The 874,673-nt window shown below is 37.7% G+C and overlaps 4 protein-coding genes, 1 non-coding gene and 1 pseudogene across 11 annotated transcripts; 4 read left to right on the forward strand and 2 right to left on the reverse strand.

Annotated features, from left to right (window-relative positions):
- Window positions 1-42,223: 42,223 nt before the first annotated feature.
- Window positions 42,224-42,295, forward strand: TRNAL-GAG (transfer RNA leucine (anticodon GAG)). The gene has a single exon. It is a non-coding gene; the product is annotated as a tRNA-Leu (tRNA).
- Window positions 42,296-78,012: 35,717 nt separating this feature from the next.
- Window positions 78,013-642,383, forward strand: KCND2 (potassium voltage-gated channel subfamily D member 2). The gene is made up of 6 exons (XM_069586906.1): window positions 78,013-79,651; window positions 625,336-625,498; window positions 632,328-632,423; window positions 633,793-633,885; window positions 637,355-637,602; window positions 639,722-642,383. The coding sequence occupies exons 1-6, from the start codon at window positions 78,537-78,539 to the stop codon at window positions 639,897-639,899; spliced, it is 1,893 nt and encodes a 630-aa protein (XP_069443007.1). The 5' UTR covers window positions 78,013-78,536; the 3' UTR covers window positions 639,900-642,383.
- On the reverse strand, window positions 289,744-290,327 carry LOC138439720 (ATP synthase F(0) complex subunit C3, mitochondrial pseudogene; annotated as a pseudogene).
- Window positions 642,384-679,903: 37,520 nt separating the features above from the next.
- Window positions 679,904-747,054, reverse strand: TSPAN12 (tetraspanin 12). 7 transcript variants are annotated; one of them, XM_069586907.1, is made up of 9 exons: window positions 746,908-747,054; window positions 746,486-746,661; window positions 745,387-745,522; window positions 730,426-730,508; window positions 728,922-729,057; window positions 707,080-707,154; window positions 702,403-702,510; window positions 698,212-698,355; window positions 679,904-681,515 (listed from the first exon to the last, which is right to left on the reverse strand). In XM_069586907.1, exons 3-9 carry the CDS (start codon window positions 745,450-745,452, stop codon window positions 681,210-681,212), a joined length of 918 nt encoding a protein of 305 aa, XP_069443008.1. In that variant the 5' UTR covers window positions 745,453-745,522; window positions 746,486-746,661; window positions 746,908-747,054; the 3' UTR covers window positions 679,904-681,209. The 7 variants fall into 7 exon arrangements, with proteins under 7 accessions (XP_069443008.1, XP_069443013.1, XP_069443009.1 ...); XM_069586912.1 differs by lacking the exon at window positions 707,080-707,154 and having other exon boundaries at window positions 746,908-747,038; XM_069586908.1 differs by lacking the exon at window positions 746,908-747,054 and having other exon boundaries at window positions 746,486-746,778.
- On the forward strand, window positions 733,379-747,206 carry LOC138438897 (collagen alpha-1(I) chain-like). Its single transcript, XM_069586915.1, has 2 exons — window positions 733,379-733,427; window positions 745,716-747,206. Exon 2 carries the CDS (start codon window positions 746,127-746,129, stop codon window positions 746,937-746,939), a length of 813 nt encoding a protein of 270 aa, XP_069443016.1. The 5' UTR covers window positions 733,379-733,427; window positions 745,716-746,126; the 3' UTR covers window positions 746,940-747,206.
- Window positions 747,207-838,379: 91,173 nt separating this feature from the next.
- ING3 (inhibitor of growth family member 3) lies at window positions 838,380-866,717 on the forward strand. Its single transcript, XM_069588267.1, has 12 exons — window positions 838,380-838,600; window positions 838,846-838,917; window positions 841,578-841,678; window positions 843,671-843,736; window positions 853,633-853,729; window positions 855,175-855,246; window positions 855,995-856,114; window positions 858,724-858,881; window positions 859,472-859,665; window positions 861,463-861,655; window positions 862,686-862,724; window positions 864,265-866,717. The coding sequence occupies exons 1-12, from the start codon at window positions 838,573-838,575 to the stop codon at window positions 864,379-864,381; spliced, it is 1,257 nt and encodes a 418-aa protein (XP_069444368.1). The 5' UTR covers window positions 838,380-838,572; the 3' UTR covers window positions 864,382-866,717.
- Window positions 866,718-874,673: the final 7,956 nt, after the last annotated feature.

Here is an 874,673-nt window from a genome sequence, read left to right on the forward strand (position 1 = left end):
GAGCCTGATTGTGACAAGGGTCAGGTCTGCTGACCCCGCATTACTCTGTATTCATCCCTATGTGTAACAAAAAGTATATAAGCAAACCTGAAAATAAAGAAAATGGATCAGTTTCTGGAAAGACTGATTCCCCTGTGTCATTCTTTCTTTCCCCTTCTGGCTGAATTCCCATCTGGAGCGTGGATACTCAGCAAACTCCTTGTCTTGGAGCTTTATTGGTATTCCACATAAACCAAGTTATTCAGCCTCTTTTTCTCCACTAATATTTCCTACTACACTATCCTTTTCTAATCTCTCTTTATATCTGTAATTAAATAAGTTTTCTCCTAGGACGCTGATTCTGTCTCCCCTGCGAATTACCCTGGATCCACTGGGGACCCCGGCAGACAGACTCACTCAGCCTACATAGTGGCACCACTAGAGAAGAGAGTGTGCCGACTGGACACATATGGCTTCTTCTATAAAAGGCCATTCCTCCAAGGTCAGGAAATATAACCAACCTACATGATACATAGAAATAAAAGCAGCAAATTAGAAAAAATGAGGGGACAGAGGAATATGCTCCAATGAATGAACTGGATAAGACACTAGAAGAAAAATTAAGTGAAGTAAAGCTAGGTGATCTACCCAAGAAAGATTTCAAAATAAGAATCATATGCGTGGCCAAAGAACTTCAGAGAGGAATGGATGCATAAGACTAGAAGTTTTCAACAAACAGAAAATATAAACAAATCCTAAAAGATGATGCTTTTAAAGTGTTACCAGCAAATTTGGAAAACTCAGCAATGGCCACAGGCCAGGAAAATGTAAGTTTTCATTCAAATCCCAAAGAGCCATGCCAAAGAATATTCAAACTACCACGCAAATGTTGTGATTTCACTTGCTAGCAAAGTAATGCTCAAAATCCTTCAAGCTAGGCTTCAATAGTACATGAATTGAGAACTTCCAGATATACAAGAGAGATTTAGAAAAGGCAGAGAGACACATGTACCCCAATGTTCATTGCAGCACTGTTTATAATAGCCAGGACATGGAAACAACCTAGATGTCCATCAGCAGATGAATGGATAAGAAAGCTGTGGTACATATACACAATGGAGTATTACTCAGCTGTTAAAAAGAATACATTTGAATCAGTTCTGATGAGATGGATGAAACTGGAGCCGATTACACAGAGTGAAGTAAGCCAGAAAGAAAAACACCAATACAGTATACTAACACATATATATGGAATTTAGAAAGATGGCAATGACGACCCTGTATGCAAGACAGCAAAAAAGACACAGAGGTGTATAACGGACTTTTGGACTCAGAGGGAGAGGGAGAGGGAGAGGGTGGGATGATTTGGGAGAATGGCATTGTAAAATGTATACTATCATGTAAGAATCTAATCGCCAGTCTATGTCCGACGCAGGATACAGCATGCTTGGGGCTGGTGCACAGTGATGACCCAGAGAGATGTTATGGGGAAGGAGGTGGGAGGGGGGTTCATGTTTGGGAACACATGTACACCCGTGGTGGGTTCATGTCAATGTGTGGCAAAACCAATACAGTATTGCAAAGTAAAATAAAGTAAAAAATAAAATAAATTTAAAAAAATTTAAAAAAAAAAGAAAAGGCAGAGGAACCAGAGATCAAATTGCCAACATCTGTTGGATCACAGAAGAATAAGGGAATTAAAAAAAAAAAACAAAAAAACTGTTCTGCTTCATTGACTACACTAAAGCCTTTGACTGTGTGGATCACAACAAACTATGGAAAATTCTTAAAGAGAAGGGAATACCAAACCACCTTACCAGCCTCCTGAGAAACCTGTATACAAGTCAACAAGCAACAGACAGAACTAGATATGGAACTGGTTCAAAATTGAGAAAGGACTAGTACATCAATGCTGTATATTGTCACCCTGCTTTTTTAACTTATTTGCAGAATAAATCATGAGAAACCCCAGGCTAAATGAAGCACAAGCTGGACTCAAGATTGCTAGAAGTATCAACAATGTCAGATATGTAGGTGATACCACCCTAATGGCAGAAAGCAAAGAGAAGCTAAACAACCTCTTGACAAAAGTAAAAGCTGAGAGTGACAAACCTGGCTTAAAACTCATCATTCAAAAAACTAAGATCATGGCATACAGGCTTATCACTTCATGGCAAGCAGATGGGGAAACAATGGAAACAGCTGAAGATTTCATTTTCTTAAGCTCCAAAATAACTATGGATGGTGACTGGAGCCATGAAATTAAACGATGCTTGCTCCTTGGAAAAAAATCTATGACAAACGTAGACATTGTATTAAAAAGTAGAGATATCACTTTGCTGACAAAAGTCCATCTAGTCAAAACGCTGGTCTTTCCAGTGGTCATGTATGGATGTGAGAATTGGACCATAAAGAAGGCTGACCACTAAAGAATTGATGCTTTCAAACTGTGGTACTCTTGAGAAGACTCTTGAGAGTCCCTTGAACTACAAGGAGATGAAACCAGTCAATCCCAAAGGAAATCAACCCTGAAAATTCAGTGGAAGGACTGATGTTGAAACTGAAGCTCCAATACTTTGGCCACCTGATGCAAAGAGCCAACCCCCCAGAAAAGGCCTAATGCTGGGAAAGATTGAGGCCTGGAAGAGAAGTGGTGACAGAGGATGAGATGATTGGATGGCATCACCGACTCAGTGGATGTGAGTTTGAGCAAGCTCTTGGAGATAACAAAGGATAGGGAAGCCTGGTGTGCTGCAGTCCATGATGTCACAAAGAGTCAGACATGACATAGAGATTGAACAACAACAAAGTGGACTACACCAAGAAACACACACTTGTAATGGCAAAAATTAGTGAAAAAAGAATATTAAAAGCAGCAAGTAAAATCCATAAGTTACATATATAAGACAATTCACATAAGGCTTTCAGCTGACTTTTCAGCAGAACCTTGCAATACAGAAGATAGCAGCATGATAATGCTTAAAGTGATGAAAGGGAAAAACCTACAACCAAGAATACTCTTCCCAGCAGGCCTTTCATTCAAATTTAATGGAGAGATCAAAGTTTTCCTGACAAGCAAAAGTGAAAATGATTCAGCACCACCAAATCAGCTTTACAAGAAATACTAAGAGGATGACTCTAAGTGAAAAAGAAAAAGGTATACTAGAAATATGAAAATTAGGAAAGGAAAAACTTCATTGATAAAAGCAAAGATACATTCAGTTCAATTTAGTTCAGTCGCTCAGTCCTGTCTGACTCTTTGTGACCCCATGGACTGCAGCATGCCAGGCTTCACAGTCCATCCCCAACTTCCAGAGTTTACTCAAACTCATGTCCATTGAGTTGGTGATGACATCCAACCATCTCATCCTCTGTCATCCCCTTCTCCTCCCTCCTCCAATCATTCCTAGCATCAGGGTCTTTTCAAATGAGTCAGCTCTTCGCATCAGATGGCCAAAGTACTGGAGTTTCAGCTTCAGCATCAGTCCTTCCAATGAATATTCAGGACTGATTTCCTTTAGATAGGACTGGTTAGATCTCCTTGTAGTCCACGGGACTCTCAAGAGAGAGTCTTCTCCAACACCACAGTTCAAAAGCATCAATTTTTCAGAGCTCTGCTTTCTTTATAGTCCAATTCTCATATCATACATGACTACTGGAAAAAACACAGCCCTGACTAGACGGACCTTTGTTGGCAAAGTAATGTCTCTGCATTTTAATATGCTGTGTAGGTTGGTCATAACTTTCCTTCCAAGGAGTAAGCATGTTTTTATTTCATTACTGTAGTTGCCATCTGCAGTGATTTTGGAGCCCCCAAAATAAATCCTGCCACTCTTTCCACTGTTTCTCCATCTATTTGTCATGAAGTGATGGGACCAGATGCCATGATCTTAGTTTTCTGAATGTTGAGCTTTAAGCCAACTTTTTCACTCTCCTCTTTCACTTCATCAAGAGGCTCTTTAGTTCCTCTTCACTTTCTGTCATAAGGGTGGTGTCATCTGCATATCTGAGGTTATTGATATTTCTCCCGGCAATCTTGATTCCAGCTTGTGCTTCATCCAGACCAGCGTTTCTCATGATGTACTCTGCATAGAAGTTAAATAAGCAGGTGATAATATACAGCCTTGAGGTACTCCTTTTCCTATCTGGAACCAGTCTGTTGTTCCATGTCCAGATCTAACTGTTGCTTCCTGACCTGCATACAGATTTCTCAAGAGGCAGGTCAGGTGGTCTGGTATTCCCATTTCTCTCAGAATTTTCCACAGTTTATTGTGACCCACAGAGTCAAAGGCTTTGGCATAGTCAATAAAGCAGAAATAGATGTTTTTCTGGAACTCTCTTGCTTTTTTTGATGATCTAGCAGATGTTGGCAATTTGAACTCTGGTTCCCCTGCCTTTTCTAAATCCAGCTTGAACATCTGGAAGTTCACAGTTCACATATTGTTGAAACCTGGCTTAGAGAAATTTGAGCATTAGTTTGCTAGCGTGTGACATGAGTGCGATTGTGCAGTAGTCTGAGCATTCTTTGGAATTGCCTTTCTTAGGGATTATAAGGAAAACTGACCTTTTCCTGTGGCCACTGCTGAGTTTTCCAAATTTGCTGGCATATTGAGTGCAGCACTATCACAGCGTCATCTCTTAGGATCTGAAATAGCTCTACTGGAATTCCATCACCTCCACTAGCTTTGTTCACAGTGATGGTTCCTAATTCTTGCCACCTCCTCTTAATATCTTCTGCTTCTGTTAGGTCCATACCATTTCTGTACTTTATTGAGCCCATCCTTGCATGAAAAGTTCCCTTGGTATACCTAATTTTCTTGAAGAGAGCTCTAGTCTTTCCCATTCTATTGTTTTCCTCTATTTCTCTGCACTGATCACTTAGGAAGGCTTTCTTAACTCTCCTTGGTATTCTTTGGAACTCTGCATTTACATGGGTATATCTTTCCTTTTCTCCTTTGCTTTTGGCTTCTCTTCTTTTCACAGCTATTTGCAAGGTCTCCTCAGACAGTCATTTTGCTCTTTTGTATTTCTTTTTCTTGGGGATGGTCTTGTTCCCTTATATCCTGAACAATGTCCCAAACCTGTCTATCAGATCTGCTCCCTTAAATCTGTTTCTCACATCCACTGTATAATCATAAGGGATTTGATTTAGGTCATACCTGAATGGTCTAGTGGTTTTCCCTACTTTCTTCAATTTAAGTCTGAATTTGGCAATAAGGAGTTCATGATCTGAGCCACAGTAGTGGTAATAAATAAACTACATACAATGCTAGCTGAAATGCTATAAGACTAAAGTAGGAAATATCTGAAATATGTAGTGAGGGATACATGAAGCAAAAATATGCAAAATATGATAACAAAAGTATATATAAGAGTTGGGGGTTAAAAATACAAGGCTTTAAAAATGCATTTGAAGTTAAGAGAGGAACAACTTAAACAATCACACACACACTGCTATATATAAACATCAAGGTAACTACAGACCAAAAGTCATACAAAAGAAAAATGAATCCAACATAATTGACTAAAGATAGTCAATAACAAGAGAACAAAAAGAACTACAAAAACAACTGCAAAATTATAAACAAAATGGTGATAAATACATACATATTATTTACATTAATTGTAAATTGACTGAATGCTCCAATCAAAAGACAGAGTGACTGAACAGATATAATAGCAAAATCCATATACATAGTGCATACAAGAGATTAACTTCAGATCTAAAGAAAGACCAAGAATGAAAGTGAGGATGGAAAATGTTATTTCATGGAAATAAAAATGAAAGTAAAGGCAAGAAAGAAATAAGACAACTGACTTTAAAACACAGACTATAACAAGAAACAAAGAAGGACATTACATAATGATCAAGGGATAAACTCAAGAAGATAAACAAATGTAGATATAAATGTACCCAAATAGGAGTACCAAAATACATAAAGCCTGTCCTAACATCTGGCTCAGTGGTAAAGAATCTGCCTGCCAATGCAGGAGACACAGGCTTAATCCCTGGGTTGAGAGGATGCCCTGGAAGAGGAAATGGCAATCCATTCCAGTCCTCTTGCCTAGACAATCCCATGGACAGAGGAGACTGGCAAGCTGCAGTCCATGGTGTTACAAAGAGCTGGACATGACTGAGCATGCACGCATGCACAATACATAAAGCAAATGTTAACAGACATAAACGGAGATAACAGTAACACAATAATAATAAGGAACTTTAAAACCCCTCTTATATCAATGGACAGATCATTCTGACAGAAATAAACATTGGCCTTAAATGATACATTAGATGAAATGAACATAAGGATATATGTAGAACATTTCAGCTAAAAGCAGTAGAATATACAATATTTTCAAGTGCATATACAATGTTTTCCAGTACTGTTATATGCTAAGCCACAAAACAAGCGCTAATAAAATTTAAGAAAACAAATCATATCAAGTGTCTTTTCTGACCACAATGCAATGAGCATTGAAATCAAGTACAAGGAAAAATATGACCCAAACACAAACACATACAGCCTGAAAACTATTGCTACCAATCAATGTATCACTGAACATATCAAAGAAAAAAATAAAGTACCTAGAGACAAATTAAGATTAAAACACAAATGGGATACAGCAAAAGCAGTTCTATGAAGGAAACTTAGAGCAATCTATGCCTATCTCAGGAAATAAGAAAAAAATCTCAGATAAACCTAATCTTACACCAAAGGAACTAGGAAAACAACAGGCAAAACCCAAAATTTGAAGAAGGAAAGAAATCAAAGATCAGCGCAGAAACAAATGAAATAGGGGCCAAGGGAAAAAAAAACCTAGAAAAGATGACTGAAACTAACAGCTGGTTCTTTGAAAAAATAAAAAAAAATTGATAAACCTTGAGCCAGACTCATAACCAAAAGCAGGGTGTGTGTGTGTGTGGGGGTGCAGGTCAACAAAATCAGGAATGAAAAAGAAGTTGCAACTGACAGAGAAATACAAAGTATTGCAAGAGATTACTATGAACCATATGCCAATAAAGTGGATAACCTTGAAGAAATGGACAAATTCAGAAAAATATTCAGTCACCTAAAACTGAACCAGGAAGAGAAAATAAGAACAGACCCATCCTGAGGATGAAAGTGAATCCATAATTTTAAAACTCCTAACAAACAAAAGTCTAGGACAAGATGGTTTCACAGGTGAATTCTACCAAACATGTAGAGAAGGGTAACAACCTATCCTCTTCAAACTATTCCAACACTTTTTAGAGAAAAAAATGCTTCCAAATTCATACTATGAGGCCAACAGCAATACCAAAACCAGACAAAGTTATTGCAAAAACAAAAACTACTGGCTAATATCAGTGATGAATACAGATGCAAAAATCCTCAACAAAACATTAGCAAAATAAATCCACAATATGTTTAAACGGTCATACACCATGATCAAGTGGGATATATCCCAGTTATGCAAGGATGATTCAATATCTGAAAATCAATGTGATATATCACATTAACAAATGAATAAAAATCATGGTCATCTCAATATGTACAGGAAAGGCTTTCGATAAAATTCAACATTCTGTTATGGTAAGAACTCTCTAAAAAGCTGGTATAGAGGGAACATACCTAAACATAATAAAGGCCATATATGATAAACCAACAGCTACCATCATATTCAAAGGTGAAAAGCTAAAAACATTTCCTCTAAGATCAGGAACAAGACGAAAATGCCCACTTTTCATCACTTTTATTCAATATAGTACCAGAAGTCCCAATCACAGCAATCAGATAAGTAAAAGAAAAGGAATGCAAATTGGAAAGGAAAAAATAAAACTGTCACTGTTTGCAGATTACATAATATTATACACAGAAAATCCTAAAGACATTACCAAAATACTACTACTAGAACTTAACAATGAATTTGATAAAGTTGCTGGATACAAATTAATATACAGAAATCTGCCATATTTCTATACACTAACAATGAGCTATTAGAAAGTGAACTTAGGGAAACAACCTTATCTGTATAATCTCATCAAAAAGAATAAACTACCTGAGTATAAATCTAAAGAGATAAAAGACCTGTACTCAGAAAACTCTAAGATACTGATGAAAGAAACTGAAGATAACATCAACAGATAGAAAGACATACCACGTTTATGGATTAGAAATTATTAAAATAATCACACTGCCCAAGGCAATCTATAGGGTCAATGAAATCCCTATCAAAATAATCAATAGTATTTTTTTTTATTTTACAGAAATTGAACAAGTGATTTTAAAATTTCTGTGTAGCCACAAAAGGTTCTGAATAGCCAAAACAGTCTTGAAAAAGGAAAACAGAGGTGGAAGTATTGTGCTCCTTGAGTTTAGGCTATACTAGAAAGCCTCAATAATCAAAACAGTATGGTACTAGAATAAAAGCAGCCATGTATGAATGGAACAGTATAGAAAACTCAAGTAAATCCATGCACTTATGTCTGATTATGACAAAGGAGGCAAGAAAAAGCACAAGGAGAGGCGTTTTTGTTTTGTTTTTTTTCAATAAGTAGTGCTGGGTAAACTGGGCAGCTACATGTAAAAGAATGAAAATAGAACATTTTCTCACACCATTAACAAACAAAAACTCAAAATGGATTAATACCTAAATATAAAACTGGAAACCATAAGACCCTTAGAATAAAATATAGGCAGAACACACTTTGACATAATCATAGAGATTTTTTTTTCTGGGTCTGTTTCCTTACACAAAGGAAACCAGAACAAAAATAAACAGAGACCTAATTAAACTTAGAAGATTTTGTATCACAAAGGAAACCAACAAAACAAAAGACAACAAATTGAGTGGGAGAAAATTGGCAAACAATATTACTGATAAGGGATTAGTAGCCAACAACTATAAACAGTTCCTACAACTCAACATCAAAAAACAGAAAACCTGACTAAAAATGGGTGGAAGATTTGAATGGACATTTTGCTAAAGAGATACAGATGACCAACAGGCTTGTGAAAAGATGCTCAACACCATTAATAAGAAAAATGGAAATAAAAAACACAATAAGATACCACTTCATGCATGTCAGAATGACTGTCATCAAAAAGACCACAAGTATTTGTGAGGATCTGGAGAAAAAGGAACCCTTGAATATTGTTGGTAGCAATGCAAATTGGTGCAGGCACTGTAAAAAATAGTATGGAGTTTCCTCAAAAAACTGATAGAACTATCATACAATCCAGCAATTTCACTCCTGGGCATATATATCTGAAGAAAATTAAAACACAAATTTGAAATGATATATACATCCCAATGTTCATAGAAGCATTATTTACAATATCCAAAATATGGAAGCAATCTTATGTCCATCAACAGATGAATGGATAAAAGTCATGATAAATATATATATATATATATATATATATATATATATATATATATAATGGAATACTGCTTAACCATAAAAAAAAGAATGCAATGTTGCCACTTGCAACAACATGGATGAACCTGAAGGGTATTATGCTTAGTTAAATAAATCAAAAACAAAACTTATGTTATCACCTATTTATGGAATCTAAAAAATAAACAAGTGAATATAACAAAACAAAACAGATTCAGACATAGAGAACAAACTAGTTGTTACCAGTGGTGAGAGGGAACAGAGGAGGGGCAAGATAGCAGTAGAAGATTAAAAGGCACAAACTATTGCTTATAAAATAAACAAGAACATATTATTCAGCACAAGGGATATAACTGATATTTTATAATCACTTCCAACGGACTATATAGTGTGTGTTAGTGTTAGTCGCTCAGTCGTACCCAACTCTGCAACCCCATGGACTGCAGTCCACCAGGCTCCTCTGTCCATAAGATTTTCCAGGCAAGGATACTGGAGTGGGTTGCCATTTACTTCTCCAGGGGATCTTCCCAACCCAGGGATGAAACCCGGTCTCCTGCACTGCAGGCAGATTCTTTACAGACTGAGCTATAAGGAAAGCCCCAAAATTTTGAATTACTGTTATAAACTTGAAACTAATAATACTGTAAATCAACTATACCTCAATGAAACATAATTAAAAAAATATTCAATTGATATAAAAAGCATTTGCCAATGAGTAAGTGTATACCAGACCACCTGACCTGCCTCTTGAGAAACCTATATGCAGGTCAGGAAGCAACAGTTAGAACAGGACATGGAACAACAGAATGGTTCCAAATAGGAAAAGGAGTATGTCAAGGTTATGTATTGTCACCCTGCTTATTTAACTTATATGCAGAGTACATCATGAGAAACGCTGGGCTGGAAGAAGCACAAGCTGGAATCAAGATTGCCGGGAAAATGTCAATAACCTCAGATATGCAGATGACACTACCCTTATCCCAGAAAGTGAAGAGGAACTAAAAAGCCTCTTGATGAAAGTGAAAGAGGAGAGTGAAAAAGTTGGCTTAAAGCTCCACATTCAGGAAACGAAGATCATGGCATCTGGTCCCATCACTTAGTAGGAAATAGATGGGAAACAGTGTCAGACTTTATTTTGGGGGGCTCCAAAATCACTGCAGATGGTGATTGCAGCCATGAAATTAAAAGACGCTTACTCCTTGGAAGGAAAGTTATGACCAACCTAGATAGCATATTCAAAAGCAGAGACATTACTTTGCCAACAAAGGTCCATCTAGTCAAGGCTATGGTTTTTCCAGTGGTCATGTATGGATGTGAGAGTTGGAATGTGAAGAAAGCTGAGCACCGAAGAATTGACGCTTTTGCGGTGTTGGAGAAGACTCTTGAGAGTCCCTTGGACTGCAAGGAAATCCAACCAGTCCATCCTAAAGGAGATCAGTCCTAGGTGTTCGTTGGAAGGACTGATGCTGAAGCTGAAACTCCAGTACTTTGGCCACCTCATGCGAAGAGTTGACTCATTAGAAAAGACCTTGATGCTGGGAGGGATTGGGGGCAGGAGGAGAAGGGGATGACAGAGGATGAGATAGCTGGATGGCATCACCGACTCAATGGACATGAGTTTGGGTGAACTCCGGGAGTTGGTAATGGACAGGGAGGCCTGGCATTCTGTGATTCATGGGGTTGCAAAGAGTCGGACATGGTTGAGTGACTGAACTGAAGTATAATCATCACATTAACAAAAGAATAAAAATTACATAATCATCTCAATGTATGCAGAAAAATTATCTGACAAAACACCACTCCTTTCATGATAAAAATCCTCAACTACTTAGGTATAAATGCAATATATTTCTACACAGTAAAGGTCATATATGACAAAAGCATAACTATCATCATTCTCAACGGTGAAAAGCTGTTTTTCCTTTAAGATCAGGAACAAGATAAAGATGCCACTCTGCCACTCTTTTCAATATAATATTAGAAGTTCTAGCCTGAGCAATTAGGAAAGAAAAAAGATATCCAAATTGAAAAGGAAAAATTAAGATTGCCCATTTTCAGATGATATGATCTTATATTTAGAAAACCATAAAGACTTCACCAAAAACTGTTAAAAGTAATACATTCAGTAAGGTTGCAGTATACAACTCAATGCAAATCAAAACACAAAAATTTATTACATTTCTACACTTTGAGGATGAAAATGTATCAACCATCAATTAATTTTGATATCTTTAAATGAAGTGTGATGTTAGAAATCTTAAATGGAATAGACTGAAGTCTATGAAAACTGAAAGATTTAAAACCTATGGGATATTCCAAAAGTATCATTTAGGAAGGGAAAAAAAAATAAGGAAATTCAATAGCATGATAAAAGGCAATTACTGTAGACAAAGACAACCATTTATTTTTTTACAGTCCACTGATTAAATAATCTAATAATTGTTTAAAGTAATAGTTTGACAAGATGAATAACAAAAAAATAGCCTAACATTAGCACTCATTTCAAAACTCCACCTAATTTCTGCTGCAGTCTAGGAAAGGACTATGCTAAGTAATTTCATTCACACAGGCTAACCTAGGTATGGGGTAAAGAGATCTCTAGTCTTTCCCATTCTACTGTTTTCCTCTATTTCATTGTATTGTTCACTTAAGAATGCTTTCTTATTTCTCCATGCTATTCTTTCAAATCTGCTTTCAGATCAGTATATCTTTCCTTTTCTCCTTTGCCTTTCACTTCTCTTTTCTCAGGTAATTATAAAGCCTCCTCAGGCAACCATTTTGCCTTTTTGCATTTCTTTTTCTTGGGATAGTTTTGGTCCTGCCTTCTGTACAATGTTATGAACCACTGTCCATAGTTCTTCAAGGCACTCTATCAGATTTAAGACCTTGAATCTATCTGTCATTTCCACTGTATAATCATAAGGTATTTGGTTTAGGTCATAACTGATGGCCTAGTGGCTTTCCCTACTTTCTTCAATTTAAACCTGAATTTTGCAATAAGGAGTTCATGAACTGAGCCTCAGTCAGCTCCAAGAAAGACTAGAGATCTCTTCAAGAAAATTAAAAATATCAAGGGAACATGTCATGCAAAGAGGGGTACAATTAAGGACAGAAAAAATATGGACCTAACAGAAGCAAAAGATATTAAGGAGAGATGGCAAGAATACACAGAAGATCTATACTAAAAAGATCTTCATGACCCAGATAACCACAATGGTGTGATCATTAACCTAGAGCCAGATATCCTGGAATGCAAAGTCAAGTGGACCTTAGAAAGCATCACTAAGAACCAAGATAGTGGAGGTGATGGAATTCCAGTTGAACTATTCCAAATCCTAAATGATGATGCCGTGAAAGTGCTGCACTCAATATGCTGGCGAACAGGGAAAACTCAGCAGTGGCTATAGGATTGGAAATGATTAGTTTTCATTCCAATCCCAAAGAAGGGCAATGCCAAAGAACGTTCAATATACTGCACAACCACACTCATTTCACAGGCTAGCAAGGTAATGCTCAAAATCCATCAAGTTAGGCTTCAACAGTACATGAACTGACAACTTCCAGATGTTCAACCTGGATTTAGAAAAGGCAGAAGAACTAGAGATCAAATTGCCAACATCCATTAGACCACAGAAACAGCAAGAGTTCCAGAAAAACATCTACTTCTTTTTTGTTTCATTGACTATACCTTTAACTGTATGGATCACCACAAACTTGAAAATTCTTAAAGAGAGGGAAATACCAGACCACCTTACCTGCCTCCAGAGAAACCTATATGCAGGTCAAGAAGCAACAGTTAGACCCGACATGGAACAATGAACTGGTTCAAAAATTGGGAAAGGAGTACATCAAGACTATATATTGTCACCCTGCTTATTTAACTTACATGCAGAGTACATCATGCGAAATGCCAGGCTGAATGAAGCACAAGCTGGAATCAAGATTTCCAGGAGAGATATCAATAACTTCAGATATGCAGATGACACCACCCTCATGGGAGAAAGTGAAGAGGAACTAAGGAGCCTCTTGATAAAGGTGAAAGAGGAGAATGATAAAGCTGGCTTAAAACTCAACATTCCAAAACTAAAATCATGGCATCTTGTCCTGTCACTTGATGGCAAATAGATGAGGAAAAACTGGAAACAGTGGCAGACTTTATTTTCTTAAGCTCTAAAATCAATGCAGATGGTGACTTCAGTCTTGAAATTAAAAGATGCTTGCTCCTTAGAAGAAAAACCATAACCAACCTAGATGTTTTATTAAAAAAGAGACATCACTTTGCCGAGAAAGGTCTGTATAGTTAAAGCTGTGGTCTTTCCAGTAGCCATGTATGGATGTGAGAGTTGGACCATAAAGAAGGCTGAGTGCCGAAGAATTGATGCTTTTGAACTATGGTGCTGGAGAAGACTCTTGAGAGTCCCTTGGAAGCAAGGAGATCCAACCAGTCAATCCTGAAGGAATTCAACACTGAATATTCATTGGGAGGACTTATGCTGAAGCTCCAATATTTTGGCTACCTGATGAGAAGAGCCAACTCATTAGAAAAGACCCAGATACTAGGAAAGATTAAGGACAGGAGGAGAAACTCTGGGAAGGAGCAAACTCTGGGAAGAACAGGGAAGTCTAGCAGCTGTAGTCCATAGGGTCACAAAGAGTTGTATACAACTGAGTGACTGAACAATAACAACGGGGGTGAAACTTTTTACATCTTATATTTCATGATAGGCCCTAAGTTTAATGCTTCATTGATTTCTATTTCAACTGCAGCTGCTAATATTTAATACTTAGCTTGAAAATTTTAAATATTAAATCATCTATTCAAACTATGACATGAAAATTTATATAATTATATCCTTTTTTCAGTTTGATAAGTGGGAAACAAGATGTATTAATCAGTTCAGGTCAGTCACTCAGTCATGTCCAACTCTTTGCGACCCCATGGACTGCAGCATGGCAGGCTTCCCTGTCCATCACCAACTCCCAGAGCTTACTCAAACGCATGTCCATCAAGTCAGTGATGCCATCCAATCATCTCATCCTCTGTCATCCCCTTCTCCTCTCGCCTTCGACCTTACCCAGCATCAGGGTCTTTTCTTAGTGAGTCAGTTCTTTGCATCAGGTGGCCAAGGTATTGGAGTTTCAGCTTCAGCATCAGTCAGTCAGTCAGTCAGTCAGTCCAGTCGCTCAGTCACGTCCGACTTTTTGTGACACCATGAACCGCAGCATGCCAGGCCTCCTTGTCCACCACCAACTCCTGGAGTCCACCCAAACCCATGTCCACTGAATTGGTGATGTCATCCAAACATCTCATCCTCTGTCTTCCCCTTCTCCTTCTGCCCTCAAACTTTCCCAGCATCAGCGTCTTTTCAAATGAGTCAGCTCTTTGCATCAGGTGGCCAAGGTATTGGAGTTTCAGCTTCAACATCAGTCCTTCCAATGAACATTCAGGACTGATTTCCTTTAGGATAGACTGATTGGATCTCCTTGCAGTCCCAGGGACTCTTAAGAGTCATCTCTAACACCAAAGTTCAAAAGCATTAATTCTTTGACACTCAGCTTTCTTTACACTCCAACTCTCACATCCATATATGACTACTGGAAAAACCACAGCTCTGACTAGACAGACCTTTGTTGGCAAAGTAACATCTCTGCTTTTTAATATGGTGTCTAGGTTGATCATAGCTTTTCTTCCAAGGAGCAAGCATCTCTTAATTTCATGGCTGCAGTTGCCTCTGCAGTGATTTTGGAGTCCCCAAAACTAAAATCTCTCACTGTTTCCATTGTTTCCCCATTTATTTGCCATGAAGTGATGAGACCAGATGCCATGATCTTAGTTTTCTGAATGTTGAACTTTAAGCCAACTTTTTCACTCTCCACTTTCACTTTCATCAAGAGGCCCTTTAATTTTTCACTTTCTGCCATAAGGGTAGTATTACCTGTATATCTTAAGTTATTGATATTTCTCCCAGCAATCTTTATTCCAGATTGTGCTTAATCCAGCCTGGCATTTCACATGATGTACTCTGCATATAAGTTAAATAAGCAGGGTGACAATATACAGCCTTGACGTCCTCCTTTTCCTATTTGAAACCAGTCTGTCGTTCCATGTCCAGTTCTAACTGTTGCTTCCTGACCTGCATACAGATTTCTCTGGAGGAAAGTCTGGTATTCCCATCTCTTTAATAATTTTCCACAGTTTCTTGTGATCTACACAGTCAAAGGCTTTGGCATAGTCAATAAAGCAGAAGTAGATGTTTTTTCTGGAACTCTCTTGCTTTTTTGATGATCCACCAGATGTTGGCAATTTGATCTCTGGTTCCTCTGCCTTTTCTAAAACCAACTTGAACATCTGGAAGTTCACAGTTTATGTATTGTTGAAGCCTGGCTTGGAGAATTTTGAGCATTCTGGCATTGCCTTTCTTTGGGACTGGAATGAAAACTGACATTTTCCAGTCCTGTGGCCACAGCTGAGTTTTCCAAATTTGCTGGCATATTGAGTGCAGCACTTTCACAACATCATCTTTTAGGATTTGGAACAGCTCAACTTGAACCTCCACTAGCTTTGTTCGTAGTGATGCTTTCTAAGGCCCACTTGACTTTGCATTCCCGGATGTCTGGCTCTAGATAAGTGATCACACCATCGTGGTTATCTGGATCATGAAGATCTTTTTTGTATAGTTCTTCAGGGTATTCTAGACTCCTCTTCTTAATATATTCTGGTTCTGTTAGGTCCATACTATGGACAGAGGTCCGTGACTTTTTCTAGGAGGCAGTAATCAAGACCATCCCCAAGAAAAAGAAATGCAAAAAGGCAAAATGGTCATCTAAGCAGGCCTTACAAATAGCTGAGAAAGGAAGAGAAGCTAAAGGCAAAGGAGAAAAGGAAAGATATAACCATCTGACTGCAGAGTTCCAAAGAATAGCAAGAAGAGATAAGAAAGCCTTCCTCAATGATCAGTGCAAATAAATAGAGGAAAACAACAGAATGGGAAAGACTAGAGGTCTCTTCAAGAAAAGGGGAGATTTCAAGGGAACTTGTCATGCACAAGATGGGCACAACAAAGGATGTATTAATCAGTTGAAATGTTATCAAGAGTAGAAGTTTTATATCTCCCCTTCTTCAAACACTTTACGTTATTGCAATTATAGAAGTTCAGGTTAACTGTCGATGCAGGAGGAATTTAAATTTTAAAATTTAGAGAACTACTATTGAGGTAGACTTTTCAACCTCCAAAAAGTAGAACTATCCTATAGAACCATCATGTCTCTGTACAGTGAAATGTAATCAATAAGCATTTACTGCTGCTGCTGCTGGTAAGTCACTTCAGTCGTGTCTGACTCTGTGTGACCCCATAGGTGGCAGCCTACCAGACTCCTCCATCCCTGGGATTCTCCAGGCAAGAACGCTGGAGTGGGTTGCCATTTCTTTCTCCAATGCATGAAAGTGAAAAGTGAAACGGAAGTCACTCAGTTGTGTCTGACTCTTTGCGACCCCATGGACTGCAGCCTACCAAGCTCCTCCATCCATGGGAGTTTCCAGGCAAGAGTACTGGAGTGGGTTGCCATTGCCTTCTCCATAGCATTTACTAGTTATCTATATAAAAGTGTGGGTCAATATCAATACAATTTGATTATGAAAAGAAGTCCACCTTACTCCTCTATTTTTGGTGGCCTGAAAGTCAAAGAAAATGAAAGTCACTCAGTCTCTTTGGGACTCTTTGCAATCCCAAGAAGCCCAAGAATACTGGAATGGGTAGCCTAACCCTTCTCCAGTGGATCTTCCCAATCTAGGAATCAAACTGGGGTCTCGTGCAATACAGGTGGACTCTTTACCAACTGAGCTATCCAGAAGCCCCAGCAGAGACAAAAAAGACAGACTGAGGGAGAGGAGAGAGGGAAAGGAGGTGTAGTGAGAGAAAGGGGATGGGAGAGAGGGTTTAATGATTCTGTGCAAATACCACAGATCACAGCTTTCACAGCCAGTCATGGGCAAGGGGTTAGTGGGAATGGACTATCTTTGTGTCTCATTGCAAACTTCCTCAAGAATACAGCCCTTGGGATTGTTTTTAATTGGAAAAATAGCACATAATTATACATGATCTGCTTTCCATTAGAAAAACATATTTTAAAAAGTTAGTTAAATACATTAAATATAAGCCCTGAGTGTTATACAACTACTGACTCAATTTCTATTTGTCCTTAGTTGGGAATCAGAAAGAAGATTCACCGGATTCAAAATGTACCCAGTTCACATAATTTCAAAGCACACAAATAAAGTAGTATAGCATTCAGCCAGACAGCAACTGCATCCAGAGTTCTTGAAATGTCTCAGGTGCAAATGTTAGGCCCTCTGCCTCAGGAGGAATATTCCATTACAAGAGATGAAACTGAAGTGCATGGGGACCACTTCAGTTTAGGATGGAGCCTCCATCATCCCTCAGTAAACTTTTATACTATTCCAAATAACCCTTGGAGCATGTGCCAATTCATTATAGCTGAAACCTGCCAATCAGAGGTTTAACAATGAACACTTTTGATTCCTGAGTACAGCTGGCTTGATACAATATGAACAAATCAATACTCTACATTTATCTTAACACATCATTGACTAGAGACATATTAATATATCTTTTGTTATCTGAATGAGATTGACTAGAGATGTATCAATGTTTTTAGAGAGTGATACAATTAACATCACAGTGCAAAGTTGTTAAGAGCTTAATGTTCATTATACAACTTACGATTGCCACTATGTCACGTTTTGCTCTGTAAGTTTTCTGTTCCAACCTTGTGTGTATTATTAATGCAAGTTTATTATCATTGTTTTTTAGATGATGCACTGTGAAATTTCTATTTTCCACAATCAACTGTGAAAGTGAAAGTCACTCAGTTGTGTCTGACTCTATGTAACCCCTTGGACTATATGCCCATGGAATTCTCCAGGCAGAATACTGGATTGGGTAGCCTTTTCCTTCTCCAGGGGATCTTCGCAACCCAGTGATCAAACCCATGTCTCTCGCAGTACAGGTGGATTCTTTACCACTGAGCCACAGGGGAAGCCAAGCCAATAAAATGGACACCCTGCAAGAAATGGACAAATTCTTAGAAAAGTACAACCTTCTGAGACTGAACTAGGAAGAAATAGAAAATATGAACAGATACATAACAAGTAATGAAATTTAAACTGTGATTCAAAATCTTCCAACAAGCAAAAGTCCAGCACCAGATGGCTTCAAAGGCAAATTCCATCAAACATTTAGAGAAGAGTTAACACCTATCCTTCCAAACAGCTGCAGAGGGAGGAATACTCCCAAACTCACTCTTTGTGGCCACCATCACCCTGATACCAAAACCAGACAAAGATATCACACACAAAAAAGAAAATTATAGGCAGTATCACTGATGAAAGTGAAAGTGAAATTGCTTAGTCGTGTCCGACTCTCTGTGACCCCACAGACTGTAGCTTACCACGCTCCTCCATCCATGGGATTTTCCAGCAAGAGTACTGGACTGGGTTGCCATTTCCTTCTCCAGAGGATCTCCTGACCCAGGGATCAAACCTGGGTCTCCTGCATTGTAGGCAGACGCTTTACCATCTGAGCTATCAGGGAACATAGATGCAAAAAACCTCAACAAAATACTAACAAACCAAATCCAACTATACATCAAAAGGATCATACACCATGATCAAGGGGGATTTATCCCAGGGATACAAGGATTCTTCAGTATACACAAATCAATCAGATACACCATATTAACAAACTAAAGAATAAAAATTATATGATTATCTTAGTAAATGCAGAAAAAGCTTTCAATAGAATTCAACACTGATTTATGATTTAAAAAACTCTCCAGAAAGTGGGCATGGAGGGACCCTCTCTCAACATAATAAAGGGCATATATGACAAACCCACGGCAAACATTATTTTCAATGATGAAAACCTAAAAGCATTTCCTCTAAGTTTAGGAATAAGATGAGGGTGTCCACTCTTGCCACTACTATTCAATATAGTTTTGGAAGTCCTACCATGGAAATCAGAGAAAGAAAATAAATAAAAGGGATCCAAATTGGAAAATAAGTAAAATTGTCAGCTGTTTGCAGATGACATGATACTATACACAAAAAATCATAAAGATGCCACCGGAAAACTACTGGTGCTAATCAATGAAACTGGTAAAGTTCCAAGATACATAATTAATACACAGAAGTCTCTTGAATTCCTATATACTAACAGCAAAAGATCAGAAAGAGATATCAAGCTAACAATCCCATTTACCATTGCAACATAAAGAATACCTAGGAATAAACTTTCTTAGGAAGGCAAAAGACCTGTACAGAGAAAACCATAAGATACTAGTGAAAGAAACCAAACATACAAACAGATGGACTATACCATATTCTTGGATAGGAAGAGTCAGTATTGTGAAAATGACTATACTACCCAAAGCAATCTACAGATTGAATACAATCCTTAGAAAATTGCCAATGACATTTTTTCACAGTACTAAAAGAAAAAATTTTACAATTTGTACAGAAACACAAATGACTCTGAATAGCCAAAGCAATCTTGAGAGAGAAAAATGGAGCTGGAGAAATCAGGCTCCCTGACTTAAGACTATACTACAAAGCTACAATAGTCAAGACTACATAGTGTCAAGACTAAGATACTTGCACAAAACAGAAATATAGATCAACAGAACAGGATAGAAAGCCCAGAGATAAACCCATACACCTATGGCACTAACCTATGACAAAGGAGGCAAAACATAAACAGAGGAAAGACAGTCCTTCAACAAGTGACACTGGGAAAACTAGACAATTTCATATAATAAAAGAATGAAATTAGAAATCCCTAATACCATGCACAAAAAATAAACTCAAAATGGATTGAAGACCTAAATGTAAGACCAGACACTATAAAACTCTTAGAGGAAAACATAGGCAGAACATAAATTGCATCTTTGACATAAATTGCATCAAGACCTTTTTGACCCACCTGCTGGAGTAATGAAAATAAAAATGAACAGGACCTAGTTAAACTCAAAAGCTTTTGCACAGTGAAGAAAACCATAAACAAAATGAAATGACAGCCTACAGAATGGGAAAAAAAATATTTGCAAATGAAGCAAATGAGAAAGAATTAATCTCCAATATTTACAAACAGCTTGTGCAGTTCAAGATTTAAAAACAAAAATGAAAAAACTGGGCAGAAGACTTAGATAGACTTTTTTCCAAACAAGACATACAGATGGACAATTAACACATGAAATGATGCTCAACATCACTAATTATTCAGTTCAGTTGCTCAGTCATTACCAACTCCTTGCAACCCCATGAATTGCAGCACGCCAGGCCTCCCTGTCCATCACCAACTCCCGGAGTTCACTCAGACTCATGTCCATTGAGTCGGTGATGCCATCCAGCCATCTCATCCTCTGTTCTCCCCTTCTTCTCCTGCCCCCAATCCCTCCCAGCATATTTCCAATGAGTTAACTCTTCGGACGAGGTGGCCAAAGTACTGGAGTTTCAGCTTCGGCATCATTCCTTCCAAAGAAATCCCAGGGCTGATCTCCTTCAGAATGGACTGGTTGGATCTCCTTGCAGTCCAAGGGACTATCAAGAGTCTTCTCCAACACCACAGTTCAAAAGCATCAATTCTTCGGCGTTCAGCTTTCTTCACAGTCCAACTCTCCCATCCATACATGACCACTGGAAAAACCATAGCCTTGACTAGACAGACCTTTGTTGGCAAAGTAATGTCTCTGTTTTTGAATATGCTATCTAGGCTGGTCATAACTTTCCTTCCAAGGAGTAAGCGTCTTTTAATTTCATGGCTGCAGCCACCATCTGCAGTGATTTTGGAACCCAAAAAATAAAGTCTGATACTGTTTCCACTGTTTCCCCATATATTTCCCATGAAGTGATGGGACCAGATGCCATGATCTTCGTTTTCTGAATGTGGAGCTTTAAGCCAACTTTTTCACTCTCCTCTTTCACTTTCATCAAGAGCCTTTTTAGTTCCTCTTCACTTTCTGCCATAAGAGTAGTGTCATCTGCATATCTGAGGTTATTAATATTTCTCCTGGCAATCTTGATTCCAGCTTGTGTTTCTCATGATGTACTCTGCATAGAAGTTAAATAAGCAGGGTGACAATATACAACCTTGACGTACTCCTTTTCCTATTTGGAACCAGTCTGTTGTTCCATGTCCAGTTCTAACTGTTGCTTCCTGACCTGCATACAGGTTTCTCAAGAGGCAGGTCAGGTGGTCTGGTATTCCCATCTCTTTCAGAATTTTCTACAGTTCATTGTGATCCACACAGTCAAAGGCTTTGGCATAGTCAATAAAGCAGAAATAGATGTTTTTCTGGAACTCTCTTCCTTTTTCCATGATCCAGCAGATGTTGGCCATTTGATCTCTGGTTTCTCTGCCTTTTCTAAAACCAGCTTGAACATCAGGAAGTTCACGGTTCACGTATTGCTGAAGTCTGGCTTGGAGAATTTTGAGCATTACTTTACTAGCATGTGAGATGAGTGCAATTGTGTGGTAGTTTGAGCATTCTTTGGCATTGCCTTTCTTTGGGATTGGAATGAAAACTGACCTTTTCCAGTCCTATGGCCACTGCTGAGTTTTCCAAATTTGCTAGCATATTGAGTGCAGCACTTTCACAGCATCATCTTTTAGGATTTGAAATAGCTCAACAGGAATTCCATCACCTCCACTAATTATTAGAGAAATGCAAATCAAAACTATAATAAGGTACCACCTCACACTGGTCAGAATGGCCATTATCAAAGTCTACAGACAATAAATGCTGGAGAGGGTATGGAGAAAAGGGAACCTTCTTACACTGCTTGTGAGAAGGTAAATTGATAGTTACTATGAAGAACAGTATGGAGGTTCCTTAAAAAGTTAAAAATAGAACTATCAGTGACCCAGCATTGCCACTACTGGGCATATACCCAGAGAAAAACATAGTTCAAAAATACACATGCAACGCAATATTTATTGCAGTGCTACTTGGATTAGCCAAGCATGGAAGCAACCTAAACATCCATCAGCAGAGGAATGGATAAAGAAGATATGGTACATACACACAATGGAATATTACTCAGCCATAAAAAGCAATGGCATTCGGTCATTTGAAGAGACATGGGTGGACCTAGAGAGTGTCATACAGAGTGAAGGGAGTCACAAAGAAGAAAACAAATATCATATATTGATGCATATATGTGGAATCTAGGAAAATGGTATAGATGATCTCATATTCAAAGCAGAAAGAGGCACAGAGGTATAGCACACATGGATACCAAAGAAGAAAGGAGGGTGGGACAAATTGGGAGATTAGGATTTATGCATACACACTATTGATACTAAGTATGCGAACCTATTCTATATCACCAGGAACTCTACTCAGGGGTCTATAGTGACTAAGGGCTTCCCTGCTGGCTCAGAAGGTAAAGAATCCGCCTGCAATGTGGGAGACCTGGGTTTAATCCCTGGGTCAGGAAGACCCCCTGGAGAAGGGAATGGCAACCCACTCCAGTACTGTTGCCTGGAGAATCCCATGGACAGAGAAGCCTGGTGGGCTACAGTCCATGGGCTCCCAAAAAGTTGGACACAACTGAGCAACTAACACTTTCACTTTTCATGGTGACTAAATGGGAAGGAAATCCAAAAAAGAGGATGTAATATGTATATGTATAGCTGATTCATTTTGCTGTAAGCAAAAACTAACACACTATTGTAAAGCAACTATACTCCAATAAAAATTAGTTTAAAATATGAAAGTGCCTCCCTCCCACAAAGGTCCAACTTGTTGATTATCAGGTAAAAGAAAAGAACATATTTTAGAGGAAATAATACCCATAGGACTAAAAAAAAAAAAAAAAAAAAAAAGCGGCCAGTACCTGCAGTCTGCTCTTCCAAGAGAAAGCACAGTGAAATACAGCGTATTTGTAATAGACCTTCTGTTCCCCTGCACAGAGGTGCCTGCTATATGGCCTATCACACTCTAATATTAGAATGTTTCAGCAAGACATTTACAAAGTTTCAAATAAATGCTTTAAATACAAAAAAAAATAGTTGTTGATATTTACTCAAACCTGGGTGTTTCAACATTCACTTACATAACAAATCACTATCTACTAAATAAAATATCATTATCACTAAGTAAAAATCTGTAGATAGTATTTCAGCACTATCTACAGATTTTTATTAATTTAAAATCCCTAGACAAGTTTAAACTGAATACAAACTTTTTATTCTGAGTACTTTTTAACATTTCAAACATCCTAAACAGCAAATAAAACATACTGAATTAACAATATAAAAAGATTTAAAATATATAATTTACATATAACCATAATGTAAGTATGTGTCTTCATTATATACAATTAAAGTGAAGTGAAAGTCACATCCAACTCTTTGTGACCCCAAGGACTATACAGTCCATAATTCTCCAGGCCAGAATACTGGAGTGGGTAGCCTTTCCCTTCTCCAGGGGATCTTCCTAATCCAGGGATCAAACCTAGGTCTCCCACATTGCAGGCGGATTCTTGACTATCTGAGGCACAAGGGAATCCCAAGAATAGTGGAGTGGGTAGCCTATCCCTTCTCCAGTGGATCTTCCCAACCTAGGAATTTAAATGGGGTGTCCAGCATTACAGGCAGATTCTTTACCAACTGAGCTATCAGGGAAGCATATATAATAGTTTATAATTTTGCTTATAGCTTTTAGTTTCATTTATGGTTCTAGTAGGGCTTCCCTGGTGGCTCAGTGGTAAAGAACCCCCCTGCCAATGCAGGAGATGTAGGTTCAATCCCTAGGTCATGAAGATCCCCTGGAGAAGGAAATGGTAACCCACTCCAATTTTCTCACCTTGGAAATCCCATGGACAGAGGAGCCTAACGGGCTATAATCCATGGGGTCACAAAAGAGTTGGACATGATTTAGCAACAACATGGTTCTAGCAATATGAGTTACATACTTTATAAGATGCTTGCAGTATTTTTAATAGAAGTTAAAAGAATACCAAATCCAACTAGCCAAGGATCTAAATTATCCATCTACTAATTTTTGGTCAAAAAAACAGGATTAGGATTCTTTTCCTTTGGAGATTCAAATTGAAGACTCTTTTGACATCAGGCTGACATTTATTTTAATGTTTAAACTGATTAAAATGTATGGTGTAGGCACCCATATCCCAAACACAGAGAAGAAGTCTAAAGATCAGTGAGTTTTCAATAGCAAGTATTTGTTAAATTGTCATTAATAATTAGCTTTTGTTCAACAAGTTTTGCTTTTTGAAACCTAGTTTGAATCTCAAAATATAGCTATCATCCATTCCCAATTTTGTTTTACCTTTATTTCACAATCATTGCCCTAATATCATATGTTGACCTGTTCTGCTAGCACTATGAAAATTTTAAGTGTACCTTATTAGCATTTTATGATAATTAATAGTATTGAGGCAGGATATAGAAGGGCCCCAAGCTAAGCAGCCAGAATTAGTTCCCTGTGGACAGATACCCCCAAAATAGCAGGAGCAAGAGAGGAGCTTAGTCCTGCCCAGATTAGAGATAAAAGACCACATATTCCTCAAAGTCAAGGAGATCGTTCTGACTACACATGTACAGAAAGGCTCCTTGGAAGTCGAAAGAGAGGTGGCATCACTTCATGGTAAGTGATGTCAACCTACCCATAAGCCTCTTTGCTAGAATCCATCTTGGCTAAGAAATGCACATGCCCATGTAGGAGGACTCAGAGTAACATGCCAAATATGAACTCAGAACCAGGCAAAGCAGGATGACTGGCCAAACGGAACCTGGATGAAATGCCCCGTAACGGTGATTCAAACCACCATGTGGGTGTGACTCTCTGAGCCCATCCGGTTATCTATCCACACATATCCTTTTTCATCCTAATATGTACTTTGCTTGTTTCTCTACTTTCCGTCTCGATGTGGAAAGTTATTTCTACACAGCAAATAGGTCAGGGCCTTGTCATTGACCCTCTTGGCTTAGTGGCTAGGACTGAGTGCTCTCACTGCCGCGGCTTGACTTCAGTCTCTGGCTAGGAACGAAACCCTGCTTCAAGCTGTTGCCGGTCAAGGTCACCAGACATCAGTATCATTTAAAAAACTCGTCTCCTAGGAGATGAGGACTTTGTGTCTTATCAGTTTTCGTTTTTTGAAACATTTGACCAAGGAAACACTTTGATCTCAATATTTAAACTTTTTTTGTATTTGGTCACTGTGACAACCAAAGCAATTAACTTTGACTCCAGTATAATTTGTCTTAATTGATATTACCACTGCTTAACTGAAACAGTTGTTATTGCTGCTGAAATACTGATACTGTTACACTCAGTTCCCAGTCATTCCTGGTTCCTGCCTACATCCTATGTTTTTTGTATCACAATTGCCTTCTGTAATCACAAGTACTATTACCTCTTTCTATCTGAGTATTATTAGTCAGGTAAGTAATGTTAGCTGTGTAACCAACAACCCTAAAATCTTGGATGATGAACAATATAAATCTTAACTGGTGGCTGTTGGCTTATGCCAAAGTATAAAATGGTCCCCCAAGTGTGGGAAGAAAAGGTTCTAATAAACCTTTTCTTTATAAAGGGTGCAGAATTTCAGAGAGCCTGTATAACTGAAACTTGGCTATTTCTAATATATAGCTTCACATTCACATCCAGTCAAGAGAACAAGGAAAGAAGGAGACCATGGAGCAATTCTTAATTGCCTTGTGCCAGAAGCGACACATCATATCTGCTCACACTTCATCGGTGGCAACCAGGCTTACGGCTCCACTTATAATCAAAGAGCTAGAAAGCAATTTATACTCAGGAAAAAGGAAAAGCCAAATAAACATCTGGCCAATCTCTGACACAAATTTCACATAAACACGAATCTTATACACTCAAATTGTACCAAATAATTATTTTTTATCATTATCATCTTAACACAAAACCTGCCATGACGTTTCCAATGTAAGCTTTCACTTCTTCCTAAAAAAGATGTTAGGTCTGAAAAAAAGCCTTTTATTGTAGGCAATACAAACACATAAAAGAACCCTACTGATCTTTTCTATGCTCAGGACAGGAAGTCAGCTAAGGTACCAATTCCTTTCAAATAGAAAAGAGTAGTAAAACCCAATATAAAGGCACGAGGGCTGGACAGGGGCCAGTTGCTGGGTGAGTTTTAGCAGCGACATAATGGAAAATGTATATGTAAGATTATAAATTAAAATTTATTTTTAAAATTTAATGTATTATATTATTAACATATTATGTCACTGTACTTTTTTCAATACAGCAATGGGGTTTTATTGACAAAACTAAGAATTTCTACAACTTTGATTGTAGTTACTTTGCACTTCAGGTAAAACCTCTCCAGGTTCAGTTGGGAGCCAAATCAAAGTATTTCCAGGTGAATGATGCTTTGGGTGCAATTATTTCTGAAATACACCTTTCTACTTATGACTATAATTGGAAAATTGGTCTGACTTCAATAGCTAATAGGCAAACTGTGTCAAAATTTCCTTATAAGATAAATGGTAAATTGTACTAAAGACATACTACATTCTCTTATAAGGGGAACTCAGCTTACCATGCTATCACAAATTGTTATAAAAATCTTAAAACTTTATGTAACTAAATTTCGGGTTTCCAATTCCCTTCACACTTTGAGCGGAAAAGCATCATCATTTATTTTTATTACTGACTCCTGAAATTCTAAAAGTTATTTTGTGTATTTCATTTGCTGGGCCTTTTCTGTTGCAAAATTCATTCATATGCAGAATTACCCATGATATTCTGAAGAAAACAGGATGTCATTCTCTAAATGAAACACTTGGAAGGAGGGTTATTTCTATTTCAAGCCTCCAGTTTATTTTAATTTATTTTGCTGATGGAGCCAAGATCTGCAAGAACAGTCCCACATTCTCATGCTGATTCTAAGTGCAAAAGTCTACATCATGACCTTTGTATCAACAGACACAATATATCTTTAAAAATAGAGTATTCCAGCTGCATGTGCCAGGGCCCTAGTGGCTTCAAACCTAAACAGACAGCATCACTACAGAAAAGCTTCAATCTTGAGAAGAATGGCTTTCGTACAGTTGAATGAGAATTTTTGTGTTTTGTTTTTGTTTTTTTAAAGCAAATGCTGAGCTTAAAATACATTGCCAGAGTACCAGCATCCAAAAGAGAGTGAAAATGTATGGCTCAACTTAAGCAGTTTTTGTTTGTCACTCATTTCATGGTTTATGATCATTCTCAAGTGAATATTATTAAGAAGGTGCTTTTGTCTCCATCTCCCTTGGGTACCCTTCTGTACTTCCATGAAGGATCCTCAGAGGAGCCTTAGAGGGAGACTGCATTTGCTATTCACATTTGATTGTGCAAGCTCCTGCTGCTAAGTCGCTTCAGTCGTGTCCGACTCTGTGTGACCCCATAGACAGCAGCCCACCAGGCAACCCCATCTCTGGTATTCTCCGGGCAAGAACACTGGATTGGGTTGTCATTTCCTTCTCCAATGCATGAAAGTGAAAAGTGAAAGTGAAATCGCTCCCTGGGATGGGGTCAAATCAGTGATTTAGGAGCCTTCCTCTCTGCTCATGCTTTCTCCCTCTTCTAGGACCACAGAAGATAAACAGCCACTAGCACGTTTAGAGTAAGCTATATGATGTCAAAATAATCAAATAGCTGGTATTTTTCAGGATATATATTGTCACTGACTCATATGTCCTTGGAGGCCAACATAATTATTGTAAAGGAGAAGGAAGTTTTAAAATGGAGAATGTGGTCAATGGGGACCAGGGTGCCCTTAAAGTACCTAGAAGTTTGGATGTTTTTCTCAGAAGGTGAGTAAATAGATATCAAATGCAACATCAATTAACACCGTATGTAACATTGTTGAGTTTTCTGTGGTTGACATTGCATTTAATAAATGAACCTTCTAAGTTTGATGGTATAAGTATTATGTATATTTCTCAGCTGAAGAAAGATTTGGAGAATTTATTAATAAGTGATTTATTCCATCTCCAAGTTAGTATGTGCTAGAATCAGCATTTTATAAAACTGATCCTTTGATTCCAAATCTTATGCATGCTAATTGTACTACATTAGTGATTTTGTTTCAGATTATAGTCTGCAGTGATATGGATCTCTAGAAAGGAATTTCAAGGATCACTCTCCATAAGGGGAAAGCAGAGAATCCAAGCCAGTGGGACTGCCAGCAGCATCTTTTCTTGCTTCAATCAAAGCAACCCCGTTTCTATTGCTTAAATTAGTATTTGATGTTAAGACTACATTTGAAATTTTTTTAAAAATCATAATTCCAATAAGTAAACAACACAAACAAGTTTCCAATATGAAACATTGTATATGTCATATACAAGGACTGCTCAAAGTAATTCCTTAGGTTAGAAGTTCATATATCAAGCTTACCTCCAACTCAAGACTTCTGACTTCAGATTGTGAGATGGATGGAGTGCTGGCTACACCAAGATGGCAGCTCAAGCTTTACCTAGATAAATAGGAACTGTAAGGTTAGAATATTTTTGAAAGGCTACCAAATTTATGTATTTATTATCTCTGCTCATCTTATGTAAAGATCAAGTTGTATGTGGTTTAAATTGTTAGATTTAGCAAGTGTCCTTGGCACTAGGACACCAACTTTTCTATGAGAAAGGTGACTTATCCTTCTATGACAGGATCCTGAATCCAGGCCACAGCTGACTGAATTAAGGTTAACCTCTAATCCAAGTTGGGCCAATTTCGTTATCTTCCACAAAAACAAACAAAAAACACATAACTACAGGTAGGTATCTCAAGCTATAGGTGAGTCATATTAACTGTGTAGCTACAAAATCTACAAAACTTTCCAGGTTTCTTCTCAAACTTTTCTTTAATATTTCCTCTAATTCCTTGACAATTTTTTGTACTGGGGTATAGTCAATTAACAAACAATGTGGTGATAGTTTCAGGTGAACAGGGAAGGGACTCAACAATACATATACGTGTATCCACTCTCCCCTACACCTCCCTCACATTCAGGCCACCATATAACATTGAGCAGATTTCCATGTGCTATACAGTAGGACCCTGCTGATTATCCATTTTAAATATAGCAGAATTTTCATGCCCATCCCAAACTCCCTAACTATCCCATCCTTGGCATTTATTTTTATTGTTTAAGGTAGTTCACGCTTTTGTACATTTCATGCAAAGATGGGCTCAATAAAGGACAGAATAGTATGGACCTAACAGAAGCAGAAGATATTAAGAAGAGGTGGCAAGAATACACAGAAGAACTATACAAAAAAGATCTTCACGACCCAGATAATCATGATGGCGTGCTCACTCACCTAGAGCCAGACATCCTGGAATGTGAAGTCAAGTGGGCCTTAGGAAGCATCACTAAGAACAAAGCTAGTGGAGGTGATGGGATTCCAGTTGATGCTGTGATAGTGCTGCACTCAATATGCCAGCAAATTTGAAAAACGCAGCAGTGGCCACAGGACTGGAAAAGGTCAGTTTTCATTCCAGTCTCAAAGAAACACAATGCCAAAGAATGCTCAAACTACTTCACAATTGCACTCAGCTCACACACTAGTAAAGTAAGGCTCAAATTCCCCAAGCCAGGCTTCAACAATACATGAACCATGAACTTCCAGATGTCCAAATTGGTTTTAGAAAAGGCAGAAGAACCAGAGATCAAATTGCCAACATCCATTGGATCATCAAAGAAAGTAATAGAGTTCCAGAAAAACATCTATTTCTGCTTTATTGACTATGCCAAAGCCATTGACTGTGTGGATCACAATAAACTGTAGAAAATTCTGAAAGAGATGAGAATACCAGACCACCTGACCTGCCTCTTGAGAAACCTGTATGCAGGTCAGGAAGCAACAGTTAGAACTGGACATGGAACAATAGACTGGTTCCAAATAGGAAAAGGAGTACGTTAAGGCTACATCTTGTCACCCTGCTTATTTAACTTATATGCAGAGCACATCATGAGAAATGATGGGCTAGATTAAGGGTGGTGTCATCTGCATATCTGAGGTTATTGACATTTCTCCCAGCAATCTTGATTCCAGCTTGTGCTTCATCCAGCCGAGTTTCTCATGATGTACTCTGCATATAAGTTAAATAAGCATGGTGACAATATACAGCCTTGACGTACTCCTTTTCCAAAATTACATCTCTGTAAAGCTTACTAAATTAAATCACAATTAAGTGACAAGGATTTTAGGATATTTCAAATCAGTTTCTCTTTTCTTAGTTTCTAACTTTAATCCATAAATTCATTTCTGTATTTTAAGACTCTTCAGTTTTTATGGTTATTACTCTAAAACATTTGAAAACAGACTACTTAATTTTATACTCTTGTCTCAGATATGATCATGACTGCCTATGGGTTTTTATCTGAGTACATACTCTAAAATGAGATTTTTCTTAAATGATCAAATGAAGTAAAATCCATATTTTACACCACACTCTATTAGCAAAAACATAGACTCTACAAAATGAGTAGCCATATATAAAGGAAGATTTTACTGAAGATTAAACTTCTGAAATTGTATTGTATTTGGCAGTGTATTATTTTATTAACCTGGGGAAAGAGGACACCTTGCACATCTTTTAGCATCCATCATTATTGAATTAGACTATTTGAAAAATAAAATTCTCATGGTAAACTGCTGAATTGGACCATTCTGAAAGTTTTCCAATCATTTTTATGGTTTGTTCTTAATAGTTGTACATTACTGCCTTATGTTCCCTTGGTTCATGTACATATCAATTCATAATTCATCACAATCACCTCTTGACTGTCCTCCATATTTCTGGCTCTTTTCTTTATTGTCACTCCAAACCCAAGTCGACCTATACCCAACTTATAAATTAATCCTCATAAACACGGCATTCACCTCCCAGCTTGTTAAAATGAAATCAAAGTACTTTTTAAAAAATTAAGTTAACACTTTTGGGAGATATTCAAAGATCTCCAAGTTGATACTAGCTTGCCCAATAGAAACTACATTTATGGAGCCAAGCATTCATAATGTATTTTCTCTAATCTTTATAGTACACTTGGTTATTCCAGTTTTACAGCTGAAGAAACTGAGGCCTAGAGAATTTAACTGATTTTCCAATGTGATATAGCTAGTGAGTCATCTGTTCTTAGACCCAAGTGTGTCTGAATGTCATAAAATATTTCATGAAAAATAACTTCCAAGTTCACGTAAATTTGGAAAATAATCAATAAGATATCCCTCTTCCAAAATCAAAGTTTTTATTAGTACATTCACATGCCTCTTTTCATGGTTTCACTAGGAATTTTTTCCTTGGATGAGCCACAGTTGTGCTTCCATATCTCCTCTTTCCACTGCAATAAGTATATGTACTACTCAGGTTTTTCAAATACAGTACCACATACCATGGTTACTTCAACACTAGCAAATGACCTAGGCATGGCCAATTCAAATCTTTCCTAAGCATTAGAAAAGTTACATTTACAGAGACATTTTTAAATGTGTATGCGTGCTAAGGTCACTTCAGTCATGTCCAACTCTGTGTGACCAGACAGACTGTAGCCTGCCAGGCTCCTCTGCCCATGGGATTCTCCAGGCAAAAATACTGAAGTGGGTTGCCATGCACTCCTCTAGGAGATCTTCTTGACCCAGGGATCGAACCCTCATCTCTTACATCTCCTCCATTGCCAGGTGGGTAATTTACCACTAGCACCCCTTAAATGTGTACAGAATAAAGCAAATAAAGCTAAAGGATATAGAAAGTAAGTAACTGAAACCTCTAGGTCCAAATATGTGTAAAGTAAATTTGACCTTTGAATGTCACAGACAGAAATGACAATGAATTTTCTTTTGGACTAAGAAAATTTGAATTGCGCTTCTATACTTGCAATCAAAAGTAGTCCTGACATAAACCGTAAGATTTATATACCATCCAATGTACTTTGGCAAAAACTGCAGTCTATGCTAAAAAATAACACTTTTAATTTTCTTCATAACATTGTAGACTTCAATAAGCATTTTTTTCTGGACTGTGTGGTTTCATTTCTCTGATGTGATACATGTTTAACTACATGTCAAGAAGCTGCTAGGTTTTTTCTTTGTATCATTATGTTTGCCTATAAACTTGATTCATATTAATATTCAGCTACTTACTACAACCTTATCTTAGATTCTCAAGAAGCTTACTCCCTCCATGGGGATTCTTGAGCCAGTAACTAAGTTATTATTCTCAGATGAAACATTTAAGATGAGAAAGACAGAAGAGGGGAAGAAGCCTACAGTATGTACCTGCAGATGAAATCCACCCCCAGCCTAATGTGATGAGGAGTGCTAAGCAGAGGAACATCCACAGGGCCATCTTATCCTGAAGCAAGCTGTCTCCTGCACTTTAAGGGGAATTCTAGGGAGAGGAATCTAACTTCGACTGTTAGTAGCCAACACTCACAGGACCTGGGAGATGGGTGATCTCAGATCAGGAAAGGGGATCTTCGCAAGGCAACTATAGTCTACTACAACCACCAACTGCCTCCTAAACTACACAGTATAATCTAGAAAGAACTCAACTGTTACAATCAGACTGAATTTTTGTTTTTTAAGTTAAATTCCAGTTCTTGAATTTCTGGGTTAACTTGAACAAGTTAGCTCTCATTTACTGGCCTAGGAAACTCCCTTTGTCATGACTTCACTGTTCTTGTTCAGTCCCTAAATCTTGTCCAAATCTTTGCAACCCCATTGACTGCAGCATGTCAGGCTTCTCCGTCCTTCACTATCTCCAGGAGCTTGCTCAAACTCATGTCCATTGAGTCAAGGATGCCATCCAACCATCTCATCCTCTGTTGTCCTCTTCTCCTCCTGCCCTGAATCTTTCCCAGCATCAAGGTCTTTTTCACATCAGGTGGCCAAAGTATTGGAGCTTCAGCATCAATCCTTCCAATGAATATTCAGGACTGATTTCCTTTAGGACTGACTGATTTGATCTCCTTGCAGTCCAAGGGACTGTCAAGTCTTATCAGTACCACAATTAGAAAGCATCCATTCTTCAGTGATCAGCATTCTTTATGGTCCAACTCTTACATCCATTCATGACTACTGGAAAAACCATTGCTTTGACTATAGGAACCTTTGTCAGCAAAGCGATACCTCTGCCTTTTAATATGCTGTCTAGGTTTGTCATAGCTTTCCTTCCAAAGAGCAAGCATCTTCTAATTTCATGCTGCAATTATAATCTGCAGTGATTTTGGAGACCAAGAAAATAAAATCTGTCACTGCTTCCACTTTTTCTCCTTCTATTTGTCATGAAATGATGAGACCAGATGCCACGATCTTAGTTTTTTGAATGTTGAGTTTTAAGCCAGGTTTTTCACTCTCTGCTTTCACTTTCATCAAGAGGCTCTTTAGTTTCTCTTCACTTCCTACCATTAGCATGTTATGTTGTCATGACTAGAAGTAATGTATTTGAATCTTTTTCATATGATAGCTGCTCAACAGCTAGTAATTGTTAATATGTACATTTGAGAGCAAGCACTTGGTGCATTTTCCCAATCTCTACCAATTCAGAGAAAATTTGATATATAATTTTAATTTAAAGTTTTTGTTACAACTTCTCTCCCCCAAAAAGATCAGTAGAAGTCATATACATAATTAATGTCAAACTACCTTACAATCTTCATTCTTACACTCTGTCCTAACTCAAACCACAAGCAGCTTCCCCTAAAGTTTTAATCATTCTTTCTTCTACAATAATCCAAGCTACCTCCCAGAAATCGCCAAATGGCCTTACTTGGCCATTTTGAATTTTTCCTTTTGTATTAGTTTGCAAGGTCTACCATAACAGATTCCCACAAGCTGTGTGGCTTAAAATGTATTCTCTCACAATTCTGGAGTCTGGAAATCTGATATAAGATGGCTGTCTTCTATATTTCTTCTCCTGGTCTTCCCTCTGAGATGTCTGTATTCTCATCTCCTCTTATTAGGACACCATTCATGTCAGATTAGGGACCACCCTTATTATCTCGTTTTAACTTAATTACCTTCTTAAAGTCCCTATCTCCAAATAGGGTCACATTCTGTGGTACCAGTGTTAGCACTTCAACATCTGAGTGGGGGAGGGTACACAAGTTCGGCCTTAATACATTCACTTGTCTTGTAGCTAACATTTACCAGACACACTGTTCTTCCCAGTGTAAACCCTACTGGCCTTTCTGGCTTCCTGACACTGCTTGTTGCTCTTCACGGTATGTGTCCAGTAGCTACTCTGGCAAAGTACTCTACTGGGTACTTTTTGGGCAGGTGAGAGTAATATGAATGGTCATGAATTAACCTTTATTTCTATCACAGTTTATTTTAAAAATTAGAAACAAATCTTATAAACATCTCATTGAGATTCATTATTGATAGTAATAATGTTACAGCAGGCAGTGGTCATCTTACCAGAGATGTGAGGGAAAGTTGAAAGAAAACTTACTTTGTGAACCTGAGATTATTACTTGAAGATAATATGATGATTTCACTTTCTCCTCAGTCAAGGTTTTGGTTTTATTTAATTTCAAATTCAGAGTAGAAAATAGACTGAACTCTTAGAGAGATGATATTTACTTTATAAATGTAGAGCTCTTGCAAACAGATACGGTTACTAGAAAGAAAATTACTAGATCAAGATTCTGTTTGCCTATACATCATATATATCACATCATAGTTTTAGAGAGCTTACTGTTGTTTGCCTGTAACTCCTGCCTGAAGGCAGTGCCAGGGCTGGACAAACACAGGTCAAAGAGAAGATGGCTGACATCCTTGTAGTAGGAGAGTCAGCTGGTGGGCTGCCTACCAGGCAAAAGGAGTCACTTGTCTACTGAGAATCATGTATCCCCCAACTCAGAGGACTGGAAATCACAGTTGAAATAGCCTTAGGTTCAAAGTCAGGAGTCAGATAATGAGGTGATAGGAGGTAGAGGCTATAACCTTACAAATTATTTAAAACAGAAAGAGAGAAACAAGACCAGTTAAGATTTTTATTTAACTCTCAGTTCTATAAAGAATATATTCATCATATTTTCTTATTATTTAATAAGTAGTTTTCCAAGATGTGCCTGATTATTGATAAATAACCCAAAGTTTTCCATTCCTTTCTTTTGTTCCAGTATGAATTTTTAAGAACAAGCTCAACAGCTCAGAACCTTCAGAGTCATCATTAACTTACCAGTCTTTATTTATTAATGTTCCTTCCTGACATCTTGTGCTCCCTTCTCTCTCAAGTATTTGTAAAATTCTATTCTCTTCAAACCCTTTGGCTACCATGAATTATTTCTGCCTTTTCCTTATACTGAAGACTACAAATAATGTAACATATCTTTAAGTTTCTTTTTTTCCTTTCTCCTATTTTGAATATCAGCTTTTATTAAAACAGAACCACAATCAGATTTTTATAATGCCTAACAGTATAATTTGTGATAATATATTTTCAGACAACCTGGAAATATGTAAATATAAGACCTATGTAATTTATGATGGATATATCTCCATATATTTATACATAATGGTACATTCACACATTGGTGACATTATATACTAATACTAGCAATATGCTAGTAATATTTGACAAAGTATTTAAGACAGATCCTATGTCAATTTTAAAGTTTATTTTCTGTAGGAATTAATCACAGAATGTAGGAACTAATCATTATATTTAGTTGGCAACTAAATGTAACATGGCATTCTGAAAGAATACAGAAAAAAGGACGTTAAAGAAAAACTAGTGAAATCTGAGTAAGCACAGCATTTAGTTAACAGAAATGTACAATGTTGGTTCCTTAGTAGTGATAAACATACCATAGTAACAAAAGTTGTAAACAATAAGAACTGGGCAAGGGATAAATGCAGACTTCTGCATTATATCTTCTACTTTTCTGTAAGTCTAAAGTTATTTTAAAGTAATTTTTATTTAAAAAGAAAAACATACATATATTTTCTGGAGTGGTGGTGTGTGCCACCTAGATTCCCCTTCTAGCCTAAAGCACACCCTCCTCCAGCTGCTGGGCGTGTTGGCTATGGACAGCTCTTAGCTGATTCCATCTCAGGTAATTGTTCTCAGCTGAGAAGAATATACTTGTCCAAGGTCATATCTCCTCCTGAAGGTCAGCATGCAGGCAACACCTGGTTGATCCTGGGGTATTAATAGCTGGTGCCCTTGCTTCAAGTTAGAGCAAACTAAAATACTGTTCTTTCAGCCTAGAGCTCCCCAAGGATAGACTGAGACCTATGCGTTTACATCACAGTTCAGTTCTTCTCTATTTAATCTTGTTTTCCTTTACTCTTCCACAGATGTTGACCCTGAGGGTAGTCCCTTATAAATTTTTAGCATAAAAATTTTTGCTTCATAATCTATTTTGCAGGCAAACCACCATAAAACTCTTGTTACCAGGACTGCTCCAAAGAAGCAGGCTCTAAAACAGAACACTAGAATCGGATCACCAAACAACCAGGTACACAATGCTACCCCCATTGGTTACAGGTAGTTGAAATGCAACTGTTAAGCTCTGTCAATAGTTAATGTCTTTTTTTGGTGAGATAAGACATATACACTGGCAGTTATAATATTTAAGTTCCTTGGAAGAGCAAGTTATGAGAACAATCCTACCTTGACAACTCTTACTACGTGCCATTTTGTACTGGAGGAAGAGACTAAAAAGTAAGTGACTAATCACTGAATAAAAGTGGGTGTCTAAGGCAGAAGTCCTCTTTGGTAGCATAAAAAGATGCTCATTTCCTATAACCACAGGCCAGTAAAGGTAAGGAAGAAACCCATGGCTTAATTATGAAAGGTAGTAGAGTTCTAGGGAGGAGAGGAAAAAGAAATCTAATAAATTAGACCAGCAATTCAGTGTATTCAATATAAGTAGCAAAGTTCAGGAACAGTTAACTCTTAGCCCCAACTACACACCCCATGTTTACTATACGGAGCATGATTGGGACAGATGGAGTAAGACTTGGCTTGAGGAGAGTCCACTGAACTCTGTCTGGACCTGCCAAAGTGGCCCACTCCTCACTGTTAGAGGGCAGAGCTACTAAAGCTACAGCAGAAGCTCTGGTTTTCAAGACAACGTGTGTACCCTTTCACACTTCCCCTCATGGCCAACCACTATTACCAAAGCTACGCCACAAAATGCTTGGGGATCGGGAAAATACTGGGCATTCTCCTAAGAAACGAAGTATTATGCTTTGGCAGGGATCTCAGGAAACAATATTAAATATACTGCCCTTGAAGCGTGGAGAAAGTAATGGTCCACCCTAAGTTAAACAGAAATACCTGTGGTAGACACTGAAAGGATCAAAATACTCGGAAACAGGCATGTTAGAGTACATATGCTGTGTAAGGCTGGAAAATCCACTAGTGATGCAAGACCCTGAAGAACCAGAATGGTACAGAATGCACCAGTGAGGGGAACACATGCATTACGTAAACCACAAAGGTTGTTGACCCTTGTAGCAGGCACAATGGTAATATTGTCATAGAATTAAGCTCACTGATAGTGACATGGATTGTTCACTCCCTCTCCCTCATACCAGAGACCAGATGGAAGTATTTAACCAGTGAAGCAAACAGAATTACCATTAGCTTAATAAGAGATAAAAGTTGGCGTAAAAGCCAAGAAAGCTAATTGCAAAGAGGTATGGATATAGTTAATATTCAGTGTCCCTAGGATCAAAGTTGGACAGGCAATGAGGTCACTGTTCAGTTTATATAATAGATGGGGAGAGAGGGGGAGAGTGGAGAGGGAGGTGGAGGTTGAGGAGACAGAGGGGAAGAGAGGGTCCAGATAACCATGGCATTTGCACTGTTGCACTCATATCTCTACCTTTCACCTTTGGCACATGGGGGTCGAGTGCAGGTTCTATCACCAGGTGACAGAGGAGGGCAAGTAGCAAGCTTTGTTCAAAAACTATGGTTAAACCATAACCAAAGCTATGGCTTTTCCAATAGTCATGTATGGATGTGCAAGTTGGAGCATAAAGAAAGCTGAGCGCTGAAGAACTGATGCTTTTGAACGGTGATGTTGGAGAAGACTCTCGAAGAGTCCCTTGGACTGCAAGAAGATCAAACCAGTCATTCCTCAAGGAAATCAGTCTTGAATATTCATTGGAAGGACTGAAGTTCCAATATTTTGGCCACCTGATGCAAAGAATTGACCCACTGGAAAAGACCTGATGCTGGGAAAGGTGGAAGGCAAGGAGGAGAAGGAGATGACAGAGGATGAGATGGTAGAATGGCATCACTGACTCGGTGGAGATGAGTTTGAGTAAGCTCCGGGAGTTGGTGATGGACAGGGAAGCCTGGTGTGCTGCAGTCCATGGGGTCACAAAGAGTCGGACAAAACTGAGCTACTGAACCGAGGTTGGTTCCATATTTGGAAAGAGCTCATGTGCTCAGTTGTGTCCGACTCTTTGTGACCCTGTGGACTGTAGCCCATCAGCTTCCTCTGTCCATAGAATTTTCCAGGCAAGCATACTGGAGTGGTTGCTATTTCCTTCTCCAGGGGATCTTTCCAACTCAGGGGTTGAATCAGTACCTCTAGTATCTCCTGTATTGTCAGGCAGATTCTTTTCCCACTAGCACCACCTGGGAAGCCCCCCAAAACAGAAGGGTTCTGTTTATTTTTGGTGTGTTGCTACACCACAGGGCATGTGGGATCTTAGTTCCCTGACCAGGACTAGAAACCTGAGCCCCCTGTACTGGAAGGCAGAGTTTTAATCACTGGCCCACCTGGGAAGTCCCTGCATGTGGAGGCAGGCTAAAATGACCTGTTGCTGTACTTCTGCCCCACCCAAGACAGCAGTAAGAGGAGCTCTCCTACTGAACAAAACTTCAGACAGTATGCTTAGTTGTCATCTTGTGAGGGGACCCAAGGACACTTAAGATACATACAGTAACAAAAGACTTGGGTTTTTGGACCATGCCTAGAAAGAGAAAAACCTGAAGACCACGGATAAGGAGGTGCAAGGATTAAGCATGTGGAAGGCACCACTGAAGCAGGCAGAAAGAGTGAGGTTCTTTATATGTCTTATTAACCCCTCCCAGAGAGTATCCACTACAGAAGGGGCACTAAACAACCGAGGGGACAGAATTACTTGATCCGTTATTCTGACACGATCACCAACCCCTAGCATTGTCTGCCCCACAGCAGGCATGTTAGGTTCACAAAAGACTCATGGTGGTAAAAATATGCATGGATACAACCGTCTAAGTTCCTGCTCAACAAAGCTGATTTAGCCACTCCAGTGGCTAAACATCCAACTTTTAGTCACAAACATCAACCCTATGTCCTGATGTGGCATCCTACCTAAAGGAGAAAAATTCGCCACTTGATGTTATCAACCAGGTTCCTCTGGCTCCAGCACGGCAAGGCAGCCGAAATGCCAAGACATCGAGGTTTGCTGCAAAGCTCAAGTTTACTCACAAGGCAATCAAGTAAGAAGACTGGAAAACAAATCTCAGCTGGAGAAAGGTGTCACGTGATTGTCTTTCTGCTGCTGCTGCTAAGTCGCTTCAGTCGTGTCCAACTCTGTGGGACCCCAGAGATGGCTGCCCACCAGGCTCCCCCGTCCCTGGGATTCTCCAGGCAAGAACACTGAAGTGGGTTTCCATTTCCTTCTCTGAGCAGGCGTAACTAAGCTAAAGGTGGGGCTTTTGAAAGGTCAACAAGCACCGACACTTGCGCATGCCCAGTTGAAGAGTCGGTGGTCCTCTCCCGTCTTAAACAGTTCAGCTGCAACTACGCAACTGATTTGAAGTTTCTAGAAAACAACTCAGGCACACATCTTATTAGTTAGCCTACCTGCTCTTTCAAAGACGTAAGTCTTCAGAGATGTTTGATTAGTGAAGGCAGGTGAAATGGATTTAACCCACGGTTTCAGTGCTATGTTGATTACACTCAACTCCTTCCACCCCGAAAAAGCCAACAGTTAATTTTGAACAGAACTCGTATCTAGGGTGTACATTTGCCTTTTTCATACCACTATTTTAAAAAGTAAAAAACCGTTTAATCCGCTAATAGATCCAGCATGACACTGCCTCGGACTTGGACTAAGGAACCACTTCATGGCAAAGGGGTGCCATAGTACACACATGACCACTGAATTCCTTGGTTTTATCAGATATCACTGCCTTCCAGCAGTTCCTGACCTGCTGTGTCCTCAGAGGATAGAATATGTATATATATATATATATAGCAGCCATGCATGGGAGATATAAAAAAAACAGAAAACAAAAAACCTATAATCTCAAGCACTTACATAATTATTTTAAGAAAGATTAAATAAATTCTCAGTGTTGAAAACCTAGAAAGAAGAGGGGCTTCCCAGGTGCCACTAGTGGTACAGAACCTGGCTGCCAGTGCAGGAGATGTGAGAGGTGGGTTTGATCCCTGGGTCAGGAAGATCCCCTGGAGTAGGGAGTGGCAATCCACTCCAGTATTCTTGCCCAGAGAATCCCAGGGATAGAGGAGTCTGCCTGGCTACAGTTCCTAAGGTTGCAACAAGTGGGAATCAACTGAAGCAACTTAGCAGGAGCAGAAAGACTGATGTTTTTCAACCTTGAACTCTTTTAACTTAACCATTTGTCTGTCCAGCTTGCATCGCTAGCTTTCCATATTTGCATCCATATCAAAGAACTGAACAAAGAGAAGACAGCACCGAAAGAGCATGTGCACACCACATAAGACACTGACCGTCTTAAATTGGTTTTTCTTCCTTAAAACACATTGTTTCTTAATCAAACCTGGACTTGTTTTAGAGAGACAGCACTGTGCATCTGTGAGATAGGAACCCATGACTCTCGGTTGACCCAGGAATCAAGAATCTTAAGAATATGAAAGTCAAAGAATACAAATGTTGCCACATGAGCTCTTCACAAAGCAAGAAGTCCTTCAATAAGGAAAATCTAGCTTCCAGCAACCTGAGTAGCTTGTTTACCATATATGGGTTGATTAATGACTAGCCAATCAACTTCTGCCAAGTTTGAACTTCCCCTAACTCCTTAAATTTTATCCCAACCTTGGATGGAGGAGACAGGGTTGATGATCCCTGCCTCCTGACTCTTTTGTCTATCCACCTCACAATAAAGCTATTTCTTTTCTCAAAAGCAAGTCCCATAGTACTGGCTTCTAAGGGTTTCAGGCAGCAAGACCTTGCTAGGAATCCACAGCAGGAAATAGTCTCTTAGGAATAGGTGACTAAGGTTGCATGTTAGAGCCTTATTTATACACAGCAATGTTCATATTTGTTTCAATATTGACAAACTGGAGTCAGCCTAAACATCCATCAATAGGGAATTAGTTATATAGGATATGGTATATTTACATGATGGAAGTATTGTGAATGTAAATGACAGTCATTTAAAATCTTTTTCTTCTATTGACTGATTTCCCCAGATTATACTTACTTGTAGCACCTAGCCTAGAACACAGGATGTTTACTGTCTAATCCAACGAGCTATTGCCCATATAGTATTTGTCTTGATCTCCTTAAACAGAACACGCTAGCACCTTCAGTCTCCCACAATCCATTACCTGTTCTTCCAAATTATGTACTTTAGGTTGAAAGATGTAATCAAGTCCTGATTAGTAATCACTGTATGTGCCTATAATTCACAAATGTTTAATATATGCCATTGTTAAAAATAAATACATTTTATCTTGTTTTTTAAAATATATAATGGCATAAGACAATTATCACTGTATAACATTTTGTAGAAAATCAGAATAAACATAAAATGTAGCATAGTCTCACTTATAAACATTGGGTATTAACATAATGGACTTCCCATTATGGCTCAGTGGTAGAGTATCTGCCTGAGATGCAGGAGACCCAGGTTCGATCCCTGAGTCGGGAAGATCCCCTGGAGAAGGAAATGGCTACACACTCCAGTATTGTTGCCTGGAGAATTCCATGGAAAGAAGAGCCTTGCAGGCTACAGTCTATGGGGTTGCAAAGAGTCAGACACAGCTGAGCAACTAACATTTTCACTTTCATTAACCATAATATGATAAATTTGGTGTGTACATTTCTTGGGTACACCCCACAGGTTTTGTAGGGCCCAGCATCAAAACAAGCATCAAGACTGATGAAAGAGTCTGGATTCAGCAAGAGACATCAGTGATTTAATGAATAGGGGACCTTACACATCTGAAGCAGGGTCCTGGAATGACACTCCACTGTATGCAGCAGATGACAGGCAGGATACAGTGTCAGTGTTTGCTTGAGGTGGGTGGAGATTACCCGTTATAGGGGAATTGATGTCAAGTGGGGGCATCAGTGGGTTTCCCAGGTGGCGCTAGTGGTAAAGAACCTGCCAGCCAATGCGGGAGACACAAGAGTCGCAGGTTTGATCTCTGGGTTGGGAAGATCCCCTGGAGGATGGCATGGCAACCTGCTCCAGTGTTCTTGCCTGGGGAATCCCATGAAGAGAGAAGCCTGGCTAGCTACAGTTCACAAGGTCACAAAGAGTCAGATGAGACAGAAGGGACTTCAGCACTCAGGCACTCAAGCACTCACACAGGGGCTCATTAGTTACCAGGGAAACCAGTAGAGGGACATGCCGCCCATTACCTCCCCTTGATAAGAACAATCACCAGCTAGGGCCTGGGGCAACTACGGAGGAAGGTCAGTCCTGCGCTCAGGGTTTAGGTGAAGCAGGCACTCCTCTGCCAGGGGATGTACTGAGGACAGCAGAACAGTCATCCTGAGTGGCCTGACCATACAATATTAGTTCCTTCTTATATTTTTCCATATTTTTCAAATAATTTTACAATTTTATAATCTGAAAATAAGAGCTACATTAAGACAAAAATAAGAAAAAGTAAGCAAGAAAGAATGCAAAAAATAAAAAAGTTAAATGATATAAAGCCCTACCTACCCCAAATCTCTTGTGTACCTGATTTGAAACATTTTAGAGATTTTTAGAAAATAGTTTTTCTTTGTTGAGCATATTTCAAAATCTCTAAGTGAATTGAAGTAAATAACATTTAGCCTAAACGAATGCTAGCAACATTGTTCTCCAGGGAACAAAATTTGCTTGAAGAAAGGCAGGGTCCATAAGGATTTAGAAAGAACACAGAAGTTAGTATACTAGGTCAAACGGAGGCAGAAATTGCTTCTAAGTCCTGCTATTGCCTCCTTCAATCTCATTCCTCCTGGTTCTTTGATGTTAATTTACCCATGAAATGGATGTGAATATTTGTCTTTCTCAACACTCTTTCGCAATTAACAAGAATTAGAAGTCCACCTTGATATATATATATATATATATGTATATATATATATATATATATGAAAGAAAGAACTTATATCAGGCAATTTATTACTTAGAAAGCCACTTTGGTTAACACCTCTCTGTGTTCTACCCAAGTGATACAGCTACATTAAAGACAAAGCCATTCCCTCCAAATTTAAACAGTTGGCATAAATAAATAATCAATCTATAATGCATTGGACATGATGCATGATAATTATGTGCCTTCTCTTTTCATGCAGTGATACTTCATAGCAGCTATATCAAAGAGCCCAGTCATTCCCTGTTTTACCTCACCTCTTACATGCAGTAAATTACTTCAATTTCTTTGCTCATTTATATAGTTAACAAATCTTGATATACTAATAAATACTGATTGTTACCTGAATACCCACATTAAAGCTCAAAATGGCTTTGAAATTGCTATCTATATTAAAATAAGCCATACAATTGGAAGGCAAGGGAGTGGTTGTTTAATGTCTAATATATTTCATTATATTTTAAATGAGTATATGCCCAACAGAAAGCCATTAGCACACTCAAAACAGGCTATACTTTAAGGACTGTTTATAGCAGGGTTATTTACAAAGCGTGGGAGTTGGGAAAGCAAGGATAGTTCAGTAAACTGGTTAGTAGTGAGCTTGGAGATCAAAGGGAGGAAAAGACTAGTAACTAGAATCTGGGAGGAAAGTGTCCTACAGAATCAACAGCCTTGGGAGGAATAGTCATCTTCTACTGAGAGGCACAGCCAACTCAAGGCATCCTGGCAGGAGCAAAGCCTCGTCAAACTCCCTGGTCTCACCCTCCTCCTTCTCTCTGACTTCCTTCTTTGCTTGCCCATGATCAGTATCCAATCTGATACAGAAGGTAAGAAAGCTTATAGATACAATCTACAAAGTTCAGCTTGCCAAGACAGAGAGATGAGGAAGAGCATGAAATGTGTACCTGGAGGTCAGAAAGGAAACATTCCACATGATCAGTGAACTTTTTCTGCTTCAAATTGAATGTAAAATATAATGATAGTAATAATAACAGCTTATATTTGGGTAGATATTTAGTTAGTCTAAACGAAAGAGATGGGAATACCAGACCACCTGACCTGCCTCTTGAGAAACCTATATGCAGGTCAGGAAGCAACAGTTAGAACTGGACATGGAACAACAGACTGGTTCCAAATAGGAAAAGGAATACGTCAAGGCTGTACATTGTCACCCTGCTTATTTAACTTATATGCAGAGTACATCATGAGAAAGACTGGGCTGGAAGAAGCACAAGCTGGAATCAAGTTTGCTGGGAGAAATATCAATAACCTCAGATATGCAGATGACACCACCCTTATGGCAGAAAGTGAAGAGGAACTAAAAACCCTCTTGATGAAAGTGAGAGGAGAGAGAAAAAGTTGGCTTAAAGCTCAACATTCAGAAAACAAAGATCATGGCATCTGGTCCCATCACTTCATAGGAAATAGATGGGGAAACAGTGGAAACAGTGTCAGACTTTATTTTGGGCTGGCGGGGGGGGCTCCAAAATCACTGCAGGTGGTGATTGCAGCCATGAAAGTAAAAGATGCTTACTCCTTGGAAGGAAAGTTATGACCAACCTAGATACCATATTCAAAAGCAGAGACATTACTTTGCCAACAAAGTTCTGTATAGTAAAGCCTATGGTTTTTCCAGGGGTCATGTATGGATGTGAGAGTTGGACTGTGAAGAAGGCTGAGGGCCAAAGAATTGATGCTTTTGAACTGTGGTGTTGGAGAAGACTCTTGAGAGTCCCTTGGACTGCAAAGAGATCCAACCAGTCCATTCTAAAGATCAGTCCTGGGTGTTCTTTGGAAAGAATGATGCTAAAGCTGAAACTCCAGTACTTTGGCCACCTCATGCAAAGAGTTGACTCATTGGAAAAGACTCGGATGATGGAAAGGTTTGGGGGCAGGAGGAGAAGGGGACGACAGAGGATGAGATGGCTGGATGGCATCACCGACTTGATGGACGTGAGTTTGAGTGAACTCCAGGAGTTGATGATGGACAGTGAGGCCTAGCATGCTGCAATTCATGGGGTTGCAAAGATCGGACATGACTGAGCGACTGAACTGAACTGAAACATATGTTATATAAATAGAGAGTTCAGACTTGCTTTTTATGATCTTTTCATCCACTACAATGTGAAATGATATTCAGGATGGAATTTCATTTTCTAGAGGCTTACCAATTCAAAGCCTCCTAGATTCCCAAGAATAAAGACAGAAGATAACTTGTTTTATATGTTCAATCATTTAACCAATGAAGAAAAGTTTACACATTTTAAGGCTCAGTTTTAATTGCTGTCAAAATCGTTCATGTTAATAAGTCAGTTATATAAAGTTTGCTGTGAAAAATAGTGGTTCCCACCTCCACACTTGTATTTACAAAAAGTAGGAGTTTTTGTAACTCCCACTCTTTAGAATTTATTTATCTTCTTTTCTCTACATAACATTCTTATAAAGTGACTTTTTGATTATTTAATTTCAGGGTTCACTCAGTTTGCTGGGGTAGCTGTAACAAAATGTCATAGAGCTGGTAGTTTAAACAACAGAAATTTATTTTCTTGTCATCCAAAGGACAGAGCCTGACTATCAGAATTCTAGGAGACAAGTCAGGGAAATGAAGGGATGATGACTGCAATTTTTTATGCTTATACTTCCTAAACTCTCTTGCTTCCTGTACAATGACCCTCGCTTATCCTCATGGGCACCTTCCAAAGGTCCTGCTGTTGTACCTGCTTTTCTCAGGGTCTGGGAAACCACTCAGCTATGAAGAGTAGAGGATGGATCTATGAATCTGACTGCTTGCGAAACAGACTTAAAGGAATTCTCCTTCTTTCAAAATCCTCCCACTTGCAGAGATACCTGGTCATAACAGTTTCTGAGATTTTGGGAGGTTATGTGATATAAGCATGATTATTTCTTGGTATTTCCCATCGCTGGATTAATTCTCACTTTTGATAATATTCTGAGTAATTTATCACTTGACTTTGCATTTTAGCTTTGAAAATTATCCTGCTCAAGTTTTTTTTTTTTTTCTTCTTCTTTTCTCTTGACTTTGTGAATTTCTGTTAGCCATTATATGCTTTCATTGTTTTACTGGGTTTTCTGGAGAGAACAAAATTATATGTGACCAGTCTGCCAACTTTAACTGAATGTCCAATATTTTTTCTTGCTGTTTTCCTAAGAACTAAATAAATTCATAGTTAGCAAAATGCTAAAACAATATTGCACTCCATTCAGCAACCATCATTAATGTTATATTTTGTTACTAATGTAACTAAGATTTTTTTAAGAGGGTTAAATCGCTCACAAACTCATCCTGCTTCTTTTCCTTACTTACTTGATTTCTAAAATGGAGCACCTCATATTTTCTGATAACATAACCAAATCATTCAGAATTACTGACCTGAAGCTTAGTAAATATAAACTGTGACTTGGTTCTCTTTTCTAATACTTTTTCATTTTCTTTCCTCAAAAATATACTTCTGCTCTGACGTTACTTTCTTGGATCTCAGTTTTTTGACTTCTTTACAGTTCTTTCTTTGAAAACTTGCCATTTCTTTGTGTTTGATTTTCACTTACGAGTGGATGATGTCACCACATGTATATCCCTTTCTCTCACTGGTCACTCAACTTTATATTCACAAGGCTTATGTGATGTTGCCGTATTAAAAATAAGGTATTGAATACATGAGCATGTCCATACATTAACCCTTTTTCTCTCCCAGAATATGTTTCTTTCCCTATTTCTCAATTTTGCTTTAAGAAGCTATCACTTTTCTGATTATTGAGGTTAGACAGTAGGACTTCTTCCTGTCTCCTTCATTGTTTGGCTGCATCAAATATGACAGTTAGTTAATCCTACCATATCGTTCTTTAAATAACCTCAAGATTTCTACTTCCTCTGCTTTCTTGGTATTGCTATTCTAGTTCATCTGCATGTCATAGAAATCTCTATTCAGTAAATATGAGGCCATTTAATAAATTTGTATTGTATTGTCCAAATGATAGATTTTGCACATACAATAATCTAAAATGAATGCTGGAAATGTTTCAACCCAAATTAAGGTAAAACCTGCTTCTATTCATTTAATCTACGTAAGTATCACAATATATTGACATCTGAAAGTGAAAAGAGAAAAAACAAAAACCAGATGAGTAAATAGTGTTTTATTATTATTACTACATCATCGATTTAATTCATAAGGACTTTGGAAAACACTTTCCCCAATATCTATTAAGGTAAAAGCATATTAATATTTATTCAACATTGTTTAGTTTATTTAGTACACACAATGTGTTAGTTATTGGCTGGGTTTTGGTTTTGCTTGGTTAATGATACAAATTTAAATAACGAAATTAGAATGTGACTTCTTGATGTTCACGGTGAGCAGGTTGACAAGGTTTTATACAACAGGATATCCTGTTGCTGCTGCTAAGTCGCTTCAGTCGTGTCCGACTCTGTGCGACCCCATAGGCCACAGCCCACCAGGCTCCCCCGTCCCTGGGATTCTCCAAGCAAGAACACTGGAGTGGGTTGCCATTTCCTTCCCCAATGCATGAAAGTGAAAAGTGAAAGTGAAGTCGCTCATTCGTGTCTGACTCTTCACGACCCCATGGACTGCAGCCTACCAGGCTCCTCAGTCCATGGGATTTTCCAGGCAAAAGTACTGGAGTGGGGTGCCATTGCCTTCTCTGACAATAAGATATGATAAGTGCTAAAATAGAGGTATGGACAAGGCAAACGAGGATTGAAAGGGTGCAATTTTAAACTACATCCAACGAGGTCTTGGACCTCCCACATGACGCAATGATAAAAAATCTACCTGCCAACCAGGAGATGCAGGTTCAATCCCTGGGTGGGGAAGACCCCCTCGAGGAGGAAATGGCAACCCACTCTACTATAATTGCCTGGGAAATCCCATGGACAGGGGAGCCTGGTGGGCTACCATCCATGGGATCACAGAGTCAGACAACACTGAGCAACTGAGCACGCATGCAAATAGGTCCTGCTGTTAAGGAAGTCTTCTCAGAGGAAGAAGCACTTTGAATGAGTATGGATTATTATGAGAGGATATTCCACAAGAAGACATCAAAGAGACAGGATGACATGTTTAGGCAGCTGTGTATTAATTATCTTTTTTCACAATTCATCTTTGTATTAGGATAGATCACAGCTCATACTATGTATTGATTAAAATGATTTTGAAAATTCATTGCTTTTTATTAATTTAAATGGATGTACCATACATGTTAATTAAAAAAAAAAAAAACATACTACGGGGTAACACCCTTGGGTTTTTGAAAGGTATAATTTACCATTGTTCTTGGAACTATGCTTTATATACTGTAGTTCCCTCCTTCTGAATGAATATCCTTGTTGAAAACGACTGAGAGTCATGCAAATGGCACATAATAGAACAATCTGTACAGTATGTATGCAAAGTAGGCGGCTTTGTAGAAAGAGCTCTGAACCTGAAATCAAGAAACCCAAGTTCTGTTTCCAGACTTCTCTCTAATTAGCTGTGTGACCTTTTTAGAATCAATTATCATTTCTGTGTCCTGTGTTCTTAATTTAAACAGTGACTTGCACCAGATAATGACTACGATTCTTTTCAGCAAAGTTATATATGTCAGTAAAATGACAAATGGACAATTCCCCTTGCCTCTATTCCTTCATAATTGTGTCTAGCAAGGTTTGACCTTTGTTTCTAAGGTCAGCACAGAAGCCAATTTGTCTCCTCTACTCCCATAGAATTGTATTTCTAGCTTTCTTAAGATTCAGTGTAGAATACAATTTAGCATATAGCTTCAGGGGCCAGACAGCTTGTGTTTTTTTAACCCAGTTTTGCCACTTACTAGCTATATGATCATGGAAAAGTTTTCTTAATCTTTCTGAGAGATTATTTTTATATCATCTATGTATTTGTTAATTTGTTTCTTCAACTACTTATGGGGATTCCAATACTACCTACTTCATAAAGTTATGAGGTTGAAATGGGTTAAGGCTCTAAAAGTGTTTAGAAGAGGACTTAGCATAGAGTAACTGCTCAATAGATGATAAATTATTATTACTTAAGATATTGACAGTCCCAATAACACTCAGCCTACGCCCTATAAAAAGAGTTGGTAAGATACAGGACAAATAAAGAGCTGTTCTTTTGCAAGATGAAGTAAAATTTTGTCTTCTTTTGCTCTGTAGCACAGGCTTCCCATGTGGTGCTAGTGGTGAAAAACTCACCTGCCAATGCAGGAGGCATAAGAGAGGTGAGTTTGATCCCTGGGTCAGGAAAATTTCCTGGAGAAGAGCATGGCAACCCACTCCAGTGTTCTTGCCTGGAGAATCCCATGGATAGAGGAGCCTGGCAGGCTACAGTACACAGGGTCACAAAGAGTCAGACATGACTGAAGCAGCTTAGTATGCATGCATATTATTTATTCTATTAGGTGTTTGATAAAGGAGTGTAGAATCCTTTGCCTCCACCACACAAACACACACACATACACATATACACACACAAAGCTGTGAATGGGGCATTGATTTCTTTGTGTCCCTTATGCTACTGCTGCTGCTGCTAAGTCTCTTCAGTCATGTCCGACTCTGTGCGACCCCATAGACGGCAGCCCACCAGGCTCCCCTGGCCCTGGGATTCTCCAGGCAAGAACACTGGAGTGGGTTGCCATTTTCTTCTCAAATGCATGAAAGTGAGAAGTGAAAGTGAAGTCTCTCAGTCGTGTCCGACTCTTAGCGACCCCATGGACTGCAGCCCACCAGGTTCCTCCGTCCATGGGATTTTCCAGACAAGAGTACTGGAGTGGGGTGCCATTGCCTTCTCCGTGTGTCCCTTATAGCATCTAATAAATTGTCTTCATCTCATCCTTCATGCTTATATGTGAGGCAAACCTGGGAAATATGATTAAGTGAACAGAACCATCTATATAATCCGTGGACCCTAGTACAAAATGCAAATATAGGACCTTTGTTCAAAAACATAAAAAGTTCCTAAACAATAAAACTCTTTCTTCTGCCTACTTCCTCTGTTCATGCATATGCACCATGTTGCATCAGATTTCAGCTGAAAAGCACCAGTTGAAAGATAAAATGAAGAATTTCGAAACAGTTACAGGGACAGAATTAAAGCAGAAAATCAAAATTTGCAAATCCGCATAGGTGAGATTCCCAGAAGGATGAGTTTATAACTGAGAGAGAGGAAGTGAGAGAGACAGAGACAGAGAAAGAGAGAGAGTGAGACCAGGAGATGGAAAGAAAGACAGGAGACGGAATGAAGAGAGAGGGAGCTGATTAAGGTATTCCCTACTCCATAATGTAAAACCACACCTATCAATCTAGTGCTTTAATATTGCCAGAGTCTTGTGTTATCAATGATAATTTATAGGGGGGAAAGATATAAAATTGAACCTAACCTGTAGCATATTAAGTTCATCATGTAGCTCCTCCACTGTTTAATGGTTCGCCAAACACATTTGGATAAAAATCTAAGTTTCTGAATTGGTTACAGCACTCTGTTGATCTGAGCCTGTTCTATCACTCTTTCCTGCATCCTACAATTTCTTCCTATTTCACTATATTCCAACCATACTGGCTTCCTTGCTGTTGCTCTAAAATGTCAATCATCCTCTTGTCTCCAACATTTTATCTTATATCAGCCTGGAATATTTTTCCCAAACGTGCATATGATCCATTCTCTTACTTTTCTCTTATTTCTTAATGTACTCTGATTAACTGGTGCGTATTAGAGGGGGCCCTTTTTGATATTCGTAGTCAAAACATCTTTCTCTTTCCCTCTCTGCCTCTTTCTCTGTCACTGTCTGTCTCTCCCCACTCCTTCTTGGTTCATCTGCTTTGTAGCATTTATCACTACCTTTCATGTCTATGCTTATTAATTTATCTATTGCCTTATCACAGTAGACTATAAGTTCCATGAACCTAGAGACGTTATGTTGTTCATTGCTATACCTCTATTACATAGAACCCTGTCCACCATGCAATAAATGGTCAATAAATATTTGGGGGTATGAAAAAAGGTGTGAAGTAATATAGTCTATAGTCACTAGAGCTGTAAAACAAAGAGACAAAGAGGTAAAAAATATTTAGTTAATATTAAGTATCAGGTCCTGTGAGAGATATGTATGCCATCTACCTTAATAAAACTTAAAAAAAAAAAAAAGAAAACAAAGTAAACCCAAAATAACCATTAGGAATGAAATAATAAAAGCAGAAATCAACAAAAATGCAAATGAACAAGTAATAGAAAAGGACAATGGAAAGACATTTCCTTCAAAAATCCAGAGTTTCTAAGCCTGTAGCTAGAATTATCAAGATAAAAAGAGGTAAGACACATTTCAATATCACAATGAAGAAGGTTAGATCACTACAGAGCCTACTGCATTGAATGAAATATATATATAAACACATTTATGTCCAACAAACATTTGATTAACTTCAATAATTTCTTTGAACAACATACACTACTATACAGCCAAAGCTCATTCAATATAAGAGAGAAGTAACAGCATTATATCTACTTAAAAAGTGAATTTTTAATTAAATACTTTCTCATAGAGAAAACTCCATACCAAGAAGGTTTCACTGGTGAATTTTATCAACATTTAAGGAAGAAATAATAAAAACCTTATAAAACAATTGTATAAAACAGAGGAAGAGAAACTTTATTTTATGAGGCCAGCATGATCTTGATAGCAAAGCCAGACACAGTTAGTCTAAGAAAAGAAAACTGAAGATCAATAGCTTTAATGGTCAAGGGAACATAAATCTTTGTTAAAACATTAGCAAATCTTATCCAGAATCATGTAGCAAGGAAAATAAACCATGAAAAAGAATTTTGGTATAGCATGTTGGTTTAATATTCAAAAATTAAATAGTATATTTTACTATATTATTAGCAAGAAGGATAAAAATATTGTTTCAAAAGATACAGAATTTAATATCAAAAATTGAATATCCATTCATGGTTAAAAAAAGTTCCCAGCCTATTAAGAATAAAAATAAATTTCTTCAATCTGGTAAAGGTAGTCTAGGAAAAATACACTGCTAACATCATCTATAGGGGAAAAAGACTGAATGGTTTATCTCTAAGGCCAGCAACATGGCAAGATCACCCATTTTTGCCACTTCAATTGAACACTGTGTTAGAGACTTACTGGTGTAAAGTAAGAAAAATAAATAAAAATTTTACAAGTTGGACAAGAATTACAGTCATTTTTATATGCAGACCACAGCAACATTGAAAACCTAGATCAGTCAGTCCGTCAAATAAGCAAGCAAGTGATAAAAAAAAAGCTGGTAGACTACTTAGCTTAGCAAGGTTGCATGACACAGGTCAGTGCAAGCTAGGTTGTATTGCTATATACTGGCAAGGAACAGCTGGAAATGAAAAAAAGTTTAAAAAACACTTTACACTAGCATTCAAAGACATAAAGTAATTAGGCATGAATTCAAAATACTCTGCAACTTACAGAACACTGCTGTGAGAAATTAAAGGAAACCTAAGCAATGGAGAGCTATACCACGTTCATTCATCATAAACTGTCAATTTTTGTCAACTGATCTACAAATCTGTTGTGGTTTCAACAAAATTTCTATAGTCTTTTATGTAGAAATTAACAGTTTGATTCTAAAATTTGTATGGACACACAACAGATCTGCTGTAGACAAAGCTGTTCTAAAATTCTGAACATGGTAGGAGGACTATGGCTACCTGCTTTTGAGACTCACGAGATTCCTATCATAAAGCTACTACTGTAGTCAGGAAGTATAGTACTGCTGCAAGGATACAGGTATGGACGAGTGGAATGGGAAAGAGAATCCAGAGATGGACTCACACATATGGCTAATTAAGTTTCAAAAGTTACCAAGGTGCTTCAATGGGAAAAAAGAAGTCTTCAAGGAAAGGTCCATGCAAAACCACATATTCATATAGAAAAGAATAAACTTGGACCCTCATCTCATGTAATACATACAAATTGACTCCAAATGAGCCACAGACCTAAATAAAAAAGCTAAAACTAAAATAAAACTTGGAACAAATACAGGAGAAAAACTGTAAGGTTTGGGAATAGGCAGAAATCTCTTAGGACAGAAAAAGCATTAACATGAAAAATAACTGATAAGTTGAACTTCAACAATTGACAAACTCTTCAAAAGAGTCTATAAAGAAAATGAAAAAGCAATCAATAGAGTGGGAGAGGGTATGTGCAATACATGTATCAAACTGAATATGCATAATGAATACTTTTTTATTTTTTTTATTTTTATTTTTTTCATCATTTATTTTTTATTTTATTTTTTAACACTTCTATTAGTATTTGTTTATTTTTTTTCTTTATGAGTATTAACATTTTATTTTATTTATTTTTTTTTTAAATTTTAAAATCTTTAATTCTTACATGCATTCCCAAACATGAACCCCCCTCCCACCTCCCTCCCCAGAACATCTCTCTGGGTCATCCCCATGCACCAGCCCCAAGCATGCTGCATCCTGCGTCAGACATAGACTGGCGATTCAATTCACATGATAGTATACATGTTAGAATGGCATTCTCCCAAATCATCCCACCCTCTCCCTCTCCCTCTGAGTCCAAAAGTCCGTTATACACATCTGTGTCTCTTTCCCTGTCTTGCATACAGGGTCGTCATTGCCATCTTCCTAAATTCCATATATATGTGTTAGTATACTGTATTGGTGTTTTTCTTTCTGGCTTACTTCACTCTGTATAATCGGCTCCAGTTTCATCCATCTCAACAGAACTGATTCAAATGAATTCTTTTTAACGGCTGAGTAATACTCCATTGTGTATATGTACCACAGCTTTCTTATCCATTCATCTGCTGATGGACATCTAGGTTGTTTCCATGTCCTGGCTATTATAAACAGTGCTGCGATGAACATTGGGGTACATGTGTCTCTTTCAATTCTGGTTTCCTCGGTGTGTATGCCCAGAAGTGGGATTGCTGGGTCATAAGGTAGTTCTATTTGCAATTTTTTAAGGAATCTCCACACTGTTCTCCATAGTGGCTGTACTAGTTTGCATTCCCACCAACAGTGTAGGAGGGTTCCCTTTTCTCCACACCCTCTCCAGCATTTATTGCTTGCAGATTTTTGGATCGCAGCCATTCTGACTGGTGTGAAGTGGTACCTCATTGTGGTTTTGATTTGCATTTCTCTAATAATGAGTGATGTTGAGCATCTTTTCATGTGTTTGTTAGCCATCCGTATGTCTTCTTTGGAGAAATGTCTATTTAGTTCTTTGGCCCATTTTTTGATTGGGTCGTTTATTTTTCTGGAGTTGAGCTGCATAAGTTGCTTGTATATTTTTGAGATTAGTTGTTTGTCAGTTGCTTCATTTGCTATTATTTTCTCCCATTCAGAAGGCTGTCTTTTCACCTTGAATACTTTTTTAAATGTTATGAGTGAAAAATAAGTAGCTAGCCCAAGCAAAATAGGCAAGAGATTTAAATAAAGGTCTTGCAAAAAAATTTATTTAAGTGGACAAAAGGTATATAAAAATAATATACATCATTTGTTATTCAGTTCAGTTCAGTCACTCAGTCGTGTCCGACTCTTTGCGACCCCATGAATTGCAGCACACCAGGCCTCCTTGTCCATCACCAACTCCCAGAGTTTACTCAAAATCACTTCCATCAAGTCAGTGATGCCATCCAGCCATCTCATCCTCAGTTGTCCCCTTCTCCTCCTGCCCCCAATCCCTCCCAGCATCAGAGTGTTTTCCAATGAGTCAACTCTTCGCATGAGGTGGCCAAAGTACTGGAGCTTCAGCTTTAGCATCATTCCTTCCAAAGAAAACCCAGGGCTAATCTCCTTCAGAATGGACTGGTTGGATCTCCTTGCAGTCCAAGGGACTCTCAGGAGTCTTCTCCAACACCATAGTTCAAAAGCATCAATTCTTTAGCCCTCAGCTTTGTTCACAATCCAACTCTCACATCCATACATGACCACTGGAAAAACCATAGCCTTGACTAGACAGACCTTTGTTATTAGAGAAATGCAAATAAATCTATAATTAGATACCAAGACATACTCATTAAAATGGCTTAACTGTAAAGATTTACCACGCCAACTGTTGGTGAGGTTGAAGAGCAACTAGAACTGAATGAAGGAAAGATATATTCCACAACCACTTTGTAAAACATTTTTGGCAATTTACTAAATAACTAAGCACATATATCATTAGTAAGCGTTAGTTGCTCAGTTGTGTCTAACTCTGTGAATCCATGGACTGTATGTAGCCTACCAGGAGCCTCTGTCTATGGAATTCTCCATGCAAGAATACTGGAGTGGGTAGCCATCCTGGATCAAACCCAGGTCTCCTGCCTTGCAGGCAGATTTTTTACTGTCTGAGCCACAAGGGAAGCCCCCCAAATTATATATATCAGTACATGTGTATGTTTAGATGCTCAGTTGTGTCTGACTCTTTGTAACCTTATGGACTGTTGCTCACCAGGTTCCTCTGTCCGTGGGATTCTCCAAGCAAGAATACTGGAGTGGGTAGCCATTAAATCTAGCAATTCCAACATTCTAGGTATTTATGCAAGAGAAATGAAGAGGAAATGAAGCTATATGTCCCCAAAATACTTGTAAACAAATCTTCCTAGGAACATATATTCAGACATCAAGTACATGACTTATGACTGCTTTTATATGAAAATTTGAAAATAGAAATATAATTTATAATGAAGAGCAGATCAGTGATTTTCTGGGGTTGATTTTAGGGGTTTGAATTGACTGGGAAAGTACATGGGAAACATTTTTGGGTGCTGCAAGTATTCCATTGTTTGATCATGGTTACTCATTAAAATACATATGTATATGGAGAAATTTTTTTGTATGTACATCAAACAATTTTATTTCAGAAAAATTTCAGGATGTGTTTTTTGCATATGACCTTTTAAAAATATTTATTTTTATTTATTTGGCTGCAACCAGTCTGCAACAGACATGTGGGCTCTAGTTCCCTGACTAGGGATTGAACCCTGGGCCCCCTGCATTGGGAACAAAGAGGTTAGTCACTGAACCTCCAGGGAATTCCTGCATATGATCTTAAATGAAGCCAATTAATCATCTCTGAATTTATCATATTCTTTCATATCCTGTGGTGTGAATACCTAGACAAATCCTGAAGCTGAGCTAGTCTTCTGAGCCCTATTCTCAAGCATCCCTCTCTTTACTAAAATTTCAAGATGCCTCATAATGGAAGCCTCCAACTTGCGGAGGAAAAAAATCCTTGTCCTCACATATAGCAGCTTTTCTGCTATCATTTTCCTCTGGAAATAAATTTGCTGATATCAAAGTTTGTATTTAGAAGATATACTCTGTTTAAGCTATTCATGCATGCCACTTTCAATGAGAATTATCTGATTGAATATTTTAAAAATGGAAATGCTTAGAACTCTCAAAATGACCTATGATTATATTCCATACAACCTGAAAAATATTTCAAGGGGATTTAGAGAGAATTATATGGAAATTCTATCAAAAATATAAATTTAAACTGGAATTATTTTTGAATGTTTTCCCCTTCTTTCTACTCCCAGAAATTACCTCCTTTGCTGGGTCCATAAACATGGTATTAATCATAGGGCAATATAGTCTAAACTAGACAAGTCATATAACTACTAATCAATTTCTTGTATAAAACATTAACTTTCACTTTATTTCCATCAAGTTAAAGATATCATAGTATTTTTTTAAATGATCACATTTGCCGTTATTAGAAGTGCTTGCACTATAAAAGTCAAAACTCAAGTAAGTTTTACTGATACTCCATCAGAAAATGATGTATGGATTAAAGTAGAATATATCCAGTTTTATACCCCATAAAAGTGAGAACCACATGATATGTGATTCTGGCTGACTCTACAGCATGTTATCTAGACAATTTATTGTGATGTCTAGCTGTATGATACACAGGTTAAAGCGACCTTGTTGGACTCGGTGGCTTACAATCTTCTGTATTTGTTTACACATCCAATTAAAAATCTTTAGTAAATTAAACATTAATCATGATTTTCTTGTCATATATTTTAAACCTTTACATTTATGACTTAGTATAACATCTATTTGTTCAATTATTCAAACTCCAACATTGCCATTTGGGTATTATAAATTGCAGAATTTTTATTTTATTCAAATAAGTATAAAATTGCATGTAGCTAGAGATATCCCTAGTGGCTGTATATATGTATAGGCTCAACAGCTTAATGTAATCCCTCTAAAGACTATAAAACTTTGCCTAGATATAAAAATTCAATAATGAGCATGTTTTATAAACTGAAATTGATGAAATAATAGATCTATGTAGAGTCTAGATACTTCGTAGCTTGTTACTTGAAAGTCAAATCCTTTTCCTTCCATAAAATATATTTCTTGATCACAAGCGTCAATCCACTAAAAATATTCATGTATATAAAAATAATGCCACCAGAGTAGTGAGGAAACAGAAGTACATAACAATCTGATGAATTTGGAAAAGTATAGCATCACCATCCCTAATTCCAATTCTAAGTAATATAGCTAATTATACAGCAGAAATTCATATACAAGGAATGTTTAAAAATTAAGCTGGTAAACTATTTTTATAGTGCCATTTAGTTTCCTCAATCAATTCTGAACTCTTCCATTAATATCTCTGCTTATAAACATGTCTTTAAAATGATTGATAAAGTCAAAGCTCTTTTAAGACAGCATTTTACTACTTTTTTGTAACTTAGCTTGTGTTAAATTATGTTTAGTCACTTAATGATTCTCATGTTTTTCTTTTCTCAAGGAGTGATAAGAAGAGATCATTAAAAAAAAAAAGCTCTCTTTATGGGCAGAAGACAGCACCTACTGTGGGTCTATCAAGTGAGAGGCAAAGATATTAAATACATTGAATCCTATTCCATCCTTGAAGAATTTAAAAGAGGGTAAATATTATCATAGAGATATAAGGTTCTATTGGAATAAAGAGGAGGAAGCTTGCAGCTAATGGGTTTGATGACATACCTGAGTAAGAAATTACCAGATAGAAAAGGAGAGGAATGGCACTTACAGCAGAGGATCCAGAAACAACAACAAAGAAATATAAAGAAAATCTGGAAATGGCAAACATTCTGACAACATATGTCTGTGTTGGTGGTTGTTCAGGGTTATGGGGAGGGACATGCACAGATGTCAGGAAATGACAGGGAACCATTGCCTAGACTATGGTAACTTTATGACCTGGATAGTGATCTCTTCAAAGTTCAGCAGACAAGTGAAGTAAATGTTTTGTTTCATTTTTCTAATTTCCAATAGATCACTGTGCACTGCAGACATCGCGTATGCACGTTCAGTCATGTCCGATCTTTGTGGCCCCGGGACTATAGCGCTCCATGCTCCTCTGTCCGTGGAATTTGCCAGGCAAGAATACTGGATTAGGTTGTAATTTCCTGCTCCAGGGATATTCCCAACTCAGGTATCAAACCTGTGTCTCTTGCATCCTCTGTGTTGGCAGGAGGATTCTTTACCACTGCACCACCTAGGAAGCCACTGAAGACTTTGGGTGGAGAGAAAATTTGTTGGAATCTCCCTGGTGATTCAGTGGTTAAAACTCCCTGCCTCCATTACAGGGGGCAAGGGTTCTTTAGGCCAGTTAGGAGACTGAGGCCTTGGGCCACACGGAAGAGAATTTATAGAAAGAATAGGAATGAAATGGAATGCATGCAAGGATTTGAGAGTAATTTTATACTTTGTTATAAGCACTTTGCTGCTGCTTATAAGCACTTTACTCAAAAGAGTAGCTAGTAAACTTTTTATTGACTGAATACAGACACTATAAGTACTTCAGTTCAGATTCTTACTTTCCCTATTCAATTAAATTTTCTCATACAGCCAAGAGCTACATTCTTACCTCAGGAAGAAATGCTTTTTTTTTTTTTTCTCATCAAAGTTTTCCACCTCATTATCTAAAAATGACTCATCTTGTTAGGGTCACTCACATGCTAATACATCATTATGCTTGTCTTCATTTTCCCACTAGGACAGAATTTATTTCTCCTTCTTTGCTCTTTTTTGTATTACTTATACCTTCTGTTCTAGCTTTTATTCTTTTTGCTATATTTACTATCATATAGAATCCTCCAGGGTGGGGATCATGCTGTGTTTGACCATCTGTGACACAGATTTCTTTGATCATAAACATGGGATAAATGTATACAGAAAACAACTGACTCAAACTCAACCTTAATTTTTATAATATTATCTTTGAGTGATAAACTGCCATGTGATATGTTTATAACACAGAATCCCTAGTCTATGATTCATATGGGCATATTCACCTGTATTCAATACTATACACAAAAGAGAAGCATACCTTTGAATTCCATCTATATATGTGAGAGTTAATTTGTGTTCTCAAATATTTGCACGTACAAGCTTTCACATTTATTATAATATAATGAAGAGTTTTATCAGAGCATCTAATTTTAGATTGATTTATTCAAGTTATCATTACTACTAATAGCAAACTGTTGGTCACATAGAGTTTTACTACATTTATTTCAATGACAAAAATAGAACACTAGAATGAAGTTTACTCTTGATTAGACCATAGTTTATTGATAAGACTTTGAGTTATGAGTCCTAACAAGTTTTTCTAATGGTACCTCCATTATGTAGGCTATTTTGATATAAGACCTTGATTTTTTACTAATTGTCTTTAACATGTAGTCATCCATTATTTCATAAACACGATGATACTTTGTACATCAAAAATAAGGTAATATTTTCCCATACATTACCATTACGATAGATTAGACTTTTCAAAAAATGGCTGCAACAATATTTCCAGTCCCACACAATCTTCTAGAATCTTGCCCTTCTTCCGTCAAAGGTTGGAGTCTAGGTTCCATTCACTTGACCTTGGAAGAGCCTGTTGAGGAAATAATGAAGTAGACTGGCTCTGTGTGACAGCCAAGTTTAGATATGATAGCAATAAAGCTTCTGTCTGGCTCTTGTGTTGGATGCCTGCCCTGGGAATCCAGCCATCATGCTATGAGGAAGACCTGACCACATGGGGAGGTCTGCACGTCTGAGCCCCCACCCAACAACTAGCACCAACTGTCAGCTAAATGAGAGTATGTCACGTGGCTTAGAGATGGGCCTTCCTTGCCAAGCCCTAACCACGTTACAGATTTAGGAGCAAAATAAAATTTTTGTTGTTATTTGAGACTATGAGGATTGTCAAAAAGGAATAGTCACATGAACAAAGGTAAGTAAGGTGTTTGTAAGAGGTACATTTTACATTATAGAGCATTTCCTTGGAATGTGAATGTGACCTCCAGAACAGCAGTGCTTGCTTGTTTGGTTGGCTTCTGTATTCTTGGTGCTTAGAACAGGACTTGGCTCAGAGTATTTAGCACATAAAGTAATAATAAATTTTTGATGAGATCTATATAAATCAAAATAATAAAGGCTTTTGGAAAACATGCAATTAAAAACTTTTGCAAAGTGAAATTTGTCAGAAAGTTTTCCAAATTTATGAAAATGTTACTACACTTAAGAATTAGCAAAAAAAAATTTTTTTGGTACATTTAGAGCCATAAGAATCTCAATATATAGCACATACCCTGTTTCTCACATTCAATTATTGTTTTGTTTCAAATATGCACTTATATTGACCCTCAACAGTATGGCTAATTTGATATACCAATTTTTTATTTAGTTGTGTGTATTTATTCATTTAACATTTTACTAATACCAGAGATACAGGAATTTATTTAAGATATCAATATGTATTTCATATGTTCTTTCAAATATCAGGTAATACCTGTAATTTTGATTCAAAATGTGCTATTATTTACCCCAAGGCAACTATTCTTCTGAATTCTTGATTTGTAATATATGTTGAAAGGTAGGTGTGTCTTTCTTAAGGTTTTCTCCTAGAGGAAAAGGTTTCTGTAGACATTATCCAGCCAAAGGTCCAGATTCAGCTGCGTGTTTTTCACTTTATTGACTTGATGCAAAGCATATCTTCTTTAAACAACACCAGGCTTTAGGGAAAATTTCCCTAATATGAAAAAACGTTTTATTATTTACTCTGCATTGTGATGCAGAACTCATTCCAAGTGTGATCGACAAGCAGGAACATTAACTAAATAGGCAGAAGCACATAAAAATCAGTGTGAGAAAAATTACTGAGTAAAAAGTCACTCAGTATAATATTATTAGGCATTTTATATTTCTGTACTATAAATTTACCTATAATGAATCTTACAAACCTCCCACAAAGATATTCCAGTATGTTCTAAAAAAATAGCAAAATTATTCATTGATTCTTGTCATTTATAATCACTGGGCTCAGTAAATTCAGAGGAAATTCTGTAATTTAAATATTTTTAAACTGAAATTTATTAAAATATCATAAACTATTATTCTATTTATAGAAATTATATATTGGGCTGAAAGAAATATTTATGAAATAATATAAAATCTTATTAATTAGAATTGGTTTTTACTTTATTCAAATAATTATCTAGACACAGTCAATAACTTAAAATTTGTCAAATGATGAGATCTGTGTTTTACAAAAACTAGAAATACTCTATAGTAAATGTTAAATTGCAGATTTCATAATGTTTCACTTTGAAACTATGTCCTTTGGGAAGTCTTTGGAATTTAAAATATAAAATAACGTCAAAAGCCTAACACAAATGGATTTAGTTCTAACCCACTGCTCTTTTATATATTTTCCAAAGGTGGTCCAACAAAGGATTAAAATGAAGAGCCCTATTTTTCAAAGACAAATATTTAAGAACCTTACTCATATAGACATTGTATATCATAGTTATTATATTTTAAGTTATTAATACAGTATTTCATATTGCATATAATGCAGAAGTGATATTTTCATTTCATAGATGTATTATATTTTTAAACACATAGGGTGGGTCTTAAGCTAACAAATACCCCAAAGGATATAAAACAAAATGCTAATATCACTGAGTAAAGAATGACAAATTTATTGCCTCTTCTAATATTTATCTGAATTTATGAAAAGGATAAAGTAAAAGTGTACCACAGTCTACTATAGGGGACTATTAAATTAAAGAGAATTTCAATGATTCTCTTTTTTAAAATGTAGAATACCAAATAGCTAATGGGTTAGTAGTTTTCCAGACCAATAATTTACAAATAATAACAAAAGTAATATTTTACTCATAAGTGTGAATAAGAAGGATAAAAACATATCCTCTTTCATTTTCCCATAAGGATTCAACAATTGATTGAATCCTTCAAATTTATTTATTCTCATCTTGAATACTTCCTAAAATGTTAATACTAAATAGAAAGGCATCTGAGATTCACCTTCTGTTTATATTTTCTGACCCTGCTTTCCTTAAACCTTCTGCTTAGGAAACAATCCATGAGTTGTAGATCCCATTTGATTCCCAATTCGATACTTTTCTTTGTCTTTTTTTTTTTTTTCTGTTATATTTTCTATCCAAAAATCCTCTCAATGCCATCTTCACTTGAACAAATTTGACTCAGAGATCTTAAAACTCAGTTCAAGGGTGTGCTGGGTGTCCCCAGGGCCACTGTCACTATTTCAGATTGACTGGAAAGACTCACAGGAGACGGCAGATAGAGATATTCACCGCTAAGATTTATTAGAGTAATGGAGTTAGACTACATGGCTGCATCATATGGGGAAATGGCACAGTGCCTGAAGGAGTCCAGGTTTTTTCTGTCTTTCCATCCCATGAGGTGGCAGAGTGTCCTCTTCTTCAAATAACAAAATGCCCGAACATTTGTGTGTTGTTTCTACTCGGAGAAGCCCATGAGAGATCTAGCTGGGGGGCTGGTCATGCAGGCACACTCTGCCTAGCATGTATTAATATTCGACTCTCAGATGGGAAAAAACGTGTTCAGCATAAAGCATATGGTTTGCACAGTCTAGGCAGAGTGAACTTTCATTTGTTAACTACTGACTGGGGCCAAGTTTCCACATGCCAATCAAGGGCCAGTCTTTTCAATCAGGCCTTTCTAAAGATGACATCTCAGATTTGCTATGATAAGTCTTGTCTGCACATGAAGTAACCCCCTAAAGATTTAATTCTGATTCCTGGAGAGGTAGATGCTGATCTTCAGTGCTCTCTCTGGATATCCCAGTATTTCCTACTTTGGAGTACCATTACATCTAGCCGTCTCCCCCATGCTACTCCCGATACCTTTTTACATGAAGCCTAGAAAATACTAAGCACTTAAAAAAAGTGCTTCGTAAAGAAAATGTAAATAATTCGTGTTGGCTCAGATGTTAAAGAAACTGCCTGCAATATAGGAGACCCGGCTTCAATCCCTGGATCAGAAAGATCCCCAGGAGAAGGGAATGGTTACCCACTCCAGAATTCTTGCCTGGAGAATTCCATAGACAGAGGAGCCTGACATGCCGCAGTCCATAGGGTCACACAGAGTTGGGCGCGACTGAGCACCTAACGTTACTACTAAGTCCCTTTACTTTAAAGTTAATGTCTGTATAGTTCATCCCCTTTCTCTTCTGAACAGTTTATTCCTAATATTAAGTAAGGCTGGATAAATATATGTCCATGCGTCAGGTGGAAAGGAGGCTGGCTGAGCTATGGTGCCCTCAAGCACGGAGCTGGAAGTAAGGAAGGATTCCACAGGGTAGGAAAACTTGCACAAGACGTTGGAGCCCAACTATGATGAGCTATTCCTATGGAGAGGTAACCTGACAGGTAGTGTCCTAGCCTAGAGGGGTGACTAGGGCAGCCAGGCAAGGGGGGGGAACGGTGGGGGTGTGTGTGGGCAGGGTCCAAGAGAGGATTTGGGATCTTGGGGCTGGGGTAGAGGGGACCACATGTGGTAGGGTGTGTGGGTGGGCAGTGGCAGCAGTGTCTGGTAGAAACTGTTGGAAGAAAAATGGGGAAAGAGTGGCAGAAAAGCATGATTAGCTCCATGAAGGAGGATCAATAAAACAAATAAATATACCTAGGATAATGAGAGATAGGACTCATTGTCAGAGAAAGGCACTCCAACCATGAAAAGGAAGATAACAAGAAAGCTGGGTTAGGAGTTCAGAATGAACTCGTGTTTTTTTAAATAGGAGAGAGACAGAGGGAGAAAGATTTACATGTATATATTTACATGAGAATCTTAAATACTTTTAAATGTTCTTTAACCAAATAGTCCACTGATTATTTTGGTAAAAACATTCTCCTCTGTTAGGGAGAGAGAGGTTATTAAGGAAATAGAATATGAGTGCCAGTGAAATGTATTAGGGCTCTTGATCGCTAATAGGTTCTTAAAGTCTTTTATTGTCCCTCTTTCAAGAGTAAGTCACTGCATCTAAGAGAACTAGAAGTGAAACTAGAGGTTTGCAAGAGATATTAGTGTTCAAATGTTTAATATACAAAAATAAACTTGTAGAACCAGAATCATAAACTTGGGTGTTCCATTAAGTCACATTATCTTCTGCCTATAAAGCTTACTAGGACATCTGTCTGAACACACCTGTGGGAAGGGTAGCTTCTTTCCCTGAATAAGTTTTCCTTCCCTGTTTTTCATACTTATTCTCCCAATCACTGGTCTCACAGTTGGCAGCACATATCTTTTTCTCCTTAGTTTTCCATGTTCAACATTCAAATAATCATATATGTAGTACAATTTTTTTTTCATAATTTGTCTTATGTCCACCCTTCACTTACTTTTTATTGTATACTTTATTTGGAGTAGCTAGGGTATTTTTTTTTTTTCTGTTGGTCTTTTCTAACTTTCTCCTGCATGTAGCTATAATAAAATAAACATATTTGTTTTTTTCTCCTTAAAACAGTCATAGAACTAGACACAGTCAAAAAGTGTTAAAAATCTTTTCAAACTCCTTTCTCCTCTAACTTTGCAGTTTCTTTTCCATGCAAGCAATATCTACTTCCCCCATAGTAACTTCACCTCTCATCATGCATTATCCAAACAGTTTCATATTTCATGTTTTAAATGTGTTTATATATCATAAAATATATTTTAAATATTTATGTAATTCTTCTGCTAGGGTAGAAAGGTAAGCTTTCCAAAATGCACTATCTGGAGTAGATTTCATATTTCCAAAAAAAATGATACTGAAAATTAGACACCTATAGATTAAAATATAAAGGCAGTTACTTTATAAAGCATTTCAATCTTGCCACCCTCCCCAAATCTATACTCACACAACTCTTTAAAGTCCATAGGAGTTCTGCCCCAACAAAGGCTTCATGCAAGGGGAAAAGAAAAATAACTTAAACATAAATAAGTAGAACAAACTTTAATAAGCTCTCTCAATAAGTATTTACCTGAGGGACTGGAACAGCTGCAATGTAGAAACCTGTTTAATAACACTCTATTAAATAGTCTATTTAAATTAAAATCCAATGCAGGCTAAGTTGTAAACAAACAATATTTACATAATTATCAATTTCTAAAAGTAGGGTAATATAGGGATCTTCTATTAACCAAATTTTTAAAAAATATTGTATTGTTCTGCTTTTCTTTTCATTCTAATATTTTGAATGATTTATTAAAGCCAACTCCATAACTGTATATAGAAATAATGGAGCAAATATACTTTGTGTAGCAAAGTGGCTTGCTGGAGCATATCAAGTAGTTTTAAAGAAAGTAAACAAATTAATTGCCAATTTTCTCACAGAATGTGGTTTCTTAAATGATAAAAACCTTATAAGACTTCTTTAAGATTTTCAACAGCGATGAACTACTGAAGACTAATTTATCTTCTTTACCAATGTTAGTAGCATATGCAAGAATTTACTTTTCTCCAGTTTCAGAAAAATGAGGCTTTTGTTTTTCGGGAAACTTCACTGCTTCTTTCTCATTTGTAGTCACAATTCTCAGTTTATGGCACTGGAATTATTCCATAGCAATTAATCCAAAGTTATAAATATGATAATGAGTCCAAGAAGTAAATTTATAGGTTCCTTCTTATCTTCCCTCTTTTCCCATCTTTAACAAACAGTTTCTTAGAATAAACACTTAGGGAAAATACTCTGAAGTGAAACTGACAAGCAAGGTTGTGTTTGAATGGAAAGAGATTTCCATACTCTTCTTTTTCATCCAGATATCAAGCTCCAGTTGAGGGCAGGTTGCTCTTGAACAGCTTGGGTCATGCTAATGTCCAACTTGGTGTCTTGCATATCTTAAGTGACCTATAATAACACCATGCTAAAACTGATTTTTCCCCTCTAATTTGTTCTCTGCTTCTTCAATCATAGGAACTACATGTGCATCACCATTCCTGAGATCATGAATATTTTAACAACAAAAGTGTATTCTGTATATTAAAACAACACTGTGTTCCTTCTTAATGATGGCCATCCCATGAGGCAGGATTGAAGCTATAATATAAGGGTTAGATTTTGTATATCTATGTTCAAAATTTGCTACCTTTTTGGAGTTCCGATCACATAGAATGTGACGGAGTCTCAGGGCAGCACTGCAGGAACTTGGAAAGTCAAGTCTATTTTTATCAGATAAAATATATTTAAGATTTTCTGTATATGAGGAATAAAGCTTCTGAAATGGGTTATTTTTAATGGGAGATGTTCAAAGTCTAAAACCTAAAAAGGGGACAATCCTTTGAAAAGGACTTTGAAAAGGACTTTGATGGTACTAATAAAGGGGAATAGAAGTTAAGCTCAGGTTGCCAACTTATCTTTTTAATAGTGCTCCAAAATAAGGCAGAGGGTCATTGCCCTATCCTTGATGACCATATTCTAGGGACACTGTGAGGTATTAGAAATCTCAAGTATATTTTAGACATTTAACTAGCTTTACCTGTGCTGTGACTTTCTCACTTCCCGTGTATCTTCGTAGTGTGTCAGGTTTTATTTCTCTGAGGAATAAAGGCCAGAGAGAGAGAGTTAAAGAGAGACAGTGCTTTTGCATATCTTCCACTGAATCAAGAATCCGAACAAAATCATCATTGGAAAAGTACCTGGGCTAAACACAAAATAATATGGAACCCAGAAATTAATACAAATAAACTATGTATTTTATATGGCATCATAATTTTTGTGAAATGTTTGTAATTTCTGATCAAATGTTTGAAGGTGAAAACATTGATTTTGTTTCTTAATATTTAACCCTAAAACAAATGTGTTACTTTTAAGAAAAATAATTGATATGTGAAATTTGAAGTTGCTAGACCTTAAGATCTAACTCACAAAATTTCAATTACGTGCTAAAGGTTTTGCTTATTTTTCCTGTTTATTTAATTTCTTTCTTAATCCAGGACTTTTTTTCCTAATAGGAGTATACTATATTAAAATAATCTAATACAGGGTTATTTGGAAATGGGTAAAGGTGGTCAGAAGGTACAGACTTCCAGTTATAAGATAAACAAGTCCTGGGATGTAATGTACAGCATGATGACCACAGTTAATAATACTGTAACATATATTTAAAAGTTGCAACAACACAAATATTGTATATTTGAGAGTTAACAGAACAAGAAAAAAAAATCACTGTAACAACATGTGGTGATGAATACAAACTAAATTTAAAATTTTATTGTGGAGATAATTTTACAATATATACATATATCATATTATATATATCAATCATGGTGTACACCTAAAACTAATACAACATATATGTCAATTACATGTCAACAAAAACATTGCATGCTCAGTCATTTCAGTCCTGTCAATTCTTTGTGACCCTATTGACTGTGGCTCACCAGGCTCCTCTGTCCTTGGAATTCTCCAGGCAAGAATACTGGAGTGGGTTGCCATTTCCTTCTCCAGAGGATCTTCCTGATGCAGGGATCGAACCTGGGTCTCCTGCATTGCAGGCAGATTCTTTATCATTCAATCACCTGGGAAACAAAACATTAAAATTACCGAATACAAACTCTTACAATGGGTTGTCAGATAAGAGGTTATAAGACTGTAGTTAGATATATTAATCTAGATCTTACAATTTGTTTACATCTGTGGAAGGTTAGCATAACGGGTTAAAATATGGGCTGAACAGATGCAATGCTCTCCTTCTCCATGGCCACAGACGGATTTCCTGCCCTGGCCAGAGATCTCTCAGAGATGTGCCATGAGGGATGAGTAAGGTAGTATGTACCTTTCTGTGCAAATTCATTGTCAGCATGAAAAACAGCAACAAACTGGCAAAGAGAACTAATTATTGCAGATATTGTTGTGTTTATAGACTTAAAGGAATATGTGATTTAGGCTTAGAAGACCTGGAAAGGAAACCTGTGATTCAGATGCAGAATATAATCTTTGAAACTCTTGAGTTTTGTTTCTTTTTGGCTAAAATAAATATAAGAATAGCAAAGCCGTTTTAAGAGTCAAGTACAGCATGCACATTGAGAAAACTTTTTTTTTTTAATAGCCATACACATTTGTCTCATTGTTAATGTTTTCCATTTTTCATCTTGGTATTAGGTCAGCTTGATTCTCTGACTCTTTTAGAGAGTCATAATAATCTATGGGCTTCCCTGATAGCTCAGATGGTAAAGAATCTGTCTGCAATGCAGGAGACCCCGGTTTGATTCCTGGATCAGGAAGATCCACTGGAGAAGGGACAGGCTACCCACTCCAATATTCTTGGGCTTCCACCTGCAATGCGGAAGGCCTGGGTTCGATCCCTGGGTTGGGAAGATCCCCTGGAGAAGGGATAGGCTACCCACTCCAGTATTCTTGGGCTTCCCTTGTGGCTTAGCTGATAAAGAATCCACCTTCAATGCAGGAGACCTGGGTTCGATCCCTGGGTTGGGAAGATCCTCTGGAGAAGGGAAATACTACCCACTCCAGTATTCTGGGCTGGAGAATTCCATGGACTGTACAGTCCATGGGGTTGCAAAGAGTCGGACACGACTGAATGACTTTCACTTCACTTCATAATAATCTATAATGGAAAAAGTACATATTAATTATCTACTACTCATTCATTCACTCAATGAACATTCACTGTATTTCTACTGTGTGCCAAATTCAATGGAAGATACAGAGGATATAGACACAAAAGACCACTGCCTTCCCTTAAAGAAGTTACAGTCTAGTGGCTAAGGACAAAAAGGAAAGACACAGACCTTAACTAACCTATTACTGCCTTTGATGAGCACTTGAGGTGGACATCATTTTGAAGAGATTAGGAAACAGTTGCTGGAGGATGTGATACTCAAGGTGAGTACTTGAGACATGGGAAAGGGATTCATGAATCAAGACCCAAAATCAAGATAAAATACACCCAAGTGTGAAAACTAAAAACAGCTGAGCAAGACCGTGACTAAGCTAATATTAAGATAGCATGAGGTGAGGCTTAGCAGTAGAAGAAGTTGAGACTTTGAAAGGTTATATTTTCTGCTAAGGTCTGATTACTGAAAAAGATGGAAGACTATTGAAAAGGGTAGTGACAGGATTACAAGTGCATTAAGAAAAAAAAAAAACACTAAATAGAAGACAGACAGAATGCAAAGGAAGAAATAATATTGACCCTATCTTCAGGTAACATGATTGTCCACATAGAAAACCCAAGAACTAATAAGGAAGTGCAATGAAATTGCAGCTATAAATCAATTCACACTAACCAATTGCATTTCTACGTACTAACAATGAACATTTAGAAACTGAAAATTTAAAAATATACAATACTATTTACAATTGCTCCAAAAAATTAAATATTTAGTTATAAACATAATAAAACATCTACAGGATCTGAAAATGCTGATGAAAGAAACTGAAAATAAGAGAGCTAAATAAATAGAGAGACATACTGTATTCAAAGATTGAAAGACTCAACATGGTAAACATGTCCATTCTATTAAGTTGATTTATAGTTATAATGCAACACCTATTAAAATCACAGAAAAGTGTTCTGTAAACTTAGACACATTAATTCTGAAATTTATATAGAAAGACAAGAACCTGGAATAACTAAATCAATTTTGCAAATGTATAATTAAGTGGAAGGAATAACCTTACTTGACATTAAGAGTTATGATATAGCTATGGTAATCAGGAAAGGGTGGTGTTAGTGAGGGGATAACACATACCAGTGGAACAAAATAGAGAACCTGAAAATGAACCACAAAAATACACCCAACTGATTTCTGACCACATAGCAAGAGCAATTTAATGCAGAAAAGATAAGTTTTTCTAGAAATGGTGTTTAATATGGACCTCTGCTCAATGTTATGTGGCAGCCTGGAAGGGAGGGGAGTTTAGGGGAGAATGGATACATGTATGTGTATGGTTGGGTCCTTTTGTTGTTCACCTGAAACTATCACAACATTGTTAATCTGCTATACCCTGATACAAAATAAAAGGTTAAAAAATTTAAAAAGAAATGCTGAAGTAACCAACTATCCATAGGCCAAAAAAAAAAAAAAAAAAAAGAATCTTGCCCTTACACAAAAAATTGACTCAAAAATAGGTGGACTTATATTTAAAGCTTAAGACTATAAAACATTTAGAAAAATATGAGAACATCTTTAGAAACCAGGTGTCAGGTTTAACAATAATAATAATTTAAAAAATCCATAAAAAGTAGAGAAAGTCATTTATACTGTTCACTCTGTTTTTATGTATATTCACAACTTTGCATAAGAAGATTTTGCTTGCTTTATAAAAAGGAAAATTTGATAAATTGGACTTCAACCGAATTTAAAAAATCTTTTGCTTTTGAAAACATCTTTTGAGGAGGATGAGAAGACAAGCTATGGACTAGGAGAAAATATTTGCTGACAACATATCTGACAAAGAACAATTATTAGAATATACAAAGAGCTCTCCTAAGTCAATAGAAAAAAAAAAGACACCAAAACAAACAAGCAATCCAATTAAAAAATGGACCAAAAAAAGGAGCATACATCTTGCTGAAGAATATGCAGATGGAAAATATGCACATAAAAATATGTTCAACAAAATTAGCCATTAGAGAAATGCAAATTAAAACCACAATCAGATATCATTACCCACTGTCAGAATAGCTAAAAGAAAAATTAGTGATGATGCCAAATATCAGTAAGGATGCTGAGAAACCTTACTGGTGGTATATAAAATGACACAGTCACTCTGGAAAAGATTATGGAAGCTTCTCACAAAACTAAACATATACCTATTACAGAACTGAGCAATTGCACCCTTGATTTCCCAAAGAAATGAAAACTTATGTTCACACAATGACTTGTATATCAGTGTTCATAACAGCTTTATTCATAAGAATGAAAACCCAGATGGTGCTAATGGTAAAGAACCTGCCTGCCAATGCAGGAGACTTAAGAAACGGGTTTGATCCCTGGGTCTGGAAGATCCCCTGGAGAACGGCACAGCAACCCACTGTAGTATTCATGCCTGGAGAATCCCATGGACCGGGGAGCCTGCTGGGCTATCGTTCATGGGGTGGCAAAGACTCAGACATGACTGAAGCAACTTAGCATGCATGCAATTGACTCAAATGTCCTCCAGTAGGTGAATGTTTAATCAGAGTGTGACACTAGTCAGCAATAAAAAGGAATGAGTTATTGATACATGAAGCAACCTGGATGGATCTCAACATAATGGGACTGGGTAAAAAAAGAATCTCTAAAGTTCACATATTTCATGATTTCCTTCATAGAGGATAAAACTGTATGGACCTAACAGAAGCAGACGGTATTAAGAAGAGGTGGCAAGAACACAGAGAAGAACTATACAAAAAAGATCTTAATGACCCAGATAACCATGATGGCATGATCACTCACCTAGAGCCAGATATCTTGGGGTGTGAAGTCAAGTTGGCCTTAGAAGCATCACTATGAACAAAGCTAGTGGAGGTGATGGAATTCCAGTTGAGCTATTTCAAATCCTAAAAGATAGTGCTGCACTCAATATGGCAGCAAATTCGGAAAACTCAGCAGTGGCCACAGGACTAGAAAAGATGTTTTCATTCCAATCCCAAAGAAAGGCAATGCCAAAGAATGTTTAAACTACTGCACAATTGCACTCATCTCACACACTAATAAAGTAATGCTCAAAATTCTCCAAGCTAGGCTTCAACAGTATGTAAACTTTGAACTTCCAGATGTACACGCTGAATTTAGAAAAGAGATCATAAAAAAAAAAAAGAGAATTCCAGGAAAACATCTACTTCTGCTTCATTGATTATGCTAAAGCCTTCAACTGTGTAGCTCAAAACAAACTTTGGAAAATTCTTAAAGAGATGGGAATAACAGACCATCCTACCTGCTTCCTGCAAAATCTGTATGCAGGTCAAAAGCAACATATAGAACTGGACGTGAACAACGGACTAGTTCCAAATTTGAAAAGGAGTACATTAAGGCTGTATAATGTCACCCTGCTTATTTAACTTACATGCAGAGTACATCATATGAAATGCCAGGCTTGATGAAGCACAATATTATTAGGAGAAATATCAATAGCCTCAGATATGCAGATGACACCACCTTTGTGGCAGAAAGTGAAGATGAACTACAGAGCTTCTTGTTGTAGGTCAAAGAGGAGAGTGAAAAAGCTGGTTTGAAACTCAACATTCAAAACACTAAGATCATGGCATCTGGTCCCATCACTTCAAGGCAAATAGATGGGGATACAATGGAATGAGTGAAAGATTTTATTTTCTTGGACTCCAAAATCACTGCAGACAGTGACTGCAGCCATAAAATTAAAAGACACATGCTTCTTGGAAGAAAAGCTAAGACAAACCCAGATAGCATATTAAAAAGCAGAGATGTTACATTGCCGACAAAGTCCATCTAGTCAAAGCTATACTTTTCAAGTAGTCATGAATGAATGTGAGAGTTGGACCATAAAGAAGGCTGACTGATGAAGAACTGATGCTTTTGAACTATGGGGTTGGAGAAGACTCTTGAGAGTCCCTTGGACTGCAAGGAGATCCAACCAGTCCATTCTAAAGGAGATCAGCCCTGGGTGTTCTTTGGAAGGAATGATGCTAAAGCTGAAACTCCATTACTTTGGCCACCTCATGAGAAGGGTTGACTCATTGGAAAAGACTTTGATGCTGGGAGGGATTGGGGACAGGAGGAGAAGGGGACGACAGAGGATGAGATGGCTGGATGGCATCACCGACTCGATGGACGTGAGTCTGAGTGAACTCTGGGAGTTGGTGATGGACAGGGAGGCCTGGCGTGCTGCGATTCATGGGGTCGCAAAGAGTTGGACACGACTGAGCAACTGAAGTATAAACACATAAAAATGAGTGTATGTAAAGCTGATGAAATCTTTATAAAGTCCATGAATCCTATCAATGTCAACTTCCTGGTTGTGAAATTGTACTATAATATGCAAAAGGTCACTTTGGGGAGAAACTATGTAATAGATATAAGGGAAACCTATCATTTCTTACAGCTGCATAAAAATCTATAATTATCTCAAAATAGTTTTACAAAATCAGTCAAGGAGCAGTATAGGGATAGAATGGTAATGAGGGTGGAATACACAAGGGTCATTGGATGAGTGTGTGTGTTTTTAGGAGGGAAGTACTGAAAAACAGGACATGAACTAGGATGCCTGTCGGGTTTCTTTCTTGGACTTTACTCACCCAAGGAGAGAAAACAGGAGTAGCTGACTCAAGAAGAAAAGTGATGAATTCAATTTTGATTTCACTGAGTTTATTTTCTGTCAGCCAAGCACAGTATGTAAAATGTAATACAAGAAGGAAAAACAGGAATTTCTGGAGAAGAGAAAAATATACAGTCTTTTGCTGGAATTTTTTATGTATATTCTTCAGATAGCATTTCAAAACATGAATGAATATTAAAATATCAGTAACCTGTATATCATGATAGGGGAATTTTTGACCTCAGATGCAAGAGTAAATATATAAAAGTATCTGTGGGGATCTCAAAAGATGGCTGAATAAAATGAATTGCATATCCATTATACAATAAAATTAAAAGGAACTGAGTTACCCACTATATGCGCCAAGTTCTCCATCGACGTTCAGAAGTATTATTCTGCTTATTCCTCATGACAGGCCTCAAAAGTTGTTTTGTTATCTATATTTTCTAAGCAGAGAAGTTAAGTCATTTGCCAAATGAAACAAAGCCAATGAGTTACTTCTCAGGCTAGAATTTGAATCTAGATGTTTGACTTCTAAGCCCATAACTATCCACTATCTTAAGCTTGTAGAGAGTGAGGGAGAGTAGATCATAAAACCTTAAAACTTGCAGTTGTGTTTAGTTGCCCAATAGTGTACTTCTCTTTGCGACCCCGTGACTGTAGTCCACCAGGATCCTCTGTCCATGGGACTTCTCCAGGCAAGAAAACTGGAGAGGGTTGCCATGCCCTCCTCCTGGGGATCTTCCCAGCCCAGGGATCGAACCCAGGCCTCCCGCATTGCAGGAGGAAAATTGCAGACTCCATATAATGGCTTACTTAGGGGTTTCATTGGGTTAAACATATACATTCAGATTTGTAAGTTCAGTTTCCTACAGGGAAGTTTTAAAGGTTCTATTTAGGTCACTTGCCTCATCTCTAAAAGATGGCATGCTAGTTTGGCATCAATTGATTATTCATGATTACCCAGTCTCTGGATGTACCTGGCATGTCTGGCTTGGAAAGGGGTTAGTTTTTGTACTAATCACTAAGTAGTCCTAACAACAGCCCATTCTTTTGATTATTTTCCAGTTAGCAGGTCAGATGATTGTTGTTTTCAGGTGTGCAGGCTATATAAATTCCTTAACAATCATCTTTCAGCTTAACTAAGGCAAACAATAACAGCAGGGGTCTTCAGTTCTGTATTCACAAATTTACATGCTATGTTAGTTCTGACTTCATTAACTACTAACTAGGGATACCCTAAGCCTCTACAGCAGTAAACAAGAAAACAAAACAATCGTTGCGTCTCTACAGAAAACACTGTGCACTGCAAGGTTTGTTTTTCTTCTTCTCTGGTGATTTTCTATACACTCTGTTGTTTAGTTCACGACTTTTCTTTGAGGTATTCTATTTCAAAATTTCAAGATTGAGACATCATGCCTAAGATCTCCAGGGCTTGAAAGTTGATTCAATTTAAGACTATACATCACAGTCCAATTTACTTATTTTGCAAATCAAGAACAGTCAAACCAAATCTTGAAAAGGTAATTTTCAGGCAGAAATTGGGTGTCTCTCCTTAATCAACATGTATGAAGCTTCACTGTTTCCAAACATTTTTATTATTGTTATTACTCAGTAATCTAGCTTTAATTTTAAAAGGCATTTCAACGGAAACTCTCCACATTCCATCCCATATCCATCAAAATGCAGGCGCAGACGTGAGTAGTATATTCCCTAGAAATACTAAAAAGGTGGGTGGTGGGTGGATTTGAGGATATCAACGTGATCTGATGCTCTGTTGGGTCAGTTCATTTTGATTCTTCCACCTTTCTAAAGCGTCCAAACCTGAGGTGTGGGTTTAACTTCTCGCCATTCACGCCACCTAGTGGTTATAAATGTTATACGTTTGGTTTTAAGGAAGATGCCTAAATGACTTGGGGGGCGGGGTACACGAAAAACGCAACGCTTGGCCGCGACAATTTCCTAGTCTCTCACATCATCTACCCCATCACAGGGACAGCTTTAACTACTTTAACCATTTCAGATCTGTGCGCAGAAAGGCGCAGAGAGAATGAAGGGGACGCAGACTCAGGGAGACGCACGTCCTTTGACGCTGACATTTAGAAAAGGGTTCTAAATCCTTCCTGTCATTTGCAAAGGACGGGAAAAGGAGTTGTGGCGAGACCTGGACCGAGGTGACTGTCTGACTTTTCAGCAAGTTGGACAGATGACATATTAACTCCTGCAACGTTAACGTCTGGTGTGAACAAATAAAGAGAAAGAGGGGGAAAGCACTTAAAAATTCCGCCGCGGGGCTTTGCAGGTCTTGCTACCCAGTAGCCCTCAGAAGACAGCCAATTCCTGCGCGTTCCGCTCTGCTCACTCTCCTTCCCAGCTTCTCTCTCTCTCTTTCTCTCTCTCTCTCTCTCCCTTTTTTTTTTTTTTTTTTTCCCACGCTCGCTCGCCTTGAACCGGGACCCAGGCAGGCAGAAGCAAGGCGTCGGTCCCCTTGCTCCTCTCCTCCACCAAACCACCGCAGCCGAGCGCGTGAAGCTTCCCTTTGTTCAACGAGGCTCCGCTCTCCTCCCTAGCAGATCCACCTGGACGCTCTCCCTCGGTGACATTTTTGCGCCGGGGCTGGTGGGTGGCTGGGGTGGAGCGAGAGGAGCCCGAGGGGGCGGGGGCGGAGAAAGGTCAAGCCGAGGGAAAGGCAGGAGACGCCTTTCATAACCTGCGTGGCGGGGCGGGCGCGCGGTTATTTATTTATTTTCTCCTTATTTATTGATCGCACGAGCAGAGCGGCGCGGGGAGCCCGGGGGAGATGCCGGACCACCCACTGGCGGGGAAGCAGCGAGCCGCCCTCCCGCGCCCCCGCGCTACCGAGCGCCCCTTGCCTCCGCGCTCCGGCGTTTGCCCGCGCCGGCCCCGGCCCCGACGCGCCGCCGCCGCCGCCCGCCCGGCCGCCCCGCAGCCCCGCCGCCCCGCCGCCCCGCGCCGCGCCGCTCCAGCCCCGGCCACCGCCGCGGCGCAGTAAGTTGGCAGCAGCGAGTCCCCTCCGTTCTTGCCTCCCCCGCACCTTTTGAACTTGTTGCTGCTGCTCGGCTCGCCTGCGCCTGGCTTTTGGAAGGTGAAAAGGAGGAGGGAGGCACGGAGGGATGGGGGAAGGGGAAGAAGAGCTCGCTTGAGCTTTATTTATGCTCCCATCGGCGCGTCGGCTTAGGCTGCTCGCGAGCTGCTTTCTTGGGAGCCCTCTCCGGGTGCACGACGAGGAGAAAGTCTCTATGCAACTCAGCCCCGGCGCGCACTTTGCCAGGTATGTACCGCGGAAGAGGCGCGTTCCGCGCGGAAGCAGATGCTGCTGCCGCGGCAGCGGCGGCGCCTGCCAGCTCCCGGGCGCTGTAACTGTCACACTGTACCTGAGCTGAACTTCACTCCCCTGAGAGTGAAGGGGAGATTGGGCGAGCGCTTTCGGCAGAACCCGGGGGGTGCTCGTAGACGCGGGGAAGGAGGATCTATACTAACGCCCCCCCCCCCCCCCCCGCCCCCGCAGTCCGGCCCACCGCCCAGCACCTCCGTCTCCGCAAATATACGGCCGGAGGAGTCGAGGCGGCAACCGGACTCCCCAAGAGACGTGGGGCAGCGGCTGTGACCGCATCTTGGAGGCTACTACAACAGGTCGCCTTTTTGAGACTCCTTTGGCGGGAAGGGCCACTTGGAAAAGGGAAGGTTTGAAAGAGCTGAAAGGGAGGGTGGAAAGGTTCCCTGATTCTTCAACAGAATACCACTCAATGACTGTCCTTGTCTCCATCCTACACAACACATACTGACCCCACGTTATCCAGACTGTGTTGGGGAAGAAATCAGAGACACCTGTTTGAAATCAACTGCAGCATCCAAAGTCACCTGTGTACTTATTTGTGCAAGGGCTGGCCCAGTCCAACTGCTGGAAAGAGGTTTGGTTAGGTTCTGTTGGGCGTGATTGTTAGGACATTGTATTTCCCCCTTCCTGTTACTCCAAAAATATTACCTGTCTTTGAGGGAACTTGCCCTTCTGCGAACTGTGACTTCCATCAGGAGCCCTCCCTTGAATAAGGCTGATACCTCTGCACCACGTGTCTCAGTAGTGTTTTCTTTGACGGGCGGAAGTGGGTGACTGTGGCTACATTGAGGGACCCACTGTAGAGACTTGATTGCCCTTCCGGCCTCCGCTTGAAAGAACCATGGCGGCGGGGGTAGCAGCGTGGCTGCCCTTTGCAAGGGCAGCGGCCATCGGGTGGATGCCTGTGGCCTCAGGGCCCATGCCAGCTCCCCCGAGGCAGGAAAGGAAAAGGACTCAAGATGCTCTCATTGTGCTGAACGTGAGTGGCACTCGTTTCCAGACATGGCAGGACACCCTGGAACGTTACCCAGATACTCTGCTGGGTAGTTCAGAGAGGGACTTTTTCTACCATCCGGAGACTCAGCAGTATTTTTTTGACCGTGACCCAGACATCTTTCGCCACATCCTGAATTTCTACCGCACTGGGAAGCTCCACTATCCTCGCCATGAGTGCATCTCCGCTTATGATGAAGAATTGGCCTTCTTTGGCCTCATCCCAGAAATTATTGGCGACTGCTGTTACGAGGAGTACAAGGATCGCCGGCGAGAGAACGCCGAGCGTCTCCAGGACGATGCTGACACGGACAACACCGGGGAGAGTGCGCTGCCCACCATGACCGCTCGTCAGAGGGTCTGGCGGGCCTTTGAGAACCCCCACACCAGCACCATGGCCCTGGTGTTCTACTATGTTACCGGGTTCTTCATTGCCGTCTCAGTCATCGCTAATGTGGTAGAAACAGTGCCATGTGGGTCCAGTCCGGGTCACATTAAAGAACTGCCCTGTGGGGAGCGGTACGCCGTGGCCTTCTTTTGCTTGGATACAGCCTGTGTCATGATCTTCACAGTGGAGTACTTGCTTCGCCTGGCGGCGGCTCCTAGCCGTTACCGCTTTGTGCGCAGCGTCATGAGTATCATCGACGTGGTGGCCATCCTACCATATTACATTGGGCTGGTGATGACAGACAATGAGGATGTCAGTGGAGCCTTTGTGACACTCCGCGTCTTCCGGGTCTTCCGGATCTTTAAGTTTTCCCGCCACTCTCAAGGCCTGCGCATCCTGGGGTACACGCTGAAAAGCTGTGCCTCAGAGTTGGGCTTCTTGCTCTTCTCACTCACCATGGCTATCATCATCTTTGCCACAGTCATGTTCTACGCTGAGAAGGGGTCTTCGGCCAGCAAGTTCACCAGCATCCCTGCTGCTTTCTGGTACACCATTGTCACCATGACAACGCTAGGGTAGGTGCCATCAAGGGAAGTGGGATGGAGGTTAAATATGTGATTGTTGTGCAGATACTAAGTTTATGTACTTAGAGCAAATAATCTTTCTCTTTCTTAAATGGTTTTAGGAAAATATTCTTTAAATGGTTTTGAAGAACTCTTTTGATCTATGAAATGAGTATGATACAGTGATTGAAGTATTTAGGGAATTGCTGGCCAATGTTGAATATTAATACCTGAAAGTGATAAATACATAAAGTTTAGAATTCTTGAACAAAAAGATCATTGATATTATATGTATGAACACATCAAAATACAGTGAAAAACACAATTTGTGTCCAAGTATAGGTATGAAAATACAAACTATGTATTGAAATGCCTAGAAAGTGCTTTGGTACATTGAAATGAAAAGTTTCCATGTATATATAAAGTATTATTTTCATATGAATACTTTGGCATACACTTTCCCACTAAGAAATATAATTCTCATTTTACAACATTTTAAAACATAGATTATAGATATTATCAAAGGATTTTGTGATACATATGCACATATCCATCTATATGCATTTTCATCATGGCTGATAAGTTATGCAGTGTTTTAGAATATCAGAACTGAAACTGATCAACTCAACAAAATGCAGTGGAATGATATTTGCAACATATTTTAGGATTTTAAGTTCATAGTTTCAAATAAAGAAGCAAATGACGTATCCACACATTTAACTGCAGATCCCATCAGGCAATAGGCCCATGCCCACATAGAGGGCAAAGCAGTAGCTGATGAGATTGATGGTCACCAAGGTCTGGTTGTATAAGGGAATTAAGGGAATTTAGCAGCCTGATTTCCTGCTAGAATTCTTCTCTTCATTATTTTATTTGGCATTAATGGTGCTTTGCAACCAAAGGGACATATTCTAAATTAATATTGTTCTTTAAAATAAAATTTAAGCTAGAATTAAGATTTTTAGATGATTGAAGAAAGATATGACATTATTACTCATGTTAATTAAACTGCAGAAAAGTAGCAGCATTTATATGTTAGAGACTATGGTAAAATAAAATGATAAGATCCTTTAACTTTTGTGAGTTCTTAGATAAGCCAGGCAGTGATATTAGTGTCATTTTTTCTTCAGCTCTATGCTGCTTTTCTTGCATAATTAATCAGTTCAATAAGGATTTGGTAATGGCTGTATGAAAAAAAGTTATTCCCAAGGCTGCTTTTTAAATTTCGTGTTTCAGCCTAATTTAATTGCCTTCTTTAAATGACAGTGTGGTTAAAGTCAACTTGATTTTATTAGACATATTGTATTGAACAGAATTTCTCTTGTTGTTCTACAGCTAACTAATGGAATATTTTAGATGTGAAGAATTTTTGGCTAAGTTAAGATATTATGGTAAAGTAAAATATAGTGACTTATGGTTTTGAGTTAGTCTCACATATTTTTGAAGACCTACTGGTGGATTTGTAAAAATGAATCAGTGAAAATTCTATATCCAGTTGTTTGTATTTTCCTTTTATCTTGTTGGTAATTTTGGGACACATTTTGAAGAAGATGCAGAATACCTTAGCACTGTAGGTGCTTAGTTCTAACCCAGAGGTTTGTTGTGTTTATGTCATTTGAAGTCTTTATTAAGGGCAGTTGGATAGTGTAAATTACTAGAAGAACTTCCGATGAGAAGTACACATGAATAAAAAGAGGACTCTATGTTAAGAGGAAATGAAAGAAGAAGTATTAAAAAGAAATATATTTTAAAAAATTAGGTATCTCTGGCAGTGTTTTACATGAAGTATCAGTAAGTCATTTTAATACTAAATGCCCTCTACCTGTTTGAATATAGGCGTTATTATAATGAATGTTGATGAGGTGCTAATTTCATCTGGCTGGAAAGTTCTAGTCCAGATATGAAGTTAGTATTATTTTAAAGCTTCTTTTCTGAAATGACTTTCAAATTTTTATTTTATTTTGAAATTTATTTTTGTTTTCAGGAAAAGATAAGGAAATGTTAACCATTAATGACAATTTTTGTTATATAAATAAACTGCTCAGAAAACTACTTTTTGCAATGATTTGAGAAATTAAATCATAACACCTGAGTAAAATCATGAAATTGTTTCAGTTTACAGGTTCTTTATGTTACTACATAAGAAAAGTTAAATAAACACACTTTCTCAGAACTTGGAAGCAAAAGGGGAGTCACTTTTTAGATTTAAGTTCCACTATAATTGAAAATTTTAATTTTCAGGAAATTAAGGCATTAATGATCCTGATGAAATATAGCACTCTAATTTTTAAGATGTAGAAATGTTGATGCAATCAAGATACAATCCATTTATTGGAAAACATATATGAACATTTAACAAAGCATAGGAAATGGCAACCCACTCCAGTGTTCTTGCCTGGAGAATCCCAGGGACGGGGGAGCCTGGTGGGCTGCCGTCTATGGGGTTGCACAGAGTCAGACACGACTGAATCGATTTAGCAGCAGCATGCTTTATAATACAGCAAGGTTTCCTCAAAAAATGTCTTGTTTCTCATCAAAATAGATTTATAGTGTATTATACTTTCCTGAAGAAATAGATTAAAAAAAAACCCTGCCTTTTTGGTGTCTTAACTTTGGTTGCATTGTGACTCAACAGCTTTGTTTAAGAGTAGAAAATATTCAACAAAGCCATTACTTGAATTTATTTTTTACTCTGTAGTCTTGTGTGATGAAGTATAAGATTCAAACTTTTTGGAAAATATGCTAGTTGAAGGTAAAATCAATCTGTGTCTAATAGATGACCAGAAATTTCCCATTACAGTGTATGAGCTTTTTTACGTGGCTATTATTTTTAATGGAGCTAATGTTCATCAATTAATGATAATAGAAGTGGAAATGAAATCTTAGACAGTGGTTTTCAAAAGTTCAGTTCATACAAACATATACATGAGAAGAAAGAGCCAAGAATTTGTAATTCGGGACTGGCAAAATTATCTGTTACCCTCTCAGGTCATTTTAGGCAATATTCAGGTGGTTTTATGGTCTGAAGAAATGAGTGAGGTTTACTATTGTGTGTTCAGCTAATCATTTTAATCCTGAAATAGCAAATATCTGATTATTCTATATTTTATTCATGCTCATTATATAAGTAGTTAATTAATTTGCCAGTAAAATTAATACTTTATAATTTTAAGCCTACCCACTTCCTATTAAGTTGGAAATATCAAAAGTACAGTTTTCAAAATGAATGAAAGAATGTCAGAAAAGTTTAAAAAAAAAAACACACACAATGTTTCACTCGAATGGCCCTGTATGTCTCTTCCTCCATTCCATGGAGGAATTCCAAGCTCTTTCTGAGCATGCTTTTTGACCTACCTGGGGCCTTGATGACTTCTTGACTCTCCTGCCTCCCTCTTTTTCTGTAACGTAATCTCTAGTTACTACCCTAAACTGCTTTGGGCAAGTAAGAACCTAGAACTCCTCTCTTGTCTTAATGACCTCTGGACAGTAACTTACCATTTTTGTTTTTCAGGGATGGAACGTCTCCTGCTTTGGTAGGTAGATTCTTTACCACTGCACCACCTGAAAAACCACATGCATAAATATTGCTAAGTGAAGGTTACTCAGTCATGTCTGACTATTTGCAACCCCATGGACTGTAGCCTGCCAGGCTCCTTTGTCCATAGGATTCTGCAGGCAAGAATACTGGACTGGGTTGCCATTTCCTTCTCCAGGGGATTTTCCCAAACCAGGGCTTGAACCCAGGTCTCCTGCCTTGCAGGCAGATTCTTTGCCATCTGAGCCACCAGGAGAGCTCATAATGTGTTAGTCAAATATGTCTTTGCAAGATGCAGGGGAGGGTACCAAAATTTTTATCTTTTGGTGAAGAGCTGTGCTGTGAGTAACATCCCTTTTTACTTTGGCATACTACAACACATTTTTACAAAGTTCTTTACAGATCATGTTACTTGAGAATTGAAAATGAATTTATAAAGAAATGTAGAAAATGTGATATATATTCCTCTTTTAGCATTATGGGCAACCAAATATTAAGTGGGTACATTTTGTCCTAGTCACCATTTGAATTAGAGGTGATATTTGACATGAGGTATATATTTTTAAAAATTGTGTATTTACCCATCTTTCTACATATTTTCTATGAGCATTTTCTTGGTTGTTAGACACAGGTATGTCAGGAAGAGATGATATATATATTCTGGGTGCAGCATCCTAGAAAAAGGATCATTTTCTAATTTTCAGTGGGTCTGATATGATATTCTTTTTTCTTTTTAGGATTTCTTTTTAAAGTACAGATAGACTTGATCTTATACATATTTTATTTGTGTAGTCACTTCATTTAATTCTGACATCATGCAGTTTGTTTTTGTGTAAACTTTCCTCCCAATTTTACTCATCTTTGAAGATGAATTAATGAAGTTCAAATTTCTTATTCCCTAATTTCTGAATTATTGGTGGAAGGAAACTCTGATGTTATCTATTTAAAATCCATCATTTTACACATACAAGATTTTTTTTTTGCCTGCTCATGATTACACAGTTAATATTAGTGGTACTTTCTGAAATTTCATTCTTTACTCTTTTTATTCTCTTAAGACTTAAAACATTATTTAGGAATGTGCAATAATAATTATCTGGGGGTTACTGCTGATGTTCAGAGACAAGAAAGGAATAAATTTGTTCTTTACTGCATTATTTTAATGCATTTCTCTCCTAGTGCTACTCTCTATGACTCACGTTTTCCACATCTCTCAGTATCACTGCTAACTCTGCATTCATTCATACAGTAGTGGAATTCATCATGAGGTGCCCAGTTGATACAACACAAGCATGTATTCTCATCTGGTGAACTGTTAGACCATTTGGGGAAAACCTACTTAATGGTGAAATTGTACCTGGCCTGATGGATAAGAAAGTGAATCAGTTATTTTGCCTGAGTTATCTAAAAAAGAGCTGGCCTGTGGCTTGTTAAACACTGTACAATTTAACTTCTCTTTCACTGAAAGAAGGGGAATGGTGAAAAGAACTTCCCTGAAAAGGAAGTATTGTTCTTCTGAGTTGTAAGAATAATTTTGCTCTTTTTTCCCCTACTCTCCATATGTCTTATATTGTTTTCTGAGCATGGGTATATATATATATATATATATATATATATATATATATATATATATATATATATATATATAGGCATTGTTTTCCCACTAACTTCAGCAGCTACATTTGATGGTGTGGGATATGGTCTGGTATTGGAGAGAAACTCAGGGTGAAATGCCATCTCTACATGTCTGTGTACATCTGCCTTTCTCCTTGTGTTAGTAGATTCCATTGGAATTTTTTGTCCTTTAGTTTTCTCCTTTGAGAGCCAGCTTTTACACTGATCTTCTCCTTGAAGTCTTCTCAGCCTCTCAAACTTACATCATCTGTAGTTGAAATTACACTTGACAGTAGTAAGTGCTATTTTTTTTTGGATATAATTTATGGTTTTACGCCTTGCCCACCTAACTACATTGAAAGGCTTTTGAGGTTTGGGTCTATACCCTTTGGAGACTTGTTACCTGTTTACTCTGTTGGTGATCATACTATGAGAGGATGTGTGGACACCATGGAGAGCTCCTTAGCCATAACTCACACCATTGCTGCATTATCAAGAGTCCACTAATCTAATCTTATGCTTTATTCCATGTTAAAAAAAAAAAAAACCTCAAAATTTGTTATTTGAGCACTTTGTCTTTGGATGTACTACAATCCATCCTTTTTATTTTTCTCTTTTAAGTAAGGAGGGATGTAAGTCATTCTTCTCTGCAAAGTTAGAGTTAAAGGCTGTCAATGGCTATTTCCTTAATCAGTTTGCTTTCTAGTGAAAGCTGGGTAAATTGCAGGTGGCTCTGGGAAGCATGGAGAAATGTTATAATGTAAGTGAATCTGTGCAGAGATATACTGTCTTCTCTTTCAGGCTCAGTCTCTTTCTAAAGATGAGTAACTCAAGGGGCACATGGGTCAGAAAGATACCTGGATGACAGATACTTAGTCACTGGAAAGCTATTCTCTGTCTTGGTAAACACAAATTGGACTTTTTCCTTTATTTAGGTTCACTCATAACATGGAATTGTTTAAAAACAGAGAACTATTGTCTGTAAATGACATATGAGATAAATATATTCTCTATTCAGGAAGAAGTTCTCATTCTAAGTGATTAAAAGGTGGGTTTACAAAATGTAAATATACATGTAGATACTTATTCTGGCATGGTACAATCAATTTTGTGCTGAAAAGTTTGACAGATCTGTTATGTAAAGAAGATCCTAATCATAAAAGTGTGGGGAGAGTAGGGAGTGAGTTATCAGAAGTTAATGATGAGAAAAACATAACAGAAAAGAGTAGGATGACAGTTGAAATAATGTCAAATAGAATGGGAAAGTTTTGTTCTAAAAGTAAAAGGTCTTGTCCCTTTTGTTCTTACGTGGGCCTCATTCTTCCATCTTTCTTACTTTCTTCACATTTAAGAACACCAGGAACAGTGCTTTTGGAAACTCAAAGTCTTACCAGTTATTTATGCTTTCAGGAGATAAAAATGTGACTCATAGGGTTCAATTACATTTAATAGACTTCTGTTGATCACTTGCTACCTGTCAATGACCACAGCAATAAGCATAATAGCCAACTTTCAGACCTTAGGATCTGTGTATTCTAGTAGGAGAAGCAGAAAGTGAATACAAATATATAATATAGTTCCAGGCAGTGGTGGGTGCTATAAAGAAAATAAGGGTAGGAAGTATGCTATTGTGGATAGGGTATAGTAAAAGCCTTTCCAAGGGTGATGATGGCTTTTTGAAGGGATGAAAACGGTCCTCTGAATATCTGGATGAAGAGTTTAGAAGAGAGAAAAGAAGTACCAAGACTGCAAGGCGGGAGGAATCTTGGTGTGTTCCCCCTAAGGCTGTAATTGAAGCAAAGCGAGGGAGGATCTTAGTAACAAATACTATCTGAAAGGTAGTTGGGATGACATGACGTAGGACATCATGGACCATAGTAAAGACTTTTTGGGTTTCATTTGAGACAATCAGGAGACATTGGGCTTCCCAGGTGGTGCTAGCGGTAAAGAACCCACCTTCCCGTTTAGGAGACATAAACAATGCAAATTCTATCCCTTGGTTAGAAAGATCCCCTAGAGAAGGACATGGCAACCCACTCCAGTACTCTTGCCTGGAGAATCCCCATGGACAGAGGATCCTGGTCGGCTACAGTCCATAGGGCCACGATGAGTTGGACACAGCTGAAACAACTTAGCACCCACGCATGAGGAGACATTAGAGAGTTGTGAGCAGGGTAGGAATGGGATATGGTTTCTGTATTAAAATGAGCCTAAGCCCTGAAACATTTAAAATCTTAAAATACTTATTTTAACATTAATTTCTTTCCCATGTATAAATTCTCATTCTTTGCTAGATTCATTATACTTACCTTAACTTAAAATTTATATCCAATTATTCATGAGATTTTCCAGAAAAATGGAGTACTTTATGAGTGCATGATTAAATTCTTCCTAGCTGACAAAAATAAATCTAGTTCAAATGAAAAACTGAAATTCCACATTTTAGCTGAAAAGACAAAACTGGTTCTCAATAGAAATGGAACAATCTGGGAAATGACTGAGGATAATTCTTTATTTTGAATATAGATTTGCAGACTTAGAGTTGTCAATGCTAATGTTAGTGTTTAAGAATATCACCTACACTTTGGATTCTATTTAAAGATTTTTCATTTTTCTTCAGTCTTGTATAGGTAACAACCTGAAATACATATATCATCTTCAGGTGTTTTGTTATTTTTGTGAGTTTGAAAGTAAAAATGGTTTACATGTCTTGAAATCTGTGAAAATTGCCAGAGGATATGTATTTTTAACCCAAGTTAAATTGGGACCAGCTTGTAGCAAATGTATAATGAGAACTAACAGAGACATTGCTTTGTTAAGAAACACTGTGTTAGAGAGTAAAACATAATTATGAATGGATAATTGGAGAGAACTTGGGTTTGGAAGAACAAGAATTGGATTAACAGCATAAAGGTATCTATCTATCTATCTATCCATCTATTTTTCTATCTCCCCAATAAGCAACTTGTGAAAATACTTCCTGTATCTAAGGGAATTCAGTTGTCATCTCACTTGGACATGTTCTTTTCATTAAAACATCTGCCCTCCAAATAGTTCTGCATCCTACCAAGAAGTTCTATCCAAGAGGTTTGATTCCTGGTGGAACAAACTAGGACTCATGGGGGTACCACAAAGGAAAAAGTCCTGGTATTTACTTTCCTTTGCCTGTGGCAAAGGTGAAAATGACAATCACACTCTCGTTATTACTATCTTTTGTATATTTTTAATGGAGAACTGGTTTCCTTTCACTGTGCTGCATAAATTAAGCTTTCTAAACCTATATCAATATTAATGCATTTTTAGAGAAAAATCCTTATGCATATTATTTTGGATAACACTTTGGGACTTATGAAAATGTTTCCAGTTCTTACCAAATGTGGTGTTTTGGAAATGAAAAATAAGCATATGTATTTGTATTCTTAAATTAGATGGACCTAGTCATTCACATTAGACATTTTGTTAGGTCAGAAAAGAATGTGCTTATGGATTCTCCCTAATGTCTAATTTTCTGCTTTAGTAAAAAGGTATTAAAATCATGGAATTTCGAGGTACAGGGCTCTTTAGAAATCATCTTGTAGATAATTCCTAATTTCCTTGAAGAAAATAGGAAAAATAGAACTAGTTAGTGGAAGAACATAAGCTAGATTTCTGGGGAAACTATTGAGGTCTAGTGCTCTTTAGAGCGCAATACACTGGAAGTCTTTTTTCCTCCATATTTCTTTCTCTTTAAAAGAAATATTACAAACCAAATCAGGTAGTATATATGCAGACTTTAAAAAGCCTTAGATGATTATGGCATTTCATTGTAATATAAATAAAACTTAAGTTACTTTCAATGACTTCATTATTATATATATGTATATGTTATATGTATATTTCATAGTCCTCCATTAGATTATAAATTATTTATGTAATAATACATATGAAATATATGTTTGTATCTATATATGAATGAAGGGACTATGAATTGGGTAATATAGATAAACAAATTCATGTAATAAGTCTCATTTTATCATTCTTATCTTGGTAATTTGCTAATCTGTTAAATTTTGTTGAAACTAAAAAGAATTCATTATTGAAGTTTCAACTTTGATTTAGACAGTAATCTAAAGAGATGGTTTTGTTGTTTTTAGCATCAACAATTTTGAAAGCAGGCTCTGAAATCACTGTTAAATAATTTGTTTGACTTGTTTTGGTCTAAAGAGCAGGAATTTAAAATTTGAAATATCAGATTCATTTACATTTTGCTCCAAAAATATTAAGGTATGTTTTATTCATTAAATGAAAATACATATTAAGATTCAAATTAAATAATACTTTGAAATGTTTTTCAGTTCAGCATTATATATCATATTTTGAGGTGATGTTCTCAAGCTTATTTAAATAGTACAGTTCTATTCTGAAAATCATAATAAAAATTGTTTTTTTTTTCCCTAGAATTATTAAGGAGACAACAACTCCTTTAATTTCATCAAATTTTTGACAATTAATATTCTAGAAATTTAGTTAGTAAGCAGATACTTGTAACACTTTACAGAAAATCTTCAAGATGAAGCTAAATTGATAAATTATAACCAAGGATCTTACATTTCAATAGGATATATTGAAGAAAGCTAAATGTTTGATACAAATAGCTTAAAGAACTAGTCCAAGATGCAATGCTTTTATTCTGCTTTAGGTACACAGAATTTAACTAGTTATTACCCTTTTGCATGACACACTTCTGTGATTCATCCATCATGGTCCTTCTTATAGGTGAACATACCACCAAACAAAAGCCATTTCGTTGGTATTTACCTAAATCTAATCACAAGCATCTCTTCTCTCCTTTTTGCCCCATTGTCTTTTTGTGCTATAGGTAGTCATCATTTGAAATTATCATTCTGAAAGCTGGAGATTTTATTGACTTTATAAAAGAATATCTTGCTGTGTGCAGTCTTTTTGGTTCTTTCATGCAGAATTTTGTTACTTAGGTTCATCCATGTTGTTGCCATGCATTAGAATTCATTTTTGGCTGCTATATAATATTTTATTCCATTGTGTGAATATACTACAATTTACTCAACCACTCCGTTGATGACATTCAGTTTGATTCTGAGTTTTTCAGAAGAGTGCTCATTTGCAAATTGTTGACATTTACGATTATCTCTCCTGTGTATATAACAGATTGAAATTGGTAGGTTTCAGGCATGAATGTACAACTTTGAGGGATAAATCCAGATTTTCCAAAGTTGCTGCATTGATTGGTACTTCCACTAGCAAAGAGTAAACAAACAATGTAAATAAATAAAATTTCAAAAAGATGATTTCTATGAGGCAGTGGGACCCAGTGAGGAGAGGAAAATATTGGCTAAAATGAAGACATTAAGAATGTTTTTTCAGTTGATACTGCTGCTTTTACCTTGATCTTTTTAAGATGAGTAATGATTATAATTGTAGCAATCATAACTTGCATTTTATTCAACTCCATGACATGTGGTTGGATTCTTATTTTTTCAGCCTAAGGTTTACTCTACATATTACATTCATATTTTCATAATGTAAAATATTAATTTCTATGTGTTTGAACTCAAGACCAACCATATCCAAGTCAATAATATTAAAAACATCAAACCTGAAAATATCTGACTAGGCTTTGGTTTACTCATCCTTGTGAAATTATAAATGAGGGTTGAAGTTGATATTCAATTGATTCTTCTGATGTTTCATAGTATTTAAAAAAATGTTACATATAACTTTTTTACAAATATGTACTGCTAAGAAAGTCGGAGAAGGCAATGGCAACCCACTCCAGTACTGTTGCCTGGAAAATCCCATGGATGAAGGAGCCTGGTGGGCTGCAGTCCATGGGGTCACTAAGAGTCGGTCATGACTGAGTGACTTCACTTTCACTTTTCACTTTCACTCACTGGAGAAGGAAATGGCAACCCACTCCAGTGTTCTTGCCTGGAGAATCCCAGGGTCGGCGGAGCCTGGGGGGCTGCCGTCTATGGGGTCGCACAGAGTCGGACACGACTGAAGCGACTTAGCAGCAGCAGCAGCAGCACTGCTAAGAAAGTAGTCAAATCCTCTCTATTCACATTTTCCAATTTATCAGAACTTTGCTGTAGTTAGAAAAAATATGCTAATTTCAAGGCTTCTCAGACATTCAGAAGGGGATACATCATTGTGAAATAGGATATAAGAATAAATGTCAAGAGGAAATTACTTCCATTTCAGGAAATTCTTAATTATGGAAATTAAGTGAATATTATTTCCAACCCTTCATAGATAACTTTGCAACTTCTTACATGTTTTAAATGAAAGACAGTTGTTTTGAAAAGCTTAATGAATTTACAGTGTATACATGTTGAATTTTTTAAAATATAGCAATTGTGCTTTAGGCTTTAAAAATTACATGAATTTGATATCAGATACCAGAAGATATCACTGTAAATATGCTAATAAAAAGAATGTAATTTAGAAAATTACTATAAACTTTTCTTTATGAAAATAGGGTACTTTATTAAGGATTGACATAGTCCTAGAGTAAAGTGCCTATTGATTTCTCAAAGAATTTTATTATTTTTGTGTAAAGAGTCCAAATACCTTCAAAATCACCTAAATGAAAAGTAAGATTATTTTATTTCAAAACAGTTAAAAGGAGGTGATTTTTTAAAGTCAGGTAGCAAATTTTGGCAATTTATACTGAGCCATTTTAAGCCAAACTTTGTATAAATTAAGAAATTACTTTATAGACTATTCTTTTTAAAATTCTGTCTCCTTATTATTTCCCACATTATTCAGTGCCCAGTTTCAGGATCTATATCCACTGTTTTAAATATTACTAAAAATATTTATGAATACAAAATGCTCATATACATTTCAGAAACACAAACATGTATGTCAATACAAAATGTACAGATATGTATGTGTTATACACATTGGTATATGTTGATGTACACATACCTTTTCCTTTTATTTTTCTGGAAGGACATAAAATGAACTATTGATAATAAAACTTTTAAGAAGTCTGGATGTATGGGATATAGAAAGAACCATTTTATATTTCATGGTGTACCATTTTGTATTTAAAACATTTTTTTCATTAGCCTATAGAATTTCTCTTAGAAGAGGACTTTCTAATGATATTTGGGATCTTTTGCTTTCAAATGTTTCTATATAAAAACTTTACAAATGTTATTTAAAATTAAATCCCTTCTCTTAATCATTTGATAATTCACTCAAAAATAGTCTTTAGTATATAGGATGATAGAGTCAAGCCAACATGGATTTAAACACAAGCTTAGTGATGTTGATCAAGTTACGTTAAACTCTACCTGAGATTTCCCATCTTCAAAAATAGGTTAGTAATATCTACCTGATAGGACTTTTATAAAAATTTAATGTAGATATGTAAAGCTCTTGAAACATTACCTTCTACATAGATGCTATATGAGGAATTATTATTCTATTATTATTAAATATGATATTAAATGTAATATTAAATATATATATATTGCAAAAGAAGAAATAGTAAAGGAGCAGGAGGAAGGTTTGGGAAGGTATGGTATGTCTGGCTTTGATGATAGTAATGGTTTCATTGGTGTATATTTATCATCCAAATTCATTAGAGTTTGTGTATATTGAGTATGTATAGCTTCAAAGGAAGAGAGAGAGAGAAGGACAGGCAGGAAGAAAAGCAAAGGAAAAAAAAAACTTAATGAAATAAAAGAATAAGTCGGTTACCCAATAAACAACTAGGCAAGAAATGACTACTGAAGATGAGTTATTAATTGAAGACACACATTCAGTAGGAGACATTTCCTATTTAGAAGCTGGAATTTAGATTCACCATATAAAACTTTTTGTCATTGAAAACTCAACAGTTAATACATTTGATTTACCAAATTATAAAAATCCTGTGTCTCTGATAAACTTGTTTTGAAATTAGGTACTTAATTGACCACACCTTTATTATTTTTTACTCTGCCAACTTTTAAAGAGGATTTGAAACAGTTTATTCTCAAAGGAACCAAAAAGATTAAATAAACAAGTGCCAAGTATTAAAGATGAAGGGGAAATGATGGAGAACAAAAAGTTCTGTTAAATAAAGCTTTACCAAGCATAAATTCAGCTCTGGACTTCCTGGCAGCCAAAGAAAGGAGGGAAAGTGTAGCATATTTTACAGCTCTATTTAGCCAAGAATGGAAAGTACCTAACTTCATGATCAGTTGTTTTAGAAGAGTAGAGCCCAAGAAAAATTTATCATGTGATCTTTATAAGCAGGTTATTTAACAACATAATGAACAGTATCTGCACCAATGACTTAACGAAGTATTTAGAACTGTGTTTGAACTGACCATATATTATACACATCTTTATAAGAAAAGTATATAATAATATCTTAAGGATATGAAAGTATTTTCAGAGGAAATATAAACTATATAATAAAGTATATTGCTTCTACATAATTATAAGATTCATTTGTAAAGTCTAGAAAATTCTGAGTGATGGAAGACCATAACAATTAGGACCACCTGGGACACTTTCAGGAAGATCCTCTGGAGAAGAAAATGGCACCCTACTCCAGTCTTCTTGTCTAGAGAATCCCCATAGACAAGAGGAGCCTGGTGGGTAGGGTCACAAAGAGTTGGACATGACTGAAGTGACTTAGCACACTTGCATGCATGGGACATTTAGAAAAATGTAGCTCCTTAGCAGTCACCTCAAACAAATAATGTCTGGAGGTGGGAACTGTGACAACAGCATTTGCACTTCTGTCATGAAATATTAACAACCAGTGATCTGAAAGAATGTGTGTGGAGGATACCTGTAATAGTCTCATCCACCTACATTATTGACCTTGAGCTGATTTTTGAAAGGAGGTAAAAACATACTGTTTAAAACAATGGATCCATGGGTGAATTCAAGTGTATTTCTAATACACAAGTGGATTTAATTTTTAAATAATTGTGTAATTTCTCTGTAAATAAGGGAACACTGAAAAATGACACTCTGGTCCCTGTTTGTTCATTGTACTGGCCTGTCAGGCATCAAGTACTTAATATCCTTTATATATTGTATGCATACTCTTTCTTTCTTAGGAGAAAAATAGCTTTTCATTGGCCTGAAGAGCTTTATTGGATTTCCTTGGTGACAAATAGGTGGCATATATTTGTAAGTATGCGAAGTTCATCATATTCAGTTCAACTCAGTCATGTCCAACTCTTTGTGACCCCATGAATCACAGCATGCCAGGCCTATCCATCACCAACTCCTGGAGTTTACCCAAACTCATGTCTGTTGAATTGGTGATGCCATCCAACCATCTCATCCTCTGTCATCCCCTTCTCCTCCTGCCTTCAATCTTTCCCAGCATCAGAGTCTTTTCAAATGAGTCAACTCTTCCCATCAGGTGGCTGAAGTATTGGAGTTTCAGCTTCAACATCAGTCCTTCCAATGAACACCCAGGACTGATCTCCTTTAGGATGGACTGGTTGGATCTCCTTGCAGTCCAAGGGACTCTCAAGAGTCTTCTCCAATACCACAGTTCAAAAGCAGCAATTCTTCGGTGCTCAGCTTTCATTATAATCTCATGTGAATTCTTATTTTCATGTTTTGTCCTTTGTCATTCATTCTGGTTGGGATTTGGGCTATGGAATTTGCATTAAGAGTAACTTGTAAGAGGACAATAAAAACTAGAGTTGGAGGTGAAAAAATCAAAACAAAACCAAAAAATAGTGATCTAGATGAAGAAGCAAAAGTGATAGTTTTCAATATTAGCTAAACTAGCAAAACTCAACTTTTAGGAAACTAAGATCATGGCATCTGGTCCCATCACTTTATGGCAAATAGATGGGAAAACGATGGAAACCTTGACAAACTTTATTTTTGGGGGCTCCAAAATCACTGCAGATGGTGACTGCAGCCATGAAATTAAATGATGCTTGCTCCTGGGAAGAAAAGTTATGACCAACCTAGACAGCATATTAAAAAGCAGAGGCATTACTTTATCAACAAAGGTCCATCTAGTCAAAGCTTTGGTTTTTCCAGTAGTCATGTGTGGATGTGAGAGTTGCACTACAAAGAAAGCTGAGTACCGAAGAATTGTTGCTTTTGAACTGTGGCGTTGGAGAAGACTCTTGAGAGTCGCAAGGTGATCCAACCAGTCCATCCTAAAGGAGATCAGTCCTGGGTGTTCATTGGAAGGACTGATTTTGAAGCTGAAACCCCAATACTTTGGCCACCTGATGGGAAGAACTGACTCATTTGAAAAGACCCTGGTGCTGGTAAAGATTGAAGGCAGGAGGAGAAGGGGATGACAGAGGATGAGATGGTTGGATGGCATCACCGACTCAATGGACATAAGTTTGGGCAAACTCCGGGAGTTGGTTATGGGCAGGGAAGCCTGGCGTATTCTCGTCCATAGGGTCTCAAAAAGTCAGACACCACTGAGCAACTGAACTGAGCTAAAACTAGCAAAAGTACTAGTTATGTATGTATATATGTGCATGCATGCTAAGTCACTTCACTTGTATCTGACTCTTTGTGACCCATTGGACTGTAGCCCTCCAGGCTCCTCTGTCCATGGGATTGTCCAGGAGTATGTTGTCATGCCCTCCTCCAGGGGATCTTCCTGACCCAGAGATCAAACCCGTGACTCTTTTGTCTCCTGCATTGGCAGTTGGGTTCTTTATCACTAGCACCACCTTGGAAGCCCATATATATATATATATATATATATATATATATATATATAATACATAGATAGAAATTCAGTAACCTTCAATGTGGGTGATGAATGGATTCTTTTTTGTAAAAGCCCCATCCTATCTTGTGCCAAAGGGCAAGGTGTTGTGGCTAATGGCCATTAGTCCTAGCATTCTGCAGAGTAGCTGGAATGAAGACACAACTGCATCCTTTTGGGAGTTTGAGATTGTGAGCTTTTAAAATTACTGATTTCCTAAACTCTCAGGAGAAGGAAATTGCAACCCACTCCAGTGTTCTGGCCTGGAGAATCCCATGGACGGGGGAGCCTGGTAGGCTACAGTCCACGGGGTGGCAAAGAGTTGGACACAACTAAGCGACTAACCCATCCAAACTCTCAGGAGTGGCTGGCCTGATCTTTCCTCGGTGGGGACACAAGTTAACTGACTAGCTGATGATAATGAACATAAGGAACATGGAGTCTTAGATCTGGGTCTCTGAAGAAGGGAAGAGTTTATGAGAAGCCAAGACAGCACCCTGTATTAAGTCATTCTAAATCTCATGAGACCAGAATTTTCTTTAGGTCCTTTTTTCTCCTTTTTATACTTTTCTTTTTCTTCTATATAAGCAGAAAATTGGTTCAGAGGATTTACTTTCCAAAGAGGATAATTTTTAATCACATGTTAGGAATTTCAACTGTGGAGGACCTAAAGATAGAAAACAAATTACTAGTGCATTCTTAGATTATAATTGAGGCATAAGGAAAGTTTTATGTAAAAATTCAGAGAATGACTGATTTGATGTTGAGCTTTTTAATTGGCTTTTCATGGCTGCTGGCTTGTCCAAAATAACTTTATGTTCTTTCCTGGTAAATACAGGAAAGTATGTAATAAGCCTTTTCCTATGAGATGTCGATGCAAAGAGAATATACTTGTGAAAGATTGATTGAAAATTCCTATGACTAGAAACTGAAATTTTCTTCCTGCCTTGGAGGGTACTGTCTGATTGGCTGTGAATACAGGATTTCTTGTTATTAACTTTGGTTAAAAGAGGAAACTTTTGGTCAAACTTTATGATTCAGTGATAAAAGTCTTGATAATTGTAATCTCATGGAAACTTGAAAGTCACTTTGAGTCAGGATTAAGAGACTGATTTGACATTTCAGAATCTTAATTGGAAGTGAGATTAGTTAGATGGTGCAGGTTTATTCTAAGTCAGGTAAATAGGAAAGACAGTCTTATAAACCCTCCATAATGACACTTTTCCTATACAAAATGATGTGGGGAGAGAGAGAAAGGGAAGAAGAGAGAGGGAGAATATGAATGAATGAGTGAGTGTGTAAGGAGATAATTTGACTCCTGTAATGGGGCAAGGGAAAGTCTAGATTTATTGACAGGAATGATAAATGAAAATAAGTAATTATTTAATAAAATGTGAGAGAGGAAACCAAAATAAGGCCTCTCCTTTAAAAACATGTTTAATTCAAATGGCTATTTTAGTATCTAAAAAAAAAAATTAAGCAAATTCTTTTAGTTAAAATAGGAAACTGGAACCAAAAACAATAGAATATATTTGAGAAATAGGTCTGAATTTTGATATGAAGTTCTTCTAGGAGAATATCAGAAAATATTCAACATAAATTCATGTTCCTAATCAGGTATCCCAGTAAAAGAATCTTAGGCTTCTATGGAAAATTTGAGCCAAACATAAATATCAACCAAATATCACACGTGCCATCCTTCAAAGTTCTGACCTGCTATTGAAATCTGAAATATTTTTAAAAATGGATTTTAAACTTTTAATCCAGAATATATTTTAATCTGGTCTATAATATTTTCACCTTAGTTTTAGTTGATTTAGAAGAATCTGTTTAATTGAAGAGCTACACATGCGATTTATTCTTAATAATTTGTTTCGAACCTCACATTATATTTCTGTTTACTTGTGGTGTCCCTAGGAACCAATTAAGAAAATACCTGGGAATCTATAATGCTCTACTTGTAGCCTTGTTGTGTTTAAGGTGCTTCAATATGTCTGCTGACAAAAGTTCTCTCTTCAAAGAACCTCAGACTTTAGTTGAAATCTCCCCTGCAGCTTTTATAACAATGCCTGGAACATTGTTTTGCGAATTGCAGATGCTGAATAAAGATTTTTACTCCTTTTTACTGTAGAGTTAAGTTTCCAACCCACTTTAAGTACTTGTATCACTCACAATACTTTCTAGCTTCTGTCTCAGCTACATATTCTCTGACACACAGATATCTGCATACAGAAATAAAAATCCCACATGCAAAAGTTCAACATACATTAAAAAACTACACTCGAAATAAATGTCTAGAGTTTTAACGCTTTTTAATATGATGATTTATGCCTTTGTAAAACTATTTTCCAAATCCATATTCACTTTCCTTAACCTTCCAAAGTAATCCTCTACATTTCTGTATTATTTTCTCATCTCTGTGCTGTTGGCTCCTAGCTATACTTATCTATCCTGGGCCAGTCTTTTGAGCTTCAGACAACAATTTCCAGATTTATGCTATCAGGAAATATTATGGCCTTGGTTTTTATAGACAGCATAAGAAGTGGCCATTTAGAGAATATTTCCAATCTAGTGGAAAACCATTAGATAATAGTGTATTGTCTAGCTAGCACATTACTCAACATCCCATATGCTAACAGCTATAGAACTGTGTGTATATATATATTTTTTCTTGTATGCTAACTTGGTTAGAGTTTAGATGTTTCCTGTGTGACTGATGAGAAGAATTTTCAGGCACATGCAGGATCACCAGTAATGTATGCCATGGCCAATTAGTGACATCAGCCATAGTGGGGAAGAGGAGCATTTCTTACCTGGCATCAGCACCCTCAGTGGCAGAAAAATGCAGAGTATATTCTGGGCACAGTGCATAGATTCCTTTGGCACTCAACTATCTGTTGAATGTTGACTGAACAAAAATCTGGAATCGCTTGTCACATTTTAAAGCTTAATAAATTCTGCTGTGAATGAATTTGAAAGTAATTATTGTAACACAAATAACAGTCCCTTCACTTGTAAATTTTATTTGTTCTAATATTTGTATTTTTACTTTTCTCATGTGTTTTGACCCTCATAGGTGATAAATATCCTTGAAATAAACAGAAATGAATAAAAATGTCTTTATGAATGCATAAAATTCTATTCATATTTGCAAAATTGGAGAAGCAATTCTAGCAGCAGAATGGAATAGAGATTGAATTAAATGGCATTTGAATCTTGTTTTATGGTTGTAACACTTGAGCATCCCAAATAATCTGTGATATATGACATATGACTTTATCTCTCTGTAATGTTATTCTCTGTAACTATCTCTCACCATCACCTTAGCATTGGTATTTATTAATAATCTATGAAGCTGATGTACATCAGGTGTTGCATACAGTTGAATAGGCTGGAATATTATTGTGTAACAGAAACAAATATGGTGCCCAGAAAAACAAATCCATAGTCATATACAAAACATAGCAAGTAAGCATAGAATATAGATGTCAGTTAACTCAATTTATTACGTATCCCTAGGTGCCAGAGAATATACTTGGCACTATGAAGAAAAGATAAGTATGAGAGACTAATTTCTGTGCAGAGCTGGAATTTTAAATCCTGGCTCTTCTCACTGGCTGACTCTACAGAGCCTGGATGCAATTTAAAGATACATTTGTGTTTGCATGGTATAAAATGTGTGAAGAACTTTTTAATCCTCTGAAATGAGTGATTGTTTGCCTGGGTTGGAAAGAACAAGAGTCAACCCTCAATTCTTGTAGTCAAGTTAGAGACTATGGAGCATATGAAATGGCAAGGATATTTGAACACGGTTATTCTATCATGGTCTCCTTTCCTCCTTTGAGGCCTGTCCTAGTCAATAGGAAAGAATGGCTAGGATATATTAATGTAACTTGATTTCTATAGCTGTTGTTTTTCTCTTAATGTTTTTGTTGGTAAAACACAGTTGGTATTTGCAATCTTAAATCCAAATGGACATAAGATTGTCTATGTCCCTTGTAGTTTTAAATAATGCAAAACATAAATTGATAAATAATTCAGTGTGTGCTTGCTAAGTTGCTTCAGTCATGTCAGACTCTGTGCAACCCTATGAACCACAGCCTGTCAGGCTCTTCTTTCCATGGGATTCTCCAGGCAAGAATACTAGAGTGGATCGTTGTGCCCTCCTCCAGGAGATCTTCCCAACCCAGGGATTGAACCTGAGTCTGTTCAGCCTCCTGCATTGGCAGGCAGATTCTTTACTGCTAGCACCAACTGGGAATCCACTTAATTCAGTATCACAATGCAAAACACAAATTGAGAAATAATTCAGTATCACCATTGAGAATGTTATAATATTTGCTCTCTAAGTATATTGCTTAATAGATAAGTATGCTGAAATATATTAAATGTCTTTTAATGTTCTAGCTATATTTTGAAAGACCCATTTCTATGATAAGAAAGCAATTCTGTTAAATATTACTTCTTGATTTTCTTAGTGCTTTTACTCCCTTTGTTCGAGTTAAGTGAGAGTTGTCAAACAGTACTTATTTATGTTCATATAGAATCTTGAAGCTAAAAACTTCCTTGTAGGTCATCTGGCTCTAACTTCTACCAATTGAAAGCCCCTCTTTATAATATATTCTATTTATATGGACTTCTATGAACTTTTTGGAATATTCTGTGTATTTGGAATTTTAAGACCACCCGATTCATTGCAGCACAGCTCATGTTTTATCAAGTTTTAAAAACTGAGCTGACATGGGGCACCTTTCTGTATCATCCATTTGGTCAAATTAGGTTTTAGAGATTGAACGGAGTATGTTTTCTTTTTTTTCTCCCTTATAATTTATATATTTTTGGTTGCCCTTGATCTTCCTTGCTGCATGTGTTTTTCTCTAGTTGCAGAGAGTGGGGGCTACTCTCTAGTTGTGGTGCACGAGGCTCTCACTGCAGTCAGTGGCTTCTCTTGTGGACACAGGCTCTAGGGGCGGGCTCAGTATTATGACGTAGAGGCTTAGTTGCTCTGCAGCACTTGGAATCTTTCTGGATCAGAGTTACGAACCTATGTCTCCTGCATTGGCAGTCAGATTCTTACCCACTGTACCATCAGGGAAGTCCCCAGAATATGTTTCTTTTTCACATTCTTTCCAGGGTTGTGCTTGATATCACTGAAGAGTGATATCAGTTCCTCCATAGGCTTTTCTCTGCTGGGGTGAACTTTCTTAAGTCATTCAAACTTTGTCATGTTATGTGATTTCTGGACCCTCTCATTGCCTTGATATCAGATCCTCTAAAGCTGATCTGACTGGAAGAAAGTACATTGAGATCATGACCTGCAGTGACGCTAATACTGTGTATCTCTGAAGAGGGCCTTAATGCAATGACTTATATCGATCTTGTGGTAAAATAACAGGTCTTTTATTTTTACTTGAAATGCTATAAAACCTTTCTTTCTTCTCTTTCCTTATACTATTTACTACTTGAGCATAAATTCTACCAGATTTTTAGAATCCTTGCTAAATTTCATTCTGTGAGCTAATAAAAATGCATTGTTTGAGTGTTACCTAGCTACATGGCTCAAACTTCTCCATGTGTCTGTTTAATTATATTATAAAAATGAAACAGAACACACAATAGACAGTGTTCTTCTGGAAAAGCTATAAAGGAGTCCGCCCCCCTGGAAGTGTTTATCCATATCATTGTACCTGAAGGCATCCATCTAGTGCAGATAGATACTTAGAATCCGGTAGGGCCAGGAGAAGAGAAGCAGAGAGTATATTAAAAATCCTAATTGAATTGTTCCAGCACCCACGGGCTATTCTGGTCTGTTTGACCAGCAGCTGAGGTTCATTCAGGTTGCTGGTGATTTTTTCCTTTACTTCCTAGGAAGATCATCAATAATGAGCCTATTAAGTCAACTGAGATAGAAAGAGGGGAGGGGTCAGACACATGCAGCTTTCCTTATTTGATCAGATTCATTCCAAGGGATAAAAAATGGAGATCATCATCATTATCATCATGATAGAAGCTCTCATTTAATGAGTCATTACCCCGGGTCAGGCGCTACAGTCAGTTCTGTTTTACATACATTGTTTCTCATTACATGTGATTCTGCAACATAGGCCTTACTTTTATTTCACAGATATACAGAATGTGACTTAGAAAAAATTGATATTAATTCTGTCTCCAGAACATGTACACTAAACACATAGGTGTGGAAATTATTGACATTTGTCAAATAACTATTAGGAAGGTAAACTGCTTTCCTAGAGGTAGAGGTGCTGTAGAAAAGGCTTGGGTCAAAGTGCGTCAGGACCAGCAATGACAAAACTGCATTTCCTGCTCGAGAAGTGTATTTACGAAGACTGTTAGAGTGTTCCAAGCATGTGTTTTTTGTGATTTACAGTGTTCCTAATTGGAGTCACTCAGGATGAAACTATCCTTAGACCACAGCCATTCTAAAATAGTTTACTGAAAAGATGGGTAGGTTGTGGAATCTTGCTTATCTTTTAGCCTAAGGAAAAAGCTTCTAAGATGTTTTCTGACATCTTCTGTTTGAAGTTATCATCCAAGCATCTTTGAAATAATACATTCCTGGCTAAAATATACATTCAGTGCAGCAGAGAGGATTAACTGTGTCACTACTTTAGAAACAGACTTTATGTTGTCTGTAAGAAGTTAGTTGTAGACTCTCATCTGACTTGCTTGTTATTGATAATGTGTTGCTTTAGCACTAATGAACATATATTAAGTCAGAAAACGATGTCAGCTGACACTCGATAAATGGACAAATAATATTTTCAACAATCTTCATCTCTTTTTTCTTCCTGGAATTAATTTATTACATTCTATCTCATTTATAAAATCACTAGATTGTTAGTGCTTTATAAAAGAAAAAGGTATGATTACAAAGTATATATTTATAAAGACATTTTCATGTGACTTAAAGTTTAGAGCAACATACATTTACATTATAATGAACATCTTAGCATGGTTTCCTAGTTTACTAAAAATTAATTAGGACTTGATTAAATGCCATTCCTATGATGAAAAATTTATAAAAGTCATAAATGTGGTAAAGAATATTTGCAAGGAAAATATACTTGTTAGGTAAACACTGAGGCCTGTACATTTAATGTACTGAAGTTGTACATTTAACTTCTTTACATTTCTATTATGTATATTGCAGCTATGTACATAGATATGTACACATGCAGACATATATACAAAACATATTTGAGAGGCATCTATGTTTATTTATCTTATACTTTCTCTTCTGTATTAATAACTTTTAGAGGTCAGGACTTGTATCTAACTTAATTTGATCTAATATGTTCTTTTGCTGATTTTTTTATGCAGTATATAATTTATAAAGGGAAATTATCTCAGTTTGGAGATAATGATTTTCAATATGTAGCACTAAGAATTCACATTGATGCCAAGGAAGCAAACTCAATAAAACATCAGTTTAGTTCAGCGTTGGCTGCAAGAATATTAAAATGTTCTGTTTCAGTAACTATTAGAAAATATCAAGATTCTGTTCTTTCCTTTATTCAGCAAGTATTTGAATGCCTACTCTGGGCATGCTCTTACTAAGTGTTAAGGATACAAAGATGAATGAGGCATAGGTTCTGCCTTGAAGACATATGCTATAGTGTAGTTTGTCTCTCTCACAATTCACGTACACACACACACACACACACACACACACTGTGTTTATATTACAGTGTGAAGGGAATAAAGGGAATAACAATAAAGTTATCCCAGGGAATTATAGGAGACTTGGAGAGGGACACCTGATCTAGCTGGGAATCTCAGAGAAGGCCGCTTGTAGTGAGTTTTGAATAAAATATGTAAGAGGGAAATGAACTTTTAAAAGAAATGAGGATGGAGAATGGGAAGATCATTATAGATGATGGGGATAACAAAAGCAAAATTCCAAGTAGGGCATTTTAGCAATAATACAAGTATTAGATATCATGTGTTCAGTATTTATAGTGTAATAGTTACTGTGCTAATGGTTTTACATGGATTCTCTAGTTTTTGTCTTACCATAATTCTATAGAGGTTTGCAATTTTTATTACTATTTTGCAGAAGAGATAGCACAAACTCAAGGGTCCAAATGTTAGGAAAGTTAGGATTCAAGTGCAGGCATCCTGACTTCAAAATTCCTGCTGGCAAGCACCTTTATACAATCTTGACTTTGGGGTTGGAACACTCTCAGTGCTACAGAGTGGCTATAAAGTGTTTCCTTCAAAACAGATTCACAAGTGGGCTGGACCCCGCACAGTGAGGGTTTATGGAAATTTTTGAGGTAAACACTGAATATGCAAGTATAAACTAAAACAATTGGACTTTTTCTAATGAATAATACTTAAGATTTAATTCTGTTTTCCACAAATTGAAAAGGTCGGCATAACTCTTCTAGTGCTGGAGAATTTATCTATAGTCAGTCTCCTCTTCGCAGGTCAGGATTGTATTCACGTACAGTATTAGAAAGTGTGTGGCATTTAAAGTTGACATTTCTTCCAATTTTGGAAAGCTGTGTTTTACAAGCCACATTCTTCCAACTGAAGTGTTTGAGGTTATAGTTCTAATTGTGACTTTTGTCCCATGAAATTTTCAAAAAGATTCAACAAGCTGGATCTCATTAAGTTGAATTTCTAAGACCATGGAGAAAGGAAATCTCTATTTCTATTTAGTCTCTTAAAAATGAATTTCTGATTTCAGATAATTCTCCTGAGAAACACTTTGTCCTAATAATTGGCTCCATATTATTCTTTACTTTTACAAAAGCAGAACTCAGTATGTGTCTATAGTGTGATCATGTGGGAATATTAATTTTTTTGAAAAAGTTTCAAAAAGTCTATAGTGAAGTAGTCTAAGAATGAATTTTTTATAAGCATCCTAATTATCTGAGTGGTGCTCATCACATAAATTTGGAAGAATACTTTAAGTGCAATACTGTGCTATACATAGTTACTGAGAGATGCTTTTCCAGTAGTTAGAGAAATGAAGAACCAAACATTTGAAGTAGTCTTTGGATCTGTTGGACTTCCCTGGTGGCTCAGACGGTAAAGCGTCTGCCTACAATGCGGGAGACCCTGGGTCGGGAAGATCTCCTGGAGAAGGAAATGGCAACCCACTCCAGTATTCTTGCCTGGAGAATCCCATGGACGGAGAAGCCTGGTGGGCTACAGTCCATAGGGTCACAAAGAGTCGGACACGACTGAGCGACTTCACTTGGATATGTTGGCTAAGGTAGAAAAACCCAGAGTTAGACCTGGAAAAGAGGCATTGTTACCAGGAGCCAAGAAAGAGCAATTAGAATTCCCAAACACTAAAACTTTCATCCATGTAGTAAGTCTTTTCTAAGAATTTTTTAAGCTGTTAATTTTTTAGAAGTATAATTTTGATATGGTAAGGAGACCTGATTTCATTGTTCTTTTTATTAGTGAAAGCTCTTACTTTCACTATACTTTCACTTACTTTCACGGACATTTATATTTCCGTGATGCCTCTTTTAAATCAGATCTGTTTTAAATAACTTCCCTGCATCAGTGTTATTTTTCAGAGAATATTTTTAAAAGTATTTCTATTCATGGCTGTTTATGAATAGCTATCATTTCCCATGAATTTCAAGCCTCCAGGCCTCTAACTGAAGTGTTTTGGACATTTGTGGGGATATTTTCTGTTTGTTCTGTTGAGTAAACATTTTACAATTAATACTCTTTTCAAGTGTGTCGATATATAAAATTTTAGTTCACTATTGTCCAGTAGAATTTTCGGTGATGATGGAAATATTCTATATCGTTTTTGTTCAAAACAGTAGCCAGTCTTTTGAGCACATGCATTATGGCTAACGTGACCAGCAGTTGCATTTTAATTGTTGTTGTTTAGTGACTAAGTTGTGTTAGACTCTGCGACCCCATGGACTACAACACACCAGGCTCCCCCATCCTTCACTATCTATATTTAATTATTTAAAATTTTAAAAGTCACATGTGACTAATAGCTACCTTGTGTAGAGTACTTCTAGTTACTACATATTAACTGTACATTTAACTGGGACTAATACATTTTTGTATTTCTAAAGATGTATCGGTTCAGTTCAGTTCAGTTCAGTCACTCAGTTGTGTCCGATTCTTTGTGACCCCATGAATTGCAGCACGCCAGGCCTCCCTGTCTATCACCAACTCCCAGAGTTCACTCAGACTCACGTCCATCGAGTCCGTGATGCCATCCAGCCATCTCATCCTCTGTTGTCCCCTTCTCCTCCTGACCTCAATCCCTCCCAGCATCAGAATCTTTTCCAATGAGTCAACTCTTCACATGAGGTGGCCAAAGTACTGGAGTTTCAGCTTTAGCATCATTCCTTCCAAAGAACATCCAGGACTGATCTCCTTTAGAATGTACTGGTTGGATCTCCTTGCAGTCCAAGGGACTCTCAAGAGTCTTCTCCAACACCACAGTTCAAAAGCATCAATTCTTCGGTGCTCAGCTTTCTTCACAGTCCAACTCTCACATCCATACATGACCACTGGAAAAACCATAGCCTTGACTAGACGGACCTTTGTTGGTAAAGTAATGTCTCTGCTTTTCAATATGCTATCTAGGTTGGTCATAACTTTCCTTCCAAGGAGTAAGCATCTTTTAATTTCATGGCTGCAGTCACCATCTGCAGTGATTTTGGAGCCCCCCCAAATAAAGTCTGACACTGTTTCCACTGTTTCCCCATCTATTTGCCATGAAGTGATGGGACCAGATGCCATGATCTTCGTTTTCTGAATGTTGAGCTTTAAGCCAACTTTTTCACTCTCCTCTTTCACTTTCATCAAGAGGCTTTTGAGTTCCTCTTGAGATATTAATTTAGACAAGCAAATTCATCATAAAAAGATCTATACAAAGGTGTCACAAGCTTCTACAAGGACTATCCTTTCCCTGGATAACTTTCCTGTAAAATTAGAACAATTGCCTCAAAGGGAAACTCATTGAAATAGAGTACTCCAGCCATGCCACTGTGCTACAATGTTGTTGAAAACTAAAATAAGTTTTCATATTGAGAACAACCAGAAATATGAACTATAGCAGTCCACTGACTAAAATTTTCTGGCCGCTGATACTTTTCAGTCTCGCTATTTAGTGATTGATGAGTTCATGATGTTAAATTGAATATTCAGTGTGATTCAGATGATAAATGATTGAGAGTACTTCCTTATCCAGCCATACATTTCTGGTTCCTGCTAATAAACTCTAAAAATAAATGTCGAGAGCCAGCACAGAAAAGGACATTGATTTAAGTGTTTCTTTTAATTTCTGCTTTAATGAATTCAAAACAATATATGTTAGAGCAGACTAGGGGATGTTTCTCTCAAAGCCTAATCTTGGAGAAACCACACAGAGGATTAAGATCCATTTTTATTCTGCTCATGCATGTTAATAATAATTGAGCACTGCTATTAGGAAGTGTAACTCTTAAGCTGTGTTTGATATGGCTACTGGCTCTTGATCCAAGTGAAAGGGTTGAGGACAGATTCATGTGTTAATGCATCATACATCGTTCAGCCTTACTTGTATTATTGTTTGGTTCTCTTTCATCTTGTTTCCTTTGTTTGTACCATCAGTAAAAGAAACAGGTAAATGCCATTCATAAACATAAATAAATGAGTCAAAATATGTGAGTTAAGAGCTTGATAAAGAGTGAGACTGTGATAACTTTTACGCTTTCATCCTTCTCTGTGTGTGCGAGAGAGAGGGAGGGAGAAACTTGCATATGAAAATTCTCCTGGATATGTGAGGCTTTCACTATCTTGTTATATTATTAATATTCACTCAGTTTTAAACACCACATTTATTTGGTTTTGACTTAAGTTTAGCTATGAGTAACAGAAAATGAAATGGCTTAAACAAGAGAGACATTTATTTGTTTCTCAAATAAATAAAGTCAGTATTCCACAGCTGTTTTGGCTATTTCTTTATCAGAGACACAAGCTTCTTTTATCAAGTTCTCTATCAAGTTCAATATATGGCTTCCACCTTATGATCAGATGGCTAGCTGAGCTCTTGATATCACATCTGCATTCCAGAGAGTAAGGAGAAAAGGAAAAAAAAAAATCCTTAATTTAGATGCCTTTTAAGAAATTTCTTCCTACTTTCCATAGGCAATTTTTCTTTACAGGCCTGATGTGACCATGCCTCCCTGTGAGGAAGCAGCTTGCAAATCCAGGGGTTTTTGACAGAGGAGATGAAACATTTAGGCTCCAATAATAAGATTTCCTTTTGAAGATTAATGTTGAAGTAGAATGACTTTCCTGCCTAATTGTAGAAATAGACTGTTAATTTTGGCACATACTAGAACTATTTATGACATATACAAACCTCTGCAAATGAAAATCCAGAACTGACTCTCTGTTGTAGCAAAGTTGGCATTAAGAAAAAGCCACAGTAAAAAGTGGCTCAGATGGTAAGGAATATGCTGGCAGTGCAGGAGATCTGGATTTGATCCCTGGGTTGGGAAGGTCCCCTGAAGAAGGGAAAGGCAACCACTCCAGTATTCTTGCCTGGAGAATTCCATGGACAGAGAAGCATGGTGAGCTACAGTCCATGGGGTCACAAAGGGCTAGACTCGACTGAGTGACTGAACATTTTCAGTTTCTTTTTCACACAGTAAAAAGAGTTGGTTCCATTGAGGGGAACAACAAGTCCAGGTCCTAAGAAACACACTTCTTTTAGACAGTTTGGGAAAGATTCACTTCACTAGATTGAATTAACTTAGAATGGACTAAATGGACTAATTCATGTTAGTAGGACATTTATAGTTTTATAATTCCATTGTATTTTGTCCAGAAAATAAGAGGCAGATGATAAAACTAATGATGAACTCCTCAGAGCCAACACATAAAAGAACTAAATGGTGTTTCCACAACAAGGAATCATAAATTCATGTAATATCCTTGAGTACTGGACTTGCATTCTGATGCTGGCTTAGCAGAAAGAGAATAAACTAACAGCATTTATATTGCTATTTAATAATACTGGTATAGGGTTTTTTTTCATTTAGAAATGATCTGAAGCATAGTGTTTATCCTTAAAGTATACAGTGAACATGGATATTACGAAAAAAGAACACTAAGTAGTGAACATATACTACAGGTATATTTTGCTTTTGATCAAATTATTTGTATAGTGACAGATGCACTGTGAATATTCTCACAAATTTAATGAAACAGATTATTATGTTAAATGAAAGTCTTAATTATCATCCAGGAACTTTAACAGCTAAGATCTATTTTCCCCCATATACTTCAAGTTCACTAACCTTATGATACCAAAAGATCAACTTCACATTAAGCACAATAGATGCAGTTTCTGTGGCCCACTTTACTTTCTGAAGGTTCATGGAATGAGTTCACTTACTTTTAAACGAATAAGGAAAAATGAAATTTTAGGTCAAAAAATTTTAACAATTGATATCAATGTATTTATATTTATGCCAACACAGTTATAAAATACCACTTTTAATTTCTTTAAGGGAGAGTGGGGTTATAATGTCCCCTTGGATAGCCAAATAAGAATCTGAAGACATACCTCCCCTGGACATGAAAAATTGCATTAAACAATCATACGGCACATAACAAACAATAACCAAAGCTTCTACAATATTAAGTATGGAACCAAATGCTATTATGTTTTATATTAATTAACTCATTGAGTCCTTACAGCAAGTTTCTGAGGCAAGTATTGTTATTATATCATTCCTATTTTATGTGGTTGATGTTACTCTTTCACAAGATTTGGAAATAGCTGCTTCTGAGCATGTAAACATAAAAATGCACAGCTGCTACATTATTATCTGCTCAGTAAAGCAATGAAGCAGAAGTAGTCATCAGGTGAATGTTGAATTTCTCCTGCCACATTTACCAAAGATCTCATTTTTTGGATGCATTATCATCCAAAAGCTTAAAAGAGGCTTTAAAGGTTTTTTTTTTTTTTTTTTTTTCTGCTGCTGCTGTTGCTTCTGAGCTTAATGAAATGTTAGAATGATTTCTTCCAATTTATTAAATCCTGGAATTACTTTCTTTATAAATAAGTGCCACCAAACTACCACCATGTTGGCTCCAATTCTATGGCAGCTCAGTTTCTTCAGAGGAATGCAGTATGGCAACCTCTGAAATTGTATGATTCCACTGTTAATTTTGCTGGCAATAGAATCTGAGATTTATCAACTTAGAAATTTTGCTTGAATTATGCACATAAAGGTAGCATTTGTATAAGCTAAGATTCAAATAGAGATTATATAAATTGACAATATATTTTTAATTAATTTATTTTAATTGGAGGCTATTACTTTACAGTATTGTAGTGGTTTTTGCCATACATTGACATGAATCAGACATGGGTGTACATGTGTTCCCCATCCTGAACCCCCCTCCCACCTTCCTCCCCATCCCATCTCTCAGGGTTGTCCCAGTGCACTAGCTTTGAGTGCCCTGTTTCATACATCAAATTTGGACTGGTGATCTGTTTCGCATATGGTAATATACGTGTTTCAAGGCTAGTCTCTCAAATCATCCCACCCTCGCCCTCTCCCACAGAGTCCAAAAGTCTGTTCTTTACATCTGTGTCTCTTTTGCTGTCTCTCATATAGGGTCATCATTACCATCTTTATAAATTCCATATATATGAGTTAATATACTGTATTGGTGTTTTTCTTTCTGACTTACTTCACTCTATATAATAGGCTCCAGTTTCATCCACCTCATTAGAACTGAATCAAATGTGTTGTTTTTAATAGCTGAGTAATATTCCATTGTGCATATGTACCACAGCTTTCTTATCAATTCATCTGCTGATGGACATCTAGGTTGCTTCCATGTTCTGGCTATTGTAAACAGTGCTGCGATGAACATTGGGGTACACGTGTCTCTTTCAATTCTGGTTTCCTCGGTGTGTATGCCCAGGAGTGGGATTGCTGGGTGATAAGGCAGTTCTATTTGCAATTTTTTAAGGAATCTCCACACTGTTCTCCATAATGGCTGTACTAGTTTGCATTCCCACCAACAGTGTAGGAGGGTTCCCTTTTCTCCACACCGTCTCCAGAATTTATTGCTTGTAGACTTTTGGATAGCGGCCATTCTTACCCATGAGATGGTACCTCATTGTGGTCTTGATTTGCATTTCTCTGATAATGAGTGATGTTGAGCATCTTTTCATGTGTTTGTTAGCCATCTGTATGTCTTCTTTGGAGAAATGTCTGTTTGGTTCTTTGGCCCATTTTTTAATTGGATCATTTATTTTACTGGTATTGAGCTACATGAGCTGCTTGTATATTTTTGAGATTAATTCTTTGTCAGTTGCTTCATTTGCTACTATTTTCTCCCACTCTGAAGTATGTCTTTTCACCTTACTTATAGTTTACTTCATTGTGCAAAAGCTTTTAAGTTTAATTAGATCCCATTTGTTTATTTTTGCTTTTATTTCCATTACTCTGGGAGGTGAGTCATAGAGGATCCTGCTGTGACTTATGTCAGAGAGTGTTTTGCCTGTGTTTTCCTTTAGGAGTTTTATAGTTTCTGGTCTTACATTTAGATCTTTAACCTATTTTGAGTTTATTTTTGTGTATGCTGTCAAAAAGTATTGTAGTTTCATTCTTTTACAAGTGGTTGACCAGTTTTCCTAGCACCACTTGTTAAAGAGACTGTCTTTTCTCCATTGTATATTCTTGCCTCCTTTGTCAATGATAAGGTGTCCATAGGTGTGCAGATTTATCTCTGGGCTTTCTGTTTTGTTCCTTTGATCTATATTTCTCTCTTTGTGCCAGTACCATACTATCTTGATGACTGTAGCTTTGTAGCATAGTCTGAAGTCAGGCAGGTTGATTCCTCCAGTTCCATTCTTCTTTCCCAAGATTGCTTTGGCTATTCGAGGTTTTTTGTATTTCCATTCAAATTGTGAAATTATTTGTTCTAGTTTGTGAAAATTGCTGTTGGTAGCTTGATAGGGATTGCATTGAATCTATAGATTGCTTTGGATAGTGTACTCATTTTCACTATATTGATTCTTCTGATCCATAAACATGGTATATTTCTCCATCTATTTGTGTCATCTTTGATTTCTTTCATCAGTGTTTTATAGTTTTCTATATATATAGGTTGTTTATTTCTGTAGGTAAATTTATTCCTAAATATTTTATTCTTTTCGTCACAATGGTGAATGGAATTGTTTCCTTAATTTCTCTCTCTGTGTCTTCATTGCTAACATATAGGAATGCAAGGGATTTCTGTGTATTAATTTTATATCTTGCATCTTTACTGTATTCATTGATTAGCTCTAGTAAGTTTCTGGTGATGTCTTTAGGGTTTTCTATGTAGAGAATCATGTATCTGCAGTCAGTGAGTTTTACTTCTTCTTTTCCCATCTGGATTCCTTTTATTTATTTTTCTTCTCTGATTGCTATGGCTCAAACTTGCAAAACTATGTTGAACAGCAGTGGTGAGAGTGGGCACCCTTATCTTGTTCCTGACTTTAGGGGAAATGCTTTCAGTTTTTCACCATTGAGAATAATGTTTGCTGTGGGTTTATCATATATGGCTTTTATTATGTTGAGGTATGTTCCTTCTGTGCCTGCCTTCTGGAGGGTTTTTGTCATAAATGGATGTTGAATTTTTTTAGAGGCTTTTTCTGCATCTATTGAGATAATCATGTGGTTTTAATCTTTCAGTTTGTTAATGTGGTGTATCACATTGATTGATTTGCAAATATTGAAGAATCCCTCGGATAAAGCCTACTTGGTCATGATGTATGATCTTTTTAATATGTTGCTGGATTCTGTTTGCTAGAATTTTGTTGAAGATTTTTATATCTATGTTCATCAGTGATATTGGCCTGTAGTTTTCTATTTTTCTGGTATATTTGTCTGGTTTTGGTATTAGGGTGATGATGGCCTCATAGAATGAGTTTGGCAGTTTACCTTCCTCTACAATTTCCTGGAAGAGTTTGAGTAGGACAGGTATTAACTCTTCTTTAAATTTTTGTAAAATTCACCTGTGAAGCCATTTGGTCCTGGGCTTTTGTTTGTTGGAAGATTTTTGATTACAGTTTCAAGTTCCATGCTTGTGATGAGTCCGCTAAGATTTTCTGTTTCTTCCTGACTCAGTTTTGGAAGGTTATACTTTTCTAATAATTTGTCCATTTCTTCCAAGTTGTCCATTTTATTGTTATATAGTTGCTGATAGTAGTCTCTTATGATCCTTTGTATTTCTGTGCTGTCTGTTGTGATTTCTCCATTTTCATTTCTAATTTTGTTGATTTGATTCTTCTCCCTTTGTTTCTTGATGAGTCTGGCTAATGGTTTGTCTATTTTATGTATCTTCTCAAATAATCAGTGTTTAGTTTTGTTGGTTTTTGCTATAGTCTCATTTCTTTTTCATTTATTTCTGCCCTAATTTTTATGATTTATTTCCTTCTACTAACTTTGGGGGTTCTTCATTTCTTCTTTTTCTAGTTGCTTTAGGTGTAAATTAGGTTATTTATTTGATTTTCCTCTTGTTTCTTGAGGTAAGTTTGTATTGCTATGAACCTTCCCCTTTAGCACTGCTTTTACTGAGTCCCATAGGTTTTGGGTTGTTGTGTTTTCATTTTCATTTGTTTCTATGCATATTTTGATTTCCTCTGTGATTTGTTGGCTTCATTCAGAAGTTGGTTTCATTCACACATTCAGAAGTGTGTTGTTCAGCCTCCATATGTTCTTATTTTTAATAGTTTTTTTCACTGTAGTTGACATCTAATCTTAACACACTGTGATCAGAAAAGGTGCTTGAAATGATTCAAAGCTTTTGAATTTACCAAGGCTAGCTTTATCACCCAGGATGTGATCTATCCTGGAGAATGTTACATTTGCATTTGAGAAAAAGGTGAAATTCATTGTTTTGTGGTGAAATGTCCTATAGATATCAATTAGGTCTAACTGGTCCATTGTATCATTTAAAGTTTGTGTTCCCTTGCTAATTTTCTGTTTGGTTGATTTATCCATAGGTGTGAGAGGGATATTAGAGTCTCCCACTATTATTGTGTTACTGTTAATTTCCTCTTTCATACTTGTTAGCATTTTCCTTATATATTGTAGTGTTCCTATGTTGCGTGCATATATATTTATAATTGCTATATCTTCCTCTTGGATTGATCCTTTGATCGTTATGTAGTGTCCTTCTTTTAATTAATCAACAAAAATAACAGAAATTGTGCTGCCATCATATTCTGCATAACCCCCCTGATGCTTCCTTGAATAAGAGAACAGGGCAAATTTAAATAGGTAACTCAGTGATTATTTCTTACTAAAATACATGTTTGCTAGAATCGTATGTATAATTTCAGTATTGCTGTATTACTTTTTTCATCTCTAAATGCAGCTTTAACTTATTCATTGGAAGTTAGAACAAATTCTGCACAGGTAGTATTTCAACACATTACTATAAGATTCTGTCTATATTATACACTTATATACATATTGTAAATATATAACACAGAGAACTATTTACCTAGTTAATTAATCTGCAATAGCTAGTGTCATTAGTGAAGACTCCCTGAAAGTTCAAAGTTGTTCTCTTACAACTTATCTAGCTGTATTATTACTGTAATAAAATGAATTACTGCATATTCTATGCACTTTAAATAATTTTAATTAATACACTAAGCATACTATTAAAAAGGGTCTTAAAATGTTTTATGTATGGTTGAAATGTTTGGGTTTAAGAGAGTGATATAAAAACAGCTTATTAATTTTATTCTATCAGGAAATATAATGCCTTCTTATTAGAACTCTTGCCCAAACTGTATTTAAAAGTGTCTTATGAACTAAGAAATATATAATCCTTTAACCAGAAACCATAGACAATTTATCAGAATAAATCATACATTTGAAGAGCTTGAGTATATTTTAGAGGTCATCTCATCTAATGCTCTCATTTTACATATGAGAAAAATGAGATGCAAAAAGGTGAAGTGATCTTTACAAGATCAGTCAGTTGTTTACAGTAGAGATAGATTAGAAATAAAAACAAGCTGTTAGAATCTCAATCTCCTCTTTCCCATCCTTTATAGTACCCTTTGCTACCTGTGTTTTTAATAAACTTTATATTGTTTGGCAAATACATGTTATAAGGAAAAGATGAAAGATGGTTATTAGCTGTCAAAATGATTTGAGATTTGTCTTTTGACAATAAACTTTTCATAGATTAAAATGGGAGAGATGAGGAAATTACTTCATAAAAGAGATAGTTTCAAAAAAGAGTAGATAATGAGGTTTATTTCATGAGATCAATGATCAAACTCACCTGTAGTTGTAAAAAACACAGCTAGTCTTACCTCTGTGGATTATGAAACAGCAGAATTAGTGATCTTTTCCCACCGAAGTTGAAAATTCCTTTTCCAAATAGAGCTACTGTTTACTTATTTGGAACAAGAGGTTTTAGAGGTTAAAGATCAGATCATTAAATACTTGTCCTTGAAAACTCAGAAAAGGCATTTCAATCAGGTTTTCACATCCATGGGTTCCACCACTGACTGTACTACATAATTTTATTATATATAAGGGACTTGAGCATCCTTGGATTTTTGTATCCCTTGGGTTCTGGAACCAAGTCCCCAGAGGTACTGAATATAAGTTTGCTTATTGCTTCTGGATATTTGGCCAAGAACAAAGTTTTGATTTTGGCAGAATTAGAAGAAATGCCTTTTATGACTTCAACTTCTTTTTGGACATATCAAGATTTAGAATTATTTTTTGGATATTCATCTGGAGCAGGAGAAAATAAATTCAGTCTGTCTTCCTAAGCATCCTAAGGTGGGTGAAATAGAAAATGTACCTTTCTACTATCATTCTGAATATACACACACACGCACACACACACACTCATATCTCTCTTAAGTGTGTCAGTGTCTCTGTTAAAATAATGCCTGCACAAATGAATAACTAAAAAATTGATCTGTCCAAGAAAGAGCACAGTGGGATCCTTTTTTCTCTTAGGGACGTTGAGAGGATTAACTATTGTAATACATGTAAAAGATAGCATTTAGTCAAATGCCTGGGACAGAGTAAGTGCTCAATTACTGTTATTAATTGTGGTTGTGGTAGTACCTTTAGCTGTTGAGTTAATAAGGCTCTTTTTATATAACACTAAAAGTTATTCTGAAATAACTGGGCCAAATTATACTTGCACCAGCCATGAATGGGAATGCTCATTTTATCTGTGGTTACCCTATCAGCATAAATGTGTACTACTTTCTTTTATTTTTTTTTTTGCACCTCTGATACATAGTTAAATATAAAATAAATCCATTTAATCATTGCAAAAATATAAGTAATAATGATTCTATCCTAGAAATAAGTAGGAGAAGTTGAGTATCTTGAAATGAACATGGCACATAGAAAGAATAATGCCTTTTAGAAAGATGGTTATTGAGACATTTTGTTTGTTTGTTTGTTTGTTTTTAATAGTAAGGAGCAAACTGAATGACACCTGTTTTTTTCTTGGTAAGATTCCACATTGATGGAGGCCTAGAACAGTATTCTCTAAGTGTGGTCCTCAGACCGGCAGCACTGATGCCATCATCTGGGAACTTTTTAGAATGCAAATCCAGCAGGGCCTAGCCCATAAAAGAATGAGATAGCCATAGGATATAACAAAAACTAGGACCAAGTAGGTCCAAGATGGTGGAATACTCAACTTCCAGTTCACCTTGAGCCTCATCAAGTGCTCAGTGTAATACATCAGCATAAGCTATGTGACACACCCACCATGACATGACAGTTCCAAGGCTGATCATCAAAGGCCAAAAAATGACCATCGAAGACCAAAGACCTGGAAATCTCTGCCTCATCTCCAAAATAGTTGGAATAATCCTCCCACTCATTGGTGGTGGTGGTGGTGGTTTTTTAGTTCTATCGTGTTCAGCTCTTGTGAACCCCGTGGACTGTAGCCCACCAGGCTTCAGTGTCCATGGAATTCTCCATGCAAGAGTCCTGGAGTGGGTTGCCATTCCCTTCTCCAGGGACTCTTTCTGACCCAGGGATTGAACCTGGGTCTCCTGCATTGCAGGCGGATTCTTTACCAACTGGGACACTAGGGAAGTCCCACTCATTAGCCTATAAAATTACCTAGCTCATAAAAAGTAACTATGACATGTTTTAGAGCCACTCTCACCTTCTGAGATGGCCCACACTCTGTCTGTGGAGTGTGTTTCTCTCTAAATAAATACACTTCTTACCTAAAAAAAAGAGAGAGAGAGAGAGAGAGAGAGAGAGAGAGAAAAGAGAAGAAATGCAAACTCACATGCTCCACCCCTCCCCCACCCCCAAGACGATCTACATTAAGAACTCTGGGGCAGAACCCATCAATCTGTTTTAAAAAGCCCTCCAGCTTATTCCGATGCTCCTTAAAGCGAAGGACCACTAATACATGAAAAAGGCCTCTCTCAACTTTTTTCCTTCTATGTCTCACTTTCAGTCTCCTTCCTTTTACCGCCATCTTTTCCTCTCTCTCTCCACCCATCTCCCTTTGTCTCCCTCCATTCTGCCCTTTTGTTTCTCTGTCCTCCCTCTACTGTGAATAGGTGGTCAAAAGTAGGCAGTGAATTATTCTGAAACTAGAGAAGTAGACTAATTTGACCTAAATACTCAGCTGATAATTAAACGAGCCTGGATAGAAGTGCCTGTCTCCTTGCATTCAGCCCCACATTCTTTTCACTGTGCCACAGTCTGCTAGTAGGTTGAAATGCTCTTGAAGAAACCTCCTTCTATTGTCAATATTATTGTCCTTGGAGACATCGTCTCCCTGAATATAATAGAATTTCAAAGCTTACTGATTTAATCTTTCATGCTTCAGATCCAGACACTGCGCTATATTCTAGGTGAAAGATTGCTATTTCTTTATTATTAAAGGAGGAATTGTGTCTTCCTAGCTATAATTAGTTACATCAGCCTTCACATCAAAAGGGTAGTAATTTTCTGAACCAGAGCTTTGAAAAGTAGCAAGAAAATAATTTTACAAGTGTCTTTTTTAAGAGCATGAAAATTATGAGGCTGTAGGTTCAAACTGTTCAGTTGAAAATGTGTCCAAGTTAAGCCAGACATAAATTTAAATTCTTTTTTTTTTCTAGTGGCCTATGTTCCTATGACTTTTATCTTACCCCAAAGGCTTCATGAGGAGATGACTAGAAAAAAGTGGACAACCTATAATAAAGAAAATTAAGTAGGTGACATCTTCAACCCAGAGACTATAAGGAATTTTCTCTTAAATCCTAATGAAGCAATGATAAAGCTGTACCTGATTTTCTGCTTCCCACTTTAGTCTCTTTTATTTTCAACCATAAGCTCATTGTTCTCCAAACTGTTCCACTTGCGTTTTCCTGCTCGGAATCCTTAGTGGCTTTGCAGAGTCTATGGGTTCATAGCTATCCTCAACCCTCCAAGTAGTTCTTCTCTTGATTTCAGTCTTCAAGTTCACTTTCCCTAAATGAGACCAGTCTTGTCTGTACCAATTTTAGCCCAGGTTTTCCTGAAGGCATCCCGTAAAATTAAAGTCATTGTAAGCTCTCAGTAATAAACTTTCTTACTGCCAGCTTAATTTTGATTTTATGAGCAGGGTATTAAATTCTGAATTTGAATGCTTTTTAAGGGCCTAACAACTGATAGCAGATCAGTTTCTGAGAGTACTCAAATTCATTTTTGGCAAGGTTCTTAACATATATAAGAATGGTTCAATTCAGTTCAGTTCAGTCAGTCAGTTGAATCTGACTCTTTGCGACCCCATGAACTGCAGCACGTCAGGCCTCCCTGTCTATCACCAACTCCCAGAGTCTACGCAAACTCATGTCCATTGAGTCGGTGATGCCATCTAACCATCTCATCCTCTGTCGTCCCCTTCTCCTCCTGCCTTCAATCTTTCCCAACATCAGGGTCTTTTCAAATGAGTCAGCTCTTCACATCAGGTGGCCAAAATATTGGAGTTATGGATTTGAACATTTCCTAAATACATGTTAATACAATTGAATATTTAAGAAAAATCAAAGTGACTATTATTAGTTCACAAATAATATTCAGCATCAAAATTACCAAAATGTATATGTACTGAATATCCCCCAGAGTTTTGTACCCTAGTCTTTTATACAAATTGTGAATCTGAGCCAATACTCTACTCCAGCCCTGGCAAAAAAATAAGATATTTTTTCTTAGAGGAAATTAAATTGCTCTTTAAAGAGTAAATAGTATTTCAGACCTAAGCATCATTTGGTCACTGTAAGTTTTTGATTACAGTCAAAATATATTCATAGGCTCACTTTTAAAACACCTGCTATGTTTAAGAGTAGGAGTAAGTTTACATGTCTTATATATTTCTTCCACTAGATTTTTTTCTTCCAAAATCTTATGTCTTTAGCTAACAAGGCATAGATCCTTTGGAGAGCTTCATTTTTACATGAAAAATAAAATTACACAGCAAATAAAGGGAGCAAAGATTATTGTAAGTACTCTTTTCCTTGTACTTATTCCTTTTAACAGTGGAAATTGTCAGCAAAAGGTGAATGTTCTTCAAAAACAGCACATGAGAATTTCTGTAACTGTTCTTTTACAAGGTGGCAAAAGTATACAAATATGGGGATAATGATGAACCTACCTACCCTGGTGCATCTCGTACAAGTTTTCTATAACTTGTACTGATGGAGTCTTCTCTCATGAGCATAGTACCTTCATAGTGTCATGACATTTGGGTTAAAACTACAGCACAATATCTTTCTCTTCCTCGTCTTGAAAATAGTTTTGAGAACTGGCAATTTGACATCTATCCTGGTTCTGAAGTGGGACAGTCTTCCCAGTAGTAGAAGTAGGTGAACAAGTGGAGAGAAGTGTTTAAACGTGCTGTTGTGGCACAGCATGCGTTACTCATGCTGCATAATCTATCCTGGAAGCATGCCTCAGCCAGCTGAGTGCAGCATGTCAATGTGTAAAATATTGGAGTCACTCTATAGTACAGAAGCAAGCTTTAATAGATGCTGCACAAGTTTCTAAGACCAGACACCGTGAAGATTCTCTGGGCTATTTCATTAACAAATTGTATCTCTGCAGCCTGCATTTCTCTACTTATTTATTGAACAGATAATAGGAAGTAACTACTTTCTTTGTGAAGTCATAAATAATATGGCAGAAGGATATTAAATGCACTGAGATGTGACAGAAGAGCTAAAACTTGTGGGTTTTAGAATTTTATGATGCAACCCCCTTTTTTTCCCCCACGAGAACATGTAAAGTAAACAGATATATTTGAGTTGTTTACGTGGGCAATTACCAATTTAGCATTATAGCTGTTGAAATTCAACTGTCTTAACCCCAGAGCTGCTTAAACTTTTTCCTAGAATACCACTTGCCGAAGAACTTTACTAAAGAGAAAAAGAAAGTTAGCCCTTAGCCTCATCCATAGTTCAGCTTCAAATGGTGTAAAACCTTTTATGATTATAAAGGTGGTTTTATGTCCATGCCTCTCATAATCACTGTATGGCTCCTATAAAGGTGATGGGAGGGCACTGGCTCTTCTGGTCTAACATAGCTTTATCCTGTTTACTGAAATAGTTCCAAGCAGTACCATGCCGGGATGATACATTACCATCCTTATTGCTGTCAGCACGAGAGCTCTTTTGGTTTGTCTTTTGAGGGCTTAGTAGGAATTTACAATTATTTTTTAACAGTAGGTGAGCAAAAACTCAAAAGTAAAATTAGAGAATTAAGAGTTCAGGGAGCATAGGCATTATGTTTTTTATTATCAAAATTATCTCAAGTTCTATTGGTCCATATGATTTGTTGGTTCAATCATTGTTTTTGTTTGTTACTGATTGCTGAAACATGTCTCAGTTTCCTTGTCAAGAAGTCTTAATTGTTTTGTCGAAAGAATACAGGGCAAGAGAAAAATGGCCTCGGACACAGATACATCTCAAATTAATTTTGTGTTTGACCAGTTATCAGCTGTGTCAATGGCAAATTATTAACTTCTCTGAGACTGTTTCCCTACCTGAATATGACAGATACAGATTTCTAGTTTACAAATAAACTTGAAAATAATTATCTCTTTCCTTTCTAAGACCCTATTAAACTGAATACAAAGACTGGGTGACAACAAATGAATGTTTATCATATACTTTTAAGGGCTGGGGAATGTGTTGTTACTCAGTTGCTATGTTGTGTGCGACTTTTTGTAGACACTAGTAGATGACCCACTAGATCAGATATGCTGAGAGCTAAACGTTTTCTACAAAGAACACCAACAGAAAATAAGGCAGTGTGGTGTGCTTCAGGAAGCCATGCAGCTCAGGAAGTTGAAATACTCTGTATTTTGGAAGAAATGAGTGGAAAATGAGTTAAAGGTCTTTCTTGAGAATGATTCTTGAGAATTCCAGAGAGATGTTATGGGGAGGGAGGTGGGAGGGGGGTTCCTGTTTGGGAACGCATGTAAGAATTAAAGATTTTAAAATTTAAAAAATAAAAAACTAAAATAAAAAAAAAGAATTCTAAAATATGATGCTGTTAAAGTGCTGTACTCAATATGCCAGCAAATTTGGAAAACTCAGCAGTAGCCACATGACTAGAAAAGGTCAGTTTTCATCCCAGTTCCAAAGAAAGGCAATGCCAAACAATGTTCAAACTACTGCACAATTGCACTCATCTCAGACGCTAGTAAAGTAATGCTCAAAATTCTCCAAGTGAGGCTTCAACAGTTCGTGAACCGAGAACATCCAGATGTACAAACTGGATTTAGAAAAGGCAGAAGAACCAGAGATCAAATTGCCAACATCCATTGGATCATTGAAAAAACAAGAGAGTTCCAGAAAAATATCTACTACTACTTTATTGACTACACCAAAGCTTTGACTGTGGGGATCACAACAACTGTGGAAAATTCTTAAAAAGATGGGAACACCAGACTACCTGACCTGCCTCCTGAGAAATGCAAGTCAAGAAGCAACAGTTAGAACTGGACATGGAACAACAGACTGGTTACAAACAGGAAAAGGAGTATGTCAAGGCTGTATATTGTCACCCTGCTTATTTAACTTATATGCAGAGCACATCATGAGAAACGCTGGTCTAGATGAAGCACAGTCTGGAATCAAGATTTCTGGGAGAAAAATCATTAACCTCAGATATGCAGATGGCACCACCTTATGCCACCTTATGGCAGAAAGTGGAGAAGAACTAAAGAGCCTCTTGATGAAAGTGAAAGAGGAGAGCAAAAAAGTTGGCCTAAAGCTCAACATTCAGAAAACAAACATCATGGCATCTGGTCCCATCACTTCATGGCAAATAGATGGGGAAACAATGGAAATAGTGACAGACTTTATATATTTTTGGGCTCCAAAATCACTGCAGATGGTTACTGCAGCCATGAAATTAAAAGACTTACTCCTTGGAAGAAAAGCTGTGACCAACCTAGACAGCATATTAAAAAGCAGAGACATTACATTGCCAACAAATGTCCATCTAGTCAAAGCTTCGGTTTTTCCAGTAACCAGGTATGGATGTGAGTGGGACTATAAACAAAGCTGAGGGCCGAAGAATTGATGCTTTTGAACTGTGGTGTTGGAGAAGACTCTTGAGAGTCCCTTAGACTGCAAGGAGATCCAACCAGACCATCCTAAAGGAAATCAGTCCTGAATATTCATTGAAAGGACTGATGCTGAAGGTAAAACTCCAATACTTTGGCCACCTGATGCGAAGAACTGACTCATTGGAAAAGACCCTGATGCTGGGAAAGATTGAATGCAAAAGAAGGGGACGACAGAGGATGAGATGGTTGGATGGCATCACTGACTTGATGGACGTGAGTTTGAGTAACCTCCAGAAGTTGGTGATAGACAGGGAGGCCTGGCATGCTGCGGTCCATGGGGTCACAAAGAGTTGGACATGACTGACTGAACTGAACTGATGCTGGTAGTGAAGAACTAGAGACATAATGATCTAGATACTTAGTTTATATTTTAACTATTTGCTAGAGAAACTCTTATTCTTTTGCATGTTGATTTCTTTTTTCTTTAGGGATCTATCTAGTTTCATATAAAATAATATGTTGACCTGCTATAAATGCTCTTATTAAGACAGTGTATTGTGTTAGTTGTTCTGTCATGTCCAACTTTTTGCAGCCCTGTAGACTGTAGTCTGCCAGGCTTCTCTGTCCATGGAATTGTCCAGGCTCAAATACTGGACATTCTTGTTGACTTGTTCACTTGGCTGTCCTGACCCAAGGATTGAACCCAGGTCTCCTGCATTGCAGACAGATTCTTTACCATCTGAGACACCAGCGAAGCCCTCTCAATACAGTGCCTCACCTCTACTCCCTTTTGCACCAAGCTTCCATCTCTATGAAAGTTTCCTGGTTGAAATTCCATGAAGAATCATTAAATTCCCTTCTCCCAGGGTGAGGGAAGAGTGGGTGTTTGTATGCACAGAAGGAAACACTGGGATCGAGCTCTAACTATTTGTGTAACCCCAATTCAGCCATATGAGTTGGTGGTACTGATTGATCTCCTACTCTCAAAGTAACCTAGTCCCTCTATCCAATCTCTGGTCTTGTTGTTCTCTAACTTAAACTTTCAGTAACAACTCTCTGTGTACAAATATCCAAACTGTTTATTTTGACCTTCAAGAAAGACTCTTCATTGTCAACACACCAGCCATGGAGAAATCTTTACTATAAGAAGACTTCTCTCGTACATTTTTACTTTTACACATTTTATCCTTTCTGCTTTTCAGTCTTTAAATTCTTGTGTATTTGAAGAATTTTCTACAATTTATTCACATCTTATTTCAATTGTTACTTGTGTGAGTCCTTTTCTGTTTGCAGAGCATATGAAACATTTCAGGGAAAGGGAGAGAGACAAAATGAGAAACAGAATAACATGAACAACACACAGTGTTAATTTTAGGATTAAGAAGAGCTTTCAAATGTGTACATAAAGGATAAATGATTTATCTGAAGCTAAGTCACTTGAATTAAGCTAAAATTTTAAAAATTGTTTATCTTTTATACTAGTAGTATATTAATAGAACTTATAGTCATCTTTTAGTTAGTAGCACAACATATATTATTTACAGTTTCTAAGGACAATGAAGAACAATCTAACTTGATTTATCCTATATTATGTTAGTATTTTCTTTAAAATAAAATTTTCTTTTTCGTAGATAATTGATGCCTGTCAGTATTATTTGCAAAAAGCTCACATTGATATCTGGCTTAAAACGTATAGAATGATACAAGCAGAGGACTGAGTTTGTTTATGTGCTTTTATTTCCCCCCTATAGAGTTTACTGCTAGTATATGTAATTGTCTTTAAATAATGTGGTTAAAGGAAAACTAATGTATATTATAGAAACTTAAAGTATATTTTGCAGTTTATATTTTGCTTGGTTGATTGGTATCTTAGACTCATTGTATTCTTACTTTCATAGCATGTATACTTTTTTCTTTATCCTTTTCTTTGTTTAAGTTCCTGGTAAATAAAGCATAGAGGCATCCCAAATCCTCTTGCTAGCAGAACTGTGCTCTTTGGGAATTTTTGCCAATATATCCATCAATTCAGTTCAGTTCAGTCGCTCAGTCATGTCTGACTCTTTGCAACCCCATGAATAGCAGCATGCCAGGCCTCCCTGTCCATCACCATCTCACGGAGTTCACTCAGACTCACGTCCATCGAGTCAGTGATGCCATCCAGCCATCTCATCCTCTGTCGTCCCCTTCTCCTCCTGCCCCCAATCCCTCCCAACATCAGGGTCTTTTCCAATGAGTCAACTCTTCGCATGAGGTGGCCAAAGTACTGGAGTTTCAGCTTTAGCATCATTCCTTTCAAGGAAATCCCAGGGCTAATCTCCTTCAGAATGGACTGGTTGGATCTCCTTGCAGTCCAAGGGACTCTCAAGAGTCTTCTCCAATGCCACAGTTCAAAAGCATCAATTCTTCAGCTCTCAGCCTTCTTCACAGTCCAAATCTCACATCCATACATGACCACAGGAAAAACCATAGCCTTGACTAGACGGACCTTAGTCGGTAAAGTAATGTCTCTGCTTTTGAATATACTATCTAGGTTGGTCATAACTTTTCTTCCAAGGAGTAAGCGTCTTTTAATTTCATGGCTGCAATCACCATCTTCAGTGATTTTGGAGCCCCCCAAAATAAAAGTCTGACGCTGTTTCTACTGTTTCCCCATCTGTTTGCCATGAAGTGATGGGACCAGATGCCATGATCTTCGTTTTCTGAATGTTGAGCTTTAAGCCAACTTTTTCACTCTCCTCTTTCACTTTCATCAAGAGGCTTTTTAGCTCCTCTTCACTTTCTGCTATAAGAGTGGTGTCATCTGCATATCTGAGGTTATTGATATTTCTCCCGGCAATCTTGATTCCAGCTTGTGTTTCTTCCAGTCCAGTGTTTCTCATGATATGCTCTGCATATAACTTAAATAAGCAGGGTGACAATATACAACCTTGATGTATTCCTTTTCCTATTTGTAACCAGTCTGTTGTTCCATGTCCAGTTCTAACTGTTGCTTCCTGACCTGCATATAGGTTTCTCAAGAGGCAGGTCAGGTGGTCTGGTATTCCCATCTCTTTCAGAATTTTCCACAGTTTCTTGTGATCCATACAGTCAAAGGCTTTGGCATAGTCAATAAAGCAGAAATAGATGTTTTTCTGGACCTTTCTTGCTTTTTCCATGATCCAGCAGATGTTGGCAATGTGATCTCTGGTTCCTCTGCCTTTTCTAAAACCAGTTTGAACATCAGGAAGTTCACGATTCACGTATTGCTGAAGCCTGGCTTAGAGAATTTTGAGCATTACTTTACTAGCATGTGAGATGAGTGCAATTGTGCAGTAGTTTGAGCATTCTTTGGCATTGCCTTTCTTTGGAATTGGAATGAAAACTGACCTTTTCCAGTCCTGTGGCCACTGCTGAGTTTTCCAAACTTGCTGACTATTGAGTGCAGCACCTCCACAGCATCATCTTTCAGGATTTGAAACAGCTCAACTGGAATTCCATCACCTCCACTAGCTTTGTTCGTAGTGATGCTTTCTAAGGCCCACTTGACTTCACATTCCAAGATGTCTGGCTCTAGATTAGTGCTCCCGTCATCATGATTATCTGGGTCGTGAAGATCTATTTTGTACAGTTCTTCCATGTATTCTTGCCACCTCTTCTTAATATCTTCTGCTTCTGTTAGGTCCATACCTTTTCTGCCCTTTATCAAGCCCATCTTTGCATGAAATGTTCCTTTGGTATCTCCAATTTTCTTGAAGAGATCTCTAGTCTTTCCCATTCTGTTGTTTTCCTCTATTTCTTTGCATTGATCACTGAAGAAGGCTTTCTTATCTCTTCTTGCTATTCTTTGGAACCCTGCATTCAGATGCTTATATCTTTCCTTTTCTCCTTTGCTTTTTGCCTCTCTTCTTTTCACAGCTATTTGTATGGCCTCCCCAGACAGCCATTTTGCTTTTTTGCATTTCTTTTCCATGGGGATGGTCTTGATCCCTGTCTCCTATACAATGTCACGAACCTCATTCCATAGTTCATCAGGAACTCTATCTATCAGATCTAGGCCCTTAAATCTATTTCTCACCTTCACTGTATAATCATAAGGGATTTGATTGAGGTCATACCTGAATGGCCTAGCGGTTTTCCCTACTTTCTTCAATTTGAGTCTGAATTTGGTAATAAGGAGTTCATAATTCTTAGTTGAAGTTTCAAGAAGCTGAATAAGAATGTCTATTTTAAAGATATTTTAAGTGTTTTATAGATACTTATTCAAGTGGCCTTTGTTATAAGGCAGAATCACAGAGAACAATATAAATATTTAAAATATGTCAGAGTTTCCCATTACAATGATAGTGTGATTTTATTAATTATAGAGTAAATGGGATAGAATGGGATCTTTTAATTTGAAGAAGAATGGAAATAAGCCCAAAGTTCTACACTGCCTTCTTTTAGTAATAGCAGTGACTGATTTTGGTTGAGTACCACAATTTTACAGTAAGTATCCTGAATGGATTATCTCCTTATATCCTTAAAACTTTTTTTTTTTTTTTTTACTGGAGTATAGTTGCTGTACAATGTTGTGATAGTTTCCGCTGTACAACAGAGTGAATCAGCTATGTGCTGTGCTGCACTTAGTCGCTCAGTCATGTCCAGCTCTTTGCGAACCCATGGACTGTAGTCCACCAGGCTCCTCTCTCCATGGGATTCTCTAGGCAAGAATAGTGGAGTGGGTTGCCATGCCCCCCTCCAGGGGATCTTCCTAAACCAGGATTGAACCCTGGTCTCCCACATTGCAGGCGGATTTATTACTGCCTGAGCCACCAGGGAACTATATGTATACATATATCCTCTCCCTCTTGAGCCTCCCTCCCCACTGCCACGCCTCTAGGTCGTCACAGAGCACCGAGCTTAGCTCCCTGCACTAAACATCAGCTTCCCGCTAGCTGTGTGTTTCACATATAGTCAGTGCATATATGTTGAAGTCACTCTCTAAATTTATCCCACTGTCCCCTTTCCCCACTGTGTCCACGTGTCATTTCTCTACATCTGTCATACAAAGTTGAGTAAATCCTTAGAACTCTTAAGAGACAGTGATTTCTTTTACCCACTATTTTTTAGATTAGTAAACTAATACAGAATTGTAAAGCAGTTGACAAGTTCATGCAGGTAGAACATGATGGTGTAGAAGGTATTTAGAATGGATATTTGATTCAGCTGTGGATATTTAAAAATTCCCATTTATGGGAATGGCAGTGAACATCTTAACATACAACCTCAGACAATTACATAGAGGCTTAACTAATTTTCTCAGGTTTTGTCTAAATATGAGCATTATCATCATTGGAATTACAGAAAGTAAACTCAAATGAGTGGATATTGACAGTAGTAAGGATAGTAACCACAGAATAAAGTTGAATAAATGAATATATAAATGGTAAATGAATAGGTGAATGGGTCTTCTTCAACTATTTCAAGAATATTCAAGGAGCTCTTTTTTTTTTTTTTTTTTTTTTGATCTGATGGGATCCTTCCCAACATTTTCACAAATCTTGGGCTTCCAGGTCTGATTGCATTACCTGATCTAGAAGGATCTAACATGGCACAGGGCAGTTAAAGACATTCTAAGGGCTTTTCCACTGCAGAAATTTGAAAAAGTGAATTTACTAATGGTAGTTTGTTGATCATTTGGAACTTTATTGACCAATGCTGAACTCAGGAAGCCAGTAATTGTCTGCTTAATTACAAATTTCCATTCTTCTTTGTGATCCCATGAAAACCTCACTGAAAATAGTATATCTGGTTCAGTAGAAGATTGGATTGATGGGAACATGCATAAAGATGCTTGTGGATTAGAAATTTAGCCTCTATTACTGCTGACTAGGACAGTTATCTTACATGAATTGATAAAGATAGTTTTTTAATCTTATTACTCAGAAAAATAGGGTATTTCTGTTGTATATGTGTATACATGTATGCATGAAAATGAGATAGAAGGTGTACAGCTTGTTTCATTATTTATGTAAGGACTTTCAGGGACTAAAGTGAAAGTGAAATTCGCTCAGTCGTGTCCGACTCTTTGCGACCCCATGGACTATATAGTCCATGGAATTCCCCAGGTCAAAATACTACAGTGGGGAGCTTTCCCCTTTTCCAGAGGATCTTCCCAATGCAGGGATCGATCGAACCCAGGTCTCCTGCATTGCAGGCAGATTTTTTACCAGCTGAGCCAAAAGGGAAGGGACTAAAAGCATTTGTCTTAAGTGTTTTCTTGTGAAAAGAAACATTACCAAAATTTTAAAAAATACATTGTTATAATATTGAATATAGAAAGCATAGCCATAATTAATTAAACTTCAACCACATTTTCCATCCCTTCCTTTCAATAGTAATTACAAGACATGGATGGCAAAGATAGGAAAAATTCCTAAAGCTGTAGCAGCTGGGTCTTTGTTGAATGCCTGTTGGCTTCTAAATTGCTTCTAGGTCTGTCCCTGCTGGTGGAGTGCCTAAGTTTAGTTGTTCTTCAGAAAACTCTGCTCAAGATGTCTACAGGGAATTTTTTGTAAATTTAAAGAACAGTGTCCTTCTTTGGAAACGTGCAATATTTTTAGAATCTTGTGATATTATATTGTAAGACATAAGCCAACAGTTTACACATCCCTGTCCAGGAAGCTGAATAATAAGTAATCCTGGGAATTTAAACTTCTATTTTAAACCTCTGTAAAGATACTCTCATTTCTTTTGTATAAATTCAAAAAAAGCAGAGTCTGATCTTTGACTCATTTCAAAAATATCCCTATACTAGGATAGAAAAATGAACAAGTGCAAGTGGAAAGAGCACCATTCAGATTGAGTGAACTTATTTCCAGTTTTTTGGTAATTACTTTTGTGGAAGGTTATGGATAACATGGGACATATATTTATTTATTTTGCAAATACATTTTGTGTGTGTGCTACTTGTCAAGCAAATAAGACCGAAGACCATATGGACCTTTTTTTCTAACTCTTGGCTTAAAAGGCTAATTAGTAAGATGAATGATTTATAGACAGTATGAAGGAACAAATGCATAATCAAATTATTACTTAGTAATTCTTTGGCATTTCATATATTTTATTCTGATTATTCCACAGCACCATAAAGAAGAAATTATAAATCCCATTTATGCATAGGGAACCAGACTTTAGAGGCTTGACTGGTCATTCATTCAGCTAATATGTGTCAGAGCTGGGATAAGCAATGGATGTATAAACAACATAAAGAATGCCAGAATAGTTACAAATTTGTTTCCTGTATATGTTATAATGCAAACCAGTATATAATTATAGCCAGTCGCAAAGATATATGATATGTGGTTTGAAATTCATAATCTCTACATAAAATACAAGTAATCTATATTAAATATGAAAAATAATGAAATGTTATTATAAAAAGTTGAGCATGTTAAATTAAAACTGCATCTGTCTATTAGCTACACTGGAAGCTTATGTCATAGAGCTCTTTCTTTGCTGAAATTCCTGCATTATCATCACTGATAGCCACAAGTTTAAGAGAAACACACATGTGGTCTGATCTGCAGAGAATATGAAAAGTACAATGATTGAAAGATACATCAAAGTAAATTATCAATTTATTAATCAATCAAAGCTTACTCCAATGAATTGCCTTGTCAGGGGGACAGAAGCATTAGTAAGATTTATTTCAGGCCCATGCAAGCCTTAGAGAATTGAACCTTGCTCCCACTCCAGTGTTCTTGCCTGGAGAATCCCAGGGATGGGGGAGCCTGGTGGGCTGCCGTCTATGGGGTCGCACAGATTCGGACACGACTGAAGTGACTTAGCAGCAGCAGCAGCAGCGTTTCATTAGAGCTTCTGCTGTTTCCTCTTCTTCCTTCCTCCACCACAGATACATGCTTAACTCCCACTCACAAACACAGTTTGAGCAGACCCAGCATTTTCTATGGAAATGGATGAATTCACAGGAAACAGTGTTTGAGTTAATAATTATTACACTTTAATCTGAGAACTCCTGATGATGTGTAGTGTGGGAGGCTTCTCAGTGTCTCTAGAAATTTAAACCTTTACAGGTTACTTTCGGGTGACACAGCAAAATGAGAAACAGTGGAAACCTATGATACTTGAATTTTCTAAAGCAACATGGAAGACTCAGAAGCAAAATGGTATCTGAAACTGTCCACTACTACTCCTGCAATGAAACTCAATGTCCCTTACTTAGCAAGACATAGAAAATAGCACATTATTGACTATGAAATATTTGGCACATTTTGGTGTCACTTTTCTGTTCTGGAATAGTCCCTGAAGCCCCAGTATATGGGAATCACTCTGACTCTGATAGTGACCCCTCAATCACCATGTTATAAATCCCTATTGCAAATGAAAGGAAAGTCAAACAGTGAAATATTGAAGGTCTCATTTTGTGCTTTTTCCTTGAAAGTATTTTGGCCTTTTTAAAAAATTCTTAGTATTTTTGAATTAGTGATTAGCTTCAATTTGGGAGTAAGCAGATTACTAAGATCCAATGATAGTATACATTTTAGAATAGACAGATGTTTAAATCAAAGGAAAATACATGTAATAAACTATGGGTCTTTGGTATCTCTTAGCTGTTTGGTTTATATTGAACCAATGGCTTTTGTATATTTGTTATATAAATGTTTATATATATTGTGTTTAATCCTTGAAGAGGTATTTCTAGAAAAGAACATCCAGTTATAAGATAATTTTGATGATATTTTAAATGGCAATTACTGTATTTAACATAATATTTATAATTCCCTTTTACTTTTATATATTCACATAAATCACCCAGTTAGTAAATCTTTAGGTAAAATTTAAAATTATATTCACCTTAAACATTAGCTAAATTATTATCTTACTAGGTATAAGTGAATAAACAAATTTAAGCTACAATCTTTGAGTGAATTTCAAAGACTAAATGATCTCATCAATGATTCCTTAGAAATTATGTTTCAATAGTGATTAAATAATGAATGAATAGAACCTCAATTTTACTCCAAAGTAATAGTTAAGTTTTATTCTCATAAGTAACATGTGAGTTTTGACACTGAACAGTTTGGGGAGTATAGCAGTAAGTTCAAAATACTGAATTATGTGACATAGTACTCAACTGGTAAACAAATGTATTAATCTGTTGAAACTAACTTTTAAAAATTTTCCAGACTCAGAGAGCTCACACATCTTATCTTCTTTTTTAAGTTTTTCACCACTGTCAAGTGGCATTTATGACCAACAATAACCTATTCTAATTTGTAGCTGACTGAGAAATAGCAAATGTTGGTAAGAGCAACAAAGAAACTTAACTGCATTCCCTATGACCAATGAGTTTCATGGTGCTGTCTCCCGAAATGTTGGGAGAAAAAGTCTTAGAATCGTTCATTGTTATCTGGACTTTCATATCCAAGAAGAATGAACATGGAGATAGGTAATGCTGATACATATTCTTAGATAGGGCTTCACTGGTGGCTCAGATGGTAAAGAATCCACCTACAATGTGGGAGACCTGGGTTCAATCCCTGGGTTGGGAAGATCCCCTGGAGGAGGGCATGGCAACCCACTCCAGTATTCTTGCCTGGAGAATTCCCATGGAGAAAGGAGCTTGGCAGATTACAGTTCATGGGGTTGCAGAGTTGGACACAACTGAGCTACTAAGCACACACTTGCTTAGACTTCTTTCCCTAAAAGTACAAACCACTAGGAGAAAGAGAAGTTATTAGGACAAATACGGTATTAAAAGTAAAACACAGAGAAGTTGGTTTCTGTAGATGTTACATCATTGTTTCTTTATAATGGCAACAATTCTGATCTGTTTTTGACTTTCATTGTTATAAGAACTGTTTTCAATGGGATTGCAGAAAGACATTTTAGCTTTAGTATTTAGATAGAACTACCTAAGTTGAAGACTAACAACTCATTACTGAGAAGTGACCATAGCATAGATGAATTTTTGACCTCTCATGGTTGGAGAAAATGAACTTTGTGAATTAGTGTCAGGCTTAAAAAGTTTATATAGCGCTTTTACTCTTAGGGAAACTTCAGCAGTGGTGTTTTCTCAACTCTGTTTATTAGTGTAGAGTTCTGAGGGATAGTAAATGAGCATATGTTGGGATTTTGTTATATTTGGCATGGATTTCTGAAGCTTTCCTCAACATGTTAGAAATTAGATGGTTTAACAAGATCTGTAAAGTTAGTAAGAATTAGGATTACCAAATCATTGGTAGATGAAATGCAGAAAGTCAACTAGAGAAGTCAACAGACTACTTGATAATCACAGTATGAGAGCACATTAAACGTTAAGACTTCCTGACAAGCCATTAATCAGAAGAGAGTGTGTGCACTCACCCAGTTCTGGGCAGGTTCATCGTAGGAAGTGGGACAGACTAAGTACATAGCACACAATCTGCTAAAACTGTCTCCTAGAATAGTTTGGGAGAAATAATAGCAACACAGTGTTTTTTTCTAAAACTGTCCAGATTTCTGTCTCCTGCTTAAATCTAAGACTCTGTCTTTTGGTTCATCGTGCATGATGCATACATACTTGGTGGCACAAGCCTATCCAGTAGCTCTAACCAACTCCTCTCTGTGTCTGTTTTTCTTTTGCACTTTTCACCTAAGCTCCTGTGTATGCCGATTTGTGTGTCTGTGTACTCAGTTGTGTCCGACTCTTTGCAAGCTTGTAGATGATAGCCGGCCAGGCTCTTCTGTCCATGGGATTCTCCAGGCAATTATGCTGGAGAGGGTTGCCATTTCCTCCTGTAGGGGATCTCCCTTGACCCAGAAGTCGAACCCTGCATCCCCGACTTTGGCAGCTGGATTCTTAACCACTGAGCCACCAGAGAAGCCCATCTATGACAATACTTGATGCTTATAATTAGCTTTCTTCAACTCGAGGAAACCTAGCAGCTGTCACATAGCCTCACTGGTATATTTGTTCCCCTTTTTCTCTAGTGCTGTCACAGTTATTATGGTTCATGAACCTTGAGTGTCCTATCAATTGTGCAGCACCAGACCAAGAAATCTAGCCCCTGCAAACTGATGAAAAATAATTAAATCATTTGTAACATTGTCAAAGCAGAGTTTTTACAAATGCATCAAAATTCCAGACATCTGAAAGGAGTTGCTGCTGCTGCTGCGGCTAAGTCACTTTAGTCATGTCTAACTCTGTACGACCCCATAGATGGCAGCCCATCAGGCTCCTCTCTCCATGGGATTCTCCAGGCAAGAACACTGGAGTGGGTTGCCATTTCCTTCTCCAATGCATGAGAGTGAAAAGTGAAAGTGAAGTCGCTCAGTCATGTCCAACTCTTTGTGACCCCATGGACTGTCGCCTACCAGGCCCCTCCATCCATGGGATTTTCCAGGCAGGAATATTGGAGTGGTTTGCCATTGCCTTCTCCAGGTAAGCACACCTTGAAACAAAACAAAACAAAGTATAAGAAGATAAATGCATAAATACATCAATAATTGGTGTATGTCTTTCTGAGGGGGGGAATAGTTGGAAATATTATTTTTTTATTCCCAAAGTGTAAATATATCTATAAAGTCATAGTATGTTATAAAAGAAAACTGAAAGTATCTTCAGTTTTAGAAATTTAAAAGTTAAAACCATATCATTTTTCATCTGCCTTAATGTGTCTTGCAAGATATGGAAATCCATGTGCTCTGGTTTCCATACCACTTTTCCTTGTACCTATTAAAATTCCAATTTTGCTTTGAGAGAAAGAAAAGTGATTCCACTTTTAGGATTATTTAGCTAGCTATGTGATGCAAAGGCAATTTTCAGATTTACATTCTTATCACTGCTTCTGTAAGCTCAATTATTTTAACAAGGTCTTTCCAATTTCCCCTAATGTTTTTCATAACTACCTCAAGCTTATGTTTAAATCAAAACTCATTTTTGAAATAACTTATTTCTCCTAGACTTCTGAAGCTTTCAGCATCATACTGGTATGAAGTTCCTGTTACTACCTATGAAATACAGTATACAGATTTTCTTTTTTCCCAGTTGGTTTATTTGAGCTACACAGCCAAAGTCATTAATGTAAATTTTAGTTTTACATTTAACAGAATATTTTCAAATCAAGATGATGTATTGGCTTCTTGTTCTGGTTACTATGAAGAAGAACTAATGACATTTTAAAACAATAAAATTTCCATTATATATGATAATATAGCATGTACAGATGTGAGACTTGGACCATAAAGAAGGCTGAGTGCTGAAGAATTGATACTTTTCGAATTGTGGTGCTGGAGAAGACTCTAAAGAGTCTCTTGAACAGCAAGGGAATCAAACCAGTCAATCCTAAAGGAAATCAATCCTGAATATTCATTGGAAGGACTGATGCTGATGCTGAAGCTCCAATACTTTGGCTGCCTGATATGAAGAGCCGACTCATTGGAAAAGACCCTGATGCTTGGAAAGATTGAAGGCAAAAGAAGCCGCAGCAGAGGATGAGATGATTAGATAGCCTCACTGACTCAGGGGATGTGAATTTGAGCAAACTGCAGGAATTAGTGAAGGACACTGAAGCCTGGCATGCTGCAGTCCGTGGGGTTGCAGAGTCAGACTCAACTGACTTTTTAGTGACTGAACAACAACAACAGCATGATAAACAGATTCTAGGGATCTGCTTTACAGTATAGTACTTACAGTTAATTAACAATACTGTATTGCACACTTCAAAATTTGTTAAAAGAGTAAATCTCATGTTAATTGTTCCTATCAGGGGGAAAGAAATAGTCTATGGGTAAAGCTTTATATTTGGCAAAGTAATGGTATAGTTTTTTATTGTACTAAATTATTGTACCTTATGTCCAAATTTTAAAAAATCAAATTGTGCCATGCTACTTGCAGATCATTTTTGTAAGTCATTTATATATTCAGTGCTTTATTGAGCAGAAATATTCAGTTCAGTTCAGTTGCCCAGTCATGTCTGACTCTTTGCAGCCCCACGTACTGCAGCATGCCAGGCCTCCCTGTCCATTGCCAGCTCCCAGTTTAGTCAAACTCATGTCCATTGAGTTGGTGATGCCTTCCAACCATCTCATACTCTGTCGTTCCCTTCTCCTCCTGCTTTCGATCTTTCCCAGCATCAGGGTCTTTTCAAATGAGTCAATTCTTTGCATCAGGTGGCCGAAGTATTATTATATATCTCAAATTTCTGAAAAAAAAAAAAAAAAAAAACAGTTAGGACTACTTTTATATCAATCTGTTTAATGATGAATGATAGATGTTATGGGAAAAAGCCATCAAAAATGACATCACAACCTCTAAAAGTGCATTAATTATAAATTAGACTATTTTTACATTATTATTTCATTAACCTTTAAAATATTTCAACACAATGTATGCATGTGGTACATACCTAACACTTAGCAAGTTTGTGACCTTACTTGTAATTACATCCTTCTCCAAAAAAAGGAATATGTATGTTATGCTTTCAGCATTCAGCTGTGCACAGCCTGGATTATATATTTTCACTGAGAACATCTCACTAATTTAAAAAAGAAACTCTTTTACAGTATTTGGTCCTAATATGACTTATAAATTACAAGTTACCAAAGATTTAAAGTTAGGTTTAGGGTTGTGCAAAGTGAGGCAGATTGGTTTTCATCTTCAACTTCATCCCAATTTGATTTCTGCAACTCTGTCATTTGGCTGAGATTATAGTACATGGCTTAGAAATTAAATTGCCTTTGGAGATTATTGCTACTGTGCATGTGTAATTAAGTGTTCTCATTATTGTCTATAAAGCTGTACAGACCTGCAGTTTTATGGGAAGAGTGTAAAGCCAATGATTTCAAATCAGTCAGTTGGAGAATTCTGAGATGTTCCAACCACTAGTTTTGTGAGAAGTTTTAAGAAGCACAGTCATCCTACAGTCAGCTTGGAATGGCATCAAGTAGTAAAAACTATGCCATATTAATTAAACAAGTATTCATTAAGCACCTGCTATGTTTTTTTTGTCACTGTGTACTCTAAGGGGTGAGGGCTGTCATGAAAGATGTAGGAGAGTTAGGGAATGTTAGATTTGAGAAGAACTTTAGACAAAATCTTGGTCCAGTTTTCTTACTTTATTGTTGAGACCTAGAAAATGTGAGTGGCTTAAGCTCTCGCATCTAAAATTGGTGTCAGTACTAGAATCAGAGCACACAAGAGAAAACACGATTAAAACAAGTGAACCTAAGAACTCAGAGTAGGTGTTGGGTTGACTATAAAGATGTGCTGGTGGTGGTGTGGTGATGCGTGTGTGCTCAACCGTATTTGACTCTTCCTGATCCCATGGACTATAGCCAGCCAGGCTCCCCTCCCTGTCCGGGGAATTCTCCAGACAAGAATATTGGAGAGGGTTGCCATTTCCTTCTCCAGGGGATCTTCCAGAACCAGGGATTGAACCTGCGTCTCCTGCATTGGCAAGTGGATTCTTTACCGCAGTGCCACCAGGGAAGCACTGACCAAAGATAGTGAAGTGTAACTGTTCGGATTACAGAGTGATGCCGTGGAAGGAGCCTCAAGGGATGATTAAATATAGTATTTGGTTTTATTGTTATATCTAGATCATAGCCCTTATCTTTTTCAGATGCAATCATTATCACTGATTTCTTATGAAAGATGAATTATCTGTTGATTATTTCATAATGACCAAAACATGTGCTGAATTAACACTTTGCAGTACTTTACGTCTAACTGTAACAGCAACACAACATTTTCATGTTTCTGCAGCGTACCTGTATGCTCTAATAGCAATGCTTGCTGCTCATTTGACTTGAAAATACCTTAAAATAACTTCCCGGTGGTCTAAATCCAGAGGTTTTGGACTGAATAAAAGCTGATGAGAAAGTTCTTTCAGTGGTGTATGTAATGTTTTTAGGGCTTCCGGCTCTCTTTCAGGTCTCATATTGAAGAAAATGGAAACACTTTTTAGTCAATCTACCAAGTAAAATTCATAGTCGATACTAGCATGCCAAATTCAAAAGATGACTTTCAAATATTTGAATTGCTCTTTGTGAAAAATGCTTTAAATGCTTATAAACAGATCATCCTTACTGTATCTCTTAGCAACCTGGAAATTAAATGAAATAACTTTATGTCCACATATGGTAGACTTTAAATTTTGTAACGATCATTGGTATTTTAAATTATTCACCTATAATTTAGAGACATGATGCTGTTGTTCTCATCCCTGTTGTATAGTTTTCCTTTCACCCACTATTTTTTACCCTTCTTGTTCCCTGTAATGTTACTACATGGCCGCATCAGAGCATTTAGTTTTTTATTTTCTGAGCTATGGTTCCTTTCCATTAACCTAGTTAATAGAGGTGATTCTAATACCTTTCTTTCTGAATGAACCTTAAGTTTCTCTTTGGTCTTTTTCTTATTTCTTATAAGGCTCTAAATATAATCTCTGGCATTTCTCCAAAATCAGCATGGAAAAACATGGAGCAAGCTATAGAACTATGTTTTTTTTAAAAGAATAAATTACAGAATAGTAATACAGTATACCAAATTTCACTTCTTAAAAATCTAAGCCAAAAATAGGACACAGACCTTACAATTCACTATGCTATTCCATAAACTTAATACATTACAGTAGACTTTCTTATTAACATCAAAAATAATTGTCATGGGCATTTACATTTCTTCATAAGGTACAAAAGCTTTTCAGAATATTGGTTATGAAACTGAAAGCAAGTGGAATATCAAAGCGAGTTCTTACTCTGCTTCTGAAGGTTTGCTTGCTTGCTAAGTTGCTTCAGTCATGATGACCCTTTGTGATCTCATGGACTGTAGCCCCCCACCAGCCCCTCTGTCCTTGGGATTCTCTAGGCAAGAATAATGGAGTGAGTTGCCATTTCCAATAAATAGCACTATAGTTAATTAATGTAAATTTGCCACATTTTTATACCATCTTCTTACTTTAAGCCATTGAAAAAACAAAATCATGTCAAATTCACTTGGGAATTATTTTTAAAATATATTTTAGATAACTGTATTGCTAAATCAATACTTTAAATGTTTCAGGAAACTAGAGATAAGATTTAATATAATTATATTCTTGATTCCATAAAGTCTTATGTATAAATATTTTGCCCTCCATTTTATATAGAAGTCATATAATCAATATTATAGTGCACATTTCTTGCTATGTATTCTAATTAGCATTATGTTATCTTTTAAGTTATGAAGTATTTTCTTAACATTCAGATTATAGTTGGTCAGCATTAAAATGTCCTGACATCAATTCCAAGATGTGGAGAAGGGTGTTCCCCCTGCCACCCTAGGTACATCAAGCAGTGCTCCAGACATCATCAGGGTGGCCTACAGACAGAGTCCACAAGTTAGGGAGAAATAGTAGAAGACTCTTTCCCCCACTTCTTTTGATGCCAGGTTCATGCTTGGCATCATCTATATTTATGACCAACTGGCTGTAAATCAGGTTCCCAAGACCCCCTCTTTAGGTATGATTAGTTTGCTAAGTAGCTGTCAGAACTTAGACATTTTTCTTACTAGTTCACCAGTTTAATATAAAAGAATTCAGGAAAAACCAGAGGGAATAAAGAGAAGTTTAGGACAGGTATGGGGATAGGTACTGAGTTTCCATGCCCTCTGCAGGTACACCCCTCTCTCTACATGTCCACGTCCTCACCAACCCAGAAACTCTTCAAAGCTAGTCCTTTTGGAGATTTTATGGAGGCTTAATTACAAAGATATGATTGTTCAAATCACTGGCCTTTAGTGACTGAAGTCACTCAGCCTTCAGCCACTCTCCCCTCCCCAGAATTCAGAGGGTGATACTGTAAGTTCCAACCGTCTGATCACAATATCACTTTCCAAAAATTCATTAACATAGCAAACAAAAGACACCTTTATCACTCTCAACACTAAGGAGATTCTAAGGGTTTTGGGAGCTGTGAGCTAGGAATCAAAGAAGAAGACCAAATATATATGTATAAGGAATATATTTTGGTCATCTGAATGAACAAATATATATTTTTCTTGTAAGTCACAATATCATAGTATTAAATATTACAGTACATATGTTGCTTTAGGCTATGAAAATACAAATTTAAGAAAATACTTTTAAAAAATTTTAACAGGAAATATGCTGAAATTCAAGTTTGTTGAGTAAATCAGCCTGCCTGAGTAATTCTGTCCCACCTAGAGGTCCTTTGTCATTTGGTACTATCTGCATAATAACAAACATTGAATAGTTTTAGAATTGCATGTACCAGGCACTGAAAGTACACAGAAGTTGAGTAGCTGACAGATCCATAACATAGTAAGATAGGTGTAATAACGGCCAATCGCACGGACTGTAGCCTACGAAGCTCCTCTATCCACAGGATTTCCCAAGCAAGAACACTGGAGTGGGTTGCCATTTACTCCTCTAGGGGATTTTCCTGACCCAAGGATCAAACCCACATTTTCTATGTCTCCTGAGTTGAGGGTGGATTATTTACCCGCTTAGCCATTGGAGAAGCCCCTTATATAGAGATACATGGGTATTGGAAAGAAAAGAGTAATCATATCTGTAGAGAGAATTTAAGGAAAGATTCACAAAGGAAATATCACCTTAGTCTGGCCAGGTAGAATAAATATGACCCTGCCAGGTGTTCGAGATTGGAAAGAATATCCAGGGACTAACAGATGCAAAACCCAGAAGTATGAGAATTTGGTATGTCTGTGGTTCAGTGTGTGCATGTGAAGCTTATAATGCAATCAGAGTGAAATCATGTAGCTGCAAATTAGGGAGATGCCTTTCCACTATACGCAAGGACTTCAAGCCACTCAGGAATTTCAAGTCAAGAAGTGCAGTGTAGCTGCACGTTGGAAAACTGATTGAAGTGGGTTGAAATTGAAAGCAGAAAAGTTAATTAAGAATTTATTGTAATGGCTGAAAAGGAAGGAAATGAGTGAAGATTGTAGTAAAGGAGAGAGGCACAATTAGGAAGTAGAAGCAAAGGGATATAGTGACAGCCTGAAAATGGGAGTTGGAGGGAGGAAGGTAATTGTTCTGCCTCTGACCTGTAGGGGAGAGCAAGACAAAGAATGCAAGAACAGCAGGTTTGTTGAAGATGAGAAGTTTGGCTTTGGATATGTTAAATGGTTTGTGGAAATGTTTGGTATCTATAACACAATACTTTATGAATGAATGAAGGATTGTTCAGTAAGCCTATGTTGCTATGCTTAGAATCTATATCTGAAGTGTAGTGTTTGAAAGGGTCCAATCCACAGTACCTTCTGTTGATAAGTGCTATCATGCCATTCACATATGCATACATTCATTAGTTAGTTTGCTCAAGACATAGTCGTAGATTTTGCTGGGTAGCCATGTTTCTGCTTAATCAAGAGCCACAGTCTAGCCCTCTACTATTTTAACTTAGCAGAAAATACTAACAGGTAAACTAACAATTACAGTGCTCTGTGGCTTACTACATTGGGAAATGGTAATTTGTTGTTTAATTTGCATGTATGTGATTATTAGGATGAATATTTAATTAATTATTACCTAGTGCTGTTTCTGTCTGTGGTTTTCCTGTGTGTATCTTTTGACCATCTGTTTGTTGAAAAGCAATGAGATTAAATATCATTTGACTAGGTCCTTTATTTTTGTAATATTAATAAGCTTTGTTTATTGAAAATGTTATTGTCCATATTATATATTTGATTATTATTTGTTGCTTTTTTCTATTATTAAGACCACAAGAATGTGTTTGCACTTTATTTTTTTTTAATTAATAGTTTATTGTTGGTAAAAAGACTGGTTAGAGGTAGTTTTCAGTAAAAACCTTTATAAGACCTTGCATCACAAATATACAGACACTATAAAAATTGTGTCAAGGAGGTTTTGGTTCTAAACAATTCTGCAGAAGGTCCTAATTACACTTTCCAATAATGAAAAATGTTTATAATCAGGTATCAGAGATGGTGACGACACATGTGACCAGCCTTGCACTGTGCCTTGAAATAATACGCATATCCACCTTTATTTCTTCCATTCTTTAACTTTTCTTTCTAGTCCATTTCTTCTCAAATACCATCTACTGTTCTAGTTATGTCCAACACACTCTTTTTTCCATACTTCCATAATATGTCTTGGAAAGAGGAAACCAAATTTTGGATAACTTTTTGTGCTCCCTATCACAGTTAATCACTCACACAGTAAGTATTTATTTGATATAGCATTCTGGAGATGTTAAGATATATAAAATACGCTTAAAGTTCATCACAGAATCTCAGAAGTTCTGTTCAGCTCAGTCACTCGGTTGTGTCCAACTCTTTGCAACCACATGGACTGCTGCACGCCAGGCTTCCCTATCTATCACCAACTCCTGGAGTTTACTCAATGTCATGTCCATTGAGTGGGTGATGCCATCCAACCATCTCGTCCTCTGTTGTCCCATTCTCCTTCCACCTTCAATCTTTCCCAGCATCAGGGTCTTTTCCAATGAGTCAGTTCTTCACATCAGGTGGCAAAGTATTGGAGTTTCAGCTTCAGCATCAGTCCTCCCAGTGAATGCCGAGTTCCAGAGAATAGTAAGGAGAGATAAGAAAGCCTTCCTCAGTGATCAATGCAAAGAAAAGGAGAAAAACAATAGAATATGAAAGACTAGAGATCTCTTCAAGAAAATTAGAGATATCAAGGGAACGTTTCATGCAAAGATAGGCACAATAAAGGACAGAAATGGTATGGTCCTAACAAAAGCAGAAAATAATAAGAGGTGGCAAGAATACAGAGAAGAACTATACAAAAACGATTTTCACGACCCAGATAATCACGATGGTGTGATCACTCACTTAGAGCCAGACATCCTGGAATGTGAAGTCAAGTGGGCTTTAGGAAGCATCACTACGAACAAAGCTAGTGGAGGTGATGGAATTCTAGCTGAGCTATTTCAAATCCTAAAAGATGATGCTGTGATAGTGCTGCACTCAATATGTCAGCAAATTTGGAAGACCCAGCAAGGGCCACAGAACTGGAAAAGGTCAGTTTTCATTCCAATCCCAAGAAAGGCAATGCCAAATAATGTTCAAACTACTGCACAATTGCATTCCTCTCACACACTAGCAAATAAATGCTCAAAATTCTCTAAGCCAGGTTTCAACAGTATATGGACTGTGAACTAACAGATGTTCAACTGGTTTGCGAAAAGGCAGAGAACCAGAGATCAAATTGCCAACATCTGTTGGGTCATCAAAAAAGCAAGAGAGTTCCAGAAAAACATCTACTTCTGCTTTATTGACTATGCAAAAGCCTGTGACTGTGTGGATCACAACAAACTGGAAAATTCTTTAAGAGATGGGAATACCAGACCACCTGACCTGCCTCCTGAGAAATCTGTATGCAGGTCAAGAAGCAACAGTTAGAACCTGACATGGAACAACAGACTGGTTCTAAATTGGAAAAGGAGTACGTCAAGGCTGTATATTGTCACCCTGCTTATTTAACTTATATGCAGAGTACATCATGAGAAATGCTGGACAGATGAAGCACAGGCTGGAATCAAGATTGCCAGGAAAAATATCAATAACCTCAGATATGCAGATGAGACTACACTTATGGCAGAAAGTGAAGAAGAACTAAAGAGCCTCTTGATGAAATGAAAGAGGAGAGTGCAAGAGTTGGCTTAAAGCTCAACATTCAGCAAACTAAGACATGGCATCCAGTCCCATCTCTTCATGGCAAATAGATGGGGAAAGTGTCAGAATTTAATTTTGGGGGCTCCAAAATCCCTGCAGTTCATGACTGCAGCCATGAAATTTAAAGACCCTTGCTCCTTGGAGGAAACGTTATGACCAACGTAGACAGCATATTAAAAAGCAGAAACATTACTTTGACAACAAAGGTCCATCTAGTCAAAGTTTTGGTTTTTCGAGTAGTCATGTATGGATGTGAAAGCTGGACTATAAAGAAAGCTGAGCACTGAATAATTGATACTTTTGAACTATGGTGTTGGACAAGACTCTTGAGAGTCCCCTGGACTTCAAGAGATCCAACCAGTCCATCCTGAAGCTCAGAAAAGGTGACATTTATAGTAATGAGAAAAGCTGAGTAGGAAATTGTCACTAAAGTGTCCCAAAAAACGTAAATAAGGATATTATAAGTAGAAAGAAAGTTCATAGATTCCTAGGCATTAAATGCTAAGTATTGATATATTGCCTGGAGAAGAGAATGGCAGCCCAGTCCAGGATTCTTGCCTGAAGAATCCCATGGACAGAGGAGTACATGGGGTCGCAAAGAGGTGGACGCAGCTGAGTGACTAACGCTTCACTTCATTGATATTTTGGAGGCAATAGATATTCTGGTTGGCTGGAGAACTGTACACATAGAAGAATTCGTGCAGGGAAAGGAAGGTAACCTAGGTCAGATTGTGAAGGGTTTGTTGTGCCTTACTAAGAAACTTTAATGTTCTTTTGGATTTTTGTTTATTAGACATTGAGAGATGCCAAGCATTTAAATCAGGAGAATGATATGAATACACATTAAATGTTAAAAGGTGCCTCCTTTCATATGAGAGGGGATGACTGAAGAAGAGAGATGCTGAACATATTAATACATAGTGACTTTACCTCTAGGTGGAGTTTTTTAAACTTATTCATGTTGTGTGTTTGTATGTCCTTGTTGCGATTTCTGAAAAATGCATGTGGAGTATGTGTGTTTTGTAGGGAGGGTTAGAGGGTGTATCATAAAGATGCAGAACTTTTATAGAAAATACATCAAACTTAGACAGTTTTAGTGCCTGTCTGTGTTGATGAAACGTGATTGTTGAGTACTGAGATGGGGGCATCTGCTGAAGAGGAATGGGAAGATTAGAGTCATTTTTCAGCTTTAGAATTCTGTTGTTGAGTCCAACAACCATGTTTTATTTATGCTTTTTTTCATTATTATCAGTACTGTCAAAAGATAATTACTAGCAACAGGGAAGTCTGTGTAAAAGGAGTTAACGTAGATGCAGCTGCTGAAATGTAGGTTTTAAAAGTTGAAAAAATACTGGAATTAGTAAAGTGTATGCTAGCTATTGATCTGAAAATTAACAATGACTACGATTAAAATAAGACAACATGAAAAGCAAGTATTTTTCAAGCAGCACAGTGGTAGGGTTTTGTGTTTTCATTTTGGGCATGCAAACTATACTTTTTTGTGAGATTTTATATTTTCAGAAATATAAATGATACACTGAGTTTGAACAAATGAGTATAAGAACCATTTTAAGACTATTCTTTTGAGCTGAGGAAGATATAGATATAGGGTAAGAGATTAAGAAATAGAAAAAGGTAATTTGGACAGTAAAACAAGAGAAAAATAAGGTTGATGGATTAATTTAATCCACACTCTAGAGATTTTGAGATCCAATCTATTATATGGCATTTCTAAAAGGTGTTAAAGAGAAACTGTCGGACAACATCTTGAATATCTGTGAACTAATCAGTTATTGGAGAAAGGAACTAGAAATGTAGGAGGCAGTTCATGGTTAACGTTAATGACTTTGATTAATTGTTCCTGTTTTGTTTATTTGGTCATTCTTAAATTTTTCAACTTAATAATTTGGCAAAGAATATTTACTTTTCTAAGAACCAACTCCCAACTTTTATTGTAAACCTGGATGAGAAGCAATCTAAATTCTCCTTTTTTACCATTAATAAGTTTTTGTTTCTAAGTAAAGAAAACTTAATTTTAGGTGAAATGAATCAGTATTGCAGTGAAAATAGTCTTTTAAAAAAGCGTAATTGAAATCAATATGGTATATAAATTAGTCTAGTTAATAACACTTTTTATGTCAAATATAATCTACCTTTATAGGCTTATGAGTTTTAGAACTGTAAGAAAATTCAACATTGAGTCATTCTAGATTATATACTTTCAAGTGGGGAAACTAAGACCCAGGGCTACTAAATACCTCACATAAGGTAGCATTACCAGTCAGTGACAGAATTAGGAGAAAATCCAATTTCCATTGTTTGTGGTTCTTCCTGCCACACAGCAAGGATATGTATGTCATATGTTAAAGTTTAGAGTATTTAAAGGAAACAGTTCATAAAGCAAACAAAAGTACTTATAGTTATTATAATGTAGCTTTTATCTTGAGATTGTTATTCTAGTTTTGCATAGCTTAAATAAGATGCTATTTATACTTCACATGACTTATCCATTTAAGGAATCCATTTATTTTTAATTTTGCCACTGACACCATCTAACATTTAGACAATTTCTGTATCTTGTTCTCTGGGTGTTAGGTCACTGTAGGAATGAGAGGTGGGCTCTGTGATGATTTAGACAGTTAGAATGGGGGTGAGTGGGAGGGAGTCTAAAGAGGGAGGGGATATGTGTATACATATAGCTGATTCACATTGTTGTACAGCAGAAACTAACACAACATTGTAAAGCAATTATACTCTCGTTTTAAAAATTAAAATTAAAGTTGATCAAACATACTTAAAAAAAAGCAATAAAAGATGGCACTCCTCTCTTGGTTAGCTAGTTAGTTGTTGTCTGTGATTTGAGTAGAACTCAGTAGTATTATTGGCCCCATATATATAGTGACTTTCTCTTTTAGTAACAGGTAATATGTTCCAATAAATGACTTTTAGCTGTAGGATCAATGAATACTTGGCTTTTTATCTTGGGCTATTAAACTAAAAGTTTTAAACTAAATCCTGGATGTTACAAAAGTAATTTTTTATATAAAATAACTTTCTGATTTATAATGCAAAAATAAAACTGTTCTGAAACAAAGTCATTGATCAGCACAATGGCTTTGATTAGTAGGTTTAAATAATGACCTGGAAGAAAAACTGTTAGTATTTAAAAATAGAATCAGCCATTTGAGAATAGCAATGTCAGTGGGTATGAAATCATGTGATTAATATTGACATGGTGGCGTTGGCATGTGCTACCATGAGGTGTTGACCTTTGGTCATAATGGAGCCCAGTACTCACAGTAGGAAAAGAAAGCTGACATCAAAGGGGAAGTGGGAGAATAATAGTTCAATTACCAGTGAAATTAGGAACTCTAGTTTTGAAACTTTTTCTTAATTGCACAAATTGATTTCTTTGAAGATAGGAGTTTGATAAATGACATCGGGTTGGACCCATATAAAAACTTATAAATGAAACCCTCTCTGGTCACATTCTATTTTCTTCTGTTAATATATTATTAAAATATTATCTGTATAAACATTTAAATATTTATGTTGAGTAAATATATGACTGTTTATTCATGTGTTGAATATGCACTTCCTTGATTGGAAAAGACCAATACAGAATACATTCATGCACAGCTGCTGCCTTCTATTCTTTTGAACTGCCTGAGAAGAGCACTCTGATAAATTGAATGTATCCTTTTTAGTACAGTTCATTAATAAATGTTTCATTACTTTATGACAGAGTGGAATAGGAAAATGACTCTTGTTTTATACTTTGATCATGGACATCTGGTCAAAAAAAAAAGTGGAAATTTCTGACTTATACCCAAATGTTCACAAGGAAAGTGATTACATATAATATTTACATTAATCTATTTCTTTAAGTGATTTGTTTAGTCACAACAATATGCATAAATGGACATAAACGTCCATGCATGTTTATCAATATGGAAGTAAAATCAAGAATAATTGGTAGCCTACTGTTGTAGGAAAAATGGATTCTATTTTGTCTTTAAAATGGAGAATTGGAAGAACTCTTCAAGAATGTTTTATAGATGATTAAAATCACATTCTGTCAGACTCAGAATGTAAAATAATAGATCACAGTAAATATTTATTCATTTTGTTCTTCCACATGTTCTACAAATATGTATCAGAGCCTATGTGTGTATCTTCTGTCTTGCCTGCAAGAATGTGAACCACAGGAAAACAGTGACATGGTTTGCCTTGATTACTGCGTTATACCCTGCACCCTTAACTGTGCCTCAACGAGAGACAGGCAGTAAACGCAGACGAAGGAATGGGTGCCTGGTACTGAACTGCCTGATACGTATATGGTGGTGGTGGTGGTTTAGTCACTAAGTTGTGTCTGACTCTCGCAGTCTCATGGACTGCAGCCTACCAGTCTCTGTCCATGGGATTTCCCAGGCAAGAATACTAGAGTGGGTTGCCATTTCCTTCTCCAGGGGATTTTCCCAACCTAGGGATTGAACCCACATCTCCTGCATTGCAGGGGGATTATGGCTGAGCCACCAGGGAAACCCTATGATAGGCATATGCTGATGATCAAAACACCTAATGTCCAGCTGAGGGACTGAGGTGGATGAAAACATCAAATACTTACATCAATAAATATTTAGTGGCAATTGTGTTAAACACTATGAAGGAAATAAATGACATTTTTCTTCAATTTTGTAAATGTTTGTTCAGTCGCTAAGTTGTATCTGAATCTTAGCAACCCCATGGGCTGCAATCCCCTGTCCTTCACTAACTCTCCTGGATTTTGTGTAAATTCATGTCCACTGAGTTGGTGATGCTATCTAAACATTTCATCCTTGTCTCCCCTTCTCCTCCTGCCCTACATCTTTCCCAGCATCAAGGTCTTTTTTGATGAGTTGGCTCTTCACATCAGGTGGCAAAGTATTGGAGTTTCAGCTTCATATATCTTCCAATGAATATTCAGGGTTGATTTCCTTTTGGATTGACGGGTTTGTTCTCCTTGCTGCCCAAGAGAGTCTCAAGCGTCTTCTCCAGCACCACCAAAAGCATCATTTCTTCCATGCTCAGCCTTCTTTATGGTCTAACCCCTCATATCCATTCATAACTACTGGAAAAGCCATAGCTTTGATTATATAGACCATTGTCAGCAAAGTGCTGTCTCTGCTTTTTAATACCTTGTCTAGGTTTGTCATAGCTCTCCTTCCAAGGAGCAAATGTCTTAATATCATGGCTTCAGCCACTTTACTCAATGGCTTTGGAGCCCAAGAAAATACAATCTGTCACTGCTTCCACTTTTCCCTTTCTATTTGCCATGAGGTCATGGGACTGGATGACATGATCTTAGTTTTTGAATGTTAAATTTTAAGCCAGCTTTTTCACTTTCCTCTTTCACCCTCATGAAGAGGCTCTTTTGCTTCGCTTCACTTTCTACCATTAAAATGGCATCATCTGCATGTATGAGGTTGTTTACATTTCTCCTGGCAATCCTGATTCCAGCTTGTGATTCATTCAGCCTGGCATTTTGCATGATGTACTCTGCATATAAGTTAAATAAGGAGGGTGACAATATACAGTCTTCTCATACTCCTTTCCCAATTTTGAGCCAGTCTGTTCTTCCACATAAGGTTCTAACTGTTGCCGCTTGACCTACCTGCAGGTTTTTCAGGAGACAGGTATGGTGGTCTGGTACTCCCATCTCTTTTAAGAATTTTCCAGTTTGTTGTGATCCACACAGTGAAAGGCTTTAGTGTAATCAATGAAGCAGAAATAGATGTTTTTCTGAAATTCCCTTGCTTTCTCTGTGATCCAATGAATGCTTGCAATTCGATCTCTGGTTCCTCTGCCTTTTCTAATCCCAGCTTGTACATCTGTAAGTTCTTTGTTCGTGAACTGCTGAAGCCTAGCTTGAAATATGTCACTTTGTTGATAATTAATTTCTCTGCCACGTTGTCATAAAATATGCATTGTCATAAAACATGCATTCTAAGTTTCTTATGTTTAGGCTTAAAAGGAGAAGAGATAAAGAATATGAAATCTATGACATTTCTGACAGTTTATACTCTAGAACTAAGGGTGTGAATTTGAATATTGTCACCTGTGGTGACCTATTGTCATACAAGTTCTTTTGAGATTGCAAGTGGTATTGGATAGGAGCTGCATAAGTCCTTTAAGATATAGATGGCCCTACATGAGTTTTTGCACCCTAGGAGGAAAGGCTAATGATCACTAAGTTCAGAATATGTTTGCAAATGTTTTGATCTCCACATTTATCTAAAATACTTCCTGTATAGACTAGTTAACATTTAGAATTCCATCTACCTCTCTTCTTGTATCAAGAATTACTCTCCCCAAACTGTAAATAGGAAGATTTGCTATTTTAAGACTAAACTTTGTTTGCTAGAATAAATCCCAATTTATAGCATCTAAATAAATTTATGAACTAATAAAATTATAGGGAATGATCAGTTTTAATATGAGGCACAAAATACACTGTTTGACAGGTTTATAGCTTTCCTTGTTATTGATTGAGAAAAAGTGTGCAACTAAATCTTGAAAAACCTGTATGCCTGTCAGGAAGCAATAGTTAGAACTGGACATGGAACAATAGACTGGTTCCAAATAGGAAAAGGAGTACATCAAAGCTGTATATTGTCCCCCTGCTTATATAACTTCTATGCAGAGTACATCATGAGAAACGCTGGACTGAATGAAGCACAAGCTGGAATCAAGATTGCCGGGAGAAATATCAATAACCTCAGATATGCAGATGACACCACCCTTATGGCAGAAAGTGAAGAGGAGCTAAAAATCCTCTTGATGAAAGTGAAAGAAGAGAGTGGAAAAAGTTGGCTTAAAGCTCAACATTCAGGAAACTAAGATCATGGCATCAGGTCCCATCACTTCATGGGAAATAGATGGGGAAACAGTGGAAACAGTGGCTGACTTTATTTTTTGGGTCTCCAAAATTACTGCAGATGGTGACTGCAGCCATGAAATTAAGTTGCTTACTCCTTGGAAGGAAAGTTATGACCAACCTAGACAGCATATGAAAAAGCAGAAACGTTACTTTGCCAACAAAGGTCTGTCTAGTCAAGGCTATGGTTTTTCCAATGGTCATGTATGGATGTGAGAGTTGGACTATAAAGAAAGCTGAGTGCTGAAGAATTGATGCTTTTGAACTGTGGTGTTGGAGATCCAACCAGTCCATCCTAAAGAAAATCAGTCCTGGGTGTTCACTGGAATGTCTGATGTTGAAGCTGAAACTCCAATACTTTTGGAGTTTCCCTGATGCAAAGAGTTGACTCATTTGAAAAGACCCTGATTCTGGGAAAGATTGAGGGCAGGAGGAGAAGGGGACAACAGAGGATGAGATGGTTGGATAGCATCACCGACTCAATAGACATGAGTTTGGGTAGGCTGTGGGAGTTGGTGTTGGACAGGGAGGCCTGGTGTGCTGCAGCTCATGGGCTTGCAAAGAGTCGGACATGACTGAGCAACTGAATGGAACTGAACTGAAAAATTGAAAATCCTCTTTGTAGACTTGGTCAAGACTTAAGCTGAGGAGATGGGCTTTCAGATAGCTCTAAGGGACTGTTCCAAAATGGAGAGGGAGGAGCCAGAATATATGGAAATTTAATAGGAAAAAAAAAATCCAGGTAGTCAGAAGATCAAAAGATTGCTATTAATTAAAGAAGAGTAAGATATCTCAAGTTAATAAATATAGCACTTTTCTGTGTATGTGCTCATTGAAATCATTCTTTGATTTGCATTTTAACTGTCTAGGGCCTGTATGCTGTTTTTCTCTATCCTGAATCCCCTCAGGATTCACAGATGGGTGTGGCTGCAATGGCAGATGGCTTGACTGTTGCAACATCGTTTGTTTGTTGATATGAGAATATTCTTCATCTACATTACATTTATTGAACTCTGTTTTATCATAAAAGAATAGAAAATATGCAAACTGAGATTTCTGAAAAGTACTTTACAGAGATGATCACTCTTCCTGTGTAAGAAGTCTGCTTTTTGAAAGTTTTAAACACAATCCTTAGGTTTTTTTTTTTTTTAATTGAAACTTCCTATCCAATAATGTGGCAAAACTCTTATTCAAGTCTTAAATAAGACTTGAATAAATTTTATAGATTTTATGGAAAAAAAAAGCCAAGAGCTAGGCATGTATTGTTTTTTCCTAATTATTTTTGTTATTATAATGAGTGATTTTTAATTGTCTTATAACTGGAGATATAACCTTTTAAAAAGCAAACTCTTCCATCATATTTAAGAATTTGTGGGATTTATTTTTTAATTGAATTTATATAAAATTTGTGAAAATATCAATTATATAACATGGTCAAATTCCCACTGAGTCCTTTCTTCCTTAGGTGAGTTTGAGAGCATGCTTCAACAACTGGGTTCCTAAGTCTTCAGATTCAGTGTTATCTCAGATCTCATGGAGCATTTATGAATATCTATAACTAATAATCACCCACTAACACATATATCTTAATGTGTTTCAATTATGTCCTCTAATTTTTCTTTCCATTACAGTTCTTATACTTTATTTGGATTTCATGATTTAATCTCATGGCATTCCCAACTGGACCTCATGGTAACATCTTGCAATAGCTCAGTCTTTTTTGATGGAGTCCTCATTGTTTATTTCCATAGAATACTACACAGCTCTTATGAGGTTTTATAAAAATATTTCTTAAGTGCTTCAGTAGTCATAGTCATTATTCATTATTTAGTCAATGTTTGATGATATTTTTCAGTATTAACTTTGTGCTAGGTTCTATACATTATCTCCTTTAATTTTTAGAGCCACTATATTGCGTAGACACTATTATTGTTCTCCTTTTATATGTGAGGAAGCTGATGCTTAGAGCAATTAATTTGCCAACAGCCACACAATATAGCACAGTATTGAACAAGGACTGAGGGCCAGCTGCCTGGTTTCAAGTCCCAGGTCTGCCACCTTCCTGTTATTTGAGCTTCCCTGGTAGCTCAGGAGGTAAAGAATCACCTGCAGGGCAGGTGACCTGGATTCAGTTCCTGGATTGGGAAGATTCCATGGAGAAGGGAATGGCAATCCACTCCAATATTCTTGGAGAATCCCATGGACAGAGGAGCCTGGTGGGCTGTAGTCCATGGGATCCCAAAGAGTTGGATATGACTGAGCAACTGACACTTTCACTTTCACAGAAGTAAATAGCAAGTTGGGAATCTAGGATTATCTGTTTCCTAAGTAAGTATGCCTCAGAACTGTGCTGTGGATGGATGTGAATAGATGGATCTGTTTGATTATAGCATCAATAATAGACATTTTACCTTAAATAATGAATGAATCGATGAATTTATTGATGAATCAATTGATGAATGAATCAGTGATTGAGAGAATTAGTACATAAAATGCATACTTACTGAACTATGTCCCAACAATAAGGAAAGACAGGGAATATTATCAAGAAATGTGAAAATTTAATCTACAGTTTGCTTATCTGTCATTTCAGATTTTGCTTCTAGACTTCAAAATAAGACAGTAATTTTCTGAGCTTTTGTATAAGATGCATAGACATACTACAGTCTTAATTTTCCCTCAAGCATTGAGTCTACATATACATTCGAATTTGTTTTAGTTATAAGTTCTTTACATGTAAATTATGTGAATTAACATGATATTTCAGTAAGTATGCATTTAATATTTGTGAAACTCAGCTTTCAGTACTTTTTAACACATCAAACTTTTATCTCACTAAAGTCGTCTGGGAAATACCATAAAAATATTTCACTATTAATTGTTCAATTGGTTACTTATTTGCCCTGTCGTAATTCAGTTATGAGTCCCCTTAACCTAGATAATGGGCAGCTACTGCATGGAAATAAAATAATATCATGTGGTAAGACAAAACTACAAGGTAATGAAAAAATAACTAACTTAGTATTTATTTATACCCACACATACTTTCTGAATCAGAACCTTAATGTGAATGTTCCTTGACATTTCAAAATTAAGTTTTATCTCCCAAGAATTCATTCAGATGCTGTTTTCATGAAAATTTCAAAGTTTAATGAATTTTAAGGAAAGAATTCTTGCTTTTTATGGTAGAAAATGATGACTTTTTGTCCAATAAAATGAGAACATATATGTTTGAATCATCATGTAGTCTTTTCTGAACTCATCTCCTGCTTGCTCAGGTCCTTTTTGACAATGAGTGAACTATTCTGAGCTCCAGAATTAGCGACGATTTGACAAAGTCTTTCAAATTATTCTTAAGCTGGCCACTTTGGGTGCAATGTAACTGTTTCTGTACAGGGAGTGAAGGAAGTTTTCTCTGCTGTTAACCTACACAACTAAGAGGTGTTTTGTTTTGTTTTATTTGACTCCAGTGAATTTTAGAATTTCCAAAACTATAGAAAATGCTTGCTGATTGTGCTGCAGGTTTGTCTAGGACTCATGTTTCACTATTGATGACTTTAAAATTAGCATATATTGCAATTTATTTTACAACCTAAATGATTAAATAGAACTCTATGTTAATATTCACTACTGAGTACTGGTGAATTTGTTAGTTTCTTTTGTTTTACTATAAATAAATCAAGATATATATAGAGAGAATATTGAATATTGATCCAATATCTAGAACTATATGACCTGGGTTGAAACCCCAGCACCTAATTCACTAGATTAAGTAACTTGGGCAAGTTACTTAAACTTTTTATGTATTAAGTTTCTTCCTTGAAATGAGAATCGCAAAATATGTAGAGTTGTTGAAAAAAACAGGAGTCCATCTATTTTAAATATGCAAAAGAGTGCCTGGCATACTAAAAAAAATCAGTAGATATTTGCCAACATTACTATTCTTCATATAGACTTTTCTTATCAAACACAAACACAAAAGCTGCTGAAATAAGAAAAAGGCACAAGAAACTGGTCATTTACTCATATCAAAAATGATAGATGAGTTTCATTTTACAGTGTGAAAAATGATAGAACAATTATACAGGTGCAGATAAATTAATTTATGTAGATATTTGGCTATTTCATTATTCTCATGTTATTGTTTCTAAATAAAGCATGATGTTTTCAACACCTTAGAAAGGATTTTAAAAATAGATTATAAAGCATCAATGTTGTTAACTATGTAAAATCCACATATAGACTTAATTGAAATTAAAATGAGGAATGAAACAGGTTCCAAACTGATCTGAAAATTTAAAAAAAACAAGAATATTAAATTGAAAATAATTGTTTAGAGAAAATTTCATTGTGTGACTTTGTAATCAGTTTAATTAATTTTCTTTCTTAATCATTTTTTTTAAGATTTCAAACCAATATAGTTTCCTGTGTTTTAGCTTTTCACACTATTAGAGTTAATAGGTATATAGCATGAAACATCTAAGGAAATAACATTTTTCCAGATTTAAATGTTAATCATATATCTTATTGAATTTCTTTTTAATATTAGAGGTAGCTAGTAATATCCAAGTAAATTAATATGTTTTAATTATAATTTAGTTATTTTTTATGATTCAGATTTGTAGTGAAAAAGGATATTTGCTTTTCCTCTTTTTACCTTATGCTTTTTTAAAAAAATTCTGTTTTTAATAGTTGAATACTTTTATCTTGATAGTTTTCAAAATTGTTTTGTCCTTGGCCTGGGATCTGAAGAGTTCTTTTTCATTATGAAAAGACATATATATATATAGAGAGAGAAGTATAAAAAATATGTGTGTAGTTCAGGGACGGATTAGATAGGTCAGGTAGATTTTGCTGGTATCTTCTCTGTTAGAGAAATAACAGAAAAATGTTTTTGCTTTGTTTTAGCTTCTGTATGCCACAAGTTAATTGAATAGATTAACAAAGATTATAAAGTAGTAGCTACGCTTATATTTATATTCTGGAAAAACATATAAGAATTATTCGTGTTAAAAGAAAAATGCCACCATAATAAATTATCTTGTGGTTCTTCAGAGGTAAGTGAAAGAACACACAGAACTCAAGAGCCATGCTGATATTTGCCTGCATTTAAGTACCACATTCTGAGATTTTAGAATAACTTGATTTTATCCCATTCTCTCTAGCCACAGGCATTTCTTTGCTTTTTTTTTTTTTTTCCTTCTTTTAAATGTCTTTTGTGTCCCATTCTCCTGCTTTATTTCAGTGATTTTACTCCATTATAAGCAATACCTGCTACAGTGTTATTAGGAAAGTATAAAGTAGTAAGCAAGTTAATACCAGAGGCAATTATCTTCCACCAAATTAAAACAAGAATAAAATAATGATAAAATAGTAAAACAATAAAAAATAATGAAATAATAATATAAAGTATCAGAGAAAGGCAAATATCCACTAGTGGAATCATTTTAAAATGTTCCTAACTTTAAGCCAATTACTACAGCTTATCAAAACTGATTTTTCAGCACTTCCTAATGTGAGACATAAGGCAGTTTGCCAAATATGTTTTATTCATGCTTAAAAATCAATGATACATTTATGAAGCAAGTTTGAGGGAACTGATTATATCGAGTAAGAAAAAGTAGGTAGATGTGGCTGACATTTCTTGGAAGGTTCTTTATTAAATGTAAGAAACCCAAATGCAGTTAGCTTTTCATTTAATCAAGTAGTGTTTCCAGTATAAATGAATAGCTTTTGAAGCCTTTATATCCCATACTTTTTCTTAAATGCTTCACTGAATGTTTAATACCCTGGCATCCCAGTTTGGAGCTTATTTAAAGGAGTCTTTCATAAAACTTGGGACAGAAACCTGCCCTAGATGACCACATGGAGAGTTGTACAAAAGAGAAACAAATTATAAAAGCTCAGTGTTACTTGGTGACTTAAAATTTCTCTCTTCCCTCTTTCTCCCTCTTTCGTTTTACGAAAAAAAAAAAAAAAGGAAATGGTATTAATCACTGATCTACTTTAGCTTATGGAGCCTAAATTTGGCAATTTTATATAAAGTTTCAAATAAAGTCATTTTATAATAAGTGAAAAGAGAACTTGACAAATCTGAAATTAAGCCATCAGAAATTTGGCCAACATAATAAAGATAATTTTTTTAGCAGACTCAAAATCATTTCACTTCACATGCTATTATAAATTATGTAAATCAATACACACATCCAGATTTGTTGTGAACGGTCTTTGCTGTTTTTGGTATCTTCTAGACTTTTATCTTCCTAACAATCATTCCTTATAGTATTGTCTGATAATTGGAAGAGCGTGGGAGTAGAGAACAAATACCTGATTCTGATTCTGTTTCAGCCACTTACCATGTTATTCTGATATGTTAAGAAAACAGGTTCTGCAGGATTATCTTAAATTCTTCATAGGTTTATTGCAAGAGTTAATCAAAATATCATTTGTTTTCAAATTATGAAGAGCTTATAGTAATCAGATTACTATAACTAAATATTAATTGATGTAATTATGTTCAAATGTGTTTTCACTACTTGGCTGGGTCTTATGAAAGCTGAGTTTCCTTTTCCACACAGATCAGCCATCCTGCAGATGGTTGCTGTCAATCATCAGAAGAAAAAAATGATAAAAGACGGACAGATTCTTAGAAATTCAACCCCATTTGTTGAAAAGCAACCCAAACTTTAATCAGACCAACAGCTTCTATGGAACCTTTGACTTAATGGCACAGTTGGCAGGATAAGAAAAAGAAAATTTTAAAGTTGTGGAAAGAATTTAAATATATATATATATATATTTCCAGAATGTAATCCACTCATTGCATAATTTTGACTGAAATTTAACCAATTATAATTATTCTTTCATTTTGATCAATACAAATATTTTAACTAGCTAATTCCATTCATAATAACACTTTGGTACTGGGTTCAGTAGAATAGCTATTAGCATGAGTAAAAATAAATTATTATTGCCAAAATTCTACTTTATTTAATGTATTTATAGACAGTCTTCAAGGACCATCTTCTAAAGTACTTTTCAAAACATTTCTTGGTACCTTAGATCTTTACAATTTGTTTAGTAAGTTTAAATTTTTTAATTTTCAAATTTCATGTAAACATTTTTATCTCATGTAAATTAACTACAGTATTAATTAATGTTATATTAATTTTATCTACTGACAAAATTCCATGCTGTGGTATAAGGGTAGAAAGAAACTAGATAATAGATCTAGTTGACATTTTAAGCTGTTAATACTTTTATTGTGGGATAATATATCTAGTTGACATTTTAAGCTGATAATAGATCTAGTTGACATTTTAAGCTGTTAATACTTTTATTTTGGTTTTCTGTTGCAATGTACAGTTCTTTAAGAGGAACAGAGGAAAACCAAGGTGTAGAGGAAGAAAGAGGAGGTCTTGAATCTGTATCACAGGAGCATCAAAACAGATCAAACAGCCATGACAGATTAGACTAAAGAACAGAATATTTAAGCAACAAAATGGAAATTTTGAAATAGTTGAATGGATGCCATTTTGAAGACTGATGATAGTTATTCAACCTATTTGTAAAGGCTAGAACTGATGGCAGTCAGTGGTGGTTCCAGGATCATTCATTTTGTCTCTTTGGAAAAACTTAGAATTTTCCAATGAGTTTAATCACATATCTATAGGATTAGTTGCTTTCTTCTTCTGATCATTCTCATTTGTTTGGGCTAGGTCCACTATGTTTCTGCAGTAACGTATATGTGTTCTCACTAGTGGGATGATAATTGTTTCTGACTTGAAGAACATGCATTTCAATCAAGGCTAAAATAAAAGTTAACCTTTTGAGAACCTGCAAACAAACCAATTGATGAGGCTCAGTAAAACCGTACTTTCCATAATTTAGTGTTTATCCTAAGAGTCTGGGCAACTTGGTTCATGTGTAAAAAGGTGTGCAAAGGTTCCACTTTGAGAAGAATTATGCACCTCACTTCTTCAAATTCTATGTCCTGGGGTTAGCAGTAGAAACACTTCATTTGTGTCACTTTGAGGACCTACCATGCTAAAATATTGTGAATTCTTCCTAATATGTAGGTTTTTTAGGCATACAATTTAAATCTGTGCTTCTGTAAATAAAAACTAGCTTTTCCCTTTTTTTCCCAATTCTTTTTGCCAGAGTAAGAATACTGTCACAGTTTAAGAACCTATTCTCCAAGGTGAATATGCCAAGCACTAGACTGGAAGTGACTCCTTGAAGACTACAGCCTGACTGTGCTAAAGTGAAATGTGAAAGTCGCTCAGTGGTGTCCAACTCTTTGTGACCCCATGAACTTCCCCATCAAGTCACACCCCTCCTCCCACTGAAGAAGTGAGGGATGGGAGAGTAGGACTGAGTTTCAAGAAGCAATACAGATAGGAGACATTTATAATGACCTTGATAACAAGTCATGGTGTATCTTTGTCTTTTGTATGTTAGTCACTCAGTTGTGTCTGACTCTTTGCAACTCTGTGGATTGTAGCCCACCATGCTCCTCTGTCCATGGGATTCTCCAGGCAAGGATACTGGAGTGGAGCCATTCCCTTCTCCAAGGGATATTCCCCACCCAGGGATCAAAGGTGGGTTTCCTGCCCAAATCATTGCAGTTAGATTCTTTACTGTCTGAGCCACTAGGGAAGCCCAAAACATTTGGCCTCGCCCCACAGCATGAGGGACCTTATTTCCTCAACCAGAGATTGAACCCACAGCCTCTGCTTTGGAAGATTAAGTCAACCACTGGACTGCGAGGTGAGTCCCAAGTCTTTTTTTTTTTTTTTCTTTAATTTGTTTTCCCTTCCCTTCCTTGGCAGCAATAATGTGAAGATTGCCTTTTAAAGTAATACACACCCAAAGTTACTGCATTAGAAGCACAATTTAATTGCTACATTCATTTTAATCATGGGATTTTTCCTATTTGGCTCAAATACTTTATCAAACTTAGGGAAGCACAAAGAAGCAATATCTCAACCAATATTGCTAAGAGGTAAAAACTTATCCTAATGTAAACTCAAAACCATCTATTCTAATTATTTTTTTCCAACGCTAATGTTTAAGATGGGGCTTTCCTGCCAATGCAGGAGACATGGGTTCTATCCCTGGGTCAGGAAGGTCCCCTAGAGAAGGAAATGGTAACCCGTTCCAGCATTCTTGCCAGAGAAATCCTATGGGCAGAGGAGCCTGGCAGGCTACAGTGCATAGGGTCACAAAAGAGTGGGAGATTACTTAGCAGCTAAACAACAAATTGTTTAAGATAGGATAAACATAGTTATCCAGTATTTTTGCCTGGGAAATTCCATGAACAGAGGAGCCTGGCAGGAGGTCCATAGGGTTGCAGAAGGTTGGGCACGACTGAGCAACTAACACACACACACACACACACACACACACACAGTTACTTTTTTTTTTAATGTTCCCATCTCATTCATGTGTCACAGGAAGTATTTAATCAGAAACCATCACGGCTTTGTCAAGAATATTATGTAATTTCTTTAAGGACAACAACAAGGGTAACTATATTTAATAATGGCTATATCAGTTTCCAAATCTTAGAATATACAGTTGTGTTAATAGTAACCCTGCTATCCCATTCCAGATTCCTAACCTAAAACTTCACATAAATTATGCATATTGACATCCAAAAGAGTTTCACCTCCTGTTTTGTGTGTGTGTGTGTGTGTGTGTGGTTTATGTTAGTTTGAGTTCTTCCCAGGTCCCTTAACATAGTCTGTCTTGCCCTTACATGTGTAGCTTCTTCCCTAGGAAGATGTTCTTTGAAATCAGGTTCTATGAATGGTAAATATGTTTATGTCTGTCTCCTACAGTTTAGTAGCATAGGGATATACTTAATGGCAATAATATTATTGTTAAAATATGCAAGTAATTATACAAATCATTCACATTCTGAGTTTTGATCAAAGCAATATATGCCTCTCTATATGAAGAGGGAGTTAGAGTTATTGCAGTTCTGAAATTAAGTACTTTTGTGAAACAATCAGTTTACTAATGGGTGAGAAACTATTTCCCTTAAGTTTACAGTTCGCCCAGTGTTTTATTATCAGGTATGATGCTTATTAAAATCTCCAAGTAGTGGAGGTTGGAATTGGAATGACAGGAGCCTAGATCTATATATTTTTTAAAGATTATAGGACAATTCTCATGAACACTAAACAGACAAAATAAGCACTGATCTAATAAATTGTTTTCTCTCCAGCAAGGATGTCTTTACAATCCTAAACTCTGTGTTCCCACGTGAACAGGTACGTTCTTTGTGGAACGTACCTAATAAGGAAAAGAAAGAAAAATAGTAGGTGTCCTCAAGAGTGTACATACTTACCATACTGCAGAGTGTGGCCCATATCTTTAAACTAGTGTCTTATTTAGTTTTGAAATAATATAATACTATTTTTATTCACCTGACAAATCGATGGTGGTTCTTTTATTTATTTAACCTTTGCAGGTAAGTCATTTAAAACATGAATGACTTGTGAATGAATTTCCATGCAGGTAGTAATTTTTGCTGGGTTGGGAAGATCCCCTGGAGGAGAGCATGGCAACCCACTCCAGTATTCTTGTCTGGAGACTCCCCATGGACAGAGGAACCTGGTAGGCTAGAGTCCATTGGGTTGCAAAGAGATGAATATGACTGAGCAACTAAGCACAGAATAGTAATTTTTTCAATTGGAGTTGAAGTTATTTTTTAATCTATTCAAGCCAAGATCTTCAAATCTAATATGTATATGGTATAAAACATTTTTTTAATTTATTTATTTATTTTTTTAGTTTTTTTATTTTTTAAATTTTAAAATCTTTAATTCTTACATGCGTTCTCAAACATGAACCCCCCTCCCACCTCCCTCCCCATAACATCTCTCTGGGTCATCCCCATGCACCAGGATTTTAATGTTTTATACCTGGAATTGAGCTGCATAAGTTGCTTGTATATTTTTGAGATTAGCTGTCAGTTGCTTCATTTGCTATTATTTTCTCCCATTCAGAAGGCTGTCTTTTCACCTTGCTTATATTTTCCTTTGTTGTGCAGAAGCTTTTAATTTTAATTAGATCCCATTTGTTTATTTTTGCTTTTATTTCCAGAATTCTGGGAGGTGGATCATAGAGGATCCTGCTGTGATTTATGTCGGAGAGTGTTTTGCCTATGTTCTCCTCTAGGAGTTTTATAGTTTCTGGTCTTACATTTAGATCTTTAATCCATTTTGAGTTAATTTTTGTGTGCGGTGTTAGAAAGTGATCTAGTTTCATTCTTTTACAAGTGGTTGACCAGTTTTCCCAGCACCACTAGTGAAAATGAGTATACTACCCAAAGCAATTTACAAATTCAATGCAATCCCTATCAAGCTACCAGCCACATTTTTCACAGAACTAGAACAAATAATTTCAAGATTTATATGGAAATACAAAAAACCTCGAATTGCCAAAGCAATCTTGAGAAAGAAGAATGGAACTGGAGGAATCAACTTGCCTGACTTCAGGCTCTACTACAAAGCCACAGTCATCAAGACAGTATGGTACTGGCACAAAGACAGACATATAGATCAATGGAACAAAATAGAAAGCCCAGAGATAAATCCACACACATATGGACACCTTATCTTTGACAAAGGAGGCAAGAATATACAATGGAGTAAAGACAATCTCTTTAACAAGTGGTGCTGGGAAAACTGGTCAACCACTTGTAAAAGAATGAAACTAGATCACTTTCTAACACCGCACACAAAAATTAACTCAAAATGGATTAAAGATCTAAATGTAAGACCAGAAACTATAAAACTCCTAGAGGAGAACATAGGCAAAACACTCTCCGACATAAATCACAGCAGGATCCTCTATGATCCACCTCCCAGAATTCTGGAAATAAAAGCAAAAATAAACAAATGGGATCTAATTAAAATTAAAAGCTTCTGCACAACAAAGGAAAATATAAGCAAGGTGAAAAGACAGCCTTCTGAATGGGAGAAAATAATAGCAAATGAAGCAACTGACAAACAACTAATCTCAAAAATATACAAGCAACTTATGCAGCTCAATTCCAGGTATAAAACATTAAAATCTATCAAAGATTTGATTTAAGGTGGCTCTCTGCACTCTGTGTACATAGTGAAGCAATGCAAAGTACTAGGAAGAACACGGCAGTGAAACTCGGAGATCTGGGTTCTGTTGATGAGTTGGTTTTTGAATGTCTTTCACTCTGTTCCTCCATCTGTAAAATCAGGAGGTTGAAATACATTCCAAGTAAATTCTCTTCCTGTTCTAAAGTCATATTTCCATTTAACTTTCTAGACCCAAGGAACTAATATGCATTTGTGTATAAATTATATATAAATAAATGCATGTGTATTTTATACACACACACACACATATAAAATGACAAAACAAGAGCACACGTAGGTATAGAGTTTGGAAGAAAAATATTCCAGGGAATCAGTTTATAAAAATCTTAATGAGGTGTATTTTTTGTTTTGAAAACAAAATTTCTCAGTTTTCTAACATGGTAACAAGAACTTGCTCCTTCTGATAAATGATTTTTAGACACTGTGTTCTTTTGAAGTTCCTAGAAGTTTTTATTGAGCTGCACAGAATAAAGTCTATTTGAACATGATATGCTGTAACATGATGCATCAAAAATGTCAAGCTGTTTTACATTTCAGAGTCTTGCAGTAATAAAAAGTGTCCTTTTATCCGTTAAATATAACACCTTTACAGAAGAAGGCTGATAGGAAGAGCTTTAGAAATTTGAACAGCTTAATGATACGACTGAGCACATTGAGTTTGTTATTCACGATGACTGTGTTGTCTTTAGGCATCCTAATTATGACTGTTTCATTACCTCTTATACTTTTATTACTGTATTATTCATTTGTATCATAGTGTGTGACAGTGAGCAGAAGTCCAAAACATAATTAAACTATGAAATGCTTGCCCAGTTCAGACATAATGTGTGGGTTTTGTTTCTTTTTATACCTCTTTCTACTCACCTTGTAGTAGAATGTATAGTGAAAAGTGATATAGTCAGTCTTTGAATTATTTTGGGAGGGAAACTTTAAAGGGCTTTGTTTTATCCATATTATTTATGTTCTTGCTTTCATTTTTGTCTTCATCTTTCTAATGTAAAGCTGGATTTCTTAGAGTGTCATACAGTGGTGTTTTCAAGTTACCAGTAAAATTATCTACCTCAGATACTTTGTGAATTCTCTTCCTCTAGGCTTAGTATTGCTTGATGGTACTGTTTTATCAACCTTTTGTCCTGATAATGAGAAAACTGACAAAATAAGTTAAATTTTAAAATGTGTGTTTTTCAAGTGTTTTTTTTTTTTTCCTTTGAGGTGAGGATTGTCTACATATACAAGTTCTTCATAGTGTTTTTAAATTGACTTCAGGTATATAAATATTTTTAAACTGCCAGTTATAAAGAAGTATCTGGTTTATTCAGTAAACAGCTATTTAAATACACTAAAGGTTTTCTATACAAAGTTGAGTGTGATGAAGGGCTCTAGCCTAGTAGGCAAATGACCTGATTTCAGATTCTGTCATTCCTATTTTCTTTAATTGCTGTAAAATATTAGGCAACATTAACCTTGAATTTCAATTTTCTCATTGCCAACTACACAAAAGGTCCGCCATTACTGCAGTATTCAGGAATAGACTAGAAAATTATTATGGAGAAACATGTAGAAGAGACATAAACATCACATGCATGATTGGATTATACCTTTAAGGTTGGTCACAATTTTGAGAGTCTGTTATTCTGTATACAGAATTATTAATTATCATTTAGATGTATATTAGCATCATATTTCAATTCTCAAGGATACATTTCCAATTCTCTCACTAACCTTATACTTCATTATTGGTTCCTTTATAATTTTATATATTTATTGTACACAAGCAATGTATCTACACTATTTGAGGCACTAGGGTTTCTTTAGGGGAACACGTGTACATACAGACACTCACAAAATATTTAGATAATTGGAAAGTAATAAAGCTATGGAAAACAAAGCAGAGCTAAGGAGAAGAGAGTTGGTTTGCATTTTCACTTAAATGGCCAAAGTTGATGTCATTGAAGAGGTGTTATCTGAAGTGATTCAGGGGAATAGGCAAGCAAATATCTGGAGAACATCTCAAGAGAGAGGTATACTAATGCTAACCTTTAGAGCATAAGTATGTGTTTGGTGTGTTCAGTGAGGAGGTCAGGTGGATGGAGGTGAATGAGTGAGGGAGCAATTAGCTCAGAAAGGAAGTGAAGCTGTTCTCGTAGTCACTGTAGTGCCTTCTTGATGCTTGTACTGATTTAAGTTTCACTCTAAGAAGAGGAACTAGTAGATGGTTTGGAGCAGAGGAAAGATTTGATATGATTTAGATTTTACAAGGATCCCTGGTTGTTGTGTTGAAATCATTTGCCCATAGGTGGAAATGGGAAAACCAGTTGAGAGATGAATTCAGAATCATTGGAATAATAATCATGGCTTGGCATCAGTGAAAATTTTCAGAAGGGTTCTGGATATATTTTAAGATACTGCAACAAGATTTCCCCTAAATTGAATATGAATGTGAGAAGGGAAAAATCTGAAATGAGGCCAAGATTTATTTTAGCAACTAAGAGGATGGGTCATCCATTTAAATGAGATTTAAAAAAAAAAAAAAAGCCTGAGTGGAATAGGTTTACAGGGCAAAAGAATGAGAAGTTTAGTTTTGGGCATGTCAGTTGGAGATATCTATTGACAACTCTATTCATCTGACATGTAAGTAGTTGAATATATGAGTTTGAGGTTCAGAAGACATGTCTGAACAAGAAGTATAAATTCGGGTGCTGAGGGATTATTGCTGTTATTAAAATTTATATGCTGATTGAGGTCATAGTGTAGTGGATGCAGACAGAGAAGAGGAGAGAATAGAAGATTGAAATCTAGGGAACTCTAACATTAATAGATCTGGAAGAGGAGGAAAAGCCAACAAAGATTGAGATGTAAAACTAATATTGTTAGACAAGAACCATGGTGGTGTTATCATGGAAACCAAGTGAAAAAAATATGTCAAGCACAATGTACTTGCTGTTGATTAGTATGATAAGAACTGATTAATATGATCCTATCTCAAGATACTTTGCTGCAAAAATGAGATGATAATCAGTTATAGCTGTTAGGTGAAATGGGGTTTAAAGGACGATTCTTTTAAAATGGGACAAATAACCTTTTTGCTGGTGGTGATTTTCTATAATACATAAGAAAAAATTAATAAAGCAGAGAAAATGGAATCAATTCCATCGTGCAGTTATTGGATATATGATGGAAATCGTATTTAGTGCACAAGGGAAGGTTTTAGAGAGGAGTAAATACCATTTATTTATGGAAACTTAAGAGAAAGCAAAGTATATGGGTTCAGTTGTGGTCGACCAAACATAGACAGCATATAAAAAGCAGAGAAATTACTTTGCCAACAAAGGTCCGTCTAGTCAAGGCTATGGTTTTTTCCAGTGGTCATGTATGAATGTGACAGTTGGACTATAAAGAAAGCTGAGCACTGAAGAATTGATGCTTTTGAGCTGTGGTGTTGGAGAAGAGTCTTGAGAGTCCCTTGGACTGCAAGGAGATCCAACCAGTCCATTCTAAAGGAGATCAGTCCTGGGTGTTCATTGGAGGGAATGATGTTGAAGCTGAAATTCTAATACTTTGGCCACCTGCTGCAAAGAGCTGACCCATTGGAAAAGACCCTGATGCTGGGAAAGATTGAGGGCAGGAGGAGAAGGGGATGACAGAGGATGAGATGGTTGGATGACATCACCAACTCAATGGACATGAGTTTGCATAAACTCCAGGAGTTGGTGATGGACAGGGAGACCTGGTGTGCTGCAGTCCATGGGGTTACAAAGAGTTGGACATGACTGAGCGACTGAACTGAACTGAACTGAACTGACATGTGACTGTGAGGTTTTCTGGAGCTTCTTTCTAGTCATTTCAGCTTTCTCAGTAGAGGCAAAGCAAAGCTAATTAACTGGGAGTATTACAACAGAAGTGCTGGAAATTTAAGAATAAAGGAGAAAGTATGAAGTCCTTCATGGGTGGAAAGTACATGTACTTGTGAAATATGGTATGATTGTGGGCAGCCTTCAGGGTCCTCCAGCAGTTTTTCAAACTGAATTTAAAGTGAGATCATTTAGAATTGCTGTGTGTTTCTGCAGGCATATTTAGCTGCACAAGTGTAGGTGTTGAAGAGGCAGAGTTAAATCCAAGTAGGGCTGTAATTTTGCCTAGTGAAGGGAGTTGAGGGACATTGAAATGTGTGTCATTCAATTGATTGAAGATCCCAGTGGGCAGATGACTTGAGATACTGGAGCGAGCTGGAAAGAGGAGATGATGGTCAGAGAACTGGATGCATAAAACAGATTGTGAAAGTATGGGTATTACTTGTAATGAATAGGTCTAGAAATGACCATGGAGTTAATTGGCTGAGATAACAGGGAGGACAAGCTATTTAAAAGAAAGAAGATTAAGCAAGCAAGAGGCCACATGTCAGGAAGGATCATATAAGTATATACTGAAGTTGTCAATAATTAAATCAAGAGACATGTTGGAAAGAGTGACGATTAGGCAGGAGCTAAAATATTTCGGAGACTTGGAGGAGTTAATTGGAAAGCCATTAAGTGACTGCAACAGTGAAGAAAATGGGCCATATAATCTGATGGCAGGAGAGTAGAAGCCAGGATTTATAGGGAGGAGAGGAGAAAAATGGTATAGGAAGGATCATCGTAATGCACGTGGCCATCTTTCAGTGTGACCTTTCATAAAAGGCAATTTCTTACCTGAGTTTTAAACTTTTTTTTCTGTCCAGCTTGCTTTGAAACTCACTTAAATAGTTATAAGTGTTTGAACTTTGATATTGATATTTAGAATAGAGAAGAATAGTATTTTGAACACAAAGTGTCATGAACAAGTACATAGGTGAGAGAGGCTAGAGAGAATTCTGTGTTAGAGAGAAAAAGTATGAAAGAATAAAGCAGGTGTGGGTTCCAGTCACAGCTCTGCCATTTGTGAATGGCATGTTCTTCATTAGGGTTTCACCTCTGCAGTGGGGATAAAAATAACTACCTCACAGAGCCCTTGTGAGGGGTAAGTACAATGATTTATGTAAAGCACCTGGCACAGAATATACCTTCAATTAATGTGTGTTCCCTTTTTTAAAGTAGAGATTCAAATATTGAACGTATTTACAAGGCACTGGAACAAAGATAGACTTCTGAGGGAAATAATTTCTATTTCTATCACCACTGATAAATGATTCATGAACTCATTCATATACCAACTGTGTGTTATTTCAGTGACTTGAGAATGTGCTCATGGACTCTTAGAGATTTCCTTTTTTGATTTTCTTCCTTTATATGACTTTTTATAACACCTATAGAGAATAACAATCAGAAGAAAATCTGGCCATGATTCCCTTTTCTAGTGAATACTAAACCAAGTGTCCCTTTTTTGTTTTACTTTTTAAAATTATGTGGGTATATACTATATATTATGTGATCATTGAACAGTATGTAAATATATACAGTAAACATTTAGAGTATTTTATAATTAAATATTTAGAATATTTTATGAATAATGGAACACATATGATTGATAATTTGTTGTTCAGTTGCTAAGTGACTTTTGTGACCTCGTGAACTGTAGCATGCCAGGATCCTCTGTCCTCCACTGTCTCCTGGAGTTTGTTCAAATTCATGCCCATTGAGCTGGTGATGCTGTCTAGCCATCTCATCCTTTGCCACCCCCTTCTCCTTTGGCCTTTGGTGTTTCCCAGTATCGAGATCTTTTCCAATTGGGTTCTTCACATCAGCTGAATGAGAATAGTATAAAGACAATATGCATTTGTGATTGAAAATATGCTCATGTTAAATAAATGCTATTAAATAATTGTAATCATTTATATACAGAATTTTAAAAAGCTTTGAGATACATTCTCAGTCATTTAAGATCAATGAGGGAAGTAAAATATCACCCATGAAAAACAAAGATTCCATATAAAGTTGTATATTGTGTCAGAGGGAGAAGCTTCATTTCATGTCTTCATTCATGGAGGTATTTAGGACCTTTGACATCACCTCTACTGTTATAGTCCTTGTCAGATCCTCTATGTGTAGCCAGTAGAAAAATTAAAAGGAAGAAAGTGCATGAAGGATTGTAAAAGTCTTTTTATAGGTCAAGCCTCAAAGTAGTTGAATATATTTGCTCACATGGCATTGGCCAGAACTAGTCATAAGGTTCACCCCAATGCAAAGAGGTTGGACAATACAGTCTAAACAGGTGGCAAGAAGGAGAATGTGTATTTATGGGTCAACTAGCTGGTCTGCTCTGGAGTTGCTGTATTACTAGATGTTATATTAGAAGTTAGGTATGCACTCTGTGGTTCAGCAAAAATGTAGAAAATAGATAGGTCATTTTAAGCTATCTGAATACTAGATAGTAGGTAACGCTTTACAGAAGATAAGGACAATCCAGGTAGACCTTGCAACACTCAGGAAATTTGGTTTGTTGGGAAAGGGTCCAATATGTTTTTCAAGGAGAAAATAGCAATGAGAGTAGAAATGAACTTGCAGTACACTTCAGCCCTGAAATTCGTCTGAAGGGGAAATTGGCTCTAATTACTAAGGCATAAGAAATCCTCATACATATTTAGATAGGATACGTAAGTTGACTAGACTAATGTCTATATGGGATACTGAGATGAGAGATGGTGTGATTGTTGAGAAGCTGTATTTGTGGTTATGTTATACTGAAGGTAATATACTATTGACAATATGTTTAATTAAGTTTATAGCAAACACAAGTGTAATCCTCAATTCTAAAGCTTTAATTTTGTTTTAATCTGAATAAAAAAATATTTAACATGATATTCAGGATAGTTTCTTTTTATTGAAATCACTGTATAAGCTGATGAGTATTTATGTTTATTTCCAGGCAAGGGTTTAGCACCTCAACTATCATTTTAGACACTACTAGATCCATAATTCTAGACTTGGAAAAAACTTTTGATGTAATCTAGTCTTAAAAAGTCAAATGACCTTTCTAAAGCATCACAGTTCATCCTAAATCTACATCTGGATATAACTCTCCTAAAATTCTGCAGTTTAAGATTATTATGAAGGAAATCATATTTTCTATTGTCTTAATTATAGCAACTGAAGTGTGCATATCTTACGTTGAAAGGCTCTTGACTAGATTGTCCTATTACTTTGAAAAATAGCTTAATTTAGCTGCAGTTTAAGGAAAAATAGAATAACTAATATGGCACACAAGTGGATATACATTAGAAAACAAATTATGGAGAACAGACTATACCGCCTACTCAGAACTGAACCAGACAAGATAAAGCATGTAAGAACAGATATTGCAGTAATGAGAGCACAGCTGTTTAGGATTTGACGGAAATGTGGGAGACATTATTCATGGAACAAAGAAAAGAAACTCAAGAGAACAGCTTTGAAGCATCACCTTCATATTTAGCCTCATATTGCATATTTTACATATTTTAATCATATCTCACTTCCTTCCAAAATAGATTTGAGATAGTTTATAGGAAGATAATGTTACAATAGCTTGAGTGCAAGGATAAAAGCGGGGTTTGGGGTATTGGGATAATAATACCAGATTGCTTATACTAGGTTACTAATGCCAAGGGTAAATTTTATTTAGGACAAACTTTTGGCATTTAGCCTCTTGGCATTCAAATCAAAAAAGAAGAGCAAATTTACAGTTTTTGGTAAAATGAGATATTATTCAGTAAAAAGAAGGAGCAGCTGAGCTTTTATCCTCCAATAGTTCTAATCTCTAAGAGGAACTTATTTGGTAATTATTTAATAAGGCAGTTTTACAAGAGTTGGCTTCACCATCATCCTGTAAAAGAATACTAAGCTTTTATTTTTTTGCCTGACTCTCTGTTGAATTGTTGGGACACAGATGAACAGGAAGCATCCTTACCGTTAAGGAGCTCACAGATAGTAAATAGGTAGTAAACTCTATCAGTGAGTTATTTGTAAGCCATAATGGGAGCCCACAGGAAGGAGTGGTCGGCTCAGCCAAAGGAAGAAGACCCCATGTGGGAAGAAATATTGAGTTGATCTTAAAGTATGAATAGATCAAAGGTTAAAAGAGAAATGAGCAGAACTTTCTCTTATCTGAAAAAATACATAATTTTGTGCAGGTATTTTTGAGAGAATCTTTGGAGAACCAAAACAGTAATATTCAGATGCTTAAAATTCAGGAGAACTGGTTGGATAAAAAGTACTAAAATTTGAGGAATGGGTGTTTGATTGATACTTTCGACCCTATTTAAACATAACTGGTCATATATTTTTCACCCAGTAGTATGATTTTCTGTTATATAAGTTGTAAGATTGAGACATTTCCTGTTTTAAAAATGAAAGTCTGGATTATTTTTAATTGTGTTAAGATATATATTACATTGAATTTGCAATTTTAATCACTTTGTGTGTTATTGTATTGTTCAATATAAATTTAAATTATTGTGCACCAAGTCTCCAGAATTTTTTCATCTTGCAAAACAAACTATATCCACCAAAACACAACTCTCAATTTTTAACCTCACCATTCCCTGACAACCACCATGATCCTTTCTATGAATCTGACTGCTCTAGATCTCTTACATAAATAGAACCATAAAATAGTTTTTGATTGGCTTATTTCACTTAGCATAATGTCCCCAAAGTTCAGCCCTGTGATCCGAATCTTCTTCCTTTTACAGGCTGAATGATAGTCTAATGGATATATATTTGTTGTTGTTGCTGTTTAGTCACCAAGTCGTGTCTGACTGTTTTCTGACTCCGTGGATCACAGCCTGCCAGTCTCCTCTGTCCATGGGATTTCCCAGGCAAAACTCCTGGAGTGGGTTTCCATTTCCTTCTCCAGAGGATCTTCCTGACTCATGGATAGAACCTGCATCTCGTGCACTGGCAGGTAGATTCTTTACCACTGAGCCACTTGGGAAGCCCATTGTATATATATACCACATTTTATTTTATAATTTATTTATCCATGGATATATCTACCTTTTAACTGTTGTGAATAGAGCTGCTGTGAATATGGGTATACAAATATTTTGTAGAAACCCTATTTTCAGTTCATTTGAATACATACCTAGAAGTGAAACTATTGAATATATGGTAATTTTAGTTTTAATTTTTTGAAGAATTAGTATACTATTTTCCGTAGCAACTGCACCACTAATAGTGCAGAAGAGTCCCACTTTCTCCACATTCTAACACTGATTATTTTATTTTTTCTGATAGTAGCCATCCTGGTGAACATAGATGATTTTATAAGTGGTTTTGATTTGCCTTTTCCCAGTAATTAGTGACGCATGTTTTCTTATGCGTCTTGGCCATTTGTAATCGTCTATTAAAAAAAGTCTATTCAAGGTCTTTGTCCATTTTCAATTGAGTTATCTGGTTTTGTTTTATTGAGTTTTGGTTCTATATTCTAAAAATTAGTAACTTTAATATCTATCATTTACAAATATTTCCCCCCATTCTTTATGTCGCCTTTTCATGCTGTTGATTGTGTCACTCAGAAATGTTCTTTGAAGCAACTCAAAGGAAATCCAGTAGTTGAGATGTTCATGGATAGGGAAGGAAAACCTTTGCCCTAGCAGGCAAATGAGAATTCAAGATACTAATTAATTCCGTTTTAAAATATGGGTTGTTAATGCTCATGTTGACAAGGATGAGATTATTGTATTTAAGTCCCTAAATGCAGCACAGATTATGCTGCCCCATGGCATATTTAATAAAAAAAGAAAGAGTTTAAACTGCAAAATTTAAACTTTTCCAAGCATGAGAAAAATGTATACTTACTATGAAAGGGAGTAGTTTCTTCACAATTTGCTGCTTTTATCTTTCCTCTCTCTCTTAGTCTCTCTCCTTCTTTGTTTCTGTATCTCTCTCTCTGTAAATTTCTTTATACTGTTCCTGCCTTACTGGTGCCTTGGTCTCTCTATTATGGAATCTAGAATATGGTCTTGATGAAAATGTGAGAGAAGCTTCCTTTTAGATATTTCACTGACTGCTATGAGCAGTATTAGTAATACAAGCTGTCGTTTCTGTAGTACATACTAAGAGTGGTCGTATGCTCTGCTCTGAAAAGGAGGAGGATAGAACAGGTTATTTCCCAAATAGTTCTTTCTCTCCAAATATTTAGTTCAATGAGGAAATTTGAGGCAATACAACTGGATGAAATATGTTTATGGCCTTCAGTGTTCCCTAACTATTTCTGATTGAAACTATAGGATGAGTGATATTTACCCAAATAGGTAAGTCCAAGTCTTTACATTGTTTGAATTTTCCCAACCCAGGAATTGAACTGGGGTCTCCTGAAGTTGCTTCTAAGAGGGTTTAAACTCAAAAATGTTAACTAGCATCTATATGATTTGTTGCTTTGATGACTTCCCAGGTCTTTTTTTTTTTAACCTTCCAATATATAGTTGTTAAGCTCATAATTTGGGTCTCTAGCCCTTAAATACTCAAGTAATCCTAACAGGTTTGTGACTATGTATACACAGTTATGAAAACAAAGAGACCTTGTTCTTACCCAGCTTTTTAACATCTACATCTGAGCCCTTCACTTATATGGATTTGCAGACCCAGTGGCAACTTCATTAAGGAGCTGAATAACCTCAAGAAGAAAGCCCTTATGTTTAAGATGAAGATAAATTGGGAATTATTGAACACTATAATGCTGCCTCTTTGATTTCAAATATGATGCTTTCTCTTAGGTATCCGAGAAACCACCATTCTACAGAATTAAGTGATTGTTAGAGATGAGTCTAACCAGTTTTCTTCCTTTTATGGACTGAATGTTTGTGTCCCCTCAAATTTTCTTTGTTGAAATCCTAACCTTTTACGGGGATTGGTATTAGGAGATGAGGGCATTTTGGAGGTAATTAGGCCATGATGGCAGAGCCCTTATACAAGGTACACCAAAGAACTAGCTTGCCCCTTCCACCACATGAGGTTATAGCTAGAAGGTGCTGTTTGTGAACCAAAAAGTAGGCTCTCTCCAGACAACAACTGAACTGTAAGAAATAAATTTTCATGGTAATAAGCCACCAGTCCATGGTATTTTGTTATAGCAGCCTGAACAGACTAAGACACCTCCCTAAGAGGGCTAACAGGAAATGCCAACCCACTCCAGTATTCTTGCTGGGAAGTCCCATTGACAGAGGAGCCTGGCAGGCTACAGTCCATGGAGTTTCAAGAGTCAGACATGACTTAGCTCCCCTTTATAGACTAAGCCAGAACCAGAAGATGGCTAACAGAGGCTTGGCTTCTGGAGATGCTGGCATCATTTGGAAGTCTTTCTGAATTGAACTTTAAGAAGCCATTGTTGATCCTGTTACTAAAACCTCTCATGATTATTTTGTTGTTCAAAATGACGTTAAAAGATTTAAAGGGCTCTCAGTTTAGAACCAAACAAACTGGGCTCATGTGCCTAAACAAAGAAAATATATATCTTGCTAGATAAAAGTCCAGTCTTTTTATCTGAGTCAGGAGTTTAGCACTAACCATTTTTGTGCATGCAAAGTAACTGAGAAATAGTTCTTCTGTTTTGAACAGAGATCAGAACAGCTAGTCTGCTCTATCCTCCATAAAACTGATCAAAACATACTTGACAACCTCATTGTAAGTAAAAGCAGTCTCCTAGATCCAGCATTCTTTCTAACAAAGAATATGAAAGACTAAAGAGAAAGGGTCCTATCTTGCTGCACCTTAATAAATGCTACTTCACCCATTATTAAAGATATGTTTAGACACTTCCTTGGAGGTCCAGTGGTTAACACTCCATGCTTTCAATGCAGGGGATACAGGTTTGAACACATGCCATGTGGTATGGACAAAATTTTTAAAACAGGTATGTTTAGGGATTAACCATATCTTTATTTTTTGGATATAAGATTGTATATTTCTGAGTTTTTGTGTGTTTATTTAACTGCTGTTTCTTAGTTCCTAGAGTTTACTAGAGTATCCTTACAGAGAAAGATGCCATACCTTACTCATCAGTATATCACTGGTGGTAGAGTAGGACTTGAACATAAATAACCTACCTAGAGAGTCCATAATAATATACCAAACACTTGATAAATATTTGTTGAAAATGTGAGTAAACATATTCACATATATATTTGTGTTATAGGTTCCAAAGAATAATTTTAATTGACCTACTCTAAAGTTGGCATCATTCTACTCTGTTAACATCTCACCATGTGTCCCATTTATGGCAACTATGCCATAACCTATTTCTCAGTTTTCTTAAGAAATTCAATTTTGTTCTTCTACATCCACCTGAAGATGACTCACCATGCTTTCCTGAAATCTTTCATGGATTAATTAGATGAATATCTCAAACTGTGTGTGAAATACAAGACCATCACCACCACCACCATCATCACCACCACCACTACCATCAATGCCACCATCAGTACCACAATCACCATCACCAACACCACCTCACCATCATGTATGATCTACACCCTATCCACACACACACACGTGCACACGTGCACACACACACACACACATATGATGCTTTCCTAGGGAATGTGAACATTTTAATGGTGTCTTTCTAAATTTAATCCACCTACCTTCAGTGTTTAGGCCAGAGAAGTAAATATGAGGAAAATAGCCTAAAGTGCAGCCACTCGTCTCAGGTAATATCTTTGGATGGATGTTCATTGTGGAAAGAACTTGATTTTTTTGGTCTTTTTTTTTTTTTTTTTTTCCTGGAGTGCATAGTTGCTATGCTGGTTATGCAGATTTGCCCTTTCACTAAATCTTTTTCGTGGAACTTCACTGTCTATAAAGGGGAGCTTTTAAATTTCTATATTATTTAAGATACTATGCAAATTAATTTATTTGACAAATGTTTTTGAGCAGCAATTATAGCCCAGATACTGTTCTGTATACTTTATCACTTAGCAAAAACCCTGCAAAGACTGTGACCCTCTTGGGGATTTAATTTAAAATTTTGTTTATCAGTTATGTTATTGTTTCTCTATCGTTTACTCTTTTTAGTCTGTAGTTCATTATAGACATCATAAAAACAATGGGATCTTAATGTTATACGTTATTCTTTCCATCCAGTGCTTTTTTTAGTGCCTTTAAAAATGCAATAGACAGTAATTGAATTAATTATATATATGACAGGTAGATACACTATATTGTATATAAATGTGTCTCTGTTATTTAATGGATAAGATGTTTTGATAACCTGATATTATATAGATAAGATTTTTACAGATTTTGCAGGTGTATAAAATAATATTATTTATGATATAATTTTATCAGTGTTTATAAAAACTACTAAATTATTAAAGTTTTCATCTGTTACCATTAAGTGAGGTTTTCTAAGTGTTCCATACAAGAAAACAGGCATCATTTTTATTGTTAGCATAGTTCATTTTCTCAACCAGTTTATTTTATTAAATTGCAGAATCTCATGCTAATACAGTGTTAAGATTACAGATTTCAACCTTCATAACTCAATAAAATGAAAAGTTAGAGTTTTAATAACAGCATTAATTTCCTTACATTTCTTAAGCCTTATAATAAATTGTACATTTAGAACACTAACCAGCAGTAACGGAATTATATATAATCAATGTTGGACAAGTTAATTTTACTAAGAGGATCTTAACTTTCACATTCTCCAATTTGTTTTTAAATGTACAGCTTTATCAGTGCACTAATGGAAAGATTTTGCATTTAATTTTCTAATATTTATGAAGCAGACAAGAACAGATAATAAAGGTTGAAAAGTTGATTGTGATTATTTCAGCCTGATGACTATTTTATTAGATAATTTAGAGACAACCCTGTGAATTTTTAATCTGTGTGTTTGATTTCAGAATGCTTATGCTTATAACATGTCGATGGTAGTTCTACCTTGGTTTCTTAGAAAATTTCAACTTAGAGACAGATTTCAATTCACCTGATAGCCTGTAGCTGAATACCTGTTACATATTGCAAGTAAAATTAATTGTCAAGTTCTAAATTGTCATTCCATTCATGCTTTCAATTTGACAGGTACTGATTTGAGCAACATACACTCAGTTCCACTATGTATATTTAATTGTTAAATCACTTATAAACTTCAACAACGTAAAATTGAATCCAAAGAAATAGCTACCTTAAGCTGGTATATTCCTACAAAATGTTGTCATAAAGTTTTTTGAATGTAGTTATTAAAATAAAAATGGCTTTTAATTATCAATCAAATAATATTTTAATAAAAATCTTGTGAATTATCTCATTAAGTATGCAAATTATTCTATTATGATGGAAAAGCCATAGTTTTTTAGAAAGCATTTCTATGGGTTATGCATTACATATGGTATAAGCTTTATTTTGTATTGCATATTACAGTTAGTATTTTATGTTACCTATGTTGTTGTATAGTGTATATTCTTGGCGTATTGTGTCATATGTTATGTATATTATGTACCATAGTTATATTTTTAAACATTTACTCATTGGTTTAAGTGGGACCACCTAAAAAAATCTGAGAGAATGCACACACACACACAAAATCGAAGATTACAATTGTCAAGGACTCTTTCTAGGCGCCCAGCAGTGTTGGCAACAAGCAAACACAAAGTATACTGTAAAGAAAAATTGACAATGTGATTTAATGTTTTTATTTATTGACTCTTGTTCAGAGTTCAAGTGTTTGGCTTCAGGTTTGTGGATTTCATTTTTATTTTCAAAGTTCAGATGAAATTTTATGCTGAAAAATGTATCTCCGCCTGTCTGCCATGAACACAGCTAACTCCTGGTTCCATGTTCTCTGTCATCTTCTGTAACAATGGTTATTAACCTTATCTGGATCACAGACCTATTTTGAGGACATGAAGAAAGCAACAGACATCCTTCCCTCCAACATGCATACATGCTATCCAGTGAAAATGACATATATATAACTTAATGAGCTTTATACATCCACTCTACCCTTCCTCAAGCCAATCAGTGGACATGTGATGACTTGCTTTTACAAGTTTTTAGGAGGAATATGTTTTTTTAATGGTTTAGGATTTTGCCAGTTGGGGCAATCTTATCAGCAGGTTAATCCTAGTATGTAATTTAGCTTGTATGTGTTTATCTATTACAGTATATTTATATCTAGTAATTAGGTAGAATCTTCAAGAATTGAGACATATGACAAAAAATTCAAATTCAAAGTCTACATTTGTAGATAATTCAGAGAACACTTTGCAGTCATTAACTGATAGTTATTAAGGAAAGAGTCCCTTGGACAGCAAGGAGACAGTCCATCCTAAAGGAAATTAGTCCTGAATATTCTCTGAAAGAACTGATGTTGAAGCTGAAACCCCAATACTTTGGCCACCTGATGAGAAGAACTGACTCATTTGAAAAGACTCTGATGCTGGGAAAGATTGAAGGCCGGAGCAGAAGGGAATGACAGAGGATGAGATGGTTGGATGGCATCACCAATTCATTGGACATGAATTTGAGTAAACTCCGGGTGTTGGTGATGGACAGGGAGACCTGGTGTGCTGCAGTCCATGGGGTTGCAAAGGATTGGACATGATTGAGTGATTGAACTGAACTTAACTGATGTTTCAAGGGCTTCCCAGGTGGTGCAGTGGTAAAGAATCAGCCTTCCAATGCAGGAGATTCAGGTTCAATCCCTGACTCAGGAAGATCCCCTGGAGAAGAAACTGGCAACTATTCCAGTGTTCTTGCTTGGAAAATTCCACAGAGGAAGGAGTCTGGCAGGTCACAGTCCATGGGTTTGCAAAGAGTCAGAGAGGACTGATACATTCTTCATGTTTCAAATACAGTTCTAACCCCTCGGATAAAGTGAAGATAAAGTTTCTAACTTCAAGGAAATCATAATCTAGGAGTGAGAAAGACATGTTAGATAATGTTTACAGTAAAGGAAGGATTTTAAGGAGGAAATTGACAAAATAATCATCCTTATCATTTATTAACAACTCACTAGATGTCAGGCTGTGGGATAATACTCTCTGTGAACGTACTTAGATAACACTCTATGGGAATTATCTAATTCTGTCTTTGCAACCATGTATCATAAATACTTTTACTAATTTTGTCTTTCATAAAGGCAAAAATGAAGTCACTCAGTCATGTTCGACTCTTTGTGACCCCATGGACTGTAGCCTATCAGGCTCCTCCGTCCATGGGATTTTCCAGACAAGAATACTGGAGTGGGTCGCCATTTTCTTCTCCAGAGGATCGTCCCCACCGAGGGGTTGAACTCGGGTCTCCCGCATTGTAGGCAGATGCTTTACCTCCTGAGCCACCAGAGAAGTCTTTCATAAAGGCAAACGTATAACAAAAAGAGCCTGAGTAATTCGCCAAGGTCACTCAGCTAGGAGGTGGCAGAGGAAGGAATGGAGCTTGATTTGTTGACACAGAGCCTCTGTTTCTCAATATTGCATTATCAAAATTTATAACTTCAGTAGAAGAGTAGAAGTTGAACAGGAGGAGATTAGGGGAAGAAAACTAGTTTTAGGGCAGGTTTTTTTTGAGATACTGAAGGCTTGAAATAACTCCATCTTGATAGTGTTAGACAGAAATGACTATATGTAAGACATTGGACTTGGTGACTGATTTTATATATAAACAGTGAAAGTGTTATTCACTCAGTTGTGTCTAACTCATTGTGACCTCATGGACTATAGCCCACCACTCTCCTCTGTCCATGGAATTTTCCAGGCAAGAATACTGGAGTGGGTTTCCATTTCCTTCTCCAATATGTAATCAGTTAAGGAGAAAAAATCAAGAGAGATTACCAGGTTTTTAGCTTGAGTGACTTGTGTAATGATGGTGTCAGAGATAGGAAATGAAAGATGAATAGCATGAGGAACAAAGGAGAAATATGACCAGTAATCAATTAAGAATCTTGAAATAGCAGTACGGATAAGATGTCTAGTGGGGCCTTGAACATGGGGCTCAGGAGCACAAGAAAGGGTTTTGAACTTGTGCAGGGTCCTCAAATTATGCTCCACAGCCACTTCAGTTCAGTCCAGTTCAGTTCAGTTGCTCAGTCATGTCCGACTCTTTGCGACCCCATGAATCACAGCATGCCAAGCTTCCCTGTCCATCATCAACTCCCGAAGTTCACTCAGACTCACGTCCATCGAGTCAGTGATGCCATCCAGCCATCTCATCCTCTGGCGTCCCCTTCTCCTCCTGCCCCCAATCCCTCCCAGCATCAGAGTCTTTTCCAATGAGTCAACTCTTCACATGAGGTGGCCAAAGTACTGGAGTTTCAACTTTAGCATCATTCCTTCCAAGGAAATCCCAGGGCTGATCTCCTTCAGAATGGACTGGTTGGATCTCCTTGCAGTCCAAGGGACTCTCAAGAGTCTTCTCCAACACCACAGTTCAAAAGCATCAATTCTTCAGCACTCAGCCTTCTTCACAGTCCAACTCTCACATCCATACATGACCACAGGAAAAACCGTAGCCTTGACTAGATGGACCTTAGTCAGCAAAGTAGTGTCTCTGCTTTTGAATATGCTATCTAGGTTGGTCATAACTTTTTTTCCAAGGTGTAAGCGTCTTTTAATTTCATGGCTGCAATCACCATCTGCAGTGATTTTGGAGCCCCCAAAAATGAAGTCTGACACGGTTTCCACTGTTTCCCCATCTATTTCCCATGATCACTCAGGGAATCCATGGGGTCAAACATTCTAAATAATGTCTTAAGTCTTTGTCTTTTTTCACCGTCTTGATATTTGCATCAATGCTGCAACAATAATAATGAATAGAGGTGCCTTAGCACAAATAAAGGCAGGGACATCAAATTTTCACATTCTTCATGCCATATTTTCACTGCTTAAAAATAAAGAGCCAGTTTCACTTAGGAATGTGGAAGCAGTAATTAGCAATATTAACCTTAGTAAATTTCAACCTTTGAGGTTTATAATATTTAAATATTTTGTGTGATGAAATGGTAAATATTCGCAGAGCACTTCTGCTTCAAATAAAATGGTCTGCTTGTCTCGAGAAGAAATACTTGTGCACGTGCTCAAGTGGCAGACTGAAGTAGCCACTTTTTTCATGCGATACCATTGGGGTTTTTTGGAAAGAACAATTGATATGCCTCCTGTGATTACTGAGATGTGTGTATTTGGCAGATATTTTTTCAGAAATGAATGAAATGAGCCTGTCATAATCACTACCATTAATTTTCCAGCTTTCTAATACATTAAGATACTTTTATGATAGTGTTTGTGGTGATATTGACTTGTGTTTTTTTTATATTTGGTATATAATGAAATATGACAACACCTGAAAAATGAATATAACTCAGGGAACTGTGTTTTACAAATGACAGATGTCCAGTGCAGGATGTTACAAAATTATGCATGGGCAAAAGGTGAATTTAGAGCACAAAGTACAGGAATGGATTTTAATGTAAAAGAATATCAAAAGTTCATTGATGGGTTTTCTGATTCCACCTTGGAACTACTTTAAGAAACTGCACTTGTCAAGATTTGGCATGATATCAAAAAAGAATATCCAGAATTATCTCAGGATGCTATTAAAATGTACCACCTTTTCCCAAATAAATACCTTTTTTAGGCAAAATTGTTTTCATATATTTCAACCAAGAGAACATATTAACAGATTGAATACCAAAGCAGACAGGAAAATCCAGCTCTCTTCTATTAATCTAGTCAGTAAAAAGGTTTGCCAGAATGAAAAACAAAGAGCCACCCTTTTAATTTATTTGAGAAAGTATAGTTATTTTTAATGATAAAGATGTTATTTATGTGAGCAGATAATGAGTTTATTATTGCTTTTTTAAAGTAATAAAAAGTTTAAATTAAAAAGTTAGAGTGTATTGGTTGATTTAGAAGTGGTTTCACTCTCAGTTCTAACAGAAAAGATATAGCTCAGCCACTCGCCATTCCCTAAGGTTTCTTTTAGATAATCTTGTGGCCCTTTGCATATGATTTCCATTGCAGAAATGTGTCCATACACATAAAAATCATGTGACTAAGGAGATGCTTATTTGATATAGGCACATATTATTTAAGGGAATTTTTATTTTGCTTTAGTAACTTTAATTAAATATATTCTAGACAGAACTCATAACATTTTATACATTAGATATAAATTTTGTAAACTACAATACTCTTTAGCTTATATGTGTATCCAAAATATACTCAAATGAATAATATTGAGACATATTTTTGGAAGAAATAAATCATCAAGTCAGTATCCTGATAAATTTAATCATTCTTCTTAAACCTTATCCATCTAAACAATCTTTCCTTGCTTCATTGTGTATTGAAGCTCACATGTGTCTTCTAATAAAAAATTCATACAGCAGAAACCATAGCTTTATTAATTTATATAGTTATTTATAATTTTGAGAAGCATACTTGATAGTATTTCTAAATCCTCCATGAAAATTTTCTTATAATAAATAAAAATATTTCTTATCAATTGAGAAAATCTGCATAATTAATTTGTACTTAGGTACTGGGAGAACTTGTTTTTGTTTTTTCTAAATTATTATAGTAAGGAGCTTTTAAAATGTTACATTTTAGAAGTAAGAGCTGCTATATATCAAATAACTCATTTAGATGAGGAAAAGTTATGAGGAAGAACAAACTCGTCTCAATGGGATTATGAATTCTGTGATTCCTATATGTTAACCTTGAACTGAGGGAGGGCGCCTAATTCTATATGCCAACTCCAAATCAGTGAAACTCTAATGGAAAACTACTGAGATGTTATATGCTCCCTGAGCAGATAGAATGCCATCCCTGGTGATTATATAATTATAACATTTTTTTACAAAGCATGAAATAATGTGTGCTCCCAGAGGTATGCCATTAACATCATACAAACTATAATTACACTGCTGAGAGTAGCTGCTTTAAGGATAAGAGCAAATAGTAAGCTCTTTCTTTATAAATATAAGTGTAATGGGAATTCTATATCATAGATAAATAGTTTGAATGACCACAGGTCCTACAGTAGCGAATCATGACAATAGGTAAGAAATGAAATGATTGTAAAATTTAAATTGTGTTGCCATGATTTAGTTGAAAATAGTTGATCAAAATAGAGGACCCCAGTTTGCCTCACTGTTTGGGTGTAACCAAGTGTGGAATGTTGGTAAAATCAAGAAATAACTAAAATTGAAGGAGAAAAAAAATTCACGATTTTCATTTCCTCCTCCTCCCTAGCTATCAGCTCCTTTTTGGCTTGTCATATTTTCTTATCCAGCATAGACTAAGAATCTAATATTTCACAGTACTCTCACTGCCTCTGTGTCTTCTTTTATTTTGGCCACATTCTCCAGACTGCTCTCAAGCTCCATGTGAATCCACTCATTCTCTTTTATGTTATTTCCAGGCTAGTTAGCATTGCTGGAAAGAATTACATACCCCTGTGGATAGATATCTATAAAAAGCTAGGGTAACAGACCACATTGTGCTTTTCAGTACTGCTTTGCCCCTAGTAAGCTCTTTATGTATTTATTTATTTATTTTTTGTCTCTCAACTTCACCAGCATCTATCAGACTTCTCATAATACATTTACAGCCTTTTGTCATCTTTATTCTTTCCCTAATTTATTCTTTTTCTAATTGTACTATGTAAAATTGTCAAAATAGCCAACATTTATTAAGCAAGTGTCATCAGAAATTAGAGTCAGTGCTTAACAATTTCTTTTAATTCTAACAATCGTTGAAAGTTAAGTGTTATTATCCAATTTTTAAGTGATTAAATTGAAGACCACCTACACAGTTGTTAACTAGAGGAGCCAGGATTCAAAGTCAGGGTTGTATGACTCCCAAATCAAAATAATTTCCATTACAGTGCACTCTCCCTGTTTTATACTGGGATTCTTAAGTGATTTTAACACTCCTGGTCTAGCAGTAGTTTAAATCTTCCTTAAAGAGAACTTTCCTCTGTAAGAATCTGAAATTCACTCATTTGTGCATATAAACATTTAATCATCTCGCATTATTGCAGTGAATAAAATACCCTGAGCAGTATAAGAGATTTTTTTAAAAATTGGATAATTTTATTTCCTGCCCTGGAGAGCATCGAAGTCAAATAAAGGAGATATGAAAAGTATTCAGTAAGTACAAACAGTATGTTAATTTTCCAGGGCTGCCATAACAAAATATGCCAAACTGGATGTCTTAAATAAAAGAAATTCCTTGTCACAGTTCTGTAAACTGTCATCCAAGATCAAGGTGTTTGCAGGCTGGTTTCTCTTGAGGCTTCTCTCCTCGGGTTGCAGGCAATTGCCTCCCTGCCCTACCCTCATTTGGCCTTTCCTCTGTGTGTGTACTCCTGGTGTCTCTTACTCTTAAAAGAACACCAGTTCTAGGATTAGAGGCCTACCCTTTGACTTCATTTAACTTTAATTACCCCTTTAAATACATTGTAACCCTTTTTGCTGCAACAGCAGGAGCTATTCTGTGGCATAGGTAATTAAAAAGAGAGAGAGAGAGAAAGTGATCCTCCCTAGCCACAGGTGGCATTCATTCATTGTTCTTCAGTGTTTCATCTTTCCCATTGTGTGTCACAAGGGATGGTAGTGGTACTTTACAAACTGGAATAAATCAGGTTATGATGCTCAGCGCTTCCTATAATGGAACAGATTGGGCTCTGTCCGAAGCCTACCTTATAAATAGCAACTTTGGAAAAGATTTTATATGCTGTGCTTAAATAATTTCATGAATTTTCTGCCAATAAAGGTGCCTTTCCTCTCTTTGTAACAACACATTCTGTACAAGTAAAGTTATCCGACAGTATATGAGAGGACGGGAAATTGTTTTATATTCATCTCTCTGGTGACCTTTTAAACATAGCAGGGCTTATACCACCATAATCAGTGTAGGCCATGAAATGTTGGCCGTCTCTAAGCATTTCAGAGATTGTAAAACTTCATGATATTTTAAGATCCTCACAATGTTGAGTACCTGTACAATTAAAAACTATATAGTGTTACATCTGTTTTGTATAAGTGGCAAGGTAAATTTTTATTCTCATTGTTTCCCCTGTCTTTTCCCTAAAAATAATGGCCAGCCTAAATAAGGAACCAACCTAGACAGCATATTAAAGCAGAGACATTACTTTGTCAACATCCGTCTAGGCAAAGCTGTGGTTTTTCCAGTAGTTATGTGTGGATGTGAGAGCTGGACTTATAAAGAAAGCTGAGCACCAAAGAATTAATGCTTTTGAACTCTGGTGCTGGAGAAGACTCTCAAGAGTCCATTGGACTTCAAAGAGATCCAACCAGTCCATCCTAAAGGAAATCAGTCCTGAATATTCATTGGAAGGACTGATGCTGAAGCTGAAACTCCAATACTTTGGCCACCTGATGCAAAGAATGGACTCATTGGAAGAGACTCTGATGCTGGGAAAGACTGAAGGCAGAAGAAGGGAATGTCAGAGGATGAGATGTTTGGATGGCATCACCGATTTGATGGACCTGAGGCTGAGCAAGCTCTGGGAGTCAGTTATGGACAGGGAAGCCTGGCGTGCTCCAGTCCATGGGATCACAAAGAGTCAGACACGACTGAGCGACTTACTGAACTGATAAATAAGGGAAGTAGACTTTAAGAACTTCTTCTTTGATAATGAAAGTGCTTAATTTGTGAACAAGTTTTGCTCAGAAAAGATTTTAACCAGAGAATGTAAGTGTGGAAATATGTTAATATGGCCTTTTCCTTTGGGAGCAGTATAACTCCCCATGCAGAATTCTGGTTTAGGCCACTGAGGAAGATGGTAATGATTTCTCACACCAGCTAGCTCATTTCCCTGGGTCAGTTCAATACAATATATTTTACTTACCTTTATTATGTATTAGATCTCTGATAGGTCTTGCAGGGAGAGGACAGAGGGGTACCTATCTTGATTTCAAGGAACTATATAAGGTTGTCTTTAGTCTAATAATTTTTCTGATCAAAGATTTCCAAAGACATTCTAGTAGAGATAAAGTTTATCAAAGTCTTCTCCACCCACCCTTTGTTTTACTATATGTGCTATACTCTTGTCACATCATATCATACTTTAATCTCTGATATGGAAGCTTTGGAAGGCTATCAATTCAAATGTTATAGAAATTTAGCAGAGTATACCCAAGCTCTGTTAGAAGATGATGCCTTTGTGCTAATATTATTTAGCTTTATTTGACATTCACTTTGAAAGTAGACTGAGTGGCTCTAAATAAATTTTTAATTAAGAATCTGATTTAGATAATTTGGGACAGCCTGAAGCTTAATTTCTTTACCCTGTCTCATTAACCCTTTTTTCCCCATGTCCTTTCTTCATTAAAGGAAATGTGATTTGGTGCTTACCACTAGATATTGATGCTGTCATTGCATATATTTCAGTTTAAACAAGACTTAAATTTTGGATACAAGGAAACAATGCATGGGGCATTTAAGTAAATTCACAATTTTCAAAAAATGGAAATCGCTTTTTATCCATTTTCATCGACGACTTAAAAAAAAGTGTTATTTTGCTTTTTATTTTTCCACTTTGTGTTATTTTTGAGCCTAATCTCTGTAAGCAACAGGTAAGATTTGTTTAAAACATTTATGCAGACAATATCATATATCTTTGTTTGACCTCGGACTTGTGGTAGCTCCTCTCGGCCGCCTCCTCGACCTTGGGTGAGGGGTAGCTTAAATGAATTAAGTTCAGCCCAAATACCCACTCTTTTTCTATTGACACACATTTATTAGTACACCTTTCACTATTGGACATTCATTGTGGCAGGAAAATCCATGCTTGTCCGTGTGACTACATACAGGTTTGATGGTGCTTACATAATCTCCAGAGTGGTCCCTCTGTTTTGACTGGCACAGTAACCTTTATCTCTACAAGTTGAAAGTTCCCATGTAACCCAAGTGTACAGTAAATACCTGAGTTAAACCATGAAACTAAGGGCTGCTTAATGAGCTGCCTTTAGGCCACCCTATCCTAAAAATTTTCCTATCTCACTCTGAAAAATGGAATAAAAAAATCTCTTTCTAACCCCTTGGCATAAGCAGAGCTCAGGCCCTAGAATTAATTTCTTATTGCATTCTAAAGATGAGACCGCTTCTCTTCTTTTTTTTTTCTTAATGAATATAGCTTAGAAATAAAACATAAGTTAATTTCTCAGTAGATTATCTGCCTACATTAAGTTTTCAATAAATCACCTTCCTGTGCTTAAAAGGACAATTTGTAGAAGCCATTGATTCGGGGCTGGAGACTTGGGATTTGAGGCGTTCAGGTCAGATAAGAATGAGAAAGACCATTGCACAGTGAGTGAGTTGCATGTTAAGTATGTGTGTGAAAAGCAGAGAGCCATGATCGAAGACTGAAAGGCAGAAAGGCAGAATCAGAAGTGCTGGAAAATAGAGCTTCGACAGTTGTACCTACTGATTTGCTATAATCTCATGAATCCTTGTTTGGCTCATTAATGTAATGAGAGAATCTGGTTGAAAGGAAGTGTCAAAGTAAGTTCTAATTCTATATTAAAGATTTCTGTGTGGCTGTTTAATTACCTTGAAGAAGTCTAGTTTATTTCTATACTGTCAGAACTATGTAGAAGGATGTCCTGTTCCTGAAAAATCTAGTACTTTCTTTGTGAATTCCATAAACATTATGGCTGTATGAGGATTTCCTAAAAGTGATATGGGAAGTAGAGAAGCAAAATGATAACCTCACCAATAGCCTTCCATTTTATGTAACTATGTGTGTACATGCAAAGTTGCTTCAGTTGTGTCTGAGTCTTTGTGACTCTATGGACTGTAACCCCCCAGGCTCCTCTGTCCAGGGATTCTCCAGGCAAAAATGCTGGAGTGGGTTGCCATGCCCTCCTCCAAGGGATCTTCCTGACTCAGAGATTGAACCCTCCTCTCTTACCTCACCTGCACTGACAAACGTGTTCTTTACCAGTAGCACCACCTGGGAAGCCCTTCTATAACTATAGGAAGTTATAACTAAAGCTACACAGTGTTGACTCCCTGGGTGGTATTTAAGATAGCATTTATTTTCAATTGATCCTAAAATCTTCCTGATGAAATTATAACTAAACGTATAGTAGAAGAAAGTTGCTGCTTTAAGTTCTTAAGAAATTTTATTTTCTAAATTATGATAGTCCAGCACTTGCTCCATAAATAATTTTTTTGGAACTATTGTAATGTCATGGTCTTTATATAGCCCAACTCTACTCATTTAAATGTCTTTAAAAGTTAAAAGTTACTTATTTTTTCCTGGTTTCAATCTGAGACCATCCTACTAGGAAAAAACATTTATTTGCTTGATGGTTTACAATCCATCGCCCTGTTCATCTTGAGGTTAACTGAAGGTCTCAAAAGGCATTTAATTAGAAAAGGAAGGAAAAGAAAAAAGTTTTGTTTTCAAGGCCAGCAAAGTGGTGACCCTATGCTAATGGTCTGGTATTTAATTATATTTCCAAATAAAAATATGTAAATAGACTGTGAATGTTGCAGCATATGAATAATGGCAAAAGCAGGAAAACAACTGAGAGGCCATGTGCTCTAATAGCTTACAGGATCTCTGGGTTCTAGCTCTAACTCTGTAATAACTAGATGGCTGACCTTTTGAAAGTCATTTATCCTCCCAGGGCTTCAGCTTCCTCAAGTATAAAATAAGAGGTTGCTGTAGATTCTGCGTAAGTTTCCTAAAGGTCTTTAATTCTCTGACATAGGCTATATATATTATGGCTTCCTATCAGGATCAGTTCAACAAGGAAATACATCTTATCTTTGAAAATTACACACTATATTTTCTGCCTTTTGATTGAGTACTTCGGAAGTTGGACCAGTGGTGAACAGAATCAGGAAACGTCCGAGTGGAATATTTTCCCAATAAATTATTAATTGGGACAAAGAGGGGGGAGGAGTGAAAGGAGGGAAGAGAGTTGTCTTTTAGGGTGACTCTGGTATAAATCCTTGAGTGCCTAGTAAATTTCTTTAACTGCATATGTCCAAGCTGAAACTTCTGATCTTCTGTACAAAACCTCCTTTAATTGCATCTTAGCTATCTCAGGTGATGGATATCACGTCCTTCCAATTTCCAGGTGAAACATCTTGGAGGCATCCTTGATTCCAAGCTTTCTCACATCCCACAGTTATCTATGACGTTTTGTTCTAAATGTATCCAGAAAACAACCACTTCACATCGCTACCACTCTGGGCAGAGCCATTGCCATCATTTATCTTCATCATCACACCAGCTACTTAGCCAGAATCTCTGCTCACCCCTTGCCCCATTTCAACAGCCAGAGTTCTCTTGTCAAAACCTGAGTTTTGTTTCAGAGATGTATGGTAGCTTCCCATTTGAAACATAGTAAAACCCAAAGTCTGTATAACGGTTACCACAGCCCCACATGATCTTCTCCCATTCTGACCATTTTTCCTGACATCTCTTTGCTTTTCTGCCCTTCTGGTATGTGTCTGCAAGCTGTTCCTCTTGATCACTCTGCCCCAGCCTCATTGGCCTTCTCACTGCCTTTCTTATTCCTGGAGTACATGAGGGACCTTTGTATTAATACTCACTACTCCTTTGCCTGGAACACTTTTTCCAAATGCTAACTGTATCACCTCCTTTAAGATGCTGCAATATTGTGTTATTGAATCTTGCACCTCAGTCTGTTCACTGATGCATCCTGAGCCATCTATTGATAAAACAGGTCCTGGCATAGAGTAAGGTACTCGGGAAATGTGTGTTCAATCTATTAATCTTAACTGCTGTATTTCTACCACTGGAACCTGTCTTACTGTCTTAGTTGCTAACCTCATCCACATTCATGGTGTGCCTAGTTTATAAATCAAACCCTGACATCAGCTTTGTGCTTTGTTTTGCCTAATTCTCTTGGTGGGGGGTGAGAGACTTCACCATTGCCCCAAGTGCCATCCACAGCTATGTACTAAGTGTTCTCCAGAAGAGAAAAGCTTAGTTTAGTAAATGGAGGCATTTTTGATACTCAGGTTTCTCTGGAGAAACACAGTGAGGAAAAGAATAGATCAACTGTCAAAATAAAACCATCCTCAAACTAGGAGACACACCTTAAGGCTAGGAAAAGCTGAGATGATGATAGGAGGATAACAGAGACTGTAAGAAGCAAAACAGAAAAGGTACAGAGTACACAAAGAACATATTGGAAAACAGTTGATATTGTCAACAAAGGGAAAAAAAGGCATTTAAAGATGTAACAAGATGGTGATATTATGACAAAGCTAAGGTAAAATTCACAGCTGTTACTCATCTCTTTGTATTTAGCTTTGAGATAGCAAGCCAGGAAGGAGGGAAGGAAGGAAAGGAGGTGCTAATTCAAGAGTACTAACTGACATGGCCTGCTTTTGAGGTGTGTCCTGAACCAAGGAATCACACTTTGACTTGGGGAGCAAGAAGAGTTCAAGGCTAGGTAGACAAGTGAGGAGCGGGTATTGTATCAGATCATAGTGATCAGGACTCAAAGGACAAAGAAAAGTGAAGGGCCGTGTACCGCATAGGCCGAAAGTCAGTGTATCAGTGAGAGATCTTGTTCCTTTCTTCTATCTCTACTCAGAGAGTGCAGAAAATGCAGGTATGTGTTTGTTGTAGGTTTGGTCAATACCCTTGACAATCCTGTCTTCATCTGAGAAAGATAAGGGCCGAGGTGCTGGGCCTGTAGGGGATGAATGCAGTGATGGGAAAAATACTGACATGTCAATTGTGCAGTTACTACTTTTTATGCCCTTGGTTAAGGCTGTAGTAAAAGAAGGAAATGGAAAATGCCACCTGCAAGAAAAGAAAAAATGAGTTGTATTTTTTTTTTCAAACTGGGTGCACATGTTCTAAACAGAAGCTCTGTGTACATTATTAATACACATTTCTGTATGTAGGGAAAACAGGTGTTTCAGTGAAGAATTATTTGCGTTAAAGACAACTATAAATAAGGTAGCCATGGGGATCCTCACAGTGCTAGTTAACCACTCCTTCTCAAGGACCTCTGGGACAGCCCAGCCCAGGAGACTGCAGACAGCAGACACAGCATGACACGGTGGCATGGTGAGTGCCAAGTCAGGAATCTGAGCAAACAGGGCCAGAAAGGACTGAAGTAACCACTGTTACCGAGCCTTGGACATGGTAAACTGCAACAAGCTGCCTTTGCCTCTATAATCAGTGTGCATACATGCTCAGTTGTGTCCAACCGTACGCTGCCCTATGGACTGTAATGCACCAGGTTCCTCTGTCCATGGGATTCTCCAGGCAAGAATGCTGGAGTGGGCTGCCATGCCCTCCTCCAGGGGATCATCCCAGCCCAGGGATACTGCATTTCCTCCATCTCCTAAATTGCAGGCAGATTCTTTACCCACTGAGCCACCTGGGGAGCCCCTCTACACCCACAGCTGAAAAGAAGTCAAGCAGCAGATCTGAGAGAATTCAGCAGTGGGCCTGTTGTTACAAGAGTTACCACCTGGGCTTCTCCCCTCAGGCTGGTTTGGTCGATTTTCCTGGGGGATGACCTTGGGTTAAGAGAATGAGTCGCTGAGGGTGGCTCCACCTGCTTCCACTCTGCAGACCCACAGCATCTTCTGCAGGATTCTGAACACCATCCCCAGACTAGTGGAACACAGCCCATAAATACATGCAGATCCTAGAAACTTCCCAGAGTAAACACTTGTGTACCCAGGCAGGGCCCCTGTGCTGGGTTCAATACGACATTGTGTCTCCATGAAAGAGGAAGAATCAGTCCAGAATCACCTCCCTCACATCTTTCAGATTCTAAACTGAGTGAGGGCCAGCAGGTGGAGAGGGTAACCCTTAGACATATCGGTAGGTTTAAGTCACATATTAGTGCCTGGTCAGAGCTTCATAGGTTTAATTTCCATGCAAACTAGATGTCAGACACTTTCTATTGAGATGGACAGAAGGAACCCTCATGCAACCTTCTTCCTAGGGCTTCCTGCCTTGGCCCATTAATGGCATTCTACCTTGAAGCCCCACTTATTAATAGCTCTTTCCCACTTATTAATAGCTCTTTCTTTCTTTCTATATATATATAGTGAATATATATATATATATATATATATATATATATATAGTGGGAGTCTGTCCCACTACCTTTGCAAGAGTCACATATGCTTTCAAAACAATTATTAAGGCCATTGTTTTTCCTCCCAGTATAACACACTGCACATAATAGGTGCTCATTAAACATCTGTTGACTGTTGACCTCTTTTGTTTATGTTTTGGGCAGTATTTTGGGATTTGGCATTAACATTCAAAAATGCCACATTGATTTAGTCCCTCATGTGTCAGAAAATTCAGATGTGGTTTGTGGGATGAAGTGATTGCTATTCAGTACAAATTAGAGCTTTTTATTCTAATTCCAGTAAACTTATGTGTTTAAAAAAATATATTTTTAGTTTGCAATGTGTGATTGCATAATGGAGGCCTAGTAATTTTTTTTTCATTAATATTCATTTCACTTAGCAGTTCCTTTTTGTGTCTTTGTTTCTGACTCAAGCTGTGGTTCGGTGTGTTAAAATGACATTCCTTAAAAGGAAGTTCTATAGCAGACTTTTAAATAGGTGATCCCCACCCCTGTACCTCTGACCCGCCTGTGTCTGGGGCTGCTTACTTGTGTGGGGTCAGTGGATTCACCTCCTGTTTTACAGGTGTGTTAACAAAGCTCTGTTATTAAGCACCCCACTACCCGCAGGGGTCAGCCCTTTGTAGAGAGCCAATCCGATGCAGAGGAATCAACAGCAGGGTGAGGTGTCTGTGATGTAGGTGTCTACACCAGAACTCGAGGTGTGAACTCAGATCATTTAACCTCCCTGAGCCTCAGTTTCTTCATCTGTAAAGTGGGGATGGTAAGTCCTAGATTAGAAACTGAGGCTGTGGAGAAGGAAATGGCAACCCACTCCAGTACTCTTGCCTGGAAAATCCCATGGATGGAGGAGCCTGCTGGGCTACAGTCCATGGGGTCACAAAGAGTCAGACACAACTGAGTGACTTCACTTTCCCTTTCATTATACATATAGGCTTCCCAGGTGGCACTAGTGGTAAAGAATCCATCTGCCAAAGTAGGAGACATAGAGACCTGGATTAGATCCCTGGGTTGGGAAGATCCCCTGGAGGAGGCCATGGCAACCCACTCAAGTATTCTTGCCTGGCGTATCCCATGAACAGAGGAGCCTGGTGGGCTAGAGTCCATGGGTTCACACCGAGTCAGATACAACCGAAGTGACTTAGCACATACATTATACATATGTTTACATAAAACATTTTATACGAAATACTATATATACTCTTTATGCATTACAGTACATTGGAAATACAGTGTAATATATGTGTACTGTATGTTGCAACTTCATATAAAATATATGTATATAATAAATTGAAACTTCATTATTAAAAAAAAAAAAAAAAAAAGAAACTGAGGCTGGCACATGGCAGACACTCAGTAAATTATCTTATTGTTCATGGAGCCCACGTGAACGTCATTGGGTGCCTGGCTGCTTCTTCAGCTGACTTCATTCTGGGAGTTGAGTTATGTCTACCAAAGCCAGAACTCTCGAGTTCTGGGCAAAGACAACCCCCTGAAATGTGAGTACAGGGTGACACAGCAGGAGCCAGGGCAGTGAACAGAGAGGGAAATGAAAAGCAACAAGAAATGCACCAGAGAGACAGCACAAAAAATAAAAATGCTAGAAAGAATGCCTGCTGGAGAAATGGTTAATACACTCAGCCATATTTGTGGCCAGGACAATTACACCCTAGGAATACATTACCTTGTCCTTAGTAAATGTAGAACCAAGTATAGCAAGACACCAGAAGGGCAGGGCAAAGCATAACCAGTAACGATCAAGAGCAAGAAAGGATAGGGTGGCTAGTTTTCTCCTGGCTAGGGAAGATTTACCATCTCTCATCCTAGAGCCATGGCCAAAGCTAAGCTCACACTTTTCTAGTAGATGTGTAATTAGATGAAAAGCTTAATTTAGCAGTTTGATAAATTCCATTAGCAGTTTATCTAGGGCATGTAATTAAGCCATTTGCAAGAAAATTCTTTTTGGCTAAAGTCTCCAGTTGAGAATCCTAGTGGAAGATGGTTCATAGAATACATTCCCAAATCCATGAAGATTCTAGAAACCTGGAGCAGACACTAATGTAAGAGTCAGGGCTGGCTGTACTAAATTTTGTATGGCATTCCGAGCTAGATGAAGTAGGTGTGATCAGAGAATCCAGAACCAAATCCTGGCTCTGAAATTACTCTGACCTTGGGTATGTTATGTCTCTGATGCTGCTCCCTCTTCTAGAAAGAGTGGGTGATAATAACTGCTGTATAGAACCTTTGGGAGAAATGTATGTGATGCTGTATAAATGGCTTAGCAGAACACAGCCCAGAAAAGTGTAGTCTCACAGAAGCTCATTGGTCAAAGTAGAGAATTAAACCAGGAAATGACAAGAAAGAGCAGCAGAAAAATTGCCTCAGTGTAGAGGGTATCTGATAACAAGACCACTATGCAGAAGAAGGAAATGGAGACACAGGAAGACCATGGGACTCTCTGGAGCCAGGGTTAATACCAAACCCTGTCAGCTGGAAAGATGAAAAAAGTTCTGGTGATAGTGGTGGTAGTTTCACAACACTTGGATGTTCTTAAAATACCATTGAGCTGTACACTCAAACATGGTTCAGTTCTGTTCAGTTGCCCAGTCGTGTCCGACTCTTTGTGACCCCATGGACTACAGCACGCCAGGCTTTCCTGTCTATCACCAACTCCCGGAGCTTGCTCAAACTCATAATTTCATGCTATGTATATTTTGCTCCAATAAAAAAAGACCAAGTTAAAGAAACCTTGTAAATGAGGTTGACAAAATAAAGTATAGCACTTTGTACTGATTTAAATAGGAGTTTAAATGAGTGTCTAATAGAAGTTTAAATTTATTACTCTGGAATTCATTTAAAATGTTCAAATGGAGAAAGAAGGTGATATCTAGGAAAGCTTGTAGGGGTTCACAACTGTGTCCTTACTTGTAAGTGATTTTAGAGAACTGTTAAAGTGGAGATGAGTTCACTTAGTAAACAGCATCACTAGGAATCACATAGTTGCATGGAAAAGTAAGCTGTATCTTTGCAGATGAGAAAACCTTGAGTTATGATAATAAGACACAAGCAGGGCAGCACATTTAAGGAACGATAGTGTAGGAGGTAAGGAGGTTTGAGTCCATTACAATTTTTGAAGGAGGAAGGCCAAGGTATGATCTAGTAAATGTATCTCTAGCTAGTTGACTTTTCCATTTCTTTCCCTTGGAATTTTCTGCAGTGAGCTCACATTTCCAAAGCCAAGAAGTCCCTTGGTGTCCTGAAGTAAAACTTTGCTACTGAAAATTTACAAGATGAAAACTACAACCAGACACAGTATTTCCATGCACCGTAGATAACTCCATGCCTTTACGATTTTATCTTTTGAAATCCTCTTTCAGTGAGGCAGCAAGTCCATCAATCTGGATATGGTCCTGGGATTGGAAAGGTGGGGAGTTTTAATAGAATCATTGGCAGAAAGTGTGAATGGAACAAATAGTGGGACGAAAGAAAGAAAAGGTATAAGAGAAGGAACTCAGCCCTGGTCCCCCACAGTATAGTCAGTGTTCAGGCTGTAAAGACAAATGTGTGGGCTCTGCTGGGTCACCCAGTTGGCCAGCTGCATATGTGATTAGGCTCCAGTAAAACTGAGATTTTTATTTTAAACATTAGGTTAACTTTGTATTTAAAATTTCCTAATAATCATTAAAGCAGTCACCCTGGGTAGAATTCTAACTGTTGGGCTTCTTGGCCTAATTTTAGGGCTTAGTACTGTTTTGTTATGTTGAATTATATACATAATTACATGTGTGAGTGGTTATTCAAGAACTTTTTCAATTCTTAGGGCTCCAAATACATTCTTAGGGCTGCTTCTTTCCATGTGGACATGAAATGTAAACAGGGCTTGGGATCTGGGGAGAATCTCCTGACTGTTCCAGAATAATGTACAGAGCTGTTTTCCCAAGCTCTGGGTGCAGTAGATTCACTCTCTGCTGCCTCTGTCCCTCCTCTTTGGCTGGAACCCAGCACGTGAGGACACCGTGGGTATCGTTAGAGGATAGCTGTCCTAGAAAATAGCACACCGGTTTGGTTCTAACTTTGTCACTTGAAGTTCTCTGAACTCTTATCTATTCATTTGTTAAAAGGACAGATTGAGCCAAATTTTATTTCCAGAATCAGAATTGTCATTACTGTGTGACCTTGGGTAGTTTATCAACTTTTTGGTCTGTTTCCTCTCCTGTTATTTTAAGTGGAATAATAGTTGTTAGCCTCACTATCTCTCCCTCCTTCCCTTTTTTCCTTCTTTCTTTCTTTATCCTAAGAAGTGAATGAGACAATACACAGGAAAGCCCTTTAAGAATTCAAAATGTGGAGGACTTCCCTGGTGGTCCAGTGGTTAAGATTTAGTGCTTCCAATGCAGGGGGCATGGGTTTGATCTCTGGTCAGGGAACTAAGATTCTGCATGCTAAGTGGTGCAGCCAGTTTAAAAAAATAAAAAAAAGAATTCAAACTGGTATATAACCTCAAGACATTATTTCGGCTTCTAAGGGAGGATAGGTTAACAGCTATTGAATGCATGTTATGTGGCAAGCATGTATTTTGTGTTTTTAACGCATCTGTTTATAATATTTCATATTATATATAATTTATAAATACTGTTTCATACATGGTGGTTATTATATTTTTGCTATCTGGGATCCATGGAAGTAAAGGGATATATTTAAGGTCAAAGCATAAATAGCAGAATTTAGGATTCATACCCTGGTGTGCCTGATGTCATTCTGCCAAACTTGTTTCCTGTGGTTTTTAGAGAAGCAGATTCATGAGATGAACCAAAGGGCTCAAGGCAGCTGGGGGCTTTCCTCTTCTATTCTGACAGAATATAATGGCTACTCTTCTATTTTCTTTGAAAAAAAAAAAGATAAAGGGGATCTGAATAGCTTCTTCTCTGGGGTAGAGCTGGGAGATAATTTTGGAAATGGTGTTTCTTTTTCCTGATGATATTAGCATTACTGCAGTATCTCTTCACTAGGAGCCTGAAGTTTTAATAATTGTTCTAAAGTCAGTGTTAAGAAAGTACCTCGATGGGGAATTTCAGGACATGAATAATTTTTAAAAGCCCCACAGATGATTCAAACAGACCTTCTTTGCAATGAGAATGTCTGTTCAGTGGTTTAAAGCATTTTTTAAAAAGCGGAGGGTGGGGAGAGGCCTTGCAAAATTTTAGAAGTGTCATTCTGATTACTAAATAGCTATGGGTTTGCTTTTCCAAAGAAAGCCCAGAGACTCAGCTTGTAAGGGTCAATTCATTTCAGAAAATAGTGATCAATTATTTTCATAATCATTTTCAAAGGAACACGTAGCAACGAGGACACAGCTGTTAACAGCTAAATCTTTCTCTTTCATTGTCCTGTCAAGGTGACCAGGGAAGGGTTCCATCAATCCTGACAAATACCTGCTTTAAAGGTTGAAGTTCCTTTGGGATCTTTGTTGCCAGAGTGTAAAAAGACCTGGGATAGTTGTTTTATCTGATACTAATTCAGCTGGGCAAGCCATAACCAGCAGTGTCACATCTAAATGTCTGAACACACTGCTCATCCTCCACCGTGATTGGGCTCAGATTATAGTACTATGTCAAGGTTCATTTGATCCAAAGCATTTCAGCTTTAGCTTTTGCCTTTCACTGGCTCCAATGAAAGAAATCTCCAGAATGTAAACGTTAAAGATTTCTTAACCTTTAATAATTTGATTATACTACTCTTCAGGTTCTTCTTACAGATCCAGAGATTATTTTTCATTGTTAGTGGTGAAACTGCTAATTGTTAATTGAGAATAGGGTAGAGAATTTTTATTTTTAATGTAACTTTATTGGGTATCAAGGTATTGCTTGACAGTTTAAGTATTTTTTTATGTGGAAGCCTAGTTAACTACACTGAAAGAAACCCAATCATGTATCCTTGATGTAAATTTTAAAAGTCTACTTAAAGTGCTTCTCAGTAAACATGAAAATGACCAATTATCTTTGTTATTCTAAAGGTTAATTTTGTCTACTAGAGGAATTATGATTGTAATTTAGGAATATTTGACAGCATTTTTATTTCTAATAAAATGTACAAGTTTATCCCAAAGTGTATAAAATCTCTATACACTCCATTTAAATTTTCAAAAGCAATCATTTTTACTAATTCTCCTTTACCACTTTTGTTTGGTTAGTAATATGAAAGTGTTTATAGGAAATTTGACAGCGAGTCAGATCTCTTGGATGTAATTATTAATTTCCATTGAAACCTGAAAGGGGAGAAGACTATAATGGAGACAGAGAATACTTTCCTAGAAGATGAAGGACAGAACTAACTTAAAGAAGGCATTGCAGAGAAATTGAACCACTAAGTTTCTCCTCCAATATTTTTGTTGTTGTTTAGTTGCTAAGTTGTGTGACTCTTTTGCAACTCCCTGGACTACAGCCTGCCAGGCTCCTCTGTCCATGGGATTCTCTAAGCAAGAATACAAGAGTGGCTTGCCATTTCCTTCTCCAGGGGATCTTCTCAGCCCAGGGATCAAACCCAAAACTCCTGCATTAGTAGGCGTGTGTCCTTTACCACTGAGCCACCAGGGAAGCCTCAAATATTTTTACTTAATCAGATTTCAGCTATTCATTGTCCTTAAAAGATCACACTGAGGACAACCTACAGCTGCTCATTTCCCAATAAAACTGGAGTTCCTGACTGGACACACTTAAGTATGTTGACAGGTACTGCAGTAGAGGCAATATTCGGTGCTGGTTTTATTATTTTTGCTCCTCCTTTGATCCATGTACATGAGCTAGAGCTTGAGAGTCAACAGTACTTTGGAGGTTGGGGTAAATTGGTTAAAACAGAAAGGAATTTTGAAAAATATAACTTCAAGTTAATATTTCATTAGGATCAGTTCAAACTATCCAAATGTGCACCAACCCGCTTTGTTGTTGCTTCAAAAAAAGAAAAAATCCACAAACAACTTGCAAAGCATGTGGCTAATTAGTTATCTCATATTTTGCTTCAGTTTATTTTCAGCTCTGTGAAGTTAGAAAGATGTCACACCAGTGACTTGTTTTATAAGAAAAAAGGCACTATTTTAATCTTCAAAACACAACAGCTTGCGGGGGTCAATCTTTTAAAGTATATGCTTCACTGGTTGCAATTATTAATCAGTTTCCTTCAGGAAATGTATGAAATTAAATATTAAAGTAGAGATCTAAACAGTGCTCCAGTCTCAGGGCTTCTGAGAGCATGATTTTCTTATTAGCCTGAAATAACTGACCTTTTTCAATCTAAATGTAAAATCTCCATGTATGTGAAATTTCTTATTTTGTCTCTACCTCATCATTGGGCCTTTATTTACCTTTTTATAGGTACAGTTTCTTAAAAAGTTTACTTTCCATGATGGCATAGTTAACTGCTAAATAAAGATTTTGTTTATAAAAAGGAAGGTTTCACATTATGCTCATTTTGATATTGGTTCATTCAGCTAACAGTATTTATTTACTGCCTATTCTGGGCTTCCCTGGTGGCTCAGATTATAAAGAATCTGCCTGCAATGCAGGAGACCCAGGTGCGATCTCTAGGTGGGGAAGATCCCCTGGAGAATGAAATGGCAACCCATTCCAGTATTCTTGCCTGGAGAATCACATGAACAGAGAAGCCTGGTGGGCTCCAGTCCATAGGGTCACAAAGAGTTGGACATGATTGAATGAGTAACAAACGTAACAAACATTTACCGTGCCAGTCGCTACTGGAATTGCTTGGGATCAATGAACAAAACAAAGGACCCTACCCTCATGAAACTTACATTTTTATGGAAGATAAAATACATGAATATTAACCGTGCATCATAAGCAAATTACATGGTGTGTTAGAAGGTGATAAGTGCTGTGGCAATAATAAAAAAGAAGATGCAGGCAAATAAGCAGAGTCATGAGTGCCAAGTGCATGTGGGGATGGAACAGAGAGCTGCAGTTTTAAAACGGATGATCTGTTTGCCTTATTAGGCAGGTGGCCTTTGGACAAAGACTTGAAGGAAGTGAGGACCTTAGCAGCTAGAATACCTTGAGGAAGAGCATTGCAGGCAGAGAGAGAAGCTGGAACAAAGACTCAAGAGCAAAAGCTTTTCCTGGAGTGTTTAAGGAGCCAGCACAAGGCAGTCTGGCTATAGCAGAGTAAACAAGGGAGTGGTCTCAGGAGATGAGATTAGACAGGGGCCAGAGGGTTGTGGACCTGTGCAGGTCCTGGGCATAATTGGTCATGAGAGGAACTCTGAGAAAAATGGGAAGCTACTGCCATGTTTTGAGCACAGAGTGATATCATCTGATTTATTTGGATTGTAAATACTGTCCAGAAATTGAGTCAACAGGAATTTCTACTGGATTGGAATTGAGTTCAGAAAGATGCACACTTACATGTTTTTCCTGTGAAAACCACAGATATCTTGGTAAATAATATTGATAGCAAATAATAATAGAAATAGCTATATAGTAAATTTAATATAGAAAGTATTGCTCTATGTCAGATACTTCCTCTGTTTTACATGTGCAAACGTCATAAATTCTCACAACTGTCTCTTGGGTATAAGCTATTATTCCCATTTTATAGAAGAATGTGAGGCATAGAAAATTAAGTTCCTTACCCAAGATCACAGAGCCAAAAATGGATGGAGTTGAATTTAAATACAACATTACAGAATGCCTTGCTCATAACCTGAATTTCTTATATGTTGATGCAAAGATTATTTATAGGAGAAGCCCCAAATAGGAAAAGGTAAATTAATGCTTTCGAATTGTGGTGCTGGCGAAGACTCTTGAGAGTCCCTTGGACAGCAAAGAGATCAAGCTAGCTGATCCAAAAGGAAGGCAACTCTGAATATTCATTGGAAAGACTGTTGCTGAAGCTAAAGCTCCAATACTTAGGCCACTTGATGCGAAGAGGTGACTCATCAGGGAAAAGACCCTAATGCTGGAAAGACTGAAGCAGAAGGAGAAGGGGATGACGGATGACAAGATGGTTAGATGACCTCATCGACTCAATGGACATGAATTTAAGCAAACTCTAGGAGACAGTGGCGGAGAAGGCAATGGCAACCCACTCCAGTACTCTTGCCTGGAAAATCCCATGGACGGAGGTGTCTGGAAGGCTGCAGTCCGTGGGGTTGCTAAGAGTTGGACACGACTGAGAGACTTCACTTTCACTTTTCACTTTTCACTTTCATGCATTGGAGAAGGAAATGGCAACCCACCCCAGTGTTCTTGCCTGGAGAGGGATGGGGGAGCCTGGTGGGCTGTTGTCTATGGGGTCGCACAGAGTCAGACACGACTGACGTGACTTAGCAGCAGCAGCAGTAGCAGCAGACAGTGGAGGACAGAGGAGATTGAAGTGATGCAGTCCATGGGGTTGCAAAGAGTTGGACCCAACTTAGGAACTGAACAACAACAATGAATATCTCTGAGTTTAGAATGAATCTATTTTGCTTCTTTACAAGTAAAAAATTACAAAGCTGAGAAGTATTGACAGGGCTGAAGAGGAGTAATTATATTACTAGAGATAGTAATATCTTATGTCTGTGTTGTGGGGACAGGTCTGGTGTTATAAGTCTCAAGAGCCTGCGGCAGTTTTATTCCTTACTATTATCATTCTAAGGAACGATAAGGAACGGCCCTCATTTGGGACATGTCTGTGTTATAAATAATGGCAAAGAGAATATGCCAGGCCATAGGCTGCCTCTTAAGTCTGTCAGGTAACAGACACACATGGCCTCTGCCCACCTTTCATTGGCCATTGCAAGTCACGTGACCACTCCTGAGCTCAACAGAGCTGTGCTATATACACATCCCACAGGGACAGGTCCCATAGAATGTGACAAGAAATAGTGAGTAGATCGTCATCTACCACAGTGGCACTGACTTATTTGAATCATGCTTACACACTTTGTAGCTACTCACCTGCTGGTATTTTCTAAGGCTGGACCAACCTATATATAAAGTAGTATGCAGCACAAGCAGTGGATTCCTTGGGTTAGTAGATCTCTTAGACTATTTAAATCAGTGCCTAGGCAGAAAACCATTGTGAAGAATAGTGGAAGTTTTCCTGATCAGGGCTCAGTGGGGGAAAGGATGGGAGGCGTGTTCTTCTGGATTTTTCTCAGCAAGTGGATTGTAAGATTCCATCAAATCAGTTTTTTCTAAGGAAAATAAAAATAGCATACTCTAAAAGGTTGGGAGACAGGTAATCTGAGTTGCATACAGCTGTATATATCTCATGAAGGGAGAGAATTAGTTGGACCTAAAAAGAACTTTTATTCACTATCTTATCTTCTGCTTTTATTAGAAGACTCATGTAGTATCATAATGTATCAATTTGTACATTTCTCCCATGAAATGTGAGCTCCTTGAAAACAAAGCCTTGGTAGTCATCAGAATTCATGGAATGAAGAAGTGAATGAATGAATGAAATGACTAACTTGAAGCCAGGTGACTTTATTTGATCAAGGTTGTCCTAAAAGCAAGTGATATGCCAATGGTTCTAATAATTTAATTTTTGCTCTTGATGCTTCACTTCATAAAATCTTTCTAAGCTTTTTTTTTATAGAATGCAAGATTCTTTAACTTCTGTAGTACTTTATAATTTTCAAAAATTTCACACATAGATTTCATATAATTTTATAATAAACCTTTTCACCCTGCTCCTGTGTTGCCCCTCCTGCCTTCCTTCTCTTCACTTGTAACCACTAGTTTGCTCACTGCTGCTGCTAAGTCGCTTCAGTCGTGTCCGACTCTGTGTGACCCCAGAGACGGCAGCCCACCAGGCACCCCCATCCCTGGGATTCTCCAGGCAAGAACACTGGAGTGGGTTGCCATTTCCTTCTCCAATGCAGGAAAGTGAAAAGTGAAAGTGAAGTCGCTCAGTCGTGTCCAACCCTCAGCGACCCCATGGACTGCAGCCTTCCAGGCTCCGCTGTCCATGGGATTTTCCAGGCAAGAGTACTGGAGTGGGGTGCCATTGCCTTCTCCGTTTTATTCACTAGTTTGTAGTATTTTTAGATTCCACATGTAAGTGATTATAGTATTTGTCTTTCTCTGTCTCTACACTTAGTATAATGCCTTCCAAGTCTATACATGTTGCTGCAAATGGCAAAATTCATATATATATATATGTATGCATGCCATATCTTCTTTATTCATTCACGTGTTGATGGACACTTAGGTTGTCTCCATATCTTGGCAATTGCAGATAGTGCTGTTATGTACATCAGGCTGCATGTGTCTTTTAGAATTCGTGTTTTTGGTATTTTTGGATGTATACCAAGGAGTAGAATTGCTGGGTCATAGGGTAGTTCTGGCTTTAGTTTTTTTGAGAAACTTCCATACCATTTGCCACGGGGGTTGCACCAGTTTACATTCTCACCAACAGTGTAAGAGGGTTCCATTTTCTCTACTTCCTCATCAACATTTGTCATCTGTGTTCTTTTTGATGATAGCCATTCTGACAGGTGTGAGGTGATATCTCATTGTAGTTTTGCTTTGCATTTCCCTGTTAGTGATATTGAACATACAACTCAACATCAAACAGATAATACAATTTAAAAATGAGAGGGAGAACTGAATAGACGTTTTTTCCAAAGAGGACATGTAGATGGCCTCTCCAGGAAATCATGAATGGATCTATAGGATTGATTTTCCTCCACAAAGTTGGACTGTGCACTAGAAAGTCTTTCTTAGGAATGGGACTGCTAAAGGGGAGGTAGGCACTCTAGAATGTCATAAAAAATGTGTTCTATGTATCAGAGAGCGTGTGTTTTTTTGTTGGTTAGTTTTATTTTGTCCTTTCTGAGTCTCTGGTATTATTGTAGATATCAGTTATAAGCTGTGTGGTAGAAATTTTCTTGAGAGTTAGGATAATTTTAAGATATTTTTAAGAGAGTAATTTACCCTGTTTATTTCTTGAATTAATTGTTTTGCTAAAGATTCTCCAGTGTTTAAATATTCTACTAATTTTTCTTCAAACGTCATGCTCCCTATCCCCCTCATTTCTTATAAATCTAGAATTGCTATAAATCAAATTGATCTGAATAGTGGAAAATTTGGAATTTTCTCATGAACAGTTACTTTGAAAATTTAATATCACTATTACTATTCTACAATGCAATGAATAAAGGTTAATATTTAAACGTCTGAATTCCTTTTTGTAAAATAATTTACTTCTATATACCTAAGTATATATGTATATGAACTAGATTGTTTTTCTTTCTTTTTTTTTTTTAAGATGAAAATATCCTCCTAGTTTGTAGATCCAAGAAAAAAAAGACAACATTTGGAATGATCTTCAACTTTTTACAAAGAAAAAAATCACTTATTGAATTGTAAACCCATTTTATAACACCTCTCATTTCTTTTCCTTTTAAAAAATTTAAATTCTAGAACTTTTGCCCAAATAGTCCAAACTTTGAGTGGGAATTTATCTTTTTGTTTTACTGATAAACTTCTTTTGTGATAGGTGTCCTTTTCCATAGAAGAATAGGACTGCTAAGTTTGGCACTGTCAAATACTCTGGAATCAAAGCCCTCTGCTTGTCTCCAAAATGGAACAGCTGCCACCAGCCTTTCAGCTTTAAGCCTTTATGAACTTGGACTTTTGGGACACAAGTTAGAAGTCTGTCAATTGAATTCCCTTTATAAAGTTTTACTCTAGTTAGGTGCCCTTAGCTTCATTTCCCCTCAGGGAACCTGTGACTTCACTAGAATATTCTCTGAAAAAATTGATACCTTTCAGTGACTTGTGCCTGAGTCCTGTTGGAATTTTCAAATTAGTTGCCAGTGCTCTGGCACTTCTTTCCTTCCCCTAGTTAATTATTAAATTCGGGCAGTAATTTACTCGATTTTTATCGAGATTGTTTCTACCCTGGCAGCTTTTCATCTTATTTTTGCCTTCCTCTTATCTCATATTAGTTTTTTTTAAATATAACTTTGATTTACTTTACTTCCTTTTTCTCCTATAAAGAAGGTAGAAAAATACAATGATCTGATCCTTTTGCTAGGTGGAGAACAGAACTCACACCTAGGCCCTGCACTCATTTCTGACTGGTATTAATCGGCACGTTTCAATCCAGAATAACCAGTATACATGTATCATCTCAAATTAGAAAGCAGGAGATTCTTCTATAAGAAGTGATTCATAATGAAATGTAAAAAGCTCTTTACCACCTCCTTATAATTGACTTAGCTTTCACTTGCTTCTTCATTTTTGAAAGTCATAATGCACTTAATTGTTCTTTAGGCCTATTGGTGCTACCGTAAGAAGGGACCTTTCACAGTTTCTGGGTTTCATCAAGAACTATCTCCACACTGGGAAGAAATGTTCATGAGTATAAACACTTCAAGCTTTAAATATCTCAGTGAAAATGAAGTTGCTCAGTCGTGTCCAACTTCTTTGCGACCCCATGGTCTGTAGCCTACCGGGCTCCTCCATCCATGGGATTTTCCAGGCAAGAATACTGGAGTGGGTTGCCATTTCCTTCTCCAGGGGAGCTTCCTGACCCAGGGATTGATCTGAGCCACCAATACCTTCTTAATTTTAACCTTTACATCTATGGATATATTCAGTAATACAGAAAATTTAAAATCCTATATGTTAACAAACCTTATTTTACTGACTTTTTCTTTAAACATTTCTTTATTTGTGTGGGTGTAGTAGGGAAGGAAAAATAATTCTCTCTCTACTCTTCTAGGTTCTTGGCTGAGACCACACCCTTAGCTATAAAATACCTTCTTTAACTAAAGAAAAGAGGACGTTGTGGGGCGGAGAGCCAGTTATGGGAGGTTTTCAGGCAATAGCACAGTAAACAAAGGTATGATTGTTATTTAGATTTAAGTCTATACCTTCTCCATTGATAAGAGTTTCTGGAGATTTCAGTTCAGTTCAGTTCAGTCGCTCAGTCCGACTCTTTGCAACCCCATAAATAGCAGCACGCCAGGCCTCCCTGTCTATCACCATCTCCTGGAGTTCACTCAGACTCACATGCATCGAGTCAGTGATGCCATCCAGCCATCTCATCCTCTGTCGTCCCCTTCTCCTCCTGCCCCCAATCCCTCCCAGCATCAGAGTCTTTTCCAATGAGTCAACTCTTCCCATGAGGTGTCCAAAGTACTGGAGCTTCAGCTTTAGCATCATTCCTTCCAAAGAAATCCCAGGGCTGATCTCCTTCAGAATGGACTGGTTGGATCTCCTTGCAGTCCAAGGGACCCTCAAGAGTCTTCTCCAACACCATAGTTAAAACGCATCAATTCTTCGGCACTCAGACTTCTTCACAGTCCAACTCTCACATCCATACATGACCACAGGAAAAACCATAGCCTTGACTAGATGGACCTTAGTCGGCAAAGTAATGTCTCTGCTTTTGAATATACTATCTAGGTTGGTCATAACTTTTCTTCCAAGGAGTAAGCATCTTTTAATTTCATGGCTGCAGTCACCATCTGCAATGATTTTGGAGCCCCCAAAAATAGAGTCTGACACTGTTTCTACTGTTTCCCCATCTATTTGCCATGAAGTGATGGGACCAGATGCCATGATCTTCGTTTTCTGAATGTTGAGCTTTAAGACAACTTTTTCACTCTCCTCTTTCACTTTCATCAAGAGGCTTTTTAGCTCCTCTTCCCTTTCTGCCATAAGGGTGGTGTCATCTGCATACCTGAGGTTATTGATATTTCTCCCAGCAATCTTGATTCCAGCTTGTGTTTCTTCCAGTCCAGCATTTCTCATGATGTACTCTTCATATAAGTTAAATAAGCAGGGTGACAATATACAGCCTTGACGTATTCCTTTTCCTATTTGGAACCAGTCTGTTGTTCCATGTCCAGTTCTAACTGTTGCTTCCTGACCTGCATAGAGATTTCTCAAGAGGCAGGTTAGGTGGTCTGGTATTCCCATCTTTTAAAGAATTTTCCACAGTTTATTGTGATCCACACAGTCAAAGGCTTTGGCATAGTTAATAAAGCAGAAATAGATGTTTTTCTGGAACTCTCTTGCTCTTTCCATGATCCAGTGGATGTTGGCAATTTGATCTCTGGTTCCTCTGCCTTTTCTAAAACCAGCTTGAACATCAGGGAATTCACGGTTCACGTATTGCTGAAGTCTGGCTTGGAGATTTTTGAGCATTACTTTGCTAGCGTCTGAGATGAGTGCAATTGTGCGGTAGTTTGAGCATTCTTTGGCATTGCCTTTCTTTGGAATTCAAATGAAAACCGACCTTTTCCAGTCCTGTGGCTGGAAAAAACTGCTGAGTTTTCCAAACTTGCTGGCATATTGAGTGCAGCACCTCCACAGCATCATCTTTCAGGATTTGAAACAGCTCAACTGAAATTCCATCACCTCCACTAGCTTTGTTCGTAGTGATGCTTTCTAAGGCCCACTTGACTTCACATTCCAAGATGTCTGGCTCTAAATTAGTGATCACATCATCATGATTATCTGGGTCATGAAGATCTTTTTTTGTATAGTTCTTCTGTGTATTCTTGCCATCTCTTCTTAATATCTTCTGCTTCTGTTAGGTCCATACCATTTCTGTCCTGTATCGAGCCCATCTTTGCATGAAATGTTCCCTTGGTATCTCTAATTTTCTTGAAGAGATCTCTAGTCATTCCCATTCTGTTGTTTTCCTTTAGCCATCTTCTTCTGGTCTAGAAGGGAAGACACCCTTACACATGGAAATTTCCCTTATAAATGTAAATGTCTTTTGCAAAATGGTAACTTTTACTTGGTATCCTGTATCTTCTCTTTCTTAAAAAATAAATGACCAGCTCAAGATGCTCCCTATGTCAAAGAGATATATTTTGAGGTACCAAATTCTGCTCCCCTTCAGTGTCAAGTTTCAGCTCAGAAAAATACAGTGGAAAATTTGATGACAAGTTTTCCTGTTCACTATTGAAGAATTTGCTGGTGGCTCAGGTGGTAAAGAATCTATCTGCAGTGTGGGAGACCAGGTTCAATCCCTGGGGCAGGAGGGTCCCCTGGAGAAGGGAATGGCAATTCACTCCAGCATCCTTGCCTAGAGAAGTCCATGGACAGAGGAGCCTGGCGAGCTATAGTCCATCGGATCATAAAGAGTCGGACACAACTGAACGACATAACACTTTCCACAGCATTGAGAATTAAGGCAGTGTCGTTCAAATTAAACAATTCTGTAGTTTCTCTGCCTCAATTATGAAATTTTCAGAGAGATTTGAAATCTCATGAAAATGAAATATAGAGAGTGATTTTATATTCTATAGTTCTAAATTTTCTGACTAGTGTAATAAGGCCAGAAATAGAAACAGTTGAAATAGTTCATTCTACTACTAGCTTATTTGTGGTTTAAAAAGTTTTCATAGTTAGCATAGTTTTGTTGAAAGAGCAGATTGAAAGTATTTTAAAAAATTGTCTACAATTGCTTTTTTGAGTAGGTTTTTTTCCTTTTTCCGTCTATCCTGGAGGAGAAGCCTGTCTGTTTTAGTCTGGGATTACTTTTTTTTAAATTAAATGTAATTTTTGGCAATTCTTCATCATTATCATATAGTAGTTTGACCTGTATATTTGTTTATTATTACTTCAGTGGGTACTCCTTAGTTTATTCAGGTAACAAATATTTAAACAAAATTTTAGAGGGCACTAAAAGGTAAGTATTTGTGACAAAAGATGATGTACTGTAAATGAGCATTTTATGATTCTGGTTTGATTATGACCTGGTTTACTTGCTTATACAATACAGTTTAGTGTGTGGGGTGAGAAAGAAGACAGATTATCCTAAAGGTTAGGATAATTAGTTATATTCCCTATTACTGTTTTAAGATATTCCTTAGTTGAATTATTGCAAGTTCCTCCATATAGTTCTGTCTCTTCCTTGCCCTGTGTCAGTTCATCTTCCAAATTGCCAAGAAGTTAAGCTTCTTAATATATACTTTGATCTTAATTAAGAGACTTTCTTTAAAGATCACATAATGCTTTTCAGATAGAATTTAGACTGTGTAATAGGCAACCTGCATTCTTTCTTATGTAGCCTTTCTTTTTCTTTCATCCTCAAAGCCTGTAGGGCATCTTCTAAATTACTAAACCACTTCTCCTAAAAGCACTTTGCCCTTTGGCATTTCCATACTGTTACAATTTGTGTTTCTTTTGTCTGGATGAACATCTCCCCCTTTAACTACCCTACTGTATTTTAACAGTCCTGTAAGATATAAGTCTGCCAGTTGAGTCGGTCTTCCATATCCCCAAATGTGAAACTCATATATAAGTAGGGCCAGCTGTACTGTGCCATCTTATATCAGGGAGTGGAGCATCCATGAATTTTGGTATCTCTGAGGTCCTAGAGTACAACATGGGGGTCTAGGAGCCAATCCTTCCCTCTCCTGTATTTGTTCTGATGATCTTCACCAATTCTCATCTATTCAGGCCAAAGTACTAGCTCTTTTCAGGATTTGCAGACCTTGTACCTTTCTGAAAAAGAAACATATCCTTGCCTTTTAATCATTTCTCATATTGGAACCTAAGCTTCTTCAGATGAGCAGTCACTTGCCTCACATCTGACGTTGGCAGAGGGCTGGGAACCTATTAGGTGCATGATACATGTTTGTTTTTTTTTTTTTCCATTTGTTATTTAGTTGTTTAATGAGTATTCCACAAACTCTGAATTAAAATCTTCAAAGTCTCTTAGACTGTGGTATTTATGATTTGTGTAAATACTCTTTGTTTCCAGTGGAACATACATTTTGAAGGAATAAATAAAGCAGCTATATTTTCTTCACCAAACACTATTAAAAATAACAGCTAAGTAAGAATTATTAACTGAGGACTTCTGTCCATACCACTTCTAATCACAATATCCTTGGCAATTCAGATTCCTTCTGTCTCCTATATGTAAAAGCCATGTGGCACATTGCTTATCACATACCATGCAAAGTCTTTTTAGAAGAAAGAATCATCGTTCAGTTCTATTCCTTGTCAGTTTAAATGTACCATAGCAATGGAAATATGCCTTTTCAATATGGTACATGAATTTATACCAAGGCTTGATAACTGAACTGTCAGAAATCCTGAATTTATCAGAGACTGCATTATTTTTATATAGATAAAAAGATATAGTACTCCACTCCATTACATAAATTGTCATCATAATATTACAGTTAAAATTAATGCACCATTCTCTGGGATTTGAAAAGCCAGTTATCATAGAGTTTTCCTGATGAAGCTCAAGTTTATAAATGAAGTAAGTCTGTGTGGTTGTTGCAACAATCATGAACTTATTTCTCAACATTACAAAATAACCCCTTTCTGCCCCCAACAAAGGCTGGCATGAAAAAAAAAAGTAAAGAAGTTATATTTAATCAAACTAAGTTATGTAGGGCTTTAAGGGAAAAATAATCCTATGAGGAATATTAATTATCATAGCAAATATTTCTTACTTAAACGTGAATATTTGCCTTAAAACAGGTTTTGTTTTTTCCTACCCTTTAATCAGTCTCAACCAAGCATACAGACTACCACACCCTTGGTATATATGACTGTATGTTGAATTACATCATTTGATATGCCTTTCTTGTCTCTCAAATAAGAAACTGTCTTTTAAAGTATCAACCAATATTCTCAGTGACTTTTATATATATTCCATTGCCTCCTTTTGAAATTCCATTAATTTTAGATGAATTTCAAGTATCGAAAGAAGGCTGTTGACTGGGGGGAAGGTCACACAACGTGTGAGCTGAGAACCCAGTTACAAATAAATAATCCTTGCCAAAATCTTTTATCAGCTCTTGAGGAAATGCCAGATTTTCTTTGCTTATTAAGAGAGTATGTTATTGAAAAACCTCATTTATGTTCACTGAATGATAATTAGCATCTCCCTATTGTTATTTTTAAATATTTCTCTTATTTTTATATACAAATAAATAGAGTTAAATACAAAATAATTTATAACAGGGATATAAATATAAAAGAAGTTGTTATAATTTGTATATATATATATATAGATATATGCTTTCTATTAGAATCACTAGATCAGAAATATCAGGAACTCTGAAATATTGAGTTTGAGCCTATTGACACCATTTATATCAGTTCATTAGCTAATTTTGTCTGCCTTTCAGGAATCATGAAAAACTTTGGTCTCTATCAGTTTTAGCTTAACTGGATGCTAAAATGACAGCATTAAAAAATTCACCAATACTGAGTTTTTAAGAAATTTGTACATGTTTATTGTTCCTTTTAAATGATTTTGATGACTTACTAAATTTTTTATTTTTGTCCAGCTTTTCTGGTAGTATGTGCAGAAACTATAGCTCAGGTATTCCCTCTCACACAGGAGATGGGCTTTTTAGTGTATGTCTTCTATTCAGTGTCTCTTAATATTTTGACTTAAGTTGAAGTGAGGATGTTTTCAAATTAGAGTTAGATTTTTTGGCTAACATCAGATGTGGTACTGAAGAAACTGAACTCTGAAAACTTGGGTTCAAATTCTAGCTCAGTTCATACATCAGCTGTGTGATTTTAGACAGATCACTTACCTTCTGTAAAAGTTAACTTTGTCCTCCTAAACCTGAAAGTAATCATCTTAACTTAATTCCCCCTGACAGGTTTTAGAAGGATCAGAGAAATATGGGGTATAGGTTTAATTTTTAAAGCAAATTATATGTAGATGAAGCATTTGTCATAGAATATTACAGTTCATTCCTTAATTTGGTGCATAGAAAGGACATCCAGAGAAGGCAAACAACGGAAGGTTGATGGACTCAAGATTCTAAAGTCAGGAGGAGTTTATGTTAGGGTTGGCAAAGTTTGATTTTTCCAGTCCCTTGACTAGCTCTTTATCCTCTTTAATTTCCAAAATCAGTGAGCAATATGCTGGTAGTTTTCCTAGACATGGCAGTTTTAAAAAATACTAATTTTGTATACCTGGCATTCCCTACTCTCTGAACTTAATAAAGGAAAGAATGTATAGGGTCAAGGCAGTGTATTAAGGGGTCAAATGTAAGTTTATATTCAGGCTTGCCACTAAGATTCTTAAACTCCCTGTCTTATTTGTATTTATGAGAGAGGGCCAGTATATTTGTTTTGTATAATTTTTTAAATGGCATATATTTTAGGACTTTATAGTATTCTATTATATTTCCATGGCTTTGCCTATACTATCCTGTCTGGAATGATCTTACCCAATCTGTCCACATAGAAAACCTCTGTATATCCTTTCCATTTTATCTCAAAAGGTGTGATGTCCTCAGTTTGCCTTCTGTAATGCAGTCTGACAGCTTAGGTGTCCCTCTCCATATACTACCCTACATATGAAATGTCACCCCCACTAGAGCTGTTATATTATTTGTTCATTTTTCTTTTAGTTTTTGCTTACCCTTTTCCCAACTAAACTGTATACTTTTAGAAGAAAGAGAATGATGCATAGAAAGGACTACATAATTACTTAGTAAATGAATGAATGTAGGAAACATCTAATATATTCTGTATCTGTGTGTATGTGTGTGTGTGTGTGTGTGTGTGTGTGTGTATTCAGTTCAGTTCAGTTCAATTGCTCAGTCGTGTCCAGCTCTTTGCAACCCCATGAATTGCAGCACACCAGGTTTCCCTGTCCATCTCCAACTCCCGAAGTTCACTCAGACTCATGTCCATCGAGTCAGTGATGCCATCCAGCCATCTCATCCTTGGTCGTCCCCTTCTCCTCCTGCCCCCAATCCCTCCCAGCATCAAAGTCTTTTCCAATGAGTCAACTCTTCTCATGAGGTGGCCAAAGTACTGGAGTTTCAGCTTTAGCATCATTCCCTCCAAAGAAATCCCAGGGCTGATCTCCTTGAGAATGGACTGGTTGGATCTCCTTGCAGTCCAAGGGACTCTCAAGAGTCTTCTCCAACACCACAGTTCAAAAGCATCAATTCTTTGGTTCTCCGCCTTCTTCACAGTCCAACTCTCACATCCATACATGACCACTGGAAAAACCATAGCCTTGACTAGATGGACCTTTATTGGCAAAGTAATGTCTCTGTTTTTCAATATGCTCTCGGTTGGTCATAACTTTCCTTCCAAGGAGTAAATGTCTTTTAATTTCATGGCTGCAGTCACCATCTGCAGTGATTTTGGAGCCCCCAAAAATAAAGTCTGACACTGTTTCTGCTGTTTCCCCATCTATTTCCCATGAAGTGATGGGACCAGATGCCATGATCTTCATTTTCTGAATGTTGAGCTTTAAGCCAACTTTTTCACTATCCTCTTTCATTTTCATCAAGAGGCTTTTTAGTTCCTCTTCATTTTCTGCCGTAAGGGTAGTGTCATCTGCATATCTGAGTTTATTGATATTTCTTCCAGCAATCTTGATTCCAGCTTGTGCTTCTTCCAATCCAGCGTTTCTCATGATGTACTCTGCATATAAATTAAATAAGCAGGGTGACAATATACAGCCTTGACGTACTCCTTTTCCTATTTGGAACCAGTCTGTTGTTCCATGTCCAGTTCTCACTCTTGCTTCCTGATCTGCATATAGGTTTCTCAAGAGGCAGGTCAGGTGGTCTGGTATATATATATATAAAATTTGAAGTTTAAAAGAAGAGTTTAAAATCATTTATATATCCAATAGTTAAAAATGTATCATATGATTACTACATGCCGTGATATCCATTTTTAGGAATAGAAAGAAGACTAGTTGAAAGTGCAGAAATACACCAAAAAACACGTATTATATTGCTTTTTTTCAATAAGTACAAATTTTGACAAAGATATTTGGAATGGAAACTTTAGACGAGCAATTACAAGTTTTATATCTCCTTTGATTAAACTCATACCAGCTGAAATGAAAGTTTTTTCCCCATAGAATATTTTGTGGGAATTAGAAACAAACTGCCTAATTAAGGTATCTCAATAAATGATACATCTATATTAGAAATTTCTTTAGTGGCCCTCTGTTATCATAAATATAGATCTTAAGTAAATGTGTGTTTGTGTGTGTGTGTGTGTGAGTGTGTGAGAAAAAGAGAGTTAGTCACTCAATCATGTCTGACTCTTTGTGACCCTGTGAACACCAGGCTGCTCTGTTCATGGGATTTTCCCAGGAAGAACACTGGAATGGGTATCTATTCCCTTCTCCAGGATATCTTCCCGACCCAGAGATTGAACCTGGGTCTCCTATATTGCAGATGGATTGTTTACCATCTGAGCCACCAGGGAAGCCCTTTTAAGTAAATATAGTAACTTAACTGAGTACCATATGGTACAGTATAATAATTGTATAAGTCTTGCATTAACTGTAAAAGTTGCTTGAAATAATAGATGTTTTTTATTAGAAAAAAACTACATGCAAAGCAGGTTTATAGAAATTTGATTTTTTTACTGCATTACCTAACCCTATAAATCTTTTGGTATAATCTGCTTTCACATAACTTTAAGAGCTCACTATTAAGTAATAGCTCAAAAATGCCAACATCTCAAAAATGTGGCAAGAAATACAGAAAGTTTCCTTGAAGGTTTTGCTTTTTTTTGTTTGACTCTTATTTCATAAAGAATATGTAATGTCATATACTAGAACTATTCTAAGGATTACAAGAATGATAAAATCTTAGCTGTAATATTGCTTTTCTCAGTAGCAAATGGCTCATATCTTCTGTAATCTAGGCAGGAAATTTATATCCATGTTTAAGAGGAGAACTCATTTGTTACTGAAAATATAATAAAATGGAAATAAGTGGCCAGGAAATTTTAATAGTTATTTAAAAGGAGGTAGATCTCTACCCATGCATATTTTTGATATAAGAAAGGTTTAGTGTGGTTTTTCTTCAGGGTTAACTCTTTCCTAAGAATGGAAGAAGAAGGATGATTCTGTCATATAGCATAGTCAAGGAAAGCAAGACAGTGTATTTTCTATGAACCATGGAATTTCCAGTGTCAGTAATGTAATTGAGTTTGAAAATGCCACTGATAATATTTTGGTTCTTGGCATGCAGCCATGGAACAAGTCCTTCATCCATATATAATAACCTGTGTCAGGGAAATAAAAGTGATTGCTGAATTATTATTATTACTCTTATTTTGTTGATGAAATAGTGGCACAGAAAAATTAGATAAGGTATCATACTATAACATCACAATTGATCAATTTTAGCTTAAATTTCATGACCCTAGCTTCCTTGCCAATTGACTATACTGCTTTCAAAAATGATATGTTAAATATTGTTTATTTCAATTAAATAAAATATATTCAAAAGTCTTTGGGTGACTTCCAAAGAAATTTTAAATTGGCCTTTCTTGAAATCATCCTTAAAATACCTACACACATAATCCATTACTGTCTTGGCCTAGAAGTCTTTCTAAAAGATTTGTGTCTTATTCCTCCTCGTTGAGTACACATAAAAGTGAACTTTCCAAATGTCTTGAGTTAGATTATATAATATTCTGCCCAATAAAATGTAATTGGGGGAAATATGTGTGATGTCTGGGCAGGGGCAGAAAACACTACTAGCTAAGCTTCTTGTCCAAATGGGGGATGCAGAAAGTCAAGTTAACCTCATGCGTCACAGGCGCGGTAGTCCTAGAGTACTGCAGACATCAACTCTATATCAATGAAGTATAAATGTTTCATTGACACTAATTATGATGTTATGATACTGAGCTTTGGGGTGGTGTTTGTTTGTTCCCAAAACATAATCTATACTATCCTGACATATATCTTATTTTCTGAAGGAAATATGATATATGATAACTGCAATAAATGTGAAAATATGAATTTATGAGAAAAGAACAAGATGGCAAACATCATAATGCCAGTTCAAATTGTAGATACCTTTTAGAAATAATTATTGTACACAGAAAAGGCCGTCAGTGGTCATAGCTATTTTTTATGGGAATATTATAAAATCCTTACCAGAATTGCTTTACAACATCATCATATACAGTACTATAAACAGGACCAATAAGTCATATGTAATCATGTGACTAACCTGTGTATTGTGGGACAGTGCTGTCTTTCTTATAAATATATGTCTTTCCTCTACTCATTTATAAAGTACTGTATTTGTTCTAAGGTGAGTAGAGGACCTTTAAGTCAGGGAAGTATGTGGATGATAAATTGGTGTCTGACAGCTTAAGACCTGTGGTGGCTTCTGGTGCAGCACAGATGCCTTAGTTGTATGACTTTGGGAAATAAAAAAAAGCTAAAGAGTATAACATAGGATTTTAGAGCTACAGACTTACTACTGATATTACACTAAATATTTTTGTAAAGAAAATGCCCAGTTTTATATTGGCATTGACTACTTTAGAGATGAATCATGGTCATGATATATATAAAAAGCTGATAAAGAAAAATAGTATAAGTCCATTCCCCAAATCTAAACTGAGACAGCATAGTGGCCTACAACATATAACCAGATTTGCAGATTTAAGTATGTGTATATATATTATTAAAATTGTTTTAGATGCAATTATCTCAAAAGCACTGATTTACCAACAATAGTGGTTTAATTAAATGGATTAAATTGCAAAATGATTTCTCAAGGAATTCTCAAAAGCACCAAAGATTTAAAGGTGTTAAAGAAAGTTTGAAGATATGAAAAATTCCCAGAATATATTGTTAAAAATATCAGGTAACAAATTATTACACATAATACAATTCTTATTTCTTGAAGGTAATTATATACTGTAATTGATTTTTGCTCATGGGAAATGATTTCAAGTTTCATTGTTAATAATATATACATAATGAAAATAAGACATGTCAGATTTATTTGTGGCTACATTCTGCCAAATTCTTTATTATCATTTTAATTTGATATAATGGGAGGGATAAAAGAAAGCCTTTTTTTAAGTGTTAGATGGAAAAGTAAGTAGTAAATTAATGATGATGGAATAATACTTAGAAATGTTTGTAATTTCAGATATATCTGAGGAAGATTCAGTTGTCCTCAGAAATAAGATCCTCCCAAATATTAGCCAGAAATATAGGCAAGAATTGGGCTTCTCAGGTGGTGCTAGTGGTAAAGAACAATCCTGCCGATGCAGGAGACCTAAGAGACGTGTTCAATCCCTGGGTCAGGAAGATCCCCTGAAGGTGGTCACGGCAAAATTATGAGTAAAAGGTTTCTGTGATGTATAATTGTAAGGTTTGATTAGGCTGAAATTTTCTTTCTGGTAGAAAGAACACTTAGGTATGTTAAAAAATATATGTAAATATGACTATGCCATAAAATTTTAAGGAAGAAATTAGTACTTTCTTGTTTGATTTACCTGAAAACTAAACAATGATAAAAGTCTAATGCATAAGTTTTATATTTATAGAAATAAGGGTATAGTCAGTGGTTTTATGTGATTTATTTGCTTGACTTCATAGTTTGCCTAGAATCCAATCAACTTTGTCATGCTGAACACAGTTTTATTTTTCCTTAAGTAGTTTGAAGAATATGTATAGCTAATTATGAAGCATATTCCAACTAGGAGAAAGTTTTGTTTTTTCCTTTCTATTTTAATTCAAGAAAATAGGGAAATATTTTAAAATCTAAAAATATCCAATTTTACTTTCCCCAGATAATCTTCTCATTATCTGAACATGAGTCCAAGACCATAATTGGTTAAATATTGATTAGGTCATTTAAGAGCACAAATGAAAATTTTATATAGCTAAATTTCCATGCTGGGTACAAAAACGTGGTAAATTTGTTAAGCTACAGGAAGACTGCAAGCATAGAAAAGCATTCTATCCATTTTAGAATATTTATAATGCATTTTTTGATCCCAAATGAAATAATAATGTTTACCACTAATAGAATTCAAATACAAATGTAATAGCTTGGTAATTTTTTAAAGTCTAACTGCCACATGTTGTTGAAATTTCACTGTGGAACAGAAATATCTGCTCTGTTATTCCTGTAAACTTATTACCTTTTGCTACTTTGAGTTAATGACTAAAATTAATTTGCAAAGATATACATGAGTATGTTTCCATAAGTATATCATTCTCATCCTTTCTTTTTTCTTCTTCTACTTTTATTGAGATATAATGGACATATAGCATTGCATATGAGATATAATGGACATATAGTATAAGTTTAAATGCCCTCATAGCTCAGTTGGTAAAGAATCCACCTGTGATGCAGGAGACCCCGGTTTTATTCCTGGGTTGGGATGATCTGCTGGAGAAGGGATAGGTTACCCACTCCAGTATTCTTGGGCTTCCCTTGTGGTTCATCTGATAAAGAATCCACCTGCAATGCAGGAGACCTGGGTTCGATCTCTGGGTTGGGAAGATCCCCTAAAGAAGGGAAAGGCTACCCACTCCAGTATCCTGGCCTGGAGAATTTCATGGACTCTGTAGTCCATGGGGTCACAAAGAGTCGGCCACGAATGAGCGACTTTCACTTCACTTCATTTCATAAGTTTAAAGTGTATATGATTTAACTTACAAATATCATGAAGTGATTATATGATTTGTGAACATTCACCATCTCATATAGATATAAAATCAAAGAAATAAAAACCTATCTCCTTGTGATGAGAACTTTTAGGATTGACTCTCAATTTTCATATAGTATAACTTAGAGCAGTGTTCATTGTATTGCCATTTATCATTGTTGTGTATTATAGCTCTGGTACTTATTTATCTTATAACTGGAAGTTTGTACCTTTCAGCTACCTTCATCCACTCTGCCCACTCCCATTAGCTACACACTGGCCTCTGATAACTACAAATTTGTTATCTTTTTTATGAGATTGTGTGTTCATTTATTTTTGAAGTATAATTGACCTACAACACTATGTTAGTTCTTTGTACACAACATAGTGATTTGGAATTTCTATACGTTTCAAAATGGTCACCATGGTAAGTCTAGTTATCATTCATCCTGACTTTCATATAACCGTAAAGTAGTAGCTAAGTAATAGACAAACTGAAGTATATTGTAGTATTAAGACTTTGGGGATATTACTAAAAAAAAAAACCCTATGAATGAATTCCAAGGATTACTCTTTAGTTATGTTTTAGATCATCTTTCTATGTTCCTCAAGAATATTTGGTTTTAATAAACAGTGTATATTATGCGTAATCTTTCTTTTTTCCCTCATACTCAGAGTTTTAATATTAGCAGAGTCACTCAATGGATGTGTTTGCCAGCCACACCATAGCCATCGTCTCAAATGATATTACCCATCTGACCACTAGTCACATCTAGGTTTTGTATTTTTTTAATTTTTTGAACTTTGGAGCATAGCCTATTAATAGTGTTGTGATAGTTTACAGTGAAGGGAGTTAGCCATGCATATACATAGATCCGTTCTCCCCCAAACTCCCCTCCCATCCAGGCTCCCACATAGCTTTGAGCAGAGTTACATGAAGTCATATCTCAGTTTACAGCTCTGACCTGCATGATTCTAAGGCATACATATGGCTTTGTTTCTCTTGAAGAAAATATTTTAAGGGTGTAAAGGTTTAGATGTCATAGAATTGTCCTGAAATTTGTTTTGAATAATATCCTACCACTCTTTTTTTCAGTAAAATCATTTTCCCTTGAATTCTTAATGCATTATTTAAGCTTATACTTCATTTTCTTTTCCTTTTTCCCTTGTTTTTTTTTTAGCAAGATTTTCCTTTTATCTTGTTACTCTGTGTTAGCCCACAGATCTAGTATGCAAAGTTTGCTTTTATACTTGCATTTATTCCTTACTGAATAAATAAAGAACTTTTCAGCACATTATGGTTATTTTTTGGAGCAGTTTACTTGATAAATGTGAAAATATTAACATTGTTTTTCTTCTTTGTTGATTATCAAATAGTGATTATTTAAACTATTAGAGGCTATTAAGTATATATATGAAACCAAATAGTGTTTCATGTATTAAGCACTAATATGCTCTAAGTTTAGTCAGAAATCATGTATTTGTTGACATATGGTGGCAAAATAAGTGACAGGACTTGACTTTAGCAAAGCATTATTGAATATGTAAAAACAGACGAGCAACCTTTGGTCCCACATTTGATGTGTCAGTATAGAAAATGTATAAATATATATATATATATGTACATACACACACATACACACAGATGTGTGTACCATATTACCCCTGGATGTCTCATCTCAGAAGGAAAACTAACAACACAAAGGTTAATTAAAGAGACATTCTCTGGCAGTATTAAATAACCTTTAATTATTAAGAAGACAGCATTTTACCTTTCATCTTATACTCCAGATCGTCATATATGCTGGCTTATATGTAAATTAAACCATATTAGTAAAACTAGATCTATCTACATTACCAATATGATTAAATTACATGAGGCAAAATGTAACAAAGTTTGTATATACAGATCTTCTTCAACTCATGTTGGAATTATGCTAATGCAAGTTGTTTCAGTTGTGTCTGACTCTTTGCAACCCTGTGGACTGTAGCTGCCATACTTCTCTGTCCACGGGGATTCTCCAGGCAGAATACTGGAGTGGGTTTCCATGCTTTCCTCTAGGGGATCTTTCTCACCCAGGGATCGAACCCTCATGCATCCCTTATGTCTCCTACATGGGCAGGCGGGTACTTTACCACCAGAGCCACCTAGGAATCTACTTGTATGTTGTATAAGTATGTTGGAGTTAATACTCAATAAACTCACTGTAAGTTGAAAAATATAAGTAGAAAATGCGTTTTAATACACCTAACCTGAACATCATAGCTTAGCCTAGCCTGCTTTGAAAGTGCTCAGAACATTTATATAGCCTACAATTGGGCAAAATCATTTAACACAAAGGATGATTCATAATAGAGTGTTGAATAGCTCATGTAATTTATTGAATACTGTTCTGAATGTGAAAAACAAAATGGTTTTCTGGATATAGAATGGTTGTGAGTGCATCCGTTGTTTATCCTTACTATTGCCTAGCTGACTTGGAGCTGCAGCTCACTGTTGCTGCCTTGCCTCATGGGAGAGTATCATATCACATATTGCTAGTCTGGGAAAAGATCAGAATTCAAAATTCAAAGTATGGTTTCTACCTAATTGCTTTCACACCATCATAAAGTTGAAAACTCCCAAGTTAAACCATCATAAGTCAGGGACCATCTGTATTGCATTCTGCTTCTCAGTTATGTATCTATTGATAAATTTTATAAATCTTATATAAACAGGGAGCAAAAGACTGTCAACAAGTTAATATTTAGATAGTGGTACAGTAGTAGTTGCTACTAGGTCTCAGTACAAATTGCTTCCCTTCCCTGCATCCATACGCATAATTTCAGTATGCATCTGATACTCCTGTGCCTGCGTAACATGCTCTATAGTTTTACAGTGAGTTTTAGTGGTACTATTTTTTGAAACTGGACATGTGTGTCAACTATCTATTGCTGCGTAATGAACTACCCCCAAAACTTCATAACTCAAAACAACAAGTCATTCATTTTGCTCATGGGTCTGTTCTTCAGGCAGGATTCAGCAGTTAACAGCTGGTCTGTGCCATGGTGCTCACTTAGGGCATCTGTACTGAAGGAGGGGGCTGAACGAGCCATGTCCAAGATGATGCATTCATGTGATTGGTGGGGTGGTTCAAGTATACAGAGTACTGCATACCACTGGAAACTGTCCACTAGTTGCTGCTGTTGCTGTTAAGTCACTTCAGTCGTGTCCGACTCTGTGCGACCCCATAGACGGCAGCCCACCAGGCTCCCCCATCACTGGGATTCTCTAGGCAAGAACACTGGAGTGGGTTGCCATTTCCTTCTCCAGTGGATGAAAGTGAAAAGTGAAAGTGAAGTCGCTCAGTCGTGTCCAACTCCACTAGTTGACTTGACCTAAATCTCTTTTACACAGACATACAAAATCTGTTAAGAACTTTGATTTTCCTGCCTGGAAGGTATTAGGCACAATATAGGTAAAAGGCTAAGTGAATCTTTGCTTAAAAATAACACTCCTAGCCATTCTGAGAGCAAAATTCAGAACTGGTTCGTATCACTGCTACTCATATTCAGGCAGTCAAAACTTAATAACATGGCCATATCTAGCTTAATAACATTGCCATATCTACCAGGCAAGGCTGGTAGTGTAGTCTTGAGCAGGGGGTCCTTATGCCTAGCCAGAACTCTATTCTTGTACAAGAAGGAATGAGTTTTTAGTGAAAACTAGCAGTCTTTCATAAATTCCCAGACTGATTACTCTTTCTTTTGTTTATATAAAGTAAGCAAAGATATCTGTACATAATTTCACTTAAAGCATGGATCCTACCATTTTGTAAGGATGAGTTTTTCTTATACAGAAATTCCCTATGTATCTCTGAATATCCCATGCCTAAATCTGTGCCTTGAAAAAAAAAACAGTGGGTGCTTAATAAACATTAGTTAAATGGCTGAATATTCCAGCTTTCAAAACATCCACATTATCACCGATTATATTTGTTTACTCCCAACGTACAGAGACTTAGCAAATAGATGAATACTGAAAAAGGGCAAATTTAACTTCTAATTTGGAATAGAAGAAAGACTACTCAATTCTTCCAAATCCTTAGTAAAAAAACAGCTATCAAAGCCAGTAACTCTGGCAGAAAAAAAATGCCCAGTTCCAAGGGATTTGATGTTTTCATATGTAGACTCATTACTGTTCTAGAAATAGCTGAACTGTGAGCAATGCCTAGCCAAAGACAACATTAAAGGTTTTGAGAGAGAAGTTTCCTTGATGTACACAGTTTCATTGGTCCTGTACCAGTATTTTCATATGTTTCTCCTTTCCTTTACAATTATAGCTCAGTTGGCTGATGCACTGGTTTCCAGTCGTTCTGCCTTGAGCTATTTTCATTCTAGCACATAGTTATTTTCAGTCTCACCTGGAAATGAGTGCAGTGACCACCTGATGATACTGATTCCATCTAACCTTCTTTGTATTCCAAGATGGAGCACACGTTATTTTTGGTTTGACACTGCTTTGTATTGATTCTAAGAATTCAGTGCAAGACTTTCTTTTTTTTTTTTGTCTAGCCTCCGGAGTCTGTCAGAATGACATAGCCATTAAAATGTAGGTTTGACAGTAGCACAAAGTCAGAAGCATTTGTACATTGTTTATGCCAGGAGTTGCTGCACTCAGATTTCAACTTGGAAGATGACTCTAGAATAGTTCAGGGTATAGAAGTATTTCTCAAGAGTTAAACATATTTATTTTTATGTTTGTTCCACGTCCATTTGTGAGATGTTTTATATGGTCACATGTAATTAATGTATCACAGGTTAATAGTTTCTCTTGCCAACACCTTTCTCCTCTGGCCCTGGCTGCCTTCTTGCCTCTCACTCCTCAGTGGCTCTTCAGAGCACAGAATGATCGAGGATTCTTCCAGTATTTCAGGGTTGACTGAAAACCACAGAAGGTGACCCCAAGCAGTTCCATGAGAAGGGCTCAAGTAGAAAGAGTAAATACAGATCCAAATATTCCTTGGTACTTAGGAATTCTTCTTAAAAAGGAAAAAGTTAAAATTAAGGCATCCCTTTCTTTTATATTTAGGAATTCAGAAATCTTTGTGGGATTTAGAATGTTTTTAAATCTAAGAAATGCAAACCATTTACATTTATAGTCTACTGACAAATGCTGACATTTCCAGAAATTTCACTGTTGAACGAAACGGCTGATCATCCTTACCTCCCCATAAAGAAGTGTGCCTTAGCAATCTTAACATTGTCTTAACATTGCTCGTATTAAGCTGCTTGCTTTCCAGAGATTTCCTTGAAGGAAATGGAGACGAAGATATTGAGAAATTATATTCTACTTAACATTTCTATAATCCTCAATCAAAGTATGACAGTAATTAAAGTGTATTTCTCTCCTTACCAACTTCAGTTCTTTATTCAATGTAATTTTTCCAGGGAGGCCATTCTAACTAAACTAAATTACTATGCCCATTACTATATGCTTTGTTTTTCTTCTGAGCACGTGTCACTGTCTAACATACTATATATTTTATTTGTTGTCTTGTTTGACATCTCCCTTCCCCCACTAGAGCATAAGCTCCTTGAAAGTAGTGACTTTTAGTCTGTCTTGACTATTGGCTAGATTCCCAACAGCTAAAGCAGTACCTGCCACATAGCAGACTCTCAATAAATAGTTGTTATGTGAATAATTGAATGACATGTTGAATACATATGCATATTATATTTACTTAAAATTCCATGTTATTTATAAGATTTTCCAATTTATTGTCAAAGAATTTTGGTATTATTGACATTTATGTTACTTTAGTTTGACTCTTGAAGTAAAGATGATGACATGGGAAAATTGCCAGAAATGATAGAAATTATAATTGTTTTATTTCCTAATAGACAATTTAATGAAGAGTTTTAATATTTTTAATTATCTTTACATTTGAATAACTTATTTTTTTGCCTGTAGATCATTGCATAAGCCAAATGGGGACTTTTGCACTAAATCTAAGCACATGGTTCTCCTTAGAGCTATACCCCTCTCCCCTGAGTCTTTTCATTATGCAATCTATTAAGATAGCAGCATGAAATCCAAGTTTTATTTTATAAATTGATTAGGAAAATAATTCTTCAAAATGTCCTTTTGTGAATGACAAAGATAGGGAGACCTTGATCACAAGAAGTTTGGAGAAAATGAATATTCTCTTCTAACTTGTATCCTTTAACAGTTGAAGATTTCCTTTTTCAGTAAACAGTGAAACTTCTCTTTGTTTTAATATTATAAACCTCTCCCTGAATTAGTACCTGTCTTTTCTTAATAGGATGCTAGTGATAATAGATTATTATTTTTGCAATTATTATTATTACTATCACTAATGATAATTTTGTGATGTTTTTGATCATTACAGATAAATAACAGTCATCAGCATACATTTATATAATCAAAGAAAATATATGAGATTCTTAGGCTAAAATTGGGCTTGTCCTGTGGCTCAGCTGGTAAAGAATCCACCTGCAATGCTGGAGACCTGGGTTCAATCCCTGGGTTGGGAAGATCCCCTGGAGAAGAGAAAGGCTACCTACTGCCTGGAGAATTCCATGGATAGTGTTGTCCATGGAGTCACAAAGAGTCAGTCACGACTGACCGACTGTCACTTTCACTTTAGGCTAAAGTTCTCAAGTAAAATTCTCAACTAAATTAGTGTTAGTTGGCCGTTACCTGTTTGCCATAGAACTAGATTATTGTAAATGTGTTTATATGTTTAAAGTTTTGATATATTTAACTTTTTTAATTGAACAGGTTATCTTTTAAGTGTTTACTAATTATTTCTAGGATAAATGGAAGTTTAAAGCACCCAGTATCTATTTCAAATTATTGATAAAGTAGAAAATTTTATGGTGATATAGAAATTAACCCCTGCCCCTGGGAAAAGCATCTTTATATAATTGAATAAAAGCCAACTTTTACATTCAGCTATGTAGAGTTTTCTAGGATCAGTGAAATATACCTGCTGATGCAGATGAGAGTGTAGCAAGAAATATTTTGGCCTAACATCATCAGCATAATCCATCGCCTATGCCTCAGTGCCAACATGAGGCATTAATATGCAAAGTGGGTTCCCAATAAGTATATGCTGAATGAATGTGTGTGCATAAATCTCCTTTCCTCAGCAAGATAGAGGCCTGGGTCTGTGACTCAGATTGTGATAAGAAAGGGCTGTGATCAAGGTAAAAGGTAAGACTTGTTTGTAGTTTTAGGGAGGGGACAAAAGGGAACCAAATTAAAGCCCAAGCCAGGAAATTTGGAAATAAAAGGACAATTGGAAAACTTTAAATCCATGGGAGCTGATTGAGAACAAAAACCACCCCAGTGAAGGTTCTGCTGTAGACATCAGTCCAGGTGGACTAAAGCAAAGCTGTTTATATGGGCTTCCTTGGGCGTGTTCTCAGAGATGTGAGTTTGCTCTATAGTAATTCTGTCTTTGAATGAGTGATAGTTCTTTCTGATCATCTAAAATAAATTAATATAAGCCTATTTCTTGATGAGTATATATGTATATATATTCTAGAGTTTACTAGACTTTACTCCTTGCTTTATAATTTTTATGTACAAAATATTGCTTCCATGTTGTTCTATTTAATTATCTAGGGCTACTGAGAAAAGAATACAAGTAGACAACACATAAATAATGCATTTTCAGTAAAGAGAGGCCAATGACCTTAACCCACACAGTAGAAAGAAGAATTTACAGTGTCCAGTAAGGAAAGTAAGAGGATAATGATCTTCGCATAACATGTTCAATAGGGTGGGCTTAGTGGATTCAAAGGTTTAGTGGATTCAAAGGGGTTCCCTGGTAGCTCAGTAGTAAAGAATCCGCCTGCAGTGTAAGGGACGCAGGAGGCACAGGTTAAATCCCTGGGTCAGGAAGATCCCCTGGAGAAGGAGTGGCAATCCACTCCAGTATTCTTGCCTGGAAAGTTCCATGGACAACAAGCCTGGCGGGCGTCAATCCATAGGGTCTCAAAGAGTTGGACACAATGGAAGTGACTTAGCATATAACATACAGTCGATTCAAAAGGTCTATAAGATAGCAGTTACTTAATTTTCCGTGTGCTAAAAATTATTCAGTTTAAAAATCATTCTTTAACCTAACTTGTTAGTTTCATTTAGAATTAATGTGTATTTGTATTGGTTTCACAGTTTTGTTGTATTTAAATTATAGCATTTTAGTTTTTTTAGGCTTATGATAATTATAAGCAGAAGGATTGTTTAACATAGATTTATATTTATATAGTTGTGCAGTATAGAAACAAACTTCTCCTGGGTTGTTGAAGCATTAAAATAAAGGTATTTCTCAAGTTTCAGTTTGAGAAGTGGAGTCATCAGAAATTTCTTCAGTCAGCTATTAAGGAGAAAGAACTGGTTTGGACTTTTAATCTCATTATAAAATTCACAATATATATTAATATTATCTCATTATATATTATTGGATAAATGGATCAAATGTTTATTTCCTATTATAATATTTAAGACTGCATTAACTAATAAGGTAAAAATGAGCACAATAGCAATTTCTCAAACCAAATATCTTTTTTTAATTGATGTATAGTTCATCTACAATGTTGTGTTAGTTTCAGGTATACAGCAAAGTGATTCAGTTATATACATACATATATCCCCTCTCTTTTAGATTCTATTCCCATATAGGTCATTACAGGGAATTAAGAAGAGTTCCCTGTTCTTCACAGTAGATCCTTATTAGTTACCTAGTTTGTGTATAGTAGTATGTGTGTGTGACAATACCAATTTCCCAAGGTATCCCTCCTCCCAACCAAATATTTTCTGCATTACTTTTCTTTGATTTGATTTCATAAATATAAGGTGTTGTCAGTTCAGTTCAGTTCAGTTCGGTCACTCAGTCGTGTCTAACTCTGCGACCCCATGAATCGCAGCACGCCAGGCCTCCCTGTCCATCACCAACTCCCGGAGTTCACTCAGACTCACGTCCATCGCGTCAGTGATGCCTTCCAGCCATCTCATCCTCTGTCGTCCCCTTCTCCTCCTGTCCCCAATCCCTCCCAGCATCAGAGTCTTTTCCAGTGAGTCAACTCTTCGCATAAGGTGGCCAAAGTACTGGAGTTTCAGCTTTAACATCATTCCCTCCAAAGAAATCCCAGGGCTGATCTCCTTCAGAATGGACTGGTTGGATCTCCTTGCAGTCCAAGGGACTCTCAAGAGTCTTCTCCAACACCACAGTTCAAAAGCATCAATTCTTCAGCACTCAGCCTTCTTCACAGTCCAACTCTCACATCCATACATGACCACAGGAAAAACCATAGCCTTGACTAGACGGACCTTTGTTGGCAAAGTAATGTCTCTGCTTTTGAATATGCTATCTAGGTTGGTCATAACTTTCCTTCCAAGAAGTAAGTGTCTTTTAATTTCATGGCTGCAGTCACCATCTGCAGTGATTTTGGAGCCCCCCAAAATAAAGTCTGACACAGTTTCCACTGTTTCTCTATCTATTTCCCATGAAGTGATAGGACAAGATGCCATGATCTTCATTCTGAATGTTGAGCTTTAAGCCAACTTTTTACTATCTACTAATTAAAATATAAAAATGTATGATATAGAGTTTCTAAAAATGGCATATTCCTTGTTTCTAGGGATACGTTCCTTGTGATGATCATTCTGATCACAATGATGATGATTGCTATAACTTAAGGGGAATTTACCACCTACTAGTGGTGTGGTTTATGTTATATAATCAGTGCTTATATATTTTACCTAATTTAATCCCCATGGTAGCCTCATGAGAAAAACATAGTTATCATTCCTGTCTTATAGATAAGAAAAACTGAGTCTTTTAGAGCTTAGATAATTGAGCTAAGGGCACACAGTTTTTCTAAAGTGGAACTGGATGGGTTTCAATTTAATCTCTAAGCAACATAATTCCCCTCAAAAGTCATATTAAAACATCTTTATGTTTAAGATCCAGTATTAAATAATATAATAATATAAAGATAACTTAAGTAATTAGAAGATAGTTATGACTTTTCATTCTCTTCATTTTGTGTATCAATGAATATACCTTTGTTCTTAATTTTTTACTTGTTCAGTGATAGATACAAATGAAGCCTATTTGTCATTCATTATTCTCTGAATAATTCACATTTAAAATTTATGTATATTAGAAGTGGATGATATTGTTCTTTCTTTTCCATTCATCTAAATATCAAAAATCAAAAAATACCAAATATAAAAAACTTGGTTTGTAGAATGTTTTAAAAGAGGATGTCTCTTAAAAGTTAGACCTATTAATATTTTCCAGATTTACTCTGTGGATATTATGAGTAATTTTTCCTTATATTTAATTTGTTCTCCAGGCTTTTTTATGTAAAAAGATATTTATCACAACAAAGCCAGTGTTAATGATTTTGAGAATGATTTTCTTTCTGGGATGATTTCATTTGTGATTCCAGAATTGCTCCTCCAGAACTGTCAAAAGTATCATTATTTCCCTTGTAATGTTTATGTTAATATTAGTTTATAGGTCAGAGTTGATGTTTTCATTTCACATAACTACTGTATTTGTTTTTGTTTAGTTGCTAAGTTGCGTCTGACTCTTTTGCAACCCCACGGATTATAGCCCACCAGGCTCCTCTCTGTTCATGGGATTTCCCAGGCAAGAATACTGGAGTGGGTTGTCATTTCCTTCTCCAGGGGATTCTCCCCACCTAGGGATTGAACTCGTATCTCCTTCATTGGCAGGTGGATTCTTTACCAGTGAGCCACCAGTGAAGCCCTTTAACTACTGCCTGTAGAATACTAAAATTGATGTAGAATTTAGAGATGTTTTATTAATCCTAAACTGTTTGTCAATCTGTCCTATGTGGATTCCAATGGTAAGAATACATATTTAAAGCAAATATAATTTTTATATTAAATTTATATTTATTTCCATACTATGTTTCATTTACTTTTTTCTTCCAAACACTGTAATGGAGATGTTCGATACTCAGTATGAAAACCGAGTTAATAGGGTGAAGTTTGATAGTCTCAATTTCTCTTATTTTGTTTTCTGAACTGTCCACAGTACCCAGACTTTTTGAGTTAATGGACTTTGAATTAATTTCCCATCTAATGGAACTATGTGACCCTGAAAAATATTTAATTTCTTTGTGCCCTAGGATACATATATATAAAAAATGGGAGATAAGAGTAGATGACTATCAGACTTGAGAGAATTAAATCAGATACCAGTATGTTAATTGCCTGCCATAATACCAGGCTCATAGAGACTGTGAATATTAGTTACTTTTACCTAATAAGTACTGAAAAAATCATTTAAAATTCTTTACTTTTAATCTTAGATACTGTCACAAGGAGAGATTTCTTAATATCATCTAGAAATTGACTTTCACATCTCTTTAAGCAGGTAAAATGCACACATATACTGTTCAAAGTTTTACATAATGTTTGCAATGTTTAATGTACTTTCTTTCCTCTTTATTTTGTATCAGTAATAACCCTGGTAACCTGTAGTTTGTTTAAACATCACATATTCTATGAGATTTGATTATGGAAATTTGTGAGAATATAAGATTCTGATATTTCAGACAAATTACTTTGTTTTGGTGTTTAGGTTACTTAAATTTCTTTTTTTTCATGTGATGATTTTTGTCAGCACCTCATTGAAATATCTCCAGATAAAGCCATTAAATCACAGGGTGATTAAGGTGTATTCTTTTCTATTTTTAATGCTTGTAATTTATTCTTAGGATTTCTTGCAATTCTATGGTGTTTCGTAATCCACAGATTACTCCAATAATCTCCAAAATTCTCCAATCACCATAAACTTCAAATGGTGAAATTTCTGGAAGGGAAGCAACTTTTCACACTAGTTTTAAAAATGTATGATTTCATAAGGGAAATAAATGTGATAAATTAATATAGGCAGATACTATATTCTGTTTTAGGACATAAATAATCATTCTAAGTATATGTTATAATGAATTTACAGGAGGAAAAATAACCAGGAATGAAAGAGACTTCTAGTGACTATCTGTTAGATCTTCCTGCTGTCAAATCACCACTTAAACCATTTAAATCAAATGAAATGTTCATATACGTTTTAGGATTAATGTTGCTTTGACCTGCCTTTGACTGAATGAGAAGAAAAGTAGTTTCTTTTAGCTTTATTGGAAGCAGATAGATTCTTCTTTGACTACTTGATTGTCAGAAATATGCTGTCTTATGCCATTCAAATTAATGATGCTGTTTAGATTCCCCATTAATGAAACTCTCTTACTTCTAAGCCCTCAAACTTTGGTGCTTAGCTATGTGGGAGTTTATTGCTAAAGATTTCTAGTTTCACATATTACTGCAAGGTCACATTATTTTTGCAAGAATTTGGCTTTGTTTGTATTTTTTAAAAATCTTCAATGTATGGTGAACTCAAAAAAATTATTCCACCTTCTTTAGTTACAGTTTTACATTGACTATGGTAAACATATTTGAGACAGTTTTCAGTAACTGTTCTAATATTTAATTCAAACTCAAGGTTACTCAATATAAGTAAATGTTAACTAGTAAAATGGCTCCAGTTCTTTGACTTCTTATTTAATGTTTAAGGTAGGAACCTTAACATTGGCTTGGATTATTAAATAATTAGATTTTCCAGTGACATAGAAATTGTATTTTTTTTCCTCCCTAACCACAGTTGCACAAAATTTTGTGCTCTATGTATGTAAGTTGCCTATTTTACTTGGGTCTACTTTTTATGTTCACTTACGACTTCCAACAGAGCAAATTCCAGAAGTTCAGCCATACATTGAGATAAATAGTTTACCCAAATTTAACAGCTGAACTTCCAAATATAGTCAGATTAATAGGTTCAAGTCCATAGTCTGATCTGGCCACATGCAAGCAATTACTTGTTTAATTTGATCCATGTAGATAGCTCAGTTGGTCAGTGTCAAACCCAATATTTACTCTTTGACCCAAATGTACATTCTGTATTAGTCAAATTAATTATAAGATCAATTGGTTTTCCTCCTTATTGTTGAGGACATTATGTGGAGCTCTGTTTAGGGCTTCACAGAGTCGATTGTTATGCCTCAGCTAATAGTTTCCTGATTTATATCCTCAGGGTCAAGAATTGTTTTTTATGTTAAATGTCCGTGACACTCTGCTGACTTAGCCTGGAACAATTCCAAATGATTTACTCTTTGGGATGGCTGCTGCTGCTGCTGCTGCTAAGTCGCTTCAGTTGTGTCCAACTCTGTGCAGCCCCATAGACGGCAGCCCACCAGGCTCCCCCGTCCCTGGGATTCTCCAGGCAAGAACACTGGAGTGGGTTGCCATTTCCTTCTCCAATACTGGAAAGTGAAAAGTGAAAATGAAGTCTCTCATTCGTGACCTCATGGACTGCAGCCCACCAGGCTCCTCCATCCATGGCTTTTCCAGGCAAGAGCACTGGAGTGGAGTGCCATTGCCTTCTCCATTGGGATGGCTATACCAGTTATATTTTAGCATCAATAATAAGACTTTATTATGTGATTTATTTTTCAATAGAAAATTAGTCATCTAACTTGAATTTATATTTTTCACTGAGTTTATATTTTTAACTAACTAGATTATTATTTGTGAGTTTTTATTCACATCAGGAAATGGTGTAACTTCCAGCCAACTCAGTTAATTAGATGGTAAGTATTCAGTATTCCTGAGTTTAATTTAGTTTTTGTGTGTGTGTGTGTGTCTTAATATAATACTCTAAATAATTTTTGTGTGTTTAACAAGTGTGAGCCATTAGTCATAGGGTGATTCAGTGGCAAGAGCAAGAAACTTTCAGATCCATCTCTGACACCCTATGGAATACCATGACCATGTTATAAAACAGACCAGACATTAATGGGATTTTGTTATTATCATTATTTTACTGAATGACCTGTCTTGCTAAATGATTTCACTATTCTATTTTATTAGTAGTTAACATGTCCCTCTAGGCTCTGGAAAGTCAAGCTATCCACATTTAATTATTTTTCATTTTCTTTAAGTTAATCTTTCTGAGCTGTTCTTGTGTTACTTATCTGATTTTCTTCCTTAGTTTATCTACAGGTTGCTAGGAATGAAGACCCTGTATCTATGTACACATTTTATTCTCCATTTGACTTTACTTTGTTGAAAGGTGATGTAGCAGTCAATATAAAAGTGCTATTTTAACAGCTAAAATTAGCTAAATTCAAGTTCAATTTGGAGTCTGCTTATTAAAGTCATTCACCAAAGTAGAAAAAATTATTTTAATAAGATTCGAAACATACCCAAGAATATTGCTAAAGACCCTGGTATGTATGACTAGATGTTTTTAACAGATTCCCCACTTATTCAGTGAGGAGGTGGTACTTCTCTCCCTTATTCCACTGTTACATAAGGTTTTTTGACTACAACTACAATACAATACAATACAATACAATACAAAGTTAGAATATTCAAACATGTGTTTCTTTCTCTTGTATCATGGTCCTGTCAAGTGATGGACTCAGTGGTAGTGCTATAAAAAGTCTCCACGTTTGCTAAGTTTAACAGTGGTCCTCATTTTATTTAAAATGTGCTAGTTAACAACTAAATCGTAACTTTGGTTAATCTGTTTACTTGGTGACTGAGGTCAAACCTCTAATGAAAGGCAATGGAATGAACATATTCAAGTTGTAGTTTTAGCATTTCTGTTGGATGGGTTTACTTAAATAATCTTAATGTCCTTGTAATTTGTATCTGTAAGAATTTGAAATGAGTATAAGTGCTCTGTAGCTATTGCTTCTTTTTTTCTTTGTTTATTTTAACTCTATATGAGCAAATCAAGGTCATTTATGGAAAAATAGAAACAAAAAAAGACATACAGACTCAGTCATTTAAAAACTGCTTTGAAGGCAAAGAGGTCATTAAGGATAAAATAATAACCAATTTCAATACTAGAGGCAACTCTGTTATTAAAACTGAGTGTGAAAACTTTCTACAAAGGGAAAATTTATTGGCAGAAAAAGACACGCATAGCAAATATCATAATAGTGTGTTCAAATAATCATGGCAATTGATATGACACCCGCAGTCTTCAGTATATTCCAGATGAGCGAAGAAAAAAACAAACATTATTATCTATGTATTTAAATGATGTTCATAGTGATTTGCATGGTAGTTTTGACCACTTTGGTTTCATTGCTGTGGTTCATCCTTCTAAATTTCTGATTGTTTTACTTCCCTAATAGAACCACCAACCAACTAGACAACTACCCAGGAAACCAACCTCCCTACCCTCCTATATACTGCCTATTGTATAAGCAAACAACAAATAAAAACATTCTATGGGAAACAATCTAACAAGTGAAAACAGTCTCTAGGTCTTTGTTACACAGGATGAAATGAAAATTCATTAGTATGTTTTGTTCCGTTTTGCTCATTTTTCTTTTTCAGAGTTATCTCATATAGTTCTTAGGGTCAATGCAAAACCAAATGCAAAGGACTCTTCACTCCTTCCACCCAAGGACTCGGTTGTACCTCCAGTGCCTCTGCTTTTGCAGCTTCTTTTGGTTTTCTTCTCCATCAGCTCAGCCTAATTCAATTTAAAGTCCAATTCATCTCAGTTCTCTGACCCTTTCCCCTCCTGTGCTATGCTTAGTCATGTCCAACTCTTTGCAACCCCATGGACTGTAGCCTGACAGGCTCCTCTGTGCATGGGGATTCTCAAGGCAAGAATACTGGAGTGGTTTGCCATGCCCTCCTCCAGGGGACCTTCCGGACCCAGGGATCAAACCTGTGTCTCATTATCTCTCCTGCTTTAGAAGGCAGATTCTTTACCACTTGCGCCACCCAGAGTGAAGTGAAGTGAAAGTTTCTCAATCATGTCCAATTCTTTGTGACCCCAAGGACTATACTGCTGCTGCTGCTAAGTCTCTCAAATCGTGTCCGACTCTGTACAACCCCATAGACGGCAGCCCATCAGGTTCCCCCATCCCTGGGATTCTCCAGGCAAGAACACTGGAGTAGGTTGCCATTTCCTTCTCCAATGCATCAAAGTGAAGAGTGAAAATGAAGTTGCTCAGTCATGTCTGACTCTTAGCGACCCCATGGACTGCAGCCTACCAGGCTCTCTGTCCGTGGAATTTTCCAGGCAAGAGTCCTGGAGTGGGTTGCCATTGCCTTCTCCAATGCATGAAAGTGAAAAGTGAGAGTGAAGTCTCTCAGTCGTGTCTGACTCTTCGCGAACCCATGGACTGTAGCCTATCAGGCTCCTCTGTCCATGGGATTTTCCAGGCAAGAGTCCTGGAGTGGGTTGCCATTGCCTTCTCCGATGGAATTCTCCAGGCCAGAATACTGGAGTGGGTAGCTGTTCCCATCTCCAGGAGATCTTCCCAACCCAGGGATCAAACCCAGGTCTCCCACATTGCAAACTGATTCTCGACCATCTGAGTCACTGGGGAAGCCCAAGAATGCTGGCATGGGTAGCCTATCCCTTCTTTAGGAGACCTTCCAGACCCAGGAAGTGAACCAGGATCTCTCGTGTTGCAGGCAGATTCTTTACCAACTGAGCCACCAGGGAAGCCCTTTCCCCTCCTGCTTCCCTACATTTCCACACTACCTTGTAAATACATATGTTTGTTCTTAGGCACTGCTTAGTAGCTAGAATTTGGGATTCATGAGGGCAGTAAAACATCTTGGTCATTGTGAAATTAGAACAGTATTAACACCTATTGGACTCTTAACCGTAGGTTATTTAATGAATAAATGAAAAGAGTGAAGGAAGGAATAATATGGTATGTGGAAGTCACTCAGTCACATCCAGCTCTTTGTGACCCCATGGCCTGTATAGTCCCTGGAGTTCTTCAGGCCGTTAATACTGAAGTCGGTAGCCTTTCCCTTCTCCAGGAGATCTTCCCAACCCAGGGATTGAACCCAGCTCTCCCACAATGCAGGCAGATTCTTTACCAGATAAGCCACAAGGGAAGCCCAAGAATGCTGGAGTGGGTAGCTTATCCCTTCTCCAGCAGATCTTCCCAACCCAGGAATCAAACCAAGGTCTCCTGCATTCATTGTATTTTTATTAATAATTTAAAGTTACCCGGGGGCTCCTGTTAAAGTTAGCATTTATCATACATCTTTAATTATTTTATGGCATGTGGGGCATATTTTTATTAAAGTTATATACACATGCACATTCTATAGTGGTTGGGAAAATAATAACCAATTTTAAATCTCTTACATTAAAAGATATGATTTGCTTTGCAATATATGAAGAAACATATTTTGGCAAGCATGGGGGCCACTTTAACACCTTCTCAGTATGAATTCTCTTTATAATGTTTCCTAAATATTTGCCATAGTGCTTCCATTTACAAAGAGCTAAGTATATTTTGACCTTAAAATAGGAGGATGCATCTGAAGGGATAAATCATTCTTTCACCCTTCATGTTTTTTCTTCTACTAAATTATTCATTTGAGATCAGGGAAAACGTGAAGTGTGACCTGATTTCTAAGAGCATTTTATTTAGTAGATATCATGTAGTACATCTTACACTTCTGTAGATCCTTGCAACAAAACATCTACTTTGATGGAAAACTGATTTTATTATCAAGTATGAATGCTATTTAACACTTATCATTTTAATTATTTGATATATTGTAACTTTAAAAATTTAATTTTTTCTTTTCAAATTCGTTCTCCAGCGTTTTCTCTTAAATGTCTTCCTGTACTCCACAGTGTATATTTTACACAAATGTGTTTCAAGCCAGTATCTACACTGTTTTGTAATTCATTGTCCACCTAACTATATAATAAACACTTTCCCATATGGTAAAATATGCTTTTATATTGTGCTGGTTAGAAATTTCAGATAGTTCAGTTCAGTTCAGCCGCTCAGTTGTGTCTGACTCTTTGCGACCCTATGGACTACAACACGCCAGGCTTCCCTGTCTGTCATCTACTCAAACTCTTGTCCATTGAGTCAGTGATGCCAGCCAACCATCTCATCTTCTGTCGTCCCCTTCTCCTCCTGCAGTCACTCTTTTCTAGCATCAGGGTCTTTTTCAATAAGTCAGTTCTTTGCATCAGGTGGCCAAAGTACTGGAGCTTCAGCTTCAACATCAGTCCTTCCAATGACTATTCAGGACTGATTTCCTTTATGATTCATTGATTGGATCTCCTTGCATTCCAAGAGACTCTCAAGAGTCTCCTCCAATACCACAGTTCAAAAGCATCAATTCTTCGGTGCTCAGCTTTCTTTATAGTCCAAGTCTCACATCCATACATCACTACTAGAAAAACCATAGCTTTGACTAAACAGACCTTTGTTGGCAAAGTAATGTCTCTGCGTTTTAATATGATGTCTAGGTTTGTCATAGCTTTTCCTCCAAGGAGCAAACATCTTTTAATTTCATGGCTGAAGCCACCATCTGCAGTGATTTTTGCAGTCCAAAAATAAAGCATAGGATTTATTATATATATCTCAAGGTTTTATTTATTTAAAAATATAGTGACCCTAAATAAGACTAGAATTGAATAATTAAATGCAGTTATTTATATGGTGAACAGCTTTCTAAAAACTGAATAACTGCTTTCAAGACCATGAACAACAGTTTTGAAATATAACACATATACATATATATGTGTATATATTACTCTTTTGCCTGCCAAATATATTTTAAGTAATTATATCTCAACCAGTTCATTGTAAAGTGTCCATTTTCTGAATGCATAGCACTACTGGGATAAATGAGTGTGTGGATAAAATTTCCTTTAATAATAAAATAATGACAATCCTACTAGAAGTGATTGTGGAAAGTACCACTGATAAATTTTGTAAAAGCAGACTAGGAAAAAAAAAACATTGCGAGCTATCGTGGTAATAATACAAAACTTTTTTCAATGATGTTTCATTCTTTCATCATTCATTCACTTTTGTAAAAAATTACTTACTTGACACAATGCAGTCACCATTTTGGATGAATGAGATAGAAAGATAAATGGGCTGTGACCTTAGCCTTGGGCTTTCCTGGTGACTCAGTGATAAAGAATCTGCCTACCAATATAGGAGATGTGGGTTTGATCCCTGGGTCAGGAAGATCTCTTGGAGTAGGAATTGGCAATCCATTCCAGTATTCTTGTCTGGGAAATTCCAGAGACAGAGGAACCTGGCAGTCTATAGTCCATGAGGTCCTAAAAGAGCTGGACATGACTTTGCAGCTGAACAACAACAGCCATCAAAGTCTTACACCTCTGCGGAGTATGATTATATAAAACAAATCCATTTCTGTAAAACATGGCTGCAGGAAACACCTGAACAAAGTGTTCTGTGAGTGAGTGTGTGGGCAGGGAAGTTGGTGGAGGCTTCACTGAGAAGTTATTTGAGCTAACTCTAGTAGTCTGAGTAGGAGCTTATCAAAAAGTAAAGGAAAAAATAAGAAAAGTAAACACAAATGTATACAGTTAGAATAATGAATAGGTATTTTTTAACTATTTATTTATTTACTTACTATTTGGCTGCACTGTGTGACATGTGGGTTCTCAGTTCCCTAACCAGGGATTAAACCGAACCTCCTGCATTGGAAGCATGGAATCTTAACCAGAGACCACCAGAGAGTGTAAAAAGCAATTATAATAGTTTTATTTTGTTTTACCTTGGTCAGTTCAGTCACTCATCCTGTCCAGTTCTTTGCGACCCCATGGACTGCAGCACACCAGGCCTCACCGTCCATCACCGATTCCCAGAGCTTGCTCAAATTTATGTCCATAGAGTCAATGATGCCATCCAACCATCTCATCCTCTGTTGTCCCCTTCTCCTCCTGCCTTCAATTTTTCCCAGAATCAGGGGCTTTTCGAAGTAGTCAGTTCTTCGCATCAGGCAGCCAAAGTGTTGGAGCTTCAGCTTCCACATCAGTCCTTCCAATGAGTATCCAGGACTGATTTCCTTTAGGATTGACTTATTGGATCTCCTTGCCATCCAAGAGACTCTCAAGAGTCTTCTCCAATACCGCAGTACAAAAGCATCAATTCTTCGGTGCTCAGCTTTCTTTACAGTCCAACTCTCTCATCAATACGTGACTACTGGAAAAACTATAGTTTTGACTAGATGGAGCTTTGTTGGCAAAGTAATATCTCTGCATTTTAATATGCTGTCCAGGGTGGTCAAAATTTTTCTTCCAAGGAACAAGCGTCTTTTAATTTCATGGCTACAGTCACCAGTTCAGTTCAGTTCAGTCACTCAGTCGTGTCCAACTCTTTGTGACCCCATGAATCGCAGCACGCCAGGCCTCCCTGTCCATCACCATCTCCCGGAGTTCACTCAGACTCATGTCCATTGAGTCCATGATGCCATCCAGCCATCTCATCCTCTGTCGTCCCCTTCTCCTCCTGCCCCCAATCCCTCCCAGCATCAGAATCTTTTCCAATGAGTCAACTCTTCCCATGAGGTGGCCAAAGTACTGGAGTTTCAGCTTTAGCATCATTCCTTCCAAAGAAATCCCAGGGTTGATCTCCTTCAGGATGGACTGGTTGGATCTCCTTGCAGTCCAAGGGACTCTCAAGAGTCTTCTCCAACACCACAGTTCAAAAGCATCAATTCTTTGGCGCTCAGCCTTCTTCACAGTCCAACTCTCACATCCATACATGACCACAGGAAAAACCATAGCCTTGACTAGACGGACCTTAGTCGGCAAGTAATGTCTCTGCTTTTGAATATGCTATCTAGGTTGGTCATAACTTTTCTTCCAAGTAACAAGCGTCTTTTAATTTCATGGCTACAGTCACCATCTGCAGTGATTTGGGGCCCAAGAAAATAAAGTCTGACACTGTTTCCATTGTTTCCCCATCTATTTGCCATGAAGTGATGGGACCGGATGACATGATCTTAGTTTTCTAAATGATGAGCTTTAAGCCAGCTTTTTCACTCTCCTCTTTCACTTTCATCAAGAGGCTTTTTAGTTCCTCTTCACTTTAACGGTGGTGGCTTCAAGTTCTTCTTCTGCTGTAAGGGTGGTGTCATCTGCATATCTGAGGTTATTGATATTTCTCCTGGCAATCTTGATTCTAGCTTGTGCTTCATCCAGCCTACCATTTTGCATGATGTACTCTGCATGTAAGTTAAATAAACAAGGTGACAATATACAGCCTTGAGTTACTTCTTTCCTGATTTGGAGGCATTCAGTAAGTGATAGCAATAATAAACACTTGTTATTATCATTGCATTTAATAAACAACCGTACTAAAACTCATCTCAGTTCTTTCCCCTCCGTAAAGTCTTCATTTATCACTTCCTCTAAAGCCAACCTCACCCTTTCTGAGGTCCTTTCTTATATTTTCTCTTAATATCTTCCATTCTTTTACTGAGATTATAATATACATGTCTTTGTCTCATCCAGTGTATTGGATATTAGAGCTTTATTTATCTTGTATCCTCTTTAGTGTTGGCTATCATACAGAGTAGAGACACATTTTAAATATTTTACATGTAACACAATATTTAATATTTTCACAGTATATTTGGTTCCATGGAAACCTTCAGAGCACTTGTCACTCTATATAGTCTCCCTTTTCACACAGTGGATTCTGTGGGCAGAATCATTATATATTCGTTATGCTTACAACGTGTTAGAGGGAAAAAAGTTTGATCAAAAAAATTGGGTCTTGCTTTCAATATTTAAAAAATAAATATTAGATGTCCTTTCACTTATTTAATATGATAGAAAACCTTAAATCTTTATATAGCCTGGTAAGTGTTATATTAAAATATCCCATATTTTCTAAAACCTCATGTAACTCAAACATCTGGGAAAACCTATTAACAAATAATGTATAGATAGGTCAAACTTTTTTTATACTGTCATTATTCACATAATTTTTGCATATATTTTTCTAATAGATAATTTGATCCTAAATTGATTATGTAAATTAAAATTTCAGGAAGGCTGTGTCTATGAAATACTAACAACTCAATTATATTATCTCAGAGCATTATTAAGCACCTCACTGAGTAGGAGCAAAAACAGAGGTCAAGGCATTTTGGTTGTCTTAATGTGGTTCTTCTGTTTTGATTTTTGTAGGTTACGGCTGAATACAACTCTTTTTTATATTAACAGTAATGCCTTTGAAAAATATCTAAATGCATAAGGGCTATACAAAAGGAAAAACACAGTGATCTCGGAAAAAAATTAAAGAAACATTTTATGATGTTTTTAAGTGTATAAAGTAGGAAGAAAACAACTGGCACCCCAATAAAGGAAACTCATGTTATCGAAACATGCAGCTGTCAAATAGCAACATTCCAGAACATCTAAGCCTTCCACATACTTAGAGGGCTCTGTGCTTATTTATCACAGAACCTGTAATACTCTGTTTTTATCTTTTATTGACTTCCCCACTGGAAGACATTTCATCCTTTTCAAACCATCTTTACACTCCAAGAGACAATCTAGTACCTGGCACATGGAAGACAATAAATTGTTTTTTATGGATTCAGTTAATGAAGTAAATATTTAATTAATTAAAGGATGTATGTGCTTTCCAAGGATTTTCAGGCTTTCAATGTGCAGAAAAATTATCTGTAAATTTAGTTTTAAAGTGTAATTTGATAACTTCTACACACATGGGTTCTAATTCTGTATGTTATACAGCCTGAGAGTGCATTTTAACAAGGCCACCAGTGTTTCTGACTCAGGAGCAAGGATCAGTCTTTGAAAACATTGATAGAATAGCATTCACCTGATTAAGAACTCTTCTTGATTCAGGTAAGTTTTAGCAAAATCACTGGGCCTTGTTCACTGATTGAGAGGGTCAGAGTGAGTGAGGATTGAAGACAGTGTAAGAAAAGGCCCGAGGGGCTCATGGGGCACAATGGTGAAAGCCTTTGCTCAAACTTTCCCCAATTCCATGTCTGTTAGATTTTTGAGATTTGAATGAATAGAAAGTAAAGCCAAAGACAAACTTGAGAATGTGGGCAGACTTCAGGACATCTTAAGTATCCAGATAAAGTCTAGTTTTCCAGTTGAGCTGCACTGGGGTCACTATCCAATGGTTCAAACCAAGAAATAAGCAGGGAACAAAATCTAGGCCAGATAACAGACAAGCATCTCATCTCAAGATACAGATCATACAATGATATTGAGACCAGGAAACTCTGAATATGACTTCTGATTCTTAGACCCTTTTTCCCTCAGTTGCTATTTTTTTTTTTTTTTAGTGAATTCTCTTGTTTTTATTCACCTGAAAATGTCTTTATTCTGCTTTGTTTTTTTTTTTAATTTAAATTTATTTATTTTAATTGGAGGCTAATTACTTTACAGTATTGTGTTGGTTTTGCCATACATCAACATGAATCTGCCACGGGCGTAGTTCACTTTCTCAGTGTTAGCTGATGGGAGCTAGCAAAGTATCTGCTGCTCCCAGCGCTGAGTATACCTCTTAGGTATTGGTCATGGTGGAAGGAGAGATAGGCTAAGTGTTTATACTATCAATTCATCAGAGTCTTTGAAAAATATTGCTCAAATTCTTGGACAGTGAGTCACAACTGATACATCAGTATCTCTGGGGATCACACAGTGGGAGTTGGCTTCTGAGCATTCTTTAGGTGGTTCAGATGGTTGGCCTGGTGTGGGAGCCATGACTTTGAAAAGCCTTCATAGGCATTTCATTAGTGAAGACAATTTATCGTATCTATTAGGAGTCATATCTCTCTGCCCCCATCTTTAACCACATATTCCTGCCTCGTCACACAACTCCTCTCCTTATCTGGCTCTTAGGAGTCTTCTGTTCAAAATTACTTTGTCATGAATCATTCTTTTAGATATTCTAAACTTCTAACCATAATAATAATTTCCTCTCTTCCTTGTCTAGCAATTTTCAGTCTAAAAATTTATTTTTCTTTCCTTTTATTTCCTCTGCACAATTTATATCCTAAAGCACTTTAAAATTACATGTCATAATGTCATATACTCTCACCCATCCATTTTTTCATGCATACCCACATAGGTAGCACATTAGCTGACTTACATTTCTAAAAATAATCAGAGGCCAGTGACTCTGTGTGAACAAGTGAGCAAGGTCATTATTAATCTTAAAATGTAAGAATAAAGTTACAAAATAGGAAAAATTGCTTAGAAAATGGAAAATGAATTCAGAATTTAAGCAGGACATCTAAGATGTTTTACACTCCAACTTGTTTTAAGATTCTACTGCTTTGTAATTCATTTATAGAATGGTTATGGCCTCCCATTGGCTCTGTGCTCTCATTTATTCAGCGACTGTAAATAATAGCCATCAGCAAAGCTTTTGAAATCTTCAGATGAAAGGAACTAAATTAAGGCAGCTTCCCGTGTGCATTCCTTTCTCACAAAATGGATGCTGACTGGAACACAGAAAGCAAGGAACAGCAAGCACAGTATAGTGATCTTAGCAACCTAGTGTAGTCCAGCTTTTGAAAGCCATAGATGCTTTTTTCTATGTACTAACAATTGCTTTTTTAAAAATAAATACTGTTTTTCTTAATTGGAACATGGTATAGTGGGCTTTATCTAAAGATGTGAGAGAGATCAGAAAAGGCAATATCAAATCAATTACATTGTGTGGCTCAATGTCACAGTAGTTTCTTCAGTTACTGCAAGCTGGTTTCTATTTTAAGGTTATTAGTCATGTACTGTAGTACCTGATAGTGAAAACTTTCATTACCATTCAAAGATGCTTCATTTTGTTGCTTAACAGGGGAAAATTTGATAAATAAATTCCAGCATAATTTTTTTCTACATTCCTGGGAACTTAAATGAACTTGTAATTTAAAAAATTATATACAGATTATCTTTTTTGCATAGTTTACTTTTACAATCTACATATTTTAAATTATTAGGCCGTTGAGTTTGTAGTGGATGATGTTATAATGTTAATGAAGTGCTTTGTAAAACCTTCTCTTGGTATTATACTTGAGTTATGGAACTAGTACTTACTACTCAGGGCAAAGGTGTCTAATTAGGTCACTGTGATACATACAATTGGAAAAGATTGCTTGAATTATCAGTTCAGCTCAGTTGTTCAGTCGTGTCCAGCTCTTTGTGACCCCATGGACTGCACCACAAACTCCTGGAGCTTGCTCAAACTCATGTCGGTGATGCCATCCAACCATCTCATCCTCTGTCGTCCCCTTCTGCTGCTGCCTTCAGTCTTGAAGTATAGAATATACTTAACTTAGATAACAATGGATTTGCAGTTAAAAATTTATATTAAAGCTCTTTGTCATTTAATCACTTTATTATATCTGGTGATGTCAGTATTCAGTACTGCAGAATGCATAGCAAAAAACAATGTTCCTTAATAAGGTCAAGTTATTGCTGGACATCATATGGGTTATAAGAAAAGTAGACATGTTCTCAACCTTCCAGGACCTCAAAATGCATTTGAGGGATAGATAGATAGATAAAAGGGTAGGTAAGATATATGCATTTGTTTTCAAAAACACATCTCATACTCTTTATTTTTCATACAACTCAGCTGACAATTATTTATCTTTTAGGCTCTCCTATTCTGTAGCTTTAAATAGTTATTTAAATTCATGAACTTTTGCACCTGAGAGAAGATGCATTTGCTTGGTTTTTTTGTATTTGTTTTCTAGAACAACTTAGGTATTGTGGATAAAGGAAAACTCTATTAAATGCTAAAGTGTTCATTTTATTCCTCATTATCATTTTGTTATTATAGGATGTAAGCATTTTAAAGTGTTTATTTCATTGATGTCTTGAAAAAGAGTAAATCGAGGTGTTTGTGTTTTTTTTTTTTTTCTGTGTAGAGGCATCATTATGTGCATCTGGGTTTGTGAACATTTCAAAGTAAAATTGTCACTGTTGCGTGGATATGATGGAAATCTCTTGGTTTCCTGGAAAAATGCATTATTGATCTACCTTTATGTCATTTTTATTTTTTCAACTAAAAATGTGTGAGGCAGTTAGGTGATTTCCTGTGCCTTTTCTACTAAATTACTACTAAATTAATAAGTGAATCAAAGGGCAAAGCATACTCCTTCCAAGGGGTAATTTCATTCTGTAAAGCTATCAACTTTATTATTGGCATCAATGATTCTTACTTTGTCAGTATCTTTGAAATGTCATCTTATAGTTCCTTATCACCAATGTGTAGGATCACCTACAACACACAGTATTCACCCTGTCTTCTGTAGCACTTGCTTTGATTTTATTTCCAGTGTAAAAAGGAGAAGTATTTTTAACTTCTGTAGTTTTTAATAGAAAATTATATTTTTAAGAGTGGAGAGCTGGAGTGTGGGCAGAATTTTTGTGACAGTGAAAGGTTAATAAAATTAGAAATTCTATACTTAATATTATGGCAATAAGAAAATTAATAACTATTTGATAATGTCATTTTATCCTGAAATCCTTTCATTCCTAAATTACATTTATTTTTTGAACATTCCAGGAGTTAGATTGTATTAAAAATGAATTTTCTACAAGATTCATGAAATTCTTTTAAAGCCTCAAGGTTTTGCTTGCTATCTTTGTTTAAATGTCTGATGTAATTATTTCGTTTCAAATGCCAAAGCTTGATTCTGTGACTAATACAATTTAATAAGCTATATCTACTTGTTTGCAAAATGAGGTTTTAGTGAATGTGGTAGCAATAGTTATGGTCCCCCCAAAGATGCCTACATTCTGATCCTCAGAATCTATGTGTATGGTGTGCTACATGACAAAGGGCTGACCGTAGGATAAGTAGATTAAGTCGATTATCTGTATTATGCTGCTGGGCCACCGGTCCTTACAAAAGGAAGAGAGTCAGTAGAGTCAGAACTAGAGAGGGCGTCCTGAGAAAGGCTCAAATCATTGCTGGTTTTGATGCTAGAAGGGAGTCATGGCCTGAAGAATAGTGGGGGTCTCTAGAACCTGGAAGTGAAAGAAAATTGCTTCTTTCCTAGAGCCCCATGAAGCAATGTCACCCAGTGAGACCCATTTCAGGTTTCTGACCTCCAAAAGTGTAAGATGATAAATTTGTGCTGTTTTAAGCCATTTGTGTGTGTGTGCTTTGTCGTGTCCCACTCTTTGCAACCGCATGGACTGTAGCCTCCCAGGCTCCTCTGCCCATGAAATTTTCCAGACAGGAATACTGGGGTAAGTTGGCATTTCCTCTTCCAGGGGATCTTCCCAACCCAAGAACTCAACCTGCATCTCCTGCATCAGCAGGCATAGTCTTTACTACTGAGCCATCTAGAAAGCCCTTAAGTACCAACAGGCTTAGGTTATTTGTTACAGCAGCAATAGGAAGCTAAAATAGACACTACTGGAGTCAAAGATAGGAGCAGTCTCATGATGTTTCATGGAGAGTCAGTCAACCAAAATTGCTGAATTCCCATATTTTGGTGATTGTGTGTAAGGGTACCTTTCTGAAATATCGCCTTGTTCAGAATCTTCGTACAGCACAAATAGCTACACATGTTGAGGCCTAATGCAGAGATGGGGAGACAAACCACCGCTGCACTGACACATCAACATTTTCCTGTATTTCTTTTTAAAAGTAAAATTGTAGAAATTCATCTTATTTCCACTCATATTGACTTTTCAAGTTACTAGACATCAAGTTAGAAGTCTTGTAAACACTCTCTTTCTGTAATATTCCTGTTATAAAATAGTATAGTCACCTAGCTTAGCGTTTCTGTTCTGGCATATAAAAAACAGGCCATAGTGCCAATTCTGTGTTGTGGCTTACTGTGTCAGGATGGAAATGCTTTAAGCCTTCAAGAACTACAGTACAGACAAGGCTTTGAAACAACCAAGGTACAATTAAATTGGATCTACAAATGCAGGCTAGCCATAGCCTGAAAAAAATAATATTTAAAAATAACTGCAGTGACAAAAAATGCCAGTTGGGAAGTAGACCTTGACTCAGTTAAGGATAAGCTCCTCTCCCCACAACCGTTCTTTAATATCCCAAACTAATTTATCTCCATAGATGAGAACCAGGAGAACTCGGAACCTGGAGTTTGGAGATTCACCCTGAAGTATCTAAAGATTCCGCTTTGAGTCTACATATTGGTTAAGCAAGGTTTTTCAACCTCAGTCCTACCGAAATCCAAGTCAGATAATTATTGTGGGGGGCTATTCTGGGAAGTGAAGGATGTTTAGAATATCCATGGCCTCTGCCCACTAGATGTCACTAATGAACCCCTGTGTTAGTCACTCTGCTAAGTCACTTCAGTCGTGTCCGACTCTGCGACCCCATAGACGGCAGCCCACCAGGCTCCCCCGTCCCTGAGATTCTCCAGGCAAGAACACTGGAGTGGGTTGCCATTTCCTTCTCCAGTGCATGAAAGTGAGAAGTGAAAGTGAAGTCGCTCAGTCGTATCCAACTCTTCGCGACCCCCTGGACTGCAGCCCACCAGGCTCCTTCGTCAATAGGATTTTCCAGGCAAGAGAACTGGACTGGGGTGCTATTGCCTTCTCCTGTTAGTCGCTCAATCATGTCCAACTCTTTGCTATTTCATGGACTGTGGTCCACCAGGCTTCTCTGTCCCTGGAATTCTCCAGGCAAGAATACTGGAGTGGGTTGCCATTTCCTTCTCCAGGGGATCTTCCTGATCCAGGGATCAAACCCAAGTCTCTGGTGTCTCCTGCCTTGGCAGGTGGATTCTTTACCACTGCACCACAAATAAACCCTTACTCTGGTTCTAACAGCCAGCATGGTTTCCAGAGGTTGCTGGCTATCCCCAAGGGGCATCATCACCTCTGATTGAGGACCATGGGCTTGCAGTGCTTGAGCCCTTAACCTTGTTTTCTGCAACCAGACTCCACTTCAGTAGTTGGGCTCTGTCTTAATAGCACCTTTCTAGGTACTTTTATTTATAGCCAGAAATGGACAGCCCCAAATTTAAATACTGTATGTCACAAAACATACCTTGGAGGACACTCAAGACAGTCAAGTACAGTTTATTATGTCAGCAGGTCCAAAGGGAATCAGTTCCCAACAAGGACCCTGAGAGGCTCAGTTTTATACCACCTCCTCTCCACTATGTGACTGGTTACATGTTAGCAACCTCTTTGTTGTATATGATTGATTTTTACAACAAGTAGGTGCTAGGAGAACAAACAATTAAGGTTAAAGGAGGGGACCAATGATTATACATCAAGGAGGGGATGTCTCAATGGTAAATCTAACAGGGGCAGCCTGACCTCAACTACAGTCTCCGTTTGCCATCTGAAGGGAAGGAAGTCTCCAGGAGACCAGGTTTTCACTAGCAATGGTTTTCTCACTCTGGGGCAGGGTTTAGGCCCAGTTCACATCCTGTCTTTAAGATGGGTGACAGGCTTCAAGACGGAGTCTCTCCTGCTTTCCTCACTCTGGCCCCAACACCTGAATCTCCGTCACCATGAAAATCATATTCTCAACTATAGTATCCTCCATCCCTCCTCTCCGCACATGAACCATGTTTGTGTAAAACCTCTCTGATAAAATATTCTACTCTACACGTTCACTTCTGGAGGCATCTTCCCCAACTGAGCCAGACTGATGGATACCTATAATTTTTCATCCTGGTGATCTGTAGTTTGTCCCATCCTACCAGAACTATGTGTCTTGCAGTCCAATTTATTAAAAAAAAGTATCCTCATCTCATTTTCACACAGAAACCACGACCAATAGTTGAGACCAGGGTAACAAATAAGACTGTTTACAAGTAACAGAAACCAAATAGAGAGAGCTTAAGTAGAAAAGCAATGCAAAGCAAAGCAAGACAAAAATGGGGAACTGATAAAATATCAGTTATCTCAGAAAATCAAAGCAAGCAGAATGACCTCAGGATTGCATGCCACAACTGGGAAGTGGTCAGGCATCCTGCTTCTGTCTCCGTCTCCTCCACATCTCCTTGAGTCTCTTTTTTCCAGCAGACTGGCTTTCTCTCACGCACTGTCTTCATGACAGGATGGTGAGCCAAAGCTCCCAAGAGTTTATAAGTTCTACTTTTTGGAGATTAGTCCAAGCCAAACTCTGCATTGTGACCACAGGTGTGTGACAAACACTTCTCAGTGCCCGGTACGAAGATGCCCCAGAGATGACTGCCACAGGTGGGTTCAGAAATTTACCTAAATTACCTGGTCACCAATGCAGAATAAATTCTCTATTTTTAAATATAAGGTTTATGATTGAAAACAATTCCTCATGCAGAATTTTAATTGTATGAAAGCAATTAAAATATGAACATGTCAGCTTTGGGAAAAACACACATTAGAATAATTATGTATCAGCACTCATTTCACAGTTTATTTAATCAAAGAGATATTTTAAAGGCAGCTTTGCCTAGATACAAAAAAATGTTTTCTGTTAGGGAAATAGAAATTTAATTTTCTTCTGCATACAAAGAAATAAAAATATTAAGATATTTGAAAAGAATTTCCAAGGGTTTTTGCTCAGTGTTCAAATTCATGTGAAAACAGAAATCTATTTCTAAGATAAAAAAGGATAATATAACCTTTGTGTGAAGCTACAATGTTGATTTTTTCTTTTTTTCTGTAAAGCTTGTTTGGTCAGATCATGCTTGAAAATTAATGTTTCATCAGAGAGCATACAGGAAATTTCAACGTATTAAGACAAAAACCTGGGAAGTTGGGACATTTATGTTTTCTTAGTAAGGAAGCTCTGCTTTATTTTCTGACAAGTTCACTGACAGAGCTTTAGAAGAAACATAACGGTATCTGCACTTACATGTCAGCCAGGAATGAATCATTCTTGAATTTACTAAAAATGACATGATCAACGTGGCATAGTAATGAACACTGGGGAGGATTTTAAGATACCATGTGGCACCAGAGCCTCTCATTAGTGCCGTGGGTCTGATTACTTATTAGTACATGTCATTTTTCTAACCTTTACAGCATTGCTGGTAGGATACAGCAAACACTGAGTATCTACATTTGTGACATGTCTTAATGTCAGATCTCTTAATAAAAAATGCCATTTATAGCCTGTTAGATTTTTGTAAACATGTTTTAAAGATGATGAAATGGTGTAAAGCAAGGAAAATGAGGAAAATCGACAGATTTTGTGAAAAATAAGTATATGCTAATACACTGAATGGGAAGAAGTGCTTGTTTCTTGTCAGTCCTTCTGTCCTGGGGAGGCAGCATCCCATCGGGGCAAGAGTGGGTGATTCAGGCTAGGATTCGAGACCCAGCTCTGCCAAAAATAACGTTTCTCTTAACTTCTCTTAGATACGTTTTTGATGTGTGTGTATAGGAAATGAGTTATATGATTCTTTTATTATTACACCTGATTTTTTTTTTAGGGCTTTTTCTGAATATTTTTTCTTATATCCCTCTCTCTCTGTTGATAAATCAAATAACAAGTGTCAGGCGTGGTGATAGGCACCACAGGTAAAATCAGGGACTTCATTGTATAGATGTAAAGATAATATTGTGACACGCCAGTGGATTCATTCAGCTCCAAATTCATATTTGACAGTATAAAAACTCTTTGGGGAATGAATGTAACAAAGTTTGAATGCTGTTTATTTGTGGTTAAAAAGATGATGGAGAGAAGGTAATGGATTTGTGATTTAAATGCCTCCACCTGAATTTCATAAGTTAACAGGAGAAAATGAAGGATCCACGTTTTTTCAAAAGAATCAGAAATAAAAATATCCAGTACAGCTTTAGTATTTTAAAGACCAAAGCATGTAATAAAAATTGTGCAAAAGTAAGTCTTGTATATTATTTGTTACTTGTACTTCTAAAGTTAATATTTACCATGTGCTTCTTCAAAAGTCTATCACTGCTGATACCTCGTGTGGCAAATCCCAGGGGATCCTGACTATCATATGATATTTCCTCAAGGGTGATTTGTAGTTGGGCAGGTCCAGTAGGCTGAGTGGAGCAGATTAATATGAATATAAGCAAGGATTAGAAACAAGAAAAAGTGATGTAAAATACATCTTACTCAAAGATGGCATCTTATTCTGATGACTTGCCAAAAATGCAGAATAATTTTTAACTTGCAGTTAAAGAAAAACACATTCTATGTATATTTACATAAATGTTTCAAGTAAAAGGAGTAAACAAGCACTAAAATTTATGAGTTACATGCATACCATTATAAGGTTATATCTGCCAAATTTATAACAATAAATGTCACCTTCAAATCAAAATTAAGAGAACAACAGGCTTTTTTAAAAGTCTGATTTGTCAGGTAGTTACTGAACTACCTGTCATCATATGACTAATTTGTCTTTCTAAAGGCAGAATCATGACAGATATTAAATGTAGAATGAAGGTAGGAGTATTCAATACTTTTCAAGGTAGTGGTTTAGACATCAGAAAAGCTCCTGGGGAAATACCATATGCTAGTGTGACTATAAATTGCATTGAGAGTTTATCGGTTTCTGTCATGGTATGGTAGGTATCGGTTAGTGATAAAAGTGAAGGGAAATTCATTTGTTTGTAGCTTTCATTTTTCAGTTGTGTGCTCTCTGGAAGATGTATTTGTCTTGCAGAGGCAGAAAGGTGCTACTTTAGAATTCAGTTCTAATCACATAAAAATATTTTAATGGAATTTATTTGTTCTCCAGTGGAACAGGAGAGATATAAAATATCTGATGAAGTAACTATGATGCATCAATAGTTAGTCATAGTCGTAATGGATGAAATTTGCCTTTACTTCTTGAATACAGTTATTTTTCCTTGTCAAAGAATAATTATTTCAAATAAAATTCAAAGCTCTAGCTTTAAGATATGCATTATTTCTTCTAGGAATCTTAAAGTCAGCCTGGTTTGCACAACATAAAATATGTAAATTCCCCATCATTTGAAATTCTCTTTCACTGCATTAATATAAAAGCTTATGATTTTAGTAAATCCCTTCTGCTGCTGGTTTAGAAGCAACAACAAAAGATGAGTCATTTATCATGTGCCTGCTATATGCACTTGCCCTGAGTGAATAGGAAGAGAATCCAGGTATAGGTCAAAGTGTTTAAAGAAATTTTTTGAAAAGCAAAACATACACATGGTAAACATTTAAATAACTTCTAGTCAACAGCAGAAATATGTGACAAAGTAGTGCATGTTAATTGCAAAAGTAATGACTTAGGCAATAATTGCTAAGGAGTTCACAGGAAAAGATCACTTCATTGAGGAGGTGAGCTGCACATTAAACCACAGGTAGGAACTGAGCTGATTAATGAAGGATGGGTCAGGGCCAGAGAGGCCTTCTTGTCTGAAAAAATGCCCAGAGCTCAGGCAGAGAGATGAGAAAGTAACATGTTTTTTTAGATAAGAGTGAGTATGGATATATGAAGAGTTTCTGTATGGAATGGAAAGGCTAGAAAATTAGCTTAGAGTCAGAGAATAGTATCTTTTGAATGTCTGGTTAAGTGATTTTGATTTTATCCTTTAAATAAGTATTTTCCAGATCATAGTCATCAAAATGTTTTATGATATGCGATTGTTACTGTTGGGGAAGGAGTAAAGATAGGAATGAAGCTTAGAAGTTCAATGTGTTTGGGAACTTCTCAATTAAAAATAAAGTAAACAACTTCCCATACAACTGATATTCATGTAGCCCTTAGTATATTAATATGCATTGTAAAACTATGAGGATACACCTTCAGATATGCTAGAAATTTAAAACAATTTGATATTATTAAACAGTACTATATGAAGACATAAAGGTGAAGGGTGAGGCTAGAAAGTTATACTGAAGAATTTTCACTTGATCATGCAAGTTCTTGATTATGTAGGTGACAGAGAGTCAAGGGAGGGTTACAGGAAGATTATCATATTCAGATTTATACTTTTGAACAATCATCCTGGTAACAAGCCAAGAGACTCCTATAATTGCTTATTTAAGTAAGGGGGGCCTGAACCAAGGAAATAGAAGCAGAAATGGAAAAAAAAAGTTCAGTTCAAAAATATTTAAGGAATATAATCTTAAACTCCTGATGACTGAAAGAATATGAAGGTTACAAAGGAGTTAAGAATGAATGTTGAACTTGTAACTCTGGAGACTGAGTGAAAAGCAGTATCAGTAATCAATTCAGGGAACAAAAGAAGAGCTGAATGGGATGAAAGATAGAAATAATGCAAGGAGACAAACAGTGAGATAGATCTGTGGTGGATGTTGGGTTTGAGGTCCCGATAGTACAGCCAGAGGAATCTATCAATGAGATAATCAAACTTACATATCTGGAACCCAAATATGGATTCTAATAGGAAGGATATCTAATTTAGAGATAAAGATTTACAAATCACTGCATGCCGTAACACAACATGTGAAGACAGGGGAGGTGATGAGAACACTTATACAGAACAGTAGTGAAGATTGAAGGATCACCAAGGATATCATCTGAGAAAAAAAGAGATTAAGACTAGAATTACCCAAACATGGTATTAGAAATAATGTTTTATATTCTACTGCTGTTCGGTTCAAAACGGGACCTCCCCATTATTTCATCAGTTGGTTGTGATCATTGCCCTCTCTACCTACACACGCATGCACACACACACAGAGTTTGATGTTCTTATTCACTGAGGAGCATACTCAGACACAGGGCTTCCCTGGTGGCTCGGATGGTAAAGCATCTGCCTGCCATGCGGGAGACCTAGGTTTGATCCCTGGGTTGGGAAGATTCCCTGGAGAAGGAAATGGCAACCCATTCCAGTACTCTTGCTTGGAAAATTCCATGGACAGAGGAGCCTGGTAGGCTACAGTCCAAGGGTTCGCAAAGAGTCGGACATGACTGAACGACTGCACTTTATACTCAATTACAGATTGCTTTCTTTTTTCCCCTTCTTTCTTCATTTGAATGATACTGTAGTTGTTACAGTGCTGTTTGTTGAGTCAGCTATCCTTTCTCATTGAATTACCTTGCTTGTTGCTAAAAATCATCAGACCGCATGTGTAAGAGTCAATTTTTAGACACTATATTCTGTTCCATTCCATTAATGGATATGCCTTCATGCTAATATTATGTTTGTTTCTATAGCACCACACAATAGCATTATACTGAGTCTTTAAATGAAATAGTGTAATTCCTCCAAATATGTTCATTAGAGTGCTTTTGGCTATGAAAGGCACTTTGTAATTCCATGTACGTTTAACTCTGTCACTTTTTACAAAAATGCCTTCTGAAATTTTGATTGGTATTTCATTAAATGTGTAAATTAATTTGGCAAATATGCATCTTAATAATATTGTGCCATCTCTTTCATGAACATGGTATATTCCAGCACTTACTTAGGTCTCTTTTTTCTCAGCAGTGCTCTGTAGTTTTCAATGTAAATATCCTGAGCATATTTTTTATAAGTTTATTCCTATGTATTTCATGCTTTTAGATGTGACTATAAATGGCATTTTTAACTTTAAGTTTTTACTGGTCTATTATCCTTGAAGAATGTTGAGACAGTATATGTGGGGAAAAGCACACATCTTTTTACTGTTACTTTACTTTATACCTGGTTATATGTTAACTAGTTAAAAACAAACAAACAATGTTTTTTACTTCTGTGTTTTCATAGTGCATGATTAAGCATTATATAATATACAGGTTATATTACTTATTATTTACAAAAGAAGAAATTGAGGATTGGAAATCTGTGCTATTCTCAGAACTATAGAAACAGTAGTAGCAAATGCTGTAGCAGCACTTGGGCCTTGTGAATCCTATCTCTCTCTTGATTGTACTATTTTCCTCTCAGGTTACCTAGTTAGGACTTTTGCAACTTGTATAACTAATTGCATCTTTCAAGAGTTATATATAGATAATTATTTCTGCCTGAGTACTATCTAGCAGCCAGTGATCAGTAGATAAAACTGGATTAATGTGTTTCACTTCTAACACTATACTACATTTTATTTTTTATTTATGTTTTCCCTGCTCCAAAAGAATATTAAAAAGAAGGCTTCATTATCATTGCTTAGTCAGGAGTCAAGTAAAAATGGATTGATTTCTAATTATTTAATTCCATTATTAGTAGACTTTATAACTGAGTCACTGAGAAGTCACACATTTAAATCATGCAAATAAATAAAAATTAAATTCAGAATTATTGAATTGGCATGGACATAGTTTTAATGTCTTGTCTCTGTCTAGGTAATCAATGATGGTGGTCTTTTGATTGGGTTATTCTCAGTTCTGCTCCTGTGTAGTCAAAGTCTTGATGTATCACTTCCTTATATGTATTGTAGGGAGAGCTTAAGAATTTTACTATACTTTACTAGGTTTGTGACTAACCTGTTACCAAGACTTTTTTATTTGGATTCACTTTTCTTATTCCTTTTGAAAAATGTATGTTTAGTACCTACACTAAACCACTACTTGTGATCTCCTACATAGTTTCCTTTTCTGTAATTTCTGTTTTTCTTTTCTGAGCCTGAAAATAACTGTGGCTGATGTCACTCTATTCTGAGCTCACCACTCTGTGTCATAACCAAGGATCTTTTTATGTTGCTAGCCTTTTCTAAGACAATGCATTCGTTTTGGAAATACTTCTTTACACCAGATCGTGTGTTTCTCATTCACATGTTCAATATAAATTCCCTGGTTTCAGTTAGTTCTGTTGAAATCCTAACCTATGAAAAATCTTGGAAATTTCTTGATATGATATAGAAAGTGAAAGTGAAGTCGCTTGGTCATGTCTGACTCTTTGCGACCCCATGGACTGTAGCCTATCAGGCTACTCCATCCATGGGATTTTCCAGGCAAGAGTACTGGAGTGACTTGTCATTTCCTTCTCCAAAGAGTAGTAGTTGTGACTACTGGCACCATCCTCCCGATACAGTAATGAAGAAGAATGTTCATTTAAGAAGATATTTAAAGGAAGACTTAACATTCACGTCAATATTGACCATGTTGATAGTGGCCAGTTTATAGAAATCTGCTGAACAATCCAGTGAAATGGTAACGTGCTCTTTGAGTAAAATAAAAGTTTAAAGAGTTATTGAAGACTGGAACATTATCTACAGCATTACTTAGATAAAATAGTTTTTACACTAGGAAATAACTAGCAGTAGAAAATTTTCAGGTGCTAAACAAACCATAGTTTTTTATAGACGTATAAATATGTCTATTTGTATGTTATTAGAAAACTGTGTGTTTAATTTTTGACATTTCTTTGATATATAATATCAATAATTGTTCATGTGTATTTTTATACACATGTATACATATATGCTCATATATCTAGAGAAAGAATAATCTCAAACTATTCAGTACAACATATTGAAATTATATTTCAGTAGCAATTTTATCCTTTTCATGTAAGTTGTCCTTGAAATTATGAAGAAGCATTGTACTACAGTTTATAATAAAACACCAAGAAAAAGTTCTTCAACTTAATAAGAAAAGAGAAATTCATGTTACTGCCTGTTAGTTGGCATTTTCTCTCTGAGTATTTTAAATAAATGCTTCATGTTAGGTGATTAACATTAGCTAGCTAGGGGTTTTTCTCTATGAAAGACTTAGATAAATCAATGCTTCCAGGATGATTTTTTGGCATTATAATATATAGTACTGTTTTATTCCTTAAACTGATTTATTATATTTCAGATATTTCCTAAGGCAATTTCCTTTTTTTCTGAACATGTACAGTAAGTTAATCTATTAGACTAGAGTTCAATTTTTTCCTCTTGTACTAAATCTGATGATGTTATAATTCTCTCCTGCTAGGGAAAAAAAATCTCCTGCTTAAAAAAAAAAACGCAATATAGGATGAAATCCTCTATTTCAAAAACTTTATCCTTTATCATTCTTGAAAATTTTTAAAATTTCATATTGAGAACAGTCTAATCATGCCAAGCTTTAAAAATAACAATAACAAAGATTCATTCTAATAGTTCATTTATATAAAAAATATGGTTCCAGAGACAGAAATGTAAGACATTGTATTTTAAAATAGTTTAAACAGATTATCGTACTTTCACCTAGATCACAAGCCACTTAGGGTTTTTCCAAATCATTTTCTTCCAATAATTACCAGTTTTCTACTTGCCATTACCTCCATTTGAGTATTTCATCACTGTGGATCATTTAGTTAAATTTTGTCCATTTACTTCACTTTTCTTTCTTTTTTTTTTTTTTTTTTTTTAATTTTTAGTTTTTTATTTTTTAAATTTTAAAATCTTTAATTCTTACATGCATTCCCAAACATGAACCCCCCTCCCACCTCCCACCCCAGAACATCTTTCTGGGTCATCCCCATGCACCAGCCCCAAGCATGTTGCATCCTGCGTCAGACATAGACTGGCGATTCAATTCACATGATAGTATACATGTTAGAATGTCATTCTCCCAAATCATCCCACCCTCTCCCTCTCCCTCTGAGTCCAAAAGTCCATTATACACATCTGTGTCTCTTTCCCTGTCTTGCATACAGGGTCATCATTGCCATCTTCCTAAATTCCATATATATGTGTTAGTATACTGTATTGGTGTTTTTCTTTCTGGCTTACTTCACTCTGTATAATTGGCTCCAGTTTCATCCATCTCATCAGAACTGATTCAAATGAATTCTTTTTAACGGCTGAGTAATACTCCATTGTGTATATGTACCACAGCTTTCTTATCCATTCATCTGCTGATGGACATCTAGGTTGTTTCCATGTCCTGGCTATTATAAACAGTGCTGCGATGAACATTGGGGTACATGTGTCTCTTTCAATTCTGGTTTCCTCGGTGTGTATGCCCAGAAGTGGGATTGCTGGGTCATAAGGTAGTTCTATTTGCAATTTTTTAAGGAATCTCCACACTGTTCTCCATAGTGGCTGTACTAGTTTGCATTCCCACCAACAGTGTAGGAGGGTTCCCTTTTCTCCACACCCTCTCCAGCATTTATTGCTTGCAGATTTTTGGATCGCAGCCATTCTGACTGGTGTGAAGTGGTACCTCATTGTGGTTTTGATTTGCATTTCTCTAATAATGAGTGATGTTGAGCATCTTTTCATGTGTTTGTTAGCCATCCGTATGTCTTCTTTGGAGAAATGTCTATTTAGTTCTTTGGCCCATTTTTTGATTGGGTCGTTTATTTTTCTAGAGTTGAGCTGCAGAAGTTGCTTGTATATTTTTGAGATTAGTTGTTTGTCAGTTGCTTCATTTGCTATTATTTTCTCCCATTCAGATGGCTGTCTTTTCACCTTGCTTATATTTTCCTTTGTTGTGCAGAAGCTTTTAATTTTAATTAGATCCCATTTGTTTATTTTTGCTTTTATTTCCAGAATTCTGGGAGGTGGATCATAGAGGATCCTGCTGTGATTTATGTCTGAGAGTGTTTTGCCTATGTTCTCCTCTAGGAGTTTTATAGTTTCTGATCTTACATTTAGATCTTTAATCCATTTTGAGTTTATTTTTGTGTGCGGTGTTAGAAAGTGATCTAGTTTCATTCTTTTACAAGTGGTTGACCAGTTTTCCCAGCACCACTTGTTAAAGAGATTGTCTTTACTCCATTGTATATTCTTGCCTCCTTTGTCAAAGATAAGGTGTCCATATGTGTGTGGATTTATCTCTGGGCTTTCTATTTTGTTCCATTGATCTATATGTCTGTCTTTGTGCCAGTACCATACTGTCTTGATGACTGTGGCTTTGTAGTAGAGCCTGAAGTCAGGCAAGTTGATTCCTCCAGCTCCATTCTTCTTTCTCAAGATTGCTTTGGCTATTCGAGGTTTTTTGTATTTCCATACAAAGCTTGAAATTATTTGTTCTAGTTCTGTGAAAAATGTGGCTGGTAGCTTGATAGGGATTGCATTGAATTTGTAAATTGCTTTGGGTAGTATACTCATTTTCACTATATTGATTCTTCCAATCCATGAACATGGTATATTTCTCCATCTATTAGTGTCCTCTTTGATTTCTTTCATCAGTGTTTTATAGTTTTCTATATATAGGTCTTTAGTTTCTTTAGGTAGATATATTCCTAAGTATTTTATTCTTTTCGTTGCAATGGTGAATGGAATTGTTTCCTTAATTTCTTTTTCTACTTTCTCATTATTCGTGTATAGGAATGCAAGGGATTTCTGTGTGTTGATTTTATATCCTGCAACTTTACTATATTCATTGATGAGCTCTAGTAATTTTCTGGTGGAGTCTTTAGGGTTTTCCATGTAGAGGATCATGTCATCTGCAAACAGTGAGAGTTTTACTTCTTCTTTTCCAATTTGGATTCCTTTTATTTCTTTTTCTGCTCTGATTGCTGTGGCCAAAACTTCCAGAACTATGTTGAATAGTAGCGGTGAAAGTGGACACCCTTGTCTTGTTCCTGACTTTAGGGGAAATGCTTTCAATTTTTCACCATTGAGGATAATGTTTGCTGTGGGTTTGTCATAGATAGCTTTTATTATGTTGAGATATGTTCCTTCTATTCCTGCTTTCTGGAGAGTTTTTATCATAAATGGATGTTGAATTTTGTCAAAGGCCTTCTCTGCATCTATTGAGATAATCATATGGTTTTTATTTTTCAATTTGTTAATGTGGTGAATTACATTGATTGATTTGCGGATATTGAAGAATCCTTGCATCCCTGGGATAAAGCCCACTTGGTCATGATGTATGATCTTTTTAATGTGTTGTTGGATTCTGATTGCTAGAATTTTGTTGAGGATTTTTGCATCTATGTTCATCAGAGATATTGGCCTGTAGTTTTCTTTTTTTGTGACATCTTTGTCAGGTTTTGGTATTAGGGTGATGGTGGCCTCATAGAATGAGTTTGGAAGTTTACCTTCCTCTGCAATTTTCTGGAAGAGTTTGAGTAGGATAGGTGTTAGCTCTTCTCGAAATTTTTGGTAGAATTCAGCTGTGAAGCCATCTGGACCTGGGCTTTTGTTTGCTGGAAGATTTCTGATTACAGTATCAATTTCCGTGCTTGTGATGGGTCTGTTAAGATTTTCTATTTCTTCCTGGTTCAGTTTTGGAAAATTGTACTTTTCTAAGAATTTGTCCATTTCTTCCACGTTGTCCATTTTATTGGCATACAACTGCTGATAGTAGTCTCTTATGATCCTTTGTATTTCTGTGTTGTCTGTTGTGATCTCTCCATTTTCATTTCTAATCTTATTGATTTGATTTTTCTCTCTTTGCTTCTTGATGAGTCTGGCTAATGGTTTGTCAATTTTATTTATCCTTTCAAAGAACCAGCTTTTGGCTTTGTTGATTTTTGCTATGGTCTCTTTTGTTTCTTTTGCATTTATTTCTGCCCTAATTTTTAAGATTTCTTTCCTTCTACTAACTCTGGGGTTCTCCAACTCTTCCTTTTCTAGTTGCTTTAGTTGTAGAGTTAGGTTATTTATTTGACTTTTTTCTTGTTTCTTGAGGTATGCCTGTATTGCTATGAACTTTCCTCTTAGCACTGCTTTTATAGTGTCCCACAGGTTTTGGGTTGTTGTGTTTTCATTTTCATTAGTTTCTATGCATATTTTGATTTCTTTTTTGATTTCTTCTGTGATTTGTTGGTTATTCAGAAGTGTGTTGTTCAACCTCCATATGTTGGAATTTTTAATAGTTTTTCTCCTGTAATTGAGATCTAATCTTAATGCATTATGGTCAGAAAAGATGCTTGGAATGATTTCGATTTTTTTGAATTTATCAAGTTTAGATTTATGGCCCAGGATGTGATCTATCCTGGAGAAGGTTCCATGAGCACTTGAAAAAAAGGTGAAATTCGTTGTTTTGGGGTGAAATGTCCTATAGATATCAATTAGGTCTAACTGATCTAATGTATCATTTAAAGTTTGCGTTTCTTTGTTAATTTTCTGTTTAGTTGATCTGTCCATAGGTGTGAGTGGGGTATTAAAGTCTCCCACTATTATTGTGTTATTGTTGATTTCCCCTTTCATACTTGTTAGCATTTGTCTTACATATTGCGGTGCTCCTATATTGGGTGCATATATATTTATAATTGTTATATCTTCTTCTTGGATTGTTCCTTTGATCATTATGTAATGGCCTTCTTTGTCTCTTTTCACAGCCTTTGTTTTAAAGTCTATTTTATCGGATATGAGTATTGCCACTCCTGCTTTCTTTTGGTCTCTATTCGCGTGGTATATCTTTTTCCAGCCCTTCACTTTCAGTCTGTATGTGTCCCTTGTTTTGAGGTGGGTCTCTTGTAAGCAGCATATAGAGGGGTCTTGTTTTTGTATCCATTCGGCCAGTCTTTGTCTTTTGGTTGGGGCGTTCAACCCATTTACGTTTAAGGTAATTATTGATAAGTATGATCCCGTTGCCATTTACTTTATTGTTTTGGGTTCGGGTTTATACACCCTTTTCGTGTTTCCTGTCTAGAGGATATCCTTTAGAATTTGTTGGAGAGCTGGTTTGGTGGTGCTGAATTCTCTCAGCTTTTGCTTGTCTGTAAAGCTTTTGATTTCTCCTTCGTATTTGAATGAGATCCTTGCTGGGTACAGTAATCTGGGCTGTAGGTTATTGTCTTTCATCACTTTAAGTATGTCTTGCCATTCCCTCCTGGCCTGAAGAGTTTCTGTTGACAGATCAGCTGTTATCCTTATGGGAATCCCCTTGTGTGTTATTTGTTGTTTTTCCCTTGCTGCTTTTAATATTTGTTCTTTGTGTTTGATCTTTGTTAATTTGATTAATATGTGTCTTGGGGTGTTTCGCCTTGGGTTTATCCTATTTGGGACTCTCTGTGTTTCTTGGACTTGGGTGATTATTTCCTTCCCCATTTTAGGGAAGTTTTCAACTATTATCTCCTCAAGGATTTTCTCATGATCTTTCTTTCTGTCTTCTTCTTCTGGGACTCCTATAATTCGAATGTTGGAGCGTTTCATATTGTCCTGGAGGTCTCTGAGATTGTCCTCGTTTCTTTTAATTCGTTTTTCTTGTTTCCTCTCTGATTCATTTATTTCTACCATTCTATCTTCTATTTCACTAATCCTATCTTCTGCCTCCGTTATTCTACTATTTGTTGCCTCCAGAGTGTTTCTGATCTCATTTATTGTGTTATTCATTATATTTTGACTCTTTTTTATTTCTTCTAGGTCCTTGTTAAACCTTTCTTGCATCTTCTCAATCCTTGTCTCTAGGCTATTTATCTGTGTTTCCATTTTGATTTCAAGATTTTGGATCATTTTCACTATCAATATTCGGAATTCCTTCTCCGGTAGATTCCCTACTTCTTCCTCTTTTGTTTGGTTTGGTGGGCAACTCTCCTGTTCCTTTACCTGCTGAGTATTCCTCTGTCTCTTCATCTTGGTTATATTGCTGCGTTTGGGGTGGCCTTTTTATATTCTGATAATTTGTGGAGTTCTCTTTATTATGGAGCTTCCTCACTTTGGGTGGGGTTCTATCAGTGGCTTGTCAAGGTTTCCTGGTTAGGGAGGCTTGTGTTGGAGTTTTGGTGGGTGGAGCTGGGTTTCTTCTCTCTGGAGTGCAATGGAGTGACCCGTAATGGGTTATGAGACATCAAAGGTTTTGGGATAATTTTGAGCTGCCTGTATATTGAGGCTCAGGGGAGTGTTCCTGTGTTGCTGGAGAATTTGCGTGGTATGTCTTGTTTTGGAACTTGTTGGCCCTTGGGTGGAGCTTGGTTTCAGTGTAGGTATGAAGGCATTTGATGAGCTCCTATTGCTTAATGTTCCCTGAATTCAAGAGTTCTCTAATGTTTTCAGGCTTTGGGTTTAAGCTTCCTGCTTCTGGTTTTCAGTTTTATTTTCACAGTAGCCTCTAGACTTCTCCATCTATACAGCACCGATGATAAAACATCTAGGTTAAAGATGAAAAGTTTCTCCACCTTGAGGGACACTCAGAGAGGTTCACTGAGTTACAAGGAGAAGAGAAGATGGAGGGGGTAGTTAGAGGTAACTGGAATGAGATGCGGTGAGATCAAGAGAGGAGAGAGCAGGCTAGCCAGTAGTCACTTCCTTATGTACGCTCTATAGTCTGGACTGCTCAGAGGTATTTACAGAGTTATACGGGGAAAAGGAGAGGGAGGAAGTAGACAGAGGTGACCAGGAGGATAAGAGAGAGGAATGAGTAGGAGAGAGACAAATCCTGCCAGTAACCAGTTCCTTAGGTGTTCTCTACCGTCTGGAACACACAGAGATTCACAGAGTTGGATAGAGAAGAGATGGGGGAGAAAAGAGACAGAGGCCACCTGGTGGAGAAAGAGGAGAGGCCAGAGGAGGAGAGAGTGGACAAGTCAGTAATCTCGCTCTCAGGTAAACTTGGGTAGTGAAGTTTGGGTTTTTAAATGTACAAAATTGACAACAAAGATTAAAAATCTGGAGTAGAGGTTGGATTTTCAAAGATACAATATTAAAGGAAAAGCAGAAGGAAAAAGGAAGAAAGAAAAAAAAAGAATTATTAAAAAACAAACAAACAAAACAAAACAAAACAAAACAAAACACCAACAACCATCCAAAGAGTATATATGGTGTTTGCCTTAAAAAAAAAAAGTCTTTTTTTTAAAAAAATAGTAATACTAGGTTATAGAAATAAAAATTAGAGGAGAAATAGAAGACTTAACAATTAAAAAAAAGCTCGGAAAAAAAAGAAAAAAAAAAGCAAAAGGCAAAAAAAAAAAAGAATGATTTTAAAAATATTAAAAAATTAAAAATATATCTGGCTCTTCTCTGATGTTATGGGCCGTGTGGGCTCACTTCCAAGGTGGTTCCCTCTGTTTAACTTCTTCTGTTTGCTGGTTTTTAGGCTCACTAGTTCAGTCGCGCTGTGGGGAGGGGGGATGCTGCAAACAAATAGCACTGTCGTGTGCACACAGTATCTCTGCCCCGCTTGACCTGTCCTTCCTCGCGGCGCACAAACCGCTCCGGCTCTACGATGCTCAGCCGGGAACCGTCTGGGGCCGGCCCTAGGCTGCGTGCACTTCCCCGGTCCAAGCCGCTCAGGTTCGGCCCTCAGGCAGCCCTCAGAGGCACAAATGCGGCTGGGACTGCGCTTTGTGCCCTTCCCAGGTCCGAGTAGCTCAGGAGTTTGGCGAGCGCGATCGCCGGGGCTTGTCACCTTTTCCGCCGCTACCGCTCAGCTCTCTGGGTGGACCACTGGCGCACCCCGTGAGGCAGACTGTGACTGTCCAGCACCCCCAGAAGTCTTAGCAAAGGAGCCTGCTTGCAGTTAGGTAAGTAAAGTCTCTCCGGGTCTGCAATTGCCCCTTTCCAGTCCTTACGGCTCTGGCTGCCTGTCCCCGGCGGGGAATGGTCTGCAGCCGGCTTTTTCCGCTCCGTCCTTTGTTCTGTGCTCAGTCCTGGCGGTGTCTTATGTTCGAGCTTTTCGCGTGGTAGCTATCCCACAGTCTGGTTTGCTAGCCCAAGTTAGATCGTTCTGGTGGAGTTTGGGGCGTTCCTGCCCGATTCTTGCAAAGCTGTGCAGCCCGCGCCTCCCGCGCGTCCCTGCCCTGCCCCCACTTCCCAATGGCGGATGCAGGCGTCTGTGCTGCTTTTCCGCTGGGGGAGTTACTGGTGGGCTTGTAATCTCTTGGTTTTAATTATTTATCTATTTTTCCTTCCTGTTATGTTGCCCTCTGTGTTTCCAAGGCTCGCCGCAGACTCGGCAGGGAGAGTGTTTCCTGGTGTTTGGAAACCTCTCTTCTTAAAATTCCCTTCCCGGGACGGGCTTCCCTTCCCGGGACGGAGCTCCCTCCCCACCTCCTTTGTCTCCTTTTTCGTCTTTTATATTTTTTCCTACCTGTTTTTGAAGACAATGGTCTGCTTTTCTGGTTGCCTGATGTCCTCTGCCAGCCTACAGAAGTTGTTTTGTGGAGTTTGCTCGGCGTTGAAATGTTCTTTTGAGGAATTTGTGAGGGAGAACGTGATCTTCCCGTCCTATTCCTCCGCCATCTTTTTCTGTCTCCCATTTACTTCACTTTTCTTCTGCAACCCAGGTCCTATGGTGATGGTGCAGATCGGTGTGAGTTACCCTCACGAGACCCTATTCGGTAGAGTCTAGTGCCTCATTTTGACCTCTTCATCTCCCACACACTTTTCTGCTATGATTCAGGCAATCAGTCTCACAGCTGTGCTCTATATTTATCCCTCAGAACCATATCACCTCTACTAATTTCAGCATCTTACTCTGGGAGTACACCTTTATTATTGAAATAACCTCCATATAGCCTCCATATGGTGATTTTCACTTCATCATCACTTCAGTTTCCTTAGTGCTACTTTAATTGTCCTTTCTTCATTCATCAGCTTGGTTGTTGAAGCACCCTCACTTCGTCATTCTTCCACCCTATCAGGACATCCAGTACCTTCTTATCACTATCAGATATCTCTCTTTATTGATTACCTGCTCCGACTGTTTCCTTCTATTTTCATTTTTCTTCTTAACCAGCTTGAATTGCATGGATCATCATGTCAGTATCCCAGATTCCATTGTCCCACTGGCTTTAACCTTCTGATCATAAAAATCACAAACCCCTGATGAAGGCAGCTATTCTTTTTATGTGACCTGTGTCTGTACAGCTGGGCTCAGCCAGATGCAATATCAACACATGTCAAATCAGTGCATACATTACTTACACACATGATATGTAGTGTATATGAATTAACTTCAACTGGACTGTGTGGATCACAACAAACTGGAAAATTCTGAAAGAGATGGGAATACCAGAGCACCTGACCTGCCTCTTGAGAAACCTATATGCAGGTCAGGAAGCAACAGTGAGAACTGGACATGGAACAACAGACTGGTTCCAAATAGGAAAAGGAGTACGTCAAGGCTGTGTATTGTCACCCTGCTTATTTAACTTCTATGCAGAGTACATCATGAGAAACGCTGGGCTGAAAGAAGCACAAGCTGGAATCAAGATTGCCGGGAGAAATATCAATAACCTCAGATATGCAGATGACACCACCCTTATGGCAGAAAGGGAAGAGGAGCTAAAAAGCCTCCTGATGAAAGTGAAAGAGGAGAGTGAAAAAGTTGGCTTAAAGCTCAACATTCAGAAAACAAAGATCATGGCATCCGGTCCCATCACTTCATGGGAAGTAGATGGGGAAACAGTGGAAACAGTGTCAGACTTTATTTTTGGGGGCTCCAAAATCACTGCAGATGGTGACTGCAGCCATGAAATTAAAAGACGTTTACCCCTTGGAAGAAAAGTATGACCAACCAAGATAGTATATTCAAAAGCAGAGACATTACTTTGCCGACTGAAGTCCATCTAGTCAAGGCTATGGTTTTCCCTGTGGTCAAGTATGGATATGAGAGTTGGACTGTGAAGAAGGCAGAGCGCCAAAGAATTGATGCTTTTGAACTGTGGTGTTGGAGAAGACTCTTGAGAGTCCCTTGGACTGCAAGGAGATCCAACCAGTCCATTCTCAAGGAGATCAGCCCTGGGATTTCTTTCGAAGGAATGATGCTAAAGCTGAAGCTCCAGTACTTTGGCCACCTCATGCAAAGAGTTGACTCACTGGAAAAAGACTCTGATGCTGGGAGGGATTGGGGACAGGAGGAAAAGGGGACGACAGAGGATGAGATGGCTGAATGGCATCACTGACGCGATGGACGTGAGTCTGAGTGAACTCCAGGAGATGGTGATGAACAGGGAGGCCTGGCGTGCTGCGATTCATGGGGTCGCAAAGAGTCGGACACGACTGAGTGACTGAACTGAACTGAACTGGACTATAATTGGCATAAAACCCTACTACATTTTTTTGCTCCCACCTTCTGAAAGGATTACTTCAAGCCCGCTCTATTCTATACAAATTAAATCTAAATTTATAGGCTCAGTCTAAGGCCTGCCTCTCCTTTCCATTCTATATTTCATTGTAGTCCAGTTAACCCAGTGAATGGCTTCAGCTCAAAACCAGTTGTTCATGCCAATGACTCTGACTATATTTCTAACTCATTCCTCTCCTGACCTCCACAGGAGTGTATCAGATCTCTTCTAGATATCACCTGTTAGATTTTCAAAAGCACATCAAATTCAGCCTGTTCCAGATTATACAGTATTACACCCCTGTGCTCCTCCTGTGTTCTATCCCTTAATGGAATGGGCAGTCCTCTTCCTATTTACAAAACTAGAAACTGGAGAGTCATTCTGAACATCTTTCTTTCAGTCATTATTCAAATCATTAGCAAGCCTTGTCAAATATGTTTGAGTCACTCCCTTTCTGAATATCACCAACATTGGCATACCCAGGTACATCTTCTCTTGCCTGGATTGCTTCAGTAGTGTCCTGTCTGGCCTGCCCATGTCTTTTCTTAGGTGTCTATCATTTTTTCTGTAACAGCCAGAAATAGTTTGAATTATTAATCTTTCTTAAAACTGTTCTGCCCCATTTTGTGCTACATGTACATTGGCTTTTATCAGTTTATTTCATGTGTCAACCCTCTGTCTGCATCAGGGCCTTTACAAATACTCTTGCCTCTATTTCAAAGGTACCCCCTTCCTGCCCCACTTTTCTCCCCCACCCCACCCCCACCTTTGCCTACTTGTTTTTATGCTCTTAACTCAAATATCACTTCACAGAAATCTCCTTGACACGCTAGATAATATTAATTTCTTGCAATTGACTTTCACAATAACATAATCATTTTCCATAAAATCTGGTTTAATAACTTTCAGTATGTATTAAAATAAGTCAATTTCATGACAATCAGTTTAATTCATCAAAAGATTTCTTAGTGTCTACTTTAACACCAGACCAAGTCTGTGTTCTTAAAAATCTCATAATCAGAGAAATCACCCACATTTTAAAAAATAAGCAAAACAGTACTTTCAAAGAATCATACAGCCCTTCTTTTGATTGAATGAATGTTTCCTTTGTACCTTATGCCAGGCGCAAAGGAAAAACACAAACCTGGCACTAAAGGGACTTAGACTATGAGAGAAAATTTTGTTAAAAATTATAATGTAGTAAGCTATATATCATGCAGATATTAAGAAAGCTTTCTGATGAGGGAAAGGTTGAACAGGCTGATAAGTATTTTAAAGTAATTACCTTCCTAATAGGATGTCTAGTACCTAAATCCATGTGAATCACAGGAAATGATTATGGCCCCTCTCCCCATGCCCCACTCCCCCAGGCAAGAAAAAGTTTAGTCTGTGAGAATGAAATCTCAGAGGGACTTATACAAAGTCATGCATTTACTTTCCTTGGTTGTTGGAATAAATCTGAGCTAATCGTAGCCCATCCCCCTCATCCTTCCAAGTTTTTCATTTTTTCAGATGACTGAAAAGATTTATTGAGACCTTCCGGCTGTTCACTCCCTAATAAAGTTCTCCCTCAGTCATCCTGCTAATTTGGTTGACTGGTCTATTTTTAAAAATTAGCAGTTTTCAGAAACAGCCTCCAGTATTGTGGCTATGAAAAATCTGTTGAGAAGAAATAAAAGGCTAAAACAAAATCTAATATGTAAGCAAATATAAATTTTTTGGAATGATATACGATCCTGTGTTGTGCCACTTTAGTCCCTGAGGCAGGAAAAAAGCAATCTGGTTTTCTGAAACATTCAAATTTCTCACCTAAGCTCAGCTAAGAATACATCATTACGGGAAGCAGAGTGGAAAGTCACATTTTATCCTTTAATTTACAGTGTCTCAGTGGGAACAGCACAACACAGGATCCTAAGTTTAAAGAAAGAAGAAAATCTGGCTTATGGTGGATATAAACTTAATTTCTTTGAACCAGGTATCCAGGCCCTGCTGTGTAGATTTAACACTGGGCATTCTAAGACTTCTTTTACTGGCCTTTTATAAATTTCAGAAATATATGTAATAAAATGTTCAGTTAAAAGAAACCACTAAATAGCCACTTGGTAAAAGCTGATCCAAGAAAAGATTTCAGTTGGATTATGAAGTGTTTTACTTGTTTTAAGATAGAATAACTTTTTCTTTTTAAGATTGTCTTTCCTCTAATACAAAAGGTCAATTCTACTTTCTACCTCAGTTGTGATATTAATCTCTCCTTTTTTTCCTAAATCCTATTAAGAGATCTTAGAAGCTAGACTTTATCATCTTAATGCCAAGATCTTGGCAAGCATTTATCTATATATAAACAAGGATGCCTTTCAGAAGGTTATATTCACACTGTGATAATGAAGAAAGGAGCTCATACATAAATTACAATGATTTCACAAAGTGTAGTGTTTGGTTAAGATTTATAAAGCACCTTTTATTATTTTCCCAACCCAATAAGCAAGAAAAGTTAAGGAGAATTTATCTTGTGATAAAAACATACACCTCAAGAACAGACTACTTTCAGCAACCAAAGTCTATCTGGAACTGGGTTTAATTTGTATCCAAAACACCAACTGATCTCTCAACCCATACAGCTTATCAGAATCACCCTGTACAGGAAAGGGATGGCTTTTAGAAATACCCATTCCCCAGATGCCTGACATACATCTTGTTTCTAATGAAACCAGAAATTGGTTTCATTAGAATTAAAACATGAAATTGGTTTCTAATGAGACTCTGGGAAAAATTGAAGGCAGGAGGATAATGGGACAATAGAGGATGAGATGGTTGGATGGCATCATCAGCTCAATGAACATGAGTTTGAGCAAGCTCCAGGAGTTGGTGATGGACAGGGAAGCCTGGTGTGCTGCAGTCCATGGGGTCACAAAGAGTCAGACACAACTGAGCAACTGAACTGATACTGAATGGGACCCTGACATGGGTAATCTTTGATTAGTTTACCACGTGATGCTTCTGTTCCTCTAGGCTTAAGAATCACTGACTTCGCTTGACCTCAACTCACTACTCTCAATTGAGCAGCAGCATTTAGGTTAAAGAAGCAACTTTGAGTAACTGAAACTCTGAGAATGCTATCTAGCCTCCCACCCATAAGGGGCTGGACCCTTTTTTTTCACTTAATTGTTCCACCAAACATATCCATTGCTTTACTATCCTAACCATTGCTAAAATAGGCATTAAATTATTCGGGCAGGTAGCTCATTCGGTGAAAAAAGAAATCATGAGTTAAATCACTTGCTTAGCTAATTGACACTTTCTCTCTGCTGAAAATTCAGTCAGTTGGCCTTCCCTAAATCCTCTGTTGGTGAAATAATTTATCATTGTATCACTGAATCCCTCTGCCTTTTTAAAATATATAATTGAATATGAGTGACTCCCTGCATTATATTTTCCTCTAAAAAAGTCTTGTTCCTGTTGTCAAATTGGAACATATTGTACTTCCTATATATATCACCCACAAGTCATTTTTAAACCTGGATCACTGTCTATCCTGAAATAAAAGGGCTACTACCAGGGAGGGGCAACTTTTTCCTCCTGCAGCTCTTAAAGCTTCAAATTCCCATCTGCTATGCATTGCCAAAGTGGCTGCTAATGAATTTCTCATAGCTTCTGCATTTTTAGGAAGCAAAATTAAAATGACTGGTCAAAGAAAAGAAAGCCCTTTATTTGTAAGTGATGTCTGTTAAATTTCAGCATATTTAGAATGCAGATGAATCCCATTTGTCCTGGCAATGTGTTATAGGCATTTGTATATACAAAGGAATCTCCTTTTAATGCAATTGACTAAGCAATAGGATCTAATATGAAGCCTCTCTTGGAGCTGAGCCAAAATATGTTCTTGGCTATTGGAGCACCTTAATTGACAAGGCAGGAAATGGCAGTGGTAGGAAGTTTTATACATGCAATTGACGCTGGAACAACATGGGTTTGAACTGCATGAGTCCATTTGTATGAGGGTTTTTTAAAACAGTAAACACAACAGTACTACGTCTGCCACTGGTTGAACCTCAGGGCTGAACCTCAGTTACAGGGGAAGCACAGTACATGGATCTTCCTCTGCAGGGGACGGCTCCTCTAAACCCTTCATTGTTCAGAGGTCAGCGGTAAGAGAGTGTGTGTGTGTGTGTGTGTGTGTGTGTGTGTGTCAGGTGGTGTGTTCCTTTCCCTCAGTGTGGTCTCCTCACAGCAAAGATCTGAAATCATGGACCAGTGTTACAGTTCAGTTACATCTCAAGGTTTTATTAAGCAGACAGCAAACATTACACCACAAAGAAGTGAGGGCTGGCTGACCCAAAGAAGTGGCCTCAACCCTAGTGGGCTTCCCTTTTTGTACTTTCTGTCTCCTCCCACCGGAGCCTGATTGGTTCTGTGTTGTGAAGATAGGGCTCATACTTGCCATCAATCAGGTATGTGTTTTTTCCCACCAGAAGTTACCACGCTAGTCCTGGAATTTTTCCTATGTTCTCTTTCTCCAGGGCTTTCTTAACACACACACACACACACACACACACACACACGTATTTAAGGATATAGAAAAAGTTAAAAATACTATAAAAAACTGATGGCTACAACTTATAGTCAGGATCTAAGAGTGAATTCCATTAATCATCAGCGTTTTGACTGATTTAGAAAAAATAAACATGACTGGCCTAAGTAAACTTCACTGCCAGAAAAAAAATTTTAGAAAGATACTTTTTTTCTCGCTTTCCCTAACCCGTACTAACTAGACCCTGAGCAAAGAATCGGGAAGTTAAGGTCATTAGTTTTGCATAATGGTAAAAGTACAGTTCTCTGAATTTGAGTTCTGGCTTTGTCAGTTTCTTGCAGTTTGGCCTTAAGGGTTTTCTAATTTAAGTTTCTTTTTTAAAATTTATGTCAGTGTTGTTATGAGTACGATATACAATTAATGCATTCAAAGCCTATAGTTAGTGCCTTGCATAGAATAATTTCTCTGTGACTAGTAATGATTAATACTGCACTGCAAGAGAGATATTTTCATAAGTAGACATTATACCAATTTTACTTTTATAATATTCAGAGATTTAAAATTGCAGAAAACAGAAACAAAGAATTTATTGGAACACAGTACCTCGTTGCAGTCAGGAGGTCAGTAGAGGAGACTCAGTATAAGATTGCATGATTGGTTGAAGGGGATCAAGAATTATTTGTAGAATTAGTGAAAATAGTTCTTGATAGGATGGGAAGGGAAAAGGAAGAGTTTGGCAATGGTGTGTCTCAAAAGAGCAGTTTCCCAGGCACTTAATGAGATGAGCTTCACCTAACTAGTTGCAAGCCACTCATACACACGCTGAATGCTCAGTAGTCAAGGACAACTTCAGTAGAAGAGATGCATATTCATCTTGAGTGGAGAGAGAAGTGTCTCAAAAGACATTTGATCAGCCTGCAAGTAGACAGTGAAACAAAATCCATAATCTTGTCATCTGTCTTCTGATGACTAAGGAGGTGGGATACATTTTCATTTTCTGAGTATAGATAAGAAGGAAAAAATAAGCTCAAATTTAAAAAATATATATTATGAAGACCAAAGGAAGAGAACACTGTCCTCAAAATGATTTCTGACATGTATATGCCACTCAAAACTGTTAACATAGGAATCAAGCATTCATTATATAATTTGGCATATATAAAATCATGAGCTTTGTGAGACAGAAATGTCTAAGAGAACAAATTCCAGTGCTGAGTAATTTAGTTACAGCAATAACAATATATTATAATTTTATAGTAATTATGGTTAATATAGTGACAGGTATTTGATCCTATAAAAAATAAAATATATCAATAAAATACGTAATGGTAAGAATGAGATATGACTAACATATGGAAGAATGAGATATGACTGACATACATATTAAGTTATGAGATTATACTTGACACTATTAGGTTTCCTAATCATAGCATGTGCAATTCAAGGATTTGCCACTTTAGTTAGTGACAGGTGTGGCTAACGGAGGGGTGGTGCTCAGCCAACAACAATAATGTCAGTGTCCTTTATGTGTGAACTGAGCACTGTTATCATATTGTGATAATAATTGTAAATATAGATAATTATCTCTCTGTTAGAGATGATGAAACTTTGGGTCAGAAAGCTTAGACAATTTATTTTGCATAGAAGTCCAGGGCAAAGACCTCGTCTCTTGTCTGTGGCCAGGACACTTCAGCCTTTCCTGTCAAATGACTGCTCACATGACATCCCTGCTGAAAATCAGTTTTCTATTTTGAATATTGAAGAACTGGACATGTTCATCACAGCACTGATTTGTAAGGAAAGCAGTGTGAAAGTGTTTAAAACATTTACCATATATTATTGGGTCTGACCGTGAGGACACTTAGAGTCTTTTTCCAAAACTCCACTGATGATTGTTCATTTTCAGCCAGGTTTAGAGCTCACTGTTTATAAATGCTATTTGATGAGAACCTGACATGAACCACCTTGATCTTAGTTTACAAAGAATTCCTGCTTTTAGTTAGGACCATATGAATACCAGTCATCATTTCAGGCTGTTCCCTCGTTATGGAGGTACCACACTTTGAATTGCTAGGCTGGTCTACTTATAGCCTCGATAGCAAGGTAGAACTCCTCCGTGCACAATCTTGGAACCAGCCAGCCCAGCACAAATGCTCCTCCCCAGAAAAGGGGTGGGAGCTCTGGACTTGCACTCACTTTTTAAGAAGTTGTGCGCGGTGAGGGCACCACCTGTCAGAAGCGGCTTCTGGGAGATTCAGTGTAGAGAAGCAGCAGGATGACTGTGTGGTAGAAGGCTGTTCAGTACATCCTCCGTGCACAATCTTTAGGAAAATTACTAAGTTCAAAGTGCTAAATGTAGAAAAAGAGTGAAGGGGTGGATCCTCTCATCTGGGCCTGGCATATGTACCATGGTTGGAGCTTTGCATACTCTAATGCAGATATGCCAAAATCTGTTCCCTCTTTATGTTCTAAAGTGATCTAAATATCCTCGTGAGCCTTGCCATTCTGGCTGGTTGAAAATAAATACAAGGTTCTCAAGCTTTCCTTATTTAAAACCTTTTGTTGTTGTTCTTCAAAACATTTCGAAACAGTCTCAAGAGAATATGGGATCAATTCAAATCCAAAAAATCCCACTCAGTGCTGTTTTTCCCTTATCTCCCTCCTTCATCAGTGCAGTTATCTTTATGAGACTGGAAAAGGATCTGTTTTCCTAGGGCTAACTTCTGAGTTTGGACTGGTTCCACCCTCGTGTGTTATGGTGAGTCATGTTGTTGGGGTGCCCTTTTCTGTGGGTCTCTGGCCTTGGTGACTGCTGAGGCATTTCTATCCCTCTTTGGTTTTCATGTTACCTGTTAGTAGCCTCTGTCGCTAAAACTATCCAATGAGGATAACCATGATGTTCTCATTCTTCCACGCTGGTTCTCTGGACTCTGCTTCTTTAACTAATGCTGTAAACCTGAGGCTAAGATCCTTCCTCCATCCAGGCTCCTGTTTTGCATTCGCTAGCCTGTAGCCTTAGATCCTTGGTTACTGGGCTTGCTGTGAACGCAGCTACTTGGCAGCCCCTCTAGTCTTCAACTCAGTTTCCCCCACGCTGTACCCATTGGTACCCTGTGAGATTTGGGAAGTTTTTTCTACTCCAGGAGTCAACATGGAATGCTCAGTCGCTCATGTCTGACTCTTCACAGTATCGTGGACGGTAGCCCACCAGACTCCTCTGTCCATGGGATTTTCTAGGCAAGAATACTGGAGTGGGTTGCCATTTCCTCTTCCAGGGGATCTTCCTGACCCAGGATTGAACCTGCATCTCTTTTGTAGGCAGGCAGATTCTTGACCACCGTGCCACCTGGCAAGCCCCAAGATAGAATATCAGAGTCAATTCACCTCACTGCTCAGGGATGTCATTTCCCCAGTATCTGCCACCCAGTCTTAATCAGAGGTAGAAGGACAGGCTCAGAACAGTTTGTCTCAATTGGCTATTGAATTTTAATAGTAAAGGGCTGGTTAATGATAACCATGTATCACGAAATCTTCAGAAGGAAAATTTGTGAACCATTTATTTTGTGTGTGGCAGTTCTAAATTACTGGTTTTTCAAATCAGTACTTTTCAGTGGAAACAACTTGACCAAAAATGTGTCATAGACTTCAAGACCCACTGAAAAATGTTTAATGGGAAAAACTGCTCTGGGAAGTTTGTAAGAGCACACTGAAGGCATTCTGTCCTAGGACTCATTCCTTGTTGATGCTTCCCACAGACATTTCTGAATTGTTGCTATTTATGTAGCTTGTGGTCTACTGTATACAGGACTTCTCTCAGAAGCATTGTGGGTTATACCTTTAGGAAAAGAAAAAGATGCAAATCTTTTGCCACAGAATTTTCCCAAACTCATCTGGTTAGTTTTCACCACCTTATAGCTTTTAAATGGAGACCTTAGTGTCAGACCTCTGACTTTACTTCTCTGCCTCCAGCTACCTCCCCTAGACCAGACTCAGTTCCTTGACTTCCTCTTTCACAGAAGTCTTCCTGTTAGTCTTGTTTCCTCGTCTAAAAGTAGTGTGGGCCCTTCTTTCTAACCTGAGACCATACAGTTGGAAGGGTTTATGGCAAATATGATTTATTCATTAGCTCAATACTGTTTAAAAGATTTCCCTAGACTCTGAGGGAGGCAGTTCTTTGGAGATATCAGAAGTCCATTGTCAGACTATACCTTCAACTTAACCCCTAAAGTAAGAGCATCCTGCCGTCTTAAATATCAGTCTTACAGATCACACCTAAATGGATATTTGAGTTTGTTATTTGTTTTTCTCCCAGAAAGCCGCTTAGAGTCTCCATATATTCTAAGCACAATGACCCCCATCTAAGATGGAAGACAGTTGAAACTGAACTAACTTGTCTTCCTTTACTCTCCTTGACAGACAGGAAATAGTTCTCATCCTCGAAGAACCTATTACCATGTTGGCTGGCTCTTAAAGCAAAATGATACATTTTATCGCCTTGTTTACTAACCCTTCCTGTTCTGGTACATACTGCTGGCATTTTAAATTTTGGCTTTCTATCAAAAGCAAACTGCTTCTTATAGTGATTTTGCTCTTTATTTTCTATCAGAGGATTTGAACTCTACTTGAACACAATAAGATATAATAATTTTGGATATATTAATTCCCACATTCTTTCAAGATAAACTTGCTTGTTTCCCACTAAGCTTAACTATAAGGTGATTTTCTTAATTCTTCTCATGGATAAAAATATTTAATTGGTGTGTGTGTGCTCAGTCATGTCCAAGTCTTTGTGACCCCCTGAACTATAGCCCACCAGGCTCTCTGTCCTTGGGATTTCCCAGGTAAGAACACTGGAGTGTGTTGCCATTCTGTTTCAGGGGATCTTCCTTACCCAGGAATCAAACCCATAATACCTGTGTCTTCTACATTACCCACTCCTACCTACTGTCTCCTACCTACTACCCACTGAACCACCTGGGTTTGCTATTTAGTGCTCAGCTATGTCTGACTCTTTGCAACCCCATGGTCTGTCCATGGAATATCTCTAGACAAGAATACTGGAGTGGGTAGCCATTCTCTTCTCCAGGGGTCTTCCTGACCTAGGAATCGAACCCTGGTCTCCTGCATTGCAGGCAGACTCTTTACATATGTGCTGCTAGGGAAGCCACCTGGGAAGCCCATTTAAGTGGTAGGTTATCCTATAGGCTTCTGAGAAAATGGTTATTGACTCTGTGTTTCTGAAGTTCTCGCGATATCTATGCCATTGACAAACTGTAATGTCTTCTGTTGATACTGATGCCAAAGTTAATGTTATTTCAATGGAAACTTGACTCTCAAGTCAGTGAAGCGTCGTAGCTATGAAGCTTTGGGATCAGAACCTTGGGAATTCAAGCCCTAGCACAGCCACCATTGGGTTTGTAACTCTGTGCATGTTAATAATGTCTCTAAAGTTGTCATTTCCAAATTGTAGATGGTATTAACCTCTTGACGAAACTGAATGAAGCCCACATGAGATAAAACATATGAAGAGTCTGGTTCAACATAAGACCTATAGGAAAAGAGTGAATATGTTTATCCAGTGGTTTGTCAGATACAATTCAGAGCAACAAATTAAGATGATGCTATCAGCATTGCCTTGCAAATCAATCACAAGTAATTAAAGTGGTGGGATATTTTGGTCATAATCTCTTCTGTTAATGGTGGTGAGCCTAACCCTGAAAGCTAAGAACAGATGCCATAGGAAGAAAGATGCATTTGATCTAGAGGGTTTTTTTTTTTTTTGGTAATGTCTCCAGAAATAGATCCCCTCTTTAATAAACAATCCATCCCTACAGATGGATTTGACCTCATCTTTCATTTCATAAGCAGAGACCAAAAATCAGCCCCATATAGGAAATCTGAACCCAGCTACTAAAGAAAATAATTGGAGGTATCACAGTAAATGGAATTAAAAATAAATTGTCAGCTTACTTGACAATATTTGTGAAGTCAGGTTTATTCTACCACTTAATCTAAAGGCAAATATGTGAAGGACATTTTTTTTTTCCTCCACAACTTTAAGACAGAGCTATTTTGTCCTTTAGTTTGGCATGCATCTTGCTAGTTTAATTCCACAGTTAATATCTGCTGCGATCACAGATTTGTCTTGAAAAAAAGAAAACATTGCAAGACAAAGTTTACTCAAAGTGGGGAAATTTGATTCAATCTTTCTAGTAAAACTTCAGAATTGTTTCTCTCTCCCTATTGTTTTTCAAAGGTATATATAATTAGTTTTCTTTGTATTGCAAATTTGTATATTGTTTCTTCTTCTTTATGCTCTTCTCTGCTATGTTTATATTTATGTAACAGGTGCAAACTGAGTATATAATAGAGTGAAAAACACAGTAATAAACAATAATATCTTGGCTCAGCCCCTCCATCTAGGTTGCTAGAAATTCATCTTGCCCTATTCACTCTCATTATAAAGAACATTTTGCAACTTTGCAAAGGGATATTGGAATGAAAATACACACACACACACACACACACACAGAGACAGCATTCTCAAGGCCACAGATTTGTAATTCTTGCAGGAGGCAATGTTTCTCAGCATCTATTCAATAAACAGCTATCTGTGGGGTAGTTAATATCCAAAGCAATATGGCATACAGTGATGAAAGAGTTGAAGCAAACGCTCGAATTCTATCTTCATGTTGACCCCAGTGCCGACATCACCTGTTTAATTTGCACCTACCACTGCTGTATGTTCTAGCCACTTTTATACTGAAGACACTTTCTATTTTCTATCACAGTATTGTCTCTGTAACTTAACTCTCCTAAGAGTCTCTCTTTGTTATTTTGGAGAAGGAAATGGCAACCCATTCCAGTATTCTTGCCTGGAGAATCCTGTGGACGGAGGAGCTTGGTGGGCTACAGTCCACAGGTCGTGAAGAGTTGGACACGACTGAGCAACTTCACTTTCACTTTGTTATCTAGCACAGCAAAATCTCACTGTGAGTGTGCTTGCAGAGCCCCATCCCGTGATTCTATACTGCGCCATTCACCCAAGTCACATCATCGTTTTTAGAGATATACTGGAAGCACATTAAGCCTGACCCTATGCCTTGCTGTATCATGTTTCCCCCTCGCTTGTGAGGAGCAGGCAAATCAGCCTTCTCAATCACTTCATCTGCTACACCATTCTTTTTTATTCCTTTTTAAATTCCCTACTAAATTTCAGTAAATTTCTTTTACATTCTTCTGTCTCTCCCTTATAGTCTTCCTCCCTTCCTGTTTCATTTTCATTTTTTATGACTTGCCAATTTTATTTTGGAAGTAAGAGAATGACCTTCAAATAGTACTGACTTCTCTTGTTCAGTCACTCAGTCCTGTCTGACTCTTTGCAACTCCTTGGACTGCAGCATGCCAAGCTTCCCTATCCTTCACTATCTCCCAGAGGTTGCTCAAACTCATGTCCATTGAGTCAGTGATGCCATCCAATCATCTCAGTCTCTGTCACCCCCTTCTCCTTCTGCCCTCAGTCAGAGTCTTTTCCAGTGAGTTAGCTCTTCGCATCAGGTGGCCAAAGTATTGGAGCTTCAGCTTCAGCATCAGGCTTTCCAATGAATATTCAGGGTTGATTTCCTTTAGAATGGACTGGTTTGATCTCCTTGCTGTCCAAAGGACTCTCAAGAGTTTTCTCCAGCACCACAGTTTGGAAGCATCAATTCATGGGCCTTCTTTATGGTTCATGTCTCACATCCGTTCATGATTACTGGAAAAACTGACTTATCTATTTATATGTAAATTATCTTAGATGAATCAATAATGGATTGTATTCTTAAAATTAATAAGAGAGTATCTCCTAGGTTTAAAATGAAAAGAGCATATAATTAGGTTTGTATTCAATCATAATGCTTCAATGAATGAAGGGAAGAAAAAAAATAACAATTAAACTCTATTTCTTATAATATTTACTTAAACTGAAATGTATTCTCTATATGTCAACCTACCCAAAATATAAAATCCTATCCAAATTTCATTTTTGTAACACTTGTATGTCTTAAAGACAAAGGTATTCATTTAGTAAAAATCAAATGGAAGAAAGAATTTAGAAATTCTTCATGTTCTATGAAACTTCTATAGCATTGAAAAGTGATTTACATGTTAGCATTTTCAAGATGCTGATGATCGATTTAATTTTGGGCTTGACTCTTAAAACTGAAATTACCAAGCTAAATTTAAACGTTGTAATCATTCTTCCTGCAGCCGTAGAATACACTACTCTCTTTGGAAAATATCGTCAGGGGCAATGTACTGTTTGTTTACAGGTCTCCCTTGCGTTTATAATATTACTTCTTTTAAGTGGGAAAAAGCTCCATGGGGGATACCTTCATTGCCAAGTGTATGTGATGAATACAGAAAACTCCCAGTTCGGCATTGCAAGCTCGTCACGTTCTCTTGTTTGCTTTGCTGGAGAGAGCGGCCTCTGAGCAGATCCCCCAGTGTCTCCCTGTGCCTTTGTCATGGTTTGCTTCTTGTTTATTTTACCTAAGTCGGTGTCATTGGGTGGTTTTGATCATAAACCAGCATCTGCTGCTATTTCACACATGTTTAAGTTATAGAAGGACCCCAAGTTCCTAGGGTATAGCACATAATTCTTTCTCTCAGCCCTTTGCCCACACACTCTGCCACAGTTCAGGAATGTCCTATTGTAAGCAGAGCCTTGTCACTCTACCCCTCTGGGCTGCACTGCACGCTCAAACATCATTCAGCAGACCAGATGTCTTCATGAATTTTAGTCTGCACCTTGGACTGACCACTTTTTGTCTCCAGATGAGAAAACTCTTCAGACCATTAACATCCACAAATGAGAAGGACTGAGCTGGGCAAATCAACATTTCACCCACTATTCTAGCAATGCCATGTGCTACCCTAGCAATGCCAAGGCTCCAGTAGTAAGGATAGTGAATTGTGAATGAATTATTAAAAGCTGGCAATGAATGTGTATATTTTACATGTGAAACAAGTATGAGAGTCTAAGAATAGGAAAATGTGTGAGAACATCTTTATCCATTTTTGTAAGAACCTTTGTATGAAAGAATTCTTTGAATCTGTTAAAAAGATAATACTGATTAATTTTAAAAATTCAGATTCTTTTTTTTTGTTTGCTGCTAGAGTAAGTTTTACTTCATTGGTATTGTGGCTCTTTTCTCACATAGTTATAGAGAAATCTATATATGTATATATTTTATCATATTTATAGAGATACCAGTTATCTAATAATTGAAAAAGACGACAACATCTCTCTCTCCCTCTTTTTAGTCTTTGACATATCTGAAAATCTTTCAAAATTGTACATTTTTGTAACATGTATCCTTCTGTATGATCATACAATCACCTCTGTTTCCATTTTGTATAACAATGATCTTAATTATAAGGTAAATCTGGCAAGCTCTAGGTACTTCAGTTGGTTTACATCTTATTTGAAAATGTTGGGAATGGAAACAGTAAAAATATAAAGCAACATCTATGAAATTTTCAGAGCTATATTTTTCAATTTGAATAATATACATACTGGAACATAAGGCATTTAAACAAAACGCATTTATCATATTCTAATGTGGATATCAACACATTCTTTAAACATCTCTACAATTAAAAATCTATAAAACCAAGTCAACAGGTAACTGCCTTAGTTGATGGTGTGAGGACTACTAACAGTGTACTGCTTAATAGCTAACAGGGGCAACATTCTGTGGAGCAATCGATTCCAATATACTGTAATAAATGCTATGATAAAAGAGGTTACAGATGCTACTGAAGCAGAATTGAACAATGATGAAGTGTCGAAACAATAGCATTAAATGGCAGGAACAGAAAGTGAATATCACGAGAAAAGAAAGAATTTCATTCAAAGAGGATAACATATGTGATGACTAGGAGTCTGGAGAGAAAGATATTTAAGAAACTGAAGATATGCTTAACTTTATCATGAAGTTTGATGTAGCTGTGGTAAATGACAAAAGAGGAAAAGGTTAAGAGGGTCCAATTAGGAAGAATCAAACCATGCGAAAGCGTTTGGGACTTTATATTGAGGGCAGTGGAGAGCTGCTAAAGAACTGTAAGTGAGTTAACTCTGGCTGGAGGAGGAATAAACTGGAAGGAGACTGGTGTAGTGCATAACATTCAGGCACATTTGAAATAATTTGATTGAGAGATGTTTTCTGAACTAAATTAGAGCACTGGTGATGGATTTTCAATCAAAAGAAAAAAATTGAAATTAATTTATAACTAACTTGATTTCTTACCTTTAAGTGTAGACTATCAAAAGAGCACAGACACTCCTAAAACATTTCTTAAAAGTCCTCTGTTTGCTTCTAAATTTGTAACCTCTATTCCTTCTGATTCTCCAACACAACCAAACTCAAAGTGAGGTTCATTGACCTCTAGGGCTCCCCCAGGACATTTCTGGGAATTCACAAGATCAAATCTAACTTCATTTTATTAAGATGTTATTTTTTTCCCTACTGTGTTGGTCTTTTTACTAATGGTGCAAAAGCAATGTTCGGTAAAACCTTTGATAGTTTTGCCATAGTCACTTGTAGTCATTATATTCCTCACTTGCAAAAGAAGCCTTTAAAAGCCAGTAAATTACTAATTTTAATAATTAGTAATTTAATTAGTAATTTCAACCCTTGGGTACTCATCTTTTTAATAATCTTGTGACCAAAAAGAAATTGCAGTCCATATAAACTGTCTCAGGGAGGGGAGGTAGAAGGGGAAAAAAAAACCAAAAACTTGTGTGGTTGTCTTCAGTTGTGAGCTGAACTAGACAGTTTTTTCTTACAGCTTCATCTTTACCTGAAAGAGCAAGATAGACAAACTTGTGATTGTTCAGATTTGGTTGTCTGGCTGACATATCAAAATATGAATAAAATGAACCCTTCATGTGAAGAAAAACTACTGACAATATTTGTTATCAATAATAAAATTCACATTTTCTGGTGAAAATCAGAAAGTTGAAAAACTCGTGTCTGTCACTATAAGATTGACATCTAACAAAGACATTCTTGATGGGACTGGAATATTTTTTAAGGATGACTTTTCTATTTAGTATAATGAAATATGTCAACATTTGGAAAATCTGTCTCAATGAATTAATGTTTTCCAAATGACCTAGATATGATTTTACAAACTTATATGTAGATAACAGATCCATTCAAAGTGAAAGCTGAATCAATGGATTTTAATGTTACAGAGTCCATCTCACTGATGGGTGTGTTCATTTGCTAGGGCTGCCATAACATAATATCACAAACAGGATGGCTTAAGCCACAAGAATTTGTTTTCTCAAAGTTCCGACCATTGTTTATCCAACCAAGATCAAGGTGCCAGCAGATTTGATTTCTCCTGAGCCTTCTTTCCTTGACTGGCAGATGGCCATCCCGTTGCTACGTCCTCACAGGGACTTTTTCATCCCTGTTATCTCTCTCCTTTTTACAAGGTTACCATTCACTTTATAGCAGAGCTTCACATTTAAAACCCCATTTAATCTTAGTTGCTTCTTTGAAAGCTCTATGTCCAAAAACAGTCACAATGGGGTTAGTGCTTCAAACATAAATTTGGAGGAACATGATTCAGTTTATAACAGTCTGTTTTCAGATTCCATATTGAAATCAACTTTTAAGCATCTACCACTTCCCAAGTTTTGGTCTAGTACTGAAGCATATCCATAATTATCTGATAAAGCTGTTGAACTACTATTCCCTTTCTCAAATATATATTTTTGTGAAGCCAGATTTTCTTCACATACTTCAAACAAAACAGAGTATAAGAGATTGAATGCATATATCCAGCTGCCTATATTAAGCCACACATTTGCAAAATGTACAACAATGCCTCTCTCCCACTGATTGTTTACTTTCAAAGATATTTTTCATAAAAACATGCTTTATAAATATCCAATGGAATTTTTCTTTTATTTTTAATGAATCAATACTTTTAATCTTAATATCTAGCATGATTAATATCTGTAACCACAATGCACCTAAACAAAAGCTGTTTTGGGTTCTCATTACTTTCTAAGTGTCTGAAGGGTTATTTGGACCAAAAGGTTTAACATGTACAGCTTTAGAATATCAGCATAGATGTTAGCTATGAGTCTTTATAACTTGTGGTTACCCTGAAGATGATTCATCAAAGTCAAAGAACAAGTAAGAAGAAATCAGCAACTGAGAAATACTTGTATTTAAAGGTCAGGTAGAGAAGAATGAGCTGGTAAAGAATGAAAGGAAGACCTACATTTTGTGAGGTGCTATACTGAGATCTAGGTACACTGAAATAAGCAAAACAAACATGGTCTATGCTTCTACTGAGCTTACAGTTCAATGGAAAAGGGGGGGGGAAATTTTGGCGGGGAGAATGACCAGGAAAACTAGTTTTAAGGAGGAAGAGGTGAGTATCGATTACTGCAGAAAATACGTTTAGCTAAGGACAAAAAAAGTACTCCCCGTGGAGTTAAGGGGGTTGGTCATGGTGAGCTTGTTGAAAGCAGAGTTAGTGGGTATGGAATGGTTACAAGACCCTGAGGATTCTGCCTTTTTAGCATTCAGAAAATAGGTCATCATCTAGTCCTCTCTCAGATGAGAAAGGAGAACTGTCCAGTCTTTGAGGGAAGGAAAGTTTCTGGGTTAATCAGCCTCATCATCAGTGTTTGGTGCCTATCACCCTATGTTTCTCTCACTTTAATCACCGCTCCCTCTCTGTCTCTTTCATAAACACACACACACAAACACACACAGTCCTCCATTCACAACTGTTCCTGAGACCTTAGATTAGGATGCAGTGGTAGGAAGGGTATTACTTCATTCAACAACATAAATCCCTGTTGATCAGTTCTAATTCCTAAAGCCCATGGCCTCAGGATGAATCTACATTTAATGCCACTAAATGTATGCTCATTCATCCTAGATGAATCCTAGAAGACATCTCCTGAATCAATCAAAACATTAATATTTTCACTATGACAGATCTTCAAATATTTAAAGACAGTCATTTCTTATCCTTTTAGTATTTTGTTCTCTAATGTAAATATCACCAATTCTTTCAAGCAGTTCTCAGACGACAAGATTTGTATTACTCCATTCATCCTGATAGCTTCCCTCAAGACATATCTCTGTATGTTAATGCCTCTATAAAGATTGCCCAGATTGCATACTGTATTTCTTCAGGTGTGTTTACAATTATATATGTCCATTGGAACTATTACACCTCTTGACATAGAAACTACAGTGTTTTTAATAACTTAAAGAAACATCATAAATGTACATTTACTTGTCTAGCATGGCAAGGATAAAGCCATGCTAGACAAGGATAATGTTTTGTAGAGACATTTAAAATGGAATATCATTCATACCATATATATATATATATATATATATATATATATATGTATGTGCACGTGTGTGTGAATATAATATACAGAAGGAGATCAGCCCTGGGATTTCTTTGGAAGGAATGATGCTAAAGCTGAAACTCCAGTACTTTGGCCACCTCATGCGAAGAGTTGACTCATTGGAAAAGACTCTGATGCTGGGAGGGATTGGGGGTAGGAGGAGAAGGGGACGACAGAGGATGAGATGGCTGGATGGCATCACTGGCTCAATGGACGTGAATCTGAGTGAACTGCAGGAGTTGGTGATGGACAGGAAGGCCTGGCGTGCTGCGATCCGTGGGGTTGCAAAGAGTCGGACATGACTGAGCGACTGAACTGAACTGAACTGATACTTGTATATGTGCACACTTATCATTTTTAGAGAACAATTTGAAAATAGCTTTTAAGAGAAATGAAAATAGTTGTAATGTTTTGCCAAGTAACACCATTCCTGATCATTGATTTTATAGGGATAATTTTAAAAAGGATAACCCCTCTGCCATTGCCTGAGCTTGAACATCTTTGTCTCTGTCCTGGAGAATTGTTCATTTCATCTGCGGTCTCTTCCTTGTTAGTCTGTCTACTGCTTTATTCCCAGACATGTTATTCTAAGTCCCAATTTAGTCATTTCACCTTTCTACTTCAAAACCCTCCAGTGGTTCCCCATCAATTGAAAAGACAAATTTCCTAACCCGATATCCACAGCCTTTCACAGTCTGGATCCTGCCTGTTTCCATATCCATCGCTTACTATTGCCCAACTACCCCTCCCAGCTTCAGTCATACGGTGGGTGGGAGGGTCTTATACCTCCAGCTCTGACTTTCTAGAGGATGAAGGAAGGGGACTTGAGGAGGGTGAGAAGAGGATCATAATCAGTATTATCTGGAAGTTTTTCAAACTGTAGAGGTCCCTCTCCCATTTCTCAGAAATACTCATATCCCCCAACCAGAGGTGGTAACCCCTTGTCGAGCGTCGTGGCAGTGTTAAGCCATTGTGAACAGAGAGTGTCATGTCCTTTGGTTGAATTAAAATAGATAAGAGATGGAGCAGCACTGCTCTCCCTGTCTGTGTGCTGTGTAAAATCCAAATCTCTTCAGAATTCTGTTCAAATATTACCTTTTCTCTGAAACTCTGTCTTCTGTCACCAGGGGTTACATACACATTGTATTCATTTGAGCTATTTCAGACAGCTATTATTTGGTCATTTTTAGCCCTCAGGACACTCAGTGTAATATGGTTCAATCTACTAGCAGATCTCTGAGCACATATCTCACTGCATTTAATCCCTTGTTTATAAATAAGTCTGTCTCCCACTTTGTTACCTCTGGAACATAGAAAACACATTGTATTCCTGATAGCTAGCACTATTACCTGGCATGTAGTAAATGCTTGATAAATGAGTATTGGATGAAATGATGATTAACTTTAAAATATATATATATAGACTAATACTCAATGGTAGAAGTAATATGACATTTTATAATCATCAAAATTAGTTCAGTATTGAGACCATGAGCAAACATGCAGTAATACTTGTAGTATAACAACAGGATTAAAACATAAGATGGTTTATGCAACAGACAAAGTTTGAAGAAAGCATGAAATGTTAAGATAAGTGATGAGATTATGATAATTTTATAACTGAGAAATTATGTTCTTTTAACAATATTTTTAAAAGAAATGCATTTTTAAGTTTTGGTTAAATACAGGTGGGGTTTCTCTGGTGGCTCAGATGGTAAAGAATCTGCCTGCAATGTGGGAGATCTGGGTTTGATCCCTGGGTTGGGAGGATCTCCTGGAGAAGGGAATGGCAGCCCACTCCAGTATTCTTGCCTGGAGAATCCCATGGACAGAGGAGCCTGTCAGGCTACAGTCCATGGGGTCTCAAAGAATTGGACATAACTGAGTGAATAACACTTTCATTTTTAAATACAGGGTAGGCATGTGTCATACCATTTGCTTACTGTTGAGGGCCTAGAACGTTACGTCTTTACATCTCCTTACATTTTCGTCATGCAGGTGTGTTATGGATGATCAACAACTGTTTGTTAAACAAATGGAAAATTTAAGTGCCCAGAAGTTTAGGTAAGGGAAAAATAGCTAGAAAGTATTTGTTAAGGGGTTCCAGTGAATCAAAGCTAGACTTGCTTCAGTTGCATTTAGAAGAAGCACTGGTGAAACAATAAAAAATGGGTCCAGTGCTGTGGGAGGCCCAACTCCCTCAGATCCCCGACCTGTGTCCTAAAGGTGGTGATGAGGTCAAGCTTCCTGGGAGCGTTTAACTAAACCGCAGGAGGGATCTACCAGAAAAAGATAGCAAGTTCTTATTAGTTTTACTTTTTTCCTTTTCTCCTTTTGTGCAGTGGGTAAAAAACTATCAAAGGGAAAAAAAGCAAGTGTGCCCATGCCCGGAATTTTCATCTCTTTCGGTGCTGTCGGTGTAAGTTTTCACTGAAGCCCAGGGAGGCTGACAAATCACACTCCTGAGCCGCGGTTGTGAGCCCTGTCTCTCATAAGCAGGACCTTGTAGCACTTGGGTCTGAGCACAGGCTATGGTTCTAGGAAACACCATTTCTTCTTATTTTTCTTTCCTTTCTTGCATTTTACTTATTTTTCTATCCCAATTTTCTCTTCTGTGAACCATGCAGGAATTCATATGCAGGGAACTGAAGGAGAAACTATACTAAAAGGAGAAATGGTTAAGCCAAGAGCTCCTATTCTGGTTTGGAGTTTATTGCTTGTTTGCCTTTGGACGGTGGCCTCTTGCGGGGACACAAACTAGAGAGATTGTTAAATCTCATGGGTCCCAATGTGATGCTTTGACCTAATTAGTTTATTTTCACTGCTGTGTAAAAAGATCTTAGAGAAAAAAATAGACCTTTCCAGGTGTGAGCTATTACCCTGAAATAGCATTTCCCACCTGCGTTCATCTGCAATCATTGTCCATTAGTAGATGTCAGAGGACACATTGTCTTCTACTTAAGACTCACAGGAGTGGCAGAATTTAAGAAAAAAGAAATGAGATGTATTTGCATCATAGGAAACTATTGACATCAAAGCTGTAGGAAGAAAACATGAATAATGTAGTGAATATTAAAATTTATATATATAGACAGTAAATTTTAGACTGTCTACCTTCCCATTCCTTATAGTTTGCATTATGTTTTCAAAAGCTTGTGTTTCTTAAACTTTGAAAGTAACTGGATGTACAGGAAGGGCATCATCTCATTTTTACAGAAAATAGTATAAAGCACAAGGTAACGATGGTTGTCATAAATGGAGAACCTTGGTAAAAAATGAATTGTGCAGTCATACAATTTAGAACCAATCTAACCTTAGACTGAACATTAGTAATGATAATAATATTAATAACAACAGAATTCAGGAGAAATCTAAATAATTAAATTGAACTATAGTTCCTTCTGGAATATATAACACTTGTGTATACATTATGGCTGGCCTCAATGGAATCCATCATTTCTACCCTTTCCCATTTTTCCGTTTCTCAATGAAGTATGTTGGTTCCATATTTGGGCAATGGAAGTGTTTTCTCAGCTTTCTTTAGGAGACTTTGCTGCCCCATGAAGGTGCTGTGTGCTATATTAAAGAAAATTAAGATCTGGAATTTAGATCCTCAGCCATGTGATACTTGGTCTAACCAGATGGAAATGTTAGGAAATTGGACTTAAGAGTATGAAGGCTGAAATGTTGATCATGATAATTTAAAATATGACTACAGACTTGAGAAGTACAGAGCTTAAAAGGAAAAGAGACACACAAACAATAAAAGAAGGGAAGACCATCAGATTTTATTATACTTCTGAGATGGATAAATTATTGTTGTTATATATACGAAGATTACATTATTTCCAGTCAAAATTGGCTGTCATCACTGTTGACAAGCTTAAGGGGAGTACAAAAAAACAAATAGAGAGGAAACCCAGGGTAGAGTAGACAAATATTCTCATGGTAGATATTAGTATGTACAGTGATTCAGGAATGAAGGGTAGTCTATAAATAAAATAATGATGATATGTAGTTTAGTTAGGAAATATAGAGTAGGAGATAAATAAAATAATTAGGTGGATTATGTTAATACAGTAATTAAAATGCAATATTTGATTAATAAGAGTTGTCCTATGAGTCATTTATAGACTTGTAACAGAAAGAGATCTCAGTGTATTAGCTCAGGTGTTAAAGTATGCAAGAAACAGTTTTCTATATTTTTCTCTAGCTGAACTTAATTTGTATTCTGGGCCTCAGTTCCATCAAGTGGCAGAAACTCAATCTCAATCAGCTTTCACCGACTCTCCTCCAGGACTGTGTCTACAAATTGCCAGGTGGGGGGCCATCTGGCCCTCCGTGTCATCAACTATCCCTGCTGGCACCCGCTGAGACGTCCTTCTTTCAGTCTGGTCTGTGGTCACTGGTCCTTGCAGGTTGCCACTGCAGCCTCCTTGTCCTCATTCCAAGGACACATTCAGTCTGCTGGCTCTCTGTGCATTTTTCACTGGAGAAATTTTGCTTCTCCTGTCCTGCCCTGCACTAAGGACAACTCTGTGAGCTGCTCTTAGCCTATGCCTACTCAAGTCTTGCTTTTAGAGAGTCCTGATTCATCTGAAGTTTTTGTCATTATTCTCTCAACACTGGATTTATTCCATGGACATTGATAAAGCAAACATCCTTTCTCAGCGATGTCTCAGTGATATCTAGACTCTTCTTTTTTGCCTCTCACTTTCTTTTTCTTCCTAGCCTATGGAATTTTGCCATGGAGAGGGAGCTAACATAGGAAGAACAGCTTTTATCTACACATTCTGCACTCTTCCAAATTGTTGGGGTTTTGAAACTCAAAATCCTATGGCTATGTTTTATCTAATTTTATTTCTGGCATGTTGGTCACTAATTGATACAATGAGAATGAAATATTCTAACTACCTGAGTTAGGGGAAGGAGCATAAGATTAAAAAAAACAAGTACCAAAAAATCACGTTGGTAATATGATAATATTCTAACCTTCTAGAGCTTATTTTCAAGTAATCAGATAAACCTGTATTATGTAGTTACATATATGCCACTGAACAGTATAGTAATTTGTTTTACCTGTTTCTTATCAGATACTGAACAATACAGAGAATATGTTTCTAGATTTGAAACTAGTGGTTTTTTGTACTAACCACTGGAAACAAACTGAAGCCATCACATTAGACTGCAGGTCTGTGTTGTCAGATTCTGAATGGCTAACAAATGTGATCCAGCTTTATCCAGTAATAAAGTTTGGAGTGCCTTTAGGGATACATGCCTCTTAGATAATATTTCCTTAAAAAAAAAATCACTTCTCTGACTTGATGAATTAGAATTTGAAGAGTAGGGATTATGGATTATGCTTCATAGTAAAAGTCTGGAAGATTGGACTTTTATTGATCATAAAAGGTAAGATATTTATTTTGGAAGTCAGGTGAGCAGCTTGGAAACTTATTATGAAGCTGAAGGGACTTGAGGACCAGTCCACCTCCGATCAAAAGTGTCCACAGGCAGCCTCATTTTCTCCAGGAACAATTTAGGATTTGTGGCAGCAGAGGTCAAGTGCTTAATTTAGTACCCACAATCTTATAGATATAAGTAAAAAATTCGATCTAGATGTCATCATGAGTTGGTCATAGTGGTGGAACAATTTCCTTATGCTCTCCTAGAACATCTTATGCTCATTGTTAGTACTCTTAGTGTATCCACTTGATAAAAATGTGTTCAATTTCAGTCAGTTCAGTCGTTCAGTCATGTACGAATATTTGCGATCCCACGGACTGCTGCACGCCAGGCTTCCCTGTCCATCACCAACTCCAGGAGCTTGCTCAGCCTCCTGTCCATCGAGTCGGTGATGCCATCCAACCATCTCATCCTCCGTCTTCCTCTTCTTCTGTCTTCAATCTTTCCTTCTGTCTTCAATCTTTCCTTCTGTCTACAATCTTCAAACCCTAGCATTAGGGTCTTTTCCAATGAGTCAGTTCTTCGCATCAGGTGGCCAAAGTATTGGAGCTTCAGCTTCAGCATCGGTGCTTCCAATGATATTCAGGACTGGTTTCTTTTAGGACTGACTGGTTTAATCTTTGTCTAAGAGACTCTCAAGTCTTCTCCAGCACCACAGTTCAAAAGCATTAATTCTTTGGCACTCAACTTTCCTTAAGGTCCAACTCTCACATCCACACATGACTACTCGAAAAACCATACCTTTGACTATATGGACCTTTGCCAGTAAAGTAATGTCTCTGCTTTTTAATATGTTGTCTGGGTTTGTCATAGCTTTTCTTCCAAAGAGCAAGTGTCTTTTAATTTTATGGCTGCTGTCACCATCTGCAGTTATTTTGGAGCCCCCCAAAATAAAGTCTGTCACTATTTCCATTGTTTCCCCATCTATTTGCCGTGAAGTGATGGGACCAGATGCCATGATCATTGTTTTTTGAATGTTGAGCTTTAAGCTAGTTTTTTCACTCTCCTCTTTCACTTTCATCAAGAGGCTCTTCAGTTCTTCGTCGGTTTCTTCCATAAGAGTAGTGTCATCTGAATATCTGAGGTTATTGATTTTCTCCCAACAATCTTGATTCCAGCCTGTGCATCATCCAGCCTGGCATTTTACATACTGTTGAGTTCAATTCAGTTCAGTCACTCAGTCATGTCTTTGTGACCCCATGGACTGCAGCACGCCAGGCTTTCCTGTCTATCACCAACTCCTGACGCTTGCTCTAACGCATGTCTATCAAGTCAGTGATGCCATCCAACCATCTCATCCTCTCTTGTCCCCTTCTCTTCCTGCCTTTAATCTTTCCCAGCATCAAAGTCTTTTCCAATGAGTCATTTCTTTGCATCAGGTGGCCAGAGTTTCAGCTTCTGCATGTGTCCTTCTAACGATATACTCTGCATATAAGTTAAATAAGCAGGGTGACAATATAGGCTTTTTTTTTTTAAGTTTTCATCTTTAATGAAATGACTTTGGAAATAACATACATTTCCATCACACCAACACTACAGTTTTCAGAGTCACTGTAAGATACACAGAATTATATCCATAATTAATATGAATGCCAACATTTCAAGCAGTAATTTCTGTTACATGGCAAACAAAATCAAGAAAGCAACCATCAAACAAAAGAGACCCATAGCTTCCGACAAGGCAAATCCCAGGATAGCATATGAGAACAGCTGCTGCTTCAGTGAAGGGTTTCTGGCATAACCAATGATGAGACTGCCAAAGACTGTTCCAATACCAGCACCAGAACCAGCCACTCCTACTGTGGCAGCACCTGTGCTGATAAATTTGGCTGCCGTATCAATATCTCTGTTGACCACAGTGGTCTGAAATTCCCTTCGGATTAACTGAGACACACCATTCTGGGTGCCATTAAATACCGTAGAGCCCTCTCCAGTCCTAGTCTCTGGTCGAGATAACACTGATGCAGAAATTGGTCTGTATGCAACTCTGGATCCAGCTCTGATCAGACAGAGGTGGGGTGCAGCCAAGCTTGGCACAGGTGAACATCTTGCACTCTTCATGGCAGCGCAGCTGGAGGACTTGGGTGACAGGAGACGTGGGCTCCTCTCCTGCTTCCTTTCTTCCAGGGAGGTGGCGGCGGCCGCGGCAGCAGAGGTTGAAGGAATGGGGCTAGGGTGACAATACAGTCTTGGGGTACTTCTTTCCCAATTTGGAGCTAGTTCATTGTTCCATGTCCAGTTCTAACTGTTGCTTCTTGACCTGCATACAGATTTCTCAGGAGGCAGGTAAGGTGGTCTGGTCTTCCCACCTCTTGAAGAATTTTCCACAGTTTGTTGTGATCCACACTGTCAAAGACTTTTGCGTAGTCAATGAAGAAGAAGTAGATGTTTTTATGGAATTCTCTTGCTTTTTCTATGATCCAGCAGATGTTGGCAGCTTGATATCTGGTTTCTGTGCCTTTTCTAAATCCACCTTGAACGTCTGGAATTTCATAGTTCATGTACTGTAGAAGCCTAGCTTGGAGAATTTGAGCATTACTTTGCTAGAGTGTGAGATGAGTGCAACTATGTGACAGTTTGAACATTCTTTGGCATTGCTTTTCTTTGGGATTGGAGTGAAAACTGACCTTTTTCAGTCCTGTGGCCACTTCTGAGTTTTCCAAATTTGCTGGCATATTAAGTACAGCACTTTAACAGGATCATCTTTTAGAATTTGAAATAACTCAGCTGAAATTCCATTACCTCCAACAGCTTTGTTCTTAGTGATGCTTCCTAAGGTCCATTTGACTTCGCACTCCAGGATGTCTGGCTCTAGATGAGTGATTACACCATCCTGGTTATCTGGGTCATGAAGATCTTTTTTGTATAGTTTTTCTGTGTATTCCTGCCACCTCTTCTTAGTATCTTCTGCTTCTGTTAGGTCCATACCATTTCGGTCCTTTATTGTGCCCATCTTTGCAAGAAATGTTCCCTTGATATCTCTAATTTTCTTGAAGAAATCTCTAATCTTTCCCATTCTGTTGTTTTCCTCTATTTCTTTGTACTGATCACTTAGGAAGGCTTTCTTAACTCTCTTTGCTGTTCTTTGGAACTCTGCATTCAGATGGGTATATCTTTCCTTTTCTCTTTTGCCTTTTGCTTCTCTTCTTTTCTCAGCTGTTTGTAAGGCCTCCTCAGACAACCGTTTTACCTTTTTGCAGTTCTTCTTAGGGATAGTTTTGATCATGGCCTCCTGTACAGTGCATGAACTTCTGTTGATAGTTCTTCAGGCACTCTATCAGGTCTAATTCCTTGAATGTGTTTATCACTTCCTCTGTATAATCGGAAGGGATTTGATTTAGGTCATACCTGAATGGTTAGTGGTTTTCTCTTCTTTCTTCAATTTAAATACGAATTTTGCAAGGAGTTCATGATATGGGCCACAGTCACCTCTGATCTTATTTTTGCTGACTGTATAGAGCTTCTCCATCTTCAGCTACAAAGCATATAGTCAGTCTGATTTCAATATTGACCATCTGGTGATGTCCATGTGTAGCATCACCTATTGTATTGTTGGAAGAGGGCATTTGCTTTGACGAGTGTGTTCTCTTGGCAAAACTCTCTTGGCAAAGCAGCCTTTGGTCTGCTTCATTCTGTACTCCAAGGCCAAACTTCCCTGTTACTCCAGATATCTCTTGACCTCCTACTTTTACATTCCAGTCCCTTTTGATGAAAAGGATATCCTCTTTTGCTGTTAGTTCTAGAAGTTCTTTTAGGTTTTCATAGAACTGTTCAACTTCAGATTCTTCCAGCTTTAGTGACTGGGGCCTAGACTTGGATTACTGATATTGAATGGTTGGCCTTGGAAATGAACAGAGATCATTTTGTTGTATTTGAGACTGTACCCAAGTACTGCATTTCAGACTCTTTTGTTGACTATAAGGGCTACTCAATTTCTTCTAAGGGATTCTTGCCAACAGTAACAGAGATAAGGGTCATCTGAATTAAATTCGCCCATTCTGGTCCATTTTAGTTCACTGATTCCTAAAATGTGGATGTTTACTCTGGCCATCTCCTCTTTGACCACTTCCAAATTACCTTGATTCATGGACCTAACATTCCAAGTTCCTATGCAATATTGTTCTTTACAGCATCAGACTTTACTTCCATCACCCGTCACATCCACTACTAGGCATTATTTTTGGTTTGTTCGGCTTTAAATAAAATCTTTCATATAGATCAATTCGAATAATGTTTGTCAAAGATAAAGACATTAACACAAGGTATAATATTTACATAATATAGATAAGGGAGGAAGGCAAGAAATAAAAGACAGGAGAAGGAAGAAAGGAAGTCATGGAGGAAGAAAGTAGGAAGGAAAGGAAAGAAGAGGTGTGCATGAATGGAGATGAATATTTAGACCTTTAGGGAAGAACTTAATAGGTACTAAGAGCAGTTTATCATGGCGACTTCGTGATCAAAATAGTAATAAAACCATGTAAGATGCATTTTATTTTATCTATTTTATTTTTTTAAAGATGCATTTTAAGAATTAACTAAGTCCAATTACGGAGAAGGCAATGGCACCCCACTCCAGTACTCTTGCCTGGAAAATCCCATGGACGGGAGAGCCTGGTGGGCTGCAGTCCGTGGGGTCGCGGAGTCAGACACGACTGAGCAACTTCCCTTTCACTTTTCACTTTCATGCATTGGAGAAGGAAATGGCAACCCACTCCAATGTTCTTGCCTAGAGAATCCCAGGGATGGAGGAGCCTGGTGGAGTGCTGTCTGTGGGGTCACACAGAGTCGGACACAACTGAAGTGACTTAGCAGCAGTAGCAGCAGCAAGTCCAATTAAATCTAAAATACCTTGAAATCATAAAGTCCTACATTAAAAAATACATTTTGAGACTAAGAAGTGATCTTGTAGGACATCTCTCTGTCTGCCTTGATATGTGTATCATTAAAAATCAGATTTTATTGTGTACATGTAACCTGACATAAATTGTTTTTATTCATTTCAGTTTATTTATATACAGTTACTGAAATTATAAACCGTATTATATTGTTTTAAGGAGATTTTCCCCCATAATATTCATGCAGTATTCAATTCACAGATATTTATTAACCTTCTTATTCAGGTCAGAACATTGATCTAGAAATTTAAATTTTGTTCAGGGTGTCTGGGTTTTGGTTCAAGAAGGTCGATGGTGGAATAGCCATGCCTGATGCTACTTTGTTCCATATATGAACTGTTGGGCTGAGAGAATCAAGTCTCCACTTAATTAAGAAAGCAAACAATGTTTTGAAAAACACTGAACTTTGAATTGCCTTTTAGGAGAAATTAGGGTGTACTGTTCTTCAAATATATGTTGTAGGTGCCATATTTAAGGAAATAACTGAAATAGATTTTTCTCAGAATCTAGAGTCAACCAGTTACAATAGGATTTAAATTGGTTTTGAGTCAGAGGATCTTCAGATAGTGCTTTATTTTGAAACATGTAATCAAAATAGTAGTTTTCGGAAGAATAATTGAGTTCCAAACTTAGCTGCATCTTTGATCTATAAAAGTAGACACATTAATGTGAATTCTGAGAAATACTTGATTTGCCAGTCTTCAGCATCAGTTTAATAATCATTTACACATCATTACCAGGTAAATACTAAATATTAATTGAATCCCTGTTTTGGGTTGGTCAACATGGTAGACCTGGGTATAAAATTGATGACAAAGTCTCCTCTTCAGAATTTATAATCTTGGTTTATACATGCATCTGTGTTCCCCACAAGCTCTCTCCTGAAATTATACCATAAAAATTTACCTTCCTCATTGGTTCACCAGGTATTTCCTATATACTGATTTTTAAGGAAAACATAAACCTTCTCATGAGATTTGAAGGTACTTAATTCCTGCATAGCCTCTTCTGTGTTCTGTCTTGCTTGCTACCATGCCAAGAAGGAATGTGTGTGTGATGTCAGGGTGTTTTTGTTCCCCTCTGGGAATCTCTACTGAATCCAGACGTTAGAATGGCACAAATAACATTCATAATTCAAACTCTTTTAAATATAATCCAATCTTCAAAGGTTCAGAAGGCATAGGGATTGTATAGTGATGCCTTCATCATTATGAAACATTATTTTTAAATCTCCTGTAGATGTGTTGAGTGTTGGATAGTGAGGAATTCCATTTGCTATGTCATCAGATAAATCATACCAAATTGTAATCGGATTCTAGGATTCCTGAAATCCTGTTTACTTTCAATATAGAATTATGTTCATCGAGTATAGAAAAAGAAATTCTTAAGCTAGTTCTGTGATTTTGGTCATTCCTCCTTAAAAAAATTGTTGAAAACAAAGATTATACTTTATACTCATGTTCCAGGGAAGGAAGAATAACAGGAATACAATATAATTTAATCTTTGACTTTTAGGTGAGGCTTTTTACAAAATTTAAAACAGATGGCTAGTGATTTCAGATGAGAGATGGTGAACAATTTTCAGAAATGCAAGAATTTATTTCATTTTATTCAGCCAGGTATAAAACAAGGTTTTCTTTAGTTACTTGTAGGTTTCTGAATTCACTTTGCTGTACAGAAACTGAGGGAATGAAAACAGGTAACAAAATACTAACAAAATATTTTGAAAGGAGAGTAGTTAACCTAAAATGTGTACTTAGCATTTCTACCTCTCATTTATTTTCATTCATATTTTTTCCAGAGAGGGGCACTTCCAGAGTTCCCTGTATAACCGGATCCCTACCTGACTTCTGACACACTGAATTGTGCTCATATAAGCCTCTTCCTGAAATGAGTGCAGAAATATTTGTTGAATCTCAGAGTTTCTGTGATCCCAGTGAGCTTTAATATATTTCTGGCTTACGTCTTTTTGGGATTGTTCTTCTCTGAAGATATGTCTAATTATTCCATCTTTGAAAAAAAAAAAAGAAATATCTTAATGAAGGACAGATTTTCAATTAGCAGGTAACCAAAAGTGCTCAAAGTTTGAGGGTATCCTTTTCCTGTGACTATAGTAATCCTTCAGTTCAGTGCAAAGTAGGCAGAACATTTATGCTATTGATTCATCTTCCAGTGCCCACACTGATGGCTGCATGGAAATAAAATAATACAAGAGCACCTCACATTATACTACAGCTAGTGATTTCATGGAAGACAAGGTACATCAAACCATTTGCCTAGTTTTGGAAAGGCAGAATTAGGGAAAGGATAATTTTATAGATATTTTGAAATTAAACAATGTTCCATAGTACCTGAGAAACCTGCATGGGAATCCTTGAGTCTTTTCTTTGAAATTGTGTGAAATTATGTCCAAGCTATGTAACTTTTCTGTTACACAGATTACTCACCTATTTTAATAAAATATGCCTAAAACCTGTTAGAATGAAATTAGTGTGAAATTTAATATGATGATTAACATCAAAGGTATGTATGTGGAACATGGTAGAAACTTAATACGTATTTCTTTTGTTTGTTGCACAACAAGTGGGCACATCCTATTCATTTTGTTCTTCAGGAAATAGCTCTTTGGTTTTGAGGCTTGTTTATCAAAGTAGGGGTTAACTCATGGCAGGATGAGCTTTGTTTACTTTTACTTTATGTAGAGTGAACATGAACTCTATAATAGTCTGTAAAACAATAAATTACTTGTAAAAATAAATGGGTATCTAACAGGAAACCCAGAGAAAATGGAACAGAAAAATTGTCTTTTATACAGCATGTAATTATCCTGCCAGGGGTCTTCAACCTCCGGGCTGCAGACCAGTACCTCCAGGTCCTAATAGCAATGGCATTAGATTAGAAATAAAGTGCACAGCAAATGTTATGTACTTGAATTATCCCAAAACCTACTCCCACCCCCAGTCCATGGAAAAATTGTCTTCCATGAAACCAGTCCCTGGTGCAAAAAAAGCTGGGGACCATTTTCCTATACCTAGTTGGAAAATGAAACTTCTCCATCTTTGACTGCAACCTGTTATCTTAGCTGCACAACAACTAATTGCTGAGTGAGTTTAGTGAGTTTAACAAATGACTAGTTACAGAACTAAAATCAACTAGGGAAATATCATGGTGCTTCAAGGAATAAGCTTATCAGAAAATAATATATGTGCTCAAAACTTATGGTTACCACACTCTGCCCATGGCTGTAAATTTCTTTACAGCTATTGATGTGAATTTGTGTAAACTGCCAGCAAGTTGGGGCTTCCCTGGTGGCTTATGGTAAAGATCCACCTGCCAGGAGACTGGGTTCGAACCTTGGGTCAGGAAGATACCCTGGAGAAGGAAATGGCAACCCAGCCCAGTATTCTTGCTAGGGAATCCCATGGACAGAGGAGCCTGGGGGGGGGGGGGGTGGGGCGTTCACGGTCACAAAGAGTTGCACACGAATTAGCAACTAAGCATGCACACACGCACCAGCAGGTTGGCAGTCAGATCATATCCAAGCAAGTTCTTCCTATTTTCCACTTCTTATCTTTTCCCTTTGGTTAACTGAATGGGAAAAAAACCCATTTAGAATCAAAGACAAGGCCCAATTCTGATAAAAAGTACCACAGACCCTGGCATATGCTTTCTTCTGATCCAAACAGAGACTGCATACCACAGCTCTTCTCCTGATTCCACAGAGGAAGTTCAGAAGTTCCAGTGTCAAGGAACACTGCCTATCAACAAAGAGACTCTTCCATGCACTATGCTATGTGGAGCCCCCATTAGCACTAAAAGAGTTGAAGGAAGGGAGAGCTCAGGCTTGCAGTCCATGAGTTTAATGCAGCCAGCAGTATTCTTGCCTGGAGAATCCCAGGGACAGGGGAGCCTGGCGGGCTGCCGTCTATGGGGTCGCACAGAGTCGGACACGACTGAAGCGACTTAGCAGCAGCAACCAGCATTTACACTGTGTACCTCCAGCATGGTCATGGTTAATAACATTGAATGTGAATGCCTGTAGGCCGGTGTGATCTTCCTAGTCAACTGCAGTCCCTTCTGAAACCTATTATCTTAAATTTGTGGATTTGTCTTTGCAACTCTTGATATAGAACCAAGAGTTACAAACTCAACTCCTTCTTTTATTGCATTAAATAATTAAAACTTTCTTTAATTGAGAAGGAAAGTAATAAGTTTCCTTATTACATTACAGAATCTAAAATACCAAATGCTATGCAAAAAAAAAAAAAATGTGGGAACCTAAAAGTTGGTAGAGTGTAAGAAGAAAATAGCAAATCCATTTTGAAGCAACATGTAATTAACCTATTGAACATCATGGTTTATATAGTTGGAAAGGAATTAATTGCTGGGTGTTTTTAACATGACACACAGCGAGTAATTTTTATAGAGATTTATCTAAGAAGTCGCAGAACATTTTCAAGAACACAAAATGGCTTTGTGACTGGTTCCAGCAGCAGACTGTACTTAGCCAGCAGTTCCTCTGTACAGTGCTGGCCGGTGTGGTTGGCCATGCTTGTCCATCATTTCCACCTTTTGTGTTAAAACAGACAGGAACAAACCATCTGAAGCTATGTGAATTTTTAAAGACAAAGTAAAAGAAGTAATTTAAGGTCCAGAAATGTCTTCATGATTATTAACCGGTTGCCATTATTTTGTTCTGAGAAAGAAGGAGTGTGTACAAGAGTGTGTATGCAGAGATGTGCATGCGTGTGTGTTTATGTGACTCACTCTGTCATATCCAAGGTTTTCTGGGCTAGTGGCTCTTAGTCATGAAGCACTGGAACTGTGTTAGGTCTGACAGACAACCTCAGGTGTGTAGCCCCAGAGCAGCAGCTCCTGTGCTTGCTTTTAACTGCTAATCAGGGTAAGATGTGCTGCTGAAATTGCATTTTTGACGCTTGCTTTCCCACTGTCTCCCTCAAGGCAATGTTACTGTGACAGACCAGAGTAGGGGAGAAGAAATTCTGGCTTTGAAAGATTGATAGAATTTTCCTCCCCTTTCAGGTCCTAAGCGCTCAGAAAAACTTGAATATCTCACTGGTTAACGATTTCCAAATGGGGGGGGGGGGGCGGGGAAGAGTTTTCCTATGGAGGAAAGGGATATGAGTAAGATTAGAGCCATAGCCTCTTTCCTTGGAGAAACTGGCTTTGCATCACTTCTCTCCTATTCCCTTCTCACTGCCTATAAACTCTACCTGACACCTGCCTATGGGCAGTTTTTTCCCAACTCACCTCGCCAATAAGGGCCAAAGCCTTCTTGTTGAATTGTGATATTCCTTATTCTCAGTGGGCCTCCCCAGTGGCTCTGCTGGTAAAGAATCCATCTGCAATGAGGGAGACCTGGGTTCGATCCCTGGGTTGGGAAAATCCTCTGGATAAGGGAACGGCTATCCACTCCAGTAATCCAATATTATTCTCAGTACTTATAAAGACTCACTGTATCTTTCCTCCATTACAAAGCTTTTAAAAACATCCCATTGTCTACCAATTGAGGCACACTTATTTCTGTGGCATCTGGTGTCCAGTGTGATGTTGGAGCCCACTTTCCAACTTCGTCTTTTGTTGCTTCTTTTCATAGACTGTATCCTTCAGCTTTTCTCAGATAGATTGCTTTGGTATTCTTGTAGGAGCATTTTGTTGTGGAGCACTAATTAAAGAGCCTTTAGCCTCCTTGGGCTTTTAACCTCTTTGGGCTTCCCTGGAAGCTCAGCTGGTAAAGAATCTGCCTGCAATGCAGGAGACCCTGGTTTGACTCCTAGGTTAGGAAGATGCCCTGGAGAAGGTATAGGCTACCCACTCCAGTATTCATGGGCTTCACTGGTGCCTCAGAGGGTAAAGAATCCACCTGCAATGTGGGAGACCTGGGTTCAATCGTTGGGTTGGGAAGATCCTTTGAAGGAGGGCATGGCAACCCATGCCAGTATTCTTGCCCAGGGAATCCCCATGGACAGAAGAGCCTGGCAGACTAAAGTCCTTGGGGTCACAAAGAGTCGGACACGATTGATCAACTATGTATATATATATATAAACCTGCTTAGCTTTAGTGCTGTTAACACCAACATCACCTCTCAAGTCATAGTGACAAACAAAAATGCCTCACCTATTTCTGAACCTTCAGTAAGAGAGCTTTACTATCCTTCAAGATGAGATATGCTCTTGAACTTCGCTTGCCTTCATTCCTTATTCATGCTGTTTCCTTGGTTTGAAATGTCTTCATAGCTAACTCATGATGCCTTAATGAAATCACCTCAATTCTTAGTTCAAAGAGATTTCACCTTCCTTTTGAATTCCCAAGGCAATTCATATTCATTGAATGCCTACACATGCCAGGCAGTCTTGCTACTTGCTTTATATGCATTATTTCCCCTTAACTTTGTCCTTCCTGGTTCACAGTGAGTGATATTGAAACTTACTTCACAAAGGCCATCCCTCCTACCTCTTCCATCTTCTTCTCGCCAGAGGGCAAGTTAGAGCTTAAATCTAAGCTCTCTAATCTTATTAGACATCTAACATGCAGCAGTTTCTATCCTAGGTATGAAACACCATTTACTAATTTTCATAAAGGCAATGTATTGACTTAGTTCTTGCCTAGACTTGCCATTTTCATATCTTACCCTCTGTAAGGATCCCAACAGAATACACCGGGATCTCAAAATAGTCTCATAAAAATGCTTGCTATAAAAATCTGGACTCTAAAAAACTGACTAATGAATTCCAATTTCCAGTGCTTATTTTATAACCCAGGGAAGTTCAAAAGAATAAAAATCCAGGATATCTGATCATTGGTCTGGGATGGGGAAGACTGGGTGAGAACAGCTGAAAAAATTAAAACTAAAGAAACATAATGAAGTTAGCTTTAACTTTTCAAACGAATACATAATAACAATGTGATATTCTAAAACCAACATAAAATGCCAGGAAAAATTTGATATTTTGAGGATGTTAATGGGTAACAATTCAGAGTACATTAAGAGGGGCGACTGCACAATTTCCATTACCATCAGTGAAACTAATATGGTAAAATTCACACATATTGCAGTGGAAGCATGACCTCAACTGTCATTGGACATGTTACTTTTTGTGGTGTGTGATTTTCTCCTCTAATTTGAGGCAATTTAATTTTCTGCCCACTTCACAGAGAAATGTCAGGCTGAATGACTGGAGCATTGATGTTGAACATCTTTCTTCACACATTGTATTTACAATAAAACTGATTCTGTTATCCTTGATGACACTAAATAAAAAGCAAAAGCCACAGTATTCTTTAATATATACTCACCTTTGAAAATCAGAATTTGGACACACATTTTAGGCATACTTGGAAAATATCTTAGTAGGAATTTGAAAATTTAAAAACAATATTTTTTGTCAACAAAGAAGAAAATTCATTACTGAAGAACAACAATACAACAATATATTAATTGTCTTACTGTAAAGTTTTAGGATGAATGATATATTGGAAAAGTTTCAATACTTTTATTCTATGTTCATTTTAAATTTTTCATAAATCAAATATGGAATAGTGGTTAAAAGGACAGTCTCTGAAACCAAACTGTTCACAGATTGATTCTACTGATAATCAGCTCTATAATCTTAGGTGAATTATGGAACATTTCCAGGCCTGTTTCCTTACTGATTAATTGAAAGTATTAGAATTCCTACCTCTTAAGATCATGAAGTTAAAATGAATTATGTACCTTTAAAGCACTTAGCTACTGGGGATGTCCAGTAAATGTTCATTATCAATATTATTATCATAAATATGATACATATTATATTGGAAGAAACATAAAATAAACTCTCATATTTGTTTATTTTTATGCTCTTTCAAAATACATTTGATGTGATTATTCTATTTTACTCTATATTAGGGAAAAGGATATCAATGTAAACATGCTATATGAATAATGATTTTAGAGGACTCTTAATTCCTAAATGTCAGTGAATAACAAAGAATGGGACTTATTGACTAATCCAAATACTATTTTTTATCTCTCTCTGCCTCTCTTAATCCAACATCATAGCCATTCAATCCAATTTCCTGAGTATAGGGACCATTTCTTACTGGATTCTTCATTTTTATCATGTAACTCTGGCTTAGCACATAGTAGGCACTCAGTAAATATTAATCCAGTTCTTTTCAAAATAAATATTCCACTTTATTTGTACATTTATCCAACTAGCCAATTCACCCAACCATCCTTGATCATGGCCTGGGGCTTTTCATCTTTAATCTTTTCCATGAGAGGAGCCATTTGAGCTCCATCACCTCCTGATTCTTATATACTGCTCTTAGTACACCCTGGAGAAGGCACTGGCAACCCACTCCAGTACTCTTGCCTGGAAAATCCCATGGACTGCAGCTGGAGGAGCCTGGTAGGCTGCAGTTCATGGGGTCGCAAAGATTCGGACAGGACTGAGTGACTTCCCTTTCACTTTTCACTTTCATGCATTGGAGAAGGAAATGGCAACCCACTCCAGTGTTTTTGCCTGGAGAATCCTAGGGACAGGGGAGCCTGGTGGGCTGCCGTCTATGGGGTCGCACAGAATCGGACATGACTGAAGCGACTTAACAGCAGCAGCAGTACACCCTAATCTCTGCCTCCTTAACACTCACAACCATATTCAGTGCAACAGTATTTAGCCCTGTTTATTTAGTTTCATGGTGAATTTGACTCTTCAACTAGATCATATGCAATTTAAGAGCAGAGATGAATTTGATACTTTTTTGTGACATCTTATAGTTTCATTAGAGTGTAATTCTTCCAATCTTAAAGGAAGAGTTGCAGTATTGCATTTGTATATTATATGTTTATGCTGCTGCTGCTGCAGCTAAGTCACTTCAATCGTGTCTGACTCTGTGCGACCCCATAGGTGGCAGCCCACCAGGCTCCGCCGTCCCTGGGATTCTCCAGACAAGAACACAGGAGTGGGTTGCCATTTCCTTCTCCAATGCATGAAAGTGAAAAGTGAAAGGGAAGTCGCTCAGTCATGTCCAACTCTGTGCGACCCCATGGACTGCAGCCCACCACGCTTCTCCGTCCATGGGATTTTCCAGGCAAGAGTACTGGAATGGGGTGCCATTGCCTTCTCCGATATGTTTATGAATACACACAAATATATTATCATATGAAGTAGAGGAGTTAAGGAAAGATTCTAGCTTCTAACTCAGGGACAGTAAATGAATATGTATTTCCTTTTTACCCATGGCCAACTATTCAACTTCTGCTACTATGGGACATGCAGGATAGCAAATAAAATACTTTGAACTTTACTCTGAATCTAATACAGCTATTAATCAGTTATAGACACCCTTACCATTGAATTAATATAATTTCACATGCCATTCTAATGTGTTCTGCATCTCTCAAAATTTGATGTACCTAGTTTTAATTCTGTAAAGATTCAAAGAAATTCAGAATTACAATGCAGTTAATCAAATAATGCAGCATTTCACTATATAAAGTTTAAGCAAATGTTTTATAAGCAATAACTCTTAATTAATTAAGGTAGACACTATTTTATCCCCATAAATACAGGTGAATAAATTGAACTGCCCGCCAGGCTCCTCTGTCCAGGGATTCTCTAAGCAAGAATACTGGAGTGGTTTGCCAGGCCTTCCTCCAGGGGTTCTTCCCAAGCCAGGGACTGGACCCAGGTCTCCCACATTGCAGGCAGACTCTACTGTCTGAGCCACCAGGGAGGCCTGAAACTGCAAGAGGTTAAATAATATTCAAAATCACACAGTTTGGAAATGGATGAACCAGAATCAAACCTAGGAATTTTGGTCCCAGAGCCCACATTGTAACTACCTTGCCATATTGCTGGCAGACCCCATAGGTTGCCTACACAAAGCCTCTGCCACCCAGATCCTTTCTGAGAGCCCTTCTGTGTGATAGTCACTTTCTTGGTCTCCCTGAAGGCAAGGATGGATTATGTAACCTAGTTCTGGCCAACAGGATTAGAAGAAATGCCTTCTGGGTCTTTAATTTTCTACACTGGCAAAAAAATAAAAAGATGTGTTAAAAGAGGCCCAGTTTCTTCCCTAATTTTAGATATTGATGTGTGAGGATGTAATGCTTAGAGCTTCTGTAGCCATCTCACAACTGAAAACAAGGTCAAAAGAATTACAGAGTCACTCTGTGGCTATACATATTTAGGCGTGTGTACTAACCCTGGACCTCCTTTATTATGAATATCTTATACTGTGAGAATAGTAATTCTTTTTTTTTTTTTTTGCTAAAGCTACTTTTTGTTGAATATTGTTACCTGCAGCTCAAATCTTCCTAGTGATGAAACTATAAATCACTATGATTTATTCCACTCTTAGATCTTGTCATAAAATATGACATTTTACTTCTAATCACCAAGATTAGTATTCCCATATGAGTATTTATGAGCATCTTATATTCTTTCATATGGGTGTGGTTGTATTTGTAAGACTTTTTTTCCTTTATATACCAATTTTTTATTCTTGGCCAAATATGAAACAAATGCAATAATTTTATTTTTTCCAGTTTACTTTTTACTAATTCTAGAATTAGATCACCACCTTGATTCATGAATTACTATCTTGAAAACATGTTTTAAATTCCACTGACAAATTTGACAAAGAAAACCTTAATTTTTAAACTGTGGATTCATTTGAATTATTTGACTTTTTTCATATCATATAATAGTAATAGTTAGCAAAATGAAAGTATAATTCAGTTTCATTTCCTTCTTTATATTTAAGCTGAACTTAAACTTGTGTTATGTTAGCCTCTGTCATAAGAACTTCCCCAAGCCCCTCTCACCTAGACCATCAATCAGACATGAAAAATATCTTTCCTTCAGATTTAAAAATTTGGTTTTCAAAGGATACCATCCATACATGTCCCCTTTGCTCCACTGCCTTTCCCTGATCAGATTGAAAGTAAGAATTAATCACCATTTTAAAAGATTTTAGATTATCTGTAAAAGAAGGCAATATAGTCTGTTTGCTTTAATTTTTTTTGCTTGTTTTTAGAAAACATTGATTCATTAAGTTAAACATTTTTGATATTTGAAAAATGCATCTTTATTTAAGGCTAAGAGTTTAATTTTATTGTGATACGTTAGGGTGTGAAGACTTAGATTTATTAGCATTAATAGAAGCAGATGCAAAATATTGTAAACCATTAAGAAAAAAAAATCATTCCTTAGGGAGTATTTCAACTGAAAGAAGCAAGAAAAAGAGCTTAGAGAAGCCTGCAGTTTACTATGTAATTTACCTATAGTGCCTGACAACTATGATGTTAAAGTACATAACACCACGGCTTGTTGGGCGCATTTCAAATCTGCATCTGTAATGGCAAAGTGCCATTTTCAGCCATTTGTGAATAAGATCACTGAGCAAGACTCAGGTTTTGATATATTACTGCAACCACTCTCTATAATATGAAATTTTGAAAAAAACAAATCAGAATTCCTACAGTGGGCTGTCGTAATAGTGTCCTCTAAAGATTCCATTGCATGTATTACTTAAATACATGTGTTCAATTTAAGTGAAGAAACTACCATTCTCCACCTAAGTACATAATAGGAGTTCAATAAAAGTTGGCTGATTCAAATGCATGATCTGATTTTGACGTACCAGGAGAAGAGACAGAGGAAGCAAAACTGGGCTGAGAGTGAGTATAAAATCACCTAAAGTCATAGGCTCGGGGTCATATTTGAGCTAGAGGACATTGCCTTCATCTCATATTTTCATAAAGAGGTTAAGACTTCCCATCCACTGCCTAGGAGAGAAGATATTAAAGTGAAGGTTTCTGATACCTCTCCCTACTTAGCATTGCCTGGAGAGGAGATGGAGGGATTTACTTGTGGGTGAGGACCTAACATGCATTGGGCCATGCCCCAAGAATGGGTGAAACTTATTTACATAAAGTAGAAAGCAATCCTCTGTAATTCTCTCTCATTCTTACTCCTCTTCCTTCTCATTCCCTCTTTGCTTCTCTCTCTTGCCTTTTTCTCAAGCAGCACATTTCCCCTCCCTCTTTGCTTCCTATTTCCCTGTATCACAGACAGAACTTTTTCAGAGACCATTTGGTTTGAGGTAGGAGGCTGTTTTCTATTGTTGTATATAACAACAGCAAAGCCAACGCTGTATCAGCTTGTCATGTGGCTCTCAGTGTCTGCTCACAGTTGTTTGGAATCTATAGCAGGAAACAGGTCGACTACTTGGCCTACATTAATGTTCAATAGATCACTAAATCCTAGGGAGCATCATCTCTCAGGAAAAAAAATATATTTAGACAGAATATAGTCTGTGGACAGAATCGGAAATTTAAGTGACAGGCACTTTTGTGTAAGATATCAATAAATTTTTTTTATTAGCTTTATTTAGGTGTTTCTTACAAAAATTAAATAATAATAATAGGTATCATTGATGATTATATTATTATAGGCCAAGTGCTGTACCGTGTGTTATATATTTTTATATCAATTATTCCCAATAGCTTAAAACTATAGATTGACAAACTCCTAATAGTGAATAATAATGGCTGCATTATTATAATGTTTCTGTAGACTGGTAAAGTCCGAATGAATAACAGAAGAAGATTTATATGAAACAGCTAAGCTCATGGCTAAGGTGATGTCATTTCCCCTTCCAACACCATTTCAGACTTTGCTGATCAATCACAACATAATCAATATGCACTGATACAGAGGCATTGAATCCATTTACCATCTTCATGCTGTCATAACCCCAGATGGGTCTAAACTCTCGATTTCCTATGATTAGTTGCCACTTAGACTCCTAGAAATCTCAGTGGCTTAGAAGAATTTTCCAAATAGTAAGTCATAGGCGAGGCCTGTGTGTACTGATGAATCAAGAGAATCATTTTCAGTACTCTCTCTGTTTTATGAACTGTTTAGATAATATCTATATCTGAAATTATCTAAACTACAACAGATAGAACTTTGTACTCAGTTGTCTGACTCTTTGCAACCCCATGGACTGTGGCCCACTAGGTTCCACTGTCCATGGGATTCTCCACTGTCCAGGCCAGAATACTGGAGTGGCTTGACATGCCCTCCTCCAGGGGATCATCCCAACCCAGGGATTGATCCTGCATTGGCATGCAAGTTTTTTACCATTAGCACCACCTGGGAAGCGCTGGTGTATGGTAAACACTCACAGATATTTTTCAAATGCATGATTGACTAAAGATCCCAGTTGAAGGATAGAAACACAGACAGATTTCCCTTTGTGCCATAACTTTTTCTCCTTGTGTTTTTTAATTTATTTTCCTAGTAATTTAACTTTAGAATCTTTTATTTGAATATATTTCCATCTCTACCCTTGTGAACTCATCGTCCAAGAATCTTCCTTGTGTCCCAAATAAATGCCATCATTTCTTGTCCTCCAGATAACAGAGATAAAAGGTTTAGGAAATAGTATACTTAATAAACAGGCTGTATCTTCTACTTGTTTCTTTTTCAATGCCTCCTTCCTTTTGCCTCTCTGATAATAATTCTCATCCAAGAACTTAATCTAGGCAGAAGAGAATGTTTTCCTTGTTCAAACTTAGGTGAGGGACATTCTTTTCCTAAGTGTGTCCTAGGCCACTAACTTCCTCTATAACTAAGTGTAACATTACTATCTCTGTGTATACTTGAAGAGGAAAAGTTAAAATTTTACATAAGCTTCTGCTCCTTCTGCCTCTGTAAGCCAGCTTGCTCCTTGCGAAATCTAGATCACGTAGGTCTCAGAAAGTGAGAACTCACAATACTTGGAACTGGAGCTTAACTCACTCACCCTTGTCCTGCTCTTTGCAATCACCCTAGCCCCTGCAAACCCACAAACCTGCCTAATCATTCCTGTCTGTGTATAAAAACCTGTGTAACCCCTTTGTTTGGAGTTCAGATCTTCGAGTGTTAACTCCTCTGGGCCCACAGGCATAATAAACCTGAGTTCTCCAGCTCTCCGAGTGTGGTGCTTGGTTGCTCAAGAATACTGGTTTTGTTAGGGGAAGCACACTGATTGGAACCGCCCGCCCTGGCCAGGCACCATGGTAATAATCTGCGTGAGTTTTACGGCAGGAGGTCCTGGTAAGGAATATGGAACTAATAAGCCACCAGCAACTGGAAGAGTTCGGGAAAGGTCAAAAGGAGACACCACATGTCCGACCACCTCCCAGATTCCTTCTCTCTGTCATCCATCTTGGCTGAACAAGGTGTGCACCACCAGGAAGGATTCTGAGTCAGAATAACTGGCTAAAGACAACCTGGAAAGTAATCCCATCACCATAAAACTAGGAGCCATGTGGCAGAGCAGTTCTCCTGGGTTCCCTTACCCTGCTGCTCTCCACCCAGGTGCCCTTTCCCAATAAAGTCTCTTGCTTTGTCAGCGCATCTGTCTCCTTGCACAATTCATTTCCAAGCGTTAGACAAGAGCCCAGTTTCGGGCCCTGGAAGGGGTCCCCCTTCCTGCAACAGTTTCTGCAGCACACTTAGTTGAGCTCTCCTTAGAAAATTTTATTAAATGAAAACTATAGACCAGGCACCCTTTAGGAGCTTTCAGAGGTGTTATGTAATTTAATTCCAATAACAATATTAGGGCTGTAAATTCTTATCACCATACTACAGTTTAGAAAAATGAAGTTGGACAAAAATAGGCAGCATATCCACAGTCAGCTATCTAGTGATGGAGTTTACATCCGCTCACATCATCCTGACTCCAGCAATGATTCTTTTTCTACTTTCTTGCAAATATTTCTTTGTGTGTCCTATAATTGCAAGTATCTCTTCTTTCACCATCAAGTGTCTCCTCTTTCATCATTCCAGTTTTATTCTCAGTCCCCAAAGACATCTTTAAGTTACTAAACAGCTTAAGAGAATTTGTTTCATCACCAGGACCTTTTTTTTTTTTTCTTTCATTTTAACATTTTAAATTAGAATCTGGAATACAAACCACAGAAGCAGTTATCCATTTTGAATCCATGAAGGAAGGTAAGTTACCAAAAAAGCTGAAAACAGCCTGAGGAAGTATCAGAGACTTTATATACTGATGCTGATTTTATTTTGCACGCTAACAAGACACTAGAAACAATCACTCTAATTTGAGGGTTCAGCCTGCCTTTGACCACTTTCTTTCATTCTAAACAAAAAGCAGCACAAAGAATACCAAAAAAAAGAAAAAGAAAAGATGTAAGAGGCTTGACACTCTTCTTTACAAAGTCAACTAAGACAAGTAATTCTTTTTCTTATAGACTATCGGAAAAAATTAATACCTTCCTGGAGAGTTGAGACATGTTTGTTTTACCGCTTTGATGCATGACTTGGGAAAAAAAAAAAAAAGTTCTACTCCATGCTTTATTGTTAAACCTAACATCTGACTTTTGTTCTTCAGACACCCACCACTTTCCTTGTTCCTGGATGCCAGAATACTTAGGAGACGATATACTGCCCCAAGCCTCCTTGCTGGAGGTTATGGTGTCATTAGCATCTTCTGCTCCAGGCATCCCTGTTTAAAGAACTCCTGCAGCTCCTACAAGGATTTGTACCATTGACAGAATAGCAGCTAATTAGCTTTGGTGGTTTGTCAGATGCCACTGAGGTCACTCACTTCTGTCCTCTTTGTGGAGAATATTCACAAAAGCAGGTGCCTTTTTCACTATGGCTCCTAGTGTAAATTCTAATTATGTGTTTCTCACATTAAAATAATAATAACATTTCTTCCATCACTGCTGTTACCTTCAAGCTGCTGGATATTTCAGATATATAGCTACTGTGCCTTCCCCTTTCCCACCCCTCCTGGTTCATTTTTAAGACACACAGATGCTTTCATCAATGCTCTCTTAAAACCTGCTTGACTCTTTCCTTATCATTCATGTTATTCTTTTCAACACGTGTATGGTTCCAGGTGTTTCAGAAGGTTACTAAATATTTGAGCTGCTGTTTGAAGTGATATGATTGACAGAGACTTTACTGTCAAAGTTTTCCAAGAGATTCAGGATGCTTTTTCAAAGAAGACTATAAATATGTATGTAGGTTAATGGAGATTGTGTTATTTTTGTAATATAAAATGCTATTTTTTGTTTTTTCAAAAAAGAAAAGATTTCTGCTCTCATTGAATTCATCTTTTATTTACCTTTCTAAAATCATAATCTTCCCACTCCAGTACTTGTAGTTTTCCGTTGCAAATCTAACAAATAGTGAGTATGCTTAGTAAATTCATGAAATTTTTAAATGTACTCAAGAAAGCTGGATCCTTACACACTTTGCTTTTTAAAAATAATCAAAAAGACGATTAGTTTCATCCATCTAAATGGAAATTAAGGTACTTAGGATATTAAAAATTTCAGAAATAAAATGGTAAGATTAATTTCTTCTTCAGGTGGAATGGGAGAAGGAACTGGCAACCCACTCCAGTATTCCTGCCTGGAGAATCCCATGGACAGAGGAGCCTGGCAGGCTATAGTCCATGGGGTTGCAAAAGAATCAGACATGACTTAGCAGCTAAACAACCGTTAAATGGGATGTGTAAGAAAGTTCTGATAAATTTTTAATATTGGTTCATCTCTCTACAAATAATTTCACTAATGCTGTTTCCTTAGCAGACTTCAAAATGTATTGTACAAGAAAAAAAAAAAATCCCAAGAAAAATGGATTTTTTTTTTTTAGTTTGGTATGCAGTGATCTACAGACCTTTAGCAGATAACTTAAAATTTGTTATCTGAAATGAAATGCTATAAACAAAGATTTTAAACCTGATAAAATTAACACAAACAGAGTATCAACTTTTGAAATGAGGAAAGTCCAACATGAATACTCACCGCTCAACTCTAGTATGGAGTCTAGATTCTGAGATTCATCCAGCTTTGCTTTGTTGAGAATAAATTTGCCAGTAACTGAGCATTTTAGAGCTTAGATAGTGAAAACTCTTAAGTATAAAGAGTCTCTGGCTGGGGAGAAATATCACCATTTCTAGTAGTGCTGTTGTAATAGAATAATACTTACGATTATGTAAACTCCTAAAATGCTTTTGCAAATGTATCATTCTACTTAAATACAAGAGTATACACTTTCTGCCCTGACTTCTTTCTCTTGGTGAATAATCATCTACCTTTTTACTTTGTTCTATATTAAGTAATAACAATCCCTACTTTATCAGACAATGTGCAGCTCTTTTCCATGAAAAGAAATAACAAGGATATAACTAATAGAAAGGTATAAGAAAGGAAAAAGCCAAACTTTTCAAATGAGCACCACAATATAAAACCATACCACTGTGATTAATTTTCATGTTTCCGGTGGAGTGTACAAATATTGAAAGTAAAAATAAATGAGTGTAGTAGTTGTTTCTTGCTCTGCTTTAATCCTGTTTTTTGTTTATGTATTCACTCATATTTATCTGTATGACAAACTAAGATAAATTGTGCTGCTACTAGTTACAAATCACAAAATCTCAAGATTTTGCACAATCTTATTTGTTGTCCTGTGAAGTCTTTTGAAGTTCAGTGAAAGTAGCATATAACTTACTAGTTTTTTCTTGTATCTACTTTTTAGATAGACTCTTTCCCATACAGGCTCATATAATTAAATCACGATTTAATTTAAAATTTTGACAATATATTGTACCCTTCAAGACAGAAGAATTCTGTCTTTTCAACTGTAATGATATAATTTGAAAGATTGTATTAATTAAATCTCTCAGAGTAAATGCAACTGATAATATTATTAAAGGCCTCTTTTTTGAAGTTGTTTTAGGATTTTATTTTTTACATTTGTAATCTTTATAAAGTCAGATCCATAGGTGTGTAAACAAGCAGTTAGTATTTCTTTTTATTCTTCAAATTACTTTGTATTGCAGAGTATTACAAAGAACACAGTGTGATAAGCAGAATTCCTCTGTGCTTTTGGGTCACTCTGTCTGATTCCTTCCCATTTTGATATGACCTAGTCTAAAATGAGAGACACATTCTTTAAAGTGGCTAATCTGTACAGTTTAAACAAAATCATTCAGCTATCAGTCTTCTCTCTTTACTTCTAGGTTGTAAATTACAGGTTGAATTTACCAGGAGTCACAGTATTTGATTTACAGAAAGAAACAAAGGAGACCTCTTTGATTGCAACCTCTTTTACCATTTATATCTTGGTTTATCAAAATTGAAGGTGACGTTGCTGATTATATTACTCCAAGAAAGGGACCGCTGGTTGTGAGTTGAACTTTTTCACCAAGCACATGAAATCTTCATGTAGAAAATAATGCCAGTCTATTCTTGAAAGGTAAGGATTGAGGCATAAATATTGTAGTGGAATATCCTGACCAAATCCATTTGGATGTTGCAAAGGTTTTTCATTTCTTTCTGTTGCAATTGAGCCTGTTTTTTCAAGAAGAGCATGTACAGAGCCACCCCGAAGCATATCAGCACTGCCTGGTTTTCCCTTAGCTGTCAATTAGACTACAGTGCTATATCAAATTGAGTTGTCAGGGGTCCTGGCTCTGGCTGAGTCTATTCTTGCAAGCTAGTTGGATAGTTTGATTTGCCTAGTTAAGGTTATAAAATGTCCATTTCCACAGAGCCAAACCAATAGCATGACTATTTGTCACATGAAATTTTTTATCTCATTTGCTTATTTATTCCTTAGATATTACGTGAATAATACACAATGCCTACCTTTAGGAGACTTCAAAGCTACTGGCTGAGGGAGTACATACATGTAGTGGTGGTTTAGTAGCTAAGTCATGTTCGACCCTTGAGACCCCTTGGACTATATCTCACCAGGCTCCTCTGTTCATGGGGACTGGACAGAATACTGGAGTGGGTTGCCATTTCCTTCTCCATGATACATGTAAGAATCATAATAGCTGTTTGAACTATAGTATAGAATGGAAGTGATTCATTCATTGAGATAAGCTGGAGCTTGCTTAGGATATTAGTTTTGTTTATTGCTGCCTAGCATGTCACAGGAAATTAGCAGGTTAAAACAATAACCGTTCATTATTTCACAGTTCTCTGGGCTTGACATTCCAGTGGGTTTGCCTGGATTTCATGTTCTGGGTCTCACAAGGCTGGCATCAAGATGTCAGCTAAGTTCAGCTCTTACCTGAAGGATCTGAGGAAGAATCAGCTTCCATGCCAACTCAGGTTGTTGGATGAACCCAGGTCTCTGTGGTCATGGGTCTGAGCTCCTAGTTTCCAGGCTGACTGTCAGCCTGGGGGCCACTGATTGCTCCAGAGGCCACCTGCCTTCTTTATCATGGGGTCTCCTTCATCTTCAAATCCGGCAGTGGCATTTAAAGCCCTTGTGCTTCTTACATCTCTGACTTTTCCCTTTCGCTACCAGCCAGAAGAACTCATTACTTTTTAAGAGCTCATATAATTAGATTAAACCTACCTACATGATCTCTAATTTTAAAATGAACTGATTAGTAATCTTAATTATAAGGGCAAAATCCCTTTTGCCAGTTAAAGTAACATAATCACTGGAGTAACATCAGGAGCCAAAGGTCATGTGGGCCATTCTAGAATTCTGCACACTAAATTTGAGAAGTCGTTTTACAGATCTAAGTTGAACCCAGCATTTGAGAGAGGAAGGACAGAGACAACGGGACATTAGAGTTTAGGTCATATTGTGAAGACAACTGGGAAAGTCCAGTGTGCTTGTATCAAGAGTCAGGTGATACTCATCTTGGATTCTTATGGGATAATATTGTGCAGTTTTGTAGATTTTAATTCCTGTGCAGCTAAGTGCAAATACCATATGGCAGACTGTGTAATAGATGTATCAAGAGAAGGATACAATAAGACATAGAGAATGGGCACAGAGAAAGGGCATCTTACTCAACTCTCAGCAGATGGAGGTATCCAGAAAGATTTCCATGAAGAAACTTGAAATGAGTTTTTAAAAATATGCCTATTTGCCAGGTAAGTGGGTGAGGATAATGAATGGACCATGAAGAAAAAAACAAAATATAAAAGAGGGGAAGAAAGTGGTATGTGCATGAGAAAGAATATGTTTCATTGTTAAACTGATGAGATCAGTTTGTATATGTTCAGTTGGAGGTGTTTGAAATGAATACAGATGCCTAAGGCAATGGCACCCCACTCCAGTACTCTTGCCTGGAAAATCCCATGGACGGAGGAGCCTGGTAGGCTGCAGTCCATGGGGTCGCCAAGAGTCGGACACAACTGAGTAGACTTCACTTTCACTTTTCACTTTCATGCATTGGAGAAGGAAATGGCAACCCACTCCTGTGTTCTTGCCTGGAGAATCCCAGGGATGGCGGAGCCTGGTGGGTTGCCGTCTGTGGGGTCGCACAGAGTCGGACACGACTGAAGCGACTTAGCAGCAGCAGCAGCAGTCACTTAGACTTCTTTGTCTGAAGTTTGGAGGTAGTACTGGCTAAATATAAAGATATGAGCGTCACTTATATATTGGTAGTATTTAAAGTCAGGGGTTTGAAAGAGTCATCCCAAAGGAGAGCGTACAGGTATAGGAGTCAAAATCAACACACTGTAGTAAAGGATTAATGGAAAGCGAAAGAGTAGAAATATGAGTGGAGATTACTCTTTCAAGAAGCTTGGCTTAGAGGAAAATAACTGCTATAATATTAAAGAATGATGTATCTTCTCAAACAGGGCTTCTCAATAGCCAGTAGACATTTGGGGAGGCATAACTTTGCTATGGGGGGCTGTTCTATGCTTTATAAGATATTTAACAGCCATCCCTGAGCTCTGCCCACTGGATGCCAGCAGCATATCCCCTGCAATTTGTGATGATCAGAATATCTCGTGACAATCAGAATATCTCCGAGCATTGCCAAATACCTCTGAGGGCAAATTTATCCCCAGTTGAGAACCATTACTTTAGAAGTCATTCATTTAAAATAAGCAATCAGTAAGTATAAATGCAATTAGAAGAGGATGAGACTGAACATTGAGAGATCCACTGGGGAAAGAGAAACAGTCTGTTGATGGAATCGTTGGGAATACAGATATTTAAAGATGGAGGAAAATTTGGAGAGTAATACTGTTTACAGGATTTGGAGGAAAACTGAAAGAAGCTGCCAGCCAATGATATCATAGCCTGTGATAGTCTTATCATTAGACATTTTTTTAATGAAACCAATTGTCTCTGTTGCTAGCTAAAGACAGTTCTCCCACTTGAGTCCTGGATTCCCATTGTTCTCACTTCCTTGAGATCATTGCTTTAGCAATACTCTCTTACTCTTCCTCAGCAACAAATTATCCCTCTCTATGGATTATTTCTGTAGTAAAAAAATTCAAGATTCTGTGAAAAGAGCTCTTGAACTCATAGACACAAAAGGTAATGTGCATTACTTTCCTATTGCTGCTGTAACAAATTACTCCAAATTTAGTGTTTAAAACAACACAAATTTGCTTTCTTACAGTTTTCAAGGCCTAAAGTCTGAAATGAGCAATACGCGGTTAAAATCAATGTGCTGTACTCTTCTGAGGGCTCTAGGGCACAATTTGTTCCCTTGTCTTTTCCAGCTTCCAGAGTAGGCCTACATCTCTTGGCTCGTGATCCCTTGTCTGTCTTTAAAGTGCATCACTTCAACCTCTGCTTCCATCATCCCATCTCTTTCTTAGGACTTTGACTTTTGTGCCTCTGTCTTAGAAGGATCTTTGTGATTACACTGGGTCCAAGTGGATAATCCAGGATAATCTTATCACATCTCCAAATTCTTTTTTGCCATGTAAGGTAACATACTAAGAGTTACCAAGGATTAAGATGTGGACATATTTGGGTGGTCCTACTGTTTAGTGAAAGAAAGACTGTGAAGCTATGATAAGAATTACTATAGGTTAGATACAGGGAATGGAGGAGGAAGAATTACATTTTCTCTGAAAGTAAATCAAACCTTGGTCATGATATGTGGAATAAAAGAGATCAGCCTATCCATCTGTTGCTTGACTCTCAAGATTGTTCCAGAATAGGACCCATGTTCTAAAGGAAGGGGTAATAAATACATGGTGTTAGCTAATGTTCACTCCATTTCATTCTCATTTTTATCAGTCTACTAGAAAATTTAGCAGTTTAGCTTCTGGTGCATTTGGAGGCCATCAGGTGTTTTTTAAATGCAGCCTCTCAAGAAAGTGAAGTTTCATCAGAACCATCTGCAAAGAAGCTGGGTGGCAGACCCAACCTGCTTAGGTTACACATTCCATGCAAATGTGTTAGGGCCCAAATGCTACTGATCTGAGATGGTCAATGGAGGTTGCATTATGGCTGTGCCTTCTATCATTTGCAATATGAAATTTTCAATCTGTATACTTCTTTTTGTCACCTGAGATCATTTTCATAATAAGCTACACAGAACACCTTCTACTAAGCACTGACTCCAGAAAGGGAACACTTGTAACCAGAAGTGGGTGTTGATGCCTAATACATGTAAATGTAGCAAAAAACCATTAGACAATGAAACTTAGCTCCCAGATGGTACTACCATCTGGAACATAAATCCATGAAGGTACTTCTGTAGTGTTTTTGTAATGAAAAATCAGGCCTTACTGAGAATTTTTAATGGCCACTTATGAAGTTCACTGTTAGCGTTAGTGTTGATAAATGACAATTACGCATGTATGTATAAACTTGCATTCATCAAGGTGGGATCTGGAAGCGTTGGGGCTCTGTTAAAGAAAGAGTGTGTTCTGAACTAATTGGTCTCCGGGAGAATGCACGCAGCTGGTTTAGTAACCGGGGTGTGAAACATTTTAATTCCATCTAAGTGCAGAAAACAGCCTTTGTCTATTAGGACTGTTCTCCTTGTTTTTCCATTTAAATCCCTCACAAATATTAACTAAGTACTTTACTTAATTCTCTCTTACATTCTCATTTCACAGCTAGATGAATAAGAGAAAGACAATTAGTGATTTATTTGCAGCTTTAAAGTAAATAACAAATGGAGTCTCCTTGCTGTAATATGATTTTCTCTAAAGCAGATAGGAAAATGAAGATGGCTTTGTCTGAACACTGTTTAAGAAGTGTCCTTCTTAATGTCATTACCTTATCTGTAATATACATCTGTAACATCCCTCAGACAGTACTGTAATAATGGCTCTTTCCACTGATTATTTGCATGAAAACTCCCCAATTTATACTTGTACTCACCTTCCTTTTTGAAAAAAAAAAAAATCAAGTGACTTCTACATAAAAAAGTTAATTTTCTATAGATATTTGTAGAAATTGTGTTCTTTTATGGATATTTAAAAGGTCACAGCCACAACAAGCCTATCTATATGCTACAACTTTATTTACATATTTATGTACTTTTTAACATTGAATTGGTTCCAGTGTTGCTGTTTTCAACAGGATGAGAGTTGAAGAACTTTAGGGCTGAATTTCAATGTGATCTGCCTGAGAAATGAGCAATAAACAGCAGACAGATTGATTTCCTAGAAACCTGTCATAATGAGATTGCACAGGATATAGGCCCAGCTTCAGGCTTATTCTTCATTGATCCCTGACTGAAAGCTAGAATACTGTTCACCATGAAATCCTACTTGTTTGCATATTAGAGCCCACTTGGGAAACATGGCCCAAGTGATGATAATGACAAATTCTGGAAAGATCTTTATGTTCATGGCATGTATAGATACACACACACACATACACACACACAAAATGTGCCTCTTATCTTCAAAGTTCCCCTCCCTACCGTAGGTCCCTATATTTGAAAACTAAATTGAAAACTTACTAACTTTTGATCCATTATTCATTTTATTGGTATAAATTCCTCAAATGCCAAGCCTGAGTAATTCACAAAACATAGATGAATTGGATTCTCTCATTTGTGAAGCTCAGCACTTCATCTTTGTCATAGCTATAATGGAATAGGTTTAGTTATTAGCTGAATATAATCTTATAAAGATGTGTATTTGAAAGTAAAATGGAATTCCTGTTTTCATCCATGAGTGGCATATTTAAATTCTGTTCACAGGAAAGTGCTACATATAATTTCATTTTGGAATTTTAAATGTCTTTAGTTGATACTTAGCTTTTTAGCATTAAATATGTCCTGCGTGTTCATTCTTAGCTCCCTGGTGCCAGAAAACTTCAACAAAGGGATATGGGAGAGTCTAACAACACTAATATTGTTAGGGAAATCATCATTAGTCAGTGCCCTTTCAGTAGAAGAGGATTGGGAACTCAAGTCCCATTTCCGTTTCTGTCTGTTTTTAACTGCCAGATGCATAGGATATTTCCCCAGAAAGGTTCAGTGGACTATGACAGAGTCAAAAACCAAATTAGCAGTCCTGGACTGTCTCCATGAACTGGGGTGAAATATAGATCAGCACAAATGTCTCCCCTCTTCTCTGTCAGACCAATTGTTTGTGTTTTTCTGATGAAAACAATTATAAATCTGATATGAGTCTGCTAAACTGAAAACTACCAAAATAACTGCATGATGCCAGTGTTGGTATTACTCAAATCAGAGGCTGAAAATCTATATTCTGGTTCATAAAAACCAGAAAGTAACAACACTGAATTTTTAGGTCCTATTACTAGTATAAAAATATCACACTTGGCATTTTGGTTCATTATACAGGTTAAGAATCTTGGTTGAGAATTGCTCTGAAATCTGAAATTATGACCAGTCACTTATTCTTGATGATAGAGGATATTGTAAAGTTTCACTTCATATGCTGACTATTGAGCTTAGATTCCTAGAGTGACTTAATATCTGAAATGGTTTCCTTTTAATAACAAGATTGATACTCCTTCCATAATTATGTATGATAATTGGTATACATAGCACTTCTCTTCCTAAGAAACACTCATGCAATCACAAAATAATAAAGCTCAAACCTTGCTTTGCACCATTTTACCATTACCACTGTCAGCTATATCTACTCAAAAGAAAGAGATTAAAATTTATTTGCATTGTTAAGTGAGTTAAATTTTAGCTAACTAAGAATATCCCAAAGTCTGGGACATTTATCCCCAAAGTCTTCAACTTCCTTTTCCACTTAACTAACACGCACTTTAATGTGAGTGCATTCCATGCGCCCTGTCAATCTGTCTTTTCTCTAGGTAAGCTAATGCCAACTTTTAAAATACAGATTAAGAAGGTTTATATCCTAGCTCTAAAAACTCAATAATTTAACATAATTTTGTGAAATTTAACCATGCAAAGGCTATTATTTCCATCATAGGCTATTCCTTTTACATTTCTCATCAAATTTCCATAAACTTTTAAAATAGAGAGTGTGGTTGTTCTTAGTGATGTTGTTGGTTGTTTGCTTTTGCTTTCAGAGTAATGGTAAATAGAAATGAGAAGCAACTAGGTGACCTTTACTTCCCTTCCACAGCCTAGCAAGTTTAGGAGTTGATGATTCTGTAAGAATTAATAAAGTTTTCTAGAAAAGGCATAAAATGTAACTATCATAGTAGACAAGAGGGAATAGAGAAGGATGGATGTCATGGTAACTCAATACATCTGTTGTAATATCATAAATGTACTATCAATGACTATGTAATATACTGCATAATTAACTGATGTAATGAATTATATACAATGTACTAATCACATACTATATATGTAATATAGAATGTAGTTAAAATGCATCCAATTTTCCTTTTGATTGAATTCATGTTGTTGGTAATGCCTTGAAGTTTAAGCAACTTCAAGGCATTACCTCACAATGTGTAAGTTGGTCACAGAGTTTAATAATTTCCTGTATATGTTCCATTAACTTAAAAAAAGGAAAAATGTGTGTGTGTAACATCAAAACCATTAGAAATTATAAGTGAACCATCAATTAATAAACATGGAAGGCACTGGATTTGGTTAATATGCTGATACAATTTTCATGTAAATAACTGCCACAATGAACTACAGGCAAACTGTACTTAATGCTACATGTATATATACATATTATATATCAATCATGTAAATAAAGTAGTTTTTATTGTGCTGCTATATTTTAATATGATAGGAAAGACTATGTTTCTTCATCTATTAGCAGTACTCCTTGAGAATCTACTAGGAAGTTATTATCTTTTTAGCCTGCTGCTGCTGCTGCTAAGTCGCTTCAGTCATGTCCGACTCTGTGTGACCCCATAGATGGCAGCCCACTAGGCTCCTCTGTCCCTGGGTTTCTCCAGGCAAGAATACTGGAGTGGGTTGCCATTTCCTTCTCCAATGCATGAAAGTGAAAAGTGAAAGTGAAGTCGCTTAGTCGTGTTTGACTCTTAGCGACCGCATGGACCCCAGGCTCCTCTGTCCATGGGATTTTCCAGGCAAGAGTACTGGAGTGGGTTGCCATTGCCTTCCTATCCTCAAATTAAAGATATCATTCTTTTTCTCATATTATAAATCCTCAAAATAAAGATAAATCATTGGGAAGATGTACAAATAATAATAATTTATTGTTATTTTGACTGGAACTATAAATCCCTCCAAATGTTTAATTGGAGGAAAAAATTATTTTTAAAAATCTTCAAATTAAGCCTAAGTAGGAAATACATGCTTGGAATATACTGACACCACAGAAATGGAATCCCTTTGATACTGCAAGGTATACCTTTTTTGACTTGGGTAGCATTCTAATAATGAGTGTCCAGAAATTTGAGCTCTTTGCTGTCACTAACTGTCCACTTCATTCAGAGTCAAGCTATTTAATCTCTCTCAGACTTTAATTCACTATAACCTCACAATCACCATCCTCAGGGACTGTGTCACAAGGAGACTAACGATGACAAGATAACGTTAGTCTTTCAAAAGTTAACCCTATTGGATAGGATACTGAATTTTTCTCTCAATTATAAAATATCAGAGCCCATGTCAAATATTTTTTGCAATACTTTTTAAAATAAGTAAAGTGTTAGAACGAGTTGTAGTAATATGGTAATATTCAGTAAAACAAAGTGTAGGGAAAGAAATCACATAACTTCACCAGGGAGGACAATCACAAATGGTAAAATCTTCAACAAAGCAACAGTTAGACGAGAAGAATAAATATGTCTCATGTGCCGAGTATTACCTCAGTTAACCCTCACTATGTTACTATATTTATTACCCTATTTTAGAAATAAGGAAAACTACATTCAGATAGGTGATATAATTTACCTGAGATTGTAGTGCTGCCAAGTGGCAAATAGGTGGGAGGTCTTGCTAAAAGGAGTATACCAGTATAGTGTGACCTCAGGGATGAGTGGAAAGCAGGCCAGGGAAAAAGGCCAGAAGAGAGAGTACCTGGAGTAAAAAGTCCATTGTGTCACAGTGGAAAGTACATGGATTTTACAATAACACTGTGCTTGTAGCAAATCCCTGTCATCAGCTTGTGATCATGGGCAATTTATTTTATTAGGACTCAAGTTCTTGTAAAATAGCGATAATAATATATTTCTCATAGGATTATTGTGAAGCTTGAAATACACATACAGAGAGACTCACACAGACACTGGTACAGACAGACACACGTAGTTTGATTTTTATTTGTTTATTTGATTTTTTTTTCTTAACTTTGTGGAGGAAGCTTGGAATCTATTGAAAAGTTCAAGCTTTAGAACAACCATAACTAGACTCTGCAAACTAGACTCCTAAAACTTGGAATCACAAGGATACAGACTGCTGTGAACAATGGGAATGGGAAATCCAAAACTGGCTGTAATTTTATAATTATAGTGTTTGTGAAGACAAATGGTGATGCAGGAAAGACACTCAGAAAAAGCTATAGCTGTGAACCTTATCAACATAAGGCTGAAATCCACAAGTAATTTTGTAATGTTGAAATTACAAAATCCCTTGTAAGAGTTGACAAAGGATTTTTAATAAAACTTAGTTTATAAAACTAAGAATCAAAACCCAGGAGAAATCCATATGTGAGACTGTAGATGATGATAGTTAGGAGTTCCCTGATGGCAAGGATGGCTGGATCCTGACCCGGAAATCCTTCCAATCACAATCAGCCTAGAGCCCAGCCCATATGAGGCCAGCATGCAGCCCCCAGGTTTGCATGGAAGCAAGGCTGAGGTTCAGATGACAGCACCCAGGGATGGGGGAAACTGGGCTCTGAGGTACATGTGAGACCTGAGTATGGAGCTTGTCATGGAGCTGGTGGTTCATAGAATGTGATCCTAAGCAACAATGAAGTGAAGTGAAGGTCTCTCAGTCGTGTCCAACTCTTTGGGACCCCATGGATTATATATACAGTCCATGGAATTCTCCAGGCCAGAATACTGGAGTGGGTAGCCTTTCTCTTCTCCAGAGGATCTTCCCAACCCAGGGATCGAACCTAGGTCTCCCGCATTGCAGATGGATTCTTTACCAGCTGAGCCACAAGGGAAGCCCAAGCAATAATGGGTTGTGCTTAATTTAGAGGACTGAGCCTTCCATGGCTGCTCTTATAAGGAATAATATATCTGTTGACAGCAACGAAAAGCATCATTTTTGGAAGGCATCCATGTCAGTTTCATGACGCAGGGGAGCTGCAGTTTCTCTGATTGAAAGAGACTCTCCACCATGATGCTTCAGTTCAGTTCAGTTCAGTCGCTCAGTCGTGTCCGACTCTTTGCAACCCCATGAATCGCAGCACGCCAGGCCTGCCTGTCCATCACCATCTCCCGGAGTTCACTCAGACTCACGTCCATCGAGTCCGTGATGCCATCCAGCCATCTCATCCTGGGTCATCCCTTTCTCCTCCTGCCCCCAATCCCTCCCAGCATCAGGGTCTTTTCCAATGAGTCAGCTCTTCGCATGAGGTGTCCAAAGTACTGAAGCTTCAGCTTTAGCATCATTCCTTCCAAAGAAATCCCAGGGTTGATCTCCTTCAGAATGGCTGAGTGTTTCTAACCACTCAGCTTGCTGCTCCAGTGCCATCTCCTTTTAAGGGCCTCCTGTGACCACTATACATAATAATTCTTCCTCCATGCTCGGTCATTTTTGCATCAGGATAGCAAATGTCACTCAACACCAACTCATGCTTAGAAGTAATGTAATTTCTGTTTATGTCATAATTAACCTGCTGTTAAGTTGCTTCAGTCGTGTCCGACTCTGTGCGACCCCATAGACAGCAGCCCACCAGGCTCCTCCATCCCTGGGATTCTCCAGGCAATACTGGAGTGGGTTGCCATTTCCTTCTCCAATGCATGAAAGTGAAAAGTGAAAGAGAAGTCACTCAGTTGTGGCCTACTCTTCGTGATCCCATGGACTGCAGCCTACCAGGCTCCTCCTCCCTCCATGGGATTTTCCAGGCAAGAGTCCTGGAGTGGGTTGCCATTGCCTTCTCCATAATTAACCTAGCTTCCTTTATGCTTAATATATGCAGTGGTTAATTTAAAAACATTAAAAACTTTTAATCTAACCAAAAATACTTTTTAAATTTAGTAATTTTGACAATGTGGAGGGATATTCAGCTTTTATGGATAGAAGTGCCCAGTCTTCAACTAATCTTCCCTAACTCTGCTTCCCTTCCCTATCCCTGGGTATATTGGGAGAAAGAGGAGGCTTTGTGACCATATCATGAGAAGGAAATTCAGTATTCTCAGAAGGAGTCCTCAGGTCTTTGGGACCTCAAGGTATTATTCTTTATTTGACAAGTTGATGCCCATCTTGTGTTTACACTCGACTGAAAGCTGTAGTCATGTAACTGGTGATGTGGCTTAATGATGCTCTTTGCCATGTCCCACTCGTCTTAGTGGTCCCTTCACTATGGCACTCAAGGTTTTGTTGCAACTTGTTGTTAACCCTAGCTTGGGTGATGCCCAGTCCTTTCTGTGAAGCCACTGTCCCAGCTATGTTCCGTGGTGTCCTCCACCCACAGATTCACTGGCCACTGCTTCTAGGTGGGTGCTATGGATGCCATGTGGGAATGGAGGTCTCCCTGTGCCTGACTATTCTACTCTTCCAAGTTCACATGAAGGCATCAGAGTGCATTGGGGGTCATTTGAGGGTGGCTTCTTTTCAAAGTCCTTAGTGAGGAATAGAAACAAGGGAGTTCTCTGTACTTGTTGCATTCCCCAGCCGTCTGACACCCCCTAACCACCATCTCCCCACCCCAACATTGGTAATCTTTATGTAGTTTCTCCAGGGAAAGAGGGCGGGGGCATCAAGATCATATGCTTCTCTATACATATTCTCATTCTAGTCCTTGCCAATTAGGACCTCTGTCATCTGCTCACCTCTGGGCTTTGACTTGTGATCATAAAGGACCTGGCTTTAGCTACCCTAACTGAGAACTGTACATTTCATTCTCTGAGAACTATTGCTATAAGAAATGCCAGTTCCTTGTTGACATTTTTGCTCTGAAAAATCTTAGGTTCAGAAAGGCAATTTTCTTCAATTTGGTTTGTAAAGTTGTACATAACTACATAGGAATATATTCTAGTGTATCAGGGGAACAGATAAACTAACGTTTGTCAAGGGACTGATACACCCAGGGTGTTGCTCTGTCGTTTCCTCTTCCCTTAAGTAGAGTCTGTATAAAGATCTCACATACTGCTTGCTATGGAATATGCTACATGTTCTATCCCTTTCTTTAAAATTTTATTTGTAACTGAAAATTTGAATAACTTAAAAATGTCAAAGCCTTTTAATTTACATTTTCCCTATGAGATCCTCACAGTAGCCCTGTTGGTGTGGAAGAAGCTTGTTGGTAGATGTTTTAGAAGTAGAAGCTAAGGTTCTCAGAATTTAAATGGCTGGTTCCAATGTCAAATAACAGAGCATGGTGGATGAGAAATAAATTGCAAGGAGGGAATGTTATCTTGCCCTTTTCTTCCAAGTTTCTTTGTGGTCTTATAGCATTACAGCAAGTGATGGAATATTTAATGTGCCATTAAAGAATCTGCCTGCAATGTGGGAGACCTGGGTTCAGTCCCTGGGTTGAGAAAATCTCCTGGAGAAGGGAAAGGCTATCCACTCCAGTATCCTGGCCTGGAAAATTCCATGGACTGTGTAGTCCATGGGGTCACAAAGAGTCAGACAACTGAGCGACTTTCACTTTTCACTTTCATTTTCTATCTACGTTGTGTAGTATTGTGGCAATAATGTTGCCGAATGCTAATCTTAGTACATACCTGACCAATTTACTTAAATTTGGTTAAAATTAAGGACAGAAGAGACAAAATACTATAGAGTTCCCACCAAATCAAATTCTGTTACCTCAAACTGCACACTGAGAAATGCCATAAACTGGTTTTAGGAGGATGCAAAATGCAGTAAGTTTTCAAAGGTGAACATTTGTCATCCTAAGAAGTGCTCCTTAATTCCACTAGAAAAGAATGTAGTTTTCAGAAAACAGCGTCTTTATGAATGTTAATCTTTATTTCTGTGAGGCCTCAGCTGTATAAGTCGTTGAGTTCATACAACCTAGGAAGAAATTATCTCATCTGTGTTACTAGTTCCTATCTGATGAGGTTGTCATGAGATTTAAAACACAGAAGCCAACTTTAGCAGTGCCTGGCACAGAGCTGTACTAAACTATAAGCTCTTGAAAGCAGAAATTCGTCTGTTTTCTTTACTACTGTAATTCTAGTGTTTATAACAGTACTTAACCTAGAAAGATACTTTAATATTTATGTCAATTAATTGAACAGTTTTATTTAATCAAATAGGCACTCTAGACAATGTGAAGCTAATCAGCCCATGCTATTGTTTCATACCATGAATGCTTTAAGTCTATTAGCAGTTTAGATGTGACCTGCTCTTCCTCACATTGAATTGTTGTTTTTCGGGTGTATGGTGTGCACATGTGTGTCTGGGTGGGAAGGGTGAGGTGGGAAGTTTAAGTATAAAAGCACTAGGAAATAATGCTTTTATACATAACCTTACTAATTGCATCCTTACTTCTCCTTTCAAAATATCTATTATACTTTTTCTCTTTTCAAAAAAAATTTGTGCCGACGTATGTTAGAGAACAATACAACGTGGTAAAACAGAAGGAGGAAAATTTCATTCAGTAAAAGGAAAAGAAAGAAATAGCTAAACCATACAAGCCATTGCTGTTTGAGCATCACAATGGACTCAACATCTGTACAGCCCTTAAATTTTACAAATGCCATCCAGCAGGGCTAGCCTCATTTCATGGTTAAAGTGGTAAATTACGTTAGCCATTACACAGGGCATTTCTGAATAGTAGTAAGATTGTTCTATAACACCAGCTTATTTCTCCCTCTGTCCTAACGTCAGTGTATAAATGTTAGGATACCTATATGTGAGAGATGATAGCTTGAATTTGTTTAGAGAAAGAATTGCATGGAAATGTACTAAGGAGGTAGGTCTGAATAAGGCACTGCAGGCAAGCGTGCTGGACACATTGGGATGGCATTTATTTAGAGCTGACCAAATTAGAATAATATAGGGCCTACAGAATTTTTAATTAATTAATTTTTATTTATTATTATTATTTTTACTTTACAATATCATATTGGCTTTGGCATACATCAACATGAATCTGCCATGGGTGTACATGTGTTCCCAATCCTGAAACCCCCTCCCACCTCCCCCCGCACACCATCCTTCTGTGTCATCCCAGTACACCAGCCCCAAGCATCCTGCACCCTGCATCGAACCTAGACTGGCGATTTGTTTCTTATACGATATTATATATGTTTCAATGCCATTCTCCCAAATCATACCACCCTCTCCCTCTCCCACAGAGTCCAAAAGACTGTTCTTTACATCTGTGTCTCTTTTGCTGCCTCGCATACAGGGTTATCGTTACCATCTTTCTAAATTCCATATATATGTGTTAATATACTGTATTGGTGTTTTTCTTTCTGGCTTACTTCACTCTGTATAATTGGCTCCAGTTTCATCTACCTCATTAGAACTGATTCAAATGTATTCTTTTTAATGGCTGAGTAATACTCCATTGTGTGTAAGTACCACAGCTTTCTTATCCATTCATCTGCTGATGGACATCTAGACTGCTTCCATGTTGTGGCTATAATAAACAGTGCTGCGATGAACATTGGGGTACACGTGTCTCTTTCAGTTCTGGTTTCCTCAGTGTGTATGTCCAGCAGTGGGATTGCTGGGTCATAAGGCAGTTCTAGTTCCAGTTTTTTAAGGAATCTCCACACTCTTCTCCATAGTGGCTATACTAGTTTGCATTCCCACCAACAGTGTAAGAGGGTTGCCTTTTCTCCACACCCAAGGCCAACGGCCTACAGAATATTTAGAAACGTTGTTGGATACTTCTTATTTGAGTTCCATACTTGTAGGGTGAGATCAGCGTCAGTTCAGTTCAGTTCAGTTCAGTTCAGTCGCTCAGTCGTGTCCAACTCTTTGCAACCCCATGAATCGCAGCATGCATCCCTGTCCGTCACCATCTCCTGGAGTTCACTCAGACTCACGTCCATCGAGTCCGTAATACCATCCAGCCATCTCATCCTCGGTCGTCCCCTTCTCCTGCTGCCCCCAATCCCTCCCAGCATCAGAGTCTTTTCCAATGAGTCAGTTCTTCGCATGAGGTGGCCAAAGTACTGGAGCTTCAGCTTTAGCATCATTCCTTCCAAAGAAATCCCAGGGCTGATCTCCTTCAGAATGCACTGGTTGGATCTCCTTGCAGTCCAAGGGACTCTCAAGAGTCTTCTCCAACATCACAGTTCAAAAGCATCAATTCTTTGGCACTCAGCCTTCTTCACAGTCCAACTCTCATATCCATACATGACCACAGGAAAAACCATAGCCTTGACTAGACGGACCTTAGTCGGCAAAGTAACGTCTCTGCTTTTGAATATACTATCTAGGTTGGTCATAACTTTTCTTCCAAGGAGTAAGCGTCTTTTAATTTCATGGCTGCAGTCACCATCTGCAGTGATTTTGGAGCCCCCAAAAATAAAGTCTGACACTGTTTCCACTGTTTCCCCATCTATTTCCCATGAAGTGATGGGACCGGATGCCATGATCTTCGTTTTCAGAATGTTGAGCTTTAAGCCAACTTTTTCGCTCTCCTCTTTCACTTTAATTAAAAGGCTTTTTAGCTCCTCTTCACTTTCTGCCATAAGGGTGGTATCATCTGCATATCTGAGGTGATTGATATTTCTCCTGGCAATCTTGATTCCAGCTTGTGTTTCTTCCAGTCCAGCATTTCTCATGATGTACTCTGCATAGAAGTTAAATAAGCAGGGTGACAATATACAGCCTTGACATACTCCTTTTCCTATTTGGAACCAGTCTGTTGTTCCATGTCCGGTTCTAACTGTTGCTTCCTGACCTGCATAGAGATTTCTCAAGAGGCAGGTCAGGTGGTCTGGTATTCCCATGTCTTTCAGAATTTTCCACAGTTTATTGTGATCCACACATATCTTTAATTATTAGAAGACACATAGATTGAAGCCAAAAATAATAGTAAGAATTGCTTTTTTAAAAAATTCTCGTCACTATCATCTTCATTTATCTCTCATTGCTAGCTTTTCTCTGCAAATGTTCAGAGTGGAATCTGTCCCTTTTATATGAATGCTAAGAATATAATGCTGTTTATTATCCTAATTATTTTGCATTTATCTGTCATGTATTACACATGAATTCATCAATTATTACACATTAATTCATCAAAAATTTGTACCAAAAATAAACAAGAAATAAACTTTATAAAGTCAGTTACATTTGTAATTGCTGTACAAGGATTGCCATTTCCTTCTTCAGGGAATCTTCTTGATCCAGGGATCACACCCATGTCTCCTGCATTGCAGGTGGATTCTTTACCACTGAGCCACCAATGAAGGTGTTAAAACATAATACTAGTATAAAAGATACTGTGGTATCATATTAAATATGATACTTTTAAATTGTGCTTTTATCAATTATAAATTTTCACTATGTCATATATTGAAATTTATCTTACATCACCTGTAAATTATCACTTAGGCATACTAGCGACACAATTGATATCAACAGTCAGTTCAGTCACTCAGTCATGTCCGACTCTTTGCGACCCCCTGCAGTATGCCAGGCTACCCTGCCCATCACCAACTCCCTGAGCCTACTCAGACTTATGTCCATCGTGTCAGTGATGCCATCCAACCATATCATACTCTGTTGTCCCCTTCTCCTCCTGCCTTCAATCATTCCCAGAATTAGTATCTTTTCCAGTGAGTCGGTTCTTCACATCAGGTGGCCAAATTATTGGAGTTTCAGCTTCAGCATATGTCCTTCCAATGAATATTCAGGACTGATCTCCTTTAGAATGGACTGGTTGGATCTCCTTGCAGTCCAAGGGACTCTCAAGAGTCTTCTCCAACACTACAGTTCAAAAGCATCAATTCTTTGGTGCTCAGCTTTGTTTATAGTCTAAATCTCACAGCCATACATGACTACAGGAAAAACCAAAGCTTTGCCTAGACTGACCTTTGTTGGTAAAGTAATGTCTCTGCTTTTTATTATGCTATCTAGGTTGGTCATAGCTTTTCTTTCAAAGAGAAAGCGTCTTTTAATTTCATGGATGCAGCCACCATCTGCAGTGATTTTGGAGCTCCCCAAATAAAGTCTGTCACTGTTTCCACTGTTTCCCCACCTATTTGCCATGAAGTGATGGGACCAGATGCCATGATCTTAGTTTTCTGAGTGTTCAGTTTTAAGCCAACTTTTTCACTCTTCTCTTTCACTTTCATTAAGAGATTCTTTAGTTGTTTTTCATTTTCTGTATAAGGGTGGTGTCATCTGCGTATCTGAGGTTATTGATATTTCTGCCAGCAATCTTGATTCCAGCTTTTGCTTTATCCAGCTCTGCATTTCTCATGATGTACTCTGCATATAAGTTAAATAAGCAGAGTTACAATAAACAGTGTTGACGAACTCCTTTCCTGGTTTGGAACCAGTCTGTTGTTCCATATCTAGTTGTAACTGTTGCTTCTTGACCTGCATACAGATTTCTCAGGAGGCAGGTTAGGTGGTCTGGTATTCCCATCTTTTAAAGAATTTTCAGCAGTTTGTTGTGATCCACACAAAGGCTTTGAGTTAGTCAATAAAGCAAAAGTAGAAGTTTTTCTGGAACTCTCTTGCTTTTTCGATGATCCAGTGGATGTTGGCAATTTGATCTCTGGTTCCTCTGCCTTTTCTAAAACCAGCTTGAATATCTGGAAGTTCACAGTTTACGTACTGTTGAAGCATGGCTTGGAGAACTTCAAGCATTACTTTGCTAGCATCTGAGATGAGTGCAGTTGTGCGGTAGTTTGAACATTCTTTGGCATTGCCTTTCTTTGGTTTGGAATGAAAACTTTTCATTCCTATGGCTACTGCTGAGTTTTCCAGATTTGCTGGCATATTGAGTGCAGCACTTTCACAGCGTCATCTTTTAGGATTTGAAATAGCTCAACTGGAATTCCATCACCTCCACTAGCTTTGTTCATAGTGATGCTTCCTAAGGCCCACTTGACTCTGCATTCCAGGATGTCTGGCTCCAGGTGAGTGATCACACCATCGTGATTATCTGGGTTGTGAAAATCTTTTTTGTACAGTTCTGTGTATTCTTGCCACCTCTTCTTAATATCTTCTGCTTCTGTTAGGCCCACACCATTTCTTTTCTTTATTGTGCTCATCTTTGCATGAAATTTTCCTTTGGTATCTCAAATTTTCTTGAAAAGATCTCTAGTCTTTCCCATTCTATTGTTTTCCTCTATTTCTTTGCACTGATCACTGAGGAAGGCTTTCTTATCACTCCTTGCTGTTCTTTGGAACTGTGCATTCAAATGGGTATATCTTTCCTTTTCTCCTTTGCCTTTAGCTTCTCTTCTTTCCACAGCTATTTGTAAGGCCTCGTCAGACAACCATTTTGCCTTTTTGCATTTCTTTTTCTTGGGGATGGTATCAACAATAAGTTCTGCTCATTTTTATGCAAGGAAAAGCAAAAAGTTGTCAATGAAATAACATTTTCACTTTACTATATGGATGTTACTGGAACCAAGTTTTGTTACTGTTTTCATTTTTTCTTTATGCTAGAGCCCCATGGAAAAGTGGAAATAATTTATCCTTAACTTGCGTAATGAATCGTGAAAAAAAGATGTCTCTTTCCTGACGTAATATGAAAAATAAAGAACTTAAAAAAATTTAAATCTCTGATGATCTGGGTAAAGGCTCACTTAAATATTTTTGAATAGTATAATTATAGCTCTAAGAAAAGATTGAATTGGATTAAAAGCCCTACTAACAATTCATATTTCCAACTCTATAACAATTTCTTTTACTGACCTCTGGCTATAATGTTTTCTACCAGACTCCAGAAACAGGATATTTTACAATCCAGGAAAATAACCATATGAGGATTTTATAATTATATCCAAGTAAAAAAGAAACTTGATCCTCTCTTATTTAACAATGTATTAAATATTAAACCATTAATATTTTTCTCCCTCATTATGCATTTTTATAGGAAGGATAGTACCTTAGAGGAGTCTTGATTCAAATGATAATATTCATTTGAATTTGATGCTAACCAGGGAAATAAGTATTTTCTGAATTTTTGCTGTAGGGAACAATTGAAACAAATGTATTGAAATTCATGACTCACACTTGACTACAGGCAATATCAACTTAAAATTCAAGGTTGTAGTGTTCCAGATGTGTTGTGAGGCTTCATGCATACAATTTCATCAACAAGAGACAAAGAACAAAACTTCATGAATTTTTTCCTAGGAAACTTAAAATACATTCTTTTCGTGTGCAGATCTATCAATGTTTGTTTATCAGAAAAATTTTAAATGTATGTTACACATTTGTTTGTTTTCATTTCACATGTAGAACATAGAGTTAAAGCAGTATTTCAGTTTTAATTATAGATTTAGTAAATCACTCTTATCTACTCAGATTTACCATTAAATGTATTCTAATAGAATATCTATCATATATATCTGTATAACAATCGGTTAAGATAAAAATTATACTAGGTGTTCATAAAATTTCAGCTTTCTTGTGTAATAAAATATCCTAGTATTTTTAAAGAGATATATTATCAATCATTCAAATATATTTTTATCAACTCATGCATAAAATGGTAATCTTTTTAGCTTGATTTTGAAATACTTTTAATTTAGTGAATTTGTGAACTTTAAAGTCAAGAAAAAAGTACAAATATATAGAGCTACAAAAGAACTAGGAAAAACATATTTAACTACAAATGACTTTTTACTACTTAAAGCAAACCATAATGATCCTCAAAACATATATCATTATTTTCAACAGAAGTTACTTTATATATGGGTTATTTAAAAAAAAATTTTTTTTAATATTCTGATTTTTCAAGAGATTTCTAAAATGTTTATTCTGATAATTCTCAGTTTGAATTTTCCCTTTGATTTGCATAAACACCATTGTAAAAAGAGAAAGAATCAGAATACTGTGCTCAAATACAGAAGGGATATATAAATCATTATTACATGGTAGTATTGGCATGGGGATGAAGGCTGATATCTGCCCAAAACATAAATTGCTGTGATCAATTGTCAAGAACTTTATTCATAAAAAGACTTTAAGGTTCAAACTGATAATATTATCATGTCTTATTGTTGACTATTTTTTGATTAGATCACTTTTCATGTGGTGATTAAAGGATTACATTTAATATTTCTTATAATTAGGTCTGTGCATATGCTAAATTTTCTTTCACCATTCAGAAAGAAGATGTTTTAATACTTAAGATCTGTAGATGACTGCAATACAAGAAAAATACATAATAGAAATTACAAACCATTTGCAAAGTGTTTTTCCTTTTTGATAAATGCATCATTTGAAAACTTTACAAGTATGTTACCCAAACCGCTAGAAGACACATGGTAGAGACACATTGTCAATTAATGATTTCCTACTATTTTTTAAAGTTATTGATATCATTTTGGTAATATGATATGCTATAGGAATTTGTTTTAAAATACCTCAGGAAAATTATAGAGAGAGTAAAGTGAATGGGGCAAAATCATGAAAACTGTTGAATCTGTTTGATGACTTTATAAGAATTTGGCTTATTTTTATCTCTACATTTCTATGGTGAATATATTCATGAAGTTTATTAAAAATACCTTTTGACTATTAAAAGTCATACATTTATATTATTTAAGCATTTTTGAAATCAGATTTAATTCTCTTATCTCTGTGCTAACTTTAACATTTCTAACTTTAGAAATGCATGGGGAAAATATGTCTTGAGTTCTTTTTGGTCATTAAAATAAACTCTTTGTGGCATTTTTTTGGACAAAAAAGCAACAGATTTCTAATATTGAATGCATTTCTGCTGAAATACATTCCAACAAATACTTTTTTTCCCTAAAATTAAAATGGTCATTTTCAACATTACCAGTTGAACTTGCTTATTTTACTTTTAATATTTTTTTCATTTTAAGTATTTTTTTAAAATTTATTTTATATAACATATAATATGCATATTATAAAGTTCTTGCAAAATCTCCAATTAAAAGATGGAATCTAGCATTTATATGACCATTTTATTTTACAAACTTGTCAAAATTTTATAGTTTTTATAAAAGCTAGCAATAGGAGGGTTTTATACCTCTGGGTATGTTTTTATTCATGAGTGAAGTCGCCCAGTCGTGTCCGACTCTTTGCGACCCCATAGACTGTAGCGTACCAGGCTCCTCTGTCCATGGGATTTTCCAAGCAACAGTACTGGAGTGGATTGCCATTAGTAAAATGAATTATACACATACACTCTATTTCTAAGATCCAGGCCTACCTATATTATATGTGTATACATAAACACATTTTCACATACATATATGTGTGTTAGTCACTCAGTCACATCTGAGTGACCCCATGGACACTAACCAGCCAGAATTCTCTGTCTATGGGCTTCTCCCCAAAGAGAATGGAGTGGGTTGCCATTTCCTTCTCCAGCAAATCTTCCAAACCCAGGGATCGAACCTGGGTTTCCTGCCCAGGTGGATTCTTTACTGGCTGAGCCACCAGGGAAACTCTTTACATATATATATAAAGAAAAATTAAAACAAACTTAAATTGTTTTGGAGGCATTTTAGTCAACATTGTGAAAACTTCTAAAGTTTATTCTTTTAGGTTTTTTGTTTTGTTTTGGATGAAATAGAAAATAATCTTTAATTTCATGTAATACTTGTACCCATTAACATTTGTTACAATAACTGGTGTGTTTCATATTATATTAATGATGAAATGACTGAGTTTGTATTTTGGATGTTATTTCTCTACCCTATAAAACTTTCTTCTAAATCTCAAATCCTAAAATGCCCAGGGCTAATTATCCTAGAGTAACAAAATCTCCATTGTCCCTTCTAATAATGCCAAGGAGTTGACTCCATGGCAACATGACGTATCAAAGTGTAGAAATGGAAATATGGTTCCCGAATAGGAATCTGGACAATGACATGTGACCATAGCTTTCCATGAAGCACAAACGAGGAGAAGAGTAGTCCTTGATTTGCTCAGACAGAAGAGTGACCTTAAAGTGTTTCACAGCAGACTTGCCTTGACTGCATTTCCAATGGACAAAAGATGTACTCTGTGTGCAGAAGACACTAGACAGTTTTTTTAAATCAAATAGGAAATATAGAAAAGAAATTGATAACAATTGCCACCTCATCAAAGATACTGTCTATTCCATTTTTTGTAAAATAGTTGCTTGAAGATCCCTCACGGTGTTCTTCCTAGAATTTGGTATGACTATACACTGTTTCTTCGTTTCTGTACTTTCCATCTGCCTTCTCTAGAAAATAAGCTGCACAAGAGGAGGGACCTTGTCTGTGTTACCCACTGCTTCTTGTGTGAATTAGTGCTGAGTCATTCAGTCGTGTCCAGTTTTTTGTGACCCCATGGACTGAAGCCCACCAGGCTCTTCTGGCCATGGAATTTTCCAGTCAAGAATCCTGGAGTGGGTTGCCACTTCCTTCTTCAGGGGCTCTTCCTGACCCAGGGATAGAATACATGTCTCCCACACTGCAGGTGGATTCTTGACCTCTGCACCACCTGAGAAGCCCTCACTGCTTATTTACAGCCCGTAACATACATGATGTGCTCAATAAATAATTTAAATGCATAAATGAATGAAATGAAAAGATCTGAATGATTAGAATTCATTCACCCATGAGTTAATGTATTTTGATGTATATTTATATTAACATAATAATTTGTGAAAACCATAAGCTATATGGTAATGAAAACAAAAACTATACCTAATATGTTTGAATGTTATCAACACAAATTTGAAATATATTACTGGGTAAAAGCTTTTTTTGGAAATAAACACTTATATATGTTTGTTATTAATGGAAGATATGTGTTTAACTCTCCCCCCATCAAGGAAACCTACCATGGTTTTAATAATATAAAATTAAAAGGCACAAAACTAGAGAAGTCAAAAGAATATGAAGAACAATGATGAATGAGAAATATCATAGAGATTTTGGAAATTCAAGAATGGAAGAGAGGAATGGTAGTTCAGTTCAGTTCAGTTCAGTTCAGTCGCTCAGTCGTGTCCGACTCTTTGCAACCCCATGAATCGCAGCACGCCTCCCTGTCCATCACCATCTCCCGGAGTTCACTCAGACTCACGTCCAATGAGTCCGTGATACCATCCAGCCATCTCATCCTCGGTCGTCCCCTTCTCCTCCTGCCCCCAATCCCTCCCAGCATCAGAGTCTTCTCCAATGAGTCAGCTCTTCACATGAGGTGGCCAAAGTACTGGAGCTTCAGCTTTAGCATCATTCCTTCAAAAGAAATCCCAGGGTTGATCTCCTTCAGAATGGACTGGTTGGATCTCCTTGCAGTCCAAGGGACTCTCAAGAGTCTTCTCCAACACCACAGTTCAAAAGCACCAATTCTTTGGCACTCAGCCTTCTTCACAGTCTAACTCTCACTTCCATACATGACCACAGGAAAAACCATAGCGTTGACTAGAAGGACCTTAGTCGGCAAAGTAACGTCTCTGCTTTTGAATATGCTATCTAGGTTGGTCATAACTTTTTCTCCAAGGAGTAAGCGTCTTTTAATTTCATGGCTGCAGTCACCATCTGCAGTGATTTTGGAGCCCCCAAAAGTAAAGTCTGACACTGTTTCCACTGTTTCCCCATCTATTTCCCATGAAGCGATGGGACCGGATGCCATGATCTTCGTTTTCTGAATGTTGAGCTTTAAGCCAACTTTTTCGCTCTCCTCTTTCACTTTCATCAAGAGGCTTTTTAGTTCCTTTTCACTTTCTGCCGTAAGAGTGGTATCTGCATATCTGAGGTTATTGATATTTCTCCTGGCAATCTTGATTCCAGCTTGTGTTTCTTCCAGTTCAGTGTTTCTCATGATGTATTCTGCATAGAAGTTAAATAAGCAGGGTGACAATATACAGCCTTGACGTACTCCTTTTCCTATTTGGAGCCAGTCTGTTGTTCCATGTCCAGTTCTAACTGTTGCTTCCTGACCTGCATACAGGTTTCTCAAGAGGCAGGTCAGGTGGTCTGGTATTCACATCTCTTTCAGAATTTTCCACCATTTTTGTGATCCACACAGTCAAAGGCTTTGGCATAGTCAATAAAACAGAAATAGATGTTTTTCTGGAACTCTCTTGCTTTTTCCATGATCCAGCGATGTTGGCAATGTGATCTCTGGTTCCTCTGCCTTTTCTAAAACCAGCCTGAACATCAGGAAGTTCACGGTTCACGTATTGCTGAAGTCTGGCTTGGAGAATTTTGAGCATTACTTTACAAGCATGTGAGATGACTGCAATTGTGTGGTAGTTTGAGCATTCTTTGGCATTGCCTTTCTTTGAAATTGGAATGAAAACTGACCTTTTTCAGTCCTGTGGCCACTGCTGAGTTTTCCAAATTTGCTGGCATATTGAGTGCAGCACTTTCACAGCATCATCTTTCAGAATTTAACAGACCATAAAACATGAAACCTAAGGCTTCAGAAGGAAGCCAAGAAGGTATAAGGTGATTAATGTTGCAGAACTCTAGAAAAAAACACTCAAGAATTGCAGGTACCAAATTCTTCTGAAAGAATTGGAAAGGTAAGGTAAGACTGATTGATTACAAATTAAAATGGGTAGGAGTTAGCCAGCCAACAAGGGTACTAAGATACAGAGGTTTCCATGCCACAAAGTGGAATCAGAATACCATTAGGGAGATTCATGGACTCCAGATGGAGGTAGAGCTTTGAAATGAACACAAAGAGAATGAGTGAAAATGTCCTTGCTGAATGGTGAGAAATTACAGGCTTCTTTCTGTGACTGGCCCACTTCTTTTTTCTAGTTTGGGTAACTCACAAATTATGTGAATCAGTTACAGTAATTGAAACAATACAAAGGGAAACTGTAAAATGCTACTACCAATGCTGTCCTTTTAAACATATATGTATTATATATATTATAAGCTCTAAATATATGGGGCTGGAACTTGAGGAATGCTAGACATTAAAAAGTAAAATCAATATTAACTTTCAATCTCAATTTAAATGAACTGAACTATTAAAAAATCAGAGCTACAAAGGAAACACGTTACCACAGAACAATTTCAGTACTCTTGACTGACATAAGCAAATTGGAACTATATGAAGAATCAGTGCTGCAAACGGCTTTGAAAGCCATAAATTGTAAAATCAATACACTAAGCTACTGGAAGCCAATGTGAAAAGCACAGTGCAGGAACACTCTGGTGGTCAGCCTCACTCCCACAAGTGCCTGGCATCTATTCTGTAAATTACATTTCAACAGGTTTGGGTTTCTTGCCAAAGAGGCCTTCAGCTCTTACTAGAAATAAGGAATGTTCTTTAAGTGAAGGAGAAAAAAGAAAGATACCCTTAATATTAGAGCAAGAAACAATTTAGCTCTTAATATCAGAAACTGAGCTAAGTCACTCTTTTGTATACAACCAAGTGCCAAAGTCCAAATGGGAGAAAAATGAACAACTTTTTTAAAAGTAGAATATCAGGAAAAATTAAGGAACTGGAAGACATGAGCTAGAATAAGAAAAAGAAGGAGGGAAGAAAATTGAATGTCTTTATCTATCTCCAGTGTCACTGAATTTCACCAAATCTAAACAATAGGTTCAACTGCATGGGTCATGCAGGGTCTCCCTAAGCCTGCTCCATCTATGGGTTCATGTAGAAACTCTCTGGACAGTATCACCATCACTAAACTTAATGGCCTTGAAAAGAAATACTGAAACCATATCTCACCTCAGCTGCCTAGACTTCACCTCAGTTAAGACCTTTTTTCAAATAATATGGAAAAGGTCTAAAGATTTTACATATCAAATACAAAAACAGAATCAGAATTCATTATCCATTAAGCAGACAAAGAATGCACAGTTAAATAGGGGCCCTAGATAGTACTATCTACCAGTGGCTCTATAGTCATTGAAGGACTAGAAGTATATTGTTTAAAATATTTGTGAATATTTTATTTAAATATTTTGTGTAACTATGTATTAATAGTTTAAAAATGTTGTTTATAGAAGATTATGTTATTTAAACATTAAAATAATATTTGTTAATATAAAGTTAGTTCCTCTATTTGGAAAATCAAATGTTACCCTGATGCATTTAATTTAAGTATTTCATGTTTATTTACTAATTCTATATCCCTTTCATGAATTATCTTTTCAGTCCATTATTCTATATTTGCAAAAAAATGAATTTAAAAGCATTATGTCCTTTACATAGAGTAATATTAATTGGAAAGTCAAATTAATTACTTGTGACTTATTTTAGGTATCTAACATGCTAATTAAAGCCAAAGTATATTTTCCAGACTTTTTCAAAAATAAATACGTATTCAATAAGCGACTGTAAATAATCTGTCCAATTTTCCCCAACCATTTGAAAGTATGGAATGTTAGATCATTAGGATAAATCAACAACTACAGCTAAATGTTAACAAGTATCCTGATTAAAATTACCACTCTGCTAGAAATAAATTCAGCCTTTCTGCATATATATTAATATTCTGTATATTAAACATAAGTTAAAATAACCATATATTCCCATCTAGAATAGTTTTTATAGCTAATAAATCATATCTGAAACAGCATAAATAGAAATTAATTCATATATAATAAAAATTATCTATATATCTTTAGATTGTTTTATTTTTGTTATAAGTTGTGTGTGTGTGTTAGTTGCTCAGTTGTGTCTGACTCTATGCGACACCATGGACCATAGCCCACAAGGCTTCTCTGTCCATGGGATTCTCTAGGCAAGAATACTGGAGTGAATTGCCATACCCTCCTCCAGGGGATCTTCCCTACCCCCAGGTCTGCTGCATTGCAGGTGCACTCTTTACTATCTGAGCCACCAATGAAGGCCATAATTATAAGTTAGTCTCTTTAATTAATATATGAATGACTCAGATATGGATATAAATTTTATATATGTTTATATGTTAATATTTATATGTCAGATGTATACAGTAGTATATAAAGATTAATAACCTAAATAGAATAATGTCTATTGTTTTATTAGTGAATTTATTTCTTGTTTTTCTTTTGAAAGATAAACATTTATGCAATTAACACAAAGTCATCACATGCTCTAAATAAGTAACTTTCAGAGAAATTCCACATCCACTACAAAGACCTCCTGCTGACAGAGGTATATTCCATACAGTTATTGTTTCATGTTGCATTAATAGCAATTTCAATAGAGATGAAAGTGCTTTCATTTCAGTTACTATTATTCACTTAATCAGTTATTAGAATCAGTGTTAATCTGAAAAATGGTGGTACTTTATGTAGTTAAAGAAAGCACTAGGCTTCTTGTCCCATCCTAAAGGGACATAGAAGGAGATTTAAAGTGGTAAACATTGTGGATCCTGTAACTTTAAGAAATTAGTAAAGATTACCTAGCTTTATGTGTGCTCTATGATACTTTTGGCCTTTTATACAGTTCATGAGGTCCTCATGGCAAGTATACTGGGGTGGTTTGCCATTCCCTCCTCCAGTGGATCACATTTTGTCAGAACTCTGTGCTATGACCCATCCATTTTGGGTGGCCCTGCTCATCATGGCACATAGCTTCATTGAGTTGTGGAAGCCCCTTTGCCATGACAAGGTAGTGATCCTTGAAGGTGATTGCGGCCATAATATCAGAAGATGATTACTACTTAGCAGGAAAGCAATGACAAACCTAGACAGAATATTGAAAAGCAGAGACATTACTCTGCTGAGGAAGATCCCTGTAGTCAAAGCTATGGTGTTCCCATTGGTCATGTACGGTTGTGAGAACTGGACCTTAAAGAAGGCAGAAGAATTGATGCCTTCAAACTGTGGCGCTGGATAAGACTCCTGAAAGTCCCTTCAACAGCAGGGAGATCAAAGCAGTCAATCTCAAGGGAGATCAACCCTGAATATTCACTGGAAGGACTGATACTGAAGCTGAAGCTCCAGTATTTTGGTCATCTGATACCAACAGATGACTCATTGGAAAAGTCCCTGATGCTGGGAAAGATTGAGGGCAGAAGGAGAAGAGGGCATTGAAGGATGAGATGGCTGGATGGTACCACCAATGCAATGAATGCCAATTTGGGCATGTGAATGTGAACGTGAACTCTGGGAGATGGTGAGGGACTGGGAGGCCTGGTGTGCTACAGTGCGTGGGGACATAAAGAGTTGGACACAACTGGGAGACTCAACAAAAGCGATGATAATTTGGTCAGAAATACAGAATATATCTGAAAGCATTTTAGATGGCAACTCAGTTTAACACTGTTGTCAATGGGCCAGCCAGAAGAGCAAAAATATGAGCAACCAGGCAAGTCATCCTGTTATCCTATAAACAAAGAAGCACCTTTTTAAATTACACTTAAAACCTAGGCTTTTTCAAGGCACCTGGAAACCTGAACCTTAGGAAAGCTACCAGAATACTCTGTCTCTACAGCTTCCCCAGGCAGAGAACAATCGGGCTTAGAGCATATAACTCCCAGGAATCAGAGATTTCAGTAATAATCTAGTGTCTGGAAACTTGGCTGTAAGCAAAATTACAATTTCATTTTCCCCAAAATCTCATTTATATTTAGCACTTCTGTCAAATGTAAATTTAAACAGCATACACGGTAGTATTGCTATCCTGCTATGTTATCATATTATATAGCATTATGGTAGTTGCACTCATATAGCATTTAAACTCATCTCTACTTTGTGATCTAGGTACTCATTAGAACCCAATCCTAGATATTATCTTAGCTAATTAGTTGATAACAAAGCGTACCAGGAGTTTAGTTTCTAATACACTTTTAACAGAACTTCGGTATTAATGTTTTTGTTTTAATCCTATATATTTATTTTATGCATTTTAGAACTCTATTCAGAAAAGGAACCCATGTATTTTATAAAAATTCCAAAGGTGTGCATGGCACATAAACAGTGAAGATGCTCAAAATGCAGACCACAAGTTAAGTAGCCGCACCAGATCTTATCAACTAAGGTGGTGAGTGATTTTTATGCCATGCCTCTGTGGCTCTATTCTACCTTAAGCACTCCCTGGGAGATTGCAAAAGTGCTTAATAGCCATAAAGGGATTTGCGGTGATTGGATGAAAGAATTATTTACAAAAAAACAAATATGGATAGCTCAGGAAATAATATTTCTCTCCATATTCAGCATTAGTCATCACCATCTGGCATAAAACTGCTAAAGCAAGCAAATCTGTCATCTTGTTGCTGAAGTTATACTGAGGTTTTGAGAATGACTGGGCAAAGTACATAGGCCACATGTACAAACCAGAATGAGGGACTTAGTGAATACTAAGTTGTTGTTCTTTTGCTAAGTAGTGTCCCACTCTGCGACCCCATGGACTGCAGCACACCAGGCTCCTCTGTCCTCCACTATCACCTGGAATTTGCTCAAATTCATGTCCATTGAGTCAGTGATGCTATCTAACCATCTGAGAATCCCTTGGACTGCAAGGAGATCAAACCAGTCAGACCTAAAGGAAGTCAACCCTAAATATTATTGGAAGGACTGATGCCATGTTCATCACAATAAGATTGTGAATCATGTTTAAGAAACACATATCTCATGTTGATGTATGGCAAAACCGATACAATATTGTAAAGCAATCAGCCTCCAATTAAAATAAATAAATTTATATTAAAAAAAAGAAACACATATCACATGTCAAGCGTTGAGTTCAGTGAGTTGATACCATAGGAAGCTTTCTTATTGGGTAAGGCTATGTTCCCTGGAATGGAACTGTTTCAATTTATTATAGGACAAGCAGCATTTGGGTGCCCACAGTGGAAAGGCAGTAGGATAGACATATGATTACAGACATTCTAGAAACATAAAGAAAGCTTTTCCAGTATTATAGAAAGTTTTTTTTTCTTGTGAAGAGATAGAATACTGTGGTTGGTAGCATATAATTCATAGCTAAAGGTAACTTCCTTTTATGTTTTATGGAACTATAGTAAAAAGTCTTAGCTAATGCATATGGTAATAATAATCGAGGTCCTTGGTCCATAACAGATCAAGTTTTGTACATATTCACAGTAAATAATGATTATCTTTAAGTATTGAAGGCATAGGAGTAATATCAAACCTTAGCAAAATATCTGTGTATTTATTTCAGTCCTATAAACCCTTCAACTGCTTTAAAAAATGAATTCCTAGAATTCTGTCATCTCTTCATTTTTAATCTTAGTTTTAGTTCTCATTTCATATATTTAAAAATTTAGATGCAGTCCTCATGCAAAGAGCTGACTCATTGGAAAAGGCTCTGATGCTGGGAGGGATTGGGGGCAGGAGGAGAAGGGGATGACCAAGGATGAGATGGCTGGATGGCATCACTGACTGGATGGATGTGAATTTGAGTGAACTCCAGGAGATGGTGATGGACAGGGAGGCCTGGCGTGCTGCAATTCATGGGGTCGCAATGAGTCAGACACGACTGAGCGACTGAACTGAACTGAACTGAGGAAATGTTTGAAAACTATTTATGTGATTAGTTCAATTATGTAATTAATATAAATAATTGTAACCAGCAATCACAGTTTGTTATGTTTTAATAAGGCTCTCTGATAGTTCAATTAGTAAAGAATCCACCTGCAGTGAAGGAGACCCTGGTTCGATTCCTGGGTTGGGAAGATCCGCTGGAGAAGGGATAGGCTACCCACTCCAGTAATCTCAGGCTTCCCTTGTGGCTCAACTGGTAAAGAATCTGCCTGCAATGTGGGAGTCCTGGATTTGAACCTGGGTTGGGAAGATCCCCTGGAGAAAGGAAAGGCTACCCAGTCCAGTATTCTGACCTGGAGAATTCTATGGACTGTATAGCCCATGGGGCTGCAAAGAGTAGAACACGACTGAGCAACTTTCACCTCGTGTTTTAATAAAATATCTATAATACTAAGAAATTTTATGTAACAGTAGAAATTTTATTTTAAATCTTTGGCCTTTTAAATAACATCTAATCAAATGTTTAAATCTGTAGTGCTATGCAAAATAGCTGTTGCAATTTCATGCTGTCAAACAAGAAACTGTCTTCATTATGCCTGACAGAAGTTGCCTGCAGACATCGGTATTTTCTGGACCACATTATTTCATGGCCATCAATCAAATAAGAAGCGATTCATTTGTCTAGATCTTGGAACACTTCAGTTCCCCACTCCACTTATGAGACTCTACTAAAAAGTAAGATATACATGAAGATAGAAACTGATATATTACATATTGTAACTAAATTATGACATAATGTGTGATTTAGAAAGAAAATCTTAAGGTAGGTGAATTTCTTGAAGTACATTATAGATAAGCCGCATCAAAATTTGATAGCATCTCTCTACTAAAACATTGTTATAAATACACACATATATATGTATATACACATATGTATATAAATATGCTTAGAAGGAAGCCTGTTTCCTTCCCACAGCTTTCCTATCCCATCATGCTATAAGCATCCTATAGAACAATTAGTATTTTTCTTAATGATTTAAGAAGAAATTTTAACAAAAGAAATATGTTCTCTGCAAAAGAGAGAAATATATATTTGAATCACAATAATGATCATTGGGGATTTAACAATAAAGAAGGAGCAATCCTTCTTTTCAAGGAACTTGAAGTTTAATAGGCAAAGACAGACATCTAAAGAAACAATATGTGATTTCATAAAGAATTAATGCAAGTACAAGAGAAAGAAACAAATAGAAAAATTCACAAAAGACATTAACAGGCATTTTCTTTTCACATTGGAACAAACACAGAAACACCATAAACCTATAAAAGGATTCTCAATACTATTAAAAGTAGAATATGTATGTGTGGAACAGTATAATTTTTTGAAAGTTTAAAAATCAGCAAACAGTATACTGTTTAGGGAAACATATATCTGGGGTAAAAGCTACATCTTAAAGCACTAAAGTCATAAGATAAAGCTTAGCATAGCTGTTTCTTTAAATGCGAAAGATGGAAGTTGCCGCTTAGAAGAGTCAAGGAGTGTCAAGAAGAGGTACTTTAAGCAGTACTTAATGTCTTGACATGAAGTTAATTGATGAGTTTTCAGGTATACCTTATCATTATAACGTCCTGTAGTATCCAGTACATATGTTTTTTTTTTTTCTATGTGTTATGACAACATGTTTAAAGGGAAGAATTTAAATAAGGTATTTATGTCACCTTCTGAGGTTGAAGGCAAAAGGAGAAGGGGACAGCAAAGGATGACATGGTTAAATAACATCACCGGCTCAATGAACATGAATTTGAGAAAAACTCTGGGAGATAGTGGAGAACAGAGAAGCCTGGTGTGCTGCAATCCATGGGGTCACAGAGACCGACATGACTTAGCAACTGAACAATTTCTGTCACATGAAAATGTGTCTCTCAAAGAGCAATATTTAGAAAGCATGGCAGAAGACTTGCCATTGTAAAGGAGAGAGAAATCACCTGGAAAAGCTATATTTTGGCCATACATATCATAATAAATAAAAATTAGATAAAGCACAGTTCTTTATAAGAAAACATCTCATGGCTTATGAACAGTTTTTGTTTACCTTAAAAATACATTAATGCTCCAAGGAAATGCCGATTTAGACAATTCTAAAAATATCCAAATTCCCTACTAAATGGCCCTGCTGTGGAAGCCAAATGATATTTTAATCTTCTAAAATATGGTTGGGGATGTATTCTAATGCAATTGAAATTCGGCAGAAATTTGTGTGCCTGGCATGCTATTTTATTTTTCAGTGCTTTAGACTAATGCATTCTTAAAGGAAATGATTATATCACTGCATGTTAAAGTGGATAACATGTCTGAAAATAGTCAAAATATATGTAAATCAGTATTTCAAGTAGGACCTAATGGAACCATTTATACAGGCTTGTTGAAGTTTGACCCATAATTGTGATTGTACCAGTGTGTTGTCAATTTGACTTCCCACTGCTAGTTGATCACCAGAGGACATAAATAGCCATGGAGTGTATAATTGGTGCTGTGTTGCCACAAGTGGTTATTTAAATTCAGCCTTTCTCTACTCCCCTGAAATCATGTGCATTAGAATAATAAGTAGATGCTTTGGAAATATAATCAAATCTTTAAAATACATTTGTTTCATTTTTTCTTCTCCCTAATATATTAACCTGGAAACCCTTCATATTTACATTTTATAAAAGCAAACATTCAAACCTATTCTACAAGCAGTGGGAAAATGTGGGTTGTTTTTAAACACACTGTTTTGAAAATTAATGAAATCAAACATCCCTTTCAAAAACAAAAATATTGGCAACCCACTCTTGGATATTTTAAGACAGGACAGAATGATAAATGTTTTTTTTAACCAATTCATTATGACCCAGCTCTTTGATGAGACCTGCTTTATTTTGGTGAGATAAGAAACAAGCCTGTCAAACCAATTTGCCCAGGTCACTGTGTCCCTTTCAATCAGGAAAGTTGGGGCTGTAATATTACTGACCCAGAACTAGGCAGATTGTTCATTAGCATAATGGCTGATCACCCTAATGCATTTTAATGCCATTAACTTTTCCCTGTTCCCAGGAAGGAAAAGGAAATGTAGATAGTTACAATTTTAGATTTGTCATGGGTAGATTTTTGGTTGTGATTCTCTTTTCCCTGTATTTCATAGACTTAAAGTCACTCATAAACCTACTTCACTTCTGGCTGAGGTCAAGATTGATAGGTGAATTACTAGAGAGAAAAGTGAAGACAGCAGTCCAAAATACTTTGTGTATGCTTAATTGCCATTCAGCATTGCCATTAGAGCATACAGCATACGCTCTAATGTCCTTGCTCCACCCGCCTTAGGAGGGATTTCTACCTCAGTTGAGGGAAAGGCAAAGTCTCAAATCAGTAACTCTTTCAGGCAGCAAAAAGAACAAGAATTTCCTAGGCTTTGAGGAAGTAAAATGCTCTACCTTATTACTGTTTAACAGGCAGTGTACCAGGGACAGGCAGGAGAACTGTGACAGAGACAAAAACATTTCTGGAGGCGGATAAATCCACACAAGAGGGGCCAAAATCAAATTACTAAAAGTTTAAAACATATAGGTGGCTTCAGAACTAATTTCAAATAAGAGGAATCATTTCCAAAGGTTGTGGGAATCAAGAAGGCAAGACCCATGGCTTTTAGAAGCAATAATTTAATCAGATGAGGAAAAGGGATCTCCTCTGGTTAGAAAGCTCCTGGGGCAATAGCCATTCTAGAAAGCACCTCACTCTCCCTGAAAAGTTTCCTTGGTAGATAGATGTTGGAGGACTCGCATCTCTCATTTCAGACTTAATTGATATTGTCGCTGTTGGTCCCAGTTGAGGCTACAGTTGGTATCAGATGAGAAGACCACATATTCTAAACTGAATTGCTGCTCTGCAATGTGTTGCTGCCACCTGCTTCTTGAAGCTTTTCCTAATCCCTGCCCACTGGCTTTGACTTTTCTTTTCTCCAAATCTCTGTTTTACTTGATAGCAGATTTCATTCTCTGGTTTCTGTTTTCATTATTTTTGTCTTATCTTAACCTATAAGATGTTAACCTCCCTAACAGTGGTGGGAAAAAGTGAAAGTGTTAGTCTCTCAGTCATGTCCAACTCTTTGTGACCTCATGGACTATAGTCATCCAGGTCCTTGTGCGTGGAATTCTGCAGGCAAGAATACTGGAGTAGATTGCCATTCTCTTCTCCAGGGGATCTTCCCGACCCAGGGATTGAACCTGGGTCTCTTGCATTACAGGCAGATTCTTTACCGTCTGAGCCACAAGGGAAACCCTAACTGGAATTCCAGGTGTAGTACCTAATGCAGTCACTTGTTAGCTAGAAGAAAATGCATTACTCAGCTTCATGAAAAACTATTAATGTAGAGTAATGATGTTGATGATGGCATTTGAATTTGTCCTGGTTCTTTTTAAGATAAAGATAGTTTACAAGAACTGTCATATATCCGAGACTATAATAATATCCTTTCTCTATTAATTGTTATGAGTAGCATGTAAAAATACTGATTAATTATTCTCTTTGTTAACCAGACTGAAATGTGAAGTAAAAATAAAGGATGCTGCTAACTTTTAGAGATAAAGATAATAAGCACAGAAGAGCATCCAGTTCGAGCAAGATCTCTTTAATTGCATTATCATTAATTGCTAGCAAGCTCCCACGGTTTCTTTCACGTGATGTATATTTTAAGAGATCATCTTGCCCTTAGGGTCCCTTTGAAGAGTCAATACGGCCACAATTGAAAATTACTCACAGGTCAGCGTACTGCTCAATCTCGGCAAATTTTCTGAAAGAAGTGAATCCTACAGAATGTTTACAAGATAAGAGCTGACAACTTGTTTTCCATAAGATTAAGTTCCTGTGTTTATTTAAGTTGTTGTTGTCTAGTCACTGCCATATCTGACTCTTTTGCGACCCCATGAACTGTAATCTGCAACACTCTTCTGTCCATGGGATTTCCCAGGCAAGAACACCAGGTGGGCTGCCATTTCCTTCTCCTGGGGATCTTCCTGACCCAGGGACCAAACCCCTGTCTCCTGTACTGCAGGCAGAGTCTTTATCACTGACCACCAGGTTGTGTTAATACGTTTTAAAAAGGCTGAGATTTTGATTTCCCTTGTGTCAGGAGGTAAATATGACTCTGCTCCACAAAGTCCTCAGGGACCCAGGCACCTTGCATTCATACCAGGTGTAACCATCCTTCTCACATTCCAAGATGGCAGGTGTAGCTCCATCCATACACTCAGCGTCTATGGACAATGGGAAAAGTGGCCAAGGTTGTAGCACTACTGTGCTTTAAGTAATGGTCCCAGAAGTGAGAAGCACAGGACATTTTTTCCAACTGCATTTTGTTGACCTGAGTTCACTGCATAGTCAAACTTAACGCAGAAGAACTGGAGAAAGAAGTTTTACTTCAAATATGTACTCAGGTAAAACTCACGGATTTGACTCTGGTGGGAGAAGGGATACGGATCCCTGGCACCACTGCCACAAAACAGTACCCATTAAAAAGAAGGTGTTTAGAGAAATGAGTGAATGAAATGAGTAGAAGAAGCAACAAGGTCTTCATAAATTTTGCAATTTGCCATGAAGCTTCTTATTTAATAAGTCTCAGATACCACTTTCCTTGAGGTAGGCCTCTTATAAGGCACAGTAGCTCCCAGGGGCTATTAAAAGAACATTTAGTAAACCAAGGGAGTGAGTGAAGTCACTCAGTCGTGTCCAACTCTTTGCGAACCCATGGACTGTAGCCTACCAGGCTCCTCTGTCCGTGGGATTTTCCAGGCAATAGTACTGGAGTGGATTGCCATTTCCTTCTCCAATGAATGAACTGAACAAGTACAGTAATGCAGACTAGAGGAGAACAAAGGTATTTTTCAGGCCCCTGAAATGTGACAGGGACAATCAGAAACAGCATTAGAAAGCAGAGCTCATGCTCAACATGGGCAGGCAGAAGGAACAGGACAAAAATGAAAGTGAAGCTGTCACAGAAAAGCCAGCTTTCTACTAAGTTAGGTATTGTGGGAGACTGTTAAGTCACATATTAGCAGTCTCACCAATAAGGTGACCACATCTGCGATCAGAATTTTCAACAATAAAATTATTTATATATGCATAATATAGTACAAATATTTTTCTAACCTTTAATTTCCCAAGCATGTTCATTCCCCAAGCATGTTCATAATAAACCAAAGAAGAACAATATATTAAAAGGCACCCTGGAAACTCAATCATGTTAATGTCTACCCATAGGAAATAAATTTTGTCTGAAAGACTTAGGCTGCTCAGTGTGTAAATTTTTTTTGTTTTGTTTTTTTTAATTGCTTGTAAAGAGGTCAAATGGATTACACTCAATACTGTTTCCTAGCATGGTCACTTGAAGATATGAGTAAAAGTATTAATATATTATACTATTCATTTCCTAGGAAAATTTTTCTTTGGGACTAGCACAAGAAATCTGTAATTTGACTTGCACCCAAAATTATAGGCAGGAAGCAGTTCATTCACATGAGCCATGTATCATAAATTATATTCTAATTGCCTAGCCTGTCAAGTTTCTATACTGCTAAATATTCAGCTGAAGCAAAGGGAAGAAAACCTCATTATATGCTGAGCTGTATTTAAATGGATTCTCTGATAAGGGAAATTTTACAAAGCCATTTCCAACAGAGTTATGGAAATTAATGAATGTTCAAAATATATTCATGTATTTTAAGTACATTGTAACTCAATTAAAAACAAATCATAAATAATCTATATTATCCTTATATTTTTATTTTATATTTAAAGTTCCCAAATAAAGGAGAAAATCATATCCTTATTTTTATCGTCAGTAGCAAAAAGACGTTTTATTTCTGATTTTATATGCTGTATTTGGGGTCTGTACAAAGTACATTTTTAAAAGTGTAGTCTTAATTTTAAGAACTAAGGCCATTTTCAAGTAATAATTTTCATCACAGAATTTCTTATAAATAGTGTGGCACTTTTAATCATTCTGTTTTCTTTATGTAGAATGTCCTTCAGTTTGTTCCACTCCTCCCTGCCAGTGCCCCCTCCTCATCACACATCTTTCTGAGAGAAAGTCATACTTTCAGGATCCAGTTTACATGCTATCATGAAAATCTTTTATGCCGTTTCCACCTAAAAGCCATGCGAACCTCTTTTACTCTCCACGAGTACTTGTCTGGTCTATCATACAGCGCACACTTTTATGGTATAGAATCCTGACTTAATCTTATCCCTTCTGTTAGATGACTCATTTTTGAGCACCAGATCCCTATCTGATTAATTCTGGTACCACCACTTGTCCCCAGGTAGCACAGGATACCTGGCACATGTTTAATGCTTAAACAGTATAATAGTTGTGGATGTAAAATATAGCAGCACTTAAATAAATACTGGATTATATTGTCATTTTCGTTATATTATGTTTTCTACATGGACTTTTTTAGTTCCAGAGAGTTGATTCACTCTGTTTTGTTATCAGTGTTTTACTGGTTACTGTTCTCAGAGATCAGAGAAGGTCTCTAACCTGAATTTCTGGAATTTTTTGATGTGAGTTACAGAGGTGATACTAGTGGTAAAGAATCTGCCTGCCAATGCAGGAGACGCAAGAGATGCAGGTTCGATCCCTGGGTTGGGATGATCCCCTGGAGGAGAAAATGGCAACCTGCTCCGCTATTCTTGCTGGGAATAATCCCATAAACAGAGGAACCTGACGAGCTACAGTCCACGGGGTTGCAAAAAGCTGGACACAACTGAAGCAACTGAGCATGCATGCACAACCAAGTCCAGAGATGGGAAATGATGATCATTTTATAGTTCACCGAATGGTAGCAAGAAAGGGCCCTGCTAGGGACAGCCTGTGTTTAACCCATCATCTCCACCAACCATCTTAAACAAGTCAGTGTTCTTATACTTAAATACTTTGCTTTTCCATAGCTGGATTATCAGTTATAAAACTGATATTGTCCTGTATTATCAGTTATAAAACAAGCTGTATTACTTGTTATTTTCTTCTCCCATCAAGTAATAAAGTACAGTATGTTTTCTGAAATACCTGACTTGATACTAAGCCCTCATTCTAGGATGCTGCTGTGGCTTCCTCACTCAGTCTTATGTTACTCTGTGGACTGTAGCCCATGAGGCTCTTCTGTCCATTTAATTTTCCAGGCAAGAATATTGAAACATTCTTGAAAATTCCATGAAGAATATAACAATGCCCAAGTGTTAGAAATTCTTAGTGCTTGTACTTCTTTGAAAGGCTTCCAAAGAAACGTTGTTCTAGATAAGAGGTTAAAAAACCTTTAAACATCCTAGGGTGATTCAATTTAAAAAAATGAACAAAACTGAATAAACCAAAGAATCTAACAAACAACAATAACAATAGAAAAATAAAACCAAAACTCAAGGTTCTGTAACTTTCCAAATAAGAACAGAATTTCATCATTACATAATTAAAGATTTTGCCTCATTTCATAGATAAACTTCACTTTTTTAAAACATATGCATCTATGAGTTACAATGAATATTAGTTTTAAGTATTATTACTAAGAGGGCTTTCCTGGTGGCTCAGTGGTAAAGAATATGCCTGCAAAACAGGAGACGTGGGTTCGATCCCTGGGTAAGGAAGATACCTTGGAGAAGGAAACGGCAACTGACTCCAGTATTCTTGCCTGGGAAATCCCATGGACAGAGGAGCCTGGTGGCTACAGTCCATGGGGTTGCAAAAGAGTCAGACAGGACTTAGTAACTGAACAACAACATTATTAAGAACATTCCTCCTTTAATGCCAAAGCATGTAAATAATGTGACTTTTGGTTCTCTTTTCATTCTCTTCTACCACAAATAATGATTAAATTTGTATTTGACTTCTGCCTAGAATTTTTTTCTTTTTGCATCAGAAATAAATGTAATGCTAAACTCACTTTGTTTTGTAAGAACTCATCAAATTTTAGCTTGAAACCTAAAGTCATGTTTTCAGTATAATTTTCAAGTGAGATTAGTTGCTCCAGAATCTGTTTCACCATGTTCTTTATTTCTTAGTTGCACTTGTCTTTATACTTTGACATATGTCATCTAGGGGAACAGACTCACAGCACAGTAATGACCTTGCCAAGGACCAAGAGGTGTGTCTTAAAGAATTATAATCTCTTGTAAGTCGATTTATGTGATTACTGTGTAAAACTGAACTTGTTCAGCAATGATGGATGGCAATGCTGCAGGTATTGACTGATCTTTAGAAATATTTATATGACAGGTCCCTTAAGGTTTTGTACATTATGGGAGCAAATAAGTGCATACAGAGAAGGAATGAGTTGTGACTCAGGTTCTTAAGCAATGCACTTAATTATCATATTTCTTCCATGCCATCTACAGAGTATTTGCCAGTGTAGTAGAAGCAAGTGACATGTAAATAAATGCCCTCTGCCCTTTCAGAGCATCATCTTTGTAAAAACAAATATGATTTTGCAAAAAACAACAGAATTATTTCTTCATGTATAGATGAAGAATTTATTTAAAGTAAAAATCTACTTGAATTATTTAGCTTCTAAACTCAGCATGCTCTCTGATACATTTCCAGGCTGGGAATTGCAGACAGACACAGACACACAAACATAAGAAATTCAGTCTATGCTGACAATTCTACTTTGTTTAGGGAATCCCAACTCTAGTATGTGAGATCATGTGTTTCCTTCTGTGGCTTTTTGTATTTCCCTAGGTGATTCAGATTTTTAAATATCTTCATTTTTAAAATTTAATTTTCCATTAAATATTCAGATGACTAGAAGATATATGTCTTGACAAATTTAAAGTTTTTCAGAATATATACATTAAAAATGTTTCATTGAATCAATTAAACAAAGGATAGTCACAGAAAAACAATTAGTAGAAATTATAAAATGTTTGCTGGATGAATGCGTTATAATTATAAAGCATCTTTATTTCTATACCTGCTGCTGCTAAGTTGCTTCAGTCATGTCCAACTCAGTGCGACCCTATAGACGGCAGCCCACCAGGCTCTGCCGTCCCTGGGATTCTCCAGGCAAGAACGCTAAAGTGGGTTGCCATTTCCTGATTGCCATTTCCTTCTCCAATGCATGAAAGTGAAAAGTGATTTCTACACCTATTATACTTTTAAAATTCACTCAGTGTGGGGAGGTCTCTAGCCAGTGGCTGAAATGTAAGATGTCCCTAACTACTATCTTGGTTAGTAGCAAACTCAGTCCCATGTAACAGTCAATTCCATATGACAGTCCCAACACTGATTTAAGGGTAAATTATTTCATCCCCCAAAGCTGAGGCCTGATAATGGTTGACTACTGGATCTGAGAAGGAAATGACAACCCTCTCCAGTATTCTTGCCTGGGAAATTCCATGGGCAGAGGAGCCTGGCGGGTTATAGCCCATGGGGTCTCAAGAGTCGGACACAACTGAGCTACTAAACTTACCTACCTATTGGACTGGAGAATATAAGAAATTGCCCTTCCTACTTCCTTCCCCTCTCCCAGTCTTTCACTCCTTTTTCCGCCATATTGTGAACTAGAATTTCTGACCAGAGCAGAGTCACAGAAGGATGGAGGGAGGCAGGCAGAGAGAGAAGGTAGAGCACCTGCTAATGTGACTGCCCCTTCCCTGAGCCTCACAGGTATTCAGACTTTCTCATGGGCCGCTTAACCTGGGTCTGTCATCTAAAGTTCCCTCAGTCTGGGTGAAGGTTCCTCTAGTCTAGGTGGTTGCTTCCTGCTTCAGCAGCAACTAAGACCTCACCAATCCACTTCCAACTTTGGTCGGCTGAGGTGGTCCTGTCAAAACAGGACTCTACCTTCCATTTCTTGAACAAACCGTAGGAACTCAATGTACTTTGAACACAGCAGCCATTCTTCAGTCTAGCACCAAAGCAGTGAGCAAGCTTCTTTCCTGTTCGTTCTCCTGGCTGGAAGTTGGACCCTGGTTCTTTGTAATCTCCTGGTAGCTCAGTTGGTAAAGAGTCCACCTGCAATGCAGGAGACCTGGGTTTGATCCCTGGCTTTGATCCCTGGCGTTGATCTTCCCGGGGAAGATCCCCCGGAGAAAAGAAAGGCTACCCACTCCAGTATTCTGGCCTGGAGAAATCCATCGATTCTATAGTCCATGGGGTCGTGAAGAGTCGGAAGTGACTTTCATTGTCACTCTGCCGGGAAACACATAAAGGTTTGACAAATGGTCCATTAAATTATTTCTCTCTTGACACGCACCATCTCTTTTTAGAAAACTCTGCTGTGTAAACATCCCATTTCATTGTCACCTTTCCTAACCATGTTACGTGCTTAAAGTAGGAAAGGCAAAATTGGTTTTTCAGTTTTATCTATCCTCTTACTTATCTGCTACTGATTGCGTTGGGGTCTAGGCTGATATCCATTTTAAAATCTTGTAAATGTAATCTTGGGCTTCCCAGGTGGTTCAGTGGTAAATAATCCACCTGCAATTCAGGAGATGCAATTTCAATCCCTGGGTTCAGAAGATCCCCTGGAGAAGGAAACAGTAATCCACTCCAGTATCCTTGCCTGGGAAATCCCATGGACAAAGGAGCCTGGTGTGCTACAGTCCATAGGGTCACAAAAGAGTTAGATGTGAACTGGTGACTAAACAACAACAAATGAAATCTCTTGCACTATAGCCACTTAGCCGTTCCTTTGCAATCATCCTAAAATGAATCAAATTCAGAGAAGAAAGAGAAAAAGAGGGGGTTCCTATGTTCAGTGCATATATTGAGGTTTTTCTCCAATTCATACTTTATGGAATGGAAATTAAACAGCATATCCACGATTGTTGTTACTCAGTCGCTGTCATATCTGATTCTTTTGTGACCCCGTGCTGGGGAGCGGGTTCTGCAGCATGCCTAGTTCCTCTGTCTTCCCAGTCTCTCCCAGACTTTGCTCAAATTTATGTCCACTGGGTCGTTGACGTTATCTAACCATCTTATCCTCTGTCTCTTTCTTCTCATTTTGCCTTCCATCTTTCCCAGAATCAGGGTCTTTTCTAATGAGTCAGCTCTTCACATCAGGTGGCCAAAGTATTGGAACTTCCGCTTCAACATCAGTCCCTCCAATGAATATTCAGGTTGATTTCCTATAGGATTAACTGTGGCTCAGATCATAAGCTCCTTATTGCCAAATTCAGACTTAAATTGAAGAAAGTAGGGAAAGCAACTAAACCATTCAGATCAGTTCAGTCACTCAGTTGTGTCCAACTCTTTGTGACCCCATGGACTGGAACAAGCCAGGCTTCCCTGTCCATCACTTACTCCCAGAGTTTACTCAAACTCATGTCCATTGAGCTGGTGATAGCATCGAACCATCTCATCCTCTGTCGTCCCCTTCTCCTTCCACCTTCAATCTTTCCCACCATCAAGGTCTTTTCCAATGAGTCATTTCTTTGCATCAGATGACCAAAGTATTGGAGTTTCATCTTTAGCATCAGTCCTTCCAGTGAATATTCAGGACTGATTTCCTTTAGGATGAACTGGTTGGATCTCTTGTAGTCCAAAGGACTATCAAGCGTCTTCTCCAACAACACAGTTCAAAAGCATCAATTCTTTGGTGCTCAGGTTTCTTTATAGTCCAACTGTCACATCCATACATGACTACTGGAAAAACCATAGCTTTGACTAGATGGACTTTTGTTGGCAAAGTAATGTCTCTGCTTTTTAATATGCTGTCTAGGTTGGTCATAACTTTTCATCTAAGGAGAAACTGTCTTTTAATTTCATGGCTGCAGTCACAATCTGCAGTGATTTTGCAGCCCAAGAAAATAAAGTCTCTCACTGTTTCCATTGCATCCCTATCTATCTGCCATGAAGTGATGGGACCAGATGCCATGATCTTAGATTTCTGAATGTTAATTTTTCAGCCAACTTTTTCGCTCTCCTCTTTCACTTTCACCAAGAGGCTCTTTACTTCTTCTTTACTTTCTGCCATAAGGGTGGTATCATTTGCATACCTGAGGTTATTGATATTTCTTGAGGCAATCTTGATTCCAAATTGTGCTTTATCCAGTCCAGCATTTTTCATGATGTACTCTGCATATAAGTTAAATAAGCGGGAGACAATATACAGCCTTGACTTCCTCCTTTCCTGATTTGGAATGAGTCAGTTGTTCCATGTCTAGTTCTAACTACTGCTTCTTGACCTGCATACAGATTTCTCAGGAGGCAGATCAGGTGATCTGGTATTCCCATGTCTTTAAGAATTTCCCACAGTTTGTTTTGATCTACACAAAGGCTTATTTAAGTCTGAATTTGGCCATAAGGAGTTCATGATCTGAGCCACAGTCAGCTCCCAGTCTTGTTTTTGCTGACTGTATAGAGCTTCTTCATCTTTGACTGTAAAGAATATAATCAATCTGATTTCAGTATTGACCATCTGGTGATGTCCATGTGTAGAGTTTTCTCTTGTGTTGTTGAAAGAAGGTATTGGCTATGACCAGTGTGTTCCCTTGGCAAAACTTTTATTAGCCTTTGCCCTGCTTCATTCTGTACTCCAAGACCAAATTTGCTTGTTACTCCACGTATTTCTTGACTTCTTACTTTTACATTCCAGTCCCCTATAATGAAAAAGACATTTTGGGAGGGTGTTATTTCTAGAAGGTCTTGTTGGTCTTCATAGAACCATTCAACTTCAGCTTCTTCAGCATTACTAGTTGGGGTATAGACTTGGATTACCATGATATTGAACGATTTGCCTTGGAAACCAATAGAGATCATTCTTTCGTTTACGAGATTGCACCTAAGTACTGCATTTTGGACTCTTTTGTTGACTATGATGGCTACTCCATTCTTTCTAAGGGATTCTTGCCCACAGTAGTAGATATAATGGTCATCTGAGTTAAATTCACCCATCCCAGTCAATTTTAGTTCGCTGATTCCTAAAATGTCGATGTTCACTCTTGCCATCTCCTGTTTAACCACTTCCAATTTGCCTTGATTCATGGACCTAAAATTCCAGGTTCCTATGCAGTTTTGCTCTTTACAGCATCAGACTTTACTTCCATCACAAGTCATGTCCAGAACTGGGTGTTGTTTTTGCTTTTGCACTGTCTCTTTGTTCTTTCTATAGTTATTTCTCCACTGATCTCCAGTAGCATATTGGGCACCTGCCGACCTGGGGAGTTCATTTTTCAGGTATCACCATTTAGATATGACCTAAATGAAATCCCTTATGATTATACAGTGGAAATAACAAATAGATTCAAGGGACTAAATCTGATAGACAGTCCCTAAAGAACTGTGGATGAAAGTTCATGACATTGTACAGTAGGCAGTGATCAAGACCATCCCCAAGAAAAAGAAATGCAAAAAAGCAAAATGGTTGTCTGATGAGGCATTACAAATAGCTGTGAAAAGAAGAGAAGTGAAAGACAGAGGAGAAAAGGAAAATATACCCATTTGAATGCAGAGTTCCAAAGAATAGCAAAGAGAGATAAGAAAGCCTTCCTCAGTGATCAATGCAAAGAAATAGAAGAAAACAATAGAATGGGAAAGATTAGAGATCTTTTCAGGAAATTAGAGACCAAGGGAACATTTCATGCAAAGATGGACACAATAAACAACAGAACAGTATAAACCTAACAGAAGCAGAAGATATCAAGAAGACATGGCAAGAATACACAAAAGAACTATACAATAAAAGATCTTCATGACCCAGATAATCATGACGGTGTGATCACTCACCTAGAGCCAGACATGTTGGAATGCGAAGTCAAGTGGCCCTTAGGAAGCATCACTATGAACATAGCTAGTAGAGATGATGGAATTCCAGTTGAGCTATTTCAAATCCTAAAAGATGATGCTGTGAAAGTGCTGCACTCAATATGCCAGCAAATTTGGAAAACTCAGCAGTGGCCACAGGACTGGAAAAGGTCAGTTTTTATTCCAATCCCAAAGAAAGGCAATGCCAAAGAATGCTTAAACTACTGCACAATTGCACTCATCTCTCATGGTAGAAAATTAATGCTCAAAATTCTCCAAGCCAGGCTTGCATAGTATGTGAACCATGAACTTCCAGATGTTCAAGCTGGATTTAGAAAAGGCAGAGGAACCAGAGATCAAATTACCAACATCCATTGATTCATTGAAAAAACAAGAGTTCCAGAAAAACATCTACTTCTTCTTTATTGACTAACTCAAAGCCTTTGACTGTATGGATCACAACAAACTGTGAAAAATTCTTCAAGAGATGGGAATACCAGACCACCTGATCTGCCTCCTGAGAAATCTGTATGCAGGTCAAGAAGCAGTAGTTAGAACTAGACATGGAACAACTGACTCATTCCAAATTGGGAAAGGAGGAAGTCAAGGCTGTATATTGTCTCCCGCTTATTTAACTTATATGCAGAGTACATCATGAAAAATGCTGGACTGGATAAAGCACAATTTGGAATCAAGATTGCCTCGAGAAATATCAATATTTCTACCTGAGAAATATCTCAGGTATGCAGATGACACCACTCTTATGGCAGAAAGTAAAGAAGAAGTAAAGAGCCTCTTGGTGAAAGTGGAAGAGGAGAGCGAAAAAGTTGGCTTAAAACTCAGCATTTAGAAATCTAAGATCATGGCATCTGGTCCCATCACTTCATGGCAGATAGATACAGAAGCATTGGAAACAGTGAGAGACTTTATTTTCTTAGGCTCCAAATCACTGCAGATTGTGACTGCAGCCATGAAATTAAAAGACAGTTTCTCCTTAGATAAAAAGTTATGACCAACCTAGACAGCATATTAAAAAGCAGAGACATTACTTTGCCAACAAAAGTCCATCTAGTCAAAGCTATGGTTTTTCCAGTAGTCATGTATGGATGTGACAGTTGGACTATAAAGAAACCTGAGTGCCAAAGAATTGATGCTTTTGAACTGTAGTGTTGAGGAAGACTCTTGAGAGTCCCTTGGATGACAAGGAGATCCAACCAATCCATCCCCAAAGAAATCAGTCCTGAATAATCATTGGAAGGACTGATGTTGAAGCTGAAACTCAATACTTTGGTCATCTGATGCAAAGAAATGACTCATTGGAAAAGACCGTGATGCTGGAGTCTTCTCTCAAGAGTCTTCTCCAAAACCACAGTTCAAAGCATCAGTTCTTCAGTGCTCAACCTTCTTTATGGTCCAATTCTTATATCTGTACATGATTCCAGGAAAAAACATAGTTTAGGCTACACTGACTTTGAGGTCAGAGTGATGTTTCTGCAATATTTGTATGGCTTAGATCCAAGATGAAAGTAACAATAATCCAGACAAATACTACAGAGTTGATGTTTTAAAATATGAGATTACAGATTCATTTCTAAAGTAGAGGGTGGAAAGTTTTGGCCAAGAATACACATGAGACTCGTGTGTCCTCTTTCAATCCCTAAGACTCAAGAGATTTTCTACATACGATTTTTAAGCTTTGGTTTTTTCTGCATCCCTTCCTTTACCTCTACCTTTCCTCCTCTGCTCTTCTTCACCTTTCTGCATGCTGTCCTTTGCTTCTCTTTTTTATTTACTTCTGAAGATGATGCAGACTTTTCTGCATTTTGGCTCGTAATGCTTCAGTTTCCTCTACATTTAGTCCCTTCTTGATCCTGAAGCCCCAGCTATTTAAAACTGAAAAGACATCCAGATGTTCATACTTACACACAGGTGTGTCTGTTGTATGCAGGTTTATACATTTTGGGGTGGGGAGCAAACCACAGTAAGCAATAGAAATAAAATACAAAATAAAGAATATAAAATTAAGTTCAAGACCTTGGAAAGGTCCCCTGCAAGAGAGGGGCCGTGAAGATTCATTAGCTTTGCAGCAAGTCCGCCTCTGCATCCATATATAAAAAGCCTTGAAAAATCTTTTGCTCTTTCCTTCTGTCTTTCTAAAACAGTCATAATTAGTTAGCTGCTTCCCTATGTCTTTCCTCTAGGTTATATAAGAATAAATAATGAAGAAACTTGTTCGTTCAGATCTTCAAGATTTGATTCGTACGTGGGTGTTAAATATAAAAGCTACATCACAGTAATTAAGTAACTCTTTTTGGAATGTGCAAATATATTGTAGTGTACAAAAACATAATTTTGGCTCATTCAACACCCTCACACTTATATAACTAGTAATGATGCCAAAGTAATATTACTATGTCTCTTAAAATAATTCTTTAGTTAAAAACATGCAATAAATAGAATATTTTTTTGAGTTCTTAGACAGTTCCTTATTATACTAACAAAAGTATATCAACATAGTAAAATATGGAAAGTGTTAGCTTTCTCTTGTTTCATTATTATTTTACATAAACCTTAAAATATAACCTCAAGAATATAAACCTATTTTTATCATCCATTGAAAAAAGCCTCTATGTTGCTTCTTATTGTAAATAACTAAATTTACGCTTGTCCCTTGTGTTATATTTGATGGCAGTTAATTGTTAGTTGGTTTTAATTATACATCATAGTCTTTGTTCTGGAGACAATCCAAAGAGTAGATCATCTTGGTGTGTAATTTACTGAAACAGTTTCTAGGCAGGCTGCCATACTAAAGACCATGTGGTACAATTGTCATTAAAATTAGAAAAATATTGGTATACATGTTTGAATTAAGGATTAGGGGGTGGTTCTATAAATTATGGAAAACTCAGCAAAGTATTATGAAGGTTTGAGTTCAGCCAAAGGCCTAATTTCTCAGTATCATTATAATACACAGATATACTTTTTGTACTTGTGGTAAGACTTTGATGATCACTGTTTCTGCTGGTAGAATTTTGCATCCCTCATGAATATTAATATTCACTTTTTTAGCAGGTGAGTAGGTGGGTAAATATTGTTGGCATCTGGATATTGGATAAGACACTAAGAAATACTATCCTGTTATGAAATACAGGACACTGTAGCTTTTTGAAATAAAGGGCCCAGATTCTGGTTAATATTTGTTAAAGGTAACATTTTCCCCAATTTAAAAAATAGTAAAAGTGCTCAGGCATTATTTAATGTCATAAATTTATTCTCACAAAGTGTAAAACAGCTACTCTGCTAGCTACCATTGAATAACATTATTAAACGATATTTTATTGTTATTATTTTATTTTTTGAAGCTCAGTAAAAATATGTCAGGCAGAGACTAGCATAAGCTAGCTGAAGATAAAAACACTAGACGCTCTTTTGAAATAAAAGACATGTCTTCTCATTCCTTCTTCCTTTTGACATCTATCTTAGGAATCTTCAAAAACAAATCTCAGAGCAGAGAGCAAGAGAAACAAAATAAGACACAGAAACAGAACTTGGGTTTGCTGAAGTAAAGCCCTGAGCTGCAAATACAAATATGAAAGCAGTGAGCTACCAAACTTAGGAAAATATAGAGAAACTTCATGCTTGTAATAAAATAACAAAAAATGCATTTTTGTTTTCTAAAGTGGGATTTTATCATATCAGTGAAACATCTAAGTTTCAATTACGTCTCTTGCCCCTGACCCTGTGTCAGCTCACATCCTCTCCAGCTCTGACCATTCCTCCACCAGGTCAGCCTAAACCCAGGGAGCTATTTGCATGATGTATGAACAGCCAGCAGAGTGGTAAGCATTCTGGACTCAGTCAGTGTAATAGATAAATGAGAAAAGCATACTGATGAAGCAGGGTCATAAGGACCAAACTGCTTTCTCATATCTAATTTTACCCACCATTCAGTGGCTGGGTGCTACTTGTCCTTTTAACACATCTAATTCCTTGTTTAACCTTGTACGGAAAAAACACATTTGTCATTAAAACCTATTTTCTCATCAAGAAAAGTAAATACCTTATTTCCTTTTGAAGTTTTTATTATTTGAATTTAATAAAAGAATTTTAAAAGTCACACTACATTATATTTGCTACCAATACTTTAAGCTATTTTTTTATTTAATTTTAATTGGAGGATAATTGCTTCACAATATTGTGTTGGTTTTTGCCATACATCAGTATGAATCGGCCTTATGTATGTATGTGTCCCCTCCATCCAAAGAGGAAGAATGACTATCTTGCCTTCTCTTTCAAAATTCTATTTTTTAATTGTTTATTTTCCCCACAAAATTTGGAAGTAAGTAGAAATATATTTTTTAAAAAGTATCTATATTTTAAGTGAAAAGCATGGGGCTATTTTATTCAATAAATATTGAGCTCAATTCATGTGCTGGATGCTGGATACACAAAAATAAATACAATTCCTGCCCTTGAGCAGCATATAGGCAAGGGCAATGGCTGGTTAATTGGATTAGAACAGCATACTAAATGATGCCAAGATCATAGATTCCACTTATGGACCAATTAGCTTGTCTTTGTTCTGTGGATAAAGACATACAGATAAGATGCTTTCATGGGTTTGTGCATTTGTACTCTATCTCTTGCCAAAAAGAACTTGAAAGAGCATCCAGCAAAGATATATAGAGTACAGAAACTTGGTGAAAGATATAGAAAAGGTTTTTTGAGACTGTATTTCACAAAGCTATTCAAACTTACAAAAAGATGTATTTCAATTTTAGCCTATGAAACACATTGAAACTGAAATGTATTGATTAATTCAGTGATCTGGAAAATACTTAAAAATGTAAGGTGGTTTTAATAGAGTAAAGAAATTCAACAGTTCCCTCAAGGAGATCAAACCAGCCAGTCATAAAGGAAATAAATCCTGAATATTTACTGGAAGGACTTATGTTGAAGCTGATGCTCCAGGACTTTGGCCACCATTGATGCTAAAGCCACTCATTGGAAAAGACCCTGATGCTGGGAAAGATTGAAGGCAAAAGAAGAATGGGCAGCAGAGGATGAGATGATTAGATAGTATCACCAACTCAATGGACATGAGTTTGAACAAACTCTGGGAGATAGTGAAGGAGAGGAGCCTGGCACGTTGCAGTCCTGGTCACAGAGCTGGACATGACTTAGCAACTGAACAACAACAAATTCGTTTATTGGAAACCAAGCCTTAAATATAGACTCCAAATTTAGGATAACAGATACAAATATCCAAAGGTAATAGTTTGAAGAATGAGAGATTTCTTAGTTGTAGCTAGACTATCTATAAACAAATTTTCCTCACTAGAGTTATTAAGTCCTTTTTAATTTTCTTATTTAATTACTATCTGCATTATTTGCATGTCTTTAATTATTGTGGAAATCATAATAATCATAATTTTATATATTCATTTGCTGGGGAATCCCACAAAGAAGAAACTAAGGATGTAATTTCTGATAAATAATCAGTATCTCTGCATTTTTGTATATGTTACATATTACATAATCATTGTTTTATAAGACTAAAATAACAAATTGACTAAATTGGTTCAGTTTAAATTTATCTATTCAAACTGGTTATTCAACAGTATTTAGTAAAACCATACATGATTACAGACCTTATTTTTTTCATCTTTTAATAAAATGCACTAAACATTTAGGAAAACCGTTTTTCTTAGTCTTGTTCTTCCAGAGCAGGAATGCGGAAAGGAGAGGGAGGTTTAGATGTCAGGTAAATAAGAGATCCTTTTATGAATAGGATTTCTACTTATTTATCAAATTTGTATTGTATGGTAACATCTGTTGATTTTTCTGTAGCCACATACATGGCAAAGACTTCTGATTATCCTGCATATCTGAAGTTCTGGCTAATGGGTCAAGCAGGAGTCTTAAATGTGCAGCTTTCCTTATGTCCATTCCCCTTCCTCCTCTCTCTTGAGTGAAATGCATTTCTGATGACTACTTCTTCAAAAGTTATCTGAAATATGAGTTGGCCTTGAGAAGGGGCGCATACATGTTATAGAATATCAAGGAAGAATGTGTCTGTATCCTTTCTATCAGGGGTTTCTGTCAGTCCTACATCTCTTGATTGTGGACTTTTAGGTGAAAAAGAAATACGTTCTTATCTTAACATAAGACACTGGATTTTCCTTTAAATATTTTTGTTTATTAGCATTTCAAGTGGTGCTAGTGGTAAAGAACCTGCCTGCCAACACAGACACAAGAGACATAGATTTGATCCCTGGGTTGGGAAGATCCCCTGGAGGAGGAAATGGCAACCCACTCTAGGATTCTTGCCTAGAGAATCCCATGGACAGAGGGCAGTCCATAAAGTCATAAAGACACAACTGAAGTGACTTAGCACACAGGCAGGCATGCACTAGCATTTCAAACAAATTATACCTAACATATAAAAAAAAAGCATTTTTGACATAACATTGCAGTATTACATGATATGTTTAAGTTGATTTTCATAAAGATAAGATCATCGGGAGTAAATGTCAAATATGTAAAAGTTTATCTTGAAGCTTTGATTTAACAATAAGCTTTTTCTTTTTAGCATTAAGAGGCTGAATCTAGATTGGTACTGTAATTATTTTAAAGAAATTCAGAGTTTTGCTTCCTTATTAACCATAGTGTAAATCAAGGCACATTTCTAAGATTTTTAATTAGTCTTTTATTTAAGAAAACAAAATCATAAACAGAATTGGTTACTTTTTCCTCTTTTTTTAAAAAAATTCTTAATAGTTTATAGAACAAGTAAAAATTGTTTCTCATAATTAAAAAGATCCCTTCTCTTATGTTTATTATATCTTTTACTGATATCCACAGTTTTACATTATATAAGAAAGCTAACTTCAAATAATCGATTGTAATATATTTCTGTTCTCTGGGGATATGAGATTTCCAATCAGAAATGAGCATTTAACATTATCTGAAACTTTAAACAAGAACTCTATTTTTTTTTGTAACATCCAAAATGAAGTGATAGATTCTGAAGAGTTCACACTCAAAGGAAGTTGCCAGCAAGATGGTTTCAAGGAAGGTAGCAGTAGATATAATTCCCACATTCATTCTGCCCTCTGGCTGCCGTGTACTGTATATTCACAGTAACGTAGAAAGAAGGAATGTAGTGTTTAAAAAATTAAATTATATCTTTCAAAATGATTACTTTAGCAGTCTTTTCCAAGTGGTCTTTCAGTAATGGTCTAAAAGGAAGCCATGGTGGTGGGTGTTATCTACGTTCACCGTGGTGATCATTTTACAGTGTATACAAATATTGACTCATTATGCTATACACCTGAAATATGTTACATGTCAATTAAACCTCAATAAAAATGAATTAAAAAATAAATAAAAGGAAGCCAAAGTAAAAATCAATGTGAAGAAACACAGATGCCTCAAGTTCCACAACTGCCTATTTTATCCGTTTTGTCAATTGCTTTATTTATTTATTTACTTTACAATATTGTATTCGTTTTGCCATACATCAACATGAATCTGCCATGGGTGTACTCGTGTTCCCCATCCTGAACCCCCCCCCCCCCAACCTCCCTCCCTGTACCATTCCTCTGGGTCATCCCAGTGCACCAGCCCCAAGCATCCTGTATCCTGCATCGAGCCTGGACTGGTGATTCATTTCACATATAATATTATACGTGTTTCAGTGTCATTCTCCCAAATCATCCCACCCTCACCCTCTCCCACAGAGTCCAAAAGACTGTTCTATACATCTGTGTCTCTTTTGCTGTCTCGCATACAGGGTTATCGTTACCATCTTTCTAAATTCCATATATATCTGCATTAGTATACTGTGTTGATGTTTTTCTTTCTGGCTTACTTCACTCTGTATAATAGGCTCCAGTTTCATCCACCTCATTAGAACTGATTCAAATGTATTCTTTTTAATGGCTGAGTAATCCTCCATTGTGTATATGTACCACAGCTTTCTTAGTCATTCATCTGTCAATTGCTTTAAAAATTGTTCCCAATGGTCTATAAAATCAGTGATCCAAACTATAGAAAGCTTGTGTGCCACAGGAATTGTATATGTGTTATGCCAACTTTGTGGCACCCAGCAATGCTAACACCAGGCCTAACTAGATGAATCCACTTTTATCCTCTTCCAAATACATACTTTCAGGTTGCAAGTTACCATCTATGATTTATTTTTTTCTTCCAATAGTCTCTTCCAAGCTCAAACTGTTTTTGCCCTTCTGTTTCCAGAGAATGGCACTAATTAACTATTAGATGAAATATAGGATATTGATGAAATACTAAACATTGATAAAATATTAGAAATAAGACATATTTATGATTTGCATGTGATGAAGTGGGAAAACATGAAAGAGATGTTTCTGTCAAGAAGTTTTCAAATCAACCCAAGTATGTATTAACTTTTCAATTTACTTATAATTATATTTATAATGTATAAATATTATAATCACTGTCACCACCAAGATGAATCCCAAGAAAAATGGCTACTAAATGTCATGTGGTATCCTAAGTGGGATCCTGGAACAGAAAAGAGCATTAGGTAAAAACAAAGGAAGACAATAAATTATGAGCTTTAGTTAATATCAATGTATGAATAGCTATTTTATTAATTTTAACAAATATGCCACACTAATGAAAGATACTAATAATAGGGAAAATTGAGTGTGGAATATATATGGGAGCACTCTACATTGCTGCTGTTCTTCTGTTAATGTAAAGTCGTTCTAAAATAAAAATGTATACTATCATGTAAGAATTGAATCGCCAGTCTATTTCTGACGCAGGATGCAGCATGCTTGGGGCTGGTGCATGGGGATGACCCAGAGAGATGTTATGGGGAGGGAGGTGGGAGGGGGGTTCATGTTTGGGAACGCATGTAAGAATTAAAGATTTTAAAATTTAAAAAATAAAAAACTAAAAAAAAAATGCATTTTAAAAATACATTAAAATATTATGTTATCTAGAGATAGGCATTCAAAAAGAATGTCTTGTTTAGGGTTGGAATTCTCACTTCAATTTATAAGTTTCACAAACATTGAACATTTTAGTTCTTTTGGCAACCTGGAGAGATTGTATAGCTTGTTGATGATCAAATGGCATCTTAATTTTATGTTGTTTACTGAAATTTATTTTATCTGTGCATGGAATGGCAGGTTCACCCAACATATTACTCAGTTACCACAATGCCACTTTTTATGTTGTGTCAGTGTAATGCAAAGCAATCTCCAGCTTCAAAATTACTTGCACACTTATATTCATTTGCTTAAAATGGAGTTTGCCTCTTTCTCAGGAAATAATACCTATCATTCTTTCAATAAGATATACAATACTTACCTGGAACTTAGTATGTGACACCACTTGGGATGACCTTTGGTTCTTTGTTCTAGCCAAACTTTTGCCAAGACCAGGAGCAGTGGGATAGCCGTTGTGGTGTGAATGGTCTCTCTCTTAATTCCTTACATCATTTATGTCCATCTAGTCATAAAACCCTAGAGACAGCCAGTCTCTTTCTCCTCTATCATTCTTTGTGCTTCAGTGTTTGAAATTTAATGTTTATGTTTTCCTATATGACAAAAATTTCCTTGTATACACACCTCTAGCACTAACATTCAAGGCTAAGCGGCCTTGAGTCTTTCCTGGCTTCAAAGAAGCCCCCAGTCAGCAAAAAGGTTATTAGCATATGAAACACTGCATGTTCTAGCTGTCCCAGACAACTAGGCAAGTCTAAGCACTCCACATGTATTAAAATTCACATTTAACAAACTCTTTGAGGTTGGCACTATTCTTAATTTTACAGGAAGAGGAAGATGAGGCCAGAAATTTTTAATTCACTTGCCCATGATCACGAACCATTAAGTACTGGAACCTGATTTTCAATCCACGGTACCCTAGATCCTAGGAATTCCCTGGTGGCTTACATGGTAAAGCATCTGCCTACAATGCGGGAGACCCGGCTTCAATCCCTGGGTCGGGAAGATTCTCTGGAGAAGGAAATGGCAACCCACTCCAGTACTCTTACCTGTAAAATCCCATGGACGGAGGAGCCTGGCGGGCTACAGTCCATGGGGTCACAAAGAGTCGGACCCGACTGAGCTACTTCACTTTCACCATAGATCCAAATTCTCCTCGTACACCACCTTCCAGAATCTTGTCAGCGCTTGAAACTATCAAAGGAAGCCTCGTCGGGGAATTTAAAGACATAAATCCAAGCCAAACCTTAGCTGGAAGTTCTTAAAACACTGTATCTCAGTTTATTCATTGATAAATATATGCGATTTAAGTAAATGCCAATTTCCCAAAGGTTGGTTGGAGGAGGGGACTATTTGACATCCCATCTTTTAACAACCCTCTCCACGACTTTTGAAAATTCTCTACTCAATAAGCACTAAATTCTTTCCCACATTCAAAATTAGTTGACAACTAATTAAATATATTAATTTTTAGAACATTTTAAGATGTTGGACATACTGTTCACAAAGTACAGATTTAGCCATCCTAAACAGGTTTTCCTAGTTTATCCTCTGTCCCCCAAAACAGTTATCCACACAGCAACTAAGAAGTCTTTGCAAACCTTAATCACACCCCTATCCACACTTTCCAAAACCTTCCCAGTTTCAGAAAGAAAGAAAAAAAAAAAGACACCAAAATCATAAAATGCTCTCTAATCCTAAAATGCCTCACCTAATGCATCACCTGCCCCCATCTCACACACATACACACACACTTCCCACAGCTTCTTCTAATTACTGACTCCCTTGCACACTCTTTCCTCACCACTCTTGGTGGTGGTTTAGCCACTAAGTCATGTCCGACTCTTGTGACCCTATGAACTGTAGCCTGCCAGGCTCCTCTATCCATGGGATTCTCCAGGCAAGAATACTGGAGTGGGTTGCCATTTTCTTCTCCAGGGGATCTTCCCAACCTAAGAATCGAACCTGGGTTTCCTGCATTGCAGGCAGATTCTTTACTGACTGAGTTATGAGGGAAGCTATGAGATAAGACCTTACCACTCTTATCCCCACATTATTTTTTTACACATCAAGAACACTCCAACTCAGGGCATCATATTTCTTCTCTTAGGAGTGTTTCTTCACGTGGACAGTTCTATGGCTCATTCTCACTTTTTTCACATCTCTTCTCAAAAAATCACCTATATAAAAGAGACTTTCCCAAATCCTACTCGCCCCATGCATGCAAATCATTGTTACTATGCTCTGCTCCCCACCCAAAAAAAAAATAACTTCTCACCGTCCAACACCCTTATACACAGTATTTTGTTTTATTTTTAATTTATCCTATCCCCCAGGTATGTAATCTTCTTGAGGGCAGAGATTACTTTTGTTTACTGAATATCTCCAGCACTTGGTCTATCATAGGTGTAAAATACGTATTTGTTGTGTGGATAAATGAATGAATGAATCTAAAAATTGTGATATGCCTTATGCAGTGTATAGTGGGATACACTTATCAATCTATTTTCTTTTTTTCCTTGGCGATTTATACATCCGAAGAATGATTTCTACACTATTTAAATAATATATCTGTTACTTAATAATAGTAACAGATAGCTGTTACTATCTCAATTTCAGCACAATAGAGACATATGACAAATTTTTTGACCTTTTTGAGGTTGTGTCCTCAACCGTAATATGGTAATAATAACAGCTATCTTGCAGTTTTCAGTGAGGAGATAATACCTAGTAGGTACTGATTTAGAGTTTCATGGAGGTGTCAGGCTAATATGCAGCTGTTCCTCATGGAGAGCATTTCTGAGCATGACATCAGGGGAGCCCAGACCAGCCTATTTGTATTATGATAACAGCCCCACCTCCCCACTGCTTTCCCAAACTTGGCACCTATGGGATTTCTTCAATTATGCTTGCTTTTCATTCAGATGATGGGAGCAACCTGAGATAAATTGCCTTCGCCCTAACCTAGGTGTGTGAGTTACCGACCACTATTATTTATTCATACCAACGCCTCCCTTCATTGACATTGAATAATTGAGTGTTGATTGTATTTAGGAAGATCAACAATCCCATAGTACAGTTCACTTTTCAAAACAGAATTCACAACCTTCAAAAGAATAAAGAAGAATTAATGCATTTCAAAACAATGCAAGTACAAAATTTTTATCTACATTGAAAATTGGTGATGATATTGATAAAAATTATAGATTAAAGATAAATATTGATAGAAAACTAAGAAAGTTTTTTGATGTATGTAGTTGCTTATTTTGTTATAAATATTAGATACTAGAGATTAAAGTTTTAAAATTTTAGTATGTAGGGAGAGGGAGAGGGTGGGATGATTTGGGAGAATGACATTCTAACATGTATACTATCATGTGAATTGAATCGCCAGTCTATGTCTGACGCAGGATGCAGCATGCTTGGGGCTGGTGCATGGGGATGACCCAGAAAGATGTTCTGGGGAGGGAGGTGGGAGGGGGGTTCATGTTTGGGAATGCATGTAAGAATTAAAGATTTTAAAATTTAAAAAATAAAAAACTAAAAATTAAAAAAAAAAATAAATAAAAAAATAAAATTTTTTAAACTTGTTAATAAACACAAAATTTATTGTATCTGTTTGGCTACATTAGCATCAATATTAACTTCATCTAACCTTCAGAAATTAGGAAAAGGTAGCAATTATACTCTTATCAATTCTCTTTAGAATCAAGCAATTAATCATTCATTGCCCATGGCACTAATAAGTTAATAGTCTTTTGGGGACTCATTATAAGGAGCAATATGTAGACAGGTTCATTTAGGTAATCTTTTCTGAATGTTGATGAGGTTATTTGTAGATGATACATGCATGTTAGGATCAATTATAACAAATTACTGAAGGTTTTCTTTCTCCTTTTTTAAAAAAGCAGAAAGGACAGAGACTGTCTAAATCAACTAACAATTACAGTTTTCAGATATCTTTGAAGTTTCTTTAAAGTGAATGAATGGAGCAATTTTAGTGAAACCCAGTTTTTGTATCTTAATCTATTAACCTGAGCAGCTCACAAAATTCTAATGATTGTGTATACACATTCTGAATCAGGTGTTGTGAGATGTGTATTTGGAAGGTTTTAACTATAGAAGACTTTGAAGCCAACCAATACAGGTAATCAGTAGTGACATTGCTTTACTATTTTTCTACCCACCCCCGCCCCCCCCACACACATTTATTTTTATTATCTTAATTCATTTCACTGTTAAATTCTCTTTGCCACTTATGATTCAGATTTAGGTTGTATCCATGTGGGGTTAAATATTTTAACATTTTTATACACTCAGGTACTCCATTCTTAAAAACAAGTTATTGGACTAATTTATGTCACTGAAGTAACCTTCCAGTTTCATTAAGTTAATGGAATTAACCAGTGGCTTTGGTTGGTGAACACAAGGTAAGTAGTTCAATATAAAGATATAAAGAAACCTTATTGTAGTTTAAATAGTTTTAGCACTTGGGATTTATTTTTTACTAATTGCCAGCTCTTTGTGATTCTGTTTGCACATGTGAATATAGAAAAATGCATCCTTAAGGTAAAAATCACATTTAATGTAGACATTTTTATTTTAAGGAGCCAATAAAGGGATTTAAAATATCCATCCAGAGGTCTTATAAGTTAAACTTACTGTTTACTTCAGGAATTGTTTTGAAGACAACTTGATTTAAACCATACCATTACTCTAGCAAAACACCAAGACTAACATTTAATGCATTGTTACTAACAATTTAAACTCACTAATGAGCATTTAAATGTGAATTCATTAGTAATAGTGGCCTAGACTTGTCCTTGAGCGCTCACATGTTGCTTCCTTTGAGGTCAGTGGGATATATGCTAGAAGGATTAAACAGCTGATAAAAGGATTTCTTTTTCCTGTATAGCACACTCATACTTATGGAATACAATTTCTTAGAAAATATGTTGCAAATATAAACAATATAAGCTAGATCTGATTTTCACAGCCGAACCTGGTATGATTGATGGTTTTGCTCATGACCAATGACCTGCTCATATTCTTACCTGTCCACACCAAAAACCCAAAAGGCAAAGAATGCTTTGTAACTGTCAAAAATATGAAAAACTGTCAAAAGAACATGAAATCAGCTGTGAAGCAAAAATCGTGGTTCAGTTTTCTCAAAGACAATATATAAATTGCAAATGTCCAAATTATAAGCACTCCACTAATGCATGTCACACTGTGCCCAGGGAACTGAGACCTTACTCATAAGATTTAAATCAAGCATTGCTTAGGTCAAGTATAATTGATAGTCCCATCTAATATAACTATTTATTAAGTATGTTTAAATAGGACATTCTCGTACCCAATCATGTAAAGAAAAAAATTAACTTACAATTTACTCTTATTGCAACCAGTTAGATAGTGAATGTATACTTCCACATAAGTTATTGAAGTCAGGAAGTTCACTTCTTTTTAAAATGTATTCTTATTTTGTTCCATCTTTAAATCTGTTGTTCTCTTGTTACATTATTTTATAAGATCAAAAGGCCTCCAACCAGTACTTTGTGGGTTTTTTGCACAGGGAAAGAGACAGGTAGTTTTGAGTTGTTTTCCCTCTTTCTATTTGCTGATGCTTTCGCCGCCCCCTCCCCCAACCCGGGCCCCAACCAAAATGACCAGCTCATTTTCCCCTGATTGGCTCCTCTTGCTTTTCTATCTGCCACTTCCTCTTCTATTTTCCTGACCATCAATCCCAATTCGTGTCAGACTTCTCATTCACGGTGCAGTGGAAATACATGTGTTTTGTGGAGCCACCCCTGATCACTGCATCTGGAAGTATTTATTCCTTTCTCTAAGTTTTTATTGCTCTGTTAGTCAGGATCCAGTCAGAAAAACAATCCATTCCATTTATTTCGCCAGAGAGAGTTTAATTAAGAATTTGTTTAAATAGGTATAGGATGGCAAAAGGAGATGGGAACCCTGACTTTACAAAGAGACAGTAATTGTAGGAAGAAGATACCACCCCTAGAGCTGGGAGAACCTAGGCCTAGAGGTTATGGTTATGAGAACCTAGACTTTTAGAGGAAGTCCCCCTGGGGCTGAGTCCCACATCTTCCGGAGGGAACATCTTCTGCCATTGCTAGTGCCTCAGAAACTCAGAGGAACTCCCCCCACAGAATGAGGACTGAATTCTGAGAATAAGGTATCACAGCTGGCTTCACAGATTAAGAGGAAAATGGAATATGGAACACATTAATACTCTGAGTCAACTGCTGCGGTGATGTTGATAAGTGTGCTTAGTCGCTCAGTTGTATCTGTGTCCGACTCTTTGTGACCCCCTGGACTGTAGCCCACCAGGCTCTTCTGTCCATGGGATTCTCCAGGCAAGAATACCAGAGTGGGTTGCCATGCCCTCCTGCAGGGGATCTTCCCAACTCAGGGAACGAACCCAGGTATCCTGCATTGAAGGTGGATTCTTTACCATCTGAGCCACCAGGGAAGCCCATGTTGATGTTGATAGGAAAAGGAAGGAAAAAGGTAAAGTGGCATCTCTCTTCTCCCTTCTTCAATTGTCTACTCTTTCGATTAAAGAAAACTAACAGAGAGCCAGCTGGCAAAGGAGAAGCTAACTTCAGCATAACAAAATAGAGCAGAAGGGCAGATTTGAAACTGAGAGATAGTGACTAAGTAACCAGCACTTTAACATTTTAATTATACCTCTTTCAAATACTTAGCATTAGCATTCCTTCTAATGTAGTGTTCTATATTATCTTATCTCCTCTCAGTGTCTAAGGATCCTTGAGAATGGTATGATTCATATCTTGATCTTTCAGATTTCAATTAATAGTGTTGGATAAGTGAACTCTCCCAAATCAAAGCCTTTTCCTTTTCAATTGTAAGTACTGAATGTTTCTTTATAAAGGAAGATCATAGAAAATTAGCTTTTCTTTTCTTTGACACTTCAAATGATTTTTCTAGGATTTAATTGAGTATTCGTATGATAATACATATATCCAAACAAAAGCAGACAAGAGTCTTCTTTTTAAAATTAATCTTTTAGTAGTCTATATATAAATTATGCAAATATTGCTTTAATTTCACAAGAGATGCATTGTTTCTCAGTTCAACCTTGCCACGTTCTCCTGTCTCCACTAAGAGAGAGAGCAGAACCCAAGAAAGAGACCCTGATAGTGTTCCCAAAGCTGAGCCAAATGAAGAAGGAGCTGTTAGGATAGGGCATTAAAAAGCTGGAGAAGAAACTGGGGTTCAAGATGAAGATCTTTATGCTACTCTCATCCAGAAATGATTTACTGGTGAAAGTGAAAGTCAGTCACACAGTTAGTGCGACTCTTTGTGATCCTATGGACTGTAGCCTACCTGGCTCTTTTGTTCATGGAATTCTCTAGGCAAGAGTATTGGAGTGGGTTGCCATTCCCTCCTCAAGTTTACGTGTATTGCCTGACTCTCCAAGTACTGCAGAGTGAGCTCACAAGGGTGAATCAGCTGAACTCTGTTAATTTAAATGGTCTGTATTTAACTTGACAGAAAACGGGAACTCTGCTGTTGTACCGCAAATGCCTATCTACTAATACAAAATACACATACACAGACTCAAAGCTATGGATCGTTACATGTTATACTTCAGAGATTCAGCAAGGCTTCTTAATGCATAGAAAAATTTTACAATGAGATATTTCCTCATCAACTAAAGAAGTGTTGCATAAAATTCTACATAAAACTCTAGAGGTCCTGATGTTATTCTGAGAGGTATGAAATCAGCCTTATAACTTCTTGTCAAAATTTTATTCACTCGAAAGGAAACCATTTGTTCCAGTGTAACAATTTTATGTATGGTATGTCAAGTTCTGACCTACAGAACAATGGCAAACTAGGAATTGATTGTTCATTTTACAAATTATTGACTCTACAATTACTTTTATTAATGGGACCTCATTGCATATACAAAAAGCAATTCCATTTATCACAATTGGATTTGCACACAATTTTTCAGATAATGATTTTTTTGTGTGAGTTCATCTGTACAGCAGGAGGCACAGTCATATAGTTAAATCTGATGAGAGTTAGACCCTGTCAATGATATACTCAATATTCTTTTTTTTGAAGAAAATAAGGGAAATATTATTCTCCATATAGTTGTCGAGTCAGAATTGCATCTTCTGGAACTGTTTCTGTAACTGTTGTTCACAAATACTATCCATAGCTGAAGTTCAAGTTATAATTAATGTTAGTAAGCTGTGAAGTGTCAGCAAAATCACTGTTTATTATCTGATTGCTTAAAGAAGCAGTGTAGCATAACAGTAAAAAAGCAGAGGATTTATGTTAAAATTCAGCCTCCTTCACTTACTAGCATGTGATCCTAGCAAATTATTTCATTTATTCTAACCTCTCAATGTTTCTTGGGTTTGTTATGGAGATTTAAAAAATTTAGGAGCTCAAGGTATTTAGCGCACAACTTCAAAATACACTGCTATTGTCAAATTTAACCATTTTTTATCCATCTTCATTATGTATTTATGCATGAACAGCTTATAAGATGCTCATTTCAGGAGTGCATTTAAATATAAATCCTCTTGTATTTCATAATCATTTTCAATATTATTAAGCTCTCCTTACCTGAAACCTTAATGTCCTGGTCAAATAGCTCATTAAAAAAAAAAAAATTGCACCAGTATTGGCTAGGGCTTCCCACGTGGGTCAGCGGTAAAGAATCATCTGCCGATGCAGGAATCACTAACCTGTGTCTGACTCTTGGCCGCCACATGAACTGCAGCGGGCCAGGCTTCCCTATCCTCCACTATCTCCCAGAATTTGCTCAAACTCATGTCTGTTGAGTCAGTGATGCCATCCAACCATCTCATCCTCTGTTGCCCCCTTCTCCTCTTGCCCTCAATCTTTCCCAGTATCATAGTCTTTTCCAGTGAGTCAGCTCTTTGCATCATGTGGCCAAGGATTGGAGTGTCAGCTTCAACATCAGTTCTTCCAATGAACATTCAGGATTGATTTCATGTAGGGTTCACTGGTTTGATCTCCTTGGTGTCCAAGGGACTCTCAAGAGTCTTCTCCAGCACCACAGTTCGAAAGCATCAATTCTTTGGCGCTCAGCCTTCTTTATGGTCCAACTCTAATATCCATACATGACTACTGGAAAAACTATAGCTTTGACTGTTAGGCTTCTTTCAAAGATAATATGTTAAATCAGCAATTTTGTATAGTTTTTCTCCTTGTATCATCTGGAGAATTTTTACTGTTCTTAACTTCATTTCAATTCAGTAGATTTCCCCTAAAAATTGTCACTACACTAAACCATCTGCTAGAATAAAGTTCAGCAATGAAGTTATATATACAGACTACACTCATTCTACAAACATGTGGATATGATGTGGTAAAATATCGTTATAGTGAATCTAAATTTTCTTATATTTGTTATATGGGTAAGAAATGTGGAATCTGAGGTAAATAAGTAAAAGCTGAAGAACCGAAACAACTCTTTGTTTTCTGTAATAGCACTCTGCCATAGATAGATCATGACTTCCTACATTCTAATTTTGGACCTTGTGGATATGATACTTTATGTCACAAAAGAGACTGCAGATGCCATTAAAATTAAGGATATTATTAATTATCCAGGGAGTCCCAATATAATCATATGAGCTTTTAGAAGCAGAGTACTTTCTCTGGCTGGAAAAAGAAGCAATGCCACAGAAAAGGAAGACTAAGAGCTTAGAGGCTTGAGACAGACTGGACAAGCTGTTGCTAGTCTGTAAAGGGAGGGGCCAATATGGCAAGGAAGGCAAGTGGCCTTAAGAAGCTAGGTGATTCTTGGCTAACAGCTATAAAGGCAAGAGGGACCTCAGCCCTTCTATAAGGAACTGGTACCTGCTCATAACCTGGATGAGCTTGGAAATAGATTCTTCTCCAGAATTATACCTCACCTGGACGTCTAACCTTAGGGAACTGAGATAGATAATAAATTTATATTATTTTAAACCACTAACTTTATGGTAATTTGTTAAAATAACAATAGAAAATTAGTATATATATTTCCCCAGTTGTCTTTAATATGAAAATTGTTATTTCTGTAACAGAGCAATCAGACAAAATAAATCTTTTTTAAATACTGAAATCTATTCTTATGTACTTGGAGTTTTACCCTCAAGCCTGACTTACTACTTCATATTTATTTAAAATAGTTTCTAAAATCCTTATGTGATTGAAGTTAATGTAATATTTATGCAATCAGAGTTAATGTTAAGACATGTAATGACTTTATCAGGTAAGCCATGAATATAAATTACAAATTATCATAATTATTTAAGATCATAATATTTTCTTGGTGAAAATATTTTTTCAAAAGTAATGGTTGGTCTTATTAATTTTGCAAGTATACTTTCACAATTTATTAACAATATTTCTTTATAATAAATAAGTAATAATAGCCATTTAAGAATAAAAATAATTCCAACATAGGTATAAAATCCTTGCTTAAATGGTTTAGCCTGCTATTTATGCATAATACAAGTTAGCAGAGGATATGCTAAGTCGCTTCAGTCATATCCGACTCTGTGCAACCCCATAGACAGCTGCCCACCAGGCTCCCCCATCCCTGGGATTCTCCAGGCAAGAACAGTGGAGTGGGTTGCCATTTCCTTCTCCAATGCATGAAAGTGAAAAGTGAAAGTGAAGCCGCTCAGTCATGTCTGACTCTTAGCGACCCCATGGACTGCAGCCTACCAGGCTCCTTGGTCCATGGGATTTTCCAGGCAAGAGTACTGGAGTGGGTTGTCCTTGCCTTCTCTGAGCAGAGGATATAGTATTTAACAAATATTGCCATTTCAGTAACCCCAATTCTAAGAATCTATTTTAATGAAATGCTTCTAAATATGAAAAAGTTATGCATAAGGATATTCATTACAGTGTCATTTATGATAACAAAAATACTTAAGTGAACTAGGTGATAGGGAAATGGTTACCCAAATTCTGGGATATAAATGCAATGAAAAATGATGCTCTTATATAAAAGACAGCTATAATTATATAGAAACTCATAGGATTATGGTTTTAAGTGAATATATTAAAAACTCATGTTTTAAGATTACAATTACTTAAAACTTTTAACATTTGCGAAGGAAGAGAATATGTACACATATTAATAGTTTTATGAATAACGGAATCATGGTAGTAGCTTTTTCATTTGTATTTTCAAACAATTTATGGTTACATAATTCACGCATAATTCATGTTTTAAAAATAAACATCATACTTATTTCTTGAACCCTATGAGTCTGATTGAAGCCTTTCTTCTCATATAATTCCATAGCTTGATGGAGTCTGAGCTTGAACAGGAATGAATATTGCATATTCTTATAATAAAGTATTTAAAAAATCTTGAAAATGAAGGAGAGAAAAACTGACCCTTTACATTTTGCTCATAGAAATCAGTAGGAGAGCCATTCTCTCCAGTTCATCTTGACCAGTCCAGGTCCAGGCTACAGCACCAGGCACCTTGTCTTCCTTCAGTCCATTTCTCACATCCCAGTGCAGTCAGAATGATGGATTTCAGTAGGAAATCTGCTCACATTACCTTGCTTAAATTTTATAATATCTCTTCTTAGCTCTGAGATTAAAGGATAAAATTCTTTGCTAACAAAGTTGAGCATGGCTTGCCCCCACCCGACTTTCCAGCTGCTTTCCAAGCCCTCACATTCTCACACTCTTCTTTTTGGCTACATCATCCTTCAGACATTGTCCCATACACCACAGTTGTTTACTCAGGCTCTTCCCTCTGTACCACTTTGTAATCTGTTTGTGATATTAATACCAAATTATCCTTCAGATATCAGCTCTAACATGTCATTACAGCTCAGAATCTATTGCTGTTGTATACACCCTTATCTAAGGCTCATTTCTATGGAGTGCTTATTTAATCAGTTTGTAATTATACTTTCATTTTTTAAGTAATTTGGTTACCTGTCTCCATTAACATATTGGAATCACTAGAAAGATTAGGTTTATCTTTGTTACTTTGTTACTGGGGTGCTAAGAACAGTGACATATAATAGGTGCTCAATAAACATTTTTCAGTGAATAAATGAGTGATATTATAAATTAGTTCACAAATAAAATAAAAGGCACCTTTAAATAAAAATCAAATTGCTAGTACAGTATGGCAAATGAAGGTGCCAATGAACTTCAAAAATTATAGTTTCATTGGCAAAGAACAATAATGCATAAATGAGTCCATCAATCTAGCTTAGTCTAATTCATTAAACATTTGAATCAACAGGTTAAGTCTTCATTTATTTTTCAAATAAATCAAAATAAACCTTTTGATTCCAAGTTGGCTTTTGAAGTGATTGGGTTTACAGGAAGAAATGTGATGGCAATAAAACATGAATATGCTAGCTCAGTTGTCAGTCGTGCTCATGTAAATCAGTAAGTTAATATTCTGATTTTATATAAAATTTTTCATATGAAACCCTGGCCCGAGGAAGTAGGGCTCTTTCAACGTAAGGACCCTATTAAGTTTGGGGATTTGCTGGATTTCACTATAATCCTGAACTGTGAAAAGTCTACCTAACAAAGTTACCTTACAATTTTTTATTGGATATGGTCAACCAGCCTTTCCCAAACCATGTGTGGTCATTTATAATATATTTTAATTTAATATGCCAATACCCATTGGCTTCTGCACAAGATGAGGAAAAAACCATGCATATCTATGTATATGAAAATAGAAATAATTGTTTAACAAACACTTCCTAAAGGTGATAGAGTGATGAAGAGAGTTCTTGCCTTGATAAAGTTAGAGGTGATAAACATGAATCGCTGAAATAAAAGAAAATGCAGTAAAATCAACTACAACAGTGTATGTGCTCAAGGAAGCTTATGAAAAATAATAGAGAATATATAATTTCTGGATGAAGAAGTGTTATAGTAACTAGATTATGTGACAGATATGAAGCTAAAGTTATTTTATTTTACTGGACAAATGATGAACTGAATCAACTACACATTTAATTTTTTATTGGTGATAAAATGCCAGCAAATGAAAGATGAAAATGTAGAATTTAGAGCATTCTTTTTCAAAAAGCAGAAGGATGAGAGAGAGAGTTTGGATATGTATACTAGATAAGATAACTGTAAATGTATTACAAATAATCTCCAGTTTTTAATGGATGAACATATAGAAGTTTATTTGGCCCTCACATGTCAAGGTGGGTGGCTTTCCTCCATGTGGTGATTCAGGAACTCATGTTCCATCCATCATTGAATTTTACCATCCTCTTCTGCATTTAAGTAGCTGAAGAGAAAAGAGAATGGAGAAGGTATGCCCACTTTGTGAATACTCTGTCCATATTCTGTTACTAGAATCTAGTCATAGGATCAAGCTTGGATGTAAGGTAGGATGACTGGGAAACATAATCTACAGATGACACTATGGAAAGAGGGTCATTAAATGACAGTAATTTTCTACCAGTTAAGCTCAGTGAAATTTACCTTGATGCACATGAAAGCAAAATTTATAATCTCAACACCCTCACATATAGAACACATATAGAATACTATAAAGTCAGTGAAAAGAAAATAAATATATTCTAATTTTAAAAACTGCACCCCCAAACATGCAATTTTCAGTTTTTAGAAAGCATGAAACCTAACAGCTTTACTCTTAGGGTACAATATAAGGTGGTCAATTTCAGGAAATCATTTCTAGGCTTATATTCCAAATGTTGCCTTTAATTTTCACTTGTAATTATGAATGACAGAATGATTACTAAAGCAATTGAGCATGCCTCTTTTACCATAGAAGGAAATGGCAACCCACTCCAATATTCTTGCCTGGAGAATCCCATGGACAGAGGAGCCTGGTGGGCTACATCCACGGGGTCTCAAAGAGTCAGACACGACTGAGCAACTTCACTTCACTTTCACTTTTACCATATCATATTTATTTTATAAGCATGATTAGATAATCTTAAATTTTTAGAATATTTTTTATTCTCCTTGGACTTCCAAAAATTTTAATGCGTTGTTTTTTATTAAATACTTAAGTGTTTAGACACTGAGTCACATGCAGCAAAAGAATAGGTAAAACTGAATTTTTAAATATATTTAATTAGTGTCTGCGATATTGATTTCCTAGTACCTAAATTGAACATCATAACATATACCTCAAATCCTCCAAGCCAGGCTTCAGCAATACGTGAACCATGAACTTCCAGAAGTTCAAGCTGGTTTTAGAAAAGGCAGAGGAACCAGAGATCAAATTGCCAACATCGGCTGGATCATGGAAAAAGCAAAAGAATTCCAGAAAAACATCTATTTCTGCTTTACTGACTATATCAAAGCCTTTGACTGTGTGGATCACAATAAACTGTGGAAAATTCTGAAAGAATGGGAATACCAGACCTCCTGACCTTCCTCTTGAGAAATCTGTATGCAGGTCAGGAAGCAACAGGTAGAACTGGACATGGAACAACAGACTGATTCCAAATAGAAAAAGGAGTACGTCAAGGCTGTATATTGTCACCCTGCTTATTTAACTTATATGCAGAGAGTACATCATGAGAAACGCTGGACTGGAGGAAGCATAAGCTGGAATCAAGATTCCTGGGAGATATATCAATAATCTCAGATATGCAGATGACACCACCCTTATGGCAGAAAGTGAAGAAGAACTAAAGAGCCTCTTGATGAAAGTGAAAGAGGAGAGTGAAAAAGTTGGCTTAAAGCTTAGCATTCAGAAAACTAAGATTATGGCATCCAGTCCCATCACTTCATGGCAAATAGATGGGGAAACAGTGGAAACAGTGGCTGACTTTATTTTTCTGGGCTCCAAAATCACTGCAGATGGTGATTGCAGCCATGAAATTAAAAGACGCTTACTCCTTGGAAGGAAAGTTATGACCAACCTAGACAGCATATTCAAAAGCAGAGACATTACTTTGCCAACTAAGGTCCATCTAGTCAAGGCTATGGCTTTTCCAGTGGTCAAGTATAGATGTGAGAGTTGGACTGTGAAGAAAGCTGAGTGCAAAGAATTGATACTTTTGAACTGTGGTGTTGGAGAAGACTCTTGAGAGTCCCTTGGACTGCAAGGAGGTCCAACCAGTCCATCCTAAAGGAGATCAGTCCTGGGTGTTCATTGGAAGGACTGATATTCAAGCTGAAACTCCCAATATTTTGACCACCTGATGCAAAGAGCTGACTCATTGGAAAAGACCCTGATGCTGGGAAAGATTGAGGGCAGGAGAAGAAGAGGATGCCAGAGGATGAGATGGCTGGATGGCATCACCAACTCGATGGACATGGGTTTGGGTGGACTCCGGGAGTTGGTGAAGGACAGGGAGGCCTGGCATGCTGTGTGGTTCATGGAATCTCAAAGAGTCCGACACGACTGAGTGACTGTACTGAACTTAACTGAACAGACACCTCAGAGGACTGTTACAAGATTCAAATGAAAACAACATTAAAAGTACTTTATAAATACAGTACCTAGTTCTACCTGTTTATGTGTGTGTAGGTATGTAGTTTGTTTATTTATGCACACATACACTTATAGGCGACAACTAAAATGTAATGGGGGATTAGAACAGCAGAATAACCAATTACTTCCAATTAAGTAGGGTAGAAGAAAGGCCTATTTTCTTAGATGCATCTTGATATCGCTCTGTCCTGTATCATCAGCCAATTAGCTACCTGAAGGCAAATATCACACCCAACAGACTCTTGGGGTGCCATCGGCCTCTATTATTTTATGAAAAAGTAAAATCGTAATGATATGGAATTCCATTTCACACACAGAGTTACAATTCACCCTTTCCAATCTCAGCTTCCACTTTGATTTTTTTTTTCCCCCCAGCTTCCTTCTGGGACTCCACCTCTCACTCTTCCTAATCTCTCTCTTCTGTAGCTCCATTTGCCCTTTGCCCTTCTTGTTCTCAGCCTGTTGTTAGGAAGCGAAATTATTTTCTGCTGTAGTCCTCTCTGTTGGCTTTTACATGGACTTTTCTGAAAAGATCTTGTGTAAGCACTATTCAAAAATCCAAGTTAATCTACCCAGTTGGACACAGGGTACAGAATTAGAACAGAATGCACAGATTGATTCCTCAACCCAGGATTTATGGCATGACCATGAGTGAATCACTTAATCTCATCAGGCTTAGGCTAAGGGAATTACCTTAGTTACTCACTCCAGGTGAGAAATTGAAAGATCAATGGGATAAAATATGTAAAGTGGTTTTTGGAAAGAAGCAGAGGGGTAAACAAAAATTCTTTGTATCCTCTACTGCTTTTCGAAATGAATTGCTCTAATGTGTTTTGTTATGATTGCCTTGTAGGTGGTTCAGTTTCAGAGACTGCTGCAAATCCTAGGAAAAGTGGTCGTTCTGTGTAAGTTAGAATAACAGTACTAAAAATCACCCCTGCTGGACCAGAGAGGGTAAATAAAAGTCATGAATATTCAGGTTCTCTATGTTCTAAATCCCAATTTGATAAAACTGTTTTCTAAGGTTAGAAAAATAACGTTGTGATAAGTCTCAGCTTCTGTGTCTCTAAAATCTGATAAATTTAGTGCTGGTTTTGAAAACAATAAAACAAATCTCTATAAAGTGCTCTTTTCTGGATATACTAAATAATAAAGGGACTCCTTGTATTCTGCTATTTTCAGTAATGCTTCTTGGCTTCAATACTTAGATATACATGTCTTTTTTTTCTTTCTTTTTTATTTTTATTCTGAATTCATACTGTTTTTCAATAGGCTGTGCCTAAATTGGAGTCACTAGGGAGAGAAAAACCCCAGAGCCTACGTAGGCAAATCATTCAGATGAGGAGGAAAAAAGAGTCTCCAATCCGTTGGATTCTGGAGTACCAGGAAATGCCTTTTAAATGCAGGCTTTTGTATATCAGTTCAGTTCAGTTCAGTCACTCAGCGATGTCTGACTCTTTGTGACCCCATGGACCACAGCACCCTAGGCCACCCTGTTCATCAACAACTCCCAGAATTTACCCAAACTCCTGTCCATCAAGTCGGTGATGCCATCGACCATCTCATCGTCTGTTGTCCCGTTCTCCTCCTGCCCTCAATCTTTCCCAGCATCGGGGTCTTTTCCAATGGGTCAGCTCTTCACATCAGGTGGCCAAAGTATTGGAGTTTCAGCTTGAATATCAGTCCTTCCAATGAACACCCAGGACTGATCTCCTTTAGGATGGACTGGTTGGACCTTCTTGCAGTCCAAGGGACTCTCAAGAGTCTTCTCCCACACCACAGTTCAAAAGTATCAATTCTTTGGCACTCAGCATTCTTCACAGTCCAACTCTCACATCCATACATGACTACTGGAAAAGCCATAGCCTTGACTAGATGGACCTTTGTTGGCAAAGTAATGTCTCTGCTTTTTAATATGCTATCTAGGTTGGTCATAAGTTTCCTTCCAAGGAATAAGTGTCTTTTAATTTCATAGCTGCAATCTCCATCTGCAGTGATTTTGGAGCCCAGAAAAATAAAGCCAGCCACTGTTTCCACTGTTTCCCCATCTATTTGCCATGAAGTGATGGGACTGGCTCTCATGATCTTAGTTTTCTGAATGTTGAGCTTTAAGCCAACTTTTTCACTCTCCTCTTTCACTTTCATCAAGAGGTTCTTTAGTTCTTCTTCACTTTCTGCCATAAGGGTGGTGTCATCTGCATATCTGAGGTTATTGATATATCTCCCAGGAATCTTGATTCCATCCTGTGCTTCCTCCAGCCCAGCATTTCTCATAACATACTCTGCATATAAGTTAAATAAGCAGGGTGACAACATACAGCCTTGACGTACTCCTTTTCCTATTTGGAACCAGTCTGTTGTTCCATGTCCAGTTCTAACTGTTGCTTCCTGACCTGCATACAGGTTTCTCAAGAGGCAGGTCAGGTGGTCTGGTATTCCCATCTCTTTCAGAATTTTCCAGAGTTTATTGTGATCCACACAGTCAAAGGCTTTGGCATAGTCAATAAAGAGGAAGTAGATGTTTTTCTGGAACTCTTTTGCTTTTTTGATCCAGCTGATGTTGGCAATTTGATCTCCAGTGTCTCTACTTTTTCTAAATCCAGCCTGACATCTGCAAATTCATGGTTCACGTATTGCTGAAGCCTGGCTTGGAGAATTTTGAGCATTACTTTACTAGCGTGTGAGATGAGTGCAATTGTGTGGTAGTTTGAGCATTCTTTGGCATTGCCTTTCTTTGGGATTGGAATGAAAACTGACCTTTTCCAGTCCTGTGGCCACTTCTGAGTTTTCCAAATTTGCTGGCATCTTGAGTGCAGCACTTTCACAGCATCATCTTTTAGGATTTGAAATAGCTCAACTGGAATTATATCACCTCCACTAGCTTTGTTCATACTGATGCTTCCTAAGGCCCACTTTACTTCACATTCCAGGATGTCTGGCTCTAGGTGAGTGATCACACCATTGTGATTATCTGGTTCATGAAGATCTTTTTTGTACAGTTCTGTGTATTCTTGCCACTTCTTCTTAATATCTTCTTCTTCTGTTAGGGTCATACCATTTCTGTCCTTTATTGAGACCATCTTTGCATGAAATGTTCCCTTGGTAGCTCTAATTTCTTGAAGAGATCTCTAGTCTTTCCCATTCTGTTCTTTTCTCTACTTCTTTGCATTGATCACTGAGGAAGGCTTTCTTGTCTCTCCTTGCTATTCTTTGGAACTCTGCATTCAAATGGGTGTATCTTTCCTTTTCTCCTTTGCTTTTCCCTTCTTTTCTTTTCACAGCTATTTGTAAGGCCTCCTCAGACAGCCATTTTGCTTTTTTGCATTTCTTTTTCTTGGGGATGGTCTTGATCCCTGCCTCCTGTACAATGTCACGAACCTCTATCCATAGTTCATCAGGCACTCAGTCTATCAGGTCTAGTCCCTTAAATCTATTTCTCATCTTCACTGTATAATCATAAGGGATTTGATTTAGGTCATACCTGAATGGTCTAGTGGTTTTACCCACTGTCTTCAATTTAAGTCTGAATTTGGAAATAAAGTGTTCATGGTCTGAGCCATAGTCAGCCCCCGGTTTTGTTTTTGCTGACTGTATAAATATATTTAAAACACAAAGCCACATGCAAAGCTGAGGGAAGCCAAATATGCCCTACCCTAATCCGGAAGGCTTAGAGTCATGGTGTTACAAACCATAAGCTAGAGCTGAAACATTTTCACGAATTACTGTATTAGACTGGACCATAAAAAATAATATATTGGTAAGGACAATTCTTTACTCCTTGGAAGGAAAGTTATGACCAACTTAGATAGCATATTCAAAAGCAGAGACATTACTTTGCCAACAAAAGTCTGTCTAGTCAAGGCTATGGTTTTTCCAGTGGTCATGTATGGATGTGAGAGTTGGACTATGAAGAAAGCTGAGTGCCAAAGAACTGATGCTTTTGAACTGTGGTGTTGGAGAAGACTCTTGAGAGTCCCTTGGACTGCAAGAAGGTCCAACCAGTCCATTCTAAAGGAGATCAGTCCTGGGTGTTCTTTGGAAGGAATGATGCTAAAGCTGAAAGTCCAGTACTTTGGCCACCTCATGGGAAGAGTTGACTCACTGGAAAAGACTCTGATGCTGGGAGGGATTGGGGGCAGGAGGAGAAGGGGACGACAGAGGATGAGATGGCTGGATGGCATCACTGACTCGATGGACGTGAGTTTGAGTGAACTCCGGGAGTTGGTAATGGACAGGGAGGTCTGGCGTGCTGCAATTCTTGGAGTCACAAAGAGTTGGACACGACTGAGGGACTGAACTGAACTGAACTGAAGGACAATTCAATGCATGGAGAAAACCCCTGATTGCCAGGAACTCTTGTAAATCTTGTAAAGATACACAATTCAGGTTTACTACTGTCTGTTTCCCCCCTCTTCATCAGCTAGGTCGGTAGGATCATAAACCTAATCACTGATGTTAATTCACTTTGCCTGCCTACACAGCTGCATTTTTCTAAGACTTGACACAGGAAGTGATTTGAGTATGTATGGATTTCACCAATCTGCCTGTCTAATCAGGAATCCTGTGGTATAAACTGTAACTTTAAAGTTTCCTTGAATCATCATTTTCAGCACTTACGTCTTTAAAGGCACCAATTTATTGTGTGCTTCCTAATATAATACTGGTTTTTAAATTCTCACAATAGGCTTCCCAGGTGGCACTAGTGATAAAGAACTTGCCAATGCAAGAGATGTTAAGAGACCTGGGTTCAGTCCCTAGGTCGGGAAGAGGGATCAGGGAGGCATGGAGGAGGGTATGACAACCCACTCCAGTATTTACCTGGAGAATCCCATGGACAGAGGACCTGGCAGGCTTCAGTCCATAGGGTCGCACAGAGTCAGGTGCGACTGAAGCAACTTAGCACAATAGTTAAGTATAACTCTTATAATAGTTAACCAGATTGGTGAATTATTCCTATATGTAATTTGAGCTGCCAAGACCACTAGATATAATACAAATGTAGGTCCAGTCCCTAGCTTTCATTCAGGGTCTCCTCAAATGCCCCGTCTTCTACAGAGTCTTCCCTGGTTCATGCAGGGGGAAGAAATAGCTCGCCTGGAATCACCATAGTTCTCCTATGAAGCACATTACTTCCCACCTCATTTTATAGAGTACATCTCTTCTCCTAGTCTATAAAGTTCTAGAAGTTCAAGACTATGGTTTATTAATTCTTTAGAGAAAACAGAATGTTGCTTCCTACTGCCCATAGGATAACCACCAAACCTTTACTGTAGCTTATAAGTAGAGTGGGCATAGCATACATCTCATGTTTTTAAGTGAAAGGAGGCATTGCTAGTAATTACTTCTGTGATAATAAGTATAAACTGCTATTGTTCTGAGAAAATTGAGGTGTATATCTGCTGTACTTCCATGAGTTCTTCATGATTTGGGTGGACATTGCCTTGATTTCCAGACTGATTCTCCATCATGCTCTCACATCCACTCTGAATGACAGCCATGCTAAATTATGTGCAGCACACCACAGGTGCAGTGTTCTCTCTCCCGTCTAAACTTCTGCAGAAGACTCAGCTGAACTGGCAGTTCTCCATAATCTTTCCTCAAATCTCAGAAAGAGCATCAGCCTTGTAGGACTGTGTGCAGATTCTGATCATCTTTTTTAAAAATACTCTAAGATAGCTTTGATTTATTTTAAGTGCATCATTAATTATGTGTTTAGAGAATGATTTCTTTTCAAAAATTAATTATAATCCAAACTGGGCCCAAATAATTACATTCTGGTCTGAACATAAAACTAGAACAAAAAATCACATGGCATCAAATCTGACTTTGAATTTTATATCTGAAACTCCAATACGTTGGCCACCTCATGCGAAGAGTTGACTTATTGGAAAAGACTGATGCTGGGAGGGATTGGGGGCAGGAGGAGAAGGGGACGACAGAGGATGAGATGGCTGGATGGCATCACTGACTCGATGGACATGAGTTTGGGTGAACTCCGGGAGTTGATGATGGACAAGGAGGCCTGGCGTGCTGTGATTCATGGGGTCGCAAAGAGTTGGATATGACTGAGCAACTGAACTGAACTGAACTGAAAGTGACCAATGCATGACCTTTATACCCTGACTCGCCAATAATGGTTAATACACTGTTAAAAGAGAAACAGTGAAATATTGGGTTAGCCAAAAAGTTTGTTTGGATTTTTCCCTACAGTCATAAAGAAAAACCCAAATGAACTTTTTGGCCAACTGAATACCTATAGATGGTCACTATCTGCCCTTTAAATTGAAACCCTAACATTTCAGATGTGATAAACTGTGTTTGTTATTGTGCTGTCCCTACTATCTATACTAGATATTACCTTTGGTTAACAAAAGCTACGTTCTTTAACCCTGAGCGCTCAGTTGCTCCGTCGTTTCTGACTCTTTGGGACTCCACGGCCTGTAACTTGCCAGCCTCCTTTGTCCATGGAATTTTCCAGGCAATACTGGAATGGTTTGCCATTTCCTACTCCAGGGGATCTTATCAACCCAGGGGTAGAACACACACCTTTTGTGTCTCCTGCACTGGTAGGTGGATTCTTTACCAACTGCGACAACTGGGAAGCCTTTAACATTAACTTTGATGTTACTACTCTATTATAACTGTGCTTACTTTCTGCTGTTAAACAGTATTGTGCAGAAATCTAAGGAGACAAAATTTTATGTGTGTTTCGAATAATGAAACAGATTTCCAGATATCTTGGAACATATTAGTCTTACTTTGTGGAGTAAATAAATATTTAAAATACTAATGACATTTTCTGATTAGGTAGTAATCTGTATATGTATGTTTATGTATCTTTACATGGACCAACAATTTAAGATATATGGAGTTTTTTTAAGCTGACATGATATTTACATAAAAATAATCATAAGCCAGATTATACCAATTCAACATTCTGAGACATATCAACAGGAAACAGACACTGATAATCTTGGTAAGCCAAAAAAAGAAAAAGAGACTATTGTATCAAGAGCCATGAAATAGAAAAAATATAGAAATTTAATTTAAAAATTGTTGAAAATCAATATTTTTGAAATTATAAAAGTTAAAGTGTCATCTGATGTCTAAAGGGCAAGTCAGAGGGAACTAAAAAAATGTACTAAAACAATAAGACAGTAGGAGCTGAGAAACAGGAGTTGAACCTGATAGTAAATAATAAAACATGTAAAAATTACATTGGTTTTTCAGAGTTTTTGTTTCAGTACCATACTAGCTTTTAAAATATTTTCTAAAATGCCTTTACTTTGAAGCTTAGACTTCAGGCTTTACTAAATATGAATATAATCTCCATTTATTTAGAAATGTAACTTCATTTTCCATAATTACCATCCTAACTGCTATTCCAGTAGGGCTTTGTTAATTCAAACTAATGACAGGGAGACAATTGCTGAATTTTTGCAAATTACTAAGTATATGAACAAATATAATAAAAGTCATGGGTACTTCATCTGAGGATGTTCTTTATTCATTTAGCTTGACAAGTTTAGTATAGCTCTTAATTATTCTGATAATACTGTGCATATGTGTGTGTGCTCAGTCGTGTCCAACTCTGCAACCCCATGGACTATATATAGCCACCAGACTCCTCTGTCCATGTTATTCTCCAGGCAAGAATATTGAAGTGGGTTGCCATTTCCTAATCCAGGGGATATTTCTGACCCAAGGATCAAACCCATATCTCTTGTGTCTCCTGCATTGGCAGCTGGATTCTTTACCACTGTGCCACCTGGAAAGCCCTCTAATAATACTGGGACCAGCCAATATCCTGATGAGTATTCTTAAAATATAAGAGATGCTTTCTTGCCAACAAATTGCTTCAGTTTAGCTAGCCTAGGATTTCAAATTATGCTGCTGCTGCTGCTAAGTTGCTTCAGTCGTGTCCAACTCTGTGCAACCCCATAGACGGCAGCCCACCAGGCTCCACCATCCCTGGGATCCTTCAGGCAAGAACACTGGAGTAGGTTGCCATTTCCTTCTCCAATGCATGAAAGTGAAAAGTGAAAGTGAAGTCGCTCAGTCGTGTCCAACTCTTCGAGACCCCATGGACTGCAGCCTCCCAGGCTCCTCCATCCATGGGATTTTCCAAGCAAGAGTACTGGAATAGGTTGCCATTGCCTTCTCCACAAATTATGCTAAGAGATAAGTAATAGTATTTTCTTGGGAGTGTATTCAACATTAGAATAGCAAAGCTGTTACATACTATAACCTGTCTTTGAGGACCTTACTCCAGTATGACTTAGAACTTGTATTTTTTTTAAAAATACCTAACACTTCATTTATTTCTGAACCCTTCTTTGGTCATTCTGATTTAATGAGGTATACTTATAATTTATCTTGAACTATGTTTTAGACTAAAGGGCATTTATCTTTTCTTACTTACTATTGGTATTACCATTAGTTTTATAGGATAAATTCCAAGAATTTGGGATACTACCTAAATATTTCCCTAAATGTTTATCTGCTCTTCCGTATAAATTCAAGCTATCATTTGAAGAAAACCTTAAAATTATATCTATAAACTATGATTTGGGGAATAAGTTTTAAAGTTTATACATCCAGAATGGAAACTGAGATTTTTAGATTCCAAACCTGAGTCATACAATGTACCCAGGCATGAATTTACCTTCTTTGAGTCTGCAGAATTTTAATTAGTTTCTGAATTTTTTACCTTCAGTTCAGTCACTCAGTCATGTCCGACTCTTTGCGACCCCATGAATCGCAGCACGCCAGGCCTCCCTGTCCATCACCAACTCCCAGAGTTCACTCAAACTCATGTCCATCGAGTCAGTGATGCCATCCAGCCATCTCATCCTCTGTCGTCCCCTTCTCCTCCTGCCCCCAATCCCTCCCAGCATCAGAGTCTTTTCCAATGAGTCAACTCTTCCCATGAGGTGGCCAAAGTACTGGACTTTCAGCTTTAGCATCAGTCCTTCCAAAGAGCACCCAGGACTGATCTCCTTGAGAATGGACTGGTTGGATCTCCTTGCAGTCCAAGGGACTCTCAAGAGTCTTCTCCAACACCACAGTTCAAAAGCATCAATTCTTCAGCGTTCAGCTTTCTTCACAGTCCAACTCTCACATCCATACATGACTGCTGGAGAAACCATAGCCTTGACTAGATGGACCTTTGTTGGCAAAGTAATGTCTCTGCTTTTGAATATGCTATCTAGGTTGGTCATATCTTTCCTTCCAAGGAGTAAGTGTCTTTTAATTTCATGGCTGCAGTCACCATCTGCAGTGATTCTGGAGCCCCCAAAAATAAAGTCTGACACTATTTCCACTCTTTCCCCATCTATTTCCCATGAAGTGATGGGACCAGATGCCATGATCTTCGTTTTCTGAATGTTGAGCTTTAAGCTAACCTTTTCACTCTCCTCTTTCATTTTCATCAAGGGACTTTTTAGTTCCTCTTCATTTTCTGCCATAAGGGTGGTGTCATCTATATATCTGAGGTTACTAATATTTCTCCTGGCAATCTTGATTCTAGCTTGTGCTTCTTCTAGCCCAGCGTTTCTCATGCATTTCTCATGATGTACTCTGCATAGAAGTTAAATAAGCAGGGTGACAATATACAGCCTTGACGCACTCCTTATCCAATTTGGAACCAGTCTATTGTTCCATGGGAATGTTTTTTTTAATTTTATTTTTAGGGAACTATCTTGTATTTGAATGCTATGACTGTTTAGTCTTAAATCAGCATAATGAAAGCTGGTGTAAGTGAAATAAATTCAAAATTCCTGCTTCCATTCTGAGGGCACAATTAAGTATCTGGCAGGAAATCCTAATCTTTTTCCCAGGGGGGCACACACACACACTTGGAGAGTTTGAGATTTTGCAATTTGAATTGACTCACAAATCTCTCTACACCCTTCATACTAATTTTGCAACATTAACATCATACAGTCTTTACTCACGAATGCAAGTAAACACCATGGGCCTTGCCTAATGCCATTTATCCATTCAGTAATCATTTTCTAAATGAGTGAAAAATGAAAACCTATCATAAGTGCCCTGTTGACCCATACTACCTCAGCAAAGCCAAACTGAGACTTCTTATATTCATTTCTATGCACATGATCCTGTCTGACTTCTCCTTTAGAAATGTTTTCAGCTTTCCCATGTTAATAACCTCATTATAGCATAATTGTGTTTTCTGTGTTATTCTAATACTCATAGTCTAGACAAGCATGTTTGCTTCCTCTTCTCCATCCTTTCTACTCTCTTAACAAATGATAATCGCCTCTAATAATCCTGGGATTTCCCAAGGTCTCTAAAGCCTTCCCCACAGGAAAATGAAAGTCCCTGCCTTTTTCTTGAGCCAGCACATTCTCACTAGATCATGCTTCTTATCATGCTTACATATGAGAGTAATCTATACATTGTCTTTTATGAATGTTTATAAACAATTCAACCAAGGTACTTTCTGATTCTGATCCATTTCAGAATTCAGCTAATCAATATTGATTGCATATTATAGAAGCATGGTAGAGTGTAGAGCAAGAAATGGATCCCGACTATGAAATTTATGTGGCTTTGAGGGAAAATAATTCATTAAACTCTCCTGAAGTTGTCTTTCCATGTACAAAAGGAAAGTTATACTCTAAGGTAAAAATGAAGGATGTAGATGTTACCTTATGATAAAATTTTTAAGGAAGTATCTTATTCTTTGTTCTGACTGTACCTAGCAAAGAACTCTAAACAGAGTGCTCATTACCCCCACACACCCCCAAAGAAAATAGATTTTAATTCATTTTAGAAATTTGACAAAATCAGTGTCATATTTTGATTTTTTTCAACATTTGAAAATATCATGTGTCCAATAAACCAATAAAATAAATGATTTAGAAATGAAACTTATTGTAGAGGGGAAATATTTAATTAAATCCTTAAATATCAAGGTTTTATAATTATTCATTATAGAAAATGGATATTTAAATTGGTAATTGTCCTGCTTCTTGGCTTTTAAATGCAAACATATTCATGCTGGACGTGCTGCTGCTTCTTATTTTTCTTTTTTGGAAAAATTTTTTCCAAGTTTTTTAAATTTAAATTTTCTTAAAATTTTTCTGCCTTTTTTTTTTTTTTCGAAAAAGAGATCTAATTTTTTTCAGTCTTCCTATTTCTATTGACATCTTATTGACTCTCAGAAGGACAATGAGCTGAACCCCCAGATAACACTCCAGAAACAATTTTGAGAAAATAACATCTATTTCCTATACCTAAGAGCACATAAATAGTTGACTTTTAATCAATAATAACAGCAACAGACCATTTCAACTTTCATAACCAATAGAGCCCGTGCTAATATAATGAAATCATCAGATTCAGTAAGTAATTATGATGGCACTTTATCAGCTCTGAACAAGGTGCTGGCAGAGGAGTCCCATCAATATATTTACCCTGATATACATTGTTATGCAGTATGCAATAAATTCTCTATTTTATAGTCTTCTGGGAACTGAAGGAAATGATTCAATTAGCAAGAACACGTGAACTGGGGGAAATTAAATCAACTTTAATAAAAACATCTATAAAACATGTTGCAGGCAAAGTATAGTGGTCATTAGGGGCTTCATTCCTGGAAATCAATAAAACATTTCAAGGGTCATATTTTTATAACTTCTTGCATGTTAGTTGGACTCAGCTCAAGGGCATCCTGAAAACTGCCAAAAACCTGAAGGCTCCTGACTTCAGGGACCCTGCATCTTTTAAAGAGGCTGCTAGGTATGCATTCGCCCTCTGCATGGAGCTGAGCCTGAGAGAGCATCACAGCAAGCGATCTGTGAATTTAACTTAACGTCAGCTCGAAACTCTTGCAAGGAAAGTGAAATTCATGAGATTTTTGTTTGTTTGTTTTTCCCTCAAAACTCAAGGATTCCTTGACCAGAAATGGTTTTCATCTATTTTTACCTATTCAAATCCTACTCCTTCATGATTGTGGGAGTGTCTGTGCTTTCTATGGCCTCCTTATGCATGTATGTATTTTTGCAACTTTTCTAAAATACCTGTGTATTTGCCATTACAAAATAAATAAATAAAGCATATTTGAAAGATAGCAAAAGTTCAAATATGTACATGTCTTCTTCACTGCTTCCTGCTTCCCCCATCTCCATTTTCAACTACTAGCCTCTCAGGTAATTGTTGTTTTCAGCCTAGTATGTATTCTTCTAGAAATAAGTTGGTGGCTCAGAGGTTAAAGTATCTGCCTGGAATGCGGGAGACCCGGGTTCAATTCCTGGGTGAGGAAGATCCCCTGGAGAAGGAAATAGCAACCCACTCCAGTACTCTTGCCTGGAGAATCCCATGGAGGGAGGAGCCTGGTAGGCTACGTTCCATGGGGTCGCAAAGAGTCGACACGACTGAGCGACTTCACTTTCACTTTTCATGTGTATGTATGCATACACACACACACACACACACACACACACACATATGTATGCTAAGTTGCTTCAGTCATCTCTGACTCTTTGCGACGCCATGGGCTGTAGCCCGCCGGGTTCCTCTGTCCGTGGGATTCTCCAGGCAAGAATACTGGAGTGCGTTGCCATTTCCTACTGCAGGGGATCTTTCCTACCCAGGATTGAACTGATATCTCTTCTGTCTCCTGCATCGGCACATGGATTCTTTACCACTAGTGTCATCTAGAAAGCCCCATGTGTGTGTGTGTGTATTCCATGCGATCACATATATAGTCTCTATAACTGATGTAACATTTTATGTATTATTCTGATGTTTTTTCACTACTGTATACCACATTCTTTTAACAACTCCATTTTATTATCTATAATGTATATACTATAGTTTATTTAACCACTGTTTTGGGTGAATGATTTGACTTTTTTCTGACCCCAAGATTGTACATATTTCTCTAAAATTCTCTGGTATATTTATATATTTTCTTTTCAGTTGATATTTTTTAATAATCAGACTTTGTTTGTATGTAATGAGATTGCCTTGATATGAGCCTAGTTTATTATTCCAACACATTCTATTAATAATTCAGTCAAAAGCCCATGATCCTTTCCTTTTTTCTCTTTCAACTGCCCGCATCTCCTTCCTCCAGGCTATAGACTTTGATCATTGAGATTTCTTCAAGGAAACTGAGTAATGTTGGGAGCCATGTCCTTCTTCCATGTTGAAATGCAGATTTTTAACTCCGGTGGACCTTGTAGTCAGTGTCCTCCGAACTGAGTGATATCTTCTAGAAACCCTTCACAGTCTGCTTTGTTGAAGTCACATCCTCCCCATTCTAAGAAAATTAGAAAGTAATTGGCTAGCCCAATAGATATAAACCAAAACAGTCCTTTCATAGACATATTCTTATATTTCTTCTGCGACTTCAGATATTTTGAGAGGTAAAATAGTCAATCAACCATCTTAAGCCAGTAGCTTGTATTACCTTTATAATCAATGCAAGTTATAAAAAAATAAATTAAAAGCTCTATGCTTCTTTCAGGGCCAATTCAGGGGGCTACCTGCCCCTAAAGCATTTTTTAATCCTACTCCTATTCAGATTGACTTCTTTTGTGTGTGTGTGTTTCTAAAGTTCTTTCCTAAACTTCTACTGCAGCATTAGTTGTATTCTTTATTGTCTTATGTCTTTCACTTGGGACCCTTGGTTAATTAAAAATCAAGACAATGACTAAAATATCTTTACATTAGCAGCCACACTCATAGAAAATATCAGGATATGTTTATTAAATGAATACATGGAGGACCATATGGCATATCTGTGAAATAGGATAAGTAATGCATACTAAGGAGCAGATAGGTTTGTAGAACAGGGGTATTTATCCATCTGATTTGATCACAGAGAATTGCTGTGACCTAATTGTGGGAAATGATAAAATAAATACATTTTACAATGTAGCTGTGGTTTTTATTATTGTGCTACACAATAACATATTACAACAATTCAGATATACTTACTTTTCTCTGCGATTTTATTACTTTTCTGCTACAAAGACAAACATTGTTCCAATACTTTCAGACCCTCAGGGAAGGAAGAATGATTTTCACAGCAGTTTATACAAACATGACTCTTTTAACTGGATCAGGAAAGCTTCTTTATAAACGACAGCAGTCATAGAATTTAGACTCTTCAATTGCAATATAAAATTAAATTTTCAATTTTTCCTAGCTGTGAAGAATGATTTAGAGGTTAGATTGGAAAGGAGAACTTGTTATATATGTAGAAGAGGTTTTAAAAGTGATTCATTATTGAAAAAAAAATTGATGACATTTTATTGAATAGAAGGTCACTTAGCAATGAGCTCTTCCAGTTTGGGCTCCTTGAGTCAATCTAAATATACAATTTGGGCAAAACATTAATTCACTGTCATGTAAGGTATTGTATGTCATTTAAAAAGAAACAAAATTGTGATAGGAGTAAATATCTTCTTTTATTATTCTTTGGACTCTGTCCATCTTAACGTAGGAAGACTAGCCAGCACCTTCCAGAAGACGGAACAGAAATTGGCTCGCCTTAATGAGATAACCCACAACAAGAAAATGAAACAGGAAGATGATGCAAACTTCCCTGAAATGATAGCACTCTTCTTCTATGCAGCCATGGCTACAGTATTACAAAATTTTTCCACTCCATATTGTTGTCAGCTCTTTCACACTAATACATAGTGATAACCCTTGCTCCAATTTGACTGCCATTCACAACTTCACTGTTCCTTAGCATTGACCTATGTGGCAAACAAGAGGATAAAGTTGTGAGATTTGGGGGAACCTTCAAATTGACAAACATCTTTATATTTTTTAAGATTTTTCTTTACGTGGGCCACTTTTTAAAAGTCTATTGAATTTGTTACAATATTGCTTCCGTTTTATGCTTTGGTTTTTTAGCTGCAAAGCATGCAGGATCTTAGCTCCCTGACCAGGAATCAAACTCAAACCCTCTGCACTGGATGTTGAAATCTTAACCACTGGACTGCCAGGGAAGCCCCAACTAACATCTTTATAAACCTCTTTAACTAATTATCGCCTATAATTTTTTTGTTGTTGTTTTTTCTGCTAGCAGCTAATATCAAGCTTCCCAGACGGGGCAGTGGTAAAGAATCCACCTGCCACTGGAGGAGACACAAGAGACATGGGTTCTGTCTCTGGGTTGGGAAGATCCCTTGGAGGAGGAAATGGCAACCCACTCCAGTATTCTTGCCAGAGAAATCCCATGGGCAGAGGAACCTGGTGGACTTTAATCCCTGGAATTGCAAAGAGTCAGACGAGACTGAACACACATAGCAACTAACACAGAAGTCAGCGCAGTAAAGATAGATATTATGAGTTGACGTCTCCTAAAGACAATATTTGGATAGATTCTCTGCTGAGTATTTTTCCTGCTTGGCTGTTGGCAGCTTTCACAAACAAGGGACTCCAGTGAAAGTGGTGTCCAGCAGACGTGTGCAGTGAATGCTTATCTGGGAGCCCGCGAACCCATTTGGAACCCATTTGGGCGGTGCTTCCAGTCTTCTTTCATATCTTCCCTTCCTACCTTCCCACAAGTGTCAGTTGTACTAAAATTTGAGACTAGACAGTGTCTACATTAGCGCTTAAGTGAGCAAGGTGTTCTCGGAGTGGCTTATTCAGCAATGAAACTGAGTATCTGAATTATTGGAATGTAAAAGATGAGGAGCTATTTCACCTTCACCCTGTTCTTCTCTTCTAGAAAGCTTGTCATGGCAACCCTCCAGCTGCTTTTCTTCTAGTGGAATTTGAAATGCTCTTTTACCTTGGCTAAGTTTCAGCTATGTCAGTAAAATCCCAAAAAGCAAATCAAGCTTAGCAGCTAAAGTGCCTTTCCTAAGTAAATATACCATTGACCCCCAAATATGAGAAGAAACACCTACCAGTAGGATTATTCCACAGTCAGTTTTAATCAAGGCAGCCATTTTCTTGTGCAGGGCATTCCATTGTTGAACTCAGTTTAAAGGAGCCTCCAGTCTCCCTAAACTGAACACAGCTCACGGCAATACTTGAGGAGTGTAATTCTTGAGCTGCCAATATGAATACCACTACACCAGTCACCAGTGTAAAATGCCAGAAACTTGCTTGAAAAGGGAGGTCATCCGTGTTCCCCTAAGAAATCATCAGGACCAGTTGGTTCACCGTATCATACATCTTGGATAACTTCAGCCTCTGTAAACAGCCTATTCCTTTCTCTTCTGAAACAAACTACTCAAAGCATGTGGCTTCTGATGGTTACATCCACCACTCTTCTTTGTAGTGCTACTAACATTGTCTTTACTCTCTAAGTCATCATTGAAATTACCTGCTTTATATTTCATCACTTTTGGGAATTTCACGAAGATCTTCCATCTAACATTCACATCCTTGGTTATCTCTTCTAACAAGTTGTTTTTTTACCCCATCTTATGAGCCCGTTTCCGGGGTCTCCCTAGATCTGGTCAGTATCAGTCATTGGAGGCAACGTCTCTAAAATCTCATTTTTAAATATTTCCCAGTCTGACCACCACTCACCACCTCTCCACCTCACTTCTATTAGCCAAGCTTTAGCCATTATTCAATCCCATAGGAACCTGCAATTCACTGACACTACTCACGTTTTACTGTCCCTCGCCCCCACTTAACCGTCCTCACTGCCCTTGTACATATCTTAGATTACATGACTCACCATTATCATTGTCATTCCTTTGCCTACCCTCTCTTGTTCTTTGCCTGTTTTTTTTTTTCCTTATCAAACTCACCTGTCAGACTTGCGCTTTTGTTAAAAATCCATTTCTCCTCCCACTGCCATCCTACACTGTGCAGTGAACGTGGTTGAAGAAACCGACAGTTGTACTGACAGATGTTAAATTTATGGCCACAGATTTATGACTCAGCATTGCCCAGAAATCCTCCTGCATTTCTGTAGTCAGTCCATGCTCCCACATTCTGAAATGACTATTTGATGCCTTCTCTTCTCTCCTCAAACCTCAAGCGCCTCCTCCTCCCTCCTAACTCTTTCAGCTGATTACCTTTATTTTTATATCCTTTGAAGAGAGGCAATCAGATGATAACTTTCTAATTTGTGCACCACAAATCTACCAACCTTCTTTACCTGTATATCAGTACTTCTGTTTACTCCTATTTTAGTGGATGAACTGTCCCTGACACTATTGAAATCCAACAATCTAAACTGTATCCTCCCCTTCTCATGCACTCAAAGTCTTGCTCTTATAAATAATTTCACTTTTTTCCTGCACCGGTTAACTGATTGTTCTCATCAGCATACAAATGTTCTGAAATATTCCCACCTTAGGGAGAAAACTCCTTTGATCAAATATCCCTCTCCAGCTGTCACCCTTTATAGAAAAACTCCTCAAAAGGTTTGTTTCTATTACTTTCTCTCTTGATATTTTTATAGATGTGCTTTTAAGCCCGCTTTGCTTCTGACTTCTCTTTCCTGGGTCACCAGGAACATCAACCCTGCTTACTTCAGTGGTCAGTTCTCAGGTTTCATTTTATTTGATAGCTGTTTTGACACAGTTAATTTACTCCCTCCTTTGCAAAAGACTTTCTGTACTTGCTTTCCATGCCACACTTTTCTGGTTTCTATCCTATTTGACTAGCTCCTCTTCTAATCTCATTTCTTGGTTTTTCATTCCCTCCCTAATAAATGTTGGAGTTTTGCAGCTATCTGACCTTGGGCCTCATCTCTCTTTAATCCACATTTACTCTCCAGATGATCTTATCTAGTCTTGTGGCTGTAAATGTTGCAAAACCTCTCAGGCCTCAAGCTTCATATTCTCCTGAGTTCTGCTTGCCTGTCCAACGGGCATATCAAACAGAACCCTTGATGTATGTGATGTGCGAATGAAATCATATTATTTTATTTCTAAAAACCAGGGGGAAGACAAAGAAAAGTGGTGATTCTTGCTAAATCTATGCAATGATTGTATCAATATCAATTATGTTTCAAATTTTCCCTATAGTTTCAATGCATCATTTTTTATTAAAAATAAAAACTATTTTCACATTCTTTAAAAATATCAAATATCAATACCTGTCAACATGTGACATGGCTACAGAAAAAGTATATCAAACAAATAAGCTCACATCTAACCAAGTTATAAAGTATAGGCAACAAACCTTTAAATCACTGAAACTTGAGCTAGATTGTTATTTTTAATATCCTAATACAATGGATGATATAACATTAAAATTGTTATAATATTCTAGTTCTAAAATTTTGTGTTCTTTTAGTTAAAAAAGCAGATGTCACAAAGATAGTTGTGACCTATCAATTTGAGTAAAGCAGGATTAAGTACTGACAACAAAACATGAAAGTGCCCCCTAGCTGAAATACAAAGATAATGTATTCCTTTCAGATTATTACAAAAACAAAACATATGCAAGATTACTAAACTTTAATGGGAGGATGGTGTAGAAAAGAAGCATAAAATAATAGGAAAAACATGATTAAAATTTGAGATAAAATATATTAGTTATGAAAATTTACAAATAGAACAAAAGACTCATTAAATGCAAACACAACTCACACACACATACATTCCCCTGGAAAGATATGACGTGCATATTTATAGTAGTTTACAGATGAAAAGTTGATTTATGATATTGCTCTCTTTACTACCCTGTATTTTATATTTTTGTTGGTAAATATTCACTCTTTTCATATCAGCAAAAGTTAATAACAGAACATTATTTAAATAAATTACAGCCCATCTTTAAAACTTTTAATCTCCATATATTTACAACGTATTTCACCTTTAATTAAAGGACTTTCAAAGTCTACTGCACTTAGCAACTTTCCAGTGATTTTTATGATTTATAATGTGAAAAATGCTCCAGCTAAAGAGGTCTGCCTTCTGATCTTCAGGCATCATGCAGGTTTTCACCTTTAGCCAAACTTATAATGCCTTCAAGGTCCAGCTCACATTTCATTTCCTCCATGAACCCTTTGAGACCATTATAACCTTTAGAGATTATTCTCACTCTTGATTCTAAGAGTATTTTCTATATACTGTTCATCTTGTCAGAAGACAAAGGACTTCTGACAGTTTTTATAATTTAAGTAATTGTGTTCCCTAAGTATTTGACATTACTAAAGAAACAAAGTAAGTAACCTGCATCAAGTTGAGAGCTCTACCTACAAAGATCCTTAACAAATGTTGGTATTATTCTAAAGGATGATATGCAAGCTAACATAAATCTGTTACTAATGTTTGAAAATAATTTATATTAAACCAAGACATATATTTGTTTAACCAAAGATAAGTTTAAAATATGTTGGTTTTATGAAAAACTGGGTCATATAACTAAATAAGTGGATCTTCAACATCCCACTGTTACTGCTTCTTGTCCAGATCTATTCATGGTCCCTTCCATCTTGACATATAAATGTTTCCACAGCTCTCTTTGCAGTCTTTTATCCACTGTAAGTATGGGGAGTTAATAGTTTGATATCAATTACATAATATAACTCTTGTTAAATGATAACTGATGCAGAATAATTAATGGTCTTCTTTGAAACTGACTAGTTTGAAAAAGGATTGGAAAATTCCAGTCATAAAAATGGAATGATAAGGCCAAGAAAAATTCTTCATCCCCTTGATACATTGTCATTCCTAGCTCAAACATTTTGAAAAAAAAATTATTTTGTTTGACAACATTCCACAGTAGTATAGAAAACAAATATTAAAATGTCTCGTATGAATCTTATACAGAAGATGTCTAAATAATTTAGGTACATACACCCCACTCAAGGAAGTGAAGTGTAGTAATTCCTCCCCCTTGAAGGTGGCATTAGGACTTACTTCTTAATAGTAGAATATGGAAGGAGCAGGGCATAACTTATATTGGAGTAGTATGTAAAACAGGACCTCAGCTATGTGATCAAAGCTCACATCTTCAATGTTAGACCTATTGATACCATGTACCATTATACGATTTAATAAGAAGGGCATTTTACTCTTGTGGTTTCCCTCTTCCAAACCCTAACTTCAGTCTAAACACAAGAAAAGCAACAGACAAACCCAAATTGAGGGACCCTACAAAATACCAAGTGATATTCCTCAAAACTGTCAAGGTCATCTAAACAAAGAAAATCTGAGAAACCGCTCCTGTGTAGAGGAGCCTAAGAATACATTATGGCTAAATGTAAGGTGGTATCTTAGATTGCATACTGGAACAGAACAAAAAAGGGAAAAAATCAGTTAAATCTGAGAATAGTGTGGGCTTTAGTTAATAACAATTAACCAGTGTGGGTTTCTTAATTGAGGCAATGCACTATAGTAACACAAGATGTTAGCAATAGTCAGAACTGGGATAGATATAAATGGGGTTTCTATCTTTGCAACTTTTCTATAAATCTAAATCTGTTCTAAAATAAAGTATTATTTAAATTATAAAATGTCTTTTGTACTATCCACTATAAAATAGCATTTAATGTTTACAGGAACATACCACATCAAGTAGAGTGATACAAGAAATAATTTTTGATCTTTGGTATGTAATATTCTTTAAATGAAAATGGTGCTGGTTAAAGAAGAATTGTTCTAGAAAGTCATTCTATGTCTTCAGCAAGATTGTGTTTTATGTATAGTCTTTGGTTTTAAAGAGTTGTAACTGCTACAAATACAGTTGAAATACGTGTCTCAATAAATAAGAGGGACAGTGGATGAATCCTAGTAAAACCTGACTATTATAGTAATCTTCTGGAGAATTATGGGCTGTTCTATATCCTTTGGATGTCTCCATTCTTCTGTAGCTAAAGCATGACTTAGTTCCATCATTATTCCCCTTCACAAATAACAATATATATACATTCTGTGTGCTTGTCTAATCTGGTGTATGTAGTTCAAGAATGAAGACTCATTCTGCTGATTTGTATACTTTGAGCCATAAAGGGTTTAATAGTATTTTCTCTCTGCTGTTCCATTTCAGTTTCTAGCTTCTTTGAGAAAAGGTAATTATTGGAAGTCTCTTACAAAAACCTTTACTTAATAGGTGTTTTGTGCAACAATTAGATGAGGCAGTATTGTTTATTTCTAGTAGTTTATTTTGGTTTTTTTTTTTTTTTTTACTGGTACTAGGGCCTCTGAAGCTGTTTGTTTTTATTTTTTTTTTGTTTTGTTTTTTTTTTATTTTTAGTTATCTGGGAGGTAACACAGAGTGCCACAGAACCTTTATTATTTAAAGGAAGAAACTGTGGCAGAAAGGGATAAATGATTTACCAAAGGGTACATAATACATAACACACATACACATAGTTCATTATTCCTACCATTGTTCTAACATACTTCCCACAAACTAATATTCACAGCAGTTTTTTTTCCCCAATGTTTTGGATTTTAATAAAGTTATTTAAATGTGTAGTTAACACAGTTTCTTACAGAACATGTTGATACATGTCTTCCAAGCAAAGTAACCATTCTAAAACTGTACTGTATCATTTGTGGATGATAATAGGATATACATTCATTTATATTCTATATATTAACCCACAGCAGGATGAAGGATCCAACTGGAGACAGTCCATGGTCCTCAGAACATCTTCAGCCTGGTCCATGATGCTGAATTACTAGGGTTTTTGTGTGTGAGTGTGTATGCATGTAGCACAGCTTTGAAAGGTAATTGAAAAATATACAACCTAGTAATTTTGTATTTCACTCATTTTTGTGCTAGAGATCCCCAGGCAATGTGGCCACTAGTTAAGCTAGTCACCCTTTGAAATTATTTTGTAAAACAGACAATTGTTATACGTAATATAAGTAATGTATATCAATTGTATATATTATAGGTAAGAAATCCATACATATCTTATAGGTAAGAACAAAAGAGTATTATAAAAAGTCAAATATTTAGATTATCAATTGATAGCTAGTATTACAGGATGCATATACACATATCTTTAACTTCATCTTTTCTTAGAAACAGTTCATTTGCATATTTGCCTTAGGAGTTCAGGGACATCTGTGGAAACTATCTGGATTTGGTTGCCAAAAGCATCTAGCCACGTGAAACCAAAGTCACCACTGAAGAAAGCTTTACGGCTTATGATCAGTTTGCTGATTCCTTATGCTGTACTAAGTAACTTCAGTTGTGTCCTGCTCTATGAACCCATGGGCTGTAGCCCACCGGACTCCTCTCTGTCCATGGGATTCTCCAGGCAAGAATACTGGAGTGGGTTGCTATGCCTTCCTCCATGGTGTCTTCCCAACCCACAGATCTAACCCTCATCTCTTATATCTCCTGCATTAGCAAGCAGGTGCTTTACCACTAGCGCCATCTGGGAAGCCCTTCAAATGTTTGCCCATTCCTTACAAGGGTATTGATGTCTGGGTTCCATTTGATAGAAATTCTTGCCAAGGAACAGTAAGCACAGGGCAGTAGAACCAAAGAAGGAAGATGGGGAGATGAGACTCAGAGACACTGACTGGCATCCCCCGTAGAGTTCCCAAGGCTATGACTTAGGTATCATCCAAAATGGAACCTGCTGATGGGAACCCAGAAACAAACTTTGGCTATGAAGCCTTGACTTGAGCTGGTGTATAGCATAGTGAGACACCCCTATTAACTCTGAACTCCTGATAGCACAACTCAAAAACATGTGGCACATCCAGAGGTAAAAATAATCAAATGTCTTCAACTAGAAGAACAAGGTTCCACCATAGTGAACCCAACAGAAAGGGACTTAGAAATCAAACTAGCGAAGGCACCAAATGAAATGATATTCTTGTAAAATGTTTCAGCAGTAGATGTTATATAACAAGTCAAAATGCTGTTTAAGCTTACCTTATGATATAAAACTGTCAAAACCTCTTGAAGACTATTTTTATAAATCGTGCTGTTTTAATATGAGTGCATAAGCATTGATAGATCTACACATTAATGATGTACTTTTCATATAGGCTTTAAGCTTCATGTCCTAATATAGTTACTTAAATATTCTCCAGCTGGTGTGAGAAGCACCATTTATAGCAACTTTTTGTCATACCTTGTTGATATATATTAGTTTTGACTGTGTTTTTAAAACATATCAAAATTTGGGAGTGACATTACATTTTTTTTCTTAATTAGAGCCTCAGACATTTGGATGATGCCAAAGTCTTAGATAAATATTCATATATGGAGTAATGCTCAAATTTCACACACTTTGTTAGCAAGCCAACTATAAGAGCAGTTGTACCCAAGAAAGCTGCTTCCTGGGAGGATATCTGTGTCTACACAGGCAACTTTTGACCACTATCATAGATAAGTTGATCAAAATATAATCAAATTCATCAAAATAATATGTTGACTCTTTTGGCTGACTTCTTTGAATGGGATTGACTGCTTAACTAAATATAGAAATGATAACAGCTTTCATTGGTCAGTGACTGAATTGGCTAGTATCTCTCTATATAGCTAAAACATATTTTATGAGCAAAATAGTTAACATACCCAAATCACTTGAAATTATTTTATTGTCTTTATAAAAATTCATTCAATATGGTAGAACTCAGGACAATATCGCTCATGTATCCTTTCTCCACCCCAGCCTATGCTCTATTTTTACTTTTTCCCAATACGTTTTTCAAATGCAGTTAAAAAGATTAATAGAAAAATAAAGAACCATAAAGTGCTACCTATTATTAGATTCAAAAGTTATACAAGTACTCATCAAATTGCTGTTAAATTTCTAAATCTGTACTCTCAATTTCTGTCCTTATCTCAACTTAAAGTTGGAGGAAGCAGAGAACCCTAGCTCCTTTGAGTACCTTGTTGTTCCCCAATCTGGCTAATCATTAGAGCTACCACTGGGAAAGCTTTATAAGAGATATCCTCATTGAGTGCATTTATTCGGATGATGGAGGAGGTGGAAGTACTTCCCATTTAGATAGGAGTGTAAAGTGCATCATCTACGCACACAAAAACCAGCTACCACAGAACCTCATGAAACAGAGAAAAGCTGGAGGGCTTCCAAGTTCAAATTCCAGAATTCTCAGTCTGGAGGAGGATTTTCTGAGCTCATGCTTGAGGCTGGCATGCTGTAAGCACATAAGGCCCATCAGTTGGCGGCCACCAGGATAGGCCGTGGTCCTGGGTCTGGCCTTTCCAGCTGCTCCTGGCCACAAGCCTGGACGCACCAGACGACCTGAGAGTAGGAAAGGGATCTTGGCCTCGGTGGTTTGCATAAACATGGTGTGATAAATCTTCTGGTCAGGAGGAAAGAGAAATGGGCCATCAAAATTGTATCTGCATGTATATATTTGATGATAAATTCACAGGCATCTAGGGCAATTCATTTGAAGGTATTTTATAACCAATGTCATATTGGCTCTTCTAGTTAGTGTTTTTCTGTATGAGGAAGGAAGACATCATTGTAACACTCTGAATGTTCACCTTAAATACATGTACTATTTTACAGTCATTTATTGGTTTAAAGATATTTTTTGTGACTTAATTTTTATTAAATATTTCAAATATTTTGATATTGGGAAAGTGAACGTTAGTCAGTCATGTCCGACTCTTTGTGACCCCGTGGACTATGCAGTCCATAGAATTCTCCAGTCCAGAATACTGGAGGGGGTAGCCTTTCTCTTCTCCATGGGATCTTCCCAAATCTGGGACTGAACCCAGGTCTCCTGCGTTGCAGGCAGATTCTTTACCAGCTGAGTCACATATCAGGAACATGGGTCAGTTGTTGGTTTACTCATGCTCGTGCTCAGTCGTTTAGTAGTGTCCAGCTCTTTGCAGCCCTCTGGATGCGACCCTATGGACTCCAGGCTCCTCTGCCTATGGATTCTCCAGGCAAGAATACTGGAGTGGGTTGCAGTGTCCTCCTCCAGGGCATCTTCCCATCCCAGGGACTGAACCCATGTCTCCTGCATCTCCTGCATTGGCAGGCAGATTATTTACCACTGAGCCACCTGGGAAGCCCCTATTTGCTTGCTGCTACTTGATAAATTAATGGAGTTAAAAATATAACCCGAAATTTCATATTCTCAAGACTCAGGGCTCCATTTGAAAAGCAGCAAATAAATCAAAGACAGTGTCAGCATCAACCATCAAACAATAATATCAATATATTGGATTATATTCCAATTCATTACAGTAAGCATTTATCATACATTGGGTAATTTTATTTCATTTTCAAATGTCAGCACCTTTTAAGAAATTTTTAAAGTCAGTTTTATAACTGGTTTTGGGAGAAAGAGTCACAGCGCTTGACACTGTTCACTTGGATAATTATTTTGTATTATGAGAGTGAAGCAGTTTTAAAACAAGTTGATCATTCCTCTCTAAATAGCACAGGATTTCTAATGTATTGATTCTCCATAACTGTGGGAAAAATAATAAAACCAACCTGATAAGTGTCCTAATTTCTAGCACAACAACAACATTATGTTATTAAAACCTAATGTGACATTGTTCTAAGTAAAATGCCCTAACCATCCACCATCTCCTTTTCAGTTCATTTCAGCATATTACCACATTGTTTTATGAAATGTGTCCTGTCGGTGGAATACTTTAATTCCTAAATATAGACAGATATTTACCTTTTCCAGTAATCTGTTGATAACATCTGATACAATTTGGAGGCCAGAGCACATGGAAAGCATGACTTAATGTTGAAATGTTGTCTGTTGTAACAACTTTTTGCATTAGGATGCACTGAATGGCTTCGATTTATTGCTCACTTGCTATGTGTCAGGCAATGTAATAAATAATTCTAGCTGTTATAGCAGTCCAGCAAGGCAAGGATTGTCCCTGTTAACCCAGGCATTTGACCCTACTTTTTCATGACCAAAGCCAATTTTGATAAATTTGCATCCAGGAAAGGATAACACACAGGGGCGCACGCGTACACACACACACACACACACACACACACACACGCTGCACTCAAGAATTTAAAGTGGTTAGATTTCTAAATGTTTTTTTCACTGCATAGCACTGTTTATTGTAGAAATTATGTCCAAACATATGAACTTTAAAAACCAAAGATAATTGTCTAGTATACAGTACGCACCCTTTATACGTGCTTCCTACTGATTCTCAAAAATCTGCCGGTTCCTTTTATCTCTCTTTCTAAGCCAAGGTTGCATAGTCCATTTAAGTGTCTAATTTGAAAAGAAGCCTGGGATTTTTTTCTCAGCCAGCCTGCCTTCTGAATGATAGACATCATCAAACGCAACTGACATTCATTTCTGATAAGAACCTACATTTTAGACAATTATTATCTCCTAAAAATGTGTCCCTTTGTATGAGCTTTTTGGTGGTGTGTGTAGTTGGGATAGACCATCATTCTAATTAACTAATCTGAAAAACTGAGTCAGTAGAGAAGGAAGTGATGATCCCACGACTCACAAGAAAGCAAATATTGGTGATCACTGTCTACCTTATCAGTTTGAGTTGTGGATTTCCATAGCTAAAAGCATTAGCATTCACATGGAAATGTTTACTCCTCTCTGAACTGGCTACCTCCAAAAATAGGTTTTGATTGAGACAGGAGCATATTGTGAAAAATAAATTTCTTAAGGAATAACATTCTATGTTAAGGCAAATTATACTAGGTTAGGAGCAGTAGGAAACAGGAAAGCAAAACAACAACAACTGCAACTGAGAAGATTAGCAGAAATTCTAAGGAATGGCTCATGCTTAGATGCTATCCCATAATAGACACAGCCTTATCTTTTACACAGTTTTGAGCAAGGATGTCATTTAATTTACATGTACTCTTTAATATTTTCCCAACAATGGAAATACAAAAATACAATATCATCATTAAAACATCTTTTTCATTTTATCCTAAATAAAATTTTATTTAAGGAACTATTTTTAAATTAATAACCATTATAAATTAAGAATCCCTATGCAACCACAAGATACTGGAAATATTTTCATAGAGAATAAAATCAATCTAAAATTAGCAGCAGCCTCTTGTAATTGGTTAATCCTTAGAAAAAAATCTATGAATCATGGCTCCATCTACAACATCATTTTAACTATGTCAGGATCAAATTCTCAGCACAAATTTTGCTCTCCTGCATTTCTGTCCTTGATAATAATTACATGTGTTCCCACAAACTCATCCTCAATAGCTTTTGCTCATTTCTTAGTTCCTCAGTGACTGAAAAAGTTGAAGTTCAAAAATCACCTGATTATCTTGGGACGTCAAATGATAAGAGATGATGAGTGCTGTTATGTGTAAGTCTGCTGAGAATTCTCTAAGTTATCTTGGAAATAAGAACAAGTCTGAATATCAAAAAATAGAGATGACTCCTACTTATAGAAAGCCTTTGAGGATACTCGACACTCTTAGTGCCTTCATGGTTCTGAAAACTCCTTTCGAGACCTTTTCATGTTTCTATAAACTTCCCTCTCTCCTATCCAAGCACACATGGCCATGGGTGTAAACTGAATATTTAGATTCCAATCCTAGACATGTCTTTGAGAGGAAGGATGTCTTGCAAAAGTAACTTGATTCATGCTGTCATTCTGTGCAGAAATTACTTCTACCTCCCACCCATCAATCTCTGTATTTCCATGTGACTACCCTGAAGTAGTCAGGCACCAAGAATGAGAGAGTAGAATTAAACAAGGCGGATAGCCATCTTCCCAGCCTGCCTTCATTGAAGTTCCACCAGAACTGAGAGAAAAGACTGGAGAACTTTGACTTACACAGAATTATTTGAACATTTGAGTATTCAATTATGTCTTACAGGTTACGAAATAACAAAATGGGGATTAAATACCCGAAGAAAGATTTTCATTGTGTAAATTACAGGCAAATTTCTTCCCTGATTCTTTAAAGTTTTATTCTTTAAGACAAACTATTTGCCAAGTCAAAGTTCTATAGAAAGAATCAGAATAATTCCTATATAAATTACCTTTAAACAGATGTCTTTCAGTTGTTGTTTTTTTTTTTTTCATTGACCTGATTTAAATTTGAAGTATAATCTGTGTAGAGTCTCTTTGCACCTCCAGTTTGCAGATAGTAGGTCAGCCAGCATAGGACTAAATAGTAGTAAATGAAATGTAGGGTTTAGTAAGCATGACTTTGTAAACAAGATAGAAGTTATTGGTGTTGAAGCAGTTTAAAAAAGTACTCAGTTATAGAAAAAAATGTCATTCAGAAAATAAATGAATAGCATGTTCTAACCTCTCATTCTACAACTGCTGTTACCAAGAAAACAATCACATTTGAAATAAATCATCCTTTGACTAGCAAACTATTAGGGCTCAAAAGTCATTGTTTTTAGAATTCAGCATTATTAGCTTCTTGACTCTCTGAACTGACCATATACTGACAAATATACTTAAAGTATGGGAAAAAACAGAATCTACAAGGAGAGATTACACAAGAAATTTAAATAAAACATATAAAACTAAAATATACAATAATTTATTCACAATATATATACATGTTTAATTTTCTTACCCAAATCTTGGCAAGATAAACATCAAATAGCAGTTTTCTGACCTCTATCTCTGCCTCCCAGTAGAACCTGACAATTCAGGAAAGTAATGATCTCTAATTTGAAAATCAAATTTGTTAGTAGGCCCCAATCCTAGTTTATTGAGCACCATTTAACCCTGTTAATGCAACAGTGCAAAAGGTTTGGAAGAAGGACATGAGTAAAATGGGGACATCAGCAGTAAATACTCTAATTTTCCCTTGAATTTGGGAGACAGATCTATTGAAACTTAGCAATGTATGTAAGAGAAATCATTTTATATGCACTTTTCAAAGTAATCCACACACATTCTCTTAATAACACTGTGAATTAAGGAAGGTTTACTAAAGACTTTCATGCTGCGGGGATTGAGGGCAGGAGGAGAAGGGGACGACAGAGGATGAGATGGCTGGATGGCATCACTGACTCAATGGATGTGACTCTGAGTGAACTCCAGGAGTTGGTGATGGACAGGGAGGCCTGGTGTGCTGTGATTCATGGGGTCGCAAAGAGTCAGACACGACTGAGCGACTGAACTGAACTGAACTGAACTGTACCTATTTCTGTATTTGAAATTGGAAATCTAGGATTCAAAACATTTATTTTCCCCAAATCTCATGACTACTAAGTCGTAGATGCAAAAGTAGAAGTCACCGGGTTCATCTGACTGTAAGTTCAGGTCCTTTTCTTTTAAATCCTCTGACTCCTGGAGAACATCTCCTTCCCCAAGTTTGCCCTGACAGTATCAAAATTGGAAGTTGGACAGTTAGGTTGATAAACTCTTGGGCAATAAATAGTTCATTGAGTACTCAAAAAGATTATTGCCTACATGGATAGGAATGCAATACAGGATACAGATTTAAGTTACATTTAGCACAGTAAGAGAAGTTATCCATTTTACATCAGTGTCTAGTACAATATGTACTTCATGCTATCTACAATGTAATGTTAAAAACAAATCTTACGTCTTTGAACATTGTTTATGCTCTCATGTTGTGGCTTCTCAGTCAATATGAAATGATATTTATATTTTTTCCATTTTCATCTTCTATTTCACTCTTCCCATGAAATCTAGATCTGTTGTCAAAATCTGAAATGATAACAATCATATTATAACCAATGTTGTTTGGTAATTATAAACTGTAAGCACTGGCACTAGAGTCAGAATCATTATTTGAAAACAAAATATGTAATATGCATGAAGTTAACAGAAATTCACCTGAGTGCTCAATAGTTATTTACAATTTGAATCTTCATTCCATTCAAATAAAATGAGCGCTAAAAGACCCAAGACAGATAGGCAAGTTGTGAATCAGTCAATAGCTAGCCTCAGAGTTGCCAAAATCCCTCGGACTTTCACCATGAACTTCAATAAGAGCTCAGTGACTGAAATCATTGTCCATTCTGCTCTAATAGTATCTGAAGAGCTTCTGCTTCTGATTTCACTTTCTAAGAAAATGGATTTTTGTGGGTCATGTTGTCCCCAAGCCTCCATTTTCTTTTCAGTTTGTACAGCCAAAGAATCTTCCCTTTCTCTTATTTCTCTGGCAAAATGACAAAGAAAGACTCAGAGATATGCTTGTTGCAGTCCTGTAGAAGCTATTAGAACTCTCAGGTGCCTCTGCTTTTTCTTTCTGTTGTTGCTATTAAAGAGTCCAGTACATCTAGGGGTGATACGGATTTCAAAGTCAGCCTGAGGATGTGGATAAATTATTCACTCATCTTAAAAAAGTACTTTACTTAAAATAACTCTAGGCAACTAAGAATTATGCTGTTCTTCTATGTTTAATTTTAAGTACAAAAAAAAAAAAGGCTAACAGGTGCTTCCTGAATGTTCTTTGTATCGTCAATAGTATAGAATGTCATCACATGATTGATGAAACGTGGATACTGACGAGACTTGAGTAATATATTAAGAATGTGAGGCAGTCAGCTCTGTTCACCTTTATATGTCCTACGGATTTTTAGATACAGCCTTTTCAAGGATGGAAGGAGGCAGCAGTATTTCAAACAGAGCTCTGGCTTCAGATTCTGTCACGAATAAGTGACAAGAGGCCTAAACTCTTGGGGACTCGGTTTCCACGTTTCTGTATTGAAGCAGCTGTTCCAACGTTATGACCTTAAAAACGCTTCCTCGGTGCTACAAAGAAAAGATGCCTCCTCTAGTCAGCAGCTGGGTGCTTCTGAGAAACTGCTGAGAGAAACGACAGGTAGGATTTCCAGTAGAGCGTGTGTTTACCTGGGTAATTGCCCCTCAGTTCAGGAACCAGAGAAGGAGTCTGGAGACTCATTCAGAATAATCAAGCTTTCTCTTCTGTGGAAGTCTACTCTACTTGTGACTTTTTCATAGTGTGAAATTTTGTGTCAGAATGAAACTGTCCCAAATCACAGTGTTAGGTGGAGGGGAAGGTATGGAAGGAGCAGGTAGAAACGTATTCCTGACTGGATCAACTAATTAGAAGCACTACTACTAGGGAGATGAGCAAGAGTCTTCCTCGGTTTAAAGTGGTGTTATCAGTTTCTATGTGGGGTGAGTTAGGAGAATCTGAGAGCCCAGCATCCTCCAGAATGGCCCCCCTTCCAGCCTGCCTTTATATTCCTACCCAGCACATAGTCCCCAGAGAGACTTATTTCTTTGAGATCAAACAAGGGAAGTCTTGCCTCCACAAAGCTCTTAGTGGAAAAGCAAGGTTCCACATCAGTACCTTATCAGTATATGCTCATTAAATATTTGTTGAATGAATGAATTAAAAAGAAGGAATGGGGCTCTTGTAGCTTTCCCTTGGGAAGTATGCTGTCAGATTCAGTCATTTTAGCAGAGCCTGCTGAAGGGGAACTGAATAGAAGTTATATTTCAGTGAGAAAGAGAGGGGTTGTTTCTGGTGATGGTCAAGTTCCATGGCTACATGTTGCTAATGAAGACTGTATAAAGGGCTGGACCAGAGAGGCTGCCAAGGGAGGTGGTGAGCACTGGACAGGAGGCAGAGTGAGGGACACACCTTGGAGGACTGACCGCAGATGAACATCTAGCTTACTGACAGTGTGACAGATTTTGTTTCAATCACCATTTCTGTTTGGTTGCAGCATTCAGATGTCATCTTTTTTTTTTTTTTAACTAGACTTTGAATTCAAATGAAGCACTCAGTTGCAGGAATTGCATTTTAACAGGGTTGGTATCTCAGGGAAAACTGACCCTATATCCATTAAGATGCCAAAAGCCACAGAGAAAAGGCTGACCCTTTTGAAGTGAAAGCAGAAGCAGCATGTCAGCATTAGACATGGAGATCCTAAAGGGAAGGTACATTCATACTACATTATACTCGAGCCATGCTGGAAATAAAAGGCATGCCATTTTTAGGAGCACCTCTGTCCCAATGATCTGATGTCATAAAACATCTCTTTCTATTCTATAGACCAGTCATCATTTATAGAAATTAGCCATTTTCTAGCGAGGACACAGGGGGGAATATATAGGAAATTAAATGGGAAGAGGACAGAGAAAGCAGACAAATGAGAAGAGTCATTCTCTGTAAACCTCACAGCACACTCCTGCCACCAAGGCAGTGTCTTTGCACACTTGGCATTTGTGAGTTGACTAACACTGCTATAGTGTATCTGTTATGACTTAACTGACATGTTACTGCCAATTACAGCTAGAGCCCTGTAGTGGGTTAAGATACAAATAACATTTAAGATAATTTCTTTCCTTTATACCTGGAGGAATTGTGAACTCAACAGCAGGTTTTCCGTTTACTCTAAAAGCATTCATCCTGCTAACTGAGTAAAATAGCTGTTTTTCAGTTCATGCTGAGTTTTAAATGTAATATGTTATAAGATGTTTATTCTCTCACCGATTAGTTCCCATTATCATTAATGGGAGTTGCCTGAACAAGCGCTCCATGAAGAAGTGAAAATATTATCTTCTTAGGCTGCTTTTTAGGGAGATGCTTTCTTTCAGTGAATTCTTTTCTTCACCTCAGCTCTCCTAAGTGTGACATCCTTTGTTGGCCTGTCAGGGTTTTTTTTTTTTTTTTTTTTTTTTTCTGTAGTATTGACAGATAGCACAGAGAGAGCCATAGCAAAAACGATTATAATAAAGGACATAGAGATAATAGAGGAGAGATGGAAGAGAAGATGGAAGCATGGATAATTCAACAATCTTCCCCGAGTGCACAGCCAGCCTCACACAGAGCTGGAATTAGAAGCTGCCTCTGCAGAAGAATGTTTTAGGATTACAGGGTACCAGTCTTCTCATCCCCCACCCTATTACCAATTCTCACGGGTTCTGCCTGTTCTCTTGCTTTTGGGGGGAATGATACTAAAATTGGAGTTACTTTCCTTTTCTTTTTTAAAGTTTAAATACTTTATAAAAAGCAAAGTATATTATCAGCTGATTTAGTAAGGTAGACAGTGAGTAGGATTACTATTCCCATTTTACAAATTGAGAAAAAATGAAGTAAACACAAGATTCAATGCCATTTCAGAAATTGGTCAGAGATGATTATCTCTTAGCAGGATGATCAGAAACAAAATGGTTAGAATTATCCCCATGACTTCATTGCCTATTTCGCTTGAAGCAGAGAGACCCACAAGGTGTGGCCAAATGAAAGCAACAGAATGAATAATACTCAATTGGTCAGACCTCACTGCAGGCTGATGTATCTGCAGATTTGCCAAATGGTATTTGACTGTACTTGATTCCATTTCATGTTAAGAAACAGGAAATGGTTTTGCAACCAAGCACTTTGTAGTCAGCCACAGGAAGCACCACTGTTTGTATTCACACAAGCTCATCAGGGTCTCCAGGGAGCTGTTTCAGGATAAAACATGCCTTGATAACTCTCTGCCTCTAGAGCAGGAACAATTTGCCTTTATGTTTGTGGAATCTCCCTGTTAGTCTGAGAGAAAGCAAATTCTGAGGAAGGAAGCAAAGTCGTAAGTCACTTTCCTATGGACTTTCCCACACATGAATGGAGTTGGAAAGACAACCTTGAAATAGCACTTCTCAGATGGAAATACCTCAATTTAGAATATTAAATTGGGGTGTTATAATCAGCAGCAGACCAGCTCTCAGGAAGGGCAGTGTTACGTTGCAATCCCACAAGGAGCAAAGAATAAAGATAATTTGCAGTTATGTATTGTAGAGAACTAAAGATTGATAAATGCCAATCAATATTCAAATACAATAAAAGGTTTTCTATTCAGAAATGTGAATAAACTGGCAGGACTCTAATAAAGTTATTCTTTATGCTATGTTCAAGTGAAAGACTCTAGGAAAGAAAGGAGATGGAATAGTTACTTGGAAATATTTGAATGATTTCCACTATCAGTGGGCATATAAAAATTTCTTCAAAAATAAATCTAGATAATTGTGAACCATTCCTATCTATCAAAAGTAGACCTCTAAGAACTCCTAGTAGTGAAGAGCTCAGCACATAGCTTCCTATCTCATCAGTTCCTTTTTTTTGTTCATATATATTTACTCATTCATTGATCAGTTTTGCCAGGCCCTGAACTAGGTATTGGAGATATAAAATTGAATCACACAAGGTATGTGGAGAAAATTTGAAATTGAATTCTATCTGGTGATAAGATTGTACCTGTGAATCAGGGCTTTTTATGGAATAGAACTCATCAGATTTTCTCAGTGCACAGGAAGACACACCATCACATTTGTTTCATTGGGAGTGAGCTTTCACACTTAAAAAAATTGCCACAGAATACTATTGTAAAAGCTGCATGGCTTCTCTTTAGCTAAACTAGGAGAGATCTAGATTTTTTAAGGCACTCTTGCTTTTCCTCTTATCAAACTGTGTTTGTGCTATAAAGGATAGATAGCAGTGTCTAATCACCGTGGCCTGTAATCTGTGTATCCAGTCATTCATTCATCTAATATTCATTAGATGTTTATTATGTGCCAGGCACTCACTGTACTCAGGTACTGAAGAAATGAAGATGAATGACACAAAATCCCTGCCCTCAAGTAGCCTCTGGAGTTAAAGCACCTCCAAGAGGACGTCTGATAACCAGGAGACAGAATGATAGTACTGGGTACAGAGCATTTCTCTTTGACCTTTTTCAGGCATCATAACAACTCAGGTTGACACAAGATACAAGAATCCCAATGAGAAAGAGATTCCAAGAAAATGGACTGCAATCACTCTCTACCCTCAAGGGAAATAAAAATCTTATATAAGTATATGCAAATCCTAGAATGCAACATTTCCTTATAATCCCATATATATGAATTATGGTAAGCTCCAAATGTATTAAAATTTCAGTTTTACTACACTGAAAGAATTCAGAAAAGTTACTTTCTGTTAGCTTAAGAGAATGAGCAGTGTTTTTGTTTATTGAATATAAAGGACTAATTGTGAAAGAATTTTAAAATCCACACTTTTTACACCTCAACTTACCTATTCCTGCCATTAGCCACCCCTCTCAACACCTTATCCTTTTGTCTGTCATTTTTTAAATCTCTGCTTTGCCTTTACAACGGAGTATAGGTTCCTTGACTGTGTGGCTCCTGTACCTACTACAGTATACTCTGTGCAGTGGGTACTCAATATGCTGTTTCTGCTACTGCAGCTGCTGATGAGGTTGATAAATTAACATCTCAATCCATCTTTAAATAGAGAAATGGCCTGCATCTGTTGGGGATGATTTTAGACCATCCTGTAGCACAAAGATTAGATCACTCAGCAAAGGAAAATGATTCTCATAGTACTTATTGACTGAAGGGAGGTGTTTAAAGAGATGGGCTGAAATTAAGTACAGGAGAAAAGGAGATTCTAGCAGCTTTTTACACCCACATTATATAGCTCAGAGAATGGTGTGAATGTCAGATGGGGAGTAGGGAGGGCATCCTCAATGTTGCAAATTTTCCTTCTCTCCCTTAATAAAAGTTTATTATGCAGATTGCTTAGGGGAAAACTGGAGCTCTTCTGGGTCATCTCCTCTTGTGACTCACTGACCTTGATAAGCAGCTCATACCCTCATGGGCCTTTTTGTTTAATGTGCTTTGGCTGGGAATTACTGGTATTTTGTTATTACTCCCTACAGAGTTAGCCTACTTTCCTGCTGAGCTGGAGAGGATTCAAAAATTAGTTTTGGCCACAAGTACCCACCAAAGAGTAAAGAGTAGCTAAGGACCCAAGAGGCAGTAACTGGAGTTCAGAGAATTAACTCAATTATATCTTTTAGAGTAAATACAATATGTCCTTCTGCTACTGTTATTGAACCATACTTGGATCCGTTCACCCATGCACAGTAAAGCCAATTTGCTGATGCTGTGTTTTGGTAAAGGAAAGTATAGTGTTTGTTGTAGGTACTAAGCAAGGGGTATGGGACAACTAATCTCAAAAATCCAAACGCCTCAGTGGCTTTTACAGAAGAGTTTTTAAGGGCAGAATGAGGGAGGGGAGTCTCAGAGTGTGTGATCAGCTTGTGTACAAGTCTCTGATTGGTCGATGGTGGGGTAACAGGGCAGTGTGGCAAAGGTTATTATCAATTCTCTGGCTCCAGCTAATCTTGTGGCCATGTACTCATAGTCATTATGTAGTTAACTTCTTATGTTTAGTGAGGGGTTTAACATCCATAAGATAACTTGGGAATGAACATTAGACATTGTCATCTATGTACTTCAGGGAGGAACTAAAGCTTCTGTGGCTGCCACATGACTGATTTACTATTTAAATTGTTACCAGTTTTCCTGGCCCCGTTGCTACTTCTGTTACTACAGGTTCATATCCTTTCAATCACTAATTCTTGAGCCAGGCTTTTGTGACTTGCGGGAGGCCCAGGAGACTACAGATTTTCTACAAACAATAGGCAGGCAGAGACCATAGGAGGAGGGGTGGGAAGAGTCTGTCTCCAGAAGGCTCCTTAGGGTCCTGCTCAGTAACAGTAGTCCTGGCCAGTTTCACATCATCTCCAATATCAGTCAGAGCCATGGTTCTCGAACATTAACTGGCATTGATATCATCTGAAGGGTTTATAAAAGACTGCTGGCATTTATCTCCAGAGTTCCTGGTTTAGTAGTTCTGGAATGAGGCCAAGAATTTACATTTCTAACATTCCCAGGAGATGCTAAAGCTTCGAGTCTTGAGACACATTGAGAAACCCCCTGCGATACAGGAAGAAGAGAAGACATTCTCATGGATCTTTGGAGTTAGACACAGAATGAAACCTTGCTAGCTGTGCTTCTTACATGACATGTTTTACCCTCTCTTCTTCATGGAAGAAGACTTTCTTCATTTCTCCTAATCTCTTTCCTCCATTTATTTACATAATTAAAGCAACAGTGGACCTAAGAAGGAAACACAAGGAATCTACAAAGTCCTGATTGATCCCACACCTAAATATACGGTGTTTTTCTTTGATTATAATATGAATTTAAATGTAAATGTGTGCCAGGGAACCACAGTGTTATACAGCTACCCAGAGATTGGCAGGTCCTTTATCCTCCCATTTTCTCACAGGAACAATGATGCTACACATTCCAGGTGTCTGCTGACCCCTGGTGGTTGGTGATGTCATCCCCTATTTCTACATTGATTTTTAGAAAATAAACAAGGGGAGGATTATGGTTCAGGGTCATGATATACCATAATAACATTGACCAATCATTTTCAATTTGGGGAAAAAACATGGACAGGTTAATTATTTTTTCCTGGTTTACATTTTCTTAGTAGAAAGTAACAATGATTGGCAAAATATTCTACTCCATGAAAATCAAATCTGTCAGGTCAACATCTTACAAATTCAAGACAGTGAGCTTTCTACAAAATCCAACTGTTTGCTCAGGACTTAGCTTCTTAAACTGTAGAGATTAAAATCTGAGTGTAAAGGAGGCTTTGTGTGGTTTCAAAGAAATGTAATTTAAAGTCAAATTTAAACAGGTATACAATGTAAATCAAATGTGAAGATAATGACACTTGTTTCAGGGGACATTTAAGTTGGATTGTTTCCAATTGAGTTGCTCAATATTCCAAAATATGAGCATATCTGCTAGAAAATTTACCACGTTTAGTACATAGTTGTTAAGTGAGTGTACCCATAAACAAATTAAAGAGATGTTTTTTCTTTAGATAAAGAAAATAACTTAAAGTGCACATAAAATACCGTATTGTTAGCATTAAAGAATTATAACTTGTAATGTTCTAAAGGGGAGAGTTTAAAACTGAAAAGGAGAGCATTGGAAATGATTGACACTTGAGCAGTTCTTGAATTCAAGGCAGACTTGATTAGACACATGAATTACATGAGCACTTAATTGTTCAGTCATGTCCGACTCTTTGGGACCCCACGGACTGGAGCCTGCAAGGCTCTTCCGTTCATAGGATTCTCCAGGCAAGAACACCAGAGTGGGTAGCCATTCCCTTCTCCAGGGGATCTTCCCAACCCAGGGATCGAACCTGGGTCTCCTGCATTGCAGGCAGACTTTACAATCTGAGCCTCCAGACAAGCCCCATGTGAAGTACAAGAGAGTGCTGATTCCTTATACAAATGCTTTATACCACCATCTTGTATGTGACTTTAAAGAGATTAATATTAAGAAGAAAATATAGTAAATCCTCTACATACAAACAAGTTTCATTGCGAGAGGGAGTTTGTAAGTCCAATTTAAGTTCTACAAATTTAGCCCTGGGACCCAACTAGCACAGCTGACTACTTAGTCTGTCAGTCAGTTCAGTCGCTCAGTCACGTCCAACTCTTTGTGACCCCGTGGACTGCAGCACGCCAGGCCTCCCTGTCCATCACCAACTCCCAGAGTATACCTAAACTCATGTCCATTGAGTCAGCGATGCCATCCAACCATCTCATCCTCTGTTGTCCCCTTCTCCTCCTGCCTTCAATATTTCCCAGTATCAGGGATTTTTCACATGAGTCAGCTCTTCGCATCAGGTGGCCAAAGTGTTGGAGTTTCAGCTTCAACATCAGTCCTTCCAATGAATATTCAGGACTGACTTCCTTTAGGATGGACTGGTTTGAATCTCCCTTCAGTCCAAGGGACTGTCAAGAGTCTCCTCCAACACCACAGTTCAAAAGCATCAATTCTTCAGCACTCAGCTTTCTTTATAGTCCAACTCTTACATCCATACATGACTACTGGAAAAACCATAGCCTTGACTAGACAGACCTTTGTTAGCAAAGTAATGTCTCTGCTTTTTTATATGCTGTCTAGGTTGGTCATTTCCTTCCAAGGAGTAAGTGACTTTAATTTCATGGCTGCAGTTACCATCTGCAGTGATTCTGGAGTCCAAAAAATAAAGTCTGCCACTGTTTCCACTGTTTCTCCTCTATTTGCCATGAAGTGACAGGACCGGATGCCATGATCTTCGTTTTCTGAATGTTAAGCTTTAAGCCAGCTTTTTCACTCTCCTCTTTCACTTTCATCAAGACGCTCCTTAGTTTTTTTTCACTTTCTGTCATAAGTGTGGTGTCATCTGCATTTCCGAGGTTACTGGTATTTCTCTCGGCAATCTTGATTCCAGCTTGTGCTTCATCCAGCCCAGCATTTCTCATGATGTAGTCTTCATATAAGTTAACATGTCGTACTGTACTGTAATAGGTTTATACTTTTCACAGAAATAATATATAATAAGCAAACACAAAAAATTAATAAAACATTTTTAACCTTACAGTATAGTACCTTGAAAAGTACAGTAGTACAGTACCACGACTGGCACACAGGGGCACATTCACGTCTTTGAAAGTTTGCAACTTGAAGGTTTGTATGTAGGGACGTTACTGTAGTGAGCCCCCCAAAAATCTTCCAACACTATTTGTTGTTCTTTTATTCCTCTACACCTTAAAAAAGAAAGACATAATGAACACTAAAGTGAAAAAACTTTCCTGGTGAGTCACAGAGAAAGAATCTTCTTTACAATGAATAATCTTTAAATCAAGGACTGGCTTGATGCCCCAGAGCCCACCACACACAGAGAGCCTCCTATTTCAAGCAGCTTAAGGTGACCCATTATTCTGCTGATAACATTAGGAAGGAGGAAAGAACAGAAGCTGTGAGGAGGCTTGCCTCAAGGAGCATGGAGACATGTGCTGGGGGGAACAGAAGGGCCTGACTGTGTGGACACCGTTGCCACCTTGAAGGCTCTCCCTTCTTCAGAAAAGCTTAATCCTTAGCCAGGAATTTGATTCTGTTTTATCACTATTTCGAAGTCTTTTTCTGGGCAGGTTCTTTTAGGATCTCATCAGATATGTGGCTATTTTGCTCTATTCACTATGACATTTTGCTTTATTGGGATGTAAAATGAGGACTTGCTACTAAAGCACAGATTTGTAAGAGAGAAGATTTATTGCACACATGCACAGAGAACAGTATTCCTTGAAAAAATACGTACTGGCAAACGACCTAGACTTACAATATTAATAAAACAGATTTACCTGTATAATAGACATGAAATATAAATCGCTCTAAGGAATTTGTGGCATATTAACATTGCATAAAACCAAGTTTCCTTGTGTAGAGGCCTATTATCTTCGTCCCAGTTGGAGATTTTACACTGTTGTTCACTAACATTTTACAGAGGTTACTGTGCATATTGTTAAATTGATGAGTGTGTTAATCTGTGTTGTTTCTGTTGTTATGTAGTTGCTAAGTCCTGTCTGACTCTTTTGAGACCCCATGCTGTAGAAGGGGCAGGCTCCCCTACAGCTCTATAGCCCACCAGGCTCCTCTGTCCATAGGACTGCTCAGGCAAGAATTCTGGAGTGGACTGCATTTCCTACTCTAAGGGATCTTCCCAACCCAGGAATCGAAGCCACTTCTCTGGCATTGCAGGTGGAGTCTTTACCACAGAGCTACCTGGGAAGCCTGTGTTAATCTATAAAAGTCCCCAGTTCTTGTAGTTTGCAACCTAGGATTTCATTTCCGAATCTTGCAAGTTGGCAGCTAGTGTTTCATTTTTCCTGTATATGAGACAGCACATCACTTGTTCCTATCAATGAGAAATACTCTCCAGAATATTTTGTGTCATTTTTAATTGTATATAGATATTTTTAAAACTATGTGTAAAGTGATGGTATAAAACAATTCATATAAGTAATAGCTAAGATTCTCTTCTATGTCTTTAATCATTCTGTTGGTATTGCTTGCGCCATCATTTCCCTCTTCCAACACAAAAGTCCATGTTCTCCAAGAAATACTCCTAAATCTTTCAATGCCTACATTTTTCTTGTTTGTATTCCTGATAACCTTCTTACTGTACTAATAACATACAACTTTCCTAACAAAGTATATCATATTTTTCATTGATTTGCATGTCTCTCTACTAATAGCCTAGGCTCCTTGAGAGGTTCAGAACTGTGTTTTCTGTTATTCCTGAATTCCAACTCCAGAACATTAACACTTAATAAGTACCCAGTAAAAATCCTTTGCATAAAATTTCAAGTTAACACCCAGAGTAATCCTAGTTTCTATGACAGTTGTAGAGGCAACTGAGAAATAATGAGCAATTAAAAGAGACTAATTCTTATTCAGTGGTACATAAGTACCACAATCCTGAAGAAATATAAGATTTGAATATCTACAATTGTCCTAATTGGCTAACTTTCTGTGACCTGGCTTAGAAAATTAACAGTATAGGCCTCTTAAAATTGTTATTAATGTTTCCCCCTGATGCTTTCACTACTAATATTTTTCTATAGTGCTACAAAATATTCAGAGGCCTTTAGAAAGTCATCACATAGATCTTCATGGGAGGTTTCGTTATGTTTTCATATAGTTGGGAACTCAACAAAAGGGTATACATATCTAAAAAATTATGATCTGATTATTATAAGCTAAGATTTTATTCCAGAATTAAATAATATAATAACCAGAAAACTGTGCAAGGGAGAGATTATAAATGGCCCTGATGAATCACAAAAGGAGAGCGCTGCAGTCATAGGTAGGGGGGTAAGACATTGGAAGGACAACTATCACACCCTTAAATTACAGCATGCTTGGTGACATTCACAGCTCTGAAAACCTTTTCCTCCTACACACAGGCACATCCTTATTCTAACTGTTCACCCCTAGAATGGAAGGGGACATTAACACCTTATTTTCAGCTCAGAATTAAATTAATTTTATCTATCTGTACATCACTTGGAATTCTAGGAAAAACTAAACAGGAACTGTAGGATATATGTGAACAACTAATTAGCTGCTCTGTTTCTTATAATATCTTCACTTGAATGATTCTCTCATTGAAAATAACGGTCTATGTCCTATGGTGAAACAGATCGAGTCAGCTGTTCCCTGAGTTTTTCAAGGGATAAACTGATGAATTTGTTCTTTATTTGCAGGATAATTTGGGCCTTAAATTTCTATTTTTCTATAACTGTCTGTTCCCTCAAAAGCTCTACCCTGTTTCTCTGTGTAGACTCAGCCTCGTCGGGTGAGAAGTAGAAGCCAATATTACAGAGATCATTATATCCAACAGGGCACAATACCGTAAAAGGTGGGAGGTAGTCCAAAACATCATGTCAAGACCTTTGGTTTATAAATTATCTGAATAGATAAATGATTGATAAGTCATATAGCCAGAGTTCACAGAGTAATTTTTGTTTCTTTGCATTACTAACATGTAGACTGAACTAAGGACTTCCCAGGTGGCACTAGTGGTAAAGAACCTGCCTGCCGATGCAGGAGATGTAAGAGATGTGGGTTTGATCCCTCAGTTGGGAAGATCCCCTGGAGGAGGGCATGGCAACCCTCTCCAGTATTCTTGCCTGGATAATGGGATGGAGACAATCGGCGGGCTATAGTCCATAGAGTCACAAAGAGTCACTAGTGAAGTGACTTAGCACACCACAGATCTAAATATTGGTTAAAAACATTGCAAATGTTGCCATATTCCTCAGAAGTTGAGTCACAAGAATACAATTAGCCTTCAGTGCATAACTTTATGCCTTGATAAAGTCATATTCATTTTGCTATTGTAAACAAAATTATATAAAACACATTTTGAATTCCACTGTTTGTGATAACCATACTAGCACTGCAACCACTACTACTGCTGATAACCGTAATTTGCAGAGAGTACTTTCTATCTACCAGGCATTGTGCATGCACCATCTTACTTTCACTCTGACCATTTCAGGTGGTCAGCACTACTAAGAGCACTCTTCCCCTTTTCCAGCTGAGAAACCAAAGGCTCAGGCAAACTAGAAAATCTCAAGATTGTGCCAGAAAAAGGAGAAGATCTGACTCACTTGAAATGGTACTGAAGAATTTATTTACAGGGCAACAATGGAGAAACAGACATAGAGAATAAACTTATGGACCTGTGGAGAGGGGAGGAGAGGGTGAGAGGTATGGAAAGAGTGACATGGAAACTTACATTCAGTTCAGTTCAGTTCAGTCACTCAGTCGTGTCCTATTCTTTGCAACCCCATGGACTGCAGCACGCCAGGCCTCTCTGTCCATCACCAACTCCTGGAGTTTACTCAAACTCATGTCCATTGAGTCAGTGATGTCATCCAACCATCTCATCCTCTGTCGTCCCCTTCTCCTCCTGCATTCAATCTTTCCCAGCACTACGGTCTTTTCAAATGAGTCAGTTTTTCACATCAAGTGGCCGAAGTATTGGAGTTTCAGCTTCAGCATCAGTCCTTCCAATGAATATTCAGAACTGATTTCCTTTAGGATGGATTCGTTGTGTCTCCTTGCCATCCAAGGGACTCTCTAGAGTCTTCTCCAACACTACAGTTGAAAAGCATCAATTCTTCAGCGCTCAGCTTTCTTTATAGTCCAACTCTCACAACCATACATGACTACTGGAAAAACTATAGCCTTGATTAGGTGGACCTTTGTTGCCAAAGTAATGTCTCTGCTTTTTTAATATGCTGTCTAGGTTGGTCATAACTTTTCTCCCAAGGAGCAAGTGTCTTTTAATTTCATGGCTGCAGTCACCATCTGCAGTGATTTTGGAGCCCAAAAAAATAAAGTCTGCCACTGTTTCCACTGTTTCCCCATCTATTTACCATGAAGTGATGGGACCAGATGCCATGATCTTCGTTTCCTGAATGTTGAGCTTTAAGCCAACTTTTTCACTCTCCTCTTTCACTTTCATCAGGAGGCTCTTTAGTTCTTTTTCATTTTCTGCCATAAATGGTGGTATCATCTGCATATCTGAGGTTATTGATATTTCTCCCAGCAATCTTGATTCCAGTTTGTGCTTCTTTCGGCCCAGCGTTTCTCCTGATGTACTCTGCATGTAAGTTAAATAAACAGGGTGACAATATACAGCCTTGACTTACTCCTTTTCCTATTTGGAACCAGTCTGTTGTTCTATATCCAGTTCTAACTGTTGCTTCCTGACCTGCAAATAGATTTCTCAAGAGGCAGGTCAGGAGGTCTGATATTCCCATCTCTTTCAGAATTTTCTACAGTTTATTGTGATCCACACACTCAAAGGCTTTGGCATAGTCAATAAAGCAGAAGTAGATGTTTTTCTGGAACTCTTTTGCTTTCTCAATGATCCAGCGGATTTTGGCAACTTTGTCTCTGGTTCCTGTGCCTTTTTTAAATCCAGCTTGACCATCTGGAAGTTCACAGGTCACGTATTGCTGAAGCCTGGCTTGGAGAATTTTGAGCATTACTTTACTAGCATGTGAGATGAATGCAATTGTGTGGTAGTTTGAGCATTCTTTGACATTGCCTTTCTTTGGGATTGGAATGAAAACTGACCTTTTCCAGTCCTGTGACCACTGCCTAGTTTTCCAAATTTGCTGGCATATTGAGTACGCACTTTCACAGCATCATCTTACACCATAAGTAAAATAGATAGTCAACGGGAATTCGCTGTATGGCTCTGCTGCTGCTGCTAAGTCGCTTCAGTCGTGTCTGACTCTGTGTGACCCCATAGATGGAAGCCCACCAGCTCCTCTGTCCCTGGGATTCTCCAGGCAAGAACACTGGAGTGGGTTGCCATTTCCTTCTCCAATGCGTGAAAGTGAAGTCGCTCAGTTGTGTCCTCATGGACTGCAGCCTACACGAGGCTCCTCTGTCCATGGGATTTCCCAGGCAACAGTACTGGAGTGGGGTGCCATGGCTCAGGAAACTCAAACAGGAGTTCTGTATCAACCTAGAGGAGTGGGATGAGGAGGGAAATGGGAGGGAGGCTTAAAATGGAGGTGATATGTATATGCTTATGGCTGATTCATGTTGAGGTTTGACAGAAAACAGTAAAATTCTGTAAAGTAATTATCCTTCAATAAAAAATTAATTAATTTTAAAAAAGGAGAAGACCTGGACTCAGGATTAAATATGAACCCCCACTCTTAAAAAAGATTTACTTTAGGTCTGATAGAAAAGGAAAAGGATCCTCATGAGAAAGTATGATAATTTGCTTGAAATTGAGACTCTATTGGACAGTCATGGCTGTGAAATAAGTGTGCTTTGAAGCACAGGGTAGAATCCAGTCTGTGATATCATGAGTTGCTGAATGCTAGTATTTGATTTAGCAGCAGCAGCAACAGCAGCATTTGATTAGTTGCTTCCCTGGTGGCTCAGATGGTAAAGAATCTGCCTGCAATGCAGGAGATCTGGGTTTGATCCCTGGGTTGGGAAGATCCCCTGGAGAAGGGAATGGCTACCCACTCCAGTTTTCTTGTCTAGAGAATCCAATGGACAGAGGAGCCTGGTGGCTAACAGTCCATGGGGTCGCAAAGAGTCGGACATGGCACAAAGCATTTGATTTTAGTTAAGATCCTTGAAACTTGATTTGCTAATCTTCCACATCCAAATTTGAGTTTATGAATTAATTTTCTAATGACATCAATCAGAAGATTAATACCTTAATACATAGTAACTCTGATCACCTAAGGAGGTATTGCAAAATATCCACAGTCTTTTGGAATAAAAAGTTCTCAGATAAAGTGCAATACTAACATAAAATAAACAATTCAACGCTGCATTCAAAAGAGCTTTCCATGGACCATGATAGAGCTGGAATGACTTTCCTATTCGTCTATTGAAATCATAAGGTGACTATCTTTCATAAAAAATAATTTTAAGCAAACGGTGCATGTGGGCCAAATTGTTGAGTCATTCTCAGTTAAAATTTAGCATTAATATGGCTTACTCATAAATAATTCAACATTGATATAAACACTCCTGATTTTCACAGGAAAGTCTTTTTCCCAGGTACCCAAAATCATTTCTGCAGTCCATTTTTATTACACAAAACATTGCCATAGATTAATCAGCAGAAAGAAATTCTAGGTATTCAGTAGTTTTAAAAGGCTACATTTAAAAGACTTGCTACTTGAAGTAGAATGATGAATAAAATTTGATTTAAAATATTTGCCTTTTAAAAAACCTCCAATCAAATAACCAGTAGGAAAAGTGAAAAGAAATTATTGGAACTAGTCATTTTTTAAAAGCTACTATCATCTTAAATTATAAAAATTCAGTTTCTATAGATTATTTCCTAGGCTCAAGGTCAAAACAGTGTGGAAAAGGGCTTAAGCCTTTTGGGAGAGAAGGGTTTTGTGTTAGAAACAGATGCAAATGAATGCTAAGACAGGGGAGATCTTACAGAATTACGTTTAAAAAGCTGTCTTTTAGGAAATTCTTTCAACCGGCCTGTCTCAATGAACAAATAAGCAGCAGGCTGAGAAATCAAGATCATTAGTTTAATATCCCCATGCCTGAAATTTTCTACATGATATGTTTCTCTCAATGTCTCATATTTGAAATGTTGAATAATTGCTCAAATCTGTTAAAGCCATAAATGTTAAAAGGATCGTTGGATAATTCTTGTCCAACTTACCAATTTTAATGGAGAAGAAAGTGGATCAGAGAAGCTGTATATCACCTGCCCAATGCTACAAAAATAATAGGACACATTGTGGTCAGTTATCACACTAAATGTGGATTAGCCTATAAACCAGCCATGGTGGTGGTGGTGGTTTGGTGGTTTAGTTGCTAAGTCATGTCCGACTCTTGCAACCCCATGGACTGTAGCCCGCCAGACTCCTCTATCCATGGGATTCTCCAGGCAAGAATACTGGTGTAGGTTGCCATTTCCTTCTCCAAGGGATCTGCTAGACCCAGCAATCTAACCGGGGTCTCCTGCACTGCAGGCAGATTCTTTGCCAACTGAGCTACTAGGGAAACCAGCCATTGACATTGACATTGACATTGAAGTCGCTCAGTCGTGTCTGACTCTTTGCAACCCCATGGACTGTAGCCTACCACGTGGCTCCTCCGTCCATGGAATTTTCCAGGCAAGAGTACTGAAGTGGGTTGGCATCAGCCATAAGTACTGTCAAATTGCAGCAGCTTTACAAAGAGTAAAACTGATTAACATCACACCAGGACCTCCCTAATGATCTAGAGGTTAAAACTTCACCTTCCAATGCAATGGGTGCGAGTTTGATCTCTGTTCGGGGAGCTAAGATCCCACATGCCTTGTGGCCAAAACAACAAAACATACATCAGAAGCAATATTGTAACAAACTCAGCAAAAGCTTTAAAAATGGTCCACATCAAAAAAATCTTTAAATAAACAGAAATATACCAACATGCTTGTGCACAAATGATCAGTCTTTCAAAACAATTACTTTAAGAGGATACACAAACATTCCAATGATTACAAAAAAAAAAAAAAAAAGAGCTTTGGAGACCTCATTTAGAGCCAGATCTTCCAACATTTACACATTTGTTTAGTTATTTCTTAACAGTCATTGGGACTTCCCTGGTGGCTCAGATGGTAAAACGTCTGTCTGCAATGCGAGAGACCCGGGTTCAATCCCTGGGTTGGGAAGATCCCCTGGAGAAGGAAATGGCAATCCACTCCAGTACTATTGCCTGGAAAATCCCATGGACAGAGGAGCCTGAGTAGGAAACACTGTCAATAAAATTGAAAGATTGATAGAATTCAAGGCACACAAGAAAGGTGGAAAGAGTGAAGGTGAGTAAAACTGATTCAAGGATTTATGAAAATTAATCCTCAAGCTAATATATGAAGTATAACCATTTTCATCTTCATTTTATAGATGAGGAAATCAAAACTCAGATATAATGAACTTGGAATTTCCGAAAGTCACAGAGCTGGAGTATGAACCCAGGCAGTTCAGCTATAGAGCCCACAATTTTCGTTACTAAACTTTTACAGAATGGTTTTGATGGCTTAAGTGACTAAGCAGATGGAAGTATTTCTAAAGTATACTATGTGTGAAGAAGTCCAGACAGGATTATGAGGAAGGGAGAAAGATGATGGTGTTTTTTGTTTTTTGTTTTCCAAGTTTGGACAGACTCAGGAAACTGTTATTGAGTCGGGCATTTTTACACAGTGGTCAGGGCTGTGTTTTTCTCTAGAAGTTATCAACGCAAAGGTAGCCACCTGATGGCCAATGTTGTTCAGACAGGTTATACTGAGTGATAAATGAAGTTCTCTGAAGTTCAAACACCCACATTTAAGGAAACAGAGCAGAAAATAAACTAGCAAAATTGAATGAGATGGAAACGTCAGAAAGAAAAAGAATAAAACATGAGAATACTGTATTAAAAATTTAAAGATTAGAACATGTTCCACAGTGTCAGCTTCAAAGGCAAGTCAAGGAGTTGAAGGATGAAAATATAGCCACTGAAATTGAAAACAGGAGGCATTGAGCAAAAGAGTGAAAAAGCTCTTGTGTTGCATGTTGAACCATGAGTTTGCAGTGGTCAGGAATTAGTTGTGAGATGGAATTATTGTTGAAAAATATTTATTGTGAAGAGGAGAAATAGTTGTGGTTGAGGGAAGGAAAAATAGATTTTTCCCCTGAATAATAATGTCCTGATTTTTATATAAAAAGATGTAAGTTGTTCTCTCACAAAAAAAACAGGCTTTTAATTATATTCAAAATAAAACAGTCTCTTAAAGAATAATTATTTGGCATCATTTGAGACATTAAAAAATAAATTGCAAACTCTAAGATTAATGCCATAAAATAAAACAGATAAATTTTACAAATGTACATAGCAGAAACTGCACTAAAGATCTGTCATGAGCAAATACAGGCAGAATCAGAAATAATATGAGAAATAAAAGTAAAAATGTCAAATTATTTGAAGATAATGAAAGATACTGTATGCCAGTAATAGAGTCCATGAGATGGAGTTCCATTGTGAAAATGTATTTGGGAGCTATACTGATATTCAGGAAAAAACTTCAGCCTATCAGCAACATGAAAAAATCTGAAAAGTCAGGCAGTATGAAATGTGTATATTCTTAGTTTACCTGAGACCCCATTCTAGCTGTTTATTATTCACCACTGTTAGAGGTTCTAATATTACAAGTGGTTCTCTAAAATAGAACCCTAGCATATCTGTTAGAGGAAAGCTCAATATAATTATTTTCCCTGGTAATCAAAGAATTATCCTTTATGAGAAAATGCTGTCTCTTAAAAGTTAAAAAATGGCACATGAACCTATTTCTAGGGCGAGAAAAGAGAAATAGACGTAAAGAATGGACGTGTGGACACAGGGTCGGAAGGAGAGGGAAGGACAACTTGGGAAAGGAGCATTGGTCTATATACACTACTATCAGTCAAATACAGCTAGTGGGAGCCTGCAGCATAGCGCAAGCAGCTCAGCTCGCTGCTCTGTGATAACCTAGATGGGTGAGATAGACTGGCGGGTGGGAGGGATGCCCAGGAGAGGATATGTTTACTTATAGCTGATTCACTTCATTGTACAGCAGAAACTAACACAGCAAACGTTCTTGCCTTTCCACTGTTTGGAAGGATATGCACTTAATAAACTTAAAAATAATTTAGAAGAAAAATACTTAAGTAGTGACAGGCTTTTCTCTTAATGGAAAAAGCCTTTCCTCTTGAATTTCCTGCCTCAGATTACAAAACTGTTCCCTCAATTGCCCAGCATGTGAGATATCCTTCTCTACTCTATTTCCCTGTCACCCACATCAATCACTAAATCCTTTCCATTCTATCCCCTTTTTATAGGCTACATCAATCTATCATCTGTTACTCCAGTGTCCCGACTTAGACTTGAATTATCATTTTTTAAGCCTTCAAACTGGTCATACTGCCTTCACTTCTGCTCCTTCCCAATCCATTCTCCGCATAGGGAGTGATCATTTTAAATGTAAATGTAATTTCTTCAGTGTCTTGCCATCACCAAAAGATTGAAATCCAAATTTGTCAGCATGATGTACAAAATCTTTAATGATCTAATTCATGTCTTCTTTTACCTCTACATTCAGGCCACACTTAACCACTTGTACTCTTTCAAATAGTCTAGACATACTCCTAACTCCAGGCCTTTGTAGAAGCTCTTCCCTCTGCCTGGAATTCCTTAACTGTAGCTTTCCCACTTCCTTACCTGGCTAACCCTCTATCCTTCCATCTGTCTACATAGGTGTGTTCCCTTTCAGGAATCCATCCCCTCCCCCTTATCTCCCAAAGGTGAATTAATTATCTCTTACATACTCTCCATGCAGCCCATAATGAGCCCCTTGGAACATTTATAAAACCACATTAAAATTGCCTGTTTATATATTTATGTTTCTACTTGTAGCTAACTTAAGTATAGACAGCATGACAGCATGTCTTCTATACTTTTAGATGTATATTACCAGGAAAAAAATGAGTAAATGAAAATTTTTTAAAACCCTCATTTCTGTGTATACTCTACGAAAATATGTGAACAAATAACTTTCTCTCTGTAAGCCTCTGTTTTGCTTAGCCATATAAGCACAGGATCACTGAAAAGATCAAAAGGGATACTTAAGCGAGAACTCATTAATAATAATAAGGCAGATATCTAATATGTGCTATATTGTTGCTTTTTTTATTTTGTTCTTGTTAATGGTCCTTTGTGAAACTGATTTCATGGATACAGCTGCTTTTATGATTGCCTTGAGACAGCACTCTATATTCTTCTCCATGTTCCAGATCTGGGCTCTCCCATCCACATTTTGACAGCCCATCCATCAAAGGATTCCTTGGAGAAAACCACAACAGTAGCCCATGGATTAATAACTGGTTACTAAGAGTTTGCATCAATAAATTAGAGCTCTTTGATTAATAAAGATGTTATTCAACAAGGATATAAATGTGTATACTTCTGCCATACAGTTCTTAATAAAGTATAATAGAATTAGCTTTAACCTCAAAACTCATCAGAATTAATTTAACTTTTTGGGGTTTTCTCTATAGAATTACTTGTGTTTGGAATTTTTAACTCAGGAGGTTTTACTTGCATTTAGGAAAACATGTAAAACTCAAAGGAACAAATGTATTTTTTATAAAACATGAGAAATGTCAAGCTTATCTCTGGTAGTCCTTATGTAGTTGTATAAGGCCTAAAACATCTGATTCTCAATTTTCAGTGTCTAATTATTACCTAACCTAAGATTTATAATAAAATATATAATTAATACTCCTACTGCTAGAAATTCTGATTCAGTACTGTAGTTCAGGGCTGAGGAATTTGCATTTTAATGAGAACCTCAGATGATTTTGATACAGGTTTTAATCAGTTCATCCTTTAGAATCCTCTCTACAAAATGTGCCCAACTTCGTTCTTATTTTTAATCGTACTTAATATATTATTGAACATGCCTGTTCACGCAGAGTGATGTTTGTAGATGCTTGCAGTGGGGGTAAGTTCTCATTTTGAAGATTCGTATTCACTCATGCTCAGTTAAATTCCGATACCAGGTGGCTCAGTGGTAAAGATGGAGAAGGGAATGGCACCCCACTCCAGTACTCTTGCCTGGAAAATCCCATGGACAGAGGAGCCTGGTGGGCTGCAGTCCATGGGGTCACAAAGAGTCAGACATGACTGAGCAACTTCACTCTCACTTTTCATCATGCATTGGAGAAGGAAATGGCAACCCACTCCTGTGTTCTTGCCTGCAGAATCCCAGGGACAGGGGAGCCTGGTGGGCTTCCGTCTATGGGGTCACACAGAGTCGGCTACGACTGAAGCGACTTAGCAGCAGCAGCAGCAGTGGTAGAGAATCTACCTGCCAATGCAGAAGCCACAGGAGAGGCAAGTTTGACCCATGGTTCAGGAAGATCCCCTGGAGTAGGAAATGGCAACCCACTCCAGTATTCTTGCCAGGATAATCTCATGGGAGCATGGTGGGCTATAGTCCATACGGTCACAAAGAGTAGGATGAAATCAAGCTCTCATGCAGCATAAATAATGCATTTTTCTTACATTTTAATGGAAAGCTATATATTATGATATGACTATTATCATGTGACTATTATCCTGTTACTGGGATTGTATTAAAAAAATAATAGAATGAAAAGACCTGAACTGGACACAAGAAGATCTGCCTTGTCACTGCTTCTGTGAGCTTAGACAAGGCACCTCATGGCTGTAGACTTCAAAGTCCATATCTGAGCAAAGAGTTTCTACTAAATGCTCTTGAAAATGCTTTACAGATTGAAGGCTATAACATTCTCATTTTAATTTACAAGTAAAAAATGTTTATATCTGACAATAGCTCTTAATCTGAGTTGAGTGAGAAATAAATATGTGTTATTTTCAAAAGCATCATGTCATTATGAATCTTATGTTTCACTTATAGCCTACCCATCACAGAAAATAAGGAGTAAGACTTAATAAAAATAGACATTCTAGGACTGTAACAGCCCCTCCAGTTGCCTCTTCAGTAAAGGGACTGGTGGCAAGGCCATATTGAATATCCATCCAATGAATAAAATTATCAGCTCATAATATAGTTGTGGTGACAGCTTTTCTGTGAAAAGCCTATTTAGAATCCAGTAAGTTCTAACGCAGTTGGTTTAAGGACTTTTGTTTGTAAGAGTCTTTCTGCTTAGGTGTGAAGTCATGGATCATTTTCTAGACAAGAATGAGAGTTCCTGAGATTCCGTAATTTTTAAGATAAAATGCATGCTTGTCTGTTAAATCAGGGGGAAAAAAGAGGCCTGGGATTCTCTTCTTATAGTGTTCTTTCTTTGAATAATAAAAATATGACTCTGTATTCTCACAGAATACCTGAGAAGGAATTTGCAAGACTGCTTCTCTTCTATCCTATTTAGAAAATCAAAGTCTGCATTGTTGACAAATATTTTTAACTTTCAGAAGTTCTGTCAAGGTGAGTGTGATTAGTCAATTTTCCGGTGATCCATAAGAGTTACAGAATTATTCTCTAATTCCTAAGTACACAAGCCATCCTATTCATCAAAGGAAACTTATGGGTCTTAATATTAAGGGCTCCCAGACCATAAGAGTTGTATCCAGGGGAAATCTGATGGGTTTCATGGACAGAAAGAGCCCCTGGGAACTTTTAATACTAAAAAGGTTGCTTTTGCTCAGGAATATGTAACTTTTTTTCTCTCCTCTTACTGACATGTGTATGCTGAGGGTACCACTTTGGCATTTGTATTCCTCTACTCTGAAATAGTAGAACACTGTATGGCTGAAGGGAAAGGGAAAGAATTAATTGGGAAAAGACACATTGTTTTCATTATTGTCACAAGTTACCTGGTGTACTGTAACCTAGAAATCTATATGTCTTTTAAATATTTCTGTCACTTCTTTAGCAAGAATTTCTATTACTATTTTATAAGACCTCCTGAGGCTCAGGGACATTTAACAAATCAACAGAACAGAATATATACATATACACACACGTATATAAACACATAAAATTGCAGTTTCCAAACTTCATTTCCATATATATATTTTTTTGTTCTTAAGACATTGCCCCTTCTTAATGTTTAAGTTATTCATCTTTTTCCCACATGATTTTCACAAAGAACTTTATACAAATGAATTTAAACACATTTACATTTATGCCTAAACCTCTAGCACTGGGCTAAGATGTTGGCTCGTTTATGAAGCTTATGATTATATTTTACTAATGAGTGCATTGAAAAACACTGAACAATTTGTTTGTGTATAAGCCTGTTTTGCATTTTTAGAAACAGGAAATTCTTTTTCATCAGTGCATCTATTATCCGACATATCTCTGAGGAAAAAAATCCTATAAAATAATACCCATGTTCTTGTTTTTGTTGTTCTGCTTGTCTATGTTCAAAGACCATTGGAACCAACCCTTTTATTATCTCTTCAGCAGTCACAGTGATTGCTATCCTTTTACATAGAATATGAAGATTCTTCTTTATAAAAGCTCTGTAATAGATATAACCACAGTCTGATCTGTGAACAGCCATATATAATTGCATATACTTAATGTAATTCCTTAGTAATCCAAAATTTCAATAGAAATGATATCCAGTTTATCTACTCGATACAAACGACTGCCTCAGATAGAGACATTTTGAAATCCATGTATCTTTCATCTGAAAAATATCCAGAGATCTAAGAAAATAAATCTGTCACAGTTTTGAGCTCAGAAGCTGATTTTCTTCAGGTATACTTACAAAGCTTGAGCTCCAGTTTTCTACTCTAGATGGGAATATGGTAGAGCCCTCCCAGAATTTCAACCATGGTGAGGACATCCCATAAACTTTTGCAATGCCTTGTCTTTATATGCAGATATTTTCAGAGAAACACCAATACTGAAAATGAGTAAATGCTTTTCTCCTCTCAGTATAAAGTATCACTTATAATTGCTTCTTGACACAATAATTATGCAGTATAACATTTTCATTAAGATTTATATTGCTGCCTGCAAAGCTGGTTGCAGATATTAAATCTTGTACACCGACATCATGTGTGCCATCATGCTGGTAAAGAAAACCAATGCTTAGGGAATCAAATTAGATAGCTATAGGTCAGATCACAATCTGTAGGATCAAACCGGGTTAGCACTCATTTCTTTCATCTTTCCAGTTACACATAGGTTGCATCACTGATGCATGCAGTGCTCCTGGATTTAACAAATGCATGCATATGGGATTAATTTAGCATTTCCCTATGTATGTTCTTGGTAATAAACCTACATAAAAAATGGTCGATACAGATCAGTTTCCAATTTAATGCATTGCAAAAATATCCAGGAACATTTACATAAGCCTTTCCAACATAAGTGGAGGAGCTAAGTTTAATGACTTTGAGGCAGGAAGCAAATAAACCCTTTTCTAACCCTGAAGATTAATACTGTAGAAAATTCAGTGGGGTTACATGAAGATTGCTCTGTATTAAACTAAAAATCCAAGACTTTAAGCTCTATAACTATTTTGTGATTAATTAAAAATCATTTGACTCTAGAACTACTGAGTTTCTAAAGAGAGTGACCAGATTCCAATTCATACTTAGCAAAATGTAAATTCCCATTATTAGGATAAAGACTAATCAAGAAAAAAGTCTTATTGAACCTCAGATGATTCAAATGACTATAAAGGAGTTAGAAGTTAAGTGATTACAATTTCTCTCAAAACACATTTGTATCTTACTTTGGGGCAAGTGAAAAAAGTGAAAGTTAAAGTTGCTTAGTCCTGTCCAGCTCTTTGCGATCCTCATGGACTATACAGTTCATGGAACTCTAGGCCAAAATACTGGAGTGGGTAGCCTTTCCCTTCTCCAGGGGCTCTTCCCAACTCAGGGATCAAACCTGGGTCTCCTGCATTGCAAGTGGATTCTTTACCAACTGAGCTAGCCAAGAAGCCCACTTTTGGGTAAAGGTTTTCTTAAAACAAAATCCCAAGACTTCCAAAGAGTTACTTAAGAAATGTGACAGATGTCCAATCGTGGAACTCTGGCTTTAAAGTGCAATTAACAGTTAAGATGAGAACACCTAGAATGAGTGTTGTGAGATGAATTAGCACTTGAATTCTGGGCCAGGCTATCTGATCTCTAACATTCCTTTATTTTTTATCTTCAAGTTACTAAGCTTCTCTGTGTCCTCAAGCCCCTTATCGATAAAATGGCGACAATGAGAAGATCTAGCTCTTGAAGCTGTTATGAAGGTAGTAGTATAGTGTGTTAGTCGCTCAGTCGAGTCCAGCTCTTGGCGACCCCATGGACTGTAGTCTGCCAGACTCCTCTGTCTGTGAAATTCTCCAGGCAAGAACAGTGGAGTGGGTTGCCATTCCCTTCTCCAGGGGACCTTCCCAACCCAGGGATCAAAGCCAGGTATCCTGCATTGCAGGTGGAATCTTCACCATCTGAGTCATGAAACAAGTTAATTTAGTAAGTGCTGTGTAAATATTTGCTGTTTAAAGGTCATGAGGGTTGTTATGAATGATTTGATATTTTGGAATTGATTATTCATCCAATGCGTTGTAAAGGCAGGGCATGTCTGGTTTTTCTTAATTTTTTGTGTCCCCTGGCACTTCCTGGATAAATGCTCCATAACTTTGGCTGAATGAATGAGTGGATCTTTCACTTCTGGTCACTCTGTTTCTCACTAGCACCACTAAGAGATAAAAAGAGCAAGTGAATAGGAATAGAGTAAAAAAACAAAATGTTAATTTGGGGGCATAGTTCTGACTTCAAGTTGATCCAGGAGGATATCTGTATTAAGTACACTTATTTCTCAATTTATTCATGCTATGCTCACCTCTTTCATATAAAAATATTTTTGAGGTGACCACACTGTACGCTCTAGTTACCATCTTCCTTACCTATAATATTACTGAAGAATCTTCACACATAAGAGGAAGCTCTAATTTCAGACTTGATTCCCTGATTGATTTAGTTCCTAGATTAATGATAAGAGAAGCAGAATACCCTCCAGTGCTGTATTCTACAATTTCTAATTGTTAATTATTGCCTCTGAAAATTATTTATCTAATTATTTCCTGATTGCATCCCCTTATTTATAAATAAAGCTTAATAATACAAATCACTTACTTCACTTTGGGCGATGTCATTATTAGTACAAATCAAAATTAAGAACCCAGACTAGAGTAATGAAGCCTCGAGTCTTCTGCTTGTTTATCACCTTTGGCCAACACTCCCATCACACACACACAAACACACACACACGTGCCCACACGTGCACAATGCTCCTGCATCACCATAAAGAAACACAATCCATATTTTTAAAAACCAAACTAACTTTTCGTTAGTAAATACAAAATTCTGCTATAAGGGAAATTTTTCTTGTTTTCCAGTCATATACCTAGACGGTGTTACTTAAAAAAAGTTTACTTTGGGGAATAGAAAAACATTTTTTTAGCTTAAGTAATCTTCATGGTAAAACAGTATTCTGTAAACTCCTGTTTATAAATTGAGATTCTGTGATAGAGGACAGTGGAGGTGGATGTGTAATTGGAGAGATTCTGCACTGGGCCACAAGACTGACAGGTTGATTGAGCTGTAATGGAGACAAGGGGCCTTTCAGCCGGGGGATTGATTTTTATTTGACAAATGCTAATGATGTTTGAAAAAAGATCACTGAAACACTCCCAGCGCTGTCTCTGTTAGGTAATAAATTAAGGGTGTTTAGAGAAGTGCCAGTCTCCCTCTTTGTGTAAATACTTATTTTAATTGATGTTCTCCCTACCTCTTAACCTTTGTGTAAATAATTTGTGTTTGTTAGAATATGATTTTAAAATATCTGCATGATGTAAATAAATAAAATGTTTAGAAGTTGGCAGTTGATTTTGAGTGAATTTAAGTTTTCCATTTTCTTCAATTTTTCTTTATTTCAGATAATCTTTGTATGATCTTTTCTCTTGTGTTCTCTCAAAACAATTTATTGCTAAATCCCATAGTATCCTCTTCTATACCAATGTATAAATAATATATTATTTTTCTCACTAAAGATGCTTCTCAGTTAAAGATTTGATCATTCATGGATTCATTATAGTTTTATCTCTATTGTAGTTTCCTCACATTGTTACCTTCATCTTCAGATTTCTTAAAATCCCAATCACCGAGCAGCATTTCTTTCAAAAATATAACACCATCAGTCCTGTTCTTTTTTAAAAAAATTATTTATTTATTTTAATTGCAGGCTAATTACTTTACAATGTTGCAGTGGTTTTTGCCATACATTGACATGAATCAGCCATGGGTGTTCATGTGTTCCGCATCCTGAACCCACCTCCCACCTCCCTCCCATCCCATCCTTCAGTTCTTAACACCAAGTAACATTTCCTTTACTGGCTAATATCCAAAGTGGCATAAACAGTTGGTATTTCCTAAATATGTCTTGTGTTAGTAATGTTAAAAGGGTTTGAAAAATAAAAGTGCCACTGTGAGACAAATACTGCTGTAACTTTGCAAATTCTAAGGACTTACACTCCATTGCTCCTACCCTCGGTTGCTCCTATCTTGGCTTCCTTAACATTTCTGTGACCACAGTCACTCCCATTCCTCCACCACCCACATCTCACCCCACCTCACAGCTTCACCAGAGCAGAGCCTATACCTTCCTCTCCATTGCCACTCACATATTTATGATGCGGTTGATATATGGACTGTGTGTCCCCAAGCATCTATGCTTCACTCAGCCTTTCCTATATTTAGCCTTTGTTTGTGACTAATACATCTATCTAGTTTTACAGCTTTGAATTGAAGAGAGAAGCTAAAATATGAATAAAATAGAGAAAAGGATTTAGAAGGACATTCTTAGCTTTAATAAGTGAATTAAAATCGAAATCAGATAATAATATGGAATCCTCCCTCCACTTGGGCACAGTTTTTAAAACTCAGGGCAAGGTATAGAGCAGAGATGCAGTATGGGTTTGAGGGAGGGAAGGAAGAAGATAGGAAAAAGCAGAAGGTAAGGCAGCTCGGCCGTTCTTAGAATCAGTTTCTGGATTGAGGGCAGACTAGCTTTTTATGCCCCTCTCGCTCCACCCTAGAAAAATGGACAGGAAACAATTTCGGTTTAGGTTTTTATTTTATGTAAAGTATCATAGCAAGAAGTGACTCCTTAGGGATCCTTTGCATGTTCAACATCTGTCTTCTCTTTAGAAGCTACATAACTCTTTCTCAATGAACCATCTTCCACAATATGTAGTACCTAAACATCTGGCTAAGTAAAACCAATTACACTATTAAAAATAAACCAGGATTTGCCAACAGCATGATCCATTAGCCTACCCTTCCTCGAAGGCAGACACTGGTACTCCAAGGACAGTCATATGAATTGGCTGGTTATGTTTTTCACTTAGAATATTTTTCCTCTTTCTTTTCTCTGATGCCAACGCACTCAATCTCTACTCTCAGAAACCTGTTTAGAGTGGTAAAACTAGGGAGTAGTGACTGAAAGGGAAACAATAGTAACAGAAATGCTTAGCTTCCTAACCAGGATTTTCCAGCTCTGTCTTCATGACCAGTTCCTTATTGGTGGTGTTTTTCTGCTTTACCTTCATCCATTTGTCACTTAAGTAAGTGAAAAGAATAACTTCCCTAATTCTCATCACACAGGCTTAGGTTGAGGATGGATGTGTTGCTTGATTTTTCCCATCAGTACTATGTCTGCTTTTTTTGTTTTTTTTCAGGTAGATTAAAATACAGTTCATTGATTGCTTAAGAAATGTACAAAGACCACTTGTTCAAATATATTTTTACATTAATATGAGAGTGGTTAATGTGTAGGTGCATATGCTGTGGAATTGGACTGGAGAATGGATTTTCAATGCAGTCTATTCTATACTGTCACTGTTTGCAAAGGCAATGCAGAGGTGTACAGATCCTCTTCAACTTATCCTTGTGATTGCATGAGCGCACATGAGAGAAGATGTATCACTAGCCTGGTAAAAGATCAAAATCCAAAATTCGAAGTTCAGTTACGAATAAATTTGTATTACTTTTGTACCATTGCAGAGGTGAAAAAAATCATAAGTCAAAACCTCATAAGTCTAGGAACATCTTTTTTATTAATTTTTATTGGAATATAGATGGTTTACAATGTTGTGTTAGTTTCTGCTGCACAGAAAAGTGAATCAGTTATACACATACATACATATACCTACTCTTTCTTTATATCCTTTTCCTATCTAGGTCATTAAAGAGTATTGAGTAGAGTTCCCTGTGCTACACAGTAGGTTCATATTAGTTGCCTATTTTATATATAGTAGTGTGTATGTGTCAATGCCCATCTCTCAATATATCATTTCCCCCTTTCACTCTTGGTAACCATAGCTTGTTTTCTACATCTGTGACTTTATCTATGTTCTGTAAATAGGGTAATTGGTATTAATAACATTTTTTAGTTTCCCCATATAAGCAATATAATATGATATATGTCTTCCTCTTACTTCGCTCAGTGTGCAATCTCTAGATCCATCCATGCTGCTGCAAATGGCATTATTTCATTTTTAATGGCTGAGTAATATTCCACTGTATATATCTACTACATTTTCTTTATTCATTCCCCTGTTGATGGACATTTAGGTTGCTTCCATGTCCTGGCTATTATAAATAGTGCTGCAGTGAACACTGAGGTACCTATATCTTTTGAAATTATGGTTTTCTCCAGATATATAAGTGGAATTGCTGGATCGTGTGGTAGCTCTATTTTTAGTTTTTTCTTGACTACCATAGAAACAAACCACTGCTGTTTAGGACTGTGTTTATATGGTTTGCATGTGGTTTATTTCTTGTTCAAATGCTTATGTATACATCAGAGAATGCATTGACTTATTCGTGTGACAAACTGTGATGGTTTAAGTTCTATTTAAAACCTCTGATAAAACAAGTAAAACTTGATTATTTTAATCTCTCACAACAGGTAAATTTACATATACAAGAAAATTGTGTCTCTCATGTTGTAATGCTTAACTTTTTTCACTATTTTCTGTTTTATATTATGTATTTCTAAGCAGACTTCAGGTGCAATTGTAAAGTGGTTGTTGGGAAAGGTAGCCTCAAGTACCATCTTCAAAGTTAGACTGAAATGTTGGAAGTCTACCAGAAATGCAGAAAGAAACAAACTTCCAGTCTTAGCTCATCTGAAGTCCCCATAGCACTGCAAATTTAAGTGAGGACTTTTCCTGAAACAGGTGTTCTGCCACTTGCAATTTTCCCCCCTTCAATTTACTTGACAATTACTGTTCTTACTCACATAACATGAGCTGCTTCTCCTAGTAGTCCAGTGCATCTAAAGATTTTTTCATAATAAATGAAGGGAAAGGGTTTGGAAAATACATCTTCAGTTTGACATTTGGAGAGAGGTTTCATTCATTTAAAAAAAAGCTTTGGGATTCTATCAACTTGAGAGTAATGTAAATGCAAGCCTAGAAGAGTAAATAAATATCTCTGTCAGAAAAAGAAAGAGACTTTTGCATAGCCGGTACAATCACAAGGCCAAAACTTTATATATAGTCAAGTGACATACCAAGCAAACACTCAGGAAGATACCAATTCTGTAAAAGTCCACTTTGGTAAATTAGTTAGAAGTTGTTCTGAAATTAAATCAAGAAAACAAAATTTAGGATCCTGTGAGAAATCCTTTCTTCACTTTCCTGTATAATGTTATCATTTTAAATAACTTAAATTTGGTCATTAAAAATATTTGTACCTTGCACCAGTGCTTTGATCTCTGTGATTTTGCCTCTGTGTTAGGCATTTTAAGAGAGATAAAGTGAAAGATCCTCTTAGAATGAGGAAAAAATAAAACTAATTAAAGTAAATCCTAGGAAATATTGAGGTTTAAGATCCTTGACTTTTTCTTGTTCTTTCATGGGGTAGAGAACAATGTTTATATTTTTCCATCACAGAATTTAGTCTAATGTGAACAAAAATAACACTGTTGATAAATGTTTATAATGATAAATGTATTCGGTTTTAAAATCTGAAGGACTTTCTTTTAATTGCCTCCAAAAGAATTGATTTTAGATGTACATCGACCAAGGTAGCGAGAACTCGATCAGTCAAGTGTGTTGTGACTGTGCAAATGAACACTTGAATTCTTGACAGCAGCCAAGTTCTACATCATACATGAAAATAAAAATGAAAGGTGATTAAAAATAGTAATGGCAATACTTGAGAAGGAACAAATGAGAGCAACCATGCCACTCAGTAAGGCCTTTGGTTACAATATCTGATAAATGACCCAGCCATTTAAAAGGAAGAGAGAACCTGGGTGTTAAGTAAACGGCTATTGCAGCAAAAGAACGAAGTATCAAGGAACTAAAATCAATTCTCAAAAACTTCTAGACGGATGGCTTTCAAACTTGGCTGCACATTTCAATCACATGGGGAGTATTAAAAAATACCAACTACCAAAGCCTGGGTCCTTCTCTCAGAGAATTTTATAATGCTGGGAGATGGCCTGTGCTTGGGGATTTTTATGGCTTCTAAGTGATTCTAATGTGGCACCAGATTACAATCCACTGCTCTAGACTGTCTCTCAACCATGTCCAGTCACTGCCTCTCTCCCTCATTCTGCTCTTTCTGTTCAAATCAACTTTTGCAATACAAATAATAATAGTTCCATCTTTGAAGGGGCTAGGAATGATGGTTTTCTGGAGCTGTTTTTCTTTGAAGTATCCAAAATTTCCTTACTTAGAGTCTGTCCTTACTATAAGATTGATCCCATTGTTCACTCTTACAAAGAGATATTAGTATCAATAAATAACTCCTTATCAAAAGTCTCCTTATAAAATGATCCTGATGGTTTAAAATCTGTACACCTGGCCATATGGTGCTCAGAGTTTGGGGAACTTTCAATCAGGAGAAAATGCTTTTATTCATCCCTGAATCTCAAGCTGCATTTGAAGAGAAGCAAGCTGATGACTTGGTATCAACACATTATGGATAAGTATACCTCTAACTCTCATACCCTTGGAAAAATCTTTTCCCATCTCTTACCCCAACTTTCTCATTTCTAAAATAAATGAGTTTGACAGGGTCATCTAAAGTTCTTAACAATTCTCATATTGTAGACTTCATTTTTTTTCACATCTTGGTGAATTTTTTTTCCTTTGTATAGACACATGTGTATTGCTATACTACTCAACTAGGGTCATGATATATATAAAGTTTTGCATCCTAATTCTCTCACAACTTTGTATCATGGCTGATTAGACTCTGTCATGCTTATTGTGGCAAACAGCAAAAGTTTAGAATAAAAGTATTTTCAAATATCATGCAGTTTTAAACAGTGTTATGTCTTACAAATGCTACTGTTAAACATTTAGGTTGACGCCACTGTTTTTGTATTCATAAATAATGTTATGAGGAAAAGCTGTGTGCCTTTGATTACCTCTAATTATTTCCTTGGGCTAGGTTCTATGAGATAGCAATTTCAAAGAGTATGAATACTTTTGGAGTCCTTTATTCAATTTGGCAAGCTGCATGTCAAAAAAAAAAATTGTCTGCAAACGTAAAATCTTCTAGCAGCATGAGAAAGAGCACCAGACACCATACTGTCACAGAAATGAATTATCTTTTTTTGTCAATTATATAAGTAAATGGAAGGTTTACCTCTAAACCTGTTTTCTTCACTCTCCCAAAAAATAGACCAGTCTATCTGTAGGCCAGTAGTAGAAAGTAAGAAGAATCCGCAGACGATGACAGCCTGATAAAGACTGATGTGTTTACTATATAATGTCTTACTGTTCAAAAAAAGAAAAAGGGATCTTGGTGCCAATATCCAATATGTGAAAATGCAATGATGACTTTTTTTTAATGTTAATATTTGGAGATTTCAAATGATCTGTTTCATATTTTAAGAGAAGCTAAATGTTAAATCTGAGAAAAGAGGAAAGAACAATAATAATATAGTTGAAAGGTCATTTTGATTTTTTTCCTTTTAATTTTTGTCCATAATTTATTATGAATGTGCAATTGTAAAATATGTTTTTCCTGGAACATAAGCCATTCCTACATTTCTGCAAATTGGCTTTCTCTTGGCTGCCAATAAAGACCTACTTGCCTTCCATTTCAGCCCATGCTACCAACACTTACTTAACTATGCCTTCCTGGACACTGAAAAAAAAACAGCATTTTTCAGAAAAACATCTTTCAAATAAGTTTTATTCATTCAGGAAAAATCCTTTTGTGAAGCAATGAAATACCAACTTAAAATTCAACTCATTTTACATTGCCATAAAAAATGCTAATCCAGCACGTTAACTCTTATCACTTATGGTTGCTCCACAAACCTACAGTTAGCCAATAATTGCTTTGTAATTATTTTCTATCCTCAGCAAGGTGAGATATACCATTCAAGAAATAAACTTTATGAAATCTACATTTGTTCATATAAAATGAAAACTATCCCTAGAGATCCACTCCAAAATGGGCACTTAAATAAAGATGTTTTTCCAAAGATGTACAGAGTCCATATATTTCTAATTTTGTTTTGAGTTAAATAAAGAACATTTATTTTAACGATAATAGATCAGAAATAAACTATTAAAGGACTATAGTATAAAATTGGGCAATTTCCCTCTGTGCTAAATATGCTAGAGTGGAAGAAAAGTTAAGCATTGAGAAAATGACAAAGGGGACCTAGACTTGAATTATGGTAACAAATCTGGGAATGCCCTCAGTGGCCCAAGACTGGACATCTTGACTTCATCTTTGAGAAGCATCTGGTTAAGAAAGAGTCTTAGAAGTCCTCAATGTTCCCTTGATTATACCCATACCCATACCCATAGATAGCGTTTCACATGACAGCCCCACTGTCCCCATCCCATTTCTTACAGATATTAAGCAGTCCTTCTGTTATTGTCCAGGTTTGCATATCAGTAGACCATAACCATTATCAGTAGGGCAGTGAAACCGAAAGGAAAAGAATAAGAGAAAGCTAGGTGGTACAGAAAACACGGGAACTGTCCCTCCTCTTCTCAATTCTCTCCCCTCCTCCTCCCTTGGTTCCTTCTTCCTTCCCAGCTTCCTCCTCTTTCTCCCCCCCAGGCCAGCAGAAAGCAAAGCAGATCTGAAACTTGAGAACCAGCAGAACCCACTCCTCGGAATTAGGACACGGAATCTTCTAAGTGATCATTATTCAGACAGTCTCTCATTGTTTACAAACGCCTGCCCCTGTTCCAAATATCTAATGTTTTCTTTTGATTCCTGAGCACATTTGCAATTCACCTTTTCTTAGAACTTGTATTCTATTAATAAGAAAAACATGGTTTTCTTTTAAATTATAAGAAGCCATATTTTATTTTTGACAAGCTACTTTAATATCTTACACTGTCTGTTTTGTAATTTGCAACCTGAATCTGAAAATAACTTCCATATAATTTCAGTGTATGGGTTTGTTTTAATTCTGACACAATGATCAACTTGAAAAGCACTCAAAGGAAGATCAAATGATAAGGATAGCTCTGCAAAGAATCCTAAATTCAATAGAAGACTGGCCTAAACAATTTTTACATTATATATCAATTGTAATAATTTATATATTGTTTGAGATGACATGTAGTAAAATATATACTGTAAGTCTGCTAAATTGGAACTTGAAACTAAAGATTCTGAGAACTCAAGATAAATGTTTCCTAATGTAATACCTTAGTGAAGTCGTGAAGTCGCTCAGTCGTGTCCGACTCTTTGTGACCCCATGGACTGTAACTCACCAGGCTCCTCCATCCATGGAATTTTCTAGGCAAGAATACTGGAGTGGGTTGCCATTTCTTTCTCCTCACAAGGCAGTTTTCTAAGCTTATTCATACTGTTCTGAACAAATTTGCTAAGTGTGACAGTGTCAGCAGATCATAGTTTTTAGAGTCAGTTTAAGTAAAAGTAAATCTATAGTTTGTTTCTCGCTTGCTTATAGAAGCCCTATAAAAAATATTTTCTGAGTGTGATAAAGTTTATATCACAGGTGGCCCTTGAAACAAACAGAGCCTTGCACCCAGTTGTGCTGATATAAAGATGTTTGAATTGAACAGAAGAGCCTAGGACAGAAAGCTCTTATCCGTTTCTACCTTAAATCATCTTACCTCTCAAGAAAGAGAAATATATATCCTGATGGGGATATAATTAGAGTATAAAAGAGGAATGAAATACAATAATAAGGAGCCAAAATAGCAGTGCTTCAGTTTCTGTCCATGGGGAGAGAAGCAATACTCCACCTACATTTTTACATCACAGAAGAAAAATGTGGCTTATAACTTTAGTATTCTGTTCAAATAGAAGAGTAGGCATGATGAACAAGCAGGAGGCTATTTGCCTGGAATCCAAAACTGACAGATCTTAACAATTTACCAAAATGGAAAAGCAAAAGAAAAGAAAACTCTGGACTCCCTTAATGTTTAAGGGTAATACATATCACTCTTCATCAAGAAAAGCAGTATAATTGCTCCCTGCCTTTCTCTGTGGACTTTTCAGAACCTGGTCCATGGCCTTTTCTAGCCCCAATTCTGCAGCAAAGTTAATCACTCCCTCACACTGCCCCTCCAATATCCAGATGCTTCTCCATCGTAATAAAACCAATACAATATTGTAAAGTAACTAGCCTCCAAAAATTAATTAATTAATTTAAAAAATTAAATAAATAAAATAAATTTTAAAAAATCATGTAACCCTTCTACTAGCTCCTGTTCAATTTTTAAACATTATTTCTAGCAAGTTTAACCTTTTCAATGAAGGGTTTTGTTTTGCCATCATATTTACCCTCATTGTGCTAATATTCTGCAGTGAAGCTTCTGTCTTCATCCTGTACTGAGATTGTTTTAAGGATACAAAAATGGTCATCTGCTCCTTAAATTAGTCTGTGTTTTCCTGCACTGTTCTACTGCCTTTTCTGTTACTGGCCACTCCCTGCTTCTGCCACATGTTAGATTCTATCACACTGCAAGGACTTGAGTCTGTTCCAATCCCTCTGACCACTACTGCTCCACCTCTTTTGCTGGTCTTTCTCTACCCATCCTTTCTATAAAATGGGCTTTTCCCTCAAGATATGTACCTTTTCTCTCTCTCTCTTTTTTTTTTTTTTTTTACATTTTCTTCCTTAGAGATCTTATCCACTCCTAAACTTCCAAGGATTAAGTCAATGTCTCTGAAATTTTTTAAAGGATAATAAAAATATGAATTTAATTAATTAATTAAATCTGAAAGCATCTCTTCATATTCTCATCAATTTGGGGCTTATCCTTGGCCTCAATCTTAGCCCATCGGGAATTTTATTTTTACATAGTTTATTTTCTTTCTTTCTAGCCTCACGTTCAGCTCCTATATAACCCATAGAACTTTCAAAATGACTTCAAACAGTTTTCTTAGCTTTTAACCTATTCTGTCTCTTGTTCTATCTGGTTTCCATTCTGTCAGTCTCTTTGTATGTGAGTATGTGTTCTGTGTATGCCTATCTATTCTTTCCCAATGTTTCTGTAAGCTCTTGAAGGGCAGAAATCATATTATGTATTTGCAGTATAACCTATAAAACTAACATATTATTCATGGTTCATGTTGAATAGATACTTGTAACCATGATGATAATTGATAAGAATTTAGTCTTTGGTGGGGCTTCCCTAACAGCTCAGTTGGTAAAAAATCTGCCTGCAATGCAGGAAGCAGTGAGTGGTTCGACTCCTGAGTCGGGAAGATCTAAAGCAGAAGGGATAGGCTACCCACTCCAGTAATCTCGGACTTTCCTTGTGGCCGAATTCCCTGGTGGCGGAGACGGGAAAGCGTCTGTCTACAATGCGGGAGACCTGGGTTCGATCCCTGGGTCGGGAAGATCACCTGGGGAAGGAAATGGCAATCCACTCCAGAACTATTGCCTGGAAAATCCCATGGACAGAGGAGCCTGGTAGGCTACAGTCCATGGGGTCGCAAAGAGTCGGACACGACTGAGCGACTTCACTTTCACTTTCACTTTCCTTGTGGCTCAATGGGTGATGAATCCACCTGCAATGTGGGAGACCTGGGTTCGATCCCTGGGTTGGGAAGATCCCCTGGAGAGGGGAAAGGCTACTCACTCCAGTATCCTGGCCTGGAGAATTTCATGGTCTGTATAGTCCATGGGGTTGCAAAGAGTTGGACATGCCTGAGCGACTTTCACTTTCATTAGTCATTGTTCGGAGGGTGGATAAGGAATATCCTGTACCCTTTCCTTCCTTACTTCAGATCTGTACTCTGATCAATATACTCCGCACCATAGGACCATTCCAAGTTCATCACCATTTCCTCTAATTCTTCTTTTTTTTCTTTTTATTTTATTGAAGTATAGTTGATTGACAATGTTGCAATAATCTCAGATGCACAGCTATATGTGTGTGTGTGTGTGTGCGTGTGCATATACATATATATATTCTTTTTCAGAGCCTTTTCCCTTATAGGTTGTTACAAAACATTGAGTATAGTTCCCTGTGCTATATAGTGGGACATTTTTGGTTATCTATTTTATATATAGTAGTGTGTATATGTTAATCCTAACCTCCTAATTTATCCCTCACTCCCTTTCCCCTTTGGTAAACATAAGTTTATTTTCTGTGTCTGTGAATCTGTTTATGTTTTGTAAGTTCAATTGTATCTTTTTAAATTCCACATAAAGCAATATCATATAATATTTGTTTTTCTCTGTCTGACATACTTCACTTAGTATGGTAATCTCTAGGTCCTTCCATGTTGCTGTGAATTACATTATTTTATTCTTTTTTATGGCTGAGTTATATTCTGTTGTATATATGTATATAATATATAAATACCTGTTGTGTATATATATCAGTTCAGTTCAGTTCAGTTCAGTCACTCAGTCGTGTCAGACTCTTTGCGACCCCATGAATTGCAGCACGCCAGGTCTCCCGGTCCATCACCAACTCCTGGAGTTCACTCAGACTCGCGTCCATCGAGTCCGTGATGCCATCCAGCCATCTCAGCCTCTGTCATCCCCTTCTTCTCCTGCCCCCAATCCCTCCCAGCATCAAAGTCTTTTCTAATGAGTCAACCCTTCGCATGAGGTGGCCAAAGTACTAGAGTTTCAGCTTTAGCATCATTCCTTCCAAAGAAATCCCAGGGCTGATCTCCTTCAGAATGGACTGGTTGGATCTCCTTGCAGTCCAAGGGACTCTCAAGAGTCTTCTCCAACACCACAGTTCAAAAGCATCAATTCTTCTGCACTCAGCCTTCTTCAAGTCCAACTCTCACATCCATACATGACCACTGGAAAAACCATAGCCTTGACTAGACAGACCTTAGTCGGCAAAGTAATGTCTCTGCTTTTGAATATGCTGTCTAGGTTGGTCACAACTTTTCTTCCAAGGAGTAAGCGTCTTTTAATTTCATGGCTGCAGTCACCATCTGCAGTGATTTTGGAGCCCAAAAAAATAAAGTCTGACACTGTCTCCCCATCTATTTCCCATGAAGTGATTATTCAGAACATCTGTCAGTGGACATTTAGGTTGCTTCCATATCTTGGCTATTATAAGCAGTGTCACAGTGAACATTGGGGTGCGTTCTTGATGACTATTTTTATTTCCCAAATTTATATTAAAAAATACGACCTTTTTTCTAATATGCTTTATATTATTGATAATGTGTTATTCAGTTTTTTAAAATTAAACTATGAACTGTTGAATTGGAGAAAATATGTATATATACACACAGCTATACATGCACACACAAAGATATATGTATATGTGTAAATGTGTGTATATTACATTTTGTATCGATATTATTTTGCTAGTGCTGCCATAATAAAGAACTACAGACTGAGTGTGTCTTAAATACCAGAAATTTATTTCTCCCAATTCTAGAGGCTAGAAGTCCAAGACCAAGGTGTCGGCAATTTGGATGGCTTATAGATGACAGTCTTCTCCATGCTTTCCGTGGTCTTCCCTCTGTACCTCGTTGTGTGCAGTTTTCCTCTTCTCATAAGGATAATAGTCATATTAGATTAGAGTGTACCAAAATGACTTCATTTTAACTTAGTTGCCTTTTTAAGGATTCCTATCTCCAAATAGTCACTTTCTGAAGTACTGGGGATTAGGACTTTAACATATGAATTTTGGGATGACAAATTTCAGCCATTATTACCATGTGTGTGTGTGTGAGGGTGTGTGTGTGTGTGTGTGTGTACAGTGATGTAAACCCAAATTAAAAAAAAAATTTGAGACAAGGATGTATAGGAAGACATTAAGCTTTGAAGAAAAAAAAAATCACGCAAGAATTTAATTAGCCAAGAATTCAGTTGGGAAGAATTCAGTTGGGATGGCGTCAACCACAGGGCATCTGGGAGGTCATCAGATTCAACAGTCTCATCTCAGTAAGAGAAGGAAGTGGCTAATAGATCCAGTGGAATTTCAGAGGGTGTTAATCATTTCAATTTTTACTCCCTTGAGAAATTCTCATGAAACTGAGGTAAATATCTGGAATGCACAATTGACAGAGACATATGGAGTGCATACTTTACTCATATAAATAAGCTTCCTATTCTCTTCGGGGGCATACATAACATTTTGAATTACCTCACAGCACATATGCTGCCCTTGTGTATCAACAGCTTAGCCTCCCATGCAGATCCATTTCCTAAAACTGTCCCCAGACATGGGTCATTTATTGATTGTGTTCAGTCGTGGCTTTTACTGATCAGTTTTAGTTTCACATTCAGGAGGCATCTTACAGCACATTTGAAAGTTTCCTTGCTGAAATCCCTGTTGTTATTTCTTAGGTGACTCATGTTGCAATTTTCCAACCTGACTCTCTTAACAGAAGAAACGCTTTCACTCAGCTAAAATGGATTTTATGTTCAATGTCATTCTAAAGTATCAGTGAAAAGATTGAACATGCTAGTATTTGAAATGAGTACGTTGGGAGCAATATAAAGGGATCCTGTTTGGGAATTAGCTCCCTGAAGAACATCCTTGTGCTGCAAAGACTCCCCCCAGTACCCCACAAACTCTCATAGAAACACAATAGAACTCTCAACAGTCCCTACTGGTTATCCTCAAGAAATGAACCCACTTTCTTCCACATCTCCATATAAGACATTCTGCACTCTGCCGGCACACTTTGCGTGAAAGATGACATATTTGCTAACACAAAATAAAGGCTGAAACTGTGCCATTGTGTTGAGCTTGTTAAAAATACCTTATTAGTTCTCATGGTCAGCCCTGAAATAAAGAAAGCAATCGATGACAGAAAAAGAAAGGAACCACAGGTAGGATTTTCTCGGGATATTTGTGTGAGTTAAAGCTGACTTTTTTCATCTGGCTCAGCATACCCTTTGCAGGATGGCAGCATTTGGGTTGGCAGGACTTTTTTCAAACTGCGTGTACCTCAGTGTTCCTGATACAGATATAGTGTGCCTGTTCTTCGGAATGACCAAGTATGATAGTGACATTATTAATGATTGCTTTTTGTACACATGAAGAGCTGGGAAATTTTAGAGTTATGTAAATTCACCTCAGTGAAGACATGTCAAGCTCTTAGATGACTCACAAGGAAACATGGAGGGAAGAACATAGAGAAAAGGCGGAAAGATGGGGAAAGTAAGGAATGTACTATAGTTGACAAAGGCTTAATGTGGTCCAATTTGAAATTCTTAAAATATATGTGAAAGGGGAGGACCGTGAATGTACTCACTACACAGGCACAATGTGGGTAGACAGAATAAATAGAGGAAAGATGCCAGAGCTTTCTAGAGGAAGCTAGGATCTGAAATTAGAGTGGAAGAGGGTTGGATTGTAACATATATTTAAGGAGATAAGAGATCATTCTCCAGGGCAAGAAGGAGAGAAAGGAAGGTAGGAAAGTAGAAGGCAGGTACCATTCATATAAGCAAGTAAAGAATAAATTCCAGGGAGCAAGGCAGGGAATCAAGAAGCTGGGCCAGGGAACTAAAGACAAGACTTGGTTAGTGATACTGTAACTGGGAGTGGGGTCTGGCTTGCCCACCCCTCAAAAGCCAATAAAGAGGCAAGACTGATGGAAAGGAAACTTTGCTTTATTTTGGATACCAGCAACTGGGCAAGGGGTGGAGGAGGGGAAAGAATCCAAAGGCTGACTCCTCCCCTCTCCTCTGAAAATCATTATGCAAGAGATTTATAGGTGAAGGGAGGAGGGCTACATGTAGAAACAGCACAGTCAGCTCTGACAGTCAGCTTTAAGTTGTTTATGTGGTGGTCTGACTAGTGTTTATCTTGATTGTTTTAAGTATAGTTAAGCTTCAGTTTCAGAGTTTGTTTGATTCCATTTCTTCAATACAAATTCTCAGAACTGTGGCAGCTTGTGTTATGGCTATGGTCTGGTCATTATGCAGTTAACTTCTTCCATCCTGTGGGGGTTTTCATATCTACGAGACAGCTCACAGGGTATAGCTCATCAAGAGGAACTACAGGTCCTTGACTGAACTATTATTATTTAGTCATGTTGGACTATTTTCTCTTGTTTCTGCATTTTCTCACTTCTCTGATTAAGCTTATTCTTTGGCTAACATTTTTCCACAGACAAAAGGCAGGTGGAGGACATGGGGTGGGGCAGAACCATAGAGTCCTGCTCCATTTTGATACAGATAAATGCATAGCTGTTGGAACCGGGGACCTCTACCAAAAGTGATATTTGATAGCAGTGGTAATGAAACTTAATCTCTTAAATGTTCATTTCTAGTAAATTAGACAATTTTCCCTGATGTCTCTGAGCCGTCACTGCCTATTCATGGAGTCCGCATTAATGAGACAATTCCCAGATTCTGCTGGGTTGAATTGGCAGCTTTTAAAGATTGATTTTTTAATAGTCATATTGCTCAGTCCAGGTCAATGTATAAATTCTGAGCTCATTTGTGTAATCTTTTCTCAAGAAATATACCACAGGCTACTCTCCTTGATATCTATATGGGCTTTTTTTCCCCAGTATAAATATTATATAGTCAGATTCCTAAATGTATTAGCTAGCATACAGTATAAAACATACAGTGATTATCAACACACAAAAGGGTGCACATAGTAGCTTAGTCTTACAATATAATGACTTATACCTTCTTATGAAAATCACACTTACATATTTCAAAGTTAAACTAGTGATATTGGCTCTTATTTATTTTTTTGCTGAAGTCTTTTCCATTATTATTTTCTCTATTTAAATACTGAAATGCTCATCATTATTGTATTTTTTCTTTGTTTCTGTCAAAGGAAAAAAGCAGACTTGGGTTACACTTAACATTCACCAAAGTCTTTATTCATAATTATAAGATATGGTGGTGTTATCAAAATTACTATAAATTGAACCTCTATCAGAAATTGTCAGGTACAAGTAAAAAATGTTCTGTCACTTTTAAGCAGTTGATTCTCTCTTTTCTGTGCTGTTATAAGTCTGTACAACTGTACATTTTGTAGACTAACTGTCAAAGAGCTGAAGATGTATTATTAGTGATTTTCAGTATTTTATTGTTAAGATGTTCACTGCTTTCTCAATGGTTTCCTGACTTTCAGAGGATTTTTTTTTCTTCTTCTTCTTCTCATTTCCTACTAGAGTAGCATTTTAAGTAGATGTTATAAATCTCTGCCAAAGGCACATTCATAGCCCTGCTTGAATGGTTTCATTTAGGCTAAGACTACCCTTACTTTTCAAGTCTCTTCAAGATCTTTATCATGATGAAATAACACTTTGTTTTCATTCAATAATCAAGCACAACTTCCTAAGCCCCCCAAATAAATATAGATGACTTCTTTGATTTTGGAAAAGATCCAATACTATACCACATTATTAAATTAACTTCAAATTTCTACTTGAAATCCATCATGGCTTTTTAGTTTGTTTTTTTTTTTTCTCTTAAGGCTAGAAGAGTACAATCTCTGAATATATATTTTTAATATGTCCACTGTTTTAGCTCAATAAATCAAATACACTTGATGCCCCAATGTTGTAAACATTTGTCTTAAAGGCAAACAGTTCTGGTATCTTGTTTTGCAGTTTAAGTCAAACGTTTTCTAAAATGCTATTGATGAGTGTGGCATGTTTTTTTAAAGCTCCCAACACCTCTAATTCACCCCACAATTATTTCTCTTTTTTGTATTAAAGATTTTTATTTATTAGCATTGTGACACAGGGCAAAGAATCTTCAGGAGTTTGCTTTTAATGCTCAAGGTAGTATACCAAATCTAGCAGAGACCTGTGTTGAATCACAGATTCAAAATGGAAAGCGGGAAATAGAAATCTTTCCCAAATTCTATTTCTAACCTAACCAGACAGACACCAAGAATACAATTTATTTGAAAGGTGTCATGATTTTTCAAAATTTTAGCCTCAAGACAGTTATATACTCTTCTTCTTGATCTAGGTTTTACAGTCAGTAAGAGTGGTTTATTCATGTGGTCATAAGTGACAGGAGAATGCATATCATAATGAGTTACAGGATTTTTTTTTCCAAGTGAATAGAACTTCTAACAGATATATCTATCTTTTGGGAAAGAAAAAAAGTCAAGTGAATCATAGGTGATATAACCTGTCTCGTCAACGTTTCTTTTGTAACATCAGTCACTCTTTTCTCTCCATATAATGATGAAGAACAACCGCTTTCAGGTTTATAAAATCTCCTATCTTCATGATATCTCAGTCTCATGAAGTATTACTCTGCCTTTATAATAATGCATGAAGTCCGTATTACAGCTTCTCCTGTGTGCTGTCACATTTCTTGTAACTTTAACTTTTTAGTGTTTCAAACAGATTAAAATATAGTATCACAAATGCTAATCTATAGGCAGCTCTGATAGATTTTGTAGTAGAGTCAAATGTTCCCTTAAAGTCTGAGACCTGTGTTTAGAAGCCAAGGGTATTTCACATGGACTTTATTGTACTTTGGTTTTTTTTTTAATATAAATTTATTAATTTTAATTGGAGGTTAATTACTTTACAGTATTGTATTGTTTTTGCCATACATCAACATGAATCCACCACAAGTATACACGTGTTCCCCATCCTGAACCCCCCTCCCTCCTCCCTCCCCGTACTTTGTTTTTAATTAATTTTTATGGGAATATGCATGCTTAGTTGCTCAGTTGCATCCAACTGTTTGCAACCCCATCAACGGTAGCTCTCCAAGCTCCTCTGTCCATAGGGTTTCCCAGACAAACTGGAGTGGGTTGCCATTTCCTTCTCCAAGGGATCTTCCCGACCCAGGGATTGAACCCATGTCTCCTGCTTGGCAAGTGGATTCTTTACCACTGAGCCACCTGGGAAGTCCCCTATTTTATTTATAGTAGTAGTGTTAATCACTCAGTCATGTCCATATATATATGTCAATTTTTATCTCCCAATTTATCCCTCCTTCCCTTTCCTCCCTGGTAACCATAAGATTGTTTTCTACATCTGTAATTCTATTTCTGTTCTGTAAATAAGTTCATTTGTACCAATTTTTTAGGTTTCATATATAAGCAGTATTTAAATGGCAACCCACTCCAGTACTCTTGCTTGGAAAATTCCATGGATGGAGAAGCCTTGTAGGCTCCAGTCCATGGGGTCGCAAAGAGTCAGACATGACTGGGAGACATCACTTTCTCTTTCTTTCACATGTACTTTAAAAATATGTTTGTATTCATATTCATTTCTGAGTAGTAGAATATCAGTCAGAGAAACAATATTCTCAAATCTGCTTTTATTTTAACATGTGTGCTCCTCTCCTTAGCTGAATGTTTATGGTTATAATTTGGACATGATTCTTTTGTCCTTAATGTAATAAAAACTCACATGAAATTTAATGAGATTTTACCAAAGTAAAGAATTAGTGACATTTCTGATTTTAAGTGCTTTTCTTATGATTTCATTATATATTAAAAGGTGTATGGAAGGTAATTTAGAAGTCCTTCTCTCACTATAACTTGCATTTTGTAATCCTGATTCCAGAATTAAAGTGATGGAAAAGATAGTGTGTCCCTTTAAAGGGCATAGACAGTAATCATTGACAAAAATAATAGAAGTAAGTACGTAAAATTTTATGTATAGATAATGTATAAATATACATAAACCTTAATGTATATAATTTATATGTATACATATGTATGTAATAAATACACACACACAGAGGACTCCTTAACTCTATCAGATATGTCAAAAGTGAAGTGGTCCAGATGAAGCCATTGGCAAGAGACTGAATTCTGCCATCAGGAGCAAAGGCCCTCAGGAGCTGGTATAGTTCTAGGCTATCTCAGGATTTGCACCCAAGGCTCTTGAGGAAACAGAAATGAGCATGTTTTTCCTGAATGAGGCCTTCAAAATAGAATCTGGGTCCCTTAGGCTAGAATCTAGGATCAGAATCTCAGAGACCAGTTAGTTTGGAACCATCATCTTAAAACTGAATCTAATAGGAAGTTACCAATAGAAAGCAAAGCAGAACACTGCTCACCCCCCTATTTACTGGAAAGGATGGTTCTCTTTCACAGCTGCAGTCACTCACACCCTCCTCTTGACATCTGTGGGCTTCAGAAACACAAGCATGTGAAGAAAACTACATTCACTCACCAATTAAGATGAAAACTTTAAAAGGGGTTGTAGGATGGCATAGCAAAATAGAAACAGGAAGAGGACTGAATTAACTTTATACCATCGTCTAATGTATATTTTTAAATTATCCTTATCTAATTTCTTTAGGTTTGGAACCTAATTATCCATGTGCCTATCCATGTGCCTCTCTGGCAGTATTTTTTTCAATAATGTTTCATGTAGCAATACCGTGGGGTTTCACAGTATTAACTCTTGCAGCAAATTTGAAAGACCCAAATTAAAATGTCATAAGACAAAATAAAGTATGTGTGATCATAAAGTAAGGCCACAACACATCCATCAAAAACACCTTTTCATCAACCATCCCAGAAGCATTCTTCAGAGGATACAGGGCAAAACCAGCAAATATTTAACCCTACAATTAGGAGCTAGGCCCTAATTTATTTGGGCCTATTATATAGGTCACATTCCTAGGCCCTATTTATTTGCACAATGCTGAATTCAGGCATGCAGTAGCTCAAGAATCTTCTTTCCTTCTAAAATGAGAACTTAACATAAATGATGGATAATAGATTTTCAGTGTAGGTTAGACTCTGGACTAGGATATGGGAAATTGATGGTGTGACATAAGTAGCTGAGGTGAATGATTACTATGCATGCTGCTGCTGCTGCTAAGTTGCTTCAGTCGTGTCTGACTCCGTGTGACCCCATAGACAGCAGCCCACCAGGCTCCTCCATCCCTGGGATTCTCCAGGAAAGAATACTGGAGTGGGTTGCCATTTCCTTCTCCAATGACTATGACTATGCATAACACAAGAATAAATAGAAATTTTGACTTTAAAACTTAACTGTTAACACTCTTACCAAAACATATGTTTAACATATAATATACATAAACATGCCTTGAACTGTGGTGTTGGAGAAGACTCTTAAGAGTCCCTTGGACTGCAAGGAGATCCAACCAGTCCATCCTAAAGGAGGTCAGTCCTGGCTGTTCATTGGAAGGACTGATGTTGAAACTGAAACTCCAATATTTTGGCCATCTGTTGCAAAGAGCTGACTCATTTGAAAAGACCCTGATGTTGGGAAAGATTGAAGGCGGGAGGAGAAGGGGATGACAGAGGATGAGATGGTTGGATGGCATCACCGACTCAATGGACATGAGTTTGGGTAAACTCCAGGAGTTGGTGATGGACAGGGAAACCTGGCATGCTGCGGTTCATGGGGTCACATAGAGTTGGACACGACTGAGCAACTGAACTGAACTGAACACATAAACATATTGAAGAATTTAGTGGACTATTTTGGGAGGTGACACTGTAGACTTTTTAAGCCATAGAACCAATAACATTTAACAACCATTTTCTACAAGCGAAAGCATTTGCAAGAGGACAGTGACTATTGAAGTGCTTTCCAGTTCACTAAGCCTAAAATCCACAAATGCTAGGACAAGGCAGCAGGCAATAAAATAAAGTTTATGATTGTTACTTTTGTATTTTAGCACCCATTTTAATACAGAAAGTTTGCCTTTTATGAGTTCAATTTCTTTTAAAATAACTTATTCTCTTGGAAAAACAAAAGCCACCATTTCTCCCCTCAGTGGAGAACTGGAAACTTTACAAGAGAATTCTATTAATTCAGCTGTCTTTTCTGGGGTCAGAACTTGGACAAATTACTTGATTTCACCATGCCTCAGTTTGTTCCTGTGTAGAATGGAGATTGTAATAGTAGTAACTTCCTAGAGTTGACTGGAAGCTTGAGTGGAAGGATCTAAGTACTCAATATACAGTTGTATTATTATTACTATTATTATTTTTATTATTGCCATTTTATATATTACTTTTAGTCAGAGAGAGGCCTCTGAAGTTTACCTCTTGGTTGTGTTCCTTAGTTTTCATAAAGGCTCTTACCTTTATCCTCTTCACAGTGGATTGTTTCTCTCTTGGATCAGTCACCAAAAATATACAGATTCTTGTCAGAGATTTCAGCCTTCAAGTCCTTGCTGTTAATTCTTATCAAAAGCCTGATTGTGGTGAATATTAATGGGACATTAAAGCTATCTGTTCCTTTATTGGAGGGATTCTGAATGTGAGGAATATAGGATGCCACCAGGTCTTTAATTTTATAGATTTTCCATTACATATATTGCAACTTTAATTTTGTGTCTATATTTGGAGGGAGACATTCCAATCAAAGCTTTCATCTGATTCTCAAAAGGATAGGTGGCCTCAAAGACATAACTTTCATGAGATTTTCTGAATATTCTGATTCTATCTTTGTACCAGTGCAGGTCCCTGTAAAATTATATATATAGACTATATAACTAATAGTTTGGTCTTTCATACAACTTTTTACTGAATTAGATTTTGGTGTTATGTCATTGTCATCTGGTTTCAATGACATTTTTTCTGTAGATCTTCATTTTGTTTGACCTTTATAATAACCTTCACAATAATCTTGTTATGGGGATTTGATAAGAGAAATATCACTTATGTCTCAGTGTCACAAAAAATTCTGAAAAGCTGTCTGTGTTTATCTTATAAGAAAAGTAAACTTTTTTTTCTTGGACTGTTAGAAAATCTCAACTGCAATTTGTACACAGGTTTCCCATGTTAAATTAATCATGAATTGATTATTTACCTGTCATTATTCTGCTTCCTCTGACTTTCCCACTCATTTTCTTTGAAAGAGTAAAACATGAGTAGCCCTTTTCCCAATATATATCACCAACCATTTTTGAGGCCTTTCGGTAAAGTTATGCCTCAGATTTCCACCCATACAGTTGTGATTATAAATGAAACCCTTCTTTACAAATTCAGTGACTGCTCAGAAGATATTTGGGGATTTTAGGTTAAAGACCTGTCACAATATTAAAATGTAGTCTTTTGTAGCTTGCTTTCTCCTGAGTTATTGCTAGGTGAATGTCAAAGTAGCAAAAGAATGGATTGGCCTACAAAGGAAGACAATATTGTTCGGTGGGCAGGGTCCCACTCCTGGAGTTGGAAAACTGATTCCAGTCTCGGCTCTAGGACTTCAGGGAGAAGTTTATCCTCTCCAGGAGTAGAAGACATTACCACTACATTTATGCACCTCATGAGATTGTGTTAAGATACACAAAATAATACAGCAGAACGCGTTGTGGAAAATGCTATAGAAATACAAAGTACTGACGCAACTATAATTTGAGGAGGTAGATTTATCCAACTTTCTTGCCTAATAAAAATCACAACCACACTCCACCTTACCTCTTTTTTAAGATTGTTTTTTTAATGTGGACCATTTTTAAAATGTTTATTGAATTTGTTATAATCTTGCTTCTGTTTTATGTTTTGGTTTTTTGGCCCTGAGGCGTGCGGGTTCTTAGCTCCCCCATCAGGGACTGAACCTACACTGCCCAGGCAAGTTCCTTAACCTTATCTTTGAACCTATCGTTAAAGAACTCTCAAACAATATAAATTTAGTTAGTCTTTCATTTAGTCTCCCTTCATCATCTATTATTTATCAGATCTTGGGAAATTTTCTGAGCCTGCCTCTCCCTCAGTCTTCTCATAGCTTTTTGAGAGGATTAAATGAGATAATGCCCTCTGGAATAAATGGAACACCCTCTTTGTAGTCTTATCCTTTGTGGTGAAGTTTGATAAATCTTAGCAATTGTTGCTAATACATAATTCCTTTGCCTTGTCCTTAGAGTTAGTGGGCTTCCTTGGTGGCTCAGAGGGTAAAGCGTCTGCCTGCAATGCTGGAGACCCAGGTTCGATCCCTGGGTTGGGAAGATCCCCTGGAGAAGGACATGGCAACCCCACTCCAGTATTCCTGCCTGGAGAATCCCATGGACGGAGGAGCCTGGTGGGCTCCTTTGCCTTATCCTTAGAGTTAATAGGCATTGTGAAATGAAAGCCCATTTCATTAAGCTGAAATATAATATATACACTAAAGTTAAATGGTGGCCAATACTAGCAACTGGTGGCTGACAAGATTTTATAAACAATAATTAATGAGATCCTAGGCACTGATTAAAATTTAATCGAAAAAATTTTAATTAAAAAATTGTTGTTCAAAGTGTCCTTTTATTTTAACAGCAGTGGATGCAGCTGAGGGTCTTTAACAAGACAGCTGTTACGTGTTTATGATGTCAGGTGTGTTCATTCACCAGGTACACAGTCCAGGTGTACACACAACTCCAACAAAACACAGTCCTGTAACAGTAGAACCATGGTCCCCTTCCTCCGTAACAAAGCCAATGGAGTGGAAGGCTTTATTGTAGTTTTAATTACATACAAAGTTTTAGAGAAAGTGAACCAAGTTTCTTGTAAAATCACAAATTATCATCTTCAGTATGCATGCCACAGCCTTTTTTCACAATCTCTTTATTGCAGCTGTACTATAGTTGGAAACAATTATATAAATTGTAAAGACCAGAAAATATTAGTGTGTCTAGGTCTAATAAAAGTAATTTCATTTTGATCTGAAGAAAATTAAGATGCATAGTCATTAAAGTGCTTCTACTGCAACTCAAAATTTCTTCATAGTATTAATTTCTTATAAATGTCTTTTTTGAAGATATTTATGGATTTTAAAAGGAGATGGGGATGACTATTGGAATTGCAACATGATCTTGACAAACACTCTTGATACTAATATTTTCTGGGAGGCTGCTGGGTTACCTGTTGTCAGTATGCATTGAGAAATATCAAATATTACAAGCAAACATTTTTTGTTAAAGTGTTCATAGGAAACAGCCATTTCAAATACCAGCAAAAACAGTTAGTCTATATAGGAATAATATGAAATGCTTTCAAAAACATTTTCTTCAAACCTTGTTTAGTTTAGCTAAGCAGCAAGATGAAATGAAAAGCTCCTACCTATCAAATATTCCTTCCCAGAGCAGCATTGAAACCCAAATAAGATGCAATATGTGACAGCTGATCCAATCACAAGCTAATTTATCTCTTCATTGTTGCTAAGGAATTCTTGATTTGGTATAGAATAGCCTCTTGATTGATTCTCCAAACAGAATTAACTTCAAAATGCACAAACAAGTAGCTAAGTAAATTTCTCTACTGGATGAGGTCCATAGGCATTGTCCTTTTATATAATGGAGGAGAATGTCACAGAAGTCTTACAAATATAGACTCCCTGTCACTTCCCACTGTTATTAAGACCAGGTCAAATGGTTAATTGTGATAGAAAAACCACTTCCTAGCCACAAATATCCTCAACAATAGTAGCCAGGTATGAAAAATTCATCCAAACAATTTCATCAGCTAGGAACTTACCTACCATAGGACCTATTACTGATGTTCTATGACCAGAGATCTATTAAATCACGAAATGGAAGGACATTGTAATATATATACACACACATGCATATGTATGTATATATTCTTTTTTCTTTTAAACCAGACATAAATAATCGAAAGATGTAACCAGACCATTACCTACACCCAAAGTACAAATGTGACGCCACAGAAACCAAATGTTTCTTCTCCAGTTCTTTCCCCACTGAATTAGAAGTGTAATCAAGACTTTTGCCTGCAGTCTTCCTCTCCACCCAACTATTCCATGAGGAGGTTTTCTCGCATATCACAGAGCAGCATCTCTGCTTGAATGCCCACAGACCACTGTTGCTTGCTGCCTCTGGACAGCTGCCCACACCAGAACCACCCTCCACCAAATGGCCAGATTTGTCACTCATCTCTGTAACTCATGGAGGTCTGCCACTTTCCATAACCAAGTAATTCAAAGGGCAGAGATTTTGGAATAGTAATACATGAGGGTATTTTCCCAGGGTGCTCCAAACCTCATTGAACATCAGAATCATCCTATATATGCTTTTAAAAATAGATTTGGGAATCTCACCACCAACCAACCTAACATGAAACTCTAGAAGTAGATCTCATGACAATGGAATTTGGAACAAGTTCCCCACAATAAAGGCATTTAGTCAGGGTGCAAAAAATAGTTGTTAGTTAATAGGCAGATAGTACAACCTCAGTATACAGATTAGCTTTTGGAAATTAACACAGCCTGTTTCTTTCCACAGTGGAACACCTACTTCAAAGCCCCAAACATACAGGGAGAGTTAAAGAATTCCTCAAACTTTTAATAACCATCTAGTGGTTAGTGCATCAGAAGTCCACACTCTACCTCCGGAGAGAGATGTTGCCTACGACTCGCGAACACCAAGCAGAATAATCTCACTTCTGTTCACATGAAACCTATAGTAGAAATCAGTAATTTAAAAATCCCCTTTAAAGAAATTGTTACATCATTGCTAATACCTCAAAGATACATTGGGGCTTAGAGATTGCCAAGCCAAAACAATCTCAATGATATTGTTTAATCCCCATCTTTAGAGGCCATAGAATAAAAACAATTAAACTTTAAAATGATCAAGTGAATTTCCCTTGAAACTACACTGTAAATTTCTCAAAAGGTAGAGTTTGTACCTGTGAAAGTGAAAGTCACTTAGTCATGTCAGTCTCTTTGCAACCCCGTGGACTATACAGGCCAGAATACTGGAGTGGGTATCATTTCCCTTCTCCAGGGATCTTCCCAACCCAGGGATCAAACCCAGGTCTTCCACATTGCAAGTGGATTCTTTATCAGCTGAGCCACAAGGGAAGCCCTTGTACCTGTAGCGCCCAGCAGATATAAGGCACTGCAATAATATGATCTGAAAGGAAGGAAGTGAGGGAGGAAAGGAGGAAGCAGAAAAAAAGAAAGGTAGAGACTCTAAGGGACAGAGTGAGGGATCACTGAGTGAATGAATGAATGCCTTGTTACTACTGACCTTATGTCTGCCTTTTTGGTAATCTTTATGAAATCAGAAGATAAAGATTCTCACCCTCTTCACTATAATGACATTAAGTGAATTTTTCCAGATAGCCTTTCATAAGTGCGACCTTGTCTCTATTAATTTAGCATCATTGTATTTCTCAACAACGTAAGGCAGGCTGGGTCTAATTTTCCCTGAAGAATTCTTTTATAATTATGTTAACTTTGAGGCTTCTTAATGAATTAAATATTAGCCAAACTATTACCAGATTATTATTCATGTATGAAAAGTATGGTATCAGCCAATATGTGCTTAGAAAGTAACAAAGCAGAGATATGGTTCCAAAAAATATGGAGATCAATATGCATATTAGCAGTAGGAAGTTTTATGTTCATGGAGACACTAACATTTTATGTTAGCAAAAATTACACAAATGCTGTGTTGTAGATCCTGTCATGCAAGTTTTTCAGGTAAAGAAAGGCACGGAAAGGGTCAAACTCTCCATCAAGTCCAACCCACCAATCTCGTGTGTCAAAACCCTATTTTGAACTCAGTGTGTTTGACTTCAAAGCTTATGTTCTTTGGAGGTAAATATTATTAGGAATCTGGATGAGGATTGAAAATGCAAATAATGCTACCAAATAGGTATTTACTGCATCACACTCTGTTTTCTATGTGTTAGTTCCTGTGTAATCGCTACCTAATCAAAAACCGGTTAGATTCTATGTCCACCTTAAAGAAATCCACAGTCTCCACAGAAGGATAAAATGATGCTCATGTGACTAACCTACATTTTGTTAAGCCCTGAGAAGGAAGTAAATAATCGGAGTTAACATATATTTAGAAATTCTGTATGCCAGGCACTGTACTGACGACTCTATGTCAACCTCATAGGAAATTCAGAAAACTGAGATTGAGAGACAGGAAGTAATTTATCTAAGACTGAAGTTCAAACTTAGTCTATTTATGGTCCTCTTGCCCTTAACTACTGTATTTCTTCCCAGGTTAGAAAGTAAAGAGCGACTGAAATAAGGGAGATCAGTTAGGTTACTGCAATAATCCACATGAAGGTGATGAAGCCCTGAGCTAGAATGGCAGCAGTGGAATTGGAAAGGAATTAGGTGAGAGACACTCGAGAGAGAAGAATGAGAGCACTCGAGGCCTAATTGGATGTGGAAGAGGCAGTGCGAGGTATTGAGAAGAGACAGGGAGGAGTCACAGATCAAGGGCTTTAGACCAAATGAAGAGAAGAATGGTATGTCCTTAACAAAAAGAGAAAATAGAGGATCGAGAGAGGTTTGGAGGGAGGAGAAATGGGTTTAACTTTTAAAAACTTTTTTGGAATGACGAGAACTCAAAAACTTTAAGTTCTGTAGTGCTTCACAGTTTTAAAAAGTTTCACACACATAATTCCATATAATCCCATAATAACCTTTTTTCCCACTAATCCCTCACGCCTGTATTGCCCTTCCTCCCTTCCTTCTCCCCACAGGTCACCACTCGTTTGTCCTCTAATCTGTTAGTCTGCTTCTTTTTCATTTTCTTCACTAGTGTGTTGTATGTATTCGATTCCACACACAAGTGATATATAGTATCTGTCTTTCTCTAGATTTAACTTTTGACGTTTAATGAAAAAATTTGCCCTAGATGCAATGATTTCTAATCTTTTCAGACACAGAAATAAAAATGTCCACAAATATAGATTGACAGGAAAGTCTGCTGTTAAAGATCTGCTATCTGTCCTATTTGCAGCGAAGGAATGGAGATGCAGATACGGACAAAGGACTGTGGACACAGCGGGGGAGGGAAAGAGTGGGACGGACGGAGAAAGTAGCATCTACATATATACAGCACCGTGTATAAATTAGATAGCTGGTGAGAAGTTGCTCTATAACACAGGGAGGACAGCCTGGCTCTCTGTGATGACCTAATAAGTGGAATGGGAGAAAGGGAGGGATACCCAAGAGGGAGGCGACATATGCATAATTATGACTGATTTGCAATGGCATGGCAGAAACTAGCACAGCATTGTAAAGCAGTTTTCCTCCAGTTAAGAAGATGCTATCTATCACATACGGAAGGGCACACACATTGTTTATCTTCCTTTAATGAAACTCCATCACCAAATAAAGGGTATTCCTCATTAGAGTCTTACACTTCTGGGGGTTACAGCACTTTCTGGAGCTTAACAGTCTCTGCAAGTCTCATTACATGATGACTGACAAGAACCTCAGTTCAGTTCAGTCACTCAGTTGTGTCCAACTCTTTGTGACCTCATGGACTGCAGGGCGCCAGGCTTCCCTGTCCATCACCAACTCCTGGAGCTTGCTCAGACTCATGTCCATCAAGTCAGTGATGCCATTCAACCATCTCATCTTCTGTCATCCCCTTCTCCTCCTGCCTTCAATCTTTCCCAGCATCAGGGTGTTTTCCAGTGAGTCGGTTCTCTGCATCAGGTGGCCGAAGTATTAGAGCTTCAGCTTCAGTCCTTCCTGGGGACTATCTTTTGGGAAAGTGAGATAAACTAAAACATTTCCACCCGGAAGATCCTGGGAGAGTATCCCCACACTTAACCATTGATTTTATTTTAAATTCTCAGGCTAAAGATTATTTGGGAACTATAAATACTTTTCAGTTTGATGAGAGTTGAGCTGGTCAGTCTAGTTTAATGAGTTACTGCGTTCTTCTTAGAAGACAGCCTGTACTAAACTGCTAGAAGCTGTGATTTAGGTATAGAACATCATCCTCTGTCCCTCAGGGACTCTTCTTTCAGTCAAGAGGACCATCTGGGTTCGGTATTGTAGATTTGTTTGCAGATACTAAAAACTATCTCCCCAAAAGCATTTGGCCTCCTGGGAACAACATTTTTTCTCCAGAGAGAGTGCTTCAACCCCAAACCATTGGCACTTCTGGTTTTGCAGTAAAAGGTTTTATTTATATTCCTTTTTTCTTCGTAACTGTCTAAACGAAGTGGTTTCGTTGAGGGGGAAAAAAAGGTTAGTCTTTCCTTTATGACTTAAATTTTAATATGATTGAATTTTGTGTAAATACTCAGGAACATTGATGGAAATACTTATTAACTCTAACCCTAAAATATATCAGTAGTTCCTTTTATTGCTGAATAGTTATCTTTGTGCTCAATAAGTTTAATGCATTTATATGGTAGCTCCATATTTATTGTTAAATTACCATTTCATACAAGGAAGACACATGGTTTATGTAGTTTTTTATATGGGATTGCTAAGTTATTTGGTAGTTACATGTTTAAGAATCTGACAGACTTTTCCAGAATATGTCATGCTGACAAACCACGGATGAGTATCTGTCAGTACTTGGTATTGTCAGGTTTCTTTCACATGGGTGGGGAGAAAGTGGGGGTTATTTTCATCTTAATTTTATTTTCATGTTAGTCAAATAGTTGTTCAGAACTTTTGCTCATTTTTTACAGTTGGGTTGGGTGTTTCCTAATTATTGAGAATTGAGAGTTCTCTATATGTTCTGGATAAAATTCTTCTATAGTGTTATTTTCCCACAAATATTTTCTCCACGGCTCTTGCTTACCTCTTTCTTTTCTTAAATGTCTTTTAAAGAGAAGAGCTTTTAATTTTTATGAACACCAATGTATGTGTTTTTATTCCATTTATGATCACGCTTTTAGTGTCAAAGTAGTGAAATCCTTCATTTACCCAAGGTTATGAAGGTGTTTTTTTTTCCTTTGTTTTGTTTTACATCTTTTGTTGTTTTATGTTTTAAATTTTAGGTCTCTGACCCATTTAAGTTAATTTTTTATATGGCATGAGGTATAGATCAAAGATAATTTTCTTTTAATCTGGGTGTCATTATTCCAGCAGTTTGTTCAGAAGACTGTTATTTTTCCATTAAATTGCCTTTGAGTCTCCATAAAAGATATATTGACAATGTATGTGTGAGTCTATTTCTAAACTCACTATTTGGTTTTATTGATATATTTATCTATCCGTTTGCAAATACCACACAGTCTTGATTACTGTAGCTTCATAGTGAAGTGAAGTCGCTTAGTCGTGTCCGACTCTTTGCAACCCTGTGGACTGAAGCCTACCAGCGTCCTCCGTCCATGGGATTTTCCAGGCAAAAGTACTGGAGTGAGTTGCCATTTCCTTCTCCAGGGCATCTTCCTGACCCAGGGATCAAACCCGGGTCCCCGGCATTATAGGCAGACGCTTTTACCGTCTGAGCCACCAGGGAAGTCCACTGTAGCTTCATAGTAGGTCTTAAAATCAGATAGTGAGTCCCCTAAAGTTGCTTTTCTTCTTCAAAATTATTTTGACTATCCTGGATTCTTTGCATATCCACATAAATTTTGGAATACACTTATACCTTTCCATAAAAATATTCTGCAGAAATGTTACCAGGATTACACTGAATCTCCAGACAAGTTCTGAGAACAGACATTTTAACAATATTGCATCTTCCTCAGTGTATTTCCCTACTTACTTAGGTCTTGATTTCTTTCATTAATGTTTTTTGGTTATTAGCATACAAATCTTGCACATTAAGTGAAATTTGCAATTATGAACTTCATGCTTTTGAAATAAATGGTGCTTTGTTTCAATTTCCAGTTGCTAGTATATAGAAATGAAATTAATTTTTGTATGTTGACTTTGCATCTGGCCACACTGCCAAACTCACATATCAGTTCTAGTAGGTTTTATGAAGATTCATTGATATTATCTATATAGATAATCATAACCCTGTGAATAGAAATTTTATTTCTTTGTCTCTGATCTGTGTGCCATTTTTGCTTGCTTCATTCACTGGCCTTCTACCAAATGATGAATTGAATAATAGGAGCAGACATTTTTACCCTGTTTTTTATTATAATGGAGAAGCATATGCTGCTGCCAAGTCGCTTCAGTCGTGTCCGACTCTGTGCGATCCCATAGACGGCAGCCCATAAAGCTCCCCCGTCCCTGGGATTCTCCAGGCAAGAACACTGGAGTGGGTTGCCATTTCCTTCTCCAATGCATGAAAGTAAAAAGTGAAAATGAAGACGCTCAGTCCTTAGCGACCCCGTGGACTGCAGCCCACAAGGCTCCTCCATCCATGGGATTTTCGAGGCAAGAGTACTGGAGTGGGTTGCCATTGCCTTCTCCGGAAAAGCATATAGTCTTTCCCAATTAAATATGGTGTTTCACCTAGATTTTCAGTAGATGCCTTTTCCTAGGTTGAGAAAATTATCTTTTATTTATACATTAAGAATTTTTATTATGGAATGATGTGAATTGTGTCAGCTTATTTTCCTGCATCCATTGAGATTATCATACGGTTTTCATTTTTCTTCTTTAGTGTATTAATACTGTGCTTCTTTACTTAAAGAACTTTGTAAGGGTCCACATTGAATAATCACAAGATGAAAGCATTATGTCAGAGGATGGAGTTTCTTTCCTGAAGTTTACACAGTGCATATTTATGAGGTTAAATCAGACTTCAAACATTCAATACCACTTCACCCTTCTGTGTACACTGAACAGATAGCTACTGAAAAGCCTTCTTGGTCTCATTAAATACTAAAGAAATTATCCAAATATTAATTTTTAATAATTCAGTTCTCTTTTAAGTTAAAGTTTAGAATATCTAAAATTATTATTCTAGCTAAAATTAATAGAATTAAATGTAATTCTATTAACTCAGAGGTTTATTGGATGTGTAACATATTCAAATTTATCTCATTGGAATGAGTTCTATTGAAACCTTCTATTAACAGAGAATAGATATTTAAGAATGTCAGCATTTCCAAATGGATCTCAAACTTCATTAGCTTTTAATTTCGGATAATCTACTAACTGTTCATTCAAAAGAAAACTAGCAGACTATGAAAGTAAATTGTAAGTTGAATTTTCAAAATAGAGGGGACTAACAATGACGTGTCTAATTATCAGATGAGCATCATTGCTTATATTAAAACATCATCTGCCATTACTTATTAGAGATTTGGGAAAATTGATTGTAAATTTCCTTTATTCCTAATTCTAAGTAACTTTATATATGATTTTCAAGTTTAGCATAATATGCAGAAATGGAAAATATCTTAATGTGGTTCATGAATTATTTCAATGAAAGTTTGTTAAATTGAACAGTTAGATAAATCAATGAATCATGTATCATTTTACTGAAAAATATAAATATTCCATTATGAATAATTCCATAATCTCTGTCCAATTTTAGTTTTAAATTTTTGTATTTGTATATTTTTATTGAGTCACTCTTTATCTGGTAAATCAGATACATTTTTTTAGTACTACATAGTCAATCAGTAAGTACTTAAATAGATTTTTTTCCTATGCAAATTCTTCTGCTAGGTGCTACAAATGCAAAGATAAATGAAGCCTAGCATATACCTTCTTGGAATGAATTTATGTGCTATTCTACTGAGTAAATCAGATTCATAAATAATAGTTACAATATTCTAAATATTTTCAAAGTAGGGAATGCATTATATTTATGCATGCTTGTAGCTATTGTGCTAAAACAATGTGTGTTGCAATAGTAGAACTCTAAAAAAATAAGGAGGAGACACAGAGGCTCCAAAGACCAATTTTTCTCTAAACAAAAAAATAATAATAATCTGTTTAGAGGAGATGATATTTGAACCGAATCCCATGAGTGGGAGAAAGAAAGTCGAACAGTAGAATGGCATAAGCAAAGGTCTCTTCATGCTAGTAAAGTAGTGTCCAAGACTCAGCTGACTCTACCATATAAGACAGTGGTTGCAGAAACTGGCTTTTAACAAGAGCTAACCTGTGGACGGGGAATGGAGATTTAGTCTTTTTGCTTAGGATCCACTTCTCTGCGGGAAATGCAAATGGCAGCTAAAGAAATCTAACTATATATTAAGTTGTATATTATAGGACATATTAAGTTAGCAACGAAGAGTTATTACAACAGATTCTTAGCACTGCAAAGCCACCCTGATCCATCCTTTCTGCCTCCTTCTTTCAAAAAGCCCCCATAATAGATCACTACTAAAAACATTAAAACTTCTCACCAACAGTGAACCACAGTATCCCTTGGAACATATAACCCCTTCTCACTTAGCTAATTTACATGTTCACCTGTTCACATGTAAGGCCAGTATAGAAATCCAGTTGGTGATTTTTGCAATATGATCACCTTGAAGAAGTAAATAAGGAAATTTTCCAATAGAAAACTGTCTAGTGAAGATAACAGCATATAATTTAGGACACTCAGCAGCAGACAGTGTTAGTTATTGCTGTTTCCTGTGCACTGAACAAAGGCTGCAGAGCTCTGTTCCTACTGACAGAATTATGGCCTCCACTTCAAGCTTTTTGTGGTACAGATGTAAATAATGAAGTCATATAAACAACAATAAGGGAAAATTTCAACTTCCTCTACATTTTTAAAATTTCCTCACTGTAGAGAATTCATGGATGTTAAATGGCTTATCATGGAAAAAGGTTCAACCTCAATGATTTTCTAAATGGATCAAAATTCCTGGTGTTGGAATTCATCTGTCCACTCATTTTCCCTTCAAATACACCACTAAGCTTTCATGCACATTTTTCCTGTTTGTTTTCTTCTTGGTCCTCCCACTTCAGCTGCATGTCATCTATCCAGTATGTCCGGACCCCATGACCCAAACTCAACATTAGGAAGTTGTGGAGATGCTGAGCAGAGAAAAGAATTGATGCAGGTAACAGAGGAGGGTGCCCCTCTTAAACTACAGTAATGGAACTTGAATTCTTTTCCAGTCTTTGAACGGTTTTATTACGTGATAGATTATGAATTTCAAACCTAAAACTCTCAGGGGATATGTGAAGAGAATCCCCTTTAGAAATTTGTCCTGCCCCCAAAAACAACCATCTCAAATCTTCTGAGGAATGAATGTCCAAAATTCAGAAAGACATCCATAAGAATGTTACATACCTCATCATTTTCTTCTCCAGTTGTTTCTATGGAAACAGTTCAGAGGAATTCTTGAAATAAAGTAGAGCAGATCAAAATAAAGACTCAGATTCTTAAACAGTTTGTGCGAGTATTACTCCAGAAAGCTATTAAAATGTTCCCTTCCACCCCTGAGAGAAAGATGAGCAGAAACTCAACACAAATTATGTGATGCATTCAATTATTCTTAACCTCAAAGAAGTATTTAATAGAGCAAAACAATTCCTGGGAGAAAATTATGTAGTCTATGTATAAGTTTGATGTAATAGAGAGAACAGTCCCTATACGTGGAACTAGAAGACCTACACTTTCCCACTCATTGACATACAACCTGCTTGATTTTGTGTAAATTCTTTGAATCACCATCTCTTCATTTGTAAAATTAGAGCATAATAGAGTATGGATTTACTATTTAATGCGTTCATATGAAGTTCAATATAATAGCAAATGTGGAAACACTATTTATAGCTCCTCAACTCAGAAGGAGCCTATGATAGGTGTTTCTTTTTTAAAAATTTTTGGCCACACCCTATAGCACATATGACCTTAGTTCCCCAACCAGGGATCAAACCCACACCCCTTTCATTAGAAAACAGAATCTTAACCACTGGACCACCAGGAAAGTCCTGGGTGTTCCTTCTAAGAACAACTTCTCAAATAGCCAAGTGGACTGCTCATGTGTCAAACCCCAGACCAGACGATTCCCAGGAATCAGGTTGTCTTCTTTTCTGAGGGTGACTGTGATTCTGAGTTCATTAACATTAACATGTGATTCTGAGTACATAGTTAAGGTGTTGGGCTGGTGTCCAGTCCTGCATTTGATATATGATATCTGTTTTGCAGGATTGTGATAAGTGGCACAATACTATAGAAAGAGCAGGTGGTCATTAGTGAGACAAGCATAGGTCCACTCATGACCCCACACCTATTAACCCTCTGTGGCTTTCACCTCCTATCCTTTTTGGGTAGAGCCAGACATCATATCCTGACCTTCTCCAGACCCACCACAAATCCCAGTGTTCAAAGTTTCTCTGTTCCTCGTCCTGTGAAAGCTTATTTGCAAAATGTTCATCATAGTGAATTTTATCTCTGGTGCCAAAGTTGGAGTTGCAGATTCACCTGCCTGTAATAAGAAATACAATGAATCTTAAGGTTTAAGAGCTTTGTAAAAAAATTAGTGGGAGGTGGTATATTATATGGGCTTTGTAATTAAGTAAGCCTGAAATTCAGGACCCCATCTTATCATTTTTTTACCCATTTGTCCTGAATCTTAATAAACCTCAGATTCCATAGCTATAAAATGGGAGTGATCCCTTGAGCCATACCTAATAGGATCATGTAGTTAAATGCAATTTTAAAATGGGCAGTGTAAGACCTGATGCATTTAATGAATTCTAGAATGTAAACAATTACTATTATTCTGTAAGTGTTATGTACTATTATTCTGTTAGTGATTGTTATTCTTATTAAGTGAGCCTTGACAAGGATGGTTTACATTTTCTGTCTTTTTAGTTTGGTATTTTTTTACTAAGGTGGTACTCTCTTCTTTCAGAGGATCCAATTTAGATTCAGTGTTCTCCCTGGGAATTAAAGTAGAAGCAGGTGCTCCTTGCATTCTCTTGTCTAGAATATGCAAAAGTTTGATTTATTTTTATTTAGATAATTATGCTTTAATCATTGTGGAAAACAGACTGCATACTTTTCAGTACTGTATTAAGTACAGAATGTAACAGAAAGAATATCCTTTATGGTGCATCATTTTTCATCTAACAATTATAAAAAGAATGACAGTGATAAATGTGACCTCTTAATCATTCCAGCATACCTTTGACATAGGTAGAACATTACTACTTATCATACATATAAGAAAATTATTGTGCAGATTATTCCTACTCTATCCATTTGAAATTTACTCCTCTCCTGAATTTCAGGCAATTTTTGAAATGGCATCAATGCAAAATTTGGTTCTGTTTTTTATTATTACAGTCATTGATCTCTCCACATTGATACATATAGATGTACATCAGTGGTCTTCAGCAGGACAACTTTGACCTCCGAGTGACAGTTGTCAATGGCTGAAACAGTTGCACAACCATCATCTAATTCCAGAACATCTTTTTCATTGCAAAGGAAACTATACCCATTAATCATCACTAAGGCTCTCTCTCAAATCCCTGGCAACCACTACTGTATTTTATTTTGTCCCTATGAATTTGCCTCTTCTGGATATTTCATGTAAATGGAGTCATACTATATGTGGCCTTTTGTATCTAGTATCTCTCGCCTAATGTAATGTTTTCAAGATTTGTCCATGTTGCAGCATATATTGGTGCATCATTCAGTTTTATGGCTGAATAATATTTCATTATATGGTTATACCACATTTTGTTTATCCATTGATCAGTTGAGAGACATTTGGCTTGTTTCCACTTTTTGGATTTTATGATTAATTCTAGTATTAACATTTATATACAGGATTTTCTGTGGGTGTACCTTTTCTGTTCTCCTGGGTATATAATTAAGAGTGGAATTGATGTGTTATATAGTAACTCAATGTCAAAATCTGGAGTGACTGCCAAAGTGTTTTTCAAACTGTCTGTAACATCTTACATTTCTACCGGTAAGTATAAGGGTTCCAATTCCACAAACTCTACCAAGACAGTATTTATCATTTTTTAGAGCCATCATACTAGCTGTGAAGTGATGTTGATTTTAAGTTTCTTTATGGTTAATGATGTTAAGTATCTTTTCCTGTGCTTATTGGCCATTTGTATATCTTCTTTGGATAAATGACTATTCAAATCCTTTGTCTATTTTTAATTGAGTTTTTTTTTGTCTTTATATTATTGTATTGTGAGCATTATTTACATATTTTATATACAAGTTCCTTATCTGATATATGATTTGCAAATATTTTCTTCCATTCCATAGATTCTCTTTTCACTTCCTTGATAGGGTCTTTTGAAGTGCAAAATTTTTAATTTTGATTAATCCAATTTATCTATTTTTTTCTTTTGTTGTCTATGATTTTGGTGTTATATCTAAGAAACCATTGCTTGATCAAAGATTGTGAAGATTTTCTCCTATATTTTCTTCAGTGAGTTGTACGGTTTTAACTCATCTATTTAGATATTTGATCTACATTAATTTTTTTATATAATGAGCATAGAAATCCAGCTTCATTCTTCATCTGCACATGGATATACAGCCGTCCTGCTACTCACTGAAAAGATCATAATTTCCCAGTTGAATTGACATGGCATTCTTGTGGAAAAATCAATTGACTATAAATGGGAGAGTTTATTTCTGGACTTTTAATTCTGTTCCATTGATCTGCATCTATCTTTCTTTATGCCTGTAGCTCACTGTCTTGATAACTGTAGATTTGTAGTAAGCTTTAAAATCAGAAAGTGTGAGTCTTACAATTTGTTCTTCATTTTCGAGATTATTTTGATTATCTTAGGTCTCTTGCATTTCTGTATGAATCTTAGGACAGATTGTCAATTTCTACAAAGCAGCCTGCTGGGATTCTGATAGGGATTGTGTTGAATCTGTAGATTAATTTGGAGAATTTTGCCAGTTTAGCCATGAAAACACAGGATGTCTTTCCATTCACTAGGTGTTTAATTTCTTTCTATGATGTTTTGAAATTTTCAGTGTATAAGTCTGATGCTTCTTTTGTTAGATCTATTCCTAAATATTTTATTCTTTTTGAAGCCTCTTATAAATGAAATTGTTTTCCTAATTTTGTTTTTGGTTTGCTTATTGCTAGTGTATAGAAATACAATTGACTTTCACATGTTAATTTTATTTCCTTCAGTCATCAGAACTCATTTTTTGGCTGTTTACGTGTGTCGATGTATGCATGCCCGTGTGTATTCCTTAGGGTTTTCTATGTACAGGATCATGTCATCGGCAAACAGAGATAGACTTACTTCTTCCTTTCCAATTTAGATATCATTTTTTTTAATCTAATTGTCCTGATTATAAACTCCAGTGAAATGTCTTTTTCTTGATCTTGGGGAGAAGCATTCAGTATTTCACCATTAAAGACAACGTTAGCTGTAGATTTTTCATAGATCCCCATTAGTAGATTGAACAAGTTTCCTTCTATTCCTAGTTGGAGGCATATTTTTTTATCATGAAAGAGTATTGGATTTTGTCACATAGTTTTCCTCCTCTATTGAGACAATCATGTGTCCTGCTCCCTTAGTTATTGACGTTTTGTATTACAGTGATTAATTTTCAAATGTGAAACTAACCATGCATTCTTGTCAAACTGCTTGCTTTCACTGTAATTATAGGGCTAATGGTTTTAAAGGCTCCTATGAAGCTAGGAAGAACAGACTGGAAATATGTGAATTTAAAACATGTAAAGCTCACCTATGGAGAGTCAGCCATTCTTTTCTTAGAATAAATGCGTTCTAGATTGTTACAAGCCTTTGGTTATTTTCCAGACTTTTGTAAAAGTTTATTTTGACAAATTTGTCAGCATTGTCATTGTTCTTATGAAAGTGAGGTTTTCAGAGGTTCTACCTTATCATTTCCCACTTCCATCACTCCATTAATGCAGTCTTTTTTAGAAAAGTGTTTTTTCCCAGTTTTATTGAGACATTAATGTAATCTTAAGGATAGCATTGAATATTTCTGAATATTCCATTTAAAATATCTGTAGGGTAAGACACCTACAGACTCTCAATTTTACTTTCTGGTTCTATCTACTCTCTCATAAGCCATGTTATTACTTATCTCTGTTAGTCCCTTTATCCCAGGTAAACATTCATCCATTATATTCATTCTTTCATTATTATTCAGTAAATTCTATGCTTAAGGCACTGTGATAGACTGTTTAGTGTATACAAGATTATTCTCAGTGTGATAAATAAGACGTGTGTAACTAAAATATAAGTCAAAAATGATAAATGTTTTAAAGGGATACAGGTAATGGGATTTAAAGTAAGGGTTAAAAGATACTGCTCTCACCTTGGAGCATAAATAGGAGTGGTTCTGCAGAGGCTGTGTTGCTGGTTTTGGACAGTGTGTGAGTAGAGGTGAAATGTGCAAGATGGGGGAAGATAATTTCAGACAAAGGAAACAGTAGAAACAACGGCATGGACTTTAAGAAAACACTAGTCCCAGCCAGGAAACAGAAGAAGGTCTGCTTGAGTGTTGCTTAGAGTCTGAAAGAAAGTAGTGACAATTAAGGTCAAAGAAAGATTAAGCCTAGACTAACTAAGCAGTGCATATAATCAGTCTAAGGAATGTGGATTCTTTTTTCTGTAGGAGGCGTAGTGCTGTTAAAGATTACATGATTAGATCTATACTCCAAAAAACGTATTATTTATACATCTGTAATAATTGAGAAATTTAATTGAAGGATATACTATGATCAAATATAATTTAGCATCAAGATAAAAGCAGTAGGAAAAGATGGAAAATTATTTTTAAAAATCTAATGTATGAATGTGAGAGTTGGACTGTGAAGAAAGCTGAGCACTGAAAAATTGATGCTTTTGAACTGTGGTGTTGGAGAAGACTCTTGAGAGTCCCTTGGACTGCAAGGAGATCCAACCAGTCCATTCTAAAGGAGTTCAACCCTGGGTGTTCTTTGGAAGGAATGATGCTAAAGCTGAAACTCTAGTACTTTGGCCACCTCATGCAAAGAGTTGACTCATTGAAAAAGAGTTTGATGCTGGGAGGGATTGGGGGCAGGAGGAGAAGGGGACGACCGAGGATGAGATGGCTGGATGGCATCACTGACTCGATGGACGTGAGTCTGAGTGAACTCCGGGAGTTGGTGATGGACAGGGAGCCCTGGCGTGCTGCGACTCATGGAGTCACAAAAAATCAGACATGACTGAGTGACTGAACTGAACTGAACTGAACTGAAAATAGCATAGAATGCAAGATAAAGAGGGGATGGAGACACCAGCTTCCTGGTTATTTTGTAACTTACTTGTTTTAGATCTGTTTGCTTTGTAGAGGTTCTTAGAACCAATAATCTTTCATTACATGTATAAGCACAACTGAAAGTCCCAGAAACAGGATACCACATACAAATAACATTATCCAGACATTCTTTCCATTTGCAAGTATATGGAAAGGTTTTTAATGGTGTTGCCACATTTTCTATTCACAGGACACTTCTAGTATTTCCAGCCTAATTTATAGTACCTCTGATCCTAGCACAATAGATTATTTGCTGATCATCTTTCGTTTGCCAGTCCAAAACTGAGCTCCAGTATAGTCTTCAAAATCCCTTTTTAAATTTTCTTCTGTCATTTCACTTCTGCTGGTTGGGCTTCCAGCAATTTTTTATTCTTTACTCCCAGCCTTTCAGAGTTAGATGATTTCCAGTAGTTTATTCAATCCGCTATATCATCAGGAAGACTAGTAGACTTTTAACAGTTAATGTCAAGGATTGCCAGCAACTCCTCCAAATGCCTAAGTTGAAAAGTTTCTTCACTGTTTGATCTAGTAGATGACACCATCAATATTGCAGACTTCCAAAGGCCTGGTCAGTTTTCATGATTAAATTCCTTTGTAAAAACAACAAAAACAAGTAACTGACTAATTATATAGTGTGGCCTCTGACCAATTACCTATACACAGACTAGTTGTCTATTACACAAAGAAAATTTTACTCTTTATTGAAACTTTCCCTACATATGCTCAGGTATGACCTTGGTTTTCAGCAAGTTTTAATCATCTCAAAACACTCTGCTGGTCATGCAAAGAGATTCATAATATTCTGAATATTTTTCTTACTCAGTTAAGACTGCAGTAGTACAAAAGCTACTGAATCACTGTCTTAAGGACTTTGATAACATCCATAGAATATTAAGTTGAGGGAAACAGATTCTATAATAAAGCTTCCATTTCCCTCATGATGTTTTAGAGTATATATTAGATTGACTGAAATTGCTAGCCAACGTTTTTCACCTTCATTGATGAGAAGGAGAGAGTTGAACGGCACTCGGTCAACCCTGACATAACTGTGCACACGATTTGGAGTAGCTTTGGGAACTCACTTAATATTTCTTGGCAGTCAGATTTACTGAGACTTTGCCAGAATCTGATATACCAGTATAGTCAAACCAACACTGGGAAAGACTAATGCCTATACTGTGTACTGGTAGTATGGATATCTTGATGTCACCCACTATTTTTCTATAATTGCTATGCAAAAAGAAAAATTGAGTTTGAGTTTTGTGAACTTTTGAAGCTTAAAGTCACTGACGATTTTGTAGCACAAGCCATTTCTGAAGACTCCTCCAACCTGTTGTGTTTACAAGGGGAAAAGTTAAGGCCAGGACTTCTGATTAAAGTTGATGGGATCTCCTTGCCACTAGATCTCTTCCACACAGGTCCAGCTACATAATTTTCAAAATAAAAATGCCAAGCTTCTTGTATATAAATTATTTTTGAATTTGAAGACATTTACCTGAACTTTAAAACAAGTGTGGTGGTGTTGGTGAGTTGCTAAGTCATAGCCAATTCATACAACCCCATAGACTGTAGCCTACCAGGCTCCTTTGCCCATACGATTTTCAGGCAAGAATACTGGAGTGGGTAGGGCTGTTCTAATTCCAGGACCCTGTTTGATGGTCACATGCTCCTAGAACTGCCCTTCCTCCTTTTGACTATGAATGAAGAACAATATAAAAACATTCTACCTTGGACTTACGTTCACATTCTACTCATAGAAATGCTAAATGTTTAAATACACAGTGCTGTTTTGCAACAATTTGGAAAGAGTATAGTAATTATCCCATAAATGAGTGCCTGGGTTTCAGGTGGCTCAGTGGTAAAGAATCCACCTGCCAATACAGGACACACAGGAGATGTGGATTCTATTGCTGGGTCGGGAAGATCCCCTGGAGGAGGAAATGGCAATCCACTTGCCTGGATAATCCCATGGACAGAGGAGCCTGGCAGTCTACAGTCTATGGGGTCACAAAGAGTCGGGCATGACTGAGCAACTGAGCACACACAGATATGTTATCATACTTACTTAATACATAACCCCAGATACTCAATGGGATGGGTGACTAAACTGCTGAAGATGTCCAACTGTATTACAGAAAAGATAATGAAAGTATGAGGCAGGTTTCAATAGCGCCTCTTAACCAAATCAGCTATCCTTCTTAGTCTCCCTGAGAATTATGGAACCATCTTTGACACATTTCAAGAATAAGAAGCCAGATCCCTCCTCAGAAACTGAAAATATCACAGCCCTAGAACCAGGTGTTTCATCCAGGGCAGCTGGGGTTAACAACATCCCTCCCCAAAAGCAAGAGAAATGAATTTCCTGGACTAGTGATTGTTCCATTTTAATATGCATGTGAATCACTGGGGATATTGATAAAATGCAGAGTCTGAGTTATGGTGAAGGGGGACCCAAGATTCTGAATTTCCTACCAGGTGTCCAGAGATGCCTGTCCTGCTGCTCTGCGGACTATACTTGAAAGGCAGGGCCCTGGAGGAATCAATCACCTGCCCAGAAATAAACTCAGGACAGTTGTACAACTATGCAGTCAGTCTTCATGAGGAAACTAATTACTTTCAGAGCTTTGTATAGTCATTCTGTGGTTATACCATTTTTCAGGAAGCTGTTTCTCCCTTAAAAAAAAAATATGTCTTCATACTAAAGGGGAACGTAATAGGATGCTCTTCATCTGCTCATCTTGTTTCTATTGCTTTTTTATGTAGATACATGTGTATTTTCAGGATTGTGACCAGCCTGCCCTTTTATCCTTTTCACCGACTCAGCTCTTATTCTTAGAACTCTAAGCTTCCACCTATCAAAAGCTTCTTCCAATATCAGTTTCTGAAAACCTCCATCTTGCTACCCCAAAGAAATCACCCAAGATTTGTATGCTGTAGTTTGAGTTTTAGTTCTATCGTTGTTGTTGTTTCATCACTAAGTTGTGTCCTACTCTCTGTGACCCCATGGATGGTAGCCCTCCAGACTCCTCTGTCCATGGGATTTTCCATGGCAAGAATAATGAAGTGTGTTGCCATTTCTTTCTCCAGGGCATCTTTTTGATCCATAGATTGAACTGCATCTCCTGCATGGCAGGTGGATTCATTACCACTGAGCCACCAGGGAAGCCCAGTTCTATCCTTAAAGGAGGATAAGGTCCTGCAGCCATCTGGAAGTAGGGAAAGATGCCGTTGAATGAAAGCCAGTGGGAGACAAGATTGCTCTGATGATGAATATCTGGGCTCCACTATGCTTTGTTCGTTTTCAAGGTGATGCAGTGGTAAAAAAATCTGCCTGCCAGTGCAGGAGATGCAAGAGATGTAGTTCACCCCCTGGGTCAGAAAGATCCCCTGGAGGAGGAAATGGGGACCCCTTCCAGTATGCTTGCCTGGAGAGTCCCGTGGACAAAGGAGGCTATAGTCCATGGGGTTGCAGAGTCGAAAATGCCTGACCAACTAAGCATACACACATGTGCTTTATTACCTAATAAATTCCAAATAGTTTCAGAGGATGTTTCATGATTATACACATAATTTGCCATTGTACCTTTCTGTGCATTTCTACAACATGAGGCTACAAAGAGTTTTAATCAATTCAGAACTTCATGTTAATAAGAAACAGAATCTTAAAGAAAACAGGGGTGGTCGACCATGACCTTTCAAGGCCATTTGCATCAGTTCATAGACCTCCTCTGGTCCAGTCATGGAAGATTTGTAACTTGGTGCTTGCCTGGTGGCTCAGAGATTAAAGCGTCTGCCTGCAATGCGGGAGACCCAGGTTCTATCCCTGGGTCAGGAAAATCCCCTGGAAAAGGAAATAGCAACCCACTCCAGTATTCTTGCCTGGAAAATCCCATGGACGGAGGAGCCTGGTGGGCTGCAGTCTACCAGGCTGCAAGGAGTTAGACATGACTGAGCAACTTCACTTCACCTTATATTTTCAGGGGATGTCAGTTAGCATTGAAATGAGTTTTTACCCAGAGGATGTGAATGGGTTTGGGATATTTATTGGGTTAGAGTTGGGGTGAAAGACAGTGGGAAAAATTGTTCTCAAAACTCCAGTCTGTGTCCAGAAGACCATCATTGAATTGTTCAGATTAGAAAGGAACCGATGAATAAAGTTACAGAGATTAAAACCTGAGAGAGAGAATTAAAATAAATAAAATTTTCTGTTCTCCACAATAAAGTGAAAAACAGACTTTGTTCCAAGATGAGTCGCCTGATAAGATGACCTTGTAAGACTTCCTTTTAATTATATTGGAAACATCCCCACAGGTTACAAAACCCTGGACTCATCACAGGGCTCTTGCCTATGCTTGCTTGAGAAAACCGCTAACATATGTTAGAAGAGAAAAGGATATTTCATAGGAAGAAATCTTTGGCCCATACTGTTTATTTTTTTTCCTCTTTTAAAATATTTTTTTATTCAGCCATATTTAAACTCTTTGTTGAATTTGTTACAATATTGTTTCTGTTTTATGTTTTGTTTTTTGGCCACAAGGCATGTGGGATCTTAGCTTCCCAAGCAGTAATCGAACCCACACCCTCTGCTTTGGAAGGTGAAGTCTTAAACTACTGGACCACCAGGGAAGTCCTGGCCCATGGTACTGAGACCACACAGGTGGGGCCGTGTACTAACAGCTCTGTTGAATTTACTCTTACCAAAAAGACAGCATACAACTAATCTACGTTCTCCAAACACTGAAATGCGCCTGATCCAAAATGAATGCAGCAAGTTGGTTCTTAAAGCTTTCCAAATCTCCCCGATAGAACATTTAGCCAAGAGCTCTCTGTACACAAAATATGTCTTTTGTGAGTTGTTGCCTACTAATGGGCAGATAGAGAGCTGTTGTGCCATTGCTAATTTGTCCCTGAATTAGGATATAAAGAATTGATAAACAACTCAGGCTAAATTTAAACAAGCAACTATATCAGAACCAAACACCGCAATTCATCTTTCAAATCCCCTCTGCCCAAACACTTAAACTTATAGTTCATGAAATAAAGAGGTAATTTACACTTTAGTTCCATCACCCTGTCTCCCCATGATACTCATTTTGTGTACACTAGTGTTTCCCATTAAGTAAAGTAATTAAGAGTCATTCAGCAGTGAAGGAAATACATAAGATGTGCTGCTAAGCTACTGAATTATGAAAGAATATGTAGAAAAATAAAACAGCCCTGTCTGTTTTACTGCATTGTATGAGATGCATATTTATTTTGCAAAGTCTTTCAGACGATTCCTCAAATAATTAAATTTTACTCCTTTTCGACTGTTGCATTGAATACTCAGTTATTGCATGCACACATTAAGATCCCAGGTCTTCATGACTCACTAGGTAAAATGTAAGTCTTAAGAAACATGCATTTCAATCATGGAGGTTAGTTCCAGAAAGAATGCGCCCCTTCTTATTGGATGTGTAATGAGTTTTTGTTCCTAGCTTTTATAATTTTTTAATCTATCAGAAACTTGATAAACTCATGAACACTGTAATCACATGTGTCTCATTCAGTTACTTCTTTAGGCATTTGAAGAAGGATGTTAAAATTGAATTTCCACTGATAAATTGGAAGAGGGTTGCATGTTCTTCTCAGACCTTGTTTCACAAATCATTTCATAAATTCAAATTGTAAAATAAATGAAATTTCAAACAAATTGTTCTTCACAGAATAGTATGCATATGAGTCTAAGAAAAGCACAAAGACAGCCATAGAGATTTAGAGGAAATTCAGTTCTTTGTATAGTAGAAGACTGAATATTTACCTTAATTTTCAGTTCCTTTTGGGAAGCCATAATCTGGGTTTGGGGGACATATATAAGCTATTACAGAATGATTCCAAAAAAGAAAAATGGCACACCACAGTACCACCAAAGGTCAATTGGTCTACTCCATGCTTGCAGGTACCCAGAAAATGAAAACCTCAAGAAAGGAAACTTGCAACCATTTACACAACCAAAGACAGTCATGATTTACCATTTTTTGCTTTTTATTTTCCCTCCATAATGAACAAATTCCTTTTCCTTGAATTGCTCCTTACATTATACCATGATGTAGGAGGGAAAATTCTGGCTGGGGAAGCAGGTACTTCATTTTTCTTATGAGATTTTTTGTCATTTTCAGGAGTAGAATTACAGTCATTTCTATATCTTCTTGATTGTTAAAATTCCTAAAAGGCAGCTCCAACTTCACTACAAAGATACTAACCAAAGTTGAATTCCATATTTCATATCCCAATACATTTAAATTATGTATGCTCCTATTGTTGTTGGAGTCTAAAATTAATTTGTATATAGCATGCTTTTTAGGTAAACAAATCTCTAATAAACATTTTAACCTTTGGAGTAATTTTTTTAAAGATTGTATTCAAAGCTAAGTGCCTCAAACAGCTGGCACAAACTGTTCCAATGGAGACTCATTTTTAGATTTGCTTGATTTGAACCTCAGGGCCCTTTCATCTATAATAAAGTCTATAGAAGTAAAAATCCACCTCATCTAGTTTTATTTGCAGTTGTAGACTCTGCTGTTTCATTCAACTCCTTTGCCAGAACTCTTCCAGATTTTACCTCCCAATATCCTTTCCCCTTACACACATATTATTCCCCACTTATATTTATATGTTCCCCAGCTAAACTCAATTAAAATGTGATGAACACTGGATTAAAACTTCATTTAGTAAGCTAATGTGTGCCAGGAGATAGTCAACATCACAGGATAAGTATGGTAAAAATGTTTTTAGTGTATTGATTTTTTTCTAACGTTAAGTAATCATATTCAGCACTTTGTACTAAAATGCACAAGAATACCTTATGGAGAAAATGTTTTAAAAAACATTGGCATAGTTTTTAAAATAAAACAAGATACTTCAAAGAAATTTCCAGAGGGAGGTATTTGCCATTTTCTGCCTATGAGAAAATGTGGTGGAAAAGTTTAATAAGTACAATGCTAAGCATACTATGTTTTATCTTGACTTTTCCTTTTCAAACAATATACACTAACAATTTAACTGCATTTACCATAGAGTTTATTATAGAATTCACAGTAAGAAGAGATAAGTAAAATTATTTTAATAAGCCTTCATGGACAGATGAAGAAATGAAGTCCCTGAAAACTTGAATGATCTTTTAAATCAAATTCACACAACTAGATATCTACAATAACCACATGAGGATTTGTAACCCTGACCCTAGGTCACCTTTTCCCAACTACTCCATAACGCTTCATAGACATGTTTGTTATACTCTGCTATTGCTTCAGAAATCCAGAAAAGAAGGATGACTTGGCCAAGTCATCAGTGACAGAAAATGGCCTTACTATTGAAGTCCTTCACTGAAATCTGACTCCAGGATAATTCATAAACAGAATTTGGATTGGCAGATGAGTTCGTAAACCCTGTTGAGAGGGGCACCATTTCTGAGGGCCAGTGGTCTAATTATTCTAATGGTCAAGATATTCTCTTGTAGAAAGTGTTTGCTAGGCTAGCCCAGGGAAATAATGATAGTGAAGAAGGCCAATGACTGTTTTATTGTCCAAAGGAGAAATACTCTCCCTTTCAAAGCAGTATGCCCATTGTCTTCCAGGAGGCTGACACTTGTTGCTTTCCTGGATGCATCCTTATCTGATAAGGGGCAACTGCATCTCAGAGTGACAGAATGCTAAAGTGCTGCTGTTTCTTCCCAACAGCCAAAATCTTCTCAATGTTGTTTACTGATGTCGCTTTAGCATTTCTCCTGTAAATCCTGCCTGTGGTTACCAGAAGTGAGTTCTATATAAATCACCTTTTTAACTGCTCTGCTGTTGTAGTAGAAAATAGGGAAGAGTAAAATGTAGCAAATAATTGCTTCTGCAGGGCCTAGGTTTCCTAGAATGATAGCTTCATAGCATGATCTAAAGTTGCATCAGACTACATGCGCTCCTTTTCCAAAGGACCATTTCCTTCTCTTCCTTTTCTCGACTGAATCCTTTGCTTTGAAGCTACTTGATGTTCCAGGATGACGTGTCAAAATGACTGGAATAGACTTGCAAGTTCAGGGAATTCTTACTTTTGGGAATTTGGTTCCACATCAATCATGAAGGTTGAATTTTTCAGTGAGTTAAAGTAAATAAAATTTCAGATATAACGGTGAGAAATACCTGAGGTATTATTACACTGGATATCAAGTTGGTTCAATAGATCTGCATGACTGAAACACGATAAACATTATTGTTGAACAGTTGTGACAGAACAGAGATATTCCTGTGTAGTTTTGGAAGATTTTGAGTGTCATTCTCATCTGAGTCCCTCTGACTTTATTCAGTAGGTTAAGGGAAACGTAAACAGTTTGGAAGAAATAAAATGATAATATGCTCTCGTCAGCTTTAGGAAGATAAACCTGGTAACAGAAAGAGGGTGGGAGGGTGGCAATAACCCAGAAGAGGGGTGCATTTGTGTTTGTGCTTGGTCTCTCAGTTTTGTCTGACTCCTTGTGACCCCATGGATTGTAGCCCCCCAGGCTCCTCTGTCCATGAATTTCCCAGGAGAGAATATTGGAGTGGGTTGTGATTTCCTACTGCAGGAGATCTTCCTGACCCAGGGATCAAACCTGTGTCTCTTATATCTCCTACATTGACAGGCAAATTCTTTACCACCTGAGAAAGCCCAGGGAGACATTTACCCTTTGCAATAATATAGATAAGAAACAATGATACTCATTCAACAAATATGTGAGTATTTTCATGTTCCAGATTCTGCGTTTTGCTACTATGATGGTAAAATAGACTAATATGACTGTTGTCTTTATGGAGTTTACTTTTCAGTATCCAAGAATAGACAAAAAGAGAATCTAATTAATGCTGGGAAAAATAAACAAATACACAAAATATAAGGTGACCTAGGACAATATACTATAATATGCTGAACAATGGGGTTTCTAAGAAGTTGATATGTCAGCTAATGTAATCAGTGGGAATCTCAACACAAGCACTACAAAGATATTTAGAGGAATGAGGGAAAAGTTTTGCTTGTCCAAAGTACTTAGAGGGGATCAGGGCAATTGAAACTTAAATGATTCTGGAGAGACAAACAAGGACAGGAGGGAAGTAATCATTAAGAGCCACTAGTTCAGTTCAGTTCAGTTCAGTCGCTCAGTCGTGTCCGACTCTTTGCAACCCCATGAATCGCAGCACGCCAGGCCTCCCTGTCCATCACCAACTCCTGGAGTTCACTCAGACTCACGTCCATCGAGTCAGTGACGCCATCTAGACATCTCACCCTCTGTGGTCCCCTTCTCCTCCTGCCCCCATTCCCTCCCAGCATCAGAGTCTTTTCCAATGAGTCAACTCTTCACATGAGGTGGCCAAAGTACTGGACTTTCAGCTTTAGCATCATTCCTTCCAAAGAAATCCCAGGGCTGATCTCCTTCAGAATGGACTGGTTGGATCTCCTTGCAGTCCAAGGGACTCTCAAGAGTCTTCTCCAACACCACAGTTCAAGAGCATCAATTCTTTGGCGCTCAGCCTTCTTCACAGTCCAACTCTCACATCCATACATGACCCCTGGGAAAAACCATAGCCTTGACGAGACGGACCTTAGTCGACAAAGTAGTGTCTCTGCTTTTGAATTTGCTATCTGGGTTGGTCATAACTTTTCTTCCAAGGAGTAAGCGTCTTTTAATTTCCTGGCTGCAGTCACCATCTGCAGTGATTTTGGAGCCCCCCAAAATAAAGTCTGACACTGTTTCCACTGTTCTCCATCTATTTCCCATGGAGTGATGGGACTGGATGCCATGATCTTCGTTTTCTGACTGTTGAGCTTTAAGCCAACTTTTTCACTCTCCTCTTTCACTTTCATCACTAAGGAGGTGGCAAAGACAGAATTTCATTCTAAATGAAATAAAATGCAATTGAAAGGATAAGTGCATGAGAACCTCATGCTTAGATTTAAGATTTACTTGGTAGCAAGGGTCCCTTTGCTGCTGTGTTAATACTGGTTTGTGGGAAGGAGGTAGAAAAGAAGAGGTGAGGTGGTAACTGTTGGAATGATGTGAAGGAACCTTAATAAAAATAGACAGGAAAGAAGTTGTTGGATTTGAGATTGCATTTTGTGGATAAATTGCTGATTATTCAGAGTTGTATGTTTAGAAAAAGGGAGTAATACCAGATATCTGGCTTCAGAAACTGAATATATTTATTGAGAAAAATGGGAAGGATGAGTTGGTTATATTTTGGTTGTATTAAGCTTGAGATGTCTGGAAACATCCTCAAAATGAGAGAAGTATCATCACTCATGTGATGGCCAAGGGACCAGGAGATGTCATCCCAATTTCAGAGGTTATAGAGCCTCATCAAACTCTACACTCACGCAGTTCTCTCTGTCCCCCTGTTTGTAGGACAGAAACACTCACATCAAGACCCCTGAGGAGGTTCAGACACTCTTTTTAAAGTCACATCAACTATGCTGAAATGAACACTATAGCAGCATTAAGAGTATATCCCAATGGAGATGTAGGGCTTTTTTGTCTCATTTGCCTATTGTTAAATGCTTTACAATGCTGTCATAGAAGAAATTTTATCAACATTATCAGAGCTTACATACCAAACAAGTTCTTTCCCTTCAAAGCAACCCCTTTAGGAGGCTGCATGACATTATTTCTGGAAACTTCCTTTGAACTTGCCTTAAAAGGAAAGAATACTTTTAGATAACAGGTTTTCTTCTCTAAAGATTAACTAATTTTCAGAAACAACCAATGTTTCCGTAAGCAAAGTATGGTATATAAATTGAGGATCAAAATTAGACAAAGGTTATAAAGAGGCTATAAATTAAATAGACATTTTCCCACATGGCTAATAACTGACTGAAAAAGACAATTACAAAAGAATTACAGAATAATCGAAAGTAGTTGTAACTGCCCATATTGACTCTTGGTTTCTATATAATTGTTTGACATTTTCTTGAAACCTTAATACTTCAAAATCATACCAAACATTTCAACAGATAACATTAACTAGAGTCTATTCCTGTGAGATGCTTCACCTTCATTCTACATATTCCTAATAATTACAACCAGCATTAGCCACCATCTATTGAAAAGATGTTTCTATTTAAATTTATATGAAATGGAAAAAGGGACGTAAGTGAAAGTCGCTCAGTTGTGTCAGACTATTTGTGACCCCATGGACTATACAGTCCTTGGAATTCTCCAGGCCAGAATACTGGAGTGGGTAGCCATTCTCCAGGGGATCTTCCCAGCCCGGGGATCGAATCCAGGTCTCATGCATTGCAGGCGGTTTCTTTACCAGCTGAGCCAGAAGGGAAGCCCAAGAATACTAGAGCGGGTAGACTATCCTTTCTCCAGGGGATCTTCCCAACCCAGGAATCAAACTGGGGTTTCCTGCATTGCCAGCAGATTCTTTACCAACTGAGCTATCAGGGGAGCCAAGGAGTATAAATCCTTAGCTAATAGGCTGAGTTCTGTTAGCCATTGTAAAAAAGCAATTTAGCCTTGAGTGACTGACTCTTTGTAAAGAGTTCTCTGTTTTGCTATAATTCTGAAATCTTTTTTCATACATATTGTCAGGGAAGTTGACAGGCACGTTGTAAATTTCATGAATTACACCCAGACCTGGAGAATTTGACCTTTACTAATATTAGTTTTACGGTAAAGAATTCTGCTCTTTACCACCTGAGCCTTTTTCCCACAATGGAGACACTACTACTGACTGCGCACGTTTCTCAATGGGTTGCAGCAACCAGCATTTAATCTCATTATAGCAAACAGCACCCTAGAGTTAACATGTGAACATTAAAGGGAATACATCTTAGTTCCAATCAAGGATCCTCCAGGGTGACCCAGTATGTAGTGTACCAGTCCACTACTAAGAATTAAAGATATGCTCAAAGTGGCAGATTCCTAGGTTACAGGTTTTGAACCTGCCAATCCAGGTTGTTTCCTGCTCAATGATGAAATTTACAAAAGACTTACTGTCTGAAGAAGTTGCCTTAGTTTCAAGGTCAATTTGTATCTATTTTTGCTTTTCTGACTCTTATTATTGTTTTGAAATTACCTTAGCCTTGACTTCTGTTTATCCTTCACCGGATTATATAGAGTATCAGGGCAGTCTTTGTTACATTTATGTTCCCAGTGTATGGTAGAGAGCAGATTATGAATAAACATTTTTGTGAGAGGGAGGAAGGGAGGAGGGGAGGAAGTTAAGTTTCCTGGATTTCAGAGGCTTGAAAAAAATTGTGGCCTGGAATCAAAAGGCCTGTATTAAAAATCCTATTTGCCATTTAAAAACTAAGTAATCTAAGGGAAAAATTATTTTCTCTCATTACACACTAATTTCTGCAACTAAAATTTTTGAATACAATTTGTACCAATCTATAAAGGCTGTTGTAAGGATTAAATGAGATAAAGCATATAAAGTTGTTAGTATAATGTGCTGTGCTTAGTTGCTCAGTTGTGTCCAACTCTTTGTGACCCCATGGACTCAAGCCCGCCAGGGTCCTCTGTCCATGGGGATTCTCCAGGCAAGTATACTGGAGTGCGTTGACATGCCCTCCTCTGTGGGATCTTCCCAACCCAGGGATCAAACCCAGGTCTCCCTCATTGGAGGCGTATTCTTTACCAACTGAGCCACCAGGGAAGCCCTGTTAATATAATAACTGTGTGCCGTTATAATTGAAAATAGTTCTATATATTTTAGCTTTTATCTTGAGGGAATATTATGAATTCATTCCAGAATCTGATGGATATGGACCATCTCCTCAAATAATTTTCTGGCTTTAACAAGCTCTTCAAAACTGTCCATGTGTAAGAACTGTCCATTAAAATTTAGTCACTTTTTTCAGCTCTACATCATGACTCACTGAAGTAAAATCTACCTATTTTATAAGGACCAGTCACATTTTTAAGGAGGAGAATAGAATAAAATATAAAATAGGATGTATCTTACATCTTATTTAAGTATAGAAAACAAAGGCAAAAGTTTCATGAAACTTTGTTTCATGTATTTGTATGTGTGTGTTAGGTTTTTCTATAACTTGGATTTTTCAAGGTGGGTTACACTTGAGCATCCTTCAGACTCTAATGCCTAATTATCTTCTTAGCCCTTCTTGTTCTTAGCTTATCCCAGTGTCCTTGAGTCTCAGCCCTTTCTGTTTTTCATTCCACCTTGGGTCTTTGCAAACATTTGAGTGCAGTGTGCACATGCAAGTGACAAGAGGGTTGATCATTTAAAAAATGAATTAACTAACTGCAATGATCATTATGTATTCACCCCATCAGCAGCATAAATGCCATGTTCAGAAGATAAGATGTATGATGTAAATTCCAGGAGTGCCACGTATATTACTTATTCTAGAGTTTCCCTGTAATACTGCACTTAGGCTTTGACCTGGGACCATGTTATACATGAAATGGATATAACAAGATGTTTCTAGCAACTATGTTCTTCTAGATAACATCCGAATCACCAATTATATTCCACAGCTTGACATGTTACAGTCAAATTTTGCTATGGCATGATACCTTATAATGAAACTGTAATGAATGTGTGTTCTAGATGTTTGTAATGAAATTGCTTTAAGCTGATTTGTCCACTTTCCAATCTTGGAACCAAAATCAAACTATGAGTCAAGTGACTCTTCTGTAAAATGTAATTCCATTTCTACATTTAAAATATTTTCTATTTAAATTTTAGACAATCATAGAAGCCTCAAAGTTTTGTAGATGATGTAGACATCATCTAAACTCTTTGTCTCAGTGGTCATTAATCTAATTGTCTTCTTCCTAAAAAATTACCTCATAAAAGAGAATAGTTTCTCACTGAGTCTAAACTGAATTATAGCCACATTAACTGTATGGTCCTTAATTATAAACATGTATTATTTGGTACAGAAGTTTATCAATTATTAACATTGTTTCATACGGAAAGACATAAAAATATTTCAGAAGAAAATGCAAACTTTTGTGTCTTCCTCCTTAGCCTATATTTTCTCTAATTATCACATTAGTCATTGATTTATAGTGAACTAGGATAGGCCGTTTTAGTTACAGTTTAACTTAGTCTAAATGAACTTCAGTCAGCAACATTTTGCTGTGTTTCAGGCTAGAGACATCAGTTAAAAAACACATAAAGTATTTCTTTCTGATATCCTCTGTGGTCACATTGAAGATTTTAGGAAGATTTGCCAAAAGAATTCCAGAAGTTGAAGGTCATTACATATTGACTGTCTCTTATCTTAGATGTTTTTCCTATGACTAAAGAATGAAATAGGTGTCATATGATGAAATGAAAACATGACTAAACTTTGTACTTTAACATCACCCACCCTTTGTACTAAGGCTATGGATGTGTCTTGAGGGTAAACATTTTCAGTAAGCTTCAAAACGTTACTGTTCCAGATGTGTGACTTCATATATTAATACACTATATGAATAGTTGAAACAAAACAGCTGCCTGTTCATACATGAATTCAAGAAATCAGAAAACCAACCAGTCGTGTAATAAATATTATTTTGTGCATGCAAACTTAGAAAATATAATTTACAGGCATGAAATAGAATTTGTAACAATGGCAACAGAAACTAAACAACCAGAATATAGTCACATGAGATGGTTCCTTAAAGAGCATTAACTCAACAGTCAGGAAGTCTTAATTTTATTTTTCTTATTGTCATGATGATTCTTGGCTTGTTATAATCTTTTGAAAACTGAACATCAAATTATGAATTTGTGGAACAGAAATACAAAAGCAGGATTTATATTGGTCCTATTCAAGATCATATGTGGGAGCCAAGAGGCTGAAAAGGATTTGTTTTGCGAATAAATAATTTCAAGCTGTGGATTTATTCATAAAATTAATATTTAGGCCACATAACTATCCTTCTTCTAATATCTTAAAATTGAACAATTCTAATTATATGAAGAAAATTATTCACTCGCTTCAAATGATGATATTCTTGAAAATATTTTTTTCAGAACAAAAATAGTAATATGAATTAGGAAAAGAAAATTATAATTCAGTTCAGTTCAGTTCAGTTGCTCAATCGTGTCCAACTCTTTGTGACCCCATGAATCACAGCACGCCAGGCCTCCCTGTCCATCACCAACTCCTGGAGTTCACTCAAACTCATGCCTGTCGAGTCAGTGATGCCATCCAGCCATCTCACCCTCTGTCGTCCCCTTCTCCTCCTGCCCCCAATCCCTCCAAGCATCCAGGTCTTTTCCAATGAGTCAACTTTTCTCATGAGGTGACCAAAGTATTGGAGTTTCAGCTTCAGCATCAGTCCTTCCAATGAACACCCAAGACTGATCTTTAGGATGGACTGGTTGGATCTCCTTGCAGTCCAAGGGACTCTCTAGAGTCTTCTCCAACACCACAGTTCAAAAGCATCAATTCTTCGGTGCTCAGCTTTCTTCACAGTCCAACTCTCACATCCATACATGACCACTGGAAAAACCATAGCCTTGACTAGACAGACCTTTGTTGGCAAAGTTAAGTAGCCTTTTAAAAATTAGTATCTTTTTTCACTTAAATACTATCATTCATCCTCTCATATGAAAAACTGGCAGAATTCTAACTGCAAAAAAAAAAACAACACAAAAAACTCTGTTACTGTTAAGAGGGATTCAGACATTTCCATTTCTTTACAATGTATAAGGCCTCATCCATGAAAGAATCTAATCTGAAGATCAGACTCAACATTGAGAACCAGGACCATGTTTATCTTGCTCACTGCTGTGTCTCTAGCACAGTTCCTAGTAGTTCAGTTAATATATTTTATCCCTGTATTTTGAATAAATGAAAGAAAAATATGAACTCTAGGAAAACTAAACATGATAAGAAAGTATTTGTGGTTTTAATACAGAAGAAAAACATTTCTCCTTGGTATTTTCCCCCAAAACATTCTATTACAAAAGACAATTTCTTGGGAAAACTAAGTGAATTTGTCAATTTTAGTCCAGGAATTTGTAAAAACTCATGATTTTAAGAATTAGGCTTCTTCTCTCCTCTGATAGGAAAAGGGATTATTGATATCCTAAATCATAAAGTCTTGATCCAAATAAATTAACCAATACTGAGCAAGAAAACATCATCTTTGCAAAGGTCTAGATCCTGGGCAAAACCAGCCTCATTTTGGGTAAAATTAAAAACTGAATTTTAACATACCTGTATGGGTTTCCCAGATGCCTCAGTGGTAAAGAATCTGCCTGCAATGCAGGAGACCTGGGTTCAATCCCTGGGTTGGGAAGATGTGCTGAAGAAGGAAATGGCAACCCACTCCAGTATTCTTGCCTGGGAAATCCCATGGACAGAGGAGCCTGGCGGGTTACAGTCCAGAAGGTTTCAAAAGAGTCTGACACAGCTTAGTGACTAAACGACAATGGTTTCGTGTGACCCTGAGCCTCTCTGATTCTGCCTCATCATCCTTAATCTTTCACTTGTGCTTCTGCCAAACACATTGAAGGTTGAAGTGCCAGTTTTTGCAATGATTCTGGAGACAGTGCACCTGCCTGTTTGCTTAACCCAGAGGCTCTCAAATACAGGTTAATGCATTCTGAAGTCTGTGATGAATATTTTTAGTTATCGTAGTAGCAAAATTAAACAGCATAGACAGTAAATAAGCTTTTCATTAAAGTATTTTTTTGATTTTAAAATCTGCTCTTTATTACAAAATACAATTTCTTTGATAAAATATCAAGAATACTGGATTGGTTGCCTATCCTTCTCCAGGGGATCTTCCTGACCCAGGAATCAAACCAGGGTCTCCTGCATTGCAGGCAGATTCTTTACCAACTGAGCTATCAGGGAAGCCATTTGTAGAATAATGGTGATATTAAATGTTAGGTTGTTTTTTACTAAAAAAAAAAATTAATAAAGTTGGAAAAATTTGTTGTCACCAAGCACAAATAATTCAAAACATGTAGGCAGCTGGTAATATTCAATAGAAAAACGCATTCTGAGACTGAAAAGAAGAAAATAAAAGAGAAAATGCTACATAGTTTAATGCAAGAAGGAAATAAGTTTAAAAGGGTGAATTTCAGTATCTCCAATTATAACTGTCATTGACTGTTGACGGCAGAAGGTCTGGAAGTGCTATGAATGCAGTTATTTCCTTTTTTGTTCATCTTTTCTGAAAGTCCTGCTGTCTCTGATACTTCTGTTATGAATGGACTTCAACTATATAAAAAATGAAGGCATTTGTTTTGAAGAATGAAACTAGCCTTCTTTCTCAAATGCTTGTTTCTTTATTTGATTAATCCATTTAGACCTAAGCAAATTATAAAGAAAACTCTTACAGTATACTCTATATGCTGTACTAGACTATAAGAAAAAGAAAATGCCACTTATTCCAAAATAAATAATCCTCTATTTAAGTCAAGGGCTTATTGCCATCTTATATTGGATTTTAAGCAACTTAGAACTGATGTGTCTGAGTTTGTTTTAAGAGCACTCAACATATGTTGTCTCTCTAGAAGAACAGTTTAATTATTAATACATCAACTTAAAAGTTTAGAGTTCATGAAAACTAATAAATTTACAGCTACAGGATTCTTTTTTAAGAGAGGGAGCCTGATGCTACTTCAAAATAGATATGATAATTTTTCTATGGCATAATCGAATGGGAGTTTTTACCCAAAGATTATTTACCAAGGATTATTAGGTAATTTAATTAACTAATTAATTAATTCATGTAAAATCATTATGTATAGTCTTATCATTTCCATTAATAAGTAAGCAAATACATTAATAAAATACATTCTACTTTTCTACTGTATTCAGGAGATTATAGTAGACTCATGTAATACTCAGGCTAATTTTATTATGTTATTCTGTCAGGTTTTTAACTTATGTTAACTGACCTAACTCTTCTATTTCCATGCACACACACACACACACATGCACACACACTTTAGGCCCCCCTTCTTTGTATTGAGACCAGTGTATACCTTCATTGTCAAGATTGAAAAAAAAATCTCCTTTGGACATTGTTAATTTTCAGAAACTAATGTAATATTTATTTTGTACCTGAAATCAGTCCTAGAGCAGAATCAAAGAGAAATAAATGTAAAAGCTTTAAAAGTCCTTAAAATCAAGTTTAAGAAAAATAGAATATTCAACAGAAAAGTAGTGTATGAGTAATGATATAAATGACAAGTTTAGGGAGGGGAATGTCAAAAGGAAAGAATAGAGAAAATAGACATGGATTTAAATCCTGACCTGGACAATAGCTAGTATTTAATCTTTTTAAATGTATCCTTTTTTTAGTGTATGAGATGAGGATACTAATAACTACAGAGCATGATCATTATGGTGATTGGAAACAAAGCACCTTAAATGTCCAGCACTGGACCAAGCATATGAACTAGAGTCAGCAAATAAATGTTCATTATTAGTAATGATACTTCTAAGAATGTGTGTGCTTAGTGGCTCAGTTGTGTCTGACTCTTTTACAGCCCCGTCGACCCAGCAGGCTCTTCTGTCCATGGGGATTCTCCAGGCAAGAACACTGGAGTGGGTTGCCATGCCCTCCTTCAGGGCATCTTCCCAACACAGGGATCGAACTCAGGTCTCCCACATTGCAAGCAGATTACTAACTGAGTCACCAGGGAAGCCTAAGGATACTGAAGAGTGTAGCCTACCCCTTCTCTAGGGTATCTTCTCAACCCAGGCATGAACAAACCGGAGTCTCCTGCATTGCAGGCAGATTCTTTACCAGCTGAGCTACCAGGGAAGCCCACTTCATAGCATAAAGAGTTATATTTGTATTTCGTTGTGATCTTTCACCCTTCAACCTACCCCTACTCTGGACACTTTGTTTAACTTCTCTTGTGACCCTTACGTTCACTCTGCCTTGATTATTTAACGCTCCATAATTAGTCAGTGATCTGTATGAGGGCAGCTATGATTTGCTCATGTTTGCATCCTCCACTTTGGAGTCCCTCCAACTTTAATCTAGTGAGAGATCTAATTAATCTTGCCATGAAGACTCAATCCTGGCTCCATAGGTCATGGTGGGATTCTGGGATTCTGCATTATCAGCAATGCTTCTGGTTCCCGTGACCTCTCTCTGAGTATCGTGACCCTACAGCACTTATACCACTACTTTGTATATGGAAGACATTCAATCTTTCTTGAAATAAAAAGATACTTTGAAACACACAATTTAAATTGTCTAATTAATTACAGAAACAGTCATTTGGAAGATGTTCAGAGGAAGGAACTGTAGGAAATTTTATGAGTATTTGCCCAGGTTGTAAAGAAATACAGAAATATGAATGGTCAAAGTGAAAAGCAAGCAATTCTAGGCTTGAGGAAGAACATGAGCCAAATTGTGGAGAGGGCAAAGCACAAACAGGGTTCCTAGATTAGTACAGCCAGTGTGCCCAAAGTGTAAGTTTTAGTTTAGAATGACAAGAAGTTGCAGCATGTCAGTTGATGCAAATGTTTGACTAATAAGCAATGAACAAATGTAGACTTTTTGAGCTGCCTGTAAAGTGATCATTATGTTTTTAGGAAAGTTATTCTTGGTGGTGATGTGTAAAATGGTTCAAGAGAAAATGGAAGATGCGAGGTTCAACAATTCTTAACTTTAACTTCTAACTGTAAAATTCAATTAAGCTTCCAAGATTTAAATTTGACATCAAATAAGACATCCTTACATATCATTCCTTTTGCTATGTTAAATCACATTTTAACTAACCCTGAACAAAATTAGAAGAATAAATATATTTCAGTCTCAAGATAAAATTGTTTCATGGATCCTTCTACCAAATAGAACACATTAATGCAACTTTCCTGAATTTGAGCACCTGCAGACTTTTGAGATCTTCAACAACTTTACCACCAAGAAGAAAACCTACAAAAATGACTTATGGCATTTGATTGGGAGACATATTTTGGCACATATTGTTATTATTTTCTTATGTTTAATAATATTATTAAACAGCTAATACATGGAATTACTAATAATCCATGGGAGAGTAAGCCAGTCAGATGTTTTCCATAAAAAATTAAAACATAAAAAGAGAACATGGCATTGTCTAGTAATATATTTAATAAAAGGATTAGTCATGTTCAGGATAGCAGTTTTATTATATTGTAAAAGAATCAACTCAAGTGTTGATCAAATTTATAAAGTTCACAGTTGAGAAAATCACTCATTAATGTATATCTAAAAGCATCTAATTTCAATTTTGCCCGTTATGTGATTCATTTCCCTGGGGGAAAACTGAAATGAAACTTGGCCTATATTGTATTGTTTTAACATCTAACTATAGTATATAGCTGCCATAAAATTAACCGAAAAGTAGCCCTCATAAGTAATGTCTAAGATCAAGTGATTTAGCGTATTGCATCACTTAGAACCAATGAAGCAGAGTAAGTAATTGGCAGACAAAAAATTTTAAAAAACAGTAAAATAGCAAAGCAAGACTGCTGCCATTAACAGAAAAATGTAATGATCTCATTAAAGACAATGCATGCAGTCTCCATTCCAATTTTCACATCTCTGGATTTTTCTTAAGCTTTGTAAAGATACTATCTACTATCACATAATTTTTAACTTAATGTAAATGTAGAATAAGAATATCTTTTAGAACTTTATTATAGGTTTCTTATTTATGTTGCAGTGTTCCATATATGATATTGATATTTCAATTGATTTCTTGCTCCCCTCTTTCCTAATCTGAGATATAATCATTCATTTAATTCAAATAGAAAAGTTCTCAAGGTAAGAATCCATTAATTCATACACTATATGAGGGAGAAAAATTTATTTTACTTGTGGAGAACTCAATAGAAGTCATGAAGAAATGTAAAGATTATTGGAATGAGACATATCCAGAAGCATATCTATGCTTTAAAACTGTGAAATATGACCGAGAAATTCATGTTAATTACTTTCTTCTGAGAAAGCTGGGGGAACTGTGAATGTGTTAGACAAACGCAAGAACAAATACAAGAAATGAAAATTTTTGATTCATTGTAGATTTCACTTTTGCATTTTATCACGGATTATGATAAATCCTCAATATTTTATCCTAACTGCAAATTTTAAAAGAGACGTTTTAAACTACCTTTATAAAATTTCTCTGGGAGAATATAATTTTAAACATGAAGGAAATGGCAACCCACTCCAGTATTCTTGCCTGGAGAATTCTGTGGACAGTGGAGCCTGGTAGGCTACAATCCATGGGGTTGCAAAGAGTCAGACATGACTGAGTGACTAAAAATAAAAAAAAATTTAAAAAAAGAAAGGATATGCTAAGGGACAAAGATACACTTTAAATTTTGTGACTTCTTAATTTTTGTAACAATGCTTATACTTAGAGCTTTGCTTTAATATCACTATTAAGAATGTGTGTTCTACACTAATATTTAATCTTTTCTTGCATTTTCTGTTCTATTGCTTTATAAATCGTTTGTAAATTTGTCTGATCCACTTTTATTTCTACATAAAAAAACAAACTCTAAGAAGAATATTTGTGTGCTAGATATATAATGAAAAATTCATTGAAACCTTCTTTGTCATTAAGCATGATAGTGGGGAATCCATAGAAAAAGGGCATGACCTTTTGTATTCAACTATCATTTAATCCTTTTGAGATGTAACAAGGATTCATAAAAGTAAATGCCAATTATCATTCTGTGTATTTCTAATGAAATGTAGGTTAAAAGAGTAATCATAGCTAGGTGGTACTAACCAAGGTTATCCTGAGGTTAATGAGTTTTGTGAAGTGTTCATGGGTGGATAGTTGTAGTATGAGTACCATCGTCAATCAACACTATTTATTTCCAGTGATAGTATCAAAAACTGGCATATCTCTAAATCAGTCCATATTTAATGGCACCACTCTTTTTTTTTGAATACTGGAATTTATTTAAAAATAAATGTTACTGTAGCTTCCTCTGTACATTAATATTTAACCATCTTTAAGATTCAAAAGCTGATTAATTGTGTGACCTTGAGCAAATCATTGCCTTTCTGTTTGTAAGATTTTCTTCCCATTTTTCAAAAGGAAATTATAGTTTTTGCCCTATGCAACCCATAATGTTCTTTGAAAGTGCAAATGAAGCTCACAGTAAATATGTTTTGTTTGTTTGTTTGTTTGTTTGTTTAATTTTTATTTTTACTTTATTTTACTTTACAATACTGTATTGGTTTTGCCATACATTGACATGAATCCACCAACACAAAAGAAATATATCACTGTGAGAATCTCTTACGGAAAACCTCATGCTTGTTTGTTCATGATCCCCAAGTTCCCATCTGGCTCTGTGATACATGCTAAACAAAGCCTCTGTCTTTTTGAGTTTGTCTAATATTTTATCTAGAGCTAGTCAACATTGACTTCCATCTGTGCATAGAACAATTTTCATCATATATACCACAAAGCTATTATATTCTGATATAACTTTGAGTAAGCATTTGATAGTGTAGTGATCTAAACAGAACTGGAAATTGAATCCACTGTTTCCACAAATCCATATTAAGTATCTGTAATGTGTCCAGCTTCACACTTGTCATGGGGACACAAAAAAGACTATGCCTATCTTTCTGTGTCTTTTCAAATAGTTGAAGAGAAATGCAAATGAACATAGGTTAACATCATATTTTCAATATGATTAAAAATGACTAAAGGAAAAATATGTATATATTTTAGCAAAGAGATATTTTATATAAAAGATTATAGTAGGACTCATGAGTTTGATTTATGTCAGTTTTTCAAAAAATGTCTATTTTAGAAGTAAAATTCCTATTAAATATTACCTACTATAGTTTATTTCGGCTCTAAAAGAATTGTTCTTTAATTTGATTCACTTGACTATGCCTTCTATCAGTCATATTAATAAGCTTTTCAGAGAGCTTAACTCTTCTATTGAATTAAGGTAATATGGTTGGTCTATGCTGTAGTTTAAGGTGGGATGTTAATGGCAATGTCCCAAATAGTTTAGTCAAAGATTTTCATGCATATAGAATTATATATACCCAGTGTGCCTGTACATTTATAACCAATTACATATAATATTAAAATCACCTATAAGTGTATTATAAATAGGTGAGGAAACCATCCACTTATTTGCAGACACCTAATAATTGCTGTTTCCTGTATGCCTTTGGTGGAGAAGTCTTAAGGAATCCAAAGTCAAAAGTTGAATCTACAACAGTTGGCAATTTGAGAAATTAAAGAAAAATGTTTGTTAGTCCTGAAAGTTTGATATAAAAAATACACACTGGTTCCAGAAATCTTTGACCCTGTAGATATAATGGCATATATACATGTATACATGTGCTTCCCCTGTGGCTCTGCAGGTAAATAATATGCTTGCAATGCAGGAAATACAGGAGACACGTGTTCAATCCCTGGGTCAGGAAGATCCCCTGGAGAAGGAAATGGCAGCGCAGTCCAATATTCTTGCCTGGGAAATCCCATGGACAGAGGAGCCTGGCGGGCTACAGTCCATTGGGTGGCAAAGAGTCGGACATGACTAAGCTACAGTTACCTAAAACCATTTTATCTATATGTAGATACAGATATTTTAAGAAGCACTGATGGCAACAAATGTTCAAATATATGGAAAGGAGAAAAACCAGATTATAAGACATCAATCCATTATAAAGCAGTATCTACCTCAAATTATTAAGACAGAAGTTTCAATCACTTCTCATGAGTTGGGAACAAAGTGGGGAAGCTAAAGGTGTAAAGCCAAACAAATGCACAAGCCAAAAATCCATGCTACTTTCTGAACACAGAGTGGAACCCAGGCACTCTCAGAGTTACTGCATCAAACACAAAGAGAGAAAATCAGTGCAGGCATTCCCCAAGCTCAAGGGAATGTGCACATTACCAGACACTGAGGCAATGTTAGCTATGGTCCTGCCAACCAACTGTGACTGTCCTCACAGGAAATCTCTTCTTAGGTAATTTCAAGTTTTTAATGACTGTTTTTCCAGGTGAATAAGTCAGACTTCAAAGCAAGGTACATCTACATTCTTGTAGTTAAAAGGATTAAGAATGCCATTTCCCTTGGCACCTATCTGTCATAAATAAAAATATACTAATGAAATCAGAACTAGCAATCTCCCTTTTGGGGAAAAATGTTTCCCTATATGCCTAGGAATTCTAGAGGCTGTATAAGGAGCATATTCCACAAGGTCAAGTACCCAGTTCCAGCTACTACATAAATGGATATCACCCCAAGGAACTTCTATAATTAAATATGTATTTACCACAGTCTCTACACCATCACTCCATGCAACTTTTCTGAATTAATTCAATAAATTTTTGTTGTGCTCCTACTTTGTACCAGACATTGTCCTTATGTGCTGGTAAAACTACAGTGATAAACCAAAGTCTCAAAATTCAGGGACTTATAGTCTAGATAATGGGTGAGGATTATGTGATGAATATGATTAAACTATTAAGAAAGATGGGTGGGGTAAGAGAACAAGTGATGTAGGAGCTCATGCAAGAGTGTCTGATAAAGTGTTATTTCAGGAATGATTTAAATTAACTAAAAGAAAGAGCCATGTGCATATCTGTGAGAAGAATTTGCAGAACAGAAGTTGTTCAAGGGCCCAGGAGCAAGAAACTGCTCAACCTATATGAATATAAGAAGGCTCAGTTTCGTCTAGAGAAAGAAAAGAGGACAGGATGTATTAGGGTTGGAGAAGACAATGCAAAGTAAATGATGTAGAACTTGTAAAAAACCATGCACAGAACTTTTGATTTTACTTTGAGCAAGGTCAAAACTAATCAGATGTACATTTTAAATGAATTACTCTGCTCATTGAATGATAAACAGTATACAAGGAGTCAAGATGGAACTTGTCTGTTAGTTGGAAGACTATGACAATAAATAGTACAGGTGAGAGCTGGATGGCTTCCATTGGTATGGTAGCTGACATAGTTCAGTTCAGTCTCTCAGTCGTGTCCGACTCTTTGCGACCCCATGAATTGCAGCATGCCAGGCCTCCCTGTCCATCATCAACTCCCAGAGTTCACTCAGACTCACGTCCATCGAGTCAGTGATGCCATCCAGTCATCTCATCCTCTGTCATCCCCTTCTCCTCCTGCCCCCATTCCCTCCCAGCATCAGAGTCTTTTCCAATGAGTCAACTCTTCACATGAGGTGGCCAAAGTACTGGACTTTCAGCTTTAGCATCATTCCTTCCAAATAAATCCCAGGGCTGATCTCCTTCAGAATGGGCTGGTTGGATCTCCTTGCAGTCCAAGGGACTCTCAAGAGTCTTCTCCAACACCACAGTTCAAAAGCATCAGTTCTTCAGCACTCAGCCTTCTTCACAGTCCAACTCTCACATCCATACATGACCACAGGAAAAACCATAGCCTTGACTAGATGGACCTTAGTGGGCAAAGTAATGTCTCTGCTTTTGAGTACGCTATCTAGGTTGGTCATAACTGTTCTTCCAAGGAGTAAGCATCTTTTAATTTCATGGCTGCAATCACCATCTTCAGTGATTTTGGAGCCCCCAAAAATAAAGTCTGACACTGTTTCCATTGTTGCCCCATCTATTTGCCATGAAGTGATGGGTCCGGATGCCATGATCTTCGTTTTCTGAATGTTGAGCTTTAAGCCAACTTTTTCACTCTCCACTTTCACTTTCATCAAGAGGCTTTTTAGTTCCTCTTCACTTTCTGCCATAAGGGTGGTATCATCTGCATATCTGAGGCTATTGATATTTCTCCCGGCAATCTTGATTCCAGCTTGTTTCTTCCAGTCCAGCATTTCTCATGATGTATTCTGCATGGAAGTTAAATAAGCAGGGTGACAATATACAGCCTTGATGTACTCCTTTCCTATTTGGAACCAGTCTGTTGTTCCATGTCCAGTTCTAACTGTTGCTTCCTGACCTGCATACAGATTTCTCAAGAGGCAGGTCAGGTGGTCTGGTATTCCCATCTCTTTCAGAATTTTCCACACTTTATTGTGATCCACACACTCAAAGGCTTTGGCAGAGTCAATAAAGCAGAAATAGATGTTTCTCTGGAACTCTCTTGCTTTTTCCATGATCCAGCGGATGTTGGCAATTTGATCCCTGGTTCCTCTCCCTTTTCTAAAAGCAGCTTGAACATCAGGAAGTTCACGGTTCACGTATTGCTGAAGCCTGGCTTGGAGAATTTTGAGCATTACTTTACTAGCATGTGAGATGAGTGCAATTGTGCAGTAGTTTGAGCATTCTTTGGCATTGCCTTTCTTTGGGATTGGGATGAAAACTCACCTTTTCCAGTCCTGCGGCCACTGCTGAGTTTTCCAAATTTGCTGGCATATTGAGTGCAGCACTTTCACAGCATCATCTTTCAGGATTTGAAATAGCTCCACTGGAATTCCATCACCTCCCCTAGCTTTGTTCGTAGTGATGCCTTCTAAGGCCCACTTGACTTCATATTCTAGGATGTCTGGCTCTAGATGAGTAATCACACCATTGTGATTATCTGGGTCGTGAAGGGTTTTTTTTGTACAGTTCTTCTGTGTATTCTTGCCTCCTCTTCTTAATATTCTAGATATATTTGAAGGCTATTGGATGAACTGTGGTATGTGTGTGACAGAAAGACTAAAGAATGATTCTGAAGTTTTTAGTCTGAACAACTGGGACAGTGGAACTATGTTGGAATAGATGGGTGGCAACTAAGTTTGGTTTTCAATGTAGAAAGTCTGAGATGTCAACTGAACATCTAAAGGGAAATATTAATGAGGCTGTTGGATATAGGAGTCTGGAGTTCAGAGGAGAAGTTGAGGCTGGAGTTATAAATGTGGGAGTCATCAGTGTACATAAAATAATTAACAAAGAGGGAGTGCACCAAAGGAAAGAAGTGCCAGCACTGACATTTAAAGAAGGTAAGACAGTGAGCCAATGAGCTTATGATCTTGGTATTTTCCTCACTGAAGAAGTTCTCAAAAAACAATAAACCAGTTGTTTTGCTGTGCTCAGCATTAGTAGGTAGACATGTAGATAGGCAATTAGCAAGTCACTTTCATAGTGACGGGGCAGATCCACGCATTATTGATCCCAGTACACTGAGACAGTTACTCTTTGGCCAATGCAAAATCATTAACATTTGCGAGATGATCAAGGCAGTGTAGTGTCTTATAAAAAGAAACATGATTCAGAATCTTGGTGATATAGACAGTGATGTAAAGAATCACAGTGGCTGTTGCATTTGTTTAATGTACAAAAACTTTTCTTTTTCTCATGCTATCCAAAATTTTAGATGTCAGTTTCCATTGCTCTAGTTATAGAACTGGATATTTCTGTATTATTCAAGCAACTCTATTTATTCAGACATGAATGGCAGAGAAACTGTTATACTGCAAGTTCAGGTCAGTTTTTCCCAACAACTTGTTTTAAATATTTTTATAAAGGCACTGTTAGGAAGCATAGGTAATAAAAATATCAGTATAATACTAGTCAAATTGTTTCTTACTGCTTATATCATTGCTTATATCTTATTGCAATATCATTAGGGAAATCTCAAACCACTTAAAAGAATGAGAGTTACGGTATCTCTCTTAAAGGCTATTGACTCATACGTACTTTTCACGATATGGTCTTCTAGGATAAATGACATGAGTTTTTAAACTTTCGCATTTTCATTTGTTGTTCTGCTAATATGAAAATTATTCTTGCCAGAAGCAGACTACAATGATATTTTAAGGAAGAAATTAAAATGAGGTATATGTGCCTCACTATTCTCATATGAGAATAGTGCTAACTACATCTGCTAACTAAATCTGCAAATTAGAAAATCTTTGGTTTAGTGATCACAGCAGCCTTAAGGATCTGCAGTTTAAAAGAGATTAGATGTATTTCTAACAACTGCTTCCAGAGCTGTTGACAGAAAAGGAAATGAATGCCTATTATCTTGAAAAATGTCTGAAAACTTTTTCATGGTAATATTTTGATCCTTTTTTCATTTGGATGACATTGAATCAAACATAGGGTATCATAAAATATCACTTTTGCAAGCTTAAATAATATATTCTTACAATCTATCAACTGAATCATTATCTATCCAACTCTTTTTTCCTGAGATCCTGACATACTTGTCTAGAACTAAAACCATGAATATACTAAAAAGTAGCCTTGCATTTAGATAGTTTTAACATTTCCATTTGAGGCCCAGTGATTTTTTTTTTAATCAAAACTAGAGTCTAAAGTTATTGAAGCTCATTACTTTGCAAAGGCTTAAAATAATGTAAATGTGAAAGGCCACATTAAAAATGTAAGCTTTTATATATTTTTTTTCACTTTTTAGGAAGATACACAGAGAAATCAACATTAGACTTTTCCTCTGGCAGGAAATAAAATTGCATAGTCTACTGGATACGATGCTTTCTAAAACACTTATTTAACTATTTTTTGGAGTTGGAATTCTTGACAATATTTGAAAGGAATGACTATTGTTTGGACATAGATTACCTTCTTTAGCCACAGGTAGAAAATATGAAAAAGTAACTTTATGTGTGCATAATTCATTTTATCAGTTTCTAATAAATGCATCAGGTACCAATTAATTAACCTAGAAATGGAGATTATAAATCCTTCATTATACAAATGTATAAATTCTCTTTTGAAAAATTCTTACAAAGGAACAGAGAAAGATTAAAATGATAGATACCATTTGTGGTCAATATTGTCCTCATTTTATTCATGTTTTCACTATGTTGTGAATTCAGAAAATCTAGCCATTAGGGCATGATCTCAATTTATGACGTCAGGGCTCCCAGTTTGATTGCAAGTTCTTGTCATTATTCTAAGACTTCCATTTTCTTGGAGGATAAATTGATTCCTATGTATTTTTGAGATCTCTCTGGGATATAACGTGATTTCTGTATGATTAGAGAAAAACAGTTCCAGTAAATTGTATTCATGATGCAGCATCTGCTATTAAAGTCTCCCAATTTTCTATTTCTGAAAAAAAAAAGTTTTTTAAGGTACAGAATATCTCATAATTCTGCAATTTGCTATCATTAGGATGTAATTTTAGCAATATATATGCACACATGCTGAACAGTGAGAAACAAGGGCATACTTCCAGAAAACAACTAATTCTGTCTTGCATTTGTATATACATTGCATCTAAGAAACTGAAAGTAGTTAAAATAAAAATGCAGATATAAAGCCAGAGATAACAACCTGTAGCTTATAGTTACTGCTTTCTTTAGAGAGATGAAGTACATCTCATACAGAACAAGTAACTGGCTCTGTCTGGAATTATTTGAAGAGTGAGTTGAACATTCTGAATATATATATATATATGTGTGTGTATACATATATACATATGTGTGTGTGTGTGTGTATATATATACATACACATATATGCCTTCCCTGGTAGCTCAGTCAGTAAAGAATCTGCCTACAACATAGGAGACAGGTTCAATCCCTGGGTCCAGAAGATCCCCTTGGGAAGGGAATGGCAACCCACTCTAGTATTCTTGCCTAGAGAATCTCATGGACAGAGAAGTCTGGTGGGCTACGTCCATGGGGTCACAAACAGTCAGACATCACTGAACCACTAACACACACACACACATTTACTACTGAAATATGGAAGTGTTTCCCTTTCATTACAAGTAAGAAAAAATATTATTTGACCAAAATTTCCCATACCACCCCTGCTTTATTTATTTGATTTTACTAAATAATAATAATCATGACTTATTTATTGCCTTCTTTATAATATGTCTACATAAATTGACCCATTAAATCATTAAACCATCACTAAGTGTTGTTATTTGCCATCTCACAGATGAGGGAATAGGTGTGGAAATTTAGGTAGCATGCCATGGATCACACAGTGAGGATCTGGGGTTAATATTCTGCTCTGCTACCTTTATTTTTTTTTTTTTGAATAATTATTTTATTTTTATTTTTAATGTAAATTTATTTATTTTAATTGGAGGCTAGTTACTTTACAATATTGTATTGGTTTTGCCATACATGGACATGAATCTGCCACAGGTGAACATGTGTTCCCCATCCTGAACCTCCCTTCCACTCCCTCCCCATCCCATTCCTCTGGGTCATCCCAGTGCACCAGCCCCAAGCATCCTGTATCATGCACCGAACCTGGACTGGCAATTCGTTTCACATATGCTAATATACCTGTTTCAATGCCGTTCTCCCAAATCATCCCACCCTCACCCTCTCCCACAGAGTCCTAAAGACTGTTCTATACATTTGTGTCTCTTTTGCTGTCTCGCATATAGGGTCCTCGTTACCATCTTTCTAAATATATGCATTAGTATATTGTATTGGTGTTTTTCTTTCTGGCTTACTTCACTCTGTATAATAGGCTCCAGTTTCATCCACCTCATTAGAACTGATTCAAATGTATTCTTTTTAATGGCTGAATAATACTCCAGTGTGTATATGTACCACCGCTTTCTTATCCATTCGTCTGCTGATGGACATCTAGGTTGCTTCCATGTATAGAAAACTATAAAACACTGGTGAACGAAATCAAAGAGGACACTAATAGATGGAGAAATATACCGTGTTCATGGATCAGAAGAATCAATATAATGAAAATGAGTATACTACCCAAAGCAATCTATAGATTCAATGCAATCCCTATCAATTTACCAAAGGTATTTTTCACAGAGCTAGAACAAATAATTTCACAATTTGTATGGAAATACAAAAAACCTCGAATAGCCAAAGCAATCTTGAGAAAGAAGAATGGAACTAGAGGAATCAACCTGCCTGACTTCAGGCTCTACTACAAAGCCTCAGTCATCAAGACAGTATAGTACTAGCACAAAGACAGAAATATAGATCAATGGAACAATATAGAAAGCCCAGAGATAAATCCACGCACCTATGGACAGCTTATCTTTGACAAAGGAGGCAAAAATATACAATGGAGAAAAGACAATCTCTTTAACAAGTGGTGCTGGGAAAACTGGTCAACCACTTGTAAAAGAATGAAACTAGAACATTTTCTAACACCATACACAAAAATAAACTCAAAATGGATTAAAGATCTAAACATAAGACCAGAAACTATAAAACTCCTAGAAGAGAACATAGGCAAAGCACTCTTCGACATACATCACCGCAGGATCCTCTATGACCCACCTCCCAGAATAATGGAAATAAAAGCAAAAATAAACAAATAGGACCTAATTAAAATTAAAAGCTGCTGCACAACAAAGGAAACTTAAAGCAAGGTGAAAAGACAGCCTTCAGAATGGGAGAAAATAATAGCAAACGAAGCAACTGACAAAGAATTAATCTCAAAAATATACAAGCAACTCCTGCAGCTCAAATCCAGAAAAATAAATGACCCAATGAAAAAATGGACCAAGGAACTAAACAGACATTTCTCCAAAGAAGACATACAGATGGCTAACACATGAAAAGATGCTCAACATCACTCATTCATTAGATAAATGCGAATCAAAACCACAGTGAGGTACCATTTCACACCAGTCAGAATGGCTGCTATCCAAAAATCTACAAGCAATAAATGCTGGAGAGGGTGTGGAGAAAATGGAACCCTCTTACACTGTTGGTGGGAATGCAAACTAGTACAGCCACTATGGAGAAGAGTGTGGAGATTCCTTAAAAAACTGGTAGTAGAACTGCCATACGACCCAGAAATCCCACTGCTGGGCATACACACTGAGCAAACCAGAATTGAAAGAGACACGTGTACCCCAATGTTCATCTGCTACCTTTAGAGGTAGCCTTTGAACTAAGAAGAACTCTCCTTCTGGGAGTCTGCTGATTAGCTGCCATCTACTGATTGAGTGTCTATAGTCTGTTTGCAAAGAGACACCAGGATTATCCCCATCACTAACCAGGGATCATTTTATTTCACTACATTAATGTGAATCTCCAATCTTTGTATAAGGAGAGACTTTAAAACCTTCAGAGAATCTTAAACTGTTAGTCAAGGTACAAGAAAAATAATTCCATTTGTAACAGTACACTTACAGGCTTGCTTATCCAATGTAAACCACATAGATAAAATTTTGATTTATTTTCATTTCAAGTATTGAGAGAAATGTCTTTTTTCCTTCTCAGAGAAAAGAGAAATTGAGAGGCGGTAGGGTTAAGGATGTCTCTCTTTCATTTTAAATTAATTGGCAATTTGCTCTTAGAACTAGTTGCTCTTTCACGGGAGCTGTGGAAAGAAGGGTTATAAAATTTCTGTTTTTTGGCAAACTTGGCAGGTAGTTCTGAAGAGACTAGTCTGTTAATCTGTTCGACTAGACTAGTCTAGACTAGTCTGTTAGAGGAAGCTATTTATCAATGCAAAGAAAATCATTTTTCAAACATATTAAAGCCCAACCTGAATCTGCAATGTATTTATATAAAGAGAGACCAACTCTAATGCTAGAATTTAATGGATGGTCAAGAAAGAGCAATAAACATGCTGTTTCCTATGGCAATGCTGTAATATTAGAATCAAACTTAAGTAAGCACAGGTTTATTGGAATTATCTCATTTAATTCTCCCCTAGAACTCATGAGGGCTATTATTTCTCCTTTTGCAGATGAAGAAATTGAAATTAAGAAAATTTAAGTGCTTTATCAAAATTACCTGAAGACTGTGGGCCCAAGACTGGAACCCAGAGAATTTAATTCTATAGCTCATGTTCTCAACCATTTTACTACTATGAATTTATCTTATATAAATGAGAAAACTAAGTAGTGTCTTCTGACAAAATAGCAGCTTTCACATTATGGTCAAGAAAATCTATAGCCTGAACTTATATCAACCTTATATTCTCTAGAGAATATGTTAAGTTTTATATTGAGTAACATAGCAAAGATTTCAAATATGAGCATGGGGCATGCATTTTGAAGCTATTTAACACAAGGAAAATAAATTATCATAGATGCATGAAAATATATAGTTATAAAGATAAAGTCAACTTTCTAAATAGTACCTAATATTGCCATGATCCTTGACATTTTTAGAATCTTTTTATTTTAGACAATGTAATATTGATCTAATAATAGATAGACTACAAAACTTGAAGCTACAAATTCTAGACTTGTAATCCAGCCTTTGGTAAGAAATGCTTTTCAACTCTTTGAGCCTCAGTTTCTTTGTTCATAAAAAGTGGGTATTACACAAGCCATAACAAACATTAATTGAATAACATTACTTATTGTAATGCCTTTTTATATCAAGATTTTGTTTATAAGTTTTAAGTGAGAAAACATGCTGTAAACACACTAAAATTTGATTCAAGCATTGGATAGTATTACTTTTCAGTTCTGTCCCTACTTGAATGTCTCAAACACATTTCTTACTTAGTAAGAAGTCCGTCCATGTTGAGATCTCATGACTCTCGACACCCCCGGTCCATCCTCACCTCAGGCTGTTCCCCAACCTCCAGATCTTGATATCAGCAATTTTGGAATTTGCTGCAAAAGTACCTCATAACACCTTTTCCTCACATCTTGGCCACATGATGCTACTGTCTTATCCTGAAATAGACTTACCTATTCTTTACTTGTATTATCCTTTTTGATCCTCAGAATCTATTTATTGACATCATTCCTTAACAGGGAATTTCCCAACCCCTCAAACCAGGTTAGATCCTCATGCTAGCTGGACTCTAATACCTTCTTCTTCCCTGCTAAAAATACTCATGACATTTAAGTTTCTTGTTTCATAAACTTGCCTGTCTGGTTCACATCTGTAGCCTTAGATTCTAGAGCAGATCATTCATAAATATATTAATATTGGAAAAACTGTGTGATGTAACAGAGAAATGAATGGATAAAGTAACACTAAACATTCAGTTGGCTAGGATAAGAATCAGCATATCTCGAGACTCATTGGAAGGACTAAGTACTGGCTGTGGGTGTTATCTTGACTTATCAAGATTATTAGTGTCTCATTATAAAGTTTGAGGGCAAAGATAATATCTTATTCTCTTTATCCTGAGAGCCAGAAGATGTTATGAACATTATAAAAACTACAGAAACATTCATAAATGTAAGGGATGAGGTGAGCTTCTTTGTTAAAATGTAAAAGAATGAAAATGCAACACAGATTACATAATGAGATGAGTGTTTGTTACTTTCCCCAGAATAGACAATTGGAGCAAATATTTTTATTCCAGGGATGCCTCCATTTTTATGATACTTGAGATTTTTTTAAAAATTATTGTTTGGGTTAACAAAAGTTTTCTTCATAATATCTTTAACAATTTTAAGTATTTGAGCTTCAATTATATCTTTGAATTTTTAAACCATGCAAATTTAAGAGCTGTGAATGGTGAGTATAATTGCAAGGGTAAAATATTGTTTTTGAGTTTAAGGAAAAAAGAAAAATAATGAAATTGAATTTCTTGGATGACTCTTAAACTAGACTCTCCAAGAACAATTGTTAGAGTTTCAAAAACATTTAAAACAATGGAACATGAAGGCTTCAAATGACAATATTTGTTTACTTGCCCAGGGATGGGTATGTTTATTTAAAAGTCAATTTCTGGACTAAAAGCATTTATTATTAATCTTGAAAACACAGCTGTGGTCTTTCTATTTCAGAAGTTTCTATCTTCTGTTTGAATAAAGTGGTTTCTGGGCCTCACTTCTAATTCTACAGCTATTCTCTTGATTGATGGGTTTATTTATTTGCTGATATATTTAGCAAATACACAGTGATCAGAAATTATCTGTTAGAGAAGGGATATGCAACAATGCCCTAAAAAAAAAAAAATCTTACTTTGGGTGATGGGAATTTGGACAAGATCCAAGATTACAACCACTGACAACAGAAGTCAAGGCACATAATATCATTATTGAGGTTTAGTGAAAGGCAGAACTCAAGCTAGCTGCAAAATCTTCATTACTGTTATATAATAAGCATTCCTCCTCATTATAAAATATTTATGCTTGTGCTAAAGAGTCTAGACCATGTTTCTTTGTATTTTAATAACGCTTCATGGGCTATGTTTGCTGCGGATGCTATTATTTTTTGCATAATTAAGTAATGAAGCAATTAGCACAGCAGGCACATGTCAACTAGACAGTGGTTAAAATTTGTGATTAACTAGATTTTTTTTTGCTGTGTTTGCCAATATCCTCCTTCTTCTCAAATGAAGCTGTGCTTTTCTCACTGTGAAGAGACTGAGTTCCCACACAGTTGAAGCTTTCCCTGGATAAAAATGCAGCTAGATGAAATTTAGCAAAATGTCTTGATGACATGAAAGAGAATATGAAAGAGCTCTCTGAACATCTGTGGAGGAAAATACTAAGAACATCATTTAGGTTAAAAAAAATAACATAATAAGCATTTCACAAGATAGCTCAATTGGTGGCTCACTCCTCTGTAATCCACCTGGTAGTAACACAGTTCTTCATTTCTTTTACATGATGCCTAAACACCCTCTGGCAAGTTGACAACCAAATACTCTACTGTTAAGGGCTTTAGAAAAGGCAGAGGAACCAGAAATCAAATTGCCATCATCTGCTGGATCATCAAAAAAGCAAGAGTTCCAGGAAAAAAAATCTATTTCTGCTTTATTGACTATGACAAAGCCTTTGACTGTGTGGATCACAATAAACTGTGGAAAATTCTGAAAGAGATGGGAATACCCGACCACCTGACCTGCCTCTTGAGAAATCTGTATGCAGGTCAGGAAGCAATGGTTAGAACTGGACATGAAACAACAGACTGATTCCAAATAGGAAAAGGAGTACATCAAGGCTGTATATTATCACCCTGCTTATCTAACTTATATGCAGAGTATATCATGAGACACGCCTGGCTGGATGAAGTACAAACTGGAATCAAGATTGCTGGGAGAAATATCAATAACCTCAGATATGCAGATGACACCACCCTTATGGCAGAAAGTGAAGAGTAACTAAAAAGCCTCTTGATGAAAGTGAAAGAGGAGAGTGAAAAAGTTGGCTTAAAGCTCAACATTCAGAAAATGAAGATCATGGCATCCAGTCCCATCACTTCATGGCAAATAGATGGGGAAAGAGTGGAAACAGTGGCTGAATTGATTTTGGGGGGCTCCAAAATCCCTGAAGATGACTGCAGCCATGAGATTAAAAGATGCTTATTCCTTTGCAGGAAAGTTATGACCAACCTAGATAGCATATTAAAAAGCAGAGACATTACTTTGCCAACAAATGTCCATCTAGTCAAAGCTATGGTTTTTCCAGTGGTCATTTATAGATGTGAGAGTTGGGCTATAAAGAAAGCTGAGTGCCGAAGAATTGATGCTTTTGAACTGTGGTGTTGGAGAAGACTCTTGAGAGTCCCTTGAACTGCAAGGAGATCCAACTAGTCCATCCTGAAGGAGATCAGTCCTGAGGATTCATTGGAAGGACTGATGTTGAAGCTGAAACTCCAGTACTTTGGCCACCTGATATGAAGAGCTGACTCATTGGAAAAGACCCTGATGCTGGGAAAGATTGAAGGCAGGAGAAGAAGGGGACAACAGAGGATAAGATGGTTGGATGGCATCACTGACTCAATGGACATGAGTTTGGGTAAACTCCAGGAGTTGGTAATGGAGGGAGGCCTGGCATGCTGCAGTCCATGGGGTTGCAAAGAGTCAGACATGACTGAACAACTAAACTGAACTGAATTGAAGGACTTGCCGAACTATGAACAGGAAACCTGGTGCTTACTAATTCTATTTTTGTGGCTCCTTTATGTAAACTTGCAGGAAAGAGAACACACTTTATCCAGAATCAAGATCTGCCCTATAATTTCATTCAACAGACATTCCTTATGAACCATTCCATGCGAGCACTTTACTCTCTGAGCCAAAGATTAGTAAGAAGCTGTATCTGCCCTTGAAGAACATACAGTCTAGGCAAAGGAAGTAATTAGATTTGCTTCAGAGTTAAGTCATTATGCAAAACACATGTCATAACTGCCAAAATATGTTTGCTAAATTTTGATGAGTCCCAGTTCTCGAATTGGGATGAGATGGTTGGAAGACATCACTGACTCAACAAACATGAGTTTGAGCTAACTCCAGGAGATGATGAAGGACAGGAAGTCTGCCATGCTGCAGTCCATGGGATTACAAAGAGTCGAACAAGACTGTGCAACTGAACAACAACACCAACAGTTCTTGAATTGAGTCTCCATAACTTGCTATCTGGCTTCTTTTTTCTTTCCATTGACTTCAAAAGAAGAGTCAAATTAGTTCTATTTGCAATTTTTTAAGGAATCTCCACACTGTTCTCCATAGTGGCTGTACTAGTTTGCATTCCCACCAACAGTGTAGGAGGGTTCCCTTTTCTCCACACCCTCTCCAGCATTTATTGCTTGCAGATTTTTGGATCGCAGACATTCTGACTGGTGTGAAGTGGTACCTCATTGTGGTTTTGATTTGCATTTCTCTAATAATGAGTGATGTTGAGCATCTTTTCATGTGTTTGTTAGCTATCCGTATGTCTTCTTTGGAGAAATGTCTATTTAGCTCTTTGGCCCATTTTTTGATTGGGTCGTTTATTTTTCTGGAATTGAGATGCATAAGTTGCTTGTATATTTTTGAGATTAGTTGTTTGTCAGTTGCTTCATTTGCTATTATTTTCTCCCATTCAGAAGGCTGTCTTTTCACCTTGCTTATATTTTCCTTTGTTTTGCAGAAGCTTTTAATTTTAATTAGATCCCATTTGTTTATTTTTGCTTTTATTTCCAGAATTCTGGGAGGTGGATCATAGAGGATCCTGCTGTGATTGATGTCTGAGAGTGTTTTGCCTATGTTCTCCTCTAGGAGTTTTATAGTTTCTGATCTTACATTTAGATCTTTAATCCATTTTGAGTTTATTTTTGTGTACGGTGTTAGAAAGTGATCTAGTTTCATTCTTTTACAAGTGGTTGACCAGTTTTCCCAGCACCACTTGTTAAAGAGATTGTCTTTACTCCATTGTATATTCTTGCCTCCTTTGTCAAAGATAAGGTGTCCATATGTGTGTGGATTTATCTCTGGGCTTTCTATTTTGTTCCATTGATCTATATGTCTGTCTTTGTGCCAGTACCATACTGTCTTGATGACTGTGGCTTTGTAGTAGAGCCTGAAGTCAGGCAAGTTGATTCCTCCAGTTCCATTCTTCTTTCTCAAGATTGCTTTGGCTATTCGAGGTTTTTTGTATTTCCATACAAATCTTGAAATTATTTGTTCTAGTTCTGTGAAAAATGTGGCTGGTAGCTTGATAGGGATTGCATTGAATTTGTAAATTGCTTTGGGTAGTATACTCATTTTCACTATATTAATTCTTCCGATCCATGAACATGGTATATTTCTCCATCTATTAGTGTCCTCTTTGATTTCTTTCATCAGTGTTTTATAGTTTTCTATATATAGGTCTTTAGTTTCTTTAGGTAGATATATTCCTAAGTATTTTATTCTTTTCGTTGCAATGGTGAATGGAATTGTTTCCTTAATTTCTTTTTCTACTTTCTCATTATTCGTGTATAGGAATGCAAGGGATTTCTGTGTATTGATTTTATATCCTGCAACTTTACTATATTCATTGATTAGCTCTAGTAATTTTCTGGTGGAGCCTTTAGGGTTTTCCATGTAGAGGATCATGTCATCTGCAAACAGTGAGAGTTTTACTTCTTCTTTTCCAACTTGGATTCCTTTTATTTCTTTTTCTGCTCTGATTGCTGTGGCCAAAACTTCTAGAACTATGTTGAATAGTAGCGGTGAAAGTGGACACCCTTGTCTTGTTCCTGACTTTAGGAGAAATGCTTTCAATTTTTCACCATTGAGGATAATGTTTGCTGTGGGTTTGTCATAGATAGCTTTTATTATGTTGAGGTATGTTCCTTCTATTCCTGCTTTCTGGAGAGTTTTTATCATAAATGGATGTTGAATTTTGTCAAAGGCCTTCTCTGCATCTATTGAGATAATCATATGGTTTTTATTTTTCAATTTGTTAATGTGGTGAATTACATTGATTGATTTGCGGATATTGAAGAATCCTTGCATCCCTGGGATAAAGCCCACTTGGTCATGGTGTATGATCTTTTTAATGTGTTGTTGGATTCTGATTGCTAGAATTTTGTTGAGGATTTTTGCATCTATGTTCATCAGTGATATTGGCCTGTAGTTTTCTTTTTTTGTGACATCTTTGTCAAGTTTTGGTATTAGGGTGATGGAAACAACCTAGATGTCCTTCAGCAGATGAATGGATAAGAAAGCTGTGGTACATATACACAATGGAGTATTACTCAGCCGTTAAAAAGAATTCATTTGAATCAGTTCTGATGAGATGGATGAAACTGGAGCCGATTATACAGAGTGAAGTAAGCCGGAAAGAAAAACACCAATACAGTATACTAACACATATATATGGAATTTAGGAAGATGGCAATGACGACCCTGTATGCAAGACAGCAAAAAAGACACAGATGTGTATAACGGACTTTTGGACTCAGAGGGAGAGGGAGAGGGTGGGATGATTTGGGAGAATGGCATTCTAACATGTATACTATCATGTAAGAATTAAATCGCCAGTCTATGTCTGACGCAGGATACAGCATGCTTGGGGCTGGTGCATGGAGATGACCCAGAGAGATGTTATGGGGAGGGAGGTGGGGGGGGGGGGGTTCATGTTTGGGAATGCATGTAAGAATTAAAGATTTTAAAATTTTAAAAATAAAAAACTTAAAAAAAAAGAAGAGTCAAATTAAAGAAGAAATTGGAAAGGATAGTATAAAGAATTCAGACATGAAGGCTAAAAATCAAGCTCCTCTGCTTCTTACTTGTTGGATTAATCCAAAACTTCATTGAGTCCAAAATACATGGATGATAATACTAACTGTGCTGCCAAAGTACAGTGGGTTGTAACCAAACTCAAAATAGATAAAGGACTTAAAATGGATACTGTTTTTCTTCTAGTTTTATTGAGATATAATTGACACGACTGAGTCAGTGAAAGTCACTCAGTCGTGTCTGACTCTTTTCAACCTCGTGGACTATACAGTCCATGGAATTCTCCAGGCCAGAATACTGGTGGGTAGACTTGCCCTTCTCCAGGGGATCTTCTCAACCCAGGGATCAAACCCAGGTCTCCCACATTGCAGGATTCTTTACCAGTTGAGTCACAAGGGAGGCCCAAGAATAGTGGACTGGGTAGCCTATCCCTTCCTCAGCAGATCTTCCCAACCCCAGAGTCAGACCGAAGTCTCCTACATAGCAATGATTTTTTACCAATTGAGCCATCAGAGAAGCCCTATAATTGACATGGAGCACTATATAAGTTTAAGGTGTACAAACATACCTATTCAATTCACATACATCACGAAATGATGACCACAAGAGGTGAACATCCACTATCTCATAGAGATACAATTTTAAAGAAATAATTACTTTCCCTCATGATGAGAACTCTTAGAATTCACTCTCAATAACTTTCATGTATAACATTTAGCACTGGTAATTGTCACATTGAATATTCACGACAGGTACTTATGTATCTTAAAATTGGAAGTTTGTAGTTTTCAATTATCTTCATCTAATTCCCCTTCCCCCAAACCCAACCTATGATAACCACGTCTGATCTCTTTCTGTGATTTTGTCTGTTTCAGAGAGCTTCCCTCATAGCTCAGTTGGTAAAGAATCGCCTGCAATGCAGGAAACACCGGTTCGATTCCTGGGTCTGGAAGATCCGCTAGAGAAGGGATAGGCCACCCACTCCAGTATTCTTGGGCTTCCCTTGTGGCTCAGCTGGTAAAGAAACTACCCACAATGCAGGAGACCTGGGTTTGATCCCTGAGTTGGGAAGATCCCCTGGAGGAGAGAAAGGCTTCACACTCCAGTATTCTGGCCTGGAGAATTCCATGGACTATATACTCCATGGGATCTCATGACTGAGAGACTTTCACTTGTCTGTTTTTGAAGTATAATTGACCTACAATACTATGATAGTTCCTGGTATACAATATAGTGAATTAATATTTCTATACATTTCAGAATGATCATCATGATAAATCTAGTTGTCATCTGTCACCATAAAAACGCTGTTGTTGTTGTTCAGTCCCTAAGTCATGTCCCACTCTGCTACCCCATGGACTATAACATGCCTGTCTCCGCTGTTCTCCACTATCTCCCAGAGTTTGCTCAAATTTATGTTCACTGAGTCAGTGATGCTACCTAACCATTTCATCCTCCGTTGCCCCCTTCTCCTCCTGCCTTCAATCTTCCTCAGCGTCACAGTCTTTTCCAATGAATCATCTCTGCATCAGGTGGCCAAGTATTGGAGCTTCAGCTTCAGCAACAGTCCTTCCAGTGAATATTCACAGTTGATTTCCTTTAGGATTGACTAGTTTGATCTCCTTGCTGTCCAAAGGACTCTCAAGGGTCTTCTCCAACACCACAGTTCTAAAGCATCAATGCTTCAGCACTCAGCCTTCTCTATGGTCCAACTCTCATATCTATAACATGACTACTGGAAAAACCATAGCCTTGACTATATGTACCTTTGTTGGCAAAGTGATATATTTGCTTTTTAATATGCTGACTAGGTTTGTCTTAGCTTTTCTTCCAAGGAGCAAGCGTCTTTTAATTTCATGACTGCAATTACTGTCCACAGTGATTTTGGAGCCCAAGAAAATAAAATCTGTCACTGCTTCCACTTTTTCCTCTTCCATTTTCCATGAAGTAATGGGACTGGGGGCTTCCCTGGTAGCTCAGCTATAAAGATTACACTTGCAATGCAGAAAACCCTGGTTCAAATCCTGGATCAAAAAGATGCCCTGGAGAAAGGATAGGCTACCTACTCCAGTATTCTTGGGCTCCCCTGGTGGCTCAGATGGTTAACAATCTGCCTACAGTGCAGGTGACTTGGGGTTCGATCCCTGGAGTGGAAAGATTCTCTGAAGCAGGGCATGCAACCCACTCCATTATTTTTGCCTTTAGAATCTCCATGGACAGAGGAGCCTGGCAGGCTATAGTCCATGGTATCACAAAGAGTTGGACATGACTGAGCGACTAAGCACACACAAACACACAATGAGACCAGATGCCATAATTTTAGTCTTTGAATGTTGAATTTTAAGCCAGTTTTTTCACTCTCCTCTTTCACCCTCATCAAGAGCCTCTTTAGTTCTTATTTTCTTTCTGCCATTAGAGTGATACTATCTGCATACCTGAGGTTGCTTGATATGTCTGCCAGTAATCTGGATTCTAGCTTGTGAGTCATCCAGGCTGGCATTTTTCGTGCTGTATTCTACATGTAATCTGGGTAACAATATACAGGCTTGAAGTATTCCTTTCTGTTTTTGAATTAGTCCATTGTTTCAATTCTAGTTCTAACTGTTGCTTCTTGACCCATGTACAGATTTCTGAGGAGACAGGCAAGCAGGTCTGGCATTCCCATTTCTTTAAGAATTTTCCATAGTGTGTTGTGATCCACACTCAAAGGCTTTAGCATAGTCAGCAAAGCAGAAGTAGATGTTTTTCTGGAACTCCTGGCTTTCTCTACAATCCAACGAATGTTGGCTATTTTATATCTGTTTCTTCTGCCTCTTCAAAACCCATGCTGCTGTATATTTCAAACCTGTGACTTATTTACTTTGTAACTGAAAGTCTTGACCTCTTAATCACCTCCACCTAGGTCTCTTGCTTTGAAAAGTATTATTCTTATTCAAAGTTTTTCTTTAAGATTTTTGCATTTCACAACTATTTCTAGGCAACTGTCCACTAAAGGAGTAAGAAGCAACTCTGGTTTGATTCTTTCATTGGGCATCAACAATAGCATACAAACACAGAAAAGATTTTGTTCTGTCCATTTCTGACATAAGCATTAACCTAGAACCACAATTTATCTAGCTGTTTCAATGCCTATTTTATAATATAGATGAATAGATTAACTTGATGTAATCATTATTTAGGTGAAAAAGTATTTACTTTTGGTAACTTGGGGCTTCCAAGATGCCCCTAGTGGTAAAGAATCCACCTGCCAATGCAGGAGACGTAAGAGACACAGGTTCAATCCCTGGATCGTCACGATCCCTTGGAGGAGGGCATAGCAACCCACTCCAGTATTCTTGCCTGCAGAATCCCATAGACAGAGGAGGCTGGCAGGCTACAGACCGTAGGGTCGCAAAGAGTTATACTGAAGGACATGTACAAAGGACAAGGCTACGCAATTTAGCACACATAGCACACACTCATGGTGACTTTTTACTAAGTCACAATTAGAAAATATGTCTTCCAAATTTCTTAACATAATTAAAATGTTTGAAGTGTCTTTATACCTATCAATATTCTGGAGAGTTTGGTAGCCAACACAGAGTTCTAGAATCTATTTGGAAGAGATTAGCTCCTGGGTGGCTTTTGCTGAGAGTTTGAAAATGAAGACCCAGTGGAATGCCTACCTGCCTCAAAGCTAAAATAAGTATAAAGAGGCAAACATTGGAAGATAACCGTTGTTTAAAAATATAAACACAACTGATATAGGAAACAGTAAAACTATGATATCAGGTCACATTGGCTTAAGTGACAGAGGAGAAATAAGTGTCTGCAGTGAAGTTAAGGTCAGAGCAAAATTTTGACAGGTTCATTTTGGATTAGGGCCTTCCCTCAGAATTTCTTGGTTGTGTGGTGCTAAAGCACCTACATGCTCTCAAGCTTTCTTATGTTGCTGATTAAGTCCAAAACAAAGCAATGGGGGGCTGTAAAACATCTGCAAGGTGGACTCTCCATGATTGCCTCCTTACCTGAGCTTTCAGAGACTTGAAATCTATAAGATACACTCAACCACAAGCCAAATGAAGGGCAGACATGGTCAGGATAGTAGATTTAAGATGACTCCTAAGTGAACCTCTAGAGTCTCTTGATGAAAGTGAAAGAGGAGAGTGAAAAAGTTGGCTTAAAATTCAACATACAGAAAACTAAGATCATGGCATCCAATCCCATCACTTCATGGGAAATAGATAGGGAAACAATGACAGACCTTATTTTGGGGGGCTCCAAAATCACTGCAGATGGTAACTGCAACCATGAAATTAAAAGACACTTCCTCCTTGGAAGAAAAGTTATGACCAACCTAGACAACATGTTAAAAAGCAGAGACATTACTTTGCCAACAAAGGTCCATCTAGTCAAAGCTATGGTTTTTCCAGTAGTCATGTATGGATGTGAGAGTTGGACTAAAAAGAAAGCTGCGCGCCAAAGAATTGATGCTTTTGAACTGTGATGTTGGAGAAGACTCTTGAGAATCCCTTGGACTGCAAGGAGACCCAATAAGTCCATTCTAAAGAAAATCAGTCCTGAATATTCATTGGAAGAACTGATGCTGGAGCTGAAACTCCAATACTTTGGCCACCTGATGTGAAGAACTGACTAATTTGATAAGATTTGATGCTGGGAAAGATTGAAGGCAGGAGGAGAAGGGGATGAACAGAGGATGAGATGGCATCACCAACTCGATGGACATCAGTTTGAGTAAGCTCCGAGAGTTGGTGATGGACAAGGAAGCCTGGTGTGCTGCAGTCCTTGAGGCCACAAATAGTTGGACACGACTGAGCGGCTAAACTGACTGAACTGAGGGGTATGCCAGTTCCATAATAGATGCAGTTAGGAAACTAATTTGCAGGGAGTTCCCTGGTAGTCCAGTGGATAGGAGTATGTCTTCCAATGCAGGGGAAGCATGTTCGATCCCTAGTTGGGGAACTAAGATCTTCCATGCCACGAAGCAACTAAATCTGCAACTGGAGAGCCCACACACCACAAGTAAGATGATGCAGCCAAAAATACATAAATATTTTAAAATACTAATTTGCAAAAAGGAGAACTTTCCCTGACATTTGGGGAGAGATTTGGATTCTCTGCATAATTAATAACTAGACATTTACATTGTAAACTTTCAAGTTTATTCTCTTGAGTGTTCTATTTCATATAAATCCTAAAAGAGCCCTTTGGACACAATATGATATTAGCCTTTAGGAGAGGGATAGAGATGATGTATGTATAGTTCTCAGTGTGATGGCAAATCATTTCCTCCCTGAGATTTTGAGAATAACAGGTCCTATTTGGAAACAGTGCTTTCACACTGAGGAGGCTCATGTACCTCCCTCTACTTCAAAATGGAAAGTGCTGTCTGGAAATCAAAAGAGCCCTTGCACCCAACAGGTGCTTCATACATCCTTTAGGCTTGTATAACAATGAAAGATACCATTAAAAGTGCCAAAGAGGTATAGATTATCTACAGTCATACCCCACCCCCCACCCCCACCCCCCACCTTGAGAGACAGGGCTTGTAGCATTCATGTGTGTGCCTGTGTTTGTGTGTGAGTATCTGGAGTGAAGGGGGAGAGAGAAATTGATTTATGAATATAAAAAACAAAAATATGTAGGTTATCACTTCGCCAGATTCCTCTGTAGAGATATTCTGCTGGAAATGTTTTTTAAGCTCATTTTCCCAGAATGAATTTTATAGAACAGTTTTCCTTTGGTGCCTCATTTATACTTGAAAGAACTTCAAATACTAGCTTGCACACAGGATTACTGAATAAGGCCTAGAGAAAGAGATAAGGCAGCAACTTTGATGGCATTGATTTGGGGAAGAGATCTCCTTCTTGCCAGCAGAGGACAGAGAAAATTCTATCATTTTTTCTGACTTTATTCAGAGAACAAATACAAGTGAAAAAGAGTAATTCTGAAACAGCGCAGAATCAGGAGGACTGCTTTTGTGGTGGGATCTTAGGAAACTTCTCCTTTTAGTATGATCCATTTTTAAGTAAAAGAGAACAAAGCTTAAAAAACAATAATGCTGGTCTTTTTATAGTGGATGAAATTATTCCTTCCAAGAAGAGGCAGGACTATGGACCTCTGTCCATTTGCTTTAAAATACACTACCATCAGCTCTGGCAAGGAACAGTACAAACTGTTCATTCTCGCATTCTTCTCATGAGTGCTGGTCATTTACAACAGCATGGGCATAAGGATATCTGTCTATAATGCTGAAATACGAGACACATAAATCAGTTCAAACTCAGGATAGGAGAGATATAAGCAAACTTCACTCCAATCTTCAGTAGCAGATACAAGTAAAGAATGCATCTAATTCAACTCACCCATCCTTAAAACTGAACAGTGTGTCTGCCTGCTTTGTTATGCGTTTGAGTTAACAAGAGTGAGCATTGAAAACTAAAAAATACTTCACACAAAGAGATTTTTCTACCTCCTGGGTGGAGTTTGTTTCAATAGCTTAACATTATTAATAACCCATTGGATATTTAAATATATTTTTGTTTACCTAATAATCTTAATTCTAAAAATATGGGAAGGCAAACGTTCCATAGAATTCTCATGCCCACGTGTATGCATTGCACCACTTCTGCCACATTCATTTTTCAGACTTATGGATATTTTAAATGTAGCTTTTTTAATAACGTTGAATGCTTTCAAAGATTGATTATTCAGCAGTATTTCTTCCTTCCCTCTGTGGTTTTAGCCTACCCTGTGGAGTTTGTTGATGAAAAGTCTTGTAATATATTGAGCCTTCACTGGAATTTATTGTCCTTTTTAGATGACACATATAAATATCCTAAATGAAATGTTGGCACCGCCATCAAAGTACTAAAATATGTCATCATTCCTCTCCAGCAATTTCATATTTTACGTGTATTTGATGTTAATGTGAATGTTATATTCGGGCTTAATAAATATATGGTAAGAAGAAAAGTAAATGTCAATAGGATCCTTGAACCCTTTTCATTAAATTGTTGTGTTGCATAAAAATACGTCATAAACATAAGAGGCATCATAAATCTTATTTATCAACAGTTTATAGTTCCATGTATTTAAGTGATTTATATTTGTGTAAATGTATATTTCCATAGAGAAAAGTCTAAAGTTATAATGCAAATGCATAAAAACATGTCTCACAAAAGAAAAAGTTTTATGTTCGTTGCTTTGTGAATTTGGTTATTACTAATAGCTCACGGTATAAATCCTTCATTTGGCTTCTTGCTCTAAAAGATATAGCCCAGTCGTTGGAGCCATCTAGCTGAGGACCAGGTTAGTGATATGATTTGGATTTTTTCTGTGTGGCTACATTTCCTCATAGGAGGATTACAGAGTGAAGGCAAGGGAAAGAGAGAGAGTTGAGAAATGCCCCTTCTACAACCAATACAGAATATCTAATTACCTAGAGAATTAAAATGGAATCTGATTGAGGTCCTCAGGGCTTCATCTAGGCCAACTGCTTAGTTAACCTGGCAGATCCAATTACCTTGACTCTGTAGATCTGGCATCAGCTCATTAGGGGCTGTCATTTAGCAGCCCCCAGCGAATCCTATACTGTTGAACCCAAGGAGAAAACATGGGGAAAATAAGATGGTCTTTCTGGGACGGCTGTTCCAAAAGGCCCTGTGCCCTCCCAGTTCCCTAGAGCAAGCAGGAAAGATCTCCAAGCAAGCTTTTCCCTTTTAGAGACCAAACTAATCTGTGACCTTGTGTAAATCACATTGATCATAGACATTTTTCTCCATGTTATCTGCCTCTCTTTTCCACTGGGTACCTGAGTCCCAATGACTTTAATAGGATTTGTGAGTGTGCATCCCAGGAGAAAGGACCACCAGATGCAATGGGCTGATAGAAATATCAGTGTCACTGCTTCATATCCATGCAATGACATGAAATGAAAGAAGACATTATTAATGCCATTATTATATCACTGAATTGGATATTCCTTGTAAAATAAAAGCTCCACCCAGCCCAGTGACTCAGTGGGTACAAAGAATCTACCTGCAATGCAGGAGGCCTGGGTTTGATCCCTGGGTTAGGAAGGTCCCCTGGAGAAGGAAATGGCAACCCACTCCAGTATGCTTGCCTGGAGATTTCATGGACAGAGGAGCCTAGCTGACTATAGTCCATGGGTTCCCAAAGAGTCGGACACGGCTGAGCAACTGAGTAAATAATAATGTCATTATTATATTACTGCATTGGATATTCCTTAGAAAATAAAACTCTCCTGAGCATTTTTTTCTTATTTTATCCATTTGATTGATACTTAAAAATCCAATTGCAAAAATTCCATGGAAAGAATTACCAGTGTTCTGCATTATGAAGTGTAAAAATGAAAGATAATGGTGGGGGGGGAAAGAAAATATTCACCTACTATCATGTAGCCTGAAAAATCAGCCATTGTCATTCACTACGAAGATTAGCATTAGTGGAACTTCCCTGTCCTGATCGTTGCTGGGATTTTGATGCCTAATTTAACTTCATATAACACAAATATTACTGAATCAGAATTTATTAAAGTACTTCTGAATGTTTGCTCTGGAAAGCACCTTTCTAAGGGGCTTCGGTTTTTTTTTTTTTTCCATATCTTTTTGACAATTGACTATTGCCAGGTGTTTTTGTTTTTTTAATCCTTTCCCTATTTGTATCACAAAAAAATCCCAGGATCAGAGATACAGATCTTATCCTCAAAGAGAAATCTGCAACCAGATCTGTCCATTCATCTAATTTAAAAAATGCAATTTTTATTGTGTAAAAATTTTAATATATGGATGTCTCAGTGGTAAACAACCTGCCTGCCAATGCAGGAGATGCAGATTCAATCCCTGGGTCAGGAAGATCCCCTGGAAAAGGAAATAGCAACCCACTTCAGTATTCTTGCCTGGGAAATCCCATGGACAGAGGACCCTGGTGGCTACAGTCCTTGGGATCACAAAAGAGTTGGGCATGACTTAGTGACTAAACAACAGCAACAACATAAAATACACATAATTTATATACACTATTTTGTATATTAAATGTTTGCATTTTACAAAATATCTTTTTCTATAAATTTTATTATATACAATACTATGTGGCTTTCATTAGATACTTTCAAGAGAAATAAAGATATTTTGATGCATTTTAACAGCCTTTTTTCTTTTCTGTTAGATATTCCACTTCTTTAAGTCAAAAACCATGTTTTATTATAATAATGAACATTTACAAACTACCTCAGAATTTACAAAGTATTTTCACATATATTATCTTTTTAAATCTAACTATCTGTGTATGAAACAGTCATTATAGGTTAAAAAACTGGTTCTCAAAGAGGTTGAGTGTTTTGCCAAGGTTATATATCTAGAAAATAAAATGCTAAGACTTTAAGCATGTTTTGTGATTCCAAAATTGCATGGTTTTTTTTCCATAATATACATCAGAAATTCTATAATAAAATTTTCACTCTGTGAAAATGATAACTTCCATTGTATGACACGCTGCAGATTTCAGAGCACAATATTCCATAGTATCTGTCATAAAAATCTTTCCAACACAACTAGCTTAACCTTTACACGGTAAGTGTGAAACAAAGTTTGATAATTAAAGGAATAATAGATTGAGTAGTATATATCAGAATTTTTTACTGAATAAGGCATCATCCTCAAAAGCCTTTCTATATTTCACTTATGCTTTTTTGTGCCTAAGTAAGGAACTAAGAATATTAGCCATGGGAAATAGAGTTTTAATCTCATGAATTATATTAACATAAGAATAAAATGTAAAAGTAGGCTTAATATGATAGGCTGTGATTTCTGAACATTAACATAGAATAAGAAATATACTGGTTTGTAAAGTTAACTTCATCATATAGTATTAAAACTTCCATATATTTGTCAAAACTATTAACTTAGAACATCAAGCTCTGTTTCAGTGTGTATGACTTGATCAAAATAGTATTTATATCTTCAACTGTGCAATGTTTTATTTTAAATGTCTCTGAGGGCTATTAGGAAAATAGAATACTACATCAGAATCAGGGTTTGGGCTTCTCTACAAATGAGAAACCAAAGTCCTTTTTAACACCAGACATAATTGGAAGACTGACAATAATAATGACAATTTTTTTTTCAAAAACTTATGTCAAATATAATTCCTATTTTATATTACACACATAGAACACTACAAAATAATTGTACAAAATACTTTATAGAGAAATTTTAAATACTGTTAGGAATTTCCTGGTTGGCCAGTGGTTAGGAATCTGTGCTTTCACTGCTGGATCCCAGATTCAATCTGTGGCCAGGAAATGAAGATCCTGCACGCTGTACACCATGGCCCAAAATCACCCTAGCCATGAGCGAAAGGGAAAAACATTTACTACCTACTCCCAAAACTAGAGCAAGTTTACATAGCATATTCATTTTTTAGTGATATAAATTCAAGGAATCTTTAAAATAACAATTTTATAATACAATGCTAGTATAATGCTGTTAGTTTTCTATGTTATTATATTATTAGCTATTTTCGGGGCATATTACTGGGAAAAACATAAGTAACCTAGGCTATTTCCTCATGTTATCTTACTCAAAACCATCTCAAAATTAACCGGTGAAAGTATATATATTTCTAAAATGAGACATATTTAAATGTTGACTAACTCATATCCTAGATTTTAAGAAACTCAATGAAATCTCCTTAGGAACACAATTATGATGTCTGAGAGTTTAGAGTAATATTTAAAGGGTAAGACAGGAATTTCAAAATATTATATATTGAAAAAGATAATATGGTAAGTGTTAGATGACTATTAAATACGGGAAAACCATTCATTTCAGGGACATTCCTGTTTTTAGCTCTCCTGGAAAATATATTAGTCACATACAGGACTTAGTTCCATTTCTGAGGCCCAGAGATTCTAGCCAGGCTCTATTAACAAATAAAATTTGATGATTCGAGAATGGTAGATGCTGTAAATGATAAACCTGTTAGCTTTTCAAAGGAAACTGCTAGGATAAATGATTTAAAAATCAATTTCCAAACCCCTAAAAAAGAACAAAGTGCCAGGAAATGGCTGTATTTAATTTCTATAGTACCAATAATATTAGCGTAATATATATCAAAGCAAAGGAATCATTAGCAAAGATTTTATTTCTGGTCAAAATGACAGCATCCAATTTTGTCTCAACTAAATTAAATGTTCCTTGTAGGCAGAAAATGTTTGTCTTTCCCACAAAGATAGAGATATACACATCACAAATACTCACACCATAATTTCATGCTGGCTTTAGGTTTTGTTTACTGGTAAATGCTCATTACTATCTGCCTGGAGAGGCCCATGGGCAGAAAAGCCTGGTGGGCTACAGTCCATAGGGTCGCAAAGAGTCGGACATACCGACATGACTTAGCACACACATGCACACATTAGAAGCCAGGTCCTATCTTTGGAATTAATTAAGAGCAATTTTACTTATGAGTAAGAACTACAGAAATTATTTGTGTGTCTAATATATACCCCCTCTCCTAATACACACGAAACTGCAAATAACTTTTGGTGACAATTCTTATAAACCCCCTTTAGTCAGTTCAGTAGCTCACTCGTGTCTGACTCTTGCGACCCCATGGACCTCAGCACGCTGGGCCTCTCTATTCATCACCAACTCCCAGAGTTTACCCAAACTCATGTCCAGTGAGTCGGTGATGCCATCCAAATATCTCATCCTTGGTCATCTCCTTCTCCTCCTGCCTTCTTTTCCAGCATCAGGGTCTTTTCCAATGAGTCAGCTCTTCGCATCAGGTGGCCAAAGTGGTAGAGTTTTAGCTTCAACATCAGTCCTTCCAATGAACACTCATGACTGATCTCCTTTAGAATGGACTGCTTGGAGCTCCTTGCAGTCCAAGGGACTCTCAAGAGTCTTCTCCAACACCACAGTTCAAAAGCATCAATTATTTGGCACTCAGCTTTCTTTATAGTCCAACTGTCACATCCATGCATGACTACTGGAAAAACCATAGCCTTGGCTAGAAGGACATTTGTTGGCCAAGTAATGTCTCTACTTTTTAATATGCTGTCTAGATTAGTCATAACTTTCCTTCCAAGGAGTAAGCATCTTTTAATTTCATGGCTGTAGTCACCATCTGCGGTGATTTTGGAGCCCAAAAAAATAAAGTCTGACACTGTTTCCATTGTTTCCCCATGTATTTGCCATGAAGTGATGGGACCGGATGCCATGATCTTTGTTTTCTGAATGTTGAGCTTTAAGCCAACTTTTTCACTCTCCTCTTTCACTTTCATCAAGAGGCTCTTTAGTTCTTCTTCACTTTCTGCCATAAGGGTGGTGTCATCTGCATATCTGAGGTTATTGATATTTCTCCCAGCAATCTTGATTCCACCTTGTGTTTCCTCCAGCCCAGCGTTTCTCATGATGTACTCTGCATGGAAGTTAAATAAACAGGGTGACAATATACAGCCTTGACATACACCTTTTCCTATTTGGAACCAGTCTGCTGTTCCATGTCCAGTTCTAGCTATTGCTTCCTGACCTGCATACAGATTTCTCAAGAGGCAGGTCAGGTGGTGTGGTATTCCCATCTCTTTCAGAATTTTCCACAGTTGATTGTGATCCACACACTCAAAGGCTTTGGCAGAGTCAATAAAGCAGAAATAGATGTTTTTCTGGAACTCTCTTGCTTTTTCCATGATCCAGTGGATGTTGGCAATTTGGTCTCTGGTTCCTCTGCCTTTTCTAAAACCAGCTTGAACGTCAGGGAGTTCACGGATCACGTATTGCTGAAGCCTAACTTGGAGAATTTTGAGCATTACTTTACTAGCACATGAGATGAGTGCAATTGTACGGTAGTTTGAGCATTCTTTGGCACTTCCTTTCTTGGGATTGAAATGAAAACTGACCTTTCCAGTCCTATGGACACTGCTGAGTCTTCCAAATTTGCTGGCATATTAAGTGCAGCACTTTCACAGCATCATCTTTTAGGATTTGAAATAGCTCCACTGGAATTCCATCACCTCCCCTAGCTTTGTTCATAGTGATGCTTCCTAAGGCCTACTTAACTTCACATTCCAGGATGTCTGGCTCTAGGTGAGTGATCACACCATTGTGATTATCTAGGTCATGAAAATCTGTTTTGTACAGTTCTTCTGTGTATTCTTGCCAGCTCTTCTTAATATCTTCTGCTTCTGTTAGGTCCATACCATTTCAATCCTATATTGAGCCCATCTTTGCATGAAATGTTCCCTTGGTATCTCTAATTTTCTTGAAGAGATCTCTAGTCTTTCGCATTCTATTGTTTTTCTCTATTTCTTTGCATTGATCTCTGAGGAAGGCTTTCTTATCTCTCCTTGCTATTCTTTGGAACTCTGCATTCAAATGGGTGTGTCTTTCCTTGTCTCCTTTGCTTTTTGCTTCTCTTCATTTCACAGCTATTTGTAAGGCCTCCTCAGACACCCATTTTGCTTTTTGCATTTCTTTTTCTTGGGGATCGTCTTGATTCCTGTCTCCTGTACAATGTCACGAACCTCATTCCATAGTTGATCAGGCACTCCGTCTATCAGATCTAGTCCCTTAAATCTATTTCTCACTTCCACTGTATAATCATAAGGGATTTGATTTAGGTCATACCTGAATGGTCTAGTGGTTTTCCCAGCTTTCTTCTGTTTAAATCTGTTTGGCAATAAGGAGTTCATGATCTGAAACACAGTCAGCTCCCAGTCTTGTTTTTGCTGACTATATAGAGCTTTTCCATCTTTGGCTGCAAAGAATATAATCAGTCTGATTTTGGTGTTGGCTATCTGGTGATGTCCATGTGTAGAGTATTCTCATCTGTTGTCGGAAGAGGGTGTTTGCTACGGCCAGTGCATTCTCTTGGCAAAACTCTATTAGCCTTTGCCCTCATTCATTCTGCACTCTAAGGCCAAATTTGTCTGTTAGTGATTGTGTTTACTAGCTGGGATTTGATCCTAAGTATATAGACTAGGATCAGAATCTATTTCGGCCACATTTGTTTTGACAGTTAACAGTATCTGGACCATGTAAGACAATGAATATTTGTTGAATGGATTTACAGTTATTCTAGTTTATTTGTTGCTGTGTCTGTGTGTATCAGTCACTCAGTCATGTCTGGCTCTGTGACCCCACAGGTTTAGCCTGCCAGTCTTCTCTGTCCATGGAATCTCTAGGCAAGAATACTGGAGTGGATTGCCATTCCCTTCTCCAGATGTTGCTACTTTGCATTTTTCGGCTTCTCTGGTGGCTCAGTGGTAAAGAACACACCTGCCAATGCAAGAGACGTGGGTTCAATCCCTGTGTGGGGAAGATCCCCTAGAGAAGGAAATGGCAACCCACTCCAGTATTCTTGCCTGGGAAATCCCATGAACAGAGGAGACTCGTGGGCTCTAGTCTATGGGGTCTCAAAAGAGTCAAACATGACGTAAAGACTAAACAACAGCAACAACAGTTTGCTTTTTCCCTGTGAAGTTGTTCTAATTCTCTGTAAGCTATGTATATATCCTATATCTGCCTTGAATCTCTCTCTGTGCCTACTGCAATGATCTGCATTCAGGAGGGCACTTGTGATATGTTGTTAAATGACTCAGGAAATTGGTTTAGTAAAACAAATATAAGTTCAGAAGTAGTTCCAGTCCTCACAACTAAATGAAGAGATTGAACGGAACTGTAGCCCTGGGCCCCATTGCTATAAAAGTCTGCCTGTCAGCTGGCCACGTGAAAAAGGTCATGCTGATATATGGTTTTGTGTCCCATGGCTGAATATTTTATAGTCATTTGTATAAAGCTATAGACTCAAGGGACACTTAGCAAGGCCCATTTTCCTCGTCTTTTAGGAAGAACTGGAAGCTCTCACATTTAATGAGAAGAAAATAGATCCCATCATGTAGACATCCACCACCAGGATGTGGCTTCGTTATCTTTGTGCAGATCTGGACCATGAGGTTACTTCTGTGACAGTAGGATGTTAAACTGAGATCTGCTGGAATTACTTTGCAATCCAGACATTTCCCTATGACAATCTGACCCAAGATTGTCTTCCTATAACCACATGTAACATATTTAACAGAGCCCAGTAAGTGACTTTTTTTTCAAATGATGAAAAGAAACTTAAAAAATTTTCACTCCACAACAACCACCCTATGGCCCTGGCATTCCTGATGGTCTGACTCCTGCATGGCCTGCCTGCCACCATGATAGCTCCTGAGTGTGAGTGAGTGAAGTCACTCAATCATGTCCAACTCTTTGCGACCCCATGGACTGTGGCCCACCACGCTGCTTTGTCCATGGATTCTCCAGGCAAGAATACTCAAGTGGGTTGCCATTTCCTTCTCCAAGGAAGGAGCTCCTTCCTAGTTCCTACTTTTCCCGTTTCCCAAGAGCTCAGACTTGTTTGCTGTGAGATGCAATCATGACCAAAGACGTCTTTTAAAAAATTAGTTCTCTATTAATGACTTTGTTGATTGTGATTTGAAATTAGACATTTGACTCTCGGTTTTTATTATTGTGATTTCTTTTCTGTCTCTGCTCATCTTTAGATTTGTTTTGTATTAAGTCAGATCTTTCATCAACATTTCTTTCTGATTTCTGTCCATGCCAACATACAATAACAAACATTGTTCACTTCAATACTCTGTGAATAGTTGCAAAGCTTCCTTTTTATGGAGTGGTGGGGGTTGGAGGCGTGAGGAAGGAAGAAACTAGAGCTCAGTTTCTAAATAAGGAAGCTATGTAAAGCAAAATACAAGGGAATATACAGATAGTCTACCAGTGGGGAAAAGAATTAAATAATTTTGTTTTCATCTCAGTAAAAAATTAAAAACCAAATTACTACAAACCATATCCCTTTAGACAACAGTAAGAAAAGTGCATATTTTTGCAAATCAAAATATAAGCCTCACTGTGATTTTTGAACTTTCCTTCTTGATTTTATTTACTTGTGTGTGTTCATTCTTATAGAAAGACAGCTCACAGAACCATTTTATTAAACTTTCAGATTCATTTTTCAGATATACAGAGTTTTAAGGAACAGTGTAAATGATAAAGTATTCACTGAAAATATTGGGCCAAGAGTATTGCTTTTATCTGAGGCATTTGAAGTAATAATCTCTATACTACCAGGTCTTGAACTTGACTTCCCCTACAAGTTATATGTTTTCCATTTTTAGCTCTACCCTTATACAGTGATGTGCCCACTTTATTGAACATATCTGAATTCAAAGTTTTGTGATCTTAATTTGCCTTCAGTCAAACATCATATCAAGCTTTAGGGCATAGAGTTTGCTTTCGGTGTATCAGCCCTAGGCTGTCTGACTGCCGTGACTGCCACTGAACTGAGCTCTCTGTGGCTAGCTACAAAGGTGAGGATAGTACCTTTAGTTTTCAATACTTAAATCATAATGTGCATGGCTTTTAGGAAAGCAGGAGGATATTATCACCATAGACAGTCCCTGCCTATACTACTATTCCTCAACAACCCATGGACCATGTGCCATCATTTTTATTTTACTCCTGACAAAACTGTTTCCCTTCTGTGTGTCCTACACATCAAAATTTCACTCACCTTTCTCACTCCCTTGACAAACACATGAATGATTTGTTAGGAAAACAATCTAATTAAATGTTTGTTATCGTATTGAAAATAAAGCTCTTTTTATTTCTAGTTGAGTTAAGAAAGCAAGAGTTTGTAGAAACATTTGGGTGTGGGGGAAAAAAGGTTAATTATTTTCATTTACATGAATTATTTACCATTAAATCCTAATTGTTGTTCAGTATAATACTATTAATATACTTCATTAAATATTTGTCAGATTAACTTTGTTGTAAGTTTCCTTTAGTTTTAATATTCAGTTCTGACTATATGTGTATGTTTGTGTATGTACCATCTGGTTTTATACTTTTATGTTCACCTAATGTGGAAGACTAGTTCCAACTGTTAATTAATTTAGTGGAAACATTGACCAGAATATATAGATTTTTATTCACATACACATGCTACATATAGACTTAGGTATGATCATGAGTATGGCTATGATTCTTTTGTGTAGATGTATAGAGATGCATACAGAAATATTGCTTTGCTTAAGCAGTCACGTATAAGTACAGGCATATTAGCAATGGCTTATAAACTAATTACCCATTAGTTACATTTTATTTTTTATTGAATGCATAAGTGGGTGAATGATTTCTTACTTCTAATGAAAAATATGATTAAAGTATCATTTTCTTCTCACCTAAATTACTGTCTGTTTATCTAATGTTTTGTCACCAAGGAGAGAGAGAGAAAACCTGATGGCCCATAGTAGAGGCTCAATAAATATTTACAATTAAAATAATGAAAAAGTAAAGATATTCCAAAGTGGCGCCGTGGTAAAGAATCCACCTGCCAATGCAGGAGAAGCCAGAGATGCAGGTTCGATCCCTGAGTTGGGTAGATCCCCTGGAGAAGGGAACGGCAACCCTCTCCAGTATTCTTGCTTGGAGAAGTCCATGAACAGAGGAGCCACACAGGCTGTATCTATGAGGTCGCAAGGAGTCAGATGCGACTGGGCATGCGTGTACACACACACACACACACACACACACACACACAAACACACAGTAATGATCACAGATTGGGATGAGTTTGTATAGTACAAATCAAAAACAAAAAAAGCAGAAGTGGGAGTAAAAAGATAATAAAGAGAAATGGGTGCTCAACTATGGCGTACCATGGAGATGAAAGCAAAAACTAAGTTCAGAGTTGAAGTAGAAGGTAGAAAGAGAAAAGTTAAGGAATATATTTTACTAGAAAGACATGGAAATGGAGAAGAGTGAGGAGACAGACAAGAAGCGAAAAAGCAAGAGCACAGTTACTGAAGGATAGAGGGAGAAAGAAGGATCTGGAAAGGAGCAGAGAAGGGCCAGCAACACACGTGAGCAAACACAAGCAGAGAGGAATTCAGACAGTGCAGAAATGCAAAGGATAGCTCGACATAAGACAAAAGGAACTAGGCTGCTGAGTTAACTCTTGTGCCTCCAGTATGTATTTATGACTTTGGGTTGCTTTTAAATTAAAAATTTGGCATCTTCCTCATACTTTAAAAATAACAAAAATTGATGAAGATTAACAGGCCTAAAAGCTCTGAAGAATTAGACTTCCATATGTGCTATGTATACAGTTCACTATAGCAAACCTAAGACATAACTTGCCTATGTATTTCAACTGAAATAGCATTTTCTGTTTATGGCTACTGTGTTTTTTATCACTTAACTTACATCTCTTAGTAATACTACAAAGTTATTGTAAATTGTATTTTAATTTCTTAAAAGCAAATTCTTTCTGGAGATGATATTCATGTAATTAAAACTGATAATCATGTTAACAAAGTTTTGTTTAGAAAATTGAAACGCAACTCATAAAAACAAGAAGTTTCATAGACCTGTTGACCCTGGAAGGAAAGGTCTTAAAGACAGACTTATCTTAACCCCTCATTTAAATGTTGAGGAAAGTGAGCTACAGTTGTTAAAGGGATACTCCGCGAAGACATGTAACTAATTAGATGTAGAATAATTGAGTAGAACTCAAAATTAGACTTCTTTTCTTTGCTATAATCAAGATATATACTCTTGTGATTTTTTTTATATAGTTCTATATAATGGTGCATTACCATGCACCATTACTCACACATTAGCACTGATAAGATTTTTTTAATCCTATGGCATTTTTCTTTGTACTGTGGAGACAGTAAAAAATTGGAATTCATTACAGAGAAGAAAACAACCTTCCAAGATAAGTAAGGCATAATGTTCAATGGCTAAACAATAGGATATTCCGAGAATGTTTACTTTATGTAAATAGTTGGAGAGAAACAGAGAGGGCCAGAGAAGGAGAAAGAGATCTAATAAACTACCTTTTCTCAGAAAGTCAAAGGTATTTCACTGAGAAATAAAGGAAATTAATCAACATTGCACTTAGATTGAATTGCCTCATATTTGTGTTCATAAAAATAAAATTTTAAAAAAATGGATCATCAAAATTCCATTTGACTAAGGTTTCATATGTGGAGTGTGAACTTTTAAAAGAGTAATGAAAACCATCAGAATATGGGGGAGGGGTCATAAGTATTTTTAAAATTTTCCTGGTCTATAGAGATTATTCAAGACTTCTTCTGTGATAGTCTTGTCTAGTTTGCCTAACCATGTCATACTATTATGGAGCAAAGGGGAATACCAGTATACTTCATACTGGAGTTGGCTTTTTGGTTATATTGATGGTCACAACTGGAGACTGTGACTAATTGTGTTATCATGGTTTATTAGTGTGGGTAAGAATTCAGAATTAATAGTTAATTCAAAAATCTCATTGAGCTGTGACTTACAGACCTATAATGAATAATACAAAATGAATATCATCTTGTTATTTTGATAACAAGCCTATCAACAAAGCTAGATAGGCTTTGTATAGTACTTTTACATTCACAATTTTTATAACACTGTTTAAGACAAGTAGGAAAAATCTAGTTTGAAAATGAGGTTAGACATAGATGAATTGATTTGAAATGTGGTGTTGGAGAAGACTCTTGATCCCTTGGACTGCAAGGAGATCCACCAGTCCATCTTAAAGGAAATCAGTCCTGAATATTCATTGGAAGGACTGATGTTGAAGCTGAAACTTCAACACTTTGGCCACCTGATGCAAAGAACTGACTCATTTGAAAAGACCCTGATGCTGGGAAAGATTGAGGGCAAGAGAAGAAGGGGGCGACAGAGGATGAGATGGTTGGATAGCATCACCGACTCGATGGACATGAGTTTGAGTAAACCCCGGGAGTTAGTGATGGACAGGGAGTCCTGGTGTGCTGCAGTCCATAGGGTCGAAAAGAGTCAGACACGATTGAGCAACTGAACTGAACTGAACTGAAATTAATATAGGAAGTCTGTTGTGAAGTTAGGATTAGAATCAGTTTCACTTAATTCCTAGCTTAGAGCCTCTTCCATACAGCAGAAGATGAGCCCCAAGAAGGTAGGAATTGTTTTTAAGATTTACTTACTGCTGTATCTCCATCAAACTGCTGGGCACATTGTGGGAATTCAAAAAGTTCATGTTGAATTAATGATAAGTCTACATCATTTTGCTTTGGTTTTGTATCATTCTGCATTCTTTGGTATCTTGGTTGCTTTTCCTAAATTTTAAGTTTGAGGTCATAAATCATTTTAAGACAAATCAATTATTCAAGACACCTTTCTTCCACCATAACATTAATATCATTTTTGAGTCTTTTGAAAGGAAAACATTTGGTCCCCATGAGCACCTTACACATTTCTGACTTTATCAATCTTCTAATGACTGCCGATTTCTGGTGAATCATATAGTTCAATTCAGTTTTCAAAACTGTTGGAAATCTGTTAGTTTTAATGTAAGATACATTATCTCTTTTCCTCTCAAATTATCCAAAGCCCTCCTATGACAAATAATGTAGTCTATAAGAAATGTATCAGAGCAGGAAAAATAAAGAACTAAAAGGGTAGAAAGAATGTTCAGATCCAGATGCCCTCATGCCTCTTGACTTTAGCTGTCTATATTTTCCAATGATTACAAAAACAGAACCAAAAAGCTTTGGGGAGAAAACCCATTGTTGACTCATAATTTAGAGACTGTGGTAGTAGAGATAACTAATCAGAAGTCCAGATTCCCTCATATAGTCCTAGAGAATGGAACTTGAGAACTAAGAAGACATTTTTGAAAATGATCTTAATTGAATCACATTTGGGATAAATGGAGATGTACTATCTCTATGTGGTTCCATGAAGTGAAGTGAAAGTCGTTCAGTCATGTCTGACTCTTTGCGACCCCATGGATCATACAGTCCATGGAATTCTCCAGGTCAAAATACTAGAGTGGGTAGCTTTTCCCTTCTCCAGGGGATCTTCCCAACCCAGGGATCAAACCCAGGTCTCCCACATTGCAGTCAGATTCTTTACCTGCTGAGCCAAAGGGAAGCCCATGTGGTTCCATGAGCTACCTCTTAAGGTTGGTGTTTGGAAGGCTCACCACTTCAAAACCATTCCCATCTCAACACTGATTTCATTTCTTTCTGCTAAAAGAGGATACTAGGCATAACTTGAGTTTGGAGAGGGTAAAAGACTAAGATACCATACCACACACACAAAAAAAAACTTTGCAGTTTTCCAGAATGTTCTAAATTTCCTCATCTTGTTATAATTTTTACCTCTTCTTCTTTCTCCTACTGATTAGCAGGAAAATTTAGTTTATGACAGATGTATTTTTGGTGACAACAAGAACAGAGATGATTGAAGAAACTTACTCTCTCTATAATCATTGTTCATAGAGAAGACCCACCAGGGACAGTGTAATAGTCAAAGCTCGATAAGGGAAAGATTTGAGATCAAATCTCAGTAATTCTGCAGAACTTGGATAAAGGGCCACTTGGTGATCTCAGTAGGGCCTGAAAGATACCTTCCTTAGTTCATTTGTTCCCTAGAAGCAGTATCTTGTCTTTCATTCAAAGCTTGCATTTGGTATCTGAATGTCTTAAGATGTGAACTCTGCCTTTACAACTAACTGGCCATGTGACCTAGAATGAGCTTTCTCTTAAAAATGTAAATTAGTTTATCTAAAACAATAATATTATTTACATCATGTATTTATTGTGAGGATGAAAGGAGATGTTGCTCGGCATCGATTAATTCATAATACTCGATTGGTCAAAAGGTTCATTTGGATTTTTCTGTAAGATCTTATGGAAAAACCCAAATGAACTTTTTGGCCAACCCAATATAAGCAATAGTTAACACATTTACTATGTAGCAAGTGTTATGCTAACTATTGAGGATACACAAAGTCTTGAGTTCCTGACGTGAAGGTCTCACAGCTCAGCAAAGTTGCTGAGAGGTCAGTAGATAAACACAATGAGAAGGGGCACACAGTGAGAAGAGGCACAATATAAATAGAGCACTATGGGAATTGTCTGTGGGAAGAGAGAATCATTAGCTTTGCTTGGGGAAAGTTAACAAGCAAGAGACTTGAAAAAAGGCGTGTTTTTGTGTATATTCCATCTTCCCAGCTTTAAAATGTGCCTGAAATGTAGTCAGAGCTTTTCTAATTCCTGGTAGTGAATAGGGTTTTTTAATTATTAGATAAATTTTAGCATTGTATGAATGTACATTCAAACAGTTACACAGAATGTAATACTATGCAATGGTTAAAAAGAATCAAATGACACAATATGTACTGATACAATGTCAAGCAAAATGCAAAGTGCACAATAGTGTGTATAGTGTAAAATAATTAATGCAGAAAAATAAACTAGGTTTATAGACAGCTTTGACTATCACTCCAGATAAACACATTACATTTGTAGTTTCTTGTATATTTATAACTATCCCTAAAATGATAGACAAAAAATAGTCACAATGGTTCCAGGCGAAGGAGAGAAAAATGAAATATCCACATATTGTTATATATACTTTTGTTCTCTTTGGACATGATGTGTATACATTACCTATTCAAAAAGCACTAAATGAGTTAACAAAAGAAATACATAAAACACAGAATGTCTTCCCAACCATATTTATAAAAATTATCATGGAGGTAAGTTTTTCTGTAAATTCATAAGAGTTACACATGTTAATTCACTTTTATATTTATGTATAAGAAAGTTTGAACTTTTTTCTAGTGGAAGAATATTTTTAAAATTCTCTAGCTTACTTTCTCCCCCAGGAAGTCAATAAACTTCAATTACTTTTCTCCACAACAAGCAGCATCAGCTATAAAAAAAGGAATGAATCCTATATTTGATAGTATAAATGAGGCATAATAATCAAAGGGAAAATACTTTTGAAAAGAAGAATGTGTAAGCTAGTGGATCCTTGGGACACCAGCAGTAATTTACACACCATTACTTATTCAGGGTTGCATTCCTAATTACTCCTTGAAAAAAAATAAGATAATTATTATACTGTGGTGATTACTGCTTCAATCACATAAGAGAAACAATGCTGATATAGGCAAATCTTAAAGAACTATATCTCTAGTCTGTTGATAAAATTTATGTACAATATTTTAAGGGGAATATGTTAATAGAAAAGAAAACACATTTCTTAAAGTAGCATTGAGTTTTCAGTAAACTCTTGTGCTCAAGTTTTTCCAGAAAAAGTACATAAAGTCAGTTTAATACTAGATTCTAACTGTTCTTGACCTACTAGGTTTCTCACTGACATTTATTAAAGAAACATTATTGAACCATGTACTTGAAGATTATTAAGATAACAAAACTTATATTTTTTTCCACCACAATACTAAAAACAAAATTAATGTAAGATTGGGAAAATGGAAAAGGAGAGAAAAAATTTGCCTCTTTCTTGTGAATAATTATCTATATTCTAGTTAGAAAAAGTCTAAACCAAACATTAATATTTGCCTAAAATTATAATTGCAATTTTCTATCTCTATGTCTATATATCTAATCAATCTAATTATATAAAGCAAAGCTGAAAAAAGAAAGGCTTTTGCCTTGATGGCACACATTCAAGTCACAAACTCTTCTGGGGTTTAAGCTGTTTAAAATTACATTTAATTCATAATTTTGCAGAAGTATTTTAATAAAATTGAAGGAATTTAATATTGCATCAACTCTATTCAGTTACAGATCATCTATAACATGTATGTAATACTTAATGTGGTTCTATACTAGCATGTATTTCTTTTCATGACTGATCTGGCTTTCCTGGTCATTAGTTGGGATATATTTATAATTACATTTTTTTTAAGTTTTATTTAGCAGGCAGAGAAATGGAGTATCAGTAAACAAAGTGTGATATTGCCATATCAGTAAACAAAGTGTCAGGTGAGTGTATGCTCCTCAGTTCTGTCTCCTCACAACAAAAATTTGGAGTGACAGACATTAAAGCCCTCAGCGTGTCACAGCTCTCAGGTCTTGGACAGACAGTGTTAGAGCTCTCAGGTCTCGAACGGACTGTGTTATAGCTCTTAGACAAATCAGTGTTACAGCTCAGTGTTACAGTACTATTTTATTTAGATAATAGCAGGAAAATCTCGGAGAAGGCAATGGCAACCTACTCCAGTACTCTTGCCTCGAAAATCCCATGGATGGAGAAGCCTGGTAGGCTGCAGTCCATGGGGTCGCAAAAGAGTTGGACATGACTGAGCGACTTCACTTGCACTTTTCACTTTCATGCATTGGAGAAGAAAATGGCAACCCACTCCAGTGTTCTTGCCTAGAAAACCCCAGGGACGGGGGAGCCTGGTGGGCTGCAGTCCATGGGGTCGCTAAGAGTCCACCGCAGCAGCAGGAAAATCTATCTTCAAGGCGTGAGGGCATGTCAACCCAAAGACGTGGAGAGAGGAGCGCCCCAGCGTGCGGGGGAGAGAGAGAGAGAGAGAGCCCTTTGGCTCCTCTTTTTATGTTTTTTTCATCCCCCTGGGCCTGGCCTATGCAAACTGGGCTTAGCCAGGAGTGCTGTTCTACCTGAAGTCCTCACTCTGGTCCTCGGACCTTCCTTTGACCTTCCTTTGTTCTATTTTCACAGGCTTCTCCCTTCCTCGTCTTTTAGCCACCACCACTTTGGACTCCTGTTTTCTGTTCTATCTACCTAACAAAAGGATGTCACAGTCATCAAGGATTGCGGCCATCACCGATGGTGAGCTGGTGAGCCCTGAGAGAACTCAGGAAGTAAGGAATACCTACCATCCAGCAACCATCAGACTGCAGTCACTCCCTACAGTGACTCGCTGAGAAGCTCAGGGTGTGAAAACAGGATAATGGCCCCAGATAGAGGAGGTACATATCAAAGGAATGATTTCACTGAGCCCAGACTCTTGCATCTTCCCATACATAGAAAAGCACTGAATTCCTTAACTTGAGATAGCTAGTTTTCCTTTAATTCGTAATAATCTTTCGACATTCAGACTACCTGCTCTTTATTGTAAAACTTTTGTATAACCTGGCTTCCCCCCTTCATGTCCTTGGAGCAGTTCTCTCAGGGTTGCTTAAGATGCTGCCTCCTGGGCTCAAAGTCCTAAAAATTCCTGCCAAATTAAACATAACTCTCAATTTTTAGGCTATGAATATTTTTAAATTCCACAGACATACTGAGAACTTCAAGACTGGGAAATAGCATCTTGAGTAATCCTGAGAAAATTGCTCCAAGGAGGCAAGGGGCAGAACTAGGACATACAAGAGCTTTCTAACAAAGGGAAGGTAGTAAGAACAAAAGATTACTGTTAATAAAAGAAAATTAGATATCTCAAGCTAAAGTACTTAGCATTTTCAATGTATGGGAAGATTCAAGAGTCTGGGCTCACTGAAATCATTCCTTTGATATTCACCTTAGCTATCTGGGGCCAGTATCCTGTATTTTCACATTCTGAGTTCCCTCAGAGCTCACCAGCTTACCTGGTGGCTGGAGGCAGCTGTAGTTGCTGATAACTATGACATCCTTTGTTTACTGATATTGCAAGCAATATTTCATTTCTCAGTTCCCCCTCTTGGTCTGAAATTTGACCAATGTTTGGGAGAAATTTCATGACCAGTTTTTGTCCCATGTTATAAATACAATTTTTCACTAATATCCTAAGCCAAACAAAATTCAGAAGGTGAACATGAGGAAAATGCTTACTGTTATATTCTAGAGGCCAAAGAGCATTCGTGCTTTTTAGATTATGCACATCACTGCATCCTTACATTCGGAGAAGGCACTGGCGACCCACTCCAGTACTCTTGCCTCGAAAATCCAATGGACCGAGGAGTCTGGTAGGCTGCAGTCCATGGGGTCGCTAAGAGTTGGACACGACTGTGACTTCACTTTCATGCATTGAAGGAAATGGCAACCCACTCCAGTGTTCTTGCCTGGAGAATCCCAGGAACAGGGGAGCCTGGCGGGCTGCCCTCTATGGGGTCGCACAGAGACGGACACTACAGACGCGATCTAGCAGCAGCAGCAGCAGCAGCAGCATCTTTACATTACTGTGGACTAGACTTGACTCATAGATATGTAACCAAATGATCCATAGAAAACTATTTCCTTTCATCATTTGTCACTGTAAAGTGAATGTCTAAATCTGAAATGGTAGAAATGGAGCTTTCCTTGCATTTTTAAATACACAGGGCTGAGATTAAGTATTTAGAATTCATATCCAAGGGTATCTATGATGTATTTTAATAAGGTCATGAATAATGAAGTAATTTGATACAATGTGAGAAAAGCTGTGAAGTGTAGCATTCAAGTGATATTTATCTATAAGCTGTATCCATTTTATGATTCTCTTTTCATAAAGTTTACTTCCACTTGTGGAGTTGTGTGGCACACTGGCTAATTAATATGACTTATCCTGTGGCTAAGCAGGAATGTTTTTCACTTTTCCTTTATCCTTTACCTTGTGCAAAATTATTATTCCCCTCAGCACGTCATATATCTCTCCTGTTCACCCTAGGGAGTCCCCCATGCAGAACAACTAGGAGGTGTATATGGAGGAGTAACAATCTGGCAGCCTCATCATAAAATGTGATATGTTAGCTATTTCCCTTTCCAAGGGACCTATCCAGCTGAGACTGTACGAGGCCTCTGGGCCACACATGCAAATACAGCAAACTCACATCCCAAGAAAACTTTTTGACAAAAAGACAGAGAGAAATGTCTCTTCAACAGTGCTTTCACAGAGGGGAAAGCATTCTATTTTCTGGAAGTTTGTCAGAGAAATAAACAGCTATAGCCATGTAGCAAGAGGAGATATTTTTACTGGACCAGATATGCATAGAAATGGAATTCAGTTCCATGCATTCTCACTGCTGATTCTGGGAAGATTTTTCATCTCTAATACACAAAGGCCATTTTGAAAAATTGAATAGGGTACTGTCAAAAACAGTAAAAAATAATTTGAGCATATGTTATTAGATTATTTTTGCCCATAACAGATGTGAAAACAAGCATTGATATACAACATATCAAATTTTCCCTTTCACATTATGGTACTGGCCCTCATTTGGGCCCATAGCTGGTTCTTGGTAGACAGGAGGATTTTACTGTTAGTTTATATTCATTATGCATGTGCTTTGCCTTGTGGCTGATTTTCACTATTTGATAGACTTACATAGGTTTATATAGCCTGATTTTACTCTTGACCAGTAAAACACATTCTGAAGTATCTTACTAATATTCATGCTTATGCTTGTTATAGAACCAAGAGAAGCTAACTGGCCTGAACATTGATTAACCTAATACCAAATCCATTTTCCACCAAAATTTGATCAGTACCCCTAATCAAGCTCATGTGATATTATAGACAAAAGGCATTTTTTTCAAGAAGAGCTATCAGTAGTATTAGTTGTAAGTCCTAGACAAGCAAGAAATTTAATCTGCTTGGTTCCTACTCTATCCGCAATGTCATAAACAGTTCAAATATTTATATTCTTTCATGGTTCAGATGCCAGACCTCTATGCCAAATCATCCCCAAAACATGAAATCATATCAGTGATTTCACTGTTTTAATCAAACAAAATTATTCTGGCAAATATTTATGATATACTTAATGTCTACCGGGTGACTTGTCATTTAGGCATAAATGACATCATGTTTAAGTGATCAAAGTTAGCACTATTTAAAGTAACCAAATCAGTTGTCTTTGATGTTATTGATCAGTTTTCCCAGGTTTATTTTCAGCCATGTCTGTCTTCCCTGATATTATGTGAAATTAAGTCGTTATCTACGTCAGCAGCACCGTCCAACATTCAAACCTTAAGAGAAAAAGTTCCTGACTCTTGACCTTCAAACAACCAAGGGTTACTTGACAGAGTTCTAGCCCCAGCACAGCAAGGTGTTTTCTTTGTTCCAGGATTCAGTCTGAATAATTATTATAATCCTCTCATTGCCTCACATTAAGGTACTATATGAAAGTGAAAGTGTTAGTTGCTCAGTTGTATCTGACCCATAGACTATAGACTGCTAGGTTCCTCTGTCCATGGATTCTCCAGGCAAGAATACTGGAGTGGGCCCTTCTCCAGGGAATCTTCCCAACCCAGGGATTGAACCTGGGTCTCCTTCATTGAAGGCAGATTCTTTACCACTAGTGCCACTTGGGAAGGTACTATATGACAACATATTAAAATGCTTTAAATGAAGGTAGGAGTGTATTAAGTAGTGAAAACTTACAAAGATGAATAAAACTGAATCCTTCCTTCAAACTTAAATACCAATAAGAGAGGTGAAATATGTTCAGGGATTGGAACCTTCCTGACTTTGTATGAAATAATCCTCAATATATAACTAATAGAATGAGTAATGACTTCAACTGTTTTGACTTCTAATAATAAAAATACAATAAACTTGGTGGCCTATAAACAAGAGAAATGCATTCCTCATAGTTCTGGAGGCTGAGAAGTCCAAGATCAAGGCACTAACAGATGTGGTGTCTGATGAGGGCTCCTTCCTGGTCATAGATGACAATCTTTTCTTTGTGTCCTCACATGGCAGAAGAGGCAAGGGAACTCGCTGGAACCTCATATAAAGGCACTAACCCCATTCATGAGGGTTCTGTCCACACGACCTAATCACCCCCTCCCCAAAGCTCCATTTCCAAATAATGTTACATTGGAGATTGTTTCAACATATAAACTTTTTAAAGAGAAAGCCAACATAAACATTCAGTCAATAGAGGTAATTTTTGCTAAGATCAGGGATTTATAAAAACAGGATACCTAAAGGTAAATGGTGGGAAGGGAGAGGTATTCTACTATGTTTTTTGGAGAGACGGGAGCAAAGAAGGGTATTACAACTTGAGAGACTTCCCAGTGCTCCTCTGGCCCTGCCGTGTTTTCATTTGTGGAAAAGTGTGCAGAAGGTTTGTGTATAGCTCTAGGATGAGGGGATCTGAGCCTCACATGTCCTACAACTGAGCCGATGGGAGACCACTCTCTTTCAAATGCTTTACTAACTCAGCTCTGAGTTATAACTACAGCTGTAAAATGACACAATCATATGGACTCCCTGATCAGAGACCTTAATCCAACAAGCATGGCAATAAAGGCACCACCTGCAAAGCAGTATTTGTGTGTAGAATTATGTGACGTATTTAAATTCTGTCTATGCAAGGGTGGAAAATGACTGCCAAATGCATGGTTGCCTCCTATATTTAAATTGCAATTGTGAAACTTTTCTTTGATTAAGATGTTGTAGTGTTGATTACGTACCATGAAGAGAATATAGTAAGTAAATTTGCGACTGTCCTTGTACGTCAATCCAATGAGTCATTTAAACAGAAAGCTAATTTCAACAAGGCAAATATAGCAAAAGAAAGATTACTGTTGGATTTTCTTGTTGCTTCGGAGATCTGTAGGAAAGATTATCACCCGCTAGAGATTCTGTACATTCCTTGTAGCTGAGATATTATGAGTGGCTATGGTTGATACAGTATGTTCACAAGGTAAGTAACTTCTTGTTGTAGACACTTCCCCCTACTACAACACATGGGCAAGGCATACCTAAAGTCATGTTATTCAGATTCTACCTTTTTTTTTTTTTATGAGTTGATAAGTGGTATCCGGGAGGAAAGCACGTTTTGACTCTCATTGGCCCTGAAGTTTTTCTTCCAATTAAAAGCAGTGAGCATTGTACAGAAAGTCTTCTGATTAAAATGCATAGATGCTTTTCTTTTAATTTTCAAAAGAGAAACAATGACTGATCATGTGAAGAAAGCTTCTTAACCAAGAAGAATGTCTTTTCTCTAAACGAAACAAAAGTAGATATGAAAAGGAATCTTCAATTAAGAACGGATCATTTCTTTCCTGTGTGTATCATGATCCCCTATTTCTTTCCAGTTGGTTGGATTTCAATAGAAATAACTTTTATGTTAAGTTTGCTTAGCCTTAATTTACTATAGAAACTCAAACCATGCCATTATTATTGGTTAGGATAGGGCAGTTGGCATGGCCTTGCAAAATCATTATATGCAAATGTGCAAACACAGATCATTATAATATGAGCTGAGGCTTACTTGCATACAGAAGTATCAATGGTATTAGCATAGCCAAGGATATCTTGTAAAGGTTCTGTAGTTTCTATTAAGAATACAGAATTCTTGGATTCTATTGAATGATGAATTTATTTTTAAAATGTATTCATGCCATATAGCTTTTTTCTACCCACCATATAAAAATGGAACATCCAAGAGACCTTTTTTCTAGAAAATGAGAAGCTAAAAGAAGGAGGGTTTAGTATCACTGTCTTTCAATCATATTTTATATGAGAAACTTTCTCAAATATTTAGATGAGGTTTTTGAAAATCAATACAGTTTATAAAGCAAGTGGACTCAAAAGGTCTGAACCTAAATGATAATTTTGGAGGAGTGGAGAGCAAAGAGGACTGATCCTCCTAACTCTCAGAATGACTGATCTGTATGACTCCTAGAAGCAGAGACAAAAAGCTCTATTTAAAAAATGATTTAAAAATGATTATGAAGAAGCAGGATTGTTTTTTTAACACAAAACATGCAATGGTGCTTCTAGTCATGATACCTATGGCCACATGATACTTACTTTAAGCCAAGTGAGGGTGTGTGCATCCTCAGTCATTAAGTCATGTCCAACTCTGTGACCCTGTGGACTGTAGCCTGCTATACTCAGGGTATGATTTCTATAATAATTTATTGAAGGAAGGAGGGGAGAAAAATGAGAAGGAAGGAGGGAAGAAATGACAAGAAGAAAGAGAAAGATGTATATCATTAAAAAATACAAGCTTAGCATCAGCATTTGTAAGTCGTCTCTATAGATTTTCAAGTAGTACTACAATCATTGTGTGCCAAGGACAATTATGTTGATGAGAAAATGGAACTAATGAACCCCTTGTTCTAGCCCTAAAACTTTGATTCCATTTAATCTATGACTTTTCAGAAGCCTTAGCTATCACATTAATGATTTGGTGATTATTCTAAGTTAGAGAACGCTGTAGGAGAGATATTTGGAGGTAGAAGGCAATGGCACCCCACTCCAGTACTTTTGCCTGAAAAATCCCATGGACAGAGGAGCCTGGTAGGCTGCAGTCCATGGGGTCACTAGAGTCAGACACGACTGAGTGACTTCCCTTTCACTTTTCACTTTCATGCATTGGAGAAGGAAATGGCAACCCAATCCAGTGTTCTTGCCTGGAGAATCCCAGGGACGGGAAGCCTGGTGGGCTGCCCTCTGTGGGGTCGCACAGAGTCAGACACGACTGAAGTGACTTAGCAGCAAACTCCACAGTGGGCTTCTAGTGGCTCAGCGGTAAAATTCTGCCTGCAATGCAGGAGACTCAGGTTCTATCCCTGGGTCAGGAAGATTCCTTGCAGGAGGACATGGCAACCCACCCTAGTACTCTTGCCTAAAGAATCCCATGGACAGAGGAGCCTCGCAGTCTGCAGTCCATAGGGTCACACAGTCGGACACAAGTAAAGTCACTAAGCAGCAACAGCAGCAAACTCTGCAATGATTTTCCAATCAAATAGTAACAGAATATTTAGCACTTTAAATACCTCATACTCTGGAAAAAATATAAGGATATCTATCTTCAGAGATAGTGAATATTTATTTAATTATCATTTTTTCCAGATTACTGCATTTTCTTGAGAAGATCCTTGAAGCCATGTTTTAATTAGTCAAAGTTTAAAGCTCAGGGACCCCAAATGCTGATGTTTCCGGAAAAGTTGAGTTTTGTGTGGATGGCAGTGACACTCCAGTTCATAAACTTAAATCCCTTTTCCATTCAGATTTTAGAGCAAACAAGTGGATATTTAAGGGGATGATGGAGTAGAAAGAAATAAGCTTTGTGTGTCATGATAATAAAATAATTTATTGAGTAATTACTGAAATAATCTAATTTTTTGAGTTGGTTGGTTAATGAGTTGATATTTATTTGTCTTTCTGTAGTTCTACATTGAAACAAACAAAAAACAGATATTTCGGTTGAACGTGACAGCGTTTACCTCTCTCCTAGGCAATTCCCGCACTCAATTTGTTTTACACTTACAACTTTACTTGATATGTCAATGCACTTTCCATTATCTTAAATTGAGTTAATTCCTCATTAACCATTTTACTGAGTTGCATGCCTGTATAGCACAAAAACGGTTTCAAGACCCCTATTTTCTTTCAAATATTGCCAACAGCTTTTATTCCTTCAGGATATGGAGGAAAGGTGTTGTGTTTGTCTGTGGACTTGCTAGCAATAAAGCCAACATAAAATTACTTAAGGAGGAAGAAGGAAGATTGGGAGGCTTTTCTGTGCTGCTTTTACTAATCTAAACGGAATCACTGGAGTCATTTACTTTCCATTCTCTTTATGATAATTGACTCACACAGCCCATCTCTTTTTCTTCAAATAGTTCTGAGATGATCAAACTAGATTAGATGTTTCTGTGGTTGTGTCTTATTTTATAAGCACCATTATTCAAATAACAAATGGGAAAATCATCCAGAAGCTTGCATACCCAATCAAGTATAAAGTTGCAATTGCTCTATTAGTAATTACAGATAGTATTTCAAATATGGTCCATATTTTTGCAAATAACTGAATATGCTAAATATTAAGTTCTTGATTAGACAAATAAAATTTCAAATCAACCAGAAAATAATACTGGAGGGGAGGACAGAATTATTAAGAAAACTATTACTGAGTACAAGTAATTTATACAAGAAATTTGAAAGGACTGTATTTTAAAAAATCAAACAGGTTTGACAGTTATTCACAAGTGACTGCATAATGCCTGTCTAGCATTGCATCACAAAATATTTTTAATATTGGATCAATGTGATAATTGTTAGTCATACATCCAAATATGCCATTTGGTGGGAGGCGTGAGAAAGGAACATTAAAGAACATTGTGACCTGTGACATTAAAAGGCAGAAATTATTTAAAAGGACCACGATCAACAAGAAAAAAAATGTGAATTCCTACTATATAGGATGGAGAACTGTAGTTGGTCAATTTTGCATATGCACTATGTGCCAGGTACCCAACTAGTGTCTAAAGAGTGCTAAGATAAAAGATGCGGTTAATTTGCTTGAGGAATGAATGTGCAATCTAGTACTTACTAGAACAGTGCAATTCTGATAAAACAGGGCCACAAAATGTAAATGATACTTTAGGTCACCGGTGGGAATTCCAGATTGAAGTTATACTTCCCTATTTACTCAAGGGTAAATTAGAATATGTGCAAGTGAGAATATCCCCATTTTCCTGGTTGTGGTCCAGTGTGACGTATTTGAAAGCCCTTGCGGAATCATCTCTAATGCCTACCATCTGGCCCAACCCAATCTTGCTAAGCTAGGTCAGCACAGTTAGTCTGACCTTTGACCACTAGGTCCCTCCACTTTATCTAAGAGCAAGCTCCAACAAAGGATAATGCTTCAATATGTCTGTTTTTATTTACCACTTACATGTAGTTCTCTGGGTATTTAACAATTGAAGACAACAAAAAAACACCAATAAAAATTTTTTAACAGTAAAAAAATTTTAGGGTCGAATTTACTCAATAGCTCTCTGATGTTGTTCTTTTTAGCTACACAGAGAGAGAGACAAAGAAAAATTGGGGAAAGAGTAGAAACTGTGGTGTTGGAGAAGACTCTTGAGAGTCCCTTGGACTGCAAGGAGATCCAACCAGTCCATTCTGAAGGAGATCAGCCCTGGGATTTCTTTGGAGGGAATGATGCTAAAGCTGAAAGTCCAGTACTTTGGCCACCTCATGCGAAGAGTTGATTCATTGGAAAAGACTCTGATGCTGGGAGGGGGCAGGAGGAGAAGGAGACGACAGAGGATGAGATGGCTGGATGGCATCACTGACTTGATGGATGTGAGTCTGAGTGAACTTCGGGAGTTGATGATGGACAGGGAGGCCTGGCGTGCTGCGATTCATGCAAAGAGTCAGACACGACTGAGCGAATGAACTGAACTGAACTGAACTGAACTGAAATCCTGCAGAAGACTTCATAAGAAGAAAATATACAACAAGCTGAATTCCCGTCAACTATTTTTACTTAGGCATAAAGGTGGCAGGCTAATTTTAAACTTAGCTTCTTTTTCCCCTAGTAGAATAAGACTCTTGCTATAGCAAAGACCATAGGCTTTGATTTCTCATTTTTAATTTGATAAGGAAAACCTTTATGGTGGCTAGTTATAGGAATGTGGTGTAGTAACAAAGATGCCTAACTTTGAAGGACTTCTAGATTCTGCTAAAAGCTGTGGTTTTCCCCAGAAAAGTGCAGATGCACCTCCTATATATCTTCAAAGTGGTCTCGGAATTCTTGCAACCATCAGTGAATATAGTTTATCTATTTTAAGTGCATTTCCAATCAATTAATTTACAGTAATGATAAAGAAAATAATGAACTTTATTTTGGATAGAGGGATAGATAGACAATAGATAGATGAATAGATATTGGGTTGGCCAAAATCTTCCTTTGGGTTTTTCTGTAAGATGTAATATATATATGCATATATACATATATATGAAGTAACATAGTAAATACTGGGTCAGATGAATGCATGCATATAATAAAAACCCTAAGAAACATCATACTGGATGAGATTAATAGGTCTTCAGCCCCATACTCAGTTTCTAAGAGTGATGTTAAGAAAAAAATTGGAGATCATGAGAATTACCTCATGATTCCCAATTTATGTAAAATGTTAAAATCTTCTCTAATCTAAATATCTCTAACCTTTTCACAGTTATCCAATTTCTGTCTCTGGGCTTACCTGGTGACTTATTTGGTAAAGAATCCACCTGCAATGTGGGAGACCTGGCTTCAGTCCCTGGATTGGGAAGATAGCAACCCACTCCAGTATTCTTGCCTGGAGAATCCCCATGGACAGAGGAGCCTGGCGGGCTACAGTCTGTGGGGTCACAAAGAGTCGGACACGACTGAGCAATGAAGCACAATTCCTGTCTCTACAGATGTTCGTGCAGCAGACGTGAGCATGTCTGAGCTTCTCTTTATTGAACTTCAGAAAAAGGAGAAAGAAATAAAAAGGGAACAAAGAAACAGCTGGGCCAGACACATCACTCCACTTTGACCTCAGCTTCTTTCCCTGACAAAAAGCACAAATACTCTTCTCAGATATCAGATGATGACACAGAATACCAAAGATGACATGTGGTGCCAAAGTAAACTTATTTTACACCAATAGCCCCAAATAGAAGCAGAAACTGCCTTTAAATATGTCAGTAACTAGGAAGTTTTTTTTTTTTTTAACTATGCCCAAGTGACCCAGAGGAAAAATATATATATTAAAATATGTGTCTCTTATGTCACAAAATAAAATTAAAATTCACTGAAGCACTCTTATATAATGACCTACTAAGGGAAAAATGTATTAAAAATTAATTTTTCATGGGACAAAGTTGTACATTTAACCAGTGTTCCTATATTGTCAAAATGAATGGATTTTCTTCCTTGAAAAATTTCATACATCAATAGTAACAGAGTTCAGTAATTATCTTCTGTCTTTTCTCCTTCTAACATGGTGTGGTACAGTAATTCTTCTCTGTCAAGATGTAAAGTCACTGGGACTAGAACTGAAATCAACATACATTTCACATAGGTCATGATCTGAGAATAACTTTTTTTGAAAAAGTGAAAAGAACTAGGGGCAGGGGGCAGAGGAGGGAAGAGGAAAGTTTTCCTGAGAAAGGAAAGTCATTATTTCAATAGGCCTTTAAAATAATTATCTCTGCATTAAAAAATGCCCCCCCCAAAAAATTCTAATGGATTCTAATAGTCCTTTTAGAAAGTGTTTCTGATTTTTAAAGTGTTTCTTAACATAAAGCAATCAGGTACCTAGTTGAATAGTAAAATTACATTGTATCGGTTTCAGGATATTAGTTCAAGTCTAATAAAATTTTAATAGAAATATGTTTGATGACTTTAACTTACTGCTGAATGAATAGCACTCTGCAGGATTTGATAGTATATGACTTGAGAAAAGATTATTAAGAAGATGTATAATGTACTTTTATAAAAGATATTTGCAGGAAGCCATTAGATGATACAAAAAATCAATAATGCCCTAGTGCCAATTTCAGCAACATTAAAATTACAGAGCTCGTTGATATTTATGATGATAGAGCTACCAAATCATTTCATTTTTATCTTTCACTACATTGGCATTTTTCTTTATTATCTAAGACCAGTTGCAAAATTTGATCAGTTCTTTTTAAAAGTGTCTTATAGATGATTCTGTTTCTAAACAGCTCTTCTCAAAGAACTTGAGCAGTCCATTCTTTCTAGTTCAGCCTGTAAATAGATTAGTAAAGCTCTTTCCTTTTAGGGAAGCCATAGTAATTATAAAATATTAAGACATTTAAAATGGATCTTAGCAGAACCAACTAAATAGAATTTAATAAACAGAGTTACTCAGCTTTCTTTATTTGCTAGAGGAAAAAATAATGAGAGTTTAACATCATTGTCTCCCATGTGTAAAACTGAGGTGATAGTAATAGTAATGAATTTTCCAAGAGGAGAATTCTATATAGGCTACAAATAAATCTTCTGAGTTTCAGCCATGCCCTTCTCTAAGGTCGCTCAAATTATCATACAAACAGGATATGTCATACAAACAGGAGCTTCCATTTACTTGGCGTCTGAAGTGACTGAGTTTCTCTAACCTGCTAGAATGTTATCACCAGTGGAATTTACATAAATTTATAGAACTGGGGGAGAAAATAATGGATATGGTGAAATACTATTTTGGTCATTTGCTAACTTGGTGCTCTGGCTGTAGGAAAATAGAAACTATGACTACATATCTGTTACTGAGCTTCTCCATAAGAAGGTACAAAGAGATAACCCACTGGAAGGCTGTCCTGATTTTCTATCTCTAACTTAAAAAGGACAAGAAACACTTTAATGATTTTCCAAACTTTGAGCCTTTCTAGTTATAGAATATAGAAATAGCAACTGCCAGAGGCAAAGTCTTCACACAGGTGGCTTTCATGAATTGTGAAGTCCGTGACACTTATAAGAAACTGGGAGAAACCTTTCAGATCTGATCTGTACTAAAATTATCATGAATCATCCTTTTCCATAGTAATCAAACTGGTATAGTCAAACTAATACAACCTCTTTTTGTTCAACTCCAGATCCATAAACATACAGCATTCCAGTTATCTCAAACTGGATATCTTATAACTTCCCCAATATCAACACGTTCAAAATTAAATTCATTTTATTTCCCACAAAATCTTTCTTCTCCTGTTTTATTCTCATTCAGATGGTAAGTATCTACATATAACCAGTTGCCCAGCCAGAACTCTGAGGGTCGTCATGTACACTGAGTTTCTTCAGCCACTGTTCCTATTTCTGTTACATCTACAGAGCTCAAAGTCATCCTCCACATCATTATTTCACAGTCAAGTGCTTCATCAACCTCTGGACAAGTCCCCTGTAATGTCTCACCCTGCTCTAATCAACTCTTTGCTCCGCAGCTGGAAAGGGCTTCAGTTCAGTTCAGTTCAGTTCTGTTCAGTTCCTCAGTCATGTCTGACTCTTTGTGACCCCATGGACTGCAGCATGCCAGGCTTCCCTGTCCATTACCAACTTCCTGGAGCTTACTCAAACTCTTGTTCCTTGAGTTGGTAATGCCATCTAACCATCTTATCCTCTGTTATCCCCTTCTACTGACATCAATCTTTCCCAGCATCAGGATCTTTTCAAATGAGTCAGTTCTTCACATCAGGTGGCCAAAATATTGGAGTCTCAGCTTCAGCATCAGTCCTTCTAATGAATATTCAGGGTTGACTTCCTTTACAATGGACTGGTTGGATCTCCTTACAATGGACTGGTTGGGACTCTCAAGAGTCTTCTCCAACACCACAGTTCAAAAGCATCAGTTCTTCAGCGCTCAGCTTTCTTTATAGTCCAGCTCTCACATCCATACATGACTACTGGAAAAACCAAAGCTTTGACTAGATGGACATTTGTTGGCAAAGTAGTGTCTCTGCTTTTTAATATGCTGTCTAGGTTGGAATGGGCTTACCAAAATGCAAATCTTATGATATCATTCCCTCTCTGTAAATCTCTCAATGTTCCTGATAGCCTACAGAATAAAATACAAGTCTTCATAATGGCATAAAATGCCCTCCATGACCTAGACACAACATCCAACATCATCTGCATTTCCCGATCTATATTCCAGGCATCCTGAATTGCGTGTTTTTGAACATTACTTTCTCCTTCCTCCTCCCCTGTACAGCCTTCCCTTCTTTACCTGCCTAACTCTAATTTTTCTTTCAGAGCCAACACAGATAACACATGCAAAATGCCTTGCTTAAATGACCTGCCATTGGCTAGTCTAATCTAGGTGTCCCTCTGCTGACATCCAAAAGTATTTATTGATATCGGTCCTATAACAGACTCTATCTGCACATCTAAGGCACTTGATATAAAGTCTGAAAAAACCTTGAATTTGTATCCTAGGGATTCATATGAGTTCAATCAATATAATTTGATAGAATAATAAATCAAGGAATGAGTATATGAGTGCAGGTTTAGGCATATTAAAGTTTATCTAGAATTTCCTGAGGAAAAACCATCAGTAGGCCTGGTTATAGTTTCTGTGTTTGAGAATTTTTTAGATAAATATTTTCAGATAAACAACCTAATCCAGCCAGTTATTAAATTTTCCTTTCTCTTATTAAAAAATACAGCCACATCCTAAAGGTAATTTGTTGGTGTATCTTCCTAGTTCTACAATTGCATAAACTTGTAGTTTCTTGGCCATCCACATGTGCCCACAAGGTTCAAGGCCCTCAAATGCAATGTTAGTGCAGTTTACTTATATGTGTAAGGGAGGAGAGCTTTTCTTTTCTCAAAAAAGTAAAATAGTGAAGTGCATCTTTATAATAAACTAAATTCAAAATAAATGCATCTTCAATATACATCACTTTCAAAAGCAATTTCTTGATTTTTATAGAAGTTCGATGCCTATTTACTAATGTGATCTTATTCCAGCCTTGATTAGAATTTCTAAAAAAGAAAACTTTCCCAACCTGCAGCTTTTTTTGGAAATTTGAATTTCTTTCCTGCTTTTCTTACAAGCTTTTCATCAAATCACATTTCATCTATCTAGTTAACTAGAATCAATACAAAATTTTAACTCCATTCACATTACTGAAGCCTGCTAACTCCTAGAGTTTTTAACCTATGATTCTTTCTTGAGTTGCTAGTTTTTTTCTATAGTGAACACATGCTTTCATGCAACATATGCTTGACTCTCTGGAATATTGGAATATATATAGGAATGAATCGTAGAGAGTTCCCATATGCCACAGACCTGTTTCCATCTCAGACCTTTGTGCATGCAGCTGGAACTGTGGATGTCAGGAATGAGAACAGCCTCAAAGGTCATTGTGTTCTCATAATGCTTTGCTTACTCCTCAATGATTTCATTTATCATGGTATTATAATGTGCTATATAGCTGCTGTCCCCTTGACTACTTTGTAGATTATCTGAATGTAGCATCCATTTACTCACTTTTCTATTCTCAGCACCAAAACAACATAGCATTTAAGGATGCTCAATAAGTGGTTGTTGTATTGAATTCTTTTGGCCAGTTGCTTTTTTAATTGACAATGTTGAAACGATTTTCTTTTATTTTTTTGTGAAGTCTTGTGTTTAAATGCTTCCCTCTCTTTTTGCCGTTAAATGGACTCTTATCACTAGCTGAAACATAGTTTGGATGTATTTCACTTTGTTTAATTGCAGTTTGGGTATTGCTTAGTCTCACCGTGCTCAGCTCTGCATCATTGAATTTAACACATCGACTTAGTTTCTAGACGTCTTTAAATTGTATGGATTGTTAGTCTTTCTCAGTAGTAAAGTTACCTGTAGCATTTTCTTCTTTGGTTTAACACTCAGTTCATTCATTTCAGATTATAGGAATTCTAAATACATTGACCACAAACTCATATTTCTTTAATAATGTCTTGAATATTATAATCAGATTCATTTGAAGATAAATGTTTCAAGATATAACAGAGTTAAGAAGTGAGCAAAATTCCTGATCAATTATTTATGTTTCTCTTGGGAAACACTGTATGTATATTTGCCACAGTAACCAGACTTATTTTCTAGTTTTCTTCCAACATTTACTTCCCTGTGTCTCTTGCTATTTCAAAATACAATACTAAAATGCTTATAAAACCAACTGTTTGGTGATATAGGATAGAAAGCAGAAAAGATATATCTGGATGACCACAAGCAACATTAGAATTAAGAATGGTACCTTCTTTTAGTGATGGACAGAGAATCCTGGCATGTTGCATTCCACGGGGTTGCAAAGAGTCGGACATGACTGAGTGACTGAACAAAACTCAACTAAACCTTCTTTTAGAGGACTTATCTGTAGTAATCAAATCTGTTCCATTTTTGAAGGACAGAAACCTGAAATCATGAAGTCATTACTAATTGAGTCCTGATTAATTTAAATAAGCATTTTGTTAATCCAGTGGGTAATCACTATAGAAAAATCAAGCAATACATGACCAGAGTAAGTTGAAAACTGCTATTTTTATCTTGCAGACCCTGACAGTGATCAGGCTGCCAGGATTTAAGAGCACAGCGTGACTATCTAGCAGTGTCTGAAACTGAATAAAAGCAGAAATCACAGCTACTGGGCCTAACAAAAAATGTTTTTCAAGACTTGATATTCACTGACAATAGAGACAGTGCTACCAAGACAACATCTGTGAGTAAATGGAAATAACTTCATTTATTAATACATGGAAGGAATGATGCTAAAGCTGAAACTCCAGTACTTTAGCCACCTCATGCGAAGAGTTGACTCATTGGAAAAGACTCCGATGCTGGGAGGGATTGAGGGCAGGAGGAGAAGGGGACAACAGAGGATGAGATGGCTGGATGGCATCACCGACTCAATGGACGTGAGTCTGAGTGAACTTCGGGAGTTGGAGATGGACAAGGGAGGCCTGGCATGCTGTGATTCATGGGATCACAAAGAGTCGGACACGACTAAGTGGCTGGACTGAACTGAACTGACTGATATCAGAAGGCAGCAAGTCACCTTGAAAAAAATCAGTCCCAGGGAAGGATTAGCCAATAAACCAAGAACTGATAAGATCCAGGGAAGGATGATGAAACAGACCATCTGTGAGTCCCAAAGACTCTCTATCCAGCTGTTGTTGTGAAATAGTTAAGGACAGAGGTGGACCTGCTATTGAATGTTTATGACCATATATAATCTGTGGTGAAAACTCAAGTACATATAAAGTATCCAATGTTGATCTGAATGTTACTTTAAATTATAGAAATTTGAATAGCCAGGAGATAGAATACAGGAACTCCCACCTTCAGAGACATCAAAACTATCAATGAGATGAGGTCTGTCAGACTTTGGGTTATCGTCTCCAGTTGTTATATGTGATTCCAGTTTTTTCATTTTCATTTTCAAAATGCTAACTTATTGCAAAGACTAGCCTCGAAGAAAAGATTGCAATATGAATGTAGTCTAAGTTGACTAATGTAGGCTTATGTTTTAAAAGGAGATTCAAGCTTGTTTCTAGGTGAGTAAGAATATGTATAGCAAGTGTTATTTTAGGGTTCATGAAACTAATCAGTAGTCCATATGGTTTAATCAATGTTCCATCTATATATTTTATCAGAAATATAATCGTTATTTGTGAACCATTTTGTTGAATTGTCAGTGAAATAGATGGCTTTAATGAATTGAGACCAAGGCTGAGCCTTCTCTCCATTTATTGAAAATATGCCTTTTCTGAACAGAACACATGTACTGTGTTAGTATGGGTTACATTTAAACTTCATTGTGGTTCGTGAATATTAAATCTAAGATGGTTAGGGGGATCTGACCTTAGTAAGAACATTACTTACATTTACACCAGCAGCTAAATAAGTATTGTGCATTTCCAATCCCTGTTCATTTGATTGCATAGGACTTAGTTTTACAGTTTTTAATTCTCTAGAACTCTTCTACCATAGATACATATGATACATAATACAAACATATATGTACATATATATATATATGCATTTTAAGATTTTATATTTATAGTCATTAATATGTATATCTATTCCCTCTCAATAAGGGCATAATGTGAATATAAAAGTCCAATTGTGTGTGTGTGTGTGTGTTTGTTCGAAACACCTTTCGGGACTTGATCCAGTTGTCCTTTAATTTAGAACTAAACTTGTAAGGTAACAATACTTTCTAAAAGAATTTTAATGCTTTTAAACCTTAAGTCTTTCTAAAGTACTAAATCTTGTAGAGAATATATACAGATGACATGACTAGGCACTTACAAAGCTTTTACAAACAGTGAAGTTTCCCTACTTGTATATATTTCCATCCTGTATGTATTATTCCATCTGTTGGTCTACCCTGAAGCTTCATTTTATCGCCCTACTTGTCCTGTAAAGTTTCTTGAGATTTTTATTGAAAGAAACAATGCAAATGCTAATTAGTTATATTTTTCATCATAATCTTTTTTTTATATACCAAAGGAGTCCTCTCCCTTTTCTGTGCCTGCTTCTATACTCTACTTCCAATGAGTTTCACAGCCCCAGAGCTATCATTTTTAGGCTTCTAATATTGTTTTCTGTTCACAGGGCTTAATAACTACTTTTTAATGGATTTTGTTTACCTTAGAGGCAGGCATTTTGGGAAATTCTGCTTATAGTAGGGCAGGATTAAAAACTTCTATGTGGCTTTGGGGGCTTCTTCCCTCAGAAAATTAAAATGGTTTACTCTTTTGACTGCAAGAAGAACAGAAAGAATTCCTTTTAAAATGAGACACTTGGAATTTGAAAGGGATCACAAAATAAGACAACCCTGCATGCATTTAAATACAGAGACAGCATATTTTACGCACATAATTAATTCCTTTATTATTATTATTATTATTATTATTATTATTATTATTTTACCTGCTAAAACAGAGGGGCTTCCTTCCTGGCTTGTTAAGATTCTGCCTGCCCATGCAGAAAATGCAGCTGAATTCCTGAGTCAGGAAAATTCCCTGGAGAAGGAAATGGCAACCACTCCAGTATTCTTGCCTGGGAAATCCCATGGACAGAGAGCCTGGTGGGCTACAGTCCATAGGGTCCCAAAGAGTTGAACATGATAGTTCCTTTATTTTTTTCACCTGCTTGAAGAAATTGCAGCCTAACCAAGCACTAGAAGTGAAAGCTCCTTTGTTCCACTGTGAATAACCATGGAGTCCAAGCTGTACATCCTTTTAAAATCTTTTCATTTTAAACTTAAAATTCTCATCATTTTTGTCCTTCATTTTAAGGACAGCAGTTACTAACCCACAGAAGAAAAAGTATTCAGAGAATAGTTATCATCTACAGCAAGATTTCATAGTACAAACAAGGCCCAAACAGGAAAGACACTGTTAGAGAAAGTTGAAATACAAAGAAAAAGATATATTTCCCCACCTCCTTAATATGTGTTTGGGAAGATAAGATTAATAGAAATGAGCATTGTCTTCATTTTCTTTCCATCCTCTGAGCTCCTGGACACATTACCAATATTTCTTTTCCACATTTACTATCTGCCTTGTTTTAGTTACTACTATGTATACATATTATATCTCTGATTCTAGACTGTGAGCCCATGAGGGCAATGGTTTGTGCCTATTTCATCCAGGTATGATACCAGGCAGCATGCTTTACAACAAAAGGCACATAGCAAATACTCAATGAATGACTAAAACAAATTACAAGGCAAAATAACTTATACTCAGTGCCACACACATGGGATCTCTTACCAAATGTCATATTACAGAGATTTTCTCTGGCCACCAGTCTGTATTTTTCTCCAGTCATGATCTCTCTCTCTCTCTCTCTAACCATTCAATTTTAAAAGTTATTACTGCTGCCTTTCATTCTATTAAATATTAATTTATTTTCAGTCTAATCCAATACTGAGTAAGCTCCTTGGAAGAAAGGAATTTTCTATCCACTGCTGTGAAAATCCTTTCCTTTTAGAGCATTCAGTAAATATTTATTGAATAAAGAAATGAAGAGATAAAGTTATAGTAGAAAATTACAAGTTTAATTTTAGATAAAATGGATTTAAGGTACTGACCAGGTATTTTCAGTAAACTCTGAAACATGAGATCAGAAAGAGCAAGTCTGTCCCATGGTCTTGAGGTCCCTGACCATGTCAATGTTGTGCTTCTGTTATCAAGTCCAAATTCACTGTACTCGCAGCATGACATGTAGATGAACCTGAGAGACAAGGTGTTGAGCCAAGGAATACAACTTTATTGGGAAAGCCAGCTGACAGAGAAGATGGCAGACTAATGTCTCAAAGTAACCATCTTGTCGGCATCTGGAAGCAAGGTTCTTTTATAGAATAAGAGCTAGAAGGAACGAGGAATTAAAGCCAAAAGGCAGAATGGAGAAGGAGAGGCTGTGAGGAAGTAAAGTGAAAATGATCTTCAGTCTTGTAAAGCATCTCCAGGGAGGACCAGTCTTTGGAAGGGAAGGTGGGCAGGGTCAGATTATCTCTTTAAGAGCTGAACAGGCACTTTAGTTTAAACAGTCATGTAGGGCTTCCCTGGTAGCTCAGCTTGTAAAGAATCCACCTGCAATGCAGAAGACCCAGATTTGGTTCCTAGCTGGGGATGATCTGACACCCACTTCAGTATTCTTGGGCTTCCCTGGTGGCCCAGATAGTAAAGAATCCACCTACAATGCAGTAGACTTAGGTTTGATCCCTGGGTTGGGAGGATCCCCTGGAGAAGGGAATGAATACCCACTCCAGAATTCTGACCTGGAGAATTGTATGGACTTTATAGTCCATGGGATCACAAAGAGTTGGACACCACTGAGGGACTTTCACTTTCACTGTCAGAGGGGAAAGGTCCTTTGTTGAAAGCAATCATATGTATATGATTATAATAACAGCAATGAAAAGCAGGTCAAAGAAACAGTTTTCAACATGTCAGAATTGGTTTTTCTCTGTAACACTATGTGTTGGCACAGCTGTTGGACATCAGTAATGGTATACTTTGCTGGTTAGTGCTTTAAGGTGAAACACCTAGTTCACATTTGAGGACTAAGATTAGTTTTGCATTTTGAATGAAGTAGTCATGGCTAGTGTGTGTGGATCACAACAAACTGGAAAATTCTTCAAGAGGTGGGAATACCACACCACCTGACCTGCCTCCTGTGAAATCTGTATGCAGGTCAAGAAGCAACAGTTAGAACTGGACATGGAACAACAGACTGGTTCCAAATTGGGAAAGGAGTACATCAATTTTTATATTGTCACCTTGCTTATTTAACTTCCATGCAGAGTACATCATGCAAAATGCCAGGCTGGTTGAAGCACAAGCTGAAATCCAGATTGCCTGGAGAAATATCAATAACCTCAGATATACAGATGACACCACCTTATGGCAGAAAGCAAAGAGGAGCTAAAGAGCCTCTTGATGAAAGTGAAAGAGGAGAGTGAAAAACCTGGCTTAAAACTCAACATTCAAAAAACAAAGATCATGGCATCTTGTCCCATCACTTCATGGTAAATAGATGGGGAAACAAAGGAAACAGTGACAGACTTAGTTTTGGGTGTCTCCTAAATCACTGAAGATGGTGACTGCAGTCATGAAATTAAAAGATGTTTGCTCCTTGAAAGAAAAGCTATGACCAACGTAGACAGCATATTCAAAAGCAGAGACATTATTTTGCAAACAAAGGTCTGCCTAGTCAAAGCTATGATTTTTCTAGTAGTCATGTGTGTGTATAAGAGTTGGGCCATAAAGAAAGCTGAGCGCCAAAGAATTGATGCTTTTGAACTGTGGTGTTGGAGAAGACTCTTGAGAGTCCCTTGGACTCCAAAGAGATCAAACCAGTCCATTCTAAAAGAAATCAATCCTGAATATTCGTTGGAAGGGCTGATTCTGAAGCTGAGGCTCCAATACTTGGACCACCTGATATGAAGAACTGACTCTGGAAAATACCTTGATGCTGGGAAAGATTGAAGGCAGGAGGAGAAATGGACACCAGAGGATGAGATGGTTAGATGGCATCACTGACTCAATAGACATGAGTTTGAGCAAGCTCCTGGAGTTGATGATGGACATGGAAGCCTGGCGTGCTGCAGTCCATGGACTAGCAAAGAGTCGGACACAACTGAGCAACTGAACTAAACTGACTCATGGCTAGGGTATCTCAGGCTTGTAAACAAGCAGTTCCCCCAAAGTGGCGTATTTCAAAGTGGCATTTGGATGGCAAGCATCGCCCCTAATGAGTTCACTGCCTAGGACTATTATTTCAGAGCACTGGACTGAAATTAGGAGTTCCAAGACCTTCATTGCTACTAAATAATTGTGGAACCTTAGATTTCTGTGTTTCAGTTCTCTCTTCTCTGGATGGAGGTATGGAGGGTATAGAGATAGCATACTTGGGTTTAAAATTGTTTCCAGTTGTACTGCTTCCAAATTCTTTTCTCATCAAGGAAGGTTTTAATAGAGAAATGGGGAAGAGGAGGGAAAAAAGCAGACTGATCATGTTCTTACTAAGCACATTTATTCAGCAATCACAATTTTTCACCTGTGCCTACATCTGGTGACATTTCTGTTAGAATGATTTAAAATGCATCAGTAACAAATAATTCCTATATCTGACTCTATAAAATGAAGGCACAAGTATTGTAACTTGTGCCTTCTACTAAATTTTTTTTATCAAGAAGAAAGTTACTTCTATTCAGTTTTTCTTATCAAACTATCCTATGCATATAAATGAGTTTGGGGCTACATAATTCCTCTCTATCTTTTGGGTATCACTGTTTACATTTTTGTTGTTGACTGTCAAGAAACCTATTTGTAAGCAGTATTGATTAAAAATAAACAGGTAAGGCATGTAGATGCTGGTTTTATATCAGAGATTGGGGATTATTCTTAATACCATATGTGTAAATACCCTTTACTGAATGTCTGTATGAAAGACTTTTATTTATCTCAATAACATAATTAGGCTAACTAAGCAACTAATATTAACTTAAAGATAATTAAATGAAACTCCCCAAAAGGCACAGTGTAACTTTTTAGGTAGATAATTGTACAGTGGACAAGATACTGGTTTTTAAAAAATGATAAAATCCTACATATTGTAATGAGTATAACTTAGCTTTGATTGCAGTTTATTGTCTCATTTTCAAAAATATAATCTTAAAACCTGCTAGAACATAAGCTATCATAACTTGAAACAATTCATTTCATCAATGCAATAGTTACCTTTCCTTACTTTCCTTGATCTAAATTAAGAAACATAAATATAATTTTACAAGATTTCTAAACGTTTTCTCCAAGTGCAGTTTGCTTTCATTGCCTCAGTTATTTATCTCAGAGATATGTGGAAGAATAAAAGATAATATTAACAAATATGAGATCCATAATACATATGTTGTTGCAGATAATAAATTAAATTATCAGGACACTTAAAAAATTTAAATTAGCAATCTTTCAGATACATTTTTAGTAATGGTCACTTTTCCAAATTAATAGACTGCAAAGTAAAATAAAATCTAGGACAGTGAATTGGAATAACATATAGGGACTTCCCTGGCAGTCCAGTGGTTAAGACTTTGTCTTCCAATGTAGGTAGTGCTGATTCAGCCCCTGGTCAGGGAGCTAAGATCCTACATACCTCATGGCCAAAAAAACAGAACATAAACAACAGAAGCAATATTCTAATAAATTCAATAAAGACTTTTTAAAAATGACATGTAAAATGGGTTATGATTCCTGTGAGGTGCTTTTCCTTCTATGAACCACGAATATACACAAAAAGCACAAAGATTCCATGGAAGTAACCAAAAATCATCCCAGCTATCCACTCATGGTAAAAAAAAAAAAAAAAAAACCTGTTCCTACTGATTAGCCATTTTAATGATCATTGAAAGATACAGCATTCTCTTTCATAACACCACCATACAGCTAAAGCTGAGAGAGGGCTTCAGGAATGAAGCTGTGGCTCAGAATTATGTGAATGGGGAACATGGTTGTAACTGTATCAGTTAAGATTATTTTTTAGCTATATGCTACATAATGCCTAGATAGAGTACTTTAAGAAATAGTCAATTATTGTCTCTCTCTTAACAAGAACTCTGGGGTTAGGCTGTTCTGTGTTTGACTTAGTAGCTTAATAATGTCTGTTCCACTTTTCTGCTCTGTCTTCATTTAGTGTGCTGTTGACTTCCCTACTTAGGGTTTTAAGTTCCCTGATAGCTCAGTTGGTAAAGAATCCTCCTGCAATGCAGGAGACCCCGGTTTGGGATAAGCAACCCACTCCAGTATTCTTGGGCTTCCCTTGTGGCTCAGCTGGTAAAGAATCTGCCTACAACGTGGGAGACCTGGGTTAGATCCCTGGGTTGGGAAGATCCTGGAGAAGGGAAAGGCTACCCACTCCAGCATTTTGGCCTGGAGAATTCCATGGAATATATAGTCTATGGGTGGCAAAGAGTCAGACATGACTGAGCGACTTTCACTCACTCACTTATAGCAACTGTAAGCACCATGTCTCCATAGAACAACTTCCAAATGAATAGAAGGGCCAGTCCCATGTTTTGGAGCTTCCAGCAGACTCTCCAACTCTCCTGTTGGTCAAAACTGCTTCACTTGCCTATCTCAAAGCCAATTATTGGCAGAGATAAATGGGCTTGCCATGGCTTACTTAGACAACGTATTGGTTTATCTCATGAAACCTGGTTGGATGCTTCTTTTTCACAGAAAAACATTATCCCATATGTGAGCAAAATTGGACTTCTTTAAGGAAGAGGAAAGAGATATGGCTGCAGAAAAAGAAAACATCAATATCCTCCACAAAAATTGAATATGACTGCAATTTTTCAAATGAAAAAATGTAATTAAATTCTGACTTTCAGTCAGTCCTGAAAGTAGAGACACTGACAAGATTACTTCCTCCCCCTAGCAATTGGAGTCAGGTTTTATATCAAACACCAAGCATGGTGTCTTTCGTTCAGCACTTGTTTGATGAATAAATGAAAAAGTCCTATGGTTTGTTGAATTGCTTTCTCTGATGATGACACTGCAAATGGAGATGAACGAGGAACTTTAGTCTACTATCGACATACCAGTTGGCATTTCTTCAACAAGTCAGCAAGAGGACACACTAATAATGATGGGTGCCCTGGAAACTCTGTAGGATACAGGGTTGAAAGATGTCCATGGAACTCAGAAGTGCTTTATCCTCTGTGCAAAGGGATAACATCAAGAGAACTAATTGGAAAGATACTGGTTACATTTTTATAGTTGTTGAAAGAAGCAGATGCTCAAATGTGAAAAGTCCTGTTTTCTAAGATAGTTCACAAAAGGAATGATGATTTAAATTATTTAAATAATATTATAACTGGCGTGTAATATATGCACAATTCGAACATGTATAGCACAATCAGGACATTCTGTACTTAAAGAAAAAAGATGACTGGGGAGATTGAAAATTTGAGAATAGCAGTGTAATCAATGACAGGATCAGATGAGCAGAGGTATGACAAAAGCAAGTTCTTGTACAGAAACTGCAGTAAAATAGAGGATGAGAACTCTGAATAAAAGTTAAATCCCTTTGATTTTTGTTTAAGAAGAAAAAGAAATTAGAAGTGGAAATAACACTTTAGACATTCAGCTGACTTGAGAGTTGAGACCTTAAATGCAGATGGAGTAATGGTAGGAATAGTGGAGTAAACACAGATGATTCCATTGTAGCTTGTATAAAATTATCTTGTACTTTTTTTAATGTTTCTATGGCATCTTACTTGAGCCATTGGGATAATAGGAGCCATTTCCAAATAGAACATTTATTTAGTAAAACAGTTGTAATAAGAAAATGGAGTACTTTATCATCACCTAAAAGCTAAAGGGGTATTGCTCATTAACTAGAAAGCCTCTGTCAAGACAAGCCCTAAGTTCGTACAAAGGCTGAACTCTGTGTGCACGCTAGCATGGAGTCGTCTTACACCTGGGGCCTTCAAATATAGCAAGTTCTTTGTTAACATATGTCGCATGAAGTTCAAGTTAGCACACTGCACTTCAGTCCCTCGGGCTTTGTGGCTTATATAACTCCATGTAAGTTGAAGTCATTTTTAAGGAGCTATAGATTAATAGAAAAATTACAAGAAGCACTGCTAGAATATCACCATGTGAGTGAAGTGAAGTCACTCAGTCGTGTCCGACTCTTTGTGACCCCATGGACTGTAGCCTACCAGGCTCCTCTGTCTATGGGATTTTCCAGGCAATAGTACTGGAGTGGATTGCCATTTCCTTCTCCAGGGGATCTTCCTGACCCAGGGATCGAACCCAGGTCTCCCGTATTGTAGACAGACGCTTTACCGTCTGCACCACCAGGGAATACCTCTTAGATGATGAGATCTAATCTAGCAGATTGGTTAGTAGTTTTCATCCTGTTCCCATTAAGAAATTAAGAGGTTTTGCAATTCAAGCCAACTTTCAGCTACACAGGAACATACATATTCTGTGTAGACTCTGGTTAGTTAGTTTGATGGGCTTCCCTGGTGCCTCAGTAGAAAGACTCCGCCTGCAGTGCAAGAGATGCAGGTTGGATCCCTGGTCTGGAATATCCCCTGAAGAAGGAAACTGCAACCCATTACGGATTTCTTGCCTGGGAAATCCCATGCACAGAGGAGCCTGGCAGGCAACAGTTCCTGGGGTTGCAAAGAGTTGGACCTGACTTAGCAACTGAACAGCAGCAACAGTGACTTTGGTAGATCTTCTCATAGATCATAAGTCTCAGAAGCAATTTACAGTAAGGCCCAGAGGCAGCAACACAGATGAGGGCTGGGAAGGGGGGGGGGGGGGGCGGTCCCTGTGTGTGTCTAAACCAAGACAAGGGCAAAGGTGAGAGTCTGTCACTCCACTGTACGGAATGTCACCTTTAACAATTTGGTTGTTAAAAATTGAGCACTGAGAATGTGTACACTCTGAGAGTTCCTCAGCATCATGAGACCTGTCATGGTCCAATACAAACAGTGACGCAAGAGCTTGTCCAAGTTCTCACAAACATTTCTTAGTATCAGATTACGTGTATAGGGACAATTATCTGACAATATATGTGGAGCACTAGGAAGTAGCTATGATGATATCACATGCGCAGTGTCAGTTGGAAGAATTTGGAGGTCTGAGATAAATGCACGATCATACAGCTGAACACAGAAATTTCCAAATTCAAGGGTTGCCAGCTCCTGCTTTACAATCTATTTGTCACTGCTGAATCTGGTCTTCATCAGCATTGCAATGTCAACTCCATATCTGCTGTCACAAAAGCAGCTACATTTCTACTCCACAGCTTTATTTGAATCCTGATAAAGTATGTTTTGTTCTACATAAGGAAGAGAGCCCTTAGAAAAAGCAGTTTCTGAGGAACATTGTGACAAGCCTTTTTTTTTTTTTTTTTTAGATTTCTCTCCTCCTAAGAAAAAGTAAACATGGCTGCCTATCTGATTGGAAGACAACCTTTCTTCCCCACTCCCTTGGTAGTCAGATGTTGTCCTATTAGAACCTGTTTCTACCTTTCCTCTGAGTCCTTTATAAGGAAAAGAAGCAGGAATTCCTGGGTCTCAGAGAACATATTCAAGACACTGCAAAGATTAACCATTCGTTTTCTCATCACACATGCTCTGGTATTCAGCAGAAAGCAGAATTTTAAAACTTTCTCTCTAGCAAAGATCAAGATATTAGTCTCTGAGGGATATATCCTAGAGGATCTTTACATCAAGCATTTTTCATTTCTGGAGCCCCACATAAGAATATCTGGATTCCAAATAAGATTCAATGATAAATCATAATAAACAATATTCTAATCAAGGCACACAAATACATAACCCTTACAGTCAGTGAAACTGGAATTGAAGTTTACTGTTTAAAATACTTCACCTTTTGGTAACAGTTTCAGTTCAGTTCAGTTCAGTCGCTCAGTCGTGTCCAACTCTTTGCAACCCCCTGGACTGCAGCATGCAAGACTTCCTTGTCCATCACCAACTCTCAGAGCTTACTCAAACTCATATCCATCAAGTTGGTGATGCCATCCAACCATCTCATCCTCTGTCATCCCCTTCTCCTCCCACCTTCAATCTTTCCCAGCATCAGGGTCTTTTCAAATGAGTCAGCTCTTCGCATCAGGTGGCCAAAGTATTGGAGCTTCAGCTTCAACATCAGTCCTTCCAATGAATATTCAGGACTGATTTCCTTTAGGATGGACTGGTTGGATCTCCTTGCAGTGCAATGGACTCTCAAGAGTCTTCTCCAACACCACACAGTTCAAAAGCTTCAATTATTTGGCACTCAGCTTGCTTTACAATCCAACTCTCACATCCATACTTGACTACTGGAAAAACCATGGCTAGTTGTAACAGTTTACTTCTTTCAAAAGTATCTCTTTTGTTATTGAGATTCAGCTATTTAACTGTACTTTTAATAATAAAATAAGGGTAGACAAATCAATATTGCAGGTAATGGAAAGCAGTTAGCATTTATTTTAGAGTGGGTAAGCTGAATAGCTACTGAGACTTGGAAAAACCATTCTTGAATCTCAGCTTCAGACAAATACTCTGATGAATGTGACTTTCTCAAAACTTAGGGCTGCAAAAACTAAAGCTTTACCATGTAACAGATATAGTTATCCCTGATTTATATTTAACATAAGAAATTGCAATTGATTTATATGTCATTTTAGGTAAGAGTTGCTTAAAGTATACCAAGAGTTCACACACTTTTTCTATAAGATCCCAGGGAATAAATACTTCCAGTTTTAAAGACCTCACATACTCTGTGGAAACTACTCAACTCTGCTGTAGTAGCATGAAATAAATCACAGAAAACAGACAAACAATTGAACATGCATGAATTCTGGTAGCACTTTATGGGCCTTGAAATTTGAATTCCATGGCATTTTCTTGTATTATGAATTTTTTTTCAGCCATTTAAAATTTCAAGAACCATTTCTAGCTTGCAGGCTGTACAAGAACATTAGGTAGATGGAATTCATCCAAGGGCTATAATTTGCCAAACTGTGCTCTATAGATGGAGATCTTCCCAGGCCCTGAAGGTCCGCCATAGAGCAATGAGAATTCATTGCCCTCATCTCTGGGCTTCTGAAAAGTCTGTCATTCTCAGTCTTTGTTTCATTTTGAGACTCCATCTTCATTACATAACATAATCTTTGAAGAAAAAAATTTTAAGAGTATTCAAGTCTGGCTATGATTTTTTAAATAGAACTACCTGCACCTCTGTGAACATGCTTTGTCTGCATTTCCTGATGTTAATACTCTCAAAAAAGAAAGATCGTGTATAAGTCAGAGCATGAGGAAGGGAAGTCTTACCTCCTATATGGCAATAGTCACATCTTGAATATGAAAAAAAAAGCAGGGAAGTGGTTTGCAGATGGGATAACTCAGTGATGTATCCAAAAGTAGACTCTACATAGTCAATCTTCTCTTCCAGCTGGCGCCCTCTCTGCTTTGCCATTCCTCCAGAAGCTAGAGAGAACCTTATTAGGGTTACTATCCACACACAGTGTCATTATATTACAGTCTTATTTTTATGAAAAATGGAACTGTGAGTTGAAAAATGCATAGCGGTGAACCTAACTCAGATATTGTCATTGCATTTTCCCTTCTGGACAAGAAAAATGCAAGACAGGACACAAACTAAATAATTCAACAAGTACCATATAGAATACCATGAGACATTGCTACTATTTTGCTTTTCTTTGTCACCAATTTTGAATCATAGTAATAATACTTCAAGAAGTTCAGTTCTCCTTTTTTAAACATTTGCCCCTTAGACACATACATTGAAATAGGTGTTTTGTTTTGTCTCTGAACTAAAATAGCCTCAGCTCGATACTCTCATTTTGTAGTTTGCTCTATTTTTGTTTATAAGGAGTGTGAGTCCAAAATCACCATCTGTATAATTTGGACCTAATACTTACCTGTAATATATATAATAAATATCCAGTCATCAAATTTATGATGCAAGCTGCCCCTCATTTTATTTTTAGATCAATATTCTGGTTTAGTAATTATGATTTATATGAAAATTTGGTCATAAATCATCACTATCCTTCTCTCTAAAATTACCTGGAGAATATACTTGAAGATTGCAGTAAGGTGCTGCTTTGTAACATGAAATTTATGTAAGTTGACTTCATTTTGCAGCCCCCTACCCCTTTTTTTCTCCTTAGAGAAATAAATGAGAGTGGAAGACTAACACCTTTTTTATCTTGGGATTATTCTCCATTAAGTAATTCCCCAGAGCAGCCTTCAGATAAGCAGCAGAATTCCTGGTCCTTTGTACCAGTGGAAAGAAATGGAAGAGTTTGAAGGTTATATACTACTGGCCAGCTCTTCAACCCTTTTACCATTAACCAAGGGGTGTGTAGTAGTTCTATTCAAATCAACAATGCTTCTAGATGCTTCCTGATCTTCACCTTCAAAGTACAAATTTTTTACCTAATTCTAACTTTGGAAAATATTTCCTTCTTAATAGTAGTAATTTTTTCTCAAAAATGAAAATTATTTCTTTTTAGTGGCAGACATCCAGTAGGCAAGTATATTCCCTGGTACTTATCCATGAAGAAGTAGTGTATTATTCAGGTATGAGACATGCAGAAAAATACCTTCTTTAGAATGACTTTTAAGTTGGCCTTATTCTTTTTTAAATAAAAAACACTTACATATGAAGATGATTATATTACCTTTTCATGTAATACTTCTTAAGAAGGAAAGAAATCCACAAATAACTCCCAGTAGGTCTTGATGACATATAAGTAAAGACCTAAAGGCCTTGAAATCCCATGGACAGAGGAGCCTGATGGGCTATAGTCCATGGGGTTGCAAAGAGTTGGACATGACTGAGCAACTAACACTTAACTTAAAGGCCTTGAAGAGAATTTCAGGAAGTGCAAAAGCTCAGAAGCAGTAGCATGTCTGGGATTGGTGAAGAATAACATGGGGCCAACAGGCAGCACTAGTACAGGGAGTGGGAAGGGCAGGGAATTCAGCGGGTGTCAGATAATGTATGTCTTATAGACCATCCACCCAATGATGGTTTGGTTTCATCCTCAGTGAAGTTGGAAGACAATGCAGACACTATTGATACTATGTATAAAATAGACAACTAATGGGAGCCTACTGTGTAGCTCTGGGAATCCTACTCAGTTCTCTGCAGACACCTAAATGGGAAGGAAACCCCAGAAAGAGGGGGTATGTGTATATGTATAACAACCACTTTGCTGTACAACAGAAACTAACATAATATTGTAAAGCAGCTATACTCCAGCAAAAATTTACTTTAAAAAAAAAAAAGACAATGAAGGGTTTTAAACAGAGCAGTAAAAGCCATCAGACATTTCTAACATCTGCTTAGTCAGGGTGTCTCAGGCTACTAGACTAAACTTGACTGTGAGGGACAAAGTACAAGCAGAGAGACTGATAAAAAGGCTATAATGATAATCCTGGAGACAGAAGATGGTGACTTGAGCCAGGGTGTTGTCAGAGGACGGTAAAGAAGAGAGTGGACAGTAAGTATATTTCAGATGTTGAGCTGACACGGTTTGCTGGTAGATTGCACACTGAGTGTAAGAGAAAGAAGTCCAGGATTGCTCTGAGGTTTGGGGCCTGAGCAACTAGAGGAGTGTTGCTGCCTTTATACTGAGAGAGACAAGGAGCAATAGAACCAGAGGAAAGAATTAGGAGGGGAGGTTAGGACATATTCATGTTGAGATGCTTACTGGACATCAGATGGACATGACGTATGGAAAGTTGAATATGTGAGTCTGGAATGCAAGGACAAGATCTAGTTTGGGCATCACCTGAGTATTAATGTTAGAAAGCCACTCATATGATCATCAATATAATATGAATATAAAAGATAAGTGCTGCTGGGGCTAAAGCTGAGTGACTCCAGTACAAAGGGGTCCATGCAACATGGAGGCTAAGAAGCAGAGCTCAGTTAGGAGGAAAATCAGCAGAACTTAAGGTCCTGAGCCAAGTGAAGAAAGTATTTCCAGGAGGAGCATGTGTTCACTGTGTGAAATGCTGTGACTGGACCCAGGGAGACCAACACTGTGAACTGACCTTCAGATCTAGCAGTTTAGAGGACATTCAAAGTAGCAATTTTGGTAAAGTAGTGGGGAACAAAGTTTAATAATGAAAGGAGATGCATGATGGGTGGCAGTTCTTTCAAGGAATGTTTCTATAAAAGGAAGGAGGCAGCCAGAGAGGGAAGTGGAGTCAAGAGAGGTTTTTCTTTTGTTTGATTACGGGGAATTAGAGGAGAGAGAATGTGTGTGTGGCAGGGGGGGTGTATTATTACATGAAAGCCACCTTCTAGTACAACAAAGATCACCACAGCTCAATAATCTACTCCAGGGACTTCCCTGGTGATCCTGTAGTTAACACTCTGTGCTTCCAAGGCAGGGGCATGGGTTTGAGCCCTGGTCGGGGAGCTAAGATACCACATGCTGTGTGGCATGGCCCAAAACTAAAATTATAAACAACAGCAACAACAGAAAATACTTTTAAGGAAAAAAAGTAATAATCTACTCCAAGGATGACTTCTGAAATGATGACCCTTGTGATCATCATTGATGATTGTTGATGGCCCTATGATGCTTTGTGAATCATTTAACTCCAAATTTTCTATTAAAGATCCTCGGAAGCTAACTTTTCTTTCCTCTTCCAGTTTTGTCCATAGAAATAGCCCCTTACTATAATGATAGTAAAAGTTATACTAGATTATGTTTCTGCTAGTGACAGGACCCACATTCCCCAGCCTTGACAGACAAGGACAAGTGAGGAAAAGAGATTTCCCAGGTACTGTCCTTTAATAAAAAGTTAATTTTATCCCAGGCTGCAAGACCTCCTGCAAGGAACCCATCCCTTCTAGGATTAACTCAAAGAGAATTATTATCCAATAAGAGAGAGCCTTGCTGCTTGGGACTGCTGACTTTTGTCACTTCCTGGCAGGAGTTTTTATGTAGATGGGGACTTTGAGCTCTCTATTCTGTTCAAGCCACAGGGCTTGGAAGAGAATTCAGCCCCTAAAGGCATTCCATACTGTGAAGCTGCCTCAGCTCTATTCATTACGATGGAACTCCTACAAGCGAAGAAGCTTTATTTCCTATTGAGTGGTTGTAATGTGATTGAACACAGAGTTTCTGGGCAGCCAACTGTTTTGAACTCCGAAGTACATTTTCCCCCCAAAGGAACAAAGGAATGTCTATTCATTTAATCAAAGGAACAGTAAACCTATAAAAGTCTACTAAAACAACTACTATCCTGGAAAAATGAACCAAACAAGCATAAGATACAAACATAGAGTAGAAGTGTGTTTGGTTGTGATGTCTCTTATACATCTTCCTGATTCCAGAACTTCAAAATACTGAAGTATCAGCATTCATACATTTTTCAAGATCAGTTCACCAACACAGATGCATTTACATTTTCTATCAGCTTTTTGGGTTCTATTCTAGCATAGTCTGTTTTTCTGTTTATACTTACAGAAAGGGGAAAAGGAAAAGATACTAGTAGCCCTGTTATTCGCTCTCATAATGCCATCCACTTCTGCTTTGTACTTAAGAGTCATAATTCTTTATGATCACCATGTCCTACTTTGATTAAAGTTTGTCTTTTTGGTTTATTGGGACTTCACTCACTCATAGCCCAGTTGGTAAAGAATCTGCCTGCAATGCAGGAGACACTAGTTCGATTCTTGTGTTGGGAAGATCCCCTGGAGAAGAGATAGGCTACTCACTCCAGTATTCTTGGACTTCCCTGGTGGCTCAGCAGGTAAAGAACGCCTGCAATGCAAGAGACTTGGGTTCAGTCACTGGGTTGGGAAGATCCCCTGGAGAAGGGAAAGGCTACCGACTCCAATATTCTGGCCTGGAGAATTCCATGGACTCTATGGTCTGTGGGATTGCAAAGAGTAGGACATGACTGAGTGACCTTCACTTTCTTTCTTTCTTTTGGTTTATTAGATAGTAAATAGGTAAGGACAGGGATCACATTGAGGCACCAACTTATCCTCAATGATAAACATCATACTTAGGAAATGGGAAGTGGTTTAAAAATATTTTCAATAGATAATGAAAAAAGAATGAGAGAAAGGAGGGAGAGGAAGAAGGAGAGATAAAAAAAAGGGGAGAAGAGAGAAAGGAAAGAAGTAAGGAAGTAAAATGTTGGGTTGGCTAAAAAGTTCATTTGTGTTTTTCTGTAGCATCTTTTGGAATAGCTTCCAAGAGCTTCCCATGTGTGATTATTGCATGTCTAGCTCAGCATTAGCTATTTTATATACACCATCTCAAAAATCAATCCTCACAAAAAAGAATTATCATTCCCATTTCACAGAAGATAAAACTGAGACTTAGAGAAGCTAAGGTCACGCAACTGGCAAGCAGCAGCTAGAACAGTGTCCTGTCTACCTCTCCAATGCATCTATCTACCTCTTTCCATTCTACTTTCCCGGGACAGTGGGGAGGCAATATGACAGAGAAAGGCCAGAAAGGAGATAAAACATCAAAACATTTGAAAACAGACAAACGTGATCTTCTCTGTCTACTTTCTAGGAATTAGACTCAGAACCAACTCTGGGCAACCCATGTTGATGCCTCCTTTCTCAAACCCATTTGCAGTGGTGCCTCCAGCTTGATGCAGTTATCATCTACGTTTCCCCAAACTTTAAAACTTGGTGTCTGTGTCCTCTCCATATTTTGGTGGGGCAAGCCCATTCCAACTTGACATTTTAGAGACTAGCCCTTCATGTTGGACACCTAGACCTGGGTATAGTCCTCACAGGTGGGCTTTACAAAGTATTTTATTTTCATAAGAACAGTATGGTCTGGTACCTGGAATTCATTAAGTCAGACACAATCTATAAATAAATGACTTGTAAATGGTTTCTATTGGAGATGACCATATATACACTCAAGTTGGAGGACAGCTATCTTTGCTTTTATGAGCCAGGCCAGAGATAATGTCAAGTCCAAATTCAGCTGCCCTCTGTTCCAGTAGGCAATAGACAGATTTTCCATAATAATGTCCTATGGCCTCCAATTATGGAAAAGACTAGGACTAAAGTGAGTGAGAAGGACCACTGCAATTCTAGTAGTTGTTGATGTTACTACCCATCATAATGCCTAGGTTGCTCAGATGGTTGCCCTTGTCCTGTGCTGGTTAATATATGCTTATGAAGTTAAAACCTCGGCATTGGGCAAGTTCAGAAGTCATGACTTATTCTTCCAAGGCAGAAAGTCTCTAAAATTTCCATTGTTGTTTTCTGTTGTGTTATATGAGTTCCTTATATAGTTTGGATACTAACCCCTTATCAGAGGTGTAGTTTGCAAATATTTTCTCCCATCCTGTAGGTTGCCATTTCATTTTGTTGATTGTTTCTTTCACTATGTAGAAGCATTTTAATTTGATGTAGTCTCATTTATTCTTTATTTAGGCATCATATCCAAGAAGTTACTGTCAAGACCCATGTCAAGGAGGCTTTTGCCTATGTTTTCTCCTAGGAGTTTTACGGTTTCAGGCCTTACATTTGAGTTCTGAATTCATTTTGTGTTTGTTTTTGTGAGTGGTATGATAGGGGTCTCATTTCATTCTCTTGCATGAAAGATCTGATTTCCCCTATACTGTTTATTGATGAAACTATCTGAATTAGCTTTTTTTTTAATAATCACCAAGTGTGTATGCCTTCAAGTGAAACTACAATGAAGAAAAAACAGAAAGTGCCATGTGCATGTGTGAACCTAACAAATACATTTGTTGATGATAATGATAAGAACAGTGAAAATGGAAATTTCATCTTCTTAGGCTTATTCATGGAGCTCTGCATTTAAAACTCTTTATTTATTTATTTTTGATAACATTTGAGATCAAAATACATATAAAGTATTTCAAGGTAGAAGTTTACTAGTTTATAAATGGAAGTTGATTGACCACAAGGCAGTAAGTTGATTTCAAAAAGAGGTGTAAAATGAAATGCCAAAGTAAATCAAAGAGTCAACTAATCCTCATACAAGAAGTACCACTGACTGGAGTCTCATATCATATCAATCCTTTTACTTAATAGTCTCAGTGGAAACCACTTTTGGGGGCATCAAACAAGGCAACCAGCCAGAAATGTCATTAGCCCAAGCAACATTTCTATTTCATAAAGCTAGCTAACTCAAACCGTAATTTATCTTTAGAAAAATCCGGTTTTATCTTTCCTAGACAACCCAATATGATGCTGTTTTCCATATGGGTTGCAGACATTCTTGGTTAGAACTGAATGAGTAACAGGAAATCATTTCACTATATATATATTTTTTTCCTCAGCAGAAAAAATTTTGGCTAGGCTGAAGGATAAATTACAATTTTATTAAGGGTTCCAGGACCAAGTTTAATCATTCTCATTGCTAATTAGGAGCGGCCGACAAAGACCCCACCCAACATGTTCTACTTTAATGGAAGTATATAGTGACTCTTGGGTCATTTTTCCATATTAAAGTTGGTCATGTTACAAAACTGTGAACTGAACTTAAACTTTAAATTGTCTTGCTTGATCCGTAAGTGAAATACTCCTAGATTCTCAAGCAAATATAATTACTTAAATATTTGAAAAATACATTTATATTCATTTGCAAATATTGACATTGTCCCTTTTTTAAATGTTGAGCATATTCTGTTTTGTAGAGCCTTGAACTGCTGATTCAGGGGAAGTGTGATTTTCACGTAGGGCGAGAGAGTATTGAGGGGATAAATCTTCCCTAAGTGCTGATAAATGAGTGAGTTTGCATTCTAATTACAGATATAGTTTATGTGTTTCCTCCTTTCAGATCTCCTTTCAGATTACCACGAGGTAAAGTAATCAGAGGAAAACTTTTTATACTGCAGCCAATAATTTTTGCATTACTTAACTAAGCATCTTTCCCGTGTTGATTTTGAGAATGCCAGCCTCTAAAAATTAATAATTTTTCCATCTAGATGAATAAAATAACCCCCCTTTAGATTTATCTCTGTGTGAGAGGAATTTTTATTATAATTATTTGTTTCAGAAGCTGCAAAGAGCTCCAGGATATTTTAAAAGAGCACAGAGATAGCTCATAATGAAGAGTCCCTAGTCTTATATGCTAAACAGGTTTTAACAGCTTTTGCAGAGTATAAATTTTTCCTATAGACTCTAATATGTAAGTCAAGCATGCAGTGATATACAGATTATCCTTTAGAGAGATTTCATAAAAACGTGAGAGCATGTAAAATGCAAAAGAGTAAGGAAGCAACAGATTTATCCCTGTAGACCAATTGCAAGAGAATGAAAAGTACAAGCTGAGAGGCTAATGACAGGCTAATGGTAAAAACAATGATCAACAAAGCTGTGAAATATAGTTAAAGTGGAAGTAGCCTGCCACTAAGCAGTAAAATATAGTCAGCAGGGCCTGAGACTGATGAAATCCTTTCAGCATCATGTATCAACTGCTCTCAAATAAAATTACTGGACATTTTATAAAATAATAAAGAGCTTTTGCTTATAGTCCATCCAGTTGTGGCTGTGGGTTTTTAAATATCTATATTTACACTCTGAAAGCACATCAAGGAGTAATTATTTAGGTTACCCACAACCCTAATATTTTAGGGAAGAATATCTGTCTATGTAAATTGACTTTAAAAATGTATTTAGTCTGTTTATCACAGAGCAACTATTGCAGGTTACTTGAGAGCATGCAGGCTCCAGCTACACCATCCTGCTGGACTTAAGTTTCAGGCCTACTGCCCGCTAGTAGAAGCAGTGACAGATTTTTCTTGGGCTTCAAAATCACTGCAGATCGTGACTGCAGCTGTGAAATTAAAAGATACTTGCTCCTTGGAAAGAGAGCTATGACAAACCTAGACAGCATATTAAAAAGCAGAGACATCACTTTGCCGACGAAGGTCCGTATAGTCAAAGATGTAGTTTTTCCAGTAGTCATGTGTGGATGTGAAAGTTGGATCATAAAGCAGGCTGAGCACTAAAGAACTGATGTTTGTGAATTGTGGTGCTGGAGAAGATTCTTGAGAGTCCCCTGGACTCCAGGGAGATCAAACCAATCAATCCTAAAGAAAATCAACCCTGAATATTCGTTGGAGGGATCGATGCTGAAGTTGAAGTTCCATTATTTTGGCCACCTGCTGCAAAGATCTGACTCATTGGAAAAGACCCTGATGCTGGGAAAGACTGAAGACAGAAGGAGAAGGAGGCAGCAGAGGATGAGATGGTTAGATAGCATCACCGACTCAGTGGACATAAATCTGAGCAATCTCCAAGAGATAGTGGAGGACAGAGGAGCCTGACAGAACTCAGGGACTGAAGGACAACAAGTGATGATATCCTAGACAATTTCCTAAACCTCTCTGTGACCTGGTGGCTCAGAGGTTACAGTGTCTGCCTCCAATGCGGGAGACCCGGGTTCAATCCCTGGGTCTGGAAGATCCCCTGGAGAAGGAAATGGTAACCCACTCCAGTATTCTTGCCTGGAGAATCCCATGGACAGAGAAACCTGGTAGGCTACGGCCCACGGAGTCGCAAAGAGTTGGACACGACTGAGCGACTTCACCTTCACCTTCACTTCTGTGACTCAGTTTCCCAATTTGTTAAATGATAATCATCATCATCATCTACCTTATAAGGTTGTTATGAGGATTAAATGAGATTACACATATAAAACCATAAGTAACAGTGCCTGGCATGCCCTCAGTAAATGTCAGCTCTTCATGACTACCGTAAGTTATGAACTAGTCCACATGCTATCTCAGCTTGAGATAATGGATGAAGTCATTCGTGCAGAAAATCATTCAACAAATATTTAGTGAGTACCTACTGGTACCAGGCTGTAGATTAATTGGCTAACTTTAGAATAAATCCAAATGTCAGACCCAATAAGTGGGCTAGGTTTCTAATCACAGTTACTCTATGAAAGGAATTTGGTATTGGAATCTGGCATGTATTTCTCCCTCCTCACCAAGAAAACAGTTGTGTTTTGGGTTCAAAAGAGAGAGAAACAGGAAAACACTACTATCATTCTTCTGTAGTTCTATCCTCTGTGTGTGTATATGTTTAGTCACTTGGTTGCATCCAATTCTTTGTGACCCCATGGACTGTAGCCCACTGGACTCCTCTGTCCATGGGATTTTTCAGGCAAGAATACTGGAGAGGGTTGCCATTTCCTCTTCCAGTGAATCGTCCCAACCCTATAGAGGCAAAGAACAGCAGCGCAGGAGAAGGAAAATCCCCCAGTAAGGTGAGAAATATTTCCAGGCAGAAATGAAACTTGAAATCAGTCTTAAAGGATGAATGAGTTTTTCAAGGTAAAGAGGGATAGGAAAACAAGAATGTCATCACCCATAAGAGAAAACACCGGTGGAGGGAGAGATGGAGGCAATAGCTTGACATTTAGGTGGGTGAGCTGAGTCTTAGATTTGTAGATTTTTTCATGATTACAGAAATACAACTCTAAACTTCAGGAAATAGAATGTACAATTATGACTCATCAGAAAATAGGTAGCATGTGCAGTGACAGAGAAGGAAACTCAAGATAGACTCCTAAGAAAAACAACATTTCAAGCATGGTGGGAGAGAAAAGACAGCGAATGAGAATAAGGGGTGGCTACTAAATTGGGAGATTCAGAACCAGAACTCCCACAGAAGCTGAGAGTTAAAAGTGCTTCCCAGGATGATGATAAAAAGAGAGGCAAATGCCAAAGGTTGGTCCAGAAAATTTATGTTAGGAAAGTCTCGTCAAAGTGAGGATGAAGAGTGAGTTTACGCTAATCTTTCATGAAGTTTATCGCTAAAGGAAACGACAGTAAAGTAGATGGATACTGAGTGGTGAGAAATGGTGTGTTTTGTTTCGTTTTTCCATTATGTGTATTTACTGCAAATAATGAGCCAGTTGAAAGGGAGAAGCTTCACACAGCTAATTATATCAGGCTAACTACACTTCAGAAAAGAACACTTTCCTTTAAAAAGAACACTCAAGATTATCTGTACCCATAGTAACTCTTTCCCACTAGGTAGCACCATGCCTTGTGGAAGTAGTGGGAGACATGATCCCAGACTGGTAGCCTGTTCAATTGACAGAGTCACATTTTTATCTATGGCCATCAATGAAATTATGATATGATAAGTATGCTACATCTTAGTGTTTTTGTTTGTTTGAAGTCAATATTCCATTTTGATATGATCTTACAATCATGATATGGATCGTAATTACCCCTTAATGGTCCCTGTCAACATGCAAATTTTTAAGCACTTAAAAAATACAAAAATGAATTTTCCAAAGTTGACAACATTTTAATTAGACTGGCAAGGTCCTCAATGAATCAAACAAATTAATATTTTCAGTTCTGTAGATGTAGCACAAAAATATCTTAGGATGGTTAAGCTAATTTGCTTTATTAAATGTTTCAGTTCAGTTCAGTTCAGTCGCTCAGTCATGTCCAGCTCTTTGTGACCCCATGAATCGCAGCACGCCAGGCCTCCCTGTCCATCACCAACTCCTGGAGTTCACTCAGACTCACGTGCATCAAGTCAGTGATGCCATCCAGCCATCTCATCCTCTGTCGTCCCCTTCTCCTCCTGCCCTCAATCCCTCCCAGCATCAGAGTCTTTTCCAATGAGTCAACTCTTCGCATGAGGTGGCCAAAGTACTGGAGCTTCAGCTTTAGCATCATTCCTTCCAAAGAAATCCTAGGGCTGATCTTCAGAATGGACTGGTTGGATCTCCTTGCAGTCCAAGGGACTCTCAAGAGTCTTCTCCAACACCACAGTTCAAAAGCATCAGTTCTTCAGCGCTCAGCTTTCTTCACAGTCCAACTCTCACATCCATACATGACCAGTGGAAAAACCATAGCCTTGACTAGACGGACCTTAGTCGGCAAAGTAATGTCTCTGCTTTTGAATATGCTATCTAGGTTGGTCATAACTTTCCTTCCAAGGAGTAAGCGTCTTTTAATTTTATGGCTGCAATCACCATCTGCAGTGATTTTGGAGCCCAAAAAATAAAGTCTGACACTGGTTCCACTGTTTCCCCATCTATTTCCCATGAAGTGATGGAACTGGATGCCATGATCTTCGTTTTCTGAATGTTGAGCTTTAAGCCAATTTTTTCACTCTCCACTTTCACTTTCATCAAGAGGCTTTTTAGTTCCTCTTCACTTTCTGCCATAAGGGTGGTGTCATCTGCATATCTAAGGTGATTGATATTTCTCCCGGCAATCTTGATTCCAGGTTGTGTCTCTTCCAGTCCAGCGTTTCTCATGATGTACTCTGCATATAAGTTAAATAAGCAGGGTGACAATATACAGCCTTGACATACTCCCTTTTCTATTTGGAACCAGTCTGTTGTTCCCTGTCCAATTCTAACTGTTGCTTCCTGACCTGCATACAGATTTCTCAAGAGGCAGGTCAGGTGGTCTGGTATTCCCATCTCTTTCAGTATTTTCCACAGTTGATTGTGATCCACACACTCAAAGGCTTTGACATAGTCAATAAAGCAGAAATAGATGTTTTTCTGGTACTCTCATGCTTTTTCCATGATCCAGCGGATGTTGGCAATTTGATCTCTGGTTCCTCTGCCTTTTCTAAAACCAGCTTGAACATCAGGAATTTCAGGCAAATTTGGCCTTGGAATGCAGAATGAAGCAGGGCAAAGACTAATAGAGTTTTGCCAAGAAAATGCACTGGTCATAGCAAACACCCTCTTCCAACCTCACAAGAAAAGACTCTACACATGGACATCACCAGATGGTCAACACCGAAATCAGATTGATTATATTCTTTTCAGCCAAAGATGGAGAAGCTCTATACAGTCAAAAAATACAAGACCAGAAGCTGACTGTGGCTCAGATCATGACTCCTTATTACCAAATTCAGACTTAAATTGAAGAAAGTAGGGAAAACCGCTAGACCATTCAGGTATGACCTAAATCAAATCCCTTATGATTATACAGGGGAAGTCAGAAATAGATTTAAGGGCCTAGATCTGATAGATAGAGTGCCTGATGAACTATGGAATGAGGTTCGTGACATTGTACAGGAGACAGGGATCAAGACCATCCCCATGGAAAAGAAATGCAGAAAAGCAAAATGGCTGTCTGAGGAGGCCTTACAAATAGCTGTGAAAAGAAGAGAGGCAAAAAGCAAAGGAGAAAAGGAAAGATATAAGCATCTGAATGCAGAGTTCCAACGAATAGAAAGAAGAGATAAGAAAGCCTTCTTCAGTGATCAGTGCAAAGAAATAGAGGAAAACAACAGAATGGGTAAGACTAGAGATCTCTTCAAGAAAATTAGTGATACCAAGGGGACATTTCATGCAAAGATGGGCTCGATAAAGGACAGAAATGGTATGGACCTAACAGAAGCAGAAGATATTTAGAAGAGGTGGCAAGAATACACAGAAGAACTGTACAAAAAAGATCTTCACGACCCAGATAATCACGATGGTGTGATCACTTATCTAGAGCTAGACATCCTGGAATGTGAAGTCAAGTGGGCCTTAGAAAGCATCACTACAAACAAAGCTAGTGGAAGTGATGGAATTCCAGTTGAGCTCTTTCAAATCCTGAAAGATGATGCTGTGAAAGTGCTGCACTCAATATGCCAGCAAATTTGGAAAACTCAGCAGTGGCCACAGGACTGGAAAAGGTCCGTTTTCATTAAATGTTTACTGAATGCAAAAATACATGGTTCTGCAGAGTCATAAAGGAAAAGACAATATTTAATAAAAGTTAAAAATAATTCAGGTAACATCCATTATGTTATGTATCAAGACAACAAATAAGATAAGCATGCAACTTAAACAAGATAGAAGTATTTTTGACCTTTACATAAAGGAATAAAAGAAGGATATAGAAGGCTGATAAAGACTCCACAAAATCTAGAGACAGTCTCCTTCTAGATCACTGTTCCCCCATCCTTACAATGTGTTCTTATCCTCACAGCCAAAGAAGGCTGCTAGAGTTCCATCTATTACATTTATATTCTGGGCAGTAGAAGGTAGAAAGGAGAAAAATAAAGATATTTCCTTTTCTCTTTAAGGAAAGTTCCCCTAAAGTTCTTTCTAACATATCTGCATTTATTTCACTGCTCAGAACTTAGTTGCATGATAAAACCTAGCTGAATTATTACCTAGTTGAAAGACTGTAATGCATAGCAAAAAAAATTAGGGTTCTGCCCTCCTACATTGTTGGTGGGAATATAAATTGTTGTGACTAACTATGTTTTAACAAACTAAAAATAGAGTTGGCATGTGATCCAGCAATTCCACTCTTGGGCATATAACCAAAGAAAAGTCTAGTTCAAAAAGATACATGCATCTCACTTTTCATAGCAACACTATTTATAATAACCAAGACATGGAAGCAACCTAAATATCCATGGGCAGATGAATGGATTTAAAAAAGATATGGTACATATATAGAGTGAAATACTACTCAGCCATAAAAAAAGAATGAAATAATGTCACTTGCAGCAGCATGGGTGAGTTTAGAGATTATCATACTACAGGAAGTAAGTCAGAAAGAGAGACAAATATATGATATCATTTATAGGTGGAATCTAAAATATGATACAAATGAACTTATTTCAGAAACAGAAACAGGGTCACAGACATAGAGAACAAATTTATGGTTACCAAAGGGAAAAACAACAAGTGTAGGGGTAAATTAGGAGTTTGGGGTTATCAGATACAAACTACTGTATATAAAATAGATAAACAAGAAGTACAGGGAACTGTATTCGGTATCAAGAAATAAAACATAAATCACTGAGTCACTTTGCTTTACATAGAAACAAACACAACATTGTAAATCAACTCTGCGTATGTGCACACGTGCTAAGTTGATTCAGTCATTTCTGACTCTGCAACCTTATGGATTATAGCCTGCCAGGCTCCACTGTTCATGGGGATTCTCCAGGCAAGATTACTGGAGTGGTTGCCATGCTCTCCTCCAGGGAATCTTCCTGACCCAGCAATCAAACCTGCATCTCTTATGTCTCCTGCATTGGCAGACAGGTTCTTTACCACTAGCATCACCTGGGAAGCCCATAAACTATACTTCAATTTAAAAAAAAATAGGGTATTAGTTCTATTAGTGATTAGCTATATTGGCTCTATAGAAATCTCTGCCATACTATTCTACCCACAGTGAAGCTTCCAAAACCTCCCTCCCTGCCCAACAGGCAATGAGATGAGAAGCAAAGTAGGCTCTAGAAGAGTTTAGGATAGAAATCAGGATGGCGAATAGGTCATGTTCTAAAAGAGAGCTCATATTCCTAAGTCAATTGCCTGGAAAGTTTTGGTAGTCCACTTTGTGATTTTTCTCTGTCTTAACTCAGTTAATTCTAATATATCCATGAAAAGAATGGAAAACTTGGCCTCAAACATGGAATGGCAAATTTCGATGTCCTAATTGGTCCAATGATTAGGGGCCTAAGTTGGCATTTTTGAGAAACTCTGGAATGGCTGCTATAAAAGAGAAAAAGCATTTGGACATGTAAAAAACATCTGAAATTTTCACTGGAACGTGAGCTGGATACAACTATCACTGCCATCAACTGCCCATTCAGTGATAGCTGCCTCTGCTGCACATATAGAGAGGGAAAGGGCAACCCACTCCAGTATTCTTGCCTGGAGAATTTCATGGACAGAGGAGCCTGGCGGGCTACAGTCCATAGCATCGCAAAGAGTGACATGACTGAGCGACTAAGCATGCGCTGCTCATCAGCAGCTTCCTTCAGGAATTATCCAAGGTCAGTCTTCTTCTATTCTTACTACTGCATGACAGGAGTCAGCATTTAGCCATCAGCATCCAGATGGTGATATTCAGGACCTTGGCAAACTCCCTTTCAAAGGTTGTGATCCCTCATGAAGTCGCTCAGTCGTGTCCAACTCTTTGTGACCCCATGGACTGTAGCCCACCAGGCTCCTCCATCCATGGAATTTTCTAGGCAAGAGTACTGGAGTGGATTGCCTAGCTGAATATTGAACTCTTTTTTTTTTTTTTTCCACTTTTAGCAGTTAAAATTATTTGGAACAATGTGGCTATGTTGACAGAATATTTGGCTGCCAATTTTTTCTTTCAGATAGCTACAACTGAAAAATGACCTGAGCCTGTTCATTGACTGTAACATTCAGAAGGACAGTTATCACACAGCTCTAGAACCTAAATGGGGCCCTAAGTTCAAGAAAGAGAAAAGAAAGTGCATCCTCGGAGTGAGAAGTTGGATATTTGTTAGAGGTACGTGGGACCTGCAGCCAGAAAAGTGCTAATGCGTTGCAGGTGGCACTGGTCGCACTGTGGTGTCAGCAGTGTAACATCAGCAGGTCAGATCGAACTTGCACAGTAGTCGACAAGGGCAGCCAGGAGCAAACCGCTTCCCAGAAATGCCACCTTGTAGCTACACAAAGTCGCTTTATTTCACCACTAGCCTAGCACACTTGTCTATGAAACTTTTGACAAAATACTATGTGCATTCTGGGGAGTCATCCACATCTTTGATGATTTCCCTGGCATCTTTCTGTAGCCAATGATAAAAATAGCAATAGCTAAACACTTATTGAGTTTTTACTATATGCCAGGCACTGTGCTAAATTTATATTCATTTCATCTCACATAATAATGGCTGTTGGCCAAATACTATCCAGTCCTCTCTACTTTCCTTCTAATAGAATCCTGAATGAAAAAGTCTAGGTAAGGAATATTACCTTTCATAACCTCTATCTGTTTATTTGAGAAAAACAAAAATCAATATCAAGTGTAATCAACCATAACATATCCAAGTAGCAATTTTTAGAAAAAGGCACTTCTAAAATATCAGAATTTCATAATAAATTCTGGTTTATTTTTGGATGATGCATTATTCAGGATGATAGGATTCCCAAGATGATCTTTTTCCTAAAGCCTTACCTATATCTTATAAATCCTTGAACTTCAGCTTGAAATGCAGAAGTGATTCTTAAATTTTAAAGCCCTGGTCAGATATGTTATTTTTCTAATAATGTATCTCTTCTTCAAAGGCTATTCCTGCTCAATGAGAAAATTCACAGTCTTGAGTATTTATTTACCAAGGTTTCTGTTCAAGGAATATTTAAAAGCTGTTGACCAGGTCGTTGATTTCAATAGCAAGCCATAATCATTTCACAGATAGTAAGAAAAGAAGCACAAAATGATAAGGGCATAACACAAGCCATTTTGTTTAAATGCCCACATTTTGGATCTTATATATATAAACTTCAACAAAATTCATAGAGTATTTGCTATTTGTAGTCAACCAAGATCTGTGTTAAATACTATTTTGCCCCTTATCACTTAGTGACCACACGTCCCTATGTATATCATACTACACTATGCATGGATTAGAAATAATATATGTAAAACACAGCAGGTGCTATTGATAGCAAGTATTACTCTCATTTTCCAGTTTTTAAATAATCTAAATGACATAAAAAGTAAACCCTTTAAAATGAATAAGCATGTAGAATAAAATTTAAGACACTTTTTAAAGGAATTTAAATATTTAAATTTCTTTAATATTGCCTATGATATTTTCTTTTGGAATAAAACTAAATTATTAGATGTGAATTTACCAGAGGTAGATAGTGCCCCTAGTGGTAAAGAGCCTGCCTGCCAATGCAAGAGATATAAAAGACATGGGTTCCTTCCCTGGGTTGGGAAGATCTCCTGGAGGAGGAAATGGTAACCCAATCCAGTATTTTTGCCTGGAGAGTCCAGTGGGCAGAGGAGCTGGTGGGCTTCAGTCCATGAGGTTGCAAAGATCAGACACAACTGCAGCAACTTAGCATACACAATAGTTTTTATTCAAGGAAAAACAGTACTGAGCTATGACTGGGATTCTTGTACACTATCAGAATAGGTAAAATTTAATAGAAGGAAACTAGGCTCTGCTTCAACCCTTATTTAGGAACTTTGAGCTGTACCACTTGTAAGAAATCAATGACCTTAATGTATAAATGAGGGATTGAATTATACAATCTCTATGGCTTCTAACCTCCAAAAGTCATGTGTTCAAAAGCACATAAAATTCCACCAGCAGAAATTAATTCCTTTGACTTTAGACACTGGTAGGTAGTGTGGTATAATAGATAGAGGTTAGTTTGAAGTCAGCAAAGCTGAGTTCCAGCCCAGCTTTGCTTTCCAGTTACATGATCTTAGCAAGTTATTATCAACTCTGAGGCTATTTTATCCCTTTTAAAATGTGGATGATAGCTACCTGCTGGGATGTTGTGAACATTAGAAATGAGTCGATATTCAATAATTTACAGTATTATATAGTCCATGAAATTCTATACAGTCCATGGAATTCTTTAGGCCAGAATACTGGAGTGGGTAGACATTCCCTTCTCCAGGGGATCTTCCCAACCCAGGGATTGAACCCAGATCTCCCACATTGCAGGTAGATTCCTTACCAGCTGAGCCACCAGGGAAGCCCATTCAATAATTGTGGTGGCAATTCAATTAATCACAGCTATTATTTTCCAGAGTCGTCTAGTAAAATGCAAATTCATTGAGAAGGATGATTTTTTTAGGACTTTTTTTTAAATCTACTTGGATACAAGAAGCCACTCAAGTCCCAATAAATGACAGATGGGGTAAACGAAGCAGGAGTGTCAGGATGTTTCAGAGAGACCCATGGATCTCAAGGTGGAGTATCTTGGAATGGAAGACTGAAAAGGAATAAAGGTCTTACTCTCTGCCCTTCTTTATCTCTGCTCACATGATATTTCCCCTTCTGCTCAATATCTCTCTTCTTTTTTTTACCCTTTCCAGCCTTAGTATCCACAGCTCCTTGGAGCCCTCTTCTATCTCTTTTATCCCCATGTATGCATGTGAGTATGTGTGTGCTCAGTCGTGTCTGAATCTTTGTGACCCCATGGACTGTAGCCCTCGGGGCTCCTCTGTCCATGAAATTTTCCAAGCAAGAATACTGGAGTGGGTTGCCATATTCTACTCCAGGAAATCTTCCCCACCCAAGGGTCAAACCTGCATCGCTTGTGTCTTCTGCGTTAGTAGGCAGATTCTTTACCACTATACCACCTGGGAAGTCCTTTATCCCCATAAAAGTTTCTTTATTGAATAGCCTGTATTTCACTTCCAGCTGTGGAACAGAATGTAAAACCAGTAGGTGGTGTTGTGCAGTTCACAGTTCATTCTATGGAGTGTAAGAAGACCCTTTGGAATGGGGATGTGGTAGAGGCTAGTACTCCATCATAAAACAAGGGTAACATTAAATGCTTGTCACCATAACATTAATTTTCTAATAAGATGTATACAGTTGAAGTGAGGATGGATACAGTTTGGGGGAAATGCTGAAGCAGGTAATTTTGAGGACCCTTTTAAGGCAAACATGTAAAACAAATGAAAAATTCATAGAAAAATATTTGTTTAGAATTATGAAGGTATAGCAAATTATACACTTTAAGAAAATTTTAAAATAACATAAATATTACAAAATCCAGAAAATATATCTATGAATTAATCTTTTAACACACATCTGTTAATATTTTTCCCCATATTTTTAGGTTGCATACTTACTGCATACCTCCTTGCTTAATAATAATATTGGTAGTATTTTCTCTTTTTCTTAGCCATGCCTCAGGGCATGGTGTGTAGGATCTTAGCTCCTCAACCAGGATTTGAACCCATGCCTGCCATATTGGAAGTACAAAGATTTAACCACTGGACCACCAGAGAAGTCCCTGTAGTATTTTCTACAGAGAGAATATAAACAGAATTTAGTTTTTGCTACACCATGGATGATCAACAGAGAAGGCAATGGCAACCCACTCCAGTACTCTTCCCTGGAAAATCCCAGGGACAGGGGAACCTACTGGGCTTCTGTCTATGGGGTCACACAGACTCGGACACAACTGAAGCAACTTAGCAGCAGCAGCAGCATGGATGATCAAAGTTAGGCTTTATTTCATTGATAGGTGGTATGCATAAAAGGCTTCCCTGGTGTCCCAGATGGTAAAGAATCTGTCTGCAATGCAGGAGACCTGGGTTTGATCCCTGGGTCAGGAAGATCCCCTGGAGAAGGGAATGGTTACCCACTCCAGTATTCTTGCCTGGAGAATTCCATGAACAGAGGAGGCTGGTGGGCTATGGTACATGGGTTCACAAAGAGTCGGACACTATTGAGTGACTAACACACACACATTTATGCATCAGTTCAGTTCAGTCACTCAGTCATGTCCAAATCTGTGACCCCATGGACTGTAGCACACATCAGTCCTTCCAATGTATATTCAGGACTGATTTCCTTTAGGATGGACTGGTTGGATCTCCTTGCAATCCAAGGGACCCTCAAGAGTCTTCTCCAACAGCACAGTTCAAAAGCATCAATTCTTCTGCGCTCAGCTTTCTTTATAGTCCAACTCTCACAACCATACATGACTATTGGAAAAAAGGTAGCTTTGACTAGACAGACCTTTGTTGGCAAAGTAATGTCTCTGCTTTTTAATATGCTATCGAGGTTAGTCATAGCTTTTCCTCTAAGGAGCAAGTATCTTTTAATTTTATGGCTGTAGTCACCATCTGCAGTGATTTTAGAGCCCCCCAAAGTAAAGTCTCTCATTATTTCCCCATATGTTTGCCATGAATTGATGTGGCTGGATGCCATGGTCTTAGTTTTCTGAATGTTGAGTTTTAAGACAACTTTTTCACTCTCCTCTCACTTTCATCAAGAGGCTCTCAGGTTCTTTGCTTCCTGCCATAAGTGTGGTGTCATCTGCATATTTGAGGTTAGTGATATTTCTCCCAGCAATCTTGATTCCAGTTTGTGTTTCATCCAGGCTGGCATTTCACATGATATACCCTGGATATAAGTTAAATAAGTAGGGTGACAATATACAGCCTTGTTGTACTCCTTTCCCAATTTGGAACCAGTTTGTTGTTCCATGTCCAGTCCTAACAGTTGTTTTCTGACCTGCATAGAGATTTCTCAGGAGGCAGATCAGGTGGTCTGGTATTCCCATCTCTTTAATTGTCCACAGTTGGTTGTGATCCACATAGCCCAAGGCTTTGGCATAGTCAGTAAAGCAGAAATAGATGTTTTTCTGGAACTCTCTTGCTTTTTGGATGATCCAGCAGATGTTGGCGATTTTATCTGTGGTTCCTCTGCCTTTTCTAAATCCAGCTTGAAATCTGGATGTTCATGGTTCATGTACTGTTGAAGCCTGACTTGGAGAATTTTGAGAATTACTTTACCAGCATGTGAGATGAGTGCAATTGTGTGGTAGTTTGAACATTCTTTGGCATTATATTTCCTTGGGATTGGGGATTGGAATGAAAACTAACCTTTTCCAGTCCTGTGGCCACTGCTGAGTGTTCCAAATTTGCTGGCATATTGAGTGCAGCACTTTAACAGCATCATTATTTAGGATTTTTAGGACACTTATGCATAAAACATACTTATTGCTTATAGTACTATTACAGGCTTGTTTCCTAAAAAGGCAAGAATTCTATCTTTCCAGAAGTGTAGCTGAGTACAATTCTACTTTAAGATTCCTATTAAAAGTGTATAATGCAATGTACCCTGCATTATCAATTCTATCCCCAGCAGGAGAGAACTTGTCTTTCACTTTGCATTAATGGGAACTGAACCTTTCGCTTCTTAGTTTGCACATTTGATGATTGACAGAATTTTCCTTAGACTAGTTCTGGCTAGTCTAGGAGAAACACACCTATTACTGTTCCCAGAATACAGAACATATTTCTATATTGATAGAGATTCTAGCCTTGTACCTGTGGGTGAGGTACCAGATGATTGACGCAGAGGGTGGTAGGTGTATTCCTGGAAATAATCCCTACACCAAGACAGCTATGACAATAGTAACTATTCATGGGAGTGGCTATGAATCCCATAAATGTAGCCCACTAAACTCAAACTAAATGTATACCCGATTTAATCCTTTAGTCATATCCTAAAATGCTCCAACACTCTCTGACCACAGAGGAAATATGAAGGCAGGAAAGTAGAAGTAGAAAGAGATAGCAGCACTAGTCTATAGAAATACAATACTTGACTCTATAAAATTAAACAAATATATACTTGACACTGTGGACACATTGGTAGGCCCCTTCCCAGAGCCCTGAAGTTCATTTGCCTTTGGTGGGGCTGAGCAAGGGGTTGTCAAGCACCAAGGATGCCGCTGAGGGACAAGGCAGGCTAAAACAGGATACATTTCCATCAGCCTGAGGGCTTTGGATGATCAAGGGAGGAAGCAGTAAGAGAGCTAGTGATGAGGGGCACAGTGACAGCAAAGACCACCTTCCCCATCACAGGATTTTGCCCGGGGACAGTTCTACACTTGTCAGCCTTTCCCAGATGTTTCTGCTTTGGCATGAAGCTAGCTAAGTTGACCTCAGACCTGGGATTCCACCAGGGAAGGTGACAGGGAAGAGCCTGTTTTCAAATAAAAGAGGCATATGGGAGATGATAATTCCATGATTGGCAGAAAGGAAGAGACAAAAGTGACAACTCAAAAAGAAGAAAGACACTTTTTTTTTTCATTTTCATAACAGTTGCTAAAATCAATGACAAGTAGAAGAAAACTAAAGACAGGAAGGAGAGACCTTCACTAGCATTCTTTAATTGAAATGCTCTTATGCCCAAAGGGAAGTGTGCTATCACAATTATAATGAAACAAAACTGACTCCGACAGCGTATAGATTCAGACAATGAACTACAGCCTCCCAAGTAAATTCATTAGAAACTGATATGCATGTATAAGAAAGAGCTTGGACACGAAGACAGAATGAACAAAATGGAATCCTATTCCGTACTTAAAGTGAAAGTGAAGCCGCTCAGTTGTGTCCGACTCTTTGCGACCCCATGGACTGTAGCCTACCAGGCTCCTCCCTCCATGGGATTCTCCAGGCAAGAGTACTGGAGTGGGTTGCCATTTCCTTCTCCAGGGGATCTTCCTGACCCAGGGAATCTTCCTGATCCAGGGATTTAACCCAGGTCTCCTGCATTCCAGGCAGACGCTTTAACCTCTGAGCCACCAGGGAAGCCCATTCCATACTTAAAATTCAGCTAAATATCATTAGATGAGCGACTATGTCGATAATGAACTTTCTAGAAAAATATTTACACACATACTGCCTAATATGAATGGATAATGGGGATAAGGCAAAAAAAAAAAATCAACTTTTAAACAGGCTAGTGTCAGCCTTCTAATAATGATAAAGCTCTCATGGGTTCACTGTGGACTATTATCAGGACTGTCCTGATGTTTTTATGTGTATCAGACAGTCTTCATAAATGCCTTGTTGAGAGAGGTATTTTCATTTCTTCCCTTGATCAATTCTTTTCCCAATTATCTCCTCCTCATTTCTCAACTTAAGTACTTACTACCCAAAATAAATGGGTTCTCAATACCCTCCGGAGAAGGCAATGGCACCCCACTCCAGTACTCTTGCCTGGAAAAGCCCATGGACAGAGGAGCCTGGTAGGCTGCAGTCCATGGGGTCACAAAGAGTTGGACACGACTGAGTGACTTCACTTTTACTTTTCACCTTCATGCATTGGAGAAGGAAATGGCAACTCACTCCAGTGTTCTTGCCTGGAGAATCCCAGGGACGGGGGAGCCTGGTGAGCTGCCGTCTATGGGGTCGCACAGAATCGGCCACGACTGAAGCGACTTAGGAGCAGAAGCAGCAGCAATACCCTCCCCAGTTTTCTTTTACAGAATATTTTCATCTTTCTTCATAGCCCTTATCAGAATGTGTAATTATGCACTTATTTTTTTATCAGTTTAATTTCTGTCTTCCTCTCTACCATGTAAGTCCCATGAGGGTAAAGAAAGTCACTTGTGTGCCTCACAGAAGCACAGTATGTTCAATAAATATAGGTTAATTAAATAAGCTCAATAAATGTTAATTAAATAATTAAATGATGAGAAAACTGGAGCTTAGAAAAGTGAGGCCGTATCCAAGTGGCAGAACATGATTTAAATCAAGCTCTGGGTGACTTCAAAACCTTTGAAATTAACCACTGTTATACCCTGCTCATGCCAGCTAGGCTACATAATTTGCAGAACTGAGCACAGAATAAAAATTTAAGCCTCTGTTCAAAAAGCAAGGGGAAAAGTCCCTTAAAAGCATTAAAATGCAAAGCTTTGTCCCTTCTTCCATAGTTTATCTTCACTTGTAATCCTTTGCTACTTATTGTAATTCTAAATAAAGAAAATTTACAACTTTAAATTACTACCATGAATTTTATTTTTCATCTTTACACTGGGCAATATCAGTGTGAAATGCAAATATGAATATTCCCCTTATATGCAGAAACAGCAAAATTACATAGTTCATATTTCATTATTCAAATACATATGCGTATTTTGGGTTTATAAGAATAATGGAGATGCTAAACAAAATTAACTCAGTTGTTTTTATGTACCTTCATGATTATGTTCTCATTATACCCACAGTGTCTACCTAGCTTGCTGATGAGTGAGGAAGCCCTGAGGGAAAAGCTTTGGGCTGCTCCGGATTGCCCTGTCTTTCCCCTTTCCTCCTCGTTATTTTCAGCATAAGTGGTCAGCGAAGGAGGAAAAGAACAGCAGTAAAAAGGGATGTGGTGGAGGTTCTTTGCTTGTTCATTTTCTTAGGATGCCATTTCTTCTTTCTATATTAGAACCACATTCTGGTTCAAGAGGAAAGCGTGACTTTGCAGGGCTGTGAGCACCCCTACTTCCTCAGGCGGGGATGTAACACTCAGAGCAAGATGTACTTGCTCTGTCTTGCTGAACTCCCACAGAGTGTGTGTGGATCCCCCAGGAGCCTATGCCCATGGGACGTGTTATATGCAAATAGAGCAGCAAGAACAGCTGACTCCCAGGCTGTGTGCAGCTCCTCTGCTCTTGCATGTGCTCCAGCAGCCCACACGATTGCACTTACAAAACGCAATCTCAGATGGAGTTAATAAGAATTTCAAGATGGCAGCAGCAGAACATTAAACCCAGCAGCGGGCCTTTGTAAGCACATGACCTTGGGCACATGCAAGGTCACACACCTGTGAATCCGGCCCTGTGCGCTCTGTGTGTCTACTGTGTTTTGCTGCTTACCTGATGGCGCTTTAATCACACTCCAGATTCACAGTAATGAATCATTATAATAAAGATCCCTAATTTCAATATACTATGAGGACAAGGAAGAATGACAAATATTTCCTAAGCCTCTTTTCAAACTTCTATTGTAACTGATAAGGAAAGCACATGCATATGTTTGCACACCAGGACTAAGGAATTATTTTTATTTGCAGACATTTATAATTGCTTTGCCATTGACCGAGCTATTAAATATTCAAATCTGAGCAGGGAGCAGGTAATTTAGTGCAGCAATATTTTCTCCTCTGTCTCATTATTAAAGTTGAATAAAAGTTAAATTATACAATAATGCAATTGCAAATATTTTAGCCAGGAGGGCATTGTACACTTCAGTCCTTTTGAAAAGAGAGACAGTGATAAACAAAGTTAATTATCATCTCAGTCCTTTTAACCTGAGTTGATTTTGCATTTTGCCTTCAGTGTCTCCTGACAGGAATCTCAGTTCTGAAGGCAAGTGCCCCAAACAACAAGTTTTCTTATTTACCATCATAACTTGTGACTGTCTTGGCTTAAGCAGCCATGCTAAGATTGGTACTCAGACTGTATCAAGAAAATTAACAAACTGAGGTTTTTAGCTCTGTGTGACAGATGAGAAAATTTAGTCTTGTTGAGGTTAATTCACACACAGGCCACGTGGCAGCAGTACTGTTTGCACTCAGGTCTGGCAAAACATGCATTCTTACCTGATGCATTCTCACTGCACTCACTAAAGCAAGCGATATGGCAATGATACTATCTGTATGCTTTTACAAAACTAGAGATACTGTACGCTTGTCCCCCCTCTGTCTGAGTCTGTAATTTACATTAATCAGTTAACTATGTTCTTGGGTAAGTTTTTTATCTGTCTACACTGTTTCTCACATACTTTCTGCTTTTCTGCCACTACTTTTCTGAAGATATAAATAAATGGAACATTTCCTTAAAGTGAAACAAAGTCACTCAGTTGGGTCAGACTCTTTGCAACCCCATAGACTATACTGTCCATGGAATTCTCCAGGCCAGAATACTGGAGTGGGTAGCCTTTCCCTTCTCCAGGAGATCTTCCCAACCCAGGGATCAAACCAGGGTCTCCTGCATTGCAGGCAGATTCTTTACCAATTGAGCTATCAGGGAAGCCCATATTTCCTTAAACTATACCACAATTAGAACATTTTGTACTAAACATTTTTCTAGTTCATATATATGACACAAAAATATAAAATGTAGATTAAATATTATATTTATATACATTTTATATATTATATGTCACATTCAATGCTTATATAAAAATGATAAATTATCAGTTGTCTAAGTTTCAATCCCTGGGTTGGGAAGATCCTCTGGAGAAGGAAATGGCAACCCACTCCAGTACTCTTTCCTAGAAAATTCCATGGATGGAGGAGTCTGGTGGGCTACAGTCCATGGGGTCGCAAAGAGTCGGACATGACTGAGCGACTTCACTTTCACTTTTCACTTTCACTTTAAGAGATACCATATCTTCTTATCAAAGATACTGATTTTAGCATTTGATAACAGATTCAAAATACTGATTTCATCAATATAGTGCATATGTACCTTTAGATCTCTATGTTTATATTCTACATGTTCTATAACATTTATTATTTATTCAGTAAAACTGAAGGTCAGTATATGTTAAGCAATGAATTTAACATTGGATTTAAATGACTTGCATATACTTTTCCAGAAAGCCTAAAATAGTTCAATGTCTATTAGCTATAAAGATACTCTTGTCCAAACTTAATTTAAGAAGCACCAAAGGCCCATACTGAAAGAAATTATATTTTCTTATGAAAACAGCTAGAACCAGATAGGCCATGGAGAGGGTCATGCCACCAGCAGGGACCCAGTAGGATTCCCTAAATTAAATTACATAAGAAAGTAGCCTTTCTTGTCACTGAGGATTTGACACGACTGCCCTGGATTTCCTTAGGAATAAGTAAACAATTTTCAATGCTTTTCGTGTTTTATACAAGTTTTGTTCAGATTCAACTAAGAGAATATTCTGGTTCTCATATTTAAGGATATAGTTTCTGGGCAAAAGGAGTTCATAACAGATTTTTCAGAATGAGTTCATTTGTTATTTTGGTTTATTTTAATATGAAGGATCACCAAGATCTCTATTTAAAGTTAGGAGCACAACTAATTTTATTTACTCTCAGGCCTTACTCAGACAACACAAGAGACAAAAAATAAAAATATATAAGCTAAAGTGGATGGTAAAAGAGCTGATTGTGTAACAAAGACTCTAAATAAGATCAGGGAAAATTAAGAAGCCTGAGTGCTTATACTCCAGAGTTGACAGCTGATGTCTCAGGTGCTTCCTCCCAATTGAAATGATTAAAAGTTGATGTGATCAGTCAGAACCAAGGCTTTTTGCTCTACATTTTGTCAGCATGGACGTTAAAAGGACTGAGATTAAAAGCACTTACTCTTTGGTTTGTTGTTGTTGTTCAGATGCTAAGTCGTGTCTGACTGTTTGCAACCAAGGGACTGCAGCACAACAGGCTCCTCTGTCTTCACTGTCTCCTAGAATTTGCTCAGACTCATGTCCACTGAGTCAATGATGCTACCTAACCATCTCGTCTTCCGCCGCCCCTTTCCCCTTTTGCCTTCAATCTTTCCCAGCATCATGGTCTTTTCCAGTGAGTCACCTCTTCACATCAGGTGGCCAAAGTATTGGAGACTCTAAAGAATCTTCTCCAACACCACAATTTAAAAGCATCAATTCTTCTGTGCTCAACCTTCTTTGTGGTCCAACTCTCACATCCGTACATAATTACTGGGTAAACCATAGGTTTGACTATATGGACCCTCTTCAGCAAAGTGATGTCTCTGCTTTTAAATATATTGTCTAGGTTTGTCATAGCTTTCCTTCCAAAGAACAAGTGTCTTTAATTTCATTGGCTGCAATCACCATCCGCAGTGATTTTGGAGACCAAGAAAACAAAATCTGTCACTGTTTCCACTTTTTTCCAGTCTCTTAGCCATGAAGTGATGGGACCAGATGCCATGATCTTCGTTTTTTGAATGTTGAGTTTTAAGCCAACTTTTTCACTCCCTTCTTTCACCTTCAAGAGGCTCTTTAGTTGCTCTTCACTTTCTGCCATTACAGTGGTATTATCTGCATATCTGAGATTGTTAATATTTTCCTAGCAATCTTCATTCAGCTTGTGCTTCATCCACCCTGGCATTTCTCATGATGTTCTCTGCATATAAGTTAAATCAGCAGGATGACAATATACAACTTTTCTGTACCCCTTTTCCAGTTTTGAATCAGTCCGTTGTTCCATGTCTGATTCTAACTGTTGCTTCTTGACCTGCATACTGGTTTCTCAAGAGACAGGTAAGGTGATCTGGTATTCCCATCTCTTTAAGGATTTTCCACAGAGTCTTGTGACCCAGACAGTCAGAGGCTTTAGCGTAGTCAATGAAGCAGATGTTTTTTTTTTCTGGAATTCCCTTGCTTTCTTTATGATCCAGTGAATATCTGAAGTTTGATCTCTGGTTCCTCTGCTTTTTCTAAACTCAGCTTATACATCTGGAAATTCTCAATTCACATATTGCTAAAGCCTAGCTTGAAGGATTTTGAGCATAGCCTTTCTATTGGGCTTCTCTTGTAGCTCAGTTGGTAAAGAATCTGCCTGCAATGCAGGAAACCCAGGTTCGGCCCCTGGGTTGGGAAGATCCCCTGGAGAAGGAAATGGCAACCCACTCCAGTATCCTTGCCTGGAAAATCTCATGGACAGAGGAGCCCGGTAGGCTGCAGTCCATGGGGCCACAAAGAGTTGGGCACGACTGAGCAACTAACACTTACTTACTTACTTTTAGTATGTGAAATGACTTCAATTTTGTGGTAGTTTGAACATTCTTTGGCATTGCCTTTCTTTGGGACTGAAATGAGAACTGACCTTTTCCAGTCCTGTGGCCACTGCTGAATTTTCCAAATTTACTGACATATTGAATGCAGCATTTGAACAGTATCATCATTTAGGATTTGAAATAGCTCAACTAGAATTCCATTATCTCCACTAGCTTTGTTCATGGCAGTGCTTTCTAAGGCCCACTTGACTTCACTCACTAGATTGTCTGGCTCTAGGTGAGTGGCAACACCATTGTGGTTATCTGGGTCAATGAGACCTTTTTTGTATTGTTCTTCTATGTATTCTTCCCACCTCTTCTTAATCTGTTCTGCTTCTGATAGGTCCTTACTGTTTCTATCCTTTATCATGCTCATCCTTGCATGAAATTGTCCCTTGATATCTCCAGTTTTCTTGAGGAGGTCTCTAATCTTTCCCATTCTATTGTTTTCCTCTATTTCTTTGCATTGTTCATTTAAGAAGGCCTTCTTATCTCCCCTTGCTATTCTCTGAAACTCTGCATTCAGTGGCGTATATCTTTTCCTTTCCCTCTTTCCTTTTAGTTCTCTTCTTTCCTCAACTATTTGTAAAACCTCCTCAGACAACCACTTTGCCTTCTTGCATTTCTTTTTCTTTGTGATGATTTTTTTTCACTGCCTCCTCTACAGTGTTACACGACTCTGTCCATAGTTCCTCAGGCTCTCCATCTACTAGATCAAATCCCTGCACTGTATAATCATAAAGGATTTGATTCAGGCCATATCTGAATGGCCTAGCGGTTTTCCCTACTATCTTAAATTTAAGCTGCATTTTGCAATAAGGAGCTCATTATCTGAGCCATAGCTTCAGGTCTTTTTTTTTTTTTTGCTGACTGTATAGAGCTTCTCCATCTTCTGCTGCAAAGTATAATCAATCTGATCTCGGTATTGACCATCTGGTGATGTCCATGTATAGAGTCATCTCGTGTTTTTGGAAAAGATTGTTTGATATGTCCAGAGTGTTCTCCTAAAAAAGACTCTATTAGCCTTTGCCCTGCTTCATTTTGTTCTCCAAGGCCAAACTTCCCTGTTATTCCACGTTTCTCTTGACTCCCTACTTTTGCATTCCAATCCCCTATGAAGAAAAGAACATCTGTTTTTTTTGTTTGTTTGTTTTTTTGGTGTTAGTTCTAGAAGGTCTTGTAGGTCTTCATAGAACCATTCAATTTCAGCCTCTTCAGCATTAGTTGGGGCATAGATTTGGATTACTGTGATGTTGAATGGTTTGCCTTGGAAATGAATGGAGATTATTCTGTCATTTTTGAGGCTGCACACAAGTACTGCATTTTGGACTTTTGTTGACTATGAGAGCTTCTTCACTGAATCTGATTCATACTTGTATCCATGGATTCTATTTAATTTTTTAAATATTTGTTTTGTTTTCCTTTGAAGTTTGAATTTCTGAATTTTATTTTTTCAACTTAGTATTATAGTCTAGGAAAAATATAAATGAACAAAAGAATATTAGATAAGGATAGCAAACAGAAGTCCATAATGAAAAGTGCAAAACATTTTCACCCAAGAAAATAAATTTTATTTGATTTTGAAATAGAAGGAAATCAAAAGAAATGATTCTCTTAAACTGAAAGTTCAAAAACCAGCTACAGGTCCCTGAAGTGATGGCTGAACCTAAATTTCCTGAACAGTACAGATTCAGGATATACCTCCATTTGCTTCTTGAAAGACATTTATTCCACTGGCAAGGTCCAGAGTACTGGTTTCAGATTTCAGCTCTTCCATTGATAAGCATACATGGCATCTGCTTGCAACTGCCATCATTTGTAAAAAAAAAAAAAAAGTCAAAAGACCACATGTGAGCCCCTGGAAGAGTGTGAGGTCAGGCGCACCTACACCTCGCTTCTTTTGTGATTGTCCCTGCAGATACTTAGCCCTTTTAATCCTACTTTCCTTTATCTTCAAAATAAGGGTAGTAATAATACCTCCCCAATGATGATATTATGTACTTTTCAGAAATATGATTTGTAAAATGCACCAACTCTTCTCCAACAGCAGAGTCCTCCTGGATGAGATGATTTAGAATATAACCCCCATCATAAATTGGAAAGTCGAAAGAGTGAATATGTTTATCCCCACATTGTGCAGAGGAGCAGTCTCAGGTTAGATTATTCACCCCATGTCCACAAATCTGGAAGGAGACAGAGCTGAACTTGACTGCAGGTGTTCTGACTCCCTGTCTTGTCAAGATTAAAATAAAATATCTCACAGTCTTGTTGCTTCAGATAAAATGCCGTCAACTGGGAAACACCAATAAGGGGCATATTATGCTAGTGTTTGATAATCAGCAACAGTGGATTCTTATTTTTAGCAAAATCCATGCAGATTTCAAACCTTGGCAAATATATGCTCAGAGATGGCCATGACTCCTGACAAGAGTCACCAGAATAAACCCTTATTCAAATGTTCCTGTCATCTCTCACTAATCTGAAATTTAACTGCATCTGTTTTTTCCTGAAATGAACTAAAGTGCCAGCTGGGACTCAAAGACCTCATTGTCATTGGGAGATTCTGCTCTAAGGTTATTAGTTATGTGAACTGCACAGCTAAACCATGAGGGAAAGGACTTTAAAAAGCCTGGATAGTGGTGATGTACTCTTCTTGTTTTGGTTAGGTTTAGCTTTTCTGGAATATGTATGTATGTGTATGTGCTCAGCCATGGGAACTCTGCGAACCCATGGACTATAGCCTACCAGGGTCCTCTGTCCGTAAGATTTTCCAGGCAAGAATACTGGAGTGAGTTTCCAGTTCCTCCTTCAGGGGTCTTCTTGACCCAGGGACCAAACCCATGTCTCCTGCATCCCCTGCAATGCAAGCAGATGCTTTACCACTGAGCCACCAGGGAAGCTCTAGTCCAATAACAATATTAGCTTGATAGCAAGCATTTTTCTCTGTCCAATAGCGTATTCCAGGAAAGCTCTAGAATTAAAATAGGTTTTTACTCAGATCTGGAGAGTAGTAGATCTTCTACTGTGCTCTCTTGAACACTTTGATTATTATTTAATCTCTAATGCTAAGAGATAGTGAATATAAGAAAATCAAAAATTTGATATATAATTCTGAATCCTATAGTCATAGGACTATAAGCTAAAGGACTTATAAAGGACTGCTAAGCAAGCTCACATGTTTTCTTTCTAAAAATTGTCCTTTCCTTCCTACATGCCTCCTTTGAGAATGGTACTAATATGTTCAATCCTTAAGAATTTTAATTTACCACCTAAAGTTAATCAGATAAAGCTTCTTTTATATGATAAGGAAGTTCTGACAAAGAAAGTAAATTACTATTTCTATCTGACTATGTAAGTAAAACCATGTGTTGTTATAAATACAATGCAATTAACATATAAAAGATGTTCAGTTATAATTCATAGATTCATTTGTGTTATAACCCAGGATGAGCCAACATTGTGCCTGCAAACAGCTATCCATGGAAACAATTAATCACATTGATTTGGTTTGCCAGTTGCTATTTCTCATCTTTAAACTCTTTTTACCCCCAGAATTGTATACTAATTTGTAATCATACAAATTTAGCAATATTCAGATGCATTTTGTCTGCTCCTTTTGTATTATCAGTTTTCTCACATTTAATATTTATGGTACTTACCTTCCCCTGCAGAGGTATGTTCTCATATGAAATAGAAGATAAAAATGGAAACTCTCATCACAATAGCCATTTTTAACCTTTGGGAATTGAGACATCTTTCCGTTAAAGTTTTGAGTTTATAACAGGCACCCATTTTTAATTAGAGAGCAGAATGCCATATATTAATTTTTCATGTGAATTAAATATAAATTAAATCACAGAAAAACTTTTTGGGAACGCCAAATAGTTCTTGAAATAATTAAAGACTTACTGGGATACTAGGAATCAATGATTGTAAACCAAGAACTTAGAGCATGAAGATGGTGCAGACCAAATAGACCTCTCATTCAGCTCTCTGGCTTTCCTTGGCATTCACCTTTGGGACAGTAGACACAGAGCCACTGCCATAACTGAGCAAACGACTAATTAAAGAGGATCTTGCCTGATAGAGGTCGTACCGTGGACTCATGTCTCTCTGCTTACTAATAGCAGGGATTTGGCAGAGTGTTTAAAGTAAGATTCTCTCTCTTGTACCAAACTTAGTTCTACCTTGCTTCTTGTTTTGTTTGGTTTTGTTTTGTGTGTGTGTGTGTGTGTGTGTGTGTGTTTAAATATGGTTGTTAAGGTTAGCTTAAAAAGAAAAAGAAATTGGTAGTTGTGTAGCCAGGTAAAGTGAGATTTTTAAGGTTTGTTATACTGCTCTGCGATTACTTGTACTTTTCACATCCAATTATGAAAGAATAGAAAATATTGCTACACTTAACTCTCTGCTTCCAATTAATAAATCGTAACTGCTGGCTGCTGAACTATTTTTCAAAAGAGATGTAAATAATGTCATTTCGATCCCTGGTTTGGGAAGATCCTCTGGAGAAGGAAGTGGCAACCCACTCCGGTATTCTCACCTGGAGAATCCCATGGACAGAGGATCCTGGCAGGCTACAGTCCATGGGGTCGCAAAGAGTTGGGCACAACTGAAGCAACTTAGCACGTACTTTTGTTTCTTAGTATAAAAGTTTTTCAGTTCAGTTCAGTCTCTCAGTTATGCCTGACTCTTGCGACCCCATGAACCACAGCACACCAAGCCTCCCTGTCCATCACCAACACCCAGAGTTTACTCAGACTCATGTCCATTGAGTTAGTGATGCCATCCAACCATCTCATCCTCTGCCGTCCACTTCTCCTGCCTTCAATCCTTCCCAGCATCAGGGCCCTTTCAAATGAGTTAGTTCTTTGCATTAGGTGGCCAAAGTATTGGAGTTTCAGCTTCAACATCAGTCCTTCCAATGAGCACTCAGGACTGGTTTCCTTTAGGATGGACTGGTTGGATCTCCTTGCAGTCCAAGGAACTCTCAAGAGTCTTCTCCAACACCACAGTTCAAAAGCATCAATTCTTAGGTACTCAGCTTTCTTCACAGTCCAACTCTCACATCCATACATGACCATTGGAAAAACCATAGCCTTGACTAGACGGACCTTTGTTGGCAAAGTAATGTCTCTGCTTTTCAATATGCTGTCTAGGTTGGTCATGATTTTCCTTCCAAGGAGCAAGCGTCCTTTAATTTCACGGCTGCAGTCACCATCTGCAGTGATTTTGGAGCCCCTCCAAATAAAGTCTCTTCACTGTTTCCATTGTTTCCCTGCCTATTTGCCATGAAGTAATGGGATGGATGCCATGATCTTCGTTTTCTGAATGTTGAGCTTTAAGCCAACTTTTTCATTCTCCTCTTTCACTTTCATCAATAGGCTCTTTAGTTCTTCTTCAGTTTCTGCCATAAGGGTGGTGTTATCAACATATCTGAGGTTACTGATATTTCTCCCAGCAATCTCAATTCCAGCTTGTGCTTTATCCAGCCCAGCATTTCTCATTATGTACTCTGCATATAAGTTAAATAAGCAGGGTGACAATATACAGCCTTGACGTACTCCCTTTTCTATTTGGAACCAGTCTGTTGTTCCATGTCCAATTCTAACTGTTGCTTCCTGACCTGCATACAAATTTCTCAAGAGACAGATCAGGTGGTCTGGTATTCCCATCTCTTTCAGAATTTTCCACAGTTTATTGTGATCCACACACTCAAAGGCTTTGGCATAGTCAATAAAGCAGAAGTAGATGTTTTTCTGGAACTCTCTTGCTTTTTCCATGATCCAGAGGATGTTGGCAATTTGATCTCTGGTTCCTCTGCCTTTTCTAAAACCAGCTTGAACATCTGGAATGTCATGGTTCACATATTGCTGAAGCCTGGCTTGGAGAATTTTGAACATTACTTTACTAGCATGTGAGATGAGTGCAATTGTGTGGTAGTTTGAGCATTCTTTGGCATTGCCTTTCTTTGGGATAGGAATGAAAACTGACCTTTTCCAGAAAAGTTGAAAGGAGGTTAAAAGAGCACCTCACATGTATTATGAGAGAGATTGTAGAGCTTAACATTAATACATAGTTCCATAGCTCCACATCTTTAGTTAATGGTACCATGTTTTAGTAGGGCTTCCCAGGTGGCACTAGTGGTAAAGAACCTGTCTGCCAATGCAAGAGACATAAGAAGGCATGGGTTCAATCCCTGGGTCCAGAAGATCCCCCAGAGGAAGACATGGCAACCCATTCCAATATTCTTACCTCAGGATCCACTGGACAGAGGAGCCTGACGGGCTACAGTCCATGGGGTTACAAACAGTCAGACTGAACTGAAGCCACTTAGTGTGCACACACACCATATTTCAGTAGGTATGTAGTGATGACTCTTCATAGGCACCAAATGTTCCCCGATTACATTAAAACCAACATGCAGCTTTCTGTGTGTTTCTTTTTCTCGACTTGCTAGCTTTCCTGAAAGCCACCTATCTTGTGTGAGTTTTGTCATTAATTAATAATTATGGAGTTAAACTTATATCTTACCTAATCAGTTTGATTTTTAAAAAACTATTTGTTTTAAATGTGAAATTTGTTTGATAAATAATTAGCTAAGAGAACTTTCCTACTTCCCTACTCACTTAGTAATCCTAGGCAAAATTCCACACAAAATTATATTTCCAGGCTAGCAGGAGCTCATAATTACCTAGATTCACCCTTATTTCAAATCTTCTGTAATCTCTGGGGTGTTTCAACAAGAAAGTGTCATTCAGGTGATAAAAACTAGTTTCCGCATCTTATTCCTTCTAAAATATAAAATAATTAGCATCAAACTGTGTATAAACAGTAAATTAAAAACCATGAATAGAGTTAGAAAATTATATTAAAACTTGTTTTTTTCTGGTTTCATTTAATCAAATTTCATTTAAGGAAAATGAAACATGTTGGCCACATTCCCTTTTTGGCTTCCCTTCTTTAATTTGCTTATTGGGTTCTTCACTCTCTTCTTTGCACAGAGCAAGGTTTCATAAATGCATATTGACATGCCCACTGTAGGCTTATACAGAAGGGCAAATTAATCCTCCATTGTGTAGCAGTCAAGTCCTATTTAGTGGTTTGTCTACAAAGATCAATACAGGGTCTCTAAGGCATAATGGCTGGCTCCATTCACTCCTGCTAGACAAACAAATGCCCTTTTAAAAGTCAGTTCACAAAAAAAGCATTTCTAGGCACAACCAGCCCTAGGTAAAACTTTCAAACAGTCCAAGTTTGGATTTCAGTGCTGCAGGCTTCATTGCTGGGCCTGATTTCCTTCTTGGAACCATTTTTTCCCCATTACAAATGCCTTTAAGAAGCAGTTTGATACATAAATTTAATCCCAAAGAGATACAAATGAGTTCAAAGGCTTAATGTGTTAGCACTCTCAAGAATAGTTGTATTTTAGCCAAGAGAAGAGTTCTTAGGCAGAATAAGTCTCTATGGTGGAATTCAAGTAATTCAAAGAGCATGAGAGATAGGAAGTAGCCAGGAAGGTATCTGAGCATGGTCATAGGCAGAGACTTACTCCACCTGCTCATAAGACCATTCCTGCTGCTAACACTTGTCTGAAAGCCTCTCATTATTAACATATTCTTTCTCCTTATTGTTTGGCTCACTCATTTTTCATCCTTCTAGACTCAATTCCAATCGATCTCCTTTCCAAATACTTGTGGGAGTATTTCTCAAGTACGCTCACCTCCTGATGAATCCCACAATTATTCCTGTTACAGTGGTAATCATTACATTATTATTTCCTATGTAGCCTCTCTCCCTACTAGAAGTATCCTAGAACAAGGTCTGCTGCTCTTAGTCTCCCTCTGCCTTCCCAGACTTAGCTGAGTGCTTGGAACACAATACATTTTCCTCCTACCCACTGTACCCCAAATTATATAAAGAGTTGGCTGCCACCAGACAATCAATCCATTTCCCCTTTGATCTGCTGCACACTCATTGACACCAGGCTTCCAGTCATGGTAGAGTGGGCTATGATGGGAAGGGCAGATGAGTGGGAAAACAGGGGCTCCTCTACTCTTCCCTCCTAGAAGGTACATTTCCTAAAGTCAATAATTACAAACTGTTTGAAGAAAAATATATGACAGTATTGAGGAAATATTTCCTTGAATGATTTCAAGCTCTTCCACAGGAAAACAACACTTAACATTTCCAAAGTGAGTTGATTACACAAAGAATGGCCCCTCTAAGTCAGAGGTTGATAAAATACCACCCACAAGTCCAACAGTGCCTATCTCCTGTTTTTGTACCACTTGTGATTTTAGAAGACTATTTACATATTTAAATGGCTGGTGACGGGTTTAGTCACTAAGTTGTGTCTGACTCTTTGTGACCCCATGAACTGTAGCCCACCAGGCTCCTCTGTCCACAGGATTCTTTAGGAAAGAATACCAGAGTGGGTTGCCATTTCCTTCTCCAAGGGATCTTCCCGACCCAGGAATTGAACCTGGGTCTCCTGCACTGCAGGCAGATTATTTACTGACTGAACCACCAGGGGAGCCCATTTATTTAAATTGTTAGGGAGAAAAATCAAAAGAAGAATATTTATTGACACAGAGAATTATATGAAATTCAAATTTCAGGGTCCATAAATAAAGTTTTTATTAATTTATAGACACAAATTTTTATTAGATCATAGTTAGCCTCATTCATTTATGGATTCTCTAGGGCTGTGTTTGCACTTTGAACAGTTGTTATAGAAGCCTTATGTCATGCAAGGCCTAAAATATCATCATCTTGTCCTTTACACAAAGAGGGCTCTAAATGAGCATATAAGAAATAACGTGTGTGTGTGTGTGTTCATGCACATGTGTGCTCACTCAGTCATGTCCAACTCTTTGCCATCCCATGCACTGTAGCCCGCCAGGCTTTTCTGCCCAGGGAACTTTCCAGGCAAGAATGCTGGAGTGGGTTGCCATTTCCTACTACAGGGAATCTTCCCCACCCAGGGATCGAAATGACATTATTCACATCTCTTTTGAAAAATAGTTCAGACACAGTTGCCTATGAGGAAAAGAGTTTCTTTAGGATTGAATAGAGAAAACCATTGGAACATCCCTTCTTAGGGTGAATAGTAGAGGTATAAACAAGATAATTAATGATGTTTCCAGTAGAAGTTAGATAAAATAAAACATTGCAAACAATAACCTCAGGCTTCTTGGAGGTAAAAGAAAAAAATACACAAGTATTTAGAAACCTGAAATAGCAAGAGTCCAATTGTTTATTACTCTAACTTTCTTCCTCAACTGTAAGATCTTTGGGGAAGAAAAAAGAACCAAATATTGAATTTATTATCAGTACCTCACTCATTATAGGAACTTTATAAATTTTTAAGTAAGAAAGGGAGAGAGAAAAGAAAGGAAGAAAATAGATTTAAGAAGAGTATTTGCTTTTAGCTTTTATCATTCACTTTAACTTATTTTTTTTCTTTTTTATATGTGGAAGTTCACTACCTTAAGTGCTTTTATCCAAGCAGACAATTTTATTTGTATGCATAAAACCACTAGCAAATGTATTAAAGAATATTTTAAGGAATGTTATTCATGCTGTTTCAAGTTTCAGCCTCATTTTCTCAAAGTGAAAAATCAAGCACCATTGATCACATAGTGACTGCTCTTTGAGGTTAAGGCCCTGTGTTGTAAAGCCTTTAACTCTACAACTGTAAATAGAGTTATCTTAAACTCTCATTAGTGGTAGAAACAGCAAGTTGTCAAACAAATTTTAAAAGACTATTCTAGCTATCCATGTTAATGACATCTATAATGGAACCACTATGTTCTTTCTTGTTTTTAATTTAAAGCACACATTATATATTATCATTTTATTGCCAAAACCCACATCCACAATCTTATATTCACTTTTAAACATAAGAATATTTTTTCTGTATTTAAATTTATAACTAACAGCCAGGCTCTAACATGTTTAGCTATAGACTTTCATTACTATAATAAACAACAAAAATAACAACAACCAAAACAGATGATTCTGCTACAAACAACCTCACAGATGACTAAATTGTTGAACTCTCTTCATCTGGGAAGGCAATTTGTTTTTACATTTCTTCACCTGCCTTTAAAATATGCTTTAATTTATTACTAATGGCATTCCCAATGATCTGTTGAAGGATGGAACTCTGAAATGATTTATTCTAATGAAGAGCCTCTTGTCAGCACGTACTTACCACGAGCCTTGGAAGGCCCAAGGGACCAGATATTATTACATACTGTGCCCAGTTTCATACAAGTAGAACATTTTACAATCATCAGATCTAATTGGACATCTTTATAAGATTGCTTTATGTTTGGCATTTTTTTTTCCCCTCACTCTGTCCAAAAGGACATTTTGGTTCTTTAGTTTACAGTGGACTGAAACACACACCTTTGATAGAAACTGAAAAGCCTCAAGCCTGCCCTAGAAGGAGGTCCAGCTGCCCCTTATTTCTTAAGGTAGGAAGCCTGATGTTCGTGTGACATTTCCAAAAGCAGGATGACGTGACATGACACAGGGCACTGCTATGCAAAGAGGTTCTATCAGTCTGACTACCAGGATTCTAATTCTGGTAAAATGTAATTTGCTGCTTTTAGGGGAGTTCTGGAGTTGGTCAACCAAATAACAGGTCTGTGTCTGGGTCATAATAACTTGAAATCAGGATGGACCTTAGCAGTGTGCTGTGGTAAATGCGCAGAGACCTGTTTGGAGGGGAAAAGCCCTAGCTTCCTGTTGGATTTTGCCTTTTGTTAGCTAGACCCTCTTTGTGCGTGCTAAGTCTCTTCAGCTGTGTCCAACTCTCTGCGACCCTATGGACTGTAGCCCGCCAGGCTCTTCTGTCCATGGATTCTCCAGGCAAAAATACTGGAATGGATTACCATGCTCTCCTCCAGGGGATCTTCTTGACCCAGGGATCGAACCTGTATCTCTTATGTCTCCTGCATTGACAGGAGGGTTTATTACCACTAGCATCACCTGGGAAGCCCTAGCTAGACCCCATTGTTGTTGTTCAGTTGCCAAGTTGCGTCTGACTCTTCACAACCTCATGGACTGCAGCACACCAGGATCCTTTGTCCCTCACCATCTCCCGGAGTTTGCTCAAGTTCATTTCCAGTGCATTGGTGATGCCATCCAGTCATCTCATCCTCTATTGTCCTCTTCTCCTTCTGCCTTCAATCTTTCCCAGAACCTAGTGGGCTTCATTTCCCAGGCTGGCTTGTGATCTGATGTTCTGCAGGGTTGTCCAATGGGAGATTGGAAGGGGATGGAAGAAGAGTCGGGTTTCCTTCTTTGCATCTTCTAAGGCAGCAGCTAACCCTCTTCAGTGGCTCTTTCTTCTCAGAGGCCCTAAGGACCCAGCTTCCATCAGGAATTTGCTCTTGAGGTCAGCAAGCTTTCTCTTCCTTTGCCCCTGGATCAGGAAGATCCCCTGGAAAAGGAATGCCTTCCAGCTGCTACCAACCCCTGGGTTAACCTCTAGTCCTGTCTCTGCAAATCCACCAACCCACCCTAACACACCCCCATTGTCTGCCCCCCCACCATGAAAATAATTCCGTCCATTAAGTCCATTCTCTTGTAAATACTTGAGGTGGTTTCTGTTTTCCTGTGTAGACCTTAATACGAACAATAGTATTTTAAAAGTAAGATAATGTGCCTATAATCTAATCTCATTTCCAGAAAATTAACTAGATAGGAAAATGCAAAGAGATGTAAGAAAATTATTAATATGCTTGGAATGTGGGATATATTCTGGAATTTTTAAACTTTAATTTCTAGTTTTAACTTATTTTTACATAATTTGTTTCCTCTTTTCCTTAAAATGAAACCTCAGGCAAAGAATATTTTATAGAATTTCTTCTTTGTTTATGTTTTAACAGGTGCACCTTTTTGTTTCATTTTAAATTGTTTAAGCTAGATCCTATCAGAATGCAAACACAGGTGAATTTTCATACTGAAATCTGACCAGTTAGGACTACAGAGGTAGAGACATGTGTTTATTTAAGACCCTTCATTTGTGTTTATTCAGAATAGGCCTTAACTTACGTAAGTAGTAGAAAAAAGTGTTCATTTATACAAATGAGCTTACATACAAAACAGAAAGAGACTCACAGACTTAGAGAGGAACTTATGATTCCTGATGGGGAGGAAGGATGGGGTAAAGAAATAGAGTTTGGGATGGACATGTACACCCTGCTATATTTGAAATGGATAACCAACAAGGACCTACTTTATAACACGTGGAACTCTGCTCAATATTATATGGCAGCCTAGATGGGAGAGGGGTTTGGGGGAGAATGAATACATGTATATGTATGGCTGAGTCCCTTCCCTGTTCACCTAAAACTGTTACCACATTGTTAATTGGCTATAGTCCAATACAAAATACAAAATTTAAAAAAGGTCTAAGTTATATTACTGGATACAAGCTTTTTTCCCCTCTGCCTATTACATAGATAAAACATAAAAGTTTTAACATATAGCAGTGTGCCAGTGGACTTGATTAGACTTGAAACATATCTAATAATTAACTTATAGCAATTTTTCACCATCTAAGTTTTTTAAAAGGATGATTGTGTAATGAGGGGTGGGTGTTTAGTATTTTGGGGAAACACGTAACTACTATTTCCTTATCAAGGTCATTAAATGACATAAAGCAGAACTTTCTTAAATTTGCTGTGTATACAACATAGGCAATTAATTATAAATTTTAAAATTTACTGTTAAAAGAAAAAAGGATGATTTTATCAATGCTTTACTATCCTAAGAAGACGTGAAAGAATCTAAACACAAAATGAATATAGTATCTTCATTCAATTGTAGGAAATAACTTTGCTTCGCATTGAACAGAACAGAATTGTTCTCCAAAAGCATCTCTAATGTAAATATAGGTCTTTGGAGTCTCATCAAAAACAAAGTTTGTTTAAGGATATAGAAACTTTCTAGGTTAAACTGAAGGCCAGAAATGCCTGGCTGTCTTTGGGAGGTTAAATCACAGCTCCTCCAGTCTCACTTCGTTTTGTATTTAAACAGCTGTGACTATTTACATGAGGCATAATTGTATTAAAGAATATTGAAATTTTTAACAGGAAAGAAGTAGCTTCCATGGTCAGTGACCAGGCTGAGTGATGCATAGATAGGGAAGTTACAAGACAGGCATCCAACCTGGCTGTATGACTTGGAGAAACTACTCTGTGTTGATGAGCTCCAAACTGAATTCTCACCTTCCCTACAAGGCAGGAGAAGCCCAGCCTCTGCCCAAGGTCAGCCGAGTGAGGGGTGCCAGGTCATTCCTGGTATTGCCTTTAGATCATACAGACAAAATGTACCCCCCCTCCCCAAATTCACATGTTAAATCCTAACACCCAGTGGGATGGTATTTGGAGGTGAGGCCTTTGAGAGGTGATTAGGTCATAAGGGTGGAGCCCTCATGAACAGGGTTAGTGCCCCAAAGAGCTCCTTCCCTCCTGCTGCCTGGTCCTCACAAAAGGCAAAAGAACAGCCATCAGTGACCTAGGAGGTGGGTTCTCACCAGACACTAAAGGTGTCAGCATCTTGACCTTGGACTTCCCAGCCTCTAGATGGCAGAAGTGACACAACTTGTTTGCAGCATCACCATTTCCTGAGATGCTGCAGCTGCCAAAGCAGAACCTAACTCCCTAAACACGTCTTATCTGCAGTATAATTAGAACTGTGTGCCTTCTTTTCTGTAAAATTTAAGAACTAGATAATATATGGTAAAATTATTAAGCCTTCCTGGGCAGAATTAGAAACAAGAGATGTGTTAGGTCATTACTGGATAATCTGTAAGTAAATTTTTAAGTATGGCTCAAAATAAAATATGTAAATACTTGAAGACATCTCAAAGGTACCTTGAAGCCGATAGCAGCTAACAGGTCTTAGACTATAAACTCAGGTGGAAAACAATAAAAACTTTCACAATAAACATCTTCACTTCATGCTTTTATTTTGCCCAACTGAATTCTCCTCTAAGACTTATGCTTCAAGCAAACTCCTGGAGACCAACTCCTCCTTCTTCCCATGACAAAGGCACTTAGGAGTCTTTGAATGGATTGTAAATAGTGAATAATTTTAGTGGTGTTAGAGATCAGTGGCTGGTTATAAGAAAACAGACTTAAGGAGCAGAACTGTCAAAATGGCATTGGGATTTGTCTCCTTGGGTGGCAGCCTGCAGTGTGGCAGCAGTGACTTGGAAATAGGAACAGTGGGGCGCTTCCTCCAACAGATTTACCTTTCAAAAGACAGGAAGGGATGGAAGCAACAGCAGCAGGTAACTGAAGAAAGTTCCCAGTGTGAGGGTACCTCTGACAGTGTTAAAGATGAAACTCCTTGGGATGCACAACCAGAACACGCAAAACTATGAAAACTGGTAACAGCAGCCCACAGCCAAAATGATCAGGTATTTGCTGGGACCCTGACTCTGCTTGAGGTATTAACTGTCTTCTGATGGAAGACAAGCCTATCTGCTCCAATATACTCCCAGGGCGTAAGCAGATAGACCTTGTTAAGAAAAATGGGCACCAAACAATGACATTTTCAGAGAACTGATAATGCTCACTATCTAAGATTAGCAGCACTCTCAAGTAGAATACAAAAATATGGAAAGACTCAGCCATCTCCTAGGGTGACATGTGAGATTCAGAGAAGCATGAGTCATATTTGTTCAAATTGTTGGGCACTTGAGGATTGTAAAATCTGTCAAATTTGAGGGGGTCTGTGTTTTGAAATTCTGGCTGGATATATGTTGGTTAAGCGTGTGACAATGGAAACTGGGTAGGAACTGAAAAGTGTCAGGTCTCTTGACTTCTCTGTTCATGTAAAATCATGTAGGTTCAAAATAATTCCTCTGGGTATAAAAAGTAAGGTTAATTGACAGGGTAGAACTAGGTTATTCTGGGCACATCATGTAAGTATCTGAAGAGGAATTTAGACAAATTGAGGAGATGAGTTGGTGCTGGGTCTGGAGAAGAAAAGGAAATCTGGTTAAGAGAAAATAAGAGCAGGAGATGTATACTCGCCTTCACTCCCTCCCATTATTTATTGTTTACCATCAGGCTCTCCCTGGAGGATTTATTTAAACCATAAACATTTATTGAGTTTCAACTACTTGCTCAGCTCTCGGACAAGGTCTGCGCTAAACTGGGTTTATAATGATGACGTGATCCTTGACCTATTGGACCTCCTAGTTTAGTGAGAGAAAAAAGACCTGTACAAAACTAATTGTGCTTTACTAATTGCAAGCAGCATGGGAGGCATCTGAGAGAGAGGATATTACTTTTATTGGACAGAGAGAAACTTGTCAAGAAATTCTTCAAATAAGAATTGATGCTAGAGCTTTATCACTGAAAATTAGGAGTCCACCCAAAGGATTTATGCAAAGGGGAGTATTCTAGAAATAACAATATATACAAAGGATAGAAGAATGGAAGGATTCCTCTAGTACATTCCTAGTACATTTCAGTAATACAAAGTTATTTGCTCCAATTACAATATAAGGTTTGTGGGGGTGAGGAGTGGAGGATGGGATGAGAGAGTCATGAAGAACTGGGTGTATCATGCTAAGAAGCCGGAGCTTTTTCCTGCAGGTGATGGAGAGACAATGAAGGCTTTCATGCAGGAGAATGACATGATCAGACTCTGAGATATGTGACAGTGAAAGGATAGCTCCTGGCAACAAAGACTAGGCTCCAAAAGCAGGAGAAAGTATTTCCGGTGGTCCCACAGCTGGGCAAGCCAGCTCCAGGTGTTTTGTTTTGTTTTGTTTTTCTATATGCATGCTCACAATAATCAATGGTACATATATTTTCATAGCTTTTTTAAAAAGAAAGAATAAAGTATGAGAAAGTGGGCTCTGACAAGAATTCTTTGAAAGTTAAAAAAGATGTTCTTTAAAGATTTGTAAAGGCTTTTACTAATGATACTCACTTGAGTAACAAATGTTTTATCAGTATACTGGGTCATAATCATATGCTTTATTTGTAGCCTTTAAAGTCTCATTTGATCATATAGTAGGCTAAAAACAAGAGAAAACAAAAGAAGTCAGAAAAAAAAATTGTGTTTGAAAGAGGCACAAGCTGGAGAAAGGGTTAGTAAGCTGAAATCTCATGTTGAGAGCTTAGTGCATAAGCGGGAATAAATGTGCTAAAAAAATCTCCCTCATCTCCTCAGTTTTCCCCTTTAATTTCAAAAGGTGGTCCTTTAGTTTCCCCTAATTTTCTCACTAAAAGTCTTGGTTAAAGGGCTTCTTATTGAAAATAATACTTTAGTGATAGCTCACATTACAAAAATTTACTTCTCTTTCTACAAGAAATAGAACATGCTGTCAGAATTTTGGTCCCTCTTTTTGGAAGCACCTTAAAAATAGATAATCAATGAAACTGGTAAGGTTTTTGTCTTGTTCAACTATTTCCAGAGGAATAAAATGCCCAAGATATATCCTAAATATTGAATATGTGTAGGCAAAGATAAGGAATCGGTACAGGCAATTTACTGGAAATACTTCTCTCTCTTTCCCTCAGTTTGTGAAAACCAAAAAAAGAGCCTGGCTTCTAAACTTTCATTTAGGTTTTTATGCCCCCTAGTGGATATGTGGTATTTCTGCAGCTGTAAAATAATGCTGTGATTTTTACAGCATTTCCTTTGTGCAGTGTGTTAAAATTGCTTACACTGACAACTGATATGCCCTTAAATAATCAAATTATAAATTTTGAACATTATTTTGAACACTCCACTTGTGATAATTCAATAAAAGCTCCAAAAACTTTCAGTAAAATGCCTATGAAGACTGAGACTATCATGGAGTTCCCTGACCCATCTGAATTTTATCCATGAGTTCCTTAAGAATCCATGGACTCCTGGCTAGGAACCTCAGTAAAGGGAGTGTGGAGTTCCTCTAGCTGACCCCTTCACTTAGTCTGCTAAGATTATTAATGTTGTAAACAGTAGAAAAAGAAAAAAGAAAAATACGCTTTTTAAAAATAGCTCAAAATTTTGGCTTCAATTTAAGAAACAAGAGAGTACACAGATTACTTGAAATAACTATATATGTTAGATAATCCAAAAAAATGTCAAACTTTCAACACAGCTAGGATAGTATAGTGATTGATCCTACAGGAAGAGAGGTGGAAACAAAATCAAGGCAGCTCTTTTTAGGCAAACATTGATTTTAACATATCAAAGAGAAATCTGTCTATTGTCAAAGTAATACCAGGACCCCTCTGGCAAACAAGTTCTGTACCATAAGCAGGTGTTATATAGTAACACTTTTTTTTAAAGCTGTTTACTATTTGCAAACACTGCAGCTACCATAAAAATTATCCATCAAACTGTGATCCTTCTAGAATAATAAGTTGATGGCAGAAAAATTCATGAATAACATAGCTACTGAGACCCTAAGGGGTTGAATTATTAGTTGAGAAGTGATCCAGCTTCCAGGTCAGAAGAAATTATTTCTCAGTCTACTCTGAAGAGCAGTCAGATCTAGGAGAAAAATTCAGACACAAAATCAGTAATTACAACACACATACACACATATGTACATACACAGACACACGTATGGGCATACACACACATCCGCTAACTGCTTTCACCAGGATGTTGTTATACATATTACTTATATTCCTCTAATTATTTTGTTACACATCTTAATCCATATGGGGTATTATAACAAAATATCACAGATTAGGTAGTTTATAAGCAACAGATAGTTTTTCTCAAGAGTTCTGGAAACTGAGAAATCCAAGATTATGGTGCCAGCAGATTCTTTGTGATGCTCAGTGAGCTCCATTTCCTGGTTCACAGACAGCCCTTCTTTCTGTATCGTCACAAATCGGTTGGACTAGGGAGCTTTGTGGGATCTCTTTTTATACAAGTATGAAGCCCGTTCATGAGAGCCTTACCCTCATGACCTAATTATCTCTCAAATGCCCCCCTCCTAACACCATCACAGGGGGCATTAGGATGTCAACTTATGAATTGTGTGTGGGGATAAGGAGGCATTCAAATATATCAATCGTAGCAGGTATCTATTTTTCAGATGCTTCCCTGATAGCTCACTGGTAAAAAATCTGCCTGCCAGTGCAGGAAATACAGTCAGTAAGATTCCCTGGAAAAGGAAATGGCAGCCCACTCCAATATTTTTACCAGAGAAATCCCAGGGACAGAGGAGCCTTGCGGGCTACAGTACATGGGGTTGCAAAAGAATTGGACATGACTTAGCAACTAAACATTTTTCAGATACTTGTATCCCCACATCCTGATTTATGTCTCATATGAAATTGTTAGGTGTTTTACTCTAACATAGTAAAATACAGTCTTTATTGAACTAGCACCTGCCCTATACAACATACAGGATGTTCTGGACTTCAGTGCAGCTGCACAGAGTCCATTCACTCTGTCTCTGATAACTAGCAATTTAAGACTTTTTCGTTATAAAAAAGAAAAAAGGAGAGTGGGTTTGAATTACAGTAAGCATCAAGGTTTATTTTCAAATCAGCATTTCCTTCCTGTTATATGAAGATCTGTTCTACCTTTATAATTATTCACAAAATTCCTGGGTTTTGTTTTCTTTCTTGTTATCCATGGGAAAGAGTTTCACAGATGGAAAGTCATGCCTTTGCTGGGGAGGTTTGCCTTATATAACATTTCTGCTTTATCCAATAAGCCTACATTTATACTCTCCAAATGAAAAGAGAAGAAAAAAATAGAAGCTATATGAATAGGACTAGGAAGCTAGCAGTATTGTGTTCGCACTGTGTAAAAAATATTCAAGGAAATTGTTCTCCATTTGAGATCTAAATGTATTTAGTCATCTGATTTCTGGAGAAATGCCAAAAATAGAAAGTTTGAGTAGATATTAGTAAAATTTGGTTTGCAATGTTTTATGCTTAAAAATTATGCACTTTCCCATCTATTTCAGTATTACTTGATAAATTGGAAAGATAAATGGACAAAGGATAGATGATATATTCATTTGATTATCTTAGTTAAAAAGATTTACCACTATTTGATTGTCTGTGTTAACAAGATTTACCACTTTTTTGGCATTGAGTGCATTCCAGAATTCAAGTACTTAGCATGAAAGTTTTGGATAATATTTGAGATTAAAATCTTCAAGAACCAATGACTGAAACTATTCTTGAGAAATTGGTCCTCCATTCAATATGATCTTTCACATATGGCAAAATATTTAATTTTAACCAAGTATTTTAGGGGGCAGTAAGTACATGTTTAGAATTAACATTTTATGTGAATAATACGCCTATATTGTACCTTTTAACTGATATAAGGAGGAAAGGGAGCAATAAACATAAAGTTTGGCGGATGCTCAGGGTGAAAAAGGAGCAGAAAGAGCCTACAGTGACTCTGTATGGTAAATGCAGGAGAAAGAAGGAAAAGTTAGAAGAAAGAGTGGAAAGCAGATGTATGGGGAAAGCTTCCCTTCCATTAACAAAGTTCAAGTCTGCTCATTTTTCATTGTGTAAAACTTATTGATAGTTTTTCTTTTATATGATGCTATTCTCTCCACTCTTTTCTTCTTTCTTACTTGACTTTAGAGGCCTCTTATAGTCTTTGAATCAGTTTTATTTACATATAGAAAAAAAATGTCTCTGTGGAAACAAAAACACATCTACGTAATCTTCTAATGTAACTGTTTTAGGAAAATGGATTTTTGAAGACTTGAGACCTAATATTAAAATCCGAAGAAGACAAGAAAGAATAGAATATATAATACCAGTGGGCTTAGCATAAATGTAAACATCAGGAGTTGGACAAAGTGAGATGTGTTTTTATATGATAAAAAATAAAATGCCAACCGTTATACAAGTTGCCTAGGATAAGAATAATCATTAAAAGATGGGCAGTATTGTAGGCAATATATAAACTTTAAAATGATCATTTAGCCACTATAAGTGTCACCTCTCATAAGGAAGCTTTCTCTGCTAAGCCTTTCTTCCACTGGATTTCAAAGAGATGACTCCTGGGGTCTGTAATGCTGTTTCGCTTCTTAGTAAGAGTTGGAATTCGAATACTCTAGTAGGAATAGGAATAGGAATAGGAACAAAAGAAAGCAGCTGGTTTTGCTAGCAAGCTGTTTCCCATCCCTATGAGATTCTATGCCCAATTACAAGTTTGCAGATAAAAATTACCTGTTTCAACTCTCAAGGTCATTCCCAAGCGAGCGTGCGTGCTAAGTCACTTCAGTCGTGTCCGACTCTTTGCGACCCTATGGACTGTAGCCCACCAGGCTCCTCTGACCATGGGAGTCTCCAGGCAAGAATACCAGAGTGGGCTACCATGCCCTCCTCCAGGGGCTCGTCCCAACCCAGGGATCAAATCCAGGTCTCTTAGGTCTCCTGCACTGGCAGATGGGTTCTTTACCAATAACACCACCTGGGAACCCCTTCCCAAGGGAGAAGAGAAACCAAACGGGCAATATAAGAATATATGCAAATCATACTGTGCCTTTTCCATAATCTCCAACATAGTCAAGCTAATGAAATGTGCTTTGGATATTAAAAATATCAACAGCAGTTTAATTGTAAAAAGGAGAGAGGGGTAGGGAGTAGAACAGACAGAAAAGTACATTTAGTGCCAAAGGGTGTGTGGAAGGAGGCAGCCGATGTTCCTTTGGGATTACCCAAGCCTTGTGCTGCCCTTACACACATAATCACAAGGCTGCTTGGTCTGAATATCCTGCCCCTTCTGCTTCCTTGTGCTTTCACCATCTTCCATGGCCTTTAGGATCATCCTAATTTTCTTTGTTTTTATTGATTTTTGGTCCCACTGGGTCTTCGCTGCTGCTCATGGGTTTTCTCTGGTTGCGGCATCTGGGGGCTACTATTTGTTGTGGTGCATGCACTCCTCATTGTGGTGGCTTCTCTGGGAGCACGGGCTGTAAAGCCCTGTTGGGCTCAGTAGTTGAGCACATGAGCTTAGTTGTCCCTGAGCATATGGAATCTTCCCAGACCAGGGATTGAACCCATGTCCCCTGCATTGCCAAGCAGGTTCTTAACCACTGGACCACCAGGGAAGTTCCATCCTAATTTTCTATTATGTGGGAAAGATCTGTCTTTCCACCCAGGAGTAAAACATTGAGAGGTGTTCCCACCGATGAAGATTTTGTTCTCTCTGCCTCTTCCCACATAATCATAGCACACTGGCCAGTCATCTCAAGCATTCACTCATGCTTTCTTGACTATAAAGTAAATTTGGATTTAAAAACAAATATGACAAAGGTAAATAATAGATATACCTATATTTGATGCAGATTAGCAGAGCTTTATGGCATTAAACCACCCCTTTTGTGTCTATTACCTCTTTTCCCTTATGCATCCTTCTAGGTGGGAATTTTTTGCTAACTTTTAGCAAGCTGGCTCATACCGTTACTTTTCCCCCTTTTGTTACAGTACAAACAAGATATTTCATTTTACCCTTCTTTTCCCTCTGAGTAGTAAGTTCTCTTTCTGCTTTATCTATTCAAATTATAATCTCTATTTATATTCAGAAAGGATTTGCAGGGGTCATTTTTCTAGTTGAATCCCAGGCACCTCATCAAAAATTTCTTTCCCATGGAAACCTACTTTATCAATTGGCCCAGCATCTCTTTGACTGAATCCCATAGAATCTATTTTCTCCCTTCTTTTAGGTGCAGCCTTTCTGACAGCATGATGACCCCCACCTCTCTCACCACCATCAGCTGCCAACTGAGTTTACTAACCTCCGCTCTTCTTAACATCTTACTTAGCTTTGGGTTCAGTCAGCCCTTTATTTTTTCTAATAATCACAAGTATGCCGGCTTTGCCTACAGGATGATATAATGAGCCTACAATTTTAAAAGCTAGTTAAGAAATAGTAATTTTAAAAAATCTCAGAGAGGCAGGAAAAAGTATATGATGGATTCATTTAGTTATTTTACTTATATTTTTAAAGGTTTACTTTAATTACATGGACTTAATCTGTATCTTCTCTGGCTATAACAAATAGTTGGGTTTTTATTTACTTTCTCTTCTGAGAGACTTTTGAGATCTTAATTGCTAAACATTAAAATCAAATCTCTGTTTTGAAAAGCTGGTTTTATGTATGCACATACATATGAAGGGGATGTGTGTTAAAGACTTCTTCAGAGCCCACGCATAGTCAGTGTAAAAGGAAAGAAGATATTTATAAACCATGGGTGGGTACTCAATGTGATCTGTGGCAAACATGGTATAAAAAGTTGATCTTCCACTGATATATCTTTATGGCAAGAAAGACCCCAAGCCTTTTATGCTCACCATCTAAATTCATTTAGTTTTGATTGTTTCCTCACTAACATAATTTTCATATTCTGATTTAGCTTCTCTGATGGACTATGGAAAGAGGTCCTGTTTACATGGATGCAGCCTGTTTCAAGTTCTTGGGCTGGGTTGTTGTTGTTGTTGTTTTTAATGTAAATCAATTTTGTCATTTTGATGCCAAAACCGGGTAGGAATTTCAGTTACAGTGAATTAGCTCAACTACTAATCAAATATGGACAAGAGTGAATCACTGGGCCTTCAAAGCCCAGAGCCTGGAATAGGGTCATCAAATGTGGTGCTGGTTAGTATAGCCTGTTGTCACTCTCAGCAGCCTGTTCCGAGCCAGCTCTGCAATTTCCATCTCCGAGTGTATATGTGTTAGTCGCTCAGTCATGTCCGACTCTTTGCAATCCATGGACTGTAGCCCCTCAGACTCCTCCATCCATGGAATTTTCAGGGAAGAATAATGGAATGGGTTGCCATTCCCTTCTCCAAGGTATCTTCCTGGCCAAAGGATTGAACCTAGGTCTCCTGCATTGCAGGCAGATTCTTTATCATCTGAGCTACCGTGCAGCTGCTGCTGCTGCTAAGTCGCTTCAGTCGTGTCCGACTCTGTGCGACCCCATAGATGGCAGCCCACCAGGCTCCCCCACCAAGCTCCTCCATCCATGGGATTTTCCAGGCAAGAGTACTGGAGTGGGGTGCCACTGCCCTCTCCGCTGAGCTACCATATTGACATATAAATGTCCAAAACACAGTGTTAATTAGAATGACGTGTCCTAGATCACTCTTCAAGTTAGAGTATCCCCAAGTACTCCCAAATTCCTTGAGTCTGGATTCCAATATCTGTGTCTTGTTTCTAAACTCAGTGCACTGAGCACCCCAAAGCCCTGAAGCGAGCAAGGAGTAGCTGGCACTTCAAAGGTGCAGCCGGGTAACTTCTGCAATGCTATAACAGATCTCCTTCTTGAAATAGAATGTTTCATGTCACTTATATCTCAATAAAACTGCATATATTAAATCGATAGGTTGTACACCTGAAACTAATATAGTGTTGCATATCACCTGAAAGTGAAGTCAAAGTCACTCAGTCGTGTCTGACTCTTTGCAAACCCATGGACTGTAGCCTGCCAGGCTCCTCCGGCCATGGGCTTTTCCAGGCAAGAATACTGGAGTGGGTTGCCATTTCCTTCTTCTAGGAGATTTTCCCAACCCAGGGTTTGGACCCGTGTCTCCCTCATTGCAGGCAGACTCTCTACCATCTGAGCCACCCGAGAATCCCTAATACCAGGCATATCACCTATATTTAAAACAATAAAAAAATAAAAAAAACCTCCTTGTCCCCTTCCCCAGCAATGAACTCTTAGAAAAACTCTACATCAATAAGGTAGTGGAAACATATTCGTTTAAGTAATATTTATGAAGAACTTTCTGTGTGCTAGTGAGATACAAAACAGAATAACTGCATTTCATCAAGGTTATATTCTCATGTCAGCAGAGTATGTGGGGAGCCAAGGGAATTGTTTCACATTAACAAATTAGAAAGTTTCATGTGTTAATAAGTCCTTTAAAGGTAATCAAATGGGAAGATGTTTTAGAGAAAGACTTGGGGGAAAGAATAATACTGCTATGGGGAACGTGGCCAGAAAATAACTTCTGGAAGGGAACATTTAAGTCCCAACCTGCATAATGATGATCTAGGGGCTGCCCATGTGATAGGAAGTCAGATGGCCAATGTGGCTGGAGGATGGGGAGCGGGATGGAAGACAGTGTGAAATACAGCCAGAAACTAACTGAAGGATGTAGGCCTTTGGAGACAAAAGTAGGAACCTGGGTTTATTCTAGTTCCAAGTTTACTAGAAGGTTTAAATAAAGTAGCAGCAGCCCAAATTCTGTTTTTAAAGCCATAACCCTGGCTGCTATGTTGGTGTGAATTGTAACTTGTAATGGGGCAGATGTAGAAAAGAGAATTCAAGTGAGAAGTGGTATCCCTGGCTCTGGCTGAGGAAAGAGACCCAAATGGAATATAATTTGGTTTGGTCAGAGTCACCAAGGCTAGCTGAGTAATGAGATACATGGACTGAGGATAGGGTGGTTTTTTCAGTGTTGATATGAGCAACTGGGTGGTTTGTGGTTCCATTTAACTAGAAATGGTAGATTGCAAAGGAACAGGTTTGAAGGAGCTAGAGGAATCTAGGGAAATAAGAGTTCCTTTTTGGCTAATTTAAGCCTTAATTGGCTCTTAAACATCTAGTGGTAGGAATCATCAGAGCAGAAACGACTGAGGAGATGAGTCTGATATTCAAGACAAACATCAGAGATATCAATGTAAATTAGTGTGTCAGTAGTATATAGACAACAAATATGATTCCAGGAAATCTTGGAATCTGCCTGCAATGCAGGAGATCCCAGGTCAATTCCTGGGTCAGGAAGATCCCCTAGAGAAGGGATAGGTTACCCACTCCAGTATTCTGGCCTGGAGAATTCCATGGACTGTATAGTCCACGGGGTCACAAAGAGTCAGACCCGACTGAGCAACTTTCACTTTCAAAGTACAGATAGTTCAAGCTATGGGATTGGATAAAATCACATAGGAAGAGGGTTAATACTGAGATGATAAGAGCCTGAGACTGACATTACCCTAAGATTTAGAAATCAGATAAGAGAAAAGGAGGGGCCAGAAAAGAAGATGGAAAAGCAGCAGCCAATGAGGTAGAAGGTCACTAAGGGAATTTGCTAACCCTGAAGATGATAGAAAGTATTTTAATGAAAGAGAAAACCCGTCAAACATAAATAAGAGACTAAGTAAGATAATCATGGAGAAATGGTCATTGGATTTCATAAATGAAGATTAGTGGCACCTTGGAGAGTTCAAGTTTTTAAGACACTATTATATCTGATGAAAGGAATGTGATGTACCACTTTTTCTATTTAAATTTCATAACCAGTCCAATGTAGAAAAAAAAATTAAGTAGAAAAGAGTGTTATCTAGACTATAACATTCAGCATGGAAATAGTGACTATAAATAAATGTAAAGAACAATGCCATGTAATGTAAAGGACAAATCGAATAGCTCTCATTACATCATCTGGCTTAAAATATTTTAAGCAGTTAAACTAAGTTTCTAATTTATTAGAAAGTAAAGCAATTTCTAAATGTTAGAATCCACTTCTGCAAGGTCAAAAGGTAATTTTTATATTGATATATTCATAATGTCTGGATTATTGAAGTCTTAAACCATGTATGTTTTAGCCATGAAGTAGAGATGCGTGCATGCCTGCTAAGTCGCTTCAGTCTTGTCCGCTTCTTTGTGGCCTGATGGACTGTAACCTGCCAGCCTCTGTCCATGGGATTTCCAGGCAAGCATACTGGAGTGGATTGCCATGTCCTCCTCCAGGGGATCTTCCTGCCCCAGGGATTGAACCCATGTCTCTTATGTCTCCTGCATTGGCAGGCGGGTTCTTTACCACTATTACCACCTAGGAAGCATGAAGTAGAGATAGATTGATCCAAAAAAATCATTTAACTGGAGGCTAAAAACTATGTGTAGAAGATGGAAATAACTTTCTGTGACTTAAAACAATTTTTTTTTCTCTTCCAAGGTATGGTGACATGGTACCGAAAACCATAGCAGGGAAGATTTTTGGTTCCATCTGTTCACTGAGCGGAGTCTTGGTCATCGCTCTACCTGTCCCAGTGATTGTATCCAACTTCAGTCGGATCTACCACCAGAATCAACGAGCAGACAAACGAAGAGCGCAGAAGGTGAGTATTCAGTTCTGTGCAACCATGATTTAGCATCTCCCACTCTGTAAAGTGAGCTTTAAAATCCCTTACTGGCTATTCAGTGTTCTGGTTTGGGTCGATAGTTGCATCAGTCAGCACAAGCTAAATTATACTACAATAAAAAAGAACCTTAATATCTTAGTGACTTAAAAACAAGGAGTATGTCTTAATCATGCTACAGATTACTCTAGTGATAGAAACTCCATCTTAACAATGTACGTCTGCAGTCATGCAAGCAGAGGTAAAAGGACATGAGGAATCACAGCCTGACTCCTAAAACTTCCTGTTGAAAGTGGGCCAAGTCACTTCCATCTCTATTGCATTAACCCAAGTAAGTCGCATAGTCATGTGTAACTTTAGAACTGGCAGAACAAGATAATCCTACTATGCAACCACAGACAAGAAGAAAGAAATATTTGGGGAATAGCACTAATGACAATAGTAAAATCAATGATAGATTCTTGGCAAATTTTGTTAGAATCAGATTTGTAGATCTGATTCATTTAGCCTCTGTCCATCAGAGTTGGTTCCAGTAGATTGGGGGTATTAAAGGGCACCAAAATATGTCTCAGATGTCCAGCATAGTTGACACAGGAAGTAGGAGAAATCTGATCATTAGTAGCTGAGTTTTATTTTTGGCCCAGCACTTTACTGTTTCTCTGAACTTCACATCAATGACCTCATCCATCTCAGAGGAAACAGGTTGCATATGCTTCTGTGAAATGGAGAAAACAACACCTACCTCACAATAAGATTAAGATTATATCAAAATGTATATAAATCTATATAAGCACAATATAATGCTATTTATTGGTGGCTTCCTATGTGCGAGGTATTGGCTAGATGTTTTAAAAATCATGTAGTCTTCATAACAAGTCTAGGAGTTACTTACTATCACTCTTCGTACTCATAGATGACAGTTCTAAACTACCCAAAATTTGAGAAATTCCAAGATTACATACCTAACAAATTGGAAATCTCTCATTCAATCCAAGGCACCTGACTCCCAGGTTCATACTCTTAAACACTATAATAGATGTCTCCCAAAAAAGTTAACTAAAGGTTAGTACATATCCTCTCCCCATTCTTTGTTAAAATAATCACCTTGAGAGTCAGAGCCCTTGTTGCTTAGAAATAATTATGGAATCTTTTATAGTTTCCTTAAGGCTATGGAGCTAGATTTCCAGGATTCTTCATGGATATTGTATCATGTCCTTTAAGAATAGACTTGTTTTTTTTTTTAATTATCCATAAACTGTAACTAAAGTGGATGCACAATCTAGATAGTGTGGTGTAACTATAAAATATCATGAGAGATTCTCATGCAGTTCATAACTGGCTTTGTAGGTAATTCTAGAACAAGGTTTTAAACATGTTTTTAAACAGTGTTGATGCCTTTAGTAAAATAAAAAGTATACTTTATACTTCATACAGTATAAAGTATTGTTGTTGTTTAGTCACTAAGTCATGTCTGCCTCTTGCAACACCATGGACTGTAGCCTGCCAGCCTTTTCTGTCCATGGCATTTCTCTGAAAAGAATACTGGAGTGGGTTGCCATTTCCTTCTCCAGGGAGTCATCCTGACCCCACAGAATGGAACCTGTGTCTCCTGCATTGTCAGGTGGATTCTTTACCACTGAGCCACCAGGGAAGCCCCATATAAAGTATAAAAATCTCATATAAAGTAACTCTTTGGAAAGTTCAAGTTAATCAGTGTGGCCACACAGCATGTTGTCCGGAGAATTTGTTTGTATCCATTGTCAGAGATCTGCTTTCTTTAGCAAGAATCACTCTTTCTGCCTTGTACTTTCTTCCTTTACAGAATCCCCCATTTTTTGGACAAGTATCTAGCCTTTAGTTATTGTAGAGAATGATGATAAATAAAATTGGTAATCCAATAAACAAGGAGGAGTAGAAAAAGGCACCCTCTTGGGCAATTGTAGTCTCCTGTGAGGCACACTGTTCACAAGCAGAGATGGAGAAATTTTGTCCACAATCAGCCTCCATTATGCCTTGTCACATACCACAGCTTTGTCTCTGCCCACACACTACAATCCCTCTACTGGACACACAAGTCATTGTTTAAAATAACAGAAGTCTGGGCTTCCCTGGTGGTTCAGTGGTAAAGAGTCCTCCTGCCAACGCAGGAAGATCCCACATGCTATGGAGCAACTAAGTCCGTGCGCCACAACTGCTGAGCCTATGCTCTAGAGCCCAGGAGCGGCGACTGTTGAAGCCGGGGTGTCTCAGAGCCTGCGCTCAGCAACAAGAGAAGCCACCACAATGAGAAGCCCCAGAATTGCAACCAGAGAGTAGCCCCCACTCTCCGCAACTATAGAAAAGCCCACGTGCAGCAACAAAGACCCCCGAACAGCTAAAAATAAATGAATAAATAAAAATTATTTAAAAACAATAACAGAAATCCAGCAAAAGCTTAGCTCTCCAGCGTCCATCCATCTCCCTTCTAGAAATTTCTTCTTTAGTATGAGCCATCTGTCATTCATCTTCTGAACACCAAAAAAAGAGCTACCTGCATGAAAACTGTAGGAAATACAAATCTGATTTTCAAATAAACCAACGTTCAAAATATATGTATTTTTTTAACTTTGTCATCTGCAACCAGCAAATCGATAAAGAAGATCTTAGAATGTTTTGAAAAGCTTTTCTATCTAAATAAATTTTAAATGTATAATTAAATATGGTATTTAAAAAGAACACTAAATTGAAAAGTATGTTTTATGAATTTTTTATCTTTGAAGTTTCTCTATATTCTAAGTTTTGGCCATAATGAGTGAATTTTACATACTGTAACTACTAGAATAATTGGCTTAATAAAGTCAAATATAATAACTTGAAGTGACAAGTTCAGTAAATAGTGTGTGACCAATAAACTGAACATAGTTATTTAAGAAAGAAAGATGAATATGGAACTAAATAAATCACCAAGGGATATTTTCCATTTTCCTTCCCAAGAAATGTCTTAAAAAATAATAAACATTTATTAAGCTAAAATAATTTAGATTTATCTGAAACTGGGTGATTTGACAAATATCAAAGTTATACAGAAATAACCAGCTAAAGTCAGTCAAGTAAGATGTCCATTCAGTAAAAAGTAGCAGTCAAGCTGAATAATAAATAATATAACAAAATGTTTTTGAGGCCAAAATTTTTATACATAATCCCACTGCCAGCACCAAGCTCAAGCAAAAACTTATACAAAATAAAAATAGGCATACAAACAATACTGTACTCAAAGTTTTAACCACTTTGTGGAGGGTTTAAGTAAAAAATGAGAATCTTGCTTACCTGCACTTGCCCTTTTCAATTATAATAACAAAAGTTCAGTATCTCAAGAGAAATCCTCTTCTACACACACACACACACCAGGATAGAATGACAAAATATGAAGGGACACTTAATCTCTTTTCTTACTCTCTTCAGATTTCTGAATCTTACTGTCCCAAGTCCTGCATTCTCAGTGAAACCTTCCCTTAGGAGTCATTTCTCTCTTTCTCCCTAATCTTATGTCATTTGCTATCTCTAGTCTCCATTTGACAATTCTGTTTGATTCTATTTTTTTAATTAAATTATTGTTTATTGATGGATAATTGCTTTACAAAATTTTGATTGTTTTCTGTCAATCCTCAACATGAATCAGCCATAGGTATACACATATCCCCTCCCATTTGAACTTCTCTCCCATCTTCCTCCCCATCCTGCCCCTCTAGGCTGATACAGAGCCCCTGTTTGAGTTTCCTTAGCCAAACAGCAAATTCCTTTTGGCTATCTATTTTACATATGGCAGTATAAGTTTCCATGTTACTCTTTCCATACATCTCACTTTATTTTTGACTTTTATCTTTTCATGAATAGTATCTTCCTAGCCAAAGTTTAATATGTCTTGAGAGCAGGTATCATGTCTTGCATTGTGATGTCTTATACTTATTTCCATTTATCAATCTACTATTTCTGGTCTTCTGGTTGAAGGCTAGCATTCAACAGACATTTAGCATTGTGCTCCACAAGACCGAGTAAACCAATTAACTTGTAGTATTGCATGTAGTAAATCAAAAGAAAAGTTGTGAATGAAACTGGTTCTTTTTCTAATACAGTACCTGACTTAGCAAAATGGCCATTCTGTCACTAAAACTCAACTATTTCTCTTTCCCTCAACTTAGAACTACTTCTGCAGAAGTGGTTTCTGTAACATGTAGGTTTTCTATTATGGAAAATATGTTATTTTCCTTTGTCGAGGGTATCTTTGAGTGGTGTGCATGTCTCATTTATGAAAGAAAGTAATACTTCCTAATACTGAGGCTAAATGCTTGGAGAATGACATAGGTGAGACTAGTAACTATGATATAGGTAATATAATTACATGCAGTGGTTGCAAAAGAAAGGGTTGGGGAGAGGAAGGTCAAGGGACGAAGGGAAGCAAAAAAGGCATTGAACGTTCCAGGAAACCAGTGAGATTTTAGGATTGATGTTTCAACCATAACCCCTTTCTGGAAACCTAATGTATATTTCTATTACTTATTTCTGAATTATAACATCAATTCTAAATCATTCCCAAGTGTGCTTGTCACTTCCTGTTGTTTTATTGTCTGTCCTGAAATCCTGGCTGCACAGCACAGCTTTTCAAACTAAACATTTTCTACCTTCCAATTTCATTCTCAAGCATTGTCTCAGTATTTTGAGTCATTTAAACACTATCGTGCCAACAAACAGTGAAATTTGTCTAGTTTTCTCATCACTTATAAAATGATCTTTGTACAGAGTATTATTTTAACCTGGAATTGGCACACAGGAAGAAGAAATTCACAGAGGAAGAGAGAAGGGGTGAGGTTGAAGCCAGATGCTATCTTAACACTATTTTGAGAGCTTCGAACATTTCGGTGTTACTGTCAAATTCTGTGGGTGTTGGTAAAAAGGCACCTTGGTACCACTTTGGAGGGAAGTTTGGTAAAACCTAGCAAATGAAACACATGCATGCATACCCAGGAATATTTCTACTTCTCGAAATTACAGATCAGCTCATCATGATGTTCCAAAAAGGCAGCATTGCTGGTAGTAGCAAAAAAAAAAAAAAAAAGCCTTGAAAATTCACTGTGATTGGTTTGCTACCTAAAGGATGCTTCATTCCTGCAGCGGTATATTATACAATCATAAATAAATGAGGTGGCTCTATATGTGGAGATATGGGAGGAGTCCAACCTGTACTAAATGAAAACAGTTGTGTGCAGAAGGCTGTGTGGCAAATCATCCCAAATGAATAAAAATGTATGGGTGCATACTTATGAATATATATATATATTTTTTTTTTCTTTTTACTTTTATTTGCCTAGTATCTTTCTGATAAAAGTCTCTAGAAATTTTGCCAACAGTTTACTCTGAAGGACAGGAGTAGGTAAGCCCAGAGAGACTTTTGTTTTTCACATACTTTTGTAGTATCAAAATTTGTATCATACGGACATATTCATTTTCCATTTTAAAAATCTAGATCATTAAAATTGTTTTGTTAAGAAGAAGACTCCAGGATTAGAGACTGAGATAGTCTCCCTCTGGTTGTTTAGAAAAAGCAAAGGAGTCATTGTAGGGTAATTGTACAAGTTATTACCCAGGTCTTTCCAGTCGCTTCCTGAGTACACTTGCTAGACATGTTTCTTATGGACAGAACCGTCACCAAAATAGTGCTCCCCAGGAAGCAAAAAACAGACCCTTACCATGAAAGTCTGGGACATATATAGAACAGCAGATTTAAAGTAGAATGGACTATCAAAGTCCAACCAGTAAACAAAGATAAATTAGAGGACTTTTTTTTAAGAGAGCCCTTGTTGTTCGGTAAAGGGGCTTCATTGGCCAATCGAATAAAAATAATTGCAAAAACAAAATTTGAAAGTCAAGGATGCAGATTCAACTGAATAGTCTTTTTTTTTTTTTTTTAAAGAGGGACTGAAGGAAGGAAGGAGAGAGGGCGGGAGGAAGGTAAGAAACAGAGAGAAGAAGGGAGGGAAGGAGTGGGGAAGAGAGGAAGAAAGAGAAGAACAGCAGTAGGTTCCTGGAACTTAATTACTAAATTTAAAAAGAACATTAGTTTAAATGAAAAGAAGTTGGCAGCTAGTTTGCTGGGTCTTCATTTCACTAAGTTACTCAGATTGGGATAAGTGAAAATATAAGTAAGACTGCTATTTTTCTTGGTGCAATTAACCAGAAACAACACTAAAATAACTTGAAATTGAAGTACAAGTCCCTCAGTCATGTCAGACTCTTTGCAACCTCATGCACGGTCCATGGAACTCTCCAGGCCAGAATAGTGGGGTGGGTAGCCTTTCCCTTCTCCAGGAGATCTTCCCAACCAAGGGATAAAACCCGGGTCTCCCACATTGCGAGCAGATTCTTTTCCAGCTGAGCCACAAGGGAAGCCCAAGAATACTGGAGTGGGTATCCTGCCCCTTCTGTAGGGGAACTTCCCAAACCAGGGATTGAACCAGCGTCTCCTGCATTGCAAACGGATTCTTTACCAACTGAGCTATCAGGGAAGCCCTGAAATAACTTAATCTTACTGTAAAACCTTAATTACCTAAATTCTTACCTCTAAACTCCAAAATAAGTCATCAATCTCAGCGATAAATGTTAGCTAAAATCAAACACTCAAATATTGAAAGTTTATTTTTCAGTAGTTAATGTGAAAAGCTGCTATGCCTTTTTAAATATGTGTGCTGACAACAGGATTATATAAGTGTGCTATCAGTGTTTTAAGAAAACCAATCATAGATCTTAGGAGGACATTGTTTTTTTGCTCCTATAGAAAGCCAGACTGGCCAGGATCCGGGCAGCCAAAAGTGGAAGTGCAAATGCTTACATGCAGAGCAAACGGAACGGCTTACTCAGTAACCAACTGCAGGTATAGTCAAGAATTTCTCTTCTTTTAATGCTCAACTTATTGGTGCAATATTGATTTAGTTCTACTTAACCATGTAATTTTATTGTGAATAATTATGAAAATGGCTCTGAAACAACAAAAGTGTCATTTGTTCATGTAACCTCACCCTGTACCATCTTATTGGCTATAGGCTAGAAGCTGGGATATGTCATACTTCCAGTGAGTCATAATTCCCATTCATGATCGGGCAGTATTTGGCACTATCTCCTGTACACATGGGGAAAATTCTCAACAGTTCAAATACCTAGGTTTTTTTATTTCAAACTTAGGTGTGTTCCTTAAAGTTCATTTGGGTGTCAATAGGAGGGGTGATGTGATATCTTGTTTTACAGTAAGTCCCCTACATACCAACAAGCTCCATTCTGAGAGTGCATTCATAAATCCAATGTGTTCATAAGTCCAACAGGGTTAGCCTGGATACCCAACTAACACAATCGCCTGTATAGTACTGTACTTTAATAGGTTTATAATCCTTTACACAAATTTTAAAAAAAAAAACACAAAAAAATAAAGAAAACATTTTAAATCTTACAGTATAGCTAGCACCTTGAAAAGGTATACTGTACTACAGTAGTACAGTACCACAGCTGTCTCAAGGGACTGCATTGAGTGAACAGGCAAGAGTTTTGACTGGAGGAGGGAAAGGCATGGGAGATGGTAGAGCTAAAGAATCATCAGTAATAGGAGTTGGAAGGCAAGCTGCAATTTCACTCACACCTATATTTGATGGCACAAGTTCTGGTTCCTTGTTGGAACCAGATGTACATTTGAATCTTTGAAAGTTCACAACTTGAAGGTTTGTATATAAGCAACTTACTGTACTTATTATTGAAGAGGGAACATCATTCAGTGTTATAAAAGTCACATAGTATGAAATGTAATTTGAGAAACTTAATTTTCACCTTAAAACTTTCTTTTAATATTTAGGATCCCAATCATCATTACTTGCATAATAGCTTTTGTGTAGGTGAGCATGATGTGGTTTCAGGATTATGTAAGTACTAGGTTAAAAATTATTATCCAAAAATAATGGCTCTCAGACTTTCAAAGGTAGCTGGGAGATGAATGAGTAAAAGAGAATTACATTTTCAATTCAGGGAGGCAAGTCTAAAAGCTGAGACCACTAATTTGATGAAAATGTAAATGATGATTATCAAACTCAAAAGGAACTCTACATTTGATGCTTTTCAGTTTAAAAAAGAAAGTAAAAATAAAATACTGCCATTTAATCTCAGAAAATAGGCCAGATCTCTCAGTAGAAATATGTAGCTGAGATTCTCACTGTTTGCAAATAAAAGAGAAAGCCCTTCTGTCTTCTCTCTGTTAACAGTCCTCCGAGGATGAGCAGGCCTTTGTTAGCAAATCTGGCTCCAGCTTTGAAACCCAGCACCACCACCTGCTTCACTGCCTAGAAAAAACCACGGTAAGGAAAAGGCAGGACTGCCTGCCTCTGCAACTCAGACAGTAATCTCATTGGTTTCTGTGAATATTTAAGGTTTCCAAGTGTGATTTCACTGTCTGCATTACTGCAAAACATACTAAGCGTTCCCCTCCAAAAAAATCCACAATAATTGAAATTACTTTGAAAGGCTCTAGTGACATTTCAACACAGAAAGTATTTTATAGACTTTTTTAAAATGTTATTAACTTTAGGCTAAAATATCAGTTGAATGTAGATAGAAACTTGTGTTCCAATAGCTGACTGCAAGTTCTATAAAATATCTTTTCCTGCTTCTTAAAATGCTGATTAAACAGAAAAAAATAATGAAGTTTAAGTGTTCCTGACATCTGGGAAAAGGGAATAGCAATAACAAAATAGAGAATAACTGAAAATAAACATTTCTTTCATTCACAGGTATAATGAACAAATAAACAATAAAAACTATCTATTCTCTTAAGAAAAATGACACATTTAATTACTGGTATACCCTTAGGGCCTGAGGATTGAGTCTGCATTTCTTCCCTTATAAGCTCCCAGTTGGACCTCCTCTTTAACAAAGGCATCTGTTTCTTAGATAGGTTGTCAAAAGGGATCACAGTCTGTGACCACAGAGCAGAATAAAATTTTCACTGTATTTGAATCAAGTCTGCTTGTTCACTCACCAGAGACACATACTTGTAGTCAATTCTGACATATTGTTCATCCATTTATTTATTTATCTCTATAGTCTTTCCACCAATATGTATTTCTTACCTATAATGTATCAGACAGTCAGCCAGACCCAAGATACACCATGAAGTCAGGTATGACCTCTGGCCTACTTCAGCCTCCAGGTTTGGGACAAAATATGAATGTTACCACAGAAGGACAATAAGCAAGGAAAGAAACAATGAGGCCCCAGTGGACTAGGGGCGAAGAAGGTGCAGCCAGAGGGTACAGGATCAGGCAAGGCTTCCTGGAGAAAACTGAGTTGAGACCCACAGGACGATTATGAGTTAGTTAAACAAAGAGATGAAGGGGTTAAAGTAGATGTGAGTACCTGGAGAAGACTGGAACTTGGCCTAAGAGGAAGGAAAGGAAATTGAGGGTTGTCAAGAAAGAGGGTACTACAGCGCAAGTATTATCAAGTCCAAGTTCACTCTGCTCGCTACATGACAGGCCTATAAATTGGAGATGAGGTGTTGAGGCAAGAAATAACAACTTTATTCAGAAAGTCGGCAGACCAAGAAGATGGCTGACTAATGTCTCAAAATAACCATCTTATAAAGTCTGAATGCCAGGTTCTTTTATAGAACAGAGTGGAAGGACATGAGGAAGTAAAATAAAAGGCTATTAATCTTGCAAATATCTAGTGGAATGGTCAGCTTTCGGGAGGGGATATGTTAATTTCTTCCTTCCTGTACCAGATGGACAGGGTCAGGATGTCTCCCTCAACAAAAACACATTGGTTTAACATTCAGGCAGAGGAGCAGCGTGCCCCAAGTCAGGCCATTATGTATAGACAGTATCCTTTTGTAAACAAAAACAACAGGAAGCAAAGGTTTAAAAAGTAGATCCAACATGGAGTCAGATTTTGACCTTTCTTATAACACAAGGGAGGAACAGAGGAAGTCAGTGGGCAGATAACCTTGGGTTTTGGAGGCACGTAAAGAATTTTGATCTTTATCTCATAATAAATGGAAAAATATTTGAAGGTTTTAAACAAGTGGTTACTGATTATATTAGTATCTTAAATTTCTATATTAGGATAACTTTGAAAGTTAAATGACAACATTAATCAAATTTATTTATCCCTACCATTTTTTAAATTTTTATTTTCATTTTTTGACTATTTCACCTTTTGTGAAAGTGTTATTTGCTCAGTCGTGTCCAACACTTTGTGACCCCATGAACTTGCTTTGCAGGCAGATTCTTTACCATCACAGCCACCAGGGAAGCTTTTTAGGGCTATTTTAATCATAAATTATATAATACTAAATTATTATTAACACTAAACTAAATTACTAATATAGTTTAAATGAAGCTACCTACTCCAGAATATGTGGTAACCTGTCACAGAATGGCTTCTTCCCTTCCAATCACTGATGAGATAAATTAGAATGTCATGCCTTATAACTTGTATATTGTGTGTAAAATGTGCATGTAAGAGAAGAAAACAGATTGTGAGCAATCTGTTCCTTTGTAAGCAATAGATTTTTTTCTATAAAAATTAATATTTAACATGAAATTCTGTCTTAGATGATCTTATTATCCTCTGGACTTTAAATAGAATGTTAAATTTCATTTACTGCAAAATGCTTATCTTAGCAAAGAAATGGCAAAATGAATAACTAAAGCAATCTATTTCCTATTAGCCAGCAATTTCCTTCCATTGTTTTACTAATATTTTTGGATGAGAGATGGTTAAGTGAAATTTGGCATGAGCAAAACCTTCCATTATAAGACTATTTCCACCCACACAAAGAAAAAAAAATAATAGTAGTTGCAAACATTCTTAGTAGTTCAAACTAAAAATGTTTTCTCTTTTATTTCTGAGGTTAAAATCTTCCATACACAATTTATGAGCCAATTCTTTATTAAATATTTTAAAATTAAATTTTACACTTTGTTTCTGTATGATGTCCTATGTGAAATTATGTCCCACTGTTGACTTCTGGGTTATAAGAACATAGGTACAGATCATGGGTCCAGCCAGTAATATATTACAAACATAAGAATGGAGACCTCAAAAGTTCAGTGTTAACCAGTTCTATGTCAAATATAAAGTAATACATTTTGATAAATATATTTTACTTAATAAGTCATATTTTTCTACACACTGGGAATTTTAGAGGAGCATCTAAAGAAATGGGAAATGTCTTAGTTATCTTATTTTTCTGATTAAAAAATATTTTCAATCCCATGTGAAAATATTTGCTAATATCTAACAGACAATCTAACTTGGAACATTCGAGTAAAATAGTCTCTTTATCATAACTTCAGTCTGTCAATTTGTTTAAAAAATAACATACATGTAAATTTGCAGATTCCCTATGGGTATTATCTATACTCATTTTTGAGGATTTTAATATTTAGTTTGTAACTTCCAGATTGTATGTTTAAATTAGTAAATGATATTTCAAATAAAGTTAGTCTATGATGGATGCTAAATCAGCCGTGTATATCAATCTCAGATTCTAACTGGAGAGATATTATTTTCATACAAATGACAACAAGAAGTTTTGCTATTCTAATTATTATGAAAATGGTATTTTTTTTACACATTAGATAGTCTAAATGTACTGTGGGCATATTTGAGTTCTAAAAAGAAAGCTATTCAAATCTTTTTTTTTTTTAAGGTAAACTGTGATAATATTGTAAGTCAACTATATTTCACTAAAAATAATAAAGTTTTTTGAAAGTTAAGCTGTGTTTCTGTGCTTTCTCCACATTTCTTACCACTACAAAATAGAATCACGAATTTGTGGATGAACAAGTCTTTGAAGAAAGCTGCATGGAAGTTGCAACAGTTAATCGTCCTTCAAGTCACAGTCCCTCTCTTTCTTCACAACAAGGAATCACCAGCACTTGCTGTTCAAGACGACACAAAAAAACCTTCTGCATCCCAAATGCCAACGTATCAGGAAGCCACCGAGGGAGCGTGCAAGAACTCAGCACGATTCAGATTAGATGTGTGGAGAGAACCCCACTATCTAACAGGTACCTGAGATTAGTTTGTGTGCGTCCACACACCTGTGCTGTTTTTCAGAGCACATCTGCACCGGCTGTCATGCTGTTACTTTTGTGGCATCTAAACCCTAGCTCCTTGGGTTTATTTTATTTTTTTAATATAAATTTATTTATTTTGACTGGAGGCTAATTACTTTACAATATTGTATTGGTTTTGCCATACATCAACATGAATCCGCCATAGGTATACACATGTTCCCCATCTTGAACCCCCCGCCCTCCTCCCTCCCCGTACCATCCCTCTGGGTCATCCCAGTTCACCAGCCCCAAGCACCCAATATCATGCATTGAACCTGGACTGGTGATTTGTTTGAGATCAAACTGATTTGAAACAAGTAGGAAAATCGATCTATTGTAATATTCATGAAGAGGCAACGGTAGTAGCTGAATCAGTACTAAAAGAGTAGAAAGAAGATAAGAAGGTCAGGCATTCACAAATATATTTCTACCTCTTCAACCTCACAACTTTTTCTTAAGCAGATACCTCTCCACTTAGGAGTCCACTAAGTAAACATGAATGACCTGGAATTGTAGGCAACACAACCACAAGTGACAAATTAACATTGATATGATTGAAAGGTATTCAGTACATGCCAAAATATATCAACATAGTCGTTGTCACAGTGAAAAATAAAACTATGCCAGAAGGATCTTTTGAATCAGTATACAGTTTTGATCATGAAGGTATTTTGGATCTCAACAAACACAAAAACCAATACGATATCAAAAAAAAAGGTAAGTGAACATTCACATTGTTTACCTCTGGTGAGTTTATGGACAATTTAGGTGAATTTTTCTATTGGCATTTTCCCTTTGCTTCTCTTTATGTGCCACTTGTTTTGACTATAATGATGCATGTGTAATAATAAGTAGTACATTTCAACCAGGTAAATCATTAAGAATATCGATTTCTGCCCAAATGATTTTCCTTTGCTCTTCGAATTAAAAAGCTTACCTTTTCACAATCCATTAATTCAGTGCAACTTCTTTGTTGACATCCACCATCTTTGGAAAGTCTAGACAAGATTCTGAATTCAGGCTCTGTCGATTTTATGTAATCAGATGTTTCTGAGATCAGAATGTTAAATGTTGGAGCAATGAAGATTTCTGTCTCTAAGATAGTCTACCTGTATGTTGCTTTACATTTATTCCAAAACAAGGTAGGAAATGGAGGAGTGTTCAGAAAAAAAAAAAAAAAATCTTGGGACACAAAGATCTTAATTAAGTTCCCTATGAAAAAGAATAGTTTAAAGCTCCTATGTCTACACTCCTTATCCCTTTCCCTTCCCCCCTCCACCCCCACCTCCTCACACAGAGTATATAACTCATGCAAGAATAGCACTGGGGAAAACTTTTAAGTATTGATAATGACTAACTTGAGTTCTTAACGTTTGCTGTCACTAAGCTGAGAGGTTTAAGGGCATCCTGTATCCCACAGAGACAAAATAGTAAAATGACTCTGTGGTCAAAAGAATTAAGATATATCCACAGGGTATGTCCTCTTCATTATTATTGTTGTTTAATCACCGTGTCGTATCTAACTCTTTTGCAACCCCACAGACTATAGCCCACCAGGTTCCTCTGTCCATGAGATTTTCCAGGCAGGAATACTGGAGTGGGTTGCCATTTCCTTCTCCAGAGGATCTTCCCAAACCAGGGATTGAACCCGCATCTCCTGCATTGGCAGGAGGATTCTTCACCACTAGTACCACCTGGGAAGCCCATCCCTTTCATTATGGTATCTCAAACTTCTCAGAGATCCTATCTTAAAGAAAACTCTTTTACTTTGCTCAGCCTAGGTTTTCTAAAACTCACCTGATCCTCTCTTTTACATTCTCAAAGCAGGAAGCACTTTGAGAAACACTAATTGAACCACACTGAGCTGGCTTTTAGACATTTATTTGATGTTAATGCCCTAATGTTCATGTTAATTTATCTTAAGCTTTGGTGTTTCATTTTTCTTAATTATGGTGATTGTTTTTAACCTTTTAAAATGTTACTGATAAACATGAAAACATGTATTCTTTAGTTGTAAGAAAAAAAATTTAAGTAAACAACCTTCTTTCTTAAATCTTTTCTTCCTCATCAGCCGATCCAGTTTAAATGCCAAAATGGAAGAGTGTGTTAAACTAAACTGTGAACAACCTTATGTGACTACAGCAATAATAAGCATCCCAACACCTCCAGTCACCACCCCCGAAGGAGATGACAGGCCAGAGTCTCCTGAGTACTCAGGAGGCAATATCGTCAGAGTGTCTGCTCTGTAAGACAATTGGAATCAGGCTCAAGAGAATTTGAGCACTGGCTGTGGAAAGAGTCCCAGTGTGGAAGAAAGAAGAGATAACAAACACTCTGCAGATGAAAATGACAAAGCAAGGAGGTTGGTAATGAAACAAACACAAAGCTTTCAAACTTGTGGATGGAAATAAAACCACCAAATGGCATTTCTGGATAGAGTTTGACCTGTTATACAGAGAAATAAAATAGTCTGTGGCCCTTTGACTTTGTGAATGAGCACAAATGAAATGCCGCCTATTGATGCTTCTTATGACCAGAACTCTTTTTTAAATAAAATAAATCTTTGAACATAATGTTCCAGTTGAATGCAAAACAAAAAATATGGAAAACATTTTGATAAAAATTTTTCCTGTTAAAACCATGAACATTGGCGATGATGAAGATGATTACACATTAAAAAAAAACACAAACACACAACACATTTGTATTGACTGAAGGAAACCATCATAATGCATGCTAGAATTCTTTGGAGCCGTTATCTCAGTTTCCTTATGTTGTCTTCAGAATAGGCATGATAAACTATACTAGTAGAAAGAGGGAATTTCTGTGCACTTACAACAAGCTGATTGTTCCTGTTCCATGGTGGGCTGTGCAAATAAACTCCTTTTAGAACTAACTGCAGTATTTCTCATGGGGATGCTCACTAGTACATCTAAAGTGTTCAGATAGTTCAGTATGAATCATTGTTTTACCTTGCACCTAGATACTGGTACAACTGCAATAATTAATTGTACACTTGTTGTATCAGGAATCAGGATATTTTGTTGTTGTATTTCCAGATCTTCATAGATACATTAAGAGCCACATTCCATAGAAAAACTTCTGGTGTGGCCAGGTTTTAGATAACCTTTTAATCCAAAACCCTTGTGCCGTAAACGTTTTTCTGTAATATTGTTTGGTCCACTGTATTCCTGTGACAGTGAATTATTTGTTCCTGTATTTCTATAGCACCTTTCTATTGGGTTTATCATCATCAACTAGACTAACGTTTTGTATTTCAAAGGAATTTCCTACTTTTGTATTCCCCAACAAATTATCTTATCAGCAGATTACCATCATCTTCAATCCGTTTGTCAAAAATTAGGGAAAAAAAGGAGTTGACATTTGTGAATTATCTCTGACTTTTTGCTGTTATGGAAAAGCCCAGATACTGGATACATCATTGTATGTTTCATGAAAAGAATTAGCTGGGACTAATATCACAGAACCAGTGATCCCAGAATCTCACATGATGTATTATTTATTTTGCTTTAGATCTCAAGTACATTTTGAGAATAACTAATATGAATTGAAATGCAGAGATAAACTGGAGTGCTTTATGTAGCAGTATTTGATGAAAGCACGCTTTCTATGCCATTGAGGAAGGCAGCACAGATTTGTCTCAGAAAGGTTCCTGTTTATTGCAAGGAGCAATTTTTGTCCTCTAAATCAGGAGGACAGGATTTTGATGATGCAAAATTGATCTCTATGTATATTTAAGTGAAAAGTCTTGATATCTTTTCACCTTTAAAATATATCAGCAGACATGTCTGCACGTGACAATGTAAAAAAGTTTTATGTCCAATGAAAAGTTTTGTTCATTCCAAACCACCACTGTAAGGAATGAAGTTTAGCTTCAATACGTGGAAAGAGTAAATAATTATCCCTTTACTATAGAGATTTTAAAATGCTTAATCATAATTTATCATAAAAAGGAATTAATCCAACCATTTTCAAGTAAAGCCAGAAATTCTTGCTTCCCATTTCTAGACTAGCTTCTAGAACAAAGCTGTGCACACAGTAGATTTATAAACACTTGCTGAGTGAAAGTCAAATAAACTCTACTATCTCTAGGGAAAAACTGGCTTTATACCTAGTATGTTTTTTTAAAAGTCACTAATCTTCCTGAAGTGTGAATAATAACAATTATATTAACACCTGCCTCGTGTCACTTTATGCTTCTAGAGCAAATATATAGTGAAACTTCTTTGATGGCATTTGTTGAAAAACTTTTTAAAAAGTAGGTTAAACAAAACACAATCAGGAATACTTAGGTCTTTATTCCCAATAAAAAGTTCTATTTTCATGTTCCTAATATTACATTTTAAAATGCAGTTAGATTATTTCCGTTGACAATTCTGCCTCTTTTTCAAGTTATCATTTATCCAAAACTATAAATTTCTTTAGACTTTTGGAAAAGAAAAAAAAAAACTTTTTGGTGTTTTAGGTGATTTAAAAATATACTGTGTTGGTGGTGAATGACTATTGATGACTGTGTTAAGTGCATCTGTATTGTAAGTGAAATGTAATTATTTCTGTGTACCATATGGAGTAACCAAGGTCATTGTTTTTGACAATTTTGTTTGAAATTCATATATCTTATTTCAAAGGATAGCATAATATCTGCATTATGCTGGAAAAAAAATAGACCTTTGGAGAATACTCAAATAAAACATGTGCATGCTTGAACAGGACAACATGGTTGACTATAGCTGTTTTTTTTTTTTTTAAGACTTCCTTCCTTTCCAAAATCTAGTATGTACTACACTTTTCATACATATTTTGGGAAACCTGTAATGTGGACAAACTCAAAGAACCCATCGATTGTGAGTGAAACACATCTACTCTAAATAGTGGAGATAATAATTTTCTGCCAGCATTGGGAATTTAGGCAGAGGCTGCAATAGAAAAGTTACTATCATTTAAAGATAAAAGAGTGCCACTATTTTATATGGTCATTTTTGATAAATATCTTGGCAATTACATCTCCATAACTGGAGAAGGGAATGGCAACCCACTTCAGGATTCTCACCTAGAGAATTCCATGGAGTGAGGAGCTTGGTGAACTACAGTCCATGAGGTCACAAAGAGAGACAACTGAGAGACTCTCTCTCACACACACACACACACAAACACACACACACACTCCTCCACAGATACTAACTATGATAATATAAGTATATTGCAAGGTTTTACTAGTTATTAAGAAAAAAGATATTAGGGTTGAAATCAGTTGATTTTTTGTATCAGTTCAGTTCAGTCGCTCAGTCATGTCCGACTCTTTGCGACCCCGTGAATCGCAGCACGCCAGGCCTCCCTGTCCATCACCAACTCCTGGAGTTCACTCAGACTCAAGTCCATCTAGTCGGTGATGCCATCCAGCCATTTCATCCTCTGTTGTCCCCTTCTCCTCTTGCCCCCAATCCCTCCCAGCATCAAAGTCTTTTCCAATGAGCCAACACTTCGCATGAGGTGACCAAAGTACTGGAATTTCAGCTTTAGCATCATTCCTTCCAAAGAAATCCCAGGGCTGATCTCCTTCAGAATGGACTGGTTGGATCTCCTTGCAATCCAAGGGACTCTCAAGAGTCTTCTCCAACACCACACTTCAAAAGCATCAATTCTTCGGCGCTCAGCCTTCTTCACAGTCCAACTCACATCCACTTGCCTCTTAGACAGTGTGGACCAGAGAGAAGACTGATGCCTGAACTTTATGTACTTCTTGATCATCACTGCCTGAGTTAAGCAAAGAGAAGTTCTGGGGTAATAACTTTGGTCAGAACCCAATTAGATTTTTTTTTCCGAATATTTATTTTATTTATTTCGCTGCCCTAGCTCTCAGTTATGGTACTGGGGATCTCTGACTTCATTCTGGCATGCGGAATCTTAATTTGTGGCATACAAACTGTTAGTTTCAGTAGGCGGGATCTAGTTCCCTGACAGAACATCAAACCCCAAGCCCTTGCATTGGGAGCCTAGGATCTTAGCCACTAGACCATGAAGATTCTTGGTCAGACGCTTTTCTATCTATGGAAAAAGGTGATCTATTTGTATAGTTATATGGGCATGTGTTTGTGTATTTATTTATATTTCTATATATACATACAGATTTTTTTTTATCTGCCTTTAAAAATACACATATACCGATGGTTTCTGTTCAATAGGGGACCAAAAGCAAAAAAATGTTAAGAGATTATTAGAAGGACAAAGAGTAAATCATCGAGTACCCAGAGAGCAACTAGTGATTCTCTTGGTGGATAATCTCCATTTTTCTCTTATTATTTTCCTTTACATCCCTTGATTTATTGAGATGCTAATCTTTCATTAAAAAGAAAGATTAACATGCTTCCCTATTCCTTCAACTTAGTTACAGAGTTGGCCTGGAAACAGCCTCCAGGGAATTATGTCAATGTCAGTCAACCACATTGCTTAAAAGAATAAAAAAGGTTCTTGATTGATGCCTCTTGAGTTTTACAAGAAAGGCAACTCCTCTTCTCTAGCATGTTATTAAAGTGTTTGTTTGATTAACTCATGTGTTCAAGAATGGTTGTTGGTCAGCACTATGTAAACTTCATCAGAACTGTCAATGCAATCATGTAGGCACACTATAATTTTTTTTAAAAAATAAGAGTTTAAATTATCCACTGTAGGTGGCTGTGCTTAGGGTGGTAAAACAGTCTCCAAAAAGTAAGTTTATACTTAAAAGAAATTTTGACTTTTGAATACCACATTTGCTTAAGACGATTATAAAATATATGTTGTGTCCAATTCTTTGCAACCCCACAGACTGCAGCCTGCCAGGCTCCTCTGTCCATGGGACTCTCCAGGCAAGAGTGGGTAGCCTTTCCCTCCTCCAGTTGATCATCCTGACCCAGGAATCAAACCAGGGTCTCCTGCATTGCAGACAGATTATTCACCAACTGAGTTATCAGGGAAGATCCCTCTTACTCCAGAGGATCTTCTCAATCCAGGAACCGAACCCACATCTTTTTGCGTCTCCTACATTGGCAAGCGGATTCTTTACCACTGCACCACTTTGAAAGCCCTATAAGATATATCAGTTCAGTTCAGTTCAGTTCCGTCACTCAGCCATGTCTGATTCTTTGCAACCCCATGGACTACAGCACGCCAGGCTTCCCTGTCCTTCACCAACTCCTGGAGCTTGCTCAAAATCATGTCCATCAAGTTGGTGATGCCATCCACCCATCTCATCCTCTGTCATCTCCTTCTCCTCCTGCCTTCAATCTTTCCCAGCATGAGGGTCTTTTCCAGGGAGTCAGTGCTTCTCATCAGGTGGCCAAAGTATTGGAGTTTCAGCTTCAGCATCTGTCCTTCCAATATATAAGATATATATGTAAGCCATATATACACACACACATATATAGGAGGAGAAGACCCAGGTTCGACCCCTGGGTCAGGAAGATTCCCTGAAGAAAGGATTGGCTACCCACTCCAGTATTCTTGCCTGGAGAATCCCATGGATGGAGAAGCCTGGCGGTCTATGGTCCATGGGGTCACAAAGAGTAGGGCACAACTGAGTGACTTTCACTTTACTTTATAATATTGTGTGTGTGTGTGTGTGTATATATATATATATATATATATATATAGTGAAATACCTTTAGTGAAAATATTAGATCCATATTGTACCTTCTAATCCTATGTTCTTTACTGCCTGCCATATCTTTTCCCTTCTTTCTCTTCAAGCACTAATCATTCTTTAGATTATTCTCCCTTTCCCCCTAATCACTTTCTTTTCTGGGTTTTCTATGAAAATCCACTATGTAAGTACTATTCATTCTGTTTATCACTCAAGTTATTGGGTACACAGGATGGACTACACATTGTGATAGATGCTGGAGAAATAATGATTAGGAATCCAAACCAAATAAGTATTCTCCTTCCTGCCACATTGACAGTCATTTTCCTACTTAACCTCCTGACAATATCTCTTCAACAGAGTTTACATCAGATAGTGTTCTTTGAAGTATTTTCTAAAATCTTCCCATCAATTAAAATCCTTGTTCTGTAGGCCATGGTCCTCTTTCTATGGAGGAAAGGAGGAGCAGAAAAAGAGCACATGTGTATTTCTGAAGAATGGAAAACAAGAAAAGACAAAGCAAACAGAAAAGGAGGCAAAACTTCACCTTTATGATTTGAGCATTGTAAAAACACAGTCTTTTCCAAGTATACACTCTGCTCTTCCTTCCATAGTTTCAAAAGATGTGAAGAAAACTATTAAATGATATGTAATTTTTAATTAAACTATTGAGATCTATTTTGTAGAAATATGGAGGCAGCTATCTCTTCTCTCCAAGTAAAACAGAGTTTATTTTTAAAATGGGGGGTAGGAGGAAGCCTAATTATGTCCTTGCTCTAATGGCTGCAGTGACATTATCAAAGAGGCTCAATGTTTCCTTCCACTTTCTTTGATCTAATTTTTTTTTCTTATCTTGCAAAATGTGCTATGAATTCCTGATTGACTATTGGCAAATTAAAATAAAGATGGAACCTAGCTGGGAAATACAGTACTGTCCTAGTTGACAAAGATTTTCTAACAACACCATATCAGCACAGCAAACACAGTGAGTTAATTTTCCAGGAACAGAGAGAATTATGTGTTAGAGCGTGCATCATCTCTCACTCGTTCCCCTTCTTGAACAAGGCCTGCCAACATTCTCAAGGTTGTTGATCACGACTGTAGTTACATGCGCAGCAAATAATTGGCCCATAGTCCACATCCTAGAGGCTTATAATAACACAACAGCAACGTTTTGGAATTAAGGTCAAACCCACAATTCCCACCCTTCATTATCTTTTGCAGCTTCTTCAAATTCCTGCAGGCAGAACTTCTGGAGGATGATAATGAAATGCCTATTGGCATTTAGTTCCACATGCAAAATAAGGCACCGAAAGATTCACTCAGATAAGCAAAGTGATGGCATAATTCAGTATTCCAAGTGAATATAATACAATTAAAATATTCTTGGATTTTTCCATCCTCACTAAGAAGTCCAACATTTTTCTGTAGGTAGTTGATAGCTTTTATTTTCTCCAAATAAAATAGAAAGCTTCAATAAAGGTGTAAACATGGGCATTTGATTTATATGGAACTGTAGAAAATTTAATGTACCTTTTAAAATGGTACTTAGGATATAACTGCTTGTCATAAAACTTCTTTGAGTTTCATCGTTTGCGTGTTTTATGTTCCAAAATAACAGTGGCCTATTAATAATCTCTTTACCTTCCACCTCAATCTTTCCTTCCTTGTTTCTCAAAAGGTGAATGTGTTATTTCTTTGAAGTATTAATATTGTGTCCAAAACTTCCTTTACATGAAAAATTAAAGTGCAGTATGGTTAAAAAGAAATGTATAGAAAAATTAATATTATGTATGGCTATTTTCAAATCCTAACATGATAAATTATAAAGATTTGCTTCAATGAAATAGTAAAACTTCTCCCAATTGTCTTACAGAAGGATAGAAATTTTCATTTCTGTCTTTTTCCAAAGTAGGAATACACAGTAGATAAAGTCTGACATAAAAATCAAGCTGTATTTTGAACAGGAGACATATATAATATCAGACAGCTCTGCTAGTATCTGAAACAAAATGCATTTATTCATCCAAGTGTGCAGGAGCCAACTAATGAGAGACTAAGAAAGAAATGGGTCTATGAGGGACTGGAGGAACCTGAAATGACATGGGGTTTGGAAGATACAAAATTTGAAGAAGCGAAAGAATTCAAAATCATGTCAATTCCTTTTACTGTCTTACCTAGAATTCAGGTCATTGGCAAAGATTCTGGGAATTTAGTTCAATTATACTGCAACTGTTTACTATGAGATATAGAGGATCAATTTTGTATGATTATCCAAAATTAATGCAAGATATTTCACTCACCATCTATAGCCTCAAGTTGTAATAAGTATCGCAACTGAAATTTAGAATGAATGCTAAAATGATTATAATAAACTCAATTTAGGAGAATAATGTTAAGGCAGTAAGTCAAAAAAGTGAGATTATAAATGCTTCAGTTTTGGTGTCTGAGTATCTCTGATTCTGACTAAATGTGTTTCTATAATAATCCCTGAACATAGTCAACATTTAAACACAAATGAACTTTAGCATGACTATGACTATCATTCATTTTTAATTAGCTGTATTTCCTTCTCTATTCCTTCTCATAATGGAGTAAAATATATTTAATGACCAAAATACTTTTAGAACACAGCCTCAACAGTTTTTCACAATATAAGAGAAAGTCAAAGGACCAGCAGATGTGGATTTGATCTCTGGTTTGGGAAGCTCCCCCCGAGAAAGACATAGCAACTGACTCCAGTATTCTTGTTTGGGAAATCCCAGGACAGAGAAGCCTGGCAGGCTATACTCCATGGGGTCGCAAAGGGTCAGACACGACTTAGCAACTGAACAACAACAAAGAGAAAGTCGAACAAGTAAGTTCCCTTAAGCATCCAGTGCATTTATCATAATAGAAACATGTAAAGCAATATAAAATATTACTATGAAAATATAAGTTTTTAGGACATTTCTTGTATATACATTTCTATTTTTAATCACAGATTACTATAGAATTTATGTCAGAGAAGGCAATGGCACCCCATTCCAGTACTCTTGCCTGGAAAATCCCATGGATGGAGGAACCTGGTGGGCTTCAGTCCATGGGGTCGCAAAGAGTCGGCCACAACTGAGCGACTTCACTTTCACTTTTCACTTTCATGCATTGGAGAGGGAAATGGCAACCCACTCCAGTGTTCTTGACTGGAGAATCCCAGGGACGGGTGAGCCTGGTGGGCTGCCATCTATGGGGTCGCACAGAGTCAGACACGACTGAAGTGACTTAGCAGCAGCATAGAATTTATGTAGTGGTTTCCTTATGAAATCTTTTGTGTCTCAGATAAAACTCAGGAGACAAAATGTGGCAGGGAGAAGACTGAAAATACGCACACATACACTAACCCTTATGGCAGAAAGTGAAGAGGAACTAAAGAGCCTCTTGATGAAAGTGAAAGAGGAGAGTGAAAAAGTTGGCTTAAAGCTCAACATTCAGAAAACTGGCATACGGTCCCATCACTTCATGGCAAATAGATGGGGAAAGAGAGGAAACAGTGGCTGACTGTATTTTTGGGGCTCCAAAATCACTGCAGATGGTGATTGCAGCCATGAAATTAAAAGACACTTACTCCTGGGAAGGAAAGTAATGACCAACCTAGACAGCATACTAAAAAGCAGAGACATTACTTTGTCAACAAAGATCCATCTAGTCAAGGCTATGGTTTTTCCAGTAGTCATGTATGGATGTGAGAGTTAGACTATAAAGAAAGCTGAGTGCCGAAGAATTGATGCTTTTGAACTGTGGTGTTGGAGAAGACTCTTGAGAGTCCCTTAGACTGCAAGGAGATCCAACCAGTCCATCCAAAAGGGGATGATCAGTCCTGGGTGTTCATTGGAAGGACTGATGTTGAAGCTGAAACTCCAATACTTTGGCCACCTGATGCAAAGAGCTGACTCGTTTGAAAAGACCCTGATGCTGGGAAAGATTGAAGGCGGGAAGAGAAGGGAATGACAGAGGAGGAGATGGTTGGATGGCATCACCCACTCAATGGACATGGGTTTGGGTGGACTCCGGGAGTTGGTGATGGACAGGGAAGCCTGGCATGCTGCAGTTCATGCAGTCACAAAGTTCATGGGGACACGACTGAGCGACTGAACTGAACACACACACACAGAGGCGGAATATGGAGTTCCATTCATTTTATTGTCTGATATGTTTTAATGAAATGTGAAAGGAAAGTTTTTCTTGCCAGTAGTCATATCTTCGGGTATTTTTTTTTATCTTTGTTGATTGTAGAAATTATGATGTGGTAATGTCTAGGCTTTTTAAACAAATCTTCTTGAAAAGAACCATCATGGTTAGCATTCTTAGGATTACCAGACAACATTGTCTCTTCCCTAAACTTCAAAGATTAGAATGCCTGAAACTGTAGGTTAGCTGGAACAGGGGAAAAATAAAATAGCAACAAGTTTTAGTATACACATGTAAAGGGGAAACTCATTGCTTTTTTAACTTGCAAATGTATTGAGAATCTGTCTCTTTTAGGATACTTTGAAGTAAAGCAATAGATAGGTTCCCAAAATTTTTAATTCATTTCTTGGCTAAATTCATTTTCAATTTTAAAGTAATTTTATCTGATATTAAAGTTGTGAAAACCAAGCTATCCCTCTGTTGTACTACCATGAAGTTAAAAAGGACACTAAGAACTTCAAATCCTCACTTACAAAATGTATCTATGAACTTCTGCCCTATTCTCCCTACTTTTCAAGGGTCTAAACTACTTTGTTTGGACTTTATAATTTATAAGGTTCACAGAGGTATACACATGCCCACATTCTCCAGTCCATGTTAATCACTGTATGTGACACTATTGTGGAGAACTGGGGACACTCCAGAGGATGGAAGCAAAGTCCCCTTACTCAAAGGGCATGTTAAATGCATCCTGAATATTAAACAGTGAAGATGCAACTCAAGAAAGTTGTTTTCAGCTCCTTTAATTGATAGTGTAATGCAGCTTAAAACTGTGTAAATTTCAAGAGATTTTTCTAAAAATGAAGTGGATTTTTTTTAAAGGGATGATTCTTGCATTAAACTCCAGCTATGACAAAAATAGTTCTGCAGAAGGGCATAGTGGCTCTCAGGCTGTGCAGGTAGCCATTCTATTCATTCCTTTTCTTTGTGAGCACATCTTATGTTCCATGCAGTGTGTTAGTACCTGGGATAAATCAGTAACAAGATCCTACCCTTGCTGGCATTGTAAGGGAGGAAAAATCATTTTCCCTCTACCCTTGTGGGCTCTACCCTCTACCCTTCTTGGCTCAGACCCTTTGATACAAAACACAGATTAACAAGAGAAAAACAATCAAAGAAAAATAAAGTTTATTAACATGTTTGTTGTTTTTATTTTTTTGTTCAGTCACTAAGTCGTGTTCAATCTTTGCAACCCCATGAACTGAAGCATGCCAGTCTCCTCTGTCCATGGGATTCTCCAGGCAAAAATACTGGAGTGGGTTGTCATGTCCTCTTCCAAGAGATCTTCCTGATCCAGGGATCGATCTGTGTCTCCTAGGGCTCCTGCACTGCAGGCAGATTCTTTACCCCTGAGCCACCAAGATCTCTTACGGGAGAGCAAATTATTTTTAGAAAAGGTAATTGGGCCCTTAGAAGAACAGATAGAAAGTATAATTGTTTATGACAAAGTATGTCTGGGTGTGGTGTTAACCGCTAGTCTCCTCTCCTGTAGCAATAGTCAGTTCACCCTGGTTGACGAAATGCCTGGGGAGGAGAATTGATGACAAAGGAGTTGCTTTTGGAGCTCTGTCTTTAGGCAGATGAGGTCAGTTCAGAGGACATCTCTCCCTGCCTTTATTATTTTTCAAGTGCCTACAAAAAGTTCCCAAAGTCACTCAGTCATGCCCCACTACATGAGACCCCCATGGACTATATGCTCCTCTGTCCATGGACTTCTCCAGGCAAGAATACTGGAGTGGGTTGCTGTTCCCTTCTCCAAAGGATCTTCCAAATCCCAGGATTGAACCCAGGTCTCCTGCATTGCAGGCAGAGTCTTTATTGTCTAAGTCATGGTGGAAGCCCAATCAATATACCATAGCAGCAAATTTTGGAGTGGCAACTCCTAAACTTGTACAGTCATATTTTGAGGTGGTATGCTCTACTTCTTTTCAGTATTTATCATCTACTTGAATTAAATCCAACAAATGTAGAAATACAATTAAGAGCCTAAGTTCATAGTGACATACATCCTAGGATAAAAGTATAAAGTGTTCATCGTGCATCCACGTAAGTCACTTCAGAAAGAAAGAAAGATAGCACTAAGTTGTGTCTGACTCACAACCCTATTGATATAGCCTGCCAGGCTCCTCTGTCCTTGGGATTTTCCAAGCAAGAATACTGGAGTGGGTTGCCATTTCCTTCTCCAGGGTATCTTCCCGACCCAGGAATTGAACCCAGGTCTCCAGCATTGCAGGCAAATTCTTAACCAACTGAGCTATCAGGGAAGCTGAGTGTCCAATTCTTTGTGATCCTATGGACCATAGACCATCAGACTCCTCTGTCTACAGATTTCTCCAGGCAAGAATACTGGAGTGGGTTGCCATTTCCTCCTCCAGGGGATCCTCCCAAACCAGGGGATCAAACTTGCGTCTCCTGCGTTGGCACGTGGGTTCTTTACCACCAGTGCCACCTGGGGAGCCCATAAAATGTTCATATCAGCCAAGAAATGGTACTGTGGGGAGAAGTTGAGGGAGGCTTAACATGGTGTTAAAGAAAAGGCCTCTAGGAAAAAGCATGTGGGTCCTGCAGAGGGAAGAAACAGACACACATCGAACATTCCAGGCCTAGGAAGCACACATACCTTTGTCTTGGGAATTTTAAGAATCAGTCTACTTGATTTCAGTAAAGTTCATGTGTTTTTATTTTTCCCTTCTACTGTGTGTTATTTCAGGTCTTTATAGTATCTAAAAGTTGGAGGCCAACTTTTTCCGGATATTTTAAAGAAGTCAACAGTTTATCATTTTTGGTTCTTATTTCTTTCCCTTTTGTATTTCAGTATTAACACAGAGGTCTTCCAGTAAAAATGACAGCTAATATTTATTTATAAAGCAAACTTGAGCCATCCATCTCAAGTCTCTGCAACAACTCTGGAGTTAGAAAAACCATTTTCCAAGCTAGGAAACTAACTTTACCTGGGTCACACCACCAGTAAATGATTAAGATGTAATTAAACCTGGATCTGCTACAAAACCCATGCACTTCCCCCTTGACCTCAGTCTCTTCTTATGTTAAAATAGTAAAACTAAATAGTATCAAATCTGCATGTAATACACAATTCTGAATTTATCACTTAAAGGCAATAAATCTAGGCACATCTTGTGACTTGCTTATACCTGTACTACTATGTTTTCATCAATGAAATGACTAAGGACTTGCATCAACCACAATTCTTTCATTCACTTCATTAATTCAACAAATGTTGATTAAGCATTACCTTGCTCAATGCTTGAAATAAAACAAGGGACAAGACAAATGATTTCCATCATCATAGTATTTTCATCTAGTTGAAAAGACTATCACTAAGCAAATCAATATACGGATAACATATAGTTTCAAATTGTTAAGATTCAAGGTCCAGAAAAGTTCTTTTTGAGGAAATGACATTTACTGGGGCTCAAAAGAAGGAAGTGGGAATTATCTCAAAAAAGGGGATAAAAACATTCCAGGCAGCCCCTAGAAGCAAAATTGAAATTCACAAGGTAGAAAAGCTCTTGAAACATTTGAAAACCTGTGAGAATGTCTGCGTGGATGAGCCACAGTGAGTGATGGGGGAGTGAACACAGCTTGGGAAGTAGACATGGCAGAAGGTGTCTAAATTTATAGGCCCTTCCACTTCAGGATTTTGGAATTTGTCCTCAGTCCAGTGGGAAATCATGAAGAGCTTTGAGCAGAGGAGTGACAAGAACCAATTTGTGCTTTTTAAAGATCACCCTAGTTGCTGTGTGCTGAAGAATCAGTCAGAGAAGCAGGCAGGAAAGGAAGCAGGAAGTCTAATTAGGAACCCATTTCAGTAACTCAAGTGAGAGGTGAGGTGTGGCTGATGAGAGTGGTGTCTGAGAGAACTGGATGACTTAAGGAACAGTCTGGAGTTAAAGTCAAGGAGACTTGGTAGTGATGAGTGTCAGCATGAGAAAATTCTAAGAAAACTACCAATTTCTGATTTCAATAGCTGGATGGAAATGTCATTTGCTGAGACGATCAGAAGTGTTGCTTTGAACATGTCATGAATCATGTAAGGAAAGGGGATAAATAATAAGAAGGAGAATTGATAAATATTTATTAAATGTTTACTATATGTCAGGCACAATTTTTAAGTGCTTTACATGTATTCATTTAATTGTCATCAGAAAAGCCCTACAAAGCTGTGGAATTAAAACATATTCACAACCCAAAAGTTGAGAGTTATGTTTTATTTGGTGAGAATTTTTAGGACTTCAAGCCTGGGAGACAGCATCTCAGGTAATCCTGAGAGAACTTTCTGAAGAGGTGAAGAGAGGAGCCAGGTTATATACAAAGTTTGCAACAAAGGGCAGGTAGTCTGAACATCAAAATCATTGTTAATTAAAGAAAACCAGATAACCCAAGCTAAGGAATTTAGTGTTCTATGCATGGGAAGTTGCACAGAACTCGAGTCTTTCTGACTCAAGAGTCTGAGTTCACTGAAATCATTTCTTTGATATGCACCTCAGCTATTTGGGGCCAGTATCCTGTGTTTTCACATCCTGAATTTCCTCAGGGTTCATGGTGGGGAGTTGCTACAGTCTGATAGCTGCTAGATGGAAGGTGTTCTTTCCCTCCCGAGTCCCCTCGCAGCTCACCAGCTCACCATCCATGGTGGCTGCAATTGCTGGTGACTGTGGCATCTTTGTTTACTAATATGGCAGGACTAACACTCCATTCTCAAAATACATACTATCACTTTCTTCTAATTTATAGACGAAAAAGCAGAATTGTTGCAAACTTACGTAAAGTCACACAGCTTTTTGACTCTGACTCTGAATCCTGAATATTTAACAACTCTAAGGTCCGTCTGGTTAAAGATTTAAAGCTACGGTTTTTCCAGTAGTCATGTATGGATGTGAGAGTTGGACTATAAAGACAGCTAAGTGCTGAGGAATTGATGCTTTTGAACTGTGGTGTTGGAGAAGACTCTTGAGAGTCCCTTGGACTGCAAGGAGATCAAACCTGTCCATTCTAAAGGAAATCAGTCCTGAATATTCATTGGAAGGACAGATGCTGAGCTGAAACTCCAATACTATGGCCACCTGACTTACTGGAAAAGACCCCGATGCTGGGAAAGATTGAAGGCAGGAGGAGAAGGGGATGACAGAGGATGAGATGGTTGGATGGCATCACTGACTCAATGGACATGAGTTTGAATAAATTCCAGGCGTGCTGCAGTCCATGGAGTTGCAGAGTCGGACACGACTGAGTTGAGGACTGAACTGAACTGAACTGAACAACTCCAGGGATCTCTCTCTTTGATCTTTTAAGTAAGCAGTCAGATACAGGAGAGAAGTTACAGCACAAAAGAGGGTTCATTGCACTTATTCACTGGGGAATCAGCATCACAGAAGAGGTATTTAAATTCAAGGGTATGCAACACAGTGTAACATAAGAGAAGGATCCCTGCAATGATCTGCCGCTGCTGCTGCTGCTGCGTTGCTTCAGTCGTGTCTGACTCCTCTGTGCGACCCCATAGATGGCAGCCCACCAGGCTCCCCTGTCCCTGGGATTCTCCAGGCAAGAACACTGGAGTGGGTTGTCATTTCCTTCTCCAATGCAGGAAAGTGAAAAGTGAAAGTGAAAGTGAAAAGTGAAGTCGCTCAGTCGTGTCCAACTCCTAGCGACCCCATGGACTGCAGCCTACCAGGCTCCTCCATCCATGGGATTTGCCAGGCAAGAGTACTGGAGTGGGGTGCCATTGCAATGATCTAGGAAGAGCTAGAAAGTAGTCTGAGAAAAAGCATTCAGTGAGCAAGAGGAAGCAGGGTGAGTGTGGAGGATTTCAAGACAAAGAGAAGGGGCAACTCACTGAACACTGCTGACCTGCCTAGTAAGGTACGAAGAGCAGGTGTTTGAACGATGTGGCACTGGAGTGGGCATTATTCAATTAAACCAAAGCCCATGATGTGACGTGAGGAGAGCAAAACTTCATTGTATTAGAGACTTGAACTGGAGAAAACATTCTGGAACTCCTTCCCTCCAAAGCACAGCTCAAAGATGAAGAGATTTCTGAGAAGAAATGAGGTAAAAGGAAAACTTTTTCTCTTTTTCATTTTCTCAACTTAATGGGATATAAGATGACATGTTCCAGTCTTGGTAAGAAAGATCTAATAGAAAAATAAAGGTTGAATTTTCAGGGAAGGGAAGAGAAATATGGAGAGTGAAGAAAGAGTGGCGGAATCAGGGTGCAGGAGAAGGGCAAGACACTGCAAGGGAGGACGGGCGGGGGCGGCGTCCTGCGGGCCACCTCTCTAATGGCGGTGCTCCCGTAGCTGTGTTGTAACAGACACGGAACAGTTGCTGAACGCACTACATTGCTGTCCTCTGTTTGTGCTCCCCAAGGAATTGCTGTGTCTCATGGGAACGAGCATGCCCTTACACTGCTCTGAATAAAAGGAGGAATGACTTTACCCTAAAGAGCACCCAGAAATCCCTGGAGCACAAAGCCATACCAGGCATGGATGGCACTCAGATATACTTGGGGACAACGGACTTTTTCATGTTTCTTTTTTCCCCTTACACTTCTCTGTGCTGTCTCTCATTCCCCAGTGTTGCCCAGTCCTGCAGATGAGAAGGAATCCTTGCGATCCAGGGAGATCATTCAAGAAGTGGCACCTGAGTCAGCAAGCTGCCACCCTATCACCCAAGGGGCTGTGGGTCTCATTTTCTGAGCTCCCTACGCTCAGTCTTATCTCTGGCTGTCTTCAGCAAGTGCTGGGAGGAATATAATCTAATTACCACAGTTCACAAGAAGATACAGATGATGGATGCAACTCCCAGGATATTTGCAATTGAAAAGAAACCACTTAAACTTAATGCATCTCTAGAGAAATATTAATATTGAGAGAGAAGATATCTGTGGTCCCTGAGTTTTCTCAAGGGAGCAGTCTATTCTGCCTAATCTACAGGGTCGATCGAGATGGCCCTGTATATACCAGACACACCAGATACACATGGAAAGGCACACACACACACACACACACACATGCATATACTCAGACACATTTCCAGACACACACCAAAAACACATTGAGACACACATACATTATACACACCCACACAGTATGCACACAAACACACAGATACAAATGCCCACACAGTGTATGCTGACATACCTAAGTACTGTGTACAGTGATGATCAGTGTCACTGGTTAGTGAGCAGGGACAAGAAGGTGTAAAACATTCTAAGTCAGAGCAAAGAGTTTGGGTTTATTATTCTAAGTGGCTTTCTAAGTATAGAAAGTCATTGCGTGTTTTAAATACAGGTGTGATAAAAACTAAATTTATTTTCAAAATGCCATCATGGCTGGGCTATGGAGAATACTTACAAGGACCAGAGAAGAAACAGGGAAACCTCTTAGGAGGCAATTGCCATGGTCCAGGTGAGAGGAGAGGAGAGCTGACTTGGACTAGAGTGAGAACAGTAGAGGTGGAGACAGTGGTAGACCCAGGAAAGACACTGAGCAAAGTGCCAACAGAACTTGCTGAGGGATTAGACAGGAGGTAGGGAAGAGCTTAAACAACTGGGTGGATTTACCGAAAATAGGGAGGCCGGGAGAATACTCTGGAAGCAGGAGTTCTGTGAGCCATGCTACATTTAAATTCTTGTGATCCTTCTGGAAATGTCAAGGAGAAGCTGGATATACAAAACCAGAAGTGCAAGGAGAGATCAAGGCTGAAGACAATAACATAAGAATTGTGAGAAATAGGGGTGGAGTTTGGAGATGGTGCAAGAGGGTGTTGGGAAGGCGAGTGTGTGCATAAAGAAGAGCTCTGAGCAGCCAGGGACCCTCCAACATTTCAAGGCAAATGAAGAAGGTGGGACAGCAAAGAATATAGAAGAAACTGTTTAGAAAAGGATGACAAATACCACGAGTTTCCCGGTGGCTCAGGGATAAAGAATCTGCCTGCAATGCAGGAGCTGCAAAAGACACAGGTTCAATCCCTGAGAAGATCCCCTGGAGGAGGAAATGGCAACCCATTCTGGTATTCTTGCCTGGAGAATCCCATGGACAGAGAAGCCTGGCGAGCTACAGTCCCTGGGGTCACAAAGTGTCGGACATGACTAAAGTGACTTAGCAGCAGCAGAAGTATGTGAACCAGCTGAAAAAAAAAAAAAATCTGTCTACTTTATGTGCTTTCTCCTGCAAAGCTAATTTGAGCAAGGCATTGTTGTGGTTCTAAGGATATGTCCAAGAACTCTTTGATACTCCCCGTTCCAAGAAGTAGAGCTGAATTTCCCTTGCCTGTGTGTGAGCTGCATGTAACTTCTAATTTCTTTGATCTGGCAAAGTGATGCGCTATGACTTCAAGATCAGATTATAAAAAGATGGCAGCTTTCATTTTGGGTGAGCTTTCTTGCTCCTTCTCACTTTCTCTCTCGGATCACTTGATCTGAGGTCTGTGTGTGCTCCGAGGTGACTGACATACAGAAGACCTGAGAGCTCCTGTGGACAGCTCGTCTCAACTTGCCAGCCATTTAAGGGAACCAGCTTGGAACTGGATCCTTTGTTCCCAGGTGAACCTCCAGTTAACGGTTGCCTCATCCAATGTCTTCATGAGATACCCTGAGCTAGAGTCATCCAATTGAGAAGCTCTCAGAAATTATGAGATAATAAGTATTGGTTGTTTTAAGTCATTAAGTGTCTTTTGTTAAATTGAGATATAGTCATTTTACAATCTGGTGTTAATTTCAGGTGTATAGCAAAGTGATTCAGATACATGTCTATAGACATGGATATAGAATTATATAATTTTCCATGTTCGTATTCCTTTTGTGTGCATGCTAGATATCTTTAGTCATATCTGACTCTTTGTGACCCCCATGGACTATAGTCTGCCAGGCTTCTCTGTCCCTGGGATTCTCCAGGCAAGAATACTGGAGTGGGTTGCCATGCCCTCCTCCAGGGAATCTTCCCAACCCAGGGATGGAACCCACATCTCTTGCATCTCCTGCCTTGGCAGGTGGGTTCTTTACCACTAGCACCACCTGGGAAGCCCTTTATCCTTATAGGTTATTACAAAATATTGAATATAGTTCCTTGTGCTATACAGCAGGTCTCTGCTGATTGTCTGTTTTATATATAGTAGTGTGTATATGTTATCCCAAACTCCTAATTTATCCCTACCCTTCTTTTCCCTTTGGTAAATAAGCCATTAAGTTTTAGGCTTAGCATGTTAAAAGCAATAGATGACTAATGGCTCAGCACAGAGGACAGAATATGCTGTGTAACTGCTGCTGCTGCTAAGTCACCTCAGTCGTGTCCGACTCTGTGTGACCCCATAGACAGCAGCCCACCAGGCTCCCCGTCCCTGGGATTTTCCAGGCAAGAACACAGGAGTGGGTTGCCATTTCCTTCTCCAATGTATGAAAGTAAAAAGTGAAAGTGAAGTCACTTAGTCGTGTCTGACTCTTAGCAACCCCATGGACTGCAGCCCACCAGGCTCCTCCATCCATGGGATTTTCCAGCCAAGAGGACTGGAGTGGGGTGCCATTGTGTAACCACTCTGTGTGTAATAAGCTTCCCCCCTACTGCTTTACTCCTAAGAGAAAAAAAATGTCAAATATGTTAAGTGTATTTGGAGAGACCAAAATTGATTGCATTTTTTGTCCGCACAGAAATGAGCCCTTGTGGCATGCGTCTATGTGTGGGTGATATCTTCCACCTTCAACTATTTTGGTCAAAGTACTACCTACCTGAATCAGTATTTCTGATAATGAAACACTATCCTTTAAAGTCAATACACTATGTGTTTCATAAAGGATTTCCAAAAGAAATTGCTATAAACATTTCTCAATCTCCCTAAAACTGGAAAGTCAGGACCAAGAGAACACGAAGAGAGTGAGAATGAAGAGTCAGTGAGATGTAAAGGAAAATCCCAGAACCCTGGTCTCTACCATCATCTGGCTGTGAGACTGGGAAGATGTATCCAGTCTTGTTCCTCAATGTCTTCATCTCTGAAATGAAGTTCTGCTCATCTCCCATAGTGATGAGAGGGTTAAATAAAATAAAAGATGTGAAAAGTCCTTTTAAATGACAAGGTTTTAGGATAATCCTATCTACTCCCTCTGCTAGAGCTGTGTGGATAGAAATAGCTGGATAGAGGTCAATGGTTTGTTTGAGGAGGGAATACGTTTATTCAGGTGACCCTAAATGTTCCTCTTTCAGATTGTTCCTATATTACATGAGCTCAGCACATTTTACTCCAAAGTACACATTTCTCCCCAAGTGTCTCAGTGTAGCTTCATACTCCTGATTCAGCTATTCTTCTATTTCACTTTTATAAGTGGTTATTAGAAGCTTGCTCTTATTCCTCTTTGAGAATTCTCAGTCCAAGCTATTTTATTGAATTAAAGACACAGAAAATCTCAGGGAAGAGCTGTCTGTTCTGGTTGGGTTAGCTAGAGTTTCAGCATCAGTTTCTATACTCCTTTCTCTCTGTTAAAATCATTAAAAAGAATCAGTCACCACAGCAGTCAGTGGTAAGCAGATGATAGTGTTAAAGGCCATGTACACATAAAACCCACACTTTGAGATGATATGCATATAAACAAAATATATGTGCTCTTGCTTGGTTATTGCGATAACTGTGGCATCAGACTTAAATTTTTCTTTTTTATTAGCTTCTTCCTCTCCTAACCTCTAGTATAAAGGAGAAGGGCATTCCTAGGAGAAGTGCCTGGTCTCCAGGAATGAATGAATAAAACCATCATAATGACAAGATTGACGCATCTAACTACTCAAAGAAACACACAGAATTATCATCTCTTCATAAAAATTCTGAATTAAAGCATCAATTTCATCTACTTCCATCTTTGTCTTCTTAGAGGTTAGTTTTTTGGTGATCAATCCTTGTTAAGGGCTTTTATTTTGAGAATTACTTTTCCAAACACCTGCAATGTGATCTGTGCTTACAAACATATTTACTTTCAGCCATTGGCTTCATCTTGATTGTTTGAGAGTTTAGAATATTTTTAATATGAAATATTTTGGAAATACTGAAAAATAGAAAGAATAAACAGTTATGTTCTCACTACTGAGATGCAACAAATGTTAATGTTTTGCTTTGTTTGGTTCAGATATTTTTATTATTTTTTAGAAAAAAAGCATTAAAATGGCAGGTGAAGATTTTCAGATTCCAGTTTCCTTCTTTGCTTTTCAGATACAAATCTAAGATTTGTATGTTGCACTGACAATTTACTTTTCAATAGTTGTTATATCTATATGTGTGTGTGTGTTTGTATAGGTACATATATTTATATATATGCAATCTAAATGAAGGTGAGACACCAGATGTCTTTGGTATATTGTAGAAGGACACATTCAAAGATTTAGGAAGTCAGGAATTTGGAGTGAATTTATCATGTGTCCCATTCACCAACCCAGTAAGTCTAGTCCAAGGGGGTGTTTAGAAATTACTACATTTACCAATGCATTGAGAAATACACTATCTGCCTGCCAGTACAGGAGATGCAGGAGGCACAGGTTTGATTCCTGGGTCAGGAAGATGACCTGGAGGAGCAAATAGCAACCCGCTCCAGTATTCTTACCTGGAAAACTCTGTGGACAGAGGAGCCTGGTGGGCTACAGTCCATGGGATTTCAAAGAGTCCCTCAACACAACCAAGCAACTAAGCATCAACAACAACCAAGGAAAGGACAGACCTCCTAAAAAGCTCAGGCTGCTTCCAGCCAGTGTTGATGTTGAGAGATGCTCCCTTTGAATTGGGCTCGCTGATTCACAGATTAAGCAACAGCAGGAGGTGATGAAACACATGGACAGCAGGATTCGAGCAGTAATTAAAAGTGTTTAACCCACAGAAATCTTTGTGAGTGGCTCATTGATTATGGTGTTCCCAGAACAAATATATTTGAGCACTGGATAATATAAGAAAGACATTTTTAATCTTTAATTCTTGTGAACAGAGTCTTGACTTTGACATCACAGAGAGTCACAACTTGTCTCTCCATTTCTAAACTTGAGTCAGCTTGTAAACATGCCCTAAAAATGAAAGGAGAACCAGATTCCCTTAAGGATCTCCCTCGCTACACCACCACAAGAAGGCCATGTCAATCTTCTTCCTTTAGTTTCCTAAAGCAACCTGCTATCATTTGCTATCGTGACTGTGCCATGGGGAAAGAGGAATACTCTTCAGACATTACTGAACTGGCTCAGAACTAACACTAATTCTGGAAGTGTGGCCCTACTCAGAGGAGGGACTTAAGGAAGTCAACGACCTACATTAAATGGGGCTGAGAAGCCAGAAAACCTTTATTATAATACAGAGAGAGAATGCAAAAATTAGACTTCATGGGTGTGAACTCATCTGTGCTTATCTATGCAGTTTCTGAATATAAATCCTGCTTCAACCACAGAAAATATATCCACTTCAGCTGTTTGATCTATGGAGTAAGGACTATTAAGCAGGAAGGATCAAATGAAAGTGATCGGAATAGCCCCCTTCCTTCAAAAATCACCAGGAATATGTCATAAACAGGTGCCAGTATCAAATTTCAAAAGTGACGGAGATTTCTACATAATCCATTTAATTCACCTACATGGTTTATGCCAAAGACACATGGATCTTGTAGACCTACATGGACTCTCATAAAAATAATAGGGTAGTGCTGCCTCTTGCACTGTTGGTCAAAATGTGATTAATAGCATGCCACTATAAAATGTGCCAAATGCTTTTCCTCTACACCAATTAGTAAAGACCAGAGAAGCAACGTGCTTTTATGTGTCAGGGCAATACTATAGATTCCATGTATTAATTCAGGGCTTTCAAGACTTTGTCTCCTCTGTGGTAATCAAGTTCCAGGGAGCCTGATCATCTGATCATCCCACCAAACATTATGGATGCTATTTTGGTGATGTCATTCTAACTGACCCTGTAATTCAATGTGTGTGAATAGCAATACATGGAAACTAAATTCCTGCAAGTTGTCCTTCACCTTGACAAATATGACACCATTTTCTCAGCAAGCAGCCCTCTTTCATTTTTTAACTTTACCAAATGTTGGGAGATATAGTTGCTTTGCCCTGGAAACGAACAGAGATCATTCTGTTGTTTTTGAGATTGCATCCAAGTACTGCATTTCAGACTCTTTTGTTGACCACAATGGCTACTCCATTTCTTCTGAAGGATTCCTGCCCGCAGTTCAATTCACCCATTCCAGTCCATTTTAGTTCACTGATTCCTAGAATGTTGATGTTCACTCTTGCCATCTCTTGTTTGACCACTTCCAATTTGCCTTGATTCCAGGTTCCTATGCAATATTGCTCTTTACAGCATCAGACCTTGCTTCTATCACCAGTCACATCCACAGCTGGGTATTGTTTTTGCTTTGGCTCCATCCCTTCATTCTTTCTGGAGTTATTTCTCCACTGATCTCCAGTAGCATATTGGGCACCTACTGACCTGGGGAGTTCCTCTTTCAGTATCCTATCATTTTTCCTTTTCATACTGTTCATGGAGTTCTCAAGGCAAGAATACTGAAGTGGTTTGCCATTCCCTTCTCCAGTGGACCACATTCTGTCAGACCTCTCCACCATGACCTGCCCGTCTTGGGTTGCCCCGCAGGCATGGCTTAGTTTCATAGAGTTAGACAAGGCTGTGGTCCTAGTGTGATTAGATTAACTAGTTTTCTCTGAGTATGGTTTCAGTGTGTCTGCCCTCTGATGCCTTCTTGCAACATCTACCATCTTACTTGGGTTTCTCTTACCTTGGACATGGGGTATCTCTTCACGGCTGCTCCAGCAAAGCACAGCTGCTGCTCCTTACCTTGGATGAGGGGTATCTCCTCACAGCCACCCTTCCTGACCTTCAACATGGGATAGCTCCTCTAGGCCCTCCTGCGCCCATGCAGCCACCCCCTTTGGATGTGGAGTGCTCCTCCCGGCCGCCACCCCGACCTTGCACGTGGGTAGCTCCTTTTGGCTGCCACTCTTTGGGCATGGGATCTTCCCGGCTTCTGCCCCTGACCTCGGCCGTGGGGTAGCTCCTCTCGACCGTGCTTAGTGCACCAGTCACAGCCGCCCGTGCTTAGTGTGCAAGTTGCAGCCACCCGTGCTTAGTGCTCTTTATCACAGTAATCCAAGTCTATGCCCCAACCAGTAACGCTGAAGAGGCTGAAGTTGAACGGTTCTATGAAGACCTACAAGACCTTTTAGAACTAACACCCCAAAAAGATGTCTTTTTCATTATAGGGAACTAGAATGCAAAACTAGGAAGTCAAGAAACACCTGGAGTAACAGGCAAATTTGGCCTTGGAATGCAAAATGAAGCAGGGCAAAGACTAATAGAGTTTTGCCAAGAAAATGCACTGGTCATAGCAAACACCCTCTTCCAACAACACAAGAAAAGACTCTACACATGGACATCACCAGATGGTCAACACCAAAATCAGATTGATTATATTTTTTGCAGCCAAAGATGGAGAAGCTCTATACAGTCAACAAAAACAAGACCAAGAGCTGACTGTGGCTCAGATCATGAACTCCTTATTGCCAAATTCAGACTTAAATTGAAGAAAGTAGGGAAAACTGCTAGACCATTCAGGTATGACCTAAATCAAATCCCTCATGATTATACAGTGGAAGTGAGAAATAGATTTAAGGGACTAGATCTGATAGATAGAGTGTCTGATGAACTATGGACTGAGGTTCGTGACATTGTACAGGAGACAGGGATCAAGACCATCTCCATGGAAAAGAAATGCAAAAAAGCAAAATGGCTGTCTGGGGAGGGCTTACAAATAGCTGTGAAAGAAGAGAAGTGAAAAGCAGAGGAGGAAAGGAAAGATATAAGCATCTGAATGCAGAGTTCCAAAGAATAGCAAGAAGAGATAAGAAAGGCTTCTTCAGCAATCAATGCAAAGAAATAGAGGAAAAAACAGAATGGGAAAGACTAGAGACCTCTTCAAGAAAATTAGAGATACCAAGGGGACATTTCATGCAAAGATGGGCTCGATAAAGGACAGAAATGGTATGGACCTAACAGAAGCAGAAGATATTAAGAAGAGGTGGCAAGAATACACAGAAGAACTATACAAAAAAGATCTTCATGACCCAGATGATCACGATGGTGTGATCACTCATCTAGAGCCAGACATCCTGGAATATGAAGTCAAGTGGGCCTTAGAAAGCGTCACTACAAACAAAGCTAGTGGAGGTGATGGAATTCCAGTTGAGCTATTTCAAATCCTGAAAGATGATGCTGTGAAAGTGCTGCACTCAATATGCCAGCGCTTTTGGAAGAAAGTAGGGACTGGAAAAGGTCAGTTTCCATTCCAATCCCAAAGAAAGGTAATGCAAAGAATTCTCAAACTACCACACAATTGCACTCATCTCACATGCTAGTAAGTAATGCTCAAAATTCTCTAAGGCAGGCTTCAGCAATATGTGAACCATGAACTTCCTGATGTTCAAGCTGGTTTTAGAAAGGGCAGAGGAACCAGAGATCAAATTGCCAACATCCACTGGATCATGCACAAAGCAAGAGAGTTCCAGAAAAACATCTATTTCTGCTTTATTGACTATGCCAAAGCCTTTGACTGTGTGGATCACAATAAACTGTGGAAAATTCTGACAGAGATGGGAATACCAGATCACCTGACCTGCCTCTTGAGAAATCTGTATGCAGGTCAGGAAGCAACAGTTAGAACTGGACATGGAATAACACACTGGTTCCAAATAGGAAAAGGAGTACGTCAAGGCTGTGTATTGTCACCCTGCTTATTTAACTTATATGCAGAGTATATCATGAGAAACCCTGGACTGGAAGAAACACAAGCTGGAATCAAGATTGCCGGAAGAAATATCAATCACCTCAGATATGCAGATGACACCACCCTCATGAAAGAAAGTGAAGAGGAGCTAAAAAGCCTCTTGATGAAAGTGAAAGAGGAGAGTGAAAAAGTTGGCTTAAAGCTCAACATTCAGAAAATGAAGATCATGGCATCTGGTCCCATCACTTCATGGGAAATAGATGGGGAAACAGTGTCAGACTTTATTTTTGGGGGCTCCAAAATCACTGCAGATGGTGACTGCAGCCATGAAATTAAAAGACGCTTACTCCTTGGAAGGAAAGTTATGACCAACCTAGATAGCATATTCAAAAGCAGAGACATTACTTTGCCGACTAAGGTCTGTCTAGTCAAGGCTATGGTTCTTACAGTGGTTATGTATGGATGTGAGAGGTGGACTGTGAAGAAGGCTGAGCACGGAAGAACTGATGCTTTTGAACTGTGGTGTTGGAGAAGACTCTTGAGAGTCCCTTGGACTGCAAGGAGATCCAACCAGTCCATTCTCAAGGAGATCAACCCTGGGATTTCTTTGGAAGGAATGATGCTAAAGCTGAAACTCCAGTACTTTGGCCACCTCATGCGAAGAGTTGACTCATTGGAAAAGACTCTGATGCTGGGAGGGATTAGGGGCAGGAGGAGAAGGGGACGACAGAGGATGAGATGGCTGGATGACATCACTGACACGTGAGTCTGAGTGAACTCCAGGAGTTGGTGATGGACAGGGAGACCTGGCGTGCTGTGTTTCATGGGGTTGCAAAGAGTCAGACACGATTGAGGGACTGACCTGAACTGATAGTTGCTCTACAATGTTGTGTTAGTTTCTGCTGTACAGTGAAGTGAATCAGCCATATGTATACATATATACCCTCCCTCTGGGATCTCCCTCCCATCCTTCCCCATCTCACCCCCCTAGGTCACCACAGAGCAATGAGCTGAGCTCCCTGCGATATGCAAGAAGTTTCTACTATCTGTTTTATGCATGGTATGTATATATTTCAGTCCCAGTCTCCCAATTCATCCCATTTTCCATTCCTTACCGATACCCACACATCCATCTCTGTCTGCTTCTCTATTCCTCCCCTGCAAACAGGTTCATCTGCATCATGTTTTTAGATTCCATATATATGAGTTAATATATAATATGTGTTTTTCTCTTTCTGACTTACTTCACACCATATGATAGATTCTAGGTTCATCCATGTCTCTACAGATTCTTTATGTTGTCCCTTTACCTAAATTTTTTAAAAAATGTTTCTTCTCAAAAATCTCCCTTAAGTAGCCTCTCTTTCATGACACGCTCAGGTTTTTCTTAGTTTTCATACCATTTCTTCTCTGTGTCTTTCACTAGTTGTACTTCTCCAACACACACACACACAGTTATCACTCAGTCTCTGTCATCGCTCATCATCTCTTCACAGGGAATGTGTTTTTGTGTCAGAAACACAAATTCATGAGGAAAGAGGACTCCAGTCTAGAAATTTTGAGTAGAAAGAGATTTAATACAGGGAATTAGAAGCATGCCCAACTTAAGGGCTGAAGGAAGCAAAAGTCCAGAAGGTGCCCAGAAGTCTAGAAATGATTGCTCAAACACCATGAGGCCCTCAGTGAGAAGTCAGACTACAGCTGTCTCAGGAACCAATGCAGACTGGGCCTTCTGAACATCCTAAAAATGGCTCTTATTGGAATAAGCTGAAGCCACACAAAAAGGAAATTTTGAGGAATGAGCACCATATTTCTTTCCTATGAAAGATAGGAGAAGGAAGAAACAGAGGCACTGCTGAGTTAACAGAAGACAATCCCATTGTTTTCAACGCTCTAAACTCATCACTATTAAACATCTTCTCCTTTAAGAACCTGACTTGGCCATGACAATCTCAAACTTGAATCAACAACAAAGTCTTTACAACAGTTCCGCCTTTTCTTTTCCTCTTCTGTGTCTGGGACTCTATTGTCTTAGATTTTGAGTTCCAAATCAGGAAGTCAAAATTTGTTTGTTCTTCACAATTTGTGAGTTTCATGATTTTCTACTTTTCATAATTGGCTTTTCTTTTCTCAACCATTTTGCAAACATAATACTTCAACTTATCATTACCCAGTTTCTATTGTCCTACACTCAGTTCTCCTGGCCTTCAGAGTATTTTACTTTCAGACTATCCTGCATGTTACACAAATGTAAATTTCAAAAATAGAGCTCTACAGATAAACATTCATGTGGGGTTCTCCAATGCCCTCAGAAGCCTCAGAATTAAGTCCAAAATTCATATAAGGCCCTCAATTTTCTGACCCAACCTACCTCTATGTTTCCATCTTCTCTAATCATAAAGGGTTTCTCTCTGCAGTAGACACACACGACGCTGACGCCCATCTCTTTGATTTTCATAATGACTCTAACCTGAAATATCCTTCTCATTAAAACTTGCTTCACCACAAATACAGTTTTTCCATGATGCACCAAAACTTCAGCCTACTTTGATGTCTTGCTATTTCTGAAATCCTATATCTGTACCACACACATTGCATCTAGCCTTACACTCTTTTTTAGGGTTTTAAATCCAATTCACAGATTAATGAGTACCTTCAGTTTCCAGAAACTACCAGGCACCAGTTAACAAGTCCATGTCCATTTGCCTGATCTCTCAATTACACTGTGAGTTCCTTGAGGCAGGGATTATAACATATATATATATATATATATATATATATATATATATATATATATATATATTCTGATCTTCACAGTGTCCAGCCCAACTTATTTTACATAGCAGATGTTCAATGGGTCTCACTAAATTGAACTGAATTGGTCTCAAACTTGGCAAGAGAAAAATAAGAAGATGAATTCCAAAGAAAATGAGGAAAGATTGGAAGGGAATTAGGAACCATCATTAGACATCTGATTGTCAGATTGATTCATATTGAACCTCAGCAGAATAATAGCACATTATACCTTCATCACACCAAATTTTGTCTCCAATTTTGTCAGAGGACAGCTTTCCAGAGGGAAATAGATTTTTAAGCTATGCATGTATGGAGAACTTAACAACACAAGAGCAGTTAAATTCTCACACACTTCATCCATAATATATAAAAGGTAATAGCCCAAGGCTTAATTTTTAATTCTATGCATCTATTTTTTCTCCTGTTTAACTGTTTGAGTTACCAGACCCTGCCCTTTGACAAGCATTTAAACAATGAATTCTACAACAGGGGTAAACTTTCTCCTGCCTCAGTAAGTAACAGATGCTGTCAGTATTTCTTTACTAGATCAATCAAAGACCATTATTTATAGGCCTATCTTGTTAAACCTTCTTTTAAGAATAAGGAGAAGAATACATTCTGAGAGCATGGTAGAGATATTCTGGGTTGAGCAGAATGAAATCCCTGAGGAATGGAAGAGAGGCTACATCTGATTGCCTAGCTTGTTGCTGAATCATTGCAAGGTCCCAACCTAGCAGGCTTAATAGCTGGCTCAGTATTTGATTTGTTCAGTTCTGTTGAGGCAAAATTATCTTAAAGTAAAGCAAGAGAGGGACTTCCTTTGCAGTTGAGTGGTTAAAACTTCACCTTCCAATGCAGGGGGTGTGGGTTCGAAACTTGGTCAGGGAGCTAAAATTTCACATGCCCTGCAACCAAAAAACCAGGACACAAAACAGAAGCAATATTGTAACAAATTCAAAAAAAGACTTTAAAAATCGCCCACGTCAAAAAAATATAAAACAAAAATTTAAAGCAGGAGAAATTATGTTAAGTTCTAATAAACGATTAATGACTAGACACTAGGGTTCATAAATTGCTCAAGTGGTTAATGAAGAAAATGTCAGCGATGCTCAGGGCATGATTGCGAACATACAGTTCAAGTAGGAGCAAGGTAGGAAGTGAACCACAGTCCAAACAGGCCAGTAGGGACCTAGCCTATAGGAAATGGGGTTCAAGCGCTGTCAGAGCTTGAGATATCTCTTGATTTTCCTAGCATCCCCATGACAGTCTCCTCACGCCCATGTTTTTTCCCTCCCTTTATGTCCTCCCCAATGCAACCACTGATCTGCATTTGTCACTATAAATTAATTTACATTCTCTAGAGTTTTGCATAAACTGAATCACATAGTATGCACTCTATTTATAGCTTGGCCTCTTTCATTCAGCTTAATTCTTGTGATTTTCACTAATGTTGCTTTGAATAGCCATACATACACAAAGGGAAAAGGAATATGTTTTGGTACCGTATCTAAGAAATTACCTGATCTGAGGTTACAAATTTTTTCCTATGTTTTTATAGAAGTATTGTTTTTCAGTTGTATATTTATGTTTGTGACCAGTTTTTAATTACTTTTGTTCATAGTCTGAGGCATGGAACAAAGCTGAAGGGGGAAGTTCTATTTGTTTTTGTGTATGGATATCTAATTTTTCCAGTGCTATTTGTTGAAAGTAAAGACTATCCTTTTACCACTAAATTGTCTTTGCCACTGAATTGTCTTTGCACTTATGCTCGAAATCAGTTGTTCTTATATATGTAGAGTTTATTGCTGGACTTTTTATTCTGTTTCATGACTCTATTTGTCTATTTTGATATCAGTACCACACAATCTTGATAGCATTATAATATTCTTCAAAATTCCGTAGTATTTATCCTTAAAATCTGTTCTTCTGGTACAAATTTTTAAAAATATTTTAGTTCTTTTGCATTTTCATATGAATTTGAGAATTAGCTTGTCAATTTCTACATGAACACTTTCTGGGATACTGATGGAAATTATATTGAATCAAAAGATCAACTGAGGACAAATTATCATGTTAACAATAATAATCTTTCTGATTCAGCAACATGCTATATATCTTCATTTACTTACATGTTACTCAATTTCTCTCAGAAGTGCTTTATAGCTTTCAATGTATAGGTCTTTCATATCTTTTTCATTCCAAGAAATATGTTTAACTTTTAGTATCAAAGTGACTGAATTGAAATGAACTGAAAGTGAAAGTCACTCAGTCGTGTCCGACCCTCTGTGACCCTTATGGACCATAGCCTGCCAGGTTCCTCTGTCCATGGAATTCTCCAGGCCAGAGTACTGGAGTGAGTAGCTGTTCCCTTCTCCCAGGTCTCCCGCATTGCAGGCACATTCTTTACCAGCTGAGCCATCAGGGAAGCCCAAGAACACTAAAGGGAGTAGCCTATTACTTCTCCAACCCAGAAACTGAACGAGGGTCTCCTGCATTGCAGGTGGATTCTTTACCAGCTGGGCTACAAGGGAAGCCCTTTAGTATCTTAATGTGATTATAAATCCATGCTCAGTGAATCATGTCCAATCCTTTGTGACCCCATGGACTGTAGCCTGCCCAGCTCCTCTGTCCATGGGATTCTCCAGGCAAGAATACTGGAGAGGGTTTCCATTTCTTCTCCAGGGGATCTTCCCTACACAGGGATTGAACCTGCGTCTCTGCATCTCTTGAATTGGCAGGTGAATTCATTTACCTACTGAGCTACCTGGGAAGTCCATAATTATAAACAGCACTTTTCAGTTTCAATTTCTGGTTATTTCATGGGGTCGCAAAGAGTCAGACATGACTGAGCCACTGAACTGAATTGAACCGAATATATAGGAAATAATTTAGTTTTTCATTTTGACTTTGTATTTTGCATTCTTCCTAAAATAGCTTATTAATTCTAATAGTACTTTTGTAGATTTCAAGGGATTCTCTACAGAGATAATCATGTGGTCTACAAATAAAGAAAATCTGAATCCATTTTAATTCTCTTCCTTGCCTTGTAGAATAAGAAAAAAGTCTCATGTATTTACTCACGTAGTAGACCTTCATCCTTTGACATCTCACGTATGGTCTGTTGACAATGGATTTTTTTCAGCTTTTGTATGTCTGAAAAAGTTTTCACTTTATCTCATTGAAAAGATTTTTCCATGGGTAGAGAGCTCTAATTTGATAATTTTTTTATTTCCACACAAGATATTATTCCACTGCCCTCTTGAATACATTGTTTTGTCATGATGATGCTTGTTCCTCTCTACATAAAGACTGTTTTCCTCTGACCTCTTTCAAGATTTGATTATATTGTGCCTTGATGTAATTTTTTCTTTCATGTTTTTGTGGCTAGAGTCCTTTTATATTCTTGGATCTTTTAAAATCAAACTTGGAAATTTTTTCTAACATTTATTCCAGTCCTTCTTTTGCCCCTTTCCTTTGAGGACACAGGGTACATGTATGTTAGACCATTTGAACTTGTCACAGTTCAGGGATGTACTTTTCAGTGTTTCTGATTTTTTTCTATCACTGATTTTTTTTTGGCATCATTTATATTGCTATGTCTTGAAATGCATTAGTCCCTTCTTCCTCAGTGACTAGTGTTCTGTTAGTTCTATCCAGCATATCTTTCACATCACACTTTGTAGTTTTCATCTCTAAAAATTTCTTTATTAAAAATATCTTCCCATCTCTGCTTCATTTTTTAACACATGGAACACCACAATAATTATTCCTTTAATACCTTTGCTAACTTTAACATGTATTCTAGATCTATTTCAATTTATGTTTTTCTCTTCACTTAGGATCATATTTTCTTGCTTTTTTAGCTAATCATCTTCAACTGATTATCAAATTTTATAAATGTTCCCTTTATGCTCCAGCAAGGAGACCTTTGTGTTTCCTTAAATAATCTTGAGCTTTGTTCCAGATGTATTTATAGTATGTGGAAACAGTATGATAATCTAGGGTCTTACTTTTATAATACATTTGGTGCCAGGAGAGTCATACTCGGAGAAGGCAATGGCACCCTACTCCAGTACTCTTGCCTGGAAAATCCCATGGATGGAGGAGCCTGGTAGGCTGCAGTCCATGGGGTCGCTAAGAGTCGGGCACTACTGAGCGACTTCACTTTCGCTTTTCACTTTCATGCATTGGAGAAGGAAATGGCAACCCACTCCAGTGTTCTTGCCTGGAGAATCCCAGAGACAGTGGGCCCCCGTCTATGGGGTTGCACAGAGTCGGACACGACTGAAGCAGTTTAGCAGCAACAGCAGCAGAGTCATACTAATTTGAAGGCTAATTATTCTCCACTACCGAGGTGAGCCTTTCTGAGTACTCTATCCACTATCCTGTGAATTATGAGATTTTCTAGTCTGGCTGGTGAAACAGCACTATTCCCAGCCATATGTGGGCACCAGGAATTGCTCTAATTCTTTTGAATATGTTGAACCATGCTCTATTGAACGCTCGAAGGGGACAGTCTGCATATCCATCAGGTGTTTTGTCTATCTCTCTCCTCCATCACCCAATCCTCCAAACTCATAATGCCCTAGTCTCCCTGTATTCTGAGCTCCATTTCTTCTCATTGTGGAGTTCTCTAGGCTCTACTTAGATTCTCCATCCTTTTGCCACATCCTGGAAGCTCTCTTAAGGAAATGAGTTGGGAAAACCATACGACTCACCTCTTTTGTTACCAGCCTCATAGATCACTATTCTTTCTTATCTGATATTCGGTGTTTTAAAATCCATGTTTCAAATGTGTTGTTATTGTTGCTTATTTCAGGCAGAAGGGTAAATTTGGTTCCTGTTATTCCATTTGGCTAGAAGCAGAAATCCTATTTTACATTTTCAATGTTGATAGCAATAGACTAAAGAATTTCTTTTCTTGTACAAACAACGACAGTATGTATACCTTCCACATATTTAAACCAAAATAAAGTTTTAATTAAATATATTTAAAGGACTCTAACTTGTCCTTTCGATAGTATCTATCCAAAATGAAAGTGTCACACACATATAAAACAAATGAATATCTTCTGAATATATACACACAAAATCAGGAAGAAGTACAAGTGAGTAAAATTTAGCAATATATTAAATTGACAATATGCCATGACCAATAAATTAAAAATAACTTAGGAAATTTGTTACCACAATGTGCTCAGTTGCTGTCATGTCTGACTCTTTGGAATCCCATGGACTATAGCCCACAAGGCTCCTCTGTCCATGGAATTTTTCAGGCAAGAATACTGCTGAGGGTTCCCATTTTCTACTCTAGGGGATCTTCCTGACCCAGAGATCGAACCAGGGATTAAACCTCTTACATCTCCTGCATTTGCAGGTAGATTCTTTACCACTGACTCACCAGGAAATCCCCCATTCTACACTTGATCTTAGTCAAAACAGCAAGAAGACATAGCCCTCTTACAAAGCAGTTAAGAGCATAGCCTCTGAGTTTTAAAAAATCTGTTAAAATCCCAACCCTATCATTTACTGGCCATATAATTCTGGGCATGTTTCTTGACGTCACTGATCCATACTTACCTTAGCTTTATAAAACTGACCTCATTGGGATTACGAGAAGAATAAATCAAACACTCTGATGTACTCAGCAAAAAATTTTGGATTACCACATTTTTTTAAGTTGCTTTCTGGAATTTGCATGGAAATTGCAACATTAGTAGTGATCTGCTCCAACCTCCAGCTCTCCAGAGATTTCTTCAAGGATGTGCACTCAGCTTTTATTCTGTACACTCCCAGTTAAATAAATGTAGATTTAAAAGTTAAAGGATTGCGAGTTAGGCATAAAAGCATTTTATAAATCTAAGACACTATTATATGATTAGACCACAAATACAATTTGATAGTTCACTCAGACATTAGTAAGACTTGGCTAAGCTCTAAACACATTCTGCAGATCCAATCTACATCCATTTATAGCTAAATAAGTATTTAGCCTTTGATAACCCAGTGTCCCATCTCACTCAAGAAGAGACAATGTCCTTTAGAGCAGTTTCTCCTTCTTGGAATCACTTAGGACAATAGCTTTTGATTCATTTAACCAACTCACAGTTCATGCATATATTAATTCACATATATAGTGATTTATAACATACATAAGAAACACTATGTTTATGCTTATACAAAATGCTGAGTGGGATACAAAATGGCATAATATTTTCTCTCATGAGACCAGATACATAAAGAAAAAATACTAATACTATCATGAAAAATAATATTATAAAATGGAAAATGCAAGGAGCAAAGTAGCAACAAATAAATACTGAGCTCAGAGAAGGAAGGATGGCTAAGGGGTGGAGTGGCCAGGGAAAGCTTCAGAGAGGCAGTGGCTGCTGCACTGGGACCTGAAGGTTGAGCGCAAGGTGAACTATGGCGATGATGGCATGTCAGGGAAGCACCATAAGGTGAGCAAAGACAAGGAGGCCAGGATGTGAGGGATGGCGGAGGCAATGAGGGAACCATGGTTGACCCATCTGGTGGTATACAGGGACAAGTGGGAAAGTTTTAGGGGATAGGCTTGGAAAAAGAAGTTCAAGTGGAAGATTTTATTCTGTAGACACTTAGGCATGCAGCAGAGATGGCTAGTAGACTCAAATACCGACTTGCCTCTCCTTTTATGGTCAGCGACCTTCCTGGCTTAACTGGATACATGGGTCTCCAGAACAAGGACTCTTTCCCACTCACCCCTCCAGCCATAATATGTAAATGAAAGCAGTGTGGGCTTCTGCGCATGTCCTCAAAGGAAAGAGGCGAGCCTCCTCCTGTTTCACTTTTCACTTTCCCCAGCCTGCCACCTGAATTGTGGAAGTCGAGTGTGTCATTTGGGACCAGGTGAATAAGGGGAGCATGGCACAGCACAGGAGCAGGAGAGGAGTCTGACACTCTGACATCCTCAGGCAGCAAGCCTCGGGCTACTCACACACATATGTTTTATAAAGTCACTTCTACTTTGTGTAAGCCACTGTGTATTACACACATAGTGTGTGCTGAGCTATTGCTTCCCTGTAGTCCTCACTTAGCCAGGCAACACCTAGGATGGCCAATCACCTCTGAGGCTTGTTGATCCAGTGTGCTGTAGAAATGACTCACACACTAACAAATTGGGAAGCTCTGTCTTAGTTTAAACAGAGAATCCCTGGAAGTGTGTAAGGAAGCGACATGCTAAAATTGTGTTTTACAAGAATTAATTTGAGCAACATATCAGTGTTACCTGGAGCTAGAATTGGGGATTGGAAGAATTTATAGCAAAGGGACATGATAAAACTCTTTGAGATGATGAAATATTCTAGATCGTGATTGTGCTTTTGATGATGAGGGTGTGTGTGCATGAGTATGTATACTATATATATGTATGTTTGTCAGAACTAATACTTACATGTGTGTGTGTGTGTGTGTGTGTGTGTACTGTGCTTAGTCACTCAGTCATGTCCAACTCTTTGCGACCCCATGGGCTGCAGCACGCCAGGCCTCTGTCCTTCACCACCTCCCGAAGTTTGCCCAAGTTCATGTTCATTGCATCGATGATGCCATCTAGCCATCTCATCCTCTGACACCCTCTTCTCCCTCTGCCTTCAATCTTTCCCAGCATCAGGGACTTTTCCAATGAGTCAGCTGTTCGCATTAGACAACCAAAATACTGGAGTTTCAGCTTCAGCATCAGTCCTTCCAATGAGTATTCAGGGTTGATTTCCCTTAAAATTGACTGGTTTGATCTCATCCTTGAGTATATATATATATATGTATATATCCTCAGTGAAACTGAGTAAAGAAATTAAGTTCGCTGTGTGTGCAAAACAGATCAGTGGGAGGAGACAAGGGGTGGGGAGAACAATTTATGACTTCAAACAAAGCTTTAGATCATTTGAACTTGTTCTGGGAATATAGTGGGAAGAAGGAAATTATTAGACAAAAAAGTCATTTTGAGGGAAGTAGTAACAGAATTTGGAGACAAATTGGTCCTGGAGATACTGATTCACATGTGAGAGGATCCGCCTTTTCTATGAGAAGCATGAGCTGAGCTTCCCCACAGGTTGGTGAAGATGCCACATCACAAAACTGAGAGCGAGAAAGATGGAGAGCCACACTTACTACTTAAATATGTTTTCCAGTCCCTCCTAGTCCTTTTTCATATGTAAAATGAAGTTAATGATGCTATAGATTTTGAAAAAGTTGTGAACCGCAGAGAGAAAAAAGTGTGGAAAACACCTAGCGCCTTCTGGCCTGGCACCTGGTAGGCACCCAGGAGTGCATGACCCTAAGAATAGCTGTAATAATCACATATTGTAAGAGAAAATAAGTGAGCTTCCAAGATGATATTGAAGTCTGTCCATATGTGTTTCTAGGAGGTGGTTGGACACTGTCAATGTTTGTGCACATGAGGAAATAAGACCTCAGCTATTAGGAGAGACAAAGTCACTGGTAAATCACAGAAAGATAGGAAGTGGGGTCAGGTAAGGCAACATGGCAGTTGGCAGTATTGTTTCAAAAGGAGGCGGCTCCATTTGCCACAGAAGATTCAGTGGTGTATTCATTTCTCTTTTCTTTACCTCCCTTGACTCACATGCAGGTGTGGGAGTTGAAACAAAAAGATCTTGTAGCATGCTGCTTAAGATTCCCCTCATATAAGATTTGGTTCTCAGCCCATTTTCTGTCAGGCTTCCTGAGATAGGAAAGCAGTGCATAAAAATTCTCAGGTTTGAAGTGAACTCTCCTGAGCTCCAGACGGGAATTTACAGCTGCCTGTAGACACTTCCATCTGCATGTCCTGCAGGCATGTCCAAAACAGCATGTCCCAAACCAAATTAATTACCTTCCCACACACTGGTTCCCCCTCCAGCGTTCTGTCTATGTTAATACCATAGCCAATTTCCCAGGTACAAAATCTGGACATTTCAGTTCTTTCCCTTCTCATCTCATACCCCGCAAGATCAGTCTGCTGTCATCTTCGTGGATTCGCCCTTTTGTCTTTTGTGCTCTGCACTACGCTCTTTGACTTCCATTGCCCTAGTGAGGTTTACAGCAATCAGCCTGGCCCTCTCCAGAGGCTTCATGTCCAACTCTTTGAGGCCCCATGGACTGTAGCCTGCCGGGCTCCTCTGTCTATAGAAGTTTCCAGACAAGAATACTGGAGTGGGTTGCCATTTCCTATTCCAGGGGATCTTCCTGACCCAGGGATCAAAACTGCAACTATTGTGTCTCCTGCCTTGGCAGGCAGATTCTTTACCACTGCTCCATCTGGTGGCAGATGAGTTCTTTACCACTTAGTGTCACCTGGGAAGCCCTTCAAGAGACTTCAGGCTCCTGCAACTCCAAAATACTCCTTAACGGATACCAGCCCACCCCACAGAGCTGTGTAATGGATGTACCTGTGCCCCTGTTCCCAGCTTCTCAAGTGGCTAATCCAGTTAAATTCCCCAAGCACAAATCACTTCTCTTTCTGATAATACTTCAGTAACTCACAACTGAGTTCACAGAATGAAGTCCCCAAACCCAAATTTCTCCCATTTCCTTTTCCCATGGACTTCCCTGGTAGCTCAGTTGGTAAAGAATCTGCCTGTAGTGCAGGAGACCTGGGTTTGATTCAGGATTGGGAAGATCCCCTGGAGAAGGAAATGGCAACCCATTTCAGTATTCTTGCCTGGGAAATCCCATGGACAGAGGAGCCCGGCGGGCTACAGTCCATGGGGTTGCAAGAACTGGACACAACTTGGCATCTAAACCACCACCCTTTTCCAATGATATCTCTTCAAGCTTTCTATGCTCCACCTATGTACCTTGAATGGCAGGCCCTGTCCTTCAAACAGTGTAACTATTTCCCCCCAACACTGTCAACACCATTTCCACCTCTTAGAATTTTTTATGACCTGGACATCTTTTCTTATCTTCTGTATCGGAGTATAGCTAATTAACAATGTTGTGATCACTTCGGGTGGATAGCAAAGGGTTTCAGCTATGCATATACATGTATCCACTCTCCCCCAAGCTCGCCTCTCATCCAGGCTGTCACAAACATTGAACAGAGTTCCATATGCTTTATGGTAGGTCTATGTTTGTTATCTGTTTTAAATATAGCAGTGTGTACATGCTGATTTCAATCTCCCCAACCATCCCTTTATCCCACCCTTCCCCTTGCTCCATAGTAACCATAATTTTGCTCTCTAAGTCTGTAAGTTCAAATAATGTAATTTTTTAACCTCAGAGTTAGTGGCTCCTGGAATATTCTGCTCCAGCTAGCTAAGCTCCCCTCTTCCTTCCTGACTCAGGTTGAAGGCCACCTTCTTCATCTCATATTCTTAAGCAGGGCCCCATTAGCTGAGCATTCTTCTATTATTCTCATTGGTGGCTATTACAACCAGATTTTACAATGTGAGAGGACAGATACCATCTTTTATTGTCATCTCTGAATCTCCAGGACATTGTGAATTGACTATTCACCAGTCTGAAAATAATCTTCTTAACTTCTTACTATAAGAAATACTGATTTTTTTTTAACAAAATAAAGCTTTTAAAAATAGCAAAGAAACAGCTATTTGTTTGCAACGTGCCCAAAGAGTGGATTCCCTCAGCTCCACTGTATTAAATGCACTTTTTAAAGTCCCTTGCAGTTTTATTATTCCAGGTGCACTACAACCATAAGAAGCCTTTGTGGTCTACTCTATAAACGTCATTTGGCCCCATTAAGCAGTGTATAAGTGGTGATTGTCTAAATTTATGTTGAGTAGTCTTGAGAGTATTAAGTCAGGTAATGCATCAAAAATTTAGAAATTAATTTTATATATTTTGTTGTTGTTGCTGTTTTTAACTGAGCTCAACATAACATATGCTTGTTCTTTCTGTGACTGTAAGATATTTCAAAAGAGAAGCAGCTAAATTAGACTACCAATAAAATTTAGTAGCTAAGTAATTCAAATAATACAGCTGTCTTAATTACTTGGCATTTTAGGTGACATTATGGGAAGTTGAGGTGTTGAAAACATTAGAAAAAGGGATACTTATGTTTTTGTTTTTTAAAATTTTTTAATATTTTGGACCACACTATGCAGTACGTGTGCTTCCCAGGTGGCGCTAGTGGTAAAGAACCTGCCAGCTAAGAGACGTAAGAGATGAAGGTTCAATGCCTGTGTTGGGAAGATCCCCTGGAGGAGGACATGGCAACCCACTCCAGTGTTCTTGCTTGAAGAATGCCATGGACAGAGGAGCCTGGTGGGCTACCGTCCATGACTGAAGTGACTTAGCACACATGAAGTATGTGTCGTCTTAGGCCCCTGACCCATAGTTCACACCCATGTCTCCTGCAGTGGAAGTGTGGAGTCTTAACCACTGTACCACCAGGGAAGTCTTGGGGATGCTTACGTTCTGAGTGAGCAAGTTATCTACTCAATCTTTATTTAAATTATGGTGAAGATGATATTTATCAGTTGATTTCAAATATTGTATTCCTTAGGCTCATTTTCTTCAGAAAATTACGTTAAGAAACTGGGATATGAAAACATTGAGAAGGTAAATTGACATAAATGGGCATATTTTGTATTATATCAGACAACTACATTATTTATCATTTAGCTCAAAAAGAAAACTTGAAAAGTAAATGGGCATCTTTTTGTCATTTTTCAGTGAGATACATATTCTTACAGAGTAGCTTTGGGTTTTGGAGATAGTTATTATTACTTAATTCAACCATGTTGTCTCAGATTTTCCCCCCGGCTAATATTTTGAATGGTGAAAGTGATTATAAAGTATAAAAATTAGATTCAGGCAAATTTTTACTCTCTAGAAAATATTTATTGACACATTTTAATTTCCTTTCTATTTTCTGAGAAATATACATAATACACAAAATACAGTAAAATGCACTTTTCCCATTTCAAATAAATATAGTTTACTCTTGTAAAAAATTTAATAATCTGTGTAATTCACCACAGTATCTTAATCAGTGAAATAAGGCAAAGAAAACCTCTAGCTAAATTGTCACTTACTTTAAGATTTTCTTGGCTTTTTGCTAGAGAAAAGGAAAACTATTCTCTGTAGAATTATATTGAGACTTGGAGACTGCTGCTTCTAGTTTGGAGAAGGCAAAGATAAGTTCCTTTAGAAAGTGTTTAGTGTCAAAATGAGTCTCAGTTTGGCAGAAGGATAACATCCAGGTCTTTGCTGAATGAACTAAAGTTATATGTAAACTTTTTCTGTTAATACTTCCTAGAAACTAGACTGCATTCTGAATTATAATGATTCCTTTGTATCACATGAGTAATTTTTCAAAATTAGTGGTTAAGTATTTAAGTTAACACTATGTATGTAATATAAACCCAAGACAGAATGTTAAAGCTCTATTAACAGGAAAGGTTAAAATAATGGTGCTATACACTATGGATTTATCCTTTTCACAATTGTTATTCTTAATGTTATAAGAACTGAAATCTACTGAATTATACAGACTTAACACAGACTCATATACATATATATCCCTGATCAGTTTTAGACAATGTTATAGTTTGCTCTTGTAAGTAGTAAGAATATTTTTAGTAACCAGCAAAAATCGCATTTAGGTAGTCACCAATCTTCAGAGTGTACTTATGTATAATCTATTTCTCCTCAAAAGAATATATCACCAAGTAATAAAAGTCATTAGTACTGTCTAACTTCCTATGTTAGCAGTTATTTGGAACTTTATATACTAGTAAGCTTATGGAAGTAAATCAAACTTTACTGTAGCTCCAACTCCACCTAGCATGTTTCGGCACATTTACATGGATGCAGAAATGCTGGTCAAACACTGCCAAAGCATAAACCTCAAAGCATAACTGTGTTCAGTAAAAATCTTACACAGGCTTTAAAGTGGGTATTAGATCTGTCCAGCATTACAAAAGGTATCACCTATTGTCCACGTGGTGCTTTATCATATATGGAACTTTTCCCACTTCCTTTCAAAGAGTGGAACATTATGTGCTTGGGTATCCTTTTATGGCAACATTTTCATTTCTAAACATTTCTGAAACAGTTAAGTGTGTGTTCAAAAAATTCACAAGTCCAGTAAAATAAATTTGTGGTTTCCTTCTTTGACAGTCTCTATAATTCCTCCATCTCAAAATGTGTGTTAAAGCTGTTCGCCATGGATGTGTGTTCAAAGATCCTCGACAGGCTTGGTTTCAGCAGTTCCACTGAATGACAAGGCAGGTGCTGAGTGGTGTCGTTCTTCAGAGCCATCATTTGGTCTGTCCCAGGCTCCCGTCTGTCGTAGTAGAGAGCCCAGAGTAGAGTAATGGTGAGTATCATGGCCAGGATCTGTGTCACTCCAATGGAGATCCCCAGAAACCTCAGCACCTGCAGCTGTTTGGTTCCTCTCAAAAAGGAATACATTTTCTTCCCACAACCCTGTAAAAGAAATAATATGCTCAATATTCCTCTGACTGTGTTACAGAGGATCAAAATAGTGGAAAAAAAAAAATCATCCATCAGTTAGTGGAACCAAACAACTTGAATTACAAACTTTTAAGATAGTGACTCTCAATAGGGAACCCTGTGAGCCACTGGATGGGAGATAGAGGTGTGCATTCTTTGAAAATAAATTTTAATTATTAAAATAACTGTCTTCTTGTTTCCTTCCCCAGATTCTATAAATAACTCAACTAAATCAAGGAAACCAAGGCTACTGAATCAGCCTATTGTTAATTTGTGCATTATAGTAGAGGAGAGGAATATATAATACATAATTCTTAAATTTCCAAAGACACTTATATGTAACTATACCCTAATAAGTCATTACTTTTAAGAAAGAAAAATCATGTAAAACTAGTCACAGACACATTTCAGTAACTACCTTTTCTGGTATACCATATAATGCAAATTAACAGCAAAACATTAGCAAAGTTTTATCAATTTCACCAAAAGTGAAGTTAAAATATTTATAAGTAATACTATTGATACTTAACACTGCTTTAATAAAATAACTTCTCTAGTCATCTTACCTAGTTAACACACACACACACACACACACACACACACAGTGAGAAACCAAGACAGATGACACAAGACAATCACCGACATTCAAGTATTTTTCAAAGAGTTCCACTCAGGTTATTCATCAGAACCCATTTGCACTTATGCTTATATGTAATTCTAACATCCTTATATGACACCATATAGATCATGAACTTCAGAGCCAGAATTCTGAATTCAAATCCCTGCTCTGCTATGTATAAGCTTTGTGACTTTGGCCATGTTACTTAATCTCTCTGTGATTCAGTTTTCTTGTATGAAAACACGAATGATAATAGGGCCAGCCTGTTTGTGATCTTGGCAAAATTAAGTGAACAAACACCATTAAACACCTAGAATGGGATCTCATATATAGTAAGAACTCAGTGGGGATCAGATTCATCCGGTATATCAGCCCACAGAAGATTAGAAAGCACAAATTAAAAGAGATGCAGAATCTGTGAAAAGCACGTATTAATGGACAAGTATGAGTACAACACTTTTTTAGAGAATAAAACACCAAAAGCATAGCATTGTATTCCCACTGAGTACTGATGAAATAATCCTTTCCCACCTGTAACAGCGAAGGTGGAGGTCACTGTTTCTCAAGACAGTGAAGTAACTATCCAAAATGATGTTTGCCACTGAGACTTTAGATCATGACTCTCCTCATGAAGCAAAAAAATCTTTAACATAGTTTGGAAAGAGGCGCACCAAAACTACTTATAAAGGTTTAGCTTCAGACATTTGGAAATTAACATCATTGCTAAGTAATGCAGCACAGATCATCATATCCATCTCCAAAGAAATTGATATAAAATGGCTTTGCATGGATGGTTTAGTTGACTCCTCAACTATGTTTTCAGTACTTAGTACAAAAATAGATCTTTAATGAATAAAGAACAATTAAAATAAATTCCACAATTAAAGGTAAACTACTCAAGAAATACATATGCTAATAATACAATCCTGTGAAATAAGTCAATTATTATTTGATTTTTACCTTTTCAGCAGTCTCTGGTGCTTAAATTTTACCCATATAGTTTTTCCCATTGGCATGTAAAGATCTCCCATCCCTTTAGACTAACTCACTCTAAGCTGAATAACTATGCAGAAAAGGTAATACTTTTTAATCTGTGATTAAAACAAAGCAGAAATCAACTGTGCTTCATATTCTGGCATTCAGTAAAGTCTGTTTCAATTTTATTTTAAACAGCCACATATACCAAAACAAAGATAGAGTAAATTATATTATCTAGGATATTTGGGAATGTGATATATTAGATAACAGTGAATGTTCCAGAGTGGGAGGGGAACTTAGAAGTAAAAAAGTTCACCTTTTTAATTTGTAAAAATATGGCTAAAAAGCACTTCTAGAGTAATATCCACAAAACTGGCAGAAAAAGGACCTCTGAATAGCCTCTCCCCCATTCAACTTTTTTTTGAACTCTGGAAATTAACCAAATGCTTGCAGCAATCTGAGGAGCATTTATTCAAGAGGAGCACCTGAATCTCAGTAAGAACAGCAAGCTTTGTGGCATTTTAATTTGCTTTACTCCCATACCCCTTCCCCAGCTCTGCAGGAGCCTTGAAAATAAACAGCCCACAATTATGGTAAAAATCAGTGGTCTGGCAGCCACCAAAGGCAACAGAAAAGGGTTGGAGCTCCTTCAAAGACCCACTGTCAGAGAACTGTCATTATTTGTCCTATCTGGTGGTTCCCTGAAAGAGATCACTAGCAAAGCTGTCTTTATTTGACTTGACTTGCAGTTCAACCTGGGCAACAGTCTTTTCCCTCTGGGGAGTATTTGTCAAAAGCATTCACAGGTAACTGCTCAGCACTGAGACTGCCTGAGGCAGTGGATAATAGTTGCACACAATGGGCTAGTCAAAAGCCGAAGGGGAAAAACTGGAGAATGTGAAGTCCTTTGTGGTTTTGGCAAAGCTCTGACATATTTGTGGGGATCTAGAAAGTTACACATGTGAGTACGGTTATGCTCAATCCCAGGACTGTGCACAAGTTCAAGAAAGAACTAAGAAGGCCCTAAGATCTCACCTCTGGCTAATATTGATTGAGGCTCTATGCTTCCTCAGCAAAGTCTAGAAGACTTATTGATTCTGGGAATCTAAGGAAACCTCAGTGGCCACATCAAGAAAATGCAATAAAATATTAAGACAATCTAGGCTGTCATGAATGGGTTTGCATCCCAGTGAAAAAAGCTTTTCAGTTCCCCCTAAAAAAGTGGACATAGGATTGTATCATTACAGCTCATAGTCAGGACCTGGCCTCCTTAGAGATCACTGGACTGGAAGATTATCTCCATGTCAAGGAGGGTAAAGGTGGTTTATTCAAAGCAAAGGTCCTAGTTAGACTCCTCAATTTTTAATAAATAAATCAGCCCTATTACTTCCTCATTTAGTTTACAAAGATAAATCCCAAACTAGACAGAATGTAAGTATTTAGTTTAGTACTAAGTTTGTCATCAGAATTTATTAAATTATACCTTGTCCTTCTTTATCAAAAACCCCCCCAAAAGTGATGTTATCTACAGACTCTTTAAAATAAATAAAACCAATTGCCATCTCTAGGTACTTCAACTTATTATATCTAAATACCACACCAGACTACCAAATTCTGCCATGCTGCACTATATTAACCTGTGCCCTTACATATTATTTTCCACTGAAGTGTATTTCAATGATACTGAAAAACACCATAACAAATTACTCTATACATTTATTGAAAAATAATATTGAAGGTATTTTCCTAGGTATTTTAGAGTGGTAGATATAAAACTGCACTTGAGAAAATACTTTAGAATTTTGCTCCCTTTGAAAAACTAGAATACATGCCCTCTAAACATTAAAATGATCCAGACGATTATGTGTCGTTCCACCTGGGCTTTCAGAAAGCTCAAGGACAAATATGAAACATAACCACAGTAATCCCATTTGCCTTCACATCAAGCATGTCCAATTACTCTTTCTTTAATCCTGGCTTTCCACTGCTATTTTATTTATTTTTCCCTTCCAGTTTTATTGAGTTATAATTCACACAGCACTGTGTAAGTTTAGGGCATACAACATAATTGGACTTACATATATCATGAAATGATTATCACAATAAGTTTACTGAATATCCATTGTCTCATATAGATACAAAAGAAAAGAAAAAGAAGAAACATTTTTATATTTAAGAGTTGTAATGAGAGCTCTTAGGATTTACTCTTTTATATATAACACACAGCAAAGTTAATTATATTAATCATGTTCTACATTACTTCTCTAGGACTTATTTACCTTTATGCAATAAATCAATCTTATTTTTATTATTCATCCATTGTGCCTTTTTGTTGTATGTTGCATTAAAAGATACAAGGTGTAAACATATAAATAAAGCACAAATCTCCCTACATTGCATATAATTTAATATTTCTTTGGTAATTCAGGAGGCACTGTAAAAACTTGCAGCCTATTAGGTATCATGCTGAATTTCAGAGAATTGCTTACACCATTACTTAAAGTTAAGGATTAACTTTCCAAATGAATATTCTTCTTCTTGAAAAGAGAGGATTTTTTTCAGATTTCTGTGTACAATATGATTGTCTGCCTCAGCCACTCTCTGAATTCTTCATAGAAACAACTCCAGGGTTTATGGCCTATTCTGCAACACCTTCTTCAAAGTAGTTCAGTCTGAATACAAGTTGTGAGCTTATTTTGAGCCAGCCAAATAATCATGAATAAGGTTCACACTTTTCAGTGTAAAGTTGGATTTTTTTGTTGAAAAGCAAGACACTAAGTCTAGAGAAGAAAAAATATAAATGTGTCTCTATATAATCTATTGTACTATTCACAGATATTTAGTTGCAAAAACAAACACTGTGGAGTGTTTGCTGTTGAGTGAGACAAAAGAGGAAACAGAAATGTTAGAGTTCAGAACTGCATTCCATTTCACAAAGACTCTTTTACTCACAATAGGAAAGAACTAGATTGCATTTATTTGCTTTTCTCAAAATAAAATACTGAGTTGATTTACCTTGAATATGTTTTCTTCCTAAATAAAGCCATGTTAGCACTGCATTAATAACCTCAGATAATTCAAAGGTATGGAATAAGACAAGCTGGCTAACCTACTTTGCTTGCTGCAATGTTAAAATTCTGGTCAACTGTAAATACAACACTACCTTTTTATCAGAGAGAAATCACTAATCCCTGTATTTCCTGGAATCTATCTGAAGGCATGTCAAGATGCCTTACTTCACTTGAGGAAATTATACACTTGAAATTATTCTCTGATCAAGCTCCAAAATGAGTTTCTAAAATTAGAACTCCTGTGGCTTTTCAGTACTCAATATTCACAGGCCACATCAAAAAATTAGGCAGACTTCTAATGTGCTTATGAAGATAAAGTATAAATAAAATCTAGGTGCCAATACACACCAGTATTGATATCTTCATAACTGATTCTTCATAATAAACATAACTCCCAAGTTTATGACAGTGTTAACTATCAGGTACAAATAAGTAACATTCAGTCCTATTTATTTTAAAATTGAAAAACTGAGTGACAGCAGTTCATGAGTTCATGAGCTTTAAACAGGTTGGAGCAAAAGTTCTCCACTGATAATCATTAGCTCTGCAGGAAAATAAACCTGTCCTTAAAAAAAGTTAAACAGCAAGCAATAAAATTCACTACAGGATTTTCTGTTCTGTTAAGAGTAAAGTTACTCAAACCTATACACAGGAAATGCAGTAGAAAAAGTCTTTGTGTACCTCAAAACAAAACCACAGACCCTTGTATCTCATTTCATCTTCACAAGATCCCCATTAGAGAAGAAGAATCCTAAGTTTAAAAGACTACATTTATTGAACATCTGTCATTTTTACCAAAAATATGAGGGTGAAAGAGGAGAATGAAAAAGCTATCTTAAAGCTCAACATTATAAAAACTCAGATTATGGCATCCACTCCCATCACTTCATGGCTAATAGAAGGGGGAAAAGTGAAAGCAGTGAAAGATTTTATTTTCCTGGGCTCCAAAATCACCATAGATGGTGACTGCAGCCATGAAATTAAAAGATGCTTGCTCCTTGAAAGGAAAGCTATGACAAAGCTAGACAGCATGTTAAAAAGCAGAGACATCAGTCTGTGACAAAGATCAGTATAGTCAAAGTTATGGTTTTTCCAACAGTCATGTACAGATGTGAGAGTTGAACCATAAAAATGGCTGAGTGTCGAAGAATGGATGCTTTTGAATTGTGGTGCTGGAGAAGACTCTTCAGAGTCCCTTGGACAGCAAGGAGATCAAACCAGTCAATCCTAAAGGAAATCAACCCTGAATATTTTTTGGAAGGACTGACGCTGAAGCTGAAGTTCCAGTACTTTGGCCACCTGATGTGAAGAGCCCTCTCACTGGGAAAAGACCCTGATGCTGGGAAAGGATGAAGACAAAAGGAAAAGGGAACTACAGAGGATGAGATGGGTAGACAGCATTGCTGACTCAATGCACATGATTCCACGCAAACTCCAGGAGACAGTGAAGGACAGAGGAGCCTGGTGTGCAAAGAGTTAGACACGACTTAGAGAGTGAACAACAAGTGTCAGAAAACCCAGAAGGTGGTATTCTCCCTAGGAAGGTAAGGTGCAGGGGCAGATGTTCACTGTCTGAGCAGAAAGTGTATAAATACAAACCGCTCATTAGATGTCATCTCTCACTGGGCCCTTTTGTCCACCTAAATGTTTGTCCTGAAGAACTGGAAAGATGTGAAAACAAAATGAGAAACCACATGAAGTCCCCAATACCTTGGTCTAAAATCTACCTTCAGCCAACACAAATAGAACCAGAAAATGCATATTTTCCTGCCATTACTAGCAAAATTTAGGGCAATTTGGTTAGTTAAAAATCTAATCATGGGTCACTATTTTTTCTATTTACCCTAATAAATGTTAATAAATTCCTGTTATTATTGTCATTAGCTACCACCATGCATTGAAGATTTGTGTTTATTTCATGTCAAGTGATTTGCTAAGGGTTTATTAAGTAGCTTAATTTTTTTTTAATTATAATGAGGCAGACACTACTATTATCTCATTTAATGGATAAGGAAATTGAGGTTTAGAGGTGAAAAAAGTCTACAAACACTCAGCTTGCTCCTCACCATGTACTCCACATCTTGAAATTTTAGTGACTAATACAAGTATGGGCTTTCGAATCAAATAGATTGGAGTTCAGTCACTGACTAAGCTCTATGAAACTGGACTAGGGCACTGAACCTCATTGTGCCTCACCTTTCTTATCTGTAAAATGGATATAATGATACAGCACCTTCAAATAATTGTTATAGGGCTTATATATACATTTATATAATGTATATAAAATGCTTGCTCGGAGAGTTCTACATATGACTCTATTTGAAAAACCCCATGTGTCCTTTTCAATCTCTCAGCCATTACTGTAGTATATATTACAAACAGGCACTATTTGAAGGGTTATAAACATGCTAATTCACTCACATGAGATCGGTATTCTGGTTATCTTCATTTTAAAGGCAATAAAAATGAAGCACAGAGAGGTTAATCCAAAGAGTTTAGTTTGGAGCCTAGCCTAAACCTCTGAACCATGCTTCCTCACTAAGGAAAACTCATTCCTAGAATCCTCTCCTCCCTTGGCTTTCAGGAGACTGCTTTCCATTTCTTCTCTACCTACAACAGGTGTCTTCTCTGTCTTTAAGTATTGCCACTTCCCAGCTTCTGTCCTTTGCTGCATATTTTACGCCATCTCTTTGTGTAGATTTACCTCCTCCTATGAATCTATTGCCTCCTGCATATTGATACCTTTGAACTGTGGTGTTGGAGAAGACTCTTGAGAGCCCCTTGGACTGCAAGGAGATCCAACCGGTCCATTCTGATGGAGATCAGCCCTGGGATTTCTTTGGAAGGAAGGATGCTAAAGCTGAAGCTCCAGTACTTTGGCCACCTCATGCGAAGAGTTGACTCATTGGAAAAGACTCGGATGATGGGAGGGATTGGGGACAGGAGGAGAAGGGGACGACAGAGGATGAGATGGCTGGATGGCATCACTGACTCGATGGACATGAGTTTGGGTGAACTCCGGGAGTTGGTGATGGACAGGTAGGCCTGGCGTGCTGCGATTCATGGGGTCGCAAAGAGTCGGACACGACTGAGACTGAACTGACTGACTGACATATTGATAACACCTGGAAACTGTTAAGACATCCCACTTGCCCTAGTCTGTTCTCCACTCTTCCTAGCATAGCATTTTCTACAGGAACGTAGCCTCCTATCCAGAGACCACACTTACCAGCCTTCCTTGCTGCTAAGTACAGCCTTGTGAGCCAAGCAAATGCGTGCAGAGGTGCGGAGGGCGGAGCTTCACGCACTGGATGGTCCCCTTCCTACTTCCTCCTCCTCCCCACTACTGCAACTTGAGGAAAATAGGAGCAAATATGGAAGACAAGTGTTTAAAAAAGTGACACTGTCTAACTACCGAAGACCCCTGGGCAAACCTGTACAATAGGGCTGCCTGGCAGCCTGGACCAGCTGACTGATCTATGAGAGAGAAACAGAGTTTTACCTCATCCAAGCCATTGTATTTGGAGCTAGCACTTTCCTAAAGAGGGCACACAAAACCCAGATCTCTGGCTGAATTCTGTCTCCTGAGCTTCATACTTCCAGTGGGTTTCTGCACATGGAAGACCTGACAGGAACCTTAAGCTCAGCATTTCCAAAATGGAGCTAACCTAATTCTACTGCTCCCCTCCACAAATGACTTCTTCATCTCTCCAGAGTCCACGTCAATGTCAAGCATCCTTGTCCTCAGCTTCCCTGTCACTCACTGCCCCCACCCACCCCAGTCATCATTCTATTCATTCTCTCCCTTTAAATATCTTTCACATTCATTCCCTCCTTGCCCTCCTCAATGGCACATCTGAACTCCAGCCCTTATAATCACTCACATGAATTACCTGCACAGTTCCCTGCCTGATTCTCTTCTCACCCAATCAAGACACAATTCTCACCTCCACTCAGACTCCACAAAGCCAACCTCATGATTTTTTTAAAGCATAAATTTAAAATTGTTACTTTGTGAGGTACTTTCTCAGGTCAAAATATTATTATGGCTTTCTATATCGGTACCTTCTAAAGGCAAAATTTGCAAGTCTCTACTAATAAAGCACAGGAGGAAAAATAAGTGGTTTGAATAGTGAATAGGTAACAGGAAACTCGCCAGTGACTGTACCGAGACAGAGAGAGAAAGGAAAGAAGGCATTTGTATACCCGAAGCAAAACCAGCAGAACAGTTCAAGATCTGATTAGATCAAGCAAAGCTTGAAGATAAAAGGGATTTCCACCCCCACCAAGCCCAAACTGGTCCTGCAAGGCTTGGATGATAAAACAGCTATCACCCCAGGTCCCAGTCAACCCGATCCCTGCCAGCAGTTAATGGAAGAGATAATGAAGTCAGCAGAGAGTCACGAGGGAGTGTCTTTGCTTTATATAAAGGAGCCCTGAGAACGGAACTTCTTGGGGATATTCCATCTAAATAACCACAGAACTTGAAAAGCTTCCTGCCGTTCACCATTCAGGCAATTCTATGTGTGTTTATCTGAAAATGGCACGTCATCATTAATAAATCAGCATCCCATAACTACTCTGTCCTCAGCTTTGCTTTCCTAACAATGCCTCAAATTGGTGAATTTGTTTCTTTTCATCTGGCAACTACTCACAGACTTCAGGATAAAATACACGCATTAGCAGGACATATAGGGCTTTTCATAAGTCAGCGCCTGCTCTGTCCAGCCCTCCCCAGGCCCCCTGTGCCCACTGGGCGGTCCTGCTTCTAGCTCTAATTCTGCACCATTGCCTCTGCTTGAAAAGTCCTTTAGGGACCCAAGCTACCCAAATGTTTTTCAGCAACTGGCTAACATTCACTTAGCTTTTAATAAGACTGGAGACCCAGTATCTACTACCCGCTCTGCGTGTTCTCACCCCACAACTCCATTATAAAGACAGTGGCAATGAAGAACCGCCCACCAGTGTCAGGCTTCTTCCCATGCCTCAGGTCAGGATCATCTCCTTCCCGCCTCTGTTTCTAGCCACTGACAGGAGGATCATTCCTTCACTGATTTAACCAATTTCACAGTAATGCAACTGGATGGTACCTGGCCAAGGTTCTAAGCTGTTACCTCTTCCTTCCTGCTTTGGGCTCCTTTTTTCAACAGTTGCCCCTAATTTTGTTTGTTTGGGGCATGGCAATTTACTTGGTCCTGAGAAGAATCCCACTAGGAGCACAACAGCAGGATAAGCTGGGAAAAAAATAATCCATCCCATACCTAGGTAGAGCTTGCCAGAAGGCCACACCCCCATTCCCCACCCTGTCCTTTTGTACCCACAACACTGTCATCCTTCTTCCTCTGGTTCAGAAGTGCTGACATAATATTTATGTGTGCAGGATGCTGTGTGTGCAAATCATAAACTTAAACCTCTATTAGTCAAACCAGACACATAGTACTGACTCACCTTTCTAATTCTAACAAAAATGTTGACAGGAGAAGAGTATTAACAAAAAGAGTTGAGGGCTGAGATTACTGCCCCTCCCCAGAAAAAAATGTACGTAGATTATAAAATGAATATTTTCAGGGACAGCAGAACAGCAGAACAGTCTTCCAAAGCAGAACAGCAGAACAGTCTTCCAAAGAAGATGGGTGGGGCCAGGACCTCCAATCCGGAGAAGGCTGAATTCCTGACTCTCAGCTCACCGAAAGGTTAACACACAACTGGGAGAAAAACCTCAAAACAAGCCATCTCACATGATCACCATGCTTAGGGGAGCATCTCTGCAAGTCCGTTTACTTTCTGAGAGGACTGAGGACCTAGACACACCGTCATCATCTCAGTTCTTCTTCCTGCAAGTCTGGATTCAGAGAGGAAGACACATCCCCTTCATATCCACACCCCTCAGGCTTGTGCTTAGTCATGTCCAACTCTGCGACCCCATGAACCCAGCCGGACTCTTCTGTCCATGGGATTCTCCAGGCCAGACTACTGGAGTGGGTTGCCATTTCCTCCTCCAGGGGATCTTTCCGACCCAGGGATTGAACCCAAGACTCCTGCATCTCCTGCACTGCAGGCAGATTATTTTACCCCTAAACCACCGGGGAAGCCCTGCCCTCTTCTATCTCTCTATTTATATAGAGAAGTTTTCTGTCACTCAGAAAAGAAACAACCAACCATCTAAAGAGGAAGAAATGGTTTAGGGCAAAATTATTTGCCATAAAGGAAAGTATTAAGAATATTTGATATTCAAACCCAATACCACAGGGAACTTGTCAAGATTAAAGGTCTAAAGAAAAAGTGTCTAAATGGCACACAGCTTCGTGGAAACCAGCTCACTGTCTGGCCCTTACATAACCTCTGTGAATAACTAGTTTTCTGAAGAAGCAGTCCATCTCTGAACAGTTGTCTTTCTCCTAACTACAAAACAAAGGATTGTGTCTTTGGACGTATACTTTACTTGACTCTCTCTCCCTCTTGCTTATACATTTGAGTTGGTCCTTTTGAAATAGGGCCTGTTGTGAGCTTGTTTACATCCATCTCTTTTTCTTGAGGTGGCACAAAGAGGACAAAAATACTTTTTCAATTTTTTTTGAGGAGATGTTTTTGCTTCATTTTCTATCTGAGATAGCAAACACTGTAACTATTCCCTACAACTGTGGTTCTTCACACTTTTAGGTATATTGTCTTTTCCCAAGAAAAGCTGATGAAAGCTATGGATACCAGTCGCTGAAAAAATGCATGCAAATATAAAAAACAATTACAACAGTATCACTTTTCTCTTGAAGCCCATCCAAGAGCTGGGCTTGGGGTCAGGTCCCTGGGCAAGGAGTAAGAAGTCCCTATTTCACCCAGACTTTTAATTTTACAAGCCTTCTTTAGTCTTTTTTCTCTCTTCTTATTCTCCGGTCAAGTCTAGAGCTCTAGTAGCTGACAAGATGGAAAACTCAGCAGGGGAGATAAGGAAGAGATGCAGCTTAGTCCTGTATTTTACCAACTTAAACACTGATGTTTCACTGAAGCCAAGTCTCACACCTAGTATTTAGAGAGTGTGATTACATTAAAAATCAAATTAGAGGGTAGGAAGTAGCCAGGAATCCATAGCCCAGCCACCTCCAGGTTGAAGGAGGGGTAGCTTTTACACTTGCAGTTTTCTGGGCAAAAAAGATACTCTTCAGAAGATCTTTGCCAGGCTGAATCTTTGTCACCAACTGGGCCAGGTTCAAATGTCATCCCCTAAGAGAACCTGTTCCTAAACAGCCTGTCTTAAGTAATTCCTTCATAGGGCTTCCCTGATAGTTCAGTTGGTAAAGAATCTACCTGCAATGCAGGAGACCCTGATTTAGTTCCTGGGTCAGGAAGATCCACTGGAGAAGGGATAGGCTACCCACTCCAGTATTCTTGGGCTTCCCTTCTGGCTCAGCTTGTAAAAAATCTGCCTGCAATGCAGGCAGCTGGGTTCAATCCCTGGGTTGGGGAGACCCTGGGGAAGGGAAAGGCTACCCATTCTACTACAGTCCATGGGGTCACAAAGAGTTGGATACGACTGAGTGACTTTCACTTCACTTTCACCAAGAAAGTCATTCTTTAGCACATGGCCCTGTTCAGAGTCTTCAAAGTGCTTTTCACCACTTGAAATGATCTTTTATAGCTATTTTTTTCTTGTTAAATGTCTATCTAGAATATAAGTTATACTGCAGGAGAACTTTTTGTCTCCAACATTCTCCACTTTATCTCCAGCATTCATAACAGCACTTGGAAACCAGTAAGCAACATTTTTGAATGAATGAATGGGACAGAACCAAATTGATGTTCAGAGATATTTTCATCTGTGAATTTTTGAATGTATACTTTTATACAAGTGGATAGCTCATTACGGATATTTGAGGAGCTGTGTGCCAAACCAAACAATACCTCTGATAAAAATGTTTTTAAAATGTGTGATTACTGCTCTATTTCCACTTTGTCATTTTTCACAGATTTCAAATATGTCATAAAATATTATTGGGTCAGGGACCATGCAGGCCACCAGATGGTTCAGAATGATTTATTTCCTTGATTTCAGACTGCTGAAGAAAGATTGCAGGAAGAAAGTCAGTTCTTATCTCTAAGCTTACAGAATATGAAAGATAAAAGGGACCTTGAAGTTCATCTCGTCCGGATTCACTCTTAATTTAAAAATCCATTCTACTCACCAATGACATAGTTATCTGACCTTGACTTTAATATTTTTAGTGATGGGACACTCACTGTTTTACAAGAGAAACTTTATCACAATTGGACGGATTTTGATGAGCAAGGTCTTCCTTCTATTGATTCAAAATTTCCTTCCTGTAACTTCTGGCCCTTGGAGCAACAATGAATAAGTCTAGTTCCTGTTCGGAATGATGAACTTTGAAATATTAGGAGACATCAAAATATCTCTTTTTAGTGCTTACTATTTCAGAATAAATTTCCTGAATACCAATAGCTGTTCCTCACTTGTTTACCCTTTTAGACCCCTCATAGTTCAGGTGGATGATCTCTGGGAACACTGCAATTAGGAAACATGTTCTCCAGGGCAGAAAGGAATTAACTCTTATTTTAATGATGGATTTAACTGTATCTGTGCCATAAAGCTACTAAGTTATCTACTTTTGTAAGTCAGCTATACATATAATTATGTGCTATATCATTATCAATATCAGCATCTGTTATTAATTATAAAATGCAAAAGCAGATTACTCTGATATAATGAACCTCTATCTCTGCTGGAAGTCTGTCTACAGAACATCTCAGAACTGATAATGTCAGCTTGCTTTTGAAAGTCTTTGATGAAAATATGAAAAAAACTTTTAAAATAATATGGATCATCAATTTGCCCATGCACAATAGTGTAGCTCTTTTTAATCTCAAAATTCATGTAACAGCAATTATAGACATCCTGAAGTAAAGCACCATTAAAATACTACCAGCAAAAGTGAATTGCCTTTTTAAACCAAAAATTTTCATTATTTAATTAATTGTTTCTCAACTAAGCAACAAAATTGAGGTGAATCTGTCCATATTCAGATTTTGTGGGAAGATATGGCAAATTCATCCATGTTTTGTCATTCGCAAGGATCAATATTGGTTATAATCATGTTACTAGTATTACTCGCTAAAGAAGGTAGAAGTTATATATGTAGCCCCAAAATTTTCCATATTGACTTCCTACTCCTAAGAATTAACAAATGTATTAGATTAAGTTCACACTAGGAACACTGATAGGTTTCAATCCATATGTGTACATTCACATCTATTCTGTTATCATCTGGGGCTTTTTATGGATTTTGGTTTCGGATTTTGTTCTGCAATTTTTTTTTTTTATCCCAAGAGGCAGCACTCCCTGGGGCTCACATTCCAATAAGTAAATGTCTGTCTATAATCATCTGTTTTTGCTTTTTTTAAAAAACCTAGTGGTGAGTTATAATGTTTTTGAATATCCACAATTATATCTGCATTTACTATTATCTTAGAAATATTTAGCACAACCTCCTGTTTTATGAAATCAACAAGACTTTAACTATTGAGAACTTAGGTGACCATCCCTACTACAGATACCAACCAATATTCAGCTTTCACCCCCCAAAAAAGATGTAGCATATCACTGAGGAACTCAAGAAACACTGAACAAATAATTCTTTGTTCAATATATCTTGTATATTCTTTTCATTCAAAGCCAAAATGCTACTAAGCATAATATGCTTAAAATGATAACATCTAAACACAATGCTTCCCAGTAGTGTGGGGCATGACTACAAGTATTTTGATTATTCTTTAAAATAAACAACCTGAGTTATTCCGCTGTTTCAACAATTCTCAGCCCCTCCAAATTCATATGTTAAGGCCCTCATCCCCAGAACCTCAGAATGTGGTCTTATTTGAAAAGAGAGTCTCTGCAGACAGAGTTAGTTAAGATGAGGTCATAGCGGGGAAGGATGGGCCCCTGGTCCAGTGTGATTGGTGTCCTTATGAAAAAGGGAAACTTGGAGACAAATGCAAACAGGGAGACTGCCATGTAAAGATGAAAGCGGAGACGTGGGTGATGCTTCTACAAGCCAAGGAATGCCAGTGGTGGACAGCAAACCACCAGAAACTGAGGGAAAGGCACAGGACAGATGTTTCCTCACAGGCATCAGAAGGAACCAACCTTGCTGACACCTTCATCTCCGACATACAGCCTTTAGAACTGTGAGTCAATAAATGTTTTGTTTGAGCTACTCCCACTGCGGAACTTTCCTACCTTAGGAAGACGAACACAATTCTGAATCTCTTAAAAATATTCGGCACTTCTCTCTGTGGCATGTCTTCAGAGCCCAAATAGCTTTATTTTGGATATCTTAAATGTGACATAGCCTTGTCCTCTCAGCTGAATTTTTTAACAGCCAAAAGTTACTCATATTTAAGATATGTATGCGATGAAGCACTTGTGTGGGTAATCCAGCATCTTTTTCAAATTTGTTAATTTACACTATAAATTAATAAAACTGATTTTCTCTTTGTGTATCTTTACAACTGACTTTAGCAGATGCCCTAAAAGGTGTTTGGAACAATAATAGTATTTCCAGGGAAAAACAGATATATGTTGTGTGTGTATATCATATTATGAATGGTGTCACTTGTTATTTTTATGTTAAGATGATTTGTGGTACCCAGATGCTTGACTGGTGAGGTATCTGAGAAATGATCCCAGCCCATCAGCTGGAGCAGCTTCCTGGCATCTGATTTACATTTTGAGCCTCCATTCTAGATCAAGACTACAAAACCTTCTGTAAAGATGTTTATATCTGTGTGGTCCTACATAGGAACTGTTAGTCCCAAGTAGCTGTGGAGTACTTGGTGGCTAGTTCTGTGGCTAATGCAACTGAGCAAATGCAATTTTTATTTGGTTTAATTTTAATTGAAATAGGAACATGTAGCTATTGGCTGGTAAGGAATCCACTTGCAATGCAGGAGACCTGGGTTCAATCCCTGGGTAGGGAAGATCCCCTGCAGAAGGAATAGACTACCCACTCCAGTATCCTTGGGTGTCCCAGGTGGCTCAGATGGTAAAGAATCCACCTGCAATGTGGGTGACCTGGGTTCAATCCCTAGGCTGGGAACACATCCTCTGGAAGAGGGCATGAAAGCCCACTCTAGTATTCTTGCCTGGAGAATCCCCGTGGACAAGGAGCCCGGTGGGCTACAGTCCATGGGGTCTCGAAGAGTCAGACATGACTGAGCGACTAAGCACAGCACAGCTATACTAAGCCCAGCACAACTATACTGGAATGATGTAGTTCTATTTTAACTTGAAAATAGGATACCCCTAACAAAGTTTGAAAGTCGCCATTAAAAATGAAGGAATAAGAAAGATTCTGCTGACAAATGAATGTGATGATTCTGATAAATTCTCCCAGAAAACGTAACTATGAAAGTTTCTGGGCCATTTGACAACTGATTTGAATCCTAGTGAGCATCAGTCATTAAACCAGCTAAAACTAACATCAGTGATCATTAACCAGCAGGGGGACCTGAAGACTTGAGGACAGCATTTTCTCTGGGGAGTGGAGAGAAACACAATTGTGTGTGTGTGTTTTGTCATTTTGTTTTGCTTTGTTTTCTTCCTCTCCCCCACTCCCATGTTTTAGTATACAGGGAAGCCCTAAATACCTATTCTGCTCAGGAACTCCAAACCTTGTCTTCCTGAAAATCCAGAGTTAGTCACACACTCTGCATGTCTATTTTAGAAGCAACCTTAGGAGGTGGCAATGGAGCTTGGTTCTAGATAACACAGTTCAAACTCCAATTAATTGTAAAACCTAATCTTTCCCAATTTTCTTTGTTAAAATGTGATCAGTATCCAGACTTTTATATTTATTTTTAGCTTGGTTCCCTTTCTTCACATTTCAGAGGAAAAAATATTTCAAGTTCTTCATATTTAGGTAGAAGAGGAAAATTGCATTGGCCTGTTGTTGGTTCTTTACTTCCATGATAAGTGAATGACACATGGCCTTACCTCTTGATAGAGGTCACTGAGATCTTCCTGGTGGGCCTGTTTGGAACATCCTGGGAATTCCCTAACACAACAGGAATCCGGGGGCCAGTCCATCTCTGTCATTTCCAGCCAGTCAGTGAAATAGACAACTCCACAGCATTTGAACTGCAAAAGAATGACTGGTCAGGCTCAGAAACAACAAAAATATTTTCTTAACTTTTGGGAGATTAAACGTTAGATTTCTTAAATTTTTGTACCCAGAGCTAAAGTCACTTCTGTCATCACCTAATGATATGTGCACATTCTATGTTGACAACAGAAATGTAGGAGAGGACTTCATAATGGAACAATTCTGAACAATAATGCCCATAATGCATGAAGACAGATCAGGCATGACTGAGACTCACTCCCCAAGTGTAAGCTCCTCTACAAGTGACCATAGAGCGATAGTATTCATACGCATACTAACAAAACAAATTTAACGTTAAGCCTCTAGCTCCTAGGGAATAGTAGATCAATCTGTTTGCATATTGCCTAGTTACCGACTTAACTGCTTCACAAATTCAAATATTATACTAAATGTTTCTGCAATCTCTGTAGAAAGATTTTTGGCCAACAGCCCGCATCACAAATATTACCCAACTTGAGTTCATTAACCACCGAATTTCCAAAAATTTCTGAGATATAAACATAGGTTTGGCTGACAAATTTTTATTCAACTGAGTGGGAATCTTGAAAAAAGCTGTCATATCCTATCACCATAATCTCAGAAAAAATGATGTGCTTTTAGATTAAATAAAGTTGGGTTTAAGACATTAAGACAAACTAAATTGTCTTTTTTTTTTTTTTTTTGGTCTCATTTCACCAAGTATTAAGAAAAACTTTCTCTGGCCAAGGTTTAGAAACACTGCTTAAGGTCTTCTTAATTTAGATTAGATTCAGAGTAATTAACTATGAAAACTTTCTGCTGTGGGGTAGAGGAGGATTACTCTTCCATATAGTCAGAAAGAAGAACTATACATAGGCGGTCACTGAGAATTCTGCCAAGAGCGGCTGGCTTTGCAAATCATGTAGGCCAACTGATCCACCTGTGTTCAGGATTAACTCTGCATCATAAAATATCACAACCCACCATTTCAAAATTTATCTAAAATAAACTTTAAAGAATTAAGAACTTCTTTTGTGAAATGAAACAGATGATTTAACCTGCTTTCAGTTGTTTAAACATCTAATTTTGAAAGAGAAAAAAAAATCATCTTGAATACTATAAATGATGAATCACTGATGCTTTAAGTAATATTAAATTTTTCAAGAAACTTGAGAAATAATTTTAGTATTTTCCTTTTATATATTTTTGTCTAAAAGATACAATTATACCACAAACATCATGAATTAAGGCAAACATAATTTAATACCATATATTTCACCTGTCATTAAGTATCCATAAAAAAACACATAGTAAAAGCGACAACTTTCTCAAAATCATAAACTACTACATTTCCAAGTTAGTCTTTTTACATCCCTGCATGCAGAGGAAAACTACTTCTCATTTCCTGACATCGTGTGTTTTTCTGTGTGATGACAAGAGGACAGTTCTGGGAACACTCTGACTCCATCCACAATAGAACAGTCCATTTCTCTGGCCTTGTCATGAAGTGAGGGGCTGCACAGAGATGACTTTTCCAAATAATTTAAGCATTTCACGTTCTGGACCAAACACTTTTTTATTTTAATAAGTCACTGAGATATTGTTTCTTTTTACATAATTGTTTTTCTTCATCAATAGAAGATACTGAATTGATACTGAAATTCTTCCTGAGAACTCCCTTGTGACACAAACCCATTCTTAAACCATGCATGACTAAGGAGTACATCTCCGTAGACTATTCCTGCCTCCTGTAGAGTCACATTGTGAGATGGAATCACTCCTCTAACATGTTGTCAAACTGGAAAATCCCACCACCATGTCACATAAGCAGAACCACAGGCTCTGAAGAACAGGTCAAGTAAGTTATCAAGATCACCAATCAGTGAGTGATGGAGCCTATTCATTCCCAAGCCTATACTCCCACCTCTATGTTAAAAAAAAATAATACATTTTTAGCATCAGGTTTTTTTTTAAAGTACTGAATAAATATCACCAGGGCTCAAGTGAGTGTCCAGTAAAGTGAGATGCATGCCTAAACCACACCGAATGAAAAGTCAGGAAAACTGCTGCCTGACAAGGTTGCTCTCAGCTCTACAATTTATTTGGGAGAAGAGTGTTATCAGCTGAACTGTGTCCTCCCGACCCTACCAGCAAAATTCATGGGGTGAGGTTCTAACCTCCAGAATGTGACCATATTTGGGAAGAAAAATCTTTACCGAAGTAATTTAATTAATCTAAGGTCACAAGGGTGGGACCTAGTCCCATACGCTGCTGTTTAGTCACTCAGACGTGTCCGACTCTTTGTAACTCCATGGACTGTATCCCACCAGGCTCCTCTGTCCATGGGATTCCTCAGGCAAGAATACTGGAGTGGGTTGAAATTTCCTTCTCCAGGGAATCCCATATGACTGCTGTCTTTATAAGGGAAAATTTAAACACAGAGGGAGGATGACACCAAAGAAGACACAGGGAGAAGATGACTCTGGCCATCTACAAGCCCAGGACAGAGGTCTCAGAAAAAAAAAGCAATCTTGCTGACGCCTTGATTTCAGACTTCCAGCCTCCAGAATTGTGAGACAATGAGTTTCTGATGTTTAAGCTACCCAGTCTGTGGTACTTTGTTATGGATGCAGCTCTAGTGAATTAATACAAGGGCCTTTCAAAAACTCTTCCAGGAGGCCCAGAGGTCTTCCCCACCTCCTTTTGGGTGAAATAGGCCTACGAGATGGAGGAGAGAACTTAATATATACAACAAATCCAAAAACAGGAGTGCTATCGTTTGCAGTGCTATACAGTCTACCTAAGTTGAATCCTTCTTTGTACCATTAGGAAAAAAAAAAAAACCCACTATTTTTTGACTTGGAATATCATGGTCTACACCACAAATCTCAGAAAATAAAGAGCTCTGGGAAGCACCCATTCAGGGCAGTAGCTGAACACAGCTTACTATAAATTCCCCACATGCTTCATTTATTTTCCCTTCACATTGCTTTTAATACAGATGAAAAGTAAACAAACAAAGTCAGGAAGCATTTAAATAAACAGGAAATCTGTGCTGCAACGATAATTTTCACCATCTCAACAACTGTAACACAAAGAGCCAGATTTGGAGTTTACCCTGGACTTGAACCTCTGCCCGTATCCAAGACAGAGTGACTGGGCAGAGAGCAGGACATCTATTGTGCAAGACACTGATCCTCAAACACTCGGAGCCCAGGGTTAAATGACATGAACAGAAAGAGATATACTTGGTCACCTGAGAATCTCACTCCAGTCATGAGGAAATTGCTTGGGAGAAGAACTTTGGTGAATCAATGGTTAAAGTAACCAGATTTTAAGCAACTAAATATAGTCCCTCTTTGAGAAGATAATGGGATGAGGTGCTATATGCAAGGTAAGTACAAAAATCTAAAAGCACCTAACTTTGTAATGTTATTGTTAACAACCATAAGCTAAATGAGATCAAACTCAGGATCCCATTTAATTCTCTCAACACCCAGAAGAGACAGGTGCTTTTATTATCCCCGTTTTGCAGATGAGGAGACTGAGGCTTAAAGAAGTTAAGAAAATTACAGAAGCTCATGTAATAGTAAGCAGCAGAGCTGGAATTTGAAGGAAGGTCTTTCTTTCTAAAAAGCTATGCTTTTAATGATATACTGAGTTCTAATTCCCCAATGAGACCCATTATTTTAAATTTCTTAATGGTGTTTAAATTATAGAGAGCTCTAAAAATCATGAAAAATGATCCATTCAAATAGAGCTTGGGTAATTATCAAGGAATTCTCATTAAAAAGGGAAAATTTACAGTAGTTTAGCAAAAGAGCTTTAAAAAACTCTAAAATATCTGTGAACCATGTGAAATGAAGGGGAAATGATGTATATGGGAAGAAAAGCAGGGCATAGAGCTACTTCAAGTATTTCTTTATAAAGAACTACACCAGTGGTAACTAAATCATGGGCTTAACTGTTCAGCGCAGAGAAAATGACCAAAGCCAAAGCTCTGTACACTCATGAAAATGTGCCATTTATTCCATAACCTCTACCTTCGAAAATGTAGCACTTACCTCTCTCTGAAAAAAATTCCAAGCATGAGTAAGCCACCGGTATCTCGGTAAGCCATAATTTGTCATTCTGGCTTTCAAAGTGACCATATCTGACCACTGAACTGGAACCTAGAAATTAAATGAAACAAAATATCAACAACTGTAACATTCAAACAGCCACATTCAGACACATATATGCTTACATATTCACAAACACAATCACTCATAGACTCATCCACATATACTTACTTGGAATATACTGCAATTGACAAATACTATCTTAAATTTATGTTTGTTTGTGGTTTAAATTAACTCAGGGTTATTAAATACTTGGTGAATAATCTCTACATGTGCTAAATGAGGGGGTACTTCATACTAAGCAAAATAATGTGAAATCACTTAATGCCAATATCAAGTTTAAGGAAATCACAAACAAATAAGCTATGTGTTCTATGGGCTTCCCTGGTGGCACAAACTGTACAGAATTCTGCCTGCAAGGTGTTCTATAGATACACCTGAAGAGCTCCTGATAACAAATGATCCCTGCTGAAAAATGCCCTTTGATTTGAGTACATAATGCTATGAAATTGTTCTTTGAAGTGACTGCAGATTATGACACAAAAATAAACAGAGAAGAATTAAGAAGAGAAAGAGTTCAGCTCAAGTCAAGCCTCATTCTGGAATAACCTTGTAAATACATTTTCAAGAATTGGATTTTAGAGGCAATTAACAGAGTTTAATCACAACAGAGCTTCAGGTACACAACACAACAGCTGGCAAGAAATCTAGTTTCAGCATATCATGCTGTGATTTTCTTATAGCTGGAATTTGATTTATTAAAACATTGTTTTGAATTTTTATATCTGTCATGAGAGACATTAATCTATAGTTTTCTTTTAATCTCTTTGTCTAGTTTTTGGCATCATGATAATGCTGGCTATACAGAATGAGTTGGAAGGTATTCCCTTCTCTTCAACCTTTTTGGAAGGGTTTGTATAGATTTATCTGCAGTGCCACAGGAAAAATGGGGTCACACAAATCGTAGTCTCTCCACACCTGTGATATTAAAGTAATTCTTAGGAGACTAGACAGACATCCACATCTGATCTATAGGGCAATATGAACTGGGCTTAGCTGAGCAAAGTTGACACTAATTCAAGATTCATATCTTTTTGAAATCTTATTTTTGACAATAGTAATATCGATAGTAGTTTAAAAATTCCTGGCCACAAAAAAATCTTCATTTTGTTCCTTTGTTAATTTTCATTTTTATTACTTGGAAATGCACAATACAAAAGAAAACACCCCAACATCTAGGCATACAACTTTGTTCCCTAAATAATGAGCTGATTTGGGTATGCTTTGTGTTCATACGGTTTCAACAAAGTTCAGAGAACTAACCAAAGTTCAAGCTACTTCCTATAAATTCTTATTATCTCATATCCTTTGAACATAAAATAAATGGAAGTGAAATAAATTCTCTAGAAATGTATAATCTGAAGCAGTTAATATAATTGACAGATTTTATCTAGAGAAGGAATGATGAATGGGAGGCGAATATGTATAAAAAACAGAAATAATGGGGAAATAGGCTGTCTGACGCCAAATATCTTGATTTGGTTATTGTTGTTGTTCAGTCACTAAGTTGTGTCTGACTCTTTGCAACCCCATGGATTGCAGCATGCCAGGCTTCCCTGTCCTTCATTACCTCCCAGAGTTTGCTCAAAGCCATGTTCATTGTGTCGATGATGCCATCCAACCATCTCATCCTCTACTGCCCCCCTTCTCCCCTCGCCCTCAGTCTTTCCCAGCATCAGGATCTTTTTGGTTATTAGATCTGGTTGTTAGAACAGTCTTATTTTTAATTTATTTTCCAAAATAAATATAAGTTGTTTCCCTCTTGTGACCACAATCCATCTGAGACTAAATATAGCAAGAAACAGAGGAGGTCATTGAGGTTTTGGCACAAAATACAATGATCTAGCCATGAAGGAAAACACACACGAATACTGGCTTCTTGCGTGGAACAGCTAAGAGCACAAAGCCCATTCTATGTAAAGGCTGGGTTCTGCAAAATTTGGCAGCTAATAAACCTTAATGGCACTTTTCATTCACACTGCTCTTAGTGCAAAAGCAATAAAAAAAATTCTGACAAACTTTTTTCCTAAAGGACTACTTTCCACATTTCTCTTTTAAACAGCCCTTATTTTATCCTGGTGACTTAATGGAGGGGGGAGGAGATTTACACAAGCAAAACAGTGATGTATGCTTCAGCTGGCACAGCAGTGTACACCCATGTAGCATCACTGTGATACTAAGAAAATATTTGCCAATGACCCCTTCATAGAATAGAAGAAAGTACCTAAAATATATACATTCCTTTCTGTCTCCTCAAGTTCCTTAGAATTATATTAGAGTCCAAAGATTTCCTTTCAAATACTTAAATTAATTCATTTCAAACTTGTTATAACTTAGGAAATTAATCAAATATTAATACGACATACACACTATACAAACCATTTTTAAAATCCACTAGAAAGTAAACTCACTTTGAAAACCTTTTAATTACCAAAAAAGAACAAAAATGTTGAAATGAGGCCATCGAGAATTATATAGTTAAGTTCAGTCACTCAGTCGTGTCCGACTCTGCAACCCCATGGACCACAGCACGCCAGGCTTCCCTGTCCATCACCAACTTCTGGAGTTTGTTCAGACTCATGTCCATCGGGTTGGTGATGCCATCCAACCATCTCATCCTCTGTCCTCCCCTTCTCCTCCTGCCTTCAATCTTTCCCAGCACCAATTTACTGTATAATTGATGAGAATTATATAATTTACTACCTATTCTTAAATGTTAAGGAGATCCATGTGTTTTTTGAAATCAGAAAAAATTAATGACACCAAAACTGAGTCCCTGGACCCAATTACCACTTCACTTCCTTAACAAACCAAGTTTCTAGGGATAGCATGAAAATATGATTCTCAAAGACAGCAAGAGCCTATTTTAATGGGACATTTTGTTTTGAAGATAGTGCTTAACTTTATATTAAACTAGCTAGAACCTGCCTTGACTTATCAATTTTTAACAGAGAAGAAAATAACCATAAATTCCCTCTTCTTCCTAAGAGTTGTCACATATTGAAAGCATGAGTATTTTCAGAGGGGTTCAGAGGTGTGGCAGTGCCAAAGGGTAGCCTACATGTAAGCTGAATTATGTAGAGTAGCCACTAGGCTGTAATTATCACATAGTTTTAAAACAGAGTCACAGTACAGTAGCAGATTCAACATAGAATCTTTAAAAACTGCATCAGTACCAGAAATGTCTTCAGTTTTCTTACACAGCTCCCAAAATGCCTCTCAGAAATGTAAAGGAATTTCCTCTTCTCCAGAGCTCTTAGGGGCTTCCCTGGTGATCTAGAAGTTAAGACTCCATGCTTCCACTGCAGTGGGCAAGGGTTTGATCCCTGGTCCAGGAACTAAGATCTCATATGCCATGCAGACAAATAAATACGTAGTAAAAAATCAAACAAACAAACAAACAAAAAAACCCTTGTGTATTAAAAAAAGAGCACTCTTAAGTTTTGAAATGTTGAAGAGTCATCTGGAGAACTTGCCACAAATAAAACTACCCAGTCCCGGCCTTTCCCTCTATTCCAATTTAGCAGGTCTGGCCTAGAGACTTATACTGTGCATTTTAAAGAATCACTCTGATAAACTCCTGCTATACACAACCCAAAGACTACATGTTGAAAAAAGCATCATCTTCTTGAAATAGAATTCTTCTATGAGGCTCAAAGTAGCCAGCCTTCACAGACATACAAAGGTGTTCAACCTCACTAATAATCAATGCACCAATTTTTACCAATGGAGTGAGCAAACATTAAAGAAGGGTGGGATGATTTGGGAGAATGGCATTCTAACATGTATACTATCATGTAAGAATTGAATCGCCAGTCTATGTCTGACGCAGGATACAGCATGCTTGGGGCTGGTGCATGGGGATGACCCAGAGAGATGTTATGGGGAGGGAGGTGGGAGGGGGGTTCATGTTTGGGAATGCATGTAAGAATTAAAGATTTTAAAATTTAAAAAATAAAAAACTAAAAAAAAAAAAAAAGAAGAAAGAAGTAATAATGCCCAGTGGAGCAAAGGTGTGAGTGGTAAATCAAACGTGACTGCTAAAACCTTAAGGTTAAGAAGCTCTCATTCTCATTCATTCTAACACACACTTCTTAATTTGGAAGAAGACACTTCAGCTTGCTGTAAACAGAAGGGCATGTTTTCTAGACATCAGCCTTCAGCTGAAGTCAGCATTTTATAAGGTTTTCAAGCAGCTTTTCAAGATTTCTCAAGACCTGTTGCAAATGTGAACATTTCCTATTATTCACTCAGAAGCTCATAAAATTATTCAAGAACATATATTATTTTTGGTTTATTATATCCATGTCTAAGCAATCTGTGGAATTAAAGACATGCATTGGAGTAGAGGAAATGAAATATTACAAATTACACTTTGGAACTGTGATGTAGAGACAGGAGAGAAAACATTACATTTTAGAAGTATTGGGAGTATGCATTGTGACAGAAAGCATAAACATTCAAATTAATAATCATGTGCCTAACAAATCCAGAGTATCTGATTTAAAAGGCTGAACACATACTGTTTCAGAGTGTGGTTATATTCCATTTTGAACTCACCATTATTTCTTGTTCATATGTCCAAACACCACAAGCCAGTTCTACACAGAAAATGACAAGTAAACTTCCAAAATACTGTAGGAGAACAGAAAATGAATGCTGTTAGGATAGAATCAAAGTAAAATACGGTCATCAGAGACAAGCTAAGTATTATTCAGTGTTGCTCACCAAAAGAACAAGAAAGCAGAGGCACATATTCAGGAAGCTCCCTCCCTTGGGAGCAGATGGGGAAAATTATGGCAAATTTTGAGGCATCAGCAGACAACATTCAATACTTACCTAAGTGAGTCATTTGGATAGTACTCTATTTATCAAATGCTTTTATAATTAATTCTCTAAACAGATAATACTACCTTATTTTACAAATGAAGAAATTAATGAGAAAAGTATACAATATGACTTGCTCAAGAATGTGCATAATAAATTTTAGAGACCTGGACCACTGCAGACCTAGACCACTGTTCTATGTGCTGTTCCTTGCCACTTCTCCAGTCATGCAGGTCACTTTACAGAAGCAAACAGTAAAAAGGTGAGAAAGAATGGGCTTTCTGAAAGTTCACTAACTGCAGCAGAATTAAAACAACTCCACTGGACTTTCCTAGTGGCTCAGTGGATAAGGATCTGCCTGCCACTGCAGGGGACATGGGTTCAATCCCTGGTCTGGGATGATTCCACATGCAGCGGAGCACCTAAGCCCATGTGCCCCAACTACTGAGTTCAAGCTCCAAAGCCAGCAAGCCACAACTCCTGAGCCTGTGTGCTGCAGCTACTGAAGCCCACATACCCTACAGCCTGCAAGCCACAACCACTGAGCCCACGTACTGCAACTACAGAAGCTCGTGCACCTGGAGTCTGTGCTCTGCAACCAGACAAGCCAGGCCAGTCATGGAAAATTTGTCTTCTCTGGTGCCAAAAAGGTTGGGGACCATTGCTATACAAAAGATAAAGTAATATTTTCTTAAAGAGATGTCATTTTATAAGTCCTTTTATTTTAAGCCTATGGAGTATTTCTGGTCAGTTTCAATCTACTCAGATCTCATTTCCAAGTACTGCCTTACTTTGAAGATTTTAGCCTTAATTAGAAGAAAATTCGTGAACACAGTACTCCAAGTCAGTTTTTCTCCAAATTCACTGTAATACTTAGGAAATGTCTAGACATGAACAATACCATATCTGCACTTTATATTACAAAACAACAACAAAAAATGTTCAAAAACTATATGCTAGGTAAATGTTCTTATCTTTGATAAGACCCGAGGAGAAAGTGAGACTGCAGAAAAAAAAAATTATACTATGATATACTTTTGCTTTCTCAGATCTCCAACCTAAGTTTTGTCCAAAATTGACTTCTGGTTAGGGTTAGGATGAGACAAAATCATCCTCATATTCATCACTGCACAGAGAATCATTCAGTTATTTTTAGTTTAAGGGCTGGATCTAAGAGCAGCATTTATAAAACCTGGTGTTAATCCATAGTTTACACAGAACAAAACCAGCAAAGAGTTCAGCAACAGCTCCCACTGAGCTTTGTTATGGTGGGAAGTGTACATACGTATCACATTTCACTACAAAACCGGCTGTTGTCCTCAATATTATTGGAACATTAGTGGATCTCTCCTAATGATGTCAACATGTGTCTCTCAAGCTCTTACTCTCCCCCACACACGTAGTGTGCTGAGATGATCTGTACCAATCACATTTGCTTCCTTGGTGGCTCAGACAGTAAAGAATCTGCCTGTGATGTGGGAGACCTGGGTTCAATCCCTGGGTCTAGAGGATCCCCTGGAGAAGGGCATGGCAATCCACTCCATTATTTTTGCCTGGAAAATCCCCATGGACAGAGGAACCTGGAGAACTATAGTCCATGGTGTCACAAAGAGCTGGACATGTCTAAGCGGCTAAGTACACAATCACATTTGCAGGGCAACTCTTCCCCTCTTCCTCCACAAATGCTATCCTAGAAGGGTGGAAAAAGCTCTGAATTTGGAGTCAGCTGATAGCAGTTCAAACTCAGCTCTGAAACACTATGATCTCTGGAAACTCATTAAACTGCCCTGAGTTCAGTCTGCTCATCTGTCTGATGAAGATAAAAAGAAAGTCTTCTTCACTGTTATGATCTGATTTGACACATGGGAAAGTGGTTGGGAAAATTTAAAATTTTGAGTTTGTAAAACATTATTCAAATGATATTCTGAAGTAGTTACTGAAATACAATCCCATATGGACTTGTCCTTTCCTCCTGGATTTGCCATTAATTCCCTGCAGCGCTGCAGTTTCTTTCTCATCATTGTTTTCCAGTATTTTATTTCTTGTTCTTTATCATTTTATGTCTCTCCTCTCCCTTGTGCAGCAGAGCTCCTGTACATCAGCTCTCAGCGGCTTCAGCTTTTAAACCAGTTGGCTGCCTCACCCACAAGTCACTGTGCTCACTAACCTGACAGACCATCAGTTCTGTCTGGCAGGGATCTTGTTCATAAACATTATTTTATCCTCAGTGCCTAAGGAGTACCTGTCACACAGCAGGTATTTAATAAACGTTGGTGGGAATAATGATCAGCTTACTAACTGAAAAAAAAAAATTCAGATTTCCTTGAGTTTCTCTGGCTAATTTAAGCTCTGAGTTTCTTGTTAACATTTGATCCCCTTGACTTCTGCTTACACATTTCTATTCTAAATATTGCCTCTCTGTTTTACTACTTGTCTTTTTGGAGGATTATCCTATGATAATTCAGTACACCTTTAAACATTTAAGACAATTTACATAGTTAAAGAAAAGGAACCATATGCAGACTCTCCTCATCTTTCCTGAGCTTCTATCAACTGGATATTTTAAATAAATAAAGTCTGAGAAACCGTATTTATACAAGGGACTTAGAATACAATTATTTGCATTAACAAACTATTTTATTTGCTTTTAAAATGATTTGATATGACTTTCTGAAAAGAGCTAAGTTCTACTGCAAGCTAAAATTGTGTTCTATGAATGTTTTATCCCTAAACATATATTCATGAAAAAAACTGCATCAAGTAAAGCAAGCTAATAATAAGATACACCTTCAAAATTATGCAATTAATTAATGATATTTTTCAATACATCTCTGAAGCTGAGACTAACTACCTTTCAGTTAAAAAATAAGCATCCTCAACTGGGTTAGATAATAAAAGATTAAGTAAAACACTGTAGGTGAAATTTCTTTGTTGACTTAAATGTAAGAACATGAGCTTTGAGATAAAATAGACTGTCTTCAGATTCTGGCTCCTCTACATACCAGTTGGTTGACCTTGGGCAAACCACTAAGCCTCAATTTCCTCATCTGGAAAATGAGAATATTAAAATTACCCTGCAGTGCTGCACTAAGGATTTGGCCAGGTAAAGAACTATCCCATAGGAATCATTATCTAAAGGGTAGCTATTATTAACCATATCCTGGTATCTATTAGAAAATAAACTCCAGGAGTATAAGAAGTACCGTTATGTTTTAAATACTTAACACACTGCCTGGCACAGAACACATACTCCATGAATATTTCTTTAATAGATGTAACTATGATTGGAGGATGACAGCAAGTAGAACTGCTCATTTCATCCTAAAGACAACCAGCCACTTCCACTAGAGAACAGCTAATGCCCTAAGTTATTCGCTGAAATCTTTAGCAAAAATCCCTGTCCACTGAGAATATAGCTGGTATTTTTCAAAACATCTTTATTAGGAAACTAAAGAAGGAAGGGTGTGGAGGGTGGGGAACTCGACTTCTTTTTTCAAAATACTGAAATCAATTCTTCTGTTATTTTAAACAAAGGTTGGCCACAGAGGGCAAGAATGGCACAGTTTACTAGTCCCTTTGTCCCCTGGATGTATTTGAGGAGGAAGGTAAAGGCATGGAATCCTGCCTTCCTATTTAACCCTTCATGACTTGTAAATAAACACATCCTCCAAGACAAATAAAGGGGATTCATTTCCCCTATTAAAGATTATTTCATCTTCTTATATGTGTACAGACAAGAGAGTAAAATCTCAAGGAGGTCTTTTCTTAAACAAATATTTATTTATAAAAATAAGCTGGTCCCCTGACACTTCCCCCATTCCCCAGAATTTCCCCCTAAAGAAAGTAGGTTAAATAGACACCTTTATCCCTTTTTTCTTGAAACTTCACTACAACAACAGTAAAAGAATATTTTTAAAAGACCTAAACCCAGAGATAAAGGAAAAGAAGACAACAGCAAGGATATTTTGGAAGGTACAAAGCAAATAGATGAATAGCAAGTTTCTCAGCAGTCCCCCAAAGCTGAATGCTTAATTGGCAGTGGAGAAAGCTGGGAATAACCTGATTCATATACAGAGTCCTCCAGATGCTCAGGTACTGGCAGCCCTGGTATGGACATCCACTTGCGGAAGTGGACGAAGGTAGAGCTAAAAAGAGGATGATGTGTTGAAAAATTGTTTAGGAAGAAATTAGAGCCCTCTGGTCCCCTTCTCTACTGTGTAGCTAAGTGACTATCCACCCCTTCCAGTACAGAAGTTAAAAGATGGGGTGTTATTCTGTGGAAACAGTGAAACAGAGTCTCAAAACTGGGGACACTAGGTATAGTTGAGGATAAAGGAGAATACTAGAAACAGAATAGCTCATATTTAAATACTTTTCCCACAAAGGTTCAAAACCAAAATAGCACGGGGCTTCTCAATAAAATACTGGAAGCTCAAGACAGCAGAAGAATGTCTTCAAAATTCAGAGGGAAAAATTATTCCAGCCTATAATTCTACAGCCATTAGAATTAACACATAAGGGTAGCAACATGGATGGACATGGAGATTATTGTACTAAGTGAAGTGAGTCGGACAGAGAAAGACATATATGTTATCATTCATATGCAGAATCTAATTTTCAAAAAATGGCATAAATGAACTTATTTACTAAACAAAAACAGACTTACAGATATTGAAAACAAACTTATGGAAAACATGGGGAGGAAGGATAAATCAGGAGCAGATTAATATAGACATGCTACTATACACAATAGATAACCAACAAGAACCTACTGCACAGGGAACTCTACTCAATATTCTGTGATAACCAGCATGAGAAAAGAATCTAAAACACAATGAATATATGTAAATGTATAACTGAATCACACTTTGTTATGCATCTGAAACTAACACAACATTGTAAATGAACTACACTCCAACCAAAAAAAAAAATTTTTTTTTTAAAGAACATGTAAGGGTATATAAAGCCATTTTTTAGGCAGGCAGTTTTTTAAAAAAATTTATTTCCTATGTATGTTTTTTCAGGAAACTACTGGAAGGTATGCTCCCTAAAATGAGAGACTAAACAGAGTAGGACAATGACTTGGATTCCAGGAAACAAGGGATCTAAAACAAAAGCGAGGCAAAGGAAATCTCAGAATGGTGGTCAAGGGATATCCCATGACGGCAATAGTCTAGACGGGGTCTAGGACACACCGAGATTTCTTTAAAAATTATCATCGATAGAATACCCCAAATATTTGAATATACGAGGAGAAAACATACACCAGAAGAAGTTTAGAGTTAGATAGAAATATTAATACATGAAAAACAAGGAGAATTATTAGTTCCCCCCCAAAGCCAAAGAATTATTCCAGAAAGAAAAAGTAAACCCAGTAATTTACCTTGCCCAACTGTGAATAACATTTACATAGCCATAATCATGTAAACACTGTTCTAACCAAAATGATATATCTGTGTTGAGGTGAGACAGGAAGTATGCATGGTGGGGGACGGGGTTTGCTGAGGGCAGGAAAGGATACCAGTTCCTCCTATTCCATAGATGTCAATGGATAGACCTTAAAACTAGAAGAATGAAAAGAGTTACATTAAAATGTGATGTAAAGACATGGATGAAAATTTCAAGGGAATCTGCTAAAACAAACATTGAAAGTGGTTGCTTCTTACTTTGGAGTGTAAAATGATAAAGGTGGAGGACTACTATTTTTCATAAGAAGCATTTTAGAATTAAATTGACATTCTGTGTATGAAGCACTCTGATATAAGTAAAAATAAAATTAAACAATAGCCCCGCCCCTGACAACCTGGCGATCAAGATAAAAAGGCTGGTAGCTGGAGGATTTTATATGTTTTGTACAGAAAAGCTTATTCCAAAAGGCTGAAAATGTTAAGTAGCTCAATTATACTTCATGGTTATTGGGAATAAAGGGGGTGAATGACAGAAACTTATGCTCAGGTGATGAAACACCTTATGCTAAATATATCTTCACTAACTGAAAATAGGGATGCTATACAAAATACAAAAGGTGTATATTTGAATGTGATTTGGGCTTCCCAGGTGGTACGAGTGGTAAAGAACCCATCTGCCAATGCAGGAGACATAAGAGATGCAGCTTCCATCCCTGGGTCGGGAAGATCCTCTGAAGGAGGGCATGGCAATCCACTCCAGTATTCTTGCCTATGAAATTCCATGGACAGAGGGGCCTGGCAGGCTACGGTCCACAGTGTCACAAAGAGTCGGACACTACTGAAATGACTTAGCATGTGTGCACACAAATGTGATTTACAACCTCCCAGACGTCTCTTCCACTAGACCCTATTTGGAAATTTGAATCTCTCCTGCGATACTGCTTATTAAAACCACACATATAGTCTATTTAAATCAGTGTGAGCTGGATTATTTTCTAACTTGGAGAATTCACTTTAGTCACAAAATTTTGAAGCTTAGAACTCTATGTTATGGGCAATTTTGTTCCATGAGAGAGGGGCTTGGATTTAGTTTATTTGCTCAAGAAACATCTATGTTTGTACATATAATCAAGTACTGTAAATATATAAAATTAAAAGTATATAAAAGTATGTACAAATTAAGTATTCTTATATATATATATGCATATATACAAATGTATGTGTGTTTATTATACCAAGGATGTATGTACATTATATGTTGAGTGAAGTCGCTCAGTCGTGTCTGACTCTTTGCGACCCCATGGACTATAGCCTACCAGGCTCCTCTGTCCGTGGGATTTTCCAGGCAATAGTACTGGAGTGGATTGCCATTTCCTTCTCCAGGGGATCTTCCCAACCCAGGGATTGAACCCGGGTCTCCTGCATTGTAGACAGACGCTTTACCATCTGAAACACCAGGGAAGTCACATTATATGTTATTCTTCAATAAATATTGCAAAAATATAATTAGCTGTATCTTTGAAAGAGAGAATGGAACTAGATTCACTGAGAGACAACAGAATGCTAAAAGCACCGTTACTGCAGCCAAGCATCCTGAATACAGATACCAACCTGACCATTTAATAGTTGGGCGCATCACTTAACTCTTCTGTGTTTCTGTGTCCCCATGTACAAAATAGAGATAACAACAATGGGAACCTTATAGTACAGTTGAGAGAATTTAATGAGCTGATACATGTAAAGCACGTACAATAGTGGCTGGCAAATAGTACATGTTATATCAGGCATGTTGATGGTGATGTTAACAATACCTTACAACCCATCACCTATAGATCCCAACTACTGAACACACATACATAACAAGTACATGTTCCCATGGGTATTTACAAAACCTTTCTTGTCTTTGAACTAAAACACCTTATTCTCATCTTTGAACTTATCCAGTAGGGAAAAAAAAGACTGCCAATAATATCAAAATTTTAAGGATAGCAAAAATATTTCTTTTTCCCTTCACCTAATAATGCTTAGTTAAAGGCACAAATGCTGCCTTAACTGCTATGTCAAGTTTCTGGACAAGTTACATCAAAAATTCCACCTCCTTTTTTTATGTTTTGAACTTACATTAAGTCAGTCAGATAAGCGTTGTTTAAAATTAATACTAAAATTAATTTTTGTTCTTATTCATATTTTGTGATTTTTATAAAGAAATATAGTGCCATATGGCCAATGAGTGCTTAACAGTTCTTTCCCTGAACTTTCATTAAAGCACTAATAAATGAAATAAGCATTACTTCAGCATTTATATAAAATATTTCAAATACTTTTTACTTTGGAGAAAACAGATTCATTAATTTTTTTTCATTTCTAATGTCTATCAATCTAATCAAAACAAGAAAGCAATCTGCCCTAACAAAGCCAATCAATTTATTGAGTGCTAATATTTATTGAGGATATTAAACTTTATAAGCAGTTGAGAAATATAGGAAAAGATATGTTCAATTATGAAAAGCCTTTTTATAAGAAATATGTTCCATTAATATAAAACTTGGCCTCATCCTATCCAGTTTTATGGACAGAGGACTCTGAGATATATACTATCTAAAGGAAGCAAAGAATTCTATATCCAGTGCACCATAAATAGTGTGTTCGTGTGTGTGTGTGTGTGTGTGTGCACTCAGTCATGTCTGACTCTTTGCAACCCCATAGACTGTAGCTCACCAGGCTCTTGTGTCCACAGAATTTTCCAGTCAAGAATACTGTGGAGCCTACTCAGCAAGAGTACCATTTCCTACTCCAGAGGATCTTCCCCACCCAGGAAGGGAAACTGTGTCTCTTGCATCTCCGGCACTGGCAGGCGGATTCGTTACCACTAGTGCCACCTGGGAACCCCTACCATAAATAGACAAAATAGTTATTCTCCAAACTGTTTTCCTGGAAAAGAATTTTTACATTAAAGCAAAACTGTATGTCTTTCTCATAAGTTTTTCTGTGCCAGCAAGCAGATAATCAACTACATATCACAGAACCTCCTCAGTGGCGATATATTTCACTGAGCGAAAAGTAAAAATTATAAACATTGTAAAAGTTACTTTAATCTGCTAGTCTATTAATTTATAAGTAAAGACTCAGGTTTTTTTCTTAAGCAACATTCAACACAATTTAAAACCACCAAAGTCAGATTTGCAGATTATATCTTGGAAAATGAATACAATCTGAGACTCACCTCCCTGCAAATAAAAACTATTTCAAAATATAACATACTTGACCAGACATTTGAATATTTTAAAAACATGATGCCTTTGGACTCCTACTTCATACTACATAACCAACACTTTTAATAAACAAAAAGTTTGATGAAAGCCTGAATTCACTAAATGATAAATGATAAACTCCAGTCTCTACCCTGTCAAATCCTAAACTCTGCAAGCTTTCAGTGTTAAGTATCTCTGTGTCAGTTGTTTATTTTTCCTTTCCCAGTGATTGGAGGTTTAAAAATATTATATTACTTATAGTTAGTAAATAAGAGAATTCCACTGCCAAATATTTGTACAAGATAATGGAAGGGCCGACAGTCTGTTAAGAATCCACCCGGATGAAACTACTAACAGCCCAAGAGCACTTATGCTTAGAACACATCCCTACACAAAGCCTTTGTTTTAGCCAAGTCTCAAAACGATGTCATAGCAGACATAGGCTTGGTACTTTCTGAAGGCCAATTATTCACCACGCTTCATGTGTCTTTACAAAAATTTCCCCAAAAAAGGCAACATTCTTTAAAGAATCATAAATGAGATGAGTTCAATCTAGTTGAGAAAAAGCTAGAACCATACACCAGTTTTTGAAGAAATGAAGTCTTGTCATTCTCGAGCCCACGCAGAAAAGCAAGCTAAAGTAAGAAAGTGATTGGTAAGCTGTGGTCCTTTGTGCATGCTTACACTTGAGTAAAAATATAGAAAACTTTTTGTAATAATGTATCTTAATTTACCCTCCTTTCCATCTTATTGACACTGCTAATTGTTGAGCTAGTTTCTCTATCAGAGATGCTAGTAAGTTCAGATTAGTAGGTGTTTGCTTCACATGCAGTTCAAACTACGAGACAGAGAAACGTGTTATGCCAGGATCAGAGGGACTCAGCCAAGGGCTATAGGTTCTCAGGGTCAGTGATGTATATCGTGACAGGTAAAGCATTAAGGGTGAGACAATAAAGCAACTGGTCACGCTAGACGGGTCACCACATATATAGTTTCTGTTGCTTTGTAAGCCAGGTCAGGAAAGTCTACAAGCTCGGCCCCATTGCAAAAGATTTACAGGGTGTTACTGGTCTTAGAAGAGGCTGTCTCTATGTATTACTGGGCTATTCCTCAAAATGCGAGACAGGGGTCTCCATCACCAGAACCTGGATAGGAAAATACAGAGGAAGTAACCTAAGCAACACAGTCAAAAGACACTAGGCTCAATTCAATCCCAATCATGCCTCTCACTCAGACCAAAATGTGGTCAGATCCCTTGCAAACACCAGAGGGGCCAGGAGTCATTACCACAGGCATCTTTAGGATAACATCAGTTAGAGCAGGCTAGGAAATTGGAAATTCTAAGAGACTTATTAGATGAAAAGAGAATACATACTTTACTATCTATAATAACTTTTAAATTGATCTATATTTGCAAAATTATATTCTAAATCACATTCTTTTGCTTTACCTTTATTTTCAACAAGATACACATTTTAACTTATCTTTGTACATTTTTCAGGAAAATCTCAAGCCAACTTGTTAAAAGAGTTTTAAAGGAATTCCCTGGTGGCCCAGTGGTTAGGGCTCCATGCTTCCACTGCAGAGGTGACAGGTTCAGTCCCTGCTCAGGGAACTGGGGTTTTCACAGGCTGCATGGCAAGGTCAAAAAAAATTTTTTAAGAGTATTAAAGGGGAACATATTCTTTAAATTTTATAAATCCATGAACACAAATATTTATTACAAGTGAAGAAGTTTATTCTGTTTTTTTTTAAATAAATCTACTCAAGTAAAAATACTTTCTTCCTGAACCAAAAATATGTATTTTCCTTTTTAAAATAATAAAATGTAAGAACACAAGCCTGTCCACAGTCACACTTAAAGTTCAGGGAAAAGAAAATCATATGTGAATAACGATATAATTACAAAATTGTCACCAAAGTACCCAAACATCAGTGATAGCGAAGCGAAGTTGCTCAGTCGTGTCTGACTCTTTGGGACCCCATGGACAGTAACCAACCAGGCTCCTCCATCCATGGAATTTTCCAGGCAAGAATACTGGAGTTGGTTGCCATTTCCTTCTCCAGGGGATCTTCCCAACCCAGGGATTGAACCCGGGTCTCCCGCATTGTAGGCAGACGCTTTACCGTCTGAGCCACCAGGGGGTGGAAGACACAGTTTAATCACACAAATTACAGATGAATTTTTTTAATGCCTGTTTATTACAACAAATATTTTAGTTATAAGAATGTTGAAAAGTTGAGATCCTGGAAGACCTGCTTTTATAGACAGACTAATAATAATTTGAAAGGTCCATATCCATTATCATTAGATAAGTGCTTCTAACGTGCTTAAAAAATTTTGTTCTCAAACAAGTTAAGCAGTTCTGTAACAATCCTCTGCTGCTAGTCAACTGTTTATGGAACGTTTTCTCCCCTGAGTCTGGGAAACTGTGGCAGCATTCCAAAGAACTACTGTTCTGACCATTCCACAAGAGCCCTTGTCTGGCTGGTCTCCCTGAGGGCACCCTTGCCGCACATCCAGTTTCCTGGTGCCTACTTTAGCTTGATGTGACTATAATTTTGCTATTAAACCTGAACTCAAAACATCCAGAGTAAAAAAATTTTTATTTCTGGTGTACATCTGTGAAAAACTTCTAACACCTTAGCTAGACTGCCCCGCCTGAAAACCTTTATTCCTTCATTAGTAAAGGCACATTGGTAGAAGAAAAATACATCTTCCATTCTCTGTTCTATCATTAAAAAAGTTTGTCTAAATGCGAAGTCCACTTAGCCCAGAGCGGCAGGATTGGGTAGCGATCCTCTGCGGGGTAAATGAGGTAAGAGCCCAGAAGAGAGTAAGAAGGGATACTGCTTCAAGGTTATGTGGCAAAAGATAGAGCAGATCACATCACTCTTCAGCTCCCTGAACTTCACACTGCAGAGTATATGCACAGGATATTCAAGACATCTCCATAATTTGGCTTAAGTCACACAGTCAAGTCTTAGCCCTGCATGCCTGGCACACATCTCTCCAATGACCTATACATGCCCTTTGCCAAGCACTCCATGAACCTCTGAATCTTATCACAATTACTCTCTCCACTAGCCTTTCAATTCCTCAAAGTCCCTTGCTTCCCCAGCCAAGGTCTTTCCATCAACCTTTGCCCACCTCTGCCCATGATTCACCAGAATTTTGCCTTCCCTCTCAGATCTCTTCCTCTTGTCGCTATTAAATACTTCCCATAGAAGAGGCTCTCTCTCCTTCCTTATAGTTGTTGCTGTTTTTAAGTACTTCAACAACACAAAAAAGAGCTTTTAGAATTAAAGTATTTTAATTACAAAAGGAAAACTTCTCAGGGTCTCCTTAAAAGTTATCAGTCCCTGTCTTCAACTCAGCTGTGTAAACTCTGCACAGAAACTTGAAAATTTATATTTTAAATGCTTGTTTCCTAGAAGAGTCACTGAATAGATTCATATTTTTACTTAATTAGAAACAATTTTGACATTGGATATATAATCTAATAAAATTCCAGCATTCTAAAAGATGTTTCTGAAATGTCTTCACAGCTGTGACCATACTGAGAAAATGCATAGCTTCCAAATTATTAAGTTTTACAGGGAAGCCTGGCGTGCTGCAGTCCATGGGCTTGCAAAGAGTCACACACAACTTAGCAACTGAACAACAGCATCAAAAACTGAAATAATATGGTAATCTAAAGAAAATTCAGGGATAATCACTTATTTCTGAATAATTCAAATATATTGCTTAAGAGGAATACTAAGTGATACAGCTACAGCGCTTATATACTTAAACTAAAATTAGTGTTTCTGTCATGTGAGCTGAGAAGATTCATCTTAATTTGAGCACATCATTGGAGCCTGTTATCACCCTGTATCTGAATAAAGAAGGAAATGGGCACTTCCCTGGTGGTTCCCAGTGGTTAAGACTCCAAGCTCCCACCGCAGGGGGCACGGATTCCATACATGGTCAGGAAGCTTCCCTGTTAGCTCAGCAGTAAATAATTTGCCTGTCAATGCAGGAGACACAGGTTTGATCCCTGGGTTGGGAAGTTCCCTAAAGAAGGAAATGGCAACCCACTCCAGTATTTTTGCCTTGGAAATCCCATGGACAGAGGAGTCTGATGGGCTATAGTCCATGGGGTCACAAAAGAGTCAGATGAAACTAAGTGACCACCACCACCTACTGGAAACTAAGCCCCTGCAAGCCACACAGTGTGGCCAAAAAGAAAAAGAAAGAAAAGAAAAATTCACATTCTTCGGATGTTGCATACAAGTAAATATTAAACTTCATTTTTCCAGAAAGTCTTTCTAAAATTTATTTTCCTCATTATAGCTTAAACAATTAATTCTTAATTCTCTCATCTTTTGTGTCATTTGCTTGACTATTGATTTAGCTCTATTTCCTAAGTCTTCTAGACACTGATATGATTTCAAATGAATAGTTACTGCTTCACCTAGGCCAAAGGAAGTCAATAGCAAACGTGAAAGCAAAAACTCTACACAACTGCTGAATTAGCCTCAAGGTAGCATTTGCTGAAATCACCCTTTTAAGAGCATGTGCTGCCAGAGAAATATCTGTCACTGAACTCCACACAGACTGCAGATATTCACCAAATCAATGCATATAGATTTATATGGCTTACATCTAGCCAAAGCTATCGCAAATGTATATAACAATATATAACAGAGCTTAATATGCTTACTATGACAGAGTATACCTAAATTATACCATAGTCAGAAATACAAAATCTTGAGCCATTCATACTTCACACCCTAAAGTAAGCAAAAAGTTCAAAGAACACTCCAGATCCTGTCACAAAGACCCACCACTAAGGGCAGGAATATCATGACACCTCCTTTCAAATACATTTGCTTATGGGCTTTGCTGGGGTATAATTAGAGGCAATCCGGCCAGCTTCATTTAGGAAACCAAGATGTGCAAACTGAGCCTCTGGATGCAGAAATGTCTACATCATCTTTGGTTTTCTCTGGCTGAAATTTTTGTGAGTTTAACAACTCAATTTTAAAATGGCAACTTTAAAAGAATGCTAGTTAATGTGTGAAAATAAAACACCTATATTGAATGGGGTATGTTTCTATTAGATGAGAAACACTAGATAGATAGATACTGAATAATATCCTATTTCCTGATGTCAAGTAATACAAACATTACTATAATGTGCAAAAATACTATCTCAGCAAGGTATGCTGAATTCAGTTGTCTTTCATCCAGTCCCCAAAGTCCTGGTCCAGACCCCGTCCATGCTTTCAAGGACTAGGGGTTGTACTCAGTCAATCAGTCATGTCCAGCTCTTTTGTGACCCCATAGACTGCAGCCTGCCAGGCTCCTCTGTCCATGGGATTTCCCAGGCAAGAACACTGGAGTGGGTTGCCATTTCCTTCTCCAGAGGATCTTCCTGACGCAGGGATCAAACCCGGCTCTCCTACTTGTCTATAACCGCTAACCATCCTTCCCAAAGCCTCCACTCTTAAATGTTATCGTTTCATCAAATGCTAGACACACTCACTGACCATAGTCCAAGGGAAAACTTCAGACTCTCCTACAAAGATCTTCATGGTCTTCAGACGACTTCAACCACTTTTCACTGACACCATAGCCACCAGAATTTCTAAGTTTTGCCTAAACTTGCCATGTTCTTTCACGGTTCTTTTTTTTTTTTTTAATAGGAAATGCTTGTTTAATGTAGCCTGTTTTCTTCTTTTTATTAATTAATTAATTTATTTTAATTGGAGGCTAATTACTTTACAATATTGTAGTGGTTTTGCCATACATTGACATGAATCAGTTGACCCTGAGGGATGGGATGGGGAGGGACGTGGGAGGGGGGTTCAGGATGGGGAACACAGGTACACAGTTCTGTACACATGCACACAGTCTGCATGTAACTTCCCTCCTCCACCAGAAAACTCATACACTTTCAACATCCAGCTCAAACAAAGACTCTCCTGCAAAATCTACCAGAAACCTCCAGCTGCTCCTTATTCAGGGTTCCCACACTAATTTATTTATAACTTTAATACTCTATTTTGCTTTTTTATTTTCCTTACAGTCTCCCATTTCATCTCTGTATCTTGTGTTTATCACAGACTGGGTACTCAATATATGTTTACAGAGGGGAAAAGGAAAGAGAGGGGCAGGAAAGAGGCAAGAAAGGAAAAGAGAAGCTGTCTGATTCTTGGATAGGATAAGGGAGAACTAAGGATGGATTTTTAGAATTCCTTTTGTAATAAGGACATTAAAATATTATATACCTTTAAAAGTTGAATGACTACTGAATATGTTGGAATTATAGATGAAGCATATTTAAGTCTTATAGAAGTTGTGCCAGCAATTAATTAAATATATTCCAGTCATTGGGTGGTGGAGTGAAACATATACAGACTCAGAATGTAATTTGTATCTAAATGTTGATGAAAGCAACTAGCAGCTGTGTGTCTTTGGGCATCTTACCTTCCCTCAGTTATGAAATACATCTAACCATATCAAGTTGCTATAAGTATTTTCTGAGAAAACAGAGCGAAACTCTGGGCAGATGCTGAACATGTAATCAATGATATGATGGACCTTGACTTAGAAATAAAGGTACTAGGCTATCAACCAAAACTATTAGCAGATAATAAAGATACTTAATTTAATAGTTTAATTTTAACTTAATAGGTTATCAGTAGCAGTATCACTACTAAATGTGTAACTACTTGAAAGAAGAACTTTGAGTCCGTAGGAAATTAACTCCAATTTAAAGATATTCCATTTTTGCATTATGATTTTAAACAGCAGAACACTGAGGATGGTTTATTTCTCCATGGCCATTAAAGATGTACTTGATTTCCATCAAGAGAATCATTTCAAATCTGGTGCAAGCACTGGATATTTTAAGAAAGTTTAAAAGTGCTTCCACATAATCACTAGCTATGTGAAAATTCTCTGGGATAATAAGGGTGAAAAAAGAATAAAACCTTTCCATTTATATATAAGGTACTGATCTTACACGTGTAAGATGCATGCAAATTAATTTCTGACCAAGGCCTGACAAGTTGCGGATTGCTGGCAGTTGAGTGTATATTAACATCGCAGTCTGACAACTGACAATCTCCTGATGGTGACATTCAGCTGCTGTCGATATTGTAAACACGTCTGTTCAACCTGTTTACATCTCCCCTGAGCTGGCACCACTTTCCTAATGCCTATGTTAATAGCAAGGTAGAACTGCAATAACAAATGAATTTCATTTAGTCTACAGCTAAAAGCCTTGGGAAGTACCCATCTAAAGCTTAAAACCAATTTCCATTTAGCTTCTATTTCTCTTTAAAACAGAAAGGAAGTTCTGCTACTGAAATTACTTTGAAAGTCATGGCACATTCAAGCTTATCTTCTTAGCCATTTTGGCTTGTCTTCCCAATATAATTGGGATTTAATTACTCATAATCTCTTCCTACAAATACATCGAAGTTTCTGTTTTGTGACAGTTTTACATTTATAAGAACAAATCTGATTACAGTAGGGTTGCTAACTTCAGGAAATAAAAATACAAGATGCTCATTTAAATTTGACTTTCAGATAAGAAAATAATGTTTTAGTAGATGTATAACCTAAATGTTGCATGGGAAATACTTATACAAAAATATTATTCGTTGTCTAGCTGAAATCCAAATTTAATTGTATGTTTAGGAAACTTAAATTAGGGTGTTTTAACAATTTGTATTTATAATTCAATAGAAGGGTCAAATTCTTGGTCATGATTCTCCATAAATGTTTTCCTACAGATGGCCTCTTAGCCTGCAGTTGTTTCTTTGGGGGGTGGGGGGTAGGAGTCGGGTGGAGGGTAGGAGAGTTGTAAAGCTAGGTTTTGAGCCTCACTTTTTCTTAACCAGTCAGATGAATAATGGCATTTTGACTTTGACTTATGCTTAAGCAGCACCATCGCCCAGTTGTCAGCTCTTTTTTTAGTAATCATTCAAGAGATATGGCAGCTCTCAGAGATACAAGTTGTCTTTAAAAAAAGAAAAATGTTTCCTCCTCTAAGCTGGTTTACAGGTCTTAAAAGTGAAGCATGATTTTGAATACAAGGAAGTGCACAAGTTGGATTGAATGCCCTGGGCTTTCTTAAAATTTACAGCTACAATTAAAGAACCTTCCAAAAATTTTTTTAATTAGGATAAAAAACTAAAGGACATAAAGGAAGAAACCATGAGAGTTGCCTTACAAATATTTGCCAAAGACCTAATAACCCATCATAACCTGCATGAGTGCTGCCCCACTTTAACAAGCCACTACTGTCTGAACCTATCTCACAGCCAGGTTCCTGCCTGAAAATCTCATCCATCATTGTCTTCCAGACACCATCCTTCATCTGATGTGCTGACCACTTCTACTCACACTGTTCTAATTTGCTGGTTATTATTTGAGTTCATAAAAAAGTTATTAAAGCAATAGGCAAGATGAATGTTTCATATTATCAAGCTGTTTGTAGTCTGATAATCTGGGCTGGTTATAAAAAAGGAGGTTTATAATAAGAGAAAAGCACTGAACTTCAAACGTTGAAACATGTCTGTTGGAGACCCTGGTAAAAGCCCAATGAGAATGGACTTGGCAGTCAGAAACATGGAGGTATGAATCAAAGCTTTACCTGTTAGTGCTGAGTGACCTTGGACATATCAATAAACCTCTCTGAACTTCATTTATAATTATCTATCTTAGATGATTGTTGAGTTTAAAATGAAAGATTATAGAAAACATTTTTTACAATGTAAGATACATAAACCATATTAAACTAAGATACTTAAGCATTTAGGAAAAGGCAGCAATTAAAGAGCAAAATCCCTGGAGAAGGAAATGGCAACCCACTCCAGTATTCTTGCCTGGAGAATCCCATGGACAGAGGAGCTTGGCTGGCTACAGTTCATGGGGTCGCAAAGAGTTGGACATGACTGAGCGACTAACACACATACAAAGAGTAAAACAGTGTCATGAAGGTGTTACAAATATGTTGTTAGAACTAGACTGTGATGGTCTGAATACCATATACTCCATTTATTAGCTATGCAAACTTAGGCAAATTATTAAACCAGTCTGTGCCTCATTCCCCTCACCTACAATATGGGAATAATAATAGTATCTATTTCAGGCTCAGACGGTAAAGAATCCATCTGCAATGCAGGAGACCTGGGTCCGATCCCTGGGTTGGGAAGATCCGCTGGAGGAGGGCATGACAAGCCACTCCAGTATTCTTACCTGGAGAATCCCCATGGACAGAGGAGCCTGGCGGGCTATACAGTCCATGGGGTCGAAAAGAGTCAGACATGACTGAGTGACTAAGCACAGTACATCTCATTAGAATTGTGGAGAGGACAAAACTGTTTAATTAATATAAAACACTTTATGTAAACGTGTATAGCTTGTAAGCCTTACATTTTGTCAGTACCCGAGAAAAGTTAACTACTTTTGATTATCATCATCATCTTCATCATTATTACAATTTCAGGAGGCACTATTTCAGACAAACTGTAACAGGCTGTTAGTACTGAAACAGAAGTATTAGAAGAAATCCCTAGCTAAGAGAACAGCAAGTATAAGGGCAGGAAAGAACACAGCCAGAAAAGTTCGTTCACAGGTCAGAAAATCCAGTTGGACCAGAAAATAATGAAGTAAGAAAGCTAGAAGTGACAGATGAAGGTCTTGATTGCAGAAGAGCTTGATGCAAGATTAAGGTGTCTCTAAACACTTCATTACCCCACCAAGAGTCTTTCAAGGTTTTGGAAAACAGGAGTAATGTGATCACTGTAGCATTACATTAGCCTGGCAGCACTGGCATGGGGTAAATTAGAAAGAGACAACAGAGGCAGGAAGTTTAGTTAGGGGGCTATGCAGTGTTCCAGTAAGAAGTCAGAAGAACCTGATCCTGGGCATTCCAAATGAGAATAGAAAAGAAGGCACAGGGCCTGACAGTTGTAGAGTTAGAACCTTATGGGACTTGGCAACTGTTTAGAGAAAGAGGCTATGGAAAGAAAGCCAGAGGGGAAGGAAAAAACTGTCTGAGAAGCAGATTAGTTATGAGCGACAGGTAACTGGGACCTAAGACTGCAGATCATTCTTCAAGCAAAGGATAGGTTGTGCTGGGTCTAGACAGGAAACTTGCTAGGAGGAGAGAAGCAGCCTGATGTGAATGGGGGAAAACTGCCACAGATAGTCAAGGGGAAGAAACGACCAACATGCGGACGGCAGCCATGGACATGGGCAACAGCAATGCACCAAAAGCTGCTTTATGGAAAAGAGTACATTCACTTTTGAACTTTGGTGTTGGAGAAGACTCTTGAGAGTCCCGTGGGCAGCAAGGAGATCAAACCTGTCAGTCCTAAAGGAAATCAACTCTGAATATTCATTGGAAGAACTGATGCTGAAGCTGAAGCTCCAATACTTTGGCAACCTGTGAGAAGAGCCGACTCACTGGAAAAGATCCTGATACTGGGAAAGACTGAGGGTAGGAGGAGATGGGGGCGACAGAGGATGAGATGGTTGGGTAGCATCATCGACTCAATGGACATGATAGAGTCATGTCAACAAATACTATCTTCTTCTCCAGAAGATAGTGAAGGACAGGGAAGCCTGGCATGTTGCAGTCCATGGGGTTGCAAAGAGTCGGACACGACTGAGCGACTGAACAAAACAACAACCAGGCAAAAGGGGAGGGGATGGGATACAGCATCATCAAACTACTCCAGTCATCCTCCTGAAGGGTAGGCTGATCCTTTGGGATTGAGCTTGGAGCTCTTCTCTAGCCTCAGAACTCATAGTAAATCTTACTAGAGGTCTCTTCAGACAGTAGTGAAACTGTCTATCCACTGTGTATAACCTGGTCTGATGGCAAAGGTTAGTAGTGCCTATATTCTCTGAAGTGTTTGAAGAATGAGTGAATGAACAAATAACTGGCCCTTAGAACCTCAGCCCTCCATGCCATCTTTGCATCATAAGGTTCCTTCAGCATCACAAACTAGCTCCTATGCACAAGTCTCTATGACTCATCCTGCCCCAAGGAGAGCCCAAATTACCTTATTTGTCAAATTGTTTTACTTGCATTCAAATAACCTAAAGGAATGCATAGATGGTTTTCAAAATATGTTCCTAAAAGTCTTTGAGATTCTATGAAATATGTTATCCTACCCCTCCCCATCCCACAATCCAGTAACCATCCAGAATCATACAAGTTGGGAGGAAGAAGAATCATATTAATAGGAGCCAGACCTAATGACTGTATACATGGGACATCGTTATAAGATTGCAGTTTTAGAAAATGATTCTGAGATTTTAAGTTTCGATACCTTATCCATCCTTTATGTTTTATATAACGTAAGTCCTTTATTTTATGTTTAAATTATTATCCAAATTTTTTAAATTGCAACATAAGATTCCAAACCCTTCCACCTCCTTTCCCCTGAAAGAACAACGACATATTATAAATAAAATATAATCAAGATCATTGTATACCAAAGTGGACAGAAGTGAGAAAATGGGCATGTCCCCCTTCTCTGAGGGTAGTTTATTTTCTGCAGCATTTTCTGTTTTCCAGTCACGTGACCTGAGGAGTCATCATCCATGAAGCCAAGTAATACATTAACACAGGTTGTTCCTGTGAAATGCAAAGCTTTAGTTTAGCTTCACGCTAAGATTCTGTTTTAATAGGCTTGGGACGGAAGCCAGGCGAGCCCTGGTGTGCAGGAGCTGGCTCCGGAATAAGAATTTGTGCTCATCTCTCCCCAGATCTGCATTCAGCGACACTGTGTTGGTAACCTGTAATTGACCATGCTGGGAGTATTTACACCACGGAAATCTTCAAATGCTACAAATCAGGGCTTTCTTCTGTTCAGGTATCCAGCACATCAACACACCATTAAAAAAATTTTTTTTTAAGTTCCCTGTAAGAAATGAGTGCACAGATACCATTGAGAACTATTGCAAAGAAAGAGATATACTCAATAAATTGCTTTTTTAGGAGTCTGAAATGTCCGCAATCACATTAGCAGTCTCAACTACCTGACGCCACTAACATATTTTATACACTCAATAATCTTCAAAAATCTATATGTAAACTGTATTTTTAATTGACTCGAATGTTTCATATTAAAGGAGGGTTTGCTCATTTCTAAGCTAAAAATCTAATCATAGATTTTGGAATCATAGAAATGGAGTACTAAAGGGAATTTAAGAAGTAATTTAGTCCAATTCTTCCCAAATTTAAAAAAAAAAAAAACTAGGATTATGGAAACTGAGGCTCACTTCTTTTCACTAACCTATGTAAAGGTGCTTGGTGCTTAGTCACTCAGTCGTGTCCAACTCTTTGTGACCCCGTGGACTGTGGCCCGCCGGCTCCACTGTACGTGGGGATTCTCCAGGCAAGAAAAAGTGGGTTGTCATATGTAAAGGTAGTACTAGGATTATGATGCCTTTCTTTTTGTTACCTCACCACCTGAATTCCATAAGGGTTTAAGTGGTGCATTTGTTTACAACAAGAAAGGAGAGAAAGAAACAGAATTCCATGATAACATCTCAGTTCAAGTCCCCAAAGGCTTATTGGAGTGGTAATAAGGTCCCTGATACTAGAAAAAATCTCATACTTTCAAATGAAAATGTCAACACGTGGCCTGAGTGAAATAATTAAATAGTGTACATATTTCTACACCTCATCTTCTGAGCACAGCAAACACTTGTACTGACATCATTTCTCATGGAAAGAACACTTCCCTTCTCACAGGATGTTGAACAATGACCACAGATTAGGAAACTGCTCTCACAGTTCCCTACACATGTAATCTCCTGCACTGATGAACCTGATGAACCAATAATACAATCCTGGTTGGTCTGTTTAACCACAATAAAGATGAGACGTAAACACCATACCCATGCAAGTAGTAACAGATTTCTTTTCACTGTTCCACAGTATCCTAACATCCCCACGATGATTAAGAAACAGCAAACGGCAATCATGACCGGATGCACCACAGGAAAGTAAGTCAAAATGACAGCCTCCTCTACCCTGAAAGAAGAACAGAAAAGATGGTCAAACAGCAATATCCCATCTTGCTTTCTGCACACATAAGCAGGTATTCTCCTATGATACTTTCATTAAGTCTTTATATTATAAATAGAATAAAAAGGCACCCAAGACATAGCATAAGACACAACTGACTTGTGCACTGTACCATCACCAACTTGCTTGTTTTATTTTTTATCTTGTTTGGTTTAGTTTTTTATACACGTGGTACACACAAAAAAAAAACTTCCTATCTCAGCTCATTTAAAATATATTATAAGATAGGGATCCCCAGTTTAAAAAGTCCATCTAATATTAGCACCGAAGCCTTAACTTTCATGAGGAAATCATATGAAACTTTTCACTATTTCCCAGCTGAGAAGACTCTCTACCCTTCTCTGATCTGGGACTCTGCATGCAGTGTGCACTTTTCCAAAGATGTGAAACGCTGCTATGGAAAGGGAAGTTGGTCTGTATTATAAAGAGGGAAGGGAGATGCCTTCTCTGCTCAAAAACCATGAAAAATGATTAACTAGAGCCTTAACAGTAAGGGTAATAACTAGGATAACAAAAAACGACCATGACTAAGTGCTTACTAAGCTCCATCATGTTAAGGACTTTATAGAAATCCTTAGGAAAATTCAGAGGTATATAATTCCCATTCAGAGATGAAGAAAATGAGGCTCAGAGACATTAAGTAGTTTGCCATTTGTGATGTTAGTGGATTAATCCTTGAAATTGGGTAAGAAAATGACATGTGGGGTTTGGTTTTCATTAGCTCAGGAATATGAAGGCAAGAAACAGTTGGCAATTATTTTCTTAAGGAAAAGTAGCTGTGCTGTCCATTGTAACAAATATGGCATGGTTCAAACACTGCCAAGACAGGCAGGTGGTATTACCATAACCAGAGGTGTCCCCTACAAACAGCTGCTGCTAAGTCACTTCAGTCGTGTCCGACTCTGTGCGACCCCATAGACGGCAGCCCACCAGGCTCCCCCGTCCCTGGGATTCTCCAGGCAAGAACACTGGAGTGGGTTGCCATTTCCTTCTCCAATGCATGAAAGTGAAAAGTGAAAGGGAAGTCGCTCAGTCCTGTCCAACCCTTAGCATGGACTGCAGCCTACCAGGCTCCTCCATCCGTGGGATTTTCCAGGCAAGAGTACTGGAGTAGGGTGCCAAGCCTTCTCCAACAAACAGCAGTATACCTTAATGAAAATTCTAGAAAATACAAGTGTTACCATGGGCAGGAAAAACTTTCCAAATGATCCAGGGTGAGCACTACCATCTAAACAGCTGAGGGCAAAGTTACTTAGAAACTAGTGTCTGAGGAAACCCTGATGAAAGAATTCAACCATTAATTATAAAACCTACCTTGTTTCTGCGGTTAAAGTCAGAACATTATTTAGGTAGTCCCTCATCCAAGCAGACACAGCCAACACGCTGATGGACATTAACTGCGGGTAAAAAATTACAAATTAGTGACCAAGCATTTATTCATCATGCTCTACAGGACTTACAACAAAACATTGAGGATTTTCTTTACATAATTTTCCTAATGACCATTTACCACCTGTTGAAATTTACTTTTACTATAAATATCTGCCATTCTGTTTTGTAATCACATCATAGCTACTAAATAGAATGTCACTAAATAGGACACAGAGAGCTGAACTATTAGAAAGTCCAAGACAGGAATTGCACAGAACAACTAAATTATCAAACGTACAAGATGAACCTAAAACACATCACACGTAAAAGCAAGGAAGCAATAAAATACTACTGATGTCCACAAAGTCACAGGCACTAACTTCAAAGAAATTCCACTGGCTAAAGTTAAACAATTTGGCCATCAAAATAATACATAATAATAACAACTGCAATGGTTAAAACATCCAATACACTAAAATCTATGAATTCACAAAAATATTTAAACAAAACTCACTAACCAGCTTTGGAGGATATTAGATATTCAACTCATCATTCAGAAAACTGATAAGAATCCAATGTTTATTCAACTTTTCCCATACAAACTAGAGAAAGAACCAAAGACTTAATGAAAGTTTTTATAGAAGAATATCAGCTAATATGTACAGAAAGCAAGATAGAATATCACTATTTGACAATCTTTTCTGAAATAATGGCTCTCTTGGCAAAGATCCTCAATGACTGCCAAAATTATCAGGTCAGTGGCTCTCAGTCCTGTCTGTACATCAGAATCATCCAGGACACTTTAAAAAATTGCTGAGCCCAAGTCCACTCTGAATCAATTCTTGGAAGTGGAGCCTGTGCATTGGAAGTGTGTAAAGGCTGCACAGATGTTCTAACAGGTAGTACAAGGCTGAGAGCTACTGCATTAAGTGAAAGACTGATGGGGACTTTAAAAAAAAATATTGATTGAATTTATTTATTGGTTGTGCCAGGTCTTAGTTGTGGCACATAGGATCTTTAGTTGTGGCTTGTGGGATCTAGTTCCCTGACCACAGATGGAACTCCAACCATCTGTGTTAGTCTTAGCCACTGGACCACCAGCCCTGATGGGGACTTTTAGAATGGAGACATAAAATACCAGATGCCTTGATCAATCTTAACATCACAAAAAGAGACAACAGAGATAATATCTCCCAATGTGTTGTAATCAGAAGTACTCAAAGATACTTTTGAAGTATTTTTACCAAAAAGTCAAATATGAATCTAATCAAGCCTCAAGCTCTATCAGTTTATAGGAAATACAGAGAACAGATTTGAACTTGTTAAACGCCACCATGGGTATGCAATTGACAAAATCAAAAATGTAAGAAATTTTACAGAACCAATGATCTGGTTTCTTTAATTTAAAAAGCTGGGTCATTTGTAGAGATATGGACAGACCTTGAGTCTGTCATACAGAGTGAAATAAGTCAGAAAGAGAAAAACAAATATCATATATTAATGCGTATATATAGAAAAATAGTACAGTTGAACCTAGTTCCAGGGCAGGAGTAGAGACACAGATGTTGAGAACGAATGTGTGGACACAACAAGGGAAGGGGAGGGCAGGATGAATTGGGAGATCGGGTTTGACATAAATACACCACCATATGGAAAACAGATAGCTACTGGGAAGCTGCTGTATAGCCCAGGGAGCTCAGCTCGGTGCTCTGTGATGACCTAGAGGGGTGGGATGGTGGGGTGTGGAAGGGAGGCTCAAGAGGGAGGGGCTCTATGTATACTTACAGCTGATTCACTTTATTCTAGAGCAGTAACTAATACAATATTGTGAAGCAATTATGCTCCAATTAAAAACAAAAAAGCTGGCAAGTGGAATAAAAAGATGTAAGGTGAAACTTTTAACTTAAAAGAGATTGTCCAAGGCCATGTTGACCTGGTTTGGATCCTGATTTAAATGAACCAACCACAAAGAACCATTTATGAGATGATGGGGGATATTTTAACATGACTGGGTATTTGAAAATATTAGGAAATTATTATTTATTATTATAGATATGACAATGGTATTACTTTTTTAAAAGAATCTTTACCTTTTAGAGATACATGCTGAATGGTTTAATAAATAATCATGATGCATGGGAGTTAAGTGGGAAGTGGAGGTTGTGTGGGTAACTGGGGATTAATTATACTGTGCTCTCTACTTCTGGGCATTTTAAATTGTCCATAATTAAAAAAACAAAATTAAACAGCTACTAGCTAGAATATGTTTAAAACGAGTCTGCCTGGGAGGTTTTTCTAAAGGCTGAAGGTTAAGCCTAAGTTCTAAAGGTCTTTCAGAAATTTTTCTCAAATGTGCCTTATCTTAAGTGCAATAGAGTGAATTTCAGCTTAATTTGATTTTTAATAATTTCTGGCATCTTAATGAACATTGATTACCATTATGTTGGAAGTTTTCTTTAAATGCTGAAATAATGAACATACAAGACAGGAATGAGTCTTTACTGACTCCAAGAATGGCCATAAAACACGCTTTCTCAATAAGGGCTCCCAGGTAAGCACAACACCTGGAGCTCTGTGACCTCTTGTACAGTAAAACATAGTCGCCTGCCTGGAAAACCAACTGGTAACCTTATGTGTCTTCATCTGGCTGCAAATACAGTAGATCCCCCCTTATCCAAAGAGGATATCTTGTCAGAAATCCAGCGGATGCCTGAAACCACAGAGTGTCTCAAATCCTGTATATACTAATGGGCGACTCTCATCTGCAGCACGGCTACAGTGGACAAAGGGATGAGCCACATCCGAGGCCTGACCCTGGGAGGCTTCATCCTGCTTCTTAGAACTACATAAAACTTATGAATTGTTGATTTCTGGAATTTTCCATCTACTATTTTAGGACCACGGTTGACCGTGTCTGACTGAAACTACAGAAAATGAAACCGAGGGTAAGGGGAACGACTTCATTTACTCAGCATCAACAATCTGCCTTGTATTCCCTGTATTAGAGTCCCAGACCCAAAAATGCCTAAAAGAAGCAAGATCTCCGCCTCTGTGGAGCTTCTAAATAATTACAGTGTAAAATGTGACATGAAAACTTGTTCAAGGTCTTGCAGATTCTGAATGGTAGAGCTGGATTCAAATCCAGGCCTTCATCTCTGAAGCTTCAGAGTTAGTCACTAACTACCTTCCAAATGTAGAAAGAAGCATTATGCTCCACAACCAGGGGAGGAGCTTAAGTAGAGTGGAGGGTTTCTGTTTCAAAGGAGACGAGGAGCAGAGAGTAGCACGAGGATTGTCTGTCTGTCGTGGCCAGGCTCAATCTGAGCATTCCTTGCTGAATGAAGGCTCAGGGCTCAACGGCCTAAAACAGGTTAAGAACCTCTGGACCACAGCTCAGAGGAGAATTAGGCCAGTTATTACCATCCTCAAAAATACTTTGTATGGGTTTCCCAGGTGGCTCAGTGGTAAAGAATTCACATGCCAGTGCAGGAGACACAAGAGACCCGGGTTCAAGCCCTGCACTGGGAAGATCCCCTGGAGTAGGAAATGGCAACCCACTCAAGCATTCTTGTCTGGAGGAGCCTGGCAGGCTGTGGCAATGAGTGGGCCATGACTGAGTGACACACTTGTGAGCACACACATTACCATCCTCATTCCTGTTGGGAGTGAAGAACAGATTGTAAACCTAATAAGAGTTCCCAGGGGCTCTGTCACAGCGTATTAACTGTGCTTCTAGCTTCTGTAAGCTTGATGCTTTACCATCGTTCTACATGCTCATGCTGGACACATCGTGGTCTGGACAAACCGATAATATGCCTGAATCACCTTGCCTTGGCCACCTTCTACCTGCCCTTAGGAGGAGTCCTTCTCTAAGGAACATAGTTTTCATTTTTAAATACAAACCAACCAATCCAGAGCCCACACTCCCAACCACTCCTTTATCAAGCTCTTTCATTCCAGGCCACTCTACACCTGCCCAAATCACCACAAGGTCCACGTGCCAGATAACTAGGGAAAGAGGCTGCTGAAAGTATTCAAATTAGCCAATCCGAAACCTACTTACCCTGCCTTGCCAGTTCCTTCTTGAAGAAGCCCCAGTAAAAGTACTTGCCCAGAGCCCTTCTCTCCCTGCCTTGTGATGGACCCCATGCTTCCCCCCTTGGCCCACCATGATGAGAACTGTACTCTGTCGCTCAGGATCTTCAAGTATAACACACGACATTTTCAATGACAGTTATCCTCTGATCTGTTGACCTTGAAGTGAAGTGAAGTGAAGTGAAAGTCTCTCAGTCATGTCTGACTCTTTGCAACCTCATAGACTGTAGCCTGCCAGGCTCTACTGTCCATGAAATCCTCCAGGCCAGAATACTGGAGTGGGTAGCCATTCCCTTCTCCAGGGGATCTTCCCAACCCAGGGATCAAATCCAAGTCTCCTGTATTACAGGTGGATTCTTTACCAGCTGAGCTACCAGAGAAGCCATTTTCAATAACAGTTATCTTCTGATCTATTGGCCTTACACAGAACCTATTACAACACACAGAGCTAGCAGGGGACCATGGACCATTTGATTAAATCTGAGGCTAAATGGTCTCCCTCTACTTGGCTATATGTGGGTGTTCAAATAACTTATATGTCTAAGGAGGTCAGGAAATTCTACCATGGTGCCATTTTATTTATTCACCTTAATTCTTTGGCAGTTATCAATAATCCTCTCTTCTACCATTCTTCAGAATAATAACTGATATTGATTTCTCCATGTTTTAATTTCTCACAGGCTGTTGAGCCAATTTTCAATTATCATAGCTCTAAGACAGGTATTAGGGCTTGTGGCTCAGACAGTGAAGAATCTGCCTGCAATGCAAGAGACCTGGGTTTGATCCCTGGTCAGGAAAATCCCCTGGAGAAGGGAATGGATACCCACTCTAGTATTCTTGCCTGGAGAAAATCCATGGACTGAGGCCACAGTCCATGGGGTCACAAAGAGTAGGACATGACTGAGCAACTAACACTTTCACTTTCAAGACAGGTAGCAATAAATGATCAGATTCTTCATTTTGCATAATATAGTATCAGTGGTTGTCATTATATAAACAGTACTTCCATTCATAACTTCCCTGGAGAAGGCAATGGCAACCCATTCCAGTACCCTTGCCTGGAAAATCTCATGGACAGGAGCCAGGTGGGCTGCAGTCCATGGGGTCGCAAAGAGTCGTGCACAACTGAGTAACTAACATCCATTCATAACAAAAATTGTTTTTCTAAAAACAGCATATTCAAAAACATTTCTAATATGGTAGAATGGTTAAAAGCATGGTTCTGAAGTGATTCTTTCAAAAAATATATACTGATCAGCTGCTCTCTGTCAGGGACTGTGCAATGAACTGGAGATATACTGATTGGCAATAGCAGGCACCCTCTTAAATCTATGTTGAAATTTTGTACTAAGTGAAGAGGTCACATGTTAGTCAACTCATGAGAGACATAAATGTGTAACTGTAAACTATAATTAAGACGAAGGAATAATAAGAGTTACTGTAGAAACTCGTTTTAAGGTGGCTGACCTAGTCCATGGGGTCAAAGGGCCTTCTCCAGACAGCTAAGATCTAAAGGATAATTATCAAGTTCATTAGGGAAAGGGGGGCTGAAAAGAACATTCCAGTCAGAAAGTCCCAGAGTGGAAGGCAGCAGGATGTGTTCAAGGAAGGGAGACCGGAACAGGGCAGGCATGAAAAGCCAGACAGGGGCCAGATCAAAGATCCTAGAGGTCATTGTTTGTACGTCATGCGGTCTTGATGACAATGACCATGAGATGCCATTGAATCCAAAAGTCTTGGTTTGAATTTGAGTTCAGCTCTGCTCCTTTCCATCTGTATGACTTTGGGTGTGTCACTTACCCTTTCCTAAGCTTCAGTTTCCTCCCATATAAAACAGTATAATAGCAAGTCCAACTTCATAGAGGATTCCAGGGATGAAAAAAGAGCAGGATTCTTTTACATACTATTACTATCTCAAGCCACTTTTGACCTCAGGGCTTTCTCTTAATCTCTGTCAGTTTAGGAGACAACTCCTAAATCAGTTCAAAAATGGAATCTTCCACTATGTGAAGGTCTAACAAATGGAGGGAAAAGGCAGCCTTGCAATAGAACCATCTACTGAACTTCCACAGCCATTCTTGTTTCTGGCATCTCTAAAACTGAACTCATCGTCATTCTTCTGGAAACCTGTATGTCCCTCCCACTGTTCTTCTTTTCTCAGTAAATGGTATAATCAATGCTTCAGTCACATTCACTGGCACCTTGGCAGGCAGCCTGAGCCTCTCCCTCTTCCTCAGTCTACATCTCATTACTTTCAAATCCTGCAGATTGTTCCTGCAACACGCCTGGTGAATTCCTCCCCCTTTCCTGCCACTTCTGGCTAGTCCAGGCCCTCAACCTCTTGCCAGGCAATTATAATCATCTTAAATAGGACTCTCCAAGTCCATGGATTTCACCTCAAATTCACCCTTCAGTTAGCTTTATAAAACGCAAATCAAGTTCTTCTGCTTATAAAGCTCTAATAGCTGCCCCTTATGGCTCCTTGCCATCTCTCAGTTCTGCTTCCTCCAGCTCTCTCCTAGAGAATATAGTTTAAATTCTGCAGCAGACACACAGGGCCCTCTCCAGTTACCCTTTGACCTCTTCCTTCAACTTATTTCCTGCCAGCTCCTTCCCACACACATTCTGTCCTTGGATGACCAAAGTCCAGCTTCTGCTTCTCTGATATGTACCTATGTCTTTGTCCCTGTAGTTCCCTCTGCCTGAAATGCAATTCTGCCCCAGCCTGTCCATCTCAGGAGCAGAGCAACCTTATCCTTAAAGACCAGTTCAAATACGAAGATTTTCTCCCAGCTCCCTCCTTACCCAGAGTCAGTGTTCTTGTCTAGGCTTCAGAGCACCGACCTATTGGTGCCTCATCCACTAGAGGTCACAGACCACTGCCTCTAGCTTCCTCTCACAATAGAGTACCAGGCCCAGGAGTGAGACCTGCTACATGTTAGATGAATGAATGAGAACATAATTAAAGGAAGATGATTTCAACTTGTCACATAAGCTAACTAATGGAGAAGCTCAGCAAAATCAGGAGATGCTTTAAGTAGAACCGAGCTTTCTATCACTGGACGTTTTCCAGAAGAGAGACGCTTGCCACATTACATGATCAGAAATTTATATATCAGGTCAGAAGCTGGCTTAAGTGTTCTCAAAAGTCCTTTAAACTACAAACGTTGTATTCTACTTTGCCCAACTGCTTTTTTTCACTGTAGTTATCCAAGTGTCACAACTGTGCTTAGAGTTATCAGGCAAAATAAATAACACCAACACAAGCTTGATCTCAGAGAAAGCAAGCAATTCCGAAAAGAAGCTGCTTTTTATTATGACATTATTTCCAGCCACGTTAAGTGTATGAGAACAGTTCAATTCTCAGAACGATTTTACTCACTAGGGTTGAGAAAATAATAATGGTAACAATGAATACAGTACATACTATAGCAAGAAACCAAGCTAAAATGAGATTCAGTCACCTCAATATCTAATCCCGATGTTATTAAATCCAGAAGGACAAATTATGCAAGTAATTTAGGACTCCTTACTAATAATGCTGCTGCTGCTACTGCTGCTAAGTCGCTTCAGTCGTGTCCAACTCTGTGCGACCCCATAGACGGAAGCCCACCAGGCTCCCCCGTCCCTGGGATTCTCCAGGCAAGAACACTGGAGTGGGTTGCCATTTCCTTCTCCAATGCATGAAAGTGAAAAGTGAAAGGGAAGTCACTCAGTCGTGTCCGACTCTTCATGACCCCATGGACTGCAGCCCACCAGGCTCCTCTGCCCATGGGATTTTCCAGGCAAGAGTACTGGAGTGGGTTGCCATTGCCTTCTCCAACTAATAATGCTATTGTCCACTAATTTTGCAACTTAAAATAATTCTTCAACTGCCTTTCATGATGACTAAATTATTAGTGCATTTTATCACATGTAGTAAGATTCATAGCTGCTTACATCTTCTCCAATAAATATTAACTGCAGTTCAAGAAATATTTAGAAAATAACACAAATATTACTTTTTTAAGATTCTTTTTTATGTGAACTATTTTCACAGTCTTTATTGAATTTGTTACCATATTGCTTCTATTTTCTGTTTTGTTCTTTTTTTTTTGCCACAATGCATGTGGGAGCTTAGCTCCCTGACCAGGGATCCAGCCTGCACCCTGAACACTGAAGGTAAAGTCTTAACCACTGGACCGCCAGGAAAGTCCTCACAAATATTACTCTAAAGAAATATATTTAATGTACTATTTGGCAGGTCCTTTGCCACCTTCTGTCTTGCAAAAACATTTAGAAAATGTGAGCTCTCAACAAATATTTATAAAAATGAAATGTGCTATGTTGCTGCTACATACTGGCTTTGCTTGAATCTAATCATGTAAAAAATGAAAATCAAGTTTTCTAAATCAGAATTTATTATGAAATGTATATGTATAGTTTCTACCAAATAGTAAGGTCACAGTCAAAAAACAGCCATTTACATCCTTCAGCTGTCTGACACACATAATATATAATCTCATATAAAGTGACAGTAACACCAGTCATTTCTGCTCAAGGCTGACAGATGTCTAAAGCCACCTACCTAAACTTCTCTTTTTATGTCAAATCTGTTAGCAGAGAGCAGAATGGGGAACAGATACCAGGAACTTAGTTACATTTCTGTCTCTACAGAGGACTTGGACAAGTAATTCAAACTTTTAGAAACTCTGTTTGCTCATGTTGAAAATGAAGAAATTGAACTAGGTGCTCTTAAAATTCCCTTTTTTCTTAAAAAACAAAAAGACTCTAACTGTTATTTATTCAAATGTAAAGGTAAATCAGTTTTTGATCATTTGGAAGCTGGTAGCCCAAGGCAAGGACTTCCCAGGAACATGCCCATTTCACGTTTCCAGGCCTGCTCCCCTCTGCTTTTTAATCAGTTCACGCCTCAACCAGCTTCCCTTCTAGCACCGGGAGCAGCAGCAGAAAAGAGCAAACAGATAAGACTGTTGGTAAACGCTGTGAAAGAGCAGGCATTGTAAATGATGGCTGAAATGAGTTCCGGAGATTACTTGTGGGCATCGTTTAAGCATGAGCATCTGCTAATTAGGCCTGAATAAATCAATAGCACCTTGGAACGGTGCTAATAGTTTCTACAGATCGTGTTGCCCTGCAGACAGGTGGCCATACATCCTGCTCTGACCAAGATGGCTCCGCTTTGAACCCCTGTTATCCTGGCATCATTATCAAGAGAGATGATCCCTTTAACTTAACTATCAAACTTGGCCTGATTTCCACAATAAATCTGGTTACTCCATAGACACTGCCAGTCAAAGAAGGGGGAATGGCCTTGTTCTACACCATGGTTTCTTCGAAGCCATGACTGTGACTGTTCTGAGTGGAGATGATGAGCGAGGGGCCTATGAGTCCAGCTGACAGCAAGACTGTGCCCCAAAGAAACCTCCATGCCCTTCTCCTTGAAACGCTTCCTTAAGAAGCATGCAGTGGCCTGTCTTTGCTCAGCTGAGCCAACTGCATTAAAAAAAAAAATGTATTAGCGTTGCCCCTGAGACTAAAGTTTACTTAATGTTTATTTTTAAAAAGCACTGACATTTCTTGGAGGGCTCCCCACTATTCCTTAGGAAGAGTTAAAGTAAACTGGAATGCCTTTCATAGTATAAAGCTGGGCGGGGGGAATAGCATCAATTTTAAAAGTAGTATTTTCATATGACTGTATAAATGCTGTGTGAATGCAAACACCCACTTGCCAAGAACCTCTTTAGGGTCTTCATGGGTCAAACACCTAAGATTCACTACAGAGAGCTGCAGAAAAAGAAACCAAACATAGAGCCTTCTGTTTTTTTCATCTAGCTTGTACGGATCCCAAAAGTGTGAACCAGATTTCCTGTCTACTTTTTAAGCTTGCTTTTATAAATTTTTTTTCATATTTCACCAAGAGTAGTTCCTCTCTCTTGCTACTATCTTTGGTTATAGCAACAATGCCTCCTATCTGCTGGTGAGAAAAGAGACTTTAATACAGATGGGATATTATACTTATAGGAAATAATAAACAAACGTGTGAGGAATGTTGTGTTCACCAATTTCAGGAATTTCCAAAAAGAACATATGCATTCATATTTCCAATAGCAGAAAATTATCATCTAAGAATGGCAAACACTCATGCGATAAAGCCACAGAAGTTCTTTAAAATGGAGGAAAGCTTTCACTTATGAAATAATATGTCATTTAGAAAGGAAAAGTGTGATACATTTGAGGTTAAAATAACCCATTTCCTTGCTCCATCGTGGCCAGAACGTGAATCATGGTCTCAGAAGAGCTCTTCGGGCAGTTTGTTCATATTCCCTCTGTCTCATGTGCCCTTCCCCATTACAAACCCACAAAACTCATGACAGACCTCAGAGGTCCAGATCTTTCTGCCCACTCCGATACAGCTGAAGTAGTCTCATGCTTCTTTAAGTAAAAGAGCCACTCAACAGATGGTGAATCAAGGTGACCAGATACATAGCAATGAATGAATTTGGTGCAACTGTGATCCTGAATACTCTGTGAATTGTTTCCTCTTCGATAGGTCTATCTATACCTCCCACTTAAAAATTAAATATGCAAGATATAATTTTACCAAAAAGAATCAGCTTGATATCCAACTCCCAGAACACAAAACCAAAATTGTATAGGTCCTCAGTGTTTTTCCAAATAAAATTTATTTTTCTTTCCTTAAAATTCTCGTTTGGTAGAGAAGGGGAGAAGATATCAGTATAGTGGAAGTAAATAGCATAAAAGTCTACATTAAGTGCTGCTGCTGCTGCTGCTGCTAAGTCGCTTCAGTCGTGTCCGACTCTGTGCGACCCCATAGACGGCAGCCCACCAGGCTCCCCCATCCCTGGGATTCTCCAGGCAAGAACACTGGAGTGGGTTTCCATGTCCTTCTCCAATGCATGAAAGCGAAACGTGAAAGTGAAGTCGCTCAGTCGTGTCCGACTCTTAGCGACCCCATGGACTGCAGCCTACCAGGCTCCTCCGTCCATGGGATTTTCCAGGCAAGAGTGCTGGAGTGGGGTGCCATTGCCTTCTCCGACATTAAGTGCTAGTCTATGTTTAATGCTTCCCTGGTGGCTCAGCAGTAAAGAATCTGCCTGCCAATGCAGGAGACTCGGGTTTGATGCCTGAGTTGGGAGGATCCTCTGGAGAAGGAAATGGCAATCCACTCCAGTATTCTTGCCTGGGAGATCCCATGGACAGAGGAGACTGGTGGGCTATAGTCCACAGGGTCCCAAAGAGCCAGGCACAACTCAGCAACAGAAACAAGAAATGCTAGGTGAAAAGTAAAAGGATACAGCTTTTGTTCCCAAAGGTAACAAGAGCAGTTATCTCAATCCCACAAAACCAGACACCAGAACAAAATCATTCTCTCTATCCTCATGATAAACTCAAGTTCATGCCACACTGGTTTGTTCTGCTTCTAATTCCAAAAGAACTAAAAGCAAGGATTAAAGCCTTGCTCTTCCAAGTTTGGCACTCAGACCAGAGGCAATAGCATCACAGAAAGGCTTTTAGGAATGCAGGTTCTCAGGCCCAACCCCAGGGGTGCCAAATCAGAATCTGCATTTTAATAAGATGCCCAGGTGATTTGTAGGCACATGGAGGTTTGAGAAGCACTGCTGTGGAGGACTTGGAATGAGCAGGTAGACAGCTAATCCCTTCCTACTGAAGATGTTTACTTCTCTGCTGCAAATAAATTCACCACCAATCCCAACAGTAAAACTTCTGCTGCGCTTAGAGGAAAAAAAAAAAAAGAGATTTTGAATCTGTTCTGCTAACTTACTAACAACTGAATGAACTTCTCTGAGTAACGTCTCTTTACTACTCCTCCACTCCCATTTTTCATGGCTATTATGAGAATTAGATGAGAAATTAGTCTAAGGATGTCCAGGAATGTGCCCGGTAAAAGGAATAAAACTGCTTCTCATTCAATAAAGAAATATAGGATCTGCAAACATAGCTTTATCATTGAAAGAATAACATCAGTGTTCCCAAAGTTAGTGTATATGTTTCATACAGCTATGATAAAACTCCCAACACATATTTTTAATTGTACAAAACAATCTTAAAATCCATATGGAAAAAGAAACTTTAACCAAGATAAGAAAGGCAGGTGCTTTAAGAGAACACAAGAACAATATATATATAATTCAAGAGAAAAATTCTACTGAAAACATACAAAAATCTGTTTACATAAAATGATTTGTTTATATAAAAGTGATGCTCAAGCTTACTGCTAGTGGAGGAGGAAAAAAAGTAAAGTAACAGTGAAATAATATTTTAAACTTTTCAGATTGGTGGAAGTCAAAAGGTGTCATAATACCAACAAGTTGGCAACAAATAGTTGTGTACCTATAACAGAGTATACGGGTACTTTTATTTGTAGGAGATGGATTCCCAGGACAGTATTACTAGATCAAAGGAATGCAGGAGTGGTAGAAATAGTAGTAGTATTAGTCATAACAATAACAGTTACTACTATTACTACAACAATGACTATTACTAATACAATGATTCCTTTGACTCAGCTGGTAATCTTCTTATTACAGTAGACTATTACTGAGCATCATTAGGTAGCAGCAGTAACAACTGCAGGTACTACAGCAATTATTGCTACTGCTGCTACATCGATGGCTCTTATTAAGTAGCACTGCCCAAGTGCTTTATGTACATCAACTCTAATCCTTCCAACAACTCTAAAATATAGGAACTACCATTCCTATTTCACCAACTAGGAAACTGAGACACTAAATATGCCTGGCAAACATAGTAAGAACTACATAAATATCAGCTATTTGGTTGTCATCATCACATATCCTCTCACATAGCAATCCCACTCCTGCAACTCTAGCCAAATGAAAAAAGCAGCCTAATAAAAAACAGCAAAAATGTACAGATGAATGTACCTGAATGGGTATATGTGGACAGGTAAGAGAAAAGATATTTTCTCATGAAATAAAGAAAAATACAGAGGGATGCACTCTATGCAGTTACCACATATTATTTTGGTGGCAAAGAGATGATATTTGGAGAAGAGAAGGGCTAGAGAAAAGGGGAAGCAATTTCAATAAATCAGAAGATGCACACAGAAAGTGAGAGTGTTCAAGTACCAGATAACAACAAAGAAATAACATTCTACATTCTCTGGGGACACAAAGAGCCTGGAGGAATTTAAGGACTAGGTGTTTTAAATTTCATTACTCAGAAGGGCTATATTTTTGTTAAATGATTTGAATCTCCCCAACACATACACATGATACAAATTATTGAGAAAATTGCCAAAAAAATTATTCTTTGTCGAATAAAAAACGCCGTAGTAATTCCAAGGTTCAAACACAATAATCATCCAAGTGAAGGCCCTGTCTAGGGGCAAGAAAGCCAAGTTCTGTTCCTGGCACTATCACCAATGGGCTATTTGACCTTTGGCAAGTCACTAACCTACATCTATTTTTCTCATACCCAAAGTAAGGAAGTTCAACCAGATCATCTTTAAATTCCCTTTTAGTTATAAAAATGTGATGATTCTGTAATTAAAAACCATAAAGCAGAAAAGTGAAAAACTAGTAAACAGGAGTAACCGTTATTACGTATTTTAGAGACACAGTGTTAGAGATCTTAATACTTCATAGGTAAGCAGATAATTTAATGACCCACTTAAATATGTACATTTTTAGAATTAAAAACTGCAATAAGATCAATTAGGTATTTTACATTTCCAGGTGGCAAATATGCTTTAATTTTCATGTTGAGAAAAAAAATGTTGCCTGTTTTGATAGCTTTCCAATTACTTGCAGAACTAAGGCTTAATCTGTCACCTTAAAATGGAACCATCCATAAGTTCAACCAAAATGTCATCCTCTAGAGACCATATGTCATAACCAAATGCAAAAAAGCTGCTCAAGCCCAGCCGGTCAGCCAAATAAACATATTACTCATTAAAAATTCCAACAGAACATTCTGAATATAAATTATTAATAGAATACAAATTTGGCACACAAAAAAAGTATCTGCTTAAACTTGACAGCTTCTGAAAGCAACACTTAATTTTTATAGTTTCCTCATAAGTTTTGTAAATAACAATGTGATTATTAATAACACTTACTGAACATTTATGCCTGGCTGCAAAGCATAAAAAGTCACTAACTCACAAGGCATAAAGATTTCCATGAGCTTGTTAAATTTTATGTATTTTATTTCCTTAAATGGTTATGGGATTTTCCAAAAGCATACACAAAATTCCTTAAAACTTTGCCAACTTAGAAATAGTTACATGAAAACCACCTTTTCAGACTATAAGGAATCTCCTAGAAAACTCTACGCAGTCTCTTAATAGGATATCTGGGTATGAATTCCTACAACCAAAAAAAAAAAAATAGTAAGACTTCTTGCTCCAACCAAATTTTATAGGATGACGTAAGGAAACAATTTATGGCTTGCACGGTTATCTGAAATTCCTGAAAACAAGCAGTTCCCTAAGTAGTATGTCAAAATTTTCTTATCTACAAGCACAAGCACGTGCATTTATTTATATCCCTAGATTAACTTCAGGTCTAATTTTACTGCCACTGGTATCCAGGGGTGGATTTCTTTTTTCTAATTACAAATGGAACTTGAGCTAGATCAAAGGCATTTAAAGGTCAAAATATACTTCTGCGAAAAATACAGGGTGTGAGCGCATGTAATTAATTAATGCTTAGCCATGCCCTTTGGCGCTTTATGTGGTGGCTGCAGGAAACCGAGGCCAGCCGTCCCCACCTGTTGGTGCAAGTGGGCTGCTTGACTTACCCAGAAGAGCAGATTGAGCGCGTAGAGCAGGCAGCGCAAGCACTTCACAGAATCTTCTCTGGCCATCGTGAGCCCCAAGAGAGAGAAGCCCCATCCTTTCAACACATCCTACCCCCACGGGCTAAACAGCAGCCATCTGCAGAGAGGGAGGGGGGAGAACAGGACACTCCTGACCACCGCGCTCCCCAACCCCCGCCCATCTCTCCTCTGTCCGCCCTCAGCCGGGTCCAGGGTCTGGTCCGAAGCCTATTTCATTCTAGACATCGCTTCATCGAAAATCACTTGTTAAAGTTATAATAGTAACCTAAACTTCCCGAAGTTCTAAACAGGCTTCAGATAACACCTGCTGGGAAGAGAAAAGATCGTCTCCCTAGATGAATGAATGCGCGCACCAGATTTGCGTTCTCAGGAGACACGCGGCGGTGTCCTCTGCATTCTGATGAGACGCTCTTTAAAACCTCCCTCAATCCACGCCGCTCCTCTGGGACAGCCCTGCTCCGAGTGGTCCCGAAGGTTGGAAAGCACACCACCCACCCTCCGCCCCCCGGAGATGTCACAGATGCCGCCCCCGACATCGAAGGTGCGAGTGCCCCTCTCAGTGGGACAGTTCCTGCGCCCCCCACCTCCGCAGCCCCTTCCGCATCCCGCAGCTCCGGTGTGAACACGGGCCACTGGAGGGGGCGCAGCGCTGAGCTGGGATTCCGCCCGGCGACTAGGGTTTCTCTGGGAGAATGTGAGAAATGATGTTTCGGCCCCGGAATGATGGATTAGCCGGGGGCGGGGGGCGGGGAGGGGCGCGGAGGGGCGCAGGGGAATTAGGGCCGGTGCAGCTGTGCAGACGCCGGCTTAGTCATTCATGTCCCCCTCCCCCGGCCCCGACCCGGGTCCCGGCCGCGACCCCGCGCTCCCAGCCGCCGGAGGAGCACAAAGCCCAGCGCGGTCAGCGGCCCCGCCACCCCGGCGCGCGCCCCCGGCAGGGCGCGCGGGGAAGCGCGGGCGGCTGGGAGCCCCGGAGCCAGCTTCTAAGTAGTTTAGCACACAGCGCCGGCGGGCTGGCGGGACAGCGGGCAGGAAGGACGAGAGACGCGCGGCCACTCACCGTCCGCACCGGGCTCCGCGCCCCGATCCCGCCGGGGGACAGTCTGGGAAGCACGGCGGGGGCTCATCGGGGCAGGGGCGCTCCTCCCGGACAGCCGCAGGGCTGCATTGGCTCAAACTGGAGACGCTTCCTTCTCTTCCTCTCCTCCCGACACCCCCAGCCGCCGTCGCCGCCTCCTGGGAAAAAGGAAAAAAAAAAAAAAAAGTCCTGGGCAGCAGTTGCTGGAAAGTCTCTGCTAAGCCACCTCCCAGCGCCGCTGTCCCTCCCAAGTCCACGCCAAGTCCGGACGAGGCAGCGGCGGCGGCCAGGGCCAGCTGCACGCATTCTCGGCGCATGCTCGGGCCGCTGGCCGCCCGGCCGCGAGCCTGGTGGCTGTTTCTTGTCCCCTAGCGAGTCGCGAGCCCCCCGAAGGGACACCTCACCTTTACGCGGGCCAGAGAAAGCTAAAGCCTAGGCGCTTTGAAAACGTTCGTGCAACAGAGCCCTTTAAAATGGTGGTGTCGGAGGAGGGGAGGCTGGGTTATAGCCATAGGGAAACAGGCTTTTATTATATGAAAATATTTGTGTTTGAGAAGGGGGGTGAAGGAGTGGCCCAACCTAGTTCCTGCAATGAGAAACTAGTTTTCACAACCTTTCGAGAGCCACCTCCTGTGATTTGTCACTAAGGTGGTGCCCTCTACTCCTTCTTATTGCTTTAAAAAAAAAAAAAAAAGAAAGAAAAGAAAAAAAAACAACAGTTCTTTCCCACTAGCATAAAGCACTCAGAGCAGTTACTTACACCCCAGGGTAGGCATGTGGAGGTCTGACACCCAGAATAGGAAGAATGCCCTTAACTCTTTCACAAGTAGTCCAAATTTTCTAAAGATTTCTTGCAATAAGATTGAGTTTTAACTGGGTGGTTTATCTTGAATTGTGTACAGTAGTGATGGGTTTTGAATTTTTTTTTTACTAGAAATTTAGGAGATCTGATTAGGGGAAACTGTACTTCCAAATATGCCTTCTTCTTTGAAAGTTAAGAAATTCCTCATGTAAAATCCTATCTAATTGCTGTTTTATGCCTTGTGGTAGGTAGTTCACATTTCTGATGACTTCTGTTCACACGTGTGGCAAATAAAGTTTCACTAACAAATATGAATTACCTAAAAATATAAGCAAATATCTTTGAAGAAACACAGCCTTTGACTGTGTGGATCACAATAAACTGTGGAAAATTCTGAAAGAGATGGGAATACCAGACCACCTGACCTGCCTCTTGAGAAACCTATATTCAGGTCAGGAAGCAACAGTTAGAACTGGACATGGAATAACACACTGGTTCCAAATAGGAAAAGGAGTATGTCAAGGCTGTATATTGTCACCCTGCTTATTTTGCTTATGTGCAGAGTACATTATGAGAAATGCTGGGCTGGAAGAAGCACAAGCTGGAATCAAGACTGCTGGGAGAAATATCAATAACCTCAGATATGCAGATGACACCACCCTTATGGCAGAAAGTGAGGAGGAACTCAAAAGCCTCTTGATGAAAGTGAAAGAGGAGAGTGAAAAAGTTGGCTTAAAGCTCAACATTCAGAAAACGAAGATCATGGCATCTGGTCCCATCGCTTCATGGGAAATAGATGGGGAAACAGTGTAAACAGTGTCAGGCTTTATCTTTTTGGGGGCTCCAAAATCACTGCAGATGGTGATTGCAGCCATGAAATTAAAATATGCTTACTCCTTGGAAGAAAAGTTATGACCAACCTAGATAGCATATTCAAAAGCAGAGACATTACTTTGCCAACAAAGGTCTGTCTAGTCAAGGCTATGGTTTTTCCAGTAGTCATGTATGGATGTGAGAGTTGGTTAATGAGGAAAGCTGAGAGCTGAAGGATTGATGCTTTTGAGCTGTGGTGTTGGAGAAGACTCTTGATAGTCCCTTGGACTGCAAGGAGATCCAACCAGTCCATTATAGAGGAGATCAGCCCTGGGATTTCTTTGGAGGGAATGATGCTGAAGCTGAAACTCCAGTGCTTTGGCCACCTCATGTGAAGAGTTGACTCATTGGAAAAGACTCTGATGCTGGGAGGGATTGGGGGCAGGAGGAGTAGGGGACGACAGAGTATGAGATGGCTGGATGGCATCACTGACTCAATGGATGTGAGTCTGAGTGAACTCCGGGAGTTGGTGATGGACAGGGAGGCCTGGCGTGCTGCGATTCATGGGGTCGCAAAGAGTCAGACACGACTGAGCAACTGAACTGAACTGAACTGAATAATAGGAGTCCTACTTAAATTTTTTTCAGAGTAGACAGGGAGTAAAAAGGAGTCCTACATCCACCATTGCCTCTTTAGCATCAATTGCTACATGACCAGGGTAATAAAGAGACACACATTGTCATTTGCATAGAAGTAAAATTAAGGCAAGAATACACAGAAGAACTATACAAAAAAGATCTTCACAACCCGGATAATCATGATGGTGTGATCACTCACCTAGAGCCAGACATCCTGGAATGTGAAGTCCAGCGGGCCTTGGAAAGCATCACTACAAACAAAGCTAGTGGAGGTGACGGAATTCCAGTTGAGCTATTTCAAAACCTGAAGGATGATGCTGTGAAAGTGCTGCACTCAATATGCCAGCAAATTTGGAAAACTCAGCAGTGGCCACAGGACTGGAAAAGGTCAGTTTTCATTCCAATCCCAAAGAAAGGCAATGCCAAAGAATGCTCAAACTACCACACAATTGCACTCATCTCACATGATAGTAAAGTAATGCTCAAAATTCTCCTAGCCAGGCTTCAGCAGTATGTGAACCATGAACTTCCAGATGTTCAGTCTGGTTTTAGAAAAGACAGAGGAACCAGAGATCAAATTGCCAACATCCGCTGGATCATGGAAAAAGCAAGAGAGTACCAGAAAAACATCTATTTCTGCTTTATTGACTATGCCAAAGCCTTTGACTGTGTGGATCACAATAAACTGTGGAAAATTCTGAAAGAGATGGGAATATCAGACCACCTGACCTGCCTCTTGAGAAATCTATATGCAGGTCAGGAAGCAACAGTTAGAACTGGACATGGAACAACAGACTGGTTCCAAATAGGAAAAGGAGTACGTCAAGGCTGTATATTGTCGCCCTGCTTATTTAACTTCTATGCAGAGTACATCATGAGAAACACTGGGCTGGAAGAAGCACAAGTTGAAATCAAGATAGCTGGGAGAAATATCAATAACCTCATATATGCAGATGACACCACCCTTATGGCAGAAAGTGAAGAGGAACTACAAAGCCTCTTGATGAAAGTGAAAGAGGAGAGTGAAAAAGCTGGCTTAAAGTTCAACATTCAGAAAACGAAGATCATGGCATCTGGCCCCATCACCTCATAGGAAATAGATGGGGAAACAGTGTCAGACTTTATTTTTTGGGGCTCCAAAATCACTGTAGATGGTGATTGCAGCCATGAAATTAAAAGATGCTTACTCCTTGGAAGGAAAGTTATGACCAACTTAGATAGCATATTCAAAGCAGAGACATTACTTTGCCGACAAAGGTCTGTCTAGTCAAGGCTATGGTTTTTCCAGTGGACATGTGTGGATGTGAGAGTTGGACTGTGAAGAAAGCTGAGTGCTGAAGAATTGATGCTTTTGAACTTTGATCTTGGAGAAGACTCTTGAGAGTCTCTCTCCAACCAGTCCGTTACAAAGGAGATCAGTCCTGGGTGTTCTTTGGAAGGAATGATGCTAAAGCTGAAACTCCAGTACTTTGGCCACCTCATGCAAAGAGTTGACTCATTGGAAAAGACTCTGATGCTGGGAGGGATTGGGGGCAGGAGGAGAAGGGGACGACAGAGGATGAGATGGCTGGATGGCATCACTGACTTGATGGACGTGAGTTGAGTGAACTCTGGGTGTTGGTGATGGACAGGGACACCTGGCGTGCTCCAATTCGTGGGGTCGCAAAGAGTCGGACACGACTTTGCAACTGAACTGAACTGAACTGAACTGCACTGAAAATTAAGACCTAAAGAGAATTTGAATGTCCTGGGTTATGGGAGGAAAAGTCTTGGCAAGCAAGTGGCTAAGCTGAGTGTAAGGCAGCAAGCTTCAAAGAGCACAAAGACAGTCATACACTCCAAACACCAAGAAAATGTCCAGTCACCCATTAGATGAGGTTAAGTCTGGCCACAAAGTATCTTTTGGACTCCGCAGCAAGGAGCAAAGCAACCCTCTTTGATCCTCAGTTACTGCTCAAATTGGGGTGTATACACGTTCCAAGCACAGGGCCTGGAACCACCCACCATCTGAGTGCTGTTGATGCCACGCATTCCTCTGAGTGACAGAAATATACCCACCACGAGGGGAGTCTATGACTGCCATTAAAAATGATAGAAAGAGTGCCAGTCACTCCCAGGTCCCTGAACAGAGATAGTCTTCTCTTTCTAGAGAGCAGGAAAGTATCTTTCAAATTCATCAATCTAGGCTTCCCTGGTGGTCCAGTGGTTAAGAATCTGCCTGCCAATGCAGGGGAAAGGAGTTCGATCTCTGGTTCTGGAACCAAGATCCCACATGCCACAGAGCAACTAAGCTTAAGTGCTATAACTACTGAGGCCGCTGTCTGGAGCCCACACACCACAGCTAGAGAGTAGCCCCCCTTCTCCTCAACCAGAGAAAGCCTACATGCAGAAATGAAGACCCACCACAGCCAAAAAACAAAATAAAGAAAATCTTAAAAAAAAAAAATCTTAAACCTATAAGGGCCCCAGAATAATAAAATTTTAGAGGAAGATGATTTAGAAGTACATATCCCACCCTCACTCCCACCTGCTTTTAGTAAATGAGGAATATAGAGCCACGAGAAGCTTTAAAAGTTACACCTCTAATGAAATCAGATTCCAAGCTAAAATCCAGAATCATACTCTCTAAGTAGCTCAGTGAGTCTCAAAATCACTGTGTATTAGAACCACTGAGGTAGTTTTGGACAAACCCAAATACTCAGACTATAACCCACACCAATTAATTTGGAATCTCTGCAGATGTGACCTGGTCATCCAGATTTTTCAAAGTTTGCAAGGTAATTCTAATCTGTAGCAAAGTTTGAAAACCCCTGAAGCTAACACTCTACTGATGCCTAAAAACTAGCAAAGGCATTTTTTCAGGTTCAGCTAGATCAGATCCCTCACCGTGAATTGATACCTGGGATTATTTCTTTTTTTTTGGGGGGGGGGGATTATTTCTATAAATTAAGGAGAGCTGCAATTCCTGTTCTAATATCCCTGAAGAATGATTTATACAAGTCTGTGGGATCAACATCTCAGCAGAGGAGCCCACACCACATTTGAGGCATTGCAGAACTGGTTAGTTTTAATAGCTTAAGTCTGACCATACCTGCCTATAACTGGTACCACTCAACTCTCGTTTTGCCTTTTGGAATCCACAGCACGAGCAATCCTTCTCCCATCTGACAGCCCTTCAACTCCTTGAGGGCAGCTGCTAGTCCCTCCCACTCCAAGTATTCTCTTCTCTGGGATCATAGAAGCACAGTAAGACTTGACATCACAGCTGTCATTCTGTCAGCTCTACATTTTTCTCCGTGAGAATAGCTACAAGCGTAGAATAGAAAAATCCCCAAATGGGCATGATGGTTTGAACATAGAGTAACACACGAGTAAAGTGGTATGATCTATTTCTTGCCCACCCGTGAAGTAGGAACCCAGGTTTATGGTTGCATATGCTTCACTCAGTACCTTTGAGTGAAGGTACATATGGCATTGTAAGTGCTGAAGAGACTGAGGATAAGATGGGTCCCTGTACGTCCCCCTGGTAGCTCAGATGGCAAAGAATCCTCCTGTAATGCAGGAGACGCAAGTTTGATCCCCTAGAGAAGGAAAGGGCCACCCACTCCAGTATTCTTGCCTGGAGAACTCTGTGGACAGAGGAACCTGGTGGGCCATAGTCTACGGGGTTGCAAAGAGTCAGACACAAATGAGTGACTAACAATTTCACTTTCTGTCCTTAGAGAAAAGGCAAAGCTTTTCAGTTTAGCAGTCTCTATTTACAAGTAATCATATGTGTGTTGCTCCTAGCTCAGCTCAGTTCAGTTTAGTTGCTCAGTCATGTCCAACTCTTTGTGACACCATGGACTGCAGCATGGCAGGCTTCCCTGTCCATCATCAACTCCCAGAGCTTGCTCACACTCATGTCCATAGAACTGGTGATGCCATCCAACCATCTCATCCTCTGTCATCTCCTTCTCCTCCTGCCTTCAATCTTTCCCAGCATCGAGGTCTTTTCCAATGAGTCAGTTCTTTGCATTATTTGGCGAAAGCATTGGAACTTCAGCATCAATCCTTCAATGAATATTCAGGACTGATTTCCTTTAGGATTGACTGGTTTGATCTCCTTGCAGTTCAAGGGACTCTCAAAAGTCTCCTCCAACAACACAGTTCAAAAACATCAATTCTTCAGCTCTCAGCCTTCTTTATGGTCCAACTCTCATATCCATCCATGACTACTGGAAAAACCATAGCTTTGACTAGATGAAACTTTGTTGGCAAAGTAGTGTCTCTGCTTTTTAATATGCTATGAAGGTTTGTCATAGCTTTTCTTCCAAGGACAAGTGTCTTAATCTCATGGCTGCAGTCACCATCTGCAGTCACCATTGGAGCCTAAGAAAGTCTGTCACTGTTTCCATTGTTTTCCCATCTATTTGCCATGAAATGATGGGACCAGGTGCAGTTATCTTGAATCCTAGAATTTTCTTAACAGTGCGAGAATTTCTTTGGTATGATTGTTCTGCAGTTTGTGGGTCGTCTGCTTGGCAGCTTTATGGTGGGGCTAATGGCGACCTCCTCCAAGAAGGTTTTTGCCACATGATACATGGGTCCTGGTGCACACAATGTTTTGTTTGAGCCCTCTAAGCATCTCTGGAGGGTATGGGGTTTGATTCTAAAGGTGATTTCACCCCTCCTACCATATTGTTGGGGCTTCTCCTGTGCCCTTGGATGTGGTATCCTTTATTTGGTGGGATCCAACATTCTCCTATTGATGGTTATTCAGCTGCTGCTGCTGCTGCTGCTGCTGCTACTAAGTCACAGCAGTCGTGTCCAATTCTGTGCAACCCCATAGATGGCAGCCCAACAGGCTCCTCTGTCCCTGGGATTCTCCAGGCAAGAATACTGGAGTGGGTTGCCACTTCCTTCTCCAATGCATGAAAATGAAAAGTGAAAGTGAAGTTGCTCAGTCGTGTCCAACTCTTAGCAACCCCATGGACTGTAGCCTTCCAGGCTCCTCCGTCCTTGGGGTTCTCCAGGCAAGAGTACTGGAGTGGGTTGCCATTGCCTTCTCCAGTTGTTCAGCAATGAGTTGCAATTTTGGAGTTATCACAGGAGAAAATGAGCACACATCCTTCTATTCTGCCATCCTGGTTACCTCTTGTGTTGCTTCTAGAACTGAAGCAAAACTCAGCTAGCTAAGCAATAAGGTAATACAAGTTCTTCCCTCCACAAGGCAACTCATTTGTCCATATCTTATTGTACTTTCTGCTCAGGTTGTGCAGAGAGAAGGAACTGAATAGGCATTTTGGTAGGGTGAGTGAGTTTCTATTGCTTCTTGGTATAAAACCCTCACAGTGTTCCTTAGATGGTTCTTCACAATTAATACAGGAAAGAGATCTAATATATTTTGAGAAGTATTATGTGTCTGATTGTCTCCCCAGGTGGCTCAAAGGTAAAGAATCTGCCTGCCAGTGTGGGAGACACAAGAGATGCAAGTTTGATCCCTGCAGCAGAAAGATCCCCTGGAGCAGAAAACGGAAACCCACTCCAGTATTCTTACCTGGAAAATTCCATGGACAGAGAAGCCTGGTGAGCTACAATCCATAGGGTCACAAAGAGTCAGACACAACTGAGCGTGCACGTGCACACACGCACACACACACAGGTGACTGATATAATAAGTGCTTCTCATAAACTATTTTATCAATGCCTCATAATGACATAGTTGGATACTGAGACTCTGAGAGCTGATTTCCCCAGGGCCATACAGGTAGTAAGTAAAGAAAGTGAGATTCTAAGATGGGTCTGATTCTTCCCAGTGTTACCCTGCATTACAATACTATTTCAAATCTGGGTGGAAATTCACTGATGATCCTTAAGAAGAAAAATATTCTAGACATTTGATTAGTTCTTGAGCATATGAAGCTCTTTCAAATATGTCTACTTAAACTATGACTAGAGAATCTACTTTCACTGTTTACTTCTGAAAGAGTATACTCAGTAGGACCCGAGAATAGCCTTTCAGCACTAAATTAAGTAGACTTTGCTCAACTATAAGCTTGACAAATAAAATGCAGGATTTGCATTTCAGATCAACAATAAAAAAATTTTGGCATAAAGATGTCCCAAATATTACATGGGCCAAGTATCACATTGGACATACACATACTAAAAAATTATTCATTGCCTATCTGAAATTCAAATTTAACTGTGCATCCTGCATCTTTATTTGCTAATTCTCGCAATCCTATGCAAACTAAAATATTCAGTTTAAAGTGCCACAACAATAAGGATATACATAAATATATTATTTCACATAAGTCAAAAAATAGCCATCCATCATGTTAGCAATGACATCAAGGAATCAACTCTTTTACCACCTAACTCTTCTGAAATACACAATGTGTCAGCTAACATCCTTGAGCTTCATCTTCTCATACTCAGAAGATAACTGTGCAAGTCCAGGCATTATGTACAGGTTTTACTTTTAAAGAGGGCATAAGCTATTCCCACCTATGGCTGCCCCTTATGCTCAAGGAGCCCTCTCCCAGAAGTTTTGTAACAGGTTATTCCTTATGATTCATCAACTAGAACCCTATCACATATTGGTGCATGCACAGATTATTGGTGAGGATATGGGTCTTGACTTGTTTAAAGAAATCTAGATGCCTTTTCTCTACCTTGGGCAATTCTCTGAAGCACATGGTCAAACAGAAGAGGGTAGATAACTTAAAATAATCAGATTTTTGAACTGCAAAGTAGAGAGGAAAATAGGTGCTGCCATTTTTTCTGCTGTTCACTGGTGAAATCCCAGCTCTCAGCCAAAAATTTATGTGGTCTACTCAGCAAAGATGCTTAGTTTCTGAAGCAGGAACATCCTGGCAACAGCAAAGAACCCTAAGAAAACTCAGATCACATCATTTCCTTCCCATGCCATCAGCTTCTATTCTGTATCCACATTTACCTTTGTAAACCATATGACTGGATAAAGAATGAGCCAAATTAGTACCCTGGTATAAACTCCTAGAAGAATTTCCTCAAAGTTTATCCAAACCTCATCCTCTGTACACAGTTCAGGATTTGGACTCATTTCACCAGCTGACATTGGTACAAATAATCCAATCCTATTCAATAAATATTTATTTAATTGTTAGTACAAACTCAGAATTGTGCCAAGAGATACCAAAAGTTCTAACATAATTTTAAGTCTCAAAGAACTTGTAACATCACTAGCCTGCTTTCTCTTCAGAAGGTCAAACTTACAGAACTTAAGAATTCTTTCCCTTTGTAAAAAGTCTTAATTGACAGTTCTTTAAAACAAGCTATAAAGAAAAGGAAGGAATGTAGGTTCCGTTTACAAACAGGCGCCAAGCACTATTTTTCTTAGAAAGATCCCTAAGGAATCATTCCATTATCTTATGACATCAGCTTCTTGTCACATCCACAATACAACAACTAGAAGGAAGATAAACAAATATTTATCATGAATACTAGACATCTGTCTTCATCTGCTACCCCTTCAATTCACTTACAGTTTTTAAAACATTTAGGTTCCTCCAACAGTACATTCATAAAACATTTATTTATTTATACCAGATACAAATATTTAAGTTTTAAAAATATTTTCAGTTAGCTAATCCGAACTCTTGAATGTCCTCAGCTTTCATATATAAAGTATTTTTGGTAACAAAAAGAATTGTGATTTTGTGATTATAATTCACCCTTGATGAAAATTTTATCATTGAAATTTAGACTTTCTATTTTTATATTATTATTTGTGTGCATGTATATTAGCCATAACCATGTGTGGCAAATTAGAATTTTCATTTTATATTTCATGGTATGAATATGTGAATGATTGACTGATGAATAAGGGGGGGAAAGTGCATTCCTGCTTTTTTTCAGTGATGATACTGCTTTTTTTTAATTGCCAAGCACTAACAATTGCCATTATGTTTTACTATCTTTGTATCGTTTGTATTCTTTCTTACAAAGTAGTCTCAAATGATTACTATTCATAGTAATAAAGGAAAAGATATCATGTCAGGGACATAAATCATCCATACATAACTCTTTTTTTTTTTTAATTTAAAAATCTTTAATTCTTACATGTGTTCCCAAACATGAACCCCCCCCCACCTCCCTCCCCATAACATCTCTGTGGGTCATCCCCATGCACCAGCCCATACATAACTCTTGTAATAAATTACAAGAGTTTTTACTATCAATATATTTCTTAGCTTTATCAGGAATATTACTCACTAAAGCTGGAAAAAAAAAAGACTTAGGGTGTAATATGTTTGGTTTAGAAAACTCACACATATTTTCCAGAATGACTACTAGGAATTAAATTCTGTGTTTTCTATTGTGAGTTTTATATTGATGGTGTTTTATAAGTCTCTGCCACCTTAGCACTGGGTCATAGAGAGGAACCTTGTAAGTCTGCCAGTGTGAAGATGAGTTGGTTCTCCCTTCAGAGAAAGTGGCTTCAAACGTAGCAGCAGCCAGCTTGGGCTGCAAGGCTGACCAATATTTTAATTTAGTTAATCAATATGTTAATTTAACTAACTTTCCTTAGATGGGGCATGAAAATGAGACTGTAACAACCAAAAACTTACGCTGTTTAAGTTTACTCTCTGTCTTGAAGCTTCCCTGGTAGCTCAGATGGTAAAGAATCCACCTGCAATGCAGGGGACCTGGGTTCAATTCCTGGGTTGGAAAATCCCCTGGAGAAGGGAACCCAATCCAATATTCTTGCCTGGAGAATTCCGTGGACAGAGAAGCCTGGCGGGCTCTGCAGTCCACGGAGTCACGGAGAGTTGGACATGACTCCGTCTTGCACTTTTCTTTCTTTTATGATCCCCAACTTGCACGTGTACTAAGAACACTAGAAATCATTTCTCGTCTTCCTTCCTCCACACCACTCACTGTATTCAGGCCAGCATTGCCAACTCTCCCATGAACAGATCCTGTTTGCTGCCCATCCAGAGTTTCACAGCTCCCTGTTCAGTTATGGGAGCGGATGGGGATGGCGAGAACCTAAAAACTAGACCAATCAATTAGGGTGTGACTGGAACTGGAGTGAAGACCCATCAAAAGGCAATGTGAATTCAGGCAGCCAAGCGGAACCAAGTATGAAGGGAATGTGTTGGCGGGGGCGAAGTGGAAATCTCAGCAGGAAGACAGATGGCAGCATCAGAGAGGCTCAGCAAATGGTCCCAGGCAGGTGCCCTGGCAGACAGACAGAATTCAGTGGCAAAGGAGTTGGGCAACAAAAACATGGACATGTCCCCCAAAGGCAGGAAGAGGACCCCCAACTTCCACCCCACATATGTCAAGGTGATAGAGCCCCTTTCTGCCAAGACTCCATCAGGTGAGCCTGGTCCACAGAGATGAATGCAGTTTCCTAGAAAAGCATGATTCAAGCACAAGAACCACAGCCCCAGAGAAATTCCTCTAGTTTCTACTTTTAAGAGTCACAATGTTAAGATTAGAAAGCTTGTGGTTTCCGGATTAAGGACTGCGGAGTTGGCCCATTATTCAGAGGCAATGACAGCCACTGAAGGGTTCCACATTATCAGGAGAATTAACATAACCAACAACAGCAGGGGTTTAAAGTCAGACCTGGATCAGAATGCTGGCTTCTCTCTTCCTGGTAATGTGATAACGAGCAAATGACCTCACCTCCAAAAGCCTCAGTTTCCTTATCTGTATACCTACCTCCTAAAGTGGTCATGAGTATTATGTCATATGTGAGGGGCCTAAATTTAGCTGGGGTTGCACTGTCCTTGAGGTTTAAATAGAATAAGCTGAGCCTCTTTCCCCCAAGAAGTGGGTAAACTTGTTTTCCTTTTGCCATTTCTTGAGAGACTGCAAAATGGCTGTCTGGGGAGGCATTAGAAATAGCTGTGAAAAGAAGAGAAGTGAAAAGCAAAGGAGAAAAGGAAAGATATAAGCATCTGAATGCAGAGTTCCAAAGGATAGCAAGGAGAGATAAGAAAGCCTTCCTCAGCGATCAATGCAAAGAAATAGAGGAAAACAACAGAATGGGTAAGACTAGAGATCTCTTCAAGAAAATTAGAGATACCAAGGGAACATTTCATGCAAAGATGGGCTCAATAAAGGACAGAAATGGTATGGACCTACCAGAAGCAGAAGATATTAAGAAGAAGTGGTAAAAATACACATAAGAACTGTACAAAAAAGATCTTCACGACCAAGATAATCATGATGGTGTGATCGCTCACTTAGAGCAAGACATCCTGGAATGTGAAGTCAAGTGGGCCTTAGAAAGCATCACTACGAACAAAGCTAGTGGAGGTGATGGAATTCCAGCTGATCTCTTTCATATCCTGAAAGATGATGCTGTGAAAATGCTACACTCAAAATGCAAGCAAATTTGGAAAACTCGCCAGTGGACACATGACTGGAAAAGGTCAGTTTTCATTCCAATCCCAAAGAAAGGCAGTGCCAAAGAACGCTCAAACTACCGCACAATTGCACTCATCTCACATGATAGTAAAATCATGCTCCAAATTCTCCTAGCCAGGCTTCAGCAGTACGTGAACCGTGAACTCCCTGATGTTCAAGCTGGTTTTAGAAAAGGCAGAGGAACCAGAGATCAAATTGCCAACATCTACTGGATCATCGAAAAAGCAAGAGAATTCCACAAAAACATCTATTTCTGCTTTACTGATTATGCCAAAGTCTTTGACTATGTGGATCACCACAAACTGTGGAAAATTCTGAAAGAAATGGAAATACCAGACCACCTGACCTGCCTCTTGAGAAATCTGTATGCAGGTCAGGGAGCAACAGTTAGAACTAGACGTGGAACAACAGATTGGTTCCAAATAGGAAAAGGAGTACATCAAGGCTGTATATTGTCACCCTGCTTATTTAACATATGCAGAGTACATCATGAGAAATGCTGGGCTGGATGAAGCACAAGTTGGAATCAAGATTGCCAGGAGAAGCATCAGTAACTTCAGATATGCAGATGAAACCACCCTTATGGCAGAAAGTGAAGAAGAACTAAAGAGCCTCTTGATGGAAGTGAAAGTGGAGAGTGAAAAAGTTGGCTTAAAGCTCAGCATTCAGAAACTAAGACAATGGCATCCAGTTCCATTACTTCATGGCCAATAAATAGGGAAACAATGGAAATAGCGGCAGACTATTTTGGGGGGCTCCAAAATCACTGTAGATGTGATTGCAGTCATGAAATTAAAAGACACTTATTCCTTGGAAGGAAAGTCATGACCAACCTAGATAGCATATTCAAAAGCAGAGATATTACTTTGCCAACAAAGGTCCATCTAATCAAGGCTATGGTTTTTCCAGTGGTCATGTATGGATGTGAGAGTTGGACTGTGAAGAAAGCTGAGTGCCGAAGAATTGATGCTTTTGAACTGTGGTGTTGGAGAAGACTCTTGAGAGTCCCTTGGACTGCAAGGAGATCCAACCAGTCCATCCTGAAGGAGATCAGCCCTGGGTGTTCATTGGAAGGACTGATGCTAAAGCTGAAACTCCAATACTTTGGCCACCTCATGCGAAGAGTTGACTCATTGGAAAAGACTCTGATGCTGGGAGGGATTGGGGGCAGGAGGAGAAGGGGACAACAGAGCATGAGATGGCTGGATGGTATCACTGACTCAATGGACATGAGTTTGAGTGAACTCCGGGAGTTGGTGATGGACAGGGAGGCCTGGCGTGCTGCGATTCATGGGGTCGAAAAGAGTCGGACACAACTGAGTGACTGAACTGAACTGGGAGATTCTTTGGGTGGGAGAAGAAGAGGAAACAGTCCTTCCAGAGTTCTGTATCTAGAAGGTCACCTTCTAGAAGGTTCTGAACATCATCTTCTCATCCTGTGCATGCTTTTGTCTTCTCTAAAGGGCAATAATCTTCAGAAAAAGAGTCTTTCCCTCTCAAAATATCACCAGCACAACCCTCTGTTCATAGCTCTCTTTGACTGAAGTCCCAAAGAATCTGAGAGGACTTCTGCAGCAGCATCACACAGATGGCAAAAACAAATATTAGAAATCTTGTGCATTCTGGTACTGCTTATTTTTTACTGGTTGTCTTTACCTGGAGTTTCCGTGTTGACTGACCCCCCTCTTCTCTGTTCTGCTCTCCCACTGTTTACACTCCAACCTCAAATTCCTGATCACTTCTCATGCAAATGACATAGCTATCTTTTTTATTTTATTGTCTTCTGTCACATATGGTTTTAAGAACTAGGCCATTTAAAGAAGGCAGAATGCTGAAGAATTGGTGCTTTCCAACAGTGGTGCTAGAGAAGACTCCTGAGAGTCCCTTGAACTGCAAGGATATCAAACCAGTCAATCTTAAAGGAAATCAGCCCTGAATACTCTTTGGAAGGTTTTCAGCAATATTAGAGCAGCAATATTAGAGGCTTAACACCATGGAGGAAGATAGACTTCTGAAGCTGAAGCTCCTATACTTTGGCCACCTGATGTGAAGAGCTGACTCACTGGAAAAGTCCCTGATACTGGGAAAGGTTGAAGACAAGAGCAGAAGAGGGCGACAGACAAGGAGATGGTTAGATGGCATCACTGATGCAATGAACATGAACTTGGGCAAACTCCAGGAGATGGGGAGGGACAGGAAAGCCTGGCGTGCTGCTGTTCTCGGGGTCCTGAAGAGTCAGACGGGACCTAAAAAACAACAATCTTCTGTCAAACTATGCTCTAGAGATCTCAGCTTTCAGACAGTTTTCTTCCTAAGGGACATTCTGGTGCAAGGCAATCAGCAAGAGATTCACAGCCCATGTAGCAGGTAGATAGCTTTCAGAAGAGAACATGGAATTAAGATAGCTGGGAAGAGTCATTCTGGAATCAGAAAAAAAAAAAGCAAACCCTGACCCTGGAAATGTCCTTCCAAGAAGCCACATTTTGATTGGATGAGGTCGTAGAGGAATATATGCCTGGTTGTTGTTCAGTCGCTCAGTCGTGTCCAGCTCTTTGCAACCCCAGGGACTGCAGCACGCCAGGCATCCCTGTCCTTCACTATCTCCCAGAGTTTGCTCAAGCTCAAGTCCATTGACTCAGTGATGCCATCCAACCATCTCATCCTGGGATTCTTCAAGCAAAAATACTGGAGTGTGTTGCCATGCCCTCCTCCAGGGGATCTTCTCGACCTAGGGAGGAAACCAGCATTTCTTAGGTCTCCTACATTGGCAGGCAGGTTCTTTACCACCAGCCACCTGGGAAACCTGCATATACCTGGCGGCATTATTGAAAACCATACAAGAAACAGCAAGGACTTCTCCAGTGGTCCAGTGGTTAAGACTTCACCTCCCAATACAGGGCTTGCAGGTTCCAACCCTGTTTAGAGAGCTAAGATCCCACATGCTTCATGGCCAAAAAGCCAAAACATAAAACAGAAGCAGTTTTATAACAAATTCAATTAAGACTTTTTAAAAATGGTTCACATCAAAAGAAAAAAAGAAAGAAAAGAAAGCAACAGCAGCCAGTTAGTGGAGTTTACCAGCTGGTGGTGTCAAGAACAGAGTCGAAAAGAACCCAGCCAGCCCCACTGTCACCCCAGGCTGGTGGGGGCACCCAGAGCTGTGTCTCCCTGAGCAGCAATATTAGAGGCTTAACACCATGGAGGAAGATAAGACCTCTCTCAAATAAATGATCCAGCCAGTCACTCAACAAACAAACAAGCAAGTAACAGTCACAAGCCCCAGAGTGGGAGGGAGTGACCAGTACCTAGAGTTGTCACAGTGAATTATCTAAAATACCTAGTTTCCAACAAAAAATGTGGAGGCCTGAAAAGAAACAGGAAATTGTGACTCATATACCAGGGGGGGAAAGCAAACAACAAGCAGCCTGTGACACTGACCTGGTGTTGGGGCTAAGAAAAAAAAGATGTCAAAGTAGCCATTATAAATATGTTCACAGCACAAAAGGAAGTGTGACTGGAGAAGCACAGGAAGGTAGACGGCAGTGTCATGTCACGGAGACAATGTCAATGAAAAACGACCAAATGGTAAGTGTTCTGGACTCAGTGACACATTTACACATAGAAATAGATCATATATAAACAAAATATGTATAAGCAAACATGATAACCATGAAACGTGTCCTATTACATATAGAAATACAATTGCAAAAAATTGCCAATAATAGCCCAAAAGAGGTGGGTAGAAGCAAAACTATAATGGACTAGGCAAAAGACTGTTGGGATAAGGTAATACTTTTTAAACAACAATTTTACTGGAATAAAGTTGCTTTACAGTGTTGTTTTATTTTCTGTTGTACAGCAAAGTGAATCAACCATACATGTAAATATATCCCCTCTGTTTTGGATTTCCTTCCCATTTAGGTCACTATAGAGCCCCAGATAGGGTCTCCTGTGCTATTCAGTAGGTTCTCATTAGCTATCTTTATACACAGCTGTATATATATGTCAATCCCAGTCTCCCAATTCATCTCACCCTCACCCTTCCCCCTCCTTGGAATCCATTCGTTTGTTCTCTAGGCCCAAGTCTCTATTTCTGCTTTGCAAATAGGTCCATCTGTACCATTTTTCTAGATTCCACATACAAATGGTATTATTCGATATTTGTATTTCTCTTTCTGTCTTCATTCTGTATAATAGTCTCCAGGGCCATCCATGTCTCTGCAAGTGGCACCACTTCATTCCTTTTTATGGCTGAGTAATCTTCTGTTAGATATATGTACCACGTCTTCTTTGTCCTTGCTGGACACTTACATTGTTTCCAGGTCCTGGCTATTGTAAATACTGCTGCAATGAACACTGGGGTGTGTGTATCTTTTGGAATTATGGTTTTCTCTGGGTATATACCCAGGAGTATGATTGCTGGATCATAGATAAAGTCATAATTTTTTTAAAAAATAGAAAGGAAAGATGGAAGTATGGGAAGAAGAGCAGAAGCAAAGAAGGGGTTCCTTGTTCTGCCTCATCAGAGATCTTGACACCAGCCCCTATCTTCCTTAGCAGTTACTTGTTAAGTTCCTGATCCCCACTCTGGTGCTGAAACAAGCTTGAAGGAAGGCCAAGAGCTTCTGAGCTTCCCTTTGACCCTAGCTGTGTCCTATCTCTATTGGCCTGACACTTGATCCAGAACTAATTATGGGCCCCTGCCTTCTCTCCCTACCTGACATTCCAGTTTCAATTCTTAGTTAGAATCAGAAATTCTCCCCTAAAGCCTGTCTTCTTGCCTGGGCCCTAATACTATTCTTAATCTCTTTCTCTAGAGGCTATATCTAGCTCCCTATATTTCATTTGCATTCTTACTTTTCTAGGACCCTTTGAGAATGGACCCTTAAACTACTACAGTGCTCTGACCTACTCAACTCGGAATTTTCTTGATGTTCTTTAAGTCCCTCCAACCCTATCCGCCCCCCACGACTCTAACCACACTCCAAGCACATGCATACACACATGTACTCATACATATTGCTGGACTTTCTTGGCTACTAAAACCTGCAAGAAGCAATTCAGGCATATACCTCAAACCCCAGAGCTGGGGCACTGCCCCCGGCTCTTCCCTAGATTGACTTGTAAAGATTTGATGGCTTTTGGGTCTCTGTGTTTGTTTGCTTAAACATGCATGAGTTTAACAGTTTAACAGTGAATATTTTAAAGTCTCTTTTCAGGGTGGCTCTCATAGCTTTTAGAAATGAGCAGGTTATTAGCTTCACTCCTGAGTGAGTTTGTGACATAACCGTTTTCTTAACTGTCAGGCTGTTTTTGTTGGTTTGTTTCTTGTTTTAGACAGGTACAGTGAGCCTGCAGCATAGCTCTCCTCTTACCTGCACCTTGCTCTCTTTACTGTCAGAAGCAAAGGAAGAATCTTCTACTCTACTCTGGGCAGAAAAATCAGAAGAAGCAAGATGACAGAATGGAACTCAAAGTAAGAGGAAATACACCCTAATGAGGGTCTAGAAAGATGCACGAGCTTTAGTGTAAGGATTTCATGATATCTGTGTGTGTGTGTGTACATGTGTGTGCTTTTACCCGTTTATGTTCTGTGTCGTTAAGGTTCTAAGATCAGTAACTCCAGTCATGGAAGTATTACTGAACTAACCTTTTGAACAAAGTCTGTGAGAAAATATTTGAAAGAAAATTTGCTTCTTGCAGACTATAATATTTCCAAATCTTCAAGCCTATCTGGTGAGTGAAATGACCAGGGCACTAGGAAACCCAAGACTGAGGTTCTCATCCAGATTCTTCCTGAGCCAGGAAACCTAGGGCTGTTTAGTGGCTGTCTGTCTGGAGAGACAGAGTTTTTCATCCCTAGCATTCTATCAACTTCTTTCATTTTAATATTATAGTTCCAACACTGAACAACTGGATCACATATTTTAAAATTCTGTCCTTTTGAGTTTTGACAAAAATTACTATCCATGGTAGGTTTTTTAGAAGCAAAATATTCATAACCTGACATCCTTTACTTAAGTTTAAACATTAAGTGCTGATATAGAGAAAGTCCTTCAACTCTACTGATAACAATAGTTTGATGTTTTGGTGTTATAACAAACCACTTATTGGTCCATTTTGGACCAATTATTGGACTTATTTATTTAAGTCCAAAGTTAGGTACATAATATTAATTTACATGTTATCTTTGGGCTTCCCCAGTGGCTCAGATGGTAAAGAGTCTGCCTGCAGTGCCGGAGACCCCGGTTCGATCCCTGGCTCAAGAAGATCCCCTGGAGAAGGAAATGGCAATCCACTCCAGTATTCTTGTCTGAAAAGTCAAGGATGGAGGAGTCTGGCAGGCTACAGTCCATGAGGTTGCAAAGAGTCAGACACAACTGAGTGACTTTATTTGCTTTCTATTGGTTAAAAAACAATCCCCTGCTTCTAAGAGGGTTTGGAAATGGTGCTTGTGTTACATAAATCAAATACTTATATTTTCTCTAGGTGTATCTGGCATTATAAGTGTTAAATTTGCTTTCTTTCTTATTCTTCTTTTATCTTTCAAGTCTGAAGATAGCTGTGAATTAAAACATGTAATTGTATTATGCATCCTCATTCATACTTAGTGCTGTAATTTTTTAACTTTGGACATTCATAGAAGGTATAATTGTAGTTTATTAATCTGTGCTAATTAATAGTTACTAATTGTCTCTGTTCATTCAGATTCAAGACCATCAATCATAATGCATTTAACCCACTATTATTCAAGATAAAAATGGAAATATTATATGATTTTTGTGATTTAACAGTCGTCACAAATAATTAGTACATCAGTAATCATTTATAGGTCAGCATAAGTACATTTGAAATTCTCAGTTGAAGAGAATGAGAGAAAGTTCTAATTTTCAAAAGATATGTTTTCTGCTAAAACAAATAGTACCAAGTGTTTTGGAATTTTTTTTACCACACAGATAATAAAACTGCAATCATTTCGACTAGAAATATCAAACTCATTTTAATAACTGGTTCATTAAGACACACTTCCCACTTTGCATGTTGCATCCTCTACTCAAATACTGAAAAGGAAACAAAGCGCACCCTGATGAAAACAACAATTATAATACAAAAGAAATCAGTAATGCATCAGAACGGAAAAGCATGGTTAAAAGTAGGCTTTGACTGCAATTATCCTCCATTTGAGAAATTTTCTTAATGTAAAAATGATAAAGCAAATCATGAGTATTCATGATTAGTTTAATTAGTTAGCAGCACTAAGGCACATTTAATTTCATCTGTACCCTTTCTATATACTCTAGTCTAATGATCTTAACTATAGAAGGTCTGAATATTTTACCACTTTAAACCTTTTACAGTATCCACATCATAAAATCTTTCTTATGCACCCTTAGCTCGAAATCCCACAAAACTCCCCCGGACCAGTTTCCCAGATTATGCTTGGTTGTTGTGCTGAAACATTACAACAGGAGGAAAGCATTAAGGAAGCATCGTGTGCCTGGAGTTGGAACAGAAGAGGAATGAGGAAGGGAAGGAAACAGGAAAAAGGAGCAGAGGAAGTGATCTTGGGGGAAGAAAGGGGAGGAGGTTGAAATAAGAAAGAAAGAAAAACCAGAAAAGGAAGAGTTAATGAGATGGCTGAACAGGAGAAAAGCAGGAATACAAAGATGGTTTTACACTCATATTACTCGTTGCTGATCCTATTTTTCCTATATTTCTATGATCCTGGCATTAGACTTTTTTTAAATCATCCTTTTCCCTCTGGGATAAAGCACCTGAAGATAAGACTATAATTCTCCAAAAAGAAATTTTTCCAAGTTCCCTAATAATTTTTTCCATCCTCCCATAACCAGGGAAATGCTGAACAACCCAACAAGACTGACAGTCTATCCTCTTTCCCAGGATCCTGAGTTCTTGCTTCCCTCTGGAAAGTGTATGCATAATCGCTCAGTCATGTCTGGCTCGTCGAAACCCAATGTCTGTAGCCTGCCAGGCTCTTCAACCCATGGGGATTCTTCAGGCAAGAATACTGGAGTGGGTTACCATGCCCTCCTCCAGAGGATCTTCCCAACCCAAGGATTGAACCCAGGTCTTCCACATTGCAGGTGGATTCTTTACCATCTGAGTCACCAGTTCAGTTCCTTTCAGTTCAGTTCAGTGGCTCAGTTGTGTCCGACTCTTTGCGACCCCATGAATCGCAGCACCCCAGGCCTCCTTGTCCATCACCAACTCCCGGAGTTCACTCAAACTCACATCCACTGAGTCAGTGATGCCATCCAGCCATCTCATCCTCTGTTGTCCCCTTCTCCTTCTACCTCCAGTCCTTCCCAGCATCAGAGTCTTTTCCAATGAGTCCTCTTCGCATGAGTACTGGTTTCAGCTTTAGCATGAGTCACCAGGGAAATCCATAAATACTGGAATGGGCAGCTTATCCCTTCTCCAGGGAATCTTCCTGACCCAGGAATTGAACTGGGGTCTCCTGCATTTCAGGCAGATTCTTTACCAGCTGAGCTACCAGTAAAACCCTCTGGAAATGTGGTCCTTAATCAACAGAGAGCTAAAGGATGGAAAGCAACTTAATGTGTGTATTCTTTTGGATGGTCAGGACATCCACTCTAGACATGCTAGCACAACTGATTTGCCTCTGAATCAGTTTCTTCCCCTGTTTGCATCAATGGCAAAAAAAAAAAAAAAATCGATCTTTCCTATTAGTACTTAAAAATAATTTATGATCGTAGTTTATTTGCTATTCTGATTATCTTTTTAAAAACTGTGGTTAGAAAGGCTGTGCTAAATGAGTTCTTCCCAAATCTTTATGTATATAGATCCAGAGATATTTCAAGTGCATCTGTACATTAAAATGTTGTTTATATATATGAATGAAATCTTGATTTGTGACCTGTAAAAGCCATTTGATAATAATTCAATTTTGGTAAGAGATCTGAAGTAAGAATTCTCAAAAGAAGTAGTTTTAAAGGCTTGTCTATCACCAAAATTCATGTGTAGTAAAATAAATGTGTGATGAATGATCAAGGAAGCATGCTCAGATTCATTATTGAACCAAAATATTTTTTAAAATATGCTGCACAGCCTTGATTTAAGTTTTCAAGAGGGAGGGAACATTTGGGAACTTGTGTATAATTTCATCAGAGTTTATATTCATCTGGCAAGCATGGATATGGCTCTGAAAGTGAAAGTGAAGTCGTTCAGTCTTGTCCGACTCTTTGCGACCCATGGACTGTAGCCAACCAAGCTCCTCCGTCCATGGGATTCTCCAGGCAAGAATGCTGGAGTGGGTTGCTATTTCCTTCTCCAGGGCATCTTCCCGACCCAGGGATCAAACCCAGGCCTCCCACATTACATGCAGACGCTTTAACCTCAGCACCACCAGGGAAGCCCTTGGATATGGCTCTACTGGTCATTAAAATATTAAATGCTCCTGAAATCACTGCTGCTCTGAGTTTTAACTCCCCACCCATCCAGCCCACTCTCCCACAAGCTTGGCACCATCTAGAAAATAAAACATTAAATTTGGGGCAGCACTTGCCTGCCAGGATCTATGGAACATCCGTTCTAGTTTGTGGTTGTCTGGACCATGATGGTATTAAGTATTTCAAGTGCAATCTCTGAATGCTTGCCGCCGTTTTTCATCAATAGGAAAGAATATATTTACAGGAGGAAGGAATGATAACCATAGACTTCTGTTTGTTTTTAAACAGCAAGCTTTTATACACTTCTTTCTTTCAGTGAGGTCCAGCCTATCTCACCTCAGTCCCTGGTGAGAACTTGTTCTGTATACAGGCTCCAGTGTGGTGACTCAACTTCCATTGTCAATTTTGCGCCACATTTAGATGAGCTGCTGCTCCTGATGATTTAAGCATGACTGCACTGCCCTTGTGTCTCCCTTCTTCTTATGCTTTTTTCCCCTTTCCTCTCTTGGTTGAAGTAGAAGAAGGTGTGCATGTGCAGGGTTGAGCCAGTCCTCCTCCAGCCAGCGTAACAATGTATTTACTAGGTTCATGATCAGAGCTATTTGTGACCACAGTATTTTCCTGGGCAAATTTTCATGTAAATTTTTGAGTTAGTTTCCTGGTGCAAGCTTCCTTTGGATCTGGATTGAAGATAGTACTTCTAACAGAGATCATCTCTCCTCACTAACAATTACATGGACAAGTCTAAAATGAAACAGCTTTCGGCTTCCCTGGGGGCTCAGTGGTAAAGAATCTGCCTGTCAATGCAGAAGAGCTGGGTTCAACCCCTGGTCCAGGAAGATCCCACATGCCACAGAGCACCTAAGCCTGTGTGCCACAACTATTGAGCGGTGCTCTAGGGCCCAGGAATCGTAACTACTGAGTCCATGTGCTGCAACTACTGAATCCCAAGGGCCCTAGAGCCCGTGCTCCGTAACAAAAGAAGCCACAGCAATGAGAAGCCTTTGCACTGCAGCAGAGAGTAGTCTTCTCTCGCAGCAACTAGAGAAAAGCCCTGAAAGCAATGAAAATCCAGCATAGCCAAAAATAAATATAGAAATAAAAATGATAAAAAATAAAATAAAATGAAACAGCTTTCTCTCCCCTTTTCAAACTGAGTTCCCTAGGATGAGGACCACTGTGGAGGGAAACCCCTTCCTCCTCCTGAAGAAGTGAAGTGAAGTCATGCAGTTGTGTCCAACTCTTTGCGACCCCATGGACCCCACCAGGCTCCTCAGTCCATGGGATTTTCCAGGCATGAACACTGGAGTGGGTTGCCGTTTCCTTCTCCAGGAGATCTTCCCGACCTAGGGATCGAACCTGGGTCTCCCTCATTGTAGGCAGACGCTTTACTGTCTGAGCTACCAGGGAAGCGGCCTTGGTTAAGTTGCATTGTGTCTAAGTGTATCACCTCACTTCTAGAAGTTAAATAAAGCATTCTTGGCACCATCTAGGTTTGAGATGGTGTTCATTTTGATCTCCATCACATACACACAATGTAAAATGTTAGTCACTCAGTCATATCTGACTCTTTGCAGCCCCATGGAATGTGGCCTGCTAGGCTCCTCTGTCCATGGGGATTCTCCAGGCAAGAATACTGGAGTGGGTTGCCATGCCCTCCTCCAGGGGTTCCCTGGGATCTTCCAAGGGGATCTTCCCAACCCAAGGATCAAACCCAGGTCTCCTGCATTGTAGGCAGATTCTTTACCTTCTGAGCCACCAGGGAAGCCCCATACACTCAATTGGATGGGCTGTAAGAACCTACTTCCTTTCTCTATCTTCCTTACTACATTGAGCATCTTCTCAGTTATTGTTAATTGTTCCATCCTAGTCAAAAACATAGTCCCCAAATTGAGTTTCTAATTTAACTAAAAAAGCCCTGAGATACTGAATAAAATAGTACCATTTCTTATTTCTGCATTTAGTGGAAAAATATTTTTTGTTTTGTTTTTTTGGCTGATGTAAACTCTCATTTCTAATTCCTCATTTTGTTTTCTCCCTCTTCTCTGAGTTAAAAGTACTTCAGGTAAGAAGCGACTGAACACTGAAGTGTCACATGAAACTTTCCCTTTTCCACTCAGCACTAATGAAAATATTTGTCTTCTACTTAACTAACAGGTCTTTTCTTTAAAACTTGCTGAACTTGTTTTTTAACTTAGTGACTTCAGTGCAGACCGTAACAGGGATGTTTCAGATTTTCATCTCTTTCATTCCTGAGAGAAGAAAGAAAAGGGAAAAAAATTCCCAAACTTACAGGCCAAATCAGAAGACTGAAAAAAAGTTTCTTAGTTCATAAAATAATCATTCAAAACTCTCATTGGCTTATGAAATTATTGCTTTCCACTATTTACCAAAAAACACTTACTATCACAGATATAATAGATGCAAATTGCCAATATAGCTTTATTTCATTTTATAATAATATGAAAAGCACAAATAGGAATGATCATTCATCATGAACATAAATATAGCACTTTGGAATATTAACAGAAATATTTACTTATTTCTAGCTCAAATTGAACATATAGAATACCCAACTTTTTTAACTCTAAAAATATCTCAATTCTACCTGGAAATGCCCTTCTGTAAATCTAGCCATGCAGTTGTAAAATATTGGTAAGACATAAAGGCATATATAGTCAGCGTAAGATTATTTTAAACTGCTTCATCTATTCCACAAAATTATTCTGCTAAAGCTAAATAAATAGTCATCAAATTACTACTCAGAAGAGTCAGCAGCTGCTTCTATTTAAGGCTTTCATATATGTCTCTACTGTCCCCTCCTTACTCTGCTAAATTAACCCTGGAAAGAGACAGTGGGATTAGTTTCAAGAGTTCTTTCTCCCTGCAGGGCACTCGGGGGATGATGGAATGGGGAGCAGCTGTATATCCTGAGCCCACTCTAGTCCGTCTCTTCATTTTTCTTCTTTTTCTTTTCCTCCAATCTCCATATCCAACCCTTGTACCATCTCAGTTACTTCTCAAGCTTTAAACTGCATTGATATCTTGATGACTCCTATAACTACATCTCTAGCCCAGAACACCTCTACTGGGAATTCCAGTTTCTAGCATCCAACCAGCTACAGGTTATGTCAAGTTCATACTTGCAAAATGGAGTTCTTAGCAATGGAACCCTACATCACTTCTGAACAAGCGGTAAGTGGGATCACCATTCATTTCCACTCTAATGGAAAGTTCTGACAATTCTACTGTAAAACATACTGCAAATCTGTCTCATTTCCTGCACTCAATGCTACTCACCTAGTCAAAAAAACTGCAGTTTCTCAATTGGGCTACTTCCTCAGCCTTTGCCACACTGATATTTGCTCCATTCAATCTACTCTCCAGAAAAAAAAAAAAAAGTAGAAATTACTGTCTTATTATTACAGAAATGGGAAGTGAGGTTCCTGATGGTAAATAAATTTGTCCAAGGCTACATGGCAATATAAGGATAGAGCTAGAATTTTAAGCTAGGTGAATCACCTCAGAGGTTCAACAATTTATCCCATTTCATAAACTACAAAACTGGTCCAGCTAGTTCAAATTTTGAGTTCTTTTTACTAAACTATACTGTTATTCTATATTTAAAGGAATAGGGACCAGAGGAACACTTTTTTGTCTTCAAAATTAAAATAGACCAGAAAACTCATACATGCGTACTATGTGTCTATGTTTATATATATATATACATTTTTGTTGTTCCATTTAAAAGGTGACTTTAGAGACTGCCCTGGCTGTCCAATGGTTGAGCATTTGTGCTCCCAAAGCAGGGTGCACAGTTCCATCCCTGGTCAGGAAACTAGGATCCTGCATGCACACCTTGAAGTCTGAAAAAAAATTTCCTAATAGAAGGTGCCTTTAGACAAAGACTTAATTGAAAAATTGTGGATTTCAGTAAGATCGTTGATGGAAGAGCTCTTTTCCCTTTCGTATAGCTTTCTTTAAAAACCTTATTTTTTTTGCATCCAAATATTCTCAGCAGCTTTGATCTCTTTTTATCTCTCTCTATCTCCTAGATCATTCTGTTTGATTCTTTTAACATTGTTTACAGTTGGAGACTGATATAAAATGCCCCTTTCAGAATTTCAGCAACCACAACAGTATGTAGAAGACATTTTTTATGATTTCCATAAGAGTTTTAAAGTATAATATTTTGCCTGGAGTAATCATGGTTGGGGGCAGGACTGAAAAAAAAAAAACACAAACATCAACTGGTTATAAAGGGAAAAAACTAACACTAGGGCATGTGACTGGTGAATGAAGGAGACCTTATGGAATTAAGGAGGCAGCCAAAAATCTGTAGGGACAATGGCTAGGCTTAGGGATTTTTCTCACTCTGATGGTATATGGGATATGTGATCTCTGGAAGATTGTATAAGGCCAGAGCTCCAACCCCATGAAGTCTGAAGTTCGAGTTTTTGCAGGGTATCATTTACACCCTGCAGATCATCGCCTAACATTGCACAAGGGTCTTTGGAGCCTCCGTTTGGCAGCCAGCCATGATTCACTGCAGCAGCATATTGTCAAGGCAGCTGGCCCTTCATCTGCACACACACAACACACACACATACTCAACCCACTGCAGAAATTAACCCTTTCTCACCTAACAACACATACACTCCCTTGTTTTTACACTACCTGTAAAAATCACATGTATTATTCCATTGAAGACCAGTTGTGTACTGCCTCTTTCCATAAAATATCTCTAAGCTTTCTAACAACCATCTAAGATAGATACTATCATTTTCAATTTACAGATGAGAAAACTAAGAGGTTGAATACCTGGCCCAACGTCTCAGACCTAGTATGCAGATGAACTGTAATTCATACTATCATCTGTCTGGTTCCAAAACTCTTGCCATTGATAACCAGTGATCTATTCATGCTTCACACAACAAGACCTAGAGAAGAGACAAAAGCTCTTTTGAAGTGCAAACTCACGAAACTCATTAGGAAGTTAGTTAAAGTTTCAAGTCTGTTTCCATTATTACCAGAGCCGACTTGCTTGAGAACCATAAGAATCAATGATTATGCAAAGTGTGTGCTTTAATCGTTAGGATATGTCATACTTTAAATACTCAGTACTTCAAAGAAACAACTTATTTTAATAAGGCACTAAGAAATGTTGTAGAAGTTCAGAAAAGGAAAGGAATTGGCCATAATGTGGTCAGAATGTAGTAGATTCAAAGTCAGCTGCCTAACTTTCAAAGGGCCATCCTAAGTCGGCATCCTCTAGTGAATTTACCTAATCTAGACATTGACCTCAACTTTTTGATAGCAGGATTTTGATCTGTGTCTGACACTAAAAGTGATTCATACTGAATGAGAATCTGGGTTCTTCCAGATTGGTTCCCAGGTAGAAAAAAATCATTAATAGACTGTTAGTTAAAATAATCAATTTAGTATACTTAAATGTAAAAAGGGGCTTCCCTGGTGGCTCAGATGGTAAAGAATCTGCCTGCAATGCAGGAGACCTAAGTTCAGTCCCTGGGTAGGGAAGATCCCCTGGAGAAAGGAATAGCTACCCACTCCAATATTCTTGCCTGGAGAAGGCTATATGGCCAGAGGAGCCTGGCAGGCTACAGTCCATGGGGTTGCAAAGAGTCAGACATGACTGAGCAATTAACTTTATACGTAAAAAGGGATTTGTTCTTCTTCACAGTTTTCAGTTCATTTTATAAACCTTATTATCCCATGTAGAAAGATAACACATTTTCACAGTCCCTTTAAAGGAGGTCTTTAGTTGCTATCTGGACCAGTCATAAATCTTGTTAATTTAACTCCTTTTAAACATTTTAAGCTGCCCTAGTGCATTTAATATGCTCATTTTTCTCCTAGGCATACATAAATTATCTAACAAACTTGCTCAAGTATTTAAGCAATACTTAGAAAATCAATAAACGAACGTTAAAACTGGTTTCAAGTTTCTTAAATCTTCAAATACTCTTATAAAATTAATTATATTCAATCTAAACACATGATGGTCTATCACTTCTCAGTGAGGCATTTTAAAACAATGTTACAAGGTTGACCTGTTTTTCTAACAGGTTAAACCCTCTTATGCATTACATGTACTTAATATAGCAAGTATGCACACTTTAATTAATGTAAAAGTAGTAATATTACATTTTGGTTCTTTGCAACATTTCTACAGTTAATTCTACACCTCCCAGATATGAAAACTTTACCACAAAGGAAACATACCATCTCACAAAATTTTGAGAGTTACATCCCCATACCATTTTTGAAACTGCCTTCTCATCTGCTCAGTGACCTCAAACAAGTCCTGGGATAAACCTGATCCTGTCTGTGACAGGGCTAGAATGTACTGAACCTGGTAGATTACAGAAGTTTATAATAAGGACTTCCACAATGAAAGAAAAAACTTCATGTGGCTCATATCCGTTAGAAGTGAATCACATTCAAGTCAGGTTAGAATCTCTAACTTCCGCCCAGGTGGCCTTGCTTCTCAGTTGGATTTTACTTTCCTGAGTTCTAAGACAAGTAAAGGTATTCACATCTAGGTATAAAAACATTGGATTGTAGGAAAGAGATGAGGGCAAAGAAAGACGTCTCTCTCTTCCATCTTCTCTTACTAGATAAGACATTTCTCCTCCTGTGGGAAGAAGGAAACAAGGAAAAGGAAAAACAACAGGATGTCTCTTCAGGAATCCTTCTCAGTTCTACCTACACAATAGGGAATAAGTGCCTTGTGAGCCCTGGCAACAACCATCATCACATGAGGAATTGCTCTGCTCTGTGAAAGGGCTGGAAAGGGTTAGATCAGGACAGCATCTACCCTGATGAAGTCAGGATGGTACAGCCCATGACAAAGATTCTTATTTTCCCACATTTCTATTGAAGATCAATCACTTTTCTCATCTGTAGTTGTTCTTTTTTTATGTTCTGTTAACATAAAAAATCAAGTTGATGTCAAGTCTCATGGGCCTGAGAGCCTTTCTGCCTTTCACATGTCTCTACTCTCATCCATTATTATATCTCAGTCTTAATTCCCTCAATTCCAAATTCATGAACGATAACACAGTCCTACTCCATGGAGATAAAACCCCACCACAAGGCAGACAGATACTTTTCTGTTACATTCTCCTGGGAACCTTCATTTAATAGTAGTAATTGTTTTCTTTTTATAGATAAGTCTAGCTTGCTGCTTAATTTTTTAAAATTAAAAAAATTATTGTTTAGTAATAAATACATGAGTGCTGAGCTTATTTTTAAGCAGTTCAGATCAGTCACTCAGTCATATCCAACTCTTTGTGACTCCGTGGATGACAGCACACCAGGCTTCCCTGTCCATCAAGGAAAGGTTAAAATAAAAGTTAAAAAAAGTGGTTACTTCTGGGAGTAGAGGTGGGGAAATGAAACTGGTATGGAGCACAGGGGCCTTTCCAAGTATAGTTAATCTGCATTGTTGGGTACAGAGGTGTTTCTTGTTATTATGCATACACTAGTTATATATTTTAATATATTATATGTGAATAGTACATTTCAAAAATTAAAAAATAACTTATTCATGATAAAAATGGCAAGTGTGATGATTCCATTTATGTAAAATTTTATATATGAGAGTTTATGTATAAAAATAGAGATGTTTAAAATAGCAGCCATCAAAAATTCAATAGATGATCTCTCCAGATGGGGAGAATTCAGATGGGTTTTGGTTTGTTTATATTCAGTTTTTCCTGAATTGTTCTCATAGTATTAATATAATTAGAAAAATCAATAAAGTACCATTTTCATTGTGAACCAAAAAGATGCATGTCTTACACACAAAGTTATTCAATAAAACTGCACAAGTAGCATTGCTTTTTCATATTTATTATTAAATTATATTCTGAAACATTTTTTTTCTCCAGTTGAAGAAACAGTAATATCTGGTATATTATGTGTTCATTTCAGTTCAGTTCAGTTCAATTCAGTCGCTCAGTCGTGTCCTATTCTTTGCGACCCCATGAATCGCAGCACGCCAGGCCTCCTTGTCTATCACCAACTCCTGGAGTTCACTCAGACTCATGTCCATTGAGTCAATGATGCGTTACATGGGTTCAAATCTCACTTCTGGTACTAAAATCTGTATTATTTTTCTATTGCTGCTGTAACAAATTACTGTGAACTAAATGACTTAAAACAGCACCAATTTATTATCTTACAATTCTGGAACTCAGAAGTCTAACACAAGTCTCCTAGGTTGCAATCAGGTTTTTTGCAGGGCTGCATGCCTTTCTTGAGTTCTGTAAGATCATCCCTTTATTTGTGTTTTTCAGCTTCTAAAAACTATACATGCTTGGTGGTTTATAGATCACTTCCTCCATCTCTCTAACCATCCTTCCTTCCAATTCTCTCCTCAGCCTGAGAGGTTCTTAAAAGGATTCAGATGATTGGGTTGGATCTACTTGGATAATCCAGTTGTCCCCATCTCAAGGTCCTTAAGATTAACTGTATCTTCAAAGTAGCTTTATCCATGTAAGATAACACAGATAGTAGTAACAGGCTCCAGGAATTAGACCAGGAACATGTTTGGGTGGCCATCATTCTGCCTACAGTAGTGGGCTTGCAGATACAGAAATGTAATTCTGCTAATTCTCTATTTATCCATATATAATTTCCCTCTAATTTAAACAAGATACATAGAGAAATTTCTTTTAATCATCAGAAAATGCATAATCAAATATGAACATAAGCTGAATTTATTAAAAAATAACTTCTAAACAAAAAATGGAAACCATTGTTTACACTTGAAAGTGTGAAAGACTCAGTTATGTCTGACTCTTTGCAACCCCACAGATTGGAGCTTACCAGGCTCCTCCTTCCGGGGAATTCTGCTAGCAAGAATACTGGAGTGGGTAGCCATTTCCCTCTCCAGGGGATCTTCCCACCCCAGGGATTGAAGCTGGGTCTCCTGCATTGCAGACAGGTTCGTTACCATCTGAGCCACCTTATGACAGTCAAAAACTAGGTAATTTTTTAAAATGTCAAATAAAGTAAAATCACATAAATCCTGAAAGCCCAAACTTTATAGATAATTTAGGGATTTAATAAAATAAATTTTATCCAATAAACTTTTAAGAAGACAATATAATCAGACTGCCACAAAGCCAGAGTAAGAATTATTGTACATATTATATATATATATATTTCAACCAGGGTTAGCTTTCCAAATGGTGACTGGAATGCCAGTGGGAGCTCATCACTGCACCCTATTCAGACCACCCCTTACACTCCATCTATCACTTGTGTTGAAAATTCCTCCAAGAGAGATTCATTCCTTTGGGTTCAAAACCTCTATTAAAATGCCAGTACTTAGAATATGAGCTAAATATTAGCAAAAACCCTGGCCTGGATTTGTTAAAAACTAGCATAAAACTTGACATTTGAGAAGAGAAGTGCACCAGAGAAAATCTACCAGAAGCTTGGAGTGGTTTATTAAAACAGAAATGACAACATCTAATTTTCCTTATTTTTCTAAATTTTAATGCACCATCCTCTACTGATAATAAGAAAATCATGCCAAAAAATTAAAAATTAGATTAAAAATTAAAATTAGAAATTAAAAATTCTATAGAAATATAGAAATTTTATTAATCTTTAAAAATGGAATTAAAATATATATAGGAAATTTTATTAAATTTAAAAATAGAATTAAAAATTTTATATATATAGACATTTTTATTAAATTAAAAAAATAAATGTCCTGACCAAAGAGGAGAGTGATAAGGGATTCTTGATGAGACAATATGAAAGCTAGATGCTACTTTGAAGAAATGGAAACAAATATATGCAGCCTTTCATAAATCATTGATCATATTTATGCCTAATGCTCTGTAACATTTTCCCTATAGTATCAGTTGTTTATTCATTTTAATAAGAAAATAACTGAAATTAACACCAAATGCCCTATGAAGATACCACAAACAAGGACATTACAAGATTACTTCTGCTTCTGCTCAAGAGTTTGAAAGCTTTATATCACTCAGTAGCATATTTCATTTTAAGCAGCCTCGTCTACTTTCATCTCTGTGCTATGTATAGCACGCAGGACTATCTTCATAAGATCAAAGGGAAACTAACTGTACTTTATTTACAAAGGCAAATTTAATGGGTAACCAAGGTACTTATTTTACTAAACTGACTAGTCCCTTTGAACTACTATCTCCACTGATCCTCAGACTACGCTAAAATGTGGAGAAGGCTTCCTTGAATCTGGAAAATGTTCTTAGCCTAATTGGTGCAATTTCTTTGAACTGCATACCATGGATCTTACTAGGCTGTAAGTGTACAAGAGAGGTTCCTTCAGGACACACAAGTGCTAAAATCCTTTCAAAAACAAAAACCAAAACAAATAAAAAACAGAGACACTGCAAGATTGAAACTTTTTGATCTCAGAATCAATAGCAGATAAGAATAACTCCTTCCAAAGTCCATGATTATGATATTAGTTTTCACAATAATTGGCAGTTCTCTGTGTGATTTAGCTATGGGATGACTTATAATGCTTACTTTTACATTAATTTAAGTAGAAAATATGTTTGTTCTGTGTGTAACATTGATATCAATGCAATAGTGAATATATGTCAAACAAAACATCACAATGGAAAATAATATAGATTTAGGAGTTTTACATTCCAATATATCAAACAAAAAGAGTGATTTTGCCTAAGTTTCGAGTGTCTCTGAATACCAGATTTTTACCTTCAAAATAGGAAGTCCCTTTTTGCGATAGACATCTGCTCACCAGAATTTCTGAGTCTCCTGCTTTGGGGCACATGAGGAAATTGCATTCTGTTCCTCACTGAAGTGACACAGGCTGATGTAATTCACTTTGGCCAATGAAATGTGAGTGCAAGTATAATATGGCATTTCTGGGAAGACGCATCAAGTGGCATTATGCAACTTTACAAAGCATCTTTCTTTTCAATTTAGAAGGATGTATCGATATGATATGGAATTGCAAATATGAACCATCATGTGGAAAAGGCTGCCTTTCAGAATTACCAAACCTAGAATCTTGCTGCATTTAAGCCACTGAGAGCTGTTATCACAGGATAACCTACCCTATCCTGACTAAGCATCTTTGTGAGATTGATGAAGTCAATGTTATATGTATATACAAACCACCTACCTGAGTGCTTAGCACATTTTAGTTGATTAACAAGCACTCCTTTTCCTTCACTTTTTCTTCAATCTTGGGCTTTTTTTTAAATGAGGCTCCTTTTATAAGCTTACAATAATACAAAGTTAATAGTTTCCCTCTCACCTTTTACTTTTTCTTTCCTTTTACGTTTTCACCTCTCTTGCATCTTTTGATGATTCACAGCAACCAGCTATTAGGGGCAGAGGTAAAAACGTACTTTGTAAAAGTACCACTTTCTCACTCCTCATAGTGGTAGTTTCAAGAAAGAAAATTTGAAGATTGGTTAAAATCACCTGCAACTGCTATTTCTGTCTTCCAGAAGCTTCAAGTAGAGTCTTCCCTGGTTATTTCCCTTTGATGCTCTCTCCTTTGACTACTTCTTAAGAACCATGGCAGTTCAGAAGCGCATTTCCCATTATGTTTCCTTCAGAATCATAAGTTTTCTTGGTCTAATTGGTCTGAGACTTAGCTATACTTTTGTTTAAATTATCTTGGTCTTAAATTGAGTTTTTTGAATGTGAACCTAGAAAATGAAAGCAAAAATAAAAAGAATAAAGCAATTTTTCTAGCTCAATGGATTCAAAAAATGAGCTTGAACATACTTTATATCATTAATGGTCAACATATGCAGACTACTGATTTTGTGCCAGGCCCTTTGCTGAATACTTTGCAAGCCACTCTTTATGTAATCTCCTTCACAATCCTATGAAATAGGCGCTGCAATCAAGAATGATGAAGCTGAGCTTACAGAAACTAACTCATCAACATCTCTGCATAGAAATGAGAGGAGAAGAGACAGGTGTCCATGTGATTAGAATCTCCCATCAGGCTATTCTGTAAGTTACCAGAGCCTATGGCTGTAGACATACAGAAGCAGATTTTCCTAAATTGGTTTCTTACATACCAAGCACCACTTGATAACTGCATCACATCCCACCTTCTTCCATAATAAATGGAATGCCTACATTTATATATAGGAATATAACATACAGAGAATATTTGTATCTTTAAATTTTCTGCAAAGCAAGGGAAGGGAGAAGACAAGGTACTTTTATTTTCTCTTTGTCACCCAAGGTTGCAGTAGCAATTATTTGCTTATTATACTTGGGTTATTTACAGAAAACATTTACAAGGAGATTTTTAAATCTACATCTATCGAATTACTGGATATGGTTAGATGATATTTATGAATGAAAATTTATGAATTTGTGAAGATCATGAATATTTATGAAACATGGAGGTCTGATTCTTGTCTCTTAAAGTTCAATTTCAGAAGGGAAAATCTTTGAAATATATACTAGATTTTGTTGTAATTGCATAGTTGTGGTCAGTTGGTGTGATGAGGAAGAGAATAACACGTTCTACTTTTCTTTGCAGAATACTTCCATTTCATTCCATGGTTAATTTAAAATACTATAGAAAATCAACTCTAGTGCCTTCTACTTCCTAACCTCAACTTTCATTTTTACTGTAAGAAGGTGGCTTACAGTGCTTTAAAAGTTTTGAGATAGGAAGATAATATTACATATAACAAACCAAGCAAGCATGACAAAAATCAAGAAGCAACTGAAAAGTTATAAATGTAATTTTCAGATTAGCAAACAGTATTGCCTTTAAAATGGCAACTAGCTTCGTTATTTTCTCATATCATCTTTATTTCTATTGCAATTTGTAAATCTCAATTTGTGCATATATGTGTGTGTGTGTGTGTGCATATATATATATATATATATATATAGGAGAAGGAAATGGCAACCCAGTCCAGTTTTCTTGCCTGAAGAATCCCATGGACAGAGGAGCCTGATGAGCTGCAGCTCATGAAGTCACAAAGAGTCGGATACGACTATAAGTGACTTAGCACAACATCATATATATATATATTCATGGAAATTTTCTAGATAGAAACTTCTTGAAAGTCAACCATTCACTTGATTCAAGTTAAAAATACTAATTCTACAGAGATCAACAGATTAAATGGGAGAAAAATATTTGGGGCTAAAATGTGCCATATAGTTTCATATCATTTAATATAGATGAATAAATGTTCATATGAATATAAGTTTATGTGCCAAATCAGAAGGAACTTGGGAGGACATCTTGTTCAGCCTCTAGGCAGGGGAGTCTTTAAATTACCAAAAGCAGTTAGTCATTAAGAACTCTTGCTTAATTAGCAATAAATTTGCTGTAGGAAAAAGAGGTCTAGATGAAATGAGGAGAAAGCTGCTGTTTGCTCAAATAGCAATTTTAAATTTTAATTTTGTTAACTATTGGTAAATTATAACAGGAACACGTGTTTATTATAGCAACTGAGCCAAGCAATAGTTATACAAAAATAGAGGAAGATACACTACCTCATGTTTAAATACCTTTCTGCCCACATACCTTCTGCAGAGGTAACCTGCATTTCCACATGATCACACAAACCAGTGCAAAATCACAGCTGCTCTCTCCTCTTCTCTTTTTCGGTCTCTCTCTCTTTCTATTTCTGTCTTTCTCCTTCTCTCTCTCTCTCATTGACACATAGGTTTTGTGAATTGTTTTTAAAAAATAGAGTAATACTTTATTCATTAAATGCAATCGGATGTTTTCCTTTAAAAATGCATCACATACAGCAAAGAAAACAATAAACAGAATGAAAAGACAACCCACAGATTGGGAGAAAATATTTGCAAGTGATGTGACCAATAATAGATTAGTCTCCAAAAGTTACAAACACCTTATGACGCTTAACAGCATCAAAACAAACAACCCACTCAAAATACGGGTGGAAGACCTGAATAGACATTTCTCTAAAAAGGGCATACATAGAGCCAATAAGCACAGGAAAAGATGTTCAACATCATTGGTTATTGCTGCTGCTAAGTCGCTTCAGTCATGTCCGACTCTCTGCGACCCCATAGACGGCAGCCCACCAGGCTCCCGCGTCCCTGGGATTCTTCAGGCAAGAACACTGGAGTGGGTTGCCATTTCCTTCTCTACATTGGTTATTAGAGAAATGCAAATCAAAACTACAGTGGGATATCACCTCACACTGGTCAGAATGTCTATCATCAAAAAACCCATAAACAACAAATGCTGGAAAGGGTGTCGAGAGAAGTGTCTTACACTGTTGATGGGAATGTAAATTGGTACAGCCACTATGGAGAACAGCATGGAGTTTCTGTAAAAAACTAAAAATAGAATTACCATATGACCCTACAATCCCACTTATGGGCGTATACCCAGAAGAAAACATGATCCAAAAGGATATATGCACCCCATTGATCATTGCAGCACTGTTCACAATAGCCAAGTCATGGAACCAACCTAATTGCCCACCTGAAGAGGAATGGATAAAGAAGATGTGGTGTATATAAACAATGGAATATTACTTAGCCATTAAAAAGAATGAAATAGTGCCATTTGCAGCAATATGGATGAACCTAAAGAGTGTCATACTGAACGAAGTAAGTCAGAGAAGGGAATTATTGTACAATGTCCCTTATATGTGGAATGTAAAAAGAAATGATACAAATGAACTTACAGAAAGAGACACACAGACTTCAAAAACAAACTTATGGTTGTTAGGGAGAAGGGATAGTTAGGGACTCTGGGAAGTTCATGTACACAGTGCTGTATTTAAAATGGATAATCAGCAAGGACCTATTGTATAGTACATGGAGCCCTGCTCAGTGTTGTGTGCCAGCCCGGATGGGAGGGTGTTTGGGGAAAGAATGGATACATGTATACATATGGCTGTCTCTTCACTGTTCACCTGAAACTACCACAACATTGTTAATTGGCTACACCCCAATACAAAATAAAAAGTTTAAAATTTGAAAAAAATACATCATACACGTGCAAGTCAATAAATATAAATAGAATTCATACTTCTGTGTAGCTGTGTTGTGTGGAAGTACTAAAATTAATTACCCATTCTTCTAGTAATTACACTCATATTTGTATAGTTTTAGATCATTAAAGTCTTTTAATAAATATTCTCATGTGGAAATATTTACAAACTGATAATATTTATTTCTATATAATAAGTTATTCACAGTGATTTCAGCCTAATTACTATTTTTTGCAATAAAGATTTCAAATATTAATCCTAGATCTGGGAAATCCATGGCTTTCTAAGCAACTCACCTACAGCTAGTTTGGTTATAAGTATTTCCCTTAATGATCAATTTGTCTAAAACAAATTCATGGTAGACCAAGTAAGCTCTTCATTTTACTCCTTTTCTTTAAATATATGCTCAATATTAACTTTGTAGGAGAAAACAGTTTTCAACTAATGATAAATAAAACCAACTTTAGCTTCAAAAGGAAAAATTTATATTATATATCCTGAATATCACAAAACTCCTAATTTTTTATAATTGTCTTTCATTTATAAATCCCATCCCATAATTTTTAAATTATATATATTTTTTCACCATGAAAGAATTTCTCCAAAAGAATTCATCAGGAGGCATGTTAAAAGTCTGTAAGCTTAGTTAATAAAATACATCCTTTTATTTTCCTGGACTTGCTATGTGTCCATAAAGTTAAAGCATGGAGATTTAAAACAGAAAGAAGAAGACAGAAAAATATTTAGTAAGTCAAAAAGTGTGATTTCTTAATGTGGGAAATGAAGTAGAGTAAAGTATCATATGGTATATTGATGTTTCTTCTTTGGGGTCTCAATATATATGTACACATATTGCACTATTTTTTTCATTAACTGAAACCATTATGCACAAAGTACTGGATGATATGGTGTACTACGCAGCTGAGAAGACATAGACCCCATCCCATAAACACATAGAGATTAATCTCTCCCATTCCTCTCCATTGCCTCATATAGAGCTGATTTAATTTGGTCTTGGTCAACTGCTGTTAGAAAAAGCATACACTGTCCTTTTATTTTATGCATCTTGATCACCTAGCTAAAGATCTTCTGATTCCTATCATATTATTTGATTTTTTTAAAAGCAAAGATGGAATGATTTTAATAAATTATATACATACTATGTAATCTGAGGGCAACTGAGTCCCAAATGGATCAAACCTAAGTCACCATGGTAAATAATTCTTAAATGACAAAGATATCAGATAAGAAATATTTACCTATACCTTGATCATAGGTAATACACTGCATGTTGAGGAAAATATCTCCAAGGAAACTATACTGTAGCGCTTTGATAGGAGTTTCTTGTTATACCATTGTCATTTCTATGAATTCATCCTCACTCAATTTGATATTTAAGAAGACAGGAAGAATAAACTAACTGTTTAGAGCAGTTTTCTATAATTACCAAAAATTGGAAACAAGCGCTATCACCTTCAGCTGATGAATGAGTTAACAAACCATGGTACACCCATCAATGGAATACCACTCAGCTATTCAAAGGAATACTCTTCTGATAAACACAAAAACATCAATGAATCTAAATCTATTATGATAAGTAAAAAAAAAAAAAAGATCTGACTCAAAAAGCTGCATAATGTCTGATTCTATTTACATGGCATTCTGAAAATGGCAAATCTACAGGGACAGAAAACAAATTAGTCACAAGTTTTGTATACCAGGGACTCAGTCTGAGACAAAAGGATAATGACATAAGGTACATAAGTGAATGTGGAATGAGGGTGGAACTGTACTCTATCTTGATTGCGGTGCATTTTTCAAAATGCAAAATGAATATTTACATTATATGCAAATTATACCTCAATATAAACCAAATACCACCACCATCAAAAAAGAAAAATATTTTCTAGTAACTGCAAAATATTCTCTCATTAAGTAGAACATACCAATTCTACAAAAACCTAATGTATTAATTTGTATGGATTGCCCTAAGGTGAAAGCTATAGTGATAATCTGAGACAGAACATTTTTTGAATTTAATTCACAAATGCCTACATAAACATGATCTAAAGCCCATATGTCTGCCTGTTTAAAATTGTATGTTTTGTACGGCATAAGCAGAAAGTTGATGGCTTGGCAGCTGTTAGCATTTGTTCAGTTTTCATTATTTGATAAAATGGGAAATAAATTTTTTTGTCAGAAGTAGCAAAAAGGTTCTAATTTTATTAAACAATTAGTTTTTAAAATAATTTTTCAAATTGGAAATTGACCAAACAATCTTATGTCATAGTTTTTAAAATAAGGGAATTAATAATGGTATTTAAACCAAACATAGATGACAGTTTTAGCAACAGAAAAATAGACTCTTTCAGGAGAAACTAATATAAAATATATATAATTTCTATGTGATACAAAAGACATGTACCAAAAAGGTACTTGCTTTATAAATCTGTTAGGAAAATAGAAATATCACTTTAGAAAGAAATATGTCACTCAAATGACTCATCAATGCCATATTAACCACAAAGAAGTAGTCTCTTACTCAGTGGTGACTGAGATAACCCGAGTAACTCATAGATCCCTTATACTGGTGGACTCTGTAGAAGGCCTCAGTCTCCCAAAGCTCACAAGTCCTAATTCTTCACTGAGAATCTAAAGACCTTTACCTCAGAATGAGAGCTGAGAAGATGTCCATCCATCAGATTAAACCCGCATACTCAAACCTCTCTCAGCTTAAATAGAATGTCACAGCCTCATATCCTTGCAAGAAGTGGAAAATATTGATATAAGCCAGAAAAATTCAGTGTAAGAAAATACTATGAATTTCAGAATGCCCTGGCTCCCTACTGAATAGAGGTATAGATGTCATAATCAAGTGTCATGGTGGCATTTATTCTTTCCAGAAAAATCATGTATAGAAGGAAATTGGAGATGGGAGAAATAGAAAGACTAATTGAAAAGTAAGTTGCCTTGAAAAGCAAAACTAGAGAAACACACAGACACAGTCTTAGTAAAAGAATGACCAGAGTGAGAGATTATGCTTCTAGTTCAGCTGAACAAAGGTGTCTCCTTGTCTCCAAACAAGTCTTCTGTTTGGAGAACCTAAAGCCTCTGGGGTTTGAACTGCTTGCTCTCAGGAATAAAAGGATAATTTGTGACTATATCTCTCCCTTAACAAGGGTTCCTAAAGTTGTGATAGTGCTGTAGTGGTACCCTAACCAAAAGGCAGAGGTCAGAGCTCTACACCTGCCCAAGACTGAGAAAAGACCAAGAATTCTCTCTAAAGCTATTCCACAAACTCTTAATTGTCAAGGTAGGAAATCATCTTGCTGAAAGTGATTTTTAATTAAAATCAAGACTGAGGCAAACGATTGTATTTTTGAAGGTGTGTGATGAGTAACTTGTGGAGCATACCTCAGGGAAAATTTCTGATGGGGCCTCTGTGGGACTTCCCAGGAGAATCAGGAATTTGAGTGTAAACAAAGACTCTTGTCAGAGAGAGTAGTTGACTAGTTGGGTTGACTAGTCTACAGTCGTGGAAAAGCAAAAACTTGGGGGAACACAGTTTTTTTGTTTTTTAGTATTTCTCGTATGCAGATAAATTGGTCTTACCATCTTCAGAAGGGTGTGGCTGTGTAAGAGAACTGAAAGAAGAAATTTCCAATAACAAATTATGTGTTTATAAAATACATTACAGACAAAACTGGAGGAAATTTTATATCCATTATCAAAAGCCCAAAGAAAACAATAGAGTTTGACTTTGTGTTTGGAACTAATGGAAAGGGTAAACTGAGGAACAGCTCGATGTTTACCCTTTGAAACCAGACAGTTGGGTTGTGAACGTGAAGTCGCTCAGTCGTGTCCAACTCTTCGCGACCCCGTGGACTGTAGCCCACTAGGCTCCTCCGTCCATGGGATTCTCCAGGCAAGAATACTGGAATGGGTTGCCATTTCCTTCTCCAGGGGATCTTCCAGACCCAGAGATCGAACCCAGGTCTCCCACATTGCAGGCAGATGCTTTAATCTCTGAGCCACCAGGGAACATGGGTGCTGATAACTTGTCCAATTTTTACTGACAAAGATTCCCTCCATGACTGAAATTTAGTCAGGCTCTTCTTCACCTAGACCTTGAGTTTTGGGCTTCAGTGTTCATCCTTTAATTTCTAACTTTAGCAAGAATCCTGCTAAATGGGTTTAGGCAGAATTCTCCTTCCTCCATATTTGATCACCCTTAACATTGAGTCAAGTTCCTCATCCTTCACCATTCCCCAAGTTCCGTCGGATCGCCCTGGCCTCACTTTCCCCAAGAATCCTATTAAATCAGTGTAGCTAGAATTCCACCTTACTCCTGATAGTTCCCCTCAGTAATTTTCTATCCACCAATCTCCAGGCTACTCCCTGGAAAAAATTCTCATTTTTCCAGGTTATATTCAGAACTCAGCCAGTTCTGTGCTAAGGTCTCTTTCACCAATTGCAATAGCTTTTTCTTTTTTTTGATAAAATCTGTTTTTACAGCCTTAACTACCATCCAGCTCTGGTTTTTCTTTGACACCTAGCTAATGGGAAGGCTACTCTACACTAGATGTTGCTGCTGGAGAACAGAGTTTGCAAAACTCTCTGGGCTGGGCCTGATCAGGCACTTCTCTGAATAACTGCTTCTCCAGCAGGGCTCATCTGATACGTATTCAATGCTGTGGTTCCCCTGCAGCATTTATGGCATTAAAAGTCATCACAAATTTGAGATTAGCACAGTGGTAAAGAGTTCACCTGCCAAAGCAGAACATGCAAGAGAGATCAGGAAGATCCCTTGGAGGAAATGGCAACCCAATTCAATATTCTTGACTGGAAAATCCCATGGACAGAGGAGCCTGACAGGCTACAGTCCACGGGATTGCAAAGTCAGACATGACAGAGCCTGCAGACATACATACTATTATAATAAGTTATAAACACAGACATTGGAAGCTAGTGTCTTTCACTGTAGCTAGATCTCTTACCAAACTTACTCAGTTCAGACTGTGGCAGTATTCAAGGTACATTTTGCTTGAGCATCCAGGCATTCACTAATTATTTTTAAATTACAGTATCTTTTCATACAGTTTCAGACTGAAACTGCAAGGCTCAAATAGGAAGTGCCATCAACTCTTTGTCTTTAGCAGAGGGAAATGAGTTATAAAAGCCTCTTATTGCCACCTTTTTCATTATGCCATTAAGTGTGTGTGTGTGTGTGTGTGTGTGTGTGTGTGTAATAGAAAGAGAAACACAGGGATGGGGGAAGAGAGAGAAGAGCACAGGACGGACAGTCACATCTTCATACAGGTCTGGTTAACTGTAGGTTGATGTGTCTGTGTGTCTGAAATCTAGGTGTGTAAGGAGAGACCAAACTCTGGTTGAGATGAAGAATAAAATTTATGAAAAAGAAAATTTTCAAGAACTACAAAGTAGCTCCTTATCTGTAGAGGCCATGTCTTTGAAAATTCCTGTCTAGAAGAATGTAGAGTTGAGAAAAATAGAGTAAGTGAAGCCAGAAATTAACCAATTAAAGCTGTTAGACTTTTATATTCAAGACACAAAGCAGAGAAGAAACTATTATCACGAAAGATATGATCAATGACAATTAACGAAAGCAAGTTAATAATCTGATCTGTACTGTGCTTCCTTGTTCACAACCCAAAACTCTATGAAGACTCCATCTCCACACTGCAGCTTCAGCAAGATATATGCACAGCTGTTGAATTAAACTGAGGATTTTTGTACAGGTGAATGCAGTTTATAGAGTCATAGTCCACAAGGTCCAGACCCAGATCAGTAATGGAGTCACAACCAAAGAGATCATTTTAAAGTAATTTAAACTCTTCACATATATTTTTTAAAGTCCATGAAGGTGGCATATTTCTACTGCAATGCTTAAAATTCTCCTTCCCCTCTTCATCAGCATCATTCTCATATCGTAGTTTCCTTGCCCCTCCTTCCAAAATTCCTCTGAAAGTCCTCCATGAAAGTTTTAAGCCTCAAGCCACTCTAGTAATCAAATTGTTCTCTTTGGGCCCACATTTCTTCTTTTAATAGTTCATCATGAAAGCTCCAAAGACAAGAGGAACAAGACAGGACTATTTTTGAGGATCAGTAGAACTGTGGTGGTGGGACCAGAGGGATAGGGAACCAACTAGATAAAGCTAGAATTTATTTTCATAGATAAGAATGGGGAAAAAGGCCAGTGTCATCCATTGTTTAAAAAGTTAGCCATCTTTGGTCTTCCTTGGCAGTCCAGGGGTTAAGACTTCGCCTTCTGATGCAAGCAGTGCACATTTGATGCCTGATTGGTGAGGTGGGAAATAGATGGGGAAACACTGGAAACAGTGTCAGGCTTTATTGGGGGGGCTCCAAAATCGCTGTCGATGGTGATTGTAGCCATGAGATAAAGACACTTACTCCTTGGAAGGAAAGTTATGACCAGCCTAGATAGCATATTAAAAGGCAGAGATATTACCTTGCCAACAAAGGTCCGTCCAGTCAAGGCTATGGTTTTCCCAGTAGTCTTGTATGGATGTGAGAGTTGGACTGTGATGAAAGCTGAGCGCTGAAGAATTGATGCTTTTGAACTGTGGTGTTGGAGAAGACTCTTGAGAGTCCCTTGGACTGCAAGGAGATCCAACTGGTCCATCCTAAAGGAGATCAGTCCTGGGTGTTCATTGGAAGGACTGATGCTGAGGCTGAAACTCCAGTACTTTGGCCACCTCATGCGAAGAGTTGACTCATTGGAAAAGACTCTGATGCTGGGAGGGACTGGGGGCAGGAGGAGAAGGGGACGACAGAGGATGAGATGGCTGGATGGCATCACCGACTCGATGGACATGAGTTTGAGTGAACTCCGGGAGTTGGTGATGAACAGGGAGGCCTGGCGTGCTGCGATTCATGAGGTCTCAAGAGTCGGACACGACTGAGAGGCTTCACTTTCACTTTTCACTTTCATGCACTGGAGAAGGAAATGGCAACCCACTCCAGTGTTCTTGCCTGGAGAATCCCAGGGACGGGGGAGCCAGGTGGGAGGCCATCTATGGGGTCGCACAGAGTCAGACATGACTGAAGTGACTTAGCAAAAGCAGCAGCAGGGAGGACAGGAGTGCTGTGACTCATGAGGTCGGACACAACTGAGCCACTGAACTGAACTGAAATGAACCGGGGAGGTAAGACCTCACACGCCCTGTGGCCAAAAAACAAAAACATAACACAGAAGCAATATTTGTAACAAATTCAATGAAGACTTTTAAAAAATTGCCATTTTACATTGAGAAACATTTTTTGTTTGCTTTCTTATCCAAGTGTTTAATGATTTCCTGGCTTAGGGATGTTGTTATTTACATGCCAATCCCTGGCTTACGGTTTCATGTCCCGGTATTGTATCTCTGATTCATCTCCACCAGCTTCTTCTTGTCTATGACCCAGTTCACTCACACCACTTCCAAGGACTAAGTTTTCTTCTCTTTAACATTCAGTATCTTTTCCAAGCCTGAATTGTGAAAGAAAGTGCACTTACTCTTCTATTTGACCTCTTTTTTGCTTCCTTGATTTATTCTCTATTCTTTTTTATTCTCTATTTTTATTGAAGTATAGTTGATTTATAAAATTATATTAGTTGCAATGTACGACCTAGTAATTCCATGTTTTTGTAGATTACACTCCATTTAAAAGTACTTCAAAATAGTTATTCTATTTACCTGTGCTGTACAATATATCCTTGTTGCTTATTTATTTTATGCATAGCAGTCCGTGTCTCTTAATCCCAAACCCTTATCTCCCCGCTCCCTGCTTCCATCTCCACTAACACTAGTTTGTTCTTTATATCTGTGAGTCTGTTTCTGTTTTATCATATGCATGCTTTTGTTTTATTTTTTAGATTCCACATATAAGTGAGAACATAGAGTGTTTATCTTTGTCTGACTTATTTCAATAACATGATACACTCAATATAATGAAATATTACTCAGCCTAAAAGCTTATTCTTTAATTATCAAAAGAGTAATTTGAAAAATCACATGTTGGCTAATTTACATGAATACATAAATAAATTTTAAATGCTTAAGTTTTGCCGAAGGAGAACTTTTACTGGGAAATAACTGCTGTATTTCCGAGTCTGCCTTCATTTATTCAAGTAAACTCTCAACCAAGAAGATCATGTTTTGTTCAAGGCATTATTGCATGACTTGACCTTGGCTTGTATGGTCTGCTATGTGTTTCATCTGCTCACTGATTGCAAATGTCCGCTTTCAGCTTACTGCAACAGCTGCTTCAACATCCTGTTCACAGCGGTGTTAGATTGCATCAAGGATCACTGAAATGCCAGAGGACTGGCTGTGGTCCAGAATCTTGGTAGTGGTGATATTATCTGGTCATTTTAGATAAAGTATGGCTTCAATTGATGGTGATGAAACGTATTAAGTATAAGATACAGTAATTATGACAAATGAGATCTTAAAAAAAAATGCAACAAGTCACAATCCGCTTCTGTTCTTTAGACCTTTCGTTTGGTTAGGAATCTGAAGCCAGTGTCATAGATTACACTACCGTCCAGCCCAGCTGATTTTGATGAACTGTTTCACTTAGTGCACCAATTAACAGTGCATTCTGTCTGAGTCTGTATGTAGGGATAGCCTTAATTCTAATTTGGCTGATACAAATGTTCAGTACAGGCAATGTAGCAGCAATCCAATGCATGCTACATTAACCCTTCAAAGTGGTTGTTTAATGCTCAATAAAATATCCTGAACCAGTTTTTCTATAATTTCCCCCATGCTTTGTGTCATGCTCCCCTGGAAACCTGGCCAAAACATTGCATTTTGTATTTATCAATGCCTGGCCCAGCAACTTCTAAGAACTCTGCCAGTCAGAGAAGCTATAGTTTGGATAGACACTAATTGTGATCATCTGACTCCCGTTTTGAGAATGAATGCAACAAGAAGGCTGCAGCTAGTAAAAAAGGAAAGGAAAGAAAACAACAGAAGTAGACATTGGTGCGATGGAAGCAGTGGAGACAAAGCTCTGGGAGGATGGCACTGCACAGTCCACGTCCAAATACAGACTGTCATTTACTAATGCTTCATGTAGGGAGGAATAAGGAGGCAGCCGATGCTCAAGTTCCTTGACTGGCCTTCCTAGGGATTATGGCTTATAGCCATCAAAAACTTGATGAATTTTCTTTTACAAAGCACCTTGATCACAGCAACATCTGTGATGCTAACTTTTGAAAACCTTTTTCCAAATAATAAAGAAATTGGGAAAATATCTAAAACATTGTATATGAAATAGTTACATGCTATTTCTTAATTTTTGTGGTAAATACACATAACCTAAATTTACCATTTTAAACATGTTAAAGTGTACAATTCAGTAGCATAAAGTGCATTAAGATCATTGAGCAAGCTAAGGAGGAGCAGGGCAGAGACGGGTAAGGTTAGTTTGAATAACTTCCTGCCCACAATTTTTATTGTTTTACAACCAGGGCTTTCGCTACTAAGCAAGACTTAAAACTCAGCAACCTCAGATGTGCTGATGATACCATTCAAATGGCTGAAAGTGAAGAGGAACTAGAGAGCCTCTTGATGAGAGTGAAAAAGCTGGCTTGAAACTCAGCATTCAAAAAACTAAGATCATGGCATCCAAGCCCGTCACTTCATGGCAAATAGAAGGGGGAAAACTGAAAGCAGTGACAGATTTTATTTCCTTGGGCTCAAAAACCACTGTGGACTGTGACTGCAGCTATGAAATTAAAAGACACTTGCTCCTTAGAAGAAAAGCTATGACAACCCTAGACGGCATATTAAAAAGTAGAGATATCACTTTGCTGACAAAGGTCCTTATAATCAAAGCTATGGTTTTTCCAGTAGTCATGTACAGATGTGAGAGTTGGACCATAAAGACGGCTGAATACCACAGAATTGATACTTTCAAGCTGTGGGGCTGAGGAAGAGCCGAGAATCTCTTGAGCTGAAAGGAGATCAAATCAGTCATTCCTAAAGAAATCAACCCTAAATATTCATTGGAAGGACTGATGCTAAAATTGAAGCTCCAGTACTCTGGCCACCTCATGGGAAGAGCCAGCTCATTAGAAAAGACCCGGATGCTGGGGAAGATTGAAGGCAAAAGGAGGAGCGGGTGGCAGAGGGTGAGATGGTTAGATAGCATCACCAACTCAATGAACATGAATTTGAGCGAACTCCAGGCTATAGTGAAAGACAGAGGAGCCTGGCATGCTGCAGTTCATGGGATCTCAAAGAGTCGGACATGACTTAGTGACTGAAAAACAACAAAGACTTAAAACTTCCATTTAAGAAATGTATTTGTGATAATTAAACTACTTATTACTTGACTTGTGGCTTGTTCTTATCAAACTAAAGACTAAATGTAATTTTGAGCCCAAGACTGTGCTGAAAAATATAGTTCTTGATCAAGCCCACTTGGTTCATACATATTTTAACTACATACAAATGCATATATATAGTCATTCTGGAAAAAAAAATCAAACTCAAATATTTTCTATTTTTACCAATAAGTGTTCATTTTGTAAAATCAGGTGCTTTTTATTTATTTGATGGGAAAGCACTTATTCAGACAATCATAATTAGGGAATTAGAGATTTTTAAAAATATCCTTTTAATTATAAAAATTATGTTTTTAAGAGTCATAGTGCTAGAGGGTTCTTTTGAGAGAATAAGTCCTGCATCCATAAAGCAAAGATAGCTTTATGTATTAGAGCTGTGAACATTTATACATATTCAAATTTCATGTCTATTCCACACATCTTTTGGAGTTGGTGATACTGAAGCATTTACAGCTTTGAGGCTTAGTCTTCCTTTAATCTGGAGTAGAACCTCTGCAGATTTTTGTTTTGTTGTGTTTTGTTTTCTCTTGGATGATCCTGACAATTTTTGAAGACTCTAGTTAAGTTACTTTGTAGAATATTCTCAGTTTGGGCTTGTCTGATGTTCTTCCACAATTAGATTCAGGTTCTACATTTTTGGCACAAATACTACAGAAGCAATGTTGGGTTTTTCCAAAGCATTGTGTCAGGAGACATATGCTATTAATTTGCCTCATTTCGCTTAATATTAGCATTAGTTATGAGTTTAGGCAGAATCTGCCAGCTTTCTCAAAATTATTTCTCTTTTAACAAATACCAAAGTATTTGAGAGGAGATACTTTGAGACTACTTAGATGTCCTATTTCTCATCACACTGGTATCCATTTGTTCTTGTATCCACTCATGATTTTTGCCTGAACTGATTGTTGCCAAATGGTTAATTTCAAACTTTACTATTGCTTCAGCATTTCACAGTTGACATTTCTAGTTAAGTTTTGCTTCCTTAGTCTTTTATCATTCCCAGATTTGGTTAGTGGGAGCCCCTTTAAACTGGTTCCAAAGGACAACTTAACTTTTTATTGTGTCTAATAGGAAAGACATGAGATGGATAGATGTGGTATAATAAAAAATATATTTGATCTTTGCCCTTAGTTCCTGACACAGAGATTCTAAAACTCTTGGACTGAGTGATGTTAGCATCTTTTGTTATTTATAACAAGCTTTTTTCCGCTATACCTGTCTTCTGCTGAGATGACTTGGCAGGCCCATAGATGGCTTCCAAATAAGGACTAATCACAAGAAAATGCAAACAGGTAATGAGCGAATAGGGCTTCCCTTGCTTCCCTTGTGATTCAGCTGGTAAAGAATCCACCTGCAATGTGGAAGACCTGGGTTCAATCCCTGGGTTGGAAAGCTTTTCTTTCTGAAGAAAGAAAAGCTACCTACTCCAGTATTCTGGCCTAGAGAATTCCATGGACTATGCAGTCCAGGAGTGGCAAAGAGTAGGAAGCGATTGAGCAATTTTCACTTCCACTTTCAACGAGAGGATAAGAAGCTTCAGCATCACTCTTCAACTTCCAGGCAAGGAAGAGGGGCTGGAGACTGAGTTTAATCATCAATGGCCAATAATTTAATCAGTCACATTTATGTAATTAAATCTCAACTATTAAAACACACACACACACACACACACAACTGAACAACAGAGTTTGGAGAGCTTCCAGGTTGGTGCTGGGAGGGTGATGTGCCTGAGGAGGCATGGACACCCCCTGCCACCCCCAACTCTTGCATCTTGCCTAATGGATCCCTTCCATGTGGATGTTCTTGTGGCATATCACTTATAATAAGCCTTTAAGTGTAAAAACGTTCTATTCCTGAGTTCTGAGAATTCTAGTGAATTCTTGAGCCTGAATGAGGTGGGGAGTTGTGACAGTTTCACAATTTTCAGCCATATGAGGCAAAATTATAGTTAGCCTGGGTCCATGAGACTTGGGACTGGTGTCTGAGGTGAGAGCAGTCTTGTGGAAATCAATCCTCATATCTGTAGCATGCTATGTATTCTAAGTCACCTCAGTTGGGTCCAATTCTTTGTGACGCTATGGACTATAGCCTGCCAGGCTCCCTCTGTCCATGGGATTCTCCAGGCCAGAATAAGGAGTGGGTTGCCATGGGGCTTCCCTGGTGGCTCAGACTGTAAAAAGTCTGCCTACAATGCAGGAGACCTGGGTTCTATCCCTGGGTTGGGAAAATCCCCTGGAGAAGGGAATGGCTACCCACTGCAGTATTCTTGCTTGGGAAATCCTCATGGACAGAGGAGCCTGGTGGGCTATAGTCTATGGGGTCGCAAAGAGTCAGACACAGCTGAGTGACTTTATCTGTAGAGTTTGATGGTAACTCTGGGTAGTTAACATGAGAATAGGATTGAATTGTAAGACATCCAGTTGGTGTCACAGAATCGCAGAAGTGCTTGATGTCTGAAAGACTGTGGAGTAGGGACTACCCGGTGTCCTAAGAGCTGGATACATAGCATTAGTTTCTAATATTTAGCTTAAATAACAAAACTTCTGGATAAAAAACAGGTCTAGGATGAAAATAACCTCATTATTTTAATTCCTTTCTCCTTGTTCCCTGTTACTGTTCAGGGTTGTTGAAGAACTGTACCAGGGAAACAAATGAGAAAGAAATGAAAAGAAGACAGTAGGGAGCTTTACTTTCACATCTGGTCCTCTGATGTCCTGATGTCTCTTCAGCTGTCCTCAGGATCTGATGATCCTCCCACATCTTCACCAAATTGTCATGGAAAATAAGATGACAGACTCCAATTTTATAGCTGGATTTCGTCAATCACAAGTATGTAAAAATGAGAGAGACACTGACAAGCTGGATGTGACTCCTGGCCAAACCTCGTTTCCTTAATTGGACTTGCTAGAAGTGCAATTTATATTCAAAAATGAGTCAAGGGATTTTCTTTAGGTACATTAAGTCATAAAGCAAACTGTTCATGGTATTTAGGCTAACATGATAAGTTAGCAAACTTGGAGAATTACAGAAAAGAGTGCTGATAGTGCATTTTAAAAGTGGCCACAGTATGTTTGTCCAGGGGAAATGAAACACAAGGATTTCATCAGTTCATTGAGCTCATAACTACATAGATGATTATGTAGTTTTGACTATTATGGAGATTGATTTCTTCTTCTAGAGAAGAGAGGAGGCTGAGTCCTACAATGAGCAAGACATTATACAAAACAGAGCTACTTTTAAGGGTAGGGTAAAATTGCTGTGGTTGTTATTAAAACATAATGGCCTCTAAAGATAGTGTCCTGGAATGGAAAGGACAGAGTTTCCCTAATCATCCCCAAATTTTCTTCTCCTAGAGTGGTAGTCGCACCCTTGCTAGTTTACGAAAAGCTGTTGGATTAGCAGAAGACTAAATGATGCCACTTTGGTTAATCAAATTTAAGTATATGTGATTGGTTTTCCATACCAAGCTCCTCTTGTTCCTATAATACACCAGACAAGGTCTTCCCTAGGACTTTTTACTCTCTGTTCCCTTTACATAGAACATTCTTCCCAGAGGTATCTGCCTAGATTAGTCAGCTTGGGCTGCTATACATGTAAAATGCCATACACTGGGGGGCTTAAGCAACAGATATTTTTATTTCTCACAGTTCTGGAATCTGGGAGGTCTGAAGTCAGGTGCAGATTCTGTGTCTGCTATGAATCCCTTTCCTGATATGCACATAGCTACTTTCTCATGTTGGGAGAGAGAGAGAGAAAGAGAGGCCTTTGGTCTCTTCTTTTATAAAGGCACTAATCCCAACATGCAGTCCCCACCCTCATGACCTCATCTTAACCTAATTAACCTCCCCAAAGCCCTACCTCCAAATCCCGTCACACTGGGGATTAAGGACTTCAACATATGAAGCCCCATTTGGGCGGACACATTAAGTCTATAATTTCTAGTCGATAGCATAATTTCTAAGCAAGTTTTAATTGCTCCAGGTGAGCCTACTTCCTTCTTCTTCTTCACTTCTTATTGTCAACATCTTCATACGATCTTTCTTTGATTATCCCTTCCTAACTCTAAAGGGCAAATGGGTAAAAGACCAGCTGGATTCAGACTGTGAGTTTAGGACTAATGGAAAGGAAAGGGAAAATATTTCAGTTCCTTTCCCCCAGCCTTTTCAATTTTTAATTCTATGGGTTTTGAGAACACCGCACTAGAAATTACCAGAAGTAAACTTATATAGCTTGCCCAATGAGCTGTTACAGGAATTTTTAATGAGAAATGTTATCTCCTGTGAATTTCACTGAACCACTGAAATACAGTCTAATAATATCTTCTAAGGATACCAACTTTAAAGCAGGGAACTGCTTCTTAAGAAAATGTCTTTTGCTATGTTTTAATGTATATTAATGTATAATATGTTTAACATACTTAAAGTATGTTAATGCAATTTAAATTACAGCAAATAAAATTAGTCACAAGAATCAATTAATTTACACTATCTATTGTCCATTTATTCTAATATATGCATTTAGGACAATTTTAGGTCATTAATTATTGTTTATTCAGATTTTGAAATTTAATATCTGCTCAATAATTCTGCAAATCAATGTACAACACAGTTCATTTACATAATCTGCCTTTTATTTGTAATTTCCATTTTAGAGAAATAATGAACAATATTTTGTTCTAAAAGTAGCAGATGAATTACCATATTCCATATATAAGTATATCTGCTTATAGAATTCTATCATTAATCATGACACTCTGGTTTAATCAGTTATACAATTATCATTTTACCACATTCTTGTATAAGTATCCTGGCTTACAGATTTCTGTGCCATTGATTATTTCACTGTTATATAAATTCCTTTGTCTCAAGGAAAACCCAAACTTCAATAAATAAAAGTACGAGAAACCCATACTTCAATAAACTAAGAGTACTTACTTTTAACAAATGCAAACAGTAACCTCCTACATGTAAAACTTTTCCATTAAAGTAAACCTGGAGTAGAGAGTCCCAGTCTATGGCCAAGTAAAAATAATCTTAAGGAAAACAAGTGGAAAATTACAGCTTGGAAAAACAAGAAGTTTCATCATTATTGTTAACCTTATAATATACATTTCCATGAAGTTAATGTTTTCCTCCTATTTCCACACATATTTTATCCAAGAGAAGTGTATAAAACTCCTACTAACTTAAAAAAAGGCTTACACTGACAAGCGTAATGTTATTAAACTTCAAAGTGAAAGTTGCTCAGTTGTGTCTGACTCTTTGTGACTCCATGGACTACAGTCCATGGAATTCTCCAGGCAGGATACTAGAGTGGGTAGTCTTTCCCTTCTCCAGGGGATCTTCCCAACCCAGGGATTGAACCCCTGTCTCCCACATTACAGGCATATTCTTTACCAGCTGAGCCACAAGGGAAGCCCAAGAATACTGGAGTGGGTAGCCTATCCCTTCTCCAGTGGATCTTCCCAACCCAGGAATCGAACTGGGGTCTCCTGCATTGCAGGTGGATTCTTTACCAACTGAGCTTTGAGGGAAGACCTTATTAAACTTCAAAAGGAGCAAGCAATCCTCTAAGTTCATTAACTATTCATTGAGAATAAAACAGTTTACTAATTCCTTGATGATTTAATTGAGAAGTATATTTCAGTTGTACTTGCATCTTTGGGGTTCTTGTCTGACTGAATGGTAAAGACTAGGAGTGGCCAGAATCAGAATTTATAATAAATCACTGAAGCCAAAAAGACAGGCACAGGCTCACCTACAGTTGGAAAATAAATAGAGAAGCCCAGTTCAGGAGACATAAAATAGTGTCTAGTATTGGACAACAGATCATATCCTTTTACTATATGGTAGATAGACCCTAGAGCTTCCCAGGTGGCATAGTGGTAAAGAATCCGCTTGCCAATGCCAGAGATGCAAGAGATGGAAGTTCAGTCCTTGGGTCAGGAATATCCCCTGGAGAAGGAAAGGGCAACCTACTTGTGTACTCTTGTCTGAAAAATCCCATGGACAGAGGAGACTGGAGGGCTACATTGTTGGGCATGACTGAGCAACTGAGCACATACACCCCCAAGGATTCTCTCTCCTGACAGTCAGTCCCTTATGTATTCTCCTCCCACACTGAATCAGGGCTGCTATGAATGACAGAGGAGGACAGAGGTGACAGTGTGGGTCTTCTGAGGTTGGTTTATAAAGGGCCTTGTGGATTCTGCCTTGTTCTCTTGGATTGCTTGTGCTGAGGGTAACCAGCCATTATGCAATTAGGAACACTCAAGATCCGTGGATCTTGGAAAGGTCCATGTGGAGCAAAATCAAGATTTGCTACCAAAAATTAGTACCAATTTACCATCCACATGAGCCAACCTTCTTGGAAGCAGGTCTCCCAGCCTCAAAGAAGCCTTCAGATGACTGAAGCCCCAGAAGATATTCTGACAACCTCCTGAGAGACCCTGAAACAGAATTGCTGCCTGTCAAGAGTCTCTTGGACTGCAAGGAGATCCAACCAGTCCATCCTGGAGAGGAAATCAGTCCTGAATATTCATTGGAAGGACTGATGCTGAAACTCCAATACTTTGGCCACCTGATGCAAAGAGCTGACTCATTTGAAAAGACCCTGATGCTGGGAAAGATTGAAGGCAGGAGAAGAAGGGGATGAGAGAGGATGAGATGGTTGGATGGCATCACTGACTCAATGGGTGATGGACAGGGAGGCCTGGAGTGATACAGTTCATGGGGTCACAGAGAGTCGGACATGACTGAGCGACTGAACTAAACTGAACTGACTGAACTGAAGCAGCTCTTCAATTCCTGACAAAGAAATTGTGAGAGATAGCAACTATTTACCAGTGTTTGAATTAATGCTTTTGAACTGTGATGTTGGAGAAGACTCTTGAGAGTCCCTTGGATTACAAGGTGATTGGTCCAGTCAGTCCTAAGGAAATCAGTCCTGAATATTCATTGGAAGGACTGATACTGAAGCTAAAGCTCCAATACTTTGGCCACCTGATGCAAAGAAATGACTCAGGGGAAAAGACCCTGATGTTAGGCAAGATTGAAAGCAGGAGAAAGGGATGACAGAGGACATGATGTTTGGATGGCATCGCTGACTCAATGGACATGAGTTTGAGCAAGCTCTGGGAGTTGGTGATGGACAAGGAAGCCTGGCATGCTATAGTCCATGGGGTAGCAGAGTCAGACATGATTGAGCAACTGAACTGAACTAAAGTCACTAAGTTTTAATTTGTTGTTAAACAATAAAAAAATGCATATTCTAATCATTATAAGACAGAAAAGAGGCAAACAGAACAATAACAGTCAATTAACAGTTCAGCTCGGTTCAGTCACTCAGTCGTATCCAACTCTTTGCAGCCCCATGAATCACAGCACGCCAGGCCTCCCTGTCCATCACCAACTCCTGGAGTCCACCCAGACCCACATCCATCAAGTCGGTGATGCCATCCAGCCATCTCATCCTCTGTCATCCCTTTCTCCTCCTGCCCCCATTCCTTCCCAGCATTAGGGTCTTTTCCAATGAGTCAACTCTTCACATGAGGTGGCCAAAGTATTGGAGTTTAAAAAGCTTCAGCATCAGTCCTTCTAATGAACACTCAGGACTGATCTCCTTTAGAATGGACTGGTTGGATGTCCTTGCAGTCCAAGGGACTCTCAAGAGTCTTCTCCAACACCACAGTTCAAAAGCATCAATTCTTTGGTGCTCAGCTTTCTTCACAGTCTAACTCTCACAACCATACATGACCACTGGAAAAAATCATAGCCTTGATTAGACAGACCGTTGTTGGCAAAGTAATGTCTCGGCTTTTAAATATGCTATGTAGATTGGTCATAACTTTCCTTCCAAGGAGTAAGTGTCTTTTAATTTCATGGCTGCAATCACCATCTACAGTGATTTTGGAGCCCAAAAAGATAAAGTCTGACACTGTTTCCACTGTTTCCCCATCCATTTCCCATGAAGTGATGGGACCAGATGCCATGATCTTCGTTTTCTGAACGTTGAGCTTTAAGCCAACTTTTTCGCTCTCCTCTTTCACTTTCATCAAGAGGTTTCTTAGTTCCTCTTCACTTTCTGCCATAAGGGTGGTGTCATCTTCATATCTGAGGTTATTGATATTTCTCCTGGCAATCTTGATTTCAGCTTATGCTTCTTCCAGCCCAGAGTTTCTCATGATGTACTCTGCATAGAAGTTAAATAAGCAGGGTGACAATATACAGCCTTGACGTACTCCTTTTCCTATTTGGAATCAGTCCGTTGTTCAATGTCCAGTTCTAACTGTTGCTTCCTGACCTGCATACAGGCTTCTCAAGAGACAGGTCAAGTAGTCTGGTATGCCCATCTCTTTCAGAATTTTTCACCGTTTATTGTGATCCACACACTCAAAGGCTTTGGCATAGTCAATAAACCAGAAATAAATGTTTTTCTGGAACTCTCTTGCTTTTTCAATGATCCAGTGGATTTGGCAATTTGCCCTCTGGTTCCTCTGCCTTTTCTAAAACCAGCTTGAACATCTGGAAGGTCACGGTTCACATATTGCTGAAGCCTGGCTTGGAGAATTTTGAGAACTACTTTGCTAATGTCTGAGATGTGTGCAATTGTGCAGTAGTTTGAGCATTCTTTGGCATTGCCTTTCTTTGGGATTGGAATGAAAACTGACCTTTTCCAGTCCTGTGGCCACTGCGGAGTTTTCCAAATTTGCTGGCATATTGAGTGCAGCACTTTCACAGCATCATCCTTCAGGTTTTGAAATAGCTCAACTGGAATTCCATCACCTCCATTAGCTTTGTTTGTAGTGATGCTTTCCAAGGCCCACTTGACTTCACATTCCAGGATGTTTGGCTCTAGATGAGTGATCACACCATCATGATTATCTTGGTCATGAAGATCTTTTTTGTACAGTTCTTCTGTGTATTTTTGCCACCTCTTCTTAATATCTTCTGCTTCTGTTAGGTCCATACCATTTCTGTCCTTTATCAAGCCCATCTTTGCATGAAATGTTCCCTTGGTATCTCTAGTTTTCTTGAAGAGATCTCTAGGCTTTCCCATTCTTTTGTTTCCCTCTATTTCTTTGCCTTGATCTGTAAGGAAGGCTTTTTTAAATCTCTCCTTGCTATTCTTTGGAACTCTGCATTCAGATAGGAATATCTTTCATTGAAAGCACAAGGGTCACTGTGAAAGTGACTGAGATCTGTGGCACAAGCTCACAGTTACATTAGCAGCAAGGACTTTAAGAAAGAAATGCGGGAATACATCCTATTGAAAATGTGCTTTGACCACAGCGGTATGGGGGAAGGGAAAGTGCAGATGAGAGACTAGCAATTTATGGAGAGAAATATAAGCCTAAGGCTCCGAATTAGTCATAATCATAAGAACTCTTCTAACATGTGTATAGTATAAATATAAATATAAATTACTCCACTTGCTGTTTCAGATGCAACTTTAATACAATTTTTATGAGTCATGCTCCTCTTTGTCCTGACCTCTAGTCCTGAGTTTGGGCTTTTTTTCCAAGAGTTTATTTTAAGTCATTGCAAAACAGGAACTAAAGTCGCAATTCCTTGATCTGTAAATTAACAAAAATTTACAATAAGGATGTTTGACTCTTTTAATTCCTGCTGTTTTTATAAAATAGAAGTATTTACAGAAACAATATATTCCTTTTGTGTTTTAAATTTCAAGGAAATTTGTTGTTACTTTCTGGCTTCCCAGGACCTGCTAAATGGATTGCACTCTCCAAAAATCACCTGGATTTTAAAAATACTCTTTACTCTGTTTCTCATTCAAACATCATAGTGTCCTATTCTGACTTAGCTGTTAAGAAATAATGAATAAATCCATTCTTAAAATATACTCATTTCTAACATCTCCCAAGGGATAGGCATTTTTATAAGTATAAGAACACATTTAATGGTGGTTTGTTTATGAAAAAACAACTTTGGGAAGGAGAGCCTTGCAACGTAGACATTTTCCAAACCCTGCCTGAACTCAGGCCTGGGTGTGAGTGAGGATCAGCAGGGAATTAATATTTGGACAAATGAGAACATTCAGACCAGTTAAGCTTTGGAATAAGGAAAGAGTGACAAAGAGTTGTGTTAATTCAAGTCATAGAGATTTTCATTCTTGCCTACCTTTCTCCACAGACCAGCACTTAAGGAAATTATACTCTTCATACACCTAAAAATACAATGGAATAAAACTAACTTCCTCTTCTCTCCCTCCCTTCCTCTTCCTTTTTTTTCTTTCTTCCATTTTTTTTGCCTGCCTTCACTTTAATATACAAACTTGTTGTTTGATTTCTGTCAAAAAATATTTAAAAGGCTGTTTAAAACATATTTGGAGTTTCTGGTTACCATTAATTGAGTGTTTACCACATGGTAGGTATTATGCTAAACTTTTCGTCTAAGGTAGTCAAGTATGTATTATCACCCTCACTTAACAAATAGGGAAATAGGAGTTTGGAGGAGAGAGCAAAGAAATGACTTGTCAGTGTCACAGTGACAGTGTAATTTAGCCCTGGGATTGGTTCCCAGGTCTGCGTAGTTCCAATATCCATGATTTTCATGACTACACTATAAGCTGGGGGGAATGTAGCTATTGTAGTGCTTACAGATGTCAGGCCTTCCTCTGAGAACTTTATATTTAGCTATTCTTTTATTCTTTCCAATAGCCCTATGAAGTAGGAACTATTAACCCCATTTTACAGACAAATAAACTGAGGCAAAGAGAGACTAGTAATAGTCAATAAGTTGTGGAGATGACATTTGACCCCATGCTGTCCAATCCCTAAGCGTATACTACAAATCAATGCATCAACGAAAGTTAAAAGATAAAAAAAGCACAGTATGTTTTGAAGACACTTCAATACAAAACATTTTAAGAAAAATTAAAGTTAAAATTTGTCTCTAAATCTATTGTCATAGCAATAAAAAATGTCTTATCAATAGCTTTGAATAAGAATCAGAAGGGACTTCAATTCTTTAGAGGGACTTTCCTGGTGGTTCAGTGACCAAGACTCCGTTTGTACTCTCAATGCAGAGTGCCTGTGTTTGAAACCTGGTCAAGGAACTAGAGTTTGCATGCTGCACCAAAGATTGAAGATTGCTTATGGCACAACTAAGACCCAGTGCAGCCAAATAAATTTTAAAACAAAGCAAAAGAATCAGGCCTTGGAGACATTTCATTATTTTAATAATTCAAAAGTAAGCTTTCAAAATTGGATTATATTTTTTGAAAGGTTCAAATGCTTTTTATTTTTTAAGATTTTATTTATTTTTATTTTATATTGGAATACAGTTGATTAACAGTGTTGTCTTAGTTTCAGATGTACTGCAGAGTAATTCAGTTACGCATAGACATGCATCTATTCTTTTTCAAAATCTTTTCTCATTGTAGGTTACTAGAGAGTGTTAAGCAGAGTTCCCTATTCTATTCATAGATACTTATTGGTTATCTCCTTTAAATATAGCAGTGTATACGTGTCAATCCCAAACTCTCAATCTGTCCCTCTCCTCCATCCTTCCCTCTGGTAACCATAAGTTTGTTCTCTAAGTCAAGTCTGTAAGTCTGTTTCTGTTTTGTATGTACGTTCTCTATCATTTTTTAGATTTCACATACAAGTGATAGCGTATATTTGTCTCTCTCTGACTTACTTCACTTAGTATGGTAGCCTCCAGGTTCATTCACATTGCCGCAAGCGGCATTATTTCATTCTCTTTTAATGGCTGACAGTGTATATATGTGCTACATTTTTATCCATTCATCTGTTCGTAGACATTTAGACTGCTTCCATGTCTTGTCTATTGTAAATAGTGCTGCAGTGAACCTTGGGGTACATGCATGTATCCTTTCAACCAGATTTTTCTCCATATATATATCTTGGAGTGGGATTCAAAATTGCATTGTATTTTGATTCATGTAAAACAATTGCAAAGATGAGTCTTTAAAACTTTTGTCTTTCGCTGCACACACAAATAAAACATTAAGTTAAAATTTATCTCTTCAACTTTCACTTGTCTAAGGGTTGATCATTGTTAAAGACCTTTATGCTAACAAGAGTAGATAATAATAATGTAAGTTAATTCAAACAAATTTTTGAAAAAATGGAAATTAAATGGTTAATAGCTGATAATGGCTTTGCACACTATAAGAAAACAAAAAGGAAATTATGACTAATTCAGCTGTAAATTAAATGAACTAAAAGAAGGTCTGTATTTCTCTAAATCTGGGCTAAAAGTCACATTTGAAGATACACGGAAATTCCATTTTCCTGTTGGTGAACCAAGTAATGAATAATTTTGATTTTGAAATAGATAAGTTGACACCCACAATTTATTTCTTTGCTTAAAAGTAGATGCATTAATCCTGAGAAAGAAGAATGGAACTGGAGTAATCAACTTGCCTGACTTCAGGCTCTACTACAAAGCCACAGTCATCAAGACAGTATGGTACTGGCACTAAGACAGAAATATAGATCAATGGAACAAAATAGAGAGCCCAGAGATAAATCCACACACATATGGACACTTTATCTTTGACAAAGGAAGCAAGAATATACAATGGAGTAAAGACAATCTCTTTAACAAGTGGTGCTGGGAAAACTGGTCAACCGCTTGTAAAAGAATGAAACTAGATCACTTTCTAATGCCACACACAAAAATAAACTCAAAATGGATTAAAGATCTAAATATAAGACCAGAAACTATAAAACTCCTAGAAGAGAACATAGGCAAAACAGTCTCAGACATAAATCACAGCAGGATCCTCTATGATCCACCCCCCGAATACTGGAAATAAAAGCAAAAATAAACAAATGGGATCTAATTAAAATTAAAAGCTTCTGCACAACAAAGGAAAATATAAGCAAGGTGAAAAGACAGCCTTCTGAATGGGAGAAAATAATAGCAAATGAAGCAACTGACAAACAACTAATCTCAAAAATATACAAGCAACTTATGCAGCTCAATTCTAGAAAAATAAACGACCCAATCAAAAAATGGGCCAAAGAACTAAATAGACATTTCTCCAAAGAAGACATATGGATGGCTAACAAACACATGAAAAGATGCTCAACATCACTCATTATTAGAGAAATGCAAATCAAAACCACAATGAGGTACCACTTCACACCAGTCAGAATGGCTGCGATCCAAAAATCTGCAAGCAATAAATGCTGGAGAGGGTGTAGATAAAAGGGAACCCTTCTACACTGTTGGTGGGACTGCAAACTAGTACAGCCATTATGGAGAACGGTGTGGAGATTCCTTTAAAAATTGGAAATAGAACTGCCTTATGACCCAGCAATCCCACTGCTGGGCATACACGCCGAGGAAACCAGAATTGAAAGAGACACATGTACCCCAATGTTCATCGCAGCACTGTTTATAATAGCCAGGACATGGAAGCAACCTAGATGTCCATCAGCAGATGAATGGATAAGAAAGCTGTGGCACATATACACAATGGAGTATTACTCACCCATTAAAAAGAATACATTTGAATCAGTTCTAATGAGATGGATGAAACTGGAGCCGATTATACAGAGTGAAGTAAGCCAGAAAGAAAAATACCAATACAGTATACTAACACATATATATGGAATTTAGAAAGATGGCAATGATGACCCTGTATGCGAGACAGCAAAAAAGACACAGATGTGTAGAGTGGACTTTTGGACTCTGAGGGAGAGGGAGAGGGTGGGATGATTTGGGAGAATGGCATTGAAACGTGTATACTATCATGTAAGAAACGAATCGCCAGTCTATGTCCGATGCAGGATACAGCATACTTGGGGCTGGTGCACGGGGATACCCAGAGAGATGTTATGGGGAGGGAGGTGGGAGGGGGGTTCATGTTTGGGATCGCATGTACACCCGTGGTGGATTCATGTCAATGTATGGCAAAACCAATAACGTATTGTAAAGTAAAATAAAGTAAAAATAAAAATTAAAAAAAAAGTAGATGCATTGTTTAAAGTAAATTTTTCCATAAGAAAGACATATTCATGATAAAGAACTATTTATTCAATATTAATCATCATCAAATTTCATATATTGACATAGCTGTCTTTAAGAGTCTGCAATGAAGATAGTTAACACACTAACTATTGAGAAAAGAATGTATGACTGCATAATGCTAAAAAGCAGATTGTGTGTCATTGTGTGCTTATAATGTAGGCAGGGAAGGGAAGGAAGGAGGAGAAAGGAGAAGCACAGATCCTACTGGAGCTAAGTTTATATAACTGGTTAAGATTTAAAGAGAAGGTAAAAGATTTTCTTTAATAATTTAATGACCTTGATTTTAAAGCTCTGAGTTTTAAAGGAATGAGACGGAGAATCCATTTGAACAAATAACTCTTCAAGAAAGAAAAAAAAAAAAACTCGAAAAAGATAACTTTAAGCGTTATGGACACACATAGGTCATCATGAACTCTTATTCTACCAGATTATATTTCACGGTGTTAAAATGTGAATGGGAAAAAGAAAGAAAGCAATTCCTTCCACGCAGAAAAGTTAATTGGAAGCACTCATAAGGGAAAATAATGTCTTATGTTTGATATATCAGCTGAAATATATCCAAAATACTAAATCAAGAGCTGGAGCTAAGAAATCAGAGAGATTATACTTGACTCCGGGGATTTGAAACTAAGAAAGGTTCATGGTCAGTGATCTCCTTTAATGTAAATGAGAAAGAGTTAAATAGGAATTATTGGTGCTAGGGAGAAAAAAATTCTTTCAATATCTTGTGCTTCTTAAAATTATGTTCTAAGTCTAGTTTTCTTGGCAAATCACTAAAAAAAATAAAGAGGAAACACTAAAAACAGAAAACAAAAATGTGATCAGAACTAAATGTCAACATGCTTTTCAAATCTTGAGTGAAGTAGAATACATTAGCCTATTAGATTAGCTATAAAATAATAACCAACCAGATACATGAGGCATAGTTAAAATGATTCAAGAAAGGCTGAAAGAAAAAAAGCAAACAAATACTAATCATGCAGGAAAAAGTGAGTTTTGTGATATTAATATTAGGCAATTATAAGTCAAAGCTAAAAGCATTAAAGAAAAAAGATACCTTAAAATAATAAAAAAAAATACAATTATAGTAAATATCTCTCAAGGATCTTTATGCACCAAAAAACAGCTTCAAAATTTAAAAAGTCAAAGCTGTAGGAAATACCACAGCTTTTCAAAAATTCCTTTAAGCATTTACAAAAACTTACCATTTGTTAAGCTACAAAAATTCAGTAAATTCTAAAGTGTAGAAACAAACATGGGGCAAATTGTTGTTGTTGTTCAGTCACTAAGTCGTGTCCAACTCTGTGTGACGACATGGACTGCAGCACGCCAGGCTTCCTCATCCTTTGCCATCTCCCAGAGTTTGCTCAAACTCATATCCATTGAGTCAGTGATGCCATCTAACCATCTCATCCTCTGCTGTCCCCTTCTCCTCCTGCCTTCAGTCTTCCCCAGCATCAGGGTCTCTTTCCGTAAGTCGGCTCTTCACATCAGGTGGCCAAAGTATTGGTGCTTCAGCTTCAGCATCCGTCCTTCCAGTGAATATTCAACATTGATTTCCTTTAGAATTGACTGGTTTGATCTCCTTGCACAAATTATATGATCACAAAGTAGTAAAATTAGAAGTCAACAAAAATAGAAAACCACAGCAACATAAAATCCCCACAACCATCCGGAAATTCAAAATCCTCTGATAAAACAATATCAAAATCAAAATTTTGTAATGTTTGCAATGTATAGTAATAACAATGAAAAATAAAGCAGTGCTTAAAGGAAACGCTAGCATTATGCACGTGCATTGCTACACAAGAGTGAATAAAAATAAGTGTTTTAATCTTGAGAATTTGGAAAGGAGCAATCAAATACAATGAAAAAGAAAAATTGTTTCAGCAAGATTTTCGGTTGAAACCAATATATATGAAGTCTGATAAATTTAGGCAGTTAATGAATTTTTCAGAGGAAACCTTAAGTAGCTCACCAACTCTCTGGCAGGGCCTATGAACCAAGCTTAAAAGCTAAGACCAATATAAAACATCACAGCACTGAACTGAACATACAGTCACCACTGCTAAGTATGGAAAGTGGAGACTGTACCACCGGCTCTGCAAGTTGCAAGCACTGGATCTGGACACCACCCCCTTCCCAGAATGAATCCCTCATAGAATTGGCTTCATCATTAACTTTTAATTTCTGATTTGGTCTACGATGGGTTCATCTTATGGGCAGAGCTGAGATCACATGCTGAAAGGAAATCTGGGAAAGCAATCATCTACATGGCTTTTATTCTCGTAAGATAAAGAGTTCCCCAAACATAGGCAATACATTCAAGACAACCCCAAAATATAACAAATATCACCACTGACCAATGCATTAGCTTCCCAACATTGCACACTCTTTTTCCAAGGCTGAACCTCTGAAAATAACATCAATAAGAGCAACCTAGGGCTTCCCTGGTGGCTCAGTGGTAAAGAATCTGCCTGCCAATACAAGAGATTTGGGTTGGATCCTTGGGTCAGGAAGATCCCCTGGAGAAGGAAATGGCAAACAGCTCCAGTGTTTCTTGCTTGGGAAATTCCTTGGACAGAGGAGTCTGGCGGCCTATAGTCCATGGGGTCACAAAAGAGTCAGACACAACTTAGCGACTAAACAACAAACAAAAAAGCACAACCTAAGATAATGCAACATAATTACATTATCCCCTCATATCACTGAAAACAAATTCACCCTCTACTTAAAAAGGGACCCTCTAAAATCTTACAAATGACTACAACTAAACCAGCAGATGGGCTGCCCTAGTGGCTCAGATGGTAAAGAATCTGCCTGTAATGTGTGAGACTTGGGTTCAGTCCCTGAGTCAGGAAGATCCCTAGAGATGGGAACGGCTACCCAGTCCAGTATTCTTGCCTGGAAAATTCCATGGACAGAGGGGCCTGGCTGGGTATAGTCCATGGAGTCACAGAATCAGACACAACAGAGCAACTAACACTTTCACTTTTCAAGCCAGCAGAGTCAGGCTAGAAGTCAAATATTTGGGAAGAGGGTCACTCCCACTTAAATTACATTCCAGGGCTCACATATTGGAGAAGAAGCATTATATATGGGTCCCTGGTTTAGAGCAAATAGTGTATCCTGTAAGATAGTACAAGAGATCTGAATCTTCAACTGGCCATTCTACTAATCCATAGGGACAGATTATTTTAGAATTGTTCTTAAGACTTGTGAATCCCATGAATCAAAACTGACTTTATTCCCTAAGGAAAAACTCACTGCCATTCTAACCTGGAAGATTTCCAGTATACTCACTCTATCACAAAGTTAGCTGTTGCTGTCAAATTTGACACATAGTTGTGGCAGTGACCAGCTCAGCCCTGATGAGAAAAGTTCTTGTGGTTGAGCCTAGGCAAAATCTCCGTCCTTGCCACAGTGCTCACTGATATCCACAGAACTGTATCTTGCTCGTCTAATTACGAAAAGTTTACTTTGCCATGGAGGTCTTTTGTGAACATTCATACAAGACACAAGTATTCTCACATGTTGGATCATTACCCCAAACCCTTTATTACCAACCTCCCCAACCATCTTTTTCCAAGTTCCAGATCATTCAGTCAAACCGTTAGGCATATCTGGAAACTGACATATCTAATTCCTTACCTTCAGTGCTCCCAAGCCACAGTTTTTAATTAGCATTGCTTCCATTCTGTTCAGTCTCCCCAGCCAAGCCTGTCGCAATGTTTCATCTTTCATTTGACTTTATCACAGGAGGAATTCTCAGTAGCATGATGATACTCCATATAGGTTTAACACCACCCCACTTATCACTCTCTGACCAGTTAACAACCAATTTCAAAATTCTATTTTGAGAAGATGTTCTTTAGGGTTGCTTCTGGTACCAACAGTTTCAGCTTGGGTTTTCCAGAAAGCAGAGCCTATGGTTAAAATGGAATTATACTATTCCTATACCATTAAGATGGAGAAGGCAATGGCACCCCACTCCAGTACTCTTGCCTGGAAAATCCCATGGACAGAGGAGCCTGGTGGGCTGCAGTCCATGGGGTCACAACTGAGCAACTTCACTTTCACTTTTCACTTTCATGCTTTGGAGAAGGAAATGGCAACCCACTCCAGTGTTCTTGCCTGGAGAATCCCAGGTATGGCAGAGCCTGGTGGGCTGCCGTCTATGGGGTCGCACAGAGTTGGACATGACTGAAGCGACTTACAGCAGCAGCAGCATACCATTAAGAAATTAACATGTGTGCTAAGTCTCTTCAGTCATGTCCAACTCTTTGCAACCCTATGGATTGTAGCCTGCCAGGCTCCTCTATCCATGGAATTCTCCGAGCAAGTATACTAGAGTGGGTTGTCACACCCTACTCCTGAGAATCTTCTTGACTGAAGGATTAAACACACGTCTCTTATGACTCCTGCATTAGCAGTTGGATTCTTTACCACTAGCGCCACCTGGGAAGCCCATTAAGGAATTATTCTGTTATACTATTCCATTTATTAAGGAATAAAATCTGAGGGAGCAGAGATAAGAGAAAAAAAGCAATTTGGGAAGAAAGGAGAGGGGATAGGAGAATGAAATTTTTGACCTGGCCACTGCTTGTAGTCAAGAAGTGTAAAAAAAGTGCATTCCCAAATAATCATTTGGTGGTTGGGAGGTGAAAAAATCCATTAGTTGCTGTCTTTCAGTGGTCAAAGATTTTCCCCATAGTTCATTAAGTGCTCTGAAATTCCAGGATGTGCATGCAGAGCATGATAATAGAGCAGAAGCAGGAACTAAGAGGCAGGCAGCATGGGCTGGAGATAAGAACTGCACAGTATAGGTGAAAAGGATGAAGCACATTGTGTGAATACCATGCACACCTGTCTGGTTGTGCAGTGGTGAGGTCCACCAATGCTTAAGCAGCTTAGAACAGATGACACCAGGGGCTCTGAAGTTGTGTATACATGATGTCCGATATACAAGGACTCTAAAACATCTGTAAGTTATTGATATTCAGGTCTTGGCAATAAAGCATTAGCCGCTCAAAAGTTTCCAACTCTTTTTCGACCCCATGTGCTATAGCCTGCCAGTCTCCTCTGTCCATGGGCTTCTCCAGGCAAGAATCCTGATAGATAGCCATTCTCTTCTCCAGGGGATCTTCTCAATCCAGGGATTGAACTTGGGTCTCCTGCATTTCCATTTCTTTACTGCCTGAGCCCACCAGCAAAGCCTGTCTTGGCAATATTATTTCACTAATATAGTGAGCCAACATAATTTCTAGTAAGATGTTGAGATAACCACTGTCTCTATGGATCATATTGCGGCATGGAGCTAAAGTAAGAAAGTAAGAAATTGCACTGTTGTTCCTTCTAGATACAAGGTAACTTCTGATGTTCTCACTGGAGATATAGAAAAAAGCATTCACAGATTCAGTAGCTGCATACCAGGTGCTGAGAGATGGACTGACTGTCTCCTGGAAATAGACCACATCTGAAACAACAGTAGCAATTAGTATTACCACGGAATTAAACTTACCCAAATCTGTTTTCATTCTTGAAAACAAATTTGTCTTTGGCTAAGTGACAGTATGACAAGAATCACAAGCACTAAGCATCTAACTGCTGCTGCTGCTAAGTCGCTTCAGTCATGTCCAACTCTGTGACCCCATAGACGGCAGCCCACCAGGCTCCCCCATCCCTGGGATTCTCCAGGCAAGTACACTGGAGTGGGTTGCCATTTCCTTCTCCAATGCATGAAAGTGAAAAGTGAAAGAAGTTGCTCAGTCGTGTCCGACCCTTAGTGACCCCATGGACTGCAGTCTACCAGGTTCCTCTGTCCATGGGATTTTCCAGGCAAGAGTACTGGAGTGGGGTGCCATTGCCTTCTCCAAAGCATCTAACTACTTCATAATAAACAATTATGAAACTATTACTAGGTGTCAGGTACCTTTTTGAGCAATGGGAAAAGAAAAAAACAATGAGCAAAACCGGCAAAAATCTTGACTTCACAGAGTTTATGTACTTCAGAGAATGAAGACAGAAATCAAAATGAATAAATAAAATAATATACTTCATATATAAGATTGTATATTTCATGTATACATATAAGAAAAAAAGAGAGGGAGAACTTGGTTAGGGAAGGGGTTAGGAAGGTGGGGGGGGTGACATTTTATATCCAGTGGCCAAAGAAAAAAATCTCCCTGAGAGGGATGTAATTTGACTGACGTTCACAGAGTTGGAGGAAACAATAAATAGAAAGGCCATTAGATAGAAGCATGACTGATATGTGTAAAGAACAGTAAGGAAGTCTTCATGACTGCAGTGTAGTGAGTGAAGTGAGAAGACAGAGCAAAATGACAATGGAAAGGTAATAGGACCAATCACTTTGGACCTTGTGGACCATTGTTAAGACTTGTCTCATCGGAGGGTTCTGAGCAGAGGAGGAAAATCATTTGCCTTATCTTAAAGATAATTCTGCCAGTCACATAGAGAACGGACCCTAGAGAGGAAGGAGGTGGGGAGAACCGTGGAGCCAGTTATCATTCCATTACAGTCACACACAGGGATGACGGTAAATTTTCCCAGGCAGACATCTTTCCACTTTTAATGGCAGAATTCATCTTTCTGACATTCCTGAAATGTATATAATTTTTGATAACTAAGTTTTAGGGGGAGAGATAAAGTTTCCACTTGACCCTTCCTACTACTGTTACAAAATGGAGATCTTCCCAGTTGCTCAATAGATCTATTTCAACATTATATTATGGAACAAGGATAATTATCCTAGACTGAGTTCAGAGTACCACTGGGCCCACTGGGAGGCAAGTCAGTTGAAAACTCTACTAATTACATGAATTCTATAAGCACTTACTTTTACTTGTGGATCACGAAAATTCTTCGTACCCAAGAATTGACAATTAGTTGAGAGAACTATCCAATAGTCTCATAATAGTTACGTGTATTCCTTTAAGTGCCTGTTGTTTCTTTGAGAAGGTTAGTAAGAAAAGTGATGTCACTGATTCAAAATGATGTGAGGTCTCTTCTCCACTGTTCCAGTCTCCTCTTCACTAAAGGGGTTCTAGATATTCTAAACTGACTGAGGTCTTGGAACCTAATGCATGCATGCTAAGCCTCTTCAGTCGTGTCCAACTCTTCCAGACCCTATAGACTGTAGACCGCCAGGCTCCTCTGTCCATGGGATTCCCCAGGCAATAATACTGGAGTGGGTTGCCAGGCTCTTCTCCAGGGGATCTTCCCAACCCAGGGATCGATCCCAGGTCTCATTATGTCTCCTGCATTGCAGGCAGGTTCTTTACCACTAGTGCCACCCAGGAAGCCCCTTGGAATGTAATACAGGGGTTCCAATCAAGCTCCTGTACTCTAGACCTTGAGTTTAGGGTTATAGAGAATAAATAGTACCTTCAGGAGGGTACTGCCCATCTATTTAATATACCAGGACCTAACCAACAGTTAGCCATCACCAAAGATCTTTGCAGGTTAAATCATTCAGATTACCATTAAAGCCCTGGTGTTTATTAACATCAAACCCATTCTGCCCCTGTTAGTTAAATGCCCTATTCGAATGCTCATGCTGCTTTGGATTCCAGCATTCCCATTGTAATCAAAGAACTCAGGTCAACTGCATCATCTTATACCAGCATTCCAGGCTTACAGAATATTTTTCTAGAGTATTTCTCAAAGTTAGTGGTGCTCTCCTCATAAATATGTTTCTCCGTGTCTTGGTAAAAGGGAGATCTTCTGGTCCACAAAGCAGACAAGATTAAGGGGACAAAATCACATTTGGTAATCACATCCATTCCAGCTTTCTTGTTTAGATTCTTCTCATCAAGAAACAGTGGCATTTCAACTTCATTTAATTTAGGTTACTGTTAAATACATAGTCAACCAGTCAGAGAACTACTCCCAACTGCTTATCTACATGAACCCATATTCAGAAATCCAGCCTTACCTAAAATTGTTTCTCCCTTCCTACTTTAGTATCTTCACAATCTCTTTCAAATTTTATTCTCCCATTTTCCTATATAAATTAGCACAATTTTGCAAATGCGGGCAAGTTAGCCTTTTCTTCAGTTTGACTTGATTTAGTTTGAGTCAGGCTGGAATTTGATCCTACATGTCCTTTTGAAGACAATCAGAGGAAATGCCAGTGAGAGATGAGCAGACTAGCTTCCCTTGAGAGGTAACTGTGTCAGGAATGGTCAGTAAGGGATTTTCAACTAAGGCAAGAATGTCCTCACTTTACCACAAAAGGAGGATTTGTTTTTTCTGGCAGTGGAAGCTAAGACAGATTCAGGAATTGAGGACCTCTGAGTCATCAGAAACTTCCCACAAGACCCCATTCCTATTCTTCATACCCTACTCATTTTTAAACAATAACAACAAAAAAATCGTTCTACTCACACAAGATCTGGTAGGATTGTGAATTTCCCTGATGCCACAATCCTATAATTTGTAGAATCATATTTGGAGTTTACTGATTACAAAAATAAAATTATTTTATCACAGTCATAAATTCATTAGAATTCCTTGAGAAAATAATTTAGGAGTTTTCTGTTTTTTTTTTTTTTTTAACTTCTCCAGCGCAGTGGTGAAGCAAAGAGCATACTATTTTAGAATTCCTCATAACTTCCAGGCTGGAGACCAACATAATCCTATTATCAAAATATACATGCAAAAGACTAGAAAAGAAAACTACAAACCAATAACCCTTGTGACCTGAGATACAAAATGTCCTCAAAATATTAACAAATCAATTCCATCAAAATATAGAAAATATTTCTGCAGTATAATCAGGTGGGGTTTATCCCAGGGATGCAAAGTTGGTTTAATCTTCAAAAATCAATCAATGAGGGAATTCCATGGTTGTCCAGGAATTAGGATTCCATGTTTTCCTTGCCAGGGGCATGGGTTGGATCCCTGGTTGAGGAACTAAGATAATGCAAAAAAAAAAAAGAGAGAGAGAGAGAGAGAGAAAGAGAGTGAAAACTCAATTAATGACATTCACTATGTTATCACAGCAAAGGGGGGATATCATATTTAATATGACTGGATTTATGGAAAGTATTTGACAAAATTCAACACCAGGTCATGGTTTTGTAAAACAGTTGTCAATGCACTAGGAATAGAAGGGAAGAACTTCTACAGTTGGATAAATGCTACCTTCAAAACTCTTACTGTCATCATAATTGCCATCACACTGAGGTTTCCTTGGTAGTTCAGATGGTAAAGAATCCACCTGCAAAGCCGGAGACCTTGGTTCAGTCTCTGGGTTGGGAAGATCCCCTGGAGGAGGCCTTGGCAATCCACTTCAGTATTCTTACCTGGAGAATCTCCATGGGGAGAGGAGCCTGGTGGGCTATAGTCCATGAGATCCCAAAGAGTCGGAAACTACTGAGTGACTAAGCACAGCACAGCACAGCACCATCATGTTTAACGATAAGCTATTGATCACACAGGGAATGGCAAACGACTTCAGTACTCTTGCCTTGAGAACATGATGAGCAGTATGAAAAGGCAAAAAGATAGGACACTGAGAGGTTAACTCCCCATGTCGGTAGGTACCCAATATGCTACTGGAGATCAGGGGAGAAATATCTCCAGAAAGAGTGAAGAGACGGAGCCAAAGCAAAAACAATACCTAGTCATGGATGTGACTGGCAATGGAAGTAAAGTCTGATGCTGTAAGAGCAATATTGCCTAGGAACCTGGAATGTTAGGTCCACAAGTCAAGGCAAGTTGGAAGTGGTCAATCAGGAGATGGCAAGAGTGAATATCAACATTTTGGGAATCAGCAAAGTAAAATGGACTGGAATGAGTGAATTTAACTCAGATGACCATTATATCTATTACTGTGGTCAAGAATCCCTTAGAAGAAATGGAGTAGTCATCATAGTCAACAAAAGAGTCCAAAATGCAGTACTTGGATGCAATCTCAAAAATGACAGAGTGATCTCTGTCCATTTCCAAGGCAAAACTTTGGATATCATGGTAAGTCTATGCCCTGACCAGTAATGCTGAAGAAGCTGAAGTTGAACAGTTCTGTGAAGATCTACAAGACCTTCTAGAACTAACACCTAAAAAAGATGTCCTTTTCATCATAGGGGACTGGAATACAAAAGTAGGAAGTCAAGAAATACCTGGAGTAACAGGCAAATTTGGCCTTGGAGTACAGAATGAAGCAGAACAAAGACTAATAGAGTTTTGCCAAGAGAATGCACTGATCATAGCAAACACTCTCTTCCAACAACATAAGAGAAAACTCCACACTGGACATCACCAGATGGTCAATACTGAAATCAGGTTGATTATATTCTTTACAGTCAAAGATGGTGAAACTCAATACAGTCAGCAAAAACAAGACAGGAGCTGACTGTGGCTCAGATCATGAACTCCTTATTGCCAAATTCAGACTTAAATTGAAGAAAGTAGGGAAAACCACTAGACCATTCAGGTATGACCTAAATCAAATCACTTATGATTATAGAGGGGGAGTGAGAAATGGATTCAAGGGATTAGAACTGATAGACAGAGTGCTTGGCAAACTATGGATGGAGGTTCCTGACATTGTACAGGAGGCAAGGATCAAGACCATCCCCAAGAAAAAGAAATGCAAAAAGGCAAAATGATTGTCTGAGGAGGCCTTACAAATAGCTGTGAAAAGAAGAGAAGCTAAAGGCAAAGGAAAAAAGGAAAGATATACTCATTTGAATGCAGAGTTCCACAGGATATCAAGGAGGGATTAAAAAAAAAAAAAGACTTCCTCAGTGATCAGTGCAAAGGAACAGAGGAAAACAATAGAATGGGAAAGACTAGACCTCTCTTCCAGAAGATTAGAGATACCGAGGGAACATTTTATGCAAAGATGGGCACAATAAAGGACAGAAATGATATGGACCTAACAGAAGCAGAAGATATTACAAAGAGGTGGCAGGAATACACAGAAGAACTGTACATAAAAGATCTTCATGACCAAATAATCATGATAGTGTGATCACTCACCTGGAGCCAGACATCCTGGAATGTGAAGTCAAGTGGGCCTTAGGAAGCTTCACTATGAACAAAGCTAGAGGAGGTGATGGAGTTCCAGTTGAGCTACTTCAAATCCTAAATGATGATGCTATGAAAGTGCTGCACTCAATATGCCAGCAAATTTGGAAAACTCAGCAGTGGTCACAGGACTGGAAAAGGTCAGTTTTCATTCCAATCCCAAAGAAAGGCAATGCCAAAGAATGCTCAAACTACGTCACAATTGCAGTCATCTCACAACATAGCAAAGTAATGGTCAAAATTCTCAGGGCCAGGCTTCAATAGTATGTGAACTGTGAACCTCCAGATGTTCAAGCTGGATTTAGAAAAGGCAGAGAAACCAGAGATCAAATTGCCAACATCCACTGGATCATCGAAAAAGCAAGAGAGCTCCAGAAAAAATATCTGCTTTATTGACTATGCCAAAGCCTTTGACTGTGTGGATCACAATAAACTGGAAAATTCTGAAAGAGATGGAAATACCAGACCACCTGACCTGCCTCCTGAGAAATCTGTATGCAGGTCAGGAAGCAACAGTTAGAATTGGACATGGAACAGCACACTGGTTCCAAATAGGAAAAAGAGTACGTCAAGGCTGTATATTGTCACCCTGCTTATTTAATTTCTATGCTGAGTACATCATGAGAAACGCTGGGCTGGAAGAAGCACGAGCTGGAATCAAGATTGCTGGGAGAAATATCAGTAACCTCAGATATGCAGATGACACCACCCTTATGGCAGAAAGTGAAGAGGAACTAAAAAGCCTTTTGATGAAAGTGAAAGTGGAGAGTGAAAAAGTTGGCTAAAAGCTCAGCATTCAGAAAACTAAAATCATGGCATTCAGTCCCGTCACTTCTTGGCAAATAAATGGGTAAACAATGGAAACAGTGAGATACTTTATTTTGAGGGGCTCCAAAGTCACTGTAGATGGTGACTGCAGCCATGAAATTAAGACTCTTGCTCCTCCGAAGAAAAGTTATGACCAGCCTAGGGATCATATTAAAAAGCAGAGACATTATTTGCTAACAAAGGTCTGTCTAGTTAAAAAAAACTATGGTTTTTGCAGTAGTCATGTATGGATGTTGTTCTATAAAGAAAGCTGAGTGCCAAAGAATTGATGCTTTTGAACTGTGATGTTGGAGAAGACTCTTGAGAGTCCCTTGGACTGCATGGAGATCCAACCAGTCCATCCTAAAGAATATCAGTCCTGGATATTCATTGGAAGCACTGATGCTGAACCTGAAGCTCCAATACTTTGGCCACCTGATGCAAAGAATTGACTCATTGGAAAATACCCTGATGCTGAGAAAGATTGAAGGTGGGAGGAGAAACGGACTACAGAGGATGAGACAGTTGGATGGCATCACCAACTCGATGGACATGAGTTTGAGTAAACTCCAGGAGTTGGTGATATAGACGAGGAGGCCTGGTGTGCTGCAGTCCATGGGGTCTTGCAAAGAGTTGGACACAACTGAGTGTCTGAACTGAACTGATCGATCACTTACCCTTTACAACCAGAAATAAGGTAGGAACATTTTCCTTATTAAACATTTTCCTTACTTTTAACATTCTAGGGGTTCTACTCAGTGTGAAAGAAAGTGAAAGTCGCTCAGTTGTTTCCAACTCTCTGTGACCCCATGGACTGTAGTCCACCAGGCTCCTCTGTCTGTGGAATTCTCCAGGCAAGGATAATGGTGTGGGTGGTCGTTCTCTTCTCCAGGAGATTTTTCTGACCCAGGAACTGAACCCAGGTCTCCCACATCACAGGCAGATTCTTTACCATCTGAGCCACCCAACAGTACTGGAATGGGTGGTCTATACTTCTCCAGGGGATCTTCCTGATCCAGGAATCAAATTGGGGTCTCCTGCATTGCCGACATCTGCCCAGTGTAATTGAGGACAAAATAGAAAAGACTACTGAAATAGTCTACATTAATTTTCTAGGGCTTCTATAACAAAGCTCCAAAGACTGGGTGGCTGAAATGACAGAAATTTGTTTTTTCCTGGTTCTTTAGTCTAGAAGACCAAAGTCAAGGTGTGATAGGGCTGGTTACAGCTCAAGGTGGTCTCTTTGTGTGTCTGAGTCTAAATTTCCAGTCACATTGGATTAGGACCCACCTTAATTATCTCACTTTAAATGAATTACATCTGTAAAGACCCTATCAGCAAATGAAAGCACATTCTCAGGGGATTAGGACTTAGGAATTTGGGGGAGAAAATACAGGCCACAATATTGCCTTTGTTCACAAATGATACGATTATTTATACAGGAAATATTAAGACATTTAAAAGACAAAAACAAAAAAAGCTACAGCTAAGTAAATTTAGCAAGGTAACAGGATACATAGTTAATATTTTAAAGTTAATTATATTTCATATACCAGTTTAAAAGAAAGGCATATTCTAGGATGACAACTGTGCAGGAAGCTCAGACAACAATCAGTACCGATTAGAGTAGAATATAAAAAGAGAGAGATAGTATGATTGTGAATTAAAGGTGGTTGAAGATTTCATATAAGAAAAATAGAGAAATAATTAGAAACTTCATGGGGGAAAGGGCTATAAATAACAATCGATAGTCCAAATATTAAACAAAGCCAAAAATGGTATGATTTTGAGCACTTTGTGATAGTTGGTCAGTTGTATCTGACTCTGCCACACCATGGACTTGGTGAAGTGTTATAAAGTGGTATTGAAAACACTTTCTTTCTATTGTCCCCACAGTTGCAACACTGGACCTCTAAGGAAGAACTAAAACAGAATTTTATTGTCCTAATGATTTAAATGCTGTTTATTTTTAATCGTTTAGTGTCATCCTAAAGACAATGGAAGGAAGATTAGTCTGTGGTTACAAGGCAAAACATATTAAGAAATATGACAATGTAACAATATACCTGCAGAAGGTGGGAAACTGAAGGGGAAGAGGTAAGATAGAAAATAAGGTGGGCACACAAGTGACTCCATCTTCCATGGGAGAAGTCCAGAGATGCCTCCACAAGATGCTGGAGTTAGGATTAGGGTTATACACTTTTAGTGTATATCTAATTAACATTACAAATATAGCCAATGAAAGAACAATTACTTATCAAACCCTGAAAGTAAGGAGGGAGTGTAAGTGTTCTAAATTTTCATCTTTTGTATTGAAGAGGCAATATATCTTACCCCAAATTAACAATTTAAGAACTTTATAAACATGAAATTTTGACTACTCAAGGCAACTACTAGAGGAACTAAAAACAGAAAGAGTAAATTACCTCCAGAGAAAGGAAGAAATCTGAGGAAGGACAGGGCAGAAGTCTGTTGCACTGTATTCTAAGCTACTTTATACCATTAATTTGTTACCACATACAGGTGTTACTCTGAAAAAAATCTACACACAACTATCAACTATTTCCTTCCTTTCTATCTATAAAATTTGGGGACAACTGAATGACCATTTAGAAAAGAGTTATTTTAGATTGCCTCTCTCATTTAATAATTCAAAGCCAAACTTCGGATTGTTTAAGCATATTGATAAAGAAATCTTAAGACAATTAGAAGAAAATAGAGTAAACATTAAAAATCTTAAAATGGAAATGCTTTTATTACGACATAACGTAGAATTCTGAAACCATAGTGAAATATTGATATATTTGATGCAGACTGGGAAGATTCCTAGTCTTTTATTATATCATAATTTTTATTACAATGAAATTAATAAGAGCAAGTAATATTATTATTAATTTTTCTAAGGGGAAGTATAATGTTGAGTATGAAAAATGGACTATCTCAATCCCTCTTTGACTTTCTGGTTTTTTTTGATTACTAATTATTAATTTGGAAAAACTAAGGATATATTTTAAAAGTTCCTTGAATATATACAGTCCAGTGAAAAGAGAATGAATGTGTCTGAATTTCATTAAATCAACTGCAGAAGAACATATGTTTTGGTAAAATGTGATGGGATTGGCCGCTCCCAGAAATAAGTAATTAAATACTGGAATAGTCTACCAAAAAAGTATCATCAATTATACATTCGTATAATATATGAAATACATTTCATTTTCTTAATAATTAGATGCCCTTGGTCATTTTTTTGTTTGTTTTTGTTTTTTTAGTGAGTAAAGAGTTGCAAGTGTCAGTGCTCAAGATATACGCTAAGAAGTCGTGTGTTCTACATTTGTGGATCTTTTATTCTAAAATTTTTACTACAATTTTTCATAAAATGTGATATTTTCATTAAAAATATAAAGTTATTTATTTTTATTGATCTGCTTCTTCTATCACTTTTGTTTTAGGGACTAGAGAAGTAGAAAAATGAAGAAAACTATGGAGGATGAATGGTAATATAATATGAAACTTTGTTTATCACTGCCCTCTACTGTACGACTTTCTCAAACCAACACTGTTTGCTTAAGGAGACAATAATGTTACTGACAAGCATGGAACATTGACCCAAGAAGGCTGGGAATTCAATGACAACATCAGTCTGCAGCAGGTTTTCTCAAGCTTGACATTTGGGACCCACTCACTATTTGTTACCTGGTATCTCAGACAGTAAAGAATCCACCTGCAATGCGGGAGACCTGGGTTTGATCCCTGGGTTGAGAAGATCCCCTGGAGGAGGGCATGGTAACCCACTGCAATATTCTTGCCTGGAGAATCGCCATGGACAGAGGAGCCTGGCGGGCTACACGCCGTGGAGTCACAAAGAGTCGGACGTGACTGAGGGACCAAGTGCAGCACACTGTTGCAGGTGGCTCTTCTGTGGACTGCAGAAAGGTTAGCAGTAGCCCTGGCCTCTACCTACTAGACGCCAGTAGTGCTACCCCAAGTCATGACAACTAAAAATGTCTCCAGACATTACCAACTGTCCCCCAGGGCACAAAATCACTTCTGGTTGAGAACCACTGGTCTGCAGTTTAGCAATCATATCTATGACATAGTCTTGTTATGAATCAAGACCCTAGGCATCCAATAATGTTATGTGTTCCAAGGATCCACTTATAATCTATATGACATACAAACTTCCTTGTTTACACCATTAGTTCAGTCCTAAAATCACACTTGTTGAGCTAGATGAGAAGGCAACTCAAATGGTAGCATGCCGCTAACTGTACCCTTCCTCTCAGCATCACGCCCTCCAGCTATTAGCACACAATCCACACAGTGTGAGAATTCTATTATTAATTAGTCCTGAAACCTGAACAATGTTTTTGCTACCTTAGCCGAACTTAACTTAGAATTTGCATGTTGCCCAGTGTTCCAGGATTTCACTTGGCAAATAATCCTTTCCTCCTTGTGTTCTTGACCTCATTTCCTATTTGTGTATCTGCTTCCCCCAGATCCTGACCTTTATGTGTCTGAACCGAGGCTGATAAAGAGGCTAGGTAACGAGACTGAGAATCCTGACTGTTTTCTTTACTTAATGACTTGGCTTGGTATTTTGACTCTTGGATACCACTTTGACATTGTTAGCAACACAACTCAGCATGAAGGTTTTTAGAGAATAAAACTGATGATTCAAAAAAAATAGTTGGCAGATATTTGCTCAGTTTTATAGATCTTGGGAAAAATTGGGGAGGCAGACACAACACGCTACATAGGTTACCCATCTGATCACTTTCATTTCCCTCTCATTCTGTCTCTCCATATATATTTCTGATTATAAAATAATTTTAAAAGTTTGGAAAATGTATAAGTATATATAGAAAATACAGTCACTTCTATTTTCGCTTTTGCTCAGAAATAATTACTAACTAATGTAAACTCAAGTCTAAATCTGCATATATTTCTGAGTGTGTATGGATCCATCCATATACACTTTTTTTTCATTAAAAGTACTATCATATTTCACACAGTATTTGTAACCCATTTTTAAATTAATACATTACAGTGTATCAAGTGCATGCATTCTAAGTCCCTTCAGTGGTATCTGACTCTGTGACCCTGTGGACTGTAGCTCAAAAGCCTCCTGTGTCCACGTGATTCTCCAGGCAAGAATACTGGAGCAGGTTGTCATGCCCTCCTCCAGGGGATCTTCCTGACTCTGGGATCGAACCTGCAGTCTCTTATGTCTCCTTCATTGGCGAGTGGTTTCTTTACCACTAGTGCCCCCTGAGAAACCCAATGTATCAGGCGTGATAGCCAAAATAATTAACAACCCATAAAACAGAGGTTGGTCTCACCTGAGTGAGATTACTCGATCATAAGTACATAATAAGTGAGGCTCAGACAGTCTAGTAGGAAGGGCCAGGGCAGCTGGGGTGGTATGGGACACTCTGGTGGCTCCAAGCCGGTGTTTTTTCCAAGTAGTAGAAATATTTCAATTATTTATTGTTTTAATTAAGAGTTCTACTTTTTTTTTTTTTAACAACAGTGCTAGGTTCACAACAAAATGAGGGGAAGGTACAGAGATTTCCCACACACTCCTTGCCTCCACTTGTGCACATTCTCTTCCAATATCAACATCCTCCACCAAAATGGTATGTTTGTCACAACTGATTAATCTATACCGACACATCTATACTGACTGAGTGAGTAAAGTCACTCAGTCATGTCTGACTCTTTGCAACCCCATGGACTATACAGTCCATGGAATTCTCCAGGCCAGAGTACTAGAGTGGGTAGCCTTTCCCTTCTCCAGGGGATCTTCCCAATCCAGGGATCGAACCCAGGTCTCCCGCATTGCAGGCGGATTCTTTACCAGCTGAATCATAAGGGAAGCCCATACTGACACAGTGTAATTACCCAAAGTCCATATTTAAAAAATTATGGTTCACAACTTTTGATGTTCTACATTCTAAGGATTTGGAAAGATGTATAATGACATATAATGACATGTTTCCATCATTATATTGCACAGAGTATCTTCACTGCCCGAGAAATCCACCTATTTACCTTTCCAATCCCCCTCTCCCGCCACCGTAATCCCTGGCACCCACCAGTCTTCATAACGCTGTCATACTTTTGCCTTTCCCAGGATGTCATAGTTGGAACCAGACTGTGTATAACCTTTGCATATTGGCTTATTTCACTTAGTAATATGCTTTACTTTCTCCATGTCTTTTCATGGCTTGATAGCTCATTTCTTTTTAGCACTGGATAATACTCCATTTTCTGAATGTGCCACAGTTTATAAACCATTCACTTATTGAAAGACATCTTCATTGCTTCCAACTTTTGGTGACTCTGAATAAAACTGCTATAAACATCCATGTGCACATTTTTTTGTGTGGATATAAATGTTTGGCTCAGGGATCAAACCCTCATTTCTTACATTGGCAGGTGGATTCTTTATCATTGAACTGCCTGGGAAGCCCCTTGTTAGCTACCTATATGGCAATAAAAACATGATATATAATGGCTAGAAAGTACCTGAATATTTGGATACCTTATCCACTACATCTTTATTTTGGTCTCCAGCACTTTTTCCTTTCACTAAATCTAGACCTTCATCATTCATCAAAGGACCATCAGTTCTCAATAAAACTTATTTAAATTCCTCTTGCTAAATCACCTAGTAGCATCTCCCAAATTTGACCATATTAAACCACTTACCATACTGTATTTATATGATTTCCCTAATTATCTGCTTCTTTTATCAAGATGTACATTCTGTAAAAGCAGAAACAGTGTTATAGCCATATTTTGTATTAGTGGTATTTGCTGTTTGATAAATGTTCACTAAAATGAACTAAATACTATTCTTTCTCAGATTCTCTAGGAGTCTTATTTATTCATCACATTAATATTTAGGATTCCAAGTGATTTTTCTAAAATATAGAGCATCATGAATTACCATATTACTTTCGTTTTCCCTCTGCCAACTCTTCTGTGCTAAGTTGTGTCTGAGTCTTTGCGACCCTTTGGACTGTAGCCCACCAGGCTCCTCTGTCCATGGTATTCTCCAGACAAGAATACTGGAGTGGGTTGCCATGCCCTCCTCCAGGAGATCTTCCCAATGAACACGGATCTCCTGTGGCTCCTGCATTGCAGGCAAATTATTTACCACTGAGCCACAGAGGAAGCCCCTGTTCTTCTAGGCAAGTCTAATTAAAAGCCACTTTGGAAGTCAATCAACTCCTGTATCTGAGAGTTTTTGAAAACGTTCTTTTTAGAAAATTCTCATCAGCATTCCATTCTAGTTGCTTAAATGACCGCTGGAATTCTATTTTCTTCACAGAGCTTAGGAGTTAGCAATAATGATAACTTCATCTTGCTCTCTCTGGTTGAACTTGGAAACTTATGAACTTGTGCTTGATACTCATGAATTCATTTATTCAATAATTCATTACATCTTTATTAAACTCACACTACCTTCAGATCTGTGTATCAACAGATGAATAAAACATGGTCTTTGCCCTTGAGGAATTCCAAATTAATGGGGAGGCAGGCTCTATGCTACAGTGTAGTGAGTTTCATAAGATATTTATGTACAGAGTGTATAAAAAAAGCACTGCATTGTCATGTTTCCACATTCGATTTCTTCAGAGGTAGGAATACCCTAACTGAGTTTAGAAAAAATGTTTTGCCCCTAGTAGCAAAATAAGACTTCCTAAGTCTTTAATGATTTAATAATTAAAAACAAGATATATATAAAAATAAGAAAAAAAACCTTGAATTCTCCAAACACTGCTTCTTGTCAATATCATAATGCTACTTTGTGATAAACAAGAAAAGGAAAAGGAAAATATTTTAAGGTTTTCCAGCACTGTTAAATATCCTTACAGTCACTGAAATGTTTTAATGCTGTATCATAAAGAGAAGATGCTTGATAATTTACCAGTCTCACAAAAATGAATGTTAGTGAGCCTAAGGCTTTCAAAATCAAACACAGAAAAGTAGTTATAGACCATGATGTCATTGTGCATAATTACATTTATATCCTACTATGAGAAGCCTCTAAGTAAGTGTTTCTACCACCTGGAGAGATAATTTTCTTAATATACTCCCCTTTCTTCATAATTTAAGAAAATTATTTTCAAAAATAATGATTAAATGAAATAAATAATGATAATGGCCAGAAAAGAGATCCAGATAGTATACATTCTTTTATTAAATTTCATTATATAGTCATGTTCATAATGAATAATTAATTTTACAGTGAAAAGGAAAGAAGTAATGGCTTAATCCCTTTTAATTACATTGAAGCAATTTTTGAAAAGGGAAAACATATTGGTGTGTTGCACGAATAAAGAACTACATTAAAAATATAATAGCACTAAATTATCAAACAAGAAAGCTAACAATTTTAAAAGAATTCATTTCAATTTTCAAGATATTATTTAAATTCAGGAATGTTTCATGTATGAGCTAAAATTTGCATTTTACAAACAAAAATATTACCCCAGCAGTTCACAGACAATTTTACTGTTTTACATTTGCCAGTCTATGTCTGACGCAGGATGCAGCATGCTTGGGGCTGGTGCATGGGGATGACCCAGAAAGATGTTATGGGGAGGGAGGTGGGAGGGGGGTTCATGTTTGGGAATGCATGTAAGAATTAAAGATTTTAAAATTTAAAAAATAAAAAACTAAAATTAAAAAAAAATACAAATGAAAACTCCAAGTGGTCATGTAGAATTACATAACTGAAATAACTCAAGTTCTGTGTCTTTGTGTTTACAAACCAGCATGCTTTCAATGTTTATTTCCGACCCAGTATTTAACAGGAGTATGTAATGCCAATTATAAAAATTCAACCGTAATTTCAGAGATTGTTTAGAACTTACACCAACAAAATATTTTTTCAGGGAGAAATATTTTATCACTGATATTGTGTAGAATCACTGGCACATTGTGACAATAAAAGCAGATTGCAAAAGTCAGTTTTATTATTTTTAATCCTCCAAAGACAATGCTCCCTATTTGTCGGCTCCTGTTGTAATGCCCTTGGAATAGAACTTACTGGACCATTTACTTAATGGTACTGTCAATTGTACAAATAATAGTGTTTCATGGTTATACTTCTGTACTAGACACTGTGCTAGGTACTCTTATATGTTACTCTTGAGCCTCACCACAATGTAATAGGGCAAAATACCCTTCCTTATTTTTATTTCAAGGGTGAAGTAACAGTCTTAGGAATATTGAGTAACTTGGCTCAGGTCATAAGAGCAAATAACAGAGACAATGTTCAAACACAAGTCTGTCTCATTGAAAAGCCGTTACCCCTAATAGTGCTTCCATTTATTCATGCAGAAAGTAGGAATGGGAACAGAGCAGTGCTTAAGAAACAGATGTGGTCAGTAACATGTTCTCAGATTAGTTAAGCACCTCACTTTCCACAGCAGTGGCCACTCTCCTGTGTCTTATCACCCTATATTCAGTTCAGTTCAGTTCAGTCGCTCAGTCGTGTCCGACTCTTTGCGACCCCATGAATCGCAGCACACCAGGCCTCCCTGTCCATCACCAACTCCTGGAGTTCACTCAAACTCACGTCCATCGAGTAAGTGATGCCATCCAGCCATCTCATCCTCTGTTGTCCCCTTCTCCTCCTGCCCCCAATCCCTCCCAGCATCAGAGTCTTTTCCAATGAGTCAGCTCTTCGCATGAGGTGGCCAGAGTACTGGAGTTTCAGCTTCAGCATCGTTCCTTCCAAAGAATAAACACCCAGGACTGATCTCCTTTAGAATGGACTGGTTGGATCTCTGCAGTCCAAGGGACTCTCAGGAGTCTTCTCCAACACCACAGTTCAAAAGCATCAATTCTTCAGCACTTAGCCCTCTTCACAGTCTAACTCTCATATCCATACATGAATACTGGAAAACCATAGCCTTGACTAAACGGACCTTTGTTGGCAAAGTAATGTCTCTGCTTTTGAATACGCTGTCTAGGTTGGTCATAACTTTCCTTCCAAAGAGTAAGCGTCTTTTAATTTCCTGGCTGCAATCACCATCTGCAGTGATTTCGGAGCCTCCCAAAATAAAGTCTGACACTGTTTCCACTGTTTCCCCATCCATTTCCCATGAAGTGATGGGGCCAGATGCCATGATCTTCGTTTCCTGAATGTTGAGTTTTAAGCCAACTTTTTCACTCTCCTCTTTCATTTTCATCAAGAGGCTTTTTAGTTCCTCTTTACTCTCTGCCATAAGGGTGGTATCATCTGCAAAGATTATTGATATTCTCCCGGCAATCTTGATTCCAGCTTGTGTTTCTTCCAGTCCAGCGTTTCTCATGATGTACTCTGCATAGAAGTTAAATAAGCAGGATGACAATATACAGCCTTGACGTACTTCTTTTCCTATTTGGAACCAGTCTGTTGTTCCATGTCCAGTTCTAACTGTTGCTTCCTGACCTGCATATAGGTTTCTCAACAGGCAGGTCATCCTATATTAGTTTTACGTATTCAGAAACTTCACCTCCATGAGTATGAGTCACAGAGTATGTACACTTTAGTGTTTCCTTTTTCCCTATTCTTTCTGGAACTCCTAGAAATCAGGTATTGGCACGTCAAGACTGATCCTCAAATTTTCATGTCTTTCTCTTTTTCTTATTTTTTTTCTGCTTTCTGTGTTGATTTCATCAATTCTGACTTCCAAGACTTACATTTTTATATTTCCCCTGCTTATTTCATCTGGTATCAATGTCTCAGAGTCCTCATTTCCTTAAGTGAGTTGTTACATTTGAACCTGAGCCCATTTCCAACAGAAGTTCCTCTTCTTTGTGTGTGAGGAGCAACCCTATTGGGTATTAGTGTACTTGTCTCCCTATGAACTCTCTCACTTTTCAGTGGGCCAGACCAGTGCTTACTACCTTGTTAAAGGGTCCCTGCATTTTGTGAAGAGTCTGAATTTGGACTCTACCCTCATGCACGGGTGTAGGTCTGTGGTCTAAATGCCTCTGGGGTAGCCTTTTCACTTATGATTTCAGGCGGATGGTTGGCAACATTCTTTGCAGTTTCCCTAGTCAATTTCACAGAAGCAGCAGCCTTTTGAGGTCACTGGCTTTTTGCAAAATAGTTAGTTTTCAGTCAGCTCAGTCGCTCAGTCCAGTCCAACTCTTTGCAACCCCATGGACTGCAGCACACCAGGCTTCCCTATCCATCACCAGCTCCCGGAGCTTACTCAAAGTCATATCCATCGAGTTGGTGATGCCATCCAGCCATTTCATCCTCTGTTGTCCCCTTCTCCTCTTGCCTTCAATCTTCTCTAGCATCAAGGTCTTTTCCAGTGAGTCAGCTCTTCGCCTCAGGTAGCCAAAGTATTGGGGCTTCAGCTTCAGCATCAGTTGTGTCAATGAATTTCCAGGACTGATTTCCTTTAGGATTGATTAGATTTAGCTCCCTACAATCTATGAGCTGAAGCTTGTTTTTAAAAAATGATAATGAAGACAATTTAGGTGATGTGAGGAAATGTTATTTAACACTTTTTGAAGTGGACCATCTCCATGTGGAGAACTGCATAATGAGGTTGAAGGCAGGAAGCTTATGTAAGGTGAAGAATAAAGAACAAGGAAGAGGAAAAATATCAGTAAAAATATCTAATCTGCTGGGGCCACATAGTCAAGCTTGCTTTGGAGAAGGAAATACATATAGAGCCCACAGTGGGCTTGGGTGTTGAGGATTGGCTTACTGGAAAAACTGTGTTTTGGTCAAGCAGAACATTTACAGGGACATGAAATATGTCTATATTTTAGTTTGCAGACATGGCACCCCTGGAAAGAGTGGCTCCATCTTTCAACTAGAAATTTCACTTTCACTCTGCTATCGTCAGAACTCCACCACCCAACAATTAAGGCAATAAACTCTCTAGTTCTTTCTGTTCCAACTCTTGCTCACTATTCTGAGCTGATGCTTCATTTCCAGCACATGAGGGTTTCAAGCTTTTTATCCAGAATTTCCAGTTGTCTTGAGGAAATGATCTTGTGACAGCTTCATAACCAATTATCCAACATTCTGTTCAGTATTTTCCCTCTCCCATGCACTGAACCCTCACTGAGCAACCCTCTCTGCAGTGTCTTCTTAACTATGCTCCCATTAGTCACCTGCCATCTTCTTCCTCTCCTCTTCCCCAGATTCTTCCATCACAAACACCCAGGAACCAGGTCAGGAAAGTAGAACCTTCTTTAATGACATCTCTTTAGTGCGTAATGAGAGTGAGAATGGCTAACTGTAAGAGAATGATGCTAAAGCTGAAGCTCCAGTACTTTGGCCACCTCATGCGAAGAGTTGACTCATTGGAAAAGACTCTGATGCTGGGAGGGATTGGGGGCAGGAGGAGAAGGGGACGACAGAGGATGAGATGGCTGGATGGCATCACGGACTCGATGGACGTGAGTCTGAGTGAACTCCGGGAGATGGTGATGAACAGGGAGGCCTGGCGTGCTGCGATTCATGGGGTTGCAAAGAGTTGGACACGACTGAGCGACTGAACTAAACTGAACTGAACCCTAACCCTAATGGGAAACATCCATAGATATGGAAAGTAAGACTATTGCCCTACTGCTTGGACTTCCCTGCTGGCTCAGCGGTAAAGAATTCCTCTGTGGGGCTTCCCTGATTGTTCCTGGATAAGAATCGCCTGCTAATGCAGGAGAGATGGGTTCAATCCCTTGTCCAGGAAGATCCCACATTCCACAGGGCAACTGAGCCATGTGCCATAAGTAGAGAGTGGCCCTCTTCTCACTATAACTAGAGAAAGCATGCGTACAGCAACAAAGACCCAGAGCAATAAAAAATAATAATAATAATAATAATAAATTAAAAATTTTAAAAAGAGGAAAAAAATGTTAAAGAAAAAGAGAGTCTGCCTGCAATGCAGGAGACATGGGTTCAATCCCTGGGTTGGGAGGGGTTTAATCCCCTGGAGTAGGAAATGGCAGTCCACTTCAGTATTCATGCCTGGAAAATCCCATGGACAGAGGAGCCTGGTGGGCTACAGTTCATGGGGTCCCAAGAGTAGGACATTACTTTGAGACTAAATCACCACCATTATTCTCTGCTTATAACTGATCTAGTAAATGGCTCAATGGATTTTAAAGCTGTAAAATTAGAGAGGTCGGTGGCTCAGAGGGTTAAGCATCTGCCTGCAATGCAGGAGACCTGGGTTCGATCCCTGGGTCAGGAAGATCCCCTCGAGAAGGAAATGGCAACCCACTCCAGTACTCCTGCCTGGAAAATCCCATGGACAGAGAAGCCTGGTAGACTACAGTCCATGGGATCGCAAAGAGTCAGACACGACTGAGCAACTTCACTTCACTTCACTTGTAAAGATAGCATTTTACTCTACTTTATTACAGAGGTCTGTCAGGGAGGATATATTGATTGGAACAAAGTGAAGAAAATATCTCATTTCAAAGTTTTACTAGCAAGTTTTCAAGATGATAGCTTTCTTTGTAAGACAGGGAAGCAGCAGAATTTAAGACACAGGCAAAGCTTCCCCTGAGGACATGCTATATGAAGAATTTAAATTTTCCTTTGACTTGGACTCCCGTCCAAGACAGTCATATGTTGCATCTGCTTTGAATCTCTTCTGATTCCTTCTACTTAGCCTTCAATGCAGTTCTCACATAGCTTTCTTGAACCAACTCTCTGAATTTACTATGACAGTGGCAATACAACAGCTGAGTTCTAGGTGGTGTCCAGATGTAAAGTCAGCAGGGATCTAACGCAAAGCTAAGAGTAGCACAAAGGGGCATCTGCATATGGATAACTTACAAGGGGTCTTAACAGTATTAATGATGAGGATAAAGAAAGTGTCATTTATTGTATAATATTTCTCAGGCATTAACCTAAGTGCTTTGCATGGATGGTATTATTTCAATCCAACACTTCTATTGCACTCATCTCACACACGAGTAAAGTAATGCTCAAAATTCTCCAAGCCAAGCTTCAGCAATACGTGAACCGTGAACTTTCAGATGTTCAAGCTGGTTTTAGAAAAGGCAGAGGAACCAGAGATCAAATTGCCAACAACCTCTGGATCATGGAAAAAGCAAGAGAGTTCCAGAAAAACATCTATTTCTGCTTTATTGACTATGCCAAAGCCTTTGACTGTGTGGAACACAATCAACTGTGGAAAATTCTGAAAGAGATGGGAATACCAGACCACCTGATCTGCCTCTTGAGAAATCTGTATGCAGGTCAGGAAGCAACAGTTAGAACTGGACATGGAACAACAGACTGGTTCCAAATAGGAAAAGAAGTACGTCAAGGCTGTATATTGTCACCCTGCTTACTTAACTTCTATGCAGAGTACATCATGAGAAATGCTGGACTGGAAGAAACACAAGCTGGAATCAAGATTGCTGGGAGAAATATCAATCACCTCAGATATGCAGATGACACCACCCTTATGGCAGAAAGTGAAGACGAACTACAAAGCCTCTTGATGAAAGTGAAAGAGGAGAGTGAAAAAGTTGGCTTAAAGCTCAACATTCAGAAAATGAAAATCATGGCATCTGGCCCCATCACTTCATGGGAAATGGATGGGGAAAGAGTGTAAACAGTGGAAACAGTGTCAGACTTTATTTTGGGGGGGCTCCAAACTCACTGCAGATGGTGACTGCAGCCATGAAATTAAAAGATGCTTACTCCTTGGAAGAAAAGTTATGACCAACCTAGATAGCACATTCAAAAGCAGAGACATTACTTTGCCTACAAAGGTCCGTCTAGTCAAGGCTATGGTTTTTCCAGTGCTCATGTATGGATGTGAGAGTTGGACTGTGAAGAAAGCTGAGAGCCGAAGAATTGATGCTTTTGAACTGTGGTGTTGGAGAAGACTCTTGAGAGTCCCTTGGACTGCAAGGAGATCCAACCAGTGCATTCTAGTAGAGATCAGCCCTGGGTGTTCTTTGGAAGAAATGATGCTAAAGTTGAAACTCCAGTACTTTGGCCACCTCATGCGAAGAGTTGACTCATTGGAAAAGACTCTGATGCTGGGAGGGATTGGGGGCAGGAGGAGAAGGGGACGACAGAGGATGAGATGGCTGGATGGCATCACCGACTTGATGGACGCGAGTTTGAGTGAACTCCAGGAGTTGGTGAACAGGGAGGCCTGGCATGCTGCAAATCATGGGGTCGCAAGGAGTCAGACACGACTGAGCAACTGAACTGAACACTCCTATAACTTTGTTACTATTGCTATTTCTGGTTTACAGACTAGGAAACAGAGGCACAGAGTGTTAAAATAACTCTCAATAGCACACAACTCAAAGTGACAAAGAAAAGTGACAATCAAAGTGACAAAGAAAAGGAGAAAAAGGCAAGGAAAAAAAAACGGAGCTTCTCTGGAGTATCTTCGCAACAGGAGCTTGTGGACCACCTATTTATTGTGCTGAAATTAATGCAATTCTGTCACCCTGACATCAGTTTTCAAGTTTCTTCATTCCCAATTTAAAATCCCAAGAGAATGCATCTGATAGGTCTGGCTTTGGTCTGTCCTTGGTAAGTTAATGAGCTCTGATTAGCTGTACAGTAATGGAATACAGATATGGTTATCCCTACATAGAAGGGGCCCTTCCTAGAAATGCAGTAGTGGTTGTTAAGTGGGCAGCTACTCCAAGTACTATCTGCTCTATGAGTTAATGATATAAGAAGCTATGACATCTGTGTACAATTTTCTGCAGCTGATACATGGTCCAAGAATAATAACTGTCATTACATACTCTTGGTATAAGATAGGCTCAAGGATGTATTATACAATACAAGCAATACAACCAATATTTTGTAATGAATATAAATGGAAAAAACCCTATTTTATAATAAACTATAAGCGGAAAGCAACCTTTAAAATTGCGTGAAAATAAAACATTAAAAAAAACAAATATCAAATCATACAGTGTACACTTGAAAGTAATATATGGCACTTATGCTTCAATAAAAAAGAAACAAACAAACAAAAAAACACAAAAATTACATCAAGTAAAATACATAGGGTGTAAGTGCTATAATTTTTTTATTTCTTTGGAGTAGTGGATATAAATTGCCTGAATTGCAAATGATATATTATCTCTGTTTCCTTAATACAGAAAACTCCCTGAAGAAGCTCAAATTATACTGAAATGATGGATTTCTATTTCTATTTCTTCAATTTTTGACAGCATGTCCTTTCAGCTAATTGTGAATGAAACACCTGCTGAAAACAACAAAAAATGCTGGGTTAAAAAATCAAATAAACTGATGTACTAGTAACAAATGAAGAAATTCTCACAGGGGATGAAAAGAAAGGCAGCAAGAAAAATGAGAGCATACTGAGAAGTAAGTGAGGGCCAGGGGGCTTCATGCCTGTCTTGATCAGGAAACTCCAGAAGAAAAAGTCTCCCGTGAGAATCTGTAACAAGCCACTTTGATTTGAGGCCCAAATTCATTCAATCTGTGCAATTCAATAAACCTCAAGTGGATAATTTAATCTGGTACTAGAATTGATGATGCCTCCAAGAGATTTACAGAAGCAAATTCTAATAATCTCTAGGAAAACTTAGTTTTAACTCTGGCCTATAAGAATTTCCAGTTATAACCCTAGAAACACAGCACAGAGTCACAAATAATAACCCACAAGGAGGCAGACACCATGTGCAAAAGTTAGAAGAAACAGCAGACAGCACAAAAGACCCATAACATTTTCAGTACTGGATTTAACAGAGTACAGACTATGCTTAATTTGTATAGGAAATTAGAAAATGGCAGGAAATGAGAAGCAAACAGAACTTTTAAAACTAAAAAGTGTTTGAAAAATTTGAGATGGACCATATAAAAGGCCAAGAGAAACTGGAGGATAAAGTGAGAAATTCTTACCAATGTCCTATAGATGTTCTACGATATAATGGAGAAAAATGAGAAATAAACAACACTAAAAAGATAAAGGGTGAGAATTTTCTATAATTGTTGCAGGACATTATTCCTGATTCAGAAATCCTCTTAAATCCTAAGCATGGTTAAAAAAAGTGTGTGTGTTTTAAGGCAAGAGAAAGGGACGGAAGGAAGGAATTCAAACCTAGATTCGAGACAGCCAGAAGGAAGGGAGGGAGGAAGATTGAAGTCGCTAAATCGTGTCTGACTCTTGCAACCTCATGGACTATAGCCCGCCAGGCTCCTCTGTCCAACGGATTTTCCAGGCAAGAATACTGGACTGGATTGCGAGCCCTGGGTTGGGAAGATCCCCTGGAGAAGGAAATGGCAATCCACTCCAGTACTATTGCCTGGAAAATCCCAAGGACAGAGGAGCCTGGCAGGCTGCAGTCTACCAGTCTATGGGGTCTCAAAGAGTCGGACACGACTGAGCAACTTCACTTCACTTAACAGAAAATAAGCTAGGTAATTCTCATTGAGACTCAGGTAAATTTCCTTCGCGATTCATCAATCTGACAGGTAACTCTCCTGATTAAGAACAGTGGAAAAGTCTAGTGTATAAGGAAAAAGGAGGGAGAAAAAAATGCAAATGCATAACGTGTTTCAGCTCCAATCTGAAAAACAGAAGTAGAATATTAAATTATGAACTAAAGACACATTTCCCTGGGCGGGTGGGGAAAAGTTAAGTAAAGACAGGTGGAAAATAACAATACTCAATCTCTACTGAGTGTTAACGTCTTTAAGAAAAAGGAAACAAACTCAGCAGTGAAGGGCTAAATATAACACGGTTGAACAAATGCGGGAAGTAATCGAAAGAAGACAACGTCTGAGGTGACAGACGTTTATACAGTTTATTGATTCGACCTTATATAGTTATTGCAAAAATAACCCATTAGATATTAAGACATCATCCGTTATTCCTGGTTGCTCACTTTTTTTCCCGTGAAGGTGTACGTATAGGTCAATTACATTAGAATGAAGACTAGAAGGACCTCAAAATACAATGTATAAGAGGCTATTGAGAACTATTGATGCATCTTTCAACACAGGAAATATTTACTCCATGTTCTAAGTGTAAACTATTTTAGTTATACGGTAGCCAACCAGACGTCCCATTTGTATCTTTAGGATTGTTTACTGAGGATACATTCCAGCAACGAGCTCTGTTTTAAACAATCCCAATTGCCCGAACTTTGCTGATTATTCTAGCGTTGGAACCTTCGCCGTCTGCCTAGCACTACTTGAAATCCATGACTCACAAACGTCGGGGCATGGAATCACAGAAAGAAAGAACAGGTGAAAAGTTCTTCCCAGTTGTGTTCTGCAGAAGCATACAACTCCCGTCATCCCCCGTGAAAAAATCAACAAATAAATAGCGGCACCGCATTTCAGATTCTGCTGCTCACGGCTCGCACCGGCGCCTGGTTTTTGTAGTTTTCTGGTGGAGAATTGCCAGCAAGTTCAAGCTTGTTGGGGAGGGACTAAAACTACACTTCCCACAAGGGGGCGGGGGCGGGGTCCAGTCTGTTTACGTCATTGATTCAGCCAGCCAATGATCACCCCGGGCGGCGGTGAGGCAAGCGCCGTCAGGCGCCAAAGTGCTTTTTTTTTTTCTTTTTTTTTTTTTTCCGCCGGAGCCGAGCGGGTGCTGCTAGCGGAGGCGCCATATTGGAAGGGACAAAACTCCGGCGACAGCGAGTGACACAAATAAACCCCTGGACCCCTTCGCTCCCCCAGCTCTAAGGGCCGCGATGTTGTACCTAGAGGACTATCTGGAAAGTGAGTGGGCGGCGCTGGCTGGCCAGTCCGGGGTACCTGCGGGCGGGTGAGGGCGGGAGTAGACCGGCTGGCGGGATGGCGGGAGGGAGGGGGAGGCGGGGGATGTTTCTTTCTCACGGTAACTGCCAGCCTCGTTGTGGGCTGCGGGCTCTCTCGACCCCCCTCGACGCACGCACTCACGCAGTGACGTAAGCGCGTACTTTCGCCGTTGGCCCCGCCCCTCTGACGGAATCTCCCTTTGACAGTGATTGAGCAGCTTCCAATGGACCTGAGGGATCGCTTCACTGAGATGCGCGAGATGGACCTGCAGGTGCAGAGTAAGTCGGCGCGTTTGCCCTTGTTCGCTGCGCGCGTTCAGTGACAGACTTACGTGCCATCGACGTCAGCGGCTCTGGTGTTTGGCTGTCCTCCGGCTCATTCGCTAGTACAGAAGGAGTTGTCAAAAAGAACTGGCAATGCCAAATCTTGCCTCTTCTGTCTACCACACTACTTTTCTCCTGACTTTTACAAGAGAAGGTGGCATTAGAGCATGTATGCTCCTTTCTCGAATTTGGGACTGTGCAATAAAAGTTTCTGTACTTTCTTTGAGTATGTAGATACGATTTAGTGCACATCGGCATAAATGTTGCGAAGGTTCTGACTTGAGACTTTATGTGTAGAACGTAGATTTCAGCATTTCTATTTCTGTTAAAGTTCATGCTAGGCAAAATTCAAGAGCGGACAACACATAGAAGCACAGGTTTATGTAGTTCTTTAGAGACCGTGGTGAACTTGGAATGTCCCATTTGAAAAGTTACATGATAAAGGATGCATTCTCAACTGTCAAACAGTATGATAGTTTGTCAGTCAAAATGGGAAAGGAAATAAAATTTTACAGTAAAGCTTCTTGTCTGCTGTAGCAAAAATTTTTTGTTTTTCTTTTGGTTATAGCTTGGTAGTCTGGATACATTTTCCCTAAAATAACCTTGCTGTTTCACAGAGCAGTATTTAGTTTATAGTAGAGAGGGTAGAGAATAAATAACTTTAGAGGTAACATGGTAAATACAAGGCAAAATTTTGAAACACGAAAACAGTGCTCAGTACCCTTGTAGTCCATCATGCTCTGAAAGAACCTCACACACCTTACCCCTTTGTGAAATGAGTATAATATAGCTTGTCCAGCTGTCTTGTAGATACACTATATTAAAAATTAAGAATGTGAAATGAATTATGTGATACGTAATTAAAATGTATAACCCAGTGTGCTTTGTTGGCTGTGTGTCACTCTTTTGGTTTGGAGAAGTGTAAGTACTCCTTAACTGTTTAAGGGCTATTCCTGCAGAAGGCATATCTTGATCCCCTGTGTTCTGGCTGCATTTAGACTATAAATAGAATTCAGATTGAGGTAAATTCTTGTGCTGACAGATTTTCTTAGAAAAGTATGGTTAGGGGAAGATCTGGGTTTTGGGGTATGATAAGGAGGAAAGGAGTATCACGGAAAGCAATCAGAGAACAGAACGTTCCAGAGTGGGAATCTTGAGGTAGCTAAGAGCCTGTCCCCCCACTTCTCTGTCACCGCTGCACATACTTCCATACCCATTGATCATGACTGTTCTTTTATGTGATACATAATGCAAGGTAATACATCATGGAAGTCACCTGCTGTTCACATTGTAGTGTAGAAGTCTGAATTCTATATTTCTTCACCTTGCTCACAAAATTCGTTTTAACTTTAATGTATTTGAAATGCTAAATATTTGCTAAAGTAGTGTTTTCTACAGGATGGAGCATAGTCATCAGATAAATCTGAGTTCATTTTAGGGCTTTACTGACTTAATTCATTGGCCTTGACCACAGTACCACTTCTGAGGGATTTTTTATTGTCTTGAGGATTAAAAGAAATACACATAAATTAGAATGTTTAGTACCTGATACAAAGTGGGCATTCAATAAAGGGTAGTTATTATTTTGTACTTTATATCACAAATGTTAAGTTCTCTAACAGTTTCGACTTGATTATATAAATCAGAGGTTTTTTTAAACTTCCATTTTTTACAATAATTAGAATTGTCTAAATTTAATAGGTATTATGAATTAACAAAAGATACCTCTTTGTAAGGTAAGAGATACATTATTATGCACTGCAAAGCTCCCAAACAATATAGTAAAAAGTTTTTCTCAGTTTACCCAGCAACAAAATCCCTTTAATTTTTTCTCTTTTAGCATATAAATGACTGTTCTTAGCACACATTTCAGAAAAAACTTACCTCAAATAAATAATATTGTATATGTGGTGCTTAATGGTATATAGCAAAAGGTTAAAACCTTTTTATCACATTTTCTTGTTGAAAGAAAAGTGAAGATTATCTAGTAGTGCTTTCAACAAGAAATTGTGTTTGGGCACATCTGCCTGACTTAATATCATTAGTTTGTGACCCCCAAGCCTCTACTAGTCAACAACTATGGGATGGAATCTATCTACGTTTGCTGACTACTTTGACTATCCGAAACAGTTTTGAAGTAACAAAAATAAATTTTCATTAGGAGAAAATTATAACTTTTACTAAGGTAATTAGTAAATTATATATATATCACATTTATAAATATATTTATAAAGTATACTTATATTATTAGAGTATATATTTATAGTATATATTAGAGTATAATATATATTATTACATAAAGCATATTTATATTATTACAACATGACATATTTAAATTACAGACCAAGTAAAAGAATTATGTGGTCAGATATTTTACAAAATAAATTGCAAAAATAAATTGTCAGTAGGGAAGGTTATAACTTTTCTTTACGAAGATAATTAAGATATATTTATTTATTTATTTTATTAGAACGTGACATATTTAAGTTACAGACCAAGTAAAAGAGTGTATGTAGTCAGATATTTTCACATCACATCTTTCTTCACATCAAAGCATGTATATTCAGTATATGAGTTTGGTCATCTAAATATGAAATGTTTTTATTATGTCCTAGATGCAATGGATCAGCTAGAACAAAGAGTCAGTGAATTCTTCATGAATGCAAAGAAAAATAAGCCAGAGTGGCGAGAAGAACAAATGGCTTCCATCAAAAAGGTGTGTTCAACGCTCTGGATGATTTATCTGTAAATACTGGAACTCTCCGAGGAAGATAGGGGATTCCCAGGAGTCGTGACGGTAAAGAATCCACCTGCCAGTGCAGGAGACCTAAGAGACTCGGATTTCATCCCTGGGTCAGAAAGATCCCCTGCAATAGGAAATGGCAACCTGCTCCAGTGTTCTAGCCTGAAAAATTTCATGGACAGAGGAGCCTGGCAAGCTACAGTCCCTGGGGTCACAAAAGACTGAACACGACTTTCAGCAGTTGAAAATTGGACGTAACTGAGCACAGCACAGCTGAGGAAGACATTTTAATATTAAATGGGGGGGGGGATATCAAAATGAGAGAAAGTTATCAGTAGCTCTTTAGAATTTTAAAATGACTTACAAAATTAAAAATGATTCATTACATTTTAGAGCTTCAGGTGTAGGAACTTTCAAACATTGAAGCATTTTGGTAATTTAGAAAAGTATTTCAATAATCAGTGACTAATCAGAGAGTTACAAAGCCATTTAAAAAGTACATTTTTTTCTTTTAATTTGTTTTATTCTAATTATGGGGAATTAAAGTTCCCTTGTCTTAAGATCTATTGGGTTGGCCAAAAAGCTCATTCAGCTCATAAAATGTGATGGAAAAACTCAAATGACCTTTTTGACCAACTCAGTATAGTATCTTCCAATTTGGGCAACAGACTGGGATGAAAATTAGCAACCTTGAAGCATATTTCATATATTGCTAAGTACCTATGTTGGTGGAATCATAGGAGAACAGAATGCTGACAAGTTTTGTAGTACTTAGAGCTCCCTTCCAGATTAGAATGGGTAGCAGCTCTCTCCTCAAGGTTTGCTTTAGAGATATGGTCTAGTTAATTTGCGGACATATTGGAAGAATGATTTACAAGCCCTGGGTTTGATCATGACTCTGCAGTTTGACTTTGTGATGTGGGACATGTCCTTTAATATCTCTGAGTAATAATGGCTCCCTTACCCTTACCCTTCATAGAATTATTCAACTGAGAAAGAAATTTGGAAACTACTTGTGTTATCTGTTTTACTACATGAAGGGAATATTATTTCTGTTAGGAACAAAAACATGAGAATCTTTTGTAGAATTAACCCTGACTTGCAGGATACCTGGAGGCCCGAGTGTGTGTGAGTATAGACATCACACATATACATCCTAAAGTCATTCATCATCCCCTTTTCCTACTAAGTTTCTGGTGCAGCACAGCCTGGATATACCCTAAAAACTCTTGACAGTTCATGGAAATTCATAGAATTTAAGAAAAAATAGTTTGTTTTATACTGGAGAGAACTGATACCTAGCTTAAAATGAGAGTCACAGAACAACTGCACAATGGATGTGCAGGTCAGAAGCCTTTCAGTAGTTGTTTATAATAAGTGTTAAAAATGGAGAGTGTAAACACTCTTTACAAACTAGATGAATCCTAAGTAACATTTATTTTTAAAGAAAAAGAATTACTCTTTGGCTGACCTAATTTTGACTAGTATAGCTAGACCTGGATGGTGTTTATTTGTTATCTCTTTTCTAGGAATTCTGAACATCTTCCTTTAATCCTTGGTTGTTGTCTAAGATTTCTAATACTATCCCATCCCCACCCTATACCTAACTGGATTTTTATGGCTCATGTATAATGTATGTTCCTGAGTGCTTAGTCACTCAGTCGTGTCTGACTCTTTGCAACCCCATGGACTGGAGTCCTCCAGGTTCCTCTGTCCATAGGATTCTCCAGGCAAGAATACTGGAGTAGATAACCATTCTCTTTTCCAGGGGATTGTCCCAACACAAGGATTGAACCTAGGTCTCCCTCATTGCAGGTTGATTCTTTACCATCGGAGCCACCAGGGAAGCTCTGTAATGACTGACAGTGATAACAAGCCATGATAATGCAAATGCAGTTATAGGTCCTGGATACACAGATTTTTAAGTTATTAATTTGTTCCTGAAACATGAATGTTTTTATTCAGGATTACTATAAAGCTTTGGAAGATGCAGACGAGAAGGTTCAGTTGGCAAACCAGATATATGACTTGGTAAGTAAAAATTAATAGCCATAAGTATTTGAATTATGGATTATGTTTTAAATGGTGTTGACTTAAATGTAATAGGAAGGACAGACTAAACTGAATTACTGCTCTTTGGATCTCATTTAACTTCAGAGTTCACTGTCCACTTTTTGATTTCTTTGTGGAAGAGAGAGTCCACAGTCAGTAAGTTAAGAACCTTACATTTAGCCATATCTACGTCACTGTAAGATTGTAGCTGTTGTTAGGCTTTTTTTTTGTATTAAAATAGGTGCTTAACTTTATTTTACTAATTTTTATCTTCTTAAGGTAGTGTGTTTACTTGCCCAATAAAACATCTTGAGATAGTTTCTGTGGCAGAACTCTCCTAAGGGGATTGTGCTGACAGTTCTTGGTAGTCTTGATTAAAGTGAAAAAGGGACCTACTTGAATCTGTTAATAGATAGTACTCAGCTGTCTATTAAGTGAAATTCATTAGATAGTACTCAACAACTGGCACACGTGGCAAAACTGGGAAATACAAGATTAAATAGACTTAAAAATTTTTTTCTTTTTTTAACAGTAGCAGCAGCACTTCTTAATGATTGAAATCACTAAGAAGATAGATATATGCAATATTTCTCAGGTTGTTATAGTCTGTCTTCTTCTTTTGTTTTAATGTACAGCGTGTCCCAAAGTTTATGTTTTAGGAAATGCTCTTTTTTGGTTCTGCCTCAAAGCAAGTTAAAGCTGGAGACAAATGTTTCCTTTTGATTTGCTTTAGCATATTGATTCATATCTTATTTTTGTAGTCTTGTCTGGGTACAGTTTTTTTATTGAACGGGTACATGTTAATATAGGTGTCATTGGTGAGTAAGACACAGATAAAAGGTACATACCCCATATGCTATGCATTGTGAGTGCTATACTAAACTAGAAAATATATGTTGTATAAAACCACAGAAAATGGTTAATTGCTTTTATATAGTGAAAGTATTTTAATGGCTGTAACAACCTAGGCTGTTTTGTTCATCAGTTCAGTTCAGTCGCTCAGTCGTGTCCGACTCTTTGCGACTCCATGAATCGCAGCACGCCAGGCCTCCCTGTCCATCAGTTACTCTAAAAACAGTTTCATAAAAGATGCTGCCTAAAGACGGGTAGAGTGGGCTGGTGGCTTGATTTATGGTGGAATGAAACCCAAATAAAGTTCTTAATTGTTTTGGTCTTGAATTAAGTCTATAAACAAAGAGAAAGACATTTATATTTGAATACAGGCTAATTTGTTTGTTATCATTCTTCCTCACATATAGTGACTAGTTCTCAACCTTTATTTAAAAACTACCTGCTTTTTAAACCATGTAGTTCTTTGGCTATAATCTTTCGTTTCTATTTTATTTTACTACTTTTACATCTTTATTAAAAGTATTTCACGCATTTAGAAAAAGTATATATAACAAACATTTGCTTTTTAAATGTGTGTGTGTATCGATCTCTTGTTTACAAACCATGCTGTTCATCGACTCTGTACTTGGTGTAATGGAGTTTTATGTAGGTACAGTGGAGGAATGAAGAGTAAATGTTATAAATGCTCCTGACCTCAAGGTGCCTGTTACCTAGTTGGGAAGACATGCCCGCAGTAAAATGGACAGCCTGTTATAGAAACATGTTAACAAATAAACATGAATACATTTGGATATTAAGGGGATCTGGTAAAGATTGAACTAAATCAAGCAGAGTTACTATTGGCTTCTTAGAGGGTATGAGATGAGTTTTGAACAGAATTTATTTAGTGCCTCAGGCGCCTGGATTCAGCATAATATTGAGGGGAAAGCATTTCACTCAGAGGTCATGGAAAAACATGGAATGAAAATAAAAATTAGGAGTTTTATGAGGGAGATGGATTATTTAGGCTAGAGATTGAAATAATAAATAGTGATGTAACAAAGTGAATGCAATGTAATGAATATGTTAAAAACCAAGGACCCGTAATGGACTCATGCAGATGTGAGTTCAGCCACTTCACTGACAGCAGGAATTTGGAAAAGTGATATAATCCTGGAACTTCAGTTTCCTTATCTGTAAAGTCACAGTATTGATTTGTGCCTTCCAGGAAGACTGGATCAATCGCGCTCTGGCTCTCTTTCTCTCTTTCAACAGAGAGAGATAGAAATACAGAGACAAATATAGGTACATCTATATACATATATCTACATCTGTCTATCTCTTACCTGTGTCTGTCTACACACACACACACACACCCACACCCACCCACCTCATAGCTTGGCAGATCATAGACCCTCACTTTTTAATAAACTCACTTCATCTCATTTCTCTAAAAAGTTTTCTGCTTTCCTGAAGCCACTGCATCCCTTTCAGCTCTGCCAAGTTAAACCTGTTTCTTCCCCCCAGTCCCTCATGATTTATTTCTAAGACTGCCTTTTGTCTTTTCTCTACTCTTTCCTGTCTCTGTCCCATCCTTTCCCTCCCCTTTCCTTTCTTTTACTTCCCTCCCCCTCTTCTTTCTCCTTGCGTCTCATGAGATACTCATTACTATTCCAAGTGACCATGATATCCTTAGTGTATAACCCATCCTTCTTGAGATTTTATGTTAATTCATCATCCTCCCACCTTCGTGGCCTTTCACAGTCTCCTTGGGTATTGCTCAGAGTGGTTGGTGTTCGAAAGGGTTCTGTCCTTGACCTTTATTGCTTGTTACTCTGTTCTCTTGGTATTCTTGTAGAAGTAATTTCCTCTCATCTTTATCCCCAACTCCAGAGGCTGATGAGACCAAATGCCACACGGTAAAGGATTGTTCTGTCAAATGCCAGTTTTCATCTCATCCCCAATCCCCACTCACCACCCAAGCTGAGAAACATTTTTCCATTACTTGTCCACGTGAACACTTAGTTTTAGCAATTATGCCATAATTATTCTTCAAGTTCAGACTTCTCCTCTGAGTATATTCATCTTATCTGAGAATTGCTAGGCCCTGGAAGTCATTGTGTTAACTCTTAGCTTCTTGTCTTACTTCTCTCACTAACATCATTTCTCATGAATAAATAATTGTTAAAATGTTAAAAATCAATTATGCACCCTCATTAAATTCCTGTAGCATTTAACATATGGAAGGTTAGAGTGCTCTGTGCTGCAGAGGTGAATGGACAGGATGTAGTGTAAGTGTCAAAATATAATAATTTTTATTTACAGATCCTTTACCAAGTAAACAGTGGTACTTCTGTCTGTACAGTTCTACATAGTGGGAGAATATAACTTTCACTCAGCAAATATTCATAGATCTCCAGATATGAGTGGTCACTGGTGCAGAATGGGCAGTAATGATATAGCTGGGCAGTGAATAGGGCAAACTATTAAATAAAGATTATTGGAGACTTTGCTAAGTGCTATAAAGGAAATAAACATTGTGGAAAGAGGGGGAAAGAGTGAATAACCAGGGGAAGCTATGAAGAGTCTGCTTATCAGGATAAGCATAGTCCTAAGGAGGTGACCTCTGAGGTAGTACTTGGAAGGTGAGAAAGAGCCAGCCATGTGACAACCTTAAGGAAGAACATTTCAAGCAGATGATGGACCAAATGCAGTGTCTTAGGTGGAAAAGGGTCTGACAGATTAAACCAGGAAAGAGGCCAGTGTGGTTGGTGTGTCCTGAAAAAGAAGAAGAGTGGTATGAGAGGGACATGCAGAACTCAACACTTGTAGAACTTAAAAGCCAGTGGAGCAGTGTTCTTAGTTTCAGAGCAGCGGGAGGCCAGTGAAGGATTTTAAACTGAAGCATGGAATACAGTTTAGAGAAGACTGTATGTATGGCTTTGCCTAAGCATATTAACATCCGCTGGATCATGGAAAAAGCAAGAGAGTTCCAGAAAAACATCTATTTCTGCTTTATTGACTATGCCAAAGCCTTTGACTGTGTGGATCACAATCAACTGTGGAAAATTCTTCAAGAGATGGGAATACCAGACCACCTGACCTGCCTCTTGAGAAACCTGTATGCAGGTCAGGAAGCAACAGTTAGAACTGGACATGGAACAACAGACTGATTCCAAATAGGAAAAGGAGTATGTCAAGGCTGTATATTGTCACCCTGCTTATTTAACTTCTATGCAGAGTACATCATGAGAAACGCTGGGCTGGAAGAAGCAGAAGCTGGAATCAAGATTGCCGGGAGAAATATCAGTCACCTCAGATATGCAGATGACACCACCCTTATGGCAGAAAGTGAAGAGGAACTCAAAAGCCTCTTGATGAAAGTGAAAGAGGAGAGTGAAAAAGTTGGCTTAAAGCTCAACATTCAGAAAACGAAGATCATGGCATCTGGTCCCATCACTTCATGGGAAATGGATGGGGAAACAGTGGAAACAGTGTCAGACTTTATTTTGGGGGGGGCTCCAAAATCACTGCAGATGGTGATTGCAGCCGTGAAATTAAAAGATGCTTACTCCTTGGAAGAAAAGTTATGACCAACCTAGAGGCATATTTTGGAGAAGGCAGTGGCACCCCACTCCACTACTCTTGCCTGGAAAATCCCATGGACAGAGAAGGCTGGTAGGCTGCAGTCCATGGGGTCGCCAAGAGTTGGACACAACTGAGCGGCTTCACTTTGACTTCTCACTTGCATACATTGGAGAAGGAAATGGCAGCCCACTCCAGTGTTCTTGCTTGGAGAATCCCAGGGACGGGGGAGCCTGGTGGGCTGCCGTCTATGCGGTCGCACAGAGTTGGACACGACTAAAGTGACTTAGCAGTAGCAGTAGATGGCATATTTAAAAGCCGAGACATTACTTTGCCAACAAAGGTCCGTCTAGTCAAGGCTATGGTTTTTCCAGTGGTTATGTATGGATGAGAGAGTTGGACTGTGAAGAAAGCTGAGTGCCGAAGAATGATGCTTTTGAACTGTGGTATTGGAGAAGACTCTTGAGAGTCCCTTGGACTGCAAGGATATCCAACCAGTCCATTCTAAAGGAGATCAGCCCTGGGTATTCTTTGGAAGGAATGATGCTAAAGCTGAAACTCCAGTACTTTGGCCACTTCATGCAAAGAGTTGACTAATTGGAAAAGACTCAGATGCTGGGAGGGATTGAGGGCAGGAGGAGAAGGGGCCAACAGAGGATGAGGTGGCTGGATGGCATCACCGACTGGATGGATGTGAGTTTGAGTGAACTCCAGGAGTTGGTGATGGACAGGGACGCCTGGCGTGCTGTGATTCATGGGGTCGCAAAGAGTCGGACACGACTGAGCGACTGAACTGAACTGAACTGAACTGAAGTATATTATTATTTTGACAGTGTAAAGTAAGCAGGTATTATTTTTACAGATTTTAAGATACAGCATTTTAGTATAATTAATTGTGTTTGATTTTGCCTCTCAATGTTTTCTATGGCACAGTATTTAATTGTATTCTTTTTCATTGAAATAGCTTATTTACTTTTAAAATGGTAGTAAATTTTTTTTATTCCTATGACCAGCACCATATTACCTCATTTATTAAGGTAAAACAAAAGAGACCACATAAATATTCACAAATGAAGAAATTTTGAAATTAGATGTTAATTGAAACAAACGAAGACTTTAAGTAGGCTTAGTGAAATTTGACTAACAGACCAAAAAAAAAAACCTATCTTATTAAAATAATTTCCTTCTAGAATCTTGATACTTATAGTCATTAAACACTTTTTTTGTGTTCCTCAGCCAGATGTCACTGTCATAAGGCCGTATTAGATTATAATACCTAATAAAGGTGATTTATATATACTGTGATAAAGCTTGAGCTTTTTGTGAATGCCTGAATGGTTTTAGCAGCCTGTTACATTCCTAAATACCCTTGAACTTGCTCCTTTTTTATATCCTGGTTTATTCCTCAGATGATTATATTTCAGGCCCACATTTTACCTATAAATTTGAGAATTCCTCATCTGATACTCTAATTAAGGAAATATATTATGTGAGCTTGACCTTTTGATTTGTCTCCTATCCTTATTGTGTTTTAGGAGAATGATTAGATGTGGTTTATGTGCTAAGGCCTTAACTATTTGATTCACCCTAAAGGTGGATCAAATTTCTATCCAGTTTAAATATAATTCAGAATGTGAAGAATCATTTTCATGATAGATGATCAGAGAAATAATTTGCCATCATTTCCTTTCTTCCGCAGTTTACCCTCCTTATTCACTGTTAGTCGATCTCTTCATGAATAGAAATTTATCTCTTATTGCCATGGTTTTCAGCTTGGAACATTGTAGACTGAGTGCTCATTGGGAAAGGCAACTCAACATCTAACTTTCAGAATTTGTCAGTATTGGAAGCCATAAAATCATGGAAAAACTTTTAAGAAGCTATAGTTAGTTCAGTTTGAGTCCATCAGGTGACACATTTTGAAATTTGAATACTGGAAAACTGGGAGAGACGAGAGCAAGGCTAAAGGATTACAGCTCTATGCAAAAATAATTAAAGGCTGAGGATTTATTTGTTTCATTCAGAGGCCACGTGTGACTTAAATGTTTTTGTGATCTTAAATATGTTGAAAAATAATCTTGACAGAATTTCCTTTGTGTCTGAAAAGGTCAGAAGGATAGTACATTTAAAGAGTTTATGCTTTGGGGTTGTAAGTTATGATTTAGGGTTGTAGAATAAGGAAACGTCTGTGGCTAGCATTTATTGACATTAACTGGGGAACAAATCAATAATTAGGCTTTGTGGTCAGCCTTGTGTTGGAAACCTATGGTTAATGGAAAGTTTCTCAATTGTCTCAGTACTCTGTTTGCTACCATAAATCAATCTTAGCCATCTTATAGGGTCAGGTGGAGGAATGGAATAACTTAGATTCTTGATTTGACTCATAGCTGTGGAGCTGTTATGGTGATCAGCTAGGACTGGTGCTTTACCTGTTCAGAGTCACATGTGGGGTTGGCCACAATGTTTGTTTGTTTTTTTCCAAATGGTGATATAGGAAAACCTGAAACGAACTTTTTGACCAACCCAATAGGTAGTAATAGCTTTCAGTCACATTCAGTTCAGCTCTTGCTATGGCTGTTTAATACTGTTTTAAATATTCTGGTGCTTTATAGCTAAAGTTAAATCTTGTGATCTGCTTTCTTTCCAGCTTCAAATTTGATTTAGTACAACAATGATGATTCGAATAAAAAGAATTCTCATCGTCTGATAATTGCTTATAATAGTAATCAGTTCATAATCTTTTTTAATCTACCAGGAGGTAGGACTAATTGGAAGCTACCTTACAGAGCTCCCCACCACGGTGTGGTTGAGGCTTTTCTTTGTTTATTTTAATTATGAATTTGGTTTTTTGAGTTATTAATTCTTTGGGTCCCATTGCTTTTTCTGAGCTGTCTAGTATTGGGAACTCCATCATTATTTCCATATTTTCAGGTATAATAAACTTTATTAGTACTGTCTTTAATATAATTAAGGGGCTCTTAAATGCAGAGATGGAATGGGTTAGGGAGGTATGTGTCCTTTCTTCATTTCACCCCATCCGCACCCTCCCAGCTGAAATTCTAACACTTATCTTCTGTACTGTCTACACCTATGCAGGCATCACCTCTATACTGTCTACACTGCTGACAAAAATGCTTTTTGTCTTTGTATCTCTATACATTCTTTAGTTCTTTAATTATTACTCCTTCCTTCCATCTATTTGAAGACAGTCCATTCTTCACTAACATATTCATAGCTCCTTTATGCTTACAGGATCCCAATATTATGTTTTTTCTTTATGTGCAACTTCTGACCCTTTGTTTTCCTTTTGTTGCATCTAGGAGACTTTATTTTTTGTTTATACCGTTATGTTAAAAATCTTATATAAATCTTGATTTGTCAGTTTAGTGTTAATTCCTGTGAAGGCAGGGATTCTCTCATTCTTCAGGTATTGTCCATTTACCCAGCGCCATGCACACAATAGGAACTCAGTGTTTATTAGTAATATAGGTGTAGGTAAGAAAGGTGGTGGAGTATTTTCATTGCATTAAGTAGACTTGGAATTTAAGCATGAGTATTTTTTCTGATTTCCCTTGAGATTAAATTTTGACAATGTAAGCGATATTCTTGAATAAGAGGTCTGTGTTCACACTTTATTATTGAAAGGGTGGTTCCATTAAAGGATGCTTGGTTACCTGCAGGTTCTTTGAATAGGAGCATGTGTCTACAATATATGACCCTATTCTGCTACTGCTGCTGCTAAGTCACTTCAGTCGTGTCTGACTCTGTGCGATCCCATAGATGGCAGCCCACCAGGCTCCCCTGTCCCTGGGATTCTCCAGGCAAGAACACTGGAGTGGGTCGCCATTTCCTTCTCCAATGCATGAAAGTGAAAAGTGAAAGTGAAGTCGCTCAGTCGTGTCCAACTCTTAGCAACCCCATGGACTGCAGCCTACCAGGCTTCTCCATCCATGGGATTTTCCAGGCAAGAGTACTGGAGTGGGTTGCCATTGCCTTCTCTGATATGACCCTATAGGATTTTAAATATTGTAATTACAGCTTCTACCAAGCTCTGAAAAATAACACGTGTGTGAAGATGGAAGGAAAATTGGGCTTTGAATTATTGAAAAGTCACAAGCCAGCATCCCAATGATTGCTGTTAATATACAAAATATAAATAATAAGACAATATTTTTATGTTTTTTCAATTTGAATTATATTACTTTCAGTTAAGAAATTGGCTTCTGCATGTGGAAATTCAGAAGGCAATGTTAAGTATAAACAGTGAAGCACAGTTTATTACAAACAGATCAGAGTTAAATCTTGTTTCTGTAATATATTAGCTATTGAATTTGCAGGTGTTGCTTAACCTTTCTGAGTCTAGTTTCTTCACTTATGAAATGGAGACAGTACTATCTCAAAAGGTTTGAGCAAGGACTAGAAAACATAGTCCTTTTAATGCACCAAACACATGTCCTGGCATCTAACACGCACAGATTGTCTTTTGGTACTCTTCTTCCCTAACCCCTCACTTAAGTACACATAATTTCATTGAAAGTCTTACTTAATTTTTTTGCCCTCTAATGTATTGGAGACATTTTTATATTTGTAAGAAAGTTACTCTTAATTATGACAGTGATTAAGAGGGACATTAGAATTTGAAAAAAGGTATTGCTAATAATATGACATGAATATTTTTCAAGACTGTTTTTTGTTTTTTTGATTTGACTTCAAAGTAGTAAATTTGAAAAAGTATCAAGATATTTAATATTAAGCTTAAAAAAATACATGAAAACTTGTTGCTAGTTTGAGGTATTATAAAATTTTCAGAAGAAAATTTTCAGTCCAAAGATCTCTAGGTGAATGAGAATATACAATTTGGCCACCTTAACCAAGTGTGACAGTATTTCAATAAAACCATTTTGACCAAGCTTTTGTGGAATGGAACTTTCTGGCTAAAAACCCCTTTTGTTTCAACTCTTTACATAAATGTTTACAAGTATAATGGTATGCTTTCCTGCCTTAGAGAAATGTATGTGTAAAGTATAGGAGGCTCTTTGTTTGTAGACTGAGGATCTTTCATTCCTTACTGTAAGTAACAGTTATTATGGTCTGGCAGTGTGGATGGTCTTGTTATAAGGAGGAGGAGCTTAGGCTGAAAGTAATCCCAAGGTATATATGAAAAGTTTCCTATGCCACCCACCCCTCATCTTTGCTTATGTTTCATAGCCTACTTCCTCCAAACATTCTCTGACAAATTGCAATTCTGGTTTCTTAAAATGTATTCAAGGAGACTTGGGAGGTATTTAGCCTAGCAACCTCATTTTATAGAATAAAAACCTGTAGTGTAGGTTAATTGACTTGCTCAAGGATCCAGAGCAGATGCACTAAAAGAAGTAAAGATTTAGGCTTCCTCATTAAACCGACACTTTGATAGTGTCCCAAATTGTGGTGGTTATCTTTGATCTTCTTTGAAACAGGTAGATCGACACTTGAGAAAGCTGGATCAGGAACTGGCTAAATTTAAAATGGAGCTGGAAGCTGATAATGCTGGGATTACAGAGATATTAGAGAGGCGTAAGTAAAATTTACACTTTTCCATCACCATTGGACAATACATGTGCACATCACTGAGGAGACACTGGTTCCACAGAGACTTCTCAGATCCTGGTCCTTGGTGGACAGAGGCACCTGGTGGGATCACTTGGTCCCTAGCAGTTGGACTGTTTGGACTTGATCTCCTGCTATAATTTACTCTTATCATTCCTAGGGTTTAACTCAGGAGATTTCCCCAAAATGGAGACATGAGCTCTGTTTCTTGAACAAATTTAGCTCTTCAGCCTAAATAGACAGAGTCCATAAAAACAGATGGTACCATGGTAAGCCCTGAGTAGGCATTCAGTAAATGTTAGTTGAATCAAGTCAGTATTATGGCCGATTTCTAGTATAATTTAACTAAAGGTTCAGGCATCTCTTTTCTTGGTGCATATCAGTAGCAAGAACATATACCTGGTTCTACACATGGATGAAAGGTTTCTTTACAGTGTTAGGTTACATATATCTCTATTCATATACTCTCTACAGGTCAGCTAGGGCAGCAACCACACATGAATCCATCTTGGTACAATAGTTGCATTTTTGTGTTCCCAAATAGGTCCATCACTTTAGATGATTATCTAATTTATTTGTGATACTTTCATTTCAGGGGAATCCTATCTGAGGATGATAAGTATCTTGAGACAAAATAAAATGTTTTATTTTCTTGAAATGCTGATAATAGCTATGAGTAGCAGTAAATCCATGCCTATTCAGTACCTCAGGGAGGTTAATGAAGCATCCTCTGTAAGGACACAAACATATCAAAGTCATCAGATCAAGTTATGAAAACTGCTCCACCCTGTGCCCTGCCATAATTTCATCTCAAGGGACCAAGATAAACTGAGGACATTTCTTTAAAAGTATATTAAAGTTTAGAGGTAGAGATTCTATGCATCACATTTCACAAGCAAAATCCCTAACTTCTTTTAGAAGTCTTTACATTCATATATCATTTTAATGATCAAAGAATTTTTTTTCCTATAGTAATGTCCCATCGCCTGATACTTCAGTATCTCCCATTAAAAGGTCTTCAACTCAGTTAACTCTAGGTTGAGTTTTTTAGGTCTCATCAGTAATGAAATTATAACATCCATTTGTCCACTTATGTGGTACCAAATGTGGTGAATTCCTCAGCCAGACATGAGCATGCCTTGACCCATTTTGTACTTAAAGGTGAATATTAAAAAATGGGTTACTTACTGTTTAGAAAGAGGATGAGTTTGGCGCAGGGTAAAATCAGCAGTGATGACCCTCTAATGTGTTTGACTAAAATGGTACAGGCATAGACTTCAGAGCTTGCTGGTCCTCTGCTGGTTAAGGGTCCACAGTCCTGTAGTTGATTGGTGTGTAAAGTTCTGTGGTGACATCTCATGGCAATGTATCTCTGTGCTTCTCTCTCTCTCTCTCTCTTTTTTTTTTTTTAGGATCTCTGGAATTAGACACTCCTTCACAGCCAGTGAACAATCACCATGCTCACTCACATACTCCAGTGGAGAGTAAGTATGATTTAGGAGAGCTAAAATCTTAAAAACAATGAAAAATTCATTGTATCATCTGTATATTCTCTTTCATTAGCTCTGCACAACTGATTGAGAAACAGATACCCTCCCCTTTCTTTTATCTTGTGAGATACAGTTTTTCATTGCAACTACTGGCAGATTTATCTTCTTCATTTGGGAAGAGCATATTTGATTTGGGAACAGGTAGTCTGTTTTACATGGCATTCTCAAAGGAAGAATGTGTGGTACTAACAGCAGTGTATACTCTCTAGATACAAATAACCTGATTCTCTCTAGGGAGTGTTCTTTTTCATCCTTTCTCAAGTGCTTAGCCTACTGTTGGCATATAATAAAGTCTCAAATGGTTGAGTTAGTGAGTAAATGAGTGGTTTAGTCAGATGCTAGCTGACTAAATTGACTGTATTGATGCCTTTTTTTTGACAAATCAATTCGATATGAAAGGTTGATTAAAAAATATTTGAAATTGTAGGTAATGTTTTGAAAAAAAATTCTCTCATGTTATATATGAAACCAGTATGCATCATGGCTTACTTCACTGCTTTGCTACTGAAGTTTTTTAAATGTCTGAGCAGTCAGCTGTTAATAAGACATGTGGCACAGAGTTCTGTTTCTCTTGTCTTCTTAGAAAACAATGTTGTTTTGGTTTATAATCAGATGAATGTATTATGCCTTGCCCATAGTTCTCTAAAATTTAATAACACATAAATTCTTTATTTATATTCAGAAAGGAAATATAATCCAACCTCTCACCATACGACAACAGATCATTTACCTGAAAAGAAGTTTAAATCTGAAGCTCTTTTATCTACCCTAACATCAGATGCCTCTAAGGAAAATACGCTAGGTAAGTTTAGTATCTTAAATGTGATTGTATCTTTTTTGGTTTTTATTAAAATAAAGGGGAATGACAGCATTTAAGGTTAATTATACAGATTCTTGATTTAGGTCATACCTGAATGGTCTAGTGATTTTCCGTACTTTCTTCAATTTAAGTCTGAATTTGGCAATAAGGAGCTCATGATCTGAGCCACAGTCAGCTCCTGGTCTTGTTTTTGCTGACTGTATAGAGCTTCTCCATCTTTGGCTGCAAAGAATATAATCAATCTGATTTCGGTGTTGACCATCTGGTGATGTCCATGTGTAGAGTCTTCTCTTGTGTTGTTGGAAGAGAGTGTTTGCTCTGACCAGTGCATTCTCTTGGCAGAACTCTATTAGCCTTTGCCCTGCTTCATTCTGTATTCCAAGGCCAAATTTGCCTGCTACTCCAGGTGTTTCTTGACTTCCTACTTGTGCATTCCAGTCCCCTGTAATGAAAAGGACATCTTTTTTGGGTGTTAGTTCTATAAGGTCTTGTAGGTCTTCATAGAACCATTCAACTTCAGCTTCTTCAGCATTACTGGTTGGGGCATAGATTTGGATTACTGTGATGTTGAATGGTTTGCCTTGGAAATGAACAGAGGTCATTCTGTCTTTTTTGAGATTGCATCCAGGTATTGCATTTCAGACTCTTTTGTTGACCATGATGGCTACTCCATTTCTTCTGAGGGATTCCTGCCCACAGTAGTAGATATAATGGTCATCTGATTTCAGTTCACCCATTCTAGTCCATTTTAGCTCGCGGATTCCTAGAATGTCGACATTCACTCTTACCATCTCCTATTTGAACACTTCCAATTTGCCTTGATTCATGGACCTGACATTCCAGGTTCCTATGCAATATTGCTCTTTACAACACTGGACCTTGCTTCTATCACCAGTCACATCCACAACTGGGTATTGTTTTTGGTTTGGCTCCATCCCTTCGTTCTTTTTGGAGTTATTTCTCCGCTGATCTCCAGTAGCATATTGGGCACCTACTGACCTGGGGAGTTCCTCTTTCAGTATCCTGTCATTTTTCCTTTTCATACTGTTCATGGGGTTCTCAAGGCAAGAATACTGAAGTGGTTTGCCATTCCCTTCTCCAGTCCCAAGAAAGGCAGTGCCAAAGAATGCTCAAACTACCGCACAATTGCACTCATCTCACACGCTAGTAAAGTAACGCTCAAAATTCTCCAAGCCAGGCTTCAGCAATATGTGAACTGTGAACTTCCAGATGTTCAAGCTAGTTTTAGAAAAGGCAGAGGAATCAGAGATCAAATTGCCAACATCCACTGGATCATGGAAAAAGCAAGAGAGTTCCAGAAAAACATCTATTTCTGCTTTATTGACTATGCCAAAGCCTTTGACTGTGTGGATCACAATCAACTGTGGAAAATTCTGAAAGAGATGGGAATACCAGACCACCTGACCTGCCTCTTGAGAAACCTGTATGCAGGTCAGGAAGCAACAGTTAGAACTGGACATGGAACAACAGACTGGTTCCAAATAAGAAAAGGAGTACGTCAAGGCTGTATATTGTCACCCTGCTTATTTAACTTCTATGCAGAGTACATCATGAGAAACGCTGGGCTGGAAGAAGCACAAGCTGGAATCAAGATTGCTGGGAGAAATATCAATCACCTCAGATATGCAGATGACACCACCCTTATGGCAGAAAGTGAAGAGGAACTCAAAAGCCTCTTGATGAAAGTGAAAGAGGAGAGTGAAAAAGTTGGCTTAAAGCTCAACATTCAGAAAACGAAGATCATGGCATCTGGTCCCATAACTTCATGGCAAATGGATGGGGAAACAGTGGAAACAGTATCAGACTTTATCTTTTTGGGCTCCAGAATCACTGCAGATGGTGATTGCAGCCATGAAATTAAAAGACGCTTACTCCTTGGAAGAAAAGTTATGACCAACCTAGATAGCATATTCAAAAGCAGAGACATTACTTTGCCAACAAAGGTCCATCTAGTCAAGGCTATGGTTTTTCCAGTGGTCATGTATGGATGCGAGAGTTGGACTGTGAAGAAAGCTGACTGCCAAAGAATTGATGCTTTTGAACTGTGGTGTTGGAGAAGACTCCTGAGAGTCCCTTGGACTGCAAGGAGATCCAACCAGTCTATTCTAAAGGAGATCAGCCCTGGGTGTTCTTTGGAAGGAACGATGCTGAAGCTGAAACTCCAATACTTTGGCCACCTCATGTGAAGAGTTGACTCATTGGAAAAGACTCAGATGCTGGGAGGGATTGAGGGCAGGAGGAAAAGGGGACGACAGAGGATGAGATGGCTGGATGGCATCACCGACTGGATAGACTTGAGTCTGAGTGAACTACGGGAGGTGGTGATGGACAGGGAGGTCTGGTGTGTTGCGATTCATGGGGTCGCAAAGAGTCGGACACGATTGAGCGACTGAACTGAACTGATACAGATTATTTACCTGGTTAGAGTCTATTGTAAGAAGAAAGAAGAAAAAATGTGGCATGAAAATTTAAATTTAGTGATTATATCTGTGCTGAGAAGTAATATACTTTAAGCTCACTAACATTTTGTTCTGTCTAACCATTTTCATTCCTTCTTTAATTCTACACAGGTTGTCGAAATAATAATTCCACGGCCGCTTCCAACAACGCTTACAATGTGAATTCCTCCCAACCGCTGGCATCCTATAATATTGGCTCCCTATCTTCAGGAACTGGTGCAGGGGCAATTACCATGGCAGCAGCTCAAGCGGTTCAAGCTACAGCTCAGGTGAAAAAGAAAGGATTTGGATACAGAGTGTTAAGTTTTGTCTGAATCCTTGTCAGACTCTAGTAGAAATAACTTGATGTGAACAAAAAGAGTTTTCTTGCATTGGATAATTTCATTTTTAATTGTAGTTTTATGATAGCTGATGTTTAAAGAAATAAATATGCAGTAATTTGATAGTGAAAAGTCAAAAATAGATTCATACAATCTTGTGCAGATCGCTTCTCACAGTAATTGCTCAGGACACTCATTTTCCTGACTATAAGTCACAGCTCCTGCTGGGACAATACTTTATTCTTTCTTCCAGTTCCAGGGCCTTCTCTGTAGCCTCAGAACTTAGGTTGCCTTGAGTTTGTTCACTTCTGTGCTGGCTATCTATATTCCAAATTAAGTTACCCATTCTGTAGTTACCTCATAACTGGGTAAAAACTAATCCTAAATCTTTATGTAAAATAACTTAAATTACAATGATGAACATAATGGTTTAAAACAAAATAATATTAGGTAAGCCAAAATAATGCTGTAAATAGTAAGACAAAAGAAAATATGCATATTTATATGTATTAATAATATCAATGACTGCCTTTTTTAAGATGAAAGAAGGACGAAGGACATCAAGTTTAAAGGCCAGTTATGAAGCATTTAAGAATAATGACTTTCAGCTGGGAAAAGAGTTTTCCATGCCCCGGGAAGCAGCTGGCTATTCATCATCGTCAGCGCTCATGACTACATTAACACAGAACGCCAGCTCATCAACAGCCGACTCAAGGAGTGGGAGAAAGAGCAAGTAAGTTTTATTGTTATAGTAGCTCATACCTTTACTGCGTGTGCAGACTACCTAGCATCCAGCTGGGCTTCCGTGTAGTAAACAGAGGCAGCTTCCCAAATGGCTCAGTGGTAAAGAATCCACCAGCCAAACAGGAGACCCGGGTTCAATCCCTGGCTGGGGAGGAAGATGCCCTGGAGTCGTAAATGGCAGCCCACTCCAGTATTCTTGCCTGGGAAATCCCATGGTCAGAGGAGCCTGGCAGAAAATAGCCCATGGAGTCACAAAGAGTAAGGCACAACTCAGCACACAGGCGCACGCACACACACACATGCATATATATATATATATATATATATATATATATATATATATATATATATATATATATATATATAAAATGGGTCAGGATGAACTCTGGGGAGGTGGGAAGACATGACATTTACTTCACACTGACTTACTTTGGAAGAGGCAAAGTCCTTAAAAAGTTCTAAGAAACCTTACTTTTTCTAAAGTCTTAAATTGTGGTTATTAATAGATGACCTCTCATTACTTTCTTTTGTTCATTAAGATAAACCATTTAATGAAACCTTTTCTAACTTATAACCCCTTATTCTGCCATGTGTTTCTGGTCTTCATTTTAATTAAGAACAAATTGTCTTAGTCCTTAGTATTATGTCTCCTAAATTGAAATTATGAAAATATCCCTAGATTTTATAGATACGATTCTTAGGATGATTGTATGAACTCATACATGTGAAAGGGGCTTCGCAGGTGGTGCTAGTGGTAAAGAACCTGCCTGCCAGTGCAAGAGACATGACCCTCGTTCCAGAAGATCCCCTGGAGGAGGGCATGGCAATCCACTCCAGTATTCTTGCCTGGAGAATCCCATGGACAGAGGAGCCTTGCAGGCTACAGTCCATAGGGTCGTAAAGAATCAGACATGACCGAAGCAATTTAGCACACATATGAAAACTTAATAGCGTTTGGCACCGTCTTTCCAAAGTACCTGCATGTGTTAGGTGTTCATACATAATGAAAGTTCAATTGCTAGTCCAAAAGAATTATACCGTAATTGTATCAATTTATTTTTAAATATATTTTCTGTCAGTAAATGTTGTATTTTCTGTGTTCCTGTGCTTCCTGTGGATGAATCTCTAAAAGAATGATCAATGTAGAATTACCACAAAAGTGCTAAATATCTAAACCTTAAATATCTAAAAATTCATTTAGTGACCCAAATTTATTATAACTGCTGATGATAAAGTTTCATATTTTTAAAACTTATTAGCGTATGTGTAATGGTAAATTTTTTGTGAATTTTAACACACTCTGCTTCATGTTCTACACAGGTGAGTATTCACATATCAGTTGATGGTTATCATTTTCATCAAATGCTTACGTGTATTTGTATTTTTGATTCTGATCAAGAGTATTCAGTTTGCTTAAAAATACAAAGAATGTCTGTATGGAAGCCATAACTAGTTCTTAAAAGTATTGCCTACTCTTTAAATCAGTGGTAAGAAGTAACAGATTAAAAGTTTATTCTAAAAACTTTGAAATATTTTAAAAGGATTTTTTAAAATATCTTTGTTTTCCAGAAAACAAGAAGATCTGAAACAAAAATAAGCTATTATGAAAAATGTTGCTCTTTTTGCTCTAAACAGTTGTGCTTTTAAATCCATTCATCAGATGGCTTGAGGGTTAAGGAGTATTTTATATATTTACTGTTATTTCATTTCATACCATTAATTAGAAGTTATTCTCAATTAAGTTCTTCTGGATGCTCAACAAATAAAACTGATACTGCTTTTTCAGAAACAACAACAAGTCTTCAAGCCAACAGTCATCATCTTCTTCCTCCTCTTCTTCCTTATCATCATGTTCTTCATCATCAACTGTTGTACAGGAAATTTCCCAACAAACAACAGTAGTACCAGAATCTGATTCCAACAGTCAGGTTGATTGGACTTATGACCCAAACGAACCACGATACTGCATTTGTAATCAGGTAAAAGTCTGACATGTCTGTAGAAGCATAATCTGAATAAAATAGGAAAAGAGCTGTTTCATATTTTTTAGTGTTCTTTTTACTCCAGTAAAATACCTTTGGCTTTTTATTATATCCTCTTCCTGCTTCTGATAGAAAGACATGTTTATGATGACTGCAAAACCGTCCCAAGAAGACCATTGTAAACTGTCTTCTGGGATGCTTGATGGAAATGATGAATGAGATTTCTATGAATACTGTGTCGTACTCTCTCTGATCCCTCTCCTTTTGTGCTCTTCAGAGTGATAAGATTTTCTCTCAGAGTATAAAACCACTTAATGTATTGCACAGTGGAATTCTTTTCCTCTGCATATCTAAAAATAGATAAATGCCAAAAAAAGGAAAGCCAGGGGAATCCTTATATCTTTAATTACAGGTAGGTTGTTCTACTTTATGAGGAAATAAATAAGGCTGAGTATTAAACAAAATCTTTAAAATATATTTATCTGCAATGTGAAAGACCCATCTTACTTCTTGTCCTTGTGAGTTAGGATCCACATACTCTCCAGCTAGTGATGAAAAGCAAAAAGAAAAATGAGAAATGACATGAAATAAACAGATAATTTAGAAGTTTCAATAAAATGGACTATCGACTGCAAAAATATGTATGACCTAACATGACCCAAGAAAAAGTAAAAAAAAACCAACAACAAAACTTTATGTATATAACCAAGAAAGAAACTTAAAATCTTTATTAAAGGAACCACTCAAAAAATTAACTCCTTTATCAAGGTAGTTTATAGAACAAGTTTTTATAGACGGTCAAAGAGCATGTAATTTTTGTGTTATCCTGCTGTACACCCCTAGCCCCAAAAATCCTTCAGAAAAAAAAAAAATGATAAACTGTATAAAGCTACATGCCCTGTTTCTTAATTCAGTTGTATATTTTGTGTATTTCCCTCTATTTTCTTTACAGTATCATAAACAATTATTTGAATTTAGGTGCTTGTTATATAGTCATAATAAAAATATTTCATTTTCTTTTAACTAGGTATCCTATGGTGAGATGGTGGGCTGTGATAACCAAGATGTAAGTATTAAATTTTTCTACTTAGGAATGAAAAAACAGGTCTCATATTGTTATTCCTGGAATGTATATTTTTTGTTTAGTGTGTCTCAGTTTAAGGAGACAGGTTTGCAGTTATGTTAATTATATTAAGGCTGGAATATTCCTCCCCCAAATAAGATAGTGTCCCTTAATGTGTTCCCTATTTTAACTGTTTTAAAGCTAATTTTATGGTTTTATGTGCAGATTACATTTCTCAAAAGGCATCAGGTTGTATGAAAATTAGAAACACCCTTTTCCCCGTTTGGCAAAGAGTTCTGTGTTTGCTAGGATTTGGTTCTCTTATCACAATGAAGAATTGGAACTTTAGAGCAATACTTTCTTTCAGGAAAAATGATGCAAAGGTGAGGGTTCTTATGTGGGTTATTGTTCTCCCATTAGTGTATATTTCCTGCTGTGCTCTGCAGGTTCAGCCAATAGGAGCCATTTCTGATATTAAAAAATAAGGTTTGGAAGAAAAGAATTCCTGTTTATTTTCCTTGAAGCTTATTTTGGGTTAGAGATACGTTTTTCTTGTATGCTGAGAATATTTTTGTCTAGTAATTTCCACTCTCTTCTTACTGTCACACTGCTTAGCTCCCTTTGTCCATCTTTTCCTCCAGAGAAGTGACAGAAGCCTGAATTCTAAAGAAGGGCTAATCAGTAATGTCAGGCTCCTAAGTTTGATAATAAGAGTTTAAAATTTTTAAAACAATTTGAAGATTGATCAGGGTTGACACACCGAAATGTGTACTTCCCTGACCTGCCAGGCTCCCCATAACATGGTTCACATAGAAAAGTCTCTCCTTCCACCTCCCTCTGCAGACCCACTTGTGGGCTGTTCATGATAACTGCAAAACCGTCCCAAGAAGACATTGTAAACTGTCTTCTGGGATGCTTGGTGGAAATGATGAATGAGATTTCTATGAATACTGCATCACACTCTCTCTGATCCCTCTCATTTTGTGCTCTTTGGAGTTTTAAGATTTTCTGTCAGAGTATAGAACCACTTAATATATTACACCGTGGAATTCTTTTCCTCTGCATATCTAGAAATAGATAAATGCCAAAAAAAGGAAAGCCAGGGAAATCCCTACATCTTTAATTACAAGTAGGTTGTTCTACTTTATGAGGAAATAAATAAGGCTGAATATTAAACAAAATCTTTAAAATACATTTATCTGCTATGGGAGAGACCCATCTTACTTCTTGTCCTTGTGAGTTAGTATCCACATACTCTGCAGCTTAACAAAAATTAATGATTTGTGTTCATTATTTTAAGATTATGGGAGTAGATTGATTATGTGAAGCTCAGAGTTAACAAAGATGCATATAACTTTTTGTGTCTCCATTTCCTCATCTCTGAACCCTACCAGTTGGACTAAATGATCTATAAAGCCGTCTCCTAGATGTCTAAGTTCTGTTGCCACCAATCTAATTATGAATATTTAATCTGCTGGGCGGGCATGTTTTAACATACTTCCTAATCTTTTACTAAAAACTACTTGGCATTTTTGCATTCTAGTGCCCCATAGAATGGTTCCATTATGGATGTGTTGGATTGACAGAGGCCCCCAAAGGAAAATGGTACTGTCCACAGTGCACTGCTGCCATGAAGAGGAGAGGCAGTCGGCACAAATAAGGGAGGCCATTTCGTTTGTGGAAGAAAAAAGCTTCAACATTTTATATAGGACTTTAAAAAAAGAAGCAGCAGTGCATTTGCAGGCAACCACTTAAAGGATTTACATAGACAATCCTATAAGATCTTGAACTTAAATTTTATGGGTTGTATTTTAATAATGTAAGTAAATTATTTATGCACTCCTGGTGTGCTCCAGATATTATTCCAGTTAGCCTTGGATTATTTCAGTGGCCAACGTATGCAGACATTTGTACTCCTCAACCATTTTCTCCAAGTAATGGGCATTCTATAATGTAGACTTCAAAGAATTCCAACGATGAAGATTTTAAGAAGAGTATTTTATATTCAACAGGTATGTTCTGCTGCATGTACTGTACTCCAGAGCTGTTATGTAACACTGTATATAAATGGTTGCAAAAAAAAAAAAAGTGCTTCTAAAAAGATAATGGTTTTTTAAATGCCTTCATAATAAGCTTTGTTTCTTTGTGAAACTAAATTCAGCGGGCTGAAGGAAATGGTTCATGTGATAAAGTGGGCTGATGTCCTCTAGAGTACCTGGGTACATAAACAGAAACTCCTGTAGGTAAAAACGAATCTGGGCCATTAGTCTTTATATGTTTCTGCATCCAGACAGAGTGCAGTTCTTGAGGGTGGGGGTGGGAGGGCTGAGGGGAAAGGGTGTTAAAGTGATAACATTTTTATACCAAATGTGTTTATTTTTTTGTGCAAGTAATCCTTAAAATTGGAATTGTATTAGGTGTTAAAATAAAGTTTTTAAAAAATTACTTGTATTTATACTTTACACACTTAATAATGAAAATTTCTTAATTCCAACTAACTTCCAATTTTCATAATCTCAAAAGGACAGAGGCCCAGGACACAGAATGCTGCGTAATCTGTTATGTCTTTAATAATGCTTGGAATTTGTGATACAAAAATAAGGAAAAGACATTTTTATGTAAATTTGAAATGCAAATGTATTTTTCTAGAACATTCCCCTGGCTTTTCCTTCAGTCTAAGGGACATGAAAGAAGTCTAATTACAGCAGACAAACGGAAATAATCATTATAGTTGTTTTGACTTGAGGCACTATGGCCAAACTAAAGTAGAGAGACCCCTTGGATTGGAGCTTAAAATTCAGTTCTCTTTTTCCTTTTACCACATGTTGGTATGCCAATTAATTCACTTCTTTAATCACTCTGGCCCTTATTAAACCAGGGTGATGCCAGCTTCAGGATGTCTGTAAGCAATCCTGAAAGTTTTATTCTATAGGTGCTATTTAAACTAGAAATTTTGCATAGTGGAAGTTTTATTTAAGGTATAATATTGAGTCGGTAGAAAAATCCTTAAAACTTTAGAAATACTTATTATGTCATATTTATTTTATATTGAAATGTACTGGGCCCATCAGATTTATGTTTTAATCAAAACCACTTATGAGCCTCTTAGAACTTATATAGAAAACTGTAAAATCTATGCAATGCTACCCAAAAGGGTATGGATTAGATAGGAGATTTTCAAGGTCTCTTCCAGCTTCGAGATTCCACAGTTCTGAGCTGCTGCAGTCTAATTTTATAACTGGACAGCCCATGAAACTAAGTTAGGTTCATTTGTGGGTACTCATGATTTCATGATACTCAGTATTTTCATGGAGATTTTATAAACTCTAAAGAAATAATATATGATGTAGTATTCAATTAGCTTATTAGCATGTTGCCTGGGGATGCTCAGTGGTATTGTTTAATCTTATACATAATGACTTTTCTAAACTCACTGTTTTATAGGAATTGGTTCAAGGAAAAAGCCTTATGTACAGCCTTATTTTAAGAGAAAGTTCTTGTCAGAGTCAGGAACATCCCTGTTTCCAGCTGCTATAGCTAGTCCCTTTCAGTGTGTGAATTCCACTACTTAACCAAATCACTCAGAAAAACATTTTGACAAATTTTAAGCTCAAACGTTGAATATTTTGAAGCATGTATAAAGAAGTAAACCAAAATTTTGTGCAATTATTTAGTAATGAGTGGAACCTGTTAATATCTGAGATCTATATAATGGGCCAAACATGGAACTACCTCATCAAAAAAAAAAATGTGGCCAACTATTAATAATTCTTTGTGACATTTACATCAAGGGGTATATGAGCATTTTTGGTATTATACACATTCAAAATCTTTGTTGTACAAAACTCGTGTAACAGTTGGTGGCATAAGAAAAATCCGAATGTGGGTTCACAGTTTATAGGTGGTGAAAATTGAGGCCTTACTGCTGTGGAGTGTATATTAAAATGTTCATGGTGACACATTTGAAGCAATAAATGGCTTAATGAAATGCCTAAACGAAGCTGAGTGTTTGATAAACGTACAATCATTCTTTTTTAGGGCAGTCCATTTTTTTTACTCTTTTATCCTCCAAAGCAAATCCCACATCTTTTAGATTTTCAACCATCTTTGTTTTGTACAATGTTAGTGCCCTTTGTCCTTAGACCTCAGCAATAGTCTTCTTGACATAATGAATTATTTTAGACTTAGAAAAACAAATGTCTAATGTACCATAAGGGGTAAGATTTTCTTTAAATGTGTAGACATTGCAGTGTTTGCCTTCAACTTTCACATCAAAAAAAAAAAAAAATCTTTCAACAGAAGGGTTTTAAGAGAAAAAAGAATATCCTCAAAAATGTTCACTTTTATAATCAAACGTTAAGCATTTCAATGTTGAGATTACACAGATGAAGGTATTTGTGTGAGGGGTGTGTGTGAGTGTGTGTGTCTGTGGGTGGGTGGAAGAAGTGGGAAGGGTGGACATGTTAACAAGTAATTGCTGTATTTTGGGAAGTGCTATCAATGGATGTACCCATTGTTCTAGGAACACCGAGAAATTTAACTTACGAGCTATTATTTAAATAAATGATGCCTAAAAACAGATGATTTTCCAGGCAGGTGAAATGGTTTTAGTGTCACGGACATTCTGGGAATTTAAAAGTCATCTGAAATGAGTAGATGTGGTATAGGGAAGTGCGCTGTCAGACGAGGCACCTAGAAAGCTGAGTGAAAGTCTATTCATGAGCCATGAATTCACGAGAGTCTGTTCACTGTGCCATGCAGTTGTTTGTCAGTGGGAGTAGTGACAGCATTTACATATTGTCAGTTGAATACTTTCTGATTATTTAAGTTTAAATCATGGCACTTTTGTTACTGAGATTATAAGCTAGAGACGACAAAATTAAGACTAAGTCTTGCAAATGGCTGTAAAATTCTAAATTTAAGGTGAATCTTTTCTCCCAATTTTTGAAGCTACAAGTCAGAATTGTTCATCAAGATTTTTAGATTTCCCTATTTAGATGGTAAAATATAAATTATTAAAACATTGTAATTTCTGACTCAGGATCTTAATATTTCATGTTTTGATTTAGCTACAACAGAAAAAGTTTAAAGTGATTTAAAGATGAAATGACTTCAGAATTGTTTTATGTTTAATTGAAGTTTGATAAAAGAGAGATAACCTCTTCTGGCCATTTCCATTTTAAAGTAGTCAGTCATGTATACCTTAGAAGTCAGTATTTTAACTTAATAAATAACTTTGGTAACATATTATTACAAGTCTAGACATATTAAAATGTTTATTTGAAAGAAACTTAATAATTAATAAATTTTTCAGAGCCTTTTACTTTTATCACTCCTGGCAAAGGAGACTGTAAAGAGAACATTATAAGACTTCAAGGTGGTCCATTGGTTAAGACTCTGGGCTCCCAATGTAGAGGGCCTGGGTTCCATCCCTGGTAGGGGAAACTAAAAGCCATCATGCCACCCGGTGCGACCAAAAAAACCCCAAAATATGTATATATAGTCATTTTTCTGTGGCTCATTATAAATTCAGAAGCCAATGCGAGAAGTGAGCTTGAGGAATGTGTATAATGTGTGTAGCATATTCTCATTCCTCACTTCTACTGGCCTGTTAATGACTAAGAGTAATTTTTCACAGGAAGGTGTATACTTGCTAGTCTTTAATGCTGAACTATTTTAAAGCATTCGTAAGTTGAATATTGCTTGTCGAAAAAAGCAGTAACTATATTTTAATTATTTTTGCACCATTAAACCTACTCTAGTAGAGGGACCTTCCATGCTAATATGTTAAAATAAGGACAATTATAATTGGTACTAGATAACTTTAAAAAGCTATCTAGGTCAAATGGAATACAAGGGACCAGGCAGAAATATTTCTAAATAACCTGGAATGTAAATATGAGTCAGTTCATTAGAATGGTCTTGCTAATCTTATAACTAGCCTAATAGAAGCTTTTAATGTGACCTCCCTAGTATGCTCCACTAAAATTTATCGAATTTTTATTCCTTGATGAATTTGTATATTTACCTTTAATATGACAAATAATTGTTTTCTTGAATAGTTTGAGGCATTGATTATAAAGATAATTTTTTCATGGGTTTCCAAGTGTACCAAAAGATTTTTTCACTTTTCCAATGGTTGTCATTTGTGTTTCAAAAAGGATCCCCTTATGTGTTGAAAACAAAAAATAAGCCTATATATAAGAGAAAATATGATTTAAATATAGATGTAATCTTTAGACTTTGTGTGGTATACATGTAACGAAAGAACCATACTCTGTCAAAGAACATTTCCTTCTGATAGTCACTTAGATTGGCTAAATGAATGCCAGCCTTCATTGGAGTAAGAAGACCAACCCTATCCCTCCCATCCCCCATTACATGCATCAGTCTTTCAGGGAACAAACTTAGTGCCAGCAAATTTTCAATACTTTTCATTTTCTGAAAATAAAAATGGATGGTTGAACTGTGGTTACATTTTTAAAAAGAATGGTTATCTTGAGATAATTTATCATGGTTTCCAAGGAATATTATGCTGTAAATCAGAAGAAAAGAAGAATGAAATTTCTAATTAGTGTAATTTGATTGTATGATATAACAAATGAAATTTGTTCATGTTTTATGTATTAATTGATAAAAGCTTAGGAATTCTGGCTGTATGCCAAGATGTAAGTTTATATCCAAAGGAGAGTAAAACATTGGAGAGATACAATTCATTGGTTTAAATATTTACCGTTCTACCTATGTAGAGGATGTGAATCTTAAAAGCAAACTTGGAAGGCTGAAAGGAAATGATATGCCCAAATTGCATTTCTTTGGAGGAGCAGTATAATTAATTACACATTCAAGAAATGGTTAAAATCCCAATGGAGCTACCTGTGTGATTGCCACAAGGTGCTCAGGGACTCACTGTTCTAAATGAGGTGACAGACCATTTTTGGCAGCCACGTGGAAAAATTGTGCAACAAGCCCTTCCTTTGGTAAATTTTAGTTTCCCAACCTGAGCACTGTTGGCACTTTTTACCAGACGATTCTTTGTTGTAGTGTGCTGTCATGTGCACTGTGGGATGTTTAGCACATTCCTGGCATCTACACAGATGTCAGTAGCATCTCCCCTGGGTCCACAAGTTGTGGCCACCAGAGAAATCTCCAGACAATGCCAAATGCCCCTTGGGGGACAAAATTACCCCCACTGGCTTACATGTTACCAAGATGTGAGATATTTCTTGTGGGAAAATGGCAATGATAAGGAAAAATATGTGAATTTATGATGTATAAACCTTACGAAATGGGAATTTTTTAATTACTCGCAAAAAGATGCTGATAGATGCTACAATAATAGGAAAGTGAGTTAAGTAGTTCCAGTCAGCAGTTTCTACTGTAAAGAGCTGTAAGTATACTAGTAGTTAGAAGACAGAACAGAATATGATTTAAAAACCTCATCTTGGGTACTGGTGCAAGCATATTCAAAATGCCTATGGTGACAAAAATTTGTGAAAAATAGAGTGACGGGTCAATAACTACAGAGAGCTGATGAGAGTACATCCCATTGAACATCCCATTTCAAAAGGGCACCCGCAAGTGTGGTCATATGGAATCTCCAGGAGATTTATATGCTCAGAAACACTGGTCTGGTGGACAATTTAAAATGATAAGCACTTACTCTGGAGGATGAAGTCTATCTGGACTTTTTTGTTCATCTAGGAATTTAGAGACTATAGAATGTGTCTGTTCACACAAACGTGAATCAAGGAAAAGATAGTAGGAAAATGAAGATTTTCACTCTAGTATTTTATTTCCATGTGTAAATTGAACAAATGCTGTGCCTGAGGGAAGCCTCTTCTACCCGTTAATGCAATTCCCGGATATCTGCAAACCCTGAGCTCACCATTCAGCAGCCTAGAGTGGTTTTAACTTGTAGTGGTTTTAACCACTGCAAAGGAAGAGGATTTTTTTTTTTTTAATGCACAAAAAGCCCCATAAAGTTTCAGTGGTCTTAAGATGAAATCCATAGATTTGTACGAAAAAGTGACTTCATATAATGATTAGGAGAGAGGCAATGGAATTGAGTTAAAAGGAAAAGGCCTGATGCTGGGAAAGACTGAGGGCAGGAGGAGAAGGGAGTGACAGGATAAGATGGTTGGATGGCATCATCAACTCAATGGGTATGAGTTTGAGCAAATGTGGAGATAGTGAAGGACAGAGGATCCTGGAGTGCTGCAGTCCATGGTGTTGCAAAGAGTTGAACACTACTTAGCTACAGAACAACAACAAAAAAATTAAATGTTGACTGCACTAGAAATTGCAGGAAAATTGCAAGTCTGTTTTAGGATTTCTGTTCATATTCCTCCAGCATATCAAGAACCAGACCTCAGCCTAATTGCAGACTGAACTTTTGGTTTTTCATTATCATGAGCGGTAGATGTAAAGTTCTAAAGACAGGTGAAAGGACGCATGATCCTAAACCTGATATATATTAATGCTCTGTGTTTATGTGGCTCTGGGAGATAACACATGTGCAGGTGTCTCTGCACAGACCTTAAACCAGTGCAGCATTTTCCTCCACAAGGACAGTGAGGGCACTAAGGCAAGAATATGACATTGCACATAGACTTTTCTGTTCAATCTTGCATGTATTTTGCACCTCTGAGAGTAACCCCATAAACTTGACCCATGTTATTGTCCCCATGGACTGTAGCCCACCAAGCTACTCTATAGGGATTCTCCAGGCAAGAATGCTTGAATGGGCTGCCATGCCCTCCTCCAGGGGATCTTCCTAACCCAGGGATTGAACCCAGGTCCCCCACATTGCAGGCAGGTTCTTAACCATCTGAGCCACCAGGAAAGCCTGTTATTGTCCTTATTCTTCCTAAAAAAAAAAAAATATTTTGCTTTGTGTGTTTACAACTAAAGATAGTGGTAATATAACAGTATATTCAGATAATCATAAATAATGGTCTTCCTAGTCTGACAGTTACCATAATATCTTCATTAATAAGTCATTTGGGGAAGGACCTTTCTGGATTCCTGTCTAAAGATGGCTAAATAAACCCTTTAACTTAGAAATTATAGCCATCCTTGATCAGAACCAAACTCCAGTTTTATCCTTAGTGCGTGCATGTATGCTTTGTCGCTTCAGTCTTGTTTGACTCTTTGCAACCCTCTGGGCTTTAGCCCACCAGGCTCCTTTGTCCATGGGAGTCTCCAGACAAGAATCCTGGAGTGTGCTGCCATGCCCTCTTCCAGGGGATCTGCCCAGCCCAGGGACTGAACCCCTGTCTCTTATGTCTCCTGAATTGGCAGGCAGGTTCTTTACCACTAGCGCCACCTGGGAAACTTTATCTTTAGTGGTCTCCCACTAAGACCTAAAACCTTCAGCAGTTGAAATATTTGTGACTTTTCAAGGTCAAGTTGAGAAACTGCCATTTTCCTGAAGCTTTCCTTATCACCTCTCAAAAGAGGTGAACTCCTGTAAAGCAATTGTCCTTCGATAAAAAATAATTAAAAAAAAAAAAGTGAACTCCTGATTATGATTCTTCATGGCACTTGACTTATCTCCACCTTAGTTGTGGCTGGGATTGTCATATGTGCACCAGCCTCTTTTCCTTTTCCTCATATTCCACCTCAGATTCAGTTAGATGGGTCCATATGAGGGGGCTCAGAGCAACAGAATGTGGGCCAAAGTATATATGCCAATTTGAAGCTTGGTCCCAAAAGACCTGTTACATAATTCTCCATGCCTTTATCATTTTTCATCTGCTAGTATGATTCAGAGGATCTCAGTGGGTATCCGAGATTCTAGAATATGGAAAGTCACTGGGTGGAAGGACCTTTGGTACAAAGTCGCTCAGTCATGTCCGACTCTTTGCAACCCCATGGACTGTAGCCTACCAGGCTCCTTCCTCCATGGGATTCTCCAGGCAAGAATACTGGAGTGGATTGCCATTTCCTTCTCCAGGGGATCTTCCCAACCCAGGGATCGAACCGGGGTCTCCCGCATTGCGGGCAGACGCTTTAACCTCTGAGCCACCAGGGAAGCCCCTTAATAGAAACTGACACTGGAAAATGATATGAGCGCAAAATGAGCTTCTGTTTCCTCAAGCCACTGAGATTTCATGGTTACTTTTTACAGAAGTCACCCTATCCTGACCAATTTGCCATTGTGTTTATTATATTTTAGTCATTTATGGTATTTATCGTATGTTCTCTGTTTTCCACATCACCTGGAATGATGTTTTACATAGTAAAGATTAAATATGTAGTTCATGATTTAAAAGCATCCTGTTACATTTGGAGCGTATGGGGCAAGTTCCATAGTTAGTATTAGAAGAGAGGTGGTAGGAGCTAGGAAGAGGTCAGACAAATCCTCTAGGGCGGAGGTACTGGAAAGTGAGTACTCAGGTGTTGCTGACAGCACCCCCAGAACTTAACTCACAGCATCACCACTAGTATGTATAGCTGGATATTACATCATAGTAGTCAGGAGCCTTCTTGAACGAGAAAGCCTTGCAGGAAGCCAAGAGGGCCCAGAATCTGAAGATTTCCTCTTCTTATCAGGATACAACAGAGAGGAAATCCATGTCAAAAATATATCCCTATGAGCACAACCTTGGAGCCTTAGGTGACCTTTGAGCTTGGTCACTGAAGTCCGTGTTTTATGACTAAGCTGACACTCAAAGAGAGAAATGACTTTGCCAAAGTTCCTGATCAGATACTGGAACCTTCTCTATTAGAGATAGCTTTATTTCTCTAGCTTACAAAATAGAACAATTTTTAAAGTAACTTTTTCAAACAACAGCTATTAAATTTAACCTCCCCCTTCACCTCCATTTCCAAACCATATGTTTGATAGAAGAGGATCTTTTGTGTTGGAGAATTTTAAAGAGGAAGATTGCTTGTCCAACCTTGAGTTTATAGAATTCTAAAAGACCTGTCACTCTATTGGCCCAGGTTAATGCTGCTTAAATACAGGCCCTTGAATACTGAAATGATTTAGGAGAAGAGGTACTTTATGAAATTGTATGCACAAAAACATTCAATCTGAAACACTGCCAGAATCCACAGGTTCATATACGGCTTCTGTGTATTACCCTTCTACTGTTCTCACTGAACCAATTTGCTCTCTGTCTTTACTGTTCCCTGTTCTGATGCTTCCAAACTCTAACACATGCTACTTCACCTTCCATCGCATCTAGGGCATCGATACCTCTCACGTGTAGCCTCCACCTTCTACTCACTCCCATCCCACACTTGCTCTCATTTTCCCAAACTAGCATTGACCACCCAACCCCACTTCACAGAATAAAGGAACGAGGACTAATACCAAGTGCTCATGTTTGCTTTGGAGGCTTCTCCAAGAGGCCCATTATTTGATAATTATCTGTTCATGTATCTGCCACCAAAACAGATCCTAAACGCAGCCCCAGGATCAAAGACCTAACAGCGTGCATTCTTCCAACACATGTGTACAGAACTCATACATTCTGTCATCTAGTCACTCCAACAACACTTCAAAGGAAGCACTAATATTATCTTCATTTCACAAAACACTTGTTTAAAACCAGTGATAAGAGGCGGTGCCATGATTCTATCCAGATTGGGGCTACCTCAAATGTTGTCAGTGGACTCCCTAGTCTATGTGTATTGTTTTTTCCACCTCTTCTTCCTACTGTTCCACTCTTAGCAATCCCTTTTCTCATTTCTGCAGATACTGTTTGATTTACTGTCTTCTCTCACTCCCTCAGACTCAGTGGTTAAAATGGAAAATTGGGTTTTTCAATCTGCCGGTATCATTTCTAAAACACTAATTTGCCCTCTTCTTTTTGATTCCTGTTATTTGAAGTTTAGCTGTGAAATTAACTATGCTGTTGTCTTTCACTTCTCCCAGCTCAAAGACAATATGATTTTAGCATCTGGTTTGTGCTTTCTCTCATAGCCTGTACTCAACAATTT

This window comes from Ovis canadensis, chromosome 4 (assembly GCF_042477335.2).
Source record: "Ovis canadensis isolate MfBH-ARS-UI-01 breed Bighorn chromosome 4, ARS-UI_OviCan_v2, whole genome shotgun sequence".
In the NCBI taxonomy this organism is placed as follows: Eukaryota; Metazoa; Chordata; class Mammalia; order Artiodactyla; family Bovidae; genus Ovis; species Ovis canadensis.

Coding starts and splice junctions, on each gene's coding strand:
- KCND2 (XM_069586906.1), top strand. CDS start 78,537: ATGGCGGCGGGGGTAGCAGCGTGGCTGCCCTTTGCAAGGGCAGCGGCC. Junction 632,424..633,792: donor TACTCAGTAACCAACTGCAG/GTATAGTCAAGA, acceptor CTCTGTTAACAG/TCCTCCGAGGATGAGCAGGC. Junction 633,886..637,354: donor ACTGCCTAGAAAAAACCACG/GTAAGGAAAAGG, acceptor ACTACAAAATAG/AATCACGAATTTGTGGATGA.
- TSPAN12 (XM_069586907.1), bottom strand. CDS start 745,452: ATGGCCAGAGAAGATTCTGTGAAGTGCTTGCGCTGCCTGCTCTACGCG. Junction 698,356..702,402: donor GGAATTTTTTTCAGAGAGAG/GTAAGTGCTACA, acceptor ATTCTTTTGCAG/TTCAAATGCTGTGGAGTTGT. Junction 681,516..698,211: donor TCAGTGACCTCTATCAAGAG/GTAAGGCCATGT, acceptor TTTCTTTTACAG/GGTTGTGGGAAGAAAATGTA.
- LOC138438897 (XM_069586915.1), top strand. CDS start 746,127: ATGATGTTTCGGCCCCGGAATGATGGATTAGCCGGGGGCGGGGGGCGG.
- ING3 (XM_069588267.1), top strand. CDS start 838,573: ATGTTGTACCTAGAGGACTATCTGGAAA. Junction 838,601..838,845: donor CCTAGAGGACTATCTGGAAA/GTGAGTGGGCGG, acceptor TCCCTTTGACAG/TGATTGAGCAGCTTCCAATG. Junction 838,918..841,577: donor GATGGACCTGCAGGTGCAGA/GTAAGTCGGCGC, acceptor ATTATGTCCTAG/ATGCAATGGATCAGCTAGAA.